Consider the following 1,153,433-nt stretch of genomic DNA (forward strand, 5'->3'; position numbering starts at 1 on the left):
AACAATGAAACAATATCTTTAAATTACTGAAAAGAAGAAAAGAAAACCCTGTCAAATAAAAATAGTACTACCCTACAATCCAGCAATTACACTACTAGGTATTGATCCTTAGGATACAAAAATACTGATTTGAAGTGGCACATGCACCCTAATGTTTATAGCAGCATTATCAACATAACCAAATTATGAAAAGAGCCCAAACGTCCATTGACAGATGAATAGATAAAGAAGAGTTGGTATATATAAACAATGGACTATTACTCAGTTATCAAAAAGAATGAAATATTGCCATTTGCAACAAACATGGATGGAGCTAGAATGTATTATGCTAAGTTAAATAAGGCAGAGAGAGACAAATATTGTATGATTTCACTCATATGTGGAATTTAAGAAACAAAACAGATGAACATAGGGGAAAGGAAAAAACAAACTGTAAACATCTCTTAACTATAGAGAACAAATTGAGGGGTGATGGAGGGAGGTGAGTGGGGAATGGGCTAAATGAGTGATGGGTGTTAGAGAGGGAACTAGTTGTGATCAGCACTGGATGTTATATGTAAGTGACGAATCACTGAATGCTATACCTGAAACCAATTTCACCATATGTGTTAACTAACTAGAATTTAAATAAGAATGTAGAAAAATGAAGCAAACAACAGAGATATTTATTTTTTAAACATTTTAACTAATTTACCTTATAGAACACATATATAGAACACAAAATACAACTTCAAAATTCTTTGTTTTCTCAACAAGATCCTAGCCAACAGGATCCAACAGCACATTAAAAAGATTATCTACCATGATCAGGTGGGATTCATCCCTGGGCTATAAGGATGGTTCTTTGTTTTCAAATATACAATGAACCTTTACCAAAATTGACCATATCTAGGCCAGTAAGACAGGTCTCAATTTTAAAGAATAGAAATCCTATAGAGTACATTCTCTTTGTGCAGTGCAATTAAACTATAAGTTCAATATCAGAAAAAACAGATATATTTAAATCCAGCCATATCAGTAATCACATTAAATGTAAATGATTTAAATATTATAATTAGAAGGCAAGAGGAAAAATAAACAGGACCCAACTATATGCTGACTACAAAAAAGGCCTTTTAAATATGAAGAAAAATTAGATTAAAAGTAAAAAAAAAGAAAAAGACATACCTTATTAACACTAATTAAAAGAAAGCTAGGATAGTTTTATTAATAGATAACAGATTTCAGAACAAAGAATATTTCCAGTGATAAGTCTATTGATAAACTGATAAAGGATTCAATTCATCAATAGGACATAACGATTCTAAATATTTATTCACCTAATAACATAGCTTTGAAATACATGATGCAGGAAGCCAGAGTGGAATTTTGAAATAATTAATCTTGTCCAACTGCTTTCTCTCTCTATAATCCTCCCCTCCCTCCCTTCTTTCCTTCTTCTTTATTTCTCATCTTCCTTCTTCTTCTCCTCCTCCTCCTTATTTCACAAATGAAGAAACCATGTCCAGAGGTAAAGTAATTGCAGAGGTACACATCCAGTGAGAAGCAGAGCTGGGTCTAAGACTCAAATTGTCACACTTCTTATCTAGGACCTTTCCTTCTTCACTGCACTTTACTGAGGTTGAACAAACATTGTTCTTGAAAGAGAAGTATACAGAAGAGTATACAACCCTTAAACTGAAGGTATTAATGGTTCATAAATAATCAGACCACTAGATACAAAACAGAATTGTGACCCAGCCACTGTTCCTCATTTTTTGCTGGTTGACTGGCATCAGCCAGCAGAGAAGCCAAACAAAAGGTTGAAAAGAAAATTGGAGAAACTCCTGTCTTGTGGATTGAGAATTGTTCATTGAATTCCTGCTTTTAGGAGAAGACTGGGAACCCTGGGATAGGAATCCTTTTTAGCAGTCATCATATCTTTCTGGCACTAGGTGGGTAAGACCACTTAAGTACAGGACTTTTTTAACATGAATATGCTAGTGGTTGCCATAGGCTGCCTCCTGCCTGTGCTGTCAACATGTCCAATGGCCCTGTTCTGCCAACAGGCCCAGGAATTCACATGGAAATCAATTACTAGCTGAGCAAGAGCTATGGGAGATGTTGAGTGCTGACCCATGCACTGGGATGAAGGCAATCAAATACAGGGTCATCTGAGGTCAAGCCCATGGCTTTGGATAGCCATTTGTCATGTAGAATTGGGCAGAGAACCATAAACACAAGAGACAGTGAGTGAAGCTAAGTAATTATACACAACTGTGACCATAGCTTGGGTTGCTCAGACAGGGCAAGGCAGAGGCAGTTAGAATGCAAAAGTATATTTGAAAACATAACCTCTCCCAGCCAGAAATGGTGGAGTCAGCACTGTAAAGGCATGAGTAGGAGTTAGAGCAGACGTCTCCAATTTGAAGACCATGGAACATGGGTTTGGAGAGGAGTAGAGGGTAATTTCAAGGTTCCCGGGCAATTAAGCCAATGAGAGCTGCATTATGTCAGCTTAGGGTAACTACCAAGACAGGCAGAATAAAAAACAGAAGCTTCTAAAAATGCTTCTCCACTGAACAGTAACTCTGGGGCACTATAATCCAGAGCTTCATGGAAAAGAGGTTGTCAGCCAGACAGTCCATCAGATTGGCTTATCTACCTCATTTATTATTATAAAGGGGGGATAAAAAGAAAAAAAAAATCTAACAACAGTACGCCAGAAAGAAGGCATATAGACTTTGGAGTTAAACAGATCTGAGTTCAAATCCCTTTTCAACCACCAGAAACTATGTGACTAGATCAAATTAACCAATTTTTCTGAGCCTCAATTTCCTCAACTGTCAGAGGAGGATGATTATATATACCTCATAGGATTGTTGTAAGGCCTAGGAATACTCTGTGCATGTATATAAGGTCCTTCATATGTAGCAGGAGTTGGTAAAATGGTCTTCCCCCTTCTCATTACCACACAGATGATTTGGGCAAGCTGTCTTCTTTTTCCTTTGCCTTTAGTTTAGTTTAGTTTTGTCTCAGAGTGGAAAAACTAGGATCATAATCCTGGTTACTAGACCAGAATCCTCTTTCCGCTATGGAGTATATAATGTTGCCTTTCCCTCCACTGAGATGGTAAAAGTGGCTTCAGTTCTTGCTGTTTATGAGATTAAGTGTGAAGTTGCCAAGGCCAGGTTTCTGCATTATACACATGCCTAGCTAGTTCCTCCCTAAACTATGCACCTATCCTCTGTTTGATTAGAAGAAACTTAAGTGGCCACAACTAAATACATTTAATTTAATATCTATAAAAAGCCATAATAAGTCAATGAGGCAATTGCAACCCAACTGATTGATTTCACAATCAATGCACATACATTATATTTGATTTTGGTAGTCGGTGTAGGAGCAGTTAAAGATGTTTACAAAGGAATTCTGTGGAACCATGGTAATTACCCTGCTTATAATCCCATAGGACCCCATTGAATATTATTTCCCAAACAACAAACATAAAAACAACTCTCAAGGCAAACCCATACTCCAGAGTAAGAGATAAAATCATCCCCTTCTCCACCCTTTACTACCCCTCCATGGCTGAGCCCTGCTGTTCCTATGGTTGAACACCTCTAATCCCTGCCCTATGACTTCCGATATATGTTTGTTTCTGATTTCACCATGTTTACCTCATCCCAATTCCTCTCTGTCACCTACCTTGATGGTTTGCGGTTGGCACTCCTGTCCCCCCGACTGCTCAAGAAGAGCTAAACTTCCGGTACGAGCATGAAGGCAGAAGAAAACCCAAGGTGTCAGCTCAAAGTCTGTCAGGCAAGAGGAATTCCCTCTTATTCAGGAGATGGTCAGTCTTTTTAAAACCTTCAACTGATTAGATGAAACCCAGCCATATTAGCATGTAGCTGCACACCAGCAGACTCTAAGCCAAGGGTGGATAATGGTCCAGCAAGACTAGAGAAAAAAACAGAGATATCAGTCAAGATATAGTTTGATTGGGAGAACTTACAAAAAGGGAATCCAGGAACAGCCAACTGGACAAAGCATCTGCTCCTGGGATCTACATGCAGCAAACTCTTATAGTGTAGCAACTTAGCCTGGCAACTATCTGTAGCACTTCTCTTCCTTACGCAGCCAGCATTTCAAGGAATCAAGGCCTGCCCTTTGGACATTCTTCATTACCAGGGAAACATTCCAAGTTGGCTGCTCCTAGAGTACCCAACCTTGAACACTGAACAACACAGTCTTCTACATATTCTATTTAGTAGGAATTTGGGGGGGGGATGGTGTCTCTACATTCTCAAGATAGCAATTAACAGTACATTCAGGGTGTGCTTGCACAAACTAGCTACCTCGCATGTACCGTACAGTTAGGGAGGGCAGTCTGCTTTTTTCAGATTCTGGATTTAAATGTTAAACTCCTCCAAAAACACCCTCATTGGAGTCTAGTTTAAGATGGCAACACAGGAAGATCCTTTCCCCACACATATGCTGAGTCCATGGTTACCTGTGGAACAATTTTCTCTTTAAAAAAACAAAAAACAAAACCCTAAAGACCGGCTGAGTGACGACTATACATTAGGTGAACAAGAAGAAAACCATACTGAGGTGGGTAGGAAAGGCTGGGACATACTTTCACTGTAAACTCTACACCTGGGGTAGTATCTCATAACTGAGAAGGAATTTGGTCCTATAGCCTCTCTGAGAAGTGAGGGGTTCAGACCCCACATCGAGCATCCCAACTTTTAGAACGTACACTTAGATAAGCTTCTGAAACATCTGGCTTTTAGAAAACCTTTAGGACTCATATCCTGAAGCCCACAGGACTCTAGAAATCCGAGAAGTTGATCTTGAAGGGCTTATGAAATCAGAGTTGCCCACCCCAGACCAAGCTTAGAGGCAGCAATCATGCCCAGACTTAAAGAGAAGGAGACTAACCTTCTTAAAGCATCAGTTTGAGGGATAGGCATTTAACTTAACACATACATCTAGGAATCTGCCTGATCACTCTCCAGGGATAGAGACTTAGGGGTGGGGTTCTATCTTTTCACTTTCTTTGCCATGCTCCAGAGCACTGGTGTTTCTTGGCAGGGAGAGTTTGTATGTATCTGGTGTCGTAATTCTTGTAGCTGCTGGTGAGGAGACACCTCTTGATCATCTGGTCCTAGGGAGCAGAAGAGCTTGTGCTCCTGGTTACATGGGATTGTAATAATCAGTGTTACCCAGGAAGGAGCTTATGGGATTTTTTGCACCCGGTGTCAAGGGACATCACTATATCACCTGGCTCTGTTGGCAAGTGGGGTTTATGCTTGTGGGTCCGAGGATTGTAACGAATGAAGAAAGAGTTCTTTTTTTTTTTTAATAAAAATTTTTAAAAAAATTTAAATTCAATTAATTAACATATAGTGTATTAGTAGTTTCAGAGGTAGTGTTCAGTGATTCATCAGTCTTATATAACATTGTGTTCATTACATCACATGCCCTCCTTAATGCCCATCACCCAGTTACTCCATCCCTCCACCCTCCTCCTCTCCAGAAACCCTAGTTTGTTTCCTATGATTAAGAGTCTCTTATGGTTTGTCTCCCTCTCTGCTTTGGTCTTGTTTTATTTTTCCCTCCTTTCACCTATGATCCTGTTTTGTTTCTTAAATTCCACATATGAGTGAGATCATATGATAATTGTCTTTCTCTGATTGACTTATTTTGCTTAGCCTGATATATTTAAGTTCCATCCACATCATTGCAAATGGCAAGATTTAAAAAAAAAATTATGTATTTTTTTGACACAGAGAGAGAGTGACAGTGAGAGACGGAACATAGCAGGGGAAGTGGGAGAGCAAGAAGCAGGCTTCCTGCTGATCAGGGAGCCTGATGCGGAGTTCGATCCCAGGGCCCTGGGATCATGACCTGAGCTGAAGGCAGACACTTAACGACTGAGCCACCCAGGTGCCCCACAAGATTTTTTCTTGATGGCTGAGTAGTATTCCATTGTATATGCATGCCACATCTTCTTTGTCCATTCATCTGTTGATAGAAAGCTGGTCTCTTTCCATAGATTGGCTATTATGGACATTGCTGCCATAAACATGGGGTGCAGGTGCCCCTTTCGTTCACTACATTTGTATCTTTGGGGTAGATACCTAGTAGTGCAATTACTGGGTTGTAGGGTAGCTCTATTTTCAACTTTTTGAGGAACCTCCATACTGTTTTCCAGAGTGGCTGCACCAGTAGCATTACCACCACCAACAGTATAAGAGGGTTCCCTGGAAGAGTTCTTAAATAGCTATAACACTTAGGGCACAGCAAGAAACAACAGGCTCAGGCACTCAGCCTTTCTATGAAGGGAACTTATTAGGTAATCATTTGCCCAGGGGATGCCCCTGATCACCTGCCTCTAGTGTTCGGGGGGTGGGCTGGAGCGTGCATTTCTGGGCCCTACAGGCCTGTGGCAATCAAAGAGATGGTTCTTGGCAGGTAACTAGCGTCGGGACCCTTTGCAGTCAGTCTTTCTGTGAAGAAGCCCTCTTTGTTTCTTCTGGAGCATCAGCCTGAGGAGCAGGCTTTGGGTTTGGCATACATTTAGTGGCCTGTGAAGCTTCTCTCAAGGAGGCTGTGGATGCCATCTTGGCACACTCCCTCTGTTTTGTTGTAACTTGCTGGTATCATCCAGAAGAGAGCTTATACACTATCTGGAGCCCCAATTTCTGCAGCTGCCACTCAGAAGACATGTCCAGATGGTTAGCTCTGGTAGCCGGTAGGCTTATTCCTACAGTCCTATAGGACTGTATTTATTTGCATACTTTAAAAAGCTGATGCCTGAGGGTCTGGCTTTCAGTCAGTCTGAATCTAAATGCTGAGATCCTCCCTTTTGGGACACTGACAGGTCTTGGCACATCCTCAACCACTGGGAGCCATTTAAAATATAATAGGCTGCTGGATAAGCACAGAGGTTTGAGAGACAGCCAAGAACTGAGGCAGAGTTGAATAAGGGTCATCTCCTACATGAGGCCACACCTTCCACACTGGGAGAATTCATTGTTTCATCTACTGTATAGAAGCCAACACAGAGGCAAGCAAAATGAAGAACAAAGATGTTCCAAATGAAAGAATATGATAAAACCTCAGGAAAAAAAAAAAAAAAACTTGATGAAACAGAGATAGATAATTTACCAGATAAAGAGTTCAAAGTAATTGTTGTAAAGATGCTCACTGATCTCAGAAGAAGAGTGGATGATTATAGAGAGGATTTCAAAAAAGAAATAGAAAATACAAGAAAGTACCAAGTAGAAGTCACAAAGCTGAAGAATACAGTAGTTGAACTAAAAATACACACTACAGAATTTCAGCAGCAGACTAGATGAGCAGAAGAAAGGATCAGTCAACTTGAAGACAAGGCAGTGGAATTCAATCAATTAGATAGGCAAAAAGAAAAAAAAGATGAAGAAAAGTGAAGAGCACTATAGGACAACATGAAATGGACTAACATTTACATCATGGGGCTCCCAAAAGGAGAGGAGAGAGAAAAGAGGAAGAAATCTTACTTGAAGAAGTAATGGCTAAAAACATTCCTTAGCCTAAGGAAGGAAGCAGACATTCAGATCCAGGAATCCCAGAGAGTTCCAAATAAGAGGAATGCAAAGAGACTCACACCAAGACACAGTATAATTAAAACATCAAAAGTTAAAGATAAGGAAAGAATATAAAAATCAGCAAAAACAATTTGCTACATACAAGGGAACTCCCATAAGACTACCAGTGGACTTTTCAGCAGGAACTTTGCAGACCAGAAGAGAGTAGCATGATATCTTCAAAGTGCTGAAAGAAAAAAAAAACCCTTTCAACCAAGAATATTCCACCTGGCAAAGTTACTACTCAGAAGTGAAGACAAGGTAAAAAGTTTTCCAGACAAGTGAAAGCTAAAGGAGTTCATCACCACTAAACCAGCCTTATAATAAATGTGAAAGGGACTTCTTTAAGCTATAAAGAAAAGGTGCTAATTAGTAATAGGAACACATATGAAAGAATAAATCTCATAGAAAAAATAAATAAATGGTAAAGGCAGTGAATTAATCACTTATAAAGCTAGAATGAAGTTTAAAAGATAAAAATAGTAAAAATAATTGATTTGAATAATTAGTTAAGGGATACACAAGATAAAAAAGATATAGAATATAACATCAAAAACATGAAACATGCTGGGGTGCCTGGGTGGCTCAGTCAGTTAAGCGTAGGAATCTTGGTTTCAGCTCAGGTCATGATCTCAGGGTTGTGAGATTGAGCCCCATGTTGGCTCCATGCTCAGTGGGGAGTCTGCTTGACATTCTCTCTCCCTTTCCTTCCCCCTGCTCATGTGAGCCAGCTATCTCTCTCAAATAAATAAATAAAATCTTGAAAGAAAAACGACCTTGACATTTATTTTATTTGTTGTATTTTTTTTAAAGATTTATTTATTTATTTGACAGAGAGATCACAAGTAGGTATCGAGGCAGGCGGGGAGAGAGAGAGAGAAGAGGAAGCAGGCTCCCTGCTGAGCAGAGAGCCCAATGCGGGACTCGATCCCAGGACCCCAGATCATGACCTGAGCCAAAGGCAGAGGCTTAACCCACTGAGCCACCCAGGTGTCCCCTACCTTGACATTAAAAAAAAAAAAAAAAAAACATACAGTGGGAAGATAAGAATAATAATGCTGAGTTATACAATAGGATTAAACTTAAGTTGTTACCAAGTTAAAATAGATTATCACAGATACAAGTTGTTATATTCAAGCCTCATGGTAACTACGAAACAAAAAACTTATAGTAAATACATAAAAGATAAAGAGAAAGGAATCTAAGCAGATCACTAAAGAAAGTCATCAAACCACAAAGGAAGAGAGCCAGAGAAGAAAGGACCAGAGAGGAACTACAAAACTCTCAGAAAACAATTTAAAAAGGGCAATAAGCACATACCTCTCAATAATTATTTACATGTAATTTAAACACATAGAGTGGCTGATTGGATTAAAAACCAACCAAACAAATAAAAACAAAGCCCATCTATTTGCTACCTACAAGAGACTCACTTTGAATGTAAAGACACATTCAGACTTCAGTGAAGGGATGGAGGAAGCTATTTCAAGCAAATGAAAACAACAACAACAACAACAACAAACTGCAATAATTCTGCTTATGCCAGACAAAACAGACTTTAAACAAAGACCATAATAAGAGACAAAGTAGGGTGTTACATAATGATAAAAGGATAATCAAATTATGTAACATTTGTAAATATTTATGCACTCAACATAGGAGTACCTAAATATGTAAAGCAAATATTAACAGATCTAAGGGGAGAAATACAGTAATAAAGGACTTTAGTAGAAGTATATATAGTGTATATATAGAAATATAGTAATAGAAGACCTCACTTACATCCATGGGTAGATTTACAGAAAGTAAATAAGGAAAACATTGGACTTAAATGATATGTTAACACAGATGGACTTAACAGATATTTATAGTCATTTCCTCCAAAAGCAACAGAATACATTTTCTTCTCAAGTGCATATGGAACGTTCTCCAGGACAGATCATATGTTAAACCACAAAACAAGTCTTGATACTTGAAATAATCTCAAGCATCTTTTTGGACCACAGTGGTATGAAACTAGAAATAATTACACAAAGAAAATTGGAAAACTCACAAATATGTGGAGACTAAACAACATGTTACTAAATAACCAAGTGTCTAAAGAAGAGATCAAAAGAGAAATTTAAAAAATACCTTGAGACAAATAAAAATAGAAATGCAACATTCCAACATTTATGGGATGCAACAAAAGCAGTTCTAAGAGGAAAGTTTATAGTGATAAATGCCTATATTAAGAAATAAGAAAAGTCTTAAGCAACCTAACTTTATATCTCAAGGAACTAGAAAAAGAACAAAGTTAGAAAGAAGGAAGGAAATAACAAAGATTAGAATATAAAGTAAAGAAAAAACACACAAAAGAAATAGATACCAAAAGGACAGAAGAATGAAAACAATGAAACTAAGACCTAATTATTTGAAAAGATAAACATAATTGATAAGCTTTTACCAGACTCAGCAAGAAAAAAAGAGAGGACTCAAAATCAGAAATGAAAGAGGAAATGTTACAGCTGATACCACGGAACTACAAAGGATCAAAAGAGACCATTTTAAACAATTATATGCTAAAAACTGAAAAACCTAGAAGAAATGGAATTCCTAGAAACATACAGTCTACCAAGACTGAATTGTGATGCAATAGGAAAACCAAAGACTGATTACTGGTAAGGAGATTGAATCAGTGATCATAAATCTCCTCCAAAATAAGTCTGGGCCTAGACGGCTTCACTGGTGAATTCTACCAAACATTCAAAGAAGAATTAAACCCATCCTTCTTGGGGTCTGGGTGGCTTAACTGGCTTAGTCTGACTCTTGATTTCAGCTCAGATCATGATCTCAGGGTCATGAGACTGAGCTCTGCTCAATATTCTCTCTCTCTCCCCCTCTCCTGTCCCTTCCTCACCTCTTTAAAAATCTTTTGAAAAATTAAAAAAAAAAAAGTCCTTCTCAAACACTTACAAAAAATAGAAGAGGAAGAAACTCTTCCAAACTTGTTTTATGAAGTCAGCATAACTCTGATGACAAAACCAGACAGAGACACCACAAAAAAGAAAATTACTGGCCAATATCCCTGATGAACATAGATGCAAAAATACAAAATATAGCAAATTGAAATCAAAATGCATTGAAAAGATTATAAACCATGACCAAGTGGGATTTATTCCAGGGATGCAAGAATGATTCAACATTCACAAGTCAGTCAATGTGATACTCCACATTTACAAAATGAAAGATAAACATCATATGGTCATTTCAGTAGATGCAGAAAAAGCATCTGACAAAATTCAACATCCGTTTATGATAAAAACTAAAAACATATATAAGGGCACATATCTCAATATAATAAAAGTCATGTATGATAAGCCCACAGCTAGCCTCATACTGAATGGTGAAAAGCTGAAAGCTTTCTCTCTAAGATCAGAAAAAGAGAAAGATGTCCAGTCTCACACTTTTATTCAACGTAATATTGATAGCTACAGCAATTAGGCAAATAACAAAACAAAAAACAAAAACAAAACAAAACCTCCAGACATCCCAATTGGAAAGGAAGAAGTAAAATTGTCACTACTTATAATGACATAATATAAATAGAAAACTATAAAGACTACAAACAAAAACCAAACAAACCCTGTTAGAACTAATAAATGAAATCAGTTAAGTTACAGGATACAAAATCAATACACAAAAGTTTATGCCTTTATACAAATTAATTATCAGAAGGATAAATTAAGAAAATAATTCTATTTACAATTAAATAAAAAAGACTAAACTACCTAAGAATAAATTTAACCAAGGAGGTAAAAAAACCCTGTATATTAAACTCTATAAAACATTAATGAAAGAAATTGAAGAAGACACAAATAAATGCAGAGATATTTCATGCTCATGGATTGGAAGAATATTCTACCCAAAGCAATCTACAGATTCAATGTAATCCCCATCAAAATTTCTATGGCATTTTTCATGGAAATAAAAATAAAACATCCTAAAATTTATACAGAACCATAAAAGACCTTGAATAGTCAAAGAACAAAGCTAGAGACATCATGCACCCTGATTTCAAGCTAGATTATAAAGCTTTAGGGATTTAAACAGTATGGTATTGGCATAAAAACAGATACATAGATCAGTGGAACAGAAAGGAGAACCTAGAAATGAACCCGCATATATAATTAATTTAGGGGAATAGAGCCAGGGGTATACAATGAAGAAAAGATAGTCTCCTCAATAAATGGTGTTGGAAAAATTGGACCGCTACATGCAAAATAATGAAACCGGCTCATTGTCTTACGCCATGCCCCGAGATTAACTCAAAATGCATTAAAGACTTGAACATAAGACCTGAAACCATAAAACTCCTAGAGAAAAACATAGGCTATAAGCTCTTTGACAATGGTCTTGGCATGGCATTTTGAACCTGACTCCAGAGGCAAGGGCAGTGGAAGCAAAAATAAGCGAGTGGGACTACATGAAACTAAAAATCTGCACAGCAAAGGAAATCATCAGCAAAATGAAAAGGCAATCTACTGAATGGAAGAATATAATTGCAAATCATATATCTGATAAAGGAAAAATATCCAAAATATTGAAAGAATTCATACAAATCTATGGCAAACAACAAACAAACAAAAACCAATCGGATTAAAAAATAGGCAGAAGGTCAGAATAGACATTTTTGGAAGAAGATATACAGACGGCTAACTGCAACATGAAAAGATTCTCAATACCATTAACTATCTGAGAGTTCTAATCGAAACTACAATGAAGTATCATTTCATACATGTGAAAATGGCTACTATCAAGAAAAGTAGTAATAATAAGTGTTGGCACAGATGTGGAGAAAAGTGAAGCCTTGCTCATTATTGATGGGAATGTGAATTGGTGAAGCCACCGTGGAAAACAGTATGGAGGTTCTTCAAAATTAAAAATAGAACTACCATATGATCCCGCAGTTCCACTTTTAGCGATTTATCTGAAGAAAATGAAAACGCTTATTTGAAAAGATATGCACACTCTTACTATCATAGCAGCATTATTTACAGAGGCAAGACATGGAAACAACCTAAGTGTCCCTGGGTGAACGAATGGATAAAGAAGATTTGGTATATGTACACGCACACACACGTTCAGTGTAATATTATTCAGCCTTACAAAATCTCAGCCTTGCTATTTGTTGACAACATGGATGGGTCTTGAGGGCATTATGCTAAGTGAAATAAGTCAGAGAAAAACAAATACCATATAATTTCACACACACACAAACTGAGCTCATAGATACAGGGAATAGATGGGTGGTCATTAGAGGGGGGCGGGGGAGGGAAAATGGGTGGATTGTTTTTGTTTAAATAAATTGAATTTAAAAACCAGAAACAACATCAGAAAAAACACCTTCACAGAAACACCCATAACAATGTTTAACCAAATACCTGGGCATCTCATGACCAAGGCGAATTGGGACTTAAAATTAACCGTCACAGATATGTATGGTACTACCTGGTCTGATAATTTTAGTTAATACAAGAAAGTGCCAGGCAAATGGTGAGCAGAAAATACATCCTTTGAAGTCAGTTGGATTTCCAGTCAAATTCAGCTGTGCCTCTCGTTACCCCATCAGTCTTTGATGTCTCACTAATAAAATGCGGATCATATGCGGTTCTAAGTTTAGCTGAGATGATATATGTAAAGCCTCCAGTAAATAAACAGGAAATGCTTAATAAGGGGTGGCTATTATGATTAATAATAATTAATTAATAATAATAAATAATAATAATAATGTGTGATGATAGTAATAACGTCAGATATGTGATCTTTAGCTTATCAGTTGTGCTTTCTCCCTTATGCAGTTTTCTTTGGCTTTCGATCAGCACAATCTCATAGCAAGCCCAACTTTCCATTTCCAAATACACTGCTTAGTTTCTCAAAGTGCAGGAGATTGGATCTCTTTCTAGCTACTGTCCTTGGTTGAAAGACAGGGACATTTAATCCACTACAGGCACAATATGTAGGGCTTATGAGATTTTCAAAGGCCAGTAAAAATTTTGTTTTGAGAATTCCCTTTCCAAAATATAAAAAGAAAGCTACAAAATTTTAATTAAAATGTTTAATTAAGTATCTATTAAAAGTAATTGTGGGGCGCCTGGGTGGTGCAGTCCATTAAGCGTCTGATTTGTGGTTTCAGCTCAGGTCAAGATCTCAAGGTCATGAGATCAAACCCTGACTTGAGCTCCATGCTCAGTGTGGAGTCTGCTTAGGACTTTTTCTCCTTCTCCCTTGGCCCTTCCCTGCTGAACTCATTCACTTGCTCTCTCTCTGTCTCTCTTTAAAATAAACACATAAGTCTTAAAAAAAAAAATAATCGCATGTCAACTTGTCAACAGCAACTCAATCCATCTATTATTATGTGGAAATTCTCTTTGATTGTGGATGTGGAGACAGTTTAGGATGTCGTTTTGTTTATGGGGTGGGACCTTCAAGAGTAAGAATGCTTAGGGTCTGTGAAGGTCTTAAAATAATCCTACAAAAGACTGGGGAATGTGGGTTGGAATGTGAAGGGGAGAGCAAATGGAAGAGGCTTTAGGAGAGGAATATGGGAAGAACTGGACGCTGATCAGGTGTGTGTGGCATAGCCTGTGAAGCTGCGGAGAGCCTGGAAATTGAATGGTCCAATGGACCATTGGATAAAGGGGGAGTCAGGGAGGCCCTCTGGTGGTCCTATCACTGTCAGAGCCCCCGCTTCAGCATTGAAGTTATTGGAGAGAAAGATTCTCTGCCTGAGAAGAATTTAGCAAGTGGGGCAGGGAAAACCATCCGATGGAGAAGCAAAAAGTAACTGCTGGCAGCTCAAACCCCAATGTGTTTAACTAGGAAGGAGCAATTCCATTGGAGCTGAATTGCCATGAGCAATTCTAGTGTTAGTCATCACTTGTCCTCTCAGACCACCACTGATGGTTCCTTTTTGTGTTCCCTTTCTCTAGGCTCTTATGCTACAATCCATCTTATTTGAGCAGTGGGCTCAATGGGTGAGCCTTATCCTCCTCTTTTCAGACAAAATAAATAAGGGTCAATTGATATAACTGACCCCAAACAACCATGACACAAGGGCCCTGTTTGCTGATTTCCTTTGATCCTTTCTTCAGTGTCAAATGGTGTGTGGTGAGCCCATACTTGTTATTGAGAGTTTGGGTTTTTTTTTGGAGGATTTCCTCTCCAGGCTAGACCACCTCAGGCTCCCAGCATTTTCTTAAGGGAAACATTTATGATTTTATTTAATAAACCCTTGTATATAGGGTTATATATAGCTTATATATAAGCTTAAAAGATGCCAAACATGGTTCTAGGTACAAGTATCAAACTATTTTATCCTACTCTGTGAGACAGGCACCTATACTGTTATGGTCTTCATTTTACAGAGAGGTAAAAGCAGGACAGAGAGGTTAGGTAAATTTTCCAAGGTCACCCTGCTTACAAGAGGCAGAGCAAAGCTCTGAGCCCAGCAGTCCCTTAGCCATGTGCTCTCGCTGGCCCATTTCTATCACTGTGGCTTTCCTCAATTCTCCTAACATTGTGGAATTTAAAATTACTCATGACACTCCAACGATGATTTTGCCTATACTAGATTTGGGGGAGAGTCATCACTGACCCCAGTTTGTTCTCATATTCTAGTAGCAGCTTTGATTTAAATCTTGGATTTAACTTAAACTCCTTTCTTTCCCATATTTCCCTGTCCAGAGGCCCCACAGTTTCCTCAGGCTGTGTCAGAAAACCTGGAGGAGCAAAGAGGGTGGGGCGGCATGAGGAGAAGGTTGACACCACCAAGAATAGCAAGATGTGGGAGAAACCCATCCCTGTCTATGAGCCCAGAACTTAGGGAGATGCCTTGGTATTTGCATTTGTTTTTTGTTTATTTATAAGCAGTGAAAATGGACTCTGGTTAAGACAAAAGAAAAAGAAAAAAGGAAAAGAAAAAGGGAAGATATCAGAAGGATTCTAGGTGGTTCAAAGAATCAAGAAAGGTTGACTGATTTGGCGAATTAGGTCTCAGGAAGGACTGGAATGAGGGTAGCTTGGAAGATTTCAGTAGCAGGATTCATGAATTTTTTTTAAAGGTCCTTCTAAGAAATATAGTCTCTTTAGACTTTTCCTATCCATGTGCCACTCCAGTAAAGATTTCATTCCTAGCAAAGAGAAGCTGAATGGAATAGGGCCATTCCCACGGAAGGCTGTTGTTCGGGCTGTGGGTACAGTATACGAGTGAAGGAATGGAGAGCTCCCCAGAGGGCAGTCAGGAAGGAGGAACAAATGCTGGGCAGGCAAAACCAGCAGCAGTCCACTGAGTGCCCCATATCCTCCATGGTTGAGCCCCGCTGTCCCTATGGTTGGACACCTCTAATCCCTATCCTACGATCTCCCACATATGTCTGTTTCTGATTTCACCGTGTTTATCTCATCCCAATTCCTCTCTGTCAACCTACCTTGATGGTTTGTGGTTGGTGCTCCTGTCCCTCCCACTGCTCACTGCGTACCATCACCTCAGCCATAGTGCCATGGTAGGAGGGCTGTGCCCAGATTTCATTTCTCTTCTTGTGTTTGTGCCTAGGGATCATTTCCAATTTTTTCCCCAAAGATTTTATGTATTTATTTGACAGAGAGAGATCACAAGTAGGCAGAGGGGCGGGCAGAGAGAGAGGGGGAAGCAGGCTCCACTCTGAGCAGAGATCCCGATGCGGGGCTCAATCCCAGGACCCTGAGATCATGACCCGAGCTGAAGGCAGAGGCTTAACCCACTGAGCCACCCAGGCGCCCTGATCATTACCATTTTTATTCTATTATCATTAACACTGGTTGACAATTTCACCCATGTTTTCTCATCTCATCTCAAAACCCCAATGAAGTTGGCCCAGTAGATACTATTCTCACCATCTCATAGATGAACAAACTAGGGCCTAGACAGACTGGCTGGCTCTGTCACAAAGCAATTAAGGAGCAGGCTACTCTACTAATATCTAGGATTTCCAATTCTGTGATTCTGAATGGCTTCCCACTTCTTCAACTGTTATGGTTTCCATGTTGCTATTCATCTCCCCAGAAGGGTGTCTGTGATTAATTTAATGAACATCCTCTTATTTTTGAGTAAGGAAAGAGAATGAGCAAGAAAAAGAAATGGCAAAGAGCAGGAGACTGTTTCCCCTGCTGAACATTTCTGCTGATGAAACAAGAATGTTACACATTCACATTTATGTGATCAGGGTAACCAGGTTTTTCTTCCACATGCCACATTCATTTTTTTTTTTTAATCCCTTGAAAAATCAGTCACAATTCCCTCAGAAGGTGAATAAGATCCAGCTCTCATTTTGGCTTTCCCTCAGCTGACATCCCTGGCTACATCGTATTTCCTTCAACCTTGGTAGGAAAGTCCCCTCGCCATTTAGATCCCTGTCAACGCTCATGGAAAACTAACACGCATGACAAATAGGTTGCTACTATCAGTCTTGTCAAACCTCAGTCCCCGTTGAGTAGACTCACATGTGCTGGTTTTCCAAGACTCGCTTAGCAGATGCAGCAGGGTGTCTGGGAGGCTGGTGGTCTGGCTGGAATGGGTGTTCAGCCATCCTTCATGCTACCAGAGATTATCCCAGAGAGTCCTCTGGTGCCGAAGTCCTGGGGGTGGTGACCGCCTCCAGCCTCCCTCTGAATTAAATTACTTTGGGACACATCTGTGAATTCACTTATTCATTCACAAGATACTTATTAAGGGCCAACTGTGTGCCAGGTGCTGTTCTGGGGGACAGAGCGGACAATTCAAATGTCCAGATCTCATTTAATATCAAGTGTCTCCTGATGGATGTGCATGTGTGGGATGTGCGTGCCTGTGCCTAAGGATATACAGAGGGGCTGCTGGGTCTCCAGGTAGAAGTTACAGGCCCACCTGCTTTCATCATCCAGAAGCCAAGATAGATGAGTAATGTCAAGGGTTAGCTATCAGCAGAACAAGATACCTCAAAACTGAGTGGCTTCAAGCAAGTGCTTAATAGTAGAATCTGGGTTGGACTTGGTGGGTCACTTTCTCCTCTGGCCTCACCTGGGCTCATTCATGTGGCTAGCCTCAGTTCCTGGTTCAGCTGGGTTTGCCCAGTCTGGAAGGCCCTCCCTGTCTGGGGAGATTGTGGGTTGCTTCGGTTGTCCTCCTCTGGGCCTTTCCAGTGGCCCTGACTGGTTTGTTCTCAGGACAGCCTTGTGGTTCTCAGGAGCCAGAGACAATAGTCTTCCCTGTGCAAGCACTTTTCAAGCTTCAGCTGGTGTTTCCATTTGCCACTGTCCCATTGACTGAAGTGAGTCACCCATGCAAGACTAGAGTCCTGGGAGTGCAGAAGAAAATGGTGACAGGGCATGGATGCCAAGAGGCACAGATATCCTGGGGCCATTACTGCAGAGACCTACGAGGTATCACAGGGTAGGAAGGGCCTGCTGTGCCTTCACCTAGACACTTGCCTCTCCCACAGGGAGCAACCACTGCCCGCTCCGCTCTCCCGCAGGGAATGTAGGTCTGGGATAGCCAGGTCTCTGGAAATCCATTCTTATTATCTTAGCTTGACTGGGAGATGATTGACAGTGTGTAAGTTTAAGGTGTACAGTGTGATCATTTAATATACATATATATTACAAAATGATTCCCCAAATAAGGTTTGTTAACACATTCATTTCCTCACATACTTATTATTATTATTATTTTTTGTGGTAAGAATATTGAGGATCTTTAAAAAAAAAAAGAATATTGAGGATCTATTCTCCTAGCACTTTTCAAGTACATAATACAATATTGTTAATTATAGTCATTATGCTGAATGTTAGAACCCCAGAATATAACTCATAACTGGGCATTTATATATCCTTTGACAAACATTTTCCCATTTCCCCCTGCCCCCAGCTACCACCATTCTATCTGTTTCTTTGTTTGGCTTTTTGTTGTTGTTGTTAGATTCCACATAAAAGTGAAATCATGCAATATTTGTCCTTCTCCGACTATTTCACTTAGCATCATGTCCTCAAGTGCCATCCATGTTGTCTCAAAGGACAGGATTTCATTTTTAGATCATCTGAACTTTAAGGAGAAGCCAGAAATCCAGAGTTGTATCTACATTCTTCTATTTAAAATATTGTCAGTTAATTTTCAGTTAGAATTTTACCATCCTTTGTGGCCAAACCACAATCCTCTACAATCTTTTACAATCCTCTGTGGGCTGAATTTGACTCATTAAGCCTCCAGTCTCTGACCTCTGTCAGTAAGAATGGGAAACCATGTTGGAAGGTGCATTGGTTCTCAAACATTTGGAGTTTTCAAAGAGTAAAAGGGAAAAAACTACAAAGAGTTCAGAGAAGACAATCAGTTTTTATTTCTGCCAACTAAGGATTTTTTTTTTAAAGCTACTATCATCTGTCATTCTCTAAAAGATTTAAACATCCAGAAGTAGTTAACATGAACTCAGAATAAATGCACAGCTTTTCAGTTATGAAAGGATTCTACACCAACACATTCTCTTTATTTCTTCAATTCTAACCACATCTTTATCATCTATGAACAAACTTGAAATCAAGTTTGCCAGGACTCGCTGACTTTCAGAGTCTTTCTCAAGATCATTTTCCATGGAGTTCTGGTGGTGTTGAGTCTTATTTGCTATTCCTCTTTCAAATATGTCAGGCTAGGCCAGTGCAGTCTGCCTTGTTTTACATGGCTATTAATCATATACAATTGAAATTTTCTTTCTCTAACTTTGAGACAAGGCTTCATGCCCACGGTGATCCAAACTTTGTGTTAAGCATACCTGTCCCCTACTCTGCACTTACTCCTTATTTTGTCGGACCTCTATGGGAGTAAGCAGCATTAGAGTGGCACCAAACCCAGATATAGTCAGAGGCATATTTAAATGTATAGCTCTTGGTGCAGCTAGGAAATAAAAGGGCTACCACTCTTCTTTCTGTTGGTGACCTCCTTATACAGTCTTGCCCTGTTCCAGCAGGTGACTGGATGCTTTCCTTACCTGTGCTCACCTTGAACACTGATGTTCCTGGTCCTCACTTAACAATTGGATTGACTTCCCTTGATTCCTAAACTGTGGCACGAGAACCTTAATCTGATTTGGATCCTTCATGCTCCTGATTTTGCTTCCTCTGTTCCCCATAGAAAGAAGGGAGAAAAGTAGTACAAAGACTTTAGGGTTAGATAAACCTTTTATTTTTATGTTAGGTTAGTCACCATACAGACATCATTAGTTTTTTACACTGTTGGTGGAAATGCAACAAAGTGGCTGTTGGTGCATTAGTTTTTTTTTTTAATTAATTTACTTATTTTCAGCATAACAGTATTCATTATTTTTTCATCACACCCAGTGCTCCATGCAATCTGTGCCCTCTATAATACCCACCACCTGGTACCCAAACCTCCCACCCCCCCCCCCGCCACTTCAAACCCCTCAGATTGTTTTTCAGAGTCCACAGTCTCTCATGATTCACCTCCCCTTCCAGTTTACCCCAACTCCCTTCTCCTCTCTGACTCCCCATGTCTTCCATGCTATTTGTTATGCTCCACAAATAAATGAAACCATATGATAACTGACTCTCTCTGCTTGACTTATTTCACTCAGCATAATCTCTTCCAGTCCCGTCCATGTTGCTACAAGTTGGGTATTCATCCTTTCTGATGGAGGCATAATACTCCATAGTGTACATGGACCACATCTTCCTTATCCATTCATCTGTTGAAGGGCATCTTGGTTCTTTCCATAGTTTGGTGACCATGGCCATTGCTGCTATAAACATTGGGGTACAGATGGCCCTTCTTTTCACGACATCTGTATCTTTGGGGTAAATACCCAGGAGTGCAATGGCAGGGTCATAGGGAAGTTCTATTTTTAATTTCTTGAGGAATCTCCACACTGTTCTCCAAAGAGGCTGCACCAACTTGCATTCCCACCAACAGTGGAAGAGGGTTCCCCTTTCTCCACATCCCCTCCAACACATGTTGTTTCCTGTCTTGCTAATTTTGGCCATTCTAACTGGTGTAAGGTGATATCTCACTGTGGTTTTAATTTGAATCTCCCTGATGGCTAGTGATGATGAACATTTCTTCATGTGTCTGATAGCCATTTGTATGTCTTCATTGGAGAAGTGTCTGTTCATATCTTCCACCCATTTTTTGATATGATTGCCTGTTTTGTGTGTGTTGAGTTTGAGGAGTTCATTATAGATCCTGGATATCAACCTTTTGTCTGTACTGTCATTTGCAAGTATCTTCTCCCATTCTGTGGGTTGCCTCTTTGTTTTGTTGACTGTTTCCTTTGCTGTGCAGAAGCTTTTGATTTTGATGAAGAGGACATCATTAGTTTTTGATGTAGTGTTCCAAGATTTATTGTTTGCATGTAACACCCATTGCTTCATGCAATACATGCCTTCCTTAATACCATCACCAGGCTCATCCATTCCCCCACCCACCTTCCTTCTTAAACCCCATTTGTTTCCTGGAGTCCATAGTCTCTCATAGTTCATCTCCCATTCCTATGTCCCCCCGTTCATTTTTCCCTTCCTTCTCCTAATGTCCTCCATGCTATTTCCTATGTTCCACCAATAAATGAAGCCATATGATAATTAACTTTCTCTGCTTGACTTATTTCACTCAGCATAATCTCCTCCAGTCCCATCCATGTTGATGTAAAAGTTGCATATTCATCCTTTCTGATGGCTACGTAATATTCTATTGTGTATATCTTTTTTTTTTTTTTTAAATAAAAAGCTGTTATATTATAAAAGTGGTATCGAAAGCAGTAAGTAAACATGCTTGGGTAGCTCAGTCAGTAAAGTTTCCAATTCTTTTTTTTTTTAATTTTTAAGTTTTTATAAACATATATTTTTATCCCCAGGGGTACAGGTCTGTGAATCACCAGGTTTACACACTTCACAGCACTCACCAAATCACATACCCTCCCCAATGTCCATAATCCCACCCCCTTCTCCCAAACCCCCTCCCCCCGGCAACCCTCAGTTTGTTTTGTGAGATTAAGAGTCACTTATGGTTTGTCTCCCTCCCAATCCCATCTTGTTTCATTTATTCTTCTTCTACCCACTTAAGCCTCCATGTTGTATCACCACTTCCTCATATCAGGGAGATCATATGATAGTTGTCTTTCTCTGCTTGACTTGTTTCGCTAAGCATGATACGCTCTAGTTCCATCCATGTTGTTGCAAATGGCAAGATTTCATTTCTTTTGATGGCTGCATAGTATTCCATTGTGTATATATACCACATCTTCTTGATCCATTCATCTGTTGATGGACATCTAGGTTCTTTCCATAGTTTGGCTATTGTGGACATTGCTGCTATAAACATTCGGGTGCATGTGTCCCTTTGGATCACTACATTTGTATCTTTAGGGTAAATACCCAATAGTGCAATTGCTGGGTCATAGGGCAGTTCTATTTTCAACATTTTGAGGAACCTCCATGCTGTTTTCCAGAGTGGCTGCACCAGCTTGCATTCCCACCAACAGTGTAGGAGGGTTCCCCTTTCTCCGCATCCTCGCCAGCATCTGTCATTTCCTGACTTGTTGATTTTAGCCATTCTGACTGGTGTGAGGTGATATCTCATTGTGGTTTTGATTTGTATTTCCCTGATGCCAAGTGATATGGAGCACTTTTTCATGTGTCTGTTGGCCATCTGGATGTCTTCTTTGCAGAAATGTCTGTTCATGTCTTCTGCCCATTTCTTGATTGGATTATTTGTTCTTTGGGTGTTGAGTTTGCTAAGTTCTTTATAGATTCTGGACACTAGTCCTTTATCTGATATGTCGTTTGCAAATATCTTCTCCCATTCTGTCAGTTGTCTTTTGATTTTGTTAACTGTTTCCTTTGCTGTGCAAAAGCTTTTGATCTTGATGAAATCCCAGTAGTTCATTTTTTCCCTTGCTTCCCTTGCCTTTTGCGTTGTTCCTAGGAAGATGTTGCTGCGGCAGAGGTCGAAGAGGTTGCTGCCCATGTTCTCCTCAAGGATTTTGATGGATTCCTTTCGTACATTGAGGTCCTTCATCCATTTTGAGTCTATTTTTGTGTGTGGTGTAAGGAAATGGTCCAATTTCATTTTTCTGCATGTGGCTGTCCAATTTTCCCAGCACCATTTATTGAAAAGGCTGTCTTTTTTCCATTGGACATTCTTTCCTGCTTTGTCGAAGATTAGTTGACCATAGATTTGAGGGTCTATTTCTGGGCTCTCTATTCTGTTCCATTGATCTATGTGTCTGTTTTTGTGCCAGTACCATGCTGTCTTGATGATGACAGCTTTGTAATAGAGCTTGAAGTCCGGAATTGTGATGCCACCAACGTTGGCTTTCTTTTTCAATATCCCTTTGGCTATTCGAGGTCTTTTCTGGTTCCATATAAATTTTAGAATTATTTGTTCCATTTCTTTGAAAAAGATGGATGGTACTTTGATAGGAATTGCATTAAATGTGTAGATTGCTTTAGGTAGCATAGACATTTTCACAATATTTATTCTTCCAATCCAGGAGCATGGAACATTTTTCCATTTCTTTGTGTCTTCCTCAATTTCTTTCATGAGTACTTTATAGTTTTCTGAGTATAGATTCTGTGCCTCTTTGGTTAGGTTTATTCCTAGGTATCTTATGGTTTTGGATGCAATTGTAAATGGGATTGACTCCTTAATATCTCTTTCTTCTGTCTTGCTGTTGGTGTAGAGAAATGCAACTGATTTCTGTGCATTGATTTTATATCCTGACACTTTACTGAATTCCTGTATAAGTTCTAGCAGTTTTGGAGTGGAGTCTTTTGGGTTTTCCACATATAGTATCATATCATCTGCGAAGAGTGATAATTTGACTTCTTCTTTGCCGATTTGGATGCCTTTAATTTCCTTCTGTTGTCTGATTGCTGAGGCTAGGACCTCTAGTACGATGTTGAATAGCAGTGGTGATAATGGACATCCCTGCCGTGTTCCTGACCTTAGCGGAAAAGCTTTCAGTTTTTCTCCATTGAGAATGATATTTGCGGTGGGTTTTTCATAGATGGCTTTGATGATATTGAGGTATGTGCCCTCTATCCCTACACTTTGAAGAGTTTTGATCAGGAAGGGATGTTGTACTTTATCAAATGCTTTTTCAGCATCTATTGAGAGTATCATATGGTTCTTGTTCTTTCTTTTATTGATGTGTTGTATCACATTGACTGATTTGCAGATGTTGAACCAACCTTGCAGCCCTGGAATAAATCCCACTTGGTCGTGGTGAATAATCCTTTTAATGTACTGTTGAATCCTATTGGCTAGTATTTTGTTGAGTATTTTCACATCTGTGTTCATCAAGGATATCGGTCTATAGCTCTCTTTTTTGGTGGGATCCTTGTCTGGTTTTGGGATCAAGGTGATGCTGGCCTCATAAAATGAGTTTGGAAGTTTTCCTTCCATTTCTATTTTTTGGAACAGTTTCAGGAGAATAGGAATTAGTTCTTCTTTAAATGTTTGGTAGAATTCCCCCGGGAAGCCGTCTGGCCCTGGGCTTTTGTTTGTTTGGAGATTTTTAATGACTGTTTCAATCTCCTTACTGGTTATGGGTCTGTTCAGGCTTTCTATTTCTTCCTGGTTCAGTTGTGGTAGTTTATATGTTTCTAGGAATGCATCCATTTTTTCCAGATTGTCATATTTGTTGGCGTAGAGTTGCTCATAGTATGTTCTTATAATAGTTTGTATTTCTTTGGTGTTAGTTGTGATCTCTCCTCTTTCATTCATGATTTTATTTATTTGGGTCCTTTCTCTTTTCTTTTTGATAAGTCAGGCCAGGGGTTTATCAATTTTATTAATTCTTTCAAAGAACCAGCTCCTAGTTTCGTTGATTTGTTCTATTGTTTTTTTGGTTTCTATTTCATTGATTTCTGCTCTGATCTTTATGATTTCTCTTCTCCTGCTGGGCTTAGGGTTTCTTTCTTGTTCTTTCTCCAGCTCCTTTAGGTGTAGGGTTAGGTTGTGTACCTGAGACCTTTCTTGTTTCTTGAGAAAGGCTTGTACCGCTATATATTTTCCTCTCAGGACTGCCTTTGTTGTGTCCCACAGATTTTGAACCATTGTATTTTCATTATCATTTGTTTCCATGATTTTTTTCAATTCTTCTTTAATTTCCCGGTTGACCCATTCATTCTTTAGAAGGATACTGTTTAGTCTCCATGTATTTGGGTTCTTTCCAAATTTCCTTTTGTGGTTGAGTTCTAGCTTTAGAGCATTGTGGTCTGAATATATGCAGGGAATGATCCCAATCTTTTGATACCGGTTGAGTCCTGATTTAGGACCGAGGATGTGATCTATTCTGGAGAATGTTCCATGTGCACTAGAGAAGAATGTGTATTCTGTTGCTTTGGGATGAAATATTCTGAATATATCTGTGATGTCCATCTGGTCCAGTGTGTCATTTAAGGCCTTTATTTCCTTGCTGATCTTTTGCTTGGATGACCTGTCCATTTCAGTGAGGGGAGTGTTAAAGTCCCCTACTATTATTGTATTATTGTTGATGTGTTTCTTTGATTTTGTTATTAATTGGTTTATATAGTTGGCTGCTCCCATATTGGGGGCATAGATATTTAAAATTGTTAAATCTTCTTGTTGGACAGACCCTTTGAGTATGATATAGTGTCCTTCCTCATCTCTTATTATAGTCTTTGGCTTAAAATCTAATTGATCTGATATAAGGATTGCCACTCCTGCTTTCTTCTGATGTCCATTAGCATGGTAAATTCTTTTCCACCCCCTCACTTTAAATCTGGAGGTGTCTTCGGGCTTAAAATGTGTTTCTTGGAGGCAACATATAGATGGGTTTTGTTTTTTTATCCATTCTGATACCCTGCGTCTTTTGACAGGGGCATTTAGCCCATTCACATTCAGGGTAACTATTGAGAGATATGAATTTAGTGCCATTGTATTGCCTGTAAGGTGACTGTTACTGTATATGGTCTCTGTTCCTTTCTGATCTACCACTTGTAGGCTCTCTCTTTGCTTAGAGGACCCCTTTCAATATTTCCTGTAGAGCTGGTTTGGTATTTGCAAATTCTTTCAGTTGTTGTTTGTCCTGGAAGCTTTTAATCTCTCCTTCTATTTTCAATGATAGCCTAGCTGGATATAGTATTCTTGGCTGCATGTTTTTCTCGTTTAGTGCTCTGAAAATATCATGCCAGCTCTTTCTGGCCTGCCAGGTCTCTGTGGATAAGTCAGCTGCCAATCTAATATTTTTACCATTGTATGTTACAGACTTCTTTTCCCGGGCTGCTTTCAGGATTTTCTCTTTGTCATTGAGACTTGTAAATTTTACTATTAAGTGGCGGGGTGTGGGCCTATTCTTATTGATTTTGAGGGGCGTTCTCTGAACCTCCTGAATTTTGATGCTCGTTCCCTTTGCCATATTGGGGAAATTCTCCCCAATAATTCTCTCCAGTATACCTTCTGCTCCCCTCTCACTTTCTTCTTCTTCTGGAATCCCAATTATTCTAATGTTGTTTCGTCTTATGGTGTCACTTATCTCTCGAATTCTCCCCTCGTGGTCCAGTAGCTGTTTGTCCCTCTTTTGCTCAGCTTCTTTATTCTCTGTCATTTGGTCTTCTATATCACTAATTCTTTCTTCTGCCTCATTTATCCTAGCAGTTAGAGCCTCCATTTTTGATTGCACCTCATTAATAGCTTTTTTGATTTCACCTTGGTTAGATTTTAGTTCTTTTATTTCTCCAGAAAGGGCTTTTATATCTCTCGAGAGGGTTTCTCTAATATCTTCCACGCCTTTTTCGAGCCCGGCTAGAACCTTGAGAATTGTCATTCTGAACTCTAGATCTGACATATTACCGATGTCTGTATTGATTAGGTCCCTAGCCTTTGGTACTGCCTCTTGTTCTTTTTTTTGTGTTGAATTTTTACGTCTTGTCATTTTGTCCAGATAAGAGTAAATTAAGGGGCAAGTAAAATACTAAAAGGGTGGCAACAACCCCAGGAAAATATGCTTTAACCAAATTAGAAGAGATCCAAAATCGTGAGTGGGGAGAAAGGGGATAAAAAGAGGTTCAAAAAGGAAGAAAGAAAAAAAAAACAAAAAGAAAAGAAAAAGAAAAAAAAAAGAAAAGAAAAGAAAAGAATTTTTTAAAAAAAGAAAACACCTAAGAAAAATGTAAAAAAAAAAAATATATATATATATATATATATATATTAGATAAACTAGTAAAAAATCGTTAAAAAAGAAAAAGGTAACAGTTAAAAAAAAATTTTACCCGAAGGCGAGAAAAAAAAAAATGAAAAAGAAAAAATTAAATTAACTGCAAGACTAAAAAAAATCACAGGAAAAAAGCCATGAGTTCCGTGCTTGGCTTTCTCCTCCTCTGGAATTCTGCTGCTCTCCTTGGTATTGAAACCGCACTCCTTGGTAGGTGAACTTGGTCTCGGCTGGATTTCTTGTTGATCTTCTGGGGGAGGGGCCTGTTGTAGTGATTCTCAAGTGTCTTTGCCCCAGGCGGAATTGCACCGCCCTTACCCGGGGCCGGGGTGAGTAATCCGCTCGGGTTTGCTTTCAGGAGCTTTTGTTCCCTGAGTGCTTTCCGTAGAGTTCCAGAGGATGGGAATACAAATGGCGGCCTCCTGGTCTCCGGCCCGGAGGAGCCAAGAGCCCAGGGCCCCACTCCTCAGTGCGCCCTCAGAGAACAGCGCCCAGTTACTCCCGTCTGCCCGACCTCCGGCCGCGCTCCGAGCTCACCGAGCCTGCGACCGGTTCAAGGTAACACGGAGCTGCGAGCTCACTGTCGGCTCTGTCTCTGTAGCCGGCTTTCCCGTTCCAATACCCGCAAGCTCTGCGACACTCAGACACCCCCGATCCTTCTGTGACACTGCGGGACCTGAGGCCACGCTGACCCCGCGTGGGCTTTGCCCCGGTTTAGCCTCTGGAGCGATGTCCCTCAGCGGAACAGACTTTTAAAAGTCCTGATTTTGTGCGCGGTTGCTCCGCCGCTTGCCGAGAGCCGGCCCCTCCCCCCGGGGTCTATCTTCCCGTCGCTTTGGATTCACTTCTCCGCCGGTCCTACCTTTCAGAAAGTGGTTGTTTTTCTGTTTCCAGAATTGCTGTTCTTCTTCTCTTCGATCTGCCGATGGATTTTCAGGTGTTTGCAATCTTTAGATAAGCTATCTAGCTGATCTCCGGCTAGCTGAAGCAGTCTCAGCTTGCTACTTCTCCGCCATCTTGACTCCTCACCCTCTATTGTGTATATCTTTATCCATTGATCTGTTGAAGGGCATCTTGGTTCCTTCCACTGTTTGACTATTGTGGACATTGCTTCTATGACCACTGGGGTGCATATGGCGCTTCTTTTCACTACATCTGTATCTTTGGGGTCAATACCCAGTAGTGCAATTGCTGGGTCATAGGGTAGCTCTATTTTTGATTTTTTTGAGGAACCTCCATACTCTTTTCCAAAGTGGCTGCACCAACAGCCACTTTGTTGCATTTCCACCAACAGTGTAAGAGGGTTCCCCTTTCTCCACAACTTCTCAAACGTTTGTTGTTTCTTGTCTTGTCCATTTTTGCCATTCTAACTAGTATAAGGTGGTATCTTATTGTGGTTTTGATTTGAATTTCTCTGATGGCTAATGATAATGAACATTTTTTTCAGGTGTCTGCTAGCCATTTGTATGTCTTCTTTGGAGAAGTGTCTGTTCATGTCTTCTGCCCATTTTTTAACTTGATTATTTATTTATTGGGTATTGAGTTTGAGAAGTTCTTTATAGATCGTGGATATCAGCCCTTTGTCTGTAGTGTCATTTGCAAATATCTTTTCCCATTCTGTGGGTTGCCTCTTTGTTTTGTTGATTGTTTCCTTTGCTGTGCAGGAGCTTTTTATCCTGATGAAGTCCCAAAAGCTTGTTTTCACTTTTTGTTTCCCTTGCCTTTGGATATGTGTCTTGAAAGAAATTGCTGTGGCCAATGTTGAACACTCATGAAAGAAATGGAAGACACAAAAAGGTGGAAAGACATTCCAAGTTCATGGATTGGAAGGAAAACATTGTTAAAATGTCTATCCTGCCCAGAGCAATCTATACTTTCAATGCCACCCCGATCAAAATATCGATGGCATTTTTAAAAGTGCTGGAACAAACAATCCAAAAATTTGTATGGAACCAGAAAAGACTCTGAGTCATCAAGGAAATGTTGAAAAAGAAAAACAAAATTGGGGACATCATGATGCCTGATTTCAATCTTTATTACAAAACTGTGATCACCAAGATAGCATGGTACTGGCACAGAAACAGACACATAGATCAATGAAACAGAATGGAGAACCCAGATATGGACCCACAGCTCTATGGTCAAGTAATCTTCAACAAAGCAGGAAAAAATATCGACTGGAAAAAAGAAAGTCTCTTCAATAAATGGTGCTGGGAAAACTGAAGAGCTATATGCTAAGAATAAAAGTTGACAATTCTCTTACACCATACACAAAGAGAAACTCTAAATGGATGAAAGACCTCAATGTGAGACAGGGTTAGATAAACTTGGGCTCAGTTGCTGCTTACTAGCTCTGTGCCATTGACAGAATTGATTAGTTTTTCTGGACTTTGGTTTCCTCATTTGTACAATGGGTGTGACAATGCCTGTCACATAGCATTGTCATGAAGATTAAATGTGATGTCATTTTTTTCCTGTTATAAAGTGATTTTGTTAAATTGATTTACACATACTGTAGGTCAAACAATACTTTCTGAAGATAACATTCATGGATTTTCAAGCTTGACATAAAGTTAATAGCTCTAAAACGTGAACTTTAGTGTGGTAGAATAATTAAAGTATGTAGAAGTATAAAACTCTAGAACTAACTGAATTATGTTATTATGGAAAGAGCCTGGCACAGTGCTTGATTTGGAGTAGGCACTTAATGAGTCCAACAAGTATCTATTCACTATTCAACTTTTGCTACCCTCTAGGTAGCATTCTAGCAATGGGGATGAGGCAGGGAATAAAACACATCTTCCTATTTACATCAAAGTTATTTTCTATAGCAAGTATTTATAACTAAGTGGTGCTCACTGTCTAGACAGCAGGCAGGTAAATGAACAAAAGATGTCAGATTTGAAGTACTCTAAAGCGAATATATCAGGGGAGATGAGAGAAAGAGATTGAGATGATGGGGGGGTGCCCTCCAGGAAGGATACTCAGCAAAGTTCTCACAGAGGAGGAGATCATTGGCCAAGACCTAGTTAACAAGAAGGAGCCAGACATGTGGGGATGTGAAAGAGGAACTTTCTGAGCAGAGGAGTCAGCAAATACAAAGTCCCTATGGACACATGTGAGCCCAGCTGGGTGTGGGTAAGAGGCCAGTGTGACTGCTGTGAGGGGGAGACAAGGGAGATGAGGTAGGGAAGCAGACAGTGTGTTTTGCAGGCCAGAGTAAGGTGTTCAGAATTTATTTGAAGCATGGTATTATTTTTTCTTTCTGCCCTTCCTTCTGAATGCAACATCAGCTGGGGGTGTCAGCCCCAGACAAAATCCTGATTCTAGTTTCCTCTGTCTCAGTGGGAAGGGCCTAAGGATCTTTCCCTGATATAGCCCAGATGCATTTTATTCCTAACTGTTGAGACTCATTTTCTCTGAGAAACCCATCTGCCTCACTTGAACTTGTCCTGATCACTACCTTATTTCCTGTACCTTGTCTTTGGACTTCCAGATTTTCATGTAGGTTTTGCATATTTATGATGTTCTCTGAGCCCTTACATACTGACTTCATCTCTCCAGCTAAATGTAAGGCCTTTCAAACAGAAATATTACTCCTTTTATTTCTTTGATAACCCTCCATTGCCTACTATCATGTTTAGTTGCTGAGCAGATGAAAGCTCTCATCTTTCCACTCAAGCTAAAATAACCACTCCTACCTCAATGTTGATACCACCTTCCTGTTTTATGTTCTTTAGAGCTTTATCACTACCTATATTTGTCTGGTTTATTTATTGACTGTCTGCCCCAACAAGAATATAAGTGTCAAGAGAACAAGGACCTCACCCATCTTTTCACTGAGACTAGAGCAGTTGCCTGCCCAGAGGAACAGCTCAATGAATGAATGAATCTGCACCCAAGACTTGGTCTCCAGTGGATAACATTAGCTAAGTTAGAACCATTGGTCAGGTGAGCCTAACTTCATCATGCAGGGAAGAAACTCTGCTCTGGAAAGTTATTTTATGCTTTTCCCTGGGCTCTAATTCTTGGAACTCAAGACTATGGTGGCAGGGTGGGTGGGGATGTTCTGTCAAAGGCATGTTGCGTTGGGTCAATGGCAAAATCATTAGTGTCCTGTTGTGTCCCTGTAGTCTTTCTCTTGATACTCAATCTAGAGGTGGGAAGTTTTAGAGGAGTAGAAGCAGCTGCCCTATGTTATACATGTTCCCTGAAGCCGTGACTTCGTTTGTTTAATTCATTTCAACCAACTCCCCTTTAATTGACCATTTACAAACTCCTGGGACAATAGCAATGACCTGGGGGTTTAAGAGGAAAATAATGGTGTGTCGATGAGGGAGTCTGTTCCCTGAGCTCTGACACCCCACTCTGCCTCCCCCATTGGCTCAGGGAAGATGTGGTTTATATTAGTGACCTGGAGAAAGTTCATGCCCTCTGGGAAAAGTATGTCCATGAAATGGCAGGGTGATTAATGGTTTATTTACAGCACTGACATCCAGCCTGTCAGGACCCTTCAGTGGTCTTTGATGTAAAACATACCGAGAGGCCTTGGGTCGTCCTTATCTCCTCAGAGGAGAGAAATCAGAAATGAAGAATGGTGGGCCAAGGCTCTGAATGCTGGGCTTCAGGGGTCTGAATGGTGAAAACAGACAGGGGCCAGGAATGGGGGTGGGCAGCACTCAGCAGGATGCTCCGGTGTCTTTCTCCAGGCGCTCATTTTTCCTTTTCTTTCTTGTATCTTCTTCTTCCTTGGGCATCCCCATGTCAACTCAGATCCCTCAAGTCACACAAGATAATGATTTCACAAATTACGCATGAATGTTCCCAGGAGTCATGTCATGGATGTTTGTATTTCTAAGGGTGGGTGGGTGGGCAATGGCTATGCCTCAGTATGAAACCATTAATGATCATTTAAAGCTCTTTGGCCTCTGGTTGAAGAAGCCATGTTTCTTTAAGAGAACAAAAGATCCCAAGATGATTCCCAGTTGCCCAGGGTAGAGGACAGAGTTTGCAAAGCCTACAAGCTGAATCCAGCCCACAGCTGTATTTTGTTTGGCTGCAGAGAGCTGAAAAACTTTTTAAATAGCTGCCAACATTTAACAATATGATTTCAATTTCACATGAAAATTTGGATTTTTGCATTCTCCTGAAAGACTGGAGGTCTGGAAACACTGGGTTTGTATTCCCTCACAGCAAAAGGGGCTAAAGGTGAAGAGAGGTAGCTCCCCTGAATTAAGGCAAGCTCTCCTTTCATTGTCTTCTCAAATGTACTGTGTGTCCATTGTCATTTATCATTATGCTTGAAGTTCTGTTTCATTTATTCCTAGCCCACTTTATGCATGTTTTGAGTGAGTTATTTAGTCCAAATTTTTTTATTTCCATTGTTTTCATCAGTAGGTATAGACACCAGAAATACCCTAATAAGGTATTGCAATATTTACAAGAGAGAGTGCAAATAAAGAGTTTAGCATAGTGTCTGGCATATAAAACATGTTCAGCATTGTTCAGACATAAAAAAAGAATGAGATCTTGTCATTCACGACAACAGGAATGGACCCAGAAGGTATTATGCTAAGTGAAATAAGTCAGACAGAGAAAGAAAAATATTGTATAATTTAATTTATATGTGGACTCTGAACAAACAGAGAGACATAGATTCATAAATGTGGAGAACAAATTGGTAGTTGCTAGAGGGAAGGGAGATGGGGGGATGGGCAAAATAGGTGAAAGAGGTACCGTTTCTAGTTATAAAATAAATAAGTCATGGGGATGAAAAGTACAGTGTAGGGAATACAGTCAATATGTTAAGCTTTATATGATGACAGATAATAACTACATTTACAGTGGTAAGCATTTCACAATGTATATAATTGCCAAATCACTATGTTGTTGACTTAAAACTAGTAGAATATTGTATGTCAACTATACCTCAATTAAAAATAAATAACTGGGGCTGGTAATAAGCCCAGCCATTTATAATTTGAATAAATTTGGCCTCAAATAAAATAAAACAGTTCAGCAAGTGGTGCTGATTATCTTAGTGTAGACATGACTTTAGGTTTTCCACTCAATAAAATCCCTCTGGCGGTCCTTTATTGGTTTTGAAGCTAAATTATTCAAATCAATGCTTTAAAAAATGTTTTGTCTTACTTTATCTATGAAGACCTCTCTGAGGTCAAAAGTATTTTAAAGCAGTCTAGATTTGGAGTTTTAAAGAATTATTTGAGAACACTGCCTGCAAACAATCCACTTTCTGAGGAGAGAATTATCACTTCAAGGTAAACTGGTATTAAGTTAACCAGAAATTCATCTGGCCAGCAATGAAAAGATACAAGAGAAGAAAGAAATATCCCACAAAAAAAGGATATGAGGATATTCTACAGCAGCTCTCTGCCTGCCATTTCTATATTCTCCTGTGGAAAAAGTGAGGCAAAGGAGAGCAGCAGTTGGTCTAGTGAGTCATGTGACACATGAGTCATATGTGTCACCCATAACACGACACATGTGGCTTCAAATACTTGACTTCTAGTGACTTTCTGTTCGCCTTCCTTATTTTGTAATTCTTCCTATGATTCTTCTCAGGCTATTACCTACAGCATGGGAATCTGGAGCAATGGTGCTTGGTTTGATGTACAGTTACAAGTAATCCTGTTTATGGCCATGAAACCATCATACTTAGATGTAGGGGACAGGTTTGTTCATTTGAAATTAGGTACACTAAGGAGATTACCAACTCTTTTTTTTTTTAATTTAAAGAAATTTATTAAAATGTGTACACTTTTATTTGCATATTAATAGCATTTAACTACTCTATGATGGTGCCAAATAATGCTTTTATTTTATTTTAATTTAATTTATTTATTTTCAGCGTAACAGTATTCATTATTTTTTCACCACACCCAGTGCTCCATGCAATCCGTGCCCTCTATAATACCCACCACCTGGTACCTCAACCTCCCACCCCTCCGCCACTTCAAACCCCTCAGATTGTTTTTCAGAGTCCATAGTCTCTCATGATTACCAACTCTTAGTTATTGTTCCTACATTATTTTATGAATAGAAAGATCTATATTTCTGGATAAGTTTGTCCAAGTTGTTTTCCATCATGGCTAATTTGCATGCTTTTGGCTACAAGTAACAGAGAGATGGAGGTATTTTGTTATCTCCCTCATCAATATGTCTGGTATGGGTTTCGTTCTTTCCTATCAACAGGGGCTCAAGTTTTTGCTGATGGTCAAGCTACATTTCCCAGTGGCACTCATAGGAGAAACCTAGAATAAGACTTCAGAAATAGAAAAAGAATACTCTAACACTAAAACTCTATTTTATGTTATAGATAAAGTCCCATGTTGAGAAGTAGCTGGTGTTCTATGGATGAACTCCACTGGGGTCTTATTTAAGTGTTGTTTGTTGGTGATTTTTGTTTGTTTGTTTGTTTTTGTTTTTTCTTGCCACAGGTGGGAGAAGAAAAAACATGTTGAGAATTTATTGATATCCATCAGTCTAAGGAAGGGACTATCCATGAGCTTGCATGTTATGGCGGACATCATCTGAGATTTTTGGCTGCAATGGCAGTGGGATGGCGACTGGATAAGCAAGGAATGCAATAACATGTTTCTGTTGGGTGATTTCAGGCTGTTTTAGCTGGAGCAGTAGCTGGCACATGGTGCCAGACACCTTCCTGGGAAGGGCTTCTGGGGGTGTGTCAGAAGCTCCTTAGCAGCTAGTATAGCACTTGCATTCCGAGCAGCAATTGGAGAAGATACGAAGCAAATTCCCAGATAGAGATGGTACTATGGGGGAATAGTAGGTAAGGATATAGGCCGGAATTTCTCACTCTGTATAGCTGTATCAAGTCCCCTGGGCAAATTTCTGAATGCTGGTCATCAGCCTTACATTTTAAGGTGCATGGTCTGAGAATATGCATTTTAATCAAGATCTTCTAGGGAATTTGAAGGCCTAGAACTGAAAAGGCAATATGAACTGTACAGCTAAGACTCCAGAGGTTGGTAAATTCAGAGAAGTGAACTGATTATTCATTAGATTTAACCCTAGGAGGATGTGGCATGTCTGGGCTCAGGCTGAAGGTGAAGATTTCAGGTTTGTACCTTCAGAGGGCTGCATCCTTTAGAAGAGAACTGAAGGGATGCCTGGGTGGCTCGGTTGGAAAAGCGGCTGCCTTTGGCTCAGGTCATGATCCCAGTGTCTTGGGATTGAGTCTCACATCTGGCTCCATGTTCCGTGGGGAGCCTGCTTCTCCCTCTGCCTCTGTCTGCCACTCTGCCTGCCTGTTCTCTCTCTGTCTTTCTGACAAATAAATAAATAAAATCTTTTTTAAAAATTAAAAAAAAAGATTTAGAAGAGAATTGAAGGCCTCAAGCACATGACCAACTTTTCCCTTGGGACTTTTGTATCATTTGAGGATTGAACTGGAGAGACCATAGATATAGACAGCAAGCCTTTGAAAATCAGAGAATTTGTCTATCATGCAAGGCAAAAGTTAGTGTTGAGGACCTATCAGGGAGAGGGCCTATGTATAATACATCTGGTCTGCAATCTTTAAGATCAGGGGAAAACAAATAGCATATTAAGATCATGAGGGCTGAAACAGAACTGTGCTATAACATCACATCTATTGGCTCAAGTAGATATAGTAGGGAATACCCTCTCTAAATGAAGTCCAGTCATCATCTGGAGCCTCTGCAGTTTTTTATATGCAATGTCCTTCATTAAAAAAAATCACTAGTCATGCTAAAGACAGGATAACAAGAATAAAAACCAAGTGATAAGACAGATCATAGAAATGGGCCAACATTGGAGTTAGCTAACAAGAACTTTAACATAACTATGACTAACATAACATAATAAAAAATGTATTACTTCTAAAAAACTATAACTACTATATTTAAGAAAATAAAGGAAAAGGTAGAGAAACTATATGATGAAAGAAAATTTCACTAACTAATAGGAATTACAGGAAAGAATCAAATCCAAGTCTAGTACCAAATCAGAATACCTGAAATTAAGAGCTCATTAGCTAAATGCAACAGCAGATTAGGTACTGTAGGATATAGGATTAATGAACTAGAAAACATATTGACTGAAATTAACCAAACTGAGGCACAGAGAGGAAAAAAGAACGAGACTGACATAAAGATCATTGAGATATATGGGGCATATTGTGATTGGAGTCCTAGTAGAAGAGGAGAGAGAAATAATAGGACAAAAGAATATTTGAAGAGATAATGGCTTAGAATATTTCCAAAATTGAGAAAAGATACTTACCTACAGATTCAAGAAGTTTTTGCAAACCCTAAGCAAAATTAATACAAAGAAAACCCATCTAGATTGATCATAGTAAGACTGTTGAAAATTAAAAACAAAAAGAAAAATATCAAAAGGAGCTTGGAAAAAACCACATACTATCTGCAAAGGAGCAAATATTAGCCCGATAACTGACTTTAAGTTGATGAAAAAACATCTTTAAAGCGCTGGAAGAAAATACTGTCAACCTGGAATTCTATACTTGGTGAAAATATTCTTCAAAAATCACAGGAAAAAAAGATACTTTAGATTAAAACAGAAAAGAAAGGATTTATTGCCAGAAAACCCTCAGTAAGATTCTGAAAAGAATTTTTGAGACAGTTGGAAAGTGATTGCAGAGGAAAACCCAGAACTGTAAAAATAAAGAACAACCAAAATGTTGCTATACAAATGTGGATAAATATAAATGAATATTGACTGAATATTAATCATGTAATATATGTATAGAATTAAAATGCAGGACAATGTTAATGTAAAATTTGGGAAGGATGTAAATGGAGTTAAAAGTTTTCTAAAGTTTTAGTGATATATGGGAAATGATAAAAACAGTAATTTGTTATAATAAGTTAATAAAGCACTATTTTTAAAAAAAAGATTTTATTTATTTATTTGACAGACAGAGATAACAAGGAGGCAGAGAGGCAGGCAGAGAGAGAGGAGGAAGCAGGCTCCCTGCGGAGCAGAAAGCCCGATGTGGGGCTTGATCCCAGGACCCTGGGATTGTGACCCAAGCCGAAGGCAAAGGCTCTAATCCACTGAGCCACCCAGATGCCCTTTAGGAAGCACTTTTAACCTGTAGGTAAACACTAAATTAGTAGTAAAACATGTGTAAAAGAAAAATGAAATAATAAATAATTGATTAATCAAAAGAAGGCAGAAAAAGAGAGAAAAAGGGACTGTGGGTTGCATATGAACTAAATGGTAAGATGGTAGTAAAACCCTCACTATAGCATTAACTACACTAAATATAAATGGACTCAATTAAATGATAGCATTTTGTTTTATTATTTATTATTATTATTATGTTCAGTTAACCAGCATAGAGCACATCATTAGTTGTTGAGGTAGCTTTCAATGATTCTTCAGTTGTGTTTAACACGCAGTACTCATCACCACAGGTACCCTCCTTAATACCCATCTCTCAGTTACCCCATACCCAAATCCTCCTCCCTTCTGTAACACTCATTTTTTTTTTTTTTTTTGTAACACTCAGTTTTGTTCCCAGAGTCAAGAGTCTCTCATGGTTTGAAATGATATCATTTTAGTAGTCAGATGGCAGACAGTGATATTGCAGGTTGGAAGATAGTGATCCATGTATTGCAGTGGGAAACACATTTGTTACTACTGTGTCTGAGCTCATGCAGCAAGAAGACCAAAAAGCTGTCAGCCCTGTAAATTTAGAAAAAAGTTTGGAAGAGAGAATGTTAATAGTGTGTGTTGGTTTTGACTGGCTGCGTTTATCAAATTACCAGAAGGAAGAGATGAGTTCAGATAAGGATTTCTTGATTTGAAAGCATAAGTAAAAAGTAATCTAAGGAGTCCAGTGTTTGTGTATTGAAAGATTGAAAAAGCCATCTGTTTTTAGATGCCAAACAGTAGGAAGTAAGATGGAGAAAGCCTTTCCAGAAGCAATGGTTCATTAAGATTCAGATTTATAGCAAGGATCAAATTAGGTGTATGGCTTTTCTATACAATCTGGATGGCCCAATGTTGATTGCCATTGAATTAGGAGAAAGTTATGAGGACAAGAGAGCAAAGAAATATATCAGGCTTGAGAATTATATCTAAAAACTCACATGCAACTGACTGGAAGCAGATAGGTGGGAAACATACTATAGTTTAGAGGAAATTTTATTATCAAAGAAATATGGAGAAAAAAATCATGAAACTATCTTGTAAAAGCCTTTTCTTGTTTGAAGCTTGAAACAATATTTATGACTGCCAACTTGAAACTTCAGGAACAAATTTGATAGCTGGGAACCTCCTAGAAGGGCATACTTTCCAATACCTACTTCAGATATAGCCCAGGAGGTCACGATGGACAAGGAAGTATGTCCCAGAAGGTAGATCCATGAGTCATGGAGAATAATAGACCTCTAATGTTCATCTAAAACAGCAAAATCAGAATCTAATCAAGAAAACTTTCCTATTTCTAGACTAGAGATTTTCATAGTACTTGTCCAGCAAAATTCTATCATTGCTAGGTTATAATTATGCTGAGTATCCTCCATGCTTCTTACTTGAGAATGGGAGTTTTTATTGTGGTTTTTCTTTCCTCCTCACTGCATAGGGTGTGTGTGTGTGTGTGTCCAGGTGATTGGATCACAAGAAGTCACATGTGGGTATGACCAATAAGAAAGAATCTGCATCTCTTGGAGGTCCTAGACTCTGAAGTGATTGGATGGGACTCCAGGTTTTCTCCCTTGGGAAGCCAAAATGTGGTTGATGTGGAAAGACAAGAAAAATGGATATTTGGTCACTAAAGTGTTAGACAGTGGCCAAGAATAGTATGTGATCACCAAAACCTGAGCCCACACCCAGACCCTTTGCTCAGTTTCCCTTGCAGTAACTTGAGGTCAAATGTCTGAGTTCTGTGGGTAAAGGGCCTTGTGCCACTTCTAGTCCTGGTCCATGGAAACCTCCTATATGATCTTCCATGTTTTTTCTTCATCCATAGACCAACTGGATGTCAATGTCCAAGGTGACTTTGGAAAACATTGGTTAAAGGTAGGGCCTCCAACAACCAAGGTCTCTGAATGACTTCATGGAGCCCCCTCATAGCCCCATTCTCAGATGATTGGCCTTTATAAACTTCCACTGTATTAAGTCACAAGATTTTCAAGTTTTATCAGTTTCAGTAGCATTATATATACATATATACATATAATCATCTCTAAATCAGTTTTCTCTACAACTCATCTACTGGTTTTTTTTTTTTTTTTTTTTAACATCCTTTAACTTGTAATACACACCAGTGGTACAAAGAACAGAGTGAGTGAGCTTTGACAGGTGGGCAACTGATAGTAGAGAACAAAGTACATTACCTTGCTGGAATTTGACCAACCCAGAGAACTGAAAAGGGTAAAGCATATGGTCATGGATTACTCTAGAGCCATTGGGTGGAGAGTCATTTTATAACCCCCTACTGCCTTAATACACTTTTCATAATCCCAGTTATTGAAGTGGTGGCAAGTGTTGTGGAGAGAATATCCCCTTAATATTCAAAAGCTTTATTCTGCAATGGATATGCTTACAACATGTCCCTCTTAGGGCAGTTTTCTGAAATAGGGTCAACATATTTTTCCAAAAGCACAAATCCTGGAATTGTCTGACTAACTCTAGCATCATGTCTTTAAGGGGGTAAAATAGTTGTACTATCTGGCCCCAGGAATGCGGGCCTTCTAATTTCAAGTAATTTATCTCCTAGGGGTGTTTTTGTGTGTCTTTGTGTTTTTCTTGGTCAACTATACAGTCATCTCATTCTGCAGCCAGAAGCAATTTGTATCTCTGAAACCATCCAGCTTACAAGGTTTGCTTTCCAACCAGGAAGGGCGTTGCGGTGAACGGTCCTGTGTGACACAGACTGATTCATGATTGCATTAGGGAAACAGCTTCTTGTCATCCTAGTAGAATATGAATTTGGCAGCCGGGGAAGACTGCAGTTTACAAAAAGAACACTGGAGAATAAGGATGTTTTTGGGGCTGCGTGTGACCATGTGTGTCTGTCTTTTATTATGCAATGAGACTCAAAAATCTCAGTGAGATTCTCAGAGCCATAGAACATGCATGCTTTGTCATGAAAACAGGAAGCCGGTTTTCTGGCAAGGCTGAGTATAGGCCCAATTAAACTGTGATGAGGAGGAATCATAAGCTAACTAGTTGTCTTTTTCAAACATAGAAGAGCAGGCCACAGGAGGTTGTACTTTACTTTTGTCAATTAGAGGGAACCCCCTACCCCCTGGGGCCCCATGTTTGGGGAAGATAACTTCAAACAACTGTGTAGTTGGATTTGTAGTGTGCCATTCACCCAAATGATCCAGAATCAAGAACTTGAGATTTGGGGATCTAGTGCTAGAATCTTACTGTTCTGTTTTGCAATGAGGCTGAGACTGAGCCACTGGCTGACTAATTCATTCACTCAACATGTACTTATTGAACAGCTGCCATGCTAGAGATTCTGAGCTAGGCCCTGGGAATGAGAACTATAGAGAGTTTCTGTCTCTGTGGAGGTTACTGTCCAGTGGGGGATACAGATCAATAGACAGACTTGGTTATAGTGGAGTATAGGGAATGTTCTGAAGTGGGTAATAGCATGGCTCAGAGAGGCCAGAGCAGGGTCAGCCAACCCAGCTTTGTGAAAGGGTCAGGGAAGTGTTCTTGGAAGAAATGATGTCTAGACTGTGACATGAGCAATGAGAGAGAATCAGCTGGGCGTGGGGCAGTGGTCAGGGTCAGGGAGAATTTGGTGAGGGAAGGGGGAGTCTAGAGAGTTTTAGGCAGAGGGGCTCACAGGAAGTATATAGAGTGGGTAGTGGGAGACAGTGACAAGTGACTGGACTCTAACATGTGAGGAAGGAAAATTAAAATCTGAGTGAAGACGAAAGTCAGGTCTCACTGAGCCTCCTGGAACATTCTAGAAGAGGTTGGACTTTATTTCAAGAGAGAGATGGGAGCTGTTGAACAAGGCTACATTAGTTTGCATTCTTAATTAGTCCTGTTTTTGCTGAGTAAAGAGAAAGAGGGAGGTAAGGATAAACCAGGGAGCCTCACGAAATCCACACAGTAGTGAGATTGGTGGTAGCACTTCCAGTGGAAGAGCCTCTGGGCTTACAGATTCTCAGGACCTGTTTGTTGGCATGGCTTTCTTCTCATCTCTGCCACGTGCCAGTTTTGTCCCACTTCTGACAGTCTCCAGAAATCTCACTTCTCTCAAGGGTCTGCGCTAACAAGGTGGAGATGAGAAGTAGGTACCACAGAGTGATAGACAATCCTAGATCCTTCACTTGGTTTGGGAACGTGAACAGGCACACGCGTGAGTGTGCACACACGCACACTCCTCCACATCGACATGTGCACTTTTTTAAGAACAGCTCTCTGAGCCCAATCGCTATCTGAGGAACTGCACATAGTCCACATAACCATCTGATGAGTTTGGACATATGCATATCCACGTGAAATTGTTACCACAGTCAGGTAATAGACATCTATCACCTCTGCACGTTTTCTTGGTGCTTCTTTGGTTTTGTTTGTTTACCTGCTTTGTTGTGGTGGTAAAACACTTAACACGAGATCTACTCTCTTAACCTATGTTGAGGTGCACAATGCAATATTGGTAAATGCAGGCACAGTGCTGGACAGCACACACCTAGAACGCTATCGCCTCATGTAACGGAAACTTTACATGCTTTGAACAGCAGCCCTTCATCTCCCCTCCTGGGCCCTGGCGACCACCATTCTCCTCTCTGTCTCTGGGAGTCCTATTGTTCTAGATACATAGAAGTGGAATCATGCTGTATCTTTCCTCCTGTGTCTGGCTTAGTTCTATTAGCACATTGGCCTTGAGGTTCATCTGTGTTCTCACAAGAAGACTATTTCCTTATGTTTAAGCCTGCATTTACTTTTCTATTATTGTGTAATCACTCCAAAGCCATCATGGGACAAGGCTTAGGAGTAGGGTTTTCCATGCCAGCACCAGGGAAAGGGAGAGGGGTTGTGACGAAATGGGAAAATGGGTGTTGCCAACTATTTCCTGGCACATTCACTTGGTACCCATGAACTTCGGGAGTCATAGCATTCTTTAATATCAAACGGTGTTTCCCGGACTACCTTACGTGGAACCCTAAGTTCTCAGGCTTTCAGGAGACAATGTCGAAAAAGGGGATCCCATGTTAAGCCATGCTAGGTAGCATAAGGTGAAGTTATTTCTTTTTAATAAATAGTTAAGTCCTTTCTTTACAAAGAAATTTAAGGCACATTGAATACACTAACGTGCATTATGACTCAAAGAAAAGACCACAATTTGCAACATGTTTGAAACTGTTCTCTGGAGGTTCTCCCAGCCTACTTGTCCACCGAAATCTTTTTATTTCTTTGTGGAGTTTCCTGCAGCATGGGGCTAATTGCAAGTGGTTAAGGGAGGGGACTTTGTATCTCCAAGGCCAGAAGTGACTTGGGGACAGGGTGGTCCCAGGGGCCCAGGAGCTTGTGATTTGCCCATGCATCTGTGACAGAAACATAATGTGGCCAACACACTAGCAGCCATTGGTTTCTTCTTTCCAGGAGAGACAGTTTGTCGGTTTGCTGAATTCTCCAGGGGAACATTCACAGAGTGAAGTAACAGGACCCGAGGAACAGCCATTCCTTTGTAAAAACAAACACAGGCGCCCCTGCGTCAGCAAACCCCACGGAGAGCAACTTGCTCAATATTTTAAATAGATTTTAAAGGAGGATTTGGGGTCTTAAACTTGACATTGGGAAGAAAAAAAATAATCTGTGTTAAGAAAGAACATATGTGAGACAAATGTTGAGCAGCTGAAAATCACAGATAATTTTGACACATTTAAATTTTAATTTCAATTGAAAAATGATTTAGAAAACTGTCTTTTCAAAAGCTCCCCTCCCCTGCCACCAAAAAAAAACCAACCAACCAAACAAACAAAAAAACCTGTTGAAAAAGACAAGCAGCTCTCTGTGACATCTGCCTAATGGCGTGAAGTTTTCAAAACAAGAAAAGTGTGAGAGAATTCCTGAGACACATTTGTTGATAGATCCTAAATAGAAATAAACCAGATCTGTAGGATTTTCCTGAACGGTACGTTCGTTCTCAGACTATTCTTGCCCATCCACGTAATTTTCACCAGTTCTTTGTATCATTGGAAAGGTGACTCAGATAGAGTGAACAGGTAAACATGACTTAAGAATCATATTAATAGCAGCAACACCCACCAACAGAAAAGTTTCAACTGTTTACATCCGAAGACCACCCCCAAATCTACTTTGAACCATTGATCCAGCCTTTCAAAAATTGTAAGAGAACAAGTTGAATGCAGGGAGGGTAAAGCAAAAAGATAAAGCCTGGATCTTAACCAGAAGAGGACTTTTATTTTTTCCCCAGTAGGCTATACGCCAAGTGATTTCCACAATAACTTTTATTAATCTCACAACAGCTCTGAAAGGTTTACATTATTGCCAATTCACTAACAACTAAATTGAGTTCAGAGAAGTTAAGAAACTTTCCCAAGTCTTATTATATAGTTACTGTAGTATTGAATTCATATATTTTTAAAAGATTTTATTTATTTATTTGACAGAGACAGAGATCACAAGTAGGCAGAGAAGCAATCAAAGAGAGAGGAGGAAGCAGTTTCTCTGCTCAGCAGGGAGCCCGCTGTGGGGCTCAATCCCAGGACTCTGGGATCATGACCTGAGCCGAAGGCAGAGGCTTTAATCCACTGAGCCACCCAAATGCCCCTTGAATTCATATTTTATCCCCGATACATCAGGCAATGAATGCCTGGCCTTTACCCAGGGTTCCCACTTCCAATGGCAAAGTTATTCCTACCTAAAAAATTTTAATTTGAAAGTTAATGGTCCTGGACAATCAAGGAACGTTTTGCTTTTGTTTTTTTAATTTTAATTTCTTTCATTTTTAAAATATTTAAATTCAATTAACTAACATATAAAGTATTACTGGTTTCAGAGGTAGAGGTCAGTGATTCGTTGGTCTTATATAACAGCCCGTGCTCATTATATCATGTGCGCTCCTTAATGCCCATCTCCCAGTCACCCCAACCCACCAACCCGTTCTGTTATTTTTAAACTATGCTGAATCCCAGGGTGAAAGCAGTGAAACTAGGAATGAAATAATTTCTGTATATCTATTCATTTTATTTGGCACACACTTAACCCAGCTTTTACCTGGCTCGGGTTTAAGCACTTTCCAAATGTGTACCTCCTAATAACCCTACAAAATAGGTACAATCTCCTTTTTACAGAAAAATGAACAAGGTAAGTAACTTGCTCAGGGTTACTGGGTGGACAAATGGCAGTGCAGAGTCCAAATCCAGGCTGTCAGGCTCCAGAGTCCATGTTTTGAATTTCACTGGTAGATTGTTTCTTTGGAGTACTTGAGGTGTAAGGAAATGCCACCTTGGATGCTGGGGCAGATGTGCAGGTTTACAATGCCTTTACTTGCCTACTGTGAGATGCACTTGAGGCCAAAGCAAAATTTCAAAGCTTTCTTGAATACTCCCAGGTCACAGAATATGAGGCCTGGGTGTCTGAATCTTATGTGGATCTCTTGACCCCGCACAACCTGCATGTCCTCTTCTCAGGGGTGGTCTAATTTCACTGGCCATGGTGAATCAAATCTCTCCCACTTCCCATTTTGGTAGACAGTAGATGGAGGGTCTGTGTCGCCTCCAGCATCAGGACCGTCTTATTGGCTGAGTAACAATGACCACACTTTGCGCTACTCCATCATTTATAGTGCTTAGCCATATTATGCACTAAGATGTGCCCCCCAACCCAGATTAAGAGTAAGCCTCATCACTAACACACACACACACACACACACACACACACACACACACACGTGCACATGCACACAGCTAAGTCAGGATCCATATGAATAAACATCCGTGCAGAGGCCCTGATGAGGTGCTGTGCTGGGGATAAGGACTGAGAACCCTCCCAGAAATGGTTTTAGCAGAGTCAAGGCTGCAACTGGCCCTACAAATAATTATGGCCTTGGGAAATAAGGAGGGTGATGGTAGAATACAGCACAGTGCTTTTGACTAGCAGTCTACCGATGGACAAAGTACTTCATGTTAGTGTATTCCCACTGAATTCCTTTTCCTCTGTCTAGGCCAAAGCATAAAGAATTTTTTCCCCTTTACTTTGAAAGATAAGTTATACAAACTATGAAGGAAAAGATAGGGAAAAATATAGATGCAGTTCTCTTTAAATCATGAAGTAGATGCTTCTGTTTTCTTTGGCTGACCATTTTCTTTTATGTAAAAAAACATGATAAAAACTTCCTTTCACTTGCGTCTATTTTCAATTGGTCTACCAACTTTATAAAAATTTCCATTTGTGGGGTGCCTGAGTGGCTCAGTGGGTTAAAGCCTCTGCCTTCAGCTCAGGTCATGATCCCAGGGTCTTGGGATCAAGCCCCGCATCGGGCTCTCTGCTTGGCAGGGGGCCTGCTTCTCTTCCTCTCTCTCTGCCTGCCTCTCTGCCTACTTGTGATCTCTCTGTTGAATAAATAAATAAAATATTAAAAAAAAATTATTCCATTTGTTTCTTTTAATCATTTTCCCCTCAGAAAGGTCTAAGGCACAGGATCTAACTTGCCCAGTTCAATCGGTTCTTAAAAGACACGTGAAGTCTTTGGGGAAAAAATATTTTCAAATGGAATATTTAATCTAGGGAGTATCATTTAAAATATGCCTCCTTATGGTCCAAACCTAACAGGTATTATTAGATCGACATAGGTCCGGATTTTTCCAACCGAAACACTAGAAAGCTTAATCCTGTGGTCTGAGCATTGAAACCCATTCTGTTTTTGGAAAGTCAGTTTCTGGAATGTCCTGGGCATCTGCAAACAAGAGTGCTTGCCTGCGAGGTATGTTGAAGTTTTGCTCAAGAAGAGAATGACCACAATGCTAAGAATCATAACTGACCCTCAGCATTTCCAGATGTGGAACCAAGTGTCAGCATAAATTTCCCCAGATGTGTTTCGAGTCTGGGCTTGGCTAGCTGTGTTGCCCGGAACACACATGGAGAGGGCGCAGAGGTAGTGATTGACCTTTCGTGGGAAAGGGCTTTATCTGAGTGCCACCCAGCATATATCTTCTGTGAAAGCCAGCTCTGAAGAGACAAAACCAACCCATGGTGTTGATTGCTTTGAAAGATCATAACCACTCCCAGTCCCAGAATGAGAAATACCAAGAAACTGAGAAGGGACACCCAAGAGAGAGGGATCCATCCCTCACTCATGAAGCCTAATCTTTGTTTCAAGACACTTTGTTTCTTTGATTTGCTTTCTTCACTAGTGCGTTACTCTACACATTTTTGTGTGTATACGTGGTCATATAATCCTTATAATCACAATTTAAATTGTTGATAATATTCCCTCTCAGAGGTATCTTATTACTTAATTCATCATTCCCCTGCTATTGGAAATAGAGCACCTTCTAATTGTTTAACACAATTAATGACCTGTAATTTGCATTTCCGTGGATATGGTTGACTTCAGGCCATTTTATGGTGTTTTCTTTTTTCCGGAGTGTCTCTTTTACTGGGATCTACATGCATCATTGGTATGCAAACCCTGTAAACTCTTTAGTCACACCATCACTTGGAAATCCATTAACAAGCAAGCCAAAAAAAAAAAAAAAAAAACCCAAAAAACAAAACCCAAAAAACCCAACTAAGAAAATGTCCATTCAATGAAATCTGAATACAAATCTGTAGTGAGATCTATGCAAACCTTTAAAAATCAAAGTAACTTTTTAAAATGCAAAAGTGGAAAAACCATACTAATATAATCATTCCACAGCCACATATACCAGAACAATACTCTTGTGTTATTTTTGCCTAACCCTTCTGCATTTGTAGGGGTAAAACAGCAGAGCAAAACTTAAAAGTGCTTACTTAGTACCAAGTTATTTTAATAAGAGTGACATAATAACTCACTGAACCCTTGAAAGAAAGCTATGAGAAAGCCACTATTATTTTCCTACTTTGCAAGTGAGGGAATTGAGCATCTGAGAGGTTAAATAAGCTTCCCAGGATCACAGCTCCAGGTGATGGTATTGGAATATGAGTCCAGGCCATTGGGCTCTGGAATTTATGCTCTTAACCACTCTGCTTCCTCCTGTTCTAGAAAGCACACACAAGTTGTCTGTATTTGGCTTTTTTCAGTAACATTATATCACATACAAACTTCCCATTTATATGTGGTTATATGTGGTTATAGACTTTATAACAACCATTTGAATTATTGCATAATATTTCCCAATTATTTTCCATAATAATTCAACTAACCATTCCTCCACTCTTAGAAATCAAAATCCTCTAATTGTTTAAAATTATTTATAATCTGTAATAAGTTATTTTATGAACATCACTGTTTTCATAATTTCCTTGGTATAGAGTCCCATAAATGGCATTTCCAAGTCAAAGGGTAAACATTTTTGTGACTCTTTTTAAAAAATTTAAATTCAATTAATTAACATGTAGTGTATTTTAGTTTCAGTGATTTACCAGTTGTATATAAGATCTGGTACTCATGACATCACGTGTCCTCAACACCCCTCACCCAGTTGCCCCCCCGCCCCCCCGAAACCCATTTTTGTGATTCCCGATACATATTTCAAGAATGATTTCCAGGGGCACCTGGCTGGCTCAGTCGGTAGAGCATGTGACTTTTGATCTTGAAGTTATAAATTTGAGCCCTGTGTTGGGTGTAGAAATTACTTAAAAAGAAAATCTTATTTTTGCTTTTGTTTCCTTTGCCTTTGGAGACATATCTTGAAAGAAGTTGCTGTGGCTGATATCGAAGAGTTTACTGCCTATGTTCTCCTCTAGGATTCTGATGGATTCCTGTTGAGGTCTTTTATCCATTTTGAGTTTATCTTTGTGTACGGTGTAAGAGAATGGTCTTTCATTCTTCTACATATAGCTGTCCAGTTTTCCCAGCACCATTCATTGAAGAGACTGTCTTTTTTCCACTGTATATTTTTTCCTGTTTTATCGAAGATTAATTGACCATAGAGTTGAGGGTCCATATTTGGGCTCTCTACTCTGTTCCATTGATCTATGTGTCCATTTTTATGCCAGTACCATGCTGTCTTGGCGATCACAGCTTTGTAATAAAGCTTGAAATCAGGTAACGTGATGCCCCCAGTTTTATTTTTGTTTTTCAACATTTCCTTAGCAATTCGGGGTCTCTTCTGATTCCATACAAATTTTTGGATAATTTGCTCCAGCTCTTTGAAGAATACCGGTGGAATTTTGATCGGAATGGCATTAAAAGTATAGATTGCTCTAGGCAGTATAGACATTTTAACAATGTTTATTCTTCCGATCCAAGAGCATGGAATGGTCTTCCATCTTTTTGTGTCTTCTTCAATTTCTTTCATGAGTGTTCTGTAGTTCCTCAAGTACAGATCCTTTACCTCTTTGGTTAGGTTTATTCCTAGGTATCTTATGGTTCTTGGTGCTATAGTAAATGGAATCGATTCTCTAACTTCCCTTTCTGTATTTTCATTGTTAGTGTATAAGAAAGCCAGTGATTTCTGCACTTTGACTTTGTATCCTGCCACGTTGCTGAATTGCTGTATGAGTTCTAGTAGTTTGGGGGTGGAGTCTTTTGGGTTTTCCATATAAAGAATCATGTAATCTGCGAATAGAGAGAGTTTGACTTCTTCATTGCCAATTTGGATACCTTCTATTTCTCTTTGTTGTCTGATTGCTGTTGCTAGGACTTCTAATACTATGTTGAACAAGAGTGGTGAAAGTGGGCATCCTTGTCTTGTTCCTGATCTCAACGGGAAGGCTGCAAGCTTTTTCCCATTGAGGATGATATTTTCTGTGGGTCTTCCATAGATAGATTTGATGAAGTTCAGGAATGTTCCCTCTGTTCCTAAAGTTTGAAGCGTTTTAATCAGGAATGGATGCTGGATTTTGTCGAATGCTTTTTTCTGCATCAATTGAGAGGACCATGTGGTTCTTCTCTCTTCTCTTATTAATTTGTTGTATCACATTGATTGATTTGTGAATGTTGAACCATCCTTGTAGCCCAGGGATGAATCCCACCTGGTCATGGTGGATAATCTTTTTAATGTGCTGTTGGATCCTGTTTGCAAGATATGTCTCCAAAGGCAAAGGAAACAAAAGCGAAAATAAACTTTTGGGACTTCATCAAAATCAAAAGCTTCTGCACAGCAAAGGAAACAGTCAAAAAAACAAAGAGGCAACCCACAGAATGGGAGAAGATATTTGCAAATGACAGTACAGACAAAAGGTTGATATCCAGCATCTATAATGAACTCCTCAAACTCAACACGCACAAAACAGGCAATCATATAAAAAAAAATGGGCAGAAGATATGAACAGACACTTCTCCAATGAAGACATACAAATGGCTATCAGACACATGAAAAAATGTTCATCATCACTAGCCATCAGGGAGATTCAAATTAAAACCACAGTGAGATATCACCTTACACCAGTTAGAATGGCCAAAATTAGCAAGACAGGAAACAACATGTGTTGGAGGGGATGTGGAGAAAGGGGAACCCTCTTCCACTGTTGGTGGGAATGCAAGTTGGTGCAGCCTCTTTGGAGAACAGTGTGGATATTCCTCAAGAAATTAAAAATAGAACTTCCCTATGACTCTGCCATTGCACTCCTGGGTATTTACCCCAAAGATACAGATGTTGTGAAAAGAAGGGCCATCTGTACCCCAATGTTTATAGCAGCAATGGCCACGGTTGCCAAACTATGGAAAGAACCAAGATGCCCTTCAACGGATGAATGGATAAGGAAAATGTGGTCCATATATACTATGGAGTATTATGCCTCCATCAGAAAGGATGAATACCCAACTTTTGTAGCAACATGGACGGGACTCGAAGAGATTATGCTGAGTGAAATAAGTCAAGCAGAGAGAGTCAATTATCATATGGTTTCACTTATTTATGGAGCATAACAAATAGCATGGAGGACATGGGGAGTTAGAGAGGAGAAGGGAGTTGGGGTAAATTGGAAGGGGAGGTGAATCATGAGAGACTATGGACTCTGAAAAACAATCTGAGGGTTTTGAAGGGGTGGGGGGGTGAGAGGTTGGGGTACCAGGTGGTGGGTATTATAGAGGGCACAGATTGCATGGAGCACTGGGTGTGGTGAAAAAATAATGAATACTGTTATGCTGAAAATAAATAAATTAATTAAAAAAAAGAAAAGAAAAAGAAAATCTTAAAAAAAAATGATTTCCAAAAGAGTCTTTCCAATTTACACCACCAACATGACTATATGAGAATACCAAATTCTTTGAAACTCAGCCAGAATCAGTTATTCAATTGTATTTATAAATTAATTAGGTTAAAAATGATTCCTTTTAATGTTAACTTTCATTTATTTGATTACCAGTAGTATGAAACGTGGTCTATTTGGCTTTTTAAAACCAAGTTTATTGAGGTATAATTTATATACAGTAACATTCATCATTTTTAAGTATATGGTTTTGGCAAATGCTTATGGTCCTGTAACCATCACCTTAGTCAAGATATAAAATATTTGCTTTACCCTACAAAGTTCTCTTTGTAGTCAATCTCCTCCCAATTTCCCCAACCCCTGCATTCTCAAATATGTTTTCTGTTCCTACAGTTTTTCTTTTTCCAGAATGTCATATAAATGGAATCACATAATATGTATGATTCACTTGTGTCTGACTTATATCACTTAGCATCATTATCTTGAGATTTAGCTGTGTTGTTGCTTGTGTCAGTGGTTTGTTCCTTCTTGCAGAGTGCTACTCTATTGTACAAATGTGCTATAATTTGTTTATCCATTTGCCAGTTTGACATTTGAGTTTTGACATTTGATGTTTAATATTTGAGTTGTTTCCTTTTTGGACAATTATGAATAAGGTGGTTATAAATATTTGCAAACAGGTTTTTATGTGAACTCTCACCTTCTTTTCAGCAATTTTGTCCATCTAATTGTCTTTACTGGTATTTTAGGCATTTGGTATCTTTTTTTTTTATCAGCTCCACATTGAAAAAAATGTTTTAACTCTTTCTCAAACATGCTTTCCACACTTGTCTATCCTAGTCTTTAGAATTGTTTTTTTAAACTATAGATGTAAATTCTAAAATGCAAAGAAACCTGTCAACCTCTTCCCTTGTTATTTATTCTATTATCCTTCTATGCTTAGAAAATGACACTTATGTCAGAATTGTGATATTACATTTTCTTCATTGATAGATGGTTTGAGTTTTTAAAAGATTTTATTTATTTATTTGACAGAGATCACAAGTAGGCAGAGAGAGAGAGAGAGAGAGAGAGAGAGAGGAAGAATGTTCCCCACTGAGCAGAGAGCCTGATGCCGGGCTCGATCCCAGGACCCCGAGATCATGACCTGAGCCAAAGGCAGAGGCTTTAACCCACTAAGCCACCCAGGCACCCCTCGATGGTTTGAATTTTTACACTGAATTTCTAAGCCACTTGGAGTTGATTTTGATTCACAAGGTAAAATCTTTCATGTTTAGCTTCTGTGTGATACTATTTGTAAATATGGTCCTTTCACAGAATCCTATAAAGGGCAGTAAGTAAGGTTGGTCTGTGCAGAAGACATTAGTCAACACCCATGTGTTCTTTGAAGCTTTGAGATAGAATTAGGATAGGATGCAGTTTCAGAGGAGTTAAGATGATGTATTAGGGTTCTCCAGAGAAAGAGAACCAATGGGACATATCAATATATACTGGGTATATATGATTTATTATAAAGAATTGGCTCACATGATTATGAAGGCTGGGAAGATCTACCTTCTGCTTTCAGGAAGCTGAAACGCAGGAAAGCTGGTGGTGTAGCTCCAATCTGAGTTTGAAGATCTGAAAACCAGGTGTAGGTCCCAGTCTAGAAGAGTAGGAGACCAGATCCCCAGCTCAAGGAGTCAGGCAGAGAGCATATCCTCCCTCCTCCACTTTTTCCTTCTATTCAGGCCCTCCAAAAATAGATGATGCCCACCCACACTGGGGAGGGCAATCCACTTTACTCAGTCTGCTGATTCAAATATTAGTCTCAAAAGGGAACACCCTCACAGAATCACCCAGAAATGATGTTTAACCAAATCACTGGGCCCCTGTGACCCCAGGGTGGTTAGCACAAAATGAACCATCACAGACAGGTACTTAAGGTAGAAGGATAATTCAGAGTAAGTATTTGTTTATTATCAGTAGTTATAGTTTCTGTGGTCCCAGAATTAATGGCAGCACCAGGAGGGCTGGAATTTTGATTTGGAATTTTAGGACTTATCAAAATCATGTACTAACTGGGCTGATGCCCATCAGCCCATATCAGAAATAACCAGGCCAAATCTGCCATGGATAGCCTTTGCCCAATCTTCTGAACATGATCACAGTCAACCAAAAAGTCAATTTAGAAAAATTCACTGTCTCAGCTTACATCTTCAGCCACTGGCATTCTTTCTGCCCTTTGTCCAGACTCCCAGAGAAAGGAAGTTGAGGAGGCAGAGTAGGCTGTAGCTTGACTTGCCCACTTAGCTGCTTGAGGGGGGAAAGAGCGGGAGCAAGAGAAGGAGTGAAAAATGGTGAACCAGCAGTATCTGCTAGTTAGCATGTCCTATTCAGTGTCTTGGTCTGTCTCCAATCCTGTTAGCAAAAAGCCCTTGTTTGGAGGGAGGATGGGAAAGAAGTGAACAGAGAGATGGGGAGAAGGGAATGAAGATCTCTCCTTTTGCGTGGTTGGCACTTGGGTATTCTCAACATAAGATCCCCGTGGTCTGGTACTCTCTTCTAAGACACTTCTTCGTTAGGGCTCAGGAGTCAGACAGGTTCAATTCCTAGATCTACCACTTATTATTAAGATTGTTAAGTTTGCAAATATATTTCTGTGTATATATATTGTTGACTGATAAAAAGAAACACTATGAATCACTGAAAGGGGGAGAATTGCTGCTCTCCTTAGAATTAATGTGGAAGTGACCTCATCAATAGTGATCAAACCCTGAGGAGAAGAAGATCCCATCCTCATAATGCCAGCTGACATCCAGTGGCTCGCTATTGTATGCTGATACTGCGAGAACGTGTCACGACCTCTTCACTACAGCTCTGTAAGGGACACAATTACTAATTTTACTAATAACTAAGTTGAGGTTCAAGGAACATAGATAATTTCCCTAATAACCCTACATAGGTCTGTAATAAAGGAGTTGGGATTTGAATCTAATCCCTCAGATTCTAGAACATAAATTCTAACCTTGACACTTGCACTTCATAACACTAGTGGGGGCTACTAGGTGATTTTACCTCTCTTTCCTGGTACTTTTGCTTCCAATGCTAACCCTTGGAGGGTCTGTGTTTTGTTTTAGCAGGGTGGTCATTTCCCTAACAGCCCCCAAATCTCCATGAATATGCATGTTCTCTGTACAGGTCCCGAAACACTTATTTCCCTCCCATTTTCTCAATCATGTGATGTATTATTTGCACTTACTCTTTATAAAGGAAACCAGTCCAGGGGCAGAGAGGAAAGGGCTTTTGCAGGACTAACCCTTACATGGTTTTGCAAGGCAGGTCCCAGAGGTGCTTCCAAGGTACCACTATCATAGGTTGGTGTCTCCCCTGTGACCTTGAATCCCACGCTAAGAAACTTTCTTGACCCCATTTAGTGTTTGCACAAAGTGAAGGGCATATTCCTTTCTCTAGGAAATCTAACAACTTTCTCTTGCCCAGGCTGGCTTGACATGGGAGGGGTATTTAAGTGGGATGCTCCAAAAGTAGCCTGGAGTGAAAGAGATGGTATTTGACACCTTTGATCTCTTGTCAGATTAGGGCAGTGGGATGACCACCATCAGAGGGTAGAAACTTAAATGTGGGTGGATGGAGGAGATTAGGGAGTTTGCATGGAGGTTGGTGGGGTTACTTGAGGGGAAGGAGGAGACTGGACCCCTCAGGTGTCATTTGGTAATTTACTGTTGGTTGTGGAATCCACTGGCCATCAATCTTAATGAGCTGCCCTGGTCACAGAGGTCATGTGTAAGCTCCTTGACCAGAGCTCTTCATTTGTTCTCTGTGTGTGAAGGCTGGCAGTCTGTTGGCTTCACTGGTTTTCTCTTATTTCTGCTCTTGCTTGACCAACGACTCCCTTCTACTTGGGGTAGAAAGATTCCAAGGCAGGCAGAGGTCTGGGGCTACTGGTTTATATCAGCATCTGATGTCTGCATTGAGTAATCCATGGTTACCGCCTCTCATGAGAAGTATAATAGATTTAGAAATCCGTGGGACTATGCCTATCTTTCCATCTTTGCTGTGGTTGCCTCCCTTAAAGGTAGAGATAACTTAAGCCAAAAGAAATCTAGACTCAAAGTGTAGAAAGTAGGGGAGTTCACCATGTCAGTGAATCTTCTAGTACTTCTCCAGTTCATCCAGTGGATTTTCTTTTGGTTAGATATATAAATTCTTATATACAAAACTATTATGTAGAGTTATATATCTAAATTCATATGTACACACTTGTGTATGTGTACATCTATATGTGTATATATGAATTTTAAGCCAATGGTCTTATTTAAATTGAAAAACTTGGTCATCTAGGCAGTTTTCTTCTCCCCTGAGTATTCTCTAGTGATGCACAGTTGGACATGAACGTCCCCCAGTGGTAGTAACTCATTTACCACCTTTGGGGTAACTTCCTTGGCCACCTCCTGGGAAAACAAAAAAAGGTACCTCCAAAAACCAGGGTTGAGGTTAGCATCCATTCTTTTTTTTGTTTTGTTTTAAAGATTTTATTTATTTACTTGGCAGATAGAGATCACAAGTAGGCAGAGAGAGAGGAGGAAGCAGGCTCCCTGCTGAGCAAAGAGCCCGACGTGGGGCTCAATCCCAGGACCCTGGGATCATGACCCTAGCCGAAGGCAGAGGCTTTAATGCATGGAGCCACCCAGGCGCCCCAGCATCCATTCTTTATGTATAGCTCCCTTTGGAGCTATTGTCATGACAATCAGCATGGCTTAACATGTGTAGACCATCTAACCCAGTGTGAGAGAGATGTAGACTAGACCCACAGCCTCCATGTTCAGTACTTAGTAAGGATCAGTAACAGGATGAGCCTCCAGAAAACCTGGGCAAGAGAGTGAGGATATTGGAAAGAGAGAACATGGCAGCCTTGGTGTGTTGTCTGCAGTTGTGAGATTTGTGAGCCTGTGTGAAAAACTACTTTGGAGACTCGCACAGTGGGTGGAGAGGATAAGGACTCTTGTTCTGAAAAGAAGCAAATGGGAATTCTTACTTTGGCATTAATATCTGTGTGACCACATGTGAGTTCACAAGTTGCTGAAGCCCCAGATAGTCCAGGCTCTTCTCAATTTCCTCCCAACTAGCAAGCTCCAGGTCTGACCCTGCAGCCAGGGTGTTTTTCGTCCTTATGCTTCATCACTCTACTTGCACCATTTGGCCCATAGTCAGCTTTTTCTCTCAGCAGCTAAGCTCCCTTGAGAAAAATGTTTTCCTCAGCCTGGGCTCCCAGCCAGTACCTGATCAAAACTTGCCCTCCTCACAGCATTTTATTCCAAAATCTAGTCAGTGTCCTCTGATACCTGTTCCTGGAGGCATTTACATTTTAAATGCAGTTTTGAAAATCAAAATTATACTACCCATCTTTTAAAATTGCATGCATCTATAAGGCATTCAGAATATATAGCAGACTCTCCCCACCTGTTTATCCCTCCTCTAAATCTCCCACTTTCAATGCCCTTTGTCTTTCTGATGAACTTTACCTTCGTGTCCTTAACATGGTCCTGCTACTTCTGGAATTTTCAGTGTTAAGCATGATCTATTGACTTTCTTTCTTTCTTTCTTTTTTCTTAAGATTTTATTTATTTATTTGACACACACAGAGAAATCACAAGTATGTAGAGAGGCAGGCAGAGAGAGAGAGCTGAGCAGAGAACCCAATGCGGGACTTGATCCCAGGACCCTGAGATCATGACCTGAGCCGAAGGCAGAGGCTTAACCCACTGAGCCACCCAGGCACCCGATCTATTGACTTTCACTGTGGAAGATGACCAGAGCGCTTCATTTGCTCATTTGCCCCTCTTTCCAATCCCCCTGTACTGTGGCACACATATGCTTTTTTTGTCCCCTGCCTTCCCAGTATATAATTTTGATAAGATTGATTGTAGCACATTTGATGACTGTGTAAATCCTATTTACATGCATGTTGTGAATGGTTATTTTCCTAGCACAAATTTTTGTGGTCCTTAAAGTTAATAATGGTTTTGTGTTTACATTTGCCTGGTTTCCTGTGCCATCATTACCACTATATTCCTCAACTCTCCCCACATTGTGTAACTCAGTATCTTCATACCCCTTAGATAGTCTATCAATTTTGTATGCTGTAAAGGGATTTCTCTTGGAGCCTGACTGGTAGGCCTGCTCACGACTGTCATTTTAGATCTGCCTTCATCATTTCCCTGCATATTCTCTTTACCTCTCCTTTTTTTTGGGCCTCGTATGTCCTGCATTCTATGTCTGCCTCTTCCTTGACTGCCTTCTTTATTTTGGTGAAACATTTCTAAGAAAGATGTGAAGGATATAGCATTTTTAAGACCTTGAATTCTGAAAATGTCTTGGATTTCTTTCCTTCCATTTATCTTGGATACTCAACATCAAGTCCTATGTTGGAAAATATTTTCCTTCAGCATCTTTAAGGAACTGCTCTACTGTCTTCTTGCTTTCAGTGTTGAGAAAACGGATGCCATTCTGGTTCTTGATCCTTTATATGAAGACTGCTTTCTGTCTCTGCTTTTGGGATCCTTTCTTTGTCTCCTATCATTTAAGATTGGGTTTCCTAGAAAGAGAGATTGAGGCAGGGTTTTGAGTACATGTGATTAATTGGGGGATTAATCTCATGAGAAGGTAAATGAGGGAAGGAAATGGGGAAAGAACTAAGGACATAGTCTCTCCTGGAGTCTAGCTTTGGCCTGATACGTGGAGCACAAGTTATACCACAGACTCAGTCTTCCTTTTGAGACAAGGTTATTGACCTTTCAAACCTTCTAGTCAATCACTGGTTGTGAGCTCTCCTATGCAGAAGCTGGAGAGGTTGGTGAAGGTCCCAGGAGATAGAGCTGCCATTTGGCTGAGGGCAGTTCCTCAGAGGAGGAGGCTAGGAGCCCTGAGGGCATATTCAGAACTCCAAATTAACATTTCACTAATTCACATGCTTAATTTAAGTTCCCTCAAGCTACAAACACTTTGTGAGAGATGGTGTTTTGACCATATGCTCCTAAGGTCAGCATCAGAAACAGTCGTGGTGAAATGCAAAGCTACTTCCCCTTCTTCATCTCCTCATTCCCCACTCCTGAAGATCATGAAAAGGCCAGTGCTTATAATTAGGAGAAAGAAACTTCTAAATTTGAGAACCACAGAGAAATAATCTCTTAGCATACACTGTTGGTGCTCTACTCACACTGCCTTGGCACTCACTTCTATTCACCCAAAGATGTTTGCTGTGAACATCTGGAACTCTATTCCTATAGAGTTTTTACCTGATTGTAGGATCAAGCTCAGCTTGTGTACAGGCCAGAAATACCAGAGTTAATACCCTTGAGAATCACCCTTGAATCAGTGGCAGACTGTGGAGAGGCAGATTTCCCAGCTTTCTAGTCCCTCCTAGTTAGTTGGGGTAATGCTGAGGCATATTCTACATTATCTTGCAGAACGCCCCAGCAGGATTCAATTCTAGTTGTCCACCCTGGTAACTGGCTCAGATATGCATCCTTCATTTCTTCCTTCCCTGTCTTGTTCTACTTCTCCACTTCTCTACAAGTGCTTCCTATGGTCACCCCATAAATCAAATATTTGCACTCAAGTTTTTGCCCCTGTTGAAACCCAGACCAGATATTCCCTAAAGAATAATATATCTCAGAGAGAGGTCATACTCTTACTCTGAACTTTATGCAAGCAGAATTAACTCAAGAGATATACAAGGAGAATGTAACCCCAGGCACACAGAACATTAGAATAATTCAAGAGCCAACGGCTTACACAGTTCCATATATCGAAGCTGGAAAGGGTTCATATGGTAATTTAGTTCAACTTCCCACTTATAACTGGAACCTCTCATTCTAAAGGTCTCTGGCCAGTGACTATTCAAATACTGCAAAACACAACAGACCATATAAAGAAACCCAACCCTTCATGTTTAAGTACCTTCCTTGGGTTGACTGTGGTAGACTCTAGAAAAGAAGGAAGGTAACAAGAGATATCCAAAAAGCATGGGTAGTTATTGGGAGAGAGCAATTTAGACTATCATCTACAAGAATACCAGTAAAACCCACCTTGGATCAACATGCTCAAGCCAATAAGCCAAACATTAAACCGCACTGTTTCTTTGGCTCTGAATTTCCAAAGATTTTCTTTTTCAGTGTCTAAGCCGTCCTGCTTTTCCCTAAATAGAAATTTTCCTTCTCTCTCCCTCCCTCCCATTCTCTGTTTGAATGAACATATCTTGACAGCCACACCGTGGACCCTCTTGACACTCAGTAGATGGTAAACAGTTTTCACAGCACATGTCCTCTCCTGGTCACATAAACCTCATTAGAGACTCCTTATCACAGAGTCACACCCCCTGGATCAACAAAGAAAGGCTAAGAAGTAGTGTGGATACACAACTTAGTGCCAAAAACAGGAGCTGCTTATGCCAAGTGCAGCAGCAAACCCCGTCTTCCAGGGAGGATGCTAGAACGCTGGGCCGTTTGCCAGTCTTCTCCTCCTCTCCTCCCCCAACACAGCAACACTTTCAGAACCGAAGGAATACTGACATGCAAGTTACTAGACAGAAAGGAATCAACCAATCTAGGAAGTCCTTGAGGCCAGTGACAAGATTTCAGAAGCTGGGGACACACTGCAGTGGCGGTGTGAGTGTGAATGTCGGTAGCGTGAAGGGAAGAACATGTATTTGGGGATTTGTTAAGATGTAGACTTCAATCCCAAGTTATGTGAGCCTAGGACAATTACCCAATCTCTCTTAACCTTTGTTGCTTCAGTAAAATGGAAATAATACAGACATTTAAAAGATTCTTTTTGAGAGCAAACAAACACTTGAGTATGTTTAGTAAAATGTCAGGTTAGAAGGCAGCGTACCAATGTTAGTTATTATTGCCTCTTCTTGTGGCCAGACTGTATTAAGTAACAACAAAACTGTGCCCTACTGTTATGAGCAACCCAGCCTGAATTGGGTAACCTTAGTCAATACAAAACAGTGATTAGTTGTTGTTGTTGTTGTTTTTTAAAGTAGACTCCATGCTCAGTGGGGAGCCCACTATAGGGCTCAAACTTATGACCCAAGATCAAGACCTGAGCAGAGATCAAGAGACAGATGCTTAGCCAACTTGAACCACCTAGATGCTCCAACAGGGATCAGTTTTAATTAAAAAATATTAATAATTACTACTGTTAAGACCATGACTTATGGAAACTTACTGCATGTCAGGTACTATTGTGTGCTTTTCCTTATCATCTCATTGAATTCTTAAAATAGATGCATCACATGGGATATTATTCCTATTCTACAGGTAAGGAAACTAGGACTCAGAGAACTTAAAATTGCCTGTATGAAGAACACAATGACCATTTGGGGAAGCCAGGACTAACACTCAGTTCTGTCTGATCTAAAACCTGTCTTGGGAACTGTCAATTAATACTTAGTAAACCATAGTGATTGGGGTCAGTGGAGTGGGGGAGCTGGGGCACCCCCAAGGAGGATGAAGTTGAGTGACTGGAGAAAGGCATCAACCAGGGGAAGCCTGGGAGACCAAACTTTGTTCTCTGATGGGGATAAATGAAGAGTTTGGCCTAGGAGTTGGTGGGCGTGTAATGAGTGCTTTCACCAGGGGTGTTCTGTTGAGGGGAAGAACATCATGAGATGTCTAGTGCAATTAACTGAAGATTCAACTCAAAGTAGCCTAGACAGAATGTGCTTTATTGTCTCACTGAATACACAGTCCAGAGAGAAAATGTTTCCGATGTTAATTCAGCCATTTGATGACATCATGCTGCTCTTCCATTGGCAGAACCTCATAGCCCCTCCCCCTCACTCCTGCCAGGTTTTGTGTGCTGGTTGCAAAAGTCCCTGACATGTCTTAGAGAAACTCTGTATCCATCAAAGAAGAGGGGTGTTTCCTTCTATAAGCCTGTCTTTTCTTATTATGAAGAAAAACCTTCCCAGAAGTCATGAGAAGAATGCTTCTCAGATTCCGTTTGTCAGACGGGTTATCTGATCATGTCCAAACCAGCCCTTGGAAAAGGAAAGAAAGAACCATGCTTTGTTTAAATTAACCAATATTCAATACATTGTGGGACCAGAACCAGGATGAGGGTTTTCTTTCCCTGACCACATGGGGGGTGAGGGCACCTACACAAAATCAAGTCTCTACCAGCAAGGAAGAGTACGTGTGTGTGTGTGTGTGTGTGTGTGTGTGTGTGTAGGGGGGGCTGTGCATGTGCACATGCATACACGTGCAAGTGTGAGCTTTTGGAGAGCAAATGACAGGGTCAGCCACAAGCAGGCAGCTTGCAATGTTTCTCTGGAAAGCAATGAGAAGGGAGAGAACTTTTCTGGAATTACACCCATAAAAATTAGTTTGCACCCAAACCTCCAAGCCAGAGATCTCTCTTTTCTCCCTAAGCATTCTTATTTTTTTGTTGATCCCTTTTACCTGGAACACGGCCCGTGACCACCTGGCCTAAATCAGGCTTGGCTCAGTTGACCATCTTCCAGACCACTGAACTGTCTCTCACTACTTCCTATGGTTGATTCTAGAGCTCTTATTCTGAAGCTCTTTATTTTCTGATTTTTTTTTTTTTTTTGATACCAGAACTTTCCACCTACATTTTCAAAACAAGTATCTCCTGACACCATAGAATTCGGTTTAGGAAATGCTAATGTCAGCCCTCCAAAATATAATCTGAAGGAGAAACAAAACAACAAAGACCATCTCGGGGAAAGAGCAGCCCGTCCTAAGTATTTCCACATTTTTCATTCCTACCAGAAAAGCTCCTCTCTATCTCCCCTTAGATACCAGAGAAACAAAACCCTCCTTGCTGCTTCTCCAGGGCACATCCCTGTGACCGTCCCCAGGCGACTTGGCTTCCTCGGTAGGCATGAAACACGACGGAGCCCATCTTCTCTCATCAGAATGGTGGTGAGGGTGGGAGGGTGGGCCTAATATTAAACAGAGCTGCATCTCGTCCTGAAATAAACAGTGGCAAGGAGCCCAGCAGTAAAGACATTAATAAGCTGCAGGTTTTCAGAAACTTGCCAGCGACCCTCAGCAACAGGAAGAGGATACTTAGAGCTGTCCTGCTAATTCTCAACCGTGAGCCTTCTGCTCAGGTCTGAGGCTCAGGTCTGCTGAAACCACCAGCCTTGGAGCTGCCTCCGAGGGCACCGGGCTGAGAAGCTGCCGGAGATACCCAGGCATGCCGATGGGGGAAATCTCAAGATAACCTCTCCACTTGCAGGCACAGAGGGGGGTTATAAATGTCATTCCTTTTCTGGGAGATGTGGTATCTGACACCATTAGACTTCTAGGAGGGCTAAAAACAAACAAACAGAAAATGAAAGGGCTTAGGATAATGGAGCGGGATCAGGGTTGCCACTTTAGCTGGGACCCATGCACCCTGCATTCCCGGCCCCAAGCGTGGCTGGGATTCAGGACTATGCTGCTGCATCGTGGAAGGGGCTGCAATAAGTCTGTGTGGCACAGCTGCGATCAGACCAGGCTTTGGGCTTCTCAAAGCTGAGAGCCTTTAGTTTTATGTGATAAGCTATTAGGAAGAATACAACCAGGAGAGTTAAAACAGATTGCTCACATGAAACCGAATGATAGTCAAGGCCTGGCAGATAGCCTAGTTAGTCCATCAGTATTTGATAACATAACATTCCCATCCAGTGGAAGCCTGAGGATCATGCCTTAGAATTCATGGCAATGAGAATCAGGCCTGGCAGTTAGAACTCTGAACGTTATCATTCAACAAGAATGGTCTGTGCTCAAAGACACAAAAGTTGTGTCTTCTTCAAAACCTACTTTATATTATTTAAAACCTTAACATCACCACAGACATGTATCAAGTCAAATAGTGATTTATTTTTTTAAGGCTTTTATTTATTTATTTGACAGAGAGAGAGAGAGAGAGAGAGAGGGAACACAAGCAGGGGGAGTGGGAGAGGAAGAAGCAAGCTTCACGCAGAGCAGGGAACCTGATGCGGGGGTCAATCCCAGGACCCCGGGATCATGACCTGAGCCGAAGGCAGATGCTTAACAATTGAGCCACCCAGGTGCCGCAAGAGCACATGAGAGGTCACGGGCACTATCTGAGCAGATAGTATGTCTGGGGTATGGCAGCCCACCTGTGGGTGGCAGGGTGGGAAGTAGCCTATGGAGGCTTCACAGAGAAGGAAGGATCTGGCTGGAGGAAGGGGGGAGAGACGGAGGAGCACGGCACAGTCACGTGTGCAAAGTCTGGTTTCACATTGGAGTTATTTACGCCCATACCTATCCACTTGTAATCACCTACCTGCAAATGGTTCTTCCTATGATCTTCTTTGTGTGCCTGCTTTAAAAGTTAATTATTTTTATTTTTAAGACAGCTTTGTTGAGTTACAATCGAAATGCAATAAATTGTACATGTTGAAAGTATATAATTTGATGTTTTGACAGACAAACACAACTCCAGAGTCAGCAGAGTGAGCGTATTCATCACCCCTAAAAAGGAGTAATCTTCTCTTCAAATAGGGAGCCAGAAATGTGGCTTCAAGACCTTCATTATACTTGGATTCTAAAAGCCAATTCTTCTCCTTCTCTGACATGAGGGCCCCTTCCTCTCCACCACAGAACATGGATTCCACATTTTAATAAGAATCAAAAGAGCCACTCTTCATGGAGGACATTTGGTAGCCTGGGGTTGTACTTATTTCTCTATTACCCAAGGACAATCCCAATGAGGTAGGTGTGAACCCTATTCCCATTTCGGAGACTGAGGCAGCAAACCTTAGGATATCAGTCATTTGCCCAGGGCTGACGGGTGGCAGGGCCACTACTGGATCTCAAGGGAGCCTACCTTTCAGGCATATACACGTGTACACATACTCTGTGACATTTGCAAACCATTTCTGGGGGTATAAAGATCCTTCCGTCTTGCACACAGGGAAGTAGGATATTGAGGATTGAGTTTATAATCATTGAATCCCGACCATGGGTAATACAGTGACCTCAGTATGGCTGATTCAGCTTTTGAAAGTTGGACAGTATCAAGTTACAGTCTCTGCACAGGACTTCCTGTGCTCCTCATTGCCACCAATCCTTGTTACCTTTTGTCTTTCTGGTAACAGCCATCCTGGGAGAGGAGAGATGATACCTCATTGTGGCTTTGATTTGCATTTCCCTGATGATGAATCTGCACTCCCATGGTCATTTCAGCATTATTCACAATGGCCAAGATGTTGAAATATGGAAACAACATAAATGTCTTTCAGTGGATGAATAAATAAATTAAAATGTGATAAGTGTATACACACATACACAATGGAATATTTTTCAGCTTTAAAAAAGAAGGAAATCCTTCCATTTGTGACGACATGGATGAACCTGGAGGGCATTATGCTAAGTGACATAAACCAGACTCAGAAAGACAAATACTGTATGATCTCACTTACATGTGGAATCTGAAAGTCAAATTCATAGACGCAGAGAGTACAGCGGTGGTTACTAGGGACTGGGGACTGTCAATTATACCTCCATAAAACTGGGGGAAGAAAGAGCGTAACTCCTTCCCTTCTGCTTCCTAAGAAAGAGCTTTGTGGTTCCGAGGGGCAGCATTGCTGTCCCTGCAATGCTACTATTCTGAAACTCGGGGAGGATCTTTCATAACCAACAGAAGAAGCCAGAAAGAAGAAAAGCTGGGCATCTTCCTTTCCCAGTCTCCCCTCCTGGCCTCCACCACACCCGGGAAGGAGGGCTCTGCTCCAATCGCTGCTGTATAAATGTCCTGTCAAGCTGTTTATACTCACAGTGCATTTTCTTGGCTTCCCCAGCTCTGTTAATTGCCCTCAGTTCAGGAACCTTTGAAGGGATGAAAGCCAGATTGCAGAAACACACCAGTGTTTATCGTGAGGGACTTTCCAGGGGATCCCTATAACAGAAAGGGGCAGGTCCTTTTCTTCAGAAGCCAAAGCTTTACTGCTTAAAGTCCAGGCCTGAGTCTTGCTCCTTCACCAGCTCCCTTTGAACTGGGGGCCTCTGATTTGTAGGAGATGGCTGATTCCTCCTCATAAGTTCTAGCCTCCAAACTTGTATGAAGCTGCAGCTCAAGATGCGAAATGCCTGTGCTGGGTGAATGGTTTTTTGATTGTGTGTTTCTGCATCACAATAACACATCCTCAAGCCCTTCCAGATAATGCTTCATGCATCCTCTGAATACTAATCTCACCCCACTCCTCCTTCCCAGCAAAGCTCACTCCTGTGCACCTCTATTTCTTTGTTAACAAGAAATGCAGAGATCTGCAAATGTAAGTACTCAAAGAGGGTGTTGAAGAGTATGTATTTGCAAGGTACCATGTCAGAAGTACCCTTCTGTCAAGGAACATACCCCATGTGCAAGAATAACTAGAATGTAAGAGAAAACAGGGAGAGTTCTCAAAAGAGACTCAACAAAATATGGGAGCTCAAGGGAGGATGAGAAGGCACCCTGTTATGGAGCAGCGGCGGGGATGTGTGAATTCACCGTGTCTCAGCTGTTTATCCTCAGGTAAGGTAAGGAAATCAGGGCTTGGAGAGAGGGAGTAACTTAATCAGGCTTCCACAGAATGTAAGCATTAGAGTAGGGATTTGGACTCTGGAAGCTTGGCCCTTAACTACAATGTCACACTGTTGAAGTGGTACTGAAGCTGGCCCCCTGGAAGATGAATGGGATCATGACTGGTGGAGCTGGGAACAAGCATCCTAGTTGGGAGAACAGGAGGAAAGCAGTAAAAGAAATGTAGTAAGAAAATCATCAAAAACATCCCTAGGGAAATTCCTTCCTTCTTTTCTTCCTCTCTTCTTCCTTCCTTCCTTCCTTCCACAACTATTTGTTGCACACTGTGTACCAGGCATCGGGCCGCCTCTTAGGATTCATCAGGGTGCAAACAAAGATCCCTACATCCATGGAGCTCCTAGTCTAGCATGGGGAGACAGATAATAAAAGTGTAGTATGTTCTAAGTTACAGCAATAGAGAAACACAGCCTGGTAAGGAAGGCCTGGGAGTGAGGAGTAGGACGGAGATGGGTGGCAGGTAGCATAAGGTGCTGAGGGGTAGGCTCATCACTCACTGCTCCAAGTCTCCCTTCTCCTTTCATCCATTTGTTTATCCATCTCTCACACCAGACTCAGAAACCATGAAATTCTTGAGGTAGTGTCTTAGGACAAATTCTTCCTGCTGCACTGACAATCTCAAGCTGCTGGAAGTATCTTTGAACCAGCCTGGGAAGTGCTGCAGCCTCAGAAGGTTGTGATCTGGGCACAAGGCTGAGCACAGTCGCTGATGTTTCCTGCTCTCCAAGCCAAGCAGGGCTTGCTGTCTTCCTGTTTACCACATCCCACTTTGCTCCCATCCACACAAGAGGGTCAACTACTAGGGCAAGGTTGGGTACAAGCCCTCTACGGGCTGTGCAGCCAATAGCTTTGTTCCAAAATGACCCTCCAGCTCAGAGAAGGCATCAAAGGAATGCAGAGTGTGACTCAGGAAGGGGAGTGTGGAATTCCACTGAAGAACTACAACCCATCCCCAGCACCCTGGCCTGGATTCTGCAGTAAACAACTCAGGCAGAGAGTAGCACATTGAGGGATATGCGGAGACAGACGCCGTCTCAGAGCGGAGACACTGCCTTAGAGCAGAGTGCCATTAGGGAACTGAAAATGAACCAATGCTCTCCCTAACAACTCAGTAACAAGGATGCAGAGGAACTTGTTTCTGGTCTAGTCAAGCAGCATGTGAGTGCCTGGGGGGTAAGGTGAGACAGGAGGACCTCTTTAACCCTTTGTCACTTAGAGAGCATGCCACCACATTGGTGTATCACTCCACACACTAAAATATCTTCTCTTGACCTCCAACTAAGGAATGAATCAAATCACAGATGTATATCAATATGGTGTGGTCCTTGCATGGTTCTCTCTTGGGGAGTCCTGTTGACCCCACCCCAGGGATAGCCAGCAAGCATTCATTATTTTTTCAGGGATTAGGAGAGTACGCAATGATGTCATGAGCTGGTTGAGACCAGGTTAAGGTTAGGTATTGTAAACTCACAAAAAGCTGAGGGCCTTTCCCAGTCAGATATTTAATTTCAAAGACCTGAAGACCATTCCAACTGGTTTCAATGAAGAAATTAATAAGGGTAGAGAGGAAGGTGAGGACTTATTGCTGGAAGGCTACAGAAGCATCGCATACACTCAGGTGTGGGGGAGCCAGTCTTCAGGAGGGCCTGGAACAGGAAGCCACAAGCTGAGCCCATTCTGAAGACCTCTCTTTGCACACATGTGTCTCCCTTCTTTCTCTGCCCACTGGCTTTCTTGCTTCCTGGGTACCTGCGGGCGTACTCCTAATATCACATGGCATCCAGTTCTTGTGAAGCGCTGACCAGAGTCTCTGGATCCCAATTCTAAATGCTTATGGGGCAGGTTTGGCCCACCTTGGGTCAACTGTTTATACTTCCCTTAATTAGACAGATCCAGGGAGGACCAGGATTATTTATTACAAAAATGACACAGAAGTTCTTAGAAAGGAGAGGTGGAAGTAGAAGTAGAAGAAGGACAATTTCCTGAGAAGGGGGTTTAGTTAGGCAGTTATTTCAGAATATGTGTACCGCAGGGTCCTCTCTAATTGGAGAAATGTCTCATAGGATGAAAAAAATTAGATGCTATTGATTAAATTACAAGTGTGGCTACTCTAAGGAGGACCCTACTTTAAAGAAGATGGTGTTTATTCCACTTGCCCATAGTGGTTGTAGCATAAATAGACCGACCATGAGAGGCAACTCCATGGTGTCAGGATCTAGAGAAGGCAGCCTCTCAAATGGTTCCTACTGATCCTTTCCTCCTGGTTGGTATGCCCTTGTGTAATCACATCCCCTTGAGTGTGGGCTGGATCCAGTGACTCCCAGTGCAGTCCAGTGACAAACAATACATGGCAGAAGGAGTGGGCTCTCAGTTTTGAGACTGGGATAAAAAGAACCACTTTCCATTTTGCTGGCTCTCCCTCTTTTGCTGACTCTGGGAGAGGCCAGCTTCCATGTTGTGAGCTGCCCTATGGAGAGGCCCAGACTAAGTGATGCCTTAGATCAATCCAGTTGAGGCCTGATGGCTGCCAATAAGCACATGAATAAACCTGGACGTGGGCTCCTCCACAGTCGAGCTCAGATTCAGCAGCCCTGCCCAATACCTTGACTGCAGCCTTGTGAGAGCCCCTGAGACCAGAGGATGCTGTAAAGCCATGCCCAGATTTCTGACCCAGAGAAACTGGGAGCTCACAAATGTGTGTCATTTAAGTCACTATATTTTGGGATGAATTATTATAGACAAGCAGCTAACAGAGGTTTCTTCCGTCTTGTTTCTCTGTCATTTGGGGGTGTCACCCTCATTCATACAGTCCAAGGTGACTCAACAGCATGCTCATATCTCAGCTGGTAGGAAGGGGAAAGAGAATGGAAGGCATGCTTCTGATTTTTCAGGACCTAATTCAGAAGTGACCCCAATTGCTTGCACTCACATCTCATTGGCCAGAACTTAGCTGCATGGCTTAGCTACCAAGTAGGATGGAAGGGAAAATCAGGGATTCTATTACACTGGAAGAACAGGAGAATGGACTGGGGGATAATTAGCAGTCTACCACAGACACCAATGCCACGAGTCTTTATTGGCTTTGAGTATATGATGGGGTTATAGCTACATCTCTATGGTCCGTAGAGGCTGGGATATATATCATGATGAACCCAAAAAAGGTGAGAGATGGAAGCTAACCCCCATAGACCTGGCACGTTGCCTGCATGGAGGGTGACAGGTGCACGGGAGAGTTTGCTGAAGGGATTTACGAACTAGAAACCTAGGCCTTGTCTGTTATTTCTTCAGGGTCTCACCGCAATTGAGCAGCAGATCCATTATCAACCCAAGGGCTTCTGACTCTCCATTCAGAGCTCCTTCTGCTTCTAAATGGCAACCTTAAAGTACTTATTTTGGGTAGGATTAAATGTGTGGTATAAAAATGAGGAGAGAATGACACACAGCAAAAGGCTCATGATCATCACTTGCAGACCTGGCATTTTTTTACTCCTCTGTCAAACCCAAATAGTTTAATTTCTAGTACCTAGTGAATATGATGCCAGCTCTTTCTATCACCATGATCTCATTGGTACCCTATCATCCATGGATGTGCAAAACATTTTCAGTTAATTGAATCCAGGTGAGAGGAGAAAAGGTTCATCTCTGCTATGATTTCCCACAAAGAAGTGACTATATAAGGGATGGTCTTGTGACTTTAATTTAAAAATGGTAGGATTTTCCTTTTAAAAGTATCATGCTAATGAAACCCTTTTTTCTTGGAAGATTATCTCCACAGTAAAATAGAATATGGCACACAGAAAGCATCCAATAAAGGTTTGTTCCATGAAATCATAGGCTCAATTTCTTTCTAGTAATTACTGATGCATAGAAGACTTCTGTTACCTCCTGCCCCTCCCCGTATTTGTTTCCTCATTTTTCGTTTATAAACAGAACCCCTGGGTCTCACTGGGCACATTGGTGCCCGTCAGCAGACTGTATTATCTAGCATCACTTGTGGCTTGGTGACCACATTTGGGTCAATGACATGGAAGGAAGGGAGGTGCAAGATATCTGAGATGTGCTGACCATGGGGAATGGTGGCAGTGGCCTTTGCAGCAGCATGTTTAGATCTGGAAATGCGAGCCACGTATTGAGAGGGGAAGAGACTCCAAGTGCATGCATGAGCTCATGGACTAGAACCCTCTCCACCCAAGACCACCTGCTTCACTTGGGACATTTATATTAGAGAGAAATAAATTTCCATCTTATTTAAAACTTCTTACTTGGAGTCTCTTAGTTTTTAGCTTAAATAATACATAAGGAAGTGTATCATTATTAAGACTGAGACATTGTTTAACCAATGGCTTTTCCTTTCTTCTAAAACTGCATGTACACTTTAAAAATGTTTAGCCTCAAGTGTATAAAGCATTTTAAGACTTGGTGGTTAAAATCTCTCCAAGGTGGTCCCAAATTAGAGTAAAGGACCACTGACCACTCAGTACAGATCTGCTATTCTGTTTCTCCTTCCATAGATAATGACATTGATTTTCCTCTATTAAGATACATTTCCACTTTGCCACATAGAGACTTTATCAGAAAATTAAGCTTACTTGTGGAGCATAAGGAATAACGTGGAGGACATTAGGAGAAGAAAAGGAAAAGTGAATTGGGGGAAATTGGAGGGGGGTGACGAAGTATGAGAGACTATGGACTCTGAGAAACAAACTGAAGGTTTTGGAGGGGAGGAGTGTAGGGGGATGGGTGAGCCTGGTGGTGGGTATGAAGGAGGGCACACACTGCATGGAGCACTGGGTGTGGTGCATAAACAACAAAAGTGAATCTCAAAACACTGAAAAAAATAAAATTAAGATGTTAAAAAAAATTAGGGTTCTATGACTACTCAATGTGTTCTGTGAAGAGTAGGTCTTTTAAAAAAGAAGGCACGATGATTATATTTTATGGAGTTTAGAGTGTAAGAAATTCCACTGAGGTGATGGAAATACTTATTATTTGAAAAGAACAAAATGTACATCCCTGAGGACATCGTGAACCCCCATGAAATGTCCACTAAAAGTAATGAAATAATGTAAAAATGGACACTTGCCCCAACTGACTATCCTGAGTTTTCAGTCTGGCATCTATTCCCAAATACAATGCTCTCCCCACCATTTTCTGTGTATTTGTCATGTGTTGACTTTTTATTTTATTTTATTTATTTTTATTTTTTTAAATAAAAAATAAAAAATTATGTCATGTGTTGACTTTTTAAAAAGCTTTTTTTTTTTAATATAATTTTTTATTTTTTATAAACATATATTTTTATCCCCAGGGGTACAGGTCTGTGAATCACCAGGTTTACACACTTCACAGCACTCACCAAAACACATACCCTCCCCAATGTCCATAATCCCACCCCCTTCTCCCAAACCCCCTCCCCCCAGCAACCCTCAGTTTGTTTTGTGAGATTAAAAGTCACTTATGGTTTGTCTCCCTCCCAATCCCATCTTCTTTCATTTATTCTTCTCGTACCCACTTAAGCCCCCATGTTGCATCACCACTTCTTTTTTTTTTTTTTTTTAATTTAAGTGTAGTTGAGGCACAATGTTACATTAGTTTCAGGTGTACAACATAGTGATTCCACTTCTCTACATTTTCCTGTGCTCACCACAAGTGCCTGCTACCCTCTGTCAGCATACATTGCTATTACAATATCACTGTGTTGACTTTTAATGACAAATTCTTGACATACAGTCTTGCTTTCTCTCTGAGGATCCAAGAAAGATCCTTGGCATTTGCTTCATCCTTTGCAGACCTGACTGGTGCCTACAACCATTGTAATGCGCCATCTTGGAATGGTGTAGCACCTCTCTGCCTTATGCTTATGAACAATATGCAAACAGAGTTGTGTGTGTGTTGCATAGAAGTATGCATAATTGAATGAACTGAACATCAAAAATTCTAACTATGTCAACCCTTTCTTCCTATTCTCTATCAGATTCTCTGAGGCTTGAATTGTTCTTCCTTTCCCATTGGGTGAAATCTCAGGTGGATCCAGTAGCCATTTTGGTTCATTTCAGATCTTAAAGTCCAGTCCCACCCAGCGTGGAAACTCTGAGGTCGTACCCAATGAGAACTTTTCCCCTCTTCCATCTCCAACCTGCCTTGGGCCAGGGACCTGCAGTGGAAAAGACGTGGTCATTTTTTTCTCCCTTCCTCACTGCACTTCTTCCTCCTTCTCTTCTACGTGTTGCTTTGTGCTAAGATTCAGGACAGATGGGATATGTGTGTTGGGTGAATTATGGGGTGACAGCAAAGTTGTCATTGTGGGTGAGCATTAAAGCCCTCTGTGGGCTGCATGCCCCATAGTCTCATCTTCCTCTGGGTTCCTTGGGGCCCTTGGCAGTGAAGATCTCATATCTGAGGTTCCTTTGGGGCAGTATCTCCTTTGGCTGCAATCGCTCTCTACCCCATTCTCTGGCTTCTGGTTGGTTCTCTGATGGGTTCATCCCATCAGAGAGGGGAGGACTTCTTGTGCAAATCCCTTCAGAGATGACCTATCCCCCAGCTTCTTTCTTAAGGGGGTCCACATTTGCCTTGGAAAACATGTATGCAAAATTGCCCTCCCCAACCCAAACTCAGTGAGCTCTAGCCTTTCTCAGGCAAGGCTCTATTTCATGCTGCACTCACTTGCACACATCTTAGGTGGAACTATCAGCCTCTCCCAATTCCAGGGGACACACGTCATTTTCTCTAGTGGGTTGCTTTAAGTACCCCACAGTGGAGTCCTCATATGCCTTTTCTCTTCATGTTGAACAAGAGAAAGATCTGGCTTAGATCCACTAACCACAAAGTCTGGCTGAGGCTGGTCCCTTGGTTCACTTTTGACCTAGCCCAGACATGTCCATTAGAGTCATTTCCCTAAAGCCCTTCTTTCTGGTGATGGCCTGTCAGACGGGCAGTTGACAGCAGTCTTGTACCTAGCTGCATGGGGCCAGGGGTGGGGGCTGGACTCAGGGCACATTTGTCTCTTTAGCCAAAGTCCAATTTAGGTTGCATTTGAGAGGGGAGAGACTCGTGGTTAAGGGCCCAGTCTCTGGAGCCAGAGTCTGAGTTCTGGCTCCATCAGTCACTCATTGTATAACCTGGAACAAACACGATATGCATTAACCAATACACATTCCCATTGCCTTTCTGCTCAGTTAGGAGAATAATCCACAAAGTGTTCAGAACAAGGCCTGGCACTTGTCCACTGTGCTAATTAAGCAGGGGAGTGTTGAGTATCTCAGTTACGCCATGGTGCTGTGGTCCTGTGTTGGCAAAGATGCCAAGAGCCCAGCACAGCTGTGTGTGTGTTACGTGTTAAGCTGGCTATAGACACTGACTGTGAACATACTACATCCCAATTGTGTCCTACAAAGATCCAGAAGCATTATTTTAGGCATCCTCAGCTGTCTCAGCTCAGGCTGCTACAACAAGGTACCCAAACCTGGGTGGCTTATAAAGGTAATCATGCATGTAAAGGCACTTAGCACAGTACCCACCAAACAGAAACCTGAATTTGTGTTGGATATTAGCACGGTGAAAGTCACTAAGATGCCTACCATTGAAATTAGTGGTATAATGGTTTCAGGTAACGAGTCCATGATTTAGACCAGCAGTGCGTTAGAATCACCTGAAGGGCTGGTTAAGAGTACTGCTTCTTGTCTTGGGAGTTTCTGATTGAGTAGATCTGGTGTGGGGCCCTGAAATTTGCATTGTTAATGGATTGCCAGGTTAAGGGTGCTGCCGGGGACCTCAATTTGAGAACCATTTATTAGATGATATCCACCCTAGCCAGATCAATCTCTTTCTTATTTCTTGCAAGTGAAGTCAGGAGCACACAGAGTGGGCACCATAACCTTGACCTTAGGCATTGCTCTGAGTTTTTCAAAGACAAGGAGTATATCCACCTGTAGACGTCTGCATGAAGAGCAGAAGCTCTAACATTGGAGAAAAAGAAATGCCAACTCCTAAACTTTGGAGGAGAAGAGCAGGGGCCTCCACTCTACCCTTCCTCCCACTGACAGCCATATGTTCCCAAACAGGAAAGCTTGCACAGTTGTGCTGGAACTTCAAAGGAAGTTCTGTTTGCCAAATGTCTGCACGTGCTGAGCAGTCACAGAGCATCAGGGGTCCCTGGAGTTGCTGTGTCCTGGGGACAATTGTCTTACCTTGGCAGTGTGGGGCACTAGTGTTTCTCTGCTCTTCTGAGTCCCCGGCGGGACACTGCACCAAACAGAGCAAGTGCTGTGCTCCTCTTGTGCAACTTTGCAGTACAGCTGCGATGACTCAGGGGCACAGCAAGGCTGAATTGCATTTGAAGCACTTTGGGGGGCTCACAGACATATTTTTGGAATGATTGTGGGGAAAAGCCCAGCTGGAGTGGTGCTGGGATTGCAGAGTAGTTCCTGGTCATTATTGTGCCCACTGTCATTGTTCAGCCCCGGGGGTGGGGGCTGGGCAGGAGGAGGTAGCCGAGTTTTATGTGGGGCTGGCCTTCACTCGATTTAACCACTTTGCCCAATGGGCGGTCCGAAGGTGGTTGGCACCATGAGCGTAGGTGGAATGGAAATCTATGGGGTCCGCTTCTGATTGCATCTGGGACTGAACCCTTTGCTGGTGCTTCCTTTAACACACATGTAGACACTGGCTCTCTGAGCTCCCCTTCAGGGGACAGCAGGACTAGCTTCCTCGCTCACAGGTGTGAGACCTGTGCCGTCACCATGGGCTGCACGCTCAGAAATGTCCGTACCTGATTGTATGTTCTCTGATCACCATCTTGAAATTCTGAGCAATTTTTGAATGGGTCCTCAATTTTCATTTTGCACACAACCCTGCAAATTATGAAGCTGATTTTGGGGAGCCGTCTCAACCAGAAAGCAAGAAAAGAGGCATGGGGGAGGGGGTGGGATGAATTTTGATGACAGCAGCTACATCAAGTGAGCCTTCAGTTTTGTTCTCCTGAAACCCTGGGAACTGCTGGCAGGAAGTACTGCTCAGGTTCACTACTGATAAGTCAATCCACTCAACTCCCGTCTTCCTGGAAACTTCTTTGATGAAGTCTTACTGACTGTAAAGATTAGGATGGTGAATAGAAGAAGGGAAAATTTTTTCTCCTATAGGGAACTCATTTCTCAACCAGCAGGTGATGAAAGAAATCCGGCCACTCATTACATTCAGATGGAATTTCTCATGAGGTATCATCCTGTGGCGAGATCATTGCTTTTCTTTTTTTTTTTTTTTTTATAATTTTTTATTTTTTATAAACATATATTTTTATCCCCAGGGGTACAGGTCTGTGAATCACCAGGTTTACACACTTCACAGCACTCACCAAAGCACATACCCTCCCCAATGTCCATAATCCCACCCCCTTCTCCCAAACCCCCTCCCCCCAGCAACCCTCAGTTTGTTTTGTGAGATTAAGAGTCACTTATGGTTTGTCTCCCTCCCAATCCCATCTTGTTTCATTGATTCTTCTCGTACCCACTTAAGCCCCCATGTTGCATTACCACTTCCTCATATCAGGGAGATCATATGATAGTTGTCTTTCTCTGCTTGACTTATTTTGCTAAGCATGATACGCTCTAGTTCCATCCATGTTGTCGCAAATGGCAAGATTTCATTTCTTTTGATGGCTGCATAGTATTCCATTGTGTATATATACCACATCTTCTTGATCCATTCATCTGTTGATGGACATCTAGGTTCTTTCCATAGTTTGGCTATTGTGGACATTGCTGCTATAAACATTCGGGTGCACGTGCCCCTTTGGATCACTACGTTTGTATCTTTAGGGTAAATACCCAATAGTGCAATTGCTGGGTCATAGGGCAGTTCTATTTTCAACATTTTGAGGAACCTCCATGCTGTTTTCCAGAGTGGGATGCGGAGAAAGGGGAACCCTCCTACACTGTTGGTGGGAGATCATTGCTTTTCTAGAGCACTGGCCCTCCCTCATACCTCATCCCCACCCAGCACTTGGCCTATGGTAGGCGCCCTCATAATTATTATTGATGGCGATAGTACTGATGGTGAATGCAAGTTTCATCTTTGCCTCCTCTGGATTCCCACAAAGCTAGGGCCACCTATCACCTGGAAGGATCCCTCCTAGTGAAACTGCAACTGCTTACTCTCCAAATTGCTTTCTTCAATACAGACAGGAAGTCAACCCTAAGTAAAACAAACCAGTCCCCCAAAGATATCAATAAGGGATCAAATATTTTTACTCATTCAGCAGTCATTCTTTTCTCTTTTGCTACTTCACTCTGATTATTTTGCAGTAAATCACACCTTCCCCTAGTTCATCAATGGAGTTGCATCATAGCTGCCTTTTGGCTACCTCTGGTTCCAAAGGAAGACACATGACGTCATAATGATTCTTGTGAAGAGCCACATATCCCAGTATGTACCAAGTCTCTGTCGGTTGTTTGCTGGGTTGGCAGTAAAAAGTCTGGAGCTGCTGGTTCTTATCTTGTCCGCCACAATGGATAAGCCTGCTAGAGAGTGAAGCCAGTACAAAGGAAAGCAAGCAAAGGATTTTAGGAACAACTCTGAGCACCTGAATCAAACAGGTGCCTGAAGATGTATCTTCTGGACCTTTCCACCGCACAAACCAACACATGGCTGGTGTTGTTTCAACTAGTTTGAGCTTGGTGTCTTTCACTTGCAACTGATAGAGTCCTGAGGGATAGAATACAGTCTTGGAAGTGTGACCCACAGCATCACAAGCAAGTGAGATTGATCAGAGTTGAGCAAAGCTCAGGATTCACCAAGCTAGGCGCGCGTGCGCGCACACACACAGTATTCTAGACCTGGGGACCAGACTTCATTAGTAGTTATTGAGGCACTTCTAAAGCAAAGAAGCTTGACAAATGAATACAGCTATTCAGTATACCTGTGTATGCCAAGAGAGTCCTAATCGCATTATTTAAAATTGCTCGTATCGAGGACTGCCACAATGGTTACGGTTTTCTCTCTCCCTATTCCCACTAGTAACATTTTCAGTAGCTTCTTACCAGGGATTGGGTAGAAGCATCTCCCTGAAGTCATTTCTTTTTGTCCGTTTGGCTGTGATGAGAAGGCAGAAGCCTAACTCTGGACAGCAGGAAATAATGCATCACTTTGAACATGTTGTCTTTTTATTATAAATATGGTGATATGGTTAGGTGGGACAGTTTCAAAGAGACAGGATATTACCTTAAACATTTACAAAGCTGTGGTGAAAAAGGTCTCCTTAAACTACCTTTTCAACCCATGGAGCTTACATAAATATTTGGTTGCTGGTGACAGGCCTAATAAATCTGTTTAGAATGTTGCAGCAATATTTACTTACAAAGTAAAGGCATAAGCCCACATTGGCCAATAATTTTAAGAAGGAGAGATGCTACTTTTGAGCACCTTGCATAAATATTTGCAAGACCTGTAAATCCAAGATAACCCTGCCTCTTCCCTGATGCTATTTACTGCTTCCTACCATGTTCTACCTCAATGCCCCTTTTAAGTGTCTCTCAGTTCCGTTGGAAAGCTTGACGTTTACTGGAGATGTATTGGAAGACATCAGTTATTATAGGCTATCATGGGGGAGTTCTTCAATTTCCCCATGGCCTAACATTCTGCATGATACATTCGGGCTAGGGGAAGAGGAGAATCTTGTACCTCTAAAGTCTGTGAACCAGAACATGAATATTTGGGGGAATAAATCTCATCATGTCTGACCAGGAACTAAAGGAGGCAATCTTTGTCCTTCTATGTTATAGGGATTCTAGAAAGTGCCTGAGACCAAATTATGAAGAATGGTGGCTCAGCAGAGCACCGTCTGCCCTGGAGAAATCAAGATGGTAACCTAAGTTTATTTTTTTTAATTAACATAATGTATTATTTGCTTCAGGTGTACAGATCTGTGAATCATCAGTCTTACACATTTTATAGCACTCACCGTAGCACATACCCTCCCCAATGTCCATCACCCAGCCACCCTATCCTTCCCCCCCAAACCCCCCCAAACCCTCAGTTTGTTCGTGAGATTAAGAGTCTCTTATGGTTTGTCTCCTTCCCTGGTCCCATTGTGTTTCATTTTTCCCCCCTCCTTGCTCCTATGACCCCCGACCCTGACTCTCAAATTCCTCATATCAGAGATTATATGATAATTGTCTTTCTCTGATTGACTTATTTTGCTTAGCATAATACCCTCTAGTTCCATCCATGTCGTTGCAAATGGCAAGATTTCATTTCTTTTGATGGCTGTATAGTATTCCATTGTATATATATACCACCTCTTCTTTATCCACTCATCTGTCAATGGACATCTGGGCTCTTTCCATAATTTGGCTATTGTGGACATTGCTGCTATAAACATTCAGGTGCATGTGCCCCTTTGGATCACCACATCTGTATCTTTGGGGTAAATAGCCAGTAGTACGATTGCTGGGTCATAGGGTAGCTCTATTTTCAACTTTTTTTTTTTTTTTAAAGATTTTATTTATTTATTTGATAGAGATTACAAGTAGGCAGAGAGAGAGAGGAGGAAGCAGGCTCCCTGATGGGCAGAGAGCCCGATGTGGGACTCGATCCCAGGACCCTGAGATCATGACCTGAGCCGAAGGCAGCGGCTTAACCCACTGAGCCACCCAGGCGCCCTATTTTCAACTTTTTGAGGAACCTCCATACTGTTCTCCAGAGTGGCTGCACCAGCTTGCATCCCTACCAAAAGGGCAGGAGGTTTACCCTTTCTCTACATCCTCGCTGACATCTGTTGTTATGTTTTGAGCAAGGCTGTTGTACAAACTGCAGTCTACCATTCAGGAAAGAGAATGAGGGGCCATTTGACTTCTCTCTGGCTCTCTTCAGGAGCTGAGTTTTCCCCTGAATTTCAAGAGATGATTCCCCAAGGGAAAAGACACCAACAGTGGCTGACATCTTCTTATGAAGATCAAACAACACAATAACCTCTTGATTGCCCAATGTATCCCTGTACTGTTTTTTTCATGGTTGAGTTTTTCGGAAACTCTAAGTGGTATTTCCTGTTTACTGAGTGGCAGCGAAACAAGCTGTAGAAAACTCATCCTAAGCACAAACACCAAAGAATCCTTAAGTATTTGATACTTGTATATTGCACTATGTTATCACGTTTAATTTCCGGTGACTGTCAATAAGCACATGGTCACACTTTACAAGAAAAAAGAGGAATTAATTTATAAGAATAACATTTCAAAGTATCATGTGAAATTGGCTTTTTTTTCTAGACTTCTAATGAGTCCTCCTGGTCTGAACATTCTAGAGGAAGGAGAACAAAAGAACTTTGCTTTGGTGTTTTTACATTATCTAGGGCTAGAAGGAAAGACTACAGGACGACTTTGATGTTCTGAGGAGGACGGGAGATTATTTGGTATTTATTCCTTTTTAGTATGTGAATTTATACCAGATGGTCCATTTAAAATAGACCCCATTTTAAACCATTTTGCATGAAGTGAAGTGGGTCCTTCCAGAAAGCCGTCATTTCCTCTCTGGCAGTGGCTAATGTGAGATCAGCCTCCTGGGAGTGACGAGGCTGCTGGTCTTGCTTCTGCTGCCAGCCTGCAGGAACTCATCTACTTCTGCCCTGCCACCAGTTAATGCTAGCCTGCCACAAGGAACTCTAGTAAGAAAAGTGCTGGCCAGTGACTGCCATGCAGGTCACAACATTTTCTCTCATCTTTGGGAATGGTAGATGTTAATTGAACTTTCTTAGTGGGTTTCCTTTATTGCTGGGAGAATTGGAAAAGGCTTCACAGAAGATTCAATGATTATGTTAGTCAGAAGGGCTACGTGCAGTGAGAAGCATCCACTGACAGGGCAGTAGACTCTTGGGGTCACAAAGTGAGCAGATTTATATGTTGGGAATTATTGAGTTTTCCAGTTGGACTCGAGTTGAAATCTGAAAGAACATAGTGCCTTTGAAGCATGCAAGATTTGAGGTGGCTGTGGTATAGGGGGAGTCTGGTCAGAGATGCGGGTTGAGAATGGAAAGTTGACAAGACAGGTGAGCCTAAAAGGAAATTTGAAACCCAGATTGTGAAGTCCTTCTATGTTTTGTCTCTTCCAAGTGGTTTTCAACTCTGGCCTTTATACACTGGATAACTCATGAACATATTTAAGAATCATTATAGTTACATATTAGAAAGGTTTGTCTACAGTGTGGAGTAGAGTTATGAGAGGGAGAAGCTAGAAAAAAGATTTGTTAGGAATTTGTATTTATTTATGTATTTATTTATTTATTTATTTTTCTCTCTCCCTCTCTTTCCCTTTTCTTTCTTTCTCTCTCTCTCATTCATGGAGCCCAACATGGGGCTTGAACTCACGACCCTGAGTTCAAGACCCGAGGTGAGATCAAGAATTGGGCAATTAGCTGGCTAAACCACCCAGTCACCCAAGGACTTTATATTCTTAAATATCATTGGTCTCCTTAATTCATGAAGGCCATTCAGACTTTCTTTTTTATGATCAAACAATCCTAAATGCACACCTAATATCTTTGTGCTCTTAAACATTATGGGGAATGAGTTTAAGGAGTTTTCTTCATGGGAGGACATAGTGCAAGTGACTTCCAGAGCTCACTAAGGTCTTTATCCAAAGGTGAAAGACTAGGTCTTGACAGACTGAATAATTGTATCTTGATGAAACCATGTCATACGTGACCTGTCTGATACATTCCTAAACATAGGGAAGACAGTTAGATGCTGGATGGCCCAAAAGACTCCCTGTGTCCAATACAATTATTATCAATCACCGTGTTATAGTTCTTAAAGTAAAAAGATCTTTCAGAGGATTCGTTTCCTGTGGCTGCTATAACAAATACCTCAAAGTGCATGGCCTAAAATAGCAGAAATGTATTCTCTCTCAATTTTGGAGAGAAACACAGAACCCAAGTCAAGGTGCCCACAGGGCCTCACTCTCTCTGAGACTCTAGGGAGCAGTCTGGTCTTTGCCTCCTCCAGCTTCTGGTGGCTGTGGGCTTACCTTGGCTCATGTCTGCATCGCTGTGTCTCTGCCTTTGTGGTCACATGGCCTCTTCCTCTCTTTGCTGTCTTCTCCTCTGTGTATCTCTTATAGGGACATTTGTCACTGGACTTAAAACCCATCGTTCAAGATGTTCTCCTCTTAAAAGCCTTAATTATATCTTTAAGATCCTTTTCCAAATAGCAATATTCACAGCTTCTAGCAATTAGGATGTACATACATCTTTTGGGGGCCATGATTTAACCCAGTGCAGAAGACATCGGTTCATTCCCTCCTCCACCTGAGTTGGGACAGCAGCCCATTTCCACTCTTTGTTGGTGTTGTTTGGGGACTGACGGTGTGTCCCCACTGGACTGAGAAGGCTGATGCAGAGGGAAAGACACCTTTAGGGGTGGGAGGATGCAAGGACACTGACCTCTCTTAAAGTATAAATCGCAATACTATGGAAACAATTTGGTACCACTTCTTTCTTTCTCTATTAAGGATGTGCTCAGTTACAGCCTGTTAACTCTAACTTGTTCATTTTAGAGTTTCCCTTTTAGCCCATATTACATGCTATCATGTTTCTCAGTGAGTTTGCATGTTGACCTTCACTTCCATATCATGAAATAAGGGCAAAAACAACTTATTCTTTTCTGTCTCCTCCCCTATAGCACCTGGAACAGTCCTGTACATGGTACAGAATTCCTCAAATTGTGGTGAAGCTTTGTTTATGGGTGGGACTCAGAGATGGTATCTGCCAGGTTGTTTCCAACAACTTTGTTTACCCAATTCAGTTGAAAACAAATCCACAAAAACCCTACACACAGATATTTACATCAGTTTTTTTTATAATTGCCAATTCAGGTTTCCCTCACTCTCCGAAGGCAGTGCTCTTATGAAAGCTTTCAGAAGCTCAAATGGCATAAAGTGAAAATCAAGTATCATTAATTTTCATGGAAAATTTTTCATCATTCCCAGACACACAAAAATAACCTCTCTTGGTCTCTTCTGATACCTTAGGGCACATCTTGCTAATGGATGCACAGAATAAATGGAGATAAAGCCCAGGTGCTCACAGACAGAGTTCAAGGCTCTTGCGGCTTGACACTGAGATGCTGAGTATGGTCCCAGTACTAGGATGCAGAGTGTGGTCTTGGGGATCTTGGTGGAACCCCATTCATGGCTCAGGGTGCAGTTATCCCTAGATGGTCTCTCGCTGTAAAACAAATGCTGAACACTACTTTTACTTTTGGTTTTTTTTTTTTTTTTGGTAAAAGTAAAAATTCTCCCCAGATTTCTTTCAGTTAGTGAAAACAGATACTAATGTAGGTCTTTGGGAAAGCAGAGGATACCTGCATTTGGTTATTTGACAGGCAGAGATCACAAGTAGGCAGAGAGGCAGGTAGAGAGAGGAGAGGAAGCAGGCTCCCCGCAGAGCAGAGAGCCCAATGTGGGGCTCGATCCTGGAACACTGAGATCATGACCTGAGCTGAAGGCAGAGGCTTTAACCCACTGAGCCACCCAGGAGCCCAATACCTGCATTTGGAAGGAGTCAAGATGTCTGTCCCTCCTGCAGCAGGTAAATGGATACACAAACAGTCCTACAACCAGATGATGGAATATTATTATCCAATCCTGAAAGAAATGAGCTATCAACCCACAAAAAGACATGGAGGAATCGTAAATGCATATTAGTAGGAAAGAAGCTAGTTTGAAAAGGCTAAATACTGTGTGATTCCAACTATATGACATTCTGGAAAAGATAAAACTATGGAGAGAGCAAAAAGATCAGGGGTTGCCAGATGGTGGGGAGGGAGGGGTGACTAGGTAGATGCATGGAATTTTTAGGGCAGTACAGCTATTATTATAGTGAATATGTCATTATACATGTGTTCAAATCCATGGAACGTTTAACTCCAACAATGAGCTCTAATGTACAATATGGATTTTGGTGACCAACACATATGTCATGTTGGCTCGAGGGATATTGATAATGGGGATGTATGAGGAGTAAATGGGGTAAATGGGAACTTTATACTTCCCCCTCAACTTTGCCATGAGACTTAAACTGCTCCAAAAAATGAAGCTCATACATTTTTTTTAAAATCAGCCATCTTGTTTTTCCATTCTAGAAAGGTTGGTGATTCATAAGTACAAGTCTCATTTTGGAAACTTTCTCTCAAGCAGATTTCTGCTATCTTATCTTTCCCCCCCTTGAGGATAAAACCCAAGTTTGATATTCAGGCCATTAGATAAATAATATTTTTGGATACAAATTTAAGACTAATAAGCCATGGAACCAGCATTTCTTCTGAAATGGTAGTTCTGGACAACTGAGAATGCTGCTCATTTGGGAGTGTTTGTTGGATGGGAGAGGGTAATTTCATGGCCATCTCTCAAGGAGACCCCACAGAGGGAGGGAAATGCTTAGCCACGGGGTTTACAAAGAAGGCCGTGTTCTCCACCAGGGCTTCATTCCCCGGGCTGTAGAGCAAAGTCCTACAGCTTATTCTATGGTGACAAAACTTGAGTGTTTTGTATCCAAAAGTGATGTCATACCCACCTAACGTTCGGTAAATCATGGGTTTGGTTACATTGGTTGAATTTCAAGACTAAGAGGAAAATTAGAGAATAAGTTGGTTCCTTTTGATCACACCCTGGCACACACAGACAGAAATCAAATAGAAAAGCCAGCTGTCATCAAGTAGTGAAAATATTGGGACAAGCAATAGACAGTAAACAGTGAGGCATCACAAGGAAATTCTGCAAGGCTGAGTTAGCTACAGTCAGCCACCAAGTCTGCTGAATGACTACTGAGCACCTCCTTTCTCTGTTCTCTGCTAAGTATTCCAGTCCTCAGTGAGGTAGACTCAGGACTAAAGAGTCTTTGAGAACATCTGGGTGCTTGATGATAGCCTGACCTCTCATAGCCTGAGTGGCCTCAAATGGCCTCTGTGCTGTCAGGGACTGACGTGCCTGCCAATTCAAGGCCGCCCTAACCTAACAATTCTGATGAACACACACACACGCGTGCTTGCGCATACACACACACACGCAAAATAGACTTCCTCATCTTGTTCTTTAATGCTTAAAACTTTTCAGATGTGTTTCAGAGATAGAATCATAGAATCTTCACAATATAGGTAGAGTTAGAAAATGATTTAATAATAAATCACTTAATAGTTTATTCATCGTAAGTAATAAGTGGATAATATTGTTCATTTACTTATAAGCCTTATCAGTACCAGCCACAGTGCTGGGGGCAGGGGCGGCGGGACAAATCCGAGATGATCCTACACCCAGACACTCCCAGGCACCTGATGGGATGAAGTTCTAAGAACAATAACGTGAGGAGGCAGACAGTGTTTAATGCCCGAGAACAGCGCCAATGACAAGCAGCAGGGGCCCAGAGGGAGGAGTGGGGGATTCCTTCCAGCTGAGGCAGTGGAGGAAGTAATATCAGTGCTATAAGCAGTCCATTGGGGGAGGCAAGGTTGGGTATGCAGACAGACAGATGGGAGGGCAGAGCATCCTAGGGGCCACTTGAACACCAGTTATGGTGGAGAAGACATGCCTGCCTTGTGAGTGTGAGGGAAGAGGGCCTGGGGAGGGTCTGAGGGAGAGAAGGCAGTCAGGACCGCCCCAGCCAGGTCAGGCCTAGAGAAGGGGTTGCCGGGAGTGGAGATGCCAACAATTCTTGCTTCCTGGAGACCTGAGGAGCAGAGAAAGGAGAGGAAAGTGGTGAAGAGGCAGACTTGGTGGGAAGGTTTCTTAAAACGATCTGTTTCTTTTCATTTCTGTCAGGAGAGTTTTGGCCCTGTGTGGAGGCCAAGGGAGAGAAGCGAGGGCAGAGGGAGGAGGAAGCCCTGAGTAGAGAACCGGGGGAGGGGGTAGGTGGCAGGAAGAGCCCTGGAAGACACCGCCAGGAGCGTCTAGAGCAGCTTTATTGAGCTGTCCAGCCCCGGGAGTGCTTCCACACACTGTGGCAGATGCGTTCTCACAACCGAATGCTACCCAGCAAGGCAAAAGTGGGAAGCTCGTATTTTAGGAACAGCATGGATGAGTCTCCCAGACACAACGCTGAGGGAAACTGCACCAGGGCAGACCCCAAAGAGCTCCTAGCGTATGACAGCATTTATGGGAAGTTCAGCATTAGGCATCGCTCCTCTGTGGTGAAAGCGGTCGGAAGAGCGGTTACCGGTGAGGAGGGCACCGGCGGGCAAGGACCACAAAGCAGCCCGTTGGGGGGTGGGGGGTGGCTGGAAATGTTCCACATCCTGACTGAGGCGGGGAGTGATAGCGCAGGTGTATGCCTATGTAAAAACTTACTGCACCCTACATGTAAGAGCTGTGCGTTTTATGTAATTTATTCCTTTAGAGAGACAGAGAGAGAGAGAGAGGAGAAGTTGGACGGAGCAAAGAGGTAGATGAGAAGAAGACGGGAGCGGAGCAGGGGGAGGTGTCAGGAGGCGAGGCCTTTACGGTAGAGTGAAGACGAACGTCAGTATTGCTCTGACCCTCCCCCATCCGGTCATGAGCAGAAGAAAGCTTCGCCTGGAACGGTGGGCAAGATGCGGATGGGAAGACAGGGATGGATTCTGCCAAGGAACAATCTACAGGAGCTGGTAACGGAGTGTGGAGCAGAGGGGCCATCCACATGTGAAGGGGTAAGCTAAGACGCTTCTGGGGCCCAGAACCTAGATGCGTGCCCGAGACACCGTTGTGTCCAGGAGACGGTCATTGACTAGCCTACCAGGGGCTCATCCCATTTCCAGAACGTGAGTACACGTCTAATTTGTGGCACTCGGTCTTGTGGCAGTATTTTTTAGCTGCTGGTTCTAGCTGACTTGCCAAGAACATCTGGCATATAAGCAAATAACAGATATCCTGGGGACCATTTCAGTTCCCATCAGCTCTCCATCTTATCCATGGTAAGACTGAATGAAACAAGGTTTGGGGTTTACAGTCTGTTCAATGCAGTCGCTCATGAGGGAGCTAGCGATATTGTGAATTACGGGTGCCAATCCTAGGAGTTCACAAAGTCCACACCACGAAGGCCTGTACCTCCCCGTACTGGTTGCAGCGGCCCAGGGCAGAAAGCAAAGGGAGGGAGATGCAGGAAGCCCATCATGGGCATCAAGCTTCGCCTCTCCCAGGCAGCATCAGAAGAGCTAGGGGAGCACAATGTACATGGCTGTGCTCTCCCACTGGCCTCATGTCCTTCCTGAGGCACTCTGAGCCCCAGTGGGAGTTCTTTTCCTACGTGATAGATAATGAGCTGCGGAAGTCTTGACCATCTAGGCAAGTTCAGGAAACGGGCTCTCAGGAATGCTGGGGGGCTGGAGGCAGAGACATTGCCCAGGGTCCACTGGGCACTGATCCTGTCTTGTCCCTGCAGATGAGGATGTGATCTCACTGCTGCTGAGTACAGGTCAGATCCTGGAGAGCCTGATGCTTGTAAACAGTTCCATAAATGCAAGTACACAGATTGTTAGCGTAAGTTCTTCCTGGGGTGGGATGAGCCTGAGGCTAAAGGGACAGTGCTTGAATGAGGCCTGGGATGCTTTCTCAGCTCTGGCAGAGTCCCCTCTGCAGAGCGCAGCCGGCAGCTGTGCATTGTAATGGAACCCAGGAGCAAAGGAGGAACCCCATCAAGATACATTGCACCTGCTTCTGCTCGGTGTGACCACTTCCCTTCCCTTATGCTCTGTCTCTTGGCTAAATAAACAGGACGGTAGCATGAACATACCCACGCAGCCTGTAGATGAGAGCCCTTCACTGAGACCTAACTCACTGAGCCAGTGCTGTAAGGCACTGGGACTGCATTATGGACTAAGGGGATGGGTGAGGCATGAGGGGATTGGGGTGCCGGGGTGGGGTGTCTCAGGGAACACCGCAAAGATGAGATGCACCACTGGGCTTCAAAATATGTATAGCCTAAAATACAGACAGCTTAAGGTGGGCCCAAAAGACACAAACATGAGATAACTCAAGGCCTAGTGGGTGATACAGAAAAGAGGTACCGAGAACTGAGGGGCAGGGAGAGAAAGGGACAGGAAAAGGGAGGGGAGAGAGTGGCCAGCAGGGGCAGCCTGAGAGGGAAGGCATCATGATGAGAGCTTAATCTGGGTCTTAGGGACACAGCTTAAATTTAGGATCAGCTGAGAGAAGGGAGAACGTTCCAGAAGAAAGAACTGGTGGGCACAAAGGCATGGAGTTGGGGAAGTAGACACAATGTTCAGGCACAGGGAAGGAACAGAGAAGAGCCATTGGGTGGCAACCGTGCCTGAGTGAGTCTACCTGCCACATATATGAAGCTGTAAGCTAAGTAGAAGGTGGGAAGATTAAGAAAATGTTCTGGAAGGAGTAGTAGACTATAACAGATTTGCTAACTTAGTACTGGATGGTTGGTGAACATAGCAGAAAGAAAGACAAGGCAGCCTGCTGCCATGCTCTCGTAGTCACTGTGTGACGCTCCACTTGAGCGTCTTCAACGCCTCCCAGCAGCCTGGCCATGCGAGCTAGCCGTCCTGGAGCCTGGCCTACAGACAGGCACATCTGGTTCAAATCCTGGCTCTGCCACTTTCCAGCCACAGGACGCTTAGCAAATTACTTGACCTCCCTGGGCCTTCGTTTTCTCATCCATAAATAAGAATCCCACAATAGTATGAACCTCAGAAGATTGTTGTAAGGTGTAATGAACCTAGAAAGAACCAAGTTCAGAGTCTGGCACATGGTGGGCACTCAGCAAATGTTAGTTTCTTTTCCTATTACTATAGTTCCTTTTCCTATTAGAGGAGCTGACAAGGTTCTCTGCACTTGCCACACGAGTGCTAAGACTTGCGTGATTCACAAAGACCCCATGGCAGAGAGCTCTGGTTGCCCGCCCAATAGCTCTTCTCTCCCTCCTCCTTACCGACTAACCTTTCATTTTATTCAGTGTAGCAGTGTGCCCAGATTAAACACACACACACCTGCATTTCCTACTTTCCCTTGAAGCTACGAGTTACCAGCTTCCGGCCAATGAGATGTCAGCATCGAGTGTACCTTCTATGAAGCTCTCTACGGGAGCTGACTCAACAAGCTCACACCACTCTGTCCTTCATATTTTTCCTCCTTCCTGCCTGAGATACAGATGTGATGGCCGAAGCTTCAGCAGCCTGGTTGAACCACGTGTCACTCTTAAGTATGGAAACTTTGGACTAAAGCTGGATGGAGAGATAAGGAACAGAAGGATAGGTGGTGCTTGGGGCCCAGAAGATGATGTAACAGCACGATAGTCTTAAACTATCTCTTAGCTTTTCATTACATGATAAACATAAACCCCTACACTGTTTAAGTCACTGTGTCTGTGATACTCACCACTGATTGCAAATTGGAAATGGTGCATTTCCCTTGGACCAAAAAATGTGATTGGGCTAGAGCCAGCTGGGCTGATGCCAGAATTCTTAGGTAGGCAACCGGTTCCTTCCATGCCCTGGCTTCTTCCTTTTTCTCTCTCTCATGCCAGTTCCTGCAATGGGCTGAATAATGTGCTCAAAAAAAAAAAAAAATATGTTCATGCCCTCCTCTCTAGAATCTGAGAAGGTCACCTTAGTGATGTAATTAAGTTAAGGATCTTGAGAGGAGATCATCCTGGATTCTCTGGGTGAGTTCTAAATCTAGTGCCAGGTGTCCCTCTGAGAGACACACAGAGGAGAAGACAGACAAGAGAGGAAGAGGGGATGTGACCACAGAGTCCGAGACACAGCGATGCGGCCATGAGTCAAGCTAAGCCCACAGCCAGCAGAAGCTGGAGGAGCAAAGACCAGTTGTTCCCTAGAGCCTCCAGAGAGAGTGTGGCCCTGCTGCCACCTGGACTTTGGGCTTCAAGGCTGTGAGAGAAGACATGTTTGCGGTTGTGAGCCTCCCAGCTTGTGGTGAATTGTCATAGAAGCCACAGGAAACTCATACAGACCCACCGGCACACGGCATCCCAGGATTGTTTGTGCGGTGTGGGGTGGGGGCCATGAATCCTTTGCAACCCTTCAATTCTCCTTGACCCAAATACTATGCTGTCAACAGACACTCGCAGGCCAGGCTATTCGCCCGTCCTAAGGGAGAAAAAAGCAGGCCTACCCCATTGACATTCCCTGCATATTCCCTTTCACGGACTCTATAAACAGCTGTATTCCAGTGGCAGCAGCAATCCGACCATACACAGAAGACTAAAGCCACTTGGAGCCATCTGGAGGACATAGCCAGACCCTCTTTGCTCTGAAATGTCTCTGAGTTTAGAAATCTAAACACATATTCTAGCTTGTCAAACTTCCTGAAGGACTGGGATGTATTACATGGTTGCAAAACGCAGCTAAATGACTATACTGCCTGTGTCTACTTCCACCTCCACCCCCGGACCCGTGTTAGGAGAGGAAGGAAGCAGGCTGGAGAAGACTGGGCTGGAGGATGGAAAACAGAAGGGCAGAGAAACACGGGGAAGCGCGCCCAAGACTGAAGAACCTTTCAAGGGGCTCTGGAAAGAAAAGCGGTCGCGCTAGCTTTCTCAGAACTGGAAAGCAACGCACGGTGGTGGTTGCATGTTGCGGTCAGTCATGAATCTGAGTCCAGGTTCTTCCCCTAGCCAGCTGTGTATCCTGGACCAGTTCAATCTGTTCAAGATTTGTTTTACTTATCCACAAAAGTGGCAGGTAACTACGCCTACTTCTTTGAGTTTCTAGGGGGATTACGTAGAATAAATGCAAGAAAAATATTTTGGAAGTATCTGGTGCATGGGAAGAGCATGGTGTTCATAGAAACAAGGCTTACTTTTCTACAGAATCCTTGACTATATAAGCACGAGGCCTTTCAGTCTTAGAAACCCATCAGTAGGGACGCCTGAGTGGCTCAGTCAGTTAAGTGTCTACCTTCGGCTCAGGTCATGATCTCAGGGTCGTGGGATCGAGCCCCACATCAGGCTCTCTGCTCAGCGGGGAGCCTGCTTCTACCTTTCCCTCTTCCCTTCTTGGCTGCTCATGCTCTCTCTCTTTCATGAGTAAATAAAAATTCTTAAAAAACAAACAAACCCATCAACAATACATCCGTTTCCTTTGGAAAAGTTGTTCAATCCCAAACTTTCAAGACTTCTGTTTGTATCTTTTTTGTTTGTTTGTTTGCTTTTAGACAGAGCTGGCCCAAGCCTCATACCATAAAATTCCTCCCTTCCCTTCCTCTGGCCTACAGTTCCACTGTAAGAGCTTTACTCCTCCAGAATCCAGAGGGGTCAGAAATCTACCTGGTGAGAACCAGAGAGTAAATATCATAGGTGACACGTGGTCTCTGTCATGTATCCGTCTTTTAAAAATTTTTTAACTTGAGAGGACTCTGGAGGCTGGATTTGGCCCAGGACCAGGGTTTGCCAACTTCTGCCAGATGATGGCATAAAGAAACCTGGAGTTCATCTGGTTAGATTGCCGATCTGCATAAATGGGGCTTTGGGAGGTATCAAACAGGGAAAGGGGCCCATTGCCCTCTCTCTCTCTCTCTCTGTGTCAGGAGAAAAGGAGAGGACAATGGTGGCCACAGAGGGAAGGGACCCATCCCAGAGACTAGCTGGCTGATGGATGTAATGTAGACAGGAGGATGGGGTCACGTCTACACTGCCTGATCCTGCCCAGGGCCAGACTGTTTCTGACTATTCGGCCATCAGTGACGAACAGGTGAGAACCAGACTAACATCTGTGCTTCAATATGGCTTTCATCCCATTCCTCAGAAATGCTGTCATTTTTCAGAAGTCCAACCCAGGAAGACACTCAGAAGTTAAAATGCTTAAAGCCCAATTTCATTAATAATTCACTCCTGTTGATATGTTCTCCTCATCTCGTAAGTTTTCATTCCAGGGCCTATACTTTGGACTCTGACAGCAACAAAGAAACTGTCTGGATGATAAAATGAGCTCATAAACGTGAACCCCAGGGACAGCAGACTTCCATCTGCATTTGGTAGAAAACGGGCTGGTGAAGGTACTGGCTACTGAGACAGGTTTGAACAGATACAGGTTCACAGAAAAGAAAAGAAGAATGCTAGACATTGATGAAATTGAGCCTGGAAGGAGTGTAAGCTATTCTCTGATCAAGAGAAATGGTGCTGGGGCGCCTGGGTGGCTCAGTGGTTAAGCCGCTGCCTTCGGCTCAGGTCATGATCTCAGGGTCCTGGGATCGAGTCCCGCATCGGGCTCACTGCTCAGCGGGGAGCCTGCTTCCTCCTCTCTCTCTCTCTCTGCCTGCCTCTCTGCCTACTTGTGATTTCTCTCTGTCAAATAAATAAATAAAATCTTTAAAAAAAAAAAAAAAGAGAAATGGTGCTAGATCAAATTTTCTTTATCCAAAATTTTGAAAAGAAAAAAAATTATAAACACGGTCCACAGAATTTGGAATGATAGTTTTTAAAAAGATTTTATGTATTTATTTGACAGGCAGAGATCACAAGCAGGCAAAGAGGCAGGCAGAGAGTGTGTGTGTGGGGGGGGGGGGGAAGCAGACTCCTCACTGAGCAGAGAGCCTGACTCGGGGCTCAATCCCAGGACCCTGAGGTCATGATCTGAGCTAAAGGCAGAGGCTTAACCCAATGGGCCACTCAGGCACCCCTGGAATGATAATTCTTAATGGTTCCCACTCAGGTGTATATTTCAAAGGAGTCTTTGTTTCCCAATCAGAATTCCCTCGTTCCCTGGGTTTCTTTATTCCCAATGTATTCCCAATGTATTTGTCACGTTTCTCCAGAGCAAGAGAGCCAAGAGAATATGGGGTGTGTGTGTGTGTGTGTGTGTGTGTGTGTGTGAGAGAGAGAGAGAGAGAGAGAGAGAGAGAGAGAGAAATAGATTTATTTTAAGGAATTGGCACACAGAATTGTAGGGGCTGGCAAATCCAAAATCTGTAAGGTAGCACGCAGGCTAGAAACCCAGGGAAGTGTTCAATTTGTAGTTCAAGTCCACAGACAGTCTGCAGGCAGAATTCCCCCTTCCTTGGGAAACTTCAGTCTTTCTTTTTCTTTTTTTTTTTTAACTAATTTATTTATTTTCAGAAAAACAGTATTCATTATTTTTTCACCACACCCAGTGCTCCATGTTAGCCATCGGGATGAGGCCTACAGGCACGATGGAGGGCGATCTGTTTCCAAATAGAACTAGGATTCTGTTAGCAAGAAAAAAAGGAGAAGACATGACAATCTCCAGTGATTTTTATCTGGATTTGAGAAGTGTTTCTTTAGTTATGCATTTAGTCATTCATTCAATAAACACATCTTCTTTATGGTAGATTTGAGACGCCCTGTTGAATACAACAGTGTACTTGCTTTTAAGAAAAGTCTGTGCCAGTTTCCAGAAATAAACCACTTTTTATGAGAGAGATGTGTGGGAGAGGGATACCTAATTCACTATTCAGGAAGAAGTGGGAGGAAGCATTGGGACAGCTTCAAAGAGAGGGTGATGGTAGGGCAAAGGCTTAAAGGATGATGAAGAGTTGACCTTGGGGACGGGCAGGGAGAGGGACAGCAGAAGCCAAGGCCTCCGGCGGGCGAGCAGGTGCTGTGAATCAGTCTGTGTCTTCCCCAGAAAACAGACACGTCTTTGGGTTTATACGACAGAAGGAATCGAAAGCAGGGGATGGCTCTATGACAGAGAGAGATGCTGAGAGTCGAACATGGGCTGATGAGGCAATGCAGAAAGTGCCGTCAACAGAAAGCCAGTGTCGCCACTGCTAGAGGGATAAAGAAGGGTTGGAGCCCTGAGAGCTAGAACTTCTGCAGAAGACACATGCTTCCTGCTTTAGAAGCCACCAAGGCAGCAAGGAAGGAAACACCCGGCCTTCTCCCCTCTTCCTAGCCTCCATGATTTTACCAGTGCCTCTCAGGGACTCAGCCCAATGAGCGGGGCCTCTGAAACAAAGCCGCAGCCTGCAAGAGTCACTCAGGATGGGTAAAAACAGAGCAGGGAAGGGATGAGGCTGGATTCCGGACCAGTAATGCCTTTTCGGGTAACTGCGAGTATCACTCATGGGCAGTAATGACCGCCAACATTTATAAGCATTTGTGAGATGCTGGACAGTGTGCTGATGTTCTACATGCATTGCCCTGTTGCAGCAGATCAGGGACGGAAAGAGGAATGGCAGGACATGGGGCTGCAAGATGGAATTTCAAGCAAGGCTTACCTCCCAAAGAGTATTTATGCCACTCCCAGAGTTTTCGACTTACTTCTGAAAGCACTGGGGAAACAATGAGAGACTGGAAGCAGAGAAATTATATAACTTGCCTTGTATTTCTCAAAGATCATTCTATGACTCTGTCTGAAGTTCTGAGCATTGCTAATTCACCAACGTAAATAATGGAGATACGACCCAGGCTGCTTGGGAGTGTGACCAGCTTCTTGTCCCGTCTTCTCTGTGCCTCTGCTTGGAGCAGACAGCATCACTTCTGAACACTTGTGTCATCTGTTGACATACTAGGATTTTCGTTTACTTTAGCTCAGCAACACTGGAGCAGTAAAACCTTTTTAAAGCAAAATATTTATTGCTAATCTATACAATAGTTACAATAGTTAATGTATTAACATATTACTCACCTCATTAACACACTTCCAGAGGAATCTAGATCCTAGCAATGGTTTAGAGATAGTCTTGCTCTACTTCCTAGTCCCTTAGGGAATACGTGGTCCTTCTGATTTGGTTTTCAACTTCTAAATAAATCAGTGTCCTCTGTCATTGGGTGTGGAGGTGGCATTTAGAGACAGAAACTCAGAGTAACTTGAAGTGTTGACATAATGTTACCACAGAGCTAAGCCTTACAGCCTCAGAAGATACATTCAGAGCTTCTCTTTTCCAACAACCTCTTTCACAGATGAGAAAAGCGAGCCCACACAAACAAAAGAACTAGCCCAAGGATGTGAAAGTCTTTAGAGGAGGTAGGGCTACAACCCAGACTCCCAGACCAATAATCCTTTCACACTCGACTTCATTGCCACGGGGTGTAGAGCTAATTAAGAAGATGCCGTGGTTTTTGGTTTTTGGTTTTGTTTTGTTTTTGATTATTGAGAAAAAGTGCTCAGGTGACAAAAATATCATTTCACACAGACGTAAGCAGAAAAGGGGGGTTCGTTGGTTCAGGAAACAATTTAGGGGGGATTCCAACTTCAGGCCTTCAGGGTCCGTCTAGGGACTCACTGCAGTAGTTAGGACTCAGTCCCCTTCTGTTTCTTGGGTCTGCTTTCCTCTGAGCAGGCAAGGTTTCATTCAGACAGGCTTCTCCCGTGATAGGACAAGGTGGCGACCAAGGTTCAGGCTCACGTCTGCTCAGCATCACGAGTAGAAAGAACGCAGCTCTTTCTCATTAATATCAAAGCAGTCTAGGCATTGAATTTTACTGGTCAGCTTGAGTCATGTGCCTGTCCTTGAACCAAACATCGCAACCGAAGGAAATGGGACACTCTGATTGGCTAGGTCTGACTCCGATGCCCACATATCATCAGGGAATGGACTCAGCTCTCCCACTGTCCAATTACATATTTGGAGAGTGAAAGCAGTGAGATTCCTCAAAGGAAAAACAAAGTTCCATCAACCGAAAAGGAGAGAACGGGTACGGCTGGGTAGGCACAAAACTGGGCTATACTCTAGACACTGGGACTAGGTCAAACAACAGAGTGGATTTCTAGATAATATGGGTTAGATTTTCCTGCCGGCCTGTTGGATATTACCCCTCACCGTAAAATGAATTTCTCATGTGCAAAAGTACATGTGACCACCATGAAATTCAGAGAAGCCAATTACTTCGCCAGCTTTGAGTCTGTGGTTTTATAAGAGTTTTGAAGAATATTTAAGGTCACTCTGAGTACAGGACCATGCCACCCCATCATGTCCCACCCCGAGGGACTGATAACTTTTCTTTCTGGGCCATTCTCTGGGAAACACTCTCTTAACAAGGAGGATCTCTTCTTGGCTCTGCATAAGAGGCAATTGTTCCAACTAGTTGAGCAAACTGAGTATTTAACAAGTAAGACGCTCAGGGGTGAGGAAGGAGCTTGAGGTAAGGTGAATGTATCTGCTCAGAACTCCCCCCAAAGAAACAGGATTCCAAATGAACCTGAGAACTCAAACAAAGAAGCAGCGTGCCTTTGGGTGTCCTTGTGTATTAAGGGCTTCAATGGACTTTTCATCCTCTATGATAAATGAGCAAAACCAAGCCAATGCCAGTAAACAAAAATATATAAGATTTTATTCCACTAATATATAAATCTTATCAATCTATTCACTGCCTCTGTTCTTTTTCATAAAAAATGCATAAAGCATAGCCTTGGGGTTTGATGAAACTCATCTAAAAGGCACCATCTTTCCTCAGAGAGCAGAGATCAATGGAGAACTTTGTCAGCATGATCCCCAGGCAGAAATCTTTTTTTTTTCTTTTTAAATCTGAACAAAACCTTCTTTGGGTATATGGAAAACACTATTAAAAAGTTAAAGTGCAAATGACAAACTTTGAGGAAATATATAACTTGTATTAAAATGTGATAAAGAATATCTTTTACAGGGGTACCTGGGTGGCTCAGTGGGTTAAAGCCTCTGCCTTCAGCTCAGGTCATGATCCCAGGGTCCTGGAATTGAGCCCTGCATTGGGCTCTCTTCTCAGTGGGGAGTCTGCCTCCTCCTCTCTCTCTGCCTACCTCTCTGCCTACTTGTGATCTCTCTCTGTCAAATAAATAAATAAAATCTTTAAAAAAAGAATATTTTTTACATATAAAAGGTTCTTATGATAACAAGATGAATATCACAATAGAAAAATGGGCTAAGGGGATGAATAGCAAGTTAGTAAAAGAAAAACAAATGGAAAATACCTAAATGAAAAATAATTCATCTTACTATTAATGAAAGAGACGAAACAGCTGGACACAGTTGCCCTGGTCCTAGAGGTTAGTGTCTCTCTGAACCTGAGACCGGCCAAGCCCAGAAGCTCATAGGAGGCAACAGAGGGTAGATGCCTTCAATAAACCATCATTTCAAGTCTACTGAAAACATAAAACAAGAGTACCATCTTTTTTACATTACCAGATTAGCTGAATATTGACACTACCCAGAGGTAGCCACAGGTGTAACAGATGGGCAAGAAGATTGATAAAACGTGGCACAGGGTAGGTGCTGGGAAGGTTGCAATTTGACAACAACCATTCTAAGAAGGCACAGAACAGACACAGCATTGAATTGACATGTCTAGGAATTTATCCTAAGGAAATAAATCAGGAATCTGCACAAAGATTTAGCTTCAGGTCATTTATAATAACAAAATACTGGAAACAACCAAGCTGTGGAATACTGGGGAATTCAGTAAACGTATGAGGACACAATAATTGTAGGTATTGCTAAGTGGGAGGAGTGAGCAAGTTATAAAAAGCGAGGTAGTGTAATCTTTCCCTTGGTTCCATCAAGGTTCTGAAGAATACTTGAGAAAATGTTAACAGCAGTTTTCTTTTTTGCTCATCTGTACTTTAGTCTTAAATGAACACAAATGAAAATTCTAATTTCAAATTATATTACATTTCAAATTATTATTTCTTTCTCTAAACTGCTTGTTTAATAGGGACCATGGGGCGCCTGGGTGGCTCAGTGGGTTAAGCCGCTGCCTTCGGCTCAGGTCATGATCTCAGGGTCCTGGGATCGAGTCCCACATCGGGCTCTGCTCAGCAGGGAGCCTGCTTCCTCCTCTCTCTCTCTGTCCGCCTCTCTGCCTACTTGAGATCTCTGTCTGTCAAATAAATAAATAAAATCTTTAAAAAAAAAAAAAATAGGGACCTTTCCTTAGGCACCCTCCTCGCTGCTGGGAGAGGCACAGAAACTTCTGCTTCCTTCCTGGGGTGGCCCTACAAATCCCTTAGGAAGATAGAAGAAAATGCCTATTTACTCTGCCCAGAGAGGCTTCTGATTTGGGTGTTCATGGTGGAATATTCATGCCTGGGTCCCCCTGGATTTGAGGGAGCCCCTAGATCAGTAATAAACAAGTCTGGCCAACACAGAAGGCTTTTGAACTTTACGCCTAGACAAGCAAGTCCAAGGCTTAGCTAAGACTTGTGCACCATGCCAATGTGAAGGAGAGGGGCCTTTTCACATATACTCGGGTGACTTTTTCTTTTATTTTGGAAATATAATGTCTCTTGAATTCCCCACTGCCTTTGCACACACATATCTATCAGCTTTTCCCAAAGAAGAAAAATGGAAGGAGAGACAAAGGGAATTCAGTTGGTTCAACTTGTCTCCAGATCCTATCTTGTGTATATTTTAAGTCTGCTGCTTCCTATCTCCTTCTGGATTCTAAAACCCCTTGATAAGATTCCCCTTTGGTATCTCTATGCTTTTCAGGGAAAGAGGCTCAGAGCTGGTCAGACCCTTTCATCTCTGGCTGATAAAGCTCTATGTTTATTTAGATCCAGCCATATTGAATCCATTTCAACAATTACATATTACCACCCCCTGACCCTGAACAATGGATGCTCTCTTTCCCCCTCCTCTTAGGCCCACTCCTGGACTTCCAAGGAATGTAAGAGAAGAGAATCAGAGCTCTGGGATGGAATGGTAGGAAAAGAATTTCTAAGGTCCAGGAGTGAAATGAATCGGCGTGCAGTATTTTCAAATGTTGATGCTCTTCCCGGCTCCTCCCCCACGCCATCTCATCTCATTTGATTTCATTTGGTTTTGTTTCATTTTTCAGCGTAGACCCCTCATTGTTCTGATCCCGTCTCATCTGGATGGAATTGCAATGTTCTCCTCTCCCACCTGATGGATAATTTCCTGCGTGCACTTTGCAGGACAATCTGGTGAACACTCCTTCCTCCTGCTGAGCCAAAATGTTTCATAATTCTTCAGTCTTTCCCAAGAGGATCTAGCTCCAAAGCTGCAGTGACTCAGAGAGGATGAATGTTTCCTCTGGTCTTATCTTTTTTTTTTTTTTTTTTTAAGTTTCTTAGTACATGTCTTGAGTTCTACCTGGGACTGTTGGGTCTTGTGGGTTGAGTCCTGCTTCAGAACTCGGGGGACGACATCTTCATGGCCATCCACCTCACTGGTGACTTTTTCAGTGACTCCAAAAAGTCCAGGGGGAGGCAATGTACTTTCTTTCCCATCTGTTTATAATAAGACCTCAGAAAGCCCCATCAGGCTGGATAAGCCTAGTTCATGGAGTGCTTAGAAATCCCCCAAGGATATCCCATTCTCCCCCAAAGTCTTTTCATAGTTAGCAGACCTGTAGCTAGGAAGCAGATACTCCACATAATGGGGTAACCTGTTCCTTTCCTGGCTCTAAAAGTCAGTTTGTAATGGAGTTGTCCCAACTCCAGCTTCTAAGTTCCCACATGCATTAAAATCTTTGCTTCTAATGGTAAGTAAATAATGTTTTTCTTTACCTTGGGAAAAACAGGGACACACTTTAGAAGTAAGGAAGAGACATCCAAACTCCATAGGGAATCTCTGGGGGTGATCTCTGATGGTATTTTTTCTTGATTGTGGTGATGGCTTCCCAAACACATATATATATATATGTATATGTATATGTATATGTATTTATCAAAGCTGACCCTTTTTTAAAAAAATTTTATTTTTAGAGAAAGAGAGAAAGGGTGTGTGCAAGGGGTGGAGGACAGAGGGAGAGAATTTGTTTTTTTTTTTTTTTTTGAGAGAGAGACTCTTAAGCAGGCTCCCTGCTCGGCATGGAGCCTGACGTGGGGCTCGATCTTAAACCCTGAGGTCATGATCTGAACTGAAATCTAGAGTCCGATGCTTCACGAACTGAGTCACCAAGCACCCCATCAAAGTTCACAGTTCAAATGTGTGTAGTTCATCATGTGTCAATTATGCATCCAACATTCCCCATTTCTGGGGCCGAGTCTGCTACATTGCCTTGCACAGTTACTGGTAAAGAGGTGTCTGTTAAGAAAAACTCCACGAGGAAATAAGGTGAGCACAGGCAAAACCCTTTAAAGTGGCCCAGTGCCTCACTTCATCCAACTATCTTGCCTGCTTTCAGAACCTAGGAGAAAAAAAAAAAAAAACCAAAACCAAAACCAAGATCCTATTTCTGGAAAGAGTTTGAAGGGTAAGATGCCATCGGAAGGAAGAAAAAGCGGTGAAGTTCTACCAGAAATTATTTAGGACAAAGCTGAATACAGGAGACAGCTGGGAATCCACTCTTAAACAACCTTTAACATTTCTAGCCGTAGCTAAGGTGATCTTAATTGTTATCGTATGGCTAACTTCTCACCCTTCTCGTCGACTGTGATTTCGGCAGTATTTATTGGTCATTTTTAAGGCTAATGTTTCAAACAAGGCTCTGTGGATCAGAACAGGAAGCATGAGGCAGGAAAAGAAAAGAATCAACTGTCATCTAAATGGTGAGAAATTGCCTTTTCTCTTTCACTGTCGAAAGTACATTGATTTTGCTCATTTACTTGGATCAAATGTTAAAACTGTTCTTCAGCAGAGGAAAAACAAACAAACAAACCTTGTTTGTAGACAGGGAGCAGACCAAGGGGGCACAGACCAGCAAGGCACTCAGAGTGACTTTTCAAGAGTGACACTGGCTAATACTCACTGGGAGGGTGATCAACAGCAGTGCTTCGCTCCACCACCCCGTGATGGTTTTCTCTTTCCATGGTGAGGGTGCACGAGAGGGGTCATGGGTTGTAAAGCAAGTCCATTTTCCATCTGATGATGGCCAGGTTTGTTTGTTTGCAATGGTTTACACATTGCAAACAATGTATTTGTTTGCAATACATTGTTGCAAACAATGTGTCGATTGCAATACATTGCTTTATATGTATATATATAAAGCATGCTTTATATATATACATATATATATATACATATATACGTAAATGAGCAAAAATCAATGCCTTATACATGATATTTTTACCTAAACCTCACACTTTGAAATAGATGTATCGTTTCCACTTGATAGAAGGGTATCCTAAAGCACAGATATGTGAAGCAAGCTGCGTCATGTAATTCTAATAGGAATGTGAATGTTATTACTAAACCCAACAAGTGCCTGTATAGCATTTATTATGAGCCAGAGACGACTGGTTGTTTTACATATATTATCATATTTATCCTCCCAATGACCGTAGGAGCTATTGAATATTGCTATGTCCACTAAAGATAAGGAAACTGAAGTAAGAAGAGCAAGAGAAACGTGTCCAAAGTTACACATTTGATAAGGGGCACTGTGTTTTATTGAATACAACATTGTGCATCTTTCTAGTGTGTTATAGGCACTCAATGAAGTGTGTGTGTGTGTGTGTGTGTGTGTCCGTGAGTTTTTGTAGATGTCATTGGGACAGTAGGTTCTGGCAATATAATAAAGTTATTCTATTTCTAACCTGACTCCCCTTTTTAGCTCAAATGATTAAGGCTGGATTGGTTTTAACTCTGCTCTAGGTTTATGTCCTGCTGGAGACAGAGAATGACACATAGGACACTGTAGCCAGTTTCCACTGATAGTTTCCAACTCCCTTTGGGGAACGTGCCTACTCCCACTCCTGGTGGTTCTAGGAGGGTTGCTAATCACAGCGCTCACGCTTTGACCACAGAAGTGAGCATGTGTTCTATGCCTGGCCAGTCTGAAACCTCTCCAGGGGCTACAGTGACAGTGGGTCCAGCATTAAACATCTCACTGAACAAGAACTACTGAGGGTCCTTCCTGGGGATTGTATGTTTATATGCTTAGAGAACAAATCTCTGCTTTCCTCTGGAAATTTTCATGAGAAGTGGTTATGCTTGAAGCTGTGCAAGGCCATGTTTCTCTTCACACCGTCCCTGCCCAAGGTGGAGGTTCAACCATAACGAGAGGAACTGAGGCCCAAATACAGCAAAAGCAGAGATTGGCCATGGGGACAGAAAAGGACAGAGGAAGAAAGCGGGGGCAAATGACATCATCTGAGTCTTAGGTTTTCAGGCCCTCTTGACTTCTGCCTTTCCTAGTTATGTGAACAAATAAATTTCCTCTATTATGTAGGGTGGTTTTATTCAAGTTTTTTGCATTTGTCAGCTTACAAATACTGACATATACAGGAATCTTCTTCACCTTCTGCCCCTCCCCCCAACTCACGAGCACGGGAGAATGCGGGATCCCTCTTCCACAAAAATAAATACGTAAAATAAAAAAAAAAAATACTGGCACATACATGAAATAGTCCTTTCCCTTTTTCTTAAAATGATAAAATTATATCCACTAAAATTTACTTTTAATAATAGTATGCATCATACTTATGAGTGAAAATAATTGTGATTATATACTCATAGTGAGAATATTATTCTATGTATTTTTTAAAGATTTTATTTATTTATTTATTTGTCAGAGAGACAGAGAGAGATAAAGAGTACAAGCAGAGGGAGTAGTAGGCAGAGGGAGAGGGAGAAGCAGGTTCCCCGCTGAGCAAGTAGCCTGATAGGAGACTCCATCCCAGAACCCTGAGATCATGACCATGAGCTATAGGCAGATGTTTAACTGACCGAGCCACCCAGCTATCTCTGTTCTATGTATTTTTAAATAAGCCGTACTGTGGAATATGGTGTCAGTAGAGAGGAAAGTAGGAATTAAAAAAAATCAGCATTATAGTCCCTATTGTAATCAAAACAGAACCAGAAGAACAGAGAGGTAACTTGCACATGACTAGTGAAATCCACTAGGTCTGAGGATAAAAATACACCCCTTATTAAAGATGGCTCCCTTGGGCAACCCAAAACATTAAGCAGGATTGGTAAAAACGTGGTCAGCATTCTAGAATTTCCCTTTAAATCAGAATGCATTTGAGTGTTTTCTTATAAAGTCTATCCTATCAAATAGATTTTAAAGACTAAGGGCTCTGGGGCAGGGAATTTCCCATAGAGTTCTGTTCACCCCCATATGTTTTCTTTGGCTCCCTAATACCTGACAGTACACCTCTGGAGAGTCAAACTTTTGGATTAAGCATTCTGTCTTTCTCTGGTTTGGCTTCACCATTCAGAAGCTGTGTGCCTTTATCTCTGTTTACTGGACTTCTCTCTTTCTGTACTTCATTACCCCGTGCACCCCATGTAAATGGGGATAATGGTAATACCAACCCGGGAGGTTTGTCGTGGGATTAAAGAAGATAACACTCAGAGGGCTCTTCACATGGTGCCTGGCACATAGGATGTGCGCAGTAAATGTCAGCTGTTATCCCGAGAGGGTGGAATCCTGGTTTTGTGCGAAGAGCACTGAGAAACCAGCCCGGAGTCCTGACACTGAGGCTGCTTCTCCGAACGCCATCTGAGGGGCATTGACTAAGAGTGATTTGATTTCCTCACCTGACAAAGGGCAGCACTCGTGCCCGCCATGCCAAGTTCCCAGTGGTGCCAAGCCCGAGATGAGTGTGGTGAGGATCAGATGAGCTGATAGCGACGAAAAAGAGGCTTGGAACGAGTCCGTGGACTTGACCAATAATCAGCACTAGTATGGGAAGGGAGTTCCTTCATTCAACTGCTTTTTACCAAACATTTACTGCATGCAAGGACCAAACTTCAGTTCTATGTTCAAGGAGGTAGGGAATCCTACTTTGTGAGGGAAGGAATTCAGAAGAGGGCACGGAAGCCAGATAAAATTAGGGGAAAAATTAGAAATGGCAGATGAGGGTAAGACCAACCTCACCTTCCTGGCGTTTTTGCAACAGGCTAATTCCACACATTATTTTCTGGACCTTTTCTCAGGGTGGCCAACCCAGAGTCTGCCAGGAAGCACTCTAGTCTTCAAGGCAGTCCCCACGGAAGGTAAGTTGGGCACGAGTTTCTAAACAGGTGGGGAGAGAGGCCATTCCCACACGTCGTGCCCATGGCTTGGAATTAATGCAAGTCACTCCCCGAGGAGCAGGACGTACATATATTTAATTACGGCAAAATACATGTGACATAAATGTACCATCTTAATCACTTTTAAATGTACAGTTCGGTGGTGTTAAGCACATTCATTACGCTGTACTAGCATCACCACCTTCTAGCTCCAGAACTCTTTCCATCGTGTAGAACTGAGACTCTGTGCCCACCAAAAACACTCACTCCCTGTTCCCCTCTCCCAACCCTGGCCACAGGCATTCTCCTCATGAGCTCTATGATTTTGACTACTCTAAGTTCTTCACACAGAGATAATCACATAGTTGTCTTTTTGTGACTGGCTTATTCCTCACACAGCTTTTTTTTTTTTTTTTTTTTTTTTTAAAGATCTAAAATCATTGTCCCTAGAAATTTGGGATTTGCCCCCCCCCTCCTTTTTAAACATGTCCCATGCCCCTAATTTGTGCCGGGTTCTCTTCTTCTAGATTTTAATGCACCCAGGCCTCAGTAAAATGCCAGAAGGTGCCACTCTGTTTCTTATGGCTTCTAATCAAAGCAGCGGTGTTTGGTTCCTTGAATTTCACCTTTTTGGGGGATGCTCTCCATTTTCCTCTACTCTTCACATAAACAAGGCCTTCAGGGGGGTGGGGGTGGGCGGTGTGTGAGCCGTGTGGCCCCTTGGACACTTGAGTCCAAGGGGTTTAATGGAAGCTTCTGAAGTCTGCAAAGAAGTATGAGAAACAACGGCTGCTCATCCCCTCCGAGCCTCCATTAATAATGAGATGTGCGTTTGTTGTAAAATAAACAAACTCTGAAACGGAAACATTACAAGGAGGGCCCTGAGAGAGGCGTACCGGTGCAGGGAGGTACAGAATCTCGGGGCCAACTGACAGAGGTGTGTTGCCCGTTGCCTTAGGAACAGACCTCCGCTCCCCAAACCTAGGAAGAACATGGGGTCTGTGTGACCTCATCAGCTACATCTGGATTCCCTACTTGTACTCTCAGCTAAGCAAAGCCCACCTCCTTTGTACAGCTGATTTTTTTTTTTTTAAGATTTTATTTATTTATTTGACAGACAGAGATCACAAGTAGGCAAAGAGGAAGGCGGGGTGGGGGGGAAGCGGACTCCCTGTTGAACAGAGAGCTCGATGTGGGGCTCGATCCCAGGACCCTGAGATCATGATCTGAGCTGAAGGCAGAGGCTTTAACCCACTGAGCCACCCAGGCGCCCCCCATACCTTATTTAATTGTCACAATAAACTCATGGTTTGGAGAGTTCATCTCAGTTTTATAGAGCAGGAAACTGAGGTACGCAGATGCAAAGTAATGTGGCCAATATTACAGAGCTGCTGAGGGGAGAGTTGGAGTCCAGCTCCGTGAAGTCTGATTCCAGAAGCGTTGCTCTGAACCATTCACTACTCTGGCTCCCTGATGGACTTGGGTGGCCTAGAAACTGCTGAACTGAGGGGTGCCATAGGGACTTACAGTCTCCGTCTCTTATTTTCTCCTAGGTCCACAAGGCCTGTTGTCTGACCATTACAGTTGTTTCTTAGGCATTTTGTTTTCCCAAAGATTCCTGTTAAAATGCATGTGTGTTGCTATGCAGAACATTCAGTTGTGTTTAATAAGTTAAAAAGACTCAGCAGAGAGAGGGAAGGCAGGACAGCACATTTTGACAAAGCGAGAAGGAGTAAGAGAACCTAATCCTAGAATTCTATGGGATGAGAGTAGTCTGGGGGTCCTATCCAAACTCCCATCCATTTTTCTTTAACATCCATCTTTAACAGATATTTTTTGAAGGACTGTGATAGTCTACACATCACGCCAAAAGCTGGAATACAATGTTGAGCTGGAGCAGAAATAGACCAAGCTGTTCTGAGAGTGGAGTCTAGAAGGGGCAAAGCAAAATTTGAACTGTGATGAGATCTGGGAGAGAAGACAAAATACTATGAGAACAGATAACATAAGGCTGGACTAGAATGATCTGAGGGCACTGTGTGTTTGGAGGGGAGGGGGGAAGAGACGCTAAAAGAGGCAGGGAAGGGGCTCAGCGTGGCAATATTCAGCGTGATCTCCAAGTTAATGCCCCCTTGACATTTGGTGATGGACAAGTACATACGTGTGCAAACAGCTCTAGCTCTGTGAGGAAGTTATTATCGTCATACAGTGTGCTGTCATTCAGAGGAAAAGAAATAATGACCAAGCATGCAATCAGCCTTGACTCTCTTCTAACTTGATTGCTGAGGCACTTTAATAACTTTAACTTTAGTTGCATCATAGAGAAAATGATAAGGCCAAACACTGTCTCTAATCTCTCTGGAGAGTCTGTGTGGCGATGGCAGGAGCCCAGAGGGGTGCCTCCTCTGTCTGTCTTCCACTTTCTTGGAGTCTCTGTGGAACATGAGTGATATGGGAGGCATCTGAGGGGCAACATGGCAGCAAAGGCAGTTAGGCCCCGGGAGTCCACGATGAGGGAAAGGGAGAGCAGAGAGGATTTCCTTCACTCTGTTCTTGGAGGGAGGAGAATCAGACAGAAAAGTCTCAACACTTTGTATACTACAGTCTGAAAGCTGGGCTCATTTCACGGGGATCGAATCAACTCATTTTGGAAACATCCCACTAGACAGGATTTGCTTGGCAAATTCATAAAATAAAGAGTGCCATTCAAGCTATTTCTAAGAGCACATATTTCAAGCAGTCATTTATCTGCTACTACTGTTACTAATAATAACAACAGGTAACATTCATAGAGCATTTACTATGTGCTAATTGCTTCACGTTTATTTTCTCATTTACTTCTCACATTAATTCTGAGAAAGAGATACTGCACTATTATCCCCATTTTACAGATGAGGAAACAGAGGTCTGGAGATGTTATGGGACTTGCTCCAGGTCTCACCACTGTCAGTGGTACAGCCAAGGTTGAAATTGAGGTCTGCTCATCACAAAGCCCATGCTCTTAAACACTTCTCTGTATTCCCTCCTGATATCCAAATATTTACGAACCTCTTACTTCTTCATTAAGAAAGGCAAGTCTCTAAAGACCATAAGCCCAGTGTTGCTAGATTTTACAATTGAATAACATTTTCAAAATATTTGGGCATTTGACAAAGGGATGTCAAATATTTGCTTTGCTAAATAAGTGATTTCTTTTTTTAAAGCCTCTTTCATTGTTTCATTAGAGAAAGAATAATATAAAAATCAAAAAAATTAAGAATTAACTAATCTCAGAATTTAGAGGCTAAGTAAATGTAACCCCACGAACAAATCACTGCATGGTTCTCACTTATTCCATTTTGTTCCAAATCAGTGAGAACAGGGACCCCCACCCAGCTGACTGGCACCAGTGTGAGAACAGATACTGCGAGTAGCTATCTAGATACTAGCACTTTATTAACAACACATTAAATTTGAATCTAGCTTGGATAAAAAATAGGATGGTGTTTCTTACAATCTTTTGGAACTCAGACTTCCCACTAACTTTATCTGGCTTCTATCCTTTTCCACCACACAATTAGTCTGAATATTTGAGGTTTCCTTATTGTCTCCAGTAAGGTTCTTAGAGACAAGGTCAAATTAAGGGTAAGACTCACAGGTCAAAGTATCCTGTTTGGAGCCATATAAATGTGTCTTTAAATAATTCTTTGAAATCACTGTGTTACTGAAGTTACTTGGTTTTCAAACCAAATAGGTGAGTGAGCCATGGGTTCCAACCAAAGACCATTATTTGAAAGATGACGAATGATTTTAAAATGATAATCCATCATTGTACAAATGGACAAAGAATTCACTGCAACTTAAGCAAGGCAAGGCTCTAATCAGTGTTTGGGTGGGTCTGATTTGTTTGGGGCCAGTGACCTTATCCTGCTCTGGCATTTTTTCAGACTTTTTTTTGACCATTCAACAATCACAGTTCTTAGTTTATGAGTCCCAGGTCATCTTGAGGGCAACGTCTCCTTTTCCTGGGGGTCTGTATGAAAATCCAACCATGTAAGCTGAGCGCCATCATCTTTCTATTCCCTTCTTTGACACTTCAGGGACAATCTGTCAAAAGTGTGTGAAACATCTTAACATCTTCTTTTTTAAATAAAGTAAAGCTCACTGTGAGGAAAGACTACTCAGTGAGTTAATTAATGTTAAAAATAAAATACTGTACCCAATACTCATAAGATCAGTGAGAATATCATCAGTCTTAAACCAAGACTCCACACCCTCAAGTCACTCATATAGTTCAAATGGTATAGACAGTTATTCAAATATTTCTGGATTTTGACCTTTCATTTCCCTCTCAGTTTTCACAGTGATTGAGAAGACAAATAAAAAGAAAGATAGGGCTTTGAGATTTTTAGTAAAAAATATTCCATTAGTATAGCCTAGTGGCTATGGACTTCTGGTGATAGACATTCCTGAATCCCCATGTGGGTTCTGCCACACTTGGACAACTTAACCTCTATAAGTCTCAGTTTCCACTTGGATAAAAAAGGAATGCAGCAAAACACTATATGTAGAGCTCCTAGCACTATGGCTCATGCATGATAAAAGTTCAGAAAAATGTGATAGAGACCATCTGAGCTCACCAAATACTCTATCTGCTCCCCTATATCTCCCAACTTTCCTCACTTATTAGTTGGAACAAATGGACCTTGAACATTTGTGTCCTATTGGGTTGAGGTCGTGAAAAGCTGATGTGCATCCTCTCTGTGTTTCCCCCCACCATAGTGATCGTGAACATTCTATGTTGAGATGGTAGTGTCACAGGACAGAGGGATCCTGGATCCTGTGTCTCCTGGAGGAGAACTTCTGCTGAGCCACATCAAATTTTCTTGTAAAGACACATCAAACTTTTTCCTACAAATGCCCTGAGGTTTTAAGGATTGTCTGTGTGGTAGCTTATGTTAATTAGCAGAACACAGCTAGTTACTGAGATACAAATGCACTTTCATTCAAATCATCAAACCTCCTTACTTCTACTGTGAGACCATGTTCATGGAGCTACCTCATTCCTTTTTGTAGGAAATTCAGGGACACCTTTCTAGCTCATGAATAATTTTTCTCCTGACTCCTAGGAGGAGAAGCTCATTTGGAGATATGACTTCCAACCATCCAGTTTCAAGTCACTGGGAGAATCTGCTTACCTGAAGGCTGTGAGTTTGCTCTGTGGCCTGCCGGGATTTCCAACTTCTTTGCTCAGAATATTTCTACTCACTATAAGCATATATAATTTTCCATGGTCACATGTATTATTATTTTTTTTTTTAGCTTAAATAATAAGTTTAAAACCTGAATGAAAACTGGGATATGAGTTTCCTATACCTGTTATAACAAAGTACCACAGACTGGGTGACTTAACAAAAATTTGTTTTCTCACAGTTGTGGAGGCTGGAAGTCCAAGATCAAGGTGTCATAGGGTTGGTTTCTCCTGAGGCCTCTATCCTCAGCTTCAAAAGGAAGGTCTCTAAAGACCATGAGCCCAGTGTTGCTAGATTTTACAGATGAATAACATTTTTAAAATATTTGGGCAATGGCGCAAATTTGGCCACTTTCTCCTTGGGTCTTTACATGGCCGTCCCTCTGTATGTGTCTGTGTCCGAAATTCCTCTTCTTTTAACACTAATCATGTTGGATTAGGGATCATTCTAATGACTTTATTTTAATTAATTACCTCTTTAGAGACCCTCTCTTGAAATACAGTCACATTTTGGGGTACTAGGGGTTAGGACTGCAACATATTAATTCGGGGGAAACATAATTCAGCCCATCACACTGGGCAACCAAGATATCAATAAGAGAAGAAGCCAGTACACTGGAGTCCCTTGACTTCTGGCCTCACTGCATGCCTCTGAGACAAAGGGCTTTGAAGAGCATGTGGTGGGCCACAGTGTGGCAAGATTACTGGGACCAAGCTCAAGGCAGTAGCGGTCAATCTACATGCTTCTTCATGTAGCCACTTTGAATGATCTCAGCATTGATCGTTGATCTATCTAGAGCCAGCTCAAAGAATATATTGGGTAAAATATTACGTAAGATAGAAACATGAGTGTGCCTGGGTGGCTCAGTTGGTTGAGCAACTGTCTTCAGCTTGGGTCATGATCCTGGAGTCGGGGGATTGAGTCCACATCAGGCTCCCTGCTCAGCAGGGGATCTGCTTCTCCCTTTGACCTTCTCCCTCTCATGCTGTCTCTCTCTCTTATTCTCTCTCTCTCAGATAAATAAATATTTATATCTATGCAGATATATATACATAAATATAAATAAATATCTCTCTCAGATAAATAAATAAAATCTTTAAAAAAAAAAGATAGAAACATGAGGGGAGCTTTTCAATGGTTTCTCTTCCCCAAGTTAACCAACAATACTGGAAGATACAAAAGCAAGAGGATATTCAGTTTCCAATTTGTTCTTTAGCTTTTGTGACTTTGTTTAGTTTGTGTTTATCAGTCAGCTGGAACTGGAAAGCTGGATCCGCCGATTTACTGAGTTAGTGTGAGTGGAGAGGCAGGTTAGCATGCCTTACTCTGGGGCCCACGGCCAGTCCTGCAAATAAATAAGGCTTGGGCCATCATCTTTTCTAATTAATTTAATTTTCTAATTAATTTTCCTCTTAAATTGGTTTTGCTGTAATTTTTGAACATGTAAAAGACTGATTTGGGGTTTCATATGTACTTTAGGGTCGTTCCACTGTTTCAAACTCATGCATAAGTGTAAAAACATAAAAGGAAGTTCAATCGAGACTATTTGAGCAGGGAGACGTGATTAATTACTGGCCTTTTTAAGGCAAGCCACTACACCAAGTCGAGGAATAAATTAATAATGCCTCAGATCATGAGTTAATGAAGATGGCTTGCCTAAAAGGCAGATGAGAGTTTGTAAAGTCCTGTGCAGGCAAAATGTTTCAGACAGCCCTTAGGAGATAAAACAATTGCGAATAACATTCACCATGACAGCCCCCGCGTATTACTGTAAGAAATTTAACAAATCAATCTCAGATCCCAGAGCTAATTTCAGTTTGGTTGATAAAGAAGACTATTTCTTTTGACCTGCAGAGACTTTGGGCAGGGATGCCGGGGGTGGAGGGGCTAGTTCGTGGTGATGTTGGGGAGATGGTGGGGAAGAGTTCCAACAAAAACCTTCACGATCTGGCCTAACATACCAAATGTTCACTGATGTCCCAGAAGTCTGCAAATGAGCATCATGGGAAATAAAGCAGGTAGGAGTCTGTCAGGCTAGGAAGTCGGTTATGGCAAAGAGGTCAGTGGCTGTCCTTCCAGTGGGAGAGGGGGGCCATCTCCAGGCTCCATCTCGCTGACTCCTCCCCACCCCCCCATCCCCCCTGCCCCAGAGCATCCATTCTGTGCATCCCGCCCCCCTCCCAGGCGTCCAGCCCTGGTCCAAGAGGCCCCTCTCTGAGACAGGTGGCTGGGTCAGCAAGGCTGCGGAGAGCCTGCGGCCAACCCAGAGGAGACCAGTTTCAATCATTAAATCTGCCCCTTTCCCTGAATGCACCTGCATTTGGCACCAAAGGAAAAAAAATCCTGTTCTGATGGGGGAGGGGGAGCCCAGATGCCATCCCTTTCTTACTGCCGCTCACTGCCTGAGGTTGATTTGTGCTCCTCACAAACTCTTAACCTTTCTGCGCCCTGTCACTCATCTACTTGTTATGAGGTTTAATGAGGTAATATTTATAAAATGCATAGCACATGCCTGGCACATGGTAAGGGCTATAGAGGATTTTCTTAAAGAAGTCAGAGACTGATAAAATCTGCCGGTAGGGCGCCTGGGTGGCTCAGTGGGTTAAGACTCTGCCTTCGGCTCAGGTCATGATCTCAGGGTCCTGGGATCGAGTCCCGCATCGGGCTCTCTGCTCAGCGGGGAGCCTGCTTCCCTCTCTCTGTCTACTTGTGATCTCTCTCTGTCAAATAAATAAATAAAATCTTAAAAAAAAAAATCTACTTCACTTAAAAAAAAAAAAATCTGCCGGTAGTGCTATGGAGTGAGCTCACTCAAGGCCCTCACAAGTCCTGCATGAAGGCCATTCAAGATCTGTTCTTTCTGTTCTGGACAGCATTAGCCCTGGGACACATCTCTCTTGAATCCCCATAGTCAGGCCTTTCTTTGGGGAGGGGCATGCACGGAAGCTTGGGGAGTTGGGGGAGTGGCTGGAACAGAGCTTCTGGGAGGACCCAGACCACACCTGACCTACTTCTTCCAGGCCCATTTGGAGGACCCTGTAAGGAGCGACCACAGGGCCTTTGAAAGCCAGACAGAGGGTGTGGCAGAAATGTCAGGATGGGGACAAATGGGACACACCCATCAGGAGGCTGAGTCAGAGCCTCCCTGCCCCTGTTCTTATCACTCCTCCACTCCCGCCCTCCACCCGCCTCCACCTGCATCTTCATAATGGTATGCAAAGAGCCTTGTAACCTGGTGAATTAGGGAAGGTGAGCCAGGGAGAGGACCAGAAGGAAGGTGGGGACCAGAGATGCTCGGCACCCACTCTTCCTCCGCTGCTCAACAAGACTGAGGTCCTGTGTTCTAACCCCGTTCTCCAGCTGAGGAGATGGAAGCTTTACACTGGTGAAGTGACTTAGTCAATAAGCCCAGCCAGTAAATTGGGGGCGGGGGAGGGGGCTGTGTTAGTACTGGCTAAGCACCTCAGTGCTGAAGTCACTGTCTCAATATCATTGCTCACATCCTGCCCTGGGGGGAGAAAACTGGGCTGTTGGCAAAAAGGGACCAAGTCCTTATTACTGGGAGAAATAGAAAAAAGTCAATCTCTGATCTCAGAGCTGACTCCAGATTAGATTAGAGAGACTGTTCCCTTTGACCCACACGGTGTTTGGGCTGCGGGGACAGTGTCATGCTTCCGACAAAATCCAACAAAATCCGTAGTGGTCAAGGCCAACGTACCAGGCACGCACAGGTGGCCAGAGTCCGTGACGAGCACTGCAGAAAGCAAAGTAGGTTTGGCTGGGGGTAGGTTCAGCAGCAGGGGTCTGCTGCCTGGCTCCCAGAGGGGACCGGGGGCTGGCTGGGGTCTGTCGGTGCTCGGGGACAGCGGCAACCAGCTCATCCAGTCTCAGACTGGTCGCTGAGGAAAACAGGCTCGAAGTGCCTGGCAGGGAGCACTGTGCTCAGGGTCGGGTGTGTGGATTTGAGTTCTGACCGCCTTCCACATATCCTGCGTGTGTGGCAAGTCACGTCACCTACAGGACCTCTGTTTCTTCCCTGGGAGACTGAGAACAGGAGAGGGCTTCCCAGCTGTTTGTAGCTGTCTACCTCTTTGTTCAGCCCCAAGCTTAAGTGGAAGCTCCAGGAGCTGAACCCTCGGGTTGACGTGGCTTTCTCTCCATGGCCTGTCCGACCTGAGGGACCTCTTCAGAGAGCACAGCTTAAATGCCACAGTTTAAAGCAGTGCTTCTTGGGGCACCTGGGTGGCTCAATGGGTTAAGCCTCTTCCTTTTGGCTCAGGTCATGATCTTTGGGTCCTGGGATCGAGCCCCGCATCGGGCTATCTGCTCAGCAGGGAGCCTGCTTCCTCCCCACGCCCGCCTTCTCTCTGCCTACTTGTGATCTTTCTGTCAAATAAATAAATAAAATCTTAAAAAAATAATAATAAGGCAATGCTTCTCACATTTTCATGTGCATTAGCATCACCTGGATCTTGTTAAAATGGATTCTGATTCACAAGTTCCGGAGGGGGGAGGGTGGGGCGTGGAGAGTGTGGAGGGTTGGGTGGGTGGGAGCTGATTATCAGTATTTGGGTCAGTCCCCCAGGGTGAGCTGCTATGTTTGGTCAATGAACCATACTTCGAGAAGTGAGATGCTCTGTTTAGCTCTAAAAGCCGACACACATGCTTTCGACCCCTGACTCGGTGCACATCACTACCTGGGGTCCCCTCCAGTGATGGTTCTCGATGGAGTGGGGGAGATACCAAACACAACTTGCTGTGTCTGTCTGTCTGTCTGTCTGTCTCTATAGAAATTGTATGGGCCCTTTTGGACCTCCCAGTGAGTAAGCACAGAATTGGTAGAAGCTCAGAAAGTGCTAGATGTTCTGGGAAGTATGGGGCTGCCCCACATGGTGATGAATTGGCCAGTATTCTGCATAGCTTTTTCTTATGTAAGCTCTGCAGCTAACAAAACCCTTGTTCCCTCTTCTTGAACTTGTTATTTTGGAAAATATTTGCCCGTACAGAAAAGATGCAAGAATAGTCCAAGGAGCACAGAGTCCCTTTCACCTGTATTCTCCAAGTGGCAATATTTTGGCACATTTGCCATATTATTTTCTCTGTCTTCCATACTTCTGTGTTCTTAGGACATCCTCTTAAGGCCTTTTTTTTTTTTTTTTAATTATTTTTGTTTCTTACTGCATGTAATTATCTGTTTATAATTCTTCTTTTGTGTTAGACTAGGAATTTCTCAGGACAAGATGGTGTTTTATCTCTACTTTAGCAGAACCCAAAGAAAAATTGACACCTATTAGGTATGTAATAAATACCAGATCAGCTGAACTGAAACATTCTAGCAAATGGGTCTCACTGCCTTCCATTGTTCCCAGCCTCCGTATTTCTGAAATAAGAATCATTTTGGGGTTGCTTTTTCCCTCTTGTCTTTAGGAACTAGAAGTTATCCTTGAGGTCCCCCTGCGCCTTTAAAAGGTCATCTTCTGGGTGTGTCTCTGTCGACTGCAAGGCCAGAAGCGAAGAGAGCTTGTCTCCTATTTCTGCCTACTGTGACCCTAGCTCATTGGGGGAACCTGGGAACTGGGAACTGAAAGGACCCTGTATTTTCACTTGCCTTTCCTCTGCCCTTGTCTGAAGTCCACTTGGGATGACTTTTCTATGGATGTCTGGTCCAAGTTTGCCAGAATGTCTAATTTCTCTATTAGATCCCACTGTATGTCCCACTGGGGACTTCCCCACCAGCACCAACTCCAATGACACTGACAGGTGATGTTTTTCTGTTTCTCAGGTCATTACCAGTGAAACAGTTGTAAACACTGGCTAACCACCACCCCCCCACCCCCTCCCCGCCCCGGGGGCTTCTGCTGAACATTTTCCTTCCCTTCCTTGGAGCCTTAGGCTGGAGGCAACACTATTTATCACTTCTTTGGCTGAAAATTGTGCAGGAAGATGGATTTCATTTCCAGAAAATGGAATACAAAGGAAAGGGCATCTTCTCTCTCCCTTTCTCTCCTTCTGTCTCCCTTCTTCTTCCCCCTCCCCCTCCATTTTCCTTTCTCTCTCTCCCTCCCCTTCTCTCAACATTTCTTCTGTGTCTCCCCAGATTAGTGCTTAAGTGCCCGAACTCTGGAGCTAGGTGCCCTGGGTTTGGATCCTTGTTCCTTCACCGAAGGGCTATATGATCTTGGGGGAGAAATGTCACCCTTTTATACTCAATTCCCTCATCTCACGAGTGCTGATAATTATGCTACACCTAACCTGGTGGGATTGTTTGGAGTAGTAAAGGTAGCATGGAAGGGGTTTAAGTATATGCAGTACTTAAACCAGCAAGTACACCAAGGTTTAAGTGCCAGGGGGTTAAGGGTTCTCTTACTGCCATTTCTACTCCCATCACCATGGACACCACCACCACCATGGACACTACCCTGGCTTACCATCATTGAGCATATACCATTTTGTTTTTTTTTAAGATTTAATTTATTCATTTGTCAGAGAGAGAGAGAGAGAGAGAGAGAGAGCACACAAGCAAGGGGGAGCAACAGGCAGACTGAGAAGCAGGCTCCCTGCTGAGCAGGGAGCTGAGTGCGGGGCTCAGTTGTAGGACCCTGGGATCATGATCTGAGATGAAGGCAGACGCTTAACCCACTGAGCCACCCAGGCTCATACTGTTGTTGTTGTTGTTGTTAAAGTACATACTGTTTTTTGTGTGGTTTTTTTTTAAGATTTAATTTATTTATTTTGGAGAGAGCACGAGCAGGATTGGGGGGAGGGGCAGAGAGAGAGGAAGAGAGAGTCGCAAGCACACCCCTCACTGAGAGAGGAGCCAAACATGGGGCTCCATCTCACAACCCTGAGATCATGATCTAAGCAGAAATCAAGAGTCAAGGGCTTCACTGAGTGAACCACCCAGGAGCCCTGAGCATAGACTGTTTATTACTTGCCTGCTGTTTGCTGTACTAAACTCCAAAAACCTTAGTCCTTTTCATCCCCATTACAGCCTTAAGAGATAGTTGAAAAGCTAAGTTTTTAAGCGCTCTGTGTCAGGTTCTTTCACGCATTCTGTATACCTATTTTATTACTTTATTTTCACAACAAGCCTGTATGGTAGCTTCCACCGAAGTCCCACTGACACAGAGTAGAAGACTAAGTGTCTTTCCCAAGTCACCCCAGTTATATGTGGAGGAATTGAGATTGGAATTCAGGTTTGTCTAAACCTGTGATTCTCAAACACTAGTAGGCATCACATCACCTGGGGGGGCTTATTAAAACAGATTCCTGGGCCCCACATGACCTACACCCAGCAAGTCTCTGATTCTGGGTGAGTCTGGGTGGGGTCTGAGAATTAGCATTTCTAGTAAATTTCCAGGTGATGACAACACTGCCAGTCTGCGGTCATATTTTGAAGTCCCCTATTAGTGGTGGCACTGGTTTATCCTTAGAAGGCTTAATTCTTTAGCTGATGTCTTGAATTTTGCCAAAAACTCTTAAGTAAAGTCATATTTTTTAATCAGCAGAATAGAGGGAACATTTTGCATTCATCACTCCACTGATAATGTTCCAGGGGACTTCAGCTCAAAATCTTACTTAAGAGCTAGTGGTTTCAAGCTAGTGCTCAAGGAAACAGACTCTCACCTACATCCCATGCTCTGGGTAGGCTCCTCTCCCTCTTTAGGTGTGTGTTATTTTATTAGTTGCTGTCTTTTCCCACAAAGATCTTTTTTTTTTTTTTTCAGAGATTTCCCTGCAAACAAATCATGAGTCTGAGCACTAGAGATGTTGATGTTGTAGATTTCAAGTGGTGATACGTGGAGAGGCAGAGGAGACAATCAGGCATCAGACTGGTAAAGGGGATGTGACAGGTAATTTTATGAGTTAATTTGATGGGGCCCTGGGACACTCAGATTTAATGTTATTTTTGGGTGTATTTGTGAGTGTTTCTGGATGAGATTAACATTTGAATTGGTGGACTCTTGGCCTCCCCAGTGTGAGTGAGTGTCATCCAATCCATTGAGGACCCAAATAAATAAGAGGTATAGAAAGAAAAAAACCTCACCCCTCTTCTCCTTGCCAAGCTGCTTGAATGGGACATATCTTACCTTCTTTAGCCATTAGACACAGATTTATAGTTTTTGAGTCATACCACCAGCTTTCCAGGATCTCCAGCTTGCAGATAATCATAGGATAGCTCAGCCTCTCTGCTCACACGAGCCAATGCCTCATAGTCACTCTCTTTTTCTACACCCACCCCCCATACATCCACGCACACATGCTTGAGTGCAGTGAGGAGCTCCTTGCCAGTGGGAAAGAGATGTCAATCATGGCATCCAGTGGCTAAGATGACTGGTGAAGAATGATCTGTAGCGAGGCACGTTGGATGGGTCCTCCTAGGAGCAGTAGAGCATTTAGAGAGAGCAAATGACGAGCTAAGGTCTCTCAAGCCATGCTCTGAGAACCAGAAGGTTGCTACGGCAGACCTGAGAAAATGGTTTGTTCATTGTAGTCACAGACTCACCTTGCTGAACATCAAACACAAAACGTGATTGGGAGGGTTGCAAAATTACAAGGTCATTTGAATTCACAGCCTTCCCAAGTTTCTCATGTAAAAGAGAGTTGATTGAGAAGGAAAGAGATGCTGAACCATGAAGGGAGGTGTGACACTCTCAATGTGGCCAAGTCACTCTGGGCCTACCCTGCCACTGGGCATGTGTTCCTCCTGTGTCTAAGCAGACTAGACTTTCTTTGATTGAAAACCCCGTGGTGACTTCACCCAAAACAGAAGCCTTGCAAGGGGCACTCCTTCTCTTCCAGACACACCGCAGCTTCCCTTTTTTGCTACTAGACCAATAACTAAGGTCAAATCTCAACATGCGCCAGGGCCAGAAACACCTGAGGAGGATGTAGCTAATACACTTACATTGTAAGATTTTACTTAGATATAATGGCTGAAACATAAAGAATGTGTGTGGGAGTGGATTTTGTAAAATATAATACTACGTCTTTTCTTTGGAGCATAATCAAGAGTACTTTTTAAAAAAAACAAACATTTTATGAAAGATTTATGGGGAGATTAGCCTCCATAGAAACTGAAAACATGTCATAAAGCCACAGTATTTGAAGCAGAATGATGTTAATACATGAATGAACAGAACAATCAGTTGAATGGAGTCCAGAGAAATACCTACGTATGAATAGTAATTTGATTTATGGAAACAGTGTTATTTCATAGAAATTGTCAAAGAACAAATCAACCAACCAATCAGTCAATTAGTGTTCAGACAAGAGACTAGTGATGGGGGGGTGGGGGGAATGAGAGGAGAAAGGGAGAGAAAGAGGAACTGAGTCCCTACACCATTCCTTGACTAAAGGAAATTCCATTTTGGTCTATTATTTGTAACATATAAGAAAATCCATAAAAATTTTAGAGTAAAGGTAGAATAATATCCCCTTGGAGTAGCGAGGATCCTTTCAAGCATGACATAAGACCCAGGAGGTATAAAGAATAGGTTTATAAATGTGGCCACACACAGATTTTAAACAGCAATACACACAAAGCCAAGAGACAAACAACAAACTGGAAAATATAACAGCTCCCCATTTTGCAGACTGAGATTCACTTGTTGGATTTACAAAGAACTTCTGTAATTCAATAAGAAAAAAAGGTGAAAGCCAAACAGGAAAAGAAAAATGAAAAAAAAATAAAAAACCTGAGCATTTCACACTCAAATAAATACAAAAAACTATCCACAAGGCAAATGGGTGTCTAACTGTACTCAGAATTCAAGAATATAGGTGAACACGATGCAAAAAAACAGCTCAAAGACCGATGAGACCCAGTGTTGATGAAGGTATAGATGAAGGGGAACTCGTCAACGCTCTTGGTGGAAATACAAATTGATTCAGTTTCTGAAAGTGTAACTAGTGAAAGCTATCAAAATTTAATATGTATATGCCCTTTGACCCAACTCTAAAATATTTAGGAGAGAGACACTCACACAGGTGCACAAGATTCTTAACACAGGCTTGTATTAGTGAGGAGAATGCTGGAAACAGTCCAAATGCCCATTAGAGAGCTGGTCAAATAAATCATGATCCATCAAATGATAAAACACTGCAGGGCCATTTAAAACAATGAGGTAGACCTATAAGCATTGACGCAGAAAGACCTGCATAATATATTATTAAGCAAAAAAAAAAAAAAAAAAAAAAAAAAAGCTAATTACCAAACCAGGTGCCAAACCATTGTATAATCTCACTTATTTAAAAAAAAAAAAGTACATATATGCATAGAAAAAATCTGGAAGACACGCTGAAAATTGTGAACAGTTTTGACCTGTGGAGAATGAGACGGGGAGGCTGCGCCTGACAAGGAGCAAGAGATTTTCCCATTTTATTTCATACAGTTGTCATTTTAGTGAACATATACCAATTTTGTATTTGAAAAACACATTCCTTTCTCTTCTCCCTCTCTCCTTTTTTATTTTATTATTCATTTATTAGATCTTATTTATTTGACAGAGAGAGAGAAAGAGAGATCAGAAGTACACAGAGCAGCAGGCAGAGAGAGAGAGGGGAAAGCAGGCTCCCCGCTGAGCAAAGAGCCCAATGCGAGACTCCATCCCAGGACCCTGAGATCATGACCTGAGCCTAAGGCAGAACCTTAACCCACTGAGCTACCCAGGCACCCCTCCCCCTTTTTTAAAAAAGCATCTTCCTCTCCCTTTCTTCCTTGGTGCTCTCCTGCTTCATGGAAGCTTTTTCTCCAACATTTCGGCTGACACCTGGAACAATCACACCCAAGCTCCATGTGGGTAGAAACCTCTGGGAAGGCACCAACTGGGCTGGGCGGTGGGAGACCTGGGTCCTTCTCCTGGGTTCTGCCTGAGCCTGATAGTGTGACCTCAGGTAACTCCTGTAAGCTCTTAGAGCATCTTAGAGTTTCTTTTGGAGATGAGGCTGGAGGGAAGACTTCTTCTAAGGTCTATGTCATATCAAGGGCCTGAGCAATGACCTTCTCCAGCCCGGCAGGTTGCCAACCCCTCCCTTGTCTCTGGCGGACCCCTCTCCTGCCTTATATGGGAAGCTCGCAGCCCTCTGATTCCCCAGCGACCACCTTTCACACGTAGGTGCTGCTGACACTGACGGGCAACAGAGGGCTTTTATTCCTGCTCACATCAGCTCTATTTTGGGGTTGCTATCAGCCATTTCACATCTCAGACTTGCCTTTGTTATCTAAATGGCCTATTTGGGCAGAAGGCGGGTAGGGGGGTAGGGACAGACGCCTGAGCCATCAAGGAGCAACTGTCTTTGTCTGGGTTTGAAGAGAGTTTCTCTGAACAATGCTGCCACTCCAGCACCCGGTTGGCTCCTCCATTGAGCCTGGAGATCCTGGAGGTTGGATCACCCGTATGTGGAAGGACATAACATGCCAAGCCTAACATGCCAGGGACAACTCCGTAAACATGACCTTGGGCTTGTGCGTGCATGACTGTCTCTCATGGGGCACTCCCTCTGTGCCTGTGGGTGCTTTCCATAGGACCTCCCACGGACTCCCAACTGCCCTAGGAGTCCGTGTGGGTAACCCCATTTCACAGATGAGGAAGACTGAGACTCAGAGAGACAAAGTAATTGGTAGACACATTTGTAAGAGACCAGTGTTTTAAGAACTTGAGTCAAAGGATAGACCCCAAAACTGTCTCCATCTAGATCCAGACCATCTTTTGGTTTGCTTTTGGCAAGAACATAGCAGGTTACCCAAAACACTCTCGTGAACAGGGGAGGAAAAGGAAATTCCTTACTGGTCTTTTCTCAATTCTTCCCCCACCCTCGCCGCCCCCAATCACCACCAAAATATGATTATTTCCATTCTCTTTCGTCACCAGATATTTGTTTAAATAAATAAAAACCTTATGGCCAGCAGTATCTGCCAAGTCGTGGTGGCTGGGTGGCAGTGGGGGGAAGCTACACTGAGGAGAAGGGGTGCAGAGCAAATTGTTTCTGTGTCACTTAAAATATAGTCTGTGCCTCTGTCAGCGGCTTGCACAGAGCTCTGAATCAGTGCCTTGACTCGGGCACATTTTGGAGGAGAATCAACGTTTCCTGAAATGTGGGCAAGGAAGCAACTTTATTGGAGTTCGTTTCTTGGTGGCAAATTCCACCTTATCTCAAGTAGCTCCATTCCTAAAACTATAAGCATATGTCCTATGATGATTGAAAATAAATTTGTTGGGATAACACACTGCCATGGTGGGGGACAGCGGGCAAAACAGGAAACCACTGACGTGTTTTCATGCTTCTTCCGGAGACAAATTACTTCGCCATTTTCACTAGCAGCAACCACAGAAGTTAGTGTTTTATTTTCTGGATCTATAAAACCTAATTGGTGCCCATATGTCAGATTAATATTTCTTCCAGCTCTTTTTATACTCTGCTGCAAGTTTAGCATGGGAGGGCGGGAGCAAGAATACTTGCGTTCTCTGGAGAACCAGATGACTTCTCCCCAAGATGCCCAGACTCCACCTATGAACTGTTTGGATATTACCTTTAATTTTCTTGGCTCCTCTCTTAGTCCCTTTCTCACAAGGAAAACCCCACCCAGCTCTTTGCATTTTCCCCATAACGGGAAAGTCCTAAACTGCTTTTTTTTTTCTTTTTCTTTTTTTTTTTTAATGAACCTAGAGATTATTCTAGAGCCCCCGTAGCGAGTTTGGTAATATTCCAGAAGAAGATATGCATAAGCTTTTCAAGGGGACACAAGAACCTGCTTCATCATTATTGAATGTGAAGGACCTTTTGGGAGGACACAGTATTTGTCTGTTTTTCTCACTTCACATCCCCATCGTCTGTGACAAGTCCAGGAACATTCTTAGTGTTTCGATAAACATTTGTGAATCAAGAAATAAATTATAGAGGACATCAGCACTTGTCACCTCTTCGCATTCATTCCTTACGTTCTGCTAAGAGCGCACGGACGCTTCTTGGGAGAGCCTTCTATTTCCCACTGCCCATGCACCTGGCTCAGGTAGAGCTGAACTATCTCCAGCTCCATGGGTGGGTCCAGGTCCCTGGCCTGAACCATAGTTCACAGTGATTGGTTCAGATGGGCACATGATCCAATGAGGGTCCAATGAGAGTCCGTCTGAGGCTTTTATGGGAAGTCTGGGGATAAGGAGTCCCCCCCACCCCCACCCCCAGCTGTAACTGCTATCTCTAAGGATAACGTGAGTCAGGAGCTTTCAGCCTTCATTTCACAGAGAGGTCCTGCCTGAGAGTTAACCCAATAGAGAGAAAAGCAGAGCCAATAGATAGAGAAAGATTAACTTCTATGAACATTGTTTAACCTGGATCTAACTATACCTGGGGCCCAATCTCCTCGAGGTATAAACCACACGACCCAGTAAATTCCCTTAAGTCAACTGAGTTTCTAGAAATCTAATATTAAGATAAAATAAAAGAACTGAATTAAGGAAAAGTCAATGATTTAACCATCCTGGCAACTATGGTTTCTACTAGAATGGGTTTGTACTTGACTAACACCAGTCAAGGATCAGTCTGCTATTTTTAAGAGACCCCCACCCCAAACACAGCGACTTAAACAACATACATTTTTTTTTTCTCCCATGCAGGAGGCTGGAGGGCAGTACAGGGCTGTAACTGTGGCTTAACTAGGGTTCTGTCTTGTTACTTTGTCACCCTCAAACTGTGGCCTCATGCTCTTATGGTCCCAGACAGCCTTTGAGCTCCTGTCATCATGCGTCTTCTTGCAAATAGGTAGAGGAAAGGAGGAAGAGATAAAAATGTATGTCTCTCTAAAGGCATCATCAGCTTGGAGAAAGGCGCAGGTGGGTGGATCAGAAGTAGAGTTGAAAATAATCCCTCTCTCCCTTTCTCTGTTCCTCCCTCCCTCCTTCCTTCTCCCCTCCCTCGTTCTTTCCATCTTTTCTTCTTTCCCTCACTGAGCACTGTGTACCAGTACTGTGTTGAGTGCTGGGGAATACAACGTCGAATGAGACAGACTCAGTTTTCAACTTCCTGGAGCTTGTGCTTCTGAGTCATTTATTAAAAATGATAGAAGTTCAATTTTAGGTGGTGGTAGCTCTCAGAGTGATCTAGGGTTTCATTTTTATAAGGTCAAGAAAGCCCAGTCAGCCCCAACTTCCCAAAACCCCAAGACTTGCAGTCTTATCCCAAGTCCACTAACCCAAGATGAGATCTGCTACCTTTATGTTCATTTTGAGTAAGATCAGTCACATGGGCATATTATTTTTCTCCACCATGTGTGGCATGTATAAACGGTTGATCTTTAATATGCTCTTACAGACTTTGTCTCTTTCAAGGGAATTTCAGGCGATTGCAGAAAGATGAAAAAGATACTTCTTTATCTATAAGATGGAGATGTTAATGTTCCCTGCTTCTTAGATGGATTGCGAAAATTAAATGAGTTAATACATGTAAAGTGCTTAGTAAGTAAAGATGCTATTTCTAAAATCATGTTAATTACATTTTCTGATCAAAGAACTTCTTTCTCTTTCTAATCCTGTTTGGGTCCGCTGGTAGAGAAACTGGACTTTTAAAAAATTTTTATTATTTTTTTTTACAATGAATATATATTGCTTTTATGTTTGACAATTTAATATTCAAGAAGGATGACTTCTTACATTTGCAAAATAAGACATGCTTATTACAAAGTAGTTAATTAGACAGGGGAAAATGTATATTTTTAATACCTCCAAATGATTGTCATTGGGTAAATGATATTTCACAATTTTCTAAATAGATGATTCAGAGATCATTTCTGTAGTTTGTTTCAATGTTTTTGGCTTCAGTTTCAAAATATGTAAAATCCGTTCTTTAACACTCATGGAATGTGCTGATTTCTGTAATTGACATTCATAGAGACAAGGTGGGCTGACCGGGCTTCATTTCTCTGTGATTCTGCCCTCTGTGGGTGGGGGTGTAAGTCTCAGGCTGGCTTTACTGGTGATAAAACCATCTGTCACCGCAGCAGGCTGCGCACCTTACCCCCACCAAGTCCAAAGGGAGAGAGGGAGCCTCCTGTGGTCAGCATTCTCTTCAAGCTAGGAAGCCTCTTTCTGCAGAAATCCCTGGTAAAACTTTCTTCCCTCTAGTGGCAGGAATATCCCAGAGTGTGCTTGTCTTTGCCCCAAGTTACGCGGGATGAGGAGAACTGGGATTATCCCACGACCAATCCACACCCCCCTGCACACGCTCTGGGGCTGGGTACTGAGTTCCTCGGAGCCCACAGCTGGCCTGCCAGAGAGATGGGTTGTCTGAATGAAAATCCAAGTCCTGTGTGGAAGGAAAAAGAGGAGGAAGGGGAACGTAGCCTAAAGACAAACTGAAAGAGAAGCAAACAAAGGCAGATCTATTTTTTACAAAAATATGAGTATATTACACACGCTGTCTTAAAATAAAATAATAGATGTAATATCGCTCGAATTTAGCCTTAGAAAAGTAAAGCTAAAGTGAAACAATGAATTGCTGCCCTTTCGTTAAATGCATCTTTACCGCAAGAGATATTATTTCCTTCTCAGTTCCTCTTGGGGAAAGAAGGTTAAGAAAAGCAATGAAAAATGTTAAGAGGTTGGAGTCATTATTTTTTTAGCCATAGGTTTCCATTTCAGGCAGTATTGAATGACTCACAGATATGAAAGATGAGTAAGTCTTCAGACACGTGCTTCCCCCCCATCCCCCTGCCCCTCACCTCCCAATGTTGGCTCTGTTACCATGTGTACAATATCCCAGTTGGTATTATGCACATTCTGTTGTAGAAATTCCACTGCCACGAGCGCTTAGTATCACTGGTTCTATGTTCAAATGAATTGTATTTTCATGACAAATCCTTTCCACCCCAGCCTGTCCTTCCTCAAACACTTTATTTTGACTCATCTCTAAATTGACGGCTACATCACTAAATAATTTCTTCAAAGAAGACCCATGGGTGCGTATTCTCCGAGTTCCTTCATGTGTCGCGAGGTATATGGTTGTGGACTTCTGCTGGAACTTATCTCAGACGGATGAGATTGTCTTGAGTTACAATTTTCCTTGGAAATTCCAGATGGCACTTCATTATATTCTGGCATTGAAGATAGATTATCAAAGACAGAGGCCAATCTAATTGACTTCCCTTACTTTTTATGTCTGTATGCCAAAAGAATTTTCTTTTTCTTTTTTTTTTAAATAAAGATTTTATTTATTTATTTGACAGAGAGAGATCACAAGTAGGCAGAGAGGCAGGCAGAGAGAGAGAGAGAAGCAGGCTCCCTGCTGAGCAGAGAGGGGCTTGATCCTAAGACCCTGGGATCATGACTTAAGCTGGAAGGCAGTGGCTTAACCCACTAAGCCACCCAGGAGCCCCTGAATTTTCTTTTTCTTAAGTCCTTGAAGTTCATCAAGTTAAGAAAGCTATGTCATATCTATTTTCTTCATTTGTGCTTTCAATTTTTTTTTTCATTCATCAGAGCAATTTTCTCATTTCATCTCTTTGTATATTTAGTCTGTCCTATTTGTGGATTCTCTGCTTGAGGGACAATGAGGCTTGAATGGTTTATGCTTTTATGTGTTCATTATGTTTATCTCAAGTGTTTTTGTCTGAATCTGTAATTTTATTTTGAGCTGTGTCTATTTAGTTTTTTTTTTTGTTGTTATTTTTATTTATTATCAAGTTCCATGGTAATGTTTTTGTTTTTTAATTGTTTAATTGTTTCACTGGAGCTAAAATCTCCTCCCCACCCCCCACCTCGATCATTCTCTTGTTGTATCATTTTCTCTCTGGGCCCCCCTATGTTTAATTTAAAGTCTTATTCACCTGTTCTCTAACTCAGAATACTCAGGGGGAAATGATACACTCTGCTAGTTTGCTTCTTAGATTTGGAGCTTCTGATGAAAATTCTTAAGATTTTTAATAATGCAAGTTTCTAGGGTGAACACAGAGTTAGAAGCTACACTGAAAATCTCCCTTTTCTTTCTTGTCCTTCAGTTTTTGCAGGGCAAGACATTAGGTTGGCCACATGACCTTGTTTTGCGTGCTGCTGATGGTTTTCTTTTTTTTGCTGGTTTTCATTATTTCTGTTCATATTTTAGATGTGGAGGGAGGAGGAGCTCTATTTTGTTTTCATTCTTTTCATCTTCCTTCAAAAGTCTCCATTGTTGATATTTATGCTCACTCTAAAGTCAGAAAAAGTCATTCCCATTTAAAAAAAAATCAATGAGATTGTGAGGTTTGTTAAAAACTTTGAAGTAGTATGCAAATGTTATCTTTAACAGGTGAGATCACAGAATCTTAATGTTGGCATAGACCTAGGGTCTTGTGTTTTAATCCCACACCCCATGCAGATGCCCGCCAGCAGCCTTCCTGGTGATGGCTTCCCTTGCGTTCTGTGAGGGGACTTACTTTTGGCTTTCGCTGAGGATGGGAAGTTCTCAGAATTAGTAATTATCTCCATGTCTTCAAGTGAGGTGTGCTTTCCTGAACTTCAGCCTCTAGCTTCTAGCTCTGTTATATTTAGCAGGGGAGCACCCTGGACGGGATTTGAAGTTGTGACAATGTAGAGATACCGGCATATAGAAAAGAAAAAGTAGCAATGAAAAGATTTATGTGCTTACAGGGGAACAACACGGACAGAAAATGCGTGTGCATTATTTTCTGTTTGTACCCCAAAATACAGCAGAAAAATGCCAGATGAACTTTGTAGCAAATTTTTATCTGGATTTAACTGAAACCTGCAAAATGTTGGGCCAAGTTCATGGAGAGTTGCTCCTACCACCTTAAAAAAAAAGAAAAGAAAGAGAGTTGCTGCTCTCTGGCCTCTCTTGCTTTTCTCTGCCCCTCAGGCTGCTGACTGAGCCCATGCTGAGTGAGAAGCACGTTTCCCAGCGCTCAGTCCGCTTCTCAGGAGGAAACAATGGCGGACCGCTTCCTAATTGACACACTTCTACGTGGCCGTGCCAAACTACCCGTTTGAAAAGTTGTTTGGATGAGTGACTGTTCCTGTAGCCAACTGTTGTAAAAATACCTAAAGAAAAACCTTCCGACGATGCCGATTCTAGTCTAGGGCAGAAATGCATTTCTATTTTACACCCTTGCTTGCATTTTCAACAGCTTCAGTTTCCCTGGAGAAAGCTTAGGAGTTTATGGTGGTCTGTTGTTCTCCTTTTGAGAGTAACTGTTCCTCAGGAATTTGCATGGCACTTCCCTCCTGATGACTTAGGGGTTAGATGAGAAGCAGATGGAGGTGCGGGGCCGGGGCTGGGGGCATGTAGAGACCCAAGTGGCAAAGGTCAGGAGACCTCTGGCTCTCTCCAGCCCCATCCCTGCCTGCATGAAGGCAGACAGGCTTTGCTCTTGCTTCCCACAGCCTCTGTAATGACGGGTGACATCTCTGGGACTGGAGAAGCCCCAGAGACCCTTCTGTGGAGTTTCATTTTTAGATCAGTGTACGCAAACTGGGGAATCCTCATCCAATTTCACATTTTCAAAGAGCATTTCTTTCTTACTTTTTTTTTTTTAAGATTTTATTTATTTATTTGGTAGAGATCCAAGTAGGCAGAGAGGCAGGCAGAGAGAGGGGAGGGGCAGGCTCCCCGCTGAGCAGAGAGTCCGACATGGGGACATGGGGCTCGATCTCAGGACCCTGGGATCATGACCAGAGCTGAAGGCAGAGGCTTTAACCCACTGAGCCACCGAGGTGCCCCTCAAAAAGCATTTCTTACCATCTTCTTTTCTTTTCTTTTTTTTCCCTGAGCACTGGGTCAGATTCTCTTTAGTTACAAAAGTGATGACCTTGGGCTTTTTCCACATCCTTCTTCCCCTCCTTATTTCTGGGAAGGGGCAGGTCTCTCCAATGAGCTCTTGTCCCTCCATCACTGACCTCATGGGTGAGAGCTCAGAGAAGACGGATGTCTCTCCCAGCACAGGAGCTCTCCCTTAACCTAACAGAGGCTCACCTTCCCTTGCTGGAGAGGATGCTATGTGCCAGGCCCTTGGCTCCCAGTAGGTCACTGAATGCTCTTAGCAACCTCTTGAAGAAGGTTCTATCTTATTCCTCCTTCACGTGCTGGGACATGAAGGTGCAGAAAGGTTAAACGACATGCTCAAGGTTACTCATCTTAGAAGGAGAACTCAGATTTAAATCTAGACTGTCTGATTCTAGAGCTCGTCCTCTTCAGCCCAACACAAGGCTTCTGCTCTACTCCTGAGTAGAAGAGGTCTACGCATGAAGCCCGTTGCCAGCGGCTTTGCTCTTCTCTCTGGTAACTCACTCAGGAGATCCCCTCCAGGAAACCTCTGGTGAGCACCCTCCCCAGGTGCTATTCGAGGTGATCAAAGTGGCAGAGGAGGGTATTTGCTGGTGGCCTACGCCGCTGGCATGGTCTCACACAGGCTCACAGGCCTAGTGGGATTTCATTTCCTGCAAGGTGTTGGATTGCGTTACATAAAACCCTCCTGCTATGAAACACCTGGAAATGCAGTATAAAATAGAGCTAGCATCCCTTTAAATGTCCAACTGGGCTCAAAAGAAAGGAAAGGAAATCCCAGGAACCAAAAATGAAATGGAAACTAAAAACCAGAGTAGAGTCTGCATGCTAAACCTGGGGCTGCCTGGGGGGTATTTGATGATCTCAGAAACCAGGGAGCTCAGGATTTAATGGTTACTCCAGGACAGAGGGAAAAATTAATAGCCCACATAAAGCTGCTACCCTTAGTAGAAGGGTAAAGAGAAAAAAGACCCCCAAAAGACCAAAGGAAATGACAGGCATGCTTGCATTTCTTGGAGCGAGTTTTGGCAAGGTGGAGGGAGGTGAGGATTTGAAACCCTGGGCCTGCCCTCACTAGCTTTGGGGCTCAAAGGTGTTCTTGCTGTATGGTGCTGGGGACCTCTGCATGTTAGGTTGCCATAGAAACAGTTCTTAGATGCTCCCAAAGTTCTGGGCAAAAGCCGAGGTGCTCACTGGAGAGACACCCCCAAACCTGGAGCTCCAGGATTCCCGAGGATCAGACATCACTTAAGATGAATTCGCAATCCAAGATTTTAAAAACCTCAAACACATGAACCCAAGCCAGCAGGCATATGAATAGAAGATGTAAATCTTTCCAAAACTCAGATCTCAGATACAGACTATAAAATAAGAAACTCTGAAGTGATTAAAGGTAAGAAGGGAGGAACGAGAGCAAAAAGAAACCATCAAAAAGACCAGCAAGCAGATTGTGTTACATAAAAATTTGAGAAATGGACAGAGTTACAAACTCAAGGGCTCCAGAGAAAAATCAGTGGAGCCCTCCATCCAGCTCTGTCTGACATCGGAGACAGGCATGAGAAAACTGCCCGCAAGGCCGTGCAGGAAAATGAGCTGGTCCCAGCAAGGCTGTCTGGGGTCTTTTACTAGAAGTGATGGACAGAAATGGTTCTTTTTGTAGTGGAGCTGCTATGCTGGCAAATGCTTTCTGTAAAGAGCCAGGTAATAATTATTTTGGTTTTGTCAGCTCTGCCATATGCGTCTGTCATATAGATTTCTTTGCATTTTTTACAGCCCTTTAAGAATGTAAAAGCTTTCCTTAGCTCACAGGCCATACAAAAGCCGGCATCGGGCGGGACTTGGCCGAGGGACTAGAGTCGTGGACCCCCGTCCTCAGCCATAAATCTGGAGCTGCTTGTGGGCATTTTCCATTGCACAGGGAAAGGCTGCCTGAGCGTGAAATTGCTCAGAAGAAGTCCTCGCCAGGAGGAGAGACAGAACCCAGATTCTCGATGACATGTTTTAGTATCTGGACCCACCATGCACAAAGATCCAGCCCAGAAATTTTTAGTTATGTGAACCAATAAACGTTCCTTTTTAAAAAGTCTGTTTGCCTTGGTGTGGGGCCACTTAGAAACAAAAGAACAACATGAAAGGAAAATCACATTTAGCAATGCCCTTGAAGCTCACTTTAAAACCATCCCTAACTCCTTTTGTGTGTGATAATCTCCCTGCCCTCCTATTATCTACATTGCAAGCACTTTTGTTCAGGAATGACTTAAAACCAAATGAGTGCAATAGTGTTTTATAATCAGTTGCTGTGTGGAGGGAGAAGGCAATTAGCGTTTTTTTGTGTGTGTGTTGAGCACTGTACTGAGTATTTTAGGAATTGGTTTGCTGAAGAGACACAACAGCTCATTTTATAAGTGAGAAAACTAGCCTCAGAGGGGAAGTCACTAGCCCAACGCCACACTTCGAAAGCGACAGGCTTATTGCTTGGACCTAAGACTATTCGGCTCCAAAGTCTGTGCTCTGTTACAATCCCACATTGCAAATGTCCTAGATCAGGGGTCAGCAAACTTTTTCTGTAGAGAGCCAGATAGTAAATATTTTCAGCTTTGTGGGCTGTAGTCTGTCAAAACAACATTGAATGCAGAGGGAGAGCAGCTGGAGATGCTACGGAAATGAAGGGGCGTGGCTGTCCCTTAAATATTATTTACAAAAACAGGTGATTGGGCAGGATTTGGCCTTGGGGGCTATAGATTATTGACCCCTGTGTTAAATGAAGCTTTTCTCCCAGCAAATCAGCCTGTCTGCAAGGAGCTCTTCCTCTCCAACACGACCCAGAAGTTCCCCGGGCTTCATGCACTATTGCCTTCAGAAATTTCATTAAAATGTCCACTTGGATGACCTCAGTTATTGCTCTGGAATTTATCATTTACTATCTCTTAAAAATATAAGTGATCTTTTCACGTTTCTGCCCTGAATCCCAGACTTGATTGGGTGCTCTGTGAGAGTGGGGGTGGTTCATTCATTCTCCAGACACAGAGTCAGGGACTATTGTCTCTGAGTCAGATCCTGCCCATTGGCAAACTAGGGCCTGGGGGCCTCTCCTGCCCCCTCCCCAGTTCTTATAAATAAAGTTTTATTGAAACATAGCCCAACTCATTCATTTATGTATCAGCTGCTTTTGTGCCACAGTGGCTGAAGTGAGTAATTATAGCAGAAATCCTATGGCCTAGAAAGCCAAAATTATTTGCCATACAGACCTTTCCAGAAAAGGTTTGCCAGCACTTTCTCTAGACCGAAGTTATTATTTCCTTAACTGTTGTCTGAGGTTTTTCTTAAGAGGGTACTGCCTTTGCTGGGGAAAATACATTGTTAAGACTTTGGGGTTGTAAAATGGCCAATATATAGGTATTTGAAGGAGCCCAAGCAGAAGGAAAAAGAGGTACCATTCTATGTGAGAAAATGAGAGGGTTTTGGGGTTTTGGCTCCTTAAAAAAAAATAAATAAAATTGGAGGGTGAAGCAGAGTGGGTGGCAGGAAAAGACTGGAGAGAGGGGCTGGGAAATGTTTGAGAAGTGGGAATGTACTGGTCCTGGGGTTGGGGTGAGGGTAAACAGCAGGGTCGCTGGAAGATCTAATACATGGTTTTGAGGTTTTTGCCCTGTTGTATGCCACGTCACCCCTCTCTGTGATCATTTGGTCTTCAGTAAGATGCCTTATTTACATGGTTATGGGGTTGCTTTGTGGGTGGGGCGAGGAGAGGAGAGAAGCTGTATGTTGTATGGAGGCTGATGTCAGAGCAGAATTGAAGACATAACTATGAGACATACAGCAGAGTGATTCTGACAAAGTCAGGACATAAAAAGAGAATTAACCATAAGACTGTAAGAATCATCTTCCCAGATGGGGAGAATCCTGAGGAAGTGCTTTAGGTTTCCCTAATCTATAGGATCAGGACTTGAATCAATCTGACCTAGAATTTAGGGACCAGAAGACCCAAGCAGATAGCTTAGTTAGACACTTACTCAACAAGTGTCTTCTTGCTTCCAGGAGCTCACCCTCTGGGAAAAGCCTCAGAAACAAATGTGTAGTAAGTGCTCAGATAGAAAGATGCTGTGAACCTATGAAGGACAAAGTGATTTACATTGCCAGCAGTATCAGGGAGGACTTCCTGTAAGAAGTGACATTCTAGCCAGATCTTGAGGGATGAGAAGGAATTAATCACTCAGACTGGAGAAGGGAGAATCTTCCACCTAAGTAAAGAGGAGATGCACAAATGAGAGTCAGGAAAAAGCATGTCAAGAAATAGGAAATTTGTGGGCACCTGGATGGCTCAGTGGGTTAAGCCTCAGCCTTCGACTCAGGTCACGATCTCGGGGTCCAGGGATCGAGTCCTGCATCAGGCTCTCTGCTCAGCGGGGAGCCTGCTTCCAGCCTCTCTCTCTGCCTGCCTCTCTGCCTACTTGTGATCTCTGTTTGTCAAATAAATAAAATCTTAAAAAAAAAAAAAGAAATAGGAAATTTCCTGTGAGAGAAAGTGAGGAGGGCAGAGGGCATGGGGGGTGGGTCAGAGCCAGCTAATTCCGTCTACTTCTTTTTTTCCCGCATAGTGTCTGTTACACAGGAAAGTGTTCAGGGGGCTCGGCTAGCTCCATGGCAAGAGCATGTGACTCTTGATCTCAGGGTTGTAAATTTCAGCCCTGCATTGGGTGTACAGATTACTTAAAGATAAAATCTTTGAAACAAAAAACAAAATCAAGGAAGGTACTCTATAAAATTTGTTCTCAGATGCATTCACATCTATTACTGAATAAGAATTGGGATTCGATGGGGTGCCCCTTTCCTATCTTGTTGCTCTCCTGAGTGATTAATATTCAGCGGTTTTAGAACTGGGCTGCTTACTGGGAACGTGTGTCTTGGGTGAACATCATGGTTTCCCCTCCCGGATTGCACAGTTTGTTTTCTCTTTGTCAGTGACAGCACCTTCACTTTGGAAACTCCTCCTCCTTACAAACCACACAGAGATGTTCTAGACTATAGAAGAGAGTCTTTTGAACTCTAAATCAGCAGTAGACCTTGGGTTTGATATTAAAATCATTTAAACACACATACAAATGAGGAAACCCGATATAGGATGTATGGCCTCTGTCAAAAAAAAAAAAAAAAAAAAAAAAACCCAATGCACTACCTATCTTTGGGATTCAGGAAAGGGCTGAGGCATTTATCTGTCCATTGTATCTCCTCTTCCTTGCTACCATCTGTGGTTCCATCTTCTGGGGGAGGCAGAGTTGTAAATGAGGTTTTTGGTGAGCACTTAGGCAGGGAGAGACAGAGAGACAAAGAGGGCAAAAACCAGTTTTCATTATGAGGGCTCATCATTTTAATAGTCTCCATTTCCTTCTCTTCCAATCCCTAACCCTGTCTCCCAACCCTAATACTCCCCTACCATGGCTATCTCTCTCTAAGGACACCCATGCTAGCTCCATATTGCTAGATCCATTGGATATTTTAATCCCACATCACATAATCCAGCATTGGCCCAGGGTGCCACAACTCTGCTCACTATCTCTCTTGACTCATCTCCCATCCAATGCTCTTCAGCAGACTTCCTCCCACCAGGTCCTGCAGTCTTCCAAAGGCTCCTTCAGAGGTCACCTGTGACATAAACAGTGCTACATTAATGAGTGTTTTTCGGTTCTCATCTTTCTTCATCTTTCACCAATGTATCACTCCTTCCATTTTGAGACTCTCTTCCTTGGCTTTCCAATGCAATCCCTACCTGATTGGATCCTAGGTCTTTGGACAAGCTCCTCTATCTCTTTGGTAGGCTCAGCTTTTTCGGTCTGAGTATTAAGTGTCAGCTTCCTAAGACTTGGCCATGAGCTCTATACTCTTCTTGTATCCTACCTCCCTCAGCATTTAGCAACCATAACCACATCCAGAGTTTCAACAGCTGATATTTCTGATAATTTTCAAATTTATTTCCTCATCCCAGAGTACTTTTCTGACCTCCGAACCCATATATCTAACCTCTTAGTTGACATCTTAAGTCAAATGTCTCAAATATCTTCAAAATCAACAATGTCAAACTAGACGCCAAGGCCTGGTTCTAAGTATTTTATTTTTCAGGGAATGATAGTACTATTCATTTCTTACGTGAACCAGCAATCAAAAAGTCACATCTGAAACCTTCTCCTTTCTTTGCCTTTACTATCTTTTCATTATACTGTCAAATCCTGACATTCTCATGTGCTGAGAATCTCTCAGATCTATTCAGTTCTTTCTTCATTTCTGCCAATTCCCAAGCCCAAGCTCCCATCATGCCTTGCTTAGACTACTGAAGTAGCCTCCTATCTTTTTTCTCTCTCACTGTTCCAAACCTAGCCACCAGAGACATATAATGTCTCATTTAATCAGATATATAACTTCTCAGTCCTGTTGAGTTCTCTCCAACCTGGTTTCCTTCCAGAGTATGGAAGCTTTGGGCACTTTGGGATATGTCCAGAGCTCCATGATTCCTAAAGCACTAGGACTTTGTAGGCGTTCAGAGAAGTTACTGCCAACAAATGTGTAGGAGTCTTCACAAGGAATGGTGTTTGACTTTGAAAGATGTTTGAGCTCCTTTCATGTGGATATGAGAGAAGGTCATTTGAAGGAGTCAAACCATGACTATAAACAGGGAGGTGACAAAATACAAGTATTGATTCATCGAACAATTAACTATTGAACATTCCTTATGAGCTAGGCACTATAGTGGGTGCTGGGAATCAACTGATGAGCAAAACATGGAGTTTACAGAACAAGGAGCAGACAGAACAAGAAGAGAACAGTTGTAAGAGTGAGTTAGGGCTAGATCATGGAAGGGTCTCGAAGAGAAGACAAGGCATTTCTGTTTTCACTCTTTCAGCCAAGATTCATAAACTCAAATGCTTTCAGGAGATAGTCAGAAAGTGTAAATCGGGGAAGTGGTCTGGGTATGGTCTGGGAAGAAGCAAGAGGAAGAGCCAGGATTGGGGCAAACTGGAAATCTCAAACGCTGTCCAAAGCAAGGAATGATTACTCAACCACAGCTAATCATTGCTATTCAGGGGATGTGGGCCCAGAACCTCTGCTATCAAAGGAAGGAAATGCGGGATTTTAGAAAGAATTTTCGTTTGTTAAACTTTGGTTGTCTGGTGTCCATCTCCCAGCCACCCTCTCCCACCCAACAACCTTCAGTTTGTTTCCTGAGATTAAGAGTCTCTTATGGTTTGTCTCCCCCCCCATCCCATCTTGTTTCCTTTTATCTTTCCCTAACCCCCACGACCCTTCACCCTGACTCTCAAATTCCTCGTATCAGAGAGATCATATGATAATTGTCTTTCTCTGATTGACTTATTTGGCTTGGCATAATACCCTCTAGTTCCATATGTCATTGCAAATGGTAAGATATCGTTTCTTTGATGGCTGCATAGTATTCCATTGTATATATATACTACCTCTTCTTTATCCATTCATCTGTTGATGGACATCTAGATTCTTTCCATAGTTTGGCTATTGTGGACATTGCTGCTATAAACCTTCGGGTGCACACACCCCTTCAGATCACTACATTTGTATCTTTAGCGTAAATACCCAGTAGTCTTATTGCTGGATCATAGGGTAGCTCTATTTTCAGCTTTTTGAGGAACCTCCATACTGCAGGAATAGTTTTTTGTTTTTTTTTTTAGGAGTAGTTTTTTTAAAAGGAGTATGCCTTTTTGTCCTTTCTTCCTTCCACCTTTAAAAAAAAAAAGATTTTTATTTATTTATTTGAGAGAGGAAGAGAGAGCACAGATGGTGGGTGGGTGGGGCAAAGCGAGAGGGGAGTTGCAGACTCCTGCTCAGCACAGGCCTGGATGTGGGGGGTCGGTGCTGAACGTGGGGCTCGATTGAGATCATGACCCAAAAGCCAAAGTCAGATGCTTGGCTGACAGAGTGACCCAGCGCCCCTTCCTTTCACCTTTTATCTTTCTGGCACATGGTCATGATGATGGTTGACACCCCAGCAGCCATCCAAAGCCAGGGTCAAGGATGATGATAGAGAATAAAGATGCAACAACTAGGGCGTCAAATAGCCACAGAGCCACCATCTCAGCCTGGGCTTGTCTACCTCAGGATTTCTGCTTGAAGGAAAAAGAAGTTTCCTGTGACTACTCTGCTTTGTATTGTAGTCATTCCTAATTCCGACTGAGAAAGCAGCTAATTGAACTAGAGAGCAGGAGGGTAGTAGGGGCATGGGTTTGGGTATAAAGTGTCGGAAAGACGGGAGTGGCAGGAAGCTAGCCACACCCTGGAAAGAGCAGGTGTGTAGGTGTGTAGGACCTGTTGGGTGCTCCCGGTGATTTAGAACTGTGAGAAATAAATTTCTGTTGTTTAAAACACTTTAACAAGCCCTCTATAAAGATTCTGTTCTATGACTGTTTTAAAGATGGGAAAACTTCGGCACAGACAGACTGAATCGATTATCAAGGTCTTGCAGCTAGTAAGTGGCAGAACCTTGGGCTGTCCAAACGGCCTGCTCCAGGGCCCATACCAGTCACCATGGTGTGCCACCTCACCCGCAGGGGGTCTGTTCCTGCCTTTGCTGCCCGGGCAGCTCTTCCCACTCTCCCTCTATATGTTGCCTTCTAGCCACACTGCTTCCTCTTGCTCTTAAAAATTCCAAATCCCTTCTTGCCTCAACTCGAGGCTTCTGTCCTAACTAAACTCTGCCTAGAAGATTCTTCCCTCTGACTGTTGTACAACTAGCTTCTTCTCCTAATTCTGCTCTCAGTTCAAATATCATCTCTCCCAAGAGGCCTTTGTGTCAGTCATTGTGTTGCAAAGCATGTTCCCTGTAGGAGATTAGGCCTATGTCTACATTCTCAGACATTTATGGCTGGTTCTTTTTTTTTTTTTTTTTCTTTTTTAAGATTTTATTTATTTATTTGACAGACAGAGATCACAAGTAGGCAGAGAGGCAGGCAGAGAGAGAGGGGGAAGCAGGCTCCCTGCTGAGCAGAGAGCCTGATTCGGGGCTCAAATCCAGGACCCTGGGATCATGACCAGAGCCAAAGGCAGAGGCTTAACCCACTGAGCCACCCAGGCGCCCCTATGGCTGTGTTTCTACATTTAAGCTAAATCAAATGGTCTATTGAAAGAAAAAAAAAATCCAAAAACCTGGAACTTGAGTTTCAGTCACACATGTCCTCAAGGAACTCTCAACTAATGGAGAGACACACAAGAAAATCCATGTATAAAGTCCATTATGCAAATAGTTGAGAGTGAAAATATACAAGTCTTTTTTTTTTTGCTGGACATATGACCACCCAAAACAATGACCCCATTTCCCAATCTCTTTTGCAGCTAATGTGGCCATGTGACAGATTTATGTGAGACCTAACTGGCAGTTCCTAAGTGGAACTTCTTGGAAGGGGCTGTCAAGAGAAGGGCACAACTGTCTTTGGTCCTTCTTCCTTTTCGTGGGCTAAAATGTGGAGCTGAGAGCTGGATTCCAAGCCGCCATCTTGGCCAATGCCATGGAAGCTACATGATCAAGAAAGCAGAATAGTATCGTTGGAAGACCTTGGGTTTGGAATAATTGGAAAAACACACCTGCTTTGGATAGTTTATACCACGGTTATTTTTAGTTTTCTGTCACTCGCAACCAAATATAGTCCTGGTCCAGGGAGTTTTGTATGCTAAACGAGGCTGGAATGATACAGCCAAAACAGTGAAGTCATTATAAGGAATATTAGGAAATTTGAACTTCTTCCTGAAGCAATGGAAATTAAGTGTTTCTAATAGTAGATGGATAAGATTGGATTCATAATTTTTGAAGAATTACTCTTTGGAGTAATCCATCCAAAGGATGTTACTTTGGAGTAACATCCTCGGAAAGCATGGACCAGAGGGGAGAAGACAAGAGTCAGGGATGGCAAGTATAGGAGGCTGTTGTAAGTTTCACAATGAAATGATAAATTTCTGAACCACAGTAACATATATAGCATTAGAGAAGATAGATCGCCAGCAAAAAGAAGGCATAGAACCTTCAGAACTCAATGTATGGATGGGCTGAGGGAGGGGAAGGAAGCACCTTCCTCACTTTCAGGTTTCTGCCTTAGGTAACATCATCACTCAGCAGTGGAAGGCAACAGAAGGAGCTGTTTACAGGGCTGCAAAAGAGAGACCAGCCCCAAAGGAATGGAAAGTAGGCAGTTGCAGATTCTGGAAACGGAGTGTAAACCCAGTTTTAAGATTGCCAGCTCATCTGTCAAGATTTTTGGCAGTCAAAAACCTACACCAAACAGATTTGATTCAAATTTTGAATTTAGACCACACCCATGCTGCTTATCCACAGGCCGTTTATTTAACCTCCGGGACCTCCAGTTCCCTTGTTTATAAAATGGACACGATCACAAAGACCTCACTGGATTTTGTGAAGAACAAGTGAAATCCCCAGTAGAGTCCCCAGTCTATATGTGGTCACTGTTTTTACTTCCTGCCTGTTAAATATTCGGGTCATTCATGTGGGAGCATTTTTCCTTCCCCCATGTTATCATGTTCCTCCCACATTCATGGGTCCATGAGACGGTATTTGGAGGTACAGGTTTTTTGTTTTTTGTTTTTTTTAAAGATTGTATTTATTTGACAGAGAGAGAGAGAGCACAAGTAGGCAGAGCAGCATGCAGAGGGAGAGGGAGAGGCGGGCTCTCCACTGAGCAGGGAGCCCGATGTGGACCTCAATCCTAGGACCCTGGGACCATGACCTGAGGCAAAGGCAGCCGCTTAACAGACTGAGTCACCCTGGCACCCCAGAGGTGGAGTTTTGAAGGTAGTTAGGTTCCGATGGAATTGTGAGGGTCAAGTCTCCACAATGGGATTAATGCCCTTATGAGAAGGGAAGCAGACTTGAGCACAGTGCACGCTCTCTCTCTCTCCACCCCTCTCCATCTTGTGGCAATACAATGAGAACATGGCCATCTGCAAACCAGGAAGAGGGCTCCCACCAGGAACCCAGTTGGCTGGCACCTTGGACTTGGACTTCCCAGTCTCCAGAACTGTGAAAATTTTCTGTTGTTTAAACCACGCTTAAAATGTTATTTAAGTTTATCATGTTTTGTTACAGTAGCCTGAGATGACTACCATACCATATTTAGAGTCTTTTTCTTTTTTAAAGATTTTATTTATTTATTTGACAGATCACAAGTAGGCAGAGAGGCAGGCAGAGAGAGAGAGAGAGGGCGAAGCAGGCTCCCCTCTGAGCAAAGAGCCCAATGTGGGGCTCGATCCCAGGACCCTGGGATCATGACCTGAACTGAAGGCAGAGGCTTAACCCACTGAGCCACCCAGAAGCCCCTGTATTTAGAGTCTTAAAGTTTGTTAGTATATAGCACAGAGTGGGGGACTTTCATTTCAACAAAGTCTCAATACACAGTACAAAGGGAATAAAAGAGCCCACTGTGTCCATGCTAGTCCAAGAAGAACCTATTTAAGTTTATCCTCACTCGATTCTCTTCCTGCCCTGAGATCTCTCTCTGCTTCTCCCACTGGCTGTATAAACTTCCCTCTAGAAGTTTCGGAAAAAGATTTAAAACATTAAATGTCCCTGATAGATTTTGGTAGATTTCTTAATGCCTTACTGTAGTATAAAAAATAATTCCTGGGGCACCTGGGTGGCTCAGTCTTTAAGCATCTGCCTTTGGCTCAGGTCATGATCCCAGGGTCCTAGGATCGAGGCCCACATTGGGCTCTCTGCTCAGCAGGAAGCCTGCTTCTCCATCTCCCTCTCCCCCTGCTTGTGTTCCCTCTCTTGTTATGTCTCTCTCTATCAAATAAATATATAAGTAATCTTTAAAATAAATTTAAAAAAATAAAAAATAATTCCTTTTCCTTTGGAAACTTTTTTTCTTTTTGAAGGAATCTCACTTGACATTAAGGAAACAAAAAATAAAAAAATAAAAAATAAAAAGCAGCAGGACATATATAATATTAACCAGCTATAAATCTGGAAGAAATTCAAAAACTAGACAGAAGTCTTTGATTTTTAAAGCATATTTAATCATCTTTTAAAGCAAAATGAAAGACCACAAATTTATTCAGACATTCCAAACAGTAAAGAAATAATTTTTTATCAAAATCTTGTAACCTTACTTATGCCAAAAGAAAATTGTCCCTAAGCAGCGCTGACAGCCCTGTCTGAGGCATAAATCTGAAAACACTGCGTATTTTTAAAATTATACTTTGGAAGCATTGAATGTACTCAATGAAATTCCAGAATTAATCCACTCCAGTTTTGCAATTGGCACTGACTCATCCAAAACTCCTCCCCTCTTTCCTTTTAGCAAAGTCTGTCCTTCCCCCCACCCATCCAGCACACAACCACACACACACACACACGCACACACACACACATTTACAGTAAGAACCAATGACTATAATACATCAAAATATTTACAGGTAACCCAATAGACTTTCATTTCTGCTTCCTGCCTCTGTTTTTCCATCCCAGATGGATGGAAAAAAAAATCTAATTTATCACCTGGACTATCTCCCAGATGAACTGAGCCGCAGAGATTCTCCCAACCTAAGGTGCTAGGTTGGCTCTTTGTGCCCATAAATCCAGACAGCTCAGCAGTCTCTCATGGAAGGCTAAGACAACGGTGTGTTCCTGATTACCCCAAATGCCCAAATTGCAGTGGGTTGGCATTTATTGTGCAGTCATCAGAGGACAATGATTTTCCTGGAAAGAGACTCGGTCTTCCGGTGAGATGACCTGTTCATTTTACTTCCGGCGCTAAAGAGGTAGGGAGAGTTCCTGAAACAAATCGGCTTCAAAGTCCATGGTTTCAGCCCGTAACAGTTCTTTTTAAAAAGTTTTGCTATTTTTGAGATCCAATTTACATCCTTAAAATTCACCCCTTTAAAGTGTACAGTCCAGTGGACGTTAGTATAGTCACACATTTCCACAACCATCACTACTATTTCCAGAACATTTTGTTACCCCAAAGAGACCCCTTACCCACCAACAGTTAATCCCGATTCCTCCAACCCCTCAGCTTTACTTTCTGTTTCTGTAGATTTACCTGTGCTTGACTTTGCGAGTACACGGCATCGTGCAACATGTGGCCTATTGTGTCTGGTTTCTTTCACTTAATACTCTTTTAAGATTCCGGATGAGAGTTTTTGAGGGTAATTTGAATTTCTCTTCTCATATTTGGTGTGTTTCTGTGTTGAAGTGCTTTACATTCATGATCTCACTTCATCTTTGCAACAGTGGAATGAGGCATGTGCAATTATATCCACTCACAGATGAGGAATGGGGGCTTGTTGAGAAGCCAAGTAACTTGTCCAAGGTCAGACAGCTAATAAGCCATACATCAGGGTTTCAATCCACAGCCATTTGATTCCAAAGCCAGTGATCTTAACCTCCAGGCTCCGCTGCCAGAGTCCTTATGGATGAGTTCTGATATTGCTGCCCCATCCAGTCTCTTAAATAGGAAAAAGTACATCGCGAAGACGTTTTAACAGTAAGATACTTCTCTAAGGGCTGGATTTGGGCGAGATAGGTCCGTGAAATGCAGGATAGTTCATCCGTGAGCTGAGTCGCAGTGAGTGCTGGCTGGACATGTCGGGCTCCAGGAATCCCTGGGTCTTCGAGGAGGGTGACCCCAGAAGTTCCAACATACCAGATGGGCAAATAGGTTGGGGTGTCTGGCTGAAGCTTGGAATGCCACTAACGTCCCTTTTAGGGTCTCTAATTGGTGGGCTAATAAATCAGAATATTCACCAATGGAAACTGGTCTTCTTGCTGAATCTGGGAGAAACATAAAAGAAGAATCATCTTGCCTATCGCTGTGTCTCCCTAGCAAGTTTCAACCCTAAGAATCTAGGGATGAGATTCACTTATTTCTGAAGACTCTCCAAAAAGTGCCAAAACATCCAAACTGCAATCTGTCTAAGGCTATAGATTTCCCCGTTTTCCCCCAGAAGAAATGACATACATTGTGGCTGAAATCCATGGTCCAACCTTCAACTTCATTTCAAATGTTTCACCTCTGAACCCGATATTTCAAGAAGCCAAATGGTCAGGAGTTCGCAGGCTCATTTCCCCTGGTTTCAAGAGACCTCGCTATCCACAGACTGTGATGCAGTTTAGAGGTGGCTGGATGGGCTAGGAAGCCAAAGAGAGGTTCTGAGTAATTCCTCCCTGAAATACCAGAGCCTGGATCCATCCTGGATGCAGGTGCAGAGGAAATGGTCTTTGGATGATGAGGAATGATTAAGCACATGGTTAAAATGAAGCCAGCCAAGCTTAAATGCTCAGATCTTCATCCTGCTTCCATTTCAGGCTTGAGTTGAATTTTTTCAAGGTAAGAAGAGAACATTGTTCTCCCCCTCATTGCAGAAGGGATGGGCTGTCCTTCTGCCTGGCTTCTACTCTGTTTCTGCCATTTCTGTCAGCAGGAGCCTTCACCTCAGACCAAGCCGAGTCCTCTCTGATGTTACACCGGAGAGAGTTTCTGTAGCTCTGCATGCAGACAAAAGCACATCTGAAACCTTGTGCTGCCAATTCCCAGGTGCAAGACAAATGAACCTCCCCCAGCCTTGTTAAATGGGAATATTAATGCCAAGCTCTCAGGGCTGTTAGAAAGATGCAATGAGATAAAATACAGGAAGCACTCAGCAGAGCGTTGGACACCTAGCGAGTCCCAATAAACGCAGGCTATTGTTTTCATAAACGTCTCTGCAATATTTGGATGCACATCCCAGGGAGCTATTACTCGTTTTTTTGTTTTTTTTTTTTTTTTTTTTTTTTTTTTTTTTTTTCAGCCTGCTGAGCCCGTGTGTCGCTGAGAGAGGCTGGAAGGGAATGTGAGCTAGTTCTCCTAGCATTGAGCCCTGTGTCTCAAAGGAAAAGCTTGGAGGCTTAGAAATTGACATGTTTTTGTCTTTGGCTCATTGGGGGATCTCCTCCTCTTGGCGGAGCACTGGATTAGAGATTGGGTCCAAGGCAGAAGTCCAAAGAATGGCCCATAAGCTGGCCAGAGGGGAAGGCCTCATTTTAGAGAGGGGGAGTGGGGTAAGGGTGGATCTAGGCCAGGGAGTAAGATGGGGGTGGGGGACTGCCTTGGCCACAGCTAGCCAAAGGCCTCCTGGGAGTCAGTTAGGAAGAGGGTCCTCTTCTCCCAAACAAGCCAGCCCTCAGCAGGACCCATGGCTTGGTGGAAGTATTGGGGGAAGTGGAGGGGTGCTGGGGGTGGAACCCAAGCTGCATTTCAATCCCCCAACCTCCCCACTCGTGGCCTCTAATGCATGCCCAAGCAGGACTCAGACTTCACGGACCTAAGCACTGGCCCCGGGCTGGGGGTGGGTGCCGGTGTCTGGGTACGGACCAAGCATCTAGAACACGCAAGGGAAGAGCAGGCAGGCGGGTATCTGTGGAGGCGGGGAGAGGAAGAAGGCGGGATCTCAGCAGAGCATTTCTCTCCTTTGCCTTCTTCGGGAAGTGGCACAGCAGGTTGGGGGAGTCCTCAGAAACAAGCGGGATGAAGGCTGGGCTGGGAAGGGGGCAGAAACGGGTTCCCAGGGAGGGAGAGGCCGGGCGCACTGAGAACTTGACAAAGCCTTGGCCGGCGTTGGGGGTGGGGATGGAATTCAGGGTCTGGAGCAGGTGTTGCCCATCAGAGGGTCTTTACGCCCACCAAACCTGGGTGGATGGGGAAAAGGCATGACCTTGTGCGGTGGGCCGCTCCCTCCAGGCGCCGCGGGTCCTGGAGCTGCCCGCTGCAGGCCGTCTGCGGACCACACTCCCCACAGCGGAGGGGCAAGCAGTCCCATCGCAGTAGGACGCCGTCTTACGTGTGTGTCTTTTAAAGACATTTTTCAGAGTAGGTGCTGTCGATTAACTAACGCCGAGCTCGTGGAGCACGGAGCTATCGCGTGCACCTGAAGGAAGCTGACCTAAAGCAGGGCTTTTCCATGTAAGGCCCCGGGGGTCGTCTTCCAGCGCCATGCCCGGGACCGTTTTTAACAGCAAGTAAGCAAACAGCACAAAAATGCCAAAAATGTGGCACTAAGTAGAGCACGGAAAAGACGCTTGTTGTTAAGTTTGGAAGCTGAAGAAAGACGGCGGAGCCGCCACCGTGTTCAACCTCCGACCGGAACGAGTGCTGCCGGGTGACCCCAATTTGTTTTCGCTCCGCACGTCCTCACATGACCCCGACTCACTGTAAAAGCCCTGTGAGTATCGGCTTGGGGGTGGCAGGTGCATTTTAGCAAGGAGGCAAGTTCCCAAATTCAGAACCCGTGAATACTGAGGAAATCATGGTTTCATGGGGCAGGATGTATTTTTTTTCTAGCAGAGGTTAATTTCAATACATGACTGTTAAATTGCGATGGTTGGTCTTTATGGCTCCCCAGATCACCTCAGCACCCCCAGGGGTGCACAGACCTTAGGGGTGGGTGATCATTGGAGGCTGGCTTTTGTGGACGTCAGGGGTGTGCTATGTGGATGGTTGGGCCTAACCAGATCGTAGGAACCCCCCCCCACCACCACCACCGCTCTCCTTGGGTTTCTGCTGGAATCATTCATTTGTTCCAGGATCACTGGGCTCCGAGAGACTTCTCTTCCCTATTCCACTCAGCATAGGCTATGTTTATCCTTCACTTACTAATAAAGAAACAGCTCGTGTTTAATGTGGATTGATCCAAAAAAGAGAATTCAGCAACTTTCCAAATCCGCCAACTTCTTCCTGTGTGGTTAAATGTTCCCATATTGGATGAACATGGAGACAGGAAATGACAAATGATTTGGATATTACCCTGAAAGCGAGTTGTTCGCTTAAAAAAAAAATCTTAATAAAAGTTTTCTCCAATTTATTTTTCATGACTTTGTGGAAAGCAAGAATAATTTCCGTGAAAAAGCTGGTTTTTAGGCAAAAGCACCGTGTAATCTTAAAGCACACTGTAAATCAGTTTTAAGTGCTACCTGACATTTGTATTTTGAGATGTCCAGGGTTGAAAACATGGCAAAGATTTTTTGAGGGAACAATAATCACAAGGATGCAAATTGATTTCCTTCAGTGGAGGGTCCCTGAGAAGCCCATGAGCTTTTAAATTTGCCTCCAACCTCTCTGTTAGGATGTGATCTGACTACATTTTCCAGACATTAGCAGAATTTTTTAATAGATAAAGCTAGATATCTGTTCGTTGAAAGTGGAGATGATTTAAATCAAACCAAAGACCATATGCATAAACTTTATTAACATTTAAATTATGTTCAGTGTTCAGGAATCTGTGTTCTGTTTTCTTCTCCTTTGTTGTGTCCCCTTTATCCCCCACAAACACATTTTTTAAAAAAAAATTCCAGCTTTATTGAGGTATAATTGACAAAATTCTGAGATATTTATTTATTTTTAAAAGATTTTATTTATTTGACATACAGAGATCATGAGCAGGCAGAGAGGCAGGCAGAGAGAGGGGGGGGGGGAAGCAGACTCCCCGGTGAGCAGAGAGCCCGACTCGGGGCTCGATCCCAGGACCCTGAGATCATGACCTGAGCCGAAGGCAGAGGCTTTAACTCACTGAGCCACGCAGGTGCCCTAATTCTGAGATTTTTAAAGCATAATATTTAAAGTGTATTTCAAGGTAATAAAATTATCTAGTCAATCTAGTCAACACATCCATCACCTCACAGATTTATGTTTTGGTGTGTGCGTGAGAACATTTAAATTCTACTCTAATAGCCAGTTTCAATTATACCATACAGTGCTGTCAACTAGAGTCACCGTGTTTTACACCAGATCCTCAAACCTTATTCATTTTAAAGCTGAAAATTTGTACCCTTCTTCCAATCTCTTACTATTTCCCCCACCAGCCCCTGGAAACCTCTTTTTTGTTCTCTTTCTATGAGTTTGACTTTTCTTTCTTTCTTTCTTTTTAAAGATTTCATTTATTTATTTGATACACAGAGAGAGAGAGACAGATAACAAGTAAGCAGAGAGGCAGAGAGAGAGAGAGGAGGAAGCAGGCTCCCCGCTGAGCAGAGAGGCCGATTCGAGGCTTGATTCCAGAACCCCGAGATCATGGCCTAAGCCAAAGGCAGAGGTTTAACCCACTGAGCCACCCAGGCACCCGACTTTTCTTTTTAGATTCCGTATGTACATGATAACATCTAGCAATGCCGTATCTGTCTTTTTCTGTCTGGCTTATTTCACTTAGCATAGTGCTGTCAAAGTCCATCCATATTATTTAAGTAGCAGAATTTTCTCCATTCTCATAGCTGATTATATTCCTGTGTGTGTGTGTGTGTGTGTGTGTGTGTGTAAACCATCTCATCTTTATTCTTTCAGACATTGATGGACACAGTTGTTTCCATATCTTGGCTATTGTGCCTAAGGCTGCAATGAACATGGTGGGGGTAGATAGGTCTTCGATGTCCCGTTTTCACTTCCTTTGGATATATACCCAGAACTAGAATTCCAGGATCATATGATAATCCTATTTTAAAATTTTTGAGGAACCTCTACACTGTTTCCACAGTGGCTGCGCCATTTTATCTTCCCACCAATGATGCATGAACATTGCCTTTTCCCCACATCTTCCCCAACACTTGTTATCTCTTTCTTTTTGATGATGGCCATTCCGGCAGGTGTGAAGTGGCGTCTCATTGTGGATTTGATTTAAATTTCCCTGATGATTCCTAAAGTTGAGCGCTGTTTCATGTGTCTGTTGGCCATCTGTACATCTTCCTTGGAAAAATGTCTGATTGGTTCCTCCTTCAATGTTTTATGGGATTTGTTGTTGTCGCTTTTGAATTGTATGAGTTCTATATATTTGGGGTATTAATCCAGTATCAGATAAATGATGTGCAAATAATTTTTTTTCCTCATTTGACAGGTTGCCTTTTCATTTCACTGTGCAGAAACATTTTAGTTTGATGTGGTCCCACTTGTTTAGTTTTGCTTTTGTTGTCTTTGTTTTGGGTTTTAAATTAAAAAAAAAAAATCATCAGTTAAGACCAACATCAAGGATATTAGCCTCTATGTTTTCTTTTAGGAGTTTCATGGTTTCAGATTTTACACTGAATTCTTTAATCCACTTTGAACTGATTTTTGTGTATGGTGTAAGATAGGGGTCCAGTTGTATACTTCCACATATTGCTCTCAGGTTTTCTAACACCATTAATTGAAGAGACTGTCTTTTCCCCACTGTTTATTACTGGTTTATTGTAAATTAATTGACCCCATATGGCTGGGTTTGTTTCTGAGCTCTCTACCTTGTTCTGTTGTCCTTCGGATGGGGATTAATGTCCATGTTTGGGTTTCATTTGTAATGTTCCCCCACTTAATTACTTTGGGAGAGGGAAAGAGAAGTTGCTATAAATATAACATAATTGATAGTCCAACTCACCGGCTCTCCTCACCAGAAGGGACCCTCCTGCTCTGACTGTGGATTCCAGATGAAGGGACAGTCTCAGGTCCCAGCACTTGATCATCCCCAGAGTCTTCCAGGATAATTCTGCTTCCCCTGGCTTTGACAGAACCTGGCTTCACTCTCTGGTTTTATCTTGTGACGGTGATGGTCATTTCAGGCTTCATAGAATACACATTCTGATGTACATTTCACCTGCTTTGTTCTCTAAACCATGACAACCACCAATGCCCCCGTCCCCCCACCTGGCTATGGAACAGAACACTGCTGTGCTGCAGACAGGTGACCAGTGTGTGACCCTCAGACATCATGATGGTCACGTGGCCTCCTGGAGTGGTTGGAGCCTCCTGAAGGTCTGGCTTGAATAGCCTCACCCATAGTCTAATACAGAGTGTAAGAATCCTCTCTCTGTGCATCATGACGTGAAAACTCTGGGGAGACCTATTCTGGACCAAGGGTCATCATATCCTCGGGGACCTTGAGGGGTCCTTTAGTACTTATATCCTCAGGCACGTTTGCTTGGCTCTCTGGTACCTGGTGACCGGTCCCCAGCACAACTGGCCCATCTCTAGACTTCAGACTTGTTTTTTCCTGAGGCAGTGACTGACTAAGTGCTCACCCAGTTCACTCTCGGGACAGCTTGGATGAAGACCACATTTCTCAGGCCTCTTTCACCTGGGTGGGGTGTAAGACCAGTCCTTGGTGGTGGAATGTCAGTGGAAATGGTGTGTCACTTCTGGGTCAAGTCCACTAAGAGCCATGTGTCTTCTTCCCACTTTGCTCCTGTCTTGTCTCCTGAAGTGTCCTTGGACACTGTATGCACTGGAGACGGCAGCTAGATCCCAAATGACCACATGCTGTCCAGTCATCCCACAGCCTCTGAAATGAACTCTGATATGACTGAGAAATAAAGGTTTTGTGTCAAACCTTCAGACTTCATTCAGATTTATCGATTATAACAATTAGCATTATTTATGGTAATCAGTACAATTTCTTTGTCATAGACGTTCATGATGTTATGAGCTATGTACCCCCCCCCCCACCTCCCAAATTTATGTGTTGAAGTCCCAAACCCCAGTACCTCAGACTATAACCGTGTTTGAAGGTTAAGGTCTTTAAAAAGGTGACTCAGGTTAAAATGGGCCCTAATCTAACAGGACATGTGTTCTTTTACGAGGAGCAATACACGAGGGGTATTGTCCACAAAAGGATGACTGTGTAGAGATGGCCACAGGGTGGTCCTCTGCCAACCAAGGCAAGAGGTCTCTGAGGAGGCCAACCCTGCCAACACCTTGATCTTGGACTTGCAATTTCCAGAATTATGACACAATACATTTTTTAATTGTGTTTTTTATTTTTTTAAAGATTTTATCTATTTGACAGAGAAAGAGAGTGAGCATAAGCAGGAGGAGTGGCAGGCAGAGGGGGAGGGAGAAGCAGGCTCCCCGCTGAGTGGGGAGCCCAATGCGGGGCTCAATCCCAGGACCCTGGTATCATGACCTGAGCCCAAGGCAGACACCTAATGACGGAGCCACCCAGGTGCCCCTATTTTTTAAAAAAATTATTTTTATTTTAAGTAAATTTCTGTTTGTTGTAAACCACCCAGTCTGTAGTATTTTGTTATGACAGCCCTAGCAAACCAACACACATGGTCACATCTTCTCATCTAGAGCCCTCCTGTATTACCCAGCTTCCTTCTTAGTTCCCCAGAGATTTGTTTGTACTTTGACCCTGTGAGCAACCGTGAGTCCTCAAAGATGCCAGGTTCCCCAGCTTTGTCTCTGCCACAAGTGTCCTTCATGACCTGCAGTCAATTTTGGTAATTCTCATGTGAATCCAAATCCACACGTATCCAAATATCACTTTTGCGCGATAATTCCCACACTTCCCAGTCATCTTGGTCGCAGAGGTTTCTCTAAAAGTCTTCACCAAGCACTGCCACGGATTTGAAGGCGCCGAATCCTAGCCACTAGACCACCAGGGAACTGCCACGGATTTGAATTTAGCCTCCTCCCAGGCCCCGCAGGGAGCGAGGTGGGTCGGGTGAACACAAGCTCCAAACATTTTTGCAAGATTCTCCCACTACCACATCGCTCGCTTCTCAGCCTCTGCCCTCAAAGCCTGTCAGTAATAAAACTGCTACATTATAGGTTCTCTGACAAATATGTCTCTGGAGACTGTGGGCATGAGTAGCTCTGCCTGGTGTCTGAGCCCAGGATGAGCAGAACTGTGCCTCTCCCTTACCACGCTGGAACCAGGCCGGGTCTGCCCATGCAATCGACAAGCCTGTCTGATTGTGGCAACTGTCATGTTGAGCCAGAGCCACGTTCTGCTGATGGAAGCAAGATGCTAGCCCCCAGGTAGCCCAGAAAATGCAAGATACCACCTTGCAAAAGTTTTGTTCTGATTCCAAGCTTCCGAATAGGTGACCACTCCACGGATAGATGGAGTTTCCAAAGGATACCGGAGGCCACCTGCTTGGCTAATGGCAAATATTTTACTCTTGAGCTTGGAGAATTTGTTTAACACAGCTCCCTCTACTGGGCTGTTAGCAGCTCTGGAGTTTTCAGTGTCCTAAAACAAGGAGAAAAGAATCCACCCAGCCACCAGCTGAAAAACCGGCTGATAGAATCCAGAAGGAACCCGCACTGTCTGAAGTGAGAATACTGAGGGAGCATCCGTGGGACCCTCTGGGATTCTGCCCGTCCTTTCGCAGTGGTCAGCCACTTGGATCCTTCTCTGCATTTTAGTACCTTGTCATCTGAGAAAGAAGGGGCCGTGATTCTGACTGGCCTTCTAAGGAGCAAGGGATAATATGGTTACAGCATTTTCTTCTAGGGACAAGTAGGATCCCAAGTTCAGTTCCACAGGAAGGAGACAAGCAGGAGGAATGACAGGGCAAAGGTGTTCCAGAAAGGCAGGCCAGAACACATTCACAAAAGCAGCCCTTCCAGAACAAAGACAGACCAAAGGGAAAGCAGGCAGCTAGGCTGCGAGTCTCATCTGGGACCTCAGCAGGAGCTAAGGGCTTGGACAGAAGGCTGTGTATGACCGCTGCAGAACTACCACATACTCGTAACGAAGGACAGTCCGGATTTCATCCTGTGTGCGCTGCTTCTTCGTCTCTGGCTGCAGATATAGCTCGACAGGAAGCTGTAAAGCAGGGGGTGAGGTGGTGAAAATCCCGGAAAAAAGCCTCCCCTTTCTGCAGAGCTCAGGGTCATCCTGGCCCCGGGTTGGCACATGGAGGGACGAGTACCCTCTACTGGGCCACCGTGACGAGCCCACCCGGTCGCACACCTCTTTCTGTCTACATCTGAGTATCAGTTGTCCATTTTAGAGTTTGAGGGAATTTAATAAATAGCCCCTTTCTTTCCTGTCCCAGGAGTCAGGCAGACGGAGGTCAACATGATATTAGTAATAGAAGCTGGGCTGGAGCGTGTGGCTTTACGTATGTAAGCCAAGCAGACTTTCCAATTTCTCCTCCCGTGCCGAACTTACTCACCCGACTACAAACAGCACCTTCCCGGCAAAGGCCTGCTTCTCTAAAGTTTATGGCACGGAGGAGCAGAACGGAAGGGTCCTTACCAGGAAATGACTGAGTCACGCTGTCACTGAACTCAGTGATCTGAACTCAGTGATCAGATAAGTCATCCTGTCTCCCCTGGGGAGACGATTATAGGGCGGCCAGAGCCCAGGGCTGGTATTCCAGTGAGGGTCTCCCCAGGGAGAGAGCCATTGAGAGAAAGAAAGAAGTGTCCCCCACCACTCGGCTCTGGAAGCCTCTATTAATTCTTACCCACCTTCCCTCTGGGCAGGCCCCCCGGCACACTTGGGCACGCTCACGCACACTGCCAGGACCTCCCACAAGGGAGTCAGGAGGTCCTACCCCCCTGGGGGCGTGCCTTTGAAGCTTGTGGTTCCCTCTATGAATTCCCTTATCATGCTGTACCACAATTATTTTTCTTTTCATCTCCTGCTTTCAAGCTTGAACTCCCAAAAGGCCGGACCATGTTGCATTATTTCTCAGTGCATCTCTGTGTCCCTAGTGCTTCGTACATAATAGATACTCAAGAAAATGCTTCTGGGGTGGATGGATGGATTTAAAAAAATGAACAATGAATAAAATTGTGGGAGTGCGGAGATGGAGAGGTTTTTTTTTTCTAGAAATAAATTAAGGCTCTGACTTGGTCCATGCACGAGGCTGCCTTAGGCCTGGGGGTTATCTTAAGCAACCCAGTAACCGACCAGCCTCACAGAGGCCACCGGAGTGAAGGGAATTGGGTCGGAACCAAATTCCGCAGGGTTGCAGGTTCACTCCCACAGGACTTCCACAGCCTGGCTCGGGGCGCCTCAGCCCGAGTGCAGACCTCTCCGGTCCGGTTTCCCTCAACTCTCCATTCGGCCTCCTACCCTAACTTCCCACCCTCACTCCTCTAGACTGTAGGCCTTCTAGATTCTGGCTGGAGACCTGGTTTGGGGATCTCCAACCTGGGAAAGTATAACACTCTCTCGAGACTGCAGACTTAATAAACGAAGAGCTAAATATTCACCTATTACATAGCATACTTTTTGGGGGGTGGGTCAGGTCTAGACTTAAATAGCATCTGGTCTGGAAAATACTGGTTGGAGAAGAATTGATCCATATCTTCTGTTTAATTACATCAATAACAGGCGTAACACCTTAGACTTTGAAGGGAGGAAGACAGTGGAAAAGAGGTTTTATAAGACAGACTTTTTTTCCTGGGATGTGTGATGTAGACGGCAAGATAAGACAGGGGCCAGTGTTCGCCTCTGCCACGTCTTTGACTGGTCCTCTGACTTCTCTAGGCTGTAGTTTACTGTTGTGTAATCTGGAGATATTACTTGTATCCCGCCCATAGGACTGTTCAAGGGGAATTAGATAAAATAGAACATAAAATGCTTAGCATGCTATCAGGCACATAGTAAATTTTTAACATAAATATTTTTCTAAATTGTACATGTTGTTTGTTATTTTTAGGAGTCAAGATTCTGGGGCAGTGCAGGCCGCCGGAGGTGGGGAGGGCATGGGGGTAGATTATAATAGGTTTTTCCGGGGCCTGTGGCTTGGGGGGGGGGGAGGGGACAAACCAGGCAGGGTGGCTCCGTCAGTGTCACAGATCTGTGAACCTCCAGATGTTCGTAAGTGGAATGGATTTCTGCAAAAGGAAGACGAGGTATAAATGGGGGTCAAGGAAACTCACAGGGCCTCACAGAAAGAGCTAGAAGAGGGTTGTTCCATCACCAAATCCAGCTCAAAAAGAAACCCTGACAGAGGAAACTTGTGCTCCCTCCAGGGAAGCTGGCTCTCGGGATCTCACTCAAACTCCATCTTACACAGAGTAAGAGAGAAAGAGACAGCCAGCCGGACCCTCTCATTCCTCCTTCTGGGGTGCCTTGCTGCCCTCAAAACCTGCTTCCTGCCTGGCTGGTGAGAGAAGACGTGTCCTTTGGCCCCTGAGCCATCAAGAGGTCCTAGAGGGAGCCCTTGTGCGTGGCCTGTCAGGGAAAGTGAGGCCTAGGGGGAGAGTCCCGGGGACACAGCCACGTGGGGTTCACAGGTATGGTCAAGAGGGACGCAGCTCCCGACCCCCAGGAGGGTCGGTGGGGTGGCAGAGAATCTGGAGTAGGGGCATGAACGGAGTGGGGGTTGGGGGCGGGGAAAGCCTGTGGGCTAGTTTAGGCCAGGCCCAGAACTGGAGTCAATGGAGGTTTTGTTTATATAACATGTGCACAAGGCCCTTTGGAGAAAATAACCCCGGGTCTGCAGGCCAGGCTGCAGCGAGCAGGGGTGCGGCTGCGAGCTTCCTGTTGTTCTTGGCCAGGCTGTCCAGCTGTTTGCTCGGCTCCTCTCTCCCAGCCCTTGGCTTCCGTGCTGCCTGCGCCTTCCAGTGTCTTGGGCTCCCTCCCTACAGGGCAGCGCAGTGGGATTGCTCTCCAGAGGCCAGAGGCGGTGGTGATGCAGGCTCTGAGCCCAGAGGATCGCCCCCCCCCCCCCGCTCCCCCACCCCTCAGGGCATCCTTCGTGCACACTCCCCTAGCTGAGTGGGTTTGCTTACAGACCTCCAGGTTAGGGAAAGGCACAGGACCTGACGTGCACTGGGCATGGGTCTGAATCCAGGGTGACCATTTGATCGTCGCTTGGCCTAGGGCAACTTGCAAAATTCCTGGAGTTGTTGATGATGTGCAAACACGGATACAAATACACGAGAGATGAAGAATGCGTGTCCATTCCCCTCACACCAGGCTTGCTCCAAGGTGTGAAGACTATATGGTTACCTTTTTGAAACACAGATTCCCTTGATGCTATGGTGTTAATGTTTGTGTCCCTTCAAAATTCCTGTGTTGAAATCCTCCCCCCTAAAGGTGAGGGTACGGGAAGATGGGGCCTTTGGGAGGGGCGTCAGTCAGAGGGAGGGGGCAGCGCTTATGAGTGAAATTAGTGCCTTTGCACAGGAGGCTCCTGGGAGATCCTGGCCTCTTTGCTATGTGAGGACGTGGCTGAAGAGGGCCCTGGCGGGACCAGGTCTTAGGCTTCCAGTCCCCAGAACTGTGAGAATTGCTCTTGTTGTCTCTTCTTATGGGAGCTCTAGTTCTACCAAGTCAGGGCTCCACCCTTATGAACTCATTTAACCTTAATGACTTCAGTAAAGGCTCTATCTCCAAATGTAGCCACATTGGAGGTTAGGGCTTTAAACCTAGGAATTTGGGGGAATGCTGTTCAGTCCATGGCACGACTACCACACCCTGGCTTGTAACTACTATTTCACTTATCATACCTCAAAACCAGAAGCAACCCAAACATCCACTGGCAAAAAAAATGGGTAAGCAATCTTTAGTATGTTACTATAATGGAATACTATACTGCACTGAAAAGATTGGGCTCCTTATACATAAGACCCCTTCCTAGCATTCCTCTGAGCAAGTCATGCATGAAGCAAAACAACAAAGCATCTTGGAACTTGGGGCTCCCGATCTCTGCCTGGTCTTTTCCAAAAAGTTGGTTCATTCAGACCAAGTTTAGTGATCCCCTCATGTTTGAAAGCAAAATTGCAAGTCTTTCAGGACTTTGCTTAAACACAGACAATCCTCCCACTTTGGGGTAGTGATGGAGACCCCAGCTCACAGCCTGAGTGGTTTCCAGCAGAGTCTTATTAATATGAAACATAGTTTTCTTGGGGGAAAAATTGACTTTGAATTTGGATTTTCTGTTGTTTTCGTTGAAGAACACTAAGTTAGCCAGTTGGCTAAGGGAAAAACAGTTGTTTCAAATTAGTTGTAATTTTGCATTAATCCAATGTTGGCTTAACAGGTTTTGCCCAAGATGTTTTTCTATACATAGGATGTCTCCCTAAGTCCTAGAAAGATTGTGGTAGATTTCCACATCCATTATTATTTGGCCTTGTGTTTCATAAAATAGCAGAGTAAGTTTATTTTTAACAGTTGTGCTGCCAGTTTGGGTTAAACTAATAGGTAAAAGGGTTTTTACAAAAATTATCTCTTTTTAGGCAAGGAGTCTTAATTCACTCAAATAATAGATTTTCATTCAGGCAGTTAGGACCTGAGGTCTGAGATAACAAACCACACAGCTCATAATTCTGTAAAAAGCAGGGGCTCCCAGAGGTTTTTTGGTTTTGTTTTGTTTTGCCTTAAAAAAAAAAAAAAGATTTATTTATTTGAGAGAGAGTGAGAGCAAGCAGTGGGGAAGAGCAGAAAGAGAGTGAGAGAGAGTATTTTTTTTTTAAGATTTTATTTATTTATTTGACACACAGAGAGAGAGAGAGATCACAAGTAGGCAGAGAGGCAGGGTGGGGGGGGGAGCAGGCTCCCTGCTGAGCAGAGAGCCCGATGTGAGGCTCTATCCCAGGACCCTGAGATCATGACCTGAGCCAAAGGCAGAGGCTTTAACCTGCTGAGCCACCCAGGCACCCCGAGAGAGAGTCTTTTTAAAAAAAGATTTTATTTATCTATTTGAGAGAGAGAAAAAATAAACAAACAAACAAACCAGCACAAGCAGGAGGAGTAGCAGAGGGTGAGGAGAAGCAGACTGCCTCCCTCCCAGAGCAGGAAGCAGGATGTTGGGCTCGATCCTGGGACTCTGGGATCATGACCCAAGCCAAAGAGGTGCACACTTAACTGACTGAGCCACGCAGTCTCTCCTGAGAGAGAGGGAGGGAGAGAAAGAGAATCTTAAGCAGCCTCCACGCTGAGCACAGAGGCCAACATGGGGCTCAATCCCATGACCCCGAGATCATGAGCTGAGCCAAAACCAAGAGTCAGATGCTCAACCGTCTGTACCACCCAGGTGCCCTGTTCCTGGAGGTTTCATTCTGGTTTCTGTGAATCTAGTTTTTACCCAAAGGTCTTGCTTGCCTGATGTCCCAATTTGCCTCTGCCTTTTTTGTACTAGAAGGACATTAAAATGGACAAAAGCAGAAAGGCCAATGAAGAGAAGAGGAAGAGTCACATGTTAACATCAGAGAGACCCAGATTTGAGTTCCTGTATCCGCCCTGCCAGGCAGCTTACTTAACCTTTCCAAGTCTAAGTTTCATCATTCATAAAGCGGGGATGATAATGCCTTCCTCTGAACACTGATAAGACTTGGGAAATAATATCTATGGGGCGCCTGAAACATCGTAGTTTATTCATTAAAAAAAATTTTTTTTGCATGAACTATTTATTGACCATGGATCAGAAACTTTAACAGTGGGAACAGAACGGTGAACACAATGATCTCTGCCCTCCCAGAGCTCAAAGTCGTTTGGTAAATCACCATTATTCCAACTGGCACATGAAAAGACGCTCAATATCATGAATCGTCAAGGAAATGCACATCAAAGCCATAATGAGATATCAACGCACGCCTGTTGGTAAGAATGTGCAGAAACTGGGACTCCTGTACACCGTTGGTAGGAAGGTAAACTGATGCAGCCACTACAGAAGATAGTGTGGCAGGTGCTCCGAAAATTAACAGTAGAACGACCTCATGAACGAGCAAACTCATTTTTGGGCATTCATTCAGAAGTGTTGGAATCAGGGTCTTGGAGATTTATTTGTACTCCCATATCCACTGCAGCATTAGTGACAATAGCCAAAATGTGGAAAAATCCAAATATTCATTGATGGAGGAGTAGGTAAAGAAAATGTGCTTTATACATGCGATAGAATATTATTGAGGCTTAAAAAAGAAGTTAGTCCTACAGTATGCGACAACGTGGATGAACCTTGAGGACACGACACTAAGTGAAATAAGCCAGCCACAGAAGGACAGATACCATATGATATCGTGAACATGAAGAATCGGAGATCAGAGTAGTCACACTCATAAAGAGAGGAGAATGATTGCCAGGGATTGAGGAGAGGTGGAAACAGGGAGTTGCTATTTAATAAATATAAATTTTCACTTACTCCAAGATAAATAAGTTGTGGAGATTTACTACACAACAAGGTACCCACAGTTAACAATACTGTACGGTACATTTGAAAATTGTTAATGGGGTAAATCTCCTCCTGAGGGTTCCTACCACAATGAAAAAAGAAAAAAAAGAGAGAAATGTGGATTGTAGTAATGTGTGCATAACTCTGTAAATTTAAATCTATTAAAATTCATTGCATTTTATGGTATGGAATGGATAGCTCGATAAAGCTGTTCTCAAGAATACTGCTTGTGGAATATTATTCAGTGTTAAAAAGAAATGGAGCTGTCAAGCCATGCAAACATAGGGAGGAAACGTAAGCGTATGTGGCTAAGTGAAAAAAAGCCAATCTGAAAGGCTACATACACCTATCTGATTTCAATGATACGACATTCTAGAAAAGGCAAAAGATGGTGGTTGCCAGCGGTGTGACAGAGAGTAGGGATAAATAAAGAAGCCTCGGGGATTTCTAGGGCAGTGAAACTACTCTGTATGAGAATGGTGGGCATGTGCCATTCTACATCTGTCAAAACCCCCAGAATTACAACACCGAGAGTGAGCTCTACAGTAAACGATAAACTTTGGGCAATTATGACCTATCCATGTAGGCTCATCCTTGGGACACATGTACCGGTCTGGTGAGTGACGTTGGTAACTGGGGAGTTCTGCCTGTGCGGAGGCAGGACGTACAGGGGAAATCTCTGTACCTTCCTCTCAATTCTAGTCAACCTGGAATTACTATGAAAAATGAGATCTTAAAAAAAACTCAAGGACCTCATCTCTTTCAAGTCTGTTACGTGTCACTGTTCCCCTCGTAAACTTCCTTTGCCTGTTCCCATTTTTCCCCTTATGATCACCTTGTGATACACTATATAATTTACTTTCCATATCTAATCTACATTGTGTGATTTTTTTCCCCACACTTTAACATACAGGAAATCGGGAAGCATTTTGTGATGGATCGCAATTAATAGGATTCTTTCTACCTCTAAGGGTGCGGGGAATCATGTGGCATATTCTCTGGTAGCTATCTTAGGGATGATAAGCTACAGTGTTATGTTATTGTCTCTTGTCTGTTTCCCCCTCTAAACGCCGGCTCCGGGAGGGTAGGAGTCTTTATTTTGTTTGTCGCCATATTTTAAGTGCCTAGAATGGTACCTGGTATGGAGCCGGTCCTCCGTGAACATTTGTTAAATGAGTGAATGAATGTGTTGGGCCTGCTAGTAATAAACTGATAAAACAAAGAAGCTGAAATTAAAAGACAAGATAAGTTATTAGAACAACCTAGTTTCATTATTTCTTCACTGTTCCATCCCCAGACACTGGGAAAAGAGCTTAGTTAAGAAGAATTTTAGCGGGTCACCGGGGCTCATTCTCCAGGGTAATAAGAGAGGCCCACAGAGACTTTTGGGAGGGTTGCTATGATTGGCTCAGTCCCAGAACCTTCTGTGCAAACTGTCTCTTCACCAAAGCACTAATTGATGACATTCTCTGGAGATGTTAAGAGAAGCTCAGACTTACAGAAAAAGTGGGTAGAAGATCCCCTACTTCTCGTCCCTGCTTGGTCCATTAATCCCTTTTCCACACTCCCCAGTGGGCCAGGAATCACCTGTCCCCAAAGCAGGCTGGGTCTTTTTGTTCTGTTTGCCAATCTTTGCATTGGCCCTCATGAGCAGTGACCTAGAGCCCCCTGAATTGGGCCTGGGGGTGGGTGGTTTCCTGACCACTTGGAGAGGCTGCTGGGCATTCATTATTGCTGGCCTGGGGGCATGACTTACACCGGGCCTGGGCATGTGTGCCTGGGAATAGTTAATTTCCTTGTTAGACTGAGCCCGTGCTCTGGTTCACATTAGCTGACGTTTACCGATGCTGTCACAGGCTGCCTCTTTGTTTCCCATCAGTTTCAAGGGACAGATCTTATATTGTCCCTTCTCTTGCCAGCCCTTGGGAAGGGATTGAAGGGTCAGGGAGCTGAGGAAACCCATTTGGGGGACGAGTAAACTTCCCATAGAATGGGAAGCAGCTTTTTCTCTCTGGACAACTCATTCATTAGGCACAGGACCTGGGGCCCATAATCCTTTTCAGGGCCCACAAAATGTTTTCATTATTTTTAAAACCAGAAAGAAGAAAATGGATTAAAAGTGCTTTTATTTTTAATAATAAAAAAATTATGAATGGATATTGAAAAAAAAAAGCGCTTTTATTTTTATCTTACAGCATAAAATAAACCCCCAGGAAATTCTAAGGTCTAGGAATATCAATTGTATTTTGCCTAAACTAACAAATGAAGAAAATGTTATAGTATTTACGGCGATACCAAAAATAGTGTTTAATTGGGTTATTCTACAAGAAAGAGGCCCACAAAAGTCATATTGCCACCCTGCCTATTACCGGACTAGAAAAATAATCTTGTCATTCACGAGCATTCTGGCAGATGAGGAATATTCGAGCTGTGGCACATGAGCCAGGGGAATTTTGAAGGAAACAGGCAGGCTGGGAAAAACATTGCTTGAGTGCCATTCTAGGGTAGGCTTGGCACTGGACGTTTTTGGTACATTTTCTCTCAGAGTGGGAGGCCTTCCCACTCTGGAAAGTCAAATAATCACTCGATTTTGCAGTGAGCTTAAGTCACTACTCACGACTGGCCCCCAATGTCTCACTGTGTCTTTCCCTTTCTTAAAGAAATTAATTCACATATTCATAAATCCTTCTCAATTAGCATGTCTAAATATTGTTCTGGTATCTTTTTTTAAAAGCCTTTTCCCTTTCTGATCTTTTAATTAGAACCGGGAAGAGGGGCTTTGACAGCCAGAGGCGTAACTGAGATTCCGAACAAGCATTGGCTATATTCTGAGATGCAGCTAGGTTCTGGGGGTTCTTGATGACCTGGGGAAGTCTGCCTTGAGACCGTATAGTTTTTATGTATTTTTTTTTTAATGAAACATGTTTAAAATGCCAAAACATAATTTAAAAAACAATTTCACAATCAGATTTCGGTTGTGTTGGCTCCCATGCAAACACCCACGCTGTCTTCAAAATGTGGCTTTTTGGGCATTTCATTAGGAAAAACAGAAAACAAAACTTGCCCACTGGAAACAAAATCCTCCAAATTCTGGCCCTGGAGAACAAACAGTGGTGACTTCAGAAGCTCTCTTTTCTTGATTGGACAACTTGGTTCATTCGTTTATTCCATACCTTTGAGGGCCTGCTGTGTTGTGTGTTGGGCACTGTTCTAGCAGCTGGGGATTAAAGCAAACGTGGGAGCCAGTCCCAGCTCTCAAGTCACTCCCAGTCTAGTGGAGATAACTTTTCTGGGCCAAGATACCACAGCCTCTCTTTCAGACAGTTCCAGAGGCCTCCTAACTGGTCTCCAGGCATCCAGCCTTGTCCTCTGTTCTGCACGTACCAGACAGAGGAATCCCTTCAGACACATGTCAGATGATGCTCTGTGGGGAGCACTCTGTTGCTTCTCTCTGACCTATCTTCTCCTTCTCTTCTCGTTGGGGATAGTGTTGTGAACATACTGGATTTCTTGCTTTTTCTAAAGCAGGTCAAGCTCACTGCCATGTTCATGGCTCTTCACTTGCTATTCTGTGGGCTGGGAATGCTCATCCACCAGAGGTCCACATGGCTCACTCCCCCATCAAGCCTTTATTCAGATGTCATTTCAGTGATGATCCCCCACCCCCAGTTGTCCCATTTGAGATTGCAACCTCCATTCACCTCTTCCCAGAATTATTTTATTCCATTGCACTTCCCATAATCTAACCATACTGTGTGTTTTACTTACTTTGTCTGTCTTCCCTTTGCTCCTTAACAGCAAGTATTTTGTCTGACTTATGCCCAACTACATCCCTAGTCCTTGGAATAATGCCTAGCATGTAGTAGTTGCTCATTAAGAATTAGTTTATTTTTTGACAAAATGAGACATTCATGGAAAGCAAAAAAAAACAAATGCTACATAGGAATGTTGTTTTGAAAGCACTAAGGAAAATCCTATCTGTATATAGAAATCAGAAGACTCATTCAAAGAGTAAGCTTCATCTCAAAGGATAACTAGCACGTCCCCAGGTGAAGAAAAGGGGATGGTACTCAAGCAGATGGGATAATGTAACAAAAAGAATGTGCCTATTTGGCAACTGCAAGTAGATTTGATACAACGGGAGCCTAAGATGCATAAGGTAAGGGTGCTGGCATGAAATAAAGTTGAGAATATGAACCAACTCCAGCTCATGTCCAGCTAAGGACTGTTGACTTCCCTGTTAGGATGATGGGAGCTATTGAAGGCTATTAAACAGAAGAGAGATAGGATTAGATTTATTTATGTATTTATGTATTTATTTATATTTGAGAGAAAACACAAGTTGGGGGGGATGGGCAGAGGGATAAACAACCTCCCTGTTCCGCAGAGAGCCCAGACATGGAGATCGACCCCAGGACCCTGGGATCATGAACTGAGCCAAAGGCAGCTGCTTAACCGACTGAGCCACCTGGGATTTATATTTTCAAAAGACGTCTCAGGGAGTCCTATGGGGAAAGAACTGGGGGAAAGCTGGGAAAAGGGGCTTCAGAGGTTGCTTCAGCATAACTGCTGAAGATGTCTGGGCCGTGCGCAGTGACTGGGTGCGGCAAAAAGAGGGATTTAAGAGATATATCAAGTAGATATTTACAAATATCTTCTCCCATTCTGTCGGTTGCCTTTTAGTTTTGTCTGTTGTTTCCTTTGCTGTGCAGAAGCTTTTTCTCTTGATGAAGTCCCCAGTAGCTCATTTTTGTTTTTGTTTCCATTCCTCTGGAGACGTGTCTAGCGAGAAGTTGCTGCAGCCTAGGTCAAAGAGGTTGCTGCCTGTGTTCTCCTCTACGATTTTGATGGATTCCTGTCTCACTTTTATGTCTTTCTTCTGTTTTGAGTTTATTTTTGTGTATGGTATAAAAAAGTGGTCCAGTTTCATTCTTCTGCATGTGGCTGTCCAATTTTTCCAACACCTTTTGTTAAAGAAATTTTTTTCCACTGGACATTCTTTTTTTTTTTTTTTTAAAGATTTTATTTATTTATTTGACAGAGAGACAGAGATCATAAGTGGTCAGAGAGGCAGGCAGAGAGAGAGGGGGAAGCAGACTCCCCGCTGAGCAGAGAGCCTGATGTGGGGCTCGATCCCAGGACCCTGAGATCACGACCTGAACCGAAGGCAGAGGCTTAACCCACTGAGCTGCCCAGGTGCCCTCAATTGGTCATTCTTTCCTGCTTTGTGGAATCAGTTGACCATAGAGTTGAGGGTTCATTTTGGGGTTCTCTATTCTGTTCCATTGATCTGTGTGTCTGTTTTTATGCCAGTACCATAGTGTCTTGATGACGACAGCTTTGTAATGGAGCTTGAAGTCTGGAATTGTGATCCCTCTAGTTTTTTTCTTTTTCAACATTCCTTTGGCTATTCAAGGTCTTTTCTGGTTCCATACAAATTTTAGGATTTTTTTATTCCAGCTCTGAAAAATGCTGTTGGTATTTTGATAGGAACTGCATTGAATGTGTAGTTTGCTTTGAGTAGCATAGACAGTTTAACAATATTTGATCTTTCCATCCATGAGCATGGAATGTTTTTCCATTTCTTTGTGTCATCTTTAATTTCTTTTTCTAAGTGTTCTATAGTTTTCAGAGTACAGATCCTTTAGCTTTTTGGTTAGGTTTATTCCTAGGGATCTTATGGGTTTTGGTGCAATTGTAAATGGGATCAATTCCTTGATTTCACTTTCTTCTGCTTCATTGTTGGTATGTAGAAATGCAACTGACTTCTGTGTATTGATTTTATATCTTGTGACTTTGCTGAATTTCTATTTTAGTTCTAGCAATTTTAAGGGCTAGTATCCAAAATTTATAAAAAATTTATCAAACTCAATACCCAAAAAACCAAATAACTCAGTCAAGAAGTAGGCAGAAGACACGAACGGACATTTCCCCAAAGAAGACATATAAATGGCCAACAGACATATGAGAAAATGCTCAGTGTTATTCAGCATCAGGAAAATACAAATCAAAACCACAATGAGATACCACCTCACACTGGTCAGAATGGCTAAAATTAAGCAACTCAGGAAACAAAAGATATTGACTAGGATGCAGAAAAAGGAGAGCCCTCTTATACTGTTGGTGGGAATGCAAACTGGTGCAGTTGCTCTAGAAAACTGTATAGAGCTTCCTTAAAAAAGTTAGAACTATCCTATAACCCAGAAATTGTACTGCTATTTATTCAAAGGTTATAAACATAGTGATTCAAAGGGATACATGCACCCCAGTGTTTATAGCAGCAATGTCCACAATAGCCAAAATACGGGAAGAGCACAGATGTCCACTGACAGATGAATGGATAATGAAGATGTCACACACACACACACACACACACACACACACACACACACACGTATTTGTGTGTGTGTGTGTGTGTGAATAATGGAATATTGCTCAGCCATCAAAAAGAATGAAGTCTTGCCATTTGCAACAATATGGATGGAACTAGAGGGTATTATGCTAAACAAATTAAGTCAATCAGGAAAAGACAAATACCATATGATCTCACTTATATGTGGAATTTAAGAAACAAAACAGATGAACACATGGGAAGGGAGAAAAAATAAAATAAGATAAAACCAGAGAGGGAGGCAAACCATAAGAGATGCTGAACTCTAGGAGTCTGAAAGTTGCTGGAGGGGAAGTGGGGGGGCAATTCAGAAAATTGGGTGATGGGCATTAAGGGGAGCACTTGATGTAATGAGCACTGAGTGTTATATGAACTGATGAATCACTAAATTCTACCCCTGAAACTAATACTGCAGTATATGTTAACTACATTGAATTAAATAAAGAATTAAAAGAAGAGAGATAACAAGTAGCAGATTCTAGAGGACTTAGCAACCTGCAGTCAAGAATGAGAGGGGGCCTGGCTTGAGCAGAGAGGGACTAGAATGACTCCCCCAAGTGCCTTTTGGGCAACTGAGGTAAATACGTAAGTTCATTCAACAAATATTTATTAAGAACCTGGTATGGGGCATGAATCTAGGCACTGGGAACAGGGCTTTGAGCAAAACAGAGAAAGTCCAAGTGGAAGAGACTGCAAGTAAACAAAGAGTATAATTTCAGATTGTAATAAGCCTTATGACAAAACATAAAGCGTGGTGAAAAGGTGGGGCACGATGTTAATTTTATGCAGGAGTGAGTCAGGGGACAACTCCCTGAACAGGTGATGTTAGAACCCAGCAAAGCTATGTAAAGACTCAGAGGGAAAGATACCCTCTGGCAGAGGGAATAATGAGCATAAAGAAGCTGTGACTGAAACAAGGGATGCTTGTTTGGCAAACAAGGAGAAGGTCACTGTGGCTGAAGGTCAGTAAGTTAATTAATGGAACAAGGGGAAGGGGAGGCAGGGACTAGATTCTTATAGCTTCTCCCATGATGGTGAGTGTGGATTTCATCCAAAGTGTGGTAGAAAGCCATGGGATGGCTTTGAGCAATGGGGGAGACAGTTTGGCCATTGCTGATGTTGTCATTGAAATCATTGTGGTTGCAGAGTACAGAATGAATTTCAGAGATGCAAGAATGAGAGCAGTAGTTTGAGCAACAAACAAAAACAAACAATGGTGGGAAGCCGGGTTGCGGCAGTGAAAGTGTTGAGAAGTAGAAGTAGATAGCCTCTTGTTCTGTTTGAGGGTAGAAAAAAATCGGGATTTCCTGATGGAAATCAAGAATCACTCCTAGGTTGTTGTTGTTGTTGTTGTTGTTGTTGTTGTTGTTGTTCTTCTTCTTCTTCTTCTTCTTCTTTTAAGATTTTATCAATTTATTTGACAGGCAGAGATCACAAGTAGGCAGAGAGGCAGGCAGAGAGAGAGAGGAGGGGAAGCAGGCTCCCTGCTGAGCAGAGAGCCTGATGTGGGGCTCGATCCCAGGACCCTGAGATCATGACCTGAGCTGAAGGCAGAGGCTTTGACCTACTAAGCCACCCAGGCGTCCCACTTCCAGGTTCTTAACCTGAGGAAATATGTGAATGTAGCGCCTTTACTGAGGTTGAGAAACGTCGGGCAGGATTAGGTTTTAAGGCAATTGAGGAGGGAATCAAAGGTTTTGTTTCAGGCATATTTCACTTAGAAAGCCTATTCAATATCTAAGAGGACATATGGGAAGACAGCTAGATATACAGGTCTAGAGCTCATAGGGAAGTTTTGGATTGAGATAAATGGATAAAAATTTCAAGGTGTTTGATGTCATGACTTTGAATGAGATCAGCACCCCAGGGAGCTGAATGTCGCTAAGAAAGAGAAGGTGGTCCGGGGTTGATCCTTGTTCACTCAAGATAATAGTGGCTGAGTGGAGGAGGAGGAGTAGCCAATGAAAGAGAAAGAAATATTGGTGAGATCTATTTGAGAGGATGGCATTCCAAATGCCAACTGAAGAAATTGTTTTAAGAAGGAGTGATCTGTCCAGTGCTGCTGAGAATTCTCCTAAGTTGAGACCTGAGAACTGACTGTATTGGACACAGCAAGATGGAGATCATTGGCAACCTTGACAAGGGTTGTTTTGGCAAAAGTCACACAAGGAGACTGGGAAGTGAGAAGGGGCGCATAAGGACTATAGATGACTCTTACAAGAATCTTTGCTTTACAAGGATATGGAGAGATGAAATAAGAGCTGGACAGGAGACCAAGGGGATTTATTTTGTTTTGTTTCTGTGGCATATTTATGTACAGATGAAAATTATTCAACAGAGAAAGGAAAGCTAACAATATAGGAGAGAGAGAGAGAGAGAGGTGAATTGTAGGAGTGGAGCCCTTGTCTAGGCAGGAGGGATGAAATACAGTGTGCAAGTGGAGGGGGTGGTCTTACAAACAGGTTCATCCCACCTGCTAGAAGAGGAGGAATGGAAGAACATAAGGGCACAGGGGTTTGGTCTTCCCAGGAGTCCTCTCTAGCCATTTTTATGTTCTCAGGAAAATACTCATCTGAGAGTGAGGAAATGGGAGGAATGTTGGAATTTTGAGAAGCCACAAGGTTAGGAGAGTAAGTTGGATGGCAGATGTAATAGAACTGCCAGACCATGTTGAGTGCTCACCTAAGATATTTTTATCTTTTTCTTTAAATTTTATCCACCTTTATTGAGTTATAACTGGCCTTTAATATTGTAAACGTTCAAGGTGTACAATGGGTTGATTTGATATACTCATCTACTGTGAAGTGATTATCCAGTAGTGTTAGTTAACACCACCATCATATCATATAATTACCATTTCTTTATTGTGTTGAGAGCATCTATGAGCTACTCTCTTAGCAACTTGCAAGTATATGACAGAATTGTTAACTATAGTTACCAAGCTATGCAATGGATTGCCAGAACTTACTCATCTTGTGGATGGAAGTTTGTACTCTTTGATGGACATTTCCCTATGTCCCCCACCCCCAGCACTGGCAACCACCATCCTACTCTCTGTTTCTTTTCTTTCCTTTTTTTAAGGAAACATTTTATGATGTGACTTGTAAACTCATGGTTCCAAATTACCTCCAAAACCTTTATTGTCAACATCAACAATAAATTAAGTGGATGATGTAACAAGACAACTATGGGGAAGGGCGACTTAAACTAGATACATTTCAGTTTCCTTAAAAAAAAAAAAAGATTGTTATTCCATACTCACATGGCCCTATATACCTTCCTACTCTTTTTCCATTTCAGACCATCTTCGACAAATTGCAAAGTATGCAAAATTAAGAGCCAAAAGATACTGACAAGTGTTTTTTAAAAATTTTTTAATTTAAATTCAATTAGCCAACATATAGTACATAATTCATTTCAGATGTAGAGTTCAGTAATTCATCAGTTGCATCTAACACCCAATGCTCATCATACTCTCACCGCCAAGAGCTCTCCAGAGGTTTGCACTCTTTTTATGAGTTTAGCTCTTTTCGGTAAGTGAGACCATCCAACATTTGTCTTTCTCTGACTTATCTCACTTAGCACAGTGCCCTCGAGATCCATCCATGTTGTTGCAAATGGCGGCATTTCCTTCTTTCTCATGGCTGAATAGCATGGTGCTTAATTTATAAGTGTGATCAGACAGCCTGGTTTTGTGTTTAACTTCAGCCAGTTTAGCCACAGGAGGGCAAGTGTGAAGTAGGCAAAGATGAGCAAATGGAGTTGCTTTGGGAGGCGGGGAAACGTGTTGCAGGGTAGGAAAACAGAGAGCTCAGCTTGGCATGTGCTCAGTTTCAAATATCTAAGGAGAGACAGGTAGAGAGTAGATGGAGATGAGGAGTCATGCTGTAAATAAAGGTTTGGGAATCACTCACTGATATTTGCACATAGTGTGTCCTGTGCGACAGACAAACTTACGGTGTGTAGCTCAGAGTTTTCCTCAGAGGGGGATACACAGCTCAGGGATGTGCAAGATGATCCTTGGGTATGTGGGCAAGAAATACTTCAACTGCCACTTACATCTTTCTTATGCTCTTTAATATCCGTCTTATTACAGGTGTCTTATTAATTTTATAATATGTTAATATAGTAGCACATATATTATTACATACCAAGTGTGTATATGTTTATTATTTATTTACTGATGGAGATGCTTGATGGAAAACATTTGGAAACGACTAGCCCCGTGTGAGATAGCAGAGAAAGAGAGATGGTATTTAAGAACCCATAATGCTGACTCTGTTGAGGATGTGTATTAGGAGTTAGGAGAGTTTTCTGAAGGGCACAGCCCCTGAGTTATCCCATCCTGTGTTGGGAGTGAAAATTCCTACATGATGAGCCTTCTATAAATGGGACAGGATGAGAACGTCAAGTAGAGCTTTCTCATGATTGTGCTGTTGAGAAACAGAACAAGCTTCCATTTGGCAGAGGCAAGGCTAGGCTGCTAGGCAGGCTGTGGACAAGCGTGGTCCTTGTAGGACCCCTCTGATTTGACAGAGAAGCTCGAACCGCACAACCCTCAAGTGAGTTGGAACTGCCAGCATTAATGGGTGTACAAAGAATGAGCTGTGAAGCTGGAATTATAATAATCTCTTTATGCAAGGAGCTGGAGAGAGGAAGGGTGAATCATAGCCTTGCAGCTACAAAGAGAGGGGTGACGGTCTGCCCGGATTGTAACACAGGGAGAGCTGGAGAATGTGTCAGCATTTCCAGCTCACATCGTGGGAGAGAGTGCCTGAGGAGCAGATGTGAGCATTTTGGTTTCTGTGGTTGGTATTTTCCTATAGTGGAGACGAGTGACTCACAGGGTCCCCACAGGCTGATGAAAATCATGCTAGAGAGGCAGCTCAGGGTAGTGGAAAGCTACTCCCTGTATCATTAGCACCAGTGTTTTCAGGTGAGGACTCCAAAGCTCAGAGAGGCTAAGTCAGTAGCTCAGAGTCACCCAGCTGATAAGTGGAGGAGCTGTGATTCAAAGACAGCTTGATCTCACTGAAAATCCCATGTTTTCTATATGATTTCACTCATGTGGAATTTAAGAAAGAAAACAAATGAGCAAAGGGAACAAAAAGAGAGAGAGAAAAAAGCCAAGAGACAGACCCTTAACTCTAGAGAACAAACTGTTGGTTACCAGAGGGCAGGTGGGTGGGGGATGGGTGAAATAGGCAAAGCGGATTAAGGTGTGCGCTTGTCGTGACGAGCACTGGGTGATGTATGGAAGTGTTGAATCATTGTGTTGTACACCTGCAACTACTATAACACTGTATTTAACTAATTGGCATTAAAATGGAAACTTAATTTTAAAATCCAATATTTAGTCCTTTATGTAGTAAATTGAAGAAATGATTTAGGGAAAATGCAAAGGGCCACAGGTGGTCAAAGAACAAGAATGCATTTCCGAGGATACAGGTAGGCTGCCGTAACAAAGAGAACCAAGAATTACCAAAACCAATCATTGGTTTAAACGAGGTGGACATATTTCTGTCTCTCACATAGTGCGTAGGCCATGGATGTGACAGCTCCATTCTGTTGGGGACCAGAATCCTTCCAGCTCTTGGCTCTGCCGTCACTGATAATGTTGCCTTTATCGCCACCATTGGAGATGGCATCACTTCTCACACCTCCCCTGGGTCTGTGTTTCCTGCAGTAGGAAGCGGGGGAGGGAGAAGGGAGCCCCCAGACCCTCTAGGTGTGACCCATCATTGCACTCTGTTCACAGACCCTTACCCGGCACGAATCACATGGCCACACTGAGTCATGAGGGGAGCTGGGGAATGTCTTCCTTCCAGGGAGCCATGTGGCTAGCTAAAACTCAGAGATTTTATTTCTAAAAGAAGAAAAGTGGGAATGGATATTGAGAGGCAACCCACAGCCTCTGGCATTGAAAATTACAACCATTAGAACAAGAAAAAAATGCACAGAGAGGCAAGATTTAGGCTGTACTAAAGCAAAGTTGGGGAGGGCAGTCAAGGCACAGAAAACAGTCTGGGCAAGGGCAGAACAGACGGGCCTCTTCTAGAGAAGAGCTTGGAGCCATTCGGCTGAAGTGTCTAGGAATGCACACGAAGGAAGTCTAAAAGACAAGATCAAAAATTTTTGTAGTGTGAATAGAGTAAGACAAGGTAGAAAGTGGGCTGGGGCAGTGGAAAACTACTGGATTGGGTTCAGGGGGCCCAGCCACAAGCCCCAGTTCTGCCATTAAGCAGAAACTGCGTAGTGGTTAAGAGTTTGGCTCTGGAGTCATGGTCCCTGCTTTCCTGTCTCAGCTCCAAAACTTCCTAGCCATGCAGGAAAGCCAGATAATATTCCCTGGGCATGTGCCTGGCACGTGGTGAGTATTAACTTCGCCAGTCCCTCAAGGAAACCTTCTCTTAGCTAAATGTAAAGCTTCCGTAGTTAAATGGGTTGGTTTCCAAAGATGTGTTTAGCCTTAAAATTCTCTGACTCTCTGAGTATGATACAAATGTTTCAAGCTGGCTGAAGAAATCTGAAAGTATTTTAGAACGGCTTTCTTTCCATTAGCTAACGTATTGCTCTATGATTTTGTTAAATTCACCTCTATTCCCCCAGACCAAATTATAATGATTTGTCTATTAAAGAAAAAGGGAAGGGTGCCTGGGTGGTTCAGCCGGTTAAGCATCCAACACTTGATTTTGGTTCAGGTCACGGTCTCCTGGTTGTAAGATAGATCCCCATGTGGGGCTCTGCACTGGGCCATGGAGCCAGCTTAAGATTCGCTCGCTCTCTCTCTCACTCTGTCTCTACCCCCTCCCTCTCTCTCTAAAACAAAAAAAAAAAAAGAAGAAGAAGGAAAGAAAAGGAGAATTATATTCAAACTCTATGTTACTTAGTGCAAAAAAAAAAAAAAAAGATGCTGGCTTAGGGCACTGAGGTAATACAGCTACATGCTTCTGTCTTCTTAGAAAAGGGGTGGAGACTCTATGCAACCCATGTGCTTTCTGGGTCAAATGGGGAAGCAGGTTCTTTCTCATGTCTTTTTTTTTTTTTTTTTTTTTAAGATTTTTATTTATTTGTCAGAGAGAGAGAGAGGGAGCCAGCCCAAGCAGGAGGAGTGGCAAGCATAGGGAGAAGCAGGCTCCCTGCTGAGCAAGGAGCCCCCTGCAGGACCCAGTGCCAGGCCCCAGGGATCATGACCTGGGCCGAAGGTAGACACCTAACCAACTGAGCCACCCTGGCATTTCATTTCTCATATTCTTTTAAGGAGGCTACTACAGAGAGCTCTAGGTCCAAATGCAGCTCCTAGACAGATTTTCTGCTTCCTGAAACATTACTGGGGATGCTTGGATCCCAGGTTTGAGAGAACAGGGCTCCGGTAGCTACAGGGATGGATACAAGGGGCCTGAGCCACAGATCTGAGAGGGTTCAGTCCATGCAATGGGTTAAATTTTGTCTCCGATCCCAAATCCATGTCTTTAAGTACCTCAGAATGTGACTTTGGTTGGAGATAGGGTCTTTACAGAGGTGATCAAGTTAAAATGCAGCCATCAACACAGGCTTTCATCCAATTCACCTAGTGTCCTTCTAGAAAGGGGAAATTTGGAGGCAGACACACATGCAGGGAGGGGCCAGGGTAATAAACCAGAAGATCTCCAGAAACAGCTGGAGAAACTGAGAGATGCATGGAACACAGCCGGCAGGACCCAGACCTGCCAGTGCCTGGATCTCAGCCTTCCAGCATCCCAGTTCTGGACGCTGGGAGGCAACTCATCTCGGTGACTGAGGCCGCCCAGTCGCTGGTATATTTGTTACTTCCGCCCCAGCAGACTGATGTCCTCCGCATCACACAGATGAAATGACCAGCGCTTAGAAACAATGAACGTTTGCTGGATGAGAACATCCATGCACGGAGATGCCATTTTGAATGAATGAACGACCTATCGCCTGCTCTTTCCAGGAATTCTCCCTCCGTCATCAGCTGCACAGGTCACACCCTACTGGAGAACAAAAGAGGGGAGAGAGGGGCCCAAGAGCAGGAGGAGGAATCCACCAGCAACAACCTGCAGTTCCAGAAATTCTCCCCAGGCTGCGGTGTCCAGGTCTTGGCCAGACCTGCTACGTTGGGGGCACTTTACCTGGGAAGGGTGAAACATGACCATTTATTGTTATTATTTGTTATTAGAGTTAAGAACTTACTCATGTCTAGAGATTGACTTGGTTTTTAAAAATCAGCAAAATCGTTTAGAAGGTTCGAGAACCTGGGGTAACCTCTGGTGTGTATTTTCTGAGCAGTTTTCCACTTCATTGTGGAAGACATCCGAGTTTCTGGGGAAATAGAATCCATATGTCTCTGGTCCATTTATCCTGAAAACTCCAGGAAAACTTGCTTTGTAAGCAGCACGTGAGGGAGAAGAAATGCTGGAGAGCTGTCAACCCATGCTCCTCCAACCAGTTGATTTCCTTTCGCCAGCTTCACTCGCGATGTCCTTGGAGTCTGTCCTAACCTGTTTCTCAGCCGACCAGAGCAGTTCACCAGTGACTTTTCTGGTGGTTTCTGTTTCAGAGCACAGACATCTGCCAGTCCCCAGACACTCCTGGAATGAGGCTTCCATGGGTTGCACAGCCCCAGACACTGGCCATGCTGCCATTGCCTTACTCCCCCTCACCCCCTCTCTGGACTCATCTCTTCATGGAAGAGGGTAGGTTGTTTCTTTTAGAGTTTGGGGTATATAAAAAAAAATCATGTAAAACCTGTGCTTACACCTGAGAGCTAAACAAGGTAAGAACTTGCTCAGTTTTATTAGGAACAAAATGTTGGTCTCACGCAGGTCAGAATAGGAGAGTTTCATAATAAATGTGTATGTGTCTCTGGTTCAGAGAAGCGCGATGCTTCTCTGTTCTAGAAAACTTCCAGAATGTATGAGCCATATGGGACTGAGCCCCTTCTGTTCGATGCTGCTTACAACTGGCCTCTTTAAGATTTGTTTAAGTCCATTGTTTATTGCTGTACGTAGATAGGTAACTTCATAAACTCAAACAATACATTATTATTAAGCAGCAAGAAAAAAAATAAAGGAGAACTTGTCCTCGAAAACATTCTGGTAGAAGATATAAAAGGGAGAGAACAGTTAATGCTAGGGACAGGCAATCTATCAGTTTTGGGAAAAGAAGTTGAAGACATAAATTATGGAGCTGGCTGACAGCTACATCTCTGGGCTGTCAGTCACAGACGAGTGACCTCACACCACTTAAAGAGGCACTGATCACTGCAGTCTTAGATCTCAGTCTTTTTTTATTTTTATTTTTTTAAAAGATTTTATTTATTTATTTGACAGAGAGAAATCACAAGTAGATGGAGAGGCAGGCAGAGAGAGAGAGAGAGGGAAGCAGGCTCTCCGCTGAGCAGAGAGCCCGATGCGGGACTCGATCCCAGGACTCTGAGATCATGACCTGAGCTGAAGGCAGCGGCTTAACCCACTGAGCCACCCAGGCGCCCTCAGTCTTTTTTTAAAAAAAAATTAACGTATAATGTATTATTTGCCCCAGGGGTACAGATCTGTGAATCATCAGGCTTACACATTTCACAGTACTCACCATAGCACATACTCTCCCCAGTGTTCGTAACTCAGCCACCTATCCCTCTCCTCCCCACCCCACAACAACCCTCAGTTTGTTTCATGAGATTAAGAGTTTCTTATGGTTTGTCTTCCTCTGGATCCTATCTTGTTTCATCCCCTGCCCAATGCCCAACCCCCCCCCCGCCGTGCCTCTCAAATTCCTCATATCAGAGAGATCTTATGAGAATTGTCTTTCTCTGATTGACTTATTTTGCTCAGCATAATACCCTCTAGTTCCATCCATGTTGTTGCCAATGGCAAGATTTTGTTTCTTTTGATGGCTGCATAATATTCCACTATATATATATATATATATACCACATCTTCTTTATCCATTCATCTGTTGATGGGCTTCTAGGTTCTTTCCATTGTTTGCCTATTGCGGACACTGTGGCTATAAACATTCCAGCACATATGCCCCTTTGGATCATTACATTTGTAATTAGATCTTCTCAGTCTTAACTCCTCCATCATTTACTCACCTGAACCACAGGTTCCCCAACCGAGAAGTGAAATCACAGTAAATAAGCACTCTCTGTTCTGATTCATGGAGGGGAAGAACAGTTTCAGTTAGTAGAAGTGGTAAAGTCCACGTTTTTTCATTTTTTTTTCATTGTGTTAAATGCCCTCCTTAATCCCCATCATCTGTTTCCCCCATCCTCTCACACACCTCCTTTCTGGCAACCATTAGTGTATTCTCTATAGTTAAAAGTCTGTTTCTTGATTTCTCTCTCTCTCTCTCTCTCTCTCTTTTTTCCTTTGTTATTTGTTTTGATTCTTAGATGCCATATATGAGTTAAAGCCTATAGCATTTGTCTTTATCTGACGGATTTATTTCACTTAGCATTATACCCTGTAGATCCATCCATATTGTTGTAAATGGCAAGATTTTCTTCTTTTTTTTTTAATGGCTGAATTACATTCTATTGTGTATATATACACCACATCTTCTTTATCCATTCATCTGTCGATGGGCATTTAGATGCCTTCCATAGTTTGGCTATTATAAATAATGCTACAATAAATATATGGGGGCATATATCTATTTGAATTCGTGTTTTTGCATTTTTTGGTTAAATACCCAGTAGTGCAACTACTGGATTGTAGGATAATTACATTTTCAACTTTTTGAGGAATCTCTATATTGTTTTCCACAGTGGCTGCACCAGTTTGCATTCCCACTAATAATGCAAGAGGGTTCCTTTTTCTCTAGACTCCTGCCAATACCTGTTGTTTCTTGTGTTTTTCATTTAACCATTCTGACAGGTGTGAGGTGGTACTTCATTGTGGTTTTGAATTGCATTTCCCTGACGATGAGTGATGATGAGCATCTTTTCATCTATCTGTTGGTCATCTGTACATCGTCTTCAGTGAAATGTCTGTTCAGATTCCCTGCCCATTTTTAAATTGTATTATTTGTTTTTTGGATATTAAGTTGTATCAGTTCTTTATATATTTTGGATACTAACCCTTTATCATATATGTCAGTTGCAAATATCTTCTCCTGTTCTGTAGGTTGTCTTTTAGTTTTGTTGATTGTTTCCTTTGCTGTACAGAAGCTTTTTATGTTGATGTAGTCCCAACAGTTTATTTTTGCTTTTGTTTCCCTTGCTTCAGGAGACATAACTAAAAAACTGTTGCTATAGCCAGAGTCAGAGAGATTACTCCCTGCGCTCTCTTCTAGGAGTTTTACGGTTTCAGGACTCACATTTAAGTCTTTAATCCATTTTGAGTTTACTTTTGTGTATGGAAAAAGAAAGTGGTCCATTTTCTTTTGCATGTGGCTGTCCCGTTTTCCCAATACCATTTGTTGAAGACACTGTCCTTTTCCCATTGTATATTCATTCCTCCTTTGTTAAAGATTAATTGACCATTAAATTGTGGATTTATTTCTGGGTTTTCTATTCTATTCCATTGATATGTCTATTTTTAACTGGACACCATACTGTTTTAATTACTACCACTTTGTAATATAACTTGAAATCTGGAATTGTGATGCTTTCAGATTTGTTTTTCTTTTTCAAGGTTGCTTTGGCTATTCAAGGTCTTTTGTGGTTCCATGCAAGTTGTAAGATTTTTTGTTCTAGTTCTGTGAAAAATATTGTTGGTATTTTGATAGAGATTGCATTAAATGTGTAGATTGCTTTGGGTAGTATAGACATTTAATAGTATTTGTTCTTCCAATCCAGGAACATAGAATGTCTTTCTATTTCTTTGCATCATCTTGAATTTCTCTAATCAGTATTTCATAGTTCACAGCATAGGTCTTTTACCTCTTGGGTTAAGTTTATGCCTAGATATTTTATTGTTTTGGTGCAATTGTAAATGGGATTTTTTTCTTTTCTTTTCTTTTTTTTTTTTTTTACAATTTGATTTTAACTTTTATTAATGGCAATTATAGTATTGGAAATCCATGCTTGACTGTAATTGCAGATTTTTCAATGGGGCCAAACATCACAAGTATCCTGAACCTTTTTTTACTTTTTATTTTTTATTTTATCTTTAAAATTTTTTATTTAAATTCAAATGTAGTTAACATATTGTGTATTATTAATTTCAGAGCTAGACTTTAGTGATTCATCAGTTGCATATCACACCCAGTGTTCATTACATCAAGTGCCCTCCTTAATGCCCATCCCCCAGTTACCCCATCCCCCACCCACCTCCCCTCCAGCAACCCTCAGTTTGTTTCCTAGAGTTAAGAGTCCCTTTTGGATTGCCTCCCTCTCTGTTTTTATCTAATTTATTTCATAAGTGTTCTATAGTTTTACAGATATATAATTGTATATAGTTTGTAATTATTATCAATTAATTCGTTCATGTCAGTTATTAACTATTTTATGTATTTGGGTACTCCATGTTAGGCACATAAATGTTTACAGTCAATAAACCCTCTCCGTTCTGATTCATGCAAGGGAAGACCAATTTGAGTTAGTAAAAGTACTGAAATGCATTTTTTAACCTCACGTACTAGTGTTGAATTAATTCACATTGCTCATTGCACAATGCGTTTTTATAATTGGTCCTTGGGAGATTCTTTCAATTCTTTTCTTTCCATTTTTCCTTCTTTCTTCTTATCTCCCTTCAACACCAGCATCCATTCTAGTATGTTTAATATGTATTTTGTGTGTATGAGTGCTTACAAATGAGTCATGTGGTCTTAGGAAACTACACTCTACTTTTTGCGTACTGTGCTGTGTTCTAGACCTTACGATTCATAACCGCAGCATGGAGTCATCAACTGTGGCAGTGGTGGATGTGCAGAGCTCCCTCAACATTCCTATCCATAATATGCTGCTGCCATGAATTCACTTATTCAGCAAATATTTATATAAGCAACTACTACCTTCTAGGTATGGCCTTGGGTACCTAGAATGTGTCAGAAGGCAAAAAGGTAAAAATTCTGCCTACTTTGGTGTTAGTAATCTGGCAGAGAAAGACAGAAAATAAACAATAAGATAATAAATAAGTAAGTTACGTAGCATATTAGAAGATGAGATATGGAGTAAGAAGGAAGCCAGGGTTAGCAAGATTAGCCTTGTGGGGAGAGGAGCAGAGGCAATTTACATAGGTTGTTGAGGTAGTGATTTGAGCAAAGACTTGAAGGAGTCAAGGGGATGATCATGCAGATAACTTGGGTTGGGGGAGAGATTCAAGGAGAGGGAACTGCCACTGCAAAGACTTAAGGCTAATACATGCCTGGCATGTTCAAAGCACAGCAAGCAGTCCAAAGTGACTGGAGCAGAAGGGAGAAGGCAGTAGGAAATGAAGACATATCATGCAAGGCCTTGGAGGGCATTTTAAGGACTTTGATTTTTATTTTAGGTATAGAGCCTTTGGAGACATTTGGGAAAACAAGTGCCATGATCTGATTTAAGGCTTCAAAAGATCACCTTGGATGGCACATTGAGAAAAGACTGTATGCCAAGCAAGAGCAAAAGCAGGGATTCTGGTTAGCTTTTGTAGTAATATGAGTGAGAACTTATGATAGACAAAACCAAAGTGGAAACAGTAAAGATGGTGAGAGGTGGTCAGATTTGGGACAAATTTTAAACCTAAAACTGATGCAGTTCCTCAAAATTCTGCTTTTACTTAGAATGTAGAAAACCACAAGAGTACATCGTTCCCATGCTAACAATGAGAAAAATCTGGATAATCTATAAGGTTATAAGTTTTCATAAGTTCATCAGAGAGCTGAGGTCTCAAGGCAACCAAAGAAATGGAACTCAAAAAAAGCGACAAGATTCTCCCAGGAGAAAGGAGATACACAGGTTGTTTTGCTTTTGGCAAGGCCCAGAGAGAAGAGGTTGATGACAAAGAAGTAAGAAGAAGCAAGCTAAAATTTTAGCAAATTTGTAAAGACCTAGTATGTGCTGATGGAGCAGTATAGTTTGACAGCAAGCTACAGACACAAGGGGAGTACTTACTCTCAATCTCTTCTCCTTGGGCCTCTCACAGGTCTTCACAAAGATTAGGGGCAGAGTGAAAGACCAGAAAGAGCACCCCTCAGTGGCTCAGATTTGTAAGAGATATTAAGACGTTATTGTAGAACAGGCAAAAATCACTGCCAACCTTTCTGTTATACGATGCAAAGTCTTAAACTGCTGGGGAAATGCAGTACAAATATCTTACCCCCTGAGCTCCTGGGAGAGAGATAAAAAGAAAACCCCTGTGACTTTGGATGGGTTTATAAGCCTTCTGCTTGCCTGCCCTGCAGTCCCACGTTAAAGGAACCAGGCCAAAATCCATTTCTTCTGGAGGAAGGATAGAGGCAAAAGCCACCTCTCCTGGAGGAGGAGCAAGAAAACGTTTAGGGTGCCCAGTTCTTGTACCAGGATAGAGCAGAGGTCTGCTCCTGCTGCAGCAGGGACAGAAACATATCTCTTGCTGGACCAGTCACACCATTTGTAGCCGTGAGAGGTGGGAGGAGGTGGAAAAGCAAGAATCTGAAAGGCCCAACTCTTAAGGTTAAGTGCATCATCCCTGCCTAAAACTGAAGCTGGGCCAGGAGAACTGAAAAGCCCCTTCTGCTCCCCAATCAGGACCAAGCAACAAGCACCAATAATCTACTATAGGAGGAGGAACAGGGACAGGGAAGGAGAGCCCTTGGTGGTGTCAGCATGCAGGGACAGCTGAAATCAGAAGGTGGAGCAGAAACACAGACACAATTATTCTAGAATTCGAGGCCCTCCACTAAGCAAAATGTAGACAGCGTTCTGTCAGAGGAGTTTAAAGTCTGCAGTGCACTGAAGGTAATGAAAGTGATAATGGAACTCAACCTAGCTTGGCTACCAGGTAGATTGACTTAGTTCCCCCACACTACTGGCTGGACAGAGGAAGAGCCATGCCCATTTCTGGGAGAGAATATCACTTACCTCAGTTACTACTGTTCTTCAAGCACAATGCCCGGCAACCCCTGAAAAATAACAAGACACGAAAAAGGAAGGGGGAAAAAAAGACCCACGGTTTTTTAAAATTTTGCTTTCCCCAGTTTTATTGGGATATAATTGACATATAACCTTGTATAAAGTACACAACATAATGATTTAAAAATGTATAGATTATGAAATAACTACATAGCTCTTAACATCTGTCTTGTCACAGATTTTTTTTCTTATGAGAACTTTTAAGATTTACTCTCTTAGCAACTTTCAAATATAAAAGACAGTATTGTTAACTATAATCAGCCTTCTGTACATCACATACTCAGTCCTAATTAATCTTATAACTGGAAGTTTGTACCTTTTAGCCACCTTCATCTACTTCTCCCATCCCTTCATCCTCTGCCTCTGGCAACTAATCGGTTCTCTAGTTCTATGAGACCCATTGTTGAAAGATAAAGGAATCCACAGAAGCAGCTCAGAGATGCTGAAATACCACAAAGTTAAAGACACTAGTGGAAAACTTGGACCATGCATGAACAGATGGGAATTGACCATTCACAGGCAAGGGGGAATGGAATTAGGATGACTCTTTGAACAGTTTCAGGTCGTGAGGAGGGTTTCTATATTCTGTAAGTGTGAATAGCCCTTCCTGTAAACTGAAAATATCAAGGTTATGCTATCAAGGAAGAATGAGGAAATGATCAGGATGTAGGCAATCAGCAGCAACAATGCAAAGGCACTTACAGGGCAAAGAAATCACTACTTTTTACAGGACACCTAAGACCTAAGGCAAACTATATGCTTTCACAGCCTTCAAGGAGTCTGTGTGTTTGCATGTGTGTGTTTGTGTATGTGTTTGTGTGCATGGTAGGTTAGGGTTTTGTAAGTAGGGATGGTCGCAGTGATACCAAAGCCAAGAATTACTTTTTTTCCTGGACTGAATCACACTTCATTATATAGCAGATATCTCTTCCCACTCCAGGAAGAAATAGCAGTGGAAGAAAAAAACGAAAGGGGAATAAAGTCAAGCAGAAATGCTGGATGGGGAAAGGATCAGGATAAATAGCTAGAAGAAAAACACATGGACTGAAAATACAGTAAAAATGAAGAAAAGGGAAAAAGACAACAGAATTGAAAACAACTTCAGTATCATCATAAGCTGTGTCAGTTAAGATTACATTACTGCAAACAACTGAAGAATTGAGTGTAGTGGCTTAGACAAGGAATTGTTTGTTTTTTTCTCATGTAATATGAAATCTGAAAGTCAACAGTTGCTAACATAGGTTCAGCAGCTCAGTAATGTTAGGTCCGACATCTTTACCACTGCAAGATAGTTGCCAAAGCTCCAGCCATCACATCTGAGTTTCAGGCAGAAAGAAGATGGAAGATGGTGGGGTAATGCCAGCTGTCTCTGTACTGCAGTTCTAGAACCATCTCTCCTCCTCAGCCTACTTGCGTCATTGGCCAGCTAGTCACATGGTCACCACTAGTGGCCGGGGAATGTGGGAAAGCAAGTTTTGTCTTGGTCCATTTCCTCTGCAAACAAAATCCGGGTTCTGTTAGCAAGGAAGAAAAGAATATGCGATATTATACAGACGATACCAACAGTCTCTCTATGAGTATTCATTGTGACCGTGTATGCAGAAGAAGCTAATATGACATCTGGCACATACTACATGCTCAATAATTGTATGGTAGGTTTTTTTTTTTTTTTTAAGCTGGAGAAAGGGAACTTTTTTGAGATGGAAGGATGGAAGCTGGCCTGTATTTCAGAGGTCAGGTTCCCACACTACAAGACGGACAAATTGAAAGTTTATACTTGATTTCATGAATCCTTAATATACTGAGCAAAGACACTGCCCTCCATTTTAAGAGTAGTATTAACATTTTAAGAGTACTGTATCAACAGTGAGAGGGGGAGGCTGTCCTTCTAGCCTTAGCGGGTGGGATGGTTATTGTAAACTGAGAAGAAAGAAATCGGGCCAGATACAGAGAAATAGCAAATGTAGCAGGAAATAAGCCATCGCAGAGGTAGCCACAATTCTGAAGAGGACTTTTGAGAGGTAGAAGACAAAGAGCATACGGAGTCTGTAAGTGTGTTGTATATACAGACATGTGCACTGTGTAAATAGCTCACAGGCTGTCAGCCAGTCTTCAGAATCATGATATAGGAGAAGTTTCCATACGCCAAAACAAATGATCTCAACATATCCCTTCTATCTGCTTTGCAAAGTTATTTCAAGAACATTAACTTTGCTGCTTTTAAGAAATTCTAGGGATAAGTTTTAAGGACTGTGAATGCACAGTCTAACCAAAGAGAGGAACTGATTTAAGCTCTGAGCTCTTTAAAATAATAACCCACCAGTGTACCAAATTTATGTTCCCCATAAAACCATTTTTATAATAATAAATTCTTGTTCTGACATTTCTGATGGCAACTGTTGCAGAATATCATTTTCATCTCTCTGCCTTCATCTCTCTGTACCTTCTTTGAGGGTGCCGGAGACAATCAGTCAGAAGTCTCACAGGTACAATGAGTACCTGTCCTCTTTTGCTGAATCCCCACTGCCACCTCCTTTTGTATCTAATGGAAAGTGGCAGAGCAGGGCAGCTACTAAGAAGTACCAGAGTATCCCAGTAGGAATAGCAGTTTGCAGAACAACCATTTAGTGGAGATCGTCTTGGTTCAAATAATTGTCTTCAATCAATATTCAGTTAAGGGGCCCCCGGGAGGTTCAGTTGGTTAAGCGTCCAACTCTTGAATTCCAGTCATGATCTCAGGGTCATGAGATCAAGTCCTGCGTCAGGCTCCAAGCTCACAGGGGGAGTCTGCTTGAGAGTCTCCCCCGTCCCTCTGCCCCTGCCCATTCTCCTTCTTAAAAAAATAAATAAATAACTAAATAAATACATACCTTTAGGGATTATAATCAGGTTGTGAGACAAAAGAATACATTTTTTTCACCATGAATGACTTTTTTTTTAAAGATTTTATTTATTTATTTATTTATTTGACAAACAGAGATCACAAGTAGGCAGAGAGGCAAGCAGAGAGAGAGAGGAAGCAGGCTCCGCGCCAAGGAGAGAGCCCAATGCAGGACTCGATCCCAGGACTCTGAGATCATGACCTGAGCCGAACATAGAGGCTTAACCCACTGAGCCACCCAGGTGCCCTATGAATGACTTTTCAACTGACACAACCATACAGCTATGTTAAACATTATAACTAATTACAATCATGCAATATAGGAATGTTTCTCTTGGACTATCAATCCCTCTTTATTTTCTCACAGTTTTGGAAGCTGGAAGTCCAAGATTAAGGTGCCAGGATGTTGATTTCTCTTGAGGACTTTCCTCCTGAGTTGCAGATAACTGCCTTCTCACTGTGACCTCACATAAACGTAGTTCTGTGTATACCTGTCCTCTTCTTTTAAGGACACCAGTCCTCTTGGATTAAGGCCCCATCCTATGACCTCACTTTACCTTAATTACCTCCTTGAAGGCCTTATCTTCAAATATGGGCACACTGGGACTTAAGGCTTCAACATATGAACTTGAGGAGGACAGAATTCAGGCTGCAACATGGCCCAAGATAGCTGCTCTAGCTCCCACCTTAATACCCATATTCCAGCCAAAGGGTGGAGGGAAATAAAAGGGAGGACACAATTCGTCCCTTGAAGACATGGCGAGAAAGCTATCCACATCACTTCCACTCAGACTCCACCAGCCAGATCCTAGTCACATGGCCACACCCAACTGCGAAGCAGGCTGGAAAATCGATTCTTTAATGGAACTCCCATGTGCCTGGTTTTAATTTCTATTCTGAAGGGGGAGAAGAGAGGTTAGGAGACAACGAGCAGTGTCAGCCCTTTTTAGAAATGTCTTGTTGCCTCGTATAATCATATAAGTTTCTCCATTTTTTGGTGCCCTCTCTCTCTGAACACTTCTCTTTTGTATCTCAGTTTCCCCTCAGGACTGTTGATGCCCCCCAGTGAAACCTGAGAGGAGCACAGTGCACCCTTAGAGCAGAAGGCTTCTTTACGGCATCCATTGGAAACTTGGATGCATTGTTATATCAAAGGATTCCTTTTCCCTCAGGGATAAGGAGATAAAAATGGGAGTGGGAAGAGGGGAGGCAACTAGTCATGTGAGGGCAGTTAAGGGAAAATGAAGGGTCAAGGGAGAGAACTGAAGTGGGAACATTAGAACACTTTGTCTGCTTGTGGGAGTGATAATGCTTTAACTTATTTTTAAATATCTCTAATAAGAGCAGACCTTTTGTGGGGGAGAGGACCTTAAGAGCCATTTGACTTCCCACATTATTTTGCTCTGACCAACAAATGGATCTTGCCTCCTGCTTCATGTCTTTTGAAAGTGGAATGCCTCCTTCCGTTAGCATTTTTAATCTGGTTCCTCCAAAATTGTGCAATTTCCTGCAATTTCTCCTAGGGTAATCCAGCCAAGTTATGTTTGGGGGACTCTCCCCTGTTGCTTGAAGGTTTCCCAAAAACCTTCCATTAGTCTCCTACTCTTCCACACCCTTGCGGGAACACTTTGTTCTGGCACTCACGGGAGAACAGCTTTTAAAAAGTGCATCTTGTTACCTTGGCCCCATTTCAATCAGAAAGTATTTACTGAGTGCCGTCTTTGCTCCAGTGCCATTCTAGATCCTATAGAATATAGACAGAACTGACTCTGATGTCTGGAAAGTTCGTCATAGATAACCGCTCATTTTCCACATGAGGACACAGAGGGCCAGATAATGAACAACTTTCCCCCAGGGTCATGAGGCTGTTTGGAAAAATAACCTACCAAATCTTGCCATTTCCTGTTCTCATTAGAATTTACACTTTGATTGGGAAGATGAAGGGAAAACATATGGACTAATACGGCGCCTCCTCTGACCCTCGCATCATGTGTTCAGAATGTTATGCAAATTGTATTATACCTCAGAGGACTTAATAAGATTACTCTGTGAGAATTCCACCAAAAATATTTTAGACATATGAATTAAATTATGCAGAACAGCTCCTCCCCTCCTGGTCCCTATATGGGTGAGCTAATCATCCAAATTCTAGAACTATAAAGCGAAGGGCCAGATCCTGGAACATGAGGGCACTGCTACTTTGCAGGGACTCTTGGAGAACCATCCACCAGATATCTAGGGCTCTCTCTTCCTGTTGGCCTTATTTAAACTTCTCCGTGTAGCTCATTTTATCTTCATAAGAATCCCGTGAGGTACATATCACTGTCGGCACTGGACGGTTGAAAGCATCCAAGCTTCAAGAGGACAACCCAGGGCAGGAATCTGGCCTGATTGCAGAAAGACCATGATGGAATTATGATGGAATTATGTTTTATTGGTCCTTCTTCCTATCCTCAGAGTACTAGACTACATCACGCTCCCTTCTTTGTAGAGCTTCCCAAAGCAGAATGGTACAAGTGTAGGAGGCAGGGGCATTTAGGTGGACAAGATGAACTTGGTAGAGAGTGTTGGCCCTCACAGCTGATGGCTCTGTGCAGCTTGGAGGCCTGTGCTCCTTCCTATACAAGAAGAAATGCTCTTTAGGGATGAGCAGGACAGAATGGAGCTGGGTCCTCTGGGAGGAAGCAGGGGCTAGGAGAGACTGTGGGGATTATATGGGGATGGAGAGAAGGGAGAGGCAGATTAGAGAAAGTGCTCAGAACAGGTGCCCACCTCGTTCGCTGTTCGGCCTGAAATGGGATTTCAGGGGAAACACAACATTTTGTTCCCTTGTCTAATTGCTTTCTTGATGGAAATGGGTTTTGCCATCACAGCCTCCCTGATGCTGCTAGCCTTAGAATGGAGTAATATATTTGTGTATACTTGCAGGAAAAAAATGTCTGAAATAATACTCACCAAAAAAGTTACCAGTTGTGATCTTTGGGTGGAAGGGTTAGGTGATTTTTATTTCTCCTTTCTCCTTTCTGTCTTCTAAAAAATAACTAAAATTAGTTTTTAATCAGAAAAAAATGAGATTTCCCCCTGCCCCACATTTCACTGTCATTTGGGAAACAAAGAAACTAGCACATGTAGCCACTAACTCCAAATATGAATGCAGCCTCAAGCATGCTTGGAAATTTCAAAGGGACCCTATTTGCAAAATAATATCCTCTGGCTACACAAACAAGTTGAGAAGACATAGAATAAAATAAGATTCATACCCAGTTTTGAATTGGAGAGTGCATCTGTGTTATACCAGTCACAGATCATACCCTTCCTGGTTCCAAGAACAGGCTGTGTGATATCACATGTTTCCATGAAGTAGCACCTTCAAACTTCACAGCTATTTGCTCACTGCCCTTAAGGCAAAGGTTGCTGTTTACAACTTATTACGATTACCCAGGATCTAGTAGGAGAAGCTTACAAAACAAATGGGGAAACTGAGTGAGGTTTTTCTACATTGGAATCTAAGAAGAAAGATGATGTCCCCTCCACAGTGTCTATGAGGAAGCAGACAAGAATCAAAGTAGACAAGAATCAAAACACCCTCCCTGAGTATTCTAGAGTGAGGCCAACTAAATGTTGGCCTGGGGTACTGATGCAGGCTGGGGATTTCCTTCTTTGGAGGCTTCTTAGCAATTAATATATGAACATCTAACAAGATTTGTGTACATGATCATCCTCATAAAGGCACAGAAATTGACTCCATGGATCCTAACCTATGATTATGAAGAGTTCATATTTTCCTTTGTTCCAAAAGGCAAACAACTGGTGAACAAACCAATTCTTCCTCTCCATTCTCACTTCCAGTGAGTATGGCAGTTCCAAAATTTATCACCTGTATCTAAAGGTTCTAGTTTTCAGGGCCCGAGTTATAAATGGGTCAGGGTTGGATCACTGAAAAGGAGCCCAGGAAGAGGGAGCAGGGGGACATGGGTCAGATACCTTCCATTTGGGGGAATTGGATCTTCTTTCAGGAAGGCTTACTTTCTGTAGACCTGCGCTGTCTGATATGGTAGCCACCAACCATGTGTGGCTGTGTAAATCTCAGTAAGTTAAATTAGGTATGGAAGTCTCCGGAGAATTCATGGACACAAACGGAGTCCTGAGTCCAGGACCATCTGCTACCTTTCATTTTTTTGAGATGTTCGAGAATGGGAACAGACGTATTAGTCACCTCAAGAACATGTGGCAGTGGATTTCCTTTTAAAATAGTTTATTTTCTGTTCATGTGCATGGAAAAAAGCTCAGAAGAATACATAGCAAATGACTAACAGTGAGCCTAAGTCAGCGGGAGGGAGAACTCTCCCTCTACAACCGAGACAGAAGGGCCACAGGCAGAAGGGGCAGGCGGGGGGGGGGGGGGAAGGAAAGGCCAAGAGGTTTTCAATTGTTCCTTTATCCACTTCTGGGTTGTTGAGATTTTTTTTCTTTGCTGAGGATGCTTTCATTTTTAATGTGAGGAAAGTTAATAAAGAGACTTAAAAATCAATAAGCAAGCAAAAAAACACATGGATCCAAAATTGTAGCCAATCTCATTTTTCTTCTCTAAGAACAAAGATTGTAAAGAATAACAAACAAATGTTTGGGAGGAAATGTTATCCGCTTCCACCTGCCATATGTTTGGCCTGGTCCAGAGTGGCTGGCGTGGCACTTGTTTACCCATAATGTTTGCGTGACTTTGGTTGGCTTTTGTCCTGAGCTCTATGATTCTAAAATTAGCACAGGGCTAGCTGGGAACTTTCCCTTTCCTCATCCTCAAATGCTGGAGGACAGAGATTTGAGTTCTTTGCTTTGTCTGGTGACCTCCCCTGCATTCAAAGACTAATGCTTAGTTTTATTTAGAAGTCAAAATCACTGAGATGATGATTTTTTTTAAATCACTAAGGTCAATAGACATTGCAATGGTCTACCCTGTGAGTTTTTGCTTGTACATTTTGCTGCATAGAAGTACTTAACACTACCTTCTAGCAATATGACAAAAGGTTTTATCATTCTTTTGGTCAGCTGGTCTATTTTCTTTTTTCTTTTTCTTTTTTTTTTTTATTTAAAGGAAATCCATGGTGTCTTTAAGCTCAGAAAGATGTTTTGAAATGTTTTCTCAACTAGGTGTCAACTCCCATTTGCATTTAGCTTTGGATGAATTATAATGTTCCATACACATTAGCTGGGAAATTTAGATTTATTTATTAGTAAAAAGACTTTGATGGTGAAGGATGGATAAATAGATAGAGAGAGTATGCCTATATTATATGTATAAAACATGTCATATGCATCAAAAGGGAAGAAAGGGAGAGGTTATGGGGGAAGGTGGAAAGAGCCTCAGATATCAGGATTATAGTGGAAAACCTGTGAAGGGAATGCTGCAGGGAAGGAACATTGGGTAGGAAGAGCTTTATCCTATGGTGCAGCTTTGAGAACATCTCTGCCATGTCAATGGGGAGTCTTTGAGCAAAGACAACCCCTCAGGAAGTCCCAGCTCTAGTACTCTGCCCCCCCTCCCCCTCACTCAGTCATCAGAAGGGAGCAGCCCAGTGGAGCATGGCCCAGATGTGAATGTCTCATCAGTCATTGATGCTCCCCAGGGCAGATTTTCTTTTTCTTCTTTTTAATTTTTTAAAAGATTTTATTTATTTATTTGACAGAGATCACAAGTAGGCAGAGAGGCAGGCAGAGAGAGAGGAGGAAGCAGGCTCCCTACTGAGCAGAGAGCCCGATGCAGGGCTCGATCCCAGGACCCTGGGATCATGACCTGAATTGAAGGCAAAGGCTTTAACCCACTGAGCCACCCAGGTACCCCCAGGGAAGATTTTCTTGAGGGAGATCTGAGTGGTGCGAGGTATTAGTCTGCTAGGGCCATTGTAACAAATACTACAATCTGGTTGGCTTGCACAACAGAAATTTATTTCCTACTGGTTCTGGAGGCTGGAAGTTCAAGATCAAGGTGTCAGCAGGATTGGTTTCCTCTGAGAGTTATGAGGGAAGGATCCATTGCTGGCCTTTTCCCTTGGCTTATAATGGCATTCTTTTCCAATTTCTCACATCATCTTCCTTCTGTATGTGTCTGTGTCCATGCTTCCTTTTTTAATAAGGACACTAGCTTTATTGGATTAGAGCCCATATTGGATAGTGACATCATTTTAACTTGGTGGCCTCTGTAAAGATCCCATTTCCAAATACACAGGCACTGAAGGTCAGCATGTGAATTTGGGGGAGGAAGCAATGCAGTCTGTAACAGGCACCCGTATGGCCTCCCCAGTCCATCCCTCACCCACGGAGGTCGACTTTTCCGACTGGTTCAGGCAGCATTTCCTCCACAGTTCTCATTGGCCTCTCTTCATGAGGAGAAACTTAGAAGAGGGAAAGAGGGAATTTAGCAGGACTAAATAAAGCTCATTGGTCTGCAGTGAGTTTCAGGGCTGCCAGAGATACACTGCCTCTCCCTCCATCACCTTCCTTTCCAAACTTCCCCTCTCCCACTGCCAACAACAATCCCCTCAGCACGTCTTGGTGGCTTACCTGGAAGGGTGAAATTGGACAGTTCAGTATAACCTGAAGTATAATCTGAAGCAAAAACTTTTTTTGTTCTCCACCAAAACTGCTTTCAAGATTTCATTTCCTTGAATTACATCCTTTTGTGCAACATCAAGAACAAGGATCTGGTTTTCCACTGAGGACACACAGAAATTGGAGCCTTTTGAATTTTGCAACTTTCAAACTATAGCTAGGTGACCATTTCTTTCTTTCTTTCTTTCTTTCTTTCTTTCTTTCTTTCTTTCTTTCTTTCTTTTTTTCTTTTTTTTTTTTTTAGCATAACAGTATTCCTTGTTTTTGCACCACACCCAGTGCTCCATGCAATCCGTGCCCTCTATAATACCCACCACCTGGTTCCCCTAACCTCCAACCCCTCGCCCCTTCAAAACCCTCAGATTGTTTTTCAGAGTCCATAGTCTCTCATGGTTCACCTCCCCTTCCAATTTCCCCCAACTCCCTTCTCCTCTCCAACTCCCCTTGTCCTCCATACTATTTGTTATGCTCCACAAATAAGTGAAACCATGTGATAATTGACTCTCTCTGCTTGACTTATTTCACTCAGCATAATCTCTTCGAGTCCCGTCCATGTTGCTACAAAAGTTGGGTATTCATCTTTTCCGATGGAGGTATAATACTCCATAGTATATATGGACCATATCTTCCTTATCCATTCATCTGTTGAAGGGCATCTTGGTTCTTTCCACACTTTGGTGACCGTGGCCATTGTTGCTATAAACATTGGGGTACAGATAGTCCTTCTTTTCACTCCATCTGTATCTTTGGGGTAAATACCCAGTAGTGCAATTGCAGGGTCATAGGGAAGTTCTATTTTTAATTTCTTGAGGAATCTCCACACTGTTCTCCAAAGTAGTTGCACCAACTTGCATTCCCACCAACAGTGTAAGAGGGTTCCCCTTTCTCCACATCCCCTCCAACACATGTTGTTTCCTGTCTTGCTAATTTTGGCCATTCTAACTGGTGTAAGGTGATAGATATATCAATGTAGTTTTACTTGATGGCTAGTGATGATGAACATTTCTTCATGTGTCTGATAGCCATTTGTATGTCTTCATTAGAAAAGTATCTGTTCATATCTTCTGCCCATTTTTTGATATGATTATCTGTTTTGTATGTGTTGAGTTTGAGGAGTTCTTTATAGATCCTGGATATCAACCTTTTGTCTGTACTGTCATTTGCAAATATCTTCTCCCATTCCGTGGGTTGCCTCTTTGTTTTCTTGACTGTTTCCTTTGCTGTACAGAAGCTTTTGATTTTGATGAAGTCCCAAAAATTTATTTTCGCTTTTGTTTCCTTTGCCTTTGGAGACATATCTTGAAAGAAGTTTCTGTGGCTGATATCGAAGAGATTACTGCCTATGTTCTCCTCTGGGATTCTGATGGATTCCTGTCTCACGTTGAGGTTTTTATTCCATTTTGAGTTTATCTTTGTGTCCGGTGTAAGAGAATGGTTGAGTTTCATTCTTCTACATATAGCTGTCCAGTTTTCCCAGGACCATTTATTAAATAAACTGTCTTTTTTCCCATTTCTTGGTGAATGATGATATACATTTTGAAAACTAGTCATGGCAAAAGGTCAGGGTAGACTATAAGTTTTCTAATCCACAGGGGCATCCAAGTGGGAGCCCTTCCAGTTCATATTTCTAATTCCCCCTTATTTCAACAATTAGTACTAGGGCCTTTGCACACAACCAGTGAAGTTGGAGAGCACTTTTTAAAACCAGGGTCCCCATTACTTAAAAAGATAAATTAGCTTTTGTGTTTTTCTTTTAATATGAGTCATTTAAAAAGGATGAAACGTGTTATTAATATTGAATGTTATTAAAAACCATGTTTGCTGTAAGAGTAGAATCAAGCAGGAGTTTGATTATTATATATGGAACTGGTGCTCTGGATTCTTCTTTTAGGATTTCTCAGTCCTGTTTAAAATACAATTCCAACGTACTCAGGTTACAAATAATTAAATTCTCTGAGAGGGGTTGTAGCACAGTAATGTTTTAGTTGCATTGCTTTCAGCTACAAGTAACAGAATACCTCCATTAAAAGTGGTTTGAAGCAGAAAAGAATTTAGTAATCTCACAAAATGAGAATTTGAGAGGTAAGCGGACAAGGCCAGGGTTGGATCAGCCAACCAACAGCATCATCAAGGGTATAGGTTCTCTCTACTTTTCAACTCTCTACTTCACCATGTTCAGTGTTGGCTGCATCAGTACAAAAAGGCAGCTCATTTATCCCCTACATTTAGGCAACACATTTATAGGAAACACATTTACACCCCAAAATATCTAGGACAGAGGCAGGGGGAGAGAGTTTACTTTCCACAATCTTCTTTTAACAGCAGGAAAAGCCTTCCCCAAAGGTCTCCCAGTTGACTTTTTCTAAGGTCCCATCGGCCCACAATGGGTAATGTGTTCTACCTGCAAGGGAAGCTGGGAAGGGAATATGTCTCCAGCATCTTCCAGGAAGGATAAATGAGGCAGAAGAAGGAATTAGCGATGTAGAAGACCAAATGACAGAGAATAAAGAAGCTGAGCAAAAGAGGGACAAACAGCTACTGGACCACGAGGGGAGAATTCAAGAGATAAGTGACACCATAAGACGAAACAACATTAGAATAATTGGGATTCCAGAAGATGAAGAAAGAGAGAAGGGCCTAGAAGGTATATTTGAGAGAATTATGGGAGAGAATTTCCCTAATGTGGCAAAGGGAACAAGCATCAAAATCCAGGAGGCGCAGAGAACCCCCCTCAAAATCAACAAGAATAGGTCCACAACTCATCGCCTAATAGTAAAATTTACAAGCCTTAGTGACAAAGAGAAAATCCTGAAAGCAGCCTGGGAAAAGAAGTCTGTAACATACAATGGTAAAAATATTAGATTGGCAGCTGACTTATCCACAGAGACCTGGCAGGCCAGAAAGAGCTGGCATGATATTTTCAGAGCACTAAATGAGAAAAACATGCAGCCAAGAATACTATATCCAGGTAGGCTATCATTGAAAATAAAAGGAGAGATAAAAACCTTCCAGGACAAACAAAAACTGAAATAATTTGCAAACACCAAACCAGCTCTACAGGAAATATTGAAAGGGGTCCTCTAAGCAAAGAGAGAGCCTAAAAGTAGTAAATCAGAAAGGAACAGAGACAATATACAGTAGCAGCCACCTTACAAGCAATACAATGGCACTAAATTCATATCTCTCAATACTTACCCTGAATGTTAATGGGCTGAATGCCCCAATAAAAAGACACAGGGTATCAGAATGGATAAAAAAACAAAACCCATCTATATGTTGCCTACAAGAAACTCATTTCAGACCCGAAGACACCTCCAGATTTAAAGTGAGGGGGTGGAAAACAATTTACTATGCTAATGGACATCAGAAGAAAGCAGAGGTGGCAATCCTTATATCAGATCAATTAGATTTTAAGCCAAAGATTATAATAAGAGATGAGGAAGAACACTATATCATACTCAAAGGATCTGTCCAATAAGAAGATCTAACAATTTTAAATATCTATGCCCCCAACGTGGGAGCAGCCAACTATATAAACCAATTAATAGCAAAATCAAAGAAACACATCAACAATAATACAATCATAGTAGGGGACTTTAACCCTCCCCTCACTGAAATGGACAGATCATCCAAGCAAAAGATCAACAAGGAAATAAAGGCCTTAAATGACACACTGGACCAGATGGACATCACAGATATATTCAGAACATTTCATCCCAAAGCAACAGAATACACATTCTTCTCTGGTGCAAATGGAACATTCTCCAGAATAGATCACATCCTCAGTCCTAAGTCAGGTCTCAACTGGTATCAAAAGATTGGGATCATTCCCTGCATATTTTCAGACCACAATGCTCTGAAGCTAGAACTTAATCACAAGAGGAAATTTGGAAAGAACCCAAATACATGGAGACTAAACAGCATACTACTAAAGAATGAATGGGTCAACCAGGAAATTAAAGAAGAATTGAAAAAAATTCATGGAAACAAACGATAATGAAAACACAACAGTTCAAAATCTGTGGGATACAGCAAAGGCAGTCCTGAGAGGAAAATATATACCGGTACAAGCCTTTCTCAAGAAACAAGAAAGGTCTCAACTACACAACCTAACCCTATACCTAAAGGAGCTGGAGAAAGAACAAGAAATAAACTCTGAACCCAGCAGGAGAAGAGAAATCATAAAAATCAGAGCAGAAATCAATGAAATAGAAACAAACAAACAAAAAACAATAGAACAAATCAATGAAACTAGGAGCTGGTTCTTTGAAAGAATTAATAAGATTGATAAACCCCTGGCCAGACTTATCAAAAAGAAAGGAGAAACGACCCAAATAAATAAAATCATGAATGAAAGAGGAGAGATCACAACTACCACCAAAAAAATACAAAAAATTATAAGAACGTACTATGAGCAACTCTACACAAACAAATTTGACAATCTGGAAGAAATGGATGCATTCCTAGAGACATATAAACTACCATAACTGAACCAGGAAGAAATAGAAAGCCTGAACAGACCCATAACCAGTAAGAAGATTGAAACAGTCATCAAAAATCTCCAAACAAACAAAAGCCAAGGGCCAGATGGCTTCCTGGGGGAATTCTACCAAACGTTTAAAGAAGAACTAATTCCTATTCTCCTGAAACTGTTCCAAAAAATAGAAATGGAAGGAAAACTTCCACACTCATTTTATGAGGCCAGCATCACCTTGATCCCAAAACCAGACAAGGATCCCTTCAAAAAAGAGAACTCCAGACCAATATCTTTGATGAACACAGCTGCGAAAATTCTCACCAAAATACTAGCCAATAGGATTCAACAGTACATTAAAAGGATTATTCACCACGACCAAGAGGGATTTATTCCAGGGCTGCAAGGTTGGTTCAACATCCACAAATCAATCAACGTGATACAACACATTAATAAAAGAAAGAACAATAACCATATGATACTCTCAATAGATGCTGAAAAAGCATTTGACAAAGTGCAGCATCCCTTCCTGATCAAAACTCTTCAAAGTGTAGGGATAGAGGGCACATACCTCAATATTATCAAAGCCATCTGTGAAAAACCCACTGCAAGTATCATTCTCAATGGAGAAAAACTGAAAGCTTTTCTGCTAAGGTCAGGAACACAGCAGGGATGTCCATTATCACCACTGCTATTCAACATAGTACTAGAAGTCCTAGCCTCAGCAATCAGACAACAAAAGGAAATTAAAGGCATCCAAATCGGCAGAGAAGAAGTCAAACTATCACTCTTTGCAGATGATATGATACTATATATGGAAAACCCAAAAGACTCCACTCCAAAACTGCTAGAACTTATACAGGAATTCAGTAAAGTGTCAGGATATAAAACCAATGCACAGAAATCAGTTGCATTTCTCTACACGAACAACAAGGCAGAAGAAAGAGAAATTAAGGAGTCCATTTCATTTACAACTGCACCCAAAACCATAAGATACCTAGGAATAAACTTAACCAAAGAGGCTAAGAATCTATACTCAGAAAACTATAAAGTACTCATGAAAGAATTTGAGGTAGACACAAAGAAATGGAAAAATTTTCCATGCTCCTGGATTGGAAGAACAAATATTGTGAAAATGTCTATGCTACCTAAAGCAATCTACATATTTAATGCAATTCCTATCAAAATACCATCCATTTATTTTCAAAGAAATGGAACAAATAACCCTAATATTTATATGGAACCAGAAAAGACCTCGAATAGCCAAAGGAATATTGAAAAAGAAAGCCAACGTTGGTGGCATCACAATTCCGGACTTCAAGCTCTATTGCAAAGCTGCCATCATCAAGAAAGCATGGTACTGGCACAAAAAAAGACACATGGATCAATGGAACAGAATACAGAGCCCCAAAATAGACCCTCAACTCTATAGTCAACTAATCTTCAACAAAGCAGGAAAGAGTGTCCAGTGGAAAAAAGACAGCCTCTTCAACAAATGGTGTTGGGAAAACTGGACAGCCACATGCATAAAAATGAAATTGGACCATTTCCTTACACCACACACAAAAATAGACTCAAAATGGATGAAGGACCTCAATGTGAGAAAGGAATCCATCAAAATCCTTGAGGAGAACACAGGCAGCAACCTCTTCGACCTCAGCCGCAGCAACATCTTCCTAGGAACATCGCCAAAGGCAAGGGAAGCAAGGGCAAAAATGAACTATTGGGATTTCATCAAGATCAAAAGCTTTTGCACAGCAAAGGAAACAGTTAACTAAACCAAAAGACAACTGACAGAATGAAGAAGATATTTGCAAACGACATATCACATAAAGGGGAGTGTCCAAAATCTATAAAGAACTTAGCAAACTCAACACCCAAAGAACAAATAATCCAATCAAGAAATGGGCAGAAGACATGAACAGACATTTCTGCAAAGAAGACATCCAGATGGCCAACAGACACATGAAAAAGTGCTCCACATCACTCGGCATCAGGGAAATACAAATCAAAATCACAATGAGATATCACCTTATACCAGTCAGAATGGCTAAAATTAACAAGTCAGGAAATGACAGATGCTGGCCAGGATGTGGAGAAAGGGGAACCCTCCTACACTATTTGTGGGAATGCAAGCCGGTGCAACCACTCTGGAAAACAGCTTGGAGGTTCCTCAAAATGTTGAAAATAGAGCTACCCTATGACCCAGCAATTGCACTACTGGATATTTACCCTAAAGATACAAATGTAGTGATCCGAAGGGGCACGTGCACCCGAATGTTTATAGCAGCAATGTCTACAATAGTCAAACTATGGAAAGAACCTAGATGTCCATCAACAGATGAATGGATAAAGAAGATGTGGTATATATACACAATGGAATACGATGCAGCCATCAAAAGAAATGAAATCTTGCCATTTGTGACGACGTGAATGGAACTAGAGCGTATCATGCTTAGCGAAATAAGTCAAGCAGAGAAAGACAGCTATCATATGATCTTCCTGATATGAGGAAGTGGAGATGCAACATGGGGGGTTAAGGGGGTAGGAGAAGAATCAATGAAACAAGATGGGATTTGGAGGGAGACAAACCATAAGTGAATCTTAATCTCATAAAACAAACTGAGGGTTGCTGGGGAGAGGGGGTTTGGGAGAGAGGGGTGGAGTTATGGACATTGGGGAGGGTATGTGCTATGGTGAGTGCTGTGAAGTGTGTAAACCTGGCGATTCACAGACTTGTACCCCTGGGTACAAAAATACATTATATGTTTATAAAAAAAAAAAAAGAAATGTCTGTTCTCAGTACAGCTTGAGAGAAAGTACTAGTTCCACATAGTTCTGTATCTTAGCTCTGTGTCCTAATCCCCTGGCTTTGAATTTAAACAACTTTAGAATAGGGCATGAATTAGCTATTAGGCCTGTCCTTTAAAATTTGTTACACTGTTAGTGGCATGGAAATTGGCACAACCATTCTAAAGTACCGTTTGGCCCATCAAAAATTTAAGCACATAATTTCCTTGACCCAGCCATTCCCCTTCTATGAATGTAAGCAGTAAATAAAGTTCATAAAGTATTGTATGCATTAGCAAAAATGTTTTCAACAACCCAAATGTCCACTAATAGTATGTTAAATCATGATGGCATTTCTATGTTATGAAATTTCCCTATTGGAACAGTTTAAAACAGGAGGCAGTTGGGGCGTCTGGGTGGCTCAGCAGGTTAGAGCCTCTGCCTTCAGCTCAGGTGGTGATCCCAGGGTCCTGGGATCAAGCCCCGAATCAGGCTCTCTGCTCAGCAGGGAGCCTGCCTCCCTTCCTCTCTCTCTGCCTGCCTCTCTGCCTACTTGTGATCTCTGTCTGTCAAATAAATAAAATCTTTTAAAAAATAATAAAATAAAATAAAACAGGAGGCTGGTCTGTGCCTACTTAGATGAACGGATGTCTATAATATATTCTTGAATTCACAAATGAGAAAATATAGACCTGCTTATCATCTTGTATCAGTTTCCTTTTGCTGCATAACAAACCATCCCAAAAGCTTTAGTGCCTTCAAACAGCAACCATTTATTTGTTCATGATTTGGTTTGGCAGTTTGTGCTGGGCTCCATGGGGACAACTCATCTTTGCTGTATGTCAAGTGCTGGCTGGACTCACTTGTACATCTGAAGCAGAAACAAGGGTGCCGGGGCCAGCCAGGTGCTGTCCCCTCACCCTCAAGGAAGTCTAGTGCAGGCTGTTCACACAGCAGTGACATTCCAAGAGGGTGACACCCAAAAAGGCAAATCTTGTGGCTGTGGCTCGGCATCCCGACGAACTCATTTCTCTCACTTTCTATTTGTCAAAACAAATTGTGACGCTAGGTCAGAATCAAGGAGTGCGGGGATCGACTCCTCCTCTTAATGGCATTTCCTGGTTCATAAACATCCTCCAGAATGCCTCAACCATCGTTCTCACTTCCTGGGGTTCATGCCTGTGTGGAGTCCATTTTGAGCCTTGGTTGCTCTCCAGTGTGCGGTGGTGTGTGACTTCTGAGGCCAGATTGTGGGTGTGGCCTCTTCTGCTCTCTCTCAGACCTCTCCCTGTGGGGCAAGTGTGCCATTCTCTGAGGAAACCCAAGCAGCATATGGAGAGTCCACATGAAGAGGAACAGAGGCCTCCTGCCGAAAGCCGGCATCAATATGCTATTTTGGGAGTGAGCAACCTTGAGAGTGGGCCCTCCAGCCCCAGGCAAATCTTCAAATGACTGCAGCCCCAGCAAGTCTCCGGCTGCAACCTCGTGACAGCCCCCAACATCCCCAGAACCACTCAGTCAATCTGGTCCCTCTTTCCTGATGTTTAGAAAGTGAGAACGAAGAAATTATTCATGTTATTTTAAGCCACTAAGTTTTAGTGATTTGTTATGTAACATTAGATAATGAATAAGAGAAGCAAATAACTTACGGCCTGTGTGTACACACATACACAGACAACACCCTCACACACCCATACAGATCTCTCTCGAAGTTTGTGTATATAGATATATTGATTATCCCTTGAGACCGGGAATAAGTGTGTGTGTGTGTGTGTGTGTGTCTGTGTGTGTGTGTGTGTGTGTGTGTGTGTGTGTGTGCTGTTGATGATGAGGGCCAAAGGACAGGCAAACTTAACACTTACTACTCAAGGCCCTTTTCTTTTTGTAGTTGTTTGAGTTTTTTTCACACAGAATGTTGGCTTCAGTAATTTTTTCTTTAATTTCAAAGCATTTTTATGCACACATGTGTATGAGCAACTAGGGTGAAGAAGGAGGGCACTGATCCGTTTGAGAGCATTCAGAGGCCATCTGGCATGACTGCTCTCTCTGGATGTTTAAGGTCTGGTAGCTGCACAACATGACCCCAGACACGAGTTCAGACCTGGGGTACCGAGACGAATGCACTCCAACAAAGTGGAGCATAGAGACTCCAGTAATAAAGAGACTACAGGGGCACCTGGGTGGCTCAGTGGGTTAAGCCTCCACCTTTGGCTCAGGTCATGATCTCAGGGTCCTGGGATCGAGCCCCGCATCGGCTCTCTGCTCAGCAAGTAGCCTGCTTCTCATTCTCTCTCTGCCTGCTTCTCTGTCTACTTGTGATCTCTCTCTCTGTGTCAAATAAATAAGTAAAATCTTAAAAAAAAAAAAAAAAACTACATTGAGATTTAAGCATCCGTGTTCCTTCTAAATGAGATTTTCCCAAAAAGACAACATCCAACCTAGTCAGTGGAATGCAATTAGTATGTACAGATGGATCTAGTTTAGAACACAGAGAATCTGTTTGAAAAAACAAACATGAAATAAAGTCCAGCTGTCTGGACCAGTTTAGAGAAATCCGCATTTCAAAACAAATGCTCCTATATGTTTTCCGATCGCTTTTTCATTTGCAGTGTGGTTTGAAAAATCAAACACCCCAATCAGTTAGTGCACCTAACCAGCCCTTTTCAAAGTCAGGAATCTAAAGGCTTTTGTCCCCTGAAAATAGACGTTAAATGTTATAGAATCTTGGGATTTTCCCCAATGTCGAAGATAGGTCCTTAAATTTCCTCCTGGATTGTAAGAAATCGAGCACACCTCACATTGTTATTTCCACTCCTAATATTTATTATTGCTATTTTCATTTATTTATTAAGTGTTGACAATATCCGCAGGGCTGGGAACAAAATCCTTGAGGAGACTGGAGTCCTTGCCTAATCAAGACAATTTGGTTTTCTTCTTCCGGACAGTTCTAGAATGTACAATATTTAGTCTTGTGGCATTTCAGAGTCCTTGAAAGAGATAGTTTCACCTCAAAGGGAAATATCCCTGATTTCAAAAACACCATCAAATAAAGAAATAGATATAAGATGATATCTTCCTAATCCCTGGGAATCATAAACAGATTGCTCAGAATTTCTAATATGTGTGATTTAGTGGAAGAGTCAGAAGTTACGTGTTTTCCCAACTCTGATTGAAAACTCACAGACACTGCAAATGGAATTTTATTTTTCTTGATGTAACAACTCTTTTTGTTTATCCTGACAGCTTCTAGTCCAACCTCTGTCCCCAAGTCCCCCTCAAGACAGTAATCTGGGGCACCTCATGTGTATAAATGTGAAAAGACAGCATTTCCCAGAGATTGCAAACTAATTTTTCGTAGGAAGCAGTTAAGAAGGACCACAGCCTCTACCAAGTAATTTGGAATTTATAGTGCGCAGGTTTGGGAGCTGGACATCTGATCTGTCTGCCCAGCTCCAAGACTCACTCTGCGTCCTTCCATGAGGCCTATCCCCTTCCATGATGTGATGGCTATTGTTGAGCAAAGCCTTGCAAAACTATTTATGAATGGCATAAGTGTAGAAGAGAGATCCTAGATAGGGAGATAGGGAGGTGTGGTTGTGTATTCGATTGGGTTGACTCAAGGGCAAAGCCACTTAATGTAAAATTCCTAAGGGAGTTGGCCTAGGTTTTGCTGAAAACTCTAGGATGTAGAAAGACTGGTTTTGTAGACAAAGGAGAATGCTTGACTTACACACTTTCCCATTCCAGTGCAAGTTTTGTTTCCACATGCATTTTATGCCCAGGTCTAGAAAAGTTGTTTATAAAAGGAGCAGACTTAAGTAAGGCACAAATTGCTGATGCTGGGAGGGAAATGGCTGTCCCCTTCTCCTTGAGGACAGAAATAAAGAGCCAAAAGGAGATCTTATTATCCTATCTACCTTCCGAGAAGCTAGACCGAGAAGAGGGCAGAACTTCATGCTGCCTCCCCTGAACGGTGAGGGCCGAGACAGTCCCACTCCTCCAACCCCAGCCAGGGAGAGGGAAGAAAGTGAGGCAGGAAAGCAGAGACCTGAGTCAGCTGGCCCTGCACACCCATATGGCCTGCCTAAAGCAGGGTGACTAGATGCTACATGGGCAGCCCCTCCATTTATCCAGATCTCACCAAACAAAACCCAAGAGGCAAAGGGAAAGAGGCCCTTGTTTTCAAAGCAACAGCTGGACCCCTTGAATAAGGAGGCCCTGGGAAAGACATATTCTCCTGTCTCACCGATCAGATTGGTCATTGCTCCTCCCTCTGGGGAGGGGGAAGACAGGAGCTGGGGAGCCACCTGGAGGCGCCATATTGCTCCTTTCTGGGAATGAATGGGAAATTCCTTCCAAAATATGGACAGGAGCATAAATGTTTCCTGGCTCTGCCTCAACACAAATAAATATAACCCCTGGCTGAATAAATTCTCTCATAGGCATTCCCACTGTTGTCCAACGGATGCTCACCAGGACCTAAGAGGAGAAGTCAGGGAAGCTGTGGCTGGTGATGAGTCACCATACATTTGAATTCATATAAAACACAAAACGGGCAACTCTCACTTAGAAAGTTTTTGTTCCGAGAAAGATTTTCTGTTGTTTCCTTTGTTTGGTATGTTGGTTGTTAGAATTCAGAGCACGTTTCCCCCCATAAACTGATGTTCTAAATCTTTTTTTTTTTTTTTTAAGATTTTATTTCTTTATTAGGGAGAAAGAGGGAGAGAGAACAGAGGCAGAGGGAGAGGGAGAAGCAGACTCCCCGCTGAGCAGGGAGCCAGATGCCGGGCTCCATCCCAGGCCTCTGGGATCACGACCTGAGTCGAAGGCTGACGCTTAACTGATTGAGCCATCCAGGTGTCCCAAAATATGAGCATTTTTAAAGGTATCTCTACAGTACCGCTTCATCGAAAACAAAAGAAAATTTGTGGCCAATTTCAGAAGTTATTTCCATCCAGGAGCTCCCTGATGTTCTAAATCTGAACAGCATTTGGTTTCCCAAAGCTGGCCCCCAAACGTTTTTGTAACAGAACAGTTTCCACTCTGTCCTCTGTTTCCATGGGGAAATGAATTACAAAATCTAACACAGGAAGCGAGATACACATTAGTCCTGGGTCCACCACCATCTGCCACCCCACGTCCCCTGCCCGCTTCCCAGGGCTGTGGACCCACTGTCCCAGAAGCACTAGGAAGGGCGTCCATGAAAGGGAGGATCCTGTTAGAGGCTCTAGAACCACAGTTATTTGCTCGTTATCTGTACACAGGAAAGCTGTATCTGCTTCTGAAAAGAACAAGCAAGGGTTGCTCAGTAGCTATTTAAGAAACTCTTCCTTAGGTGATCTGAATTGAGAAAAAAACCTTTTTTTGAGAAAAAAAAATTTTTAATGTATTTTGCATTAGGTTTTTATCTTAATTCCAGTATAGCTAACATACAGTGTTCTATTCCTTTCAGGTGCACAATCTAGTGACATTTCTAGACATTAGTCAGTGCCCGCCGTAAGTGTCCTCGTAATCCCCAGCCCCCTATTTCACCCTTCCCCTCCCACCCCCTCTGGTGACTGTCTGTCTGTTCTCTAGAATTAAGGGAGAAAATATTTTCTTAGTCAATCACTCGTTGCTTCATTCAGCTGGATGTGTAGCTGCAAACAACACAGACACAGTTGCTGCTTTCATGGAAGGAAACGGAGTTGTAGGTGAATGGGTGGGTATAAGAAGGTAAGTAATACACCGCCAAGAAAATGGTGTGTGTACATGTGTGTGCACACGCGCGTGCATGTATTGGAGGTTTCACTTAAGAACGGACACTTGAGGGGCGCCTGGGTGGCTCAGTGGGTTAAAGCCTCTGCCTTCAACTCAGGTCGTGATCCCAGGGTCCTGGCCTGGTCCTTGGGCTCTCTGCCCGGCAGGGAGCCTGCTTCCTCCTCTCTCTCTCTCTCTGCTGCCTCTCTGCCTACTTGTGATCTCTGTCTGTCAAATTGATAAATAAAATCTTTAAAGAGGGGCGCCTGGGTGGCTCAGTGGGCTAAAGCCTCTGCCTTTGGCTCAGGTCATGATCTCAGGGTCCTGGGATCGAGCCCCACATCAGGCTCTTTGCTCAGCAGGGAGCCTGTTTCTCCCTCTCTCTCTGCTGCCTCTCTGCCTACTTATGATCTCTGTCTGTAATAAAAAAAAAAAAAAAAATCAGGTACTCCACGGACAGGCAGCCTGCGAATGAACGATGGGTGACCAGGCATGCGCATGTGTGTGCAGACCCCTCTTCCTATAACATGTGCTGTGATATATGTCCTTTCCTCTAAAAAAAAAAAAAAAAATCTTTAAAGAAAAAAAAAAAAAAAAAACAGACCCTTGAGCTGAGCTATGAAGGATTGAGAAAGAGGCTGGAAGAGAGAGGGAGTTGGCATGGATATTATTTTGGAGGGAAGGGGTGGCAGGGGAAGTCTGTAGGTCAGTCTGAGCCAGTCCAGAAACAACATAGCTGTGAGGTGGAGAAAATCTTGGAATGTTCAAGAAACTGACAGCATGCTAGTGTGACTGGAGTGTGCCAAAGAAGGGGTATCTTGGGGTCACACTAGAGAGGTGAACAGAGACGAGATGTGCCAAATCCAGCTGGCCAGGGCAAAGATTCTGTATTTCCCCCCTCAGTACACGGAAAAGCCTTGAGGCCTTTAGGTAGGCTAATGGCATAATCTGAATTAGATTTTTCAAAGTCACTGCCAGTTGTTTGCTGAGAGGAGGGAAAGGAAAATGGCCAATTCCCTAATTGTTCAGAGAAGCCATTTTCTCCCTCCAGTTAACGATAACTCCACATTCAGCCTGACCATCTTGTAAAAGCGAAATAGGCCTGAGGGAAAGGTAGCTCGCATTCTGACTTCTTTGCCACAGGATACTGAAAAAGTTCCTCTCCAATTTACATTTCTCAGATGTTCTATCTCTCCCTCCAAACGCACTAAAAAGGAAGACATTTTGTCTGTGAATAACTGGATGGGTCACTTCTTGGGGACACTCTAAAAATGGGCCATTTTCCTCACGTGGTGCAGTTATGTTTGCCTTCTGATGACGATCAGGATTCTAACCGCATCTGGACATTTCTGCTGAGTTGGATCCTGTCACTCCGCTGGAATGTCCCACACCAAGTGGAAAGGCCACTAAAGCCATGGGGTTTGAGCAGACCCAGGGCTCCGTACTGTGAGCTGCCAGAGAGTGAGTCATTCTGGCTTTGGAAAGGGCACATTTGTAAAGCTAAGTTAATATGTCCTGTTTTTCATCCGTGACTTCTCTCCATCTCCAGTTTGAAACAGTGAGCTCTCTTGGTTACATGACCATGCCAAAAAAAAAAAAAAAAATGGTTTGGCGTAATGTGTGTTTATTGTTAATCCCAAAACAGACTTAACTATTGGAAGTCATTCAGTCAGCGCTGACCCAGATGCTCACAGGAGAGGAAGGTGAAATAAAAATCTGTCCACTTCACCTCTCAGAATGGAAAGCCCCAAAGCTTCTCATAGTCCCCAAATCGCTTGTCTTTATTCCCTGGTGGGAAAAAGCTGGCAAGCAGATGGGGAACATGAAAACCTCTCTTACATCAGCTCCTTTCCAACATTCTGATTTGTTTGTTTGTTTGTTTGTTTGTTTCATATGATAAGGTTAAAAAGGCCCATTGGACTGGTATAAATTGCCTTTCCTCATCAAAGAACTCCAAGATCAGAGTTTATAAACATATCTGGCACATGTTTAGTTGTAAACCACTGGGAAAGATGCAGGAAACAGTATCTAAAATCAAGGCCCAGTCCCTTTCCAGTTTTCTTTATTACCATAACTCTAATAAATAAATCTTTCGTCTTTGCTGAGAACGAAAAGCTGACCAACCTCGAGTGCCAAGGCCTACGTGGCCCCAGGGCAAAACAGCCCAAAGCTCCACCCAACCAAATCCAAGGGTAAAAAGGTTGAACAATGGCCCTGATGTCGCAACTCCTATATTTACAAGAACGGACAACTTGGACCCCGCTGGGAGGCATCTCCTTGTCTCCTAATTAACGGTTTTAATTTCCTCTGACCTGTGGCCAGCTGCCCCGGTTAACTGCCATGGCACAGGACAGCTAAATGCTAACAACTGGAAGTAAAGAGGAGGCCAAGAAAACCAAACCATGTTGTGGTGTGACCTGAGGACCGGGAACAGGTGTGCTGGTTTTTTTCTCACCAAGCAGAAGGTTCCAGGCTGTGAACTTTTTGTCATTCATCCCTTGGAGTATGGATTAAAAGAAGTTCGTAACTGTTAGGCCCCTCAAATCAAAAGGACAAGCTCACAGTCAGACCATGATCAAAGCATGCAGAGGGACCAAGAGATTTGTAGGACACTTCCTTGTTGGTGAATCGGAATCCCAGTGAAGAGCCAAGGCTATATCAGCCGGCAGACTGTGGATGAGAGAAGAGAGGGTGCCCAGCCCATGTGTGTTCTACATACGGATTATATAAAGATGGCACCAAACTCTCAGCCCCGGGGAGAGACCACTTATCTAACCAATGCTATGCTCCATGTTTCTGTTTAGAATTCCATCCCCAGGGCTAAGGGTTTAATCAAACAAGCTCATCACCAGAGATGTCAGTCCACAGAAGGGCTCAAGTGGATGGGTAGGAAAAATGAGACCCAGAAAAACATGCTTCTGGAAAGGCAATTTTTATATTTATAACTATTTGGAGCACTTTGCTCTCTAATCCTCAGTTTCTTCATCTCTAAAATGGGAATGATAACTGTAGGATTATGTTGATAATTAAATAGTGCAGGTCAGCTCATTAGCACAGGACCCAGCTCACGGTAAGGCCTCTATAGATGTTAACAAAGATGCTGCGGCCATCACCGTTGACCATGATGTTCAAGAATAAGTAGAGGAAATCTTTATTTAAACAATTTTCCTGAACCTTTAGAGTTAGAGATTTGAACTGGTATCAGCCATAAACTTGCTCATTTTTTTTCTTCTTTGTCTACAAACATTAGTCAGTGTTCAGTTATAAGAGACACTGCCTATAGAAATCTTTGAATGTTTTGGCAAGGCACTGAAACAGGTCAGGAGTTCTTGATTTGTCTGATAGCAATTTCAGCACCTGATTCTCTGCATAAGTAAAAATAAAAAGATGCCCAGGGTTCTGCAGCCTGTCTGGGCAGTAGCCCCTGCCTATTTAGGAACTGGTCCCAGCATGATGATGTCCCAGGCCTAGTGATGACCCAAAGGCGCCGTGACCCCGTGTTTACTTCCTTGTTGATTTCCCTTCTCTGGCTCCGAGCTCATTTTCCCATTGCCTGCAGGAAAACAACATCCAGGGGTGCGGAAGGACTGACTTGGCAGGCTTAAAGGTGAACAAAAGGATCCTGGCTTTAGTGAGAGCAGAAGGAAGTTCAAGGGGGCCTGGGTCGCATCCAGACCAGAACAGATTTGTCACTGATGCTAATGAGTGCCGCTCCGTGGGGCGCTGCTCTCCTTGGAAGTTCCTCAGAGGCTGATCTCAGGTTTATGGATCAGCATGATGCAAAACCTTGAAAAGGGGGCAGGAGGTGAGCTGATCAACTCCAAGGCTGAATGGTTTGCATGCATGTCTAGAAGAGGAGACACAGGAAAGAGTGAGAGAATTTCCCTGGGCTACTACTGAGTCAGAAAAGCTCAGCTCCCAAAGGGACTGTTTCCTGAGGCCTCACACTACTGGGAACGGATTCACAATGCAGCAAAGGTAAGAGGCCTGGTTCTTCGGACCAGGTAGCATCTTGTGCAATTTGAGAAACCTTGCTTCTGACTATCCCAGCCCAGTCTCACACCCCTAGCCCTACCCCACCCATCCACCCACCTACACACACAAGCACATACACACACACACACCAAATTGTTGAAGAGAAGCTAGAAGACAGAAATGCCTAGTTTTGTCTTTTTCAAGACACTCCAGAAGACCCTCAGGATGCTTACACTTTTAATGTCTGATCTCTTTTTCTTTTTCTTTTCTTTCTTCTTCTTCTTCTTCTTCTTCTTCTTCTTCTTCTTCTTCTTCTTCTTTTTTTTTTTTCTGTACTAGTCCTCATGAGAAACTTCTTCCTTCACTTGCAGAAATAATACTGCTTTTTTATTTTATTTTTTTCCTGGCCAAACAGGACAGTAAAAACATAAACAACCCCACTACTGGTGACTGGATATATATAACATTATTCTTCATCAGTATTCAGAATGCATTCACATATTTTGTTTCATTTCTACAGTAGAAATAGGCATTGCCATTGCAATTGGACTCATGAAGAGACTTAGGTCCAGAGAAATTTGATTTGCCTGATAGCATGTGGGTAGGTAAGTAATAGAGAGAACATCTTATCTCTATTCCTGCCTCTTTACAGTAGAATGGTGACTCTACCTTTAAAAAAAATTGATTGACTGATTGATCGACTGATTTAGAGAGCATGAGCAGGGGGCAGAGGGAGAAGGAGAGAATCCTCCCTGCTGAGTGCAGAGCCAGACTCGGGGTTCAATCTCAGGAGTCCGAGATCACAACCCGAGCTGGAATCAAGAGTTGGACGCCCAACTGACTGAGCCACCCAGGTGCCCTGGTGAGTCTACTTTTTAAACCAAATACCAGACTGTATTCTCTGCCACATATTCTGGCAAATGATCTGATGAAACGATAGGATTTTAAAAATTGGAGCTCTCTGAGAAAATCCAGGGATAGATAGCATACCCAGTATCATATACCGCCTTGTTATTTATCACTTTTTACATCCATTCCTGGGCAGTAAATCCAGTTCAGCAAATGTTGGTAAACTACATCCTTGCTGCCAGCTCAAGGTCACAGGGAAGGGCATGGTGCAAACTACGTGCCCAAGGAATACAGTGTGGGGGCCAAGGGTGGAGTTTGTATGTGAGAAGACTCCACAGGACATGAGTTTCACACTTGGACTTGGCATAAAGGTGGGGGCTTTGACTGAGGGAGAGCCTTTCAGATTGGTATAATCCCTCACAGTAGGGATTTGCTCAGGGAACATTTACAGCAAGATGGCACCAACAGAGCAGGAGGTGAAGGGCACATTCTGGGAATTAGACTTGAATCCTTGTTTTGCTATCTACTCACTCTGTGCCATGGGATAATTCAGTTAACCCATGTGACCTCAGTTTTGTGATAGGTGAAATGGGAATAATGGTAATACCTAGTTCATGGAGTTGTCTTAAGGTTTAAATGAGATAATACATATAAAGCCTTTGCTGGCACATAGTAAGGGCTCAATAAATAATATTGTAATTATCCTATGCCTGATTCCATGGGAGATGCCAGGAATGTGGATAAGAGGAGCTCTACTCTCAATTTGATCAAACATTGTGAGTTAGTTGTGTGCAACCAACTATCTTCAGGGCAGTAAGTGTTCTGGGACCGTGGATGGAAGGATCTATGAGGTTTTGGGGTGGTGTTCTGGGAAGCTTGTTGGGGGAGGCAGGAAGAGGTTTCATAGTAGAGGCCCTGTGCATACAGAGGTAGCCAAAGATAGTGAAAAGAGCTGCATGGATGTGATTTTGAATCCCAGCTTCGTCTTTCAACTACATACAGAGCATTGTCTTCATGTGCTAGGGATGCTGTAACAAAACACCATAGCCTAGGTCACTCACACACAGCAAATTTATTTCCTCACAGTTCAGGAGGCTGGGGGTCTGAGATCAAGGTGTTGGTAGGCGTGGTTCCTTTTAGACCACTCCCCTTGGCTTGCAGATGGCCATCTTCTTGCTGGGTCTTCATGTGGTCACCCTTCTGGTCTCTCCCTGTGTGTGTGCAAATTTCCTCTGCCTGTAAGGACACCTGTCAGACTGGATTAGGCCCCACCCTAACAGCCTTATTTTAGCTTAAAAACTTCTAAAGGCTCTATCGGCAAATGCAGTCAGGATCTGAGATGCTGGGGATTAGGATTTCAACATGTGAATTTTGGAGGACACAATTCAACCCATAGCAATGATCAAGTTACTAAACCTCTCTGATTCTGTCTTACCTCATCTATCAAATAGGGACAGTACTTATCAAGGACAACCATTGTGAAGGTTATAAACAGGACACATAAAAGGATACATATCCTAGTCTCAGGCCCACAGGAAGTGCCCGACAGGCTATGGTTGTCATTATTAGCACTTTGTGCCAAACCTCAAATGACTGTGGAGTCCCGTGCACAATCCAAGTTCCAGATAAACACTGAAGAACTGATCGTTAGTTATCCCATGGACATTTTAAGAGGACAAAGGAGCCCTCAGTGTTTCTACTTCTTGATTTTGGCAGATGAGCCTACCATAAAATAGGTCAAATGCTGGTGTGACCAACTCTACAGATGTCTCTGTTTATTCAGGAATCTCTCTGTTCTTCACTAAGTAAGCAGAATGAGAACACTTCTTTCTGCACCTCGCCAGAGAACCAACATGTCAGACAGACCCCGATCCTGCTTCTGGAGCAGCTACTCTAATCTCTATCCACCCAAAGCAGCCTCTGGGTGCCCATGCTCTGGAAAGTTTGGAAAGCACTGTAATTCCAATCTAACACGTTCATTACAGTAGGTATGGATACAGATACAGATGTTGAATAGATGTATGTATGTATCTAGGAAAACCTCAGACTTCTAGAAAAGTCTCAGATACAGTACAGTATGAAGAATTTTGCCCTGTATTTTTTCTAAATCCTTTGAGAGTAAGCTGTAAAAACAATGTCTTTTCTTCCCCCATGTACTTTAGTGTGTGCTTTCTCCTTTTTTTTTTTTTTAATATTTATTTATTTGACAGAGATCACAAGTAGGCAGAGAGGCAGGCAGAGAGATACGGGGAAGCAGGCTCCCCGCTGAGCAGAAAGCCCAATGTGGGGCTCCATCCCAGGACCCTGAGACATGACCTGAGCCAAAGGCAGAGGCTTAACCCACTGAGCCACCCAGGCACCCCAGTGTGTGCTTTCTATACACAAGGACCTTCTCCCACATAACCACAAAGTTAGGAAATCAATGTTGAGACATTCCTATCATTTAATCCTCAGACCCCAGTAAGTTTTCATCAGTTGTCATTTTCCTTAATAATTTTTTGAAAAGATTATTTATTTGGGAGAGAGAGAGCATGCACACCAGCATGAGCAGGGGAAGGGGCAGAGGGAGAGGAAGAGAATCTCGAGAAGACTCCATGTGGAGCATAGAGCCCAGTGTAGGGCTTCATCCCATGACCCATGAGATCAAAACCTGAGCTGAAACCAAGAGCTGGACGCCCAACCGACTGAGCCACCCGGGTGCTCCCATCAGTTGCCACTTAATCCTCAGACCAACTGTTTTCAGAATCAAGCATTGTATTTAGCTATCACCATCTTCTTTGTTCTAAGAGCAAGCCTTCTTCAAGATTTCCTTCACTTTCATGACCTTGGCACTTTATAAAAATGCAGGCCAGTTATTCTGCAGAATGTTCCTCAATCTGGGTTTGTCAGAGTCTCCTTATGCTTTGATACATTTTACAATCTTGGCAAACAACATCACAGAAATGATGCTATGTTCCTCTCGTCGCATCCTATCAGGAGGCAGGTGATTTTAAACTTCACTGAGATTACTTTATGAGAGTCAGGTCTGTTGGGGCTCTCCACCGTAAAGTTACTCTTCTTCCCTTTTTAATTCTTATGTGTTCTGCAGAGTACTTGAAGTTACATAAGTGTCTCGTTCTTTTTTTTTTTTTTTTTTAAGATTTTATTTATTTATTTATTTATTTATTTGACAGACAGAGATCACAGGTAGGCAGAGAAGCAGGCAGAGAGAGAGGAGGAAGTAGTCTCCCCATGGAGTAGAGAGCCCAATGTGGGGCTCGATCCCAGGACTCTGGGATTGTGACCTGAGCCGAAGGCAGAGGCCTCAACCCACTGAGCCACCCAGGCACCCCACGTGTCCCGTTCTTAATCCAACGTTCCCTGTGCCCTTCTGACATGTTCCCATCATTCTCCCTGGTACAATGAGATGTTCCAGCCTTAAAATCAGCAATTGCTCCAAGGAGCTCTAGTTCCTTTTAGAAGAGATTTAGAATCCGAAGTTCGACTGCTAGATGTGTTTGTTGTGATTAGAATATTGCTGTTCTCAGACTCTCTCAGTGGACAGAGCTAGGACCCATGTGTGTGTTTCTGTATTGGTCTATATATACTGAAATTTGTAAATTCACGTGGCTGCTTCCAATTCTAATCCAGCACCACTGGATTTATGCTGGTTTTCTCCCTTTCACGATGTGTAAGTCTCTTCTATAAAACTGGCCTGAGCTGGCTCCCATCACCCTTATACATTGATTGATCAGTCCGCTTGCTATCAGTCCAACTGCTATCTTGACCTCTGCCCCTCCCGCTCCCCCTTCCCCATGTAGCTGCCCTCTTGCTTGGATTCTGATGTTCTGTGCTAGGCTGGCCTCCGCAAGGATACTTCCTCTTCTCACCCAGACTCTGGCACCTGTACTAGGCAGCCCTTCTAGGTGCTACACCTCACCCTGTTTAGGCTCTGACACCCTGTCCGAGCTGCCATATCTCCTCCACCCCCTGCATGAGTGACTACCTTACTTGGCCCCATAGCATAGTTTGAAAGACTAAATTATTTAGGAGCACAAAGGAAGGGAAAGAAGACATTTATTCACTTAGACATTTTTGAGAAACTCAGAAGTCACTCTGTGACCTGTGACACACATTAGCGCACATATATTTGTTTTTCCTCTTTGACTTGTGGGGAGCAGAGCAGCCTCCATTATGCAGATTGGGCCCATGTCTCCATTATCAGGCCCAAGAGACTAAGGTTCACACCACTCATTCTATTCCATTTCTGTTTGGGCAATCACGGCTCCTTTTCCTAGTGTGTATTGTAGTATTGTACTACTTAGTACTACTTACTACTCTAAGCCCAGTCTAGACTCTTCCTCATTTATTTCCTCAAAACCAAATATTTAAACACTTTCTAGGTACCAGGGGCTTGGCTATGGAGCTTTGAACCCTGTGTCCACCTTCAAGAAACACTCAGTCCACTGTGGAAGAAGACAAGAGTCAGACAGTTACATTCCCATGTGACTAAGTGCAGTGTTAGCTGTCTCAACAGCCTGCCGGGGGAGGGCAACCAATAGGGCAGCAGAGAGCAGATCCCAAGGGGAATCCTGATGGGCAGAGTCAGCAAGGTGAGGAGGGCTAGTGGGAGGCACAGGGAGTCCTGCATAAAGGGCCAGAGGCAAGGGCAGGACTGGAAACGCAGGTGCAGGCCGGTGGAGGGAGCTCCCTCAGCATGACCTGTATAGCTGGATTTTAGACTAGAGGACAGGAGGCTCTGGAGCCAGGTTTTCTGGGTTCACACTCTGGCTCTGCCACTTACTAGCTGTGTGATCTTAGGCAAGTTACTGCTTTAGTTGTCTTGACTGTAAAACTGGAGATTATAGTAGTACTTACCTCATGAAGCTGGGGTAATTGTTGAATTAGTTCTTTTATATAGTACATAGGAAAATGCATAGTGTATATGAAGCATCTAACAGATATTAGATATTATTTTTATTTCTCGATGGGTAGGTCAAAAGGAGGTTAAGGCACTGGCAAAGCAGAGGTGCTAAAAAACATTGTTAATTGAAACAGATAAATTTAAAAGAATGGGTTTGAGCATTTCAACAGGAACTCTGAAGTCCAGATAAAAACCCAAATTTTGGTGCACTTCTATAAGCTTATTTTATGGCTTACTGTTGTTTTCTTTTGACATATTTTGGGGGATGGTAGTCCACTGGAATCTTTTCATTGTTTTGGTCTCTGAAGTTCCTAGAGTGACAAAAGAGACACTCTGTGGAGACCTCTGTTCTATCTCTTTCCCAGTCACAGAGATCCATGAGGAATGGCCATTATACATACTCGTTGAGTCCTGGGACAATAGGATTGGTTATGATTGTTCTGACACAGATCATCTTAAAATTCAATTATTGCCAAAGCACTTCTCTACCCTGATTGCTCACAGTCTGAGAGTGGGGGCATTCTTGAAAACCATCCTACAGTCTTTTTGAAATAGGACTTGGCAGTCTTTCAGCAGTGGCCTTCTAGCCCCTTGCCATTGGAGCTGTGGGGCAGTCCTCCTTTCCCACAGCCACATCCCCCGGAAGGCAGGGGAACCAGAAACTGAAGCTCAAATGTGCACATGGTGCATCAAAATTTAAAACTTTGATGCATTAGACATAATCTAGTTGCAACCATATATCTGATAAGAGACTTATATCTAAAATATATAAAGAACTCCTACAACTCAACAGTCAAAGACAAACAACCCAATTTTAAAATGAGCAAAATAGACATTTCTCCAAGGAAGATACACAAATGGCAAGTAAGCATGTGAAATAAGCTCAGTGTCACTAATCATTAGGGAAATGCAGATCAAAACCACAATGAAATACTACCTCATACCCATTAGGGTGGCTGCTATCAAAATATATTAAAAAAGCCAAACCCACAAAATAACTTATCTTTTTTTTTCTTTTATTTATTTTTAGCATAACAGTATTCATTATTCTTGTACCACACCCAGTGCTCCATGCAATCCATGCCCTCTCTAATACCCACCACCTGGTTCCCCCAATCTCCCACCCCCCGCTGCTTCAAACCCCTCAGATTGTTTTTCGGAGTCCATAGTCTCTCATGGTTCACCTCCCCTTCCAATTTCCCCCAGCTCTCTTCTCTCTAACTCCCCTTGTCCTCCATGCTACTTGTTATGCTCCGCAAATAAGTGAAACCATATGATAATTGACTCTCTCTGCTTGGCTTATTTCACTCAGCATAATCTCTTCCAGTCCCGTCCATGTTGCTACAAAAGTTGGGTATTCATCCTTTCTGATGGAGGCATAACACTCCATAGTGTATATGGACCACATCTTCCTTATCCATTCGTCCGTTGAAAGGCAGCTTGATTCTTTCCACAGTTTGGTGACCATGGCCATTGCTGCTATAAACATTGGGGTACAGATGGCCCTTCTTTTCACAACATCTGTATCTTTGGGGTAAATACCCAGGAGTGCAATGACAGGATCATAGGGAAGCTCTAGTTTTAATTTCTTGAGGAATCTCCACACTGTTCTCCAAAGTGGCTGCACCAACTTGCATTCCCACCAACAGTGTAAGAGGGTTCCCCTTTCTCCACATGCCCTCCAACACATGCTGTTTCCTGTCTTGCTAATTTTGGCCATTCTAACTGGTGTAAGGTGGTATCTCAATGTGGTTTTACTTTGAATCTCCCTGATGGCTAGTGATGATGAACATTTTTTTCATGTGTCTGATAGCATATTCTCACATCACAATGCTTTGAAACTGGAGCTCAATCACAAGGAAAAGTTCAGAAGGAACTCAAACACCTGGAAGCTAAAAACCACCTTGCTTAAGAATGCTTCGATCAACCAGGAGATCAAAGAAGAACTGAAACAATTCATGGAAACCAATGAGAATGAAGACACTTGGGTCCAAAACCTATGGGATACAGCAAAGGCGGTCCTAAGGGGGAAATACATAGCCATCTAAGCCTCCCTCAAAAAAACTGAAAAATACAGAACACACCAGTTGTCTCTACACCTTAAAGAACTGGAGAATCAACAACAAATCAAACCAACTCCACACATAAGAAGGGAAATCATCAAGATTAGAACTGAGATCAATGAGGTAGAAACCAGAGATACAGTAGAACGTATCAATGAAACTAGAAGCTGGTTTTTTGAAAGAATCAATAAGATTGATAAACCATTGGCCACACTAATCCAAATGAAAAGAGAGAAAGCCCAAATTAATAAAATTATGAATGAAAAGGGAGAGATCACAACTAACACCAAGGAAGTAGAAACAATCATCCAAAGTTATTATCAACAGTTATATGCCAATAAGCTAAGCAACCTAGATGAAATGGATGCATTCCTGGAAAACTATAAACTCCCAAAATTGAACCAGGAAGAAATTGACAACCTGAATAGACCGATATCTAGTAATGAGATGGAAGTAGTGATCCAAAACCTCTCAAAAAACAAGAGTCCAGGACCTGATGGATTCCCTGGGGAATTCTACCATACTTTCAAAGAAGAAATAATACCTATTCTCCTGAAGCTCTTTCAAAAATTGAAGCAGAAGGAAAACTTCCAGACTCTTTCTATGAAGCCAGCATTACCCTGATCCCCAAACCAGGCAAAGACCCTACCAAAAAGGAGAATTTCAGAACAATATATCACTGATGAATATGGATGCTAAGATTCTCAACAAGATCCTAGCAAACAGGATCCAACAGCACATTAACAAGATTATCCACCATGACCAGGTGGGATTCATCCCTGGGCTACAAGGATGGTTCAACATTCGCAAATCAATCAATGTGATAGAACAAATTAATATGAGAAGAGAGAAGAACCACATGGTCCTCTCAATTGATGCAGAAAAATCATTTGACAAAATCCAGCATCCATTCAAAGTATAGGGATAGAGGGAACATTCCTGAACTTCATCAAATCTATCTAGATTTGACCCACAGCAAATACCGTCCTCAATGGGAAAAAGCTTTCAGCCTTCCCGTTGAGATCAGGAACACGACAAGGATGCCCACTCTCACCACTCTTGTTCAACATAGTATTAGAAGTCCTAGCAACAGCAATCAGACAACAAAAAGAAATAAAAGGTGTCCAAATTGGCTATGAAGAAGTCAAACTCTCTCTCTTCGCAGATGACATGATTCTTTATATGGAAAACCCAAAAGACTCCACCCCCAAACTACTAGAACTCATATAGCAATTCAGCAACGTGGCAGGATACAAAGTCAATGTGCAGAAATCAGTGGCTTTCTTATACACTAACAATGAAAATACAGAAAGGGAAACTAGAGAATCGATTCCATTTACTATAGCACCAAGAACCATAAGATACCTGGGAATAAACCTAACCAAAGAGGTAAAGGATCTGTACTCAAGGAACTACAGAACACTCATGAAAGAAATTGAAGAAGACACAAAAAGATGGAAGACCATTCCATGCTCTTGGATTGGAAGAATAAACATTGTTAAGATGTCTATACTGCCCAGAGCAATCTATACTTTTAATGCCATTCCGATCAAAATTCCACCAGTATTCTTCAAAATAACTTATCTTGCTAAGAACCCCTATGCACCATTGGCAGACACGCAGAATGGTGCAGCTGCTAGGGAAAACAATATGGAAGTTCCTCAAAAAATTAAAAATAGAACTACCCTATGATCCAGCAATTCCACTTCTGGGCGCTTACCCCAAAGAATTAAAAGTGGGGATTCAAATAGATATATATAGACCCACAGTCATAGCAGCTTTATTCACAACAGCAACAGGATGGAAGAAACTCAAAAGTGCATGGACAGATAAACATAGGGGAAGGGAAGGAAAAAGAAAATAAGATAAAAACAGAGAGGGAGACAAACCAAAAGAGACTCTTAACTCTAGGAAACAAGGTAGGTGGGGAGAATCAGGTAACTGGGTAACAGGCATTAAGGAGGACATGTGATGAAATGAGCACTGGGTGTTATATGTGACTGGTGAATCACTGAACTCTATTCTCAAAACTAACAATACACTAAAATAGTAAATTGTGGTTGTGGGTACTGACCACAGTTAGAAATAATAATAATAACTAAGAAATGCCAACCAAACTGGGCTTTATTGCTTTAGCAAGGCGATTCTAGAAAAAAAAATGGTTAGGAGAACCATAGAAAGAAAATAATTCTATAATTTATAAAGAAATTTTCCACCTCTTAGGGTTCCCTAAGAAATGTCAGAGACCTAAACTTCAATACTCAAATTTTATTTTAAAGAACTTCTCTGGGAAAAGAGGTAAGAAAATAAATCTTAGTCAGAACTTGGTTAAATTCAAAGACCTGCTGAGATAGTCTCTGCATTATCACAACCTACTGGTCTTCCTGTGACATAAAGTGATCACCTCCTAAAACAAATAAGAACAGCATCATTTTGAAGATACAGATGTGAAATAGGCACTATTCAATATGTTTACTGTTCAATCATGTGTGCACGGCTTAAACATTTAAAGCTGTAGTTCTCGGGCTGGGGGCAGGTGAGCCACAGGTGCTACTTGAGAGAGTTTTGAAAGACGTCCATCCTGATGTGTCTTGTGCTGGTTCCTACTGTACCGAAAGGTACAGAAACAGACCCAGCGTGAGGCTGAATCTGAATTTGAGGTCATAGCTTGTGTCGCGTGAAACATCTGCCTAACCTCTGGGTCTGGGTCACCAAGAAGAGAGGAAGTAGAGCAAACAGGGCATTTCCTCCCTCTTTCCTGAATACCTGACCAGGAGTCCAGCTCTGCCTCCCTGGGTCCTGTCTTTTATTGCTTCCTCCACTTCTAATCTTACAGGCTCACTTCCCCTCTGTGGGGACTTAATTTCCTCACACGTAAAATTGGAACAATAATGAGATACTGACAGGCAACAGGGCTTTGTAAGCCATAAAAAGGATGTGTGTTTTGTTTATTTGTATACTACTTCATCCTATAAAGAAACTATGGGGCTGATAAGCAGATAATCAGAAGTAGAACAGTATCCCATGCTAGCTGTTTCTGGCCAGCATGGTGTTTTTAGTTTTTCACATTAGCCACCAGAATCAAAAAATCAGATGATTTCATAGAAAAATCTAAATTTCAAATTCCGTTAAAATACAGGAGCATCTGGCCACATGGGTCCCATGTTTATCTACTAATTCACTCACTTAGCCAATGCGGGCAGACTGGGTGAGAATTCTGTGTCAGGCAATCTTCTGGGTGCTGGGACATAGAGGTGAGGCAGGCTATAATTAAGTAAACAGATAAATAATTACAGAAAGTGATAAATGCTACCAATAAAGGCCAGAGGATAGAGATTGAGAGCAGGCTAAAGGAACAGTGCTATTTTAGTAGAGTGGCCAGAGAACTTTTCCAGTTTGCCGCAGTCCACACCATGTCCTATAGCCCTACTCACTTCAGTCATTTACTGCTGCCTGCTTGACAACTGGAGGCATCAGAGGTTGTAAGCTCTGCAGTAAAATGATGGAAAATATAATCAAGAATTCAAATTAGGAACAGGGAAAATATAAATAAAACAAGAATGACAAGAGCAGAAGAAATAGGAACCAAGTATGGATGTCACGAGAGCTTACATGAGTGGTAGAGTAGAGCATTTAACTCCAGGCTTCCTGGGACTCAGAGCCAAGGCAGATATGTCCAATGGCAGCATTCTCAGTTTTTGGAAAGACAGAAATAAAGCCTTTCGTTTATGAGTACAGACCTTTCATCACCTGAACTTGGAGTAGAAATTGATCACATTTGGCTTTCTAAAGGGAACTCGTGGTGATAAAGTAATCAATGGTCTCACCAACACAGGCACAGATGCATTTTCCACTATGTCAGTCTTTCATTCAAAAGACCATGACGAGACACCAACATAAGTACTAGAGATGAAAAAGTCCTGCTGTTTTCTTTTCTTTTCCCCTAGTGTCCATAGATTATGGATGAGGACATAGCTCATCTAAACTAAACTCAGTGAAGGTCAAGATAATGCCACGCAGACCCCTTGTTCCTGCTAATCTCAACGTAGAGTAGTCAACAGAATAGACAGAAGGCCTATCACTCAAACTATCTTCCTTCCATAAATCTGTCTTCTCTCAGCTGGTTATTAAAACAGAGTAGAATTAACTGCTGTTTGTGACATTGCCCAGTGACAGCCATCCTTATTGCTAAAAGGCAATTTCTGTGGCCTTTGGATCTTTTGATGTAACTGGGTAAATGTCCTTCCCTTTTCTGCAATAGTCCAGTGCAGGAAATGTGGATGGTTATACACACTGACTCCTTAATGAGGAGAACAGCCCACCTGAGGGAAGGAAATTCCTACATCCTTCATCCTTGGCACAAGAAGATTCTGCCACATTCCTGGGCTAGCGGGAGATCGGGCCTGTCTTCTAGAATTTTCCTAGGGAGGTTTTTCTTGGCTTTAGTGTCCAGAGTGTTGTAGAGTTCCCTTGCCCAAGAAGCCCAAAGGCTTCTTAATTTGGGTTAGCTCCACTGTGAATTCCCAAACACAGAGCGTATCTATACTTCTAAATGTGCCTCTGGCCCCAAGAGGAAGCACACTGGCAAAAATGCAGCCAAGCCAAATTTTCTGTCCTTATATTTTGGCCCATATGCTGCCCAGCTGAGTCCTTATCACCTGAATTCTCTCTTGGCTGACTGGTGATTTTGTGGGCCCACTCTCCTGTACTTGGCAAGAATCGAGGCATTGTCTGAGGGCCAGAACCAAAACATTGCTTCTCTCTCACTCTTTTTGAAAACCGAGAAGAGCATTTTGACTGCCGGTTGTAATCCTTACCCAGACTTCCTCCCCTCCGTTACCACACCTCTCTGTAACTCGGACTAAATATCCCCTTTCAGCCAACCTTACAGAACTGGTTCTCTGGGTTTGCAACAATGACCTTCCAGAAACACCCTGAGTCCAGTCTGGCACCAGCCTCATAGTCTCTGCTTGGCCATCTGGCAATGACGCCCTTCTGGTGCTAAAGTAACCAACTCTATCTGAGATGTTATCCAAGTCACTTGAGGTGGAGTCCTGCTCCGTCTTGGAATGGGACAGCCCTCGAGTTCCCCAGGACTTGCCATGAGAGTCCCAACTAGTGCTGTGTTTTCTGACAAAGCACATAATGTATGTTTCTTTCCATGGGCTGTAAACAAATACGTAGGTATATATCGACACACATTCACCAATACCTTCATATATAACACACTGTTTTAACGTAAATCCCTTTTTATTCATTTCTTTCATCACTAAACCAAAATAAAAAACACGGTGAGTTCAACATATCCATCCAGCTTTGTTTCTGAGGGGCAAGGACTGTTGTTAAGGCTTTTCAAGTAAAGGTCTTTCCATAGACTAACAAAACGTGGTCACCAACTGGCACTGAGTGGCTAGGAAACACACCAGGCAAGGTGCTTTGTGTTCAGCAGGGGCTCCGTTCATGAAATAATAATCACAGCCACTCACTGGGGTCTTCTCCTGTGCCAAACCCTATGTGGCTTGGCTTATCTTGTTTCATAATTCTAAAAAGTACTCTATGGTGACTAACATAACATAATAAATAATAATAATAATTTAGACAAAAAAAAAACAAACAAAAATACTAAGGTTATTTGGTTTTTTAGAGGCTTAGAGAGATTAAGTAACTTGCCCAGCGTCACCGAGCAGCAGGACTGGGTTGGAAAGCATGTCTGCGATCCTCCAGAGCTCTGAGAGGGAGAAGGGATGAGGAGGAAGACTGGGGGGGCAGGAGGGCCTTGGGCAGCCAGCTCTTCACATCCCCTCAAGCTTCTGGACTCCTTTACATCATTACTGCAGTGCTCATCTGCTTAATGAACAAAGAACCTCTCTTTCAAAGCCTGTGACAATCCTATCCCCTGTTTCTTCTGGTCAACACCTGGTTAAATCATCAAGACCAGGGGTTCTCAGCCTCACCAACACTGGCATTTGGGGCTGGATATTTCTTGGCTGTGGGGAGCCATCTTGTGTCTTGTCTTGTGAAGCATCCCTGCCTTTAACCCACCAGATGCCAGTTTTCATACTCAAAGTATCAAAGTTTTGAGTATCAAAACTCAAAGTTTTGATACTCAAAGATGTCTCTAGATGATGTAGGGCGTCCACCAGAGGGCAAAATGGCCCCATATGGAGAGCCACTGCACTGGATATGACCAGAGGTGAAAGGAGACTGAAGTCACACAGAAGTGATGGTGAACAAGCCCAGGGAGGCGAGAGCTTCTGTGTGCATGTCTGGAGGACTCTGGGATCCTTCGAGTGAAGCTAACCCTTTTCATAGTTACAGCACCAATAGGACTCGAACAAAGTGGAAAAGGCCAAGGCTCCACCCACCCCAAAGGAAGCCTCAGGCCCCACAGGCTCTCAGGTGGGTGGAGCAAGGGGTCCTTCCAAAGGGCCCTAAAGGACCATAATCAACCTTCCCCATGCCACCACTGTGGCAAAAAAATTTGTGTATATCTGGGAAATGGTCCTTTTTTATACAGTCATCTCTATAGCACACATTTGACCCCAAGCATAAATAGTTAGAGGAACCAGGCTACGTGTGACTTCAAGGGTATACGGAATATGTCAGAAACGTCCCAAGCTGGTGCGGGTCTCTCGTGGTCTATCACAAGATGGCCAATGGCCAGGAAAGCCCTTTGTCTCGGGCCCCATATTGGGCCTTAAATTAAAAATCTTGACATCATTTCCAATGTTATATACATGTTGAATTTTTTGCATTTGGTTAAAAGCACCAATGTGTTCAACATATACATTTAAAATATATCATGCTTTTCATATGTCTCTTTTGAAATTTCTTTCATGTTTAACATCCCAAGAGCCTCCAGAAGTGGATGTGGTCTCAGCCTGTCTGGACTTCTGGCAAGGCCTGCTTTCATCATTATAATGGCACATATGGAGTGTTATCTCCAGGGGCTAGGAGGCCCTGGGTGCCCAAATCATTCCCCACATGCTCTGATTAGTGCTGAAAATCTCATTGAACTTTTTTTTTTTTTTTCAGTGTCTTACATTCCAGGATAATTCTTGAAATAAAAAATATCCCTGGGAGAAATAGTTCACTGATTTCCCCCAAACTCAATCATGAGAAAATAGACGAGCCAATTTATGAAAGGCTCAAAAGATATGAACAGTCACTTCGCCAAAAGAAGACACACAGATAACAAGTAAACACATGGAAATGATGCTCAACCTCATTAGTCATTAGGAAAAAGCAAATTGAAACCAGAATGAGATATCATCACATATCCATCAGAATGGCTAAACTGAGAAAGACTGACCGTACCAAATGTGAGTAAGGATATGGAGGAATTGGAACTGCTGGTGGGAAGGCAAAATGGTAAAACCAGTTTGGAGAACACTTTGGCAGCTTCATAAAAAATGTGCACCTACTATATGATCCAGCATTGTACCCTTAAACATTTACCCAAGAGACAAGAAAGACTATATCCATACAAAGACTTGCACACAGATATTCCTAGTTTTATTTGTAATCATCTAGAACTAGAAACAACCCAATGCCCTCAACAGGTGAATGAAAGTAGGACATTCATTCAGTGGAACACTATTGAGCAGTAACAAGAAATGAACTGTTGATACATGTTGAATATTCACTCAACACAAATGAATCTCAAAATTCTTTATGCTGAGTGGACAAAGCCGAACAAAACAGAATACATCCTATCTGATTCCACTTACACAGAATTCTAGAAAATGCAAATAACCGATGGTTACAGAAAGCAGATCAAGGTTTGCCTGGGGGTGGTAGTGGAGGGGAAAGGGGAAGGAGAGATGACTGATGTGCATTAGGAACCCGCTGGGCGTGACAGACATGTTCATTATCTCCCTGGTGGTGGTGATTGCATGGCCTCATCCAGATGCCAAAGTCGATCAGATTGTCCACATGGAACATGTGGCATAGGAAGGAACTCTGGAGCTAGGATGCCATGAAGAGGAGAGAGGCAGGGTCCTTCAGGAGACCCACTGGGGTGACTTCCCCATTGTCCTCTCACCAGACTGAGCACAGAGGTTGTAGACATTGCCTGGGTCGTGTTACTGGAGTCAAGTGTGAGAAACTCATAAAAAAATGCAGCAACTCACGGGTGGGGGAGAGCCCTGCCTCGGCACCCCTCAAACAACCTGAAGGCCCCCTTCATCTGGATGAGGCCTCTTAGGGCCAGAAAAGATTAGGTCAAAGCACACTGGACAGATTTTCATGGCAAAATCCCTTCTTAGAGAGGAGAGAAAAGAGAACGCCTCCCCACCCAGAGCAGAGAAAGTGACTGAGCGGCTTGGATCCCCTCCAGCATATTCAGGCCAAAAAACTGAGCAGTATCCCAGCGTTCACTGAGGAAATCAAATGCGCGCGCACACACACACACACACACACACACAGCACTAGAGCGAGCTGCTCCGAGGCTGGGGTCCGCAGGTGCAGGCTCCAGTGAGAGCAGCCGGCTTTCCAATACCTTTTCATCCCAAACAACGGCTGGCCCTCAGCCCCCGCTAGGGACCGAGGAAGGCCCCCGGAAGGACGGCCGCCCAGAACCGGGAAAACAAAGACTGTCCGAATAAAGGCAGCTCATGGGAGTCGAACCTGAAACCCCAGCTTCAATTTTAAAACCTCCTGTGAGAACTAGCCACTGCACAATTTTGTGGAAAATTGGCCGCTGGCCACAAGGCAACAAATTGCCTTCCAAGACTCTCCACTCGATTTCCTGCTTAAGTGAGCTCAAGGAGTTCTCCCTTGGTGACCAGGGAAGCTCAGTATTTCCATAATGGCACAGTCTTGTTGGCTGTTTGCGCTGTTGACAGCAGTTCCCCCTACGCGGATACGTTTTTCAAGATTACAGATGTAGGGTGGTCCTTCCATAACGGGTGACTCTTTATCATTTATAGCCCATCAAGGCATTCAGCAATAGACTTGGGCCCTCATTTTTAGCAAAGAGGTGTGTGTCTGATGTGCTTGTCAGTGCTCTGTCCTCCGCAGAAAAACGCTAAGATCACAGCCTCATTTTCTCCAACCCCCACCATCCTCCTCCTCCTCTTCCTCGCCCTCCTCATGGTTTTTTACTGAATTATTTTTAAAGAGAAATCTAGAAAGTTCAGGAAGCCTATACAGAGTTCTGTGCTTCCTCTATAATCAAGCCTTCTTATTCCACAGCCAAGGAAGCACTCCAAAGAAGGAAGTCTCGGCAGGCATCGCCTCCCTGTGCTGCCTTCTGGGCTGCTACGACCACCAGGCTCTTTTTGGGGCTGCTTCTTCCCCTTCCTGAGAGTCTGTATTGTTTTTAATACAAATCTCCAAAGAAGATTTGTCAACCATTAGAAAAGAAGTGTCAACCATTAGAAAAGTTAACAAAAGAATGTTTAAAAACCTATAATCCTACCATGTCACACTACCATTCTGGGTTTCCCTCCAGATCTTGCCATTGGGCATACTTTTTTGTTTACTTCCTGTGTGTGTGTGTATTTATATATATGTGTGTATTGTGTGTGTGTATTTATACAGTCTATATACGAGTAGATGTATTTGCAAATTCAAGAATCCAAGAATAGTGAGAGTGACTGTACCGCCACTATATGAATGCCAGATACTGTGAAGACAGAAGGTGGTTGGTCACTCATCGTTCCCTTGGGAAAATAATTGTCACTCCTTGTTAAAAATGCTACCACAATGGCCGCCAGCTAGTGTGACAGATCCTTTCCTTCTAAAGTGGCACGTTCAGGAGTACCCCGTAGGAACCTTCCATCTTGCTTCCAAGATCATCTTTGGAACCATAGGTGGAGCCCATTCAGGCTGAAGTCAGGAGGTCTGAGTTTGAGTGGGGCTTCAGGCTTCGAGGTCAGCAGCCTGACCTCAAGCAAGGCATGCGTTCCCTCATCTATGCAAGGGAAAGTCCATAGTTCATCAGGTCCAAGACACTCATTCTTCCGCGTCTTAACATATCTCAGATGGTCTCTTTGTTTTATCAGTGATGACGTGTTATGGTTTAATTGGCAGCTTTCTGTTTTCTTTCTGGGTGGTACATCAAAGAAAGGTGCACATGCCACCCTTTGGTTGCCGTCTGAGAAATGATGAAATACAGCAATAACAGTATTTTCTTCCTGGTTTTATGGGGATTGAGCAATGCTTAGTCAAGTTGAGCATTGACTGAGCTCAATCAATGCTCGAGTGTGGCAGGCTTGTTGTGAAAAAGCGTGTGTGACAGGACATGCATGGGGCCATCAATTCCAAATTCAGGAATGATTATCACGCCTTGCTCCTGGAATCGATTAGTCTTCTTACTTCTACAGTTCCTCAGGAAATTTCATAAAAGTTGTACCATGACTCCTACAACTCAGATTATATTTTTCATGCACTGATGGTACAGACATCTTGGTTTAGGGAGTCATTAATTTTTTTTTTTTTTTGCTGTTGGAAAGAGCTTCCAAAAAGAGTTTGAGAATTACTGCTTTGAGGACAGCAAAACCCAAGTTTCATGGGGGCTAGAGCAGTCCTTGTTCTATATTTACAAGGTTGCAGCTGTGAGGGTTCAGAGATCCAATTATTGGGATTCTCTTATTTGCAGCATGAGGTTCCTTGACAATACGAGTGGGGCTTCCTCTCACTTAACTGCTTTTGCATATGTTGTGTCCTCGCAGTAGTGAAAGTGAAAACATCGAGGCAATCATTCAGTCCTAAATTATTAATATAACCCAAGCTTCTTCTGTCTGAGTCATCCACATTATCATTCCAATTGCTCTTTTTTGGTGGTGGGGGGGGGAAGGTTATGAAAGATTTTATGTACAAGAGAAAACTTAGGGATGCCTACGTGGCTCAGTTGGTTAAGCAGCTGCCTTCGGCTCAGGTCATGATCCCAGCATCCTGGGATCGAGTCCCACATCAGGCTCCTTGCTTGGCGGGGAGCCTGCTTCTCCCTCTGCCTCTGCCTGCCATTCTGTCTGCCTGTGCTCGCTCTCTCCCCCCTCTCTCTCTGATAAATGAATAAAATCTTTAAAAAAAGAGAGAGAGAGAAAACTTATAATACCTTCACTTCAAACAGAGGCTTTAAATACTGATTTTGACCACGTTTCTTCGTATATATTTGTTTGTTCCTTAATGTAAAGGGCCAATATTAAATCCAAGAAATAGCTCTGGAGTCTGAATAAGGACATGAGATGGGAATAGCTAGCTAATCAGCCATATAAGGCCACCTATATGCCCACCTTGCTGAGAGCAAAATATGGAGGTTGCTTTACCTGCTGTCTTGCTGTCAAATTAGTAGCAGAGTAAGTGAATAAATGGGAGAGGGGAGAAAACTGGGATTCATTAGGCTGCTTCTAGGTGCCATTTTGGTAGGTGCTTGTGTCTAAGTGTTTCAACACACCTACATATAGGCATTATCCTTTCTGTTTTCCTGTTATCCAGCACGAGGTGAAATAATTCATTTAAGGGCCCAAGAGTAAGGAACAGAATCACCTTCACACCCAAGTCCTACCTTCAAGCCCTGCTCATTATAAATCTCAGAGGCAAGGGGGAACCAGTCAGTGTCTCCGAGATGCTGTTACAATCGCTCTGCCATCCGCTTTTCCTGTGATCTTTGAGAGGAATTTCAAACTGGTCTGCTTTATTCACACACCCTTCCTTGTCTTCTTACCATGGTGACAGGTATTAAACAGGTGCTTGCTAATATTTTTTTTTTTTTTGGACAATAAAGTTTTGATTTCTCCCAAACCAGGCAAGGATACCTCCCTTCTGCTCCAACATGCCTCCTCCCTTACAGAAATAAAAAGAGAGAAAAGAGAAGAGGTCATAGATGTGTAGTCTCAATGAGATTAGTCTTTGATTTCCATTCTGAATAGCAGGTATTGTCCTCAGTAATTATTGCTTTTGGGGTGCTGGCCAATAACGATTAACATCTCCTTTTCTTAAATGTCACACTGGAACACAGAGATTTTAATGGACCTGCCCAAACTCATCCAGAAATTAGCACTGGAGCCAGAAGTGGGGCCGAATACTCAAGTTCCAATGCTGGCCCACACTGCTGTCTTATGCACACTTAGTAAATATTGACAGCGTTTAAATGTCTTCCCAGTCACAGTTAGGACAAGAAGTACATACATATGCATGTAAAACAGAAGTGAGGAAATGTGAACTTGAATGAAATGGACACAACTCCCCTGAGAGTTAAAGTGCTAGACTAAAACTGGGAGACCCAAGACTTAAGACTTGTACTTTGTTTTTTCAGTCTCTTGGTTGTTCTCTAATGTTCCGCGTAGAGAGTATAACCCAGACTAAAGGACCTACAGTCTGTGGCCACTTAGAAATGCACTGGTGAGAGAGTACGGGGACGACACTCACCGTGATGATTTTCCCAAGGTTGTGATGCTCTGAAACACTGTGTAGGAAAAGCCTGTTACAAGAAGGCTTGTTTTTAATGCATTGAACAGAATACTGGTCAAATCATGCCCTTACTTCCCAATAGATATGTTTTATATTAAATCATCTATAACATCTGTTGAGATATTGTTTCTTTTTCTCTTTATGATAATATTGTAATAATTACAATATATGTACACTGAATGGACTCAATCTATTCTAATCACACATATTCTTTACTATAAGATATTGAGGAAGGAAAGCACTTGCACTTATTTAAGTGAAAATTTGTATTTCTTAATCAAGTAAATTCTCTTAAACGCGGTAGTGAGTTCCGTAAAATAACCCCAACTCAAACTTACTAGAGAAAAAGAGGGATCTCGTTGACTCACAAAAAGGAGACATCCAGAGTGGGCATACAGCTCAAACAATGTCAGCACCCTGTTGCTCTCCCCACAGCTGCCTCTGCACTCCCCGTCTACATAGCGTAGTGCCAGCATTCTCTCCTCCCCAACCCCAAGTGACAAGAAGAGATGGATGGCAGGTCTCGAACTAAATACTTGTTTTCAGAACAGGGGAGGGGGCTACCTTTCTGCCCCAACTCCAATCCCAAAATTGCTGGAGAAAGAGTCTGATTGACCTGATGAATCAGCCACCCTCTTGGACCAATCCCTGTGACCAAAGAAGAGTGGACTACAGCCAATGAGGCTGGGTCCTGTGTCCACCCTTCCTGAAGTGTGTAATAGTGAATCGATTAGGCAATGAAAGGCTAGGAATAGGAGTGAAGAAGGAGCCCCCCAGAGGGAAGGACATACCAATGCCAGAAGAAGGATGGAAAAATGAACTGGGCAGACAAAAAAGTATTAATTAGTTCAGCCTGTTCCATGAGGCTTATGGTAATAATTATTTTTATAAAAATCCAGTTGACCAGCTAATAGTGGGTGCACAAGACTAATAAATGACTTTCAGATTTCCCACCATCTTCAGTGTAGACTGTTATCGTGACACACATGATTTACAATATACTCCATGCCTTACTGAGTTGATTTGCAATTGTATCAGTGTTATTAGCAAGAATATTAACAACAAAATACATTGTTCTCAATCAGTTTCTGCATAGGGTTCTAGTGTTTCCCAAATAATATATTATGAATTGTAGGAGGTCCCGTGTGAAGGAGCTGACACATATTTTGCTGTATAACCTTTCTGGTGATGGAGAAACTGGGCCCTAAGGAGGTTATGCAATCTCCCCAAAGTCCCACCACCAGTTTGTGGCTGAGCCAGCAAACTCTCGTCTTATGTCCCAACTGCAAGGATCAGCTCCCTTCTGGTCCACCATTTGGCCCAGAGGAGGAAGATTGATGGTGATGAGGGCTCTTATGTCAAGCACTAGTGTGATTGGTTTTTAATGGTCTTTATTTTCATCTTAGAAGGAAAAGAACATATCCTTCTCTGGTTAAATACTATTTCAGGAAAAACCACAAAGCAGCCCCCTGGGTCCTGTTTACAAAACTAAGCCCAGCCTAACTCTGCTGAGCTGGCAAAAACTGATAAACTCACTTCAGCTTCCCTGGCTATGGTCCATAGAACAAGGATCCATATTTCTCGATATTGCCATGTATCTTTCTTCATTTGTCGTGGCTGGGGAAAGAGAAAAGTGCTGCAAAAAATAAGAGGTGCAGACCCTGGGAAAAGGAGATTGTAAAAGAAAGATATAAAAAGGGAGAAAGAGAAAAAGGAAAGACTAAGAAAACCATATTCATGGGTGACCAAAGAGGATAGTACAGAACCAAGTTTGGAGGAAGGTGGTGCCAAAGTTCCAGGAGGGAAGGGAAGCTGACATTACCAAATCCCTACTATGTGCCAGGGACATTCACATCCACTCTCCTGTACTTAATGCTGTAATTGTAACCTCCTTGCAAGCAACGTATGGCCATCCTGTGGTCTATAGAGAAGGAAACAGGATCATAGTGTCTAGGTAACTTGTTGGATTCATGCAACTAAGAAGTGATGAAGTTGGGGCTGAAACCAGACATATCTGACCCCCAAGGTGAGATTCTTTCCACCCTTTTCTCCCCATCATCCATATACTATCTAATCACTAATAGGACAGGTTAATTAATTAATTTATTTATTTTAATTAATTTTCTTAGGACAGGTTAATCTGGATGCAGAGCCTGAGATAAGGATTCTTGTATAGAGAGTTTCCTGAGGAAGTGTTCTCAGGAGGAGAGGAGTGAGGGAAGTGGGAAAGGACAGGGAAAAACTCTAAGTAAAGATATAATTCAATTAGTCTAGCTTTAGCTGATCCACCAGGGAACATAAATTGCCTTTCAGAATTCATCCTACCCTGAGACAAAGGAGTCAGACTTTCGCACCTGTGCCAATTAGTCATTATCTGTGGCCATCCCTCTTGGTCAGGGGGGATGTGAGAGAGGTAACATCTCAGGGAAATGACTGTTTACAAGAAGATGGGTCTCTGGAGAAGGAGGTGGCTATATCTTAGCAGCTTTGTGTGTAGCAGTTGGAGGATGGGTAGATGAGCACAGGGAAGGTGATCTGCACTAGGTAAGAGCATCTTTTCTGCATTCTAGCAGTCTCTTGACTGTGCAAGGGAAGGGAGAAGGGGAGTCCAGAAAAGAAGTAGCCACTGCCCCCTTGGTCACTGAAGAGCCCATTCTGAGTGCCATGTCAGCTCTGAAGGCCTGGCCACTGTGGTAGCTGATCTCTCAGCCAATCTGCAGGCAGCAGACCTCACCCTAGGGTAGTTTCTGTGATATGTGGCCCCATCTGCCCCTAAACCATACTGCTCCTTTCGATGGGTCCCTTACTCCCTTCTAAACCAAAATTCAATGGTTTCAAAGAATGGTTTCAATGAGGTCTTTGACTTGCCCTTACCACATTCATATATTTATCATTAATTCTCTCTCCACTCTCCTGTTCGCTCTTCTTTCTCAAGCAGATTTTATTTTAAAATTTCTAACATGTAACTGCAGAATCTCACTAAGCCAAGGATTCCCAAGGACTTTTAAAATTACATATACCAATGCCTAGTCTCCCTCTGCCTCCACAGAGACTCTAAATCTATTAACCTGGGATTTCTTTTAAGTCCCTGAGTGATTCTAATTGCAGGATTGAGAATCACTATAGCAGTCATTTGTCAGTCACTTTGGGCCTATATATTAGAATCACCTAGAACATTAAAAAAAAAAATACCCATGCTCAAATCCTATCCCCCAGAAATTCTGATTTGATGGGTCATAAGTGGGGGTCTGATATTGGGGCTTTTTACTCCCCAGATGTTTTCATGTGCAGCCAAGGAGGCTTGGGGATTTTTAAAAATTGATCCCTGGAGACACGTCAGAATAGGGAAATTTGGAACTGTGTTAGGATCAGAGTAGTAACAAGAGGACAAGGAGCTTCCATGGACAAGTAGCAGCAGAGGTGGAAAAAGAGATTCTCTCTATTACTTTGACATGGAAGAGCCAGGGTGATCATATTTCTCATTAAATATAAATGGATCAAGATTTTTCAGGAATGTTTTTGTTTCTTCAGGTGTTCCTCAGCAGCTCTCTGTTGGAGATTTACTAAGAGGCTCCTCCCAAAACTGGAGGGTGGAAAGAAGATAACTGTACCAGGGATTAAACCCAGAATTAATTTTCTCAGTTAAGACAGCTCAGGCATCATCCCACTACACTCCTGATCCTTCCCTTCACCATGTACATAGGTCCCACGAGTACCAGTGAATGAGTATCACTGAAATTAATTACATGAGTACATGAGTACCACTGAAATTAATTATTTCCCCATAGTTGCACTCCTTGCATTCTTGGCCTGCTGCCTTTCTCCCCTCACATCTCTCTCTCACATACATACACACATACATGCGTGTGCACACACAAACACAATTCCCTACCCCTGTGGTTGGGAACCCCAACCCTTTGGGCTGCACCTCTAGCCCAATATTAAGTAATAAATGTAATAAGTGAACCTTATTACAAAGTTCTCATATTTCCCCTTGATGGCTCACCTGGACTGGTTTGCCCAAAGTCTGTGGCTAGAAGGGCCCTGACCCATCCTAGTGGTTGGTTCCCATACCTTGTCCTGATGCCCCCTTCTAAAATCTAAAAGCTGATCCAGTTGATTCTTGGTATTACTGGCAATTATGTCCTATAAAGTCACTGCAACACTAAATTAGCAAACACTGAACCACTGCTCCTCTGGAAAATATAGGGTTAGTTTCCTGTTAGCTTCTGGTCACATTTTCAGCCAACAATCAATAAAAAGCCTTGTTTCATGTTTCAGACATGTTATTTAATATATATTATTGATTAATTAACATTGGGGTCACAGCAAATGCACTATACTCATGCCAGAACAAAGCTTATCTGAGAAACCTATGTTCTTTATAAGACACACAACAGCTTCCTGTACTAAGGGACACTAGACAGCACTTCACAATGCTTAGGGACCTGTTTAGACAGCAGAATTACCAACAGAAAGCACAAAAACTATGGCACTTAAATAGACCATGAAAAGTCTGCTTGTCGAGCTGAAACAGGAAGGAAGACATAGCTGAGCATGTGCATGAAAGAGTATGCAGGTACCACAAATATGGAGTTTGGGTCACAAGTAAATACTAGCGGGTAGGGAAATTCACAATGGTGAAATCCACAAATAACGAGGATTGATCGTATAAGCATCCAGTTCTGAGTGACAAGATGTTTTGATGTCTTGCTATTAATTCAAAAGCCTCTATTTTAAGCTGGTGCTCCCAAAATACTATATTGTTGAAATACAGTGTTGTTAGCTCCTCTTTTTTAAACCAAGTAACTATTTTCATAGGAAAATATTCATGTTTCCAAAGATATTTGAAGATTTTTTGGTTTGTTTTATTTCCTGGACCAGTGGAACCTAACAGACAACATGAGACAAGGTGCACTGTGTAGATTCTGGCTTTTCAGTTGAACAGTATTTTGGAAGAACAAGAAAAACAGATGTATTTGTGGTCTTAGTGTGGGATATATAAAGAGGATTTTTGTCCTTTTTTTTCAAAAATGGCATCATGCATTTAAAAAATTAAGGTGTGCCCATAATGTAAAACTAAACAAAAAGCTCTATCCAAGCCAGGAGTGTAGCCTCAGGGTTGTCTAGCTGAGATCGTTGGGAAGAGGCAAAGACTAAGTACTACCACTCAGATCACCCCACGGATTGAGCAAACATGGAGAATGGGGGTCTTTTTTCCCAGCTCCCAGGTCTGATCCTGTCTTTTACCTACTGTCTAGCTTTATTGTGACATCCCTAAGGCAAATCACTTTGTCGCTGGTTCCGAGTAGCTGTGGGTAGGGCTACAGCCCATGTGCTTACAAACCATTGGGAAGGCAGACTTTATCTTTGACAGCACACTTTCTTTCCAGGTCTTGGAGGGAGCCCATGCTTTGGCACTTCCTGAGACATTTTTGAAAGGATGGGCCAAAGCAAGGGCAGAAGGAGCCAGAGTGAGCTCTCAGCACCGAAACTGCTAGAGTTAGCATGAATTTCATCTTTTTCTTGGTGGGGAAAACCTTGTAGTCATTATTCTGGCTTCTGCTAGGGATAGTTTCTTGTCCTATTTCTGTTTGTGGATGTACCGAGAGAAGGTTAGAGGCAAGAAGAATGGACCTTGGCCCAGTCTCCCATTTCAGGTAGTCCCCATAGTCAGCCCAAACAAATGTACTCTACCTGAGTGCTTGCCATATGGACACAACTTCCAGAAAAGTCTTCTTATTGCCCCATTCTTCCTGTTATGTGGCTGCCTTCAAGATTTGCCTAACAAGAAGTCCTGGAGATGATCCTATTTCCAGTGAGTTTAATTTTTCCTTCCACTTGGAAACTTGAAGAGGTGATGAAGAACACCTTCAAGTTGGAGAGCTGTCAACTAATTGCTGCGATCTGTCTTCACTGCTTCCTAAATGCAGTTTTCCTCAGAGACTTGTAGAGTCAGGATCATGTAAACCACAGAGCCATTGACCAGAGCTTAGCAGTCCCACTGAACACCCATCCTGGCATCATCAAACGGAAAGTGGAGGAAGGGGACTGGCTCATGAAGAGGGTACAGGACTTCTCAACGAAGCACCTTCAGATCATTGAGAGAAGCAGCTGTGGCAACAGAGCCGTAACAGGTTCTGGTTCATTTCAGAGCATTAAATTTGAACAGATTGTGGCAGCCATCTTCAGAGATGCGTGAACTCAAGACTGACCTCACCATAAGCACATATAAAGAAGAGAAAAAAAATTACTTCACTTCCATGAATTCCTTCAACAATTATTTGACTTTTTTAACTTGAATTTTATTTTCTTCAGCATGGGGGGGATTTAGTTTGGAATTATTTCATTCATTAGAGTCAAGGGGCATCAATTCAAAGCAGAAAATCTTGTTTTATGTGATTGTTACTTTCAACAGAAGTGTTCACTATTTGAAGGAATTCCCATGGAAAGGCTAATGTGAGAGTCAACCCAAGTTATCTAGGAGGGAATTAAACTTTCTTTTTTTCTGGTAACATCAAGGACTACAGTAAGAGAATCAAGAAGATGGGAAACTCCTAGGTAATCAAAAACTCCAATCTGTCTTCACAGCATTCAGGGTATCCTTATTACCCTAGCAAAGTTTTCCTCCTCCCTGAAGACATCCCTGGCCTCTGATACTAAGGCCGGGTGCAAAGCTTAAACTGTCCAAGGCCAAAGTCCTCTTAAAACCCAGTGTGTGCCTGTGGGGCAAATGTAGCTGATTTGAAGGGCTCCTGTTGGAGTTTGTGGTGCTCCTACCCACCACTCCTGTCCAACCAAACTGGCCTCGTATCCTTGGCTGATCTTTTTATAGTGTTTCTTTGTCAAAGACGTCTGAAGAATGAAGATTCAGTCTGCCAGACTACTTGCTGCACTTCTAGCTTCACTTTCCATTTCAGACTCTTGGCAAAGAAGAGCATATGATATGTTTTTCATTAGATTTCAAAAGTAGAATTAATACTCAAGTCTTTGGCTTTTATGATTGTAAAGCTCTTTTCTGAAGCCCTTAAGAAACCTCAGAGCTTTCTTTGGATCACAAATGAGCTGAAGAAGAGCTTGTCTCCATTCTTTGGTTTGCCTATTTTTGGGGAGAAGAATGTAAAGAAAAGACTTAACTGAGAAGAGATATAGTTCTCTCTATTGGCTAGCTCCCAGTTTTGTTCACATGGCTTCTGGTGCCTTTCCGATCTGGTTTCTACAGCAAAGTTGGGGGATCTTTTCAAAATGTTGCTGTGCCCAGCACCTAATACTGTCCCTAGCTTGAAGCATGTTCCACAAAGGGTGAATAAATGAATGAGGAAGTGAATACGAGCTTTCAGGTAGCTAATTTCTACTTATTTTTTATACGCTTTATTGAGAGCGCCTGGGTGGCTCAGTTGGTTAAGGACTGCCTTCAGCTCAGGTCATGATCCTGGAGTCTGGGAATAGAGTCCCATATCAGGCTCCCTGCTTGGCAGGGAGTCTGCTTCTCCCTTTGACCCTCCCCCTTCTCATGCTCTCTCTTTCACACTCTCTCTCAAATAAATAAATAAAATGTTTTTTTTTAAAAAAGCTTTATTGAGTTATAATTCACATGCCATAACACTCACCTTCTAAAATGTGTAATTCAATGGGTTTTAACATATTTACAAGGTTGTGCAACCATCACCACCACCAAATTGCAGAACATCTTCACCACCCCAATGAGCCAGTTGAAGTCCCTCTCTACTGCCTTCTCTGCTCAGCCCCTGAAAACTACTAAACTGTTCTTCTATCTCTAAGGATGTGCCTATTCTGGACATATCTTTTAAATGGATCATACGATATGTGGCCTTTTGTGTCACACATCTTTCACTTAGCATTGTGTTTTCAAGGTTCATCCATTTTGTAGCATGGATCAGTACTTCATCCTTTTTTATTGGCAAATAATATTCCATTTTGTGGATATACACTGCACTGTTTATCCATTCATCAATTCATGAAAATTTGAGCTATTTCCATTTTTTGGCTATTAATTAGAATGCTGCTATGAACATCTGTGCAAAGTTTTATGTAGACATATATTTTCAGTTCTCTTGGGGATACATATACCCAGGAGCAGAATTGCTAAGTCATATGGTAACTCTATTTCACATTTTGAGGAACTGCCAAACTAAAAAATGGCTGCACTATTTTATAAACTCGGTAATCTATAAGGGTTCCAATTTCTCTATATCCTCACCAACATTTTGCTTGTTAGTTTGCTTGATTGTTTTTTGTATTTATTTGTTTGTCTATTTTTAAGATCTTTATTTATTTGAGAGAGAGAGAGTGTGTGTGAGTATGCACATGCACATGCATGAATTGGGGGAGGGACAGAGAGAGAAGCAGACTCCCCACTGAGCAGGGAGCCTGATGCAGGGCTCCATCCAAAGACCCTAAGCCGAAGGCAGATGCCTAACTGACTGAGCCACCCAAGCACCCCTATTTATTTTTTCTTACCATATATAAGTGTACAGTTCAGTGGCATTAAGTACATCAACTAGCCATGCAACCAAGACATCAACTAGTTGCGCAACCATCACCACTATCCCTGTCTGGAATATTTTCATCTCCCCAAACAGAAATTCTTTACTCATTAAATGATACTTCCCATTCCTCCCTCCCTCAGCCCCTGGAAACCACTATTCTACATTCTACCTCTATGATTTTGACTCCTCTAGAGACCTCACAGTCTCATAAGTAGAACCACACAGGATTTGTTTTTTTGTGACTGGCTTATTTCACTTATGTTTTCATGGTTTATCCATGTTATAGTATGTGTCAGCCTGTCCTTCCTTTTCAGGGGTGAGTAATATTCCATTACACAGCTATACAACATTTTGTTTATCCATTCATCCACTGATGGACACTTGGGTTGTTCCTACCTTTTCGTGATTGTGAATAATTCTGCTATGAACATGGGTGTACAAATAACTGTTTGAGTCCCTGATTTCAATTCTTTTAAAAATACACCCAGAAGTGGATTTCCTGGATTCTATGGTAATTTGATGTTTAATCTTTTGGAGACACTGCTGTGTTCCATCAGCTGCTGTGCCCATCAGCAATGCACAAAGGTTCTTGCCACATCTTAGGCAGTACTAGTTACTTTCTGGTTTTATTTTTTTTAAATAATAACCATCTTAATTGATGTGAAGTGATATCTCATTATGGACCAACATTTGTATTGTATTTTTTATTTTAGCTACCCTAGTGGGTGTGAAGTGGTTTATCATAGTTTTGATTTGAATTTCTCTAACAATAATGTTGAACCTCTTTTCATGTGCTGGTGACCATTTATATATTTTCTTTAAAGAAATTTCTATTCAAATAATTTGCCCAGTTTTTAGTTGGTTTGCTAGTCTTTTTGTTGTCAAGTTATAAGAATTCCTTATATATTCTGAATACAAGTCCCCCATCTAATATGTGATTTACCAACATTTGTCTCACATGGGTGTCTTTTCATTTTCCTGATGGTGTCCTGCAAAGCACAAAAGTTTTTTTTTTTTTAAAGATTTTATTTATTTTATTTGACAGACAGAGATCACAAGTAGGCAGAGAGGCAGGCAGAAAGAGAGGAGGAAGCAGGCTCCCTGCTGAGCAGAGACCCTCCCCGCCCCGATTCGGGGTTCGATTACAGGAGCCTGGGATCACGACCTGAGCCGAAGGCAGAGGCTTCAACCCACTGAGCCACCCAGGCGCCCCAAGCACAAAAGTTTTTAATTTTGATTAAGACCAATTAATTTTTTTCTTTTGTTGCTTTTACTTTTGATGTCATTTCTAAGGAACTATTGCTCGATTCAAGGTCTTGAGAATTGACTGTTACATTTTCTTTAAGAGTTTTTATAGTTTCTTTTTCTTGCATTTAGGCCAATGATCCTTTTTAATTGAATTATAATTAATATACAACAGTACTTTAATTTTAGGTATGTAACATATGATTTGATATGTGTATATATTGCATAATGATTACCAGAATAAGTTTCATTAACATTTATCACCACTCATAGTTACAACTTTTTTTCTTGTGATGAGTGCTTTTAAGACCTACTCTTAGCAACCTCCAAGTATACAATAAAGTATTATTAACTATAGTCATACCAATGATCCATTTTGAGTTTTTATATATGCTATGCCTATAATTTTTTAAAAATTAGCCTAAAAATACATTGCTCTTTCTAAAAACAATTGAATATATTCATTATTCTGCAAAAGAAGGCTGTTGCTGCCGTGTTGGGCAGTTTCCTTAACTAAAGTTATTTTCTTATGATTTCTTTAAAAATATACAAGAATATTATATGTAAAAAATGTTCTGGTCTTTAGCCATATATACATTGCATTTAGTATTTAACCAACCATTGAATAAATTGTGTCTAATGTGCACATGCATCTCTCAAAGAAGTGGATGGTCTGCAGGGTCAAATGCTGCAGAAATGTCAAGGTGAAGGACAACTAAGAAAACCCTTTGGGCTTGGTGGTTAGCAATTTTAAGCACCCAGAGCAGACTTGGAGGGTGGCAGGAGGAGTGTAGTCACAGCTCAGAGGCTATTTGTTATGGAAAAAAGAGAAATAGGTTAATCATTAAAAGGTACAAAAGAGGAACAAATTACCCAATATAAGGGAAGCTGAGCATGTGTGCATTGAGAAGAGAGAACATAGGGAGAGCCTGGAGGAGCCAAGAAAAGGAGAAACTGAACCAGTTCTCCAAGGTGAGCAGAAAGGATGACGTTAAAAGCCCAGGTTACACAAGGAACTTGGAAATCAGAAAAACCCATATTCCTTTGAGGAATAATTACCTATATAGAGATCTTTCAATGCAAGATTGTAGTTGAAACTAAAAGAAGTTCAAAACCTAGAACTTGAGCCCCAGGTGCAGGTAGACTGGGATTTAAATCCCCGCCTTGCTTCTCGAGAGCTGTGCAACCTTCGGCAAGCTATTTGACTCATCTGTCCTTCACCATCCTCTTCTATAAAGTGGCAACAGTAACAGACCCGCCTCATCAGTTGTCTGAGTGAGGATTATATGAGAACTACCTATAAATGTCTTGGTAGTTATAAATTCTCAGTAGCTCTAACAAAAATAAAACACATCCAGAGTCCTACAACCGAGAACTCAGTTAAAACTACATTGTGTTCCACCATAACCCTTTTCGTACCACTTTTCCACAATGCTCTTGACAAATACCTGAGAAACAAGATACGGTTTGTGTAAGAATGGTTTGGGACTCCTCTTCTTCATGTTACGTGGGGTTAAATCTCTTTCCCCTCCCATCCTCTGGTGTAACTGAGATGAAGTTACCATGGATTTTGGTCCAGTCACTCACACTGGTTGACTTGGACGTACATATGAGGTACACAGTCCTATGTCCTCTATCTAGGATAACAGATCCCTGAGGATGACATCAGCACACTATTTTGAAATCTCCAGCTCTGAGCTAGGATAAGTGATTAAAGCTCCTGATGACTGAATATCTCCATAAAATATTGTCCTAATCTGCAGGTCATAAAAAGGCAAGCTCTTACGCAACAGATATTAGGCAAAACTCATTAACACTCCCCTCCCAAAGAATAACATTTTACATCGAAGAGGGACAAAATTGTGAAAGAACATGCTACTGACTTCGGTTTCAAGCTCTGTGACACAGACAACGATGAGCCATCTTCCTGGCGACAGATGTGTCAGCCTCACTGCCTTACTCTAGTCTCCCCAGCAATGCTGGATTTTCCCCAGTAAATACAAGAAACTACGACTATGGTATCTCGTTTTCCTCAGAATATTTTTTCATTTACACTTAAACCTTTTCCCTCTCATGAGCTTCCTTTTTTGTTTTCTTTACTGTATCCTGTTGTAATAAGAGGATTTTGTTTTTACATCGATTTGGAAAACTTCCTTCCTGGCATTCAGATTCTCGCCTCAGATGTCAGACAGAGAGATAATGGTCCGTTGCTGGCCCTGGGGAAGGGGATGACGGAGAAACAAGGAGAGCTGTAGTCTCCACAGGCTGGTCAGGTTGACATACTTCATGCATGAGAGGGGCCCAGTGTGCACCAACAGTGCTTTACTGTTCACTCTCACGACACCGGGGCATTAACATGCAAGGCTAGTGTTTTGAAAATTGTCAGTATTTTCTAATCGATGCACTCTTTGAAATGTCAATGGGTTTTCTAAGGAACTTAACCACTCAGAACAAGGTTAGATTTATTACAGATGCCAATTTTTGTGATCAAAATCCACTCTTCCTGGGTTACGACATACCTACCTCTTTCTGAAGCAGATTACATTCAGTAGCTGCCTTCTCGTGGAAAACTAAATAGGCCATAAACAACATTTTAAAAAATATCTAGGGAAAGAGGAGAAACATGTAACTGAGTGGAACTTGCCTGTAAAAGAGATTTTGAAAACATTATTACCCTCTAGAGCCCTGTTTGACTGAAATCCCAATTTATAAAACTTGCCTACATACCCACAAATAGTAGAATTCTAGTGCTTAAAAAGATCTATGGCAGGGTTGGGGGGAGACCTATGGGATGGCTTTGTCCAACTCCCTCATTTATTAATGAGGAGGCAGAGCCCAGGGAGGTGAAACATGAGATCCAAAGCAAGGTAGCAAGAAATGGATTCAGCACCCAGCTCCTAACCCAGTGCCCATCATTTCAGTTCATGTCCCTGCCTCAGTCTTCTGAGGTGGGATCTGGGAAAGAAAAAGATAATGAGAAATCACAATGGAAACCTTTTAAATGTAGAAACTAGGTTTCCTTTTTAAGCACTGGCCACTTCCCCACCTCCTCTTCCCTAGCTTTGTCTGATTCTCTCCAACCCCAGCGAGCCTCCCAACTGACGAGAATTGTGTGATGTGGTATCTACCCTGAGTAATTGGCCCGTCTCCTTCTTCCGCGTGATGTTGTCTCAGATGAACATCGACTGAACATCCGTGATATGCAAGGCAGCAAGTAGGTCCTGAATCCCTGAAAATTATATAGAAAAATAAAACAGTCTCGCTGTCCTTGAGACGTTAACAAAGTAGTCCTTAAAACCAATAGGGCACTAAACAACCCATAGCCAGCGTGCTGGCTTGAAAGGGTCCCAACTTCTATAGGGGCCAGTGAAGGCAAGGAGGGAAGGGCATTCTGGGCAGAGAGAATACAATTTGACAGTCTGGGAGAACTGCTAGGTCCTTCACAGTAGCTGAAGCTCATGGTTCTGAAATTTTAATATGCATACAAGCCACTAGAGCTCCTGTTAAGATACAAATTCTGATTCTGCAGGTCAGGAGTGAGCTCTGAAATTCTGCATTGCTAGGGAGCTCCCCAGTGATGTCCATGTATTCGGTGGCCCCCCGTTGAGTAGCAAGGAGCTAGAGAGAAGAGGAAGGTAAGGTCAAAAGCAGGAGCTGGTTAATAAAATGTTTTGAAGGTCATGCTATCAAATTTGGATTCTTTCCAAAAAATAACAGGAGTAACAAATATACTTGGATAACTTGAAGAGGATGTTGGCTTTCTAAGTCTGCTGGAAGCTTGGAAGTCATTTCCACCAGACAGCTTTCTCCCCATCTCTGGGTGGAGCATCACATGCATGTCTTAACTGAGAGCCTTGTCGCACTGTAAGGTAATGCTGATTCCCCCAAATGTCAAATTCACTTGAAGCACTGGAAGGACAGTTACTTTTTACGTCTTTGTCAGCATTGAATCCACAAACTGCATGCACCCAACACCTACCCTGTATCTGACCTATGGCAGTTTTTCCATGAATTTCGGTCCCATGATGTGTTTGCTCTAGATTAGTGATTTTCAAATAAAGGCATGTGTCAGAATTGCCTGGACAGATTTTGAGGCAGATTTCTGGATCCCACTCCCAGAGTTTGTGATTCACTAAGTCTGGGATGGAGATGGAGAGAGTTGATAATTCTAATGTGCTCACAGGTGACACAGATGCTGCCAACCTGGGGACCACACCTTGAGAACCACTGGTTTAGGGTAGATCATTGACTACTTCCTACCAGATGGTGTTAACAAATAAGATAAAGTAAGGTAATGACTAAAAATCTGCCACCAAAGTTGTAGAATCATGGGCAAATGAGTTAACTTCTCCAGGCCTCAGAGTGCACATTTGTGATGGAGGTGATGATGGTGCCTGCCTACTAGGGCCAACGTGAGGGTTCACACTGAGCAAATATGTAGAAAACACTCAGTGGATGTAATGAGCACTGGGTGTTACATACAATGGATGAATCACTGAAACTAATAATACACTATGTTATATTAATTAATTGAATTTAAATAAAATGTAAAAAAAGAAAGAAAACACTCAGGAATTGCAAATATGTATTAAATGTTCCTGCTAAAGGAACTCCTCTCACTTGCTGATGCCACAGAGAGAAGAAAACAGCTTCTTAACCAAGCCACAATGTGTTAATCTTTACAGGGAAACATGGCAAATGTAAACTTAATCCCTAATCTTTTAAGTCTGTAGGAACATTCCAGCCCCTGTTGCATTTTTGTTACCACAGTTTTTATATTTTCTTTATTGGTAAAAACATTAGCTGACTCCTGGGTTTGTTAAAAAGTTTTGCACTGCACACCCCTTGGGAAGGCTATAACAAAAAAGACAACGATAGCAAATGCTGGAGAGATTGGAAACTTCGTGTATTGCTGGTGGGAATGTAAAATGCTGCAGCCACTTGAGAAAGCAGTTGGGCAGTTCCTTAAAAAAGGTTAAACATGGAGTTACCAGCTGACCTGGCGATCCCACTTCCAGGTGGGATCCCCAAAAGAATCAAAAACGTGTGTTCTTACAAAAACTTTTGCATGAATGTTCATAGCAGCCCTGCTCATAGTAGCCAAAATGTGGAAAGAACCCAAAGCCACATCGGTTGGTGAATAGCTAAACCAACTTGGTATCTATCCGCACAATGGAATAACACACATGCTATGACATGGCTGAAACTTGAAAACATTTTGCTGAGTGGAAGTTGTCTGATACAAAGGCCACATATTATATGATTCCATTTATATGAAATGTCCAAAATAGGCAAATCCATAGGGACAGTGCTTAAAAAGATCTGTGGTGGGGTTTGGGCAGGTTAGATGTTGCCAGGGCTGGGGAAAGGAGATACTAGAGAGTGACTGATGGAGATACAGGATTTCTTTTGGGGATGATGACATGGTCCAGAATTAGATAGTAGTGACAATTATATAGTCTTGTGAATACACTAAACATTACTGAACTGTATGTACACTTTAAAAGTTTCATACTATGAATTTCATAGTATGTAAATGATCTCAATGTTAAACAAAATTTAAGGGCACTTGGGTGGCTGAGTGGGTTGAGCCTCTGCCTTCGGCTCAGGTCATGGTTTCAGGGTCCTGGGATCGAGGCCTGTATCAGACTCAGCAGGGAGCCTGCTTCCCCATCTCTCTCTGCCTGCCTCTCTGTTTACTTGTGATCTCTCTGCATCAAATAAATAAATCTTTAAAAAAAAATTTAAGACACTAGAATCCTACTTGGTTAGAATATCATTTTCATTTTAGAGTTGCACAATGTAATGGCAGCCAATAGGCACATGTGGCTCTTGAGCTCTTGAAATGCGGTTAGTCCAAAGTGAGCTATGCTGTAAGTAAAAATACAGACTAGAATTTGAAGACTTAGTTAAAAAAAAAAAAGAAGAATATATATTACCTAGATACATTCTTGATATTGAGGTGATACTATTTGGGAAATATATATAGTTAAATAAAATATAATGTTAAAATGAACTTACCTATTTATCATTACTTTTTAAAATGTGGCCACTAGAAAACTGTAAATTCTGCTGAGGCTCATGTTGTCTATCTAACAGTCAGCTCTGCCTTCGAGGTCACCCACAGCAGGTTGGTGTCTTTGCAGAGGCCCATATAAGTGTTTGCATCTGGAAGTTAGTGAATCTGAGGCTGGTCCTTTCCTTCGTGAACATAAAGGGCTTTGTACCCAGGGCTTGATTAGCTCTGTTTCATTAGAATGACTCAACACATGTAAACAGGGCAATTCAATGGGTGCTTCCAGTTTTTGTTCTTTGAGTAGAAGGCCACCTGCAAAAACAGAGCCTTGTTATCTCAAATAGCAAGGTTCTGGGTCATTATTATTTTAGAAAGTACTTTTTGTGTCTCTTGCTAATGAACTACACAGCAAGTCATCTGAAAAAGGAATTTTTAAGATATTTCTTTCCTGCTCAGGGTGACTTTTTTCCAAGACTCAAGTTCTGTCTCAAAATATTCTTAGCCTTGACATGCATTTCTGGATTTAACTGAAAATGGGTCATAGGAATTCTCCTGGAAGGGAAATTGTTTCTAAATGCACTGAATGCAAGGGTTTATTTTGTAGATGCAATAGTTAAGGGCAAATTATGTAAATAGGGTAGGAATGTCCACCAGTGAGGAAGTTAACTAGGTTGATTGCTTTTTTAAAAAAAATCATAATATCTTTTTATTATGAAAACAATGTATGTTATTTTGAAAAATCTCAGAAATACCAAAAAAACAGAAATAAATAACCACACTCTTAATCTCACAGCTGGAGATAATCATTGTTAATATACAAAATCTATCCTTCCATTGGAAGAAAGGTCTTGATAAGTCAAAATCATTCTACATAGAGAAGACTAGAGCAAATACTGTTGTTGACTGTTGGATGACAAAGAGTAGGACACTTATTTTTCAACCAATTAAAAATAATTCCATTGGCACTCTAAATTTTCAGAAGAAAAATCCAGTCTGCATAGGTTTAGTATACAATATCCCTGTATTATTATTTAGTGGCTGGGCTGGATATAATCCTTCAGCCCTTACTTCCATAAAACAAGAAAGATATTTACATTACACACATAGAAGATGTGGGTGGGCATATCTCTATACATTTTTTTTTTCTATTCGCCAGCAAGGTTGTATAAAAATATTTACTGCTTTCCTATAGGTTCACTTGCGTGCTGTAGTATCCACATCATGAGGCAGAAGGATGGATTATTCACTGGAGTTTTTATGGACCCACATTCAAGTGTTTCCCCAGCTGTGTTTACAGCTTTGGGTTTCTAAGCCTCTTGAGAAGTAATCAGTTTTGATTATCTTAAATCCCAAAGTAAATTTTCTTTTTTGGAGATTATTCTAGTTGTTAACACAGGTTAGTCTGGCCCTATTCAACCATCTTTTAGTGCTATGACATCCAAAAAGAAAGCTGTGGTTTTGCTTCGAGGAGAGAGGACGATTTGAAATATGAATCAGATCCTTCCTGGTAAGAGGCAAAGTCTCAGAACTCCTTTGCGCTCTCTTTCTCTTTCTTTCTCTTTTTTTAAATCTTGTCCTACTCTTTGGTCATTTCATTGAATAAGTCTGGTCTCTTTAGCACAAGTCCCTTTAGAGCCAAGATTCTTATATGATGTTTTTTATTAGTTCATAGTTTTATAACTTTCCATGTACAAACACAGACATATATTACGCTCTCAGTAATATTTGTTTCTTGACTAATGAGAAGAACATGAGATATTTAAAAGCTTGGGAGATTATAACTTATAGGTGATTTCTTGTTAGGTAACTTTTATAAGTGACTGTGTTTAATACTCCTTCATTTAAACCTTAAGTATTCCTTAGCTGTAACTATACATTTAGCCACATTTAGAGCCAGAGTGTTTGTTAAGAGTGAAAGCTCTGCGTTTTAGCTGTTAGCTTGGGCAGATCAATGAACACATTTGTGCCTCAGTTTCCTTATGGAGAAGATAACTAACCAATTGACTAAATTAGTTAATTCATGGAAAGTGAATGGCATAATGACTGGCGTATTGATAAGGTCAGTAGATGTTAGCTGCTGCTCCAGCCCACCCCCCACTTCCTGTGATTAATATATCTACAACCACTACCTTCTTGACCAATTTACCCAGTCTTCCACCCACTGGTCAGATACTCTCTACTTTCATGCTGGGATCTTTGAGAACTATTATTTGGAAAAGTAAGGCAACAGAGGGACATCTGCAGAGCTGGCCAGGTAAGACAAACCAACCAGCCATTTGTTTTGTGACAAATGAAATGAAAGCAGCAACAGGTGTCCCATGAGACCCTTAATTTGGTCAGCATATGCTGACCTCCCACTGGCCATACCATGCTGTCCTGACTGCAGGGTCCTGAAGAGGAGACGTAAGATCCAGTGCCTGTCTTTTCCGTCTTGTCTCTTGAGAAGTTTCTTGAGTGTGTAGTACTTAGGAATTACTTGTGTCCATATAGGGAATGTGTTTTCCTAGATTTCTAGGAGGGAAGAAAAAAAAAGAAAAGAAAAGAAAAGGGCCCTCACTATACATCGAATGCTAGAAAAGAGAAAGGATAGATACTGAATTAAAGTGCCCAAGCTTCTATATTCATCAACTATTGCTAGATGATGAACCACTTCAAAACCCAGTGACTGAAACAACCACCATTTATTACTTCTCATATTCCTGGGGGTTGACTGATCCATTCCTCTGCAGGCTTTGTCTGGGATCACTAATGAGACTGTCCTTAGCTGGAAGGGCCAAGATAGCCTCACTCACGTGTGTGGGAGTTGGTGCTGGATATTGGCAAGAGCCTCTTTTCTTCCCCAAAACTCTCCTTCTCCAGTAGGCTGGCCTGAGCTCCTTTGCAGCATGGCCATCTCAATGTTCCAAGAGAGCAAGAGGGAAAGCTGCAAAGCCTCTCAATGCCTAGGCTCTGGGACTCCCACAGAGTCTGGGGCCAGCACAGGCAAGTTCACAGGGGGTGGAGAAATGGCCCCAACTTCAAGCTGGGAGAAGTATATCACATTGCACAGCATCAGTTAACTACTGCTGAATTTTAAAGAAGAATAATAATAATATAGATTATAACAATGATTTTTAAATTTCTCCATAATTCATCGGAGGCCATCATCATAGTAATCTTACCACAACCCATTTACCACTCTTTAAATTGTGGCCATTTCTGTGTAGTTGCATGTTGACCTCCTGTTTCTCCCTGCAGTTAATCAGTTTGAAGTATCATGACAAAATTGGTCAGTGATTTGAGGAAACAGGAGAACTTCATTTCTGTCTCACTCTCAGAGTCCAAAACAGATGAATGAATTTAGGAATGGCTCCCAAAGTCAACTTGGGATAAGATGAAGAGAGTACATGTTTTAGTAGAGAAAAGGAGCCAGATTCTGAGGCGGGGACACACCCCTAGAGTCCTCCCTGCACCTGGGGCATCCTTTGAAGTGAAGGAAATTGCTCTACCACAAGGAGGCTCAAAGAGGCAGACAGATGTGAGGGTGGAATGTAAAACTAGTAAACATTTTATAAACACAAGGAGACAAGGGACTCATGAACAGTAAACAGCATGGGCTGACTGAAGCTATCTCAAGTTAGTTGTTGGCTTCTTGTGTGTGTCTTACTTCATATTGGATCCTGAGGAAGTTCACAATTTAGACAAGTCTATAATTCTAAGATGTATGACCTGAAGGATTGGCCATTTTCCCAGGTACCCGTGGTGGAACCCTTCGCCTTCTGCCCAGAATTGTGTGATCCCCTTTACCTAGAAAGGTTAACCCAGCAGTCAAGAGAGGAAATATGGACAAGAAAGAATAGAGGTAGAAACTCCAAAGGATATCCATTTCTAGAAGATTGTTGGAGACTTTCTGAGTGCTACTTCTGAGACAAAATAGTACATGATAGTAGGGGAAGTCTTAGAATTAAATATGGAAATCCCAGAATCAGAAACTCTTGCCTGGAGAATGTGTTGGTGCAGGAATATTAGTGGAATCGCAGATTTTCCTGGACAGGAAGAAGTTATCTGCGAGGCAGAGTCCCTCAAATGGGCCAGGTGAATTCTTCGTATCTGCACAGCATACATGTAACATTTTCACAAATACACGTGTGTGATTCAGTTCACGCATTGGTACAGGTGTGTGGTCATGTGTGGGTGGTCTTTTAGTTTTCTGCTTATTGGCTTGACACCTCCTTTTCTATTCCACACATACCAATTCCCAACCCACCCGCCTACCCAGATAACCCATAGTAATAGTCTAATATGTATCTTTCCTATTTTTACCAATGGCTATATAATAATATACCCATGGACACACACACATACAAGTGCTATCTGATCATTGTTTATTTTACAAATCTAGAGCCACAGTACACATAGTACACATTTTTCCCCTGCATTGTGCTTTACTCAGTCAACAACACCTTCTAAAGTTCTTCCTGTCAACAGCTCTGAATTATTCTGCTTAATGTCTGCATGGTTCCATCATATGGCTACTCCACAGTTAGTTTTATCATTCCCCTATTCCTAGAAACACATTGTAGCTTTTACAAATAATTTGAAGAAAGAAAAAAAAAACCCTCACCCTCCAAAAGATACCTTTATATGAACCTTTCTGGCCCAGTGACTTCATTTCTCCTTGAGAGGTTCTTAGGAAAAGGACGGCTGGCCTGAAGAGTATATGTATTGTAAATTTTAATACAGATCACCATACTGCTTCCCCAAGAGGTTATATCATCTCTTTAATTAATTTTTTTAAAGGGAGTAGGCAGAGGGGCAGAGGGAGAGGGAGAGAGAGAATCTCAAGCAGGCTCCATGACCAACACAGAGCCCAATGCAGGCCTTGATCCCACAACCCCAAGATCACAACCTAAGCTGAAATCAGGAGTAGGGCGCTGAACTGACTGAGCCAACCAGGTGCCCTGGCTATATGATTTCTCACTCTATTCACACTGAATGAAAGACTCCCTTTCCTATACCCCTGCCAGTAATAAGTGTTACAGATCTTTTAAATTTTAGGCAATCTGACTTCTCATTTTAGTTTACTTTGCAGTCCCTTCCCTTGTGATGAATTAGAGGCTATTTGCATGTTTCTTGGCATTTGGATTTGCTTTTCTGAGTATTACTCATTCATATGCTTTACCTGTTTTCCTATTGGTTTGTTCTTGTTTCACTTGTCAAATTCTAATCTTTGTGTATTATAAAAATTAAATATATTATCTGCATTATATATATATTTCTTCAAAACTGTTACAGTCAATGGATATTTTATACTTTTGCCTTAATAATTATAATTATTATAATTAAATACATCTGTCTTTTCTCTTATAGCTTTTGACTTCTCAGTTTTCATCAGAAAATTTTTCCTGCTCAATATAGTATGCATAATCTACTAGATTTTCTTGCAAGAGTTTTAATTTATCTTTATATTTTTCATTTGTATTTTTGTACCATATTGTTGGATGTGCCATAAAATTAGGACCCAATAAATTTCTGGTTTGAGCATACTGGCTTCATAGAGGGTTTAATTAACTGAAGTCCCCTTTCCCATCTCTATTTTTCCAAAATTACTTGTTTTGTCTTTGGTATTTATTTTTCTCTAGAAACTTTATAATCACTTTACCCAATTACCAAAAACAAACACAAAAAATATCCCATTGTTGAAATCTGGGGGAATTTTTATGGCATTGAGTCTTCTCATCCAAGAATTTGGTACATCTTTCCATTTCTTCATTTCTCCTCTTACATATTTTAGTATGATTTTGTTGTTTATTTCTCTTTTTTTTGGGTATATCTATTACTAAATATTTCACAAGGGTTTCTTTTTCTTTTGTTTTAAATGGATTTCTTTCATTCCTATTCTTATTGCCAGAATAAAGAAAAGCTACTGATGTTTTGTTTCGTTTGTAGTTTTGGTCCCATCTACTTTACCAAATTCTCTTCTTAATTCTGGGAGATTTTTTACTAGATTCCTTTGGGTTTTCTAGGTTTACAGTCATGTCATCTGTAAAAAAAATAGATACTTTTTCCTTTTCTTTTCCAATGTTTATTCCAATTTTAAAATTTGCTGCCATAAAATTTCATATTATATGCTCTTTTAATACTTGTAATAATTTTAATCTGTTCTTTCTATTTCCCAAACTTTTATAATTTTGCTTTTTAAAAAACCAAGCTTATTTAGTAAATGTATACATTTTTAATATAACAAGATTTTGAATTTATTTACATATTTACTTTTTTCTTTCTACTTCATTAATTTAAGATTTTAACTTTATTAATCACTTGGTTTTTGTTATAATTTCTTAGAATGTGGCTTTACTTTCTTTATCTCTTATCTTCATTCTTTCACAGGGACAACATTTTGACTAAAAAATTTTTATACAATCTTCTAGAGCTGTAGAGTGTACAATAAAGTTCCCTTTTTGTGGCTTTCAAGATTGTCAATGATTTCTCTTTGATTTCTTTAAGCCAATTGTCATATAAGTGTTTCTTAATTTCTGTTGTCGAGTTTTCGGTCATTTTTAAATATTTCTTTTCTTAGTAAATTAGGATCAGACCACACAACCTATAACATTTTTACTCTGAATTTGCTGAAGTTTTCTTTGTAGCCAGGTTTAAGTGTTTATAAATGTTTCACAGACATACAAAAGTTTTCTGTTTCAGGAATGTAGGGTTTTGCCCTAAGATAGTGTTGGGAGGCAGCATGGCATAGAGTTTAGAGAAAGCAAAGACTTTAGAGAATATTTGTCTACTTTCTAATCTTCACTTTACCATATGACTATGAGCATATCTGTAAGATATGAATGATAATGGTGTCTACTTCATAGAGTTCTTTTGAGGATTACATTATTTAATATTTGTAAAGTATTTAGAATAGAAATTAGCACATAGGAAATGCTATGTTACTTGTTATAGAAATAAAAATAATCAATTCATCTATGTCCTTACTGCTTTCTTTCTGCAGAATTGTCCAATACAGTCCAAAGAGATATCAAGTTAATATAAACTTTTTGGTGCTTTTGAAGATGGCTTGTGAGTTAAAACAGTATTCTGGTGCTATTTTCTTTTTAATTAAATTTTAAATTATTAAAGTGATAAGTTTTGCACCACACCCAGTGCTCCATGCAATACATGCTGTATATATTCTCTAAAAAAAATTTTTGTAACTTTTAAAGATTTTATTTATTTATTTATTTATTTGAGAGAGAGCAAGAGAGCTGGGGGTAGTGTGTTGGCAGAGGGAGAGAGAATCTGAAGTAGACTCAGCACTGAGCCTAGAGCCCAAGCAGGGCTTGATCCCAGGACCTTATGATCATGACGTGAGCCAAAACCAAAGTATGAACATTTAACCAACTGTGCCACCCAGGTGCCCCTAACTATGTACTTTCAAATTGCATCTTTTTGGATTTTTCTTATCCTCACTGATTTTTTGTTTTACACTTGAACACACTTAAATAAAAAATTTTGCCCTTTTATAAACTTGGACCCAATCTCATTCTTCCTTAACTAAGTTTCCTTTTCTCCCACATAGCACATAAATAACCATTCTGATTAAACTTTAGAATGCTAAATTTTCTTCAGGGTAATTTGGGCAAGGAAAAATAGCCTGTGAAATCAGATTGGATTTGACATGTGTACTCCCAAAATTGTGTTAAATTTGTTCTTCCACAGTCCATTTATTTTTACCATTTCCAGTGCCTTTTTAAAACAAACAAACAAACAAAAAGTGTAAATCCAAGTTTCTGTCTCATATTCCTTCTCCCTAAAGAAATTCCTTTAAGAGTTCTTGTGGTTCCTGTCTATTGGTAATGAATTATTTCAATCATTGATTATCTGAAAAAGTCTAATTTCCCTTCATTTGAAAGGATTTTCATTGAGTATAGAAATTTGGTTTTACAGAATTTCCTTTTCAGTATTTGAAAGGTGTTCCTCCATACCCTTTGGCTTTCATGGTTTCTGTTGAGAAGTCTGCTGACTTTCTCATCCTCCCTCCACAGATCTGAACCATTAGGAAGGCTTTCTCTCATCTTCCACCCTGCCCCAATCTTTCTCATGAGTGCCTGCTGTGATTCTGTGATTGAATGTGAATTCTCCTTTTATCTGCTACTCCCAGGATTTCTATGCTTTCATGATAGTCCAAGCTTGACTTTAGAAATTCTTTACAAATTTTAGCAGGAGGTTTCTTACCTGATTTTATGGAAAAATCTGCCTTACTTTCATACTCTGCTTCATATTAACTAGTACTCATATTTCTCCTTGGAGGTGTCTATTTTTTCTTGGATTTCAGGCTAGTTGGTTGCCCTACAACCTCAGCCCTTTAATGGACCCCAGAAAAGTTGTAACTGTGAGATTATTCTGCTTTTGCTTTTTCTTAGGTTGTGAGTGATGCTCTTCCCAGATTTTAACATTTTAAGAGAAACCCATTTACTGAAATTTTAAGATTAATTGACAAATATTACTTAATGCATAAATCTAGTAAAAATACAGTTCCTTCTTATGGCACTTTTATAACTTAATTTATTAAATTTCCTTAAAACCTGCACCATAAGTTATGTGCTATAAAGGTAATATATTAAATATATCGTATATATTGGGGCACCTGGGTGGCTCAATGGGTTAAGCCTTTGCCTTTGGTTCAGGTCATGATCCAGGGTCCTGGGATCAAATCTCACATCTGGGCTCTCTGTGGAACAGATATCATAAGAGAGGGAAGCTGGGGGTGTGGGGAATCAGGCTCCCTGCTGAGCAGAGAGCCTGACATGCAGCTCGATTCCAAGACCCCGGGATCATGACCTGAGCTGAAGGCAGATGCTTCCCTTTCTTATGATCTCTGTCAAATAAATAAATAAAATATTATAAATAAATAAATAAATAAATCACGTATATTATATGTAGTATAAAGGTGATATATTAAAATTTCTTCTTAGTTATGCAAAATATCTGTTGAAGATAGCTACCATACCACAATTCCCATCCCATATGATTTCAGTGTAAGCTCACTACTTTCCATCAAGAGTTAGAAACTATTTTTCCATCCCTTTAAATTTGGGTGGGCCTTGTGACTCCTTCTAGCACTAGAATATTTAATATATATATATTTAATATGTAATTGTGTTATATTTGTTGACTTCCACAGTCCATTTATTTTTGCCATTTCCAGTGCCTTTTTTTTCAAACATGTAAATCCAAGTTTCTGTCTCATATTCCTTCTCCCTAAAGAAATTCCTTTAAGAGTTCTTGTGGTTCCTGTCTATTGGTAATGAATGCTTTCAATCATTGATTATCTGAATATGAGAGGAGTTATGCTAATCAATTTTTGGGCATAGCCCTTAACTCTTTTCAGTTTCCACTTCACTAGGTTAATGGAACTCCCAAGTCTTGCAGTGCTTTTACAGTCCAGGTTTCCTGGATTCTCCCTTAACACTCTGATGAGTCATGCAAACCATCCAAGGGTTGAGAGGAGGGAGAAGTTGTTTTAACACTTGTTTAAAGTCAACTCATCTTTTTTGTTATTTGGTTCTATTCTCAATTATTTTAATATTCTGTCAACAAATCTTACTAGATCATTAAATTACCTCTCATTAATTTTGCATATCCTTTTTGGTCTGATTTTGTGGCCACAATTCCAAAGTCATTCTGGGGATGACATCCCGAAGATACCCACCAGAATTATATATTTTTCAAAATCAAGTTGTTGTTCTATTTCTAACAGTGTTTGTTTTATATAGTTAGATGTCTGATATTTGATGCATACTTTGGTATTTAGTGCAAACTAGCTTAGGACTGTGATATCCTCCTTATAAAATCTTTTTTTTTTTTGCCTTGCTTAATGATTTTAGATTTCAATACCATTTTTGCTGATGTTAATATACTATTTCCGACCTTTTCATCTCTGCAGTTGCCTCTTTTCCTGCCCTTATTTCATCACATTGATAGAATTTAGTTGAATTTTGTGTTTGAAAGCCTTTGCTATTTACTTATTCAGCAAATATTTACTGAGCACCTTACTATGGCCTAGACTCTTTTAGACATTGGTGTATAAAACAAAGATCCCTGCCCTCAAGGAAGTCTATGGGAGTAGAAAGACAATAAACCATATGCACAATAAATAAGCAATTTACAAAGCACTTTGGAAGTCCTAAATGCCATGGAATAAAATAAAAGTGCACAGTATAAAGGATTGGGAATGCAGCAGAGAGGTTTGTAACTATAAATAGAGTCATCCTTCTAGGTCTTGTTGAGAAGGAGATATTTGAGTAAAAATTAAAGGAGGGAAGGGTCTGGCCATGTGGACATCTGGAGGAAGAGTATTCTAGGCAGAAAGAATAGCCAATACCAAGTTGTAAGATAGAGGTATGCTTGGTCTGTACAAGGGAAAGCAAGGAAGCCAGTGTGGCTGGAGTAGGGTAAAAGGGGAAAGTAGTAGATTAGGACTGAGAATCATCATGGATCAGACAATAGGGACATCATTGGTAACTTGGCTGAGTCTGCACAGCTCTGAAAAAATGGGAAGTAAATGCCATGTTCTTCATTCAGAATGTTGGTGGACATACTTCATCCTATTTTTTCTCTCCAATTTGCTTATTATGGATTTGATTTTTTTTTTTTTTACTTTTCCTTTTTCCTGATTTTCAAAAGTTTGAACATTCTTAAAGGCAGGATATCTCCAGTCTGAATTTCTTGTGTTTTCTGGTCTCTAGCCTAACCTCATTTCTGTCTTTGCCTGCCACAAGAAGAGGGAGGGAATTCTAGCCTTTCTTTCCTGCAGGCCCTGGGTACAGAAGAAGGAAGAGGGCTGTGTGTAACTTTGGATCGCTGTGACAGTCTGGGAAGGAAACAGATCTCATGGTTGTATCAGGTCATCAAAAACAGCTTCCTAGGGTGCCTGGGTGGCTCAGTGGGTTAAGCCTCTGCCTTCTGCTCAGGTCATGATCTCAGGGTCCTGGTATCAAGCCCTGCATCGGGCTCTCTGCTCAGCAGGGAGCCTGCTTCTCCCCAACCCCGCCACTGCCTGCCTCTCTGCCTGCTTGTGATCTCTGTCTCTCAAATAAATAAATAAAAATCTTTAAAAAATTAAAAAAAAAAAAAACCGCTTCCTAAAGGAGCCATTCCAAAGGTGACACAGAGATAGTGCTTCCAGTGCTAGTAAGAGTATGTGTTTTAGTGGGAGGATGGTGTCATTACCACAAAGGAGAATAGAAGCAATGACTAGAACACTGAGAAAGAGTTTGTACCCTCTGTTGGAAAACTAGTCACTTTATTAATCTAGAAGGGGAGTTAATTTTTATTTTTACTTTAAAGATTTATTTATTTATTTCTTAGAGAGAGAGAGAGAGACAGAGAGACAGAGAGACAGAGAAAGACCAAGGGGAAGGGCAAACGGAGATAGAGAGAAAATCTCAAGCAGAGACCGTGCTGACCATAGAGCCCCCTCCCTACCCAAGAAGTTCAACCCCACCCAAGACACGAACACATATCCTTAGTCTAGGGGAATTTACTTTCTATTTCATTATATGAAAAACAAGTCACTCTGTCTCAGTCTTTGGACTGATAGTCATAATTCACTTTTGGTTACAAAAAAAAACAAACATATCTAGCTAGTCTAAGTGTATTCCAGATATCAGATGTTTTTCGGAGATCTAGTTAAACTTGGCCTGAACCCCAATACCACTGCCTGTGAGAATTCAGTCCTCACCAATCTCTGTGAACTCTTGGGTCACTTTCTCTTGCTTCTTCCTGCCTCCACACTCCCATATTGGCATGGGCTCTGCTAGTTCTGCCTCTTGTCTACTAGGCTTGTAAGTCTAGAAATTTCACCAGTATTCCCTCATTAGTTCAGCATTTTGTGAGTGTAAAAACTTAAATGACCAGTCACTTTTCATGGCCTCAGTTCATTTTTTTGTCAAATATTTTCCTATTTAAGGAAGGGATACTGTGCTTATGATAAAAGAATAAATAAAGAGTGCACCAGCTGTAGTTGCTAGTAGATTTTTAGTGAGCCAATAGAAAAGAGTAATATACATTCCTTCCCAGGAAGAACAGAATAAAAACTAGCAGCCCATGGACAACTCTGAATGGACATACCATAAATCTGATAAACCACTCTCCAACAAATTCAGAGAACAACAAATGAGTTTTCGCAGTTCCCTTTGTTTCTCAACCACCACCATCTATATGAATTGTTAATATGTATGACAGCCCTATGTTGCAGTGAAAAGGCCATCAGAAAACAATTTTCCATTTGTGAAACCATTGCCAAATATTCCAGGCAGTATGATAGCCCATGTAACTAGAGTTCATTTTCAAAATATTAAAAATCAGTACACCACAGGCATCAACCAATAATAGACCAGACCAGTCAGACAAGGTGTCAGGAGTAAATACCTGGTACAGCCACATGATGGACACCAGCTGAGTATCTCCCTTACCTATAACCTAATAGCAACTTTGGAAATTCACATCATTTTGTGACCAAATGTTTCTTTTCTCTTTCCCTTTCCGAACTGAACCTTGTTTATCATGCATTCATTCAACAAAGACATCATTATACTTCTTCATGTGCTCTCCCAACCTTTCTCCAGCTCCCATTTCATTATCACCCACATAGGTATTATACCTAATAAAGTCTTGCATGTTTCATCATATCTTGGCATCTGTTTCTCTCAGTGTCCAGACAAACTCCCTCATGGCTGTATCAGAATCACAGACAGCAGAACTCACTTGTTACATTTGGATTTACCCCTGGATCACTTCCGAAGTTAATTTCATTTCCATAACTTTTGGCATGTGCTTTGGCAGAACCTGATTTTTATTTCTCATTCTGTCCCTCTTTCCATCGACTACTAGAATCTTAAGACTTCCTGATGAGGATCCACTTTTGCTTTTCTATGAAATCTCATGTGATCATTTCCAGGGGAGGAAGATGGTACTAACAGAAGCTAGCCATTTAAGCAAGGATAAAGAGGGTAGATGGTGTACAGATTCTATAGAATGGGGAGATTTGTGGGAGAGGAGATAGGGTACGGGGAGAAAGAATGGCAATCTGTTTAAAGAGTTTGGCTTTGAGATGACTGACTTTTGGGTCTGACTCGTCAGTGACTCCTGGTGTGTGGTTCATGGCTCCTTTATCCTGGAGAAGATACCTTGCTACATTGAAATGAGTTAAGGTAGACCAGAAACATCACAGAGCTTCTTTCAACTTCAAGTTCAAATCAGTTGGTGCATGCAGCAGGCCCTAGGGGCAGGGATGAGGAAGGTACACCCTAGCACCACAGCTATCCCTCTGCCAAAATTTCGCAGCTACATGACATTGAAGAATGAGCCTCTCACGGTACACCTGGCTTGCTGCCACACTCACACTGTAGTCAGAGCTGCAAGTTCAATGGGCAGATGGAACATGAACAGTGTTGATCCAGGTGCAGCCAAGTCACCTAGAAGGACTGGCCACCCTGGAGAGATACCTTAGTGAGAGTCATCTAACCTGGGGGTGTGAGTATGCCTGTGACAGGACATGTCAAAGCTGCACTTCTAGTCCACCTCCTGGGGCAACTCAGAGAAAGTGGGATTTGGCAGGAAGGGTGGCCTCTCTTCTTGCCAAACGGACCGCACCACTTCAGGGGGACAACCTGAACCAGAAGAACCAGCCTGGCCACCCTGAGGTGATGGCCAGCACTGATACTGACAAAGCCTCAAATTAAGACAGTACAAACAAGGAACTTGGACATCTAGGGCCTCTATTAACCCAGATTTGTTAATAACACAGCTCCTGGCTCTTAACTCTCCATAAATTCTCAGTGAACTGGGCTGAATGGATTTGAATGTGAAATGCAGACCTCTTCTCAGACATTCTCACATCCAAGGGGGAATGATTTCCTGCTCTCTACCTATACTCTGGCCCCTCGGCTGCAGCTGAAGTCAACAGTTCCAACTCAGGATTAGTTGAGCTACTCAGTAATGGGGGACTCCACAAAAGGTCCATGACCATAACAACCCCACGTTCCCATAATTGTCAAAGGACAGTAGGTTAAAGTATTCATTACTCTGTGATTATCTGAACTTCAGACTGGAAGTGCAGCTTTCAAGCTGACTTTGGGAGGAGATGGCAGCTCCCGCTGCAGAGTTCCCAGAACTGGACATGGGGAAGACTTCCCTCCTCATCAACCAAGCCCAGGTCCACTGCTCCACCTCATTATGGCTTCATGACCACCAAGAAGTCTACCCTTTTTTACTGCAGGCACCTTGTCATGGGGGTGTGACAGGGAGCCATGGAAATCAGCTCTAAGGCAGGCCTGAAAAGGCACCCAGCCAGGTTCATCATCCAAGTTGAAAAGGAGCATCTTCAGCTGCTCATGATTCGAGAAAAGTCAAATGAACTTTCCTTTGCTGAGACTCTGTTAGTCAGAATCTGACCAAGAGGCCATCTCCTCATGAATGGTGAGTGGTGTTCATGATAGTCTCTTTCTTATATTCTTTGACTTAAGAGAACTAAAGGACAGGCTTCTTGGCAATGATCTCCATTTTTGAGGACCTGCTCTTTCTTGGACAGAAGTGGAAGTTCATTAGGAAGGAAAATATTTCCCCACCCCAAAAGTTGGTTTCCTCTGTGTTTATCACACCTGACAAGGCCAGCAAGACGACTCCCCTCTTGATTTCGCTTTTCCACTCCATCTCACTGGGGCATTTTTTTTGTGTGTGTATATGTAAGTCTTTATGTTACTAGTTATTATGAATTTTTAACTCCCTCAGGAAAAAGTTTGAAGAGGTCAGTCTCTTGGGCCTGGACTCTATAAGACAGCAGAAAAGACAGCAAATATATTGGAGGGTTGTGGTGAGGAGATGGTAATTTTTTCTCCACTTAGGACTGATGGCACAAAAAACAAAATAAGATTACACCAGAGGCTTAAAAACTTTATGAAGTTTGAGGTGGGGATCTTTAAGAATGGCTTACAGAAGTAGACTGACTCCACCTTAAAGGAATTTCAATCCTACAGATACAAATATCTACAGATATTTCTGTCACCTGCAGAGAATAGGTCTTTTTCAGATTCTTCCCAAGGTGCCAGCAGTTCTGACTGTGGTCATGAAACTCTGAGACCATATATGAGAAGTAATTAGTCTTTCTACCTTCTCAGAGAACCCACCCCTACCATATGAAGACTGTAAAGCTGTAAAAGGCCAGATTCTCTGGGGTGACACATTTAGATTCTAGAAGCAGGTTAAGATCCTGTTCTTGGGGGCCCTCTACATAGCTAAGGGCCCAGATAAGGCTGTGTGGGCACCTGGGAAGATGATGAGCCCTAAAATCAAGAAGAACTACACTCCAATATTGGCTCTGCCATTTACTAGCTGGGCAAAGTCGGGCAAGTGCTTTTTAACAACTTGGAGCCTTCAAACAAGAAGAAACAAGCCCATTCCCTCCTTCATGCAATTGCACCTGTGGCCACTCCTCTATTATGACAATTTCCACCTTTGATTGTTTAATCATTGGTCTTAAACTCCACTTGTCCTTTGACTATGAGTTCCTGAAAATAGTTTCTTCTTATCCTTGTCATCGACTCGTATGTTAGTGGTATTTAATAAATTTGTTGAATAAGCAAGTGAAAGAATGAATGAGTGAATAATGAATCTAGACTGTGGTAGGACTACTATAACACTTCAGTGGGTTAAAATCTGTTCCCTTCCCGAAGTCAACAGGCCTAGACTGCTGCGAGAAGGAAGGGCATCCTCAAGATTTAACTTGATGTGAGTTTCTTCATCTACCCCCCAACCCACTCCACCGCCTCCCTTTGTTTTATATTCATCTTTAGTTCTTTTAACTAATCTTTTTCACAGGGATTGGGCTAAGTTCCCTCCCAGCCCTGGCTGAGTCCTGAGGGTCTATGAAAAGCCGTGTTCCTTACCTGGCTGTCTAGAGAGGAGACGATCTTTTAAAAGTGGCAATCCGTGAAACACTTGCTGAAGTAGTGTGGCCAGCATGGGACAGGCACAGACCTTGGGGAGGTCACAGAAGGTTCTGTAAAGAAGATGGCATTTGAGCTGAGCCCTGTGGGTGGAGAAGGAGTTTCCCAGACTGAGGGAGGAGTTTACCTGAGTCTCAGGTCTGGCTGTAATCAGCTGGGCATGTCAGACAAGTTACATCACCTCTCAGAGACAGTTTCTTCATCTGTTAAGTAGAGTTAGTTCCTAGGATTTCTGCCAGGATCTGGTAAGAGAACACAGATAAAGTGCATATCGTCAATCCAGGCAATGGTAAATGCACAATAAATATTGGGGTATCACCTGGGTAAAAGCCTGGAAGTGAGAGATGCAGATAACTAGGGGAACCACAAACAGGATTTGGGATAGCTAAGGAGAACCGTGGTAAACAGTGCCTCTTCCCCATCTGGGTTTGGGATAATTTGAGAAAATTCAAAAGAGTAATTATGGAGGCAAGAATACCACCTTCTAGAGGTGCCTGGCTCAGTGGGTTAAAGCCTTTGCCTTCGGCTCAGGTCATGATCCCAGGGTCCTGAGATTGAGCCCCGCATCGGACTCTCTGCTCAACAGGGAGCCTGCTTCCTCCTCTCTCTCTCTCTGTCTCTCTGCCTACTTGTGATCTCTGTCAAATAAATAAATAAATAAAATATTTAGAAAAAAAACCCACCTTTTAAATGGTGATTCTAACCTGGAGACCAGCACCTGGAACAAGGGAAAACAGAACTTGAAGATCCCAGGACAGAGCAGACCTGGCAGTGGCAGTTTCTCAAAAGGAAGCATGCCCAGAGAGGACTCAGAGCATGGCATGGCACAGGGAAAGTCCGGCTCACTCCCAAGACAGGAAAGGGAGGAGCAAAAGTGAGCTTACCTGGCTTTTCTTTCCCATTTCCCCAGTCAGGGACTCCCAGAGTTGGAGTGTGGAGCTGGCCGGGGTTTGCTTTGGAAACCACTTTCCTGTGGAAATGGGGGTGGGAGGCATTACTCCTCTCTGACACAGGGTGACTTGGGCAAGGTGGAAGGTGGATGGTGTTCTGTGGATGAGAAAGATAAGATGTTGATGAGTTTTGATGGGCAAGCAGAGACCAGATCCTGAAACGCCTGGGGCGTCAGTCAAGGAGAATGAACTGAAGGCGGGGGTGACCACCGAGAGGGAAGGAAGAGACCCTAACCAGGAGTACCAAGGAGAGCGAAGAGTACAGCAGGCACCGTAGGACATCCCTAAATAGTGGTGCCAGGCTTCAGGCTTATGGGAAGAAAGAAGGCTAGCCCCATGGTCCCACCAGGTCAGTAGGAAATTGAAGATGCTGGCACAGAAATGGAATCTGGGCTAGATAAGCTGGAAGTGAAAAACGGTACAGAGCAGATATCCGTGGGCCCTCTCCAGGCACCAGGGACCACCATCAGTGCAGAGAAGAAGGCAAAGATTGAGGAAGGGAGTGAAAACCTGAATGATTGAGAATACAGCAGAGAACAACATTCTCAGATTTTCTGAAATGGAAAATTTGGAGGTAATAAGAAGATCCAAGGGGTGGCCCTAAGAACCGGCAGCGTACGAGCACCTGGGTGATTCAAATGGTTAAGCTTCTGCCTTCAGCTCAGGTCATGATCTCCAGGTCCTGGGATCAAGCCCCAGATCTGGCTCCCTGCTCAGGGAGCAGTCTGCTTCTCCCTCTCTCTCTCCTCCCCCCTGCTTGTACTCGCTCTCTCAAATGAATCAATAAAATCTTTAAAAAGAAGAAGAAGAAGAAGAAGAACTGGCAGCTTAAGAGGAGCAAATGTAAATGTCCTCATAGTTGAGGAGGTCAAGGATGCTTGAGGGGTCATCTACAAGGACATGGAAGCCCTTAGAACGAGGCCAAAGTTAACAAGGAGAAGAGATATTTTATATCTTTGATATATGGCATTGGGTCAATCAATATAACTGTAAAAGAAGGAACCAATAAAGAAACAAAGACATGACAACCATCACCAAAACATAGTGACAACCATCACCAAAACATAGACTAACCCATTTGGTTTACACAGGAATGGAGTCATAGAAACATAAAGATACTTACAGGTATGGAATATAGGCCTTGTGATAATTACAGAGACCGCAACAACGAAGTCCTTCTGTGTATGTGTGCTAGAGCAGAGAGGGTACTGGCCACAAATGTAGGCCAAGTTCACAAACTAGGTGCCAAGTCCAATAGCTGAGGTACTCTCTCCTCCCCAAAAAGCACACAAAGTAGAAACTGTCTGCTCCTAAACTGTAGATCCATAAAATGTTCTAGAAGCTCATCTGCACAGCAGGCAATACCCAGGCCATGAGTTTCTTGAGAGAACCACATTCTCCTCCACATACACAGAACCAGACAACATCTATCACAGCTGCTGATTGCTGTGATTATTACTATTATTTTCTATAATTGCCTTTGTAGGATCTGCTTATTTGCTTCATGCTAAGCACTTGTAATTAGCCAATGAAAGATTTGGGGTTAAGCTAGTTAAAAAAAACAAAAACAAAAACAAAAAAAACCTGAGGCCAAGATGATGGAATGTATACAGCCAATTCCATCTCATAACACCAGGTACTTGCAGCCAAAGTGGCTTTTTCTTGAGATGTGTATATTAAAATCACATGGACTGTGTTTTGTTGTGGCATTTAGTCATCTGAGACAACTCTACAAATATGCCATAAAAAAAAAAAAAAGAAGCAAACAGGGGCAAAGTAATTCTGAGGAATCACGAGGCATGCTCTTAGCAATAGGTTCATTGCCAGGAGGAATCCTTGAGAATGCCAACCTTCATTGTGTTGATCGAGAAGGAAAGAGCTTTGAAACCAGACCTTCTTTCCCCACTTAGATTTCCCTGTCAGGATACATAAAAGAATTCAAGCTAACCAAAAAGCCCAAGTGAGCTGGCTGGTTAACTAGGACAGGCCCAACCTTGAGTTCAGAGAGATTTCTAATGCATTCCACCTGTCCCTCCAGACGACCGTATTTATAGTATATAAGGACTGCAGAGGAGGCGTGTCTCTGAAGATCATAAGGTAGCCAAAATGGCATCTCCTAGAGATTTACCTCCGCACTGAAGACATGGTCATTCTTTATTTTTCCTGGAGAAGTGTACTCTTGATCCCCTTTTTCGGTTTCACACCCATCCCCCTCCCACACCTCTCCTCTGGCAACCACCTGTTTGTTTCCTGTACTTAAGGGTGGATTTTTCAGTTGGTTTCTTAAAACGTTGTCACTCTTAATAAATTACTCCATGCTCAAGATGTTGAATTTCTTTCTTCCTTTTTTCCTCCAATTAAAAAAGCTGCTTATTCATCTTGAGAGTAGTAGCCAGTAACACAGTAAAGACCCGAAGCAGTCAGTCCTTGAGGGTCTTCAGAATTTGGTCCCACCTTACCTGTCCAAACTGAGCATGCCATGGATCTTCTTCCCTGGCCTCCCTCTGCTCGCCCACCACCGCTTCCTCCTCAACACACACAGGCTGCGATAATCCCTGCCCCCATCTACACTGCCACCACGTCTGGAACTGTGTGCCCTTCCCACCATCTTGCCAATCCATCAGACTTCTCCATGAAGTCTTCCCCGATGGCACCAGCCAACACCACTCTGTTCCTTTCCCGATTATCCCTCCACCTTCTGTGAAACAAGACCTAGAAGTTACACCGTCTTTGGACTTTCATCTTGACGATTCTGAGGTTACCTCTCAGCTAAAGGGTGCCATGGTGGTTCAGCAAGGACTAGTGGGTCCCCTGTCTGGTGTGTAGGGGGAAGAATGGAACATTGTGCATGTAGGTATTTGCCAAGCCAGGCTCAACCACCCATCGTGGCTGTGGTTCGTACTGGAACTTAACTTTACATGGTCTCATATTATCCAGTTGTAGGTAGTTCTGTGTTCTTAAGGCTGTCCTGATGAGATGTTCCGATTTTAAAGGTATAGACTGTTGGATTTTTACAGAGAAATCACCCTAGAAGATACTATTGAGATTTACAATTGATCATTCTGATGAGGCCCCTCAAGTTGATCTTCCATTCCTGGGGTGGGTTTGACAGGTTTCCAAACAGTGATGTCAAGTAATGCATTCAGAGTGTGTTTCCTCATTACTATATGCATAAATACGTGCATCTGTTATATATGCCTATATTTGCATATGTATATATGTTCTGTACACATATAGTCTACGTAGAAACCAGATTAATAACTCATTTGCAGCTGAAGACACTTCTTCCCAGAAACTTACACACACCCCCAGGGCTACTTCCACAAGATAACTTCCTTCTGAATAGAGGAGGGGTTAGAAATTTAGTTAGTGTCCAAGAGGTTGCCTGGTGAGCATGAAATCAGAAACTCTCCTCCCTTTCTTTCCACTGGCTAAAACTGCTCTGGGCCAGCTACTTGCTGGCTGGGCTGCCCGTAAGTTCTCAGCCTTCCTATGCCTTGGATTTCCCAGCTTTAAATGCAAATAGTACCTAACATCTAGGACTGTTGTAAAATGTGCTTAGAACTGTAAGTAGCCCCCAGTAAGCACTTATTCGATGTCAGCTTTTTATGCTTATTATTTAAATCTCTTCACCAATCGTTTAGAAATATCATTTCCTTCATAATGTCACAGCCCTAATGGAATAAGGAAGCCCATATTGATTTTTTTTTCACCTTTAGAGATTGTTCTAAATCTTGGTATAGCAAGATGCACCTCACTGAGGATGGCTGATTGTGTAAAATGTATCTACTTTTTTCTCTTTCTCTTCATTTAATACAACCACACCAGGGAGCAAATTCCCCTCCTGCCTCAACTCTTGTTCTTAATTTTTATTCATCAGGCCATCCTTACAGAAGGCCAAGTGTTTGTGAATCCAGCAAGTAAAGCCCATAGCCAGGAGGCCTTTGGATAAAGCATCATGCACTGTCACTTCCTACAAGCTCTCCCCTGGCCCCCCAAAACACATAGCTCCCCCATCAAAAAAACAAAAACAAAATCAAAAACACACAGAAAAAATCTGTCTGTGATTCCATTCTCTCTGGGGACAGACTTGGAGGCCCTAGAAAAACGTAAGGCATGATTGACACACAGGGAAGGCAGGTAGACCCAAGAGTGTCAGAGGTTGAGCCTTCTAGATGATTCATCATGTTGGTGGCTCGCCCTGCCCTTCTCAGGGCGCAGGGGACACCCTATCCAAGTGAAGAAGAAGCCTGTGTTTTGCTTTTGTTTCTCAGTTGAGAATAAGCTGAGGGACTGGTACTTTTCCTGAATGACCCGCATGGAAAAGGGTTTGCCTCTTCTTGTTAACACTGAAGGAGAGGCCACACCAACCTTAGTTTCTGTTGGAGAAAAATATGCATGGGAGTTTTTTGTTTTGTTTTGTTTTGTTTTGTTTTAAAGATTTTCATTCTCTTCACAGTGCACCCGGGTCCCAGGTGGGGAAGGTGGTGTGCCGTCTGGGATGGCTGGGGGAGAGGAGCCCGCTCTCCTCCTGGTGAAGTATGCAGAGTCCGCCCTGCAGCCGGTGCCCTTGACCAGTTTTGCTCCTTCTTCCCTCCCTGGTGGTTTCACAAGGTCTTGGATGATTGGCTGAGCCCAAAGTTGAGGCCAAGAGAACAGAATCAAGACTTCCTTCCTTTCCTCTTCTGCCCCTCCCCCTCTCACTGATTCCTCTTCCTCCACCCCTCCCCCAGCCAAGCCACTAACCTACTCACCCAACGACCAACCATAACCCACCGAAGCAGTACAATGTTCGAACCCATGGAACCAAAGGGTTTCTGGTATCAGGAGAAGAGGGACACAGAATAAGGCAGTGGGGAATAGGAATTTCTACTTTTTTTTTTTCCTTCAAGGGGAATAAAAAGTCTCTCTGGACCAGCAGACCATCTCCTGGGAGGGAGAAGCCACAATTTCCCCAGGTAGCACATTCCAGAGAATGAATGAATGGTCGGGAGATGCTGGTGGGGGGGGGGGTAGAGGTGGGGGCAGAAATACAATTTCATTTAATACAATGCAGGCAGTTGTTTACAATAGTCTGAAAGATGCCAAAGGGCTTAACAGTCAGTCATTATAGCTCCCAGCTGGTGCAGTGCGCGGGCAGAGCCGAGCTTGGCGTTCCTGTCAGCCTGCTGGCAGAGCTGAAGCAACACCATGACTTGCCCAGGGTCACACAGCACGCTTGGGACAGAAATAATTCTGACTCCTTCTTCCTGGCTGTAATTCAGCAGACAAAGCCACCTTATTACTGTACCATCATTCAAATCTGAATCATTTAAATGGCTGCTAATTGCAGGCTTAGAGGGAACTGTCAGCTCCATGTGACTAACAGCCCGGGAAGCCGCCGTAGGAAAGACCCAAGTTTTACAAACTCCTGAATATGGAATTAAAACGCTGTCCTCGTGCCGGTGTGGGAGGAGGAGAAAAAGCATTTGAAAACCCCCGACCTTGAAACTGCCAACCAGTAGCCTGTTTAGATTTTTTTTTTTTTAATGAATTTGAAGTGTCACCTCCAATTTTTAATATCGGAACAGAGAAGCACTGGATTCAGAGGGATGCTATTCAGAACAGCTTTTGAGGGCAATTCTCAAATGTTTTCCAAGCGGTCGAGGGATCTTCACACTCTTCTTTCTTACGCCCATCAACACACTGTCTCTGTGTTTAAATTTCCTTTTGAACTCTTTTTTATAGGTAGCTATTTGGGAAGGGGGAGAGAGGAAGGGGCCGCGGAAGCCACCATGCTTGTAAATTCAGATCTGTCCACGGGGTTGGGCACGTGCTGTGCTCAGGAAAGAAAGTAAATTCCAGTGGGCCGATTGCTCTAACTGATTCATCTGTCTGCACAGAGACGCCACCTACCTGCTCCCAGGTATTCAGGTAAATGACAGGTGGGCGGGACCTATACTGACTGTTTCAATAGCTAAAGGCCCAGCAATGTTTTATCTGTGAGGCTCCCGTGATGTCACACGTTTCCTGCTCTCGACCAACCAATGCCCTCCTCCTTCCTTAGGCACCTGTGCACCAAGGTTGAGCCTGGTCACTGCTCCGGGAGCCCCAGGAACTGCCAGATTCACCCACAAGGCATGGGAACTTCGGGGCTGCGGCTGCCTTGAGTGCCCGGGACACGCACTGGAAAAGGTGAGTTGAAACCCTTCATTTTTCTCTTTTGGCATTTAGACCCCTGGCCCCTGAGGGATCTCTCTGAATGAGGAAATTGAACGAAAAAATAAAAGCTGAATGACTTAGCCCGGGTGTTTGTCCCACAGGGAGAAGCTCTTTTGAGAGGGAAGAGCAGAGAGATGCCTTTGACATTTGGGTTGTACAGGAAAATTCTCCCAGGCCAGATATTTAATCCTTTTTGTTTCTCTTAATCATTAAGCCAGGCTCTGCTTGTCTGGAAGTTGATCTGATTTTTTTTTTTTTTTTTTTTTTTTAACCCTGGAGTGGAGTGCAGTGGAGACTTTTTTGAAACTGAACTCAAAGACTCAGACCTGTTCAGCCCGTTTTAAGGGAGGGTTGGGAGGCCAGGGCCGAATGAATTCAGAGTTGCCTTATTTTTGCCTCATTTGCCTTATTTGGCCTTACTTCTCTGCGTTTGTCGCACCAGAGGCAATTTCCATCTGAACCTGTGAGATGACCTTACATTTGGCCACCCCCCCCCGCCCCCGCCACCCCTGCCAGAAGTCCGGTGCTCAGACGACTACCTTCTGCTGCCCTTCTCAGAGGCCAATACTCATTTTCCTCCCTCTTTCTTCTCTAAAAAAGTCTACTGGGTTTTATTTTTTCTTTGTTGACGTTCTTAAAAAACCACTTTGCAGTCCGGATTAGAGCTGTTTACATCCAGACCTGGACTGGCTGCCTGCTGACCTTTGGTTAAAGTAAAGATTATTTCCTCCATGCTTAACAAGAATGAATGTAACTTCAGGTCGGATTTTTAACTTTTTTTTTTTTTTTCAATTCTTCCACCTTTCTTTTTCTCTTTTAATAGCAAATCTACCGAAAAGATTGTTCTGCCAGGACTTTTTTTTTTTTTTTTTTTTTTTTTAGTAATTTTACCTCTAGGATCCATTTTTGTTTTCTTAATCCTGATCTGCCAGCCTGTCTTACTTCTGTTCTTGACAGCCCAAGAGCCACACTCTGCAGCCAGCACTGTCCTTAGAGAAAGGAAAATAAACCCAGTCCCCTGCCGGGATGAGCTGGAAACTGTAGAGGGAGAAATGAACCAGCCAGGGAACATTTCATTCTGGATTCATCAGTGACTTTTCTGAGATCTGTTTGCAAAGATCTTTGCAAAGGAATAAGCTGTTGGGAGTTACACTCATTTTCATTCCCCTGGAAATTCAAGGCGCTTGTCAACTCTCCAGAAGGAAAAATGGAAATAAGCTGAGCAAAGTTTGGTCTCAGACCCTTGCTTCTCACCACTGAGAATCTGCCTGGGGCCTTGTTGCCAATTTCTCTCTCCCTCCTTGGAAGCTCATAATGTTCTCGCACTGACTTTTGTCTGTTCTACTCCCCCCACTCCTCCACCCCAGTGGTGTATTTGGATGGTGGCTGCAAGGTTGTCGCTTAGCAGTATTCTCACTTGATTCAGAGCTTTGTCAGCAGAAGAAAAGAAAGGATCTCCTCGATCCTGACTGTTTCTGGAGAGGACCGTGTCTTTAAAGTCACAGACCTCTCCACGAGATGCATTCCTCTGGATTACCATGGACTGTTAGCTCTTTGCACAGCAGTGATGTTACGATTAAATACATCCTTTCATCACTGTATGTCAAGGTCCTTCCCCACTAAAGGAACACAGCTCAGGATGCTATGCCTCCAGATAGAAGAAAGGAAAGAAAATATGGAGGCTGGAATCCAGAGTCAGGTTATCTAGAAGGCACTTGGTCTCTTGGATAATTTACACACAAGTATTGTCCAAAGGGGTGAAGGACCCACAGCGGCTCCCTGCCTGTAGTAATCCCATCTCTTGGTTCAAGTGGCGATAGGTCTGACTGGAAAACACACAGTGTCTTCCATGCATACTCATGAGCAGGTTACTGGACTTCTCAGAACGTCCGTTTCTTCGTCAGTAAAACAGGAGACGAGCCTTATGATTGAAGTGCTCATGAGAAGCACATGGGGTAACACGCGGAGGGCGTCGAGTGACCAGTGACTGGCGCTACACGGGGACCAAATAGAGGTGCGGGCCATTCTTGAAGGAATTTTCCTGGGTGCTCGACAGAGGTAGTCTGACCTTACCAAGATAAAAGATCTGCGGTTGCCATCATTAGGAACCCTGATAGCTCTTGTTATGGTATTAATTGTACATAATTAACTCCGATGTTAACAGTTCAGAGAAAGAAAATAGGCAGGAGGCAGGAGAACGCTTAAACTACGTCACACGAGCCAGGCCAATCGGTCTCTGCCAGCTCCCAAACATGCTTAGGAGCTGCTGTCCTCCTGCCTTTCCCACCGCAAAGCTCTCACACCCCAACAGACACACCGAATGTGGTCCTCCGCAGGCCTGCAGGGAAAATGTTCCTGTTGTCATTGGCTGTAATCTGACTTGGCAGGCGACCTTTTCTGCTTTCAACTATGCTCTCTCTCCTGGGCAGGGTGGGTGCTGGGTTTCCTCCAATCTTGCAGGTAAACACCCTTAGCCACAACCTGGTGATCTGCCATGCCAAGTCACCAGGACGAGGGGGAGGTGGCTAGTTGGGAGCCTGCCCTGCACTGGGGAAGGGGGCTTGTAGCTCCCTTGGAGATGATCACCTCAGTTCTGGAATATCCCATGCCATTGAAGGACCTTGAGGCATGGCAGGAGAGCAGAGATGTTCCCAGGCTCCTCTAAGTCTCACCCTATCCTGAAAAGCTAAGGCAAGTTTTCATCATTCACCAGCTGATTGAGGACAAGGGTTCATAACCTCAACCCTACTCCTGGTATGCTTAGAGGGTCCTGGAGAGGAACCTCAGCCTCCCTGCCCAGCAGTGTCCATGTTTATTTACCTTCTGTTAGCATCAGATTGCCGGGGTTCCAAAGCCAGCGCTCTCTTATGTTAACAGTGTGACCTGTGATGGTGATTGGACCCCCTTACCCCAGCTATAAAACAGGCTCGTTATGAGGAAGAAATGAGCACGGTGTCCAAAGTGCTTAGACTACTACCTGACACAATGTGAGCTCTTGCTACTATTATTTTTCTAAAGGAAGTTGGAATGTGACAGATCTGGGTTCGAGACCCGATTCCACAACATAATGGACATAAGCCGCTTCGTGACTCTCGGTTGCACATAGCCTCATCTGGAAAATGGAATACTTTCCAAAGCCAGTGCTGTGGTAAGGATCAAACAGGAGATGGTTTCGTGCAAAGTGCCTGGTCCATGATAGAGTAGGGGCTCAATCAGTTAACCCTCGTTGGATTAGTACAGGCATAGCTTTTGGTACACGCAGTACATACGTGACTGGATTGCAGTTTGCAAATACTGCATTTTTTTTTTTTTTTTACAAGTGGAAGAGTTGTGGCAAGCCTCCCTCTAGCACGTCCATCAGTGCCATTTTCCCAACAGCATTTGTTCCTTTGTGTCGCCGTGTCACATTTTGGTAATTCTCACCGTATTTCAAACTTTTCATTACCATTACACGTGTTATGGTGACGTGTGCCCAGTGATTGCGACTCACTAGAAGCTCAGATGATGGTTAACATTTTTTAGCAAGAAAGGATTTTTAAATTAAAGTCCACACATCGCTTTTTTAGATGTAATGCGATGCCAAGTGTAATAGACTATGATAGAGTTTAAACTTATATACGCACTGGGAAACCAAAACATTCCCTTGACTGGCTTTATTATGCTGTCTGCTTTGTTGTGAACTCGCCTTATTGTGGTGGCCTGGAACTGAACCCCATCTGTCTCTGAGGTGAGCCTGTAGAGGAAACAATGATTATTTCGGTTAAAGTCCGCCTTCTCAGGTCATGCTACAGTTTGGACATAGCAATGTTGGAAAGAGTAGTCAGCAGAGGGCCAAAGACTCTTTGAGAATAACAGATTTCCCGAAAGGCCCCCAAAGGTTTAGACAGAAAGCCCGTTAACATGGATGATCTTGTTTATCTTGGAGCTCCAGGGTAGGGTAGCTGCCCATCGAAAGGCCTGGTCTTCTGCAGACCTGTGGTGGGAGGATTCCATGAGGTCCATAAACAGTGGGTTCTCCCAGAGCAGCGATTCCCAGCTCCCTGGCTTCCAGTGTCTCCCTTTTGGATGTGAATTCCACAGTTGAGTGGTGAAAAGAGGTTCTGCTGCTGGGATTCTGACCACTTGAAAGGCCATTCTTATAAGACGCTGCCAAGAGAGGACTCACGAGGGTGGCTCTGATATGTGTCCTCCTCATCACTTCAGCATTCATGGACCTCCTGCAGGTGACACATAACTATTCCTGATATTTATGGGTTGGCACCACGCAGACTCGCTTTTATGTGGGTGGCATATTTCTGGTCCTCTGACAATGCCTCCAAGCTATCAAGGGCTTTTCAAAACTATTTTCAAGGAAGACTACATCTCTCTTTTTGGGTTCATGGGATTTGGCCATCTGTGATCCCCAAAGAATAAGGGTTAACATGAAAACCAGACATGTTGTTAAGTACAGAAACTGCTCTTAACTGAAATGAGAAACCAAGAATGTCAATTGCCTCCTGTAAACCCCTTACCCTCACCATGTCCTCTTACCTCCTTTTGTTCTAAGTGAACAAAGACACCACAGTGACCTATTGCTTAGTTACATGGAGACGCCTCTCAGATCAATATAAGAAAGAACTTTCTAAGAATGAGAGCGGTCCAAAAATCCAGTAGGTTGCCTTTTTTGGGGTACTGACTCCCCTGACACTGAAGGTTATTTTTTCTTGGTATGTTTGGAATATTTGTTTATTTGCTGTGTTTACATGTGCCTAGTATGTATTGAAAAATGAATGAGTGAATGCCAGAGAGAATTTGTGTTTCCTTAATGACACATGTATTCATCTATAAAATGGGGGTTATATTGATCTCATAGCAATAGTCTCGAGATTAAACGAGAAAATACACGTAGAGTACCCAGCACTGTGTCTTGCTTACTTAAATAGTAATTATTATTATGTTTTATTTTCTACCATATTCTAAAAAGGAGAAGGAAAGGGGCACCTGGGTGACTCAGTGGGTTAAAGCTTCTGTCTTCCGCTCAGGTCATGGTCCCAGGGACCTGGGATTAAGCCCCACATTAGGCTCTCTACTCGTTAGGGAGCCTGCTTCCCCCTCTCTCTCTGCCTGCCTCTCTGCCTGCTTGTGATCTCTGTCAAATAAAATAAAATCTTAAAAAAAAAAAAAAAAGGAGGAAGAAGAGATTCCTGCCTCAGGTAGGGAGTAGACAAAATGACTTCTGAATTTGAGATTTACAGTTTTTACGAGAATCTCTTCATTTCTATTCTTTTCATCCCTGCCCTTCTTCCTCTGCCTTTCTGAAGGAACCTCTTCCCCTTGCTGTTGGGAACCATGCTCTTTGACGGGGTAAATTGACTCTACCCTAGTATAACCCTTGCAGTAGGTTCTGGCCCAATTCACAGGGCACGTTGTTGTTATTGGTGGTGGTGTTTTTTACATCACTCGTTTGTGCCTTGGAATGTGTGGATTTAAATTCCACCATTATTTTCCAGTGACTCTTATTTGCTTCTTGTGTTTGATGCATTTGTCACAGGCACACAAAAGGCTTCACCAACAGCAGAGTGGAAAACTCTCCAAGAATTTTCTTTAATAGCCTCTTGGCACAGAGCATGGCAACAGCACATGTATGATGGTGAGGTGTAAATATGTCATTGCCATCTGGGAGATGATTTGCATAACTTGCCTATGACTGCTTTTGGCAGTCACGTGGCCGTCTTTGAATAGAACGCTGCGCGGTTAGGTTCCTACGTACTCACATTAATACATGAGTCACCTAGTGTTTTCAAACTTCTCGTTCAGTATCCTTGTTAGATGTGCCTTGTGCTCTACAATACACACACACACACTCAGCTGGTGTCTCTGTAGTCTTTTTCCCCTGGGGGCGCTAGCAAACTTGGCTTACCAGTCATCGTGGAAACATCTGCGTTCTAACTTTGTAATGGATTAAAAAAAAATTATTACATTTTTTTTTACAAGGGGAGCACTGCCTCCATAAGAATGGAGCAGTCTAAGTGGCTGTCATTCCCAACCTACTTACCATATCCCTAAACCATGGAGGGAAGTGTTGGTGTGGATTCCTGGGGATGTTTTCCCCCATTCTAGGGGGGGAACACCCCAGGAAATACAGAGCTTTCTCTGTTAGTTTCCTCAGGCCGCCATAACAGATCACCATAAGCCTGGTGGCTTAAACCAACAAAAGTTATTCTCTCACACTTCTGAGGCCAGAAGTTTGAAATCAAGGTGTTAGCATGACCTCGCTTTCTCAAAAGGCTCCAGGAGAATCCTTCCTTGCCTCTTCCCACTTCTGATGCCTCCTGGAATTTGTTACCTTGTGGGGTTCCTATCACCTTCTCCTACGTGGGTGTGTTCTCTTCTTTTGTGTCTAATGAAGACACTTGTCATAGTATTTGAGGTAAATTAGATAATCCAAGATGATCTCAAGATCCATAACTCAATTCATCTTCAAGGGCCTTTTTTTTTTTTTTTTTTTTTTTTTTTCTGATAAGGTTCTGGGGATTAGGACAGGGCAAGATGTTTTAGGAAGCCAACATTCCACCTGCTACACACCCACACACCCCACCTGACATTCATAGACATAGGCTCTCCCACTACTTATATCGAATGATTCTTTGTCCTTGCAGAGGCTGAAATATTGGTCAAAAAATAGGTAAAGAGAGTTTATAATAGGTAGGCTTCACCTCTACCATGTATTTCTTTTTTTTTTTCCATCATGTATTTCTGTGTTCAAGGCAAAATAGTGTTTTATGATCAAAAGATCTGCTGAGTTTTTTCAGTCAATAGTGTAATGTATCTGCGAAATCAAATCAGTAAAGGCCATCTTATGTTGCTTTAAATACAAGTAGTACCTTGGTTAAGGAAGCAACCCCTCCATTGAACCATCTGACCACAACTAGGTAGATGTCCACTTCTGGGTGCCATGTTTTCAAAGGGACCTCATCAAACTAGAGAACATCCTGGGTGGACCCTTTACTACCACCTCAACTATCAAGGAAGACAACTGGAAGAACCAGAGACAAAAAGAAAGACAAGAGAGAAACCACCAATTCCCTCATTAATGGGGGGTGGGGCTTGCCATGTTTTGAGGGAGTGAATGTGATCTATGTCACATTGAAACGTCCAAGTAACAAAAAGAAAGCATTTAGCTGTAGGAAAACAGCTCCCCGTCATTGTAGGTGTTCCAAGCAGAGGCTGGTAGACCATCCTATAGGGCTTTTTTAAGGAGGATTCTTGTTCTTGGGGAGAATCTAAGATTCTTACCCAACTCAAAGTCCTATGATTTCTTAAATAATTTTAAAATCCTCATGTACAGGTCATCAAACACCAATATGTCTATTTCTCTTCCTTGACTAGGGGATTTGCTCAGGCTCTTCCCCTACCTTAATTTCTTCCCACTTGTCCAAACACCCTTAATCTTTGATGATCTGCCCTGAAACCCTACTATTCCACGAGCTGTCCTAACCATTCTGGGTCACATTATACTGTTTTCTTACCTCTTTTCCTCCACAACTTGTCTCTGTCTCCTGTGGGGGGGCAGGGGGTGGTACACAGATCATACTCCTTGCCATACTCATTGTGTATTTTTTTTTTTTTTGCAGTGCTTTAACATTTTTTTCTGTAAGTAAGCTCCTTTTTCTAATTATACTTAAACTTACTGAAGATAAAATTGAATTTCTTATGGGAGGTCCCACAGAATTCAAGACCAAGGCCAGGCATGGCATAGGTGATCAATGAATATATATAGAATTAAAATATAGCAGAAACAATATTGAGAATTCAAATATCTTCCTTCACCTTGTCTTTCCCTCTATAAAATTTGGTTATCTGTTTAAAAAAAAAAAAGCATTTCGTGAATATGTTTTTCAGCCTTGGGTAGAAGAACGTCAGCCTGCTTTTCCATGCCTCTCCTCTGACTTTAGCTCTTCCCAAGATCCTAGGCCAAGTATTTGCATGAACAGAGTCCTTGGTCAAGCCAAAATAGTCTGTCTTCATTCTTGTTGTTGGCAGGGGGTCAGCTCCATTCCATCATGTTGGTGGACCAGGAGATGGAAAGACTTTTTTTTTCTGGGACAGAGTTCTTACAAACAAACCCAGGTAGGAAAAGGGGCTCCATGATACCGAGGCGAGAGGCAGTAAATCTTCAGTCAAGAGAGGCAAAGCTCCTCTCCAAGCAGCTTGTAAAAGATCTTCCCGGGGCTACTAAAGCTTGTATCTGATCCACTTGCCCCCTGGGACTCTTTACACATGAACACTTCTCTTGGGGTTCTGGACCCCAGACATTGTCTCCTCTCAGTTTGAGTCTCCTTTAATTTCTTGAAGATATTTTGACGTCTTTAAAGACCATTTAGATTTATTTTTTCTGTCCCTTCTAATGTAGACAACACTATGCAGGCTGGTGTCACTCGAAGATGCAAGGAGTGAATTGCTTGCTCTCTCTTGGAGATCATGGATTTTGATAAGAAGTAGGATCAGACCTAACCCTGACCTTTGCAACAGTCCACCTGCCTTCTTTGTGTTCTCGCTCCTTTTTCTGGAAATGTATATGGTGCCCCTGCTCCCTCAGCCCCCACTTCAACCCCTCTTGGTTCAAAGACAGTTTTTAGCCCAGGTGTGACCATTTCTATTCAGGTCCCTAAAGCATTTAATTCCTCCCTATTACTGATGTGTCTAGAAGCTAAGGAAGAGCCCCCAGAGCATTTGTTCACCCTCTTATGTCCCTTAGTTCACAGTTGGTATTTCTTAAAAATTGATGGTACCTTATTGATACCTCCAAGTTTCACACAGTCTTTCTATAATTTAAAATGTAATTATAAATCTACTTTGTTTGCTAGACAGAGATAGAGCTTGCGCTAACTTTGGCAATCACTCCCCCTCACCCCCACCAATAATCTAATTTAGGAGTTCCAGGCAGGGTCATGGCAGGCCGTGGTTCGACAAACATGCCAGCTGATAATTATTTTGGAAAGAGAAATGAGGCCACCGATGTGATGAATTTCCCAGCACTCTTCCATTCGATTCCTGCATGAGCGTATTTCTGGTCTTCACGGTCCGGGATGGTGTTCCGGACTGACTAGGATCTCTGCACTAAGGTGTGGCCTCCATGACCAGTTTGAACCCTGTCCTGCAATCCTTCTGCCCTGCATAGCTTCATCCAAAGTTCAAAGCATCCCCAATGATTAAAAACAAAGCAAAACAAAACAAAAAAAACAAAAAACAAAAACAAAAAACCCTCCAGCTCTGTTCTTGAAGCTGAAAGTTTCCTCGGAAATCCTCTAGCATAGGGGTTCTTAGTCATTATGGGTTTGTGTAAAACACTGGGGTTGGTGGAAGGGATTAGGAGATTTTGAACAACATTAAACACATCAGCAGAACCCAGGAAGCAGCCCCATCACAGGAGGGCAGAACCTCACACTGTTTACAGGGTCACAGAGTCCCTGCTGGAGAGGATGCTTGTCACTTAACGACACACTCTCAAAACAAGGCTCTTTTGGGATTCAATCATCTGGTGATCATTTCGGGGCCTGGCTTAGATGTCACTTCTTCCCTCTCATGGGAAGCAAATTCTTCCTCCAACTACAAGCCCTTTGGTGAAAGGCTCACCTGGGGGGGGGGGGCAGGTGTCTAGGACACCTCCTTAGACACTTTTTTCCCAGTCCTTGTGCAGCTTTTTTCTTGGTCTTTTTCCTTTCCTTTTCCTTTCCCTGTCTTTTCTCTTCTTTCCTTTCCTTTTCTCTTCTTTTCTTTTCTTTTTCTTTTTCTCTTTTTTTTTGAGGCATGTCCAGAGCTGTGGGACTTCCAGTTCCTGTCACTGGCCTTCCATCCACTGCCCATGGCCTCACTTCTTTAACTTTTTCATTTTCATTTATTGGGGGTGTCAGTGAGTGTTCATGGAGGTTTGCCCTCTGGATGAAACCGTGATCTCTGACTTGCCATGCTTTTAAATGGTTTGCATTTCTCTTAGCTCCTGTTCAGGTTGTCAGTACATTTGAGAACAAGATGTATCAAAATATAAGCACGCTCGCAGACAAATGGGAAAGTCCAGAGCCCCAAATACCACTCATTCTTGGGATCGGGATATGCTGCGGATTCCGATACTCAAGTGTTTAGCCAGTGAGGAATTTCTGTTTAAATAAATCCACCTAATTCCGCTAAGTATCTTTGCATTTTCTAAACTGTGTTCCCAGCCGCTGCTTTTCCACTTTATTGCCCTGGATTTTGTTTTCCCCTCCGGGCTCAGGAATTGCTGATAGCTTTCTCCAGGCCTCAGGGCAGTGTCTGGCTCAGAGCAGGCCAGGACTACAGTGACCGCAGTGGCCCGAGAAAGCAGACGCCGTCCTAGGCTCTGTGCACAGTTAGTCTGTTTCATGCTGTCCTGGAGTTTTGGGGTTCATTTTACCCGTACACTGTAGGAGGGACCCTGAACCATGAGGGAGTTTCTGGAAGAGAGTGGTCAGCCTCACAGAGTCTAGGGAAACTAGAAGGAATGCCAGAAAGGCTAAGGCTGCTGGACCTGGAGGGGTGGGTGTGGGAAATGGGGTGTCGTCCAGTAATTAAGGGACTTCAGAAATTTGACATATTCTTTTGTTTTGTTGTGTGTTGAGTGTTACATGTTCTAAACAGCTCCTAGGAGAAATACTGGCACCCATGGAGGAAATAGATGAGTTCTAGAGAAGCAAATTTTTGTTTCATCTGCAGACTGTTCCTCCTAGAAGTTCGAGCTCTCCAATGCAGGACGATCTATTTTAGAAGGTAGGAAAGGGCTGTTTCATGTAGGAACCTTCTCTCAAGGTCCCTTTCAACACAAAGAGCCTATGACTATCAATGTTTCATCTTTGTCAAGGTCAAAGTCCAATACAGTACACTGCCTTTGACTGAGAGGATGAATTCTTTTTAATAATATGACATCCCATCACTGTTGTTGTAAAGCTGTGACTCATACAGCCATTCAGGAGGAGCCGTGGAGTCAAGTCTTGTCCTTTCAGGACGAGGAAAATGTGAAATTGTCAGTGCAGCCTGCCACATGACGTATTTCTCCATTGTCTCTCCAGCACAGTGTATTATTTTCTCTCGGGTTACCATTTTCTGCAAAGCCAGGGTGCATTTAAAGGAGAATTAGCAGGACGCCATCACACCAGGGACCCCATTGTTCTGGTAGGTTCTGTCATGCAGACATTTTCCCCTCTCCCAAACAGTTTATATCCCCAAAGCTGTTCTTAAGACTATTTTTTTTAACATGCGGGTGACAAGATACAAATGACCTCTCATGAGCTCACAGACAGTGCTGGCTCACGTTGGCTCTGGAATGTGGCTTTGTTGTCTGCCAGAGATGTTCAGAATTTGTAAGTTAGGTGGAAGAAGCTTCTGTACAAATTCTAGGTGTGACCATACCCCGGTGAGAAAAGAAGCAGGGATGGGGAGTTTTACTTTTCCGGGCACTTCTCACCACTATGCTGGTGGACTCCACGTACCTCTCAAAGTCTCCCTGGGCTTCTGCTGCACCTCTAATCACTGGAGAGATGGAAAAGATCATTCCTAAACCACATGAGGGTTCTACGAAGGAAGGGCACGATTTTCACCCCCCTGCCCCATACACACACCCAAGGAGAGGGTTGACTTCCTTTCTCTTTCTCCAAACTGCGGGAAAGCCAGATTGCAGCTCTGTCCCCTCACCTCAGCCAGGGCCAGAAGTGCTGAGGACCTGTGCACTCAGGGACGTGAATGACTCCAAGGTGACAGGCCATCTCACTTACTTTTAGAAGAAAAAATAGCTTACCTTTAAGCCATAATGATTTTAGATAATTTCTTATCAGTTCAGCAAGGCACATACATGTCTTAAAAACATGATACGTCATATGTGTTTAGGAGATGTAAACTGGAAAGAAGACACCTCAAATTATATTAATCATATATATTTTTAAAAGATTTTATTTATTTAATTGACAGAGAGATAGAGAGCACAAGTAAGCAGAGTGGCAGGCAGAGGGAGAGAGAGGAGCAGGCTCTCTGCAGCAGGGAGCCTGATGTGGGGCTCGATCCCAGGACCCTGGGATCATGACCTAAGCCGAAGGCAGAGGCTTTAACCCACTGTGCCACCCAGGCGCCCCTATTAATCATATTTTTTAAAGTCTACCTACTTCTTTCTTTAGAGCTCATGTGGCATTTTTTTTTTCCCAATTCTCTCATAATTTGTGTCTATTCATTTAGGCTTTATTTAGTCTAAAACAATGTTGGAAAATATATACAGGAGTATTTACGTTAATATTATGTCAGGAATCTGATTCAGAATCACATGCACAAGCACCGGGGAAGTCCAATTTCCCTTCACAAAACAAAAAAGGAAAGAAAAAAGAATTGGGATTGGAGCTAGAACCCACTGTCTTTGCTTGTCCATCCCATCCATTTGGTCTCGGGCATTCCAGAGGTCAGTAAAGGCGAAGGATACTTTTAATCAGAGCCTTGGAAAAAAATCTGTTAGCAGTGGGCCTGCAAAGATTTTATTTTTTTTTAAAGATTTTATTTATTTATTTGACAGAGAGAGATCACAAGTAGGCAGAGAGGCAGGCAGAGAGAGAGAGGGAAGCAGGCTCCCTGCTGAGCAGAGAGCCCGACACCGGGCTCGATCCCAGGACCCTGAGATCATGACCCGAGCCGAAGGCAGCGGCCTAACCCACTGAGCCACCCAGGCGCCCCCCTGCAAAGATTTTAAACCTCATTTCCTGGGGCTCTTATAGTCGACCAGTTACATTCCGACCAGTCGTGATGCAGAAAGGTGCTGGGACACAGCACAGCGAAACGGTTAGGAACAGAAGCTGAAGTCATCATCACTTCTTGGTTTGTTTCTTTTCTGGTGAAACTGGCAAGTTAATTCCAAGTCACACTTCAACTTCTTCATCAGTTAAATGAAAACAAACAAAACCCAGCAACCCCCCGGGGGATCTGCATGGATTAAAGAACAGGGTCTAGACAAGGCCCCCAGGACAGCGCCAGGCACATGGTAAATGCTCAGAAACTGTTAGAAAGCAACGAAAAAAAGATTTTCCCAAAAGCTGACCACCCAGAACAAAGGAAAACCCTCTGCATAATTAGCATAGAATCCTAGAACTCTGTTGCTGAAAGGGACTTTATGGAATCGGCCTGGTGGCTTGCCTTTTTTTCTTTTTTTAAACTAGAGTTCTTCCAACAGGAAAGTATAAGGAAACTGATGTGTCAGAGACATAAAAATGGAGTTGCAACTGGGTGGGGTGGGCACAGCTCTGCCCAAAATGCCTTCCCATCTTCCTTCCCCTGGAAGATCCTGAGGCATCTGGCATGTTCCAGAACACCATCCGCAAAACCAAAAATCTGGTCCAGCTCCATCATTTCACCCATAAGACCCAGAAATGTGAAGTTGACTTTTTGGGGGCACAACCAGAGTTGCAACTGCGTTCCTGTCGCTTCCCAGTACAGCACAACGAGAAAGAATGGACAGGACCCAGACACGTGGGAGCGTTGGACCGAACTCTTGTCAGAGTTCCAAATGTGTGCACTTTTTTCCCCTGTAGTGGACGATCATCTTTTGGGTGGCCCATTTCCGTTTTCTTGTTGACTTTTGGACTGTTTTTCATGCCACTTAAAGCATTTCCTTTGTGGTTCCAGGACCTTCTATCAGCCTTGAGGACACATAGCAGCTGTGTATGTTTCCATGAAATTTGACTAGAGAACAACTTCACCCCGTTCTGCACTCTCTACCTTAGCCTTCTGTGGTCTCTTTCGATGCCAAATAAAATGCTGTGATTTCTGAATGTTTTCGCATTCGGGACATTTTTCTTCAACCCCTTGACCAGAGTGTTCTTTCAGGCGTACTTTAAGTCCAGAAGCGTAAACACGAAGTTGACCCAGCGAGAGCCTGAAATCAATGTCTTTTCTTTTTAAGATAAGGCTGCACTCCTACAAACAACCTTGGACTTCATCTGATAGAGAAAAAAGATGGAATTTGGTTTAGGGATGCCCTGGCATCTCCAAATGCAGCGGGTTTCCTGTTAGGTTCTTCATGTGTCTTTATGTTCTGGAGGAATGTCTAATGTCTTTTTGTTTACTTTCCAAAATGAAGAAAGCCAAGGGGGCAGTGGATGAGAGAGGGTGCAGGATTTTTAATCCTCATGACAGTCCACCTAGAGTCACATAGTGCACGCTTCTGTCCGCACTGGTCACGCGGGCTGCCAGGTACCTGTGCTCATGCCTGCCTCCCCTGCACTGGGGACTCCATGAGAGCAAGGGCATGTTCTTGAAAGCTTCCCTGAAGGTCTCCTCCACACCCAGTTTACTGCCTAGCTCAGAGCTGGTGCTCAAAACATATTTATTGAATGATTCCAAGATGCTTCTAGTTATTAATCAGGAATGTTAAAATCTCTGTTATTTGGACTCCTATCCCAAAGGAAAATGCATAGTGTGATAGTATTACACTAGTTTTAAATATGTGTGTGTGTGTGTGTGTGTGTGCGCGCGCGCACGTATTATTAAAAGAAAGCAAAAAAGGCCAGTTATAGAAACTATAGCTTTCAGTTTCTAGCTCAATGGAGCTAGATGGGAGAACAGATAAATTCAGTAACAAATGCATGTAAAAATGGTAGCTGATAACTGCCTGAGCACTTACTGTACTCCAGAAACGACTGTAAGAGCTCTATGTCTCATATCTCATTTCATCCTCACAGCAACCCTAGGAGGTAGGCTGTTACCATGTTTCTCCCACAGATATGGATTAAATCACTGGCCCACAGCAGTGGTGGGATTTGAACCTGGGCAGTGAGGGCCCAGAGCCCACGTAACCACTAAGTGACTGACTGAGTGGATGAAGTGCATACGGAAGCGATCATTCCCTCAGCACATCGAAAATACAACGGACCCGGCAGCTCTCATTTCTTCTCAGATGATTTGGTTGAAGGCTCTTATGTCCTACATTTTCTGAGTTTTAGAGAAAGTTGGGAAGAAAGATAAGAAAAAGTTACTAGCTTATTAACTGTTTTTCTTCTTGTCCCAATCTGACAGAGCATTTTATTTTTTTAAAAGATTTTATTTATTTGACAAAATGAGAGAGAGAGAGAGAGAGAGAGAGAGCACGTGCAGGGGGAGTGGTAGACAGTGGGAGAGGGAGAAGCAGGCTTCCCAGTGAGCAGGGAGCCTGATGCAGGTCTCGATCCCAGGACCCTGGGATCATGACCTGAGCTGAGGGCAGTGGCTTAACCAACTGAGCCACCCAGGTGTCCCCTGACAGAGCATTTTCTGAATCACTGGTCTAACTGAATTTTATTAACCATTTATATTTCTTAGGGCACACTTCTTTTGAGTTTCTCTGAGCATTTCCCACATAGTACCCAATGGGTTTTCCCACCCTAAAGTGAGGGTGGTAAAGGTAAACATTATCACCACTAGGATGGATAGTAAACTGAGGCATAAGGAGGCAAGGTCCCTTGCCCAAGGTCATGTCAGTCACCAGGGTGGGCAGTGAGCCCTGGCCTTCTGAATCACAGCTTGGTTCCCTGCCCGCTGGTGGCAGAATTTCACGTCCATCGCAAGGCAAGTCTTCAGGTGGCCATGAAAACGAAGATGAGCTGTCTTGTTCTCTTTCAGGTCTGTGGATGGCTCCTGGAAGATCTTGACTTTCTCCTGAGGACACCCTGTTTTCCTGGGTCAGTTCCCTGTCGGAGCATCTCCCCAGCAGACCATGAGCCAGCCAGACCCCTCCTGTCACCCAGATCCCAGCCCTGTACCCCTGTGTGCGGTCTGTGGCCAAGCCCACTCCCCTGAGGAAAACCACTTCTACACCTACACCGAAGATGTGGACGATGACCTCATATGCCACATCTGCCTGCAAGCTTTGCTGGACCCTCTGGACACACCCTGTGGTCACACGTATTGCACCGCGTGCCTCACCAACTTCCTGGTGGAGAAGGACTTCTGCCCCGTGGACCGCAAGCCGCTGGTGCTGCAGCATTGCAAGCGCTCCAGCATCCTTGTCAACAAGCTCCTCAATAAGCTACTGGTGACCTGCCCATTCTCAGACCACTGCACCGAGGTCCTGCAGCGCTGCGACCTGGAGCAGCACTTTCAGACAAGGTAGGGTCTCCTCGTGGGCCTGCCCCGCACAGCTCCATCCTCTCTGGGTGGGACAGCTGGGCTCGTCTGCCCCCTGGAGCAGTGCTATCCTTGGGGATGAGGGCTCTGCGACATGCCTTCTTCTCTGCAGCTGGTAAACGCAAAGGGAACTTTCTAGGTGTGGATTCCTAGGGTTCAGTGTGAGAACACAGCATGAGATAGAGCTGTGGTGTGTGTAGGGATGAGGCGGAGTGGGTTATTTTATGGCGGTAACATACACATAACATAAAATTTGCCACTCGAACCATTTTAAGAGTACAGTTGAGCCCCCTTAAGTCCATTCCCATTGTCATGCAGCCGTTACCACCATCCTTTCTCCAGAACTTTCTTCACCTTCTGGAATTGAAACCATACCTATCAAGCCAAAACTCGTCATTCCCTCCTGTCTGGCCCCTGGTAACCACCATGCTACTTTCTGCTTCTATGAACTTGACTGCTCTAGGAACCTAACAGAAGAGGAATCGTACCATATCTGTCCTTGTATGACTGGCTTATTTCATATGTGTGCATTCTGAAATGTCAGCAATCCTGGAAAGATCTGATGAGGGTCTTTCCCTGGGGCTCATGGTCCCCAGAAGATTTCCTGTCAGGCATTGCTTATCTTTTCTTCAGAAAAAAGAAGTCTCCCGATTTGATTCATGATTATTAAAATGTCCTCTGTATGGGAATTGACAAAGCCCAACTCTTCTTTGAGGAGATGCGAGGTATTGTCAACCAAGTTTTCAATGGAGAAATGTAGACAAGTGTTGTCTTCCAGGGACTTTTCTGCTAGGTTTTTGGGCAAGGTACACAGAGGGGGCAGAGGGATGGTGTGACCACCCCTGCTGGTGGCCAGCACCATGCCCTGCACCTGTCTGCCCCTTATGTTGTCCACTTACATCGTCATGCTCCTGGGCATCCTCAGTGGATGATCTCTGGACAGCCCTGATCTCATTGCCCATGAGACATTCTCTTAGAACATTCAAGGTGCGTAAGAGAGGGTGAACAGTAATACCATAATTATTCATAAGAGGAAATGTGGAAACTAGTGTTTACCTTGGTTCCTGTCATGACAAGGGCAAGAGGTAGGTGCAGGTATTTTTTTCTAAAGGTCACATACCTTACGTTGTGAATCTGAGTCTTTGTTTGTTAGGACAGGCAGATTCTCTGACATGGGAGTTTGCATCCAGGCCAGTGGCCAGCTGTAAGGCGTAGCACTTATTATCCATGCTAATTATGTCCGTGAACTTACTTTTCGCCCCCAGGATATTGAATGAAAGGCATCTAACTCAAGTTTGTGGGTTGCCTCTGACTCTCTGTTGTTGGCATCTAAACTAGGGTACCTCTCTTCTCATTGCCCAGAAGGAGGTCTGGCCAGAGGATAAGGGGGTGAGGGAGTCCCTTTGTGACCTTTGCTGGAAGTTTGGCCCAGCATGGGGAGGCACTCTCTACAGGAAAGTAGGTCTGGGGCAGGTCAAAGGACTAAGGCAGGGGCCTCACTGGCTAGGGAGGTGAGGAGCGGTGGAGAACAAAGGCCCTGGTAGAGCTCCCTGTACCCAACACAGTCCCTGCTCCCAACATTTGAATCCTCTACCTTTGTTATGGGAGCTGTATGAGTTTCCCATTGTTGCTGTAGCAAATGATCACAACTCAGGGATTGCAAATCACATACATGGGTTATTTTATAGTTGAGAGGGTTAGAAGTCCCATCAAGGCTTTGGGAGGGCTGATTCCCTCTGGCTCTAGGATAGAATTCCCTTCTTTTCCTTACTGCGCTCCTGGAGGCTGCCTGCCTTCCCTGGCTTGTGGCCTCATTCCCCATCTTCAAAGCCAGCAGCATACAATCTTCCAGTCTCTGCCTGTCTGTCTGTCTGTCTCTGTCTCTAGGTCTCTCTCTTTCTGTTTGTCAATCTCTTTGCTTCTCTCTATCTCTTGCTCTCTCTCTCTCTCTCTCTTTTTTTTTAAAGATTTTATTTATTTATTTGACAGAGAGAGATCACAAGTAGGCAGAGAGGCAGGCAGAGAGAGGAAGGGAAGCAGGCCCCCTGCTGAACAGAGAGCCCGATGTGGGACTTGATCCCAGGACCCTGAGATCATGACCTGAGCCGAAGGCAGCGGCTTAACCCACTGAGCCAACCAGGCACCCCTCTTTTTTTTTTTTTTGGAAAAGATTTTATTTATTATTTGAGAGAGAGAGCACGAGTTGGGTAAGAGGGAGATGCAGACTCCATACCTAGCAGGGAGCCCAACATGGGGCTGGATCCCGAGACTCTGGGATCATGACCTGAGCTGAAGGAAGATGCCCAACCAACTTTTTGTTTGTCTCTGTCTCTCTCTCATTCTCTCATCTCTGTTTCCATCATCATATCTCTCTCTGTGATTCTGGCCTTCCTGCCGCACACTTGGTAATTACATTGGACCCAGATGGATAATCTATATCATTTCCTCATCTGAAGATCCTTGATTTAGTCATATCTGCAAAGTCCCTTTTGCCCAGTAAGGTGACATGTCCACAGGCTCTTGGGATTAGGAGGTGGCCATCTGTTGGGGCAGGCATTGTTCTGCCTGCTACAGGAGCTCCACAGGGGAGGGATGAGAGAAGGGAGAGCAAAGGAAAGAAATGGGAGTGGTCTCTGGAGACAATGTGAACACAGCGGCTCCTCCTCATCTCCTCATCAAGAACTGATTGAAGCCCAGATTACCAAAAACTAGGGATAAGATGGCATATGGATCGGAGGGCAAGTTCGCAACAGAAGTGGTGCAGAAAAAGGGCCAGGAAGAAGCAGTTGGGGTCCTCGGGGGTCTCCAAGAGAGAGAGGACACTGGCTCCCTCAGCTGCCCAGAGTGGGAAGGTCATTCACCCACCCACACAGGCGCTATGGCCCACACACCTCAAGGAAGCCCAGGGAAAAGTCTGGATGAATCCTCAGCTGATAATGATATGCACAATTGAAAAACAGCAGTGAGGAAAGAACCCAAAACTAATTGAAATCACCTCTTCACACCGAGGCCTCAGAGTTTTTCACAGGCACCCAGCAGCAGCTCCCTGTGGAGGGGAAAACTCCCACGTAAGGGAGCTGTGGGCCTCAACACCCGCTCTTGGTCTGCCCCACACATCAGCTTCCTAAGTAGGTTGAAACCAACATTTCCAAAAATATGTTGTATATATTAGTCATCAAATGCTTAATATACCCTCTCCTCCCTTCTGCCCTGTGGGCATTTGATTGGCAACAATTCGAAACTTGGAGCTCATCCAGGACCTGACTCTGGAGCCCTGTTAGGTGTTTGGGCCAACAACTGGGCCAGTGGACCATCTCTTTCCCTATCCCTCAGAACGGGTATGAATATTAAATTCTTGGGACTCTGGAGTCCCTTTAACTGGGAACCACCAAGAGGTAAGCAGGAAGCAAGTATTTTCCTTACGTTTCTATAAGAGACCTTCAGGTTGGTAGCCACAAGTACCAGAGCATGGTCATGCATTTGTACTAGAAGATAGCTTTCTCTGTAAATTTTGCATCTCAGTTTCAGAATTTAAAATGGAATGGATTTTTAAAAATATTATTGGCTTGTGGCATTGGAATGAATAGAAACTGGGCAGGCTCAGGGTTGATCTAGCAAAGAGACTTAAATACCATTCCGGTTGAAGATGACCGTGTGACCTATGTGCATCCACACGCTCTTCCAGTGGGTCCCAGCACCCGAACAGTCCTAGACTTCCTGGGGAACTGCAGATATAGCTTTCTCCACCTGTAGAATGGGAACTTATTTCAGTTGAGTTCTTTGAATACAAAGCTCTTCAGAAGTGAATCACATTCAGAATGTTGTCATTGTCCCTCTAGGTAAGATGTGGTAGAGAACCAACTTTCGCCTCGGCTGAGTTCTCTGTTTATGACTCGTCCATAGGTCCATGCTCAGCCTAACCTTTCACTTGACCCCAAGAGGCAGGCAGCATCACATCTTTAAACAAATGGTGCCTGTTTTCTCCAGAATTCATGTCGTTTGTAAACATTGTTGTAAACATTGTTATCTGGCCACTTGAGACCCTGAGTTGAATGTAAATCCTTAGGACAACTATTCCTGACTTCAGATGAGAGGGTTCTTCCAGGAGAGTAAGCCTGAGCACATGAGCTAATGTTTAGAATCTTCTGGCTACTTCCATTGATCTCTGTCCTCTTAGATGCCTGTGGACTCCCATCGCATGGGTCTCCTGCAAAGAACTCCCATGCGGGTGATAGGCTTGTTGAGTCCAGAGACAGACAGCCTTCTTATCCAAAGGTCATTGCCAGGAGACATGGCAGAGCTTCTCTAGGGGCCAGTCCCATGCATCTCTCTTGGCCCAGAGCAGGGAGAGGATGTGTGGGAGGAAAGCCTTCACTTCCTTGCTCCTCAGTGGGAGCTGCCTGAAGCTCAAGGCTACATGAGTCTTGTGTAATAGCATCATGACATATGTAATATTTAATAAGGATCTACAATAGGCCCGGCCCAGAACGAAAGAAGCATCTATACATGCCATGATTTCTACCCCTGAGGAAATGACATTTGAAGTGGAGAAGTTGACATCTTACGCACATTGAATTGTTTCATAAGATAAGTCCCTTTGCCCTTCAGTTTCTATTTTATGGAAGATAATAACTAGGGGAGATAATAAAGCTGACACTTAAGCTACACTTGAGCAGGAATAAAGAGTTCATGGTTTGGTGTTCTGAAAACAGCCCTGAATGAAAATGTGTATAATTGGCCCAAGATACACCTGACTGAAGGCTCCTTGGGTTTGGTTTGGTTTGGTTTGGTTTGGTTTCATTTAATTAACTTCACTCCCCAAGTCCTGGGAGTTTCTTCTCCAAAAACCTGCCCCAGACCTTTCTTGACCTGAACTCCCAGGAGGTTGCCCCTTTCGTTAGTGTGTTCTGTACAACACAGACTCAGTAACCACCTGTAGTGTAGGGAGAATTCTGCTGCCAGAGGAAAGGTCTAGGGGAGCATTGCCCTCTAGAAAGAAGGGGAGGTTACAAGTCTTGTTGGTCACATTAGCCAGGCTCCACATTTCCCCATAACTGTGTTTTGACATACATTCTTCAAGTGACATTCCAATCCTGAACCCAACTCTTTCCTGGTTCCTAGCTGGCTGAGAGCTGCTCTTGGCACTCTCCTGGGCACAGAAGAAATGAGGCAGTTGTCCTGCCTTGCCTTCTCGGAGAACCTTTGAATTTCTATCATGCTCCAAGGAATTTGTTAAAGAAACAACATTCTTTGGGGCACTCATGCCCTGAAATCTTCCATACCCTTTTCCTTTCTTCATGGACATTTGTTATCCATCTGTATGAATGCTTGACCCCTGCCCTGGCTCTTGGCCCATTTGAAGTCCTGAAGTCCTTTTGTTTTGTTTTGTTTTGTTTTGCTAATTTGCTTCTGATCAAGAAAGATTTGTCCAAAGTTGACTCGTGAACCAAGTTGAATTCTAGTTCCTTCAACAAATACTTATTGAGCGTCTACTGTGTTCTAGGCACTGTGGGGAGGATACAGTGCAGAACAAGATCAGTAGAACTCCTGCCTTCAAGGAGTTCCCTGTTTAGTGAAAAGAGACAAGAAAACAGGAGGTTATGGATGATATCTGAGATGACATTTAAGGTTAGATAGAAGTTAGGCAAAGTGTACAAGGTTTAGGGTTAGGGCAATTTACTGGCAATGTTGCAACAGAATACTGCCATTTGAAGGTGGGATTCTATCCCCAGGGAATTGTATTAGGATTACTTCTAATGGAAGATATTAGAAAATTCAAATTATATTGGTTTAATTTTGCGAAAGTTTCGTTTTTCTTATATAACAGAATGTATAGGGGTAGGAAGTCCATGACTAGTATGATGTTATCATGATGCCATCAGGAGGAACCCAGGCTCTTTCTGCTTTGCAGATTAGCTTTCATCCTCAATTTTGTCACCTATTGGTCCCAAAATGGCTGGTCAAACTCCAGCATCATATCTAAGTTCCAGGCAGAAATAAGTTCCGGGTAGGAAGAACTGGCAGGAAGAGCAAATCAACACTGTGCAAATTGAGACTTTTGCTTTAAAAACTTTCTGGGAGGCCTTACCCACTAATTCCTGCTTCTACCTCATTGTTCAGTATTGTGTTATATGACCTCCCATCTGTGAGAGAGGCTAAGGCGCATTACCACCGTGAACTAAACCTAGTTTCTGTTCAAAAGAAGAAGAGAAGATCAGATCTTGGGTGGGTAACCCACAGTTTTTGCAGGAGTGACATAAGCAGCAACAACAAAACAATTCCTTCATTTTCATGTTGCACTCATATCCCTTAACGAATTTAATGCAAGGAGGTAAAAGGACAAGCATCCTTCTTTTGTCATCGAGACATGGAGAGGCACTCTGACATACCCAACATTATCAGAAATACAATCTAGCACACTGTGAAACTCACAGCCTTTTTTTAGACACCATGCTCTTCCTGAGCCATGATCTATCCAGCAGATCCTGGACTCTGGAGAAGAGCATGTCCCAGGACTCCATGAAACTCCATACTCAGGAAAAGGCTGTAACATTTCACGTCCCGAACGGCACAGGAGGAAAGAAGAGAAAAACAAAGCCTCCTGGAGATTGGCGCTGAGCTCCCGGCTGGGCTCATTCACTGTTGCGAGTGGTTATTATTCATTATTATCATTAATAATAACAATTTTTATAACTAGAGCTGACACTCATTGAGCCTTATGCTTTTAATAGGCATCATCTCTTTCCACCTTCCTAACAATGCTGTAAGCGCTATTAGTATATTCTTTTTCTCACAGAGGAAGAGACAGCGGTTCAGAGAGGTTAAACAACATGCCCAGCATCACACAGCTAGTACGCGGGAGACCTAGGCTAGGGGTCAAAGTCATCTGACTCCAGCAGCTAAATACCCAACCTCACTTCCTTCGTACTGTTCCTTCGCTGTACTTCCTGTTCACCCGCCCTGACTCACTCTTACATACCAGGCTTACAGGGAATGGAATTTAAATGAGAGCCTCAACGAGACTGTAAATGAATACATGTCATGCTTTATCAGGATGGCTTATCTCTGACCAAAATCGAGGCAGTTAAACCCGGACGTTCTGAGGTTCTACTGTGCTTACGCTCTTTCAGCCCTGCTTCAGGTAAACGCACGGCTCTGAGGCCAAATTCCTGTCTGCTGCTGCTCACCACAGCGGGTCTCACCTCACTGACTTCTCCCTGGTCTTCGACCCGGCCAGTCGAGTTTGCTGGAATTGCTTGGGTGTGTTAGCCGAACTATCCCTTTAAGCCATTTCTGTTAAGATTGAGGCCTTGAGCCACAAAGACCCAAATGGATCCTAGCCCTCTTTTTGTTTAAAAAAAAAAAAAAAGATGTTACTTATTTGTCTGTCAGATGGAGAGAGAGTGCACAAGCAGGGGGAGCAGGGCACAGAAGGAGAAGCAGGCTCCCCGCTGAGTAAGGAGCCAATGTGGGACCCAATCCCAGGACCCTGGGATCATGACCTGAGCCAGAGGCAGATGCTTAACTGACTGAGCCACCCAGGTGTCCCAGATTCTAGTGCTCTTGAAGATGGGGGAGAAGGCGGGGAGTCCCGGGAGCTTCTGGGGTATCACAGAGCTTAGGCATGCAAAGAAATCCTAATGGGACAAAGACTGAGTGTCTCCATAAAGGGAGTTGTCTTTTCTCAATTAGAAATGCATAACAGAGGCTGCAGATCTGTGTCTAACGGGTCAGGCATGAAGGGAGCTCCACTTCAGAGAGGAGGCACCTACCTTCGGGGGATTACATGGACTACCCAGCCTCCTACAGCTGGTACCAGAGCTTAGTTCAGCCTCTCAGGGGAGGAAGAGGAACAGAGAGACTTCTCTTCATGTAGAACCGGAACCGGAACCTGAACCTGGTTCCGGCAGAAGTCCAGGTGTGTCTATCACGGCTCTCCGCTATTCTCAAAGAGAGCGACTCAGCCATAACCTTGTAAAGGGCCAGTTGTCCAAGTGAAAAGAGAAGCTGTCACTTCTCTTAAGGGCTGCCAGTGTCGTCAGGACAGGGACAGGTAAAACATCCTAAAGGCATGTTCTAAATATACACTCGGGGACAGAGTCGGTTCGCGTTTAACCCTCCTCTGTCTCAAAATCTGGAGACTCACTTCAAGCTCTGATCTCCAGGCTGTGTGCCAGGATGCTAATTTCTTACAGTGTCTTCCTCTAGCAAAGCAGGGGACAGCTTTTGATGCTTTGCCTAGCCACACTGTGGGGTGTGAACGTGTCATGCCCGTGCCCTCTCCCCACGCAGCTCAGCTTCCAGTCCATCTGCTCCCGGCCGGTGATGTCAATGTACCAGCTGCTTCCCAAGAACCAGTCGGCATCCTGCAGGAGGGGCAGGTCCCTTTCCCGGGCATCAGCCTGCTTGCTCTCAGCCGAGCCCTCTTGCCAACCATGGTGGGTCCCTCGGGGCTCCTGTCTCCCCATCTGAGAAGCAGAGGGCACAACCCTCTTCCAGGCCTGTGATTTTTCAGCGTGGCTCCATCCCAGGGTTCCACATACCATGCCTACTCTCTGCTGACTGTGGGGAGATGGCCAGGCTTGTATCAGGGAACTGAGCTGGGCTGGGCCCCTACAGCTGACAGAGTGAAGGTGGCCGGGAAGAAAGCAGTCTCCTGGTCGGAAAAATGAAGGCGCTTCTGCTGCTGGTCCTGCCCTGGCTCAGCCCTGCCAACTACATTGACAATGTGGGCAACCTGCATTTCCTGTGCTCAGAACTGTGAGTCCCGCGATCACGCTGCCTGCCTGTGTGTGTGTGTCGGGTGTGTTGGGGGTAGAACTGGACTCCGTTCCCTGGCTGGTATGTCTGTTTATAGGAATCAGTCCCACATGAGCTAGATGCACTTAACAAAGCACCCAGCCAGCCAGCAGTCTCAAGCGGCATGCTTAGGTCTGTAACTTACCAAAGGAAAAAAAAACAAAAAAAAACAAAAAAAAACAAACCACCATCTTATGGATGCCTTGCTTTCCCAGCGAGGCATTTTCTTCCTGCTTCTGTGCCAATGCTGCATTTTGTTTGGTTTGTTGTTTTTTTTGTTTTGTTTTTTGGTACCCGACTTTTTCTCAATAAATGTGTCTTCTCTCCCTTCCATAAATAGAACCAAAGAGCAATTAAGAACCAGGCTTGCAGACACAGATCTGCAGCCTCTGTCGTGCATTTCTAGTTGAGAGAAGACAACTCCCTTTATGGAGACATTCAGTCTTCGTACCTGAAAACACGGACAGCATCAGCACAGCAGAGCGATCGCCCTGTGTGTAAAAAATAAATAAATAAGTAATAGACGTCCGCTGGAGTTTGGGGTTTGACCATTTGCAAACGTATGGGCGAGCCGAAAAAACTGCACAGCGAGCCCCCACATCCTATCACGTCGGTCGCGCGATGACTGCTTTGCCACGTTTGCTTCGGAGAGTCTTTTATTCAGGTGGTTTGGAGTAAATGGCAGTCACAACCTTTTGCCCCCAAATACTTCACTGTGCCTCTTGAAGAAATACAGACATTTTCCTACATGACCGATGTCCATTTTATAAGAGGAAATTACTCACACACCCAAACTCGACCGTGATGTTTTTCTGACTCCTTTTGTTAGTGAGCCTGACAAGAGGATTGCCGGTGAATGTGAACCATTTCTGGCCAAGGGCTGAGATGTGAAACCATTTCTGACCAAGGGCTGAGATTTCCTAGGGGCTGCTGTAGTGGTGACTGCATGTTTGGTAGGTTAAAGCAGAGATGTGAAAAGCTCAGGATGAGGTTGACCTGCTCAGATAGAGGTAACCCACCCCCGCCCCCGCCCCTGAGTGTGTGGTGATAACCAGGACCTCTTTTGTAATTAGCCAGACTAGCCAATGTGTATAGCATAGTAGATGCTCAATAAATTCTTGATAAACAGAGGAGAGAATAAAGGAGTTAGGTCCTTGGAGACACACGATTCCTTCTGAAGACCCTGCACTTCAGGATTAGCTGGTTCCATCTTTTTGGACTGTAACCCCAGTCCTCAGATAAGAAGGCTCAAAGGCGAAGTATGTAGGTTGAGCCCGAACAGTGAACATCTTTGGGGTAATAATGGCATATGGAAGCTTTTCTAGAGAAATATACAAGGGCAAGCTCCTTGGGATTGTGGCAAGTCTCCTTCTTCTCCTTTGATGGTGTCTCTGAAGTCAGGTGCCACAGCGCCCCTCCTCAGTACCCTCGTCCCCACCTGTTGTCCTTCTTGGCCACTGCATTCCTTTCCTATGGACTGCTGTAGTGGTGACTGCATGTTTGGTAGGTTAAAGCAGCAGAAATCTCTTCTCTCTCAGTTCTGGAAGCCAGGGCCTTGAAATCAAGATGCGGGCAGGGCCCCACTCCCCAAGAAATCTGTCAGGGAGAATCTTCCCATTTCTGGTGGCTGCAGGCACATCTTGGCTCCTGGCCGCATTGTTCTAATCTCTGCTTTCGTCACCATATGACCTCCCACTTATGTCCTTTCCAATTCTGTCTTTTCCTCTGCTTATAAGGACACTTGGCATTGGATTTAGGGTCTACCTGCATCATCCAGGATGATTTCCTCTTAAGATGTTTAACTGAATTACATCTTTTTCTAAGTAAGGTCATGTTTACAAGCTCCAGGTGGACATCTTTTGGGGACCCACCACTCAACTCACTGTAGGCGCTCCTGAGCCTCTCCATTAAGTTACTTACAGTTTTACAGCCTCATTAAAGGAAGGCTCTTCACACTGGCCTATCAGGTTTCTTTGCTACAAGTACGTGAATGGAGGCAACTTTTATGTTGAGTGACTGGACCCAAGCAGGCCATTCTTTCCAAGATGTGATGCAATCCAAGAAGCCTAATGCCAGGAAATTGCCAGAATGGTGTTCCCAGACTAATTTGCCAGAACTTTCTGGAAGCTTCCAGTCACTGGGCATGACTGATGAAAGAATTCTGTGTAACTATTACCTGAAGCTACTAGTGTGATAATGAACTACTCGGTAAATTAATGACACGTTTCAGGTACTATGGTGGTGTTTGAGAAATGCAGATGGTAAAAAAATTGGTATGGTACCAATCCTCAAGAAGCTGACAATCCAACTGAGAAGATGAAATTTATATAGTTCAGAAATATTAGCAGTGAGCCAAGGCATAAGGGGAAATAATACATTATATGTTAATTAAAAGTAATTTAAAAAGAAAAGTAGGGTAGGCAAGAGGTTGAGAGGAAGTGGAGTTTGCCCATTTCCATGAAATTGGTCAGGGAAAGCTTCTAGGGAAGTTGGAAGTTTGAGCTGGATTTTGAAGTCATTAGGGAAAAAGTAGGCAGAATCACAGATGGGAAGAGAAAGCACTTCAGGCAGGGTAAAGGCCACTCACAGAGGTTGCCAAGTGGCTGTGGTTGTCACCAAAGCTTTGAGAAATGACTGCTGGATCCCTTCACTGTTCTTGGAAGCTAGGGCCATGGGATGATGGCTGCATGTTCCTGAGTTGAAGAGATACTTCTCTCACTACCCTAGACCACTGGGATCTTGAAAGCATGCAGAGCTGTGTCACTGGAAAGGGCTAGGAAGCCACACTTCCTCCTGCCCACCCTCCCTTCGTCTGAGCTTTGGCACCTTGGCCTTGGGTGAGGTTGTCCTGTGTCCGCCATGCTCCCAGCTACAGAGACCTTCCTGGATTTTCCTTCCTCTTTAAGGCAAAGGTTCTCTCAGTCTGGGTCCTGTTCCTCAGAGCCCAGCTGGAAAATTGGAACTAACCCCATAAAAAGTGTCAGTTATATGGGTTAGCCTGGGGCCACAAACCCAAATGCATATAGGAACCAGGAAGGAGTTCTTTAAGTATGTGAATCATTCAGGTGTAAGACAAAAGGAACTGGTGAGGCCTCTGAACAACAGCAGTGTGTGTGTGCGTGTGTGTAATTCAAATGTTTTTAGATATTACATATAGTTGAATATATATTATTATATATGTATATGATCTGCATGATACATATTATAGAAGATATGTATAGTGTCTAAAAGCATTCAAATTCAATTTAAAACAGCTGCAACACTCCAGCAGATCACTTCTGTCTGCCCAGCTGGGCCTCAGAGTCAACCGTTTATGACCATGGGCATCTCGAACTTTAAACACATCCATGACCACCTGGTGCCTTGACACAGATAGTGAATTCCACAGAAGCTGAAAACCAGAGCATTTGATGTGGAATCCCAGCCCCTAGGTTAGAGGCAGGGCATCTAGGATTGCTCTCAGGCCCACAGAACCCCATGACCATGAAGTGCCATGCTCTCTTCCCCCATGTACCCTCACCCCCTCCCTTCTACAAACTCTCTGAATTTCCTAGACCCCAAAGTGAATGTAGAAAATGGACCCTAGTCTCATAAGCATGAGCATGGGTAGGGCCTTTTCATCCTGGGCTGCGCTACACCTGGGGAGACTTACAGGTGAAGTCTTGAGAGCAGTGTGGGTTCTGAGGACTCCTCAGGTGAGAACTGAGGGCTGGGTTTGTTTTTCTCAATGCAGATATTTGGGCTCTAAAAGCTGCTAAATCAAAAGCATTTGGCAGGGGGCATCTGTTTCCCTTCTGAAGCTCCCAGATGATCCTTATGGGCCCACCATCTTCATGCTCACCAAGCTCCCCAGGTGATTCTTTTGGGCCCTGCCACAAGAGAACTCCTAGCTCTAGCTTACATATTCGCTCGCCCTGACTTCCCCCACAGAGAACAAGCCCTCCACTCTCAGGTCTGCTCTGTCTCCTCAGTGGTCCCTGTCCTCTACCTGGTGAGTCCTGAGGGAGAGCCTGGGGGATGTTCCCTTCTGCACACCCAACTTCTACACCCTTTGTGCTTCCATGAAACTGGGAGACAGGAATTTGGCTCCTGGCTATTTGCTACATATACTGCAAGGTCTTCTGAAGAAGACCCTGGTTTGGTTTCTGTGGAAGGGAGCTTGTTGATCCTGCTCATAAGGATTCGAGCCAGCCTGGTCTCTGGCATTGCAGAAAGCAATGGCTTTGATCTCCTGTGTCTTGGGTAATGTCTCTCTGTGTACTTTGTTGAGTAAAAACCTGGGGAAAACCTGGTCTGGTCGCTAGTGAGATGCGTTCTATGGTACACACCCAACTCTCAAGAGCCATTTACAGAAAACTGAAAAGTTTTGTCCTCTCTCCCCGCCCCCATTACCATTTTTAGCTCCTGTCATGCTCCCAGCACTTCTCACTTCCACTTCCTGTGTGGCTGGGTGCTGCGTTCACGCCCGTGGTGGAAGTCTGAATGCGTCCTGGGTCCCGCTTTGCAAAGCACAAAACTGCCCTTTGCTTTAGAGCTACAGGTGGCCAGAAGACAGGGACGCACAGTCACTGCAGGATGGCCAGTCTGCGAAGCCAATGCCACTGCCATTGTGACTCCTCGGGAAGTCAGCAAATGGATGTCATTATAGTCTGTAGCCAAATATTTTCGGTTTGTAAGTGGCCTATCTGTGAACAGTGTTCGTGGCAGTATCTGGAGGGAGAAACTCCACTCTGACCCCTGTAGAGACAGCAGTTCCAAGCAGGGAAGGTTTATTCCCCCTGGAATTCTGTGTGCGGGGAAATTAAGATGAGTGACTCCAATTTCATAATTGGAACCATTGAGGGCTACGGACAGATGAGGTCTCCTGGAGGAGCTGCCAAGAGCAGCAGGAGCTCTGTGACAGCCTTGTGTGTGTCCTCCCTGGGAGGTGGGGTAGGGCCCAGGCTTCAGAGATGCAGAACACCCACTGAGTGTCTTAGGTCCAAGGACTCCCAACCACCCACCGTCTCCATAGTGGAACTTTCTCCAACCAACCTGCAAAAAAACACTTTCTGACAAACTGTACCACCTTCCTGCAGCAAAAACCTTCACTTTGGGGCTTGCAGGCCAAAGAGCATCTTAAATCACTCCTAGCTCGACATTCCAGGCACTCCAGTGAGGATCACTGGCCTTTGTGTTGCGTGGCACTCATTTGGCCCTAGTCCAGCTTCTCGGGTTCCCATTCTCTAGGTCAAGGCTCTGCAGCAGCATAGGCCCTAGTAACTTCTCTACTCCCTGCTGACTTCAGCTAGCCGTGGGCTGGGTATTGGGTCCTGAGCCACATAGCCTGGGAGAACACCATCTTCAAAAGCTTTGTACCACGTGGATCTCTACATGAGGTTGGTCCAGATGGTTGCATTTGGGCTCTGTCTGGCATGACAGAGGAGGGGAGGGAGCATAGTGGTATTACCTCAGCCCCCATTTCCTCTGCCCTTCACTGTGTTAACTACTCCCAACACTTCCCAAGTGTAAACCAACAGGTTGAGCTTTATGGATTTGCCAGTAAACACTTTCCAATTTGGGTCTCCAAGAATTTGCTTCTTTCTCATCAAAACAGAGGAGGAAAAAAAAAGTTGCTGATCTCTGGATTTTTCTTGTCCTATGTTTTGAGAATCTGAAGTCAAGTTTGGATTAGACCTGGAAGGAAGGAGGTAGAGTTTACAGAGGAAATGAGGTGAGGTGGAGAAATCCTTCTCCAAAGGAGAGGAACACGCTCCAATTTGGGGGACCAGAGCCAGGGCCCATTTGGGTTCAGTGACTCTCTTAATGTCTTTCGAGCATTGCAGTTTAGCACATGTTTCATAGAGCATTTGTCCTTAAATCTACAAACGTGTATATTTGGAAGGAAATTGAAGCCGCATGTTCCCGGTTCATCTGTACTTAACTCATCAAAATGTTGCTTCACAATCATTCTTTGATGTCCAAATTTCACAGGGATCTAACTTAATGGTTTTATTTATTTATTTATCTATTTATCTATTTATTCATTCCATTAGGAATCAGCAAGTTCTCCTTTGCAATCAGAAAAGCAACTCCAGTGCCAAATCATTCCCTTTCTGGTCTAAAATGCAAACTCTGGGAGTTTCAAGATCCCACCCAAATGCTTAACCAATCACATTTGCCTTTCTTTGGGTCACATGACTCAGGTGCATGACTGACACAGTGAAGGTTTCTTTCACGGCAGGACTCCCTCACTGATTGCTTCATGTTTGGTTGATTTTATTTTCTTTTTAACTTCTTAAAATGAAAATCTCAATGCACACGTAGAAAAGTATAATAAATCCCCATGTACCCTGTCTCCCATCTTAAATAACAATTCATGGATGTCTTGTTTCATCTAGATCCTTGAGTTGTTTTCAAGGAAATCTCAAACCTCGTATTTGATTGGTAGACCTTTCAGTTTTTATCTCTAAAGGGTAAAGATTCTTAACCATACCACTACTATCACACCATAAACAATTAATTATAATTCCTTAATATCAAATATCCAGTCAGTTCAAATGTTCCCCATTTGTCTATCTTTTCTTCTTACAGATTGTTTGATTCATGAGCTAAATAAGGTCTACACTTTGCAGTTGGTTGCCATATTTCTTAATTATACCTTCTCTCTACCCCCGCCCCCCGCCACCATCAATGCAAAATAAAAAGGAATTCTTGAGGTAAATTTTGAGGAATATAGCTTTGGCAAACTCCAACTACTAGGCTAGTAGCTGGAAAAAGAGAAAAAATAATTATATTAATTTACTACCAAGTTGAGGGAAATGTAAAGGCAAGATCCAAAACAATCTTATGAATATACCCAGAATGACTGGGGTTTGTTTGATCTTGTCATCCAAAGCTTTGACGGGAACTTAAAGAGAATGGGGTGATAGTCTTCTCCTGAAGGTGATAGTCTCCCAACAGACCCATATCAATAAGGAAATTGGTCCATATGCCTATCCAATGTATAACTATCTGCTTACACCTGTATTACTATATTCTACCCATTAGAAAACCTAGCACAAATACCGGAAAAGGACAAAGTCTACATTAAGAGTTCTGTTGCCTCCTCCCCATATTCCTCACGGGTGCCTGCACTTTGGAGACTACCACAGAGTTAACGGACTCTCAGGACTCCTCTTGCACTGGAACACTGCCCCTTCAAAGTAAACAGTAGATTTCCCACTGCCTGTCTGTGGGATTGGCCTTGGAAGGCATAGGGCAGGAAATGGCCCATTTTTGTGGGCCAAAGAACCAGACATCTTTCCTTAGTCATTCGCCCCCACCTTCTTTGGACCATCACTTCTTCATGTGGCCCAAGTGGACCCTACTCTCCCAGTTTCCTCTACTCAACCGTTCCTATTTTCATAAACCTCCCTCACTGGAAGGAACCCAGGTTGTGAAACCTGAAGGATTTAGAGTTTGAGGAGTCCTCTTTTTAAGACACAAACATGAATTCATACTTGCCAGGTCCCCAGGCAAATCCTTGGAAGGCTCCTGCATGCCTCGAGGCATAATCATCAGTCTTACAGTAACCCCCTCTGTGTGAGCAATGACCTACAGTCTGTGTGTCCCCCACCTTCCCCTCACTACCTCTCTATTTCTGTGTAGAGACAGCCCTGGGAATCCTGCTGCCTACTTCTTTTGTGTTTTAACTCTTGCATATCCAAAGCTAAGAAGAGTTTTCCAATTCCCCATGGGCACCTGTGGTGCCTTCTCCATCCTCTTCATTAGCATTCCTACCTAGAGTAAGAGAAGGGAAAGCCAGGGCCCCAAGACAATGACTAAGTCCCTTTGTCATCCCAAGGACCATAATGGCCCACCACTGTGAAAGCTGGTGATGAAAGAAGTTGATGGCTAAAGCACATGCTCTAGAGTCAGACTGACTCAGGTTCCTATTTGGTCTCCACCAGCTGGGCAACCTTGGGCAAATTACTTAGCCTCTCTGAGCTTTTCTCCTCTATAAATGGGGATAACAACACCTACCTCACAGGTTGTGGCAAGTGCTGAATGAGATTATGTAAAGCACATAATACAGTTCCTGGTACACGGCAAACCCTTTAAGTATAGGTTTTAATAATAGCAATAAATACAAGAATATATTTCATCAATTCTAAAATGTTAATATCTCTGAAAGTCAGTTGTGTCTTATCAGTGACACTATACAACGATAAGGGGCAGTATTTTTCTTTCTTGATAATCTGTAAAATAATGGCACATCCTACAATAGTTGGGAGTCTTTGCTGTCATGAAATTTGACCATAAAGCTCCATCCACAATGAGCACAGGTGGGCTGAAATCAAGAAAAAGGAATTGCTGAAACCATACAGTCCCTTTTTTCTTCCCTCCCTCACTGAAGAGGCAGGTAAGTGGCTGAGATGAGAGAGTGTGCCCAGTATCTCAGAGTGAAGCCCAGAGAGGACAGAGCCATTTGTCAGTGGGCAAGGACCACTCCTCCCATGTGGCTCCACTCCCATGGGTGACTCCTTTCCCACACCCCCTTCTCTCCCCAGAGTCTCCCTCAGCCACTTAGCTCTCTTCCTTGTTACCATCACACTGAAACTCCTACTTCCTTGCTCTTTCCTATCCATCTTTCCCCTTCCCCAATTTGTAGAGGAAGTCCTGATCCAGCATGTTACTTGGCTGGTGGAATCTGTAGCCCATAACCATCCTTTTTTAGAGCCAAAGGAGGCCATGGAGTTGATCTGGTCCAATCTTCCCATTTATATAGAAGAAATTGAGGCACCATAATTTACCCAAAAGATTCAGCCCTGTCAGCACCAAACTATGTGACCTCAAACACATCATGACACTTTTGGGGGGAAAACGCATTCATTATTTTAATGTAGCCTCAGGAAACCATAAAGCTGGAGCTGGTTATTAAAATTTTTAACAGCTTCGGGCAAAGCAAGGACATAGATGTGCAACTGACCCATCTCCTGTTAGGAACTGAGTGTCCTCTGAGGGGATCTGAGCAGATGTGCATGCTCAGAATGTTCTCTCAGGAATTCCTTAACCCATTTGCAAAAACTGGGGCCCTTTGACAGCAATAAGGCTTCCCATTTGATCATGACATTCCAAGGGTTTCATGTACAACGGATAGCAGCAGAGCAGCAGGGCTGAACCCAATCATGAGACACTTATAAGCTTCAGCTTCTAGTAATTAAAAATATAGCCTCTGAAGCCACTCAGATCTGAGTCCAAATGCTGGTGCATCACTCACCAGCTATATAACCCTGGAGGGATTAATTCACCCCAGTGGGGCCAGAAGTTCCCCATCCTTCAGTCAGAGCTCTTAATGGTAGCACCTACTTCATGGGGTAAGAATGAGATACATGCATGAGACACTTAGTGGACACCTGGAATACCGTAAGTGTGCTGCAAACGTCAGCTGTGGTAATGGTATATAAATGACCTTCCTTGAACCTTACAGCAAACGCAGTGAATCCCCATCTTCCTGATGAGAGAGCTAAGAGTCCTAGAGGTTGGGAAAGCTCCCCTAGATGAGCCAGGCAGCCTGGAATACAGGCATCCTGATTCTAGGATGTGGACTTCCCCGCACTCTCCCCCGCCCCGCCCCGCCCACCACATCTCCCTTTGTTGCTGTGAAGATGGCATTACTGGGTTGGGTGTCAAGTTGCTGTAGGTCTTTATAATTGACTAGGGCCAGGTTGGGGGACCGCAATGGATTCTGAACTAGAAAAGCAAATTCCTTTATAGATGAAATTTTTCTAGGCAAAATATTTCTGTAGGTTCTCTGGCCAGTTAAAATTGTGCTGAAGATGGATTCTTCCAGCAGGTATCCTTGTTTTTTTTTTTTTCCACTGAAATAAACATAAGAGGGCTCAGCCAAAATAACCCTCTTTGGTCTCATGAGCTTCTTGATGAATGAGGAGACTATCAGAGGGATTCTGTTGTGAATGCATCTGCAATAGCCCTTTTCTCCAAAATGCTGCAGTTTTTGTAGAAAAACATCTGGGGGACCATCAGAAGCCCAAGCCCCTTCCCCCATGACACAAGTCCTGTGAGGATCTGAGGGGTCATCAGGCGGGTGCAGGTCATGTAGCTTGGCGATCGTGAGTGTGGACTCCAGAGCCATCTAGTAAGCTCTGTACTTACTAGATGCAGGCCTTCGGGCAGCCGCCTTAACATCTCCAAGCTCAGCCTTGTGCTGTTTGTAAGGGCTACATGAGCTCCGGCATATACAGCCTACATACCACGCCTGCGCATGAGTATTAGAGACCTATGGTAGCTACTTTTGCTTCCCCCTTTGCTGCTCTACAAGCCAACTCCTTTTCTCTGTTCCCCTCATACTTTTTCTCTGTATAAAAGAGACCAGTGTGGTATCAGGCAGTGGTGGTAGTGGTGTCTGATTACTCACTGGAGGCTCTTTCCAGAGGTTATCCTCCCTTTTGGCCGCCTCTGGTTCTACTCGGGACAGCAGCCCAGCCTCATCAGAGAATTCTAGTTCCTTTAACATCACAAAAGAATGATTAAACACCTGAGAGATGCTGACTTTTCATAAAAAGCCCCCAAACACTTCTGACCTGCTTCAGAGAATTTAAAACTCTAAATGGCAGCTAGACAAGAATGGTGTGTCTAGCGCTCAAAAGTAGAACAGAGGAGGGTCAATGGGAAAAAGAAAAGAGTGTTTGAACTTCAGCTTTGTTTCTCCAATGACAAAATAACCAGACTACTTAGGTTATTCTGTGAGCAATGTGGTCAATTTGGTTTTTCTTTTCAATTCCTCATCAGTTCCTTAGTATCGTTAAGAAAGCAGCAGGGTGACAAGTAACTTTTCAGTTGGTTTCTTTGTATGGATATCCATACCCTATTACTTTCTTGGTGTGGTGGATGGGGTTGGATTGAGACACAAAGGAGTCCAGTGGCTTGGTTCTCCTTCAGATTCCTTGTCTACTATTTAACAAAGACAGGGCATTTCTATTCATAAATCAGTACCTTACAGAAGCATATTGACCGCTTTGTTCAGTAGAGGTAAATCAATGTTCTGAAAAAAATCTAGATCGAGCAAGATCTCTCACACTTCTTAAAATTCTTCTCCTCTAAGTGCTTTGTTTTTCCAAACTAGGCAACCTGCCGGTAGATGAATTAGTAAAAACAAAGCACTCATTCCTGGGAGGTAATAATTTAATATCATGTATTTATCAAGCACCTGTAAAACCTCAGACATGTTCTAGGGCTCTGAAAACCCTGCACTAAACATATGTTCCAACGAGAGGGCAGTAAACAAACATCTGTCACATCAGATGGAAATAAGAGGTATGAAGTTGGACAGTGTCTCCCGACCCTGGCTTAATTATATAAGAAGGCCTCTGAGAAAGTGAGGTCTGCCCAGAAACCTGAAGGGAGGGAAGGCTGTGAGTGCATCTGGTATGGAAGTCTGACGTTGGAGTTGGGCTGACCTGTTTGCACACCCTAGGTCTGACACTGTCTTGGTCCACGTCTTCTGATGTGGCCTCTCTCCTCCATTGTCTCATCTGTAGAGTGTGAATGAGGATTCCTACACCCCAGGATTCCCATGGGAAAGGAGCCAGTTTCTGGGCAGGCTTGGTGAAGGGAAGCTCCTGCTACTTGGCTGGATTATTATTGAAAGAGGTTGGGTAGAACTTTCACCTGGTTAAACATCCCTCTGGGTCACATGCTCCCAATGTAGTTCTAAATGAGTCTCTGGCCAATGGCCTCCCTCTCCACACAATGCCTCCTGCCCTTGTTCTACTGTGAGTTCATGTTTACTTTCCTCATCTCTAATTTGTGTCTCCTTCTGGGTTTCTCCAGCCTGTTCATACCTGGTTTTGGTGGATTCTGTTTGTAGGTGTACCTGTCTGACCTGCTTTTCTCCTTTCCTCCCATCTCCAGTCTTCCGTGGTACTCCCCCACCTGCATGTCCTCTATAAGTTTCATGGCACCCTGTCCTGGGTCTTCCATCAGGTCAGTGAGTCAGGGTATAACATGTAGGCAGAGTAAGAGCCCCTTCTGAAACACCTTTCCATGACTGGGCTTAATACCTCATTTACTTGGGATTTCCATCCATTTTCAAGCCTCCATTTTGAATCTTTGGACCAGTAGAAACTCTTTCCTAAGACTCAGCACACATTTGGCTCAACGCTCTCCTCCCCATTCCTTTACATTCTTAACTACCACAAGAGCAGACTTAAAGTCTTCAAGATATCCATGAACTTGCCCATGGTACTTTAAATGCAGATTGTTCTTGGTATTCTGACCCTTTTACATTTCGCTCCCCTAATATTTATTCCACAACTAACATCTGCATGTGTCCTATGCTAATTTCTCACTACCCTTTGTTTTCCTTCTATATCACTATCACATGCTGTTGGTCTTTTTCCAATCTTCTGACATCTCCCTGTGTGCAAGGTAATTTTTCAGAAATAATTATTCATCTTTACTGCACCATTGTTCAGTAAGCACGTTAGTCAAATTCCCTTATCCCCCGAGGATGCGTGTCCTCTGGAGCAGCTGATTTATGTACATGTGTGCTTGCCAAATAGTCCTGTTTCTAGTTTTTTTTGTCCGAACTGATCCATGTGAGTTTATAACTCTCAATTTCACTTATTTATGCTTACATTTTTAAAGGAGTTTAGCATTTCATGCCTTAACATTTTTATTTCGCTGTTGGCCTCTTTTAAAAACCTAGCAGATCTGTGTTCTTTTAAGCTTCTTGGCCTGATCTTTAGGACTCAGGGTGAGCTTACAGATTCTAAAGCTATTGCTAAGTGCTAAGTTCTTCTCTTTCAACTTGTATATTTTTTTCTCTGAGCTGAATTGATGCAGTCTATTGTCTGGGCATCTTACTCTTAAGTATTCAGGACGGTTTGGTGCCCTTAAGTCTCGGACATGACTAAATAGGTGTTCACTTTTTCCATTTGATCTAGAGACTGGAATTAAAGAATTATGAACTATAAATTTCAGGGGAAAAAGAACAATGGAATATGCTGATCTGTTTTTTAGAAACCACCCAAGTCGCTCAACCTCCCAAAGTGTAGAACTTTCCATTCTGTGAATAGCTTGGCACTAATTATTCACGTTTTTCCCCCAGGAAATAATTTTATTCAACCCAACCTATCTTTGTAAGATAACCTTGCCAAATCAACATGATTTTAGAGAGCATTTTTCTGAATTCATTCTGTTGTTATCTGTATCCTGACTTGGGTTGATCCCTCCACCCACCCGCTAGAGAATCCTGAAGTCCCAGCACACATTCCTGCCATTTATTTTTAGAATAAAACCCAACGCCCTTACTTCACTAAAGACAAATGTTTGACCCCAAAAAGCAAGGACACGTAAATCTGCAACCACTCTCTGCCCATGACTTCTCCAACAGAAATCTCTGTTTATAATGCAATAACCCTTACTCTTAACAAGCTTTACAAGCAATAACCCTCATTCTTAACAAACTTTACAAGCTGGTGTGCCCCTTGGCTTTGAAGTTGGTATCAAAATACATTCGCGTGAAGCCCCATTGTCATTTAGAGCTCTTAACAAGAACCATGTAGTTGCGGTGCCAATTTTATTTTAGTCAAATGACATTAGACTTGTATTGGTTAGTGACCTGAGCAAAAATAGCGGGGGCATCTTAAAACTAAATTTCCAGTCTTAACCACGTGGCCAGGTGAACCTTTGTCATGGATGCCCCACGCAAGAATGGCAGAAGTTAAATACTATTGGCACTCATTACAAAGAGGGAGCAGCTTGCAGTGTGGCCTACCCCCACAGCTTACAAGACTCTGTTGTTGCTGTTTTCTGAAAGCCTACTTTTAATCTTAAAACCTGTCGTGAGCAGTGTTTTTGATAGCATCATTTTAAGTAACAGGAGACCGGGTATTTGGTGACTTATGTTTACTCTGAAGAGCTCAGAGCAGAAGTTAAACCAGCTGGAAAGGAATCACTTTCTACAAGTGAAAGAATGTTTGTGTGACTCCTGTACAACAAGAAGAGAAATTCTAAAGTTCTCAAATCTTAGGACCCATTGGAAGAGGAGGGACTAGGAAACATTGGAGTATTTTGTCAGCCCAGATTACTCAGTAGGTAAATACCCATATACTCTACCCCTATCTCCAGAGGAGAAAACGACTTCCCTACTTGTTGAGATTCTGCAGGATTAGAGGACCAGAAGGGTGGAAATATGGCTGGGGACTTTCTGGGAAGGGAACAATGGACATGTCTCTAGTCTAGACCTGGCCTCAGGCATCTGGCAGCTCCCCTTGGTGGAGGGCTCTTGCGGTCCTGTTGGTGCCAGAGGGAGCCCTTGGTTTTTGTAAAGCACCAAGAGCTCCTTTGATTGAGTAGGATGGTGATAGGGCTGGTCAGATACTAGTTAGGAAATCTACCTTATTTAAAGTGTGGTATAAAAAAAGAACCTTCAAGGCCGATTCAGTCCTTGGCCTGACCCCACTTTCCGTGGGACCGAGTTGATTTAGTCCCCTTTCTGGAACTCCCTCAACCACTTGGCTGTCCTGGACTTGGCTAGGTAGAACTGTCTGTGCACAATTGTTAATGGGCTGTTTGGATTTGCTCTCCCTGATTACTTCCAGAAGTTGCAGAACATCTTGTCCCTGTTGAGGGTCTTCAGTTACCTTTCTTCCCCCTCCTTCCCACTCTACCCCAAAAGGGCCCCTGTGTCCGTGCATTCATGTTCCGCCTCTCCTGGCTATGAAAGTAACGAGACTGGACACTAATGGCTGCTGCATTTTAAATTTGTGTGTAGCGTCCCCAGTGAGCTGCACACCTGCGAGTTTGAAGGCTCTTTCAATCACAGCCTTTGAATCCCAGATGCACCACGTAAGACACGGGTGATGTGGGGGAGAGCTTTTAACCAAACACATGCCGGGATACTAGGCTTAAGCCATCTGGCATAGCAAGCAGATTGATGGACTTTTCTAAAATGGAAGACTTACTCAGATGGATTGGACCTGAGCTGCAATTTAGTGGTATTCCCGAGATGAATCCTAATTGGTTCAGAAAAGAAGCGTAGGGGGTTCTGATCTCTTACTCCCAGCTCCAGGTATATGTGTGCTTCCTCGTTGCATTCCCCTGGAGTTGGTAGGAGCCCCCCCCCCCCCCCAAACAGCAGAACTATAAGGAAAAGCCGTTGTAGGTAACAAGAGACAGGGCTAGCAGAAGTGTTTTCCTGTCGGTGCTGATCTTGGTCCTTAGGCTTAAAGACAAGGTCGCACTCATCCCAGTGGTTTTGTGGGCAGTCTAGTAGAAAGGGATACAGATACAACACAGGCACAGTGGTGTCCCACCCACGGGCGATCCAGACACTCACCCTTCAGGCTTGTGTGTTAAGTACGGCCTCTTACTATGTGTTCTTTGTGCCAGGTTTGGAAATGTGTTCTTGATGGGATTTTTGCGGTAGTGGGGAGGGGGGTTGGTGTTTTGGGAGATATTTATATTTAGCCAATGGCTGATTGAAACCAATTGCTATGCAAATTTCTTTACGTACTTCACATTCCAAGTGAGAGTCACGGAGAGAAGCAGTTCCTAACAGCAGCCAAGACCCACCCAGCCTTAGGAGACTCCATCTCAGCAGGTCATGGACTTCCCCACACCATCATCCAGAAAGAAGGAACTGGATGGACCAGATTGTACCTTTAAAGAGGAAGAAAGAGTGCTGCTCATAGGAAGCTTTCTCCCCACCAGCACTACCAAAAGACCTCTTCCTTGGTCCTGTGAGAGAGTGGGGTTCTAGCCCCTGTTGGATGGGGGAGTAACCCAGGGTTGTCCACCGGTAGGGGCTCAGGCAGTACTGAGAGGCTCCTGAGTCTGACGGCAGAGCCAGTGTTTGGCACAACGTGTGAGGTTAGAGTAAATAGAGGGAGAGGTTGGGAGAACCTTAAAGGAACCTAAAAAGGGGCCACATCCCCATGCTTTGTAACTGTTCACCGTGTGCATGTCTTTGCACATGCGTATGTGCAGCTACTGCTACCTGTTGAGGGAGACCCTGCAGCCTGCCTCCCTTCTCCACCCAGGAAAAAGGCTGGACAGAAGGAGGACTAGAACTCCACCCTCGGACGAAAGATTCAGTGCATTAAGAAAGGGTGGACCTCAGGCTATTGTACACATAGGACTTCAAGAGTGGTGGTTACCATTTTAAAGCCTTTACAAGCATATTCCCAATTCCTGCATGGTTTGCACAGTGTTGAGCTCCAATCCAAAGCACTGGGGTATTCATGCAAGTTGGCTGCCTTTAAGAAAATCATACACCTTTTTTCACCTGTTTGTGTTTTTTTAAAGATTTTATTTATTTATTTGACAGGCAGAGATCACAAGTAGGTGGAGAGGCAGGCAGAGAGAGAGGAGGAAGCAGGCTCCCTGCTGAGTAGAGAGCCCGATGCGGGGCTCAATCCCAGGACCCTGGGATCATGACCTGAGCTGAAGGCAGAGGCTTTAACCCACTGAGCCACCCAGGCGTCCCCTTTTTTCACCTGTTTTAAGGCCAGTCTCCTTTGACAGGAAAGTCTCTATACTTTCCCCATCACCGTCTTAAAATGCAAAGAAAATAAGCCTGGAGGTGAGTTTCTTCATCTAATGGCTTGCCAGGATAATGACTGGCTTGGCTATGAATAAAGCAGTAAAAAGAAAGGCGGAGTTTCCTAGGAAATGGTCACCACTAAAACCACGTCCGAGATAGTGTATTTGGCTACCATCAGTGAAAGGAACCATGCTGGCATGGGAGCCATCATTGTGTCAATGCTATTCATATCCTAGTGTAATAAATGCAATTTACCACACTGTTGGTGATGGTGGTTTTTAACCAAGTCAAAATAACGTCCGGCGTAGAAGCAAGAAGGGGAAGAGAACCAGCTACTTTATATATGAACAAAGGAGTGATTTCTCATGAGCACCTTGTGCTCCATATAATCAAAGGCTCTTGAGGGTCATTTCAAGCATTCATTCAAGGAATCTGTCCCATCAGTGTCTGCAGAACTCTTCGTAAATAATGTGGTGAGACTGGGAATGGAGTGGCTGAGAGTAACCCAGAGTTGGTAGATCAGTACTGCTGAACAAGTTTTTATAAGGCACGTTTGTAGGATATGCCGTACCACCAAAGGCATAGGAGAACAGGGAAACCTGAGGTCAGGAGTTGCTTGTGGTCAGGGCACCATGCCACTCAGTAGCATTTCTAGACACTTTACTATGACCGTTTTTGGGCTTGTCTTCCACAGAAGGAGTTCCTCAGGGGACACATTTTGTGGCTGTGTCCTTTGTGTTGGGACCATCCTCCAAAGGAAGCAAGCTGACCCTCTCCTCCCCCAGGTGATGCATAGCTTCAATTACTCGAGGAAATCCTGTTAGGCCATTTCCCCTGAGATTCCCATGAGCATTTGTCTTGAACCTGAACATAGGAGATGCATTCACAGATGAAGGGCATTGCATTTATGTAGTTATCCATACCCATTTCTTCATGGTTAAATAAGGAAAAGCACGCAAACTTGTTATGTAGAATACCAAAGAAAACAATGATAAGATGGTTCACGGTGTTGTAAAATGTTTGTTTATGAATCGGTGGGAAGACTTCAGGTCAGGGTCAAGTGATTAACCCATAAGGCTTCCATTGGTGCAGTCCCTGAAAACCTCTCAGAAGTAGTGACCTTGAGGAAGTCCAGTTCTTTGGCACTGGAGCTCCAATGCTTCCCCATTGGTAAAATGAGGGTGATGTTGCCTTTGTCAACAGTTATTAGATGCTATACGAAATGTAGGAGGTAGGATAGTCCCAGCCCCATGTGCTCATGAACTTAGCCAATAGATGAAGAGGAAATAATGGAGAAAATGAAAGAGAGAGATTGCATAAAGAGGGAACATGGACTGGGGAGTCCTGGCATCCTTACAGCACAGGGTATGAGGAGCCGATTCAGGATCTTGGACTGATTATTGAGTCTGCTCCTACCTTGTCCTCCTACTCCAATCTCTATCAGGAGTGTTTGGTGGGTTTTGTTTGTTATAACTGATAACATTTACCGCTGAGATCATTAAAATGCTGTTTTAAGCTATTTGTGAATAGAATAGCAACACTAATCAAGAAAATGACTGTTCAGTTTTATTTACAATGCAGTGGGCCAGTTTGTTTCATTGGCTGGATTGCTCATCCAGTGCTGCAGGTGATCAGAATTAAAGTTTGCTGTTCTGGATGGGGGGGTGGGGTGGGAAATATTTCACTTGTGGCTACATCAAGTTGCAGAGTTTTTGTCATGGGAATAGTATTTCAGGAGAAAGACAATGATTACAGTAGAATTTGCAAAAAAAAAAAAAAAGACAAAAAGAATCCTGCCTTAACCAAACAACAAAGCTTGGTCTCTTGTTTATGGAGTCTAAATAACCTAATGAAACAAGATTAGTTTGTAATGGAAACTGCAACATTGATGGGGCTCCTTGAAATCTATCCTTTGTGTTCCTTAGAGCCTAAACCTTTAAATTACGCAGAAAAAATTCTTTCTCTTCTGATTCAGCCATGAGGATTCATAATTATTCCAAGATTGCCAAACACCTTTTCCAACCATTCCATGACCTAACAGAAAAACACTGTCACTTAACAACAGCTCAACACTACTGGTTTCTTACCTTCCACACTCAAGCACGGTCATTTTTTTCTACAGTAACTTTTTAAACGGCCATGGCTTAGCCATTCCCTTAGCAGTCCCTACAGCTCTGCAGCCATCGTCCTGGGCAAGGACACCAAGGCCCCACAGATTGACAGCCTGGCCAGAAGGCGGTAGCAGCTGAGTAGAGAGACAAAAGAGCACAAATCATTTGACTCTTGATATATTACTCTCTTGAGCTCTAGAAGACCGTCGTGCTGTTTCTCCTGAACTTCTTACCATCTTTCCCTAAAGACAGGTTCCCTTAGCCTTCTGTTGTATACCCTGTGACCAAAATCCAAGACCTGTTCTCCCCTTTTACCAACTTCTGACACTTAAGGTTGAAGATAGGATCTTACCCAGAAGCTCAGGACACTCAGGAAAGGACTGGCAAATGCTCTCAGAGAATCAGCAAAGGCATGAAGAAAACCATGAGGAAATTGGCAGTGAGGCTGATAATTTCAGAGACACAACTTCTCCTCATACCCTTGCCTTCCTGCTTGGGGTTGCTGGACTTACTCTTAGAGACCACAGTCCCATTACAAGTCTTCCATGGAACTATCTTACAAAGAATTCATAGAGTAAGCTATGGTTGTCTTAAGTGCTACTGATAAGGTCATATTCCGTGGAGTCCCATATCTATCTCCCACCACCCTCACTGCTCTGGCAACCTGAGGTCACTGGCTGCTTCCAAGGTGTGGACAGGGTCTTAAACTTCAGCTTGCATTGGAATCACCTGGTGAGCTTGTTTAAATCCGTAGGTGCTTGGCACCCTCTAACCAGTACAGTAAGGGGCAGTCTCTGCACTATTGATATTTTGAATGAGATCATTCTTTGTCACGGTGAGCGGTCCTATGAATTATAGAATGTTCAGTAGCATTGGTGGCTTCTTCCCACCAGATGTCAGAAGCAACCTTCCCAGGTGTGCCAATCAAAAATGCCTTTAGATATTGCCAAATGTCTCTTGGGGCATAAAGTGGCCCTGGCTGAGAATTACTCTTAGGGACTCGAGTTCCTAAGGAGAGAGTGAGGTCCAGGTTCTTTCTTAATAAGCTCCTTGGGCAGATCTATTTTCTCTGTGTGGTCTCTGGGGCCCTCTCTTCCCCTTCAAGACCCCATGCCCTTCAGCCCCTGACTTCCATGGCCACTGAGAGGAGGAAAAGGTAAAGTTCGGGTCTTCCTTTGCCAGGCCGACTGTGCTACCCAGAAGGCCATGCGCTAAATAAACAAAATCCTGCTCTCTCCTCTTGACTGGCCCTCTTCATATCTAGGGAGCATATGTGCTTAATAACAGAGTCTTTGGGCGAGAATGTCCCTGCTGTTCTTCTGTCACCCCAGAAGGCAATCCTTGAGCTCCCCTGATGGGATCTTCCAACCTAAAAAGAAGAGAACATCCGTGTAGCAGGTTCCCAGAGGGGGAAAGCTTTGGAGCAGAGGATGCCTGGCAGCAACTTCCAGGGCAGCCTGGAGCCTTCCCTGAGGGGAGGCTAGACCGGCACCCCCAAGGTTGACTCCAGTGCCTTTGCATGAACGATATGAGTGCTTTCAAGAATTCTGTTTATTCTGTCTCCTGTGGTTGGAACTTCCTCCCTAAATGGTCTTATTGGGGATGTTAGTCCCCCAACTGGCATGAAGAGAATTTTCTATGGGGACCATCAGAGAGCTGTGCTCTGGAAAGAGCAGGCCCTTCTGCAGAGATCTTTATGGAAAGCAAAGGTTTTGTTTAAAAAGAAGGCTGGTGGCCATCTGGCTGTTCCAAGGGCCTCTCGTCTGTGAGTTTCCTGGGACTTTCAGAGATTGGAGCTGATGGCCTGGTGTCAGCAGATGCTTTCTTGAAGGGGACAGTGATAGTGTTCAAGGGATTCCTATTCTTTATCCCTTTCATAAGCCATTTGTTGCACAGTTACTTCTAGCAATAACCTTGCCTTTGTTTCGCTCCGGAAGCCCTTTCTCGCAGGTGGGGGCGTCCGCTCCTGCCTTGTCTCTGTCCTCCGAGAGCAGCAGCGCTCTTTATCTCCTGTTTAGCAAAAAAGAACAACTGAGACAGAGAGTGGTATCCAGTCTCCCCCAGCGAAGGCTGCACTGGGTCCCCCTAAACATTCCTGGAGAGAGAGAGACAGAGAGAGATCCAGCACCAGGATGTTGCTAGGACAGGACAAAGAGCAGGAACACCCGGAGGCTGGGACAACTGACCTTAAGATCTCTCTTAAAACTCCAGGCCTTCATTCTGGTCCAACCCCAAGAAAAATGAAGTGCAGAAATGCTGGCTTGCCCGCGGTTTGGTTCAAACGTATGACAAATGTGGGGCATTTCAGCCTCACGTTTAACCCTTGCTCTCAGTTTACATGACAATTAGGAGTTCATTCACCTCGCTTTACACTCTCGCCCGGCTTATATGTTTACGGGGGCGGCGAAACATCAGAGCAGCCGAAACTAAACAACGAGCTTCGAGCTAAAATAATTTATACTAAAAAAAAAAAAAATTTGAAAACTAAATATTATCCCAACCCCTGTCTGTTTCTGTGTGCGTTATCCAGAGAGTTGCGGGTGTAGAATGTGGGATGGAGCCCGTGTCTGAGCTCAAGCTCGAGTCACAGAATTTTAAGACGATTAGGGGCCTTCAAGATGGGCCCGTTGAAACCTCTGGCTGTGTAGAGGAGAAGTCCCCCTGCAGAATTAAGAGGTTTATGTCGGAGAACTCAGTGAGCTGGGACAGGAAAAGGACAGGTGGCATATTTTAATTTCTGACCCAGTTTTCTGCAAATGACAGAATGCTGTTGCCCATAAAGCATTCCCTACCTCGTGCCCACAGCACTTCCTTGCTTGGACAGAGTAGAGAAATTCTTGACTAGTGCCTGTGGAGTTTAACTTACTGGAAGAATGTGGGAGAAGGCTGAAAGCTCTGTGAGCTTGGGGCATGGGCAGTGAGTTGGCGGTAACCTAGTACCACAGACTAAGGGGAGTAAATAACAGAAATGTATTTCCTCACAGTTGGGGGCTAGAAGTCCATGATCAAGGTGTAGGCAAGCTTGGTTTCTGCTCAGGGTTAGGAGGGAAGGATTTATTCCAGGTTTCTCTTCTTGGCTTTCAGATGGCCGTCTCCTTTCTGGAGCTTCACCCAGTCTTCTCTTTGTCCCCTCCTGTGTCCTAAGTTTCCCTTCTTATGAAGACACCAGTCAAATTGGATTAGAGACACCTGACTGACCTCCTTTAACTTGCTCTCTTTAAAGGCCCTATCTCCACAGAGTCATACTCTGAGGTGCTGAGGGTTAGGAGTTTTATATGAATTTGGGGGCTGGGGGGGACACAATTTAGCCCCCCCATAAGGTATGTGTGCTTGCACATTTTTGTGCAAAATAGAAAATGAGAGCAACAGATGGGGAGACAGAGAACATGAACGCTGACAAGAGTCCCTCAGAGGCGAGCTGAGGAGGCTCTAATCCTTTCATGCCAAGATGTTGGCAGGAGGTTGGAGAAAGAAGAAGAAATGAGAATGGAGAAGAAGCTGCAGCTTCCCGCTGGCCAGGCCACTGGACCCTCAGAACTTCCTGTCATCGTCTAACAGGGCCTGCTGTTTTGAGCTCGGTGCTGTCTGTCTTCCAAGAGAGCAGGCTTTGTGTGAGCCAGTGTGTTTGGTCTGAAACTAGACTGCCCAGGAGTCCACTCCAGAAGCAGAGGGGTCTCAAAGGGCTAACTGCGCCGTCTGTCCGTCATGGTAGCCACTAGCCTCATGAGGCTGCTAAGCCCTTGAGACATGCCACTTCTAGATCACCATGTGCCACACACAAGAGACGCACAGTAGATTTCAAGGACAGGATTAAAAAAAAAGAACGTAAACCATCTCAACTTTTGCTTAGGGATGGAATTGGTAATATTTTTATCTACTGGGTTAAATAAAGCATATTAAAATATACTTGCTTTTAAAATTTTGCCTTATATAGTATGCTTGGTTAGTAGAAAGCTGTACTTAGGTGGCTTTCCAGTTCCGATGGGGCAGCTGTATGCTCAAAACCATGCATGGAAAAACTGGGGTGGAATTAGGATTGCACTAGTTTGAAAGGTTAGAGGGGCACTTGGATGGCTCAATCATTAAGCATCTGCCTTTGGCTCAGGTCCTGGGATGGAGCCCCACATCAGGCTCGCTGATCAGCGGGAGGCCGTCTTCTCCCTCTCTCACTCCTCCACTTGTGTTCCCTCCTCACTGTCTCTCTATCAAATAAATAATGTCTTAAAAAAAAGAAAGAAAGAAACTATACGAATATGTGTATATATAGGTGTATACATGGTTTTCTATCTTGCATTTATATAATATTCATAATCCTGTTTCTCTTTTATTCTTCTTTACAAATATGATCTTCGACATATAGGGTAGCATTTTTTAACGTACACAGAGAGAATAGTAGAATAACCCTCCTGGATGCATCTCCCAATTTTAACAATTACATTTTATAGTTTTACTCCCATCTCCAACCTCTCCTCCCCCTCCCTTTTTTTGCTGGAATATTTTAAAATAAATTATAGACATTATGTAATTTTACCCCAGTACCTCCACAGTATCACGTAATACTGTGTATAGTATCACATAATACAGTATCACATAATACTGTGCAGCTCATGAAAAATATTTTGTGGAGCTATTGGAGTACCTCTGTATTTCTGGCCTATCGTAATTGATGAAAATATTCTCTAAACATAGGGACATTTTTCTTCAATGTAAATTTTCAAATTTTCTCTATCCTAGGTAATCTGTAATGAATATTTTTTAACATAAATCTTTTTGAGGCGGAATTTTTAGATTTGGAATTTCTTATTCAAAGTAGATTCTTTAAAAATATTGGACACAAAAGCCAAATTGCTTTCTAAAACATGCACACCCTTGTCTTTTATCTCCATGTTTCACTGTAAACACATCTACCAGCACTGGGTGCAATCTCTTATTTGCCAACATCAAATACTATCTCATGTTCTTTTTTTTTTCTTCAAAGATTTTACTCATTTACTTGACAGAGAGAGAGGTAGAGAGCAAGAGCACAAGCAGGGGGAGTGGCAGGCAGGGGAAGAAGCAGGTTTCCTGCTGAGCAGAGAGCCCAATATAGGGCTCGATCCAAGGACCCCAGAATCTTGACCGAGCCAAAGGCAGGTGCTTAACAAACTGAGATACCCAGGCATCCCTCAATGTGGTTTCTTTTCTTTTCTTTTAAGATTTTATTTATTTCTTTGACAGACAGAGATCACAAGCAGGCAGAGAGGCAGGCAGAAAGGGGGAGAGAGGGAAGCAGGCTAACTGCCGAGCAGAGAGCCTGATGTGGGACTCGATCCCAGGACCCTGGAATCATGACCTGAGCCGAAGGCAGAGGCTTTAACCCACTGAGCCACGCAGGTGCCCCTCGATGTTGTTTCTTTAATTGTAATGTTTTTCTTCTTTTACTACAGCAGAGGCTTAACAAATTTTTCTTATGTTTCATTTGCCATGTACATTTCAATATTTCTTAGCCCTTTTTGGTGGAATTTTTGGTGATTTTACTATACTCTCTCTATATTAAAGATATCCTTTGATTATATATGTTGCAATTATTCTATTAGTTTTTGTATTTATCCTTTGAGTCATGTTTACAAATACAAAGAAAGACAATAGTAAAAAAACAGATGGAAAATAGAACACAAATATTTATAGCTTGTTCTAACACAACCATTGTTAATTGTTTTGCATGAGAAAACAGGCGTTTTGGCGTGATTCTAATAAGCTTCAAATATTTGTTGACAGAGTGTTTAATTTTTACTTGTTTAAACACATCTGCCTTTACCTTTCCCATTTCTTTGTGGTGGAGAAAGTTCTTCGTATCGAGATCTGAGAAGCATTTGCATCGTCTTCTGGGCTTTGTGGTGTTTCTCACAGCCCTGTGTTAACATCTTTCCCTCTACCCGGCCTTGAATGAGGGTCTGAATGGCATCTGTCCATTACTCTTGGCTCTGGTGGCCGTCCACTTGGCAGCAAGGCGGAGGTTCCCTGAGAGGCACTGATCCCGAGGCAGTTCCACCGAGGGCCATCCCGCCAGATAGTAAGGTATGTCTGCAAGGATGCTCAGTTTGTGCTCTGGTGGGAACCTGTGCAACGGCCACCCCAGACCTCTAGCACCCTGGCAGCCCACCACGTACTCAGGCCTGTCAAATACCAGCTTGCTCTGTCCCCCAGCTCGCCCTGCAACCATCTCTGCCTGGAGCTTCGTGCTCTACTGAATGGACAGTCCCTCCCAGGATGCAAAGTGCCATTGTCCCTTCTCCCTTGACATTTGTTCTCTTGTGTCCTGGAAATCACAATCTCCATGCAGATGTAGAAATACATGAATATGATAACAGCAGCTCGTTTGCCTGAAAATTTAGCAGCCGCGGTACTCTACCCTCTGCGTGGGATAATCTCTCTAGGCGTCTGTAGCAGAGTGGCTGGCCCTTCCCTCCTCCAAGCAGGAGGTTATGCGGGTAACCATAAGCAGGCGGTCCAGTTAGCCTGGGTTTAGTTTATGTTGGCCAGTTACCTCTTCTCACTGGTTGCTGTGGAAGCTGTACTTGCTTTCTCAATATTCTGGATCTCCTCCCTGGGTGAGTTCAGGTCACTGATCGATGGGCCCTGCCATTGTCAAAGGGAAAATGTGCTGAACAGACACTACCAGTTAGGCAACAACATTTGCATTCTAAGGAATTTTAGGAGTCAGAATGGAAAGACAGTTGAACATGGTACCAAGTTTTGATAAACTTAGAAAATGTAAGACTTTATTCCCAGGACCTGGTGCATCGTGGGCTCAAAATGAGTATTTCCTGGGGAAATAAGTGAATGAAAGGAAAAGTCAACTATATTCGAGCATAAGCCTCAGTTTACTGCTGGTGGAATCTTGCGGGCTGGCTCGCGTAATGGGATTAGAATCCCTCTGCTTCCTCTCTTTGTCATTGGGGAAGATACTAACGCCATCAGTAAGGCGGGAGCTTTTGCAAGGATTCTGTTTTCAGAGTCTGGTAGCTGACAGCGCTGGGGCGCCCCCTTCCCCTGCTGGGGCTCCCTGTAGCACCATATATGGTCCATGTACCCTGGGGCTGTACCCACTGATCCAGTGAGGAACCAGAACTTGTGCTTCCTGAGAGAAGGGAACGATGCTGGTGGACACAAAAACACAGGATATGTACAGAAGAGTCCAAGCACTTCCTATGTATAATGAAGTGGTGAAAAGGGAGTGTGCTTACAAGACGGAGCCAAGAAATGCTCTGCAGCTAAGAAACTTTCTAACAATCGAGCCAACACCAAACTTGTGGAAATGGATTCCGGGCATGGGGAATTCACGCAGAACCATCAAAAAGATGGTGAAGCCATCAGACAGTGAGTCCCACAGCAAAGTAGGAAAACACATTTAAGTAGAAAATTATTCCCAGGAATTATTATTCTCCTGAAAGAGAAGACAATGACAGGATAAGTAAATAAGCCATTTTTCTAAGTCCGATTATTTGTACCACGAACCTGGGAATTAGCTAGTGTGTTGAACATACAGAACTAAAACTATATCCATGCACCAAAATTCGAGCTCAGTTTATAAAGATGGGATCAAGTTGACCTTGGTGCTGAGAATATAGAACTGGATTTTTTTAAATTCCCAGTGATATATTTCAGTTAAAGCTAATGTCTAAAAACACAACCTTGGATTTTTGTGGGGGGAGGGGCAGGAAGGGGCAGGAAGGGGCGTCAGGTTAGGGAAAGAAGAGTCTGAAACCTCATTTGACCTAGCATGTATTTGGCTCTAATTCTTGCATTCCCTACCCCTATTTAGATTTTTTTTCTTTTCTTTTCTTTCTTTTTTTTTTTTAGTTGACCTACAATATTAGTTTCAGGTGTACTACATAGTTTCAACATACATATACATTATGAATTGATTACCATGATAAATTTAGCTTACACTTGACAGCATACAGAGTAGTTACAATATTACTTCTCTATGTTGCACATTATATCTGCATGAATTATTTACTTCATAATTGGAATTATATACCTTTTAATCCCCTTCCCCTAGTATGCCCATCCCCCCACTCTCCTCCCCACTATCAACCACCACATTGTTCTCTGGATCTATAAATCTATTTTTGGTTTTGTTCATTTTTTTTAGATTTCATGTATAAATAAAATCGTAGGTTATTTGTCTTCTTTTCGCTTCACTTAACATAGTATTCTCTAGGTCCGTTCATGTTGATGAAATGGCAGGGTTTCCCCCATTTTTATGGCTGAGTAATATTCCCTTGTATACATACATAGATATACCACATCTTCTTTATCCATTCACGGACTCTTAGAGTGCTTTTGTATCTTGACTGTTGTAAATAACGTTGCATGAACATAGGGTGCATACAAATTTTTTGAACTAGTCTTTTTGTTTTGTTCAGATAAATACCTAGAAATGGAATTGCTGGATCACATGGTAGTTCTAGTTTTAATTTTTGGAAGAAGGTCCATGTTTTTCATTGCGACTGCACCATTTTGCATTCCTACCAACAGTACATGTGGGTTCCCTTTTCTCTGTATCCTCAGTAACACTTGTTTCTTCTGTTTTTTATAATAGCCATTCTGACAGGTATGAGGTGATATTTTGTCGTGGTTTTGACTTGTGTTTTCCTGATGATGAGTGAATTGACCATCTTCTCATGTGTCAGTTGGCCATCTGTATGTCTTCTTCGGAGAAATGTGCATTCGGGTCCTCTGCCCCCTCGTTGTTTTATTAAAGACTGCTTTTATTCATTGGAGGGGAAGAGACGCATGAGAGCACATGGCGGGGAGTGGGGAGAGAATATTCCAATCCAGAATTCTTCTAATCCATGAGCACAGATGATCTTTATATTTATTTGTGTCTTCTTCTATTTCTTTCATCAATGTCTTAGAGTTTTCACAGTACAGTTCTCTTACCTCTTTGGTTAAATTTATTCCCAGGTATTTTATTCTTTTTAATGCAATTATAAATGGTATTGTTTTCTTAATTTATCTGATAGTTCATTATCAGTGTATAAAAATGCAATGGAATTATGTATATTAATTTTGATTCCTGGAACTTTACTGAATTCTTTGATTAGTTCTAATAGTTTCTGGGTGGAATCTTTAGAGTTTTTTATATATAGTATCATATCATCTACACATAGTGACAGCTTCCCTTCTGCCCAATTCAGATGCCTTTGTTTGTTGTCTGATTGCTTTGCCTAGGATTTTCAATACTATTTTGAATAAAAGTGGTGAGAGGAGGTATACTTTTCTTATTCCTGATCTTTGAGGAAAAATATTCAGCTTTTCACCATTGAGTATGATGTTGACTATGGGCTGGTCCTATATGACCTTTGTTATATTGAGGTATCTTACTTCTATATCCACTTTGTTGAGAGTTGTTTTCATAAATGGATTTTGAACTTTATCAGATGCTTTTTCTATATCTAATGAGATTATGTAATTGTCATCCTTTTTTCTTATTTTTAATGTGTATCATATTGATTTTTTTGTGGATATTGAACTATCCTTACATCCCTGGAATAATCACTCTTGATCATAATGTATGATCCTTCTAATATATTCTTGAATTTGGTTTGCTTATGTTTTATAAAAGATTTTTGCATCTCTATTCATCAGGGATACTGACTTTTAATTTTCTGGGTTTTTTTCATGTCTTTGTCTGGTTTTGGTATCAAGGTAATGCTGGCTTTGTAGAGTAAGTTTGGAAGCATCCCTTCCTCTTTGATTTTTGGAATAGTTTGAGAAGAATTGGGTATTAACTCTTTTTTAAATATTTGGTAAATTTCACCTACGAAGCTCTATGATCCTGGACTTTTGTTTGGGAGTTTGATTACTGATGTAATTTCATTAATTGTAATCTGTCCAGATTTTCTATTTCTTCCTGATTTATTCTGGGAAAACTGTTATTTCTTACAATCCTTTGCATGTCTGTGGTATCAATTCTAATTTCTTCCCTCTTATATTTAATTTTACTTATTTAAGCCTTTTTTTTTTTTCCTTCCATGAGTCTGCCTAAAGGTTTATCAAAATTATCTTTTCAAAGAAGCAGCTCTTAGGCTCATTGATCTTTTCTGTTTTCCTTTGAATCTCTATTTTTTTTTAAAGATTTTATTTATTTATTTGACAGAAAAAGATCACAAGTAGGCAGAGGCAGGCAGAGAGAGAGAGAGAGAGAAGGGAGCAGGCTCCCTGTTGAGCAGGGAGCCCGATGTGAGGCTCAATCCCATGATGCTGGGATCATGACCCAAGCCGAAGGCAGATGCCTTAACCCACTGAGCCACCCAGGCACCTCTGAATCTCTATTTCTGCTCTGATCTTTATCCTCTTCTAACTTTTGTCTTTGCTCCTTTTCTAGCTCCTCTAGGTGTAAGATTAGACTGTTTGAGGTCTTTCTAGTTTCCTTTAGCAGGAGTATCACTATAAACTTCTCTCTTAGACTATTTTTGCTGTGTCCCATAGATTTTGGAACACTTTCATCTATCTCCATTTTTTTTTTAATTTCTTCTTTGATTTCTTCATTTACCCAATGGTTGTTTAGTAGCATGTTTAGCCTCCATGTGTTGGGGGATTTTTTTCCAGTTTTATATGCATAAGCGATTTCTAGTTTTATACTGTTGAGTTGGGCAAAGATGTTTGATATAATTTCAGTCTTCTTAAATTTATTGAGACTTGTTTTGTGGCCGAACATGTGATCTATCCTAGAGGATGTTCTAATGTGCACCTGAGAAGAATGTGTATTCTGCTGTTTTTAGATAGAATGCTCCGTGTAACTATTAAGTCCATCTGGTCTAATGTGTTAAAGGCCAGTGTTTCCTTATTTATTTGCTATCTAGGTGATCCCTCCATTGATATAGGGGAGTGTTATTTTTAGTATTATTATTAATTATTAAACTATTATATTACTCTCAATTCTCCTTTTATATCTGTTAATATTTGCTTTATGTATTTAGGTGCCCCTATGCTGGGTATTACAATTATAAAGTCCTTTGGTTGGATTGATCCCTTTATCGTCATGCAATGCCTTTGTCTCTTATTGCAGTCTTTGTTTTAAAGTCTATTTCTTCTGGGGGGCACCTGACTATCTCAGTAGGCAGAACATGTAATCCTTGGTCCAAAGGTTATGAGTTCAAGCCCCATGTTTGGTAAAGAGCCTACTAAAATAAATAAATAGTCTATTTTGTCTGATACAAGTGTTGCTAACCTCATTCTTTGGAGTTTTGGTTTTGGGGTTTTTTGTCTTTTTTTTTTTCTTTTTTTTTTTTTTTTTTTTTTTTTTTTTTGCTTTGCTTCCATTCGCATGGAATATCTTTCTCCATCCCTTTACTTTCAGTCTGTATGTGAATCTCTTGTAAGAAGCATATAGGTGGATCTTAGTTTTTTATCCATTCAGTTACCCTATGTCTGTGGATTGGAACATTTAGTCCATTTATATTTAAAGTGATTATTGCTAGGTAAGTATTTATTGCCATTTTGTTTACTGCTTTCTGGTGTGTTTGTAGTTCTTTGCTGTTCCTTTTTTCTTCTCTTTTTCTCTTCCCTTGTGACTTAGTGACTTTCCTCAGTGTTATGTTTGTATTCTTTTCTCTTTATTTTTCTCTGTATCTGTTCTAAGTATTTGTTTTGGTTACCATAAAATTCGTATATAATGTCCCTTGTATTTAACTGTTTATTTTAAGTTGATGGGTGTTTAAGTTCAAATGCATTCTAAAAGCATTATATTTTTACTACACCCCCCACGAACTGTTTCTGATGCCATATTTTACATCTTATTTTGTGTATACCTTGACTAATTATTGTAGGCCTAGACGATTTACCACTTTTGTCTCTAAACTTCATACTAGTTATGTAAATGATTGATCTACTACCTTTACCATATGTTTACTTTTGCCAGTAAATTTTTTTCATAATTTTCTTATTTCTACTTGTGTCCTGTTCTTTTCCACTTATAAAAGTCCCATTAGCATTTCTTATAGGCCAATATAGTGATGAACTCCTTTGTCTTTTACCTGTCTGGGTAACTTGCTGTGTCCTTCAGTTTTGAGTAATAAACTTGCTGGATAGAATATTCATCATTGTAAGTTTTTTTTCCTTTTCGCACTTTAAATACATTGTACCACTCTCTTCTGGTCTGTAAAGTTTCTGCTAAAAGTCAGCCAAGTCTTTTGGGGGTTCCCTTGTATATAACTGGTTTTTCTGTTGCTTCAAGATTCTCTGTAACTGGTAACACTTGGATTATAGTGTATTTGGTGTGAGTCTTTTGGGGTTTCTCTTATTTGGTAGACTCTGTGCTCCCAGATGTAGATGTCTGTTTCCTTCACCAGGTTAGGGAAGTTTTCAATCATTTCTTCAAATGGGTTTTCTGTTCCTTTCCTTCCCTCTCTCTCTCTTCTCTTTCTGAGACCTAATGTCTCAGAAATATTAGTATGCTTGATGTTGTCCCAGTGGTCCTTTAGACTATTTTTAAATTTTTTTTCTTTTTTGGTTTTGACTATATGAATTATATTCATTACTACTGTCTTCCAGACCACCAATCCATTCTTCGTCATCTAATCTGTTGTTGATTTCCTCTAGCATATTTTTTATTTCAGTGATTGCATTCTTCAGCTCTGATTTTATTTTATTTTATTTTATTTTTTTTTTACATTTTCTATCTTCCTGTTGAAGTTCTGGCTATATTTATCTATTACAGTCCTGAGTTCAGAGAACATTTTATATGACCATTACTTTGAACTCTTTATCTAGTAGATTGCTTATCTCTGTTGTTTTGTTCTGTTAGGAGGTGTTATCTTGTTCTTTTATTTGGAACATATGCTTCTGTCTCCTCATTTTACTGAACTCTGTTTCCAGTATTAGCTAGATCAGTTACATCTCCCAGTCTTGAAGAGGTGGCTTTCTGTAGGAAGTGTCCTGTGGGGCCCAGTAGTGCAAACCCTCCTAGCCATCCAAGCCAGGTGTTCCCAGGGTATCCCCTGCGCCTGCTGTGTGCACTCTTCTGCTGTGCTCTGGCCACAACTGTTACATGTGCACTAGTGAGCTGGGCTGGCCCCCAGCCCATCTGGCTGAGAGTCCCAGCTGTGATTGCTGCAGGCATGCTGGTAGGCAGGGCAACAGCTGGCTCTGAGTCTGGCTGTGACCATTGTAGGTGCTCAAGTGATGGGGAGCTGTCCCCCATCCTCTCTACCCCTGGAAAGGGCTACTTGGAGGGGGCTCCAGTGACGGCTGAGGCTGCATGCAGTTAGGGTGGGGTGAGGATCACTCAGGAGGGGCTCTGGCTGGGGCAGGTGGGTTGGGCAGGATGGGTTCTCAGAGAGACACTAGGGTAGGGCAGGTGGTGCTACCACAGTAGACAAAGGGCATCAGAAATGGCCCTGCCAGTGCCAGGCCAGCTAGGTAGAAGGGAAGTAAATTAAAAAAAAAAAAAAAAAGTGATGTCCACCAGCCCTTCACTCCCCAGAGAATGTTCCAATATTCCCTAATATTGGTCAGTGAATTTCCATCACAGGAACTTTTCAAACTACTGCCTCTGTGCTGGGACTGGAGCCAGTGAGATTGTACATGTGCCCTTCAAAATCAGAGTCTCTGTTTCCTACTGACTACTGGCTCTTTCAGACTGAAGCACCACCAGTTTCTGAAGCCAAACATTATGGGGTCTCATCTTCTCAGGGTGGGGATTCCAGCATGGGGCCCAGACTCTTCACTCCTCAGGGAAAGCCTGTATGGTTTGGCATTACCACCCCCCATCTCTGCTATGTGGGTCACTGGGTTGGGGCATGGTCCTCACTAGACTGTCTCTCTCCGCCTACAAGTCTCAGGGTGGTGTTTTCTTTATATCCTTAGTTGTGTACGATCTTTTCTGTTAGTCCTTGGGCCATTCTCAAAGAGAGTTGCTCCCAATGTTGTTATAGTTGTGGTTTGTCAGAGGAGGTGAGCCCACCATCTTTCTTCTCTCCCAGCTGGATCCCGCCTGTGGCTAGGTTTCATTTTCTATTACTTTAGAGTGGTGAGTGTCTAGCTTATGAAAAGGAATTTACTCTGGATTTTAATTCATTCTACAAATATTGTGAGCTTTCTATGGGGCCAGCTGCCGGGGAGGTAAAGATTTTAATCCACACACTCTACCATTAAGATGCTCATAACTTAACTGGGGCAACTGAGGAATTTCCAGCTGGAAAGTGCCAGAGGTTACAAAGGCTTATAAGAAAAGAATAATTTTATCCTGGGGTTTAAGAAAGCCTTTTAAGAAATGACCCTTAAGCCAGGTCTTAAACTCAGAGTAGGGTTTTGTTGGGCAGAGAAAGAGGGGAAAAGAGAATTTCAAGCAGACACTAGAGCAGACAGAAAGGCAGTGGGTTGGTTGCAACTCCCGTCCAGAGCAGACAGTGTTTGTCAAAGTCTGGGGGTCAGTTTATATTGTATCTTTACCTGCTGCTTTACTTTTAGGATTTAAAAGTAGTCATTGTAGTATGAAGTTGCAACTTTTGGTTTCCCCACTTAGTGCCAGGAATTGGTGGGTTGATTGGTTGGTAATTCCGACACAAGAATTCAGGCAAATGGAAGTCATTCACAAGTAGCCATTGTGTGTTGTTTACATAGTAACCAGTACTCCTCATTTTACATCAACATTTATAAATTCCCCAAACTGCATTTCTGATGTAAACATGAGGATGAACACTTAAGAATGTGTCCAGTAATTAGGTTTTTTGTTTGTTCATATTACCATTGATTAGAAGAGGTTTCTTGTCCAACAGGACTTAAATTATACAGGAATCTTTTAAATTTTTTGCTTCCTAAAAAGTCCCCAAACATACTATAATGCTTTTCCTTGAGGCAACTTCCAAACAAATGATCTGTATTTTTTTAAATCAAATGTCAATAGCCAAGCAATTATTTTGATTAAACAATAATTAGATGCTGGCAGTTTACAACGTCCAATTTGCAAATTACCCCTTTACCCATTTTCTTAAATGACAGGGTACACGCTAACTCTGATCAGGTGGTATTTCCTAAAAATGTGACTGAGCTAACAAAGAACTTCATTATTTTAACCATCAGCTCAAATTACCATTGTCTTCCCCAGACACACCCCTTACAGGGCATGCTGAGTACTTTCCCTGAGAGGGAGGAGCTCTCAGCCACAGGATGATAGCATTGCCTACCACGTTTCTATTTATTTATTTATTTATTTATTTATTTATTTATTTATTTATTTTCAGCATAACAGAATTCACTGTTTATGCACCACACCCAGTGCTCCATGCAATGCGTGCCCTCCCCAATACCCACCACCTGGTTCCCCCAACCTCCCACCCCCGCCCCTTCAAAACCCTCAGGTTGTTTTTCAGCATCCACAGTCTCTCATGGTTCATCTACCCCTTCCAATTTCCCTCAATTCCCCTCTCCTTTCCATCTCCCCATTCCTCCATGTTATTTGTTATGCTCCACAAATAAGTGAAATTATATGATAATTGACTCTCTTTGCTTGACTTATTTCACTCAGCATAATCTCTTCCAGTCCCACCCATATTGATACAAAAGTTGGGTATTCATCCTTTCTGATGGAGGCATAATACTCCATAGTGTATATGGACCACATCTTCCTTATCCATTCGTCCGTTGAAGGGCATCTTGGTTCTTTCCACAGTTTGGCGACCATGGCCATTGCTGCTATGAACATTGGGGTACAGATGGCCTTTCTTTTCACTCCATCTGTATCTTTGGGGTAAATACCCAGTAGTGCAATTGCAGGGTCATAGGGAAGCTCTATTTTTAATTTCTTGAGGAATCTCCACACTGTTCTCCAAAGAGGCTGCACCAACTTGCATTCCCACCAACAGTATAAGAGGGTTCCCCTTTCTCCACATCCTCTTCAACACACATTGTTTCCTGTCTTGCTAATTTTGGCCATTCTAACTGGTGTAAGGTGATATCTCAATGTGGTTTTACTTTGAATCTCCCTGATGGCTAGTGATGATGAACATTTTTTCATATGTCTGATAGCCATTTGTATGTCTTCATTGGGCCTACCTTGTTTGTGATTCAGGAACCTTCCTCATTCTGTCTACCATTAAGAAGTTTCAAATGCTTAAGCTGTCTCTATTTGCTAGCCTAACTGGATCTTTCCCTCCCCATAGTGGTGATGGCTAGTGAACTTTGACTGAGGATCAGAAATAATTCTGTGATATTTCTGAGGTCAGATTAGAGCTGAAGTTGCAAGAAACCAGCATCTTTTTGGCGGGCTGCATAAGCTAGTTTAGGCTGAACGCATGGAACTGCAAAAACAAGAGATTCAAAAGTTCAGTTTGAATCTTCTTGGTTTACCAGCTGTATGGTTTTGGGCAAGAGACAGAGCCTTTTATTTGTTTTCTTAAATGTGTGACAAAGGGACTGTAGCCCGCACTGAGTGGTTTTGGGAGTTCTAAACGAGAGTTAAAAAAGAGTGAGGGCATGTGAAGGCCTTGTGACGGCAGACAGCTATAAAATGTAGATTACTATTTGTGCAACACATGCATGCTTTCTGGAAGCTCCCAAATCCAGCACAAATTCCCACCTGTACACTCTGAGTTCCTCCACATGAGACCTTCAGATCATGTGTAAATTAGAAGAAAGCACCCCCTTGACAAGTGGACAGGTTTCTTTTTCTTTTTTTCTTTCCTTTCTCCTTCCTTCCTTCCTTTCTCTCTCTCTCTCTCTCTTCCTCCCTCTGTCCCCCTCCCTCCCTTTCTTCCCCAAAGAAAGGTCTCCTTCCTATTGGCAGATGCATCCTCTCTTAGCATTTGGCTGGAAAAGCAGAGCACTAGCTGAATGTCAGCCCCCTGAAACCATCAGTTGGCCCCCTTTGTGCAGGAGCTAAACTGTCGGACTATGTTTATTTCCCCCTAAACCTTATAATCTCAGACATGCAATTAGCTTTATGGGAATTGGATGGGTTCTAGAAGTAAGATTTCCTACTAGAAAGACATGGGCTTAAAGTCAGACACGTTTTAAGTCATCTGCCATCTAACACTAATTGTGTTAGAATGAAGGACTTCAAGGAAAAGCATCTTGGTGGTCTTGTTATGTGAGTGACTTAGCATCTCTAGATCTGTTTATGTATCTGTACAATGAAGAGCAGCAACACTATCATCCCAAGTTGGTGGTATTTAATTGTGGGATACCACATCTGAAAGGGTAGTACAGAACTCAGTAAGTTCATTTCCTCGAGTGCCACTTCTGCCACCTCCAAACCTGGCTCTTTGGTTTTCCCTGGTACAGGAAACCTCACTCTTCATAACTAGTTCTTCAAATTACAATTTCAACAAGATAATGACTTTAGCACTAACAAGGTCCAAGGAAAGCCTTGTTGACTATAACTTCAAAATGGGGGGGGGGGGCAGGAAACAGTTTAAAAAACCATAAGACTTTCCTATCAAACCATGTCATCTAAAAACAAATCAACACTACTAACATTAAGAGAGTAGACATCAGCTAAATCTTCTGGTTTTTGGTGGAAAAAAGGCCCTTATCCAAAAACATCAGTTTTATATAATCCAACTGATGGTCAATTTAAGAATAGGCTGGCCAGCCGGATTATAATTAAGTTAATAGATAAAGTTGTCCTCTGAAAATCAGTTCTCAGTATCCTACTTTTCAAAACCCTCTATAATAATTAACCAAATCCTCTATCATTGACAGGCAGATAGGAGAATGGGGGAAACTGTGAACGGAGCCGTCATAGGGTATTTCGGGACAGTTGGCAGAATAAAGAGAGCTACTGATTGTTTTAAGGGTCTGAGGATATACCTGAATCCATAGTGATTTTTATAATGTATTTGGGTCTATCTTTACTCGAAGAGGCCAAAAATAAACTTCCAATTTCACTTATAAAACGGAAAATTGATGGTCTCCTTCTAGTAATCCACTGACTGATTTTATGAGACGTATAATTTATATTTGAAAACTCACTATACACAGCTTGAGATAATTTTCAACGTTCAAAACATAATGGTCTTTTTTCAATTTAATTTATTTTATTTTTTAATTAAAAAAAATGTTTTATTGTGTTGTTAGTTGCCATACAATACATCATTAATTTTTGATTCATTGTTTCTGCACCACACCCAGTGCTCCAAGCAATACGTGCTCTCCTTAATACCCACCACCAGGCTCACCCAACTCCCCATCTCCCTCCCCTCCAAAACCCTCAGCTTGTATCTCAGAGTCCATAGTCTCTCATAGTCGTCTTTCTCTGTAACAATACTGAAACATAAACCAATGCTCAGCTAGGTATTTCCTTGGAAGTTTTCTAGAGGATCCTGTTGTTCAATCCAGATGGAGGCTTACTTGATTATTTATCTGTATTTATATTATGATAAACAATTCACAAATGAAATACTTAGCATCTTAATACAAATGTAATATTTTAGAACCACGTAGATCTAAAGGATGTTAGCCCCAGAGTCCATCATATGTGATAATGCTCTGGAGCTTTACTTCCCAGTCTCTTGTTTCTATTTTTGGCAGGATAAGAGCTTGATTTGAACAACCTGAAGTCTACATTGCTCTAATAATTGTAGGGACTATGTTCATTCCCTTGGGAATAATTGGACAGATTAAAATGTTTGACCCCAGTGATTTCAGTGTGGTTCTCTGGTGATAGATTTTAGTCATGAATAGTTTGAGTGATAAATTGGATGGTTGGCAAGTGGCCAAAGTTTAAGTTTCACTTTTTTTTTTTTCCTATTCCCTTTCTTGGTTTTCTCTTCCCTAGGGACTGTTGAATTTCTAGAGAAGTAAAATGAATAAGAATCAAATGAAATGAAACCTAAAAGGCAACCTTAGAGCCTGCAAGTGATAGAGAGTAGGAGCCAGAGCCAGGCTCCGGATTCAGCCAGGGTAATAGGAGTCAAAACTAAACAGTGAAGTTTGGAAGGGTCAATAGTAAAGACAGAGCCTTTAACATTCAGTCAAACCCTAAACTGAGTTGAAAATCATTAAGAGCACATGGTGGGCAAGTAGTAATTTAAGACATTGACCCACATCAAGGATCTTGGGGGGGCTGAGGGAGAAGCAGGTGTGGAAATGGATGTTAATTTTAATAACGCCCCTTTACTTTATTCCAATTTTTTGTATAAGCCAAAATTTATTCATCTAGCTTTATTGAAGATACTTTTCATAAACATTCCTGGTATTTCAGGCAAGATATAATCAGAGAATCATGAACAGTATACAGATTTCAAACCTCCTTCTTCAATGAACCAACAAAATCAGAAAGAGTATAAAACCCAGGGAATAGGGTGTTTTTTTTTTTCTACAGGTAATTGGAATCAAGAATTTAATTATTGAGGGGCTCCTGGGTGGCTCAGTTGTTAAGTGTCTGCCTTCATCTCAGGTCATGATCTTAGGGTCCTGGGATAGAGCTCCCCCTTCAGGCTTCCTGCTCTGTGGGAAGCCTGCTTCTCCCTCTCCCACATCCCTGCTTGTGTTCTCTCTCACTCACTCTCTTGCTCTGTCAAATAAATGGATAGAATCGTTTTCAAAAGAAGAATTTAATCATTGAAATATTCCTGCAGCATCATTGACATGTTCATTAAGAGCCTCCTATATACCAAACGCTCAGCGTGCGCCCAGTAGGAATTTATCATTTTAAGCACAAACTTAGAGCTAAAAGAGAATCCAGTAGGTTCTATTTAAAGATTTTAACCAGTTAAGGTAATAGGGAAAAAAAAAAAAAAAAACCTTTAATATGGCTTATTATTGGCCATAGGAAACCATCACTGTGTTTACTGAGGCAGTATTTCGATTTACCCCTTGACCTATATATGAGTTTTGGGACTATTTTGTGATCATGTTGGCTGCCCTTTGATGGGTTGTTTGCCTGGTTATATCTTCATTATAGCATGCCGGTAAACAAATCTAAGAATTCAGTTGCTAACATTTTAGATGAAATGGATTCATGCAGCACATTAAAGCCTCCCACACGCATGCTGTGGAAGATCTGGATAAGTGGATACTGTCTAGTGGAAGAAATGACAATGAGTCTTAATTTCTCCCCTTATGCAAGTCCAAATGATTTCCACAGAGAAAGAAACCTTATTCCACCTCTTTCCCTTGGGGATTGGGATAACCAGGTTCTACTACCCCAGACTTTATTCCAGACCGTTCTCTGCGCAGCATTTAAGGAAGGATGGGGAAGATGACTAGCTACCCTGAAAGCAAAGACACCTGGCCACCCAGACATCAACAATGAAATGATTTCAAGAACTTACAAGGCAATGATTGGTCTGTGGGCAGATTGTGCAAAGCAGATTGTGTAATTTGTCCAATTAAAATTTGTGAGATGGAAAGGATTAGGATAGTTCTCATCCATGACCTCAATTTGGGATTGCCTTGGGGAGCTTTATGAAAACTCCAGTGTTTAATAGACTGACCCCAGAGATTCTGATTTAATTGGTCTGGAGTACCTACTAGGCTGGATCTTAAAAACCTTCCCAGGGACGCCTGGGTGGCTCAGTTGGTTAAGCGGCTGCCTTCGGCTCAGGTCATGATCCCAGTGTCCTGGAATCGAGTCCCACATCGGGCTCCTTGCTTGGCAGGGAGCCTGCTTCTCCCTCTGCCTCTGCCTGCCACTCTGTCTGCCTGTGCTTGCTCTCGCTTCTCTCTCTATGACAAATAAATAAAAAATCTTTAAAAAAAAAAAAAAAAACCTTCCCAGGTCATTCTATTTTTCAACAAGACAAGTGAGAACCACTGGATAGTGTAACAAGCATGTTGATACACTGATAGCAGTGTTATTTAACAATATATCTCAAAAAACTTAAAAATATATATTTACTTGGTCTAATTATAGAAAAACAACACAAAACTGAAATATATGTGTCTACATGCCTCTGCATTGAAAAGAAGTTGGAAGGGTAAATAGATTTGTATGGCTTTTCTTTGGGGATAGAGGTTTTATAGGTTATTTTCATTTTTCTCTATTTTCAAAAATTTCTTTCCTGAACCTATTGTTTTTCAAATTTAAGAAGATCATTTATACTGGACTCTAATAAAACACAGAAACATTTCCCTGAATACATCACGTCCTCACCCCTATATGCAAGACATGGTCTTGGGGAGTTTTGATCTAGTCCAAAACACACGCCAATGCCCATCAGCACTCCAGGTCCGTATGTGGCAAACACCAAGCTCTTAGGGTAAATAAGTGCAGCTCATACTGTCCTTGTTTGTCTGTCAATCTTTCTTCTGTGCTAGATGCTAAGAGGGAAGAGTCTTGGGGCACCTAGCCTTGTGCCTTACATTTGGTGGACTGAAGCCATCACTCAAATATTTGTGGAATGAATGAGAGAAGAAAGATTCTTCTGACACTTCCAGGGAGAAAATGGGGTTGGGGCAGGACGTGAGTGAATGAGCTGAATTTGTCTGGATGGCGACCACTCCACGTGAGGAGCCAACTTGGACAAAAACCTAGGGTGGAGGCGGGCATGGCGTGAACAGGGACAGTTGGTAGACCTGCTCAACAGCAGAGAGCCCTGTCTGAAGCAGCAGCTGTGCCAAACCACAGGACTGAGGCAGAGGGACAGGCAGAAGGTGGCCTAGTGAGAGAGACGGAGAAAGAAGAGGCTTCCAGGGATCCAAGAAATGAATAACAGGGTCCCTCACTTTTCCTGTGCATAGAAGCATCCGCTCCATTTGCATAACACGATTTGGGGGAAAGGAAATACGATTCACAGAAGAGGAAAGTGGTTTCCTTTTAATATAGGGAAAGGGAAGAGGAGGCTCCTTTAGCAAATAGAAATGGGCTGGCGAAATAGGATTTTTGTTTGTTTCGCAGAAAGATTTGACATAGGAGAGTCCAATATCTTTGCATGATACGCGCTCGCACAGAGTGAGGAAGGGCGCGCGTTCTCACCATCTGGCAAGTATTTTGTCCAGGAGGGCTACTGACACCCAGCTCAGAAAGGGCCTGGAGAAAGTCCAGCTTTTCATAGTTATCCTAAGAGCTGGAATGGAATGCACTTTGAGGAATGAAGGAAATGCTTTAAAATGTTTTCGGGGAATGATTTCTACTTAAATGCCGCACCGCTGTCCTCCACGCCCACCTCCATGCCAAGGTGTCCCCTCTGGACGTGCCCTGGGGCTGTGTAGACATTCGAGAAAAGACTCCTCCTGAGTGGATGGAGAGCTTGGCTGCTTTCAAAGCCAGCAGCCAACCTCCCTGGGCAGCCCTCGGAGATTTAAAAACCCTCACCACCACGAAATCCGCCCTTTCCCAGTTCCCCTAAAAACATTTCCTAGTCATTCCTGAAATAGAAAATACAGTTGATCCATAGCCTGGTTTCCCGAAAATGAGAAGCTAAACGTGGGTTATTTCCCAGTGTTTTAAAGGTAAAGATGACCATTCTGAATGGAACCAAGAATTGCAGAGACCAAATGCTCACCAGAAAGACCACCTCTCCCTCTCCCACCCCCACCGCCGCCACCACCACCCCACACACACACCCTAAATCCATGGACAGTGGACGGAAAACTCAAGTCATCTGTGGCATGAGAATTGTCTGCACTCCCTCCCCCGGAGTGTCCGGGCAAAACACTCCGTGACCCCGAAGATGCTGGAGCCTCAGGGAATGGATAAACTATTTTGACGTCTCTGTGAAGAATGGACCTGGCATCTAGACCGTGCCCGAGCCCTCAGCCATCCCTCATGAACCACTGTCAACTCCACATCTGGTTGCGGCTTTAGTCTCCTCAGCTGTCACCCCAGGGAGCAGCACTGGTATTTATCAGGCCCTCCTGGCTATCAGCTAGGCTCTTCCTAACTAAACAGTGGAGTCGATTCCTCTAGTCACTGGAAGCTTTGGAATTCCAAGCGGTTTGAACCTGCAAGACGCAGTGCCAAGTTTGAGGGCAGCCCCTCTGGACACCCTCCTGGGAGCGTGTGGTTTGAGCACATGCTCGGAGGCACCTGAAACCACCGCAGCCCCACCCAGCTTGTTTCTGTCATTGTTCCACTGTGGCAGAAGTCTATGAAAGGGACAAAGCCTGAGTAGGAGGAGTACCGTGGTGAAGGGCAACTTATTTGGAGTCAGAACTGTGTTCTGACTTTCTACATTTTACAGTCTATCTTTGCTGCTTCCATGGCAGCCAGCACATTCTGGTCTACCTGCAAACTGACCTGGAAATCCCTTTGGTCACCTGGGTGGCTCAGTTGGTTAAGCGTCTGACTCCTGATTTCAGCTCAGGTCATGATCTCAGGGTCGTGGGACCGAGCCCTGCAGTGGGCTCTGTATTCAGCAAGGAGTCTGCTTGTGCCTCTGCCTCAGCAACTCCCCTTGCTCTCCTGATCCTCATTCTCTCACTCTCAGATAAATCTTTAAAAAAAAAACCTGGAAATCCTTCCTTCCAGGACCCCAGTCAGTCCTAGGCAAACTGGGATGTTTGGTTACCTTGGATGTCAACTGTGTAACCCTGGGCGTATGACCTTTTGTATTAAGTTTCCCCATCTGCACAACAGCGATAATATTATCTACCTCATTATGTTGGTGGGAGGATTCAATGAAAGAGGGTAAAGTGCTTAGACATGCCTGACCCATGTTAAGGACCATGTGTGTGTGTATTATAAGATAACTTGCCAGTGATGTGGTTTTAATTGACAATGACATCCCAGATTGAGGAAGTATGTTTGACTCTCAGCTCCTTTGCTTACGGCTCTGTCATCTTAGATACATTACTTAACTTCTCTCAACCTCGTGTGTCCCCATTTGTAAAGTGGGAATACTGGAATGTGCTGGGGCAATATTTGGTCCGACACACTGTAACACCATGGCTGGTGACAAAGGCCGAGCACAGAACAAAGGACAGCTCAGGTGGTTACTGTTATGACTTGCTGTCAACAGGACAGACCATGTATCCCCAGCCAGTGTGGGACCGTTGGGTCTGAGTCTTTTCTCACCCTGATCGAATAGAATCCCCTTATCCATCCCAAGGATCCATCCCAAGACCTGGAGGAGATGCCTGAAACTTCAGATAGTACCAAACCCTCTATTATTGGTACATACATACCCATGATACAGTTTAATTTATAAATTAGGCACAATAAGATATTAACAACTAATAATACGCTAGAATAATTATGATGATATATGGCAGTTTGCGTGAATGATCTCTCTCAAAATGTTATTATATGGTACTCAGCCTTGTTCCTCTTGTGACCAGGACGACAGAATGCCATGTGACAAGTGGGGTGAAGGACACAGCATGATGTAGCATGAGGCTACTACTGGCCTTCTAACTGTACATCAGAAGGAGAATCATCTGCATCCCAGTGGTTGTTGAGCAACTAACAAACCGAGACAGTAGTTAAGAGGAGGAAACTGAAAATCCCGTTTTCCACCCAAATGCTATATATTTATACTATATATTTGAATATGAATGCCCCGACTAAGGGGCCCCCTCTAGAAGATGATGCCCATACACCCTGAAAGGATCATTTTAAGCCTCTGCCTCTTAGGATGCTTGGGGGCACACCTATTCTTGGAGGTAACTAGGGTATGGCAGAAAGGAAGAACGGCAGGGAGACAGTAAGTTTAAAGGCATTTGGGGTACATTGTATCTGCCTCTCCCCACCACCGACCCAACAACATGCTCTACAGACACGGCCCTAATGATGTGGCAAAAGTGAAGGTATGGACAACAGAAAGATCACTGCTCATGTCTGTCAGCTGCAAGCCTAACTATGCCAACGGCCCCACTAGGCAGATCCTGCTATTGGCATTCCTCAGTGCTACTGGCACTGCTCAGTAGCGGATAGTGGACCATACTGTAGAAAAGCATATGAGGCTTTATGGGTTTCCTGGGTGGCTCAGTTGGTTAAGCATCCAGCTCTTGATTTTAGCTCAGGTCATGAGCTCAGGGTCATAGGATCGAGTCCTGCATCAGGCTCCACGGTCAGCGGAGAGTCCGCTTGAGATTCTCTGTCTCCCTCTGCCTCTGTCTTCTCCCCAATGCCCACACTCTCTCCTCTCTCTAAAATAAACAAATCTTAAAAATATATAAGGTTATAAATAACCTGCTTCTAAGGTTCTTTGCTTCCCCCTCCCCTGCCTCCTACATTGCAATCAGCTCCAAATCCTCAGTGACCAGGGTGTATGGTATCTTATGGTGCAAAGGTGCATCCCTCCGTTAAAAGTCATGAGTTCAAATCTCCATGCCTCTACTTATCAGCTGTGTGACTTTTGGAAAGTTAACCTCTCTGTGCCTTAATTTCTCACTAACCAGTCCTCACTGAATGGCCATGAGGACTGAATGGGTTAAGCTGTGTAAAGCATGCAGAATAGCACCTGGTGTGTAGTTAAGTATACTATCCGTGTTGGTTGTAATTATGTTATTAACTCACAAGTTGAGGTTTGAACGATAAAAAGATGTAGCCACAGATTATTTTAAGACCTAACTCTGTACACAAATAGGAAAACATAGAAAAGGACAGCCATTCACATGAGGTTAAAGAATATCTACTTCTACCTTGCCTCCCACAAAATAGTGACGTCCCGCAGAGTCTGGCCAAGTCTTTCTGTTTGTGTGCACAGCAGTGGGTGATCTGTCCCATAGATCACCATAGGAAGAGATCAGCATCTTGAGTAAACCGAGTCAAGTGTGCTTGCTTAGGTTGTCCATCAGACCCATCTTTTTCCTGAGCCGATTCTACCTTAAGATCACCCTGCATGTCTCCCCACTTCACCGTGCCTGAGTCAAGAGGCTGGCGTTCCAGCTGCCCAAAGCTTGGCCTGCGGTTCCCCTGTTGCTTTCCAGTGTGTTTTTAATTTGACCTTTCTGGTACTCATTAACAAGTGAGGCAGGGGTGGTTGGAATTGCTGGGGACATTTTCCCTGGTGGTTTGGAGGCAGAAGAAAGGGACTAATGAGAGGAAGGAGTATGTGGTCGGTGGTGATGTAAGAAGTCCATCGGCTCCCCAGGGGGAGAGCCTTTCAGGCTCAAGTACATAGTCCAGGTCTAAACGAATTCCCAGAGGGTGGGCTTGACCAACTGACGACCTCTCTTACTTATTAACTGATGTTTACTTCACTTGTGACTACACAAAAGTGCTAATGACTGTTTTCACGTATGGTTTCGAGTAGCTTCGTGAGCGACCATGTAATTCGATCCCAGGGAACAGGGGTTTTAACTTAGAGGAGGAGAAAAAGCAATCCAGACAAGGAGGAATGACTTTACCTAACATTCTTCCACCGGAGAGATTACTGGAGAAAAGGCAGGTATAGTGAGTGAATTCTAGAAACTACCCGATCTGAACTCAGGAAGTTCCCTAAGGAGATCCTGTGCTGCGACCAGGCTGCCTGAGAGCCAGACGAATGAATCCTCTTAATAGGAGTGGTGTTGCTGTCACTTGAGTCTTATCCAAGTAACATGATCAGGATTAATTTGCAAGGGTGGGTCCTGCTCGAGGGTGGGCTCAGGGAGCTCAAATGGGACTGTTTGGGGAAGATGATGATTGATGCATTTATTTTTATCTTAACCACAAGAATTTCTAGTGCTGTGCATTAAAAGGATCATGAAATACTAGTCATCATGTATTTAAAATATATAGCCTGCCTTCTTCGAAAAAAAGAATCCAGGCAGCCTGCAACAAATAAAACACATCTGGGCCAGCACAATTAAAAGTATAAACATAAAGCATCTAATAAAAGGAGCAAGGAAAAACACAGCACAGGGCATTATGCTAAGTGAAGTCAGTTAAAGACAAATACCATATGATCTCATTTAAATGTGGAGTATTTAAAAAAAAGGAAAAAAAGAGTTCCTTAGGGCGCTTGGGTGGCTCCGTGGGTTAAAGCCTCTGCCTTCAGCTCAGGTCATGATCCCAGGGTCCTGGGATGGAGCCCCACATCAGGATCTCTGCTCAGCAGAAAGCCTGCTTTCTCTTCTCTCTCTGCCTGCCTCTCTGCCTATTTGTGATCTCTGTCTGTCAAATAAATAAATAAATCTTAAAAAAAAGAGAGAGAGAGAGTTCTTAGATACAGAAAATGGACTGATGGTTGTCAGGAGGGGGATGAGTGTGTGAAATGGGTGAAGGGCATAAAAAGGTACACATGTCCAGTTATATAATAAACCATGGAGATGAACGCACAGCATGGTACTACAGTTAATAACACTGTATGTCATATTTGCAAGTTGCTCAGAGTAACTCTTAAAAGTTCTCATACAAGGAAAACATCACTGTGTGTAGGTGACGGGCGTTAAGTAGACTTACTTTGATCATTTTGTAATATATACAAATATCAGATCACACTGTCTACCTGAAACTAACAATGTCATATATCAATTATACCTCAATAAAATCCATCAGAAGAAGACAGCACGATTAAAAGTATAAACAGAAAGCATTTAGTAAAAGGAATAAGAGAAAGAAGTGTTTCCCAAATCTCTCAGGCTGCCGATGTACTCACGTGCATGAGTGCTGTCAGCACAGCGTTAAGAATGTCACCGTGAGGGCGCCTGGGTGGCTCAGTGGGTTAAGCCGCTGCCTTCGGCTCGGGTCATGATCTCAGGGTCCTGGGATCGAGTCCCGCATCGGGCTCTCTGCTCAGCAGGGAGCCTGCTTCCTCCTCTCTCTCTCTCTGCCTTCCTCTCTGCCTACTTGTGATCTTTCTCTTTCAAATAAATAAAAATAAAAAATCTTAAAAAAAAAAAAGAATGTCACCGTGAGCAAGACAAGCTGGACTTTTAATCACATGGAAGCTATGTTCTTTTTGGGGGGAGACACGTATTTGCAAGGGAAGCAAGTAAACATACAAATTAATTTCCAAAGACGTGAAGGGCCAGGAAGGGAAATCAGGAGCCCGTGAGAGAGGAGGTCCATTTTAGATGGACAATCAGAGTCTCTGAGGGGAACTTGAACCTTCCACTCTCCACTGCATCCCTCCGGCTCCCTCCTGTTCTCTCCAGTGTCAGCATCTGATTTCTCAGTGCCCAATTATCTCCTGCCCCCACGGGCATGGCTCAATCCTGCTGAACCTCAGAAGTGGATTAGCCACTGGTAGTCAGGTGTCTTGGGTTTATCCCAGCATCTGTCCTCTTTGGTCTTACTTCAGGGCTTTTTCTTTTTTTTTTCCCCACCGCATCAATGTCACTTGGGACAAGTCCATCCCAATTCCATTATCAGGACTGAGCCCAATAATGCTGGTACCTGCCATGGACTTGAATCCCTGGGATCATCGAATCTAACATTCATATCTAGACTGCCAGACCAACGTCCTTCATTTTTCTAGACTCAGCTCCAGTGTCCTGTCCTCTGGGAGGCCTCCTCTGGTTACCTCCAAGCAGAGCGAGCAGCCCCTTCCTCTGATCTCTCAACACTTGGCTCGTGTCTCCTCTTTCAGATAATGTGGCCTGGTGGTTCTTGGTTTTCATGTTCATCTCCTTGAGTGCATTCACTGCTTAGGGTGGTTTCTTTCTTTGCCTCCATAGTGTCTAACATCATGCCTGTTATACAACCACTACGCTAATTACTGCTCATCACTCCTATATTCCAGGTGCTGTTAAGCACTTTGCATGAATTTTTAAACCTTTGGGTAAACATTCTTGTGCCCATTTTATATCGGGAAATGAGGCTCATTTCCCGATATAAATTCCGATATAATTCCTCAGGGATTAAGGAATTTGTTCAAAGTCACAGAGCGGGGAAGGTGGCAGACTTAGGATTCCTACCCAGATGTTTTAGACTTGAAAGCCTGTGCTTTTCCCACTTTACTGTGTAAAAGTCTTTCTCAGGAAGCATTCCATAAGTCTGTATTAAATGAAAAACCAAGTATTTTAAGGTTACTTGCCCTGCTCTACCAACATAATCCATCAAAAGAAGATGTATGGTAACTATTACTTAGTTTTACCATGTGTATACTAGTTTTGGAACCCAGATCAAATAAAATCCTGTTGGGTATCAAGGAGGGATTTAAAAAATGAGTTACTAGGGAAGTATGTGCAAAGAGGAGAAGGAATCAAAAAAGGTCTTCCCTCTTCTATCTCATTTTTCTCCTCTAGAGTTGGAGTGAGGGAAATTAGAAGAAACATCATGAGCTTGCTGAGGGTAAGAAAGGAGACTGGCATCCTATCACAATCATAATTACGTTGCCGGAACCATGGGGTTGAATCTGTCCATTCCGTGTTTGGTAATTTCAATAAAGTGAACACCAGAAGGGTGACTGTCTTAGTTCAACTCAACAAATGTTGACTGAATGCCTCCCCTAGCAAAGGTACATGCTGTTCACACCCTCTCAGAGGCACGGGGTAAGTAAGACATTGTCCCTTTATAGACCCTGGAGCAAGACTTGCCCAGAGCTAACGGATTGGCTGGGGCAGAACTAATGTGCCTTGAAGGTAGGCAGGGAATGATATGGGAATCTGCAAGCTGACTTCCCGCAGCACCAATATGAGCCCCAACGAGGAAGTCATCATGCTCCTAGAATGATCACATTTCCCAGTTTGGTCTCTTGGCTAAAGTATGAAACCAGACTCTTCCCAGCCTCCCTTTGGAGCTTGCGTGCTGTAGAGAAAAAATAAGCAGAACAGAGGGAGTGGGGATAAGATATGCCAGGGGGACAAAAAGTTGCTTTGAGTAAGGTGGTCAGGGAAGGTGGATTTTAATCACAGACCTGAAGATGAGGGAGCAGACCCCATGGAAACCCAGAATGAGTGTTCTAGACGGGGCAACAGCAGACTGCAAAGCCCCCCAAAGCAGGGATATGCTGGCCCCTGTAAGAACCAGCAGGAGGTACATGAGTGAGGGGTGGGGATGAAGGCAGAAGTAATGGGACCAAGGACACAGGACCTAGTGAGCCACTGTGAGTACCGTAAGCTCTATGGAGAATGGATGGGGAAGGGAGACAAGTGTAAAAGCAAGGAAGCCTCTTTGGAAGCTATTGTGATAATCCAGGCATTGATGATGGTCGCCCGGACCAGGATGGTGGCCGTGGAAGTGATGAGAAGTAGTTGGAGTCTGGATATATCTTCTTGATTGTATTTGGAGTGGTGAGAGAAAGAAAGGAATTGGGGATGACTCTGAGGTTTCTGGCCTGAACAACAGGAAGGATGTAAGGGGCTGTTCAATAAAGCTGGGAAGATGTGGGAAGAGCTGGTTTGGCAGGGAAGCTTAGGGTGTTTGGATATGTTAAGTTCAAGGTGCCTATGAAATGTGGAAGTGAAGATATGAAGGAAGCAGGTTGATCTATGAGCCTGCAGTGCAGGAAAGTTCCGGGCGGGAGGCCAGGCCATGGGAAGGAAGAAAGCATGGACCCCCACAGTCTGGATTCCAATCCCAGCTCTACTCTGTGAACACAGACAAGGCTTTCTTTCCCCACATCCTCATCCGTGAAGTGAAGGTGACGTTGTGACTATTTCAGGACAATTGGGATGGTTCAAGAAGACCACATATGCAGAGCATAACACAGTACATGGTAGGTCGATAGGTAATAGAGGTGTTCTTTCCAACCCCCTTCTGGGTTGCCAGACCCTGTGTGGAGCCCACGATCCATACAGATAGGGCAAAGTCTGAAATGTCAGTTCGAGGAATTGGGAGTATCTGGTAAACAGATAACTTATATTTCCCAATATTTCTACAGGAAATTTTTAGGTAAATTGTGTTGGGAGGTTAGGATGGATGGGATGGGGACACACACGTCTGAGAACCAGTCTCAGTCTGTGGGGTCACCAGCTCCTTGATAAAGCTCTCTCGGAGCCTGAAGCACTATAGGTTCCTGAGAATCTCAATGGCCTGTCCCCCTGTTGCCTCATCCAAGGACACAAATGAGAGCCTGTTGCTATCTCATGGTGACCTTGTCTCTTGCAGCAGTCCCCTGGCCGGGCCCCAAGGTCCATGAGCGAAGTTTGAGTGATTCTTTCTGTTCAGTGGAGTAGCTGAAGCCTAACAGCCAGCCATTGGCAAAGAAACTCACCCCCTCCAGAACCCCCGATCTTGATTCTCTTTGCCTGAAAGAGCAAATACATCCATTAGGGTTGAATGGCTCCCTTTCTCATTATGTAATAGCTTAGGGCAAGTAATTAGCTCTCTTAGCAGTGAAAGACAAACAGCTGAGAATTCAGGCTCCTGCTCTGACTTCTTTGATCAGAAATAGGGCTGGGTAGAAAATCCCAAATAAAATATTAAAATGCGAGTAGAACTTATGAGTACATTTAACAAGGTTGCAGGACACAAGGTTAACTTAAAAAAAAAAAATCGATTGCATGTCTGACTACTTGCAAAGAACAAATGGAAATTGACATTCAAATAGGTCATAGACAGTCATGTTTTCTGTGAATAGAAAGAGTTAGTTCTCCCTTTCCAGTCATATTCTGTTTACTACTTTTTCTTGCCAAAGTGCCCTGGTAAGAACCTCTAGTGCGGGACGCCTGGGTGGCTCAGTTGGTTAAGTGGCTGCCTTCGGCTCAGGTCATGATCCCAGCGTCCTGGGATCGAGTCCCACATCGGGCTCCTTGCTCGGCAGGGAGCCTGCTTCTCCCTCTGCCTCTAGCCTGCCACTCTGTCTGCCTGTGCTTGCGCTCTGTATCTCTCTCTCTCTCTAACAAATAAATAAAAATCTTAAAAAAAAAAAAAAAAACCCTCTAGTGCAATACTGAAAAGGAACAGTGAGAAAGGATATCTTTGTCTTGTTCCTGACTTCAGTGAAAAAGCATGCACCTTTCAACATTAAAGATGTGGTTAGCTGTGGATGTTTTATAGATATTCTCAAGTTGAAAATTTAGGATTTAGGATTTAGGATTCCTACCCAGATGTTTTAGACTTGAAAGCCTGTCCTTTCCCCACTTTACTGTGTAGTCTTTCTCAGGAAGCATTCCTTAAGTCTGTATTAAATGAAAAACCAAGTATTTTAATGAATATTGAACTTTATTACATTATTTTTGTACTTATAAAAAGACAGGGCTGGGGTAGATCATAAAAGAGAACCCCCTTTTGGAGCCATCTCCCCATGCATGAATGCACACACCCTCACTCAAATGGGGACAGAAGGAGATTGGGGAAAGAGTAAAAGAAGGGTACCATTGCCTCAAAGGGGACTGAGAAGAGAGAAATGGATCAGACCTACTCACATTGGCAGGGTTGGTTGGTTTGTTTCAATTCCCACAGGTAGAAATTGTTATCCCTTGAGATAGATCGGGCTCACAGATGTGTTTTTTTGGCCCATGCCATGGGTTTTAAAATGTTGAATCTGTTGTTAACTTTTAAAAATCAAGAGGCTGCATATTAGAAACTAGATTTCAGCTTATAAAGTTTTCATTCCAGTGACACTAGTGTGTTTTTTTTTTTCTTGAGGTTTATCTGACATATAACTATATCAACGATTAGTTTCAGGTACACAACATAATGATTTGATATTGTAAAATGATCAGCACAGGAAGTCTAGTTAACATCATCGATTGCATAGTTACAAATTTTTATATTGGGGAGAAATTTTAAGGTTTACTTTCCTACCAACTTTTTTTTTCTTTTTTTGAAGTCTTGGGTTTTTCCCCCCTTTATTTTTAAAAAAAATTTTAAAATATATAATGTATTGTTTGCTTCAGGAGTACAGGCCTGTGATTCATCAGTCTTACGCAATTCACAGCACTCACCATAGCACATACCCTCCCCAGTGTCCATCACCCAGCCACCCCATCCCTCCCACGCTCCTCCTCTCCAGCAACCCTCAGTTTGTTTCCTGAAATTAAGAGTCCCTTATGGTTTGTCTTCCTCCCCCATCCTACCAATGTTCAACTATGCAATACAGTATTATTAGCTATAGTCACCATGCTATACATTATTATATCCCTATGACTTTTTAATTTTATAACTGATGTTTGTAACTTTTTGATCTCCTTTACCCATTGTATCTACCCCCATATTCTCTCTGGCAACCCCCAATGTGTTCCTATCAGCCTGGGACTTTTTGTCTTGTTTTTGCTACTAGGATTTTGGATTCCACACATAATGAGATCAGATGGAATTCGTCTTTTTCTGACTTAGCCCAATGCTCTCAAGGTCCACCCACGTTGTCACAAATGGCAAGATTTCCTTCTTTTTTATGGCTCAATAATATTTTATCTTGTAGATAGCACATTTTCTTTATCCATTCCTTTATTGATGGACACTTAAATTGCTTCCATTTCTTGGCTTGTGTAAATAATGGGCCAGTAAACATGGGGAGCAGATGTTTTTTGGAATTGGTGTTTTTGTTTTGTTCAGATAAAGACCTAGACATGAACTGTGGGGTCACATGGTATTTCTGTTTTTAGGTTTTTTTTTGAGGAACCTCCATACTGTTTCCCAGAGTGGCTGCATCAATTTATGTTCCCACGAGCAGCACACAGGGGTTCCGTTTTTCCCATATCTTCACCAATACTGTCTTCAGTAACAGCCATTCTAACTGGTGATATCTCAAGGATATCTCACTGTGGTTTTCATTTGCACTTCCCTGACAGTTAGAGATGTTGAGCATAGTTTCATGGACCTCTTGGTCATCCATATATGCCTATTTTCAATCTGATTGTTTCTGCTATTATATGAATTCTTTGTGTATTTTGGATATGAACCCTTTATCAGATATATGATTTGTAAATATTTTCTTCCGCTTTGTAGTCTGCCTTTTCATTTCAGTGATGGTGCTGGACAGAAGCATGTTAGTTTCATGTGACCCCCACGTGTTGATTTTTGCCTTTCTTGTCTTTGCTTTCAGTGTCAGGTCCAAAAAGTGATCACCAACATTGATGGCAAGGAGCTTACTGCTTGTATTTTCTTCTAGGAGTTGTAGGGTTGCAGGTCTTTAATCCATTTTCAGCTAATTTTTGGATATGGTGGGAAACAGTGCTCGAAGTTCATTCTTTTGCATGTGGATGTCCGGTTTATTGCACCATTTATTGAAGACTGCCCTTGTCCTATTGCATATTCTTGCCACTTTTGTCATAAATTGATTGATCATATATGTATGGGTTTATTTCTGGACTCTATTCTGTTCCATAAACCCATATGCCTGTTTTTATGCCAAGACTATAATGTTTTGATTTCTATGGCTTTGTAAAATAGTTTGAAATGAGACAATGCCTATAGCTTGGTTCTTTCTCAAGATCACTTTGGCTATTGGAAGTCTCTTATGGTTTCATACAAATTTTAGGTTATTCTATTTCTGTGAAAAATAACATTGGAAGTTTGATAGAGATTGCCTTGAATCTGAATTGCTGTAGGCACTATGGACTCTTCAATAATACCAGTTCTTCTAATCCATGAGCACAGGATATCTTTCCGTTTATTTGTACCATCTCTAATTTATTTTGTCAATGTCTTCCAGTTTTCAGTGTACAGATCTTTCACCTCTTTGGTTAAATTTATTCTAAGGTATTTTATTTCTTTTGATGCAATTATAAGTGGAATTGCTTTCTTAATTATCAGAGATTGTTAGTATATAGAAACACAACAGATCTTTGTATATTGATTTTATATCCTGCAACCTTACTGAATTCATTGATTGGTTCTAACAGTCTTTTGGTGGGATCTTTAGGGCTTTCTGTAATATCGTGTCATTTGCAAATAGTGACAAGTGTACTTCTTCCTGTCCAGTCTGGATGCATTTGATTTCTTTTTCTTACCTAATTGCTCTTGGGCTGGTCTTCTGGAGACAAGGACCAGTGAAGGCCTGTAGCAGCTGCTGGGCCTTGAAATGGAGCAGCTCACCTCACCATGGTCCCCACCTGGCCTCCTCATCCTCGCTTCCTCACTTCACTAGCATCTGAGCTTCTAAGACTTGGTTTAAAGTAGGATCAGACGAGGCAAATAATGAACTCAGTATGAAGGACAGACTTGATGTTTACCTAGTTCAGAAGTGAACAAAGAGAGAAAGAATGTGAGGGAAGTTAGATCAAAGGGAGGTTGTGTGGTTAGCCAGACTATTATGATGAGGTATTGAGGCTCTTTCTTACAGACAATGTATACTCTTCTATCCGAAGTGGTTAAGGTCACTGTCAAAAGGGAGCCCTCCACTGCAATACAGCTCATGCTTCCTGGTTGGCTGAATTCAGCCGGACACCTCATCAGAGCCTCTGTGAATTATGTTGGGGTCTATCATGCTTCAGCTCAACTCTGTTAGTAGCAAACTCATCGACTCAGGAATTTTTGCAAGAAAGGGGTTCATTTTCTCTTCTTGCTCCCCATTCCCTTACAAAAAAAAAAAGAGAGGACAAAAATGCCATGGCACATCCGTTGTCCACTTCTATATTAAGACTGATTTGTTTCTGCTAACCTTGATAGAGGAGCTCAGGATCCCAACACTATTATTACAAAAAAAAAATTCATTTTCAGAGTTGCTTTGTTGAACAGATGGTATACCAAAGTGCATAGTTTGGTTGAAAAATGGGTTTTTTATGTTCCTTGTGTTCGTCATTCAAGTTCATGGCCATCACCACCTGAGAGTACTTAGTGCTAGGGATAACTAAAAGGGAGAATAAATCCTGCTTGCTTTGAACACAGCCCAGGGTTCACTGTATGTTCCTGTACTGGCCAATGCTAATCAGCTCTTCCCCACTCCTCCCCTCTTTTGTGCTTATAAATCAAGAGGCCTCAGTATTAGTCACCACAAAAGAGATAATTAGTGAGTACAAGCTGCTACCTTCATAGATCATTCCGTGCCTTGGATTCAAGCTAAGCCAAGAAACTGGAGCAGGCAACATCACACAATTATGAGTTGCTTTAGCAGAACATTGTTTTATATAAGGCGTACGATTCTGAATGTTTAAATCTAGCTTCTGTACCCCCTGGCCGTTGTAAGGATAGGTATGATAAAAGGCCAAAGGGAAGGTTACTTAACCACTTTATAAGGTTTTTCCTTTCCTAGACAAAAACCAAAAAAAAAACACAAAAAACAAACAACAACAAAAAAAGTGACTCTGGAACCCCAAGAACTTGGATCAACAATGGTTTCTTAATGGCATGGTCTTCAGAGTCTGGTATTTTAAATACCTTAATCCTCCACATAGATACGGCAGCAAATAAGATGTCCCTTCGTTCCACCGAGATATGCTATATCCTCCCAGGAAGCTATGGCTTGTGCCCTTACCAGCCATTTGTCCAACTGGAAAATTCATTTCCTGCTCTGGCAGGGCACATGGTCAAGGGCATTGCTTCCCCAAGAAAAGAAAGCCTGTTTCCAGTCCAACTAAATAGTCCAGGAACTTCCTTCCCATGCGTTGCTAACCAAATATTGCTGGCTTGTGTGGAAGTGTTCCACTCATGTATTTATGACTTTGGAGCTGTTCAAACGCATGCTGGCTTTTATTTTTTCCATCACACAGCGGTTCTTCCAATTTTTTAGTTTCCCATATCAACCACTTCGCTATTTTTAAGCAGAACAATTTCAAGCCAAAGTAGCTAATCAGAACAGTAAACCCTTACCAATTCAAGCCAGCAGCTTGAATTCTTTCAGTGAGGGAAAGACTAGCATTAACAACGGGAGGCCAGTTTTCATCTTCTATAAGCTAAGTGTATAGGGTTGTATAATCAAAGTCCTTTTCTACTAATATTAAAACCACATCTCATCAAATCTAAGATGCCATTGATCATACAACACATATTTTATGTGCCAACCATTTTAAATATTGCCACTGGTTACATTATTCCAAAACACCTTTAAAGATTTCCCTGAAGTGTGTGGACTGGTCGCATCAGACTCCTACGGATTTGAAATCCATTCAGACAAATTTGGTGACCTCTCCTGCCCTCTAGTTGTATTGTTTGGCATGAAATAGTCCAGTCCAGTCCAATGATCTCAGTAATGAAATATAACACTGCTTTTTATCTCCTTGGGAGCATCTTCCTTTCTAAGCAAATAAAGCATTTGCTCGTCTCTTTGCAAGAAAATATGGAATTGCTGTCCTCCTCCTAACAATGAATATTCGCTTCATCAACCTCAAACTTACATCCCCCTCCTCTGTTTTTGAGGCTTTTAATATATACAGTAACTTTTCACTCCAGTGCTGAATCATAATGTAAACCTTTTTCTAAGACATTGAACGGCAATGAAATTCCATGGCATAGTATCAAGAATGGACACAACTCAATGGAAGTTACAAGATGGCCCCAGTGACTGTGTTTGTCCTGCCCAGATAATGCCATCTGCATCATGATGGCAGCTTGACAGTAGAAGCTGCCTGACTCCCTCCACCACCCATGCATTCTCATCTCAGAGATGTTAAGAGTGTGAACAAACCAGCATCCCAGAAATAGAAGTATCTACAGTCTCCTGTTGACTTACTGTATCTCTGGCAGGGTACTAAAAATCCTGACTTAATATCCACCTGAACTCACAGCAGGCCCAATTGTATGTGTAGGTTAGAAAGTTTAACCAGGTTAACAAAATTAGTCCCAGACTACACAGGCCAATCAGAGTGAGGAATCTGATCCAGACAATAAACCATCCTGCCCACCAGCTCTGGGTTTCTACAGACCATGTAAATTGGGTGCATATCAACTGTGGATGGCTGTTGGATTCCTTTTACTTTCAAGAATGTGAAGCATCTCTCTAAATAGACGTTCAGAGGGTTATTTAAAATAGCTGAACCACATAAGATTTTCTATAATGAATTGATAAAAATAATTATTATCCATTATAAGCAAATGGCCATTTGTTAAAGGGGCTCACCCCCATGATTTCTGCCTTCACAACAACTGTGGGTGCTGCTGGGGCCATCCGCAGCTGCTTGCTGCAGTACGAGATCATCAACTCTTCACCACCTTCTGACCAAAACCCTACCTAAGAGCTGAAATGACTCTCTCAGTGACACATAGACAGTCACAGCAAAATATGGACCTAGATCAGCTTATACCTTGGCCTCTTGGCCCTTGGATCTGCTCCTGAACATGGAGAGTGAATGGTTATTTAAAAATTATGGTTTTCTTTTTATAGACCATGAATGTAGTTTTACTTTCCCAATGTTAGAAGACATGACAATGAATGGGACTTCAGTGCACAGGAGTCCCGGGCCCCTGGTTCCAGCCGGCAGCCCAGAGGTGAAGCATGGAAGCCAGCAAGCTTGCCTCTAGAGAATGCCGACACTAGGTAGCCCGTGTGCCTTTGTGGTCATGGCGGTTCTGTCTCCACAGACAGTTAAATATGGAATCTGGGAGGAGCTTTGTATCTATATTCAGTGCTTTGGGAACCAAACCCAAAAGAAAGGACTGAGTGTTACTAAGGGCTCTTGTGGTCAAAATAAACACCAACAAGAGGGAGTTACCAAGTCCAAACAGTTGAGAACTGCCTGTCTCAAGCTCTAATCTTATAGACACCACGAGGACTGTATAAATTTGCATGCCAGAGGCCAGTGGAGAGAGCGCTTTAAGAGAATGCAGAAAGCATTGTTTTTTAATTGTTTCCCCGAATCACTAAATCATTTAGTTAGTGAGTGTATGTTGAGCACCTACATGGAATAGGGGGAGGGCGGGACTTGGAGCAAACAATCCCGTTCCCAGTGCAGCAAGCATGAGTACTTGAAGAAGCTGGGCTGAACAATGAGCAAAGCCAAAGCCTTTTCTGACCTCCCACTGTTGTTTTTTGTTTGTTTGTTTGTTTGTTTGTTTGTTTTAACAGCTGTAAAGGTGCTTCCCACTATGGCCTGACCAAAGATAAGAAGAGGCGCTCTCAAGATGGCTGCCCAGACGGCTGTGTGAGCCTCACATCAACAGCGCTCTCCCCAGAAGTCTCTGAAGCTGCCACCGTCTCCTTGGTGACCAATGAGCCTGGCTTAGACAACCCTGCCTATGTGTCCACAACGGAGGATGGTCAGCCAGCAGACATCCCACTGGACTCTGGCCGGAGCAACCGAATGAGGGGTGAGTCAAGTAGGTGGTTGTCTGGGAATGGGCTTCTTGCCTTGAGATTGCCCTCTGTGGAATATTTACTGTAGAAAGTTCTAGAAAATTTTTTTTTAAAGGGGAAATCATTCTGGTAGTTTCGGCAGCCATCCAATATCCAATTGTACAAAGTGAAATGAAACCACAAGTACCTCAGATCATTAAAAATGTGTAATCGAACTTGGTGGATGGGGCCAAGTTGGGTCTGATGATTCACCACCCCATAGTGTCAGCACCTTCCCATCCATGCTGCTCAAGAAAAGTGCTGCTACCTTCAGTCCAGCCCAGCAAGAAAGAAAAGCAAGTTTTTAAACCATATATATTTCATTGTAGAAAATGGAGACAGAACAGAGAAGCAAATCTCATCATCCTATCTCCAAGAAGTAATCACTACTCCTGTGTTATTGTATTTATCTGACCAGACATGCACATACAGAGGATTTCTGTGAATGTGCATCTACTATTTCTTCCTTCTCTCTTGTCCTCAGCACGGCCCTTTGAGCGATCAACTATCAGAAGCAGGTCTTTTAAAAAAATAAACCGAGCCTTGAGTGTTCTTCGAAGGACTAAGAGTGGGAGTGCTGTTGCCAACCAAGCTGACCAGGGCAGAGAAGATTCTGAAGACACCACTGCCCCTGAAGGTAGGCGACCTCCCCATGAGTATGGACATGAGCTGGGCTTCCAGGATGACCTCAGGAGCGATGACAACCAGACCACCATCCACTTTCTGAGACACCTCTCTTCACAAGGGCATAAAATATTTTTTACCTTGATCAGCCTACTCGTTACACAAGTAACTAAAGGCAGAAATTATTGTTCTCTTTCCACAGAGGTTGAGCAAATAGGTTTTGGAGCCCTTACTTTCAGGTGTTAGCTTAACACAGTAAGAGATAATAATAATTAAGTGAAAAGTGTTTAGAACATGGCTGGCATGCAGTAAATGCTATGTAAGTATTTCTTTCTTCGTACGACTATGCATAATGTATGGTTCTGAGTGTGCTTCTCATGCATTAACTTATTTAATGCTCACAATGAACGTATGGCTACTATTATTACCCCTCTTTTACAGACAAGAACATCGAGGCCCAGGGAGATTACTTAGCTTTGCCCCAAATTACCTTGCCTGACTTTGAATTCCAGTAATGTGGCTCTAAAACCTGGGCTCTGTTGGATCTTAGATCTTATGTGTTTATAAATGCAGCTGGGAAATACCGTTTTTAAAAATTCTGTTATGTTAGTCACCATACAGTACATTGCTAGTTTTTCATGTAGTGTTCCATGATTCATTGTTTATGTATAACATCAGTGCTCCATGCAATCCATGCCCTCCTTAATACCCACCACCAGGATCATCCATCCCCCCATGCCCCTCCCCTCCAAAACCCTCAGAGTCCACAGACTCTCATGCTTCATCTCTTGCTCCAGTCCCCCCCCACTTCCACTTTCCTTCTCCTAATGTCCTCCATGTTGTTCCTTATGCTCCACAAGTAAGTGAAACCATATGATAATTGACTCTCTCTGCTTGACTTATTTCACTCAGCATAATCTCTTCCAGTCCCATCCATGTTGATGCAAAAGTTGGATATTCATCCTTTCTGATGGCTGTGTAATATTCCATTGTGTATATATTCCATTCATCTGTTGAAGGGCATCTCAGCTCTTTCCACAATTGGCAACTGTGGACATTGCCGCTATGAACATTGGGGTACACAGACCCCTTCTTTTCACTACATCTGCATCTTCTTATCTTATGTTAGAACTTCAGAGCAGTAACAATAGCTTTAAAAAAAATGGAGCTTTCTTGTGTTCCAGGTAGTTTTTGTCCTAAGCCATTTAGATGTCACAATGCTAAGGGATAGGGATGACGATGATTCTCATTTTATAGCTGAAGAAAGGGGACTCAGAGAGTAACTTGGCCAAAGTCATCTAGCTAGAAAATGACAGACCTAGGACTTTAGCTCAGGTTTTCCAGCTCCAGAGCCCACTCTGGTAACCACTGGGTTAAGCGCCCTCCCCCCCTAGGGGTTTGAGAGGTAGATCCCAAACCACTGTCTTTATCATGCCTTCAGAGACTCCATGAGCAGTCCTTGAAAATCCCCCTTGCTTACTTGTCACTGCTCTTCCCTGCTCATGCATACACACACTACATGCCCTCACCACTCTGAGCTCATTACAGTCCTGTGAATACTGTCTCTCTGTCTCTCTCCCTTCCAGGCTGTTGTTCAGCTTTCACTCCCACACCCCTTCAGCCACCATTCTCATTCCTCCTTCCAGGAGCCACATAGGTTTGGCCTCCTCCTAGAAGCCCTCCCTGACTCCCTCAGTCCTCTTACCTTTGTGCTCTCGAAGCCCCTGCATCTTTAGTATAGCAGGTGTCACTTTTCACTGTCACTGCCTCTGTAAGAGCAGAGGTTCTTTTGTGAGTCTGTATCCTCAAGGTGGAGCATCATATCTGGTAGATACAGTTGTTCCCTAAATGTGCCGTGAACATGGGATTACAACTTCCTTTCTGCCAGTCCTTCCTCTCATGAAAGGGTCCTGAATTCTCCATGTAAAGCTTGCTTTTGCCCGCATAAGATTTATTTGCCTGTTTCTTCCAGAAACCTTTTTAGTAAGAGATGACTGTGTGGAAATTACTGGCCTAGGCTTTATAATTTTATATAAAGATGATCAAATCCAGTTCCTGGCTTCAAGAGGCTCATTCATGACTAAAGGAAAATAAAATACCATGAAGACTGAGCTATAAATAAATGGCAGTGGCAGCCCCAGGGAAAGGAGCATCACTTCCCAGCAGGAAGTGTAACCCGTGTCTGTGGGGCGGCTTAGGACCTGGGGGGGCACTGGGATCTTGACTCTGTTAGAAAGTAATGGGAGATGAGGCTAAAGCTAGATTAGAAGGGTCCTGGACGGCATCTGGGAGTCTTCACTCAGGGTTTTGCAGAGTGTTACTGCAGGATCCATGCTATGTTCCAGAAAGATGGCCGCTGTGTTAGGTGTGCAGGTGGCTTAGAGTGGGAGGGAATGGATTTCTCCAGATGCTCCAGGAAGCTGTGACTCCAGAATGGGATGAGGTGTTAAGACCTGGCAAGGCTGGTCATGATGGTCTTTTCAGGATTTGTGAGGCAACGAAGCTTTCAAAAATGGCCAAGTCTCATTACTTCAGCGGCCTCTGGTTGGTCCCATGAACTCCCATGGCATAGTTTATCCATCCTTTTTACAAGGATGGATATCCTCTTTACAAGGATAAAGAGGCTCCACTGTTGATTGGCTGTGTGACCCTGGCCAGGTTACTTAACTTCTCTGAGCTCCAACATTCTGTCCTCTAAGAAGCAGGGATAATAAGAATCTACTTCATAGGGTTGTTTTAAGAACTAAACCCCAAAAATACACATGCAAGTGGCTAGCTCAATGCCTGGCACATAACAAACACTCAGTAAATAAGATCTTATCCTTAGTCCTTCGGTGAGGACACAATATTGAACAACTCTGTTTTATTCCAGACCAGTGCAAGTTTGGCAGCTGAAAAAAAAAGTTTTTTAGATTTATTTATTTATCTGAGAGAGAGAGAGATTGTGTGTGTGTGTGTGTGTGTGTGTGTGTGTGTGTGTGTGTGTTGCACTGGAGGAAGAGGGAGAGGAGGAAAGAGAATCCCAAGGAGACTCCCTGAGCACAGAGCCTGCCTCAGGGCTCCATCCCACAACCGCGAGATCACAACTACAACCCAAACCAAAAGTGGGCTGCCCAACTGACAGAGCCCCCAAAGCACCCCCAAAATTTAACTCTTCAAGGTCACTACGGTCTCTTTGGTGTGGTTCTAGTTAACATTGCATACCAGTGCAACTGGGTGTGGCCTTTCAGACTGTCAAATCAAATGCCCTGAGTAGCTTTGGTTTGGGAGGATGGTTATTGTCAATCTGTTGGTGGGGGAGGGGGTAGACAGGCAGAGGGAGGGGAGCAAGAACCAGCAGCTTTGATTATATCTAAATCTTTCTTTGTTCAAAGTGATTTTTTTTTTAAAGTCACCATTCCCAGTCATGGGACCTGTTCCAACAAATGCTTATGGTAAGGCCTACTTAATGCAATCAAAGTAGTTTAAACATTAATTGAACTCAGTCACCCAACTGCTGTTCGCACCAGGAACTGACAGATTAAGGCAGCTGCCCACAGCCTCACAGCAAAGCCAATCGCTTACGTTAAATTACATCCCAGTGGAGGTTAAGGACCCACATTTGCAAGGGCTCGGGCTTCCTCTGGCTGCTAAATTGCTTTGTTTATCATGTTCTGCAATACTTTGAAGTAATTTTAATTCTTTCTGTATTGTTCCTGGAGAGTTGAGCCGTTCTTAATGAACTCATAGTTCATTAGGGAAAATGGACTAAGGTCATGGGTTTTGAAAACAGAGCGCGTTAGGCAGAGCCAGACCTGCAGTTTTCCTCTTCCCAGATGACTTAATGAAGAGAGAATCTTAGGGCAAAGGCAGCTGTCAGCAGCTACAGGAGACGAAAGCATCTCCGCCCTCCACATCCACACTCAAGCAAGCGAGAGGGCGGGAGCTGCTGTTCCCACCCAACTAGGTGTAGCTTGCCTGGCCTGTCCTGGCGTCCCTTCTGCACACTTCTACTCAGACGGAGGCAGAGGATGGCTCCAGCCGGCATTGCTGGCTTATAGGTGACTAGGGCAAGTCCCCTGTGGGACTTTTGTGAATCCCTGGTTTCAGAGAAACCCAGCGAAGGTGACAGGATGGCAGGTCACCTGGAGTCCCAGGCTGTGAGTGGCCCTGAGAGCAGTCTTACTTTGCAACCCAGCCAATCCTGTCCCTTCCCCACTCTAAGCTCAAAGCACCTCGCATGTAACAGAAAGCCACTCAACAGTCCCTGTCGCTATCAAACTGCACAACTGAGAAAGCTCTTCTGCATGTGGGCACAGGGGTAGGGTGGGGGCTGGTGGGGAAGGGACCCGTGAAAGAGTTCATGTGCAAAGAAGAGTCTCCAGTTAAAAGGTAAAGTCTGAGACACCCACCTAGACCCCCGGATCTCCTGTGAGCTCTGAAGTTAGCAATGCGGCCAGATCCGGGAGAAGCTTCTGGAAGCTACCACCTCTCCTTGGTCACCAAGCAGGCTGTGTGACTTCCCTTTATTGACAACAGTGTCTGGGAGAGAGGCCTGGGAATTCCCTAAGCCTGAAAAAGCAGGGACTTCCAGGGAGAAATCTTCAAAATGGCCTGAGAAGGTAGAAGGGCAGGTTTGTTCGGTTTTGTTCTCGATAAGTAGGTGCTGAAACTGTAGTCTCTTCCATAACGACCCTTCGTTCTCCTTCACTGCTCTACCCTCAGGAGGCTTGGGCTGACCTGACACTTGTGGTCTGTGCACACAGCCACAGGACAGTCAGAAATGATGTCTTCAAAGATCTCAGAGTCCAGAAGTGAACGTGGATGATAACAGAAGGCTCAGTGCTGGGAGCAATGGAAGCTTTGGCAGTGGGCGGGGTGGGGGTGGGGATTGAGATGTTTAGACAGAGCAGGGAGAGAGAGGAATCAGGGTAGAGTTTAATTGAAAGGGATCATTTCATGCAAGTCTTGAAGGAAAAATTGGGTCTAGGCCTAGAATGAAAAACATTCCAGGCAGAGAAACTGATGCTGGCACAGAGGCAGGAAAATGGAAAACATGTACGCGGAACGATGAATAGTTTAGTTTGGCTGAAGTCAAAGCTTGGCAAGGAGAAGAATGGCTGGAAATGTCCATTGGGCGGGTGTCTTAAATAAACACTGTCTTTGTCCATTTTAGTCTTTCCAAGGTTGTATCACCTGATTCCAGATGGTGAAATTACTAGCGTCAAGATCAATCGAGTGGATCCTAACGAAAGCCTCTCCATTAGACTTGTGGGAGGCAGCGAAACCCCGCTGGTCCACATCATTATCCAGCACATTTACCGTGACGGAGTGATTGCCAGGGATGGACGGCTACTGCCAGGGGACATCATCCTGAAGGTAGACGCCGTCGCTGTGGGGTCACGAAAACGGGCTTAATAAAAACCTCTTCAGAGCCAGTCAGTGGATGGATGGAGGAAATGCTAAATAAATGTGAAGCGGTTCCTTTCCATAGTTACTACGGCGGGAGGACTCTTCGTCAGAGACTTGTGATTTAATTGAGATAGGTCTTTGCCCCCTTTCTGTCTGTCTTGGTCTTCCGGTCTCTCCCTCTTTGTGTAGAAGAGTATCTCTGTCTTGGTATCATTTTCTCTGCCCTCCCGTCCAGCTCCCGCCTGCCCTCCTCTCTCCTCCTCCTGCTTCTCTCTCTCTCTCCTTCTTTCTACCCCCTCCTCCTACTTTAAGTAACAATAACGTAAAATAATAGAAAACCAGAGCATAGATCTTCTTATGCTGTTTTTAGAACAGATTAATGGAACATTCTGTATTTTACCTAGTCAGCCCAATTCATACACCCCTCCAGAGTAAACGTCCAGTGGCTTAAGGGCCCTCCGTGAGAGAAACCAAAAAGTCATCCCAAGTTCTTCCCACCAAGCCACGGACGTAACGGGGCAGGCGGGTTGGTGGAACAGCACGCCTTGGGCATTTCTGTCCTCTGAGGCTTGGGTGCCAAGAAGGACATTGGGGCAGAATTTTGAGGAGCAGAGAAAAGAAGAATGGAGAATTGTTGATCAGACAGAAGTCAGACATGTGACGAGTGTGGCAAGAAATCCCTCCCTGGCCCTACGTTCTCTGTCTAATGCCCAGAGGAGAGCTTCATCCCGTTCCTTCTGAGTGGTTGAGGGGCCGGCTCCTGACGCATCATGTGCTCTTTCTCTGACAAAGAAATTCTTCTTCTTCTTTTTTTTTTTTTGGAATAAGAGGAGAAAGAATTTAAAGCAGTTGTCCTAACCATCCTGAAACTCCCACTGGCCTCCGAGGTGGAGTATAAGGCAGGGCCTGTTGAGCTCCAGAGAGCATCCACGGCGGCCTCAGTGACACTCTGCGTGGCTTCCCCTCCAGAGGGAAGGAGCTGTCCTGCTCGGGAGGGTTGCATAATAAGCCATTTTGATTGTTTGGGCCTTCAAGTGGCCCTTGCAGACAAAGGGCTACTAGGACAGTCTAGCAAACACCCCTGGCCTTCTCCAGGCCTGGGTGCAATGGGAGAAACCAGACACAAGGATCAGTGACAGAGCAGAACGGGGCTGTGAGCTCCCCTGGGTGTGGACAAGGGCGGTCAGCTGCTCTGTGCACGAGAGCCTCCATCCTTCCTTGGCAGGTGGCAGAAGCCCAGGATGGTGGGCTGCAGGAAGACCTCTTTAAATTTCACCCTGAGCCGCATTTAGCAATTGGCTGCAAGTACAGGTACAAGAAATCCTACCCAACCATAGAAATCCAAGCAGATTGTCTCTCCTCTATGGAGCCCCTGTCCTTCGACCCTGCGCAGAGTATGGTGTTGCTGTGAAATCGCTTTCTTGCAAAGCAGTGACTGTCACTAGGGTCTGTAAGCCTCCCGGCTGGGTAATGAAAACCAGAAAGCCCCCTGCGGCATCAGCTCCGCCGATAATTAATGAGGCACAAATGAGCGGGCTGAGCTTGAGGACCTTTAAGTAGGCTAAAGGGATCCAGCCTTGCAGTCAGAGAGCCTAGAAACTCATTCACACCAGTTTGTTTGAAAATATGCAAAAAAATTTTTTTCCCTTTGTTGAGACCATGGGCAAAAGACGTCAGAGGCAGCAATTGCCTTGAAAAAACCACATACGTGCACGCGTGCGCACATGCACGTGTGCGCACGCTGTACTGGGCCCTGGAAATTGCGGGATGGATGACCCGGGGAGTAAAACTCATCTGGGGACTATTGGAAGGATGCTGTCAGCTCATCTTAATCTCAACAGCTGTTTAATGCAATCATGTGAACTTAAATGGGACATTTTCTTCTTTTGCCTTTTCCTACCTTTTCTTCCTTTTTTCTACTCCCCGCCCACCCCCACCCCCACCCCCCTTCTGCTGAACACTGATTTTGGCAAGCACCAGGAGTGGGGGCTAGGACTGTGGAAATAAATCTGGGAGCCTATGCAGGGACAGGTTGAAGAGAGACGCCATCTGCGGGGAGAACTGCGCGGGCAGTGCGGGTAACCAAAGGAAAGCGGGGCTAGAAGGCCTGTCGGGAGGTGGGGTTACCTGGAGATGGGGACAGAGGAGGTGACAGACCAGAGCAGTGTTTAAGGAAGAGTGCTGCTGATGCTGTGGGCTTGAACCTTCTGGGAAGGGTTGTGGCGGGCGGAGCTGGCTGATTGGCTCTAGCTTCCGGCGCCCCCCACCCCCCGCCCCACCCAGGTCAACGGGATGGACATCAGCAACGTACCTCACAACTACGCGCTGCGCCTCCTGCGGCAGCCGTGCCAGGTGCTGCGCCTCACTGTGCTGCGGGAGCAGAAGTTCCAGAGCAGGAGCGGCGGACAGGCGCTGGACGCCTACAGGCCCCGCAATGACAGTTTCCAGGTGATTCTCAACAAAAGCAGCCCCGAGGAGCAGCTTGGAATAAAACTGGTGCGCAGGGTGGATGAGCCTGGGGTGTTCATCTTCAACGTGTTGAACGGTGGTGTGGCAGACCGACACGGTCAGCTGGAGGAGAACGATCGCGTGTTAGCCATCAACGGACACGACCTTCGGTACGGCAGCCCAGAAAGCGCAGCTCAGCTGATCCAGGTGAGTTCCGGGTCATTGCCAAGATGTTGGCTAGAAACTGCGGGCGTGAGTGGGATGCTCGTTACCCTGACCTACCGGCCCTGTTACTACCATGTATGACATGCGGTGGCTTCCCTTCCGGGAGCCAAAATTGAAGGAGCAGGTAAGAGCATTACTCCAGCAAATGATGTGTCTCAAGGTCGTGGACATTCCCTAAATGTTGCCATGCAATCTGACGGCCTCTAGACCCTCAGGGTTATATGATGCAACCTGACCACGTTAAGATCACTTAAGATCTGCAGGGCTGTGTCATGCCTATACCCAGTTGTTATTTGCAGACCCAGGGGTCATTCAGATGCATTCTGGACATATCCTAGACATCCAGATGTACTAACTCCCATAAGAAGCTGTGCCCTCTACCTTCCAGGAATCCTGGGGACAGAGACCACTATGGGATTGGCTAAGGCTAAGCGGCATCTCCATGGCTGAGTTCAGCCTCCTCAGAAAGCCCATGGGAACTCAAATATGAATCTAGGATAAGGCCCCTAAAAAGAGAGGGATACAAATTATGTTCCCAATAGCCTGACATTGGTTCATATTAATTCACATTCCTGACTGGCATAGAATCATCAAGCCTTAGCATGTATCTTGTTGCCTTTGGCTGGATCACCATGTTTTTCTGGGGCTCAGTGAGCTGCCATCTTTATTCTTACAAGGACAGTCTTTGTTATTCACTTCATTTAGCCAAGATGTATTAAGTTTCTGCTGCTCACCTCACCATGTGTCGGGTATAGAGAACACAGAGATGATGGCCTCTCAGCTCTTCTCTCAAAGGAGCCCACAATCTAGTACAGGGGATGTACTTTCTGTAAGTAATTGCCATATGGTGTGTTAGCATTCTAATGGAGAAATTAAGTACAGTGTTGTTTCAAATGAAGGAGACATTTTTGCTTGCATGGGCTTAGGAAGTCTTTACAGAGAAGATCTTGACTGGGACTTTGAGGAATCAGTAGAAGTTCCCTAGGTAGACAAGGCTGGGAGGGCCATTTTAAGGGGACACACCACAAAAGAACATTTCCCTGAAAGCTGGTTAGGGAAAGCATTAACACCTGGAGCCTGGTGTATATTAAGAAAAAGCAGCCATAGACAAAGCCAGATTGGGAGGGACCAGATCCTATGGAGTTTTATGAGCCATGCTAAGTTCAGACTTTATCCTCAAGGCCGTGCGGTGTCCTCAAGACCAAGGGAGTCACATATTTCTAGATCTCTCTCAAAGTGGCAGAGAGCTGATAGGAGAGGGGTCAGATTTGAGGCCTAATCTCACAAAGCATTTGAGAATTACCTGGCAAGTTGCATCAGCTTGCTCTCAGTGACTCAAGTGTTCATGCTTCAAGAGGAGACAGCAAGTCAGCGGTGGTTGACTGAAATTGTACCAAGTTCCACAGAGGACGATAATCAGAACACAGAGCCTGCTTTCTAGAACCTGATCACCTAAGCGCAGGCAAGTCTCCCTGCCCTGGGTTCCAGCCATGGGGTTCTTCCAGGTGTGGGCAACTCTTCACTGTCACGTGTGCGGTATCTTCTCCCTCTTCTTCAGGGAGAACCTAGTAGTGTGTGATCCTGTCCTTTTACAGGTGGACAGCCTGACGTAAAGAGTACAAGGGGACTTACCCTACTTCCTCTGTCTCCCAGGATAGGAAGCACATGTGGTATCTTGCCCCTGAGCTGTGGCCGTTGGTGGTGTCCTGCTTTCAAGGGGTTCTGAATGTGGTGGATGTTTAACTGAGTAACGGGCCCTGAGGCCATAGTCTGTAGAGCAGGTGGAAAAAAGGGTCAGAGTTACAGTAGGCACTTCCCCTCCGGAGTTCGTGCAGTTTATTTCCAAGTCCTTATGCCCAGCTTCAACTTCTTCTCTGAGCTACACACCGACATGACCAACTGCTGACTTGGTATCTCCACGTGGATATTTAAAAGGCATCTCAGGGCGCCTGGGTGGCTCAGTGGGTTACGGCTCAGGTCATGATCTCAGGGTCCTGGGATCGAGCCCCACATCGGGCTCTCTGCTCAGCCGGGAGCCTGCTTCCTCCTCTCTCTCTGCCTGCCTCTTGGCCTACTTGTGATCTCTGTCTGTCAAATAAATAAATAATCTTTAAAAGGCATCTCAAATTTAATGTCTAAAACCAAATCCTTGACTTCTGCTTCCTCCTTGTCAAACCTGTTCTTTCCTCAGCCTTTTCCAGTCTCTTGAAATGGCACCATTTGCCCAGTGATTTGGGCCAAATTTCTTACTCTCTTCAATATACTCTCATTGTAATCCATTTCTCACTACCTCCACGGCCTCCCTCAGCCATGCTACCGACGGCCCTGGGGCTCTGTGGGCGACCTCCCAGCTGGCCTCCTGGCCTCTACCCTGATTCTCTACCTCTGCGCTCTGCAGGGCAGTTAGACAGCCATTTGCCAAGTCAGTCCCATTGTGTTGCTCTTCTGTTCAGCTCCCTGATGCTTCCTAAGACACTCAGAGTAAAATTTCCAAATCTTAATAGTAGCCTTCAGAGCCATATGTAATTTGGACTTTAGTTACCTTTCAAGCTTGATTTCTTTTTTGTTTGTTTGTTTGTTTGTTTGTTTTTTAAATTTTTAAAATTTATTTTCAGCGTAACCGAATTCATTGTTTTTGCACCACACCCAGTGCTCCATGCAATCCGTGTCTAGCTTGATTTCTTAAGCAAAGTAGAGGATTTCTAGTATTCCTACCCTTGCCTTCCCATGCTCAGTCACGTCGCCTTCTTGCTACTGCTTCTCAAGAATTACAAGACCTTTTTCACCTCAAGGCTGATGTTCTCACATCCTTCTGACTGGAAGAGTGTTCCAAATGTCTTTCTCACTGCCATGCTTCCTTCCGGTCTCCTCAGTTCTCACCTCAGAGAGGCTTTCACTGACAATGCCACTTAAAATAGCTTCTCTCACCACCCCCAGCTCTCTATCTTTTATTTAATCTGCTTTATTTTTTCCTCCCAACTAATTACTTTATTTCCAGTTGGCCTAGTATGGAATAATACAGTAGAGTATTGTGTCTCAAGCACTTAGAGAAATGCCTGGCAAGAATGGACACTCGATAAATATTTGCTGAACGAATACATTGAGTCAAGTTATAAAAATGTCAATATATAGGGACGCCTGGGTGGCTCGGTGGGTTAAGCCGCTGCCTTCGGCTCAGGTCTGATCTCAGGGTCCTGGGATCGAGCCCCGCATCGGGCTCTCTGCTCAGCAGGGAGCCTGCTTCCCTCTCTCTCTCTCTCTGCCTGCCTCTCCATCTACTTGTGATTTCTCTCTGTTAAATAAATAAATAAAAATCTTTAAAAAAAAAAAAAATGTCAATATATAAAAGATAGCATTTATACATGAATTCCATCTCTTAGGGATTTTTCATCACACCATTTACCAAAGAACAAACACCAGTTCTACTTTCACACGCCATTTGTCCCCAAGATGGAATTTCTACATCTTTTCCTCTCAAATTTGTTCAGTTCTTACTGGTTGAGCACCTTTTAGGTGCCGACAGGCGTGCAGTACACAGGTAAACGAGACTGACACGGTTCTTAGCCTTGTGGAGCTTAGAATATATTCCTGTCCCTGATCTCAGATGCCGTGAAGTTGGCATTTAGCAGATGATTTTAGCCTGTGTGTGTCAACGGTGAGAAAAGAAAATAGACAACGTTTATGGAAACATGAAGCCGCGGAACAAAATCCTTTTTCTCATCATGAGCAAACTTAACTGTAAGCATGATTGTCCCCCCTACCCCCTACACCCCCACTTTGGAACTAGACTTTTAGGCCATCATCAGTTTTCTTTCTCATGTTGTGTTTGTCAACTCCCTCTGTAGGTCAGTCTGAGCAGCTCACGTTCTAGAGCTTATCTGCCAACTACTTCACAATAAGCACAAGAAAAACTCCCTTACTCATGCCATTTGGAAAAATTTTGACTACATGTGGCATTCTTCTTTTGTAGATTAATAACAGAAGAGGGAAAATTTCGTCCCTGAGAAAGTAAATTTATGAAGTAAAATCTTGCCTAACAGCAAGACTTCCTAAGAGTCTTCTGCTTATTAAACAAAGCCAACGTGCTTTAGAAGCAGGGGAAAAGGGAAAAAAAATTCTTTTAAAGGCTTGGGCAAAGCTTGTTGGAAAAGGAGTGGAAAAAGTAGAGTTCTGGGAAAATCCAGTTAAGCAATCTCAAGAGCGGATTTTATTTATGTGATACTTGAAACATACACCAGGCTGGGGGAATTAAACTTAATACCCTTCAAACGTGGAGACTCAAGTTACCAACCAATCCTTGGCTGCCTGGCCTTCATGTATCTCCTCCATGAATCATACTTGCCTTAGAAAGAAATTCCCAGACAACATGTCCTTCTGGGCATGTTTTCTCCCACAGTACCACACTTTTGCCTTTTTCTCCATTATTTCAGGGAAAAGTTATTACAGAGAAGCCACAACTGTTTTAAATTTGACCAATTTACATATGTAGAGTCTTAACCCCCACTTACTCAGCAGTCCCGGGTGTCATAGCCCAGGAGTGAGTCGGACTCCTCTAGGAGGAGAAGCCCAAGGAGACAGAAGCTTCAAATATAGAGTAACTGACTCCAATAAACTTGGCACAACTTTATTTTTCTCCATTGTCAATTTCTTAATTTTTTAAAAAAGATTTTATTTATTTATTTGACAGAGAGAGATCACAAGTAGGCAGAAAGGCAGGCGGGGGAGGGGGGCAGGATGCAGGCTCCCTGCTGAGCAGAGAGCCTGACTCGGGACTCCATCCCAGGACGCTGGGATCATGACCTGAGCTGGAGGCACAGGCTCAACCCACTGAGCCACCCAGGCTCAGCCCCTAATTTCTTAATTTTTTGACCACCATGTCTAGAATCCTTGTCGGAGGGACACCTGGATGGCTCAGGGGTTAATCATATGCCTTTGGCTCAGGTCATGATCTCAGGGTCCTAGGATAAGTCCTGTGTTGGGCTCCTTGCTCACTGGGAAGCCTGCTTCTCCCTCTGCCTGCCTCTCTCTCTCTCTCTCACACACAATTAAAAAAAGAAAAAGATTGCATCTCTGCCCACTTACCAGTGTGGGAATGATTTATGCTGACATAACTATGCCTATTCTGAGATGCTCTCCTCTGTCTGCAATTCTGGGGCAGTGAGTTCAAATGTATTTGGGAGTTCAAATACAGACAATTAAGAAATGAAGAAAGTAATTTTGGATTTCAAATTTGAGTCTCCTTCCTGTGGGTTTTTTTTTTTTTCTAGGCAACTCCCAGACTTGAGGCAGAAGCTTAAAAAAAAAAAAAAATTCAAAGTCGTTTGTAGAGGGAATGATAACTTGTAGGTTTTCATTAATACTTACATAGGTGTGAATTTTTGTTTCCTTTGCATAAATTAATATTTAAGTGAGAAGTTATTTTATCAAAGAACAACCGACAACCAGGCTCCTCAAACTTTTCAAAAGGACATGAGCAGCCTCTAGACAGAGCCAGAAAGTAAATAATGAAGGACTTGTATTACCTACATGTGTTCTGAGTACGTGATTCTAGCTTTCAAGTTCTGCACAACTGAAAAAAAGACAGAACTTTTTTTTTTTCTTTTTTTTTTTTTAATTTTTTTTTTTTAATTTTTTATAAACATATATTTTGTCCCTTACAGCCAGTAAGAACGGCCAGCGAAACAAGACCTGATAGATCAATGTGCTTTTTCCATATCAGTGCTGCTAATACAGAGTCAAATTCCCATGTAAACCCATTTTCTTAACATGGCATCGTAATAAATTTAATACAAAGGCTAAAGAATACATGAAAGTAAAAACTGTCTCCTTGAGCTGAATTCTTAAAGTCCAGGTGATTTTTATACAGGGCTCTACATTTCACACACTCATGATAAAGCTGGCTTGGTAAATTGTACAGCTTTTTGGCTTCAAAATTTGTGAGTGAATCCCATGCACAGTTCCACACGGCAAATATTTGGAAATCTACTTTTTTTTTTAATATTAAGGAATCTTGAGGCTTTGCTGCCTTTCCTCCAACTCAAAATATCCCTGCATATGCATTTTTTTTTAACACCACGGACCAGAATCAACCCCAAGAGTCTTCTAGATACCCTAAAAGAAACGATGTTTGAGGCAAAGGACTTGGGTCATTCTGATAACTTGGCAATCAACAGCCAAGAGAATTCCAGAACTAAATTCTTATTTTGACCTTGTCATTGACCTCTGTGTGACCCTGTGTACATCAGACTGTCATCATTAACATCGTAGCCCTTAAAAGATGTGCTTCTGGGGCGCCTGGGTGGCTCAGTGGGTTAAAGCCTCTGCCTTCGGCTCAGGTCATGATCTCAGGGTCCTGGGATCAAGCTCCACATCTGGCTCTCTGCTCAGCGGGGAGCCTGCATCCCTTCCCTCTCTCTGCTTGCCTCTCTGCCTACTTGTGATCTCTCTCTGTCAAATAAATAAATAAAATTAAAAAATAAAAATAAAAGATGTGCTTCTGGGAGCAGAAGGAGGAAGCTACAGGCAAGAGGGAAAGTAACCCAGATTTCTGTCTCTGATCTTTTCCTACCCTGATCAAATCCTAAGGTCCAATTCATCACTTTTCCTCAAAGTTTCCTTTTCCCTTGGCCGGTCTCTGGCTGCTCTTCACTGCCTTTCTGGCAGGCGATTTTCTCGCATTCTTTTAAGAATGCACCAGGTGCTATGCTGGGAACTAATGTTTCAACGGTGACCAGATCAGTGTGCCCCAGGTTTACCTGCTCCAAGCTCATTTTCTAGAAACTCTCTGCTTACAGTGCACTGTTAGCTTGTTCTGGGGTTCTGTTTCCCCCAAGTTTTGGCTCAGTGAGAGGTATTTTTCTCAATTTCTCTTGCTCGCTGGAAGAGAGGGGTAGGGCAAGGACTTTGTCTCTGAACCTCATTGTGTGGTATGTTGCCAGGTCAACAAATGACTGCTGACTTGGGTATTTTTCTAGTCTATCACCCGGGGATGGTTCTGATGCCTCCTGTGGTCCATATGGGCGTGTAGGGTCTATGCGTCATGCATGATCCCAGAGCTAGGCTGTGCTGATGTAAAGGTGTTCCCTAGGTGAGGTCCTGGGAGCCTCCCTGTCATCTTTTAATTAGACATTAATAATGAAGACTGACATCTATGGAGCTCTTGGCTTCACAGAGCTTACCCCTATGAACGTATTACATGGCAAAATGGGAACCCCATCACTGAGGTCTTGGGTACAGCTGGTCCATTAACTCCGTATTGGGTCCAACCCTACACACACATACCCTGCTCAACTTGATTAGAGGGAGTCCAGAGTTTATCAAGCTTTTGAGATGACTTGAAAACATATGAAATATTAAAGAAAGTAGAAATAGTTGACCTGGAAAGAAGAAGAGTTAATGGAGAACAGTGAGTCTTATCTTCAAATAAGATTGTCCCATGGAAATTGATTTGGGGCTTCCCAAGAGGGTATGACTGGAGCCAATGGGCAAGCAAGATAACGGCACATTGAGCTCAGCCCAAGGACAAACTTTCTAATTAGTGCAAAGAATGGCCCACAATGCCTTGGGACACAGTGAGTTCACGGTCATCAGAGGCACAGAAGCATGAGCCGTGTGACAACATGGCAAGGATTTTGCAGGGAAACTGAAGCATGGGTACCAGAGAGAATGTTGGATTAGATGATGTCTGACATCTCTTCCATATATGTGGCTTTTTAATGATGTGGAACCAGTGGTCCCCAATTTCCCAGGGCATTGTGAGCTCAAGATAGATGAACTGACAAAGATACTTAAGTGGTTGATGGAAGAGAAGCTAAGATGGGGCAACCCCGAACAGTATAGGGGAAAAAAAGTCCCTACGACTGTACATTGAAAATCAAAGCTAGACTATCTGACTCTGGGACCCTGGGAAAATAAATGAGTAGGGAATGTAGATGCAGGGTGAATTATTTTTAAAGAAATGCTCACTAAAACCTCTGTTGGCAGAACGCTAAGGAAAGACAAGCTGATGTCACTGTAAATGCAATTGTAGCTCTCCGATGTCTCAGTAATGAGGCCTCCAGTCAAACGTGGGTTGCCTGTGGACCCACACTGGTGTTATAATGGTTGTGTATTTATGGTCTCCCTGCTCTGAGCAATAGTCTGGATGCCTACCAGCTTGGAATTTCCCTGTTTCAGGTTTAGAATGTTAAAAACTGTTTTATTTAAGCACATGCATATGTATGTATTTTTTTGTTTTGGTTTTTTTGGTTTGTTTGTTTGTTTGTTTGTTTTAATTTTTTAAGACTTTTTTAAAAATTTATTTGCTAGTCAGAGATCACAAGTAGGCAGAGAGGCAGGCAGAGAGAGAGAGGAAGAGAAGCAGGCTCCCTGCTGGGCAGAGAGCCCGATGCGGGGCTTGATCCCAGAACACTGGGATCATGACCTGAGCCGAAGGCAGAGGCTTTAGCCCACTGAGCCACCCAGGTGCCCCATATGTATGTTTTTAAAGCAGCAAATGCTATAATGCATGTGGTTTGACTCAGTCCTCCTTCACGGTGGAGAGGTGGAGCCCTGGGCTTGGTGGGAGGGTCACGTCTTCAAGTACAGGCACACTGTCACCTCTTAGTCTTCACCTCTTAGTACAGGCACACTGTTCACCATTGCATGTCCCCACACAGTGCTAGGATAGTAGAAAGAGGCCCTCTGTTCCAGTGTACAACTCTGCAAAATGCCTCTCCTGCCTTATGTGGTGGCATCTTTGTTTTCCATTTCTCTGCTCTGTGAAGTTTCTGATCTGTGTGGTATCCTGACCTGCTATCAGCCACAGTGGCTTTCATAGGGAGAAGAGCCATTCCCAGGCTGAACGTGACCGTGACTGCCCCAGGACACTTGCTTTGCAAGGCGTCAGCATAGCGCTTTCAGACTCCTCCTTCCAGTTAGAGAGGTGGATTTTGTTCTTTGTAAATGGGCTACATCTAGATGAGGCCTCTGCTTATTCCCATCATATAAACATTATTGGCTGTCTTGAGTCACCTCTCAAAAGAACAGAGAAAAATAGTCCCGACATCATCCCCCCAAAAGACAAGCCTTATCATGGTCAATGCTACTCAGTTTTCACCCTTTGGTTTTGTCTGAATAATTATATTTTTTCCTATTTCCGTGGCTGGAAGTACTTGGTTCCACCCTGGAGACCCTTACCATGCATAGCGCATATCTCTTCCACAGCTCCTGACAGTCCCTGAAGTAGGACAAATGGAGGACAGGAGCTGTGTCTGTAGGGCTCCTCGTGAAGTGCCTGGCCCAGAGCAGCCCATGTCAGCTGGGGGTACAGAACCACTCCCAACAATCTAAGGTCCCCAGAGGAGAACACAGAGGCCAGCAGAAGCGCATCCCTTAACCTACAGAAGGGAGAGAAGGAATTTAACACTTGAGCTCTTGGAAGAAGAAGGCAAAGCAGGTGTAGCAGTTGGCCTGTGAATCTGGTAACGACCACGTCCAGAGTTTGCCTCAAAAATTGAGGATGTTTAAGGAAGAGAGAAGAGAGGAAATTTTACCCCAAAAAGATTGTCCTCTAGCCTTTGTCTGCTACTCAAGATAGCCACAGTTGTTTAACACTCCTTTGGCCCAAATCCAGTGTTCCAAGAGATGCAAGGGATAGGCTATCCTACCCCTTGTCTTGTAGCGGGCTCTTCCTCCGAGTGTGGTGTTGAAGCTGATGGCTCCACTGCGCCCATCTTTCTGGCACGTAACGATGGGGCACGCCATAGAAAAGTTTGTCTCCCCCTCACCTCCCTTCTCACGCCAGATTCACAGCCAAGAAAGGACAAGCTTGCTGATGCGAAGGGCTGTTGCCCAACACTGACTCGAGCTGCTCTGGAGGGCTAAAGCCAGTACAAACACATTAGCCTGTTTTCCATCTGACAACTTCAAACACCAGGAAAGAAAGTGAATCCCACAGAGTCTCCCTCGGAGCAGTTCCCTCAGAGTAAGGTGGCTGGTTACAAGCCACAGACCCAGCCTTGAGGAGAACTCATTTCCAAGGAAACTGATCCAGGGTTATTTACTGGAGCATTGATCCTGCCAACAACTTACTACCAAAGTCGGCATCTGAAAATCCGGTGAGAAATTTGTGTTTAAAAATGTGAATTAAACAACTCTCGCAAGCTGCTCTGTGGCATTCTGAATTTTGTCTGGCAAGCCGATTCGATGTATAAGTCTCAGATTTTCCTCAGTTCTTATGAGGGGCCTAGGTCACATGATGGCCCCTGAGCCAAATGAATGGGGTACCTACTCAGGCCAGAGATAAACCCCCCTGCTGAGATCCTTCAAAACATTGGAGTTTCCCTGAAGATAAGGAGCACATTTGGGTTCAGGAGTTGGGAGTTTTGACTGGGGTGTTTGCCACTTATCTCTTAGTCATTTTTTTTTTTTTTCAAGAAAGTTCCTAGCGATAACCTCATTAGGATAAGTAAGGCTTACAGTATAAAGAAAATAACATTATTATGAAATACTGCTCTAAGAATTGAGTTTCGTTGGCTCCTACCATAGTTCTTCATGTCCACTTGCTTCATTATTGTTTCCTGAGCCTGTCATTTTTGTTCTTTGCAAGCTCTGTGGGTGATAAGAGGCACTAAGGAATTCAAGATAGGGGAACAGCCAAGGGAAGGTATGTAAATGACGAATGGGTAGACCAACAAGAGGGCTGACTGGGCTTTACATGAAGGAACATGAGTAAAGGACTAGAACTTGCTTTTTGGGCCCTGTTCAGTAGGAGTTTTGTGAATACGGAGTGACAGAGACGAGTCCACTTGACTAGCCCACTGCCCACCAACAGACACTCTTAATGCTCCTTAGAGGTTGTTTTTAAAATGTCATCTGATTTATGGCTACCCAGTTCATGAACCCTAAGTTTCAAGAAAGCTCTGAAAAGAAATGTTTGCTAATATTAGCATGCAAATTCTTGAAGGTTTGGGCTGGCTATTGTTGGACAGCCGTGGGGATCTGATTTCATTGGTGCGGCTATGATTGCTTAAGACTTTAAAAACAAAATCATCCTTCATGACCTGATTTTTCCGTGGTCTGATAGCCAGACCTGTAAAGGAAGAAAGGCAGGCAGGTCAGTGACCGTCTCTGCTGCTGGGATGAGAGGTCAGGGCGTGGGATGAAGAGAGGAACCCTAGAAACTTACTCCTTTCTTCTCCACCTTGTCCCCAAATCAAGTCTTTCTTGGGGAACTTTCGAATCAACTCTGGGCCATTAGGGAGCTTGGTTGATGTACATTTCACAGGGCTAAGGTCTCCTCTGTCTGCTTCAGTAGTCAGCAGTTCTGGAAAAATGAGAAATGCTCTCGAACAGACATGACATTCGTCTGTGGCGGAAAGCCAATTTGTAAATTTATGGTGTGGAGTGGACCTCCCCAGTAAGCAATATATTTGCTGTTTGGAATGTTCTGTGCAAGCGTCAATGAATATAGCAGAGAAGAAGAGAAGTCAGAATTGGTGATGGTCACAAAAATATAAAGGATCAAGGCAAAGGCCTTGAATCAGGCTGTATTGGAACCTATGACGTCATCCCTGTATCTCTCAAGCGTTCATCCTTCCCCATGCCTCCGTGTCTAGCACTGTAGATGCAGGATTTCTCTTCTGGTGGTGGTAGAGTGGCTGCCACAACTCTGGTCCTTTTTCTATACTATTTGCCTTTGGTCTGGATTTTAGACTTCACACTGTATGCTCTGTACTATCTGAAAAGTCCTTCAGATGTGGCTTGCGCACCATGAACCATGACTTAAAAATAACAACGTTTGATGAGGTCTGTTGCCTAAGTCAAACCTTTCCTAGTTTTTCCCCTTGAAACGGGTTTTACTCCCTGATGTAAAGATACAGGAAATAATTCTCATGTTCTTGCCAAATTACGAAACGGGGACTGCTGTGAGAAATACTAGACACCATTTTTTTCCCATAAAAGTGGACTCCGACTTGCATCTTGGTGAGCCCCTGGTGCCGAACGTGTTGGCTGGAAGCTCTGAGAGTGGCTAATGTCTGTGTCTCCTCTCCCAGGCCAGTGAAAGGCGTGTCCACCTCGTCGTGTCCCGCCAGGTTCGGCTGCAGAGTTCTGACATCATTCAGGATAATGGCTGGAACAGCAACCACAGCCGGTCCCCAGGGCCAGGGGACAAGAGCAGCATTCCCAAGGTGAGCCCCAGCTGGCGTGTGTCTGTTCCTCCTGCAGGAAGCGATTTCTTGGGAAGGCTGAACACTTTACCATTTCTAAGTGTAACCTCTGGACTTCATCACTTGAACACTGTTTGACTTGTCCTGTAAAACAGAAAGCCTAAAGTCCCATCCTCGGGACCTGGTGAGATAACAGGTGTCTCCCCATCCAAGCAAGAGGGAAGAAGGTACAGGAGAGTTTTGAAACCTGATCTTGCAGACTTCACAGGGAGACATAGTTTCAAGTCAAAGCCAAATAGATGTCATGTTTTTCCCACAGTCATTTTACTTAAGGGCCGTTTTCATTCATTTTGAAATGAAACAGGATTTGCTTGGCTTTTGACTTTTGAAGTGCCCAGTCTGCATGAAGATGAAAGTATTTTATTAAAAGTCAAATTATTTACTATAATTACATATTATATTTCATATAAATTGAATTATTTTAATTAAAAATTAAATTAAAATAAATTCTGCTAACTTTAGTATGTTTGTTTTTGCAGAAGAACCCAGGAAGATAATATAAACACTTCAAGTTCATGTAACATTAGGGTGTGGTGGGGAATGGGGCAATCAGAAAACAGATGCCCTATCTTAACAGCACTTAAATTCAGAAATAACATCAAATAATGTGGATTAAGCAGAATGTATCTATAGATTGAATGCATCTTCAGGCTGGCAATTTGTAGCCTCTCTTTCAATGAGGTGACTTAGCCCAGTTTGTACTTCTGTCTTTGTCTTCTATTAGAGGCAATGCCATAATCTCACCATTGGATGGCTATGTAAAGCAACACAGACCTTGCTTAGCCCAAAATCAGAGTCCCAAAGCCTTGGTTGGCATCCTACTGTGATGGCAATGAGTTTCTAGCCAGTTCTCCTAAGATCTGATTCCATTAAATCACTTATAACTAAAAAAAAAAAAAAAAAACAAAAAAAAACCACCAAAACCAAAAACAAAAAACCTATAGGTAGCCCATTCATCTTGCAAGAGGGATTAAGGAATGCCTATCGTAACAATCAGAACACATCAGGCTGAGTTTCAGTTTGGAATAACTCGCAAGTTTGGGTTTTTGAGTAATGGATGCAGAAACAAGACTCAAAATCTTGATTTTGAAACATGCCATTAATGACACAGCCTAGAAGCCCACACCCCCACCCCTTTCCCCGGCCAGCTAGCCAGCCATGTCCCATGAATCCATAAATTTCAGTCTTATTTACAGTAAGCAATCTAGACAGAGCAGGCAACTCCTGCTAAAACATTTTTAGGATAAGGACGCCCAGGTGTCTTTGACTAGTAAATACCATTAGTGTGTTTAAATTAAACTAATGGTATTTATTAATGGAAAACTAGTTTATTAGCTTAATCTAATTAATCTAATTAACTAATTATAGTTGGATTAACTAGACCATACTGTATTCTAGCTCATTAAACCACTAAGCATGAGGCTTCTGTCAGCACTGTGGGTCTACAATCCCTTCCACCCAACCACCAAGAATCATGGAAAACAGCCGGAATGAGCTGTTCAAGTTTTTGCTGCAGGCTCTGTCATGTATTGAATTCCTGGAAAACATACAGAACAAACTGGCCTGGTGGGAAATTGTAACATTTTCTTTTTAACTTATGGTTCTGTCTGCCTTCTGAGATGCCCTCAAACACACACACACACACACACACACACACACACACACACACACAGGGCCTATTTAAAATAAAACGAAGACATGTGGCTCTTTGATGATTTAGATTTTTATGATCCTACTAAGCTTTGTTTTATCTAGGAAACAACATGGCTTTTTGAAAGTAGGACTAGTTTAAATGAGTCAGAGAAATACCAAAGAAGGCAAACCAAGACTTACACAGAAAAGTTTGTAGCCAACTGAAAAGTTAAAAGACAAACAGGCATCAAATGTAGGTATGTGGCTACCTCTGTGGGCAAGGAAAGGGAAAGTGACCAGAGAGAAATCCCAGGAAGACGTCAACTAGAATGGAAACTGTATTTCTGATGCTGGGTTATAAGGTACAAGGGTAGGTCATTATGTTCATCTTTATACTTTTTTAAAAAATGAATCTAAAAGGTTTTATTTTAAAAATCCCAATATTCTATGAAGTATATATTTTTATAGCTAAGTGATAAGAAGACTGGTGTCCATGATGTTTTTGAATCCACTTGAATTAGTTCATACTAAATTGTGTTTTTGAACATTAGGGAACATCCTGAGCTCTCTGAAGGAGGGAAGGGGGCTTGGGAGAAAACCCAGATGGAAAAGAAAATCTCTTTCATATTTAACTCTCTTTCTGACCAGAGTCAGGCCACTCAGCGTGGGGGGAAGGGTTCATGGTGGTACTTGGGCTTTCCATTGCTAACATGGGTCTCTCTGGTGGGGAAGGCAGACAGCTGTCAGAAACACAAGACAATGATGGATATGTTTCCTTTTTGGGGTATGTTTCCAGTCTTTTGTGTGGATCCCTCAGGTGCTTGAAACCTCTCCTTGCTCAGCACAGCAAGGCTGCTGGGTAAAGCCCTGAACAAGTGTGCAAGAAGACTCCACTCTCCAGGAACTCACATCTACAAGCAGAACTATTCAATCTGTGCAGCCAGGAGCATGTAGGTTTCAGCCTCCGAGTCTTATTTGTCATGTATTTTATTTGGCAGAATTGGGTTTGAGTTGAGTTCTGTGGTCAAGGAGATAAACTGTTCCTGGAAAATTGAGGAACCAGTCCTTTCATGTATTTTTCTGACAGTTGTCTGAAAATTGATAGGTTAATTTTTATCACGTGTTTAAACATGACCTCCCAAAGCAGAGTAGTGTGGTGGGAGATCACAGATTTAGTCAGATATCTGGGGTTTCAGTTGCCAATCCCACCTCCTGCCCACTGCCCTCCCCGCCACCCCTCCACTGCTGCCCCGGCCAGCTGGGGTTCACTGATCAGTTTCATTTTAATGTTGAGTCTCAGTTTTTCTGTCTGGGCACATTTAAGTAGATAATGAATATTTCTTTCCCTTTCCTCAAGGAATATGTGGCCAAATTGTGCATTATTCAAGGAATATTTACTCACAACAAAATAATTAGAGACCCACTTATTTTTATTAACTGGTGTAGTGGGTGAGAAGCTATTTCTGGAATATTTCATAAGATATGTGATTTTGCTACTTTCAGATGAATTCACTGACACATTTTTTTAAAACAGATTTTTGGGGGGTTTTTGGTCTTTTTTTTTTTTTTTTTAAGATTTTATTTATTTATTTGACAGAGATCACAAATAGAGAAGCCGGCAGAGAGAGAGGGGAAAACAGGCTCCCTGCTAAGCAGAGAGCCTGATGTGGGGCTCGATCCCAGGACCCTGAGATCATGACCTGAGCCAAAGGCAGAGGCTTAACCCACTGAGCCACCCAGGCGCCCCACTGACACATTTTTTTAACAAAATATTCTCAGATCAAAGGTCTTTCTTTGGTCACAGGAGTGCCCTACGTGGGCATTCTTCCCCAATTTGTAAATGAAGCTGGGGGAGCATTGAGTGATGATGGTATTATACCATCTCCAATGATATTACTGTTAGAGATCTGAATAACAATAACGTGTGTTTAAATAGCCAGTTGAATTATTGGAATCTTCCTCTGGACAAATATTGTAAATATTGATAAAAACCAATATTGGCAGATGTGGGAAATCAGCATGTTCACAATGTATTGGTGAGATTATACGTGATCAAACTATTTCATATGTATCGAAATGTAAAATGCCCAGGCCCTTTGATTTAGCAATTGTACTTTTAGGACATTAGCCCAAAGAAATATTTACACAAGTGCATGAGATATGTGTCTAAGGATGTTCACAGTGACACTGTTTAATTTTGTAGGAGACTTATAAACAACCAAAATGGTCATCAGCGGGGGGATAGGACAGAGCCACGTGAAGAAGTACTAGGCAGCTGCTCAAGAATGCAAAAGACCATGTGTGAATGCGCGCATGCACATGTGTGCGTGCGTGTGTGTGTGTGCATATATATTTTTTTAATGGGAAAAGGTGTCTGTGTTTTCCAGAGGATTCCATACTGTGTTTTAGACATCACCGTGGGAGCTATCCCTCCAATATCCCTGGCTTCCATGTGGAAATAATGGAAGAAAACAAAACCCTTCTTTGTGAGGATCAGGAGTAAATGCTTTATGAACATCCTCAGGAACGAGTCGGAGGAACAGAGCAGCCAGTAGGAGTCCCTAGTTTAGAACTTTGCCCGGCATTGGGGGCATTTCAGACCTGCCTGCATCTTCAAGTAGGGCTCTTCTGAGAGATGTCTGTGATTATAGGTGGAGACCTGCCGGATCTAATTGCTCTGTGGAAGAAAAAAATCACATACTGAGAACAGACCTGGAGAGCACCTCCAGAACGACTCTGGAGTGCTACGACCACTGTGTTCATACTGTTAGTTATTTGTCTTATTTGGAAACTTTGCCCTGAAGAAGATCTCATTTCAGTTTATAATTCACTTCTGATAAAGAGTCTCTTCGAGGTTCTGGGGTTTACAGAGACATACAATGGAGACCTTACAAATACTAATTGTAACATTTGCCTTGGCCATAATAATTTGCAATTCCTGATTCAGTATTCCGTTACTACCAAAAACAATTTGTGGAAACTTGTAATTTAACCATCCATTTATTTGACAAACAGAGTTACCATCCTTAATGTGCTAAATGCTGTGTCTGGTGCTAGGGATATAATAGTAACAGGCTATTACTGGATACAATAAGGCCATTAAAACAGGCATGGGTACTTTGATACCATAGAAAATCACGAGATATAAATGAACAAAAAGCCTAGGCTTATCTTCATAACGAAGTATTAAAAATGGACTCTTGTGCATGCAGACATTAGTTCTCTATGATGTTAACCATCAACTTTACAAAAGTTTAATTATCATGCTTGATCTGTCTGGCCCCCACCTCCATGCCCATAAAGACACTTGCTTGTTTCCAGAGTGTCTTCATGAAAATGCAAATATCAATACAAATTCCCCTCCCCCTTTTAAAACAAAAGGTAGTATACTTACACTTTGTTTTGTACCCTGCTTTTGATTTAATCTTCTTTCTTTCGATACAACTGTAAGCTGTGTTTTGAGCTATGGACTTTTCTGAGGTCTGATCAAGTATTACAAATATTTATTTGCAGTGCATGTTCCCACTTATACCCCGAGGTCACACAATCAGGGAGAATACATTTTTAGAAAATTATATGTTGATCTGTATTCATTGATAAACAGTGCCTTTGACTGTCTTATTGCTTCAAGATAATACTGTGGGTAGCTTTGAATGTTTTTTGTTTAAAGCTGTTGAACCAAAATCAGAGTTCTCTTACTTGCTTTTCAAAAGTTGGTCCTCAGTATATGCTATACAATGTGTATAGTATATTTTTATGTAATAAAATCAAATGGTAGAACTGCATATTACTTAAAAATGCTGAAGTAAGAGGGAAGATGCTAATTGGAGGGAACCCAGTTAGTAGAGTGTTTTTTAGAGTGGAACATCTACAAAATCCATTATTTTTCTTTAGGGAGTTCTATTATAGAACTCCCCACCTAAATTAAACTGAAACTATTTATTTAAAATATGGTTACTTTTTTTTTAACTTAGAAAAAAAAAATCCTGATACTCATGAATGACAAGACTTTTATGATACTACTATCAGGAATAAATGAGTCACCTGAAAAATTTAGGGTGCAGTTCACTTTGCGTGTTTACTGTTTCTCCAGTGATCTCCAACCTGTTCCTTTTCCATTTTTTCCATTCCCGTTTGGAATGTAAACTTTCTCGGAATCAGCCTATAGAATTTGAGATAATGCCACTCTGCTGAGGGTAGGAGGCAAAGCGAGGGTTTTCTCTGCAAGGACTATTGTCATATATTTATCCGACTTGGGTAGTTTTTGTATGTAGGAATCGCAAGCCCTCTTGTGAGCCGACGTGCTATGTTTGTTTTTCTGTCTGTGCCTTTAGCCCCTCCATCCTGTGATCACTTGCCACGAGAAGGTGGTAAGTGTCCGAAAAGACCCCAGCGAATCTCTCGGCATGACCGTGGCAGGCGGGGCGTCACATAGGGAATGGGATTTGCCTATCTACGTCATCAGTGTTGAGCCCGGGGGAGTCATAAGCAGAGATGGAAGAATAAAAACAGGTAAAAGGACACCTCAGGTACTGGGGCAGAGGGGGGTTAAAATGAGTTAGTGGCTTGCTGGGTCAGGTCACTGCTTCCAGAATTAAGGAGAGGATGAGAGGCTGAGCTGCCCAGAACCTCTGTTACCCACTGACCATGACTGGTTTGAGTCTAGCGGCTGGACTGGGTTTTACCCCTTAGTTTGTGTGGGTTGGTGTGGGCCGCTTGGCTTGCTAATAAGGCAAGTACCTGCAAATATGCCAAGTAATGGGGAAACTCTACAGTTCAACTAAATAGCATAATTTGGCTTCCTTCTTTCTAAGTGGTTCTTGGCAGGATTGGTCCTGTGAGGAACCTATTCATGAATTGTTCCAGTGTATGGATTGGATGAGAGAAATGCTTTCATAGAGTTTGAGTCAATGACTGTTCAGTGAAAGTACCCTGCTAGGTCCTTTCCCACTGGTAAGAAGATTCCATTAATCTTATGTGTCCCGGGCTACTCTGAATGAAGGAAGGGGATGTCACATATGTGTCCTTAATGATATTGTCAATTTCCATGAAGGGTTAGTTCAGATGGTTGAGCAGCTTTGGCATGTAAGGGCTCAGATACAAGAGAGGAATGTGACGTTTCTAAAGTACAGTTGCTCAGCATGAAGAGCCATGGGGAGGGGAGGGGTAGCATGGGGAAGGATTTCTTTGGCCAACCTAACAGTGCATCTTCTGGGGTCAGGCAGGACTGCAAGCCTTTCCCGTATGTCTCTTCCTATCTTTTTACTCTTGCTATGGCTATTTTGTGTGAAAAAGAGGATATTCAGTGGAGGCAGAAAATCAGGAGAGAGATAAGAGAATAGAAATTGGAGGTAGGAGAGGTATGTTTGCGACTGTCTTGTTCTTCTTTTTCATCCCAGCACCTGGGTGGGGAAGGATGAGGGTCACCAAGAAGTGACGTGTTTGTGAGAGAATGCAAGCAGAGGATTGGGTAGTAGGGTGTGTGTAGATGGCCTTGCACAAAGTATGTGCTTGCCCAATGGTAGGAGTACCATCTTTGCAGTGAACCACAATGGTAACTCCTTTTTCCTTCTTCAAGGGTGTAGTTCCAGCTCATTTTTCTTAACTGCTACAGACTCCTCTGCCAGCCACTTTCAGGGGTAGTCTCTTATTCGCTCATGCAATCCTTATTTCTTGGTTAACTACCATATGCCAGGATCCATGCAGGCACAGGGAGTTTTTGCCAAATGCCCTCCCTTTGTGCTGAAAACAAGAAACAAGACATGAAGAAAGAGGTTTTCTTTGATTAAATAGTAAACAAGGCTAATTTATCTTTCTTCTTTCCTTTTTTTTTTTTTTTTTAAGGCAAGAGCCAAACACTAATGGGTATGCTTTAGAAACCTCCAAACAAAACTTACCTTGAAACATGCACCTGCTAATCATTTGCTATCCAAGAACTTGGCCTCATGTCAGTGCGGGAGGCTAACGACAAGCCCCCTTGCCCTGCTCACTTTCCCACATCCCACTCCATCTCTGCCCCTTGGCGCTATTATGGAAGTTTCTGTTTGCACTCTCACTAAGGACGGCTTCTGCTTGTTTGGCCGCTAGGTGACATTTTGTTAAATGTGAACGGGATCGAGCTAACAGAAGTCAGCCGGAGCGAGGCGGTTGCGTTACTGAAAAGCACATCCTCCTCGGTGGTTCTTAAAGCTTTGGAAGTCAAAGAACGTGAGCCCCAGGAAGCCTGCAGCAGCCCAGCAGCTCTGGACTCCAACCACAACATGGCGCCCGCCAGAGACTGGTCCCCCTCCTGGGTCATGTGGCTGGAATTACCACGGTGAGTCCCAACGTGACCTGCTTGGAGATGTGTGGGAGGAAACACCCTCTTAGAGCACTCTTTTATTCTCTTGGTCTGATTCCTGGCACTAGCATCTTCGTGAACCCCAGGTTGGATTGTAAGACTATTTGAAATAATTCCGTCTTCTCTTCTGTAACTGAAAATTCATGCAGAAAGCCCAGGGCAGAGTGAAAGCCTAGACATGGAAGCTTTGTGATGCACTCAGGTTGAGGACCTTGGAGCTGGCCTGCATGGTTGTGTCATGCAGTAGAGAGAGCTCAGTGGACAGGGAGAGAAAGCTAGAATCCAGCCTTCTGGAACCTACTGTGCAACCAGGGGAAGGATTACCTTTCCCTAATTCGCTAGTGGCGAGCCTCAGAACTTGCATGGAGGTAACCCTTCATTGGTTGGTAAAACCAACCCTTCATTGGTTTTACCTCTTAAGCATTTGTGGGACCCTGACTGAACAAATTGCAGAAGCACATTTTGCCTATACCTAGATGTTTGAGCATGACTGAGGTATGTCTCAGACTCTCTCTCCCTAGTTCCAACTCTTTTAAAGTTCTTTTTTCTTTTTTTTAAGATTTTTAAAATTTATTTATTTGACAAGTAGGCAGAGAGGCAGGCAGAGAGAGAAGTGGAAGCAAGCTCCCTGCTGAGCAGAGACTGATGCAGGGTCTATCCCAGGACCCTGAGATCATGACCTGAGCTGAAGGCAGAGGCTTAACCCACTGAGCCACCCAGGCACCCCTCTTGTAAAGTTCTTATGTAAAACTTGAGGAAGCAGATGGGTTGTCATTTCAGTGAGATGTTAACTAGAGCTTTATGGTGAAGGCATTAAATTGTGTCAGACATTTCAGGAAAATGTTTAAGAGAAGACTTACTAAATGGCTAAAGACAGAAGTTAAATATTCAGAGGACAGATAAGTCGGGGTTTGCATACCTGCATCAGAGCATAAATTCTTGGCCTTCAAAGGATTGCCTTACAAATTCCAAAAGCATGATTTAAATGTAAGGTATTAGAGTCACTGAAGATGAAGCACCGTAGGATTAAATGAATGAAAGTAGGATGTTTGGTTTTCGTGCATTTTTCCTGAGGGTGGAGATAGGATTATCTCTCTGTGTTCCTTTTTCTTTTTTTTTTAAATTTTAAAGGAGGTTTTAAAAAACATCCCTGTCTCAAATACACTGACCTGACCTAGATTCCTTTTTGAGCCTTTCCTAGTTGATAACTTATTTTTTAAAAAAGTATTTTTTAAATAGTTGAAAATTGAACACTGGGGCTATTTGAAAACCTTCAAGCTTTTGAGAATGGAGTCTGAGAGGAAGAAGAGGCTGTTACTTTAACATTAAAAAAAAAATCTTTCTGAAACCAGCATCTATGAAAGTAGGTCATTTTTTTTGAAAAAATTGTTTGTGCTTGAAAGCTGTTCTTCATGAGTTCAGAGTTCCTCACCGTGCATTCATGTGAGACAGGACAAATACGAGATGCTTTTTACTCCAAGTACAGCCACGTGAATGGCTTCCTCTCCCTCTACTCTTTGTCACTTGGCCTGAGGCAGCAGTTCTCCGCTCTTGCCAGAAGGATAGTCTGGATTGGGTTCCCTTCCTCTGAAAGAAGTAGACAGGAAGTGTGAAATGATGCCAACACAGACAACACTGGCATTCAGTCACCCTGGCGGCCCCTGGTCTGCTCGTGGTGATATCATCACAGTAGAATCTAAAGGCACCAAAGCGGAGATCTACCCTCCCAGACCCACTCAACAGAGGTAATCACGGTTACCAATTCCTTGTGCGTGTTTGCAGGGAAAGCCTATGTCAGGGGTTGGCAGACTTTTTCTGGAAAGGGCCGGAGTTGAGGGTTTGAGGGTCACGCTCTGTGTTGCCAGTACTCAGTTCTGCGTAGCGTGAAAGTAGCCGTCAGTATGCACACGAACGGGCTTGGCTGTTGGGTCCCAAAGACAGGAGGTGGGTTGGGCTATAGTTTGCTGGCTCCTGGTCTAGGTGTCTGTACACAAGCACACACAGCTGTAGTGCACACACTCTGTGTACCATGTTTTTTTTTTTTTTTTTTAAGAAAGATTTTATTACTCATTTGCCAGAGAGAGAAAGCACAAGCAGGGGGAGCGTCAGGCAGCTGGAGAAGCAGGCTCCCAACTGAGCAAGGAGATCCATGTGGGACTTGATCCCAAATGAGCCACCCAAGCGTCCCAGAGATTTTTGTTTTTTTTGTTTCAACTCTTAAGAATATACTCTGGGTATCCTTTCACATGAGTACATATCCATGTTGTTCTCTATATATCTATGTTCTCTTCTGTGGCTGATAGTGTTCTGTTGCACAGCTGTACTGTGATTATTGAACAGGTTCCTTTGGGCAGTGAACATTTCAGTTGTTTTCCATTTCTGCTTTCACAAACAATGCTGCAGTAAGAATTCATCAGGAACATACCAGGTAGCCATTGTGCTAGTGTGGGGTCCACTTGCTATAGAGCTGGTTACAGAAACCACAGGGCATCTGCCTGGCCATGGGACAGGCTGCCTGGGTATAAAAGTATTGGATCACACTCTTGGGTACAGGGTAGGTTTCACATCACTGTGAGCGAGCATTGAGTGGCAGAGTGGACAGATGGGAGACCCATCTCTTCCTCTGTATGCATGGCTTGTCCTTTTCACGTGATTATCAGATGACTGATATTTTGGGTTCTCCTAGGGAGGGTTCTCCTAGGGAGCCTAGATATGTATTTATCTTTTAGGTTTCACGTCTTATGTTTTCTGTTAAGTCCTTTTCAACTGTGTATTTCCTGTGCTTCCTTCGGTTACTGTGGCCTGCCCTGCATATTCCTTACTGTAGCTTATACTTTCTGGTTTCTATGTTCATTTTGGTGGTGCTTTTATTCTTTCCTTCCCTCTCTTTCCTCTGTCAGCTCATTTCCTCTCGTGTCTCACGTCTTCCTGGAAATCTTACATCTCTTCATGGATCTCAGATTTACAGAGGAATTGCTTCAGCAGTATTTTAAATTCACAGTAATGTGGTTGGTTATAAATTTCATTTTCTATGGTAGCGTTTTGTTTCTGTGGCAGCATTTTTCTGGGGAGTGGTTTTTGTGTTACTGCTTTTGCTCTTACTTTTCCTCTTTTCTGTTTTCCTGTGTGTCTGCCTGCTAGTTCTTTTTAAATCACCAACTTAGGTAAGTTTTTCCTGGACGGGCTGTTGGCTGAAGGTTCATAAGGGGAAGGAACCAGGGCCACCTTCCAAGTGGTAGCAGTGTCTCTTTAGGACACGGGGTTGTGCTGCCTCACTGCTCTCAGCCCAAGTTCAGCAGTCCACGTCTCTCCCTTCCACCCGGGCTGCTCCTTGGGCGTACAGGTTATCTGTTTTTCTCGTGGCCTCACACGTGCCCTTCTTCTCTGTCAGAGTGGGCCCAGGGAAGCTCTGCCAATAGCCAGCCTGCGTGTTTCCTGGTGTTTGGCTGTGGAGTGGGTGTTTTGGCCGTCTGAGTGGGCTGCTCCCTGCAGACCCCCAGCGGGGGACAGACTGGCTTCCGCCTTCCCCCTCATCCTCTCCCTTCTGCAGTCAGTTCTCCCTCGTCTGTAGTGACCCAGTTTTGTTTCAGCTGGCGTTTGCATTTCTGTTTCCGTGTCTCCTAGTTGCCGTTAGAGTAATATTTAAAAGCAGAAGAGGAAACATAATTTTCACTCTGACATTTTGAAACCAGAAGTATGTTCACCCTGGCATCTTTCAGACATCCTTCATACTCCATTATACTCCTTTATCAGGCTCTTAGCTAGTTCCAGGATGTGAGCACCTAGTCGTAACACTGCTACAATTTTTATGGATGGGGATATCTACTCACATCTCTAATCTTGACTATAGAGAGCTTCAAAGACCCCAGTTTCTCCCCAGTTGATGCAGTACCATTGGCTTAAATGTCTCAAGTCATTTGGCATGACTGATATCCCAAGAATTTCAGGCCATTTGTCATACCGAGCAAGTTATTTGTCTGAACTGCTATAGACTGAGGCTAAAAATAGACATTTTTTTTAAATTCACAAGGGCATTTCCAAGTTATCTGTTTACTCCAAAACATCTGCCCCTTACAATTTAACAGATTTTGAGGAAACCTATTTGCCATAAAGTATGATTCAGTCTGTTACCCAAGACTGTCTACCAATGAAGGAAAATGGCATGTCAGCAGGTCTAGAAATAGGAAATCCTTTTCTAGGACATTGTAATCATGCCCTCAGGTACAGTCCAACACACAGAATGAAGAATCGTGAAGAAGATAATCATACACTGAACCAGCAGCTGCCTGTTCTGAAACAGTGGGTGTCAGGTAGCAGGAGTAGCAGAGAGAGTAAAAGTGGGCTATACAGGACAGTGCAAATATCCCTCACCCTTCTCAGTGGTGTTTGTGTGCCAGGAGTGACCCCTGGGCAGCAGCTCCAGATGGGGGCTCTAAGCTATCCCAGTGGTCGATGCCATTCAACTGAAGGGAGATGCAGAAATCACTGAAGACCTTCTGCTTATCTTCTATTGGCTTTCAGGCCCAAACTCCACATCTGGAAGTCTTTCAGAACATGCTCTCATCAGATAGAGGAGAAATGAGTTAATATGTATTACTCTTATGCAGGCAGAGGGTGCTCTGGGAACCCAGACAAGACTTTGGAGTGAATTAGTGAAAAGAGTGGCAATTTTTTTTTTTTTTTTTTTTTTTTTTTTTTACAAACCTCTTTAATGTTTGGCTTGAACAAAAGATACCAGGACTCTCACATCTACTTCTACATTCAGTCTGTTGCCAGATCACCTATCATGTGTCCTCTGAGCTGAAATCCTTATAAGAAAATGAGATTTTTTTTAACAAAGGCAAATGTCTCACTATTCTGATAAAAGTATTTTTGACCTCCAGACTCCCTGAAAGGCATGTACATGGGAACCACACTTTGGTGTGGTGTAGGGGCTCAGTGAAATTTTGAGGTCTCTGAGATCAGGGGAATCCTTAAAGGAGACTGAGCAGGAATAGCCAGTGAAACAGAAAAATATACAACTTCTTGAGCAACCCAAGACTTCACCGTAGTCCCGAACGTGGAGTTGATTTTTGAAGTAACCGTAGTTTTCTCATTGGGAGAAATTACTAAACTCCTTGCTATTCTTTAAACTATGCCAACTCTTCTTCAATGAGGCCTAAATTTAGAGAATGAGTTCAGAAAAGGAAAAAAAGCTCACATTGAGAATTTAAAGTCACTTAATATTTCAACAGTAAACCCTGAACATCATTGATCAAAGCCAGGCTCCACATTTCCCAATGGGGAATGAAGTAATTCAACTTGAGAAACAAATGCCAGTACCCATATGTTCCAGCTAACCAAGGTCTGACTGTGAAAAAATTTAACAAACTGAGTTCTTGCTGCTACAGTGAAGTTGAAATACGCCACACAAAGGAAGGAAAGTACTTAATGAAAAAAATACTAGTAATACTGCCAGCCACTTGAATGCACGGTACAGACGGCATGGTTTTTGTCTGCTCTGTTTACTAATCTCCCAGGTGCCTACAGTATGGTACACTCAATAAATGTCTACTGAAAGATGATCCAAGCAGACAGATACTTTCTCTCCAGCATCAAAACAAGAATCTAGGAAAATAGACAATAATTCCTGATTTAATGTTAGGTTGAAAATTTTATACTGGACATAAATTTTAGATGCAGTGGTTTATTTATAGCTTGTCCACATGAAATAAAATAATAAGAATCAATGTAAGGTCTGAAGTGATACTTAATGGAAAAGAAAAAAAACACCCAGTGGTCAAAGGAATAAGAAATACTTGTTTCAAGTATTGTCCTATGTACCCATTTATGTTTTAAGGAATCATGGCTAGGAAGTGTTAAGATAGCGATTTGCTCATGACGTTGGGTAAGAATCACCCAACTCTTCATGTCCTTGCCCTCAAATATTGAGCACAGGACTGAATGTAATGCTCTGTAATTTGGAGAACTGCCAATCACCTGCTTTGTATCTGAGCAGTGGGTGAACCATTACATAAATGTGCTATCTGACATACCACAGCTCCTACAGGAGAAACTTAACTATTGATTGACATCAAGTCTGTGAAATACAGCTGATGAATATTTTACAATCAAAATATAGTTTTTATTTAATGAAAATCATTCTTCAACTATCAGTGAAAGAAATGGATTATTGTAAATTATATGTGACAAGAGATACAAAACAAAATTGAGTTTTACCCCTACATTCTAATTTCAAGTTGAAACCAGCAACACTAGAAAAAGTCACCTTATACGAATCAACAAGTCTGGTTAACAAATGTTAATGACCAACTTCATCACTTAACAAAACCTTTCACAAGAGACGTTTTATTGGTTTTTCAAAAAGCAGTTGGTATTTTAAAGTACAGATTATAAACAGAACAATCATATTTTGATTTTTACCAATACGAAAATGCTAATTTTCTTTCAAACCAGTTATTGTACTGGGAGATTTTAGTCAAATCCAGTTCCCGACAACACTAGCTGTCACAATCCTAACACAGTTTACACTTGGCCTGCACCTATCTTAACTGTTCCAGCTGCCACCGGATATTAACAGTTTCTTCCATCTAGTCTATTTTAGGTGAGGATTCTACTCCAAGAATACCTGTGGCCTCTCCTCCTCCCAGTCTTTCTAGAACTTCCTATTCAGTTTACTATTTTTTTCCTCCATTATGACTTATTCTTACAATCTTTATTCAATTTCCATTCACTTTATGCCTGCATGCTTCTCTATAACCTATAAAACATGTAGGACTACATTTAAAGCATTATTTTTCAAAAGTCAGAACTTTGGCAAATGCATTCATGATTAGGGTTAGGTTTAAGTGTTTTTTCACTGAGATTAATCATTTAGAGGATTTTTGCCTTCATTAAAATTATATTCACAACTAAATAAAAATAGAATACTGCTAAGTATGCTTGAATTTGGTTCATCAGTAAGGACTTAGGCCTATCCAATTTGTTTCATAGAAACAGAACACAATAGTATTTTTTTAAAAGGGCGTATAGCAATGGAAAACAATTCAACTAGAAAAAGGCCGCCAACAGCACACAGGTCACTGGGCTTTGACAATTTTGAGTGAAACCCATCCAGTGCTATTTAGCCTGAAAAAAATGTCAATAAAGAGAATTGGAGATGAATCATAATTATTCCCTAAGAGTTCAACTTAAGTGTGAAGATCTATTGCTTACACATTCTATTTCAGGTACCTGTATAACTGTAAAGATGTTATATTACGAAGAAACACAGCTGGAAGTCTGGGCTTCTGCATTGTAGGAGGTTATGAAGAATATAATGGGAACAAACCGTTTTTTATTAAGTCTATTGTTGAAGGAACACCAGCATACAAAGATGGAAGAATTAGGTAATAATGACTAGTTATTACCAATATTTTGTTTCATATATGCAAAAGGTTGGGCCCTTAGAAATAATGCATGTACTATAAACCTTGTTTTATTGGTTAAAAAGAAAATGTACATAGCATTCAATTTCTAAAAATTCCTTGGTCCCGTACAGCAACTTCCTGTGCTTTTAGCATCCCTTCTAACAGAAGCTGACTGGAGAGTTTGCAAAATTTGAGGGGGTGGGGGGTGGGGAGGAGAAAGCCTTAATTAGATATTCCTAATTAGAATTTTTTGTAATTAAAATTGACAGTTGGAGCAAAAACTAGGACCACCAAATACACTTGCACTGATTTCGGCTATGAATCAAAATGTTAATCATGTGTTGTTTTATGTTTTTTAGATGTGGTGACATTCTTCTGGCTGTCAATGGTAGAAGTACATCAGGAATGATACATGCTTGCTTGGCAAGGATGCTGAAAGAACTTAAGGGAAAGATCACTCTTACTATTGTTTCTTGGCCGGGCACTTTTTTATAGAATCAATGATGGGTCATAGGAAAACAGAAAACTACAGATAAGCTATGTTGAAACAATGTATTTATCTTGTCAATTTTTTTATTTAAAGGATACACTGTAAAAATGTAAACTAATGTCAGGAAAAATATGATCTAATGAAAGCCAATTACACCTCAGAAAATGTAATTCTCAAAACATAATTCTTATCAAGTTTTTATTCAGTGTGGAGGATTTCTCACTACTCCACAACTTTATTTTTCTATTCATTAAAAAGCTCTTAAACAGCTGAGATTATTTGTTATTCCCCCACTGAATTCGAATCCTACAATTAAAAATTTGGTACATGCTGAGGTCTGTAAAGAGTATATTATGGGCATTAAAAAAAAAAATTTACAGCCAGAAGATTTTAAAAGTACACTGCTGAAAAATGTTCATCAAATGAGAAATATTTTTCAAATTATAGCTGTCTTTTAGTATGTGATATTAAATTCATTTTTATTTATCACTATTTAAAGGATCCTAGTAATTCTTTCAAAACCATGTCATTATGATCACCGACAAATACATCCCAAGGCTTATCCCTAAAAATGCTCACAGAATTATGAACTTGTATTCTTAGATCTAATGGGAAATGACTAATCTAAAGCTCATGTCTTTTCATTCACAATTAGCTAGTAACTATATCAAAACTCCACATGCTGCTCAACCAATGAGCTTTGGAAAAAGCATCAAGAAAGGCCAAACCAGCTTGACCCCATCTCACAGACAGCCATGAGGCAATTCAAATCTGTGTCACAGTGACAAGGCTTTGTCTTGTGCCTGCTACAAGAAACTACCCTCAGGGCAAGTTACTTCACAGACACCAGCCAAATGCCTTTATATTTTATTTATTTTTAGAATACAAAAGTTGCCTGTTTAGTTATACCATGAAACCAAATTGAGGACGCTGAAAACCTATCAAAAAGTTGTGATATCAAAACTGTATACGTGTTCTTTAATATGCTAAGTAAGCAAGAATGCCAGAGCAGTACTGGCAAAATACTTCAAATCTCAACTCAGAGGTGCTTTTTGCAGCACAACCTCTTGAGACTGGTATTTGATTAACTCCAGAAAACTATGGCCAAGGTGCAACCTTGACCTTTATCAGCTCCCATGTATGTACATAGCTCTTTAAAATTCCCTGCTGAGTGACTCATTCACATTACTTTCTTGGATATAAAGTCATTGCTGTCTTTTTAATTTTTTTAATTTATTTTTTTAAATATTACAAGACAAAGATTCTTAACTTAACATGAAAAATTCACTCTTTTATTTTGAGAAAAAAGTTAACTTTTCATACTAACAGAACAAGATTAAAGGTAAATTTCTTAAACATTATCCAGAAAAATAACAAGATCTATGGTACATTTCTGGCCCTAATATACACACAAGGCCAGAGCCGTGCCTATTCGGCCGGTGTGGCTTCGGTGCTCTCTTGTTCAGGGGCGGGCTCACTGCCAGCTTCTTTTCCTTCTTTGCTTCTCTTAGATTTTTTGTGCTTGTGTCTCCTGTGACTGTCTCCTTCTTCACTTTCATGGCGACGTCTACTGTTACTGAAGAAAAAAAAAGGTTTGTTCTTACTGTTTAAGTATACACATAGTGACAAAAATCAACCCACTGTGTGGGTATGAAGTAATCCATTCTTTTTCTCAAACACATTTAGAGGAGTAACCAGCTTTTTATGTGACTTTTATATGGAGATGGTATTTACATTACAGGCTCACCTTCACTGATAGTATCCTAGCTTCTCAGAGCCCATAGACTTTATTCTGAAAAACTACTATAAATTAGAAACTGAAGCACTAAATCAGAACAGAAAGTACTTTCTAGGGTTGATTTTAGGCAAACAATAGGCATATAATCTGACTATGAGGTCCTGAATTTTGTTTGATTAAGTATTAGTATTACTGGTTCATATGCTAAATAAAGCCCTCTCCCAGTAAGATAAGCAGTCCGAGTACTAACTGCGGTCTTGTTAGATTTAAAACTCTTTGTTGAGCCTCTAAGGAACCAATTATTTCAACACATTATTCTTAATCTTCCAATTAGGAACACATATGCACTACTAATTATTTGGAAATGTTTTTACTTTCTGAGGTCCAATCAATTTCTCCCAGCTTCAAAGGGATTCACTATAAAAGAGCAAACCTTCGAGAGGACTTGTGTCTGGTTTCCTCTTTCTCTCTGTGTCGTCTTTCTCTGTGTCGTTCTTCTTTCTCTCGACTTGCTCTGTGGCGCTCGTAGCCTCTTTCCGCATATTCTCTGTATCTGTATCGTTCTTCGTCACTGAAATTGGAATAAAACCTCTTTATGACAATCGGACTGTTAATTCTAATTACTTCAAACTACAAGTGATGTAATCTGAGTCCAAACCAGAAGCCTAAGCCTCCGTATTATTATCAGCATCTTATACAGAATAGGCGCAAGTAAGTATTTGTTGAATTGAGAGGAAAACAATGCCATTCCCAAATTAGTACACATCTAATATAACACATAATTACATGTTAAAGGTACAGCTTTGTTTTGTGCTTTCACAGTTACTGAGTAGAAATTTTACATAACAAATTTTTTTTCCCTTCAAGAACTGGGAGCTGTAACAGACTTAAATGTTAGCTTCATTTTCTTTCATTCCTTTTAAAATTAAAAGCATGTTTATATATCTCAGACTTCTAACCAAAATTCTTTTAGAATCTTTGTGTGCCCAAGATTTTATAAATAATAAAAATATCTGGTTCACAACGGCTATGTAGTAGAGAGCAGATGAAGATGCTTAAGTTTTTCAATCACATGAAGAGTATATTGTGCATCCAAGAAGAGGTAGAGACATTAACAGAGGGACAGCAAAGCAACTTCTACAATATCCACACGAAACACAGGCAGAACACTACCCGCGGACTTACTTACAGTCTGACGTCCCAATTACTTATTACTACAGCTATGTGTGTGTGTGTCTGTGATGGGGGGATTCACATGGCTGAGAGCAGCAAATACATACACCCAGGTTGTACCTCCAATTTCCTGATTTTGGGTAGAATGAATTGGTTAAACTGGAACTGATGACTAGAGTTAGAATTTTTTTTTAACCTCCCTAGACTTGTCCTCATTTTGTGTCTCCTCACTTATATTCTGCTCCCCATCTTTCTCTCAATCTTTCAATTTTTTTTGGGGGGGGGTGGTTCAGCACAGAAGTCAACACTTTCTACAACCTATTATCAGTAACTCCCTTAGAATAAAAATATTTTAGAGCACTCTGTACTAAAGAGCTTTGGTTTCTAGAAATGTTTAATATAAATTAAGTCCGTAATCTGCAAGACACATCAAGCTGTTAAGGCATATGAGTAAAAGTACTGGACAAAGAATGCAGTGAAAGTACAAGCCATATAAAAGAAAAAGCTTAATTATGGTCTCCTAGCAAAAGTAATAATTCAGTAGTGCTACACCTAACAACTACTGCTGACCAAGTTCTTGCCTGAAATACATTCTACATTCAACAAATTTTAAAGTATACCCATGTATATATACGTGTGTGTGTGTGTGTGTGTGTATCTGTGTAAATACACGGTTTTCTAACCACAAATGCATACTTTTGCATTTGGACACTGGAAGCATGTCCCCTGAAATGCAGTATGTTAGGACAGGCAGCAGAGTAGACCAGGCATCACATCCTGATTCTGTTAGTGACTACATGTGTGACCTGGGGTAAACTACTTAACCTTTCTGAACCTCAGCTTTCTCATCTGTAAAACTGGCAGCCATCATTTTCAAGGTTGTCGGGGAACTGGCAGTAACATTTCTAAAGTGCTTAGTACCATAGGAGGCCCTCATAAGTGGCAGCTAATACACAGGCTCCCCAGCTTCAGTCAAGTAAATGCTAAACTTTTTTTGGAAGCAGAACCTTTTTGTAAAGGTGACTAACTCTATAATAATGTTTCTGAAGTAGAATTACCATGACAAATGAATATTATCGTGAATAGTATCCTTTTAAAAAAAAGAACATGAGGCCCTCTTTGTAACAGATTTACAAATTGGATTTACCTAAAGATAACTAAGGCTATTTTATTATCTCAACTGGTCATTTGTATCTCTCTTTTCCCTCTCAACTTAACACCAATTCTTCTTAGATGTGAGGCCTTTAAGATTCCGAAGACAGCCCCATGATGACGGCCATGCGTGAAGGGTGATAAAACATTCGGCCTTGTACACAGAACACGAAGGCCCGTCCTTCCACCGCCTTCTGATCGCAGCTGCAGCACAAAGGCTTCTCTGGGCCTGGCAATCATTACAGCTCATTTCAAACACCCTACAGTGACCGCCCTTCTTTCTGGCCCACACTTAACAGCCTAAAAACCAGATGTTGAAACAGGTCTATGATTTTAAAAACAATGACCCTATAATTTGTAACACAACACATATGATATGCCATATTGCAAAATGTCAGTCTTTAGGAAAAATGGCCCTCACTTACAGTTCACTGGGATTTCCCAGAGAACACTATTCCTGGGATAATTCCTAACAACACAAAATTCCTCTACCTTTTGCCTCCTAGGCCTTGAACTTTTAGTCAGACTTACGTAAACACTGATTCTTGATGCCCTACAGCTTAGCAATCTGGAAATCAAATATTTTTAATCATTAACACTTGTAGTTTCCATAAAAATTAAGTAGCACTTGTGTATGTGTGTGTTTGAAGCTGAAGAATCAGAGAACTTAGCTTCAAATATTCCACAAATATTATATTATTTATGAACACTAGCAAAGCATTTCATTTTAGTCTTCTTTCCTATCAAGTTTACATTCAGCACTTTGTGAACATGTATATTCTAGAAATAGCCATGCTATCTCAAGTACTTCATTTGAACTACATTAGAAACGATTCAACTTTCTGAAAGTAATGCTCCTGAACAGAATCATGCACTATGTGGCTAAAGTTACCAGCACACACCCCACCACACAAACATAACACTATATGCATACACACACACTTATGTATATATCCTATCTTTACTTATTTATAATCAATAAAATTTTATCAGGTGCCTTTAATGTATGTCACTATTAGCAGCTATAGGAAGGAAAAACATTAATAAATCCTATTGTTTCTTATGGCACTTTTTTTTTTTTTTAGGTAAAGTTTCAAACTACTAACCAGTCCTAGTCACCTTGATAATAATATATGCTTATATCGGTAATAACAGTGTATGATCATTTCTGTATCCTCAGCACACAGCTCTGCACCTGGTACATAACAAGGATCAGAAAATGTCAGTTACATGAATGAATGAACTGCCTCCCCCAACCCATAAGAAATAAACCACATAGAGAGTAGTAAAGATAATGAAAAGTAACAGAATTTTTAAGCTACCTAATTTCAAGACTGGAAAGAAAATATTTTAAGTAGTATCTCAACCACCTTTTCAGTTGACAGAATGGCTCTCTACCACTGTCTTCATTTCTCTATGTGTCCATTTCCTCATGTGGTAAGTTAAAATTTAGATAATCCCTGCAGACCTTTTTGGATTAAGAAGTCTGTAATTGCATGATCACATCTAACAAAACAAATGCTGCCTGAATCACGTACATGCTCACATCCGGAACTGATATATTATTCATCTCATCTAGCAAAATCAGAACAGTCTAAGTACATTTCTTTATCTCATCCATTAAAAAAGCTGCTATAAAAACGTTCTGATGCATTTCACTGTACACTGTGATGGTACGAAGACTGATATGTTAGCGAGATGCCAAAATTATTGCTTTGATAGTCATACAGGTTGATTTTCAGTGATTTCACAACCTGTCTTTCTAAGCCAAGTTTTAGTCAACAACTTTCAAAACTGTTTCTTCTCTACTATATTCATCTTCCTCCCCTGTGATGTGTTAAGTCATTTTATTCACTGCATGCCATGCGTTAACGTACAAAGTGCTAAGACTACAGAATGGGAGATGGTGGTCAATGCCCTTCACAGGTTTGCTAAAAAACACAGGCTTTAAAGAAGATACATTACTGGGTGCCTGGGTGGCTCAGTGGGTTAAGCCGCTGCCTTCGGCTCAGGTCATGACCTCAGGGTCCTGGGATCAAGTCCCGCATCGGGCTCTCTGCTCAGCAGGGAGACTGCTTCCTCCTCTCTCTGCCTACCTCTCTGCCTACTTGTGATCTCTGTCAAATAAATAAATAAAATCTTAAAAAAAAAAAAAAAAAGATACATTACTTAGGGAGCATGTGAAGGAAATAATTCAACCTTCTTTTGGGTTCAGAAGAGCTCACAGAAGACAGACATGAGCTGGACCCTGAAGAATGACATTTGTGAAGCAGAGAGGAAAGGAACAACATGAACAAGGAAGTATGAAATGACAAGGAATTTTCAAAAGAGCAACCATCTGAGCACAGCTAAAACATGGGGTATACTGGCTTGAGAGAGAACTGGGGTTAACGTGCAGAAAGATGTAGGCTCGGCGGGGAGCCTGCTTGGGATTCTCTCCCTCTGCCCCTCCCACTCTCTCACTTTAAAATAAATAAATAAATGTTTTTTAAAATGTAGGAGGATGTAGTGACCTGAACTTGTGGATCATAAGAAGAATTCTGAATCATTCTCTAGGCCAGCAGTACATGCCAGTACCACAGAAGTATATGAATTCTTTCCAGTAGCACAAGAAATTTTAGGGAATTAACTTCCAGATCCACAACTTCTATATTCTTTCTTAAATCTAAACTGCTTAATGATACACCAGTACCTTCACCAATTTTACTATGATACATTGACTTGGGGTGTGAAAAACATCCTGGCATTAAAAATACCTAATTTAAAATATTAATGTCAGATCTATTTCATTGAAGTAACAATAAAGCTTTATAAGGCTTTAGGTCTTCCTATCTTACATGCTTTTCTGTCAAGGATAAACTACAGAGTAAGAAACGGGAGTATTCGGTATTCTAGGATGTTCTAACTTCAGATATTAAAAGTAGTGTAACAATTCTCCTTGACCTAGTTCAAACAAACAAACAAAAAAAACCTACACAAGTCCCTTTGAAGGAAAGCAAATCGAAGTGGTAAGGGGCAGCACCTCATATTCATATACATGAACAGAAAGACAAAGTCAGACTTCTCTGATAAAAATGGATAGCTGTCAGGCTCAACAAGAGCTGTCTCTTACCAGCTAAGTTATATGGTAGCTATTTTCCATAAATGGAATGGGGAAAAACTGCAATTCATGACAATACTTAATACATAAAAAGATGTTTCATTTTTTAAGGACTTTTTGCAAAGATGTATTAAAATGAACAATCCTTTCTGAGCATATTCAGTTAAATAAAATGCATCTAAAAGAATAGTAACAAGTAAGAAGTCTTTAGACAAGTCTTGGTAAAGCCCTTCTGGTGTTCTTCCATGGAACTGAGAAAACTAGATTTTAAGACCTGAAGGTAGTGGGTTGAACTGTATGCCCCTAAGGAAGATCTGCTCAAGCCCTAACCCCCACATCTGTGAATGTGACTTCGTTGTGGACACAGGGTCTCCGCAGCTATAGCTACAAGGAGGTCAGACTGGATTTGGCTGCACCCTAGTCTAATGACCGGAGTCCCTCTAAACTGAGGGAAATTTGGACACGGACACAGAGGGAGGATGCAGTATGAAGACACACACAGACAGGGGTGATGCATCTATGAATCAAGCAACACCAAGGGTTGCTAACCGCCATGAGAAGCTATGAGAAGGGCATGGAAAAGACTACCTGCCAGAGCCGAGGAGACGGAACCGCGGAGAGGAAATGCCTGCGGCTCCAGGCTGCCGGTGTGTGGTGCTTGCTTATGGCGGCCCTAGGAAGCAGTCACGCCGAGTAATAAATACTTATATAAAGCAGGTTTCCAATTCTCTGCTTTCAAAAAACTTGAGTCATGGCTGACAGGGCTGTTAACTATGTAATTCTGGCATATCCCTGAATCTAAAGGTATTCAAATAATTAAATGACAGAGGCACAACAAAATTCCATCAAACTTCATTGAAGTATTGTATGTGAACAAGGTTTCTCAGTGTTTACATACTATATACTTTTTTAGAAGAAATGTAATTAATGGCAAAGTCTGTTTTTTCCTAACAATAGTAATATTCACTAATGGACACAAAAATTAATTGGGGAAGGTGGAAGGTCCTTCATAACATTAAGGGATATAGTTCCACTAAATCATTTTCAGAAGTTGCATTATCTTCATATGTAAAAATAAGTGATAATTAAAATCAGCGGAAAAAATTTAAAATACTTAATCTTACATTCATAAGTTTTTTTAGACATTTAAACTTACCACAGGTATGCTGCAGGAAAGATGGATAGAATGAGCAACTAAAAAAAAATACTGTTCTTATTTAAGAACAAAAATACTTACAGTAGAAAAAATGTAAGGGAAATGGCTCAGAAATAATTCAAGCACAGAGAAATGTAAAATTTCTGACTGTTAAAAGAGAGCCTATTATATGCATTTTTAAAAGAATGGATGATGATGTTTAGCAAGTCACTATAATGTTCTTGATCTACTGGATATGTTTAAAAGAGTGATGATTTTATTTTAAAACTGTAATGTTTATAATAAATGGGAAATTATATCTCCATTGCCAACTTATTGAACTTAAGATCAAAAATTTCAGATGGAGGGGCGCCTGGGTGGCTCAGTGGGTTAAAACCTCTGCCTTCGGCTCAGGTCATGATCCCAGGGTCCTGGGATCGAGCCCCACATTGGGCTCTCTGCTCAGCAGGGAGCCTGCTTTCCCCTCTCTCTCTCTCTGACTGCCTCTCTTCCTACTTGTGATCTCTGTCTGTCAAATAAATAAATAAAATATTTAAAAAAAAAAAAAAAAAATTTCAGATGGAAAGATAAAAATATTTTCAAATTCTTTTAAGGAAGAAATAAACAAATTGAAGACTGTTGCTTTACATGATGGAAAGCCTCTATCAGTTAAATAAATAAGCCTTGACACTTTTAAAATGGTTATCTCCTGAGATTTTATTCAGGACGGTATTATCTCAGTAAAATTTTTTGAAGAAAAATAAAAAATTAAATGGTTATCTCCTAGGAACTACTCTTAGAGCAATCCTTCCCTACCTGAACTGGATAGTCCAACCTTGCACCAAATATAAACTCTCTGCACATGAAACACAGGTGTACAAATTCCCACACACTCAACAAACCTGTTAAAAACACTTGGTGTAGGACTGTGATCACGCTCCCGCTCTCTCTCTCTGGTGCGTTCTCTTTCTCTGTCTCGATCACGGTCTCGTTCCCGATCTCTGTCTCGGTCTCTATCTCGATCTTTCTCTCTTCTTGAATAATAGTCCCACTGCTTGCTGGTATCCACAAGACTAGGCCATGAAGGAGCAGAACCAGGAAGGTGGGGAAAGGCAACTAAAGAAAACAACAATTAAAAACAAAAGTTATGGCACTTAAAAAAAAAAGACAAAAAAAAAAAAACCCCTACTTTTCAGGACAAAACTCTCATCATAATTGCTTCATTAGATTATAACATAAACCAGTTTTATAAATAGAAAAGATAAGTAACATATGGTGAATACCCACAGTCTGGGGTAATATCCAGAAACAAACCTTAAAGACCTAATATATACTCTTCATTTGTCAAGATGAGCAGGAACCAGAATTAGATACACCACACATTTTCCAACCAAAAACATAAACCAGACATCTTCAAAGTGTTGAGAGTAAGTAGTGGCCAACCTAGAAATGTGTCCTCAACAAAATTAAATCTCAAGAGCAAGAATAAAGAGCATTTTTAATAGACTTGACTGAAAGAACTTCTATGAGATATGCCTAATACATTCCAAGAGTAATCATTAAAATAACAGACACAGAATGTACCATTTCAAAACAATATAAGGAAAAACAGAATTTTAAAAATCACCTTAAAAAACTCAGTTCAAAAAGACTTGGAAAAGGTAAGGGTTAGAGGGGACAAGTTTGATTAGTTCAATAAGCACAGTAATTCAAGAGACTCAATTCACCAGTTAAATAATAGTTTACTGATTCGTACTTTTAAAAAATGTAAACAACAAAATAGCCCTCTAACTATATTCTAAGTATGAGACATATAAACACACAAAATGGCTGAAAGTAAAAGGAAGTTCGGAGGAACAGAAAACACCAATTCCCTCCATCTCCATAGAAGCAGCTTGACTGATGACAAAACAGACCCACACTGAAAGGCTACGTGGGACAGAAGGGCTGAGGACAGGGAATGGAAGATGCAACTCACCAAGCAGATAGAACAAACGAAACTTCCAGGCTTTAATTTTTAGAGAGTAAAAACTAACATGAATACAGAAAAAAACAGAAAAATCTACCATAATCATGGAAGATTAATATACTCTCAATTATTGCCACTTGAAGCAAACAAAAAAAAATTCACTACAGATATAGAAGATTTGAGCAAAACACTTTCAACAGGGTTGATTTAATGGACATAACATAGAATACTGCCCATAACAGTTAAATAATAATCACTCTTCTCAAGCACATATGAAACACAAAAATATATTACATACTTTTATACAATAAGTATAACAGGCACCAAATCTCCATACGTGTCAAATTAAAGACACATTTCTGAAAACCCGGGGGCCAAAAAATAATAAGTTTTAAATCATTTAGGAATAAACATAAAAATATAACATATCAAAAGGGTAGAGATGCAATCTGTTCTGGAGAGAAATTTAATCTTAAAAATACTACATTAGAAAAGATGGAAAATTAATGAGCTAAAGCTTTCAAAACTTAAGAACCTGGGCACAAACAGAATAATCCAACAGAAAGGAGATAATGAAGATAAAAGTAGAAGTAAACAGAAAAGAACCATACAATAAGAAAAAGTTGAAAGGTGGTTTTTAAAGATTAGACAAATAAAGCATAACAATATTCTGACAAGATTAAGAAAAAAAAGAGGCCACATAAACAATCAGAACCAAAAGGAAACCCTAACTACAGATGTTGCGGAGATGAAAGAATACAGATAATATACTTTATACCAATGCTTTTAAAAACTTGGCTGAAACCGACTAATTTCAAATAATCAATCAGTAACTTACCAAGAAGTGATTCAAGAATGAAAAGAAATCTTGACTACTCCCCTATGAAAGACACTCATCAGTAATTTAAAACCTTCCCAAAGACTAGATGCTTTTTACAGGTGAGTTTTGCTAATTTATAAGGTACAGACCATTCTAATATTATATGAACTTCAAAGAATAGAAAAAAAAAATTATTCTCTAACTTATCCCACGTGGCTTATATAACATTAATACCAAAACCAGTAAATGTGCCACATTCACAGATTAGAGAAGAAAAACAGTACGATTATCTCAGAAAGCATTTGATAAAACTCAATATCCATTCACAGTTTAAAAGCTCTTGGAAATTTTCCTTGATCTAGAACTTTCCCTGATCTAGAACTCGACCAATCACCAAACAGTAAAAGCCTAGTAATAAAATGTAAAAGAATTTTCTTTAAAAAGAAAAAAAGAAAAAAGAAAAAAAAGGAGTGTTTTGATTAGCATATATACTCTATGTATAAATAAAACAAAAACTAATCCTAATTCTAAATACAAGTAAATACAAACAGAACAGGAAATTCAAATGAATATATCACCTAACACAGCAACAAAAACATTAGGTATGAATGACTAAATCTAAGCAAAGATATGCAAGAAATGCTTGGAGATAATTACAGTACTTAACTGAAATATATTAAAGAACATTTCCATAACTGAAGAGAGTCCCTGTTCATAGATGGACTCAATGCTCTAAGATATGGTTTCCATATGAACTGATCTAAGCTTCAAAGCCATTCCAATATGATTTAGTTAGAGCAAGGACTCTGGAGCCAGGCTGAATGGTTTCAACCCCTCATTCTGCCACTTAGTGTGTGATATTGGGAAAACTACTGAATTTGGCCATTCTTCAGCTACTCACGGAATAATAACAGTATACCTACTTTATAAGGCTATCAGGACTATATGAGTTAATAGTGTTTTGTCTAAAGTAAGCAAATATAAATGTAAGTTATTAATCAAAATTCCAATACAGTTTTTCATGGAACTTCCAAAGTTGATTTTAGAATGGGTATATAAGAGCAATGGCCCAAGAATACTTCTGAAGCTAAATAGATAGATTTTGCTGAACCAGATAAGATTTATTATAAAATTCATAATTAAAATCGTGTGGCATTATTTCGTACAGTTAAACTTCAACAAATAATAGTAATAGTAATAATAATAATAATAATAGTCTAGGAAACCATGAGTCAGACTCGGGCATACTCAGAACCCTGTTCATGAATGGCTAGGACATTGTAGATCCCTCAGAAAGGACAGACTATTCAACAGATGATACTGCGATGATTATATCTTTACTTCATAACACAGGCAAAGATGAATTCCAGATGGCTTAACACATGAAAAACAATATTTGAAAACACTTTGGGGGGAAAAAACTTGAGATGGATAAAGTCATAGTCAAATACGAACCCAATTAAAATGTAGTATGACTTTACGTGGCTGATGAAGTACAAGAAAAAAAATGGTATTTTAAATTTATTTGTCCTAGGGATCTTCTCCTTTCCAGGGCTCAAGTGTTAGAATTGTCTTTATAGTATACAGTAGTTACATAGTCACAATAACATAAATATGGCTATTGTTTAGCTTTTAGAATAAAAAAGTTATCAGGGCACAGATAGTTTTGGTTACAAGACAGATAAAAACTTTTTTTTCTTTAGAGATTTTATTTATTTATGGGGGGTGAAGGAGGGAGCAAGGGGAGGAGCAGAGTGAGAGGGACAAGCAGACTCGGTGCTAAGAGCAAAGACTGACATGGGGATCGTTCTCAGGGCCCTGAGATCAAGACCTACGTAGAAACCAAGAGTCAGATCTTAACAAACTGAGTCATCCAGGTGTCCCAAATATAAATGTTTCTAAGCAGAAGTATGGCTGACCAAAGCTGGTCAGCTTAGAGGCGAAGGCTTAGAAATCTGCACCATAATAATAATAGATACTGACAGTGAAGGCTTAGAAATTTGCACAGTAATAGATACTGACAGTACATGAAACCAAGGGCATGTATATTAAAAAAAGGGGGGGGGGAGGAAAAAAGGGAGGAACAAAAATAGTGATATAAAATCATTGCTAGGGAAAAGAGAGGGGTAGTGATGGTAAGCATGCCAAATACACATCTATCAGAAGAGGGGGATAAAAGATGGCAGCCATAGTTACATAAATCAAGAAACAGGGTGACAAGCTTATGGAAGAATGCCAATGCAGACCATAAGAAGAACTAAAAGCCATCAAACATGCTTTTCTCTTCAGTTCTTCGATAATTCTACAAAGATTACTTTTTAACTAGGTCTCATTTTATAAGCACCATCTTAATATGCACATCAAGAAAAATCAGTATTTCCATCTACAATTATGTCATAGTGTTTGAGGGTACATTTCAAAATTCTTAAATAAATTAACAAAGATAAAACAGAATTACTAACAAAGAGGAAGCTGTATCTAAAACCTTTTTTTCTTCAAAAAAACTTTTTTTAAAGATTTTATTTATTTATTTGACAGAGAGAGCAAGAGCTCATGCATACATAAGCAGGAGGAATGGCAGAGGGAGAAGCAGATGCTTAACTGACTTAGCTACCCAGGCATCCCCAAAATTTTTAAAAATTGAATTCAATTTTTTTAACTGAAATATATTTGACACATAATATTGTGAAAGTTTAAGGTGTGCAACATGTTTACTTGTTCATTTGTAAACAATTAATAATTATAATTATATTATTATAATACAATTGCCATTGTAATGATAGTTAGCACCTCTATCAAGTCATATAATTATTACTTCTTTTTTGTGGTGGGAATAATTAAGTTCAATTATTCAAGATACTTTAAAAAAATCATATAAGCAGGTGTCATGGTACTTAAATATTCCTTATATATGATAGAAATTGTATTGACCTCATTTTTTTTCAGTGCAGAAGAATTATTTTTATTTAAATTCAATTAATTAACTATAATGCATTATCAGTTTCAGAGGCAGAGGTGATTCCTCAGTCTTCTATAGTAGGCAGTGCTCATTATATCACATGCCCTCCTTAATGTCCATCATTCCACAGTTTTGTTTGATTAGGATGAAGAAAATTCCTAACTTTCTTCTCATTAATTCTTGCAATATGTTTTATAATTGTTATTACTAAAGAATTCCTTCATTTAAAAAAAATGTTTCTCTCTGAGAGAGTTGGGGTTGGTAAAGAGTGAGCAGAAAACTTACTGATCAAAATTTACTTAGAGAAAAGAATGCTTAATTAATATTTAGAAAAAATGAAATCTTCCACAAGGAAGCTGTAGGTAATCTGAAAAACGAAGTCTTATTCTTTCTGATAGGGGATATTTGTTCATGTGTATTCAAACAAATACAGAAGGAATCTCATGACAAAGCAGAAAATAACAAGTGACATAAAAAAGGTAAAAATAAAATTTTAAATAATTTAACAATGCTTACTTACATATTACATTTTACTGTACTGAGCACTTTAGGCTCAAACTTTATTTTACAGAGAGGGAAAATGATTTAGGTTAACTTATCCCAAGTTGCTAGGATAATATAGACCAAGGACACACCCCCAGGTAATGGCAGGGCCTATGCTACACTGCCTCAGAGTGCAGAAAAGAAAGAGAACTTGGGGGCGCCTGGGTGGCTCAGTGGGTTAAAGCCTCTGCCTTCGGCTCAGGTCATGATCCCAGGGTCCTGGGATCGAGCCCCACATCGGGTTCTCTGCTCAGCGGAGAGCCTGCTTCCTCCTCTCTTTCTGCCTATTTGTGATCTCTGTCAAATAAATAAATTTAAAAAAAAAAAAAAAGAAAGAGAACTTGGGAGCTTGTTGGAGATGGGGAGGTATAATCACAAAAATAACAGCTAATATTTGGGTGTTTATTAAATGGCAGGTCTAAGGTGTTTTAATGTAGTCTCACTGAACCTCAACTTTATGAGGAAGAATTATGCTACTAAAGACCTATGAAAGTGACATAAATAATGAGAGGGAAAAGCAAGTTTCTAACCCAAGGAGCCAGACTTTCTGGAAGCCCAGCAATAATGAATAAACAAACAACCAATCAAATAATAAAAGATTGCTATAATCATTGAAATGAGTCAACCGACCACCTTTTGATGTAAATGAATGGCATATATGTAGTTGGAATAAGGCAGGTCTGAGGGACAGTACCACACCCCAAGAGAGAAGCCTCGAAGGAAAATGGAAGGATACAACTGGCACTTGAGCTGCCACCAAGATCTAGAACTCCTGGTGTGTAAATGCCATTGGAGTCATTCAGTGTTCTCCATCCCCAGTGGTACTACCTGAATATAAGACACCATCGTTTCTTCCTCTGGATTATTCCAACAGCTTCTTGCTCTCCAACTAAATCAAGCATTTATGCCAGTCCTATCTTGCTACCCACCCTACAAATCCATAATTTCCTCACAGTAAGCAGCCAGAATGGACTTTTTTCAAGATTCTGAACAAAGACTAAGTTTGTTGACAAATCTTAAATCCTTTTAGGAAAAGGCAAGGTAAAACTATCCTTGCTGTACAATCATTTCTTAATTTTTAGAAGTACAGTTGATAAAAAATAAAAAATTATTCTGTTAAGTAACCTTGAATGTAAGACCTAGTTATTCAATTAGTATTTTTAAATGCTCCGTGAGATAGTATTTTAAAAGATGGAAGTATGTTTTGATTGCTTTTAAAAATACTGAAGTACTGGTTCAAATTGAATCTGGGCAACTAAAAATAATACTTACCATTGCCATATGGAAAAGCACGTGCAGAACGACTATCATAACCAGAGGAATGTCCACTGTTGAAGAAAAATATATTTTTATGTGTTGTGAATAAGTTCTAAATTTTAACAGTTTGGTACAAATGCAAAACATCAAGGCAGAATTATGACTTTTACTTAACCATCATATAATGATAAAACTTAATTGTGTAATTTTATTTTTTAATAAAAAACAGGCTTTTAACCTCAAAACATATTAAACCTAATACCCACTTAAAAGAAAAACATAGCTTGCTAGTACTATTTAATGTGAATAATCCAATCAATTCAGCTTGACTCCCAAGATAACAGAAACTTTGAGGCTAATATAGTACTTGAGATTTCACCAAAAGTTAGTCTTAAAAAATGATTTTAATAATTCAGAAATTCAGCCCCACTGACAGGATAAACAAATAATACTTTTTAACATTCTGATTGAGAAAAAGATATATTTAACAAAGACCTAATAAAATTAAATCCTTATACTTTCACAATTAAAACTGTTGTGAGTTGTATCATTTCCTTTTTGAAAATTCTGCATGGTTTGATCCCATTGATATAATGTTCTCACAACTTTTCTATTAATATAATTTGGATCACTTTCTCAGAAATACATTATTTTCATAAAAGTTCACTTGTTACTTAAAAGGAAACAGTACTGGTCCCATTTTTTTTTTTTAGTGAATTCCATTTGCCAAGAATTGTGCTGATGTGTTATATTCACCAGCTGTTTTAATCTTCACAACTTTATTAATCCCATCTGGTAAAAGGAAACTGAGTCTCAAAGAGTAGTTATGAACCTTCCCTAGCAATACAAAGCTAGGGAATTCTGAAGCCAAAATTCGAGCCAAATCTGAGCCAAAGCTCTATGTTGTTAAACACTATACTGCCATCTGTGAGGTAAATACTCCTTAGTACATACAGCATTACAACTAATATAAACCAAAAATGCGGGGTATAAAAAAGAAGGTTACTGCCATGCAGAATGGATCCAAGCTTCCTTTGTGGAAGTTAAGTTACATAGAGCCGGGCCATAGGAGTAAGGCACCTTTATTATGGTTCCTGATTATAACTGTCCCTCCTTAATCCTAAAACAGACATTATTATTCATGATTACCAGTCATCCTTTTGGGTATCCCTCAAAAATTACTATAGCCAAGTTTTTACCAATCTTTTTTACCAATCTAGAGGCTTCTTTAATCAGGGTGTCAAATCAAAGCAAGATATTTCAAAATACCATCATTTGTTTTCTCTATCCTGTTTTGTTACCGAACTTTTAAGTTCAACATCTTATAGAAAAGTAACTACCATAGATCTAGACTCATGACTGAAAAGACAGGTACTACTTAATGTTTACAAAATTAAATCTTTGAAAATACTACCAAGATATGGATTTGGCTTTTCTGGCAAAAGTCTACCAATGATAAAGTTTTACCCTATTCATACTGATTTACCTTTCTATTGTTGGTATAAGAGATGGAGGTGGAGCGCCTGGTGGAGGAGGAAAACCTGAAACATTCAATCATAAGATAAAAAAAAGTTAACAGAATGTACTTTTAATGTCAAGTGTAAAACAAAGTTGCTGCATATCACTAAATTTCTCTGGGGACATAATGTGCTTCTCTATGTTATAATGGACAGAAAAAAATGGAGCTTAAACTTAATAATAGATTTTCTGAGCAATAAAACTTTAAATAAACAATCTGGTCTAACACACAGAGCACAAACTGGGAGTCAGGACACCCGGTCTTATTTTCAGCACCACACACAGCCCATTTTGTGAGTATGAGAAAGTTAATCTCAATGCCTTACCTTATCCATATACAAAACGGTAGTAGTATTGCCAACAGATATGTTATACTTGAAATACTTTTGAAGAAAAGCAAATAAAATAGCATTTACCTCTTTCAAAAAATATTTTGTGTTTTAGATGTGTAGAAATTTCCTTACGATATATAATTATAAATAAAATCTTACCAGTAAATATATAAATGCTTAAGGCTGAGAATATCCCTCATAAAATATGTTTTAAATAGCACAACCCTAAAGAACTATTTTACAAAGAAGGGCATATAATATAGTTTTTGTTAGTTTGGAGAAAATAATTTGCACCTTTATATCATGAAGTCTGTATTCTCAATAATTCATAATACCTAAATGAAAGAACACAGAATATGGCTAAAAGGGACCTTAACAGTTTATCTACTCTGCACTTTCAAATTCAGAAAGGCAATAAAGCATCCCAACATAAGACTTTAAGATTCAACTTAAAAAACTTAGGATACCAATTCCTTCCCAAGTTTTAACAACCCTCACTATTAGGAAATGAGTTAAATTCTGGAATTTAGATCTCTCACACTACAATTCATAGGCTGTCCTCAATGAGAACCAGAAGCAATCCATTATCATATTCTCTATCGCCCTCTGCATACTTGAAAACACTTCCACTAGCCTCCTCCTTTAGTATTCTATGTAAAAATGAATCCCAGTTCTCTAAACCCTTCTCAAAGTCCATTTAAATCACTTTTTGGAACTGCTACAAGTTGTTTCAAATTCACCATGCTTATCTTCACTATACCCAATTTCAAGATCTGTAACTCCTCTATTAAGCATCTCAGAGCTATGAAGTTAAGCAATGACCACAATCCTGTCTTAAACAGCTTTTCAACCACATTTCCTTTTAAACTAGACACACCAATGGTTCTTTTATGACTTGTCCTGATAAGCCTTTTTCAGCCACATTGATACACAATCAAGCGACTTACTATTCCACAACTAAATACGTGTACTGTCCCATGCTACCTAAACTCCCCTATTTCTCTTTATCAAGGCCATTTTTGAATTCAGACAAACCCTTCCAAGCATGGTCAACTCTCCTTTTCTTTGGCTCTGGATACTGAATTCAATAACAAATACACTTGCTATCATATTTGCATCACACTCTAAAACACTGAAAAAGTGGGGAAAACCACCCTTGGTCCCACATAAACTATTGATCACACCATTACAACAATCAACAATTTCACCACTCTAAGAACCACCATCTGACTGACCAGTTGTCTGTCTATCTAACTGTACAGTTCAGAATATATTTTCTCACAATACTGAGTTTTGCCAGCAGGGTTAAAAAAAAAAAAAATCAGAAACCATGATAAAGTCTCGATAAATGATCTTTCTCTTCTTTTGCAGTTGCTTTATCATATAAAAAAATTCACTGGTCTGAAAAAAAACTTTTTCATAAAAGTCTTATTTTATATTCCATACTGTTTTCTTGAACAAATTGATACGGTGAGAATTTTCTCAGAATCGCTGTTTCTACAGAAATGGGTAAGACAGGTATAAGAAAACTAAGTATCTTAATCAAAACTGGAATGAAGCAAAGGCAGAGCTGAAAATAGGACCTTGAAACCCCAATAGCCTATTCCATAGTCTAACCATATCGACACTGTCCCTCCTGTAACTCTAAGCTTGAAATTTCATGTTTATTAACAATGATGGAGAAAACATGAAAAAAGTTTTACCTGGAGGTGGTACAGTTATTGGAATACCTAAAAAACAAGTGATGAAATTTAATATAGTAATTGGATTTTATAACCTGTTATGTATTTATGCCATCACCAAAAAAAAAAAAAAAAAAAAAAACAAAAAAAAAAAACAAAAAAAAACCAAAAACCTTTAAAACCCCTCGCCTCATTTTCCTGGCTTATTCACTCAAAAGAAGCATTCTGTTTTCTTGCAGAGGACCAACAATTCCAGTATAACATCCGACTTCCTGATGAAAACCCAGTCTAACAACTTGGTAACAAGATTTCCCCTACTAGGTATAATCACAAACAAAGTTAGACATCAGTTGAAAAAGCACACTTGTGCATTTTTAGTGCACAAATATCAAACTCCATGAAATTAACACTAAGTCTGATAATCAACATCTGATCTTATTTAATATTTTAATCGAGAAATTATCAATGGGATCTTTATACTGAAGGTAATACAAGGTAACTCTGAAGATGATGACTTTTCACTTTAGTAACTAAATTTTGTGGGACATTCAAATGCTGATTTGGGTCATTTCACTATTGTTGACAGGACTAGAGGAAAGGCTATTATTTGCTCTAATTTGTGGGAGTGGAAAAGGGGGATAGAGCCTATTCATATATACATACACCCCCAGGGCACATTAAATGTGGACAATTTATCTATAGGAGTCAGTGAAATACTAATTTGAGCGACTCTCGTTCATTTGCACACATTATAAACTTTAAGAAATATACTATGTGTAAATAACATTCTCAATTTACATTGGTCAAATGTGCCCTTAAACCCTAATGTAAAAGTTATGTGACATACAAATTCATTTTGTTTGAAGAAAAATGACATTTCTAAGCCCTTAAATCCTAATGTAAAAGTTATGTGATATACAAATTCTTTTTGTTTGAAGAAAAATGACATTTCTAAGTAGGAAAATAGAAAAAAAAGTTTTTTTCATAAAAAATTTTATACCATAACTTCAACGTAGAATTTTTTTACTGATCCTATCTTAAAAACTGCATCAAAATTAGTCCAAAAGAGGGGAAAAAAAGTCAAATTCATTAATTAAATGCATGGGAAAAAATAAGGAAAACAATTACTTTCAAATGTTTTGTCAATGGAAACATCTGTTAATAATTTGGAATTTTCCTATGCATGTTTTACCAGAATAAGAGGTTTATATAAAAAAAAATCTTAAGGCAGCCAGTGGCTTTAAAATGGAAAATGAAACACCTGATTTAACCACCCACCCATACAATAAAAGGATATGCTAAACTTACAATACCAACAATACTGAAAACGATATGTAAAAGACATGTAAAGCCATTATTTTCCAAAAATCATTAGACCTCCAAATGTCTACTAACTCAATCTATACTTAATGGCAATTATCTTCCATCCTGAAGTTACCTTGCTGTTTCCTAAATTACTGAACTAAAAGAATCCAGCAAACAATACAAGCTACCAAGATCCCAGACACCATACTAAATGGGAAAAGAAAGGCAGAGCATATTGAACTTTCTTAATATCTACTATTAAGTAATTTTCTTTAAAACAGTATAAAGTCTTTTAGAGCACTGTTTAACTTCACTATGTGACCTAGTTTTTAAAATACATTTTTGTTTGTTTTTTATATGTATAGTAGTCCCTTCTTAGTCATGCTTTCCACAGTTTCAGTTATCCGCAGTCAACCACATTCTGGAAGCAGGTGATCCTCCTCCTTATGTACTGCCAGGTCAACAGTAGCCTAATGCTATGTATGTCAGTGCCTATGCCATTCACCTCATTTAATCTCAGGACATAGGCATTTTATAAACTCATGTCATCATAAGAAAGGTGAGCACAGTACAACTGAGATATTTTCAGAGAGAGAAGGAGAGATCACATTCAAAAAACTTTTATTACAGTATATTGTTATAATTGTTCTATTTTATTATTGTTAATCCCTTACTGTGTCGAATTTATAAATTAAGTTTTATCATAGGTTATGTATGAAGAGGAAAAAAACATAGCATATATAAGGTTCAATGCTATCTACCATTTCAGGTACTCACTGGGGTTCCTGGGACATAGACCTTGCAGATAAAGGCGGGGGGGTGGGGTGGGGAACTGTATAAGCTAACTGTATGAAATTCAGCAAACCACTCTATAATCCTAATAAACTACTTAAATGAACACATGAGCAACATATATCACTCTAACTAAAATGCACTACAGCTCACTAAAATGTGAATTCATGCAAAATAACTAAGAAATTACTAGTCAGGCCTCTCAAAATTTAGTCTTCAAAAACCTATAATCTGTCAAATTTTCAGAAAACAAAGATAAAAAGACTTATAACCAAATTATTAAATATGCCCTGAAGGTTGTTAAAATTAGTCTGCTTTTAATTTTAATCACACTACAACAGTATTATAGGACAGGTTTTTAAAAAATCAACTGGAAAGAATTCACAAAAAGAAAATTCATGTTATATGTAAAGATGTCATTCTAGTCACTATCTACTCATCACAAGATTAGCGTGAGAACTAAAAAAGGCCCTTCTTGTGAGGGCTGTATTTCATCTAAGATATTTCAATGCAAATCTTTATTAGTAAATGTTCACTGAACAAGAGCCACGAAGTTGACGAAACACAATACAAATCAATTCTGTAGTATTATCAGATGTACTTTCAAAATGCAATATGGAAGTTTAGCATGTGACAGTGTTGGTTCAATGTAATTCTTATTCAAAACTTACGATTTAGTATTTGACTTTTGTTAGCAAAAGAAAAACAACACAAGGAAAAAGAAAATTGGTCTCAAAAATTCCTGTCCTCACTCTCAACACTCCCACCTTTCTGAGCAACACACGTGCTGCCTAACCAACAGGCTGAAATGACACGAGGGAAGTACTGTGTTTCACTGTTTCCTTTATCTGTAAAAGGAGTAGGACAAAAATGTTGATTTCCCTGGAAAGCTTTGCATAACAGTAATAAGAGTAAGATTTCTAGTACTGTAGGCCAAAGCTTTTGGAAAAGTAAGATTCAAGTTCTAACAGGACTGGATAAATTATTGGTTTTGAAACTTTAGTGACCATCAGAAGCACCTGGAAAATGGAAATGGTTAAAACACAGACTGCTGGGTCTGCTGAATTTCTGATTCAGTAGGTCTGGAATGGGGTCCGAGAATCTGCATTCCTAACAAGGAGATGCAGATGTTGCTGAGCAGCGACCATACTTCGAGAATCAATAAATCAGATCCTAAACCTCTCTACAGATTGCACTGCTTAACAGCTTTTTATTCAATACACATAAATTCCATTTCAAATTTTCATGAAACGAACAAAGCATGTGACACCCTTAAGTAAAATAATTGAGCTATATGATAGCCTATGCTAACTTGAAAGAATCAGATTGACTTTTTCCAGTAATGCACACTCTTCAGGGGAAAGCATGTAGTGCTGGTGGTGGTGGGGGGACCTGAAATTCTATTTGGGAACTAAAGGAACTGAAGCAAAGAAATAGAAAGGCAGCAGCCCTGTGATATCTTTGTTCTTGTTTTTGTTTTAAAGATTTTATTTATTTTACAGACAGAGATTACAAGTAGACAGAGAGGCAGGCAGAGAGAGGAAGGGAAGCAGGCTCCCTGCTGAGCACAGAGCCCCAACACAGGGCTCCATCTCAGGACCCAGAGATCATGACCTGAGCTGAAGGCAGAGACTTTAACCCACTGAGCCACCCAGGCGCCCCATACTTTTTGAAAGGTATTTAACTATATTTTTTAAATTTGCACAAATTAATAGAGGCTCTGCAGTCAACAACAACAACAAATAAAAATTGTGTATAAACTCATTCTCAATGCAGCCCATCATTGTTTTTCTAAGGCAGAAAAGAGTTTATATATGCTAGGGTAGCCTCTGATACGGCCTTTAAGGATCCCTGATAGCAGATATTTAAGCTTTTTTTCCCCAAAGATTTTACTCATTTATTTGACAGGGAGAGACATAGTGAGAGAGGGAACACAAGCAGGGGAAGTGAGAGAGGGGGAAGCAGGCTTCCTGCCAAGCAGGGATCCTGATGAGGGGCTCGATCCCAGGACCCTGGGATCATGACCTGAGCGGAAGGCAGACGCTTAATGACTGAGCCACCCAGGTGCCCCCTATTTATGCCTTTTTATACCTTTGGTATTTATACCCTCCCCCTGAGCACGGGCTGCATATAATGACTTATTTCTAACAAACAAAATCCAGCAAAATGATGGGATGTCACTTCTGTGACTAGACTAAAGACAGTGGCTTCTATTTTGCTGGAATCCTCTACGGTTTTCTTGGCATGCATGCTTTCCTGAAGCAAGCTGCCATGTAGGAGAAGAAGTGAATCCTGACTGTAACAAAGAGGTGGATAATCTTGAAAAAGAGTATTTCCTCAGTGAGGCCTTTGAGATGACCATTCCAAAGTCTGTGGCAGACTGAAGCAGAGGACCCAGCTAAGCCTTCCCCACATTCCTAACTCATGAAAACTGTTCAATAAATATATCTTGTTTTAAGTCACTACATTCTGGAGTGATTTGTTACTCCGCAACAACTAACAAATATGTGTTAATAACTACCTATCATTTCTTTATTAAGTTCAAGTGAAAGAAAACATGGCAGAATTATGCAAATTATGCTTCCAATTTCTCACTAGTAACTTCTAAATTTCATCAGCACATTTATTATGTCACAAATCTAAGCTTGCTCATTTTAATCCTAACTGATTTCTACTTCTAAGTCAAGCCTGTAAGTAAATTCTGCACAAAGAAATTGAGTACATAAAGTCAAGGTTTATAAAAATCTTTAAATATTACCTTCCAGTGCTCGCTTCGGCAGCACAAATACTAAATATTATCTTCCACTACATGCTTTTCTGTGCATCAATCTTACATACACACAGAGAGTCTAACATCTGCCCTTTAAAAATAACAGCCTATTTTGAGTTTACTGAGAATACTGATAGGCTACTGGGTTTTTTTTAATATTAAAAAAAGAGAAAATTTAAAAAAAAAAAAAAAGAGAGAGAGAGAAAAGATAAGTACAGTTCTTAAAAATCTCAAGGAATTCAGGACACCTGAGTGACTCAGTTGGTTAAGCAGCTGCCTTTGGCTCAGGTCACAATCCCGGGGGTCCTGGGACCAAGTCCCACATCAGGCTCCTTGCTCAGCGGGGAGCCTGCTTCTCCCCTTGCTTGTATACACGCTCACTCTCTCTCCCCCCCCCCCCTGCGACAAACAAATAAATAAAACCTTAGAAAAAATTTTTTCAAGGTAATTCTTTTTTAAAGGTACTTCTGGAAAATCTATTTTTGGCAAAAAGCATCAGTTAATAAGCAGATTTGCTGAGTAAGACCAAAAATCTTACAGAACTATAAAAATTAGCTTAATAAATATTATATTCGTAAATTAACTTCTCAAAATTGTACTTTCTCAAGCGTGTGGATAATATTCATCCAGAATAGTCCAAGCTTCTGCCCAAGCAGCAGTTCTTAAAGTGTCACCTGGAGATTCCAGGCAGTCCCTAAGATCCTTTTAAGGAATCTGCAAGGTTAAAACTACTTTCATAAAAATACTAAGATGTTATTTGCTATTTTCATGCTCATTCTCTTACAAGTGTCCAATAAAGTATTCTAGAGGCTACATGACATGTAAAATGACAAAAGATTTAATGCAGAAACAAAACGGGAGAATCCATTTTTTTTTCTATTAAGCCACACAGTTATATATATATAAAAAAAAAAGTTTGTCAAAGTGTAAAACGAGACCACTCTTTACACTACATGTTAATGCTAATATGTAATGGGTTTATTATGAGTATTTTTTACATAACATGTTAACCTCACAGCTTTCTAATACAAAAAATATACGTACTATGCATAAATAAAAGCTCTTTGGGAGACTGTAGTAATTTCTTTTTAGTGTATAAAGTGCTCTCTGACCAAAAAGTTTAAGAGCCACTGTACTGGAACTAGACTGCTAACAGAAAACTAATCTACAATGTAGGCTTTAGAGGAAATGCAAAAAGACTACAGATGTGAGCTGCCTTTCTCCCTAACCCCATGTGTGTCACTGCTACAACCCCAAATCATCAAGATATTTAAGGAATGAACACAATTTTTAAGTGCATATAATTCAAAGTACTACATGACTAGTGAGACACTAATGTACTTGGTAATAGTTTTTAGGAATAAATTTAGGAATTCCTTCTAAAATGCAGAATTGCACCCATTTTAAGCTCTAGATAAACAGCTAAACCCTATATCCACCTTTAAAAGCAGGGATCATTGTGCTCTGTGGTCTGTGCTAATTGGACTATTTAGTATCTCAGTAAGGCAAAGAGCCTTCCTCAACTTAATGGAATCCTGAGCTAGATTTTAACTGTTCTGAAGATTTACAGAACCATAGCCACATGAGCCTTGATTTTTATTAGTATAACAAGAAATGAGCTAAAATAAATTTAGTCTTCTCTCTTTCAATAAACTCTATTATTAAAAATGAAGATAAAATAGGATGATACTAAGAAAATTAATATTTGAAAATCTAAAGTTAAGGTTTATATTTAGTTTGTACATAGTTAAAAAAAAATAGTTTACAAACATTAAATTACTTTAAAAAACAAGATAAGCCAGACACAGGACAAACACTGTAATGATTTCACTTACACGAAGTACCTACAATAGGCAAATTCACAGAGAAAGAAAGAATAGAGGCCATGGGAGCCTCGGGATGGGGTAAAGGCTACTGTTTACTAAGTACAATTTCATTATGCATAATGAAAAAGTTTTAGGTATACAACATAGTGATGGTTATACAACTTTGTCAATGTATTTAATGCCAATGAACTGGAGACTTACTGATAGTTAGAATAATTAAGTATTATGTATATTTTTACCACATAAAAAAGTACCATAAAATCAACTGCACTATAACACGAATCTTTTAATTTTACAATTCTTCTTCCAATAAACAAGTATATCACAACTGGTTTATTCAGTAAACAGACTTAACACAAATCAGGCAAACAGCAAAATCTCAGCTAACTGGATTAAAAAAAAAAAAATCTGGTTCCTGCTCTTTACAGGCTCCATATACTTCTCTACCCAGAAATATAGATGCACGCACTTCAATATGAGGGGAAAAGTTAAAAGGAAAAAACCAAACAAGTTTTAACAGACACGTTTTTGGGGTGAATATACACATGATGCCATGATTCAATTCAAAACAGTTAACAAAACAGGCTTTTGGACAAAACCACCTGCTAGTTCTGCTATTTCCTAGCTACTGCTTAAACTCGTTTGAGTCCTGGTTTCTCTTCTAGAAAATCAGAATAAAATCTATTTCAGTTGTTGTCAAGGAGCATACTGCATTAATACATGAAATGTGCTCAGAACAGTACCTTTAATAATAAATAAGCATTCAATAAATATTAGCTGCTATTAGCTACTACAAGTGACCCTTGAACAACAACAGGCTTTGAACTGCACAGATCCACTTATACATAATTTTTTTTTTTAAGATTTTAAAATTTATTCATGAGAGAGAGAGAGAGAAAGAAAGAGGCAGAGAGAGCACAGCAGGGGGAGAGGCAGAGGGAAAGGGTGAGGCAGACTCCCCGCTGAGCCAGGAGCCTGACATGGGGCTCCAACCCAAGACCTGGAGATCATGACCTGAGCTGACGGCAGACACTTAACCATCTGAGCCACCCAGGCGCCCCATATGTTGATTTTCTTATAGTACAGACCTATAAATGCATTTTTTCTTCTTTATGATATTAACATTTTCTTTACTCTGCCTACCTTTATTATAAGAATACAGGCTTTTATAATAAGGCTATAAAACAGCCTTACTGTAAATACAGAGAAAGTCTTGAATGGTCTGGAGAGGAGACCAAACCAGCCACCATATTCCCTTAAGCCAAAGGCTAATTCAGAGCAAGGCTCTTATAACCCTCCTCAAAAACATAAAAACATAAAAATAATATAACATAAAAAATATGTGTTAACTGACTGTTTGTTATTAGTAAAGCTTCCAGTCAACAATGGGCTATCAGTAATGTAGATTTTTGACCGGGGTTGGTGGCCCAAGGGTCAGTTAAATTTCTACTATTACTCTACTATTACACTGAAAGCATGAAGCCCCAAATAGGGGTGTAGCAGATCATTTCTGTATTTGTCTCATCATATACAGGCCTATAGCCTTGAAAGCATATGCATTTGAAACATATTTTAATGTTTAAATTCTCAAAGGATTTTTTTCTTTTTTGCATTTAGTATTTCTCAAGAAAGCAAAAAGGAAACCCAAGGTTTCTCTAAGAAAAATGGAGTACTTCTTAAGGCAAACTTATAAAAAGACTCCTCAACCACAGCTTTCTTTTATTAGCGGCTTATGATTCTAATGGTGATCTAAATCACAGTGACCTCTATAGAATACATTGTAATCACGTGGTTCTGTGGTAAATGGTCACTGAAAATATGGCTTTAATCTCAAGGCCTATAGTCCATGGGTAAGGATCTATATAGCCATACTGTTATGGAAAAGCTCAGAACCACTCTGATAAGTGTCTGGGTGACTGTACCAACTGTCAACCTAAAAGTCTCTCTGGTGTTATGGATACAGATATATGTCACCTCAATCAGCTATCCAATTTAGGGAACGCCAAGTATACAAAAGATCTTTGTGACTAGCATTGTTGGGAAACATTGACGGAAATGCAAACCACCTTCTCTCCCAACAGCTCACAATCTAGTAAAAGTAAGGAGTAATTCAGATAGTCTCAATCTCCAGATACTTGGGATTTTGTATGAATTGGTGTCTCCCTGCCACCAGCAAATATACCACAGTTAGATACTGCTTTTAAACCAGCATCAAAATTCATTTCAATCAGTATCCTTAAATGTTGACAGAACAGCATGACAGAATAAGCAATCAAAGGAAATGTGGATAGGTATTTAAAATATGGAAAGCATGTAATTGAAAATTAACATTACCGGCATACCTCATTTTATTGTGCCCTCTTTACTGTGTTCCGTAGTTACTGTGTTTTTAACAAACTGAAGGTTTGTGGCAACACTATTTCAGCAAGTCCACTGGAGTCATTTCCCAGAAGGGTTTGTAATATCATGCCTTTGTGTCACATTTAAGGTAATTGTCACAGTATTTCAAACTTTTATACTATTTTATTTGTTATGGTGCTTTCTGATCAGTAATCTTCTGACGGTACTACTGTAACTGTTTTGGGACATCACAAACTCTTATCATATATAAGATGGCAATCAACATTATGTTGTTTGTGTTCTGACTGCTTGACTAATTGGCCATTGTCTTATCTCTTTCCTTCTCCAGAGACACAGTAACAAAATTAGGCCAGTTAATAACCCTACACTGGCCTCTAAGTATTCAAGTGAAAGAAGAATCACACATCTCTCTCTTTAAATCAAAAGCTAGAAATGACTAAGTTTAGGGAGGAAGGTATGTCAAAAGCATACCTAGCTGAAAGCTAGGCCTCTTGTAACATACAGTCAAATTGTAATGCAAAAGAAAAGTTCTTGAAGGAAATTTAAAGTGCTACTCCAATGAACACACAACCGTTAAGAAAGCAAAACAGCCTTACTGTAAATACAGAGAAAGTCTTGAATGGTCTGGAGAGGAGACCAAACCAGCCACCATATTCCCTTAAGCCAAAGGCTAATCCAGAGCAAGGCTCTTATAACCCTCCTCAATTCTATGAAGGCTGACAGAGGTGAGTTGGCTGTAGAAAAATAGTGTGAGGCTGGTGCATGAGGTCTGAGGCAAGAAGCCATTTCCAGAACACAAAGTGCAGGGTGAAGCAGCACGTGCTCATGGACAAAGGGCAGCAAGTTCCCCAGAAGACCCAGCTAAGGGAATTCATAAAGGCGGCCACACTAAACAGCAGATTTTCATGGAGACAAAACAGCCTTCTGTTGGAAGGAGATGCCATTGCGGACTTTCACAGCTGGAAAGAAGTCAAGGCCTGGCTTCAAAGTTTCAAAGGAGAGGCTGACTCTCTGGTGAGGGGCTAATGCAACTGGTAACTTTAAGCTCAAACAAATGCTCACCATTCTGAAAGTCCTAGGGCCCTTAAGAATTAACCTAACTCCACTCTGCCTGTGCTGTAGAAATGGAACAACAAAGCCTGACGACAGCACATCTGTTGACAACATGGTTTACTGAACATTTCAAGCCCACCGATGAATCTACTGCTCAGAAAAAAGATTCCTTTCCAAATATTACTGCCGATCCACAGTGTACCCGGTCACCTAAGAACTCTCTCTCTGTTGAGACATACAGTAATAAGATTAATGTTTTCATGCCTCATAACAAAATATCCATTCTGCAGCCCATGGATCAAGGACTCATTTAGATTTTCAAGTCTTACTACTGAAGAAAAACATTTCATAGGACTACAGCTGCCACAGACAGAGTGATTCCTCTGATGGATCTGGGCAAAGTAAGTTGAAAACCTTCTGGAAAGGATTCATCATCTTCATCATTCGAGATGCCCTTAAGAACATTCATGATTCATGGAGAAAGATCCAAATAGCCACATGAACAGGAGTTTGGAAGAAGTGAATTCCAAACCTCATGGAGGACTTTAGGGGTTCCAGACTTCAGCAGAGGAAGGAAGTGCAGGTGTGGTGGAAATAACAAGAGAACTAGAATGAGAAGTGGAGCCTGAAGACGGGACTGCACTGTTGCAGGCTCATGATAAAACTAGAAGAGATGATGGGTTGCCTCTCCTGGGTGAGCAAAAAAAAAGTGGTTTCTTGATATGGAACCTACTCTTGGTAAAGATGCGGTGAAGACTGTTGAAATGGCCAAAGAAGGATTCAGAATATTACCTAAACTTAGTTGAAAAAACAGGAGCAGAGTTTGGGAGGACTGACTTCAATTCGGAAGGAGTGTCTACTGTGAGTAAAATACTATCAAACCGCATCACTGCTACAGAGAAACCAACTGTTCATTAAAGGAAGAGTCAATGGTTGTGGCAAACTTCACTGTTGTCTTATAAGAAATTGCCACCCCAACCCTCAGCATCCACCACCCTGATCAGTCAGCAGTCACCAACATCAAGGCAAGGCCCTAACATCAGCAAAAAGGTTATGACTCACTTAAAGCTCAGAGGGTGGTTAGCATTTTTCAGCAACAAAGTTCTTTTTAATTAATGTATTGTTTTTTAGACATAATGCTACTGCACCAATCAGCAGACTACAGAAGAGTATGAACATAACTTTTATATGCACCGAGAAACCAAAATTTCATTTTGATTCTTTTTATTGTGGTGGTGTAGGACTGTAAGATCTCCGAAGTAAGCCTGTAAATAAATAACTTAAAAAAAAAATAAGGAGTGTTACTCTACAGTATAATGCCATAGAGAATCTGAACATTATTAAAAGATATTATCTTTATAAACAGAAGTTATATGGCAAAGAAATGGAGTAGTCTTGTCATTTTGGAAGAAAGCGTGTTTCTAAATAATGCCAGCACCTATAAGCAATATCCTACAGAGCGTCTAAATATTCTTATACCAAAAATGTCTTTATTTTTTCACCATTTTCATACCTTCTCTCTCTCACTCATATCACTTACTCTCTCATAACAGCTAGTGCTGACTATATAAACTGTTAGCAATCTGGGGATATACTACACTAGCTAGCAATAAAAAAATTATTTTTAATCACCTTTAATACCTAGTAAAGTTAAAATAAGATTACCAAGCAATCCAGCATAACACTATTATCAAATACATTGATTATCTTTTAGTGTCATTAGATCAAATATGTTCAGAATTAACTATTTCTACATTTTATCATGTTCAGTAGACAAAGGACTCGTTTATGAATCACTAAGTTTTCATTCCATACCCTTTTCCTTTGGTTAGTTATCATCATATGGAAGACCCAAGAGTCATGGGTCCAATTACAACTTCTGAAATGGTTTATGCTCCAGAATAATAAACTCGTTAAATTTTAGAAATAAAGTTGTCTGGAGTAAGCACCTCCAAATTATTCAGTCTTCTCTTTCTTCTGTTTCCGAGACAACGCAGTCTCTAAAACCAGTCGTTTTTCATAATAATTCTTATCCATTTTTAAAGATAAAATTGACAATGAAGAGAATCAAAGGTGCTGTGGCTGTGGGGCCAATGCAACAGTTGACATTTAGAGACCAAGGATGAAGACTAGAAGAAGACTACTCAGACCCCTTGTTTGCCTAGGTACTCTGATCATAACTGGCACCTTAAAACAAGCATGGCTCTCTCAAACTGACTATGTGGACATGGCTCTGCAGTATGAACTGATTTTACTAAAAGAAAGCAAATTTTAGCATTTCTCACATGTGTAGTTATAATTAAAAGCAGGAGATAGTTTTTATCATTTACTATTGGAGGAAAGTAGTTACTATCTCAATCAGCCTTGTTAGTTTCATTAAAAACTGATGAAAGGGAATAAATACTGGAAGCTTACTGGGAATAATGTAACAAAGGCCAATGGATACAAGGTTGAAAAAGTAAAATTTAGGGTTTACTTGTGAATTTTTCGAGTGCCGCCAATAAAATAATAAATAATCAAAAGTGGCTCAAAATACGAAAGAAATTTCTCTGTCTTGTTTAAAAGCAGTTAAGTACCAGGTACCTGGCACCCCGAAGCAATCTCCTAAAAGGAAATCAGTATACAAAGATGAATAGACTGAGATTTTCACTTCACAGGATATATTTTTTTTCACTTCACAGGATATATATTTTTTAAACCTACTCCAATTCTAACTAAAACTTTTTTCAAAACAAGTTAACATGGTTTATAATTCAATATGGATTTATACATAAAATTTGCAACTTTAGTGATCACAATCATACTCTTAGATCACAATTTTAGTATCTATCCTTCTCTATTTTAGTGTATTCTCTTTGCTATGCTGAAATAGCACATATAGATCTGTTTCACTGTGAATCTATTGAAGATTTAACATAGTAAATTTCCTATCAATTTTAATGCAGTATAATCAATAAAGATTTTTCATATATTTTAATTGTCAGAATTAAAAATAAAAGAAACACTCATGATTTTCTTTTTCCCCAAAATCAGATGTCTGATTTACTATTTACCTGGTGGTGGAATCAGAGGTGGAGCAGTGCTGACAGTTGGAGGAGGTGGGAGAAATGGAGGAGGTGGAAGGTGGGTGGGAGGAGCTCCTGGGGGGAAAAATGGAGGTGGTTTGCTAAAATTGTTGTCTACTTCAGTAGCAGATCTTTCAGAAAGGACCTAAAATTAAGCATAGTTAATTTAAAAAGTGAGTGAGTGTTCTAAGATTAAAAACTCAGTAAATTCATTTTATTTAATTTAAGAAATAAAGTAAAAAGCTTTATTCATAGACACATATTTTGGGGAGGCAGAAGTAATTTTTTCCATGTGTGTGCTATGTGTGTGTATATACAGATGTGAGTATACATGCACTCACACTTTTTAAAATGTCCATATACAAAGCCTAGAAAAAAAATGACTGAATCATTACTCAAAAGAAGAACTAAAAACATTCTAAACAAGAGTACTTCTAAATTTAACCACTTTATAAATATAATGAGTATTACCTTTGTTACCCAACCAAGCGACAGTACTCAAATTAAGTCAATGTAATCATTAGTTACAAATACCAGCGTTAGGAAATAAACATGGATGCGGAGATAAATATCCACTGTACTAGGGCTTCTTATCATCAGATTGCACGCATTAACCAGGTGCAAGTAAACAGGCAGCCAGATATGTAAGTAACTTTTTCATGTGAATCTTGTAACTTTAAGAACAAGAGTTTATACTTGAAAAGTAAATGTGTTTACAAAATACTGATCTGTATAAACAGGTAAGGGGCAGGTAGCAAATCTACAGGAGTGATGCACAGAAATCTGGATTTTTAAGGTTCCCTGAGGGATTCTGATGTGCAAACACATTTGGGAAACAGAAGAAATGGGCAACATAATGTTGTGCATTTAATTTCTACTTCTACAATCTTTGTAGGCTAAAGGTTATCATTTAAACATATAATCCCTCTTTTCATTAATTTTTCCTGCATTTAAATACAATAATTTCTGTAATGCTTATGCTGATAAGCTATTTTTCAAAGTAGGGAACAGAATTGTTTTAAGAAATCATGGCATTTTAATGGTGGGGGAAAGAAAAGAGGACTATCTTCCAGTTTAGAAATGTTTACCCTTAAACATGCTAAAAAGAAGATGAATTTACTAAAAGTAATGAGAATCAAAACACTTTGAAATTTTTTTAAGGTACTCAGGAAAAGGTAATAATAAAAAACAGTAATGATCAAACTAACAGCTGAAAGTCTCAGTCACTAAAATTCTAACTTGAATCTAAGTTACTAGTATCGCCTTCATTCTTTCCCTTGAAAACAAAGGAAATCTACTTCCCCCCCAAAATTACAGGTTAAGCTATGGTATATCCACAAAATGAAACTATCATGAAGGAATTTTCAGTATTTTTAAAAATATGGGCAATGCAAATGATAATTTTAAAAAAAGATACACAAAAAGTAATCATAAAGTATATCCTAATCTTGTCTGGTGACAAAGAAGAGATGTACCAGAGTGTTAAAAGTGGTTATCTTTATATGCTAGAATTATTGGCGGTTTTACTGTCTTCTTTACACGCTTCCCATATTTTCCCTTTTTTTGGTCCAATTAACCTACATATTGTGTTTATAGCAAAGGAAAAGAAATCTTACCAAAGATCCAAAGGCAATAAATTTTAATGGGAATAGCTTTTATAATAAAAGGGTAATTAGCTCCATATTTTAAATATCTTGGCAGTACCTAAAATACCGAACATATAGCATAGCACTAGAAATGTATATGGAATAAATTAAATCAGAATATGGATATACTTCTTCAGTTTAAAAATTAGTAATTTTTAAAATACAAAACCTGTATGTTGCTGTTTTCATTTGCCCGTCGCCTTCCTTCAACTCGGCTAATTGTTATAGTTTGACCAATAACATCAATTGCCCCAGGTAATCTCCTGTAACACAGAAATTAAATCAATTTAGTTTCACTTAATTAGATGTTTGAAAAATAACACAAATATTAGGTGAGAAATGAAATTTAAGACCTTTTGCAATGTACTTTAAAATAAAACCAGATCACAAAACACACTTGAAAAATAAAAACTTCACTAAAGTTAGATCTCATTACTTTGTACTGTCATTAAAAACTAAGCTTTATTAATAAGCTGGAACCAATGTATCCAAAGATGATAATGTTAACGTATTTTCATAGGTTTTCTTTTAAATTTACTATTTTTTAATAGTCTCCAACTAAGTTTATCTTTGTGAAATTCTATCAGGTAGCAAATGCAAAGCGAATGGAAATCACATGTTTTGGCTTTATAATTATACAACATATTATAGTTCTAGTACAGAAACTCCCAACTAAAATTCTCCCAAAAGACCTGAAAAGAAATAATGCTCATTTTGATACACACTGTATTTTTCTTAGTGATTTATTCCAACCATTAGAAAGCATAAAAGGGATCCAATATTCCACTTCCGATAACCTGCCTTTAAATAGAAACCTTTAAATATTTAAATGCCTGCCCCACTCCAATTGTATTTATAATCAATTAAAGTTTAAGTATATGAGTAGATGGAAAAATAGTCTATCACAAAATAATGCTGCAAATTGCATTAGGAGAGGCCAGTAAGTTAAATTTTAAAAAATACTGTTAAGTCAGTAGTTAAGGATTTTATTAAAGTATATATGCTTAACAAGATACAGAAGTCACTTGAAGGAAGAAGCATGAAAAATGGATGCAAATTAGATCAATTTGTCTTTATTTCTGTTTTAGTTCTGAACAGTTCTGACTTTAAAAACTTTAAACCAAAGTACCATGGTTCCTTCCATCGTCACCACAGATAGGTTTTTACAACAACTAGTAACAGTGACTATTTGTAGAATGTCTACACATTATACCTAAACCTCACAATAAGCCTTCACTTAACAAACTACTGTATACTTGCTAGAGATGTTAAAGCTAGGGCTCACAGTGATGTCACTGACATCAGTAATAATTAAATGGCAAAACTAACTTTGAAATCTTAATCCTTCTGATTCCAAAGCCTTCCCTTGAGCTATGTATGCTCCCTCCTTGCAAGATAACTGGTTTTTAGACATTTGAGACTTCTGAAAATCAAGAACTGGTGGAAGTCTGCCTCAAGTGAACCTTGAAAAGCCTCATAAATAATTTAATGCTCACAAAAACAAAATGAAGACATCCCTATAAGAGTATATAATAGCATTTGAAATGTCTTCAACTACACAGTTCATTCCTACTTATCACCCTGCTCACTTTCAACTTCTGTTCTATATCATTCTAATAGAATTTTTTTAAAAGTTCACGTTTTTCTGATTTTATGCCCATGTCACGGACTTCCCAGATTTCCTCATGAACTCAGAGAAAAAGTGATTTTTAACTTATACCCTTCGATATAGGTGGAAACTATCCTAACAGTCACACATGAGAAAAATCCAAATACCTCAGACATAAAACAAATATAGCTCCAATTTTTCCCCTAAAACTTAGAAGATTAAAAGCTATGACCACTGTAACTTCATATCAAAAACAATGCCATCAACTCTTGGATGTCCACACACATCTCTGATTCCAACATCCTGACAGATATAGGTGTATATCCTGAGGCCACAATTTCCCTCATCTTTTATGGCTACCTAGACTTCATTATAAAAATCTTTACCTCTACTATTTCCTTTTCCTTTCTCTTCCTGATTGCTGCATTCTCCCCCTCTCCATCTTTTAAAATGTATTCCCCTCAAGAACAAATTCTCACAAATATATCTGGGTTTGCAATTTCTCTAAATTGTTAAAGTAGCAAAACTTAAATCCAGATCTAACAGTCTAACGTCTGTGTCCAAATGAAAAATTTCTGAAGACCTCTGCTTTCAAATATTCTGGGACACATGAGAGTACTCACTCCTTAAAGTTTATTTTAAGGAAGTCTAATTTTTCAGCTTTAAATGAATTAATCACTGAAGATTCAAAGTGGTAAATAGTAAGCTTCTAAAAATATACACATGGAAAATCAGCCTTAAAAAAATGTGCACCAGTAGAAGGAGTCCAGAAAACTGCAATTTCTTACATTTCCACAATAATAACACCTCTTTGTCCAGGGACTTTTACCACACAAACGGATTTACCTTAAATTAATCAGAAATGTGAACTTTGCCATTTTGTTCAGAAATATTTTAGGACAAGATACATATGCATATACCAAAGTAACAAAAAATACATAATATTTAACAGAGATGAGTAACAATCTGTGTTATTCTGATGCCACATAATGAAAAATGATGTTGAGCCATATTATTCTGAAAATTTTTAATGAACCACTTTTTATTTCAATGCATAAAAATATTTAGTGGAGCTTCACTATGAGGATCTACTGCACCTTGAGTTTCCACATAGGACAAGTTTACCTGGACTTGCTTACACATTTTTTCAATAAGGCAGATAGCTAATGTAGTTATCAAGATTCTCTTCTCTATATCGAACAATAACAAGCTGAAGAGAGACAGAAACTAACCACAATGGATATCTGAAGTCTCACTAATCTACAGGCTTAATACAGGCGGTGGATTCCACAAGAGCCTCTACCTTTCATGAATATAAAAATATCTCTGAAATTATAATGGAATTAAATTAAAAGGACATACTTTGGTGATTCTGATGTAAGTTGCTTACAAAGATACAACAAAAACTTTAAAAGTGACAAAATTAGGGCCAAGGGAAGACAAAGAATTAGTTATTAATCTTTTGTCCCAAATTTATCTCTGAGCTTCTCATTTTTTAACAGCCAAACTAAAGGACACTATTAATAACAAGTCTTTTAATGTGTGTGTAAGATAAAAACAAAGCATTAGCTCTAAAGATGGCATTTCCTGGTAATAATAGCTAGTGTTTACTGAGCACCTATTATGTGCTAGGAAAGCACTGTTCCAAGCACTTTATATAAATTCATTCTTCATGACCTTATGAAGTAGCAACTATCATTCCCATTTTACAGATGAAAATAAAGAGAAAAGAATTTCTCCTGAGTCCAGGTTAAGAGAAAATATAAAAGAGTAAAATAGTTTTCAAACACTTCTGATCCCAAAATATAGTAATTAAAGAAACACATTTTGCACAGCAATCCAGTGCCCACATATAAAAAAACTGAGTTTCATGACACAATACTCACTTACACTTATTATAAAGGAAAGAGTAACATTAAAATCAAACATGATTTATTAGTATTAAACATCACACCAAAAAAGCAAAACAATACAAAACCACGAAATATCTGGTGGTTAAGATCATGAAACTAATTTCTTACCCATCACTAATGGACTGCCATCTTACACTATGAAAAACACTGAAATAGGGACAAAGTCTCCAATACTATTACAATGAAAACATAAGTGAATTTCAGAGAGCTGTTTCTCGAAATGCTCAATACTGGGTGAAGCATAACAATGCACAGTTCAATAAAAGCAATTTAATCAGGTGGACCAAAACAATGTTTTCCGAGTACATGCCCTCTTGAATAAGACTTGCTCTAAGGATTTAACTGTACTTTCTTTTCTTTTTTTTTAAGATTTTATTTATTTTTGAGAGAGAGCATGAGTCGGGGAAGAGGTAGAGGGAAAAGCAGACTCCTCAATGAGCAGGGAGCCCCACTCAAGACTCAATCCCAGGACTCTGAGATCATGCCCTGAGCCGAAGGCAGACACTTAACCAACTGAGCCACCCAGACACACAGATTTAACTGTACTTTTGAGCAAGAAACCTTAACTAGCAAGCATGGGATGCTGAGGGATCAGGAAATTCCTCAACTTAAATATATGCATGTGTATAAATGTATTTTTCAGGCAGAAGAGTTTGCAGCAAATTTTCAAAGGGTTACTGCTTCAAAGTTCAGAACCACTATTATAAAAGAATGAATAAATCACATATCCTTGAAAAAATCTATGAATTTTTTTTCCTCATAGCAGAGCTCCTAATAAGAACTATGCACTAACAGCAATAGTTCAAGGATTCATTCTCTAGGAAAAAAACCTAGATGGGACTATTAAATATTCCCAAGTGAAGACAGATCCAGTAGTATCACTGTCTAACTCAGGTCATACAGCTAAATAGATGCTGGTAACAATTCTCCATGGAAACTGGTGCAACATCTTTTAAGCTACCTTAGCAAAGAGGTAGGCCTTGAAAGACATGTAGAATGGATTTAGCCACATAAGATGGGGAGGGAGTACATTTTAAATGGAGGAAAGAAGATGAGCAGAGAAAGTATGTAAGGAAAATAGTATATGTAGGATTTCAATTTCCAGTTTGATAAATATACTATCTACCTACCAGTCTGCAACAGAACAGCACGATACACCTTTGATACTGGCTACCAACCAAAAGCAGCAGAAAATATAAATCAAATGAGACTCACACAAAATGAGACTCTATAAGGTTGTAAAATGCTATGCAAACATCAGTTCCACCCAACTAAATCTTTCATTTTTACCTCACATTCCAACGTGGTCACTAAACCTTTGATTAATAACCAATTAATAATCTTTATGCCAAGCCAGAATCCTATCTCTCAATCAGTGGTTCTCAGTGCTTCCTACACATCAGAATTATCTGAGGGCTTTTTAAAACTCCCAATGTCCCCCAATGTCCAGAGTGCACTATTTCGCAGAGACTATTTAATTCAGTCTCTAGGGCCTAAGCATCCACAATTTTTTAAAGCTCCCAGGTAATTCCAATACATAGCCAAAGTTGAGGACTACGACGAGAGGTATGCCTAAGAAAGACAGTTAATATTGTATTTTCTTCTAAAAACATTTAAAGTAGTTGATAAAAATTAAAACTTAACTCCTTAATTCTCAATAAATATAAAAGTCATACCTACCAAGGCCCGATAATAAAGGTAAGGCTGTCCTTCGTTGCATATATATTATACTGATATTTTGAGTTTTGTGGAGTCACATAGTACTGCCTCTATACTTTTTCTTTTAACTTCAAAAGCACAAGAATAATTTTCCTACAATATATAGTTTATAAAGAAATCTTAATGTATTCTATTTTTAGAAATACTAAATCCTTGAGGATTTATCAAAGGATAAATCCTTCAGGATCTATATCCTTGAGGATTTCTAAATCTGTGAGAATTAATCAAAAATGCTATCTTAAAAAATAATGTATGTACAAAATAAAAATCACAGAATTTAAAACTGCTTTCAGAGTATGTCATGTATTGTCTATCACTACTACTATTAAAGAGACTGTGGTGGGAGCAGAGATCCCAAGGGAACTAACACTTATTAGGTACCCTGCAATAGGTGCTTCTGCAGCCATAGAAGCCATTTAATCCATGAGTACTTGGTTTAAGTCCAATTAGTTTCATTTTCACAGATAACAGAAAAAGGCTCATTTGTGAAGTAAAGTGCCAGTACCAAGATTCAGGCTCAAGTCTAACTCCAAAGTCTACATCTACAAAATGTTTCTGATGCTAACTTCTGAATTTTTAAAATGTTGTTACTTTTATAAAATGTCCTAAAAACAAACACAAAACCCTGAAGGTTTAAAGGTGATCTACGCTAAAATTGGGCTCATTAACATGTTCATTAGAGAAGCCAAATTTACTCACTTTTGTGCAGAGCTTGAAATAAAGGTTTACCTGCCATACTTATGTTTAATTTCATTTTTTATTTTTTATTTTTTTATTTATTTTATTTTATAATTTTTTTTAAAGATTTTATTTATTTATTTGACAGAGAGAAATCACAAGTAGATGGAGAGGCAGGCAGAGAGAGAGAGAGGGAAGCAGGCTCCTTGCTGAGCAGAGAGCCCGATGCGGGACTCGATCCCAGGACCCTGAGATCATGACCTGAGCTGAAGGCAGCGGCTCAACCCACTGAGCCACCCAGGCGCCCTAATTTCATTTTTTAAATTTGGAAAAGATATCACTGTACAGAGAATCTTTTAAAATAAAGGCCTTCAAATGTCCAACCATGTATTCTTACAAGGTACGTCATACCGCATGCTCAGACATAAGTGCTCAAATGACATGAAGGTACATGTACACCTTTTCAGTATATTATTTCATCAAGACATAAGTTGTACTGCAAGAACAAGTGAAGAAGCCAATCTGAGACTGAATGTCCACTTAACATCCAGTTTTACTGTACGTTTTACGTCTGTTATAAAAAATGCAATGGGGCGCCTGGGTGGCTCAGTGGATTAAGCCGCTGCCTTCGGCTCAGGTCATGATCTCAGGGTCCTGGGATTGAGTCCCGCATCGGGCTCTCTGCTCAGCAGGGAGCCTGCTTCCACCCCCCCCCCTCTCTGGCTGCCTCTCTGTCTACTTGTGATTTCTGTCAAATAAATAAATAAATAAATCTTTAAAAAAAATAAAAAATAAAAAATAAAAAAAGAAATGCAAACGCAGGTTTAAATATTTTAGTGATTCTACATTAAGCAATTTTTACTGTTCCTTTCAAGAGTCTCAGTTAAAAAAGCATTAATATTAAAAAACAAGACATTGTTAATAAGACAATTATTAGTAAGACAACCTATAATTTGAAACTACCTGACAAAATCTGATATTATAAAATGGAAACAGAACACACAAATAAACTGCACATTAGGATAAGATTACAGCAGTCATCAATATTGCTAATTACAATTTTCTGTGTTCATTAAAACTGCTTTATTCTTCTTACTAATTGGCTTAATGTCACAAATCTGAATTTATAAAACAAACTCATACCAATAACATGTCCTTGCTATATACATCTAGTTAGCTTGAAGAGTGCTATTAACCAAAGTTGGAAGAACACCATGTTACATAAATTAATAGGAACACACATGAGATAAGAAGTCTGAGTCTCCAAATAAGCTATAGGATCGCAACCACTGTTTAATTGCTCTTTACAAAGAGATATAAGCCATGTTTCAAAAATATCCCTACATTTCTCAGTATGTTGACTATAGGAGCCAGCATCTCAGTTTTTATTAAGGGTGTGTGTCCACATATATACATGCACATACACCACCCAAAAGGAGAATAGCTTTTACTTAAATTTTTCTTCTTTTGAATTTTTCAAAAGCACAAAATACATACTGAAAATAGTGTTCAATTTCTACTATGTACATTCCCTGAGACTAATCACAAAGTCAGAATGGGAGCTTTCTGTATTTCCACAGCACCTTTTTAAGGGGTGGGGAGTGGGGGAGTAATAGTATCAACTTTGACATGTATCATTTTCAGTTATAAGAACTAATACCTTCTCTGTAAACTAATTATCTTACTTCAAGAAATAAACTATTTTATCGAAAGCACAACTATTTTAAGTAAAAAATTCTGTCTAATGATTGATATAAAAAGAAATTTCAGATATTGAAACAGTGGCAAAAGAAAATATACATAAAGTTTTAAATTGTATTAAAAATTAGTGATTTAAGGGGCGCCTGGGTTGCTCAGTGGGTTAAGCCGCTGCCTTCGGCTCAGGTCATGATCCCAGGGTCCTAGGATCGAGTCCCGCATTGGGCTTTCTGTTCAGCAGGGGGCCTGCTTCCCTTCCTCTCTCTCTGCCTGCCTCTCTGCCTACTTGTGATCTCTCTCTGTCAAATAAATAAATAAAATCTTAAAAAAAAAATTAGTGATTTAAGTATTTCTATGCCTTTGCTTATGAAAATCAACCTGCTTTACCTGCAGGTACTAAAAGGCAGAAAGCCAGGAATTCTAGCCCTGACTTTTTGCCTCTATCAGCCATAAATCTGGGCAAATTCTCTACTTTCTCAGATCTCCTCTTCCATGTATAACAGGGAATAGGCAGAAAATAAAGAATTTCATGATTAAAAGGGCCTTCCTGATAACACAGTCCAGCCTATCATGTTAAAAATGTAGAAAAAGAGGCCCAGAGATTTTAGGAAACTATCTTAAATTCACACAGGCACAAAACCAAACTTAATGTTCAAATCCAGGACTTGTGCCATGAAACTGCTGTGAGTTTAAGAAGGTAGTTATTTTTTATCTACAGAATGGCTACTGATTCATCTCCACAATAGAACAAAGAAAATGAAAGCTCTTATCGTCTGGCCCTTTGGGGATCAATAAACAGGCTGTTCAGAACTGCTGGCCTGGTTAAATGTAAATCTGAGTTTCTCTATGCACTTATGTTGTAATAACTAAGTTAAATATTATACAGAAATTATATTATTAGCACTCATGTTAAACTCTGGGGTTTCACAGAAATATTAAATGGGAAATGTGAACTATTAAATGTGGAAAGATTCACATTCACTCTCCACACTTATCAGATCTAACTATTTAAAATAACTCTTGAAATTTCTACTGGTACTTCAAGAATTCTAGTTTTAAAAACGAAGATCAATATCACGTAATACTACGAAAAATATCAATGGGTATACTTTTAAAATGTAAGATATGCAAATTTTCATTCTATACCCTGTTAAAGCACACATGCCATGGAAACTATTCTAGGAATATAATAATATATTTCTCTCTGCACAATTACTATACTTCTAGTTCGGATATTCTTTAGAAAGTCAAGATATTTTTGACTTTGAGATGAATAGCCACTTTTGAGAATGACTAAGCTTATTCTCTCCTAACAAGAGATTCTATCAGAGTCAAGCGGACTAAAAATTCTGACTATTCACGGAGAACATATAATAAAGACCCCAAAGAAAAGGAAATATAAGAAAATAAAATTCTGATAGTGTTTCCTCTCTTTGCTTTTCTTTTAGTTGTTAGGATCAAAGGTATCTGATCATAACATACATACCTATATGGAAAATATTTAAAAGAACATTAATATAGCATAAACCTGCCCAGGAAGAAAGCTTAAAATGCTATAATGAACAGAAACAAAATACCACTTCCATACCATCATTGTTTAAAACTTTAAATGGCAAACTAGGGAGGTGCGTAAGTCTGCATTTCCAAGTCAAGCAAACTGTTAATTGCTCAGACTCATTATTATTATTATTATTATTATTATTATTATTATTTGCAATGTACTATTATATCTAACACATCTGCTTCTCACTACATCCCTTGGGGCAGAAATTATTATTCCCATGTTATAGGCTCAGAGAGTATATAGTTCCCATCCAAGGCTGCATACTTCCTAACTCTAAGATTTAGAACACAAACCAGAATTCTGCAGAGGGGTATCAGGAGTAAAAGCACAGTAACAACAAAGGTGATGGTACCTCCCAAGACAGCTGGCAGACTCAATGAAATGGCTGCTTTACGCACTGTAGTTATTATAAAACATTTGGAAAGATTCAGTGCAGTTCAATTTTACAAGTTCTAAATACCAGTTCAGAAGGCTAAATTTTATTCAGTAAATAATGAGAAACACCCAGGGATTTAATAGGGTGTGATATGAGAAAGAAGAATTAAATCTGCAGTAGTAGGGAGAAAAAAACACTTACTGAGGTCCCATTAGCATGGTTCCATGCAATTTATAATGCAGTATAAAAAGCCAGAGAGATGACAGGCAAGGAATGAGGTGACAGGGCCTGACTCCTGATTTTTTTAAAACCCTCAATTTCTATAACGAAAAAGCATAATTGAGGGGGTAAAAATATGGTACAATCTAATCAAGAATTATTATCTTATTACTAGACAAAACAAAACTGATGATCTAAACATCAGGGCATAGCCAATGTTTAAAAACAGCCTTACCTTAGGTCAGGTGATTCGGCCCTCCCATACCGGTCCTGCCACTTTCCAACGCTGGAATTGGCTTTTCTGGAGGCAGTACTTGTCTGAGACTGAGAAGAGGTGCTGTTTCTGGTGAGATAAATTTTCTATGTTTTTTCTTACATATTGTTGTCTCTGACCCCCCTTGTTCTATCTTTTTTTTCTTTCCTTTGACATGCTTTGTCTAAAGTCCTTTAGCATGTTCCTATTGAAGCACTCTGTCCAAGGCTCTGTGGTACTAAAACTGCTAATAGGTATTTAAATATAAATGTGCTATCAACATTTTATTAACTCTAGAATATTTTTAGAAATATTTTTCAAAATAATATGATGTCAAAATGCAAAATAAGAACCAAGGGCTTGTCAGGTTATAATATATTTATCAAGAAATAACTTTCTGTGCTTTTATGAACAACATTAACTTCTGTGGTTCCACAAAACCTTACTCAAAACTTTGGTTTTTCTTTCCCTATGTTCTTTCAATAACAGGTACACTTAGTGTACCAGATAACAGTAACACTCTGATGTGTTTTATAAAAACCTACAGTTTATATATTTCATAAAAATTCCATTTCAAAATAATTCAAAATAAAAATTGAAAGTTAATTTTACCCATAATGACATATTCCATAAAAAGTTCAGGATTTACACTCTTGCCAGTCCTTTAAAGGACTCGTAAGACACTCTTTCAAGGAAAAATTTTCTATAGGAAAAATATGTATGTTTATGTATCTGCTTATTTACGTAAAAAGAAACACAGGAAGAATAAATCAGAAACTAGATGAAATGAAGTTATTAACAGGAGTGAAAGAAATTGGGGAAAGTGACAAATCTGAGTATGCCTGGAACTCCTTATATATGCAAAAAATAAATCAATAAAATGGAGGAAAAGAAAAGCTGAATACAAACAGAAGCAATGGATCAAATTATACTTTAAGTGATTAATGCAACCACTCTGAAGGAAATTTTAACTATATACCCTCAGCCTGGAAAAAAAAAAAAAAGAAAAAGAAAAAAAGAATTCCAAAGAAATCTTGAAATCTACTTAATAGATTTGGTTTTTATAAAGGCAGGTGAAGTCCTAATCTACCCTGTCTGTATTTTAGGATTAAAGTAAGAACAAACAATGAAGCTGGTGGGAACTAGGTTCTCAATGCAGTAAAACAGTAAAAGCTGCAAGATGGAAAAAACGAAAGGGAAGTAGAAACCTGTGGTGTGAAATGTGAAATAAAAGACACATGATGACTGCATGATTAAAATTATACATTATTTATTCTCCCAGCTGAAAAAGTCTAGAAACCATGACACTCCAGCACCAATGAGCATACCTGGTGCCAACACCTTGGTTTCTAATCATCATTTCCCACTAAAAGGCATTAAGGTGCTTTCAAGAAATGGTTGTTTCCAGGAAGGGGGCAGAGAAAGCACAAGATAAGCCTGGAACATCTGGTAAAGCTAGAAAGTAAAAAAATCCTCAAAAAAAAAAAAAAAAAAAAGAAAAGATGGGTAAAAATCAAAAGGTCACAGGAACCACTCTGAAGAGTCTGCGACAGCAAGTCTGGACTAATTGGAGCTTCAATATGAATTACAGTATATGTAAGCTTACATATACAGCTTACATATACAAATAAATCATACAAACACATTCTCTCACACATAAAATAAAAACTAGTGAGTCTAGTTGATAATAAGTAAGTGGAGGTGGGAAAGCTCATTTTTAAAGGAGAATGTCAACTAATAAATATAAGAAAAATAATATTTAGATAATCACTATTTTACAGCCATTACAGTATAATGGGAGAAAGCAAAAATCATCAATGGATACTAGAATTTGGGGGAAGTTTAAAAAGAAATAGGATAGATACATCTCCTCACAGATTATTACTAAATACAAAGAGCAAAAATAGTAACTTTGCAGTGCAGAATCCCAAAGAACACCATCACAACGAAATGATTAAAGCTCTCATCACTAATAATGGGGCAAAATGACATCATGTACCTCCAGGCTGATGCACTGAGGACATAACATCCCTTATGCGGTTTCCTGCCTAAAAAGCAAAACCTGAATCCAATAAAGAGGAAACATCAGGCAAACTCAGACTCAAGGATGATTTACAAAACAACTGGACTGTACTCATCAAAATCTAATCAACAAATACAAAGAAAGTCTGACAAACTGCCTCAGATTAAAGAATAAAGAGAAAAAAGACTTAATTATAGTGGATGATCCTGGACTGAATCTTAAATCAAGATAAGAACTTCCATGAAAGACATTATTGAAATAATTAGCTAAATTTATGGTTTGCATATTAATATACTGGCTCATTATTAGATTTTCTCACTTTGATAACTATGTCCTAGGATTACATAACAGAGTGTGCTTGTTCTTACATTCTGAAGTATTTAGAGGTTGATGGGGTATGATGTTCAAAATTAGTAAGTGGTTCAAAAAGGAAAATATTTTGGGAAAATTATAAAGCAAGTATGGCCAAATGTTAACAAGTGGAGAACTGGATGAACAATAAGTGAGTGTTCAGCTTGTGAAAATTTATCAAGCTGTACTTCTTGACATACACGAAAACTTTTAAAGATTAAGCAAAACATTCTGATATATTAAATATTAACAATTTACATAAGTATGCCATTTTGCTGGGCAATACAGAATGTTAGAAACCTAGCATTTCTACCTATTAAGTACAAAAAACCAATAAAAACAGTTCTGTGCAAACATACCAAGAGTCACCTACACATTAATAAGGCAATCTAAGATTTTTAACAAAGGTAATACAGTGGTAAGGTCAGTAGTATAGCTCATTACTATTTGTTGTATAGTCTCTATTATGTCTTAAGTGACATTCCTGTTTTCTCCCTAAAGTCAAAAAATTTCACTTTAACGCATGTCTCTCAAATACAAAGACTAAAACAGAAAAAAACACAAATATTTATTTAGGGAAATGCTTCACAATGAACCCAGAAAACGACTTTCCTAATGAGCAATGAGTACTGTTCTGTGTATCAAAAAATGACAATACTGACATGTTAGGTATGTTTCTATATAGGTTGTGGTGGCAATTACCCACTTTTTTGGCACTGGTGATAGAAGTGTTAACGTTTCTATCATTTCTTTACTTCCTTTTTACTGTCTCCTGGCTTCTAATAATCTCCATCTCTCCTTTAATCCACAGTCATCCATCATTTTAATCACTTCCAGGCCCCTCTCACCTTTCTTGCCCCTTTGTCATATTTGCCTGGTATAAATGTAACCTCTGTTAAATCCAGCTCTAGCTTATCTTCATGAACATATGAACACCTGACAAGGGCGAGAGAAACACATCCAAGCAAGCTGACTGGTGTCATTTTAAACCCACAGCCATTAACGTCCAGAAAAGGTGGTAATATACTGTCTCCCTCTCTGTGTCAATTTTTCACTCTACTAATTCATTTCCATCAATATAAAAAAATGCTGTAATATTTCCCATTTGGGGGGGAAAAAAAAGACTTCTCTTGGTGGTACATTTCCCTCCACGTGGTGCCTAGCAATCCTACTCCTTTCCCCTGGTTCACTCACACACCTCTAAATGACTATTTCAGAATTTCTCTTCTCTCAAATATTCAACACCCACTTCCACACGTCCTCATGTTCACCAATAAGTCTGTACCCTTTGTGCTGGGAAAAACTGAGGCCAAGTGAAGAGAGGTTTCAGTTGCTTCCAGCAGTATTCTCCTACCCATCACCCTTCACCATGTCCCGTCTTCTCTCCTGTTACTATGAGTGAACCAGTCATCTCCTTCTTAAAACTAACCCCACAGCCTTGCATATTACATCCTGTCCCTCTGACTTTCTTAAAGACATTGTTCTCACAACTGTTCTTTCTTCCTTCTTGAATTATCAATACACCCTGTAGTAATTCATTCTCCTAAATCTATAAACATACTGTAATTTCTAACATTTTAGAAAAAACATCCCCTGATCCCACATTTCCCTTCAGATACTATTTCTTTGCTTCCTCAAAAGAAAAAAAAAATCCTCAAAAAAGTTGTCCATATGTTCTTATTCTAATTCCTTTCCTTCCATTCTCTCTTGAATTCATTCCAAAAAGTCTTTTTTTCAAACTTCACCTTATCCCACTAAAAATGATCCTGGTCAGGATCACCAGCAACCTTTACATTTTAAAATCCAACTCAGGGCACCTGGATGGTTCAGTCAGCAGAGCATATGACTATTGATCTTAGGGTTATGAGTTCAAGCCCCATGTTGGGTACAGAAATTACTTTTAAAAAAATCTTAAAAATAAATAAATCAATCTAAAAGTCATTCTCAGATCTCTTCTTCTTACCTATCAGTATTATCTGATAGTTAACTGTTCCTCTACTTCGAAATACATCTTTTTAAAGACCTACACTGGGTGTTCTTCCTATGTCAGTAGTCATTCTTTTCTATGGATCTCCTCCTTCTCTTCATCCTTATTTTTCTGACCTTGAAGGAAGCACCCGAAGGCTCTGTCCCTCTTGCCACTTCTCTATCACTACTTATCTCCTTAATAATCGAATTCACTTCTACTACTTCATTTAAATACTACTCAAACACTATCAGTCCCAAATTTCTATCCCCAGCCCATACCTTTCTGCTCAACTCCAGATCCATATATCCCCTTCCTATGCAAATTTTCCACTTACAGGTCTGACAGACATCTCAATTTCACTATGTCCTAAACCGAATTCTTGGTCTTTTCCGCCCTGAAAAGCCCTCCTCCTGCAGTCTCTTCTCTCTCAGATGTAAAAGATCCTCACCATCTGCACCAGAAGCACTTTGGTCCAAGTGATCTCTTGCCTAAGGTAACTGTTACAACCTCCTAACTGGTCTCCCAGTTTCTGCCCCTCACCTCTCTGCAGTCTGATTTTAATAAAGCAATCAAGACTTTAAAAACCTACGGTAGATTATTTCATTCCTCTACATAGACTGACAGTGACACCCCTTTTATTTCACTTACAAGAAAAGCCAAATTCCTTATATGGTACAATGCCCTATATAACCTGGCCTAAGGGTTTTGTTTTGTTTTTTTTTTTTTTGTTTTTTTAAAACAAAAACCAAAAAACAAACAAAAAAGGAGGGGGCAGGCAAAATTAAAGAAAAGCTGCTACTGATTTTTAAATAGTTTAATTAGCAAACATCTATAGAGTATTATCTATGTACGTACTACTGTTATAAAATATTTCACATAAATTAAATCATTTAACATACATAACTACCCTGTGAGGGATGGATGATTATTACTACATTTTACAGATCAGGAAATGAAAGAAGATGATTAGGGGATGTGCTCAAGGACACACAGCTAGTGCGTAACATAGCCAGAACTGCAACCCCAGAAGTCTAGTTCCAGAGTCGAAGCTCTTCACTTCATTCTATACTGCAGAACATGATAAACTGAATGAAAGTAACCTCTTTATACAAAAAAAAAAAAAAGACTACATATTAAAAGGATCAGTATTCCTCCACTATCATATCTTCTTAGCCAAACATTTGATGAGGTTTCATTTAGTTTAAATAATATATGGAGAGGACCATGACTAGTAATTGTTAGGATGGGAAGAGACAGTCAAAAATCCAAGATGACTTTGTGACATTTAATTCTGGCTGAAAGTTTCAAGAATCTTCATCTTAGGGCTAAACCGTATGTTCCTATACTGTCTCTTCCTGCATTTGTATATTATGAAATATTATCTTTTACAGCAATTCAAAATTGCAGAATAAGAAAACCAGAAAACTATAAAATAAACTTAAGCAAATACCACAAAAGGTAAATGATCTGGCTGAGAACTAGTAACAGTTGGGTTACTGACTTGTTTCTGGCCCAGAGGAATAATTGATAAAGTCATCTTTATCTAACTCAAAATTAATCTGCTAATATCCAACTTTCCTACTTTTAGCTTACCCTTTACCATTTTCCTAATAACAGGCTAACCATTTGCCAGCACATCTGCCTCTTAAAATTGGTACCTTGTGGAACTCAAAGTTAGGTATTATCAAAACCAAAGAAAGAAAAGAAAATGGTTTTAATCTGAAAGATTGCCCAGGCTCAAATCTATATAATCTTTTATTAAAGTTAGTAAAATATATTAAATTCAATAGATCTAGACTTAGAAAGTCCAATAATTCTTAATGTAAGAATAATAATAAGCACAGAAAACAGTAAGATTGTTGTCATCACCATCTCTCCTAAATGTAAGATTATCTTTTTGATATACATGTAACTATATACCATGCTTCATTTATTGCTTACCTAGATTTTTTTTAATGGGAAGGCACCCAGAAGAGTTTTTCACAGAGAATTCATTTTGTATTAAAACAACATGGAATGTTCCGTTTTTTTGGCAGAACATTAAGCACTTTTATAGCACTAATACAAGATGAAGGTACCAATGCCTTCAGTAATAGGAGTTATAATTGTCTAACTAACCTGCTTGGTGGGAGTCCAGTCTTGAACAAAGAAGGAGGAGAAGTAAACTCAGCTTTTGTAGATGGAAGTGCTGCTTCCTTCTCTGAATTTCCAGTTCTTCCCTGCTGTACCTTAAAAAAAAGGGTTATTAGCTTATTTAATAGAACACTCAAACATACTATACTAAACATGTTAAAATAAATTTGTAACATCTGATTTGAATTTAAACATGAAGAAAGTTTTGTTGCTGAATATTAAATAAAATTACCCTATTTTAGAACAGCACTAGGCGAAAGGCACCAAAGATGGATTAGGCACCAAACATGGATCAAAATGTTCCCAACTATTAAGAAAGTTCATACTAATAATGTCACTTAAAAGTCCAATAAGCTATAACTCTTTAGTCCTTTCATAAATTCCCTTAAATCATCACAGCTAAGTCCAAGATACTTGGTTATGACTCCATGTTTCGGAGTTCAAGAAAGGCCTTGAAGAATTTTCCCCTTTTATGTTTGCTACTATTCAGAAAAAACTACCAATAGCCATTTTAGCCATTCAGACCATTTTCTACTCAGACTGTGATTTGCTCCAACATGAGTATCAATAATCTATTCCTGTGCTTCCATACATTTCCCCCTCATTATGAACAGTACCACCGTCCTGTCCGTAAGTACATCTAGAAGCTTGAAGGTAGTAATCGGTCTCCTTAATAACCTCTTTCCCCTCTTTATATTCACCTTCAAACAGTTATCTACTTACTCTATATTTTCTCCCAGGTTTAGCCAGCCTTTCTGCTCCTAGCAGAGCTTTTCAGAATGGTCTAGTCCTACTCCTTTACACTGGTGAAATTATTCTTTGTGCCCTTTGCTTTTATACTCACCTTCTGATTTTAAATCATCATTAATTTATTAAATTTAAGCTAAGTTGCCCAGCACTTGAATAATATCACACCATATCACCATATTTTACGTCCTACTTATATTCTACTGTTCAATCTAAATTCAGGAACATTCTCTTTCATCATAAGGCAAAGGCCAAGAAAATCTCAGACACCTTGACTCTGTTACATTCAAATCACTGACTGAATTCCAGAAACCATCTACTTCTCACATAATCACTGTGAGAGAAAAATAATATATTTGAGCCAGTAAAGTCAGATCTCTCATTAGTACTGCTGAACCCAATCCCTAATGGAGTCTTCATATAATTAAGGCTCCAAATTGACATTTTAGAGCACTACTCCTTAAAAAAAATTCACTTAAAAGGCCCAGATCCCAGTGAGGGAAAACAGAGGATTAGCACTAAGAAAATGAGGATAGACGGTAAGAAATAGATCTGATAAACACTTGAAAGGTAAATTGACAGAATGTGATTACAGGGAAAATAAACATGGTTCACTCATCGAACATTAAATATTAATAGAAGCTGAGACTAGAGAGAGAAATACAACAAAACAGACCATGGGACCATGGGACAAGACACACCAACTATCAGAGCAATACAATAAATGCTAGGAAGAAAAGTAACTGTGGGATAAAAGATGCTACGAGAACACAGAAAAAGAAATGCAATATTCTTCCTGCAAATGTCTGGAATATTGAGAGTTGACAGTACGATCTCAACTGTGCTGAGCTTCAGTAGTTTATATCCAATGTCTTACGTACCTAATAAGCAACTCAACCTTACCGTGGCCTAAACAAAGCTACTGATTTTCCACAGATGATCCCTCAAACTGATCCTATCCAAGTCTTCCCCATAAGTAAAGAGCACCATCATCTACTGAACTGCTTAAGGAAAAAAAAAAAAAGAAATCCCAACAATTATCCAACAGATGACTATCCTACATCAACTTTATATCCACACTGAAAACCCAGGTTATATCTACTACCACTTCTAAACTGTTCTGCTAAATTTTTGGCTTTAGTGTTACCTCTGGAAAACCCATCCTCTGTATATAGCCAAGCAATCTTAGTAAAAGTGTAAATCAACTCATGTCTCTCCCCTGCTCAAAATTCCCCAATGGCTTCCTAATGCAAACAGAATAAAACCTTTTTTCTGATAAAAAATTTATCATGGCCTACAAGTATTTACACTGAATTAAGTCTTCATATAATTAAGGCTCAAAATTTTTTTTATTCAAATCTGTATCCCAAGTACCTAAAATCAGTGCCAGGCATGCAATAATTGCTCAATATATATATTTTATTTGATTGAATTTGGGACTCAGCTTAAATGTCACATCAAAGTCTTTCATAGGATTTAAGATGAGAGTTTATAGCTATATAATTTTTTGGCCCAGTTATCTAATTAATGACTACTTTTCCTCTTAGTTCAGGAAAACTCTAAGATTACAAAGTCGAGGGCTATAATGCTCACCTCCTCTCCCTACTTAAGCCTGAGATGCTTCCTGGCATAGTCAACACTCAATTAAAAACTGGGAAGGGGAAAGGGAGAAGAGCTGAGGAAGAGAAGCATAAGGAGGAAAAGAGAGAAGAGAGCACAAATGAAAAGTTATTTTTAATAGGGGGAAAGCAAGAAAATCCATCAGGAAAACACAGCACAATTTTAAACGTATAATTTCTTTTCTCCTTAATTTTTTTGTAAAATCTAATTATGAAAATCTCGCCATTTTAGCAACTCTCCTAATCAACTTGCATCCACTTGTCTTCAGATGTTAACACTCAGAATTACAGACTCAAAACCTGTTTAACCAGAATGAGACTTTTTTTTTTTTAAACATAATCTAGAATTTTGAGAAGTAACTATAAGGTACCACAACCGATTTTTTTTTTTTAAACATTTTATTTATTTGTCAGAGAGAGCACGAGCACAAGCAGGAGGAGCAGCAGGTAGAGGGAGAGGGAGAAGCAGGCTCTCTGATGAACAGTGAGCCCGATGTGTGGCTCAGTCCTAGGACCCCAGCATCATATCCTGAGCCAAAGGCAGACACTTAATCGACTGAGCCACCAAGGTGCCCCACCATGACAGATTTCCTTAGAGCAAAATCATGTCAGGTCTTACATAACCAAACAAAAGCTGAATGAAGTTTGTAACCTTGAGAAACTAAATATTTACCCAACTTATGCTACCAATGGTACCAAAACTTAGTTTGTGAAATTTCCTTTAGCTGCCCTTCATAGCATTATTTATAAAAGGTTAACCTTACAAACAAAATAATGCCTAAAAAGAAATTTAAGTGTGGTACACCCAAATAATACATTAGGCAACTACTTAAAATGTTATTTATCAAAAAACTTTAATAAGCTAGGAAAACATTTGCCACATAATGTTAAGGTAAGAAAAGGAAAAGTAGCAAACCACATAAATTATAATTTTGTTTCAACCCACAAAAACAAAAAGACTGACAAAGCAATAAAATTTGGGACTCTGAAAGCATATTAAAAAACAGTAACTTATTGAGCAAACCAAAGAACCTGAATCGCAAGTCAGCAACAAGAAAACAAAGATACTATTATTTTCATGGCAGGACCCCAAAAGGTTCAGGAATTGACAACTCTAGTTACCAGAACATTTGAATCACCCAAGTATAAACTTTCTAAGCAGGCCACTGGAATCTATTCCCTGAAAAATCAAATCGCCACAAAAAGAAAAAACAAAGTAACCCAATGACACGGACACGTGGAACTGTTAAAAGCTCAGCTCTACAATAAAAACCGTATCAAATTTCATTTATATTCAGAGTTTCCAATCACCTTTTTAGAGGCCCATTCCCCTATGGCCAAGGATCAACAAACATTCAAGGAGAGTCAGTCAAAAGCCAAAACAACAAACATACTATGCAAGAAAATAAAATTGAAATGAAATGAACAATCTATCATTAATAAAAATATCTTCTGAGAGACTGATGAGAAAAAAAAAATACTCCAATACTGCATGCATGAACAATAGGATAATACTGTTAAATACCAAAGAAAAACCTTCTTGGATATTCACAATATAACCACAGAAATGAAAAAATGAATAGAAGAGTTTTAAGGCCGAAGGAATCTCCCAGACAACAGAAGACAAACAGGTAGAAAATATGACAGAAAAGAAAATTGAAGGACTAGCATAAGAGATCCAATATGTGAATTGGAGGTCCAAAAGACATTAAAAAGCAGAGAAAAAGTAAAAACATTACAGAGGAAAATCCCCCAGAAATGGGAGGATATGTGTTCCCAGATTAAGAGAGTATAAATGAATGCTTGGTACAATAGATAATAGACCAAGACACACGGTTGTGAAATTTCAAAACATAGTGACAAAGCTTCTACTCATCCACGGGGGAAAACAAAATCATCTATGCATTTGTGTTCAAATATAGACATAAAAATATTTTCACAGAAGGTTGTGGGTCAATTTTTTCTTACACGTTACCCCTTCCCACTAGTCACTCTTTCCTTGCCCCTCCCTCCAAATTATATAATTACACAATTGTTTTTGCATCCAAATAGGTGATTTTTATTTTTAAACCTATTAAACTGCATCTCCTTTCATTTCACTAAAAACAAAAACAAAAACAAAACAAAACAAAAAACCCCTTATTTCTATTTAAGCATATAGAAAACTATTAGGATCTCAAAATGTAGACAATCATTGAGGCATTATAGTAAACACACAGGGGTTCATTTTTATTATTTTATCTACTAGTTAGTATGTTTGAAAATTTACTTAACAAAAAGTAAAAAAAAAAAAAAAGTTATTTTAGAGAGGCTGGTAGGTGACTTGTCTCTCAGTTGATTAAGGAGTTTAAAAAGTATACTTGGAGCAGACATGACAAGAACTTAAATCACAACTCTTCAATCTGTTCCTTTTTCCATTAAATAGCTTAAGATGGGTTCCTCATTCCTTTCATCCCCACAGTGCTGCAAGAGCTCTTTATCTGGTTTTACTTCCCTTTCTCTTCCTTATATTCTAAAGCCTACCCTTCTAAAGAGCACTTGTCAGTTTTCTAAAAATCAAGTCTGCTCAGGCCTAGCCTTCTACTCAAGAACTTTCAAATGGCTTCCTATGGCGGATACAAATGTCTATAGGCTAGTTTAGGGTTAAGGTCTTTCCCATCATGGCCCCACATCTACCATTTCCAGGCTTCTCTCCTCTAGTATCTCTCATCTGTCCCAACTCTCCTTTCCTGCTATCTGGTTTTGTTCATATTGCTCCCTCTACCTCTTTTCTACTAATGAAAACTCACTGTCTTTCAGTTAGCATGTCTGAATCCTTCTGGACTCTGCACATTAGGATAACCTACTTTATCTTCTGAACTCCCTACTGCACTTTAGTAACAGCACTAACAATTCTCAAAATATAACATGACTAGTTCCTATATATACATCACTCAGATCGTGAGCTCCCTGAATACAGAGATCCTGGTCTTACTACAGAATCTGGTACAGTGCCGTGCACATTAGAGGTGCTCAGACATAACAGGAAAATTGGGGAAGTCCTTTTCCTTCTGTCTATCTCACCAACCCTAGTAATTGTAATTCAAACAATGGATTGGTCAATAAGATCTTAGACGATTTTACACCTTACACCGATGCCAGAATAATATTACTTAAAAGCCACATCCAGAATTATGTTACTTATTCAGTACAAATAGGCAATAACTCCTCCAACTTGTCCTTGTTTCTAAGGCTTTCTAGTACTGAACCCTGCAAAGTCACCTCTCCTCTACTCCTTTCCAAAAGAACTCTTCCGATAAGGGTAATTTCAATTTTTTTAAATTCATGGAGATATTTTATTTTTTTTTAAGATTTTATTTATTTATTTGACAGACAGAGATCACAAGTAGGCAGAGAGGCAGGCAGAGAGAGAGGAAGCAGGCTCCCCGCTGAGCAGAGAGCCAGATGCGGGGCTCGATCCCAGGACCCTGGCATCATGACCTGAGCCAAAGGCAGAGGTTTTAACCCACTGAGCCAACCAGGCGCCCCCATGGAGATATTTTAAAGATTTATTTATTTATCAGACCGAGAGCATGTGTATGCGAGCACAAGCAAAGGGAGCAAGGGGAGCAGCAGGCAGAGGGAGAAACAGGCTCCTCCCTAAGCAGGGAGCCCAATTCGGGGCTTGATTCCAGGACCCTGGGATCACGACCTGAACTGAAGGCAGAAGCTTACCTGACTGAGCCACCCAAGCATCCCGATAAGGCTAATTTCTTAAACACTCTCATCTACTATCTACTCAATTAAGTTGAGTTTCTTTCTTTGCCCAAGCTACTTCCTAATCCAGAATACTTTTTCTTCTGTTCTCCATACTCAAGATTCTGATTAAAATGGCATATGCTTCTCTAGTAACCCATCTTTAGACTCTTATTTATTTTATTTACTTAATGTAACACACAGAGAGAGCAGGGGGAGTGGCAGGCAGGCACAGGGAGGAGAAGCAGGCTCCCTGCTGAGCTGGGAGCCCCACACGGAGCTCGATCCCAGGACCCTGGGATCATGACCTGAGCCAAAGGCAGCAGCTTCAACCAACTGAGCCACCCAGGTGCCCCCAACTTTAGACTTCTAAAAAAATTCAGAAATAGAAAGGAAGCTATATATGACACTCAAAGTTATTTCTAATCCCAGAGTAATTCTTTTTGCCTTTTTTAAATTTTAAAATCAATTAACATGTAATTATTAGTTTCAGAGGTAGAGGTCAGTGATTAATCACTCCTATACAATGCCCAGTGTTCATTACATCACATGACCTCCTTAAAGTCCGTCACCCAGTTACCCCATCCCCCACCCACTCCCCTCCAGCAACCCTGTTTCCTATAATTAAGTCTCTTATGGTTTGCCTCCCTCTGATTTTGCCTTGTTTTATTTTTCTCCCCCTTCCCCTAGGATCCTGTTTTGTTTCTTAAATTCCAAGAATGAAATCGTTAACTGTCTTTCTCTGACATGGTCAGCACAATATCCTCTAATCCCATCCACACTACTGCAGATGGCAAGATTTCATTTCGACGGCTGAGTAATATTCCACTGTATACATATTCACCTTCACCTCTTCTTTATCCAGTCATCTGTCAACAGACATCTGGGCTCTTTCCACAGTTTGGCTATTGTGGGTACTGCTGCATAAACATTGGGGTACAGGTGCCCCTTCAGATCACTACATTCCTATCTTTGGGATAAATAACCAATAGTGCAGTTGCTGGGTCACAGGGTAGCCCTATTTTCAACTTCTTAGGAACCTCCATACTGTTTTCCAGAGTGGCTGCACCAGCTTGCATTCCCGCCAACAGTGAACAAGGGTTCCCGTTTCTCCACATCCCTGTCAACATCTTTCGTTTCCTCACATGTTCATTTTAGCCATTCTGACCAGTGTAAGGTGGTATCTCGTTGTGGGTTTGATTTGTATTTCTCCAAGGGTAATTTCTCATCACTCAATTCTCTAATTTCTGTAGCATTTTGTCTAAAATAAACATCTTGGTACCTAATACTACCTAAGAAATTTACCTCTGCATATTTGGGATACCCATTACATTCTTAAAATATTTTTTGTATCTCCAGAGTTGCAGGATAGATAGTAAGAGACAACTCAGACTTTTTAAAAGAATAATAGCCCTAGAGAAATTTGAACAAGGAAATTTTAAGGTAACAGAAACCTGTCTGAAATTTAATGTCAACGGCAACCTGAAAATGCCAAGCACTCCCATACAACCAGTAGTTGCAGATTTTGAGCAACATCAATAAAATATATCCTACAGATCACAATATACATAAAAAGTCTGAGCCTCACACATTATTAAAATATACACCCTAGGGGCATGTGGGTGGCTCAGTCGGTTAAGCATCCAATTCATGATTTTAGTTCAGCTCATGATCTCATCAGTCAGGAGGTTAAGCGCCCCGACCCAGTCGGACTCCCAGCTCAGCAGGGAATCTGCTTGAGGTTTCCCTCCTTTATTCCCCCCCCCCCCGACTCATATATACTCTCTCAAATAAATATTAAAAAAATACACACCCTCGGGACGCCTGGGTGGCTCAGTTGGTTAAGCGGCTGCCTTCGGCTCGGGTCATGATCCCGGCGTCCTGGGATCGAGTCCCACATCGGGCTCCTTGCTCGGCAGGGAGCCTGCTTCTCCCTCTGCCTCTGCCTGCCTCTCTGTCTGCCTGTGCTTGCTCGCTCTCTCTCCCTCTATCACTGACAAATAAATAAATAAATAATCTAAAAAAAAAAAAAAAATACACACCCTCTTTCCAAATCAATATTTGTAACAGATGAGTAATATTTAATGTGCATTATCAAGGCAAGAAAAAGCATTAGAATATATCCATTAAATTCAAATCCTTATTCATTCCAAACCAAATAAATGAGAATGGAACAATAACCTCCTCTCATATAGCCAAAAGAAACTTCAAAATAATTTTGATACACAGTATGCATATAAAAAATGCGCTCATGGCGACCACTTTCAGTAAGAGACCAGCCCCTGGGAATTTTTTATTCTTTAGTTTCAGAAGTCGACCGCAAAAAATACACAGAACCTGGCAGCTTACAAGGTCATCTTGTTTTCATTTGTTAGAAGAAATAAGATGGGCCACTGCAAATGAACTATTCATTAAGAAGACAACTTTTCTACCTATTTGTTGTAATCCAGTGTAACAATGTATTTACTCCTTAAATAAGGAGACAGCACCAAAAAGCACCTGACGACCATTTAAAATAAAACAGACATCATTAAACACTTTCAAAAGATTGACAGCAGAACAAGAACCAAATACTTACCCAAAGTAGGATGCAAATTAAAATTAAATTCTCTACCCACAACTGTGTCCAGCAGAGCGGCTACATCTGCGGCTATAGCACACGTATTGCATAAGGCAGTATTGCGGTGGACAGGGCTGCAGTCCCAAAAGGGTCACAGGAAAAGTGCCTGCCCGCAGAAGTTCCCTGAGTACATAACCCAATCTAAAAGCCACTCCCAGTCTTCATTCCAGTGTCGTTCAATACAAGAATTAAGAACTAAGAAGTAATAAGGTAAAGGAAAAGAGTACACAATCAGGTTTTGAGAAAAGTTTGCAGGTTGCAGTGTATTGCAGAAGTATGAAAATATGACATTACTCTTTGGATTGGGCCTGTGATCTATGGGATGGAGAAGCCAGAAGTCAGACTTGATTTCCAAGTGAAATTATCAACCTGCAAGCCCCTATAAAGCCTAATTCTTTTAAGCTACGAATTTTAAAAATCAATGGCTTTATCCTCTTCTGTTGAGTCTTTCTTAGAGACTCCTAAAAATGCATAAGCTTTTTGAGACATCTTAAACTCTAAGACACATTGCACCAATGATTTTAGTGTCATACAGATAATAAGCAGTATGCCATCTTCTTTACCACTTTTTTAAAAGAAAATTGAGAAAAATAAATCTCCAGTTCTGGTAGAATGATAGCACAATCTATAATGAGAGCTTAGCCTATTGGTGTGAACATGTCCTACAAACAAACATAGACTATAATTTAAAATAAAATTACAACATATAGCAAGAATAGTTTTACTTGGCATTTGTTAGTATAATAGGCTATAAATTCACATGCTTGCAAAAGTGGAGATAAAACAACAATCAGCAAATTTGTAAGTCACCAGGAAGCTGAAGGTTTGGAAAAAAGGTAGCTATTTCCACTTTAATCTGATCCTTTGAGTAGTGGTACGGGAGCAGACTCAAGAACAAAAAATGAGAGCAACCAAGGATAATTTACTAAAATTCACCTTAAAAAGATTGAATCTGCCATCTTGGATCTCTGCACCTGGTGTAACTTCCATAGTACAGTCTTCGGCCTAAGTTAAATAACATATTCCCCATTAAGATACCACATAATTTTTAATTGATAGGCCATATAAAGAAAAACTAGCTGTGGCTAGTCTGTGACTTGAAACTAAGAACATCAGATAATCATTAATATGAAATTAAAAGGGAAGGAAGGGCAAAAAACAAACATGGTAAACAGAATGAAAATTTTAAACTATCTTAGAGCATTTAACCACCTTAACAGGGAAAAAGTGATTTATCTGGGGAGTAAAATTTGGGACTGTAGAAAAGCCTGGGGTATTCTGGAATATTTACTAATTACCGTAATTTTATTTGTAGTAGAGGTAACTGGTATAACTTCAAGTCCCATTCGTATCCTCTTTTGTTTTTCACAGTAAGCTTTCCAGGTATCTTCATTAAACCCATAATTAAAATAATCAGAAAGATCAGCACCTAAAGATAAAGCACAGTGTTAGTGTACAAATATGTCAATCCTATTTTTATGCAGTATATAAAAGAAACTATAATATAAATTTAGTGTTCTATCAGTTTTATCACCCCTTCTAATTTTTCCCACTTACTGTCATAAAGGAATGGTACTATAAAAATTTTTGATCAAAAGTATTTCCTTCAAGCCAGAGTACTATGCTAAGCAAAGTAAGTCAGAGAAAGACAAACACCATATGACTGCACTCATGTGGAATTTAAGAAACAAAACAAACGAACATAGGGGGTAAAAAAATATTTCCTTTAGAAACGGCATTACAATAAAAACAATATTCAAATCCACTTTAGTATGATACAGTAAGATTTAATTATACAGGCCATTCTTATTCCTCATCTACTTAAAACAAGAAAAATTACATTAAAAATAATATTCTAAATGGGTGCTAAAAAAAAACTTTTCTAATGACTATCTGTACTAAAAATCTTTTCAAACAGATACAATCCACAATAATCTTACCTGGTTTACGCCATGGTTTATCTTCAAAGGAATCCAAATCTACCTCCAAGAGTGGAACTCCATTAATGCTTCCAGGTGCATCAAGGTCCACCCCTTTGACTTTTGTCCCTATTTTATAAAATTACAAAATGGTGAAGGAGCTGTTATTAGCAAAAAGCTGAGAGATATCACAGAAAAGGGAAACCATTAACTCCTTTTTACTACCGATAGCACTAAATACAGCAAAGGTTCCAAACAATGCATTAGAGTTATTTTTAACATAAATAAAAGGTGAGATCAAACTTTATGAAGCAGCTGAAAAATTAACTGGACTGAGAGTTTAGGTGCTAGCTGCTTATAAGGAATTCCTGTACCAACAGGAAGTTGCTAACTTCCATGTTTTAAATCACTTTTTTGTACAGCCTGTGAGCTTAGTCTTTACCTTTTCAAAGGGTTGTAAAACAAACAAGAAAGCCAAGCATGTGATTGGAATCCTGTGACCCACACAGCCTAAAATATTACAGAAAATGTGTCCAGGGGTACCTGGTTGGCTCAGCCAGTTAAGCATCTGCTCTCAGCTCAGGTCATGATCCTAGGGTCGTGAGATCGAGCCTCACAATAAGCCCCCGGCTCAGCAGGGGCTTCTGCTTCTCCCTCTCTCTCTGTGTGCTCATACATGTGCTCTCTATTTCTAGTAAATAAATAACATCTTAAAAAAAAAATTTGCCCGTCTCTGTCATGTATGGTCAAAACCACTTGTTTTCACAGAGCTTTAAGAATTCTACCTATTTATGACCTTCATAATGTGCCTTATTTTCCTATTTATACAGTTACAAATACAAGTTTTACCTGTAGTTCCATAAACTCTTCCCCCTGTTTTGATGTTAAGATTTACAGGTGCTGTACCGTAACTCCTAAAAACAAAATAAAAATTATACTAAGAAACTTAAAACAGCAATATATTCAATGCGTACAAATAAATTATACACCCACATAGTAACTACATGAATTAACAATGACTCACACATTTCGGAAAACGTTCTAAACTAATTAAAAATTATATTTTTTAAAAGTCTACCATTTTTTCCATCTAAAAAACCTACCTGCTATGAAGTCAGTATCTCACCATACCAAACTTCGTTTAAGAAATTTGGCTAAGAGGAAAAAAGTCTATATACCTTGTCTTCATTTTCTCACCTCCTAGTTATTCAATATGCAGCAATCCTGCAATAAAGAAATTTCTCCATCTTGTTTCCAAGTCCAGTGACCTCCCTGTAATCCTCCCTGCACTGGTTACTATTGATAAATCCCTCTTTCTAATACCCATAGGGTATTTTTACCCATAAAAATGAATTCATTTATATTAAATCTAAAAATAAATCTAGGGTGATAAAGTAGAAAAGTGTTTGGAAGTAGTCTGTGGTTAATGACTAAAGAAATAAGAAAGAAATTCCTAGAATGCTAGTAAAGTCCCATATTTTGATCTGGGTGGTTATATGAATGTACACATATGAAAAAATTATTGAGCTATACTTTTTTTTTTTTTAAGATTTTATTTATTTATTTGACAGAGAGAAATCACAAGTAGACTGAGAGGCAGGCAGAGAGAGAGAGAGAGAAGGAAGCAGGCTCCCTGCTGAGCAGAGAGCCCGATGCGGGACTCGATCCCAGGACCCTGAGATCATGACCTGAGCCGAAGGCAGCGGCTTAACCCACTGAGCCACCCAGGAGCCCCTGAGCTATACTTTTTTAATGTAATATAATATACACATGACAAAGGAAAAAAAATAGAAAATCTGAAGTCAGACCCAGGTTCAAATACAAGTTTTGTCAATTACTACTTGTATAACCCTGGCTAAGTCACTTAAGACCTCATGGATTTTGTATAAATTTTCTGTAACATGGGTTTACATACAGTTCTCTACCTCTGCATACAATGCATTCTCGTATATGAAGAGGAAAATCAAATACACTAACCGAAACAGACTAAAACATAATAAGACCTCAATGTTTTCAATGATATATTTCTCACATTATATTCATGTTATTTAATTTACTTCTTTATTCTCACAAATTCAGGTAATTGGACTTGTAAAGATTCACTATTTCTGATCTGCCTAATAATTTCCACTTTTTATCTACAATGTACTAAAATTATGAGACTTAAGTTATTCACTTTCATGAGCACCATCATTTTTCAGTTTTCTGCTTAAAAATGATATATAAAAAGTGAAAAATAAATGTAATAAAATATTCAAATAATTGTAGAAAGCTCCACTGCTATAAATGCAGAAACTATGAAATAACCCAAATTAAACTGTCACTGTCAGGTAGTACTACCATACAATCCTGAGGTGTTTAAATCATTTCAAGGACATTAATTCATCAGTAAATGCTTAAATACAAAGAATGCATCAGGCATAGTTCTAGGCTAAGGAATGAGAATGACGAACTGAGCAAATATAGCTCCTGTCCCACAATGCTTACACTTCAACAATCTAAATCCAGCACAGCAAAAGCACTTTGGGGTTATCTATATCTGAGTTCTAGCTGTTTAAAAGTCAAATGTATAGGGGCGCCTGGGTGGCTCAGTCAAGGTTAAGTGTCTGTCTTCAGCTCAGGTCATGATCTCAGGGTCCTGGGATTGAGCCCTGGGTAGGGCTCCCTGCTCAGAGGAAAGTCTGCTTTCCCCTCTCCCTCTCTCCCTCCCCCTGCTTGCTCTTGCTCTCTCTGAAATAATAAAATTAAAAATTTTTTTTAAAAAGCCAAATGTACAAAAATCAAGTAGTCTCTAAATGGTCCTCTTATAGAATTGCTAAGGATAAAACAAAGTAATTTTCATAAAAGTCTTAATGATAAGTTTAATAAATGAGCCTCTTGATTCCCACCCAGCTATTTTCCCTTCTATGTTTTGCCTTTAAAACCCCACTTTTCAGGGCACCTGCGCGGCTCAGTCAGCTAAGTGTCCGACTCTGTGATTTCAGCTCAGGTCATGAATCTCACATGAGTTCAACCCATGAAGGGCTCCATACTCAGTGCAGCCTCCCCCCTCCCCCTCTGCTGCTCCTCCCCCTGCTCTCTCATTCTCTGTCTCTAATAAATAAATAAAATGTAAAAAAATAACACCATCACTTTTCTTTTTTAAAACAACTAAGGCTGGGACGCCTGGGTGGCTCAGTTGGTTAAGCAGCTGCCTTCGGCTCAGGTCATGATCCCGACGTCATGGGATCGAGTCCCACATCGGGCTCCTTGCTCCGCAGGGAGCTTGCTTCTCCCTCTGACTGCCTGCCTGTGCTCGCTCGCGCTCCCTCGCTCTCTGACAAATAAATAAATAAAATCTTAAAACAAAACAAAACAACTAAGGCTTTGGTATTCATGTGTATAAAGAAGCTTAGCTGTTTGGAAAATTGCACTTAAGCTGATCTGATGCCTTCCATCAGACCCCCATGAGGTCTCAGGATTCTCTAGGTGCCAGACCTTACATATTTGGGTTTTTAAGAAACTTCAAAATAAATGCATCAAAAAAATGTATTTTAACCTACTCCTTCTACATTACCCATACATGCTAATATACTTTTAGGGACTCAATTAACTGCTCTACAAAGCTCTAAGTCATTGAGTCCTTTATTTCACTCTGCATCCACAACCAGTCACCCATGTTACCGCTGTTATGCACTCCAATGTGTCATTTTCCATCCATCCCTATACTGCTGCCACAGGCTTAGTCTGGCTTATCATCTCATGCAGACAATTCAAATGTATTAATTTCTTTCTATTCAGTCCACCTCAACTACTGCTCCAAGTTATCTTTTCAAATAAACTAACCTACTTAAAAACCTTTAAAGGTACTAACTCCCTCAAGTGGTTCCAATCACCTTTTCCCATCTTCCATATTCTCCAGCCCTGTAGTGTCTCTAAGCCAATGCTTCAACTACAGCTCAGGAGTGTCGTCTGCTAAATCATCAGTCCTCTTCCTCCTGACTCAAGAATTATTCAAAGTTCATACACTATCTCTTCTAGGACCTTTTCCTAAACAGGTGTAGGCTTTTAGCAACTCTCCTCTCAAAGTTTTCAATTCACTATTCTATTTCTATTTCAGCACTTAAACCTCACTGGAAGTATTTGCTCACATGTCTATCTTCCTCACTACTTCTAGTAAATAAGGACTTTATTACTTTTCATAGTCTCATCATCAACTAATGTAGTGCCAACAAACATTTTTAAGTGTTTAGCAAAGGAGGAATCCCAAAGGTAAGAAACCACTTTTCTGTGCAAGCTTACAGATAAAATGAACTTTGTAACAAAAGTATGTTGCCTGAAAAAAAAATGCTATTTTGTACTTTCTGACTGCTAAACCCATTTAGTATCGCTCCTGGAATATAATTTGCTCTTTAAATTTGCTTCTGAAAATTCTGTGCAAAAAGTTGAATATTCATCAAATTTTATTTTCTCATAGACTCTTCCAGTTTTCAAGAGATATATCTTGAAATATCAAGGTTAAGTTTTACACCCTTCAGAAAGACCTGTAAGTTACTCTGAAATGCAAAAAGAAAAAAATAAAATAAAAAGTAGATCAACTGAAGGGTAGAAGCATGGACAGAGATACATACATTTACACGTATACACCCAGCAAAATGTGAATTGTGTAATCTAAATGATGGGTAAGGGGCGCCTGGGTGGCTCAGTGGGTTAAGCTGCTGCCTTCGGCTCAGGTCATGATCTCAGCGTCCTGGGATCGAGTCCCGCATCGGGCTCTCTGCTCAGCAGGGAGCCTGCTTCCCTCTCTCTTTCTCTGGCTGCCTCTCTGTCTACTTGTGATTTCTCTCTGTCAAATTAATAAATAAAGTCTTTAAAAAAAAATTATTTAAAAAAAATAAATGATGGGTAAGATGGGTGTTCACACAATTCTTTCAACTTTCTTAGATAATCTGAAATTTTTCATGTTGAAATACTGAGGAAAAGCTGTTTAGTCAACAAACATTTACTGAATATTTACTATATGTAAAGCACTTTGAGGAAAAGGGAAATACATAAACAATGGTTTCTACTCAAGGACTTTGATGTCTAAAGTGATAAACATGAACCAACATAACTACATTTCATGAATCTGGAAATTGCTGTAAGAAATAAAGTTCAGGACTGCGGTGGCTGCAGGGATGACCAGAAACTACTAAACACCTATAGAAGTAAAGTAGAATTTCATAAAAACCTAATGGTGGCTGTGAAGGCCCTGATGCCATGAATGTCAATTGATCTCTTTGGATGGTCAAGAATTTATTGTACAAAGAGAACATACACTAACATCCAGAACAATAAAAGCCATGTTGAGCGGCCCAGGTCCGTTTGCTGAGAACAAACTAATGAAGTCAATTTTAGAGAGATCTCTTCACATGTGCTATCGAAAGTATGCGTGTATTTTACCTACAAGGTTTACTACACTAACCACTCCAGAGATTCCTGAATTCCCAGCTGCACCTAAAATTGCAATGAAACTGCTAATGGCTGCAAACTTCCTAGATTGGTAAATAATAAAATTGTAACAAACTATTAGCTTTTCTCAGTTAAAAAAAAAAAAAAGAAGGAAAAAAAAATTAAGTTCAGAAAACGTACCACGGGAGTCTATGTACATTCAATATTTAAATGTAATTTCTACCAAAAATTTGGTCATATTAATAAAATAAACACTATTTGCTTTAACTGTTAAATAAAATTATTTGTATTTGGGACACCTGGGTGGCTCAGCGGGTTAAGCCTCTGCCTTCGGCTCAGGTGATCTTAGGGTCCTGGGATCGAGTCCTGCATCAGGCTCTCTGCTCAGCAGGGAGCCGGCTTTCCCTTCTCTCTCTGCCTGCCTCTCTGCCTACTTGTGATCTCTCTCTGTCAAATAAATTAAAATAAAATCTTTAAAAAATAAACAAATAAAAATAAAATTTGTATTTGCAACTACAGAAGAGTATTTACTACATACACGTGACTACAGTGTTCCTTTTGCATAATGCAGATGGCAAAGGCCTATTAACATAAAGGTCTACTGTCATTATATGTAAGCCCAACATTAAGTTTTTAAGCGGACATGAGAATACTGAGAGTTATCTACCCCTAACATTACTGTCTCTTCTCAACCCTGATCTCTAGAGTTATAAAATTATAGAGTCCTTACTATAGTGTGAAATGGACCGTGAGAATAACTGAGTTACCTTTAAGCTCCTAAAATAACTTTTGAAAAAAAAATAGCTTTAGTATAGAAATAAAATATTCAAAACTATTTATCTATATATTGCTTGATTCCAGATAAGGCTGTATAATGAATTACAGTGCAACTTATGAAAAGTTTGTGCTCCCAATGCACAAGCACTGTATTATGTATCTAACCTGATAAACCACAAAAAAACACTCTTATTCTGCCACCATAACAAAATCACATTCGGTACTTTAATATATTCCCTTCTAGCCTTTCTCTAAAATTCTTCATGTGCTCAATGATCTAATGACAGTTGATTCACTAGATTCAGTTTTACAGACCATAAAACTTAAGACAACGTATTATCTTAAAATGCCAACAGAATAATTAACTTCAAAAACACACTATGAAGAGCAAAAATAAAAAAACTTTTGATACTGTTTTTATTGGACAAAAAAATTTTAAAAACCTAAACTCAGTTTTGGATAATATAATGGAAGCACAATATAGATGAAATCTGTAATTTAAAGTTTTCTAACTCTAACTAAAGAATTGGACTCCTCAATTTATGAAAACATCTTGATTTCAGAAATCAAAAACAGCTGCTTCCATGGCATTTTATCTAATAAACTATCTTTAAGAAAGAAATATTTTCATGGTGAAATTCCTTTTTGTCATGAGAACTGAAACAACACTACTGATTTCAGGTGTACAACATAATGATCTGATATATGTATGCTCTGAAAAATGATTACAGTTACTTATCACCCATCACCACACTGTTCTGTATTTTTTCTTGTGATGAGAACTTTTAAGATCTACTCTTCCAGAAACTCACAGTGAAATTTTAAGACTTCTTGCACATCATGGTAAGATGGAAATATGTAAAAACAATGGAATCAACCACCACTGGTTTGATATAAGCATGCTACCCTTGATTTAGGCACACAACTGTTAGTTAAAAATAACTTACCACCCTGATGACTCAGTCAGTGGAGTATCCAATTCTTGGTTTCAGCTCAGGTCACGATCTCAGGGTCATAAGGTTGAGCCCCATGTAGGGCTCCACACTCAGCAGGGAGTCTCCTTGAGATTGTCTCCCCCTCTCTCTGCCCCTCCCGCCTATATGCGTGCACATTCTCTCTCTCTCTCTCTCTCAAATAAATAAATCTTAAAACAAAACAAAACAACTTACCCATACTGTGGTGCGCCCGTTTTAATGTCTCCTATAGTGACATGAACATCATCCTCATCATCATCACTGTCACTATCACTATCATCTTCAGTCTCGGTCACTTTCTATACCAACATAAACAATTATAAAATACATTCAATAATTCATCTCAACATCTAATATGAGTAACTGAAAAAGTAACCATTTTGTGTTTTTTGAAGTACAGTTTTAGAGAAAAATTATAATTTCATAGCACTGTTACCTCATGTGTAACTGTTATACATGATAAACAGGGATAAGAATGTAAAGTAAAATCTTTTCTTAGCATCATCTTTTTGTAAATAACACCTCACGTATTTTTTCCTATGATTTACAACTGCTTCTCTGAAAAAAAAATCTAAGGCATTGTACTAAGATATTTAGAACATAAATTATAAAAAGTAAGTATCTGAGGAATTTTTATCAAGAATATGAAGAGGAAAACAATTAACTTTAAGAGTCATGGTTAAAAGACACCAAACAGTTAAGGAGCTGTTCAGTTATTCTTGTCATTCATTTACAGTAAGAAGAGTCCCTGGATGCAAATGATTGAGGAACTACTTTGTTTCTATGAGCATAAAGTGGGACCATTTACAAAGGCTTTGTTTTGGCTCTAAAAGGCAATTTTGTGGTTAGTCGCAGAATAGTAAACAAAAAAGTAGGTCACCTAGGCAAACTATTTTTTTGTATACAAGTTCAAGCCTGCAGAATAATGATTTCCTTCCTTTCATAGGATCAGAATGTTAAAATATTCGTAAAACCAATAATACGTGTTTACCCCCCAAAACAACACTTTTAACAGGCATGACTGAAGTTAGAGAATATCACATATTTATGTAAAAACATATTGTTCCAAAATTATGACAATCAAATTTAGGCTGTGGGACTTTAATGTTTTCCTTGAAAATGAGGTTCATTATGATCTCTTTAGTTGAGCTACAATCACTCAGTTCCTTGATAGCAGTCAGCTTCAAGCCTTCACACATGCTCCACTTAGTTCATGGAAAGTCTCTTTCCACTACTGCCTCTCAGCACTTTGCTTTTGATGGCACCAGATGAGATGAAATATAAGAGCAGTCCAGATCACGCCGGACACTGAAAGTCATGTTCAATTTGTGGCTTTCTTCCTAAGTGAAGGGGAAACTACTATAAAGACTTTAAACAGAGAAGTAACTAAATTTTAAAGCCTTATGTTACCGGTTTCGGCACGCCATTTTCAGCAGTTTCGTCTTCAATTCCAGATGGAGGATTAGCACTACAAACAACAGAAATAAGCGCACAAGTCTGGTATTACTTTCCAGAAGTACAGACAGAGTATACTAGTATTTTTTAAAAGCTCTGATAGTTTACTAAAATTACTGTCTCCACTGGAAAAGAAAAAGGATGGCAAAAACTTTGTGTGCTATTCTGCTATTCCTACTGCTTTGCATAACACCCATATTGAACATTCAAAGTAGAATAGAACTGCCAAATGATGTCAAATTGCAAATCTGACAATGGTCTATAATTCAAGTTTTCTTATTATTTTAAAAATATGCATCACACTTCATTTTATTTAGCCTAACAATTGGATATACGTTATTTCATAAAAGACACATTTTAAGATTTAAAAGAAGTTTATCTTCACATAAGACTGCCTTTCCATTTGATGCCAATTAGTAGCTCCAGGCCTAATTTTGATGCATTAAAAAACAAATTACTTTTTGAAGGTCAATCAATACCTGAATTTGCCATATTAAAGCAAAACTGATATAAAATAATAAACCCCTCTTTTCTCATGAGACTCAAGCATATGGTCATTAATTACCAAATAAAACTTGTAGTACTGTTGTGTAACTGGCTTCTTATATTTTAATAAGTATGATTTCTATAGTGGCAACTAGCCATTAACCTCACTTTCTAGTAAAAAAAACCCAAGGACAAAGCAACTAACTCATATTTAGTAGGTTTTCTACGAAAAACCTCCAGATCTTTATATAGTTCAAACATCTTTTCATTAGATTTCTGCTTATCTCTTCTATACCCTACTTTGTGCCAAGCAGTTTTTATATACATGAATTTAATCCCTACATGGTATTTTACAATACAATCCTCATGTAAAGCAAAAATGAAGGATTAAAAACTGAAAATTTAATTGGGCGCCTGGGTGTTTCAGTTGATGAAGCAACTGCCTTCAGCCCAAGTCATGATCCTGAAATCCTAGGATCAAGTGCCACAATGGCTCCCTGCTCCGCAAGAAGTCTGCTTCTCCTTCTGACCCTCTGCCCATCATGCTCTCTCTCAAATAAAATCTTTAAAAGCAAAAACAAAAAAAACCTTAATATGTACTTATTAAAAAAAAACCTGAAAATTTAAATGCTATTTTACTTGTGATACTTCTTGACCCAAGAAAATAAATATACAACTATAATTCTTTAGTAAACTTAGCCCCTGCTTAATTAAGTTTCTAGGTAGCCAGAAACAAGTTCAGTTTGCCACAAAACAGTATATTTAGCCAAAACTTGGACAAATAAAACATGACAAAATTGGAGACAATGGTTGCAATGGTTAAGATGTTTTAACAATGAACCAGACACCAAAAAGCTGGGGAGAACTCTCATAGCAAGGACTCTTCTCAGTTAGGGCAAGGTGATGATGCACCAAGCTAAATACTAGAACACAGGTTTGGTGAACATGCCTTCCCCAGTACTTTCTAAGTTTTAATTCCCTATCACCATTAAAATGCTAGAAACAAAAAATTATAAGCTTTCCCTAGAAAAATTAAGTTTTATGGGTTGAAATTTTCCATAGGATAAGATAAACTTATAAGCTCTTCAAATAAAATTTTAGTAAAAAATACAAAGACATTTGACAGTAATACTCAGAGAAGATAGAAGACTTCCCTCTAATACATTTAAACAAGCTGAATATAGAAAAATTAAACAATGTGCAATCAGAAAGTAAGCTTTAAGAATTACAACCAAGAACTTATACCAACAAAATGAAGGGAATAGATTAGCTCACAAAAAAACTGCATTTAACATTGATTCTTGAACAATTTAAAAAACAGGGTATGAAAAAATTGTAACGACTTATAACTATAAGCTACACAAATTACAACTTTGTGGGTAAGAATAGGGTTAGGAACTGGGTTGGATACACAGATTTTAATGATAAAATTTCACAAGATAGCAATGAGTGAAAAAAACTTCCAAATTTGGGGATATTTTTAAGTGAAGAAGAATCCCTTTCAGCATCCCTTATGTTAATTCTATTTCCATGTCTCACATCTTCCCTCCATTTACTTTTTTAAAAATGCAGACATACCTCACGTTGCCATGCTTTGCTCTATTATACTTCCCAGCGAAGTTTTTCAAATTGAAGTTTGTGATAACAGCATATCACCTATCAGTGCCATTTTTCCAATAGTGTTTGCTCACTTTGTGTCTCTGTCACATTTTGGTAATTTTTGCAATATTTCAAACTTTTTCAATATTGTATTTGTTACGGCGATCTGCTTGATGTTACTATTGTACTTATTCTGGTAGCTATGAATCGCAACCATTTAAGATGGTGAACTTAATCACTAAATACTGTGTGTGTACTGACTGCTCTACTGACCAACCATCACCTGTCTGTCTCCCTCTTCTCAGGCTCCCTAGTCCCTGAAGCACAATATTGAAATTAGTTCAATTTATAACACTCTAAGGGTCTAAGAGTTCAAGGGTAAGAGTCCACATGCCTCTCACTTTAAGTTTAGGGAGGAAGACATGTCGAAGGCTGGCACCAGTTGGCAAATGTGTAAATGCAGAGAAAAGTTCTTAGAGAAGATTAAAAGTGCTAAACTATAGCAAACACGTCAATGGCAAGAAAGTAAAAACACCTTACTGCTAATACAGAGAAAGTCTGAGTGGTCTGGAGAGAAGAGTGAATCAGCCCCCATATTACATTCCCTTAGGCCAAAGGCTAATCCAGAGCAAGGCCCTTATAATCCTCTTCAATTCTATGAAGGCTGACAGAGGTGAGTTAGCCTTAGAAAAATAGTGTGAAGCCATTAGAGGCTGATGCACGAGGTCTGAGGAAAGAAGCCATGTCCAGAACACAAAGTGCAGGGTGAAGCAGCACGTGCTGATGGAGAAGCTGTAGTAAGTTCCCCAGAAAACCCAGCTAAGGGAATTCATAAAGGTGGCCACACTAAACAGCAGATTTTCATGGAGACAAAACAGCCTTCTGTTGGAAGCAGATGCCATTGCGGACTTTCACAGCTGGAAAGAAGTCAAGGCCTGGCTTCAAAGTTTCAAAGGAGAGGCTGACTCTCTGGTGAGGGGCTAATGCAGCTGGTAACTTTAAGCTCAAGCAAATGCTCACCATTCTGAAAGTCCTAGGGCCCTTAAGAATTAACCTAACTCCACTCTGCCTGTGCTGTAGAAATGGAACAACAAAGCCTGACGACAGCACATCTGTTGACAACATGGTTTACTGAACATTTCAAGCCCACCGATGAGTCTACTGCTCAGAAAAAAGGATTCCTTTCCAAGTATTACTGCCCATCCACAATGCACCCGGTCACCTAAGAGCTCTCTCTCTGTTGAGACATACAGTAATAGATTAATGTTTTCATGCCTCATAACAGAATATCCATTCTGCAACTCATGGATCAAGGACTCATTTAGACTTTCAAGTCTTACTACTGAAGAAAAACATTTCATAGGACTACAGCTGCCACAGACAGAGTGATTCCTCTGATGGATCTGGGCAAAGTAAGTTGAAAACCTTCTGGAAAGGATTCATCATCTTCATCATTCGAGATGCCCTTAAGAACATTCATGATTCATGGAGAAAGATCCAAATAGCCACATGAACAGGAGTTTGGAAGAAGTGGATTCCAAACCTCATGGAGGACTTTAGGGGTTCCAGACTTCAGCAGAGGAAGGAAGTACAGGTGTGGTGGAAATAACAAGAGAACTAGAATGAGAAGTGGAGCCTGAAGACGGGACTGCATTGTTGCAGGCTCATGATAAAACTAGAAGAGATGAGGGGTTGCCTCTCCTGGGTGAGCAAAAAAAAAAAAAGTGGTTTCTTGATATGGAACCTACTCTTGGTAAAGATGCGGTGAAGACTGTTGAAATGGCCAAAAAAGGATTCAGAATATTACCTAAACTTAGTTGAAAAAACAGCAGCAGAGTTTGGGAGGACTAACTTCATTTCGGAAGGAGGGTCTACTGTGAGTAAAATGCTATCAAACAGCATCACTGCTACAGAGAAATCAACTGTTCATAAAAGGAAGAGTCAATGAATGTGGCAAACTTCACTGTTGTCTTATAAGAAATTGCCACCCCAACCTTCAGCAACAACCACCCTGATCATCGGCAGTGTTCAATTTCAAAGCAAGACCCTGTAATAAGCAAAAACAGGACTTGCTGAAAGTCCAGACAATGGTTAGGATTTTTTTTTAGTGTGAAAATACTTTTTAATTAAGGTATATACATTGTTTTGTCAACATAATACTATCACACTTAAGAGATTCCACTATAAAAACCTTGATATGCACCTGGAAACCAACTCATTTGACTCACTTTATTGCTGTGGAACTGATCCCACAGTATCTCTCAGATATACCCCTACCAGCTTTGATGTAGATTTCATATACCACAAAACCCGCCAATTTGAAACATTCAACTGAATGGCTTTTCACATTTATAGAATATACAGAATAGTGCAACCATTACAAGTGCCTAACTTCAGGACATTTTTATCACCTGAATAAGAAACCTTGTATGTATCAGTAATCACTCCCCATTTTCCCGTGACCTCAGTCCTGGCAACCACTCTGTCTCTACAGATTTACCTGTTCTGTATATTTATTGTAATTAAACCATACAATATTCAGTTCTTTGGAACTGGCTTCTTCAGCTTAGCATAATGTTTTCAAGGTTCACACATTGTAACAGATATCAATACTTCATTTCTTTTTTACTGCCACATAGTATTCCATGATATGGATATACCATATTTTATCTATCCATTCAACATTTGATGGACTTTTATTTCCATTTTTTTGGCTATGATAAACCATGCTGCTAGGAATATTCATGTATAAGTTTTTCTGTGAATATGTATCAATTTTCCAAGGCATATCTGTAGAAGTGAAATTCCTGGGTCATATAGTAACTATGTTTAACCTTCTGACTAACTGTTTTCTAAAACAGCTGCACCTTTTCCCAATTCTACCATCAGTGTATGAGAGTTCTAACTTCTGCATATCTTCACCAAACACCTGTTACTTTCTTTTTGATGGTAGTCATCCTATTCTGATGGATGCAGAGTGATACTTCCTCTACTTACTAAACCCAAATATTCTTTTTAAAAGATCTTTTTTTAACCACCCCTTCCCCATTAGGTGACATTAAGTCATTGATAGTAGATTTCATGAGTAATGTCAGCATATCCCTGTACTCGTCTGTGTGAGTTGTTCTGAAATCTAGATGTTTTATGCTGTTTACATGTTCTGTAAATGAAACTCCAATCTTTCTAGCAGTCTAACAAAAGGAATCAATCTTGTAACACATTCATTAATTCCACTTTGAATTTAAATACAAAATGTTGACATTATTACCAAAGTGCACTACCACCTTACTAATAAATTGCAAAAAGTTATTTAAAGGATTCTTTTAACCAAAAAATTTTTTTTGAAATTTTTTTATTAGTCTAATGGTTATGTTGATATTCCACTACTATGCTCACTTAAGAGTACAAAGTTACTTAATAGTGAAGAGTGTTCAAACCCTTACTTCAAAAACTCTGTCCCCTAAGCTACTAGCAAATAAACAGAACTGATTAGGTCCTGAAATAGAAATCAACTCTAAAGGATTCAATGTCTTTGAACCTTCAGTCAATATGCTGTATTCAAGCTAATGATTACAATGAAATAATTCTGACAATTTGTTGAAGAACCACTGTATCATACAATCTGTATAAATATCAACAACAAATTCCACTAACCTGGCATTTTCTTCTTCTGGCCTTTCAACTTCATTTTCATCTACCAAAAAAAATACATAAATAAATAAATAAAATTAACAAACAAACCACTATTAAAGAAACCAGTATTATGAAAATCTGAAGTGATCATCACAAGCACTAACCTAGGTCCTTTGCCAAATCACTGTGCACATGCACGTCCCATGGGCCTATAAGCACATCCAAAGTTAGATCACCTTATAATGACTTAACAAAATATGTCTTTTATGAAAAAAAAAAAATCAGACTTTACTTGTATAAAATTAAGCTTAATTTAAGAGGCATCAACTATTTCTAGATCTTTGTTAAGGAAACCCTACACATTTACATTTCAAAGAACATGACTAATGTTAAATCTTTCCACCAAAAGTAATGAATTTTACAAGTCTGTCAAAATCAAAGTTTGTCAAAGTCACAGCATCAAGGAGCTGCATGATGCCCAAACGTGCACATTTACTACACTAAAGAATATACATTTTAGGCAAGGAACACATGTTAACTTTCAAATCTTCTTATCATTAACAGACAAGAAGAGACTGTGACTTAATGAAAAGTTAAAAACCAGATATCAAGTCCCTTTCAAGAGGGAAGTACAAAGTGCCCTGAACTTATTTTGGGGAAAAAAAGATACATACGAAATAACTGAAAACTCTAAGGCTTAAGGGACATGAAATACTTTTAATGATGTGGGTTAAAGAGCACTCTCTTAAAAATGAAAAACTTCACCTTAATACAGGAGACATTCGGGGTTTTCTTTATGGGCCATAATGTATTCCATCTCTTTCTCTCTCTCTCTCTCTCTCTTAATTATTTATTTTTAAAGCACGACTTTCAGACAAGGAGGTACCCTTGCAGGTGCATTCCATACAAACTGACCATCAAGAAACAAGACGTTAGTTTTACAGCATCAACTTTATTTAGCTATTATTACAGAAAGACTGTTTCTGATAGAAAGGGACCGGGAGGGCATCCTACAGCCAAGGGGCAAGTAGAGACACACCAACCGAGCTCAGAATGGAGGTAAACAGTAGGGGAAAGAGCGCGGAGACCGGGCGGCCGGGAAGCCCTCGCGGGGAGGAGGGCGAGGCGGGGGCCCGGCCCCGCGCCCACCCCGACCGCCCCCGGGTGACTGCGCGGTGGGGGCGCGGGCTGCGCGGAAGGGGAGGCCGAGGGGAGGCCGGGGAACGCGCACGCCTCGCTCGGCCTAAGTCAGGCCGGAGGAGGCTCCGTACGAGAGGCCCCGGCGGCGGCGTGAGGGGCCCGGGACGCCGGCCGTTTGCGGGCCGCGAGGAAAGGCCTGAGAGAACCCGGGAGTGAGAGAAGGGACAGGAAGTTCCGTACCGCCATAGAGCCACTCTTCCTCCTCATCCCCTCCGGTCCCGCCGCTCAGCTCCGACACTAGGCGCTCGACCTCGCCGGCCGACATGGCCGCCCCGAGCACAACTTAAAGGCGGCGATCAACAGCCCCCTCCAACCCCTTCCCAGCCTCGCTGCCCAGGGGCGCGAGAGGGGCGCGAACCCGCCGGCGAGCGAACGAAGAAAGCGCGAGACTCAAATCCCAGGAAGGCGGCCGCGGCGCTGGAGGCTGCAAACAAGACGGCTCCAGCGGCGCTCCGCCTGCGCACGCGCAGGAGCAGCCAAGCGCCGCGGCGTCTTTAGGAGGCTTCGCTTCCGCGGCGCCGTCCACCTGGGCCCGGTTGCGCTTGCGCGCTGTAGTTGGCTCCGCCCCCGTGGAAGCCCGCTTTGCCTTTTTAGCGTCGTTTTCTCCCGTGGCGGCGTCCTGAGTAGGCAAGGGTTCCCCTCCCCCAACCTTTCCTCTAATAATCCTATTGCCTTTGCTGGCCAGTGCACCATTGTTTCCTCATCCCCCTGATGCTTTCTTTCTCTTCTCAACTGTTTTTCTGTTTTTTAATCTTATGAAAGCTCTTGTTTTCGTTCTTCATGGGTTGTGTCTGCCTTAATACAGAATTGTTACCTTATCGCTCCGGTTTCTTATTAGAGAAAGCATAATTCGTGCCTACTTTGTTGAAAATTCAATTGTAAGGGCAAACGAAAGTCAAGCTAATGAAAAGTGCATTCTCTTTGGTAAAATAAAACATTACAGTTAAGGTCGAAGACCCCCTCATCCACTACCCTCCCTTGCAGAAGTATCCCTTGTTGGCTGTTTGGTGTGAATCCTCAGATAATCTATACATTTACTTTATGTGCTTTTGGTGGAAGAACTTGAGATTAAAGAGTCTTAAAGGGTACAATACTGTATATCATTCTGCGGATTGCTTTTTTTTTTTTTTTAACAGTGTTTTGGAGAGCCTTTCCATGTTAATATATTTAAACTATGTTCATTTTTAAATGCTTCTCAATATTCTATAGCATGGCTATCACAAAATGAATATGGTTATTTCCCTAGTGATGTACATTTAGATTGCTTTCAACTTTTCACTTTAACCAAAAAACCAAAACACTACAATGAATAACCTTGTAAATGACTTCTTGCAGGTCTGTACAAGTATTTCTCCAAGACCATAAAGTTTGTGCAGTTTTTATTTTAGTAGATAATGCCACATTTTCAGGCTACTTTTGAACACATTTTTCAGGGAGAAGACGATAGATGGGTCAAAATTGGTGTTCTAGTTCTTAACTGCGACTACCTAGTTGCATGACCTCAGGTAATTAACTTCTCTTTGCTTCACTTTTCTCATCCTTAAAATGGAAAAGCTGAATTTGATGATCTCTAAAGTTTCTTTTGGTCCAAAAGTTTTCAAACAGGACTCTCACTTTTCAACAGAGAGAAATTCATTCTAGTTTACAAATCAATCAATGGGTTTACTTGCTGTCCAGTCACTAAATATTGTTCTTCATATAACAATTATTGAATATCTGCTGTTTAAGAACCCAGAAAGTAAAGATAGGAGTAAAGCATAGTCCTTGCCCCTGAAGAGCTCTCACTTTATTGAGAAAGTCCGAAGGGTCTTAATTCATTCCCCTATAAGAGTAAAAGGTGGATATGCTTTAATAGAAACACAAAGGAAATGTTTACATCCCAAAAATGGCACATCATCTCCCATTATTTAAACAAATCCTGTGGTTTTAATCCCCCACCCACCCACTACCACCTTCCTTTGAAGATTCAATTGCTAGGCCCAGTCTCACTTACCTGATTAGGATAATCCTTTGCATAGTTCGAAACTCTAATAAGGTATGGCCAACATTGTGAAATCTTTCCTGAATTCCATTTTATCTCCTTCCATTTCTTTGTTCTATAAATATTTATGAAGAGTCTACCATGTGCCAGGGGCTCTTCTAAGCTATGTAGATTCAGCAGTGAGTAAATCAAAGTCCTTCCTCTTGTGAAGCTTTCACTCTAATGAGGAAAGGCAGAAAATAAACATATACATGTACAGCATGCCAAGCTGTGATAAGGATTATAAATAAGAGTAGGATGGGGGACCTAGGAAAGAATGATAAATAGGGATTAGGTGCAATTTCATATCAAGAGGTCAGGGGAAAACTATTCTAATAAGGTGATCTAAGGGTAGAGAGCTAAATGGAGAAAAGAAGTAAGCCATTGTAGATTTCTGGGTGAAGCCCAATCAGACAGAAAGAATAGGAAGTGCAGAGGCCCTAAGGCAGAAACATACTTGGTACATTCAAGGAACCCCAAATGAACTGAGGTGGAAGAAGTGAGAAAGAGGATATAAGAGAGGTCAGCGTGATTGGAAGGTGGGTAGGGTAGTATACTCTTTAACACCCTGTTGCTTCTATGGCCTGTGCCCATCACATCCTCTAGTGATTATTTGACTATGTATCTGTTTCCCTAGGACTTTTCACTAGATGAAGTCCTCTTTCAAACAGGGCATCTTCTTATATGTCACTTATTTGTGATATGGTACCTAACACGCAGTAGATCTTGGCATGTACTGACAGTAATGGAATGAAGATTACACATTCTGCTTCACAGTATCATAACGCAAGCTCATAGTCCTGTCTATTTCTTAATGCATGAGTCTATAATGAACTTTGGTGGTTTCGCGGAAGAGACAATTGCCTTCTGCTGAGAATCATCTTGCTCCATTCAGCTGCCCAAAATAAGCTTGTCTTTCAAGGCTCTACTTAAACGGAAGAGTTGATGAATATTTACTGAAGCATCAGAATCACCTTTATGGTGGAGGTAGCATTGCAGCTAAGCTTTGAAAATAAAGATTTTCACAAGCAGAGAAGCCCATAAATCACTAATAACCACTCTGAAAAGGCCTCTTCCTTCCTTGCTTTTAAACTGAGTTCTTTGCCTGGATAAACTTCCTTAGTTAAAAATGTCTTTTTCTCTCTATTCACCAGGGAAGAATTCAAAGATAGATAGTTTGAAGATATTATATAAACTTATGAACTTATCAAACTACAATATTCCATAGATTCTGACTGTATTTATTTGTTTTCCATTTTATCAGTGTGTGTGTGTGTGTGCACGCATGCGCGCGCGGTTTGTTGGTTCTCAGCCAAAAAAAAAAAAAAGGCAGAAGCGCCTGTGTGGCTCAGTTGTTAAGCCTCTGCTTTAGGCTCAGGTCACAATCCCAGGGTCCTGGGATGGAGCCCTGCACTGGGCTCTCTGCTCAGTGGGGTACCTGCTTCTCTCTCCCACTCCCCAGGCTTGTGTTCCCTCTCTTGCTGTGTCTCTCTCTGTCAAATGAGCAAACAAAATCTTAAAAAAAAAAAAAAAAAAAAAGACAAAACCAAAAACAAGGCATCAATGTTAATGTATCTATCTCCGGGAAGTACCGAAAGGGGTTGCTTAATAGGTGATGATTAAAATGATGGCAAGACGTGTATATCAAATAAAAGTGCCTTGCTCAGTGGCTAATAGATAGTGAGTACTCATAAATGTGTTTTGTATGAATGTGGCATTTGGCCCAACTATGTTCTTTCTTGACAACTTTAGTTATGCCACTTAAATCTCAATGTTCTTCAGTTTCTTCATCAGTAAATTGATATGTTAAAATAACATATTACACCTGCTTCCTGGAAGGATAACAAAGCTAAATGAGGTTTCAAATGTCAAAGCATTTAACATATTAGAGGCAAAATGGTGCTATGCTATGGTTTAGGCCTTTCATCCATTGAATGACCTGAATGTAGAGTTTTCCTTCCTTTCTAGATACTTCAACGGGGAATTAAGCCCCAATTATCCATCTTCCTCTACATTCTGATATATTTTAATACAAATTCTTATATTCCTAGTTCATTCTAGAAAATTGTGTCATCTACTTGCATGTATACTATCACATAAACTGCACTTTCTTTAAGGGTGAGAACAAATTTATTCCTGTAGTCACCAGATAAGTGCTCAAGTAAATCCTTAAGCCAAATATTGAATGTGAAGGACTTAGAAATTAGGTGAAGGGAGATGTGCTTGATTTTATGAGGAATAGGAAATAATTGTTATTTATTTTGAGCAAAGAAGTACATATCACATTGGAATAAGGTAAATCTGATTATCTTAAGCAAGCAATTTCAGCAGAAATCCATTTGACCCCACCATAATGTCTGACAGCAAGGAATGGGTTTTTCCTGGATTCTCTTCTCTCTTCTCTCTAACCTGTCTGCCAGAGTCATTTCATCCAGTCCCGTGACTTTTTTTTTTAAAGATTAATTTATTTATTTGGGAGAGAGAGAGAGAGAGAGAGAGAAGGAGCACATGAGCAGAGGGAGGGACCAGCAGAGAAGGAGAGAATCTCAGGCAGACTCCCTACTGTGCATGTATCCTGACACAGTCTCCTCATGGGGCTCCATCTTAAGACCCTGAGATCAGTGGGGTACCTAGGTGGCTCAGTGGGTTAAAGCCTCTGCCTTTGGCTCAGGTCATGATCCCAGGGTCCTGGGATCAAGCCCCACATTGGGCTGTCTGCTCAGCAGGGAACCTGCTTCATCCACCCACCCCCTGCTGTTCTTCCTGCTTGTGATCTCTGTCTGTCAAATAAATAAATACAATCTTTAAAAAAAAAAAAAAAAGATCCTGAGATCACAACCTGAGCTGAAATCAAGAGCTGGGTGCTTAAGAGACTGTACCAGCCAAACACCCCTAATCCCATGACTTTTAATACCACCTATGTGATATGTGTCATTGACAGTCAATGACTCCCAGCTTTCCATCTGCAGTCTCAACTTTTCCTTGCGCTTACTCCAATGCTTCACTGACGCCTCCCTTGGATATTTAATAGGCATGGGAAATTTATCCCCAAACAGAACTTGTGAACTGACCTCTCAAACCTGTCCTTTCCCCCTCCCACATTCCTTCTTAGTATCAATTACCATCATCCAACATTGTTCCAGCCAAAACCCAAAGAGTGACCCTTGATTCCTCTCTTTCCTTTTTGAGTCCTTCTCACACCTAAGAAAGCCTACTAGCCAGGCTCATAGTTCTTCTCCCTATAAAATATATCCCAAATCTGTCTAATTCCTTCCATTTCTACTGCCTCACTGCCTTTCAAGTAACACAAACATTTCAGTGGCTTCCTGTTACACATAAAGTAAAACTCAGACTTCCTACCATGTGATCTATGAGTCCCTTCATGATCTGGTAGCCCTGGGGTTCCATGTGGCCTGGTTTCACTGGTCACGCAATACACAACATTCCAGGGTCTTCCACATCTCCTCATTCTTAGTCACTCTTTGTCAACACTTTTAGTATCATTCCCTCACATTCTCTGTGCTTATTCCCTCCCCGTGTCTTCAGGCCTACATCCCAACTCTACATTTACCTCTTGGTGCCTAATACACGTCTAATATTCTCAATATTTTTAGCAGAAGGATGTCTTTACTCATTTACTGAAGCTGAAATCTAACTTCCTTCCAAGGGCAGCACTTCTCCTACTCTTTCTATACCAGATGCCCACCATTTCCCTTCACCCTATTCTACTGTAGAGCTGGGAGGCAGCATTGTCACATCCCTGGTTCATGTGGGCCACCCCTGAACCATTATGGTTCCACTTTCCAGGCCAGCTTAGTTCATTAGAAAACTGAATCGGAGGGAGAACAGATGTAGACCGGGAAATGACAGGGGATCATTGCTCTTGTCCAGTTGAGTGATGATGGTAGAGTAAGCCATTGACTTGGCAAGGACGGATGGGCCTAAGGGGCTGGAATCTAGGATTTCTGAAATAGATCGAGGTCTGGTGCCAATGAGATGAGGGGAGATGGAGAAAATGAAAACGAGATCAGCCGGTTTTTCATGAGATTTGAGCGCTATAACGCACGAGACAGCCATCTATAAACTACGAAACATTACACATCACTTGGTTGTTTTTATCTTCTCTGGCATTTTTTAGTTTAGATGGGCAAAGCCACTTTTAGAGATCCAAGGAAAATGTCAAATTTCAGATTAGCTTTTATCATTCCCGAGATTTTTCAAGATGCAGGGAAAGATAATCCGAGCACAGGAAGAGGAAAAAAAACCACACACGCGCACACAAACGAACAGCAGTTGAGCTATTCACAGACCTTTCCTCCCAGACCCGAGCCCCGGAGCCCCGCCCACTTCTTCCCAGCCCCACAGTCCTTCCGCGGTTCTCCTCCCTAGCCAATCACGCTCCGTCTACGTCATCAACATGCGCTGCCGACACCGGACAAGTCAGAGGCAGCACCACGTGTACTGTGTTGACTGTCAAAGCGTCAAGGAACCCAATTCCCGGAAGCTGTGAGTTCTAAAAGAAGTTCCTGTACTCGAGTGCTCCCAGTCTGCGAACCCCCCCAATCATGAGCGCCCCGGGAGTGCTCTCCTTTACCCAGCAAGGCTGGGAGCAGGTGCTGGCCAAAATGAAACGGGCTCTGGTCTATCTGGACGCCCCCTGCGCGGAGAGCCTGCACTGGGGCTGCGGCTCCACGCGGCTTCTGGAGGCGGTGGGAGGTCCTGCGTGTCACCTGCGGGAGTTCGAGCCCGCAGCTGTCGGTGGTGGAGCCGAGCAGCCCAAGGCGGTGTTTGTGCTGAGCTGCCTGCTGAAAGGCCGGACGGTGGAGACCCTGCGGGATATCATCTGTCGCAGTCATTTCCAGTATTGTGTGGTGGTCACAGCGGTGAACCACGCCGTCCACCTCACCGCTAATCACGTGCCGGCGGCTGCTGCGGCGGAGCTGGAAGGGCAGCCGGTGTTCGAGCAACTGGAGGAGAAACTGTGCGAGTGGATGGGCAATATGAACTACACCGCCGAGGTGCTGCACGTCCCGTTGTTGCTCGCACCTGTTGCTCCCCACCTTGCCTTGACTCCAGCCTTTGCTTCCCTTTTTCCACTGCTACCCCAGGATGTGCATCTCCTTAACAGTGCCCGACCAGACAAGAGGAGGCTAGGAAGCCTGAGTGAGGTGGATGCCACCGTCCTGCCGCCTGAGCTGCTTCTGCAGATCAGGTGCCTGGTGTCAGGCCTCAGTTCTTTGTGTGAGCATTTAGGGGTGCGGGAGGAGTGTTTTGCTGTAGGTTCCCTCAGTCGTATCATCGCTGCAGATCTGGCTAATTATGGCCCTGCCAAGAACAGGAGGAAGACTGCCGCAGGCAGGGCATCCGTGGTCTTTGTGGACAGAACTCTGGATCTAACGGGTAAGTGAGATTGCTATGTGTCTTCCTAACCACTCTCCAAGGTTCTGGGACTTTCACTGATTCAGCATATATTTTATTGACACTAACTATATGAGGATACTGAGATGAATTAGATGGACACAGTCTCTGATCTCACAGAGTTTGTCATGTAGAGGGGAATACAGACAAGCAAATTTGCAATTAGAGTCAGTTCGTTAAATCCTGTAGTGGGTAAATCCATCTTGAACATGCGCTGTTTTGTTAAACAACTACATCTAGCCAAAGGTATTGGAGAAATTATGCTGACACTGAAGAGAACTGCACACCTGGGAAATTTTTAGAAATGTGCAGATGGCAGTATTCACAGTAATCCTTTAAAATGGGGCTCTAATTTGTTGGAGAGATGTTGACATATGAACCAGTGGAAGGAAAACTGTACAACAATACATGGAATTATCATAGACAGTTCAGTTTTAGGCTTCTTTGAAAGAGGTTAATAAATGGACTTGAAGTATTACCAGAAACTGAGATTAAATACTATTGTAGAAAATATTTTCAAGGGTTCATTGATTTATTCTTAGCTGCCATTCTATTGAAGATTAGGTAGATCATCTCATATTTTAATAATGTATCATTTATATGCATAGAGAACAAACATAACCCTTAAGATAGATGAAGAAAAAACACTTTCTGATAGTGACATATGCGTATTTTCAAAGGTCAATTTTATTATTCTTTAATCAGGTAGATATAATGCTGCTAGGTGTGTAGCCTGGCCACGCCTAACTTCAGGGAGAATGATCAGGAAACTGACATAGGTAATCATTCTCTTTACTAGGTCAGGGAAAAAAATAGAATGAAGTTATAAAACCCACATAGCTGTATTTGAGTTTTTGACCTTATATGATTAATTTTCAGATCATAAAATAGAAAGTAAGCAAAGTGCTAATACCGTGGTGTAAGCTTAATTATGTGACTGGAAAAACAGGTGTCTAGTCTGTCATTGTGATTTAAGTATAAGTAAAAATTGTAACATACCAGAACTCTTGGAGGATTAAAAATCGCTTGAGTAGTTTATGCTTGTTGAATTTTTGAGTGTGTGGTATATACTACTTATACTTCTATTTTTTATATACTTCTACTTTATTTTCCAAATATGATATTGTTTAAAAATTAATCAAGGTCACATAGTGTTGTGCCCTATGACTTCAGTTAGGCAGACATTAAAGTTCAGGTCCTCCAGCATCATGGTAACAGCTCTCTAAAGTCTTAGGCATGACTTCTTTGTATATGACTCTTGAAAGTATAAGTCATCAGAAAAATTTCATATCTTCCCATCACTGAATTACCAGCCTTTGTACATCTGTACCCACACTTTTTCTTTCCTTGCTTTGTTTTAAAAAGGGATATACAGTCCCTGCTATATCTAATGCCAACTTCTTCACCTTTGCAGACTAGGTGTTCCTTGCCCTTTTCACTTCTCTCACAGATTTACCTCTGTCATATACCCTTCTCCCCTGTTCCTAGATCATCATTTGAAAAAAATATTTTTTACTGGATTTTCCTGGTCAGCATACAAACGGAATGTAACATCTCCTTCCTTAACACCTCATGCTCCTCCAGCTTGTTTTATTTTTTGCTCCATTTTATAGCAAACTTGAAAGAGTTGTCCCTATTTGCTGTCTCTGCCATCATCTGCTCCAATTTTCCCCCGCCCCACTTCAGTTAGGATTCCTCCTCTGCAGTACTTCCCAGCAATTTCCTCTGTCAAGATCATGAATGACCATCATATTGCCAAGTCCAGTGTTCAGTTAGCAGGATTCATTTTGCTCAGGCTCAAAGCAGCATCTGACACAGCAGAGTATAGGATGCAAAGAGTTAAAAAAATAATATTAAAAGATGCACAAAAGATATACAGATACACAGTCTCTTGTGTAACCCCATCAGAATGTAAATCTGACATGTTATTTGTTCGCTCACAGCCCTCCCACAGCCTTCCATCACACCTACTATCAAATCCAGATTCCTTACCATTGTTTTCAAGGCCATACGTGACCTGCCTGTATGTAGCATTCCTACCTCGTCTCCCACTCATCTCCCCTCACACATTACTTTCCCACCACACTGTCCACCTGGCCGTCCCTCAACATGCCAATATGTCCCAGCCTCTGAGCCTTTGGAGTTTTTCTGCAGCTCACCTTGGAATGTTCTTCCTTCAGCTTTCTCTATGGCTTTCTCGTTCACTTCCTTTGAATCTCTGCTCAGATTTCTGCTTCTCAGACCAGCCTTCCCTGACCACCTTCTTTAGCTACTCTGTAACCCTGGTTGGGATTAGTTTGTTCCTGTGGTCCTAGTAACATATAAATCAAAGTCTTTTTAATGGATACCTTTTGAATAACCACTCAAACTATCTTCAAGATGAAAAGATTAATAATTCATTTTTGTCAAAGATGTTTCAAAGTGGTATTATCATCCCATGTTGATAATATTCAGGGCTGATGTTCAATTGGTACATAGCTTTATTGTAAAGCCTGTTTTTCAAACATTTAAATTCTTCTGTATTAGTGAGTAAAGAGAACTCCTCTTTCTTGGGACTACAAGTCGCCCAATACTGTTGCCTGGTGGAGAAGAGTGCTAGGGCCCCGGAGAGTACTGGGGTGGACACAGCTGGTCTTCCAGAGCTGTTGAGGGTGCTGAGGCAGCAAGGGTGGGTCGTGATAGTTGTGGAGATGCAGCACTTGCCCTTTGCTCCAATGTGGCCCCAAACTGAGTCAGGTGGTAGGTAGGTGGTTTGGTGGCCTTAATTGTGGCCATGGGTTCTCTCCGTCCTTGGTCCAGATTCTGGTGTCCAGAAACACACATGATCACCATGCTCAATTTTTTTTCTGATCTGTCTTGAATGTAACAAGCCTAAGGAGCTGGCGAGTCATAACAATGAATTTAATGGAGGAACTGTTACAAGAGTTTGGTGTGGATTCTTTTTTTTTTTTTTTTTTAAGATTTTATTTATTTATTTGACAGAGACAGTCCTAGCGAGTGAGAGAGAACAAGCAGGGGGAGTGGGAGAGAGAGAAGCAGGCTTCCTATCGAGCAGGGAGCCTGGTGTGGGGCTCGATCCCTGGGCCCTGGGATAATGACCTCAGCTAAAGGCAGATGCTTAACATCTAAGCCATCCAGGTGCCCCATTGGTGTAGATTCTTACCTCAAACTGTGACTTAGATTAGTGCATTGTTTAGCCGGTAATAACTGCAGCATACAAAAGATTACACCACCAATTTCTAAAAATGAAAAGCTGATTTGGAAATTATTGGAATGATTTGAATGGTCTGAATTTCAACTTGACAGCAGTTTTAATATAGAGATCAAAAAGAAATACATTTTTAGGTTTTGATTTAGGTGTGAATATCAATAAACACATTATTTTATTTAGTTTATTAATGTTAAATATTTTGGATACATCCTTGATAATTTACCATTAGCAGATTTATATGCTGATATATCTTCTTAGATGTAAAATTAGCACTATGAAAAATAACCTCCAACAATTCATAAGTATCCAACATTCTTAACATCCTCCTACAGTACAGATAAACTTCTTTCTCATCTTTTTGTCATCATCTTTGTAGGAAGTAATATTAATTTGTCTAATATTTGGTTTATTTTTTTCAGCAAACATTTATTGGAGGCTTGCTGTATACCAAGTATTGTTTCAGATCTAGGGAAACAAGATAGACAATTTCCTTGCTCTCCTGAAGCAGTTGATAAGCTCTCAGCACTTAAAAACATAGAAAGTTTGTTGTAATTATTTGAGAAGTAAATGGTCGCTGATGTCTGTGGCTTAGTTTTACCATGTGTAGACCACCCAGAAGCTTCTCTCTCTGAAGACAGAGTACGTTAGGCATGTTTGCGTAGGGGATTTAAGTACAACATTCTATGGACTGTTCTGGCTTCTGATTTGTTTCAGAAGAGAATTAAAAGGTAGATGTGATTTATGAATCTCTGAAAGGTTTGAGTCTGGTTTCCTTTCCATTCTCTTTTGGCTCTTAGGATCGACTAGAGTGCTTCAAGTCCAAAATAAAAAGGTAGGAGGCGGCAGTAACTCTGGGAATTAAATTTCTTCTCCTGGTTCAGTTCTTCTGAATTTTAGTTCTGTGTAAACTTTTAAGTTAATTCAATTAAAGTGTGCTGTGAAATGTGTAAGCCGATGATTCACAGACCTGTACCCCAGGACAAATAATACACTATATGTTAATAAGAAAAAAGATTTACTTTCGATACAAAGGGTCACTCCTATTCCTGGGATTATGATACACTGATGCATTTATATTTGCTTTAAGATGTTTATATTATTTGTTAAAGTATTGAAATTTGAGACTATTAATACTAAATGTTTGAGAGAACGTTACTTTTCTCACACTCTACCTATCTAAGCTCTTTTAATTTTCAGTGGTTCTTTGGAGTATTACACATTTTTTTACATTTTACAGATGAGGAAACAGAGAAATTGAGGAGTTAAGTAACTTGCCCAAGATCACACAGCTAGTAAGTGGCAGTTAGGATTTGAAACTTGGCAGAGTACTCCAGAGCTTATGCTCAGAACCCATCTTATATAAATTACTACTGAGAAATGTTTGAGAAGCCTTGTCTTAAATAGCACAGATGCTGCTGGTAGGGTGTCCAGAAGCTAGCAGCTTCACAGACTGAACACAGTAGTTGGGCCCTGGTGCTGCTGTGGTGTTCAGAAAAATGACTTATTCTTCCCCCAATTTGATTTTCCACAAAATACAAAGTAATTAACTAATATCTTCATTTTAGAGTTCAGTGGATACTGTTTAAAGTAAACATTAAGTGTGAGACATGATTTAGAAGCCCTTTAAGACTCTTATTAGATCGCTGGTAGTAGATCCAGGCCAGTATAATAATTTCAAGTCCTGACTTAGTAACTTAGTTGTTGTTCAGTCTTCGTTGAGCCTTTTGAGGGTTTGCTCATTTGTGAGCAAAATAGTGACCTGTTGTAAGGATATGAAATCATTCCTTCATTCCTTCATTCATTCAACATAGAACTAATACAGTGGGTAAGATTAAAAAGTGATAGGGTTTCCATTCTGGATAGCATAGTAGGTGAAGGCCTTTCTGTGGACGTGACATTTGAGCAGAGATGGAAAAAAAAAGAGGAAGCAGGCCGTATAGTTGTCTTGGTGCAGACCATAGAGACCCAGCAGCAGGTGCAAAGGATCTGAGGTGGGAATATGTTTGACATGTTTGAGGAACAATAGGAGGCCAGCATGGGTCCCTTCAGCTTCCCCTGGGAGGAGATGAAGTTAGAGCTATAGGCAGAGGCAGTGCACTGTAGGGCCAAGTAAGAACTTATGTATAAGCCAAAGTACGATAGGCAGCTTGGGGAGTCTGGAGTTGTGATGTGACATGATCAGACTTATGTTATATGGGATCATACATGGACGGAGTGAGGGGATTGAGGTAGATCCTGATAGTAGCTGCTACTACTATCTAGGTTGTGTAATAGGCATGAGTGGTTACTTATGGTAGGCTTAGCTCTGCCCCTTTCTAGTCGTAAGTCCTTGGTCAAGTGCCTGCTTTAAATCAGTTTCCCAATCTGTGAAATCAAGATACCCATTCACAGGGTTGTTGAGGGGGTAACATAAGTTAACACATCTAGCTTCTAAAACAGTGCCTGGTGTGTAACGGGCACTGGGAAATGTTTCTTACTTTTATTAATTAATGACATGCATTTAAAATTAAAATTATCATAGGGTTTCATTTATGTGTGGAACATAAGGAATAGCATAGAGGACATGAGGAGGAGGAAGGGAAAAATGAAGGTGGGGGAATCAGAGCAGGCGATGAACCATGAGAAACTGTGGACTCTGGAAGCCAACTTTCAGAGGGGAGGGAAGTGGGGGATGGCTGAGCCCGGTGGTGGGTATTAAGGAGGGCTCATATTGCAATGAGCACTGGGTATTATTTACAAACAATGAATCATGGAACACTACATCAAAAACTAATGAAGTACTGTGTGGTGACTAACATAACATAATAAAAAAATAAAATTACTTAAGTTTTATTACTTCAAATGCATGTTTTCTCCCTAAGTATAAGACTAAGAGCATAAATATGAGAATGATTTGCCATACATGTAACCCACAAGAATTCTCTTACATGACCTCTTCCTGCCACTAAAGGAAATGAGAGTTGGTTAGAGTGAAACATTTGTCAGGAACTATATTCTGTCATACCTAGAGAAAAAAAAAGCAGAATAAGTGAGATTCCTCCTATGTGATCTTATAAGATCACTACAATTTTGGTTACTTAGGAAAGTGCGAAGAATTGTATGGGTGATACCTATTGATTTTGTAAATGTTTTTGAGCAACTTTGATATGCCCGTTCTGTGATAGGTGATAGTGACATAAAACCTCACTATTCAGTATGTCCTAGGGACTGGAAGTGTTAGCTCAGCTGAAGCTGATTAAAAATACAGAGTCTCAGGACTCACCAGAGACTTATGAATCAGAATCTGTATTTTAACAACATCTTTAGGTGATTTGCGTGTACAATAACATGTGAGAAGTGCTGATGGAAAGAGCAGTCAAGGCTCTTGTCCACGAGGACCTCAGATTCAAATGAAGCAGCACAAAGCGCAGCAAATGATATGTGCCCTCATAGGGTTTAGGTACAAAATTCTCCTTGAAAGGGTGGCCATTTCTACACCAGTGGTTCTCAACCTGGCTTCACATTAGAACATCCCAGAAAGTCTGATTCTTAAAAATGGGTCTGGGCAGATGCTAGAATCAGCATTCTTTTTAAAGCTCCCCACATGTGCAAAGATGTAAGAAAGAGCATACGTTGTTCTGAGAATTCTTTTTAGATCATTTTTTAAAAAGATTTTATTTTATTTATTTGATAGAGAGTGTGTGTGAGAGAGAGAAAGCAAGAGAAGGAGAAGGGTCAGAAGGAGTAGCAGGCTCCTTGCTGAGCAGGGAATCTGATGTGGGACCTGATCCTGGGACTCTAGGATCATGTCCTGAGCCAAAGGCAGTCGCTTACCCAACTGAGCTACCCAGGCACTCCTAGATCATTTTTTAAATTAGGGCTTACCGTGAATGAGGGTTGGGTTGCATGAAGGAGTGGTAAGAGATGAGGAAGCCTGATGGGGATGCTGAGGAAGGAGGTTGGGGCCGTGTTCCAAAAGCCTTGAATTTCATGCTTAGTGAGGAGTCTTAACAAATTTTTAGGCAGGCAAAGTACATGAACACATTTCCTGTTGAATGAGTTCTCTGGTGGACAGTGTGGTGCATAGATGTATTGATTCCAAAGTGGGACCCGAGAAATGAGTCAGTCACTGGTGGGATGGATTTTTGTTGTTATTGTAGTTTTGCTTCCTTTTGTTCCCTCTAGTCCAGTTTATTAAAGCATAATTTACATCCAGTAATATTCATCATTTTTAGTGCATACTTTTGTCAAACAACATACAGCTGTGAAGCAAACACCCACAGTCGAGACTTTGTGAAGATTGATTAGAAGTGAGAGATGTAATATCTAAGTGAGAGATGATAGAGTTTAAATTGAGTCAATAATAGAAAGAATCAAGAAAGGAGTAGTTGAGTACTTATGTAAGAGAATTAACTGATATAATGGTAGAGGGTTAAGAGAAGACATGCCAAGTTTTCTACGTTGGGCAATTTCAGAATCTATCTCCTGTGATGTGGAAGGTAGGAGTAGATTCAAGTTAGGAGCAATATAATGAATGTTATGTGGTTCTCTTATCTAAAATTTCTATGTAGGAAAAGGTGTTTATTGAGCAAACTCATATATTTAGTGTCTTATGATTATTCTACCCCAGCACACCTTCACCCCCTGGTAAATGGCATTCTTTTTTTTTTTTTTTTTTAAAGATTTTATTTATTTATTTGACAGAGAGAGACCACAAGTAGGCAGAGAGGCAGGCAGAGAGAGAGAGGAGGAAGCAGGCTCCCTGCTGAGCAGAGAGCCCGATGCGGGACTCGATCCCAGGACCCTGAGATCATGACCCGAGCCGAAGGCAGTGGCGTAACCCACTGAGCCACCCAGGCGCCCCGGTAAATGGCATTCTTAAGCATGCATTTGTCTAGTATGCAATATCTGATATACACCCTTTGTACTAGATTTAACTGATGTGAGGCAGCCATAGGTGATTTTTAAAATAGTAGTGTTAATAGTACTAGTAAGAGTAGTGTTAGAGATCTAATAACTAACACTCCTTTCCGTATCCAGAGTCTGAATCAATTGAATATGAGATAAAAAATTTTGTCAGGTGGAGGCCAAAATACTTGATATATTATGGATACAGTGAACATTAAGGATTGTGGCTTACTACTATGGACAAGTGAGCTTCTTGATACCGAATCCTGGAGTTGAAAGGTTTACCCACACAGCAGGAAGACTGAACCAGAGCAAGTCTTTTTCCCTCTTCCCAAGGGCAGAATCTATTTTAGGAAAAATAAGTAGAGAAGAAGCTGATAGTCCAGGGAAAAAGTGATTGATTGAAGGAGATAAAGCAATTTCAGGAGTTCTATACTAATTGTTGTCCATCTATGTAGAAGGGAACATTAGGAATAATAAATATCCTGTTCTTACAAGATAGAAATATAATCAAATATTGAAACATCTCAAGCTAGTGAAAGACAGTCACAGATACTTGAGAAGGAATAGTGGGGAATCAGAAAGGAAGTGATGTTTTGAATATACTAATTCTAGGAGTCCAGTAGCTCTATGACAATGCAAAGAGAATATGCACAACCCCAAAATACTGTAGAAACCTAGAAATGTAGACAATGCTATAGTTGCATTTCTGTCTTTTTAGCCATACTACAGTGTGACTAAGCTCTTGTGAGGGCTCCTACATTCTTTTGTCTTTACAAGTCTTTTTAAAAAAAGATTTTATTTTCTTATTTGAGAGAGTGAGAGAGAGAGAGGAAGAGAGTACAGAGGGAGAAGCAGACTCCCCACTGAGTGGAGAACCTGATTGGGGGCTCTATCCCAGGATTCTGGGATCATGACCTGAGTGGAAGGTCGATGCTTAGCTGACTGAGCCACCAGGGCGCCCCTCTTTTCAAGTTTTTATTTAAATTCTAGTGAGTGGCCACATATGGTAAAATTGGCTGCAGGTATAGAATATAGTGATTCGTCACTTATGTATAATTCCCAGTGGTCATTGCAACAAGTGCCCTTAATCCCTATCATCCATTTACCCCATCCTCTTTCTCCCTCCCTCCATCAACCTTCAGTTTATTGCCCATGGTTGAGTCTCTTATGGTTGTCTTCCCTCTTCTCTTTTTCCCTTCATCTAAATTCAACTGTTTGTTTTTTAAATTCTGTGTATGAGTGAAATCTTATAGTATTTGTCTTTCTCTGACTTATTTCACTTAGTGTGATACACTGTAGCTCCATCCACATCATTGCTTGATCCCAGTACCCTAGGATCACAATCCCAGCCGAAGGCAGACATTCAACAGACTGAGCCACCCAGGTGCCCCTTCCCTCTTTGGTTAGGTTTATTCCTGGATATTTTATGGGTTTTGGTGCAATTGTAAATGGGATTGATCCATTGATTTCTCTTTCTGGTGTTTCATTATTTGTGTGTAGAAATACAGCAGGTTTCTATACATTGATTTTGTGATTTCTCTCTGTCAAATAAATAAATAAAATCTTTAAAAAAAAAATCTTCAAAGTAAAATGATTTTGTGTCCTGCAACTTTGCTGAATTCATGTACTAGGTTTTGCATTTTTTTGTAAAGTCTTTTGGGTTTTCTCTGTAGAGTATCATGTCATTTGCAAATAGTCAAGTTTCATTTCTTCCTTGCTGATTTGGATGCTGTTTATTTCTTTTTGTTGTCTGATTGGTGAGGCTAGAACTTCCAGTACTATGTTAAGTAACAGTGGTGAGAATGTGGTGAGAATCGTCATCCCTGTCTTGTTCCTGACTGTAGAGAGAAATCTCTAGTTTTTCCCCATTGAGGAGGATATTGGCTGTGGGTCTTTTATATATGGTCTTTATGATGTTGAGGTAAGTTCCTTCTGTCCCTATTTGTTGAGGGTTCTTATCAAGAATGGATGCTGTATTTTGTTAGATGCTTTTCCTGCATCTATTAAGAGGATCATATGGTTCTTTTCCTTTCTTTTATTAATGTGGTATATCATGTTGATTGATTTGTAGATATTGAACCACCCCTGCAACCCAGGAATAAATCCTACTTGATCATGCTAAATAAATCTTTTAATGTACTGTTGGACTTGATTTGCTACTATGTTGTTGAGAATTCTTATATCCTTGTTCAATAGGGATATTGGCCTGTAACTGTCCTGTTTAGTGGGGCCTTTGTCTGGTTTTGGAATCAAGGTAATGCTGGCCTCACAGTATGTGTTTGGAAGCTTTTCTTCCATTTCTGTTTTTTGGAACAGTTTGAGAAGAATAGGTATTAACTCTTCTTTAAATGTCTGATAGAATTCCCATGGGAAGCCATCTGGCCCTACACTTTTGTTTGTTGGAAGATTTTTGACTGATACAATTCTTTGCTGCCTATGGGTCTGTTCAAATGATCTATTTCTTCCTGTTTCAGTTTTGGCAGTTTGTAGGTTTCTGGGAACTTATCTGTTTCTTTCAGGTTGCTGAGATTATTTGTTGGTAGATAATTATTCATAATATCCTCCTATAATTGTTTGTATTTCTGTGCTGTTGGTTTTGATCTCTCCTCTTTCATTCATGATTTTATTTTTTTGGGTGCTTTCTCTTTTTTCTTTATGGTAATTCTGGCTGGGGGTTTATCAATTTTATTAATTCTTCCAAAGAATCATCTCTTGGTTTCATTGATCTGTTCACTGTTGTTTTTTGTTTGTTTCTATATTGCTTGTTTCTGCTCTACTCTTTATTATTTCTCTTCTGTTGCTGCTTTTAGCCTTTATTTGTTTTTCCTTTCCTAGCTCCTTTAGGTGTAAGGTTAGGTTCTGTCTTTGAGACTTTTCTTCCTTCTTGAGGTAGGCCTGAATTGCTGTATATTTCTCTCGTAGGACTGCCTTTGCTGTATCCTAAGTCTTTTGGGCTGTCATGTTTTCATTTTCATTTGTTTGCATGTATTTTGTTTTTTAAGATTTTATTTATTTATTTGTCAGAGAAAGAGAGAGCAAGCGAGAGCGAGCGAGTGAGCTCAGGCAGACAGATTAGCAGGCAGAGGGAGAAGCAGGCTCCCTGCCGAGCAAAGAGCCCGAAGTGGGACTCGATCTCAGGACGCTGGGATCATGACCCGAGCCGAAGGCAGTGTGGCTTAACTGCTGAGCCACCCAGGCATCCCTGCTTGCATGTATTTTTAAATTTCTTCTTTGATATCCTGGTTAACCCATTCATTCTTTAGTAGGATGTTCTTTAACTCCAGGTACTTGCAGTCTTTCCAAATTTTGTGTGTGTGTGTGTGTGTGTGTGTGTGTGTGTGTGTGTGTTTGACTTCAAATTTCTCAGTGTTGTGGTCTAAAAATATGCATGGTATTATCTCAGTCTTTTTGTACTTTTGAGGCCTGATTTGTGACCCAGTATGTGATCTATTCTGGACCATGTTCCATGTACACTCAAGAAGATTGTGTATTCTGCTGCTTTAGGGTGGAAAGTTCTGTATGTATCTGTTAAGTCCATCTGGTCCAGTGCGTCATTCAGGGCCCTGGACCAGATGTTTCCCTTTTGATCTTCTGCTTAGATGATCTGTTCATTGCTGTAAGTGGAATGTTAAAGTCCCTTACTATTCTTGTATTATTACCACCAAGTTACTTTATGTTTGTTATTTATTGATTTGTATATTTGGGCACTTCCAAATTGGGGGTATAAATATTTACAATTGTTAGATCTTGTTGGATAGACTCTTTAATTATGATACAGTGCCCTCTTTCCTCTCTTGTAACAGTCTTTGTCTCAAAATTTAGTTTGTCTGATATTAGTATGGCTACTCTGGCTTTCTTTTGATGCCCATTAGCATGATAGATGGTTCTCCATCTCCTAACTTACAATCTACAGGTGTCTTTAAGTCTAAAATAAGCCTCTTGTAGGCAGTATATGGATGGGTCTTTTTTTAAAATCCATTCTGATACCCTATGTCTTTTGATTGGAGCAATTAGTCCACTTAAATTCAGAGTGATTATTGGTAATATGTATTTAGTGCCATTGTGTTACCTGTAAAGTTGATGTTTCTGGTGATGTTCTTTTTTCCTTTTTCTAGTCTTTGTTGCTTTTGGTCTTTATTTCCCACTCAAAGACTACCCTTTAATATTTCTTGCAGGATTACAAACTCCTTTAGTTTTTGTTTGTCTGGGAAACTGTCTTTCCTTCTATTCTGAATGACACCCTTGCTGGATAGAGTATTATTGGCTGCACATCTTTTTCCATTCAGTGCATTTGAATATATCATGTCACTGTCTTCTGGCCTGCCAAGTTTCTGTGGAGAGATCTGGTGTGAGTCTGCTTCAGAGTCCCTTGTAGGTTAAGGATATTTTCCCCTTGCTGCTTTCAGGATTCTTCCTTGCCTGTGTATTTTGTAAATTTTAATATGATATGTCTTGGTGTTGGCTGGCTGTTGTTGAATTTTTTGGGAGTTCTCTGTGCCTCTTGGACTTTGGTGTCTGTTTCCTTCTGCAGATTAGGGACATTTTCAGCTATAATTTGCTCAAATTAACCTTCTGCCCCTTTTCCCTCTTTTCTTCTTCTGGGACTCTTATGATGTGAATGTAGTTGCTGAGTTCCCAAAGACTATATTCATAATCCAGTACTTTTTCTTTCCCTTTTCTTGACAGCTTCATTATATTCCATAATGTTATCTTCTATATCACTGATTCATTCCTCTGCTTCATTCATCCTTGTTGTCATTATATCTAGTCGGTTTTGCATCTTAGTTATAGCATTTTTTAATTTCAACCTGACTAGTTTTTATTTCTTTTATTTCTAAGGGATTCTCTAGTGTCTCTTCTATGGTTTTCTCAAGGCCAGTTACCATACTTAAGATTGGTGTTTTAAAATCTGGTTCACGCATATTTTTTACATCTGTTTTAATTAGATCATTCACGTGATTGCACAGGGGTTCAGAATTTATGATAAAGTGCAGCAAAAAGAACTCTTCTTGTTCTTTTTTTAAGGGGTGAATTTCTCCGTCTTATCATTTTTTCTAGGTCACTGTTTTGTGTGTGTTTTAGGAAAGCCTGTTATACCTGCTCCCGAGAGTAATGGCTATATTAAGAGGAGGTCCTATACTGTCCAGGGCCTGGTGCTTTGGGTAGTGTTTTAAATGTGCACTCTGCTGTTGTGTTTGACTGCTCTTTCCCTCAGGTCAGTCCTCTGCAATTTCTCCTTGCTTGCAGTGGGCAGTGTTTGGACCTTGTTCTGTGTGTGGCATTTTAACTAGGTGTGCTTTGGTCTGCTTGTTAAAATAAGCCTGGTCCTACTTCCACTAGAGCTGAATTTTTGTAGCACTCTATGATCAGTGGACTTGGTGTGTGTGAGCAGTTTCTGCTGGCCTTCTGGGGAGGGTGTCCTGTGCTGGTTCTCAGGCTGACTTGCCCCAGTAAAAATGCACCTGCAGAGCCCAGGGGCTGGGGCTTGGTGTGAGTGGCTCCAGCCTCCTCGAAGGGGCACTGTGTTGCTCATGAGGTCTGTAAGTGCTGGTGGGTTGGGGTCGGGGGGGGGGGGAATGGTGATGCACAGCTCTTTCATCCCCAGAGCAGGAAGTTCATGCCTGCCGCTGTTCAGAAAGCCCTCACAGAAGAGCGAACAATCCCCACTCATGTCCTCTTATTCTTTCAGATCCCTGACTTCACCCTGCCTGTGTCTGAGCTGTCTCCCTGCTAGTCAGCGGAGTACTCCTGTGTTTTAGCTCAGTTATGCGGCTGGGTTTCAACACTCCAAATTTTAGAGACCCACTGTGCTATGGACCCATGCTGTTCCTCTGTGGGAGGGTCTTGCTGTGCTGCAGCTGGTGCCAGTTGGTCCAGAAAAAGTATTCACGTGATTGCACAGGGGTTCAGAATTTATGATAAAGTGCAGCAAAAAGTCGGCACCAAGCTTTGCTGTTTTCAGTAGGTGTTTCTGTTCCTATGCTAATGAACCAGGCAGCATGTTGGCACCCGTCATCTCTTTTGTCTCCTGAGAAGCCATGCCACCCCTCCCAGATCCACTCCAAAAAGGGGAACTGTATCTTCCAGTGCGATCCAGGGGATCCTCAGACCACACTCTCTGCTCCTGGGCCTCTGCCCTCCTTCCCCATAGGAGCACTGATGTCCATAAGGGTCTACCTGGCAGTGGCACGGATTTCTAAAACTTCAGACTTTGGGCTCCACTGCTTGTAAAAACTTGCAGTAATCAGCTGCTGTAGTTTTCCCAGTCAGTGGATTTGGGAAGTGTTTCTTTTGGCAATCCCCTGCTCTGTGCTTTCTGTTTCTCCATCTCTCTCTCCCTCTCTGAGATCAAGGCTCCCTCCCTCCACAGCACCCACGATTCTTTTCTCCCCAGAATCACATTTTTGCAGCTCTTACCTTCTATGTTGTGGCTTCTTTTCTCCCTCTAGTCCGCAGTTTGTTCTCTCAGCATTCCAATATATTTTTTGGGTGTTTGGAATATTTTGATATTTATCTAGCTATGTTTGAGGGACAAGGCAATCACAGGGTCCCCTACTGCTCTGCCATCTTAACCCATATTCCTTTTTTCCATATATGTATGTGTGTGTGTGTATATGTATATATATATATAGTTTTATTTTAATATCAGTATAGTTAACATATGATATTAATGAGGGCTTCTAAATTCTTGCTTCTCACTTTATTCTATGTGAGAAGAGGCAAGTGAAGATGTTGCCTGCCTTATGATACTGATACTAGCATATACATTCACATATGATCCACAAAGTAATGCGGAATTGGTACTTTTCTCATGCTGTTAGCTAAACAAGTTTAGCCCTTGAAGCAGTTGCCTTAGGATTTCAAATCTTGAGGTTCAGAGATATTTAGGTGTCATTTGACCAACTCTGAGTTTTTAACTTGGTAAAATGGGACCACATTTATGGAAGTCATCTCAGATTACAGAAGGAACTAGTGGAAGATGGGACCGCTAGGACCCGCATCTCCAATTTCTTTTTCCTACGCTCCCTTGGAAAAGATGGCATTGGAAAATAAACCATTCTCTGACCATACTAAATTACATTGCTGTTGGCTAAAATAACAATTTTGGCTAACTTCTGATCTTAAGCTTTTCAAATAATATTTTAAAATTTCTGTAATAAAGGAAAAATTAAGCTCTCTGAAAATCTAAATGTGATACAAATTTCAGCATTTTATTCATTTCATAAAAGAATCTGAAGCTACTGTTACATTGAGGGGCCTCAAATTCTTAGTCTATGTTTGAGTCATATAAATGGCAGTAATTAAATTTATAAAATAAATATTGAACCCTCAAAATCCAGAGATGGGAGAAACTGTATTTAGAAGAGCAGGACACTTAGTTGAAAGTCCATATCTGCTTTATCTGTCGTTATCAAACCTGTTAGATATACATACCCTTTTGACTAAATCTAAGAAGTTGAATGATTGTATTCATATAAATTTGGCATTTTGTTAATTCTCTCTCTTTCTAATATAATATTAGAAACAGTTCTGATAGAATGTTAATTATTTTTCCAATTAGATAAGTGTCATGTACTCCTTCTAGAAAATATTGAGAAACAATGAAGTTTGTGTAGAGTTTATGTCAACCAAAATATCCTACTATCCAAAGATAAACCTTGTTAAAATGTTGGGATATTTGTGTATGTGTATGTATAACATATTTTTTATTCTTATTACAATAAGAATGTATTTTCATCATAGCATGTTTAGAGACTATAAATAATTAGAAGAAAGTGAAAATCACAATATAAAAACTGCTTCAATAAATAAACCATGATTCGAAAAAATTTTTGCCCTACCTTTGAACTTTTAAGATATTAGTATATAATATTTTAAGGATATGAATGATACTTTGGTTCTGCAGAAATAACTATGAGGTTTAAGCCATAATAAAAAATAAGTATGCTATGTTTTGACTTCTTGGGAGAGTTTCAGGAGGGCTGGATTAGTTAACAGTTCGTAGAGAGTTTAATGAACTCGAGCTTAGAAAGGACCCCTCCCTGACTTTGGCATAGGGGGAGGAGTGAAAAGCAGCAAGACTTTAGGAGTTAAAGAAGTTAGGGAAGAATGGTAGCATTTATAGACCACTTGTATGTACCATGTGTCAAAAAATAGCAGTCGAAAACTAAGAATAACTTGAAGCAGCTATTCTTTGGGCACCAAGTTCAAAGAAACATTATTTTAGTGATGAGTGGATATTTATGAAATTTTTTAGTGAGTCATAAGGGAACTGGTGGAGAGAGAAATTCATGATGCTATGAGGTAATCCCAGTATCTCCATTCCAGGCTGAAGAGTATAATTCACTTAGGGACTTCTGACCCCCATTTGGATCTCAGGACACTTAGAGTCACTAGGCTTTTATTCAGCAAGGATTTAAAGAGCACAACCATAAACCATACATAGCAGAAATAAGATGTGGTTCCTTCCAAGCCTAACAAATGAATGATTGACTAGTGGTACATGAACTCTTTCATGTTCACCATAGGAAGTAATCTTAAAGATTTTATTTATTTATTTGACAGAGAGAAACACAGTGAGAGAGGGAACACAGGGGGAGTGGGAGAGGGAGAAGCACACTTCCCACTGAGCAGGGAGCTCAATGCGGGGTGTGATCCCAGGACTCTGGGATCAGGACCTGAGCTGAAGGTAGACGCTTAATGACTGAGCCACCAGGATGCCCCTAGAAGTCATCTTAGGTGCACTCATGTTGTCTCTGTCTTTTTTTTTGGTAATTAATTTTTAAAGATTTCATTTATTTATTTTTGTGTGAGAGACTGAGCACAAGGAGAGGGATGGGCAATGGGGGAGAGCAGAGCTAGAGAAGAAGACTTGCGACTGAGCAGGGAGCCTGATGTGGACTCGATTTCAGGACCCTGGGATCATGACCTGAACTGAAGGCAGGCACTTAACCAACTGAGCCATCCAGGTGCCCTTGTTGGCTCTGTCTTAAGTCACTTTAATAGGTCTGATTTTTGTTGTTGTTAATAGTGTGGTTTTGGCAGTTTCTGCCTTTTGAGTTTGCATTCTTGCGCTGTAACTTACAAAGTTACCTAATACTGAGCAAGTTACTTAAACTGAATCATCTATTCTATAAATGAGCATAATAATACCCGTCTATTAGAGTTGTTGTAAGAATTAAGTGGATAATAAATATGCAGTATGAAACTTAATACCTGCTTCATCACAGGCTTTCAATGTTAGCTCCGGTGATGAAGATCATGGTGGTGGCGACAATGATTCCTTGGAGTCTGATTTGGTGTTTTGTCCCTAGTTCTGTCCAATTAATATGACATGGCAAAAACAACATAGATAGAGATAGACATCAGGAAACAAAAGGTTGATTGATTTGGAGTGGGTGGGATCAAAACAAGATGTGCCAAGTCCCACCCATTGTTGGAAGGAGGTCTCCTGAGTAATGTTGTTTTTTGGAAAGATAACTTGGTTTCATGGAAAAAATATTACACAATGTCATAAGTCTTGAATTTCAGCTTGAGGTTCTAAGTCATTTGTTATTAGAAGAGTTAATACATGTGAAGTACCTAGAACAGTGCCTGGTACACAGAAAGTACTCTAAATGTTTCTGTCATTCATTCATTTAGTTTACCCATAATCTAAAAAATATTTAGTGAGAGCCTGCTAGCTGCCAAGTTGCCTGCTAGACATGCTGGGTTCAGGGTGAACTAGATAAACAGTTGCCATTTTGAAGATAGGATTCTAGCAGAGGGAAGGTCTGCTATTATTGGTCAAGTCTCTAAGCCCTTCTGGGCCTTAATGTCTTCATCAGTAAAATAAAGTTCGGCTGCCAAATCTTAAAACAATATCTTCCAATGACACTATTTTCCTGGCTGAATATATGCTGATTACTTATTTATTTATTGAATGTTTATTGATACCTACCATATGTAGACCCTGTGCTAGGTGCTAGGAATATAGTAGTAACCAGAGCGCAGAGCAGACACAGCATCTGCCCTCATGGAACATTTAGTCCAACGCACAAGGCACAGGTTGATTGGTTAGTGTTACAGAGGGGAAAACGCTAGGCTTATGTTATTGGTTTATGTGACAGAAACAAAATATATATATTAATCTTGATAGAAGATCCATTATAAAACATTAATCCAGGTTTTTACCCTCCCATTTTGTGAGTTTATATTGTCTTGTCTTCTTAAACAGGAGCCACTGGACATCATGGAGACAACTTGGTAGAAAAGATCATCTCAGTTCTGCCCCAGCTTCCAGGCCACACCAATGATGTGATGGTTAACATGGTGGAGCTTACGGCACTCCAGAATGAGGAGAAAAATCAGAGTATGGTTGCACCAGGCTGTCTTGCACAATCCAAGTAAGATATACAGGTTTTTTTCCTTCTTTCGTCCTTCTCCCTCTTCTCTTTTCTATTTCCCTGAGGCCACCTGTTTCTGTAAGAGGGAAACAATGACGAGTTGGCCTGGTTGAAAAATTCACAGTGGATGACATTTAGAAAAACTCATTTTCCCCCCCAACTTTGAAATAACCCATGCCGATTAAACCACAATAAACCTAAAAGTATGGATTGTCATTTATAGAGATATCATTTAGATGTAATATTAGTTTGTTCTGAGAATCAGTTAGGTGAGTCAGTTTATACATCTCCATTTCTCAGATGGTTTCACATGGAATTGAATCCAGGTTTACTCAGTTTCTTTTTCCCAGTGGGCTTTTTCACACAAAGCTATGAACCATCGCCATCTTTCTACATGTAAAGGATATGCTCTGGGACATCAAGGAGAGGAGTTTTTATTTCTGTGGGTATTTTTCACATGCTTAGAGAAATCAGATAAAGAAGATGGATTACTTCATGTTATGCAGAGTTTCAAAAATAGAAGAACATTTTTCCAGAAACATGGCAATAAAAAGCTTACAATAGTCACCTCCTCTACTCTGTCCTTCATCAATAACTCTTATGAGAAAAAAAAAGTATTAGAAGGTGAAAAAGTATCTGAGATCTGTTTCCCTTATCTCTCTGTTTTTAAACAAAACAGGGTATTTTGCATTATAGTTTCAAATCTTAAAAGTAGCAAATACATTAGGAATTTCCTATCATATCTGGAATTAGTTTTCAGCTCTTAAATTTTTCAGCTTTTTAAAAAATTCATTGATTTATTTATTTTTTAGGCAGTTCATGACATTTATTGGGTGCCTGGGGTGTATGGGCCAGTGTGGGATGAAAATGGAAAGTTCTGCACCCTGTCTTTTTTGTAGACTTCTGTACACAAGAAAAGCACAGGCCATGGGCTCATTTTGGTAGTCCATATACTAAAACATAGGCCTATGGGCTTGAAGCTATACAAACCCGGAAGCAATTGTGATTGGAGATGTTTGTAGCTGTTTAGAGGGCCAGTCAGATGTTACTTATCAAGGACTTAACTGTGAGCTTTCTTTGGACTAAGTAATATGAAGGACATAAAATAATAGAAAGTATCATTTTTGCCTTCAGGCACTACTTTTCTTATTGGGTAGTCCTTTTTACACACCGGTTCAATCAAAACACAATAGAAATTACATATGTAAAGTCAAGACCCAGGTGTCTGTTACAGATTATAAATCCTACAGGATCAGGTCCACTGGGTCTTTGTAGATCAATGTGGGCCTTGTGGAAGTGGTGATGCTTGACTTAATTATATCTTGAAGAATTCAGAGCAAGAGAAGGGCTAATGTGACCATAGGTATGGAAACAGGAATGGTCAGGGCTGGATAGGATGGGGTGTGAGGAAGAAAGACCACTTCACCAAATCCCCAGTGTCATCAGCAGTAATGTTTTTCAGGACTAACTGGGTACTAAGTGCATTTCCAGGCATTTTACATTTGGGGAGTCATTTAAATTTTATGATAACCTAATGAGGTAAGTGTTGTTTTCCCCCCGTTTTACCAGTAAGGAAACTGAGGCAAAGAGACCTTAAGTAATATAGTTAGCAGGAGGTGGGTCTAGAATTTGAGCCCAGAAGGTTTGGCTTCAGAGCTACGCTCTTAAACTTCTATGCTATCTCCTTAGGGCCGAGAGAGGAGCTGGGCTCATGAATAGATTTAAAGAGACAGTGAGAGACAAAAATGAAGTTACTTGATGATTTAATTTTGAGAGTCCTATTCACTCAACATAGCAGTTACACTGGCAATACAGATCAATTTTGGCTAATTTCAGCAAAAATAGGAGTTTATTAAAGAGATTGGATAGCTGACACAATCAAAGGAAGGACTTTTTTTTTCTTTTAAAGGAAGGACTCTTAATCAGATTTTGGAAAGGTCAACGCAGTTCCAGGGTCTAGAATTTAGGAAAAACCTCTTTAAGGCCTTGAGATCAGAGAGACTGAATTTTAATTCTTTTTGGTCATGAGGCATTCTGTTTAAGCTTCAGATTCTAAGGGAAAATGTGAGATTGGCCTCACTTAGGCTTTGTGCCCACACTCTGCCCAGTGGTGACTGGGAGCAGTTCATACTGGTTGAGAATTGTGCCAGGATTGTATGGCCTGGTGAAGGGGTAGCTCTTCAAATGAAAGTGGAAACATTTATCCAAAGAAGGGGAAAGGCTGCTGAGCAGGCGGAAGCAGTAGATGCCCTTTAATAATAATAGTGCACGCTTATATAGGATTTACTGTGTAACAGGCATTGTTCTCATCACTTTATATATTGTGACTGGTTTAATTCCCACAACCTCTCTGTGAGGTGGGTTCTATTACCATCCCCTTTTATAGATGAAGAAGGAGATTGAATGACATGCCTAAGATGGCACATACAGTCAGAAGTGGTGGGACCTGTATTTGAACCCCAGTAGTTTATCTCTAAAGTCAGTGCTTACCATTACTCTATGCTGACTCCTCAGAAGTCTAAGAAAATTACAAAAAAACAAGTGAGCACCCCAGAGAAGTTTTCAAGAAGAGAGAAGATTTGAATCCAGTGTCAATGAGTGGGACCAAGCAAATTCTGACAAGTGTAGTAGGACCAATGTAAAGAATCTCTTAGATCTACGAGTTGATTGTGATTATGGTCAATTTATTTAATCTTGATTCCCCAGCTTTCATTCTACCCCAAGCTTAGTCTAAGGCTTGAGCCAAACCAGCCTTAGAATCCCATTTCCCTTGTCAGTTATGGCTTTAGAAATGGGGAGGTGATAAGAGAAGAAGTCTTCCTAGGGCTTCTTGATCAGGTTTCTTTGCTTCTGAAGAGAGACTCAAGAAAGATATGTGCTCTCCCCTCTTCCTCCCCTAAACCTCCCCCAATTCTCAGGACTCTGACTAAGTCCTGAAAGTGCTGAGGGATTCTGCTTACAACCTGAAGTTGAAGCTGACACATGAAGGTGGCATGGCCACAGGCGTCACAGAGGAGAGCAGTGATGGGATACTGTGCCTGGCCCCCATATTATGTAGGAGAGAATGCTTCCTTATTGTTTAAGCCAAATCGAGTTTCTGTTTTCTATTACTCGCAACCAAAATCTTCCTAACTGATACATTTTCTGTACCTCTTTATTTCATCTATAAAATGAGGGCATTGGCCTCATTTAAAAACCAAGAGCCCTCTAAGGCTCTTGGTTTTTAAAATAAAAAAAAAAACTTCATATATTAATTAACCACCCCCCAGTCTTTATTTCCATTGGGTGCCTTTTCCTCTCATTTGATTCTGAATGGGTATTATCGTAAAATATGAGTTTTGAGAACCATCCAAGTAAAAGGGCATGGTCATAAATGTCAAAGGCAAGGATGAGTTCTAGAAGGATCTGAATAAAGAAAACTTTTCATGAGAGCAGATTTGGTGAAGTAGAAGGACTAGGAGTCAGTCTGCAGAAGGTAGAGAGAGAGGTAGTGAGAAAGTGACAAATAAAGGTTTAAAGCAATAAAGAGAAAAATTAGGTAGTTTCTTGACAATTGCTTGGAATACTGAGATAATTGTACTGATCAATTTCAATTCCAAAAGAGGAATTGAAATGAATTACAGCTTTTGTAGTATAAACTCTAATCCCATCAAGATAATCACAACCATTACTACCTCCTACACCACCCCCCTAAAACTTCTCAGGGAAACGAGCATGAGGATAAAAAAATTAGCGCTAAAATGAAAACAGATGGGTGCTTGGCAATAAACAATCTGCCTGCATGGGATAATCTTTAGAAAGCAGATCTCTAACTATGATATAATCCTTGATAATCAAAATTTACTAATATAATTTTTATAAAAGGCTGTGTATAATCCTAGCGATTAAAGTTACTGCCAATGCAAATGAGAAATTGATAACTTTAGATGAATTATATGATTTGGCTTTCCAGTCCTTGTCCATTGGTCCCTGGATTACATGGAGTCTTTTGTTCAAGAAGGAGGCAGAATCCTTTCTGTTCTTACGTGTTCCTTCTGTTGAAATTAGTTTCTATTCTCTGCCCTAACTCCACTCTGTCTAACCTGTTACTTGTTCAGTTCCTCAAGTAGCGATCAGGTGATTGCCCAGGTGCCTTTGCTACTTCCGGCTTGCTGCCCCTGACTCTAGGCAAACCCATGACCCACGTCGCTGCTCGTTCTGCCTGGTCCATTATCCACTTCTCCCAAAGCTCCCCATATGCCTTCAGGTCTTTCTTCCATCTTAGCACCTCTAGCATTTCACATTTCCCTTCTGTTTTACTGTTTTGCTCCGTAGCACTGTCTAATATACTTATCTATGTTGTATTTTTTAAAAAATATTTTATTTATTTGAGAGAGACAGATACAGTGAAAGGGATCATGAACAGGAAGGAGGGGGAGAAGTGGACTCCGTGCTGAGCAGGGAGCCTGATGTGAGGCTCGATCCCAGGACCCTGAGATCATGACCTGAGCTGAAGGCAGATGCTTACTTAACTTAAGCTGAGCCATCAGGTGCCCCTATGTTGTATTTTTGTGTCTTCCTTTCCTAGAGGGCTATAGAGAAACTCCCTGCTAGGAAGTTCCCTCAGAGGAAGAAGATTTGTCCGTTTTGTTCACTGTAATGTACCCAATGCCTAGAACAATTACCTGGCACTCAAAGGATATTTGTTGAAGTGATAAGGGCAGGATCCCTGTGTCGAATGAAGATGCTGAATTAAGAGAGTATGAAGCCAAATCTGAGCATAGGAGAGATTAGTTTGGAGATGTCTAGATTCTAATTTTTGTATATATTAAATGCTTTCATTGTGTTAGCAAAACATAGAAAAATTGGCCAAGCAATACTTACTTGTGGGATTCTTTCTTGGATGTATTCTGCCACATATAGAATAACCTATTACATTCAGTCATCACTAATTTGTAATTGCAAATCAGTTCTGTAAATTGTGTTATGCATGTGATGGAACTTCAAATATCTATTGAAATAGAAAGAAGAATAAAGAAGTTGTTTGGATACTGATAAGCAGTGAGCTTGACGTATTTCAAATGAAAAAAGTGAGGTATAACATGCCTATTTGTACAAAAGGGTGAAATATACATATTTGCTTCTAAATGCACTGGAAAAAAATATATAAATGGAAAAATATATAAGAAACTGGTGATGTTGGCTTCCTCTGTAGAGGAATGCTGCAGTCTGGGGGCACACTGAGAAGTTAGTGAAATGAGTAAAGACAGAGGGAGGAGCCACATATCCTACTCCATATACCAGTTTCTGTGCTTTGAATTTTCAATCCTGCGAATGTATTTTTTTATTAAAAATAGAAACTAGATTTAAATAAAACCACTATTTTTTTCTTAAGCTAACTTAAGATGGGATTCTATGCTTCAAGGAAGGAAAGTAGCTGTCTTTTATTTTGGAACCTCTGCAACGCTTAACTTCTTAAAATGCCAAAACCTGGGGCGCCTGGGTGGTTCAGTTAACTGCCTTCGGCTCAGGTCGTGATCCCAGGGTACTTAGAGGGAACACTGCCTTCTCTCTCTCCCTCTGCCTGCCGCTCTCCCTGCTAGTGCTAGCTTTCTCTATCAAATAAATAAAATCTTTAAAACAAAAAAGCCAAAATGCAGCACTGTAATTATTTGTTACATGTTCTGTCTTCCCTACTATATTGTAAATTCCTTGAAGGTAGTCACTGTGCCTGGAACTCTTAAGAGGTGTTAATAAATTGAATAAAAAAATGAATAAATGATTGAGTAAGTCTTGATAATAGATTGAGACCATGTTTAAAAATGAGAAGCCTTATCTACTTCACTTGACTTAAGTAGCTTTCTAGCATTGCTACTTGGGATCTATCTAATCTATCTTATTTCTTCCTTTAAGTTTCTTCTTTGTACTTCAAATTTACCTCATTGTCTAGGTGAGTAAGAACAAGGAAGGTAACACTGAGTGCCTGAATTTTGTTAGGCATTATGCTAGGTATTTTAAAGTATGTTATTTCACTTAATTCTTTAACAAAACTTCAACTAAGTGAATTTTAAAGAGCTATTTTCTTTTTTTTTTAATTAATTTTTTTATTTTTTATAAACATATATTTTTATCCCCAGGGGTACAGGTCTGTGAATCACCAGGTTTATACACTTCGCAGCACTCACCAAAGCACATACCCTCCCCAATGTCCATAATCCCACCCCCTTCTCCCAAACCCCCTCCCCACAGCAACCCTCAGTTTGTTTTGTGAGATTAAGAGTCACTTACGGTTTGTCTCCCTCCCAATCCCAACTTGTTTCATTTATTCTTCTCCTACCCACTTAAGCCCCCATGTTGCATCACCACTTCCTCATATCAGGGAGATCATATGATAGTTGTCTTTCTCTGCTTGACTTATTTCGCTAAGCATGATGCGCTCTAGTTCCATCCATGTTGTCACAAATGGCAAGATTTCATTTCTTTTGATGGCTGCATAATATTCCATTGTGTATATATACCACATCTTCTTGATCCATTCATCTGTTGATGGACATCTAGATTCTTTCCATAGTTTGGCTATCAAAGTACCATCCATCTTTTTCAAAGAAATGGAACAAATAATGCTAAAATTTATATGGAACCAGAAAAGACCTCGAATAGCCAAAGGGATATTGAAAAAGAAAGCCAACGTTGGCGGCATCACAATTCCGGACTTCAAGCTCTATTACAAAGCTGTCATCATCAAGACAGCATGGTACTGGCACAAAAACAGACACATAGATCAATGGAACAGAATAGAGAGCCCAGAAATAGACCCTCAATTCTATGGTCAACTAATCTTTGACAAAGCAGGAAAGAATGTCCAATGGAAAAAAGACAGCCTCTTCAATAAATGGTGCTGGGAAAATTGGACAGCCACATGCAGAAAAATGAAATTGGACCATTTCCTTACACCACACACAAAAATAGACTCAAAATGGATGAAGGACCTCAATGTGCGAAAGGAATCCATCAAAATCCTTGAGGAGAACACAGGCAGCAACCTCTTTGACCTCTGCTGCAGCAACATCTTCCTAGGAACAACACAAAAGGCAAGGGAAGCAAGGGAAAAAAATGAACTACTGGGATTTCATCAAGATCAAAAGCTTTTGCACAGCAAAGGAAACAGTTAACAAAATCAAAAGACAACTGACAGAATGGGGGAAGATATTTGCAAACGACATATCAGATAAAGGACTAGTGTCCAGAATCTATAAAGAATTTAGCAAACTCAACACCCAAAGAACAAATAATCCAATCAAGAAATGGGCAGAGGACATGAACAGACATTTCTGTAAAGAGCTATTTTCTAAGAGGGAGAAGGGCAGAGGGAGAGGGTGTGTGAGAAAGAATCTTAAGGTGCTTCCACATCCTGCACAAAACCTGATGCGGGGCTCGATCTTACAGCCCCCATGATCATTAGATTATGACGTGAGCTGAAATCAGGAGCTGGACTCTATTTTTTTTTTTTTAAGATTTTGTTTACTTATTTATTTAACAGACAGAGATCACAAGTAGGCAGAGAGGCAGGCAGAGAGAGAGAGGGGTGAAGCAGGCTCCCTGCTGAGCAGAGAGCCCAATGTGGGGCTCCATCCTGGGAACCTGGGATCATGACCTGAGCTGAAGGCAGAGGCCCAACCCACTGAGCCACCCAGGTGCCTCAGGAGCTGGACTCTTAACCAATTAAGCCCCCTAGGCACCCACTAAAAAACTATTGATTTTATTAATGGATTCATGAATCCGGCGGCATCCTCTCTAGCAAGTGGAGGGGAGCTCCAAAGGGCTATAGAAAAGGAAAGGTTTTAAAAGGTAGAGAGGGAGTGGTAAAAAGGAAATTATTAGCAAAGAATCGATTGTTTTAGGCAAGGTTACTCTCCTAAGGGGAACAGAAGGGGTCTGCCAGTATTTCCTAGTACTCACTAGGAAATTTTCATGTTGACTGATTAAAGGTTACATTTCTGAGGGGCTGGAACTGCAATTAAGTTCCCTATTAAGTCTTGATTTACCGATTTAAGGCCTTAACCTAAGTGATGCCATTTTGGGCCTGTAGTTTTTCTTTTAACAATCCTAAAAGCAGCTCTAAAAGAACAAGGTGGATATTATTCTTTTCTTTATTTCAGTAGAAGTTTTGAGAAGGAGACTTAAGTAATTTGCCCTAAGCCAAACTGTCCCTAAGTGATCGAATTAGGTCATTTAACAAAATTATTTTTTAATTCTAGGGCACATTTCTTTTCCACTGTATCATGACTCTGATAGATGCTTACTTGAGTAAATGTATAAATAAACCAAAAATTCAGAAACATTGGGTATCCTAGTTTATGAAAAGCAATACTTTAAATCCAGTTTTCTTGTTAGTTTTTATTTGGGAGGTGGGGGTGTTTTTTTCCTATACTATTTAGCAATGAAATAAATGGAGTAGATCTTATGGAAAAGAGATAAATGCCACAGTGGTTTCAACCTAAACAATGATGAGCCAGTTTGTTGTTAACTTTCACAAAGTCGGGTAACGTGATAATGGCTTTTATCAAAGTCATTAACTAGACCCTTGAAGTCAAACATTGTTAAATCACCTCTTACTAGACATACATTTTTCTACCCTTTCCTTGGTTTCCAAGTAGCAATTACATATTACAATTAGAGACAACATTTTCAGAGGGAAAAAAGGTAATTTTTCTTAGAGCCAGAGGTACTAGTCTGATTTTAAATTTACCTGCAGATAGAATGACTGAACTTGTATGTGAACATTATGCAAAGTTTATTTAATGTAGAGTTTGAGGTAGAAAGCCAGCACGCAAGAGGGTGTCACATAGCTATGCTATCACATAGCAGTTTGTGAATGACCTTGGCATAGGTACAGACTATGGGCATTTCCTCAGCTTGTACCAAAAAATAAACAATATTAAAAAAAAAAAGCAAACAGAACTATTTGGGATGTCTGGCTGGCTCAGTCCATAGAGAATCTGACTCTAGATGTTAGTGTTGTGAATTCAAGCCCCACATTGGGCATGGAGGCTACTTTAAAAACAAAGAAATAGCCTACCCCCCACCCCCCACAAACAGAAGAAGCTATTCAAGTAAACACTGCAGATTGAGTAGGAGGAAGACCCACCTATTCTTAGCTTACAGTTTGCTATATTTAACTTTTTTGGGGAATTCTAAAGATCATATGGTCTCAGTTACAGATTTAGAAAAAAGAATCAATGAATAATTTGTGGATGATGGGGGTGAAATAAAGCAGGGTTCTTTTCTGAAAATGAGGGGATAAATGTATCTTCTATGAAATAAATAATAAGCCAGAGACAGTTAAGTTCTAGTTCTTGATACAGAACTATGTTTGTTATATTTTTTAGAATTCCTTTTTAATGTGTATTTAAAAAAAGAAGATTTGAAGGTAGAAATTCTTTTTCTATCATTGCTTACATATTGTAACTCTGTCATGGTATTTGTTAGCTAAGGAATGTACAAGCAATCCCCAGAATCTTTTCCATATTGAAAAATTTAAAGTGGCTTGTGGTCTCTGTGTTTTGAGAACACTGAACTCTGGGTCATTGTGGCTTTGGGATCCATAATTTATATGGAAACTATGGCTCCTTTAGAAAAAGCTAAGAATTCTCTGAAGGCAGCTGAAACCGAGAAGGAGGAATAGAAAGACTCATTATATTTGAGTGACAAATTCCTGATTAGGTTGATGTTTACTGCCAAGCAAAAGTCAACAGGTCCAAACATCTAACTCCTCATGAGTTAGCCAACCACAGCCTTTATTAGGGCTTCTAAATCTTAGGTTATGTAGACTAGAGTGTATTCAGTAGCATGGCAGGACTTTCCCACACTTCTGGCTACAGCTTCTCTCCTCTATTGTGGGCTGGTGTTCTTGCACAAGGGCCCCTTTCTTTTCTTTTTCTTTTGCCTTCTGAGAACCAGGTCACACTGGGATTGTGACTGGTGGTAGGGTGGCTGGGATCAATAGGGTAGGGGTAGATGCCCTTCTTCCAGGAAAAAGAAAATAAGAATGGGATGGTTTTAGCAATAAAGAAGGCATTTTGGGGGTCCAAGTTAGGAGAGGTCTGAAATCCAGGAAGCTCATTTGGGTGAAAATTCAGGAAGTTCATCGTGGATGAAAATATGGAAGTGAATCCTCCAAGCATGTTAATGTATGTTGTAATTTACTTATTCATGAATAAGTGAATATTCAATACTCATGAATAAATATGATAAATATTCATGAATATTTATTCATCGCCTACTGTATGACAGGCACTTGATGAAGACAAGATCTCTGCCATCATGGAATTTTTTTCTAATGGGGGAAAGAGAACAAACAGATACATAAGTGGATATAGTGTAGTCAGGGATAACTGCTGTGAAGCAAATAAAGCAATGTAAGAAAATCAAGAGTGACTAAGGATCTGGGGTGGTTCGTAGGTATATGGAGGGGATAGAAAAGGTCTTTTAAACAGAGACTTCAGGGAAGTAAATTATAAGCCTTGTGGATATCTGGGTCTAGAACATTCCATCCTAAGGAAAGGACTACTTGTTCAAAGATAACTTTTGATGTTAATTTGCTTCCCCCAATAGCTAATTTTTTCCTGTACTTATGTTCCATCTGCATATTCTCTCTTTTTTTTGACAAGTAACCAAGTACTCTATTTTCCTCTCTATATTTCTATATAGCCTATCATAGTACATATACTAGTATAATTAATTCAAAGATATACTTCTTTTTTCTTTTCAGGTTTTTACTTAAATTCCAGTTAGTTGGGACACTGGGTGGCTCAGTTAGTTAAGCATCTGCCTTTGGCTCAGGTCATGATCCCGGGGTCTGGGGATCGAGTCCCACATTGGACTCCTTGCTCCATGGGGAGCCTCCTTCTCTCCCTCTGCCTGCTGTTCCCCCTGCTTATGCTTTCTCAGTCTCCCTGCTAGACAATTGAAGAAATAAAGTCTTAAGAAAATAAATTCCAATTTATTAACATACAGCATAATATTAATTTCAGGTGTAGAATTTAGTGATTCATCACTTACATAAACCACCCAGAGCTCATCACAATAACTTCTCTCCTTACAACCCATCACCTATATAACCCATCCCCCAATCTCCCCTCTAGCAACCCTCAGTTTGTTCTCTATAGTTAAAAGTCTGTTTCTTCAGTTGTCTCTCTCTCTCTCTCTCCCCCCCATATTAATTTGTTTTGTTTCTTAAATTCCACATGAATGAAATAATATGGTATCTGTTTTTCTCTGACTAAATTATTTCACTTAGCATAATACTCTCTAGCTCCATCCACATCATTGCAAATGGTGAGATCTTGTTCTTTTTGATGGCTGAGTAATATTCCATTGTGTGTGACTCTGTGTGTGTGTGTGTGTGTGTGTGTGTATCTTCACATCTTCTTTATCCATTTATCGGTTCATCAGTTGATGGACATTTGGGCTCTTATAATAATTGCTATTGTAGATAATGCTGTTAAAGCATCAGGGTACTTGTATCCCTTTGAATTAGTGTTTTTGTATCCTTTGGGTAAATACCTAGTAGTGCAATTGCTGGATCATAGGGTAGCTCTATTTTTAACTTTTTGAGGAACCTCCTTACTATTTTACAGAGTGGCTGCACCAGTTTGCATTCCCACCAGTAGTGCAAGAGGGTTCCCCTTTCTTCACATCCTCACCAGCACTTGCTATTTCTTGTGTTGTTAGTTTTACCCATTCTGACTGGTGTGAGGTGGTATCTCATTGTAGTTTTGATTTGTATTTCTGTGATGATAAGTGATATTGAACAAATTTTCATTGTCTGTTAGCCAACTGTATGTCTTTTTTGGAAAAATATCTGTTCATGTCTTTTGCCCATTTTTAAACTGGATTATTTGGTTTTTGGTTGTTGAATTTGATAAATTCTTTATATATTTAGGATTCTAACCCTTTATCAGATATGTCATTTGCAAATATGTTCTCCCATACTGCAGGTTACCTTTTAGTTTTGTTGATTATTTCTTTTACTATGCAGAAATTTCTATTTTGATGAAGTCCCAGTAGTTCATTTTTGTTTTTGTTTCCCTTGTCTCAGGAGACATACCTAGTAAGAACTTAATATGGCAGATGTCAGAGAGGTTGCTGCTTGTGTTCTTCTCTAGGATCTTAATGGTTTCCTGTCTTACATTTAGGTCTTTAGTCCATTTTGAATTTATTTTTGTATGTGGTATGAGAAAGTGGTTCAGTTTCATTCTTCTGCACGTGGCTGTCCAATTTTCCCAACACCACTTGTTGAAGAGACTATCTTTTTTCCATTGCATATTCTTTCCTGTCTTATTGAAGATTATTTGACCATAGAGTTGTAGGTTTATTTCTGGATTTTCTGTTCTGTTCCATTGATCTGTGTGTCTGTTTTTAAGCCAGTACCATATTGTCTTGATCACTATAGCTTCCTAAAATAGTCCCCAGGTTTGTTCTTTTTAAGATTTCTTTGCCTATTCAGGGTCTTTTCTGGTTCCATGCAAATTTTAGGATTATTTATTCTAACTGAACAATGCTGAAAAATGCTGGTGGTGTTTTGATAGGGATTGCATTAAGTGTGTAGGTTGCGGCAGCTCTTTCTGCCCATTAGTCCTATCCATATGCTTTAATAAAACCACTTCTTGCACCAAAATAAAATAAAGTGAAAGTATAGATTGTTTTGAGTAGTATAGATATTTTATAAACATTTTAATCATATTTCTTCTTCCAATTCATGAGCATGGAATGTTTTTCCATTTCTTTGTGTCATCTTCACTTTCTTTCATTAGTGTTTTAGTTCTCAGAATACAGATCTTTTTTCTCTTTGGTTAGGTTTATTCCTAGGTATCTAATGGTTCTTGGTGCAATTATAAATGGCATTGCTCCCTTGATTTCTCTTTCTGCTTCTTCATTATTGGTGTGTAGAAATGTGACAGATTTTTCTGTTTATTTTGTATCCTATGACTTTTCTCAATTCATGTATCAATTCTAAAATTTTTTGGTGGATCGTTTTGGGTCTTCTATATAAAATATCATCTCATCTGCAAATAGTGGAAGCTTGACTTCTTCTTCGCTGTTTTGGATGCCTTTTATTTTTTTTTTTTGTTGTCTGATTGGTGAGGCTAGGACTTCCAGTACTATGTTAAATAATAGTGGTGAGAGTGGGCATCCCTATCTTGTTCCTGACCATAGAGGAAAAGCTCTCAGATTTTCCCCATTGAGGATGATAGTAGCTGTGTGTTTTTCATATATAGCCTTTATTATGTTGAGGTATGTTCTGTCTATCCCTATTTTGTTGAGGGTTTTTATCAAGAATGGATGTTGTATTTTGTCAGATGCTTTTTCTGCATCTATTGAAAGGATCACGTGGTGCTTATCCTTTGTTTTATTAATGTGATATGTCATGTTGATTGATTAGTGAATATTGAACCACCCTTGTAGCCCAGGAATTAATCTCCCTTGATTGTAGTGAATGATTTTTTAAAAATTATTGTTGGATTCAATTTGTTAGCAGTCTGTTGAATTTCTTTATTCATGTTCATCAAGGATATTGGCCTATAATTCTCTTTTTTAGTGGAGTTTTTGTCTGGTTTTGTAATCAGGGTAATGCTGGCCTCATAGAATGAGTTTGGAAGCTTTCATTTCTATTTTTTGTAACAGTTTGAGAAGAGTAGGTGTTAACTTTTCTTTAAATGTTTCATAGAATTCATCTGTGAAACCACCTGGCCTTGGACATTTGTTTGTTGGGAGATTTTTGATTACTGATTCAATTTCTTTGCTGGTTATTGGTATGTTCAAGTTTTCTATTTCTTCCTGTGTCAGTTTTTCAGTGGCTTATGTTTCTAGGAATTTATTCATTTCTTCCAGGTTGTCCAATTTGTTGGTATATATGCCTTTGCATAATATTTACTTACAAGAGTTTGTATTTTTATGGTGTTGGTTATTATTTCTTCTCTCTCATTTGTGACTTTATTTGTTTGGGTCTTTTCTCTCTTGTTTTTGATAGGGGGAATCATTTATTCATTTTATTATTTTTTTCAAAAGACAAGCCAGTTCCTGGTTTCATGGATCTGTTCTATTGTGTTTTTTTGTTTATTTTTCTTTTGTTTTTTAGTTTCTATATCATTTATTTCTGCTCTAATCTTTATTATTTCCTTTCTTCTGCTGGTTTTAAGCTTTGTTTGCGGTTCTTTTTCTAGCTCTTTTAGTTGTAAGGTTAAGTTGTTTGAGATTTTTCTCATTTCTTGAGGTAGACCTGTATTGTTATGTACTTCCTTATTAGGGCTGCTTTTGCTGCATCCTAAAGGTTTGGTCTGTTGTATTTTCATTTTCATATGTTTTCATGTTTGTGTTTTAATTTCTTCCCTGATTTCCTTGTCAATCCATTCATTCTTTGGTAGCGTGTTGTTTAACCTCCATGAATTTGTGGTCTTTAACAATTTATTTTTTTGGGGGGTTTACTTTGTTTCATAGCATTGTGATCAGAAAGTACACATACAAGTGAATTGTGGGAAACTGGAAGGGGGGATATGAAGCATGAGAGACTGTGGACTCTGAGAAACAAACTGAGGGTTTTGGAGGGGAAGCGATGGGGGGATGGGTGAGCCTGGTGGTCAGTATTAAAGAGAGCACGTATTGCATGGAGCACTAGCTGTGGTGCATAAACAGTGAATCTTGGAACACTGAAAAAACAAAATTAAGATGTTAAAAGAAAATAAAATCCTAATGAGACTGGAAAAAAAAAAAAGGAAGTATGTATGGTATGATGTCAATCTTTTTGTGCAAGTGGAAGCCTAATCTAGTATGTGATCTATTCTGGAGAATGTCCCATGTGTGCCTAAAAAGAATGTGTATTCCGCTGCTTTAGGATGAAATGTTCTGTGTATATTTGTTAATTACACCTGGTCCAGTGTGTCATTCAAAGCCATTGTTTCCTTGTTGATCTTCTGTTTAGATGATCTGCCATTGCTGTAAGTGGATTATTAAAGTCCTCTACTATTATCATGTTGTTATCAATGAATTTCTTTATATTTGTTATTCGTTTTTTTTTAATGTATTTGGGTGTTCCCATGGTGGGAGCGTAAATATTACTATTGTTACATATTCTTGTTGGACAGTACCCTTTATTATGATATAATGTGCATTTTCATCTCTTGTTTACAGTCTTTAGTTTAGTATCTACTTTGTCGAGTTTAAGTATAGCTACTCTGGCTTTTGACATCCATTTGCCTGATAAATGTTCTTCTATCCCCTCTTTTTCACTATGCAGGTGTCTTTAGGTCTAAAATGATCTCTTGTAGGCAGCATAAAGATGGGTCTTATTTTTTGTATCCATTCTGACACCCTTGTCTTTTGATTGGAGTGTTAATTCCATTTACATTCAGAATAATTTATTTTTAAAGATTTTATTTATTTATTTGACAGAGAGAAATCACAAGTAGATGGAGAGGCAGGCAGAGAGAGAGAGAGGGAAGCAGGCTTCCTGCTGAGCAGAGAGCCCGATGCGGGACTCGATCCCAGGACGCTGAGATCATGACCTGAGCTGAAGGCAGCGGCTTAACCCACTGAGCCACATTCAGAATAATTATTGATAGATATGTATTGAGTGCCATTTTATCATATGTATGTCATGGTTTCTGGAGATTTTCTCTGTTTCTTTCTATCTTTGGTTGCTTTTGGTCTTTATTTCCCACTCAAAAAGTAGCCTTTATTATTTCCTGTAGGTCTGGTTTAATGGTCATAAACTCCTTTAGTTTTTGTTTGTCTGGAAAGTTCTTTATCTCTCCTCCTATTTTGAATGATAACCTTGCTGGATAGAGTTTTCTTAGGTACATATTTTTCTGTTCAGCACTGTAAAAATATCATGCCACTCTCTTCTGGCTTGCGAAGTTTCTGTGGAGAGTTTTGCCGCTAGTCTTATGGGTCTTCCCTTGTAAATTAGGGACTTCTTTTGTCTTGCTGTTTTTAGGATTTGTTTTCTTTATCACCATATTTTGCAAATTTCATTACAATATGTCTTGGTGTTTGGCTGCTTTTGTTGATTTTGATGGTTGTTCTCTGTGTCTCCTGGATCTGGATGTTGGTTTCCTTCCCCAAATTAGGGAGGCTTTCAGCTATATATTTCCTCAATTTTCTGCCCCCTTTTCTCTCTCTTCTTCTTTTGGGACTCCTATGATACAAACGTTATTACATTTGATGGAGTCATTGGGTTCCCTAAGTCTATCTGGTGTCCTATAATTCTTTCTCTCTTTTTTTAGCTTCAGTATTTTCCACAATTCTGTCTTCTTTATCATTTATTCATTCCTGTGCTTCTTTCATCCTTGTTGTCATTATATCAGTCTGTTTTGAATCTCAGTTACTGCATTTTTCAATTCTGTTTTTAAACTTTTATCTCTGTAGTAAAGGCCTTCCTGAGCCTTCCATGCTTTTCTCAAGTCCAATGAGTATCCTTATGATTGTTGTTTTAAATTTTCAAGCAGGCATATTCCTTATATCTGTTTCGATTAGATCTCTAGCTGTGACCTGATCTTTTTCTTTCATTTTGGATGAATTCCTCTGCCTTGGTGTTTTGTCTAAGTCTGTCTTCCACTCTGTGTTAGAAAGGTTGTCATGTTTCCTGCTCCTAAGAATAATGGCTTTATTAAAAAGAGATCTTCTTCTTATAAAGATAGTCTGGGGCCTGGCACTTCAGGTAGTGTCTACGGTGTGTGCTGCTTGTTCTCTCCTGTTGTGTTTTGGCTGCTCTCTCCTTCAGGCCAGCTGTCTGCAGAGGCTCTTCTTGCATGCAGTGGGCAGTGTTTGGACCTTGGCCAGAGTGTGGCAAGATTTACCTAGGTGTGCTCTGCTCTGCTTGTTAAATGGGACCTGATTCTGCTTCCACTAGAGTAGAAGCCTTGCAGAACTGGTCAGAAGGTATGGTTTGGACAAGGGTTTCTGCTGGTCCTCTAGGGAATGGGCCTGCTGTGCTGGTTCTTAGGCACACTTGCCCAAGAAAAGCAGTACCAGCAGAGTGTGGGGGTGGGGTGGGGTGGGACTTAGTGTGAACAAGTTAGGCAACTAGTCTTGGCACAGTGCTGTTTACTGAAGTTAGTTTATGCTCCGGAGTGGGGGCAGGAAATTGTGCCAGCAGCTCCTTTTTCCCCAGAAAGGGGTCTCTGTGCTTGCTCCTCTCCGGGAAACACTCCCAAAAGAGCAGATAATCTCTCCCCTATGTGTCCCCCAGGCGTTTTCCACCATTTTTGTCTGTCTATAGGTCGCTTGCCTGCCTTCTCTCTAGGAGCAGCTTAGTGCCTTCTGGACTCTGTCTCAGCCAAACCTGTTGACTTTTAAAACGCTGAACTTTAGGGACCTGGTATAGTAGGGAGCTGTGCTGGACTTCTGATGGAGGGCTTCAGTACACTAGGACTGATACAGATTTGACTGAGAAGGACAGTCATGCCAGAGTGCAGGGGTGTGGAACTTGGAGCAAGCAGGTTAGGGAGCCAGTGTTGGGCCCGAGATGCCCTCAAGCAGGTATCTCTGTGCCTGTGCTGAAGGGCAGGCAAGGGAAATGGTGCCCACCAGCTCTTTTGTCCCTGAAGAGGCATCTCTGTGAAACCCACCTCTCACAGATGCTTTCCAAGAAAAGCAAACAGTCTCTCCCTGTGTGCTTTAGGTAATCCTCAGATGGTACCATCTGTACCCGGGTGGCTTGCATGCCTTCTCTCCAGGAGTAGGGGAGTACACTCAGAGCTCTACTTGTGTTCCACGGAAAAGACTTGCCTACGGCCTACAGTCCTCCTACTGTCCCACCATCTTAGCTTCCCTCCCATCTGCATATCCTCTTAAAGATGATGTATGAAGTTCAGTTTATCAGGATTTCCTCTTATAGATTGTGCTTATGGTGTCAGGTTTAAGAGCTCTATCTAACCTTAGATTCTGAGGATTATCTGATTTTTTTGTAGAAGTTTTATACTTTTATGTTTTACATTTAAGTCTATGATTAACTTTTTGGACATTCTTTACTCAAGTAAAATTAACATACAGTGTTATTTTAGTTTCAGATGTACAATATAATGATTCCAACAATTCTGCACATTACTTGGTACTCATTATGATAAGTATATTCTTAATTCCCTTCACTGACTTCACCCATCCCTCCACGTACTCCCCTTCAGTTACCTCCAGTTTGTTTTCTTATATTTGAGTCTAGTTTTCTCTCTCTCTCTCTTTTTTTTTGTTGATTTTGTTTTTTAAATTCCACATGTGAATGAAATCTTGCAGTATTTGTCTTTCTCTTACTGACTTATTTCACCTAGCATTATAGTTTGTACGTTCATCTATGTTGTTGCAAAGGGGAAGATTTATTCTTTCTTATGGCTGAGTAGTATTTTTTTTTTAAATCCTTAAAAATTTTTATTTTTTTTTCTTTCCAAATTTTTACTTAAATTCCAGTTAGTTAATATACAGTGTATGTATTAGTTTCAGGTGTAGATTTTAGTGATTCAACACTTACATAGAATACCCAGTGCTCATCACAAGTACCCTCCTTAATCTCCATAATCTATTTAATACCCACCTTCCTTCCAGGGACCCTCAGTTTGTTCTCTGTACTTAAGAGTCTGTTTCTTGGCTTGTGTCTCTCTCTCTCTCTTTTTTCTTTTTTTTTTTTTAATCCCTGATGTTCATTTATTTTCTTCAATTCCACACATGAGTGAAATCATACGGTGTTTTGTCTTTCTCTGACAATGCTTGGCATAATGCTCTCTAGCTCCATCCACATCGTTGCAAACAGCAAGATTTCATTCTTTTCGATGGCTGAGTAATATTTCATTATATATATATATACACACCACATCTCCTTTATCTGTCAGTAAACAGGTGTTGGGCTCTTCCATACCCTGGGATATTATTGAAAATGCTGCTATAAACACTGGAGACAGGTTTTAAATAAATAATTTTCCTCTATTAAAGGGTAAAAAACATTTTGCAAAGCTTTCTTTAATTGATGTCAATTGAGTATCCACATGCAGTTATAATATTTATCCAAAAGTGGGGGTAGAGCTCAGGGGTAGAGCATTCGATTGCAGAAGTGAATACAATACATGAGCATAGTTTCTTAGTCATTCCCAAAATTCTGACCACAGTTAGAGGCCAGACTCTATTCTTGGCAAATACCAGGAGAAAAAAGACCCGGCTGAGTAATATTCTGTTGTACATATATACCACATCTTCTTATCCACTTACCTATTGATGGAAACTTCCTTCCGTAACTTGATTACTATAATAATGCAGCAGTAAACATAAGGGCACATGTGTCTTTTTGAATTAATGTTTCTATTTTATTTGGGTGAATACCCAGTATCAGAATTACTGGATCATATGGCAATCCTATTTTTAAATTTTGGAGGAGTGTCCATACTGTTTTCTCTAGTGGCTTCACCACTTGGCATTCCCGCAACAGTGCATGAGGTTTCCTGTTTCTCCACATCTTTGCCAATACTTGTTACTTTTTGTGGCTTTGATTTTAGCCATTCTGACAGGTGTAAGGTGGTATCTCATTGTGATTTTGATTTGGATTTCACTAATGATTAATGATAAAGAGCATCTTCTCATGTGTCTGTTAGCCATCTGTATGTCTTCTTTGGGAAAATGTCTATTCATGTCCTCTGCCCATATTTTAATTGGATTATTTCTATGCTGTTGAGTTGTATAAGTTCTTTATATATTTTGGATATTAATCCCTGACTAGATATGTCATTTGCAAGTATCTTCTCCTATTTAATAGGTTGACTTTTCGTTTTGTTGATGGCTTCCTTCACTACATAAAAGCTTTTTATTTTGTTGTAGTCCCATTAGTTTAATTTTGCTTTTGTTTCCCTTGCCAAAGGAGACATATCTAGAAAAATGTTTCTTTGGCTGATGTCAAAGTGATTACTGCCTGTGGTTTCTTCCAGGAATTTTATTGTTTTAGGTCTCACATTTAGGTCTTTAATTCATTTTGAGTTTATTTTTGTATATGGTATAAGAAAGTGTTCCAATTTTTACTTTTGCATGTAACTGTCCAGTTTTCCCAACACCATTTGTTGAAGAGATTGTCTTTTTCCCATCGTATATACTTGCTTCCTTTGTTGTAGATTAATTGACCACAAGATTGTGGTTTACTTTTGGGTTCTTTATTTTGTTCTATTGATGTCTGTGTCTATTTTTATGCCATTACCATGCTGTTTTGATTATTACAACTTTGTAGTACATCTGGAAATCTGGGATTGTGGTTCTTCTTTGTTCATTTTTTTTCAAGATTGCTTTGGCTATTCAGGATCTTTTGTAATTTCATACACATTTTAGGATTATTTGTTCTAGCTGTGTGAAAAATGCTGTTGTTATTTTGATAGGGATTGCATTATATCTGTAGATTGCTTTGGGTAATGTGGACATTTTAGTAATATTAATTCTCCTAAATCATGAACATAGAGTATCTTTCCATTTGTTTGTGTTTTCAATTTCTTTAATCAGTGTTTTTTTCTATAAACAAATTTATTTAATAGCAATAATATTATTATTTTAAGTAAGTTCTGTGCCCACTGTGGGGCTCGAACTTAAAACCTTGAGATCAAGAGTTGCATCCTCTACTGACTGAGCCAGCCAGGTACCCTTCATCAGTGTTTTATAGTTTTGAGGGTACAGGTTTTTCACCTCCTTGGTTAAGTTTATTCCCAGTTTTTTTTATTTTGTTGCAGTTGGCAATGGGATTGTTTTCTAAGATCTTTCTGTTACTTTATTATTAGTGTACAGAAAGGGAACTGATGTCTATACATTAATTTTGTATCCATACTGAATTCATTCATCAGTTCTAGTAGTTTTTTTGTGGATTCTTTAGGGTTTTCTATGTAGAGTATCATGTCATCTGCAAATAGTGAAAGTTTTGCTTCTTCTTTGCTGATTTTGGATGCCTTCTCTTTTTGTTGTCTGATTGCTGAGGCTAGAACTATCAGTACGATGTTGAATAAATGTGCTAGGAATAGACATCCTTGTCTTGTTCCTGATTTAAGGGGAAAAGCTCCCAGTTTTTCCCATTGGGTATGGTGTTAGCTGTAAGCTTTTCATATGTGGCCTTTCTTATTTTGAGGTATGTTTCCTCTAAACCTACTTTGTTGAAGGTTTTTGTCATAAATGGATGTTGTATTTTATCAGATACTTTTTTGCATATATTGAAATGATCATCTGGTTTTTATCCTTTCTCTTGTTAATGTGATATATCACATTGATTTGTGAATATTGAACCGCCCTTCCATCCCTGGTATCAATCCTACTTGATCATGGTGAAGAATTTTTTTTTAACATATTGTTGAATTCTGTTTGCTAATATTTTGTTGGGCATTTTTGTATCAGTGTTCATCAGAGATATTGGCTTGTAGTTTTCTTGTAGTGTCTTTATCTGGTTTTGGAATCAGGGTATGCTGGCCTTGAAGAATGGCTTTGGAATCTTTCCATACTCTTCTTTTTTGGGGGGAGAATAGTTTGAAAAGAACAGGTATTATTTCTTTAAATGTTTGGACAGATTCAACTGTAGAGCCATCTGGCCTTGGACTTTGTATTTTGAGTTTTTTGATTATTGATTCAATTTCATTGCTAGTAACTGATCTGTTCAAATTTTCTATTTCTTCTTGATTCTGTTTTGGGAGATTATATGTTTCTAGGAATTTATCCATTTTATTTAGTTTGTTCAATTTTTTGGCCCTATAATTTTCCTTTATAGAAGAATTTTAATCTTTTGTATTTATGTGGTGTCAGTTATTTTCCCTCCTTTTTCACTTCTGATATTTTTTTGAATCCTCTGTTTTTTTTTTTTTTTTAATGAATTTGGCTAAAGATTCATGAAACTTGATGATCTTTTTAAAGAACGATCTCCTAGTTTTGATGATCTGTTCTACTGTATTTTTAGTCCCTATTTCATTTATTTCTGCTGTAATCTATTTCTTTCCTTCTATTAGCTTTGGGCTTTGTTTGTTCTTTTTCAAGCTCCTTTAGGTATAGAGTTTGGTTGGTTGAGTTTTTTTCCTGCTTCTGGAGGTAGGCCTGAATTGCTGTAATCTTCCCTAATAGAACAGCTTTTGTTGAATCCCAAAGATTTTGAATCATTATGTTTTATTTTTCTTGTGTCTCCATGTATTTTTTTGATATCTTTCATTTCTGGGTTGACTCACTCAGTGTTTAGTAGCATGTTATTTAACCTTCATGTATTTGTGTTCTTTCAATTTTTTCTTGTGACAGAGTTCTAGTTTTATACTGTTGTGGTCATAAAAGGTGCATGATATAATTTCAGTCTTTTTGGATTTGTTGACACTTGTTTTATGGCATAACATCTGGTCTGTTCTGTCAAATGTTCCATGTGCACTTGGAAAAGAATTTGTAATTCACTGTTTTCTGATGGAATGTTCTGAATATACCTTTTGGATCCATCTGGTTCAATGTGTCATTCAGAGCTACTGTTTTCTTGTAGATTTCTGTCTGGATGATCTATCCATTGATGTAAGTGGGAGTGCTAAAGTTCCCTATTATTATTGTATACTATCAGTTTCTATCTTTATACCTGTTAATAATTACTTTATGTATTTGGGTGCTTCCATGTTGGGTACATATATATTTATAATTGTTATGTTTTCTTGTTGGATTGTACCCTTTATGATTTGTAGTGTGTTTCTTTGCCTCTTGTTACAGTCTTTGTTTTAAAGTCTGTTTTGTCTAAGTATTGCTACCTCAGCTTTTTTTTGCTTCCATTTGCATGATAAATATTTTTGTATTGCTTTACTTTCAATCTCCCTTTGTCTTTAGGGCTGAAAGGAGTTTACTTAGGGCAGCAAATGGATGGGTCTTGCTTTTTAATCCATTCAGATACTGTTATGTCCTGATGATTGGGTGTTTAGGCTGTTTATATTCAAAGTAATTATTGGTATGTATTTACTTATTACCATTTTGTTTTGTTTTGTTTTTAATTTTATGTAGATTCCACACCCAACATGGGGTCTTACACTCATGACCCTCAGTTAGGAGTTGCTTGCTCTATTGACTGAGTCAGCCAGGCACTCCCTTATTGCCATTTTGATACCTGTTATATGGTGATTTTTATAGTTCTTCTCTCTTCCTTTATTCTTTTGCTATCTTCTTTTATGGTTTGATAGCTTTCTTTAGTGATGGGCTTGGATTCTTTTCTCTTTATTTTGTGCTTATCTGTTTCTGGTTTTTGATTTGTGGTTACCATCAGGTTTATACATAACATCTTACACATAGTCTGTATTAGGGTGGTGTTTACTTACATTTGAACCCATTCTATTTTTTTTTTTTTTAAATTTTATTTATTTATTTGACAGACAGAGATCACAAGTAGGCAGAGAGGCAGGCAGAGAGAGAGAGAGAGAGAGAGAGAGGGAAGCAGGCTTCCTGCGGAGCAGGGAGCCCGATGCGGGGCTCGATCCCAGGACCCCGAGATCATGACCCAAGCAGAAGGCAGCAGCCCAAACCACTGAGCCACCCAGGCGCCCCTGAACCCGTTCTAAAAGCACAAAATTTTTATTCCCTCTTCCCCATGTTTTATGAGTAAGATATCATATTTTACATCCTTTTATTTAGTGAATCCCTTGAGTGATTTTTATTGATATAATTGATTTTATTACTTTTATGGTTTAACATCTGTACTGTTTTCATAAGTGATTAATCTACTACTTTCATTATGTTTGTATAGACCTGTGAAATTTTTTTTTCCTTTCTTAATTTTCTTACTCCTGTTTATGGCCTTTCTACTCAAAGAATTCTCTTTAATGTTTTTTGTAAAGGTAGTTTAGTAGTAGTGAATTCCTTTAGCTTTTGTATGTCTGGGAAACTTTATCCTATTCTGAATGATAGCCTTGCTGGATAAAGTATTCTTGGTTGTAAGATTTTTCATTTTGGCACTTTGACTATTTCATGCCACTTTCTTCTGGCCTGCAAAGTTTCTGTTGAAAAATCAGCCTACAGTAGCCTTACAGAGTTTTCCTTGTATGTAACTATTTTCTTTTCTCTTGCTGCTTTGAAAAATTCTCTCTTTAAAAAAAAAATAAGAACAAATAAAATCTTCTCTTTGTCACAACTCTTTCCATTTTAATTATGTGTCTTGGTGAGTTGATTTTATTGGGATCTTTCTATGCCTGCTGGAATTGGATGTCTATGTCTTCTGATTTGAGAATTTTTAAGTTATTATTTCTTAAAGTCAGTGTTCTTCCTTTTCTTTCTCTTCTCTTTCTGTGATCCTTATAATGCAAATGTTACTATGCTTGATAATGTCACTGAGTTCCCTTACCTGTTTTCATTTTGTATTTTTTTCTTTTTGTCCTTCTGCTTGATTACTTTCCACTACTTTGTCTTTTAGTTTGCTGATCCATGCCTCTATCTCCTTTAGTGTACTATTTATTCTCTCTAGTGTATTTTTAATTTTAGTTATTGAGTTCCTCAACTCTCATTGGTTCTTTTTTACATTTTATATTTCTTTGTTGAAGATCTCTCTCTGAATGTCCACTTTTTCTCAAGTCTACTAAGTATCTTTGTGACCATTTCTATGAATTCTCTATCAGGCATCTTACTTACCTTGTTTCATTTAGCTCTTTTCCTGTTTTGTTTTGTTTTTTTCCTGTTCTTTCATTTGGGATGTATTCCTCTATTTCCTAATTTTGTGTAACTCTCTGTGTCTATTCCTATGTGTCAGGAAAGTTAGCAGCATCTCCTGATCTTGAAAGTAGTGCCTAGCGCAATGTCTTCTGTTCACCAGAACATGGTACATCAGAGATCTCGCCTATGTGTTTGTGTGTTGTATGCACCCACTTTTGTGGTTGAGCCATATTTGCTTTCAGTCCAGTTAGCTAGAATGGCCCTCTTTGCCCATTGTGGGCAGGATTTGGTCTCTGTGCTGTCAAGGGGAATGTCTGGGGTTGCTTTAAACTTGCCAGAACTTCAATTACATGAAACTACAGGATTTTCTCCCTGGATTGTCCCTTGGAAGGCTTATATTGGTTGGCAGAGCCAGCAGACATATAAGTGTGCTTCTAGTCTGTTAAGGTTGCAGTGACCCCAAACTGCATGGTATTCTCTTTGTGCTATACCCTGTGAGGTTTCTGTTCATAGGTATGGCCAGCAGTCAGATCAGATGTCTGTCCCCAGTCCATTATTGAGCTGCAGTTGAACTGGTGTATGTGGTTTTCTTCCCCTCTTCCCTGGGGAAGAGTCAAATTGGAGTGGTGCTGGCCATTCTGGGGCTGCTTACAAAATGCAACATTTCAGGTGCTGCTTTGGAGGAACTCCTGGAGAGTGGGTTGAATTGGATGGAGCAGATGCACAGGAGAATTCCAGGGAAAGTGTACAGTGTTAGCAAGAATATTCATGCTGGTTCTTGTAGGTGTCCAGGTATGTAGGCTGCGGGGAGAAATGGCACCTGCCATCTCTTTTATTCTTGAAGAAGTCCCCCAGAAATCCCTACCCCTCCTGCATACATTCTGAGATTAGTAAATAAATCTTCCTAAGTACCCCAGGTACCCCAGGTACAGCAAATGATTTGCTTCTTTTTAATGCTTTTATTCTACATAAATTACTACCATAGGCTAATGTTTAAAAAGCAAATAAATTGGACAGATGCAGGACAAAAATCTGTTCACCCAACTATAAAAGGTGATTTTTTAAAAAATTACAATAAATGCAGAAGTGTTTGATGCATGCAGTAGCCTTAAATGAAAAAGCATTGATTCCCACTGTTAAAAAAAAAAAAGAAAAGAAAAGAAACACAGAGAAACCCACACATCTTACTGCACTCCACCTTAAAATGTATCATATTGGATTTGTTTATAACAGCACAGAATTCCAAGAGTCAAAATGAAATAAAGCGGGTATTTTAAAGATTTTAAGAGCCGTTATCAAAAATAAACTGTTGCTTCTATGCTGTATCTCAGTGGGGTTGTTTGTTATGCTGTCTTTTTAAGGGTTGGGACTCAGTTTCCTGTAGCCATCTGGTTCTCCTAGAGTCAAGTTCACTGATTTTTGAAGTTCCCAGCTCCACTGATTATAAAGACTCATGATATTAACTCTGTCTGATTTTCAAAATGTTATAGAGACTCATTTTCCAAATGCATGACTTGGGGTATGGAGTGATAGGTTTGGTATCTGTTCCTCTTCTTTTTTTGTGCTTGTCTTGTCTCTGCCATCTGTTGTTAATCTTTTTTTTTTTTTTTCCAGTGTTCCAAGATTCATTGTTTATGCACCACACCCAGTGCTCCATGCAATACGTGCCCTCCTTAATACCTTACCACCAGGCTCACCCAACCCCTCAGCCCCTCCAAAATTTTGTTTTTTTCTCGGAGACCACAATCTCTCGTGGTTTGTCTCCCTTTTGATTTCCCCCAACTTACTTCTCTCCATTTCCCAGTGTCCTCCATGTTATTCCTTATGCTCCACAGGTAAATGAAACCATACAATAATTGACTCTCTCTGCTTGACTTATTTCAACTCAGCATAATCTCTTCCAGTCCTGTCCATGTTGATATAAAAGTTGGGTATTCATTATTTCTGATGGAGGCATAGTACTCCATTGTATATATGGACCATAACTTTATCCATTTATAGTGAAAAGAAGGGCCACCTCTACCCCAATGTTCATAGCAGCAATGGCCACAGTTGCCAAACTGTGGAAAAAGCCAAAAAGCCATCTGTGGTTAGTCCACCTGGTTAGTTTCGTTCCTAACTAGGACTCTGCTTTTTTGGTTTTTCTTTTTTAAACCATTTTTTCGATGTGGCCTTCTCCCTGTGTTTGACTGAGGAGAGTCTGTTCTGCCAGTTTTGCTTTGTTTTCTAGTTAGTTACACTGATGTGACTGTTATCCAGGTGTATTGATGGGATGAGTGAGCTTAGGAATCTCCTGGCCATCTTCCTCCTATCAAGTCTGTGATTAGTGTGAGTTAATTTTTTTTTTTTTATAAAGTATGAATGGATTGAGGTTTTTTTCTTTTGTTTCGCCTTTTTGTTTATTTCTTTCTGGCCTATACATGTCCAGTTGTTGTAGTACCATTTATTTTCTCTCCATTGAATCACTTTTAGCACCTTAGACAAAAATCAGTTGAGCACATTTCCTTGGACCTATTTCTGGGTTCTCTATTTTGTTCCATTGATCTGTATATCTATCCCTTTATCAATACCACACAGTCTGATAAATATAGCTATACAATAAGTCTCAAAGTCAGGTACACTGATTCCTCTTATTTTAACTTCTTTTTCAAAATTATTTTTGCTACTTTAGTTCCTTTGCCTTCTGTATAAAATTTAGAATAATCTTATCTATGTTTGTAAAAATACTGGATTTTGATAGAAATTACATTAACTAATAATAATTTGGGGACAATAGACATCTTTGCTACACTGAGTCTTACACCAGTGAACTCAGTGTGTTACTCCTTTTAGATTGTCTTTATTTTTCATCAGTCTTTTATACTTTTCAGCATTAAAGCCTTCTGAGTGTTTTGTTAGATTTATATTAAATATTTCTTTTTTGAGTGATTGTACTGTATGATTATAATTTTATATCTATGTCCACATATTTTTGATATATAGAGAATTCATTGATTTTTGTATGTGCATCTTAAATCCTTAAACTTTGCTAAATTTACTCTTTGGTTCTAGGCATTTTTCTGGTAGAGTCCTTTGAATTTTTTTGTGTAGGTAATCATGACATCTGCAGATAGGGATAGTTTTATTTATTCCTTCATGATGTTTTATTTCCTTTTGAACATTTTTGCTCTGGCTAGTACTTCCAACATTATTTGAAATAAGAATGGTGAAAACAGATATCCTAGCCTTGTTCTCAAACTTAGGGTGAAGATATTCAGTCTTTCACTATTAAGTGTAATGCTCTCTGTATTTTTTTCTTTTTTTCTTTTTGAAGGTGCTCTTTATCCACTAAGGAGGTGTCTCTATCTATTTTCTCTGAAAGTTTTTTTTTTTTTTAAATCATGAATGGGTGTTGAATCTTTTAGAAGGTTTTTCTGCATCAGTTTGATATAATTATGTAATTTTCGCTTTTTAACCTGTCAGTATGCTGGATTACATTGATGGAATATTTTTTTTTTTAGTTTCTTTTTTCTTTAAATTTTTATTTAAATTCCATTAGTTAACATTAGTGTAATATTAGTTTAAAGTATAGAATTTAGTTATTCAGCACTTAGATACAACACCCAGTGCTCATCACAAGTGCACTCTTTAATCTCCATTGCCTATTTATCCCATCCCCTCACCCACTGCTCCTCTGCTAACCATAAGTTTATTCTTTACAGTTAAGAGTCTGTTTCTTAGTTTGCCTCTCTCTCTCTTCTTTTCCCTATGTTTGTTCATTTTGTTTCTTAAATTCCACATACGAGTGAAGTCATATGGTATTTGTTTTTCTCTGACTGAGTTACTTTGCCTAGCATCTTTCTCTCCAGCTCCATCCATTGTCAATGCAAATGGCAAGATCTCATTCTTTTATGGCTTAGTAATATTACATTGTATACATATATCACATCTTCTTTATCCATTCATCAGTAAGTGCACCAATGGCTCTTTCCATAACTTGGCTATTTTTGATAATGTTTCCATAAACATCAGGATACATGTGTTCCTTCAAATTAGTATTTTTGTATTTTTTGGGTAAATACCTAGCAGTGCAATTGCTGGATTATAGGGTGGTTCTATTTTTAACTTTTTGAGGAAACTCCATACTGTTTTTTTATATTGATGGGTTTTCAAATATTAAATCAGCTTCACATTGCTGCAGTAAACTCCACTTGGTCACAGTGTATAAGTCTTTTTACTTATTATTGAATTCCATTTGCTAGTATTTTATGTATAGTGTTCTAATATTGCTCATATTTTGTTAGAGATTTTTGCATCTGTAATTATGAGGGATATTGGTCAAAAGGATTATTTTTTTGCACTTTCTGATTTTTGTATCAGGGTGATACTAGCTTCATAAAATTATTTGAGAAATGTTCCCTCCTCTTTTAGTTTCTGGAGGAAATTTGTGTAGTGATGATATTAATTCTTAAATCTTTGGTAGAATTCTCTAATGGAATAATCTGGGACTAGAGATTTTTATTTTGGTGGTTTTAAATTACAAATTTAACTTATATAGTTATAAGACTATTCACATTATCTATTTCATATTGGGGTGAATGGTGATAATGTTTTTTAAAGGAATTGGTCTATTCATCTAAAGTATAAAATTTATATATATAGAATTTTTCCTAATGTTCCCTTATTGCCCTTTTGATGTATGTAGATTCTGTTCTTACATTTTGTTTCATTCCACACATTAGTAATTTATGTGTTCTTTTTTCTTTATTAATCTTGCTAGAATTTGTCAATTTATTGACATTTTTCAAGGAAATGGTTGTTTCACTGATTTTATATATTGTGTTTCGATTTCAATTTCATTGCTTTATACTCTTTATTATTTCCTTTCTTCTGCTTGTTTTGAATTTATTTTGCCCTTCTTTCACTAGGTTATTGAGGTGGAAGCTTAGATTGTTGGCTTGAGATTTTCATACTAAATATTTCTAAACACTAAAGGTATGCATTTAGTGCTATAAAATTTCCTCTCAGTAGTGCTTTAGTTGTGTTCCACAAATTTTGATATGCCATTTTTTTTGTATTCAGTCTATTTTATGATATATCTTCATAGACTTTTTTTTGACTGATGGATTATTTAGATTATTTTGTATGTTTTTAAAAATTTCCAAAACTTTGGAGATTTTCCCATTATATTTTTATTGTTGATTTTTGAGGATCCCCCCCCCCCCCCATTGTGGGTTTCAACTACTTAATTTGTTGAGGTTTGCTTTCTGGCTTAGGATATGGTCTGTATATAGGCTTCATGGGCACTTGAAAATAAAGTGTATAATGCTATTGTTGGGTGCAGTGTTCTATAAATGTTGATTATATCCTTTTGATGGGTGATGTTGAATTCTTATGTTTTTTTCTGATTTTGTCTAGTTTTTCTATCAATTGTTCAGAGAAGGGTGAAGAAATGTATTGAACAGCTATAATTGTGAATTTGTCTATTTTTCCTTTCAGTTCTATCAGTTTTTATTTCTCAGCTCTTTTGTTTAGTGCATACACTTTAGGACTGCTCTGTCTTTGTGCATTTATCATTTTTTTCATTATAATATATTATATAATGTCCTTCTCTGCCTCAGGTAATTTTCTTTGCTCTGAAGTATACTTTATCTGATATTAATATATCTACTCTTGCTTTCCTTTGATTAATGTTTGGATGATATATCATTATACTTTTTTAAGCTTTCTATAGTTTATGTAATATAAACTTGTAATATAATTTGTAACTTGTAATATAATATACTTGTAATATAATTTGTAATTATATTACAACTTATAATATAATTCTGTTTGAAGTTAATTTGTTATAGAAAGCATATGGCTGATCCATGGTTTTAAATGTACTCTGTGAACTTCTGTCTTTAATTGGTATCTTTTGACCATTTACATTTAATGGAATTATTGATTTGTTAGAGCTTGAATTTACCATTTTCATTTTTTTCTGTTTGTTATCTCTATTTTTCATTTCTTTATTTCTTTTATTCAGTCTTCCTGTCAGTTATTTGAACTTTTTTCCCCCCACAGAATTCCATGTGATTTATCTGCATTCCTTTTTTTTTTTTTTTTTTAAGATTTTATTTATTTATTTGACAGAGAGGTCACGTAGCAGAGAGGCAGGCAGAGAGAGAGAGGAGGAAGCGGGCTCCAGAGCAAGCAGAGAGCCCGATGTGGGGATTGATCCCAGGACCCTGGGACCATGACCTGAGCCCAAGGTGGAGGCTTTAGCCCACTGAGCCACCCAGGCACCCCATCTGCATTACTTTTGATCATACCTTTTTGTATGTTTTTTTCAAGTGGTTGTATTAATTTTTTCATTTTCTGTATACATAGCTTACCAGGGCACTGATGTTGTTATTTTACCTGTTTTAAATGAAGTGTAGAATGCTTGCCTCCCATTACTTCCCTTTACCTTTCCACACTTATGATTCATATTTTTTTTAAAAAAAGTATTTTATTTATTTATTGGATGGACTGAGATCACAAGTAGGCAGAGAGGCAGACAGAGAGGGTGGGTGGGAAGTAGGCTCCCTGCTGAGCAGAGAGCCTGATGCAGGGCTCGATCCCAGGACCCTGAGGTCACAACCTGAGCCGAAGGCAGAGCCTTGACCCACTGAGCCACCCAGGTGCCCCATTATAATAATCTTTTAAAAAAGACTTTATTTACTTATTTGAGAGAGAGAGAGAGAGAGAGAGCAAGCAGGGGCAGTAGCAGAGGGAGAAGGAGAAGCAGGCTCTTTGCTGAGCAGGGAGCCTAATGTGGGCCTCGATCCCAGGACCCTGGGCCTAACGTAGATGCTTCACTGACTGAGCCACCCAGGCATCCCTCCACACTTATAAAATCATCTTAAACATTTCCTTATATACACTTAGAACTACATCAGACAGTGTTAAATTTTTGTTTCTACCATCAAACCTAGCGTGGAAAACTCAAGACAGGAAGGAATGTTTGCTATAGTTATCTCTATTTTTGCTTACTGTGTTCATTCCTCCTTCCTGATGTTTCAAGATTTTTTCCATTTAGAGAATATCCTTTTGCCATTCTTTTAGGATACTAATTTTGCCCAGGATAAAAAACTTTTAGTTTTCACTTGTCTGAGAAGATTTTTATTTCCCCTCACAGTTGAATGATATTTTCATTGGATACAGTATTCTGGGTAGATGGTTCTTTTCTTTCAATACTTGAAAATGATGCTACTTTCTTCTGGCCTCCCTGGTTCCTAATGAGAAATCCATGATCATTTGAATTGTTTTTCCTCTGAAACTAAGGCACCATTTCTCTTGTACAGCTTTCAATGTGTTGCCTTTGTTTTTATTCTTTAAAATTTTAATTACAGTGTGTCCTGGTATGGATTTCCTTGGGATTATCTTGTTTGGGTTCACTCAGCTTATTTATCTGTAGGTTTATGTCTTTTGCTATTTGGGAATTTTTCAGCCATTATTTCTTTTACTACCTTGTTAGCCCCATCCACTTTCTTCTCTTCTGGGATACCAGTGATAGGTGTATGAGTTTTCTATTGCTGCTGTAGCAGATTATCATACATACGCTTAGTGGTTTAAAAACAACATGATTTTATTCTCCAGTGTTCTGGAGGTCAGAAGTCTAGAATCAGCCTTACATGCCTAAAATCAAGGTCTTGGCAGGGCTGGTTCAGGTATTTTCTGTTTCTTGCCACTTGCATCTCCAATGATGTGCCTGTAGCCACATCATTCTAATCTTAACTTCCATTCTCACATTGCCTTTTCTTCTGACACTGACTCCTCTTGTGTCCTCTTAAAATGATGATTGTGACTACATTGGGCCCACCTGAATAGATTTTTGGAGCAAAATTTATGAAATTGTGAAATGCACAAATGGAATCATATAGTATAAACTCCTTCATGTCAGGCTTCATTCATTAAGCATAATGATTTTAAGATTCACCACATTATTTTATCCCTTTCTAATGCTGAGTAGTATTACTCCATTACATTAATATATCACAGTTTGCTTAGCTGTTTTACTGGTGATGGAAACCTTGTCTGTTTTCAGTTTTTTACTATTGTGAATAAAATTACTGTGCACATCATCAAACAAGTGTTTTGGGGAAGATATATTGTCATTCTTTCATTTCAGTAGAATTGCTATGTCTAAAGTTGGTAGCTACTTAGAGTTAGTAGATACTTAGTTTAACAATGAATCTTGGAACACTGAATAAATAAAATAAAGTTTAAATTAAAAAAAAAAAACCCTACTAGATGGTTTTCTAAAGTGGTTGCACTATTTTCCTCTTTCTCCGACAATGTGTATGATTTCTGGTTGACCCACATTCTTGCTAACAGTTGGTATTATCCATTGATATGGACTGAATTGTGTCGACACCCCAAATTCATGTGTTTCTTTTCAAACCCCTAGTACTTCAAAATGTGCCTTTATTTGGAGATAAGGCATTTATGTATGTAATTAAGTTAAAGTGAGTCCCTTAGGGTAGGCCTTAATCCAATAAGAGGATTAATCTTACAAAAGGAAAAGATTAGGACTCTGCCCCCCAAAGATACCGGGAGATAATATATTATTTTGGGGTTTGAAGTGATATCTCATTGTGCTTTGTATTTACATTTCCCTGATGACTAAAAATACCAAGCACTTTTTTGTGTACGTATTATATAGAGAAATTGGAACCCTCATACATTGATGATAGGAATATAAAATCATGTGGCAACTGTGACAAACAGTTTGGGAGTTCCTCAAAAAGTTAAACATAGACTAACATTTGACTTAGCAGTTCCATAACAATTACATGCCTGCATAGCCACTGACCCTTGAACAAGGTGGGAGTTAGGGCCACTGACTTGTGCAGTTGGAAATCTGTGTGTAACTTTTGATTCTCCCAAAACTTAACTACTAATAGCCTACTATTAATCAGAAGCCTAACTGATAACATACACAGTAGATTAACACTATTTTGTATCTGTATTATACACTATATTCTTACAGTAAAGTAAGCTAGAGAAAATCATAAGGAAGTTACTAAGAAAATCATAAGGAAGAGAAAATACATTTATAGTACTATATAAATTTATTGAAAAAAATAAGTCCTTGTATATATGATTGGATTGAGTGTTAAGAGATGCTATATCTGTTTTCTCTTTGCCTCAACAGCTGGCAATGTTAAGCCTGGATCCTAGGGTGGAGATGAGGCAGAGCTTAGTAAACCTGAAACACGAGTGGTAAATACATCTTTGTTGTTGTAAATCACTGAGGTTTTTTGGAGCCATTTATTACTACAAGATAACCTAGCATATCTTGATTAATATATCAGATGATAAAATCCCAGAGTGTAAAATTTCAGGTGACTTTTAATTTCCTTTTATTTTGATGTATTCAAATTTTTTAAAAATATCACATAGACTTTATACATTCCAGAAAAAAACATATTTTCATTGTGAAAAAAATATTTAAAAAATTGAAAAATAGTCAGGGGCAGTATTTATTGTTAGTAATCTTCCATAAATTGTTAATGATATCCTTACGGATAAAAATGAACTTATAGAGAGTAGGAATATTATTTTATGGATTGAATGTATTCCCCTCACCACTTCTAAGTTGTTTTTTTTTTTTTTAAGATTATTTATTTATCAGAGACAGAGAACACAACCAGGAAAAGTGGCAGGCAGAGAAAGATGGAGAAGCAGGCTTCCTGCTGAGCGAGGAGCACAATGTGGGACTGGATCCCAGGACCATGGGATAATGACCTGAGCTGAAGGGAGCCACTTAAGCGACTGAGCCACCCAGACATCCCAACACTTCTAAGTTTTTAATTATGATTATCTCTATTTATAATTCCAAATTGTTTTCTTCATAGTAATATCACCTTAAAATACTTGGAGTTTTTCTTTTAAGTTTATTTGTTTATTTAAGTAATATCTAACACACAACATGGGACTTGAAACTCACAACTCCAATATCAAGAGTAGCAGATTCTTTCAAATGACCCATCCAGGTGCCTCTAGAACATTTAGTTTTCTTAATGACTCAGTTTATCAAGTATTTTCCAATACTTTGATGTAGCTAGGCAAGGTCTTCTCTAACGTTTTGCCCATTTTCATAACTGATTATTAAATTATACTTTTTGTACTCTTGGGCAGAAACATTGACCTCAAAGTTTAGATCTCTCTATATTTTTTCACAACTTAAATATTTTGCTTTCCTACTGTTGAAGAGTAAAGAATACTATAGAAAGGTTAGTGTGAAAAAAAAAAAAGGTTAGTGTGCATTAGGGATTAGCTGCTTTACATGTGCACTTAATATAAATCACTCAAACAATCCTTAAGTTAGTATCATTATTTTTATGTTAGAAAAGAAAAAATTGAGGCTCAAAAAAGTTAGTTACCTTGAAGGTTATAGAACAAGTAAGAGTACTCTGTATTTGAGCCCAGAACTCATCTTTTTAAATTTTACATTAAAAGCTGTCTCTGTATTTTTACTTTACTTACAGAAAGCTGACACATTCTATGTAGAATAATATCACTTTCTTTTTCTGCCAGGATTATACTTTTTTATCCTGCTGGGACCTTTTCATTAAGTAATACTGTATAACTACTTCAATTATAGGTTTTCCAATATTAGAATTAAATTTGGATAATTGCTTTATTAACCATATTAATGGTGGGATGAGAAAAAGGATTTTCTGAAGGCAGCCAAAATCTGTTCACACCCAGCACTAGTCTGTGACTAAATTTCTCCTTTGCTCTGAGGAGCACGATGTCCGTTCTGATGGTTTTTCCAATCCACAGTTTGGCTTTGTTTATAATTTAGGATTTTCTTTGTTTTAAGGATTCCCATGCTTTAAAAAGTGTTAGGTGTGGGGCGCCTGGGTGGCTCAGTGGGTTAAGCCTCTCCCTTCAGCTCAGGTCATGATCTCAGGGTCCTGGAATGGAGCCCTGCATTGGGCTCTCTGCTCAGCAGTGAGCCTGCTTCCTCCTCTCTCTGCCTGCCTCTCTGCCTACTTGTGCTCTATCTCTCCCTCTTTGTCAAATAAGTAAATAAAATCATAAAAAAAAAAATGTTAGGTGTCACATGGAAGAAGCCACAGGTCCTCACAACCTACATTTGATACAAAGATTACTCTTGAGCATTTTGAATTTAAATTGTTTCAGCAGCTCCCAGCATAATTTTTAACTTAGGAAGAGGGTTGTGAGCATTTAGGTACTTGGTATTTTTTTCCTTGCATTTTCTCCTTGCATTTACTTAGAACAGTGTTAATTAACTTTGTTAATTGGAGAGCACCATATTCACATACTGAACTTTTTAAAATGCGCTTGACATCCTTCTTTAAACTGATTGATACCTTCTTACATTTTTTTCAAATAATTTCAAACATCCAAAAAAGTAGCAAGAATAGTAAAAGAAACATTTTTCTTCCTTGAACCAGTTGAGAATAATTTGCCTATGCACATCATTTCCAAATACTTTAGCATTTATATCTTTCAAAGGGTTATTCTCCAATGTATTACAATCATGAAATTAACACTGGTAAGCTACTACTATCTGATACACAAGTTTTCCACTTATCTCCATATCCTATACAAAAACAAAGGGATTTTGGTTAGAATCGCATGTTACAATTATTTGCGATGTCTCTTTTGTCTCTTTTAATCTATGCAGTTCCTCCATCTTTCCTTGACATTTATGACCTTAATACTTTTGAAGAGTACAGGCCAGTTATCTTGTAGAAAGCCCCTCAGTTCAGATCTACCTCTTGTTTCCTCATGATTAGATTCAGATTATACATTTTTGGCAAGAATATCAAACCATGATGGTGTGTTCTCTTCATTGCATCCTATCAGGTGGCACACAATTTAACCTTGTCCATTCATGATGATAGTTTTATCACTTGATTCAAGGAAACATTTTGAGATTATGTAAATATGCTTTTCTTCATCAAACTTTAACCCAATGACTTTAGCATTTATTTGTATTTCTTGGCTGAATTATTTCCATGATGGCTCTTCCTTTTGGGATATGTTCCAGACACCTATGCTTGTAATCCCTTCATTTTGAAGGGAGTCCTAGATTCCTTCCTTCTTTTCTAACAGGGTAATTTTGGCTGCCAAAATCTAGAAGAAAACCTGGAGATTCCTTTTTACTCTGTTCCTTGGGTGTGGAGCTTTGTGAAGCGGTTCCCAGATTTTTGGATTTCATGGAACAAGAAATTAAGCAACCTAGAGCTTCCTACTTTTTATTAGTCAAGTGAGGTCCTCTAGTTTTGCCATACAATAAACATGCACACACATGCACACAGATTATTCATCCTACAATATTGAAAACACTTTAAGTCAAATAATTAAGCTTTATGAGAACCTATTTCATCCTTTTAAGTAAAAATAATGTGCTTGCTGTGCAAATGCAACTTTATTATTTTTTTAAATTTTTATTTTCAGCATAACAGTATTCCTATTTTTTTTTTTAAGATTTTATTTATTTATTTGACAGAGAGAGATCACAGTAGACAGAGAGGCAGACAGAGAGAGAGAGGGAAGCAGGCTCCCTGCTGAGCAGAGAGCACGATGCAGGACTTGATCCCAGGACCCTGAGATCGTGACCTGAGCGGAAGGCAGCGGCTTAATGCACTGAGCCACCCAGGCGCCCGTATTCCTTGTTTTTGCACCACACCCAGTGCTCTATGCAATCTGTGCCCTCTCTAATACCCACCACTCCCCCAACCTCCCACCCCCCGCCTCTTCAAAGCCCTCAGATTGTTTTTCAGAGTCCGTAGTCTCTCATGGTTCACCTCCCCTTCCAATTTCCCCTAACTCCCTTCTCCTCTCTAACTCTCCTTGTCCTCCATGCTATTTGTTATGCTCCACAAGTAAGTGAAACCATATGATAATTGACTCTCTCTGCTTGACTTATTTCACTCAGCATAATCTCTTCCAGTCCCGTCCATGTTGCTACAAAAGTTGGGTATTCATCCTTTCTGATGGAGGCATAATACTCCATAGTGTATATGGACCACATCTTCCTTATCCATTCGTCCACTGAAGGGCATCTTGGTTCTTTCCACAGTTTGGCGACCGTGGCCATTGCTGCTATAAACATTGGGGTACAGATGGCCCTTCTTTTCACGACATCTGTATCTTTGGGGTAAATACCAAGTAGTACAATTGCAGGGTCACAGGGAAGTTCTATTTTTAATTTCTTGAGGAATCTCCACACTGTTCTCCAAAGAAGCTGCACCAAGTTGCATTCCCACCAACAGTGTAAGAGGGTTCCCCTTTTTCTACATCCTCTCCAACACATGTTGTTTCCTGTCTTGCTAATTTTGGCCATTCTAACTGGTGTAAGGTGGTATCTCAATGTGGTTTTAATTTGAATCTCCCTGATGGCTAGTGATGATGAACATTTTTTCATGTGTCTGATAGCCATTTGTATGTCTTCATTGGAGAAGTGTCTGTTCATATCTTCTGCCCATTTTTTTGATATGATTATCTGTTTTGTGTGTGTTGAGTTTGAGGTGTTCTTTATAGATCCCAGATATCAACCTTTTGTCTGTACTGTCATTTGCAAATATCTTCTCCCATTCCTTGAGCTGCCTCTTTGTTTTCTTGACTGTTTCCTTTGCTGTGCAGAAGCTTTTGATTTTGATGAAGTCCCAAAAGTTTATTTTTGCTTTTGCAACTTTAAAATAAGAACTCTTTTCTACTCCTAAACAAATGGCAACCATTAAACCCCTCCTATGAAAAGAACTATTCTATGTACTGTTCTCCTCAGAGTTACATCCCTATTAACACTTCAGCACTGTTCTGTATTTCTAAGGTGTCAAGGGAGATGGGAATTACATGGGAGTTAAGATGGTAAATAGTACAAGCTACATAAATTCCCATTCCTCCAGACCCACAACTCAAAACCAGTGAAGAATAAAATATGATTATAGTAATACTAATGGATCAAGTTTTCCCAATTTATTGTCTTTGAAACTTCATACCTGTGTATGTATAGATAAAATGGTGTTGCTCATGGTGGATAGAGTAATAAATTCTAGAATCACTGTATAATAATAGAATAAAAGGTTATGCAGATTTTGAAATGACCCTTCTTCATGGAGTAGAGTGAGGGAAGGGATAAAGTGACCAGATGAGTTTCCTTCTAAGAGCGTCTATGAAACTGTCACTAACTCTTTATCTTAGAGTTTCTTGCCATATGAACTAATCTTTAGCTTTCCAAGTCTTGAATTCAAGCCAAAACACACAAATGTGGTCTAGCTCAAGGTAGAGTTCCCTAGTTGAGCCAAGTACTGGCCTTGGACTGTCGTGGAAGTAACCCTTCAGGAACTTGAAATATATCCTCAGAGTTAGAAAAATGTGCATAGAGGGGATATGTGTTTGGTTGTTAAATAATCTAATTATGTTAGTAATTTAAAATCCTCATAGTGAGGGGTACCTGGGTGGCTCAGTTGGTTAAGCATCCAACTCTTGATTTAGGCTCAGGTCATGATCTCGGGTGGTGGCATTGAACCCTCTGTGGGGTGCATACAGTGCAGAGTCTTCTTGAGGTTCTCTCTCTCTCCCTTTGCCCCTCTCCCCACTTGCTCTCTCTCTCATGCTCTCTCTCACTTAAATAAATAAATAAGTAAAATCTTTTAGTCTTTTCTGGAAACAACATGGGTTGGAGGGGATGTGGAGAAAGGGGAATTCTCTTCCACTGTTGGTGGGAATGCAACTTGGTGCAGCTTCTTTGGAGAATAGTGTGGAGATTCCTCAAGAAATTAAAAATAGAACTTCCCTATGACCCTGCCATTGCACTACTGGGTATTTACCCCAAAGATACAGATGTCGTGAAAAGAAGGGCCATCTGTACCCCAATGTTTATAGCAGCAATGGCCACGGTCGCCAAACTGTGGAAAGAACCAAGATGCCCTTCAGTGGACGAATGGATAAGGAAGATGTGGTCCATATACACTATGGAGTATTATGCCTCCATCAGAAAGGATGAATACCCAACTTTTGTAGCAACGTGGACGGCACTGAAAGAGATTATGCTGAGTGAAATAAGTCAAGCAGAGAGAGTCAATTATCATATGGTTTCACTTATTTGTGGAGCATAACAAATAGCATGGAGGACAAGGGGAGTTAGAGAGGAGAAGGGAGTTGGGGGAAATTGGAAGGGGAGGTGAACCTTGAGAGTCTATGGACTCTGAAAAACAATCTGAGGGCTTTGAAGAGGCGGGGGGTGGGAGGTCAGAGTACTAGGTGGTGGGTATTAGAGAGGGCACGGATTGCACGGAGCAATGGTTGTGGTGCAAAAACAAGGAATACTGTTATGCTGAAAATAAATTAAAAAAATAAAAGTACTGTACCCTGTCACAAAAAAGAAAAAAAAGTCTTTTCTGTGATTTATTGTTTGGTATAAAGAAATTTTGAGTAAGTTCGTGCTTTATTATTGCTGAACGAAAAATGAAAATCACTTTCCTGTAGTATGAGATACATGATATCTATGAGACTTGAGGGGCAGATACCAGTGACTTGCTCCAAATGTGAGCTCCATCAGGGCTCATGTTCTTTCCATCCTACTCTGCTTTGCCCTGCAAATGTACTGCAAGGTGATACTTGAGTTAAACATTTTTGAAATGATCTTATCTTTTTCAGTAATGTGTTTGGTAATTATGAGAATATTCTTTAACAAAACTAACAGCAGATACAAAGACTCATTAAAGCAATGTCCTCCTTTCAGTTAAACCATGAGAGACTGTTTTCTGTTGATTTGATTTTGTGTGTGTGTGTGTGTGTGTGTGTGTGTGTGTGTGTGTGTGTGTGTGTTCTTCAGCAGACCTTCTGTTCAGTGTTTATTTTCTAGTCACTATTGTGCCCTAGCTGCTTTTCCACCAAGACCTCATGACATTGAACAAGGTACTTAATGTTTCATAGTCTCAGTTTCCTTCTCTATAAAAGTGAAACATACTGGGTAATTTCTAAGAAACATTTGATTCAAATTCCTTTTCCTTTACAATTTCCATGTGCTGTGTTCAGAAAATAAAGTTCAGAGTAAGAATTACATGAGGATAGTGGCTTTATGTCTGTTTTGTTCACTATTGTATCCTGTTACCTAAGAATAGAGCCTGTGCCTAGTAGGAACTCTTAATTGTTAAAAAATGGATGAAACCCAACATAAGAGCCTCTAAGAAGAAGAAATGGATGAATTATCTTTCCATCAAAATTATATTTTATCTTCACACTTTGAAACCATTATAGTTTTAGAGTCCAGTTGGGGATTATTTTTATGACTGGGGATATATATATATTCTTATTCAGTAGTATACATAGTAGTACATCTGATTCTAACCCTCCCCTGGTAAAAATCCTTTAATGGCTCTCCATTGCTCTCTGGGTAAAGACTACAATTTTTAATTTGTTTTAGAAGGCCTTCGTAGATCTTCTCCCTGGTAATTTTTGACTTCATCTTTATCTTTTCCTCTTCCTTCCTTCCCTTCCCTTCCTTCCTATATGCTCGCACTCTTGTCTGCAGCTACTACACTAGACTTCTTTCATGTCATCAAACTAATGCTGTCCCACCTTTTGGTCATTCTACATCTTAGTCTTTCTTTTGCCCCACCCCCATTTTTATCTTTGCATTCAGCGTTAGTACTTTTATTTCCTAAATTAGCTCATAGTGTATTATCTTTAAATTATTAGTTTAATGTCTACTTCTCCAACCAGATTTAGGAAGCTTGTTAAGAGAAGGTCTGTGTTTGACTTGTTCATCCTTGTTCACTGTTGCACCTCTAGTGCCTGGCATGGTCTGTGGCCCATGGGGTGTTGGTGGTCTGAGTTGGTGGTCTGCCATCCATGGGCCATGCTGACATTCTGATAAACCCAGAATGCTTCTGTTCTTAACACCCTTTGACCTCTTCCAAGTCATGAAAACAAATTTTCTTTAATAACACGTAATTCGAGTTGGTGACTAGTGTTATAAATAAATAAGGCAGGTGGGATTTGGAATAAGAAGGGCCATATTAGCAGTGTACCTGGCTGGCTCATTCAGTGGAGCAGGCAACTCTTGATCTCGGAGTTGTGAGTTCGAGCCTCATATTGGATGTGGAGATTACTTAAAGATAAAACCTTAAAAAAACAAAGGACTACATTAGCCAGAGTGGTCAAGGAGTGAACCCTTGAGTGATACCTAGAACAGAACTAGCAATTGATAGGTGTTTAATAAATGTCTTTTGAATGAATGAGACCTTATTAGTAAACATCTGGAAGAAGAAGGTTGTAGGCAAAGGAATAGCAAATACAAAGGCCTGAGTTGAGATTACATTTTGACCCATTCAAAAGGCTGAAATCGGGCCAGTATTACTGAAGCCTAATGGATGAAGCTGAGAAGGTAAGAGATGAAGTTGTACATAAATAATGAATTTGGATTTTAGTGTAATCGTAATGGGAAGCGTGGAAGGGTTTTGAGGGGGAGAAATGATATGATCTGATAGTTTTAGGAAATCTCTCTAGTTCAAGCCATCCTCAGTTCTTGCTTGGACTATGTAGTAGCCTCTCATCCAGAACTGAGATCTGTTCTCTACAGTGAGTGATCTTTTTAATGCAAATGTGATCAGGTCAGTCTGTTGCTGAGGACCCTTCAGTTTCCCCGGAAGAAAGTCAACAGTCCTAATGTGGATTACCAGGCCTTGGGTAGGATTTGCCATAAGCTGAAGACAGTGACATATAAGATCTTTATGCTCCATTCATACGTCTCATTTTCTTGAAAAGGTCTCAAATTCTCTTCCCATTCAGTTTTCCCTTCCTTCCCCTGTGGTCCTCCACACTAGTCCTTATGTTCCACATATGAGTGAAACCATATGATAATTGTCTTTCTCTGCTTGACTAATTTCACTTTGCATAATCCCCTCCAGTTCCATCCATGTCGATGCAAATGGTAGGTATTCATCTTTTCTGATGGCTGAGTAATATTCCATTGTATATATGAACCACATCTTCTTTATCCATTCGTCTGTTGAAGGGCATCTCTTGTTCCAGTCTTTAACTAGCCAACTCCTACTCCTCTTTTGGGGCTTTTTATCACATTCTCAGCTGCCCTCTGCCTACCATCTACACACCCTGACCTGGTTAGGTGCTGTACTCTCATAGAGCTCCCACTCTCTGCTTTGTCTCCTCTGTAGGAGCATGCTCAGTTCCAGATTCCCTGCTAGATTGCTAGCTCCATGAGGGCAGGGCCCTGGAGGCCCACTAGCAGCTGTGGTTGGCCCACAAGAAGGGCTTCTATTCTGAAAGGAAGAATGGGGAAAGGGCTACTTTCCAGTGCCAAGGGTCTATTTCATATATCTTTCTGTGTTTAACTGTTTTCTCTTCTACTGAGATGAAGGTTAATGGACAGTTTTGTTAAATATGAGGTAATTGTTTAGAAAAGTAGTCAAGAGGAAAGATGACTGTTGAAAGCTCTGTGAATAACTTAATGAGCAAAACTACCTTCAGAGCTCATCAAGCTCACCACTGGTGGAAGCTGTTATTTCCTGCTGTGGAGAACTATGACTCAGACTGCTCTTTGTTTAAACTTACTTGATAATGTTTTGTGGTTGTTATAGCTGTTATCATTTACTTTCTGTTGGAATATTGTGACTATCACTGCAAGTCCTGTGACTGAGCATAACTTCCGTGCACTCCATGAAGAAGCCATTTCTCTGCGTTTAGTCACAAGACAATGGTGCGCATTCACGTTTCATCCTCAGTCTCTTAATTGCATGCCTTCCACTTGACTGAGGTAGCACTGTGATTCAACATTCAGCCATCTCTTAAAAATTAATGCTGTCCTCTTAATATTTTATTTGGTGATGAATATTTCCTGTTGGGTTCTAGCAGACTGCATTTGACATTTTATACATGCCAAACCAAGGCAGCTTCTAAGATTTCATTTACAGTTGAGTAATTCTGGTGAATAAAGAGCCAGGAATTAACTGAAAGGAGCATATCTTCATGTACAGAAGTTTCCTGACATTCAGAAAAGCTAATCTAGCAGATTATTATTATGTATATCTTGTTGGCTTACAGTCTTCTGCAAACATGACAAATAGTTTAATTTTTAAGATAATGTAAGATGACAAGATAATCAGTTTATCAAAAAAGAGCATGCATTTTGTAATATTTTATGTAGTTACTGACAATATTGAAACTAATTAAATTTCATAGTAATAAGACAGATCTTTTCATAGGACAAATATCTTGCCTTATATTGTATATTTCAAGGAATCTATTGAAAAAAAAGTGTTTCCAAGTACCTAAAATGAAATAAAATTTTTCTGATTGGAAAACTTAGCTTTAAAAACAGAGAAAAGGTTAGAAACTGTTTAATAAATTCTACAAGCTATTGGGAATATTCTTTTATTAACTATTATTATCACTGGATTTGGGAGAAAGAAAAGGGTTTTAATAAAAGAAATAAGAGGATGGAATATTCACTCATCTTTTACTTGAGTGTCACAGAGTTAATCAAATTGATATTTGTGGGGGAACTTGGGTGGCTTAGTTGGTTAAGCGGCCAACTCTGGATTTTGCCTCAGGTCACGATCTCAGGGTCCTAGGATGGAGCCCCATGTGGGGCTCCACACTTAGTGGGGAGTCCACTTGAGGATTTTTCTCCCTCTCCCTCTGCCCCTTCCCCTCCCCTCTCTTTCTGTCTCTCTTTCTCTTTCTCTCTCTCTCTCTCTCTCTCACACACACACATATACTCTTTCTCAATCTCTCTCAAATAAATAAATCTTTTTTTAAAAAAAAATGATACTTTTAAAAAAAATGAACTTGGAGCACCAGGGCATAATGGAAACCATATAGATAATAACTTGTTAGAAATCTAAGGGATCTCAGAAATTAGCATTCTAGTTCAAGCCTTTTATTTTACAGAATAGTGTACTGACATGGTTAGTAAGTGGATTTTGGAGTTCACAGGGACCGGGGTTCAAATCTGCACTTATTTGTTATGTGATTTGGGCAAGTTATTTCATCTCTTTAAGAATCAGCTTTCTTATGAAATGAGGCAGTGATACTTATTCTGGTGGGTTACTATTCAATGAGATAATATAGTCATATTGCCTATGATATAGTGAGTTCTCAACAAATGAAAATAATAAGAAAGGTTAATTTAATTACACAAGGTCTCAGAAGCAGCCCATAGCCCTTTGAGTGGTGGCCCAAAACTCTAAACCTTGCCTCCTTTCTTATTTACAATGGATGTGTTAGGCAAGTGGCTTCATTTTGTCTTTTTACAGTGGTCAAATAGCTAGAAGCCATTTATCCGAATGTTTTTCCCAAGGATATAATGAACAGAAGATAAGAGCATAGATTACAAGTACTATGTTAAGGAAATTTAGACTTTAGTTTTTTTGCCTTTTCAGTTATATAAATGATATTTATGCTGAAAGATTTAAAACTGAGCAAAGCCATGGTGGGAAACATTTAAAGAAAGCTAAATAAAATTGGAAAATGACTGCAGTTGTGTAGCAAAATGGCTGTCAATGGCTAGGGGTGGCCTACAAGGGGAATATTATAATATATATTTTTTTAATTTAAAATTTTTTAAATATTTCAATTTAATTAATTAAATTATTAGTTTCTGAGGTAGAGTTTATTGATTAATTGGTCTTTTAAAAATTATTTTTATTTTTATTTCAATTCAGTTAACATATAATGTATTATTGATTTTAGTATTAGAGGTCAGTGATTCATCAGTCTTATATAATACCCAGTGCTCATTACATCACGTACCCTCCTTAATGCCCAACACCCAGTTACCACATCTCTCTACCCCTCTTCCCTCCAGCAACCCTCAGCTTGTTTCCTATGCTTAAGAGTCTCTTATGGTTTGTTTCCCTCTCTGATTTGTCTTGCTTTATTTTTTTCTCTCTTCCCCTATGATCTTCTGTTTTGTTTCTTACATTGCCCATATCAGCAAGCTCATGTGATAATTGTCTTTCTCCGATTGACTTATTTTGCTTAGCATAGCACCCTCTAGTTCCAACCACGTCTTTGCAAATGGCAAGATTTCATTTTTTAAAAAAGATTTTATTTATTTATTTAAGACAGAGAAAGAGAGATCATGAGCAGGGGTAGGGACAGAAGCAGGCTCTCTGCTCAGCAGGGAGCTGCACAGGGGGCTTGATTGCAGGACCCTGGGATCATGCCCTGAGCTGAAGGTAGACACTTAACCAACTGAGCCACCCTGGCTCCTCCAAGATTTCATTGATTTTTGATGGCTGAATAGTATTCCCTGGTGTGTGTCTGTGTGTGTATGAACATATCATATACATTCCACATTTTCTTTATCATTCATCTGTTGAAGGACATCTGGGCTCTTCCCATAGTTTGACTATATTGGACATTGCGGCTATGAACCTTGGGATACAGGTTCCCCTTCAAATCGCTACATGAGTATCTTTGGGGTAAATCCCCAGTAGTACAATAGCTGGGCCATAGGGTAGCTCTATTTTCAACCATATGAGGAACCTCCATACTGTTTTCCAGAGTGACTGCATCAGTTTGCATTCCCACCAACCATGTAAGAAGTTTCCCCTTTCTCCACATCCTCAACAACATCTGTTTTTTCCTGAGTGGTTAATTTTAGCCATTCTGACCAATGTGAGGTGGTATCTTATTGTGATTTTGGTTTTTATTTCCCTAATGCCATATGAAGTTGAGCACTTTTTCATGTGTCTGTTGGCCATTTGTATATCTTCTTTGGAGAAATGTCTGTTCATGTCTTCTTCCCATTTTTTGACTGGATTATTTGTTCTTTGGGTGTTGAGTTTGATAAGTTCTTTATAGATTTTGGATACTAGCTCTTTATCTGATATGTCATTTGCAAATATCTTCTCTCATTCTTTTAGTTGTCTTTTGGTTTCGCTCACTGTTTCCTTTGCTGTGCAAAAGCTTTTTATCTTGATGAAGTCCTAATAGTTCATTTTTGCCTTTATTTCCCATGCCTTTGGCAAGAAGTTGCTGTGGCTGATATGGAAGAGGTTGCTGCCTGCCTTCTCCTCTAGGATTTTGAGGGATCACTGTCTCACATTTAGGTCTTTAATCCATTTTGAGTCTGTTTTTGTGTATGGTGTGAGGATATGGCCTAGTTTCATTCTTCTGCATGTTGCTGTCCAATTTTCCAAACACCGTTTGTTGAAGAGACTTTTTTCCATTGGATAGTCATTCCTGCTTTATCAAAGATTAGCTGACTGTAGAGTTGAGGGTCTATTTCTGGGTTTTCTATTTTATTCCATTGATCTATGTGTCTGTTTCTGAGTCAGTACCATATTGTCTTGATGATTAGAGCTTCAAGTCCGGAATTGTGATGCCTCCCACTTTGGTTTTCTTTTTCAACATTCCTTTGGCTATTCAGGGTCTTTGCTGGTTCCATACAAATTTTAGGATTATTTGTTCCAGCTCTCTGAAAAAAGTTGATAGTATTTTGATAGGGATTGCATTGAGTGTATAAATTGCTCTAGGTAGCATAGACATTGTAATAACATTTGTTCTTAAAATGCATGAGCATAGAATATTTTTCCATTTCTTTGTGTCTTTCTCAGTTTCTTTCATGAGTATTCTATAGTTTCCTGAGTATAGTGCCTTTGCCTCTTTGGTTATGTTTATGCCTAGGTATCTTATGTTTTTTGGTGCTATTTTAAATGGGATAGACTCCCCAATTTCTCTTTCTTCTGTCTCATTGTTAGTGCATAGAAATTCAACTGATTTCTGTGCATTGATTTTATATCCTGCCACTTTGCTGAATTCCTGTATGAGATCTAGCAATTTTTTAGTGAAGTCTTTTGGGTTTTCCACATAAAGTATCATATCACCTGCAGAGTGAGAGTTTGACTTCTTCTTTGCCAATTTGGATGCCTTTTATTTCTTTTTGTTGTCTGATTGCTGCGACCAGGGCTTCTAGTACTGTGTTGAACAGCAGTGGTGATAGTGGATATGCCTGCCATGTTTCTGACTTAAGGGGAAAAACTAAAAGTTTTCTGTGGGCTTTTTGTATATGGCTTTTATGATATTGAGTGAGGTCTGTTCCCTCCATCCCTACACTATAAAGAGTTTTAGCGAGAAAGGATGCTACTTTGTCAAAGGCTTTTTCTGCATCTATTGAGAAGATCTTATGGTTCTTGTCCTTTCTTTTAATGATGTGGTTTATCACACTGATTGATTTGTAGATGTTGAACCACTCTTATAGCCCAAGAACAAATCCCATTTGTTTGTGGTGAATCCTTTTAATGTACTTTTGGGTCCTATTGACTAGTATCTTGGTGAGAATTTTTACATACATGTTCTTCAGGGATATTGGTCTGTAATTTTTCTTTTTAATGTGGTCTTTGGTTTTGGGATCAAGGTAATTATGGCCTCAAAGAAAGGTTAGAAGGTTTTCCTTCCATTTCTATTTTTTGAAACAGCTTCAGAGGAATAGGTATCTTTGAATGTTTGGTAGAATTCCCCTGGTAAGCCATCTGCCTTGAACTATCTTTGTTGGGAGATTTTTGATTAGTGTTTTAATTTCCTTGCTGGTTATGGGTCTGTTCAGGTTTTGTTTCTTCCTGTTTTGGTTTTGGTAGCTTTTACATTTCTAGGAATGCATTCATTTCTTACTGACTGCCTAATTTCTTGGCATGTAGTTGCTCATAATAGGTTCTTAAAATTGTTTGTATTTCTTTGGTGTTGGTTGTGATCACTCCTCTTTCATTCATGATTTTATTTCTTTGGGTCCTTTCTCTTTTCTTTTGGTAAATCCGGCCAGGGGTTTGTTGATCTTATTAATTCTTTTTTTTTTAAATAAATTAATTTATTTATTTTCAGAAAAACAGTATTCATTATTTTTTCACCACACCCAGTGCTCCATGCAATCAGTGCCCTCCATAATACCCACCACCCGGTACCCCAACCTCCCAGCCCCCTGCCACTTCAAACCCCTCAGATTGTTTTTTGGAATCCATAGTCTCTCATGGTTCACCTCCCCTTCCAATTTCTCTCAACTCCATTCTCCTCTCTAACACCCCTTGTTCTCCATGCAATTTGTTATGCTCCATAAATAAGTGAAACCATATGATAATTGACTCTCTCTGCTTGACTTATTTCACTCAGCATAATCTCTTCCAGTCCCATCCATGTTGCTACAAAAGTTGGGTATTTGTCCTTTCTGATGGAGGCATAATAATCCATAGTGTATATGGACCATATCTTCCTTATCCATTCGACCTCAACGTGAGACAGGAATCCATCAGAATCCTAGAGGAGAACATAGGCAGTAATCTCTTCGATATCAGCCACAGCAACTTCTTTTAAGATATGTCTCCAAAGGCAAAGGAAACAAAAGCGAAAATAAACTTTTGGGACTTCATCAAAATCAAAAGCTTCTGCACAGCAAAGGAAACAGTCAAAAAAAACAAAGAGGCAACCCACGGAATGGGAGAAGATATTTGCAAATGACAGTACAGACAAAGGCTGATATCCAGGATCTATAATGAACTCCTCAAACTCAACACACACGAAACAGGCAAACATATCAAAAAATGGGAAGAAGATATGAACAGACACTTCTACAATCAAGACATACAAATTGTTATCAGACACATGAAAAAATGTTCATCCTCACTAGCCCTCAGGGAGATTCAAAGTAAAACCACATTGAGATATCACCTTACACCAGTTAGAATGGCCAAAATTAACAAAACAGGGAACAACATGTGTTGGAGGATGTGGAGAAAGGGGAACCCTCTTCCACTGTTGGTGGGAATGCAAGTTGGTGCAGCCTCTTTGGAGAACAGTGTGGAGATTCCTCAAGAAATTAAAAATAGAACTTCCCTATGACCCTGCAATTGCACTCCTGGGTATTTACCCCAAAGATACAGATGTTGTGAAAAGAAGGGCCATCTGTACCCCAATGTTTATAGCAGCAATGACCACGGTCGCCAAACTATGGAAAGAACCAAGATGACCTTCAACAGACGAATGGATAAGGAAGATCTTATTAATTCTTACAAAGAACCAGCTCCTGGTGTCATTGATCTACTGTTCTTTTAGTTTTTATTTCACTGATTTCTGTGCTAATCTTTACTAATTCTCTTCTCTTCTGCATTTAGGCTTCATTTGCTGTTCTTTCTCCAGCTTTTTAACATGTAAGGTTAGGTTGTGTATTTGAAATCTTTCTTATTTCTTGAGAAAGGCTCACATTGCTATATAATTCCCTCTTAGGACTGCCTTTGCTGCCTCCCAAAGGGTTTAAACAGTTGTGTTTTCATTTTAACTTGTTTCCAAGAATTTTTAAAATTCTTCTTTTATTGCCTGGTTGACCTGTTCATTTCTTAGTAGGATGCTTTTTAACCTCTATGTATTTGAGTTCTTTCCAAATTTCCTCATGTAATTGAGTTCAAGTGTCAAAGCATTGTGGTCTGAAAGTATACAGGGAATGATCCTAATCTTTGGTACTGGTTGAGACCTGACCTAGTATGTGATCTGTTCTGAGAATGTTCCATGTGCATTCGAAAAGAATGTGTATTCTATTGCTTTAGGATGGAAGGCTCTGAATATATCTTTGAAGTCCATCTGGCTCATTGTTTCCTTGTTAATCTTCTGCTTATATATCCATTGCTGTAGGTAGAATGTTATAGTCCCCTACTATTATTATGTTATTATTAATGTGTTTCTTTAGTTTTGTTGTTAATTGGTTCATATAATTGACTGCTCCCATGTTACGGGTATAAATACGTACAATTGCTATTGTTAGATCTTTCTGTTGGACAGACCCTTTAAGTATGATATAGTGTCCTTCTTCACCTCTTTTGAAGTCTTTGGTTTAAAATCTAATTTGTCTGATATAAAGATTGCCAACCCCACTTCCTTTTGATGTCCATTAGCATGGTAAATGGTTTTCCACTCCCCCATTTTCAATCTGGAGGTGTCTTTGGGTCTAAAATGACTCTCTTGCAGACAGCATATTGATGAGTCTTGTTTTTTTTTATCCAATCTGATACCCTGTGTCTTGTGATTGGGGCATTTAGCCCATTTATATTCAGAGTAACTGTCAAAAGATATGCTCCTGCTCCAGTTTATCTCCTAATATATGGCCTCAGCTTCACTTCTCTGCACCTCCGTCTTTGCACAAAAGAGTCGATTTTCTATTTGTAGAATTGTAGTGATTCCTTTCGTAGATCTCTGGTTGAGTGCACAGGTGTTCAGAGTGATTTGATAGCTCTCTAGCAGAATTCTAAGGACCAGATGAAACTAGGGTCCCTTGTTCCTCCACCATCTTCCCCTTTCTCTTACAATATTGCTTAAAACAAAAAGTGCCAAATCCTGAGAGCAAGCTTTTCCTGTTTCATGAGGTCATATGGATCTACTTCACTTTTCACTCTATTCCATTCTATCTTATGTGAGGCTTACATATAAACTTACAAGGAGAATTGAGGATATATTAAGGATTATTAAAGAAAACCAATATGAAGACTTTAAAATTACTGACATTCTATGTACTCAATTCTCTTTGACGATTTGCATAACATAGGCATGACAAGGTTTAGTAGAAAGATAACAAGCTCAGAAGCTAGTTGTCTGGGTGGGGGTGAGTCCTGGTTTTGTCACTTACAGGTTAAGTGTATTTACATAAGTCACTTGGATTCTCTGAGGTTCTTTAAATTGGTCAGCGATCATGGCTTAGCTCATGCGAAGGTCAAATGAGACATACATTGTTTTGTAGATTCCTAAGTGCTAATAGAAAGGTAGTGGTGGTATTTAAAAGTATTTTTAAATATTATATTTTATTTACGTTTCAGAAGTCTGTCTTAAGTTAACCATGAAAGAAAGCAACAAACTGTTTTGGGGTGGGTCTGGTGATTAAAAGATGTTGCCCAGCTTTTCCTGAATTTAAGACAGTAGACTAAGCTAGATGAGGTAGGTTAACAGTCAAGCGCAAAGGGTTTAGATTAGGTATGAGTAGGATCTAATAGCAGTTTGATTTGTTTGCAGCTGTAGTGTTTTTCTCAGGCATATTATAAAGTTTTCTTTAGGTGCCTTCAAAAACCAAAACCAGATTTTCATGTTTGTGTTGGGTGAGGTAGTGTCCTGCTGAAGATATAAAGATGATTCATTTACTACCACCTTTAATGTTCACTTCTACCCCAGAAATCATACATGCACTTTGTAAATCAGTCTGGAAATATTTATGGAATCTGAACTCCTCCTATAAGTAGCAATCCTAGTTTTAAAATATCCTGTTGTGTGCAGTCTGCAGAATTTCAATATAATTCATGAGGCAAGAAGCTGGCACAGAAGTCATTGCATAAAACCTTCCTTAATTTAGCCATTCTGACAGGTGTAAGGTGGTATCTTATCATAGTTTTGATTTGTATTTGCCTGATGATGAGTGATGTTAAGCCTCTTTTCATGTGTCTTTTGGCCATCCATATGTCTTCCTTGGAAAAACATCTATTCATGTTTTCTGCCTGTTTTAAAACTAGATTATTTCTTTAAAAAATTTTTGCTTACTATAGCTGTAAGTCTTGAAGTAATCTATAGAAAAGGTTCCTATTTTATTTATGAAAATCAAAATTCTTTATCTCAGGATGTCATATACCCGAGGATTGCTTGAGTTGGAGTTTTTAGTGTGTGTTTCATGAATTGTGTGTTATGTATTGTAACCTTTTCATATTAGAAAATGAAGCTACAGGCGGTGTTTATCCATACATGTATGCAAATAGATGGAAAAGACAATTTTATTTTTAAAAAAGCTTTCTTCTATATCTCATGAGAAAATTCTGACCTTTTTTTTTTTTTTTTTTTGTTTTTTTTGTTTTTTTCTTATCACTTCCACTGCTGCTGCTACTGGTACGTTTATTGAACACTTAATATGTGCCAGGCATTGTTCTAGGTGCTCTGGTTATATTAGTACCTTCTTATAATAATCTGCTGACTGGGTACTATTACCATCCCCAAGTTAACATAGGAGGACACATGTACAGATACATTGAGTAACTCTCCTGGGCTAATGCACAGAACCAGACCCTTTTTTGTTTGGTTCTAGAACGCATGCTTCTACAGAACTGCCTACCACTAGTCTATTACACTGGCTCTGTGGTGATAGTACTCTGTGTATTGTTTATTCATCGTCAGGAAAACAGAATATTTGCACAGTTGGAAAGGATAAAGTATTGCATTAAATGGACTAGTATGATTATCATGTGGGTTTAATTAACTTCTCTTGACTTACAACATTTGACACCAGGAATTGATTTCATGTGAAACTTCAGTGGTATGAAATGCCTATTGGATCAATTTTTATGAGTATATTAGAGAAAGGCAGTGATTAACTCCACACTCAACTCATATGCTGATGTAAGAATTCAGTGTGTATTAGAATGGCCAAAATTAGCAAGACAGGAAACAACCTGTGTTGGAGGGGATGTGGAGAAAGGGGAACCCTCTTACACTGTTGGTGGGAATGCAAGTTGGTGCAGCCACTTTGGAGAACAGTGTGGAGATTCCTCAAGAAATTAAAAATAGAACTTCCCTATGACCCTGCCATTGCACTACTGGGTATTTACCCCAAAGATACAGATGTAGTGAAAAGAAGGGCCATCTGTACCCCAATGTTTATAGCAGCAATGGCCACAGTTGCCAAACTGTGGAAAGAACCAAGATGCCCTTCAACAGATGAATGGATAAGGAAGATGTGGTCCATATACACTATGGAGTATTGTGCCTCCATCAGAAAGGATGAATACCCAACTCTTGTAGCAACATGGATGGGACTGGAAGAGATTATGCTGAGTGAAATAAGTCAAGCAGAGAGAGTCAATTATCATATGGTTTCACTTATTTGTGGAGCATAACAAATAGCATGGAGGACAAGGGGAGATGGAAAGGAGAAGGGAGTTGAGGGAAATTGGAAGGGGAGGTGAACCATGAGAGACTATGGACTTTGAAAAACAATCTGAGGGTTTTGAAGGGGCGGTGGGTTGGAGGTTAGGGGAACCAGGTGGTGGGTATTAGAGAGGGCACTGATTGCATGGAGCACTGGGCGTGGTGCAAAAACAATGAATATTGTTATGCTGAAAATTTAAAAAAAAAAATTCAGTTTGTAAACCATCACACACCAATGAAAGAGTGACTTGGAGCAGAAGTGGATGCAGGACACAGCAGAGCTGCCAGTGAGTACAATTTAATCCTCTTCAGTGCCAGTCACTCAGAGAGCTAGAATTAGTTCCTGCATTTAAACTTGGTAAGCCTAAAATGACCAAGTATGATGTGGGTAACAGTTTGGTGTGGTTAGGAAACTGTTTTATTCAGAAAGAAACATTAGAAACTATCACACTATCTAGATAATCAAATTTGTTTATATCAGCAAAACAGTTTTCAGGGAAGCATGACCTCACTCTGTATCAGTATTAGAGATCATGGGAAACTTATGTATTTCTTGTAAAAATGTTTCAACAGAGAAGAGCCAGAGACTACGAGCCCCACGTGACTTTAATAGGCATGAACAAATTAGGATTGTATGAAAAAAATGCTCAGTGTCATTAAGTGAAGTTCCTGAATATATTACAAACCCTTGAACACATTGAATTTTAAGACAATATCGTAGTGATAGGCCCAACCATCACAATAAACACATCAGCTTACATTTATTATGAATCAGGAGGTGCATTACCAGATTTAACCCTTACATCAGTCATCTGAGGTCGTCCCTGTCGTGCCCTCTGTCTCACAGATGAAAAAATGGAGGAAAACAGAGTTAGTTACATGCACAAGGTAAAACAGAAAGCACGCTTTATTCATTCACTTATTCAGTATTTACTGAGTATACCTACCATGGGGCCTGGCACTGTTCTAGGGAGTGGGGACTTAGCAACAAGTAAAACTAAACCCCTTCGTTCCTTGAAGGACCTTACCTTCTGAGAAGGAGATAGATAACAAACAGATAAACATGGAAAGATATGCTCGGCCAGATGGTAATAAAGATTATGTAGAACAGTGAGCCCCAGGAAGGGGGAGGAGTGCCAGGGTAAGGTGCCAGGTTAGGCTGTCGTCACTTCCTTATACAAGATAGTAAGGGGGACCTCTCTGATGAGGCGACATTTCGCAGACACTTTGTAAAGGAAGAGCATTTGGGGTGTTTGGGGTGCCTGTGGAAGATCAGAGAGGCTGTGTAGATGTTAGGGGTAAAGGGAAGAATGGTCAAAGTTTGAATGCAGATTTTTTTCTCCTCCCAAATCCCACATTTTAACCACTATGCTAATCCCATGGGGCAACCACAGTATTACATAACCCACTGTGATTTTAGAGACACTCTGTATTAGCAAAATGCATACTCTCATAGAAAAGAGGAGGGCCGTGAGGTTCTACTCTAGAAGTTGTGTGTCGAGTTGAAGATACATGAGAAATCTGTGTGATTTGGGGAGAGGTGCTTTGGGAGAACACACACAAGGAACAATTGTGCACTGTAGCTGGGGAACCTGGAAGTATACCTCCCCCATTCAGAATACTTTAGTGTTTCTCTATTGCCTTCAGAGTTTTGGGGACGTTATATAGTCTTCCCAAAGCCCCATAGGATATAGAGCTCATTTTGAATGGTGATAAAGACTGTTTTCATTACTGCTAAGCTGTGCAGCTCTTTTCAGAATGTGAAATCTGTTGCACACTCCTTGGCTTCCTGTCACCTGCGGAATGATAAGCCTTGGCAGGGAATGCAGGACTGCATGTAGAGTAGCTCCTTCCTCCCCCTTTTCCCTGACTTCTCCTGCCCTCTCCCCTGCATCCGGGCATGGAGTAAACAGTACTCTTAAGTGCCATGTATGTGGGACTTTGTATTGCAACAAAATGTCTGAAATGTCCTTCTCCCTCTTGTTTTCTTGTTTTGTGATGAAGCTTTTATATCCTCCTTGAAGACTGGACCATTTTCCTTCCCAGACCGAGTAACAACTTTTTGCCATGGCTGCTTTTCAGAGCTTACATATCTCTGTACTTGCTCATCATTTCCAGTGGAAATCATTCTTTGAGTCCCGGTCTTCTTCGCCAGGATTAGAGCCCTTGCTCTGTGCTACCAGGAAAATCTTTGCAAGCATGGACCTGCTTCTTATCACATTTTGGGGGGGGAGATTAATTTTTCAGCCTCATTTTGAGCTTGTGCCTCATTTTGATCTATGTTGCAACCACTGAGATGAGCACTTGGCTCATAATAGTTTACCGGCTCATTTAAATTAAACTTAGAATATTGGATGCTGAGTTATAATGATGACAGTTTTGATCAGAGCAAAACAAGTAGAGTATATTGAGCAGTGATGATAGTTCAATCAGAAAAAATAAATGGTCATAAAAACAGTACTAATTAATGAAAGATTATTGTGTGCCAGATATTAAACTCAGTGCTGGAACCCATCATTCCATTATTCTAAATGAAATTCACACTTGAAAGCTACACCTCATTAGGTATAAATTTAAAGTTAAATTAATGTCATATTATATATAACTTTTTAAAACTAACCCCTCAAAAATGCATTCATTTTCAAACTATTCCTCACTGGATAGTAGGAGATGTTAGTGGGGCTTTAAGTGGAGGGAAAATGTCCTCAGAAAAGGACAGACGTCATCTTTGTTTTTTTATACTCAGTTTTTAAAGCGTTGCTACAAACGTGTGTACTTGGCTACATGAGAGATCTTCCGGAAAGAACACTGTAGTCTTTTATAATTTGGGCATGGCGTGGTGGGTGAGACAGAGGGCTGTTGGAAAAGTGAGCCCAGATGAGACCGTGCATAATGCATTGCTTCGTGCTGGATCAACGGTTAATTGTAAAGTCTTCCGAAGTGCCAGCCTTATAACCTAAGGCCCAAAGTGGGCTACTTAAGGCCACAGTCACTTAGCCCAATTCCTGACTTTCATTCAGTACAAAACCCATTCATTAGGAAGTCTATTGAGTAGTTTTGGAACAGGAATTCTCATTGCTGATTGCTTTGTGTTTCCCTGATAAGTATGCTATGTCAAACGGATATGCTTACAATCACTGACAAATCATTTTTAGACAGGTTTTTAATTTTGTCTTACAAACCATTTATATGTTCCTCGAGCAATGTTGAATTATACTCTGAAATATTTTTGAATGCAAGTCTCCAAACACTTTATCATACACTTTTCTCACACTTGTCATAGCACAGTGTAGCTTCCCCCCCACACACCCCCAAAAGGGGCGGTTGATTTTATTATCTCCTTAATTTCTTCAATATTTTGTGCTGAGTAAAGTGGATTAGATATTCTTCATTTGATCCAAATCCTATCAGTAGGAAAGGCTATATTAGTGCTCAGAAAGGATATTTAAGAAATTATTTTGCTTTTGACTCTTCTCATCATCCAGTAGACATTTATTCTAAAGCTCTTTTGTGGTTTTATTGCAGTGACACAGCTGCCAGAGCTCTGTGGGAAGCCTTACTGAGCACCAGGCACAAAGAGGCAGTGATGGAAGTCCGGAGACATCTAGTGGAAGCAGCAAGCAGAGAAAACCTGCCAATCAAGATGAGTATGGGTAAGCACATCCACCGCTAGCTAGGACAGACAGTGACCATGGGCTCTGAGGACGTTGATTTGAGCTTCTCTGAACTGTGGGCCAGGCTACGCAGCATGTAACTCAGTGAAAGTATCGAAGCCATTTGTACACTGTTGAAAGAGTGGGCAAGGAGTAGGGACACAGGGGTCGGCTATGACCCCATTTTTTAGACCCAGCTAACTCACTCACTGCCTCTCTCCCTCCCACCCTCTTCCCCTCCCTGCCACCCCCCTCTCCCCTCCCTCCCTTCTTCTCTTCCTTCCTTCCTTCCTTCCTTCCTCTTTCTTTTCACAGGTCTAGATACACATTTATAACAAGTGTGTTTCCTGTATGGAGTTCCTTATCCATGAGCATGGTAAAACAAGAGCAGATTCGTATTGTGAATCAAGAAAAGTAGGACTGCACAAATGTTTTGTGATAAGGTTAATTTATATTGCAGTTCAATGATGCAGCCTAATGATGCTCTCTCATGGAGCATGAATCCATTTTTATTGCTCAGTATAGGACTCTTGAAAGATCAACACACTTTACTTTCTAGAGAATTTTTTAAAAAATACCAAAGCCAGGGGCATCTGGGTGATTCAGTGGGTTAAAGCCTCTGCCTTTGGCTCAGTTCATGATCCCTGGTACTGGATTGAGCCCCACATCGGGCTCTCTGCTCAGCGGGGAGCCTGCTTCCTCCTCTTTCTCTGCCTGCCTCTCTGCCTACTTGTGATCTCTGTCTGTCAAATAAATAAATAAAATAAAAATAAAAGAAAAAATATCAAAGCCAGAAATAAATTGTTCAAAAACAGACAGGTAACCCCATGAATTCAAATTTAAATGTTTGAGTTTTCTATTGACCAAAGGGTGGGAAAAAAACCTCAGATGAAATGATTTGCATTCTCCCCAAACTCCAGACATGGGGAGAGAAAAAAAAAAAAAAAGGGAAAGATACAGACAATTGTTAGCAAACTTTGGTTCCAAGAAGGACTGAAAACATTGGCCCAAATCACACTTTCCCCATGTGCCAACTATAATTTGGTAAAAGCTTAGCAGTGCGGCTCCTTGTTTCTGCTTCATATCACTAGTCAGAATTTCTGGCATGTCTCATTTTTATATACCAACAAATATATCACTGTGAACAGTAAGGAAAAGATCTGGAGCTTAAGCATAATGAAACCTTGGTATTTGAAAATTCCTTATCACATAGTTTATCATAAAAAAATCATGCTCTTGTCTCTTAGATGGCTGGAATGCTTTTTTCTAGCACCATTTAAAACTATGAAATATGCTTTAAACTATGTACTATTCTCCCACCCCCCACTATAAATTCTACTGAGGTATAAATTTTTCTGTGATAGAGGCTTTTTATACTTTTGAGACATTAAATAGAAATTTTAATTCGAGATTGAGGATTCTCTTGTATTTAAATTGATTGAGAGGGACCCCATGATTCCAACCTCAGATTTTAAATATAAAATTTATCAGTACAAGGTAAACTCATGTTAAGACATTATGAACACCAGTAGAAAGACACATCAGTCTGTGAAAGGAGAAAAGTTTAATTGCTAAAACAAAGAAAAAAATTCATTTTATCATTTCACGTATAAACACATGCCATCTTTCCAAGAGCTTGTTATTAAATTGTCAGTTAGCTAAATAAATGTGTTCCAGAAAAGTGATTTTTAAAACCCTGTAAACTGAATTGATTTTTTTCCTACTGGCTTTCAAGATGAAAAATGTATCCCAAAAGTACAAAAGAAATAGACTCTGAGAACCCATTCATTTGGCTCCAAGATGTCCAATTACAGAAGAAATGGGTAGAAGATGCCTGTCTCAGTTTCTGCATTTTACACAGTATCTGTCTCTCTGGAGTCCTTCTGTGGCTGGAGAATCTTTACAGTTTGTCCTCTTGCTGTCTGCAGAATCAACATACTTCCCAGAGTTTAATGGGTGGCAGGAAGATCACATTGGAGCTGAAGGAAAACATACTCTATGACATCATTCTTTCTTTTGCAGCCAGATTTCTTGGCAAAGCGTTCTACGCTTGATTCCTCTGTTTCTTCATTATTTTCTTGCGTATTAGTCTAGTGCAGCCTGACTTCTGACACTTTGTAACAGAAAAGTCTCCGAGATCATTAAATTTAAGTTCGTTTTCCTCCGTCCTCAACCTTCTTGACTTCTTTGCAACATTCACTTCTAGACTCGCCGCGGCCTTGTGCTTGTGCATGTGATGGGTAAAAAGCCAGCTACGTCTGGTTCTGTCACCGAAGAGCCGAACCTCAATTTCCCTGTCCATAAAAGTAGGGCAAATACCTATTTCCTGGAATATTGAAGGAGAAAGAAAGCTTTGAGCAGAGTGAGGGTTCTGACTGAAGCGGACTGGGGTTGGTGTGGGAGTCTGGGAGAGGGAGTCTACATGGGAAACCAGATTAAAAGGAGGTAGTTTGATGAGAGGGGAATCAAAGCAAACAAACTGATTTTGATGATTTTCCCCTGTCCTTCTGGGAAGGGAAATATGCTTACTCACTCTTTCCAATTCACGTGTCCTTTTCTGGTCTTTATGCTGAGTATCTCCTTGTTGATAATACATTCTCTCTTTATGCAAAATTCTACGTAGTTTTCCCATTTTCAGCTTAGTTACCATTGCATTCTGTTACCTTGTTCCTGACTCTGTTCACCCCCGAAATCATCTTGCTCGTATTTGGAATTTACAAGCTTCTGTGGTCACTTTTGGAGAAAAATCTCTTGAGCTAATTTCCAAACAATAATCTGGTCCACTACATTGAGACATTAATTTACTCTCCAACTGCTGGGGGCCATAGTGTCTGCTGCATACACTCACTATTACATGGGATGAGCTCTTTCAACCATTTGTGAAGAGACAAGCCTCTCCCACCTTTACTGTCGCTCTCGCCGGCAAGAACGACCCGGAGACGTGATGGGTGGCAAGCTTCTTTATTTGTTCGTTTTCCTCTCTCGCTTTTCTCTGTCCCACAGGCAATCTCCCCACTATATATATATCCACCACCTCGGCCAATCACCGCTCTAGTTACGCGCCCCTCTCCCTGATCACGCAGTGCGCACGGGCTCACCCATGTCTGCCGTCAGCCAATCAGTCTCGCTTCGTCAAAACCCGGTCACTTCCGCATACGTGACTCCTTGCATCTATTGCATGGCTCTCCACAGCTCCCCCTTTTTATTTATATTTTATGGCAGGGATCGTGCCTGTCTTAGGTTGCCAATCCTCAGCACACATGCTTACCCGTCATCGGGTACTCTCCCTGGTCGAAGAGCCCCTGTCTTAGGTTGCTATGGTGTGGGATCAGTCTTACCCGTCTTTGACTACCGATCCAGCATATTGAGCCATATCTGGGGGGAGGTACCAGCTTCTAGAGCCATCATAGCTTGCACCAAAACTTGTTGTTGCCGTTGCTGCCGTCGCGCAGCTTTACAGATGCACCTCACTAGGAGTACTTGAGCCAGAATCATCAATACCACAAAGGCTCCTACGCCTGCCCAGTTTTTGAGGAACGAGAGTGACTGCTGTAGCATGACAACCCAATCCAAAGCAGTACAGTGGTAAAGCAAAGGCTACCCGATAGATGGAGGGTAATATTAGTAAGGGGTTTCTCCTCAGGAGAGAAGGGGACCCATGGCAGGCCTGTAGATGTGTTAGTGGTGAAAAAAAAGGGGGGTAAAATATCTGACTCATTAGTCAGGGGTAGAGGGGATGGCCAAGCCTTCGCCAGGGCCCACAGCTGAACTGGTTCCGCCTTCGCCGCGGGGTTGAGCTGTAGGACAGTCGTCATCACTATTGTCATTGTCACCAGCATCCTCCGCAGGTTCCGTGGCCACCAGCCTGGTGAGTCGCTCTGGTACCCAGAGTGGGGCGGGCGCATCCTGCGGGAAAACACAAAGGGAACCTCGGTGCCACCTAAGCACCGGGTCAGGCCCTTTCCATAAGCCAGTGAGGACATCTTTCCACTTCACCATTAACTGCTGTGTTTTCTGTTGGCCCCAATGCCGCTCCGCGGCCGAAATGCCATCTCTGTCAACCGTGAGAAAATTTAAAATAAAGGTGACCAAATTGGTGAGGTCATTGGGTGTATGGTAATCATCCCCAACTCCCCCTTTTTGTATTTTTTGCAAGGTAGTTTTAAAGGTTAGATGCGCGCGCTCCACGACGCCCTGGCCTTGAGGATTATATGGTATGCCTGTAGCATGCTGGATATTGTAGCAGGCCAGAAAGTTGCGAAAACCTGCAGAAGTGTAGGCAGGGGCATTGTCTGTTTTTAGGTGCTTTGGCACTCCCCAGCAGGCAAAGCTGCGCAGGCAGTGGGACATCACGTTTTTGACATTTTCTCCTCGCAAGGGGGTCGCACTAACAACCCCCGAGCAGGTGTCCACACTCAAGTGGACATACCTTTGCTGCCCGAAGGAAGGAACGTGTGTTACATCCATTTGCCACAGATGGTTAGGCAGTAGCCCTTTGGGATTTACCCCTAAGGAGGGCATGGGCAAGTGCACCACACAATTGCCACAAGACTTCACGATGTCTCGTGCGTCAGCTCTTGAGATGTGAAAGCGTGCCTTTAATGTTAGGGCATTGACATGCCATCTTTCATGATATCTTTTAGCATCTTCCAGAGCGCTACAAACATAAAAGCGCGCGGCCGCGTCAGCCATTCGGTTTCCCTCAGCCATAGGTCCCGGAAGGTCTGAGTGTGCTCTGAGATGTCCGATATAAAAAGGGGCACCACGAGAGAGTATGAGGTCTTGCAATTCAGTCAGCAGGGAGGAAATTTCTGATTGACTGGCTGAGATAATAGCAGTTTCAATAGATCTGGTAACTACAACTGCATATTTACTGTCTGAAATAATGTTGATAGGCTGATTTTGAAACCTTTGTAGAACACACATAATTACCAACAACTCTGTTCTTTGGGCTGAGGTAGATGGCACAACAACCGGAATTACCTTTCCCTCCACCACGTAGGCGCCAGTTCCAGATTTGCTACCATCTGTAAACAATGTGAGGGCACCGACCAATGGCTCTAATCGGCAGGATTTAGGCCAAATGAGGGGTGTATTTTTGTAGAATTCAATTAGGGGGTGTGAGGGATAATGATTATCAAATGTAACAGGGTAGGCGACCGTCAAAATGGCCCAATCATCATTTTCATGTGTCAGAATGTTCACTTGGGTTTTGTCATAAGGGATTATACATGCATCGAGCAGTCTCCCGAGGACTTGTATGCTAGCTTTGAGTGTTTTGTTTGCCACCATAGCTACAGCTGTAGCATACGGGGTGATGACGCGGCTAAGATTATGGGGTAGGTAGATCCATAGCAGGGGTCCTCCTTGCCATAAGGCTCCTGTGGGTGACCCAGGGGATGGGATGACTATGGCTTTTACAGGTTTTTCCGGATCACACCTATCTGCTGTCGTCAGGGCTAATCTGATTTCGACCAATTGTAATGCTTTGATGGCATCCGAGGTAAGTGCTCTTGGGGAATCCAGCCTAGGATCCCCAGGCAGTATTTCAAATAAGGGTTTCAATTCTGATGCAGTAATTTTTATATATGGTCGAATCCAATTAATGTCCCCCAGAAGTTTCTGAAAGTCATTCAATGTGTGCAGACAATCCCTGCGGATTTGTACCAATTGAGGCCTCACTATCGTGTCAGAGAGTTGCATACCAAGGTATTTCTGTAGGTTCCCTGCTTGAATCTTTTCAGGGGATACAGTTAACCCCCATTCTGCCAATTGCTTCTGTAGGAAAACTAGAGCCGGGGGTAGGGACCCCTCATCTGGCCCGCAGATCAAGATGTCATCCATATAGTGATAACAAACTAGGCTTGGGAATGCTTTCCGAAAGGGTTCCAATGCTCGACTCACATACAACTGACATAAGGTGGGGCTATTAGCCATCCCTTGAGGAAGTACTTTCCATTCATATCTACGGTCTGGTTCAGCATGATTAATTGATGGCAGAGTAAAGGCAAAGCGCTCCGTATCTGCAGGGTGTAATGGAATGGAGAAGAAGCAATCTTTAATGTCAATTATAATAGAGGGCCAATTTTTGGGCAGCGCCGTCACGACTGGAAGCCCTAGCTGAATGGGTCCCATGACTTGCATCTGATCATTTATTTGTCGCAAGTCATGTAACAGCCGCCATTTGCCTGATTTCTTTTTTATTACAAAGATAAGGGTATTCCACGGGGACGTGGATTCCTGAATACGTCCCGCTTTGAGTTGTTCTTGGACTAATTCTTTAGCCGCTTGTAATTTGTTTTTTGGTAGAGGCCACTGAGGCACCCATCGCGGCTCATTCTGCTTCCAAGTTATTCTGATCGCCTCAGTGGCCGCTAGGAAAAACCCTGACCCCCCATAGAAGGTGGATTGGGATTTCCCTGGCCTTTGGCCCCAAGGCCTTGGCCGGGCTTATATCCCATGTTTCTCATCATGGCTTGGGAGGCCTCACTATAAAGTTTTTCAGTAGTAATTTTGACATCCATTTGCTCCAGCACATCACGTCCCCACAATGAAACTGGGGTGGCGCAAACGTATGGTTGGAAAATGCCTTTGTGTCCCTCTTCATCCTCCCAATCTAATGATGCGGCACTAATGTCTGGGCTGGTAGCCACCCCTAACCCACGGAGGGTTTGATTAGCCTTGACTAAGGCCCAGGACTTCGGCCAATCTAGACAATTGACGATACTCTTGTCTGCTCCTGTATCCAGGAGCCCCCAAAACTGTCTCCCTCTGATTTTCAGTTTAATCATGGGCCTCTCTTTCATGTCCATGGTAAGGCATGCGAGGGAAGGTCCCGTGGATCCGAGGCCACCCTTTCTCGTCTGGCCTGTAGATGGATAGTTCTCATAATGGCTAGGTAATATTAGGAGCTGTGCAATCCTATCTCCCGGATTTATAATGTTAATGCCTTTTGGAGATGAGATCAGAACTTTGACCTCCCCTTCAAAATCAGGGTCAATTACTCCCGGGTGGACCTGGAGTCCCCGAATAGTGGAGGAGCTCCTACCAAGGAGGAGCCCCACAGTTCCTTTCGGAGGCCCTCCATGCAGATCAGACGGCACAGCTTGCACCCCCATTTCAGGTGTTAGGACCATTCGGGTGGTGGCACAGACGTCAAGTCCGGCGGCGCCTGTTGTGGCTCTCCTGGGCCCCGTGTGGGTTGGCCCTCCTGATTGGAAGGTGGGAAAACCCATCTCGGTTTGGTGGGTAGGGACATGGCCACCCCATACATTTGGTTCGGGCCCCGGGGGGTGGGGCCCTGCCTCCCGTTTTTTGAATTCTCCCAGTTATTAGGTGGCAATGGGTTCCCTTCAATGTCAGCTACGGATCGACATTCATGTGCCCAATGATTTCCCTTTCTGCATCGCGGGCAAAGTTGAGGCTTGGAGCCCCCTGGCGGCTTGATTGAGGGTGCTTTCCCAGCCTGGGTTCCACGCTGCGGGCAATCCCTCTTTATGTGACCTTCCTGGCCACACTGAAAGCACCCTTTGGGGCGGGCTCCTCCCTGGCCCTGCATAGCTTGTGCGAAAGCTGCCGCCATGACTTGTCCCTGAATTATGGGTCCCGTTATATCCCTGCAAACTTTGATGTAGGCTGATAGGTCCTTTGATCTCCAGGGTCTGATAGCCTCTCTACACCACTTATTGGCATTTTCAAAAGCCAATTGTTTGATTAGCGGCATCGCTGTATCGGCATCCCCAAACATTCTGCCTGCGGTCTGCATTAATCTATCTACAAAATCAGCATAGGGCTCATTGGGCCCCTGCAATATCTTGGATAATTGCCCTTGCAAGTCTCCTGCCCCCCTCAGAGTTTTCCAAGCCCTGGTGGCTGCCGTGGCTATCTGCTGATACACCGCAGGGGGATAGGTACTTTGCACTTGGGCCCCGAGGTATGGCCCCGTGCCCGTTAGCATGTCCAAATTCCATTGCGGGTTGCCTGCGGCTGCATTCCTCCGTGCTGTGTCCTGACAATTGTCCTGATTTTGGATTTTCCATTCCAGATATTGTCCTCCACTTAAGACCGCTCTGGCCAAGTTGGCCCAATCCTCAGGAGTGAGGAAGAGCGCTCCCAGTGACTCCACAAGGGAGACAGTAAAGGCTGCCTGGGGTCCATAGGCGCTGACTGCCTCCTTAAGCTGCTTTACCAACTTGAAATCTAGCGGCTGGTGATACCTCTGCTGGTTCTGATCTTCTAACACTGGAAAAAAGCCTTTTCCTGGGCCAAGAACCTCTCTCCAATTTTGTGCTGTGCAGTCCGAGCAATGGCATGTTCTGGCACAGCTTGGCCTGTATGGCGGGGGCCATTCATAAGGCGGTGCTGTAGGGCTAGAGTGTGGAGGCGGCACCGCTTCCGCTTTTAATTTTGACTGCGCCACAGCCGTAGCTTCCACTTCTGCTCTCAGCTGCGCCATTACTTCTCCTTGCATTCTTAATTCCTCTAATGCCTTCTGTAACTCCATTTCCTTATCCTCAAATTGCTGTCTTACGATTTCCAACTCTTGTAATGCCTGGAGACTGGGAGATTTCTCCTCCTTATCTGCCTCTCTTTCCCCTATGTCCTGCAACTCGCTATCTGAGAGTCCTTCCGAACTTTCACTTTCAGAGTCGGAGTCTCGGGAGGACCCTTTACGAGACTCCTCCTTTACCTGCTCCAGAACCTCCCCTCCCTGGTACACTGCTCGCTTCAAGGGCTCTCGAGGAGACTGTAAACACACTCTCACCAAAGACCACACGGCAAGGGTTCCCGAAGTTACAGATGGGCATCGTTTCAAGTCCTCCCCCAGGTGCTCCCACTGTGGTATATTCAGGAGCCCCTCCTCTATAAACCAGGGGGCAACTTCTCCTACTTCTCTCAAGAAAGCGCGGGCTGTTTTCGTTTTTAAACGGGTACCATTTGCCTTAAGGATATCCTTTAGAGGGCCCTCCATTCTACACCTAGCAATCTCGTTTCCCATCTCGGGAAAACTTTTTCTTATCGTCCCTGAAGAACTTTACAAAACAAGCGTATTTCCAATCGTCTTCAGGGAACCTCCCTGTCTCTAGACAGTTATTGGTGCACTCCTTACCGTATCATTGCTCTACCTCGTCACCTCTCTGCGGCGCGGGCGAATTCCCGGGTTTCGGCACCACTTGTCGCTCTCGCCGGCAAGAACGACCCGGAGACGTGATGGGTGGCAAGCTTCTTTATTTGTTCGTTTTCCTCTCTCGCTTTTCTCTGTCCCACAGGCAATCTCCCCACTATATATATATCCACCGCCTCGGCCAATCACCGCTCTAGTTACGCGCCCCTCTCCCTGATCATGCAGTGCGCACGGGCTCACCCATGTCTGCCGTCAGCCAATCAGTCTCGCTTCGTCAAAACCCGGGCACTTCCGCATACGTGACTCCTTGCATCTATTGCATGGCTCTCCACACTTTACCATCACCACTGCCTCTAGTTTGGAGCCAAAAAGCCCCAGTTTGTTAATGTCTCTCCCGAAATGTGACCTCCAGAGTGGAAGAACGATATCTTGGTCTTCACCTCTTTTTGGATACTATACTTCTAATGAAGCTCCAAATGAGATTAGTAAATGTTGCTTCCCACCAATGCTTCTATCATTTCCTCCTTTACTACTTCATACTATTGGCTTTAAAAAACAGCAATAGGGGTGCTTGGGTGGCTCAGTGGGTTAAAGCCTCTGCCTTTGGCTCAGGTCATGATCCCAGGGTTCTGGGATCTATACCGCGCAGCCAGGGAGGGCTCCCTTCTCAGACATCTGAGAGTCAGCCACACTTTCCTGTGATTCTCAGTTTTAATATCCAACCTCTGCCCTTTGTTTCCTCAGTGCAGTGGTGGTACCTGCTTCTGATGGTTGCCGCAGCCCCCATGCCTTGGAGCTCTCTTTACCCTTTCGGTGATGCAGTTCAGTTTTTCATGCTACATTTTCTCTGTTTGGATAACTGCGGTGTATTCTGCCTGTCTGCACCCAGACTCATACGGTCTTACAGCAAGTAAGCCGGGATACAAACCTGGGTCTGCGGACTTCTATACCAGGCATCTTTCTAGATAGAGGAATCAAACTACTGACACACAGAGATGACTGTGGCATTCTGCACTTAGAGCCCTTGGGTGTGTCCCCACTGCCTCAAGAGAGTGTCCAAACTCCTGGGCATGATGATTTTAAACTTCCTCTGCCCTCTGGCTGGATGTTTCCCTGATCCTTTCCCAATGCCCTCCCTCCCTTCTCCCGAGATCCCAGCAAAAACTCCCACAAAGCCAGATCTTTCTGGTCTTTGCCTGAAATATTCCCATTTGATTGTCTCAGCAGATCCACTGCCCTGTTCTGTACCTGTGCTTCTGGAGACTAACCATTTCGGACTGCCTCAACAGGCTTCCCTGTCCTTGACCTCTCAGGCAGAGTCCGCCAATGGGAGGCAGGGGCAGGGGTTTTAGAGGGTGAAAGGAGAGTGTCCTTAGGGTATCATTTACCTGTCTTCTACCTATTCAGGCTGCAATTGATTGCATCCTTCTACTAGGCCCTTGTTGATTTACTTAGGCTGCTTTCTTGTAAAAAGTCCCATCATTAAGCTTGCCTTCTTTTCCTCCTTTGAATGTGCCATCTCTTTCCTGCCAAGACCTTGACTAATATACCACTCACTTTCAAGTGCACACGCCTTGCGCGCGCGTACACACACACACAATCTTTCTTGTCAAAGCCCATCTTATTTTTCAGGATCTAATGCAAAAGTCACTCTCTCTGGGAAACCATATCTAATCTCCCTCTGCTCTTCTGCCCTTCCTCAGCAGGCTGAATTGATTGCTCTAGCTTCTGAGGACCCACACCTCTTTTTCCTGTAGCATTTACTACAGTGCATTGTAGTTAAATCTGTGCTAATCTGAAATCTTGCTACATAGTGTCCATATCAAATTCTTCCCTGGCTGTTAAATTTGGTGCATAGAGGATGGCTTAGTGCTTCTGAATGGATTGCTTAATGAGTGTGGGTGGGTAATAGAGGGACAATGACTATTTCCACTTTCACTCACATGCATTAATATTTGTATTTACAAAATTCCTGTTTGGAACTGTTCCTCTTGATGTGTGTGTAGCATCCAATCCTGTCTTCTCCCTTGGGTTCTTTTCTTTCTTTCTTTCTTTCTTTTTTTTTTTAAAGATTTTTATTGATTTATTTGTTTGAGAGAGTGAGAGTGCATGTGCATGAGTTGGGGGAGGGACAGAGGAAGAAGGACAAGCAAACTCCCTGCCGAGCAGGGAGCCTTATGCAGGGCTTGATCCCAGGATCCTGAGAACATGAACCCAGCCAAAGTCAGACACTTAACTGACTGAGCCACTCAGCTGCTCGCCTTGGTCCTTTTCCCTTGGTCTTCATGACACTCTGCTCTTCTGATTATCTTCCTCTTTTTTTTTTTTTTAATTAGTTTTAGGGGTAGAGATTAGTGATTCATCCATTGCATATAATACCCAGTGCTCATACATCAAATGCCCTCCTTAATGACCATCAACCAGTTATTGCTTTTCCCTACCCACCTTCCCTCTAGCAATCCTCAGTTTATTTCCTAGAGCTCAGCACCTCTTATGGTTTGCCTCCTTTTTAATTTTTATCTTACTTTATTTTTCCTTCCCTTCCCCTATGTTCATCTGTTCTGTTATTTAAATTCCACATATGAGTGAAATCATATGGTATTTCTTTCAGTATTATACCCTCTGGTTCTATCTGTGTTGTTACAAATAGCACGATTTCAATTTTTGGTGGCTGAGTAATATTCCATTGTGTGTGTGTGCATCACATCTTCTTTATCCATTTCATCCATTCATCTGTCAGTGAACATCTGGACTCTTTCCATGTTTTCGTTACTGTGCCCACTGCTGCTGTAAACATTCGGGTGCACATGCCCCTTCAGATCACTACATTTGTATCTTTATGGTAAATACCCAGTACTGCAATTGCTGGGTCATAGGGTAGCTCTGTTTTTAACCTTTTTTTTTTTTAATATTTTATTCATTTATTTTGACAGACAGAGATCACAAGTAGGCAGAGAGGCAGGCAGAGAGAGAGGAAGGGAAGCAGGCTCCCCACCGAGCAGAGTCCGATGCAGGACTTGATCCCAGGAAGCTGGGATCATGACCTGAGCCGAAAGCAGAGGCTTTAACCCACGGAGCCCCCCAGGCGCCCATCTTTTTAACTTTTTGAGGAACCTCCATGCTGTTTTCCAGAGTGGCTGCACCACCTTGCGTTCCCACCAGCACTGTAAGAGGGTTCCCCTTTCTCTGTATCCCTGCCAATATCTGTTGTTTCCTGACTTATTAATTTTAGCCATTCTGACCGGTATGAGGTGGTATCTCATTGTGTTTTGTTTGTTTATTTGTTTTAGTTTCAGAGGTAGAATTTAGTGATTCATCAGCTGCGTATGACACCCAGTGCTCTTTACATCACGTGCCCTCCTTAATGCCCATCCCCCAGTTAATTCATCCCCCAACCCCCTCCAGCAACCCTCAGTTTGTTTCCTAAAGTTAATCTTATGGTTTGTCTCCCTCTCTGTTTTTATCTTCTTTTATTTTTTGTTTCCTTCTCCTATGTTCATCTGTTTCTTAAATTCCACATATGTGTGAAATCGTATGATAATTTTCTCTGATTGACTTCTTTCACATAGTATAATACCCTCTAGTTCCATCCATGTCATTGTGAATGGTAAGATTTCATTTTTTTAGATGGTTAAGTTGTATATATATACACCACATATCCTTTATCCATTTATCTGGCAATGGGCTGTCTGGGCTCTTTCCATAGTTTGGCTAATGTGGACGTTGCTGCTATAAATATTGGGGTGCAGGTGCCCCTTTGGATCCCAATGTTTGTATCCTTTGGGTAAATACCAGCAATTGCACTGCTAGGTATTTATCATTGTGGTTTTGATTTGCATTTCTCTGATGCTGAGTGATGTGGAGCACTTTTTCATGTGTCTGTTGGCCATTTGGATGTCTTTTGGAGAAATGTCTGTTCGTGTATTCTGCCCATTTCTTGATTGGATGTTGGGTGTTGAGTTTGACAAGTTCTTTAGAGACTGGATACAGCCCTTTATCTGATATGTCTGTCATTTGCAAATATCCTCTTCCATTCCAAAGGTTGCCTTTTGGTTTTGTTGGCTGTTTTCTTTGCTGTGTAAAAGATTTTATCTTGATGAAGTCCCAATAGTTCATTTTTCCTTTTGTTTCTCTTGCCTTTAGAGACATATCTGGTAGCAATTTGCTACAGCTGATGTCAAAGAGGTTGCTGCTTGCCTTCTTCTCTAGGATTTTGAGGGATCACGGTCTTACATTTAGGTCTTTCATCCATTTTGAGTCTGTTTTTGTGTATAGTGTAAGGAAATGGTCCAGTTTCATTTTTCTGCATGTGGCTGTCCAATTTTCCCAACACATTTGTTGAAGAGATTGTCTTTTTTCCATTGGATAGTCATTCCTGCTTTGTCAAAAATTAGTTGACTATAGAGTTGAAGGTCCAATTCTGGATCTCTATTATATTCCATTGATCTATGTGTCTGTTTCTGTGCCAGTACCATACTGTCTTGATGATTACTGCTTTGTAATAGAGCTTGAAGTTCGGAATTGTGATGCCACCAGCTTTTTTTTTTTTCTTTTTCTTTTTCAACATTCCTTTGCCTATTCATGGTCTTTTCTGGTTCTATACAAATTTTAGGATTGTTTATTCCAGGTCTGTGAAATATGTTGATGGTATTTTGATAGGGATTGCATTAAATGTGTATATTGCTTTGGGTAGCATAGACATTTTATCAATATTTGTTCTCCCAATCCATGAGCATAGAACATTTTTCTATTTTTTAATACCTTCCTTAATTTCTTTCATGAGTGATCTGTAGTTTTCAGAGTAGAGATCTTTTACCTTTTTGGTTAGGTTTATTTGTATTTCCTATGGTTTTGGTGCAATCGTAAGTGGGATCGATTTCTTGGTTACTTTTTCTTTTGTCTCATTGTTAGTGTATAGAAGCCCAGCTGACTTTCATTCATTAATTTTATATCCTGCCACTTTGCTGAATTCCTGTATGAGTTCTTTCAGTTTTTGGGTAGAGTCTTTTGGGTTTTCCACATAGAATGTCATGTCCTCTACAAAGAGTGGTGGAAGTTTGACTTTGTCTTTGCTGATGTGGATGCCTTTTTTTTTTTTTACCCCCCTGGCTGATTGATGAGGCTAGGACTTCACTACTATGTTGAACAAGAGTGGTGAGAGTGGACATCTCTGTTGTATTCCTGACCTGAGGGGAAAAGCTCTCAATTTTCCCCCATTGAGAATGGTATTTGCTGTGGGTTTTTCATATATGGCTTTTATGATTTTTATGATATTGAGGTATGTTCCTTCTATTCCTACACTGCAGATAGTTTTTTATCAAGAAAGGATGTTGTATTTTTTTCAGATGCTTTTTCAGCATCTGTTGAGAGGATCATATGGTTCTTGTCCTTTCTTTTAATAATGTGATATATCACATTGACTGATTTGTGAAAATTGAACCACCCACCACCCATGCAGCCCAGGAATAAATCCCACTTGGTTGTGGTGAATAATCCTTTAAGTGTACTCTTGGATCCTATTAGCTAGTATCTTGGTGAGACTTTTTGCATCCGTGTTCATCAGTGATATTTGTGTGTAATTCTCCTTTTAGGTGGGGTCTTTGGTTTTGGGATCAAGATAATGCTAGCCTCATAGAGAATTAGGGAGTTTTCTTTCCATTTCTATTTTTTGAAACAGTTTCAGGGGAATAGGTATTAATTCTTCTTTAATGTTTGGTAGTACTCTACTGGGAGGCTATCCCTGATTATCTTCTTTTTTTCTGATAGTTGTTTTATGCTTTCTGTTCCTTACTTCTACCTTCCAAGATGACTGTAGATATTTTTGTATCCCTTGTTGTACCTTATGCATATGTACTCCGTTAATGATTGCTGCTGATCTTAAAGCCTACTTCTATCCCTCCCTCCCCTGCAAAAAACTGAAATACACAGTCTCCTGGCTTTATCTTACCTAACACTTTCTCCAGCGTATCTCTTATCCCCTCCCATGCTCTCTAATGGACAGCATCTTATGTTCTTGTTGGTACTGTTTTTTGTTCATATTGCTATTGCAGTAGTTACTAGCAGACCCTGAGTAGTTGGGACTGAGAACTCTTGCCTATGCTTCTTGGTATTATCCATATCTAACAGAAGATCTTGAACTTACTCTATATCCAGTAAATGTTTGTGAAGTTAGTAAGTACATTTTGAATTAATACTCTCAGTTGGTATTTGTTATATACTTGTTTAATGGATTGTTTTTTCTATCATTCTCTTGTGGAATCCAAGGGTGACATTGATTATGAACAATGGTTCTCAAACTTTTTGGTCTTAGAACCCCTTTACATTCTTAAAAATTATTGAGGACCCCATAAGCTTTGTTTATATGGATTATATCTATTGATTCATTGGTAGGTAAATAATATTACATTAGAAATTCAAGCAGGAATAATTTTTAAAGATATTTATTTATTAATATAAAAATGTGGTAAACCTATTGCATGTGAACATAAGTAATGTTTTTATGAAAAATAACTCATTCCTAAAACAAAATAATGTAGACTAGCACTGTTTTACATTTTTGTGCACCTCTAATGTCTGGTTTAATAGAAGCCAGCTGTTTTCTTTTATTTGCTTCTTCATAATCTGTTATGGTGTAGTATTTTGGATCAAGTTTATAAATATAAATGGCCTCGGAAAGATATATAGTTGGAAAAGGGAGGACTATTTTAATACCTTTTCAGAAAATTGAAGATATTCTTCTTTGATACTGCACCAGCTTTGCAAGAGGCAATTACTTATATTTAATTACATTGTGGAATATAAAATCATAACATTGGATTTTCCATACCATGTTACATAAAAAGCCATTGGTCTCTTATGTTTTAAATGGGTCTTTTAAAAGATAAACTCTAAATAGATGAAAGACCTAAATGTGAAACAGGAATCTACCAAAATCCTAGAGGAGAACATAGGCAGTAAACTCTTTGACATTGGCCACAGCAACTTCTTTCAAGACACATCTCCAAAGGCAAGGGCAACAAAAGTGAAAATGAACTTTTGGAACTTCATCAAGATAAAAAGCTTCTGCATATAAAGAATAGCATGGAGGACATTAGGGGGAGGCAAAAATGAAGGGGGAATAATTGGAGTGGGAGACAAACCATGAGAGACTATGGACTCTGGGAAACAACTGAGGGTTTTATAAGGGAGAGGGGTGAGGGGATGGGTGAGCCTGGTGATGGGTATTAAGGAGGGTATGGATTGCATGGAGCACTGGGTGTTATATGCAAACAATGAATCATGGAACACTACATCAAAAACTACTGATATACTGTATGGTGATTAACATAACCCAATTAAAAAATGAAAAACAGCTTCTGCTCAGCAAAGGAAACAGTCAACAAAACAAAGAGGCAAACCACGGAATGGGAGAAGATATTTACAAATGACACTACAGACAAAGGGCTGGTATGTAAAATCTATAAAGAACTTCTCAAACTCAATACCCAAAAAACAAATAATCAAGTCAAAAATGGGCAGAAGACATGGACACTTCTCCAAAGAAGACATACAAATGGCTAACAGATGCATGAAAAAATGTTCAACAACATTAGCCATCAAGGAAATTCATATCAAAACCACATTGAGATACAACCTTACACCAGTTAGAGTGGCAAAAACTGACAGGGCAAGAAACAACAAATGTTGGAGAGGATGTGGAGAAAAGGGAACCCTCTTACACTGTTGGTGGGAATGCAAGTTGGTACAGCCACTTTGGAAAATAGTATGGAGGTTCCTCAAAAAGTTAAAAATAGAGCTACCCTATGACCCAGCAATTGCACTACTAGGTATTTACCTGAAAGATATAGATGTAGTGAAAATGAAGGGGCACATGCACCCCAATGTTCAAGGCAGCAATGTCCACAATAGCCAAACTGTGGAAGGAGTCAAGATACCCTTCAAAAGATGAATGGATAAAGAAGATGTGGTCCATATATACAATGGAATATTACTCAGCCATCATGGATACCCATCCTTTGCATCGACATGGATGGAACTGGAGGAGACTATGCTAAATGAAATAAGTCAGGCAGAGAAAGCAGTTATCAGATGGTTTCCCTTATATGTGGAATGTAAGGTATTGCATGGAGGGCATTAGGAGAAGGAAGGAGAAAATGAAGGTGGAGGAAATCAGAGCGGGAGATGAACCATGAGGGACAAGGGGCTCCAGGAAACAAACGGAGGATTTCAGAGGGGAGGGGGGTGGAAGGATGGGTTAGCCCCATGACTGGCATTAAGGAAGGCATGGACTGCATGGAACATTGGGTGTTATATGCAAACAGTGAATCACGGAACACTACATCAAAAACTGGTGATGTACTGTATGTTGACTAACATAACTAACTAAAATAAATAAATGGATCTTTTATACACACATTATTTATACCATATGCATTAGTCACTTGGAAAATATTGGTTCTCTAAATTATGCTGATCTTCTGGATGTTGACACATATTATATTAAAAAACCATATATGTTGCTATCCCAATTAAATAATTAGAAAATATTTAGTTATTTGGAATGTAAGGATATAGGGGCAGATATAAGCTTTCCAAAATTAAAATTTTCACATGAAAACTTACTTCTGTTCTTGACAAATCATTGTCCTTGAAGTAACAAGCCCACTTCATTCTTTTTTCTTTTTTTGGAAAATGTATAAAGAATCAGAGTTTTTCATTTGTCTTTCCCAGTAAAAATTGTGTGCCATGAAAACAGGGGTTAGTTCAGTTCATAGCTCAATAATTGCCTCAGTGCTTTTCCTCAAGCCAATCATTATACTTCAGTTTGTATCAGAAGTGCTTTTTGTATTTTTCCCATTTCTTTACGCAGGATATTGATGTTTTCTTAAGGGTTGAGATTTGATAAAATTAACAACATTTGGGGTGCCTGGGTGGCTCAGTGGATTAAAGCCTCTGCCTTCAGCTCAGATCATGATCCCAGGGTCTTGGGATCGAGCCCCACATCGGGCTCTCTGCTCAGCAGGGAGACTGCTTCCCTCTCTCTCTCTGCTTGCCTCTCTGCCTACGTGTGATCTCTGTCTGTCAAATAAATAAACAAAACCTTAAAAAAAATAATGAACAACATTTATAGTTTCATCAAGATCATTCCGAAGTGAAACTGACTACTTGTATAATTCAGCACCACTGCCTGTATTGGTATGATGGCCCCAACCCCTTTACCCACCAGTGTTTTTGTACCGGGGGTAAACAAGAGTAGCAAGAGTAACTTTTCAGAGTTACTTTGCAGAGTAAGAAAATCCAGTAACATCTTAGTACTATTATGAAAATAACTTTGGCTTTTTTGACCACTTGATAGTGTCTCAGGAGCCCAGAGGCCTGTGGAACATCTTTGAGAACCATCATTTAAAAGAACTCCACATTCCCTGGGGTATAAGATTGACACAATTTCCTAGAGATTGTTGGAATTATAGTTGGGTGTCCAAGTAGAAGGGGAGAAAGCTCACTGGCATTTTTTTTTTCTAGATATTATTCAGATCTACAGCTAATAGTCATTTTTGTTCATTTGAAAGATATTTATTATCTGCATATATTATATATTAAGTCCTTATAGGGAATAAGAAATGTATAAAATATTATTTTGTCTTCAAAGTCATTTAACTTTTCTGAATCTGTTTCTCCATGTGTAAAATGGGGGGGTTAGCAGATTATCTGGTAATCTGATAATTAGATGAGGTGATTTATGTGAAACATAGTGTTTATGAAATACAGGGTGTTCTGTATAAGAAGGGTATAGTATGATGGAATTATTTATCATCTCCTGGGCAGGCAAGACACATTGTAAACATAATGACCAATGGTCTCGCAACTGCATATGAAGACTACTCTACCACATGTTGGGGTAGAATTATTCTGTCTAAAGGATTTGTTCCCTGATCATCTCAGTTGGAAAATGTGTGGCTAGAGTACAGATTTCCAGAAGTGAAAATAGAGATTAGGGATTTAGTTACCTGGTGATTATGTTGAAACCTAAGTAGTGAATTTCTAAAGGAAACATAAGGTCGATCAACTAGAGAGAGAAGGTACAATGGTTGAGAAAAAGGGCTGAGGCCAGAGTCCCAAAGAATATCTCTATTTAGGGATATGAAGATAGGGAATATACAGAAACATAAAGAGTTTCCTTTGAATTAATAATTAATAATGCCTGAATGCTTTAAGGCCACTAAACAAATGCCTTCCCCTTGAACTCTATCACTTAAAACAGACCTCAAATTGTTTCCACTTCTCTGTTTTCCTCATCTGCAAAATGGGAATCTAAGTTTCTAACATCCCTTCTTCAAGGATCTGCTCTCTGGCCCTCTATTTTCAACTTAAATTGGTGCATCTTTTTCTCTTCTTTTTTCCTCATCCATCTCTTCCTTTTCCTCTTCTTCCTTTTTATGTTTTCTCAACATAAAAGGTATTTTCAACATGAGACTATGGGCTAGGAGTTTAAAAACCCAAGAGAATGATATGGTGAGAAGGTCTGTGGCTACAGGGTGGGATTTATTTACCTAGAGGCTCCTCTAAGATCAGAAATTCTTTTCCGGGTCAGAGTGGTCCCACCGAGGAAATGTGCCTTTCCCGGCAGCCTTGGATACTGCCTTCCAGATAACAGAGGTAATCTATCTCTTCCCTTCCCTGCTTTCTCTTGAGTTTATGAATGTTGATTCAGTGTTTAAGTTAGCCTAGGGAAGGCTACATTTCCAAGGAAAACCAAACCATAAATGCTTCTGGTGATTTTATATTTCAGTGTTTTATATAACTTTCAGAGAGAGCGGTTTATTTTCTATTTGTGACCCATGGTCCCTCAGCAGTTATACTTCATTCCAAGCTATTCTGAAAACATATTTTACAATAAACTTCTGAATTTTGGAAACATTTGAATTGATTTGTATAATTAAAATGCTATTTTCACATTAGTTTCTTACTCTTCATAATGCTGTAAAGCTCAAAATTTGTGTAACAAGAAACATACACAATTTAAAGGAAATCCCAGGAAACCTTCATATATATGGTAGTATAAAAATGGACATCAATTCCCAGCTGTACTTTGTCCAGGTTTCACAATACAGATGGCTGTATATCCTGTCCTTCAGTCCCTACGGGAGAAGATTTATAACATTTTCCTTCTTCCTCCTTTAATAACTTGTTTCAGCATCTTTAGTCATTGCCATCATGAAGTTTGTTTCTCATTCTGACTTAAATCTCTCTACCTGCATGTTAACCATATTTCTTTGCCCTTTGACCTCAGTAGAGGTGGGAAGCAAGCAGTTATTATCACTTTTCTATTTCTTTAATCTGTTGAAAGACAATGCTTCATCCATTGTACAAATCTGTTTATTTTACCTGAGATAAACGATTTAATTTCGGAATAAAGAGGTTAAAAAGTAACACTAGTGGGCACCTGGTCCTTAGTGGCTTAAGCCTCTGCCTTCAGCTCAGGTCATGATCCCAGGGTCCTGGGATCGAGGCCTGCATCGGGCTCTCTGCTCAGCGGGGAGCCTGCTTCCCCCTCACTCTCTCTCTGCCTGCCTCTTTGCCTACTTGTGATCTCTCTCTGTGAAATAAATGAATAAAATCTTTAAAAAATATATATTAAAAAATAATACTAGCACATGCTTCTAGAAAATTCAAATCACAATGTACATAAAATAAAATATCTTCCCTCCCCTCCATCTTGCTCTTCAACATAATCTTTGTTCCTAAATTAATACCTTGTTTTCCAGGCCTTTTTCTACGTAACTAGGTAAGAAGTAAGTAAGTAAATACGTAAAAACAGTATGAGAACAATGAAACAAAGATGCATAGTATCATATGGCAATGTATTTTCCACTGTGATTCTTTTCTCTCATTTTTATTAGTGTTTTGGCTACCAAACATAAAATACCAGAAGGAAACTTAGTGATACAGACATTGCTTATATACTTTCAAAATTATATTAAATTGTTAAATTTAATCAAATTTAAAATGTGTGAAAATATTGACACAACCATGGAAAACTGTTTGACATTATCAACTAAAGTGAAGCATATACTCACCCAGCAAACATGTGGGCATATAACCGCTAGAAATGAGTGCTAGTGTTCACCAAAAGGCATGTAATAGAGTGTTCATAGCATCATTATCTATAATGGCCCCAAACTGTAGAATCTAAGTATCCTTTAAGGCAGAATAGATGAAGAAACTTCTATGGTAATACAGAGCAATAAAGCATGGTTAGGAAAAAGAAAAAAAAGATTGAGATTCTGGATAATGTTGAAAAAAAGCTAGACACGAAAGAGTACATATGTATAACTTCACTTATATGAGGCTCAAAACAGAGAAAGAAATGGTCTTTGGTAGTAGAGCTAGAAGTAATGGTCTACCTTTGTGGGATTACTGGCTGGGTAAGTATACGTATACCAAGGAGTCTCCTAGAGTATTGGATATATTCCATATGTTGATCTGGATGGGGGTTACATGGATAGATACATATGTAAAAAGTAGTTGAACTATGCACTTACTATTTGTATACTTTGCTTTGTATTATGCTCCTCACTTTCTACCTCCGTCATACCTGAGGCTCCTGAGTCTGGAGTTGCTGGTTCCTTCTGGGGACATGGCTCCCTCCACCATACTGCCTTTTCATGTATTCTAGACCAAGCCTTTTTGGGTGGCTGGGGATGGGAGGATTATTTTTATTTGTTTTCCTCCATCCTTTAGTACTCTTCTTTTCCTCTTTTATCTTCCAGGCATTTATACTTTAGTTAAAATTTTTTTAATATGATAAAAATGACAGTAGTATTACTCTATTAAAAAAGAGTTCACTTATAATTACTTGAATATTCTCATTTCTGCTTTTCTCAGTTGTAAATAAGTATAACTAAGCACCATTGTGTCTCCCAATGGAAAATTTCATTCAGGTTTTATTCCAACATGTAGATTTATAGCAGTATATCTTTTTCATAACTGAGGAAATTTGGATATGGTCTTTTTCTTGGTGTGATGAAAATGTTCTCAAATTGTATGGTGGTGATAATTATACAACTCTGTAAATAGACTATAAACCACTCAATTACATAATTTAAGGATGAACTTTATGGTATGTACCAAAACAAAATTCACCCAAAGTTTTAACATAAATTGAGAAACTCTCCTATAATGTAGAAGAAAACAGGACATTGAAATATGATAGAAAAGATAAAATATAAAGAGAACCAATCCAGGATATCCAAGAACTATATTAGAAGTTTCAGAAAGAAAGAGAAAGCAGAGAATAAGAAATTAGCAAAGGACGGGGGTGCCTGGGTGGCTCAGAGGGTTGGGCCTCTGCCTTCGGCTCAGGTCATGATCCCAGGGTCCTGGGATTGAGCCCCACGTCAGGCTCTCTGCTCAGAGGGGAGCCTGCTTCCTCCTCTCTCTCTGCCTGCCTCTCTGCCTACTTGTGATCTCTGTCTGTCAAATAAATAAATAAAATCTTAAAAAAAAAAAAAAAGAAATTCGCAAAGAACGAATGTGAGACTTTCCCAGATGTGAAGGACATAGTCAAATTGAATAGGCCTACTGAGATGAAATTGGAAAGAATAAAAAGACCTCTAAATTAGACATGATCACTATGAGTCCTTAGAGTACAAGAGAGTAAGATCCTAAAGGTCCCAAGATGGAAAAAAGAAGCTCACCTACAAAGGAACAGGAATGAGACTAGCACACACTGTTTATCAGCAACCCTGAAAACCAGAGGACAGTGAATAATATATTATCAGCCACCTAGAATTCCAGACTCCAATAAACTCCCATGAAGCTTTGAGGGTAAGAAAATGCCTTTTCAGGGATACAAAAACTGCTTTCTTCACAGTTCCTTTTCTGAGGTTACATAAGAATGTCCAGCAAGAAAAGGCAGTATACCAAGAAAGACAAATCAGGGATTTAATGAAACTGTTCCAACAGAGGAGAGCAATAAAAGGAGTTCCAGGCTGCTGGCTATGCAGAAAGGCCTAGGACAAAATTTGCCCATATTAGAATGGGAGAGTGAAAGGTTTGGCAGTATTCAGAGAGGGGAAAAGCTCCCAGACTCCAAAGACAGGACACTGTATTTGAGGTTAGAATACTCTAACTCCCCATGTCCTCCATGTTAAAGCTTTGGTTAAGGTAGATAATGCAAAGGAAGGGCAGGGGTAGGAAGGAAAGAAGGAAAAGAAAGGAAAGGGAAGGAAAGAAAGAGGGAGGGAGGAAGGAAGGAAATACACCACAGAGCAATCTAGGAGCAAAGTATTATATGCATAAGGAAGTGTAATCATAGCGCATAATTTGCTTCTGTCATTAATAGTTATATAGTTTACAATGATGTAGGCTTTATTGATTGATTTTGAACTTTTTTTTTTTTGATGAAACCATGGAAAAAGCACATAAGACTAAATTATGGTTACAGAACAAAATATAAATGCCAATCATCATGGCAAGGGAAAAATAAAAGTACAAATGATTTGCAAGATGAAAGGGGGAGATAAAAAGTAAGGGGGATGTGTAAGGGGGACTATGATTCTCTTCTTAGAACATGAAAGGCCGTAGGATACCATCTGTATTTGACAGACCAAAAAAGAAAGTTTTAGTATATAATGTAGGTTACAAAGATAACCAACAGATGGGGCAAAATGTTTGAAATCTCTTGTCTGCTTATAGACTATCTCACAATCTCTTTGTTGTGTGTTCCTATCCCTTTTTATTTTTTCTGTCATTCTGATGGAGTAAAGAGTGGATATACACTATGTGCTTGGTCTACTCTCCGAGCCTTTTGTGGTTTTGTTTTGTTTTAAGATTTTATTTATTCATTTATTTATTCAAAGAGGGAGCACAGAGGGAGAGTGAGAGGGAGAAGCAGACTCCCCAGGGAACAGGGAGCCCAGTGTGGCTCAATCCCAGGACCCTGAGATCATGACCTGAGCCGAAGGCAGATGCTTAATCGACTGAACCACCCACCCACCCAAGCACCCCTAAGCCTTTTGTATGCTATTCACAAAACTCCTAAACCCTCTTTCATGCACAAGATTCTGGCTGTCTTATGTCAACTCTTGAATTACACTCGAAATTTTCTCTGGTGACACTGCCAAAGACTCAAAAGCTTAACTTTAGTAAAAGTTGTCACCTTTGATATATATATTGTTGTGCGTATTTTTGCTATAATGTGTATAAATCCCTGGAAAAGTTGTTTTGCAAAATCACATACTAGGACAAAAAAAAAAAAAAAATACCATTAGCAGAGGCCCATTCAAACATCTTTGCAGATCAATAATCAGAGAACTGACAAAACCAGTAAGAATCTTGATAAGATACCAGCACAATTAAAAAGATATGCTAAATTTCTAGAAATAAATGTTACAGCTTATACAGGACGTTATGTGAACAAAAGCATTGAAAGTAGCTCACTGGACGGGGATGTGAAGAGGAGTGGAGGCTTATTAGTTGCACTAAAGATCAGGGAGAATCAAACAGGAAGCACTTCCAAGACAGGCCCCGTGGCCAGGCGGAGCCAAGAGGAAGAGCTAGAGACACATGGGCACTGCCTGTGGTGCTTGGTTCCTCTCGTGGCTTGCGGTGTTCAGCTGTGTTTGTTTACTTTGTGTTCAGCTGCTGTTATTAGGTGGCACAAAATGTTGAAGTAATGAGAAAAAAAGCAACATATGAACAGATGTGACTTTTGTGTAATACTGAAATTATTCTGTTTCCCAATTGTGTATGAACAAATAAACCAGAGTTTCAGCAGGACCTCTTATATTTAAATATTTTAATGTCCTGCATCCTTATTATATTAGAAAAGTGATTGACAAAGAGACAAATGAAATGCTGATTTCTGGGAATGCAAGACTTGAAACACCTAAGTTTGTTTATTCCAATTTCGGTTTTCATGAAAATGATGAATAAAAAACGTGCAATGACAGTTTTTATTATTTCTCATGCCAAGAGGTTTTAAAAAATTTTAGTAGCTAAATACGCTATTTTAGACAAAATTTCTGGTGGTGGTGGTTTTCTACCATTACGACAGTTTTATGATTAAATCAAACCTGACATTGACAGAATATTCTTTATTTTAAGCATATCAACAAAGAATCATGTATGTGTAGATATGTGTAGATATTTTAAATATATTTTAACAAATATATTTAATATTCTATATATTTTAATATATTTTAACAAAACAGGTTGAGAAAATTATAATTTATCAAGTGTATGAGGTTAATGGAAAAAATAGGATCCATGATGCATTTGAATTCAGTTGAATTCTTTATCATAAGGATCACAAATATTAAAATGTTAAATCCTTTTATTTTCCAAATGTATTCACTTTCCCTCAAGAGATAATTATATTTTAATGAGGATTTAAAATATAATAGAGAATTGATGGTTGATAGAGTTTTATGTTTTTTCTCTTAGCTAAATCTAAGTAAGAAGCCTATTTCTCTTTCTTAAAAACTCTCAAAAAATAAAAAAAAGCCCAATAGCTTTTCTTACTTGAAAACGATTTCTCGGATTTTAGATCATCATCTTTCAGGAAGTTGCTATATGTTATGTAGTCTTTTTCTTTTGGAGAATAATTGTTGAAAATATTTTAGAAAATACCTTTAATAGGAAAAGAGCGAAAACAAAAGAAATACCCTTTCATATAAGCAATAGAATGCCATGCTGAGGTTAGTTCCACAATAAAAGCCGCACTCATCTGTATGTGTGGCCAGGGATGGTGATCTGGAGAAAGGAAGCGAGAACTGAGATAGTGGTAGATGACAATTCTTTGCTTACTCCCTACAAATCTTATTTGGAGAGGAATCTGGAAAACCATGAGTTAGGATAGTTTCAGTCTACTAGCGTGCCAGAAGCGGAACCAATACAATCTCCTGAAATAAAGGATTTGTGTCATTTCTCTGGGTAGCTCCCTAAGGAGTTTGGTTCCACCAATGAATAAATTTCCTATTTCTACACTAAACTCATCCTTGGGGATGAGTTTTAATCTCATCTCCTGCAGTCTTGATATCAACTAACTTTTGTTTTTATGGCTTTAAAAATTGTGTTACAAGGCCTTCTGAATGGACATCTTAAAATCACCAGGTAAGTCTGCACGAAACGCTTTTGTGATTGTTTTGTGATGTAAGTATGTCCTCCTATTACTTTTTCAGCACCTGCTTCTGGTTGCTTGCTATTTTAGTCAGCTCTCTCGGGTCATCAGTCTCACTGTAGCATTTTGGTAGTCAGTTAGTTGATTTCCATTTGTTTCATGTAAGGTTGTGACTAAGTTTCCAGTTTTGAAAATTGCACTAGCCTGTATTTTTTTTTTTTTTTTTTTTTTTTTTTTTTTTTTTTTTGAAGGCCAAGCAAAGCTTTATTTCGAGCCAAGCATCGAGAATCAAACTAACTGGCCAGGGCCGTCTCTTGCAAAGAGGTGACCTCTCTCTGCCTTACAGACTAGCTTTTAAGGGCAAAGGCCATGTGGTTGTGCCTGGCCATGCACAGGTGACCAATGAGACTGTAACACATAGAGAAAACTGCACAGTCATGCGACGTCACAAATAAGTGACCAATTGAATTACAATTTACCCTAGTAGATATTTGAACTAGCCTATCACCTTGGTCAGAATTGGTACCCAAAAGGCGCCCAAAGGGTGGGGCTCATTCAATCAGTGGGGGCACATACTGTCTCCTAGCTACCAAGGAATATAGCCTGTATTTTAAAGCACCACATGATGTACTTTTTTACTGAATTCCAAGTAGCATGCTAATGGAGTATCAAGAAATACCTAATGACGTGTTACTAGCATTTGTGTGTAAGAAAAAACTATATAGAGGGGAACAGAATAGGGCAGCAAATGCAAATAGCTACTAAGTTCACAATGTAGTGTGTTGTTGCATTTCCAGTTACCAAGTTCTCTATACTCCTTTGTTCCTTTGGATCACAGGCCTTACCTGGGCAGGCAGCATTACGTAAATACGAGGTCTAGAGGCCGAGCTAGGAAATGCTAACTGGATAAAAAGTTCAACTCTGTTTTTTTTTTTTTTTTTTAAACTTCTTTTCTTATTTTTTATTATCATAATTACATACTGATCATCAATAAGCCCAATTCACAGATCTGAGAACTTTTTATAAATAAGTTGATATACTTGAAATTTCAGTGGGCTTTAATACATACGGTTTTATATCATGTGGGACTTATTATAGATGGTATGAGTATTATTTGGCACAGAAAGTTTAACAATTAAATAAACTTATAGAAGTATAGTTATATTAAATTAGACTTCACAAAATTTTCTGGCCATTAAAAAAAATTCCCTTTTATGTTACCAAATACTGTAACTATAGGTAATTGTTTTCTTTTTTTTTTTTTTTTTTAATTTTTTTATTTTTTATAAACATATATTTTTATCCCCAGGGGTACAGGTCTGTGAATCACCAGGTTTACACACTTCACAGCACTCACCAAATCACATGCCCTCCCCAATGTCCATAATCCCAACCCCTTCTCCCAAAACCCCTCCCCCCGGCAACCCTCAGTTTGTTTTGTGAGATTAAGAGTCACTTATGGTTTGTCTCCCTCCCAATCCCATCTTGTTTCATTTATTCTTCTTCTACCCACTTAAGCCTCCATGTTGCATCACCACTTCCTCATATCAGGGAGATCATATGATAGTTGTCTTTCTCTGCTTGACTTATTTCGCTAAGCATGATACGCTCTAGTTCCATCCATGTTGTTGCAAATGGCAAGATTTCATTTCTTTTGATGGCTGCATAGTATTCCATTGTGTATATATAACACATCTTCTTGATCCATTCATCTGTTGATGGACATCTAGGTTCTTTCCATAGTTTGGCTATTGTGGACATTGCTGCTATAAACATTCGGGTGTATGTGCTCCTTTGGATCACTACATTTGTATCTTTAGGGTAAATACCCAATAGTGCAATTGCTGGGTCATAGGGCAGTTCTATTTTCAACATTTTGAGGAACCTCCATGCTGTTTTCCAGAGTGGCTGCACCAGCTTGCATTCCCACCAACAGTGTAGGAGGGTTCCCCTTTCTCCGCATCCTCGCCAGCATCTGTCATTTCCTGACTTGTTGATTTTAGCCATTCTGACTGGTGTGAGGTGATATCTCATTGTGGTTTTGATTTGTATTTCCCTGATGCCGAGTGATATGGAACACTTTTTCATGTGTCTGTTCGCCATCTGGATGTCTTCTTTCCAGAAATGTCTGTTCATGTCCTCTGCCCATTTCTTGATTGGATTATTTGTTCTTTGGGTGTTGAGTTTGCTAAGTTCTTTATAGATTCTGGACACTAGTCCTTTATCTGATATGTCGTTTGCAAATATCTTCTCCCATTCTGTCAGTTGTCTTTTGATTTTGTTAACTGTTTCCTTTGCTGTGCAAAAGCTTTTGATCTTGATGAAATCCCAGTAGTTCATTTTTTTCCCTTGCTTCCCTTGCCTTTTGCGTTGTTCCTAGGAAGATGTTGCTGCGGCAGAGGTCGAAGAGGTTGCTGCCCGTGTTCTCCTCAAGGATTTTGATGGATTCCTTTCGTACATTGAGGTCCTTCATCCATTTTGAGTCTATTTTTGTGTGTGGTGTAAGGAAATGGTCCAATTTCATTTTTCTGCATGTGGCTGTCCAATTTTCCCAGCACCATTTATTGAAAAGGCTGTCTTATTTCCATTGGACATTCTTTCCTGCTTTGTCGAAGATTAGTTGACCATAGATTTGAGGGTCTATTTCTGGGCTCTCTATTCTGTTCCATTGATCTATGTGTCTGTTTTTGTGCCAGTACCATGCTGTCTTGATGATGACAGCTTTGTAATAGAGCTTGAAGTCCGGAATTGTGATGCCACCAACGTTGGCTTTCTTTTTCAATATCCCTTTGGCTATTCGAGGTCTTTTCTGGTTCCATATAAATTTTAGCATTATTTGTTCCATTTCTTTGAAAAAGATGGATGGTACTTTGATAGGAATTGCATTAAATGTGTAGATTGCTTTAGGTAGCATAGACATTTTCACAATATTTATTCTTCCAATCCAGGAGCATGGAACATTTTTCCATTTCTTTGTGTCTTCCTCAATTTCTTTCATGAGTACTTTATAGTTTTCTGAGTATAGATTCTGTGTCTCTTTGGTTAGGTTTATTCCTAGGTATCTTATGGTTTTGGATGCAATTGTAAATGGGATTGACTCCTTAATATCTCTTTCTTCTGTCTTGCTGTTGGTGTAGAGAAATGCAACTGATTTCTGTGCATTGATTTTATATCCTGACACTTTACTGAATTCCTGTATAAGTTCTAGCAGTTTTGGAGTGGAGTCTTTTGGGTTTTCCACATATAGTATCATATCATCTGCGAAGAGTGATAATTTGACTTCTTCTTTGCCGATTTGGATGCCTTTAATTTCCTTTTGTTGTCTGATTGCTGAGGCTAGGACCTCTAGTACGATGTTGAATAGCAGTGGTGATAATGGACATCCCTGCCGTGTTCCTGACCTTAGCGGAAAAGCTTTCAGTTTTTCTCCATTGAGAATGATATTTGCGGTGGGTTTTTCATAGATGGCTTTGATGATATTGAGGTATGTGCCCTCTATCCCTACACTTTGAAGAGTTTTGATCAGGAAGGGATGTTGTACTTTGTCAAATGCTTTTTCAGCATCTATTGAGAGTATCATATGGTTCTTGTTCTTTCTTTTATTGATGTGTTGTATCACATTGACTGATTTGCAGATGTTGAACCAACCTTGCAGCCCTGGAATAAATCCCACTTGGTCGTGGTGAATAATCTTTTTAATGTACTGTTGAATCCTATTGGCTAGTATTTTGTTGAGTATTTTCGCATCTGTGTTCATCAAGGATATCGGTCTATAGCTCTCTTTTTTGGTGGAATCCTTGTCTGGTTTTGGGATCAAGGTGATGCTGGCTTCATAAAATGAGTTTGGAAGTTTTCCTTCCATTTCTATTTTTTGGAACAGTTTCAGAAGAATAGGAATTAGTTCTTCTTTAAATGTTTGGTAGAATTCCCCCGGGAAGCCGTCTGGCCCTGGGCTTTTGTTTGTTTGGAGATTTTTAATGACTGTTTCAATCTCCTTACTGGTTATGGGTCTGTTCAGGCTTTCTATTTCTTCCTGATTCAGTTGTGGTAGTTTATATGTTTCTAGGAATGCATCCATTTCTTCCAGATTGTCAAATTTATTGCCGTAGAGTTGCTCATAGTATGTTCTTATAATAGTTTGTATTTCTTTGGTGTTAGTTGTGATCTCTCCTCTTTCATTCATGATTTTATTTATTTGGGTCCTTTCTCTTTTCTTTTTGATAAGTCGGGCCAGGGGTTTATCAATTTTATTAATTCTTTCAAAGAACCAGCTCCTAGTTTCGTTGATTTGTTCTATTGTTTTTTTGGTTTCTATTTCATTGATTTCTGCTCTGATCTTTATGATTTCTCTTCTCCTGCTGGGCTTAGGGTTTCTTTCTTGTTCTTTCTCCAGCTCCTTTAGGTGTAGGGTTAGGTTGTGTACCTGAGACCTTTCTTGTTTCTTGAGAAAGGCTTGTACCGCTATATATTTTCCTCTCAGGACTGCCTTTGTTGTGTCCCACAGATTTTGAACCGTTGTATTTTCATTATCATTTGTTTCCATGATTTTTTTCAATTCTTCTTTAATTTCCCGGTTGACCCATTCATTCTTTAGAAGGATACTGTTTAGTCTCCATGTATTTGGGTTCTTTCCAAACTTCCTTTTGTGGTTGAGTTCTAGCTTTAGAGCATTGTGGTCTGAAAATATGCAGGGAATGATCCCAATCTTTTGATACTGGTTGAGTCCTGATTTAGGACCGAGGATGTGATCTATTCTGGAGAATGTTCCATGTGCACTAGAGAAGAATGTGTATTCTGTTGCTTTGGGATGAAATGTTCTGAATATATCTGTGATGTCCATCTGGTCCAGTGTGTCGTTTAAGGCCTTTATTTCCTTGCTGATCTTTTGCTTGGATGACCTGTCCATTTCAGTGAGGGGAGTGTTAAAGTCCCCTGCTATTATTGTATTATTGTTGATGTGTTTCTTTGATTTTGTTATTAATTGGTTTATATAGTTGGCTGCTCCCACGTTGGGGGCATAGATATTTAAAATTGTTAGATCTTCTTGTTGGACAGACCCTTTGAGTATGATATAGTGTCCTTCCTCATCTCTTATTATAGTCTTTGGCTTAAAATCTAATTGATCTGATATAAGGATTGCCACTCCTGCTTTCTTCTGATGTCCATTAGCATGGTAAATTCTTTTCCACCCCCTCACTTTAAATCTGGAGGTGTCTTCGGGCTTAAAATGTGTTTCTTGGAGGCAACATATAGATGGGTTTTGTTTTTTTATCCATTCTGATACCCTGTGTCTTTTGACAGGGGCATTTAGCCCATTCACATTCAGGGTAACTATTGAGAGATATGAATTTAGTGCCATTGTATTGCCTGTAAGGTGACTGTTACTGTATATGGTCTCTGTTCCTTTCTGATCTACCACTTGTAGGCTCTCTCTTTGCTTAGAGGACCCCTTTCAATATTTCCTGTAGAGCTGGTTTGGTATTTGCAAATTCTTTCAGTTGTTGTTTGTCCTGGAAGCTTTTAATCTCTCCTTCTATTTTCAATAATAGCCTAGCTGGATATAGTATTCTTGGCTGCATGTTTTTCTCGTTTAGTGCTCTGAAAATATCATGCCAGCTCTTTCTGGCCTGCCAGGTCTCTGTGGATAAGTCAGCTGCCAATCTAATATTTTTACCATTGTATGTTACAGACTTCTTTTCCCGGGCTGCTTTCAGGATTTTCTCTTTGTCATTGAGACTTGTAAATTTTACTATTAGGTGACGGGGTGTGGGCCTATTCTTATTGATTTTGAGGGGCGTTCTCTGAACCTCCTGAATTTTGATGCTCGTTCCCTTTGCCATATTGGGGAAATTCTCCCCAATAATTCTCTCCAGTATACCTTCTGCTCCCCTCTCATTTTCTTCTTCTTCTGGAATCCCAATTATTCTAATGTTGTTTCGTCTTATGGTGTCACTTATCTCTCGAATTTTCCCCTCGTGGTCCAGTAGCTGTTTGTCCCTCTTTTGCTCAGCTTCTTTATTCTCTGTCATTTGGTCTTCTATATCACTAATTCTTTCTTCTGCCTCATTTATCCTAGCAGTTAGAGCCTCCATTTTTGATTGCACCTCATTAATAGCTTTTTTGATTTCACCTTGGTTAGATTTTAGTTCTTTTATTTCTCCAGAAAGGGCTTTTATATCTCTCGAGAGGGTTTCTCTAATATCTTCCATGCCTTTTTCGAGCCCGGCTAGAACCTTGAGAATTGTCATTCTGAACTCTAGATCTGACATATTACCGATGTCTGTATTGATTAGGTCCCTAGCCTTCGGTACTGCCTCTTGTTCTTTTTTTTGTGTTGAATTTTTATGTCTTGTCATTTTGTCCAGATAAGAGTAAATGAAGGGGCAAGTAAAATACTAAAAGGGTGGCAACAACCCCAGGAAAATATGCTTTAACCAAATTAGAAGAGATCCAAAATCGTGAGTGGGGAGAAAGGGGATAAAAAGAGGTTCAAAAAGGAAGAAAGAAAAAAAAAAAACAAAAAGAAAAGAAAAAAAAAAAAAGAAAAGAAAAGAAAAGAATTTTTAAAAAAAGAAAACACCTTTCAGAAAGTGGTTGTTTTTCTGTTTCCAGAATTGCTGTTCTTCTTCTCTTCGATCTGCCGATGGATTTTCAGGTGTTTGCAATCTTTAGATAAGCTATCTAGCTGATCTCCAGCTAGCTGAAGCAGTCTCAGCTTGCTACTTCTCTGCCATCTTGACTCCTCCCCTCAACTCTGTTTTTGAATCAAAGAAACTCTTATCTTTGAATTGAACATAGAGTTGTTATAATAGAAATCTAAACAGACCTTCTGATGACTTTCTCTGATGATTTTCACTTCTTTTTTTAAAATTTATTTATTTGACAGACAGAGATCACAAGTAGGCAAAGAGGCAGGCAGAGAGAGAGGAGGAAGCAGGCTCCCCGCTGAGCAGAGAGCCCGATGAGGGGCTTGATCCCAGGACCTTGAGATCATGAACCAAGCCAAAGGCAGAGGCTCAACCCACTGAGCCACCCAGGCACCCATGATTTTCATTTCTTGTGGTCTTTCTAAACAACAATTAAATTGCAAATGGGTTGTATGTATTTTGAGCTTAATTCTGCCTCCCTAGTTAAGTAGACAGGGTTGGAGCGTTTGGCAGTTTTTTGTTTTTTTGTTTGTTTGTTTTTTGTTTTTTTTAAGATTTTATTTATTTATTTGTCAGAGAGAGAGCGAGCGAGAGCGAGCACAGGCAGACAGAGTGGAAGGCAGAGTCAGAGGGAGAAGCAGGCTCCCTGCGGAGCAAGGAGCCCGATGTGGGACTCGATCCCAGGATCCTGGGATCATGACCTGAGCCGAAGGCAGCTGCTTAACCAACTGAGCCACCCAGGCGTCCCGAGTTTGACAGTTTTGAATCTTAAAGGGCCTTTCATGCTTCCAAGACATTTTGTGTTTTTCCTTAGCAGTATTACTGCAATCATGATTAAGTAATTTTTTGTATAATTGTTTAATGAATATCTCTCTTTATAGACTAAGCTCTACATGTCCAGGAACGAAATTGCCACCACCAGCAGTACAATGTGTAAACAAGTACATGGAGGTCATGTCAATCGTAAATTGAACCCATTTCATGTGAAAATTTTTTTCACGTATTTAGTGTTAATATTAAATAGGCGTTAGAAGATGTCATTGTGTAAACATGTTATCATCTGCACAAAAGGCCTCCACCCCTAATGAGAATGATATGTAATAGACTGAATTCATTAGAAGGGCATCTAGGAGATATATTTGTCTTCTGTATATGTTCACTGTGAGGACAGAGAGTTTTGTCTGATTTGTTCACGGGTTTATTTCTAACAGCAAGAATAGTGTCTGTCATAAAAATACATGTTGAATCAATGACCTAATAAAAGTAATGGCACAATTTAATAACAAGAAAGTAAACAACTGGGTGCCTGGGTGGCTCAGTGGGTTAAGCCTCTGCCTTCAGCTCAGGTCATGATCTCAGGGTCCTAGGATTGAGTCCCGAATCTGGCTCTTTGCTCAGTGGGGAGCCTGCTTCCCCACTTCTCTCTCTCTGCCTGCCTCTCTGCCTACTTGTGATCTCTCTGTGTAAAATAAATAAATAGAATTTTTTAAAAAAGAAAGTAAACAACCTAATAAAAAATGGGAAAATATTTGAACAGACACCTCACCAAAAAACATATAGCATGGCACATAAGCACATACAAAGATGGCCAGCATTACTCATCATTAGAAAAATACAAATTAAAGCCACAGTGAGATATTTCTACCCATGTCTTAGAATGACTAAAATAAAAATAAGTGGTAGTAGCAAGTGCTGGTGAGAACGTGAAGTACTAGAACTCTCATAGGTTGCTGGCGGGACAGGCTGCTTTGGAAATCAGTTTGTCAGTTTCTTACACAGTTAAACATACATTTAGCATATGACCCAGTAATCCCAGGTCTAGAAATTTACCCAAGAAAAATGAAACCATTTGTTCACACACACATACTCCCATGAAAACCTGAACCTGGATATTTGTGAAGAATTTATTCATAATTTCTAAGAATTGGAAATAGTCCAAATGATCACTAACTGGTGAATGGATAAATGAATGGCTAGGTAAACTATGGCATATTTATACAATGGAGTATGATTCAGCAAGAAAAGGGAGCATACTATTAATACAGGCAACAGCACAGACAAATAGCAAATGCTTTAAGCTAAAGTGAAAGAAGCCAGAGTCAAAAGGCTCCAGACTATGTAATTCAACTTATAGAACATTCTGGAAAAGCTCAACTATGGGACAGAGATCAGATAAACACAGAGAAGTGCTCATCAGGGCTGGGGTGGAGAAGGAGAATTGACTGCAAAGAGGGGAAGCTCTTTGGAATGATGGAAATGTTTGGTCCCTTGACTGTGACGGTGCTTACCCAACTACATGCATTTGTCACAGCCCATGGAGCTATACGCCAAAGAAGGGTGGATTTTCCTGTATGTCAATTACACATTAATAAACCTGACTCAAAACCAGACAAAGAAGAAGGTGATGAGGCTCTTCTCTGTCAGTAGTTAAGCCAGTAGGTCAGTAGCTTGCCGCCTTGAGTTTCAGGAATGAACTCAGACTTTATCACGGAACCAAAGAAATGAGTGAGACTTGCTTCACCACTTATCATCCCACTACTCTTCTTTTTGTTGCAGGCTTATAAGTTTCTTGTGGTGAGGTCTTTAGTTTTTTTTTTGTTTTTTTTTTTTTTAATTTTTTTTTCTAAGATTTTATTTATTTATTTGAGAGAGAGACAGTGAGAGAGAACATGAGCAAGGAGAAGGTCAGAGAGAGAAGCAGACTCCGCATGGAGCTGGGAGCCCGATGCGGGACTCGATCCCGGGACTCCGGGATCATGACCTGAGCCGAAGGCAGTCGTCCAACCAACTGAGCCACCCAGGCGTCCCAGGTCTTTAGTTTTTGTGTATTGTGGTCAAAAACGGTTTATTAAGATACCTGGTATTTAGCGTTATGAAAGACACTGAATTCCCAGTGCCTCAGGGGGCTCTCACAGGTGGAGCCCATGCCTTGCTTGCCACCGCATAGAGTTGCTATGATCATCAGAAGATGGCTTGCTTGCGCCATGTGAACTGTAAGGTGCTCAACAAATATAGGGGATTTCATTGCCAAATATTAAACCTAGATGTAATAAGCAAACTTGGATTTCAGGCATTGGAGAGCAACCCACAAGCATAGTGTGGATAAGCTGTGTAGGAAAGATTTACCTGACTCGCATCTATGTTTGGCCCCGTTGCGGCCTCCCTGTCCGACGGAGAGACTCTGGTGTTCTGGAGTTTTGTCCATAGCAGCCATGAATGGCAGGAATGCAGTTTGACACACTGGACAATGCAAAGTGACTCACTTAAAGGACTGCCATAGGCAGTCCTTGGACTTAAAGGTTCTACAGAGTGAACCTTCAACAGGTGTTTTGCTTTTCTGTACTATGTCTAGTCTTTTATGAGATGGGGCTCTTGTTTTAGTCTAGGTGACCATTGGGGCACGTGTGCTGTATAGCTCATGCCTGCATTTTCTTCTGATGCCTCATCTCCCAGTGTTTTTGCCACCCCAGTTCTCCATAGATTTTTATTTCATACAACAGCCAGCTTTGATCGTCATAAATTTTGTCATGAACCCATTGATCTCAGTGGTGAGGTTTGAGCCACAGTCGTAACAGACTTCTCTTCTTACTTTCTAAACATACACACACCATTAGAAATTTTGCCTTTTTGCTTTTTAAATCAGTATGCACTCTTCTTGGGGAGCCACGCCATGTTGAGCTCACCAGATACTTATAGGATGACTTTGAGAACTTACTTGTGGGCATTGCACAATTATAAAATAAGTTCTTCTAGTAATATGGCCTTGGCCAGATCACTTAATATCTGTTTCTTTCCTTGTGTGTGTGAGTGTGTGTGTGTGTGTGTGTTTAATTTTTTAATTTTTATTTATTTAATTTTAAAGATTTATTCATTTATATTTAGAGTGAAAGAGAGCATGAGTAGGGGGACAAAGGGAGTGAGGGTATCACGTATTCTCCTTGCTGAGCGTGGAGCTTCAGGCGGGATCTTATGACCCTGAGATCATGACCTGAAGTGAAACCAAGAGTCAGACACTTAACCAACTGTGTGCCTCCCAGGTGCCCCAGTTTGTTTGTTTTTTTAAGTGGGCTCCATGAACATACACCCCTGAGATCAAGACGGGAGCTGAGATCAAGAGTCGGATGCTTAACTGACTGAGCCACTCAGGTGCCCCTGTTTCTTTACCTGTGAAAGGCAGGAAATAGCTTCACATTTGCTCCTGTCACCATGTTGTTGTAAGAATCACAATAGCTTAAGAAAGCTTACAGCCAACTCTGAAATTCTGTGCCAATATGAAGCAGTAATGTTATTAATGGCATTCTTGTCATGAGTTTACTACTGATAGATTATTATGTTTCTCCAGGGAGAGTCACTCCAGGACAGCTCATGTCCTATATTCAGCTCTTCAAGAACAACCTCCAAGCTTTAGTGAATCACTGTGGGCTCCTACAGCTTGGACTAGCCACAGTTCAAACTCTGAAACACCCGCAGACTGCTAAGTGGGACAACTTTCTGGCTTTTGAAAGACTCCTCCTCCAGGTATGTTGCTGTGGGAGATTCATGGGATATTAATAATTAAAATGGTCGCTTCCGGTGGGGGGGATCTTTGATATTTGTTGTAGTCTTAGTAGTAAGTCTTATAGTTGACATATACTCTATATCATCTTCTCTAAGAGCCTCCAAATTAAAATTACAGTAGAAAATTTCCATACCTATGTTTTTTTGTTTTTTGTTTTGTTTTGTTTTGTTTTTGGACAGTGACATCTTTGGCATCTCACTCACTATCAAGAATCTTTTTTGAGCATTTGACCAATCTCTTTTCAACTTTATACCATTTGGACCTTTCTTGACCGTCATGGTATCTTTCTTCCATCTTTGCTACTCTCCTTGCTGACTATTACTACTATTTACATTTCTTCTGACACTAGCTAGTCTCTAATCCTCAAACGACATATAGCACGTGGCTTAAAATGATGCTTAATAAAAGATGGAGGAAGACAAATTGCACTTGTGAATGTAGTGAATTTGAAGTGATTTGTATGGGATGAGGACCTTTTCATCCCATACAATGAGGACCTTGATGAAATATTTTCATGGAAAACTTAAAAATCCCTCTCCTTCTGCCCCTCCCTCTACTTGTGCTGTTTCTTTCTCTCTCACATGAAAAAATAAAAGCTTAAAAAAAAAACAAAAATTAAAAAGCATTTCAAACTGAGATAAAATAATATGACATATCTATTTGTACTCTCCACACTGACTCAATATAATTTATCCATTTTTAATATTTATTTTATATCCTTTCTCATTAAAGAAATAAAACTAGAAATAAGGTTGAAACATCTCTGATACTTATACCCTTCCTTGCTCTGGTTCTCCTTTTTCCTTTCCCAGAGGTAATCACAAACATGATTCCTTGCTTCTGTATTTTTATTAAATACTTCCTTATTCATAAATAATATAGACTATTGTGCTCTGGGTTTTACTTTTTATGTAAGTAATATTGTACTATAATCCTAAACAACCTGTGTTTTCCTCTCAACATTCTATTTTATTTTATTTTTTTAAGATTTTATTTATATTATATTATACAGAGAGAGAGATCACAAGTAAGCAGAGAGGCAGGCAGAGAGGGAGGGGGAAGCCGGCTCTCTGCTGAGCAGAGAGCCTGATGCAGGGCTTGATCCCAGGACCCTGAGATCATGACCCGAGCCGAAGGCAGAGGCTTAACCCACTGAGCCACCAAGGCGCACCTCAACATTCTATTTTAAAGATAATTCAAGTTGACATATATAGATCTAGTTCATTTATTTAAACTATGCCATACTATTTGATTGTATGTGTGTGTGTGGAGAGGGAGAGAGAGGAAAAAAAAGAAGAAGAAAAAAGAAGAAAGAATGTGGTGAATATCCTAGACCATGTGTTTTGCTGTACATGTGAAAGAGTTTCTCTAGGACACATATCGTGGAAAGGATGTTAGATTATTGACCATGCATATTGTTGAATTTACTAAATATTAATAAAGTGATCACCAACGAGGTGGACCTAGTCGACCCTTCTGCTAGGCATGGATGACATTTTGTTTCCCCACATAGTGTCAGGACTCAGTCTTATCAAATTAGAACATTTTTTAATAGTGGGTCTGTTAGTAATGGTGGGTCTATTATTAGTCATGGGTCTATTATTAATAGGCTATTTCTTTATATAAGTTTGCAATTCTTTGACTACTGATGAAGTTGAGCATCTTTTATAGTATATATGGACGCCTCAGTTTTCCTCTTCTGTCAATTGCTCATTCTTATACTGTGCCCATTTTTATCTGTTGGGTAACAGAAGCACTGTCTTATGTCATGCAAATACTTCTCTGAGGCTGTGGTGTGTCTTTCAACTTTAATGCCAGTATATTGTACAAAAGTTTAAAAATTTGATGTAGTCTAGCTGATTAATGTTATCATTTATGATTTGTGCTTATTTATATTTTACATTAGAAATCTATTTCTACTCTTAATTTCAAAACATATTGTTGTATATTTTCTGCTAAATATTAACTTTTGACATTTGACATCTTAATCCACATGGAATTTATTTTTGTTTATGGTGTTATTCAGATCTAGCTTTCTTTTCTTCTGTATGGATAGTCTAGTCTCCCCACATTATTTATGGAATACTCCACTGTATCATAAGTTACTTATCTAAGAGTCATTTTCCTCTTTCTCATGTTGGCAGAACACCAGTTTTGTTTCAGTGTCTACTCCTTTCTCAAATGATTCAAGCAAATCCTGATTGCTCTCAGAGTACGCTGGCATTGTCATTTCCCTACCTAATGATTAGTTTAGCAGTTCAAGCCAAACACAGGCAAAGGGTAGTTTGCTAGAAGTATTTCTAGGAAAGATTTTCTTTTGCCTTGACAGAATATACATAATGAAGAAACAATGTCCTTTTTCTGCTTCTTGATGTACATTTACGACATGAGCATTTTGTGATAATGAAGGGAACTCACTGAGATCCTGAGGAAGATAGATGGAACCTGGATCTTTGATGACTTTGAACCCTAGTTCAAATATCTTATTTTGTGACATAATAATTGTTCTTCTCATTGTTTGAGCCACTTAAAAAATGTTGGTTTTCTCGGGGTACTAGGGTGGCTCAGTGGGTTAAGCATCTGCCTTTGGCTCACTTCATGGTCCCAGGGTCCTGGGATCGAGTCCTTCATTGGTCTCCCTGCTCAGCAGGGAGCCTGTTTCTCCCTTACAGTCGTGTTCTCTCTCTCTCTCATTCAAATAAATAAATAAGATCTTTTTAAAAAAAAAATGGTGGTTTTTTTGTTGTTGTTGTTATTTGGAGCCAAAAGATATTCATCTTTTTCCTACTGATATGTAAAATACTAAAATACCACATAACAGTGGGTTTATTTCTCAGTTTCTAGTCAGTGCCAGTGGCCAGTTCATCTACCACAGAATTAATACCACAGTGTTTTAAAGTCAACATGTCCAGTTTTACGCTTTTCTTTATAAGAGGGGATTATTAGATTTATTTGTGAGTAGATTTTAATACCATTGTGAACTGAATTCAGTTTTCTGACTCTCTGTTGCTGGCATTTAGGGATACTCTTCACTTCTGCCTGGTGATCACATGTCCATCAACTTTGCATTGACATTTGTGTTTGTCTCTTCCTTTCTACACTTTCTTGATACCACTTTCATTTTTAGTGCTCTGGCCAGATACTTGGACACTGTTCAAAAGAGGCAGTGAAAAGAGGCTTCTTCATCTTATTCCTGACTTGGAAGAATGTTCTAAAATTTTACCATGAAATAGTATGTGCTATTTTTTTCTAATTGGGCTGAGAAAGTTCCTTCCTAAACCTAGTTTACTGAGTCATTTTGTTTTTGTTGTTTTTTTTTTATCTTGCACGAGTGTGAATTTCATTTCTAAATTCATTATGAATTTTTTTAGATGACTATGTCAGGTTTTTTCTACCTTAATTGTTAGTATGGTGAATTTATAATTTTTTATTTTTTTTCAATGTTCCAAGATTCATTGTTTATGCACCACACCCACTGCTCCATGCAATATGTGCCCTCCCTAATACCCACCACCAGGATCACCTAACCCCCTACCCCCCCTCCCCTCCAAAACCCTCAGTTTGTTTCTCAGAGTCCACAATCTCTCATGCTTCGTCTCCCCCTCCATTTTCCCACAATCCACTTTTCCTTTCTTTCTCTTAATGTCCTCCATGTTATTCCTTATGTTCCACAAATAAATGAAACCGTATGATAATTGACTTTCTCTGCTTGACTTATTTCACTCAGCATAATCTCCTCCAGTCCCATCCATGTTGATTCAAAAGTTGGGTATTCATCCTTTCTGATGGCTGAGTAATATTCCATTGTTTATATGGACCATATCTTCTTTATCCATTTGTCCATTGAAGGGCATCTTGGCTCTTCCCACAGTTTGGTGACTGTCGCCATTGCTGCTATTAACACTGGGGTTCAGATGACCCTTCTTTTCACTACGTCTGTATCTTTGGGGTAAATACTCAGTAGTGCAATTGCAGGGTTATAGGGTAGCTCTATTTTTAATTTCTTAAGGAACCTCCACACTGTTTCCCAAAGTGGCTGCACCAACTTGATTTCCTACCAACAGTGTAAGAGGGTTCCCCTTTATCCACATCCTCTCCAACACTTGTTGTTTACTGTTTACTGTTGTTTATTTTGGCCATTCTAACTGGTATAAGGTGGTATCTCAGTGTGGTTTTGATTTGAATCTCCCTGATGGCTAATGATGAACATTTTTTCACTGTCTGTTAGCCATTCATATGTCTTCTTTGGAGAATTGTCTGTTCATGTCTTCTGCCCATTTTTTGATGTGATTATCTGTTTTTTTTGGGTGTTGAGTTTGAGGAGTTATTTATAATTTTTTTAAAGATTTTTATTTATTCACCTGACAGAGAGATAGAGAGCACAAGTAGGCAGAATGGCAGGCAGAGAGAGAGGAAGAAGCAGGCTCTCTGCTGAACAGGGAGCCCGATGTGGGGCTCGATCCCAGAACCCTGGATCATGACCTGAGCCCAAGGCAGAGGCCCAATCGACTGAGCCACCCAGGTGCCCCTATTTATAATTTTTTAATGTTAAATAATTATTATTGCATTCCTGGATAAGTTCAGCGTGGTCTTACACACCCACAGGCACACACATACACACAGCTGGATTTAGTTTGCTAATACTTTACTTAGCTATTTTCATTTATGCTCATAGGTGAGATTAACATATAATTTTTCTTTATTGTGCTGCTGACAAATGTTATGGTAGTTTTTTAAAATCAGGGTGAGTTTCATTTTTGTATTTTCTGGAGCTGTTTATCTAAGAAAGGAATCACAGTTGCTCAGCAGTGAAATATCTCTAAGGAATCATGTCAACATAGCTTTGTTTTTGTTAGATTTAGATTTTTATTGCCAATTTAATTATTTAAATGTTTCTAGACCTATTTAATTCTTCTGTTTCCTCTTGAGATTATTTTGGTAGTTTATATTAGCTTAAATCAGCTATTCATTTTTATTTTCAAATTTATTGGCATAAATTTATTCATAGAATTTTCATAAGAATTTAAATCTCCTTTGATACATAGTTGTGTCCCATTTTTAAATGCCTAATATTTTTATTGTGCTCACTTTGGTCTTATTTTGGTCAGTATTAGCAGAATTTTATGAATCATTCTAAAGTTGAGCTATCTATCTCTGCATCTGTCGATCTCCTCTGTACCTCTGCCTGTACCTGTTAAAGGCCAGGAATTCATACAAATGCCCCAATTCTAACCGAATACCACAAGGTTACTGTAGTGTTCTCCCTTTCTGTATTTGTAGCTTCCCTGTCTGACAGTGAAGAACCTGTGTCCCATGACCCTCAACATACTTAATGATGTGATAAATTTCCCCACATGTAACCAATCTTCCATTGGCGGTGCCTCCCCTCTCATGCCCTCTGCACCTCACCTGGGCTCTGTCTTCCTGCTGCCGGCCATGGCACCATTTCCTTTCACATGCAGGCAGCCCTCCTGAAACCCTCAGATAGATGCCCTTCTCATGTTACTTGAGCTCTGCCATCGTGCACTGTGCTACCCCTGCCTCGCCCTCATACATGGGTGCTCTTCTCACTCTCTGAGGCTCCATGACCCCCCAGCAGGCCCCACTGCTGCTCCCCTGACACTCATGCCTCCTCGCTCTGCAGGCTCTGGTCCTCCTACAATACTGCCGTGGCGACTCCCCTATTTAGATGCTGTCACCTCCCTGCTCAGGCTGACAGGGTCTTGGGGATATTCTTCTCCTCCAACCTCTGATGAATGCTTCTCTCACCTCCTTTGATTCTGACAACTCATATAGGCCTGCTGCTTCATTTTACCCCACATCCTGTGTCCCCCCCCCCCTTCCCACCATCACCTCCTCATGGCACAGGGGCCTTGATAGACTTTTTGACCATATTCCCCCATTCCCATCCACTTTGCTCAGGTTCTTATACCTTGCACTGGGGCCTCACTGCTTCCAGCTTCCACGTGGATGTCCTCTCTATCCTCTTGAGGTTCCAGCATTGCTGGGCTCTGCCACCCATCATGTAAAGATGCCTTCCTTACCCTCCTTTGGTGGTGACAGCCTGCACTGGGGCTTCCACCCCACCCATGGAAACCCTTTTCATTCCTTTGGGCTCTGATAACCTGCTCTAGGCCTCTTCTCCAACTCCTTTCCTCCTCACTGCCCTACCACACAGACAAAGCCCTCACCCTTTGTTTCCCCCAGCTCCAAAATCTAACAAAAGTGTTTCAAAATAAGGCAGAGCTGCATTCTCTCAGGAATAATAATCTTTCAACTCAATAGAGGTTCCTGAAGAAACTTGACACAGTTTTAATTCTAACCCATCTTATATTTATAATTAATTTTTAGAATCCTGGTCCATATTAGACTGCCTCAGATGTGACCACAAGACTTGGTGTGGTTCTTTCAGCAAATAGAAAGGAATAAAAACACTGGGAAAAAGAAGTAAGCATTTAAAATGCCAAAACCCTACTTTTATCGTAATTGCACATTGCCTAGGCAAGCCATGTGTTCTCGGTCATTTCTGGGTCCTTGCGAGTTAGTGCTTTAGCGTAGGCAAACTTGCCGATGGGCCATCTCCACTGCTCCTCGTTTACAGCCATGCTTACTTTATATAGTTTACGCTTAGCCATTAGTATAACAGGTCCTAATATTCGGTGAGCTGTTCCTTTTATGGACTTCGGTTTGAAAGTAGAACATCTAAGTCTATTTTGAACATGAGGGTGACTCCTAGCTTTTCCCAAAGACCTTGAGAGCCACCTAGATGCAAATCTCAGCCAGCATGGAGAGTTGTTTATTTCTTTGGTGTCTCATTTCCACCACTCTCTACCAGGCCACTGTCACCAGGACCTCAATGTTGACTTTATAACTAACATTATAGACAATCTTGGTTAAGAAAAAGAAATTGGTCCTGGAAATCTATAATCAAACACAGGTCCCGCCTTTCCGCTACACTACCATCTCTCAGTTCGGTGGTTTTGGCAATTTTGTGACAAATCAGCAACAGATCCTAGTACAATTCAAAAGACTTATGTTTGGCTGAGGCTTCCGAAAATGACAGAAAGAGAGTGTTATTTTCTCAAAAGGGAAATTATTTTGAGTGTTGTTGGGACAAATCTAATATTTATCAGCAGTGAATGTGCTTCTCAAAACCAAAGGAGATAAAATATCCTCGCAAATCCTTCTCCTTTCCCTTATCTCCAGGGTCCAAAATCACAGTCTGTGTTTTAGGCGTTTGGTACATGTGTGCTCATTAAGAGAGAATTGTTTCTGTTTCAAGTTTAAAATGTAGAAAAGAGCAAATTTAACCTGAATATGGATACAGTTTTGATGCTATTAATGAATGTATTCACTTATAAGAGTAGCTTTGCTTTTTTTTTTTTTTAAATCCAAGTATGGATTTACTTAATTTGGATGGTAGCCTACAAAGAATTTTCATAGTATAGCAAGAAAGTTTGATTTAGTCACCTCATCTAATTAGGATTAAGTTGCTTACCTCCTGGTGTTTGTTATTGTTAGGACTGAATAAAATTATGTATGTCCATCACTAAGTGGAGTGTTTGGCATGGAGTAAGTGCTCAGTAAATAATAGTTGTTATTTCTTCTTTCAGTTGAACCAGAAATATTACAAATGCCAATTTATTTTATGTGAGCAATGCCTTTAACATACTCTCACCTAGACTTTTTATTTCTAACTTAAAATTTGTTCAGGAAAAATGAGGTTTTTACTTAGAAAAATGTTGCTGACTTTTTGTATTTACTGTTCAATAGCGGTTCACAGCATCTTTCTTTATAAGTCTAGATGTAAGTCCAATAGTTTCTATAATGCATATCTTTATCCTTTTTTATTAAGTTCAATTAGCCAACTCAGAGTACATCATTAGTATCTGATGTAGTCTTCAATAATGCATTAGTTGCATATAACGCCCATGTCTACAATGCAAACCTGATGTTTTCATGGTAACTGTCACAAAGAAAAACTTTATTGACCGTAATTTATCATGGCTATGGAACAGTAGCAAACTCTGTGTAGAAGAGGGAACTGGGTTTATACTACCTAAAAACCGGCCTTTTACATATGTGTTATCTATCTCCAGTTAGTTCTTTAGGCATAATTTTTATTTACAAGTTAAAAAATCCAACTTGGAAAGTGATTTTTAAATACAAATGAGTTGCAAAGCCATTCAAGATAACCCAGGTACATGTTGCTTAGTTTTAAATTCTACCTGCCTTTGCAATGAAAAATAAGCATGCTACTACACTAATTGTCAAAGAAATTTTTAATGGATAGAGTGAGTTCTTTTTATGATGTACTAAATTTCAGAATATCTCTGCTACAACAAATCAGATTTCCCTAAGTAAGTAAGTGTCTGCCTGTGCTGTAACACATTGGGGGTTTACCTTCCCAGTCCTTCAGAGCTTGCATGTTGTCCCCAGCCTTGTGGCCTCATTTCAGTTCCATGCCTGACCTCACCCACACCATGGGAGGTCCTGTTTTGTTACAATTTTTCACTTGCAAAAGTATTGGTGACATCATGTAACTAAAGAGTGAGTAAGAGGCAGAAAAAGATGATCCCCAAAGTCAGACCTGAGTGTCATTTATAGATTATAGATTTTTCATAGGGTTTTTCCTGAGGAGGAAAATTATGGACCATGTTTAAAAGAAAACTTCTTATTTCTTTTAATACTACTCTCAACATTTCTGGCACCAAACGTGTAGAGATTTTCCTACACCAATCAGTTCTCAACTCCAGACTGCAATTAGGTGTCCTACATTTCAGTCATGATACTAACTACATGGGGCCAGGGCAGACCCCCTGGGGTACAGGGTGGGTCCCACTAGACTGCCCCCCCTACTTCAAATACCAATTGCAAGTCTAGACTTCTCATACTTCTGATCAACCAGTTATATATTGGGTCTTCCATGACCCCCTCCTTGGGTTTGATAATTTGCTATAGTGGCTCAGATAACCCAGGGATACATTTATTTAAGTATACCAGTTTATTTTAAAGGATATTACAAAGGATAAAGATGAAATTCAGATTAAGAGGTATCTAGGATGAGGTCTGGAAGGCTTTTTAGTGCATGAGATTCTGTCCCCCTGCGGTTAGGATGTGCCACCCTCCCAGCACATGGGTGTGTTTACCAACCCCAAAGCTGTGTACTTGAGGGATTTTTATGGAGGCTTCATTGCATAGGCATGATTGATTGACTCAGTCTCTAGCCCCTCCCCCTTTCCCTGAAGGATGGGGATGAGGTTGAAAGTTCCAAGCTTCTACTCACGGCTTGGTCTTTCTGGTTACCAGTCCCTGGGAGCTATCTAGGAATCCACCAAGAGTTACCTCATTAAAACAAAAGATGCTCCTATCACCCAGAAAATTCCAATGGATTTAGGAGGTCCATGTACCAGGATCCAGGGTCAAAGGTCAAATATGAGAACAAAGGATGCTCCTAGCATTTCTATTGCTCAGGAAAATACAAGGATTTAGAAGCTTTATGCCAGGAACTGGGGGAAGAGACTAAAAGCATGTTTTGTATGATGTCACAGTGATTTTCACAGTAATTATCATATGGTTTCACAGTATCACATCAAAAATGACAACAGAGGCAAGTATTAGAAAGCATCAAGTTTCCCCCACTCCCAATTTCCATGAGGAAGGGCTTTTCCTAGGCATGCTCTTAGTCTGTTTCTGACCCTTTACAGCCTCTTGGGAAGAGGGGTAGTTTTTCTGGTCGACAAATTTGAGATGATTGAACGGGCTCAACTCTGCCTTTCCTCTTCTCGAGAGGGGCTCTGCCCATGGAGAGCACTGTGGTACTCTGCTCTTTCAGGACCAGAATCTGCCAGTCCTCTTACTCTTTAGAGCCCACTGGCAGGCAAGGAGCAGGTGCTGTACCCTGGGTCTTCATGGGAGGCTCACCTTGTAAGAGCTTGCCTCTGACCTGGAGAAAAAGCCTGCCTGGTTCTGGAGCTCCAAAGGAACGAGGCAACTTGACTAACAGACCTAACGTTTTACCACCCAGACTGGCCTTTATCATTAATAATAGTGATGTTTGGACTTAGTAAATCAGCCTTTACTAAGATCTGCTTTATTTCCCAATTTGTTCAGAAACATGGTTGGGAAGGGGGGTGCTGGGTTTCTTGGTGGCCCCCTTGGAGAGCCCTACTGTAATCAGCAGTTGTTTTGAATGAAATGTCTTCAGTATTTTTGGAGAAGAGTTAGATGGGGATTTATCAGTTACCTCTTTGGACATTTGTATTAAGCAGTTGTTACAAAGAGAGGTAGGAGGGAGATTGTGACATAATACAGAAGACAATTTTCTTTTTTGACAACTAGTTTGAAAATAGCAAAGGTAATTTTCCATCCTGAAAACAAATGGGACAGACTTGGTCAGAAGAATACTACCATTTCTCATGGATTCTAAGATGTCCATTTTTTTCACATTTTAGTATTTCTGAAATTGGAATGCATCCTGAAATTCATGGTATTTCTTAGTTTAGTGGCAGTATTCTGTTTCTTGCTGGAAGCATATAAAATAATGGTGTGTGTTATCATCAGGGGTATCTTTAAGTCAATAAAAGGGGGCTTTGAAGGTAGGAAGTAGATGGAAAATCCCCCAGCCCTTAGGTCTGACTTGGTGTCTTCCTGACTGCCGTATTGCCCGCGATTTAAATAGTGTCATTAGAGAGGTAGTTTGCCTTCGCTGGCTGTGAGTATGACAAAAGGTTGGTTCCTTGGGGTATTCATTTCACTTTAGCACCTTTTGTAAGTTGAGGAGGTAATTTTTTTTCATCAACTCTGTACCTAGTGAACTATGCTGTGAATACATCAGAACTATTTAAGTGACACTGAACTTTTGCCTAGTCTGCTTGAGGATCAGGGGTAGATGCTTTGGGGATGACCTCTAGGGCTGGCACTATGAGGTCTTAGGTTAAGGTTTTTCTCAGTGGATTCTTGATAACTCAACAATGTGTTGACTTAACTTGGGTCTCCATAGTGAAATATAACTTGTATAATATTTTAAATGTAAAAACAGTGCCTTTAAAATCTTAGTTAAAATAAACCCATGATTAGTATCTTCAAGCAATACTAATGTACAAACTTTCATTATTGAATTTACTTATTACCTGTTTTATACGTAACTCATTTTGATTAAAAACACCTGAGACATTTTATTCACAACTGCTGATCATTCATTTCGAACCAAAATTTAGTAAGAACAAGAGACCTGAAATTAGTTAACTTTGTTTAAGAGATATAAACACTAAGAAGCACTATTTAAAACAGGTGAAAAAAATAACTTCCAAATACAAAGGTTGCATGGTCTCTCAACGTTCCTAACCATTGGTTTTGTTTATCCTCCTTTCTTTGTAAATCGCTCCAAGGCCTCTTCTCACGGGGTTGGAGTGCTCCAGCTCTTAGGTATTAACTTCAATATCAAGTCCAACATCTCCTCTTCCCAGGCACACCCGCAGGCACACGCGAACACGTGCACGTGTCCACACACACATTCCTGCTCTTCCATGCATAATAGGCTCAAGTAAAGAAAATCAGAGCTGAAGCAACTTTGATTCTGATAAATGGGGAATCTTGAGGCTTTAAAATATTAAGGTGTTTTTTCCCCCAGCTTTTGTCACGGCTGACCCAGATCAAAACTTAACTGCCATCTCCTCAGGGAAGCCAAGCCTTCCCTAAGTAGCCTCGTGTGTTACTTTGTTTTAATTTTGCTTCTCCTTCCCTGACATTTTTTGTTTACACATTCAGTGTCTCCCTTGCTAGACTGTAAGATAAGTGATCTGATCTTTGTTGACCTTGTTTGCGCGTATGTTCCAGAATGTACACTCCTCGTTTTCATGCTTGCCATAGCAGGCTTAACTGCCTGCCTGTGGAACTTTGAGAAGTTTGTTATAAATATGGAGTTCACTTGCCACAAATCAGCACCTGAATATGCATGAAGACTTAAGAGCTTTACTAAAGTCAAAAATGATGCCTTATATGGACAGACATAAGACAGAGGCTTCTTTATGTTAACACCTGTTCTGACTTCTTACAGAGCACATAGCCCCCAAAATAATAAATATACTTCCCAGTCACCTTTGCAGCTAGGTTCTAGTGAATGAGACACCAGAAGTGATACGGGCCACCTTCAGGCTGTGCACGGAAAGGGGAGGTACACGCCTTTTACCCTTTTCTCCCACGTGCTGAAATCAGCCAGGATGGCCGTCTTGGGTCATGAGAGGAAGCTGTGTGTTGGAGATGTTTGAGTGAATAATGGAAGGACCATGGCTGGTTTGCTGAAGATGCTGTAAAAACCTTACCAGCCCTGGATCACCTACCTGGACTTTATGTAACTGAGAAATACATTCCTATCTTGCCGAAGCCACTATACTTTGGGGTCTTTGTGACCCTCCCTAAACTACATTCTGATTAACATGGACACCTTTCGCTGCCGTTTTCATCACAGCAGTTTGTTTTGTGAGCCTCGTCATTCCGGTCATTTTATGACCTCATGAGAATGTAGTCAAAGTAATGAATTGTCTCGATGCCTGTCCTCTTAAATATCACCAGATTCTGGAGTATTTGGAAGTAGTCTATGAGATTTAGCTCATTTTAATGCTACCACAAATTGTTAGAGTTTTAAAAATACCTGAGCAAGTTTGCTAAAAAAGTCCCAGATGAAAGACACTTGGAATTAGAGAGATCTGAATAGACCAACATGTTGGGGTCCCCCAGGGACTCAGATGATTAGACTCTTTTATTAATTGTCAAGACCTCCCCCTCCTTTTCCCTCACAATTCAGAACACCTGGTGAGACAGCTTACTAGAGTAAGCTTTTCTGGTTCTCAGAAATATAAATCATCTGTTCATCACTTTCTGTCTTTTCCCAGAGAAGCCCCTGCCTTCTAGTTCTCTGCCAAGAGAGGTTTCGCTTCTGAATGGTGGAGAGAAAATCAGCCAAAAAGCCTCTTTCAAAAGAAAATATTCTGTTCATTCCATGTAACACATGCTATCTGAGCACATGCTATCTGCTGGACACAACCGGACCATTTGTGGTTTCTTGGATGCACACACAGTTTATTTTGTGCTGTGGGTTACCTATCACATGTGCATGAGTCCCGTTTGTGCCATTTTCAAGTATCTGGGACCAGATAGGATTTTCTGGGCTGGTCTGAGTCCCTGAGTACTGCACTTACATTGTTGCCTTTATGAAAAAAGTAAGTCCTAGATTCTCATCAACCAATTTATAAATAAACTTTCGGAACTGCTGATTCAGATTTGAGCCCCATATGGCAGAGGTTGGGCAAGTTATGAATTTGACTGTGGTCTTACAGCTCGTGGGTATTGGAGCCAGGGTGAGACCTAGATGTGTCTGATTGAAGCCATGCCCTTCACTACTCTGTAGAGCTGGAATATTTGTCCTGGGGCAAAACGGCAAGATGAATAGCCCCTCTGTCTCACATTCCATTTACTCTTGTTCTCAGGCATTTGGGTAAAATAAAAAAGTTTTCAAAACATAGTAGGGCCTACATAGCCCATTAACTAAATGTTTGGTTTATATGCATTTATTTGATAACTTCATCTGTGAGTACTGAGATCATTAAAATGATCCTTGTCCACTAATTTATTTTTCCTTGATCTGTAAGTTTGGAAACCAGGTTAGATTTTCATCTTGAATTTTACTCCCCAGCAAACCTTTTGTTGAAATGTCAGGAGACTTGTACATTTCTCCTTAAGGATACATTGTCCTTCTTACTGTCACAAAACAAACTGAGGGTGACCGGGGGGAGGGGGGGAGGGACAGGGTGGTGGGGTTATGGACATTGGGGAGGGTATGTGCTATGGTGAGTGCTGTGAAGTGTGTAAACCTGGCGATTCACAGACCTGTACCCCTGGGGCTAATAATACATCATATATATATATATATATATATATATATATAAAGGATACATTGTCTTCATTTCACTTTTCTCTTGCAGGATATTTTATTTTGATGTCATTCTTCTCCTCTATCACCTTAAAGTATTGCATTTTTGAATAATAAAGACAAATGGAAAACAGAAAAAAAGAACCCCACCCATGAATTTCTTGTTTGTCTAGGGACGGCACATCGCCAGGTTTTGGAGTTAAGTGAATTTGTGCCAACCATCTGATTAGAAAGCGAGAGTTGAATATATAGGCTAAGTAAACGATCGCTTTTAAACTGGGCTTGCCTTACAAGTAATGATATCATATGTTATTCCAGCTGGAAGCCAGAGTTAGTAATCAGGCAAAGTAAGCTTAAGGCTAACAATTTTGGTTCTTAGCGTTTTGTGGGTCTACCAAAAATGTTTCAAATATAGATTTATGCCAGTGGCCAAAGGCACATCTGGGTGGGTCTTTGGTAAAAAACAAGAGCTACAACCATTCTGGTTTGCTTGACCAAAAGCGACATAATAATGATCTGTGCTTCCCTATGCCGACAGCCTTCTGTCCGGAGCCACTCCCTCTCTCTGTACTACGCTGTAGTACCCTAGTGGTTGCTGGGAGGTTTTTTTTTTTTTTTCTTTTCTTTTTAAACATCTGGGCTCCTAAGAATGGAAGGAAATAACACTGTTTAATTGATTTTTTTTTTTTTTTTTTGTAATGTTAGTTAGCCTTAGAGAAGCCAAGTCTTGTTTATGTTCACTCACAGGAAATCTTGGGTATAACTTAAAGGCAGGTCTTTCTTTCTTTCTTTTTTTTTTTTTTAAGATTTTATTTATTTGACACAGAGAGAGAAATCACAAGCAGGCAGAGAGGCAGGCAGAGAAAGGAGGAAGAAGGCTCCCCGTGGAGCAGAGAGCCCAACGCGGGGGCTCAATCCCAGGACCCTGGGATCATGCCCCGAGCCGAAGGCAGAGGCCCCAACCCACTGAGCCACCCAGGCGCCCCAAGGGCAGGTCTTTCTGAAGGCTGAGATTGGCTGAGTATTTACATGACCTTACTTACCACTTCACTTCTCTTTTATTTTTTTTTAAGACTTTTTTTTTTTTTTTTAATTTATTTGACAGAGGGAGAGAGACAGTAAGATCAGGAACACAACCAGGGGGTGTGGGATAGGGAAAGCAGGCTTCCCACCAAGCAGGGAGCCCAATGTGGGGCTCGATCCCAGGAGGATCATGGCCTGAGCCAAAGGCAGATGTTAATAACTAAGCCACCGAGGCTCCCCCCACTCTACTTCTGACCTAAGGATTCTGAGAGTGCTAGAGGTTAGCTTGATATTAGTGGGTACCTGATATTAGACAGTATTAGACAGTAGGCTTGGGTCTGGGTATGGATTTCTCTCTTAGCTCTTTCTTTCTTTCTTTCTTTTTTTTTTTTGGCCAGAGGCTGCTAATCCTCAAAAGTAAGAGAAATAGAGGAGGGTATGTGCTATGGTGATTGCTGCGAATTGTGTAAGACTGATGAATCACAGACGTGTACCCCTGAAACAAATAATACATTATATGTTAATAAAAAAAAATCCATACTCCCCAGAGCCATCTATACATCAGTGCCATCCCAATCAAAATTCCAATAGCATTTTCTACAGAAATTAAAAACAAAAACCTAAAGCTCATAGAGATCCACAGAAGGCCCCAAATAGCAAAAGTGAGTCTGAGAAAGAATAAAACTGGAGGCATCACACATCTTGATTTCAAACTAGATGACACAGCTACAGTAATCAAAACGGTATGGTACTGGCATAAAAATAAACACATAAATCAGCAGAACAGAACAGAAATAAACCTCCAAATATAAGGTCAAAAAAAAAAAAAAAAAAGGAAGTAAGAGAAATAATTGTTCAGAATCTGAGGTTTTTTTGAGCGAGAGGCATTGTGAGGATTTGGCCAACCTAAGCACCTTGAATATCAGTGCCCTTGTATCCCCCTCTGTTCCTCCCGTCCCTTACTTCTGAATGAAGGTACTCAAAGCAGGTGTGATGGTGCTGAATGGAAGCTGATTGGTCTGCCTGTCTCATTTTCTCCAGAATGTGTTAGCACTGGAAGTGATGAATGTTGAGTGAGGGATGTCGCATGGTCCAAATATCCTACAGTCACACATTCCTTAGGGGTATATGGGTCTCTTCAGCACACTTTCCTCAGTGTTCTCCAACAGGGACAGTGCTAGCTTCTAATTTGCAGAATAGTGTCACAGTGTTATTTTACAAACAGTATGGAAATATTTCTCCTAGAGTAATTTATGTCATTTTGTGTCTGTGCAGGAAAAAAAATCTGCAGCTAGTCAATTTGACACTGGTCATACCCTATGTTGTTGGTAGGAATATTTTCTGAACACATGCAGACATAGTATTCTTATTTTTTTCAATACCTTGATTTTGAGCTCTTAAAAAAGGAACAAATGAGCAAAACAGAATTGTGAAAAAGTCTATTTCAAGGGAAATATTTGTTAAAAATTGATAAATTACCACCCTCCCACATGGAGCTGTTTCTATTATAATCCACTCATGGGATTTTGTTTTTTAAATCTTTATTGTGGTTTGACAACAGTACAGAAGGTTCCTTTTTTGTACTTAGTCCATGTGAAGTTGGTATAGTTTTTTCTTTTTCTCAGTGATGGTTTTGTTTTGTTTAGTGCTGCTGTTTTATTTGTTTGATATATTACCAGTGTTGGAAGTTTGTTTTTCTTGTTCCATTTTGGATTCATAATTTTTAACTAGAAAAAATGAGATAAAATTGGAAAAATTTGGGTTTGGCATTCCTGGTTATTAACTCTACTGAAAAATATAGAATTTTTGTTCTTCTTTTTTTTTCCCTTAAATTTTATTTATTTCTCTGACAAGAGAGTGAGATCACAAGTAGGCAGATAGGCAGGCAGAGAGAGTGGGGGAAGCAGGCTCCCCACCGAGTGCAGAGCCTGATGCGGGACTCAATCCCAGGAACCTGAGATCATGACCTGAGCTGAAGGCAGAGGCTTAACCCACTGAGCCACCCAGGCACCCCTCTTCTTCTTTTTTTACTTTGTATTCTTTCACTTTAGTTTTGATAGAAAAACAAAATATAAAACATTACAGAAGTTACACATGTAGAGCATATTAAGGTGGTTTGGTAGTAAAGAAAAATATATACCTCTGTTATATATACATATATATAGTATCGTTAGGTTTTTTGGGTTTTTTTGTTTGTTTTGTTTTGTTTTTTAGGTAACTTTTGTTTGATGGATTTGTTTTCTTTTCTCCTATTGAGATTTTTTAAAAGATCATAGTCTAAATGAGAAAGAGGTATATTAACAGTAACCCCATAAATATAACACTGGGTGTGGTACCTAAACAATGAATCTTGGAACACTGGAAAAATAAAATAAGATTTAAAAAAATATAACTCTTTAGAGGAAAGCTTCCCATTTAAATATGATAAATACACTAACCAAGGCACATGTCGTGAGCACACTTTACTGACTAGAATAGTTCCTAGTGGCACTGACCAGATTGAAATTCTTCTTACAAGTAATTAGTATACTGAATAGGAAATAGACTAATTCAGTGTGTTCCTTCTGAGCATGACAAAAGAATAGAGTAAAAAAAAAAAAACAAAAAAGGGAAAATACAGATCAAAGTTTAGAAGCAAATATTTTGTTTTTGTAAGAGTATTAGTGAAAGTCTCTAAATGGGGATTATTTCTTACGCAGTCCCAATGTAAAAAGCCGTCCTTCCAGCCAACAAATATTTATTGAGCATCTACCAGACACCACACACCATTCTTTGGCACTGAGGCTGCATGAGTAAATGAGAAAAGGAAGGTCTCTGCTATTGCGGAGTTGACATTACATAGTGAGTAGAGAAGCTCTAGATAGTTACATGATAAGGACCATAGTCAGCACAAATTTTGAGCAACTGTTGGGTGTGAAACAGCTAATTAATTATTAAAAAGCGCTTTTCAACTGATAGAGGATGTACGTCTTACCATGTGAATGGTTTCTTTTTTAGTGTGCCATAGCCCTGCACCCATGCATCTGTGATAATGTGTCAGTTGTAGCATGGCTTTCCATTCTGTGTGTCTGTCTCCCTGTGCCACAGCCGCTCCCCACACTGACAGAACAGCATCTGATCATTTATTTATCCGTGCTTTCCCTTCACTTGGAATGTTCCTAACATACAGGAAACACACAGTGCACATTAGTTCAGTGAATGTGTAGTATCTTATGGTTAGTGAGGTATTTTCATCTGGTTTATCTCAACTTAATTTCTGCCACACCCAAAAAAGGGAATAATTTCATGGCAAAAGCATAAAAAAAGGAAAAGTTTAAGAGTTTAAATGATTATTTATGGTCAAGAGGAATATATGTGTGTTTTTATGCACCTATGAGACAATCATGGGTCATAGGTAAACCTACTCTAAGAACATGAATTTGACCTCAGACTTCCCTTATTGTGAAAGGTCATAGAAGAGGGTATACCTGATCATGTCTGTAACTTGGTTTTCATCTTGTCAAATCTATGAATGCCACCAAAAACTTTTATCATCTTTCCGTTGCACCCCCAACATTTACTGAGTGATCTTATGGGAACTTATTTACTCATTAAGCCTTAGTTTCCTCATCTGTAAATTAGAGGAGGTAATAATAGCAAGCTTAGTAAGCCTTCAGAATATAAAAACTTATGTAAAAGACCTGCCCTTTGCCAATCACATAGAAAACACAATAGCCATTATTATTACCTTTATAATTTTTATATAGGATATTAATAAATCAAATCCCTATAAAAGGCAAACAAAATAGAATATTGCCATAAAGGCATTGATACACATGGCATGTGAAGAATCCATTCATGTGGATAAGAAAAACATAATTGTCCAACAAAAATGGTGAAAAAAATGTGTCCTGTCATTTTAAAGATGAAGAAATAACAGTGCCTATTAAGATATTAAAAAATGAGTACTTTTCCTAGTAACAAAAAAACGTAAGCTCAAACTACATTGAGAAGCAATTTACCACTTCAAGTTAGCAAGGCTTGACAAATGATAATTTAATGTTGGGCATAGCTTAATGGTGTGGTCATCAAGAAACACTACTTTTGGGAGAATGAATTTTGTCATGGCATTTTGGCAGTATATGACAAGACTCTTGAAAAGGTTTACACTTTTCCTGGTAATGACTATTTTTAATGAGGTCAGGAAATGTCAATCCTGTAATGTTGGTAGAAAAAGTTTATTTATGTGGGTATGAAAAACAAAACTGCATTTATAGTGTGAACGCAGCTCTGTTACATAACAAGAAAAAAAGATTCAGAGTAAAGGGATGTTAGGTACTTAGACAAGATTAGGGGGAAAAAAGTGGGAAAATATATGAAAATGTTTATCTTTGTTTTCTCTGAGTAGTGGGTTTTCCAGTTATCTATTGCTGCACAGAAACTTAACTGAAAACTTAGTGACTAGGTTGTAATTTTGTGTGGCAGGAATTCAAGCAGGGCTCAGCTGAGTGGTTCTTCAGCTCTAGATGGGAGGTGACTTGGTACCATTTGGCTAGAAGAGGGGCTGATCTAAAGGACCCAAGATGGAGCCAGTCACGTGTCTGGGCACTGTAGCATAGAGGGGGGACAATGGGCTCAGTTACAGTGTCTACGCATGGCCTCTCCAGCATGGCAGTCTCAGAGGCAGAGGCTCAGATATCCCAAAGTGTTTCAGAGGAACTGGTGGATGCCGCAAGACTTCTTATTCTTAGAACCTAGCCTCAGAAGTCCTGGAGCATCACTTCTACTGACCAGCTGGGAAACAACAGGGAAGAAATTGGACTCCACTTCTCAAGGGCAGGAGAAACAAATAATCTGTAGCCATCTTTAATCAGCCTCAGTTGAATTGAGTGATTTTTATTTTATATGTTTCTGCAAAGTTTCTAATGCAAATGCATTATTCTTTGTACATTTATAAGAACTCTTTATATATAAACCTTGAATTAGATAGCTTGCATCAAGTACTTAACATGGTGTCTGGCATAAATAGAGCCCTGTATAAATGCCCCCCTGCCATCAGTATTATCTTTATTCATTTCTTATTAAAATAGAAATGTATTGGTGGGTTTATTTGCAGGGGTTTGCTCAAAAAGGCATTAAAGAGGCACAGTTTTGCCTGGATAAGCCAAACAAGGTTTCATAAGCAGTTGATAATTAAACTATGTTTTGGAAGGTGAAATGGAGTTTACCAAGTAGAAAAGGGTAGGAAAGGCGCTGAAAGTAGTGGGAGCTGCCTACTCAAAGACGGGGAGTTCTGATAATGAATGGCAGGGTTCAGATAGGAGATGCACCTTTGTGGGAAATGGGCTGAAGCTTGGGGAGTAAGGATTAAATTCAAGAGTTACTCCAGGGGGCATCTGGGTGGCTCAGTGGGTTAAAGCCTCTGCCTTCGGCTCTGGTCATGTTCCCAGGGTCCTGGGATCGAGCCCCGCATCAGGCTCTCTGCTCAGCAGGGAGCCTGCTTTCCTCTCTCTCTCTCTGCCTGCCTCTCTGCCTACTTGTGATCTTTGTCTATCAAATAGATAAATAAAATCTTAAAAAAAAAAAAAAAAGAGTTACTCCAGGGACACCTGGGTAGCTCAGTTGGTTAAGCCACTGCTTTTGGCTCAGGTCATGATCCCAGGGTCCTGGGATTGAGTCCCACATGGGGCTCCTTGCTTAACAGGGAGCCTGCTTCTCCCTCTACCTGCTCTGCCTGCCACTCCTCCTGCTTGTGCTCTCTCTCTCTCACTCTGACAAATAAATAAATAAATAAATAAAATCTTTTTTTTAAGTTACTCCAGAAACAGTATATACAGGTCTTAGTGACTGATGAGCTGTAACAATTCCTTGAGAGTTCCAGCAAGTAAAATTTATCTGTTCCTGACTCAGTTTCCTTTCTTTTAACTTCAACATGAATTGTATGTGAAAAGGACAAAATTCAGACCAACTGATAACCTACAGATGGATCAATTTCCTTTCAAGCCCCAAAAATAAAGAGTTGGAGAAAATGACCAGCCACGCTCTATCTCTAAGTTTAAAACAAAGTGGTTTATATGGATCCTTGTTCAAAAAGTCAATAGAACCAAACATTTGCCCATGATCTCAGAACGGTTGCTCCTGCCCGTCGAGCCATTAGCTCCATTCTTATTGTCCCAGGGCTGTCACGTTCATGTGCCATATGGCCTCCACATCTGGTGACCAGTCAAGGCTCTTCTGGGGGAAAAATAAATTTCCTTCGAGGTACTTTATAAATACATTTCTGTAGAATCTGCTACTGCCCACATCTGCAAATATCTGGGTCCCAAATCAAATGCATAAAGCTGAAGTTTTATTACTTTTCCAAGATAACAGTAATTAAATAAGACACAATACAAATTAGGGCTTTAAACTGTTTGGCACCAGTTCTTTTCTTCCAGTATATTACTTGTGTTGATATCCCTTTGATGTTTTGACATATCTCTGAAATCACGATTAAATATGGTAACCAGAACTAGTACTGACTTATTGTACTGGGCAAGTCATTCGGAATCAATATTATAGGGGGAAAAATATGCTATTTGGAATAGCTCTTCTACTTTTAATGAATTTAATTTGTGTTGATGTTCAAGTCTTTTTTTCTTCCTCCAGGCCTGTCATTAAAGTACTTATCTCAACAAGTTATAAGCCAAATAAAAACTTTAAATAAAAAAGTAAGTTCAAGCTATTATTAACAAATGTTTATCACTCAATATGTTAAAAATTCATTTTAGACAGATTTCCGCTGTCCCATGGATTAAAAATTGACAATTAAGCTTTTTGGCAACCACTCATTTCTTCACTCAAAGCTTCAAGAAGAATGTTGGAGCACATACATGTGCAGTTCTGTGTTAGTGACACAATCCAGATTCTGTGTTTCAACACAGAGGTTTTTCTTCTCTTCTTAACTCATTGAGTCATTGGTGCTTCTCTCACTGTTTGAGAACATGATTAAAAATTTGTACCATTTTTCCTGTGTTAAAGAAACAAAGCAGGGAAGGATATAATCCACATATGATGGTAGTATAGGAACCGATTTTCAAAGTGTTAACTGATGTTGTGAAAAGCTGTTTTAGTAATAAGCCTAATGGGAAAACAATGTGGTCAGGATACCCGGTGAAACTGAAATTTGACTCTTTCAAAGTAACATCAGGTACCGGGAACAAAGGAACACAATGAGCAGAATCAGTCCCATGTGTTGTTAAACACAGTGTTTTGTTTTGTTCCTTTGCTGCGTCTTCAAGCCTTTCATGGTGTGGCTGGTGTTCAGGGACTGGAAGTGTCGCCAGCTGCGGGAGAGCTGCTGGGTTCTCCCTCTTCCTTAGTCAGCTCCTAACCAACATCTTCCAGCAATAGTAGTCATGTTCTGCCTTCCTCTAATCTGTCTCCTGGCAACGCCATTTTAATCTTAACTTAATTTTTCTTTTCTAGCACAATAGTCTTGATTTGAAGTTCACATGAGTAATGAGAAATAAGAAAAAAGTAAACAACAATCCATGCAATCATATTCTAAAACTTATATTAAAAATTGGGGGCAATGTCCATTAGGTGGAATACATATCGTAAGTCACCATTGGAGATGTAGTCAGAGACAGAGAGGCATAAACATTCCACACTGTGGTGGTATTGTTGAGAACAGATAGCTACTAGGAAGGTCTTTTTAATTTCCTAACACTTGGATTGGGTGGGGCTTTCATTTAATTTTGTAATTTTAATTTTGTAATTTAATTCATTTAATTTTATAATTTTAATTACAAGGCAACGTTTTGAAAAAACCAAGAATGCGTAGGATTAATTTTGTCTCCACCGCCAAAGACCTGAATCAGAAGACCTAATTTTCAGTCTTTAAAATTCTTTGCTTCTCACCTTCTTCATCAGTCAAATGGGAATATTTTCTTCTCTCCCTTTCTTGAGCAGAGTCTGTGACAGTCGGTACTACCTCACTCTCAAGTCTCCAGGGAGAGTTGCTTGATCTTTCTAAGCCCCCCATCCCTTTTTTCCTTTGTGTAACTGGGGTTACTTTGTGGTGGTTCTGGGCATTAGAAATAATGTATACATTGTACTGTGCACAGTGCCTTGCAGCTTATGGATGCTGAAAAGATACATTTGACCATTGTAGTTACTACTATTACTTTTGCTATCCTGCTGCTGTTACTAATACTAGGGTTACCTTCTTCTTTGCCAGTCCTTTATCAATACTGATACTTTCTTATGCTTAAGCTAAGCACCAGTCTATGGCTGAGATTCATTTCTACCACTTCTGGCATTCAAAATTTTGTTTTGCTTATTGAAAGGAAAGCGAAGTTAAGCTTTTTCAAATATCCCTGCATGTAATTTAAATTAGGCTTTCAAAAAATTTTTTATCTCAGTAAAGCGTATTTATTTTCTTAGAGAGATTTGCCCTAGACTCTCAACAGCAGAAACAGTCAGAACTGGTTGGAGTCTTTGGGACTCTTTTTTTATGTGAAGGCCTGAAGCTAACCTTTGAATCATCAAAGATATTAAATTATGGTTAGTTAGATGTTACTACTAACTGCTTGATTGTATCGAATGCTATAAACCTATACATATGTGTACATTTATCCCAATGTCTTGGGATAATTCAGTACCACGTTTAATATAAGAAATTCTTTGCATTTTTGATAAATGATTACAATATATTAACACATGGACACACAGAAAGTACTCAGTTACTTATGTCCACAAATAATTATTGGCAACTGTACTTAATAATACTGTGTTGCATATTTGAAAGTTGCTAAGGGAATAAAGTTTAAGTTTTCATCATAAGAACAAAAACTTTTTAACTATGTATGGTGGCAGATGTTAATTGGACTTATGGTGGTCATCATTTTACAATACATACAAATTTCAAATCAGTATGTCATACACCTGAAACTAATGTATGTTAATTACACTTCAATAAAGAAACCAAATAATTAATACATATCTACTGTATGACTAGTAGTCTTGTTGCGTGTGGTAGGAATAGAAGACTGAATATTGCAAAGTCCCTGCCTTCATAGAATTTACCTTCAAGTGAAGAAGACAGAGTAAACAAATATATGAGGCATGTCTGGGTAGTAGCCTAAATGATAATGAGCTTAGAACTGATCAGCTTGTCTAAAAGCATCTGTTCCGTTGATCAGTGCCTTTGCTGTAGTGGCTCCTAAATAATCTGAGTATCACTGTTGGTGATAAGTGCGATGACAAAAACGAAATCTGGGTCATGGGGATAGTAAATGGCGGGAGGGGTGGGAGAGCTGCCATGTACTGTGTGGTCAAGGTTGGCCGTTTTTGAACGATTTTGTTTATTTATTTGAGAAAGAGAGGAATAGCATGAGTGAACATATGAGGAGGGCAGTGGGGGAGGGAAAGAATCTTCAAGCAGACTCCACCTTGAGTACAGAGCTCGACAGGGGGCTCAATCTCACTACCCTGAGATCGTGACCTGAGCTGAATCCAAGAGTTCAGATTTACCCGACTAAGAGGGTTGGACATTTCTAAAGATGTGACATTTGAATGGAGACTTGAGTGAAGAGAAGGAGTGAATCTTATATCATCTAGGAGTGTTCTAGGCAGAGGCAGAGGAAAGGACCAAAACCCTGAGGTAGGTTGAATGCCACTGCTGGGGTGTGAGGGTCAGGTAGTAGGGGGCAAGAGCTCAGAGAGCTGTGGTGGGGAGTGTGGTGGGCAGAGCTTGAGGCCTTGTAAGCCCTGGCACTGACCATTATTATTATCATTTGGTATTTTGATCTTAGTATGTCTTATAATAATGTTAAGCATTGAAAAAAAACATACAGTACTTTTAGTTGAATGGATGGGAAAATTTTAAGTACGTTTTGAAGCAGAATTCCACTGGTATTCTTATATGCTGCATTATTTGGTCACACCTCTTAATTTTTGAATTTTCTTTTTGCTTGAACGAGCATGCAGTTTTTGTGTATGAGCTCTTCTTAAGAGTTGTGACAAAAGAGATTTTTTTACGGGCATGACTGAAAGTGGGTTGACTCAGGAGGAGACCCTGCTCATTCTGTTTTTCATTTCAGCCTTCTCTTTATATCAAAAGTCATGTGTGGGGGGTGGGAGGTCGGGGGAACCAGGTGGTGGATATTAGAGAGGGCACGGATTGCATGGAGCACTACGTGCAGTGCAAAAATAATGAATACTGTTATGCTGAAAATAAATAAAAGGAAAAAAAAGTCATGTCCCTAAAGAGAAATGAATGAAGTCAGAGACTTTTAACATTTTTTAATTAAAATCCAATGAAGATTTTGGAGTTTTTGTTTTGGCATTCTGCATCTCCAAGAGGAGTTTTCCACCCATACATCTGTATCAATAAAATATAAAAGGATCTTAAGTCCTTTACACATTTATGCTAGAGACTATTATATCTAAAGTCTTGATATGCATTTGGACTGTCTTTATGCATTAAACTTTGTAAAAAAGTAGTGATTTTTACACAAAGACAACTAATTCTTGTGTAATCATCATTACTAGAAAGTATTTATATGTACCATATGTGTTTACACACACTTCATTTATCATTATTATGGAAGTGTTTCAGTATTTTAATAAGTGGAATAGCCATACTGATACATACAAGTTGAATATTTTCTTTGGCCCACTGTCTACCTGCACCCAGTTATGGGTAGAATTTTTTTTTTTTGTATTAACTATATTTGCTAGCAAGATAGAAAAAGTAGAATATGCTGGTTAAGAAAATTAGTGGTGTAGTCATTGCGAATGAGTTAAGGTTCACTTGTGAAGCAGAATTTGAATGGTACAATTGGTTTCCTTTTAAAAACTGGCATCATTTCAAGAGAACAAGTGTTCCCATGTAGCAGTTGTATAAAAATAACTTCTCTAAAACCCCATGTGTTATATGAACCATTCTCTATGTACCTTAATGAATATTAGTCTTTTGTCTATAATTCACCTCCTCTCCCTCACCTCAATACGCTCTGTCCCTCCCTCCTCATCTCCTTAATATTTTATTATGCTCTTCTCTGTTAACGTGCAAATAGCTTTATGATTTCTTTTGATTTGGATACTCTCTTGAGCCTATTGCAGACTGTTCTTTTTGCTTTGCTGGTTTGGGAAGTGAGGTGGGCAAATAAGTTGCTGGCAAGGGAATTTCTTGCATTATGGCTACTTGGGTGCACTGACACACCAACCTAAATATTCTTCCCACATTTTGAATTTTTAAAAAAATTTTTAAAGATTTTATTTATTTATTTGACAGAGAGAGAGATCACAAGTAGGCAGAGAGGCAAGCAGAGAGAGAGGGGGAAGTAGGCAATCCACCAAGCAGAGAGCCTGATGTGGGGCTCGATCCTAGGACCCTGAGATCATCACCTGAGCCGAAGGCAGAGGCTTTAACCCACTGAGCCACCCAGGTACCCTGCTTCCCATGTTTTGTATTGCCTTGTCTCCTTCAAGTCTTAGTCTTTTTTAAGCTATGATATGTGGTTGACTTTACCAACTTTGGGGGAGGAAGGGAGTATTTGGTTTTGTGGGAAGGAGCATGTCTTCCCAACAGTAAATTCTGTTGAGTTCTGGAAACTTCATCCTGGCAGGAGGAATGGAGATGCCATGCCTGATACTTTTAAATTCAGCTGAAGGAAATTCATCTTGGGAGTATAGCACCCATCCAATATTACCATGGAACAGAAGGAGGAAAGGAAAATTGTGGGCAAAGTAACCATAGAAAGTAAAAAATACCCTCATTAAGCCTAAAGTTCAAACCCCTTAGTTGGCAGTTTTGAATTTTTTTTTTTAAGATTTTATTTATTTATTTGACAGACAGAGACCACAAGTAGGCAGAGAGGCAGAGGGAGAGGGGGAAGCAGGCTCCCCGCTGAGCAGAGAGCCTGATGTGGGGCTCAATCCCAGGACCCTGAGATCATGACCTGAGCTGAAGGCAGAGGCTTAACCCACTGAGCCACCCAGGTACCCCAGGCAGTTTTGATTTTTTTAAGCATGTGCTTTAAACCAGTGGATCTCAAACTTTTTGGTCATAGGACACTTTCACATTCTTGAACATATTATGGCCCCACAGAGCTTTTGTTTATATAAGTTATGTCTGTTAATATTAGTCATCTTAGAAATTAAGCCTGCAAAATTATAAAAATACTTAATTTGTTAAAAATAACAAAATAAATTAATTGCATGTTAATATGAATAATACATTTTTTAATGAAAAAAAGTTCAAAACAAACATCTAGTGAGAAGAGTGGCATTGTTTCACATCTCATGAATCTCTTTAAAATGTCTGGCTTACTAGGAGACAGCTGGACTCTCCTATCTGCTTCTGCATTCAATCTGTTGTCATGTCACACATTACATAGCTTCTGGAAAACTTCACTGTATGCTCCTGAGAGAATGTGAGTGAAAAAAGGCAAATGATGTCTCAGTATTATTATGAAAATAATTTTGACCTGTGGATCCCTTGAAAAAGTTCCCTAGGGGTCTCTTGACCACAGTTGGAGAACTGCTGGCCTAAATACATCTTTCCTGTCACACTCTTGTGTCAACCTCCATGTAGCCTTTTAGTATAATACTTCAGCCTGTTCTTCTCTCTACCCCAACCCATTCATTTTCCTGGCTCCCCACAGATTAAAAACAGAACCTAAAGCATTAAGTAAGTCCACCTACTACAGACGAGTATCATAGAAGTGTTCAACTCAAGGTATTAAGAAAATAACAGGAGGGTTAATTGAGAATGAGTGAACCCACTTTCTGAAAATAAAACTGTAGTTGAAGTCTTATCCATGGTACAGACCCTGACGATAATTGAGAAGGTTAATTGAAAAAGTGGTTCAAAATGGAGTCATATACACATATCAACATTTCTTTTCACATATATAATATATCCATTGATCCAATCTTTTGATGTAGTGCCAGGTCTCTTCTTGAGTAAGGATTTGCTGATTGGAGTTCTCTTTTCTTTTCTTTTTTTTCTTTTTTGCATAAATCACATTCAAGATGCATCATCTTCTATTTCCAATTTTGTGTTTTTAAAAAAATGCAGTCAAAACTTAAAGTCAACTTCAAAGGGATCCATCGGCTTTATGAGCACTCGTCTGTCACTTCTCTACAATGTAGTTTCTTAAGTACAGAGACTATTTTCTCATCTTCTTCCTACTCTTAATACAGTGCCTGACAATAGTAGATACTGAATGGGTGTTAGTTGAGAACATAGTGAGGCACGCATCCATGAATGAATGAAGTAGTAGAGAAATGTCTGTTCATGACTTCTGCCCATTTTTTAGTTGGATTATTTGGGTTTGGGGTCTTGAGTTTTGTAAGTTCTTTATATATTTTGGATACTAGCCTTTTTGGAACATCTTCACCTCCTCATCACAACCACTTTCCTCATTTATGTGGATGTAAGTTCACCCTCACTAAGATCCTCTGGCAGTTTAAATGGAATCTCTTGAATGGTGGCATTGTCACATTCTTAAGTTAGATATTTCTTCTGTAATGACGTTTGCACTCTGTTTGAATTTCACCCCTAGTATTACCACTTTTTATTTGCTGTATTTTGGGGGAGCTGGTTTCTGTTTTTCATTTTTGTAAAATGTCCTGTGAGTTAATCACTGGGAGACAAGGAGGCATCATAACTACATACTTTGTTGTCTGTGTGTGAACTGAATGACAGGTATGCAGTGACCAATCACTGACAGACATTGAAAGAAGTGATTTGATTGGTCATTGGTCATGATGCACATCTGTTATTTATGTAGTGATTTCTGGACTGAGGAGCTAACAGTGAAATTTGTACTCTGTACAGTTACAGTTAATATGCCAAGGAAACTGAAATTTTTTTTTTAAGATTTTATTTATTTATTTGACAGAGAGAAATCACAAGTAGGCAGAGAGGCAGGCAGAGAGAGATAGAGAGGAGGAAGCAGGCTCCCTGCTGAGCAGAGAGCCCGATGCGGGACTCGATCCCAGGACCCTGAGATCATGACCTGAGCCGAAGGCAGCGGCTTAACCACTGAACCACCCAGGCGCCCGGAAACTGAAATTTGAGCTGTGTTTTGGGGAACTGCTGTTAATAATTAGTGTTAATGATGCCTAGATAAATATTGTTCACAGGTGAGCCTTATATTATGATTATGTGTACTTTTTGTGTTCTCGAGTTAATAAATAACTATTTTTTTATTAAGTTTTATTTGTACTTATTACTAATTCTTGCACATCTTTCAATACTTTTTTGGGGGGTTCTATAATTTTCCATCAGATTAATCATATCAGAGTGAGGGTTTTAAGCAGTGTTGTTTTTTTTTTTTTTAAACCTTCATTTTCTTTCTTGCTATGCCCAGTTCTCACCCTGGGTATCATCACTCTTTGCTGTCCTCATTTTAATTTTGTTTGTTTTTTTCCTGGAATGTAGTCACTTTTTCTTTGATCTCTTCTCTTTATCTCTCCTGGTTTACTTCCTTCATTTAGTAGAACACATCCTCTAGTATTTTGTCACGTAAAAAAGATGGTTCAGTGGCAATGGCATGTTGATGACAGCCTTCACCATGCTTGTCTCCTGAGTCATACCACTCTAATCTGGGTGGCTTGTCATATATGGCTTAGTGCATGGTTGTGATCTTAAGTTCTTTCAATACCATCAGCAGATTGCCTTTTCTTTTTCTCTCTTTTGAATCTCTTAATATTTTTCTGTATCCCATGCCTTCCTCTCTTCCCTACCCCCACCCTGTTTTGTAGAGTACATAGTCTAGTAACTTTCTGAGAAAGAGGACATGAGGTATATCTCTTCTGACCTTGGATAGCTGAAAATGCCTGTGTGTTACCCTCCTATTATATTGCTAATTTGACTAGATGTAGAATCCCAGCTTAGAAATCATTTTCTTTTGGAATTTTGAAGGTATTGCTCTATTTTCTTGTCGCTGGTATTGCTTTTGAGATATTTGAGACTATTTTGATTCCTAATTTATTGTAACTCTTTTTTTCCTCTATGGAAATGTACACGGTCTTATCTTTATTAGTAGTACTCTGAAATTTCACAGTTGTGTGTTATTTATTTTGCCTAGTACTCTGCTTTGCTATCCTTCAGCTCTGGGTAGTTTTCATGTTTTTGGTTCCTGTTTTTTGTTTGTATATGTTTTGGTGATTCCATTTCTCCATTTTTTCCATGTTTTCTTCCTGGTATTCCTATCATTTGGATGTTGACCCTCCTTAACTAGTCTTCTCATTTTTAAGTATTTTTCCCTTGTTTTCTCTTTCTTGTGTTTGTTTTCTTTTTTGCTTTTCTGGGAGATAGCCTCAACTTTATCTTCCACACTTTTTATTGCATTTTTATACATTTTTGCTATCATATTTTTAATTTCAAAAGTTCTTCATGTGTTTATATGTGTAAATATGTGTATTCTGTATGTTATTATTTTAAAAAATAGCATTTTGTTCTTGCTTTATGGATACAATATATTCTCCCTGCATCGTTTTTTCATGATGCCTTTTTAAAAATGTTTTTGTTTTTATTTTTTTCCTCCATGTTCTATGTTAGAAGCTTTTTTCAGATGTTGGGTAATTCCTAGTTAAAGAACTAAGAGTAGCATAAACAGTGAATCCTGGAACACTGAAAACATAAAATTAAATAAAAAAAGAAAAGTAGATGTCTAAAAGGCTGATTGGATATGCTGAACCTAAGGTGGGTTTGTAGATTTGAGGTTTACTATAGGTAATCAGATGAACTGTTTGCTGGTGAACCATCAGAATCAGTAGTGGGTCTTTTGTCTTGAGCTAGAGGAAGTCCCCCAAAGAGCATCCTTCCAATTTCTTGCATAAAATGGATAAGGTCTGGATGAGAGCCATGTAGGAGAAGGGATGTACCTTAGCCTACTTGGAAGGCTTTAACAAAACGCCACATACTAGGAATCTTAAAAACAATAAAAGTTTGTTTCTCATAATTTTGAAGGCTGGGAAGTCCAAGATCAGAGTGTCAGCATTGTTATATTCTGGTGAAAGTTTTCTTCCTGGTTCATAGACAGCATGTCTTGTCTATGTCTGCACACAGTAGGAAGGGCTAGGGATGTTTCTGGAGCACTAATCCCATATGCCAAGCCTTACCCTCATGACTTAAGCATCTCCTAAGGGTCTTACCTCCTAGTATCATCATCATTGGAGGTTAGAATCTCAATATAAGAGATTTGGAGGTACATAAATATTCAGACCATAGCCAGTGGGTAGTGTCAGCATCCAGCTTTTGGTGTATATTCGCTTAATTCCCAGGTTTTGCCACTCATTCCCCAGACCATGACTCTCTGTTTTGCTCACTCACAGAATAAACTCTCATCTGCAGCCAAGGTAAGGGTGGAGTAGTTGTTAAATGATGTGGAGTGTTGGAGAGGACTTAAGTATCTAACTACTTCTCAAATAATTTCAACCCACTTATTATAAATGTACCCCAGTTTCCTCCCAAGTTCAGAGGAACATTTTGCTGCTATTTCCTGGGTCTTTTGTGGTTTCTGTGGTATAAATAAGGTTGCTTCTCTACTTTTCCTCCAGTTAAGATTGGGCTTTCTTAGTTTCTCCTATGTCCCTTAACACTTAAGCATCGACTTTCAAGCTTCCAAAATTTGTTGCTATTATTTCTTCAGTTTTCTTTGTATTTGTGTGTTTGTTTATTTAAAAAGAAAAAACAAACTTTTTTCCTGTTTTCTTTTTTGGAAAGTTTTAGTAGGGTTTTGGGAAAAGCATATTTACATGTATATGTTTAATCTGCCATCTTAATTCTAAATTCCTAAATCTTCAATTTCTACTCCTCAATCTAAGAAGAGTCAAATACAGACCAAACAACATTTTCTTTTAAAAAAATCCATGTTTCTATTATTTATAAATTATATTATCAACTGTATTTTCTAGCAAATACTCAAACTTTACTAAATTTTTAATTTTTGATTTTGAGAATGGATTTATATGTCTCTGATGAATATCAGGAAAATGTGCACAGAGATGAATGATTGAAGTGAATTCACTGAGTATGTGTTTGTGTGTGTGTGTGATGACATTAAGTTTATTAGAAGCTATAAATGTCATAGTATAGGTTAAATTTTTGCCCTTATGACAAAATATACTTTTATCTTACATTTATCCCTCACTAGTAAACGTATAGTCAGAACTTGATCTGAACACATTTTGCTGAAACCAGAGACTCTATTTTATGGAGGAAAATTTATTTCAGTTGTTAGCAGAGCACTAATTCTATCTTTCCAAGCTATCTTATCCTAACTTTCTGAACAGGAGGACCCCCCCCCCCCAATCTTCTTTCCACATATACCTTGCTAGAGAAAAAGCTTTCACTTTAGAGACAAAACTCTGTAATCAGTCACAGAGAGAGAGAGACAGTGCTTACATTTTCCTTTCAAATATTATTATGGGATTCTGTGGTAATTCTTTTCATTTGTAATCCACTCCAAGAGTTCAAAGTTTTCAAGATTCATGTTTATAACACTTCTTATGTGGGGTGGTTCAAGCTGGTGGTATAGGGAGAGCCTGAACTTGCCTCCTCCCATAGACACACCAAATCTACAGCTTCCTATGGAATAGTTCCCTCTGAAAAAGACCTGAAAACTAGCTGAACATCTGTACCACAACAAAGGATAAAAAGACCACACTGAGATGAGTAACAGAGGCAGAGACATGGTCTTGCCAAAAGCCCCTGGTGTGACAGCCGACAATTAGGAGGAATCTCACAATACAGACCTTCTTCCTGAGAAACAAGGGGTTCATGCCCCACCTCAGTCACCCCAACCCTTCGGACTTGCACTGACTTGTGCTGGAGAGATGAGCCAAAAAGTGTGTCACTTTGAAAACCAAAGGGATTTACAACCAGGAGCCCCAAAGGGCTATAGGGAACATAGAAGTTCTCTTCTTAAAGAACTTAGGCACACACTCACTCGCCCTGGGACCCAATGCAAAAGCAGCAGTTTGGAAAACACTTAGGCTATGAAGATTAATTTGCTGGAAAACCAGGGGCTACTTGGGTCTCTTTCAGGGAACACAGGCACTGGTGGGTGCCAGTTTTGCATAGTACCTTGCTAGCACTGGTAGGTGTGCGCAGTCACAGCACTCTCCAGCTTTCCCACTAAACCTGGGGACATAGCATCTCTATATTGTTGTACTGCCCCCTTGCTGAAAGCATTTGGTGTGCCCCAGCCTTGCATTCTCTTTCTGCCTTGCTAAGTCAGAGGGCACATCCATCCCTGAACTTTCCTGCCACTTTGCCAAAGCTGGCAGGTGTGTGCAGTCCAAACAGAAGATACCCTTTTATCTCCTGGCTCTGATGGCCAGAGGGGCTTGTGTTTCTAGCCCTACAGGCCTGAAACATTTGGAAAAACAGTTCTTGGCAGGTCACTATCCAGATAGCAGACTGAAAAATACCCTTCGGTCTTCCAGTAAAAAAAGCCTATTTACTTGTCATGGTGCTTCAGTCTGAGGGGCATGCTTCAGGTTTACCACACATCTAGAGGCTATGGAAGTACTCTCAGGTAGCATAGACTGGGGATGCCATCTTTGTGCTCTCCCTTGGCCTTGCTGCTGCTCACTGAAACTTCTCCAAAAAGAGCTTATAAACTTGTTTGAAGCCCTCATTTTTGCAACTGTTACTCAGGGGACATCTCCAGATTGCCAGGTCTGGAGGCCCATGGATGTTAGGACTCTAACCTACACATAGTATAAATAGGGTTACTTTTTATAGTCCCAGAGGATTGTGTATATATTTATATTTTAAAGCTTTTGGCTGAAGATTTGACTTCCAATGAGTCTGAAACTAGGTGCTGACTGAGATCCCTTTCTTTGGAACACTGATAGGTCCTGGCACACGCTCTACATTTGGGACCTATCAAGAATGAATCAGGTTATTTGGAGAATTACAAAGTTTAAAAGACAAGTCCAGAGCTAGGACAAGGTTGAATGATAACTTTCCTGTATACAGGTCCTCTCCTACAGGACTGGGAGAGGTAAATATTATGTATAATACACAGAAACAAAGAGTGAGGCAAAATGAGGAAAAAAGAATATATTCCAAATGAAAAAAAAAAAAAAAAAGAACAAGATAAAACCCCAGGGGGAAAAAAACAACTTAATGAAATGGAGATAAGTAATTTACCTGATAAAGAGTGCAAATTAATGGTCAGAAAGATGCTTACCAAACTCAGGGGAGAAATGGATGAACACAGTGAGAACTTCAACTAAGAGAAAGAACATGTTAAAAAGTACCAAACAGAAGTCACAGAGGAGAAGAATAAAATAACTGAAATGAAAAAATGCATTAGAAGGATTCAATAGCAGACTCAGTGAAGGAGAAGAAAAGATCAGTGGTGTGGAAGACATGGCAGTAGAACTCACCAAAACAAATCAACAACAAGAAAAAGAATTTTAAAAAGTGAAGATAGATTAAAGAACCTATGCAACATCAAGCAGAATATCATTTACATTGTAAGGATTACAGAAGGAGAAGAGAGAGAAAGGGGCAGAAAAGTTATTTGAAGAAATAGTGTCTGAAAACTTCCCTAACATGGGGAAGGAAACAGATATCCAATTCCAGGAAACTCAGAGATGTCTAAATAAGATGAATCCAAAGAGACCCATACCAAGACACATTATAATTAAAATGTCAAATGTTAAAGAAAAAGAATTTTTTTTTTTTTTTTTAGAAAGAGAGAGAGAGAGAACAAGCAGGGGGCAGGGCAGAGGGAAAGGGGGAGAGAGAGAATCTTAGGTAGGTTCCACACCCTGCACAGAACCTGACATGGGGCTTTGATTTCATGACCCTGAGATCATGACTTGAGGCAAGAGTTGGACACTTAACTGACTGTGCCACCCAGGCACCCCCAAGAAAAAGAATCTAAAAGCAGCAAGAGAAAAACAACTTGTTACATGTAAGGGAGCCCTCATAAGACTATCAGTTGATTTTCAGCAGAAACCTTATAGGCCATAAGAGAGTGGCATGATATATTCAAAGTGCTAAAAGTAAGAACCTTCCAATCAAGTATACTCTACCAAACAAAATTATCATTCAGAATTAAGGAAGAGAGGAAGAGTTTTCCGGACAAAGGAAAGATAAAGGGGTTGATCACCATTAAACCAGCCTTACAAGAAATGTTAAGGGGCCTCTTCAAGCTTAAAAGAAAAGCACTAACTAGCAATGAGAAAATATATGAAAGTAAAAGTCTCACTAGTAAAGGTAAATATGGAAAAAAGGTAGTGGATTATTTATAAGGCTAGTATAAAAATTAAAAGAGTACAAAAAGAACTATAGCTATGATAATTAGTTAAGGATCACACAAAATATGAAAAATGTGATATCAAAAACATAAAATCTGGGCGGGGGTATGGGAGGGAGAATAAAACTGTAGAGTTTTTGGATGCATACAAGCTTAACTTGATATCAATTATATATATATATATGTGTGTGTGTGTGTGTGTACTGGAAAATAAGTGTTAAGTGTGTGTGTGTGTGTGTGTGTGTATATATATACACACACACTGGAAAAAGATGTTCCATGTAAATGGAAGCTAGAAGAGAGCTGAGATAGCTATACTTATACCAAACAAAATAGACTTTAAAAGGAAAAGGCCATAATAAAGGACATAGATGAACATTACATAATGATCAAAGTCAAGTTCAGGAAGAAAGATGCACGATTTGTAATTGTGCACCCAACGTAGAAGCACCTAAATATGTAAGCAAATATTAAAAAACCTAAAGAGAGCAACTAACAGCAACACAACAATAGTAGAATACTTTAATTACCCATTTACATTAAATAATAGATAAACCCAGACAGAAAATTAATAAAGAAATATCAGCCTTAATAGAAATTTAGGCCAGATGGACTTAATAGATATAGAGAGTATTCCATTCCAAAAGAACAGAATACACATTCTTCTCACGTACACATGAACATTCCTGAGGACAGATCATGTGTTAGGCCATAAAACAAGTCTCAATAAAATTAAGAAGGTTGAACTTATAACAAGGATCCTTACAATCAAAATAGTATGACATCAGAAATCAATTACAAGAAAAGAACTGGATAATCACAAATATGTAAACATTAAATAACATGCTACTAAAAACCAACGAAGGTCAGTGAAGGTTTTTTTAAAAACCTACTAAAAAACCAACGAAGGTCAGCGAAAAATCAAAAAAGAAATTAAAAATACCTTGAGGCAAATGAAAATGGAAATATAGCATACAATGGGAAATGCTAAAAGTCTATGGGATATAGCAAAAGCAGTTCTAAGAAACAAGTGTTTAAGCCTACCTCAACGAACAAGAAAAACCTCAGATAAAGCAATCTAACCTTACAGCTAAAGGAACTAGAAAAAGAACAAACAAAGCCCCAAATTAGTTGAGGGAAGGAAATAATAAAGATCAGTGTGGAAATAGATTAAAGAGAGACCAACAGGACAGGAAAAAAGGTCAATGAAATTAAGAGCTGTTTCTCTGAAAAAATAAACAACTTTTACTAGACTCAATAAGAAAAAAAGAGAGAAGGCTCAGGTAAATAGAATTGGAAATGAAAGTTGGTTACAACTCATACCACAGAAATACAAAGGATCTTAAGAGACCATGATGAACAATCGTACACCAAAAATTAGTCTAGAAGTAATGGATATATTCCTAGAAGCATACAGTCTCTCAAGACTAAATCATAAATAGAAAATCTGAATAGACCGTTTACAAGTAAGGAGATTGAATCACTTATATGTGGAGTCCAAAAAACAAAACAAATGAACAAGCAACAAAAGTCATAGGTAAGAGAGAACAGATTGGTGTTTCAGACAAAAGGGGGCTGGGGAGGAGACTGGCAAAATGGGTGAAGTTAAGTCAAGAGATACAAACTTCCATTTATAAATAAGTCATGGGAATGTAATGTGCACCATGGTGACTGTTGTCAATAATTGCATATTTGAAAGTTGCTAGGAGTAAATCTTAAAAGTTCTTTTTTTTTAAGATTTTTAAAATTTATTTGACAGACGGAGATCGCAAGCAGGCAGAGAGGCAGGCAGAGAGGAGGTAGCAGGCTCCCTGTTGAGCAGAGAGCCTGATGTGGGGCTCCATCCCAGGACCCTGGGATCATGACCTGAGCCAAAGGCAGAAGCCTTAACCCACTGAGCCACCCAGGCACCCCAAATCTTAAGAGTTCTTATAAGAAGAATATTTTATAACATATATGTATGTATATGTATATATATGTATATATGTGTATATATATTTTTGTATGTGTATGTATATATAAATACTTTTTACATCCTACAACAAATATGTTGTTGAGGGTGAGTATGGAGTTGGAGAAGTGGAAAGAGGAACAGGAGAAATTGCTGGTAGGAATTAGATGAACCTTTATTACAATGAATCTAGAGTTGACACAGTTTTTTATATCCTGGTTTAAAGGTTTTACATGCAGAATAGTCACCCACTCATACAAAGAAATATTACACAACTATAAATTGTATTTCTAATTTTGACCAACAATCTCAGTTCTATAGGCTGAATTGTGTCCCCCTAAAATTTATATGTTAGAACCCCCAGTGTGATGGTATTTGGAGAGGGGCATTTGGGAGATAATTCACTTTAGATGAGATCGTGGGGGTGGATCTCAGGATGGGATTAGTGCCCTTATAAGAAGAGAAAACAGAGGGCATGCTTGCTTTCTGTCTGCCATGTGAAGACACAATGAGAGGGCAGCCACATGCAAGCCAGGAACAGAGTCCTCACCAAAACTCAACTATGCTGGCACTCTGATCTTGAATGTCCAACCTTCAGAATTGTGAGAAAATAATTTCTTTTGTTTAAGTGATCTAGTCTATGGTATTTTATTATAGCAGCCCAGGGTGATAATACACCGGAAAATTCTGTAATTAGTTGTATGGGAGATACCTGGCTTCAACTCATTCCTACTCCAGATATATAGCTGGGGATGTTTTCTAACACGAACCAATTCTATATTTTTTTCCTTATTATTTTTTTTTTATGTTCAGTTAGTCAGCATGTTGTACATCATAAGTTTTTGGTGTAGTGTTCAACCATTCATTAGTTGAATGTAACACCCTGTGCTCATCACAACACATGCCCTCCTTAATACCACACACAAATTGGCTGTTCAGTAATTCAGACGAGATCGGGCACGTTCAGGGTGGTATGGCCGGGGACTCAGTAATTCAGTTCATTACTGACACTATCTGGGGTTACCAGCAGATCCCCCAAGTTACAGGGGCTCAGTCCTACAGACCGCCCTCACTTTGGATGCTACTTTCAAGTTTCACGCCAACCGTACTTCTGACCGACTAGATCAGAGTTCCCATGTCCCCCTTTCAGGTTCAGTAATTTGCTAGACTGGCTTACAGAACTTAGTGTCAGTGAGAAAAACATTGTGTCTTGCTTGGCACCAATGCAATAAACAATTAGAGATGGGCTCCCAAAGTGAAAGCAAAAGCTTTATTAAGGACAGTAGACTCTCAAGGTTGGAACCTGGGCAGATCCAGAGGTTGCAACTGCTGGAGGCTACAGGGGTCCTTTCCTTTTATGTGAGCAGGGTCTTGTGTCATGGACAGAGTGGTTATTGAAGGTGGCTACTTCTAATCATTTGGGAGACTGCTCCCACAGCTTGGGAGAGGGAATTTTTGACTGTACAAGGTTGGTACCAGAACCATCATGACAGCCTTCCTCTATTGGTGCAGGTGGGAAGGAACTATAACCACAATGCAAATGCATTATAATGAGTCTAGGGGTATCCGGAGTCAGAGGTAGATGAGGAGAGAACCCATGCCCTGCAGCTATAGCTCTTGGTCTGTTAGCCCTATGGTCTTAGAAGCCACGAAGTCAGGATTTTATGCCCTTAAGCTTCTAATAGTGTAACCTCCTTATCAGAATCCTTGGCTCCAGCTCAGGTCTAGCTAACTGCCTACTCTATCATTCCCTATTCACGGACTTGGGACTCTGTAATCATTTAGGTCAAGGGATGAAGTTCAAGTTCCACAGGGTGTTCCTTCTACTGTCCTAACACTGGGAAAACCCTTTTTTTACTTTTACCAATTTATTATGAAGGATACAACTCAGGAACAGCCAAGTGGAAGAGCTGAGCAGGGAAAGCATGGGGGTTTGGGAGGACACAGAGCTGCTATGTCCTCTCCAGTGCACCAACCTTCCAGCAAGTGTATCTGTTCACCAACCCAGACACCCATCAAATCATCAAACCTTATTGTTGAAGAATTTTTGTAGAACTCATTCTCTGGCCCTCTCCCCTTCCTTTCGGCCTGGAGGTGGGGCAGAAAGTTTCAACCCTCTTATCCCTTGGTCTTTCTGATGACCAGCCCCATTCTGAGACTATCTAAGCGCCCTACCTACGTCACCTCATTAATATAAACTCAGGCATAACCCCTGCAAAGGAGCTTGTTCTGAATAGCAAAAGACATTTTTGTCACTCAGAAAATTCCTAGGGTTGTAGAAGCTTGGTACCAGGAATCTGGGACAGAGACCAAATACAATTCTTTATTGTACTTCACATTTCAAAGGTCATATGTTTGTGGGTCAGCTCCTCAGTCATTCATCAGGTATGCGAAGAAGGAAGGGAGACAAAAAAAAAAAAAAAACTAGTAAGCCACTGTGGTGTGTCAGAGTGCTTTTTGACTATAGGTGACAGAGAAATGGCTTAAATAATAAGGAAAATATGCTAGTAGGGCAAAAATGCAGTGCCCTCCTCTGCCACAATTGCCAGCATTTAGAGGTAAAATAAATGCTCACCTTTGGAGGAACTGAGTGGGTACATCAGCTCTGCTACAGAAGAACTTTGGCCCCTGCATACTGCTTAAAACAAGTTCGGCAGTGATATTTTTTGGCTGGTGAGAAACTAATTAGAAGATGGGACCATTTTACGTGCTCTTGAAATGACCAAGAGTTTCAACAGATGTTTTGGGGAAATGCATACCTGGTGCTCTTCCATTAGCCAATTACTTTGTTGTAACTGTCACAGGATCTTTCGTACAACAATTATGAAGAATTATGTCCCAACTGGCAACTCAAATGTACATTGTTTAGCTCAATTGGAGGGAAATTTGGTGGTAATTATAGGCTCAGTTTTTGTGTTAAGTCTTGAAAGGAAACTATCAGAACAGTTGAGAAGACTTTGATGAAAAGGCAGAGACAGACCACATTCTCCGGGAAGCTTACCTAGTAGTCTTGTAGAATCATACACATACACACACACACACACTCTCTCTCTCTCTCTCTTTCTCTCACTCCCCCACTCCCTCTCACACACACACATTCTCTCTCTCACACTCACAGACAGACACACTTTCTGGCAATATAAAACCAAAAAAACCCCAACTCCAAAACAATTTAAACAGAAATGATAGAGAAAGAGTAAGGAATAAGCTACAATATAACCTGAAGTACCAAAATGTAGAATTTATAGCACTTTTTAAAACATTTATAGCATTTAAACATTGCGTGAGTTCTTGATGTCCTCTTATGATTTCTCAACAGTGTTTTGCTTTTTAGGATCTCTTTTTGTTTACTTAAACATTAGCTTATATTACATAAAGGAATAGTTTTAAAATTGAATTTTTCAGTAGAATTACTAGTTTGGAAAAAAATTCTTATTGGAATCCATAGCACCTCACTCTCTTAAAACAAGCAAACAAACAAACCTGAGTTGCAATTAAAAAACAAAAGTGTAAGCACTTGTTAAAACTGTGTGAGGCTTGATTCTTTTAAAGTCAAATAATTAGTTTTTATTTAGTGATGTTAAGGCTTTCCAGTATTAAAGTTTTTTTTCTAGTATTAAAATTTTAATCTAATTTACAGGATTTAGAGAATGTCATACAGATTATCATTATGCACAGTTAAAAAAAAAATCCCATTATGTATCTATAGGCCTTTTTCTTGGAAGCTGGCGAAGAATTTGCTTTTTCCCTCGCAAACTCCCAAAGCCTTGTAAGTCATTGGAAGCCAAGCATTCAGTACAAACAGTTTCGGTTTCCATATTTCCTATCAGTCCAGCCAACAGCCATCCTAGGCAAATGGAAAGAAAAAGTTTATTTCTGGAAAATGTGAATACATTCTTATACTTGTAAATATTTTCTTATCCCATATTTCTTATATTAACATCAATTAGCATGGGTTACATTGACTTGTGTTTATAAGTCTGTCATTTTAGACCAAGATGAAATATTCATTCATTTTTTTTTTACCGTCTCCCAATGTGATATTATATTTAAAATAAAGAACATCTGGATATTTGCAATTGGAGAAGTCTTCATGCTTTTGAAATATGACATTCAATAAATAGTTCTCCTTTCACTGTTAAGTAGCAATCAGCACGTCTCAGACATTTGGGTAGGTTTTTTATAAAAAGCATTTGCTTTTTGTATCATTTAAAGCATTTTAGTATTATATTTAAAGCATTTTAGTATTATAGTTAGGTGATGCAAAAGCAAGTTGGATTTCAGGGGGGAAAATCTAGAAGTTTGTAATACATTAGGAAATTATGCCAACATGGTTCAACCTTAATGAAGAATAATTGTCTTTTTTCTCTCTCTGGTTAGGCCTCCAGTGGGTCTAGCGTGAGCGTGGTGTGGCAATACTGCCCCCTACTGTAAGATTTTGCCTGGCCCTGCCAAAGGAACATAAAGGGAAAAATAGGAGACTCTTGTTGGAACAAGAGTCTGGGACGAGTATATCTTATTACATTTGGCATTTTAAAGTGTATTCTGATGAATAGTTCAGGCCCTTTAAATGCAGGAATCTAGGGTAATAGTACAATCTATACTTCTGTTTCTCAGTTTGTTTTCTTTTGAATTAATGTCATTGCCACTCTGTTCCTTTGAGTTAAACAGAGGAAACTTCCCTCCCCTGACATACTTTGAGATGATGGATCTTATTCGGGTTTTGTGAGTGTGTTTTTGTTTTAATTAGTGCTGGTTTCAAGGAATTTTGCTTCTTTGAAAAAAGCACACAGTGTATCTTTGAGGCCACATAAAGAATGATGCTTTTGTCCCTCTTCAGTGTAGCTTTGGTATTTTTAATAATAGGAACAAGTCTTGTGGTAAAGTATATCAACTCAACAAATCATATCTTGGAATTCATCCAGTCTTAAATCTAACTGTCTGTAAACAACTTTGTATTCTTTTCTGTTGAGCAAATCTACAAATTCATGTGAACAAGACTTTGGCATAAAGAAGATACAGACTCCCTCTATTTTTTTTTTTTTTTTTTGAGTTGAAATCTTTTTCTCTTTTTTATGGGTATTGCTTAAACAAAATGATTTTGATGACATTTCTTTTGCCCATGCGTATTTTCTGACATTAAAAAACAAATCAAAAACCACTTATCATATGAATCATTGTTAAAGTCAGCAGTAATCCGCTGTGTAAAATCTCCCTATAAAGACGCAGAGGCTGGGGGCTTAAACCTGGAGCACATTAAATTAGTTCCAGTCTCTCGCGAATGGGCTTTGCCTGGCGTGCTTAGGCAGGCAAAACGGAAACAGGCAGTTTATAACAAGAAGTCTGCTTTAAAAACCGTGGGGTTCATTGGAGAAAGATTTATATCCCCCACTTATATAAACATTACAAATGTGGACTGCAAGAGGAGGGAAACCTTTATCGAAATCTCTTGAAGAGCTTTTTCATTGTGAGTAAAATGGACAGCTTGCACTGTTGTTTGAAGATATGCCAGCATTTCGACAATCATCTTTTTCACTGCTTTGCCTGATTAAAATGTAGCATTGTGAAGACTAACCAGACCACCTACTTTTAATTTATTTTCATGACGAGACCATGTTGGCATCAAAAGTAGAGCCAACAAACTCTCTGCCAAGGGAGAAAATTGTCATTTCAGGATTAAAAAAAAAGAAAAAGACAATATAATTATCTAAAGTGCTGGGGTAAGGGGAATCTTAATGTCAGTTTATATCATCTCCTGATTCAAAATGATTTTTATATATAAACTCTATCTTAGATATCATGTTATCTTTAGGATTATAATAGAATACAGATGAGGCTTGAAATATTTGTTCTAATAAAATGAGAATGCCTGCAAGGAAAGATTACCATTTGAGATTAGAGTAGCTATTTATTTGATATTTCACATATGGTGATTTTAGGTCCATGAGCTAAATTTTTGTTTTCCTCTCACTTGTTTTTCAACCTCATTTTTAATATCTTGTAAATTGCCATAGACGTGTACTTTCCTTTGCCCCAAATATGCCAAACACTTACTAAGACTAAATTATCTTTTTTTCTTTAGACTTGTTAGTGATAGCTACTATTTGACTGGTCTTTGTCACAATCCAGGTTGTTCTGAATCTGTTTTTCATAGGATTCTTTAGTCTGACTGAAAGATGGCACTTGCGTTTTTAGCATTCTCAGCTGGTTCCCAGCATGAGGTTATTTCAAGTGCATCTTAAGAATCAGGACTGATTGTAAGAGGTGACATGATGAAAGCAAAGCCAGGACATGCAGGAGAGCAGGGCTTCACATCTAAGGGAGCTCTGACCAGGAAGGCCAGAAGGGGCTCTTTGCCCACCAGGACTATTAGCTGTGACTGCAATCAGAGATAAAGGCAGATTTCTGAAAAGGAAGAACATTTGTTTGACTTCACCAGGTGTGCAGAAATGGGAGATGTGATTAGGTCCAACATGAAATTAGCTCTCTGGCTAACAATGACAATAACAATAATAATAAAAGAATTAAGAATAATGTTAGTGGGTCTGGTTTGTTAAGCTCTTATTAAACGCTATACACCATACTAAATGCTTTATGTGTATCATTATTTTTTATCTTGGCAACCACTTGATTTCCTTTTGGTTCTGTTCGTTTGTTTTTTGCAATAACTTGATTTCTTAAATGAGGAATCCAGGTCACAGAGGCTTGGGGCACATGCTTTGGGCACAAAATTGGTCATTGAAACCAGGCATTCTGACCTAGAGCCATGCTCTTAGTCCTTTACCATGAATTTTTCTTGTTTTTAAGGGTACTTGGGATTTCCATACTTTATCTTTAACTTTTAATCCTTTTAATGCCAAACCTTGTCCAGTTTAGATGCATGGACTTTTTATCAGCAGCTGTATCTGTCCCCAGAGCCGTAGTACTCAGATCAGTGCCCCTGAGCATGACGACAGACTCTTTGGTGTTACGACCTGGGATGGAGGCAAAAGGATCCAGGATAATTTGTGCTCAAGGCTGTCAGATAGTGATGAGAACTCTGGTCAAGGGAGCCTGGTGCTCTGTATGCAGGATTATGATAAAGGATGATTCTTCCTAATCTGTAGCCAGTCCGTGATCTATCCTTCCAACAACGAAGTTATTTTAACTCTGTAATATTTTCTAGTGTAAGTTAGAATTCTACTATGGAAGTCCCTTAATTTCAAGGATAAATTGACCTGAAGTTAAAGGCAATATTCATAATCACTTAAAACTACTACTTCCTTGGTTAAGTAAAATTTTGTTGGCAGTTTTTTTAATTCTTTTTTTAAATTTATTTTTTATTTTCAGCATAACAGTATTCATTATTTTTGCACCACACCCAGTGCTCCATGCAATCCGTGCCCTCTCTAATACCCACCACCGGGTACCCCGACCTCCCACCCCCCGCCCCTTCAAATCCCTCAGATTATTTTTCAGAGTCCATAGTCTCTCATGGTTCACCTCCCCTTCCAATTTCCCCCAACTCCCTTTGTTGGCAGTTTTAACTTAAATACCTCTGTAATATGAAGGACAGAATATATATGTTATTAGAATGGATTTTCATAACGAATAGCAACCAATCCCCAAATGTAAGGCACAAATACATCACATAATAACATGTAATTTTAGGTTCTAAAGAGGTTGTGATAGGTAATAGTGAATTTCTTCTTTATTTTATGTTATTAGAGTAAGGCATTGACCTAGAGAAAGAAAAACCCAAAAGTCATAGCTAACATAATGGTAATAGTAGTGAGATAAAGAAGAGGAAGAAAATCCTACGCTTGCTAGGATGTTTACCTAAGAGGTAAGGATATACAGACTATAACTAATGAAAGGAGATACAGAATTGTAGCTATTACATTTATAGTATTTAAAATGAAGAAGGTGATCAGTGAAAAACCAAAGTTGTAATATAAAGGGATGGTGTCTATATGTGTGGGGCTGTATATGTGGGTGTGGGTAGGGATACCAGTGAGCTAAATTCTAGTCCGTCATAGTAGGAAGCCAATAGATGATGTCAAAAAGCAGATTTATAAAAGAAGTGGTATTCTTATAACTCATTATTAAATTATTTGATAATAATCCCCAGATAAACTGAAGCCAAAAATCAACCCAGTGTGGTTTGCTCTGAGAAGCAGGAGCCAGTTTGGGTTGGGGGTGGATGGGTGGTGTGTGAGGCAGAAGACTGTTGCTTTCTGTTGCAAACCCTTCTGTAGTATTTGAACCATGTTCATGTTTTACTTTAGTAAGAATAAACACGTTTTTAAGACACTAGTGGGAGAAACAAAAGAACACTCAAGGTTCTGCTTTAAAAAGAAAAAGAAGAAGAAAAATCTCTTCACGTACCCCATTGTTCATTCCTTTTCCCCCTTCTAAGCAGGGATCTGAAAAATTCAGTAGAATACAGCACAGGAGTAACTGTTCTTGGTTTTGTTTAGTCTCAAGAGTTCCCTTTGTTGGTAAGGTGAAGGTTTCCAGAGAAGACATTTTTCAAAACTGTTTGGTTAATTAGGCCAGCTTTTTTGATGACTAAATAAACCTGACCAATGACCTGTGGACCATTTGATTAATTTTGGTTCCAAATTACTGAGGTCCATAGATTTAAGTGATGGATGTAGTGCCATGATGCCTCAAGGACTTCCTAGATTATCTTTGCCTTTTCGTTACTGTTACCGGAATGTACTTATATTCTGTAGGTCTGTTTCTTTGTAACAGATAATCACAGTAACCTTGACTGTCTGGAATCTTAAAGCTGGTTAACCACTTATGAAATCCTGCTACGGTCTCTTTGGAGGTGGTTGGTAATCCCAGCTCATTATATACTTTTTCGTATCAGCATTTGTCTTAGTTTCCTTTGCTGACTATTTTTGCTCATTTCTTACCATCATCTTTCCTAGATAGACCTTTTTTTAAATCATATATATTGTTCCTGAAAACCTTATTTGGCTGAACTTGTTTGACCTTAGACTTATCTTTAGTTCTCAGGAAATTTAGTCATTTCCCAGTTTAGCAATCTGACAAGTTAGATGTTATTTATGCTTATAGGCTTTTAAAATAAGGAGATGGTTTTCAGGGTGTATGTGTGTATGTATGTGTGTGTAAACAAACAAATAAATATGTGTGTATGTGTGTGTGTATATATATTTCCTGAGTATGTTGCTTTAGGCTTAATGATTTTTTTTTTTTAACCATTAACCATAAATAGAAAATAAACCTTTCTCAGTGTACCATCCTTAAAGATTCCCATAAGTTACGTTTTTTTTATAATATTTTTAAAATGTACTCTCCTATCCAAAGATTAACATTTACTATATGGTGACACCCTTTTTCTGTAGAGCACTTTTACATCCTTATCCCGTTTATTATCACAGCAACCCTGCGATGTAGGCAGGGGAGGACTCATCATCCCCATCTCATAGGCCAGGAGAGGAGAAGGTGAGTGACTTGCATGCAGTGCCACAGTGTGTGGTAGAACAACAATTCAGCGCTCCGAACTTGACTTATGTTACACTGCGACAGGATTTCAATCTAGTGCAGGAGCCAAGGATTTAATGAAGTAAGCAGCAGAAGGCAGCAATCAGGGCTCATGCTTAAGAGCTATAAGGAGTTGTGTTGGGCTGTGCAGAGCAGGGCTTTCAAGCTCACCAGGAGCCAGGCAGCTCATATAAACAAGGTGTAAGATGATGGGGAGTTTCAGGGACAGTAGTGATGCTGACAGCAGGTGCCCAGAGCGGGCAATGGCTCTTTAGATCTTCCTTTTATTCAGCAGTTTCTCCTCTGTAGGGCTTAAACTTGCAGGTTTTTAAGAGAAGTAAGAAAGTTTGGATTTTTTTATGGGAAATTTCCCAATTTTCAAACACCCTTCTTGCTAAACAAAATATTTGACTCTCAGGCCTACTTTGGACCCCTCACCTAAGTGTTTAGGCACTTCAGGGAGCCAGTGCTGAGGCTCCTTCAGGGGCTGAGCTCACCCTTCCTTGCACCAGAGATCATCTTGCTTGGGGAGGAGACCATGAAAAGGGTGTGCTTGGGACAGAAGAGGTCACAGGTTGTGGACCTGGGACCTTTTTGCCTCCAGAAAAGCCCTTTCTAAGTGGTATTTTCCCAATTTCCCTATGGAAAATCTTTTTGGAGTGACAAAGCGTAAGCCTATTGTTTCCTAGATATTTATTTATTTCTGTTAAAAGGCCACACAACAATGGTCATTTTTTATGTATCTCAGAAAAAATAATTCATGAATATTTGCACACTTTATTTTTCTGCTAGTAAATACTGGTCAACTTTATATTTAATATTGTCCTAAATCCAAAACAAAGTAAATGCAAACCTTATACTTTTTGGTTATCAGCAAGTTTTTCTGTGATAACATAGTTTTGTTCTTAAATAATTTTATGTGTCTATTTTTGCTATGTTGGGGACCTTTTTATAGCAACTCTGGTTTTAAAAATATTTATAGCAACTCTCCGATCTCAACTTCTGGAAGAGTTCACAGGCATAACCTGTTATGGTTTATTGGATTGGAAAATATTCATATTTGATTTAATTTGAATCAGAGAACTTAATAATCCAGTTGTGATTATATTGGTTCATATGTCTTCACTCATTTATTTAGTACAGATTATTTCTCTGGCATTGGGAATTGAACAGAGAACAAAAAACAAAACAAAAAACAAAAAAAAACAGATCTCTGTTCTCCTGGAGTTTATCTTATAGCTTGGAGAGAGAGATGATAAAGAAAATAAAGAAGTTAAACATGTAGTGCATTAAAAGGTCAAATGCTACGTAATAGGAAATATCAGTGGTGGAGAAGTTTATAACTGTAAATAGAATGTTCAAGAAGGCCTCACTGAGAAGGTGACATTCGGGCAAAGAACAAAGAGAATGAAGGGGTAAGCCATGTAGATCATCTGCAGGCAGAGATTACAGCAAAAGCAAAGGTCCTGAGGTGAGAGGTGCAGAGGTGCCAGCTGTTTTCAAAGAAGAACAAGGAGGTCTGTCTGGCTAGAGCAAAGCAGGCACGGGGAGGAGATGAGATCAGACAGGGTCTGTAGGATCTTACAGGCCATGATAAGGGATAAGCACCCGCAAGCACACACAAGGGATAAGCGCCCGTGCCGCGCGTGCACACACACACACACACACACACACACAATCATCTGTCTTCACTAAAATTTCAGAGCTCTTTCCCTTGTTGATTAAATGGAAAAAGCCAGTGATTAGGGGTTATTTTCCATTATTAAGGTATTCTGTGCCTATTGGACATTGAGCTAAAGAGAAGATGAAGAAATTGGTTGGCTATATTAGGAGCAATTCAGATTAATTCAGCATTGGAATATAACTCCAGAATCTCTAGTTTTCCACATAGAATTAGACCCCTTGTGTGTATTTTCATATCATGTTGCTGATACCTTTATTATAGCATTCATTTTATTGGTTATATTAAAAATAAGTCCCTGAAGAATTATTTAATTTGCATAGTCATTTTCCAGCAAATATTTATTGAGTAATATTATGTGCCAGGCACTGGACTAGGCTTTGGGGTAAGAAGTAGTGTGCACTTAAGGATATAGCCTACATTCTAGTGACAGATTCTAGCACAATGAAGTTACACAGATGTGCTTGGAGGTAGCATAGAATAATCTTCTCTGGTCTACTTTTTTGTGATTCCAAAAGGAATTTAGGTAGCATTGTGGACCAAATGTTTATGTCCTCCCTGCCTCCATTCATATGATAAAGACCTAAAATGCTCAAGGTGATAGCACTTAGAGATGGGGCCTCTTGGAGGTGATTAGGCTTGGATGAGATCATGATGGTAATACCTTCCTTATGGGATTAGTGCCCTTACCATAGGAGACCTCCTATGCACCATGTGAGAACACAGCAAGAACACCTCAATGCGCCATGTGAGAACACAGCAAGAAGCCAGAAAAGTTGGCAAGTCAGGAAGAGGACCCTACTGTAACCGGACTGTGTTAGCAACCTGACCTTAGACTTCCAGCCTCTGGAACTGCGAGAAATAAATGTCTGCTGTTGAGACCAGCCAGCCCATGGTATTTTGTTAAAGCAGACCCAGCTAAAATATGTAGATAACCATGCAACCTTTCACCTTATTTATTTATTTATTTATTTATTTATTTTAAAGACTTTATTTATTTGACAGACAGATCACAAGTAGGCAGAGAGGCAGGCAGAGAGAAAGGAGGAAGCAGGCTCCCCGCTGAGCAGAGAGCCCAACTTGGACCCTGAGATCATGACCTAAGCCAAAGGCAGAGGTTTAACCCACTGAGACACCCAGGCGCCCTCACCGTATTTATTGTCTCCTTTTAGTTTCATGTGACGGAAATTTAAATCAAATGGTGATGAATGGTTTCAGTCATGGCTGGCTCTAGCTTTTTAAAAAATAGTTTATCAGGAGACTATTTCTCTTTCTTGGTTCTTCTCCTTTCATTATTAAGGTTTAGGTAGATTCTTCCCAAATGATAGCGAAGATGTTGCCAACAGCAATAGGCTTATAGCCTCTCCATATGGAACTAAAGAAGAAACAATGCACATCCTCTCCAGGAACTTAAAGAAAATTTTCAAGACTGATGATCTTTGCCCCCAAAGAACATGACTTGGGCCAGTGGCTGCTGAGTATTTGTTCTATGTAGGGGGATGAACATATTTCATGACCGTTCATGGGTGACCCTTCAGTTCCTAAAGTTAGCAAATAAGGTCAAGTCCACCCCATGAACCAACATGTGAGCAGTAGCTCCTCAAAGGAAAACTGGATGTTGCTAACCAGACAAGGGGGGTGGATGCTCAGCAAGAAAAAACAAGTGACCGTGTCTGGGGTTAGGCCTTGGATAGCAATTTAAGCAGTTATTCACTTAGCCCTATTTTTTGTTTTTAAATAATTTTGTGTTTAGTATTTACTGGCTGAAGTGAAGAAACTTCAGTTGAATCTATTCTCTCATTGGTTTTAAAGATTCACAAGTCAATAGTCTGCTTTCAACTCTGTAATACTGTGGCTATACTGTTAACTCCTGGGATCTTTGTTCAGTAATAGTTGTGAGAATTAATCAATGTACCATCTAGAAACACAGCGCTGGGCCTGCTCCCTCTTTTCCACGGCAGGCGGAGAAGTGGGGTAGAAATGTTTGTGTTCAGACTGGCTTCATTATGAGGTTGGACCTTTCTTAGATTTATTAGGAAGTTGGAAAGCCATTAAACACACGCACACACACCATTTTTGAAGCATGAGGACTTTCTCTTATTGCCAATTACAAACTGGTTGAACAGATTTTTTTTCCCCTTAACTGTGACCAAGCATTTGAATCATCAGCCAAGAGGTCCCTTTAAATTTGCAGCAAGCAATGAGTTATAGCATAGATAAACACACACTGGAAGTATTTCTAGAATTATAACCATACAGATCACTAAATCTTCCATAATTAATGTTTGTTTTTGTTTTTTCTTTTTGCTGCTGAGTAAGCATGAGATTAAGGTTTTAGCTTTATCCCGTACTGCTTAGTTTTGTTTTGTTTTTGTCCCCCCCAATGCTGTTCAACCATTAAGCATATGATGCTCCTTTGAGTTGCTTTGGTATTTAATTAAACTTCTCCACTGAGCTCCTTGAATCGCCAGCACAGCCATAGAACCCGAGGACTGATGCTCTTTATTGAACGCCTCTTCTGAGAGCACAGTGCAGCTGCCATTGAGGATATGTTCTAGAGTCAGGGTATCCTGAACAACGGGGCAGGACTGCCTCCTTCTGTTTAATTTTTTCTGTTGGGAAAAAACAATTTTTATTATTTTCTTAATTACAAAAATATATTATCATAAAAATCAGAGTATGTTGCAGCTTCCCAAAGTCATGTATAATTTAATTATCTAGAGATAAGCAATGTTAGCATTTTGTACATTTCCTTTCAGATCTTTTTACTCTATTACTGTTGCTTTTTACTGAAAATGGAATTATGTAATCATGTTCTGTCATTTGTATTTTTCATTCATGGCACTAACTATTTTCCATGAGATCACAGTATTCACCATGTTGTAAAGGTTTTGTAATTTACTAATCATTCTTGTTGGTGAATCACTAGGTTATGTCCCGTTTTTCACTCTTATAGGCAAAATTTATGTTAATGTATTTGTGCACAATGACTATTTCCTTGGTATAAATACCTAGATTTTCTAGGTCAAAAGTTTTGTACACTTTATGGCTTTTGTAGCATCTGGACAATACCCTCCAGGATTGTGCTAATTTAAGCTCCCCACAAAGCTCTATAACTTGCCATTGCTCTATACATACATCAGTATTGCTGATTTAGTGTGCAAGATTTTTATTTAATTTTAACAAGCACCTTCTAGCCAATTGAGGCAAAAATTTCTTTATGTTTGCTCATTTCATTGTCTATATTCATATTTTGTGAAATGTTGAATTATACTTTCCAATTTTCTATTGGGTTTTCATCTTCTTGTCAGTTTGTCAGTGTTCTTCATATATTTATGATATCCATCTTTTTTCATCCTATTTGTTATTTGATATTTATTTATTTATTTGTATTTTAAAGAATACAATGACTGTTTTTTATGTAATCAAGTCTATCTTTTCCTCCTTTGTCTTGTTTTTCAACATTTATGGAAGATGCAATATCAGACATTATTGTAAGAACTCTAGTCATTATCTCATTTGATCCAATCCACAAGTTGTATGAGTCGAGTATTATTATTATCACCTCCATTTTACAGTAAAGAAATTGACTCCACAGTGGCAGTTGGGACTGGATCCATGTAATCTGACTCCAAGCTGGCTCTCTTGACCATTGATCTAATTCTTTCTTCCTTGATTTTGGTCTTGGTGTCATGTTTAGAAATGCCTCTACTTCTCAAGATTACATAAACAGTCACCTGTATTTTCTTTCAGTATAATTGTGGTTTATTATTTACCTATTATCTAATTTAAATGCTTTTATCCCTTAATCCCTAGGTCTCTTTTGTTCTCTCATCTGCAGACACAGAGAATGACTGCTTATTGCTTTCTTATTCAGGTTCTCTTTGTTTTTAAAGCTACTGCTAAATTCCTTTCTCCTTCCTTCTCCTCTTAATGCCAGTGTTAATTCAATAAACATTTGCTGGGCATGTATTTTGTTCTAGAATCTCTTAGACAAGATATGGATAAAAAAATCGGTAAGACAGAATCTACCTTTCCAGAGCTTGTGATGTAATGATAAGAAGGAGAAACTTACATAAAGAACTTTAAGGTAACCCAGTGATGGGTATTAAGGAGGCCACATGACACATGCTGAGCTCTGGGTGTTATACGTAACTAATGAATCATTGAACACTACATCAAAAACTAATAATGTCTTATATGTTGGCTAACTGAACATTATAATTAAAAAACTATGATAAGTCTTATAAAAGAGAGACAAAATATTGGGAGGGAGAGAGGTAGAAAATAATTTGAATTGGTGAAGAAAGAAGGAGTAATTAAGGAAGGACTTGTGAGGAAGTGAAATTTAAATCAGACCTTGAAGGATGGGAAAGATTCAGACTATACCATGAGGCTGATCATAGAACCATTTCATAGGGCTGTTGTAAAGATCAAATGGATTAATATATGTAAAGTATGTAGAACAGTGTCTAGCAGGCAATTAGAGCTGAGTCAGTGTTGAGCATATAGTCTTCATGATCACCCCTGGAGCAAAACCTTGGAAAATGCTGATAGTAGAATAAGCCCTATCTTCTGGATGTCTATTTATATATCAGAATATCCCTCTTGATTTTTTTGTGTTAGTAGTTGCTGGTTTGTATGGTTCATGGTTTTCTGCCATGCTTTCTCAAAGCTGTTCATGTTGCATTTGGAGGAGGGCAGGCTGTTTCTAAAGAAAAATGAATTTAATTAACTTGGCGCCAGTATTACTAACTTTTATATATCATGTTTTTGTTACAAATTAACCATAGACTTCTGTTTAATTTAAGAGTCTGATAGTCTCACTTAAAGATGATAATCACAATTTGAGTATCTTCAAACAGTTGTGTGTGTGTGTGTGTGTGTGCGCGCACACACACACGTTATTTATATTACTCTTAGTAGCTAATACAATAGCTTAAAATAATACACTGGAATAATTCAAGTGTAAGTCAGACAGTGAATAGAGCTTTGAAAAACTGAGTTTGATGCCATTGCTTTTGGGTCACTTGGGTACTTGGGGGACTCTCCTGATTGGAGGTCACCCCTTGCCAGGAAGCAAGGAAGCTCCATCAGAGGTTAGGAATCAGGAAGCTCTAAGCTCAGAATGCCATCTTGGGAACAGTACTGTGTAGCAATCTGAACCCTGGGACCAGAACTAGCCCAAAGAGATAATGACTGCTAAGCCCATCTCTATCTCACCTGGAGAACAGAAGTCAGTCCTTATGACTTGAGGACAAGCTGTAGGCAGAAGTTCAATGCAGATGGACCAAGGGCTAGTTGCAGTTCTTAATGATCTTTAATGTTTATGGAGCACTTGAGCGGGACCCAATGAAAACCCCAACCATATCCCTTCTTCTCTTCTTTCTATCCATGCTCTCATCACTCCCTTCCTCACTGGAATTGACATTGTCCAAGATGTGGATTTGGGGAGAAAAACACAGAACTATCACTAGCCCATAATGGTACTTTTATAGGAGTAAGAAAAGTTCTTCCTCAAGACACTCTACTGCTTCTGTTAGAAAATTGTCATAATCAATATACAAATCTATGATGTTTATGATTTGAATTGTGGTGCCTTCGGAGTATAGTGTACGACCATGTGGTACTACTCTTAAAGTAAAGCCTGCATGTTAGGAAAGAAGGGAGGAAAATGATAAAGGCCATTTGAAGATAGTTTCATCCTTGTGGTCTTTTTATCTTACCATATAACCTTACCTCCTCTCTTCTCCAGTAGAAGCAGAGTTGGCATTCTGAACTGCAAAGTTCTTTGTTACACACAGCTGCCTTGGGCACTAAAGGATATTAAGTGCCGCTGGCCCCCTTTTCCGCTTCCTACACTAGATGCCTGCTCTGTTCCCCTGTTACTGTGTCAGCCCAAAACACCCACTTCTGTTTCCAGATGCCCCTAGAGGGACATTCAGGTTGAGAACCTCTACCGTGGCCTCACAGTATTAACCTTCATTCTCCAGGATGCCGTGTATAAAAGCTTACCCTTCTTGTCACCCACTCTGTGAATATTTCCAGTTTTCTGTCTAGAAAGAAGAGATCCTCCACTCTGTGCTCCCATGTAGCACCTTATATTGACATCTTTTAGGGCAAATAGCATACTACATTGGGGTTGGGGTTGGGGTCCTATCTTTGTCCCCCCATTAGACTTTGAACTATATGAGGTTGGGGATAATGTTGTCATTTTGGTATCCATAGAGTCTTAGCACAATCCCTGCATCTTCTTGGGAAGGTTTTCCTCCCCTTTCTCTATCAGGCCAACCAAAATTTTTAAATCTCAAAAACTTATTTTGATTTATGAAAGCATTTTGCTTAATGAAGTACCTCTTGGAATCAACCAAATAAAGGCATAATGTATTATAACTCGAAGTATTTGGGAATTGCTTCTTTAGTATATGTAAATGTTAGTATATGTTAGTTTTCTATTTAGTATATGCTAGTTTCCTATTCAGACCAGGATTTTCAGGTCTGCTGGATTATTGGTGCTAGTATAAAACAACATTATTCTAGGTTAAAGTTGCCATGGCTCTCTGCCACTTCATGGAACAAGATAAGATGTTTTGTGATATGGTTCCTGTATAAGTGACTCGTCTTAAACTTAATTTTGCAAAGGATTCTCATTTCCAGAGAATTTTATCACTATCCATACTTCCCTTTGTGTTGAGAGTTCCACTGAGTCAGCCCCTGGGGCCTGAAGTAAGTGGAGAATATTTTTCTGTCTTCTCACTCTGTGATGTGTGAGACTCAATTAACTATGGGTAATGCTCCCTGGCTTTGGTTTGGGGAGGGCATTTTTATATTTCATTTGATTTGTCTTAAATGCTTTTTTTTTTTTCCTAGCAAGACACAGGTCAAATTCATCACAATAAATCCCTCTGTAAAAAGAATGCTTGCTTATCCAGAAAGTTAATTTCTTTTAGCTGCTATAAAGATTGTTTCATGGATGGCCAGGGTATCTTCAAATAAGAAAAAAGTTCCCAAGCTTCTGCAAGGACCCATGATAACAAACAAAGGCAGTTCTTTCTGCTTAGCACTATTGCCATTTGACAAGAAACAAGTAATAAATATACAAGTAAGGCATTGATGACTTGACTTCTCTGGTGCCCAGGTTTGCTTGGGGGTACTGCACCAGCCATCTGGGAAAGTCTTTAGACACATGGGGCAGACAGTAGTTCAGTTAGTTAAGATACGCCTTGGGTTGCTATAATAAAAGAATTTAAAGTACAGTAGGTAAGATAGAAATTTCATTCATTCTCATGTAAAAATCCCTATCAATGTTCAAGGGCTAGTAAAGCAGCTTCTTGATGTTGGGGGCCCAGACACCCTCAATTTGGTTGTTTTGCTGCACATACTTTCATTTCGCGGTCTCACATAGCTGCTCCAACTCTTGCAAGCGTTTCCTTATTCCCCAGATCAAAAATACGGATAGAGAGAAAGTGATGAGTACAATATGATTCCTTTAAAATTGTGACCCATCTGTCACCACAGCTCAACATCGCACTTGTCAGACCTTAGTTGCTTGGCCATACCTAGTTGCAAGGGAGGCTTGGAAATGTAGTCTTTTTTCTGGGTGGCTCTGTGCCAGGCTAAAGAGGTGGTCATGTAACCAAATGAAGAGGAAATTGAATACTGAGGCACAAAAAACAAGGTCTGCTCAAATGGTTCTTGCTATTAACTATAGTACTGAAAGTCAGTGAAATGAATTACATATTCAATGAAACATTTCTTTGGCGTAGAACTCTTTTTGTAGCTCATTCCATAATATTTTTTTAAAATTTCATAATCTTTGAAAGGTATTTGTTACATCAGGTAATGCTGATGGAATTAGCCACGTCATGATCTTTGCTAGATCAACTGTGCTAGCTCAGATTATCTGCTGTGTGTGTCAGTGTTGTGTGAATGGGAAGCCAGAAGCAGGCAGCCGGCCATACTCTCGGGCCACTTGTGGCTGCAGAAATGGAAGAACTTTGTTCTTATAGGTGCTGTCTTCTCCCTACTCAGTAGTCTTCCTCATCCTAATAACCCAAATGTAAGGGAGATGGAAGACTTCATGAGCCCCAGAGTTTGGGTACATTCTTATTATAATTCTATTAAATGTTGGTTTTCACTTCTTAAGATTTTATTTTGTTTTGTTTTTGCTCAATTTACTCTGACTTCCAAAAAAAGAAATCTTAATTCCCTCTGCCCTCTCTTAGTTCCCTGGGTCTCTCCTACAGATTTTGTGTGTTCTTTACTTTTTCTGAGAAACTTTACTTGATCTCCGGATTCTGGATTGAGTACCCCAAATGTCTTCAACCATAACACCAGGAATGCCATTTACTGTCTTCAGACCAACCCTCTGTATTGTAATTATCTGCTCCTATGTTATTATCCCCTGCTAGACGTTATGCAAGGGACGGAACTTGTTCATTTAGCAGTGTTTCTCCTCTGTCTAGCACACAGTGCCTAGACACATTTGTTTAAAGGTAAGCATGAATGGACAGAGAAAAGGAAGAAGAAGGAGGAAAAGCAAACAAAGAGGGAAGAAGAAATAGAAGAGGAGGAAATACATTTGATTTCATTTATGTTGACACGTTTGACTATAGTTTCTGTCTGATGCAACTGCTGGCAGCCTCCTCACAGAGCAGTCAAACCAGTCATCTGGAAGGCTTTGTCTGTCAGATGCCCACTCTCTTAGCATGATGGTCATTCCTTTTCCCCTATTCAGGCCCCTCCTCTAAGCTTATGGTAGGAAGCAGAGACAATATAGGGTGTGGGGGGAGTGAGAGCATTTCTGTGTGGGCTCACTGGCCTGCTGGCCAAGGTAAGAGTTTCATTTCCTCCCCAAGGCATCTCATCAGTTCATTCCCAGGGAGCTCCAGAAGGCTTAAGGAGTGTTTGAGTAATTCATGCAGTATTTCAATCATGTAGCATATTCTGCCATTTCACAAATATAAATTTCCTTTGGCTGTTACTGTATCTTCAAGCATTCCTAATTTAAAATTCTACCGAGTATTCGCAGACTTAACAAAATATAATCTTTTTAAAATTTATTTTTCATTATGTTCAAGTAGCTAGTGTGTATATATATAATTTATATATTTTTAATATATATATTAAATATTAAATTAAAAATTAAATATAGGTGAACCATGAGAGACTATGGACTCTGAAAAACAATCTGAGGGGTTTTAGGTGGTGGGGGGGTGGAGGTTGGAGGAACCAGGTGGTGGGTATTAGAGAGGGCATGGATTGCATGGAGCACTGGGTGTGATACAAAAACAATGAATATTGTTATGCTGAAAATAAATTAAAAAAATAAAATATATTCTATTTATGCTTTAAGTTGCATACCTTTTTAAAAAAAATACTTTATTTATTTATTTGACAGAGACAGATAGCAACGGAGAGAGTGAGAGAGAGCGAGAGTGGGGAGGAGAAGGAGAAGCAGGCTCCTCACTGAGCAGGTGGCCTGGGATGCAGGGCTCTATCCCAGGACCCTGGGATCATAAACTGAGGCAAAGGCAGATACTTAACCAACTGAGTCACCCAGACACACCGCAGACTTTTGAAAGTTTTTTGTATGTGTGCCTTTATTTCTAAATTGACTGAGTTATTTAATTTAAATCTAGACATTCAATGATACATTTTATTATAGTGCATTCCATTATTATCTACAGGATTGAGGGCTCTTTCTCAGTTTAGAATGCCTGCTCTGTAAAATAAAGTGAAAAGAATATAATTTGAATAGATAAGAATAATTGAAAGTGGGCTATTTTGTGGAGGGTAGAGAGCTATGCAGAACGGGATGTGTGGAAAAACCATTGCTGTGGTTATAAATTCACAGTCTTGGTGATGGATTCTTTTTTTTTTTAATCAACATATAATGTATTATTTGTACAGGGATACAGGTCTGTGATTCATCGGTCTTACACAATTCACAGTGCTCACCATAGCACATGCCCTCCCCAGTGTCCATAATCCCGCACTCCATCCCTCCCACTCGCCTCCCCTCCAGCAACCCTCAGGTCGTTTCCTGAGATTAAGAGTTTCCTTTTTTCTTTTTTTAAGATTTTCTTTATTTATTTGACAGATTTTATTTATTTATTTATTTGACAGAGAGATCACAAGTATGGAGAGAGGCAGGCAGAGAGAGAGAGAGGGAAGCAGTCTCCCTGCCGAGCAGAGATCCCAATGCGGGACTCAATCCCAGGACCCTGAGATCACGACCTGAGCCAAAGGCAGTGGCTTAACCCACTGAGCCACCCAGGCACCCAAGATTAAGAGTTTCTTATGGTTTGGCTCCCTCCCTGGTCATATCTTGTTTGATTTTCTCCTCCATTGCCCCCATGACTCCCTGCCCTGCCTCTTAAATTCCTCATATCAGAGAGATCATATGGTAATTGTCTTTCTCTGGTTGACTTATTTCGCTTAGCACAATACCCTGTAGTTCCATCCATGTCATTGTAAATGGCAAGATATCGGGCATTTTGATGGCTGCATAGTATTCCATTGTATATATACACCACATCTTCTTTATCCATTCATCTGTTGATGGTCATCTAGGATCTTTCCATAGTTTGTCTATTGTGGACATTGCTGCTATAAACTTTTAGGTGCACGTGCCCCTTCGGATCACTACATTTGTATCTTTAGGGTAAATATCCAGTAGTGCAATTGTTGAGTCATAGGGTAGGTCTATTTTCAACTTTTTGTGGAACCTCCATGCTGTTTTCCAGAGTGACTGCATCAGCTTGCATTCCCACCAACAGTGTAGGAGGGTTCCCCTTTCTGAGCTTTAGTGATGGATTCTTAATAAATAATTAAGGAAGCTGGGACTTTGTGTTGTGGGATTATAAATCTGGAACTAAGAACCTTGAAATCCTCTTGTGCAGTGCTCCCATTTTACAGATGAGGGGAGAGCCCAGGTCACACATTTAAAGTCACTAAAAGTGGTTGTCTTTCTTGCTTCTTATTTAAAACACTTATGGCCTGTAATCATGTGGCCTGATGAAATATTCCATGGGGGGCCAACTTAAAGATGCCGAACTCTTCTAAGTCACTGCTCTTTTTTCACTTTTAATCTTTTTCTATGGAATAAAACTCTTTTAAAAAATACACAAACTAATATTAAATATAATTCAGATTCATGGTAGTATTCCAGTCAACTTTGTAGTTAATTTCAATCTACAATGAATGCTAAAGAAAATGGAATGATTTCATAAGAACATAGTTATCATATAACTCACTGAACTACTTGCAGATTAAACCAATTATTTAGTCTCACTTGACATGCAAGTGAAATTTTAAATTTAGTAAGATTTTGGGGGGTTACATTTGAATAATTTGGAAAATATTACAAATTTTTCTCTAGTGGATTTGCACATCTAATTTCTTCGTCCCTAAAAACAGGAAATTCAAAAATGCAAAGCAAGCTAAAATATATCACATTACATGGCCTTAAGAAATAAAATTTATTTCTGTACTAATAATATTTGCTTTTTACTTAAGCAGAAAATAGGTTAACTCTAAAAGTGACTTCAAGTTTTTGCTATGTGTTAGTTACCTTATGAGTTCCTGAATTTCAGTTCAAATTCCTGTGCAATTCTTTGGGGATAGCTAAATATACACAGCCATTGTTGGGGAAGAAAGTTTGCTTTGCAGTCAGCAGAATAGGCATCCCCAAAGGCAGTTGAAATTGGAGTGGAAGAGGAGACTTTTTCTAGTCAGTATGGTACAATGGTTTGTCACAAACATGCAAAAACAGTCCTCTGTGTTGCACAGCTTAGGCAGCAACATTTGCATGGATGATATGATCTTTATTACAAACAAAAACATTCCACGCCAGCTAGATTGAATAAAAGGCATTTCTCTTGACTGAGAACGGGGTGATATGTGGGGGTAGGGACTCACTGTTTCATATTAGCAGATGTTTTTCACTTTGTGGCAAATTTATTGTTGTATTCTCCCACCCCAGAGTTTCAACAAAATGAAGAAATAAGCCAATTTCAGATTTCTTTACCGTGAATCTTGTTTCATTCTTCCTAGTGACTAATCATTTAATTGGAGTAGAGATGGAAAATAGAATTGATTTATTAAACCAGCATTTTCTAAACACTTCAGAATGTGCTTGGCAATGTGATAGGAGCTAAGTACGCAAAGATGACTGGTACTCAGGACTTTGACAATATTTTTATTCTACCATATCCAGCTTCTATTGTTGCCATTGAGACATCTGTAGTCACTGTGATATGGTTCCTTGGAATGTGATTCATTTTTCTTTAGCTGCTTTTCAGATGTATGGATGTGTGCGGGGGGGGGGGGGTGCGGTGTGAGGTGTATTTGTGCCCCTGTGTGTATTTTTTACAGTTTCATTACAATGTTATGGTGTACAATTTTGGATTTTTTTGTTTGCCCTGCTTGGTATAGTCTATGTTTTCTGTGTCTGCGGATTTATGTATTTCTATAGATCTGGATAATTCTCATATATTATCTCTTGTAGTACAGATCTTCCTCAGCTTGGGCTAGAGTTATGCCCCAAGAAACCCATCATAAATTGAAAATATCATAAATCAAAATGTATTTTCATACACCTAACCTACCAAGCATCAGAGCCTACGCTAGTCTATCTATGTGTTGGAATAATTTAATTAGCCTCTAGTTGGGCAAAACCTTCTAACACAAAGCCAATTTTATAATAAAGTATTGACTATGCCACATAATTTATTGACTCTTACTGAAAGTAAAAAACAGAATGGCCGTGTGGGTACAGAGTGGTTGTAAGCGTATTGATTATTTACCCTTGTGATCGTGTGATCGACTGGGAGCTGCAGGGCACTACCCTTGCCCAGGATCACTGGAAAGTATTTTACCTCATGTCACTAGCCCAAGAAAAGATCACAAAGTTTCTCCTGAAGGGGCATGAATTTTACATGTTTGTAAAGTCAAAAAAAGAAAAAATTAGTAAGTTGAGCCATCGTAATCTGGGGACTGTCTGTATTATCTCTTTTCTTTTTTTTTTTTCTTTCATTCTAAGATTCCCCTTAAATATATCTTAGATTTTCTCATTTAATCTTCTTTTCATATTCTTTATCATATTTTTTGATAATATCTTCAGCTCAAACATCTGCTTTCATTATTTTTATCTTTAGTATTGAAGTCAGCATTTGAGTTTTTACTTTCAAATATTATGTTTTTCATATTTAAAAACTCAGTTTTAGTCTTTTTAAATTTTATTTTCATTTTTTTTTAAGAGAGGGAGGGGGTAGAGTAGGACAGAGGAAGAGAGAGAAGACAGAGGAAGAGAGAGAATCCCAAGCATGCTGCATAATGCAGAGGGTATTCTGACAACCCTGCGATCATGACCTGAGCCGAAATCAAGAGTTGGATGCTTAACCAACTGAGCCATCCAGGTGCCCCTTATTCTTTTTTTTTAAATAAAAGACTTAAGGTTATTTTTGATAGTTTATTATTCCCATTTTAATTTTTTCATTTTGAATATTTTATGTATTATCAGTTTATATTCCTTAATTGCTAATTCCACTCTTGAAGTCACTGGGATCTGAGTCTGCTATAATGTATGTCTGCTGATTCATCCATTGTCTGCTTCTTTGTATGTTTTATGGTTTTTGGTTGTGAGCTCATATGTGGCAGGATAATCTTTTGTAACTCTGCAGGTATAAATGAGGGATATGTTCTTTCAGAGATAATATGGCTAGAGTCTTCCCCTAGACCTATGTGTCACTGGGGATGCTACCAATCTATGACTGGTTTAGCTCACTTCAATGTCCTGAATTACTATAGAAGTTGCAGGTTCAACTCTCCCACTTGCAGTGTTCTCAAGGCCAAATATTTAGATTCCTACACAGAAGCCAATACTACCCTCAAGGCAACAGCAGCTTTCTCTTGGCCTGTTATCCAAAGTCTAGGTTCAGCTCACTGCTTGATTTGTGTTCTAGTGTTTTTGTCTGTATAGGTTTTCTTTGCTTTCTTATAAGCCAAGAATGAATTACAAAGAAAGTTTGTTATCATATATATGTGGTTTTATTGCATGTATGTATTATTGTAGCAAGGGGGTTTATCATAGTATTTAGCCTAATGTTACTCCAGGACACCAGAATATACCTCTGATTTTCGCCCACCAATAATCTGTATTGTTAAGAAAATAAAACAAATGACATAATTAATGCTGAGAAATTTGAATATTGTGACACTTTCATGTAAGTTAGAGATTAGCCCCATAGGAAGAAAGCACTCTTCTCTCCTCTTGATTTTGTTGGACAGTATAATCAGTGCAAAATCTTGGTCTTTGGCACTGTGTTTATACTAGGTTAACAGGTATTTTTACATGATTTTTAAGCAAAATAAACACCCAAATCAAGTGTTTTGGTTCACTTATAAGATTGCAGATATAAATTCACTCATGAAGTAACATTTAGAAATGCCTGGGAGCAACTGGCCAGCTGGATATCTTGAGATGAGACTGTTTCAGGGGTGGAATTTTTTCGACCTGTTATTTATACTTTGGTCATGTCAGTGTTCCTGCTGAATATTTGATTGATATTCTTTAATTTAGTTTTGCCTTTCCCATTATTCTTCAAGTTCTGCTGGACCAGTTACCATTAAATGATAACCTACACATAAATGAAACCTGGGTCTTGAACACTGAAGTCAAGTAGGAAAGTTGCGTACACGAATAATTATAGCGCAGTAAGATAAGCTCTGTACTGAAAGAGAATATGAAGTTATTATGAGCATTCGTGGGAGGGAGCATCTATGCCTATGGTGCAGAGGATCTGACCGGCCTGGGAAGACTTCAGAGATGAGGACACATATAAGTTTTGGATGTTAAAGAATAAGTAGGAATTACCAGGTAGAGAAGAAAGGGAGAAGGATGAGTTATTAGAAGTTGTTATTACATAGAGTAGGTTAGAAAGGTTTGTCAGTTGTTATTAGATAGAGTAGGTTAGAAAGGTTTGTCAGATGAAGAGGAAAAGATGCTTAAAGAGATGAATATAAAACATTTGTCTTCTTACAGGGAGTAAAAGCCATTGACTTAGTCTTTTTTTTTTTTTTAAGGTTTTATTTATTTATTTGACAGAGATCACAAGTAGGCAGAGAGGCAGGCAGAGAGAGAGGGGGAAGCAGACTCCCCGCCGAGCAGGGAGCCCAACATGGGACTCCATCCCAGGACCCTGAGATCACGACCCGAGCTGGAGGCAGAGGCCTAACCCACTGAGCCACCCAGGTGCCCCATTGACTTAGTCTTTTACAAAAACATATCTCTTTTATTCCTCATGTTCATGCCCTACCTCCTTATCCTAAATGTCTCTAAATACTTCATCTTCTTATATGGACCTATATTATAAAGTATCCACTATGTAGAGATCCTTTCTTTGTGGGCATCTTTGATCTTACAGCATTTTCTGTTCCTTAGGATAGGATTTCTCATCCTTTCAGCATCTTCAAGCCAGAGCTTCATTTCTGACCGTCTTTGTTGTGAAGGCGCTTCACCTTGTTTCTTGTGTTGATATACCGCTGTTTGCAGCAGGAGTGGGGGAAAGACTTCGCTACACCGCAGGTTGCCATAATCCTTTTTCCCCTCATTTTTAGAAACTTTGCCTTTTTCAAGCTAAAGAATGACTTTATTTTTGTCTCAGATTATTTTCTTATAACTTCAAAAATTTTCTCTTTCCATTATATCCTCTAAACTTTCATACCATTCTGTAGACCTTATCATAGAAGCTTGAAGGGGAAAATATATCAGCCATTACCAGTGCAAAATTAATAGTTTCTCTTCTTCAGGTGGTTTAGCTTGCTTCACAGATTGTTTTCTTTCTGCTAAGGCAAAGAAAGGTATTAGCACATTGGCTTCTAAGGCTTTACCAGTTTTACTTGCTATGAACGGTGCATCTCACACACCAGTGTTCATAGTAGCATCATTCACACTCGCCAAAAGGTGGAAACAACCCAAATGTCTATCAGCAGATGAACAGATTTTTAAATGTGATATATACATGTAATGGAAGATTACCCAGCCCCCAAAAGGAAGGAAATTCTGACATGTGCTACAGCATGGATGAACATGAAAGACTCCATGTTAAGTGAAATAAGCCAGACACAAAAGGACACATATTGTATGGTTTCACCTATGTGAGGTACGTAAAGTGTCAGATTCATAAAGACAAAGTAGAGTTGTGGTTTCCAGGGCTTGGGCCAGGGGAATGGAGAATTACTGTTTAAAGAGTATAGTTTCAGTTGGGGAAGATGGAAAAGTTCTGGAGATGAATAGTCGTGATCGTTGCACAACAGTGTGACTGTACTTAATGTCTTGGAGCTGGACACTTAAAAATGTTAATTTCACGTCATGGATATTTTGTCACAATAAAGAAAAAGTACATCTGAGAAAAGGTGACTTGGAGAAAATCATTTTGTGTCAGGGGTCATAATTTCAGAGACTTCATTGATTCTGTCATTCATCAATTCAACAAATATTGAGTTCCTACTATGTATCACGTATGTTTTAGACACCAGGGACACAGTGAACAAAACAGACAGTAATCCTAGCCTCACTGAGCATTTTAGTGAGGTGAGTCAGACAGTAAACAAAGTAAATCAATATAAGAAAATGTAGTGAACATGTAGTAAAAAGTTCTGTGGAAAAATATAAAACTGAGAAGGATAGGGTGAGTTGTGACTAGGTGAGCACTATAAAAATTTGTCAGGTTCGTTCTCTCTGAGAAGTGGTATTTAAGACCCGAAACCAGAGTGTGGTCAGCCATATGAAGAGAAAAGTGGTCCAGGCAGAAAGAACAATGAGGACAGAGGTCCTGAGATGAACTTAGAGTAATAATAATAGATTTCATTTGCCGGGTACTAGTTTTATATAGTTTACTGTCAAGCTCTACAAGTAGGTCTTATTTTCCAGATGTGGCTATTGAAGTTCATGTAAGCTAACACACTTTGTACAAGTTTACTTAGTCAGCTTTTGGCAAAGTAGGAATTTGCAACTATGTCTGTCTAACTAAATATCTTTGTGTTCCTGCTTTTCCCTATAGCCTTCTATGGCACAAAGGTAACAATATTAATTGGGTGTCCCCAACGAATAAGTTCCTCTGCATATAAAAACATTTCCTTACAATATCATGTGGGCTCTTTTAATAATAGTTTGTGATAAGGATCATAAAAATTAAACAGACTTCTAGTTTCTGTTTTCACAAGTAAGGAACTCAGAAATTGCCACATTGACCTAACAAGTAAGAAGCTGAACAGACTGAAAAATTAACTCTTGGATCTACAAGAGAGGTGAGGACACAGGGCAAACTGTGTCCCTAAGATCAGAGAGACAGCAAGACAAATACAATGAGTCCCAGCTTCTCAGAGCAAAGACTCACAGTGGAAAATGCCACAAGAACCAGTCTAAGTAGGGAAACTTGAACTGTAATTGATGAATTGCTGGAGGCTTGGTGCAAACAACTCTGAGAGTTAAGAACTCCAGGGGGACCCAGTTTGTGGGGGAGGTGCCACAATACTGTGAGATTCACCTCCAGGTGAACTTGAACTTGACTCCATTCACACAGCAAATACAGGAGAAAAATCCCCTCAGGCTTCTGAGAGGGAAAAGGAACTATTTTGAAATATGCCAGAGCACTCTCTTCTTCTCAACAAGGCCTAACCTCAGGGGAAACTAGTTAACCAGAGCCTAACCTGCTGGGGTATCCTCAGAGCCTAACTGGCCTGGGAAAGTGAAAGATACAACTCCAGCCCACTTCAGCCATCCTGTCCCAACTTAGAAGGGAGGAAAAAACCTGAGAAACACTTGTGAAATTTACAGTTCAGAGGCACGGGCTTACTAAAACCCTGAGACCTAATCCTGGGATTATAGAACACTTTTCCAAACCCCACACCTCACTACCACATTACTAAAGGTCAATTTACAGCAGTTCCTTGTACCAAGTACTTCATATTGGCTATCAAAAAATTACAAGGTATGCTAAAACTTAAAAAACACAATTTGAAGAGACAGAGCAAGCATCAGAATCAGACGTGGCAGGGTTGTTGGAATTATCAGATCAGGAATTTAAAACAACAATGATTAATATGCTAAGAGCTCTAATGGATTAAGTAGATAGCATACAAGAACAGATAGTGTAAGCAGAGAGATGGAAATTCTAAAATGCTAGAGATACAAAAATACAGTAATAAAAAGAAAGAATTCCTTTGATGGGCTTCTTAGTAGACTGGATGTGATTGAGGAAAGAATCCCTGAGCTAGAGATATATCAATAAAATCCTTGAAAAATGAAAAATGAAGAGAAAAAAGAATGAAAAAAAAAAAAAAAAACCACCTCACCAAAAAACCAGAAGAGAATATCCAAGGACTGTGGGATAACTACCAAAGGTAAAACATGTGTGCTATTGGAATATCAGTAGGAAATGAAAAAAAGAGAAGATCAAAAGAATATTTGGAACATATTTCCCCCAAATTAATGTCTGACACCAAGCCACAGATCCAGGAAGCTCAGAGATCACCAAGAAGGATAAATGGGGAGGAAAAAAAAAACCTGGGCATATCATTTTCAAATTATAGAAAATTGAAGATAAAGAAAATGAAATCCTGAAAGAAGCCAGAGGAGAAAAAAATACCTTACCTGCAGAGGAATAAAGATAAGAATTATATCCAAGTTTTCCTCAGAACTGACACAAACAAGAAGTGAGTGGAATGAAATATTTAAAGCATTGAGAAAAAGAGCCTATCAACCTAGAATTTGTAACTCTGTGAAATTTTCCTTCAAAAGTGAAGGAGAAATAAAGATTTTTTCAAACAAAAACAGGGAATTTGTTATCTGTAGACTACCTTGCAAGAAATGATAAAAGTTATTTAGCGAGAAGGAAAATAATAAAGGTCAGAAAGTCAGTTCCATAAAGAAAAGAAAAGTTTCAAAGAAGGAATAAGTTGAGGTAAAAGAAGAATTCTTATGTTTTTGTTTTTAATTGATGTAAGAAGCAACAGCTTTTTCAAAATAATAGTAGCAATATATTAAATTATATATGCGTATGTATAATTAAGCTTATGGATGCTTATATATAAATGAGATGGATGATAGCAATGATACAAGTAATGGGAGAGTAAAAAAGAGGAATTTAGATTATTTTATTATTGTAAGGTACTCACACAACCTATGAAATGGTATAGTCCTACTTGAAAGTGGACTTGTATTAGTTGTAAACTTATATTGCAAATTCTAAGGCAACCACTAAGAAAGTTTTTTTTAAAGTTTTTTCTCTGCTAATAACAAAGAAAAATTGAATCATGTGAAATGTTGAATTAAAAGCACAAATGGCAGAAAAAGATTGGAAGACAAAATAGGAAAAAAGCAGAAAGTCATCAAGTAGAAGACAGTAATGAATATGGTAAATATTAGTCCAGATGTATTAGCAATCACTTTGAATGTCAGTGGTCTCAGTGCACCAATGAAGAGAGGTTGTTGGAGTGAATCAAAAAGCATATGACTCTGTATATTGTTTATAAGGAGCCCAGTTTAAATATAAAGACCTATATAGATTAAAATAAGTGGGCAGGAAAAAATAGATCATGCTAACACTAATCAAAAGAAAGTAGCAATAATTATATTAACTTCTGACAAAGCAGAATTCAGAGTAAGGGACCTTATTAAGTATAAAAATAATTATATCATGATAAGGGTGTCAGTTCTCCAAGAAAACATAATAGTTCTTAATGTGTATACACTAACAACAGGTCATTAAGCTACATAAGGCAAAACTGATAGAACTAGAAGGAGAAATATATGAATCTGCTATCATAGTTGGAGACTTCAACACCCTTCTCTCAGAAATGGGCAGATCCAGCTGGCAGAAAGTCAGTATATATGTATATAGTTGAACTCTACAATACCATCAATCAACAGGATGTAATTGTCATCTGTAGACTACTTTATCCAAAAACAGCAAAAAACACATTTTCCCTAGCTTACATGGAAAATTCACACATGTAAGTGTTGACCGCAATCTGGGCCATAAATGTATCTTAATACCTTTAAAAGAATAGAAATCATATAATGTCTACTTTCAAACCACAGTGGAATGGAACTAGAAATCAATAATAGAAAGATAAATGGAAAATCCCCTAATACATGGAGAGGAAAGAACACACTTCTAAACAACACATGGGTTAAAGAAGAAATCTCAAGAGAAATTTAAAAGTAAAGCACAACTTATTAAAATTGGTGAGATGCAGCAAAAGCAGGGCTTAGAAGGAATTGACAGCATTGAAGGCATATACTAGAAAAGAAGAAATATCCAAGATCAGTAATCTAAGTTTCCATTTTAGGAAACTAGAAAAAGGAAAGCAAATTAAACCCAAAGTAAGCAGAAGAAAAGAAATAATAATGAGAACAAAAACCAATGAAATTGGAAATAGAAAAGCGATAGAGAAAAATCGATGAAACAAAAGCTGATTCTTTGAAAAGATCATTAAAAGCAATAAGGCTGGGACGCCTGGGGTGGCTCAGTTGGTTGAACGACTGCCTTCGGCTCAGGTCATGATCCCGGAGTCCTGGGATCAGGTCCCACATCAGGCTCCCAGCTCCATGCGGAGTCTGCTTCTCTCTCTGACCTTCTCCTTGCTCATGCTCTCTCTCACTGTCTCTCTCTCAAATAAATAAATAAAATCTTAAAAAAAAAAAAAGCAATAAGGCTATAGTCGGGCTAAGAAAAAGACATAGTATACAAATTACTAATATCAGAAACGAAAGGGGAGATATCACTGCAGATTCCATGGAAATTGAAAGAATAATAAAGGAATACTATGAAAAACTTTATGCCTATAAATTTGATAATCTAGGTTGAAATAGACCAATTCCTTGAAAGATACAATCTGCCAAAATTCACACAATAAGAAATAGATGATCTGAATAGATCTATAACTGTGAAAGAAATTGAATCAGGGGCGCCTGGGTGGCTCAGTGGGTTAAAGCCTCTGCCTTCAACTCAGATCATGATCCCAGGGTCCTCTGCTCAGGGTTTCTCTGCTCAGCAGGGAGCCTGCTTCCCCCCACACCTTTGCCTGCCTCTCTGCCTACTTGTGATCTCTGTCTGTTAAATAAATAAATAAAATCTTAAAAAAAAAAAAGAAATTGAATCAACAATTAATAACTTTCCAAAATAGGAAGCACCATACCTTGATGGGTTGACTAGTGAATTCTACCAAACCCTTAAGGAAGAAATTATACCAATTCTCTACAAATGCTTTCAGAGAACAGAAACAGAAGGAATATTTTCTAACTCATTCTATAAGGCTAGCAACACCCTAATACCAAAACCAGACAAAGATATTACAAGAAAACTACAGAACCGTATCTCTTGGGAACATAGGTGCAAAATCCTCAACAAAATATTATCAGCAAATCTAATCCAAAAATGTATAGAAAGAGTGACACACCATGACCAAGTAGGATTTGTCCTAGATGTGCAACACTGATTCAACATTTGAAAATCAATTAATGAAATCCATCATATCCACAGATTGAAAAAGCAGAAAAATTATATGACCATATCAATAAATACAGAAAATCATTTGACAAAATCTAATACCTGTTCATGGAAAGAAAGAACGCTCAGTAAACTAGGAAAAGAGGGGAACTTTCTCAACTTGGTAAAGACTATTGACCAAAAATCCTATAAGTAACATCATATTTAATGGTGAGAAACTCAAGGCTTTCCCACAAAGATCAGGTATAAGGCAAAGATGTCCCCCTTACTACTCCTTTTTAACATTGTGCCAAAAGTCTATTTCTTGTAATAAGGCAAGAAAAGAAATCAAAAAGTATGTGGATTGAGAAGGAAGACACAAAACTGTCATTGTTTGCAGATAACATGATTGTCTATGTAGAAAATCAGAAATAATTGACAAAACACTCCTGGAACTAATAAGCAATTATACCAAGGTTGCAAAATGCAAACTGAGTATAGAAAGGTCAATTGATTCATTGTATAGTAAAATTGATCTTGATGAAGTCCCAAAAGTTCATTTTTGCTTTTGTTCCCTTTGCCTTTGGAGACATGTCTTGAAAGAAATTGCTATGTCAGATGTCAAAGAGGTTACTGCCTATGTTCTTCTCTAGGATTTGATAGCTTCCTGCCTCACGTTGAGGTCTTTTATCCATTTCGAGTTTATCTTTGTCTATGGTGTAAGAGATTGGTCAAGTTTCATTCTTCTATACATAGCTGTCCAATTTTCCCATCACCATTTATTGAATAGACTGTCTTTTTTCCCACTGTATATTTTTTCCTGCTTTGTCAAAGATTAGTTGACCATAAAGTTGAGGGTCCATATCTGGGCTCTCTATTCTGTTCCACTGGTCTGTGTGCTTTTGTACCACTAAAATGCTGTCTTGGTGATCACAGCTTCGTAGTAAAGCTTGAAATCAGGCAATGTGGTGACCCCAGTTTTGTTTTTTCTTTTTCAACATTTCCTTAGCAATTTGGGGTCTCTTCTGTTTCCATGCAAATTTTAGGATTGTTTGTTCCAGCACTTTGAAAAATGCTGGTGGAATTTTGATTGGGATGGCATTGAAAATGTAGATTTCTCTAGGCAAAATTGAACAAGTGGAGTTTGAAATTAAAAACACAATACTATTTACATTAGCACCCCCCAAAATGAAATATTTAGGGATAAATCCAATAAAATAGATATAAGATCTATATGAGGAAAACTATAAAACTCTGATGAACTAAATCAAGGAATAAAAACTCAATACTGATAAGATGTCAGCTTTTCCCAAATCAATCCATAGATTCAGGGCAATTCTAATCAAAATCCCAGGTAGTTATTTTATGGATATTAACAAACGATTCTAAAGTGTATGTGGAAAGGCCAAAAACAGAACAGCTAACACAATATTGAAGAACAAAGTCGGAAAACTGATGCTAACTGACTGCAAGTCTTAGTATAAAGCTACAATAATTAAGACGTGTGGTATTAGTGAAAAAATAGACAGATTAATGTAACAGAAGAGAGACCCCAGAAAAAGACCCCTATTAATATGATCTCCTGATCTTTGACAAAGAAACTATGGCAACACAGTAGAGCAAAGATAATTTTTTCAATGAGTGGTGCTGGAACAACTGGACAACCACACACCAAAGAAAGAAATAAATAAAAAGTCTAGATACGGACCTTAACACCTTTCACAAAAATCAGTATGAAATGGATCATAGGGGCACCAGGGTGGCTCAGTGGGTTAAGCCTCTGCCTTCAGCTCAGGTCATGATCCCAGGGTCCTGGGATCGAGCCCCGCATAGGGCTCTTTGCTCAGTGGGGAGTCTGCTTCCCCCATTCTCTCTCTCTGCCTGCCTCTCTGCCTACTTGTGATCTCTGTCTGTCAAATAAATAAATAAAATCTTTAAAAAAATGGATCATAGATGTAAATGTAAACTGCAAATCTATAAAACTCCTAGGTGATGAAATAGGAGAACACCTAGGTGACTTTGGAATGGTGATGACATTTTAGATACAACAGCAAAAACACAATCCATGAAAGAAATAATTGATAAGCTATACTTAATTAAAATTGAGAAATTTTCTGTGAAAGTATCAAAAGAATCAAAAGACAAGCCACAGACTGGGAGAAAATATTTACAAAAGATACACCTGATGAAGGATTATTGTCCAAAACACATAAAGAACTCTTAAAACTCAGCAATATGAAAGTGGGCCAAAGACACTTCTCTAAATGATATACAGATGGCATATAAGCATATGAGAAGATGCTCTACACCAAATGTCATCAGGGAAATGAGAATTAAAATGATATTGAAATAGCATCATCTGTTAGAATGGCCAAAATCTGGAACAATGACAACACCAAATGCTGGTGAGGATGTGGGGCAATAGGTACTCTCTTACATATTGTTGGTGGGAATGGAAAATGGCACAGCCCTTTTTAAAACAGTTTAGCATTTTCCTAGAAAACTATCCCTGTTCTTGCCATGCCATCCAGAAATCATGTAACTTGGTATTTACCCAAAGAAGTTGAAAACTTACGTCCACACAAAAACCTGCACATGGATATTCATAGTAGTTTTATGTTCTTCAGTGGGTGAATGTATAAATAAGCCGTGGTACATCCAGACAATGGAATATTATTCAATGCTAAAAAGAGCCACCAAGCTGTGAAAAGACTTGGAGGAATCTTAAATGCATATTCCTATGTGAAAGAAGCGAGTCTGAAAAGACTGCCTATTATATGATTCCATTTATATGACATTGCAGAAAAGACAAAATTATGGAGACAATAAAAAAAAAATCTTTCGTTGCCAGGGTAGGGAGTTGGGGGAGAGATGACTAGGTGGAGCATGGTGGTTTTTAGGACAGTGAAAAAACTCTGTATATCATACTGATAGATACATCTCATTATAGTTTTGTTCAAACCCATGGAATGTACAACACCAAAAGTGAACCATAAGATAAACTATGGGCTTTGAATGATTATGATGTTCTCACATAGATTCATTCTTGGTAAAAGAAAGTACCACTCTGATAAGTGATGTTGATAATGGAAGAGGCTATTCATGTTTGGGGGCAGGGGATATAGGGGAATTCTCTGTACTTTCTTCTCAATTTTGTTGTAAACCTAAAACTGCTCTTAAAAAATAGTCCTTACACTTACATCTGAGAAATTTTCTGTATGTCATAACACAATTAAAGATCCCCATTTTAAAAAAGTCCTTAAAAATCACATAAACATAAATATATGTTAAACATATTTATATAAACATATATATATAAACATATATATATTTTATATAAAATATATATTTTAGAGAGAGAGGGGGCAGGGGTGGGGAGGAGCAGAGGCAGAGAGTGAATCATAAGTAGGCTCCAGGCTCAGCACGGAGCCCGAGTTGGGGATTGATCTCATAACCCTGAGATTATGACCTGAGCCGAAATCAAGAATTGGCTGATGCTTAACCCAGCGAGTCAGCCAGGTGCTGAGCCATGCTTTATTTTTTATGTTAAAATACATTCATTAGACAAGTCTCATTTGATTTGGGGATAAATTTGTATACTCAAATTATAATTATGATGATTCTTATTATTTTGCCTATTTATCCTGGACCATGGTTGCAATCTCATGCTTACCAGGTTCCAAATCCCTGACTCTACATTAATTATTATATTCTGTGTCAATTTCCAATGGCTGCTATATAACAAAATAGCACAAAATTAGTGGCTTCAAACAACAAAGATTTATTATATTACAGTTTTGGGGGTTGAAAATGGGTCTTGAAGATCCAAAATGAAGGTGTTGGCAGAGCTGTGTTCTTTTTGAAGGTTCCAGGAAAAAAAAAATTCCCTGCCTTTTCCAGCTTTTAGAAGCTGCCTGCATTTCTTGGCTCATGGCCCCTTTCTCCATCTTGAAAGCACATCACTCCTAGTTTTGCTCCTCTTGTCCTATGTTTTCTCTAACTTTGACACTTTGGCTCCCTCTTGTAAGAACCCTTGTGATTACACTGGACGTACATGAATAATCCACAAATCCCCCTGTCTCAAGTTCCTCTTGTCCTGTAAGTTAACATACTCATAAATTCTGGGGACCAGAACCTGAACATCTTTGGGGGTCTATTGTCCTGTGGTCTGGATGCTCTTTCCTATTCTAGGCCATTTGCTCCATCTCTAAACCTTAGTTTCCTTGCCAGTAAAATAAAGATAATAGTATCTCACCATTAGGAATGAAATGAGATGTGAAAATGTATATTATATCTAGTTCAATAAGTGTAGAATCCCTGGTGTTGGTATTGAACTTGGAGACGGGGGAAAGCACTAACACTAGAGCAGCACTATCCAATAAAATGTAGCATGAGCTACAGTGTAAGCCACATGTACTATTTCAAATTTGTCAGTAGCTATGTTGAAAGATAAAAGGAAATGAGTGAAATACTTTGAATAATATATTTTATTTTATCAAATATATCCAAAATATCCAAAATGTAATCATTTCAGTAAGATACAATGCAAATTGTCAATGAGTTATAGATTTTTTTTTTACAATAAGTCTTCAAAATATGGCATACGGCATGGAGAATGCAGCTCAACTTGGAATGGTCACATTTCAAGTATTCACCAGCCATGTGTGGCTAACAGTGCACATCTCATAGAACCATATTGGTCAGTGCACATCTCATAGAACCATTGTCATTTCCTTGGGTAACAAGTACTTCACAGCACTTGTCCAATACTAAGTCTTCCACTCAGAGTGTTCACAGGCAGATCTGACACTTTGAGTCCATGTAAAGGAGTTTATTCATTTACCTAACAAGCTTATTGACCACCTTTGCAGCAAATAATTAAGAAAATCTTAGCTAATGATAAAGGCTATGAATATAAGGTAGTGGCTTAAAGAGTGACTAGGGCTAAAAATGGTTATACTACTCCAGACAGCAAAGAAAGATGCTACTCCAGACAGCAAAGAGAGTTCTGAGAAGTGGACAGCTGAGGTGAAACCTGAATGATGTGACATCAGTTCAATGAATTTCTACCATGAAAAGACCCCAAAAAGAGCATTTGGAGCACAAGGATTAACTCCAAGTGCAAAGGCCTCCTATACAGAATGGCATGGAATAATTGAGATGCTGAATGGTGATCAGTGTGGGCTGACAGAACTGAAGGAAGGGAGGATAGAGTGGGGGTGGGGTAGGAGAGGAAGACTCCTTGATAAAACCAAAGACAGAGGCTGGTGATCACATAGGGCTATGCAGGTCAGTGCAAGGCATGCGGACGTCATTGTGCCCCGCGGATCACTCGGACTAAAACTCCATCAGCTTTTGGATTCTTTTTCTTTTTCTTTTTTTTTTTAATCACTGCTTAGTGTTTGTTTTTCGTGGATTACATAAGCACAGGCAGAGATTTCTCCTTTCTTCAGGACTTTCTATCCCCCATATTTTATAAGTGTATGCTTGTAGTAACAGCACATACACTCTCGGACAGCTGAGTGATACCAAGACCCTTCTCCTTGCCTACCTAGTTCTTTTTTGTGGCCTCTCTAATAACCTTTGCATTGTTTTCCTAGGAAACAGAGTTTACGGCAAAATTGACCTGGTAATTTCTTTAAAGGCGAAGGAGGTGGAATCTGAGAGCAACAAGAGTGAGGGAAAGGGAAAATGGGTCAAGGAAGGAAGTAAAGCAAATCCGAGGGGACCCATCACTGAGCTGGCTGTTGGCTCTTAAGAAACCCAGGTGATTGCTCGGTCATGGGAGATAACTCTGAAAAGACTTTATGTAACACTATTGCAACCTGGAGTTTTTCCTAGGCAAGAAGTAGCTAAGAATTTACCTGTCGTCTTACCAGTCTCCCTGCCTTTCATTGGCCTTAAAGTTTATTATGAGGGGTGACACTACCCTTATTTTCCAGTGGCATTCTCAGGGTCCTCTAGGTGAACATGAGAAAAGCCAGAGCCTCCATGAGTCTAGTTGGTTAGACCTAGGCCTGGGGCTGGTGTGGCTTCCCCTGTAGTGGGTATGACAGAGCCATACCAGTGTTGTCCCCAGGAAAGGCTAGAAGAGTTGGCAGTGTGGGGATGAGCCTGTGCAGCAGTGGCCTAGACCCTCCATTAAGCATGTGGCTGAGTCTCAGTGGGCAGCTGAATCTTTGGAGGTATATAAATATATCTGGTATACCAGGCCTTTTTCCAAAGAGAAGCATAGTTTTGGAGAGGAAGGTAATAGTCATAAATACAGTAGAGCAAATATAGACTACTTTATAGTTTATAAAGTGATCATCTCACTGTATTCCATGAAAGTCTGAAGTATGAGCTGCAAATTGGAGGTGAGGTATGTGGTATTATCCTCCTATCAAGAACTTAAGGCCCAGAAATGTCAAATGCCTCACTACAGTAAGGGGTAAGGTGAGGTTAAAATTACACCCTGTCATCTTGTGCTTTTAAGGAAGTAAGATGTTTACTTTCTGAACTATATTACTGCATTTTCAAAAGAGGAGGAAAAAATAGTATTATCTTTCAGTTAATTTCTGTTAAATGGGATTAGAGGAGCTCCAGAAAGGCTTTCTAGGACAAATTTCTACCTAACTACCACTGAACCCAAAATTTAACCATAGAGTCATCTGACTTCATCTCAGAATCTCTCTTCTTTTTTAAAATGCAGAATTCTCTTGGAAGAGTTTGTCCATTCAGTGATTCATTTCGTAGAGGAGGAGTACGTCATGGACTGGTGCTGGCAGGAGGCCAGTGAGTTCTGAAACTTGGTAGAGGCAAAGGAGTGGCAAAGTCAGAGAAAGGAGAGACTACTAAAGTCAAGTTTGCTGCCTTCATGATCGTGCATTTGGGTCCCCACTCTGGCATTAGGCCTTCTTTGGAGTTTACGCAAACTTACCCTCCAGAGCAGAGAGTGTTCCAGAGCTGTTTCTGAGTAAGATGGTCCAGCCTGCTGAGATTCTGGCTGCGATGGGTCAAGGAGAGGGGGCCCTGGGACCTTGTCCCAGACCTACCAAGCTTGCACATTTCTGCAGGCAGGTCACGGATATCAGCAATGCAGCTTTGTTACTGAAGAGAATTTCCACGTTGCTGGTCACTCTTATAAGGGAGCTTGAAACCTTGGACAGCACAGCACCCTTCTTTTTCTTACTTCCTATCAAGTGATATGAAACATTTTGAAAGAGTACTTAAGATAACTGTTGTGGTTTTTACAGACCGTCTTTAGGCTGACCCTCTTTACTGATGCCTTCACCACCTTTCTCTTCCTCTTCACCATTCGATAGGCTTTGCTTGGCTCTGTGGATCCTAAGAGTCAAATTCTATCCCAGGCTTGGAGGTGTAGTATCACATTCTGCATTAAGAGAGCTAAAATTTATATTTTCATCTTCTCATATATCCCCTAATTTGCCAAAACGTTACTCCTTTGCTGGAGTCAGCAAAATGACATCATTTCAGTTGTCTACTAAGAGTTGCAAAATTGTTGCTTAGCCAAAGTGAAAGGCAAGCAAGGAAGAAAAGGAAAAAAAAAAGATGGGTTTTTAGATGATATATACATTCTATGGAATATTTTGTTATTAGAGGCAGAATTTACTGAGAGCTCAAGCAAAGACTGGACACATTGAGTTGGTGCTGATTGGTGAAGCGTGAATATTTTTATATAAGCTTCAGAAAGCCCAGCGTTGACCTGTTTTTATTTTTATTGGCTCCCTTGATGATAGACAAACTGGCCTAACCTGGGGCCAACAGAGCCAGCAGGAAATTTAGGTCACGGATAGTTGCATTTTAAAAACTCCAGTTTTTAGAGGCTGCTCAATCATTATAATTGATTGATGATAACATGGCAAGGGGAGCTCTTAAATCACTAAAGGTGGCCCGCGAAGGACAAATGGCTGGAGATCCTGTTGGACGCACAGTTCCCAACTCCCGGTGGTGTTCTGCTCTGCTCTCTGAATGAGTAGTTTGTCCCTCGTTTCTTGCAACTTATGGCCCAGCTGGCCTGTTTACAGAAAACAGCCTCTTACGCTTGGCAGTTCTGTTTGAAGCACAGTGTAACATCATTTCCCAGGAGATGGGGGGGAAAACATTACACAAAAAGTTTATATCCCTCCTAAAACACATGTGTGTTTTAAACGGAACAGCCATTGAGAATTGTTCTTTTTGTCTTTCTCTGAAATCAAGGCCTTCGCTTTCCTTCTAGCTGAAGTTAAGTGTAAGTGAATTAGATGCTTTGATAACTCCTCTAAGCTTCTTAAATGATCCTGCTCTTGCTTTGGATAAATGCTAATCTGTAATAAGAACTCTAAGTAGATAGCTCTGTTCTTCCCAGGATACGGGAAATGTGGCCAAGTATAATGGCATTTTAAAAAGATTTTATTGAGGTAAAATATAATATAGAAAAGTACAGCTCAACGAATTTTTACTAACTGAAGACATCTGTGTAATCAGCACCCAGATCAAAAAACAGAGTATTACCAGCAACCGCGGAAGCCCCACTTTTGCTGCCACCCAGTTACTTCCTCCTTCCAATGGATGGGGACCTCTAAAAACATAGACTTGTTTTCCCTGGTTTTTGTATTTTGCATAAACAGGATCATCTGATATGTTCTTTTCCTATGGCCTCTTTCATTCAATACTGTATTTGTGAGATTTAACCATATTATTGTTTTATGGGAGTATGGATCATTCTTTACAGTTGCTATGTAGTATTCCATTGTGTGACGACACCATAATTTTTCTCTAATAGTATTTTTAGTGGGAGAGAATGTTTGTAGAATCTGTTTTCACTGCCACTGAGGACTTCACCATTTTTCAGTGCCAAGGAATCATTTGTCCCATAGACACAGAATGCCAGCTACTTTCAAGTGCCCCTTACAGGGATAAATTTGGGAAAACACATTTATACTTTGAAGTTGGACTTCCTGGGCTACTTTACACTGGGTATTCTTTCTATTAACCCTTGCCCATACATTCTTCTTTCTCGTGTATCACTCATGCCATTATTTTGCTCACTCCAGAATCCTTCCATTCATTCTGGTCCCCGTTTTCACTGTCCCGGGCTTAGACATCCTGCTTTCTGAAATACTTACGTCTGTCCCATTCTCACATTTTCCTCCAAGCCTGTCCTCTCTTGTCATCTCCTTTGAATCACCTCCTTTTACTCTGAACCTCCAAAAACTTCCAAAGACCTCAGAATAATTCTAGATTCGTCTCTTCTCTCACACTCTGTATCCAGTCCATCAGCAAATTGTGCTGAATTTAGCTTCAAAGTATTTCCAAATTCAGCCAATATATACTGCCTGCAATGTGCCTACTGCAGACCAAGCCCCCTAGTTTCACGTGGGTTCCTGATTGCTTCCCAACTATCTCCCTGTATCTACCCTTATCCCTCCATAGTCTGTTCTCTTCACCACACCCTGCGTGATAGCCTTTTACAACATATATCTGACCATACCATTCCTTTGCCCCAAACCCCTTTCATCTGGGAAGGAAAGCACAAGTTCTAACAGTGGGCCATGGGGCCCAGAATCATCTGCATTCTTCTTTGCCTCATCTTAACGCCTTCCTGTTTCTCTCACATGGGGAACTGAGCCTGTCCAGACAACTTCCACATCATCAATCCACCACACTCTGCTGCTTCTCATCTGCAGCCCATGCCATAGCCCCAACCTACTGTCTTTAAATCTGCTGTTCCTGGAAACCATTTCTGCCATCTTTGATGACTTCAGCTTCTGATTCCTTTTTGTGCCTGTCTCTAAAGTGCAGCCTCTTCTTTTCTTCACATAGTTGCAGACACACATAGAAAGCTATGCTGTTTGTACAGGATGTACTGGGTTAACAACTACACAGAACTTGGAGGCCACTTGCCCAGTTCTCTGTCTGCCCTAGGTCCTAGCCAGCTATCACTAGGGCTTGGAGTGGGAGGTAGACATGGCATGGTGACACCCTCATTGGGAAATTCTGCCTTAACATTTGTGGCTGGAATGACATGTCCCTCTACCAGAGGTGTTTAACCTCAAATAAGGTTCTGGAGCCTGTCGTGTACATCTTTGGGGGATTCTAAGGACTTGCAAGTCAGTAGATCACCTGTGACTTATCTCATATACTGGGTTCCCTTGATGATTTGTTCTTAGTCAGAATCCTAGTATCATATTCTGTCTCAAGGGTCTGGATTTTCCTTCCCTGTAAACTCTGGATTCCCTCTGACCAGAAAGCACTGGAGAGGAAATGCGTAATAACCAGATACAGGTTCTGGAGAAAGACAGTCCTGAGTCAGATCCTAGTTCAACAACTCACTAGCTGCTGTCCTTGATAAGTAACCTTTCTCATCTTCAATTTCTGCCTCTGAAATAATAATACCTGTTACAGGGTAATCAGGAAGATTAAATGAGATAATCTATAATTATATCTTTGTAAGTGTTCATTTCTCTTTTTCTGGTGTCAGCAGCTTCATTATAGAGGTAAGTATGTTTTTGATACTATGTTCAAAGGAGTGAATTAGGTACTGGAGATAGCTTTAAGAATAAGACATGGTTCTTGTCACCAGGAATTTTTCAGTCTGAGAAGGGAGCTAGACCTGAGTAATTCAATTCAGAGTGATAAAGCCATGGTGGGGGAAAATAGAGACTTTTCCAAGATCACATTGTGCATCACACAATATGATCACATGGTGCATTTAATGCATCTAGGGAAGCTCTGAGGAGATAACACTGAGGAGATAAAACCAGGTGGAGAATGGGGAAAAGAACATTCTAGGCAGAGGGATAAGCCCAGAGGCAAATGCAAGTAGTTGAGCAAAGCTGAACTATCACCCATAAGGAAATGATTTATGATGGATGAGGCTGAACAGTTATGTGGGCTTTGAAGGTCAAAACGAAACAAAACAAAACTGCACATGTCATCTTAAAGGCTTTATCTTGAAGGCAGTAGACACCGTAAAGTAATTTTAAAGAGGTTAAATCTTTGGTTTAAAATGAGATAAATCATGGTTGGAGATAATGGTAGCTACAACTTAGGGCATCAAGGAAGGAACAGAGAAGAGGAGATGGAGATAGAAAATTATGAGGACTTAGTGCTGATTTGACGTGGCAGGGACAGGAGAGAGCTGCAGTAGAGCCCAGGGTTCCATGTTGGTCAGATGAAAGAAGAATGGTACCACAAAGCAGTGTAGGGTACACAGGATGAAGAGCAGATTTGGCAGTAGAACACTTCATTTCAGTTTTAGGTAAGTTGGATTAATTTTGCAGATGAGGGGCATTTAGGTGGTACAGTCCGTTAACCATCTGACTCTTGGTTTCAGCTCAGGTTGTGATTTCAGGGTCATGAGATGGAGCCCCACGTCAGGCTCCACATTTGACAGGGAGTCTGCTTACGACTCTATCTCCTCTCTCCCTCTGCCCCTCCCACTTGTGCTCTCTCCCTCTCTAAAATAAATAAATCCTGAAAAAATTTTCAGATGTGATATATAAATGGAGAAGTCCAATAGACATTTGACTTTCTGGGTAGGGAGCAAAGGAGAGACATTTGGCTAGAGATAAGGGCTTATGAATTATATTAATTAGTATCCAGATTAGGAATCAACAAACATAGTGATCCAAACAGGACATTTCACTTCCCATACACTCTCTAGCTGCCTGGAAATTGTTGGGTGGTCCTGTCCAGATGCCACTCAAATGTGATCCACTGGCCAGCAACATTGGTATCACCTGAGAACTTGAACAAAATCCAGAATCTTCAGGCTCTATCCCAAACCTAATTAAGCAGTATCTGCATATAACAGGTAATCCACAGGCACAGAACATTTCGAGAAGCTCTGATTTAAACAAGCATGTTGCTCTACTTTCCTCTCAAAGAACGTAGTTGAAGCAAGCTTGTCACTGCTTTACCAGCATTTTAGCCATAGAAGAGGAAAAAAGAGTAGAAAATAATGAGCTTTCTTTTTAGGATCTGTAGATATCCTTAAATCGATAATTATTGATATTTAGTGTATTAGAAATTAAAACAGAAAATTTTAACTTATTTCTAATTTCTTAAAAATAACAAACCTGTTACATGCTAGCATAAATATTTTTATGAAAAATAAGTATACTTCCAAAACAAAAAGGAGTAAGGCAGAATGGCATTGGCTTGTATTTTCACAAATCTCTTTAGTGTCTCACTGAGTAAAAAACAGCTGGATTCTCATGTTTGCCTCCTTGTTCAGTAAGCCGCCATATGTTGTTTGGGTTGAAGTTTATGAAGAAAATCCAGTCTCAGGCGAATACATAGTTGGAGAAGAGAAGAATATTTTGACAGCCTTTTCAGATATTCTTTTTTGATACATACCAAGAATCTACAAGCAGTGATTTCTTAAGGGTGAATTGTAAATTGTGATGTGGCATCTGAAACCATATGAGTGAGCTGTTTATACTCTTTTATATTAAAATCTACTGGTCTACCTTGTATTTTGGATAGATCTTTTGTCTGTCCCTGATTTTCTTACATCATACATTGGTCATTTCCAAATACTGGTGCACTGAGTTATACAGATCTTCCAAATGTTGACATAATTCATTATGCAATTGAAAACAATCCCATTTTTAATGTCACCATTGATCTCATCAGAAAAATGTTTAAGTACAGAGCATCTGCCAGTGGCAGATACAAGTTTTCCAAAATTTGAATTTTTCCTCAAAAGCCAAAATTTTATCATTAGCAATAAATATGTTGGTTGTTTTTCTTGAAGGAACAAGATTACTTTGTTCATTTTTGAGAAAATGTTTGCCAAATACCCGAGTTTTAATAATGACAATTTCTATGTCATTCTTTCAAGTAATGGTGGTTTTACATGACAGAAATAACTAGTACAGTTCATAATCCAAATAACTGCGTAGATGTTTTTCCTTGAGATAACCATTGTGCTTTAGCATACAGGAGAAATGCTTTATGCATAGTTCCTGCTTTGTTACACAAAATGTTAAAGAGACACTTGTTTAAAGGTTGGGGTTTTATGAGATTAATACTTTTTACTGCTTCATCAATGGCATGCTTAAGTGAAACTACTTTTTTAAAAATTCTGCCAATGAATACATAGCATAGTGGTAAAGAGTACAGTGACCGTTAGCATAGTTTGGAACAATTCTCCTTGTTCTGTTAAGATACCAGCAACTTTACCCCCCCCCCCATTATTTTTGCACTATCAGTACAAATGTCAACACAGTGAAAAAGGCGAAGAATGTCCTAGAATCATCATAAAAATAGTTTTGACATCTTGAAAAGCTAACTGGGATCTTGGATCTGTACACCACGTTTTCCAAACCACTGTCTTAAAGGATTATTCTGAGGTGGGTGAATATTAGCTTTTTTAAAAATTAAATTTATTTATTTTCAGCATAACAGTATTTATTATTTTTTTCACCACACCTAGTGCTCCATGCAATCCGTGCCCTCTATAATACCCACCACCTGGTACCCCTACCTCCCACCCTCTCGCCACTTCAAACCCCTCAGATTGTTTTTCAGAGTCCATAGTCTCTCATGATTCATCTCCCCTTCCAATTTACCCCAACCCCCCTCTCCGCTCTAACTCCCCATGTCCTCCATGCTAATTGTTATGCTCCACAAATAAGTGAATATTAGCTTTTATGAGATCACGTGGTTTTAGACTGACTGTTCTAGAAAAATTTAAGTAACAAATTTAGATTCAGTGTGTCTATGTGCTTTCTCTTTTTGTGACACCCCTAAAGGCACTACCTTGTACCCTAGTGGGACAGATGGAGGTGACTACCATCCGAGGCACCTATTCAAGCTTTCTCTTGTTTGTTTGATTAGTCATTGGGCAAGTATTGAGAGAAGCCTACCATATACCAGGTTCTCTGTCTGGGCTTTGGGCTCTGAGGCAGAACTTGTCATGCCCTTCCTCACAAAACCACTTATATTAATTTCCTGTTGCTGTTGTAGCCAATCAAAATAAACCTAGAGGTAAAAACAATATAAGTTTACTCTTACAGCTCTATAGTCAGAATCTAACACCAGTCTCATGAGACAAAAATGGAAGAGGTTGGCAGGGTGCCTAGGTGGCTCAGTCGGTTAAGCATCTGCCTTTGGCTCAGGTCATGATGTCAGGGTCTTCAGATCGAGCTCGCGTTCTTCTGATTCTCCCTTCACCTCCTCCCCTCCCCATAACTCATATGCTGGCTTGCTCTCTTTCTCTCTTTCAAGTAAATAAGATCTTTTTAAAAAATGGAGATGTTGGTAGCACTGCATTTCTTTTTGGAGGCTCAGGGGAGCATCCATCTCCGCATCTTTTCTAGTCCAGAGGCCCCTGCGTTCCTTGGCTTGCAGCCCCTTTCCTTCCCCTTCAAAGCTGGCAGCTTCACATCTCCCTCTGACCACAGCCAGTAAAGGTTCTCTGCTTCAGGGACTCGTGTGAGTAGACTGAATCCGCCCAGATCATGCCGGCTAATCTCCATCGCAAGGTCTATAACCTTAATCACCTTGGCAAAGTCCCTTTTGCCCTATTTGCTTATGACATGCTCTGGGGTTTAGAGTGTGGGCCTTTTGGGGGGGTCATGATTCTACCTACACACTCTCAGGAAGTGGGTGTTAAAATTTGCTGAAGGAATGAAGGAAGGATCTTCGTCCGTTGGCCGTTTCTCGGAGCTGTGCCCCTCCCCGAGATGCTAGTCGATGGCGGAAGGCTCAGTTGAGGGACCTTCCCTTCTGGGACCCAGTGCTCCTCTGCTGTCTCTCCAGAGTGGATGAGAACTTCCACTGAAGCACTTACTCACTGCATCTCCTCTACTGTTCACTCCCGCCCCCACTCACCTGTAAGCTCCTGGATTTGTGTCTTGCCTTGTTCTTGGGATGCCTGGTGTACAGCACAGTGCCCGCACTTGGTATGTACACAGTAAGCATGTGTTGAAGAAGTCATGGGTGCATCAGTGAACGATTCTCACATCCCCCAAGTTCCATTTTTGCATTTTGCTTGTAGACGCCCGTCACCCAAAGAAGCAGAGTGACTTCAATCCGGGGACTCTAAAGCCTGTGACAGGTGTCAGTGCAAGGTGGGGGGGGGGCAGTGATGTTTGGGGGCAGAAGGGCCTTCGGCACCTTGGGGTCCCTCACTGGCAGCATTCATGAGCCTGCAGCCCGTGACCGAGCTGGACTGCGGAAGAGCCCCGGAGACGGCTTCTCCTGCAGCCCAGAAGAGCGGCTTTGGATTTCACGGAGGGACTGCCGGCCGCATCCCAGAGGAGCAGGTGCGGAGCCAGCCCAGCCTGCTCTGCAGCCACGACGAATGTGGCCTGTTGGCTACTCGGGCCCGTGGACATAGCCAGCACAGAGCCTGACTCTGACTTCGCAGAGGTGTTTTAATTCAGCCCCCACAAATGGCTTTTCTAAAGACAACATGCATTTTACAGAGAGCCTTTTGTATGGCCTTACTGGGGACTCATTCAAAAATAACAGGAGCTCCAGACTACAGAATTAAAAAAAAAAAAGTTCTGTCACTCTAGATGCAGTTCTGGTCTTCCACCTCCTACCAGTTGGCGCATTTGTATCAAAATTAATGAGAAACTTAATCCCTGGTACTTTATAAAGAAGCCCCCTTTTTTTTTTTTTTTTTTTGCCTCGGCTGTGGTTTGCTCTGCGTGCGCTTTCTTAATGGCAGTGTTTAATAATGTTTATATTGCCTTTAACCTTTGACTCACTTTGCAGTGAAGTTCCCAGATGTGGTGTCACATCCAGTCCTGGCAGGCTGCCCCTCCCTCCTTTGAGACCATGAACTTCTTATTTCTAGAAGGTTTCTCATTCCCTGCCAGTCATCTTCATCTCCCCTACTGGGCAGGCTGGTGGTCCTTGGGGCTGTAGACCATATCAGTGATAGGCATTTGCATCGATCAGAGGCTATGCACCAGGACCACGCTCTGTGATTTATTTCTGTTATTAGATCCTGAGAACAACATTACAGAGTGAAAACTGTTGCTCTCCGGCCTCAAATGTAAGGTCAAAATCAACCCTCAGAAAAGAGGGTGTCCTTTTATGTTTGGGTCCTTACAAAGACTGCCCCATGGTGGGGATTACTGTATTTTAAACCACAAAGTAGTTTAACTAATCATCCCAGTATGAAAATGGGTGCCTGAGAGGCTGCTTAATATTTAGACATTTGTGGGATTTTGTCCATTTTGCAGGTGAGGAAACTGAGACTCAGAGAAGTTAATTTAAGTTGCCCAAGGTCACACAGCTCCTAAGTGCTACAGCCAGTTCCCAGGCATATAATTTTACTCCAATAACCTCATTATTATTCCTCCTGAGTTCTTTCTTTCAGCTTTAAAAAGGTTTTAATCTAGGGTCTCACCGATCTCTTCCTTCTTCTTCTTTTCTTCTTCTTTTTTTTTTTTTTTCCTCTTCCTTCTTCTTGTTGAGAGTTCGTTCTTAGAGCAGAGAGTATCGGAAATGGATGTACCTCCAAACTGGAGTCATACTTTTACGAATAGTACTAGGAGGATCTAATTGGCCTTCTAAGCCAACGTGTGTAGGATTCCCTCTCGTTCGTCTGTGCCAGACAGTCTCCCTACCTCCCTTTGCCACTGATGGGAGGTTCATTGCTTCCCAAGCCAGTCCCTTACTTTGGTTCCTCTTTTTGAGGAACTCTTATACTCAGCTGAAATTGTCTTTCCTGGAATTTTCAGTCTGACAGAATTTTGAGTCTGGAGATCCAAAAGTACCTGAATTTGTCTCTTATTATCTTCCCTTCCCTCAACTTCCCTTTCTCTCTCTTCCCTGCCGCTCCTCTCCTCTTGCCAAGAAATGTTTCATTTTAGATTATTTTTAGATATGTAGAAAAGTTGTCAAGATAGTACAGAGAGTTCTGTATATCTCTCACCTTATCGTGAAAATCTTACAGTACTGTAGTATATTTGTCAAAGCTAAGAAGCCAATATTGGTACATTTCTATTGACTATAAACTCCGGACTTTATTCTGATTTCACTAGTCTCCCCCTCTCCGCCCCCCCACCCCCTTGTTCTTTCTCTGTTCCAAGATATCATCCAGGATCCTATCATGTTTTGTCATTAGTCTCATCTGGTGTGTGATAGTTTTTCAGTCTTTCCCCATTTTTCATGACTTGACAGTTTTGAGGAGTACTAGTTAGCCGTTTTATAGAATGTTCCTTAATTAGGATTTATCTGTTGTTTGTTTTATTACAAAATTTTATTATTTTGTAATAAATATTACAAAAATTTATTATTAAAACTTTATTACACTCAGTTAGCCACTGCATATAGTACATCGTTAGTTTTTGAGGTAGTGTTCCATGATTCATTAGTCGCGTATAACCCCCAGTGCTCATCACAGCATGTGCCCTTCTTTTGTTGTGTGATTATGGGTTTGGGAGAAAAATACCGCAAACGCAAAGTGCCATTCCCATCACATTATATTAGGGACACATGATATCATCTACCTTATCACTGGTGATGCTAACCTTCATCTTCTAAGGTACAATTCTCCTCCCTCCTCCTTCTAGACACAGTTTTTTAGAAGCAAGTCATTACGTGCAGCCCACACTCAAGAGGTGGGGGGATTACCTCCTGGAGGGGGCGGTAACTACATAAGTTAATTTGGAATTCTGTAAGGAACATGTATCTCTTCTCTTCCATTTATCTATCTATCTATCTATTATTATTTATGCAATCACTTATTTAGATCAGTATGGAACAAAGCATATTTTTTTGTACTCGGGGTTATAATCCATTGCTACTTTATTTTCTTACACAAATTGCTTCAGCTTTGGCCACTGGGAGGCTTTCCAGTTGTCTCCCATGTCCTTTTGACATGCCCCATCCCTTTGTTTTTTAAGGACTTCCTTACTTTCAGGCACAGCAAGATCTTCCAAGTTCTTCTTGTATTTTCACTGTGCATCCCTCGAATCAGCCATTTTTCCAGGGATCCCTGATTCCTGTTATTTGAGAATGACATTAGAAACCACAATCTGACCACTTGGTGTGCTCGCTGATAGCAGGGTGTCATTACTTATTGATTTTCTCGGTGGCAGAACTGGGAAATAGATGTATGTGTATCAGTCTATGTCACACATGTATCTATGATATTTCTGTGTCTACATTTGGTTCTTCAGTAAAGCTTGTCTTTTGAGCATTTATATTTTTCTGTGTAGCCAACAATGAAATGTGATTCACTGCTTGATATCACCAATATAATGTTTAAAAAAAAAAAGGAGAAGAAAGTGAAAACAGATGTTCGCATAAATATGGCTGAAGAACTGAGCCATTTTGTAGTTGGATCATGCCATTTTAGAGATAAAGAGATCCTGAGAATTTATTGATATCCTACAAGGTTAAGGAGCTTCTTACTGATATAGTCAGGTTTGGAATCTGGGTATTTGAAATGGAGTCTTTATTTCCACCATATCTCATGTGTCTTTAAGACTGATCAGTATTCTTTGCTTTGTATTCAGCTCTATAATTAGCTTTTGGGAATATTTTAAGCAGATTAGAAAGTAATTTCATAAATTGATGTGCACAGGCATTACCTAGCTAACAGAAGTCTGCTAGAGTGTTACTGAGGGAGTTTGTTCTCCAGCAATAGATCTTAGATCAACGACTTGAAAATGATGCTCTCATGGCCAGATGTTAGTGGTTGAATCTTTTCAAGTGATTATGATGATTATTCTACCTTGTTTTACTTTGTATAACTACCTTTTAAAAAAAAATCCTTTTGCTCTGGGAACAGAATCCTAAGGCTCTGATAGGATAGATACTTGAAGCATATACCTGCTTTTCAGAAATGGGATATAATGAAGCAATGAAGGAGTCTGCTTAATGTTATCCAAAATGTTGGTGATAGGGTAAAAAGGAAAAATGAAAGCTGTGGCGCCCACAGTGTCACTTCTAACGGGCTGGCCACACAGCTCCTTTATTTTAAATTGCTCTTGGCAGCTTGTAAAGCAGAAATTATGTGAATGTTTGTCTCCAGAAGCTCCTGAGGCTGTAGGAAAGATCTAGGATGCCTTCAAAGGTTTCAACCATTTCCTTTGAGAAGTGGGTGTGTTTACACTGGGTTAATTGTGTCTTGTCACCATGGAACAGTAACATCTTCCTGTTCTTTTCCATCTGTATCTATTCATTCCAGAGACTTACCATTTTGTTTTTGTTTGGTGCATTGTGAACATCCAAGATTTTTAGTGGAAATAAATGGTAACAGCTGTTTTTCGTGTACCAAATAAAATAATAATGAACCTTAACCTTGAGATGGTATGTCCAAATTTTTCCAGGTGTGGAACTGACTTGACTAGAAAAGTTCGTTTTGGGGTGGTCATCTCAATACAGAATCACATCCAGCTGCTTGCCATCAACTTCATTCAAAGAGAGCATTTCTATAGGCCATTTTTAAAATTCCAGTGCTCCCTTCTTAACCTGGCCTTTCCTCTTTAAAATAGTGTATTTTCATATACATAAGCATACACATACACTAAAATCCCATCTTCCTTCTTTCTTGCGTTATTCTTCTCCATCACCCATACCACCATCTGGTATTCTGTATATTTTACTTATTTAGCTTTTTAATTGTCTGTTTTGCCCAAGAGGAATGTAAACTCTATGACAGCAAGGGATGTGTTTTGTTCACTGCTGTATACCTCAACCCAGAATAATACCTGGAACATAGTAGATACTCAACAAACCCTTCTGAATGAATGACATGGACATTGCAAGTTGTGATCATTTGGCCACTGATTTTAATATAAATACAAATGGTTGAGTTTTATTTTGTAAGATTATTTTATAAGTGAAATAAAGCACATTATTTAAAATAGGGATTTATCTATTCACAAAAAATCTCAGAATTTTTACGAGATATAGTATAGTTACTTAGAAGCTATATGGTTACTCCAGAAATGCAATGCTGTTATTACGTGCAAGGAATTTTGAAATTCTCTGCTAAATATCACTGATGAAATTAGCGGAAGAGCTAAAAGGAAAAAAAAATGTTTTGTTTTAAAGTGAATTACCTTCAGACTCACCCAAAGATATCTTGAACCCTAAGTGACATTGCCCAGTTTGATCCCTTATTCTACTCACCAGGTTTAGCAGGAAATGACTGTTGATTGTTATAAAAAAAAAATCCTATGATTCTTGGGGTGCCTGGGTGCCTCATCAGTTAAGCAACTGCCTTCAGTTCAGGTCACAATCTCAGGGTCCTGGGATTGAGTCCCACATTGGTCTCCCTGCTCAGTGGAGACACTGTTTTTCCCTCTCTCTCTGATGCTCCTCCTGCTTGTGCTCTGTGTGTGTGTGTGTGTGTCAAATAAATAAATAAAATTGTTAAAAATAAAATAAAATTAAAAATCCTATGATTCGGTAATTGCACCCCTGGATATTTACCCAAAGAATGCAGAAACACTAATTGAAAGGATATATGCATGCTTATGTTTATTGCAGCATTATTTACAATAGTTAAATTATGGAAACAGCCCAAGTGTCCATTAATAAATAATGAGTAAAGAAGTAGTATGTATATACAAGGGAGTATTACTCAGCCATAAAAAAGAATCAAATCTTGCCATTTGAAACAACATGGTTGGACCTAGAGAGTATAATCCTAAGTGAAATAATTCAGTCAGAGAAAGACAAAATGCCACATGATTTTACTCATATGTGGAATTTAAGAAACAAAACAAATGAACAAAGAAAGAAAAGAGACAAAACAAAAAACAGACACTTTACTATAGAGAACAGATGGTTACCAGAAGGGAGATGTGTCGGGTGATGGGTGAAATAGGTGAAGAGAATTAAGAGTACATTTCCCACGAGGGAAGAGTACCTTTCCCAGGAGCACCGAGTAATGTATAGAATTGTTGAATCACTATATTGTACTCCTGAAACTAATATAACCCTGTGTGCTAACTTTATTGGAATTAAAATAAGAAAAAAATGAAAACAAAAATAAACTTTGATTTTGGAATAAAAACAACTAATATTTGCCAATATAGAGAATATTTTAAAAAATACTGTAAAATTCAAGGTTAATTCCTCTGAAAGAATGTCAGCATTTGTTTGGATATATTTTTATTTTTAATCATATTTGCTTTAAAAATACATTTTTTATTTTGAATTGTAAAATTTTTGGTACCTAAAGTACTTAACACTTTTAAAACTGGTGGATTCTTCCTTGTATAACCAGTATGTTAAGATAACATAAAAGGGCCTGTAACTTCCCTAGCTGTGTTAAGCTACATCATACTAATCAATCTGATGCCAAATTTCTTGGAGCATCCTCTACAGGACAAGAAACAGACAAATAAAAAGCAAATAAGCAGACAAATAAAAAGCAAATAAGTAGACAAATAAAAAGCAATCTAGTCAGTGAACATCACAAAGCTGTTTGCAAGCCATCTTTGGACTGATACTGGGTACTAATTACATCTTTGTATAAGAATGACGTATTTTCATCTTCCCACCTTTTATTCCAGAGCATCGGGGAGTCAACAATGTCTGTTGTGTTAAATCAGCTGCTGCCCATGATTAAACCTTTGGACCAGAGGACCAATGACGACTACAGCCCAGAAGAGCTGTTGGTGCTCCTGATATATATTTATTCCGTCAGTGGAGAGTTCACAGTGGACAAAGACCTGGGGGAAGCTGAGGAAAATGTGAAGAAAGCACTGGCTCAGGTCTTCTGTGAGGAGTCTGAATTGTCACCTCTGCTACAAAAAATCACAGGTGAGTGTTTAATAAAAAATACAGGACATAAACATCACTGATACAGAAAAGCATTTAAAAATAAAGGCATTTTAGGAAGAGGATGAACCCATCCTCATTGGAGTTGTTTGGAATTTTATGAGGCCTGGTGAATGCTAGCCAGTCCTTAAGATTAGAGGTTTTCACTGCAGTATTTTTTTTTCCAGTTGTGGTGAAATTGTCTTTCTAATTGCCTGTCACAGCTCCTATTTTTAGAGCCTAGTTAAAATAGCAAGATTTTTCACAGGGTGCAGTATCTTTAAGAAAAAAATAAAACGTGCAACCTATTCAAAGGGTTTCTGTTGACATATTTTCTTGGAGATTGTCATTTCAAACTTAACACACACACACACACACACACACACACACCTGTTTCCCTAAGATGTTGTGCAATGTCATACAATCGAAAATTGCAATTTTCAGAAGTACTTTCATACTTTTTACTTCTCATATTTCATTTTGAATCTGCATTAATTGGTAGTATCCCAGATAATATCCAGATATCCCAGTAAAGGAGGCTGTGCTGAATCGGGAAAAATATATAGTTAAATATCATACACTGTAGCCATTTTTACTTTTTTTTCTAGTTCGATGTATTATCTCTTTTTTTTAATTTATTTTTTATTTATTTTCAGCATAACAGTATTCATTATTTTTGCACCACACCCAGTGCTCCATGAAATCTGTGCCCTCTCTAATACCCACCACCTGGTACCCCGATCTCCCACCCCCCGCCCCTTCAAACCCCTCAGATTGTTTTTCAGAGTCCATAGTCTCTCATGGTTCACCTCCCCTTCCAATTTCCGCCAACTCCCTTCTCCTCTCCATCTCCCCTTGTCCTCCATGTTATTTGTTATGTTCCACAAATAAGTGAAACCATATGATAATTGACTCTCTCTGCTTGACTTAATATTGCCATTTTTACTTTTAGTAATAACTGTTATATAACTCATAGAGACACTCATTTGTGGGGTTATTTTTTTTAATCAAACTCAGTATGATTTCTGTATTGTATGAAGTCTGTTTCCATTAGGATGGATGGAGCCTGCGTCGGTTTAAGAGTGGAAATTGTTAAAGCTTACACACAAAACTGAAATAGTCTAAAAACATACCTATTTCCATTCATTCATGAACGTGTGTGTGGGAGTATATGCAGACCTCTCCAGTCAGGAAGACCCCACTGAGGCACATTATGTACTTCCCAACTCCTCCTCCTGTCACCTGTCGCGCCTCACTGAGGGGACCATTCTGAAAGAGGCTGTGTCCTGTCCTCTGCAGTGGCCCATGCATGGTGCTGGCCTTCATGCCCACGGCTGACCTTTCCTATGTTTGATTATGGAAAATGAAACCCTGACAAGGTGGAAACCGAAGGAAGTTTCCACAAAAAAGAAATATTTCCTTGCTGAGCATTGACCCTCTTTGCCAACTTAAAATCTACTTAAGGAAAACTTGTGGAATTTGCTCGCATTTCATGAAGTTACAGCTCTGTGTGTGACTACGTGTGTTTGTTTCACTATAAATGAATATTGACTTAGAAAGGTTTAATACAGTTTATGCAGCACTCCAAACAGTAATTTGTTTCAAAGTCAATTTGAATGCCAGGAGAATTTAATTGGAAGTTATTCTTAAAATGCATAATTTCAGAAACAGACAACAAAGATGGTTTGTTTTAGCTCAGGTTCTTTGGATGGCTTTTCTGTAACGTTAGTGTGTTACTGTATTATTTTGGGAATTGAAGTCATGCTGAGAGAGTATTCATTTAATACTCGCTCAAGGTGTTTATTGACCAGGCATTTCACTCTTTATTACTTTCTCTATTTATGATTGCTTAGGATATTGCATTCTCTTCCTTTTAAATGTGATTTCATATTTAAAAACACTTCTGTACATTCATGTTGATGTAAGGAAATTAGTAAGTTTAGCAAATGAAGCATAAAAATAAGGATTTGTAGAAATGTTAGTATATTTAAAATTTTTAGAGACATCTTATTTTGTAATATGAAGTATACATTCCTACCTACATTAACTTTGGATGCACAGTTTAAATAGGGTGGGTAAGAGGCGCTACTTAAATGTGGTGTAAGAGTGGAATACCTATGTGTTGCTCCCCTTCTATGGACATTGAAAGGACTTTATTTCCAAAGATAGGCTTTTACTTGGCCACAGACATACCCCTACTAAGTACATTGGAAAGTCAAATGTTCTGAGAAGTACGGTTTGTGTTTACGATTAGCTGCAGAGATAACTGTTTATATCTCAGGACAAAAAGCACTAGGATGGTTTTGGGGTGGCAGTGACTCAATCTTGTAGAACAAGGTGGGCTATTCCATTATATACTGAAAGAATTGAATCGCCTTCCAAATTGCCTTCCAAATGCTTGGCCAATCGTGAACTAAATTAACCTGGCTTTACCGCAAACTTGGGCACAGTGTTGGGTTTACGTTATTCCAGTTTCTAGTCTTGGCTGACTTGTTACTGGGTGGCAGAATTTCTTTTATGGCGTGCGCACAATTTGGGGCTGATGAAATTTGGTTTCAAACTATTATTGAAAGCAAGCAATTAATCAGTAAACCTCCACTTTTTCTATTACGATTTTATTAATCTTAATAGAATCAAAAAACAATACTTTTTTTCCTACTGAAAACTCAAGCATGTGATCATCACCCAAAAGTGAAAGGATCAGAATTTAGACCCAGGTGTTCTGGGTCTGGAGCCCAGGTCTTTAAACAAGAGATTCTAAACCTGCTACCAACTCATTTTCATCACCATTGCATTTATTATATTTTGTAACCAACGCTTGCTATGCTTACTGTTTTATGATATGCTTGCTCAGCCGTTCAATCATGTTCTTATGGGACACCTGGGTGGCTCAGTTGGTTAAGCAGCTGCCTTCGGCTCAGGTCATGATCCCAGCATCCTGGGATCGAGTCCCACATCGGGCTCCTTGCTCTGCGGGGAGCCTGCTTCTCCCTCTGACTCTGCCTTCCACTCTGTCTGCCTGTGCTTGCTCTCGCTCGCTCTCTCTCTGACCAAAAAAAAAAAAAAAATCAGTTCCAATCATGTTCTTATTTCACAGACAGTGAATTAACATTTGGTTAATACTGTTGGTACCACCTGTTCTTTTTACTCTGTCTGTAAATAGCTACTTATAGGTGTTTCCCCATGCCTTCCTATTTTCGTGCATGTATTCTGTTTCTGCATTGCTATTAAGAAATTAAAATAATATTTCTAATCATTGAAATCTGTTGGTTATCTAGCTTTTTAAAACAGGAATGGCAAACTAAAATTCTTCTTATTTCAATAATATCTCTTGACAATAATTGCCCTGTGTTTAAATTCATATTTTCTTTTTATATGTTAAATATGTAGTTTACTTTTGTCCATTTCTTTCATTTCTCCCTGTTCTTCTTCACTTTTATGGAAAGCACAATGAGAAATTGTAATGGGCAAAACATACCAAAACTTAAGCATGGTCAGTGGCAGCATACTTTTTCCCTTTTGATGGCTACTTTTAGGGAGAACGGTGGGCAATAACTCCCTTTTCTATTCACACAAAATAACAAGGGCTGGCTCCCTGGGTGTCAGGGATGGGAGTTGTAAAAAGAAAATTGGTACAGCTTAAAAATGTCATTTACTGTGCTTTCTCAATCTTGTTAGTTCAAAGAGATGATCGGTTTCTGTATATGTTAGTGTTTGCCTAGCTTTCACACGAGCAAACAAAGGAAAACCGTTTGAACTTTCTTCAGAGAATGAAGTCAAAATTCTAACTTTAAAGATCTGTGTAAACTTGGAACATCATCACACAGGGAGGTGTATCAGATAAAGGATAGAGCTTAGATGTAAAAATCCTTAATTCAAAAGTCCTGGCTCTGTCATTTCCGAGCAGTGTGTGTTAGCCTATCATCCATCTTCGAACCTTGATAGCAGACGTAAGTGCCATATTGACTGCTCAATGATTTTACTAAAAATAAAATGATGTAATATGTGCGCACTCATTTCCAATCCATATACAATGTAAATAAGTAATCTTCTGGGGCGCCTGGGTGGTTCAGTGGTTTAAGCCTCTGCTTTCAGCTCAGGTCGTGATCTCAGGGTCCTGGGATTGAGCCCTATATCAGGCTCTCTGCTCAGCGGGGAGCCTGCTTCCCCTTTCTCCTTCTGCCTGCCTCTCTTTGCCTATTTGTGATCTCTCTGTGTCAAATAAATAAACCAAAAAAATCTAAAAAAAAAACAACCAAAACAAGTAATCTTCTCCCATGAGTGTTGTTATTTTGAAAGCTAGCAGTTATGTAGGGCAGTACTTCCCAACCTTAATCACATTGTGACATGCACAATGTGTATGTCACATTGTGTATGTCACATACAAAGAGTATGCTTGCATAGTATACTCAGGTAAATGGACAGAAGTTTTTGGTCAGAAGCAACCAGCCCTGGGGCTTTGACCACTCCAAGCCCTACCTACCTAACCTGTGAGCTGAAGAGAAACAGCTGGGCACACATTTAACCTATTAGGACCAAATCAGTACGTGAAGGATATGTTGGTCAGAAGGTTCTGGAACCAGAGAAAAAGGGGGAAAAAAAACCTTGCATATTGTTTTTGATACCCAAAACTATTTTGGTACAATTTCCTTTTGGTAAGCAATTTTTGTGTTGCTTATTGATTTATGTCCTTGGATTTTTATAGTATCTTTAAAGGAAAGATCAATGGGGGCTAGATCTACTGAGTTTAGTGGAAAGCGAGGGAATGAGTGATTCAAACCAGCTAGGAAAAAAAAATCGATGGCTTAAGATAGAGGCATAATAATACCATGGAAACTGTACTTCTATTTATTACACTGTTATTCTTCTTCCTGTTGAATACTTGGGATTATCACTTATTGTACAATTGTGTAAGGATTACACCTAAATATATGTAGTGGGAAATTTACCAGATTAGCTTAGCAAATAGGGATTTATTTTTTTCTCAGCAGGAAGTTCAGGGACAGGCAGCAGAACTCATGTTCTTCCTGACTCCTTCCTTCCTTCCTTCGCTTTCTTTCTGGGTCTGTCATCATGGTCATGAGATGGTCACCCCTCCTTGATTTATTTTGTCCTTGCATCAACAATAAAAGAAAATGGTTGAAGGTAAGAGGCATGTATTAACAGAGGCTGTCCTTTTTCATATTAAGGAATACAATAACATTTCTCCTGTCCTTCTTGTATCATTGGCTAGAACTGGGTTTCATGAACATCTCTGGCTCCTAGAGTATTTTTAACTGGGCATCTGTTTGTCATGACCAAAGTCAGTTCTGTTAGAAGAAAGAAGGTGAAATGGACAGTGAGTAAAAAAACAAAAAACAAAAAACAAAAAAACTTGTACTTGCTGCAGTTATCATTTTAGGTTTCCCTGGTAGGGAATGTTGTAAGGGAAGATAATATACTATGAGGTGGAGCAATGCCCAAGGTACTTTAATCCACAGTTATAATACTGAAGTTTCTTTTACAGTATATACTGAAGTAATGTGCTATTGTGTGCTAGTATCACTGGACTTATATCACAAATATTCTCAACCTATCAATATCTGTTGAATATGTCTACATACCTGGCATTATGCCAAGCTCTTGAAGCACAAAACCCCTAGGGGCAGTGGTCGTGGAATATAAAGCTTCTCAGCACAGGATTAAGAGTTGTGTGATTGGGTTTAAGTTCTGACTCTAGATCTTAGTAGATACACCATCTTGAGTAAGTCATTTAAGTTTACTCTCTTGTGAAGATAGTATTTTTCTCTCTAGATATATAGCTGTGCCTCCTTTGCCATGTAAAATCTAGTACTTTTGTATAAAATAATGGCAGGATCCCTGTTCCTCTAACTGGAATGATCAGAACTTCACATTGATTTGGGTAAAATGCATACCTTGTCTTCATGATGGACCATGATTTTTTAAATCATCTTCAACTTTGTTCAAGTTTCATTTTAAGGGATCTTGTTTCCTAAGCTTTTTTTTTTTCCCCCTCTATCCTTTCTCACTTGTCTAATACCCTTTTTAAGATCAATCACGTATAACAAATGAGCAAGGCAGGTCCACTGGGAAAGCACTGTCCTTAAGGACACTGGGAAGATAAACAGTCTGGTGAGCTTTCAGCTAGTTCCCTTGCATCCCCTAGAGGAAACCTAGTAGAGGAGGGTCTCTTCATCAACCCTGAATGAAGGAGCAGTTGAGAATTTGTCTTTCATTGGGCTGTGGAAGGGACATCATGGTACTTTCAGGTCCACTTCCCAAATGGAAAGCACTTTTGTGCCCTTATCCATAGTGAAACAAAGCCACATTCTACAGACAATAATAAAAATCTTGTTGCAATGATTTATGCAAGATTTCCTCTTTTGAAAAGCTCAGGTAAACATAGACCATATAAAATTATTATTGCTATTCACATCTGCCACTTTATTATAAACACTTTCATCTGTGTTACCACAAGGCATAGATATTTTATTATGTTAGTAGAGATATGTCTTTCAAACAAAGCATTTTTTATAGTTGGCCAAATACTTTTCCCAACCTTATAGAAAGTCAGTCTTCTTAGTAAAATATGAAGTACTTCCAAACAGAAAATTGTGAAAGATGAGGAGCCAATAAGAAGTTCTCCCCTTATGCTTTCTTTACTGTATCACCTCTGCATTCTTTCCTCATCTCACAGGTTTGCCTTAGTAATTAATCAGATTTCAGACTGCATTTCTGTAGATTATTACTCCTGAGGGCACTATTCCAATTGAAAAACAGTTTTCAAAATTTCAAAACTCTTTCCCTTGAGAAGTTGTTCCTTAGACCTTAAGTATCCCTCCTGGCTTGGCAATGAGTAGGCTGTTGCTGTGGTAACTGAAAGACTGCTCCTAAAAACTCATTACCAACCTTCATGTTACCCACACTTGAATGCGAACTCTAGCTCATTACAGTAGGTGACAGTGTACCAAACCGTGATTATGGAATCCACCAACTCAGCTGGAGGAGTCCAGGAAGTAGGGTAAAATTTATTTTAGAAAGGATTCTACCTTATTTCTTGCTTCTGATTTATGGATTTTCGGTTCTTGTGGCATTCCAATATTGGACTTTTCATTAAGGAATATACCTCCATTTCTAATGTTTCAGATTTTTTTGTTTCAGGACGGCCAGAACAAAACAAAACAAAACCAACTTGAAGACTGTTGTTTTCCATTATGGTTTGCAATAGAGTTTCGTATAATAAGGTCTTTTTTTCCCCTTGATTTCTAAGATTTCTGCTGGAAACTCTGATGAAGAACATATGTCTGCCCTAAATCTCTCCCATGAGAAATGTTGGAACTGTTACATTTAGTTTTACTGTCCAACATATTAAAATAGTTAACCACAGCACATATTACAAAACAGCTATATCAAGTGAAGTTTAAAATGTTTATTTCATATTTAAAATATATCACAAGCTATGTAGAAAGATACTTAGACCTGCCTATTAAGGTAGCTAACTAGGTAAGCAATTTTGTTAACATATTAAGAGATCACTGCAAATAACTTTCTCAAGTACTTAATTTTTCCGTGTCACATCATAAAACAATCATTCTTAACTAAGACACTGGAACAGATATTCTTGCATTGGTATTTATGTGTGCACAAATGTGTAAGACATAATGTTCATATCACTGATTTTTGTGTCTGCACATGATATCAATAGTAACAATTGTTAATGTTACAGGTGGGGATTAATTGTTGCTGATTCTTAATAATTGCACAGTACATGAGGTGTAAATTTCTCAATCATGAAAAGAAGAAATGGAGTACATAGAATACAGGAATAGTTTTCTTGAACATGTAGCTATGGATGAAATAGGAGAGAAAGAGTGACATGGCTGAAAAAGGTGCATCTGGGGGGGGGTGCTAATTTTTACTCCTAAATATGCTCACACCAAAAAGCTAGTATGAAGATTGAAAGACAAAAACAGTAAATATAAATGATAGTAAAAATAATGATCATAATGATTAGTTAAGAGATACTCAAGATAAAATAAGTTAAGGGATATTCAAGATGAAAAGATGTTAGATGTGATATTAAAAACATAAAATGGAAAAGGGAAGAGTAAAAATGTTTAAATAGGATTGAACTTAAGTTGTTATCAACTTAAAATAGACTGCTAAAGATATGAGTTGTTATATGCAAGCCTCTTGGTAACTGCAAAGTAAAATCTATAATAAATACATTAAAGATGATGAGAAAGGAATATAAACATACCTCTAACGGAGGAGAGTATGCTGAGTGAAATAAGTCAAGCAGAGAGAGTCAATTATCATATGGCTTCACTAACTTGGGGAGCATAAGGAATAACATGGAGGACATTAGAAGAAGGAAAGGAAAAGTGAATTGGGACAAATTGGAGGGGGAGGTGAAAGATGAGAGACTGTGGATTCTGAGAAACAAACCGAGGGTTATAGAGGTGAGAGAGGTGGGGGAATGGGTAAGCCTGGTATTGGGTATTAAGGAAGGCACATATTGCATGGAGCACTGGGTGTGGTGCATAAACAATGAATCTTGGAACATGAAAAAAAATAAAATAAGTTAAGATGTAAAAATAAAGAAAAGAAAGTCACCAAACAACAAAGGAAGACACTAACAGAAGATGAAAGGAACACAGAAGAGCTACAAAAATAGCCAACAAACATTAAACAAAATGGCAATAAGTAACACCTATCAATAAGTACTTTAGATGTAAATGGACTAAATTCTCCAATTAAAAGACATAGAGTGGCTGAATGAATTTAAAAAAAATAGCCCATCTATATTCTGCCTGCAAGAGACTCACTTTATTTTTTTTAATTATTTATTTATTTATTTGACAGAGAGAGAGAGAGATCACAAGTAGGCAGAGAGGCAGGCAGAGAGAGAGAGGAGGAAGCAGGCTCCCCACTGAGCAGAGAGCCCAATGAGGGACTCGATCCCAGTACCCTGGAATCATGATCTGAGCCGAAGGCAGTGGCTTAACCCACTGAGCCACCCAGGCGCCCAAGAGACTCACTTTATTTATTTTTTTTTAAGATTTTATTTATTTATTTGACAGGCAGAGATCACAAGTAAGCAGAGAAGCAGGCAGAGAGAGAGAGAGGAGGAAGCAGGCTCCCTGCAGAGCACAGAGCCCAATGTGGGGCTCTATCCCAGGACCCCGGGATCATGACCTGAACCAAAGGCAGAGGCTTTAACCCACTGAGCCACCAAGGTGCCCCGAGACTCACTTTATATATATATATATATATATATATATATTTTTTTTTTTTTTAAGATTTTATTTATTTATTTGACAGACAGATCACAAGTAGGCAGAGAGGCAGGCAGAGAGAGAGGAGGAAGCAGGCTCCCCGTGGAGCAGAGAGCCCGATGTGGGGCTCGATCCCAGGACCCTGGGATCATGACCTGAGCCGAAGGCAGAGGCTTTAACCCATTGAGCCACCCAGGCGCCCCCCGAGATTCACTTTAGATGTAAGGACACACACAGACTGGACATGAAGAGATGGAAAAAGATATTCTATGCAAATGGGAACTGAAAGAAAGTTGGAATTACTCTATTTACACCAAACAACATAGACTTAGAACAAACTTTAAAGACATGAAGATGGACTTACCTAATGATAAATAGATCAATCCAACAAGGGGATATAACATTTGTAAATATTTATGCACCTGACATAGATGCACCTAAATATTTAAAGCAAATATTGACAGACCTAAATAGGGAGAAGTAGACAGCAAGACACTAGTAGAGAATTTTAATACTCTACTTACATCAACAGATTATCTAGACAGAAAATCAGTAATATCAGGGGCACTTGGGTTGCTCAGCCACTTAAGCATCTGCCTTCAGCTCAGGTCATGATCGAAGATCCTGAGATTGAGCCCTTGGTCAGGCTGCCTGCTCCATGGGGAACCCGCTTCTCCCTTTCCCTCTGCCTGCTGCTCCCCCTTCTTGATCTCTCTCTCTGTCAAGTAAATAAATAAAATATTTTTTAAAAAAGAAAATAATATCAGTATTAAGTGAAACTTTAGAACAGATGGACTTAACAGATATATACAGAACATTCCATCCAAAAGCAACAGAATACACATTCTTCTCAAGTGCATATGAAACACTTTTCAGTTAAGCCACAAAATAAGTCTTAATAAATTTAAGAGGACCAAATCATACCAAACATCTTTTCTAATCACAATGGTATGAAACAATGTATGACATCAATTACAAGAAGAAAACTAAAAAAACAAAAACAAAAACAAAACACAAATGAATAGAGATTAAACAACCTGCTACCAAACAACCAGTGAGTCAATGAAGAAATCAAGGGAGAAATTAAAAAAAAAAAAAACAGAGTAGAAATAAAAAAGAGAGACAAATAAAAATAATATAACATGTCAAAATTTATGGTATACAGCAAAAAGAGTTCTACAGGGGATGTTAATTATGATATATGCTTCAAGAAGTAAGAAACATCTCAAACAACCTAATTTCACATCTCAACTGGAAAAAGAAGAACAAATGAAATCCAAAGTTAGTAGAAGAAGGGAAATTACAAAGATTAAAGATAGAGATTAAAAAGACATTAGAGAGGAACTTGTTCTTTGAAAAGATAAGCATTTGACAAGACTTTACCTAGACTCAAGAAAAAAAAAAAGAGGACTCAAATAAAATCAGAAATGATAGAGATGTTACAACTGATACTGTAGAAATACAAAGGATTATAAAACACTACTATGATACTACAGCCAAAAAATTGCTGAACCTAGAAGAAATGGATAAATTCCTAGAAACATACAATTTATCAAGACTGAATCATGATGAAATAGAAAATTCCTAGACCAATTACTAGTAAGGAGATTGACTCGGTAGTCAAAAACCTCTCCCCTAACAGAAGTCTAGGACCAACTTCACTGTTGAATTCTACCAAACATTTAGAATTAATACCAATCCTTCTGAAACTCTTCCAAAAAAATAGAAGTGGAAGGAACTCTTCAAAACCAATTTTTCAAGTATTACCCTGATACCAAAAGCAGACAAGGACAACACAAGAAAAGAAAATTAAAGGCCAATATCCCCAGTAAGCTTAGATGTAAAAATTCTCAACAAAAGGTTAGCAAACTGAATTCACAATACATTAAAAGGATCACATCATTTTCAGGTGAATTTATTCCAGGAATGCAAGGATGGTTCAACATCCACAAAGAGTCAAAGTGATATACTACATTAACAAAATGAAGGATAAAAATTGTTACCATCATCTCAATAGATGGAGAAAAAGTATTTGACAAAATTCAACTACCGTTTATGATAAAAATTCTCATAAAATGGGTGGAGAGGGAATGTAACTCAACATAATAAAGGCCATATATGACAAGTCTACAGCTAACATTATACTTAATAGTGAAAAGCTGAAAGCTTTCTTCTAAGATCAAGGATAAGACAAGGATGCCCACTTCACCACTTTCATTAAACATAATATTAGAAGTCTTAGCCAGAACAATTAGGTGAAAGAAAAGAAGGAAGGAAGGTAGGAACGAAGGGACTCTACCTCTGAAACTAATGATACACTATATGTTAATTAAATGAATGTAAATAAAATGAAATATTTTTCAATGGGACAAAAAAGAGCAGAAGATCTGAATAGATGTTTTTCCAAAGAAAACACGCAGATGGCCAATAGGTTCATGAAATAATGTTCAGCATCATTTATCATGTGGGAAATGCAAATCAAAACCATAATGAGATACCATCTCACACCTGTTGGGATTGGCTATCATAAAAAAGACAAGAAATAAAAATAGAGGGAATAAGAGAATTTTTATGCATTGTTGGTGGGTATGTAATGGGGCAGCCACTATGGAAAACAGTATGGAGTTTCCTCAAAAAATTGAAAATAGAACTATACTATGAACCAACAATTCCACTTCTGGGAATTTACCCAAAGAAAATGAAAACACTGACTTGAAAAGGCATATGTATTATAAAGGCATATGTTCATTATAGCGTTATTCAGAAATGTGAGGCTATAGAAGCAACTTAAGTGTTCATTGGCAGATGAAAGGATAAAGACATTTGTGTGTATGTGCGCACACACACACACAAATGTCTTTATCCATACACACACACACACAAAGGAATATTATTCAGCTATAAAGGAATGAAATCTTGTCATTTGTGACAATGTGGATGGACATTATGCTAAGTGCAATAAGTAAGACAGAGAAAGACATACCATATGATCTCTCTTATATATGGAGCCTGAATAAACAAACACACATGCATAGAAAGCTTATAGATCTAGAGATTGATGTTTGCCAGAGGTGGGGTTAGGAGGTAGGAGGAATGGGTGAAGGGGTTAATAAATCACTTATGTTGCTTTGGACTCAGGATCCTCATCATACAATGAGAGCCTTATTAGATGAATCTAAGTTCTCTTTTTCTCTACTATTCTATGGTTCTAGCTTTATATGCTTTTTATTTTTATCTGAATCCGTATACTCCCTTCCCTTCTCCTCAATACCATTATGTCTTTTTCAGGATACCACTATCATCTCAGGGGGGCAGCAGTGGAGTCACTGACTCAACTTCACCCTTTATAGGAATTGGCTACTCCCTGCAGCCCATCTCTGTTGTCTGAGATGCTGTTTACATCTCTCCAAAGATGCTCCCTTATCCCAGGCAAAAGTTCTCTCTGTGTCTACCCACTCATTCATGACAACAGATGCCAAGCTAACATTCTTAAACTTAATTTTATGTTTTAATATCTTTATAGTTTTTCTTCCACAATTCCAGTCAGACTTTCTCATTGTAGGAAAAGTGCAAATGGGAAGAACAGTGTAGAGCCACATATAAATTTCCCTTTATTGAGTACTGATGGAAAACATATTTTGCCATTTGTATTTACTCTTTTGTGAATTGCCTGTTCATAGTCTTTTCCTTTTTTCTACTGTTATTCATTTTATTCTTAATGATTTAAAAATTAGAGCATTTGGATTATTAAGGTTATTAACACTTAGTCATATGTTTTGCTAATATCTTTTCATAGTCAGTATTTGCCTTTCATATTTCCCAGATGAAGCCCAGAGATAGACCTATATTTAGCAGAGTTGCGATCAGGACTCTGCATCTTCTAAGCTTCTCTGCCTTCAAAGTATTGGCCCCATTTTTTCAAATTACAATGGCCTCTGTGGACTTCTCATCCCTCCCAGCCATTCCTGGCTGATGTCATTCTAGAATAACAACCCAGGGGAAAAAAAGAGAGAGGGGGAGAGAGACAGGGACAGAGATTTTCTGATCAGTCTGGGAAACAAAGCTGACATTCAGCCAATGTTGCCAGGGGAATGGAGATTCCTCTGGCCATACTGAGTCATGTGGCCATTACTGTGTTGAGAAGCAGGAGGGAGGGAGGCAGGGGCAGGGATGTCGAGAAATGGATGGTGCACTGTGACTGACAATCCATCACTGCCTCTTAGAATGGGGTGGGGGGTGTTGGAGTGATTCTACAAAGGAAGAGATACTGATATCCATTCCTGACATACTAGTGTATGCATCTTGAGAAATTCACTAATAATCCAGTTTTGCATCTTTATAATTAGACAAATACAACTGTCTTGTCTTCCATCTCTTGAGTTTGATATTTTACCTGTAGTTGGGTCAATATGTCGTTGACAACTAAATAATGGCTTTGAAAGTAAGAATTGGTATACCTAAAAATAATTGTCCAAAATTTTCACTAGTGTCTTAGTATCAGAGCAACTGTCAACTAAAGTCATTCTTAGGACTAAAGCTGCTTTTACCATATGATTGCCCCTCAAAACTCAAGTACCAATAATTATGCCTATCATGCATCACTGTGTAATTACTTGTGATTCTTAGAATATAAGCTTTAGAAGGGCAGGAATTGCCATCTGGATGAATCAGAAAACCCCATTCATGTGAAATGTTCTTAAAATATCTATAAAAATATCTATAATTGAATTTTTTTTCTGATTACAGGAATCATTTGTTCATAGAATACTTCAAAGAGCTTTTGTACCTTAACACAGAATAAAAAATTTTAAGCATCACCCATAAACCCACCACCCAGAGAAAACTACTGTTAGTATTTTTATGTATGTTTGGTGATCTATGGCTAAGTAGAAATTTAGATTCCAAATATGCTTCACAAGTAAAGGTATCAGGTCGGATTTTGTTTTAAATCTTTTGACACTTTCTCTATTAAGGTCACAGTGCCTAGAATAAGGAAGGTGCAGGTATATTGTCAACATAAGGTTTTTTAAAACTAACATTAGAAAGGAAGTTATTGAGAATATGATGCTGAATCCCTGCGCCAAGTCTTAGGAAACAGTGTCCCTCAAAAGTAAAATTACCTTTAATCACAATATAAAAGAAGACCCTGTAAGCCCAAAAGGAGGTTCTTAAGGACCTTGGGTAAAAAAACAAAACAAAACAAAACAAAAAAACCATAAAAATTTAGGTACAAGCAGTTCAGCCTAACGTTGCAGCAGAAGAAAATTAAAAAGAGACACAACCGGCTGCAGGCTTTGACTTATACTGGCTTATTATGTGGGAATAAAAGATTAATATTTTAAAAACCAGAGGGAGAACATATGTGTACAACCATGGTGATAGTGATTTGTATTTTGAAATTTAGTTTTAAATGTAACCAGGAATGTAATTCCCATAGAAGCCTGACTTCTTCTGCCTTCATGTGTTGCCTGTTTATTCTGTCTTTAGCACCTGGACTGAATTGGTCCCAAAAGGAATGGTAATTTTCACTGAAGTGTTTATACAATGAAACCCCCTTCTCCTTTTTTCCCTTTCATTTTAAACACGAGACATATGCCTGCACCTCTTCGTCAGGCTCTTGACTTGGTGCCAGCCCGACAGAGAGCCATCTGGAACAGGAAACTGATACGACACAGTGTTCATTTACAATTTACATTTTCTAACATGCAAATGGTTTGGGGTTTTAATTTTAGAAGCTGTGGTTTGGTCCAAATGATACTCTTAATATAATTGGGCTCTTTATTTCCTCATTTTTATTGTGGTAGTGAAGAAAAACAGTTAAATCTGGTTTGCTCTTTTCATACAGTACTGTAGCACTTGGGATTTCTTCCCTATACAGATCAACTTGCAAAGAGTTCAATCCTTGGCCAAGAAAAGTTCCTTCAGAGTTAAGATATGGTTGGAGACTTCCTAACTGGGAATGCAGACCTTTTCTGTCAAAGTATAGAGACAATGCATGAAGTAAACAATAATACTTTAGTTATAGTTCACAGTAGTTTTGATGTTTCTTTGATGTATAAGTAGTGAAGCATATGTTTTCGTCCATTTAAAAAGCTTCGAATGCTTTCTTAGAATGCTTGGGCTTTTGTTCCCAGAAACAGATTTCAAGGCACAAATTGATTCTATAATTGTATCTTTATTATTAAACTTTAATCTTTTACTCACCATCCACCTGCTTCCTTCCTCCCTCCTAATCTTGTACTTGTAGGAGAGAAATCAGAAAACTGGTCACCTTGGGAGTCTGTACACTATATTCCTGATTATTTCATATTGTTCTCCTTGAGAATGCAGAAGCCCACACAAAATGACATCATCTGAGATGAAGATAGCCTTTTATTTTTTAAAAGGAAATTTAATGGCTTTTGACACTCGAGAGGTGCTAGTATTTCAGAGCAACAGCCCTTCCAGATATTAGAATGCAAGTGTTGAAGCCATTATGTATCAGCACAGCCATCTACAGAGTTTAGAATAGAACAAAAGCCACCAGGATATATTTGTTGGAACTTTTTGGTAGGGTATGTGCAAATTAACATCAAAATATCAAATCCCTATTATTGCCTTATTGATAAAACCTTTTCAGATCTTTCTTTAACCAATCTATCCTTACATTTATTTTAAATTCAGATTCAACATGAAAAATCCGTGATAAAAATCTGAGACTATCTGTGTGTGTGTGTGTGTATGTGTGTGTGTGTTTTGATTGGCTTTCTTTTAAGGACATGGCTCTTGTTTTGTGATTTGGCAGTGAAAAAAGTCAGTATTTTGCTTTAAATACTAGAATAACGAAAAATGGACATGATCAGGCTGAAAAATATCTGGGTCATTACTCTCCAGGGTAGGGAGGAGCCAGAAATGATCACCAAATAGTGGCTACACCCACGATGTTTTCTGTGTCTGGACCAAAGAGATACGCCCTCTGTGCTGGATTTTCCAGAGGAGTAGAATTGTTATTTTTCTGTGATCACCTTCTCACTCTAGAGGCTGTTTTATTCTTTCATCCCCTTTGTTCCAGCCACAGGCTTTTCAGTTCCTTAAATGCATTACAATCCCTCTAGATTTGAGATCCTTGCAAGAGCAGTTCTCTCCAACTAACTCACCACCCCAAGGCCACATGTAACGCCTTTGGAGCTTGGTTCAGACTGTAGAGTCTGGGGTCAGCCTTCTCTGACTCTCCATACTAGCCAAGCGCTCCTCTCCTCTCCTCCATCATGTGTCTAAAGTGGAGAGTTTGTTATGTATTTGTGTGATAATTTAATGAGTGTCCGCCTTCCCTCCCAGACAATAATCCGCATCGGTTTTGCTCACCATTGTATCTCGAGCACTGGGCATGCATGGGCGCACGTAAGGCTCTTGAGTATTTACTGAATGAATCAGGGAATAAGAAAGATGCTCTGACTCACTTGCAGTATTTTATCTGACCCTTTGCAACATGGCAAATGTGTTGCAGCTTTACCGGAAGAACTCCCCTTTGGAGAGTAGAAAAGTTGGGCTGAAGAAGAGAATGGAACATCCAAAGAAGCCCAGGACACGGAATTGAGAGTTCTGACATCCCATTGTTTGAAATATAGCGAAGGAAATATTTCACACTGTGAAAATGGATGCTCTCAGCCATTAATAAGGAACTGTTTTGTGTTTCAATATCTTCACGCTACCAGATTTTAAAACATGGAGGGTTTTGGTTAAATTGTGGCTTTCCTCCATTTCTCTCTCTCTCTCTTTTTTTTTTTTTTTTCATCTTTATCACTTGGCTCTTCTTCTTTTTCATTCCCTCATCTTGTTTTCCGGTCCAGCTCCTGATCACACCATTCAGGCACACCTGGGTTGCAAAATATTTTTAACCTTAACTTTAAACCTCTGGGTCTCTGACAGTTCTTCTCCAACCTGAACATAAATGTCTGTGGCAGTTCTTGACCTGTGGAAGGAACCATGGGGAGCAGGAGAGCTTCCTCTCAACATGATGTTTCTTGGGAACTCCACTTTTTCTTCCACGAGCTTATGCTCTGTAGTCATGTGGGCAAATTATTTGTCCTACAACGTAAGGCAGCTTCAAAGGACCCATCAACAAAGGAAAGTATATTCCATATGCGCCATCACTTGAGAACCAGTAGGATGTAATCTAACATGGTCTGGCTCTTTAAATGGACAGTTCTTCCCATTTTACTCCCTTCTGTCTTCTTTCCTTTCTTCTTTTACCCAGCTATGAGAAGGAATGACTGTGCTTCTGAGGGGTGCTAAGTATAAGAAGGGGACAGGGTAGGCAAGGTGTGTGCTGTACTGGGGTTTATTTTACACAGGGAGTATCTCTCTTCCATGCCACAGACACCCCTTAGTTTTGGCTTAACTCCAGTTTTCCTTCAGACCCCCCTCAACATGCTTCCCTTCCCTTTACCCTCAACAGTAGGAATATCTGTGGAGGGCTCCCAGTTGTAGTCTCTCTTAGCTAACATTTCTCAGCACCTGTCTGCCAAACCCTCCCAAGGGGGGTGGAATGGTTTTTCCAGAAATGTTTTCTAAAACAACTTGTTTTTCCTACAACCTCTGCACCCCCAGCCCCACCAGTAATCAGGACCTACACCGTGGGAGTCCATCATAAAATCATCATTCCTAAATCACAGCATTATATTAGGTATTCATTGATAAGGAAAAGACTTAAGAGTATATGATGGTTAATATAAAATGGAGGAGGGAATTTGCCCGCAGCCCCATGTATCTGTTTGTCTCTTTATGTTTAATAACCTGAGGCCTCACCATCAGGCATGTATACCCATTGATTGAACCTTGAACTTGCATCCTGGCTTCTGAGTTCAGCTTCTAAGTCTGAGTACCACCATTGGCTTTTTTTGTACTTACAGGGCAATGTGTGATAACTTTCTATTGCCTACAATGAATTGGAAAATTACAAAATGCTAATGAGGGAGAAGGAGAAAGGTTTTAGATGCAAGTAAACAATATGTTTAAGAACCCTTCCTTTTCTCTCTTCAGGGTTTAAGTAATTTTTTTTCCATCTCACAATAAAGTATTTTCCAACTGTGCTATATTTTAGTACCATTTCCTATATATACAATACATCCCTGCCCCCGTTCTTACCAGTAAATCTCCCACCTATTCTTTCATTTTTAATATTTTATTTATTTGAGACAGAGAGAGTGAGTGAGAGAGGATGGGGGGCAGGGACAGAGGGAGAGGAAGAAGCAGCTTCCCTGTTGAGCAGGGAGCCCAGGGGGCTCAGTCCCACCACCCTGAGATCAGAAGCTGAGCCAAAGGCAGACACCTAATGGGCTGAGCCACCCATGTGTCCCTCCCATCTCTTCTTTAAGGTGCAACACATGATTGCCTTTCTTATTCCCCCTCTAATCATCCAAACAGCCATGACCCTTGCCCCTCACTGCTGGTTAGTAACACTCCGAGGACACTTTGATTTGTATTGCCTCATAGGGTTCATATTTGTACATGTGTGTTCCTCCTACCTGGTGATTTTGAATGAGTTACTGATTCTCTCTTTACCTCCCCTCCACTGCTCCATCTTTAAAATGGTGATATAAGAATGCCATCTCATGAGATTGCTTTTTATAGCTCTTAGCCGTACATAGATACTGTTGCTTGTTATCTCAGTTGCATTAAGCTCCTTTAGGGCAGCAACCACGTATTATTCACCCTTGCATTCTAGCTCCCATTTAAAATGGTGGTGCTGAGTGAAGAAAGGAATAAATACTGGGTTTTGACATTTCCACGCTGTCCACTTTCCTCTATTCCTACACTTGGTTCAGACTGAATGGAGACTACACTGACAGCTCACCCATTGAGGTCTCGAACTGGTTCTGAGATGTATAGGTAGTGATAGAAGTATTTCATAAGGGTTCCTATTTTTGTAAAAATCTTACTTAAAAAATTCTATTTGCTGTATTGCAGAAAAATTTCTTTTCTATCGCTGATAAGCCAAAACTATAAACCATATATCGTCTTCTTGGCAGTAAATCTAGATATTCTTTCCCAAAGCCACTTTGTCTAGAAATTGACTCTTGTTTTTCTTTCACACATACATATTTGGAACTGAAATATCTTTTTTAACTTCATAAGAAAAAAAAATTAACCAATGCCTAGTTACAATGAACTTCCTTTCTTACACTTCTTTTCTCTGAAGAAAACCTTATGGTTGGGTTATAATCACCTGATCCTCAGCTTTCCTTGGCCCAGGCGGGTGTACTTGGATTATCAGACACCAGTGCATTTGCCTACATGAGAAAAAGAGGGCTGATAGAGTTGGTGTCTCTTTCTCAAATACTTGGTCCCATGTTCCAAGCACTCCAACCAGCACTAATAGGAATTAATGTTTGCTTTACACCAAAAATGTCTAGACACAGCACCAAAGCTATCTTGTGGGATGATCTAGCTAACTGGACTCACAGTCTACATAATACAGTAAGATGTTGGGCCCTCTAATAAGACAGAGCCCTACTCCAGCAATATTCCATTCCAATAGGTTTATCATTGAGACACACAGGCCTTTGGTCACCTCCTCACTGGGATAGGAATTCTTAGATTGTTGTTATCACAGATAGGCCTGTGAAGATCTATTTGAATTCTTCTCCAGAGTGGTTTCCAAGTACTCTTTGCAAACGAGCTGTGCTAGAATCACGTGAGTTGTTCAACATATGGTTTTTTAGGTCCTATGCCAGACCTACTGAATCAGAAAGTTAAGGGATCTGCTCTGAGGATCTGGATGGAACTGGAGCAGTGTGCTCTATCTGGAGCCTCTCCATCAGAGATGAGGAGGGGTTTTCCCTTGAGATATCATCCAGCTTAAGATGTCTAGGACCTCACCCTCTTCTCTGGAACACTTAACATGGTTTGGGGTCACCAAATTGGGTGGGAGTTGGCTACTTGGAGTGGGTCGGTTGCCATAGTCTTGGATATAAGCAAGCATCACTTCCTCAAGCCCTCAACTGGTGGGGTCTATCAGTGTGCATCACACAGTTATTGAGTAAAAGAGCTAGAATTCAGACCTATGCCCCTCTGGGGTGGGAGCAGACGTCTTTACGTCTGCCCCATGTTGCCTACTAGTTCCAGACTAGGCTGCTCCAGTCACTCCTCCCCACCTGTTTATTCTGTTTCTTTCTCATTGTTTACTGTGACATAGCTGTTCCATTTTATGGCTGAAGTTCTTGCCAGGATAGAGTTTGCACTGGGACTCTTTCTTTCTGTTTATGATGAGTGAGCTGGAGCTTGTCAGCATGTCAGGGTTCCGAAATCACAGTCCAGGATTCTTTTTCCTGCACATTTTCTTATTGGCACCAAAGTAAGCACGTCTTGGGAACTTATTCCTTGGGTGATCCCATTAGGTCAGAACCTGGTTTAAATGGATAATATAATGTGATGATGGCAGCTGAAATATTTAAAACAGCAACACATTTTGGAAAAGAAGATAAGAAAAATGAGACCGACTTGGTAGCTACTTATATTAGTGTTCTTGATTAATGTCTGCTTTTAAAAGAATTTAAGTTGCTAATGCATCTCTAATCACAGTCCCAGTCATAGCCAGTTAGTTGTGTTTATGTAATATTACACAGTACACAGGCACGCCTGGCTGGAATGTCACTTTCTTTCATGAAGAGAGTCAAGATTACATTGCTCCTTCTCTCCATATCTTGTCTTTGCAGCCCACCATCCTGGTTGTGACCAGGTCACTGCACAGCACTCGCTCAGCTCTGCCAGTAAGTCACAGTGGGCTCTTTTTGTGGACTTGGAAGGGACCCCCAAGGAACTACCCATGACAGCATTCTTCCCAGTCAGGCTGCTTCTTTCCTGCTACACCTCAGAAGCAAACTGGATGGCAGATTCATAACCAGCAAGCTGTTCTGTGGCACTGCTTTGTTTGGCCCGCTCAGTGTTTGTGAAATCTTTCAAATGAAGGCCAGATTAGAGCCCTAAAGAGACTTCACATTGCTGGAGATAAATACATATGTATATATTTATTTTTTAGTTTCTCTTTGAAATTATATTTTAGTTTCTCTTTGAAAAATGTAAAGAGTGACAGGACTTAGTTGGAACTGAGTCATGGCTGCCCCTTAGAAGGAGCCAGTGTTCTCCAGCTGCCCCTAGCATCTATCCCTCCCTTCGTTCTCTGGTATTACCTGCAGGCCCCCAGATGCAGGTCAGTTTGTGGCTTCCGCCTTACCATCACTGTCTTGTCCTTTCTCCACCTCCCTGTTAGCAGAACGGAAGAACAGCAGTTCTGATCCATTTGTGGATGGTTTGCTTATCATTGTGTCACTTTTTTTATGAACAGAAATCCAAGAAGCTCATATTTATGAGTGTCCTTAGAGGCCTAGAGACATATCAGGCACAAACTATGGCACATAGTAGCCCCTTAGTAAACATCTGTTGAATTATTGAATACGTAACTACAAGCCACAGGTGCTTGGGGACTCGGGGTCATTTGTTTGGCTGGAAGAAGAGACATCATGGGGCAGCTTGGGGATATTAATGGCACTCCTTAAATACAAGCAAAGCTTGGATGACAGCTAGCAATTTTTCAGTTTCCATGAAATACAGGACTTTATTTTTATTTTGTGATGGAATACCTTGGCCACTTTATACTTAAGCCCTTTAGGGGACATTAAACTTTAGTGACCTTATAAAGTTTCAGTAAATTTTCTTTCTTCTCATCCAAGCAAAAAAGTCCTCTTGGGTTCAGTTGGGTCTGACAGTCTCCCTGACCTGATACTGCCTCTCTCCCAGTGCAGGCTATGAAGCAGGGACTGCATTCCACATCTCTCTTGTCTCTGTGCTCTAGTGACATTGGGAATTAACCGTGAATTCTTGTTTTGTTACTAACACACAGGCTCTGCCCTACCAGGCCAAATACACGTTTTTAATGCCACTGTCACAGTATTTTAGGACTAGGATTCCCAAAGATTGCCTGGGTTGGGAATCCTCATTATACTATTTTATTCATTGTGTGGCCCTACAAGGTATGTCATTTCTGTGTCTTAATTTTCTCATCTGCAAAATGGGTATCCTGGTAACACCTACATCATAGTATTATTAGAACAGTGTCTGGCCGATTATGGATGCTCAATAAAACGAGTTGCTGTTTTGGTGGTGGTAGGGAAAGTGGCAGTAATATCTGTCTTAAATTATAAAAATGTAGCCACTAAGAACTTTTGTATGATTTAGGTTTTTTTTTTTCTTTTATTTATTTATTTATTTATTTATTTATTTTCTTTTATTTTTCTTTTATTTATTTTCAGCATAACAGTATTCATTATTTTTGCACCATACCCAGTGCTCCGTGCAATCCGTGCCCTCTATAATACCCACCACCTGACTCCCCCAACCTCCCACACCCCACCCCTTCAAAACTCTCAGAGTTTTTCAGAGTCCTTAGTCTCTCGTGGTTCACCTCCCCTTCTTAAATGCATTTAGTACTTCCAGAATTACAAAGTTATTTTGTTGCCATACTATAGAAGTATCAGATACCCCTCCCCTTAATGTACGATCAAGTTTGATTTGATAGAACAAGAACATTCCATCTACACACAGCTTTCCTGGTTATGCAAGACAGATGAGGCCTGTGTGAGGGAAGGTGATTATCTTCCCGTAGTCATCACTATTCTGTAAAACCCACCACTCTTTCAGCCCTCATTACTGGAGGAAAACAAGACTCTGTTTTCCCTCAGGAGCCCCTGTGGTAAAGGCCGTCTTTGGAATGTGCCGTGATGTCACTGCTGATTTGCCACAGGGATGTGGGTTTCATCTATGTTGTTGGAATACCTCCCTTTATCTACAGGGGATTACAGCACTCCTCAGGAGTTTGGAAAGTTCTGGAATGAAAGCATCTTTCAGGGGTAAGACATGCCTATCGCAAAACTGGCAATCCTCTGAAGGTTAACAGTGTGTGTTAACCTTAAGGAACTAACTTTTTCTTAAGCCATCAAACCACAGGACTTTTAAACTGGCTTTATTCATTTCTCTCTCCCTCTTGTCTGCCCTCTTCCTTACTTTGGACAGAAAGTTGATTTCAGGAGGCAGTACAGTAAAGTAAATGTTCATGTTGGGCTTTTTTTTTTTTTTTTTTCCCCTACTTACTTAAAGATTCCTTTCAGGTCTACACCAAGAGGAAGTGAAATCTATCGGTTATATTTGGTTCCCAAAGTGGCGTTTGAAACCCAGGTGCTATGGATGCCACTTAAAAAAAAAAAAAAAAGCCTTCCATTAGAAAAAAAAAAAAAAGCAGATGCCTTGCAGATTATGAAAGGAAATAAATATGGTATGGTGATTCCAAGAGAGAGAAGGGAGGTGTGGAAGGAAGTTTTTGAGAGTCAGAACTGAGTGTTTCTGCCAATTAGGCCGGTGACCATCTGTAGTTCTTATCTGTCAGTTTCTTCCTCTGTGAAGCTGGGACTCACAGATTCCACCTTCACACAGTGTGGGGGGCACTCTGTAAGTAGTATGTGACCATCTGTCTTGCATGACCAGGAAAGCTGTGTGTAGATGAAATGTTCTTGTTCTATCAAATCAAACTTGATTGTACATTAAGGGGAGGGGTGTCTGATACTTCTATAGTATGGCAACAAAATAACTTTGTAATTCAGAAATACTTGACTTAGCTCTCCCTTTGTGATCATATCTCATTTCGAATTTTAGGAATCACTCAGCCTCTTGATTTAATCAGTAACTACTCACAGATGGAGAAATGCAGTCATCTATATGACTAATGTTATTTACTTCTAATTCCTGGTAGATGTGAAGCTGCTTAGGCCAATCATTTCTTAAGTCATCACTTGTTTCCTAACTGCCTACGATGTACCAGGTGGGAGTGGGTCCTGGGGACATAGTGGTGAACAAGAGAAAGCCCATGCCCTCAAAGAGCTTGTGTGTTAGCAACAACGTTGTTTTTTTCTCATACTTATGTCCTACTTATACAACATGGCACCTGGCATACAGCAAGTACTCAGTAAATGTGGGGTTTTTGGTGAATTGAGTGTGACTTACTGAAATGGAAGTCCAATGTACTCTTTCTGGAAATGTGTTTTTAAGAAAAAAAAAAATCCAAGATTTTTTCCATGACAGGGTTACCTTGTCTATATGTTATTGTTATTTATTAAAAATCTCCATCAGTCTGGTTAGGTGGCAAAAATTGATCTAGCTGATTATTGTCTTCTTGCTATTTGAAGAAGCTCTTCACTGTGATCCTCTTTCTGTAAAATTACCTGTGGTGTTTGTGGATGTAAGGAAATGCATAGAGGAGGTCTAACAGAAATACAGACCAAGGAGGCACATTAGCTCTTGAATGATACCAGACTTTGCAGAGCTTGACCAGAGCACTTTCTCTAATCTACACGAAACTCCTACTCTGCCTGCATACCAGCAGCACCCCCTTCTGCATTTACAAATATAGAACAAAGACAGTAGGCAGTGGGGTGGGAAGAAGGTAGCAGGGGAAGGAAGGCCTCTGTGGTGCTTGGCCTTGTATGCTTTCTGTTTGCTTAAAATCACCTTTCATCCCTGAGGTAATCACTCTCCTCACTCTGCCTGATACAGATGAGGAGGCTCAGAGGCTAAAAACTTTCAAGGACACCCTGTGAGAGGTGGCAGAGGAAGGATTTGAGCCCAGGCTTGCCTACCTTGTCTGTGACAAGGCCACACGCCTTCTCTAGCTGATTGATATTCTTGCCTAAGTCTTCCTGAAGTCAAGACTCTTCCTCAAAGCTGCTCTGGGGTGGGTGAGATAGGTCACAGAATGTGGTAAGTTGGAGTGTGTTTTTGTATTCTCCTTTCCTTAGGCTGGGATGTGTAGACTCAAGTGCGGCCATCATGGCTTGGCTTGGAATTCCATGTTTTTGGTGCCAGGGTAGGTTTAGTGCCACTCCCTGTAGAAAATAAAAACTTCCCTCTCCTTGGTTGATATTTCAGGGTCTGTCAAGATAAGATGCAGAAATTTTATCTAGGTGCGACAAGAATTAATGCACCTTTGGTTTTCTTTCTCTAATAGAGTTTTCAACTTTTATTTCACACAGAATCTGAGCTATCTCTGAAAGGGTGGTGGCACTTAGGGGCTCTGGCATTGCTTAAAAACCTGTTGGTATTTCTAACATCCACCTTCTACCATATCCATCAAAACCTAAAATTACTATCTGACTCTGTTGTTTGTTGAGAAGCATATGGCTCGGGATGCTTCCATTTGTCAGTTATAGAAGAAAATCCAACTGAACTAAGCAAAAGAGGAGGTTTTTTATTTCACACAAACTAACAGTCCAAGGCCATCCTCCTTCAGGTACAGCTAGATCCAGAAACTTAAACTGTATCATTAGCACCCTGTCATTCCCTTCCTCTGCCAGTGTTCTTCACAAGCTTGGCAACTCCAGGCTTATATCCTCTATAATTGTTAGCTGTTCACCAAATATTTCCAGCTTTCCTTCATCTGGGTACATAGTAAGATTATGCTGTTCTGTCCCCTGAAGTTAGATGTGCAATGTGATTTGCTTTGACCAGTAAAAAGTGAACATAAGAGGCATGTATAACTTCTGGACAGAAGCTTTTAAGAACCGTTGCATTATTCACTATGTCCCTTTCTCCCTACCATGGTGATTACTGAAGCATGTGTCGAGATGGGGCCTCCATCAGCTTAGGTCCCTAAGTGACTTCAGTGAGCAGGGCTCCTCTGTTAATCCATGATAGATGTGTGGGTGAGGGAGAAATTTAAAGTCACTGAGGTTTTCACATTTTACTGACATAATCTAGCCTATCCTAACTAATATACATCCCCCATATATATATATATTCATATATAAGGAAAAGCAGAAGGTATTTCTATTCTGGTTTCTCAAATAAGAGTCTTAGATACTTACTCTGAATAACTGTAATTAGGTGATGTATATCTCTGAATCAATCCTGTGGCCTAGAAATGCAGTGCTCTGAGAGGCCAGGCCAAGGCCTTATCTTTGCTCTTGAGTCAGAGAGACAGCCCACGCAGTGCTCATAAACAGAGTAAAAGATGAAGAGATATCATAAAATGGAAGATGATGATCTTGGGGTCCTGGGATTGAGCCCAGCCTAGGGCTCCATGCTCAGTGGAGAGTCTGCTTCTTCCTTCACACCCCCCTGCCCCACTTGTGCTCTCTCTTTCTCTCTCTCTCAAATAAATAAATAGAATCTTCAAAAAAAAAAAAAAAAAAAAAGGAAGATGAATGCTAGGTAGATCAAAAATAAGTATGTCCTCAATGAGAAGTAATAAAAAAATTTCTCCAGCAAAATTTTCTTTTTATTCTAGAGCAGGCATCCCAATATCTGACCTTTAGAAGGCCAGTATCTCACAAGCCTGATGAAGAAGCTTTTGCAGTCTTCTTTATTTCCATACTATAAATAGATATATTAGGGAAAAAATGTAAATTAGCCAGCCTAAAGTAGAAGAACCTGTCAGACTCATATTCAGGTGCCAAAATAAAATAAAAGATTTAAATATTAATGCAATTGCCATTCCTTTCCATAAGTTGCTCCCATAGTATCCCACAATTTCAGGATTTTTCCAGGTCTAGTGCAAACACCACCAATGAGAGCATAGGTCTTGGGCTCTCTCTTGGTCTTTCTTTGGTTTCTTACAATGACTAATGATCTCTCTACCTCAACTGACACTCATTCATTCTGGACTCTGGAAGTCAAGTTGAAAGCAAATCTATACCACTTCCATGTATGTGGAAACTCCTAGCATGGACCTTGTGTAGAATAAAAAACAGATTCTTACTGTAGATTTCTTAAAATTTTAAGGATACCCTGTCCCAATCTTTACTTTTTTAAAAATTATGTGATGTTAGTCACCATGCAGTATTTCATTAGTTTTTGATGTAGTGTTCCATGATTCATTGTTTGTATCTAACACCTAGTGTTTATTGCAATACATGCCTTCTTTAATACCCATCACCAGGCTCACCCATCCGCCCTTCTCCCTCCCTTCTGAGAACTTCAGTTTGTTTCCTGGAGTCCATAGTCTCTCATGGTCCATCTTTCCCTTGATCCACCCCCCCCCTTCATTTTCCCTTTCCTTCTCCTAATGTCCTTGATGCTATTCCTTATGTTCCCAATATAAGTGAAACCATATGATAATTGTCTTTCTCTGCTTGACTTATTTCACTTAGCATAATCCCCTCCAGTTCTATTTATGTCAAGGCAAAAGATGGTTATTCATCCTTTCTGATGGCTGAGTAATATTCCTTTGTATATATGGACCACATATTCCTCATTTGTTTGTTGAAGGGCATCTTGGTTCCTTCCATCATTTGGTTATTGTAGACATTGCTGCTGTGAACATTGGGGGTACATTTACCCCTTCTTTTCACTAGATCTGTATCTTTGGGGTAAATGCCCAGTAGTGCAGTTGCACAGTGCAGTGGCTGGGTTATAGGGTAGCTCTATTTTTTTAAAGATTTTATTTATTTATTTGACAGACAGAGATCACAAGTAGGCAGAGAGAAAGAGAGAGAGGAGGACGCAGGCTCCCTGCTGAGCAGAGAGCCTGATGCGGGGCTCGATCCCAGGACCCTGAGATCATGACCCGAGCCAAAGGCAAAGGCTTTAACCCACTGAGCCACCCAGGTGCCCCATAGGGTAGCTCTGTTTTTAACTTTTTGAGTTTTAACTGTTTTCTAAAACGGCTCTACCAACTTGCATTCCCACCTACAGGGTAAGAGGGTTCCCCTTTCTCCACATCCTTTCCAACATTTGTTGTTTCCTGCTTTGTTAATTTTCACCATTCTATCTGGTGTAATGTAGTATCTTAATGTGGTTTTAATTTGCATTTTCCTGATAGCTAACGATGTTGAACATTTTTTCATGTGTCTGTTAGTCATTCATATGTTTTCTTTGGAGAAGTATTTGTTCATGTCTTCTGCCCATTTTTTTGACTTGATTATTTGTTTTTTGGTTGTTGAGTTTGAGTTCTTTATAGATCTTGGATACCAGCCCTTTATCTGTAGAGCTATTTGCAAATATCTTCTCCCCTTCCATGGGCTGCCTCTTTGTTTTACTGACTGTTTCTTCTGCTGTGCAAAAGCTTTTTAATTTCATGAAGTCCCAAAATTTTGTTTTGACTTTTGTTCCCATTGTCTTTGGAGACGTGCCTTGAAAGAAGTTGCTGTGGCTGATGTCGAAGAGGTTACTGTCTATGTTCTCTTCCAGGATCCAATCTTTACTTTTTTGAGTTACTCTTACGTGTTTTCAGTTTTTCTTTTTCTTTATTTAAAAAAAAAAAAGTTTATTTATTTATTTGACAGAGAGAGAAGCAGCAAGAGAGTCAACACAAGCAGGGGGAGTGGGTGAGGGAGAAGCAGGCTTCCTATGTGTCAGGGAGCCTAATACAGGGCTTGATCCCAGAATCCTGGGATCATGACTTTAGCCAAAAGCAGACATTTAATGACTGAGCCACCCAGGTGCTCCCAGTTTTTCTTTGAATGACATGCTTCTAAGTCTCCTCACTATACTGAATGTTTTCTTCTTCTTGTGTTATAATTTGTCTATGTACCTGTTTTCCTTTTATTTTTTAATCTATTCTATAATCTCTTCTAATTTAGTATGTTTAGCCCATTTCAATTTATTATAATTCTTGGAATGTTTACATATAGTCTACCCCTTTATTATTTGTTTTCTGTTTCTTCCTTGTATTTTTCATTTTACTGTTTTGCCTTCCCTTCCTTTTGGGTTTGAATATTTTAAAATTTTTTTATTTTTTAATTTCTTTCAGTGTTCCAGAATTCATCATTTATGTACCACACCCAGTGCTCCACACAATATGTGCCCTCCATAATACCCACCACCAGGCTTACCCAACCCCTCACCCCCCTCCCTTCCCAAACCCTCAGTTTGTTTCTCAGAGTCCACAGTGTCTCATGCCTCATCTCCCCTTCCAATTTCCCCCAACTCCCTTCTCCTCTCCATCTCCCCATGTCCTCCGTGTTATTCCCTATGCTCCACAAATAAGCAAAAGCATATGATAATTGACTTTCTCTGCTTGACTGATTTCACTCAGCATAATCTCTTCCAGTCCCGTCCATGTTGATACAAAAGTTGGGTATTCATCCTTTCTGATGGAGGCGTAATACTCCATAGTGTATATGGACCATATCTTCTTTATCCATTCATCCGTTGAAGGGCATCTTGGTTCTTTCCACAGTTTGGTGACTGTAGTCATTGCTGCTATGAGCATTGGGGTACAGATGGCCCTTCTTTTCACTACATCTGTATTTTGGGGGTAAATACCCAGCAGTGCAATTGCAGGATCGTAGGGAAGCTCTATTTTTAATTTCTTAAGGAATCTGCACACTGTTTTCCAAAGTGGCTGCACCAACTTGCATTCCCACCAAGAGTGTAAGAGGATTCCCCTTTCTCCACATCCTCTCCAACACATGTTGTTTCCTGTCTTGCTGATTTTGGCCATTCTAATTGGTGTAAGGTGGTGTCTCAATGTGGTTTTGATTTGAATCTCCCTGATGGCTAGTGATGATGAACATTTTTTTATGTGTCTGTTAGCCATTTGTATGTCTTCATTGGAGAAGTGTCTGTTCATGTCTTCTGCCCATTTTTTGACATGATTATCTGTTTTGTGTGTGTTGAGTTTGAGGCGTTCTTTATAGATCTTGGATATCAGCCCTTTGTTTGTAGTGTCATTTGCAAATATCTTCTCCCACTCCATGTTTTGTCTCTTTGTTTTGTTGACTGTTTCCTTTGCTGTGCAGAAGCTTTTGATCTTGATGAAGTCCCAAAAGTTCATTTTCACTTTTGTTTCCTTTGCCTTTGGAGACATATCTTGAAAGAGGTTGCTGTGGCTGATGTCGAAGAGGTTACTGCCTATGTTCTTCTCTAGGATTCTGATGGATTCCTGGCTCACGTTGAGGTCTTTCATACATTTCAAGTTTATCTTTGTGTATGGTGTAAGGACCGTAAGACTCCGCCCATAAACTACTAGAGCTCATACAGCAATCCAGTAATGTGGCAGGATACAAAATCAATGTACAGAAATCAGTTGCTTGCTTATACGCTAACAATGAAAATACTAAAAAGGAAATTAGAGAATTGATTCCATTTACTATAGCACCGAGAACCATAAGATACCTGGGAATAAACCTAACCAAAGACATAAAGGATATGTACTCATGAAACTACAGAACACTCATGAAAGAAATTGAAGAAGACACAAGAAGATGGAAGACCATTCCATACTCATGGATTGGAAGAATAAACATTGTTAAAATGTCTATACTGCCTAGAGCAATCTATACTTTCAATGCCATTCCGATCAAAATTCTACCAGCATTTCTCAAAGAGCTGGAGCAAACAATCCTAAAATTTGTATGGAATCAGAAGAGACCTTGAATTGCTAAGGAAATGTTTTAAGTTCATTGTCCAAGGTCACACAGAGAGTAATTGAGGGAGCCAGGATTCAGATCCCCAGGGAATTTTGGAGTTCAAATCTTAATTATTACACTAAGTTGTCTCTTACTAAATTGTTATAATTATGTAATAAAATAATGAAAACAAGAGGAAAAGAAGAAATAATAGATCATCATTATTCAGCATTTTGTCTTTTTTTCTATTCTAATAATTGTATACACATTGTCTCTTAAATTAATTTGTTCATCATTTTATTAAGAATTATGTTAGATACTATGCTAGGTGCTTGGGCCCCAAAAGTAGACAAGAAAACAGTTTCCTGCCCTAGTAGAGGTTATAGACTAGCAGGAAGAGGGTCATTAAACAAATGAATCCTGTATAATTATGTAATTGCAGTTGTGAAAAGTGTCACAGAGGAGATTGTTAGTGGGGAAAGCATTCTAGTGGAATTTCTTTTTTTTTTTTTAAGATTTTATTTATTTTACAGACAGAGATCACAAGTAGGCAGAGAGGCAGGCAGAGAGAGGAGAAGGGAAGCAGGCTCCCTGCTGAGCAGAGAGCCCGACCCTGGGATCATGACCTGAGCCAAAGGCAGAGGCTTTAACCCACTGAGCCACCCAGCTGCCCCTCGAGTGGGATTTCTAACAAATCTACCAATAAGGATAAGATAGATTATTTTGAAATAACAGACAGCCTCAAGATTTTAGTGGCAGAAAGCAATGAAGATTTATTTCTTGCTTATACTATATATTCATCAGAGGTGGGCTGAAGGCTCTGTTCTTTGTCATTATTTTTGTCTGCCTCAATGCAAGACTAATAGGACATCCACCAACAATCACAAGGCCATTCTTAGAAGAAGAGGAAAATAGCATTGTGAACAGGGCTGGCTATTGTACCTTTAACCAAGAAATAACACAGCAGTTTCGGCTCATATTTCACTAGTCAGACTTGGTCACTGGTATGGGTGACTTCTAACTTATAGGAGCTAGGAGAAGCACAGTCCTACCATGGATCTAGACGAAAGAAACTCCCAAATATTTGGGGAGCAGCACTAAGACCTACCAATCTGGTCTTGAGGTCGGGGAAATTTCCTTAGGCGATGATGTTTGGGTTGAATTCTGACGCAAAAGACAATGGGATTGGGGTTGGGAAGTCAATGGAAAGGCAAATGTGGCCAAAGTGATGAAAGTAAATGGGATTACACAAGGTCTTGGAAGCTAGTTTAAGACCTTGGGGTTTTATATGACCCTAAGAGCTATGGGAAGCCAGCATTTTGGGTGCAGATAATAATCATATTTGTATTTTAGATGGGATCCCATGACTGGTGTGGAGAATGGATAGAATGAGAGGAGGTGAAAGATGAATAAGGATAAACCAGTGGAGAAGCTACTGTCCTATGGGCTAGAGAAGATGGTAACTTGCTTTAGACAGTAGCAATTGACAGAAGTGTGTGGATTGGAGAAATAAGACTTCTAGATTAATGGGATAATCCTCCAAGATCCCCCAAGGAATCTACTATTATCTCTTTTTTCTTTCTGAGGAAACTAAATCTTGGAGAAATAACAAAACTTTGCCAGTGAGTGGCAAATCAATCAAATCCCTCCTGATTCTAAAACGTGTACTCTTAACCACAAGGTCATACTACTTCAGGGAAATATATTGACAACATTTTATGTCTTCAGAAAGAATGGGGGAGCCTGCAGTGCAAATTTTCAGGTTTCCCACTTGGCCCAGTGGAACTTGCAGACCCTTTAAGGGCAGATGCCAGGACTCTTAATGTTCTCTACTCACCTTATAGACTTGGGGTCCTGAGTCCTACTTGCTATGCAGTAAATCCCAGCTAGGTTTATTAAAGTGAAAATTTAGAATCTTATGTAAATGATTTCCTTTAAATTAAGGTACAGATTAAAGCTAAAAGTGTGATGTTTTGGAGTTGGTTAAGGTACCTTAGAGTTTTTAATACCTTTCTCTACCCATCCCTTCTTCCATTCTGTTTTCCCTTTTTCTTTCTTTCATCATTAATGTGGTCCTCAGTCATTTTTTGAGTGACATTTATTGCAGGTCATACAGCAAAGTGATTCATAATGTGGACCCTAAGGTCCTTCTATAAAAACCCTTTCCCTGCCTTCCATTGACATCAGAATTCTAGACCTAGCTCAGTATCCACCAGTCCATGAAGCCTTTCAGCCTCTGTCAACCAGTTTTGAAAGACTTTCACTTGTAGTTATTTTAAGTACAATTATCTTAGGCTAACTCTCTACTGCTCTCTGTAGTCCATTCCCCTTGAGACTGAGGAGTTCATTCTTTATACTTCTTTCACTTTTCCAAATGTACTCATCACAGTGCTAAGTACACAGTTACTTCCTAATGCCCTTGAGAATAGAAGAATGAATCATGTTTCATCTGAATCTTTATATGGGCTTGACTTTTGAATATAAGCTATGAAACACAAGTGGTCTTAAAATGAAAGTAGTAATAGAATTTCATATAACACAAATCAGAAACCAAATGAATATATTTATATAATTTTTTATTTTTTTATTAACATATAATGTATTATTAACCCCAAGGGTACAGGTCTGTGAATCTCCAGGTTTACACACTTCACAGCACTCACCATAGCACATACCTTCCCCCATGTCCATAACCCAACCACCCTCTCCCCACCCCCTTCCCCTCAGCAACCCTCAGTTTATTTTATAAGATGAGGAGTCTCTTATGGTTTGTCTCCCTCCCGATCCCATCTTGTTCCAAAAGATTATATATATATATATTTTTTAAATTTTTTATTTTTTATAAACATATATTTTTATCCCCAGGGGTACAGGTCTGTGAATCACCAGGTTTACACACTTCACAGCACTCACCTATCATATGATCTCCCTGATATGAGGAAGTGGTGATGCAAAAGATTATATTTAAATGTGAAAAACTTTAAGTGGTAAAATTATCAACATTGCCTAGTATCCTTTTGCTGTTCTGAGACTCCATCCAGGATACCATATTACATTTAATCATCATATCTCCTTAGGTTTCTCTTGGCTAGGACAATTTTTCAGACTCTCAATATTTTTGATGACCTTGACAGTCTTAAGTACTGCTGAGATATGTTGTAGTATGTACCTCAACTGGAATTTTTCTGACATTTTGCTGATGATTACACTGGCATTATGTGTTTTGAGGATAAAGACCACAAAGATTAAGTGCCATTTTCATCACATGGTTTCAAGGGTGCATACTATGAACATGATGTTGACCAGGTGGCTGAGAAAGTATTTGTCAGGATTCTCAACAGTAGTTACTCTTTTTCAACCCTTCACATACTGACATCTTTGAAAAGAAGTCCTATATGCAGGAATGAGGAGTTAATACTCCACCTCCTTGAGAGCAAAGTATCTACAGAAATTACTTTAAATTCTTCTATACAAGAGATTTTTGTTTCTTCTCCATTTGTTAATTAATTTATTTATTTATATTGATATGTACTAATGAAATATTTTGTATTTGGGCCTATAATACAATTCTACTTCATTCTTTTGTTGCTCTGATTGTTCTAGTTTGGTCTTTGGAAGCTCTTACAGTCGGTTCCTTGATATACCCTTATGAGATTTGTTTCATTTTTTTGAGTTCTTCCTTACTTTCTGAAATCACAGGATTATCCAGACTCATCCTTATATTTTATGCCTTAGTCCCAGATTCAGCTATTTCTTCAAAGGCCCTAGTTCTTCTTACTAGAATAATATTAGAAATCAAGAGCCCTGGTTCTTTTCACTGGAATAATGTTGGATAAGCTCATTGCTACTGGGATGCCACTGGTCTTCTCAATTGACAGAGTAAGGAAATGTGTGAATGTGTACAAATCCATGTAAATATATATATTTATAAATATTTCTATTATGAGACCATCGGTGTTCAGATTAAAGTAAACATTAGTTTACATGGATGTCTCCAGCTCTAATCCATTACCACATGGATCATTCTAGCTCCATTCCCTTGTTTATCTGTACACTTCCACAGCAACAGTTAGAAACCTAGCTCCTAAGCATCCATTTATTTGTTTAGGTTCAGTTTATACACCTCTCCCTCCAACCAGAATGCTGCGTAAGTGAAGTTGTAACATTCTGAGGGTAGCATATCCAGAACCATCCTTCTTCTTTTGTGATGTTACCTTTGATCACCATGTCAAAGTATTGTCTGGCTTCTTCCTATAATATAATTACTATTTTTTCCTTTGCAGCTAATAAGCAGTATATGATTATTTACTTTGAGACCATGCAAATATTCTAGTCCACATAAGCTTTCACCTGTTGATTCTTGCCCAAACCAATCTTACAATGGTGGTTGTTAAAAGGATGATTTTCAAGACTACTGCTCATCCATTGACATCCATTAGGGAAAGAAACTCTCTTCTCCCATAGCTGTCTATGTATATATTTATTATCAGTGTGGATTTATGGATTCCTATTTAATTAAATATGTTGTAATTCACTGATTTTGGTGCTCAGTTGACTCAAATCTAGCAAATGTTAGCCTCTTCAAGCTGGCTCCCATATGAATTTGACATACCCCATTATTTGTGGTCAACTTTCTTACTTTCTGACACAACAGATGTTCTAGGCTTATCTTACACCTTTCTTACTTCATCCCTGGAATCAGCCATTTTTCAAAATTCCCTGGTTCCTTTCAGTGGGGAGTGGTATAGAGAAGCCAGTCACTAAGTATACTCATGGTTACTGGGTGTCATTGCATACACACACACACACAATATATATATATATAAAAATTTATATATTTAAGTATATATAAATTTATATAAATAAAACAAATCACATAAGGGTATATCAAGGAATCGACTGTGTGTGTGTGTGTGTGTGTGTGTGTGTGTGTGTGTATCTATATATCTAAATATACATATATATATGATATTTTATTTCACTTTTTCATAGTCAGAGCCTTGGCTCTCAGCAATGTCTCCATATGTATTCTATTTGCTTAATCCTACAGTACACAAAGTAGTTTGACAATTGCTATAGTCATACCACTATGAAAAAGACATCTACTAAAAATAGTTCAGGATTTACTTACAGTTCTTTTTTCCTAAACCAAGGGTATTTATCAAAGCTTGGTGTTCTAAAGTTACTTGGATCAGTTTTTCCCTAGCTTCTCCTCACCCGCATGTAGTTCTGTTATTCAGTTGGGATCATTTGTTTATTTCCTGTTTGTATTCTTTAATATAAATTCTTTAATAACTTTATGGTTATTTCCTATGCTTATTAATTTAATTGTGTTTTGAATATATGCAACATTAACATTCTTCCACATTTAAAATTATACAAAACCTTGTATTCAGAAATGTTACTCCTCCATCCCTTCCTCCCCTTTTTCCTCATGCCTCATTTATCCCTTTGTAGGCAAACAATTACATTGATTTCTGATTTATTTTTCCTATGTTTCCTCTTGCAAAAATATATGGTTCCTTATTTCTCCCTTTTTCTTATTCAAAGGCAGCATCCTGTATGTACTCTTTTGTACAGTGCTTTATTTACTTAATAGTATAGCCTTGAAATTATTTACTTAATAATATAGCCTTCAAGTTCATAGAGAACTTTCTTGCTCTTTATTACATTTGCCTAGTATTTCTTTGTGTGAATGCACCATACTCTATCCAACCATATCCTGATTTTGGAAATTTAGGTAGTTTCCAATATTTCAGGGTCATATAGAGTGATGCAATGGAGAACCCTGTGTATGTGTTAGAGATACATTATGAGGGTAAATTCCGAATTGTGTCACTGTAGTCATGGTATCGCTGGCATGGAGACAGATGCATCTAGCTCTTTTAGGTACTACCAAACTCCCCTCCATAGGGGTAGTACCCTATGTCTTCCTGCCAGCCATGTTAGAGAGGGCCTGTTTGCCTTCATCCTCACAATAGGCAGTATTGTCAAGCTTTTGATTTTTGCTAATCTGATGAGTGAGAAATTGTATTTTAATATTATTTTAATATGCATTTCTCTTTTAAGTGAAGTTGAACATCTTATTCTATTTTAATGTCATTTATGTCTTATATGGGAATTTCTAACCCTTGTCTTTTACACATCCTTCTATAGTATTTTTGGATTCCTTTTTGACAATTTTTTCAAATTTCCTTATAAATTAGGGATGTTAATTCTTTATCTAAGAGATATTTGCACATATTTTCTAATTTTTTCTCATTTGACTTTTGCTTACAGTGTTTTTGCCATGCATTTAAAAAAAATTTTTTTGAAGATTTTTTAAACTCATTTGAGACAGAGAGAGAGAAAGCATAAGCATGGGGAGAAGCAGAGGGAGAGGGAGAAGCAGACTCCCCATTGAGCTGGGAGCCTGATGTGGGACTCAGTCCCAGGACCTAGAGATCATGACCTGAGCCGAAGACAGAGGCTTAACCATTTGAGCCACCCAGGTGCCCTGCCATCATTTTTTAAAGATGATCAAATATATCCTTTTTTTTTTGAGCATTTGGATTTTTGAGTCATAGATACAAACCCTTTTTTTTTTTAATTTTTTTTATTTTTTATAAACATATATTTTTATCCCCAGGGGTACAGGTCTGTGAATCACCAGGTTTACACACTTCACAGCACTCACCAAAGCACATACCCTCCCCAATGTCCATAATCCCACCCCCTTCTCCCAAACCCCCTCCCCCCAGCAACCCTCAGTTTGTTTTGTGAGATTAAGAGTCACTTATGGTTTGTCTCCCTCCCAATCCTTTTTTAACCTTCAGTGGAATTACAGAGGAATTTACCCATTTAAAAATTGTGTAATTTTATTTTTTAAATATCTGGTCAGTTTGGAGTCTGTGCTTATGAATAGCATGAAGAATGGATCAAAATTTATCATTTCTCAAATGACTATGCAGTCGTCCTACAGCATATATAAAATTAAGGTGGGCTTATGATGTGATAAGCACTAGATGTTATATGCAACTAATAAATCATTGAACACTACATCAAAAACCAATGATGTGGGGCGCCTGGGTAGCTCAGTGGTTAAATCCTCTGCCTTCGGCTCAGGTCATGATCTCAGGGTCCTGGGATCGAGCCCCACATCGGGCTCTCTGCTCAGCGGGGAACCTGCTTCCTCCTCTCTCTCTGCCTGCCTCTCTGCCTACCTGTGATCTCTGCCTGTCAAATAAATAAATAAAATATTAAAAAAAAAACAATGATGTACTGTATGTTCACTATTGAATTTAAATAAAAATGAAAATGAAATAAAATAAATTTTATTAATAATCTTTTTAAAATTCCACCTTTGTCCCCATTTATTGAGAAGCACCATATTATATACAAATTTCTATCTGTGGTCAGGTCTCTTTCTGGACTTGTTATTCTGTTTCATTGGTCTATCTGTTCATCTTCCACCATCACTGTTTTAGTTATAAAGACTTTGTAGTAGGTTTTAATATTTTGTTCGGCTGTTCCTCTCCCACAGCTCTTCCTTTACATTGTTTTCCTTAGATAATTTTGTTATTTTTTTGTATGAACTTTAGTATTTAGTAAGCTCAATTTATTTATTTCCAGGAAAATAAAAAGTTTTTTTTTTTTGTATTTTTATTGGGATTTCACAAAATTTAGAAATTGACTTAGAGAGCACAGGCATCTTTGATGGTACTGAGCTATCCTAACCAAGAACTGGCATATTTTCCCACTTATTTAAGTCTACAGTTGTGTTTTACAGCCGTGTTTGAGAACTTCATATAAGTTTTAAACTTTTAAAATTTTTTTCTAAGCTTTGTATCTTTTTCATTGTTATTATAAATGGATTTTCTCTACCATTATACCTTTTAACTTCAACCAATGTGTTTTAAAAGTCTGTTTAAAAGCACTGCTTAACACTTTTTTTTTTCATTTTAAACAACTATCTCAGTACAGCCAGACTGTGTGCTAAAGAGCAAAGATAATTATTGCATGAGTAATTTCCTCTGTGTCAGCAAAAAAACTTACAACTTTACACATGAGATGTGGACTAAACCCCCTGAAACCATCACCATCCAGAATTTAGAAGATCAGTTGTTATCAAAGAGAGAATATCATTCTGGGAGCTCTGTGAGTTGCGCTTTGGATTAGTACAACAGGAATGTTGTAACCATGATCCCCGCCTCCTCCCCAAAAAAGGAACTGGACCAGAGATCAGCACCAAGTCTTATTTAAACACCAGCATATGGATGTGCAGCTCTTGCACTGGGTTTTTGTACAGCAAACATAGGAGTGCTAGCATAGCCCCATGAAGCCATTCTGAGTTTCTGCAAGCTAGTCCTTTTTACAATGCACGACGGGTGGGTTGTGGGAAGTATTTTACCATGTAGAACACACTGGCAATCTCTTGCTTGTCCTGGGAGCTGCAGGGCTTCAGTGGGATCTTTGCTCCTGACATTTTTCTGTCTCCACTGAGGCATTTGAAGTCATGCCAGAAGTGGAACTCTGTCTTTCCAACACTTCATCTCACAGCTGTGGGTTTTCATGATTCATTCCACGACAGTGTTTGGAGGGGGGAGGGCAGTTGGAGATTATTTATGCTGGAGTTCTGAATGTTTGCATCGTCATGAGATTTTAATGGAAACTTACAAACCATTTTTAAAAAATTTTTTACCAATTACTTCCAACGTTGATATACTTTACACTCACTGGAAAACACAGATACTAGAAAATACTTAAAGGGAAAAAAAGGCACATTTTCAGGACCCAGAATAATGGTGAAATGAAAGCAGAAGTTCAATTTCTATAATCTCTTAGTGTTTGTGGAGTTTGGGCTGAGGCCATGTGTGATTCCATCGGAAACCTTGTGCGTCTGTCCACCTACACTGTTCGTCTCTCATCCAAATCTGATTCTCACAGAATACCTTGTCAGAATGCCTATTGAAGCATCTTTTCAATGATAGCAATTTGTAATGTAGTCCTAATGACCTTTCAACACCTAATTTAATGAAGCCAATTAAATTTTGCTATCTAGCAGGGATAAACAGTGGCTCTTATGACCAGTGAAATAATCAGATTAAGAAACCATTTCTCAGGACACCTGGGTGGCTTAGTCAGTTAAGCGTTTGCCTTGGGCTCGGGTGGAGTCCCCGTGGTCGGGCTCCTTGCTCAGTGGGGAGCCTGCTTCTCCTTCTGCCTGCCATTCTGCCTACTTGTGCACTCTATCTCTGACAAATACCTAAATAAAATCTTTAAAAAAAAGAAAGAAATCATTTATCTCTTTTCACATATACACACATACATGGGCATATGTTCATTTTTATGTATAATTTATTTAGTCTTTCACAAGTATGATGGAATTTCTGATCCTTAATAACCTTAGGGCCATCACCAGAAATGCTCGTCTTTTCAAAACATAATAAATAATAGTAATGGGTAATATTTGTTGTATACGTCTGTGCCAGGCACTATTCTAAACAATGTATTTATTCCTCAGAGGAGCCCTGTTAAGTTGTTGCTATTATCCTGCACTGAACAAATGAGGAAACCGAGGCCAACTCACCCCGGTAGTAAGTGTTGGTAATTTACCTCTGGGGCTTTTAACTATCTCAGAAATAACCACTTAGCAGAAGTGAAGGTTAAGAGTTCTGGGTGTCAATCAGCAAAAAAAAAAAAAAAAAAAAGACCAAAGCCATGCAGCTCCCTACAAGGGTCTTTCATGGTCTGTCCTCCTTGTCTTCTCAACCTATCAGCAGTATCTCTTGCCCCTTTACCCCTCCCTTATTCCGCCGCACTAAATCAAGTACCCTGAGCCTGCTCCTGCCCAGGGCCTGCTATTCCCTCCTCTTGTCCTCACATACCCACTCGGCTTGCTCTGATTTCCTCCAGGAAGGCTTTCTGGCCATACTATAAAAAATAGCAATAACCGGGGCGCCTGGTTGGCTCAGTGGGTTAAACCGCTGCCTTCGGCTCAGCTCATGATCTCAGGGTCCTGGGATCGAGTCTTGCATCGGGCTCTCTACTGGGCGGGGAGCCTGCTTCCCTCTCTCTCTGTCAAATAAATAAATCTATAAAAAAAATAGCAATAACCCTCTCCCCCATGGGCCCTCTGCCTTTTTCTTTCCCTTGCACTCATCTGACAGGGTAGAGTTTTACTTTTACCATCCCTACCTTTTGTCAACCATTCACCTGTTCTCCATTTCTACAATTTTATCATTTTGAGAATGTTCTATAAATGGAATATAAATGGAATCATACAACCTTTTGAGATTGGCTTTGGCTTTTTTTTTTTTTTTTTTTTTGCTTAAATGGCCTTGAGATCTAAGTTGTGGCATGTATCAATAGTTCATTCCATGTTGTTGCTGAGTAGTATTCTCTGGCATATATGTCTCACTGATGGATGGACAGATGGGTGGTTTCCATGTTAGAGCTATTATAAGTAAAGCTGTTATGAATATGCATGTACAGGTTTTCCTGTGGGTGTCGATTTTCATTTCTCTAGGATCCATCCCTCCAAGTATCATTGTTGGGTTATATGGTTTACATGTAGATGGAGTTTTATTTTGTTTATTTATTTGCATGTGTGTGTATTTAGTTTTAAAATAAATTGTTGAACTGTTTCCCAGAGTGGCTGTGTACCATTTTACATTTCCACTAACAATGCAGGGTCATTTCCTTTTTAAGATGTAGAAAATACATGGAAACTTTTTATTAAGTATTGTATTATCATGTGTTTTATCAGACAAGTTGTAGTGTAAGTCCATCAAAGGCTGGGACTGTGGCATTCTGTGTACAGGCTTGTCGCCCAAAGCCTGGCATATTGCACACTGCAAATATTTGTTGAATGAAATGAAGCACAAATATGGGCTGCAATTTACACAGTACATCACGTGGCAATTTCTAATTGAGCTTTTGATTCCCTAGGATTATTGTGCATTATAACATTCTGTCGTGCTTTTGAGGTCTCCTTTTCTGCCACACATACTAAGAACGTGGAGTCGTGTTGACTTTGATTTGAGGATTTATATTTCTTCAAATATTAAATCATCAAGTTTTTTGATACTTGATATCCCTGTTTTATATAATGTAAATTTAAAAGTGCTTTTAAGAGAAAGCTATACATATTAGAATTGGGGAGAAGAAAGCATGACCTACTGTGTTTTAATAGTGAAGGTGCAACATTGCTACAATGGGTTACAAAGTCACAGACCCCACAGCCGGAACCTGCACTACATTTTTCCTCCCAGGAGTCCCCAGTCTGCTGTGCTCTATTGCAGGTTACCTAAGCAGTGTTTATGAAAGTTGTGGCCACCAGCTTCCAGAGGGACTTTCGGTGTTCTAGATTTGAACCGTTGAAGGTTGAACTAAACTGACATTAGACAGGACAATGAGTCAGAATTAGCTTTTATTTTTTTTTTTTTTTAAGATTTTATTTATTTATTTATTTGTGAGAGAGTGCGCCTTAGAGGGGAGAAGGTCAGAGGGAGAAGCAGACTCCCCATGGAGCTGGGAGCCTGATGTGGGACTCGATCCCGGGACTGAAGGATCATGACCTGAGCCGAAGGCAGACGTTCAACCAACTGAGCCACCCAAGTGCCCCAGAATTAACTTTTATTTAGCAGTCAGAGTTCTGTAGATCATCCTGGAGGACTGTGTTAATACAAGGTATTTTCCAGAGTCTGAATTACTGAAAGACCATCATAAATAACATATAGTTGAATAGTTTTTCAGGTTTTTTTTATAACCTCAACCTCTTGTTAATAATCACTTTGTAACTTACACATCTCCCCAGCATGGATTTACCAGATTTCTTCTTTCACCTCTTTTCCTCTTTTCCTAGGGCGCTAAGGGTGAATTCTTTATCCCTAATGAGAGATAGCACTTTTCCATCTTAGAAAAACTCAGCTTTACTCCCTCTCACAGGAGCGTCTCTTTATATCTCCTAACTCCCTCCTCTCTCCTTTCAACAACCATCAGAGACACAAAGGTCCCTTTTTGGAGTCTGTGGATTGCAACTCTACAAATCTTTTTTCTTTTCTTTCTTTTTTTTTTTTTTTATTAAAGTTTTTTTATTTAATTGACAGAGAACACAAGGAGGCAGAGAGGCAGGCAGGGGTGGGGGGTAGGGGAGAAGCAGGCTCCCTGCTGAACAGAGAGCCCAATGCGGGGCTCGATCCAGGACCCTGGGATCATGACTTGAGCCAAAGGTAGAGGCTTTAACCCACTGAGCCACCCAGGTGCCCCGAAACTCTACAGATCTTGAGACTTTCTTTCTCATCTGTAAATGACTGTAATGCTCTCACATAGGGCATGATGGTATAATGATCGTATTGTATGATTGTATGATTGCCTTCCCAAATTAAGTGAACATAGCAAACTCTAAGACTGTGGTCTGAGAGTCACATGGGGAACCTGTGATGGAGGGAAGATTCAGAGGTTCAGTGGTGAGGCAGAATTGCTTCTGAGCCCCCGGTTCCTGGTTCTCAGCAAGTCTCTTAACCTAAACCTCTATTGTCTCATCTGTAAATGAGATAATGGGATTGCTGCGAAGATCCAAGGAGATAATACATATGAGCTCTGAATACAATGCTTGGCACAGTTTCCTGCCTCATAAGTACTAACTTTGAGGTGTAAAGTCCATTAGGGTAGGGATCTATTCTGTTTTGTCTAGCTTTATCCCCAGCACCTCAGACAGTCCCCATAGTTAAGTTCTCCAGAAGTAAGTGCTGAATGAGTGAAGGAATGGTCATTAAAGACATTCTAGAATACCACTTCCGCTGTCAGTATTCTTCACTGCTCTAAGTGCAGACTGTGGTGTTCCCATGTAAGCTCATTTCTCTCTCTATCTGGACCAGACCATCCTTCCCTCTACCTTCTGTTAGCATACTTCACCAGCCCTGGCATTCTAAGACTACAGAGTGAATAAAACTGTGTCTGCCCTTAGGGAAATTCTGCCCTTATGAGGAAGCACAACTAAACAAACAAGCTGCTTTCTGAAAAGGTGTCCCCTCCTGGTTTCCTTCCATTCTTCGTCCTCTCTCTTTTGGCACTTTTAGCGAGGTGAGCATGTGCATTTTCTAAACATTGTTGTCATGTATGATTTGAGTCCAACAGAAAATCTAGCTGTTTATGGGGAGATGTTTGTTTTGGGTTTCTTATTTTTTGTTTTGTTGCCAAAATAGTTTTCACTTGTTATCCTCTTTTGACTAGCTTCCAGTAGAATTTCAGATACAAAGCAACAGATGGCTGGAAAGAGGGTTTCACAATGTCCCCTGGGCCTAGTGAAATCCCACTTGCCACCCAGGCACTGCAGTTTCTGACAAACCTTCAAAGCCTCTCCAACTTGTTTTCCATTGCAAAACTATCCAGTGCTTGGAAGTCGCCATAGTATATTTTGTTACTACCCTAGTGAAGTTTTGGCTATTGCTGCTCTCTGTAGAAGGAGCGAATATATCATACATATTGGCCCAGATGTCCTTAAAATTAGTTTTTGTTTACTGATTGAGAATGTTTTGAAATGTCACAGGGGAAATATGCTTGTATAACTCCACATCTTCAGAAATGATGCCAAGCAAAGATGTTGTGTGAATTAATAAAATTAGCATGTAGTCTAGATATAGACCCCAAAACATTTTAAAAATACAGAAATTCTACAAACAGGCCGTATAGAGATGGTCCTAACCTATCCACGGTCAAAGAGGTTGCTCAGATTCATTTTAATGTCTTGTCAAGCAATTTTGCCCTAACTTATATAGAATAACCTTTTTTTTTTTAAATTTCCATGTTTCATGACAAAATGCATTTGGTGTCTTCTGACTATGCAGTCTTTAACTTGTCTACTTCACAGATACTGTTGTGTTTGTAACTACAGGATTAAACAGAAAAATAAATTAAACTAGAAACCTGATCACTGACAGATCTCTTAATTGAATAAATCAGCACAACTGGACCTAGTCCAAATTAAAAACTCATTTGCCTCAAATCAGGAAAGTGAAAAGACAGTCCACAGAATTGGAGAAAATGCTTGCAAATCATACATTTGATAATGGTAGAGAATTCTGAATATATAAAGAACTCTTACAATTCAATAATAAAAAAGAAAACCTATTCAAAATATGGGCAACGATTTTTAATAGACATTTCTGCGAAGAAGATGACCAGTAAGCATATAAAAAATGCTCAACTTCATTAGCTTTTAGGGAAGTGCAAATCAAACCATACTGAGACCCCAGTGCTCTTGTACTGAAAAAGCTACAATAGCAAATGCTGAGGATGTGGAGAAATTGAAATCTTTTATACCTTGCTGGTGGGAATGTAAAATGGTGCAGTCTCTTTGGAAAAGTTAAACATAAAGTTATCATTTGACCCAGAAATTCCACACTTATACCCAAAAGAATTGAGGGCATATGTTCACACCAACATTTGCATGTACCTTTTGTTAGTAATAACACTCATAATTGCCCCAAAGTAGAGCAACCCAAATGTTCATCAACTGATGATTGGTTTGACAAAATGTAAGGCATCCATGCAATGAAATAGAATTCAGTCCTGTAAATAGCTGAAGTACTTACATACACCATAACCTGGATAAATCCTGGAAACGCTGTGCTAAAAGAAAGAAGGCAAGCAGGAAGGGCCATATACTGTATGATTCTGTTTATAGGGAATATTTGGAATAGGCAAATCTTCAGAGATAGAAAATAGATTAGTGGTTGCCAGGGACTGGTGGAGTGGGGAAAAGGGAGGAGGGAAGGGGGGAGGGAGTGACTGCTAAGGAGTCTGGATTTCTTTATGGAGTGATGAAAATGGTCTGGAATATAGCGGAGACAATTGCATAAGCCTGTGAATATGCGAAACTCCAGTGGATTGCATGCTTCAAAATGGTGCATTTTATGACCTGTGATCTAGGTCCCAACTTTTAAAAATTAGCTCGGAAAACCTGTTAAAAATCACTTACTGAATTAAAAATCATCTTGATGTGAAAATACAGTCATCCAAGGTTCGATTTTCTCTTTGAAGTCTCATTAAAAAATTGTTTATGAAAACAAAGATCGCCCCCAGGATATAAAGGGTAGATTTTACAGAAATCATCTGAACTTTGTTAATCCCACACTAGGATAATTGCCTGAAATTCTGCCTTCAGTGTGGTCAAGGGTAGGCTTCAGCGTGTTTCACATTTACAGGGCACTAGGAGGTAGACTGAAGTTTGCAATACTAATTGAAAAAAGATAGTGAGTAGCCCCTGAAGCAGAAGCCCTCACGTACTTATTGTATGTCCTCTGTTCTAAAATGTCCATGTTTTTTTCAAGTGTTAACATCTTCGGGATGTATCTTCCAGTTAATGGTGTCTTGGATTTGATGAAAGATGACAGTTTTGGATTGTCTGTGTTTGCTTTTAATACCTCTTTAGAGTGGTTAGCCATACAAGATTAACTTTGCTCTTCCCTAAAGGCCCATTTATATTAAAATGTCATTGCCAGAGCACCCCCAGTGGTATGTTTATTTTGAGGTTTTGAAACAAGGTTGTTGACATATCTCTTAATTACACAAAAGATAGTTCTCAGAGGTTAAATGAAAGCTTCCCACACCACCCTCGCTATCTTTTTGTATTACAAGTTCTAAGAATGATTCCCTCCTTTGTTTCTTCATGAACTTGAGAGGAGAAAGGCCTCTCAAGTTGCCCTGCCTTCTTATTCCCTTCTGTCACATTGGCCATATGAAGCAACTAAAAACTCGAATTAATAAGACATTTAAAAAATCCTATTTCTACATCTGATATTTGGATTTGAAACTTTGACAGTAAGGTCTTTGAAGTTTCTATGGTTGACCATAACAATCATTTATTAAAAATTGCTGTGACATATCCTAGTCAGATCATAATGTCCTACAATTGAAGATAGTTCAGCTTTTGCCCAGGTTATCTTCTCTAAGGCTTTTGGATCCAGTGGGTTTTGAAGTCCTGAGTGGAGACGGGGAGGATATTGTTAATCCACAGGTTATGAAATGTTTATTTTACCCCTAAACACAAAAAGAACATGGTAATTACAAATGGCAATACTTCTTAAAAATATGAACATGAGATGAAGACTCAGAGCATACTTAGCCTCAGAAGCAGTTGTCAAAGGGAGTAGAGGGGGAGGAGATATTTTCATTATTAGAACACTTGGTTCTGTGTGATAGGATCCTTTTACAAAGGCAAAGCTTTGCTGGCATTGCCTTTAAACAAATATATTAATCCTAACCATCTGTTTATATGTGTTATACAACAGGAATACCTAACTATTCCCATAGTGAAGAAAGGAATTTCTTCATGTATATATAAAAATGTATATTTATGCATATATATCTTCATGTGTGCTTTCTATATAGCATAGATATGTATCTATGTATGCCATGTAGCCATCAAATATCCTCTGGGGTCTTAGCTCAATGGTGATTTGTAATACAGAGAGTGACTTTCTCATGCTCTTGGTTGAGTATTTGAAATTGGATAGTAAGTCCAAGTTATAAAGCTCAATGTTGGGGGAGGAGAAACATTTATAAGAGCCTAATAATAGCTTTGCCAGGAACCATATAATAGTTATTACTGGGTGCTTTGGAATATTCTTTTCAGTGTGGATTCTTGTTAAAGAATCTTGGATGCAGGGCACCTGGGTGGCTCGGAGGGTTAAAGCCTCTGCCTTCGGCTCAGGTCATGATCCCAGAGTCCTGGGATCAAGTCCCACATCGGGCTTTCTGCTCCGCGGGGAACCTGCTTTCTTCTCTCTCTCTGCCTGCCTCTCTGCCTACTTGTGATCTCTGTGTGTCAAATGAATAAATAAAATCTTAAAAAAAAAAATCTTGGGTGCTTGGGTGAGCAAGGTACTGGACAATCTCTCCTCTCTCATTTTCTTTCCAGCACTGTTCAAACCCCTCTTGGTGAAAGGGAAGTAGCTTTTAGAGCGAAAGGACAACCACAAGAAGTCAATAAACTCTCAGTTCTCTGTCTACCTAGCTACCTGCCTAGGCATTAGAGCCAGTGATGGCACACGTGGCAGGATATCTTATGAAACACTCATTTCCGACCTAAAATAAGGCAGTGTTCTTGCCTGATTTATACCTCATTCTTTGTTCCATATTTACTCAGTGAGTAAAATAAACCAACAGATTATAGCCACTTGAGAGACTGATTGATTTATTACATTGGGCAATATAACATTGTGGATAAGACCATGGACCGTAGAATCAGATCATATGCGTTCATATGGATTCTCCTGTTTCCTAGATATGTGACTTTGGGCAAGTTATTTAACCTCTTGGTACCTTGGGATTCTTATCAGTAAAGTATGTCTAGCAACAGCATATGCCATATAGCAGTGTCATATTATGAAGTTTCATTATATATGAAACCACTTAGAACATTACTAGCACACAGAGTAAATTGCTTCTTGATTTGCTATAGAAAATAGGACTTCTAATTTAGGCCTTATTGTTTAGAGAAGTACACAATATGGAGAATAAAAATAGAAACCTTACATTCCCACCAACAGTGGACACTCTCCAATACTTGTCTCCTGTCCTGTTAATTTTGGCCATTCTAACTCATGTAAGGTGGTATCTCAGTGTGGTTTTGATTTGAATTTCCCTGATGGCTAATGATGATGAACATTTTTTCATATGTCTGTTAGCCATTTGTATGTCTTCTTTGGAAAAGTGTCTGTTCATGTATATTCTACCCATTTTTTGACATGATTATCTGTTTTTTGGGTGTCGAGTTTGAGGAATTCTTTAGAGATCTTGGGTATTAGCCCTTTGTCTGTAGTGTTATTTGCAAATATCTTCTTCTATTCCATGATTTGCCTCTTAGTTTTGTTGACTGTTCCTTTGCTGTGCAGAAGCTTTGGATCTTGATGAAGTCCCAAAAGTTCATTTTTGCTTTTGTTTTCTTTGCCTTTGGAAATGTGTCTTGAAAGAAGTTGCTGTGGTCGATGTCAAAGAGATTAGTGCCTATGTTCTCCTCCAGGATTTTGATAGATTCCTGGCTCACATTGAGAGGTCTTTCATCCATTTCAAGTTTATCTTTGTGTATGGTGTGAGAGAATGGTTGAATTTCATTCAGCCACTTTGGAATACAGTGTGTGGATTCCTTAAGAAATTAAAAATAGAGCCACCCTATGACCCTGCAATTGTAATACTGGGTATTTACCCCAAAGATACAGATGTAGTGAAAAGAAGGGCCATCTCTACCCCAATGTTTATAGCATCAATGGCCACAGTTGCCAAACTGTAAAGAGAGCCAAGATGCCCTTCAACAGACAAATGGATAAAGAAAATATGGTCCATATGTATAGTGGAATATTACGCAGCCATCAGAAAAGATGAATACCCAACTTTTGTATCAACATGGACAGGACTGGAGGATGTTATGCTGAGTGAAATAAGTCAAGCAGAGAGAGTCAATTATCATATGGTTTCGCTTATTGGTGGAGTATAAGGAATACATGGAGGACATGGGGAGATGGAGAGGAGAAGGGAGTTGGGGGAAATTGGATGAGGATATAAAGCATGAGATATTGTGGACTCTGAGAAACAAACTGAGGGATTTAGAGGGTAAAGGACACTGGGTGAACCTGGTAGTGGGTATTATGAAGGGCATGTATTACATAGAGCACTGGGTGTGGTGCATAAACAATGAATTCTGGAACTCTGAAAAGAAAAAAATAAATAAAAATTTATAAAAAGGAGAGTTGACATACAATATTATATTAGCTTCGGGTGTACAGTATAGTCATTTGACAATTTATATGCATTATGAAATGCTTACCATGATAAGTGTAATTACTTATATTATACAAAGTTAATACATTATTATTGACTATATTCACTAAGCTGTACTTATTCTTAGGCTTATTTATTTTATAATTGGAAATTTGTACTTCTTAATTCCCTTCACCTATTTCACCCACATCCCCACTCCTTCCCTTCAGACAACCACCAGTTTGTTCTCTGTATTTATGACTCTATTCCTGTTTATGTTTGTTTGGTTTTTTAGATTCCACATTTAAGTAAAAACATATGGTATTTGGCTTTTTTTGCCTGGCATATTTCACTTAGCATAATACCTCCTAGGTTCATTCATGGTGTCACAAACGGCAAGATTTCTTTCTTTTTCATGGCTGAGTAATAGTCTGTGGGTGTGTGTGTGTGTACACACTACATCTTCTTTATCCATTCATTTATTGATGGACACTTAAGTTGCTTCCATATCTTGGCTATTGTAACTAATACTGAAATAAGCAAAGACTGAATGTATTTTTTTTTCAGATTTTTTGTTTTATTTTCTTCCAGTAAATACCCCTCAGTGGATATTTAGCTGATAATTCCAGTGGTAATGATAGTGATTTTACAATGTTCTTAAACATGCTGGTGCTTAACAGTGATCATGGTACATCTTTCATATACAATATTGGCCTGAAAAGAGAGACAAAGTATCACAAAGAAAATTGGTATATATTTTAGATGTAAACTAATAATGGCTGCCAATTATATAAACTTGTGTGAGTTATTTAATCATTCTATACCTCATTGTTGATGTAAGGTGATTGGCCTAGATGACTTTTGAGAAATAAATGTCACAAGTTCAGGAAAGATAAAATAAGCTTTAATAACATAGAGGTGATTGAGCATTTATCACAACATTAAATTTATCATTTAACAAGGATGTAAATATTACTGGAGTTTGCTATGATGCTTTTTCAGAAAATTTGTGGGTATGAGGAAGGGAGGAGTGAAAATTAGATCTTAAAATTGCATCTAAACTGTGAAACAAACACTTAAAGGAATCATATGAATAAGGTTTTAAAACCACTGATCTAACAGTGAAATAACTACATGTGGAAAAACTTATATTTTTATGTTATTTTTACCGTCATCTTATGATATCTTAAAATTAAATGTGATCATACTCAGGGTCATTACCTGCATACATACCCAGATTTCCTCAGAAGAACAAAGGAAGGTTCTTTCTTACAGGAAGAAAATTGGGCTTAAGTTCCATGATGATTCCATTGGATGCTAGAGCAATATACCTCTTATGGCTGAATTGTATTCTTAGACCTTTTCTTGGCAAAGTTTGAGCAATATAGGAGATGCCTTCTGGTGCATTTAAATTAGGGCATTTACCAAGCCTATGTCTCCAGGTTCTACTCTGCTGCTGAAGGAAGAAATAATTTGTTCTTTAAAAAAAAAAAAAAAAGCAAATATGGAAAATAAACCCAATTGAATAACCCCAAATGTTCCAGCAGCCTGCTCTGGGCCAGCATAGAGAAGCATTGCTGAAGAGCCCTGTCTGTCAGCATTAAAAAGTTCATCAAATTTGATGAAGAATTATATTTAAATGCTTGGAGTTGGTAGGTCCTTTTTCCTCACAGCTTTTAAAATTACTTCTTTTGCCACTGATTGGTCCATCTACCTCATTTTCCTCCTACTATTTCACTAGCACCTCTGTCCCTGACAGTTATGAGGACCCACAGCCAGCCAGATATCAGCAGGCTCTCCTAGCCTGACAGCGGCTCTGGAAGGAGTCTGACCAGAGCAGGGTGCAGAGGCTTTGCATGAGTAATACTGTATGCTCGTCAGTGGTTTGGGCCCTGGGAGGATGCTAACATGTTTCCATAGCAGATGGGTCAGCTCTTGCCTGCCATTCTGTCTTTTGAACTTCCTGTTCAAGGGTATGGTTTTCATCAACCCTGATGCTATAGAAAACACCTTCTTTATAGAACTGGATTTTTATTTATTTATTTATTTTAGCTAAAAGAAAATAACTGGATGTTTTTGGATATAAAAGTTTCTTTAGAAAAGATTAAAAGGGGGTGGAGTACTAAATGAAACATTGTAACTGTGATGGAAGGTTTTTTGTTGTTGTTGTTGTTGTTTTGTTTTGCTTTGTTTTTTTGTTTTTGTAATGCTGAAAATTAAGACTGAGAACAACCTTTTCCAGGCTCAGCTTTCATTAAATGCCATTAAGAAATTAAACTTTTTGCTACAAAACTGCTTTGCCTTACTTTTTTTTGTAAATAATCCCTGCACGTATATGTCATTTTGCCCTGCTCATGTCTACAAATCTTTTGGCAGGAAAAATAATGTCTTCACCTTTTCTTTTCAGCATCTTGATCTCATTTTCAGAGGGACAATCCAAGTGTGGTGTTCATAGGGTGAGCAGAATTTGGAATGCTTGGTATGCTAGCCTCATTCCAATGGTATTTACTGCTAGGGGCGAAACATGGCTCAGGTAAATTATAGGGACCAGCCTTATTAGACCCATAAAGTACGCTTTATCCAAGAAGTGGAAAGTGAAGAAATTTCAAAACTTTGTACATCTCCAGAGGGGAAAAATAAGAGATCTCTGGGATATCCATGTAGTAGAAACATAAGTGTGTCCTACTTTAAGGAACTCTAATCTGTAAACATGGACACAGTAAAAGCATACAGAGTAGGTGGTGATTGTATACTCTCCTACATTTACACTCAGACTATTATTACTTGACAATGGGAACACATGGCAAACTGTTAAAGAGTCCCTAGAGACAGTTCCATGTGTAAATGTTTAAGGAATGGCCGTATGATACAGTAAGAATGTGTAACACAATCAGAAAGAAATGTCTGATGTTGTTGTGGTTTTTGACAGAAGTCCCTCTAAAATTTTAAGTCCAAGTAAATCTGAAGGGAAAATATAACCCCATTAATTAAAATATGATTCACATGTAATTTTTGAAGCAAAGACAGATATCTGTCTATAGTAGTGCTCTGATGATCACCAGAAAATTCATCCTGATTTGCTGTGCCTGACCAACTGGCTTGAAAGGGACCCCATGGTACAGATCTGACATGAAACCATTAAGGAAGGCAATGGTATTGCCCTCAGGGGTGGATTTCTGTTGCTCTTGTGTTTGAATATTTAGTAGAAGGGATGAAAAGCCTAAGTTAAGTCCTGGGTAGGCATGCATCAAACCTGTCCTGTGCCATAGATACATACTAGATGTTCTTGGATGCAAAACAGTGATGGAGAGTAGTTGTAGTAGGATTACTGCCAGTAAGAGAAGAAGCAAGAGTTGGTAGCAAGAAGCAAAAGCCCATCCAAACCAGATCACATGAAAAAGGGATTAATTATAAGGAAAGATGGGAAAGATGGGTTCCAACTTCAGGAAGTATAGCCAACCCTAAGATGAGCTAAAGCACCTTTGAGTGTTCAAGCTTATCCAGACATATAATTTGTCTTTGAGTTTTATACAACTGATTTTTTAAATTATACATGTAATATAAGATAATTGGAAATAATATTGACCTCTGCCATCCCCTTCCCCAAATTCTCACTGTTCCTGCAGTTATCAGTTTATCTTCCCATACCTTTATTACCGTGGTCTATGAATATTTATGTACAACATAGGCTTTGATGTGTTTTTATTTGTTTGTTGTGTTTTGTTTTACAAAATTTGGACTATGTATTTATTACTTTATTACCTAACATATCAAGGACATCTCCCAATAAATAGGATGGATCTAACTTATTCTTAAAAATAGCTGCAAAATATTCCATTGTCTATGTGTGAATGGGGATGTAAGTTTGATTTCCCTAATAGTGGCTTAAACTATCATAGAAACTTTTCTTCCAAATAACAGTTCAGAAGAGTAGTCAGAGTGGACAGCAGTTCTAGCATGTTACGGAGCCAGGCTTCTTCTGATTCATTGCTCTGCCATTTCTGGATGTTCTCTTCATCCTCCTGCTTCTGGAAGGCTCACCAGCACATCACATTCTAAGCAGTTAGAAGGGGGACTGGGGCAGAAATGACAACCATTACCTTTATTTTCCTATGTCACAGCATTTAGTCACATGGCCTCAGCCTTCTCTTATTGACAGATACTCGTTATTTTTATCTGTTTTCTTGCCATCACAGACAATGCTATATTAACATGCTTGTACATAAATGCTATTTACTTGCATTGTTATTTCCATAGGATAGGTCCTCCAAAGTAGAATTGCTATAATATGCCTTTTTATATATTATGAAATAAAACCCTTGAAGTAAATTTATAGTTGGATTCATATTTTAGTTGATAAAGATCTCTAACTCTTGATGACATTGTCTCATACTGAGCGATCCTATTTTGACAACGTCACCAGATTTGTTCAGCCATGTTTTGACAATTATTTGAATATTTTATTCTGTTTCATTATTTATAAATATTAATGAGCAATGAAAAAATGAAAGTTTTGTTGATAATGAGATTGCTGCTAGAATTTCATAGAATATGAAATTCTTGAGAATTGAGAAGTCTTTTTTTTCTGCTTTATTCCTGACACCTTAAAGAGTATGTGACATATAATAGGCTCTCAGTACATATTTGTTGAATGAATGAAAGCAATCAGTGAATAAACTGTCATTGAGGCAAATTGGAAATGATTAGGAGCACTAAAAATGGTAAATTTTAGGTTCAATTAGATACTATCCTTAATTGATTACCTGAGTGTTCATTTGTTAAAGAAAAAAAGAAAAGGAAAGGAAAGTAGAGAAAAGAAAAAAAAAATACACAAAATGCCAGAAGGATGCGATTGAAGAAATGGTGGTTGAGAAGGCTCTGAATTATGGATTCACAGGTCACTTCAGTGTTTCAGTGCTGAAAGAAATTCACAGAATCGTGATATGTTGATAGGGATGTGGTCCACTAAAGAATCTTCTGAAAAGAAAGGAATGTTGTTTAACTCTTTCATGACAAAATTTTAGAAAAGCTTAAGATTATGAAGTCTAGCATCACAAAATTCCCATCAACAAGTTCCAGGTCTCAATATTTAAAAAAAACCTTTTTCCTTAGTTTGTGACTGTTTTGCCCTTGAAATTATTTATTTTCAGAGGGTCAAGCACTATGTCTGTTTGGCTTACTGTGGTATCTTCGGCTTCTAGCCCAGTGCCTGGCATATAGTTGGTGCCTAATAAATGTCGAATGAATGCAAGAAAAAACACTTGGGAATTTAACTTACAATATTATGTTTAATGTTTTTATTGGTATTCTTCTGGTGGCAAGTGACAGAAACCCAACTCAGACCAACTACATGAAGAAGACGGTCTTGTTAGGAGACTCAGTCCAGTCAAAAACTACAGAAGACAGGGCAGCCTGGACATCTCAGAGACTAAAACTGGGGTTTGGATTACTGTCAGGACTCTCTTTCTCTCTCCCTCTCCATCTCTCTCTCATTCTTTGGTCTTGGTCTGTTACATGAGGTTTTCTTTAAATATCTGAGTCCGTGGACTTCTATTCTAGCAACTCCCCCCGCCAGAGAAGATATTTTGTCTCAGCAGCTCCACTTTTAAAGTTGTTATGGGAGGGGCACCTGGATGGCTCAGCTAGTGAAGTATCTGACTTTTAATTTTAGCTCAGGTCATGATCACAGGGTGGTGAGATCAAGGCTCTATCGGGCTCTGAACTCAGCGTGGAGTCTGCTGGAGATTCTCTCTCTATTCCTCTCCCTCTATCCTTCCTATCTTTTCTCCTGCCCCCCCCGCCCCACCCCTGCTTGCATACACATGGTCTCTCTCTCTCTCTTTTTCTCACTAAAATAAATAAATAAATCTTTAAAAAAACAAACAAACAGTAAAGTTGTTATGAGAGCCCTTGGATTGGTCTGCCTTAGGTTTTATACCATTGAGGAAGACACCTATTACCAGAAGAAAGAAGGGCAGTGGTATTAGGGAAGCATTGCATATTAAAGACTTTTTTTTTAAAAAAAAAAAAAAAAAGACTTTTTTTTTCTACTTTTTGTATTTTAAATAATCATATGCAAATTATATTACTATCTGGTACTAAAAATGTAGAAGCAATTTTAACAGAATTAATAGCTCTATGATGTCTAAAACTTTGTTTAGTTATATGAAAAGAATCAGCCTTTTAGAATATAACTCTTATGTTTAACTTCTATATTAAATAGAAGGATATCAAAAAAATCAAATATCAAATAGATACCAAAATAGAAGGATATCAAAAATCATAAGAGTGATTTTTTTGCAAGAGTAGGTGAGGCCTGTATATGTAATCTAGTCACTGAAACAGTGATAAGGATGTGGGGTTTGGAAATATTCTCCTTGGTTATAGTGTGTACTCTATTCTTAACTTTGAGCAGGAAACATACCCTGAGCCTTAGTTTTGTATTTATTCTTGCTTATAAATCAGTTTTGTAGGGTTTTGTTGTTTGTTTTTAAATCTATACACCATTGGAACTAAAAACAGTATTTACTTCAGAGTATGATTGTGAACATCAAGAATGATAATGGATGTGGAAAAAAATTGTTAATTGCAGGATACAAACATAAAGTGATTACCCTTGTATCAAATATGTTTTTTACTACTTATTGGCTAAAATCTTTTATATGAGTGTTTTATTAGGATTCTTATAATAAATTTAATCTTCACCAGTCAAAGAGACATGCATATACAAAGAATTACCAATACTTGAAACCACTTTTTAGGGTAATCTGAATTGTAGTCACTAATATTTTCTTCATTTATTTAGATGAGCATTGAATAATATATAGAATTGCTAAATATCAATATGTTGTATCCCTGAAACTATAACATTATATGTCAATTACACTTTAATAAAAAAAAAATTAAGCCTAAGTTTCCTATATCACTCTAAATAAATGGAGCAAATAGTAGTGGAGATTTATATATACATTCTTAATTTGGGATCCATGGAACTCTCAGATCCCCAAAATTACATGCAAAGTTGCATGTGTTTACACCTATATCAGTAACAGAACACCATGTAAGCTTACTTCCTTCTCAAACATGCAAAAACTCCAGAGATAAGCCATGCTGGATAAGTGTAGCAGTTCCAAATCATTAGTGGCACAGGCTACTTTCCTCTTAACTCTTTTGCTTGACTAAGCCACTCCTCATAGTCCAATGTGACAGTTAAGCATTCAAGCCATCAGTAAAGAAACGGGGGAAGGAGTGGAGGAAGGTCACAGTCCCTACATTTAGGAATAGTTCCTTGAAGTTGAGCATGACACACTTGTATCTCATTGACCAGAACTTGGTCACATGACCACATCTCACTAAAAGAGCAACCAAGATATATCATCTTTATTCTGAGGGTTCCATTAATAAGCAACAAAGGAGACTGATGAGAGACTCATGTGTATCTGCGATAGTATGGATATATACTTTATACTGGAAGAGAATCTCCAGCTTTCATCAGTATCAAAGAGATCTATTATAACGTACAAATACTAAAAAAGAGACAAAACACTGTTCCAGAGTAGAATCAGCCACTTCCGGGTAAGGGTAAACTTCTAGATAAGGGGATCGTCTAGATCATCTTCTCTGTGTTGTGAGCAGGGAAGTATGAAATAGTCAATCAATAAGCATAGATTTGGTGCTGTTGCCTACGCATCACAGATAGCATTTCATAATGATGATTTTTTATTTTAATTTGCCCTCTTAAGTCAATCACTTTATATATCATAAGCCAGTCACTTCTTTTTCATAAATTCTGCTTATATTACTTAAAAGATTTTTAAACAATTTAAAATTTTATCTCTACTCTTCTTCTTTCATCATTTTGAATACTAATCAAGATTCTTTTTGAGAATTAATTGACTTGTTTTTCATAATTAATTTAATCTCAAATTAGTAAAGTCTTTCTTAGCTTAATTGAATTTTTGCTTTTAATGCCTTTGCTTTGTACAAATCATTTAATCTTTTTATTTTTACCTCATTTTAAGTAGCACATGTTGAGCAACACATAAAATCTCAAAAATTCTGATTTAATTCATTTCAAAAGTAAACAACTGATAAAACCGACTCTAAGAAAATAAACAGTTTTTAGACATTTTAATAGTTTTATTTTTGTTTTTACTGTGCGTAGTCTTTGCTTATGCAGTCATTTATAGCTATAAATGGCTGGGTTATTTATTTTAATTAATGTCTACTAAGAAGTTTCTCTCTTTAGAAACAAGTCAGATGTCAACATTAAGCACATGACCAGAAAAAGTCTTATGAGCTTAATCGTCAAAGTAAAAATATGTCAGGATTTTTAAAGGATTAAAAATAGTTAATTATACAGCTATAAAAACATCAGTCTTGACTGACACAGAAAGATGTACATTTATATTGCTAAAGTGGAATGGAAGCTTACAGAGCGAGTATGTCTAATATATTTTTTTTAAATATTTAAGCATCAGGGAGAAAACTGCTTCTAACAGTATATCCCAGCTATCTGACCATCTCATGACATCTGTCTTTGGATGATGGAATTAAAGGTGATTTTTAGCTTCTAGAGTATTCCTTTCCATATTGTATGGACTTTTATAATATCATTTTGCAATATTTTTATTTCGGGGGGGCAGGAACTAACTTAGCAAAATTTTCCAATTTTGGTGAAAAGTTAGTTATAATAAAATGAATAAACTAGTTATAATTTTTTTTTATACCACAGAGCTCTCTCTTCAAAAAGTAAAATAGTCTCTTAGAAGGTAAAATTATATACCCATGACTTACTACTGCAATTTCGAAACATAGCATTTGGGAAATTTCCCAGGACATTTTATACATTGCTACTTCTATTGAAGAAGCTTCTTTGCATTGCCTGTGGTGGGCCGATAAGCTGCCCTGAATTGCAATGAGATATGAAAATATAGTCACTCCGTGTGAATTAGAAACTCAGTCTCCTCAATATCCTTCCCTTCAGAGTCGCTGCCTCAATGTTAATGAGAATTCGTGTGTATTACTTATCTCAAGGTGTGAGATTAGCAGATGACTGCTGGGCAAATGAGTAAAGCTTTTGTGCACTGTGAAAGCAAGAATAAGCCAGCTATTTTAGCCTAAGCCCAGGCATTCCCTTCTCTGGATTCCCTAGCGGATCCTTCAGCTGAATCTGAGCCTTAAAAATAAAGCCACTTTCTATGCTTCTCTGTGCGGACTGAGAATCTTGCCAAAGCCTTCTATGAGGTATCTGTGAATTTACCCTGGGAGAACACCACACAGTGTCCTTGGCTTCCTGTCCTAAATGATCCACTCCAATGACACACTGTAATACTACTCAAGGTAGGGAGAATGAGCTGCCAAAACCTATTTATCACTTTGCTGGCCTTGAACCGTGCACATCCGTCCAAAGTTAAACAAGGGTTATAGGAAGAGCGTTTCTTCTCTCCTGCCTTGCCAACACTAGTATCTTGTATAAAGATTAAAATAAATTGTCTAGTGTTTCACTGCATTGGTTTTCCCACCCTACAAAGTGCCATTCTTTAAAGATGTATAAGAGAGTGAATTTGGGGAAATAGATGCTGGCCATTTCACAAATAAATACTGAATGTCCAAAACTAGGAGGCACTGGTAAAATAGATGATGGTTATTCATAAAATGGAATATTATGCTACCACTAAGAATAATGTTGAAGAATTTTTTTAAATTTTTAAAAATATTTTATTTATTTATTAGCACACGCAAGAGAGAGAACGTGAGCAGGAGGAGGGGCAGAGAGAGGCTCATGAGGCTTGATCCCAGGACCCTGAGAACATGACCTGAGCCAAAGGCAGACACTTAACTGACTGAGCCACCCAGGTGCCCCAGTGTTGAAGAACATTTAATAAAAGTGCCAGTGTGGCCAGGATATTCCATTGTATGGATGTGTTTAACTTATCATATGTTTAACTAAAATACATAGAATATTATTCCAGTTTTTTAAATTAAAAATATGTACACAGGAAAATGTATAGAAAGATATACACCAATACACTTTTTGTAATTACTATTGAGTGAAAGGATTATGTTTGAATTTTTCATTTCTTCTTCTTTTCTCCTTTCCTTCCTTCCTTCCTTCCTTCCTTCCTTCCTTCTGTCTTTCATCATTATTCAAATTATCAACTGTTGAAAGAAACTAAATAGCTGTTTAAAGTAAGTTAATTAGTGTTGATCCTTATCTAAAATAGAAACTTTGTCACTTAGCATGAAACAATGGGGACAGATTTTAGAGCATTTTATTTCTGGCATTTAACTTTATAATTAAAAAAAGACACTCTAGAAACTGTAGGGGGGACAGGGGTGATACAGGAACTCTATACTTAGTCCTTGATTTTCCTCTAAAGCTTTCCTCTAAAACTTCTCTGAAAATAAAATGTATTCATTAAAATCCAAAAAATCCCCTTTATACTTGCACTACGTGGCCATCTTTTATTTTCTCACCTTCACAGGTTATGTCAATTAACACACGTCATGTTATTACTTGAGTTTTCACAAGCCATGGCCAGGTTCATGAGCAAGATGGTCCTAGCTGGAGTCTGGAAAGCAGTGAGGGCTTACTGAGCCCTTCAAAGACTGGTAGGCCCTGATACTGTGGCTTTCTCCTTCTAACTGACTCTTCCTGGCCTGTTAAACCTCAAACTCTCTAAGCCTCCTCCCCATTCTCATCAAAGATCAAAGCAGACTCTTTCTTCCCTGGATCAGTGTATGAGGTAGTGATGACTCCTATCCTTGGCCCCATCACTGTTGGCTTTACTGAGAAATCAGTTCAGTGCACACAGGGGTTCCAAAAGGTTGCCACAGTGCCATTACAGCTCCTTTTTTGGTTATGACCCAGCCTCCGGAAAACCTCTACTGAAATGAAAGTATGAATACTGACTGTATTTGACCAAAAGCAAGGCGTGAGGTCCAGGATGAGTAGAGCATGTTTGAGATGAGTATTGGAGCAAGCAAGCCAAGATACATAGGACTGAGGATCTCCATGCTAGTCCTGTATATCTTGCTCCATGTTCCCTGTATCCTCATGCTATGGAGAGAAGCAAGAAGGAAAATGAATAACACTGATGTGGGGGGGATACTATTATCCTGCGCTTGGCTTGGAGTGGAACACTGGTCATGATTTTTACCTAAGTAGCCTGTAGTAATGACCTTACCAACTAATGGTAATTACTTCATCCCTTTTGCTTTCATCATTTCATAAGTACAACTTAGACATCTACTTTGCACCCAGCTCTGCGCTAGGTTCTGGGGCTAACATGGTGAGAACAAACATTTATGACCCCTTTCCCTTAATAGGCTTATAGTCTAAAGGAGGAGAACTGGTCAAATAACCACACATAAAAATGCGAAGCAGCAACTGTGACAAGCGATATGGAAGAGCGGTGCGTTTATTGGGGGAGGGGGCGGAGGGGGTGTATCTAGGAAGTCAGGCAAGACAGCCACAAGGAAGGAACACTTCAGCTGAGATCTGAAGGACGAGTTGAGTGAGCGCGAGGCAAGGAGAGTGGAAGGGTTTTCTAGAACGAACAGTATGTGCTAAAGCTCTACCTAACATTGTCCTGTAGTAGGGGACTACTAGAGTCCTGAGAAAAGCCTTCGATTTTTAATGTTCTGACTCCTGAACACCCCCAAGGGACTCATTCAGGTGCAAGTGAATGTTCTCCTAAACCTATGATAGTCATCTTTGGCGTTATGCTTCAGCTATAAAATTTGTTTTTACAGCTGCACTTTCTGGTACAGAATTTGAACACATATCATCAAACGGTCACAAGGAAAGCGCACACGTACTGATTGTTCAGAGTCTGATTGCTAAATGGCCGCTGTCACCCACCAGTTATTTCATCACCTTGATAACCATAAAATAAGCAAAAAAAGGTCAGGCTCTCCAATTTAGGCTGTCTTAATAACATGAGTCTCATACACTTTTTAATTTTGCTGAACGCCGCAGCTTTAATTTTAAGTTCAAGTGAAGTTAGATTGAGCTTTGCCTGCAAGTTGTTTTCTTTGTAATTTTTTGATAAGGTAAAGAGTTTTGTCAAGCACTGTTTTCAATGCTCAAGTTTAGAGAACTTCAAAGACAATTAGTCCTGGTCAGAACATTCATCTGTGATTACTTTCATGGTGAAATGGTGGTATTAAATCTCCTGATGTTAAAGGAATGATTTTACTTCAAAGCACAGTTCCAGAATATTCTGTCTGGTCTTGCCACAAGTTCATGTTCCTTAAGGTTTTATTCTTCTAAGAGCTGTTCAATGAATACAGTAGCAAGAAAATGGATGGAAAACATATGGTGTTCTTGCTCAAGGGCTTGGTTGGTCATTTTCTTCCTTTAAACCTTCAGTCAGTAACCTTACTCATTTCCCCAGTGCATAGGATGGTACTGTGCCTATGTTAAAACTTTTGAAAAATGATAAAACATACAGTATGGTAGTTGGAATGGCAACAAGAAGCATTATGTATATTTAATTTTTGAGTCAGAAAGACACCCAACTCTGTCTTGATAAGATATGGTAATGGAAACCAAATGGAGAGAGAGAAAATTATTATAAAATATTTTAAGAGAAAATTTGGAACAGAATGGTAACAGTTTTGAATAATGTTGGCCTAAAAGATAGTATGACATAATTTGAAGTATGATGTTATTAATATAAATGCAGAATAACAGTTAATATCTTTAAATATGACTAAGTATAGCTGAAGAAAGATAATGAACTCTCTTAGATGACCCAGAATATTACTGATGGCTTGCTAGGACAGTTTCTCAGCAGGATTGCAAAGATTTTCCATTCTTTCTCCACTTATGACATCTGACTTATTATTTGTACTGTAAGTGTTCTTACAGTAGGAGTATTCATCTTCTTTCCAGACTTCCCTTTTTTATTTAGACCCAACTTTGTCTCTGTTATCCTTTTCCCCAGGTTACTCCCCTGATCTGTATCCTTGAATTAATTTATATATGGTATAAATATTCCCAGATCACTGGAGCCATATTGAATTTATCGTGCTAACTGGTGTAAGCAACCTATGACCACCACCAGTTACATGGCTGTCATTTGTTTTTGTTTGTTTTAAGGATTTTATTTATTTGAGAGAGACACAGAGAGAGAAAGTGTGCACGAGTGCAGGGCAGAGGGAAAGGGGAAGCAGGCTCCCTGGGGAGCCTGATGTTGGGACTGGATCCCAAGACCCTGGAATCATGACCTGAGCCAAAGGCAGACACTTAACTGACTGAGTCACCAAGGTGGCCCTGTCTTTGTTGTAATAATTATTTTACTGAGATGAGCTGCTGCTGGAAGTTTCTTGCCACTGCCATGACTAGAGTTCTTTTCTTTCCCTTTCTCTATACTTTTCCTTTTGCTCTTCCCCCCTGCCTTTTTTTGCCTTCCATAACTATTGGGAAAACTAATTGGCTATTTTCTAAAAGAGAAACATGCTTACATAAGTAAGTTTCTAGAGACACTCATCCTAATGGAAAATTATAGATGACGCCCATGAATACATTAATAATATTCTAAATTATAAATCATAATTGAATGAGCACTTTCTATGTGCCAGGCACTAAGCTAACCACTTTACATGATTATCTAGTTGAACCTATGAAATCAGTTCCTTTTTTATGCCTACTTTTCAGATGAGGAAATTGAAGCTCAAGTAACAAGAAACTTGCCCAAGGTCTTATAAACAGTAAACAGTAGAGCTAGAATTCAAAACTCATAGGGGCATATTTTAATGCTGTGGTCGTTTCTTTTTCCACATAAATAATGTCACACTTCATTGCATTAATGTATCTTCTGAAAGTGACCTTATTCAATAACAGAGTCACCACCAACAATTACATTTCCACTGTGTCATGTCTGCTTTCAAAGATTTCAATGATCCAGGACTTTCTCCTGAATTGTCCTCAGAGTTTCCCGAGATTGGTATAGGAAGTAAATAATGTTGCTTGTAGTTTTGAAGAGGAGGCATAAATGGACTCTATGATGTTTTTAAGACCTCTGCCCAAGTAATAAATCCCTCCCTCCATTTATTTTTTTTAACTTAGCAATAGTATTATTATTATTATTTCAGTGTTCCAAGATTCATTGTTTATGCACTACACCCAGTGCGCCCTCCTTGATACCCACCACCCGGCTCCCCCAACCTCCCACCCCCCGCCCCCTTCAAAACCCTCAGGTTGTTTTTCAGAGTCCAGAGTCTCTCATGCTTCTCCTCCCCTTCCAATTTCCCTCAACTCCCTTCTCCTCTCCTTCTCCCAATGTCCTTCGTGTTATTCCATTTATAATTTCTGAAAGTTCATTGTTATTACCAGGATATTGTTAGAAGTTTCTTTAATAACAGCTTTCCCATTGCATTCAGGTGTCTGATCAAAAAAGGATGTGGGAGGTATTGCCAAAAGGAGGTAAACTAGAGATAACACTGATACTTTATATAAAAGAACAAACTTCTTTAGGAAGGAGGGAAGAGGGAGTATGTGATTGCAATTTGCCTCAACATTAGCCACAAATGGTAGAAGATTCAAGATAGACTGCTGATGCCTTGAGCTTAGCTAGAATAAAATTTTGATAAGCAGAGAATTTGCCACAGGCACCCTTGTCCAGGAACGAATTCTATTCATCTGGGGGTGGTCACAGAGGTTAATTTAATCAAGTAAATCTAATTTTAGTGATTTAGGAAGTCAGTTGGGAAGAAAAGACCTTGAATAAATTCTGAGCACCTTCATCAATTAACAGTGAATCTTATTTAAGTTATGTAGTGGTCTTTCCCTTGAGAGATAAGCAGTAAGGTCCTAGATTCAGACAGATTTGGATTTGAATCTTAACTTCCCTGTTTATTAGGCCTGAGATTTCAGGCAAATAATTTCACCTCTCAGAATTTTACGTTTTTTTTTAATGTTTGAGGATAAGGATCATTAAATGGATTTATGAACATGAGATCAGATCCCTCTCCTTTGTTTTCTTTTTATCTCTTCATAAAATGGGAATTATTTTAAATGTATAATTTTTAATACATTTTTAATACATTAATTAAAATATATCCTTTTCTCTAAGGAACCGTGCCTCTCTTACTAGATCTGAAGAATTGTTACACTGGGGGATAAGTTGCATACAGATTAATTGCTCTGGGGCATCTGGGCAGCTCAGTCATTAAGTGTCTGCCTTTGACTCAGGTCATGATTCCAGGGTCCTGGGATCCAGTCCTGCATCAGGCTCACTGCTCAGTGGGAAGCCTGCTTCTCCCTCTCCCACTCCCCCTGCTTGAGTTCCCTATTTCACTGTCTCTCTGTCAAGTAAATAAATAAAATCTTTTTTTTTTAATTTTTTATTTTTTATAAACATGTATTTTTATCCCCAGGGGTACAGGTCTGTGAATCAGCACTCACGAAAGCACATACCCTCCCAATGTCCATAACCCCACACCCCCCTTCTCCCACCCCCCCTCCCCCCAGCAACCCTCAGTTTGTTTTGTAAGATTAAGAGTCTCTTATGGTTTGTCTCCCTCCCAATCCCATCTTGTTTCATTGATTCTTCTCCTACCCACTTAAGCCCCCATGTTGCATCACCACTTCCTCATATCAGGGAGATCATATGATAGTTGTCTTTCTCTGCTTGACTTATTTCACTAAGCATGAATCTTTGAGGAGAACACAGGCAGCAACCTCTTTGACCTCAGCCGCAGCAACATCTTCCTAGGAACATTGCCAAAGGCAAGGGAAGCAAGGGCAAAAATGAACTATTGGGATTTCATCAAGATCAAAAGCTTTTGCACAGCAAAGGAAACAGTTAACAAAATCAAAAGACAACTGACAGAATGGGAGAAGATATTTGCAAACGACATATCAGATAAAGGACTAGTGTCCAAAATCTATAAAGAACTTAGCAAACTCAACACCCAAAAAACAAATAATCCAATCAAGAAATGGGCAGAGGACATGAACAGACATTTCTGCAAAGAAGACATCCAGATGGCGAACAGACACATGAAAAAGTGTTCCATATCACTCGGCATCAGGGAAATACAAATCAAAACCACAATGCGATATCACCTCACACCAGTCAGAATGGCTAAAATCAACAAGTCAAGAAATGACAGATGCTGGCGAGGATGAGGAGAAAGGGGAACCCTCCTACACTGTTGGTGGGAATGCAAGCTGGTGCAGCCACTCTGGAAAACAGCATGGAGGTTCCTCAAAATGTTGAAAATAGAACTGCCCTATGACCCAGCAATTGCACTACTGGGTATTTACCTTAAAGATACAAACGTAGTGATCCAAAGGGGCACGTGCACCTGAATGTTTATAGCAGCAATGTCCACAATAGCCAAACTATGGAAAGAACCTAGATGTCCATCAACAGATGAATGGATCAAGAAGATGTGGTATATATACACAATGGAATACTATGCAGCCATCAAAAGAAATGAAATCTTGCCATTTGTGACAACATGGATGGAACTAGAGAATAAAATCTTTTAAAAAAAAAAGAATAATAACTCTGGGTTTTTATTAAATTAGGGCTTCTAATATAAAGATAGTGCAGTCTTATACTTTGAAAGTCATAAAATCAGTATTTATAAATAAATAAATAAAGTCTAACAAAAACATTCCAAATACTATTTCCAGTTGTCTAGAAGGTGAAATTTCTAATTCTCATTTTCTTATTATGAAGCATGTGTTAAGTGCCTAATAGTATATACAGGACTTTGTCTCCGTCTTTTAAGTATGAACATATATTTTCATAAGCAAAGCTTCCATTTTATCATCTTAATGTGAAAAGAACTAAGAATATTACCAGATGAATAGTTCTTTTTGGTAGGCCAAGCTCATTTCACATTTGTAATCGTGTTTTCATATCACCACACATCTGTTATACCATGTGTGTTCCGTGTGATGATGAGCAGTCTTGTTACTCCAGAGGTTAAGTTCCTGGAGTGAACTCAGAACCCAGGTTCCCTTGTGTCAAATCATGCATGTGATATTACATCGCCTCTCACTTGAAGCAAAAACTTTCTTTCACTGTGTGTCACAGTTGAACCATAATTTTATCCTGCTATTACATTTATATCATGGCAGGAGAAAAGCTGAAAAATTTGAACTTTTTAAAACATAGGTAAGGGCACACCAGAGTGGCTCTGTAGGTCAAGCATCTGCTTTTGGCTCAGGTCATGATCTCAGGTGCTGGGATGGAGCCCCATATAGGACTTCTGCTCAGCGGGGAATGTGCTTCTCCCTCTCTGTCTCCCCTTTGCCCCTGCTCATGCTGTCTCTCAAATAAATAAATAAAATCTTAAAAAAAACAAATAGGAAGAGCTCTTGACTTTGGGTATAAATCAGAATACCATTCTTCTTTCTCCTCAGTTCCCCAATTGACTAGAAATAATATTTTTGCTACCAGATATGCATGTTATAATATGCAAAAAGTACCTACCATTCTTTGTTTGGTTCTCTCTGATAACTAGGATTTGAGTTTGAGCAGAAATGCAGAGGAAAATTTCCAAATCAGCTACAGTGTACAATAGAACTAAGTGGGCTGATGGACACCAAGATATCTTCCATGAGAGAAAAATTACTACTACTACTGCTACTACTACTACTACTGTCATTATTATGTCGTATGTCATATCTTATCATTACAATAATAATACTTATGTTTAAGTCGCCTAAATAGCATACCTCCCTGGACTAAAGGCTTATACCACATCTGGATATAATAACATCAGGCAGCTGGCTCTGTCACCCGTCTGTCCCCCTGTGGGTTTGGCAAAAGTGACTGATCGTTTCTCTCATATCCTTGTCTACTCTTATCACATTTCCTTTCCGAGTGCTGAGGAAGGGCTGAGTAAAACAATCAGATTTGCATAATGGAAATAGGGGGCCATATTGTCTTTATGAGAATGTTGTGTGACACACCTCCCCAGGGAAGAAGTCCTTAAAAACTGCCATCTGATCTCCCAGCCCTGAAGCACTTCACACATAGGGGTTATTTTCCAAATGAATAAATAACACAACCGCACTGAGCAGAAGTCTGCCCTAAAGGAGCCCACAACGTGAAGGCAACAGAAGGCAGAACCACAACCTCTCATCCACATCCCATCACCCTCTTAAAAGCCTCGCTGGTGTGTATTTCCCACTACCTCATTTGTGCTTAAAATGCTTTCTAGTCTGCGAAGTGGAGGATTCCTCAGACAGGAGCGGACTGGTATGTCCTAGTGGTTTAGAGCAGGGGTTCTGCAAACAGACCACCCAGATCCGAATCCCAGCTCTCCCACGTACTGAAGCCCGACCTTGGACGAGTCATTCCGCATATCGTCTTGAGGACTTGCTCAGAGAACAAGCAGAAAACACTTAGAAATGGGTCTGACAGAGAGAGCTCAAAAAATATTAGCCATGAGTATAGGCATAGCCATGAGTATTGGCAGTACCAAAGTGTAGGAGCTCACCTTTGTGTTTTCCTCACTGGTGGCGATGTTCAGAAGTCAAGAAAAGGCCAAACATTTTATAAGGCTTTAGCACATTTAAAATAGAGGAGTGTCAGAAAAGGCCTATTAAAACTATGGCATGTTTTAAATATTGATATTTCTATTAAAATCTATGAAGAAGCATTTGGTTAATGCTTTTAACCAAAAATATAAAGCAGTGTATTTTTGGTACCCACAAAGTAATTACGGGATAGGTTCTGAATTCATGGTTCAGGGTAGGTGTTATGACCTAATAAGACAGCGATTCTTGCACTTTATGGTCTTTTGGGACCTCTTTACTTTCTTAAAAATAATTCAGAAACCCTGAAGAGCTTCATTTCTGTAAGTTTTATCTATTAAAATTAAACTGGACAATAATAAACTCATTACCTGTTAGCACATATCTTTACAAAAACTAACTGTATTTTCAATAACAAATAGTTAAAATATATATGTGTGTATATATTCATATAAAATAAGTGGCATTATTTTAAATTTTTTTTTTTTAATTTTTTATTTTTTATAAACATATATTTTTTATATACATATATTTTTATCCCCAGGTCTGTGAATCACCGGGTTTACACACTTCACAGCACTCACCAAATCACATACCCTCCCCAATGTCCATAATCCCACCCCCTTCTCCCCAACCCCTTCCCCCCGGCAACCCTCAGTTTGTTTTGTGAGATTAAGAGTCACTTATGGTTTGTCTCCCTCCCAATCCCATCTTGTTTCATTTATTCTTCTACCCACTTAAGCCTCCATGTTGCAAATTTCTTTTGATGTCTTGCTCCATAAAGGGCAAGTGGATTCTCCTATCTCCTTTTGTGTTCAGTCTGTTGCGTTATCATGTCAGGTAACCAGTGTATACTCATTAAGACAATGAAAATGGAAAAGACAAATAATGTATCATGCCACATATCCACATTCTGAAGCCCTTCATAGGTCAGAGGCTGTACCAAATGGCCATCTGAGTAGCCCTGTGACAGCTTTGGATGATACAGTGCACAGTCATTTTTTCGCAGAGGAAGTGAAATTATCTGGTCTTCTATTTCCTTATACTCTACCCTAACTGTACATTTTTTTAACTTAAAAAATTAAATTAATTAAAAAAATTTGGTCTTCATTAATTCACTAAGCAGGGCATATTGTCTTGGTCTAAGTATTATGAGAAAATATTGGGGGCTCATTTTTTAAAAAGATCTTATTTATTTGAGAGTGAGAGAAATAGAGAGAGTAGGAGGGGCAGTCAGAGACGGAGAAGCAGACTCTCCACTGAGCAGGGAGCCCAATGGGGCTTGATCCCAAGACCCTGAGTTCATGACCTGAGCTGAAGGCAGACGCTTAACTGACTGAGTCACCCAGGCGCCCTGGGAACTTATTTGAAATAATTATTTTTCTGCACCTCAGTGTCCCCATTTGTAAACAAATGAGAAAGTTGGACTAAATGAACCCAAGAATCCCTTTGGAGTGATATTCTGTTTTTCTCACTTCAAGTGAAAGATTACCATTAAAATGGAGGAAAGAGCTTGCTTTATGTGTCTTGTTACTATAGACGCAGGGATATCTTACTGCATACAACTTCAGCTTGTGAAATTGCGAGTGACCTTGCAAATTCTGAAGTGATCACACTTGGCCTTCTGCCATGTCAAGGAGTCTTGAATTAAGTTATATTGCACTGAATTAGCTTTTGAAACTCAGCTATATGAAAAAAGGGGCTTGCGGATTACCCCTTCCCAGCCCATCAGGAGAAAGAAAAGAAGATTTTGCCAAAAGCCATTTGCAAACTGGAGGTGACTCAGTGGGGCTCTGCCTGGTTTATAAGTTAGTGTGTAAGTGATCAGGCAGGCCCTGAAGTCAGACACAAGCAGGACCCATGTAGACTCCCTCTCTGCCACTCAGTACTCACAGGGCCTCTGAGAGTTCCCATCTCTGACACTCCGTTTCCTCATCCCTAAAATGCCTACTTCAGGTGCTTGCCAATAAGATTGGGCAAGACAAGATACTGTGGTGCTAGGCCCATGGTCGTTCCAGATGGTGGCTCTGTTCTTTACTGGATTTCTTCATCTGTACAGTGGAGCTAATGACATCTCCTTTTCACAGCTGCGGGAGGATTTGTTTGTTTGTTTTTTAATTTTACTTGTTTATTTGACAGAGAAATCACAAGTAGGCAGAGAAAGAGGGGGAAGCAGGCTCCCTGCTGAGCAGAAAGCCCCAAGCAGGGCTCAATCCCAGGACCCTGAGATCATGACCTGAGCCGGAGGCAGAGGCTTAATGCACTGAGCCACCCAGGCACCCCATGTGGGAGGATTTAACCAGCACAAGGCCTAGCATATAGTAAGAATTCAATCGATAATAATAATATATAATTTATTATCATATAGTATAAATTATGTAATGGATTTTCTATTTTATTTTTATATATATTTATTTCTATATAAAATATATATATTTGTTTATAATATATCTATTATATATAATTAAAATTATATAAATTATATAAAAATTTCTGACTTATACAATATATAATAATTATATATTATTATTACTCTTATTTATGCAAGTAAATAAGAAACATCCGTTATACTATTGTGTACCATACAAAAGACATCTTACTCACCAGTTTGTGCGTGTGTTTGGGCAGACAAATCCCAGACTGGGGGTAGATGAGATCCCAGACGTGGACGAAGAGAAGGTGAAGCTGTAATATTAGCTGCGGGGTGGGCTAGTGGGAGTTGAGGGAGTTGAGGCCGGTTGTGGATTGAGTTTGGCTTCCTTGAGTGAAAGGAACATTTGAATTTCCTGTGTGTGCCCTGCCCCAAGCGCCTGCCTTCCCGTGTGCTGCTCTCTACCAGACACTACTCCCCCGCCACGTCCCCCCACGGACCTCCCCCCCACCTCCAAGGTACCTCACATCTCCGCTTTGCTCCATCTGCCTCCAAGTGAACGCTCAAGAAGATAACCTAGAAATTCGTTATAATGGCAAATAGTTTGCAGTTGTTACCATGTGAATGATTTATTCAATGGTAGGCGAATGACATCTAGAGACATTGGGACTCTAGACGTTTTGCCAAAGTGCTACATCCTTTCACTCTATTCTGGAAATGTTAAAATGAGCGAACAAAAAAAGACCCACCAATTCAACGGATTGAACAAAGTCTTTCTCAGGTTTGCTTAGGGAATTCTGTTTTCATCCAATAAACTGTGTGTTTCTGTGGTAGCAATCTGGAAACTGGTGTCCTTTGTTCTAGGAAACCTTCTTATATTATTTCTTTGATACTTTTTTTTTTTTTTTTGGACCTCTTATTCACATATTGAACCCAGAATGAGTCTCGAAGGATGTTTTCCTCTGCTCTTTTCACTTCATTTCCCTTTCCCTTTTTTTCTAGGTGTAAGATGACTTCTGCTTTATCTTTCAACCCTCCTTTTGGTTTTTCAAATTCTTTCTGTTATCATTTTGATCTCATGAGAGCTCTTTCTCACTCTCTGAATGTTTTAAGGCATCCTGTTCTTAAGTTGATTCAGTTCTCTTCTCTCTAAAGATATTCCTTGTCATTTTGGTCATCCCCTGCATCATTTGTATATCCTCTGCATTTCTGGATTCTGTGTTTTTGATCTCTGTCTTTATGTCGGAAGCTTGTCTTAGGGGTCTGGTGACCTTAGTCAGCTTTAAGAGTGAGGCACTGGAGGGGGTTTGGGAGAAGGGGGTGGTATTATGGACATTGGGGAGGGTATGTGCTTTGGTGAGTGCTGTGAAGTGTGTAAACCTGGTGATTCACAGACCTGTACCCCTGGGGATAAAAATATATGTTTATAAAAAATAAAAAATTATGTAAAAAAAAAAAGAAGAAGTGAGGTATTTCTTAAGAATTATCTACATAAAATAATTGTGGATTAAAAAAAAAAAAAAAAAAAGAGTGAGGCACTGAATGGATCCGTGCGTGGATGGGGCCCCCGTAGCTAAGTAGCAGTATCTGGGGGCCTTTTCTCTCGGGTTGGTCCATTTCTCCAGAGAGGACTCTGCCAGCCCAAGGCCTCTTACGTCTGTAGTCTCAGGTTTACCTTTTTATATTTATATATATATATTTTTTCCCATAGCAATTAAGGTATCTTTAATCATGTTATTGCTGTTGCAGGTGTCTTGAGGGATTATTTATACTCACTACTTACTTGAAATACAGCAGTTTGGGACCTAACACTAGATCTTACTATTTCATATGGTAAAAATTGGGGAATTGTATTTCAGTGTAATTAGTTTTCTTAGCAATCTTATATATTTTAGTTTATGCATTCAAAAACGTCAGTCTGCACATGATTCCATAGGCTTCCCCAGGCTGCTGGAGGTGTCCTTGACACACAGACCCAAGCAAATGGTCAAGAATGCCCTTTCAGTCACCTCGCTGAAGGTTTCGGCCTTAGCACCAGCATTCCTGGAGCAGCTCACAGAAAGTGGGGTGAGCTGAGCATCACCCTCCGGTGAGAGCATCACCCTTGGCTATGTTTGGTGCCCTGGGTTTGGGGGGCTCTCTGTTTCATTTCATCCAAGATTAACCGCCTTCTCCTTGGAGGCAAGGGATAGATCTGTCACCTAGCTGGGGTGGATCTGTGGAAGAAAGCTGATAGTCTAACCTTCCAACCCTCACCTGCACTACCACGTACCTCCACTCTGCACCTGCAGTGGCTCCTGGTACCCCAGCTGCAGAGGGGTCCTGAGGTGTTGTGGCCGAATGGCATGTCACTCAAAGGCTTTCTCGTCGTGTGCTTTTTGAACTTGCCTCCGGTTCAACCCCCGTCCTACTGGCTTGTCCTGATGGGTTCGTACCTTCTTTACTGCTTTCCTGTCAGTTTTGGAAGCTTGTAGCCGAGCCGTATAAACTTGTATATTCGATGTTCCACATTTAACTGAAAGTTCTCAACAGCTGTTTCTTAATCAACTGATAGAGCGCAAGCTCAGAGATCCAAGCCGAAAGATTCCTGAAGGGCAGCACATGAGAGGCAATCTTGCGTTCCTTTCTGACGATAGTTTTGAACTTGGACTGCAAATCAGAATCACCTGAGGAATTTTAAAACTATTGGTGCCTGATCCCGCCTTGAGAGATTCTGATGTTGGACTAAGGTGTGGCCTGGGAATAAACATTTTTTAAAACTCTCCAGGTGACTATCATGTGCAGCGAGTCCACTGTTAGTTAATACAGGCTTTGGCCCTGAAATCCTGCAGATCTTTACAAAAGCCATTTTCCCTGGAACATTATGTGTATTTGAACTGAAGATACAGCTGTCTATGTGATTATCTGACTGACTTGAATATTAAAAGCATACATTGTTTTTGTTTTACTAAATATAGGGGCAATTCATATATTTTCTTAAAATAAATGAATTTCCTCTATCCTCCAAAATTATGTGATGACATACTAAGATTACTTATAAAGAAAATAGGTCTCTATTATTTAAAATCTAATCTATTTAATAGCATGGAATACTAAAACTACCATCTCTGTCTTAGCATTGCTATTTAAAGTAGACTTAAGATCAATCGTACTTGTAACTAGATTTGTATTTAACTAAGCTAGTAATGAAGTCACCTGCCCATTGAATGGTCAGATTTCGTGTGATTGAATTAGTGGCCCTGGGCAGTTAGGTGCTGAAGGTAGGGAAGAAACGCCCTTTGCTTGAATTCCAGAGATGGTTGGCAGGGAATTCTGAGTGGCATCTCTATCCGCTAAGCTACCTCCACTCTGCACACTGGGGTCAAGTTTCTGCTAGTCTCTGCACTGCCCCTCAGCTGCTCTTTATTACTGTTAATGACTTTCTGGCTGTACACACAGTGCTAGGTATATATGACATCATTTTTATGCTCTATTGGGAAACTAACAAGAGGCCCCTAGTACTGTCCCTCTCTGCCTTGAATGCCACATGCCTCGTCCCTGCTTGAACGAGCTTTCATTCTACTTTCATTTCTTCTACCCCTTCCTCACTGTGGTCCAATATAGGCGAGGATCTAGAGCTAAAAGAGACAGAGGGATGTATCGAAACATACATTATTAGTGGCTAATAAGAGTTCTTCACTAGAGCAGCTGAATAATTAGAAACACACTGTATATTGTGGGAGATCCTCTATCTAGAAGGGAGTTGTGCGAGTCCACACTACTTGTTAGTGTTCAAACTGCATTTCATGTGGGATTGTGCAATTTAACTGAACAAGATTCAGAAAAAAATATTAAATATCAGCTCTGTTGCCGTGGATAGAACAGAATCAGCACTTTTCTGTAAAATCTGCCCTTTTCCCTTTACTCAATCCAAAGCTGTCATTTCTCTGAGGGCCAAAAATACATTTCATGTTAACATTTCAAGAGACGTCCGTGGGGTCCAGTCTAAACCATGGCTGAGTCTGAATGCTCGGGATTTGCCCTAAGAATGGACATCCCCTGGGCCCTCACCTGAGGTCATGAAATTGATTTAGTCTAGGCCCACTGGTTGTATTTTAATGTAGCTTAGCTATAAAAATACAAGGGCCCTTTGTGTAATACAGGCGGCGCATTGTTATTTTTCTAGGCCTGTCAATGTAAAAAATGTGTCTGTTTGCCTTCCCTTATGACCTGAAAAAAAAATTTTTTTTTAGCTATATTACAGAGTAGCAGGACACCCTGGAAATGTTGGTTTTGGAAGGTGCCTTGAAGAATAACACAAAAAATCTGGCAACATAATTCGATAAAGGTGCCAGGGACACACATGTTCATTTGGGGGTACTTTATATTACCCTTTCTTTTTAGTTAAGTACCAGGACTCGGATTGAACCACATTAAGAGTCTCTAAGAGGCTGGTGGTTCTCCTGATGGTGATCTGGTCTGGCTGGAGAAGTCATTTTCACCGTAGCCAGCCAAACAAAGGGGCACATGCTCCAATCCCCAGAACCCCAGGAAGCCACACTAAATATACTGTACCCACCATTTCCCTGAAATAAAGCAGCTGGCATTCGATTTGCTGGGGCATTTGGCTTTTTGTGACTTGTTGCAGGACCCATGTGTCTGACAGAAGATTCTGTTGAGTCCTGGTATTTTCTTTTCCCGTCTCTCTTTTTCTCTCTCACTTTTTTCTTTTTGGCATGGAGACATTGGTAGCCATTTCTGCAGATATGTCTTCTTGTGGGTTCTTCTAGGGTGGTTCTGTTTTATCCTAGTAGGTATTGAGATGAATACCTTATAGGAAATTGCCACCCAACTTCATATATGGTTTTGTAAGGGGCCTATTTTTAGGCTATTTTCCAGACCTCTGGGACTCCCAGGCATTCTTTCCCAACGGTTGGTCTCCAGCTGTGGACACCAGTATCTTGGACCATCAGCTTCCTGATGTGTAAAAAGGAGATGAGGAACAGACCTTCAAAGTGTTGCTTCAAAGATTAAATAAGATAATGAATGCAAAGAGTCTAGTATATAGTAAGTGTTCAATAAATGTGGCATATGGTCATTAGGGATTATTGCTGCTATGACTCAATATCCTGACCTTAACCCATGCCCTACACCCACAAACACAAACCCCTTCATTGCCACTTCTCTCCCCTTAATCTGTTAAGTTCACTTTTTAATGTTGATTTGAACTAAAGGCCTCATTTTTGATGACCAGGCTATTCATTGTGATTTATGTCTCCACTCATCTGTGGCTTCTTCTACTCTGAAAGGCTTGTCCTTGTGTTTTTTGCTACCCATTAGATGGATGGCCATCTATTTTTCAATTCAAGTTCAACAGATACTTACCAGGGATCTTCTGTGTGACAGGCGCCATGCCAGGAGGTAGGAACACAGAACTGATGAACACAGGATTCTTGCCTTCAAGGAGCCTTCAATTTTAGTGGGTCAGTAGGCACGTAAAAAGTCAACTAAAAACAAAATGATAATTTGTCAGAAATTATAGGAGATCTGAAAAATATTCAGGGGGCCAAGGAGCAGATGCTCCCTACTTAGCCCCAGGAAAGCCAGAGAGAAGGGGGCAGCTATTTTCCGAGGACTAGTAGGGTACCAGGTAGACAGCCAGCTGACTCCTCTCTCAGCAAGGTAATAGCAAGGCAGAAGCCTGGCAGTGAGCAGCTGTGTTCCATTTAGGGAGTTTCAGGAGAACCATATAGAGCCCTGGGACTGAGACAAGAGCGTCTGGAGATGGCGGAGGGTGAGACAAGAAAGATATTTGTGTATCTACCCGATGAATGTAGACCTGGTCCTAGACAGGGTGGTAGAGCCCGGGTGGAGTTTTCAGCAGTCAGCTGCCTATCTTCTTCTTCATTCAGTCACCACTTACATACACGAGTATGCACGAGCTGGAAGTCTGTGGCCTAGTGAATTTTGCATGTGTGTACACTTGCGGGTACATACAGCATATCCTATAGCAGCCTTGTAGGTCTTTCCCTTGGTCCCCTGAGAGGTAACCACCATTCTGGCCTCCACCACCATTCGTTGGTTTGGCTGCCGCAGAGCTTTGTGTAACTGATTCACACAGTGTGTGCTCTTTTGTGTCTGGCTTCTCTTATTCAGCACTGTGTCCTTGAGAGCCATCCAGGCTGTTGCCCATAGTAGCTGCCTGTTCCTTTTTGAATGCTGTCTAGTGTTGCACTGTATGGAAATACCTCCGCAGTCACTAGTGACTAGTGATTTTTTTCTGCAGCTGTCCGAAAATTACCTGAAAGGGACCAACAATGAACTCCTTCCCCGCTTCCATTTTTGCCCTTTTTACAAAATGGTCATTTACAAAAGTCTTGATTACCCATTGGCCTTTAAACTGGGGCTGTCCCACTATGCCATCCGAAGGACCAAGGATCTGTTAGTAGCTTGAACACGAAGACCTTGAACATATCAAATAACCATTGGCTCAAAGGTGGTCTAGTTCAAAAGGTAAGGTTCTTATTTTCTTTTTACTCTTTATTGCCTCCTATGACCTTCCACCTGTCCATTAACAACTGATTATTGAGAACTTACTATGTGCCAGACACTAGGACATGTGACAAGAAGTTTCTAATGAGCAAGCAGTTAAGATTCTGCCCTAATCTGGAGGTTTGGGAAGCCCTTTCTTAAAGAAGTGACAGTTTATCTGAGAACTGCAGGATAAGCAGGCATTAGCTAGGAGAAAGCAGGGGAACAGCATATGCAAAGGCCCAAGGTGGGAAGAAACCCTCAGAGTCCCAGAATCTAAGAGAAAGCTGGTATACTTGATGTGAAGAGAGAAGGGGGAAAGGGTGACAAACTTGGAATGGGAGATATAGACAGTGACCCAATCATGTGACAGCTTATGGTCCCTTAAGGGTCTTGGATTTTATTATAAAGGCAATGTAAAACTTTTGAAAGGATTTAAGAAGGTGAGTGATGTGAGCTCTGTTTTTGCATTTTTTAAATAATTAGATTCCCTGGGGCACTTTCATAGAAGAAAGGGGCCTACTGCCAAATATCTACCTGACCTGTATCTACCTGACCCATAGGTCCAGGCCCAATAGGAAAGTTAACTGTAACGGAAGGACCAGTCACTGTTCTTTGATGGCCTCATCTCATTTCCAACATGTTTAGAATGCTCTTCTGTATGTTTTTTCCTTCCTTGAATCCTACACTTCCCAGACTGCCTTCCTTTGACTTGGACATGAGGGGAAGTACTCAGAAGCACTAATTTTAAAGTCCTTGCTCTCCTCTTTAATTGAAATCGTCGTTCCAAGGTGGAAAGATCAGGATCCTAACTTTAGAGGGGAGAACACTCTGATACAACACTAGACCACTGCAGTGTCGTTCGCTCTCCTCTGTATCTAGACTGAGAAACAATTTAATGACACAAGCAATTGTATTCATCAGCATAATTAACCTTTGCCACTATAATTTAAAAACAAACAAATAAGCCCAAAACCCATTCCCATGACTTATTCATTAGAGGACATTATCAGTGGTATTATAATAGCATTGTCTGACGACAAGTGGTAGCTATGCCTCCGGTGAGCAAACATAACATAGAAAGAAGCTAAACCACTGTGTTGCACACCTGAAGCTAATAAAACACTGTGTGTCAGTTGTATGCAAGTGAAACCAATTGTTAAAAAAATAAAAAAATAAAAAAAAGTAAAAACCCACGTCAAAGTGACATAAGCTTAGGACTCATTTTCTCACTCAGGCCTGGCCCAGTATAGTGGTGATAACCCTCATCCAAGTAGTAACTCAGAGACCTGGCCTCCTTCCCTAGATGCTTCCTCAGAGTCTCAGAGTCTTTAGCTTCCAGACACACTGCTGGGGAAAAGAATGTTCCAGAAGATGGCATGGGATGTGATGTTGCTAGTCCTGAAAGGGGCAACCCATCCTGTGTGCACACGTCCAACAGCCGGAGCATAGTCACAGGCCCCCAGAACCCGGCTAGCAGAAAGGGAGGCTGAGAAATGTCCCTGAGTGCCAGGAATACAAGATATAAGAAGTCAGCATCTAGCCATTCTGCTTCAGGGATATAAAATATGTTAAAATTTTGTTGCTTTTTGTAAATTCCATTTCTTTATCCTTTCAGTCACTAAGTCCCATGAGCACCGCCCTGTGCCAGGCTCTAGGAGTGCACTGGAGAGCAGGATGGCCAGTGGTTTCTGCTCCATGGGGCTAGCGGTTTAAACTAGAGACAGACAGAAATAAAACAATCACACGAATGGGTATTTAATTATAACACTGCAATGAGTGCTGTGATGGAAAATAGCCTGATGTCATGAGAGAGCACATACTGGAAGAGACGTGCCCTAGTCGATTAGAGTTTGGAGAGGGCCCCTTCATGGAGGAAGCAGGTAAGGGCCCACCTGGTGGATGACAGGAAGTGGAGAGAGAAAAGAATGGGCAGGTTTCGGAGGCAACAAGAAGGGGCGCTGGCAGTTCCAGGAACTGAAGGAGGCACGGCTGAACCCCAAAGAGAATGGGGAGATACGGACCAGATGATTTAGGGCCTTGTGGGCCATGAAAAGAAAACAGTTGGGGAAATAAAGCAGTAGGAAGCCACTGAAGGATTTTCAGCCTCAGAATAACATGATCGTATCTGCATTTTATAAAACACCGGCCTCAGTGTGGAGAATGGACTGGAGTGAGGCCAGAGATGGTGTTGGCCATCAGGAGCATTATCTGTGTGGCTTTTTCCTGGTTTCTGTTCTTCCTTCAAGCCTCCCACCACTGCATGTAAAACTATCAGGCTCCAATGGGAAGGCTGTAATTTTCAGTTCCAGACATGGAGATGTTATCTGTATTATTGAAGTAGAATAATCTAATCCAATTCTGAGCTCTGTGTCATCTTGAAATATCCCTCATGGCCTCCAGCGTCTGGTTGATTCAGTTAATCGTGTCAGCTATTTAGCCAGACTGTTGCTGACGAGGTTTGCCGCCACTTAATCTGAGCCTGGTAGAAAGCCGGGCTGGGGACTTCTCTGTCGGCCATTTTGAAAATGTCTGAGCAACACATCATTTCTCCAGTGTTACTGGGGCAAAGCTATCCCCCGTAAGATCTTGTTTCTCTTACCTACTCAGAGTTATTTTTAAGAATGAGATTCTTTCTGATTTCAAAGGTGAACATAGAAACATTATTAAAGACTGAGCTTTAAAGGAAAAAATTCCCTTGACCCCATCATATGACATTTTTACTTTCACGTATCACATGAGAATATTTGTGGGCTTGTGTGCACATATCAAAATATCTTCTGTTGTTTTTTTTTATTCTTTTTTTCTTTTTTAACCTCAGAACAGTGTCTTCTGGTCAATAGCAGAAGTAAATAAATACTTGTTGGCTGAATCAAAGGACATATGAATGAATAAGTAATTGAAGAAATTTTTTAAATGCTGAAAAGCTACGAGAAAAAAGTTAGAATGACCTAAAATAAACTCAACAACAACAACAAAAGAACCCATAATCCCTCCCCTGAAAAATAGATTTTGCTTGTGCATTTTTATGCAGTTTCATGGACCATTTCATATCCCGCTTTTCTAAAACATTTTAATGGCCTTTCTCCTAAACTCTTATATAATTTTCTGACATGAGGTAGAGCAGATACCATTATCAGAAATTTGACAAAGATAAACTCAGACCCAGATTAGATGGCGGGGTGCAAGGATACAGCCAGGCAAGGCCCCCTGATTCCAAATGACACATTCCTTCCACTTGCCATGCCCTGTGCCTCTCTGTTTACTCTTGTATGTCATCCTGTCATTTGGGAACAAAAGAGGGGGTGGCTAATGGCAGTGACACGTAGTGGTTTAGAGTAGCAGGAAGCCACACTGCCTGGATTTCAACCACAGTTCTTCTGCGTGAACTTGCACAAGGTACTTCACCTCTGGACACCTACCCCTTCAGGCTGTCCTAAGGATTAAAAAAGTGAACACAGGGTATAAAGAGTGCATGGCACATGGTGTATACACTATGTGAGTGTTTGTTATTATTACAACCAGTAATCTACGTCCAGGTCACTGTCCATTCCTCATCATCATCTACCTACATGGTGATAATGGGGTCAGCGCCTGGGTGGCTCAGTCTGTTAAGCATCTGCCTTTGGCCAAAGTCATGATCCTGGATTTCTGGGATTGAGCCCTGCTTCAGGGATTGAGCTCAGCACTCAGCAGGAAGTCTGCTTCTCCCTCTTCCTATGCCCCATCCTGTCCCCACCTCCCTCTGCCCTGGGGTCTCATGGGAGCTTCATGCGTGCGCATGCTCTCTCTCTCATATAAATAAAATCTTAAAAATACATATATACGTGTACCAGACAGAGTTCTATGGCATAAGATTTCTAATGGCAATGCTGGATAGACGTTCTTGAAAGCATGGATGTGTTTTTTGTCCTCACTGGTAAATTCCAGATTCACAAAGATTGAAATTTATCCCTTTCCACATGGAAATAAACCTGTGAAGTCTTTTGGGCTAAATAAGCTGAACTGGGATAAAAGCAGGTACTCTACTCCTTTGGGCTTATTCTCTGGGACATGTATTCTATTTTTTTTTTTTTTTTTGTAAGTATGCTCTTTGCCCAATGTAGGACTTGAACTCACAGCCTCAAGATGAGGAGTTGCATGCTTTACTGTCTGAGCCAGCCAGGTGCCCCTGGGACATGTACTCTAATTTTCATTCACCTGTTCATCTGGTTCACTCTGCATGTTAAAGGTGGTCCCCAAGATTGTTATGATTGTTTATTTATTTATTTATTTATTTTAGATCAAGACAACACCACAAAAGTTAAAGTAAGCCACTGAGTTTTAATTAGACTGTTTAATTAGAATAATATCAAGCCACCTTGTCCCCAAAGCCCTGGGTCTTGTGCACTGGCTGCATGCCTGGCCCTCATTGAGTAATCAACAGCTAGTGTGTACACTTCCTTGAATGGGCCATTCAGAGCAGGAGGCCCATCAGGGCTGGACAAGCGAGCTGTCACATTTTCAGGATCAGATACCTGTAAAATATTATTGATTTAAATCCAGGAGATTACCCATCTTGCCCATTTGAGAGAAAATTTTAACCTCATTTATCTATGGAAACAAAATAGCAAAACATTCCACAAAGTCCTTGGGAAGAAATAAATGTCTCTCATGGCTTTTTTTTGGATATCAACAACCTAAGTAGAGCCCCAAAGTCTAAGGGTAGGGGAAGGTTTTAGTCATTCTGAATTTCAAAACTGTGAGAAGGTAGAAATGTCAATCCCCCCACCCCGGTGCGAGTATGTATACAAGTATAATGCGTGTGTGCATAGGGGATGTGCGTATGAATGTGAACAAATGAGGGGATAGGGTGAAGAGCAGATAGTTAGGGGGTTGGGAGGAAACATAACCTTTAAAGAAAATGCTTGGAAGAGAGCATTGTGTTTTTACTCTTCTGAGAATAACAGGGAAGAGGTGTAATGATACATTCATATTAGGTGGGTCTTACTTTGTAAAAAGCATGGGAAAATAAGCTCCACAGGAAACAGGAAATTTGGCTTTTTAAAAAATTCACTATCTTCAAGTCCTAGAGCAATTCTTTAAGTACAGTGGGCATTCAACAAATATTTGCTGAATATGCAATATGGCAAGAAATAAAAACTTGGGGAATAATTGCCATACATGTAATTACAGGCACACATTATATTGCTGAAGCAGGAGTGTCAAGTACCACTAAAACCAGAACTTTCTAATTCCTTTTAAAATATTATTTTGCAGGGGCACAGTCGGTTAAACATCTGACTCTTAGTTTGGAATCAGATTATGATCTCAGGGTCATGAGGTGGAGCCCTGCATCAAGCCCCACACTCAGCGGGGAGTCTGCCTGACATTCTCTCCCTCACCCACTCCCCCTCCTCACACTCATGCTCTCTCCCCTTCTCTCTCTCAAACAAGTAGATTTTTTTTTTAATTTTTTTATTTTTTTTTAATTTTTTATAAACATATATTTTTATCCCCAGGGGTACAGGTCTGTGAATCACCAGGTTTACACATGGAGGCTTAAGTGGGTAGAAGAAGAATAAATGAAACAAGATGGGATTGGGAGGGAGACAAACCATAAGTGACTCTTAATCAAACAAGTAGATCTTTAAGACTAAAATGAAATACTATTTTCTCATTTATAAATTTTCTTATTTTCTTATTTAGAAATTTCCTAGATATTACAAGAAAATTGTATGCTCTTTAAAAAATGGTACATAATTTAGTATTATCTTTGCCACTGCTGAGTCTATTATTTATAAGGAATAAAAATTTATTCTGAGAAGATTTTTCAGTATGTATTTTTCAACCATAGAAGAGAAGTAAAAACTGAGTGGAAAATCTGGAGAGCTGGATTCTGGTCCTTGGATAGTTAAGTGACATCTCTGATCTTAAGTTTTCTCATCTTTATTGTTTTTATTTAATTAATTTATTTATGTAGGTGCAAAAAAGGTGATTTTATTAAAGCACAAAAAGAGCTGCTGTTTAGTTTTCTCATCTTTAAAACAGAGTGGTTAGCTAAATGATCTCTAGGAGACTTGCCAGCTCTACAAAGCTATAATTTTTTTTAATCCATGGGTAGTCAGTAAATGTTTATATTTTAAGAAGTTAAAACAATGAGAAAATTAGTCTCAGAGGAGCATTTCAAGGCGTATTAGTTTTTCTTAGTTAATAGAAACTTAAGTTGAAATAACCATAGACTATTTTTTATTTTGAAAACTACCTAAATAATTAGTAGATAGATTAATTTGTTTACTCATTCAATAAGCATCTTTGACTACCTGTCCTGTGTATGCCAAGTATTACGTGCAGGTGCACAAAGAAAAAAATAACTTATTTGGCAGAATATGAGATATGTCCATGTATATGATGCAATCTAATTTTACAAGGAAATTTGGGGGAAAATAAAATTTTATGTATGTTTTATTATTCAGAGAGTGAACAAAGATATTATTTTATTCATACATGTTTATTTGCATAATATATTAAATTATAAGTTCTGGCCGTAGGGTAATACCTTACCATCCCTCGAAATTGTACTTCTAAAGCTCCATTATGTATCTAATAAATGTATCGGCCATGGAATGCTAGTACATAACAGACAAGGAAAACACAAATTGCACTGAGAAATGGAGTGCCCATATACTAATGGGGCTAGGAAAGCAGATACCAATACCGCACCACAGTGAATACTAGGAACTAAAAAGCCACACTGTGAAACAAATACGAATGAATTCCAGGAAGGTGCATGCCGTCAAAGCAACAATATTAGTAAAATGTAATGCAAAGGAAAGAGTATCCTGCTGTAAACGTGGCGAAATGCCTCTCCAGGGAACCTGTTTGTGACACTCACCGCTCTACTCTGATGTACAGGGCACACCTTTGCCACCTCCTGCTACTGTCCACTAGCTTCAGATGGCAGACTTGCTAGTGAATTTTCTACTGCAGCAAATTTGGTTAGTTTTAGGAGCATAAGTTCATACTAGGTGGGCTCTAAGTTAATAGAGCTGATTCCAGACCCAAGGCAGGTTCTCCTCTGGGGGGAGTGGAGGTAGAAGTGGGTGTGGGGAAGCAGGTCGATGCAACTGATGTGGTGGCAAAAATGAAACCAAAACCTGGCCATAAGAAATATTCTGGCCTCCTAAAGGACTCCCCATCGAGGATGGGGTCAGAATTGCGCACATATAACGTGAAATATTGCTCACTCTAACCCTGGCTACACCAAGTCTGGGAGGGAACTTTGTAATGTTCAAAAGGAGGAGAAAGGAAGGGGAGAAGGGGGAAGGCAACTGAAGACCTACAAAATCGCAGCTTCGGCAGAGAGGGTATTTTGAACAATTCTTTTACTGAGGCTGACGATGGGACACATGAGCGCCATGGTGAGGGATAAACTCAAATGGCCGGGCAGAAGTACTGGAAGAAGCTACTTGTGTGCCCTGCCAAGCAGAAGAGAAGCTGATGATGAACGTGATCACATTTGTGTCTGGGAAAAATTACTGTTGGGAAGGGCAAGCCTGGAAACAAAGCCCCTGTCAGGAGGATATTGGCCTAGTGATAAACAAGCCGTTGCTGTGAGACGGAGAAAAGATGACAGCTTCCAGAGGTACTGAAGGGGAAGGTCAACAGACTCTGCCATGAGTAGTTTAAAAAAAAAAAAAAAAAGTCTGCATTAGACACCTAGGTGGCCAGATGCCCAACTAGGTGTTAAGAAGAAAAGAAAAGAGAAAGTAACCCAGTGTAGGAAGCACATAGTGGCTAAAATGGCTTTGGAATGACCGTAGAACATTTGTTTAACAGGGGTAATGGTATTGTCTCCAAACTGAGGTCTCCTTGCTCCTGCCTTTGCTCCTGTGTCATCTTTCCTTAGCACAGGAGCCAAAATTGTCTTTTAAAAACATAATTCAGACCATGTCATTCCTCTACAGAAAAGATCCTATACCTCACTAAGTAAAAGCCAGTCTCCACATAGCCTACAGGTCCCTGCTATGTTCCGCATGACCTCGCCTTCTAGTCTTATCTTGCTCACTTCTTTTTAGCTACATAGACCCCCATATTGTCCCTCAAAAGGACCAGGACTGCTTCTGCCTCAGGGTCTTTGCACTTGATGTTGTTCAGGACCATGTTGAAGCCAAAAATAGGAACTAGGGACTTTAGTAAGTCAAAGAGTGGCTCTTTGCCTTCCTTGTTTCAGGTCTTTGCTGGAATGGTCCTGCCCTATTTAAAATTATAAATGCCCCTCTCCTGGTTCTCACTATACCAAAAATTTTCATATTTAAATCTCCACTGTAAATAGCTTCCTGAAAGACAAAGCCATATGTAGAATTACTATTCATTCATTCATTCAACAAATACTAAGGATCTACCAAGTGCAGAGCACTGTTATAAGCACTGGAGATGCCACAGTGAGCAAAATCAATATCCATGCCCTGGTAAAGATACATTCTAACTGGGAGAGACAGACAATGAACAAGTTAGTATAATATATATTATCGTAGCATGGTACTTGCTATGTCACTTGCTCTACAAACCTGGTCTAGGACCAGGACGATAGGAAAAGGGACTTAAGTTCATATTTAGCAGGAGAAGGTGGTGACAGGAATGAGGGTGCTTGCAATTAGAGCTAAAATACTGAATGGTGAGGCTTGGGCTGGAGAAAAAAGTAAGCAAAGTCCTAGAAACCATGACCAAGTTTAAAAAAGAAAGAAAAATATATCATATTCCTTTTACCCACATGATTAAATATTTTCATTACTTGCTTCTAAAGGCTCAAAAATACCTGTACAGTTCTTACTTATTAACTTATTCAATTCAGAAAATACTTGTTGGGCACATACCACATGCTGGACACTGTCATAGTCTTCAGAGAAACCATGCTAGGCACATGATGGAATTACGGAGTTGGAAAAAGGACCTCAGTAATAAGTTAGCCTAAAATCACTCTATTTTTTTTAAGATTTTATTTATTTATTGGACAGATCACAAGTAGGCAGAGAGGCAGGCAGAGAGAGAGAGGAGGAAGTAGGCTCCCCACTGAGCAGAGAGCCCGATGCTTGGCTCGATCCCAGGACCCTGGGATCATGACCTTAGCCGAAGGCAGAGGCTTTAACCCACTGGGTCACCCACATGCCCCCAAATCACCCTATTTTTTAAATCACACAACCAAGCTCCAGAAATGTAAAGTGGCTTGACAAGTATTACCAAACCAGTCATGGCAAAGCCGGGATTCAAAACTGGGTCTTCAGACTCAAAATTCAGTGCTCATTCTCCAACATCATACTGTTCTCATTTCTTGAGATCAAAGCTCTTAAAGACATAAACTTGTCATTTTATGATGAAAATGATAGGGGAAATGATATTTTTTATATATACTTTTCAGCCTGCTTTTCAGGAACCTCCATAAAAAATAGTGCACAAGTACTCTAGAAATGAAAGATCTAATTGTTGAATATATTAGTTAAGAATTACGGTTATAAAAAAAAAAAAAAAAGAATTACGGTTATAAGTAATAGAAATCTACTTGAGCTAGCATACACAACATAAAGGAGAAGTCAGGAAGAATTTGTTATGGGTTGCTATAGTGACTGTTGTGATTTGGATTGTGTGTCTGCTCCTAACACTGACAATAAGGTCAAGACAAAGCTATATGGTAAAAAGAAAGCTTAGAAGGGGTTATGGGGTAGGAGTGGAGAGAGGAGTTCTCAGAAAACAGAAGAGTCCTTGTAAAGTGTGTAGAACCCCCAAAGATGTCTCTGTTGAATGGATCCTCCAGGAAATAGGTGCTGAGATAGAGTTAGAAGTGCAAGAGCCTTATGGGTAGGGGGTAATCACTTTAAAAGATAAAGAGAGGAGGGATGAAATAAATAATACATTATATGTTAATTTAAAAAAAGAATTCCCCAGGTTAAATGAAAAAAGAAATGAGCAAAGGGGGTTAAATGAGAGAAGCAAACCAAGAAATAGACTCTTAGGTGGTGGGTCAGGAGATGGATTAAAGAGTTGATAGGGACTAAGGAAGTCACTTACTGTGATGAGTGACTTGTGTTGGATGGAATGTTGAATCACTAAATTGTACACCTGAACTAATATTACACTACATATGAACTAACAAGAATTTAAATAAAAACTTAAAAAAAAAAAGGAAAAAAAGTCTAAAAAAAAAGGAAAGAGAGAGAGAAGACTCTAGCAGGTTAGAATTCCACCAATGGAATATCTGTTTCCCTTGGTTATTAGCAAGTTTTTGTGAATCAGAATAGTTAAATGTGTGGCTGTTGAATTCCTAGTATATGGATGCAAATCCAAGCTTTTGACATAAGGCAAGTTATCTAACTCTTCTGTGACTCTTTTTTTCTCATTTATAAACTAGGGAGAATAATATTACCTACTTCGGACACTGATTCCCAAGATGCAGTGAATTAAAATCTATAACATCTAGAACAATACCTAGGACCCAAGTAGTCAATAAGTGCTCATCACTACTACTGTCTTTATTACATTCCCACATTACTACTGAAGTAAAACATCTTTTCCAGAAGCTTATTTCCATTTTTATTTCCTCCTCTATTAAATGTCATTTGTTCTGTGGGATTATTTGTATTATTGAGTGTTAAAGGCTTTTTATATATTATAGATATTCGTAATTGAGTGTTAGAATGGTACATATGGCTTTGCTTATGGTGTCTTCTTATACATAAGTTTGTATTATTTACCATTGTCAAGTTCATCATTCTTTTTTATGGATTTGATTTTTGTAGTCCTGCTCAGAAAACTGTTTTCTACTTCAGATTATAAAAATTTTTTCCCTTGGTTTTCTAAAAAAAAAAAGGAGGGAGCAGAAAGGAGCAGGGAAAGGAGCAGGGAAAAACTTTGCCTAGTGTGTAGATCTGAAAACTGAAAGGAAAGAGAGGGAAGCAAGTCTAAGGAGGGAGAGCCTCAAACCATGATGCAGGTCTATCAAAGGTGAGACCAACCCACGGTAGTGTTTCAGAGCAAAGTTGCCTGTCAGAGGAGATTTCTAGAAGGAAATGGCCAGGCCCTAGATGATCATGCCTGCACCATTCTCAGTCATTGGCTGGTACTGCCCAAGAGGAATGTGCTTGGCCTTGGCTCAGACCAAGGAGGTTGTCAATGAGATAACAGAAGAGGGCTGCCCATTAATTGTACTGCTTGTAGCTCAAAGGGCAGTTCTTTCTTTAAGGGAGATCACAGTGGACCCCAGGGTAGTCACAGTGTCTGACATTAACTGTGATATGTTTTACTTACAAAATGCAGGAAGCATATAATCAGCATATCGATGTCAAAAAATAAGAGATTCCATACTTTAAAAATATATTTGGGGAAATTTGCATTTTTTAATTTAATTTTGGGGGGGTGCCAAAAGCTGTTTTTATTAAAGCATAGGGACAGGACCCATGGGCAGAAATACCATTCTTTAAAGGTTTTATTTACAAAGGGTATGTTTTATTTTCTTTTAATTTAATTAATATGAAAGTGCACAAATATTCTCTCAGTTACCACTTCAAAAATCTGGCCTGTGTCCTAACAAAGTTGTTTTTCTCTGCTGTGTATATTTATATATTCTGTATATATAAAAAGGGAACAGTATTAAAAGTGATATTGTTTTACCGATTGCTTTCTTTTATTCAACAAGATAATATCTCTAGTATACTTTCACATCTTTCCTCTGCCCTAACCCCTGTGTTGTTATAGTTATCTAGGAATTTTCTTCCAGATAATTATCATTTTTTTCCACTTTATGTTTTCTTCAGTGTAATTAATTTTTATTTACGAATGCATGAAATTTCACACAATATGGTCAACAATTATTTAGAGTTTAAGCACGACTGGTTTCTTTTCTCAACACTATTTCTGATATGCCAAGTCACTCTAATTCATTTATATTTGTTAGTTGACAACCACCTAAGATCTCCAGCCTAATCAGATGCTTTAATTTTCTGCCATCTGTTTTCAGCCTCTTTTTGGCTTGAAGCCATCACTTTTCCTTCCCTCCTCACTGGTGTGGGCTTCATCTGATTTCCCCACAGGACCTTTCCTGGTTCCATCTGATCTGCTCTTGGCCTCAGAACCTTGAAGCAGAACTTTACAGAGATGTCTTCCTAGTGCCTTTCCCTCTCAGCCCTGTTTCTTTAATAGGAAGTCAGCTGATTAGTTTATAATAAAATTGGGTTTCTGTGGATAACTAAGCCCACTGCCATGGTCAAAAATGGTGAGGAGGTGTTTATTTTCAGAAGTAATGCCTGTGGCCCTGCAGTGAGGTCTAGGTGCTCTTTGGTTTCTCTGTCCCAAAGGACCGGATAAGTCCCAATACTTCCCAATACCACCCCAACCTTGCTCTAAGACAAACCAGAAATAGCATTTGGATAGCAATCATGTAGTCCTAAGAAGAGGCTGTAGGAAAATGCTCTAAGAAAAATGGTCAGCTCAGTTTGATTCTGGAGTTCCATTAGATTCCTGTGTTTGGAAATCTACTATCTGCATAAATGGGTGAAATTAGATAAAATGGTAATATTCAGCTGAAAAAAAAATTGGTCAGGAAGAAAATAAAGAGGTAACTACTTTGAATATGTTTTGCCCCCCTAAGAATGTTTTGTCTTAGACTAGAACTTTTCCATATATACTTTCCTGGACACATTGTTTTATTTATTTATTGTGATATTTAGCTCATGCCTTAAAAGTTCCAATCTCTAGGAAATTCAGTACATACTGCCGTTTTTTCTGTTGGAATGAGAACAACAAAGTACATAATGTGTTTAGCCAAGCTGAAAAGTTTCTTTGTTTTAATTGGATATCAGTATATAAGAAGATTAATAACAGACTTACTATGTCAACAAGATATTTCTGGTTCCTTTTAACTATATATGTTCCAGTAGAAAATTTATTGTTTGGAGGCCAACAGAATACTCCTAAAAATTCTCCAGTGTTTTCCTTAAAGTGTGACATTTCTGGAAAAGCATGATTAAGGTGAACGTATTTGGAGACTTTTCACTTCTTACTGATAAATACAACTTGAAGAGTGTCCATTCTGCATGTTTAGTTATGGATAAGGCTTTCCTCTTTAATGAGAACCATGTGGTAGCCAGCCTTCAAGATGGTGCCCAGTGATTCCCACTTCCCGGTATCCTTGTGTAGTCTTCTCCACATTGAGAAGGACAGACCTACGTAGCTAACAGGATGCTGTAGAAATGATAGAGTGTGATTTCCGAGGCTAGGCCATAAAAAAATATGATGACACCCACCTTGCTTTCCACTGGGGGAGAGGAAGGCAGCCATCACCTCATGAGGATAGTCAGTCATGAGGGAGGTCCTCAGCACCAATTTGCCAGCGATGTGAATATGCTGTCTTGGAAGCAGGATCTCTAGAACCAGAACTCCCCAGCTAAGCCACTCCTGAATCCTTGACCCCCAAAACTGTGCGATAAAAGATTTGTTATTATTTAAGTCTCTGAATGTTGAGGTAGTATATTAGAAATAGATGGCTAATATAGACAATATCAAAATCCTGACATGTGGAATTGAGCCATGGAAGTGTTGCCGCATGTTCTAAATCCATGTTTCAGCCTCACACATTATTGTGAGTCCCATTATTCCTAGCCTTTTGTTCCTTTTCTAACAACTGAATGAGGTTACTGCTATGTTCTCCTCTAGGATTCTGATGGATTCCTGTCTCACGTTGAAGTCTTTTATCCGTTTTGAGTTTATCTTTGTGTATGGTGTAAGAGAATGATCGAGTTTCATTCTTCTACATATAGCTTTCCAGTTTTCCCAGCACCATTTATCGAAGAGACTGTCTTTTTTCCACTGTATATTTTTTCCTATCTTGTCAAAGATTATTTGACCATAGAGTTGAGGGTCCATATCTGGGCTCTCTACTCTGTTCCACTGGTCTATGTGTCTGTTTTTATGCCAGTACCATGCTGTCTTGGTGATCACAGCTTTGTAGTAGAGCTTGAAATCAGGTAACGTGATGCCCCCAGTTTTATTTTTGTTTTTCAACATTTCCTTAGCGATTCGGGGTCTTTTCTGGTTCCATACAAATTTCTGGAATATTAGCTCTAGCTCTTTGAAGAATACCAGTGGAATTTTTAATGGAATGACATTAAAAGTATAGATTTCTCTAGGCAGTATAGACAATTTAACAATGTTTATTCTTCCAATCCAAGAGCATGGGATGGTCTTCCATCTTTTTGTGTCTTCTTCAATTCTTTCATGAGTGTTCTGTAGTTCCTCGAGTACAGTTCCTTTACCTCTTTGGTTAGGTTTATTCCCAGGTATCTTATGGTTCTTGGTGCTATGTAAATGGAATCGATTCTCTAATTTCCCTTTCTGTATTTTCATTGTTAGTGTATAAGAAAGCCACTGATTTCTGCACATTGACTTTGTATCCTGTCACGTTGCTGAATCACTGTATGAGTTCTAGTAGTTTGGGGGTGGAGTCTTTTGGGTTTTCCATATAAAGAATCATGTCATCTGCAAAGAGAGAGAGTTTGACTTCTTCATTGCCAATTTGGATACCTTTTATTTCTCAATTGATGCAGAAAAAGCATTTGACAAAATCCAGCATCCGTTCCTGATTAAAACGCTTCAAAGTGTAGGGATAGAGGGAACATTCCTGAACTTCATAAAATCTATCTATGAAAGACCCACAGCAAATATCATCCTCAATGGTAGAAAGCTTGCAGCCTTTCCGTTGAGATCAGAGACACGACAAGGATGCCCACTCTCACCACACTTGTTCAACATAGTATTAGAAGTCCTAACAACTGAATGAAAAAATAAGAGCATTCGTCGATTCTTTTAGGATTTCCTGCAGGTCCTGGGAATTCTTATCTATTATACCTGTGGGATGGGAAATCAATGAAACTGCATGAACTTCGCAGAAATGGTTTCTACTTCTTTGCAGCTTCAAGGCAGTGGTTTTCCTTTTGTTGGGTCGAGAGTAATACAGAACTTGTTACTGAGTTTTATTATTTTATAGAACCTTTCATATCATATAGTCTAGTGATTTCCCAATAGTTCTAGAAATGGAATTCTTTGCATTCCACATGAATTTTGCATGGAATCCTAAAATCTGAAACAGAATTGATTAGTGTCTTAATAGTACATTTTTATAATTTGAAACATAAATATACCACAAAAACTATCAGTAAGAGCAATGAGGACTTTAAGAATTTATAAGTTTAATATAAACTTAATATGATGCCTGTAATGAATTAAGGCATTTTGATAACTACAAAAAATTGAAATTGTGGATTATAGATGACAGTTGCAGTCTTCTGTCAGCTTTGGCAAACAGTTTGTTTATCTATCTTGTGTTAGTTATTATATTTAAAGCTAAATTATACTATGCTAATCAATGAATCCTGAAATTGCTGTGGCTTTTGGTAACAGAAGCTTATCTCACCCACCCACGTCAAAGTCTGACATGGTCATGCACCTTCCTTCTAATTAATGACTTAGGAACCCAAATACTGCCTTCTTGAGGCTCTGCCAACTTATACTTGATGCAGGCAAATGATGTAGAAGGAGTGGGAAACAAGGGAGACAGAAAGTGAAGAAGGAACGCATATCCTTAACCATATTAGCTAAGAAATTACACAATAACCTTGACTAATTTGGGTCAGAATTAGTAATGTAGCCAACCTAACTCAAGGAAGGCTAGGAAATGTAGAAGAGCATATTCATACTGTTGAAAAGCAACAATTTCTGCTAAAATTGCAAAAATATTGCCAAAACATTGATACAAACAGGCAAGCAAATGATATATATAATATATACACACATACGTACTCTTCAACTAAACATTAGGACTAACTGTTATCTATGTGGTGCATACTGGTGCTTTGGTAGAATTCCAGTTAACATGTGGTACATGTAAGTATGCATCTTGGTTTTTCTGGACTTATTATATTTTAATGACATAAATCAGATACTTATGGACTCCTTGAAAACTGAAGCCTAGAAATGAGACTAACAGAACCAAGACAAGAAGTTGGTTTCTCAGTCTACCTTGTGCTTTTCCTCTGCTCTATCCCCATCAGCTCTCAAACACATTTATGCATTCAATGGCATCCTAAAATTAGTCATATATCTTAGCAAAAGCCAAGTTTGGTTTGATTGATGCAAATATGGAAGTCATAGAGTATAAGGCCTTGTGCAATGTATCTTACCCAAAATTCTACAGAGATTACAAAGTCAAATGTTTGCTGGGACCAGACACGTAATGAAATGTGATCAGGAGCCCTGAGTCATGCCATGGGGACTGGGAGCTCTTGCTCAGCAATAGCTGATTGTGGCCATATGGGAATCAGAGTCTGGTGTTCTCAGATCTTGGCTGCAGTGGGAGAGGTGGGCATCTTTGTTGTTGTTATTTTGTTGTTGTTGTTGTTGTTGTGTTTTGGAGAAGCCTTATACTATCTACATAGAAATAAATGTCTCTAATATCTGGTTGAGACCAGAACAGTGATTTTTTGTACTTCCAGATTTGAGTTGGAGAACTGATGGCCATTCTACTTCCATGGCATCTTAAAGAACTAGAGAAAATCCTCTAACAGTCCAACCAAGACCAATTAGGAAACCATGTCAAGGGTATCAATTTCCAAAGGGCCCAGAAGCCATCAGAAGCACTACACAGCTCTGCTGAGGAAAGTCTTTTTTTTTTTTTTTTTTTAAAGATTTTATTTATTTATTTAACAGACAGAGATCACAAGTAGGCTGAGAGGCAGGCAGAGAGAGAGGAGGAAGCAGGCTCCCTGCCGAGCAGAGAGCCCGATGCGGGACTCGATCCCAGGTCCCTGGGATCATGACCTGAGCTGAAGGCAGCGGCTTAACCCACTGAGCCACCCAGGCGCCCCATGAGGAAAGTCTTAATTAGACCTATGAGACAGGGATTGACTCTATGTATACTTGAGACACATTTTTATCTTTCTGACATAGTCTGTTTGTCACTTAGCGTACCTTAGCAAAGTGAAGTGTTCTGTGCTCCATGCTGTTAAGTTGAAAGAAGACAAATACAGAAAGAAGGAAACTCTTGAGGGCGGTGGATGACAGAAATGAAGAGCTGGTAAGGCTAGCGAAATAGAGCAACACTATGGAATACTTGACAAGAATAAAATTTAAACATTCTGGCACCACCACGTCCAAATAATTTTATTTCCATGGAAATAGTGAAGCATGGTTTTTGAAGCAACTATTTGTGCATTTCTTCAGAGCTGTATAAAATCAACCCATGTATAAAGTGGCCTCTTCCATTTTCAAAGTCAGAGACAACATGTCTCATTCTCTTTGTTCCTCTCATCTTCACCCAATACTTACTACTGCAAAATGAAATTCTTATACTTCCCAAAGTGCTGGCACAGGGTGCACAAGTTACTCACTTAGTTACTTACACCGACGTCTCATCTCCTGACCTAAATGCTGTTTTACTGTGCACAAGTGTTATAAATGGTAATGATTTAGGTGATGGTAATATATTCTGCATCGAATTAGCGTTAAAGTAACTTGATTCCATAGAAACTCTTGAAGTTTACCAAGTTGGGTGCAATGACTGTAAATACCTATTATGTATAAAAACATAGCTTAAGATCTACTAGGCTCAACAACACTTTTGTTCCCATTGTCATCAGTGAGAATGTCAGGCATTAGCAAAACTATTAGAGACAGCATAAGAGGCAGCGATGCTGAGGGTTCTAGAGACAAGCCTCTACTATTGGGGATCCCACAGATGGTTGCACAAGCCCTTGTAATTAGCATATTATTGACCCAATAATAGCTTCTTCTGAGAGACATGCTTTATATTCCAGCCCACCAGCTGGCATGGATATGCTGCTTAAGGATCACATAATAAAAATCTTTATGAAAATGCACACAGCATATGTCTAGTAGCAGATTTATAGATGAAATAGCCCCCTGTGGTTCTCTCTCTCTCTTTTCACCAAATAAGGGAGATGAATAAATATTCCAAACCTGAGCAAATATTTAGGTGCAGCAAGGGTTTTATCTCATTCGGTCATTCTCATATCAACAAGTTTAAAATCTTAACCTCTGTTTTCAAAATCAGCTCTCTTCATTCTTGGTAAAGATCCTTTACAAAGTTCATCAGCAAGATATGAGCCATTTAAAAAGCACGGTGTTTGTTGGCAATGCTAGAATGTGCAAGAAGTGTACATTGGAAGGACTTAATGTAGCTGTGGTTTTCAGAAAAGGCAGGAAACTTAAAGAACAGAGATATTTACCTTTGCACAATTTACAGCCTTTTACACTTGATCTTGGCCAAAAGGCCAAGAAGCAATACAATTTAGAGCATTTTTTTTTTAAATTTCAGCCAAAGTAGTCAGAGCAAAGTATCTATACTAAACTATGTGCTTTCTGTTTTTCACACTAGCAAGCTTCCATAACTAAATGTTTTAAATCTCAAATTACTTTCTTTTTATTACATCACAGAAAATTAAATTTTGGTTTCACATTCTGAAATTGAGGTATGATTATAGAAAAAGATATCAAATTCCAGTGTGGATTGTTTATAAAGGAAAATCCTAAAGATGATTTATCTAACTCTATACATTCATTCGATACTTTATTGATTCTAGAAAATTGATATTAGAGTAAAGCTTACTTCTCTCATAATACCCTTTGTGAGTCACACTGTCTGGTAGGTACATGTGCTTAGGACTGAAAGGTATATTAATTTATTTGATAACAGTAACTCAGCAAAAGAGTGCTCTTTTTTAAAAGATTTATTTATTTATTTTAGAACGCACATGCACGTGAGCAGGAAGAGGGGCAGAGGGAGATGGAGAAAGAGAATCTCAAGCAGACTCCCTCCCAAGTGTTGAGCCTGATGTGGGGCTCAATCCCATTAACTCATAAGACCACGACCCCAGCCAAAATCACAAGTCAGACATTCAACCGACTGAGCCAGGCAGGTCCCCCAGCAAAGAGTGCTATTAACAGAAATAGGAAACCAAGGAAGAATCTAGTTCAAAAAGGAGTATATGTAGGATTTCAGGCCATGCTTACCCACTGTATCCTTGTTCTGTGTTCATGGCACTGTGCTATATGCTGGTGGAGGTGGTTTGTTAGTAAGGTGAGGTCACTGTCCTCTAACAGCCACATCAGGAAGATAAGCACAAGTGAACATATAATTGACAACTCAAGACAGAACGAGATTAAGCATCAAATAAGTGATGCCAAGATAAATCTGGACAAGGTTCTGAGCAGAAAAGATAAGTGAAGGCCACATAGAGACAAGGGAAAGAGAAGTGGCTCTAGGATCAGATAGTCTTAAGAGAGAATCTTGTTTTCACCATTCTGTAACAACAACATGATTTTAAGCCATTATCACAGAGTTCTGATTTCCTTGTCTATCAAATAGAGATCAGAATGCCTTCTTTCCAAGTTGTTATGATGACGAAATAGGTTAATGTATGGGAAGTGCATGATTGGTGCAGGAGGCACCCACTACATGGCAGCTGTTCTATGGTTATTGTGACCATAGAGGCAAGAGTAGGATAGTCAGTCCTCAGGCAAAAGATACGCTTTAACTCAAGGACAGTGAAGGATTTGCTTAGGACCTGCCATTTAAAGGCAGGAATTTAAAAAAAAAAAAAAAAAAAGGACAGGCATCAGTGAGAAGGCTTGTCTACTAGAAATGTGTCTTAAAAATGGGCTAAAGTCAGCTTGGAGTCAGATTACAGAGGGCCTTGAATGCCAGGAAAAGTAGTTCAGACTACATTTTATGGGCAGTTGGGAGCCACTGGAAAATATTGACCTAGGTAGTTGCTGGATGAAATTGATGTTTTAAGGCTCTTATTTTGATAGATCTAGTAATTAGATATGCAATCTGGGTGGGAACTGGGAGTCAAGAGCTAAGGGTGAGACAGAGGGAAAATGAATGTTTATTGAACATCTATGGTATACTATGGTATATGCTTTAGACCATTGCCTATAAACAAATATCTGATCCCAAATGGATTCTTCTCTAAGGAAGAATCAATCAATTTCTCTTCCTCTTTAATGAAATGGAAGGTGAAAGCATAGATGAGCTTTTCAGAATTCTGAGGGGAATAGACAAGAGCAACCAAACTACCCTCTATATGGAATGAGAGAGAACAACGGTGCTTGTAGAAGGAAATTGTAGAATGCAAATTGTTTGAAGGAATATTTTTGTCAGTATTAAAATAGTATATATTTTTTTCTAATAACAACTGGTGTTTTCTATGCTCTGTTCCCCTATCCTTTTGTACTTTGAGTAAAAATCACAATAGAGAATTTTCAGAGGCTTCAGACAGAAGGCATGATTTCTCCATTCAAATTCATATTCATTAAAACCACACTGTATTAAAATGGGAGCTATTTAAAACAAGCTCTTCTGTGAACATTTGAACATCTGTAAGGAAATATATAGGAGCCCAGTTATCAATCTGAAAAGTTGTATCCAAAAAAATCCAGTTGCCTTTATAGTTGAGGGTGATCCAAGGAAGGGTGACTCCATTTTGGCAGACTCCCTCATCAATGGAATTCTCTTCAGACTCACAAAAAGATTTGCCAGCCCTGGGTGGGCCAGGGGAAGCAAAGTTGGGAGTTGTGGGGAGCAACCACAACTGTACCTATACAGTCCTTTTACTGGAATCCAGTGAATTTATTGGGATAAATAGCTCGGTAAATCAGAAAGCAGGAATTTTTCTAGACTTGTATTCATTTTTCTTTTCAGAAGTATCTCTTCAACATGCTGTTTTTATTAAGGAAAATTCTGGGAACTGTGTGACTCTTAAAGAGTCAATTTGTGCTTCCAATTAACATTTTCAAAAAATATTGCACTGAAAGCTCAACAGCGGCCAACACTCTTAAAAATTTTTGCAGTACCGCCATTTTATTCTCGCTGAATGCAATCATAATAAAAACTTCCATATTCTGGCTTACATGGAAGTGGTATGTTCCAAGAAAATATCCAAGATCCCAGGGTTTGGTTGAACTGTGACACTGTGTTCATTGTCAGATTGTTCTCATGTTTATCATAGATTTTCTTGTCTTGCTTGGCCAGGGTGAGTTCTCTGGCCTGTAACAGATAGATGTGGTTTTAAAGCCATTAGACATTTTTCTGTGAAAAGACAACTTTATATCTGAGAGAACATTAAATGTTTAGAAGTCCTAAGGTTTGGAGACTGTGAAAACCTTTGATTTTCCATGCACCAGTGCTCATAGGCTATGTCTCATATTGGTTTGCCTTTTTCATTTGGTTATATAAAAATGTTCTTTGAAACCTGGCAAACAGTTGCTGATTGACAACACAAATGCTAGCTCAAAGGGAACTTCCCACTCTAACCTTCAAATCTGACTCAAAATTCAGAGTAGAGCTTCCATTTCAAATACTGCTAAAACCTATTTTTAAGTGCCTGGCAGAAAACTCACTTAAATTCTGTGCTTTTATGGGAAAAAACATGCGTATCTTCAGCTCAAAACAACAGATTTTATGTCTTTATAATTTTGCATTATGAAAAAGATCTATTCGTTTAAAAACTCCATACATTACTATAATAAATGGAAATCAGAAAATGAAAGTCTTTTATCATCCAACTTTTCAAAATATCTTCCTCTTACTTTTTTGGAGACTATTTCTCGTATTTTCTTTTCTATTGAGTTACTAACATACACATGCATATATTCATTAAAATGGATTGAATTCACTATATGCCTATGCTTCTACAACTTACTTTTCTCTCTTACACATGTTTTCTTGCTATTATGTACAAAGCTATCTTATTTTTTAACAGAAATATTTTATTCCTTTGGGAAGTGGCTCATAATTTATTTGAACAATTCTCTGTTGATGGACATTTACATGAGATATTGCTAATTTACTTTCTAATTTACATACAGGACAATTCACTGTATGTGAAGGTGTATAAAGTTCTCCGAACTTTGACAAATGAATGCAGTCATGTAACTACCACAACAATGGAAATGCAGAGTTCATCACTTATACTTTCACTACACTGTTCCTTTGTGGTCAACCCCTTCCCCCACCACCAGCCCTCGGCAATCACGGAGCTATTTTCTGTTCCTATAAACTTAGTATTTCTAGAATAGCATAAAAATGGAATCATGCAGCATGTAGCCCTTTGAATATGGCTTCTTGCACTTAGCATAATGTGTCTGTATCTGTCAATGTACCTATAGTTCATTTATTTTTATTGTTGAATAGTCTTCCGTCATGTGGAGGTGCCAGTTCCTTTATCCCTTCAGCAGCTGAGGGACATTTGGGTTGTTTCCAGTTTTTGAAATTATGAAAAAAGCTACTATAAATATTCATGTATAGGTTTTTGTGTTGATGTAAGCTTTAATTTCATTTGGGTTAATGTCCAAGAGTGAGATTACTGGGTCACATGATAAGTGTATGTTTCACATTATAAGAAACTGCCAGATTGTTTCCAAAGTACCCATACCATTTTGCATTCCCACCAGCTATGTGTGAACCTTCTAGTTTTGCATACTCTCACCAGTATGTGGTATTGTCAGCTCTTTTGTTTTTTGAACCATTCCTATAGGTGTGTGGTGGTATCTCATTGTGGTCTGAATTTGCATTTCCCTAGTGATACTGGGTATCTTTTCATATACTAATTTGCCATTCATGTATCTTCTTAGATAAAGTGTCTGTTCAAATCTTTTCCCTTTTTCTCATTGGATTATTTTCTTATTGACTTGTAAGCATCCTTTGTATTTTCTGGATACAAGTTCTTTATCAGATGTGTTTTGCAAATATTTCCCCCAGATAATATTTGTCTTTGCAAGCTGTGTCTTTTTGCAGATCATAAACTTTACATTTTGATGATGTCCAATTTATCTTTTTTTAAAATGGATTTTGACTTTGTTGTCATATCTAAATCTTGGCCTAACCTAAGACCTCAATGCTTTTCTCCTTTGTTTTCTTCCAAAAGTTTTATAGCTTTATCTCTTAAATTCAGATCTTTGATCCATGAAGAGTTGGTTTTCATATAAGAGGAAAGATTTGAGGTTCATCTTTTTACTTAAGAATGTCCAATAGTTTCAGCACCATTCATTGAAAAGATTAACCTTTGTCCATTGAACTGTCTTGCACATTTACCAAAATCAAGTGATCATATGTATGTGGTTATATCTTTATTCTATTCCAAAGTTATGCATCTTAAAGGTCTGCCATATTGCTACTAAATCCATTCCGAGAAATGAAGCTACCAAATCCCATTTAGACTATGCATTTGTTTCTAGCTTAATGAAGTCAAAGTGAACACATCTTATAGTTAAACTCAGGTCATTAAATACTTGCATTGTTTAAGGCAGAGTTGGGCATGGGGGAGAATGAAGTTAAGGAGAAATAATGTGTGCATCCTTCGGTTTAAATATTTTTAGTAGGATTTTTCCAAAGATAAAGATTGGCGCTAAAATTTCCAGATTCTTCCTAATGGGAAAGGTGTGAAATTCCAAAGTGATTCCCCTTTATACTCAAACATACAAATGCACACACACATACACACCACACATCAGAAGAAAAATTTTATAGCTCAAAAACATTTGATATTTGTGTAAACTCAAAATAATAGAATCTTTTTATTACTAAAATTTGACTTTCTTGTATTGGCACAGAATAGTAGGAACAGACTTTTTTGTTTGTTTGTTTCAACCAACAGGATCCTAAAGCAAGGTATAAAATATCCATAACGTGCCTTTATCAATGAAATGGTTCAGAAAACACCCTCCTCCCGTTATCTCTCCGCTTTGTATTAATAGCTTACTATATTCTGGCCTCCTTGACCCTCAAATGCCCAGAGGACTTTTCATCAAGCAAGTGAACCAACACTGTGGTAGAGAAACTTAAAAAAAAAAAAATTCTTTAGCAAATTTAAAAAGATCAAGCAGGCATTCCCTCTATATGCTTAACCCGTTAAATGCTTGACCAGGGAAAACTCAGAACCCTAAGGAAGATCTTTCTTCTTCTTTTTCCCTTCCATCCATATCAAATAGGTGGCACTGAGCCATGTCAGGAAGGAATATGATAGTTTCTTCCTGATCATTTAGTTGGACAGGGAATACATATCTTCAGAACATATAAGCAATATAGTACAATTCACAAAGGGTTCTACAAAACTTAGTTTTACCATGGTACACTGATATTTTCTTTTTTACGAATAAAATAAAATAGTGACCATCTTTGTCTAATTAACCCCCTCGAAACAAAGTCTATCTTAGAAATAATAATGGAATCTGAATTAGCACAAAAATTTACTTATTTTTCATTGAGGATACATATATTAATTACTCATACTCTTCTACAAATCCACAGATTTCCAGGTAAGGAATTTTAGAACTACCAAAGTGATGAATGCAAAAAGTACTTGGGATTATAGACATGGGTTGAGAGGTATCTCTCTAATCTCCTTATCCAAGCCTGTCAGGAAACCCATGCTGGCCAACCTCGCCCTTTTTTACCAAGGTCACTGCCAGGACTACAGACCTGGACCAGTTCTTCCCTGTGAGTAACTGCACAAACAGTACCACAGACAGTCTTGAAGGAGAGTGTGGGCATGAATGATAGTGGAGCTGCCCCAAGGAGCCGACAAAGGCAGCCAGGAAGGTGGGAGAGGAACTGGATAGGCTGGTGATGTGTTTGCAGAGCTTTCAAGTTCGGAACTCTCCAGGCAAGCACGTCCATGGTTCTGTATGAGGCTGGCTCCCTTAGAGACAGGCCCACTCACGGCAGCTCTGGTCAATGGGAGCCCAAGAGCATCTATTATGTGGTTGTATACTGATTCTGTCGGTCCTTAGAGTGACAGTTAATAATGCTGCTGTTTCAAAAGAGTAAAGCGTGCACATCTCGTTTGGTTAGAGTAGTTATAACTTCACACTTTTACTAGTAGGGAAAATCTGGAAGAGTTTAGTAACCATTTTCAACTTTGGAATTTGTCATTCTCCAGTCCCTGCTTCTTCCTTTTTTTTTTCTTTCTTCTTCTTCTTTTTTTTTAATGGTTTAAGTCAGAAAGCTTGCATCTCATTAAGCTTCTTCTATTGCCACAGACCATACCCTATCTCAGTGACCTTGAAGAAGCAATTGTCACTGCTCTGGTTGTCTGGAAGTTATGGAGTGGTTCAGACAACCGGAAGGATCTGGCTCCTAGAACGACTGCCTAAAAATTAGAGGTTAGGAAATAGCAATACGATGGCAAGCCAGTATGGATTTGTAGGATTCTCAATATAATTGCAACCTGGTATCCACCACCCACAGGAGAGCAGATGATTAATTCAGCCCTGCAGATGCCCATCTCCATGCATGGGCCCCAATACCCCTATTTCCCACTTAATGTATTACCACAAAACTGGGCTTGTGGCTTGGCCACAGTGCTGTCGAAGGACTGGTCAGGGAACTTAGAGACGGCATCTTTAGCTCCTGTTAAGGCATCTGTTTATCTAACAAGTATCTATTGAATGTCTACTATGTGCCAGGCATTGTGTGAGACATTGGAAACACAGTGTTAGCTCCCGCCCTAATGGAACTTCAGTTATACCTTGAATTGGGAGAATTAGGCAAATTTTCCTCTTCTGTAAATGAAGGACCTGGACTTCATGTTCTCGGAAGGTCCTTTACAACGAGAATATTCTATTCCTGAAAGCAGAGCATCCATAGTATGTCTTAGGGGAACTGAAATACAACTTAAGCAGTAGGGGAAAAACTCCTAGTCTAACAATTTTACACAAAGAATGGGGGGGAGGTGTTGTTTTAGTGGTGATAGCTTTGGGGGAAAATTTTATGGAGCTTTTCCTGAGAAGAAGAAAGAAGAAAATGAAAAACTTTAAAAGTTTATACCCTCCTTGTTAATTCAAGTAGGTGTTGAGAACATAATTCAATCTAAGTAAAAAAATTTCTTGAAACTTTTAATATATAGAATTGTCCTTATGTAAATCAAATTCATTTTGCACTTATAGTTAACCGAGATGAGGTTTTGACAAACTGTTATTTAAAAATTAGTCCATGAACTCAATAATCATAGTCCATTGAGCAAATTCTGAGTCTCCTGGGAGAGGAGGCAGCACCACAAGCCACACTGGCCATCAGAGGGAAGTGAGAAGAAACAGTTCAAAGAGCTCACAGTGTCTAGTTTCTCCTGCAGGGACTGAGTAGCTTTTTAAAATTCTTTTTTTTTTTTTTTAATAGTTAAGTCTTTAGCATTTATAATGGAAATATGATGACCTTGACTATATCATGAGGGGGATGAGAGGCACAATAGCCCCATACAACATGCTGTGAAGGCTTTGGAAGTGCAAACTTGTGCTTTGTCTAAAACACTGAAGTTGGAAGGAGCTGTCTTCCTCCCAGAAGAGTGATCTCTACATTGTACTTCCTAGGCATTTGCTATCAGCAGCCAGAGAATATTCTGTTTTCTTTGATGTATTTCTGGGTTTGGAAGTATCAATGTCATTTGGCATCAATTAAACTAAAAAATGTTTGCTCGTGGATTAACAAAAATATTTGCTCTAGTGTTGATTTTCTAATTTTGTTTTAAAATAGATAGCCCCATCTGTATCTCATCCAGGACAGCTTGGAAATAAAGATATTTTTAAGAGTATAAATGTGATTTGAGAATTTGAAAAACTTAGCGTGGTGTTTATATGAGCTAGTATAGATTCCTGTTTCAGAGGTGGCCACCCAGAAGGGCTAAGCCACCTTCCCCGCTATTCTACCCCCTTTCCCCTTTTCATTCCATTCCTCTGATTCCTAGCTATCATAATAGAAGCTTTCAGCAGAGCAAACACAGCAGGGCAGTGGAGATGCTCACAGGATAGCTCGATCACACATGCCCTTTTGGGCAACGAGCAGATGAGCTACAGTATAACCAGTGGACCCAATGTAGCAGATCCAGAGTCTAAGTGGATATTCTGAGAGGAGAAAAAACCCCACAATTGTGGAAGCTGTATTCATGCCTCTGGGTCACAAGGACTGCCTTCTTCAAACTTCTTGGGTTTGGGATAATCTGGGTCACTGTGTAACTATTAAAGTGGGGACAGAACAGAGACAGAGGGATACTGGAACCCTTCTGTGGTAACATAATTCCCCAGGTCAGCTAAGAGCCTTGCTTGGAGTCACCACAGGAAAGGGAGATGGCTGTAGGCATGAAAAATCACCTTGTGATGAAAATACTATCAGTGATTAGTGGGGAAAAATGGAATATTTTATTTTTATAACAAAATTTATAAAATTTTGACAGAAAGTAATTGTCCCAAATTGGTAGGAGATGGCCAGTCTTCAAAAGATGCAAACAAAGAGTTTATGAAGAACTGATGGTGTCCTAGCCCTACCATTTATTCATTTAAACTCTTAGACATCAAGTATCTATTAATTGGCTACTTTATGTCACTTTTCCTCAAACTTCCTCCCCTCCTCTGTCTTTTTCTGAGCTATAGTCTTCCAAGTCAGTCATGCTGGTTTTTTCAACAGGGCTTTAAATCTATTACCTGGAATATGCTGGGCAAAAACTTTTTGCTTTTTGGTTTTCATTGTGTGTTAGCCAGCTTGAGCTGAATAAGAAAAGAACTGAGCCAGCCATCACCACTCTAGAGAACTCTTCTGGTGCCAAAATTTAGCCCAGAGTCCTACATACTGGGGAGATTAACGAATCTTCAAATCTTCAGGTTTCCTTGTGAAGGTTAAGACTGGCCATTGTGGTCTTAGAAACACTGCCACAAGTATTTAAAGAAAGCAGACATCATGAAAACAGGAGGTTTCCGTTGGTAGGTTGTTCCCACATGCCCAAGAGCAGGGTGACTGCTGACTGTGGAGTTTATGTTCCAAGTCAGCCTCAGATTCATGGGGGGAACTGCATCTCTAGAGCTCTGACTTGTCGGCAGGGCTTCGCCCCATCACCTGCCGCCTCGCACCCAAACAGAGATGTTCTCCATGTTGGGGATGTGGTTTGCCCATGAGTGACTCACTTCACTTGACGAGACTGTGCCACAGCCAGGGGTGACAAAGCACACGCACTTTGAGTTCACACCCCTCGGTGTCGCTCTGGATCAGCACCTGGAGCTACATTTATTAACAGCATGCCAGAAGAGATCCAGAGTAGTTTCCAGAGAGACAGGCTATAAAAACAGTGATGAGGCCAGGGAAAAAGAGAAAGTAAGAGTCGAAAACAAAATGAAACAGAAGGTAAGATAAAGGAAATCATTGATATAATTATAAAACATCAGAGAAAAACCACAGGGCCCTGTATCATTGACCTTGGTCTAGATTTGGCTCAGGGTTCCTAGCAGCCAAAGAAAAGAGAGAACTCAGGTCAGTTAGAATTCGGACTGAGGGGACTGAGGGGACTGAGGTCGCAGCACTCCGCCCGCCCAGACTCCACTTTCTCAGCGAGGGCTGCGTCTTACGGATTCCCGCAACGGTCTGCGGCCACACCATCATTTTCAGGGCCAGGTTCACAGGGGTCTATGATTCCTTCTCCGGAGTGTGTTCTGGGAAGCTGGTGCCCTGACGTTCCCAAGGTACCATTGGAGTCAGGGAGTTCAGTGAGCTGGAGACACGCTTCAGGTTTCAATTTCTCATCTCAGCAATACTCATCTTTGGGGGAGAGAGTTCAAATCCGAAAGAAGGACTGGGGGACCCCTGGGTGGCTTAGTCCGTGAAGCGTCTGCCTTTAGCTCAGTTTGAGTTCCCAGAGTCCTGGGTTCAAGCCCTGTGTAGGGCTCCTAGCTCAGCAGGGAGCCTGCTTCTCCCTCCCTACCCCCCCCCCCAATTTGTGTACTTGTCCTCTATCTCTCTCTTCTGTCTCTCAAATAAATAAATGGAAGGAAAGAAAATAGGGAAGTAAACTAGCTGTTTAAAATTAGATGGAGTATCACAGGAAAGGATTTTTCCTCCCTGGCATCTAATTCTACATTTAGGCCCATGTACCCATGAGTCTAAGTATTTACTGGGCTCTCTATGCACAGGGATCCCAAGAAGACACAACTACGTCACATGTACCATAATTAAATCAGTAGCCTACAATGTACTAAAGAAGTTGAATGTGTCTTTCTTTACCCTTTTGGGTATTACTAAGCTCTGCTTCATCTATAGATTTACCTGGCCCTGTTTTTCACTTATACAATCAATCACTCTTGCTCTGCAACTTCGTGCCAGGCAATGTGCCAGGATAAAGCAGAGTAAAAATATCAAAATCTCCACACACAGACTTTATAATTATTATTTTGCTGTTGTTACTTAATGTTAAGAAGAACTTGACTCTTGCATTTTTTTCTAGCTGACCAATCGGTCTCTTAAGTATTATCTCATTTCTATTTTGATCTCTAAATTACCCTGTGAGGTAGTTTGGCAGGAATGAATCCCCCCTTTAGAGATCAGGAAAAAGTTGAAACTTGCCTAAGTCACACAGAACTGGGATTCCTAATCAGTTCTCTCTGCTCCAACACCCAGCCTTTCTCAAATCTACCATTCTCCCATTTAGGCATTTTCCCTTTGCTTTCTAACCTCCACTTTGCTGGATGGAAAAAAGATAAGCAGTTCTTTGTAACACTGGAGATGCAGACATGCCCATTTCTCAGAAAACCAAGCAGATTGGGAGAAATAATCAGAACACGGGGCTTCTTAGATTTGCTGGCTGATTTAATGTCCACCTCTAAGAACCTCAGAGGCCCTAGTCGGGTCAGCTCATGCATATTTTCAGGGCTGCCTATAGGTAAAGAAGACAGAAAGATCCTGGGTTCCTATTCCTTGTCACTATCAATTTCCAAAATTCAGGCCCCAGGAAGAGAAAATAGCATTTTTCAATGCTTGTTCCTTTTATATGCAACTCTGAATATTTAACTTGCATTTGACATCATTTTGCTTCCAACCTCCTTTCCCAACCTTCCAGAGAGAGTCTGTTTCCTACCCCCCAAACTTAAAGAACAAGGAATGACAGGAGAAGGGCTTCTGAGAGCACCACAAATCCCTTGACGACATCCCCAGTGGCGTTAACCATCATGCTCCGTGCTCCGTGGACCTGTGGCCCCACCTCATTTTTTTCGTTGGGATGCTGGCCCCCAGTCACGGGATTAGCACTGGCCCAGTAATGTTCTCCATCTGCCGGCTTGGCACCAGTCATCCCAAAATGTCACCTGGGTTCTGTCTTACAGTCTCTAGGGCCCAGGCTGGAGGCACTACAGAATGATAACTGCCTTCTTCATCTGTCAGCGCTGTTTGCTCTTCGAGAACAAAACAAGATTTTGCTGAGGTATCTAAGAGAAATTTACTGGAAAGGAAAAGTCTAGTCAAAAAGACCTGAAACACGTTTCCCCACCATCTCTCTTCTTTTCCTCTCCCCCATATCTTCGAACTCTGACGGATCTCCAGTGTCACCTTCTCTGAGAAGCTGTTCCTAACACCCCCACCCCCACCCCCAAGTGGAGGACTTATTTCATCCTGCGTTGTGTCACCATTATTCATTTCTGTTTCTCTCTCTCCCACTGGACTGCGATCTCTTCAAAGGAGAACAGGCCCTGTATCCTTTAAAGCTCATACTATACAGTGTGTTTCCATTCAGGGAGTGATTTGGAAGTTTAGAAAAAAAAAATGAGTAATTTCTTTTAGTTTTCAACAAATCTGTAGGAATAAAATATGGTCAAAGTTGCCATTATAAAAAATGAATTAGTTAAAACCTTTTTCCCTTTTATTAAAAGTTAGGAATAGAAGTTCAGTGTTGTGGTTTAAATTTTTTTAAAAAACTTTATTTACTTATGAGAGAGTGTGAGAGAGCATGAGTGGGGGGGACATGGCAGGGGGCAGGGAGGGACAGAGGGAGAGGGAGAAGCAGACTCCCCATCAAGCAGGGAGTCAGACACAGAACTTGAACCCAGGACCCCAGGATCATGACATGAGCCTAAGGCAAATGTTTAACTGACTGAGCTACCTGGACAGCCCAGATATCCTTTTAAAGACAAATTTTAAGAACAACTGAAAGTTTTTATTGTCGAAAACCAACAGGATATTTGAAAGTGTTCGATAGAGTTTAAAAAATTGATCTAACATGCTTGATAGGTCCATCAATTAAATGGCCCAATAAGTTCATGCTTGTGGCTCTAAAATGGGTTTCTCCTTTAACTGGAAGTTTCACATTGCTAGTATTCCATCATCTAAGTGATACAGATGTTAGCTGTGGTAGAAATTGTTCCTAAAACAATAGAAGGCGGGTTTTTTTTTTTTTTAAAGATTTTATTTATTTGTCAGAGAGAGAGAGAGCACACACACACAAGCAGGGGGAGGGGCAGGCAGAGGCAAAGGGAGAAGCAGGTTCCCCGCTGAACAGGGAGCCTGATTTGGGACTGGATCCCAGGACCCTGAGATCATGACCCTAGCCAAAGGCAGATGCTTAAGCACCTGAACCCCCCAGGTGCCCCTAGAAAGCTTTTTCAATGTATCATGTTAATGGTGACTTCAAGTTTAGGGAAAGAAGATGGACACTGCAATTCTGGAAGGAGGAATGTCTGGGGCAACATTTAACCTCAAACATCAGCCAAACCTTCCATCCTAGCCAAAGACCCTCCACACCAACTTTTCATTGTTGAAAGCCGGAGACAAGTATTCAAGACCGGCCCTCACCTGAATACCTAGACGCCCAGGCTCTGTCGTCTTCAACACCTGCTGACGCTGGCCACGTCCAGGAGCTCTTCACGGCCCGAGCGTGGCAGCGGCCCTCACCTCTTGTGTCCGGGATGACGGGGAACAGCTCTCCCCCTCAGATCTGAATTCCTCTCTTTAGAAACCTAGACCCTGGCATAGCGTAGTGAGGGAGGCAGGGAGATCCGAACACTAGAGCACTCTGGCCAGGAGTCACTAGGAGTTGGTAACCGACTGGGTGGGTAGTGACAGTTTCCTGACTTCCCCCTGTGTCTGTCCTGTGTGTCTTCAGGCTCTCTGAAAATTATTTCTAAAAAGTGACTGGACAGGGCTCTGGATAGCTCGTCTATTACTTAGTTCTGCATCAGTGACCCACTAACTCTAGAGAAGTGTAGTATAAGCTGGCTTTTCCCATCCCCTCTAGAGCATGCGCATGCTTAGTGGGACCATATCCTGATTTGAAAGGGAATATCACTTAATTAATGTGAATTAATGTTAGCAAGTACAGTACTGTCACAAACACATTCAAGGCCTTTACAAGGAAGAAGAGTCATGAAATGACAGCCTAATTTAGTGTGTGGGCACCGGAAAAATGATCAGCTATTCAAAAATAGTTGTAAAAGAAAAGAAACGACCAGGACAAGCTGGTTGCTAATGGTTCTGGCGTGGGAGGAAAAACTGCCTTGCAGTTCTTGGCTCTGAGGTGGGGTCAGGCAGGTCAGTAGCCCAGCATTGACCTTTGTGTTTGGAATTTCTCATATTGACTCACCAGACTCTTGTAATTTGGTCAGCCAAATGGCAGAAATGTAGACAGCAGCCTCTGTGCCTGAACTTTAAACCTCCCGAGTTGCTAGTCCTTTATGATAATCATTAGCATTGCTTGGGATCCAAAGCAGGGTACCCACCAAAGACCTACATGTTAATTTAATTAAATTAGTGAGTGACCACCAGAGAACCCACTAGGAAGAAGGGGGACAGGCGGCTGATGGTGGAGCTCCCTACCTTTATATTTTATTCATTTGGGAGCCTTTTGGAGGTGATTTGCTACAAGAGTGATGTATCTGAAAGATCAGCAGCACGGACATGATCACAAGCTTTCTTGAGAGCCAGGGTTCTCCTGTCTCTTTAAATCCAAGTGGGATTTTTTACTCCTTATTTCTTCTCCTGGTGATGTCACTCGATTGTCAGTCCAATGGTATTTTTCACAAAATTAGGAAATATCTGTTTAGTAGAAAACTATGAAGCCAAACATTTTAAATCAACTTTAATCCCATCACCAGAGATAATCACTGTAAATATTTTGGTAAGTTCCTTTCAATTCACAGGCATGTGTGTATATATAAATATGCATACATATACCTAAATAAAGCTTAAATACAAATTAACCTTAATATCAGGAGTACTTGCCAAGCTCTTTTCAAAAATTCCTCTTTAATAGTTGCATTATATTTTAAGAGCTACTATTATTTATTAAAGCATTTCCTATTTTTGGACACTTCAGTTGTTTCCAGATTTTGAACATCCTTGTGCATAAATCTTTGTCCCTTATCTTTGATTACTTCCTTAGGCTAAAGTCACAGAAATGGAATTACTAGGTCAAAGGGCACAATTCTTTTTAAGACTCCTGTGAACATGAGTCACACTGCACCCCAGGAAATTTGCCGCAGTTTATTTGTATCATCTGGGTATGAGAGAGTCTGTCTGACCAAAATCATTTCTGCATTGAGTAGCAGTCTTTACTCATCAAGTGAGAGCTGGAACATTCCACGGGACTGTCATATCTGTAGCTTTATAAGCGGCTCTGCTTACTAACTGGCCATCTTGCGTACATACCGTGAGAGGCTTTGCAAGCCTCAATATGGCTGCCACTAGGCTAAGCCTCTAAGAACAGACAGAGACAGTCTGAGCCACATCCAGCACAAGCACAAGCACTGCACAGTTCTTTTTTTTTTTTTTTAAGATTTTTTATTTATTAATATGACAGAGAGAGATCATAAGCAGACAGAGAGGCGGGCAGAGAGAGAGGAAAGGAAGCAGGCTCTCCACTGAGCAGAGAGCCCGATGTGGGGCTCGATCCCAGGACCCTGAGATCATGACCTGAGCCAAAGGCAGAGGCTTTAACCCATTGAGCCACCCAGGCACCCCAAATTGCACAGTTCTTAAAGAGCGAACTCAGGCTGGTAGGAGTTTTGTTATATCTCCTAAGCATCCTCTGGGAGGGTTGTGTCTGGCCTGCAGAGTCAATATGCTGGGACTCTTCCCCCAGAAATGTCTGTCTAGCAAAAAAGGAGACTAGAAGCATGAAAACTGCGCTCCATGGGCCCAGTGGAGTTTTCCTGCTCACAAAGAATTGATTGACTGAATAGAAATCACTCTGACTTGAGTGATTCTGCCCACTCAGGATGAATTGGGGAGAAATCACCAGAAGGAAATTGGCCTCTGAAGTGTGAGAACATTGGATTACTGCCGTCAGGAACAATGCTTGTCAGGAGCATTGCATTTTCGCCTGATTTTGCCTCTTATATTATTCGGAGCCCTGTCGGAGTGGAGTAAGATTTAGACCTACCTTTCTGTAGGTGCGCATGTCCTACTTACTTCCTTTTCCATTTTAGCCATCTATGAACAACAGAGCTATAATTGTTCATTTTCGTTTTTAAGGCTTGGTTCATTCTGTAACAATATCAGAATTTCACCAGTTTTTCCTTACATGCTTAACAGTGTCCTATAAGTCAATGAAACCATTCAGTGAATGTGAGGGCCTGAATGAACCTCTTAGACTCCCTGGGATTAGAGCAGTGAATAAACCCAACCAGTCTCTGCCCGCATAGAGCTTGCATTCTGGTGTGGGAAGACGATAAGCAGATACAGAGCATGTCACATGCTGATTACAGCTTTGGAGAAAAAGAGAGCGGGGAAGGGGAGCAGGGAGGGCACCAACTAGGATCGGGGTATGCCACTGTACAGGGGATGGTCAGGAGAGGCCTCTGTGGCCAGGAGACATTTGAGCAGACCTAAAGCAAACCGCCTTTTTGATACTGGAGGGGAGTGCCGTACCAGGTAGGGGAACTTGCAGGTGCAAAGGCCCTGAAGCAGCAGCTTGCTTGGTCCATTCCAGGCCCAAGAGCCAGAAGGCTGGAATGAGCGAGTGGGGGCGGGAGGAGAGAAGGCGGAGTGCAGAGCAAGGAGGACCTACTCAGCCTTCCTAGAGACTTTGGCTTTGGCTCTGCATGAGCCAGAGGGTTTCAAGTGAAGTCACACGATTCGACTTCAGTTTTTGTTGGCAGCTGAGGTGGTTTATTCGCTGAAGCAGGAGGAAAGCCAGTGTTCTGTGGGCACAGGTGCGAGCTTGCAAGGTGGGAGGCGGGCACCCGCAGAAGGCCCCGCTGATGGCTTGGGCTTCTCGGTCAAGTAGGAAGTCAGGCCGCCAGCCAGCGGCAGGGCTGAGGGAGGAAGCCCTGGTGGTTTGAGGAAAGGAGAGGGTTTGAAGTTACAGTTGGGGAGGGCGGAAGACTAAATGGAAAAATGGAGGAGGAATGAGAATTGATATGGCCGTGAGCACTATGATTATTAATAACTTGAGTAAAGGACCAGTTGTATAAATTTTTTTTTTCGAAATTGTTTTCAAATTTTCCTTCAGCCAGCTGCCTCTCCAGCCTTCACCCTGTGGCCTTGGCCAATTGTCTTTGCTAATGAGGATGTGTTATAATGCTGAGAGTTTGGTAAGAAGAACTAACACTCTGGACTGATAGAGCTAGAAAGGCCCTCAGAAGTCACGAAGTCCAAGCCCTTCATTTTGCCGAGAAAACCCACCAGCAAGATAAAGCGACCTGCTCAGGGCACAGAACTGACGTGCTTTGGAGCTGACCTCAAAACCTGTCTCCTGATTCCCAACACGGGACTCTTTATACTACAACACAATGCCCTGTGTTTTCCCCCAAAAATCAATTTTAAAAGAACTAAATCGTACCAATGTCAGGCACTTCCAACTCCTGATTGTGATGGACCCTAACTGGTTTACACAACATATCCTTATCGAACTAGTTTTTATCCATCCGCTCTCTCCTTGTTTCTGTTTGTTTGTTTGTTTTGTTTTGTTTTTAATGTGTGATTGAAATGTTTTCCACATTTATTTCCAGTGGGTGAAGTGTGGTCCATGTGGTCCCATTGCATAACCACCCGTACCCCTGGATAATCGCCTTCTTATTTTTAGAAAGCAGAAAATAGTCTATTGTGTTATAATTAGCCAATGGTGCCCACCCAAACATGGATATTATGCAAGAACCTTTGCTTCTTTTCTCTTTTAGGGAATGGGGATGGAAGCAGGAGGGTGGATAAGATTTTGATCATTTTTTAATGTCCTGAAATACCATCTTGGGAAAAGCTTGTGGTTTTTCAGGTTCCCTAAGACACTTCAAAAAAAAAAAAAAAAAATCCACACAAACCCAATTTAAAACTAAATGTTTCAAAAAGTAACAAGTATATGTTTTCATTCAACAATCTTCTAATTAGAACCTCTTACTCATTTCTAACACAATTCATTTATTTTGTCTGGTTCAAAGAAAATTTAGAATACTCACTCATGGTTAAAGACCTCAGGAGTCTTTGCTAGACAAAAATTCTGTACAGTGAAGCACTAGAGTTTTGAAAATCCACATAAAGAGTTGAATACTTTTTAAAGACTCATGTTATCACAGTAGTATACAGTTTGTCCAATATTTCTGAAACTGTTTGACCCCCAAGAAATGAGAATGTTAGCTCATGGGATGGGATTTTCTTGTTCTCTGCTCCTGTATGATCCAGGATGGTAACCAAAGAACTAAAATTTCAGCATTAATTTCCATGACAACTGACTGTAGTTATCACAAATACTGGATTATCGACTGGTTCAGGATGAAGGTTAATAAGGAAGAGTCCTGTTTGCACAGGATCATCCAAAAGCAGCACCAAAGAGACTATTATCAGAGCTGCTTCCAGCCATTCGTCCTTCTCAAAAATGTTCTCCTTATCCCGAGAGCTTGGTTTTATTTCATAAGGGGTTTTGCTGTTGTTATTGTTTAATGTTTTCATTTTGTTTGTTATGTATTTAGTCCCCTCCTCCCCCAGGGATGACTGGGTGGGAAATGGTTATTTCTAGTAATAGAAGCCCCCTCTCCTAAGAAGCAGGGTCCGCCTTCATTTCATTCTTCCTGCACAAATAAGATTTATTTTGGCCGTGCAGTCGAAAGCATCTGTACTTGGTGCTAGGCGAGCGGGTGCCCTCCTAGCAGAGCTGCTGATGCTCCTTGATGCTCCCTGAGCCCACGTTGCGCTCTGAAAGCCCCTCCTAGAGAAGGGAAAGACTGTGCAGTGGGATTGAAGAGCCCCCTCATTCTTTAGCCCAGAGTGCCTCCGTGTGGCCTCAACGCATTACTACAGGAGGAAGATGAAAGACTCCAAACTGTTTACCGCTCGCTCTTCATTTCCCCACCTCCCCCAAACTTAATGCATTTTTAAAGGCAAATTGTATTTTAATGAGTGTATTACTTGATGAAGTAGACGGCAAAGCTTCTGAGAACACGCGGAGCCGCATTACCATCTTGGGAGATAAGGCAGTGTTAGTGAACACTCTGACTTGAGTTATTTTTCTAGTAGTGATGGAAAACACGTGCTGATCTGTTTTCAAAGTCTTATCTGAACTGCCGGATGATTGACAACACGCGTTTGAGAGATTTAGCTTCTCCTGGGAAGCCTGCTCTGACTCTCCTGCTGGTTCCTTCAAAGGTTGGGTTAGTTGTAATTTTTTAAACTTACTTTTCGGCATCCCTTACTAGGTTCTGAATTCCCTCAAGGCGGAGCTGTTCTGTTCCCCACCTCTGTATTCCCAGGGCTCAGTACAGTGCCTGGCACATAGTAAACACCGAATGAATGATGGGTGTTTAAGGACCAACCATAGTGGATCAGAGCCATCAAATCCATAATCCTGGTCTGTGTCCTGACCATCCGAGTATATGGTTAGTCTTTATTACTGTGTTCTTCTGTACTTACTCTTTGAAAATTGCCTTAAATATAGTGAGTTTTGCTTAATGAAAAACCGAGGTAGCAAACAGTAGACCCTGTAATAATGCTGGACATTTTGACATAGTTCCTGTTCTCCCTCCCGAATTGCTGGCTTTGGGTTTGTTTTGCTAAATCATTAGCTTGTAATGTCTACTTTTTATTCAAAACATCTGCTACCCGGTATGGTACTAAACCAGTAAAATTTTCTAGCGGCTGCTATAGGCTCAAAGCAAAAAACCATGTCATGTACCCTAATGGCAGGGAGTGCTGAGTTATGCTAGTTTGCAGAGAACAGGTACCCCTAACCATTCTTTGATTGTCCACTTGCCATTTGCATTGAAACATGCTATGCAAGAAACAATTTTTTTCTTTTTTCTTTTTTTGGCACACTTCACTGTATTTTGAGAATTGAACTAGGTTCCACCAAACACAGGCATCATTCACAAACATTTGTTGATTTCCTACCCTGTGTTTGGCATTGCGCTAGGATTTCAGAGCCTGGGCTCCCTAGATCTCAAGGGAAGCCCTATTGCAGGGCGAGCCATGCTCTGATCGAACAATGTACACACAGAGAGCAGACTAGCACCGTGGGGAAAGTATTGTGTAGGAGGTGCTTGGTAAACGCTTGGATGGATTGAATTCAGGGCCTTTTAAAAGATAACTGGAAACACCGCTGTGTATTGTGATCTGAACAGAGAACAGAGTCTGGAATTACAGCGAAATAGGCAAATAAGGTTACATGCCACACTTGAAAACACACAACTTGGGTGAGGCAGTAAGGAACGCTTGGATTTGGGGTGTGGCTCTAACGTCTCTTTTTTGCCTCCCCACAAGTGTGGACCACTAGCATCGACTCTCCAAAAACTCTTGAGCCTTTCTTTTCTTTTTAAAGACTTTATTTATTTATTTGAGTGAGAGAGAGAGAGAGAGTGAGAGAGAGTATGAGAGGGGAGAAGGTCAGAGGGAGAAGCAGACTCCCCATGGAGCTGGGAGCCGGACACAGGACTCGATCCTGGGATTCCAGGATCATGACCTGAGCCGAAGGCAGTTGCTTAACCAACTGAGCCACCCAGGCAACCCTTTTCCAGGCTTTTTAAAATGTTGTTGTTTCTGCCCAGAAGAGTCGCTGCTACTGTTTTCAGAGCGACTCTCCCCTTCATCCTGGAGGATCCTCCCTTCTCTCACCGCACTCTGTACTCCGGCCCCAGAGAGCCTACCCCACCATAACATAAACACATTCACCTGTTTACCTACCTGCCTCCTCGCGTGACCAGAGCCAAGTGTGAAAGAGAGTGTGCCTTGCTTTTCTCCTACCACTTGTTAGGCACAAGGCTTGATAAAGACATACCGATCCAAACAGTTGATTGGTGAATTCCCAATGGCTCTCCAGTGTTGGACCTCTGCATGTGACTTCAGAAGACCAAATGTTTTTTAGCTGACCCTTTTCATTTTATGCTGGAAAAAGAGATAAGCCCTTCTCGTATAGATGAGGGAAATATAAAATCCCTCCTGCATAGAATCCACGCAGTAATATCCTTTTCCTTCAGTGGTAAACAGGGGAAGTTGCTTAAAGGATTGGAAATTATGTGTTTGTTTTTTTTTTTTTTAAATAAAAAGGATTTACCCTTGAGCCTCTTTCCTCATCCATAAACAAGGGGTTGGGCCTGATGATCTCAGAGGACCTTCCAGCAAAAGTTGTTCTAGGAAGCCACACCATAAATACTAGAAAAACCATCTTCTTCCTGCCAAATATCCACATAATGTTTATTAAGATTTTGTAGAGTACTCATGAGTAGTTTAGAAGAGACTTGCCCTCCAGTGGCTCCTATCTAGTACACAAGACCTAAGTGATTTTTGTTGACTAAATGAATGAGGAAAAAAAGACATATGGGACCAAAAAAAAAAAAAAAAAAGTAATAATTGTATGAGAAGTATACTTACTGTTGGTGGAGTTTTCAAGAAGGAAAGGGGGAATTGTATGCCAGGGCACAAGTGGACATTTATTGTGAAAACATGTCATTTAAACAGTTCCATTATTTATTTACATGGGAAATGGCCCATGAACCTACAGTGGAAAACCCTTATAATAAGGGAATTAGGCCATGAAACTAGCCTAGCTGTATTTATACACCAGTACTTGATAAATGTCGTGGACTAATGACTTGGTGAAGTGTCTTCTGAAATTTAGTTATATGGAGTCCCAGGAAGGTACCAGAAGGTGTGAAGGAAGAACAGTCTATTCTAAACACGTTTCTTTTCTAGTCTCTCTTGGATGGCTGTGTTTCTGGGGCTTCTAAGAGTCTCCAAGCACAGAGCCGCCAGCGTGTTTGTTGTCAGCGAAGCCGCCTTTTGGAACTGGTGCGGGAGCTCTGCAGAGTCTTTTCTACAGAACAGTCTGAGTGCGGTGCAGTTCAGTCTAGCTTGGGCCCCTTCCTGTCATAAATAAGATTACTTTCATTTCACTTGTGGAGTGTGCTAGTCCTCAGAGTAATGAATTTCCTCTGTGCCTTTGAGCACATAAACATGGTTTTCATTAGCTTTCTCTCTTTAAAACAGAAAAAAAAAAAAAAAGTAAGGGATAAGGAGGTAGAAGGAGGAGAGAGAATCTGAGCAAAATTAATAGATGTCAATTAACTCCATAAATGCAGATGAGTATTGTGCTGACTGGCTGGAAACGTGCTCACGAGTAGACCAGAAAGGCACTAGTTCGTCCCTTCTGGAAAGCTACAAAAACAAAGTTGGTACAAATTTTGTCCTACACGAAGAAAGACACAAAGAGAGACAAAGAATATTCCTTTTTGACTCTTGTTTTAAGAATTGCCTCAAAAAGTCTATCAGAGTGGCCCCTGAGCCAGACAAATAGCCCTGGGTTGCTCTGGAATTATGGACCATGTCACGGAGGACGGCACACGTGGCCAGGCTTGTAGAGAAGTCTCTGCTTCTACCCACCCACCCCCAACTTTTGCTGTGTGTAGGTGTACACGCGTGTGTGTGCATGCATGTGCATGTATTTTAGACTAATAACTTATCCCGGTCTTTCCCAATTTCAGATTTGCCCCCTCGAGATTTATAAGTGATGCCATTCATAGCACTAAAAACCCAGGCGTTCATTTTTATGATCTGGAACCTCTTGTCAAGCGGTGACTCATAACACAGCTCCGCATTTCTCATGGTTGAAGGTGCATACTTGAGCCTGAAAGCTATTTAGGCTCCGTCGACCCTTTGACTTCCGCCAGGATCTTTTTTACTGTTGTTTTTGGAAATTCGGGGACAGAGAGTTGGGGCATATGGGAGTGTTCTCAAATCATCCAGGAGGAGTTAAATCATGAAGGGGGTTAAAAAAAAGTCTACAACTTGGGTGCCTGGGTGGCTCAGTGGGTTAAAGCCTCTGCCTTCAGCTCAGATCATGATCTCAGGGTCCTGGGATTGAGTCCTGTATCAGGCTCTCTGCTCAGCAGGGAGCCTGCTTCCCTCTCTCTCTCTGCCTACCACTCTAATTGTGATCTCTCTCTGTAAAATAAATAAATAAAATCTTTATTTAAAAAAAAAGTCTACAATTGGGTTTTCAAAGTTACTTATTCTGAATGGGAAATCCATAGATTTATTTTTTCAGAACCTCTTCTGTCTCTCCAAGTCAATGTCTATTTCAGCCCCCAACTCGTAGTCCATCATGTGCTTATTTATATCTCCAGAGAGGGAGAGAGGATAATGCCCGGAAAGCACCAAGGAGATTTAGGGTGCCTTTGACAATTCACGGCAGGCAAATTCAACTGAGATAAAGAAGCTTGATGCTTTTCATGGTGAGGGGTCTTCCAGCCCAGCATTGACCTCCTGCATAGGTGTTTTCAGAACTGTTGAGAGCTACAGCTGGTTTCCATTCGAAATGGAAAGGGTGGAGTCCTGGAAGGAGCCAGTGCCTCTCCTAGGTGAAGGCTGCTTCCCTGAACGTGTACAACACACGACAAGGAACAAGTTAAAAACAAGTTTCCATTTCACCAAACTGTAGCACAGGAAATTGTTTCTGGTTTGTTTTTGTTATGAACAGAGAGAGCATTGCACATTAAAATTCCCCATCGCTGTTTAATATTTGCTCGGTAGTGTGCTAGTCCCTGATCGGTCCTTTTCCCCCCTACATCATGTCAGCTCTGTCACTGTTTTCATTGGAAGTGTGAATTGAAACGTGGAAGATCTCTCAGGACAGTGAACCTCTGCAGCTGTGGAAGGCTGGGGCTAGTTACTGGTATTATTAAAGGAAGCTCAGTGACTTCTTTGGGGAAAAAGAGTTAAGACAGGGTGAAATTCATAAGGTACACAAAGATTTAGAACAAAGGTTCTATTATGAAAACAGCTCCGTAACAATGTCCTCATAGAAGTACGTACAGAATAGTAACGACTGCTCCATGAATTGGCAAACGTAATATTTTGCTATCTTTGTGCCTTTTTTAGAGGGAAAAACAGAATCCAAATGTACAGTATAAAATTAGACATTTGTGCTGCTTTAGAACAGTTTGAATCGAATGCTTTTCTATTCTATTCTTGAGATACAAATGTCACCTTTAGTTTCTAAAGGGATTCTGAAGGGTTTGCCGCTAATGGCTTTATAGCCTTAATTCTCCTGGAAATTTTAAATTTTCATTATCTAAAGATGTGACTGGCAAGATCACCTCCTGCTGTGTGAGGATCTGAGGAATGTCTCAGAGTACAAAGGATGTGTTGGAGGGGCTGGATTTCAAGGAAGGAGAAAAAGAACAAAGGACACTGAGAACTTATGCTTGGCTACTGAGACCAATACCGTGCCTAAGATATTTCTTTTCCAGAGGGTTTCTTTGTTCATTTATTCCTTCCTTTATTGAATCATTTGTTCCTTTAAAATATGTTTATTGAGCATCTGCTCTGAGCCCAGAACCATGCTGGGTACTGGGAAGTCTAATTCAAAGGCAACTTGCCCACGACGACAGGGCTTTCGGCCAAGAATATTCTGTTCTCATCGCTCTACTGTAAGAAGTAGCTGCACTCCCCAGTTCAGCCCTGACATTCAGCAGAACTCAGTGTGTCTGCGTCTAAAAGCACAAACCTGTGTGTTTTTTTTTAATTCAAGTGTAATTAACATACAGTGTCATAGTAGTTTCAAGTGTAAAATATAATGATCAACAATTCTATACCTTACTCAGTTAAAAGCATAAACCTGTTTGCTTGGCCGTTCTTTTCATTGCCAACATCTTTGCTATTTTGTAAAAGCCATTTGTTTTACAGCCTATCTTCCAGCTGGACATAAACCTTTGTCATATCTAGAAGAAGTAGTACAAGGCCGTAAAAAACAGCTTATAGAAAATATTTTTCATAGAAAATATTTTTAAGTCATTTAAAGAAAGTAATTGTAGACTCGGCATAATTCCGAAGTTAGCTGTCAGGGATAAACATCAAGAAGATCCTGCAAAGCTGCAGACATGCAGTAAATGTGTTTCCTTTGGGGCCAGAGCAGAATAATAATTAGGGAAGAAACTTCTAAAATATCAACTCAGCAAAGTAAATGCAAGACTTTGGGGGAGCCAGCGATCATGTGGGAGCCTGGACACTGTGGGAGATCTGAGATAGGATGGATGATCTCTGGCCTAATCTAGGGCAGGAAATGAAACATAAGCCCTTGACTTAGAAGATGGTATGCTTCGAGCTATTAGTGCAGCTCCAGAACAAAGGGCTCCTGTAGGCCAGAGGGCCAAGGACATGTTGGGTCCTTGACAAAGTTACAGGAAACCATGCTGAACACATGGACAGAACCATCATGTGCTACTACCTGGAATGTGTACGATGTTTCTGACCTTGTTCCTCAAGAAAGATAGCTTAGGATGGGGCAGAGTTCCGAGAAATGCAATTAACATTAATAATTGCATAAAGGGGAGCAAGAGGTGATGGCAGAAGAGGATACGTGCCTTATTAGGAAAAGACAAAACGGAGGAGCAGACTTTTTCCATCTAAGTGGAGGTGAGGTGAGTTATGGCTATAACAGAAGGCTACGTGCTAAGTCAACACTGCCTCTTAGTATTGCTACAACCAGAGAGCCAGTTAGTGGGGAAGCCTTGATCATGACAATTCCCTTCGCCAGTTTCTTCTTTTGTGATCCACACTCCCAGGTGTGTTCAGCAGCACACCTGTCCCGCAAGCTGCCTGCTGGAGGAAAGGTGTCCTTGCATCAGGTAAGCTTGCAAATCTCTGCATACCGTTTCTTCCTCCAGATTTGTCATTTGCATTTGCTATTAAAAGCTCTCAGAGGGTTGTCCTTAAGGAAGGAAAACCTATTTTTCATTTAGTGCCTACAGGGGCTTTTGAAAATGTGTTGGGAAGACTGGATTCCAAGATTTTGGAGGTCCCCAGAAGGCCTTTAGTCCCAACCAGAGGACGTACTGCCTGGAAGTGTGGAACTTGTTACTTCCTGAGTCCTTATAGAAAGAAGGTCATTTGTGAGGAGTAGGAGTTTATGGCCATTTATGGTCAATGACGGGTTTATCAAAGGTAATGGGGAGGCAAGGCTCACAAAGGAAAGGCACTATAGTCCACACCATGCTTTTCTGGAGCTGCTCCTGAGACTCAGGTCTCCACGTCAGGGCTTGGATTGTTCTAGCAGGACATAACACGCACCATTCTGTGAACAAGTACATAGAGCAGCTCATTGAGGTTTTGGCTGAATCGAGCAGGTAGTTCTGCGTGATTTTTTCTTTTTTTTTTTTTTTTAATTATAGACAATTGGGAAACACTACTCTGGGGCTTTTTGGCCAGTCAGTTTCCATTCTTTAAATATCGAGGTCATGTCCATGAAGACAGTATCATCTGCTTTCTATAACTTGTCCCCAAAAATCTGGCTAAGCATTCAAGTTCAACAGTTTTGTAGACATGTGTGTGTGTTTTCTCTTTCTCTAGAAACTTTTCACTATTTTGAAAAGTGATTTATACATGCTGCTTCCCATCTCCTGAACCGCTGGCCGACTTCTACTCCTCTCTCTCACTTCTCCACCTCCCCAAGCACATGTGTATACCTACAATGTCCTTCCAACACTGTAAAATGTTTTCCTGTTGTTTATTGGACTTTAGGGACAGCAAAAGAATATGACAGAAAAAGTATAAGGCTTGGATAGCTTTCTTGTTCTCTAACACGTTTCAGCCTCTGTTCCTTTTGCTTCAGTTTCCCATTATACTTACTGTTCTCACTCTTCAGTCTGCTTTGTGTGGGGGTGGGGAAGGAGTTGGGGGAAGGTCAGCCCCTATGGCTTCTATGTGTGGGCTCCAGAGCCACTGGCTTCTGGTCAGCATCGGGTACTGAAGAAGCATCAGCTGGAGATTTTAGGAGGAGACGAGGTTTGGGTATCTTTCACCTCACCTCTAGCCAGGCCAGCTTACCATAGCACACCTTTCTCGTGTTCTGGACCTGCTTCCTTCCCTTGCCTCTTCAAGCCTGGGCCTGCCCCGTGCCCCCCACCCTTGTTGTGACTAGCCCTCAAGGCCACTCTACCTCCACGGGTTCATTTGCTCAAGCACCACCCACATCTCTGTAACGCAACCCTTTATTAAACTCTCTTCACATTGCCCAGTGTGAGTGTTTCCTGCAGAGACCCTGCCTGAAACACCCACCTGCCTGTAACCTCCTCTGTCTTGTTGCTGGCCAGACAGGAGCACTGTCCAGTGGAGCCCAACTTAGGTTCACCTTCAGGAAGCCTCCCCATCCCACATGAATCTCCTCTTGCGATGTCCCAGTTCTTACACTCTGCCCTACTTATAAGCACCTAAAAATGCTCTCTTGTATATTGACTTAAATGTACTAAGACTGATGCTCGTCTTGCTCAGAGGTGATCCTTCATGAGTGTGCAAGAAGGCCAGTTATGCTTAGGCAGTAACTTCCAGACACTGACAGGCAGGTTGTAGAGTTAGGAGGTGGGTGCTGTTATTATGTCCATTTTATAAATACAGATGCTGACACAGAGGAGTTTGCCAGCAGGCCCAGGACACACCCATAGTGAATTCTGAAGCTAAGATTTGAACCTCGATGGTCTAGCTCCAGAATCCGTGCTCTTAACATACCACTAGGCTACGTTTGGCAGTGTTTAAAATTTTTTTTTGAATTTTCAGTTATCTAAAATTCAGATTTCCAGGCACCTGGCTCCCTCAGTGGGTAGGGTGTGTGATCTTTAATCTGAGGGTCATGAGTTTGAGCCCCCTATTGGGCATTGAGCCAACCTAAAATAAAAAAATAATAATAATAACAACAAATAAAATAAAATTCAGATTTCACTTTAACATCTGCATTTCTAGTGTCTCTTAAAAAAAAAAAAATGGACTGTCTTGCCCTTAGGACCGATCTGCCATTGCAAGAGTGGGCAAGGGATAAGTGGGAAGGACCCTGTTTGGGTAGGGCTCTCCACCCAGCCTGGTCCTGCATTTATATTCCTTCTCAATGACTGCATGAGAGCAATTTTTGTATGTGGGCTTTTGGAAACCACTTACATGCCCTTAGTCATTATCCCACACCAACTCCTGTTTCCCCAGGTAGAAAAGTTGGAGGAGGGTAGCATCTATATTTCAAGCTTCTCATATCACCTAGCACCTAGGTTGTACTTGATAAAAACCTGTGAATTTGGAGAAAACAACTTGCTCAAGTTCACTAAGTTAGGTAAACAAGGTAATTCGGCAAGGACATGGCAGACATACTTGCATATGGATTGGGTCCAGTCCCTTAAGGCCAAACAAGTGAAGTCAGTCCCATTCCTCCAGCAGAGCTGCTGGTAGCAGGGTGGCTAGCACTGCTGACTAAAGACTGTGGAACTCACCTCTAGGCCAACGGGGTGAAGCTCGTGGGACAGAAAGCAGCCCCTCCTTGAGAGAGCTCTCGGGGAGGGAAGAGCAAGAAGGTAACAGGAGGTTTCAAAGAAGTTGAGAATATAGAGGATCTATTAGCACTAATGCTAATGGACATGGGTTCCGGGAGGCACAGGGATTTGGAAGTTGCTCAGGGGGGAAACGGAGGCCAAGGAGAGATCTGCAGAGCTCCCGAGAGCAAGAGTGATGGGGAGTGCCTGGGAGCCTCAGGTGACAGATGTCACAAGGACTACAGGACATGCTGGGCTTAATCCTGATCTCCAAAGCAGATTGTTGTGGTGAGACTGTGCATGTCGAAGGTGAGGCAGGTGCGGGGGAAGGGAAAGGTTTTGTCAGAAGCACACAGAGCTCTGGGCCCCTTTTTATTCCTCTTTCCTCCTGGAGTGGATAGTGGAGTACATGACACACAGAAGTGCTTATTCAGAGGCAGGAGTCACTATGGGGTAAGGCCTTGTGCAGGATGAGGCCTTCTACATTTGTGAATGCACACAAAATCTGGACGGTTTCAGTAGAATTTGGTTGTTAGTATAAAACACAGCTAAAAAGCTGGCTTCGGTCATGTGAAGAGTAGGGAAGTCTTATTTTTTTCAATGTGAAACTCTTCAGGTCTCTTCGATTGCAAGTTTTATTTATTACTTCTTATTAGAGTTTGACCTGTCCTTGTGGACCAAAGGACTTCAAGAAATAGATGCCAACTTTAAGACAATGAATCCTCTTTCCGAAGACAGGGGGCTGGTGTACTTAAAATGGTGTAACAGACATACCGGCCAATAAGGAAACCAAAGAGCCTAACGTGCTTGCAGCTGTCTCTTCATTTTGATGTACAAGGAGATGGGGGTGGGGGGGCTCATGAACTCTTCCTCATGAGTAGGAAAAGCTGTAGGTGGTTGGGGATGCAGAGTTGGCTAAGACTGGGGTTCTTAGTCCTCACTGAGAGGGGTCAGATGCCTGATTTGAGCAGGCAAGCCAGGGACTTTCCCATCAGCAGAGGCAAACTGTGGGGGGTCACGCTTGTTCCCTCCCCTTGGGGCTTCATGGAAAAGTACAGAATTTGAAGATCTCTTCAACTTCTCTTGCTTTGGCCTCTATGGATTTGGGGAGTAGCATCATAATGAAAGTTAAGAGTAGAAATCCCCATCTCCCAAGAGCAGGGAGCTTTGGTGTAGGGGGGAGATACTTAAACCCTGAAAATACCCCCAACAGTGAGCAGTGTCCCAGATGTCGGGAAGAGGAGTCACCCTGAAAAGTTTCCAGGATGCCCCCAAAAGTTTAAGCAAGTGTGGAACCTTCTCATCACCATGCCTGCACTTTGGCCTTCCTGTCCCCAACCACACTTAGCATATGCCCAATGCCCTCAAATGCCAGCTCTACCCCTTACTAGTTAATTGTGTGACCTTGCACAAGTTACATGCCCTCTCTGTGCCTTAATCCCTCCATCTGTCAAAAGGAAACCTAAGAGTACCCATTTTGTAGAGCTGTTGTAGGGATTAAATGAATTAACACCTGGCATTTAATAAGAGCTATGATAAGTGTTAGTAATGGGACTTATTTGGATGACAAGGACAGTGGGGGTCTGGCTAGCCGCCAGGTCACCTGTAGGTAAGACATAACAAGGTTTAGCCTCATGCTTCTCTGTGAGCAGACCTTGGTAATTGAAGTCAGCTGACCTGGCCTCTGCACACGGCTTGTTTACCTCTCTTTCTGCACTCTCCAATCTTCTGGTTCTTGGGGAGCTGGGATACCCACTGGCTCGGACAGCTCTAGACCCGAGTGAGTCTGAATCAGACCCGAGAGGTCTCCATCACTGACCACGTATCGTGTGTATGTTGTTATTCCGTTTCCTTTTGTGGCTAAGGAATGGACACCTAAGTACTGCTTCTTTTTATAGAAGGCTCTGACTAGCATATTTGCTGATTAGAAGGGAGGCCTCACAGAACATTCATTTGGAAGAGCATAGTAATACTTAAGAACCAGGACTATTTCAGGCATTTACTGAAAACTGTATTTCCTAAAATAAGGAGGCCACGCTTCTGTTTACTTCCTCCTAATGAGAATTCCTCCCGAGTTTGAAAGCTGTTATTGTGCTCCCTCTCTCTCTCTGCCTGCATTTCAGCCCTCCCTGTCCGAAAGGCAGTTAACTAGTGCTGTCATTAAAGTAAGCGTTTAGCTTGGAAAAGAATTCTTTTCCACTCTCCCGTTAGAATTGTGGCAAGCCACCTTCGTTGACCAAATGTATGTCAAAACCTTTAATGTATTTCAAATCCCATTGCGGATGCCTCTGTCTTCTGGGAGGTATTTATTGTCCCCATCCTACTCTGTTAAGTCTTTCATCCTCTACACTGTTCCTATACTGGCTCATACCTTGATTGAGTGCTTACTGCCTTAACATGTAATGCCTATTAGATAGCACTGATTATATGCCAAGGCACAGTGCTAGATTCTAAAGATCTAGCCAAGATGGGATTCTAGAACGGTGCTATCTAATAGATCTCTTGGTGGTGATGGGAATGTTCTATGTCTGCACTCTCCGCTAAGGTAGCCACTTGACCCACGTGGCTATTGTGCCTTGATGTGTGACTAGTGCAACTGAGGAACTAAATGCATAAATAGTTACGTGTGACCAGTAACTACTCTGTTGGAGGCATGGCTCTAGATCATGAGCCTCATAAGAACAGAGATCTCTCTCTTCTGCTTGTCACTGTGCTCCCAGCACCAAGAACAATGCCTGGCATATGGTATGAAGGAAGGAGAGATGCGAGGGAGAGAGACAAGGTCTCTGACCTTGTAGAGCTCAAGGTACAGTAGGGACCTATTTGTTTAGAGATCTTGAAGTCCAGAAGGCAGGAATTATCTTATCTTTGCCTTCACTCTTAGACCCATTGTCTAGAACCATATGAAGGGCCATAGGAAGTGCTCAAGAAATGTAGGGTCAATTGAATCAGATGCTGAAAAATTGCACACCTGGCAATGGTGGTACTACCAATCATTGGAGTGAGTATTGCTAGTGAAAGGAGGAAAAGTTACATTGTCTGTCTAATAGGCAGTGTTGGTGCTGTCTGGTTTTTTATCCCCTCCAGACCTTCTTAGCCAGCAGGCAATCTGACTTTTCTGACAAGTCCTCCCCTTTGGTTCCCTGCTTGACTTGGCCATCCAGCTACATACCAATTAGACCATTACTGAGAGAAAGGGGGAGTCACTACTCGTTTTACTGCCCTCGAGCTTCGCTATCTTCCCCTTAACCATGGGTTTCTCACTAATGGCCCTCTTTGGTGCCTGGCCCTGCTCTGATGTGCTTCCTTTGCCTTACCATACCATGCTGGCCTTCCTCTGCCTCTCCTTCCTTCCCTTCTTGGTAGCCAGACTGGCTGGCAGGTTAGACAGTAGTCTCATGAGCTGCAACACCACTTAATAGCAGGTAGCAGAAAGAACGCTAACTTCAGAGTTAGACCCCCTAGATTTAAGTATTAGCTTTACAGCCTACTACTTACATGAACTTGGGCCAGTTACAAAACTCTTAGACCGTCAGTTTCCTCATCTATAAAATGGCTTAATAATGCATTTCTCATAAATTGTCAAGTATCCAGCACACTGCTTGGTGCTCAGCAACTGTTAGCTCTCTTCCCTCCGAGAATAGACCTACATACAGCTGTTCCTCAACATAAAAATACATGGGAATTTAAAGCCAGTGGGGATGTTCACATTTTAATTACATTTCGCCCTTTTATTTTATCCTATATACCTTTTCCACTATTAAAAAAAGATTAAATTACCAAAAGAACAATCTAACTAGTTTACCCTTCATCTGGAAAACTGGTTTAGTTATTATAAGAAAGGTAAACCTGATCTAAGTGCAGGATGGTAGAAACTCCATTTACAAGTAAATAAGAGTCAAATTTTCATTGTCTTTCTCCATTGCAAATCAAGCAAACCATGTAATTAAGCCAAATAAACAGAGAAAGAGGATAAAACAATGGAAAAGCACTCAGTAAAAGGCAGGAAAGTAAGTAATTAGGGTTAATTTCCATTCTGCTGTGTACTGTCTTGATTGTCTTGGTAGAAGGGTCAACAATTTACATAAATGATCGCTGTGGAGCTGCCCTTCGAGAGAGATACCTATGGTTCTCCACAGCTACCATGTGCTCCCTTCCCCCAAAAAGAGCAGGAACACCAAACAGCCCTTCAGCAAGCTCAGTCCTGAAGGAGGAAACCACACCATACCACACCATTGCAGTTAGCTCTGATTACTGTATTCCAAGATTATACTGGAGGAGTATCAAAAAATGCTAGTTGGTGGTGGTGGTGTTGGGTTTTGTTTTTGTTTTTTGTTTTTTCTTTTTTACAGTGAAGGCAGCCAATGTCATAACATTTAGTGCAACACCTGAGAATTAATGACTGCTGTGCTGGAAGAACTCTAGAGCCTTCCAGATCAATGCTGGATAGGCTCAATTCAAGTCTCAGTACTGCCATCAGTTAGCTGTGTGACCTAGAATAGGTTCTTGAAGCTTCGGTTTCTTTATCTGTCAACCGAGGAGGCAGGGAGTGTAGCTGTTCTACTATATAATGTCTCATGGGACACATATTTGTGATATTATACCATAGCTATGCAGTAGGTACAAATATGGTATAGATCACCTGAGGAAGCTTTTTTAAAAATATGTATAACTGACACAGGGTAGGTTATTAGACCACTTCAGCTTTTGGAATGAAATGCAGTTTAGGGGTTCCAGCCCACTTACAGACATAGGAAATAAGGAGATGAAGAATCTTCATCTTGGGATGGAGGATTCTTTTCATTTTTCCTTTTTTCCTTTTAGAATTTTAATGACATTACAAAGTTTATTTATATAATAAATATGTATGAAACTCCCTCTGTGGTCTAAGTAAGATGCTGAGCAGTGTAGAATTTAAGAAGATAAGACCATAGCCCTGTCCACCAGGGCACCAAGGCCAGAACAAGAGATGGACAAAGTGCCCTGGTACCCAGGACCACCTACCTCTTTCCTTGAAGTCAGCAATGGGTCTCCTCCTTGGAGGAGGTCCTTGATGATTGAGTGCAGTTGTCCAGGTGCACAGGGCATAAGGTTGTTGGAGGACAAGGCACGTTTGAGGCACTACATGTTGCTAAGCAGCATCATGGTCCGCACGCATGTGCACATGTATGTGTTCATGCACACATGTGCATGCATGTGTGCAAGAGAGAGAGAAAGGGATGGGAGGTGTGCCTGTCACAAAAGGCCTTATACATCAAAGCAAGGGCCTTATTCTGGAAGAGTTATAGAGCTGCTGAATGCTTACATAAGAGGACCAGCCTGATTGGATTCTTGGAGCCTCATTAAAAGTAGATCTTTTCTTTTTAAAATTTATGCACTTTGGCTTTTTGTGCCCACAGCCATACAACTTAAAGAGAAGTACTGCTTCTTTGGAGATAGGGCCTTGAATTCTTCTCTGTCACCCTGTGTGTGATTTTAGTAAATCTTAGAGATAATTGCCCCAATGCAGAAGCATCTCTCTTATATAAGACAATGAATGAAACTAAGATTCAATGTGCATATTTGATCTATTTTAACACATGAGCAGGGATATATCATTCAAGAAAGCAATGTTGAGTAGTTACTATGTGCATATACTGTGTTAGTAAAATAGCCCTACAATAACTAGGTGCCCTTCCCTAAGGGGACCATTCCTTCCCTCTGCTGGCATGAATCCACCAATGCAACTCCAAGGATGCAAATGGCCAGGACCAGGTTGACCTGGAAGACAGGGCAGAATTCTGGGTATCATAATGCTTGGTACTGGTACCATACCCTGGGATCTCCAGGACTCAGACTTTGATTTCCAGTACCCCCTGCCTGCTGTGCACAATCTAACCTGGCCTCTAAGCTGGCCCACAGTAGAACAGAGCTCACTCAGATGCCTCAGGGGCCACACAGGTAGTGTGGGGAGTCAGGAACAGTGTCCCATTTGGAGGGGTTGCCACTGCTCGGCTGTAGCCGATGGCCGCCAAGCCACAATTGGGCCCTATGTTGCAAGATCTAATTTCTCAAAAGAAGCTGGAAATCCCTATTTGTATATGAAATCTTTTGATTTTTTTTAAATATTGGAGGCAAAATCTATCTGTGACCCCTGATAGAACTCAAGTATTTATCACCTGACTGCCTAATAGGCTGTCCAGGTACAGACCTCTTCTGGCCTTTCCCGTCCTGCGCTCTCCTCATGCTGGAATTACAGGGGGCACCCTGTGAAAGCAGGTGCATTCAGAGGTCCCACCCCCTGAACACCCAGCATTCCTAGGATTCCCAGAGGCTCTGCTGGATCCAAGCATTGTGCTGGAGGCTTGCTGTGGAGCAAAAGAGCAAAGATGTGAAAAGCACAGTCCCTAAGGAACTCCTGCTTATGGAGGACACGCAGAGAAACAGACTGTGACATGCTGATCAAAGTCAGGTGTGTGGTGTCCTGGCAGTTCAGAGGCTGCTGTGTCCTCACCACCTGGAACAGCCCAGCAGAGACCAGAGAGGACAGTGAGGAGTTCATCTCTGATACCTTTTCAGACTGCCCACAGTGACCTAACTGAGTCACACTGACCCATCAGCAGCAGATGGCCCTCAGATTATTTCAGAAAGGCACCGTTAACTCAGGAGTTCTAGAAGGAGACAGGAAGTATAAAGCTGAAGGTCAAAAGGATGAGAATATGTCATGGAGACTCTTCCCATTTTAGATGGCAGTAAAATAAATCAAGAGGCCTCACTTGTATTTCTGAAGACTTCTGTAAAATCAAGTTTTCTTTTGCTGTATGTGCAAGAGGCTTGGAGACAAAAGCTACCGGAATGTTACTTTGAGGCTCCCCTTTATCCCCCAAATGCCAAGTTCATCCTCACATGTCTACTGGAGGTTTTTGCTTAGGCTTCATGCAGTGAAAACCAGATGGGATGGACAAGGGGAATCCAGCCTAACACCTGGGGTGAGGGGGACAAATGAAAACATAGAAGCCAGCTGTCCTCAGCCAGATCAGTGCACAAAGTGAGACGTACTTTGCAGAGAGAAAAGGAGGCTTTTTCATTTTCCTGGCATCTGAGGAAGCCAGACTTTAAAAAATAGAATCCCTTTCGACGCTCTGTTGGTTTGCCTGCACTGCGAAATGTCAGTTCTCTTCTCAAGAGAAAGAATGGTACACCGTTTCCCACATAGCCCTCCCTGGCACTTGGGGCTTCCCCACAGGGAGTCAAAATCAGTGACTGGTGGTCTAGGTGGCACACCATGAATTAACAGTTGTATTTGCTTAGCCCAGTATCTATGGGAACAGTTGGTACAAACTCTGGTTAGGATCTTTCCAGTGGGTTCAGCTGTATTCAAAGTTTAATAAGACCTAGGGTCCGTGGAAGGCTTCCTGGAAGAAACAACATCAAAACTGAACTCAATGGGTATGTAGAAGTTAGCCAGATATAGAGGAGAAAAAAAGAATGTTCTGGGTAGTAGAAATAGCATAACAAAGTCCCTTTGAGGGGCAAAGCTCAATGCTGGCCATGGCTTGAATGCAGGTCAGAGAGTAGTGGGAGGTACTGAGTGGGTAAGCAAGGGGCAGACCGTGAAGAGTTCACCCTGACGCCTCCCACCTCCCTTTGAATAGGAACAGAGCACAAGTGCTAGTGCATGGTGAGGAGGTAGTAGGGGAAATGACCTCTTCCACATTAAAGCATCATGTCCCCCTGTTTTCAGGATCCAGGACCCAGAAGAATGTTCTGGGACTATCAGACACATAGCTATATATGAAGTCAGCTGTGTTGAATATAGAATGTAAGTCTTAGTTCTGTTTGTTTTTAGAAATACTTCATCAAGGTAGAAACCAAAGTGAAGAAAAATAATGGCCCTATCTCATGAAGAAACCTCCCACAATTCCTTCAGATGGGTGTCACCTCCCCCTAGCCGCCATTTTCTTAATGCTCTGCCTCTGGGCAGGAGGAACAGAATTATCCTGCAACTGGATGAGAATTGTTAAATAGAAAACAAACTAGTGAATTCATAATCTATTAATTTTGAGACTCTGGTAATTCTTCCTAATCATGGACTGGATTTTCCTTTGTTCTTTGAAATAAGGGATTCAAAACAAACAGTATCAACAAAGGTTGAGGGAAGGGGAAATTGAGATGCTTATTACATGTAGTCCTTGTCAACTCAGCTGGTCCCCAGGGATTTTACTTGCCCATGTTCTTGTCAACTTAGAAAGGTCTTCTGATGTTCTTGAAAGTAATAATCATTCAATTCTTTAAAATCAATCTGCTGATTATTATCCCTTTATTGTTAAATCAAGTTTCCATCCAAATTAAATTTCAGAGGAAAATTGTAGGAAGCATATGCATGATATGATTTACAGAAGAGGATAAAGTACTTTTTGCCCTAGATGAGGATCTGTCCTCCAGACACCTTTTGTTCCAGCTCTATGACTCAGGGACAGTTAGGATGGGTTACAATGCCCAGAATGTGTTTTGGCTAAACAGTATTATTAACTTTCCATCACTATCATCATGATCATGATTAAGTTAGTATTCAAGGACATTTCAAATAGTATTTTAAAACAGATTAAATAGTGAATAATCAATTATATACTCAAGTAGTATTTTTTTTTTTTTGAGATTTTATTCATTTGAGAGAGAGAGACATTGAGAGAGAGCATGAATCAGGGAGAAAGGCAGAGGAAGAGGGAGAAGCAGACACCCTGCTGAGCAGGGAGCCCAATGTGGGGCTGGATCCCAGGACTTGGGGATCATGACCTGAGTCGAAGACAGACACTCAACAGACTGAGCCACCAAGGTGCCCCTCAAGTAATACTTTTAAAACATCCAGATTTTCAATTATTGTGGAATCAAAGATAAATGCACAGCACATTTGTGACTTCCTCACTCATGTCAATGATCTATGACATGATCATTGGTCATTTTGTGGGATCCATGGTCATTTTGTGGGATCCAGCCAGAAAGAGATTCCTGACTATGGAGAAAGGTGGTTCCCATCACATCAACCATTATTTCCTTGACTGAGGATGGAGTGGTAGGGCCCAGGAAAGTTGAGCTAGCTCTTTAAAAATGGCTGTTCCCTTTGATGTTCATGAATATGGGAATATGCATTTGAGAATGAAGGAGAGAGATTTAATCTATGATCGTGGAGAGCCTCCAGCAGCTGAGTGTGACTTCAGCCTAGAACTACAACTTTCTCATGATATAAAGTGCTCAGAGGGACACCCTGCTGATAAATTGATTCTTTCTTGAACTACAACTGGCCTTGCTGCCATTTTCCCATTGTTCGGTTAACATTTTGTAATGTTCTATCTTGGAAGTAGTAATCCTTTCTCTCTCCTGCAAGGGCAGAGGCCATGCCTGGCTGATTCCTCACGGCAGCCCCACAATGCCTGGCACCACAGGAGGCCCTGACTCGGTATCTGATGAATGATTGCTAAGACTTTACCTCTTCGGTGTTCAGTGCTTTCGGACGATGCCAGCCTTTGCTCATAACCATAGCTTTCTTTGTGCACGAGTCCCAGTTTCACTCCTGACTTAACAATGTGACCTGCTAGATAATCTCTCTGGATCCTAAACTGATTTATCCCTAAAATAAAGAAATTGGATTTCATCAACTCAGAAGTCCCTTGGGTTTATACCAATATTTTAGTGAGAGTTTAAAAGAGTTTACCAAGAGTTAAAAAGACCTAGAGTCTAATAAGGAAGAATTTATTTCTGATGATGTAATGTAAACATGTATTTATTGCTACTCTTTTTTAAGATTTTATTTATTTTAGAGAGAGAGAGTTTGAGTTGGGGGAGTAAGAGAGAGAGAGAGAGAGAGAGAATCTCATGCAGACTCCCCGCTGAGTGCGGAGCCCAACATGAGGCTCGATCCCACAACCCTGAGCTTATGACTTGAGCTGAAATCAAGAGTCAAACACTCAACTGACTGAGCTACCTGGGTGCCCCATTTATTGCTACTCTTGATTAATAGTCAAGCCAAGATAATTGCCTTGACTTTTAGGTACGTCTCACTTAAAAAGAGAATTTACTAGCATCCCAGATCTCAGAATCTGAGAGCTGCCAGGAATCCAGGCATAGAATATCCTCTAGGCAAAGGCATTCTTCTGAAAGAGTTGGACTTTGGCTGCAGTTTCTTATCTGACTATCTACAGTGGTGACCCTGTTATACTATATAGGAATCTCTGAGTCTCTTTCTGCTTAAGGCCAATTTCCTAGGAAAGAGAAGGGGTATCTTTTCCCCAGGCCAAAACCCTGGGCTTAGCCTTTTCTGCACTTCTCCATTCCCAAGGCCAGGAGGAAAACGAGAAAGTGACGTCAAAGAGTGTTTCTCTGAAAGCTATGGGGCTCTTGCCTGCGTGGTCCACTCCAGACCTCCTCCTGGTTCTGCTCCAGCGTGGGTCCCACAGAAGCAGGAGGCTTGTCTCCACACCTGCTCCTGGGAAAGACCAGAGAACCCACCACGAAAGGCTTTTTGTCTTTTTATTTTTTACCATGGAAAGTTCCAATTGCCCTTACCACCAGGGCCCACCTGTGTTTTCCCAAAGGTCTTTTATTCCTTGATCCCACTCCAGGGGGCCCCTGTCTTGAGGGTTGGGTGGGAGGCGGGGAACCCGGAGCTCTCTTCAAAAGCTCATCTGGAGCCAACAATAACAACCTGCTCTACACAAGCAAGAGCACAAGGGAAAAGTTCAGGAGTGTGCTCAGGGGAATCCGTCCTGAATGTCTCTGATGCTACAGCACAGAGAGGTCCTTGGTTTGGGGGAAGAAGGTCACAGTCCCCTGAGCCAAACCTAGCCAGTCCTTGGCCTGAAGTTACGCATGACCCCAAAGCAAGATAAAGTCAAACATTTGCAATGTCCCCAGTGGCACTGCTATTCTGATGTTTTAGACACACAAATGCAACCCTGTGCTGGTGCGGGGTTTTGAAAAGAGATCTGACTGTGCTTCCAAAAAGTAGCTTTTCTAGTAGAAGCTCTGGAATGCAGCCTTATCTTCCCCTTCTCTTGGGCCGATCCTTTGTCCTGGCCGCTGACCTTTCTCCTTCCTCACAAGAGGCAGTTGCTTGATTGGGAAGAGTAACAGATGCAGACAGGCCTAATTTGTTCTTGGCAAGAACCATGATCTGCATTTCTGTGGGGTCAGGAGAATCATAAATAATTCATAGGGTTCTGGTTTTCTGAGCAGAGATGGGTCAAATTAGCCAGAATTTCATTTTGTTCTCCCCAAACCCCATCCACTCCTGCAGCCGTGGATCCCCTAAACCAGCATCTCCCCTTTTGTTCCTTGGAAGGGGAAGAGGGGAGAGCTCTCTCCAGACGAACATAAAACACATTGAGCTGGTATGTGAAGATGCTGTGATGCAGAAACTGGGACGTCTTGAAAGCCCAAACATAAAACAGCGTTTTTAAAAAGAGAAAATCGCTCCAATGTGTTTCCAGCATGGGCCGCACAGGAAATGGGAAGCAGGCCCCGGTACCCCTCAGGAGAGTCTTCTCTCATCGCTCTGTTGTCGTCCACGCATCAGGGCCCCAAGACCTTTTTACTCCACCTCCAGGAGACAGTGGGTCCTAAGGAATGTCTGCGTGACCCTAGGGGCCCGGCGTTACCCTAGGAGCCTGGTGTCTCGTTTGCACCTCTGGCGGTGTGTCAGGGGGAGCCCGGCAGCAGTGGGAATCCTACTTTGGTCTACCCTTTCCACCTCGGGCTTCCGGTTGGTCCCTCTCCCCTCCGGCTCGCTCTTTCTGCCCGTTCCCTTGGAGATGGAGTCGAGAGAGAGATGTGCGTCCCTCAGAGAAGGCAGTACAGGGCAGCTTTCAACAAACGTTTCTTGGGAAAGACTGAAGGAGATGAAAGGTTTGGGAATTATCCATGACCTTTATTTCTCTTCCATTTTACTGAGACCAGGCATGAAGCTCATTACACAAGTGCTTCTCGAACAGCAGTGACTCCATCCTGCTTCTTGCTTTTAAGAAGCACCTAGAAGGGAGACACAGGAAACACAGTAGTCACTCTATGTGGCATCCCTTTGCTTCCTGTCTTACAATAGGGATTATTTAGGGCTAAGTTAACTCCTTCTCCAGCAACAGATGTTGGTAGGATCATTAAGGCGGTAGATATCTGTAAAGGTTTTTTAAATGTTGCTGACAGGATAAATATGTTTTCTGATAATATGCAGATCCTCCCATTCTTTACTAGTGTTAATGAGGTGAGTTCCTTTGCGTTGTCAACAGCGAGGGCAGAAAGGATGTCAATGTACGTGGCTCTGTAGAGTCTCACAAGCAGACAGGACTGGGGGGAGGGGCATGTGTGTGGGAAAGTGGGGTGGGGGAAGGGGGAGAGCTGTGGAGACAGAGCGCAGGCCTGGCCACCCAAGGCTCTGGGGGAGTGCGTGGCTGAGCTGTGTTTACTAGGTTCTCCAGCTGGGTTCCTGGGTCTCAGGGGCCACATCACCTCTAAGTTCCTCAATGAACACTGGGCCCTGCAGCCCATCCCCCACCTCTGCCAGGTAGGGACTCGGTTGCCAGAGAGTTTCATCACCTCATCCAAGGCAGGGTCAGAAGTAGAACCCAGTTCTCGGGCTCTGAGTCCCCTGTTCTTGCCACCCCCCACCATCATTGCAGGGTGGCCAGGGACAGTGTTAGATGGTGGTGAAATGCTAGGGCTTTGCCAAAAAGTGAAGTGGTAAGGCAATGTGAAGAGAAAGTAGGGATCCTCAGACTCTGATCACAGCCCATCCAAAATGTGTCCAGAATACCGGGCTTTCTGGTATATCCTGTGGTAATCCGCTGCCCCCTGGGTCCATTCAGGGGAGTCACTGCCTGAGGGGGCTCCCCCTGCCCGCTCCCCCAGGGTCCCAGGAGTGGCCTCTGAGACCGCCCACTCCAAACCCAGTTGTCTCGAGTTGGGCCAGTGTCAGGATAGGGAGACAGATTGGGGGATGGCGTGCAAGGCACATCGGTGCCCCCAGCTTCCCTCACCATGGCATGGCCAACCGACCCACAGTTTGGGCCACTTGTCATCTTTTTGACACCCCCACTTCTCTCCCAGACTTCCTTCTGTCCTCAGCTCTGTTTCTGACGGCATAGCTCTTTCTCAGTCAAGTACAAATCAGTCTAGGAATAATTTTAGTGTCAAGAAAAAAAAAAAAGTACTGTCTTCGTTTAAAAGAGCGTAGATTGTGTTTTCACCAAACAGCCCCCTGGGTCCCAGCCCTTTGCCGCTGTCCTTGTTCCTCTGGTATTCTGGAAGCAGTCATTTTGAGGAGAGAAACGGCATATGTGAAAAATTACATGGAGCCTGTAAACACACTTAAGGCCAAAACATAGAGCTGCTTTTAGACATTCATCCTACTGAGCCACTGAAAGTATTTGGATGATTTAGTCACAGCACGTAAATAAAAGATCTGATTAAGGGGAAAAAAATACGTAAGAAAAACACACACATACTTTTTAAGGCTGCTTGGGGACAGACATGTACATTTTTTAAGTTTGTACCCTACCTCATTCCAAAAGGATTTAAGATAGCTTCGGGTCACGTGTTGGCAGGTAGAATGATCTGAACTCAATGTTTTAGTGCCAGCCTGATTTCCTGCCTGCACAAGGCTCCCATTTCCACAGCTATAACACCACCCCGGGTCCCAGAACCAAAGAGAATTACAGGTGCCTCCCTCACAGGGCAGCTGGGGGAGGGAGTGATGCCAAGTCACCTTGAGGCTGGTTCTGTTCAGATGTGGTGTGGTGATAAGGAGGTTCTTAGTCTGTCTCCAGAGCTCCGTTCCTTTTGCCCAACCTGATCCCAAGTCCTATCTCCAGGACAGTGTTGTTCACCAAAGCTGAGTCCTTCCTCAAAAACCTGTGTGATTTTCCTCATTCTCCAGGCTCCGGAATCTTTCATCCTCTCCCTAGTTGTCTTGGTGGTAGGGGTTCGATCTTGAGCCCTGATCCCCGAGGGTCTCCATTGAGTCCTAGTCTCTCTTCCTAAGGCAGCAGGGCAAGACTGTGGATTTGGAAATCAACAGATCTGGGGATAAATCTAGAGTCTACCTTTTGCTATCCTTACAACCTTGACAGCTTACCTAGCCTCAATTTCCGTACTTCAAAACAGGAGGGATCATGATAGCCACCGTGGAGGTTTTTGTGGGGGTGAAATGAGAGAACACCTACAACACCTACAACAGAGCCTGACACATAAGAATTAGTGCGCGGCTGCCATTGCTATTAAGTCGGGTCTCCCCATGCATGGTGGACATCAGCCGCCAACCTCCTGAGCCCCCAGTATTGTCGGTAAACAAGCTTCCTGCAGATCTGCTCAGTCTGCCTAGATGCCCTCCCAGACCCCCTACTGAACCTTCCTCCTTCCTGCAGCCCACTCTCTGGCCCTCATCAGTATGATGTCCTGATTCTGCACACCAGGGGCCTGCCTTGCTTGGCTTACCTGCAGGCACCTCTGCCTCATGGTCATGTGGGTGTGTCCTGCACCCCCACCCCCACCTCAGCCCTATTCTGATGGAAGGGGAGGACGACGTAATGCTTAAGAGTTAAAACAGTGGGCTTTTCCCTCAAGATCACTGTACGTCTCCCTTGTTGGAAAAATTCACGACTTATACCCTTGATTTTTTTCATTCATTTTGAAACCACCAGCCACAAGGGTGAGCAAGGTAGACACGGTGCCTGCCCTCAGTGTATTTACACTTTAGGAAGGGAATTGTCTCCAGGGCACAGAGTCTACATTTGTCAAAATGACAGGGTTCCTCCCCTTGCTCAAGGTGCTTCAGTCCTCTGAGCCTCATTTTTCTTCGTCTGAAAAATGGCATCATGAGAGTCTCTCCCTGTGGTTCGACAAGCAACCTCAGCTCACCCCTCTGCGGGACCCCATAAGATAGTACACAAACTGCACAACCTGTTTGCAGAGCCCTGAGTTAGACAATTCAGCTGAAGTAGTTAAAACGAGGCCAGGCCGGCACCTTGTAGGTGCACAAGAGCAAGTTCATTGTCATGGTAAAACAAGGCTGACAGAACACGTGGGGCCTGCGGCATGCGGGGATCCCTCCATCTGTTGGCAGCAGCTTTGTCTGCTTAGAAACATGTTTGTGGTCATCATGAAGACCGCTTTCTTATGAACTGTTGCCAGTTCCTTCTTCAAGAGCTGCTGAGAGGTAGGATGTTTCTCTTCCAAGGGGATAATAAATGAGCGTGGTCAATTTTCCTGCTGCGGGGAACGACTGTCTGTGAGCCGTGTCAAGAGATTATCCGAGAGCACTGGGATGGATGATAGATTACTGGGAGGCTATTTATAAACGAAGCAATAATGGGGAGACGTTGAAGGAGGTATGAAGGATGCGGGGGAGGGACGGACGGGAGGCGACGCCGGAACGTTAACAGCGAGGGCAGCGGAGGAGTCAGAGAAGGAGAACAGGACGGGAGGTGAACAGCTGGACCGGAAACACGCAAGCAGAGAGGGCAGGGCCGGGGCTCTGGGGGGTGGGGGGAAAGGAGCACACAGGGAAGGAGAGGTCATGGTCAACACCCAGAAAAGGCTGAAGTTCGAAAAAACAAAATGCATCAGGCAGGTTGGGAAGAAGGTGGAATGACAGAAATGGAAATTCAGGGTGAAGATGATTCAGTGCGGAAACGGAAAACGCACATTAGATTATGTCTATGTTATATAAGCAAAGGAGCAAAAGTTTTGCCTGACAGAAATTGCTGAGCTCCTCTGAAGTCACTACTATAAACATTCCATGGTGGTTTGATCCACTCCCACACCATCTTTTTTTTTTTTTTTTTTGCATTATATTTGGAATGGACACACTAGGGAAACTTCTAGAGTGTCTTTATTATAAGTCAAACTTCTAAGTTATAGCATTTCAAATACAGAAGTAATAATACGATATGATGATTAATACCGTAAAGGAAGTTATAGTATGGATGAAAACAAAGCAAAAGTCATAGTGTTACTAAGACTATTTACATGACCAATCCTTCGTAGAATTGGTGGATAATGGCGTATCTGTCTCACATCATAATCCTTTCACTAAATGGATGGATGTAGTGTGGTTTTTATTTCAGCGAAAAAGATTAAAGGACTAACCAAATAATCCACAAGTCATTTGCAGAACTAGTTCCCTGGTCCATTCTTACAAGTCCTGCCAGCTCTGTTCATCCTTCAGAAGCAAAAGGTCAAGGGATTAGACACTCTCCGGTGAGAGTCCAGGCTCCCTGAAGTGTGAGCTTTATAAACTGGTCTCTTTGAGGTTTCATTTCCTCCTTCTGCAAAATGGAGCTACTATTACTTTTTCACCAGGATTATTGTAACAGCTAGAGATAAAATATATAAAGCATTTGGAGCAAGTAGATGGTCAACAAATTTTAGCTATTATTTTCATGCAACAGAAGATAGCAATATATATATCTTTAGAGTCAAGAAAAGGCATCATTGCATTAGCAAAAAGGGAGGGGGAATAGGGTAGCAAAATTAAATCAAGGAAGAGAAAAAATAATCACAAGAAAAAAGCATGCTGGTGTCAGTTTGTTAATGGCGAAGAGAAATAGATTCCTTTCTTGTCTCTGGGTCAGTGTGCCTAAATGGAAATCAGTACAGAAATGGAGTAAATTCAGCCACAGACTCCCTGAACTGATATTAAAATGGAGGCTTGGCATCTCTCATAACATATTTTAATATGCACCTTAAGGTAATGAGATAAGTGGAAAGCAAACTATAAGTGTGACACAGATAGAAGACTGGTTGTTTGGTGTTGGAAAACCTGGGAATCAGCAGCAGCCATACCCTCCTGGACGTGATGGTCTGAACTTGAATCCCTTCCAGAGCCCCAGGACACACAGGCCTCCTAGGTATGTTTGGAACTAGTACGCTGGATAGATGGGGCTCATCAGGTCCAATCATAAAGCAACCCATTCTGTTTCCCAGTGTTCCTTTATTCAGTAGGGGTCTAGTTATTCCCCTAGCCCTGCATGAACATTTGAGCAAGTTCATACCTTTTCTGGTCACCCTTAGGAAATGCAGTCTTAATGTAGTCACTGGTATGTCCAACCCCATGTAATAGTCACAGCTTCGTGCCTGAGGTCACCTTAAGGCTTTTTCTCTCTCCCAGCTTCAAGGCTGGGTGACTCCCTGCCTCTCTTCCCTCCTGCCAGGCTCCTCCTCCTCCCGCTTCTCCTTCTCCGCTCTCCCCGCCCCCCCCCCAGGCCCCCCATCTTCTTACTCTCCTCCTCCTCCTCCTTTTCCTCCTTCTCCTTCCCCTGCACCCTGTCCCCCTCCTCCCTTTCTCCTTCCTCTGCCCTTCCCAGAGCTGATAAACCAGCAGTTTCCACCCGCGGCAAGGTTAGAGTTCAGAGCCATAGGAGAGGAGTGAGGGTGAGAAAGTCCTCACCGTCCTGACCCTGTAGAAAGCCAGCATGACGCTGTCTGGTCACGGTCCATGTCTCAACCTGCTTGTTCTCTCACATACACTTTGGTGGGGTCTTTGGAGACACCCACGTTGCTGGTGACTCCATCTCTTCTTTCCTCTGTGTGTGGAAATGCCATTCTCGCTATTCCCATTGGCCAGTTTGATGAGAGGCAGTTAACTGTGTTGTGGCACTTATTTTTTGATTTTGATAAAAATAGGTAGCCATGAGCCCTCACTTCCTCAGTTCACAATATAGAAACCATGAAGGGTAATTCAGGTAAATGAAAAGAGAGAGGTAAGGAAATCTGAGCAGAAATACTACTGGTTGGAATTAGTTTGATGACGAACTTATCATTTATTCCAATTTATAGGAGGCTCTGATGATATTGGAAGATTGTCAGTTCCCAGTGGAATAAGTCCTCCCTTCTCAGATGGGATGCCCCACTGCCCCATGAGTTCTCTTTAAAGAGAAGTCCTGTAGAACAGCATGGGGAATATAGTCCTTGGTATCGTAATAGCGTTGCGTGGTGACAGATGGCGGCATGCCTGCGGTGAGCATGGCCTTGAGGTGAATCACTATCACACCTGAAACCAATGTCAAGTTGTGTATCAACTTTACTTAAAACAACAACAACAAAAAAAAACAAAAATAAACAAACAACAACAACAACAACAAAAACCATGGGGAAATGCTATAGAAACTTGTGCTCTGGGGATCTCAAGAAAAAGGAGAGCAAGATCTTGAAAAGGGTTGTCTTGAAGAGAACATTTGTGAAGAAAGGGATGGCCATTGGAAATGAGTTAGCTTATCTGTATTTTAGGAAAACACATTCTAATATAATGAAGAGAGAAAGGGAGTGATGCACTCATTCGTTTTAAAATCACTTCAAACTATTAGGAATTTGCATCTAAGTTATAAAGTATTATGTATCAAGCTCTAAATTCTCACCAAGTACTAGGTTGAGCCACAGGAAATTGTGATTTTATAATTTTTTTGGATGCTCAAATGTTGACAATTTCATCTGGTTCAGACTTTTTTTTTTTTTTTTTTTTTAAGATTTTACTTATTTATTTGACAGAGAGAGAGCACAAGCAGGGAGAGTGGGAGAGGAAGAAAGAGGCTCTCTGTCAAGCAGGGAGCCCAATGCAGGACTTGATCCCAGGACCCGGTGATCATGACCAGAGCTGAAGGCAGTCCTTTAAGCAACTGCCCTGGTTCAGACTTTTCTTAACCTCTCATCATTAATACTGAATTCTAACTTGTAGTTCAGAAATTGTAAAACTTAGATTAGGTACATCTCTAATCCCACAACCAGACGCTAAGCTTCTTGCAATGAGGAAGGGACACTTCCTTTTTTTGCATTCCCTGCCGTACCCAGCACGCAACACTTGCTGAGAGAATACCCCTTAAATCATATCACACACTCAGAGTCCTGCTTGGACTTGAGCCATCAAATTATCAGCCACCAAATGGCAAAATTAGTTCCAATCATTCCCTTGATGCACAAAGTGGAAGTTTCAAAAGTTCAAAAAACCTTACATGGGATGGATCAGCAACTTCAAGAGAACCTAATCATTTTTCCCCTCTCAGCTGCCCAGGGAAGGGAGAAGGACGGGAAGAGGCAGTATGTCCTCCAGGATGCAAAGAGGGTCACCTCTGGAGGGAAGAGATTGGGGGCAGCCTCTGGCCTCAGAAACCTGACCAATCGGGGGCGGGGGGCAGCCAGAGCAAGCCAGCCTCCCTGTGCTCCTCTCCTGATGTCAGGCAGGGACAAGAACACAAGCAGAATGTCGGGAGGAGTCGTACGCCACTTCTGCCCACTCGGTGTCTAAGGAGATATTATTTCTTGGCGGTTGCTTCGGCATTTTTTAAAAAATCCCAGCCCCAGCAGGCTCTCTCTGGTGTCTTTCTGATCTGACTGGAAATTCCCAAGTGTGTTTATGGCTTTGTTCTAGAATGGGAGAACATAGTTGGAATTGCGCACTGTCATCTGTTGCATATTTGGTGAAAGTGCTTTTTTTTTTTTTAAGATTTTATTCTTTTTTCTTTTTTCTTTTTTTTTTTTTTTTTTTGACAGAGATCACAAGTAGGCAGAGAAGTAGGCAGAGAGAGAGGAAGGGAAGCAGGCTCCCCACTGAGCAGAGAGCCTGATTCGGTGCTCCATCCCAGGACCCTGGGATCATGACCTAAGCCGAAGGCAGAGGCTTTAACCCACTAAGCCACCCAGGCACCCTGGCGAAAGTTTTTTAAAACCTAACTCGACACTAACCTGCTAACTAACTCTGACCTAGAATTTCAATCAGATATTTGGGTCTTCTAAAATCATAAAGTCTTCAAAAAAAAAAAAAGTCAAAACTCACTTGATGTTTGTGTTTTTACTGTTCTAGTGCAAAGCTATTTGCATCTGGCATTTTGAAATCTTCTAAAGGAAGTTTTTCAGACACTTCGGGGGTGTGATTTCTTAACAGACTGAAACTACCACGGTTTAAAAGGCATTCGATGCCACTCCAGAACACCCTCAAATTTATCAATACCAAAATCCCCAAAGTCACAAAGCCCATATTAGCATTTCATTATAAATGCCTTTGGGATCCCCTGTAACTTGAAAGTTTCTATTTTCGTATTTCAGATGAAGCGTAAGGTTTAATTAATAAAATATGGGGCTAAGTATCATGCCAAATGAAATAAATATTTATTGGAAATAACTAAAACAACTTTGCTAGAGTAGAAAGTCCCAAAACCATACTCAGAGGAATGCTGAATACATTCCTATGTCTTCACAAACACATGCTGAATATTACGTCCTGCTCTCCAGAGCTGGGTAGGAGCAGGGCAAGGATTACCCTAATGCGAGGAGGCAGTCACACAGTCGAACAATATTAAATAAGCATGTTATGATCAATACCCTTAAAACCCCAAGAGAAATTTTAAAACTCAAATTGTCTGAGGCTTAGCTGTACGGTTCCCAATTAACTGAGCAAGTTGTGTTTTTAAATACCCATGTCCTGCTGAAAATTCCCCATAGCTTTTTTTAAGAAGCTATAAAAAGTGTTTCTGGTGACAGAATTCACCTTAATAAGTTTCAGAAGGTTTTGATAGCTCTTTCACACTTTGGCTTATAAATGAGGTAGGCAAGAAAGCAGAATCATTTTTCCCAACTTCTGCAGGGTTGGGAAGAGTACAAAATCCAGCTGCCTTTCATTAAAGCAATTTTGGTAAGTCCAAGACAATGCATGAAGAAAAGAGGACTCCAAAGTCAGTCCTTGGAACCCAGGGTGACCCATGGTACACGGTTCTCTGTGCCTCTCTCCCCCTATAGCAGAGGCTAGACCATGTAAAGCATCTGCTGACCTAAGGGTTTATCACCGATGATTCCACAGCAAGGACTACTTAGACCTGTTCAGTCATTATAAGCAATTTCCCATTCATCTGTCCCATGATGGTCACTTTTAGTTCATATGGACCCTGACTTCAGAGCATCTTAAACCTTTGCAAGCTCTTTTATGAGGCTAGTCCCATTAGAAAGCATTTGATTCCAGTAACAATCACCTTGGGGCTCTTTTGTTTCCCTGATAAAGAATGAAAAGCAGTTGGGATTCTCCTACCAGTGTTTACAGGGTGCCCTTGACAACAGTGGCTTTGTGGCACAGTGCTGAGGTCATCATTTTATAAAGCAGACCCAAAAGGTGCTCTTAGAGACAAGACAATAGTCAAATTCTTCAACTGGCCATGTCCCTGACTTTAATTTTGTACACGTTTCTTCCTTTTATTTCAATATTAATATTAATATTTATCCTACACGGCTTCTGCCTCTCCCAAACTAAGAGTTTTACAAAATAGCTTTGAAGTAACTTACCAACTGGGGTCAAGGTTACAATGTATTTCACTGGCTTCCTGTTTGGGGCCGGGTGAGGCAACAATGAGTAGGCCTAAGACCTGCTTTCCAAAGGCCCCTGATTTCCCTCGGTCATGCACCACAAGGCCCTCTAGCCGCTTTGCAAAGCAGTGGTAAACTAATCACCTGTTTGCGCAGTCTGTGAACTAGGTGGCATCCCTACCAGGGGAGAGAGATTCTCTTAGGAATGCAGATGATGTTCAACAAAGGAGCCTAAATTCTCCAGGAGAGATGAGATCAGATGTACCATCAGTCTTAACAAGGGCCGATTAGCAGGCTAGTGTGCTAGGTGCATTTCTGAAGCAAATAGGATTGTTGTTTTTTTCCATGTTCCAAACACCAGAACCAAACCAGAGAAAAGGAGAGGATTTGGGACTCCATTTCCTCTTAATTTTCCCAGCAGAGGTCACCACTTCCACGATGTAGATGGGTTCCCAGGTGTTAGGCAGGTTAGTTCTATAAATTACACTGGACAAATTATTGAAAGGAGCCCTAGGTTTCAGGAACTGAGAACAGACCCTCTAGAAGCCACTTTGTCCCGTAGAGGAAAGAAAAATAGCAATTATTCAGAAAATGTAGGTCATCCAAGCAGTTTAATATAGATGTTGGTGTTTGAGATAAGTCTCTAGTAAACGAACATACTTTTTTGGAGCATTTGTGTGTGCACACTTACAACCATGATTTTAAAATTATTTTTGCTACTTTAAAATATGGCTTTTCTTCCATTTAGGGTATGTAACCCAAAAGAAGCGTCATAAATGTGATTTATTGCAAAATTCTGTTCTACTGTGATTTTAGTTGTATCGACCTTTGAAACTAATTCTGTAGGCATTGAAAATGACAAATGTACATATTGAACATTGGAATTTAGTTTTATAGGATGTGATGCTCTTGATTTGATTTTATAGGCTGTGAAGCCCTTAAGTGGCTGGCCAGAGTTATCATGCCCTTTGGTTTCTTGTGAACTTCTTTTTTTTTTTTAATAAGGATTTTATTTGTTTATTTGATACAGAGAGAGATCACAAGTAGACAGAGAGGCAGGCAGAGAGAGGGGGGAAGCAGGCTCCCTCCTGAGCAGAGCCCAATTCGGGGCTTGATGCCAGGACCCTGAAATCATGACCTGAGCTGAAGGCAGAGGCTTAACCCACTGAGCCACCCAGGCGCCCCTCTTGTGAACTTCTGAGGACTCTCGTCTGGCAAGCATCCAGGATTTATGTGAAAGGCATTGAAAGAATACCTTGTATAGGTTGAACCATAACATTCTCAAAAGCCTTTACAGTAAAGCAAGGGATCAAGGGGTTCACACTGGAACTCAATAAAAATACCTGCTTTAAGAGAGAACAGGGAATCATGATCCTAAATAGTGCCCAGTGGAAATCCTTGAAAATGGATTGTCTAAAAAACATTTGTTGCCCCACATGGATCATTATTTTGACTATTTCTGGCATGTAAGTCTCCCTAAAATAAGCCGGGATGAAGTATAGGTAGAGAATAAAGGTTGCTGCTTCTGCCCCAGTGGACGTCTGTGCGCACAGTTAGCTGGTTGCTGAATCATTTTGAACAGTAGAGAGCAGTAGAGGAGTGTCGGAATGCATAGTTGGCCAAAAATCAAGATGCTGGAAAACAAACTAAAGGCCTGTTCTCTTAAAATGATGTGCAGTTTCTACTGACTGGGGAAGACATTTTTGAACTATGCTGTAAATGTGTCCATTTTCACAGAATGGGTAACGAACATCCAGATGGGAAGCTATCAAACAGGAATGCCAGTATCTATACTGAGAAGCTGCTGTTACAAGTTAAAGCTCTTGACTTTGGAAGAGTGGGAGAATTCGTAACACGTTCTGTACAAGCTGCAGGTCATCCATCATTAACAACTCTAACCTAGAGCCAGTCTCAGACTAGTCATCTAGGAGAATCACCAAAGTCAATGTCGTTCCTGTGAATGCCAGTTTATACTAACCATTCACGACACTTGCATCAGTTCACCAATAAATGGGTCTGTCATTCACTACATGGTCAACAAGCCCATATACATTTACAATACAAATCTCTTTTCTCATTGGCCTTAGTAACCCCACTGGTGTGGTAGTCAAAATGCCTGTGATCAATATCACTGTGGCCAGGCTTCCTCTGTGCCAGGCACCATGCAATTCACCTCTGTTACCCTGTTTCCATTTCAAACCTGACTTTACTACTGATCCCAAACTGAATTCCTGGTGCTCGTCTCCGAAATAGAACCCCATCCACCCAAGCCAAGAACATAATGGTCACCCGGGCTCCTTCCTTCTTCCTTATCTCCCACAACAAGTCCTCTTGATTCCGATCCTAAAACATACTTCGCCCCCATTTCCGTCTTTCCAGCCCCACTGACACACCTTCACCTAGATCCCATCATCTCACACCTGCACCACAGCGAAAGCCTCCAGCTTCTCTTGATCCTTCAGGCAGAAGTCTGGTCTTTATATTAGAAAACACGGATCAGGTCCGAGTTATTTCCCTGTGCGAAAACCCCTACAACTGCTGCCCGTTGAACTTGGACTGCGATCCAAACCCCTTCTGATGGCCCACCATGTCGTGACCATTCCCGCCCCCACTCCCGCCTCACGCCACACCCACTCCAAGATCTCTGACTCAGGCCCTTCCCACAGGCAGTTGCTTCGGCCTGAAGGCTCTGTGATTTGGGGAAGTCATCTAACTAGCCGGGCCTTGGTTTTTCTCTTCTGTAAGAGAAAGGGACCTCCCTGCTTCCTTTGAAAAGACTAAAGTTCTCCTGAGTTTATCTTTTAAGAAATTCTACCAAGCACCGATTCTGAAATGATACGAGAAGTTAGCCACATGCCCATTGGCAAATATTTTCCATGTACAATACAGAATATAAACGCTTTGAAATTGAGATGTATATGTTAACCAGCAACGTTTTCAATTAATAGAGGGATGTATATACCATGTAGAAACCTTAAAGCTTAAATTACAGTGGGATAGGAGACTTAATCCTTAGAAAGTAAATTCACTGCTCTCTTACTAGGTTAGGTTCTGTCTGAACACACCAGTCACATGTGGGGATGTATCTAACTGGCATTCCAACCATCCTTTATTGAGAATACATTTTCAAGGTTTTCAAGGTTTATGTTATTCTCATCAGTAGGGCAGTATTGTCAGGTTTCCAGTTTCCTATTGTCGGGCACTGAAACCAGAATTTGGGGCCATATTTCCTACCAACCGAGCCCACCCCACCCCAGGTCAATCCAGTTCTGTAAGCTTCGTTGAGCTCCCGTAAGATACCAGCCACCTGCTAAGATCCAGGCTGCAACAAGGAAATCTAGGGCTGAGCCTTCGGGAGGCCTCCCGGTGCAGCACGCAGCCCCAGATGCAAACAGGTCAGATTGGAGGGCTGTAGTCTTTGGGGCAATGAAGTGCTCTTCTCAGTGTGGAGGGAACAGTGGGAGGGACCAGTTATATTTGCTTGTCAAAGAAGAAAACAGCGTTCCAGGAAAGGGAGGTGGGGAGGCAGCAAACAGGACTGCAGCAGCAATGTCCTTTCGGGGGAACAGGCAGGGCTCAAGAGGGTCTCTGGCCAGAGATGCAGCTGGAGAGAGAGGCAGGCAGTATGTTGTAAAGAAGCTGGTACGACCCATATGCTCTTGGTAAGGTTTGAACCGCATCCTGACGTGCTACTAATAATAACAATATTAGGTAACCTATGGAGAGCTCACAAAGTGCCACTTTATCTGAAACAACTCACCTAATAGTTTGTAGCTGTGATGGGGGCCATCTCTGCAGCCCTGCTGGGTACCACTGTCAAGCAAAGGAGACTTAACATTGCGTGACCCTGTATAAACCCCTCAATCCATCGAACTACGCTTTGTCATCTGTAAAATGGGGATAACCGGTTTGTTTCGAGAGCTAACCAAGTGAAGAAATGTGAAAGGTTTAGTGAGCCGGGGGGGGGGGGGGGGGCACCTGCTATCATGACTGTCTTCGGGGGCAGGGGGGCAGAGAGTCCTAATCCATTTTTAAGATCAGATTAAGAAATGGAACAACTTAACCATATTTGCATGTGCAGGATGTCCAACCAGGCAGGCGGGTCGGGGGTGGGAGTGGAGAGGCCATATCACCAGCTCCAGGGGACTCCCGCCTTTCCCTTTGCAGTCAGAATGTGCCCCTCGGGGGCCAGCCAAGGGCTCTGAGAAGAACAAGACAGGAAGTAATCCAGAGACAAAGAAAGCTGCAGTCGGGGGGAGGGGAGGGGTATCAGGGTGGTGGATGGAGTAGGTGGGGACAGTCAGGAAGTACGGGTGGTCTTGATCAAGGCCAAGGGAAGACACAGCCTGCAGGGATCAACTCACATCAGTGCCTCTTTCTGAATCTTTGTCTCCAACTTTCCAAAAGGCAAAATAAACCTGATTTTGGACTAGCCACATTTTCCCTATTAAGTGTGGCTCTCCCGCTCAGGAGTATAAAGGACTGGGATTGACTGTGGGCTCAGTATCACCTCCCAGGGAGGCGCCATGCCCAGACACATGGCGGGATCTGTGATTTGCTGTTGTAGCAATCTTCTGTCTAGCAAGACTCACCGTGCTCTTTCTGAATTAATGATTTCGATCACTGAACGTACCTGATTTTCAGTAAAGCGAGGTACATAGAGCAGAGAAGCCTCTCAGCAGTTGTGGGAAAGTTCTTCATTTTGCTAATGTGTGTTTAAACGTACCTCATCACAGGGTGGGGGAGAGTGGAGTTTTAGGGACAAAGAAGAAGAAAAATCTGCCTGTGTATCCTTTTGTAAAGACCACCTCAGAACATCCTGAAAATGTTCTATCATCCTCCACCCCCTACTTCACCCCCAGCCCCTGCCTCTGGCAACCCTGCTCTGGGTCTAATATTCACATGTGCAGGCTGGGGGATGGGGGGGTTGCCAGCTCCCAGAGCAGACAGGTGGAGGGTGCAGGGGGCTTTCCTGTGCCCCCTGTTGGGTCCCAAAATAACTTTCCTACTTTACCTGACTGTTAACTATTTCCAAAGAAAAACAGAGAGAGCTTAATAGCTTACGTCTAGCTTAAATGCATTTTTTGATGGATTTTATTTTTACCCCTGCTTGACCCAAGTGTGATACCTCTCAGATATGCCCCATTTTATGGGTAAGCTTCTTCACTCCTGGGGGGCCAGAACCAGAGTGCTATCACCACCTTGATACTCTTCTGGGGTCCCCTCTCTAAAGCACACATTCGAGCTGAGACCGATGTCATCCTGCTTACCCTTTATCCTCTGCTCCTTCCTTTTGTTTGTTCATTTTAAAGCAAAATATTCCCTTGTATTTTTAAAAAGTTACTCATAATAAACATCCAATAATTAGGACAAAAAATCTAAAAGCAAACTTGAGAAAAACAAACCATCTATACAATTTGATACTTCTACAATTACAATAATAATAATAATAATAGCTACCATTTACTGAGTCCTAGTCCTATCTAAATGCCATGCTACGTACATTATACGCATTGCTGTGTTTAATCCTCACGACTACCACGGAAGACATGTTACTTCTGGAGTACACTGGAGGAGCCTGGGCTATTTCAAATAACCTGACTCCCAGACGCTGAATGGAGTGTTTGTTGGCAATGCCCAGAGGCCTGAGAGTCAGGGAAACGCCAGGGAGCACAGCGGCCGGCCGGGGGGCCCACGAGTACACTCCCTGGTTCCATGTTGCCTTGGCCTGAATCTTGGTGGTTTCTGGAGCCGACCGCGGTGAGTGCCCTCTTGGCCTTGAGGCTCGCGGTTCCATTTCCTCCTCAGGACGGAGAACTGTGTGCTTGACCCTGCCGCCCTCTCCACAGTGCTCCTTTCACGCCTTCAGGTCGTCTCTACGGGTCCCCACTGGCACTTTCTATGGCTTGGATGGACTGCAGTGAGCAGAACCGGTTTCATGTGGGCTCTGTTCTGTGCGTCTTAACTCTATCAGGCACAGACAGAAAATAAACAAGTGAAGACGAAAGAAATCCCCTGCATCTGACTTTGAAATCAAACCCCGTTCCATCTCCTACATGACTGCAGGCTTCTGATCAACCACACTCCAAAAACCCTTCAGGGGCTTCTCCTCATCTGTAATAGGCAATCTGTTTCTCCTTCGTAGGCTGTCAGAATTCGCCGGGATAACCATGGCCTCAGTGTACCTTACTCGCAAGCCCGAATCGTGAGGAAGGCTGTGTCAGTCTAATTCTCCCCATCAAATTCCTCTCCATTGTATGTTCAGCCTCCCAGTAGCTAGTAGAGAAACTCGCCAGTCATACTGTCTTTATTCCCGATTTAAAGATCTGCTTCAGATCTTCATCTTTAACTGAGTGGACTAATCTAGAAGGAAACCTGATGCCCTCTTTTTAAATCTTTTCCTGCCAGATGCCTGAATCTTTCTTCTGGCCTGGGGTCTGACCCCTTGAGCTCAGTAGGGGCACCGCCGCTACTATTATCCCCTGATGATACTGGATTGGCACTCTTCCCACAAGTTCTCACCTCCTCTCAGCCTTTGGAGGGGAAAGGGGTTTGAATGCCTCTCTACCTTTGGGTGGAATACGGTAGACTCTTAATATTCTTAGGAACTAATCCAAAGCCCTTAGCCAGTGTTCAGGTTCACAAACGATGCTATAATAGCACATAATTTCTCCCATCGAGTGCAGTTAAGTGGAAAGGGCCTCTTCAAAACCTTAATGATGCTCTAAATATTGTACCAAAATATTTGAATTTCTTCTAAGAATTGTCGGATGCATACAACTCACGCCTCTCCCCACCTCCAGCAGCAGTACCAGGAGTTAATTCCCATGCGGCAGTTGCCCCAAGTAAGATTTGCCTCCCCAAGGGACTTTCCGCTACTGCAGGCAGAGTAAAAACAGCCGGAGGATACTAGGTACGGACTCAGCGCTCACTGTGTGCGCGGCTCCGTGCTCTGAGCCTTACAGATGTAGCTCTTAATTTCCCGACAACTTGCAAGTTGCATGTGATTATTTTCCCCATTTCTCAGATGAGAAAACTAAAGCACAGAGGGGTTGAGTAACTCCCCCAAGGTTCCCCAGCTCGTAAGTAGTGAAACAAGGACACCGACCTCGGCTGCCTGTCCCCAGAGTTAACGCCCAAATCTCCAGGCTGTCATCTTTCCCAGCATGAACAAGGAATAAAGCTGGGATGAGCTGTAGGTCTGAGTACTTGGCTGGGCCCCCTTACTGTGAGTGGAGCCCCCGTACCTGCCACTGGTACATGGCATTCGAATCCCTGACTCCGCCAAGTGGTACATTGTCGCACGTCTTAGGCATTTGTGTCCCTAGGAAGGTGAGCTTCTTCAGGGTCAAGGGCGCACTTCCTCTCTGGCTCATCAAGTTTTGTGTTTCTAGTGTGTGGCAGCCCCCTCCCCTTCCCCCAGACTTTTCCAGCTTTCAGGAGGAGGTTAAGCTGTGGGAGGGAGATCTGGGTTCGGAGTCAATATTTCTGATTCCAGAGAAGGCTGGAGGGAAAGAAGCAACAATTTCCTATGACTTAAAAGGAGGAAATAATTTCTTACCTGTCTCTGGAAGACAAGGGAACTGCCTCCCTGTAACAAATTCCCTTTATTGAAGCTGCTGGATCAGTGTTACTTAATTTAATAACAATAACCCCCCTCAGCAGAAGAGCTGAAATTTATTCCCAGGGCTTTCTTTCACAAAGTCTTTTGCTCTAAATTCAAATGTGTATGAGAATAGAATCTTAAGAAAGCAGCGATTGTTTCTTTCATAATTCTTGAGCTTTCTATCCTTTTTACAAGTGAAAGGAAAAAGAAACTGTATTAAAGAAGATGGTCCCTTTTAGAAATACGAACAAAGATTTTCATTTTTGCGTGTCGTCTTCCGTCAGGCTCAGAGTATTTATGTGTTTCCATGATGTCCCTGCAGCTCACAGTAGTAGAATAACTCCAGTAACACACCTCTGGAAACTCAGAGGCTTAACAGGACTCAGAGTCCCATCTCACTCCCTCTGCATCTCTAACTCAGGTCAGCAGAGGGCTCTGCTCGTCACAGTCACTCTGGCGCCCACGGGCAGGAGGAAGACACACACTTCCACCATCGCTGAGACAGGGGAAGGAGAAGCAGCAGATTACAGACAGGCCCTTCACACTCTGTAAGGAAGCACCCCCCGTTGCCTCAGCTCCTTCCCACCAGCCAAAGAAGTCCCATAGCCAGCACAACTTCCGGGAGGATGGGCTTATACATAGGCTGTGTGCCTGGAAGGACGGGAAATGAAATGTTCGAGAACAGCCCTCATGAACTCTGTAACTGTGTTATATTCTACCATGAGCTATCATTTACCAAGCCACTTTTCTGCCATTAAATAGTGAGGCCAGAAGCAATGAATTTGTATGATTTTGGAATATGTATTTGAATATGTTCTATGGTACCACCCCTGAGTGAGATCCCTTGTACGTGTGCACACTCATACCCCCCGCAACACACACACAGGCACCCAGACACACACGTGGCAGGCTACCGACCCCCACACCAGCAACATCCTCCCCACCACTTTCCCGTCATGTTTGCAGCAAGAGAAATATAAATCAGAGGTCCTGTCATACCCACTCTCCTGCTGCTGGGTTCTTGACCACCTCTGTGCAGACTTCCTCCTTGATGGTAAAGAATTTATAACAGTATCAATCTTCCATGCCAGCCAGCTGCACAAATACTGAGCACACACACGTGCATACACTCACATATGCACACATCTGATCACCTGTTTGCCCTGAGGCCACAAATTGGAAGATGAGACACTCAACGCTTAGCTCAGCCATACACCCAAACGTGCCTGCATGTTCTGATTTGTTCCCACTGACACACAGGTCATTGTCATAAGTACCTTGTCTCCTCCCTGCCGCAGCCTTGGACTCTGTGCCTTTTCCCAAGAATGTCTCTTGGACCTAGCATTTAAAATGTCCTTTGCAGCTGAATGACAGCAGGCTGTACCTTCAGCCTCAGCATAGTGCTGGGGAATACAGTAGTCACGTCCAAAGGAGAACAGAGATGACTTGAGATGTGAAACAGGGGCCCAGGGAAGCTTGTGCGGCCCCTCGCAGGTTGTGCCATTCCCCAGTGATAAAGTGTGGTCCATGAATCCGGGTCACGGGACCACTGTGGCTTTGGAATCGAATTACTGTGTATTCTGATCTTTTAGATGATAAAGTAAATGTCGGTTGGACACTAGAGCTACCTGCCCTGTAGCTGAATACTTATGTTTAATGAAAAAATTAGTTACTGCGAGAAACTGGCTAAGGTTCCTTCGGGATTGGAAGCAACTCAGCACCGGTGAGAGTCAGATAGGGAAGGGGAGGGGACAGAGCAGCGCAGAGCATGAGGGGACAGGGGGCCTCAGCAGCTCAGACCAAGCTCAGGAAACGGTGGTCAGGCTGGCCAACAGGGCAACAGAGAGTCCAAGAAAAGCCAGCAAGTGCTGTAGTGTGATGAGGACATGAGTCCCTCTGGGGGCGGAGCAGGGGTACAGAGAACCAAATCACTTCCCCAAGGAAGGAAAGCTGGGATTGGCAGCAAGTAAACGACAGTAGTGGATGTTTGGGGCTGCCTAGCTTCTAATTCTGGGGCTGTCATTTGTTACCTGTATCTCTTTGGCAAGTTACTTAATCTCCCTATGCTTATTTCCTAATCTGTAGAATGGGACTAATAATAATACCTACCTCAGGGGGGATATTGTGAAGATTCGACAAAAGAATATGTGTATCTTATTATTATACATATCGTATACATATGTTATATGTATGTAATCTTATACATATTATATGGTATATATTGTGTATATTGCTTAGAATAAGAGCTGAAGCATAATAAGTACTTTAAAAATGTTAGTTTTCAGGGCACCTGGGTGGCTCAGTCTGTTAAGCATCTGCCTTTGGCTCAGGTTGTGATCTCAGGATCCTGGGATCGAGCCCCACTTCAGGCTCCCAGCTCGGCAGGGAGTCTGCTTCTCCTTCCCTCCTCTCCCTCTGTGATCTTTCTCACTCTCTCTCTCTCTCTCTCAAAGAAATAAATAAAATCTTTGAAAGATAGAAAGAAAAAAGGGAAGAGAGAAATTCATTTTCACAGGGGTTCTTAGAATAAGAGCCGAAGCATAGTAAATGCTTTAAAATGTTCGTTCTCACAGGGGTTCTTGGGCCCCAAATGCTAAATAGATTTTAGGACAAAGTCCCAGAAATAGAGGCAAGCTGGGGTTCCTTGTAGAAGAAGGCCAAGTCCACACACGAGAATCAGGAGGTAGATAAGCCAAGGTAGAAAGAGGTAGAATGTGCAGGAACATCCTTTTGAAGATGGTTGACAATGGAGATGATGGGCAACATAGACTAGTCTTGAAGGCATTATGCTGAGTGAAATGAACCAGTCACAAAAGTACAAATACAGGATGATCGCACTTATATGACGAATCTAGCACAGTCAGATTCATAGAGATGGAAAGTAGAAGGGTAATTGTCAAGGCGGAGGGGAGAATGGAGAGCTATTGTTTAATGGGCACAGAGTTTCAGTTTCTCAAGATGGTAAGAGTTCTGGAGATGGATAGAGGTGAGAGTTGCACAACAATGGGAATGGGATATACTTAATGCCACTCAACTGTTTACTTTAAAAATGGCTAAGATGGTAAATTATACATTACGCGTATTTTATCACATTTTTTGAAAACTAAGAAAGTTTGCATAAAATACGGACTTTAGTAATGATAATGTATCAATTTCGGCTCGTGAATAGCAACAACTCTGTCCTACTAAAAGTAAGATGTCAGTACGAGGGGAAACTGGGTTTGAGGGGTATATGACAATTCTCTGTACTATCTTCATAATTTTTTGGCAACTCTAAAACCGTTCTATAAAATTAAGTTTGTTTTCAACAAATAGCTATAAAAGACAGGAAGAACCAGATAAAGAGCTGCTTTGGCTAGAGTAAGAGATAACTGAGATTACTGGAATGATCATTATGAGTCTAAAAACAGATTGTAAGTGTGGTTTTGAAGGTACTGTGGTGAGAAGGAAAAGTACCTAATATGGGAAGATCACTCACAGCGTCCGCTGGACAGATGACCATGACAATGACCAGGAAGGGATTCAGGTCATCGAATGGACTTGTGCTCACACCAAGCCCCCTTTGCACATATGTAGAGAAAAGCTATATGAAGACATATCTAATCAGTTGAGCAGGTTTCAAATTCCAAAAAAGGAAGGCCACTAAACCCGTGTTCTTGGACATTTCTGTAAAGCAAAACAACAAGCGGACAATTAGGAACGCACAGAATGGTGGGAAGCAGAGCATGAGGCATTGGTCCCAGGGTTCAGAGGGTCAGATGGGTTTAAATAAGGTAAAGTATGTAAGCATGGCGTGACTGAACTGTCAAGTGTTGGTAGTGGGAATTAGATGTCATTTAAAAAATAAGATTTACTGTCTTAAATTCTTGTCTCTAGAAGTTCCTAAAAAGTCTTTATGAATCAGATCCAAATTCACCACATTTTTAGCACGCATGCGGCTCTGTACTTGGCATGTTTACCCGTGTTGTTTTAATGCTCTTAACTAGTAGCGTTATTACTGTAGAGTGTTATATGAACAAAACTAGAATCAAATCATTCCAATAATAAGTGACGAAAGAAGGAATCAAACCAGGATCTGCCCACCAAAACTATGAACGAATGAATTGTGAGTTTCCAAGCTCCTTCTGTAACATGGTCAAACCAAATGAAATCAAACCATGTATGGTGGTGAGGGGCTTGCCTAGAGGCCCGATGCAGCCCAACATTCTGGCGACAGGAGGAGGGGCAGGAGGCAGCACCAAAGAGCAGAAGGGGGCCTAGAAGAGCCCTTTTTACAGATCACGTGCCTGCTCCACCCCTACTGGTGCCGGGGGCCGGAATGTCAGCAACATTGGCATCATCTTGAACCACTGGACATGTACTGATTCTGACCCGTCGACGTGGGAAGAGAGTGAGGAAGCTGTATAGGGTACCAAGATGCGTGTCATGGTGCAGGCAGAAGGATGGGGAAATGACGGGGGCCTCGTGTGATGGGGACAGAATGAAGGGAACGTACACGCAGCAGGAGGAAAAGGAGCCTTGGGGCAGGGGTACCAGAAGGACCCAAGAGCCCGGGATTGAGCCATCAGGAAATAATGTCTTTGCTATAAATGCGGATCAGTAATATGCTGTGAAAATGTCAACATTAGACCCCTCATATTTTTTTCCTTCTATAGTCCATGTCATTGATTGGGATACTTTTAATGTGGCCCCCAGAAAAGGGAAGATATGCAGCAGGAGACAAGAATAGTGCAGAAAGGTGAGCATGAAACCTAGTCTTCTCCAGCTTGGCCTCTGCCACTCATGATGGTGATGGCACATAGGAGGTTGCAAGGATGTTGGTTGCAACATAGTATAAATGGCATTAATACTGGGGTGTGTGTGTGTGTATGTGTGTGTGTGTGTGTGTGTGTGTGTGTGTATCTTCATGCAACCTCAGTTACTATGTGCGATTTTTTTTAAATGCATCTATTTACTACCATATATTTTGCCTTTGAGGTCAAGAATCATGTCGTTAATGTCATCTTTGTAAGTACTAGCACTTCTCTGAGGCTTTTTCCATTATAGGACAGAATCTGAATTGATACAGTGCTCTAAATTAGAGATTGAGTTCACCTGGTGTTATTCTAGTGTGCTCAAGCACTCATCCTAGACCATCCTGTTTCATGCTGGCCCATCATTAGAAGCCAGTGAAGGCTGGCCACCAACTACAGGAGTCCCCTCTTCCCTGAAGTTTTGCCTCCATAGTTCCAGTTACCCACAGGGAACTGCGGTGCAGAAGCAGATGACCCATCGTCCGAAGGTCAATAATAGCCTGACACTGTGTCACAGCGCCTACATTATTCACCTCGCTTCATCTCATCCCATAGACACGTTATCACCTCCCATCATCCCAAGAGGAGGAAGGGTGAGTACAATAAGATATTTTGAGAGAGAGAGAGACAACATTCACACAGCTTTTTTACAGTATGTTGTTATAATTGTTCTATTATTAGTTTTTGTTGTAATTTCTTACTATGCCTAATTTATAAATTAAACTTTATCATAGGGGTGTGTGTGTGTGTGTGTGTGTGTGTGTGTGTGTGTGTGTGTGAAAACATAGTACCTGTAGGGTTTGACACTATTCATGGTTTTAGGCATCCACTGGGGATCTTGGAACAGATTCCCTGTGGATAAAGGGGATGACTATACATCAGATAGGAGTTGGGAGTGAAAGATTCAAGGACCCCTCCTGACTCTGAGCCCATTTTTCTGTGACCCCTAAGTCTTCCAAGGTCAACATTCTCTTTGCAATATGTAGTACTTGAGTACTTCATCTTCACATTGCAAACCAGTATTGTTTAGCATGAACCATTCAATTGATGACATGAAAACTCAAGCAACTCAGTTGAAACTCTTCTAGAATGTGCCTGGGAACACAGACGGAGATAAGCAGGGTGCTTTAGGGACCACTGGAAAAGCCTTTGTTTTAGGAAAGTGTAAGGTTCCTCTTAGTATAGCAAAATGTCTTTCTTTAATATTTTGGAAATGTTAGTCACTTCTAATGACTTAGCTCGATCAAATCCAACCTGATGATACATACATCCCCATCCTTCTACTAACTTCCTGTGCCTTCAACCAGTCCTGAACTTAAATTTAAAAAGGGAAAGAAAAAATCCTGACCTAGTTTTTGAATCTTTACATGATGCATAGATAAAAATAATTTCTCTGCACTAATTAACTGAAAAGGCTTGGAACCCAACAGTTTGGAAGCTTTCCATTTCTAAATTTGGTACCCAGAACATTGCTAAGTGGTTTGCTTTAGGGAAAGATGTGTTAGTTTTAAATAACCTGTCGTTGAGCTTTTTAATGGAAATAATTCAATAAAATCTTTGTATTATTCTTTCTCCCAATTAATCACAAGAGAATAATGTAATTTGGGAAAAACAAATGTATGACTAATCCTTCACTCCAACGTCTAATTTTTCTTAAGCTGCTTTTGATTTCCATGTATTAAATTAACTAATCAGATAACTACACAACATGGGACTTTAAAGTTCTGCAGTTATTGATTCTTCTCTTGTCCAACTTATAAAATCAGAAAGCAACATCTTCTCCTGACCACCACCTCTGCTCTTATCAAAAGCCTATCTGGTGAAGGGTGGAGCTAAGTCTGAGAGAGAAACAGACAGCTGCTCATTGGGTTTACAGAAAAGACACCTGTCTCCAAGAAGACCCTTTTCCCCTTTCCCTAAGAAAACCAAATACACCGTCATGGCCAGAATTTGAGTTCATCTGATGGACAGACTTTTGAACATAGTGGAGTTTGTAACTATACCTTAGATGCTTTTTATCTGAAGGAACAGATAAGGATAAGGAACAAATGGGGAGTGGGGAGCGGATCGAATCACAAAAATGAAATGTCAAGTCAAGATCATGGGTACTCTCAGAAAGACAGAGTGCCTTTTGGAGCCTGGCTCTAAGAAACGAGGAAGAGAAGGCAGTTCAAGGACCTTCTAGCAAATTCTCAATGCAAAAGAATTAAGTGGATATAAACATTTTTAAAGCAATGGGATGAGTGACCCCAAATATTCCTGCTGCTCCTCTGACCTTATGTTGCATCAGAAGAGAACAACAATAGCAGGCATAATGCTGACGGAGAGAAATGGTTTCTTTTTTCAATCCAGAAAGCAGATGAACTCATATGATCTCAGTAGTAACTTCTCTTGTAATTTTTCTTCTTGATCTGTGACCAGGGCATTTCTGATAATAAGTTGCAAACTGAGGAAGATACATTTGTTTTTTTTAAGGGAGGGTAACTAAAATGCTTCAGCAGCCAATGGCATGCTTTTGGAGTTTTAAACTTGGCCAAACCCATGTTTGTTTGTAACTTCTTGATTTAAACAAAGGCAAAGTGTGTGTGTGTGTGTGTGTGTGTGTGTGTGTGTGTGTGTGTCTGTGTGTCTGTGTGTGTGCATGCACATGCACACACAGGGTTCTGGAAGAGGAGGAAGGAAATCAATGAGCTTGTATATAAACAAGTCCCTTTTATGTAATTTTGAGGCCTGGGCCCTGCTTTTTCTTCTGTCTCCTTTTGGGATCTCATCTAAGCTTGGGACTTCCTTGCTATGTCCTCCATGGAGATAATGAATTTGGAAACGGAATGTTCACAATGACCATGATAGTAAAATATTGGATAGTCTGTCCTGGGTAAAAGGGATTAGGCTTCATTTCTGGGGTGGCCCAATTCCAGCATCCGGGAAGCCAGCCTGGGGAAAGAGCAAGTCTCCCACCACTGATTATAGGAGAGAGAAGAGGAGGCAAGAATATACAACTTTTGCCTCCTTTCTGACTCTGTCTCATGGTCATGCCGGGTCCCCTCACCTGTCTTCATCAGTCCCAACACAGCCGTCATTTTAACATGTTACTTAAAAAAGAAGCAATAGGCAGGATGAAGGCCACTGTTTGAGAGGATGGCCCAGGAACGTGATCTCTGCCATGTGACTCACCAGCCCAGTGTGTTCTGAGCTGCGTCACCTTCAGGCGGAAATACTCCAGTTTGTGGATTGAATCTATGAGGAAGTTCTTTTCAGCTCACTAAAAGGAATTGTTTAATGTTAAAGCCACTTGGCAACAAAGCTGATGGCCTTTTATGATGGCCTTTGATGCCAGGCATAAAAAGTGTTTAAGGGAAATGAACAGCTGTCAAAATTTCCTGCTTTGGGTCAGAGCATATGCTAGGGACCCTCTGAGATCATTAAGAACTGTGAGTTTCCCTCACTGCTGCATCGGCCCTTGCAGCCCTGACCTCGCTCCTGGAATCAGGGACCTGTAGAATTGTCCGTGACTTCGCAGCCTACCTTATCCAACCCCATACAGAGAGGTTAAGGGAGTACCATGTCCCCCCTTGAGCTCTTGTCCCACCCCTTTGAATGCTGCCCCCTTAAGTCTCAGGGGGAGAATTCATCCCCCCCTTTCAAACCAGCTCCACCCCTGCTTTCCATCCATGGAACCTCATCCACCCAGCTCAGAGGTACAGACGCACAATCTGCCTTCTTCTTCCTTTACCACCCACCACCCGCGAGTCACCAAAGCGACTGTCTTTTTATGGTGTCATTCCAGGCCTCCTTCCCTCATCCCACCAGCACCTGCGGTATCTCCCCCAGCCTGGCAATCATGGCATTGGCGACATCCCTGATTCCAGTCGTACCCGCTCTGAGCCATGCCACAGACTATGCCCAGCTACTACCATCTACACACAAGCTCAAGGTTGGAAGAAGCCAGAGGATCCATCTTGTTCTGCTGCCTCTCTCTTGCATGATCTGTCGCTGAGACATTCCCTCTTTCTCAGCCTTCCCTTTCTTAGAGGTCCCCAGTGTCTTATCTTGCCTGTAGGCCATGAAGTTCTCATGCCTTAGCTTTCTGTTCATGCCTCCCTTCCCATCTCCAGACAAGTCTGCCTGTAATTCGGCCTTCCAGCTGGTGTTTCACCAACACCAGCCGGTGAAGCTGGTCTCCCCAGTCTTCCAAGAACCTCCTTACACACTTCTGCCTCCGAGTGACTAATGACAGGTAATCAACCATAGCTGCTTTAAAAAACAAAAACAGTATCAGCTTACCTTATGTAAATGGTCCAGAGATAGAGCTGGTTTCCTCAATCTTTGTCCTCAAGAGTCTGGCTCTATCTTTGTTCGGCTTTCCTCCTGGTTGATTTCACTCCCAGGTCACCCCCTCCAGCTAGTAGTAAAATGACCACCAGCAGCTCCAGGATTATGTCCCCTGAGCAAACAATCATGGGGAAAGGAGAGCTTCTCTTCACCCATGATTCCTTTACCCGTGGTTCCTTAGATCCAGTCCAGTCTCTCTGGACTGACCTGGATCATGTACCCATTCTGAAGCCTCAGAGGGGCCAGGTGCCTAGGGTTCTTTGATTAGCAAGTTCAAATTCAGTCCCACCTGACTCGTAAGAGCTAAGGGTAAATTTGAAGAAAATCAGGGTGCTAAAAAAAAAAAAGAAAGAAAGAAAGAAAAAAGAAAATCAGGGTGCTATTATCCAAAAAAGTAGGAATAGAGACTGTAGTCCTTCCTACTCCGCAAAACACCCTTGCACACTCTCAGCTTCTCCTCCCCGACCCAGCCCAGGTACTACTTCTACCACTTTGTAACCAGCCTCTGTGCTATGACTCCTGAACTCCTACCATACTTGCTTTCTGGAGCATTCTAAGTCTCTATAAGGTGCTAAGGTCCTGGAAGGCTAAGACCCCATCTTATGCATCTTTACACCATAGTTTTCTTCATTGCACTTAGGACCTTGCTTTGTACAATTGATGCGTAAAAGATTTTTGTTGTGCTGGAGACTTGGGCTAATATTATTGGGCGTGTGTGCATATGCATGTGTGTGTCAGAAAGTGGGCCGAGGTGCATGGGAAAAGCCGATGTGCATCTCCATGGAAACGTCTCGGCAGGCAGCCCCCAGGCCTGGTGGCCACATGGTTTTGTGGGTGTTTGGCGATCTTGGAAGCCAGAGTGGAGACCTCCGCTGAGGGGATTTGCTGCGTCTCCACAGTAAGATGGTGACGTGACAAGGTGAGGTGAATGCAGGCCGGGTTGTCACTCTGACCTCCGTTCCAGCAGCGAAGGACAAAAATAAATAGACCGAAAGGCCAATCGGGGGAAAGAATGAGGACAAAGGGGCAAGAGAGGCATTTTTAAGGGAAACAAGGATATAAATCAGGAGGAAAAGTCAAGACCATGGTCAAAGGTGACAAGACCTCCTTGTTCTCAGTGAAAATAAGGCCTATTTGTTCTTACACTCTTTGCTTACAGCCCAGTTTTACCTGTTTTCTTCTGTGTGCATGATCTGAGTGTGTCTGTGTTTCGATTTAGCCATGTCGGTCTCTGTCTCCGTCTCTCTTCCTCCCCTCTCATTTACTGTCAGTGTTCTCTGCTCCAGTGACCCTGTCCTCAGTAACTAGCTCCATATGTTTAATGACTTCTATTTGTAAGATAACTTAATTAACTAAGGTCATGTCATCTTGTTCTTGCATTCCTTCTAAATGGGAGGAATTTGTTTGGTATGGTTTAAGCATTTCAGAGAACGGAAAATTTGTCCGTGTCATATATGAAACAAGATCTTGTGTTGGGTAAAGCTGATCTAAAGAAGATGTTCAGGATATTTGGGGGTTAGCTTTGGGTCTTGAAGAGTCTCTAACAAAGGGAAAGGATGGGCCATTGTAATAGAGCTGGTGGGGACTTTGGAATCCTATACCCGGGGTTCTCGGGCTTTCGCGTGCTTCAGAATCATCTGGGGTTCTTGTTCAACAGATAGATGCCAGGGCCTTACCCCCAGGAATTCTGATTTTGTAGATCTGGGGTGGAACCAGGGGTCTGCATTTGAGCAGGTCTGCCAGGTGATCGCCCAGAATGGACCATACACCACACTTTGGGAAATACTGAGCCAGGCTGAACTCCTGCTTTTAGGCATGAATAGACTTCAGCCAGTAGTTGTGAAGTGACCTGCTGGCTGTCACACACCATTACAGCCTTGTCCCCTGTCCCTCTCAGTTCCTTACTCAGGAAAGCAGGAGGAGGGGGAGTGTCTATTTCCAAGGGTTACTGGGAGGATTACATATGCTAATACAGGTAAGGCACTTGGTGCAACACCTAATCAGTCATAAGTTCAGGTTAATGCTTAAGTATGACGATCAGCTTGTTATTATTTATGGTACATGATTTCCCTGCTTCAACTGCATTTAGCAGTCAAGCTTGCCAAAAGCCACAAGGGCCCTTCAGGATGGACTGCCAAGGAGTCCCTGGGGAACAGGAAAGGATCTCCAGAGCTGCACAGAGTCACTTTAGCTCTGGCCCGGGTCGTCCCGCAGTTCTGACCCTGGGTGACTGACAGAGGACTCAACTGTCTCCAAGTTAAGGCCGCCTGCCTGCGAGCTTTTCCTCTGTCCTGGGGCAGCTGTTGAGGAAGGGGGTCCATCTTAGATACAGAGGTTTTGGATCATGTGGGGAGCGGACGGAAGTCAGTTGCTGAGGTGAGGGTGAAACACCAGTGAAAGAAAGGTCAGTAAAGAGAACTTCTGAGGCACATAAAAAAAAGCCACTGCGTTATAGAATGTTAGTCCTGAGAGGGACCTCTGCAAGCATCTCGCCCAGCCCCCTTCCCGCCTCAATTAGTAAGTGGGAAAAGGACCTGGTTCAAGACACAGCTGGGATAAGAACCCAGTTAATTCCCTTCCTGCCCAGAAAGAAACAAACATGTCATACCTGCCTTATAATCCTAACAAAAGGGCCTCACAGCCCCGCCACGGTTTAATATGTAAGCCCAAGTTCATGACCTTGTAATAAAGACCAGGGTGAGGTGTCCGCACATGGGTGTATTTTCTAATTGCTCTCAGGGTGTCATTGCTTTGCTTCCCCACCTTGGGGAGCAAAAATAGCCCTTTTTAGTCTAAAGGGTCAATTTGGATGCACTAGGAGAAAATGGGCCTTTTTTCCCCCTTTGTGTCTGACTTTATTTCACATGTACAAAGAACCTGTGTTTCGGGGAGTGCCTGGAGATGGCGACTGGAATCCTAACAATGACGTTTACTGTTCGGCCTCACAAGGAGGCCATCTGTCAGGTTTCACGGGGCTCTCTTAAAACCAGCAACGACCAGTCCGTTCATAAAAAGCGGCCCACGCTGAGTCCCCCTTGGGCTGGCTACCTTCAACCGATATTCACAAGTGAGCACGACAGTCTAAGCCTGATCTGATGCAAGCCTGTACCTCTTACAGCCTGGGTGTCCATCTCCTCCTGGGACTGCGCCTGGAAGTCTCCTCTCTGGGGACACAATCAGACGAGGACTGGGTCAAGGATGTCCTCTCGAGGAGGATGCCTTGGCTGCTCTCTTCACCCGTGGCCTTCTCTCTTTTGCTCCGCCTGCATTGTGAGGCTGCGGGAGGGATGCGGCAAAGCCTTGCCAGCGCGCTCGGGCAGCAGGGGCCGTTGGAGCCACTCGGCACGGGGCCCCCTGGCCTTTGCAATGGGCCAGCAGGGATTTGTGAAAACCTATAAACTGCCCGGTCAGGAAGACCCGCTGCTGTGCTCAGCAGCCAAGAGCCGGCAGCCCACGCTGGGTTTTTTTAAACCCAGGCCCCAGACTGCAGCTCTCCTGCTGATCCTTTCCGTGTTAGTCTCAGAGTGGCAGATGGTGACAGTTCTCCAGATGTTGCAGCGTTCATGTTCATCTGATGTTTGTACGGCGCGCCCACGTTATTTCTGTCGCTGGAATCGTGTAGCCTGAGTGCGTGGACCCAGGTGGCCCGCTTTCCCGGGCTGGAGATCGTTGTTGGGGTGGGCTCTGCACTGGGCAGGGTTTGGGGGGGGTGCTGAGCCTGGACGGGGCCCCTCACGTTTTCCCACCCTCCTGCCTATGATGCTGCATCCCGCTCCTTGCGAAGGGTGACATTTGCCCTTGAGTCCCCGAATAGTTTCTGAAATTGGGGGGTATTTCTGGCCCTCACGCCCTTCTCCCCCCGCGTATCTGACTTTAGTCTCCCAGACCGTGTGAGTTCCCCAGAACAGGGAAGGTCTGAATTATGAAGAAGTGTTTCATTCTGACCTCCTAGCCAATTTGTTTACTTTCATTTATTTTTTAAATATTTATTTATATGTCAAAGAGAGAAAGAGTGAGCACAAGCAGACGGGGGACGGGGGTAGGAGGCAGAAGGAGACACAGGCTCTCTGCTGAGCAAGAGGCCTGATTCAGGATTCGATCCCAGGATCCTAGGCTCATGACCTGAGCTGCAGGCAGCTGCTTAACCCACTGAGCCACCCAGGCATCCCCTCGCCCCTTTTTTGCTTTTAAGTAAATAAATACCCACCATGCAGAGCTCAAACTCATGACCCTGAGACCAAGAACTGTATGCTCTACTGACTCAGCCAGCCAGGTGCCCCTTCTCCAAGCCAGTTTTGCTAGGATTTCTGCAACTGCCTCCCCTCTGCAGCCTCCCCCTTGGCCACTGCTCTAGCTGCGCACCCCAGAGCGGCTCCCCACAGGACTGCAGAGACCTGAGGGCCCAGGGCTGCCAGATCCCTGGGTGGACATGGGTGACTGCTCCCCCCCCAGTGCTCCTGGGAACCCTGCCTGAAGAACTTCTCTTCCTCTCCCGCTGTTGCTTGGGGGGGTGGGGGGCAGTCTATCACACCACTTCACTCCGCTGGCCAAGCCCGCTGGATAGCTTGTCTAGGAGTTCAGTCACTGAAATGAGAGGATGAGCTCACCTTCTTAGTCGTGAAGCTGGGAGGATGTGCTTGTGACAGCTTCTGGCAGCCACGTTGTCGTGTTTCATAGAGGATGCCGGTGTGCAGGGGGACGCAGCTGACCATCAGAGAGAAGAGACGGGGGCAGAAAGGGCACAGGGGCTCCAGGACCTGGTTTCGCTGTCCCAGGACCCAGCTGGCCACCTTCCTTCCTTTGGCTTGGTTCCCTGAGTCAATACATTCCCCTCTTGGCCATGATAGAGCTATGTTGGATTTCTGTCACTTGCGACCAAGAGTTCTAATTACTCTTGGCCCCTTGGTCTCTGTTAAAACATCACTCCAACCTCCTCTGGCTCCTCAGCAGCATTGCCCCTTCTTAATCTCCAAGGGAAGGAGCTTTTCCTTCTAGACACGGCAGATGATTCTGACCTGCTCTTGGGGAGACAGCCACTGTTTCCAGAGATGATAGTTCTTTGAGCTTCTAAAGGTAATCCTGGGCTTTAGACTTAGAGCTCTGGCTATGGAGAAGTGTATTTCAAGACCCCTCACATGATGTCTTAGAGACCCCGAGGCCAGGAAGGAGATCGGGACCCCCTACAACCTTCACCTTACCAACAAATCTACAGTCCCCAGAGCATGGCTGACCATAGCAGCAAGTGCCAAGCTATTGTGGGACACCAGGCTGATCTACTCATTTATCTTCCATCCTTGGAAAGTGTTCCCATGGCCACATAGCTGCCTTTCCTTGAATACAGCATCCTGTTTCAGGCAATATAAAGAATATTTTTCTCAGCCCCAAATCCTTATAGTGGACCACTGCCTTTGTCCCAAAGTACTGTCATGGAAAAAGCATATGGTTTTCTACTTCTGTGTATGTAAGTGTATTATGTTTCCTGTTCCAAAGCTTGAGGTAGATGCTGTTGCCAGTCTTTTCGGAAGTACCCTACAAGGTTATGGCAAGCCAAGACTGATTCTCAAATGGCATTTAGAGGAAGACTAAGAGCAGGGGCTCTGGAGTCCAACTGCCTTGGTGGGCCCCCAGCTCTGTCACCTACCAGTGGCCCCTTCAGCAAATCACTTCACCCTTCTGTGGCTCAGTTCCCACATATAAAAAATGGGGATAATAATAGCATCTGTTTTATGGGACCGTGGTGAAGAGCAAATGTTCTAATGTCAAAGGGCTTAGCATAAGTTATACCCCACAGTAATCACCCCAAAATAGTAGCAGTAATAGTAATACTTTCACATGGAGCCCGTGGGACTGCTTTCTTATATGATGACCCTATATTCTGTTTCTGGGAATGGACTTGGCAAAACTGGCAGAAAGCAGACCAGTGGGATGTAGGAAGAGAAAGATGCTGTCATGATCTCTTGCTTGTGTTGAAACCCACCCCCCTAAGCCCTCCTGTCCAGTTCAAGTGCAAGGGGGAAAATCCCGGAATGCCAGCTGCCAACTGTGGAAAGCCTGGCCGGCTATCTGCTCCCTGCTTCCTCCTCAACAGGGCTGCCTCTGTGGGAGAGAGGATGGAAGGTGAACCTCGAGGGTGGGAGGAAAGTAGCCGGCAGCTGGAGGAGGAAGGCTCCAGAAGAGGCTATAGCGTGGGAGAGGGCGTGACGTCAGGAGCAGGAGGGGTGGGCGAAGAGGGTGGGCTGAGATTCTCTTTTGTGGATCAAAAGGAGCTGGGGAGAAAAGCAGCAGATGAGAAAGGAGTGTGTGACCCAGCAGAGAGGAGCTGGCCCCTCAGGGGAGGAGAGAGTCCCTCCATGTCTCTTTTATGGCCCTAAAAAAAAAAAAAAAAAAAATCCCTCCTCTTCTCACTTCTTAGTCAGATACGTGCATCTGCAAAGCCACCCGCCTCTTGAGTTAATGTTTGTGCTTAAAGGACATGATTAGGTCCTGGACTTAATTTATGCGTTTCTTTGATGCAGCTGTGTAAGCCGCGGTTATTTTATTTACATTTCTTCAGACTCTTCTTTTATGATTTTTGCTGGACTGCTTGTTCCTTTCTTCTTTTTTCTCTTTCTTCTTTCTTTTTTGCTGCTTTTCTGAGCTTTGGATTTGTTTGCCCATATGTATCAGGTTGAAATGGATGAGACTGCTGATTTCCCTCCCATATTTGGCCTACAGAACAGCAGTTTCATATGGTTCAACTGAATTCTTTGAAGTTTAGGTTCTAAGTAAGTTTCCGGAGGAGCAGGACCAGAGTCCCCAGCACTGGGTACCCTCATTGAAGTATATAGCCTGATGTGACAGAAAGCTGGTTAGATGTCAAAGATTGGACATGAGACTAGCTCCCAGTGGACAGTGACATTTGTGTGTTCGTGCTCAAAATCCTCCCATCAACCCCAAGGCATGGGTACCTGAAACATCCCCCTCTACATCTGGGAAGCAGAGGCAAAGAGAAGTAAGGGGACTTGCCCACAGTGACACAGACAGTAGGCGGCAGAATGGGGATTCGAACCTAGACTTCCTGGCTGGGAGTCACTGATCTTAACCACCACACTAAGGAACTTTTGACCAGTCAGTAGGCAGCCATGCTTGTCTGGCCGTTGCTGAAAAATGCTATTTTTATGATGCATCAAATTTTCCTGCCCAGCCTTTTCAGTTTGCAGAATTTCCTGGTAATGCTGATGGCTTAAAGTCCTTTTTCTGCATTAACACTAATATAAATCCATTAGTAATCCATTAGATGCAGATTTTGTTTTTTTCTGGTATTTTACCACCACCTCCCACATCCTATTTCGTATCTTCACCTACACAGCCCCTGAGACTTCAGAGAGCCTTTCCGTATTTGGTCTCTCATTCACCCCCTCATGTCCCATGCCCCCGTCTCCCAGAGGAGGAAACTGATGCCCTGACGGTGGAGAGGACCTCCCCGGGGTCACACACGTGACTCACCTCTGCAGACGGGCATTGGCCGTGATTCCTGCTGAGGCTGTCCCCAGAACTCACTTGGTATTGTTGAGGACATGTGAGAAACGCACCCCCTGCCCCATTCACTGCTTAGGACTGCGTGGGTTTGATGATACAATCAGCCCTCCCTGAGCTACTATTTGTTTATTTTTAGAAAGATCAGAGGTATTTATACCTGGCAGGATTGGCAGCCAACACTGTCAGGAACTTCTCTATGTAGTAGACATTCTAGAATGTTCCCTTCTTCCTTTGTGCTCTAGTCTGGCCGCCCTGATACTGAAGACACAGTCTGTAAACCGACACCAGATCTATAGGGTATAAAACAAACCAACTTAGATACACACTGTCTCCTACTCTGGTGTTGTAAACTATTATTATGAAATGACTGTTCTTAGAGCTTTTCATTTGCCAGAGGGGAAAAGTGTAATAATAACTCCTTCGGGGATGCTTGTAAGGGTTGAAGGAGAGGGTGGGTGGAGCTCAGGGTCTGGCACTTTCGGAGCACTCAGCTGACGTAGCTGTTGTCATTGTCGGTGTGATTTGTCATGGTGCTCTTTTTCCAACAGGCCTGTAGAGTCAGCCTAATCAGCGGGGTACGATGCCAGTGCTGGGGGACCCTATAAAGTTGTCGACACTCTTCTGCTATTCTGTGGCTCCCACACCAGAGACTTCTACTAGACGTCAGTATTCCAGTTGTCATTGTCTCATGGGTTCCCTGCCATCCGATGACTTTCCCAGGGAATAGTTAGGTCCCATGAAGATTTCTGTTCTCATCTGGGAAAAAGTAGGGGAGAACGTAAGTAGCATTCTAGGGAATGAAAGGATTATCATTTTCTTGAATGGACCTGTTTCCAACATGCGTCCCCTTGTCACTGACAGATTGTAGAGCCACACCCCTTCTGCGCCGCACTGCATCATGGGTTACACAGCAGGAAAAGAAGCTTCTGTGAGCCGTCTGCTGGCAGCTCCCTCATGCTCAGTCACTTAGATGGTGCCCAGATGTGCCGACGACTCACTTCAAACACTGGTTTCAGATGAACGGGTGCAGTAAGGATGGAAATATTTTCAAGTCTACGAGGCTTTTCGGGGAGGGGAAGGAGAAGATAAACTTCATTCCAGAGTAAAATTAAAGTGGCCTTTTTTTGATGATTTTCTCTGTGTCTCTCCGTGGGTTGTTCCCCTTCAAAGGCACCAGTCCTGAAGCTAGTGGCCTCCAGGGGGCTGCAGCAGGAGAGCAGCTACCTTTAGTTTGCCGCCGCCCCCCTCCCCAGAGACCCCTGACTGTGCTGTGTTACCCAATGGGCCCCACAAGGGACTGCCTAGGATTAGGGGGTGGGAGGGGGGAGGGGAAGGAGCAGCTCCTGGCCTTTGCCCTGACAGGGAGACGAAGAAGGTGGAGATGTGGCTTCCCTACCTTCCCCGGTTTTCTGCCCCCGGCTCAGGCTTTTTTCTACCAACATGGCCCCTGAAGCCGGGTCCACGTCCTCTCCCTATGTACAAATGTCACACGGCTGCCTGTCACTCCACCATCTCTTTCAGGATGTTGTTCTTAAAATCCCAGTCCCCCTGAGAGCAGAGCACCTTGTTTTCCGAACAGCCGCAGAATGTTTTCATAACCCAGCTCCCCCTTCTCATCATCATCCTGAGCACCAAGTCAGGACAGTTTGCTTTGCTGTAGGAACAAAATAGCCCCAAAGTTCAGAGAGTGAGTTCAGTTGGGAACCTCTTGCTCATGTCGCAAGCTCACCATGGCTTGGTGGGGTCGCTGTCCCGCGCATCTTCTCAAAGACTTGGACTGACGAAGGCTCAGAGATCTTGAAGCTTCTCCACCAGGAGGAAGAGGCCTGGTGGACATGATGGCGAGGAGAGAGAACGTCTGAGCTACAGAGGCACGTAAGCTCTTGGAGTGTCCCTTGGTAGGGTTATTGTCAAAACCCAGCCATGTGGCCCCTCCTAGTGGCAAAGGGGCTGGAAAGTGAGGAGGATATCCGTATGCAGACAATGGCTCTGCCACAGTCCATCCCCCCAATTTTCCAGACTACTGAATCGATTAGAGCTTTCTGATCACAGTTTAGTTTTCCTACCGGTACTGGTTGGAGAGAGAGGCGCTGTCAGGTTGCAAAGATGTCCCCGTCTCAGATTAGCAAGCTCTCCTCAGTGCTCCTAAACCACTTAGTATGTGGTTCCATTGCAGCCCTCGGCACATGCCTGTGTCTCCATCTCTGCCCCTCCCCTCCCCACCCACTCCTAGCTAAACTGCCAAATCTTGACAGCAGAAAACAGGTGTTTGGGGTTTAAAGGAAGAAAGAAAAAGCATTGCTGGTATTCAGCCCAGTACCTGGTTGTATGGTGGGTCAGGGAGAGAAGGAGGAAGGGAAGGAAGGAAGTCGAGTCACCTCCTAGAATGGGTTAGTCATAAACTAGACTCCTCTCTTCTGGGCTGATTTTTACCAAGGTAGTGGGCACCAATCTTGGGATAAATGTTTAGTTATATAATACATGCAACTTCAAAATTTTTTCTCCAACTTTTAATTTGTACACTGTGCTCCCATGCCCCTCGTGGTGGAAACTTACTGTCTGGCAATTCCAGCCAGTCTTCCCCATGGCCATGTCTAAGTCCTGGGGACCTAGGCGATGAGGAGCTGGTGCCTGTTGGACAGGTACCATCTGTCCCTGAAGGCTTCCCGGCAACATCCTTCACCCCAAGTGCATCTCCACGGTCAGTCCACAAGACCGTGGCAGGTGCTGTTCAGGAGCTTTCTGCTGTCCTTGAGCGAGGGCCCGAGGAACTCTGAGAGTCTCTTGGTGGCTTCTTCTATAGCTCTGCACCTCTGGGCCACATATAGGCTGGGCCACAGAGCACTCTGTGACCTCATCTGACACATGACACAGCCATCTTTGTTCTGGATCTTCTGCTTTCTTGGGCTGCATTCAAGGGATGAAACACACATGCCCTTTGTTCTCTAAACCTACAAATGCATCCAAGGGTTCTCTCGCTCTTTCCCAGGATATCCCTGACCTAGGGACCTCTCTCTGGTCTTGGGAGCTAGAAGCCTACTTCTGCCTCTTTCAGTTCCTGAGTATCCTCTGGCCTTTGAAAACTGAACACCTAGCTGATTGACAGGAGGTGGGTTGTAGGGTCAAAAGAACTGTGATTTCATGCAAGGATATGAAATCCATTAATATTTTAAAATATTACCTTGCCACACTAATGTCACTCTTGGGGAATGCACTTCTTATATCCCCATATGTAATCTAGGGGTGTCTTCAATCTTGTCCCCATACCCTGTCCACTGCTAGCCTCTGGGTATACACATGTGTCTGTTGAGGCCCTCAGTCCACACCCGTGGCAGAGAAGACTCATGGTCAACTTCACATAGCGCGTTTGAGATTCACCCTGCAATGCTAGGCTTCACCTGCCCAGCGGGAGACTCCCCTGCCACACAAGCTAGACTTCCCTCTGCTCTCCCAGACTCAGCACCATGGTTTGAAGACATCTCTGCCCATTCTTATATTTTGGCACAGATCTGGCATATTGAGGCCCTAAATCAAAGGACAAAAGATTTGTACTTGCAATGTTTCCATGGGATACGGAGGTCTGGTCCTTATGGTTTGCCCATGTATCCCTGAATCTTCTAAGAAGTGGGAAATGCGAAGATGTCCGAGAGGATCCCAACAGTCTGCCCTTCCAACGGCGGATCAGGGGAGAAATATTTCTCTGTGCTTCTCAGCCATCTTTTAGGAGAAACTCCATCTGCCTGGAACCCCGAGGGAAGGCAGCCCATCATGAAAAGAGTCTGAGAACACCTGTTGGTTAAGTCAAAGAGAGAAGTCATAGGTCTCAGACATCAAAAGGGAAAGTGGCTGATTTGGGAAGCAGCTGACAATGCAGGTGGTGGTTAGAGACGGAGACAGTGTTCCGTAAGGAGCAGCCGTGTGCACTTCCAGTTTCCCGGGCTCTTGAGCCCAGAGTTTCATAATGCACATATTGGAAAAGATCCCGCTGTGAAAATACCAACATATAACTGCAAGTGTTAAATATAAACATGTGTGTGTGTATAGTGAACTAGTGTTCTGAGGGTATTTCAGTGGCCTGTAAGAGCTCTTCATGAGAATGTGGAGCCCCAAGGTCATGTGCCTTTGCCTCAGGTCCCATGGGGAGTTGTTGGCTCAGCAACATTGAGCAAAGTCCAGTCTTTTTTGGCTGCTTGTCCTGAATTTCTCCTCCAGAAACCTTTATGCTCAGAATTTTAACTAAGCCTGATGATGCAAGAGAATCTTTTTAAGCCGAATCTTAAAATACCTGTTTTTAATAAATTGGTATTAAAAATGCCTTGTAGCAAGAAGAAAATAGAAGACAGGAAGTGGGAGAAAAAGAATATACATTACAACTCTGGAAATAGGCACGCAGAAGGAATCAACCCGCCCATTGTTTGAATCCAGCCTGTCCACCCCCAGGAAGCTTAAACACACTGGCAGGATAAAGAATGGAGCTTCCATTGTCTCTTATTGGGTGCTTGGGCTGGTGGGGTCCTGACTTCCCTCTGGGGTCCTAACTTCCTCCATGTAAGCAGGAGTTGGAAAGGCTGATGCTATTTCTGTGCGGGAGCTGTTGGTTACAATGAGGAGACCTGGCACGTGTGGGGCACTCATGCTGACTCACCTGTGTGTGCATCGGTCTAGGGTAAGCTGGAAGCTAGTGGAAGGCACTAGCTCATTGTCATCGTCAAGGTCACATCAAGGTCACTCTACTTAAAGCTCTCTGCCAGAGAGGAAACAGATGGAGAGTTAAAGAAGCTGTGCAAAGTTCCACAGTGAGGCCAGGTCCTCTGACTCCAAAAGGCCCCCGTTTCCTCGGTGGCACTGCAGCTGTCTCTGTCATAGCTTCGGTCTTTTAGGGATGATCATGCCACATGAGGGTGCCAGGGAGGCTGGAGCCGAGAGCGGGGAGAGAGCACCTGCTGCATTCAGGTTGATACCCTCTGATCTCTCCGGCGTGCATACAGCACCGCACAGTGGCTTCCCGGATGGACTGGCCCGCACCAGGCTTCTCAGTCTCTCGGTCTCCGTGCACTGATTCTGCGGAAAATTGCATATGCGGGCATGTTGTTCACGGTTCACACGCGTTCCTTCCATGATGTGCCTGTCTGGATTCTTTGCCTATGTTCCTACGTGGTTGTTTGCCTTTTCCCTGTTGATTTTCTTATTGATTTCTTCATTTGTCTCTGCAATCCTTTGTTGGTTTTCTATGTTACAAATATCATTGACTAGCTTTAGGCTTGTCTTTTCACCTTGTTTTTATAGTATCTTTCAATTTTTCTAAAAATTTAAAAATTTGGTTTTTTCACATTTAGGTCTTTAATGCCTTGGGATTTTTTCCCCCATACAATTAACACTAAGGATCAAATTTTATATTGATTACATCCAAACACCACTTTGAATAGTTCATTCATTCCCCACTAGATTTCAGCATCACGTGTGCCAGGTATCAAGCATCTGTACCTATGTGGGATTATTAATGGCTCTCTTTTCTGTTTCATTTCTCTTTCTCTCCCTATGTGGGGGTCATACTGTCTAAATCACTATTTGTGCATAATGAGCCTTGTTAGTCTTCAAATTTGTCTTGGTTCTCTCAACACTTTGCTCTCCCATAGTAGTTTTAGAAACAAATTATTAAATTTCTCTCTCTCTCTCTCTCTCACACACACACACACACGATTTTCATTGGAAGTATACTGAATTCCTAGATTAATTTGGAGAGAAGTGATCTTTTTACAGTCCTAATCCTTCCTGAAACTTGAATTTGACCTGCCGCAAGTCCACGAAGGCCAGAGCTCTTTCTGAATAATGAAACGATGCCTGGTTTCTGTCTGGCAGTTGCCTTATAAATGGAGAGTCCCTGCCAAATGGCCATCCTTGCCTAAACTTTTGGTGCATTACAACAGATATTTTTCTCCATGGTGAGCAAAAGTAGGAAATGCTTAACCTAGTGCAATTTGCCAATATTTTTTTTTTAAATATTTTATTTATTTATTTGACAGAAAGAGAGATCACAAATAGGCAGAGAGGCAGGCAGAGAGAGAGAGGGGGAAGCAGGCTCCCCGCCGAGCAGAGAGCCTGATGTGGGGCTCGATTTCAGGACCCTGAGATCATGACTTGAGCCAAAGGCAGAGGTTAACCCACTGAGCCACCCAGGAGCCCCTGCCAAGACTTTTTTCTAGCCAAGTGATCAAGTTTATGTAATTAGGGGAAGAGAGCACAGAGGAGCAGTGCAGGGGGCTATGTGATCGCTGGATCCCCATGGTGGTTCGCAGGAAAGCTCTCACATACACCAGAGCACAGTGAACAGGCCTCACAGGCTGCAAACTCTGCCCAGGAGACAGAGATTCAGAACAGAACGCTGGGAAACAAGAAGAGCGTCTTCAAGCCTGCTGAGTTTCACATGTCCCAGCCAATTTCTTTCCAAAGATTATTACCCTTTTTCCTCTGATGAGTACTGTCCTGTTCCTCCCAGCCTTCCTGCCATAAATACCTAAGACACAAAGAAAAACAGTCTGAATTCTGGAAAGGAGAAATGCCAAGCCTCTATTCTGGAAAGCTCTCATACTGTTGCATGGAGATTTTTTAAAGGATGAGAGCCCATTTCTTTTTATCTTAAGATGTTCACAAAAATCAAATAAGTAGCTGTATTATGTGAAACTACGGAAATGCATGTACTATTTCTAACGGGGGGATAAAACCTGATAGCTCGTGATTTTCATCCTAGTCCCCTGTCGCAGTAAATCATTTGTCGTTCCAAATACCATGAGAATTGTAATACTGCCTTCTCTTTGTTCAAGAAGGAATAACAAATTTGAGGATTGGACATCAAACGTTTTTTAGGAGAAGCAAGGGGGAGGCAGATATTCCCAACCATTTTTGAGTTGGGATACTGCAGTCTTTGCTAATTTGAAACCTGGCATTCCCTATCCTTCTGAAAGTACTCAATAGAATATATTTATTTTTCAAAGATTTTATTTATTTATTTTAAAGAGAGAGAGAAGGAATCTCAGACAGACTCCCCACTGAGCACAGAGCCCAAAGCGGGGCTCGATCCCAGGACCCTGAGATCATGACCTGAGCCGAAATCAAGAGTTGGCTGCCAAACCGACTGAGCCACCCAGGCACCCCGGAATGTATTTATTTTTAAAATGGAAAATTTTTAAATAATTTGCTATGAGATTGTGAGGGTGTTTTTTGGAATCCTTCTGAGATAACGTGTGGTATCCACGGGTGATCATAACTGCTTTGGAAATTGTGTTTTATACCAAGAAGGAAAATATACCCAGCTGACCCTCAGAACCCACTGCGACTCTTAAAGTGAAGCTCCTGAGGCCCCCTCCAGGACATTCTGCAGTGCAGGCATTGGTGACAATTTTCTGTGCCTTTGAAGCAAGCCTCTTAGTCTCCCAACTCCTTACAAGTAACATATTCCATTTTTCCACTATAATTAATCATTACAAATCACAGGCTTTTATTTGCTTTTAAAATCCAGTTAATTCAACCGTACAAGAAGAATAAGACAAAATATGTTTGATGCATAAATCCCAAAGTCATTCTTCTTTCTTGAGAAGAGAGAAAAGAATATTACAATTCTCACGAGTCTTTCTATAAGTGGAAGTTTGGAGAAAAAAAAAGAGAGAGAGAGAGAGAAAGAGAGTTAAATTTAAAGTCAGTAAAGAAATCACTCCATTTGAAACCCATACAGTCATAGGTTTCTTGGAAAGTCTACCTAGGAATATGTGATTACCGAAGCCTGGAAGGCTGTGTTCTGGTGGGAGCTGTGGTTTTCTGTTGATAAAGAATTCTGTCCACTTGGTTTTGTTTATTGGTGATGGTGTATTTGGATTTGAGATTTTTGCCCTTGACTTTAGCAGAAACACAGCTCATTTTCTCACGGATTAACACTAAGAACTGAGGGAAAAAGAAACATTTGTGAAAAGCTCAGCGTTACATCCTGTATTTATCTCCATGACAAGGATCCAAGATGATTTTGCTAAGTTTCAAATATATGTGTTGCAGAGGGTGGAGTGGGAAGAGGGCTTAAGTAAGAAAATCTCAAGTGGGGTCTCAGGCTATAGAAATAAGGAGGCAACCAGATTTTTCTGGGCTAAGCCTTTAGTTCCCTAAGGAAAAATAAGCTAAATGTAACCAAATAACATCCATAACACGTAGTATGATCTATGAATCAGTCTCACTGAACAATAGAGATTAAAGTACAAGTTCTTGATGACCCTTTTTCCTAATTCCACTCATCTTTCCACCAGTAGCCCTTGACATCAGCTTGGATACAATCTTCTACACCCTTTTTTCTAAGTATTCACATACAAGTATATGCACAGTGTATAGGCCGTTAGAGTACATGCACTAGTATAGCGTACATACTGTTCTACGACTTTCTCTTTCCACCTAATCTGTCTTAGAGTTCTTTCTGGGTCACCACATCTACATCTTCCTCATTCGCTTTTTAATGGCTGTACAATATTCTATGTTATTAATTTACTCACAATCCACAGGTGTGTGTATTCAATAATTGTCTCTAATTATTGTCAGTTATAGTCTCAAGCATAATGACCACGCTTCTCCCTGCTCCTTTGTACCCAAATAAGATTATCTCTAGAGTAGCTTCCTAAAAGTAGTCAGTGGGCCAAAAGGCCTGCATATTTGTAATTTTTGTAGGTGTCCCTATATTGTCCTCCAAAATGACTTTACTAATCTTCACTTCCACAAACCCTGCCCGTTACCATCAATGCCTGATTTTATCAAGCTTTAAAATGTTTGGGATTCATGGTGAAGGAAAAAAAATTATATTGTATTTTGACTTAATGAGATTTAGTATTTAATGCTTTGTAAGTATTGTCACATTAATAAATTTACATACACACCCAGAGGAATTCTTTGCCTATATGCTCGCGTTTAGCTTCACTGTGAATATGTCTTGGTAGAGTCTGAGGTCAGTACTTACTCCAGAGCCCACTTTGAAGACAGAAAGTACCTGCTATGGAAACCAGCTTCATGTTAGATGCTTGGAATAAGGGGTGACCATTCCATGATGAGAGGGGAGAAAACAGTGGCCTCCAGGAAAAAAATCCTCCTGCTGATGTAAACTGATGCCTGGAAATTTCTTTAGGAAAATAGGTTCCTTTAGCACTGACCCTTTGGAGAACAGAAAGGAGTTGGTTTGTAATATGAGAGCACTGGGTGGTGGCCATGGTCCCTTTCAGCTCTGAAGCTCTGTGACTCTTCTCTGAGACTGGCCAGCTGCTGGGGATAAGCAGAGCCTTGAGGGATTGGGATTCAAGAGGGAGGAGGCTGTCGACAATGTCTACAGCTCGGGCAGATGCAAAGTTTGATGACCTTTGGGTCACTCGAAGACACAGACTAACTGCAGGGAGGGACATCAGCAGGAGAACATCTTTCCCTGCCCACTCTTGGACCAGGAGGTTCCCTCCCTTCCTATAGCTCTGCTCAGAGGGATGTACGTGACCCAGAACTAGATGACAACACGCAGTGCATCAACAAGACTGTATCTTGAGGGAGCCAAAATCGCTCTTCCTGATGTCAGTTACAACGCGTGAGAAGTGAGGCCAGAAAATTATGTCACGGAGAGCAAAATTTAGTTGAGAAATGTGTCATTAGAACAACAGATCTAGGGAATTGGACTTTCTTTTACCAAAGAGTCATAGCATCTGTTTCTTTCCAGGGCAGCAGGGTTCTCTGGTGCGACTCTGGAAGCCAGGAAGAATGCAGGTTTTTGTTATTCATTTTGTTTTATGGTCTCTTCCTTCAGAGTTGAACCCGATTGGTCAAGGTTCTCCTCTTAAATTCCAGATCTTTGTGGCATGAGAGGGTGCTTAGCATTTTGAAGACATGGTTTTTATAAAGCAGGATTGTCTTCAATGCCGCCCCCCACTGGCCTTCTGGGTGTTGTGTTCTGTAATACCGTTGCTACATAGAAATCTTTTTAAAACAAGATAAATAGTAATATATCATTTGTATGACTAAAGAAAGAAAAGAATTCTCAGTCTGGGTCTCCGTTGACATAAAATAAGTATTGAGTGGTCTTATGCTGAATTATATTAATCCAGATGCAACTGAAAGAGACAGGGCATGTTTAAAATGGCAAATGTTATCTGTCCCTCAATAATGTCCTCTCGGAATATTTTTAGTGCGCAGTATCTTTGTCAGTTTCTAGGGTTTATCTGCTGAAAAACTCTCTGCATCATGACCTCTTAACATCCTGGAGCTTTTATGTTTAAGCTCTCATTTCATCATATTGTTTAGTAAATAAAATGTCCTCGGTTGGCTAAAAATAAAGGTGTACCATGTGTCTGAAGTCACCCCTCCCTTGTGGTTCTATTTTAGGCACAAGAAAGGGTTGGCAAGATCGAGGAAGCTGAGGTGGGTCAGACAGAGCCATTGTGTTGTGAGCCCAGGTCCCTCTTCACCCCAGCCCTATTACCCTAGCTTTGGGCCAGTGGATAAAAACAAAGCCTATCTTCCAAGGGGATTTTTTAAAAAAAGAAAACCGTGAGTGACTAGCCTGGTTTCTTTGGTGTCAGATATTTAGAATTCAGCACATTCCATCTGGCACGTGCGAGGTCAGTGCCAGAAAAGCTGGGGTGGCCCCTTGCCTTCTCATGTCAGGCACCGCCATCTTAAATCATGGATCTACTTCCACCCCTTTGTTTTGTTTTAATTATTTTTTACCCTTTTTGAAGATTTTCTTTAGTAGCAGCAGGCTACTTTCAAATCCGAATAATGCCAAATTCCCCTCTGTTTCATGCTTTTCTTTTTTGGCTTCCCCCTTGCCCCATGGTAGATTTAGATAGGCGGTATCTTCAGCTACCCATAAGCTACCTTACATGGGCGCATCTCCTTCCCATGAGTAGTAGTCTCCTATCAAAATGCTGAGGAGAGCTACAATATTTCCAAGGCCAAACCACTGGCCGACCTGTTCGAAGCACGAGTGAACAGAGTGAAATGCTCTCCCTCTGTCCCCTAACCCTCCCTTCCCTACCACTCACCCTGAGGCATCGCTCACTGAGGACCCCCTGAAGACATTACCAATAGCCAGCTGCCTTTCGGCTTCGGGCTCTGTTTCAATATATTCCCTTCAGTCTATTCCCTCATTCACTCCTCTCCACAACCCTCTGCAGGAGGCGCTATGATTGCCCATGTTTGATTGATGAAGCCCAGAGAAGTTAGGTCACCTGTCCAGGCCCACGCTGCTAGTGCCGAGCAGAACCAGGAATCACACCAGGCTTCCTGGCTCTGGAGGGCATGCACCCACCGGCCACACGCTCCCACTTCTCCTAATTCAGCGAATCTAGCCAAAAGGACCCTCTCTCTCCACATCAGCTCCCAGTACCTCTCAGACAGGGTCAGCAATGGGATCCGAACTCCTGCCTTCTTCCAACTAGCACACACTTGCCAGCCTCTCCATCAGGCTCCGTGGGCCCGCCTCCCCGCCCTGCCCCAGAGGGAGATAGCTCAGAAGCCAGCCTTCTTGCAAATCTTCTGCAACATCTTCTCTTCGATTTCATTTTTCTTTGGCTGCCAACCTTCTACCATCTAGAATCAATACTTTAACCCTTCACCTCCACTTCCTGTGTGGTCTAGTCCTTCCACACAGACACACTAAAAAATACTTGCTGTCATATATGATTTTCATCAAACTCTGCCCCGCCCCCAGAGAACCCACTGTAGCTTCTCTTAGTCTGTAGTGTTAACATGGCCTCCTAGCCTTCACCATCCAGTGGGTGACTTGTTCTCGTGATGTGACTTTCTGAATCTCCCTCATCGCTGCTAGGGCAGTTCATCAGGTTAAGCCAGGCAGGCTGTCTCGGATAGAGCCATTTACTCAACAAGCATTTGGTGTGCGCCTTCTCTGTGCCAGATAAATAGACCAGTGTGAGTGCCTGACTTCCAGAAGCTCCACGTCCAATGATGGAAGCAGTTGGGTTCAGCACAATGGGATAACATTCTGATAGAGCAGTTCTGGGAGCTTGGAGCTATAAGGTGGGTTGTTTTTTGGACCCCTCTTCCAGCTTCCTTTGCTGGATTTTTCTGTCTAGTAGAGGCTGGAAAACTAGTAGTTTAGCTCCCAGTAGCTTAGATGCTCTCCCACAGAGGCTCTGCCATGTGCTTCTTTGTTGCATTCATGGCACGTATTCTATTCTAACATTTGTTATGGGTCTGTTTGTTTATTGTCTGTCTCCTTAACCAGAATGAAAGAACCCTCCACAAAGCAGGAGTGCGTGCTTATAGATGTATCTCCTAGAAACTATACCAGTACATAATAAGCACTTGATAAATACATATTTAATTTTGGTCAGCAGCAAGTGGCTCTCTGGATTTGTGCCAAGAAGGGGTGCGAGGCTACCTCCCTCTTCTGCAGGGGAAAAAAAGCCAGGAGGTGGAAATGTCCTTTCTGGGCTTGGAGAGAGGTTCTCAGCACCCAGGCTGTAAATAGATTCCCCAGCAGTCCAGAGCCTGGCAGGAATCAAGGGAGATTGCATGGGCAAGGTGACATCCGAGCCAGGACATCAAAGAAAAGATGAGTTAACCAGGAGAAGGATCCAGAAGGACATTTCTAACAGAGTTAGTGGATGCCTGAAGTTCCACGAGAATGTGCCTATCCTTACCCATGTACTCTTTCTACCATGTAAAATGCCCTTTCCTTCCGAATTTTCTAGAAGTTTGTTTTCTTCTCCTTCGTCTTCTGTTCTACAACAAGAAGCCTCTTGCCCATTGCCTCAGGACAGGCTGCCCCCCCACCCCGTCTGAGCCCTCAGAGATCATGAGTCTTGGGGACACTAAGGCGCCCTTCTGAAATGTAAACTCCCACGAGCAGAGCACCGTGTTTCCTCTTCTTTCAGCTCCATGCCTCCTGGCAATGGCAGCCCATCTCCACATTGTAAGAGCCCCCAGGTTCTCTTTGCTCTCCTAATCGGTGCATGAACCCTTCTAGAGCTGGATTTCTAAGTTGCCCAAAGACAGGGACCATTCCGGTAACTTCCACAGGAGGGTTCACTTCGCTCCCTAGGTCCCATGGGCATGGACTGTGGCCTCGCTGTCTCTACCTTGACACACATCCACCCAGGAGAGCCCGTGAGGTCTTCATTTCCAAAAGGGAGAGAACACCTTCCAAAGCTCCAAATTCAGACCTGCGTTGCTGGGGTGGTCAGGAGGAGCCTGAGACGTGCCGAGGTCTGTTCCTGATTGTCAGGTGCCTCTGACTTGTTGGAGCTCAGTGGCCTTTCAGTTTCCTTAAAGGCCTTTTCACCTCTAGGGCTTCTGTTCATTCTGTCAGGTGCCCGATCAACAGGGGCAGGGAGACCGTTGCCTGCCAGGCACGGTCCCAGGTCTGATAACTATGACCGCATGTTGTAGGGGAGCCAACTGCGCTCAGTCCGCCTGAGCCGGGCTGCCAGCCGCCCCCGGGAATGTGTGTTGCCTGTTCAGGTTTGAATTCCTGAGCCAGCTGGTGGGGGCTGTGGCTACCAGCAAGGCAGAGCGGGATGCTTTGATGTCGTCAACTGGTGACAGTGCCAGCCATAGTTGTGTGTGCCAGTGCAAGGGATATGGCATGTTCTTACCAAGTGTGTGCCAATGCAGGCAGGACTAGAATTACGTGAATGACGCGTCTCTATTTGGCCGTTATTCCTCATTTGCTTTCCCTTCTCTACGGTTTCCCTCCCCCAATTAATTCTTCCTTCCATGACTTCAAGTGTCCCCCCCACAGACCCCACCCATCTTCACCCTAGCCAAATGGCTCTTGTTACTCACACTGAAACTGCCCCTCAACCCATCTGTAGCCCACACTACACTGTGAGCACCCCGGGGGCAGAGACCAGAGCGATCTTACTCATTCCGAGGCTCCTGCTCCAATGCCTGGCACATAGTAGGTACACATGCTATGTGCGTTTGGTGAATGATTGAATGCCTTGCCCACCTAGTGTTCCAATGCATGGCTTTTTTTTTTTTTTAATTGAAGTGTAATTAACATACAGTGTTCTGTTAGTTTCATGTGTGCGATGTAATGATTCAGCAACTCTGTACATTATTCAGTGCTCATCAAGATGAACTCTTGGGGTGCCTGGGTGGCTCAGTCAGCTGAGTGTCCAACTCTTGATTTCAGCTCAGGTCAGGATCTCTGGGTGGTGAGATCAAGCCCCACGCATGTTAGACTCCACACTGGGCATGGAGCCTACTTCACATGCTCTCTCTCCCTCTGCCCCTCCCCACCTCTCTAAAAAGAAGAGAAAAGAGAAATATACTCTTAATCCCTCTTACCTATTTTACCCATCCCCCAACCCATCTCCACTCTGGCAACCACCGGTTTGTTTTCTATATTTAAAGAGTCTGGGATTTTTGTTTGTCTCTTTTTTCTTTGTTCATTTATTTTGTTACTTAAATTCCACATATGAGTGAAATCATGGGGTATTTATCTTTCTCTGACTGATTTAATTCACTTGTCATTATTCTCTCTAGGTCCATCCATGTTGCAAATAGCAAGATTTCATTCTTTTTTTATGGCTAATAATATTCCAGGGTGTGTGTGTGTGTGTTGTATGTGTATATTGTGTGTATGTGTTGAGTGTGTGGTGTGTGTGTGATGTGTGTGTGTTGTGTATATCACCTCTTCTTTATACACTCATCATGGATGGACACTTGGGCTGCCTCCAAATCTTGGCTATTCTTAAGTAGTACGACAATAAAGATAGGGGCATATATATCTTTTTAAATTAGCATTTTGCCTTTTTGGGTAAATACTAAGTAGTGAAAATACTGTATCATATGGTAATTCTATTTTTAATTATTTGAGGAACCTCCATACTGTTTTCCACAGTGGCTCTACCAGCTTGCATTCCCACCAATAGTGCACGAGGGTTCCTGTTTCTCCACATCCTCACCAACACTTGTTATTTCTTGTGCTTTTTTATTTTAGACATTCTTAGGGTGATATAGTTGTATATGCTTTTTATAGACAGTGTAACATAATCACACCATTCAAACAGACTTGAATTTGAAAACTCACCTCTGTCACTTTCTAGCCATATAACCTTGGCTAAGTCCCTTCTCTCTCTGACCCTCAATCTCCACGCCTGCAAAATGAAGGCAATGCCTATTCTCAGTGTGGCCAAGAGAATTGTCATGGTAACATGGAAATATCTGAACTATAATAATGGTCAGTGTTTGATTTCATTTCCCTTCTAATTGGCTATATAAATTCTTTATGCATTTTCTTCTTTTTCACCCCAAATTTGGAGGGCTGGTATTTGAACCAGGTTGAGCTAGTTCAAGCAACAATGGTTAGATTCTTCTCTGGGCTTTGTGTCCACTGCAGGTGTGTGGGGGCTCTGCCCAACCGCCAAAGACCTCCTCCTGATACAGCCCTCCTGGATCACTGAGGAAGGGGAAGTAGTAAATCACATAGTGACTTCTGAAGGCTTCTGTGTGGAAATGGCAGATGTTACTGCCACTCATATTCTCCTGCCCAAAGTGAAACCCATGCTCCCGTCTCACTGAGGAAAGCACGTAATCCCACCACGTGCCAGGCAGAGGAGAACTCGCATGTCATTGAACACCCATGACGACCCCCTAAATATCTAAGATGAGTTGACTTCAAAGGACAATGAAATCTGAAGTTACTTTGACCTAGGTTGAGAGTAAGAACTTTTGAGCAAATGAGTAAAATCAGTACGATTGTCATGGCGACGGTAAGGCCTTCTTGAGAGAACACACTAGTCTCAGGATATCACGTGTTCAGTACGAGGAGGGGCAGTGAGTTGCAATCAGTCTTAAATACTCATCGGGACCGAGAGGACGCTCTCTGCTTGTTGTAGATGACCAGTCGGCCCTAGCGTCACTATGCACTTGTACGTAATAAAAGTACATTTCTTTCCAAATAACTTGGAATGTAAACTTGTCGTAATTCAAACTGAGTTTTTTCCTACTTATTTACTTAACTTTGGGCTATTTTACCATGTTTATACCATACTTTTTATCATAATTGCTCAGTTGTTTATTGATTGCTTGCTATGGTAAAAATGCCATATTGAAGAGTCTGTGCTCTGGGTCCGAACCGTGAGGGGCCAAGTTAGGGTTCCGCCATTGGCTTGTGGCGTTGGGCAAGTGACTCAACTCTCTGTGCCTTATTTTTCTCATCTGTGAACTGGGGAAGATGATAGCACATACCTCATAGAATAATTCTGAGGATTAAATCAATTAAGACATAGAATACTCAGACTAGCATTTGATATACATAGTAAGTACTTGATAAATGTTAACTGTCATCCTCATTTTTAGGCACAGTAAAATGCAAAGGAAGTTCAGTGAAGCCAGAACTTTCTATGCTTTGTTTGCTGCTGTATTAGCCCATGCTTAGAACAGTCACATATCAGACGCCCAGGAAATCTTCACTGACTGAATCAATGAACTGACTCTACTCTCATGACATGGAAAAGCCAGCCTAACCCTTGATTCCTTTCTTGGATAATAAGAGAACTCCCTTTTCTATTCTTTTTTTAAAGATTTTATTTATTTATTTGACAGAGATCACAAGTGGGCAGAGAGGCAGGTAGACAGAGAGAGAGGAAGCAGGCTCCCCGCTGAGCAGAGAGGCCGGTGTGGGACTCGATCCCAGGACCCTGAGATCATAACCCAAGCCAAAGGCAGAGGCTTTAATCCACTGAGCCACCCAGGCTTCCTGAGAACTCCCTTCTCTTAAGACTCTCTTGACCACACCAGGCCCTGACCTCACTGAGGGTTTGACCTGCCCCTTCACTTGCCAGCGCACTCAAACGCATGTGGCAGAAGCGAACCTTGAGTCAATAGCTCTTACCTCTATTTTCTTTCTGAGCGCTTACCTCTAAAGACATGTTATGATCTGTTGACTTGTGTGTTTACTTAAATATCATCTGTTTCCCCCATTGAAATGTAGGCTCTGTGAGAACAGACACGGAGTCTGAAGTACCTAGCAAGTAGTTAGCACCCAGTATCTATTGACAGGAAGGGAGGAAAGGGAAGGGAACAGAAGGGAAGAAGTAGGGAGGGAAAGAGGGAGAAGAAAACAAACCAAAGGGGAATACACTTATATGTATTTATAAATGTTGATAAAGTGCTTTAAGAAACACCAAAAGTACACCTAGTACAGGCGGGGAGATCAGAAAAGCCTTCTTTGAGGAGATACTGTTTGAAGCTGAGACCTAAATAGGGTAAAGACCAGAGCAGGGGTAAGTAGGAGAATGTGCGGAGACCCTGAGCTTGAGGTCTGCTGGGGCACGAGAAGGCCAGAGGAGCTGGGACCCCACGGACAAGGGGGCTGGGGAGGCACAGGCCCAATCATAGTTACATAACAGGTGACGGCTCTCCTGAGGCTAGTTTGGAGCAAAGCAGGTTTGAAGAAGGGGGCCGGGTGGCCATGAAGAAGATTCAGGAAAGCAGAACCAGTCTGCCAGGAAGGCACCTGCCTCGTGTACTTCTGAGACCACGAGGTTCTTTCCCATTGCCTCTCTGTTGGCTACTCACCAAACAAGCCTTCCTCAAGCCATCACAGCTTCCATTCCATCATCTGAACAATGAACACGACAACACCTACTCTGCTTGTCGTCAGCACAGTCCCCAGCACCCGAGAACCACCTCATTGCCACGGGGATCCCTAAATGTCCTGTATGCAGTGCTCAGTACAGGTGCTGTGGTGGGGAGTAGAAGGAAGAGAGGACCACATCTCTGAGTCACACAGGAGCATCTTAGGGAAGGACATGTGCTCCCAAGCCCCATGAGAAGAGTGTCCACAGTGTACCCGCGAGTGCCACCAGTCCAGGGCACTGTGTCCAAAGGGCGCACGTGCCCCACAGGTGGTCTGCAAAAGGAATTCAGAGCGATGTGGATGAACAATTTTTTTCATGGTTATGTATTTTCTGATGCATGTTAAAATAAGTAAATATTCATACATCAGATCAGATCAGCTTACTTTGTCATTTAATAAATAAATAAGTTGATATAAAGTTAACTCACAAGTAGGGTGCCTAGGTGGTTCAGTAAGTTAAGCACCTGACTCTTGATTTCAGCTGAGGTCATGATCTCGGGGTCAGATGGAGCCCACTGGGGCTCTGGACTCAGCAGGGAGTCTGCTTAAGGATTCTCTCTCTCTCTCTGCCTCTGCCCCATGTTTCTTGAGCATTCTGCCTTCCGCAAAGCCTGGCACAGTCACACAGTCTTCTCTGCTGCTCCTTCCAGGCTCTCTCAAACATCAGTGTGACCTGAACCCTCCGTTTCAGGAGGCAGGGCTCTGCCTGTCAGCTTGCCTGAGTTCTCTGTCTGTGTTTCTGGGGTCCACCCAAATACGGTGCTCATCCTCCTTCTCCCACATGCCACGGCCCTACTGGCAGCCCTGTCTGGACTTTGTCCCATCGCTGAATCAGGCATAGCTAACCCACACTCTAATCCATGCCACCTCTGAAAGAAAGTACAGAGAAGTGATAGATCAGGGGCCTCATTTAGAGGGAGCTTAAATTTCAGGCGTGGGGATGCTGGCTCGGTTCAATGGAGATTTACAGCGGCAGGTGCAGGGGAAGCTGAGACTGAGGCCGAGAGGGATTTTGTGTGTTGCGGGAGGGGAGAGATGGGGGCCCATCTGATCTGTCTGCTACTGGAAGAAAAACAAACTCCATTTGCTCTGCTAGTCTCTGAAGAAACAAAAGGGATGAAAGAAACTTTAGGCCAATAAGCTTCCCTTTTATTCTTCCTTTTTTCTCAAATAGATCAGAAAATGATCCCGTATTATTAACCACCTAGCCTTCCCTTAAAATATAAATTAAAAGAACACTGCTGTTTCTCCATACTAAGAAATCTCATGATAACAAGCTCGGTGAGGCTGGAGCTCAAGAAACATAACAGAAAAGACAAGACTGAGGCTTTCTTAAAAACCCCTCTGAATGACGATGAGAACAAGAGGCAAGATAGTCATTTGAAAAGCTTTTAAATGTGCCATGATTTTGACTTTCCATTTCATCCTCTCCTACAAACGGACAATTAGCCGGAGCACAGGTTTGTATAATGGGCAAGCAAGCCAAACCCTGAGTGATTTATTCCTCGGGACGTGGAGAAGGAGCATTTCCCAGTGACATGCTACAGCCAGAAATGACGCCACATTATTCCCACACTGTCAGTTTTATTAGCATTCCTAAAACAAAGTACAGCCTTCTCTCTTAAAAATGCTTCATGGGCAATGGACCTCTGATACTGTTTTAAAACCAGCAACTAGAGGCGCCTGGGTGGCTCAGTGAATTAAGCCGCTGCCTTCGGCTCGGGTCATGATCTCAGGGTCCTGGGATCGAGCCCCGCATCGGGCTCTCTGCTCAACGGGGAGCCTGCTTCCTCCTCTCTCTCTGCCTGCCTCTCTGCCTGCTTGTGATCTCTCTCTGTCAAATAAATAAATAAAATCTAAAAAAAATAAAATAAAATAAAAATAAAACCAGCAACTAGACTGGACCTGGGCTAAGATTCAGAAAGAGGCAGAAATAGTGCAGGGCACCGTTGTCTGCCAGCACTTCCTTCTTGGCCTGCACCTCCAGGAAGCCTTCCAGGTCATCAGCTGCCTCTGCATGAGGTAGAACAGAGCAGCCCCTCCCACCAACACATACACATCTCTGCACCAAAGCATAGGGAGGGACAGACTGTGGAGGGTAACAAGGGACAGGGCTGGCTGCAAGTGGCGGCCCATCCAGAATGCTTCGTGTTCAGCCTGGAGTGGGGCTTGGAGTGACCATCCACGGAAGGAGCCTCTGGGCCTCTCTTCTCCTTTCTTTCGGAAATGTCAGATTGGCCCCTTCGTTCGAAACTAGGCACTTCCCTGCAAAATTAAAATCATGGCAGTCTTTTCCCAATGCAAAGAAAAATAAACAAAGCAGATCAAATTTTCCCCACCATAAGTTGATATTCCTGTGCTTTCTTACCGTTGTTGCTGCTTCAGCGTCATAGCTCTCAAAGAGAACAAACAAGAGGCAAGCAAATATTTAGCCCAAAGATGCAGGTGTAGTGAAAAGAAGGGCCATATGCACGTTCCTAGCAGCAAGGGCCATAATCGCCAAACTGTGGAAAGAGCCGAGATGCCCTTCAGCAGATGAATGGTTGAGAAGATGTGGTCCATATACACTATGGAGTATTACGCCTCCATCAGAAAGGATGAATACCCAGCTTTTGCATCAACATGAACGGGACTGGAAGAGATTATGCTGAGTGAAATAAGTCAAGCAGAAAAAGTCAATTATCACATGGTTTCACTTACTTGTGGAGCATAAGGAATAACATGGAGGACATTAGAAGGGGGGAATCAGTGGGGGAGATGAACCATGAAGGACTGTGGACTCTGAGAAACCAACTGAGGGTTTCAGAGGGGAGGTGTTGGGGAGATGGGTTGGCCTGGTCGTGGGTATTAAGGAGGGCACATACCACATGGAGCGCTGCGTGTTATACGTAAACAATGAATCTTGGAACACTACATCAAAAAAAAAAAAAAAGAGGCAAGCAGATATTAACGTAAAAACTGCCAACTGTGCTTAACTCGTGAGTATGCTTTGATGACACCTTTGCATACAAATACTGTAGCCGCATTTTCTTCCTGGTTCAAAAAATGAAGTCAACTGTAGTCCTTTGTCACAGTGTCCTATAAAGTACACCATGGCTCCCAGGTGCTCTGTGCTACCTGACTACTTCTGGAAACTACCACATGCAAATTGTAATCTCTCGTCCCCTCTGGGGGTCCAGCAAGCCATTTTGAGTCATTCCAAACCACCATCAATGTCAACACATTGAAAGGGGACTTGAAGTTGATATGGCAAGTTTACCATTCAGTAGAACAGATTCAGGAGAATAAAACCAATGCGCCTGTTGGGAGACACTTGCCGTGAGATATGGTGTTTGAGAACTTGCCTGTGATCACAGTCAGGAGCCTGTGTGCTACCCTCCTTAGGAACGGGAAGGTTTGTGTACCCGAGCTCTGGTGTAAGTGACTGTGTGGGCATCCAGTTCTCGCAACAGGTTTCACTCCCAGGAAAGGAGCCCAAAGACAAAATGCTATGAGAGAGATCTGATTTTCCAGCGCTGATAAGCCAGATCATAGGAGATTATATAACTGATCAGAAAATTGATGCCTGCCTTTTAGAGGAATAGCCCTCACGCATTAGGTATTTCCGTTACTCTGAACGCTTAATTTCAGGCCCGTTGTCCAAGGTGACCAGGCTCCATTTAGTAGGATCCCATATTCCCAGCACATGAAACTGTGTCATTTAATATGACGAAGCACCACCACCGTTTTTGCAAAGTCCTTCGCGCCTCCCTTACGGAACCACACCATCTTAAGATGGAGAAACTGAGTAGAGCTTGGGCAGTCAGGAAAGCTGCCTCGGAGAGAATTTTTTTTTTTCAGAGTCATCTTAGAAGGAATGTTTCAAAATAGCAGGGGCTGTGTCTTCATTTCAGCCAGGACCAGGCATTGTCTGTCTGCTGCCTCCTTGGTCCTTCCTGCAGCGGCAAGGGCTCCTTGTCCCATGGCCTGCATCCTGCTCTCTGGGCCTCACTGCCAACTTGACCTTGCACGCTGCCATTAAAAATGCAAGTTCCAAAGCGTCTTCCGGACAGTTCTTCTTCCGGCAGGCCTCCCCACTGCGTGCTTTCTCAGGAGACAGCCTCCGCGCTCAGACTAGAATCCTGGCCAGTCACATCCTCTCCTGACTGTACAAGTCCTTCCCGGTCCGCGACACAGCCCAGACCTGCCTGAGGATCAAAGATCGCAGCTGTCACTTCTTCCTCCTGTCAACGGTTTTAGAAAACCCAATTTGCTGGAGGCTGGAAAAGTCGTACAACTGGTTTTTGTTTTGTTAGAGTTTTTTAAATGATGGTGGATCCATTTAAGAGATTGTCTGATAGATGGTATAAAGTATAATTATATAATAACCCCATGGACCCACCCCCTGCTTACTCACCTACCCCCCGGCCCCCCGCCACCCCCCTTGGAAGTCACCCCTTCTCCAAAGTTTGTATTTATCATTCTTGGCCTTTTTTTAAAAAACAGTTTTGTCTCCTCTGGGTATAGCTCTAAACCATGTGGAGCAAGCCTTGCTTGTTCAATTCAAGAATTTATGGAGCCCTTTGAGGCGGCTCTTCTCAAGTAGCCTTTTTGGGACTTAAGCCACTTACACGTGCAGCCTGCAATTCCTCAAGACCGTCAGGGAGCTCTTTGTTTGAAATTTCTCCCACAGCTCGTTTTGCAGCTCCTCAGGAATCAGTGCTGCCTGTCCCTTTATGGCCCGTTTGGCCTGATTTGGCGCCCTTTCTTCCTGTCACCTCAACATTGCCCCTGCCCCTTTAGGAACTATGTGGTGGGGCCTGCTGTGGGCCAGGCACTGTGCTAGACCTCAGCGGTAGACCAGGAAGAGCCCGTGCCCCCAGCCTCTTCTCCTTTCCTCCTGTGCCATGTGAGTGGTCACGGGCTAGAAGATTCCAGGCCCTCGAGCAGGATTTAATGGACAGAGACACCATGGAGCAGCATGGGGCTGGGAGCTCAAGCAGAGGCTTCTAGAAAGACTTCCAGAAAGTGGGCAGCCTCCATGGGCACTGTCCTGGGCCCTCTGTGGCCTCACGTGGATATTTCTGACTCCAGATTTCTTTGGGAAGCCAGACTGCCCAAACTCTCTTCCAAGCATCGTTGTACCGTTAGCTCCACCCTAGCTAAGGAGGCCCTACCTTGTGGTGTGGATCCAGGACTCTGCCATGAAAGAGGAAATCAGCCCTGTAGGTGTTGGGATCTGACAACCCAGCTCGTGATTTTTTTTATAGTAGAAGAACCTGAAAGTCCCACCAGGTCATCAAGCATGAGATTGTTGACGTAGACACGTGCCTGTATATAAACATGGAACCTCAGAAATATGTTTATACATGTCCTTTTTTGATTCATAGTTGATGTAAATACAATGAATACAAATAATGAATGTATAATTCATGTATTCACGACCAGCTTCCATTCACCAGAATGACTGACGTTCTCTACTCCCTCTATAAAATACGAGGCCTAATGCCAACGCCCTGACCCCTCGTGGCTCTAGGGCGATCTCCACGTGCTGGTCACATCCCCTCCTCCTGGCCACCTATGTGATTCCCAAGAGTCATCAGCCCGCTAATGCCAGGTGTGCTTGTTACTAAGTTTCGTGCTTTAATTAAATGTTCCTACATTCTGATGAAATATGAATTCAAAAAGAAAATAATTTCGGTAAAAGCCAAGTGGAATGCTTTTGAAAGACTCCGTCAAGATGGGTCACTTTAAAAACCCTATGGATTAGGTGTGAACAGGACGACTGTAGAAGACTGTAGAAGATTGAAGGGGAAAAGTTAAAATCTAGAAGAATTCTGTGCTCAGATTGTGTGACAGATGTCTTTAACTTCTCGTTCTACTGAAATGGACTCAAGTTGGAAATTGTACGTGGTATGTCATGGGTTTTTCTTTTTTTTTTTTTAATTTTATTTATTTATTTGACAGACAGAGATCACAAGTAGGCATAGAGGCAGGCAGAGAGAGAGGAGGAAGCAGGCTCCCTGCTGAGCAGAGAGCCCGATGCGGGGCTCGATCCCAGGACCCTGAGATCATGACCTGAGCTGAAGGCAGGGGCTTCAACCCACTGAGCCACCCAGGTGCCCCTGTCATGAGTTTTTCTGAAGACAGAACTCTATTCAGAATAGCAGATAATACAGAGAAGACTTTGACCTTTCCTTGAAGATTAATGAATACAGAGATATTTATGATTTCATTTTAAACAAAATTATATATGCATATATATGACTATATAACAGATAATGTAAATTATGTGTGTGAGAGAGATTGATTTTTCGTGATCCCTCTCTTTGAAGGACTCACAGTCCTATGGGTCACCTATGGGTCCCTAGCACGTTTGAAAAAGAGACTTCTAGTTGCTCTTACACACTTACTAGAATGCCCCACTCCAGGGTAGTTTATATACAGTAAACCAACCTCCCTGAAAGATTTCAGATGTGACGGTATTCGCTAAGGCTTATTTGTTTTTTTATTTTGTTTGGTTTTGTTTTCATTTGCCAAACGTATTGAGAGCCATGAGAAAAGAGCCCGGTTTAAAAACAATGGTTTGGAGAGAGAGGCAAGGGCAGTGTCAGACCGCTGGATGGATGAGGGAGGTCATGACCTCCCAGAGCCCCATCCTTTCTGGCCAGTCACACTCCCAGCTGACCTTTTCTCTCACTGCCCCGGGAGCCCACAGAGCGGGGACCCCTGCTCCGAGGCTCTGCTGAGCGGTGGGGGGCCAGGGATGCAAGCTGGGCAGCGGCCTGATGTTCCCAAACTCTCAGGGCCCGCAGAGGGATGCGGAGACTAGCCTTGGATAACGTGGGTCCAGATGAGAAAAGGGCCTCTTGACGAGGCTCAAATCTTTTTGACTCTGGCTCTTCCCAGTCAGATGCGAGGGGCCTAGCTAGCGGGATAATAGAGCTGAATGGGGAAACATTTCAAATCCTATTCTAGCCACACACACACACACACACACACGCCATACATCCAGCCACACAATTGATGGGCTTCTGTTTAAATGTGTGTGTGTGTGCACAGACATGTGCACGTGCATGTGCGTGTGCATGCGCGTGTGTGTGCTCACATGTGTGTTTCGGAAGGCCTGAGGCCTCCAGTGAGGGCTGCTTCAGCTCCAGTCCAGACAAAGCCCTTGAACACAGCAGCCTCCTTAGAGGAGACGCTTTCTTTTCCTTAGTCCCCAAGGAATAAAACCAAACTAATGGAAAAACGGATTCTTTTGAAAAGGTTCCTGGAGCACAGGATTCCAGCCTGCTCCCCGAGAAAGCAAATCGCAGCAGAGAGCTAGGCAGAGGGGAGTAGGGAGGGCAGCAGCGTCCCAGCCATCCCGGGAGGAGGGTTAGCTGGTCAGCCTTGCTCCGTTTTCTCTCCGTCGTGGCTGGAGATGTGGGTCCCTGCCGTGTACAGAGCCACAGAAACCACTGTTCTCTCTCTCCCTGCTGAAGTTAAGGGACTTCAGTAAGTGGAGACGGGAGAAGGGAACAGAGGAGGGGGGAGGCACGGACACAAGAGCCCTATTTTGTTGCTCTGAGAAGTAACTGGACCCCTGCCCGAGAGCTCCCCAAGCCCTCCAGAGAAAGAACTGGCAGGGGTATGAGTCATTCCCCATTTCAGAAGAACACAGGGGGGCCCTGGGGGACCAGGGGCCTCCCTTATCAAGACGTAGCAACTGAAGTTCACAGATCATGCTTGGCGAAGGGCTAGGATCGGCTTCTGCTTCATTATCTATTTAACTAAGTGGATTAAATGAGAATTGACTGGAATTGTACACTTTGAGTCCCCTTACAAAACACTGTTATCTCATAAGCTGGCTTAATGGAACAGGCTGTCAGGGGCTTATTAGAGGTAACTGAATACAGCGCCTTACAGAGCAAAGATCCGAAGGAGGGTAAACAGCCGGACTGGGAGACCTCACACCTTCTGTGGCTACAAAAGACAAGCCTGGGGCATGACTGCAAACTGCAATGTTAACATCCACCTGGAGGGCCAGGCCGAGAAGAAAGGCCTTTGCTACCCACTCTGGTTTAAAAGCATTTCTTCGATGTTAAGGCTGAATTAAGAATTTCATTGATCTTTGATATATGTGGCCTCAGCACATGTGAAAGGCAATGGACTAGAGAGGCTAACAGGACCGTCTTTGGAGTTAGACTGCAAGGCTTTGACCTTCAGCGTTGCTACTTATTAGCTGAGTGGCCCCTGTGTTGCTAACCTTCGCGAGGGCTCAGTTTCCCCGTCTGTAAAGTGGGAATGCTGTCAGTAGCTACCTCATTGTGTTTCTGTGGAGATTCAATAAGCGAAGATGTACAAACTGCTAGCATAGCACCGGGCACGCAGATGGCATAGGGAGCGCTCCGTGATTCTGGAGACTTCTCTTGTCCCAGAAAAAATCATCTCATTTCAGAGCTTTGGTGCTCATATCATCTTTAGGTATTGATTCTAGCACAAATCCAGAGTGGGCTGCATGCCCAGAGGAGACTTGGGATGGCAGGTGGCAGTGGACATGGAGGAGCTCAGGTCTGTGATCAGCGGGACATTTGGAACCCTGACGTGGCCTGCAATGGTGATGTGATCTTGCACAAGTCATTTATCTTCTCTGATTCACATTTCTAAAGAGTGTGTGTGTGTGTGTGTGTGTGTGTGTGTGTGAGAAACTTTCATTATAGGTTTTGGGTAAGTGAGTATAAATTCTGCTTGGTGAGGACTGATAGAAATATGAAGGAGGCTCAGAGACCAGCCTGGTGTCGCAGAAACATGGACATTGTGGAACACTTGGCTTGAGGACACCAGACACGTTGGGAAGAGTTGATGCTTTGGAAGCAGCTCGTGTGCACTTTATTTGGACAACGAGGAGAATTGACTATTTTTCAGGGAAGCTTTACTTTATTTGTACATTGAGGACTTTTTATTTTCCTTCCAACAATGTGATAGCCTTATTTTTCTGTTGGGCTCCTTGGAGTTTAATTTACCAGTAATCTGTAAATGTTCCTATCATACAATCTGTTCCACAGTGGACCTAACTCTCTGCAATTACACATTAATTTCAATGTACAGTCCCCAACTTCCACGAATTATCTATAAATTTCAGTAATCTATAATCCAGTAGACAATTCTATTCCACTCAGCCTATTAGATGAACATTATGTTACTCTCCAAAAAATTGAAATAGACCATATGAAAGATTGGATGAATCTTTCCATTAGCTAGAAAATGAATTACTTTGGGGCACCTGGGTGGCTCAGTGCGTTAAGCCTCTGCCTTCGGCTTGGGTCATGATCTCAGGGTCCTGGGATGGAGTCCTGCATGGGGCTCTCTGCTTGGCAGGGAGCCTGCTTCCTCCTCTCTCTCTGCCTGCCTCTCTGCCTACTTGTGATCTCTCTCTGTCAAATAAATAAATAAAATATTTTTTAAAAAAAAAGAAAAAAAGAAAGAAAGAAAGAAAGAAAGAAAATGAATTACTTTAAATAAAAAATTTAGCCGAGGGGCACCTGGGTGGCTGCGAAGGTTAGGCAGCTGACTCTGGATTTCTGGGCAGGGTCCTGAGATCGAGCCCCACCTCCCGTCCATGCTCAGCAGGGAGTCTGCCTGAGAGTCTCTCTCTTCCTCTCCCTTTGTCCCTCCTCCTGCTCAAGCTATCTCTCTCTCTCTCAAATAAGTCTTTAAGGGAAAAAAAGATTTCCTCTCTCCCTCTGCTCCAACTCCCCCACACTGCTTATGTGCTCTCTCTCTCTCAGAAAAAAAAAAAAAAATTAGCCTTCTAGCTGAATTGTGTTTTAGAGAAATTGAAACATTTGTGTGGTATTAGAACAAGTGACCATCTTCATTTTTCCTGCCTTTTTTTTTTTTACTTGAAAATCTGGTACAGAATGTCCAACACAACACTTAGATACAATTGATATGATTTCCAATATTTTAAATGGCTCAGGCTGAGAGTTTAGGGGAAGAAGCTACATGAATGAGTGAGAATCCAGAACCTTCCAGGGTTTCTCCTGGTTGCTTATTGACTAAAGCACTAGTTGGTCTGTCTCCGCTAGGGCTGTGATGCTAAGGGTAAGCAGGGTGTGGCATCAGCACATACCCTGTACCTTTGGATCTTAACGCTTTTTGGTTATGAGCCTCTGTAAGAATCAGGAGGTGGTTATGGACATGTTTCTCAGAAACTGACACTTTCTCCTTTCCACAAAGCTTGACATAGAGTTCTCAGGAGATCACATGAGCTCCTGACGTCCCTCCACGCCTCCCCTCCCCCTCTCCACAGTTCACTGAACATGGAGGCTTCGTCTCACTGTGCTTGACCACACTGATGTTTTTTTTTTTTTTTTTTCTTAATGTCACAAGTTGGACCTTTCTGGAAACCAGGAGTTAAAGACCAATCAGAGAATTTTTAGGATACAAAAATAAATATATATACTGGTCTTCGTCCCCAGTTCCTGGCATACAACTATTAGAGGATCTCCAGGGTGATAAGAATGTCTTCTATGCTAGTGGGATGACTAAGGGCTTGGGGCTCCTAACAGCTTCAGGGTGGGGGGCTTTTTTGCCAGAAAAACAAGAGCATGTGTGTAGAGAATTGGGAGTTTTCATCCCCATCCCCCCAACCTCCAGAAAAGAGAGAGGGGCTAGAAATTGGATCAATCACCAGCGGCCAGTAATTTAATCAATCATGCCTATGGAATGAAACTGCCATAAAAACTCTTAAACAGTAGGATCGGAAGAGCTTCTGGGTTAGTGAACACATCAAGGTGCTGGAAAGGTAGAGTGCCTGAAGGGGGCTCCTTCCCCCTGATATTGCACTGTGCATCTGTTCCATTTGGCTTTTCCTGAGTTGTATCCCTTGCAATGAACTGGCAACAGTAGGTAAAGTTTTCTGGTAGAGTAGGTGGTTTCCTGAGTTCTGTGAGCTGTTCTAGCAAAGTATTAAACCTGAGGAAGGGGTCATGGGAACCCTCAGAGGGTAGGTGATCTGTCGGGAGTGCAGGTGGCCATCTGGGACCTGCAACTGACATCTGAAATGGACCTGAACCTTTAAACTGTGGGGTCTACACTAATGCTGTGTAGTTAGTGTCCCAAGTGAACTGAATTGTTGGACGTCCAGGAGGTGCCTGGAGAATTAGGCAATCGACTGACTGGTGTAGGGACATTCACACATTCATGTCAGATGTATTGGAGGTAAAGACAGCTCAGCATTTTGCCCTCCCTTAAAGAGTAATTACAGATGATGATCCACAGTCATTAAGAGTACAAGTTCAAGTACTCACATGCCACCTGGCTGTGAGTCAGGCGCCTTTGAATGTTCCTATATACGTTAGATACGCTCCATTTTAGTTTTACCTTGTTTGGATCTACCTCTGCTTCCTAAAAGCCATTTCTCCCTGTCAAAATCAACAAACATCTCCTCACTTCGCATCCACTAGGATCAATCAAGAAGGGTAACAATGAGCGTTGTTGAGGATGTGGAAAAATCACAACCGTCTTACACTGCTGGTAGAGGGCCAAATGGTGGGGTCATGTTGGAAAACAGCCAGGCAGTTCCTCAGAAGGCTAAACACAGAGTTGCCAACTCTATGGCAACAATCCTACTCCCAGATATTATCCGAGGGAAATGAATACGTATGTGTAGACAAAAATGTATAAAACTTAGCAGCCTTAGTCGGAATAGCCAAAATGTGAAAATGCATTCAACTGAGGAACACGTCTATAAAATGTGGTATATCCATACAGTGAATATTAGCGATAAAAAGAAACGAAGCAGTGATGTATACTACAACTTGGATGAGACTTGAAAACATTATGTTAAATTAAAGAAGTCAGTCCCAAAAGATCGTAGGTCTTATAGGACATTTATATGAAATGTCCAGAAATGGGAGATCCGTAGAGACAGAAAGCAGATTAGTAGTGCCAGGGACCAGGAGGAGAGTGGAAAAGGGGAGTGACAGTTCACAAGTATGGAGGTTCTTATTGAGGTGATTAAAAAATATTTTGAAATGAAATTGTGGTCATGATGGTCATACAACTATGTGAATAGACTAACAGCTATTGGGTTGTATACTTTAATTTTATGGCATTTAATTTGTATGGTATATGAATTATAGCTCAACAAAGCTGTTCCCCCCAATAATTATAGACTCCCAAAGAAGGATCCAGGTCATGTGTGTTTGAACGCCTTGGAAGTCCTGGTGTCCAGTGAGAGGGATTTGGGTGCAAGTACTGTATTTGGAAATATATTTCAGGAAGTGTAGTCAGGAAGTAGGGAAGTGAGACAGGGAAGGAAAGCCAATAGAGGGTCATTAATGAGTGAGTTATCATTGTGGGGCTCCATCCTTCTGGGACTGAGCAAAGGCCCTGAAGACCACAATTCAGAATTGTCTCACCAGGGAATGAGAAAGCTGGGTTGTTCCAATGAATGCCGACTTCCTAGGACTTCCAGTCTGCCCCACACAAAGGCCAAGCATGCTTCTACAACCAGAAGAAGCCCACAGACAAGAAAAGAGACAGAGACAGGAACACAGAGGCAAATAGATAGTCAGGCAGCTACTTGAGGTCAGAAGCAGAGTACACAAGAACTGTTCCCCAAACCTACGGTGATGTCCAGGGTGAATGAGCACATCTGGGCAGAGCATTGCCAGCCTCTGCTCACGGGGGTGTCTCCTAACCACTCTGTACCTTGCTTCCTGCATCCCCAAAATGGGGGAAATGATAGCTCCTATCTCATAAGGGTGCTATGCAGATGAATGTGTTAACGTATCTGAGTATTTGAGACCACCCAAAACCTCATCTTGAATCTGTTTTTTTTTTGAAACTTCTGACTTATCCATAATCATTTCTCTTCTGAATGGGCTTCTAACAAGATAGAGAATAAATCCAGCTATTATAAGTGTCAAAGAAAAATAGAATCATTGCTGAGAACAGTCTTCATATTAGGCCCTCTTTGTGTGTTCCCAACTTTGAATGGCTGCATTTTGAAAGGCTCGCAAATGCTTTGTGAGCGCATTAGGCAGACACCCGTCCCAGCAAGATCTGTCCCCAGCACAGCTCTAGCATCTCTCAGTCTTGCTCTTGTATTTTCTGGGAACTGTTGGTGGGATTCAAGTAAGAGGGGTTCATCACAGCACTGTCTGGTACTTTTCTTGGTGTCTCTTCCTATTTTCCCAAAGCTAAGTTCTGAGGATACTAGACCTGGGGAGCTTTCGTTCTGTGAAGCTTCTATAGTGTGGGCATTGAAGCCAGTGGCCACCATCCCAGAAAATTCTGAGTTCTCCTTCTGTCAAAAGCATTTACACTTGGTATGTTCCATCGCTCGTGGAGGATTAAAACCACCCAGTTGGGGAACAGCCAGGGGTAAAATAGGGTGAAAAAGAAAATCCAACTGTGTTACCTCAAGCTCAAGCCTCCATGATTAAAACTTAATTTAAAGATGTGTTCACCCAAGAAAATCTCTCTGGATTGTTTCAGGCTGTGACTCTTCAATGACGCTGACATTTCAGAAATCCAAAATTGCTGCAGATAAGCTCTTCGCCTCACTTCAGGATATCGCCGGAGCTCGGAATCTCATGAAACAGTTTAAGTCTGTATATGCTCCTGGAAATCATACCCACCAGGCAAGTACATACGCCTGAAAGTAACCATCGAATCTGTGTTGTATTTTTAGGATTCAGGGACTGCCAAATGAAATTTCCATCTTAGCCTCTCTAAAACGAGGGATTTGTTCTAGGTGAACACCAAGTCCCCTGCCAGTTCAGAGTTCTGGGTTCCTCTGGATGTGAAAGCCTCTTGGTTCGTGTGCACTTACAGGCTTGATGCACTGGAATGGGGGCCAGCCATTTCTCTGTAGCTGTCTCATACGCAAGTCCATTTACTTCGTTGGGCCCTAGTTGCTATGGGTGCAGGCCAGGGGCTGGCCTTCTGTGATTCCCAAGTTTCTAGATCTTAGCGCTCCCTAAACATTCTGAAAAATTAGAACAAGATGACCTCATCATGCTATGGCAAGGAAAAAAGAAGTTCGTGACAGCAAAACCTTTGTTGTTTAAAATTTCCCCACCACTTCCTAAGGGCAGTGGGGGAACTTTTAGAAAGGTATTTTGAACAGTGAGTATGACAATAGTATGGGAATCCAAGATTATAAGCTCGGTGAGGGAGGGACCCCAGAGGGACCCAAAAGGAAGCTTAAGGAGTGAAGAAAGGCTGGAATCATGGAGGCTGGGCAGTCTCTGTTGGACAAGGATGGAGACACAGCTAAGGTTCCTGGTGGCCGAAGATAGCTATGAAGGAAGAACAGATGTTTCTGGTGGGAAAGATCATTAGGGGAGTGTGCCAGTGTCTTCTCCTTCATGTCCCCCATGAGATCTCAACAAAATCCACTCTGTTTGCTACAGCTGCTTGAGGTGCTGAATGTGCTGTTGGTGGAGACTCCGCTATAGCAAGGGGTTCAGCTTTAGGATGCTGACCTTTTAAGGTGGGCATATAGACAAGAGCTAAGGTTATCTGCGAGAGTAGCCTAGCCAAATCCAGACTCTTCCTCCCATATATTCCTATAGTAGCCGATACCTTGAAGGGTGCCCCCCGATTGGGCTTGTCCTTTGATCCTCACAAGAAGTAAGCCAGGGAAGCATTATTACCCCGAGATCCAGGAAGGCCACGTGACTTGCCACAGACGCACGGGTGGCCAGGACCAGATGCCAGGTTTTGGCTGCCATTACGAAACCACCTCCCCACTACACCATGGAGCTCATGGAGGCTCTAGAAGTACTGATTGATGGTGCTGATGGGCATCGGAAATCACCCACCAACATATGAAAGACCTTGGAAACTGGCTCTCAACTTAGTAATGTCAATTCCCATCCTTTGTTCAATGACCTGAGAAACTACCACCACAAAATACAGATAAAGTCACTCAGATCATTCATTGTATGTAGTCTACTTGTTAAAAAAAAAAATCACCAGTCTTAAATACAGGAGTAGGGACTAGTTCTAGAAGACAGAGAACTGGTGATTTATGATGATATTTAGACCAAAGAATGTCAAGAAGCAAGCGGCTGCTATAGTTGGCAAAGTGCAAACAAACCACCAATTAATAAGGTCTTTTCAGTTTTACAATCATCATTGTGACTAATTTAGCCAAATTTGCACAAACATGCGTTAGCCATAAATCTTGGGCATGATAAGGACAGTGATAAATTTTCTAGACTTCATCTCTGTGCTGCCAACACTGCCATTTCTCCAGACTGAGAACCCTGTCCTGCAGCCGTTGCCTTTGGAAAATGAACTTTCCTTTGTCACATATACTCTCCTACAGTGAGTCAATGACATCGACCCTTTCACTGAAAATCCTAAATGTCAATGAGTGGGAAGTAGGGGCAAGGTAGGGAGTTATGTGTGTATCTTAAAGTGATTTAGTAAATAATGATCTAGACACATGCTCTGAAATGTACGACCATTAAAATGAATGAGGCAAATCCAAGTGCACTTAGCAGAACTGTATGTGAATCCTTGGCTCAGGCTCTGCTTCTTGGAGAGCTCAGACTAAAACAGAGGTTTATGATCCATTAGGTGGGGGGATAAAACATTCTGTCAAGCATGTGACATGCAATACATGTGTTTTTATCATATTTCAGAGGATTTGGGGGCATGCAAAGTATGTACAATGAGAAAAAGGCAAATGTCGAGACTAGATTCAGAGTCCAGCTGTGTCTAGTTTTGAAGGTGGGCCTTGACTGGGCAGCCCTCCTCCCAACGTGGTTCTCATCCCCGAGGCTCCCGTAGGGGCGGGCAGGGAAAGGAGGGGAGTGTGTTTTCTATGTCGCTCCATGCAGTTTCTACACAGCATCTAGTTGAGATGTTCTGGGCTCACTGGGATACCCAGGAAGGCACTAGACCTGGCCCAGCCCCAGATTCCTATTCCAGCTCTGACCAGTGCTACGAATTTAGGCTCTCTCCCCTGGATCCCGGGGCCCCTACCTGCCCCGTGCTCCCTCCTAGCTCCCCTCTCTCCTACTCCGGAGCTCAAGCTGCCTCCCAGAACCACTCCTGTTGCACCTGCTCGCATCTGAGGCATCTCTTCTTTGACCTCTGTCCTTTAGCCCTTTGGGAAAGTGTATCAGCCACAGCCCAGAAAGCAGACATCACTTTCTTCATTTCAAGGAGAACATGATTTCATACAAGAAGTCATGTTCGTATAAAGTCTGTGGGAGAGCTGGAAGAGGGGGGTCCAGACTGCATCTCCAGAAATGATCCCAGAAGATCACTGCACACCTGGCTCTCCAAGGAAACCAGCCCTGCTGCAGCCAGGAGAGTGGGCATGGTGGGGATCGTGAGCTCTTGATGCAAGCTCTTGACTTGCAGAGAAGACTACCAAAGCTGGGCATGGCATCCATGTTTGTTCACCGTGGGGTTTCTGCAGAGCCTTGCTCAGTGCGTGCTTCCTAGGGGGTGGCTGGATAGGTGAATGGATGGATGGATGGACAGATGGACTGTGATTCTTACCCACTATGGCATTTCTAATGCTCTTAATTCTTAGTGAGATGGAATTTAACAACAACATGGGTTCACAGCTGAGCACAGAAGCACTGAGTTCAAAGGTCCAGAGCCCTATCTACTGTGTGACCTTAAGCAGGTGACTTCACATCTCTGTGCCTAGTTCCTCCACTGCACAAAGGAGTGAATAATAACCATACCTCTCAGAAAGGTGCTCAGATGATTAGGTGAGTTCATACATGCAAAGCTCTTAGGATAGGAGCCGACAAAGACCACACTATGTAAGCTTTTGCTGCAACAGTTGCAGTCAAGGACAAAATGGGCCTCTTTTTTGTGCTCTTTTGTAGCATTTCACCTTTTCCTTGACTAGGGGATGGGCCCCATCGAAGGGGAGTCATTTTCAAGCCACTGCACTGTTAGCTGCTCTGGATAGTAAGGGCTTACTGCTGACGCCCGTTGGTCTGGAAAGTTTGTATTTGTTCCTGGACTGTGTTGAGTGGAAAGCTAAGCCCCCAGTTTTGCCTGTGCAGCAAGTCTTATGCTTTTGTTTCTTACTGCGAATGTTCTAGTTTAACGGGAGGCTTAACCTCCTCCCTAAACGTTTGATGTGCCGCTCATCCTCAGCTGGGGCATCAGGAGGCCATTAGGCCCATGTCTCAGGGCGAAGAACTTCTGGGCCCTTTCAGACAAAATACTGTCTGACTTCTCGCATGACTTGCTTTGGCAGAAGCCTCCAAGTGCTGTGCTGGGCTTGCTGGGGGAAGTTTTCCACGGATGCCTACTGTCTTCTGGGCCTCTGGCTGGCAGAACAAGAGTATTTAGAGCCAGGGGTGCCCGAGGAGGCCTCATTCATCTGGTGCCTGGTGAATTATGGCTCTCGAACAGTCTGCAGGCGCAGTCTCTTTGTCAGTGATCCTCGCTGTTCTTTTCCAAGTGCTAAGCTCGCTTCTTCCTCTTCCTCCTGATTCTGTCTTCCTCACTCCAGACCTGCTAGTACCCCTTTGGAAAGAAGCAACACAAAATGGGACAAAACTGGGGGTCAGGAGACTTGGCTCTGTCCTGTACCCCACTTCTAACTGCCTATGTGAACTCAAGCAAATTAGTAAATAGCTTTGGGCTTAGTTTTTTGCCCTTTTTTTTTTTTTTTCATTGAAGTTGAAGAGACTACACTCAAAATTTTACAAAGTAATCTGCTTCTGGTTTGAAGGAAGGATGGATGGGTGGATAGATGGATGAACAGATAGGCAAATGAACCACTTTTTAATCTGCAGAGCAGGGCGCCTGGGTGGCTCAGTGGGTTAGGCCGCTGCCTTCGGCTCAGGTCATGATCTCAGGGTCCTGGGATCGAGGCCCGCGTCGGGCTCTCTGCTCAGCAGGGAGCCTGCTTCCCTCTCTCTCTCTGCCTGCCTCTCCATCTACTTGTGATTTCTCTCTGTCAAATAAATAAATAAAATCTTTAAAAAAAAAAAATAATCTGCAGAGCAAACTATTTCCTTTAAGAAGATGAAAGGGGGGGAAAAATCAGTGATAGTAAAGCCAAAAATAAAAATAAATGAGCCATGGAACAACCAAAGCTCTCAGCAGTTTTGAACAGATGTTTTTCTATACCGTCATAGACTGAGACAAAATGAACCCTCTCTCTACAAGAGTATTCGAACCAATTTTGTGGGAAAGGGAGAAGCACCTAGGATGGAGAGGGCCCATGGCCACACCAACACCAGTCAGCAAAGCCAAGGGCAGCAGGGGATATAGCTGTGGCAACAACTCAGGTTTTCTTGCAAACTGATTATCTTGGGCTATATTACAGATGCACCAAATTCAGGAAGATGTTGGAGTCTAGACTCGTTTCTAGAAATTTTCTCTTGACTTATGTATAATATCAGAAACTATTATCCTCAGTACCTGTGTTCAAAACCTAGAATCAGGTCAATAAAAGAATCTTCTAGACCTAATCACATATCTACCACAAGAGTAACCAGAGACATAAACACAAATATTTTAATCTTCATATTTTGATTTACTGTAGTATTTTTAAAAGTCCAGTTTGTTCTGGAAGAGATACTGGCCATTTAAAGGAAAAGGAGAAAGCTTTGGTATAAGATCAGGTTTTTTGAAACTTCAATTTTTTCACATTTAATGCCAATCTAGGGATCTCATTAGGCTCTACCAAACTTTCTGGCTATCCTCATAAGGCTGTCATAAAGGGCCACATTATGATTTTCATAATCCTACTCACTTTTGCCTTTATGGACCTCTTCCTCTATTAAAAAAAATATTAAAAATTATATGGTACAATTACATTGGTACAGAGACAATATTCTATATCAGAACATTATCTTTGCTCTAAAAGTTCGTTTGTTTCCTTCTGATTTTAAACTAGTACATTTCCACGGACCCCTAAAAGTCTTGTGGGCTCTAGGCACTGTGCCTTCTGTGCCTAATGGGTTAGTCAGCTATGGGGTCAAAGCCCCACTTGGCACCAGTCTTCCCAGGACAGGAGCATAGCTAGCCATGAGGGGGTCGCATGCGTGTTTCTTCCCTGGAGTGGTCCTTGTCACCCAGGAGCTACCCAGTTTGGTCCCAAGATAACAGCTCCGAAGTGAAGGAACTAGACTCACATCTAGAGAGGTTTGGGGGCAGGAGTCTCCTGGCTTAAAAACTTCATATCCTCTAGGAGCCAGTTTCTCTGCAACAAGTCTGTGGACATAGCTCCCAGTGTTCCTCCAAGGGACATGCCCAGTTATACAAGAGTCATCGAGCCCAGAGAAGCCCAGAGCTCTGGCTTTCTGGCCAATATTTCAAGCTCTCTCCAATCTAATGCAATTTACTAAGCAGGGGTCAATTTTATCATAAGCCATCTTGCCTGGCTACAGTTTGACATTCTTCTCTTATCAGGTTACCATGGAAACCGAGCTAGAAAGTTAACCAAAGGTCAAATTCTTATGCAGAAGAGGGGGGAAAGGGCTTAATAATCCTTTGCCTATAACAGGCAACTTGCCAGTTAAAGAAATAATCATATTAATGTTACAGTACAGACTTTACTGTGTGTCTGTGTCAGAGACAATGTTCCCTGAAGTCCATTTCCCTTTCCTCCTGGGCACAGTTTGACCACAATTTCCAGATTCCCTTGTGAGTAAATGTAGGTTTGTGACTAATTCCGGCCAATGAACAATGGGTAGAAGTGATACAGATCGTTTTCAGGCTGAGCGCATAAAATCTGTCTGGAAATCCTCCATGCTTGCTCTCGTGCACCTGCTGATGAGACACAGAGCTCCCATGTGGGATTCCGGTGCCCTAGGGAATGAGGCACCAATGGACAGGAGGAACCTGGGTACCTGTACAGTTGTGTAGGGCAGAGACCCCCTAGTGTCAGCATACCCCGAATGTGATATAAGCGAGAAATAAATGACCAGCAAGAACAGGAAAGAATGAATTTGTTGGTGTTTTTCATTCCTCTCCAACCCACCCCCAAAGGTGTACTGACAGAGAATGTTAGATTAGGAAAATTAAATGACTCTGCCTAACTCTCTTAATGTCGGAGGAAAGCATACAACTGATCCCCCCTCTCCCCCCCCAGCTGTCCCTAACATGGGGGAGAACTTTGAGTAGAGCACCAGGGGAAGACATCTCTCCCCTATCACCACCTTCTATGTGGTCCTTTGCCAAGAGGTGAGTGGCTTCTGGTTAAATAGAAAATTCCATGACAGTCAGAGGTTTCTCATCTAAGAAGCCATTGCTAAAGCCCGGCATTCCAATCAGATTTCAGTCACATGATTTGGGACCAACCTCCGTGGCTGAGAGGAAGGAGCCAAAGGTTCTCGTCATGAAAATCCTCATTGGAAAAACTAAGAAATGTGTTTGGGAAGAGGTCATGAGGCCAGTACTGCTTTTATGCCTGAGAAAGTCTTTCTCAAGTTGTGCTCTTTAAATGGACAATGTTAGTCCGTTGTTCTGTGCTTAGCTGTTTTAGTAAAGGATTAGAGGTTTTCTATATATGTAAGTGGGAAAACCTATCAATGTCCCTTTGGTAAAGTATGTGGTTTAGTGTGCTTTTGGTTACAAGTGAAAACAAAAAAGGCAAGAAAAAAAGCTCAAACTGGCTTAAACCAGGAAGGTAATTCATTGGATTCTGTGACTTCTAAGTCGAGAGAAGGGGGGGTGTCCAGTGGTGAGGAGCCCTTGCTGGGGTGATGCTGGTGGGAACAGCAAATTGAATGGGGAAGAGCATGATCTCTCACTTCCTGCCGCCACTCTCCCTCTAGTGCCCCCTGGTGGCAGGCTACCCGGTCTAGCGTCTCGGAGCTAAGTACAGAAGACAGCGCGTGGAGTTGAGAGACAACAGCTTAATCACATCTCTGGAGCAGATGATTTTTCCACATTGCTGTCAAATGAAAAGATAATCCGAGAGAATGCAGCCAAAAAATCTAAGAAATGAGTATCACGGAGCTAGGTCAGGCAGTTAATGAATGAGAGCAATTATGTTATTGTTCTGGATTATGTGATGGGTTTGTTATCTGTTACTTTCTGTAGGGAAGTTGTGATTTCTTTCCTCATTCTCAGTAAATGTAACCTCCATACTTGAGAAAAATAAAAATAAAAAGGATTTACAACCTTCCCCAGTGGCATACAAGGATCGCAAAATCCCAAGAATGAAGGTAGTAAGGGACTAGGCCTTGCAAATCTCTGCTCACCCCCACGGGGGACCCCAGCTCAGTGGGTATTTTGAACTGGGTGCTTCGTTGTCCAGAGCTTCGCAAAAAGTGGAGCAAGGGAGAGGACAGGATCCCCAGCCCCCCTGCACTTCCTTCTTTCCCTTGACCCACTCCCCAGAGGCTGCGCTGGAGAGAAGCATCACCCCCAGCCCACTGCCCCCTGCACGGAGGAGTTACTGAGTCTAGCATTTTAGCTGGATGATAGACTTTTCCTGTGGCTGAGCTCCTTCTCCCATCACAACTCTTCCTCTTGGCAGGAAGCACATCCTTTGGAGAGCAACAACCTGGTTGTGTTTGTTGTAGGTTAGGGAACATACTCTCCCCTCTCTTAATCATGACAGCCTACATGTATTTCTCTGGGGTTCCACTTCAAGTTATTCTAGATATCTGCATACAGGCTAATACATTAAATAAATGTAAGCTCCTGGAAGGAAGACACGGCCCTTTACTTACTTACTTACTTACTCACTTATTTAACATAACTCCTTGGCCAGGAGAGAGCCCAGCGTGGGGTGTGAACTCACGACCCTTGAGATCAAGACCTGAGCTGAGCTAGAGAATTGGAGAACTGCCTGAGCCACCCAGCACCCCAGTTTCTTTATCTTCCCTTTGCACTTTGTATCAGAATTTCGTTCAGTTGCAAGTCACAAAGATCTGAGAGCTAACGGCTTAAACAGGAGGGTTAGAAAGGGAAAGAGCAGCCTTTTCTCTTTTGAAAAAGGAGCATTCGAGTCCCACTACCCTCCTGCTTACATCCCATTGTCCAGAACTTTGTTACTTTGTTACCGGGCTGTACCAGGCTGCAAGGACCAAGGAAAAAGTCAATGAGTGTCGAGGAAATGCTGATAAGGGAGCAGAATTTTGGTCAAAGGACTTCTCTTTGGAGAACAGTTTAAAGTTTACATTGAGAGTCAATGTCCAGAAAGGCTGAGATGACAGAAGGGCTCTCGAGACAGTTTACTTAGAGACGATGATGTGCAAAATTCAGAGGCCGTTCCATGACCCCATTTTTCTTTAACATGGAAAATATTTATTGGATCCTATTAAGATTCCAGAAGTATACCTGTGAACTTTAGAACATTTGGCCAAAGAAAAAATAATGTCCCCTACTCCCAGAACCTATCTAGACATAGCCCTAATTAACATTCTGGAGGGCTTTACTTCAGTCTCTTCCGTGCATAAATAATTTGTTAATTTTTAACAAGTAAAAAAAAAAAATGAAATAAACAAACAAACAAAAAACACCATTCTTGCTGTTTGCCGTGGTGTTTTAACTGTTTTTGGAAAAGCGATATATTAAAATGCACCCCCCCCAACGGCCCCACCCCCCCCCCCTTTTCCCTCGCCCTGCTCTCCACTCCGGGATCACTGCTCCTGGCAGTCTCTGTAAATCCCATCACAATTAATCTTCTGTACATTTCAGCAGATACAAGCTTCCAAATCCCCTGGAACACATTTTACATAAATGCCAGCCCAACACACGCTCTGTTCTCACCTTGCCGTTTCCACCCACACTTTATTCTGCTTTTTGCCAGATCAACCCCAGAGCTTCTCCCTTAGCTTCCGTGCCATTTCTTCCTGTGGCCGTGACCCATTTATTCCCCAGCTGCTTCTGATGGGCACTTGTTGCTTCCAGTCTCCTGCTATTACAAACAATGGCAGTGGCCTTTTATAGGTTTCATTTGCATATGTTAACATATTGATAGGATAAATTCCTAGAGGCGGGAACTGCCACATCAAATGCACTTGTAATAGTGATAGGAGCTGCCCAGTTGCTCTCCACGCAGATTGTAACAATTTGCACGCCCACCAGCAAATCTATGAGGGTCTTAAAATTCCTTAAAATCCCTTAATACAGCTTTAGAATGGGGAAGGTTGAATCATAGAGTTTGCTTTTTTTTTCTTCTGTCTTAATGGTATTCCTGCTCAGTGCTCTACCTTTCATGAGTATTTACCTGTGAGATCCCTGGGTGTACAGGGGTCTGGAGTCGGTTGGACTAATGAACATGAAGGCTGTACCTGTCGGCTGAACAGTTCCTACTTCTCCCTGCATTTTATCCCTGATAGAGGCACTGACATTCTAGCTGAATGATAGTGTTTTCCTAAGATTTTATTTTTAAGCGATCTTTACACACAACTTGGGGCTCTAACCTACAACCCAAGATCAAGAGCCATGCGCTCTACTGACTGAGATAGCCATGTGCCCCTAAATAATTGCTTCTTATTTTGATGGTTTGACCCTGCTTTTTCCTAAAATATTTTAAGGAAGAAAGTTGGAATAAAGGGAAAATAATAGTAAAAAAAAATGACTATAAGGAAAGCAAGGTGAAGCCAGAGATGAAGTCAGTTCATCCAACGGCCTCAGCATTTTCACTTAATCCGTGTACCAGTCATAGGTCTGGATGATGGTCTCTTGCTCTTAATTCTAGAGCTTGCTAGGGTCAGGTCACAGATTTGGCCAAGGCCAAGAGCCAAAGAGTTCAAAACATCTGGCTCCATGGGAATCTGGCTCTTCCAAGGCAGTAATAATCACCCGAGTGCGTGGAGAGGATACAGTGTTTCTTCTCTCAGCATTCGTGCTCCAAACTCACATGCCCTGCGGGACTGGAGAGCGGAGACAGAGCAGGTCTGGGAGGAGGGCGGTCAGCTGGTGCGAAGGGAAAAACCGAGGATGAGGAAGAGCTTGGTAGGAAGAAGAACAAGGCACGAGGAGTGGAGGACATGCCCAGAAAGTGCCCTAGTCCAAAACAGAAATATCGTGAGGACAGGTAGAGATGCACCACTGATCAGACTGTAGGCGCCGTAGCAAATCAACATCAACTTCACTCTGCTGGAATTCTTTCGTACCACATGGCCTGCTTTTTCTAAGCCCTGACCTTGGCCACATTCCTGTTTGGCATCATGGCTTTGTTTTCTGGCCAAGTCCTACTTGGAGTTGAGCTCTATAGAGGAAGAAGGGATTGCATTAGGCTTGGATCGTGGCAATACATCATATGAAAACACGCCAGTTCCTAGCAGAGGGGAGCATAACCCTAAGAATGTTCAGGAAAATTGGAGACCATCTTCATGTCTGTGTCAAATGACAATACTTTGCTTTCCTGTATTTTTCATATATAAAATTGTCACTTTCTTTTCTTTTTTTTAAGATTATTTATTTATTTATTTACTTGACAGAGAGAGAGCAAGAGATCACAAGTAGGCAGAGAGGCAGGCAGAGAGAGGGGGGAAGCAGGCTCCCTGCAGAACAGAGAACCCCAGGTGAGGCTCCATCTCAGGACCCTGAGATCATGGCCTGAGCCAAAGGCAGAGGGTTAACCCACTGAGCCACCCAGGTGCCCCAAAATTGTCACTTTAAACCCAGATTTTTAAAAAGTAGTCCTACTAGGATTACAGCTCTGACAAGAGATACTTGCTAGTAGAAGGGGAGAAGAATAAAAAATGGCATTAGGGTATTAGGTTGAAATTTACCCAAAAAAAACCCCAATGTTGTTATAGTTGCCTTTTCATACACACAAAGTCATAGCCATTGCTCAGTTTCCAAAATAAACGTGTTTTGCTTCATTTGGTGCAGATAAAGCTATCATCTCTCCAGACAAACCAAACAAACCCTTTAATTTATAACACAGTATTTTGTCTTTCCAGGCATCCTACAAGCCATTGTTGAAGCAGGTTGTGGAAGAAATATTTAATCCTGAGAGGCCAGACCCAGTGGATATTGAACACATGTCTTCAGGCCTCACTGACCTCCTTAAAACTGGATTCAGCATGTTTATGAAGGTAAAGTAATCCTGATTGTCTGGCTTGCTGTCTTTGCTGGGCATGAAAATGCTGCCACCAGTTCACCCTGAGGAAGACCATATAGGACAACCTCTGGTGTTTGGGCTCTTCTGAAATCAAGTGCCATCTTTATTTAACTTGGGTCATAAGCAACCTGACCTTCCAGCCTTAGCCAGCTTCTTTTGACCTAAGCGCTATGGTGTTTTTTCAGTGGATACATGAGGATACGAGCCCCCTAGGATAACACGAATGAGAACGTTTCTCCTCCTTGGCTCACATTTCACCTAATCCGTCTGCTAGTCACAGGTCTTGATGATGGTCTTTTGCTCTTAATTCTAGAACTTCTGTAGAGTAGTGAATGACTCAGTCCCATGACTCGCATCACCCCCAAATCCATTCAAAACACTTTCGTTTTCGCCTCGTGGACTCCCAGTTGCCAATGGCTAGACTTTCTCTGGCTAATATCAAGGAGAGGTCAAAATGACTGAACAGCCTTTGCCATGGGGATGAAAAAGGAGGAAAAGTACACAAATGAGATCTATTTTTAACTCACTATAAAGTTTCTAAATTTAAAAGGATCTAAACAAGATTACAGGCTGGCCTCCTAGTCTATGCCAGGATTTCAGTCGTAATAACTCTTGGAAATAACAGAATGTTTTGCCTACTTCAAAGCGTCTTTGAAATCATGGATTAATCTACAGAGAAGATCTGGCCTTTCAGAGTTCAATAAATGCATATGCCAGGAAAACTGGTCCACTCGAACAGCCAGAGGACAGAAACCAGACAATGAGACTCTAGACAAAGCAGTTAAGTGGGCTGGAGGGGCTGCCCGGGTCTCCTTCCTGCTGCCTCCGATTAGCACTGCCTATTACTCCGTGTGCCAGATGGATTTTCCCCGTATTTATTTACTTATTTATTTACTTATTTTTAAAGATTTTATTTATTTATTTGACACAGAGAGAGAGATCACAAGTAGGCAGAGAAGCAGGCAGAGAGAGAGTGGGGGGAAGCAGGCTCCCTGCTGAGCAGAGAGCCCGATGTGGGGCTCCATCCCAGGACCCTGGGATCATGACCTGAGCCGAAGGCAGAGGCTTTAACCTACTGAGCCACCCAGGTGCCCTACATATTTATTTTTAGTATATAATGTATTACAGATCAGCTTCTTAAAAGTGTGTGGGGACTCCTCTGTAGAATGTAAGCCTAAGGTTGTCCAGTAGCCCTTCACGATGGCTAGTTTGTATAGAAACTTCCAGACTAGACATGGTTTCCAAACCCTTCTCCACTTGAGTACCCTCTTCCTTCCCTCATGAGCTTGGACTTCGCCCTGACAAGAGGCTAAAATGACAAGTGTGGGCTTCCAGGACCCAAGCAGGGAGATCTGAGGCCGGCTCCACAGGCCCCATGTGCTTCCCCAGTCAGGCCACTGCCTCTGTGGTTGGCTGGGGGCACAGTGAAGGTTCCAGCCTGTCTGCTCTCTGCTCACCAGACGCATTTGCAGTCAGCGAAGACACACAGTGCAGGCAAGACCCTCTGTCTCGCTCTTGGCCAGCGGTGTCCTGCAGAGACAACTGTTTCTTCTTAGCAAATGGGTCCTGTGACCAAATTGGCTGAAACAAAAAATTATATTGCTTCTGAGGGCACAGTGCCTTTCCTATGCTCCTGGACTTTGCAAGTATCAGGTCAATATGGAGCCTCCCTTGTGGGAGACGATCGGCTTGCGTTTTCCATTACTGTTTCATGAACTGTGACACATCACATTTTTAAATTCCCCTTTTACGCTCTGCAGAGTGTTTTCTGCAGCTCTGTCTCTGACAAGAAGCTTTACTGTCCTAAGGAGGATTTTTGCCTAGGAAGATGCTTGGGGCCATCCTGGGCTGCTGTGTCTCTCTGACTTCCTATCCCTGGGGTTGGGACTCATGAAGAAATGCTCTGGCCCCTTGAGACTGATCTCAAAGGGAAGTTCCCAAGTAATGCATTTCAGAAAAAGGAAGAATTTGTATTTTCCCAGCAGCTGTCGGAATCCGCTCCTCAGCCCCCAGCTGCCAGGCTCTGCTCTCAGTTGCCAGGGGATGTCATCAGTCTGCAGGGGCTGGGAAGAATCTTGGCGGGCTGGGCACAAAACCCTCCCCACCCCGCCACCCCAAAGGAGAGGAGTTTTGTTCTGTTGCTACATGGGCTTCCATGGCTGACTCTTCCCACGACACCGTGGAACTTGAAAAGAAACATTACCTCTGGCTCGTGCATTCAGGGCTTGAACAAAACAAATGGGATAAAATGTAAAGAAGAACGGTCAGTAGGGCCTTGAGGACTAACTGCGATTTCCCAAGGAGCTCTGTCTTTGAGATGGAGGGAAGCCATCAGGAAAGAGTGTGTTGTACTCTGCTCTAAGACCCGTGGAGAGAAGAGCTTGCAAGATGTGTGTTTAAACAAGAGTCTCTGCCTCAAACCAAAACTCTGTGCGAGAGAAGTCAAGGCCACTGCAGTTTGCCCTGACTGAAGTCCGAACCTCCTCTGCGTCCTACCGCAACTTGTTACCATCTCCTTCCTGCATTGCTTTCATGTGCTTTCCTCCATAAAGGCTGTCCAGAGAACTCCCCTGTTCTGTTCTGGTTATCTCTTGCTGCGTAAGAAGCCATCCCAAAACACTGACTTAACGTACTATTAGTCACTGATTTCATTCATGAATCTGGACTCCGGGCAGAGCTCAACAGAGCACGATTCACCTTCAAGATGGCACCGATGCGTACCAGCAGGTTGATGCTGCCCATCAGCTGGTAGCCCAGCCTGGCCCGTGAGCGAAGGGGACGAGGTTCCTTTTTGTCACCCTGCGCTTCCTTCACAACATGACGGCTGTGGTCAAGGGCAAGCGTCCTCACAGAGAGCCAGATAGAAACCTCAGAAGTCATGTGGCGTCCCATCCACAGTGCTCTGTTGGTCGAGGCAGTTACACGTACGCAGCTGGGTTCAAGGAGAGGGGACACACTCTTCTCCTCTTGGAAAGGGAGCAGGAACATGAGGAGCAGAAATTATTGTCATGGCCACTTTTGGAAAACACAGTCTGCACTGGGACCGAATATGCCCTTGACTGTCCAGCCTGACAGGACAGCATGTGGCAGATTCTGAGAGTTTTCCCTCCATGCTAGAAGATAGAAAATTCTCTGGTGCTCTTGACATTGGTTTCAAAATAAGTGCTCCCAGAAAAGCTCTGATAACGAGACACCTGCCTGTTCGCCATAATTTTTTTTTTAGTAGTATAATCTCAAAACCAATCAACAACCTACCAACCAAACAAAACCTTCCTGCGTGATAAGACACGACAGGACTTTCCTCTGCTGGGTTCACTATGTCAGGCCCTAGAAGGTAAAGCAGACAAGCTGGGGAGAAGAGCGAGTGTGCCCACAAGACCATTCTTCGGATGGTTCTGAGACAGTGTTCCGCGTCAGCTACGTACACTCGTCAAACAGAGGATAGACTTGTGGTTACCCACATTAAGCTGTGGGCTTCAAAGGGCAATGCCCTGGAGGAAGGCAGGGGGACTATCAAACTGGGGAGAGACAGCTTTGGCAGAGCCTGACATTCTTCAAACAACCAAGCATTTCTCCAAGATGCTTGTGCACAGAGCACCTTGATCTCCTTACGGGAAAGCTTGATAGTGATCTAATAAATAAATCGAAACATACCTTACCCCTCGTGCTTCAACGTTAATTTAATTTAAAACTAGCATGTCTAATAGGCAGCACTTTTAAAAATGCATTTCTGGAATTTGTGGTTTGGATTTCAGTCTCCTGAAAATAATAGACTTTATATCTACTCCATGTGTTTGGCCCCCAACTTGTTTTGACTAAAGGACATGATTTGCCAAGATGTTTTCTCTGCTGGAATTGGCATGAGGAGGGTAGGTTTTATCTAATGAAATTGCGTGAGGCCCTTTTACCTCCTTTTATCTATGTTTTTTAAGAAGGTTTTTGTTGTTGTTGTTCCATTTCCTATGTGGCCATGCTTAATTGGAAAATATTAAAAGATTTAGGAAAAAGACTCAAAGAAGACCCGGTGCTCACCTCTGGGCCCTTTTCTGAATTGAGATGAGAGCTCCGTCACCTTGGGCCCGCAAGGGCAGATGGAAAAGCTGCTCGGCAGGCCCTGAGAAGCTGGTAGTGAAAAGAGATCATAATTGAAACTCTTTCAGCTGCAATGAAGATACCAACAAAATGCACGACTTCATCATTTCTTGTGAATCCATTTGTGGTGAAGACCGAAGAGGGTCTTGGGAAGCTTGGGGCAGCCGTGTGGTGGGCCTCAGGGAGGATGGGGACTGAGACCTGGAAAAGCTATCAGGAACCCAGACAGTTCTCTGGGACTCGCTCTGGCCTGCAGAAGATGGAAAGCACCAGGGCCGACATAGCACGGGTGCTCGCTAAGTATTCGTTGAGTGAATGGCTGGGTCATGATGCCATGGCCCTTGGCTTTTCTTAAGAGCTCAGCTTTGGGGCACCTGGGGGGCTCAGTTGGTTAAGCGTCTGCCTTCAGCTCAAGACATGGTCTCAGGGTCTGGGGATCGGGCCTCATGTCGGCCTCCCTGCTCTGTGGAGAGTCTGCTTCTCCCTCCTGCTGCTCATGTATGCAGTCTTTCTCTGTCTCTCTCTCTCTCTCTCTTTCTCTCTCAAATGAATAAATAAAATCTTGAAAAAAAGAAAAATAAGAGCTCAGCTTTGACTGAGCCTCAGCTGTCTTAGGTCAAATGTGTTGATTCCCCGGGAAGGATCTGGAATTGGCCCAACTGAAGTCTGCCGCCCTCTCCCAAAGCAGTCAGCTATGGCTGACGGGCAACCATATAGCTGCTGGGTGTACACTCCACAACCATGGGGGTAAAGGAGACTGTTCATGTGTGGGACGGAAGTGCCTGCAGGAGGGGGTGAAGGCTACCAGGGAGATGAAGAGCAAAAATAATGAGCCTCAGGTGACATTGGTCGCCAGGTCCTTGGACTGTAAGAGCTGGATGTGCCTGTGGGTCATCTCGTCCAGCTCATCCTTGTTTACATAAGCAAATAAGACAGAGAGATGGACTGTTGGTGTAGCTGTTACACTTAGTGGCATTTCTGACGAGAAGTGAACAGTTCGGCATTTGGTGTCTCCTGATTAACTCACCGCACGTCCTGGAATTCCTGTTCACGACACTATTTATCCTCATGGTTTCCATCTCCTTCTTCTTAACTGTGCTTCCTCCTATGAAGTGAGGTTACTTTGTGTCTACCACCAGCTAAATATGACCCGTCAGTTCTAGTGAGATGGGGTCTCATAATTGGAATCATTAAACCGAAGCAAAAACTTGGTTTGGGCAGTCAACGAACTTCGTCTGCCTGTGAGCAATTATCCAGAGCCTCTTCTGTGTGCTCGCACCTGTTGTGGGCAGGGAAGACATGGGGACAAACCAGATAGCCCACCTGCCCTGGCCCAGCTCACCTTGTGTGGCCTGCGGGTGATGGACAGGAAAATGGAGGACCGCAGGGAGGAGAGAGAAGTGGTGTGCCAGACGGAACGCGAGGGCACAAGGGAGGGGGAGTCAGACCGGGAGTCAAAGAGAACCTCCCAGAAGAGTGGAGTGCCATCAGTGCCGTGGGAGTTAGAAACAAAGCGACCCATGCTGCGGTTCCCGGTGGCCAGAGCTGAGGGTGGATACGGGGAATGGAAAAATGTGAAGACAAAGAGGGAGGCAAAAGCCAGATCAGGACGGCTAGAGGTGTGAATTTTGCCAGAACACTGAGGTGCCATTGAATGGTTGTTAGGAATCTATAATAAGTTTATAGGTTACAAAGGTGACTCCAGCAGCGAGTGTAGGGGGGACGTGTGGCCAGACCCGCATCGGGCTGCAGAGGGATGGCGGGCAGATGAGGATTTCCAGAGCTCAAGCAGGATAGGGGGTGTGAGGGCAGGGGTGCCATGCTGGCAGGTTCCCCAGGACAGGGTGTTGCTAAGATGAGAAGACACCACTGGGGTCGTTGGCCTGGTGTGGGGTGACTGCAGGGACGATGTTAACATTCTCTCTGACGGAGAAGCGGAATGGAGAGCAAGAGGACTCGCATTTGAGAGTTTCGCTTTGCAGCCCCACAGGGCCTGGGCTGATGGGAGCAATCTGGGGCCATGGGGGCAGGTGAGCCATGGTCCGTGGGCAGGGCCTAGGTCACCAGGAAGGGCGTCTGGAAGAAGAGCAGGGGCAGAGGCCTGAGCAGTCAGGGACACAGCCTGTCACGGAGCAGGTCAAGCAAGCCGAGCCCTCTAAGGGAGACTCCAGGGGCGCAGGAGAGAAACTGAGGGAGTGGGGGAAGTTTCCAGAAAGAGGAAGGCACCCACTGCAGCAGCTGTGGCAGGGAGGTCAAGCTGAACAACGGAGTGTTGCTGCCCGTGTGGAGACCGTCTGCGACGTGATTCGGTGAGGTAGGTTCCAGCAGGAACCTGCTAAATGGTCAAGGCTGCTAAGGAATGAGAAGCTCGGCCTTGAGAGAGGAAAGCTAGCAAGAACGCTTTAGGTTTGGAGATCTGATTATAAATGGGGAGCTGTGGAAGGCGCTTCGTTCTGCAGTGAGAGAAACTTGGATTTTAGTCTTCACCGTCCAGCTCACTGAGACTGGGAACGACTTACTCAGCCCTTCAAGCCTCCCTGTGTCGAGCTGTAAAACAGAGCTTCTACCCACTTCGCAGATTCTCCGTGTCACATCGTGTCCCGCTCGCCCCATGCCCTGCTTTCTTTTCCTGCAGAGCCCTTCCCAGCTTCCTTCCTCACCGGAGTGCTGGGTACTTCCTCATCCTCTATTTGCCTAGAAATAGAAATTCTGCACCAGCCGCTGGTCTGGTCCGCTCATGGCCACATCCTGACATCCCTGAGGCCTGGAGCCTCGTGGGGCCCTGTAGTTGTTGCTCACTAAGTGTTTGTTGAGTGGACGGATAACTGAGTTTGCAGCACAGTGTTGGGCAGCGGTGGTGGCCGCGCTCGGGAGAAAAGCCATTGCCAAACCCATCTTCAGAGTTGGCACCCCTCTCCTCAGGGCCGAGTGCCCTTTAAGGCCAAAGTTCCTGTCGCACTCGCCCCCTTCTCGAAGGCTCCGCCATTGTTGGAGCATGGGGGCCTAACCCTTGCTGGGGCTGGGGGCCAAGGAGTCACACGTGCAGAGAAGCCGAGTGGAGGAGAATCAGCAGCAGGATTCCCAGGACTCCTGGAGGGAAGCGGAGGAAACCCCCGCTCACCGAAACCAATTGGGACTGCAAGAGCTCTCAGAGCCCACAGCTGCAGAGAAAGTGCCCGAAGCCTGGACCTGCATAGGCTCGGGTGTATGGATGGTGGAGGGAAACTGTTTTCTCTGACCAGAACCCACGTCCGAAATCTCAGCCAGCAAAGGCTCAGAAAATGAAAGAACAGGGAGTCTCGCCCGCTTTATTAATCTGCGCATTGGCGACAGCTCACATCTGCCCTCTTCCTTGTCCCTTACACCGGGAACACGCTGCGGTGTGGGCCTGACTATAAGGAATGTGTTATGCTGATGGAAAAGACTTCCAAAGACTCCGCCTCCCAATAGCCTGCCCACGGGGCTTGTTCTACAAGGAAAGTCTGGTATCGAAAAGTAAATCTAAACAGAAACCAAAACATTAATGGGACCTTTTTATGTGTCCCAAACCCAGTGTTCGCTCAACTCGTTGGCCCCGGGGCATTGTCCTTTGTTGTTACAGTTCTTTGTCTCCCTTTCATCTTTCCATCCATCCTTCCAAGGTTCTGGCAGCGGACTCCGGAGCCCAGACTGTCTTATGGAAAGCATATGTCTTCGGAACATACTGTCCCACTTGACATTCTGGAGCCAGTTGTGTTTCTTTCCAGGATCAAGTGAGAATCAGTTATTTGCGGGGCTGGAAGGAACCTCAGGTTAGCTTCCCAGCCAGGAAACATCACACTTGAAGCGAAGAAAGCGTTTCTTAAAGATCTCTAAGAGAAGAAGGATACCTCCAGTGAGCCGGCTGGTCTTCCTCATTCGTCCATGCGTTTATTTTATTCATGCGACCTTTGTGGGAAGTTTACCATGAGCATGGTCTGTGCTCCAAGCCCGAAATCCCCAAATCCCAAGAGAAATATAATCCATCCTTCCCCTCCAGGAGCTTGCAGTCCAACTTGACAAGGCCAGGAGGGGTGCGGTCGGATTCAGGTCATGGGGCAGGAGTCGAGAGACAGGGAGAGGATGGTTTTCAAAGAGGAGATGGTTTTCTCAGAGGAGAGGATGCTTTTCAAAGAGTAAAAGAGAAGGAGGTACAGAAGAGAAGGGGGGATCTTTAAATACCGAATAACGTAGGGGCTCGGACAGAGACCAAAGCATACCGGTATGGTCCCAGTCAATGCCTGGGGGCCCCAGATCTTCCCTGCTGCCATGGAGAGTTTCCAGGGCTTAGAGACAAGTGGAGAAAGCAAAGTACAATGTCGACTTTCAGAAGTCAAGGCGGTAGTTAGCCTTGGTGAGGTTGTGACAGGAGAGTGAGGCACAAGAGGGACTGTAGGGAACCGGCTTTCCGTGTCTGGATGGCTTTGTTTATTTTGTGGAAGCAAATCAAACCGGACACTGTGATAAATGCAATTTTCAGTGCAAATGTTCAATTAGGCATCTTGTGTTTACCAAAATATCCAAAAAACCCCACACACCGTGCAGTCGGGTGTGGCTCAAATTCTCGTGACGGGTTCCAGCAAACTGCATGCGTGGAAGATGGAAATAAAGACACAAAGGAAAGCGACACTGAAAGGACCCTACGTGCTGAATGAGGGAGCTCGAACTTCAGCCTCAAGACTCGTGCAGAGAGCAAGCACGCGATGGAGCCGAGGGGCGTTTCAGAGCGTGGCCTCTGAAGTGCGGCCCCTCGAAGTGCAATTGAGTTACTTGGTGTAAACTTAAAACCCCCACCTGAGAAATGCAGCCATGATTGTATCTGCCCCCAAAAGCTATTTTGAGGATTGACTAAGATAATGCAAATGTTTAGTAGACTGCTCCCTAGGGTCAGCCATAAATGTTTGCATTTTAGAAAACTTCCTCGGGCAGGAAGGAGAACGGATGGGGGAACGGCCAGAACGGCACGAGGAGATGATCCAGAAGGCTGTGGCAGTAATCCAGGGAAGAGAGGATGAGAGCCTGACTGGAATAGGGACAATGGAAATCCAGGAGAGATCCACAGATTTGAGGGGATACAATGAAGAGGCTTGATCTGGGAAATGAAAGAGTCAAGTCCCTGGTGATTGTCAGGTGTCTGGCTCAGGGGCATGTGCTGACGGTGATGCTGTTAGGAAGTCAACATGAGGGGCACCTGGGTGGCTCCGTGGGTTAAGCCTCTGCCTTCGGCTCAGGTCATGATCTCAGGATCCTGGGATCGAGTCCCACATCGGGCTCTCTGCTCAGCAGGAGCCTGCTTCCCCCTCTCTCTCTGCCTGCCTCTCTGCCTACTTGTGATCTCTGTTTGTCAAATAAATAAATAAAATCTTAAAAAAAGAAAAAGAAAGAAAGAAAGCCAACATGAGGAAGAGACTTGGCAAGGTCGGACATCAGGTGTGGAGCCTGTTGAGTTTGGGGGTCCTGGGAGACATCCAGGTGGGCATGTCCACAGGAACTCAGTGGCGGCGTTCAAGCAGAGGACATAGATTTGGGAAGGATGTAAAAGCCTGTTGAAGGCGAATGAGTAGGTGAGCTCCTTCAGGGATGATGTATTGAGTGAGGAGAGTCACGGGCCAAAGACGGAGCCCAAAGTACCATGGACATTTAAAGGGGCAGACCAAGGAAAGGAACCTGTGGAGAAATTTGAGAAGAAAGGATCAGAAAAGGTAGAAGGAACCACCAACAGGGAATCTGTTAGAGTAGCCAAGCAGGGCGTCATCAACTGTGACAGTTGTCACAGAAATGACCCATTCGGTGAAGACAAAGTAGTGTCCCTTGACTCCTACACATGGGGGCCACTGGGACTTCAGGGGAGTAATGGGACACAAGCAGGCTGGTCCTCGGGATGTATTACATGACTTGGAAGAAAGCAGCCAACAAATGCAATCCGGGGAAAGAAGAGCTACAGGGCAAGAAGCCGGGGGCAGGGGAGAGGAGTCAGTCTTTCCTGCAGATCAGAGTCTCCAGTGTTCACCACCACCTGCTTTGGAAGAGGTTAGATCTCTCTCTCTCCCTCTCTCTTTCTCTCTCTTTCCTGTCTCCCTCCCTCTCCCTCCCTCCTGTCTCTTTCCTTCTCTCCCTTCCTTTTTTCCATTTTGAGTTTCTTCTCCAGAAGCCAAAGAGTGACTTATGTAATGGAAACACTGAATGTATTCCCTTTTTAAGCATTTTTTAAAAAGATGTTGAGAAGTGGGTATATTCAGGCAAGGAAGCCGGAAGAACCCAGTTGGGAAAGGAGTTGGAGCAGGGGCAGGGGCAGGAGCAAGGGCCTCCTGTGGGTCTGCTGCCCAGCCTGCTCCTGCTCGGGGACTACCTGATGGGAAGGCCGTTTGGAAGTTAGCGTGAATGAGGGAGTACTGTCAATTTTCGGTGCAAATGTGGACCATTCCCCGCCTTTGTGGACCCTTCCTTTGCAGAGTCAAAGACTGGCCTGAGGGACGCCTGGGTGGCTCAGAGGGTTAAAGCCTCTGCCTTCGGCTCAGGTCATGATATCAGGGTCCTGGGATTGAGCCCCACATTGGGCTCTCTGCTCAGCTGAGAGCCTGCTTCCTCCTCTCTCTGTCTCTACCTGCCTCTCTGCCTACTTGTGATCTCTGTCAAATAAATAAATAAAATAATAAGGGAAAAAAAAAAAAAAAAAAAAGCCTGGGCTGAGGCAGCCATGAGGGGAACTGGCATCATGCTTCCTGCCGTGACAAGCCATGGGCTCTGTCCTGGCCCTGCCCCCCACTCCCCCACTATGTGTGGGTCATTTTGCATTTCCTGAGGGGTTCTGTGGGTCATTTTCCTTCTGGTGTGTAAGACTTTGCCTTATTGGGGAAATCATGAGGCATCAGATGATTCTGCATGACATCCAGTGGGCCATCCTCAAAGGGTAGGCGCTCAGCTAAGGTTGTCTTGCAGAAGGTAAGAGCGTGAGGTTTGCGCTAGACAAGAAGCTCCCGGGGCGGGTGGTTGGCTCATGCGTCTCTTTACCTCTCCAGTGCCAGCTCCCCAGGGCTCTGACCATCCGTCCATTCCACAGATGTTTACTGAGCACCTGCTAGCTGCCAGAGATGGCACTAAATAAGCTGAGAGAGAATTCAGCAGTGAGCCAGATCCCCAGTTCTAGAAGAGGAGACGGCCGATAAGGAAAGAAACCAAAGGAACAAATCTGATAACCACAGGCTGTGGCAAGCTTTGACGGAAATCAGCAGAGCTCTGTAATGAGTAAGGGGCATGTTTGTGCTCAGACCTGAAGGCTACAAAGGAGGGAGTTAATAAGTTGCCCTCAGTTTTCTCTTCCTATTTAATAACTGCAATACCTTAACTTTTCCTTCAATAAAATATTCAAAAGGGTACAATAAGGTGATGTGGTATGGGTTTTCCTGGTCAGTGGGTTTAAAACCCACTAACACATCCTATCCTTAATGAATCACCATCTTTCTAAGGGTCGTGTATATCACCTGCACTGGGGGCGACAGCCCTGGGGTCCCCATGGAGGGACAAGGGAGAAGGTGCCCCGCTGTGCGGCACTCTGCCCCAACACCAGCCACTGGAGCCCATGGGGGTCTGTTTTGCAGGTGAGCCGGCCTCATCCCAGCGACCACCCTCTCCTGATCCTCTTCGTCGTGGGCGGGGTCACAGTCTCAGAAGCCAAGATGATCAAAGACCTCGTGCCGTCCCTGAAGCCAGGAACCCAGGTACGGAGGCCTCTGCGAACGGTGAAGGAGCGTCCTGAGGCACAAGCGGGGGGGTGGGGGGGGTGGGGGGGGGTGGCCAAGGGCCCTTCGTTCGGCTTCCCAGCGCCTCTCCCCAGGCTCCATCCCGCCTTCCCCCACCCACTCCTGCCCTGTCACATTCCCCCTCCAGCTGCCCCCGGGCCAGCTGTCCTCCTGCTGGGGACACAGGGAGGAGCTGTCCCTTACAGTCCACGCCTGCCTCTGGGCTTCAGGGGCGAAGCTGCTCTTGTCCCCAGTCCCGATTCCTGAAGGGCATTTCTTCTCTTGCTTTTAGTTACTCAAGAGTTGTTACTCAAGGCGCGCCGTCAGTGCAGTGACAGATGTAGTCTCTCTCCTCTCTCGCCTCCTGGCTGTGCCCGCTCATTCTCCCTGGAAGTGGCCTACCTCTTGGTGATGGAGGTCTGTCTTTGAATCCTGCCTCTGTCACTCACTGGCCCGCTGATCTGGGAGAGCAAAGCCTTCCATGTTCTCATGGAGGGAACAGGGCTAGGGTAGCTGTGAGTCTTAGATCAGATAAGGGGAGGGAAGGTACTTAATACCGCGCCTGTCCCATAGCTCTCCATAAATGGTGGCTGCCCTTCGCATCAGCCATTTCTGGGCGGTCAGCTCCCTGCTCTGCCGGAGGGTTTTAGCTACTGGCCCGGGGCAGCAGGAACCCAAGGGGAGGGACTCTGAGAGAAGGAGAGCCCCTGCCTCTAGAAGTTCTAATCTGGCTGGGGGCACAGAGCCTGTAACTCAGTAAGACTTGAAGTCCTTACCTGCCTGGGCTCCCCACCAAACAGGCCATGTGACAAGCACATGAGAGCAGGTGGTTTAAAGTGGGAGATGATCCCAAGAAGCAGAAGTGAGGGAATCCGAGAAGACAGACCATAGAGAGAGAAAAGCCAGAACAGAGTGCCTTATTGTAGGCAGCCAAGGCTCTGTCCTCTGGGGGCCCGAGGAGTCTGGAAGACATGCCTCCGAATTGTCCCGCTGTGAGACAGGGAGTCCAACTCTTGCCTCCCACCCCCATTTGAGACTTGCCGCTGGGAGCTTATCATCAGCTTTTGCAGGCAGCCGGGAGGCTTTCTGTAGCATGAAGAAAGCAAAAGGATGCAGGGGCTGTGTGTTGGGAGGAAACGCGGGCTCACGCAGGGGACTGTCCCCCAGAGCTGCATGGCCAGCAGAGGGGAGTCCGGCCCAGACATGGCACTGGGGGCACTGGTGCTCTGGCTCTCACCTGTACCCATGACTTTGCACGTCTGATTGGCCACCCCAGCGGGCCTCTGTCTCCATTTCGGCCACATCACTGCCGGAATCCAGACTCCGCCCTTGGCCGTGCCACCCTGGACTGTGTGCCCACCTGCTTCCTGTTCGCTGCCCGGTCTCCTCGAGCAGACGGAGATTCCGTAAGGGCAAAGGCTGGGGCTCCCCAAGCCTGAGCACATGGCAGAAGCTCCGGAAGCCTTGTCTGTGGGCCTGATTGGCTACAGAGCCGGCCAGACCGCGCATGAGGCAGAGAAGGCCCGGGTCCTGTGGTCTCCAGACACCTAGCCGAGGAATGGACCTGAGCGTCTCGGCAGCTGCAGCAAGTCCTTGAACGAGGGAATGACCAGTCATCGGCTGTGACCGTTTCTGCTCTTACTTCCACCTGCCTTGACCACAGCTGGTGAAATTTCTGACCAAGCGGTCAGTTCTGCCTCATCTAACACCCTTTCAGCCATGTCAAGGATCTGTTTAGCAAGCAGTTGCCTTTTTGAGCAAGACATTTTTTTTTTTTTTTCAATCAGAAAGCACATTTCTTCCAACCCCTAACGAGGGGAACCAAATTCTCAGCGCTCCAAGAACAGTGCTGCGTTGTGCCACCCCAACAGACACGCTATCCCCGCTCTAGAAGGATAAAAGGAAGCCGTTTTCAAAACCGAGTTGGACAATCCAGACCCAGAGTCTGCAGAGGCTTTGCTACGAGCCGGCCCTGGGCTCGGTCATCCGCAGAGGCAGCTGCTCAGAGAATTCAGGGCTGAAGGAGCCGCTGTGATTGCCGTGTGTCCGTGGTGCAAGAAGTTCCCCCGAGGAGCTAATGGCCCCAGCAGGACCCAGAGGCAGCAGGGAAGAACCTGGGAGGCGTTTCCGACCATAGCGCCCTTCATCTTCAAGGTCCTAAAAGGAGGGGATGACCCGGATGTTCGCTGGAGTGATGCTTGCGGAGGTGGGCTCCCTTCCTCAGACCTTAGCCCGCTCACACTGCCCTTGGTCCGCAGCTCCCTGGGCCCAAACCTGGGATGGAGCACCTGCCTGCCTTTAAACGTGCAGTGGAAGGGACGCCTGGGTGGCTCAGTTGGTTAAGCAGCTGCCTTCGGCTCAGGTCATGATCCCAGCGTCCTGGGATCGAGTCCCACATCGGGCTCCTTGCTCCGCAGGGAGCCTGCTTCTCCCTCTGACTCTGCCTGCCTCTCTGCCTGTGCTCGCTCTTGCTCTCTCTCTCTCTCTGACAAATAAATAAAATCTTTAAAAAAAAAAAAAAAAAAAAAAAAAAAAAAAAAAAAAAAAAAAAAATAAACGTGCAGTGGAAATGGCGGCCTTGCTTCTCTAGCTGTCCGCAAAATGGCGGGCTTCCTGGTGCCATTGTCGGTTCAGACTTCGACGTCTCTGGAGAACACAGGGGACCTGACCGAAAGGCAGAGGTTCTACTGAGTCTGTGTACCCAGCAACCCCTCAACCAAGAAGCTGACTAGGATGTGACCGTCGATATGAACAGCGGGCGTGTGTGTGCAAACACTCGTATTCTGTCTTGACTAGCCTGTCTATATGGGAACACCCCCAGTGATGGGGGCTTGACCCCTCCCCCTGCAGCCTACCTGGGTCTTAGAGGGCCTTACTGTTAGGACTCTGTCCCCTAGATAAGTCCAAATCTGCCTCCTTAGAGCCTTGCCCATTAGCGCTGGTTCCAGCTCCCGGGCCCCAAGGAATTTACAGGCAAATCAGGCCTGTCCCTCAGCCGCATGTTCTTCCCTGGGTCTGCTCCTCTCCAAACCCAGGCTTTTAAGTCCCATGACGTATATATCTGAGAGTGACGGGGGTGGTGGCTGTCCTCAGCCCTGCTCTGTCTGTCCCTCTCATGCTCAGCTGGAACAGAGAGCCACGGTTCAGTGTGGACTGGTCAGCGCAGAGGCGGTTGGAGCCCGCTCCTCCCCATCTCCCCCACAGCCAACAAGGCCCAGGACACCATCTGAGGGATTCTTCTGGCTCATTTTTCACAGCTCTAGGAGTGTTGACATCAATGGAGTCTATAGCCTTTTGTCTCTAAGTTCCTCAGTCCTGCCAACAAGCCTTATACATCCTGAGGGGCTCCCGCTTGCCCTTATGCTTGCCCTCACCTCGACCAAGGAGGAATCTGCCATTTTGACTCAGGAAGGAGCACAGGGGCCAGCGGTGGTGGCGGGGGCCAGCAGGTCACAAGGACAGGAGAGGAGCCTCTACTGCCTCCCAAGAGTCAAATGCCTGCTTTGGGATCTTTTCTGCTTGCTCCTCTCCAAGCTCAGGACTTCAGGCTTTTTTATTATTTTATTCCCAGCAGTTCTGGAGGCCTGGGTGGTGCGGTTGGTTAAGCGGTTGATTCTTGCTTTCTGCTCAGGTCCTGATCTCAGGGTTGTGAGATCAAGCCCTGCGTCAGACTCTGTAAAGAGCTCGGAGTCTGCTTCAGACTCTCCCTCTCCCTCTGCCCCTCCCTTACCTCTCTAAAAATAAATTAAAAAAGAAAAAAAAAGACCCACCCAGCCCTTCAAATAGAGTCAGGATTGCTGGGTGTCATGGTTGTTCATTAAATGCTGAATACTGAACATCAGAAACTTTGCTTATTTATTATAGCATAAGATAAAAGTAGCTCTTCTGGAGAATTCACCAACCTATTGATTCATTCTTGACATTATGGGCAACTAAAACGAGCCTGACTTCTGTATCAATTCCTGTGAATCCACACCTTCTCTATATCTACATGAGTGCTTTGGGGACCCAAGTGCAGGAGCTACCATCACATCTACTACATGGGATTTGCTGATTATTCAGTGAATATTCGTTGAATATCTACTCTGTGCCAAGCGCCGTTCTTATGCTAAGGATAGGGTAGTGAGCGAGCCAGACTCGTGCCTGCTTTCGTGGAACTTACATTCTAATAGTGAATGACTGCTGTTAAGCACAAGAACTCCAGCCAGAGGAAAGGGTGCCAGGAACACTGACGAGGCCGTGGTGGGAATAAGTGGAGGGAGGCGTTCCCTCAGATGGCACAGGCCCCTCATGGAGAAGAATTTGAAAAGCATTCAGGGACCTGCTCTTCAAAGGAAACTCATAGAACCCACTTAAGGCCCATCCAGAAATGAATTCTCTTCCACAGAAGGTGATAAGGCTGGCATGAAACATGGACTCCAGAAACCACATCCACACCTGCTAGTGTCGTAGGACTGCTGTCGCACTCTAAAAGGGTGTGTTTCCTCCACATTCTGCCCCCGGTTGTGGTCAAGGTGCCCATGAGAAAAAGGGGGCAGCTGGAGATGGGCCTCTGTCCCAAGTACAAAAAAAGGGATCGAAGAGACGGCTCCCCCCACTGTACCCAAGCAGCCCCAACCGTGAGGCAGGAAGCTTCTGGAGTGCATGTGCCTGGCACCCGCCCCCATCTCCCTTGCTGCCTGTTGTGGGGCCCCATGCCCAGAAGGCACTGCAGGCTGAACTCTGTGGCTGGATGGGGGCCAAGAGGCCCGCAGAAGCCCGAGATTGTGGGAGGAGAGCAGCAGGGAGGGACGCTCCCAGAGGACACAGGGACAGGCTAGCTCAGGAAACAGAGGAAAGCACCGTGGACAAGTTGGCCTGCCGTCCACTGCTCTTCATGGCAGGCACATGTTCCCACCCACAGTTTCTAGCAGCTCTACGTTTCTGGAGCTGTATATGTAGTGAGAATGTAATAGAGAAAACAAAGTAGGGGCGCTTGGGTGGCTCAGTGGGTTAAAGCCTCTGCCTTCCGCTCAGGGCATGATCTCAGGGTCCTGGGATCGAGCCCCGCATCGGGCTCTCTACTCAAGAGGGAGCCTGCTTCCCCCTCTCTCTCTCTGCCTGCCTCTCTGCCTACTTGTGATCTCTGTCTGTAAATAAATAAATAAAATCTTAAAACAAACAAACAAACAAAAAACAAAGTAGACCAAGAATATGCTCATACACACGGTTTTGCTTGGGGCTCGGGATATTTAAATCCTGGCTCTAAAACCTGGCTCCAGGGACGCCTGGGTGGCTCAGTTGGTTAAGCAGCTGCCTTCGGCTCAGGTCATGATCCCGGAGTCCTGGGATCGAGTCCCACATCGGGCTCCTTGCTCTGCAGGGAGCCTGCTTCTCCCTCTGACTCTGCCTTCCACTCTGTCTGCCTGTGCTCGCTCTCACTCTCTCTCTCTTACAAATAAATAAATAAAATCTTTAAAAAAAAAAAAAAAAAAAAAAAAAAAATAAAACCTGGCTCCAGGTTATTCTAAAATTGATTGAAAGGCCCAGGGAGAGGAGGCCAGTGATTTCCTTATTTTCTGTTTTCAGTCTGGATTTATTTTACTCTTTTTTCTTTTTACATGTATTTATTTACTTGAGAGAGAAAGAGTGAGCTGGGGAGGGGCAGAGGGAGAGGTAGACGAAGAGAATCTCAAGCAGATTCCACAGTGAGTGCAGAGCCCAACGTAGGGCTCAGTCTCACAACCCTGAGATCACGGCCTGAGCAGAAATTGAGAGTCGGACACTTAGCCCACGAAGCCACACAGGCCACCCCTCGATTTATTTTATTTGGAAGTTTCTTACTCTGAGGAAAACATCAAGGGGGTTTTAAACTTATCTTTGTTGCCTGAATTAGCTTAGAACCTTATCATCAGAACCCGAAACACCAGAGAAAACGCAGATCCAGGTACTGGACGGCGGTACACACGTTCCTAGAATCTCATCTCGTGCTGTCCTGCTCTCCTACGTGAGGACAGTGTGAGGTTTGCTTCTTCTTGCACCTCGAGTGACTTCTTACTACACAACCCCCCAAAGGGACAAAGGTGAGGCAATGATCCCAAATGTCCCACTGACGGTTCTTCAGGAACCCCGGCAGCATAGTCCCCTGACCGCGGCGGCAGTGTGAAAGAAAGCAAGTCAGACAGTTCGCGATGAGTTTTCCAGAAAACTTGGTCACGTCCCTGTAATGAATTAATCCACTATCCCACGGCCTAATGACCCAAACCTTCTACATTTAACACACGTGTGAAAGCAGGGGTAGGCAGTGCCTTGAACACGCTCCGTGCTCCCAAAGCAGGTCACCAAGGGGAGGAGTGTGCCTCTCGGTGCCGGAAAATAGCTACTTTTACTGGGAAGAATCTCGCAAGTTTACAAGAAAAAAGGAGAAAACCCATTTTTATCCCCTGCTGCTTTCAGTTCACAATGTTAGAAATCAGATGGATCCGGAATCGAGATCCTGGACTGCCCTGCTTCCTCCAAGTTCGGCAGAAATAGAACAGCAAGATGCTGGCACCTGCAGATTACAGGGACGGCCCGCGGCGACCGGGCGTGGGGAGAACGCGAGGGGCTGGCCGCTGTCAGAGCCTGTCCCGGGCCAAGCCTGCACGAGCCTGCACGAGCCCCCGGGCCTGCTGACACGAGAGGCTCTGGGGAGCCCTGGGGAGCCATGGGGAGCCCTGGGGAGCTGTGCCTCACCGACGGAAGTCTTCATCAGTGCCCTCGGCTGCCTGGACAAGAGCCAGTTTTCTACAAGGAATTCGCTCATGCTAAATGTGCCTGCCACTGCACATTTGATGACTGTAAAATCATCTTAAATCTAACAGGCCAATCTCAGACTCTTTTAAACATTTCCTTTCTCATTTTTGACCACGTTTTTGTCCCCCATTTGGCTAGTTTTTTAGAGTATTTAGAACAATATTTATCAAACAATGAAGAAAGGCCTTGGTTGGGTGGGCTGAAAACCTCTGCAAATGCTCAGCTGAGTCTGAAGACGAAAAGATGCGTAAGATGGGGAAATTCTCAAGGACCCTCATCTCTAACAGCGTAAATGAAGCCTTAGCCCTCCCTGTGCTTCCCAGGAGGAAATTTAGACAAATCGTTGAACTGATTTGAAATAGTTTTCCCAGACCTATTTGAGCTATCTTTCATTAGAGCCTCCCGGTGTGAGAAACTCCCTGCTGACCATTGCTAAACTCACTGCCTCCTTCCTTGTTCTGTGTTCACTCATTTCATCTTTGTTCACTCATTTCATCATTCGCGGACTCACGATACCAAGGACCCTCTGTATTTCAGGCACTGGGCTCTAAGAAACAGTGGAAAGACTCAGGGAAGGCAGCAAGGAGTAGAGTGTGATACCGACAGCCATGGGAACACACTCCATCTTTGGGAAGGGTGGTCTTGGAAGGCTTCCTGGAGGTGGTGATACCTGAGCAGATTGTTGAAGGACCAGGAGGTCTTCAGGCAAAGAGTAGGGGGACTCATGTTCTGGGTAAAGAAGCATCCACACAAAGTTCCACCCGTGAAACTGCAGATAGTTGAGGGAGACCAGAGGGTGCCAACTGCTGGTGAAGGGGGTACGGTGGTGAGGGGGTGGGGTATGGAGTGCCGAACAGCCATCAGATTCTGAAGCTCTAGAATGTTCTCTCTGGAGGGTTGGGTTTACCAAAGGGGGGTGAGGAGGCAGTCAGGATTTTAAGCTGATAAGTAATATAGTCTAATACAGTTAGATTTATACTTGGGGAAGATGCTCAGGCCATTCTACCTTCCCTGCACTGGCCCTAGGGCCTGCGGTGAGCCAGACAGAGGGAGCGCAAGAGGGGCCGGAAAGAGTCAAGGTGGGGACAATAATGAAGACCATCATATAGGTACACCTTTCTGCCCCTCGAGAGCCTGTCAGCTGCGCTAAATATTTTATATACATGTTCACGTGCAACCTTCGTATAAATCACGGCAGGTGGAGAGCATTATTCCCACTTTACAGATGAGGACAGTGAGGCCCAGCTAGGGTCTGACTTCTAAGTCTGTGCTCTTACCGGCCGCACCAATGGGCAACAGTCCTTGGTCTCAGCTTTCTGGCCTCCTCAGAGCCCCTAGCTCCCTCCACACACTCCCCTGGTTTCCCATCGGTTTCTTTTCAGCCCTCCCCACGCATGTCCTGGTCACCCCCTGGTTCAGCCCTCATACTTGATACCTGCCTGTTCATATCTGAGGGGCCCAGTCTTTGGATCGAGCTCAGGGGAGCTCATGGAAGCCACTGTGTCCTTCAGCCATGGCTGGCAGCCGAGCACACCGTCTGAGGGACGGATTCTTTCTCCTGGGTTTTCGCTGCTCTAGAAGTGTCGTCATCAGCTGAGTGGACAGTATTTTCTCTCCAAGTTCCTCAGTCCTTCCAACAAGACTTACACATCCTGGGAGGCTCCTGCCCACCCTTATGCTTGCCCTTGCCTCAGCCAGAGGGGAATCTGCCATTTTGACTCAGGAAGGAGCACAAGGGCCAGCAGTGGTGGTGGGGGCCGGCAAGTCACATGAGGGCCGAGAGGGGCCTCTCCTGCCTCCCAAGAGTCAACTTCTGGAGAGTGTGCGATGGACTTCTGTTTCTCTGCACACATTTTTAAAAAACATCTGAATGAGGGTTTCTTACCTGGTGGCCTATGATTCCTAGTTGAACACAAACCTCATCTACAACTATCTTCAGAATCTCGTGTGTGTGAGCAGACATGTATTTTTCTAGAAAGTTCTTAGCTTTTATCCCATTCAAAAGGAGACCTGTGATCCGATCACAAAACCACGATAAAATAGCAGCTCACAACGGCTGAGTGCCTCCTATGCTGGACACACTCAACTTTATGTACTCCTCGCCACAAGGCTACCAGCTCAGGCTATTGTTCTTCTTCTAGGACACGCAGACAATGGCTCCAAGGCATGTGGCTTTCCCGGGGGCACGCAGCCAGTCTGCAGTGGAGCTGGGCTCTGCAGGGCTCCGACGAGAGTGCTGGCCTGGGCGCCCCCATTCTTAGCCAACCGTTAGGCTTGGCAAGGGAGACCCTCTGCGGAGCCACGTGTTCAAATGGTCTCTATGCCTCTAGCATTAGGGGATGCTAGCATTGACTTGATGCCCTCCAGCTCTCATCCCCTGGCGTCCAAGGACAACTGCAAGCGCAGATTGCAGTGTTTCTTTTCCTGCCAAAAATACAACTTGGCTGACATTAGGCATATATTGTTTTAGATCGTTCTCTTTCAAGAAACCATAAAATAGCTGCTTGCAAGGGCTGATTTTTGTTTGAAACAGGAAACTTTTTAATAGCCCTCACTTCTTTAACAAGAAGAAGAAAATTCTAAAATGCTTTCTTCTCTCTTTCCCCCCTCATCTCCGGCCCCATCTGTCTGTCCTCCGCAGTGGAGTGTGGACTCTTGTTTCTGACCCGTGAGCTGGGAGCTGGTTACATCATTGGCTTGGGTGCACCTGGAACAATGTCGCGGTGGGGGTGGGGGGGGGGGACAGAAGGAGGAGACGGGGAAGTGTGCAGTGTCAGCAAGCAAGTCCCGGGCAGTGCAGCTAGGTGAAGCTATCACCCTCTGCTTGGGTGCTGGGCTGTGGAGTTCCGGCTCTAGGACCTCCTTCTCCATTCCCAGAGTCCGCTCCTCACCCGGCCGCCTGTGCAAAACCTCACCAGCCCCCAGCCCTTACCCAGCACATCACAGATCTGAGGAGGGAGTTGTTCCACTGCTACAAAGAGAAATCTACCCCAGAGGAAGGGTCCAGATCAAAGGAAGCAGGAAGGGTCACCACAGTGACAGGCCAGAGAGGCCCAAAGGTCTCTGTGGACTAGAAGAGTAAAACAGCCTTGCCCAGACCCCTTGACATGACCAAAGTGACGGGATAGGCACTTGGATGCTAGAGTCTCCTGCGTGTCCCTGGACACATTATTTAATCTTTCTGTACTTGATTTTCCTTGTCTGCAAAACAGAGATAATAAATGTGCCCATTTCATACGGTTGTAATGACGATTACATGGAATTTAAGTGAGATCATCTTCAGTGCGTGGCACATCACAGGAACCGATAAACGTTAGCCTATACCATCCTGATCCCATCATTGTTAGAGGTTGACTTGTGCCCCCCCTCCCAAAAAATGCTCAAGTCTGAATTCCTAGTGCCTGTGAATCTGACCTTATTGGAAATAGGGCTTTCTAGACAATCGAACTCAGATGAGGTCGTTAGGGTGACCTCTAATCTGATATGACTGTGTCCTTATAAAAAGTGGACATTTGGACAGAGAGACAGTCATGCAGAGACACAAGGAAACGGAAAGCATGAAACTGATTTTCCCTCACAACCAGGCCAACACCTTGATCTTGGGCTGGTGGCATTCAGAACTCTAAGATAATAAATTTCTCTTATTTAAGCCGCCTAGCTCTGGGTCCTAGGAAACTGGCATAGTCATCACCACCGTCACCCACAATGCCATGCACCCCTTTGGTGTGCCTTCTCTTGGCTCCCCGAAGGAGCAAAGGCTCCCTGGAGAAGAGAGAAACCTTCTCTCTAGCGAGGTCGAATGACTGGATCAAGGCTTCGGTATGATTGGATTCAGCTCTGCACCCATGTGGCGGCTGGCGCAGCCATTCCCAGTGCCAGCTGGCTGACGGTTCGGGAAGCAGAGCCCCGCTGTCCCACAGACCAGCCTTCCCCGCCTGTGTACCCTCCCTTCTACCCAGGACCCAGGGACCCAGCGGCATCCAAGCTGCCACCCTCTGCCTTTTCTCCCCAGTGCCCCCCTCCATGCCCTTCCCCCCGGAGAAACACATTGTGTTTTATTTCTCGTCCTCCCATAACCTGGGACCGGCTTCCCTAATTGTCTGTGGTGTGCTTGTCCCCTCCTGCTGGTAGGTCATCGTGCTGTCCACGCGACTCCTGAAGCCACTCAACATTCCTGAGCTGTTGTTTGCCACCGACCGGCTGCATCCAGACCTTGGCTTCTGAGCGGCTGCTAAGAGGACACCTGCCCGAGGTGGAAACACCTGTCCTGCTGCCCGCCGCCGTTCAAGACACACCTCCAGACCCCACGTCCTCTTGCTAATTGTGGTGAGGATGGAATTCTGGCCCAGAAGTCTTGAGAACCGTGTAGCAAAGTGCTTGACTTGGACTGCAAATGGGTCTTTAAAAAAAAATTGTATTTTTATTCATTTTTCTGAAGGTATCTCACTGTCTCTCAGTTGGCTTCATTCGACATAATTCCCATTTCTGCTTAACCCTCTGTTTGTGATCTTCCCGATTCACGCTACAAACTCCTGAATTCTACGTAAACGCCTGTTGGCAAGTGTTGGTAGCTTATAAGCTATTTGATCTGCAGTGGCTCAAGAAATTAGACGTGCTTTAGAATTATGAGTGTGAAGAAAGTTTGGTTTCCCTTAAGATTATGTAACTGGGGAGGGAACGTTTCAAATCGGACCTGAGAGCTTGCTGAAAAGGCAAGGAAGGGAGGGGTTAGCAGCTAGGGCCCTGCTGGGAGCCTGCCTGCCTTCTAACTGGGCCTGTCATTACAAAGGGCGGCATTGTCCCCTCGAGCTCACGCGGCAGGGTCCCCAGTCTACGTGCAACAGTAGTGAGAGAGGTTGACTGGAGGGCTGCTTCTGCCCATAAAAGCTTTCCTCCCCTCCCAAAGGAAGGCCCCCCTTAAGGCATCTGGTCCAGGGAGTCTAGATGAGAACCTCAACCCCTGGGACTTTTATGAGTTACTGTTTCTATTGAAATAGAGAGCTCTCTTTTCGGTTTGTCTCACTTTTCCTTCTGGTCCTAGCAGAAAAACCTAGACCCAACTAGTGAAATTATTTAAGAACTCTGGCAAAAATGAACTGCTTGGTACCCATTTGTAGGTGTACGGTTCATGGAAATTACTAGCCTCTCTAAAAGATGTGTGTAATGACAAGAGAAACCTGAAAAACCGTTCTAGAGTGGATTAAACAGGTGGGGGAAGTAGAATGTAAATTAAAACTCTCATGTGTCTCGGATTTTAGTAAAATGTAAATTAGAACTCTCATGTGTCTCGGATTTTAGTTCTTGGATAAAATAATGTTATTTTAATGAAAAAACTGTGAAGTTCAAAATCATTCTGAGATGCAATCAAAGTAGGTTTTATAGACACCAAAGTCTTTCTTCTTCTTCTCTTCCCCCTCCTCCTCCTCCTTCCGTTCTTCTTCTTTTGTCCAGGTATGTTCCCACCAGTGGCACTGCTAATAGAAACCCCATGTTTCTTTCATTCCCCTGATCTAGAAGTTCGAATCTGAGTCAGGGAGAAAATGGCGATAGCCTGAAAGAAATGCTAATTAAAGCAGAGATTTAATTATATTTTCTAAAAATAAAAAAAGAAGAAGAAGAATATGCTGTTACTGTGTCACTGTGTGCATTCTTTCATTTCCACGTATTGAGGGACACGTTCCGGGCACTCTGCTGGGTTCTGGCCAGGCCGGTGAGGGTGAGGGAACCAGACATATCCCTGACTCTGGGGCTCTCGCAGACAGAGCAGCTCGGACTTCTGCAGGTCCTCTGGGCTGTGTGAGTATCTAGTGAAGGTGAAGTCTTTTTTTTTTTTTTTTTTTAAAGATTTTTATTTATTTATTCGAGAGAGAGACAGCGAGAGAGAGCATGAGAGGCGAGAAGCAGACTCCCCAGAGCTAGGGGCCTGATGCGGGACTTGATCCTGAGACTTCAGGATCATGACCTGAGCTGAAGGCAGTTTCTTTTTTTTTTTTTTTTTTAAAGATTTTATTTATTTATTTGACAGAGAGAAATCACAAGTAGATAGAGAGGCAGGCAGAGAGAGAGAGAGAAGCAGGCTCCTCGCTGAGCAGAGAGCCCGATGCGGGACTCGATCCCAGGACCCTGAGATCATGACCTGAGCCGAAGGCAGCAGCTTAACCCACTGAGCCACCCAGGCGCCCTCTGAAGGCAGTTTCTTAACCAACTGAGCCACCCAGGCATCCCTCGAGGGAAAGTCTTATGCCACACGTCTGTATGCAAAGGCACCTAAAAACCAAGCTGTTACCAAGTAGTGACAAGGACACTTGTGACAACGAGTACAAGCGGGAAGGCTCAGAAGAGGAGAGTCCCGCTCTCAATCGAGCATCGTCAGAATGTTCTCCGCAGCAAACCTGTACATGGGTCACACTTTTGCAACTTTCATGTATTTTTTTTACAAGTTAATTTTGTCTTTTAGAAAAGAACACCACAAAGCTTCTAATCCGGAATTACCCAGGAAGGAGGTCCCTGACTGTAAATGTTGTCATCTAGCCGTGGCTGGGCCCCCGAAGGCAGTCTCTGTGTGCTGGGGGGAAAGGCCACGAGTCGGGCTTACAACCGCCTTCTTCCATCTCTGCTGCTGGGAGGAACTGAGCTGGGCGGGCAACCAAAGGGCAGAAGGCGCCGGACACAAGCGAAGGTTCATGGTGACTCAACTTCGTTTTGAGTAAGAAGGTAGGAGACGCGGGACAGAGCCCTGCTCTTGAATTAAAAGCAGGAGCATGGGGCGCCTGGGTGGCTCAGAGGGTTAAGCCGCTGCCTTCGGCTCAGGTCATGATCTCAGGGTCCTGGGATCGAGTCCCGCATCGGGCTCTCTGCTCAGCAGGGAGCCTGCTTCCTCCTCTCTCTCTCTGCCTGCCTCTCTGCCTACTTGTGCTCTCTCTCTGTCAAATAAATAAATTAAAAAAAAAAAAAAAAAAAGCAGGAGCATAATGGAAACGTGGTATAAATCCTACAAAGGGCCTTCAACAGATGGGGAAAAAGAAGGGACTCGGGAGGTGGCATGTTGGCCCCTTGACGGGGCCTCTGAAACCCTGTCTGGGGTTGCCTCCTTCTTGGGCTCAGGGCCCAGGAACAGGAGGGGCTGAGGATCGGATCACGCTCCTGAGCTCCTTCGAAGGTGTGAACGCGCTCAAACTCAGCGTGGGGCTCCTCGAGCCTCAGTGGCTCCATCTGGAAAGCACGACTCGCTCCCACAAGGCACTTACGTCACGAGACATAGATGGCCACCGTCCCTGACACAGCAGCTGGCGCGTGATGCCAAGGGCTGTGGGGTCTGACCAGGATGCCAAGCAAGTCACCTCACAAAATGGTCAAGGCTCCACAGGAGAATAATGTCAAATGAAGAGAAAATCTAGAGGCATTTCCAGGGACCACAAGGAGAGGAGAAGATAGAGAAGGGGTAACTCCTCGGTCCCCCAGACTTCCAAGACAGTAGAGCCCGGAGGCCGAGCCAGCGGCCCTGCGTTCGCAGCCCGGGCTCTTCGACCCCACAGCGCGCTTCCCTGGTCTCAGGGGACCGTGAAATGGGACAGTCACAGGGCCTGCCTCACCGGGCTGCTGTGAGGACGCGTAAGGGCAAGAACATGGCACGTAAGGGCAAGCGGGCCAAGGGCACGTGAGAATCACCATGCTCGGTAGTAACCGTCTGATGACTGCTCCCGCAGGGCCTCATGTCCCTGCGAGAAATTCCTCCACCAGAAACGCTGACTGCCGAGTGAAAAGTCCCCCACTAATGGGTCCGTGATTAAAGGAGCGAGACTGATACAAAGCGAAGGTCAAGCAAAGCTTTATTTTGCACCAAACATCAAGAATCAAACTGACCGCCGGAGCCATCTCTTGCAAAGAGGCGACGACCCTCTGCCTTACAGACTAGCTTTTAAGGGCAAAGGCCATGTGGTTGGGCCTGGCCACGCACAGGTGGCCAATGAGATTGTAACACAGAGAAAGCTGCACAGTCATGCTAGGTCATGCATAAGTGACCAATTGAATTACAATTTACCCTATAGTAGATATTTGAACCAGCCTATCACCTTGGTCAGAATTGGCACCCGAAAGGCACCCACACTCCTTGGTAGCTAGGAAGACAGTACGTGTCCCCACTGATCGGATGTCTCCACCTAGTCTAACCCACCCTTGTATTTGGGCTCTGTTACCTGGGACTGGTTTCCCGGGCTTGCTTTTAAGTAAGTCCCCCCGGGGCAGGGAGGGTGGGGGCAGGGTCAGTTTAAGTTTTACTGCATAAACAACAAAATGACTGTTTAATCCAAGATGGAATCGCTCTGGCTAAATAGGCCCTTCCATGGAGCAGCACGCGTGGCTTCTGAGACGGGCCTCCAGAGACGGACACCCACAGCCACCACATGCAAGTGGGCTGAAGGCATTCGGGCTGCCTGGAGGTGGTGTGACAGGCGGAGCCGAGGAGCAGCACTGGTTTCCTCTCTGGGGCCTGGCTCGGAGAGTTTTCCCCCTGAACGCTGGCTGGCCAGAGTCAAAACAAGCCCGCGGAAATGCACACCCTCCGCCAAGGACCTCACGGCCACTCGGTATAAACTCCGCGGACGGAGCTGTAGAGATGGTGCAGCGACCGACTCCTGCCTTTGCAAACTCTCCTCCTCAGGCCTGCTTCCCGCAAGCGCCGGGCCCAGCGGCCTGGAGGTGCTCGGGACGGGCCGATGGGAATGGCTCTGCTTACATCAGGCCCCGACCTTCGCAGTTTTTCCCAACAACAAAGAATCCCGTCAAGCTCCCCTCCAGACCACTATTATTTATTTTACCCCGGTTACCAGAAACAGAATCTCACCAACAGATAACCTGGTGTTACCAGCGCTGTCCACCGTTCCTGCTTGAGAAACATGAAGAGACTCCGTCTCTCTTTTGAGGGGATCTTTAAACACAAAAGCAGATGATGGAGAGTTTGGAGAAGGGAGGTGAGGTGGCTGGGATCTTGCCACAACCAGTAATAACCCTAGTCCTGTTCTCTTCCCCCCCAGAGCTAATGAGGATACTGAGAACTTTTTTTTTTTTAAGATTTTATTTATTTATTTGACAGAGAGACATCACAAGTAGGCAGAGAGAGAGGAGGAAGCAGGCCCCCTGCTGAGCAGAGAGCCCGATGCGGGACTCGATCCCAGGACCCTGAGACCATGACCTAAGCCGAAGGCAACGGCTTAACCCACTGAGCCACCCGGGCGCCCGATAGTGAGAACTTTTCAGAAAACTTCTCACCTTAGATTTTAAGGGAGTGCAGAAAACGGGAGTTTTCCTGGTGTGTTTATTGTGATAAATAAAGCCATCTAACGCCTTGGGGGGCCATCCCGACCCCCGAGGGTCCAGTGCTGACTTACAGAGGGAGACTCTGCAGGGCCGTCCCCATCCCCCCTCACCCCTGCAGAAGCAGGACCCGGGGTTACTCGGTTGTTCATCTGTAAGGGCTTCGCCCACAAGCTTGTTCACCAAACATATTTGTTTTCTCCTTCTTGGGGTGTAAAGCGAATGTCGAAATCTCCTGTGTCTCCAGAACAAGGGGCACACTGTGCACACGCCCAGCTTCCAAGCAGGCTGGAGCGGGCGGGAGCCTGGCGGGAAGGTGCCCCCACCCCTGCACACAGCGCAGCCCGGCAGGCTGCAGAGCACTCCGAATGGTTTTGATTTGCGGCGGGGAGGAAACTCGAAAGCCAGACACCAAGACAGACACGGATCCGGTTGTGGGGCTGACGGGCTGCGGGCTCAGCTGCCCCAACCCCCCCCCCCCAACCCCCGTCCCCGCCTGCGTCTTTTATTACCGACCTGGGACTGGAGGCCCTTGAGCGAGGCTGATGGCAACAGCAGATGCTGCTGGCCCCGGGGCCTGGGGCCGGGGAGGAGCCACAAACCCAGGGCTGCCACCAAGGAGGAGGGAGGGAAGGGGTTGGGGGGGAAGGGCAGGCCCTGGAAGAGGACCCAGGGCCACTTGTTTGGAGGAGGGGAGCTGGGAAGCTGGGGCTGGATGCCCGGGAACTAGGCTGTGGCTTCGGACACTCCTGGGTGTGTGCTGGGGGCGGTGGTTTCTGAATCTGCCTCTTAAGAGGTGGGTCAGCTCCCTAATTCATTGCAGCCTCCCTTCTCCCTGTCTGCAGGAAGAACTAAAAATGGACTGTGGGTTGGTGTGGAAAACATAATTATTTCAGATACCCCATAGAGCCAGACACAGGTTTCAATACACAGAATCAGTCCCTGTTTCTCCCTGCGTGGCCCTAAGCACAGGATGTGATCTGAGCCTCAGTGTTCTTGTCTTTAAAATGGGAGTGGTAGTATTCTCTTCCTTATAGGATTCTTCAAAAGATGAAAGGAGATCCTTCATCATCTGGCACATCATAAATGCTCAGTGAATTCGAATTCCTTTCCTTCCTCACCACACTCCCGGGCCTCCCATTCCTTTCACGGGTGGCAAAGGAGGCATTCCCCGACCGAGGCCAGAGAGGGCTGTTTCTCTGTACCATATGGTTGCAGTTCAGAAATTTTAAAATAAACACACAGGGATTAAGAAATACTAATAATGAAAAAGATGAGCAAAGGTAATGAAACACGAAGCTAAATTCGTGAGAAGAAAATATGGTAGATTCCAGAACTATAAATATTTAAGTTAGCCTGAAACACTGGACAGAACTGGGACCTGGGGCTTTCCAGCAAGGTCTCTCTCTCTCTCTCTCTCTCTGGCAGGCACACACACACACACACACACGCACACGCACACACACACACACACACACGCACACTCTCAGGTAACACTTTATACCTCTGGATGGACGAGAACTCTGAGACCCCCTACCCACCCAAACTTCTGAAGTGAAGTATGAGAGAGCGAGTGCCGCAGAGTGGAAAAGTGGGGCGCAGCCATGACGTTCTAGGAAGTGAGGAAGTGAAGCTCACATGGCAGGAGGGGAGGCCTGCCCAGAGGTCCGCAGGCTTGGAGAACAGATAGACTGGTGTGTGGCAGTCACTAATGGAGGTACAGCCCTGCTCAGCACCTTTCTGAGCTGAAGCCCCCAGGAAAACTCTGCATCTTCTTTAATTCCAGAATATGAGGAGAAGACCATTGTGGAGTACATAAAATTTAACCTCTTATTCACTGGACATCATTTATATAACCACACAGAAAAATAAAACTAAAACAGGGGCGCCCGGGTGGCTCAGTCAGTTAAGCCTCTCTGCCTTTGGCTCTGGTCATGATCTTAGAGTCCGGGGATTGAGTCCTACATTGGGCTCTCTGCTAGGCTGGGAGCCTGCTTCTCCCTCTGCCTCCTGCTCCTCCCCCTGCTTGTGCTCTCTCTCTCTCTCTTTCTAACAAATAAATAAAGAAAAACTGGGGCACCTGGGTGGCTCAGTGGGTTAAAGCCTCTGCCTTGGCTCAGGTCATGATCTCAGGGTCCTGGGATCGAGCCCCGCATCAGGCTTTCTACTCAGCAGGGAGCCTGCTTCCCTGCGCTCTCTCTCTCTCTGCCTGCCTCTCTGCTTACTTGTAATCTCTGTCTGTCAAATAAATAAATAAAATCTTTAAAAAAAAAAAAAAACTAAAAACAAGCAAGAAGTAGTTGGAGAAACTTGTTAGTGCCTTTGAACTGAGACTTTTTTGAATTTCATGTGGATACCATTTCGCTCCCTGCCCCCCCCCACACACACACACACTCACACACAGACACACACACCCTTCTCAGAGATTAGCTTAGGCATAAGCATAGAAAACTACCCTCCTTGTAAGGAAGGTTTGGGACATCACCAGAAGCCCTGTCAAGAACAGGCAGCCTATGTCCCCTGTGGTCAAAGAGTTGGAAGTCCGGCACCGGCCCACAGCGGCCCTCAACTAGCCGGACATTCGGACTGCTGCCCTTGGTCCCGTGCCCCTGCGTATGCGGCAAGTGGTACCCTGTGTACGAAACATCAAGAAATAACACTGCAGTCAGAAGACCTTGATTCCTGTCCTTAGTGTGAACTTGAAAACCTCACTCTGAACACAGAGCCTGTTTTCCTCCCCTGTAAGTGACAGGATTTCCTCCCTCCTCTCCTTCCAGGGTTATCCCGAGGCCTAAAGGAGATCCAAGTGCACAAAAGCCCTCCTCTAAGGTGTCATTCTTGGCTCGTGATGATGGGTCTCATGTGGTCCGCGTGGAAGGATGCGGGAGGCCCGGCTGCTTTGAACACACCGTGCTACACGGGAGCGGCTCCTGAACGGCCCCCCATCAACAGCTCCCAGTGAGAATAGAGTCCACCTTTGGAAGGCCGCCTACCCCAAGAGGTGAGCCAATAAACCACATGGATGGAGAGAAGCAGCCATCTTGGACAGAAGCATTATCTTCAAGGCTCAGCTGAGAGAGGTCTTCACAGCAGAAGACGGAGAGCCAGACATCTGTCTTGGCTTTACCTGGAGGATCCTGAAGGGAATGGAGAGGAGAGGCACTACTCTTGAATATAAAGCAGCAAAGTAGGATTCACAGCGCTCACAGGCAGGAGCCCGAGGGGGGGGCTTTGACAAGTGAGTTAGCTCATTGGTAAGCCTGTCTCCTCACCTGTGAAAGGCGGACGAGAGAACACACCTCTTTGGTCTGCCCTGGGACTTACGAGGGAGCCTGAGGAAGGCATGGCGCCTGAAGCCGAGTGACCAAGAAGTACTGGACGCCGAGCAACACTTCGTGTGAGGGACAGAATGCGAACACTTCAATGAAGACCAAGTCAGGCCTCTGCTCTTTTAAAATGAGGTTTATTGTACATAAAATAAATTAATTACAGTTTAAGCCAAATCACGAGTGGCTTTTTAAAGTGCATTGTCGGGGATTTGGTGGTGGCCCCTCTATCTGTTCGCTTGCGGTAGGACCGTGTTTTCATATTTAAGCCACGACTCGGCCAGGCCTAGGAAATGACCCAACGTCATCGCTGTGAGCCTTTTACACAAATCACACCAAAGTCAATGAACACGGCTTTTTCTTTTTTTCTTGTACCTGATGCAAGAGTTTAAAAAAAAAAAAAACAAAAACGATACCGTCTCACAATTACCCAAAGGCTGGGGCTCAAGGGTTTGAGAGGTCAACCGTTTAACACGTGCTGGACTAGACATAACCATCCGGGTCAGGAAGGGCGTTGCGCCTTCCTGTGGGCCCTACACGCTTACAGATGTCTGTCTGTCTACATCACATCTGGCCCATAAACCCCGCCCTTTTGGGGGGCAAGGGGGCAAGAAATTTCCTCCTTGTTCCTTAAAGAAAGCTGGGTATCCTTCAGGTTAGAAAGGCATTCTGTCACGACCAGTGTTCCGGAGATGCAAATCGGATGAGTAAGAGAAAAAGCAGTTCTTCTTCTGGGGGTGTGGGGGAGGGGGGGGAGAAAAGGGAAAAGAAAGAAAGAGAAGAAACGGGACAGCCTTCGAGTGCTGACTCTGTGCTCTCGTGCCCGTCGGCCGCACACCCAGTCCGCCGCTGAAACGACCACTGACTGTCATTGACAAGGTCAGGAACAAACTCCAAAGTGATTCTGCCGCCCTCCCCATCTCGGAAGGAAAAGACACCCAGTCCAGGTCATGGTCTAAAGCGGCTCAGCAGGCTCGCTCTCAAGCCTCCGCGGTTCCGTCCCCTGCTCAGAACGCGGCTTTTCTGCAGCAGTTCCACGGGCCCTCCTGGCCCCTCGGCTCCGGCCCTTTCTGGAACCACGAACTCCTGCCAGCATTCAACGTTCCTGCCCCGGAAGGACCTCGGGCCCCCTTCCCGGGAAGACCAAACCCCCGCGGACAGCCCCGCTTCAGACGGAGGTGACTGTCCTCACTTTGGCCGAGAGGGCTTGCTTGAACCTCCTCTTCAGGTCCTGCATGTTGGGGGACTTGGGCCGGGGGATGAGGGAGGTGCGCCGCTTCTCCGGGGTGCTGTTGGGCTGCTGTTTGTGACTCACTTCCTTGCACAGCACGTGGAAGGCGTTGTAGACGTCGTTGTAGTTCTCGCTGACGGACACCTCGTAGAAGGAGCAGCCCAGCACGCCTGCCAGCTGCAGTCCCAGCTGGGGGTCCACCTGCTTGACGTGCAGCAGGTCCGCTTTGTTGGCCACGACCACCACCGGCAGCCGGCTGCCCAGGTGCAGCTGCTGGACGTGCTGGTGGAGCTGGCCGATGAGTTCGTAGCTCTTGTAGTCGGTGACCGAGAACACGATCACCACAGCATCGGCCCAGCGAATGCATCTGTTCAGCTGTTCGCCGCAGCTCAGGCCGTTCTCGTGGACCTGCAAGAGGTTGGGGGCGGGGGGTGAGGTGCACGCCGGGGTGGGGGCACGTGGAGAGCCCCTGGCTCTGCCACACCGCCAGGTCTAAGGGGCCCGCGGCAGTAATGCGGGGTCTCAGGCCATAAACCAGCTAGCTCCCCACATGCTTCGGCTTTCTGGACAGCATGTTGATCCAGCTGCATGGAGTTGGAATAAATAATAGTGCAGCTCCCCACATGCCACTGGAAAATTGACCTGCAGAGAACTCCACGCGGAGAGACTTTGTAGTTGCACAAAATGGGAAATTAACTGGCTAGACAGTACGTCTGAGGCAGGGAAGATAGGAGCTGGAAGCATTTAAACCTGGATAACCGCCCAGTTCAAGAGGGAAAAAAAACACACACAGACACCAGCAGGGCTCTTTTGTCTACAGAGGAACTTTCCACAATATTAAAGTGATCCCACGGACTTCAAGACTGTACCTAAATGGCTGGTTTTTCAGGGCCAAATACACGAAGGTAAAAACTGATCGTTTTAACTAAGGCAAGGCAACCGTGCCAATTCCGTGTGGGTTTGGTTTGGTCTCTCCTGCCGGGTAGAACCCTCCTACGATTTCTGTCCTCAGCCACATCCCCCAAATGAAGCCCGGCAAAGACTGATCAATAGCCAAAGACAACCCAAGTGACAAGCAACGTGTACAAGCCTAGTCTTACCTCCCTCAAATTTCCCTCCTCTTCAGCAAAACGCGTTATTCTGAGAACAACTGAACAATTCCATAGCCGAGGAGGACTATAGTCACGAATCTCAGAGCTTCTTACCTGAACACCTGGAGTGTCTTGAACTTGAATAGCCAAGGTTTCACCTTCTATTTGCACTTGTCTGGTGTAGAGATTACCTATAAAGAGCGGGGGGGGCGGAATATATATATATATATATATATATATACACATATACACATACATACACACTCACATACAGTTTTTCCTCCTTGTACAACTTTGAAAACATAGTGGGATTTTTTTTAAGTAGGAAAAAATATGCAACCTGAACCAATGCACACAAATAAGCTATAGTTTATTCTACTTAATGAGCATATTTCAGCTGCTTTTTTTTTTTTTTTAAACAACTGCAATTCGAACCCCAGATTAGGGCATTTATTAAAACCAAGGCACGGTTTGCAAGTTTGTGGAGACTGACTTAGCTCATTTTAAATGGATCTCCCATATTTAGAGTATTTCCTTGAAGTAAATTTTCTTGTTCAGCATGCATGGCCGTTTGTTTTAATTTAGTACTTCATTACTCTCTGACATCCACTTAGTCATTAGGTATTAACAACTTGGTAGGCAAATATTGCTAGTAAATACACAGCCAATGTCATCAGTTGGAATAAAAATGTGATACCATGTTAGCCAGATCTACATCAAAGCAAAAGACTGTCATGCCTTATCTCGGGATGGTTTATAGAGCACATTTCAAATAATCCCCTTAGGTACTAAATATGGCCTAAGGATTTAAGCAATTTGCTAACAGAGCATAGGTAGAAAGCCCTTAAGCCTCCCCGGTGGCCATCTTTAATCACAGAGATTGAAATAGTGTCTTCTCGTTTATTTGGGAGCTCCCCTCCTCAAATTCTACCATCTAGTTATTTTTGTCTTTGTTAAGAAAAGAGAACTTTAGGTTTACAACAGCTCTCCTTTGGCCTCTGCTTTAAAAGGTCACCTCTGAAAGGCGGCCAACAGAGAGGGAGAGGGGTGGGGGGAGGAGCTGACCATCTTTTTTTTTTTTTTTTTTTATGACTTTTGCAGGAGTGTTTTGAAGGGAGAGGCTCTTGAGTACAAAGGGTGCTTCCAACTGGGGTCCCTATAGTTAAAACATACCAAGGAGAATACTTTCAGGCACTTGATAAAATGATGAATGGGCTAGGAATGGAATGAGGCCAGATGGCAGTTATGGGAACGGGGGAGCAGGGGAGGGGCAGGCAAAGTTGGAAGTGGCAGGATCCTGATGCTCAGACTGTCCTGTGAGGGAGGCTCCCTGGGAGAGCCTGGAAAATGGTTAAGGGCAGTACTGTGCTAGCTGAGCACACTCGTCCCAAACGCGCCCCCTCACCTGCATTTCTTTCATAGTCACCAATGAACCGCTTGGTGAGGAACCGGACCACCAGAGCTGTAGGGCAGAAAAGAGAAAGGAGAGAGAGTTAACTCTGGCATAAGAAGTGAAATCGGTGTCCACCCCACCCCCAGCCTGGGAAACCACTCCGGCAGAGAAAGCAAGCCGGGCAGCCACCAAGTCAAATTCCTACCCTGCAGCTCCTTGACCCTTCTTCCAGACACAACGGAGAGAGGGGTAGAAGGCGTCCAAGGCCTCGTGAATTATGGCTCTGTCCAGCTGGAAGGGTCATTTGGCTCACCCCCCTCCTCTGAGCCCGGCTGAGCCACACCTAAGGCTTCCAGGAGACAAAGGTCTTTCTGAACCTTAAAGACCTCCAGGAGGGGTTCCGTTCCCTAAGTGCCCCTTCTGTTCCAGGCACCGCCAGACAGACTCAAGAACCCCAAAGTTCTAATCCCAGTTACTCCGGCGGTGCCCCGGAGGAGGCTTGGTCCTCCTGGGGTCCCCGTTTTCCTCATCTGTTGAAGAAGGGGCTTGGAGGCGATGCTGGCTCAGGCCCTCGCCGAGGGGCAGCGGATCAGTAGGAGGGCACGGGAGGCCAGCTGCCCTCCCGCCTCTCCCCCACGCCTCGCTCACACGCAGCCCCCAGCGAGGCCGTCCACGCCCAGCCCCAGGGACGGAGGCGTTCTGGCCCGAGGGCTAGGACTCACCGGTCTTGCCCACGCCGCTGGCCCCCACCACGGCGATCTTGACCAGGCGGCGGCCGGCCGCCCCCAGGCAGCAGTCGGCGGCGGCGGCGGCGCTGCCCGGCGCGGGGTACTCGGCGATGGTGCACATGTTCTGAATGAGGCGCATCGCCGCTCGGGCCGGGGCTGCACCACGCGGGACGCTACCTGCGGGGCGGGACCACTGCTGGGCTGCGCGGGAGCGGGCGGGAGAACCCGGCCAGAGGGGTCCCCGGTAAAAAAAAAAAAAAAAAAAAGGCTCGGGAGCGCTGCTGCGTGGCAACCCGGACTAACAGGGGCTCGGGCTCGGACTCTAGCTCGGGACTGGGACTGCAGTCGGGCTGCGCGCGCGCTGTTTTCTCCGGGGCTGGCCCCGCCCCCTGCCCCCCGCGGCCAATCCCGAGGCGCCCCGCGAAAGGCTCCGCCCCCGGCGCCGCTCGGCGCGCGCCGCGCCCCTGGGGGCACCCGGAGGCCGTGCGGGGCCCCGTGAGGCGCGGGGAAAGTGGGGCTGCCCGCAGGAGAGGGGCAGCGTGTGGGCGCGAGCCGAAAGCGCAGCCAGCGGCGGGCGCGGGTGCCGCCCGCTGAGCGGGCACGCGGCCGAGGCTGTGGCCGTGGGGTTGGGGGCGCCTCGGGTTCCCGGAAGCGGGGCTTCGGCCTTAAGGCGGGCGTGGGACCGGCGGCGGCGGCCGGGGCCTGGAGGGTGGGTGCCCTCGGGGTCGGGAGCGCGCGACCTGCTGCCCGGCTTACGCCCATCTCCTTCGTTGGGACTTGACTGCCGTGGCCTGAGTGCCCCCGATCGTAGATCTGGCTACGAAGGCCATCAGTGCCACAGACCCCATATCCACTGAGCTGTGACAACTCACTTTGGGGCAAAGTAGTGTCCCCCGTGTTCTAGACGCACGTCCTCGGCCTCCGGCGCGCGGGGCCGCAGACCGGTCAGCCTCCGACCAGCTCGCAGGGACGCGCAGGCCGGGTGGGTGTACTGCGCACTCCGGCGAATCACTAGTAATTATAGAACAAGCTTTCTCGCGCCTCACACACAGTCACACCTCCTCTGTGAGCTGTGAAAGGGCAAGAAAACAGTTACCCCGGCTGTCTCTGGGTGCTGACCGGCCTGGGAGTCAGGAACCGGGAAGGGTCCGCAGCACTCCGCTTCTGGTTCCAAGAAATGGCAAGACTCAGTGAAGTGACTTGATGCTGTGGGCTCGCACTCACAAAATCCCCAAATCCTGCCCCTTGGGGTCTCCTTAGGGAAAGGCTTCTGCGGCAGACCCCATCCAAGCAACGTTCTGTAGCTGGAACTGACTGCAGCGTGCGTCAGGGGACGCGGGCTAACCACTCCCCACGCCCCCATCCCAACCCCCCACACCCCCATCCCAACCCCACCCTTCTAACTTGGGGCCCCCACGTGTTCCGGAGGCTTTTATCCTGGGGTGGGGGGGAGGGGAATGGCAATCAATACTGTAAAGGCTGAAATATAAAAAGGTGAAATAAACCGATTCCCTTATCCATGCCTGTCAGGCATCTAGTTTGTCTCCCCCTGAGGCTGTGAACTTAACTGACCAAGTAATTGACAGAATTTATGAGGCTGACCCAGTTGCTACCCTGTTGCCTATCAATTTAGGTGTCTGTAGAAACTCAAGGGGGAGATAGTAGGGTTATCTCAAACTTTGTTTGAGACTTGGTAGCTAGCAACATAATTAGCAAGGCGCACAAACAACCTTGGCAATAAACATAAAAGGTTGACTTCTAGGAAGATCGCAAACATGAAATAAACTTAGCCACTTGAGTCAGAAGGAAAAAAAGAGCATTTCCAATAGGCACCATGTCTTTCTATGTGGGAACAATCAAACTAGAATTTTGTTCTTCCATAAAATCAAACTTAGCAAGACTGTAATTACAGGTAATCATGTTCTTTTAACCCCCCCCCCCAAAAGCCTGTAATTCCATGATGCTTACATAGTAAAATAATTTTGTAGTCGAAAGTTTTTAACTGCTTTGTACATACATACACACACACACACACACACACACACTCATACACAGACATGACAACAGTTGTCAGGGCAATTTTGCTTGGAATCATTTTTGCTTCTGGAGCTTGATTTTCATGACCATGAGCCCGTACTAAGCCTATGATTTTTCTGTCTGAAAAATCACACACCCAGGCTGAATTTGGCATTCCTATTTTAGGTCTAAATTATCTGGCTGTGCTTTTAAAAAAAAAAAAAAAAAAAAAAAAACACACACAGAAAAGAAAGACACAAGAAAAAGTTGGATAAAGTAAAGGGAGCTCTTCAAATTCAAAATACCTAGCAAATGGTCCACCTCCACCCACCTGCTTCCAGCGATCACACTGAGAGTTACCCCTTCTTGGAAATGCATAGAATTAAAAAGAAGAAGGAGGAGGAGGGGGCAGGGAGGGGAGGGGGAGAGGAGGAGGAGAGGGAGGAAGAAGGGGAGGAGCAGGAGTTAGGGGAGGAGGAGGAGGAGGGGGAGGAGGAGGTTGTTCTTAGTGAACCACCACAGACCTTGGAGGCTCACAGTTCTGTGGGATGACTGTGCTCTGCTGTGAGGTTCTCGCCTGGGGCTTCTTATGTTGGCTGGTGGCTTTGGAGGGAGTCGTCTGAAGGCTCAGATATCAACTGAGCCTTGATGGGCTGGACATCCAAGATGGCTTCTTCTTCGTCCACATGTCTGCCTTTCAGCTGGAATGGCTGGGACAGCTGCCACTAGCCAGAGTCTCTCTCAGTATCTGACTCCTCTCTGTGGTTAGGTCAGGCTCCCCCACAGCATGGCGGGCAGTTCCCCCTAGAGAGGATATTCTAGGACAGGAAGCAGCACCTCTGCTAACCTCTTAAGGCATGTGTATGGAAATGCGTGCAGCATCCCTTCTGCTATATTCCGTTGGTCAAGCAATCACAGACCCACCGAGATTAACAGTCAAGGCTCAGGGCCACAGATCCCACCCTGTGATGGCAATAGCGTGAAAGGATCTGTGGTCATCTCTAAGGCCCCACACTTTCATCTTGTAAATGAGAAAACATTTAGCTTAGCTTAAAAATTCCTCCTAGGTCACAGATGCTATAAGGGATGGGGCCCAAGTCTGAGAAGGATGAAGAACATAGAAAACAGCCAGGAGGTTCACAATGAGATGGTTTACCTGTGAACCGCTCTCTCTCCCTCTTTTGTTTTGTTGGTGGTGGTGGTGGTGGTGGTGGGGGTGTTTTTTTTTTGTTTGGGGGTTTTGTTTGTTTGTTTTTGTGGGTTTTTGTTGTTGTTGTTGTTGAGCTAAAAGAGATGAGGAATGGGGATAGGGAACATGAGAAACTAGGAGAGGCAAAAAAAAGTATTTTGCCAAGTCCCGATTTTGTCTCAGCCCCTGGCGTTTCTGTCACTTCCTTTGATCTTTAGAGCTCATCTTTGATCTGCGAACTTCCGGAGACAATTCAGTTTCTGGAAGCCCTTAGGGTAACAGAAGAGAAGTTCAATGTTGAATGTCTGGGCCCGGGATATCACAGGCACTCTGCTAGGTCCTGGGTCTACACTGGCAAACAGGACAGACACAGTCTTCACCATTACATGTAGCATGGGAGACAGAAATGAATGAGCAATGTCAATACAGTGTGAGAAAACACTCTGATGGGGAAGCTCCAGGAGCCAGAGGATTACATGATAGATGGAAAAACCTGGATTGTAGGAGTCAAGGAAGACTGTGAAAACATTCAAGTGATTGAAAAGGTTGTGTATTGCTTACAGGCCTGCATGTTTGTAGAAAGGCAGAAATGACTCCCAGAGCTATAGAACTGGCCCACCCAGGGAGCTGTTCCCTCTTCCACTCTACCATCCCTCAAAACCCACAAAGTTAGAGACAGACCTGGCAGAAAAGTCCAGTATCTCCACAGTGGGCCCTACAGCAAAAAGCAACCAAGCCACAAAAAGATAGAGTTATCCCTGCTTCTGCTTTGCAAATCTGAGTGCATCTAGTTAATGCGATTATGTATCCGTTACCCTAGCTGCAAGGGAGTCTGGGAAATGTTTTTCGCTTTCTAGTCTCCACAGAAAGGCTAGAAAGGAAGCTGTGAGCCCAACAGTTCCTCTCTACTTGTCCAGTACCTGAAGAACGTGTAAGCCCAGGAAAGGAGAGATCAGACTCCACCAGACATTTAATTTTCAACTATAAAAGAATATAATGAAGTTTTCAGTTGACTGCTTTAAGACCACTATTTAAGAGCACTATTTTCCTGGCTTCTGTGGAATGTGTTGACACCCAGCTCTGCTTTTTAGAACTGTTTGCCTCTCGTCTGGTACAGGAATTGTCTATTAATTTCACTTACATAGATCCGTTTCCACTCTTTAATAAGAACCCCAACAGTCCCTTCGATACATCCCCTCCCCCGCTCTCATGTGGCTCAGGTAATGTTAATGGGGGGATACCGGTCCCTAACTGCAGGAGTGGATACCAGTAAGCCCCTGGGATTCACTCAGGGCTGGCCCAGGGAAATTCTTCCTTGAGAGTTTTGTTGGCAAAAAGGATGCCTCATTTGCTCTATCGTTAATAGAGTAAGCGTGGAGCTCAGGGAGCCATGGTGTGGCAGCCCCGTGGGGGTGTCTGCTTCAGAATGACGCCAACCCAGAAGAAAGCCGAGGTGCGAGGCAGAGAGGCCCAGGCCCCCGATGGCATCTCTTCCAGCCCTGCGTGAAGCCGCGCCTGAAAATCCAAACTTACCCCTTGAAATTCCCAGTCACAAGAGTCAACACGGTCATTTTTGCGATTGAGCTGGTTTGAGTGGGATCTCTGTCACTTGCACTGAACAAACCCGCACACATCCTGTTTGTGTGGAGTCCTGGGCTCTGCCCCGGCCGCAATGAAAGTGACCCGCTAGCGTCAGCATCAACGCTCATTCTGAACTCCGAGGCTCAGCCATTCCTCCTGCACCGAAGGCCGTGGCTGTCCAGCTGCTCCTTCCTTTTCATTCCACCTGTGCGGCTGCCCGGTCAGCGCCATCCTGCAGTCAACGGAAACACACACACGACTGAAAAGGACGGGAGTCCATCCAGGCAGTGGAACAGGCAGCGCTAGAAAGAAAGGAGCTATCGTGACATGAAAAGACATGGAAGACCTTACATGCATATTAGTAAGTGGAACAGGCCCATCTGAAAAGGCTGCATTCTGTATCTTCTGACCATATGGCATTGTGGAAAAGGCAAAACCAAGGAGACACGAAGAAGATCAGTGGTCCTCCGGGGGCGGGGTGGGGGGAGATGCAATGGCGGGATGATCAGGCGGGGCACTGAAGGTTTCTAAGGCACGTGACTACTCTGTGGGTTACTGCGACAGCGGGTGCAGGGCACTGTGCGTCTGTCCAAACTCACAGAACGAGCACCACAAGTGAACCATATTATAAACTTTGGGTGCTAGTCATGTGTCAATACAGGTCAAAATAAACAAATATAACACTCTGGGGGCTGTGTGGGGGTTGGATACTGATGGTGGGAAAGCCACACCCCTGTGAGGGCAGGAGCTCTATTTGGGAAACCTGCGCCTTCTGCTCAGTTTTGCTGGGAATCTAAAACTGTACATATATAGGGGCACCTGGGTGGCTCAGTGGGTTAAGCCGCTGCCTTCGGCTCAGGTCATGATCTCGGAGTCCTGGGATCGAGTCCCGCATCGGGCTCTCCGCTGAGCGGAGAGCCTGCTTCCCTCTCTCTCTCTGCCTGCCTCTCCATCTACTTGTGATTTCTCTCTGTCAAATAAATAAATAAAATCTTTTAAAAAATAAATAAATAAATAAATAAAACTGTACATATATAAAATAGAGCATCTAGTCCAACTCCCTCTTACAATATTCCTGCGAAGAGCCTGCCCAACAGAGCCTGCCCAACCCGCTCAGGAATGCTCACAGTGTCGGAGACTCCCGCCATTCACAGGGACACATTTACGTTGATTTGGTATCTTTTCTCCTATCACTTCCTAGCAGGAAGACAGATGTTGACTCCCTCAGGATCCCTCCCCACATCTGGCCCACTGCTCCTTTGCCCCTTGTGATGGTTTGGGAAGGACTAAAAGACCGGTAAGGGAAAAGGAAAGGTGACTGCCCGCAGCACGGACTTGTAAAGGAACAGCACACGGAGGACACGTGTCCTGCCCACTGTGCTGAGGATGACTAGTGCTTTCAGCATTCACTTTTAAACATTAAAAAGAACTGGATTCAAGGGGGGGGGGATTCATTTTACTTATTTTTTAAAGGTTTTGTTTCTATTTATTTGTTGGAAAGAGAGAGAGAGCACAAGTAGAGGGAGAGGCAGGAAGAGGGAGAAGCAGGTTCCTCGCGGAACAGGGAGCACGATGCGGGACTCCATCCCAGAATCCTGGGATCACGACCTGAGCTGAAAGCAGAGGCTTAACTGACTGAACAAACACCCAAGCATTTCTGGAGAAAATTAATTTTAAACTGCTCGTTTCCTGAGAAATCTCAAGAGTACGAAAAAAGGAATAATAGAACTATCTGTGTAACGTGAGGTTTTCATCCAGTGGCTCTCTGCAGTGTATGTTAGATGTCTGAGACATAGAGCTACATGGTGGGGGTTTGATGGCTTTTTTTTTTTTTTTAATTGTTAACTTTTGTTTTAGTAGAAGCTGTAACTGAAAGACACTGAAAGAATCACTAGCTTCCAAAGACAAAGTTGGAGGGGAGGCCAGTTGGAACTCAATTAAATCAAAAGGATACGCACATACACACACACACCTCTTGCCGTTACAAAGATCACCTATTGACTAGAACACTTTAACTTTGACAAAAGTCGGATCTGTAAGTTCCCGGAATGGGCCTTGCCTCCCCCTCCCACATACTTGGTTGGTTTCTATGGTAGCAAACGGCCGCATTTCCCCTTTCCACACTCAGGAAAAAAGAGGCACCAGCCTTCTCCAGTTCTGTCCCCACACTTCTCTATCAGATTTTCTCTCTCTTGCTCTGGAAGGTTTCTTCCACCTTCTGTCTTGTTTTCAATGCACTATATAAACCGAAGGTAAAAGAAAAGGTGAAAATAATTCTTTTCCATTCAGGGCAAAACCTGATTTTTTTCTTTTCCTCTCAGTGACTCAAGCCCTCACAACCCAAGTCATTTTTCTGGGAATAGAGATGATGAATTTGATAAACAATTTGATGAGCAGAACTCAGGATAAATTCAAGTTTTAAACAATACTTGGAACGACAAATGAATTTCCACTGTATTTTCACTGAGAGGAGGAAAGCTCACGGTGCTCGTTGTCCCCAAGAACAGGGAACAACATTAGGAACTGACATTACTGTCTTATTAATAAAGCCATTGTCAGGGGCTCCCTCGGTTAAATGGAAAGTCTAAAAAACATTGCAACCTGATAGTGGTAATGTTCTTGTAGGTAATTCCTTCTTCTTCTCGCCAGTGGGAAGACTCCTTCAAGCATGGCCATCCGCCCTTGCCCTTCCTCACTCATTGTGCAGAGCACAAAGGAACATAACAGAGAAATAAATATCAGGCTTGGTTCCCCAGGAATGAGTGCTCTTGGGACACACGACCAGGTACTGTGATCAGGAAATATGCCCAAGCAAAAAGGTTCAGAAAGAATCAGACAATTGAGCCAATTGTTTGACAGAAGCTTGGGTTTCAAATTCCTAAGTAGATTGGACACACCTAATATTTGCCCTCTAACTTCCCGTAGGGGGTGCCTTAAAGGTCACCAAAGACACTCTAGGCATCCTTATTTGTCTATGCACAGAGGGCAAAGCATCTCCCCGCAGCCTTGATTCCTTAGCGTAATATACAAAACTAAAAGGAGATCAAAATTCTTCATATCCACCTGTGTTATGGGGAAAGTACAAGTTTCACTTCCCTCCATTCCTCAAACCCCCTGGACAGTGGAGCTAAGAGTGATTAAGGCAAAGTCGCTGATTCTCATTGCTTTATTTAGCTTTCAAAAACTGCTGTCACCATCAAATTCTTCCTAAGCTCTAATTAGCACCACTGTATCAGGCCGGTCAGTATCACAGACCACCATGTGAATTACAGAAGTGAAGCCCTAGTGAGCAGAAAAGTATGTAAGTTACTCTATTCGTGAAAATACAAATGGTGATGTGCGCATTTCTTAAAGGAAGATGAAATTCAGCCGCCCCCAAAACACTTTACCATTCTAATTGCAGTCCAGGAAAGTTTAGGATTTTCAACACAATATCTACATTGCTAATGCAGTTGCCTTTCGATTAAAAAAGAAAATGAAGAGCAGATGAGAAAAATTTGATGGGACGGCTTTTAGGAAATGACTCATGGACTTGCTTGATGTAACAAGGTTTCTATATAAAGAAACAACTTCACCCCAGAATAGAAGCTACACACAGCAGAATGTAGCCGGTGGAAGAAATGTACATGCCAGGCACGAGGAACGTGCAGATCGGTATGCAGGGGCATCTCTGCTGGGGACGTCACGCGGGGCTCATTAATGATTCATTTGGAATGTAAAGCTGTCCCGTCCAGGACCTTAAGTTTTTCAAGATAGGAACACCCCCCCCCCCCCCCCCCCGTGCAGTTTGAGATATTTTGTAACTGGCTTGAAAAGCAAATAACAACAAAAATGTATCATTTTTTTTTTCTTTTGCACAGACTATATACCCCCATGCTAGCTGGTAAATATATTTAGCTCAAGGGTAAATGAATTCTAACAGATGTTGTGACATACGATATGTTAATATCCAACGAGATCAGACATATGAAAATGCCCTGTAAATTACACAGCTTGGATATCTTCGGTATGAGAATGAAGGGATCTATTCCTCCAGCTTGCATTGTCCCTTAATCAGTTAGGGGCAGTCACGTATTTTTAACTCAGTCCAGTCCTTTCCCAAATTCTTCCTTCTCTGGGCCTAGATGAGGAGATTGGCTGGAAAGACCGAGCTGGAGCCTTCCTGGTGTTCATTTGCCAAAACACACGGAGAGCCAAGAGCCGGGGGGCGGGGCCCTGCTTCTGGCAGTCCGCAGGCAAGAGATGGAATGATCTCTTTCAGACGGGCTCTGGCACAGGGGTATCAAGCCGCTCGCTGCCAGGCCCAGCGACCCGTGGATGAATCTTCAAGCCCATTGTGTTCTTCACCATCGGACACGTTGCATGATTTGTTGCTTTACTCTCCATCTCTCCGCACTAGAGTGTAAGCTCCGTGAGAGGAGAGATTTTGTTTTCTTCTCTGCTCTGGCTCCAGAACCTAGAGAAATCCTCAGCACAGAGTGCATAATAGCATCTTCCAGATGTTTGTGAAATGAATGAATGAATGAATGTGTGCGTTTCCTGTGCTTTGAGAACGGGGCAGCGGCAAGAGCCTGAGGAAGCTGGAAGTGTGGAAGGGAAGGACCTGGGGACCTGAAGGCTGGGGTGGAGAACACAGAAGTGGGGCGGGATCTTTGGCTGTTCGGGGCACCAGCTCGCTGTTGCCTCACCCCTTCCACGGATGCTGGGAGACCGACCAAGAGGCTGGGTTTGCAGTCCTACATGATTTTGAGCTGCAGGTGGAAGGAGTGCTGCTGACGGCCGGCTCTGGTATCAGGGGAGTAGAATTAGGCCAACGGCCCAGGATGGGGATAGGACTAGGAAGCCGCAGAGCGGGAGTGGGGAAGGCTTGGAGAGAACGAAACAGGTGGGTTACATGCACTAAAGATGCTTTGGAGAAGCAAAGCTCTAGCTGAAATGATGGGGCAGGAATATGGAGCATGCTTGAGGTACCTGCACTCTCTCTAGGGACAGAGAAGAGAAAGGGGGCGGTGTCTCGGAGAGCCGAGGGGGTGACTTCATCCAGGATTTGGGGGAATGGCTGATCCTGGAATCTAAGTGGGAAGGGGATCAAGGATGTCCGTGGAGAGTCCGCCTGGTTGGAGAGCTCTGGGAAACCTTCCTGAAGCTTCCTGTGGCCAGCACCACGTTCATAACAAGCAACCTGGGGCTGCACCCCGCACTCGAAGACCGGCTGTGAGTGGACAAACAGGCTGTACTGGAAGCTCACAGGGCTGATGCTATGATTTTTTTCCAGCCCTGTATTCTCTGCATCTAACAAGTACCTGGCAGATCCCAGCTGTCGATAAGTAGATGGTGAATAAAATAAATGAACAGAGCAGATTCCATGTGTGAACCGGCAGATGTGGTTTTCTATGGTTCACTGTCTCATGTGGGTCCTCTCCTGGCCCTTAGCGGACTTGCATCCCCCCCCCCCCCACAATGATAATCAATATTGATTAAGCACAGAGCGTGTCCCAGGCACTGGTCCTCGTGCTCCATACGTACTGACTCATTTCATCAACAGTGCCATCCCCACTCACAGAGGTGGAGCCAGACCCAGGAAAGGAGGCGGTTTGCTCGAGATGACACAGGTGGGAAGAGGGAAAGGGAGCATTTGAACCCAGACAGTCTGGCTCCAGAGCCCCGCAGCTCCCAACCCGCTGCCCACTTCTCAGTCGGCTCTACTGTCCAGCTACTGGGGGCAAAGCCTCCGCTGTCCTCAGCCTTCAGTGCACCTTTTCGTCTTATAGGCGGAGGAGGTTTGTCCTTGGAATGGAATGTGTGAAATGCAAGAATGAAGAGGGCCGCAGGTTGCTGTGGGTGGGGAGGCTGTGGTCCCCAGCTGTGCGTGGAGGGGGTGGGCAGGGGGGTTTTGGGCAGGGTGGGGGACAGGTAGGGCTCTAGTGGCTAAAAGAGGCTCTGTAAACCACCTGTGAGGGTAAGAGCCTTTCCCCCCAGGGCCATGCGGATCACAGCTACAGGACCGTGATCTGACCAGGATGTCACCTACATGGATTTGGGGTCAGAGTACGGGAAGTTCAGGACCAGTCACCCGGGAAAGCAATGGCAAAACCAAGCCAGTCCGCTTATTCCCAGTGGGGGAGGAGGAACGAGTGTCCCTTCTTGCACTTCACGTAAGCATCCCATCCAGCCGCCTCTTCGTGTTGTCCAGAAGTCTCAAGGCCTGAAAAAGAAATCACTCAGGATTGAATCTGTGGGGTTAGGGTTTAATTGAATTCCACCCATAAACAAACTACTCTGCAAAGTGCTTTGGAAAGAAAAAAAAGGAACGTGGCATTGGTCTATGGCTCGGTGTTTTGCTTTTCTACCCTCTATTACATAACACCAGCTCCATTGAGAGCCGGGATAATGCTTCACAATAGGCCTGACGGGGTGACCAGCAGCACATTTGCTGAACACTGGAGGCTGGTGACAGACGCCGCAGCCCCACTTGCGCACGTAATCATCCACAAAGCCTTCGGCTGCTTCCTCTGCTCGGCCCATGTGACCGTTATGTATGGGGACCGGTTCCAGCAGGGGTTTGGAGGAGAAGATTCTATTTCCGTCGTGGACAGAAAGTTCATCCTACTCCCCTGGCAAACGTAGGTACCTTCAGTTGTCCTCATCCATGTGATGCCGAAAACGTTGAAAAAGTTGCTGCTTTTGCAAATACTACTACTACTAATAATAATAATAATAAGAGGGGCGCCTGGGTGGCTCAGTGGGTTAAGCCACTGCCTTCGGCTCAGGTCATGATCTCAGGGTCCTGGGATCGAGTCCCGCATCAGGCTCTCTGCTCGGCAGGGAGCCTGCTTCCCTCTCTCTCTCTCTGCCTGCCTCTCCGACTACTTGTGATTTCTCTCTGTCAAATAAATAAATAAAATCTTTAAAAAAAATAATAAGATAGTATTTCACTTTGAAGTAGGGTTAGTCGAGTTGATTTGTTTAATCGCCACGTGTGGGGGAGGCCACGGGAAGGTCGCTGGAATAATTTGACGGGATCCCTGCCTCCTCCAAGGAATGTCTAGTCTAGTTAGGAAGGCGAGATCTGCAGAAGGAGGAACAGATGGTAAATTGTGATGCGTTAGAATCGTGCCAAATTGTACTCCAGGAGAGAGAGGGACATCCACGGGGCTGGAGTGGCCTTGGGGGCTCCTGGGAGAAGCTGGGAGTCAAAGTGGACCTTGAAGGAGAAGTAGTGGTGGACGAGAGAGAGCATTTGGTGGAGGAATTAACGTGGTGTTGGGTGAGGGCAGAAGAGGCCGCGCTGACGGATGAACTGGGTGAGGTTGGGCTGAGAGCTCAGACAGGGGAGGGGGATCTCACAGGTTATGGAAGGTTATGGATTAGGAAGCTGGAAAGCAGAGCATTGACACTCGAGTCTTTGTACTTGGCACTTGGCACTTGGTACTCGGTAGGACCCAAACTCAATGGGAAACCCCAAGTTTCCTCAGGGGCCAGCTCCCCTCTCTGGAGCCCACGGGCAAGACTGGTACACTCCAGGAGCCTGCTCAAGCCAAAAGTTTTGAGGGACCAAAGGAATTAAGAAAAGAAACATTAAAAAAAGAAAGAAAAGAAACATTATGACCAGGATAATGTCAGAAATGGGAAAAATACAGTGATCGACTTGAATCCTAGTCCATTTCTGACACGTGTCTTCGCCCGAGAAACAAAGAAGTTAACACGACTGAGCCTGGTTGCCTTGATGTTCCAGGGGCAGGCGTCCTGGCAGGATCAAGCAGGAGTAAAAGGTGGGAGAGAGGAGGAGGCCAGGGGCCACAAATCTGGGGAAGGACCACGGTGAGGGCCAGGAACCTGAAAAATGAGCTGCTGAAACAGAACTTGTCCAGAAGCTGGAATAAGCCGTGAAATTGCTTACACAGTAAGCAGTCAGATACGGGAACAGAATGATTCCAGATGCTGATACCATGTCGCCACTCTTTACAAACAGAACGTGAAGGCAGGCTGGTGAGAAGGAAAGTCCTGGGTATCCACATAGGGAGGCCAAAGCTTCGCCAGCCAGGGTTTCTTTCCTTGGTTCAGTCATTCATCCTTCTAGCCGTTAACACAATAGATTAAGAGCTGTTGCTCCGTTGCCCAATCCTAGGGGGTCCCGTTCACATTGTTTCCTATAGAAATGGCACCCCGTGGGCCACCCTGAAGAGGAGCCTGGAATGGTGGTGACTCAGGCGCTATGCTCCGGGATGGCGGGATTGCACGCCTACTGTGTGCCTGGCCAAGCCAACCCACCGAGGTCGGAGGTCGGGAGGGTGCGGAAGGACAGACGAGCGTGACACGGATGCCCGAGGCCCCCTGTCCAATCCTGCCAGGCCTCAGGACTGGGCTGACTCTCACTGTCTTTCCCCTGAGAAGAGATGCTAAGAAAGCCGAAGGCAGAGATGTGCCCGAGCAAGAGGTGAAAATTGAAGAGTATTTATAGACAGATGCCAAATGTATAAACTCTCCTCGGCAGAGCCTCCAACCGGGCAGCTTCCTTCCCCGACATCAGCATGTGTACGAACAGGATGGCCCCCCCAGCCCCCGGAGACAGGCCAGATGCCCATAGATGGCTCGACTCTCCAGCCTGTGCCGTGGAACAGATCAGTTTCCTGACGGCCTCTGGAAGGCTGCGGGTGGAGAATCCTTTCCAACCCGTGAAGACACCATCTCTCTGCCTCATTCAACACTTAGTTGACGGAGAAAGGTGAAGTCGGTAAAAAGTAGGGACCACCTTGTCCTAGTTTCTGCACAGCTTCAACTTTGCCTTCCCGTTGGCTGCCTGATTGACGGAGCACGAGCTAACGGTCACGAGCCGGGCACCCAGGGGGCACAGGGATGCTTTCAGGAAGGCGATATGAATGTCACGTGGACGGCTAATCCAGTAGTAAACGGGCCTCAGTGTCACGGCAGATGTCTAATTGCTTGAAACCATGAAAAGAGATTTCTACAGAAAGCCTGAGTCAGCAAAGCAACAGAGAGCCTGAGTGGTTTCCACAGCGAGCCTCTGCTCACAGCTGTCTCTTACTCAAACCGAAATCCCTTGGGTCACTGTTGGAGACCAGGTTGGTCACAGTGTCAGCCTTTGGTGCTGAGGAATAAGCCTGCTGTTAGCTAAGCGAGCAGGACTGGTCTCAGCCAGGAGCAGGAGTGGCAAAGCGGCTGGAGTGGTTTTCATTTTATCTAGGGAGGCTAGGAAAAGAATCTATCTTTGCAAATTAGTCAGGATACTTCCCGCAGAAAAAAAAATGACAGAAACTTAAATCCAACCCGTTAAGGGATCTAAATGGAATTTCTGGGCTTGTGTAATTGAAAAATCCAAAGGTAGATGGGGTGGTTTCAAACATGGCTGGATTTATAGGCTGCGACAGCATCCGTGGGCCCCAGGTCTCTGGTCCGCATCTCTCTTGCCTGTCTGCCTCCCTGGGCAGGCTCTGGCCAAGGGTTTGTCCCTGGCAGCTCCAGGCTTCTGTCCGCCATCCAGCTAGTAACTCTCAGCCAAGCAAGAAGACCTCTTTCCCAGGAACCGCAGCAAAACTTCCAGAATGGAGTCTATTTGGCCTGCCTCGGGTTACGTGCCCAAAGTCGATCATCTTGGCCAAAAGGATAGAAAATGCTGTTTGACCAGGTCTAGATCACCTGCCAGCCCTGGAACATTGTGGGGAGGGTCAGCCCCACCAAACCGCTCGCACCAGCAGGAGCGAGAACACTCCTGGTCATACGGGGTGAGGCGGCCGTCCAGGCAGGTCAAAGAGCAGATCGCCAATGTATCTTCTCCGTGTATAAATGAGTAATCTCTTCTGGGGTCTTGACTCATAGGGGGGCCCAGTTCACGAGGCTGAAATAGAACGGGGCCTGCCCAGGCCAGAATATGCTGCCCTCCATCCCCACCGCCACCGGAGTCATCAGGGAGCTTTCTGCGTCTCCTTGCTTGCATTCAGCTCTGTCTCTCTGAAAGACAGAAAGATGGAATTAGTTGGCATTTCTCATGGCTGGTCCACGTGCCCTGGGCAATCAAAACCACACCGGGCAGGGAGAGAGTAGAGAGGTTTACACTTCCAGATCTAAGCTCCCCCTTTACCCCCGGAGGCCCCAGGCCATCTCTGCTTAGTCTAAGAAATTACTGTAGACACTTTACCCCAAAGAGCGGTGAGAATGTGAACACTGGAAATTATGAGAAAGTACTTGATGGTTTATTAGTAAGAACAACAATAGCTACCATTGGCTGAGCCCCTACTCTGTGTCAGACAGTACGTACAGGAATTATAATCTTGCCATTTGCAGGTAGAAAACTGAGCAGCCACAGGCAGCCTGTGGAAACCAGGAGAGCTAGGATTTGAACCCAGGTCTTTTTATCCCAAAGCCTGTATTCCCTCCACCATGTTCAATGATGTCTATAGAAGATGCTGTAAAGTTGCCCTTAGACACCGTCTTCTTTCCCGGCTGTCCTTTCTTCCTGACCAACAAGATCCTATTTTGTTCTGAATAGAAATGTGCCCAGCCTGAAAGAGTGCATCATGATTCATCCACACCAACCAAAGCTATCCCATTCCCTCCATCAGATACTTCCTTTCCCAGGCTCCCTTGCCACAAAGAATGGCCAATGAGAGACAACAGGAAGTCTTCTAAGAGCACTTTTGGGAAACTCCTTCCAGCTAGGTAAAAGAAATACAGGTTTGCTTCCTGCCCCCTCCCACTCCATTATTTTCTGCTTGAGACATTGATGTGATGACAAAATGCTTGGAGCTGTGGCAACCATCTTGTGACCAGAAGGCAGCAAGCACAGGATAAAAAGTTAACTCAGTGGCAATGAGTTAACCAGGAGTGATATTGAAAATATCTGTGGACCTTATAGCGCCACACTGATGGCTGTCAGCCCTGACTCAAGGGCAGTCTCCCTGTCACTTCTCCTGCCCTCTGCTCTTGCCAGGACTTGTTTCACGGTATGAATTAAAATCTCTTGCCCCCACTCTAGCTACCTCTACTGCCTGGAGCCTCCAGAGCCAATCTGGTCATGTGGTGTACCAGAAGAAAGCTTACCACAACCATAAGAGCCAGGGTTCTGTCTCTAATATCCCAGGCCTTTCCTGGGGGCGGGGGGTGGGACAAAAACATGTGGAAGATTAATTGTAACTGCCAGAGACATGGTAGCCTCTACCGTCTCCATCATTTCCACATCCACTCACCTCCTCTATCTGGTCTCCTCCACAGCTGTCATACAAACCACCATCGCTACTGAAACAAGCACAGGGCGATGTGTGGAAGTGTTGAATCCCTGTATCGTACACCCAAACCAAATAGTACCCTGTATGTTAACTGTACTGGAATTTAAATAAAAACTTAAAAATATAAAATTAAGCAGATAATAAAAACAAAATCAAAACCATAACTACTGAAGCTTTTGCCTATCCGTAAAGCAGGTTCCATCAAAACTAGATCTCAAACACCACTGAAGAGTCCCCCCCGCCGCCTTGGGCTTGTTGGAGCATTGGCCATCCCTCAGACGGGGCCCCCATCACCTCACAGCTGGGGGACTTCCGTGGCCATTCGCAGCGTGGTCCTTGTGAATAATCCTTGGATTGGCAGAACTGTGATCACTGAAGGTTACCAGACCTGTGCGTCTCTCTCATGACTTTAATTACTTTGATCGTTTCTCACTGCTCAAAATAAACTCAAGAGAGGGGTTCTTCAGTGTCTTCCTTGACCTTTGGGGCAGGTCAATGGGCCTTTGAGAGTCTTCTCCTGAGACAGGCCTCTTTGGCCCACCCAGTTCTGTCCATCCACCTCTGTGCACGCGTGCCTGCTTTTACTTCTTCCACACTGGTGCTGCGGCAAATGCAATGTCCCTGGGGTGCTTGGTGTTTGCTTATTCTGAAACCTCACAGCTGATGACTGTTCCCTACTGCTCGTGATGGCTCCTCCAGATCCCATTCATCAGCACCTACTTCAGGTCTCCAGTAAGGAGCCTCTGTACCCCCGTGACTTTATCACGACCACAGATAGAGTAGACCTCACCATGACCCTTCTTTTGGGGGTTTCCATGACAGAAAGGATCTCAAAACCCCGATTTCAAAACTCGCTTATTTTATGAACCATGTCAATGGACTGGTGAGAGACATCTTTCATTCTTTACCGACAACCACACACTATTCCATTTCTTAGGAAGCTCAGATCTGAGATTCGGGGTTCACCGAAGGCGTGAACTTGTCCTGAATATTCTGGTGTAACTATCTCACATCGTCTTTGCTAAGCCTTTGTTCTCTAATCCTTGCTTTAATCAGTTCACTGTTTCAATGCATCTTGTTCTTTTTTTATTTTCTATACATCAATCTAAATTCCCAACATAAATGAGGGACTGAAGGAATAGGAGGAAATATCTACAAATCTTGAAGAAAGAAACATACACAAAACTCCACCCACACACTCATGTTTAGGCTGTGGGAACTGAGCGATCGCTCATGTCCGTAGTTAAGAGTGTCGATAAGGTTGAGGTGAGGTTGGTAAGTCAAAGGGCCTGGAAGAGCTCCATGCCTGCCCTTCTCCTGGAGACGTTCTCTTCTGATTGCTCATTCTTGCAGTGAGGCGGGGGGCGAGGCCATCGCCTGAGAGTGAGAACAGGGAAGGAGGCATGGGGAAACGGAGGAGAAGGTGTGAGTCATGGGGCAGCTGCGGGAGGTCCTAGCAACACCTCCTGGCATGACTCAGGGCTGACTTGAGGTTGGCGGTCAAGAACATACAGTGAAAGTAACTCGCGTGCCTGAGGGGTTTTCTCCAGCCTTGTGCATCGGCCTGTGCACAGAGAATAGGATTTCAGTAGGGTTCCTGTTTTGTTTAGTTTTGTTTTTAAAGATTTTATTTATTTATTTCACAGACAGAGATCACAAGTAGGCAGAGAGGCAGGCAGAGAGAGAGGAAGGGAAGCAGGCTCCCCGCCAAGCATAGAGCCCGACGAGGGGCTTGATCCCAGGACCCCGGGACCACGACCCGAACTGAAGGCAGAGGCCCTAACCCACTGAGCCACCCAGGCACCCCTAGGGTTCCTGTTTTGACGGGAAAGGACAGTGAAAAGAGAGATGGAAAGGGGCTGAGCAGTTTTACAAGAAGTCCCTGAAAACGTGGACTGTGGATGCTCAGCTAGAGATGAAGGGAATGAGAGAAGGAGTACGTGGGGGCAGTAAACTGGATCCAGACTCTACGGAGTCTTCTACCCCCACAGGCTGAAGAACAGTTCGAGTTGAGCTGTTTGAGGAAGGGAGCAGAAAAAGTAGGAGGTGGCCAGGCGGGGGAGAAGGGGCCTTGAAATGAGGATGAAGGAGGAGGTGCCATTGTTGATCACGACCAGATTACCATAAAATGCAGTGTCCGGGGTCAAAAAATGCAGGCAAAAGACACAACACTCTCCTCTTTCCTTCAATCACCTTAACCCGACCCAAGGCCTGAAGCCCCAAAGGCACTGTCCTTCCATTTCCCAGTAAAGGGATCCAGTTCAGCCATGAACTGGAATCTTTTCTCCCTGTAGCTGATCTTCCACACCTCTCTTCTCTCCTCCCCATCCCTGCTAGGGACCTCGCAGCTGCAGCCGGACTCCAGGGGAACCCCATCTCCATTAAGGCCACAGGATGGGGCTCAGGGTGAGGAGGAGCTCCGGGGGGGCCAGCTGGTCCCTGCGGAAACGGAAGATCAGTGTCAGAACACGGGGAGGGGTCAGGAGCCAGAAGGAGGTACAAGACGAAGGGGGCGCCGGGTCTGCTCGGCTTGAGGGGGGTTCTTCGGGCCGTGACTCCCTCCTGTCCCTTAGGCTGCGGTGCGCCTGAGTCTGAGCGGTGGTGAAAGCTGGTTGGGGTCGAGCCGTGCTGGCTGTAAAGGTTGGGGCAGGTGAGGCACTGGGTTCATAAGCAAGACTCCAGAGCCGGAAAGAAACTTCACGGAGCAGCCATTACGGTTAGACGTGGCTACACTGAATTCTTGAGGTGAACATCTCAGGGGGTCTCAGCCGGACGGTCACGGTCACGCCACACTGGCCAGGGTCCTGGGGTCATCTGCCGCCCACCACCTTACCTGCAGCTTCTGTCCTACTGATGTGGCTGATTCCTGAGGCTCGGTTTCTCCCTCTAAAGATAGGACTCGTAGCAATCTCCGCTCCACGAGGCTCATGAGTGGGCAGACAAGACACGGTAAAACGTGCGCCGCGCCAGGGCCGGTGCCATAAATCTTAGCTGTGCTTCTTCCCTTCGGTTACTTACACTAGCGCCGCGCCGTGTATGTAGTTGGAGCTCGGTAACTATAAAACTCAATATGGTTTTGTGAGACTGATCGTTAATTGCGGTCACGGGCATCGTGGACTTCACGCAGGACTCATGAGCTGTGTCCCGAGCCTCTCCGTGGACGCAGCATCCGGGAGGAGCCTGCTTTGCCCGACCGTCCCGATTTGTGGGTGACCCGATTTCTGGGTGACCGTTGTCTGAACGGAACCGGCCTCGGGGAGCAATTGTCAAGGGGCGGCTGAGGGCGGGAGCGGCCCGCATCTGCCCTGCAGAGCCCAAGGCCAGCCGCTCCAGCCAGACCAGACGCTGCTAATGGCTTTTGTTGGTCTGCCAAGTTCCCCCGACAGGCCTCCTCTGGGAAAGGAGCAGACAGGAGGCCGGACTGAGTCCTGGGGAAGACGAGGCATGCCGGGGGGGGGGGGGGGTCTGGGGGCTGGGGAAGGAGTGCAAGGAGATGGTCCCTGGAGGTACCTGCTCTCAGAGGCTCTGCATCGGCCCCCTGCTCTGCATCGTACCCTTGGCTCCTCCAGGCGTGTGCAAGCCTCTCTATAGACGGCCTGCCCTCCCCTTCCCCCTGAATCACAGAAGGACTGTGGTGAGGAAGCTCGCAGAAGTCAGCACCAGCCCAGTAATATGAAAACCATATGAAACCGTGGCGGGGGCCCCCTCCAGCCTAATGGGCTTTTCCAGACGGCCAGAGCCCACAGACATTGGCCCTTTGTGAGGCCGGGGGCCCTGGCTCCCTCGATCTCGCTCTGCAAAGACATAATTTAAAAAGGAAAGAGAAACCAGAGAGGCTGCCAGACTCCTTTCCCTCATCTCTGTGCCTTCCAAGGGCTTCGCCGCAGAGTGACGTCAGGGGCTTTAAAGGAGCGCCGTGTATGGGCCCTGAGCTGCCGGCCAGGCTCAGCCCAGGTGGTTCTCGCCCCCTACCAGGTCCTTGTGCTACCCCTTCCAACTGAGGACTGTGAGAGACAGTCAACCGGAGGGACACAGTCGAGACAGGCGGGGTGGCCAACCGGGGCTCAGAAATCGAGCTTCCATTGTTCAGAGCCTCAGAGTCCCAGACGACCTCTCAGTGACTCAGACACATTTACCACCATTCACAATGTTGCCTCCAGGCTTCGCTTTTAGAAAAAGATGTTTCCCATTCCAGAGAGAAATTGAGACATAATTTTGTCTTTCGATCTTATTAATCCTTGGGCAATACTCTAACATGCCAATTGTTATTTATACCTGAAGTTCCTGCGTCGCAAAGCCCGTTGGGATGGAAGAGAGACTGTCTCTTAGAACCATCATTATGCGGTGCTAAAATTAAATGTTCTTTCAGAGCAACGGGGAGAAAAAAACACAATTAAATCAGAAAGTGAGATAAACGGCTGTGTAAGTTGAATGGCTTGTGCTTCGGATTCTGAAAGACCAGACACACAGGCTTGATGGGCAAATACATAGGCAGACTGTAATCTGTCTGTAATCTGCAGCTATTTCTACATCCAAATATATCTTCTTGGGATGGTGTCTTGAAAATAGCTTAAAATTATTTTAAAGCTTGACGAACTTGCAGAAGACTGACAAGCCCCAGGTGTCCTGAATTTCTTTCTTATGGATTCCCGGGGGCCGCCACCTGGGAAGGAGCCTGCTGCCCGGACCATTTGGAGGCACACAAGGATCTGCTTCCATTTCTTCATGCAAAGATTCATGGGGGCCCCTGGGTGGTTCTGTCGGGCTAAGCATCTGACTCTTGATTTTGGCCTGGGTCATGGTCTTGGGGCTGTGGGACTGGACTCTCCACTGGGCTCTAAGTTCAGCGGAGAGTCTGCTTGAGAATTCTCTCCCTCTGCCCCTCCCCCTTCTCACACTCTCTCTAAAATAAATAGATAAATCTTAAAAAAAAAAAAAAAGATTCATGAAGGAGTCTCATGCTTAACTGGGAAGAGGGAAGGAAAGGAGCAGCCAGGAGCCAACACAGTCAAAATACAGGAGGTAGAACAACCCAGATGTCCCCCAGCAGGAGCTCCATTAAAGGAAGCCCTGCATAGCGGCATAGGGGCACTATTCCGCAGTTAAGAAGGAGCTAGATCTGCAAGGATTAACAAAGAACCATCTTTAGATTGTTTTTCCATTTATATTACATCTTTCCCGTATGTGTGTGTGTGTTTTTTTGTTTTATTTTTTTGAGCGAGAAAGAGAGTATATGCAAGCAAGCAGGGATAGGGGCAGAGGGAGAGAGAGAAAAAAACTCTCCAACAGTCTCTGCACTGAGCACAGAGCCTAGCTGGGTAGTTCAGTCTCACAACCCTGAGACCAAGACCTGAGCAAAACTGAGACTCGGATGCTTAACTGACTGAGCCACCCAGGTGCCCCCTTTTGTACGTTTTTCTTAAAGTACACACCAATATATAAGATCTATTTTTTTTAATTGGAAGATGTCCATATCTATAGCTTTCTCTTTCTCCATTTGTGCATTTCTAGATTAATATCTATACACCTACACGAGCTTTGACTATTTCTGGATTGATCGCTAATGAGCTGGTAACGATGGTTGTTTCTAGAGAGAGAAACTAGAAGCCTGCAGATAAGAGGTCAAAAAAATTTGCTTTCGCTATATACCCACTTATAATATTTGAACTGTAAAGCTTTTCAAAAATATTTTTTCCATCTCTCACATGGATTTGGCACGTATTATGTACAAGGTACTATTCTAAGCACTTCACATGTATAAACTCATTTGATCATCACTCTACCCTAAGAGATAGGAACCATTATTATGACCATTTTACAGATGAGGAGACATGTACAGCAAGGTTCTACCTCTAGTATGTGGTAGAGCTATCATCTGACCCCAAATAGAGGCTCCAAATGTCATAGGTACCATAATTACCAAAGTACCGCTTTCTTTTTTCTTTTAAAGATTTTATTTATTGGGGGCCCTGGGTGGCTCAGTGGGTTAAAGCCTCTGCCTTCAGCTCAGGTCATGATCCCAGGGTCCTGGGATCGAGCTTCACATCGGGCTCTCTGCTCAGCAGGGAGCCTGCTTCCCTTTCTCTGCCTGCCTCTCCGCCTACTTGTGATCTCTGTCTGTCAAATAAATTAAATCTTTTAAATAAATAAATAAAGATTTTATTTATTAACTTCTTTGTCAGAGACAGAGACAGAGGGAGAGAGCCCAAGCAGGGGGAGTGGCAGGCAGAGGGAGAAGCAGGCTCCCTGCTGAGCAAGGAGCCCAATGCGGAACTTGATCCCAAAGGCAGACTCTTAACTGACTGAGCCAACGTACTGCTTTTAAAACCTAGTCAAGACACTCCCTCTGTAAGTGTCAGCCGGACTTGTTGCAGCCATGTCTGACCTTGAGGGTGAGGTCAGCCCTGGTCATGACCACCAGGTCCAGTTCCCACCAGGGAAGGGCTGGGTAGGTCTAGGAAGGAGGTGTGGGTGAAAAGGACTGTGAACCCAGTGCCCAGGTTCCCCCGCCCCTCTGGGAAGCAGCCGGGGATTCATTCTCTGGACAGCCCTTGATCCCCATTATCCTTTCTCTAATTTAAAAATAAATAAATGAGGTTTTGCGTTAAGCCTCCATGGTGTTAGGATACGAAGAGAAAGAAGTGAGAGGAGAGCCCCTCGGGGTCTCCCGTGGTTGGATGGGAGCTGAAACCCACCACGGGCGTCGGTTCCCCACTGCGTTTCAGAAGCACATCGTGTCCTCTAACGGGGTCCGGGTCCGGGCCCCTGGGGGAACGGCACTTTCCCCCAAGTCACCGCAGCGCTGAACGGAGCTGGGCCGGCGGGCTCTCCGGCCGCAAACCCCACAGAACTCTACTTACACTCAAAGCAATACTAATTGCCTTGTTAACAGAGCTCCTCTCGAGGGAATGCCGTGTAAGCCGAGGAGTATCAGAGCGTGATTTCAGCAGAACTGAGCTGATCCAAAGACTGATAGCATTTCCAGCAACCGCGTCTCAGAAGGCCCAGAGAGCAAATAAAGAACATTTTCATGGGACTGTCAGGAGGATATGACTTGTCAAGGCAGATTTGCAAACAGGAAAGGGGGCAGGGACCGTTCGTGTCTAGACATCTGATTAGGGGGAAATTGTAGGATTATGAGGAGTGTGGAGTTTTCTGGCTGCTCTTCCTGAGAAGGTCAGGCTTTCTGTGCAAAGGGCTGGATGAGAGAAACATTTGTCTGTGGGAGAAAATGCTGACTGGTCCTCACCCTCCCTTGGGCTCCAGCAGCCGATTCGATACAAAGAGAATGCATGAGTAGATTTAAATCTATGGCTTGGGGTGGGTCAGCTTGGGGAGGGGGGCGGTCTGGGGCTCCGAGATGAAGACAGTCGGCACCGGAATTTCACCCTGCAGTAACAGGCCGCCTTACGGCCCCCCACCAGCCCAGGATACCACAGGCACCACAGCCAGGCAGGCTGACGGCCATGGATCATGGGTGGGCAATAATTCTTGCTGGCGTAGTGATGAAGCCAGGTGACATTGGGGTGTGTGTGGAATGATCACATGAGCCTGGGTAATGGGGACAACTCTGGAGGTGATGGGTGGGTTCTAAAAAGAACGGACCCAGAAGTGCCTGGGTGGCTCAGTCGGTTGAACATCTGACTCTTGGTTTCAGCTCAGGTCATGATCTCAGGGTTGTGAGCTCAAGCCCCAGGTCAGGCATGGGGAGTCTGCTGAAAATTCAATCTCCCTCTACCCCTCCCGCTCTGGAGCACTCTCTTTCTCTAAAGTAAATAGTCTGTCCTATCTGGAATTTTACCTTTCCCCACACTTCATCTCCCCAGTGACTAAAAGGCACAAAATGATGTCTCCCTTGCCTCAAGATGAGGACAATTCTGCAGTGTTGTATGGGTATTTCTGAGTCTCTTATGGATCAGACCTAAGACCACATTCTTACTTGACTTTTTCCCATTCACTACCTATTTCTTTCATTCCATTTCATTTGAGAGAGATCTCCCTCCAAAGAAAAAAAAGGCACCCTGTCTGCACCAAATCCCTCTCTCAGGCTCTGCTCTGGAGAGATAACATCAAAGTTTTTTTGTTTTTCTTTCTTCTTAGTGCTCACCTCACATTCTATCCATGTAACTTCAGTGTCTGTCTCACTAACTGTCAGGCCAGGAGAGCAGTCACTGTGTCTGCTTTGTTCACTGTGACGTCCTCAGGAGCCAAAGCAGCACTTGGTGTATAGTTGTAGCTGGTGCTCAGTAAATAAGAGCTGAAAGAATGAGTGAGTCCTCATTCCTCCGCGTGTCTGAGACTTGCACAAATCCTGAGCTTGTTGATCACACTGGGGTCCTGGACTCCTAACTGTTGCCCATAAACTTGGCCCAGTTTCTCAACTGTTTTCTCTAGCCTCGTAAAGATGGCTTCTGATCCCAGCGGTCTAGTCTTCCCCATCTGGGTGATTTCCCAGGATCCCAGATCCTTGCTTGTTTGTCCAAAGCCATCGACAGTTCGTCTTGCGACTGATGACCTCCCTCTCACAGTCTACCTGCTCCTGTCTCGGTCAAATGATAAGCAAGAGAATTCTATCCATCTACATCCAGGTGTGATTTGAAAACTAAATGGATGAGGAAAGTAAGAGATGGAAGGCATGCAAGCAGGGTTGTTCTTCTTCGTTGGGGTGAGCGATCAGAATGTGTGATAGAGATGGAAATGACCAAGGGCAAGGGGGAAAGCTCCCTTTTTTGGGGGGCTGTCACCGTGCCAAACCAAGCTGAGAGCCATTGCCTAGCTCATTCTACAGGTTCATTTGGGCACAACTTCACAGAGGGAGCTGGGGGTGCGTTCCAGCAAGTTGGCTCTGCCATCAGCCCAGAGGGATGGCAAGGCTGACGCTGTGGAATCAGGCATCCAGGTGGGGCTCAGATCAGGAAGGTTCTGCACTGTTGACCAGTCAATGACCTAGTTACCGCGCTGGGCTTGGTTTCTGGTCAGTGTATGTTCTTTGGTTTCAATAACAGCAAATGCTCAATACTGCTGCTCATGAGGACATTCCTGGCTCTCCATTGCCCGGGGGCAAGTGAGGAAGGGGCTACAACTTCCCACCCAGGGCCGCACCTGTGCATGAGGGCAACTCTCCAGAGAAACAGGACACCTGGGAGCCATTGGCAGCTGATGTTTGCAGTGGCGTGGGGTGGGTGATGGGCTAGGAGAAGAATCTGGGTGAGGTAACAGTGGCATCTACCTCGGGGGGGGGGCAGACAAAGTATGGGGGAAGATAAAATTCCAGATAGGACAGACAGGGAGAGCTCACTGAGAAAGGACCCAAAGGAAATGAGGGAGCTGGTTGTGTGGCCAAGGCAGGGAGGGGAGAGATTCAGGCAGAGGAGAGAGTTTCAGTCAGTGCAAGGGCTCTGGGGTGCTGGTGGCCCCAAGGTGCTGAAGGAGAAGCCAGGAGGTTGGAGCAGAGCAGCGTTGGGGGATGGGAGCGAAGATGAGGTCTGCCATGTCATGGGGAAGAGGCGGCAAACGGAAGGGGTACTTGTGGGTCCTGGAAAGGGCTATGGCTCCCTTCTGAAGGTGAAGTAGCCACTAGAAATTTCTGAGCAGAGGATTGCCATAAACCCACTTGCATTTTAACCAGCTCATTCTGACTAACATGTTGAGAGTAGACAGAAGAGGCCAAGATGGAAGCTCGAAGGCCAATCAGGAGGTCACGCAATAATCCAAGTGAGAGACGAGAGGGACGTGGGCAAAGGCAGTGGCAGTGAGGGTGGTGAGAGCAGTCAGACTCTGGAGACAGTTGAACCAATAGGGTTTTCTGAGAGTCTGATGGTCAGTCATGAGGAGCGAGGAGGCAAGGGAGGCTCCAAGGTCTTCAGCCTGAAATATTGAGAGATGGTTTCCAAGGACTGCGATGGGGAAGCTGTGGGTGAAGGATTTGCAGGGGGATGGTTGGAAGTTCTGTTTGGGCCTGTTGAGTTCCTGGTGTCCACTGCACACCCAAGTCCAGATGCGAGTGAATGACGGTTGGGCATCAATGTGGGAGTCAGAAGCAAAAAGATGGTGCTGAAGCAAGAGCAGCAGAGCTCCAGACACAGGAGCGTATCCCTCTTGGCCCAGGCCACGTCTCCTTCCGGGTCCCCGGAGTGCCTACCTGTGGTGATGTCACAAGGTGTGTCACTGACCCTCAGAAGCCCCCCCCCCCCATCCTTGGAGCATCAGAAAGTGTTTCCGAATCACACATACGGAGATGTTCAGAGATGAATGACACTTCTACACAATTCTTACATTTTCAAGACAGAGAAAGGAGAAGGTTGACGGTGGAGACCAGGTTTTGTAAATGAGTCCCCAAGGACCTGCTCTCAGTCAAGCTGCACACACAGCCCTCTAGAGCCTTTCCAACAGAATCCTGTCTGTAAAAATACCGCGCCAGCCTTGAATCAGTGCACCTGTCGCTGGAAGTGTCACCTGTTCCCAGGTGCAGATACTCAAAGGTCATCCACTCATACCACCCTTGGGAAATGTTACTTGCCCAGCCGCCCGTCAAAGCCCCCTTTTCCTGGAAGGAAGATGAGGACAGAGCAGGGACAGAGAACGCAGAGGATTCCTTGTGGCCATCACCCTGGCTGTCCCCTGGCACCATGCGGACTGCAGCCTGGAACCTCTCCCTTCTGGCCACACGCAGATGGAAACATGCCGCTGCCAGAAGACACTAAAGGAAAGAAGTTCCTTTTCCAAACTTACTCTAATTTGGAAACCACAGCACCTGTGCTGCGGTGGAGAGAACACTGGCCCGAACGGCCTCCCGCTGGGGGGGGGGGGCTGCCATGACCCAGCCAGAGGGCTCTGGGAGCGGGCTCAACTTGTATCCTGGCCCCCTCACCCATGACACGGGAATCTGAATGTTCTGTGCCATTGCTCTGAGGATTAAAGGAACAAGAAGAACATCACAAAAGGAGGTGTTGTTTTATTGTGTCATGTTAACAACCTAGCCCTTAGTTATTATTACTGCTGCCCACTTCATCTCGAACTGACTTTGTGCCAAACTGCTCTGTGATTCTTTTCTCCAAGCCCTGGGCTCCTACCCTCCGGGATGCTCCAGGGTCCCACAGCACCCCCCTTCCAGGGTCTGAGACGGCGCAAGCCTGCAGTGACCCATTCGGGTGGGCCAGCGGCTGACCTGCTGCACATGGGGGATGGGAAGGCACTCTCACAAGGCCAGGGACTTGGGAACTGGCACATCTCCCACCTCTTGTTCTCTCTCCCTTTCTCGCTGGAAGAAGGGTATCTTCTGCATTTCCCCCACGTCCCCCTTGCAGCCCGGATCCCTGGAAGAGCTGTACAAAGTGCTCTGAACATCCTATCCTGTGTTGGTTTCTGTCTATAATTTCAAGAAAGCAATCACATCTTACAGTTTCTTCAAGGAAACAGGCTCCGCAGTCAACGAAAAGGCTCAGGCTTCTGAGAGTTTCTGTGTACAACATTTTAGGGTCTTGTTCACGGTTTAATTTCCCGGCCCCGCAACTTGGCTCCCCAGTCTCCTATTGCAAGCAGACACATTACCTGAGATTGGGCGTAGCTTGCCAGGTTAGGAGGGACTCGCTCATGGACAGCCACAGAACTACTGGGTGCCTAGGGCTGTGCCAACATGGGAAGAAGGAGGAGGAGGAAGAAGAGCTCTGGGCTAAGGGCCAGGAGCAGACCCAACTGAGGCAGACAGCAATCTAGGCAAGGTAACCATCTGGCCCCTGACTAAGTTAGAAATAGTATTTGTCTTCCAGTATCAGAGACCTGACCGGAACACCTTCAGCAAGAGGTTTATTCCACTCTCACTTGACAGACTCAACAGCTTGTATAGTGGATCCAAAACGCATTAGAACCCAAGCTCCTTGTAGCTTTCTGCTTCACTGTCCTAGTACATAGCTTTTATCCTTCAAGGTTGCCTCATGATCCAACAAGGCTGCAGGGAGCTCCAGCCATTACATTCGCATTCCAGGCAGCAGGAAGGAGGAACCAAGGAACGGCAAGAAGAGAATGCACACTCTCTACTTTTTAACAGAGCCTTCCCAAAAGTCCCATACAGCCACTCTGCTCAATGGTCGGCTCAGCGGCCAGCCACATGGCCGCTCCTGACTGCAGAGGAGACCATGCTACACATGAAGACACTGAGGGAAGGACAAGGACTGTTAGTAGCAGCTCAGCCTCCAGTTTCCTGTTCTGAGCAATTCTTCTCTGGCCCCAAACTTGCACACCCACCTAGGAAAAAAAAAAAAACACATCGTGACGCATCCGTTACTTGTAACTCAAATATCCCCTAGAGAATGTCAAAAGATTGTTTCCAACCCTGGTAGACTATACTCTCCTCCAGAGGAATCTAGTAAATTGAGTTTGATCCACGTTGTTACATTTCCAAGAATAGTTTAGCTTAACAGCAATGTTGCAACTCTCTTCGAAAACCAGTGACCTAAGTGACTTGCCAGATGCACTCAGAAGTCAGATGTAGGTGTTAGTCTTAGCAATGGCACTGTCTGTCCAGACCCTTTGTTCATTCGCCGAATATGTGTTGAACATCAAACCTTCCCGAGACTTTTTGCTAAGTCTTGTGGACCCAAGAATCAACACATGCGATACCACTTCCCTCACAGTGCTCACAGTCTAGTGGGGCTTCTAGAAAATTCACGGACACCTATGATGTATGGTGGGGATGTGCTGAGGCTCCAAGTGTGAGGCTTCCAGTGGGTTCAGCGTCCTTGACCCAACCTGGGAGTGTCCCAGAAGCTTCCACAGAAGTGACCTCCCAGTCGAGAGCCAGAGGTCAGAGTTTTTTCCAAGTGTGAATAATAAGGAAGTCACAAGATCAGAGGATAGAAGAGCCTTCTAACTAGAATCCAGAGAATGAATTGGAAAGGGGCCAGTGTAGAGGCAGGGAGAGCTGTGACGAGTCTCTAGTTTCATCCAGGAGAGCAGAAGAGAAGCAGGGACAGCTTCATGGAGAGCAGGGGAGACCCACTCTGGACGTAGCATCAAGAGAACTTGGGGACTGGCTGAGGAGAGGACCAGCTGGAGATAGGAGGAGGGATTCAAACACAGTGGTGGGTTTCTGGCGTCAGAAACTCCAGACGGTAAGGGGTCTTGGAGCTGCAGATCACAGGGGCCAGGCCAGGACCTGTGGCCAAACCCGCACTATGGAGGGCCAGCTGCAGTGCCAGGAGCCCAGTCTGCAGAGCCCGCCTTCCCCCATGCCCTTCCGTGGGAACAGCTGCCCCTGCCCCAGCAGCGGAGTGTGCCTTCCACAGGACTGACCAGAACCAGACGCCTGCATGACCCTGAGAGAAGCCCAGAGCTGTCTGGGCAGGGAAATCTGGGGTGCTGGAAAGTAAGCATGGTTCAGGGGTTAGCATGGGCTTTGGGTGTGTTCTTGTGGGAAAGGGCCCAGCCAGAAGACAGTGGGAGGGAAGGGCTCCAGGCGTCCCTAGGATGGGAGCCCAGGACAGTCCTAGGGCAGCACTGCAGGGAATGAGTTGAGTGCGGGGAGATCCTGGGCTGAGCTCTGGACAGGCTGCGCTTGAAGAACCCGTGGAAATGACCAGAGGCCGTCCGAGAGGTAGCTGTCATTCTGGGTCACAGAAAAGACTGAGATTCACAAGAAAGTCTTGTCCCTTGGCCCTAGGTGTCATGTGTATAAAACAGGACAGAGCTAGGCTGTGATGGGTCCCTGAGCCACCTCTCTGTCCCCACATTCTCTGTGCCTAACTTCCCAGACCTCACCGCCTCACCCCAGGGCCAGCGCCCCATGTGCGGGCAAAGCATGAGGAAGTCTGTCCCGGGGCCCGGCCCTAGCCCGATTCACCAAATTCTCGTAATCAGTTTAGTTACAGGACAAAATTCAGATCAGAGTGAGGATTAGCTGAGGAAGTTTGCGAGGCTGCTTTGAACTTCACAGATGAAAGCCCCCCACCCCATTCACACAAAGCAATCCCGAGGCCTTAACCATGACGTAGACATATTGCTACCTCCCGGCCCCACTGCAGGGGCCCCCCAGCTGGGGGATGGGTTGGCATCTCCGACCGCCTTCCCCCCATGGCATTCCACCCGGAGCTCCCGGAGGGCGGGAAATGGATTCTGTCCTCAGCCTGCTGCTCCTGGAATTGCAAGCATTCGATGAGCCGACCCCCCCAGGTCTGCCTTCTCTGAGATTCCAGAGCGTGGCCCAGACTTGGGGGGGTGGGTTGCGGGGGGGCAGCCACTTCCCCACCACCACCTCCCCAGCTCCCTGGGAGCTCAGAGCAGAGGGAGAGAAGACGGGGCAGAGGCGGGAGGGCGAGCAGCCCTCCTCCTCCTCGGCTCCGCTGCTCACAGGTTATTGTTCCCAGACGGAGACTGTCAAACCCTGTCAGGCTCAGATACACTCTGAGAGCCCCACATCCGCATTCCTGGAATGTGTAACCGCCGGCTGCACCTCCAGCGGCCCCCAATTCAATAACCTGCCAAGTTCCTTCAGTCTCACCAGCGCTAAAACGCTCTCACCTCCTCCCAAGCTTTGCATTCGGGGCACGCGGGCCCTGTGGCTGTCTAAATATTTAAGCGGGGCTAAGGGGCGCCCTATTTCCTCGGAATAAATTCTACTGGGTCGTCTCAGCCCCGGGGGGCTTCCCCTGTTAGTGCCCGCTTCTTGGCGAGCTGGGAAAGCCAAGGGCCACCTGCTGGGCTTGTTGGGCTTTCGGAAGAATGATCACCAATGCTGTCCCCAGAGGTGGGGGGGGGCGCATGTTGTCAGGCTGTGGTGCTTGGGGGAAGGAGCGGGGCCATTTGGCTCGTTAGTTGGGGGTCTGGCTGCTGCAGTGACAAAGGCTCTGACAAGGTCTGCTACGCCCTTCACTCCCCATTCAACACACCCCATCTGTCATGATAGGAAGCCCGTGACCCACTACCCTGGGCCTGGCATTGCCTCGGAGCTGTGATGCTCCTTCTACACCGGCAGACCCTGTCCTCCGTGAGAATATTCTCTGACTCATCTGGTTCAAACTACATCGAATCTGCAGGCCCCAAGGTTCCTGGGGGACAGATGAGGGCACCCGGGGCCCAGGGATGCCACGTAACCTGTTCAGGATCACACAGCAATTGGTGATAAAACTGGGTCTATGATCCCAGACCTTTGACTCTCTATCCATTATGGGTTGAATCGTGTCCCCCAGAAGGTGTGCTGATGTCCTAAGCCCTGGCACCTATGAATATGACCTTATTTGGAAATAGAATCTTTGCCGATGCAATCAAGTTGAGATGAGGTCTTTAGGGTGGGCCCTAATTCCGCCTGACTGGTTCCCTATAAGAGGAGGGAAATGCAGACCCAGCCACACACAGAGGGAAGATGGCCCTGTGAAGAGGAGACAGAGATCAGAGGTGAGCAGTCACAGGCCAAGGGACACCAGCTTGAAGTTACCCCAAGCCGGAAGGGGCAGGGAAGGGTCCGCCTGGGAGGCCTGGAGACAGGAGAGCCCCACCAGCACCTCGATTTCACACTTCCAAACTCCAGGACTCTGACAGGATACATTCCTGTTGCCTTAAGTCACCCAGTTTATGGCACACTGTCCTAGCAGTCGCAGGAGAGAAACACACCATCCAGTCACATTTCTGATACAAGAACGGGGTGACATTCTGCGTGAAAATGTCCTTCCCTGGAAGCTAGTGAGAGAAGGCTCAATGATGGGCTTGGGACTTCAGAATGCCTGGCAGGTCACCTGTCACATGTAAGGCCTCTTTGGGGAGGACCCCAGACTCTGCCTTCTCTTATCCCGAGGCATGCCCTCCATCAAGGCCCAATGATATGGGCTCCTTATCTATGTTTACACTTTATGAGCTGATGTAAAATCAGAGGGACTTTCCTTCTAAAGCCTGCTCTAGGCTGCCCAACATATAACATGGATCATTTGCATTTAAGTGGCTTACCCATCTGAGGAATTTCAAGGCACTTACCAAACTCTGTGACCCACAGGGAGTGGGTCTCTGGGGTTAGAGATTTCTGGTTTACATCTGCCCTCTGACCTCACCCTGCCCCAGTGACTCCATTAAACTGAGTCATTTAGTTCAGTGGATTCAGTGAAGATAAGGGCCAGTGTAGAAAATACTGTGGTTCAGGCTTAGGACTGACTGTGGCTTGTGGGTTTGGGCAAATGGATGCTTTGCAATTAACCTGAATGTTTATCCTAGTTCTCAAGAGATGGAGATTATGAGCTGACAATTTCCTGAGAATCCACAGGCCAGCTCCTTGAGTCTCTGATGATAACTGCTCACAAGGCATCAGCTGGAGGTTTGCATCCAAGGATGGCTGTCTTCATGCCCTAAAACCCAACAAAACTGATTCAAGAGAACCCTTCAGCCTGCTGCCTTCCACTAACCTCAGATATTGGCTGAGGTTGGTTACTCAAACCCCAGTCTCCTGGTTGCATAACTTTGGGAGTGACTGTCCCAATAAACATGTCCCATTGAATTGCCTCGCTGCTCTCCACTGAAGCTTCTTGTTTACTATGGAATTCCTAGGAATCTAAACATGTCAAGGGACCGTTCTCCCTGCCCCTCAAGGCACGCGTTGAACTAAGTGGAACCATACCTTTGCTTTCGTCCCAAACCAACAGGTGGAACCAATTTAAAACCACACGATCATGCAATGCGTGATCCCCCTGTGTGTTTCAGTGTTTCTCCCAAGAAGGACATAATGTTCTTGCCTGAGTTTTTTTTTATCTACGAAAGACAAGCACCACACTCTAAGGGCAATTGGCCTAAACAATTGGCCACTGCTTAAATCAATTATGGTACCCCTGGGCAACCACGGAAAGTCATGGTTTGGAAGAAAATTTAATGACATGGGAAAATGTTTATGGTCTTCTATTAAAGTGAAAAAAGCTGCATACAGAACAGAATGCACGGTATGAAAACAATTATGTAAAAATTACGTATATATTCATAGAAAATCTGAAAGGCTGTGCTCCAAAATGTAGACGTTGATGATCTACTCAGGGCTGTGAAAGGGAAATGGCCTGGTTCTGCCAGGCACAAGTGCAGCCTCTGGAGAGAACACGCCATGGCTGACATCTTGGCACAGCGCTGTGCCTCCTGGGAAGGTCCATCTTTTTCTAATCCTGCATGGCACCAAACTTACTGGCATGAGCTCCAGGGATTATAGGTGAGCCTGAATTTCCTTCTCTGTGCTTTTTCATGTTTTGCAAAAGCTCTTCCATGAGGATGTGCTGCTTTTGTGCCAAGTTAAAAAAAAAAAAGATATAGAATACAACCTATTTTTAAAAGGTAATTGGTGGAAATATGAACACAGACTGCATATTTGATGATATTAAGGAATTATATTTACATAAGCTAGTAATATTGTTGTTACACTTTTGGAAGACTCATTAGCTTTCAGAGATGCAAATTGAAATGTATGTAGATGAAATGATATGATGTCTGGATTTACTTCAACATAATATGAGAAGGAGTTAAGTGGGTAGGAGCAGAGCATTAAAAAAGGTCATGAATTATTCATTGTTAAAGCTGAGTGATAGGTACATGGGGGATTGTAATACTATTCCTTTTTGGCATAAGTTTTAAATTACCATAATACAAAGTTAAAATAAAAACAGAAACTGGTTTAGGTCATGTGGCTGAAACTGACCTGAATTTTTCCTTATCTTTGTTTGATAGAATTGTGCAGACCTGCAGACTTCCAGCGTGTGTCTTCCCACATGGGGGCGGGGGTATGGTGGCTTGTGAGGGTATGATGCCATGAGACCAAGAAGGAAAGCAACAGGATGCCTGCCACCCACCCACTTCTGCCAAAACCGCCAGGATTTGGCAGAGTGGTGACATTTTCACCATCACAGCTGAAGATAAGCAAGTAGATTCCATTAACTGGATTGTGAGCGACTTCACAATAGCCATCCCATGTCTAACAGGCTTAATTACACAAAGATGGGTAACCAACAAGACTTCGTCTCCACTGAGATAAAATAAAAAGGGAAAGGATTCATTTACAGCGGAAGAAACTGGACTTAGCTGCATGGAAAAACCAAGTACAAGTAAGAAAATGTTAAATATCCATGGGTTATGTGTGATCTAAGAATTCTTTCAGCTGTCATAAATACATTTGTCATTAGTTACCAAGTAGTCAGCAGTTGGTCTTGGGGTTGGTTCTACAGCCAATGATGATATCAAGAAACCAGGTGCCTTATTCCTCCTGGTTTGTGTCTTTGTTTTGTCTTTTTTAAGAGACTTTTATTTTTTTTTTTTTTAACTGTGAACATGTTGTCTCATGGTTACAAGATGGCTGCAGGACCTCCAGATCATCACAGTGTCATGGGACCATGTCCAACAGCAAGGAGCTGGCAAGGGGGGTTGGGGGCGGCATAAGTCTTCTGTCCAGCTCTTTCTCCCTTCCCTTCTTTCCTTCCTTCCTTCCCTCCTTCCTTTTTTTTTTTCTTTCACTCTCTCCTTCCTCCCTCCCTCTCTCCCTCTCTTTCTCTCCTTTCTTTCTTTCCTTCCTTCCTTCCCAGAAAGGAAAACTCTTGCCCAAAAACCCTTCAGCACACTTGCCTATGTATCTTACTAGATGGTATTTTGTTGCCTGGTCCTTCCAGTGGCAAGGGGATGAGGAGAATGAGTTACTGGCTCTTTAAGACACAAGAAAGTTGAAAAGAATTAGAGCGGCTTCTGTGCAACCCACCAACTGCCTACTTGCACTTGGAGAAAGCAGCCACCATGTGGAGAACTCAAGATCGTTCTGTTGGAGGGAGAGGACACCCCAGGAGAAATGGTAGCTTCTATGGGTACAGAAGAGAGCTGTACACCGTATCTTTCCTCATTACTGAAGAGGGTTTTTGTTTTTTTTTATTTGACAGATCAGAAGTAGGCAGAGAGGCAAGGCAGAGAGAGAGAGAGGAGGAAGCAGGCTCCCTGCTAAGCAGAGAGCCTGATGTGGGACTCGATCCCAGGACCCTGAGATCATGACCTGAGCTAAAGACAGAGGCTTAACCCACTGAGCCACCCAGGTGCCCAATGAAGAGGTTTTTACTCATTCTAGGAAAACTGAACCATGGCAGAAAATTACCTATATGACATTATCTGAAGAAATGCACTGATAACATTTTAGTGTCAGGAGTAGCTTTTACTGGAGGTAGATCTCCTTTATTGGGTACCTGAGGCCAAGCAGAGGCAGAGAAGATCCTCAACCAAGGCCTTCCAGGTCTGTCATAGATTTGGGAGTCAAAGTACAAGGCTCTGTCTTGATCTCTTACATTCTCAGGAACAAAGAGAAGACCTCAAAGAGTTTATTAGTTATGTATTGCTGCACAATGACCCAGAACTTAGTTACCTACGACAAGTCCTCATTATTGCTGGTGATGCTGTAGGTCAGGAGTCTGGGCAGAGCTCACCAACTAGACTCTTTTTCCTGTGGTGGTAGCTAGTTCATTCCTGCAGCTGCATTCAGCGGACGGTGCATCTGCCCTGGAAGGTCCAAAATGGCGCCACCCAGCTGTTTGGGACCTCAGTGCTGCCTATCAGCTGGGATGCCTTGGCTGGTCCTCCAGGGCCAATTTCTCCAGGAAACCTCTCCCTCCAGCAGAATAGCCTCGAGTTCCCTGCATGATGGTTGCTTTCCCCAAGTGAAAGCCGAAGCTAAAAGCATCTTAAGGCTTGGCCTTGGAAGTTCTAGATATTGTTTTCACTGTGTTCTAATTGGCTGGAGCATGTTACCAAGTGCAGTCCAGATTCCAAAGGAGGGAAAGAGCAGGCTAGATGGGAGATATTATTGTAGTGGTCTTGGAAACAAGTTGCCACATATGGCAGAAGATTTGCTCAAGATTGAAGAAATTTAAACACACACAAACACAAGCAAACCCACAAATACACTAATTCACAGCTGAAAACCGTTTCACCTTTGGCAGCTGTTTGCATCAACTGTGATACTCTATAATCCTTTTCAAATAAGAGCTTTGGGGTTTGTTGAGGAATCTCTGTCCTTCTGTCATCATCAACCATTGACGAGAGTATAGTGCTTAATAACACCAAACTTGGAGCCAGATTCCCAGATTCACCCAGCTCCCCCACATTTAGTCCTGCGGTTTGGGGTAAGTTTATCTTTGCCCTGTGTGTAAATTGGGGTTAATGCTGCTTCACCTCCACAGTGGTCGTGAGGACTACATGAGTGAACATGTAGATACTTAGACCAGTGCCTGCACAAAGTGAAGACATTATATGCGTTCCTATTATTATATCCATTTACATCAATTGCAGAGCTCCCTCTTCGTGGTGGCAATGAACCTGGTTTTATATGTGCAGTGAAATCTGTTTTTGAAGAAGTAGCTGACACATTTTCTCAACCTGGATTTTCAATTACGAATGATCAGTATCTCCTCTTTGCTACACACTGCACCCTCCCCAACCGCATTCAGCACAACCGATCACTCTCTTTTTTTTATTTACCTGCTCCTCTCTTGGCAGCCATGAACTCACCTGGTTTTCCTGCTGTGCCTCTGATCTCTTTTACATTCTTATTGCTCCTTCTCCTTTCCCTTGCCTCTAAATACTGGCGCTCCTGGGCTCTTCTCTTCTCACTCTGAACTTTCTCCCAGAGCATATCCACTTCCGTGTCTTTAGGTATCATCATCTAATATACTGGATTCTACTGATGTATCTCAGCCAAAACTCTCCTGAGCACTCAAATGTAATGCCACAGGAGCATCTCTCTTTTGAGATCACAGAGATATCTCCAACCCCACATCTGTAAAGTGAGCCTCTACCCAAGTCGGTAACCCCGATCCCTGTTGTTTTTCCAGTCTTCCCCATCTTGGTAAGGGACACTTACATATACTCTGTTGTTAAAACCAGAAACATGGCGGCCACTCTTGACATCTCCCTCTTCCTCCCCTTCCAAATCTAATCCATTACCAAGTTCTGTCAAGTTTTTTAGACTAACCCATATAAAATTGCCAAGTTTATAAGTAAAAAACAACCAAATATTGAAATTTTCATTGAGTTCACACTCATACTTCCAAAATCTCTCTCAAACGTGTTCACTTTTTCCCTCTCCACTGACATCCCACCCACTAGGCTACCATGGACCACTGCAAACACGCTCCAGCTATTTAACTTTTTTTCCTCCCTACCCAGACCAGACCACTTTTCATGCATGACCAATATCATCTTTTGAATGTGCCCTGAATCATGGCACTCCCTTGCATAAAAACTCTTCAATGTCCTCTCCAGAACCATTGCATATGACGCCCTCCCTTACCCTCCACCGCCCACCCAGCCTTCCTTCTGTTCCTCATGTTCACCTAGCACATTCTTCCTGAGGCCTGGCATGGAGCCTCCCCTTGCCTGAAGTCCTCTCCCCATCACTCCTGTCCTGGAGTTTTCCTAGTCATCCTTCTCTGACTCTTCCTTGGGAAAGACCTGCCTTGACCCCCACTCTTCCGAAAGTAGGTCTCCCTTCTTCTCTTTTGCAGCAAGATGCCTGTTGTTTTCTTCCATGCCATTTATCGCAAATTATCATTATACACTTATTAGTGTGTTTATTGGTTTCAAGTCTATATTTCCCACTTCAGTTAATCTTCATGACCTACAGAACATGCGTCTATTTTCTTGACCATTACATATGTACCATCTCAGATACAGGAGGGCTCGATAAATAGTTGTTGAACAAATGAATGAATGAGCCTGGGTTCAAAGCCTGAGTGTCAAGACACTGCTCTTCTGGAGAATCATGTTCCCTAGTAGATCCTTCAGACCACATTTCCTCATGTGAGTCACTAATATCTTTCCTATAATCTTTTTTTTTTTCTTCCACTCCCTTTTGTTCCTCCAAATTAAAGGAGACACTGCCTTTGTTAAATTTCCATCTTTTTTTTTTTAATATAGTGGTAAGAATGGACATAATTTCCAGTTCATTCTGTGACTTCATTCCACTGGAGTCTAACTTTATAGTGTTACATTTTACATTTACATTTATGACCATTTGGGGTTTATTCTCGTATAAGCCATGAGGGTTAGATTGATTTTCACTTTATTTTTATTTTTGAGTGACATATAGATGTCCAATTGTCCAAACCACATTTGCCGAAAGACTATCGTTTCTCTACTAAATTAGTTTTGCAAAAAACCAATTGACCATATTGGTGCAGGTCTAGTTCTAGACTTTCTATTCTACTCTAATGATCTATGTGTCCATCACTTTAGAAAGAGACACATTGCTAATTGCGTCACTGCTTTGATGATTATAGACTTTAGAATAAGTGTTAAAGTTATGTTGTATGATTCCTCCAAATTTATTCTTTTTTTCCAAAATTGTTTTATTTTATTCCTTCACTTTTCCACATAATGTCTAAAATCAGCATATGTATATATGTGTGTGTGTGTGTGTGTGTGTGTGTACTTAAATTCAATTAGGGTTTTGATTGGAATGGCATTAAATCAATCTGGGGAAAATTGACATCTTTCCAGTTGGAAAGCCTTCCAACCCATGAACATGTTGGAAGGCTTTCCAATTGTTAGGTCCTCTTTGATTTCTTTTTCAACCATTAGTGTTCATCATACAAATCCTATATATGTCTTGTTAGATTTTTAACTAAGTATTTAATTTGGGAGGTAATTATGACAAGTGTTATATGTTTTAAATTTTGGTTTTCAGTTGTTTATTGTTAGTGTATAGAAATACAATTGAAGTTTGGTGTATTCCTCAATCTTACCAAACTCACTTCTGAGTTTTTGAATTTAAAAAAAAAAAAAAATCAAATTCTTTGGATTTTCATGTAATCTGCAAACAGGGATTGTTTTCTTTCTTCCTTTCGAATCTCAATTTCTTCATTTCTTTTTTTTGCCTTAGTGCACTGGATAGGACTTCCAGTGTGCTGCTGAACAAGAATATAGAGGTTAGGGGTGGGGAGGAGAGAACATAGAGGTTGAAAAACTTTGCCTTTTTCTCAGTCCTGAGAGGAAAGTATTCAGCCTTTCAGCATGAACTATGGTGCTAGCTGTAGTTTCTTTGTAGATGTCCTTTAATAGACTGAAGAATTTTCTTTCTATTCCTTTATTGTGCTTGTAAGGCTGTGTGAAGGGACAGAAAGACTATGGGCTTCGAGGCAGAGAAGACTGGCTCTGGGGTTCGGATTGACCACTCTCTCGTTATGCAATGGTATGTGGGGAGTGCAGAGTTTTCCATCCATGGAGCTAAGGGAGTGAAACCTTCCTCATGAGGGCCTCGTGAAGAGCAGCTGAGATTGCATACCTGAAGATCCTGCCGCATATTAGTCATGTAAAAGATGCTCAATAGTTGTGTTTTTATGGTTAATTCCACATGCACCATTATTCCAAAGGTTTGTTTTCCAACACCCTAAGGGGCCCTGCATCCTCTGTCAGCCTCCTCTGGTTTCTCTGTTACTTCTTTATCCTTGTCTCTCCTACTCCTTTCCCCTTCACCCTTCCTGCTTCAGCCACACTGGCCTCCATGTCACTCCCCACACCAGGCACCCTCCCCTGATAATGGGCCATTCCCTGTGTCCAAACAGTTTTCCCCGTCAGTATTCACACAGCTGATTTCCTATCTCCTTTAAGACTTCCTCAAATGCCACTTCTCCATGAAAACCACTCTGACCATCTATGTCCATTTCCTAGGACTACACATTACCATGATCTGGGTGGTTTAAAAACAACAGACATCTATTTTCTAATAGTGTTGGGGGCCAGAAGTCCAAAGTCAAGGTGTTGACAGGTCCACACTTCCACCACAGGCTGTAGGGAAGAATCCTTCCTTGTGCCTTCCAGCTTGGAGTGGCTGTAAGCGTTCCTTGGCTTAGGGCTGTCAACTTCTGCTTGCGAACTTTTTATCCATTTGTGTGTCTCATACCTTCCTCTGCATTTTCTCTTCTAAGCACATCTGTCATTGGATTTATGGTCCACCTGAATAATTCAGGATGATCTTATCTCAGGACCTGTGATAGTTAATTTTTTGCATCAACTTGATTAGGGATGCTAATCAAGTTGATTAGGGATGCTCAGGGATGATCAGAGAGCTGGTAAAACATAATTTCTGGGCATGTCGATGAAGATGTTTCTGGAAGAGAGTAGCATTTGTATTGATAGACTGAATAAAACAAAGGGCCCTCCCCAACACCGGTGGGCATCATCCAATCCACTGAAAGCCCAAATAGAACAAAAATGCAGAGAAAGGGCAGATTTGCTTTTTCTCTGCTTGAGCTGAGACATCTGTCTTCTGCCCTTGAACTTTGGTGCTTCTGGAGCTTGGGTTTCTAGATTCACATCAGGATTTACACCATTAGCCCCTTGACTCTCAGGCCTTTGGACTTAGACTGAATTATACCACCATCTTTCCTAGTTCTCCAGCTTTCGGATAGAGATCATGGAATTTCTTGGTCAATTCCTACAATAAATCTCTTATCTATCTATCTACCTATCTATGCATCCGTCCATCCATCCATCCATCCTACTGACTCCGTTTCTCTGGAGAATCCTAATACAAGATCCTTAACTGAATTATATCTGCAAAGACCCCTTTACCAAATATAGTCACTTTCACAAATTCCAGAGGTTGGAATTCAGACATACCTCTTGGGGGACCATTATTCAACCCACTATCCCACTCTACTTAATAACTGCAAAATTATATGTGTGGACACACGTGGTCCTTCTGATGCCCCTTACTGTTCTAATTTTGAAACCTAATGTACTATATCATTTGCTTATGAATAAGTTTATTGTTATTTTCCTCTCCCATTAGAATGTAATCTCCCACTAGAATATAAATTTTGTTCATTGATAAAACACTGATCATTATATTAATAGTTCATTGATGTAACATCACTAGAGGTAATATTCTAGAGCGATCACTAGATCACTCTGGTGATGCTTGGCATATAGATGCTCACTAAACTCTTACCGAATGAATGAATGAATGAATGCCACATGTTATGGGAAACGAGTGGCCCAACTAGCTACTGGCATACAAGCAGAAGTCAAACACCTGCTGAATGAATGTCCCTAGGAGGACCCTGGGAGATCCTAACTGAAGAAACAGAGTTATTCTCTTCCAAGGTTTACTTATCTAGTTTTTAATTCTTTTTTTTTTCCATCATCAGATTTCCAAATCCTGAGCTGCCCCATTTAGGAGCAGTGATTCTCCACGGGTGACTCAGTGTTACATAGTTCCTGAGCTGGCTGAGCTGAAAATTACACCCCCCAAATCAGAAAAGGTTATCCTTCCAGAGAATAAATTCTGGTCTCTTAATAAGATGTAATTAATCACACCGATGAGCATATTGACCAAAAATAGTTTCCAAAGAACAACTTAATGCTGGATAATTATAAATCAGAGGGTTTGATGACTCCAAGATGCTGCTAGTGGAGGCATTGATGACCCAAGTGGAGCAAATCACATATTCCAGGGGAAGCTAGAGATGGGAGTGTGGTCTGTGCCTGGTTTCTAGATTGCTGCTACCCCCTTGGCAGCCCACTCATGCTCACCCTCATTGACCTCTATGAGCTGCTCCAGGATATACTCATTTCTTTATTTCATGAAATAATGACCCTTAAGATGAAAATTAATTAATTAATTAAATGACTGGCTGCCAAGAATACAGTTTGGGAGCAGGGGTGTTTGGTTGCATTATCTTATTTTAATTTGCTTTGGTTGTTTTCACCTTCTATAAATTTCACTGCACAACAGGAGACTTTATTTTTTTTAAAGATTTTATTTATTTACTAGAGAGAAAGAGTGAGAAAGCACAAGGTGCGGGGAGCAGAGGCAGAGGGAGAAACAGACTCTCCACTGGGCAGGGAGCCTGACGTGGGGCTCAATCCCAGGACCCTGAGATCATGATCTGAGCTGAAGGCAGCTACTTAACTGATTGAGCCACCCAGGCAACAAATGAAGACTGTAAATAAAAGTTTCTTTCCCTCTTCCACTGTTGGTGGGAATGCAAGTTGGTGCAGCCTCTTTGGAGAACAGTGCGGAAATTCAAGAAATTAAAAATAGAACTTCCCTATGACCCTGCCATTGCACTACTGGGTATTTACCCCAAAGATACAGATGTCGTGAAAAGAAGGGCCATATGTACCCCAATGTTTATAGCAGCAATGGCCACGGTCGCCAAACTGTGGAAAGAACCAAGATGCCCTTCAACGGACGAATGGATAAGGAAGATGTGGTCCATATACACTATGGAGTATTATGCCTCTATCAGAAAGGATGAATACCCAACTTTTGTAGCCACATGGATGGGACTTGAAGAGATTATGCTGAGTGAAATAAGTCAAGCAGAGATTGTCAATTATCATATGGTTTCACTTATTTGTAGAGCATAACAAACAGTATGGAGGATATGGGGAGATAGAGAGGAGAAGAGAGTTTGGGGAAATTGGAAGGGGAGGTGAACCATGAGCGACTATGGACTCTGAAGAACAATCTGAGGGTTTTCTGATGGAGGCATAACACTCCATAGTGTATATGGACCACATCTTCCTTATCCATTCGTCCGTTGAAGGGCATCTTGGTTCTTTCCACAGTTTGGAGACCGTGGCCTGCCACAAGTGAGCGCTGTGTACAGCCAGGGGACAGTGTTGTGGGCTCCTCAGTCCTTAGAGCTAGGTGAGGAAGCAGTAAACAAATAACCATGCAATAAAATCTATATTTCCGCAGTGAAAAGCTGTCAGGGAAAAGAACAAGGGAAAAGGAAAAGAATAAAAGGAGTTTGATCAAGGAATGTTTCTTTAAAATTGGAGCACATAGACTGAGACCCCAGGGGTGAGTAGGAGTTATCCAGGTGAGTAACATTCCAAGCAGAAAGAGCTACATGGGAGAAATAAGAGTGGGGTTAAAGTGTAGGGATACCTCCTTACACCAGTTAGAATGGCAGAGATGAACAAGGCAGGAAACAACATGCATTGGAGAGGATGTGGAGAGAGGGGGAAACCTCTTACACTGTTGGTGGGAATGTAAGTTGGTGCAGCCACTTTGGAAAACAGTGTGGAGATTCCTCAAGAAATTTAAAATAGAGCTTCCCTATGACCCTGCAATTGCACTACTGGGTATTTACCCCAAAGTTACAGATGTAGTGAAAAGAAGGGCCATCTGTACCCCAATGTTCATAGCAGCAATGGCCACAGTTGCCAAACTGTGGAAAGAGCCGAGATGCCCTTCAACGGACGAATGGATAAGGAAGATGTGGTCCATATACACTATGGAGAATCATGCCTCCATCCAAAAGGATGAATACCCAACTTTTGTAGCAACATGGACGGGACTGGAGGAGATTATGCTGCAGAGAGAGTCAAGTATCGTATGGTTTCACTTACTTGTGGAGCATAACAAATAACATGGAGGACATGAGGAGATGGAGAGGAGAAGGTAGTCCAAGGAAATCGGAGGGGGAGACAAACCATGAGAGACCGTGGACTCTAAGAAACAAACTGAGGGTTTTGGAGGGGAAGGGAGTACGGGCTGGGTGAGCCTGGTGGTGGGTATTAAGGAGGGCACGGATTACATGGAGCACTGGGTGTGGCGCATAAACATGAATCTTGGAACACTGCATCAGAAGCTAATGATGTATTTTATGGTGACTAACGTAACACAATTTTAAAAATTAAAAAAAAAAAGTGTAGGGAGGAAGAGGAAGATGCGTGCAAAATGAGGTCAAAGAGGTTAACCAGGAATGGGTCATGTAGGGCCTGGCAGCCCTCACTGAGTAATCTGGGATTTTGTTTCTTGGTACAAAAGGAAGAGACTTGTTTTGTTTATGTTAGGTTCAGCTACAGTGATGGAAATCCAAAATAACACTCTATTAAATGAGGCAAAAATGTATCTTTCTCTCACACGTACCAAGATTTATATAATCTGCCAGAGGCGAGGGTGCCTATCCACAGTTTCAGGGACTAGCACCTTCTATCTTCCATCTGCCAACCTCAGAACACAGTTTATCCTTAAACCTCAGGGTTCAAGATGGCTGCTTGAACTCCAGCCATCACATCCACATGGCAGTGTGGAAAGGAGGAAGGAAGAGATGTTTTCCCCCTTTTCAGGATATGCATCATTTCCACCAACACTCCCTGGCCAGAAATGAACCACTTAATCATGTAACCAGACTTGTCTGCTAGGGAGACTAGTGCACAGAATGTGTCTATGTGCATAGTTAAAAACTGGATACTTTATTGTAAAGGCAGACAGGGAGAATGGATGAACCCCAGTCTCTGCTATGCCAAGACCTCTTATAAAATAGGACACTGGTTTTATTGTCAGGGGTCCCAGGTTCTACAGGGCTCCTCCAACACACACAACTGTTCTCTGGTGACCTTGAGAATTCCTTTAACTTCTCTGGGCCTTTGATTCTTCATCTGCAAAGGGAGGTTATCCTGCCTGTCCCATAAAAGTGTTATGTTAACTAGCAAGGCTGTAATAATAAAAGGGCTTAGCAGGGATAGAAGTAAGCAGTTTTAGGGAGGATGTTCATTTTATCTAATCTGTAAACTATTTAAAGATTGGGAAATAAACAAACCTCTCTCTTTCCTATGTTCATCCTGTAACCTGGCAACCAGCAAGAAGTCCTTAAGTGCACAGAACTAGGCTGATGTCATCAGCTTCCTCAGAAATGCCAAAGTTAACCTGACTGGCTGGCTCCCTGAGCAGATGGCAGCCACAAAGCCCTTGGTCACAGAGCTCAGGTTCCTGAAACAAATGACCAGAATATGGTTTCCAGTAAAGCTGGATGTGTTCATTCAAAAAAAAAAAAAAAAAAAAAAAACAGGCTGGATGTGTTTACATGTCACAAAGAAGCAGGATTTTGAATGAATTGGTCTCTCAAATCTGGATTAGAAGCAAAGTGGAGACAGACCTAGAGTCCATTTGTCCTTGTGCTGAAAAGCTCCCTCCACCAAATAATATAATCAGATTAGCTATTGTTTGTGAACTGCCTGTAAGCTAAGCAGCAGACTCTGGGCTAAGCTCTTTAAATAATTATCTCATTCAACACTCAACAGTCCAAAGAGGCGGGTGCCAGTCACCCTTCTGTTTTCCAGATGAGGAACTTGGGGTCTCAGAGGCCACAGTTATGTCAAGCTAACCACGCGATCTGTCCCAAGACATCTGGTTCTGTAACCCTTGAATGTAAACCATTGACGACCCTGTCTCCAACTGCCTGAAGTCTCAAGACGCCTCACGTCCAACTTGGCACACGGGCCTTACAGGCCCGCTATGTGCCAGGCTCTGCACTGGGTCCTGCTGTTGCAGAGACGAAAATGATATGGTCCTAGTTCACAAGGAGTTTGCAAGCTGGTGAAGAGGTACAGTGTTGCTGGGTCCGCTGAGTGGTTGCCTCATGCATGGGAGGAGAGCCTAACCCACCCTGGAGGCCATGCCAGAAGCAGTCAGGGAAGGCTTCCTGGAGGAGGCAACATCTGAACTCTGTGTGAAATACCCTTGAACGTGTCTGAGGTAGTATATATCACACACACGCACGCATGCGCGTGCACACACACACAAACACACACACACACACATTACTGCTTTAGAATTACTCCCTTTTATCCATCAGTTTGATCCTCCTAATGTGTTCACAAACAGAGCTGCCGTCACCATTAGTAAGGATGGCTGGGTGGGCTTTCCTGAACTTCAGCCCACCTATTTTATGGCTCAGGGATTTCATTTTAGGTTCCAGCAGATTTTAGAGCAAAAGGCAGCCTCACATAAGAATTCAGAGGCTGACAGAGGCCTGGCCCACACCTGCCCCTGCCGCCCCCCTGTCTGGAGAGCTGGGCCCCTGGCGTGATCCAGGTCAACCTTTCTTCTCCCCACACTTCCTTACCACGGGCCAGTTCTGACCTTCTTTCTCATCTTTTATCCCCACGATCATTGTTTCCATGGAGAACATTTCATTCTGTTGAAAAACACAAGCCTTGAGTCAGAAAATAATAATAATAATAAAGCATGTGTTCAATGAAAATATGCTTTTCTGAGGGTCCTCATGTGGAAGGGTCCAGGTCCTGCAACCGCCCATCTGAATAGTCTTTCTCTCTCAATCTCTCTCTCTTTTTTTTCTCACAGGGTAAGAAAAGTGAAAAGCCCGGGATTCCAGCCCATTACAAGAGAGTGAGATCCAGAAAGGGTGACGCAGGAACAGTGGAGACAGCCTGGGTTCCTGGCCTTGCCCCCTGAGAGGTGTGCTCTTCTGGATAATCAGTCAGTACTTACTAGAACTGGGGCCTGGCACAGAACTTGCCAGTGGGTGGCAGGGGTCCATGGCCGCAAAGAAGGAGTGTGGCAAGGGGACTTGCTGGGAAGCTGCACTTCACATTCAGGCGAACCATCTCTGGTCACTGTCCAAGATGGCAGCCGGGCCGTGATGAGGAAGGAGCTAAAGGTTAAAGCTAAAGGAAGCTAAAGGCTTCCTTCCAGGTTAGAAAAAAGACAAGATCCAGGGAGAGAGGGAGGAAAAGAATGAATGGACAAAAGGGAGAGAAAGAGAAAGAAAAGTTAAGAACTAGGGTTTCTTTCTTTCTTTTCTTTTCTTGAAGAGCTTATTTATTTATTTGACAGACAGAGATCACAAGTAGGCAGAGAGGCAGGCAGAGAGAGATGGGGAAGCAGGCTCCCTGCTGAGCAGAGAGCCCAATGCGGGGCTCGATCCCAGGACCCTGGGACCATGACCTGAGCTGAAGGCAGAGGCTTAACCCACTGAGCCACCCAGGTGCCCCAGCATCAAGGTTTCTAAAACCAGCTTCTGTCAGAAATTCTTGTCACCATTTGTTAAAGGTCTAAAAGCCCCATTTCATGAAAAATTGTCAACATTTACCATTAAGACTAGAACTCCTCTGTGCCACGATGGAGTGAATTGAAGCATTTCAGTCTTGGAGAAAAGCAAAATTGATTTTAAATCCTCATGCTACTGCTTCTTTGCCAAGTGACCTAGCATAAGCCTATTTCCTCGAGAGTGAAATGGGTATGAAAATCCCTCGTGGAGGTGACAATGCCTGGGCAGGCCGGGACCCTGGTGGGCCTTTCCTTCTCTTGCAGGATTAGAAAACCTGATGGCCTGGCCAGACTGCTCCCTACAAGACAGGTCTCCGAGGAAGGCAGCTCTAGCTGCTAAAGGCAGGTGGGGCGGGGGGAGGGGGGGTGGCTGTTGGGAGGGCATAGTGAGGGTGTTAGACCACCATCAGGCTTCCAGCTGGCCGGCTCTGGCCGGGCATTTCATTGATGATCCCTGGTGCACTGGGTTCTCACATATTAATTACTTTTCTTATCCCTGTGCACAGCCTTGTGATACTCTGGAAAACAATGTACTTCTCCGCACATTTATATCCGGAGCTCTACAGCTACTGTCCCGTTTTGGCTTTTTGTATGTTTGTTTTTTGTTTTGTTGTTGTTGTTGTTGTTGTTGTTTAAGTAATCTCTATGCCCAACATGGTGCTCAAACTCATGACCTCAAAATCAAGAGTCACATGCTCTACTGAACGAGCCAGCCAGACATTTCTGTCCCCAGTTTTTAAGTTGATGGCACTTACGTTCCTTCTTCAGTAGCTGTCCCCTTCTCATGGGTTATGTCGACCTGGGCTGAGCTCACTCTCTTGAGTAGGGATTTGGCTCATGTTCAAGTTCTCAGAACCGAGCCCAGTTTGCTGTAGGGGCTGTGTGACTACGTGTGTGTGCGCACGCGCACATGTGTGTGTGTGTGTGTGTACATGTGTGCAGGAATGGATATGTGTGTGTGTGTGTGTGTGTGTGTGTGTGTGTTCCCACCCAGTATGGCACCTTCTGTCAGCTCTGCCTTTCTAATCCCAGCCTCTCTTTTAATAAGTTCATCCCCAATCCTTTGAAACATTTCATCTTGAAACCCACAAGAATGTTAAGATTCTAGCTGGGCTTCAGGAATTATATATTTGAAAAGTCACTTCAAATTGCATAAGCATTAATCTGGGAACATTATCCTTTTTGAATCTTTCAAGTTGTTTCACAAGCAAATCTAAAAGTGTCCTTCTGTCTCTCTGTTTAGCAAGTTAATTAACCATTCTAGCATTGTCCTTATTTTTGATGCTAAGACACCCCCACAGTACTTCCTTGCATGATGATTTCTGACAGCTCCTGATATAGTTTGCAACTAGAAAAAAAAAATGATATTCTCCAAGATAGACTTCAAAGAATACGATTCTCCAGGAATGGAGTTAAAAGAGAAACTTACCTACGTAGCAATTGCTTTGGAATGCACTTTAGTACAGTAATTTCTTAATGTGATGACACAGTCTGAATATGTTTTCTTTGCAGGGTTCTTGAAACAACTTAGCAAGGTACTTTGTGCTGTGGAATGAGATACTTCTCACCAAGTCAAGAGATCCAAGCCCTCCAAAGAGAAATAGAACATAAAGCCTATTTGGGGGGATAGCTCCAAATGAGAAGAAAAGCTAACCCTTACTAAAACCAGGAAAATCCAGTGTCCTTAAATGAAGTGGTACACCTCTTACACTGTTGGTGGGAATGCAAGTTGGTGCAGCCACTTTGGAAAGCAGTGTGGAGATTCCTCAAGAAATTAAAAATAGAACTTCCCTATGACCCTGCAATTGCACTACTGGGTATTTGCCCCAAAGATACAGATGTAGTGAAAAGAAGGGCCATCTGTATCCCAATGTTCGTAGCAGCAATGGCTACAGTCACCAAACTGTGGAAAGAATCAAGATGCCCTTCAATGGACTAATGGATAAGGAAGATGTGGTCCGTATATACTATGGAGTATTATGCCTCCATCAGAAAGGATGAATACCTCACTTTTGTATCAACATGGATGGGACTGGAAGAGATTATGTTGAGTGAAATAAGTCAAGCAGAGAGAGTCAATTATCATGTGGTTTCACTTACTTGTGGAGCATAAGGAATAACACAGAGGACATGGGGAGATGGAGAGAAGTGAGTCGGGGGAAACTGGGGGGGAGACAAACCATGAGAGACTATGGACTCTAAGAAACAAACTGAGGGTTTTGGAGGGGAGAGGAGTGTGGGATGGGTGAGCCTGTTGGTGGGTATTGTGGGGGGCACATATTGCATAGAGCACTGGGTATGGTGCATAAACAATGAATGTTGGAACACTGGAAAAGTTAAATTTAAAAAAATAAATGAAGCGGTTCCATACAGTCTAGATGAAGATATTAAAATGCAGTGAAAACACTTTACTCTTGGATATATGAAATACAATTGTTGACTTAGAACCCACTCAGTGTTTCACGGAGACCTCATCTGCATTTCAGCTATTCAGGTATGTTTCATTTTGTCATAAAATTTACTAATGTATCATAAAAATTGAAAGGCACATTTTAATATTGAGGGAGAGTTTCCTTTTATATAAAAAATAACTGTTTTCCTATTTTAAAAAGTTACACACACAGACATACAAAGTTACACAGAGGGGTGCCTCGGTGGCTCAGTGGGTTAAGCCTCTACCTTTGGTTCAGACCCTGATCTCAGGGTCCTGGGATTGAGCCCCACATGGGGCTCTTTGCTCAGCAGAAAGCCTGCTGCCCCTTCTCTCTCTGCCTCTCTCCCTACTTGTGATTTCTGTCTGTGAAATAAATAAATAAATAATCGTTAAAAATTAAAAGAAAAGAAAAGAAAAAGAAGTTACACAGAAAAGCCCAGAGAAGATAAAAATCACCATAGTCACACCTTTAGGGAGAATCACTATTAACTTTCTGGTCAATCCTTCCAGCCAATTTCTCTGCATAAATAAAGTAGTTTTTAAAAATTGAGCCATCATCGTGTGTCTACAATTGTGGGTCCTGGCATGTTGTCCTTGTGGCTCCTTCTGAATGTATGCTGGGGAGGTTTCTCCATGTCCTCATATGCTCTTCCATCAGCACTGGCTACACAGTCTTCCACTGAATGAACATACCCCGGTTTTTTAACCATCAGCTCCCTGCAATACGTCCCCTGGACCAACAATGGCATAGAAAGGTCTTTGGACGTATCTGGGATCTGTTCTCTGGAAAACGAGGTATGAATATTTGGAACACTCTTCCTATATAAGGCTGAGTTACCCTGCAGGAAAGCTGCACGAGTTCATACGCACCCCGGGAATGTACGAGAACAGTGGGGAAGTTGGACGTGCGGACTCTGGGTTCACAGTGTGCCTGGGCCGCCCTCCAGTCATGGGATACTCCTCAGACTTACGAAAACGGAGGAGATAAATGTAAGTCATGTGGCCATTTTGAGGATTAAACGAGATAAAGAGCTCAGACCCGCAAACAGCAGTTCATGACCATTAGCCAGATTCTTGCACGTGTGATTCCGGTCTCTCAGCAAACACTTCCGAGTGTCCTCTGGCTGCGGGGCTCCGTTCCCGGCCCTGGGGATGCGCAAACAGATGAAGATCGCGGTCCTCTCTGAGTTCCCGGTCTGGTCCGGGGAGGGAGGAGAGAGAGAATGAACAGCATAAAAACGAGCAGATGTACTAGAAAAGTCATTGTACGGTGTATTGGAAGGCAGTGAGCATGGTATGGGGGGGACAAAGCAGAGCCCAGTAAGGATTTCCAGGAATTCAGAGGGCTCAGGCTGGAATTTTAAAGAAGCGTTATCAGAACAGACGCCGGTGAGAAGGTGACAGTTGAGCAAAGACTTGAAGGGGCCCTCGGGTTAGCCCAGCCCATAACGGGAGAGCGGTTCGAAGCCGGAGCACGCCTGGAGGCTCCGATCCAAGCAAGGGGCAGCGTGGGTGGCACCAAGTGCTTCAAGGGGAGGACAGGAGACGGTGACATGAGCGAGGTGGGGGTCGGGAAACAGAGCCGGGGGGGGGGGGGACTTTTTCTCTGTGTGGAGCGAGGAGCCATCGCAGAGTTCTGAGCAGGGGAGTGACATGATGTCTCACATTTGGTAGAAATCACTCTGGCTGCCATGTGACTGGTCATAGTGACTCTGACCAGGGTAGGAGGAGCAAAGGTGACTAAAGTGGTCTGATTCTAGACATGTTGGGGAAGTCACACCAGTAGGATTTCCCGTGGGATGTGACTTGAGTGTGGGGTAGGAGAGAACAGGAGTCAAGGATTCAGTCCATGGCTTTGACCCGAGCTCTTGGAGGTTGGAGTTAACTTTGATTGAGAGGAGGGAAGATCAGGAGTTGAGTTTGACAGGTGCTAAGTTTGAGGAGTGTCCCAGACACCCACGTGGAAATACTGAGGGGGCAGCTGGCTGGATGGCCATCTGGGCTTCGGGCAGGAGCGCTACCAGGAAGATGTCCATTCGGGAGTCATCCACATATGCATGGGGATTTTAAAACCACAAGATTAAATAAAGTCTCCAAGGGTATCTATTTAGATAGAAAAGAGAAAAGGGTCAAGGACTGACCCCTGGGGGGGGGGGGTCCAATTTTAAAAGATGAGAAAAAGAGAGAAAACCAGCAAAGGGGACAGAGAAGAGGCAAGCAGCAAGGTAGGCAGAAAACTGGGTCAGTCCGACACCTTGGAAGCCCCGTGCAAGAAAGAGGAGCAAGAAAGAAGGAGAGATCCTGCGTGTCAACAGCCACGGAGGGATCACGTTAGCACAAGGACTGAGGGCCACCCTGGGTGACTCAAGTGGGTTAAGCATCGGCTTTCAGCCCAGATCGTGATCCCAGAGTCCTGGGATCGAGTCCCGCATCAGAGGGGAGGCTGCCTCTCCCTCCCTCTCTGCCTGCTGTTTCCCCTGCTTGTGCGCACCCACTCTCTCTGTGTGTCATATACATAAATAAAACTTTAACGCAAGGACTGAGAACCTGTGGGTTCGCATGCAGTCAGCAGCTTGGCCCGCGGAGAGCTGACTTGATGCAGTGGGTAGAACAAAAAGCTTGATGAGAGGAGGTTTAAGAAAAACGGGGAGACGACTTGGAGACAGTGACTACAGACAAATCTTGGAGGAGTTCGGCTCTAAAATAAACGTGACGGCAGCTGATTGAGGAAATAGAAGGAAAAGAAGGTGTGTGTGTGTGAGTGTGTGTGTGTGAGTGTGTGTGTGTATGTGAGTGTGTGTGTATGTGTGTTTCAGAATGGGAAAGATAATGTGTGCAAGTTAACGGAAAGGGTCCTGAAAAGGGAGAGGAAAACTTTCTGATGTAGGAGAGAGAACTGCTGGCCAACATTTCGAGTAGGCAAGAGGGAATGGAACTCAGATTGGCGCATAGGAAATTTACCTGCACTAAGACAGGGCTTTGGGCTCTGGTGAGTGGTAAAGGGCATCTGTGAATATTTTCTCCCTGTTGCCACACTTTCTCATGTACCTATTGAGCATCTATGAGACGTCTGACACTAGGCTGTTCATTAGGTCATTGTAGGTTCTGATAATAATTGACACGCCTTCCCCTCTCCAGAGCGCTCAGGAATGCTTAGAGGACGTACAGGGTTTCAGATGACAAGGGTAATGATGCCCATAGAAGCCTGAAGGATAAGCATCTCCCACAGCCCTCCCCGACTACAGGGGCCCTTCCTGGGGTCAAGAATTTGAAGCAGTTACCCTATTATCCATTACCGATAAAACCTCCTGCTAAAAATAGTCGTGCTAAAAATAAAAAGTCCCAGCCCTTATCTGAAGTTTGTCAGCTTAGCAGCCAACATCGACATCGACATATTTGGACACATCTGGACAGATACTTAGGTATTGGGAAACCTCGGAAACCCTGGCATCATTTGGCATTTGCGAAGGTTTTACTCCCTATCTAGGTATTTTGGTTTGGGGTAGACACAGCCAGGCAGTGTGAATCATCCACCTGAAATCAAGCCTCTGTCCACAAAGGGCTGATTCCATCCTCGTGGAAGCCCTTACTAGGGGAAGAACACAGCAATCGTGGAACGACGGGAAACAAGATGTCATCGTCATTTGACCTCGACATTACCTCTAAATAAACACTCCCTTCTGTTTAGGGTCAACTCTTTCACCAAATCTTCATTTTGGTTTCAATTCTCATTCTAGGCAACTCAACTATTTGGATTACTCCTGTTAACTCAAGAAGTTACATCTTCCCCTCATCTTCTTTCGAATGTTTGATAAACTCTTTTTTTTTTTTAAGATTTTATTTATTTACCTGACAGATAGACACCTCAAGTAGATAGAAAGGCAGTTGGAGAGAGAGAGAGAGAGAGAGAGAGGAGGAAGCAGGCACCCTGCCGAGAAGAGAGCCCGATGCGGGGCTCGATCCCAGGACTCTGGGACCATGACCCGAGCCTAAGGCAGAGGCTTTAACCCACTGAGCCACCCAGGCACCCCAAACGTTTGATGAATTCTTAAACGCATTAAAACCCTTCCACACTGCGGCCGATGGACACTATTCAGGGTCTTATCAGGCCTCATGGTTAAGTCAGCTTTGCCTTTATTGTCTTTGGATTATGTTACTGCAATTCATTTTGGGCTGTTGGATAAGATGCTGCAGCGTAACTGACTGGAAATGAAATCCAACGTACTGTTCAGCTTTCCAAAAAAACCCCATGATTCTCTGTAGTCAATTAGGTACTAAATTCAGCTTCCTGTATTTATTCAAGGTGTCATGATAAAAGATAGGCACATCTTTGATCTGTTTTTCTTTATGCCTTTAATAACACTTTGCGATCTGTTGTCCGTGTTTATACTTACTTATTATGTATGAAATGCCCTTCGAATCAAGGTAAAGTGAAATTCTCAGTAGCTGGTTTCAGATTCTTTGATACCTCTTCAACCCGCTGGTATATTAATAACTCAAGGATGTTTCAATGACTTTCTATACACGGTCTAACGTTCAGAGGCAGCTAGTCAATCCGCTGCCTTCTTACTCCTTCCTCTATGGTTCCTACAGTATCCTTTATATGATGTGAGTTTTGAGAGTTAAAAATTGGTGAGGACAGCAGCGCCTGGGTGGCTCAGTCAGTTAAGTGGCTAGTTCTTGGTTCTGGCTCAGATCAGGATCTCGGGGTTTGGGGATCAAGCTGTGCTGGGAGTGGAGCCTGTTCAGGATTCTTTCACTCCTTCTCTCTCTGACGCTCCCCATTCATGCTCCCTCTCTCTTTAAAAAAAAAAAAAAAAAAAAAAAAAACCCTAAATTTTAAAAAATCTGTGAGGCAGCTCAATGCCATAAGTATATCTTTGAATCCCAGAAATGTTTTATTTTTCATCATGCATGTGTAAAAGGAAGAGAGTAAAATTATAATCATTGGTGAGTATGTATAACTCATCTTAGATAGGGTAACTCTATTACTTGAATTAGGTAGGATGTTGCAACAAATAAACCCCAAATTCCTGTGACATAGCAAAACAGAACTTTATTTCTTGCTCGTGTAGCAGTTCAGTATAGCTGTCGGGTTCAACCAGTAGCTGTTCGTCCCTATGGTCATTCAAGGACCTGGACTCCCTCCAACTTGGGGGTTCAATAGCCCCTGTTAATTTGGAGTCCTCTGACCCTAGTACCAGATGGTGGAGGGGAGCATGAAAAATCCCCTTTCTTTCTTTCTTTCTTTTTTTTTTTTTAAGATTTCATTTATTTATTTGACAGACAGAGATCACATGTAGGCAGAGAGGCAGACAGAGAGAGAGAGGAGGAAGCAGGCTTCCTGACAAGCAGAAAGCCCGATGCAGGGCTCGATCCCAGGACCCTGGGATCATGATGTGAGCCAAAGGCAGAGGCTTTGGCTGAGCCACCCCCTTTCTTAAAAGTCCCAATTTAGAAGTGACATGCCACTCTGTTCACACCCCATTGGTGAGAATTAGCCATAGGTCCTGATCTGGATGCAAAGGAGGCTGGGAAATGTAGTTCCCTGTGGGGAGCTGTGTCCAGTTCCTAAGCTAAGGAAATGGGTAACAGGAGTGTTAGCCAGCCATCTGCCATGCTCGTGTAATGTAATTACATTAAAAAGTATATTCTGTAAAGACTCCTACTATTAACATTTGGAATGCAGTTAACAAATCCTATACATACTGTTCTATTAACCAGATTTTTTTCATTAACAATATATTGAATCATACATCAGTCATCATACATACGTCATACATCACGTATTTTAGATGTACTTCATTTGTGGGAACAGAACATGGTTACAGGAGCAGCCAAAGCATTTTCTGGTGTGTCTGTTTGGTAGCTAATATCACAAAGACAGAGACCAGCATGACCCTGTATAATGGGGGGGGGTGCGCTCAGGCTTTTGGGGTCAAGTGCTTATATTTGCTAGCTTGTAATGATGAGGAAGCGCTTTCCTTAATATGTAAAATGGGGCTAGGCACTTTGGTTTTTCTATCTGTCAAATGAGAACACTAACCTTTTTTGTTAGGTTTCTGTAAGGGTTAGCAAAATAATTTACATAAGGCACTCAAATACCAAAATGGATGATGACTACGTTTTTTAACTATGATAAATGACTTTGTAAGATGTGTAAGATTTTCACTGAGATACAGTTGACATAACAGTATATTACTTCTATTAGTTTCAGATGCCCAATGTGATGACTTGATATTTATATAAACTGTGAAATGATTACCCCAGTAATTCCACACCACACATAGTTACAATTCTTTTCCTTGCAATAAGAACTTCAATCATCTACTTTCATAGTGACTTCCAAATATAACACAGTATTATTCATTAGAGTCACCATGCTTATGTTACAGCCTGGGGACTTACAACCGGAAGTTTGTAGCTTTTTACCCCTTGACCTATTATACCCACCTTCCTGCCCCCCAACACCACCTCTGCCAACCACCGATCTGTTCGCTGTTTCTGTGATTTGTAGGTTTTATAAGAAAACTTTTATATTGTCAGCAATGTATGGCCTTGCGAGATGAGCCAGCAAGTAAAGCAAATTAGAGACGGTATATGCCTCGCCTGGGGACCCTGATGCTGATTCAGCAGTTTTCAAGAGAGACCATGAATCTGAATTTTTAGCAATTCCCCTAGGGTACTTCATACTGCCCTTGGGACCAAAATTGAGAAACGCTGATATACTGGCTCTGTCTAGACAGCCAAAAGGAGGCCAGCAAATTTCTAAGAGTAAAAAAGCAGAAAATAAGATAAATAAATGAATGATGGCAGAGTCATAAGAGAAGCAGGAGGTAAGAGGAACATTTAGAGCAGTAACGCAAGAGGCAATCTGAGTGAGACAAATTCTCGTCGTACGGGATCCTCCCAAGCATCGTAGACATTTTGCATTCCCATTCCCCACCTGCCAAATATCAATAGTATCTCCACAATTAATGTGATCCTGATAAACGCTCCACACTTTCCCAAATATCTATTATGGGAGCACACCCACCCGCGGCTGAGGACCACTGATCTAGTTCAAAAGTGTCCCCTTTTCAGATGAGGATGGTGAAGTGACTTGCTTATGGTCACACAGCCAATGGGAGGCGTGCTGGGAGTAAACTAAGTATTCTCCAGGTTGAGGGTTTCTTTCCACCCTGTGGCCATCTCAGTTTAAAATGCTTTTAGGGGTGCCTGGGTGGCTCAGTGGGTTAAAGCCTCTGCCTTCGGCTTGGGTGATGATCTCATGATCGCATCGGGCTCTCTGCTCAGCGGGGACCCTGCTCCCCCCCCCTGCCCCCTGCTTGTCTCTATGCCTACTTGTGATCTCTGTCAAACAAATAAATAAAATCTTTTTAAAAAATGCTTTTAACTACAAGTCAGAAAGTCCTATCTCATCTTGCTAAATTCACAGGGAAATAGATTAGCACACTTCCTGGAAAGTCTAGTGGTAAAACCCATTCAGGATTATCTGACTTCAATGGCTGTGATGCCATCTGCTTGTGGCTTAACCGCCTTTGCCTACCTCTGTGTCAGCTTCATCCTCAGCCTGTGACAAGAGCTGGCCAGTTCCCCTGGGCAAGAAGAAATAGACTCAATAGTCACAGAGGAGAGTCAATGACCCAAGCCCAAAGAGGGGGTCGATCAAGTGTAGCCTATCTGCTGGGTTTCATCCTGCCAAACAGAATATTGAACACACTCAAAGAGCAATGTCTAGAAACCAGAAAGTAATTAAAAATAACTGTATAAATAACTAACGAATAACTGTAATAATAACTAATGAATCCTTGAACAGCACATCAAAAACTAATGATGTACTATATGTTGGCTAATTGAACATAATAATAATGATACTAATACTAATACTAATAATAGTAATTGTAGTCACTAGTTGTATGATCAAAGGCCAGTACAGGAATCTGAGTCAGATACCAGAGCAACACTTCCTTATCGTCTCAGGGCTCCTCCTCGTATATATTTTTACACTGCTTCAGAATCTTGATGTTTCTCCCTTTCCTGGAAGCTTTATTCTCTTTTCTCTTGCCTCCCCTGTCTCCTGCTCTGTCACTCATACACAGTCTCTCGATGTCAAATGCCAAAGACCCAGAAATCAGCAAACCAAGACAGGATTCACCTCCAAGGTGGGGGTGGAGGAGAAGTTGAGCGGACAAAGACAAAATCATGCCATAACAGAAGACACCCTACCAACAGACACTGCTATCTGTAGATATTTGATGCTATTTCTCATACCATTCTCTCTCTCTCTCTTTCGAGTCCTTGACTCTTTGCTGATTTGCTCCAGGCTTAAAATCCTAGGCAGAAGAACCCCATTGGCTAAGCCTATTGCATATTCCCGTGTCCTAGGTGCTAAAGGGGAGAGGAAAGGGTATGTTTGAGCATGTGAACTATTATAATGGAAGACAGGTCCTACCTTGGCCAAGATTCATACAATAGGGAATTCCCCAAACAGGAAGGTAGTTCCGATGCTGGGCAGGCATCTGAACGTGGCAGTGGATGCATAGATGGATGGATGCATGGGTAGATGCGTGGATGGCTGCAAAGATGAATTTGGTGGTTCTGATGGGCCACGTACAGTTCCTCCCCTTTTCAATCCCCTGTTCTGTTCTCCTGAGGCTTCAAGGCACATTGGGACCTCCCCAGAGATTGGAGGAACATACTTTCACCTCCTTTTATGTATAAGTCAAAGAGAGAAGTTAAATTCGGGAAAGGATACTATTTATAACAGAGAGCCAGAAGTTGTCTATGCCTTTGTTAATCTAACATGTAGAATCATAGTAGTTATGTGTGTGAATAAATAGGCCCTCAGCTTCTCTACCAGGTCTCGTCTGTATCCTTTGATGAGTCGTGTCTGGCATCTTCAACCTTCTATGGCCTAAGGAAAGACATAAGCCAATATCACACCAAAAAAGCCTGAGCAAGTAGGGCATTTAGTACATTTAGGATAAGGCATATCCTTTAAGAAATGACAATTTTGCTCAAGATCCATATATCTGCAGTTTTGAGCCTATACTGAAATATTAGCCACCTTCGCTATGTAATTGCACTTAATCCTGACAACAGGTTAATATTCCCCTTCTGTTTAGGAGGAAGCTGGAGGGTATAGTTAGTTCTCTAGAGGGCACACAGCTAGTAAATAATAGAGCCAGGATTCCAAGCTGAGCCCATCCAGCTCCCTAACCTCCGCCTTGTCCAGTATAGCCAGCCGTCGGACTCACAGCCTAATTCCGTCCCACGCCAGCTGTACTAAAGCAAGTCCTTTCTTTGCCACTTTGATATACTCATCAGTAGTCAGTTAAACCGGTTTTTATGCAGACTTTCTTAATGGATATTAATGCTTCTGTTCTAGAACTAGCTTTCCCTCCAGAATCCCCAGGAACATTTCAAAGTCATGTTGAGCAATAACCAATTACATTTCCCTCAACAAATTTCTCACCTGGTCATAAAATTATGGATTAGGGTTGTTGCCTGCGTATGTTGGTGTTTCTGTGAGCCGTAGTGCAGGAAAACATCAAAGTTTTGTGGGTGACAAAGAATCACTTCTGATCTTCACTTCAAAGACAACCAAACAAAAAAAAAGTCTTCCCAGCAACAACTTTGAGGTTAACGTCAATCGGGTTTTTCTGCAACTTGTTGATACAAGTATGTGCATTATAATGAAGGAAGCGTGTTAGGAAACTATAAACCTCCTGTAAAATAGCCGTAAAAATACCTACAGGACACACACAATTTTTCCCTGATGTATTATAAGAGAATTTAGCAAATGGACACCTTTTGCCCCTTAGCCCTGATTCTCCCAAAACCAATATTAAATGGGTGTCAACAATGTTCCATCACAAAGGGACAGGGTGCTCTCTCTAACCCAGGAATCTAGGCACTTGACATCTTCTGTACTGTGGACAGTGTTCCTTCCCATCCTGCTCTTCTGAGTACGCATGCTGAGTTTCTCAAAGCCTTTGATCGGGGTCTGGGGCTTATTTGACATTCTCGATGCTACCTACACCTCTTCTGGAATAAGGCAACCTGAGGAAGGAAGCCTTGCTCCTGGCCCACTTCCCAGGCTGGTTGGATCCCTCCTGTTGGTGTCCCGCAGCGCCCAGGGCAACCCCGACCCCATGACTCCACGGCCTCATCTATGAGCTCTTAGGGAGCCAGGGCCCTGTTTGGATCATCTTTGTATCCCACACACATAGTCTGGCGCCCAAAACACAGTAAGTGGGTGTCCGGTGTTGTCCAATTAAGTACGGAGCACCCTTCACATGCACAGTTGAAAATGAGTGTCCTCAGGAGTCTAGGAAAGGTGAGAAAGAACAGTGGGGACCGGTCAGCCGGAACAAGGATGCGCAGCGGGACTATGTGATATGGAAAAGTCCAGGGAGGGGCGCCTGGGTGGCTCAGTGGGTTAAAGCTTCTGCCTTCGGCTCAGGTCATGGTCTCAGGGTCCTGGGATTGAGCCCCACGTCGGGCTCTCTGCTCAGTGGGGAGCCTGCTTCCTCCTCCTCTCTCTCTCTCTGCCTGCCTCTCTGCCTACTTGTGATCTCTGTCAAATAAATAAATAAAATCTTAAAAAAAAAGAAAAAGAAAAAGAAAAAGAAAAGTCCAGGGAGACAAAGGAAGTACACTTAACTAGAAAAGAGTGCATTAGACACAGCTAAAGGTGACAGATGATAATACATTATGGGGGCTGGGCTAGAGCTTCAGGCCCGGAGGGCTGACATTATTTTCCATGTAATCAGTGTCCAGATGGACTCTATTCTCTCTAACTCTTCCCACGCAGAAGGGTTTGCCTGGGATTTTATATCTACTGATGATGTGTTTATGTGAGGTCCAGGCTAATGTGACAGCCCCCTCATTTGTGGGGCAAATGCCGAACAGCTTCCTCAGCTCTGCACATCTACAGCCTCCATGATGTGTCAGCCCTAACAGGAGCTTGATAACACCCCCAGCCTAGAAAGATCATCGGCGAGCAATCTCCGATGCTATTGGAATTGGACTGAGTGCATTATGAGACACCTTAGAATGGTTTTTAAACATTTCCAATCAAAATACCCTGAATTTAATAACTCATTAGTCAAAAAACATGTGTAGAGTTTCACCGACATGGTAGCTATTATGCTAAGTCGAAGGATAATAATCACAGTCGTAATTAAAATAAGAGCAACCATGGTCAAATGTAAAAACCTTTCCCTTCCCATCCCTGGGCTTTCACAGCCACAGAAGAATGTGAGCAAGAGAAAAAGACAGGAAATGTTTCATTTCCAGTTTCATCTCAAATCCAGCGCAGATTAAAAGGGCACATTCTCCTCTGAGTTACTGAAATGAGGTGAGAGTTGATTGGGCAGAATTTTTACGACTAGAGCTTGTTTTCATTTCTTCTTTAAAATTCATGCCGGAGCCCAGATAAAAAACACCAGTATCCACACAGCCAAAAGCACAAAGCAAATAGACGGTTTCAGTTGCAGAAAACAGAATTCACACTAGCTCTCTGAAAGTCAGGCTCAGAGGCGTGGCGGTAGAGAGAGGCTGCCTCTCCCTGGCTCAGGTCCTTCTTCATCAATGAGAGTTGCAGCTCCTTTGTTCCTGGGGAATTGTGAGGAAGGGAGCAGAGACAGCCAGGCACGTTCTCCACCCTGAAATACCTCAACCTGGGATCTATAGGAGTGGGGCTCGAACTCTTCCCACAATCCAGCTCGGTATTTTGAAGTAATTGATTTCATTCCTTGTCACTCTGACCTACATTTTTCCTTCCTTTCTTTTTTCTCTCTTTCTTTCTTTCTTCCTTTTTTCTTTCTTTCTTTCTTTCTTTCGATTTTATTTATAGGCAGAGAGAGATTTTATTTGTAGGCAGAGAGGCAGGCAGAGAGGCGGGGGAAGCAGGCTCCCTGCTGAGCAGAGAGTCCGATGTGGGGCTCAATCCCAGGACCCCAAGATCATGGCCTGAGCCGAAGGCAGAGGCTTTAACCCACTGAGCCACCCAGGGGCCCCTACATTTTGTCTTTTAAAAGCAAGTAAATCACATGTGTGTCTGACCTCATGGCTGCAGTGTGAACTGACCCCTCCCACAGCGTGTAGACCAGTAATGGTCACTGAGGATGGATACAGGAATCTTCTGACCAGGTGGAGCTCTGCAAAATCCCCAAGGGTAGGAGTGTTTTCTTACTTGTACCATCAACCCCAGGCCCACCGTGTCAGTACTGACATGGACGGAAAAATCTCAGAGTGGTCAGCAATCACTCTCAAGTATATTATCACAAACGTCTCCACCGGTAAACTCATGTGGATAGCACATCCTGACATGCCAACTTACTTTTTAAAAAAAGTTTTAAATTTAAATTCAATTAATTAACATACAATGTATTGTTTGCCTCGGGAATACACATCTGTGATTCATCAGTCTTATATAAATCCCAGTGCTGATTACAACACATACCCTCCCCAATGTCCATCACTCAGTCACCCCATCCCTCCCTCCTTCTCCCCTCCAGCAGCCCTCAGTTTGTTTCCTATGACTAAGAGTCTCTTATGGTTTGTCTCCCTCTCTGGTTTTGTCTTGTTTCATTTTTTCCCTGATGCTGAGTGACATTGAGCATTTTTTCATTTCTTTGGCCATTTGGAGGTCTTCTTTGGAGGAATGTCTGTTATGTCTTCTGTCCATTTCTTGATTGGATTATTTGTTCCTTGGGTGTTACATTTGATAAGTTCTTTATAGATTTTGGAGACTAACTTTTATCTGGTAAGACATTTACAAATACCTCCCTCCATTCTGTCGGTTATCTTTTGGTTTTGTTGACTGTTTCCTTCACTGTGCAAAAGCTTTCTATCTTGATGAACTCCCAATAGTTTGTTTTTGCCTTTGTTTCCCTTGCCTTTGGAGACATATGTAGCAAAAATTTGCTATGGCTGAGGTCACAGAGGTTTCTGCCTGTGTTCTCCTCAAGGATTTTGATGGATTCCTGTTTTACATTTAGGTCTCTCATCCATTTTGAGTATATTTTGGGGGGATATAAGGAAATGGTACAGTTTCATTCTTCTGCATGTGGCTGTCCAATTTTCCCAACACCATTTGTTGAAGTGACTGTCTTCTTTCCATTGGGTATTCTTTGTCAAAAATTAGTTGACCATAGAGTTGAGGGTCCATTTCTGGCTCTCTTTTCTGTTCCATTGATTTATGTATCTTTTTTTGCTACCATATTGTCTTTTTTTTTTCTAATTTAATTTTATTTTTTCAGTGTTCCAAGATTCATTGTTTATGCACCACATCCTGTGCTCCATGCAATACATGTCCTTCTTAATACCCACCAGGCTCACCCAACCCCCCACCCTTCTCCCCTTTAAAACCCTCAGTTTGTTTCTCAGACTCCACAGTCTCTCATAGTTCGGCTCCTTCTCTGATTTCCCCCAATTTGCTTTTTCTTTCCTTCTCCCAATGTCCTCCATGTTATTCCTTATGCTCCACAAGTAAGTGAAACCATATGATAATTGGCTCTCTCTGTTTGACTTATTTCACTCAGCATAATCTTCTCCAGTCCTGTCCATGTTGATGCAAAAGTTGGGTATTCATCCTTTCTGATGGCTGAGTAATATTCCATTGTATATAAGGACCATATCTTCCTTACCCATTCATCTGTTTGAGGTCACCTTGGCTCTCTCTGCAGTTTGGTGATTGTGGACATTGTTGCTATGCACATTGAGGTACATATGATCCTTCTTTTCACTACATCGTATCTTTGGGTAAATACCCAGTAGTACAATTGCAGGGTCGTAGGGTAAATCTATTTTTAATTTTTTGAGGAATCTCCACACTGTTTTCCAAAGTGGCTGCACCAACTTGCATTCCCACCAACAGTGTGAGAGGGTTCCCCTTTCTCCACATCCTCTCCAACACTTCTTGTTTCCTGTCCTGTTAATTTTGGTTGTTATAACTGGTGAAAGGTGGTATCTCATTATGGTTTTGATTTGAATTTCCTTGATGGCTAATGATGATGAACATTTTTTCATGTCTGTTAGCCATTTGTTTGTCTTCTTCGGAGAAGTGTCTCTTCATGTCTTCTGCCCATTTTTTGACATAATTGTCTGTTTCTTGGATGTTGAGATTAAGGAGTTATTTATAGATCCTGGATATCAGCCCTTCCTCTACAGTATTATTTGCGAATATCTTCTCCCATTCCGTGGGTAGCCTCTTTGTTTTGATGATTTCCTTTGCTGTACAGAAGCTTTTGATCTTGATGAAGTCCCAAAAGTTCATTTTTGCTTTTGTTTCCTTTGCCTTTGGAGACGTGTCTTGAAAGAATTTGTTGTGCCCGAGTACCAGCTTTGTAACAGAGTTTGAAGTCTGGAATTGTGATGCCACCATCTTTGGTTTTCTTTTTCAATATTCCTTTGGTTATTTGGGGTCTTTTCTGATTCTTTTCCTTTTTTATTTTTAAAGACCTTATTTATTTATTTGTTAGAGAGAGAGAGAGAGAAGGAAGGTGTGTGCATGCAAGTGGGTACAAGCAGGGGAAGCAGCAGGCAGAGAAGCAGGCTCCCTGCCGAGCAAGGAACCCAATGTGAGACTTGATCCCAGGACCCTGGGATCATGACCTGAGTTGAAGGCAGACACTCAACTGACTAAGCCACCCAGACATCCCTCTTTTCTGGTTCCATACAAATTTTAAGACTGTTTGTTCCAGCTCTGTGAAAAAAGTTGCTGTTGTTTTGATAGGGATTGCATTGAATATATAGATTGCTTTAGGTAGCATAGATATTTTACCAGTATTTGTCCTTCCAATCCATGAGCATTGAACGTTTTTCCATTTCTTTGTGTCTTCCTCAAATTCTTTCATGAGTGTTCTATAGTTTTCTGACTACAAATCTTTAGCCTCTTTGCTTAGGTTTATCCTAGGGATCTTGTTTTTTTTTTTTTTTTTTTTTTTGAGTGCAATTGTAAATGGAATCGATGCCTTAATCTTTTCTTTTTTCTGTCTCATTGTTAGTGTATAGAAATGCAACTGATTTCTGTGCATTGATTTTATACCCTGCCACATTGCTGAATTCCTGTATGAGTTCTAGAAAATGTGGCATGGGGTCTTTTGGGTGTTCCCCATAGAGTATCATGCCATCTGCAAAGAGTGAGAGTTTGACTTCTTTGTTGATTTACATATCTTTTATTTCTTTTTGTTGTCTGATTGCTGAGGCTAGGACTTCTAGTACTATGTTTAACAACAGTGGTGATAGTGAACATCCCTGCTTTGTTCCTGATCTTATGGGGAAAGTACTTAGCTTTTCCCCAAAGAGAATGATTTTCACTGTGAGCTTTTTGAATATGGCTTTTATGATATTAAGGTATGTTATATCTATCCCTACACTGCGAAGAGTTTAATCAAGAAAGGATGCTGTACTTGTCAAGTGCTTTTTATGCATCTATTAAGAGAATTGTATGTTTCTTGTCCTTTCTTTTATTAATGTAATGTGTCACATTTACTGATTTGTGGATGTTGAACCATGCTTATAGCCCAGGAATAAATCCCACTTGGTTGTGGTGAAGAATCTTTTTAATGTACTGTTAGATCCTATTATCTAGTATCTTGGTGAGAATTTTGGCATCCGTGTTGATCAGGGATATTGGTCTGTAATTCTTTCTGGTGGGGTGTTTGTCTGGTTTGGGATCAAGGTAATACCAGCTTCATAGAATGAGTTTGGAAGTTTCCCTTCCACTTCTATTTTTTTAAACAACTTCAGAAGAATAGGTAATATTTCTTCTTTAATTGTTTGGTCAAATTCCCCTGGAAGCCTTCTAGCCCTGGACTCTTGTTTGTTGGGAGACTTCTGAGTACTGCTTCAATTTCTTTGCTGGTTATGGATCTCTTCAGGTTTTCTACTTCTTCCTGTTTGTTTTAGTAATTTTTTAAAAAAGATTTTATTTATATAATTGACATAGAGAGAAAACACAATTAAGGAGAATGGCAGAGGGAGAGGGAGAAGCAGGCCCCCCACCGAGCAATGAGTCTAATGTGGGGCTTAATCCCAGTACCCTGGGATCATGATCTGAGTTGAAGACAGATGCTTAACTAATTGAACCATCCAGGACCCCGGTTTTGGTAGTTTATACATCTCTAGGAATGCATCCATCTCTTCCAGATTGCCTAATTTGTTGGCATGTAGTTGCTCGTAAAATGCTCTTATAATTGTATTTCTACAATGTTGGTTGTGATATCTTCTCTTGAACTTATGATTTTCTTTATTTGGATCCTTTCTCTTTTCTTTCTGATAAATTTGACCAGGGGTTTATCAGTCTTATTAATTCTCTCAAAGAACCAGTTCCTAGTTTCATTGATCTGTTCTACTGTTCTTTTGGTTTCTTTCTCATTGAATTATGCTCTGTTCATTATTATTTCTCTTCTCCTGCTGGGTTTAGGCTCTATTTGCTATTCATTCTCCAGCTTCTTTAGGTATAAAGTTAGGTTGTGTATTTAAGACCTTCCTTGTTTCTTAAGAAAGGTTTGTATTGCTATATACTTCCCTCTTAGGACCACCTTTGCTGCATCCCAGAGGTTTTGAATAGTTGTGTTTTTGTTTTCTTCTGTTTCTGTGAACTTTTTAAATTTTTCTCTAATATCCTGGTTGACCATTCATTCTTTAGTAGGCTGCTTTTTAGCTTCCATGTATCTGAATTCTTTCCAAATTTACTCTTATGATTTAGTTCAACTTTCAAAGCACTCTGGTCTGAAAATATGCAAGGAATGATCCCAATCTTTTGGTACTGGTTGAGACCTTGTTTATGACCCAGAATGTGAGTCTATTCTGGAGAATGTTCCATGTGCACTATAGAAGAATGTGTATTCTATTGCTTTAGGATGGAATGTTCTTTTTTTTTTTTTTTTAAGATTTTATTATTTATTTATTTATTTATTTTGGAGATAAAGAGAGTGCAAGCTGGGGGTTGGGAGGCAGAGGGAGAAGCAAACATCCTGCTGAGCAGGGAGCCCAATGAGGGACTTGATCCCAGTACTCTGGGATCATGACTGGAGCTGAAGGCAGACACTTAACCAACTGAGTGACCAAAGTGCCCCTAGGATGAAATGTTTTTGATTATATCTGTGAAGTCCATCTGGTCCAACATGTCATTCAAAGCCCTTGTTTCCTTTGTTGATCTGCTGCTTAGGTCGTCTATCCACTGCAATGAGTGGGGTGTTAAAGTCTCCTACTATTATTGTATATTATCTTGTGTTTCTTTAATTTTGCTATGAATTAGTTTATATAAATGGCTGTCCTCATGCTAGGGGCATTAATATTTATAATTGTTAGATCTCCTTGTTGAATAGACCCTTATTTATGATATAGTGTCTTTTCTCATCTCTAGTTAGAGTCTTTGATTAAAAATCTAATTTGTCTCATATAAAGATTGCCACCCTAGTTTTTTGTTTTGTTTTGTTTTTGATGTCCATTGGCATGGTAAATGGTTTCCCACCCCCTCACTTTCAGTCTGGAGGTGTCCTTGGTTCTAAAATCATTCTCTTATAGACAGCATATCAATGGGTCTTGCTTTTTTATCCAATCTGATACCCTGCATCTTTTTTATTGGGGCATTTAGCCCATTTACATTCAGAGTAACTATTGAAAGATATGAAGTTAGTGTCATTGTATTACCTATAAAGTCACTGTTTCTGTATATTGTCTCTGTTCCTATTTGGTCTGTTACTTTTGAACTCTCTCTTTGCTTAGAGGATCCCCTTTAATATATTTTCCAGAGCTGGTTTAGTGATCACAAATTCTTTTGATTTCTGTTTGTCCTGGAAGGTTTTTATCTCTCCTATTTTGAATTACATCCTTTCAGGATAAAGTATTGTTGGCTACGTATTTTTCTCATTTAGCACCCTGAATACATCATGCCAGCCCTTTTTGGCTGGCCAGGTCTCTGTGCACAAGTCTTCTGCCAATCTAGTGTTTCTATCCTTGTAGGTTACAGACCTCTTGTTCTGAGCTGTTTTCAGGATTTTCTCTTTGTCTCTAAGGTCACTATTCTATGTCAGTGTGTTAACCTATTTTTATTTATTTTGAGGGGGGTTCTCTATGCCTCCTGGACTTGAATGCCTTTTTTCCTTTCCCAGATTAGAGAAGTTCCCAGCTAGAATTTGCTCCAATATACCTTCTGCCTCTCTCTCTCTCCTCTTATTCTGTGATCCCAATTAGTCTAATATTACTTTGCTTTATAGAATCACTTATCTCTTGAATTGTCCCCTTGTGATCCAATAATTCTTTATCTCTCTTTTTCTCAGCTTCTTTATTCTCCATCACTCGGTCTTCTATATCATTAATTCTCTCTCTGCATCATGTATCCCAGCAGTTATAACCTCCATTTTTTTTAATTGCATCTCACTAATAGCCTCTTTTATTTTGCCTTGATTTGATTTTAGTTTTTTTATTTCTCCAGAAAGGAATTCTCTAGTGTCTTCTATTTTTTTTCAAGCCCAGCTGATATCTTTATAATCATTATTCTGAACTCTAGTTCTGACATCTTACTTATATCCATACTGGTTATGTCCCTGGCAGTTAATAATCCTTTTTGTTCTCTTTTTTGAGGTGATTTTTTCCATCTTGTCATTGTATTCAGAGAAGGAAAGATGAACAAGAGAAAGAAATACTAAAATGGCAACAATGACCCCAGAACAATATACACAAAACAAATCAGAAGAGGTCCAAAACTGAAAAAAAGAAAAAAAAAAAGCTGAAGAAAAAGAGAGAGAATATAATCAGACAGGTGAGCAGAACAGATCAATACACTATATCCTGGGTATATTTTGGTCTGCTTGTTAGAAGAAACTACACCCAAAAATTGTAAAGAAAGAAAAGCTTTATACACACACGCGCGCGCGCGTGCGCACACACACATATATATTTATGTATTTACATGGAAAGGATAGAATGTAACTGTGAAGATGAAAATTTAAAAAGACTTTAATAATGAAAGAAAAAAGAATAATAAGAAAAAGAGAGACAAAGAGAGAATGTAATGAGACAGGTGAAGAGAACAGAGCAATGCACTAGATTCTGTGTGTATTTTGGTCTGTTTGTTAGAGGAAACTGCATCCCAAAATTGTAAAGAAAGGAAAACTTACATATATTCAAAAAATAAATTAAATACAATGAAAGGTACAATGTAAGTGTAAAAATGAAAATTAAAAAAATATATTTTTAAAAAAGAGTTGATAAAGTAAGAAACTGGTTAAAAAGGAAAGAGAAAAAAATTAAAATTGAAAAACTAAAGAACCATGAGGGGGAAAAACCCATGAATTCTATGTACTATCTTCCCCTAGCACTGAAGTTGTTCAGTTCTATGTGACCTGGTGAATTTGGTTGGATATTCTTGCTGATCTTCTGGGGGAGGAGACGGTTGCTCTGATTCTCATGTGTCTTTGCCCCAGGCAGAACTACAATGCCCTTGCCAGAGGCCAGGTTAATTAATCTGCTCTTGGGATTGTTCTCTATAGGTTTTGTTCCCTGAAGACTTTCCTCACAGCTTTAGAGGATGAGAAGGAAAAACGGAGGCCTCCCAATCTCTGGCCCCAGAGCTGAGTGCTCAGGGCCCCACTCCTCAGGGCCCCCTCAGGGAAAAGTGTCCATCACACCTGTCTCCCTGGTCTCCATCTGCACTCCGTGCCCACCCAGCCTGTGACCAAGCATTTGTATATCAGGCAAGCGACCCCATTTAGAGTCCCCAAAGCCACTCCTCAAGGGGAGGAAGGGGGGTTTCCCCAGTTCTTCTGCTTGCTGGGGCCCTGCTCAGAGAGTGGTCGTATATGGCAACCCTGAGCTGGGAGCCCACTCCCGAGCTCACTGATTTTAGTTGGCTTCCCAGCTCTGACGCCTGGGAGCTCTGCCACACTCAGGTACCCTGGAGGATCCTGAGACCACCCTGTCCCACCTAGGATTCTGCCCTACTTCACTACCAGAGCATCTTTCAGACATGTACATCCTCACCAGATCAGACTTCTACAAGGTCGGATTTTGCACTCCACTGCTATATCACTTTCTGGCTCTCTTGCAGAGCCTCCCTCCCCCCGCCCTTTATCTTCCCATATATCACCTGGGATTCATTTCTCTGCACCTCCTACCTTGCAGAAAGAGGTCACTTTTCTATTTGTAGAAGTGCAGCTATCCTTTTCTTAGGTCTGCAGTTGAGTCTGCAGGTGTTTAGAATGATTTAATAGCTGTCTAGCTGAATTCCTGGGACCAGAAAAACTAGGGTCCCCTACTCCTCCAACATCTTGAACCGACCCCTATCTTAATGAAAATAAAGAGTGTAACTTTGAAAAAACAAATAGACCTCCATTTACAAGATAACTCTTTTACTTCCTTTCTACTGTTTTGATTATCACTTGCAAGATTTATGTTATTCTCGTTTTGTTTAAATTTGGAAACTGGAATGTTGAGGAGCAGCTGATAAAGCACATATTCCAGATTTTAAAGTTTTAGCTTAGTATCAACTCTTCAGGACAAGAAAGAGCTAGCAGATTTTCATTTTTTGTGAAAATATGGCAATAAAAATGCATTTGTTACAAAACAGGTCAGGGTCATTTGCGGTGCTCATTAGTTCTGCCACTCCCGTGAAAAAGGCTAAAAGCACTGTCTACATTTTGCAAATGAAAAAAAAAGTTAACAGGTTTCATCTTGCCCTGGGTATAATAGCAAAGCCTGTGGTAGAGCCAGAAATAGAACCTGAACGCATTCATGTTCCTTTTTTGATATAGAACAGGACTCAGCTCAAGCAGCCTCATTAAAATTGTGCTGCAGAAGAAGCGGGTCTACCTCTTCACTCAATTTTCCTTAATAGAATTAAATGGCTCATTTAGGCTGTGCTTTCAACTGAATACCTTATGTTTATTCATTTAACTGACCCACCAAATATCATTCATACAGTAATTTCATAGACTACATTGGATGCTAAGCATAATAGGAGGCATGTAATCATTTTAAAGAATTCTTTTAAGAAAAAACAATATTTAAAATCTAATATAATCAACCAGTAAAAGACAGCAAGCACTGTTGCTTAGGGTCAGCTGGTCAACATGGGCCTTCGAATATGGCTGCCTTAATAGGATTCTGGATTTCAAAGGGTTCTAAATTAAATATTGTAATCACTGTGAAGGAAAAGCACCCTCAAAGTTGCAGAAATTGAGAATTCCGTGCTGCCATCCTGTGTCCACCATCTGGCCACTGCAGCTATGACTTCAGTTTCCTTCCCTAAGTTTGTACAAGTGCTGGGATGGAACTTGAGTCAGTGCTGCTACAGTGTTGCAATGTGCTTAGAAACCCTAATATGTCCACCAGCCAGCCATATGCCTGGACTGGGAGTAGAATAGTTCTCACAAAACTTTAGCAATACGTGGATCTTCAGGGGCAAAATGAGGAATTTCATCATGCCTACTGGACCCAGTGGGTAGCTGAAAAAATTAAATGAGATCATCTCCATAGAGCAATGTAAGCACAGAACAGGTAGTAACTGCTCAATAAAGGCGAACACTTTGTATCTTTAACACACTGGGCTGATACATGCCAGCCTTGCAAACAGCAACATTTTATTGGCATGCATTTATATACCATGTCATCAATAAGCATCACTTATGGGCATGTTTAACATGGTCTTCAAGGCCTGGCAAGGTCTGTCAATGACCAGCATCTCCAGCCACAACTCCCCCCCCCCACACACACACTGTAGTCTACTATATATCATGCCTTATCCTGTGTCTCTCTCCATGCCCTACCCATTGGTTTTTGTGCAAAAATCACAGCAACCTTCCTGCATTTCCATGAAAGCACGGAGCTCCTTCCTATAATACCCGCTCTGTACATGCATTCCCCTCTTCATGGAAATATACCCCAGGGTTTTCTCCTTCTCCCCATAAACTCGTGTTCAGTTTTCTGCTTCAACAGAAAGCTGAGTCTTTGATCTCCATTGTAACTCTTCTTAAGCATTAATTTTGCATTTTTGATGTGATTCTTGTATTCATGTCTGTTTTACCCACTAGACTGAAGTTTCCACCAGGGCAAGGTCCATGTTTGGGGCTTTTCCCCCCCTCACTATCTATATCCCTCCAGGTCTATCACAGTGTTTGGCATATGTTACTTTCTCAATACGTACAGGTTCTATAAACATATAAGGCTATGACTCCCAATGATTGAGCATTTCTCTTTCCACTTTATTTCATAATCCCTGTTCTTCTCACCTCTGACCTTAACTATAATATGAAGATACACATATTTTATTAGGTTTAAATAGCTTGGGAAAAATAAAATGTAAATTTCAGCTTAAAAAAGAGAATAAAAGAGATTTCAATGAAATAAACATAACGAGAAATGGGGCGGTGAGCCAACCCACGGAGCAGTATGACTAGTGGTTAAGCCATTACTACAGGCCCATTCCGGGGCTGGGAAGCTGAAGGGTTTGAAGACCCCCTTCCCATTGCCACCACAGTTAATCTTCTCCATAAGTTTCCTCTCACTAGTGACTTCTACTAGAATTGTGTGCTCCAGGGCAATGGGCCTTGTCCATCTTGGTTTCCTCTGCGTTATCAAATATGGACCAAAATAGGACCCTACCTGTGTGCAGGATGCCAACCAAGCATCACTCCTTAAAAAGCCTTTTATCCTATTTAGTCACTTCCACAGTGAAATATATTTCCAAAAGAGCCCACTGCCACCAGTTATGATTTCTGTTTGTTTCTTAGAGGCAGAGGATGACTATTCACAGGAATGACTTTTTGCGATCTTCAGTTTTTCAAGTTATAATAAATACTGACATTTTTCTCCTTAGCATGAGACATACTGGTTTACTTACGTCTTGATTTTTCTCCTCCACTAGACTGTCAGACTAAGGCCTCGGTTTCATCCACCCGAGGATTAGAAAGTCGCATGGCACATAGTAGGTACTCAAATGCGAACAGACCTGTGGCACGGGAAAGAACAGCTCGGGATTTTAGGAGGTGGAAGACCCAGAGCGGTGCCCCAGGTGCTGAGCGGGGGAGGTAACCGTGAAAGGCTCGCCAGTAGAGTCCCCGAGGACGGGACGTTGGCCTGAAAGAACCAGATCCAAGAGAGTCCTGAGGGACGCCATTATCCCGCTGGGCCCCTCAGGCTCCGAAAATGATGGCCTGCTCCACTGGACTCGTCTTCCCGCCAAAGCAGGAGCCAAAGGTCCCTGGCGCTGAGACCTTCGGGGCCAATGGCCGGTCCCGCCCCCTCCCACCCCTTCCCAAGGATTGGTTGCTCTCCCAGCCGCCCCGCCCCCTGCCTTCCCAACGATTGGCTGCTCTCCTCGACGCCCCGCCCCTGCCTTCCCAAGGACGGCTGCTCGCCCCGCCCCCTGACCCCGCCCCGCCCCCTTCCCGGGGATGGGCCACCCTCCCAAACCGCTTTGCAGCCCCGCGCAGCTGGCAGGGTCTTGGCGGGGTCGGTTGTCGCTAACCTTTTCGTCTCGCCTACTGGGGCGGTGAGTGTGGCTCAGCTCTCAGGTCCCCTGTGGCGGGGAGGTCGCCCGGCTGGGGCTGCGCTCGCCCCGCGTCCCCTCGAGCTTTGCCCGCCCCGAGCTCCGCTGCTCCCGGCGGCCAGAACGGAGGGGTAGAGCAGTCTCCTCCGAGGCCCGAGGGACGGGCGGCGCAGTCATTCCCGGGGCCACGCGAGGCACAGGCGAGCGCGGAGCCTCCCGCAGGCTTCCCCGCGCCCGAGGCCGCCGCCCTAACAACCTCGCGCTTTGCTCCCCCAGGGCGCCGCCGAGGCCACCTCGAAGCGGGTTCGGGGCCGGCCCGCCTGCGCCTGCGGGAGCCCGGCCCGACTCGGGGACCGGGACCGGAGAGTTCGTCGCCGACGTGTGCCGGGCTGCGTGGGCTGGGCTCTACGCGCAGGTAGGTCCGCGTCCTGGAGAGAAATGCCAGGACCCAGGCCCGGAGCACGTGGCCGGTGGCGACCGGGGTACCCACGTGTTCGGTTCAGTGGACCCCAGATTGGCCCTTCGGATTGGGGGAATGCGCGTTCCCGGGCTCCCCCAGCACAGCAGCTGCTTCCGGTGGGTTTTCGGACTCTTCAAGAAAGCGCTGAGATCCAGGGGATAGAGGAGAGGAGTGCAGGGATCCTAGAGAACCCTGTAGAAAACCCACCGGCCCTTCCCTGTGCCCTTTTAAGGCTGACGTAGTGCCTTAAGAGGCTAACACAGAAGGGTAAAGTAAGTCTCCATAAAACCCAGGGAAGAGATCGTAGACCTCCTCTTTGGATCCTGTCTGGAGTCACGGCTGAACCAGAGGGAAAATTTTCTTTCGGTTCAAGCACCCAGGTGATATTTTAACAGGGCTCGGAGCACAAGTGATGAAATCAAACTTAACCTTAGCATTGATGGTACATTCAGTGGAAGTGTTGGCATTTATCACGAAGGCAGGAACAACCTACTAGAATGACATAAAAACTATAGATTGAGAACGTCGGAAAGCCCTGGGTGACAAAGGTCATAAAGCCTCTGGAGACAGACTTCACCTGGTAGAAACACCAGATCCAGAATACTGAAAACTGACCCATTTTGAAATGCTTTTTTGGTCACCCCATGCCTGCTGACATGTATAAACTTTCCATTCCTGGACTGGGTGAGCATATGGGGCCTTGAGTGAACAATTGAGTAAGTAGACTAGTTACATACTGTTGGAGCATATCATCAACAGGTGAAAAAAAACATGGTCTTCACTTACTAACAAGCCTCGCCATACCTTTCTACCAGGAGATGGAGTATACACCAAAGTTTTTAGAAGAAAACTTGTATTATCAGCTCACTGGGACAGACTTTAGGAAATGCTGTTAACCATCTACGCTGTCATCAAAATTAAAATCTTCCAGGATTCCCATGAGACACACCCAAGCTAGCTCCAGATCATCATGCTGGTAACATTTAGAAGGCTATCCCTCTGAATGACCTCAAATTGAGGACTTCCAGAGCCTACTCAGACTCCAGAAGCAGATGACACTATGAAATAAGCAGCTTTGTCCAAGATCTTGAATCAAGAATGTTCTCTTCATTTATCTTCCCTTGAAGCCTTTCTCCCTGACCTGGAAAGTTCTCTGACCTAGAGATCTTTAGAAAACAAAAAACAAAAAACCCTTCCTCTTTTTTTATAGAAAGATTGGCTGGAGGTTGCTTGTCTTAAACTATTCTCCCTCTGTCCCTCCACTATGGGCTTCCTTTCAAACAGAGTCTTGCTTCAGCTAACCCTTGGTGCTTTTTCAATAATTCTAGCACAGCCCCATCACCCACTCCCACCACTCTTCCAAACCCCTTCACCTTAGCTAATTTATCTGATCGCTGGTTTTATCAACATCTGTATAATGCACAAGAACTGAACTAGTTTTTGTTCCTGCCCACGCAAGTACCTGGTGGAACCATTCTTTATAGTGGATGTATAAAAGGGAACCGTATCCATAAACAAGAGGATAAAATGACTCTACTTGGCATTAGGAAACTTAGAGGCTCAAGGCCTATCATATACTCAGATGAAGCTTTTGGAGGGAAATTTTCCTCTTTGTATTGAAAATAAAAATCACACTGGACCCTTCCTAGGTAACATACCAAAACAGTACTGTAATTAGACACGCTGGTTTGATTCCACAGATGGCACCTTCAGACCTACAGATGTTGTAAATGAGCCCAGGACTGATTATTATGATGCAAATGTTTGCCTGGCCACTGGACAATATTCCTAGTTTGCAGGCCACACATGTGAGACATGGAATAGCTTGGCTTTTCCCTTGGTTGCTCTGCCCAATACCCAAGACTATATATGGGTGGCCCCAAATTCTGGAATGACCTGTTAGGTAAAGACATCCATCTCTACGGCTGCTAAAACCAAACCTAAGATCTTTTATACCAGATATTTGCAATCTCTTTTGCTCCTACAGGCTGAGAGAGGAACATGTAAGTGGACATGTGCATATGCCTACATAAGTAATGACGAAGGCCATGCTGGGCACCACATGCCAGCCCGGTGGGTCACATGTTCACTCTGACCTTGTCCATGGACAACAACCCTGGTGTTGTTATCTTAGGTGGTAATGAGGTATATAAGGAATTCCCACCTAAATGGTCAGGCCATGTGGACTTGGCCATCTGGCGCCTTCCGTCACCTGGTACCCTATTGTAAGTCCTAGCCAAATCACACACGCAGTCACCTTAATAAAGTAGCACCACGTAGATCACCCAACCAGACCTCATAGACAGTCCACCCATTTTTCACAACACCAATTCAATAAGGACCCTTTCTCCAAGTTTGGGAACTTCCTGTCTAGAAGAAACAATCCTAAACATTTCCAAAGTCACACAACAAGAACTCACTGCCACAGTGTAGCCCTTGGAAGCGCACCCACCAGGAGCTAGCAGTTTGCTCTCTGCACTCCAGAATCACCATCTGGATCTACCAGCTGCTCAACAAGAAGCACGTACGATCACTGGCAAACGATGCTGCCCCTCGTGAGCATAACTCAGAAGAAGTCCCGTTTCATCTGAAGCACGTGAAGGAACATGTCAACAGTCTACATCCAACAAGCAAATTATGATTTAATTGGACTGATATTTTCTCAGGCGTGAGAAACGGTTCAGTGGCCCTTGGAGCCATGTGTTTGGATTTGTGCTTTGCTTTTTTATTCTTGCCCTGATCTGTGTTTTTGCTCATGGATCTCTTACTTTCCAAGTTCCAGCCTAAGCCTCCTCTTCACGGCAGTCCACTGGGCTGCTTGCTCATGTCAGGTTTCAAACAAGGAACTGGGGGGGGGGGGGCGCTTGGTGGCGTTAGTCCCACCAGGAGGGCATAAAGACCACTTTAAACCGAGAACATCTGAATAAACAGCAGCTGTGGAAAGAGGCCTACTTTAAACTTCTCTTTGATGAGTAAAGCAGGCCTTCCTGAGAATTCAGCTGTCTTAAGCCCCTCTCTGGGGGGGGCTTTTGTAAAGGAGGAGCCTGACTTGGTATCAGGACACCTGAAGAACTGTGTAAATAAGTCCTATGTGCTCCTTCCCTACTTTGCAACTGATACCCTGTCCACTATCCCATTAAGCTGGTAGATAAAAGCTTATGCCTGACTGTTCCGACAGCTGCCCTGGATGGCCTACTCCCACATACCCATATAATAAACTTGCCTCCTATTATTCTGTACACTCACAGGTCTCTAGCCACTTGGATCTAAAATCTGGTATGTTTAAGAACTGAAGGCTCTCTTTACTTCCCTGCAGGAGAAAGCTATAAACTGTTGACGCTGGAAGGGTTTGGTGTGCTCTCCTGATCTGTGTACATTTAACCTCCAGTCTCACAGGGAAGTGTATCTGGTGTGAGGGGTAGCCTTCTGGTCTCCCGTGGGCAGCCCCAGGGAGGAGGATTTTAGGGACAAGGCAGCATTTCATTGTATTGAACACATCATCTACCCCAGCCCATGGTGAAGTCCTTCCATTTTTCTGTTGAATCCTCCCCCACTTGGCAGGTGAATAAACTCAAAGGGTATCATTACCAAAAATAAGAGCAAGATGCAGAACAGGGTGTCTGGTGTGCTGCCTTTCATAAAGCAGCAGAAATAACATGTATATGTCTCCATATGTGTAGTTTCTCAGTTTTGCAAGTAGACCGCTCAGGAAGGATAGATGAGCCAGAAGCTAATGGAAGGGATTATATTAAGGGGCACAGGCAGTGAGAGTCCCACCTCTTTTTTAAAAGTTGAATATAAACAGCCTGATGAACATTTTCACAAACTGACAACCTAGAGAAAATTGTTCTCTGAAGTCATGCAAAAATAATGCAAAAATAATCCAGTAATTTGGGGTACATCCTTAGAGGTAGGATTATTGCTCATAGTAATGTCAAAAGATTGAAGGAACAGACTAGTCCAGTGGTACAGAGCATAATAAAACCTGGGTGGTTTTATTATGCACAGAATATAACCCATATTATGGGCAGAAGTCCTAACCACTTGCTTTTCTGTGTATGTTTAAAAAAAATGCAGCTGAACTCTTGGCATTGAAACCGGAGACACCGTTAAAGTAAGCACATAGCTTTCGGTGTCAAGCATAGTATGTGGATAGTATGGTAGATGATGCATGTAGGATGCTATATTAGAGGGGCAGAAGTGCAAAACCATTGAGGGAAAGTGTTAGGAAATGAAATCTAGATTCATAATCACGTCCATTTTCTTCCATAAAATGGATATAAACAGGAAAGGGTGGGTCGAGCCAATACTGCTTACCCCTCTTTTTTGGCTGTAAAAATGAGTTTTGTTTATTTCATTTTAGGAGAAGGCTGATGGCCACAGACCCTTGGATTCAGTGCTCCTGGTCACTGCTAAGGAGGTTTAAGACAAAACTAGATTATCTGTTGTGTGCTTGTTGTCTGTTCCCTGCTAGACTTTAAGCTCCACAAAGACAGGTGTGTTTGTTGAATCACAGTGAAGAGGGTTGCGGTAAAGATGAACGAATGCAGGTCAAGCCCTCACAGTTGACCATGGGCATTTCTTAGCTCCATGTAAGTGGGGGTGCACATATAGCTAATGTGAACCTCTGGCAGATTTGAACTTTTGCATTAACTCTTGTCAGATTTAAATTTGAAAACTTTTGAATAAAGATGATTACTAGACTTGGGAGTTCTTGTCCTGGCTTGCTTTGTTTCCTTTCAAGTATTCAGGTATATCAGAAACCTCACAAATACTACACACTTGTATTTATTGAGCCCATTAATTCCACAGTGTTGAGTAGGAATAAAGTTATGAGGAAAACTGAAATAAAAGTGCAGTTGTTGGAGTGTTAGGAGATGTCATTGGGCAGATGAAATCTTATCAAACAGCAGGAGTGGTTTTGAAATATGTTAAACCCTACAATATTGGGTTAAAGGATAAGAAGGTTTTCTGCCTCCATATGTAAAGTTTGTAGGGGATGGAAAGTCCTGGAAAAATAGTTTCAAGCTACTAATGATAGACACAAAGACATTTTTTATATTTGAAACTTATCAGAAAAATATCTGTCATTATTCAATAGAACACAATACCTTGGTTGGGAAAGAAGTTTATTATTTATTAGCTAGCTTAAGATTTAGCAATTTGCTGGATTATTTATCAACATTTGCTGAGACTCAATGAAAGATACTACAAATCAAGGGCCATTGTAATCAAGTCTTTTAGGATTAAGTGTAATCCTTTGAATGATTGTTAACAACAGTGAGTGATTTGAACATCTTAACCTACAAATAGGATTAGGATGGCTCTCCAAAAAACATTGTTTTTAAATGCTTTGTTTGCAAATTGTACCATTTTAGAAGTTTTGTTATAATGAATGGAAAACATCCAAGTTGAAGTATTATGCAAATGTCCTGTTTCTCCTTAAAGTTTATCTCACAAAATTGTAGCGTTCAATAGTAGATCTTTCCTCTGTTGCAATTATTACCATGGTCTTTCAATGGTGATTTTCTATTTCTACATTTATTACTTTAAATTCTACTGTATGGCAGAGTTATTTCAGTCATTTTTATCAGTATGGACTCATAGATATCCACATTATTCTTTAGCTGTAATGCAATACCAATCATTTCTCCTAGTGCTCAAATTGTCCCAACTTTGGCCCCTGAGTGCTCTTCAAAGTAGGTTCCTACATCCTTTTGACATAAGCCCATCCTGTGTTTTGAGATAAACACTTCTGTTCTGGAACATCACGATGCTCTAGCTTCATCTTATATGTTTCCTGCACAGCCTTAGAACCAGTCATTTTCTAAGAAACCATGGTTCCTTTTGCTGATAATGTTATTTAGAGACCAAAATCAGGGCACAAAATGTGCTCATTGCCACGGCTACTAGGATCTGTGTACATGAACCCATGTATATACCAGTATCTATATTTCTGTGTCTAGACATGGTAAAATAAATTAGTTCAAATTGATTTCCCCAACACATTTATGATGTGGAGAACAAAGGCAAAAGAAATATAGAAAAAAATTAAAAAGCCTTAAAATTTACAACCCATTGATCAGCAATTGAGACAGGCAGAGTGACCTTCTCCAAGGAGCTTAGCTGTTCAATATTAATACTTTGCTTGAAGTAAAAGGTAAACTTAGTTTGACATTAACCTGACCTCCAAGATCCTGTAAAAAAATCCCTTTAGAAACTTCTTTATGTCTACCCTCCAAACATTCTCCAAGCATATGGCCCACTGATATACATCTGAAGAGTCTCATGACTAAGGTTTTACTGGATAGTAATAAACGATCTTTTTCTAACAACAGCTAGTCTGTCAAGGTCCTAGAAACCTTGCTTCCAAATTCTAGAGACCTACACCATCCCCAGCCCCCCTCCATCTTGAAAGTATATAATCAGCCACTCCTCACAACCCCGTGCAGCACTTTCTGTCCAGAGATCCTGTCCCTGTGCTATAATAAAACCACCTTTTTGTGCCAAAGATGCCTCAAGAATCTTTCCTGACCATTTGTTCCTAAATCTCAGCTTTTCATATCAACCTATATATTTTTTCCTGAAACAATAAACTATTTTATCATATACATATAGGTATATATAAACCATAAATGTATAGGTATATCAATACCTCTTTAAAAGTTGATGCATCACTGGATCTAGATAATCTAAGTACAAAATGGAAGTGATCAAGAAAACCACTTACATTACTTAAAGGAAAGAAAGTCAGTTCCTTACTCAATTCTAATGTTATGTAGATGGACTATGGGGGAACAAATACTTTCTATTCTGATCATTACATTGCGACTTTATAGAAGATAGAGTATTTACATGTAGCCATCAAAACAGAAGTCAGTACTCCTGCAAAGAAATACTTCAGGGGGAACAGTTGCATTATTACTTTGCAACAATTTTGTAGACTGTGATTTTCAAACCTAGAGATCTGCAAAAATCAAAGATTAAGAGAATGCCCACTCAATATTAAAAAAAATACATACTATATAGTAATAACAACTGTAGGTAAACGTGTAATAAAAGTAATTGTTAAGGAAAGTATGGATGATTTTCTCAGTCAACAAATCTTAGCTTATGATAAAATTCAATATTACTCACATTCTTTTCTCTTACCTTCTTTCCCTCCATTACACTCATCTGGTCAAGTGCCAGCTCTGCTGACCCTCACCCCTTACTTTACCACTCCCCCTCCCCGACTTCCCTACCCCACTCCACCCCGTGCTGCCCCAAACCATCCACCTACTCCTGGCTCACACCTGCACCAGAGCATTGCTAGAATCTAATGCCTAAATGAGTTGCCAGGTCTCACTAAGTTCACATTCACAAATCCAAAATTAACACTGCCTAGCAATTCTATAGTTTCTACTTTCCTGAACACCTATATCTTACTTTCTCTTCTTCTCTTTCCTCAGAATAATCTTATACTCTCTTCTCAAACAAATACACATTCCCATTTGATGACTTTGCCTCATCCTTCATGGAGAAGTGGAAGAAATTAGACCAATGGGCTATCATCTCACCAACCTACCCCTACGGTTGCCGACACTTTGCCTTCCCTCTCTTCTGATGAAGCACCCTTGAACCTGTCACTGTCTGAGCTTCACTTTCTTCTCTCAACCCTCTCCGTTGACACTTCTGTCCACCAATGAGATTAGTCACATCAAGGTCACTGATGTCCTCCATCTTGCCAAGTCAGTGGTCCTATAAGTTCTTAACAGATCTCCCAGTGCCATTCTTAACAGTTGGCCTCTTTTTCTTTTCAAATACTCCCCGAGTCACCCTATGATGGTTAATTTTTGTGTCAATTTGACTGGGCCATGGGGTCACCAGATATTTGGTCAAACATTATTCTGGATGTTTCTGTGAGGATGTTTTGGAGAAGATTAACATTTAAACCAGTGGATTGTGTAAAGTAAATTTTTCTCCCTGATGTCAGTAGGCCTGAATAGAACAAAAGGCCTGCCTCTTCCATGAGCAAGAATTTCTCCTACTTGACTGCCCTCAAGTTGGGACATCAACTTTTTTCTTGCCTTCAGACTTGAACTAAAATACCAGATTTTCCTGGACCTTAAGCCTGTTGGCCTTCAGATGGGAACTCCACGATTAGCTCACCTGGTTCTTCTCAAGCCTTTCGACTTGGACTGGAGCTAAACCATCAGCTGTCTTTGATCTCCAATTTTTCAACTCATTCTGCAGATACTGGGGCTTGCTGGGCTCCAATAATGTGAGCCAATTCCTGTAATAAATGTGTGCGCGCGCGCGTGTGCGTGCACGCGCGCTGCCTTGTGTGTGTCCTATTGGTTCATTTCTCCGTAGAACCCTAATCAAAACATATATTCTCCTGGTTTTCTCCTCCAATTAGGTACCCCTTGGCCAATCCTGCTGTGCTCCTTCTCTAAGTATTAGCGTGTCCTGAGTGTGGTTCTAGGCCCTCTGACCCTCTCTCTATCTACATAATAACCTAGACCAGTGTCCTCTGCCTGACACTGTGGCTTTAAATAGTGTCTGCGTGCCAGTGATTCCCACATCTGTATTTCATACCCTGATTTCTCCACTCAACTCTAAACTCATGTATCCATACTTATTGTCATCTCTTGCTGGATTCTTCATAGGCATCTCTATATGGCCAAACTTAACCCCCAATTCCTTCCCCAAACATTGTTTCTTCTCCAGTTTTCTTTCTCTCCATGCACAATGACACTGTCCACCCCGCTGCTCAAGCCAGAAGTCAGAGGGTCTTCAGCCACAAGCACACTGGGGAGATATTGTGAGTTTGGTTCCAGACCACTGCAATGAAGTGAATATTGCCGTAAAACAAATCAAATGAATCGTTTGGTTTCCCAGTGCATACACTCTGCTGTGGTCTATTAATCAATTGTGTGATAAGCACTATGTCTAAAAAAGTGTACATGCCTTCATTTAAAAATACCTGTTTGCCAAAATATGCTAACCGTCATCTGAGCCCTCTTCAGTGAGTCATTGCTTCTTGGCCTTTTGGCCAAGATCAAGTGAGCTTTCAGTGAGTCATTATCACTGATCACAGATCACTGTAACAAATATAATAATGATGAAAATGTTGAAATATTGAGAGAATTGTCAAAATGTGACACAAAGACATGAGGTGAGCAAAGGCTGTTGGAAAGATGATGCTGACAGACGTGTTCCACACAGGACTGCCACCTTCCCTTGATAAAAGCCACAGTAAACCATACGACACAATACAAGGAGGTATGCCTGGGTTCCTCCCTCCTCCTTCCCCTTGCCATTCCCCTTGAATGATGCCATTCATCAGCCCATCGGCAAATTCTTTCAACTCTGTTGCCCCCATACAATCCCAATACCAGCCAGCATCACTCCAGTTCCAGCCATGGAGTCCTCTACCCTGGATGGCTGCAACCTTTCCCACCCTCGGGGTCTAATCTTGACCCCCCCATCCCAAAATTCATTCTTTGTGCTTTAGGCAAAGGAGACTCAAGAAATAAACTCTATCACATCATTCCCCTACTGCAAGTCTCCAAGCGCTTTGCCTCATAATTAGAATAAAATCCAAACTCCGCAAGTGGCCTGTAACCCCCAGTATGATCTGCTGCATTAATCCTCCAAGTTTGTTCTTGCCTTGGGATCTTTGCTCTAGAAGGCGGCAGAGGGCTGCCCATGCTGCCCACCCATCCTCATGTTCACGTAGCTTGAGTTCTAGTCACTGAGGTCTCAGTTTACATAGTACCTCTGAGAGGCTTCCTTTATCTGAGCTCCCAGTCTGAAGAAGCCTGAGTGTCTCTCACTCCCAGGCTTTGTGCTACCTAGCCCTTCCCTTTCCCTCCAGGATGAATGGAGGAGAACACATGCTATAGCCATTGAAGAGCACAGCATTACAGAAAGAGTAGGAAATTTCAGGGTGTCTGATTGGCTCTGTGGGTTGGGCCTCTGCCTTCAGCTCGGGTCATGGTCTTGGGGTGCTGGGATCGAGCCCTGCATCAGGCTCTCTGCTCAGTGGAAAGCCTGCTTCTTGCCCCCCCCCCCACTTCTGCCTGCCTCTGTGCCTGCTTGTGATCTCCATTTCTGTCAAATAAATAAATAAAATCTAAAAAGGAAGAAAGAAGGAAATTTTGAATGAGAATTTTAAAATGATCCTTTTGGGGCACCTGGGTGCCTCCGTCGATTAAGCATCTGACACTTGATTTTGGCTCAGGCTGTGAGATCAAGTCCCCAGTCGAGCTGTGTCAGGCTCCATACTCAGTGGGGAGTCTGCTTGAGATTCTCCCCCTCCCTCTCTCTCTCCCTCTGCCCCTCACCCCCTGCTTATGGGCACAGGCACTCTGTCTCAAAAAAAAAAAAAATCCTCTTGTCCTTTTGTAATCCTGTTTGTTTTCTTCATCTAGTTAAATAGTTTCTTGTTGTTTGCCTACTCACTCATCTATTCATTCAACAAACGTTTGTTGAGTACGAACTTTGGTTGAGTACTTACTACCCGCTAGCCATTGTTCTTGGTCCTGGACACGTGACAGTGAATAAGACAGACATAAGGCTTCCATTCCATCAAGAGAAGAAAAACAAACAAACAAAAAATCACACTTCGGAAAGGTAAAACTAAGAACAGAGTGATGTGATCGTGAGCAGCTGGCAGACTACCTTATAAGCCATAGGGTAACTAAGTGAACTCTCTGACAGAGACTTCACTTCCTATGTAGAGGGAGCTACTGTCTTGTAGTTTCATCAGCATCTTTCCAGACGTTTGCTGGGATTCAGTTTCATTACTGTAAGATGGGAATAATAATAATATAATTTATCTCATTGGGTCTTTGTGAGATAGTATGGGTTTTACACATCAAGTGTCAGAAACTTGCCTGACATATTTTAGAAAAAAATCTATGAATGTTGGTTTTTATTACTTTAAACTGGGGTCCCAGATAAGATTTCTTGGAAGAAGAAACATTTAAACTGAGGCCTAACGGACAAGAAGGACCCAGCCTTGTAGAGATGGGGGCCAGGAAGCAACCAGTACAAAGGTTCGGGTGGGGCGGGTCAGGCACTGACGCTGCGTGGGAGTGATCCTGCGTCCCCGGAAGCCGGATGAGGGAATGTGAATTTCATTTCAACGCTTTGAAAAAGCAATGATCATTTAAAACAGAATTCCTTGGCCTGTTTTGCAGAAAATGGAGTTTAGGGAAGGAAAGAGCGGAAGCAGAGAGACCAGCTGGAGGAGGGGCTACGTCAGAGGTCAAGGTAAGAGATTCTGCCCTCAGGGCAGTAGAAGTGAGGGTCAAGAGAAGTGATGGGTTACTTTGTGTCCTACTTAATTTTTAAACCTCCTGTTCGGCTATGGTGCTTTCATTTTCCATTTTATAGATTTTTTTTTTCTTGTTGTTTTTTTGTTTTGTTTTGTTTTAGAGAGAGAGAAAGAGTGTGTGGATAGAGAAGGGTCCGGGGAAGGGACAAAGGGGGAGGGAGAGAGAGAGAATCCCAAGAAGGCTCCACACCCAGCATGGAGCCTGATGTGGGGCTCGATCTCAGGACCCTGAAGTCATAACCTGAGCCAAAAATCAAGAGTAAGATCCTTCACTGACTGAACCACCCAGGGGTCCCCATCTTGCAGATCTTTAAATCTGTAATATATATTAAGATATTCTAGACCTTTTCTATTGAGTTCTTCAAAGCACAGAGAAATTGACTTTTCTTCCACAGAAAAATTGTTTCAAAAAATGTTCACTAGTTAATAATTCTCCATGAATTAAAGCTTTAAAAAATTTATCTATGGACTACTCATTTTTCATATTTCTAATAGATTATTAAAATATATTCATTTTCTTTATCTTTTTGACTTTGAAAAATCTTTAAATCTTTTTGTTTAAAGATTTTATTTATTTATTTGACAGAGATCACAAGTAGGCAGAGAGGCAGCAGAGAGAGAGGAAGGGAAGTAGGCTCCCTGCGGAGCAAAGGGTCTGATGTGGGGCTCGATCCCAGGACCCTGGGATCACGACCTGAGCTGAAAGCAGAGGCTCAACCCTCTGAACCACCCAGGTGCCCCTTGACTTTGAAAAATCTTATACAGCCAAGTTTTCTGTTTCTTTTTTAAGTTGGTACTGTGTCTCTTCCTGGATTCTTATTCATTAAGTAGAGTCCTATTATCCTACAACTATTCTGAAATTGCTCCATAATAATTGTAAAATCTGACAACAGCCCTCATCTCCTCTTTTGGGTATTTTTTTTTATCTTCTAATCTATTTATTTTTCCATACAAATTTTAAAAAATACTTTATCATTCTCTATATATTTAATTGGAATTGCAGGGAGAACAAAATGCATACCTTAAACACAGGTATGCAATTACAAATTGCAGAGAAAAAAGATATAAAAATACTTAGCATCAAGTTTTAGAACTTACTTCTTACATACCAATGTTTATTTATTTTCTGTCTCCGCCCATCCTTTCTGCCTGTAAACACACTCTATTTAAGAATATGCTATAGCTCTCCATCTATGTGATTCCTTTTTCAGAAGACTGCCAGTAATAAAGTTAAAAGCGAGCACTGAAATGATACTTCCTATGTAGAGGGACTGTTTGAAGCACTTTACATTTTCTACTCATGTAATAAGATAAACATTATTATGATCCCGTGTTATAGTCGGAAGAACTAAAGCAGAGAGTTAAATAACTTCCTCGTTCCTATTAAGAGTGGAAGCCAGGATTAGCACCCGGCAGCCTTCTCTCTAGGCCAATCTCTGAAGCACCACCCAATATGGTTTATTACTGTAGAGTTAAATATATACTACATCTTTTTTTTTTTTTTTAAAGATTTTATTTATTTGACAGAGAGAGACATAGCTAGAGAAGGAATACAAGCAAGGGGAGTGGGAGAGGGAGAAGCAGGCTTCCCGCTGAGCAGGGAGCCCGATATGGGGTTCAATCCCAGGACCTGGGATCATGACCTGAGCCGAAGGCAGAGGCTTAACCCACTGAGCCACCCAGGCACCCCCATCTTTTGTTGTTTTAAGTATGTTATATCTTTGTCACTTTTTTAAAAATTAGATATCTTATTTTTCAGCTGGCTATGACTGCTTATATAAGGATCTTATTGGCTTTTTCTGTATTTATTGCCATTAGCCTATTTTTATATATCCAGGATATTTTTAAGGTAATTCCTGGATTTTCTAGGAATATCGCTTGCAACATCTGCAAATAATGGTGCTTTTCTCTTTTCATGTTTAATTACATTAACATGGAATTTCCAAAGCAATAGCAAATCATTACGTCAGTGGGAATAAGTCTTCAGGCCTGAAGTTAAAGAGAATGTGTTTCATTATTGGATCAAATTGCTTAAAAGTGTTTTTTTTTTTTTTAACATATTTGAATATATTCATCTTGTTTCTGATAGGAGCAAACATTCCCCTAATAATAATAAGTAGAGCTGAGATTTCCCTCCCACTCAAACTTAAATTATAAAGTTCAATGCTTTGGCTTAGCACATCTTGAAAATATAAAACTGACTTTAATTCAGCTAAGTTGGATTTGAATGTAGAGGAAAACCGAAGTGTGATTTAGAGATTGTAGGGAAAGGAAATGAGCTTTCGATCAAAACACGTTTACTAGTGAACTGTTTATGGCACTAATTCTCAAGCTTGGCTGCCCATTGGAATTGACTGGTGAGATTTACAAATTTACTGTTTCCTGGGTCCCATTCCCAGGTAATCTGATACAGTTAGTCTGAGGTACAGTATGGGCCTTGGGCATTTATTAAAGAACCCCAGGTGACTCAAATGTACGACCAAGTTTTATAACCACTAATTTGGGGGAGATTTTAAACCTATCTCTCCCACTGTACAAATTCTGGTTACTAGGTTTGTGTAGGCTATTATTAAAATATACCAGTGTGGGGATGCCCGGATGGTTCAGTCAGTTAAACATCTGCCTTCTGCTCGGGTCATAATCCCAGGGTCCTGGAATCGAGTCCTGCATCAGGCTCCCTGCTCAGTGGGAGCTTCTCCCACTACCCCTGCCTGCTGCTCGCCCTGCTTGTGCTCTCTCTCTCTGACAAATACATAAAATCTTTTAAAAAGATTAAAAATAAATAAATAAATAAAGACAAGCTTCACTGACTCTTTGAAAAAATATGTAAATATATATATAAATAAATACATATACAAATATATATTTAAGATACACACACACACACAGCAGTGTGCACACCAACTTTCATAGCAGTATTATTCATAGTAGTGAAAAGATAGAAACAACCCAGTGCCCATTGATGCATGTGAATGGATGAAGAAAATGTGCTGTGTACACACAATGGACTATTATTCAGCCTGAAAAAGGAATGAAAGTCTGATAGATACCATAGCGTGCGTGCCCCGGGAAGACATCCCGCTGAGTGAAATAAGTCAGACACAAAAGGACAAGCACGGCATGATTCCACTTTCATGAAGTCCCTAGAATAGTCTAATTCATAGAGACAGAAAGTAGAGCAGAGGTTACCAGGGGCTGGGAGGAAGGCGGTGGGGAGTTATTATTTCACGGGTACAGAGTTTCAGTTTGGGAAGATGTAAGATTTCTGGAAACGGATGGCGGTGACGGTTGTACAGCATTGTGAATGGTCCTGATGCTGAAAAACAGTTAAAATGGCCAAATGTTTTGTTTACAACAATAATATAATTCAAACAAAAACAGTTGCCAGGAGCAGGCTGTGAACCGCCTTCTCCAACTAGATTTAGAGTGTTCTTGTGAAGGACTGTAGCTCAAGGTGGTTTCAAAATTGCCATAATAGACTTCGTCTGGTAGTGGTTTTTCTCTCCCATGCCATTTTCAAAGAAGGTTGCTCTGTTCCTTTCCTCATAGAACCTTCCCACCTGCGCAGCCAGGTAGAGGCACGAAGCCACCATTGGGGGCAGCGCAGTGCTGGGAAGCCTATCTTGGGGGCCCTTTGTCAGCAAGGACCAGAGAGGTGTGCCGCCTTCTCCTTCACACCTTTGAGCGGCTCCTGCCTGGACCGCTCATGGACACAGCAGGCAAAACTGAGATGCCAAAACCACCATTGTCGTGACTTTTCCCACTTGTCAAGAGAGGTCTCATTTTTTTTCTGACTTGCTAATGCTCTGGGGGTTTTGAAGAGGAAGACAAATTGAATGGAATCATGTCTTTTTGGTATCAATTTTCATGAGGTAAATGAGGACTTTTAAAATCTGTCTCCACTGCAAGCGATGGACCACAGTATCAGAGAAAGGCTTTGAGTTACAGTCCTGATCATGTGCTTGAGCCGAAGACAAGGAAGCTTTCTTGGCTTGGTTTGCCTATGCAAAAGAGCTGTATCATATATTCATATTGGAATCAAATAGCAAGTTGCTCATATTTAGAATTTTTCTCAATTTTGAAAGATGTAGAGGCTAGGAGATCTGTCACATGTACTTTCTCCCCAAGAGAAAGATTCTAGAACTGCACTGTCTAGAGCGTGCTCCTGAAATGTGACCAGCACTACTGTGGGTATGAAGTTCCTGGGACCGCTGTCACAAATGACCACATACTTGGTGGCTTAAAACAACACATGTTTATTGTCTTACAGTTTGAAATCAGTTTCACTGGGATGACATTAAGGTGTCTGCAGGCCCACACTTCTTTTGTAGGCTCTAGAGAACAACCTCCCCCCCCTTTTTTTAAGATTTTACTTATTTACTTGACAGAGAGGAGAGAGAGCAAGAGAGAGAACAAGCACACAAGCCTGGAGAGCAAGAGAAAGACTCCCCACCAAGCAGGGAGCCCAACCTGGGGCTCGAGCCCAGGACCCTGCGATCACAACCTGAGCTGAAGGCAGACGCTTAACTGACTGAGCCACCCAGATGCTCCAGGGTAACCCATTTCTTTGCCTTTTCCCAATTCCTGAGCTTCATTCCAGGCCTTCCTCCTCTGTCTTCGAAGCCAGCAGCATAACATTAGCTGTAGCCTTGCTTTCTATGTTCTGCCATCCAGTCGCTCTCGGTTTCTTTTCTTTTCTTTCTCTCTCTTTTTTTTTTAAGATTTTTATTTATTTATTTGACATACAGAGATCACAAGCAGGTAGAGAGGCAGGCAGGTTGAGAGCGGGGAGCAGGCTCCCTGCTGAGCAGAGAGCCTGACTCAGGACTCAATCCCAGGACCCTGGGGATCATGACCTGAGCTGAAGGCAGAGGCTTAACCCACTGAGCCACCCAGGTGCCCCTTGGTTTCTTTCTTATAAGGACACCTGTAATTACATTTACAGACTACTCAGATAGTCCAGGATAATTTCTCCAGTTCGAGTCTTTAGTTCAAGCACGTCTGCAATATACGTTGAAATTCACAGGGTCTGGAGATTAGGATGTGGATGTATTTGGAGGTCTGTTGTTCAAGCTACCATACTGAGGAACTGCATTTTGAATTGAATGAAATTTGAATTTAAATAACCATCTGGCTAGTGGCTACCATTTTGAATGGCAGAGACATGGAAGATTTTCAGATTCACAGGGGGTTCTAAAGACCCCACTGCTTTCATGTTGTCTAAAAGCCAATATCAGTTATAAAATAAACAAGTCAAGGAGATGGAACATACAGCATAGGGAATATAGTCACTCATATTGTAATAACATTAATAACATTGTGTGGTGACAGATAGTAAATACACGTATCACGGTGAGCACTGTGTAATCAATAGAATTGTTAGATCCCTGTATCGTGTACCTGAAACTAATATAACATTGTATGTCAATTATTCTTAAATAATAAAAAAGATTTTTAAAGCTACACATGCCCTAAAGGGAAAAGAAAAGGCCAAAAGCAGGTACTTCATTTCATAGTCATCTTGTTTATTGTTGGTCTAGTCTTAAAAAAAAAAAACAAAACAAAAAAACCTAAATAAATTTGTTATTTAGAGAATTGAAACACATCATCCCATAGATAGGATAAGGAAAACTCCTAGGGATTCTTCATCATTGAACGAAGATTTAATGCGCATTTTTGAAAGCCCAGGCACTGAACTCCGAAAGTAGTTCACGATCTACAACATACCGGATACACATCGTGATAGCGGGAAGCAGGGGAGCATGAGATCAGAAATTGACCCTAGTGAGGTCCAGGAAGGAATTCTGGAGGATGTAAAACCCAAGGTAAGAGATGGCCAAGTCAAGAAGGATAAGAAAGAACATGGACAGAGAGAAAGGGGTAAGAAAGGTATTATCAGGAGAGGGAGAAGCATGCGCCGAGGAAAGAGGTGAAGAGAGGGGTCTGGGAGTAGTGCTATATGACTGAATTATGTGGGGTCAGGAGGGGCAAGGCAGAAAGAAAAGGCAGGGGCTGAATCTTGATGGGCAGAATACGTCATGATAAGGAGTTTGGACTTTTCCCAAGTGTCCATCAGGGTTAGATTGGATGCAGTTGAGAGAGGGCGAGTGTGAGTGTCTCAAACCAGGCCGACGTTTGTATCTGCACCAAGGCTGATGGGGAAGCTGTGCTCCGTAAGGCCCTCGGGGTGCAGATTCCTGCTACCTTATTCCTTTGCCTTCTCTACCTAGTGTATTTGCTAAGGCCGCCATAACAAAGTACCGCAAACTGAGAGGCTTAAAGAACAGAAATTTAGTGTCTCACGGTTCTGGTGCCTGGACCCCCAAGATGAAGGAATTGACAGAATTGGCTTCTTCTGAGGACTGTAAGGATATACTAGAGAGTATGATGCCTCCATCATAAAGGACGAATACCCAACTTCTGTAGCAACATGGACGGGACTGGAAGAGATTATGCTGAGTGAAATAAGTCAAGCAGAGAGAGTCAATTATCATATGGTTTCGCTTATTTGTGGAGCATAAGGCATAACACGGAGGACATGGGGAGATGGAGAGGAGAAGGGAGCTGGGGGAAATCGGAGGGGGAGACAAACCATGAGAGACTGTGGACTCTGAGAAACAAACTGAGGGTTTTGAAGGGGCGGGGTGGGGGGTTGGGTGAGCCTGGTGGTGGGTATTAAGGAGGGCATGGATTACGTGGAGCTGTGGGTATGGTGCATAAACAATGAATCTTGGAACACTGAAAAGAAATTTAAAAATAAATAAATAAAATTTTAAAAAAGGATAAATCTGTGCCAAGCCTCTCCCACAGCTTCCAGTAGGTTTCTAGACATCTTTGGTATTTCTTGATTAGTAGAAACATCTCTGATTTCACCTTCATGTTCATATAGTGTTTTCCCTGTGTGTGCATGTATGTGTCTCTGGTTCCAAACTTCCCCTTTTAATACGGACATCAGTCATATTAGATGAGGGCCTTCCTCTACGTCAGTATGATCTCATCTTAACCAATTTACTTCTGCAATGACCCTATATACGATCACATTCCAAATAAGGTCTCATTCTACGATACTAGAGGTTAGGACTTGAAATTATACATTTTGGGGGCCAAGGGGGGACAGAATTAAACCTGTAACACCTAGGATGTGGTCCTCATCCTGAGGGCCCAAGGCAGCACTAGGGACCCAGCCGTCATATTCACATTTAGGGTTTCCTTAAAGGGCCCAACCTTGCAGGTCCTTCTTCCACATGGACTCCGATGTTTGCTCTGGAGGTGCTAGGAGATTCTGGTTCGGAGGTGATCACTGGAGCGTTGTTCTCCTAAAGAGGCCAGCAATGCCTCTTTCTTAGACATAGGGTCAGAGAAAAACCTGGCTGAAGAATGAGGACAGCAAGAGGACAGGTGGTTGCTTTCTCTGATCATTCTAGAAGGACTTCGGGAAGAATAAGGGATTTCAAGGCACGTTCACAAGACCAAGCTGCTGGGCAATGTGGCTCATTTCCCACAGGTTGGCTTCATGTACCTCCCTTTCCCTTTTGTAGTGTCTGTTCTCCTGTGGGTTGTGGTCACTCTGTGTTTCTCTCCTTTACTAGACAAGGTGCGCCTTGAGAGGAAACAGACCCTCTGAGGTCTGATGTGTCTCACGGAAGTGGGAGGGAGGTTGGGGATTCAAAGCTTAAAACTCAGTTCTAGCACTTACTAGCTGCAGAAATTTGACCCCGCCCCCCAAAATTTAGCTTTGTCACTTGTAAAATAAGTTAACAATATTTACCTTGTAGTGTCATTATGGTCATTAAAAATAATAAGTGCAGGGCACCTGGGTGGCTCAGTAGGTTAAAGCTTCCCAGGTCCTGGGATCGAGTTCCGAGTCAGGCTCTCTGTTCAGCAGGGAGCCTGCTTCCTCCTCCCTCTCTCTCTGCCTGCCTCTCCACCTGCTTGTGATCTCTGTCTGTCAAATAAATAAATAAAATCTTAAAAAAAATAAAAATAACAAGTAAAAGTGTGTGGGCTACAGGAGATGCTCAATGGTAAGTATTATCTATCATCTGCCCTAGGATCTCTCCAGGGCCCAGCTCAGGGCACCTTGCAGAGTAGGTGCTCAATAATATGTACCATTATTCTATGTATCTTTTTATGGCACAAGACTTCAGTGTCTGGTGGAATAAACATGATAAAATGGTTTGAAAAATTCCTCACATACAGGAGACACATCCGACCTGCGGTCAGGGGGCAAGCTCTCTCCAACACAGCTAGAGATAGCCCGGAAAAGGCCTCCCAGAGAGAATTCAGGGTGAACTTGGACCAGAATGGATAATTAACTCCATGTAATGGTCCTACAGCAGGAATCTTTTCCTATGATTTGGGGCTACATATTTTATGGTGTCTGATCATAGTAAATATCTCTCAAAGCAGTAAGCTCTCCCACACCTGCAATAATATTTTCATGGCTCACCCTGCAAGGTCAAAAGAACTGGGGGTCTTACCTACATGTAGGAAGGTGTGTTCTGAATTTCTAAAATGAGATGTTTACCCAGATATTTTTGAAGAACAGCCCAGCAATCAAGAGAAGCTGGCCCGTGGCTATGATTTGAAGTACCTGGTATAGGGCTCTAGATGCCTTCTCCGGCAGAGCTGTCAGCAGAACTTCCTGTGAGCATGGAAATGTTCTGTGTCTGTGCTAATTTGGTGAGCCCTAGCTACCTGGCTATTTTGATTCAAAGTGAACAAAATTAAATATTCAGTTCAGGGATGCACTCTCAAGCGTTACTATAAAACAAATAGTAATGGAGACTGATTGATGCAAAGATAGACAAAACCAATCTATCAAACAAAACAGAGGGGGGAACTAGTCTACACATATATGGCCACTTGATTTATGACAACTGCAAATGGGGGAATGAGCTTTTAAATGAACACGTTGGATTCATTGGATATCCACCTGGGAAAAAAGGCATCTGGGCACTTCTATACCTCACCATCTACAACAATTGATTCCAATTGGATTACTGTTCTAAATGTAGCAAATTACAATAGTCATATTTTTAGAGGAATACAGAAGAGAAATCTTAATAACCTGGAATAAACACAGACTTTTTATTTTTATATATTTTTTAAATTTCTTTTCAGTGTAACAGAATTCATTGTTTTTGCACCACACCCAGTGCTCCATGCAATCAGTGCCCTCTCTAATACCCACCACCTGGCTCACCAACCCCGCACCCCCCGCCCCTTCAAAACCCTCAGATTGTTTTCAGAGTCCACAGTCTCTCATAGTTCACCTCCCCTTCCAATTTCCCTCAACTCCCTTCTCCTCTCCATCTCCCCTTGTCCTCCATGTTATTTGTTATGCTCCACAAATAAGTGAAACCATATGATAATTGACTCTCTCTGCTTGACTTATTTCACTCAGCATAATCTCTTCCAGTCCCATCCATGTTGATACAAAAGTTGGTTATTCATCCTTTCTGATGGAGGCATAATACTCTATAGTGTATATGGACCACATCTTCCTTATCCATTCGTCCGTTGAAGGGCATCTTGGTTCTTTCCACAGTTTGGTGACCATGGCCATTGCTGCTATAAACATTGGGGTACAGATGGCCCTTCTTTTCACTACATCTGTATCTTTGGGGTAAATACCCAGTAGTGCAATTGAAGGGTCATAGGGAAGCTCTATTTTTAATTTCTTTTTTTTTTTAAGATTTTATTTATTTATTTAACAGAGACAGAGATCACAATTAGGCGGAGAGGCAGGCACACAGAGAGAGAGGGAGAAGTAGGTTCCCTGCTGAGCAGATAGCCTGACGTGGGGCTCGATCCCAGGACCCTGAGATCATGACTTGAGGCGAAGGCAGAGGCTTAACCCACTGAGCCACCCAGGCGCCCCTCTATTTTTAATTTCTTAAGGAATCTCCACACTGTTCTCCAAAGTGGCTGCACCAACTTGCATTCCTACCAACAGTAAACACAGACTTCTTAAATCAGAAACACTCACCATAAAAATTGACACATTGGGATATTAAAAATTAAGATTTTTTTTTCCCTCAGAAGACTTCATTCATTAAAAGAATGAAAAGAAACCCAGAATGGGAGAAGATATTTGCCACATATAGACCTGACATAGGATGCATATTGAAAAAATCCTCTTATAATGCATAAACAGACGGAGCATATCTGTCCAGGGGAATATAACTCATCAATTAAAAGAAGTGGATTGCTGACACATGCAAAAGGATGGAATCAGAAATATAGTATACACTGTATAATTCCAGGAATACAAAATTTTGAAACACATAAAGCTGGACAGTGGAGAACAAATTAGAATAGGGGAAGCCCCCAGAAAAGTAGAGATGAAGATTGACTGGGAGAAGGCATGGAACTCAAGACTCATGGGCTCAAAACTCAGCAGATGTACAATGAAGATTTGTGGATTTAATTTTGTTGAATTTGTACATCAAAAGAAACCTTAGACATTGAATTTCAGTTAGTGATATGCAGACTAAATTACTTACAGGACACGTGTTGCTATCTGTAATGTGAAATGCAACAATATTAAGGTGGATAAAAGGATAGAAATGTAACAAAGCAAGTTTTATAAAATGTTATTCATTGAATCTATATGGTAAGTTTATGTGTGTTTACTATAAAATTCTTTAAATTTTGCTAAGTATTTGGGGAACCTGGGTGGCTCAGTCATTTAAGCATCCAACTAACTCTTGACTTCAGCTTCACTCGTGATCTCACAGTTTGGGGGCTCGGTTGTAGGATTGAGCCCTGGATGGAGCCCAGATTGAGCCCCAAATGGAGCCCCAGGTCCAGCCCCATGTCAGGCTCCGCACTCAGTGTGGAGTCTGCTTCAGATTCTTTCCCCCCCCCCTCTCCCCTTCTCCCCTCCCTATGCTCACACACACACTTTCTCTCTGAAATAAATAAGTAAAGTGTAAAAAAAAAAAAAAAAAAAGAAACTGCTAAATATTTGAAAATTATTATAATCAAATGTTAGGAAAAATATAGATGAAGAGAACAGCTCACAAACAGCAAAATTTCAACAGACACTAAATAAAGTTATTCCTAAACAACTAATAAACGTGAAAAAGTGCTCAACTTCATTAACTATCAAGGGAGAGGCAAGTTAAAATCACACAAGACACAATCATCTCCTACCAAAATAGCCAAATGAAAACAGATGGAAAATCCCAAGTATTGATAAGAATATGGAACAACCAGAACTATCTTACTTTGCTGATAGGAGTCTAACTGGCACACTTTGGAAAACTGTATTAAAATATCCAAATTTGAACTTGGCATAACCTACGACCCAACAATTCCATTTCTAGGTAAATATCCAAGAGAAATACATTCATGATTCATCATGTTCATTGAAAGATCTCTATTACAGTGTTCATCACAATATTTTTAGTAGGTCCAAGATATACACCTATTTCAGTGTTATCAACAATTGACCTGACAAATAAAATGTGGTATATTCACATGGTGGAATGCAATACAGCAATACAGCAATCCTCATGAACGGGCTGTAAGTGGAGTCGACATATGGATGAACCTAATAAACGTAACAGTGAGTTAAAGAAACTAGACATAAGAGTGTGTGCTGTAATGGTCCTGTTCATCATGTACAACAAACACAAGGCTGCTAGTCTACTCACGACTAGGATCTAAGGATCGTGGGTCACCCTGGGGTGGGAGGGAAGTGGTTAGTGACTGGAAGGAAGCACTTTTGGGATGCTGGTTAACCATGTTCTGTTTCTTGAGCTGGTTGCTGGTGTGATTCATTTGTGAAAATTTCATTTATAATTTGTGTACCTATCTGTAAGTATGTAATATTTCAATAAAAAGCAGCTTCTGCCAGAAGCTGTGAGCAATATGGGGCCACAGAGGATTTGCCATTTGAGAGACTTGAGAATGATTTGAGAGACGGGATTAGATGTGCATTAGAAAGATTAATCCCTGGCTTTGTGGAGGATAGCAAGGAGAGGAGCTAAGGAAGTGTTTGTAGAAGTAATCCAGGCAAGCGATTATGAGCGCCTGAATTAAAGTAGGGCAATAGGGCTGACAGGGACAGAGGATAGCTGATATTTAGAGAAGAAACAGAACTTCAAGTCACTAAATCCCCCTGCACCGCCCTACCTCACTTGAAAAATGGAAGTTAACAGTAGCTACTTCACTGAGGCTATTTTGATGACTTAATGATCTGTTCCAAATCAAACGGACAACAAAGTCACTGCTCCTTGCATACTATGCAGAGCCAGATACATTCCTAATCTTCCAAAGATTAGGAAGCTTTAAGGGAAACATCTTAATTTGGCAAGGTCTAAGCAACCCTGCCTTCTTTCAAGCACACGTAAAGCCACCTCCCAGCCTAAGGCTGGGTCCCGTGGAACACAGTAAATGGCTGCGATTAGGAATAGGACAGTACATGTCAGAACCTGAGAGCGATCTGTTCCTACGGGGCCACAGGTAAGAAACAGGTGAGGGCTCTTCGGGGGCGGGAGTTCCAGCAACCGGAACCCAGCCCCTCCTCCCTACCGGCTCGGCTCAGAGGCGTGGCCACTGAAGGGGGCGGGCATCTAGGCCAAGGGGGTGGAGTTGGGGCCAGAAAAGATGCCAATGCGACGCGAGCTTTCCCGCGTTTAACCAATTGAATGCGCTCAGGGCCGCCCCCATTCTCTGATTGGCACAACGCGTCTGCCTGTGTTCTCGCGGTTTGTGGGAGCCTCTCCGCGGTCTCGCGAGGATGCGGGTCTTCGCCGGTGCTTGGTGAGGCGGGCGGGTTCCTCCGACGGCTGGTGGCGCCCGACGGGTGCGGTCCGCCTTGGAGCCGCTGTGCCGGAGGCGAAGGTGAGGTGCGACCCGGGCTTTGGGTTCTCGTGCTAGACCTCGCCTTCACCCGCCTTCTCTCTGCCAGCCGGCCGAGCGGCTCTGCAGTCACTTGGCAGAAGGACCCCGGGGTAGGGGACCGCGACCCGATGAGGCCCCGCTGGGTACTGACGCTCACCCTACCTGTGTTGTATGCAACCTTGAAGGGGACATTTGGGTTAAAAATAGTGAACTTGTGGTTCTATTGCAAACACGCTTTTTAGTGCATGCAGTACGTCCAGTATACCGTGCTTGTAGGGATTAACCGCCCTACTTAGTGCCAGCCTCCACCTTTTTTTTTTTTTTTTTTTTTTTAAGCACGGGCTAATTTACGGAGAGTTCGAGTGGAGCCACACTTAGATTTTGAACTTCGTTTTCAATGCAGACCCTTAAAAGCAGCCCTGCTCACCTCCTAAAAAGGTAATGCAGATTTCTGCAGTAAGGGAGCATGGCAGTATGTACTGAATTCTTGCACTTGTCAAAAACCACAAAATTACTTCAAGTACTTTATACTTAATAGTAAACGTCTTGAGCCTGACTCTGTGTTTCAGTGAAGGAAAAGCCAGAGAAGTAGGGGGCGGGGGAGGCAAAGGAGGATCCCAAAGCATGAAGACAACCTGTGGACTCCTGAATTTTCACGTAGAAAATGACAAGTGTTGGCGAGGAAATGGATGGTGAGCTTGGAACCCTTGTGCACGGCTGGTGGGCACATAAAACGGTTTGGCTGCTGTGGGAAAGTGTGATGGGTTCTCAAAAAGTTATACACAGAGTTAGCATCTGATCCAGTAGTTCCGTTTTCAGCATAAACCCCAGAACACTGAAAGCAGGGATGCAAAGTTACTTGTACACCCATGTTCATAGTCCCATTATTCCCAATAGCCAAATGGTGGAAACAGCCCAAATACATGTAGAGATGAGGGATAACAAAATGTGGTATATACATGCAATGGAGTACTCGTCGCCCTTAGAAAAGGGGTCAGTAATACCTGGTGCAACATAGGAGAACCTTGAAAACATGGTAAGTGAAATAAGCCAGAATCAAAGAGAGATAATGTATGATTCCACTTCTATGAGGTACTTAGTGTAGTCAAATTGATAGAGACAAAAAGTAATAGGGGTTACCAGGATCTAGGGAGAGGAGAGCATGTGAGGAATGATGGAAAAGTTCTGGAAAAGTGATGGTTGCATAACATTGTGAATGTAAGTAATGCCTCTGAATTACACACTTAAAAATTGTTTATGGGAGCACCTGTGTGGCTCAGTCAGTTAAGCGACCTTTGGCGCAGGTCATGTTCCCATGGTCTTGGGATCTAATCCCGTATCGGGCTCCCTGCTCAGCAAGAAGCCTGCTTCTTCTCCCTCAGCCTGCTGCTCCCCCTGCTTATGCGCTCTCTCTTACTCTCAAAATAATAAATAAAATCTTTGCATGGAGGACAAGGGGAGTTAGAGAGGAGAAGGGAGTTGGGGGAAATTGGAAGGGGAGGTGAACCATGGGAGACTATGGACTCTGAAAAACAATCTGAGGGGTTTGAAGTGGCGGGGGGTGGGAGGTTGGGGGAACCAGGTGGTGGGTATTAGGGCACGGATTGCATGGAGCACTGGGTGTGGTGCAAAAACAATGAATACTGTTATGCTGAAAATAAATAAATTTTTAAAAAATCTTTTACAGAAATCATTTATGGTATGTATATATATACATATATATGTGTGTATATATATATATATATATATATATATATATATATATATATAATATTCACCACACACACAAGAAGCAAAACTAATTGATAAATACACTCTAAAGTTGCAACTAGTCATTGGAAAACCTTGTCTTAATTTTAATTCCAGAATCTGGGTTTACAAACATAATTTGTGAAACCCTTTTCAAATTTTGCTTTGAAAACTAAATGAAAAGAATTCATGTTCAGTGCTTACTAGATGTTATTTTTCAATGTATGTGTGTTTGTTTTAAACTCTGAATACACTAGGTAGTATGTGTCCAGAACTCCTAGACACCCAACTGCATACATTGTGTTATATAGGCTGGAGACAACAGCATCCATCCTCTTGTTATGTATTTGGAAAGAAACTATCTTGATATCTTGCATTTGGCCTCCCTATCAATCAATATCATTAGGAAAAATATAATTTCAAACTAGCTCTTTCTAAACATACAGCCAAGATGGATGGCAGTTTCCATACTGTTATTAGGATAGATTTTATCTTAGGGTTTTTTTTGGGGGGGTGGGTGGGGAGGCTAAATGCTCCTTGCATATAGTTCATGTATTTCAAATATCATTTTCTTAGCCATTTGACAAGTATGAAAATGCCAATTTATTTTCTCCCCTTTTGTAGATGGGAAATAGAAGGCATTGAAGCAGAGATGGTGTGATGCTGAAATCTTCAGCAACTCCTCCAAAGATCATTTGCACACTTGTGTTTTAATTTGGACTAATTTTTCATTGTGAAGTGAAATTCATTTCTTGTGAAATCAGAGGAGTGATTGTTGCCCGGATAGAACATGTTTAGCTGCCCACAACCATGCTTTCAAGGTTGCCAGCTAACTTGGAGTAGATGTGAGTAGAATTATTCTTTTTTTCCACCATAAAAATGAGTGACCATTATTTAAAACAATGAGTTCCTCTTAAGCTTTGTGTAAAGTTAAATAAGTCTGCAAGTGAGACATTTGAGATGTTAACAGTAGTTTATGGTGAAGAAGTAATGTCAAGAGCGGGAGTTTTTGACTGGCATGAAAAGTTTAGAGAAGGCAGAGATGCTATCCATGATGGTGTGGAAAGGGCTGTGCCATTGCCCACAGAACACATGAAAACAATGAGAGGGTCAGAAATTTGGTTTATTCACATAGTCAATTAACTGTAAGAAAAATGGCCGAAACGTAAAATTTAGACAAAGAAACAGACTCATGCTGAAAGAAAACTTGCACGCGAGGAAAGTTGCTAGGAGGATTGTATCTCATTCCATTGTGGTTGATGATCCTGCAGAGGCCAAACAAAACCAGAGCTGCACGTGAACCTGCCACTTGGGCGTATATTCAGGGCACAATCCTACAGTTTAGTTTCACTGGTCTTGGCGAAACTTCTGTCTGAATCTAAAATGAGCTGAACTTCTTCAAACATGTTCCCTTGGCTTCGACAGTATATAGAGTTGAGTGTGACAAAGCAGAGAGCGTGGGGCTCAACGTTTATTAGGAACCTAGCAAACTCACCACAGGACTTAAAATTTCTACCTTGTTTCTTCAGGGTGAGCTCATTTGAATAATCAGTATGTTACCTACACGCTGAGCAGTTAAACTTTCAACAGGACGCTAGAGATCATTGTTGCTCTGTATGGAGATATTTCAAGAAAGATACGAATGGACATCTTTAGGCAGAGATATTCAGACTTGTAATAATGAGACTTTTTGTAGTGGGAAATTGAGCTCAGACGTGGAAATAGGTATTCAAATCTGTCATCAAGAAAGAAAACAGAATTATGTGAGAGAGAAAGCACATAAGTAAGGGAGAGAAGGAGGAAGGAGGAGTAGCCCACCCTCCCCACCCCCTCACGGAGCAGGGAGCCAGCTGTCCCACTCCATCCCAAGATCATGCCCTGAGCAGAAGGAGCCCTTAGCTGATGATCCAGCCAGCTGCCTCCTAAATCTCAATTTTAAGTAGGTTTTTATATATAAATTCTTTGGGCCTGGAATTTGGTACCAAAAGTAGACAAATAGAGCTCCATTTTGTTGCTAACTTCCTTCACCAGGAGAATGAGATGCGATGCTTTGAGAGAGTTTTGGAAAGCATCACTGCCATTAGCAACACGTTAACAACAGACACAGTCATTTCATCAGTAACAAGGAGCTGAGGTTTTGTTTTGTTTTTTTTTTTTTAATTAAAGATTTTATTTGTTTATTTGACAGAGATCACAAGCAGGCAGAGAGAGAGAGAGAGAGAGAGAGAGACAGAGGAGGAAGCAGGCTCCCTGCTGAGCAGAGAGCCTGATGTAGGGCTCGATCCCAGGACCCTGGGATCATGACCTGAGCCGAAGGCAGAGAGGCTTTAACCCACTGAGCCACCCAGGTGCCCCCACAAGGAGCGGAGTTTGGACCTTCACATTTTCCATGTGTACTACTTATTGAATGTGGTGGTCTTATCCTAAGCATGAGCTCTAATAAGCATTCATCGAAGGGGCACTACCTTGGCCACCAATAGTTTTAAGTACATTATGGTCAAGTCAATTGGTAGCTTTGCTGAAACCCTAACAAAAAAAGCATTGCTCATACTTGAGGTAGATACAGAAGTAATAGGTGAAACATGATGTCATATACATTTTGGTAAACCTAGAAAACAATTTCAGATATTGTTGTCCATGATCATTGGCATTTTAAGGAGCTAGTTGATCATGTGCTGTTCCTTCCCATAAGAAGAGATTTTGAGTTCAGTGAGGATGAACTTCTCATTCAGAAACCTGTGTTTGTGCTTGTTTCCTTCCCAGTCCGCGGTAGGATACTGTCATCAGTATTGGTATGTTTCAACTTAGACACACCGGAAATTACTGTGTAGGACTGAAGTCAGAGCCCTGTGCTGGTGCCTCTGAAAAGACTAGTTTTATTAGTTATACTATTCAGGTTTCTTGTTGTTTTAAAAAGACCCCCAAAAATCCAAGTCTGCATTTGGTGGAACATAAGCCAAAACTAATTGAGGTTGTTATGGAAAAAATGTCTCATTTTTAATGGTCTGTATTACCTCTGGGATCCTGCTGGCCAAAGCTGTATGGCCCATAAGGCAAAAGTTACAATTAGAATAATGGTTTTCATATTGTATTAATTTGCTTTCATAACTAAATTTTTACAACTTGATCTTTGGAGGTGTTTTGTACTGTGTAAATGAAATTTACTGCAAGTATACATAAGTAAACCATAAATTGACATCCTAATAAACCCTAAATGATTTTTTTTATATTAGTTTTGACCATCTGTGTTGTTTTACAGGGTATTTGCTAATCCTTGGTATTTTAGCCACATGCTCGTGTCTCGTGATTTAAATCTAAATGAAGTTTAACTTCATTGCCACACCTCTGAAATTTTTTTTAAAAACTGACTAATGAATAGATAAGATCTATCCCCGCTCAAACACCCATAAGGCACTAATAAAAATCCTGTAGGAGGCAGCATGGTGGGGTTCCAGCTCCGGCAGTATTTGTGATCTTAAGCTTTCCATCTGTATTAGTTACCAGAGGCTGCTGGGCTCTGTAACAAATTAGTACAAATGTGGTGGCTTAAAACAACAGAAATTTGTTCTCTCACAATTTTGGAGGCCAGAAATCAGATTCCCTGGGTCAAATTAAATGCACACTCTCAAGGTAGGGCTGGGGGGTAGGGGAGAGTATATTTCTGGAGTGTTCCAGAACTTCTGGTGGCTGCCACCTACCCCTAGCCTGAAGCTGTATCATTCCATAATCTTCAAGGCCAAAATCAGATCTTTCTGCATGTCTTCTCATGGCCTCCTCCCTTGAGCACAGACTCTCCTTTTGCCTCCTTCTCATAAAGGCACTTGTGAGGCGCCCGGGTGACTCAGTCAGTTAAGCACCTGACTCTCAATCTCAGTTCAGGTCTCACTCTCAGTTTTGAGTTCGAGCTCCGCAGTTGGGCTTCACGCTGGGTCTGCTGAATAGATTAATTAAATAAAGGCACTGTGATTAGATTTCCGGCTCAGAGATTATCCAGGATGATCTTCCCATCTCAGGAACCTTGAACTAATCACACCTGGGAAGACCCTTTTCTAAATAAGCTAACACAGGTTTGAAATTAGGACCCAATTATATTTGGAAGTCATTATTTGGGTCTACTATGCCATAGGTTTTTCTCTTCTGCAAAACGTCGGCACCAGGGGCACCTGGGTGGCTCAGTGGATTGAGCCTCTGCCTTCGGCTCGGGTTGTGGTCTCAGGGTCCTGGGATCGAGCCCCGCATCGGGTTCTCTGCTCGGTGAGGAGCCTGCTTCTCTCTCTCTCTGCCTGCCTCTCTGCTTACTTGTGATCTCTGTCAAATGAATAAATGAATAAAATCTTTAAAAAAAAAAAAAAAAAAAAAAAAAACCTCTGCAACAGTATAGTAATGGAGATGTCCTGTATCTGTTGTCTGGTACAGTAGCTTCTAGCCACAGGAGACCACTGAGCATTTGAAGCATGGCCGATGCAACCAAGGAGCTGAATTTTTTCATTTTACTGTTTTAAAATAGTTTATTTATTTGACACAGAGAAATCACAGGTAGGCAGAGAGACAAGCAGAGAGGAGGAAGCAGGCTCCCTGCTGAGCAGAGAGCCCCATGTGGGGGCTCCATCCCAGGACCCTGAGATCATGACCTGAGCGGAAGGCAGAGGCTTTACCCACTGAGCCACCCAGGCGCCCCTATTCAGTTTTGATTTAAACTTAAATAGCCCCATGTGACGTGTGACTTGGGCATATTGGGCAGCACAGTTCTAATATCTATAGTTCTAAATTCTTAACTCTGAGGCCCATTAGGAAAAAAAAGCAGTGTCCTTTTTTTTTCCCCTGTATCTGGCTTAAGACTGCTTCCATCTTCCAGCTGCTATTGTTTAGTCTAATGGACTTAAAACTTTTTAGCACCCAAACTTTTTCTACTGGGGGGCACCTGGGTGGCTCAGTTGCCTTCCGCTTAGGTCATGATCCCAGCATCCTGGGATCCAGTCCCACATCGGGCTCCTTTCTCAGTGGGGGAGTCTGCTTCTCCCCTCTGCCTGCCACTCCCCCTGCTTGTGCTAGCTCTCTGACAAATACAGAAGATCTTTAAAAAAAAAAAAAAAAGGCAACAAAAAACTGGAAAACCAAAGTGTAAACTGAGGTTTGGTAGTGGGAGAGGAAGGGGGTGGGTTGGGGGAGGACCAGTGGCCAACCCAGGGTCTCCACCTGTTCACCCAGCCCGGGGTGACTCTTCTAGGGGCAGTGGCAGCGGTTGGTGACACCAGTGGTCATTCTGGGCAAGCGTGTTTGCTATTCACACCATGCGACAGTGGCTGGAAAACAGTGTTCCCTTGGCCCCTTATCCCTGAACCACTGTTGATGTCATGTTTTACCAGAACTTGGGGCTGCTTTAGGACTCAACATTCTTCTTTCCCTTTTCCCACTTAGCACTTGAAGTCACCTCATGCAGGCCTTTTGTTCTCCCAACCACCGGGCACCCCCGCACCGCCATCCTCCACCTTGCTGACTAGTTCCTACACTGAGCAAGGAAGCCTCACGGGTCTTTACAAGGGAGGACTCCCATCAGCGGATCAGTTCCACCAGTAGTTATGGACTTTTGTCTGCTTTATTCACTGATGTGGTCACAAAACCTACAGCCAGTACTTGGCCCATGATACATGCTCTAGTATAGAAATCAAAGCCAGCATTTTGGTATAGAAATACTAAACACCAGCACTGTCATTTTATTACAAGGACCATAGAATATTATAGAAATGATCCTATAGTTCTACCAATTAATGACATTTACTGAGCACTTACTACTCACCAGGTAGTTACTATGTATAGACTCAATTACTGTGTAGGACTGAAGTCAGAGCCCTGTGCTGGTGCCTCTGAAAAGACTAGTTTTATTAGTTATACTATTCAGGTTTCTTGTGGTTTTAAAAAGACCTCCAAAAATCCAAGTCTGCATTTGGTGGAACATAAGCCAAAACTAATTGAGTTTAAACTATGAGGATTAGCAAGAGACTGAACCTATGTTTAGTGTTGTGCCCCTTCTAGTGTTCTTACTGGCTCTAAGCCACTCACTTGAGTGCTGTATATAATTCAACCATTATTGATATTAGGCTTAATTATGATACTGCTCCTTGTAGCATACTCGTGATGGGTTTAGGGTTCAAATATACCAGAATCATAATGGCAGGAGCTTGATTAGCCCCTGAGAACATGATAGAAATCTAGATTGGGGGGCACCCGGGTGGCTCTGTGGGTTAAGCCTCTTCCGTCTGCTCAGGTCATCTTAGGGTCCTGGGATCCCCCACAATGGGCTCTCTGCTCAGTGGGGAGCCTGCTTCCCCCACTCTCTCTGTTAAGTAAATAAAATCTTGAAAAAAAAATAAAAAGAAACCAAGATGGACTTCAGTAAAGTAGGGGCAGGGCAGTCAGGTAACCATCGACTAGATTTTTAAGTATGACAAGGCTGTTATAGGATGCTAGAGATTTCTAGAACAAGAGCACTAATGGGGGGGTGGTGAGGGGAGAGATGATAGTGACCACAGAGAAGTTGGTTAAGAACAGGAAAGAGTATGGGTGGTGCTAGGGAACATTTCTGGGTAAACATTACAGCATTCAGAGACCCAGGAGGCCAGAAGGTTATGAAATACCATCTTAGCCTGCATACAAGCGGTCATTTCTCTGCAATTTCACTTTGCTTCCCCCCAAAACCTTTACACACTTCTCTCTTGGGGCCTTTTTGTTTTCACTCTGCCCAAAACATTCTTCACCCAAATACATACAGAACCACAGCATCTCCAGATCCCAGTCCCCGTCCTCCTTGGCCAGGCCTGAGCTCATGTCCTTTACTTAGAGCGCACATACATGCAGTTCCTCTCTCCCTTTCCTACTTTCCTCCCCTCTAGCAATTACGGCCTTCTCACGTAGTTGTTCAATGGATGACCTGAAAAATAACCCCGAGGCTGGATTTCAGTGTCATATGCAAGTGTAAATGAAGTTTAGAAGGAAAGGCTGGCACAGTGTTATGAAATAAGCATTGAGAGGGACTCCAAGGTGAATATTCAATATCTTTATTGAAAACTTCTGGAAAATGAGGTATTTGCAGACATTCAGGGCTGGTCATGGCAAACAACACATACTAGGCTCTGTTCATCTTGCTACACTATCTCATTTCTTCCCACAGGAAAACTTCCCCATCACCTTCAAGATTTCCAGATTCTAACCATCTAGCACCACTTTATCCTTTAAATCCCCTCACAGCTCCTTATGCTCATTCACCAAAAACCCCGAACATGCAGACAGATGCCCCCTTTCTGCCAAATTCTGGGTAACTCCCATAGGTTTGATGTAATTAAATACTAAGAAGACCTTATATTCTTAACAGCTCTAACTGTGGTCTCCCCTGACCAAACCGGCCTCAGCTATTTCAGTATTACTATGGTACCACTAGAACGTTAAATGCCGAGAGAGAAGTGACTTTCCAGGAGGTCACATGGCGAGAAAGTTATATTAGGACCCTTGTTCAGGGTTACACATGTGGTGGGATCTTGAGTCAGTACCTAACCTGTCTGTTGCTTCATCTGTAAAATGAGAACAGTTCTGACCTCACACAGTTGTCAGAACTAAAGGACAAGATGGAAATAAAAAAACACCTGCTATGCTGCCCGATCACTACCAGCACTGTCCTGTTGCTAACAGCTGCGAAGGCCATGCTGGACGCATGGCTGATCCAAGTGAGGAGCAATATTTGACCTCATTAGAGGCGTGTGTGTACCATAAACTGCAGAATTGGTATAAGTCAGTAAATATACCAGCATTGGAATATCCCAGCTTCCACCGCTTGTGCCTGTGGTTTTCAACCTATAAAGAAGAAAAAATTCCAAATGACCTTTCAAACAGAAAACACCTTGTGTAGACTTTTTTCCCCACCTTCAAAGATAAGCATCTCTGGAAGTATCCTCAAACTACGGTTGGGTTTAAATTCATCACTGTGCTAGGAACTGAATAAAAATATCATGAAGGAGCTCTTGGGTAGCTCGGTAGATTAAGCATCTGGCTTGGGCTCAGGTCATGATCCCCCCGGGCCTGGGATGGAGCCCTGAGTTGGGCTCCCTGCTCAGCAAGGCGTCGTCTGCCAAGCCCCCACCATGCTGCTGACCTGTGCTCTCCACCGCGTGCACGTGCCCGAAGATTAATAAAATCTTAAAATCACCAAGGTGCTTGAACCAAAAGAAAATGCCCCTCTGGTTCAGCTGTGACTCCAGACAGGATCCAAAGAGGAGGTCTATGATCTCTTCCCTGGGTTTTATGGAGACTTACTTTACCCTTCTGTGTTAGCCTCTTAAGGCACTGCGTCAGCCTTAAAAGGGCACAGGAAAGGGCCGGTGGGTTTTCTACAGGGTTCTCTAGGATCCCTGCACTCCTCTCCTCTATCCCCTGGATCTCAGCGCTTGATTTTTTAAAAAGATTTTATTTATTTATTTGACAGAGAGACATCACAAGTAGGCAGAGAGGCAGGCAGAGAGAAGGGGTGAAGCAGGCTCTCTGCTGAGCGGAGAACCCGACGTGGGACTCGATCCCAGGACCCTGAGATCATGACCCGGGCTGAAGGCAGAGGCTTAACCCACTGAGCCACCCAGACCCTCAGAGCTTTCTTGAAGAGTCCGAAAACCCACCGGAAGCAGCTGCTGTGCTGGGGGAGCCCGGGAACGCGCATTCCCCAATCCGAAGGGCCAGACAATCTGGGGTCCACTGAACCCAACACGTGGGTGCCCCGTCGCCACCGGCCACGTGCTCCGGGCCGGGGTCCTGGCATTTCTCTCCAGGACGCGGACCTACCTGCGCGTAGAGCTCAGCCCACTCAGCCCTGCACACGTCGGTGACAAACTCTCCGGTCCCCGGGTCGGGTCGGGCCGGGCTCCCGCAGGCGCAGGCGGGCCGGCCCCGAACCCGCTACGAGGTGGCCGCGGCGGCGCCCTGGGGGAGCAAAGCGCGAGGTTGTTAGGGCGGCGGCTTCGGGCGCGGGGAAGCCTGAGGGCGGCTCCGCGCGGCGCCTGTGCCTCGCGCGGCCCCGGGACGGACTGGGCCGCCCGTCCCCCGGGCCTCGGAGGAGACTGCTCTACCCCTCCGTTCTGGCCGCCGGGAGCAGCGGAGCTCGGGGCGGGCAAAGCTCGAGGGGACGCGGGGCGAGCGTAGCCCCAGCCGGGCCCGCAGGCCGGGCGCCCTCGCCGCCGCACCCGCGCGCACTCACGACTCACCTTCGCGGGACGCGGGCGGCGCAAAGACCCGCACGGTCTCGCGGGCTGCAGGACTACCGCGCGGCGAGCAGGAGGCGGAGCGGCGGGCAGCCTATCCCGGGAAGCCGGCCGGGGGCGGGGCGGGGCGGGGCGGGCCCGGCTATTGGCGCTCGCGGTCCTCGGCCCGCCCAGGTCCTTCGGGCTCTTCCGCGGCTGGAGGACGAGCTAGGCCCGCGCGCGGAGCATCCTTCTTGGAATCCGGAGTCCTGGCGCCTCCCCTTGGCCCTCGTGGTTCTGGTTCTCGCGGGCGGGGTGCCTTCCTCGGGGTCCCTCCTGGGGGAGGGAGCGGGTTCACGGTCATTGTAGGGCTGGGCCAGGACCCAGAGAGTCCCTTTCCCGCGACTAGACCTGCCCGGCGTGTGTTCTGAGTCCGTCCTGATGAACCGTAAGCTCCAAGAGAAGCCGGACCGAGTCTCTATGACCACGTTCACCCAGGGCCCCTCCTAAATCCGAGAGGACCATTATGCATTCATCAGCCAAGCTCAGTATGTCCACCATTAAGGGCAGGGGTTTGGGGAGCACCATAAACCCTCCCTAGGTGACAATCTCAAACTTGACAAACAAGGGGAATAAAATCGGAGTATATGCGAAAATAAGAGAACTCCGATTACAGTCCTAAGAATTTGCCATCTGTTAACAGATTTAGCCTTAAAAGTATCTTTTCTCAGGCCCACGTTTTAAATGGGGAAACACACGCAGAGTAGCTTTCCGAGGTGACAGAGTAGCTAGCAAGTGGTGGATCTGGGATTTCAACCCCAAAAGTCTTATTAAAAAGTAAAGCTCCTCAAAACACTACCACACTGCCTCTCCCCAGGTGTGTGGAGCCCGATGGGAAACCAACAGCATTTCCATTTGACTCTCTGATCAGGAAAGGCCTTCTCTGTGTGGCTGGGGGTCAGGAGGCCCAAAGAGCAGGAAAGCACTTGACCTTTTCAGGACCCAAAGGTATAAATGGAATTTAAGGATGTGGGAGCAAAGTGGCCTGAGATGAGGGTGCACGGGGGCCAGACAATGCTGGAGGCCCTGGTAGAGTGTGTCTTTTATGCAAAGAACAATGAAAATCTATTCAGGCAGTTTTTAGGAGGGAAAATGATAGGATCCGAGGTAGGGTGTGGTTTGGGAGTCATTAAGATGCCTTTGCTGAGGAGAAGAAATGGAATAAATTCTTTTTTTTTTTTTAAGATTTTATTTATTGGGCGCCTGGGTGGCTCAGTTGGTCGGACAACTGCTTTCGGCTCAGATCATGATCCCGGACTTCCAGGATCGAGTCCCCAGTCGGGCTCCCAGCTCCTTGGGGAGTCTGCTTCTCCCTCTGACCTTCTCCTCTCTCATGCTCTCTCTCACTCATTCTCTCTCAAATAAATAAATAAAATCTTAAAAAAAAAATTAAAGATTTTATTATTTATTTGACACACAGATCGACAGCAAGAGGGAACACAAGCAGGGAGAGTTGGAGAGGGAGAAGCAGGCTTCCCACTGAGCAGGGAGTCCGATGCAGGGCTTGATCCCAGGACCCTAGGATAAATTTTATTAATAAGTCCCGGCAGCCAGCCACCCCCTACTTTGTGGATATTCGTAAGATGAATGTAAAATGAGTTAGTGGCAGAGGGCATATCACGTTGCTGTCCCTTTAACTTACCTCAGAGTCTTCTAATCATGTCTCTAGTTTTGCATCTGTTCTAGTTACAGTCCCTCTGGGTAGCAGAAAGGTATTTTTTTTTTTTTAAAGATTTTATTTATTTATCAGAGAGAGAGGGGGGGAGAGAGCAAGCACAGGCAGACAGAATGGCAGGCAGAGGCAGAGGGAAAAGCAGGCTCCCTGCTGAGCAAGGAGCCCGATGTGGGACTCGATCCCAGGACGATGGGATCATGACCTGAGCCGAAGGCAGCTGCTTAACCAACTGAGCCACCCAGGCGTCCCAGAAAGGTATTACCTTTCCTTCAGTTATGGCAATGAATGTGGACAAGTTAACTGCCTGGGAAGACTTGTCTGCAAAGAGATGAACGTAGGAATTCAGCAGTGACCCCGCGGGCGTGGGAGTGGTTGTGCAGAATGTCTTCCTCCTGAGCCAGGTGATAAACACTGGATGAGGCCATGGAAGAATGACAGTTAAGGCTTCACTTGAACTTGGGAGAAATCCGCCTCTGTCTGAGCAAACAACTGTAGTTCATTTGAAATGGTAAAAACCATTTGTTTGGGGTAGAGGAAAAATGTCTTCTCAACTATTAAAAAAAACCAATTCAAATTAATACAGACATGAAATTAACTCATTGTATAACTGGTTTTGGAGTTAAATTCAGGGTCCTCTATGTTTGTTGTGAAAAATGCTTCTAATTCAGGTTAAAGAAAATAGAATCATTTCTTTATGATTATTTGACCTGATTATTTGAGAGAAATCTCTCCAGCCTGAGAGAATTTAGCTCGACTTAGAGGACCAGGGAGCCAGGTAGAAAAGCACAGGAAACCTGATGGGTGGGTACTGCCTTCATGCTTCCCAGAACTCCCACCTCTGTAAACCGGTACCTCTACCTTCCACACCATTAAATAAATCCCAGCCTCTGGGCTCCAGCCTCCATTCCTTCCAGCTTCCCTCCACCTCACAAGCTACCTGTTATTTGGGGGTATTTTTCCCTCCCTGTCTTGTTTCTCACTTCTCTCTGGCTCTTAGTTTCTCCATATATACACACTCTGTCACTTTCAACCTGAATAAACGTTCCCTCCATCAAATATGCCCCAGTCCCCAGATGTCACACTCTCCTCCCCTTCCTAACAGACCTTCAGAAAGACCACGCTGACGTAGGCCTCCATTGCCTCAACCTTATTCAGCCCCTAGGTCAGGTCAGGATAGTCTGACTGTCTTCTTCCCCAAACCCCTGAAACTGCTCTCCAAGGCCACCAGCGACCTGGCAGTGAGACCTCCTAGCCTCTCCCTGGCATCGGACATAACTGACCGCTCCCTCCTTGATTCCTCCTTCCCTCTGGTTTCTGAGTCTCCACTCATCCCTGCTTTTCCTCCTACACCGGTGGCTCCTCCTTTTTCCTCTTTTGTCCTCCCTTTTCAGGTGTGGGTTCGGGGTACGTTCTTTCTCGGCTCTCTTCTCTTTTTACTCTGTTCACTCTTGCTGACCAACTTCCCAGGAATGACAATAATAGAAGCCATTTCCGGAATATCAGTCACTTAACACATGCCGGCTCTAATTCATAAGACAATCCCTAATTCATTGGAAATCCCTAAATGGCTCCTCACTGCCACCAGGACCAAGACCAATTCCCTGTCTGTCTTTCTGCCTCCCCCGACCACACACACGTGTTATGATTCCAGCCATGCGGAACTATTTGGAACTCCCCGGATGCTCTGGCCAGCACTGTTCCATACAACTCTCTGTGATAATGGAAATGTTCTATAATGGCCCTGACCAATATGGCGGCCACAGGTAGCTAGCTAGTCAGTATGTGACATGAGGAACTGATTTTTAGTTTTTATTTACCTTTAATTTAAATTTAAATAGTAACAAGTGACTGGTAGATACCCTATTGCATTAGCACAGCAATTTAGATCAAAGTGTGAGCCAACAGCATAGACCTCACTGAAAGCTTGTTAGAAATAATGAATCTTGGGTCCCACCTCTGATCTGCTGATTCATAACCTGCTTTTCAACCAACGTCACTTGTATGAACACTGAAGTTTCAAGAAGCACTGCACTAAGAGCATTTTTTTTTTAAAACAAAAAAATAACTTTCCTTATAATTGAGTATTTCATCCTGAAAGGGGCTTCTCCCTTTCCTCATTGACTGTCTTTCCCCTTTTCTTTTCTTTATTTTCTTTCTTTGTTTCTTTTAAGATTTTATTTATTTATTTATTTGTCAGAGAGAGAGGGAGAAAGGGAGAACACAAGCAGGCAGAGGCAGAGAGAGAAGCTTTTTGCTGAGCAGAGAGCCCGATGCAGGATTTGATCCCAGGACTCTGGGATCATGACCTGAGCCGAAGGCAGCAACTTAACCAACTGAGCCATCCAGGCGCCCCCAATTTTTTTATTTCTTTTCAGCATAACAGTATTCATTGTTTTTGCACCACACCCAGTGCTCCATGCAATCCGTGCCCTCTCTAATACCCACCACCTGGTTCCCCCAACCTCCCACCCCCGCCCCTTCAAAACCCTCAGGTTGTTTTTCAGAGTCCATAGTCTCTCATGGTTCACCTCCCCTTCCAATTTCCCTCAACTCCCTTCTCCTCTCCATCTCCATATGTCCTCCATGCTATTTGTTATGCTCCACAAATAAGTGAAACCATATGATAATTGACTCTCTCTGCTTGACTTATTTCACTCAGCATAATTCCCTCCAGTCCCGTCCAGGCTGCTACAAAAGTTGGGTATTCATACTTTCTGATGGAGGCATAATACTCCATAGTGTATATGGACCACATCTTCCTTATCCATTCGTCCGTTGAAGGGCATCTTGGTTCTTTCCACAGTTTGGCGACCGTGGCCATTGCTGCTATCAACATTGGGGTACAGATGGCCCTTCTTTTCACTACATCTATATCTTTGGGGTAAATGCCAGTATGCACTAAGAGTTCTTGCTTCCTTGTCTTTGCATGTGCTGATTTCTTTGTCTGGACTGCCTATCACCTCTCCTTTGTTCCTTAACTCCTATCTATTCCTCAAGACTTAGCATCTACAAGCACAACATATCCTTAGTATGATTATCTGGAGCACAGAGGGTGGTGGGGAGGGGTGAGGAGGAGAGAGAAAATGTCTATGATAAAGCCACACGTATCTTGTAATCCCAAGTATCTAATATCTATATACTGTATCTATATCCATATGCACACATATTATAGTCTGTATGTCCTCATGCAAAGAACGTTACTGTTAATGGTGGTTCTCTCAAGGTGGTGGGACTTCGTGTATTAATTTCCTTCAAATATTTCAGAATTATTCAAATTCTTTACAATGAGCCTGTACCATTTATAAACAGAAAATAAAATAATCATCACTTTCATTACAAAAAATAAAAGCAGCTTAGTTTAGCCTTCTGTAAACACTTGTATGAACATGATATCAGAACAAAGTAGAGTTGACCTTTGAACAACGTGGGGGTTGGAGGCACTGAACCCAGAATAGTCAAAAATCCACAGATAACTTTCGACTACCCCAAAACATAACTACTAATAGCCTCTTATTGACTGGAAACCTTACCCATAACCTTAACAGTCCATTAACACACATTTTATATGTTATGTGTTTAATATACTGTATTCTTTAAATTAAGCTGGAGAAAAAAATGCTATTAAGAAAATTGTAAGGAAGAGGGGCACCTGGGTGGCTCAGTGGGTTCAAGCCTCTGCCTTTGGCTCAGATCATACCAGGGTCCTGGGATCGAGCCCTGCATTGGGCTCTCTGCTCAGCAGGGAGCCTGCTTCCTGCTTCCTCCTCTCTCTCTCTCTGCCTACTTGTGATCTCTGCCTGTCAAATAAATAAATAAAATCTTAAAAAAAAAAAAAAGAAATTGTAAGGGGGAGAAAATAGATTCACAGTACTGTACTATATTTATAAAAAAAAAAAAATCCACATATAAGCAGACCGGGTGGTTCAAACCCGTGTTGGTCAAGGGACAACTGGATAGCAGTTGTCCCTTGCTCATACCTCCCACAGTTAGGGATTGCTCTAACCTTCCACAGTTAGGGACACTCACTGACTTAAGGGCCAGGAACAGCCTGGGCACCAGCCACCCCTCACTGAAATCAAACGAAGAAAACATCAGGATCTCCCTTGTGATGCCTTTGGTGCTCTCATGTCTACCCTGTGTCTCAACAGACATAATCCTGCAACAGTGATGACAGTCTGCCCTCCATCCCCTGTCTGGGTACAGGGGCTGCAGACTGAAAGGGGGGTTAGGTGTACTAAGAGGGTCACCTGGACTCATCAGAGGGAACTGCAGAGACATTCGGACGCCTTGGATGGCATCTTAGTTGGCCCTAAGCATCAGGGATTTGCTCTATTAAGAACTGATGATTTTGTATATTGGCTGTTGGATTCCATTCTTTTCTAAGTTGTGGCGATTTTTTTCCTTCACCGAAGCAAGCGTGACAGTTACCTATAGAGAGGCTTTTTTAAATTCGTGGCAAAATGTGTTCTGCTGAACTGGGAAATGCAATTTCTGCAAAGACTTAATGGGCTCAGCTCTGGAAACCCATGGGCTCCTTATAGAGTAGGGCCACAAAGAGCCACCTGCGCAAACAGAGGGGGCAGCATAGCCTGGGGCCAAAACATTCCGTGCAACAATTCATCTGCAAAAGCAGGGAGTGGTATGAAATTTGATTAAACAGCAAGGTGAAGAAGGCGGTTTTTGGAGAGAGAGCTACCTCTTCAGGGTAGGATGTAATGTGTTCTTTTTTTTTTTTTTTAATATTTTATTTATTTATTTGACACAGAGAGAGAGAGAGATCATAAGTAGGCAGAGCAGCAGGCAGAGAGGAGGGGGGGGAAAGCAGGCTCCCTGCAGAGCAGAGAGCCCGATGTGGGGCTCGATCCCAGGACCCCGAGACCATGACCTGAGCCAAAGGCAGTGGCTTAACCCACTGAGCCATCCAGGCACCCCAGGATGTAATGTGTTCTGAAGACAGATCAGAACATTTATACTCTTTCTTTTAGAGCAAAGGTGGCTCATCTCAGCAAATGAAGGTGTTTTAGTTATTTTTAAATTTTTTAATAAGTAATAAATAAATAAATAAATAAATATTTACTTATTTATTTGAGAGAGAGAGAGAACAAGCAGGGGGAGGGGCAGAAGAAGAGGGAGAAGCAGACTCCCTGCTGAGCAGGGAGCCGGACATGGAGTTTGATCCCAGGATCCCGAGATCAGGACCTGAACTGAAGGCAGAGGCTTAACCCACTGAACCACCCAGGTGCCCCAGCAAATGACAGAGTTTTAAATCAATCTTTTTAACATGTACAGTCCTATCTATAAGTCTATACCCACCTGTCAATCTCCCTGCTGTCAGCACTGGTGTGGCCATGTAGTGGGGGCGCCAGAGACATAATAGGACTTGATAGCAGGTGCAGCCAAACTTTGGGAGGCCTGAACTCAGATGATTTAAATGATCATCATCTTTGTCATCGTCGTCTTCTTCCTCTTTTCCTTTTTTTTTGAAATTCTCAAATCGATTTTTTTTAAAGATTTATTTATCCGTTTTAGGAGGGGGAGGGGCAGAGGGAGAGGGAAAAAGAGAACCTCAAGCAGAGTCCACCCCCAGCGCAGAACCCAACGTGGGGCTCGATCTCATGGCCCTGAGATCAGGACCTGAACCGAAACCAAGAGTTGGATGCTTAACCAACTGAGCCACCCAGGTGCCCCTGAAACTCAAATTCTTAAACAATCTCTTGTGTATTTCCTTTGGTTTCCTCATTCATCTTTAGAGGGAAATAGTGTAGACCAAGAGTAGAGAATCTACCCTCTGAAGTCAGACCACGTGGGTTCAGACCTTGCTCTGCCACTTACTAGGTCCATATACGTGGGCGATCTCCTCAACCTCTCCGAGCTTTGGTTCCCTCAGGTACAAAATGCCATCATAGTAATGCCTATGTTAAGAGTCCTCACCTGCATGAGGGTGATCTGTGTCTGGTGCAGAGTTTTCTTCTTAAGAAAAAGAATGCAAGAACATCTTACTTTTATGCATCGGACAAAAATACGCAACCATGCGAACATACCGTAGAACCCCTACTGGGCCTGGAACCTAAACTGGGCTCCAGTAAATGCGTTATAAATCCTCCGTGAGGCTGGGATGCTTGGGGGAAAGGTACGCCCTGTTCTCCTTCAGTAACATCCCCAGCACAGCATAGCTAAGGAGAAAATCCCGTGTTTGTACCACTGAGCCTTCTTGCTGACTCATCAGAATAATGGCCAGCTTGCACTGCATGCCTATGATTGTGGGCCAGGTGCTGTTCTACGTTTCTGACACATATTGCCTCCTTGAAGCCTCATATGAAAGCTGAGAAATATGTGATGTTATGATCCCTTTTTATACATGTAGAAACTGAGACCCGGGACAGGTGATAACTTGCCCCAGAAGATGCACCAGCTGTGTACTGAAGCCCAGGAAGAGGCAGAAGCTGGTTTCCAGTGTTTGAGTTCCTGCCACGGTGCCCTTTCTGTCCAACTCTAGGACTAGAGGAAGGCGGGGAGGGGTCCTGAGTCACCATGCTGAGACCCAACACATGACTAGGAAGAGCTTGGTAAGAGTGGGCGGTACTGTAAGTGACTGGTTGGTCACTAGAAGATGGACCCATTTACCAGAACTGGGCAGAGGGTCCCAGCCAAGTTTGGAGGGCAGGTGTGGAGAAGCTTGGTTTTGAGCCCCAGGAATCTCCCCTATGTAAAAGGAGATTGGGTTTAGAGATGCAGAAATGATAGGTCAACCTACAGAAAGCTTCCCTGAGAGCCAAAACCTCAAACATAAAAACGGTCGATTGCCAGGGGCAGCTGGGAGGCTCAGTCGGTTAGGCATCTGACTCTTGATTTTGGCTCAGATCATGATCTCAGGGTCATAAGATCAAGCCCTGCTTTGGACTTCGTGTTCAGTGGGGAGTCCGCTTGTAATTCTCTTCCTCTCCTTCTGCTCCTCCCCCTGCTCATGCTCTCTCTCTAAATTAAATAAATAAAATCTTAAAAAAAAAAAAAAAGATCCATTGCCTGCCCTCTCCCAACAGCCACCAAGCCCTCTGGATAAAAAGGGTGAACAGGCAACAATCTGACACTGCTTTTCTCCACCCTGTTTGGGATGGGACACATTTCACATGGGCTTGTTTTTTCCCACTTGCACACAAACACATTAATCTCAGACCATCTCGGAGGCCTCGTGTTGCTTCCCCCCCCCAACGTACTGGAAAACAATGATCCCTCAATGATGCACCGAAGCTCTCCGAGTCTTGCCCTCTTTCCTCTCCTCACGTTTTGCAGCAAACCCAGCTCGCTGACAGGTGATAAATGTCCAGAACGGAGCCAGACACCCACGCGCAGAAGAAGGAAGCAGTACCTGTGAAAAGGGAAACTCTTAACCAAGTACTTAAAAGCAACCCGTAATGTATCTGTAATACTTTTTATATTTGTTTTTGTATTTGCTTATTTATGATTTGTTTATTTATTGTTTATGCCCCCATTTTAGTCCAAAGAGGAATTAACTGTCATCTATAAGAATGCATTGCAATGAGTTTTAAGAAAACAGTGAGGAAATTGAAACATGGGGGCTAGTACACAAAATATTGTCCAGGAGGCTCTATACACTTGCTGGATGAAGGCCAAAAGTCCTCCCCTGAGCTGCCTGGCAGTTGATGCAAAAATCAGAAAATAGAAGCCAACCAGATGCTCAAGAGAAGCACACATATTCCTGAAAGAAATTCCTCCATGGATCTTCATAGAGAGGGCACTGCAACCAACCTCCTGGAAAGAATCAGTATCAATATCCTGAAAAGAATCCCTCAAACGTTTACGTGGCCAAGATTTTTGATGTCCAGGTAGAATGTTTCCCACTTAACGTTTTTGTCAAGTCCTAATTATCCTGTGGCAAGAGGGTTCTCGGTCAGGCGAGGTGACACTGGAGAAGAATGTGGGGTTCTGACTTTGAAGCAGATAGGTCACCCTTCCAGGTCATACCGAAATCAGTGTCTGAAGACAGATGGCAGGATCCCGTAAGAGAGATGGGATAATTTGGATGAATTCCCTGGTCAAAGATTCAGCATGAAGTTATATGTATATAAAGTATTATATGACATATATATAACATTAAGTTATATATGTGTGTGTGTGTATATATAGTCACAGATCTTTAAGGCAAGTAAATATCTCTAGTAAGATTATAAAAGTAAAATTCAGTTCTGAAACAATAGATTCCCATAGGAAGTGCTACACAATAAAATGCGGAGCCCAGGATATTAGACACAAATATATTTTGATGTGAAATTAATTTCTTGCTTGATGTATCAGCTATATATTTAGTTAACGATAATTTCATCCTCTTAGAACTTCAAAAGGCTTTTGAGGACAGACTTTCAATAGGGTTTTTCTTTTATAAAATGACCAAAGAACTTTGAGTCCAGGGCCTTTCTGTTTTGTCCATTTCATTTCTCTGAATTCAAGGAAGTATTCAAAATTCTCCCTCTGGCCTTTTCCTGCTGAAAAGCTCAAAACTAAAGACCTACCTCTAATATTTGCCCTTCAATTTCATCCTAACCCTTGGAGTATTTAAGCATACAAACTGAACTGAAATTTTTGAAATCAAAACAAATGAAGATAATTTGGAGTTCCTTTATTCTAAACTTTTATCATGAAAATATCCAACTATGCACAAAGATAAAATTCAACATATCCCTGTGTATTTATTTTTCAGCCCCCAACTATCAACTAAAACCACCCATTTTGCAGAATATTTTGTCAAATCATTTTAAAGAAAACCCAAGATATCATGTTATTTCACCCCTAAGTATCTCAGTATTCATCTCTAAAGAAACAGTATAATCATACCTAATAGGTTTCAGTATGATTGCTAAGAAAAGGAACAATATTTCCAATCCATATTCAAATTATCTCATCTAAAATTTTCTGTTGGATCAAGATCCAAACAAGGTCTACTCACTGTATTTGGTTATATTTCCCATTTCTTTTAAGCCTCTTTTAGTCAAGAAAAAAAATGTCTTCCCCCCCAACACCTTTGTCAAATGACTAAACACAAACAATTGAGTAACAAGATTGATGTCCCCCATTCAAGGGAAAAATGCCTAGGGACTGGAGGAGTACAATGCCTGTCAAACAGTGGGTGTTTGTTGGGTGTATGTTGGGGTAAGGCTTCTTTGAGAGGTGCTTCCTACATGTACAGGTTGACCCAGGTTTTGATTCATGATGAGGGCTTAGGCCACTGGGGAGGCCTCCATTCTGTTGAGTCCTGATATGGGAATTAACTTTATCAACTTCAACTTTTCTGTTAATAGTGTTGGACATACAATTCAGAGGCCATAAAATTCACCCTTTTAAGGTATATAGTTCAGTGGGTTTTAGTATAATCATAGACTTGGGCAGTCATCCCCTGTTACCTAATTCCAGAACATTTTCATCATTCCAAAATGAAATTGATCTGCTAGCAGTCACTCCCCCACCCTCCCTCCCCACGTCTTCTGGCAACCTCTAATCTACTTCCTGTCTCTGTGGATTTGCCTATTTAGGGCATTTCACGTAAATGGAATCACACAACATGTGGTCTTTGGCGTCTGGCTTTTTTTTTTTACTTACCATAATGTTTCCAAGGCCCAACAGACAAGAGCAGTGCTATGCAGTGCTGGACTCCGTCTTCATTCCTTCTGATGTCTGAATAATATGGCCTTGAAGGGATAAAGCAGATTTTGTGATTTATCAGTTGATGGGTATGATGTTGACTCTTTGAAGAAACCAGGCCCAGCTGTCTTGCAGTGTTCCACGTGCTGGCCGACTGCTTCCTCCTGCTGCTGGTTCAATTGTTGCCCTCTCCTGTTTTTCTCAGAGACTTGAGAGAAACCCCCATGCTTGATAACTTGGCCATCAAATGCTGTGGAAGAACCACTCTGGCCCTCTTCCTTAAGGTATAGAAATCTAGGCCCTATCAGCAGAGAGACTAGACTTAGCAGGCTTGAGAGGGGACCCAGGAATCTGTATTTTTTTTTTTTTTTTTTTTTTTTTAACACACTAGGTGATTCTGCTGAGGGTATTACCAGAACCCATTCTGAGAAACTCTGCTGGGTGTCCTTCAAACTTGACTTCAGTGGCACTTGACATTTACAGGAAAGCCATAAAAACAATGATCGGCCATTGGCTAAGATGTTTTAAAAAATAAAGTTGGAAATATCCCAGAATTACTCAAAACAGCCTAGGTTAATATCCTAACTGATGTCTGGTGGGTTGGAGATAGGCATTTGAAGGAATCCTGGCCAAGAGAGTTGTGTTGTGGGTGTTAATTAGCTACCTCGAGTGAGGGAAGCTGCCAAATTTAGCTTTAAAGGCAGCGAGAGCCGAATTAAAGGACTGCACAGATCTTTCCAGTATTGAGCTCAGAATTTACAAGGGTGCCCAAATCATTAATTAGAGCACTTTTTGATTCAGGAAATTTTAATTCCTAATATGAAGCCATTTTTTTTCGGTGATGAAGAGGAGGGTACATTGTAGATCTCTAAGAGAGCGCTCCCTGTGCTTTAGAAATATGCTACAACAAAGTACAACCATTTTTGCTACAATACTTTTCATTATTTCGTGTATTTTGCACTACCAAAAACTCCTGAGTGGGAAGAGTTGTTTTCCCTTAATTTAATGATGAGTTTTCTTTCACTTAATACATGAGTGATGCTTTTAAGGGTCTTTTAATGGTTCTCAAGCAGCTAAAGCAGCAAATGGAGTTCCATTTACACTGTGCGTCTCATTAAGCTATTATAGCAGGGAGTAATGTGGGTGAGGAAAATGCACCACTGCTTTCTTTTGGGCCATGAGTGGTAAAAAATGGATTTCTGGAGATGAAAACTAAGTTTTGATTTTCAAATGCCCTTCTCGGCGTGTTTATAGGGGAGTTATCACTCTAAAGGAATATTAATTCCCAAGTAATAATAACCTCAGCTTCTTGACTTCTTAGCCTAAAGAGTGGGTGCCTATAGTAAAAGGTATTTTTAAATTATTTAATTATTTATTTATAAGATTTTATTTATTTATCTGAGAGAGAGAGAGAGAGCAGGAGAAGGGGAAGGGTCAGAGGGAGAAGCAGACTCCCTGCTGAGCAGGGATCCTGATGCGGGACTGGATCCTGGAACTCCAGAATCATGAAGGATGTCGCCTAACCAACCGAACCACCCAGTTGCCCCAAAAGGTATTTTTTTAAAAAAGCTTTTTATTGTGGAAAATTTCAAGCTACCTTTGACTTAAGCCAAAATCAAGAGTCGGTCGCTTAACCAACTGATCCACCCAGGAGCCCTACGGTTAGCTTTTTCCATTTGGAACCCAAACAGGATCTATTTGGTTATGTCCTTAAATCTCTTCTATTCTAGAACAATCCTCTTCCTCACCTGACCACTGCTTTGTTCTAGAAACTGGGTCATTTGTCCTGGAAAATGACCTACGTTCTGGATTTGCCTTCTTGCTTCCCTTTGGTGTCATTTAACTTGGTTCTTTATTTTCTGTAAAAGGGCTTGATGAGATCTGAGTTGAATGTTAGGGGCAAGAAAACTTCCTTCTTCCTAGTGTATCACATTATGAGGCACCTAGTGGCACAGTTGTGCCGTTCTTCTAGGCTTCCTTGGTGGGTCTGGGTGGTGTCCCTGGGATTCTTCTTACACAGTTGGCCATCATCCTTTACTGAATGTCTTCAGCTTTCACTTCTGTCATTCCTTATATTCTTTATCCCATTAGTAGCTATAAAATAGTAATTAGAAGTTCTTCAGAAATAATTTCTTCTATGTTTATTAGCTAGACTTCTGTAAACAACAACTTTCCCTTGGGGTGCCTGGGTGGCTCAGTCAGTTAAGCATCTGCCTTCAGCTCAGGTCATGATCTCAGGGTCCTGGGATCGAGCCCCACGTGGGGCTCCCTGCTCAGTGGGGTGTCTTCTTCTGTCCTTCCTTCTTCTTCTGCGGGCTGCGCTCCCTGCTCTCTCTGTCAAATAAATAAATAAAATCTTTAAAAACAAAAAAACACACACCTAGTTCCTTCAAGAAGGACCCAGCTGATAAGAATAATGTTATACACTGTCGGCCTCCCTGCTGTGCTAGTCCATGGTTGCGACAATCTAGGTTCTTTTTGTTTTTGTTTTTTTAAAAGATTTTATTTATTTATTTGACAGAGATCACAAGTAGGCAGAGGCAGGCAGAGAGAGAGGGGGAAGCAGGCTCCCTGCTGAGCAGAGAGCCCGATGTGGGGCTCTATCCCAGGACCCTGAGATCATGACCTGAGCTGAAGGCAGAGGCTTAACTCACTGAGCCACCCAGGTGCCCCCACAATCTAGGTTTTGATGACTCCTTGTTATTAGAATTCTGGGAAACTTTTATGGCCCTAAATCCCATCTGGTGTGGTTCAACATGGCACTGAACTAATTTCTCCTGTGGATTCCCATGGCCAGTGCTGCTCATATCCACAGCTTCAGATCCCACACAGCTGCTGTGCCTGGGCCCCAGAGACTCCTACCTTGGGATCTCTGTCATCTACTCAGGTAACATGGTTCCTTCCTCCATCAGGACATGGCGCACCATTCGTATTTTAAGTCTCAGTCAGCACTGTTCTCCTATGTTCTATTTTTGAATCGCTCATCTCCTCTAGGGAACTCATTCTCAGTATCTTATTAAAGTCCCCTAATGCCTGACATTTTAAGCCAAACATTTGTTTAGTTGGTTTTCCATAAAAATGATGATCCATTTTTATAATTTCATTGCCCTTTATTTATGGAGTTTTAAATAGCACTGTCGAATGCAGGGACACACAGGAGGAAGAAATACAGATGTTTGAAAGGAGACACAAAGTTGCCTATTTGTTGAATCTTTTTTGCACATTAGAGAATGTCAAAGCCCCTCACTCTGCAATTTTCTGCCCACATACTTTGGAAGAAAGAATGGGGATCAGGGTCCTAGGGCATAACACAAATCCTGGATCTCTCTGGATGAAGGAAGTTCCCAGTGTGTACCGTGAAGTTCTGTGTCCTACCAGTATACTGCCAACGAAGGGCGTGGCAGGGGCCATGATTGCACAATCCTGCAGGGAACCAGATTCTTCTAACTGTTGCCCATGTCTGGAATTGTTGCTTCCAGGCAGAAACCTGGACTTGAGGCCATTTGATTACCGCAGCAGTCATAAACTCCAGTGAGGTTGGGGGTGGGGGGCAGGGTGGCAGGAAAGTAGCATAAAGGAGTGACGAGGCCGGGATAGGAGACTGGTGAGTAAGGGACACAGGGCTCTACCGAAGCCGGTTACTCCATTCAGTCTCGTCTGGCTGAGGCCAGGAATGTGGACCCTGAACAGCAAGAGCTTTTGGCATTTCAAAGAGAAGCCAACAAACTGAATGCACACGTGAACTCTCTAGATTTCAAATGTTGGCATTAGTTCGAATGCATGTGAAACTAAAAATGTCTGTGGGCCACCATTTTGGGGCTTTTGATTTAGGGGATACTGTACTGTAAATTAATACCACAATGAAATAGACGAGAACTGGTATTTCCCACATCATCATCACATCAAGATGAGTACAAGTTAGAGCCTAAAGCCAGTTTGCTGATGCCATTAGCAGAGACTCAAATCATAAACCTTACAGGGATAGGTTAGCTCTATTCTGGTCACTGGCCAGAGGCTAGAAGTTTGCAGCTGTGTGCTATTTGTCATCTAGAAGCTCTGGATGGATGCATTCAGATCAGTGCAGAGCCATAACTCAAAAGTTCACGCTCTATTGATTATGGGTCAGTGGTGACATCTTCCTACAAGGAAGCGATTCCGTTACGGAGCTAGCCCCCCTTCTCGAATCCTCATAGGAAAACAGAGCTGAGTGTTGATGTGGATTGCTTCATGAAAACTCTAAGGCTTGATGTGCAGGACGAGAAGGTCGTGGGAATTTAGACAGACTGCTTTTGCCTTTCTCAAGAGTGATAGCCAATAACATATTCTGCTGGGATTAGATTTCAGTGTCAAGTTGTCTTCTAATTAGTCGGAGGGAGAAAGCATGGTGATATAATTACAGCCTTTGGACTGTTCAAAAGAAACAATGGGTCCAAAATGGAGTCCCTTATGTTAAGCCCCACAAAGACTTAATACCTTAATACCTACTGTAGTTTTGACCTCTCCTATGAGTGGAATTTTAAACTCGGTCTGGAATTTCCTGATCAGCACTAGTAAGGTAATCTGCTTAAGACTCCCCTGTTCTTCCCTCTAAGGGAAGGTCACCTTCCCTGAAACCCCTGAAATTGTCCTTTTTTTTTTTTTTTTTTTTTTTTTTTGGTAAATAACTCTCTTGTCCTGCCCCAGTTGTGCATAATACCTAAGCACTCCATTTTCCACAGTCACTTGGAACATTCTGTGGGATGTTGCCCCGTTTGTGAAACATTGAATAAATCCAATTGGATGTTTTAATTTACTCCATTGAATTTTGATCTCTCTCTCTCTCTTTTTTTTAAAGATTTTTATTTATTTATTTGACAAAGAGAGATCACAAGTAGGCAGAGAGGTAGGCAGAGAGAGAGAGGGAAAGCAGGCTCCCCACTGAGCAGAGAGCCTGATGTGGGGCTCGATCCCAGGACCCTGTGATAATGACCTGAGCCAAAGGCAGAGGCTTAACCCACTGAGCCACCAAGGAGCCCCTGAATTTTGTTAACAGATTTGGTGGCAGTGGTGAATTGAAGAGAACTTCTGGTGTGGTGCCCACGAACCCTTCGTGTTCTCATCCTATTCCCAAGGGCTGTTGGTAACTTCTCAGCTCTGAGTGCCTTTCTCTTTGCTTTGAGCTCCTGGTCTGACATTCCACAGTTCCCTGTTTTATCCAAAACCCCAGCCCTTGGTTCCACCCCCAGATCCCACACGGAGACCTGCTGGTAGCAGCTGTCTGGAAACAGTCTGCACTTCTTTAAGGTCTGCTGGTTCCCATCTTTCTCCAGTTCCCAGATTCCACACAGTGCTGGTGGTTATTACTGACCAGAGTTGTACTGGGTCCAGGGCCACACTGGATCCAATTTGGGCGAGATGGGGTCCAGTGGAAAGCCTCAGGGGAATATTAAATGAGGGCTAGCTGCTAATAGGAATCTCAGAAGTCAACAAAGCTAGTGAGCACAGATAGCATTTAAAGGAGGTAAGAGCATGCGCCAGCCCAAGAAGATTCCCATGATAGGCCCCCTTTGGTATTAGCTGGGCTCCAGGAAATCCAAAGGCCTAGCTAAATTAAGAAATGGAATCCTTTATATCCGAAGCATTGAGTGCACCGCCTTCCAGCACACCTGCTAATTTTATGTTTAAGAAGTATAGTCTGGGGGCACCTGGGTGGCTCAGTCGGTTAAGCATCTGCCTTCCACTGGGGTCATGATCCCAGAGTCCTGGGACTGAGTCACTCATCGGGCTCCATGCTCAGCGGGGAGTCTGCTTCTCCCTCTCTCTGCCTGCTACTCCCCCTGCTTTGTTCTTTCTCTCTGTCAAATAAATAAATAAAATCTTTTTGTAAAAAACCTTAAAGTAACAAGAAGTACCTTAAACAAAAAAATAATGAGACTGATGTGACCTCTACCGCTCCCTCGCCATTCCGTCCTTTTTTAGAGTACTCACATTTTTACTAATGGTCCGTCTGAACTGCCCTTCCATTCTGAAGAAACCATGAGACAGATTCCTTTTAAAAGAAAACTTTGAGGCCACAGGTGAACCTCCTCAGGTACCCTGCACACCTTGGCCAAAGATGGAACTAAGGGCCATAGTTAAAGAATGCCGTACGCCTAGGGAGGAACCCTAAATTGTTAGACGAATTTAGAGTCATCATCAGGGGCTGTGACCCTGGGCTACCCGTTCTCTATCAGCTTGCACAGATGTTGGTGTGATCTGAGGGAGCAAGACGGCAAAACCCTAGGATGATGTTCAAACCCTTGGCCTTCAGCAGCTCAGGGACCAGCAAAAGCTCACAAAATGGCCGCCACACTTTTATAAGCCGCCGGTAGGCTCGCCCCTGCCCATCCTGTTTGATCTGTTATGTAAACTTGCAAACAACAACAACAACAAAAATAACTCTCTGGCAGACTTTAAAGCTTGCGTGTAGACCATTTTCTATGGCATTTGGGGTTCCAAGCAATAAATAAGGCCACCCAGCCTGCTCTGGCTGCCCTCTTGGTACATGGCTTATCTCCCGAGATTAGTGGTTCAATAAAAAGGCAGAAAACAGGATAAGAGGCCTCTAGTCTGACTGAACTCGTGACCATAGCAGAGCATTTTGAGAGGACCCTGGAGCAAGATTGCAAACAAAAATCTGCCAAGCTATTAGCTTTACAGCTCCAAGGGCAGACACCCAAAGCAACAGCTGGGCCTCCAACCCTGCACCTTCCTAGGGGTCGTTATCAAAACACTGGTCCAAAGATCAAGGTCACAGCTGTCATCGATTGGGGCATTGGAAAAGAGATTGTCCTCAAAGGTCCTAGGCAAATTCTTTTCTTTTCTTTTTTTAATTTTTTAAAAAAGATTTTGTTCATTTATTTGAGAGAAAGGAGAACAGAGAGAGAGAAGCGACTCCGCATTGAGCAGAGAGCCTGACTCAGGACTCGATCCCAGGACCCCAAGATCATGACCTGAGCTGAAGGCAGACACTCGACCGACTGAGTCACCCAGGGACCCAGGCAAATTCTTCTTAAATGCCCTCATATTTCCCTGCAAAGGAGAGCCCCTCACACAGTTCAAGGGACTCTGAAGGCTTCTCTGCTAAACCATTACCAGAAACTCTCTTAAATAGCCAAGCAGAAAACTGAAGTCAAAATTAATAGGAAACCTTGGCAAATTTTAAGAGATATCGGAGTTACACTTTCTACCCTGAACTCCACGCTCAAGCTGACAAATCGCTCAAGGTAAAAAGGAGGTTTCCATCGTTGGGGAGTAAGGGGCGTCCGATGAAGTTCAGACAGAATTTTTATCTGTGGCACATGTGGACGAAGTCCATTCGACTTCTGCAAAAAATGGCTCTTCGTTGCCAGATGTTTGCTATCCTGCTGTCCTGGTAACATGGCAACACTCTGCGCCGGAATCAGAGAAATAAAGATGGGTGAACAATGGCTATAAATGAAACAAACAGCTGGGCCTAAACCTAAGTCCATTTTTCAGCTTCTGTATTCCCTCCCCCACCTTCAGACATTTATGATGACCCAAATTATAAATATATATTAGTAGGGACACTTCTGTAAAATTGCAAAAACAGTCTACCAGCCATGTCTGACCTGCCACGGCCACAATCCTGGCAAACCCTTTTTGTCCCGGGAAGCCTCAGATCTCCTCCCTCTGGACCCTCAGAATGCCCGCACCTGGACTTCATTCAACTGCCACTTGGTATGGGTGATCAATGTGTCCTTGTGACCATATGTGTGTTTTCCAGGTGTGCTGACGCCCTCCCCTGCCACAAGGCTGATATCCTCATAGTGGCCAAGAAACTGTTGGAAAGTATGTTTCCCACTTGGGGCTTACCTTCTATAATCTCTGGGGATCAAGGCGCCCACGTCACTGGAGCCTTAACCAACACCTTGCAAACCTCTTGGGATTACCACTGTCCTATCACCCTTCAATATCACGCAAAGTTGAGAGAACTAAGGAGAGCCTTAAATTTAGAATGTCAACACTTGCAGAACCCACTGTATTTCCATGGTCACAGTTTTGTCTTTGGTCTTGCTGACTAGTCACAGCACTCCCTTTGGGAAAGCTCCTCTACACACGATAGTCACTGGCAGATCGATGTCTATTGGTATATAACCTTCTGCGGAAGATATACAACTTTCATGCGCGAATGCCCACCTACAATAAGGCTTATGCTGATGTCTCCTGCTTACGCATGTCATCAACAGATTAAAGCAGATTTTCTGGATCCCATTTCAAGGGATCCTGTTGGTCACAGTTTAGAGCGATCAGAGGATAGCCTTGTTGTGCCTCATTGGAAGGGATCGTCCCAAGTGCTCCTGACCACACTCAACTGCAAAACTAGAACACCTGGAGCCTTGGGGACATGTCTGACTGATAAAGAACACTCTGCCTGACATCTGGCCCCGGGCAGATGATGCAGACCTACAAACTGAATTGATAAGGAAGAGAAGTGGCCGATTGAACTAGACTGCCTTCACCAAGATACCGGATCAAGAACTCATACTTGAACTAAACATGAAAACCCTTTCTCCTTTCTTTACTCTGGCATTGGCCTGGAAAGATAATACTTCTCATTGTATCCCTCAGGCCATTGCTAAGGGGCAGAGGTTGGGGGTGGGGTAACTCTCAGATCTCTAGATTTGTCACAATGCAAGAGGTCCTCCCTGGGACCAATTTCTCGTGGAATCTCAATGTCAATCCCCAATCCCCCCTCCCCCGTGCCCCACTTAGAAGTATCCATCCAGTTAGACACATTTCCCCTTGTGATTCTTAGCACATTCTGACTCTTCTGTTCCCATGATTATCTAGACCAGGTCCTCCCCCACTCCCTGAGACGGCTCACTAGCAGCACCCATCTTTGTAAGGCACTCAAGATGACTTTTTATTTCAGGTTTATTTCTTTATAAATAAATATATATAATACACATTATATTATATATAATCAATATAAATATTTATAAATAATCTTTATTTCTTCCTATATTTGCTAAAACACTGACCCCGGGTTTAGGAGTAAATAGAAATGAGCATATGACTAAAAACCTCTCTTTCACTCTTGGAGACCCTGCAGATTCTGCTGCTAAGATACCAGCTGCCCAGCAAAGATCCTTGGCTGAAGCTGTTGGGAATAGGGAGGTATCTGAGCTGTGGCGCCCAGAACCTGTTGTACCTGGATTAGCACTTCTGGGGAAGCTGCAACTCAATTAATTTGAGATTTCTGAGCAAGCCCCTTGGCTTAATAGCGTGATTTCTTCAATGGGGTCATTCATTGATGGGTTCGGTCTTGGGGACCGTGGCCCCAAAGTGCACTCTGAGTGTTGGGAATTATCCTGCTTATAGGTACAGCGATCTCCCTAGTGTGCTGTATTCTCCTGAGAGCTTTAAATGCATGTCTGCAGCCACCAAACAAACAATCTCCCTAAGGTTGGAATGACAACAAAGGAACAAAGAGAATGACCAACTACAAAATTGTGAGCCTGAAGTCATGACCCGAGAATGCCACAGAGAGTCAGAAAAACTCAAGACGAATGAAAGCTTCGAGAACTAGAGCAGTAGCTGAGAGTGGTGTCAATTCCTTGAGTTTTGATCACATCTCTCAGCCTGAGAGTTGGAGCAAGAGAGGGGAACCGTTAAAAAGAAACACCAGGCCCCTAAAGGAGTCGCCAAGACTTCGTGTCTAACCTAACTGCAGTTTAGGCTTCTCTGGATTTTAAACTCATTGGTTGGAATTTCCAGATCAGCCCTACTGATCTGCCTGTCTCCCTACCATTTGTTTCCTGCCCACTCCCACCAAGGGAAGGTGCTCTTGCCTAAAACCATCCTTTCTTTTCTTCTGCTAGTTAACTTCTCCGTCCCACACCCGTCTGCCTATCTAAGGCTCTCTGCCTGCCTCTCTGCCTACTTGTGATCTCTCTTTCTCCCTGTCAAATAAATAAATAAAAATCTTAAAAAAAAAAATAAGGCTTCCATTGTATACAACTCCTTGGAACAGCCTCCTGTTTGTTAGATGGGATGCTGCTGACTCCTCATTCTGAAATAAAGCCAATTAGATCTTTCAGTTTGCTACGCTGAACTTTCTTCTTTAGCAAGACATAGTGGGCAGCGCCCGGGTGGCCCAATCAGTCAGGTGTCTGCCTTGGGCTCAGGTCATGATCTCAGAGTCCTGGGATTGGGGAGTTGGCTTCTCCCTCCTGTCCCTCCCCCTTGACACCACATACTCTCTGTCTCTCAAATAAATAAACATCCTAAAAAAAAAAAAAAAAACACAAACAAAACAAAACCCAACAAGACAGAGTGGTCTTTTTCATGGTTAACTTAGTGCACTTACAAAATTAATCTGAACTTTGGGAAATTAAATTTAAAGAATTTCAGATTTCAGAAAGTCAGTCCGTGGACTAAAATTCCGGGTATCCTGTGAAAGGCTAAGGGTGTATGGACCTGAATTCTACTTCTGGCTCCGTTGCCCTGGATCTGGGTTCTCATGTAACCTCTCTTGGCTTTAACTTGGTTGAATGAGATGAATCTAATTGTAATGGTCAGTTCTTCTACCGCTTATACTTGGCTTTTAAAAATTTCGTGGTTTTTCTGTTATTGCTTATAGTTATTGACTCTTTCTCTACCTTGTTTTGTTTCAAGAAGCTATCAGGTGAATCCTTTTGTTGGCTAGATAGGTCAGATGGATGGGTCACACCTCAATATCATTGTTTTTGTATTAGCTAGGTCATGGACTGATCATTGAGATGGACCGAAGAGGAAACAGGCTGATGTGCACTCATTACCGAAAACATTGTAATGATTTTTATGAAATTGTACGTGGCTCTCCCTGTTCTGCTATAAAAGGAAACACAATTAGTTGTTCATTAAAATACAGTACTCTAATAACCACCATGAAATATAGCTATATACACACACAACCGTATATACACAACTATATCAATATATATACACAGGGGTGCCTGGGTGGCTCAGTGGGTTAAAGCCTCTGCCTTTGGCTCAGGTCATGATCCCAGGGTCCTGGGATCCAGCCCTGCATGGGGCTCTCTGCTCTGCGGGGAGCCTGCTTCCTCCTCTCTCTCTCTGCCTATTTGTGATCTCTGTGAATGAATACATAAAAAACTTCAAAAATATATATATACACTCACAATTACATGAATATATATACACAATATATAATATATATTTATATACATATATATTTATATTTATAACTTATATATAATTTTTATATATTTATAAGTATAAATATATATATATTTATATACACACTCGCCAAAATGGCTAAAATTAAAAATGGCTAAAGTTAAAAAGCTAGTACTAGGTATGGGGAGGATGTGGAGTTTGGGACCTGATACTCGGGTAGTGGGAGCACCAACTGGACCATTTTAGAAAACGTGTTTGGCATTATCTGCCCAGGTTGAACACACACATGCTCGATGACAGCATCTCATGCCTTGTATGCGCCCAGCGGAGATGTGTGCATGTGTATGCCAGAGGACACAGAAAGAATGCTCATAGGAGCATTTCTGGTCATAGCTTCCAGGGAGAAAAAACCAAATACCTAGCAGTGTTGAATTTGTAAACAGACTATTGGCTCTTCAGACGACGGAATGCTACACAGCAATATGAACTAAGGAACCACAGCTTCTCTGAGCAACGTGGCTGAATTGCCTAAACATGATATTGAGCAGAAGAAACCAGGCAAAAAGGCTACATCTCACATGCGTGTGCACCCCCCGCCCCCCCCCCCCCCCAGGACCCAGGCAAAACTAAGTGCAGGTGTTAGAAGTCATGACAGGGCTTACGCCTGGCAAAGAGGGCTCAGGGATCTGGAGGAGCGTCGGGAAGAGCTTCAGGGATGCTGTCATGTTCTCTTCCTTCCCCTGCGTGGCATCTGCCTGTGTGTGTCTGCTTTGTGACGATTCCCTTAAGACTTAAGCCCCTTTCTGGATGCATGTTTTAGTGAAAAATATTAAAAACAGAAAAATGTGATGGTTTCTGCTTAGTCAAAATAATAATAGCTCTTTTAAAAGTTATAATAACCTGTAGGACTCTGTAACAGCTGCTGCTGAAGCTCATTATTTTAGAACACTGACTTTGACCAAATGGCTCATAATTAACCCCTCTCCCTGGGGGGGGGGGGGTGGGGAGTAAAAAGTAAGCTATCTTGAATTGTCCTTATTTATTTTTTTTAAAGTCCACACAGCAATGAGTGTAGCATGCCTAAAATTAAAACATCTACAGTATCATCATTACAAAGGTTCCAAGTGAACCAGAATACCAATGAAACAGCAAAAACCATTTGTAATTATTTGAGTTAAATAGTATTCTTGAAACTTTTGAATCCATTTGCCTAGCTCGTGTAGATCTTGAAGGGCTTACTCAATGCCTACAGCCTTCTAAGCCAGTCAGTCGCTTACAGTCTACATCTTTGGGGTCATCCTGATGGTGAGTGATGGATAGGGTGTGTATAGAGATTTACAAGGCACAGAGTGGCACGGTCTCCACCAGGAGCATGCCGCTCACTGGCCTTGTCAATGGCATCCTTAATCTGGCCTCTGTTTTCTAAGAAGAAATGCAAGAGTTGAGCCTTAAACTGCCTCCCCCCCAACGCTGGGCACAAAGCTGAACAGACAGTTCAGGACAGTCATATCTTGTTTCCAGTGGTTGCCAACTTTCTAGAAGGGCAGGGTGGAAGAGGAGAATTACAGGCACTGCCCCCTGAAGGGAAAACTCCTTCCAGGGGCCACATGTGAATCCCTGCCCTCCCACCAGGTGGCAATGGGGTTTATTAAAAAGATGGAGATGATCACATGTGGGCCGCTAAGGGCATGAGGGTATAATTTGGCAAAAAGACCTACATTCCCTTTATTGAAAATAGTGTTTGTGGATATGGAAGGACTGTACATGCCCCCAAGGAGAGCCCGTTCTATTGCTGATCCGGCTATAAAAGAACTATTCACCTTACCTGGAGAGTCTCTACTTGGAGGTCTTCCAATCTTCTTTCAAACACTTGAAATAATATCCCCATTCAACAAATATTTACTGAGCACCTACTATGTGTCCCCCATTCAACAGGTATTTACTGAGCACCTACTATGGGTCTTACTATTCTAGGGATATAGCAGTGGACAAAGCAGTCAAAACCTCTTCGAGTGACCATGGAGTTTGTATTCCTTCCTGCCTACTTTACAGAGAAGAAGGAGGCTATTTCCTGTTAATTTCCTCAACGTAATGGATGGACTTGTTCCTTTCCAAAGCTCTAGGGCTCCTGATCTGTCCCTCTACCCTACTAATAACTACCTTCATCCAGTCTCACTGCTAGGTTCACTAGCCCCCCCATTCTTTGATGACAAACACTCAGGGTTCTCCCCACACTAATAATCATGATAAAAGGGACAGATAATATGGTCAAACCTTCAACTGATTACCTTGCCTCCCTTAGAGCATCGGAGACCTCTCTTTATCACCAAATCTCTCTAGAAAATCACATTTATTTCCTTCCTTCCTTCCTTTTCTTTCTTTCTTCTTCTTCTTTTTTTTTTTTTTTTTTTAAGATTCTATTTGTTTGAGAGAGAGAACAAGCGGAGGGGAGAGGGAGAAGCAGGCTCCCTGTTGAGCAGGTCCCAGGACCCTGAGATCATGACCCAAGTTGAAGACAGACACTTAACTGATTGAGCTACCCAGGGGACCCTCTCTAGAAAATCTTTTCTAAGGGAGGCTCATTTGCTTCAACTTCCTTACAGCGCACTTCCCTTCCAAGCCCCGCCCTCCCCTCCCCGTGAAGGCTGTCAGTTCTATAGAATTCGGATCAGAACGTGGAGAAAAGAGAAAACCACCGGGAGAGCAGGACAGTGAGTAAAATGCTTCTGAGCAAGTGAGCCAAGCGTTTCACTTAAAATAATTACCTGCGAAGCGAGAGCCTCTTGTTGGGTGCTTGGCATTGTGCCAGGAATTTGAGGCTTGCAGAGAAATACAAAAAGTGACCTTTGATAAAAACTTAGCAAGGGAAGATGAGGCTGAGAAGGCTTCCTCGGGAAGTAAGGTTTGAGCTGAGTTTTGAGGAATGAGTGAACTTGCACTAGGAAGAAGAACTGGCTGAGGGTGGGCTGAGGGGCGTCACGAGCCTGAGGACATGGAAGCAGGACACAAGGATGATGTTTGGCTTAAAACTTGGAAGAAGTGGGGCAGAGCCAGGGTAGCCATGACCTTGTAGACCAGGCAGAGCCACCCATTCAAAGTACTTTTGAGCATGTCAAGCCTCTACCACCCCTTCTCTTTCCCTTCAAAGTCAAACATCTTTACTGTCTTCTCCCTCCCTTCCCTTTCGCTTACCAGCCCATTCCAATAGTTGCTCTATCCTAGCTGCCCCCTGCAAACTGCCCTGGAGAGAATTCGAAGGACTCCTGAGTAATAGGCTTTGCTGAGAGGATATTCTCAGGGATGGGGCAGATTACGTAACACTCTGAGCCTCAGTTTCCTCTGAAATGGGGATGACAATATTGCCTTCCGCAAAGGGTTGTCGGAAGGATTAAATGCATCTTAAAGCCTTGCTCAAGAACTGAACATTGTTACTGTTATTGTTTCTCTTCCTTGAGCTCTTAGCTGCATCTGACTGCGCTCTCCATCTTGGAATCCTCTTCGGCTTTTCCTTTTCCTGGCTTTCCACTAGTTTTCTTTAGATCTTCCTCCTCCACCTGATCCTCGCATGGTGGAGCCCCTCGTGACCTTCCCCTTGTCTTTTCCCACTCTACACACGCTCCCTAGGCAATTTCATCCATAACTGCATGTCCTGTGCTGGCTTCGATATATTAATTAATATTACATGCATCTCCAATCCGGACATCTCTTCTGAGCCCCAGACTTGATAGAATTCAGGTTTATCATGGTTATCTGAAACTCAATACCTATGAAATAATCTCACTTCTTTCCAACCATCAACACCTGAACCTTCTCCTTCAGCATTCCCTATGGTAAAAAATAACATTCTTGGGGAGCTTGGGGAGCTCAGTGTTAAGCGTCGGAGTATTGATTTTGGCTCAGGGCTGTGAGATCGAGCCCTACCTGGGGCTCTGCGCTGCGTATGGAGCCTGCTTAAGATTCTCTTCCTCTTTCTCTGCCCCTCGCTCCCCCACCCCCCCAATATATTCTTTTTCATTCCAGTTGGAAACCTGGGACTCATCTTTGTCTCATCCTTGTCTACCACTTTAGCCCACTGTCTCCAAAAGGAGTCTTCAGTTAGCCCACTTCTGTTTCTCCACTGCTGCTCCTAAAGTAAACCCAGGCTACTGATAGCTCTGGGACTCTCCTGCCCCAGATTTCTAACTGGCCTCACAAAGAGTGCTTTTGCTCCTTCAACCTTTTTTTCCCTGGCTGGTAGCCAGCTTTTCTTCAGTTAATCAAAATGTCTAAGCAAATAAGAATCTAATCAAGTTCCAACCTAGCTTCAAAATCTCTCCATGGCATTTCAGTTGCCACTTCAAAATAAGCCAGTTGTTCCAAAGGCTTAGAGACTCTTAACCACCCATGAATACACTCATGATTTTCGAGGTAGTGTCCCTCTAACTGGAACTCTAATTTGATGTTCACTCCCAAAGTTAGCTTAGCCGTATGTTATCCTTATTGCATGTGAAATGTAGCAAAGATAGTCATGAACAATGTTAATATAATACTGCAGTAGAAATCAACCAGTATAAAACTGGGGCTGCCTTCTTTTATCCTAGGATCACCAGTGGCTCACACAGCTTTAGGCACAGGTATGTGTTTCGTAAGCAGGTGTCTGATGCATGATGAAAAGGAAAACGGCTGCCAGAAAGTTCCTTACGGAATTGAAGTATCATCCACAGAAACGGCTTTGGTTGCAAACTCGACAGCCCGCAAAATATTTTCCCCAGGGAGGGCCAAATGTTTACTAGCATTTGCATATCAAATGAGCTGCGATAACCTATTTGGCGATGAGGGGAAAAAGAAAGGAAAGAATGTGCCAAGCACAGTGCCTGAGACCTGGTGAGATTTTTCACAAATGCCCGAGACAAGCTTCTTTCTCTCCAGGAGCTTCCAGGCCACTTGGAGAGAGGCCAAATTGTCCAAAAATTTAACGTTCAGTCTCTTGCCGCCTCCTCCTATGGAAAAGGCAGTGGTCTTCCTTTAAATGTAAAATGGCGAGTGAAAACAGGGCTGGCTCTCAGTCTCATTATGTCTCATAAGGGCTGAGAATCAGACATTAATCAAATAATCACGGGCATAATAATAGCTGCTATTCTATCTAGTGACTAGTATGTGCCAGGCATATTTTTAGTCCTTAAATAAATTAATGCAGTCACATTCTATTGAACTCTTACTATCATCAGTTCATAGAGACAGAAACTGCAGCACAGAGAGGTTAAGAAACTTGCCCAAGGTCATACAGCTAGCTGGTCCAGGCAGTCTGGATCCAGCCTCCGTACTGTACAAGATACGGCATAGACATATTTACAAGGTCCACGAAGGGAGGGTGGGTGATGCTGTAAGAACATCTAACAAGGGCATCTCAGTTTGTCTGAAGGCTGAGTAGTGTCAACAACCAAGCAAAGAGGAGTAGTGGGAGAGGGAAAGACACGAAACTGGTAGGAACAGGAGGGGAGAGTGTGGAACCACCTGGATATAGTGGTTGATTGGTAGTGGTGATGAGTGGAGGGAAGGAATCTGGAAGACTTCATGGAGGAGGCAGATCTGAAGGAAGACCGTGAAATAATTGGTTTAGTTTGTAGAGAGGATAGGAAAGGGGAACATGATCTCAGACTGAACCTAATTAATTTGGGGGAGAGGAAGACACTGGTTATGAGGATTCTTCCAATCGCCAGCAGACACTCAGATGGAACTGGCCAAAGAAAAAAGGACTTCACTGGCTTGAGCTGCGGAAGAGTCTGGAATATAGACTTGGCAGCGGGGGAGATGAATGATGTTAGGGTCGCTCTTCCATTCCTCAGTTCCATTTTTCTATGTTGGTTTGGATCGCAGGCAGTGGGAATATGGAAGCTCTGGATTTTATCCTACCACTTCGGCAAACTCAGGAAGTGGGGTGCTTGTTTCTCTAAAGACCCCGTGTGCACCCCCACTAGCTCAGCTTATACTACGTTCTCCTGGTTGAGTCAATCACTGTGGCTGGACCATGAGAGGTCCTCCCATTGGCCAGGCCTGGATTACATGCCTTCCCCAGGAAGCAGAGGGCAGGGTCGGCCATACCTGAACCATAGGTTTTGAAAAAGGGACAGCTGCCCAAAGTAGAATCTGGGAACCAGGCAAGCAAAAACTGAGAATGCCATCACGAGTGATTGGCTGGACGGGTGTTCCTCACACGTCATACACAGAATCTCATCTAATAGGTTTGGGCTGGGACCTTAGAGGCCACACTTCTAACAGCCTCCCGGGTGAGGTCAATGCTGCAGGTTCTCCAACCGCGCTTCATGCGGCAAGGGGCATACCACCTGTGACTGTCTCCCTCAAATTTCTTTAGGCTGTTCAGTATCCCAACCTTCCATTTGCCCGCTTTTCTCAGTTTTGACTCTATACCTTTCTACTCGCTGGCCCATACGTGTGAAATACGTTTCTTCCCTGTTCTCTCATTAACGTGTCAACATTTTTATGACTTTGCCTCTTATTTCCTCCAAACGTTTACTCGCTGAGTGAAGCTGGGGTTAGGCTTCTTCCTCTTCAGCTGATGCTATTTCCAATTTGGACCTGTGAATACTAACCCTGTAGTAGTGTAAAAATGTATTTAATTATTCACAAGCCTGACAAGACCTGCTGTGTTCATTGATTTGTTGTGTGTGTAAGTCACTGCCTGAGTTTCAATCTGGGTGTTAGTCTATATTGAACACTTCGGTTTTAGGCTATAGGCTGTTAGAAGGTATGCAAAATACCCTTTGAACGTGCTGATGTAGCACTCGGTAATCAGGTGATGTCCAATTTTCATTGTGTCAGCAGTGTTTTCAATCTTCTGGACTTTGCAAGCCACTGTGCCGACACTGGCAGAAATACGGAACTCAATTATGGTACACAATTTCTGTAGCATTGAAGGCTTTGGATTAATGCCTTTAGAAAGGAATGTCTGTGAAACTGAGGCCCAGAGCCTGAGTTTTAGACTCAGGTTTGCTCCTGAACTTGTTTTGTGACTTTGTTCAAGTCTGAAAACCTCTCTAGGCCTCTTATTGGACTAGACGCTATATTGGGTGTCTTGCTGCCCTCCACTCTCCCATGGTGCTCGGCCAACTTAGCAGACTCACTTCATTTGTAACATGGGGGTGACCCCATGGAGGTAAGACACCTGACTCTGGAAGCCTTCTTTTATCCATCTGCCAAAGACAATATTAATCATTGACGTGATCATGGCAATGGGAGGTCACGAATGTATAGAACATCAAGACGGACAGTGGTAAGAAAATCATAGTTAACTATGATCCATCGCTAAGTTTTTGGAATGAAGGTGTTGGCTGAATGACTTGACATAAGCAGGAGTATTATTCCTTAAATCCATTGAAATATACAGAGCCACCATGACCCCAGGGACTGTCACTCAGCAGTTGTCTTTTCTTTACACCCATGTTCTGGAGATATCAACAATCAATGGCTCACACACCTGACACAAATCAACATAAATCGTACATCAGGGAGGATAGGAGCATGATGTTTTCGCAGTATGTTAGCCTTGGTTAGGAAAAAAACTACCTTCAATTAGTTTCTATCCTCATTCAATTTGTCATTAAATATATCTATCGGTTTACGAATTATCACGGGTTCCACTTGTACAACCTCCGTTGAAAGCATTGAACTGCAACTTTGTAGAATTGTTTCACGTTCGGGAATGGAATCCCCCCACTTCACCTGAACAAATCGGCTGAACGGTGTAGATTGGCGCTTTGAGCCAGAAGCCACGACCTTTCATGCGGGAAACGCGTCTACACCGATGCAGCAAAACCTTCTCAGAACCTAAAGACGCTGGGTCCCGGAGAGGTCTGCTTTTCTTGATGCGGAAAAGTTTGGTTCTCGGTGTATCCGGATTCCAGTCGCTGCTTGGACGGTCTCTAATCCTCCTCCAGGATTCAGACTTCTGTTTTGTACCTGCTACTGCCACAAACTGCCCGAGCGCGCCGCGGCTGGCCTCCGCCCAGACCCAGATTCCTCTCTCCTCCCGGCGCCCTCGACCAGGCAGGCGTCCCGCTGCTGGCCAGGGCTCTCCCACAACCCCGCGTCCTGACCCCATTTACTCCTTGGGTCCCCGCGGGTGCCATCTGGCTGGAACCGCGGGGGAGAAACTAAAGGTTGGACGTAGTCATCCCTGCTCTCTGCCGTCTTCACTCGCCCCAAATGAAAAACCGGGGCTGCCGGCGGACGAGAGGCAGGAAGGAAAAAGCTTAGACGGGAAACGGCCTCGGGGCCCCGCCGGCCCTCTCCGCGGCGCCCGCCTTCCCCGGCTCGCGGGCCGCGGCGCCCCCCGGAGTCGCCCCGCGCCCGAGGCCGTCCCCGGGTCCCCGCCGGCTGCTGGCGGCGTGCGCCCCCTCGTCGGGGACGGTCCGGGGGACGCGCGAGGCGCGGCTGCTGCAGCCACGCGAGCGAGGGCCTGGCCCCGCGCTCCGGCCCTAAGAGGGTGAAGCAGGAAATAGGCGACGAGCGAGGCCGGGGCGGGGGAAGGGGGACCCGGGGTGCGGGCGGAGGGCGGCGGGGGCGGGGCGGGGGCCGGGCGCGCGGCGGGCGCACTCGGAGCGGGGGCTGCACGCGGCGCGCTCGGGCCGCCCCTCCTCCCCGCGCCGCCGGCCGCGGCCCAGGCTCCCTCGCTCCGCCACTCCCCGCCCCTCCGCTCTCCCTCCCGCCTCCCCGCCTTCCCCGCCCTCCCCGCCTCCTCCACCTCCTCCTCCTCCTCCACCTCCTCCACCTCCTCCTCCTCCTTCTCCCTCCCGGCCTCCCTCTCCCAGCCAAACTGCCCGCCGGACCCCAGGCCGCCTCCCCGCCGCCGCCGCCCCGCCGCCGCCCGGCCTCCCCGCGAGCGCTCCACCATGGACAGTCCTGTTTTCACCTTATAAAGATGGCGGTGCGGGATCGCTGCAACCTTTAGACTAATGACTGTCCGAAACATCGCCTCCATCTGTAATATGGTGAGTGGCGGCCGCCGCCGCCTCGGGGGTCGCGCCGGAGGCACGGCGAGGCGAAGAAAGGGAAGCCCGGGCCGCCCACCCGCCGGGCGCCGGGGTGGGGGCGGGGAGCGCCGGGGTCCGCGCGGCGCGGCCAGAAGTTCCCGGCCCCCGCGCCCGGCGGGCGGGCCGCAGCCCCCCGGGGCGGCCGGGGGAGGGGCCCGATTCCCCCGCCCCCCTCCCAGCCCCGGGACCCGGGAGCCCGCCCGCCGGTGCCCGGGCGCGCCGCCTTGCCTCCGCCCTCGGGCTGCGGTGGAAGCGTCCTCGGGGGGGGGGGGGATAAGCTGAGGATGGGGGGGAACCCATCCCGCCTTTGCGGTAGATAAAGCCCTACGGGTCTCCCTGTCCGCCCTCGTCTCATTTTGACTTCGCTCCTTAAACTATATTTAAAATTCACTTTTGCAAAGGCAGTCGGTGTATCTGGAGAAATTTGAAATGTAATAAAGCTGAAAGTGCAGAATTGTGGTTGGAGAAGTGAACTTCTACCTGGTTTGGAAAGCACGGTCCTGTGCTTTGGATGCCTCAATTTCTCCACCTGTGAAAGAGGGACAAGGTTATTTGGCGGTAACATTTGGAGGCCCTGAGGGCGGGGCCGTCTTTGGGCGTGGAGGAGGTCTCCAGGGTTATCTGGCCTGATCTGCTGCAGACCCCTCCGAGGCTGGTGAGCGTGGTCTGGTGAGCGTGGCCACAGCAAGCGGATGTCTTCGGGCTCTGGCGGGGCTGGGTCCATGATGCGGTGCTCACTTTAACTTGGTTTTCTCCCATTGCTACTCTCCCTTCTTTTTCAGTGTTTGCAGGAACAGCTTCCAGCCCTTGGGTTCCCAGGGTGTACCTTGCTGGCACCCCCACTTGTCAGAGCTTTGGGAAGCTCAGCTTGCCCCCCTGGAATAAGGCAGTGGCCCTCCTGGGCAGGGTGAGAGTGTGTGTGTTTTGCCTTCACTCTCGGGTGGTGGGGGCATTCCCCTCCATCAAAGGGCCCCTCCCTTGGCTGGAACACGTGTTCATTTAATGCCAGTTTGGGGGAAACCTCCCTTGAAGCTCTCATACAGGCCCCAGAAGGGAATCTGAGAAGGCAAGATTGAGAAGCCCTGGGGTAAAGTGATCTGGCTACCCTTCCCCCATCGCACAGCTTTTTAAATCTTCTGTCCCACATTCTCCTGCAAGATTAGCACAGAGGGCAAAGGAGCATTCAGGAGCCATGTGTTCGCTCAGGGGTGCAGTCAGGACCCACTGGCGCTGGCTTCAGTTCTCAGCACCGCCAGCAGAGCAAATGCTGGGGCTTCCCGGAGTGAGAGCTGCAAAGGTACTGGCGCAGGACCAGTTAGATGTGGTGGGTGGCTCCTGCAGGAGTTCCGTTTTCTCTCCTTTCCTTCCTTCTCCGCACAGAGACAGGTCTCCTGCTCCTTCCTGTCGAGTGGTGTTAACGTTGGTTTGGTGCAACGAAAGGGTGATGCCTTGCTTCCTGGTTTTCCTAAGACCAGTTTGTGAGGGCCACCGGGAAACCGGAGCATCTCTGATCCTCCCTCCTGCCTGCTGTGTGGCCTCAGGCTGCTGGGCCAGTGAGGCATAGTCCTAGCTCTTGGTGGTGTTCCTTTCCTGCCTGGGTGCGGTGACACCCCTCTGTAGTGAAATAGCCTGGGAACTTGAGAGCTCACAGGTCCCAAAAGGAAGCCAGCATCTAGACCGCCCCCCCTCCCCCATGCAGCTGGGGCTTCTTGGCACACCTGGGCAGAATGGCACAACCAGGTTCCAGCAAAACTCAGGCTGCAGGGAAGACATCAGTACTGTGTCTGCAGAGTTGACACCTCGTGTGGAGTCCCTGAAGCGGCACCAAAGTTAGGGTGGTCACCCGGGTGAAGTGAGGAGCCAGTAATTCCTAAGTAGGGAGTTTTCTGTTCCTAGTTGGACACTGTGTCTGGAGCAAGTGCAGGTTCTGGTTCGAACATGTACCAGCTTTTTGTCCTTGAACAAGTTGCTGTCTTACTTTCCTCACCTAGAAAAGGGATGACCGTGGTTTCCTCCCTCATTAGGCTGTTGTATTAAATGAGCTCCTGTACTACAGGGCCTAGTACATCGCAAGCATTCAGTGAGGGCTTGCTGTTATTATTAACATCTTTCTCATTATTATGCCACCTTCCAGTGTGGCTTAAAGAATAATGAAGATGATAGGCTCTTGGAAGCAGCCACTAATATAAACAAGCCCACGTTCATTTGTGCAAGTTCATTTATGCAAACCAAGCCAAAGGGCAGGATGGAAAGGCTGGGATGAGAATCCTTAACCCCACCCCTTATAAAAGCCTGCTCAGGTCAGCCCTGCCCCTCCCAGTCTCCCTTCCCACGGGAGGGAGGGAGGGAGAAGGCTTGGGGATGAGGAGACTGTCTTCACCTGATCAGATGTACTTTTGCACCAGACCCCTCCTTAGGTTCTTCCTGGATGATGAATTGTTTCCAGGTAGGTCTTCTCTGAATCTCTGTTGACTGGTTATAGTTTCTCTCTGGGGCTCTCCTTGGTCTTTTCTGCTCCTAACATGATTAGGTCCTGGCTGGTTTGCGTAGTTGTAGAAGGAGCAAGTGGCAATTGCCTTTTCTTCTATGCAGAAGAAAGTTTGGCGTGTTTTAACCAGGCGGATATGTCCAGAAAGGGTGTTAAGAGGTACCATTCTCCTAGGTGAGACTTGAACAAGCCAAAACCTAGCTTGGAGCAGCGGACTTGTTTCCTCTGTCAGACAAGAAAGGACCCAGCCGAGCAGAAACAAAACTTGTAGCAAATCCTTTATGTGATTGAGGAATGAACCCCTTCTCTTTCCCTCATACTTCTCCCTGGTTTAGATACGGAAAAGATCCACATTCCTCGGCTTGTCTCCTTATACACTGAGGTTTTATTGTCCCTTGGGAGGGTAATGCTGGTTCCTACCGATTTGTTTGAGTTTTACATTCGTGTGAAATCCTGCCGCCATGGTTCTTAATCAACTTGCTTGTGTCAGCTTTAGCCACCCGGTGTGTCTGCTTCTGAGATAGTAAGTAAGCTTGTTTGGCTAGTGTGTTGTAATTTTTAAAATGTACTAGCTGCTACCAAGCATGAGGAAATGTCCCTTGTTGGTAATCCTCTGATTTTTGTCCAGATAAATGGATTTAACTTCCTATTAATCACCTTGCAAATGGAAAGTTTTTTGGTTTCACCCCCCTGCCCCCCCCACCCCCCATAAGATTTCGGTTTGAAGAGCTTGAGAAATTTTCTCTAGAGGAAGCCTTTGCTGGGAGAAACCAAATGTGTCCTCTAGACTTGTACCAATGCAAATTGGTCTGAATCATCGAATCTTCATTTCATTTGTTAATAGTGCTGTAAGATGTACCATAGAGAAAATGCTGGGTGTCAGATTGACTACGTTTCTGTTCCCGTAAGCAACCATTTGTTGAGGACGTGCTGTGTTAGCGTTGGCATGTACTATGGGCAGGTGCTCCATAAATGAACGAGATGAGGCCCAGCAGTTTCTTATTTTGTGGGTGTGACACTGGTAAAGACTGAACAGTTTCAGTAAGGTGCATTTACCTGCACAGCTGAAGGTGCTGCAGAGTCTCAGAAGCAGTACAGTGAAAAGGCTGATACCACAGCAGGTGTTTCTTTAGTATAGTTTGCATTTGGTCCGAGTTTGGTTTGTTTTTTTTTTTGTTTTATATGAGGACATGAATCTAGTTAGTGTACCTTCGAATGGGCATCTGTCGCAGTGCCTGTCTCTTCAGTTGAGCATGAGCGTAATGGTAACGTTGGACAAATTGTTGTCTTTCTTGGGACCCAAGTCTTTCTCACCTTGTAAAACTGATGTGTTTTGGGGGGGCTGTCCAGAGCTTCTTAGTGAACAGTATTTCTTCGAGTCTTTATAAAAAAAAGTTCCTTCCCAACATGGGGCAAGCATCTGAAAGATAATTCAAGGCACTTTGTGAAAAATCTGATGATGTGGGAGGGGCCAGGTGTTCTAGAGGCCCATGAGTTGATCCGCGGTCCATCCCTGACGATGCGGCTGTCAGAAGCTCATGGAAGGATACAGGCTTTGGGATTTCTCAAAAGAGGGTGCGCCCAGGGTGGGGGCGGAAGGGGTCTCTCTGGCCTGGGGGTTCACTTTCTCTCTCAGTCGTCTTTGGGCCAGTGGCACCTACTTACCATCGACTGATGAAAAGTTCAGCACACAGATGGGAAGTCTTGTGGAAGGCGGAATGTCCTGTGAGGATGGAATGTCCTGTGAGGACGGAATGTCCTGTGAGGACGGAATGGTGGGCCTTGGCCTCACCAGCATCGCAAACCAAGGGAGAAGTTCCCGTCCCTAGATGGGCACTGACCTGTCCTTTCTTCACTTTGAAACTCCTCAACACACTATGTCATGAACCAAGCACTATAATTTCTTTTTTAACTGCTTTATTGACATATACATTTGGCATATATTTAAAGTGTTAAAAAAAAAAATCCTTAATTGTCTCTCAACCATTGAAGGACCTAACCACCTTATTTAAAACTGTCGAATATACCAGATATTAGCAACTTAGTATTCCTTGAACAGTCCCAGGATATTATTGGATACCACAGTGAGTGCCGTATTTGAATTGTTTTAAATAAATGAAGTTTTTCTGATATGAAGGGTAAGTAGAACTAGTAAAAATTTGAAACAAAGCTAGAGGATTTTATAGAGATTGTTTTATCTTGTTAAGTCAAACAGCTGAGGCAGTATTTTGAGACTAGTTGGGAAAAAATTTTAAAACTATTAAAAAAGTATGTACATCTTGTAACTTGGGAGGAGACATAATTTATCTCTTCTTCTAGTACTGTCACTGTTGCTTCCCGTTCTCGAAGATAATTGGAGACTGTAAGCTTTGTTTAACGTATCATCTGGGAGTGGTTAAAGTCACATGTGAGGGTCTACTGTGATAGTCATCAGATTTTAAAAATTGTAGCCTGGGGTGGGGTGGGCTGATGTTTAAAGAAAAATTCTCTTCTTCTGGTCTCTTGGTGTAACATGTAGATGTTTGTGTTGGGTCAGGACCTGACAATTAGGCCTATAGCTTTTTCTCTGTTTTTTCTTGGAATCCTAGAGGAAAACAAAGTTGAATGCCAGTATTTAGTTAGCATGAAAGATTGTAATATTCTAAATATCCACTTTTTATCTAGTTCACTGATACAATAAAACCTACTTATTTTTTTGACTAATGTGGAATTTTGGTATTTTGGCTTGTAATAGAAAGTAATTTTCAGTTTGGGTCCTCTTAGCATTTAAGAGAAATTTCTGTAGTTTTCATGTCCCCTTTTCCCCAGCCTGCTGTGTCTAGTTCATTCAGATGACTTGAGGCTTTATGATAGTGTGTAATTCTGTGGTATCATCAGAAAGGTCTTTCCTGGTGGCTTTATCTCCAACCTATTCATGGAACCAGCCCAAAACAAAGGGACTGGAAGAGTTCGGTGTCTTTTAGGAGATGTAATACTTCTGGCCTATTTTAATGCACATTCTTGTTAAGTCTTTGATTGTGATGAAACCAAAAGCTAATCTAAGGGTTTGAAAGGCCTGATGATCCTTTAAGAGAAAAAGCCACCCCCAAATGAAAGAGCAAATACTTTTTTGAGAGAAATAAATTCTGTATCAACAATCAACCCTGTCATTAAAGGCTTCTTGGAATGTTTCTGTACTGAGCTTGTTGCCAAGAATTTTGGGTATGTCGTAAGTCCTTGACATGCAGTTTTACTACAGTTTTAAGAACGGTTGTTTGTGCTGGATGTTGTTAAGTGTGGAAGAAATCCTGTTGGTTCTCAAAGCTTCGCTTTCCACCTCTTGATCCAGTCTTCTGCACTTCCAGTTCTGATGCCACTTTCAGAGCCTAATCGTGCTTAAAAGTAGTTTGGACTTCTGACTCTTTTTCTGGGTGATGATAGATTTCAGGCGCACAGAAGAATACGGAGAATAAGAGAGGGAACCACCCGTGTGTTTCCATCTACCACCCAGTGAAGAAAGAAAACACTACAAGCACAAGCGAACACTTCATCATCTCACTCCCCCTTCTTCTGGACAGTGACTGCTGCTCCAAACTTGACGTTTATAGACTTCAACTAGATGTGTCCGTCAGCCGGATACATTGTCATTTTCTCCTGTTCGAAACGCGCTCTCTGATACTGAACAGCTCCTTCTCAGTTTGCTTTTCCATCATTATGGCTTTGAGATTTACCCATTGGAATGTGTGTAATTCTGGGTTATTCGCTGCTATCTGAGCTTCCATCACGAATCTGCTCCCAAGTATTCATTTTATTTTATTTTTTATATCAATTCAGTTAGCCAACATATAACGCATTGTTAATTTTTTTGGTATTGATTTTATTGTTGAGTAGCACTTGGGTTTATCATGTGTTGTGTTTGTCATGACAGCTTTGAACTTGTCGCCCTATGCCTCTGTTTAAGGTTTCTCTGTGGGACCTGCCTCCAGGAGAAATTGCTGGATCCAAGGAAAGGGGCATCTTCAGCTCTTAGTACATTGCCAGGTCGCTCTCTGGAGCAGGTGTGCCCGTGTGCGTCCCACCGGCGGCGCTGCGGAGCGCCAGCTGCTCCGCGGGCTTGCAGACGCCCGGTATCCGGAGTCTGACATTTTGCCAGGCTGATGGGTGGGAAGGGGTATCCTGGTGATTTAAAATGTTTGCTTCCCCGTTTACTAACAAGGCCAGACATCTTTTCCTGTGTTTATGGGGCTGGGTGGTTTTTAATCCAGGGACTCAGGGGACAGTTTTCCCAGGCTTGAGAGTCAGGATGGCAGTGTGCCTTCTGTCTGCAAACGGGGAAAGGGAGGACGCAGGGGAAGACTGGGAGGACCGAAGGGCAGGTCCAGAGCGGGAGGACGGGAATGGAAGCTGGAGGCTGAGGGAACGGTAGCAAGGAGGTGAAAGTGTACAGTGAGAAGATTACAGACCAGAAGTGAGATGGTGTATTCACGGAGCGCCGGAGCGCTGAGAGTGCGTCTGGGCTGCCTTACTGCGCTGTCCTGGCCTCTCTGTTCAGGGTACGTCGTGCACGCTTTGACCGAAGTCGGCTTTGGTGAACATGTGTCTGTTTCCGGGGCCTCTTCCATGGAGAGCGGCAGCAAGGCTGGACGCAGGGAGTTTTCCTGTTCACCCAGTTGCTTTTTGACGTTCTTTCAGAAAGGCGGTGTGTTTCTCTGGAAACGGCGCTGCAGTGAACTGCACACGTGCCTTCATTTCTCCAGGACGGAGGCCCTGAAATGGAAGAGCTGTTCCGACGATGCGCCTGGCTGCGGCTTTCCTGGGTGTTGCCAAATGGGCCCCGACACGGTTGCATGATGTGGAGCTTTTCTGGTGTGTGGCTTCTGTGGCCCTAGTCCCAGAGCCTCCGCCTGGGCAGGGTGTAGGTAGCTCTGGGGTGGGTTTTAGGCACCTGGGATTTTTATTTTTTGTAAGTGCCACAGCTGATTTTGATAAGCCTCTGAAGCTGAGAATCCACCGTGTTAGACGGGCAGCTCGGCAAGGACAGGGCGTTCGGCACAGGCACATCTGTGCCAGCTGCTCAACCAAGGATTACAGGAGAAGGGAGTGGGGGGCTGTATGTAGCGAGCTAGAATGGAAGAGTTGCTGTGCCCGGAGGCAGTGCTCATCACATATCACTGTCCACAGGAATTACCTGGGGATCTTGTTAAAATGCAGAGTCAAATTCAGTGGGTCTGGAGTGGGGGATGAGATTCTGCGTCTCTAGCATGGCCAGGTTCTCCCAGCTTGGGGAGCACACTTAGAACAGCAAGTCCCAAGGGGGAAAAAAGAGACCGACTTCTTTCTTCCCTACAGCTTTCAAGTGCACAGAGTTTGGGATTTGGAATCCTGCTAGGTAGATCTCGAAGCCCGTTTCTTCCTCTCTTTATAACACAAAGAGGAAGGTGATAAAATACCTTTTGCACAGCATTTTTGGGGAGACTCAAAGGAGATCATACTGCCTGTGAAAGCATTTTGTGAACTGCGATGCTCTCACACACATTACGTTCTGTAGTCCTCTTTCTTGTAGGGAATTAATGGTTTCCTTCAGTTTGCTCAAAGCACAAAGCTATTGTTAAAAGAAATTGAACAGATTTAGGGAAAGCTACCAATAAGTTGAGGTAGTTTACGGATACACCGAACATGGGGAAGGACAACACACCGACCTCTGAGACTCCCTGGTTTATTGGAATTCTGCTTTCATTTTGACCGGCTGTCTGCAGTTAGTGGGCATTTTGGGAGGAGTGGGGTGGGGGTGGGGGTTGGGCACAAGCAGAGGCAAAATTCACCTCGTGTGGTTCTGAGTGCAGGTGCTAGGAAGCGGGGGGTTCCCTTCTCACTGGTTTGTGGTGGGAGAGGAATGGGCTAGGGAGAGCCCCACAGCTCTCTCCCACTCAGCTCTGCAGATGATAGGACAGTAGGGAGGCCCTTGGATTTATTCCCCAAGTCAGACACTTCTCTCACAGTGTGGAGGGATGTACTCCAAGTGGTTACTGGGTATTACTGATCTACTGTAGGTACAGGTAGAGTTACTCAGCACAGACCAGGCTTGGGGTCAGCCCCAGGTTAAGCCACCAAAGGGCACGGCCATTTAAGTGCAGCATTTCAGGGTGCTTTATTTATTGGGGATACTGCCTTATCCACCTGAGAGAGGCAGTGTGGTCTACAGGGGGAGGGCGAATAAAAATAAAAAAGTGACCTTCAGAGCTGGTGTGTATTGAATGCTGCAGTTTCTTCCCATTCCCAGCCTCCACTCTTTTTATTCGCACTTTTTCCCTATGTCTTTGAATCACTTGAATGTCATAGTAGTTTTCCTTAAATCTGTGCAACTTCGTTTAATCTGGCCTCGTTTTGTGCTAAGACATCTGTGAGGTAATGGGTTTGATGAGCTAGTTATATGCTTTTCTAATGCATATCAAAAACATAATTGCTAGAGATGCAAATATCAGAATCATTCTGCTGTACACCTGAAACTAATATAGTGCTGTATATCGATAAGTCAATAAAAAGACGCAGAATTGCTAGAGTTGGAAGTGTTCATACTGGAGCTACCTAAGATGATCTCACCTCCCTCTGGGATTCATGGGTTTAGTTTGGGGAGGCATTGGCTCAGATAAGAGTTTCTTCATGGCAGGTTCAATTAACTGGCTATTTGAGGAGCCCCCCTCCCCCTTTTGTAAGTAATCTCTTTGTCCACCTTGGGTCTCGAACTCATGACCTCAAGATCAAGAGTCTTCTGCTCTACCGACTGAGCCTGCCAGGCACCCCTGGAGGAACACTGTTACACCAGTTAGTAGATGACAGGTTAGTCAGCTTCCTTGGGAGACCGGTTAGCCTGTGGAGGAGATCTGGTTGGATGCCCCCCGCTGCTGTGGGTTGGGTGTGAGAGTTGCTGTTGTTCTCACTCCCAGAGATGCTTCTTGTCACCCGTAACATGGGGGTGACAAGAGAACTTCCCTCCCTGGGGCATTGTGGGGCTGCAATGGAATCATTAACGTTTGGTGCTTACCCAGGACCTGACCTTTCTACTAGTGTTTTCTTCCAGTGCCCCTGGCTTTTGCACTAGCCCTGGAGTCCAAACGATGTAGCAGAAAGTGCCCTGGTGTCCAAGGTCTCAGGTTCCAGTGTTGACGCTGCCACTCTGTAGCTTTCCAGACACGGGCCTGGTGACTCAGCCTCTCAGAGTCTGAGACGTGAGGAGCCCCTCCTGCTGGGAGCAGTGTGAGAAGAGGAGCCCCGCGGGGCAGGGTAGCCTGGCTTCCAGTTAGAGACCAGATGGGGGCCGGGCGAGCACAGAGGGGACAGAAGGAGGAAGAAGCTGTGATTTCCTACTGAAATGTCGATGGTAGACAAGGTGCTGATGGCGTATGGCGAAACTTTTGTAATCATCAGTAAGATACTGTGTTTTTCCCTTTCCTGATGATGAGGGCACATCATGTAGGTGGAGACTTTTGGCCATCTCATAGGCATCTTACAGACTCTTGTATTACCTGGCGCACACAGTTCAGTGTTCCTAGCTGAGAGACACATGAAGTAGCTGAGTGCAGTTTCTTTTTCTTTTTTAAGATTTTATTTACTTATTTATTTGAGAGAGAGAGAGCATGAGCTTGCGTGCACCTGCGCAAGCCGAGGAGGGGCCCAGGGAGAAGCAGACTGCCCGCGCCCCAGGTGGCAAGCAGGGAGCCCTCCGCAGGGCTCTGTCCCGGGACCCTGGGATCATGACCTGAGAGCCAAAGGCAGGTGCTTCACCGACTGAGCCACGCAGGTGCCCCTAAGCTCCGTTTCTTCTAAAAAAAAAAAAAAAAAAAAATCGCCTGGGTGGCTCAGTGGGTTAAGGCCTCTGCCTTCGGCTCGGGTCATGATCCCAGGGTCCTGGGATTGAGCCCTGCGTTGGGCTCTCTGCTCCGTGGAGAGCCCGTTTCCTCCTCTCTCTCTCTGCCTGCCTCTCCGCCTACTTGTGTTCTCTTTCTGTTAAGTAGATAAATAAAATCTTTAAAAAAAAATCAAAAACAAAAACAAAACTTAAACTTTTTTAAAAAAGATGAGTTTCCACCGTAGGAGTTTCCAACTGTGCAGAAGCTATAATGTTGACGACACACGCACCATCCGGTCCTGGCCTCCGCGCAGTTTCTCCTCGCAGTTCCCTCTGCTTCCGTTCATTGGTATCTTATGCACGTAGAAGCAGATATGTTTATTTCTCTCGTCGTTTTTTAAAAACACAAGCAGTGCTTTTAGCCTGTGCTGGTCTATCCTGATCTGCCCCTGCTTTCTGTGCCTTGGAGGTGGGTAGCGCTAGTCTGGGAAGAGCGTCCCCATTCTTTTTTAATGGCTTGCAGAGTATTCAGTTCCTTGAATGTACTGCCCTGGCTTACCTAGCCCCCCACAATGGGCAGAAAGGTAGTTTTCCAGTCTCTGGCTTTTACAAACAAGGCTATAGGGAACATCTATCCATCCATATGTCCACATACCATTTTCACGTGTGGGGATAGAGCTGTCACCTCATTTCTTAGAAATGGATTTGCATTTGTAACTTGGATGGATTTCGCCAAGTTGCCCTCCACCAGCAGCAATATGTGTGACTCGTTACCCACAGCCTTGCCAAAGCCGTGTGCTCTCCAGAACCCTTGTGGTCTCTGCCAGTCAGGGGGAGAATGGTGTCCTCGTGCACTTGTAGTTTGCGCGCCTCTCCTTAGGGGAGCTTGAGCAGCAATTCACACGTTCAGGAAAACAAGCTCCATTTCATTTAACTGTTTTGTTGTTGGCAATTATTTTCCGAGTCTGTAGGGAAGGACCAGTTTTACTTTGCCTTTCAATCTGTCACAGACTGGTATTTTTGTAAAATACAATGAAAAAGAATTATTAGCAAAATGGAGTTAAAAACTCCCAAGATACATAAGCACACAAACCCCTCTTTTATGATTAAACTTGACAGATACAAAATTACTCTATCCATTCGTCTTACCTGTTCTTAATTTCTGAACTTAGCTCATGGCAGTAATAATACCTTGAGTGATATTGCTGTAAAGAATTCCTGACTCGTCTCTTTTCTCCCATGGCCACCCTGTTTGGGGATGAGAGAAGAGAGAGCAGAATTTTCTATTTTCTTTCTTTCTTTCTTTCTTTTTTTTATTTTTGAAGACTTTATTTATTTGTCAGAGAGCGAGCAAGCACAAGCAGAGGGAGAAGCAGGCTCCCTGCCGAGCAAGGACCCTGATGGGGGCTTGATCCTAGGACCCTGAGATCTTGACCTGATCCAAAGGCAGACGCTTAACGGGCAGAGCCACCCAGGTGCCCCGACTTTTATGTTTTCTATTTCAGAGTCAGTACTAGATGCTTTCATTCCATTAGAGTAAAATATGTGTGATGGTGCAGGACTGATTCAGAGGGCAGGGGTGCCGCGCAGACCCATCCGGCTACACCAGCACCTTGCGTTCTCCCATGCTGGGATGGGGCGCTGGTGTCCTGGTGTTTCATTGATGAAGACCTCGAGCTTGAATTACTAGAGGGCGTTGGGTGGGTGGAGAACACTCAAAATCCCCATATAAGTCAAATTTGCAGAGCTGTCCTCTTTGACCTGGGGCTTTGCTGGGAGCCCGGGCCTTCCCGTGCTGCTTTTCTGGGGAGTGACGTGACGGCAGGGGCTCCGGGGTGAAGTAGGAGCTGCGGAGACCTCATGAGCAGGGTGGCATTCTTGGGGGCTTGGTTGTAGAACGTTGGGTTGGGAAGGAGTTTTGCTTGTAGCACACGGAGTTCAGTGACTGTGGGTGAAAGTTCCTTTTTCTCCCCCTCAGCCAGAAGATAGACACTGACCAGGATCTTTTGTTCTGCTTTTGAGTTGAAATTTTCTCTTTGCATGAGGACTTTTTTACACTGTCGCTAGGCATGTGGAGAGCTGTTTTACAAACCGGAGTCTCTGGCTGCTCTTTAATGTCCCTTCCCGTGATGACTGGGGATCATTATGTATCCCAGGGTCATCTTTCTTCAGCAGCCAGACGTCTTTGTTTCTGTGTTATGATCATTAAATGAAGTCATGTTGAGGTTTTTTTTTCACGTCTTTCCCTACCCAGTATCCTGTAAGGCGTGGAAATGGCCCGCTACTGTGGCGCAGGATAGAAATGTACTTTAACTGCCTTCTTGTGGATGATGGCCCCCGGGGAAAGCCTGGAGAGACCCGGGAGGGGGCTGAGCGCGCTCGCACCGGGAGCTGGGGTTGCAGTGTGACGGTGTTCAGATCCCGGGTTCACAGCAGACCTCTGCTTCATACGACCACCTGACCTTGGCCAGGTCCTTCCCTTAGCTATGAAATGGGGCTGGGAAGTCCCCGGGAATGATTTTTCTGAATGGAGAGTTTTGTTCAGTGTTGCTCCCTGGGACTGGGTGACCGGTCTGCTGTCTGAGCAGGACGGACATCCATAGCCACCTTGGGCTGCCGCGCCCCCGGGGGTTAGGTGTCGAGGGCATGAGTGCCCGAGAGCCAGGGACCACGCGGTCAGAGGCAGCTCTGGCTCTCTGCCTAGTCCCTGGATCTGCAGTTCGGGAATTACTAAAAATATGAATGAGAAGATCCTCTCCCCTGACTGGCGGTCAGGGGCCTGGGCTCGGAATCCGAATGGCCTACATTAGAGTCGTGTCTCTGCCTTTACAGACGGAGTGAAGGTGAGCAGGTTCTCTCCCTTTCTTCAGGAGTAGAAGAAGGATAATAAGTGTAATCTGGCTTGGGCTGGACGAGAGCAGACGAGAGGGATGGAATGTATGGACGTGCAGTCTCTGAATGCGTGGCCCGTGCTACTTACCCCCTTACCCCGTTTGCACATTACTCAGTCGGCAGATTGATGTCGGCGCCTTATTACACGCCCGAGGCTCTGTTAGGTCCTGGCAAACCAACCAGACCTGATAGAGCCTGGCTTCATGGAGGTTATGGTCTCGTGTAGAGATCACCAGGCTTTTCGGTCAAGGGCTAGATGGTAAAGATATTGGGCTTTGTGGGCCACAGTGTCTCAGTCACAACTACTCCACTATTGTGAAAGTAGCTGCAGTAAGTCAGTGGACACTTGTGACCGTATGCCCGTACAACTTTATTTACAAAAGTAGCTGTGCCGGATTTGGTCCGTGGACCATCACTTCCCAACCTGTGGTTCAGTGGGAAAACATGTTAAATAATCACCAGGATATTATCACAAATCATGGTAAGCTTTATGACGTTCCATACAGGATTCTGCGAGAGAGAGGTAAAGGAAGCTAGCTTTGAAGAAGTGGCATCGAAGCAAACTGGCGAGGGGAGGGGAAAGTGGGGGCCGTAGCTCAAGGGCCAGGGAAGTGGCCACACCAGTTCTGAGCCTGCATTTCTGCCTTTTAGAGCTACAGTGGATATTTTGTTCAGAATTACAGCCTGCATTTCTATTTTTTAGAGGTATGACAGCTCGCAGCTTCCTTTGGATTTAAAAAAAAAGGAAACTTTCCTGATATATAATTCATTCCAGTTCTCTCCCCCTTCCCCACCCCCTCACCCCGTTATAATCTTAACACTGAGAATTGAGCAAGCTGTATTAATAACACATTTTGGGGTGCCTGGCTGGCTCAGCTGGAGCGTGTGACTTTTTTTTTTTGGAACAAGAGAGACAGAGAGAGAGAGTGAGCGCATGAGTGGGGGAAGGGACAAAGGGAGAGGGAGAATCCCAAACGATTCTGCACTGAGCTCGGAGCCCGTTGGGGCGCTCGATCTCACAACCCTGAGATCATGACCTGAGCCAAAATCAGGAGTTGGATGCTTCACTGACTCAGCCACCCAGACGCTCCTGGAGCGTGTGACTCTTGATCTCAGGGGTTGTGGGTTTGAGATCCATGTTGGGTGTAAGAGGTTACTTTAAAATTTAAAAAAAAAAAGAAAGTCTAAAAAAATATATTTTGTTATGCGTTCTTGTGGTAGGTTCTTTTTCTATGACATTGTTTTCCTTATATAACCGTCAGTAACTAAAAATTTACAAGTTAGAGCAGTAAGATTGCACATTATTTCATTATTAGGTATAAAGTGTTTTACCCCTTAGAACTCATTTCTATTTTGTTTTAAAGATTTTATTTATTTTTGAGAGAGCGAGAGAGCACAGTTGGGGAGAGGGATAGAGGGGGAAGTGGGCTCTCTCTGGTGAGCAGGGAGCCTGATGCAGGGCTGGGATCATGACCTGAGCCGACGGTAGACACTTAACGGATTGAGCCATCCAGGTGCCCTCATTTCTACTTTTTGATGCTGTTTTCTCTTTTTGCCTTGTTAAACTTAATATTATTTACTTTTCCTGCTTGGCTAAAGGTTCACAGCACTTAAAACCATTTGGGCCAAAAAAAAAAGTCCGTTTTCCTATTGACTACATCCCGAGTTTTTCCTGACTTCCAGCCTCCGTTGTATATTTGCTTTAAACAGGTTGCAGTGTCCTGTAGAGATTTTACAGAAAAGGACAGGTGTGCTGCTCACTGTGGCTATTTCATGGGGTGCCTTGGAGTTAGGGGTTTGCCTGTACAGCTTTGTGCCCTTTTCAGGTTTTCCTTCTGCCATTCTGGGATTCTCTTGACGCTCCTTGAGAGTCAGAACAGTTTCGTGGTCAGGAGCCTCCTGGGGTGAGTTCAAATCCAGTTCGCCGCACTTGGCTGTGCGAACTTGGATAAAGTTCACTACCGTCTCTAGGTCCCAGTCCTCTTATCTTTAAAATGGGGACAATAATGGCATTCACCTCCAGAGTTAAATGGTGAGGTGATGGTGACAGGAGTAAAATACACATCCTGTCCTGACGGCAGTGACTGGGCGTAGTAAGGCTGATGTGTGTTATCTTTTGTTGTTATGATGACTAATTATGCAACTCCTCCGTAACCATGCCTAAATTGTGGCAGGTGGCTCCTGACTCATCCTGAGCTCTTGGGCTGTGTCACCTCATTTTCATTTCACTCTCTCTGGGAGGCTGTAAGAATGACCTTCAGTCGTCAGAAGTCAGGGACTGCTAGTCCTTGTGAAAGCTCGTTCTTGGTGTATGTTTGTACTTTGAAAACTTAACTTGATAAGTAGAATGGCCTTTTGAGCATAGACCTAAAAATGTGTTTTCAGCCAACAACATTCACTTTGTCATATATTTTAGCCCTTGGCTTATTATTAGGGACTTGTTCTCTGAGTACTCAGGAAATCCTTACATGTTGTTTTTGGCCTTTTGTGTGTCTGTCCCTTCTTTGTGCAGCCTTGAGCGAGGCTGCCTATCCTAGGATTCACAGAAGTGGGCTGTCCTGAGGTGATCTTGGGCAAGGAGGCTTACTTCTCTGGGTCTGTGAAATGGGTCTAGCTGATCTCCAGGGATGCTTCCTGGTCTCTGCGGTTTTCTGCTCAGGCACTGCCATATGATGGCGATCGTCTCATCGGCTTTTATAGACCTCGTAGTGTCGTTCTGATTGTATCATTCTCTGGGGTGAGATTCTGTGTCTTTTTTATTCCCCCGTGGAAGACATTCTGATATGCTTTCCTTATGAACTGCTTTTAAAATCGCTTTGAAAAGAAACGCCTTTTCTCTGTGCATCTGAGGCATCTAGGCTTCACCCTTCCCGGTTGTTCTTGTTGTTTATTTGCTGATTTTGCAGCCCCCCCTCGGCAGTCACAGAATTGCTCTCAGAAGGGCTCTGAAGAGCTAACATTACAGTCTTCTTGTTGGAACTTGTCCCAGCCCAGATTCTATTTTTAATAAAGTGTGGCACATTGTTTTTCAAAGGCCACCAAATTTTTTACTGATGGAAATAAGATCTTTGTGCTTCTATACCTCCAGACCCTGTGATTTACCACCACAGATTGGGTTTTTTGTTCAGCATCTGGCCTCGGAGCGATTACCCTCCGTGCCACCCACTCTGTCTTTTGTGCTTCTGCGCGGGGCGCGAGCAGGAACGCAGGCTCCTGGCTTTGTAGGCTGCCCTGCCGTTGACATCGTGTTGGTGACAGCCCGGGTTCTGCTTGACTCTCCCTGCCTGCCGAGCGGTCAGATGGGCTGGACACCAGCCTCTCTCCCCTCTCAGCCAGGAAACCGAGGCCAAGAGAGCGGAGTGACCAACACCAAGGGCACATTCCTACTGGGAGGAAGAAAATGGCCAAATGTAGTCTGAATTATGTGCTGTGGGCTTTAGATAGCTGGTCTGCTGGCTATTAGTTTGCTAATTTTTATTAAACCTTTTGTATGACAAAAATAATACATGCTCAGAGTAAAACATGTAAATGGTTGAGAAGAGAACCTGAAAAGCCCCTTGGTGATCTCCCAGCCCCGCCCTTAGGCCCTAGGGATGACATGAATGATTTCTGCGGTATTCTGGAAGGGGCTTCCTTTAGTGCAGGGGCGGTGAGTGCGGGCAGGCCTGGTCGGCTGTGTTCACGTGTGGGCCTCAGGTCGAGTGCTGGGCAAAAAGCAAGGCTCTGCGTCTGTTGATGAAATGAGCGACATTTCCAGTATTGGCCTATGCGTCGTCACTCTCTAACATGCTTTAACTTACTACTGTATCTTGGACAGATTTTATAGCAGTACCTGTGTGGCAACTTCACTGGTTGCACATGCAAGGGAGTGAGAGAGAGAGAGAGAAAATCTGAAGCAGATTATGAGCTCAGGGCAGAGCCCGACATGGGGCTTGATCCCACAACCTGGAGATCATGACTTGAGCTGAAACTAAGTGTTAGATGCTTAAGCGACTGAGCCACCCAGGTGCCCATTAACTTTACTTTTTAAACAGCTGCATGGGACTCCGTCATATGGTTCACTGTAACTTTTTAACCAGTTCAGATTGTTTCCACCTTGTTTTCTGTTACAAACCTTGCCACAAGGACCCTCTGAGACATTGCCTGCTAGTTGTTCCCTCATTTTCCATCTTCCTTTTCTATTTTTCTTTAAGATTTTATTTATTTATTTGACAGAGAGATCACAAGTAGGCAGAGAGGCAGAGCGGGGGGCGGGGAGCAGGCTCCCCACTGTGCAGAGAGCCCAATGTGGGGCTCGATCCCAGGACCCTCAGATCATGACCCGCGCCGAACGCAGACGCTTAACTGACTGAGCCCCCCAGGCGCCCCTCCATTTTCCATTTCTAATGTTCGCTAGTCATGGCTGCTCAGGTGAAGACCACTCTTGCCAGCCTCCCTCGCAGCTAGGTAGGGATGCCATGCGGGTGCCCCGGGTGGGAAGCAGGGCTTATGTGGTGGAAGTTTCCTATTGGTGCTGTAAAAAAAACACCACATACTTAGTAGTTTCAAATGACACATTTATTCTCTTAGAGCTCCAGAGGTCAGATGTCCTAAAATCAAGGTGTCACCAGGCTGCACACCTTCCAGAGGCTCTGAGGGAGGATGTGTTCCCTTGCCTTTTCCCAGTGTCTGCGGCTGCCTACATTTCACAGCTCACAGCCCTTCCTCCGTCTTCACATCCCCCCCTTGGAACTCTGCTCCTGTTGGTGCGTCTCCGCACTGACTCTTGCCTCTTGTCTCCTTCCTCTGTGGACCTTGTGGTTACCCCGGGCTCACCCACATAATCCGGGTCATCTCCCCATCTCAAGATCCTTAAATTAATCACACCTGCACAATCCTGTTTGCCATGTGGGGTCACAGATTCACAGCTCCAGGGACGAGGGCGCAGACGTCTTGCAGGGGCCACTCTACTTTCTGTGACAGGCACTCCCGGAGCCTGGGGGTGGTCAGCGAGGAATTCCCTGAGAGCGTGATGGGGCGCAGCCTGGTGAAGAAGCTGGGGAAGGGCCTTCAGATGGGGCGGGGGGGGGGGCGGAATGTGAGGTGTGTGAGGTGTGTGAGGAGTGGAATGAAGTCGGTCCTGACAGGCAAGGCGTGGGTGGCCAGAGCTGACCCCAGAGACAGCAGCGGGGACTTGGTGGTTTTAGAGTAGATTTGTATTTACGGAGAATACTCGTGCTGCCATGTTGATGTGGGGTTAGAGGTGGGGACATGGGTGTTAGGACGCTGTCATAGCTCCAGCGAGAGTGGCCTGGCCTTGCTGGCGATGACAGGAGATTAAAGAGGAGCAAATGGCCTGAAAGGTGGAAGGAGCGAGAACCCAAAGACAGGGTGGGTGGGTCAGGGAAGGCCCCCGGGCTAGATCTCCTCACGGCCAGAAAGCAGGCAGCATTGTCATTTACTCTGTGAGGAAAGACCAGGAAAGAGTTGGATTTGGGGGAAGGAGAAGGGGAGGCTCTAGTTTGGAATAGACTGATTGGGAGCGCCTCAAGCCATTGGAAATGCCCGTTTACATCCAGTCTGAAAGAGCTCAGAAGTAAGTTTTCTGGGATGAAGATGAAGTTGGAAATGGTAGCTGCTGCTTGAGGCCCCATGAGTGGTTATTGCCCAGACCCTAGAGAGGGGCATGGAGAAGAGGCCTCAGTGCCTGGAGAAGGCCAGCCGCTCAAAGTGCGCCCTGGAGTTGGCCGTGTTTGGAGCACGTCAGGGATGAAGTGGGGGTAGAATCCAGACAAGAGATGTGGAGGTGAGGAAAGAGAGACAAGCCTTCAAGAGTATTACGGACAATCTCTAACAAATTGTATTAGTGTCCTGTTGCTGCTGTCACAAAGTACCATAACTTAGTGCCTTAAACAATCCGGATTTATCATTTTGCGGTTCTGGAGGTCAGAGCTCTGAAGTGGGCCTCCCTGAGCGAACATGAAGGTCGTACCGGGTGAATCCTGCCTGGAGGCTCTAGCAGAGACTGTGTCTTCCCTTATCCAGTTTCTAGAGGTTGCCTGGGTTCCTTGGCTCCTGGCCCCCTTCCTTCATCTTTGAGATTGGCAAAGGCCGATGGAGTCCTTCACACATGGCATCACTCTCATCTACCATTCTGCTTCCGTCTCCCACCTTTAAGGCTCTTTGTGATCACCTTGGACCCACCAAGAGAATCCGGGACAGTCCGCTATTTTAAGGTCAGCCGACTGGCAAATTAATCCCATCTACAGCCTGAATTTCCCTTTGCCATTAAGGAAATATAATCACAAGTCCTGGAAATTAGGACATGGGCTCTTCAAAGGACCATTACCCTGCCTGTATAGGTACTTTTTTTTTTTTTAAAGAAAGATTTTATTTATTTACTTGACAGATATCACAAGTAGGGAGAGAGGCAGGCAGAAAAGAGTGGGGGGGAAGTAGGCTCCCCGCTGAGCAGAGAGCCTGATGTGGGGCTCCATCCCAGGACCCTGAGATCATGATCTGAGCCGAAGGCAGAGGCTTAACCCACGGAGCCACCCAGGCACCCCCTGTACACGTACATGTTGTGGTGTAGATGGAATGGTGTAAGAAGCCCCACTACCCAGCACTCAGCTTCAACAACGAAATTGTATCCCCATGTCTCTGCACCTCAGCACTGGATTTTTTTTTGTTGTTGTTTTTAAAGTTTTTATTTATTTATTTATTTATTTGAGAGCGAGTGCAGGCATAAGAGCTCTGCAAAGCTGGGTGGAGAGGCAGAGGGAGTGGAAGAAGAAGGCTTCCCGCTGAGCAGGGCTTCATCCCAGGACCCTGGGATCATGGCCTGAGCCAAAGGCAGACGCTTAACCGGCTGAGCTCTTCAGGGGCCCCTCACCACTGGATTATTTAAAACAAATCTTAGACGTTCTATCTGACTCGTCTGTAGTTGTTTTGGAATAGAGAGTTCTTTAAAGAAGTTGAGCCGTGATGCGACAGTGACACTGGTGGAGGTCACTGGGGGAGAGGTGTGGGAGAGTGTGCACGCATGTATTTTTAGTGGGAGAGGCACTGAGGCATGCTAAATTCTTCACGTTGACCTTCAGAGCCCGGGGCAGAAATGACATGGTGTAAACATCTGCCATGAGCCTTTACAACAGGTATGTTCAATTCTGATGGGAAGGATCTAACTGTAGAGGAGACATCGGATTGGACAAGAGAGAGGGCTCCTTCATTAACCGAGGGACATAGGTTGGAAGGTTTGGGAGTGAAATTAAGGGAGTTCCTCCCTGCTGGTTTAGTTTAATTCAGTTAATTTTTTCCCCCCCTGTATTGAGTTGGAGGCCAGGGAGAGGCACAGAGGAGATCTAGGGGATGTGGAGGTTTTGATGAGCTCCGGGAAGGTTGGAAATTGTCGTCGTGGCGTAGAGAATGAGTGCCCTGAAGAGACATTGTTTGAAGTAGGACCTTTTCGGGGCCACTTGAGTGAATTCGGGTGAATCCAGCCAGCGTGGCTGTGTGACTCCCACTAGCATTGCACATCTGTGTGGGGGTATGTGTTCAGAGAAGGTGGACAGTTCGGTTCTTGCTGGGTTGGTTTTCGTTAGGTGGTGTGCCCAAAGGACAAGGTGTAGGTTGTTTGTAAGAGCCGTGGAAGTCAAGATCCCTGGGCTCTAAGCTGAATAAGAAAGAAGGGGAGCGAGAGGTTCTGGGCAGCACATGGAGTGTGGATGCCTCAGGAAGCCGGCAGCCAGAGCTGAGCCTGGGTCGACGTCAGGGCAGCGAGCAGATCCGGAGGACGTCTCTGGGAGCGAGGTGCTCGAGTGGAGTGGAAGAGGAGGCAGCTGGAAAACAGGACCTCCAGGGACGGAGAGAGCGGACTGTGGGACTGCTCCCCCACATGGGGATGGGGACCACCCTGATGACGGCAGCAGACGGAGGGTAAAGGTGGGTCAGCCAGGGGAGGACACAGGAGGGCCTTGCCAGCACTGGGAGGCGTGGGCATCAGAAGGACAGGTGTTTTGAATAGGTTTTTTCTCTTAAACTTTGCCCTCCGTATGAATGATCACCTCCCCAGCACCCCCTCCAATGGGAAAGTATTAAGATAGGTTGAAAGAAGCAGACTCGATCCAAGAATTCCTGAATAGCAAAAAGCACGGATCAGCTTGAATATATGGCTGCCTCGTAAAGGGAGATTTAATGAGCTCTGTCTCCGTGTGCTGTACTTTTATATCTGACATTCCTCCTGGGCTCTAAGCCATATATTCTAATGCTGCTTCCGATATGGCTGTGGGGGTATTTAATATGCATTATTTGTATTGATTTATGATTGAGATAGAGCTTTTTTGAAAGTTTTTAGTGATTTTGTCTATGCCATAAAAATCCTGCTATAATATGCTAAACATTATTTAAAAGATCCGGCATTGGGGCGCCTGGGTGGCTCAGTGGGTTAAGCCTCTGCCTTCGGCTCAGGTCATGATCTCAGGGTCCTGGGATCAAGCCCCACATCGGGCTCTCAGCTCAGCAGGGAGCCTGCTCCCCCCTCTTTCTCTGCCTGCCTCTCAGCCTGCTTGTGATCTCTGTCTGTCAAATAAATAAAATCTTTAAAAAAAAATGAAAGATTCGGCATTATATATGGGGTTGCATTATTATGAAAGGTGGTGAAAACTACACACATACACACACACACAGTGAAACTGTTGAACACACAGATGACCACCGAACTCAAAGTCTCAGAAGACAGGAAAAGGAATTCAGAATGTGGGCCGTGTAATGGACCTAGAGGACATGGGAAAACACTTGGCCCTTAGCAGTTTGTTCCATGTGGTTGCTCTCCTAGCATTTGTTAAGATCGTGGGCTCCCAACTGTGACTCCTGGGTTCAGGTCCCAGCTCTGCCACTTATAGACTGTGATCCTTGGGCGGATTTTTAACTTGTAAACCTTATGTTCCTATTAAATGGGGGTTATGATAGTACTTACCTGTTGGATCGTTTCGAGAGTCAATAGCACAGTCCCTGGCACATAGTGGGACTACCCAGTAACTTCCCACCATCTTGTTGGAGCGTTAAACTTGACTTACTAATTTGATGCATTTGGGAAGTGTTGGGTTTTAAAGGGCATTGCTCCCTTATTCACGATATTCCTTGGACATTTCACTTTCCCAGGCAAGACCCTCCCCCACCCATTGAAAGCGCCGACTGTCCACACTCCACCCTCCTCCACCCCTCCTCCCTGCGGTCCACACCCTCAGTTCCGACTTTACTTTTCGTCTCGGCGACTTTCCAGTATATTGTCTAGTGTATTTGCTTTTTCTTTCTGGCTATCTTCATCCGCTAAAATGTGAGCTCCGTGAAAGTGGGCTTCCTTATCTGTTTCTTTCACTGTTGGAGTGCCACTGCCTAGAACAGTGCCTGGCACATAGTAGGTGCACAGTAAGTCTTCATCAGAAAGGAGAAATGTGCTTGGAGAGTGGTGATATGAATCTTTAGACCACTAAGTATTATAAAAGCTGTCGAGCTTAAACATGGTTTATTCACAAGTTCTTAATGATAGTTTGCTTCTTTGCCTATCAGACCAACTTTCCTGTTAGAAGATCATCGAAGCCACCAAGTAGAGCAGGTTTGAAGGGATGATTAGGTTGGATGAGGGGAAGAATAAGGCTGACATTATTAATTCATTTGCTGATTTACTTCTGACACGTTTTTTCCTAGTGTGAACATCACCACCCACTATGAGGACCCGGGGATCAACAGAGGACTCTGCTAAGGGTCTGTTGTCCATTTTACCTACAACAGAACTTTTCTTTTCTCTTTCAGGGCACCAATGCCTCTGCTCTGGAAAAAGACATTGGTCCAGAGCAGTTTCCAATCAATGAACACTACTTTGGATTGGTCAATGTAAGTATTCAAAAATTACTATTTTTATCAAATGTTTGAGAGCATTAGAAGCAACTTAATGGTAGTTTTCCTTACTACCAATTTTTAAATAATTTTTCATGTGTCTTAGTTCCTAGGAATGGCACATGTTGGGAAGGGAGAAGTTTAGTCCAGTTTTTAGAAGTGTAGGTTGTCCCAGTAAAAGGGTTTAATTATTGCCTTGTTGGGTTGGATTCTCACCACCCCCCCCCCCCACCCAACTTACGCGATTTCCTTTGTACACATAACTTTCGGAGCAGTTTTGTTAGACTTTATGTCCAGATCAGCTTATATCATCTGGACGAGCTCCTTGGGCAGTCTCTGTTTCAGTACGCGTCAGTACAGCCAGAGCGTTAAGGGTGTTACCAGCTCATCCCCAATAACCGTTTAACCATATAAGCTGATGGTGGTACTTAAAACAGAGGTGGGTCGTGGGGGAGAACCGGGACCCGTGGATTGCAGAATTCCTTGGCCCCATTTTGTCTGTGCTCGGCAGTGGCTCCCTTGTGTGTGGCCACGGTTGGCAGGCTCTGCTTCCTTGGTAAGTTGATCCTACGTACTAAGGCCATATTACCCGCCACCCTTGTGAGCTTTCTTCCTCACCCGATCCTTCCCCCTCTGGCACGGAGGTTTTCCACACACCAGGTGTTAATTCCTAAGAATCCGGTTTTCGGGAACAATGGCTCTCAGCAGAATCTGCCCATACCCATGTGTTGTAAGTGGTAGTTTCACTGGGGAAGCTAGAAGTGTTCTCAGTGAGTGAATGCCATGTGTGGCTTATGGAAAGAACGTTGGCTTCGAAGTAATATGGACCGAGTCTAAATTGTGCCCGTGCTGTTTACTAGCTGTGTAGTCTTGAGCAAGTCAGTTGGCCTCTCTGAGCCTCCATTTCCCCAGCTGTAAAGTGGAGACCATGCGACCTCTATTTCGTGAGTTAGAGTGAAGGATCGGTGAGAGCTCCTAGTGAAGATCCTGACGGGAGTCTGAGACACACAGTGGACACTCCGTGAATGTTAGTTCCTTTTCTTTCCCGGGAGTCATCCCCTGGCTCGGCTCCAAGCGTTACTGAAGTGTGTCTAGGTCAGGGCAGGGCAATGAGTCGAAGGGCAGAGGATACACGGGAATATAGGGCGTTGTGTGGGTGAAACACTGACTCCTCTAATTTTATTAGCTTTTTCTAGTCATTATGCACAGGCCTCTGCTTAGCTCTGTGAAGGTAGTTACTCAAGTTGTAAGAAATTCTGCCTTTGCTAGGGAATATACGAATGGGGAGAAGAGAATGAAGGCCATTTCCTAGTTTGTGGAAGCGTTGTGAGATTAAATGTATTAATAGCTTCATTTATGTTCACTTCGAATGGTAATTCATGAAAGTTCCAGCTTCTCTTTAAAAAGAGGTTTGTCTCCTGTTACATAATTGTGTCAAAGTAGATTAAAGTATGTAAAAATAGGAAGTGTTCTATCTTAGCACACGTAGAAATGTCACATTAAGTATGGCGGAGCATCTGTTTCACTCTTGGGAAAATGGCACACCAGCCAACAACCAGTCTTGAGAAGATGTTCATGTTCTATTTTAGTCTTACACAGCGTCTTGAAATCTATGTTATTAATCTTGTGATTCCTTTAAATTTTTCCCTTTTCGTTTTCCTGTGTGTGGAAAACTCTAAAGGGATAGTGATAGTCCTGGCTGTGTTCTGCCACGGAGTCGCAGTCTGTGGAAAACCAGTGAGATGATGGCCTTTTCCCTCTTTGATCATAATCTGAGTGTCCATGGTTCTTGAGAGGAACAAAATATTACGGCGTGGGTCCTCCTGTGAGTACGTAGGCGAGCAGGAACCGAGTGCTGTTGGGTTGGGACACTCGCCATCTTGGCAGAAACCAGATGGAGGGTGACTTAGGAGCTGGAGGGGAAGAGGCTGGTGGGATGACCTAGGGGGGACCCCTCTTTGCCTCCGTTGCTCTGGAGTAAAGGAGGGCTTGCATTCTGAAGCGATGAGCAGGGGCACTAGAATCTTGACGGAGAAAAACTAAAGCAAGTTCCCGTGGAGTTGAGGGTATTTCACCCGAGCAAATGGTTCCTAGTTCCTGGGTTTCTTTCTGATGGATTTTTATTTTCTGTCCTAGTGGTTTCCATGTGTTTCAATGGGACCTCTCGTAGCTACTTGCCTGGGTCGCCATATTATGTCCCATTTTTCTTCCCCCCCCCCCCTTTTAAGCACCACGTGGTCTCCTTAGATTTTTTTTGTTTTTTTTTTTTAAACCAAAGCTCATATCATTTTAGGGACTTTCATGGGCCAGAGAGGCCCCAGGTGGATGTAAATTTCATTCCTTTCCCTGGTGCTCAGATAGTCCCCGGTGTGGCGAGTGGTTTGCTCATCTCTCACGTGGCGAGCAGGATGCTGCCCCTGGGGGGTCTGGGCTGGTTCCCGGAGGGTGGGCTTCCTCGGACCGTGAGCTGAAGTGCCCCTGTTGTCCCTCGCAGTTCGGAAACACGTGCTACTGTAACTCCGTGCTGCAGGCCTTGTACTTCTGCCGGCCGTTCCGGGAGAATGTGCTGGCATACAAGGCCCAGCAAAAAAAGAAGGAAAATTTACTGACGTGCCTGGCAGACCTCTTCCACAGCATCGCCACGCAGAAGAAGAAGGTTGGCGTGATCCCACCAAAGAAGTTCATCTCGCGGCTGAGAAAAGAGAACGGTGAGTCCTGGGTTTAAGGGTCCGAAATACGAATTCATTGTTCTGTGCCTCCCCCAAAGGACTTTCCCCTCTGCCTTTTTTTTTTTTTAATTTGGAAGGGAAAAAGAGTCTGGCCAACTCAAAAATCACTTTTTTTTTTTTTAAAAGAAGATATAATTCTCCATTTCTACCCCGCTAACATAAAATAAATCTGCATTAAAAAACATGTGTATAAATTCAGATTTATCATTCCATTTTGGAACGGTTTTTTATTTGTTCCACTTTGGGAGTTGTTTTTCTGGGTAGGACCTTTGTGAGAGAGAAATTGCCCAAGGCAGCCTTGTGAGCAGAACACAGGTAGGAATACATAGGTTGGTACAATAATCAAATAAAAGAGTACTCATATAAACTTGTCATAAGTGATTAAAGTAAATGTATATTTTCTAATCAGAGCCTTGCTGTTTTAAAAAGAATACCTCTGACTTTTGCCTAAGACAATTGAAGGATATTAAATTGGAATCTTTATATTATTAAAATGTCCTGCTGTCACCTGATTTTTTTTTTTTTACCCCTGGTTTTTCTATCTTCTTTTTCGGGAAAAGTGGTAGTAGAGATGAGCTTGTTCCGGAAGCTTCGCATTGGTAATTTCTACGACTAGAAATAGTTGATACAGCAACTTGTGTTTATCCTAGATTCCAGCCTTACTGCAGCAGACTTGCACAGTGAATCAGATGTTTGTTTTATAAAGTCTCATTTAATTTGATTGCTGTCTTTTAAAGTTGTTGTAGTTTATATGTACCAGAATAAAAATAATCTGAGCAGGAAGCAGAGCACTCCCGAGTCTCATCACGAACATGATTAATAATGAAGTTTTCCAGCTGCGTTCGCCTCCTGATTGTTTGGCCTTATGGCAGGGAGCAGCAGGAGGCTTCTGGAATCCTTTGTATTTGGTTTCAGAACTCCGTCAGATACAGGGGTCCCCCATCTCCCATATGTGTTTCCTTTAAGCTGCTTCCAGTCTGGGCCAGGGCTTAAGATGATCTTTGGGAAGAGACCCCAGTTGCTCTAGATAAAATTGCAGAAAGAATAATGGATTGTTGGAGGTCACATCATATTAAGTATTGATATTTTATCAGGGAGCATATGATGTAATTTCTGGGGTTTTCTGTAGGATAAAAATTCTGGTTGGTGTTTTATATATGGGATGACTTTAGGGAGCCTAGGGGAAGTGTAGTTCTTGGTGGGTGGTAGAAAAAAGGATAAAAAACCAAAAATTCTTCCGAAGTTTACCCATTAAAGTTGCAGAATAGAGATGGATAGATGTGGTACCTGTCCAGTTGACATTTCGATATGAAACTTGAAGTGCACGCTTAAAATGAAGCGTTTTGTTTTTGCCTTTCAAGAACCGCAGCTCGCACTCATGACCTGCTCTGTTCCAGATCTCTTCGATAACTACATGCAGCAGGACGCTCATGAGTTTTTAAATTATTTGCTAAACACCATTGCGGACATCCTGCAGGAGGAGAAGAAGCAGGAGAAACAGAACGGGAAGTTAAAAAACGGCAACATGAATGAGCCTGCAGAGAGTAATAAACCGGAACTCACCTGGGTCCATGAGATTTTTCAGGGAACGCTGACCAATGAAACGCGATGCTTGAACTGTGAAACTGTAAGCACTGGGAGGGCGTGCGCGGAGCTGGCCTGGGTCTGTCCGTCCGGGCGCCGTTGGGCACGAGTGTGCTGTGGGCTGTAGCACCTGGCAGATGTCTGCAGCAGATGCGAACGATTCTGCTGATGTCTGTGAGCCCCGAGGACAGGCTTTGGGAAGCGTGTTCCCATCCAGGGTGTCTCCGCTGGCTCAAGCAGACGGATGAGGGGAAAATCTCAAAAACTGGGAGGGTCCGTGAATTGACCTTCAACAGTTACCTTGAAAAGGGTTTGGTCACTCAGAGGTCATGTGAGACGTAGACTAAAACATCCCCCCAACTTAAAGGAATCAGCCGTGGGTTGGTGAACTTGAAGTTGGAAGTCGGGCTTGGCTTTTGATTCCGCCCCAGTTCACTGGGCGTGCGGGCGAGTCCCTCCCAGTGCTGTTGCCAGGGCCGGGGAGGGGTGTGGGGGGGCTCGTGTGTTTGGATGAGTCTGGCACACAGTAGGCTCTTCCTGTCATTGAATTCAAAGACACGGTCTCCAGCGCATGAATGACTCAAAATGTCACGTTTGCTTGGTGTCTTTGATTTAACCCTGTGAGTGGCCTCATCATTCGGTGGTTAAAAGCCCACTTTAGATCCAGGCTGCTGAGTTCGTATGCCGGTTGTGCCAAGCCTTAGTTACGGGACCCTGGGCGTATTTATTATTCAGCCTCTCTGTCTGCACTCTCCTCATCTGTAGATTGGGTACGATAAGAGCACCTATGTCATCGAGTCGTTTGAGAGGATGAAATGAGTTAATAGTTGGAAAGCAAACGGAGCCTGGGTGCCCGTGCTTGGCCCCTAGCAAATAAGCAATGAATTGTCAGCTCTTATTATGTTCTGTAACTACTCACAACATAGCAAGTCTCTGAGTTCATAAGCAATCTCTCCGTTTCTTCACATCGCTCAGAAAAATTCTGTAGGATTGTGCATCTTTCTGGAGGAGGGAGAGAGTACCTCTCATTAGTTTCTGCAAAGAAACTAGGACCCAGAAATGATTAAGAAATGTGGATTTGAGTGGGAGGCTCTTTGTGTTTTTTTTTTTGGCAGTCTTTCTCCTGTCCTTTTAAACAGTTTTTGAATCAACGTTCTGATTTGTTCATTGTAGAAACAGCTAGAAAACATAGCTAAGCAAAAAGAGAAAGAAGAGAGTAAAAGTTACCAGTGATCTCCCCACCCTGAGATGATGAATTTGTAACATTTTCTAAAAATTGAGATCACATTTGCCCAGAGAGAACCGCTTGAACATTTTGAGATACATCCTGCCAAAACATTTTCTACACATACTTTTCTATCTAGAGATCTTTCCTCCCTCCCTTTTCCTTCTGTCCCTTTATATTTTATATTCCAGTAAAATCCAAATGAGTACAGAAGTAGAAGAGTAGAGTAAATCCCATATGGGCATTACTACGACTGTTAACACGCCGGCCCATCTCGATCATTTCTTGTTTTATGCCTCCTCCCCCACCCTTGCCAACCTGGTCATTTTTAAGCAAATCTCAGAAAACTCATCATTTCCTTTATAGTTTCTAAACCACTTTGTTAGCGATCTCTAAAAGGTAAGACATCTTTTTTTTTTTTTTTTAAACAAAAGTACTTTGCCATTATCACCCCTAAAAATAATTCCTTTACATCGTTATTCCCTTACTGTTCAGGTTTTTCTGATTATGCTATTTTTTTTTTTTAAGCAGTTGGTTCATTCACATAAGGATCTAAACATCATTCACACACTGCCTCCCGCCAGTTCTGTCTCGTCTAGAAGGTACCGCCCACTGCTCCCCCTCCCTTCCTTTTTTCCTTGCATTTTAGTTACTGAAGAAATCATGTTGTCCTGTAGAATTTCCCACATTCTGGAAGCATCCTGTGGTATTCACAGGTACAGTGAAATGGCAGTATGTTCCTGCCGTCCTACTCTGTCTGTAGCCAACCCTCTTGTTTTATATTCCTTTGCCTTTCTTGCCGCCTTTTGTATCCATGATACTATTTATTTATTTATTTATCTGTGCATCGGCGGTACTGCTAGTTCCAGATTCTCTTAGCGTTTACTCTAGAGACTGCCACATACATCTTTGCCTCAGTTAATTTTTTTTTTTTTTTTACCACTTCCGCAGCATTGCGAGACCTCGTGGACTACTTCACCTCCGTTTCCTTCTTTTGTTTTATTGTTTTGTGATGGCTCGTGACTTTTAGCATTTAATGTGTTTTAAATCCATTGCCGTCTTTTATTCTTCTTGATACCGAATGTATTTTTAGCCCAACTTGACTCCCTTTTAAACATCAAAATCCGGTCTATATTGTAAATATTATAATTTGCAGATTTATAGTCTTTTTTTTTTCTTTCTTCCCTCTTTTTGATAAGGGAGGATTCGTTCCTTGGTACCGTCTTCACCTCAGCTCTTGAAGCTGCTCCTTCGTCAGGTTCTGCGTGTTGTGTCTCTTCTCCACCCTCCACTTCTCTCAGTCCCCATGGCTCATGCCCCGGCTCAGCAGCGCCCCCTCCACCCCCCTACCCCCCCGTCCCCCCCACCCTCCACCAGCTCTTCACTGCCAGTCTCAGCTGAATTGCAGTAACTTCTTGCTGGATTTTCTGCCCTTTCTCTTGCCTCCTCCGTGTTACTGTCCTGTCCAACTAATAACAGTCTGTTCTTTGAATATTTGGTGAACTTGTGACTTACTGTTTTGAGTATTTAGTGAACTTGTAACTCAGATGCATCATTCAGTTTGTCTTGTTTTTTGTCTTCGTGTGAATGAAATAATACAGTATGTATTCTTCCATGTACTGTGTTTTGGTTTTGCTTTCCTGTCGAGTGTCCCTTTGAGATTCAGCTGTGCTGTTGCGGGATGCGGTCATTCGTTTTCATTGCTGTATAGTACTCCATGCGTGAATAGGGGCCAGTCCACTAGTTCATCTCACTGTTGGCAGATATTTGATTGTTTCCAGGTTGGGGCAGCCATGAGCAATGCTGCTATGAACATTCCAGTTCATATAATCCAGTGTACATAAATCTCTCTATATATTTTTTTCCCTCTCTATCTATATTTTTTAGGTCCTGTGGTATGCTTATCAGAAAACTTCTTGTCCCATTTTACATGTGGAGCAAATGATCATTATTTCTCCACATTGTTGTCTATACCTACTATTCTTAGATGGCTTCACTTTGGGTAATATGGTGGCTGTGGAGCTGAGTCTTAATTTCGTTCTGTAAGTACCCCACCCCCACCCCGCCTCAACCTGCTGCGTAAAAGCACAGATACCGAGGATACAGCGAGAGCCTTGCCTTTCTGGAACTTGGATGTGGAAGGCAGACCTTAACAACAAAAGGAATAGTGAGTTTTGTCACGACGATTGTAAAATGGTGTGAAGGAGCGGTACAGAGTCCCCTGTGAGGTTATGCCACAGGAACCAGAACACTGGGGCGGCGCGTTTCTGTGGTTGCCCAGGAAGCCCGCAACAGACAGTGTAGCTGGGCCGTCCTTTTCGGCTGTCACGGAAATTGGTATGGTTACTAAAGCCCTTCTGTGGAAAACTTGGTAGGAGTTTTCAGGAAGGCTCAAACGAGAGGCTTAGTGACGTCTGTAGTTTCTTTTTTTAATCTGTGAACAGGTTATTTGATCCCAACAAATGCTGTGGCAGAAACTGTGTGGCAGAAACTCTCACCAGCCTGTTACTTTCCTGGGGGCCCAGAGATTCCCTTCAAAACTTCGGGGTGATGGCGGGGCACCTGGGTGGCTCAGCCAGTTAAGTGTCTGCCTTCAGCTTGGGTCATGATCTCAGGGCTTCTCCCTCTCCCTCTGCTGCTTGTTATAATGGGATTCCAGCCATTAAAAATACTTGCTTTGTGGAAGTAAGAGCAAATGTATGAGTCTGTCTTTATGGAGGATGGCACACTCTGAAAAACCTGTAGTTTTTAATTTTTTTTTTAAGATTTTATTTATTTGGAAGAAAGAGAGCATGAGCGAGGGAAAGGCAGAGGGAGAAGCAGACTCCCCACTGAGCAGGGAGTCCACCGTGGGGCTCGATCCCAGGACCCTGGGATCATGACCAGAGCTGAAGACAGATGCTTAACCAACTGAGCCACCCGGGTGCTCCTGTTTTTTTTTTTTTTTTTTTTTTTTTTTTTTTTTTTTGTCTCTTCAAGGGATTAGAGGCAGGAGTTTTCTCCGGAGCTACTTAGGTCATCACCTCCATTTCTTAGATCCTTTAACTGGATGGGTTCCTAGGAGTCATCCAATCCTTCCCTGCCAGTGCTTGCGTCCCTTCTGTGACATCCTAGCCAGTTGGTCACCAGCATCTCCTGTCCTCTGGCCAGAGATGGGGAACTCAATCTCCTGGCGAAGCGTTCCATTTTTAGAAAGCTCTAATTGTTAGGCAGGCCCGCTACTTTCGAAGAAAATACATAGCCTGCAGGCTGTTTTTGAGGACTTAGTGTAAAAGAAGACCTAACATTTAAGTTTTCCTTCACGGGGTGAGAAATATGGGTCCCCCCTTGAGTAATGTCTGGCCCAAGGCAAACAGCCTTTAGATGGTTCTGCTGTGGCAGTGTGCGATCTCACAGTGGGATTCCGCTGCGTGAGGTCCTGAGCCGCTCGTTAGCCCCTGGGGGAGCAGGGGGCCTTGCCACCGTAGCCAGCTCACCCGCCGGTTCCTGCAGTTGAGCAGAGCTCTTTGTGCCAGTCTTCATGCTCTCCGGAAACAGGAATTTTTTTCTTCTTGGTCTCACCCTTTGTAAATGTTGCTGGTGATTGCAGTGCAAATGTCAACCGAACGATTTATGGAGACGAACAGTTTCACTCTGCAATACACTTGCAGAGACTGTTTTAAGGGGGTGATTCAGTACACACTCGCCCATGTAACCTTGATCAGGGCGCCTCAGGGCTGCAGCATGGGGACTTCCCAGCCTAGCCTCGGTGCTTCTTCGGCTGTTCCTCGCATGGTTCCTAAGATTTGAGGGGCCACTTGGAGCTTAATTTTGTTGTGGTGCTTGTTGTTCATTTCCCCCCGTTCCATGTAAGCTGAGTTTCTGCTTTGCAAACCTGTGGCTTTTAGTGCTTCCTGGAGGCTTTAAGGCACATTTAAATCTGTCACTGGAGCCAAAGTCGGTCTAAGGAGCTGCTTTATTAAGTGCCAATTGTACGGCTCCTCCTTGCTGCATTTGCAGAGGTTAAAATGGATTTAGTAGAGCTTCTGAGCCCTTTAGACATGAGGAGTGGGGACGGGCGAAGTGGCCGGGTGAGTTTACTGAAACATGACTCTGCGTCCCTCAGGTGGGCTGTCGTTCCCGCCTTCCCTAAGCCCACTGCTCTGTCACACTGCTCTGAAACAGCATATTTTCAGTTCCTGGCTGATCATCGTGCAACAGCCGCTTGGCCACCTTTTCTGCTGCGCCAAGGAAAGGAGTCTGGGGATTCGAAGCACATTTGAATATGATGTTAATTACTCAGGACCTTTGGAAAGCTCGTGATTTGTAGGTAGGTATGTCCCACATACTAATTTGCTCTATTAGTTGATTTGTAATTAATTAAATAAAAGGAAGAACAGGTAAGGTCACTTAATTTTCCTAGATACCTTTTAAGCTAGTTTTGGGGGAACTCCATGCCCAGAACTAGGGAGAAGAAAGAATAAGACGTAGCCCTTGCTTGCTGAGAGTATTGGAGTCTTAGTGACATATATGTTTCCTTGGAGACAAGCTGTATTTTCACTTAGACCAGAATGAGATCCTTGTGTGTGGGAAGAAAATGGTTTCATTATCTGGCAGCTTTCTGGGGAGAGAGAAAGGCAAAAAAGAAATAGAAAAAAAATTGCGCGATCACCCATTGTTTTTGACTGTATCAGTCTGAGTCAGAGGGAGAGAAAAATCCTAATGGAAGGGTTTAGAGCCCCATGTTCAAATCTGCCAAGGGAGTGATCTCCCTGAGCGGTGTTTGCTCACACTCTAAATTCTGGAAGCAGTTTACATTGGGCACTAGGGGAAGGTACAGTAACTTTTTTCATTCAGTTAATTAGGTTTGTACCTTTTTCCTTTTCCTAGAATAATTAAGAAGAGAAAAGATTTGTGTCCAGCAGGAGACAATGTTTCTTTGTCTGTGCACCCTTCCGGTAAAAGCTTTCCTGGAACCTGATCTTCGCTCTCTAAGTTACATATGACTTCAGTTGGCTCTGATTCTTTTATTTTCTCCTAGAGAAGGACCATTTAGGTTTAAAAAGTTTTACTCATTAAAAAATAAAATACCTATGGATTATCTTTTACAAATCGGACACAGGAATGTATAAAAAGAAAATCATTTATAATTCTGCTATCAGATGCCACCATTGGATATTACAAATCTTTCCATTTGTTCAGTTACACGGTCATGCATTTAGTAAATATTTATTGGGTCCCCACTAAATGCTGGAAATTATTTTATGCACAAGGGATGTAGCATTTAAAACAAAAACAGAAGGGGCGCCTGGGTGGCTTAGTCGATTTAGTGACGGCCTTCGGCTCTGGTCATGATCACAGGGTCCTGGGATTGAGCCCCACATCGGGCTCCCTGCTCAGCAGAGAGCCTGCTTCTCCCTCTCACTCTGCCTGCTGCTCTGCCTACTTGTGCTCTCTTGCTCTCTGTTAAGTAAATAAATAAATAAAATCTTAAAAAAAAAAAAAAAAAACAGAAAAGGTAGTCCCTGCTCTTCTGTTTACCAAATATGCACATTTAAAGCTACATGTATTCCTTTAAGCACTGCTTTAGCTGCATCCCACAAATTCTGATTTTTTTTTCGTTGTTAGTTCAAAATGTTTTCTAATTTTTCTTGTGCTTTTTTCCCATGATCCATGTATTACTTAGAAGTATGTTCTTTAAGTTGCAATTATTTAGGGTTTTCCTAGATAGCTTAATTTGATTGACTTCAGATTTAATTCCGCGTGGCTCGGGAATGTATTCTGTATTGTTTCAGTCTTTTAAAATTTACAGTGACATGTTTTATATCCCAGCACATGGATGATCCCAGTAAGTGTACTTTAAAACAAGGTCTCTCAGCCTTGGAACTCTTACTCTTTAAAGTCGGATCATTCTTCGTTGTGTGTTCCTGCCCTGCCCATCATAGGATGCTTAGCAACATCTAGCACACCTACTAGACACCAGTAGCAGCCCCCAGGAGGTGACAGCGGAAATGTGTCCAGACATTACCACATGTCCCTCGGAAGGAAACGTTTCCCTTGTTGAGAACCCCGGGGTCGAACAGAATATATACTTTGTAGCTACAGAGTTCTTCAGATTTCCCATGTTTTCCTTGATTTCCCCCTAGCCTTTCTGTTAGTTGCTGAGAAAGAGGGATTAAAATGACCTAACTGTGATTGTGGGGGGCGCCTGGGGGGTACAGGTGATTATGCATCCGGACTCTTGGTTTCAGCTCAGGTCGTGAGACTGAGCCCGTTGTTGGGGTCCACACTCAGCGAGGAGTCTGCTTGAGAGTCTTTGTCTCTCTGCCCCTCCCACTCATGCCGTGTCTCTCTCTCAATTAAATAAACCTTAAAAAAAACTTAACTACAATGGTGGGATAATTTTATTTCTTTCTGTCAGGTTTTGCTTCATGAACGTTTTACCTTTTTATTTTTTAAAGATTGTTTAAGATTAGAGAGGGGCGCCTGTGGCTCAGTGGGTTAAATAAAGCCTCTGCCTTCGGCTCAGGTCATGATCCCAGGGTCCTGGGATCGAGTCCCACATCAGGCTCTCTGCTCAGTGGGGAGCCTGCTTCCTCCTCTCTCTCTCTCTCTGCCTGCCTCTCTGCCTACTTATGATCTCTCAATGTCCAATAAATAAATAAAATCTTAAAAAAAAAAAAAGATTATTTAAGAGAGAGAGAGAGCAGGGGGAGGGGCAGAGAAAGGGAGAGAGACTCCTGAGTCAGACTCTTCACAGAGCACGGAGCCCAATGCAGGGCTTGATCCCAGGATCCCGAGACCATGACCTGGGCCAAAATCAGGAGTTGGCCACCCAGCTGACTGAGCCATCCACCCAGGCACCCCGCCTTTTTTTTTTTTTTTTTTTTTTAAGATTTATCTATCTTAGAGCATGAGTTGGGGGTTGGGGAGGAGAATGAATCACAGATTTCCCCACTGAGTGTGGAGCCTGACAAGACAACACCGGGCTCAGTCTCACAACCCATGAGATCCCAACCTGAGCCAAAATCCTGAGACGGTCACTCAACTGACTGAGCTACCCCAGCGCCCCCTCTTACTTTTTAAAAAAGCAGCTTTATTGATGTATAGCTTATATGCCATAAATTTCATCCTCTCCGTAATTTTTAAAGTAATGTGGTGAGTTGTGCAGTTATCATTATCATCCAGTTTTTTCTAATTTTTATTGGAATCCATATTCCAGTTTTAAAACATTTAAAACATTTCTGTTACCCCAGTACGATCCCTTACACCTAGCCAGTAATCTCTGTGGCAAGCCTCAGGCCACCACTCATGTTTATTCCATTAATGTTTAATGTGGTTACTGGTATGGGTGGGTTTGGGGCTCCCACTTTATTATTTGTTTTCTATTGATTTCCCCTCTTTTTTTTTTTTTGTTTTTATATTCCTCCTCCTTTGCTTTTTTTGAAAAAATATTAACATATATACATATATATTTGTATAAACAATTCCATTTTAGTCTTCCTCTTAATATGTGTTTGTGTGTGTATTGTTTGGGTGTTTCTCTAGAGATCATAATATACATTCCTTACTCCTCACGGTCCACATATAGCTAATAATGTTACTATTTCCTATAAAACAGCTTGTAACCATACAGGTGTATATTCCTTCTGCCTGTCCCTGCCTTACTGTGTCCTTATGCTGTAGCTGTTGTATGTATTACATTTATGTATATTACAAACCCCACAGGGCAGTGTCAAAATTACTGTTGTTTCTTCTTTCCTGAAGATCTGGATTTCCATCTGGTATCATTTCCCTTTGGCTTGAAGAACTTCCTTTAACGTTTTATTTGCAGTGCAGGTCTTTTAATAATGAATTCTCCTTAATTTGTCTCCATTCTTGAAGGATCAATTTATGGCCAATTGACAGTTTTTTCTTTTGACACATTAAAGATGTTGTCCTTCTGTCTCTGTCCCCCATGATTTCTGATGCAACATCAGCTCCCACTTGAACCATTCTTTTGTAATACGTCATTCTTCTCTCAATGTTTTTAAGATTTGCTTTTTACTCTTGACTTGTTACAGTTTGATTATGATGTGCCTTGGCTAACCTTCTTTGTATTTATCCTACCTGGTGTTTGTTGAGGATCTTGAACCTACAAATGTATGTCTTTCAGCAAATGAGGAAATATTTTGCCATTATTTTCCAAATAGCTTTTCTGCTCTATTCTCTTTCCTCTTCTGAGACTCCAGTTATAAATGTGGTATTTTCTAATAGTTTTCTGAGTATCTGTTAATTTTTATTTCTTTTTTCCTTTATTCTCCTTGGATAATTTTCTGTTGATTTGTCTTTAAGTGCACTTTTTCTTTCCTTTGTCATTTTCCAGTTCATTGTCAAGTCCATCTGGTATATTAATTTTTCACTTCTGGAATTTCCATTTCTTTCTTTCTTTCTTTCTTTCTTTCTTTCTTTCTTTCTACTTCTCTGCTGAGATTTCTTATCTGCTAAAAAAATAATTGTGTCTGCTAATTTCAACAACTGCATCCTCTGAGGACTGGTTTCAGTTTTCTTAAGAATATCTCCCATTAACTAGGTGATGGACACTGGGGAGGGTATGTGATATAATGAGCACTGGGTATATATAAGACTGATGAATCACAGCCCTGTACCCCAAAACAAATAATGCATTCTGTGTTAATTAAAAAAGTAAAAGACTGTCTCCCATTTTCCTAGTTCTTCACACGTTTTATAAGTTTGAATGTTATCTAGGACACTGAGGATGTAAAACTTGAGACAACTCTGGGTTCTGTTATTTTTCTTCAGTGAGTGTTTTGTTTTCTTGAGTCCTGACAGGCGGTTCATCTTGGCTGCACTCAAACTACAAATCCGTTTCTTAGGCAGCAGACCCTTGGTCAGCCCTTTCGTCTCTGGCTGAGTTGCTGAGTCTACTCTGTGCATAGGTGGTTGAGTGGGCAATCAGAAGTGTTGGGAGTCGCCCAGAGTTGGGAATACCCGCTGAGATTCCAACCTCTGTGGCCCATACACATGGTTTCCCAGACTTAGTTTTCTGGTTCCAAGACCAGACAGACTGCATTTGTTCCCCTCCAGATGCCCAGGTAAAGGCTATGAAACCATGAGCTTAATCTGTGCAACTCTTCTCCCCGTCTGTGTTTGTTCTCCAGGACCTTCAGGTAGCTACTTGTATTTACAGGTAGCTGAGTTTCATAGCTTTCTGGAGGAGTGTAGGAATGGCCAGATCTTAGTCATTACCAGAGCCAGTCTTTCATTTTAGTGAGGGAGAGTCAGACAGTAAAATAATACAAATGAGATATTTATAATATGAAGTCATTGTATGGTTATCTGTTGCTTTGTTACAATCCACCCCAAAACTCTGAGACTTAAATCAATGTCATTTATTACAATTTCTTCAACTCTGGGGTAGCCGAAGGCCCCCTGGTCTAGGCTGGACCTGCGCTGAACTTGTGTGTTAGTATTTCAGCAGGCTCACTCCTGTATCTACAGGCTGCCTAGGCATTTTGCTCTAGACCGGGCTTGGCTGGGGCACCCTGGTGAGAACAGCTCTCTTTCATGGGCCTCTCATCTTCTTCCTGGGCATAGCGGACCAGCCTGGGGGCCCTTGGGAGGCTCAGTCGGTTGAGCGGCTGCCTTTGGCTCTGGTCATCATCTTGGAGATCCTGAGATCAAGCCCCATGTCAGGCTTCCTGCTCAGTGGGGAGTCTGCTTCTCCCTCTCCCTCTGCCTCTCCCACCTCCCCACCTCTTAGGCACACACTTTCTCAAATAAATAAAATCTTAAACACACACACCCACACACACCCACACACACATTGGGCTAACTTGGGCTTGTCTTTCTTATGGTGACAACAGAAATGCAAGAGAGCAATTTCATAAATGCCTGTTCAAGCTTCTGCTTATGACGTGTCCTCTAATATCCCACTGGCCAAAGCAGGTCATATGGCTGAACTCAGAATCAGGATGAGAAACACATCTCTTGATGAGAGGATCTGTAAAGTCCTCCAGCAAAGAAGCCAGTGTAGGCAGTGGCAAATATTTGGGCCTTTCATGCATTCTGCAATAGCAGTAACAAGTGCCATTTACCAAAAAAAGGCAGAATGACGAAGTGTGTGTATGTGTGTAAGGGCATGTGTGTGTATGTGTAAATGTATACATGCCTTTTTTATACAAAACTGGAGGTCAATTCTATAAGGATGTATAGCCTGTGTATTAATTTAATATGATGCAATACCACCAGGTAGTAAACCGTTCCCAGCTCTTGGCTCATTTGAGGCCATTTGCAATGTTTGTACCCCTCCCCGACTTACTGAGTGTTTACCTTTGAAAGCACCTTACATGTATTATTTTATCTTTACAACAACCTGATGAATATCTACTCTTACAGTCCCCACTTTATAGATGAGGAGACTGAGGCACTGCAAGGCTGAGTAAGTGGCCTGCGGTCATTCAGTGCGTAAGTGGCAGAGACCGGAGATGAAACTGGGAAGTGTGTCTCCGCACCCTTTGTTGTGTGCAGTAATGAAAGTATAAGAGATTGTGTCTGTGTTCAGAGTATTTCTTTAGAAAGTGGCCTAACAGTGGAGTATCGGGTCATAGAGTGGTTGTCCCACTTAAAGAAGTGTTTTCTCACTTTCCTGCTGATTGATTGAGCACTTCAAGGTCATTGCTGAGCTAGTCTGCCCCTCCCACAGCAAGGAAGTCAAATGCCAGGCTTGCCAGTGAACTGCTGGAATGCTGGCCGTTTGTAACTCCATGAACTTCAGCGAGTTGGAATGCCAGGCTTGGTGTGGTCTAAACAGTGGGCGCCGAGGCACAACTGGGCTGGGGAGCCACTCCCGAAGGGTGGCCCTCATGAGCCGGTGCTCCGGGCCGGCTCCAGGTCCCACTGATCACAGACAGCTCAGGGCTCTGCCGTGAAGGCCAGATGAAGGCCATTCCCCAGCTCGGGGAGGGGACAGGTGCACCTGCGGCCAGTGTCACCTCCAGCCCGGCCCCCGTTATCTCCCTGGCCCCATACATACTCCTGCAGGAGTGATTTCAGGGGACTGGCTGAAGGCACCGCCCACAGCCTCACAGAGGTTGGCCCTCAGAGTAGGGAGTTTTAGAAGTCTCTTGTCTTTTTTCCATTTTTTCTCCTTCTGCCAGTTTGGGGTCTATGGGTGTTTTGTCTGATTCTTCCTACTTTGAAACGATGGGAAAAATGAACGGAGAGGAAGCGAAATCTGGTTGAGTGTGAATTATTGAAAGTTCTGAAAGAAAGCTGGAACAGGAATACAGGTACATTGAGAATTTGGGGCTTTCTCTAGATGGGGTTATTTTCAGTATAAGTTGTTGCCAGTGAGCATACAAAACCACGCATGACTACGCCTGTGGTTTTGGGTTTTAGTTGCCTATAAGTGTTGAGAATTTTATCTACTGTATCTATTATATATTTTGTACCTAATCTTTTTTTTTTTTTTCTTCTTTGCTTCAGGTTAGTAGCAAAGATGAAGATTTTCTTGACCTTTCTGTCGATGTGGAGCAGAATACATCTATTACCCACTGTCTGAGGTAACCTCCTGAATTCTGACCATGATCTGAGCTTTTGATCAGGCCAGTAAATATGTGGGGGGAAAATACTATATTTCCTTGGGAGGTAATCTTCCTTTCAGTTAAACCCATATAATCCTATTATTTTCTATTTCTTCTTTCCCAAGAGAGATTAAAAATAAGTATATGTGGTGTAGAGAAGAAGGATCATGCTGAGAAGAAAGAGGATCAAGTCATTAGTCCTTAAGTTTAAAAATAAGTTTTAATCTTTAATACAGATGTGGGCTTTGGCTTTCATCGGTGTCTCTCCCTCTCCTGTTTGTCTCTGACACACATGGTTAACACACGCTACCCATGCCTACCATTACTCTTTCTAAGCCAATTTAAAAGATTACGTACTTTTGAGTTGAGAACCAGTGGGGGAACCGTCTGTTCCTCCGCCTTTCAGTGTTCTGTGGAGATGAGTGATGAAAGATATGCCTCCTTGTCAAGACCGAGAGAAGGTACGGAACCCGGAGGGCAGAACGCCACCTGCCCAGGATTTCCAGGAGTATTGTGTGTTGACTTGAACATTGGAAATGTGCCCAGAGGCGATGCAGAGACGTGATTCTGTTTCCCTTCTTCCATCCCTTCCCCTTCCACACCCCCAACCCCCTACCCCCGCCCTGCTTTTGTGAGGGCTTAGAAGCAGCCCAGCCCTGCTCTAGACACTGGGCACGGAGGAGCAAGCCTCAGACACATTGAGGCTCTCACAGCCCTTACATTCTAGGAGGACTCCACAGGCGATGATTGGTGCCCTGAAGCTTTAAATAGGTCTCCAGAGTGCTTGGTTGTGCGGATGCCAGGCGGGACCTCATGGTCAGGGCCGGCCTCCTGTTGCTTAAGGTACCATAGCTTGGACATTGTCTAGTGTCTGACGAGGCACAGTGGATCTTTATCGATGGTGATTGAGTGACAGAAGTGTCATTTCAGGAGTTCAGGTAACTTGGAACCTTTCAGAAGGAGAGCTTAAGGGGACTGGCGGTGGTGGTTGGCTGTTAGAACGTCGTCTTGCGGGGCGATGGCACCAATGGCAACACGGAAGAGCTTCTTGGCTCCTGCGCCTGGTGTTGTGTCATGTGAGTGGGTGTTGGGGGCGCTGATTGCTCTCTGGTTTCCCAGGGCCCCCTCGGCTCCCTGCACTGATGAGCTAGTTACATGGCGTTTCCTGCAGGTGTGGCGCACCAGCCCATGTGTCCAAGTGCCTCAGGTCCAGGTGTCTAGGACGAGTGTGTTAACTCTTTGTTGGCAAAGTGTTTTGTAGGCCAGGGTGGCCTTTGTTGTGGAAGATTCTGTGTAAGCATGGGTCCCTGATAGTCCTGTGACAGGAAGCCATCTCTGATTTCCCCAAAGTGTAATGATCACAGGCAATGGAAAAAGCCATGGTTTTGCCAACTTCAGCTGCATGTGAAAGAATGGGAGGAAAGATACTACTTGCCTATTCCCTCACCGTTTGTTTGGGTTTTTTTTTTTTTCCCAAACACGTTGATGTTAGGGAGAATTTGGTTAGGTTGACTATTTCTCCTCCCTTCTAAGAAATTCCTGGGCTGCTCAGAAGGACAGATGGCTGGCAGTGGCTGTAGCTTTGAGATCTGTCAGCCAGGTAAAGGGCTGACTGGTGAATTATGATTTTAATCTTCGGGGAAACTTGTTATGAAGAAATGTAACTCAGATTTATGTTACCTTGATTGATTGATTGATTGATGAGTGGATTTGAGAAATGTGTGTATTGGTCATGCCTGCATGAGGAAGGCAGGCTGGGGACATTTGAAGATGTTGAAGCTGGGGTAGGAGAGTATGAAAGAGCTTTGGAATGCCTTTTTCTTTTTTTAAATTTTTTAATATTTTTCAAGATTGTTTTATTCCAGAGAGAGCAAGTGAGCAGGAGAAGGGACAGAGGGCGGCAGGGAGAGAGAGAATCTCGTAGACTCCCCTAAGCACGGACAAGAGACTCGATCTCACGACCCTGAGTTCTTGACCTGAGCCAAACCAAGAGTTGGACACTCAATGGACTGAGCTATCCAGGCGCCCCTGGATGCTTTTTAAACTACATTAGATTTGACTGACTTACCCACACCTGCCTTCACAGGTGCCTGACATCTCACCTCTCCAACAGGAAGACTGGGCTGGGCTGGGTGTTGCCCCTCACCCTCACACTCCCAGGGTTTGGGGCTGGGAGTGGCCGCTTTCTAACCTATCCCCGGAGAACAAAGTGCTGAGAAAGGCCCGGGAATCAGTGATGCCCGGCTGACCCATTAGCGTTTTCCATCTGAGGAAAAAGAGAAGGGATGAGTACAGTCATTTTGGGGAGGGGGTTCCCCTTTCATGGTTCAATTTGGTTTGCATTCTTAAGGGTTTGTTTTTAAAATTAGAACTGTGAATTTCCTTCTTACCATGTCTGCATTTGTCTTCTGATGTGATATGTTACCTTTCTTTCATTTTGATGGCGAAAAAGAAGTTAAAAATCGAGCTGAAATTGTAGGATTTGAATGTAAGGTCTCTGCCACCTCCTTCCAGATGATTAATTCCATTATAGTTTCCTGGCTTTTGTCCCAGAGGAATGATGAAGTAAGCAGTGGTTACAGTCAGGGAACAGGGCTCCGAAGCTGAACTAGAATCCTCACATTTCAAATTTCAGGACTGTCTAGGCAGGGTGAGCCATCTGTATCGCAAGTGAATATACCCAGGATGTTTTTTCTTTTCTTCTTTTTGAAAAGCTCAAGGATGGCCTCAGGCAGAAACTTCAGATACGTGAAGTTTATCTTAATTATCCTTCCATGGCCTTCTGGGTATTTTTTGCAGTTCGCTCCAGTGCCCGAGTTCCCTCCCCGCGGCTCCTTCACAGAAACCTCCTCTTCAAGGGTTGTTCGGAAGCCACTCTCCCGTGCCTTGTCCTCCTCGTATTTAAAGTGCCGGCTCTCCGGGTGCTGGGGAGGTCCGCTGGGAGGGAAGAAGCTCTTCATTCTCCCATAGCTCTGTTTTAAAAATGGATCTTCTCTAAAACGAGTTCCTTTTCTACTTACTTTGAGAAGCCTCTTTTAAGTCCCCTCTGCCTGACTTATTTCACTTAGCACTGTACTCTCCAGCTCCGTCCATGTTGATGGAAATGGCAAGATTTCATTCTTTCTTATGGCTGAGTAATACACACATAGCGCCCCTCCCCCCAGGTCTTCTTTACCCATTCATCGACCCGTGGACACTTGGGCTGCTTCCACAATTTGGCCCTGGCCGTATTCAACTTCAATGAGCCTAGGCCTCTATTTTTTTAAAGATTTAATTTATTTATTTGACAGAGAGATCACAAGTAGGCAGAGAGGCAGGCAGAGAGAGAGGAAGGGAAGCAGGCTCCCTGCTGAGCAGAGAGCCCAATGCGGCCCCGATCCCAGGACCCTGGGACCATGACCTGAGCCGAAGGCAGAGGCTTTAACCCACTGAGCCACCCAGGCGACCTAGGCCTCTATTTTTAATTAATTTTCTACGTGATTCTAATACCACCGAAGTTTGAGATCTGCTGCTCAGATAGTGGTCCATGGGCTAGCATCACTGACGCCCCCGGGAGCTCATTAGAACAGCATCTTAGTCTTCCCCAAGAACGAATGAGCGAACCAGGATCTGCATGTTGACGAGATCTCTGGGTGGCACAGGTGCATGTCGAGGCGGACAAAGAAACTGGGAACAGTGGCTGCTCACACTTCCAGGCGTATTGGAACCACCCGCTCCAGCCAGAGAGCTTCTGTGTGATTGAGTGGGGGCCAGGGGAGGGACTAGGCACTGAGATTGCTTTGAAAGCTCCCCAGGTCATTCTCAGGGACAGCCAGGAGAACTGCTGGTGTTGCCGATGTCAGCCTTAGAACAAAGCTTCCCACCTGGTGCACCCCAGGAAGGAGGTTACCGATGTCTCTGGATTCCCCTCGGCTTCTGGGAGGGAGGGCAGAGCAGCTGCACTCAGTGACCTGCTGGGGTCAGCCCCTTCTCCTGACCTAGCCTCATTGTCCCATTCTCCCCCCGCAGATGCCCTGGGAGCGTTACCGTGTCCCTCTAAGGAGTGGGTTGGGGGGGTCGGTGAGCCTCCAGCAGCTGGGGTGGGGCAGGATGGTGGTTATTTGTAAATTGGGCCTTTCAAGCAAATACTAACTTTGGTATATTTCCATCTATTTGGGTCTGCAAATACTTCAGGGAACTTGCTTTGAAGAGCAAGAGTAGAAAGTATGTAATTCCTTATTTGCTGTGGGGCTTGCCTTAATGATTCTGGTTCTTCAGCTGGGTGCAGAGGTGCGTCTGTGGTGGACATCCCAACGATGTGCAGCTCTACCGTCACGCAGACTCTCCTCTCCCCCTCCTGCCCCCCACCCACCAGCTCCACCCCAATCCTGTGTAGGCCAAGAACAGCATTCGCATTTGTTACCTCGCTGAAGAGTTAGCCTGTGTTCATTCAGCTAAGTCTGAGTCTCCATTAGGCCCCAAGCACCTGAGATCTGCGAGTTGAGTTTAATTGCCTCCTAAATTGTTTTCTGGCCTCTTAGCCCCTCTGGTCCTTCCTCCATAGTGCTACCAGAAATGGTATTTCTCAAGAAGCACTGATTATGTCTTTTCCTTGCTGAGACCTGTTAGTGGAATTCTAGAGCCACGGGGTCCGCACTAGCTTCTGGGACACAATCCCCACCTCGCCTCCATGTCCCTGTGGGGCAGCAGTCCTTCTGTCTGGAATCCTGGACTGTTACCCACCCGGCACACTTTCCCTGAGAACCTGACTTCGGCATCACCCCTTGGGAATGGCGTGCATCACCCCAGTTCAGGTTCATTTCTCCTTCCTCGGTGCTTTCCCCTGGACTTGATACACTTGCTTCTGTCTTCACTCAGCCCACAGATGGAGTGCCTTGGTGCTTTGGGCCTGTCCTCAGGGCTTGGGGACATGGCAGTGAGTGAGACAGATGGAAGGAACCACTGCCCACAGAGAGAGGAGGCAAGCGATCAAGTAAATAGGAGGAGAGTTTCGGACGGTGCTGAGTGCTCAGAAGAGAGCGAGACAGCCAACTGGGTAAAGGCTGGTGAATTTGCAGAAAGTAGACAGAGAAGTCTTTTCCCAGGAGGTGATATTTTTGCTGAGCTCTGAGCAGTGAGTGGAGCCAGCCATGAAAGCATCTGGAAAGGAGCTGTTTGGTGCAGCGGCACGTGCAGAAGCCCTGAGGCAGAAAGGCTGGGTGGCACTCCAAGGGAGGCTCGGAGGGAGGTCAGAAGAACAGTCAGGGGTCCGGCCCGGGCAGGGTATCTGGTTTCATCCCTAAGCGAATTGGGCACCGGCTCGAGGGCTTTAGGTGCGAGAAGTGTATGCGGTGGTTTTGTTTTTTTAACCTGTCGGGAGCACTGCCTGTTGTGACCGGCTCACTTGCATGTGTCTGTCAGAGTGAGGGCAGCGTGAAGCGCAGGCGCTTCTGCGAGCCCCTGCACCAAGCCCAGGGGACCGTTGCTTAACGTCTGAGTAGTGAACGCATGAGCCGTCTACGGTTTCTTTGATAAGCTCTGTGTAAGTGTGTGAGTCAATAACACCATGTAAATAACATTTTCTCTTTAATAAAATCTGATCATTCTGCTGCTAGGACGCTCCCTGTGCATAAAGAAGTACCACAGGCTCTCTCTGGACTCCAGGGTATTACATTCTGGATGTGCTCCTCAGCCTTTGAAGCCTTACCACAGGAATGTTAAGTAGAATCTCAATGACCAGGAAAGAATGAAAAGCCGTGACATTTAAAAAATGAAAACCATAAGTAGTGCAGTAAAACCTCATGATGGGGGTGAATACAGATCTAACGTCGCAGCGGCATTTGTCCTCAAAGGGATCCAAGGTGCGGGGTGGGGAGCAGGGGATTGGAGGAAGCCGGCATCGCCTGGTAATTAGGGGTTTTCTTAGTTCAGTCTAAGGGCAGTTGTATGTGGTTTAAATACCATTATCTTTACCTTTGTGCCCTTTGAAAATATAGATCACCCGAGATACACTGTTTTTCACTACCTGATAATGTCATCTTCTGTTTTATGTGATTGACTTTTTTGGACATGACTACAATGTAACAATGGGTTTTTATGGTAGTGAGTACTTTTCTGTTCTAATTTTTAATCGCCGGGGTACAGGTAGTCTTGTTAAACCTTGAGATTTGTTTTTTGAATCCATTAGAAACCCTCATTTATATCCACCCATGTACCATGAAATAAAGATGCCTTTGAACATCTCCGGTGGTGAAATCATAACCCAGTCCAGCAGACATGGTCTAATGGTAATCATAGCACTGACTCAACAGAAAGATCTGTTCTCATTACTTCTTCCCCACATGCACTTAAAAATTACCTATAGGTCGCCTGGGTGTCTCGGTCGGTTTGAGTATCTGCCTTCAGCTCAGGTCATGATCTCAGAGTCCTGGGATCGAGCCCCAGGTTGGGCTGACTCAGGTTCTCAGGGAAAGTGTGCCGGGTGGGTAACAGTTCGACTCTTTCTCTCAGAAATAAAGAAAATATTTTTTTAAAAATTACCCTATGGGTAATAAAGAGTTTAAAACATGGTGTATAGCAAGTACGTTTTGGATTGTGTTTTGAGATGGAAAATATTTTTCTCCGCAGAGACTTCAGCAACACAGAAACACTGTGTAGTGAACAGAAATATTATTGTGAAACGTGCTGCAGCAAACAGGAGGCCCAGAAAAGGTGCGTAAAGGATTTAGCCCAGAGGGTGGCTTTGTGTTGAGGGAAGGAACCATGTCTGATTTTGAATCCCAGTTCATGGGCTCATGGCCAAGTCGCTTTGGAGAAGTTAGTTGCCTTCCTCCTTGCAGAAACAAGGGTAAGAATGCCACCTTGGGGACTTGTCCATTTGTCTGATTGTGGGGTCCTTTGTTCATTCATTCATTCTACTAATATTTATTGCATGCCGTATGCCAGATACTGTGCTGGGTAAATGAGTGAGATCAGGTATAATTACTATCCGCTTGGGATGAAAGTCAGATTATAAAAAGGACAGGGCGTACAACACCTAGTAGATCTCTAGTAATATTGTTGGGATTGCCTGAGTGTTGGAACTTCTCTGCGTGCACAGAGACGCAGAAGGTGAAAAAAGTTAATCACTGAATGTGGAAACATGAGGAACTGCTAGCACATCAGTTAAATGGATGGGCAATAAGAGGTCATCACTTTCTGAACTGATATTGGATCCAAACTCGCCTATCTTTACCAGCACCAGCCGGTTACAGCCCCTGGACAGTCTGCAGTAGTCGGGGCTTCTCTGTGGTCTGCCCCAGATATCAGGAAACTTGACATTTTAATTAGCCCGTGAGGCTTTCCCGTGAGTTAAACTTACCCTGCTTGTGGTTGTGGAATATTCAGAATAACTCACAGGAGCTCGTTACTGCTGTCTGAAGCCTTCCGGGGTCTAGAGCCCAGGTGGAAGTAGTTCCTGTGCCAGCCTCCCTGGCTCTGCCCGCCCCCCAGACATGCACGTCTATCCTCATTGCATCAAAACTCACGAAAGGTCAGTCATTCTGGCAGATGGGAATGGAGGGCAGAGGTGGTGAACTCTTGGGAGTGATCAGCGAGCTCATTTCTGCTCCCTGTCCTTAGAATCTGTCTGCCCACGGCCAGCCCAGACCTCCCCATGTGGCACCAGTATGTGTCCTGCTCAACCTTGGAGGTTTTATTGGTTAAAATAGCGTGTGTTCCTATAAAATATGGCGTTCCCCATGATTCTTGAAAAATAGTAAAATATGGGGTTCCCCACGATTCTTACATTTCTGCTGGCCTTACTATTTTCTTATCTTTATGAACAGGGTTTTACTTCAGTAGAATCCTGAACAGTAGTCTCTTAAAATTTATAGTCTCTTTAAAATTATTTTTCAAATAAATATGCTTTGACAGCGTATACAAGCTGAACGACATTGATGCGGACCCAGGATGGGGGTCCTGGAAGGTGACCGAAGGGCCTCTCTTCTAGCAGAGTTACCTACATAAACTGTTGTTTGTGTGAGTTTTTTGCTGAGGAATATTCATGGTCACCTAGGGAAAAAAGCGTTCTGTGTTCATAAAAGTTTGGGGAAGGCCGCATCCAACATAGGAGAACACTTCCTTCACTGTAGGATTTCTCCAGCCCTTCATCATGCCGTGCACAGCAGAACTTCAAAATAGAAAGTAACCCTGTGCACAGCAGCACCCTCAAAACCCCGGCTCGGTGAACACCTCCGGTGCTCCACGAAGCCCATTTTGGGGAGAGTAGCCCGAAGCCAACCCCTGCATTTTCGGAGGGGCGGCACCGAGGGCCGCACTGGGGCTCGTGCTCCCAGCTCCCCGGCGGCTGCGGAGTAGTCGGGAAGCGCCCCCGCCGGTCCTCAGAACCCGCAAGTCCAAACCTCAGCCGTCCCCCCGCTTCTCTCAAGAGCTGTCCCCCCTTCTCTCCACTGTTTCCAGATGGGGTGGAGGGGGCTGTGGTTGCCCAAAGACTGTTCCTTTCTGGAAGGCAGCAAAAAGCAAGCAGTCATGGAGAGCAGTCGCACGTCCTGGGTTTTACTGGTACAAACTCAGGACGGGCTCCTTTGCCCAAACTGAAGCAGAGACCCGCCGTGGCCCCTCGCCCTGGCCGGCTGTGCCCCGGTTCGCCGAGAGTCGGGGGAGCCGGCTCAGCGCACGCACGGTCCTCTCGTTCTTGCGAGCGGTCCGCGTGTTTGCGGGACTGACGCCCGTGAGCCCCCCCCTGCTGTCCGCTGGGGTGATGGCAGCGGGTTCGTGTCCCCCTGACGGCCGTGGGGGACAGCTGACGGTCTGTTTCGTGGTCCCCTAGGATGAGAGTGAAGAAGCTGCCCATGATTTTGGCCCTGCACCTGAAGCGATTCAAGTACATGGAGCAGCTGCACAGGTACACCAAGCTGTCCTACCGGGTGGTCTTCCCGCTGGAGCTCCGGCTCTTCAACACGTCCAGCGACGCCGTGAACCTGGACCGCATGTACGACCTGGTGGCCGTGGTGGTTCACTGTGGCAGGTGAGGGCAGGCGGGGAAGCGGGCGCTGCGGGACAGCGGGAGGCTCTGCTGGTCCCCGGGTAGCCCCAGCTGTGCCTTCCCGGGCCATAAGATCCGTGGTGATGGTACTTTCGAGAATGTCTTCCGAGCTCCTCCTTACTGCAAAATAAATCTAAAACATACTCTTTAAACTTAATTTTTTTAAGATTTTATTTATTTATTTATTTATTTGACACACAGAGATCACAGTTTGGGGGCGGTGGGAAGCAGGCTTCCTGCTGAGCAGAGAGCCCAATGCGGGACTACATCCCAGGACCCTGAGATCATGACCCGAGCTGAAGGCAGAGGCTTAACCCACTGAGCCACCCAGGCGCCCCTAAAATGTACTCTTTAAAAAAAAAAAATTTTTTTTGTTTACATGTACTCTTAAAAATATTCTTTACGCTGTTTGTAGTCTTTACCCAATCAGAAACAGAGTAAGAGAGAAGGCCCCTAGATAATGCAGATGCAGAGTTTTTGCTGGAAGTCCTTTTGTCCTTTGGAGCAAATATTTTTTTATTCCTTAGCTATAGATAGAAGCATGGAAAAACGTCCATTGAAAATTCATCCATTTATGATTCTATCCTCAGCTGGGACAGGATTGTGTGTGTTCTCTTTCCACGCTGTTACTCTGGCTTTTTTTTTTTTTTTTTAAGATTCTATTTTTATTTAAAAGAGAGAGTGAATGAGAGAGAGAGCTTGAGAGGGGAAAGGTCAGAGGGAGAAGCAGGGTGCCAGCAGAGCAGGGAGCCCAATGCAGGACTCGATGCTGTCACTCCAGGATCATGACCTGGAGTCAGTGGTTTAGCCAACTGAGCCACCCCGGCGCCCCACTCTGGCTTTATTCTTCATGGCTCTCATTACTCCTTGAAATATTGTATTTTAGTTCTGCCTTGAGAAGGTGGGAACTTTATTTTCGTTGCTGCTCTTTTGTCTGAGAGTCAGGAGACAGTCTGGCACACAGTGGGTGTCCAGTCACTGTCGAGTTTCAATACCTGCTTTTCCCCATGGGACTGTGGGTCTTCGGAAGACCCATGTCTTTGCATTTTTGCAGAAGACTCCCTCACGTGCCCCACAGCACGCCCTGCGGCTCTCCCTCCCTGCATTTCCACCAAACCACCGTGGGCACAGACTCGAGAGAGTTTGTTCTCGTAAATCACTGCTTACATGGAGTGACATAGTCTTTTTTTAAAGAAGTAAATGGTAACCTGACAACTTTTGTCCTTTTCCAGCGGTCCCAACCGTGGGCATTATATTACTATCGTCAAGAGTCATGGCTTCTGGCTGTTGTTTGATGATGACATTGTAGAGGTTGGTATGCCAGTTACCCTCAGTGGGGCTGGGGCACAGACTGTGTTTGGGGGAGTTTGTGGGGGCGGGAGGGGGCACTTCCTACAACAGGCCTGTTTTCCCCTCAAATGGTTTACGTATCTCTTGAAACTAAACTCTGCCGCTCTTCATTCTCTGTGGAAAGAGACAAGGGGCTGTGATGGGGGCTCACTGATACTGATACTGTGTTCCTGTTGACTGGTCCACCATGGATGTGAGTTCTCTGTGTCCCCCGAAATCATATTTATGTCTAAGCCCTGTTTTCCACCGCGACTGAAGCCCTGTCTGGTACAGACCAAATAATAAACCTTAAAAAAAAAAAGGTTCTATTAGAATTCTTTCATTATACCAGATTTTCCTTGTATCGGTTGTTAAAAATACCTTTTCAGTTTGTTGGACCTAAAAATCGTTCCATCACATTCAAGTTGTTCCGTGTATTGATTTTGTTGTAAAGGAGTCCTAGCTGAAGAGATGCCACTGTCGGACAAGGCCCATTTTAGCTCACAGGGTGACACTAAAGGGAATGAACTCTGATGATCTGAAGAAATTAAGGTTTTCCTCAAGACCCCCCTGGTCTATCCTTTGAAAGGCAGAAGCCCCGCCTTCTTCAGAGAGTGCCCACATATGGTGGCCTCATAAATTAAAGGGTGGCTTTCCTCCTCAACAATTTGCAGTTTATGTAACCGTGGCCCGTTGTCAAGTCTGGGGCACTGCCAGGTGGCTGCTGAGAGTTCCCAGTTGTGCTTTTATTTATTTTTTTTATTTTTTTATTTTTTTTTTTAATTTTATTTATTTGACAGACAGAGATCACAAATAGGCAGAGAGGCAGGCAGAGAGAGAGAGAGGAGGAAGCAGGCTCCCTGCTGAGCAGAGAGCCCGATGTGGGACTCGATCCCAGAACCCTGAGATCATGACCTGAGCCGAAGGCAGAGGCTTAACCCACTGAGCCACCCAGGCGCCCCCAGTTGTGCTTTTAGGACTGTGTTCCTTACATTCTCTTGTCCATCCTGTTCACTTTTCTCTCCTTCTCTCCATCCACATGTTAAACAATGGTATTGTTTTGTGTCTCTTCTGTTGCAGAAAATAGATGCCCAAGCTATTGAAGAATTCTATGGCCTGACATCAGATATATCAAAAAATTCAGAATCTGGATATATTTTATTCTATCAATCAAGAGAATAACTTAAAGAACTGCGGGACTCACTCCAGTGGGGGGAAATGTTCCAAGCACTCCTATGTGGTTTCCCTGCACCCTCTCCTCCCCAGCTGCCCACCAGGGGTAGGACGCCACGTCTGATGGTCTGGCTGTGTTAGACTTTCTCTCCCTTTGGTTTATTATTTTTTTATTTTATTTTATTTTATTTTTTACATGCAGCACTACTCGTGGTTTTATTTTAGTCTGAGGTAGAGTTAACTGCAATCAGATTGTAGTAAGATTTCTATGAGTAACAGTTGCTAATTTTAGGATCGGGTAAACGCCCCACCACTGGCCGTGTCTGGCTGAATCCGAGTGACATTTCCAGCGAATGTCTGCAGTCTGTTTGGGTCTCTGCTGCACGGCCTAAATGCCTCCCGGGATCGTGTCTCAGTGCATTCCTTTGCCTTGTCCCCAGACGCACTGCTACCCAGTGTTTGCTGCTCTGCCCCGTTCCCGCCAGAAGGACAGAAGAATTGGGTAGATGTTCACCTTTTAGGGGGCTGCAATCATAGCTTTAAGTTTGTGCAAACGAAAACGTTTCAAAGTGAGTAACCTCAGTACGCAAAGCTTCCTCCAGGCCGAACAGGGTGACGAGAAGCTGTTCCTGGTGGCTGGTGGCTAGCGCCAGCCAAGGGCTGTGAGCCCCCGAGGCTAAGAAGGGAGGGAGCTCAGGGCAGGCGAAGCCCAGAGGAGGAAGCATCCGTGGACAGGGAGAAGCTACTTTTCTTCTCTTTCTACCAAAACCATGTGGCAGGAAAAGAACCCTGCGCTGTTTGTCTTTAGGGACCCTCTACTTCCGTGAGGTCCCGTGAGTTGTCTGTCCTCTCTCTGGCACTGCTGAGCATTGTCACGGGTGTCTCTCCAGGCCTGCCGGTGTTGTGCGGTCTGTGGTCGCAGGGCTGGGACACCGCGGCCACTGCTTCCGGCCCAGCCCTCTGTGGCCAGGCAGCGCCCACATCCTTCTCGCTCAGTGAGGACGGCGGCGCTGCCCCCTCGCCGCCATCGGCCTCGTTGCCCAGCCGTTGGCTTTGTCACGTTTCCGGCCGTTTGTGCAGGCACCGATGAGCCCCGGGACTGCCATGGAACCTTCCCAAGAGGGGTTACTGGAGTTAGCTGGGTGTGGAGGTGGGTCCGAGGAAGTGCGAGTGGGTGGGCGGAGGAATGAACAAAATGTTGGCATCTCTTTGGCTCAGACTCCTTGAATGCTTGACAGGACCGCTTTCTGGAAGAACCTCATCTCACTACAGTTACTTTTACCTTTTTCACTTTTGTTATGTATGTATTTATTAGATCATGCGCGTGTTGGTACCTTTTATTGAAAGGGTCAGTTTGGTGTTTTGCTGTCGAGCTGGTTTTTGGATTCTTTCAAGTAACTATGGGTCCTAGATCTTGGCGTCCTTTGGGAAGCCAGTGACTTCCATACACTCTAACATACTGTGAACGTATTATTTTGTTACCTAATAAATCGGCGAGTGAACACGCAGATGTTTGGCATAATGTGAATTAAAACTGAAATCGAACATGTTAGCGGCCATCTTGTAACAATGAAGAGCATAGCACTTTATCTAGGTGAAAACTGGATTTCTTGTCTTTAAGATACCTTGAACTGTTTATTGCTCAGAACCTAACTAAGCATGCCAACACTTCATTTGTTCATGCTTGTAGTGAAACGTTTTGCTTTTTACTGGAAAAGACAAAAACAGGGTGATCTTCACGTTATTGTTTTATACAAGTGACGAAAATATACCTTGCCTTGTTTAGAGGCAAATTCATATTTATAAATATTTTGTCTTTTTTTTTCCTCCATGAAACATATGCAGTAATCACTTACCTGGAAGGTGAGTATTTATTCTGTTTTTAAGGAGAGACACTTCGCAATTGAAGGTGACTGATACAAGGAATTGTTTGTACTATATATAACCCATATATTTGACTGCAGGTTGCAAAGTTTTAAGAAAAAAATAATGATGGATCATATCTAATATATTTGGAACTGATTCATAAGAAAAACTATTAAAATTATCTTTGAAATGACTCTTGAAGCTAATTTATTAGAAAAAAAATTTTCAATTGGAAGCCTACAGTAGTAATATCTAAATGCCAAGTCCTAGATTCAGAGCATATTCTTTATTACTAATATTATTTCTTTTGTATGTGTAAAGAGTTTTTCCCAGTGACTTAACAGAAGAAACTGAAAGGATCAGTTAAAATTCAGTATTCCTGGATAGAGGTTAGGAATAGAGAACAAGTATGGAAGGTAATGGAAAAGCATTAACATGGTGAGGCAAGAAAAGAAGATTGGAGAAAGACCAAATCACACTTATCTGCAGTCACTCCATCAGATTTTTAAACTTCAGAGCTATCTGATCATTTCTTTCCTCTTCAATAAATGAGACAAACACAAGGCAGCTACATTTCCCCTGTATCATTTCACTTCATGTAAAGACAGTAGCATGCAAACACTTCCATTTTTCATCCCTCATTCATCGTGGAAAGCAGAGAATGGTGTGAGATGTGTGCGACCATTCTGAGGTCAACGATAGCACAAAGGCTCAGCAGTATTCCCTCAAATCGCAGGGGTTTTGTGTGTCATTTTCTAGCAGAGAGTGAGTGGGCCTGCTGTATTTCTTTTAACTGCTGCGGTTTCAGAATAAGTTACAGTGTTTCCCACTTGAACGAGAGAAGACATGTTTGCTTTATTGGTTACTTACTAGCTGAGCACCTAGGTTACGGTACAGTTTGCTAAAAAGGCATTTGTGTGAGAACCAATTTTGACGAAATGCTGACCCCCAGTCCTGTTACACGGGTGCATTTTCCATTCCAAGGCAGCAGTGGGCTGCTGTGCAGAGAGTCAAGGAACACTACAAAAAGGTGTTGGCTTGAATCGGAAGCCAGTCGTATGTGGCATTACGGCCTGGCATATTTTGGATTTCAGATGAAATAGGGAAAAAAATGATAGGAATGGTCCCTATACATTTATTTTCATGAATGTGCTTAATTTCACAGGCATGCCTAACCACGAACTATGTTCTAACTGGGGCTTAGGACTTATTTTAGCTATTGGAGTGTAGCTTTATTACAGATGGGTTTTATCTTTAAACTGCATTTTGATCAACTTTGTATATTCACATGTATTAAACTACCGTGCACTAAATGTTTTGCCCTCATTTGCTCTTAGATGGTCAAGGCATTTATGCACACTGTTGTGAATAACTCATGTAAATGGCATGGGTCAGAGAAAATTATTTCCCACTTTTCTGCCTAATTAAATTTCTGTTTTCCAGTATTACATTAATTTATTTTTGGCTTTCATTTTTTTTTTTTTTGTAACCAAAGTAGTTACTGTATTTGTGTGGCCTTTGTTTGATTTTGTTGCTAAAGAAAAGAAAGTTTAGTTTTTATTTAAAATAATCTGTACCTTAATTTTCTTTTTAATGTAACCAATTCAAGCACTTTAAGCAATAACGTCAATCTTGTGAAAGTTCAATCAGTTTAACACCCTGCGTCTAAAATTGTTTGCAAAAAAATAAATAAATGTAATAGGAATTTTCTTCCTAGAGAATTATATCTTGGTAATGTTATACACATGGGTTATAAAACCCCTTTTATAAAATGGGAGTTATTGGCAAGTCTCCGGCCCCGGTGATCATTCCCAACTTAATTTCGAAGCAGTGGAAGTGTAAATAACCTTCTGATTGCTGGTGATAAATAATTGCAGGGCTACTGTCCAGGTTGATAAAGTCAGTGTTCTGAAGGTAACTTGGTCCTGTTTCTGAGTTAAAAAGAAAAGAAAAGAAAAAGATCAACAGAAGTAATCCAGAAACCTGTATTTGGGAAATAGCAAATTGAGGCTCTCAGTTAGGGGAGAAAAAAGGGGAGGGGGGTCAGGTTTATTAGACATCACAGTGAATTCCTTAGCTCGGGCTCTGCATATAAAAATCTTTTACCAGTTATGAAATAGAAAGATCCATTCCCCATATAAGAAAGTGGCTTCCAGCCTCTGACTTCTAGGCCCGAGTTGGGGTATGATCCTGGCCCTCTTGTAATGATAGCCGGCCTGGGGTTTCTGGAGGTTTCTGAGCTGTGGGGCCCCCAGCGGGGTGCACCCCACTCCCTATAGGGACCTGCCCTGTGGGGGCAGCATGTTGTCTCCTTCCTGAGACTCAGGCTTGCTGTTAAGATGCTCTAGGCTTGCCCCCATCTCTCCCCGCCCCAGGCCAGTCCCTTCAGGGGGTCCGCGTGTGGGCAGGAGTCGTCATCTGAATGCATCTTGCATGCATCTGCCTGGGCCCAGTGATGGGAACTAAAGACCCACAGAACAGTTTCCATCCATCTTCTCTCGGGGCAAGTCAGCTGAACCCGACTGAACTGGAAGGTCGCCAGGGGCTGCCAGGAGGGTCGTAGGAAGGGAGGACCTTAGGAAAGCCTCGCTCTTTTCTAGGCCTGGTTCTGTCCATCGGTTAAATGGAGTGCGCAGGATAGGTATGTCCCCACCAGCAGAACCCATTTCTGGGGAATGAGATGTGTTCTCCATTTATCCTCCGTTTCTGTACATCGACACCTAAATACCTTTAACCGTATGAAGCCTGCCTTTACCTTCTGTTTCCATGAACATAAAAATCCTCGTGAAGTCGTTTTCCCCGAGGGAAGATTTTGACCTGGGGAATGGTACTAAAGACAAACCACTTAGACTTGTCCTAGAGATGCTCCAAGTGGAGAGATTTCTAATGAAGTGACCATTCAGCACCTATTACGTGCCAGATTTGTTGGGAGTCAGGGGACAACAAAGGGGAGCAGACAGGACCCCCTTTCTCATTGTTTACCTCAGGAAAAAAAGAAAAGTGTCTCTGGAAAAGAAATTTAAATGGAAATACTGTGTCTGAGGGGAATTCACAGCTGAGCACAGTTTGGCCGGGGTCTCACGGAACAGGTGGGCAGTTAGATAAAGCAGACCCGTCCCTTTCTCCCTTGGGACCCCCTCTTGGAATCCCACTTGCGACCCTGCCTCCTCCTGCAAGGGGCAGCCCATTTTTAAAAACCAGTGTAAATCTGTTACATTGTAGCAATGGCCTTGAGCATTTTGCCTCTTCATTTCATGTCAGGAGAGCCAGAATATTGAAAGTCTTAACAGAGGGTTTTATGAATAAAATAAACAATCCTTTTACGTTGTTACCAAATAATTAACAGCCTGTCCAAACGTTAGCCAAACCAGTCTGGGCATGAGCGTTTCTAAGCTATGTGACTAAATGACTTTATGGACTTAACCAACCTGTGTTCCCCTTTTTGAGTTCCCCTACGTTTTAAAAGCGCTTTGAACAAAGCACGTGAGGAGCTTACAAATGAGAAGCTTCATTTCGGTTGTGAGACACCAGAGTCAGAAGCGACATTAAATGTTGTAAAAAGAATTCCTAATTTTGTGCTCATTTCCCACACGGTGGTTCATAATAAAGTATTTAACGACCCGGGGGTATCCTGTCTGTGTTGTGAGTTACGTGGATGCATCTTCGTTTTATCCCTTCCCTCGACTGAGCACACAGCTTCCATGGGGGGTTCCACCAAGGCTCTCCCGAGAGAGGGTTGGGCACTTGTGCTGTGGGTTGAAGCCCTGTTTTGTTCTTACCTCCTCCTCGTCGTACAGAGCTTGGAGAAGAAAACAGAGCTGTAGATCTCACTTGGCAGGAGGCAAAACAATTTAATAGTTGAAGCCACCATTTCTATGTCTTTAAGCGAGTTCTCCTGTGATCCAACTCAACTGTGTTTGTATTAAAGAGTGTCTTAGTAGACCTTGCCTGGGAGAACATTCTGTGCTAAGGTAACTGAAAATAAACATGGGAACAATTTAAGAGTGAGCCTTCATCCCTCAATCTCTTTCCCGGAGAGCTCATCTCCAGGTTGAGAATTGCCTCTATCCCACACTGAGGGGTAGAAAAATATTTTCTAATGGGTTACGAAATCTGCGTGAAGACTCCTTCTCTCCCCCGCCCCGGATTTGAAAAACTGAAAAGTTGCTTCTACATATTTTTCCATCTCTTCAACCCCCCACCCCCAGCCCCTTCCCGCAAAGGCCAGGGAACAAAAATAAGGATGACTTGCTAGCGGATGTAGGTCATCTGTGCTGGTCTGAGGAGTCAGCAGCAGGAGGGGGAAAGGCTGTGGGCTGGAGAGGATCCCTCTTCCCGGATGATCACTGATGGCCCTGCTCTAAGTTACGTCCTTGGAGAAGCCAAAGGTTATGAGGAGCAAACTCACCTCAGAATCTGCCCTCAAGAGGGAATTCGTGCAAAGCATGGGGCTCTCGGAGGCCTCAGCGGAGGGGACTCAGGTTCGAGCTTCTAGCCTGCGTCTCACTGCTGCTCCTGGCCCAACCTACATCTGCCCTGCAGGGTTAGCTGAATCCCAGTGAATCCCACAAGCACTAGAGGTGCTAATGCATGGTATTTGGCAAAGGGGCCTTTCTGCAAGGTCCTCGAGGGGCTTAAAAACACAATGTCCAGAAACAGTGGAAAGCCTAGAGGAGCTCGTGTCTGCGATGAGGACCTGGGGCAGTATGCTCTCCTGCTTCCTCTGACCTGATCCTCCCCACATCCCCCAGGCCTGAAAGACAAGACCAAACAGAGCGGAGAACAAGAAAAACAGCCCTGGCAGGTGGGAACTAGCTGACCCGGTGCTCCGGCTGGACGTAAGCAATGTCACGGAACACCAACCTCGGTCAAGGTCATGCTGTGACCACGATGCTGTGGCACAAAACAAGACCCCTTCGGAGTTTTATCTAAGCACAGGTGGAAACAAGGTCCCTGCAGACCACAGACTGCCCAACATTCCTCCCGCCCACCAACCCTAGTCACTGCCCCCGCTCTACCAGTGACGGCCTTAGCTGTGCTCTCCTTGGTCCCAGCTGAGATACAGTGTCAGCGACGATCGGAGAGTTATCCCCACTTCCGAACAGCACCCAATCTGGAGCTAACCCCTCTTCCTTGGACCTTCCCCCAAATGTCCAAACCAAAGCCCCAATCCGTAGGTTCTCTCTGCACACTCTTACTGGGATGCCCCATGCTTCCCCACCACGTGTGGTCTCACGGCTACGAACATCAAACACAGTTCACTCGACCACCGCTGTGTTCCTGTTTGGTCCAGCTGGAGACCAGCCACAGAGGCATACTAGACTGAGAGATAAGCCACTTCCTAGGGTCAGCCTGGGGATCTGCCATGCTCGTGGCTGGAAGAAAAACGAGCCACACACGTTCAAGGTCGTCACTGGTGTCCCGGTACCTAGTTGATCTATGGAAACTTCTGGCCAGAGGGGTGATGGTGGTGTTGGTCTGGATGCCAAGGGAGGCTTCTTAGAAGGGACTTGGGATAAACCTGGACTCGGGCTTTCCTTACCTGTAAAATGAAGTTAGAACAGGATCGTGAAGTGCAGAAACTGCTGGAACGTATGGTACGTCTGTGACATTCACAAAGACCTCTGACAGGCATGAGGCTTCAGATGTGCAAGGGACACTCTCTGTCTTCAAAGAGATCATTTCTTTTCTCCGTTGTCCCTTTCCCTTCTGAAACTTCACATCCAGAAGAGGTCTTGGAGCAAAAAAGAAGTGCTTGATACCACGCCGGGGCTTGAGGGGTAGAACCTAAGAAGAGTGGATGACAGTTGCTTATGGGTGCCTCTTAGCTCTTTCACGCTACAGGCAGGCAGAAGAAGAATGGAAGAAAGGGGTAGAAAATGGCATCATCGAGGAGCTGCTACAAAGTGAAGTTAAGTGAAACGTCCGACAGCTTTGGTATTCTGGAAGGTGATAGGGAGAGGGCCCCACAGCAAGCCAGCTAAGATGACAAGGCATAACTTTAATCTTCACAGTTTTGCTTAAGGACAAACATACTGTTTTCCTCCCGTTCCTCTGCTATTCACAATTTGGTTAAAATTCTGAAAGATTTTATTATGTATTTGAGAGAGAATGAGAGAGCGCATGCACACAGGAGAGGGAGTGGCAGAGGGAAAGGGAGAAGCAGGGAGCCCAACTAGGGCTTGATCCCGGGACCCCAGGACCATGACCCGAGCTGAAGGCAGATGCCTAGCCAACTGAGCCCCCCAGGGGCCCCCACAATTTGGTTAAAATTCTACGCAAGCTCTTGATTTTTGTGCACATAGGCTGGAAGACCTCTGCAAGAATGATATGGGGGTAGGGATTCATTTGTTGTTTTTGAATTTCTGGGAAATCATTCCACATCTTTGGAGCAGACTTCCATTATTCTTGCTAGAGGCGTTTATTTGTAATTATGTCCACTGACTCCAAACTATAGGATAGATCATAGAATTTTAATTACGTTAGGCTCAGGATTATTCTCTTCTCCATTTACATATGCGAGGGAGTGATGGACGGACAGGTCTATAGTGACATTCGAGAACAGGGACTGGGAATGATGGAACGAGGTACATGTGAGAAACACAGCCAAGAAGAAAAGTTGCAAAACAGAGCCGAAGGGATCAGGGAGAGATGGTGGTTAGTTTCCTTAGGGATGGCTGGTTAGTGCGTGACTTCTGTCACACTAAGATTTAGTGGAAGGTGAAAGACAGGATCTATTCTAAACTCAATTTCAGGGAGAGCAGATTACACACACACACACACACACACACACACACACACACACACTTAAACTGTATGATAAGAAAGTCGAGAGAACAGAGTACTGGACCTGCATGAACCCGTGACTCGTCTTCAACAGGTAATTACAGCCGATCTTGGTCTAGACGGATAGAATCTTCAGTTTGTGCTCCAAAGTGACCAAAACTCAGAAGCTTCCAACTCCTCTGGATATCTAAATGACAAAAGGGCACTTCAAAGCCCTCTAGCTTGAAATGATGTGTCATTCCTTGAGCCGGGAACGTTTCTGCATAAAGAGGAAACATTTTTGCACTACAGAGATTTTATGGTGGAAGTAGACTTACTTGCATAGTGGCTAAATCACATGAAATATAATGAAAATGAAGCTGAGGTGTTTGAGGATGACCACATTTATTTGGAAAATTATAATGAAATCACTAATGGCTCTTCTATCAGTTGTAAACTAATCGGGGTTATAGAACATAGTCTTACAAATGTTTAAGCAAAAGTGCGAAGTTTTGGGGCACATAGGTGGCCCAGTCAGTTAAGCATCTGACTCTTGATCTCAGGTCAAGTCTTGATCTCAGGGTCGTCAGTTCAACCCCGCATTGAGCTCCATGCTGGGTGTAGAGCCTACTTAAAAAAATAATAATAATAATAATTGGGGTGCCTGGGTGGCTCAGTGGGTTAAAAAAAAAAAAATTAAGAAGTGCAGTTTTACAGCTCACATCTGTCCCATATGCCTTCTCTTCTAGGTTGTCTACCTTTCCATCTACCCCTTATCTTTCTGGAATTTTCCCAGAGGGATGGGGCCAGGCTCAGTATTTGTATTTGTCTCCGCCCTTTCTTGTTGGTATTTTCCCTCCTGCCACGTCATGAACAGATTTCACTGGTTAATAGATTAAATCAAGGAATGCCAAAGCAGAAAGGAAGTTCCCAGTTAATAGTGCAAATTTTCCAAAGCTGAGACAAGGAAGCCCTGAGATCTTAACAAGACTTGCTTGCTTTGCTTTCCACGCTGGTATGACCTAGAGAAAGGAAGGAGGGGCTGGCGGAGGTTCCCTTGGCATTGAAGAAGGGGCACCATTGTGTGTGGTGGACCCTTGGAGCAGGAAAGGGCCACAAGCTCCATGTTAGTGTTCCAAATCTCATTTCCACCTCTGCCCGCTGACAGGGCCTCAGAGCTGCAGGGATCTGGGAAGGGAAAGAGAAACAGGTGGTCTTAGCAATCAGGGCTAGAGCAAAACCCCGAGGGTCTTAGGAATGGAACTTCACCCTCCCCACCCCATTGTCCAAATGAGCTAAGGCTGAGGTTTTCGAACCTTTCGTCTAGGGGACGCCTAGGTGGCTCAGTCAGCTGAGCAGCTGCCTTCGGCTCAGGTTGTCATCCTGGGGTCCTGGGATCAAGTCCTGCATCAGGCTCCTTGCTCAGCAGGGAGCTTGCTTCTCTCTTTCCCTTTGCCTGCTTGTGCTCTCTCTCTAAAAACACTTTTCATTTAGTAGCACAATCTTCTTTGATAAATAAAATCTTATGTAGAACCTTACTAAGGGTGTACATAGTATTTTCTGTCTCATTTTATTAATGTACATTTTATAAGCTAACTTTATAAGATCAGGGAGAACAATGAGGAGGCTATTGATGACCATGATGTTTTGAAAGTGGCAGTGTTTTATAAGTCTCAGCTCCCAGCTATGAATCTATGAATTGGTTTTGCTCACACAGAATTAAGAAAATCCAAGTTCACACAGACATATATATATATAGATATATCTATATCTATATATTTACAAATAATATTTTGTTTTATTGTTTTTCTGTTGTTTTTTAAAAAGCTGTCTTGCAAATTCCAGGATTCTTTTCAATAGAGAGAGAGAGTGGAGAACTTTTATTTTTGAAATCTTCATAAAAACAAGCTAACCTGCCAAGTCAACTCAGTTGGTAGTCTCCAATGAATTAAAAAAAATTTTTTTTTAATTTTATTTATTTATTTGACAGACAGAGATCACAAGTAGGCAGAGAGGCAGGCAGAGAGAGAGGAAGGGAAGCAGTCTTCCTCCTAAGCAGAGAGTCCAATGCAGGGCTCTATTCCAGGACCCTGGGATCATGACCTGAGCCTAAGGCAGAGGCTTTAATCCACTGAGCCACCCAGGCGCCCCTGAATTTAAATTTGATTTAAAACACACTGGAGTATGTCTGTTGATTATTAAACCAAGACCTATTTTTAAAAAGCGAAATCCTAATGAAAACGTTTCTGGAACCCCTAAAAGAGGGTTTCATGGATTTCAGTTTGAAAACTACTAATCTGGTATTCAAAAGGTAAGGCTTCAATGGAGCGCCTGGGTGTCTCAGTTGGGTAAGCATCAGACTCTTGACTTTGGCTCAGGTCATGATCTCAGGGTCCTGGAATCGAGTCCCATGTCCGGGCTCCAAGCTCAACGGGGTGGGGGGGTCTGGTTGAGATGCTCTCTCTCGCTCTCTCTGCCCCTCCCCTTCATGCATGACCTCTCTCTCTCTCTCACTCTCTCTCTCTCTCTCTTTTTAAATAAATAAGTCTCAAAAGGTAAGACTTCCTTTATTTCCTTACCCAAACATCTTTCAGCCTTTAACGCTGCCCTTTCATGGTTTTCTCCCCCTTTAAAAAGCACATTGAGGTGATTTTTTTTTTCATCTTTATGGAGATGTAATTGACATATAACGTTGTATCCATTTAAAGCGTACAAGGTAATGATATGAGGTCCATATATGTGGCAAAATAATTTCCTCAATTACCTTAGTTAACAGCCATCACCTCAAAGAGTTACAGTGTTTTGCTCTCGTTTTTTTGTTGTGAGAACTTTTAAGATCTACTTTCCTAGCAACTTTCAAATAGGGTTGAGCTCATTTTAACTCTGTTTCACTAAAATAGTACTTTTGGCCAGAGGATAGAAAGGAGGCCAAAGTAGCCATGGCTAGCAGAATGGCCAAGGAGGCCATTCTGCCCCCCCCCCCCCGCCCCGCCTCGGGGTGGGGAGGAGTTCCAGTGCCAAGTAAAGTGATCAAATAGGTGGGCTTAATTCTCATGGCTTCTTCAGTCCTCCCATCAGACCTTCTCCCTCCCTGTTCGGTATCCCATGACTCAGACCCTATTTCTGCAAGGTGTTTGCAGGCTATACTGGTAAACCAGTTCAGCTGCTATGTCTACTGGTAGTCTTTAGCAAGTACTAATTATTTGTATTACATATTTATTGAGCAATTTCTATGTGTGAGATAGTATGCTAAACACATTACATGGGTTACCTCCTTGGATTCCCATAACAACCCCGTGAGATGGGGGTCTAGTAGTATCATTCTCACCTAGGGATGGGGAAACTGAAGCTGACACTTATGAACATTTGTTCTGATACCACCAAAGCCACCTGGTTTGAATTCCAGGTGCAAATGGTGAGGTAGTTCAGAACCCAGCTTTGTGCATTGGAAGAATAGATTTTCCATAAGTAACACAGCAGTGAAGAACACTAATTTTGAAATCAAATTAACGTGAATTAGAATATAGGCTCTGCCACTTACCACTGGTGTGTTCTTGGTCAGTCTCAGTTTCCTTATCTGTAAAATGAGGATGATGATGATAGTAGTACTTATTTATAAGAGTCATGAGGATTAAATGAGATGAAATATATCAGACACATAACACAACCTTGCCTCTGTGTTCAGTGCATTCAATACACTCGATGTTGTAAGTGTTCAGAAATTATAAGTTGATATTTTGTCATTATTAATTCATGAGTAGGTCTGGGCTAGCTGAACACAATGGTACCAGTCAAATCTTCAATCTATTTAAAATGGAAACTAATGAAGTTGCCTGGATTAATTTAAGATAAGAAGAAAGACTATGCTAACTCCATTTAGATTTCCTTTTTGAGATTTTATTTATTTATTTGAGATAGAGCACATGCAAGAGAGCATGAGTGCAGGGGTGGGCGGGGTGACAGTGCAGGGGCAGAGGGAGAGGGAGAAGCAGATTCCCCGCTGAGCAGGGAGCCCGATGTGGGACTCGATCCCAGGACCCTGAGATCATGACCTGAGCCAAAGGCAGATGCTTAACTAGCTGAGCCACCCAGGCTTCCCAACACCATTTAGATTACTTCTTTTACTCTTTGGAGGTCTGATCACTTCTCCGAGAGACACTAGCTCATGTTTTGTGTCCGCTGTGGCCTGGTTCTAAGGTTGGTGTATGTGTGGGTTTTTTTTTTTTTTTCATGTAAACCTTTTGTTTTAATAAATAAAACATTCATACCTTAGATTTTAAATTGCGTTTATAGATGAGGAACACATCTAGGCCTAAACAGGTTAACAACGAAGCTACTCCTGCTACCAGGAATGCGTGCTCCCCACTACCCCCCACCCCCGCCCCATGTATTTTAAGCCTAAAGAGCAGAGACTTGATGTCAGAGAACATAAGATTAGTGTTTCCTATCTTCTTCTCCTTTAGGGCAACAAAGTCAGCAGATCTGGGTCTGGGCGTAGATGCGCGCTGTTCTGGCCAGCCAATGAGAGAGCAGGAGGAGCGGAGACCAGCGAGTCATCGTTCCTGCACTTTGAGTGAACTTCGTCTGCAAGCAGCTTTAGGACACATTTTTGCCCCCTGGGAGCTGTTCGGGCTGGTGAGGTCTACATCAGTCAGCGTTTTCTCCAAAAGGACGAAAGGACAAAAGGACAAAGGACAAAGCGCTTGCCAGCTGCGCGTGGGGCTCAGCAGCCTTGCGGTGGCCCGACTCTCAGACGCTGCAATCTCTCCTGGGCCCAAAGGGACAGTCACGCAGGCTGCCTGGCCACTGAAGACTGGCCCAGCCAATCAGCTGCTCCAGGAATTTCTTTTTTTTGTTTTTATTTTTTTTTAAATTTTTTTCCTGTTTTTTTAAAATTAATTTATTTATTTTCAGAAAAACAGTATTCATTATTTTTTCACCACACCTAGTGCTCCATGCAATCCGTGCCCTCTATAATACCCACTACCTGGTACCCCAACACACCCCCCCACCCCCCCCCACCCCCACCCCCGACTTCAAACCCCTCAGATTGTTTTTTCAGAGTCCATAGTCTCTCATGGTTCACCTCCCCTTCCAATTTACCCCAACTCCCTTCTCCTCTCTAACACCCCTTGTCTGTAGGAATTTCGCAGCCCCTTTTCAGAGCCCTGTAGGGATGGCCCCTGGCTTTTTCTCCCCCCCATTCTGAAACACCATGTTTTCCCCTAGCTCCACTCCTGCAACGTGTTTACCTTTTCTTTGGAAAAAAACCAAACCAAAACAAAACAAAACTGAGTTATTTTTAAAATAAAGAGCATATGACATTTATTTTTTTTACATTCAACTTACATAAGTGACACGCAAATCACGATTACAGTTCAAAATTCAAAACTACCTAATAAAATAGGGTAAAAACTGAGAGTCCCCTTTTCCAACTGCATTTCCTTCCCCAAAGGTAACTAGTAATGAGAGGTATTAGAAGGCCCTTCCAGACCTTCTCTTGCATGAACTCACATATATATGTACATGGATGTATAAATATGCAGGTGTGTTTGTTTTTGACTTTTAAAACTTAAAATGTTATTAAACATTATTCTGCAGCTTGTTTCTACCCAACTCAATTGTCTTGAAGAACTTTCTATATGAGAACTACTTCATTAAAAAAAAAATTGCAGGGGCGCCTGGGTGGCTCAGTGGATTAGGCCACTGCCTTCGGCTCAGGTCATGAACTCAGGGTCCTGAGATCGAGTCCCACATCGGACTCTCTGCTCGGCGGGGAGCCTGCTTCCCTCTCTCTCTCTCTCTGCCTGCCTCTCTGCCTACTTGTGATCTCTCTCTGTCAAATACAGAAATAAAATCTTAAAAAAAAAATTGCATATAATTCTATAACATAATGTATCATAACTTATTTAAAGAGCATTTAGGTTTTTTACTTGCTATTATAAGCAAACTTGTAGTAAGTGTCTTTGCAAGGGACTCATGAAACTTTTTTTTTTTTTAAAGATACCTCTATGCCCCACATGGGGCTCGAACTCAAGACCCTTGAGATCAAGCGTCACGTGCTGTACCGACAGAGCCAGCCAGGCACCCTTTACTAAACCTCTTGGACAAGAGCTAACACTGAACTTCAGAACTCCTTGGGCTTATGAATGCCCAAAGAGATTTTTTATAGTTTCATGTGTGTTTAACACTCACAGACCCGGGAGCCATCATCTAAGGGGAGTAATTGGAGACATAATTTTAAATTTTCTGGAAGACAGTGTAAAATGCACTTGACGTCTATCCTCGTCTGGTGTTTGGGATTCTTTCAAGTATCCTACAGCCAAGAGAGGCTTGAAAGTTGATAATGTGTGTTTTTCCATTGTTCCCCTTTCACCAGGGTCTAGAATTTCCAACTGGTTCACTTGTGAAACTTGTCTTTTTGCTGAAGTGCTTTTCCCTTGATTTGGGATTGTTTTTTAACCGTTGCCAAAGTCACATGATTTAAATTGCAAATGCCACAAAATGTATTCTCCTGCTGTTATTCCCGAGATAAAATGTACAGATCTGAAATTTGAAGGGTAGGACTTGGAAAAGAGCAGGTGGGACTTCAGAAGTGACTGTTTTAAAATCTTCATGAAAGCGATGACTTCAGTCCTTACTTTGACTTTAAAGCCTCTTAAATAATCTTGTTTGTCTGTCAGACAGTCGCTGGGATGGTGAGTAATAAACCTCCTCTAGCCTGCGTGGACGGTTGCTCTAAAATTCTGAGAGAGGCAAATGCGCCAGGAGTCAGAGACAGGAATCCAGACCCCGACGACACCTGGAGGGGTGGCTGTCCCCCTGAGTGTGCCCCAGGCCCAGCCGGCAACTCTCCGTAGCATCGTTTCTGGGTCTCACTTAGCCCAGATTTAACTCATCACCCCTTCTGCAGGGCTTATAGTTTATCCTCGAGCATTTGTCACATCAGTGGAAACCAGTTATTAGTATGTAGTCTGTAATAATTACGTTAATGATAACGCTTATTATATTTATGCTTGTGGTGACTTGAATGGTTATTGTAATATATTGAGAGATAATATTATGCTAATAGATCAACCTGAAAGAAACTGACCTATAGACTTGGGACAATGACAAATGTCCATCGGATTCCTCTGTCTCTTCACTCCCCAGGCCCGTTACTTTACCTCGAAGACATACATTAACTGCACAGGTATCTCTTCATGTCTATGGTCAAATGCCTAGTCCAAGCCTCTTTTCTGTCTTGCAGGGACCAACCTTCTTCTTCTTCTTCTTCTTTTTTTTTAAATTTATTTATTTGACAGAGAGAGATCACAAGCAGGCAGAGGTGGGGGGGGGGACAGGCTCCCTGCCGAGCAGAGAACCCCAAGTGGGGCTCGATCCCCGGACCCTGAGACAATGACCTGAGCCAGAGGCAGAGGCTTAACCCACTGAGCCACCCAGGTGCCCAGGGACCAATCTTGTTGACCACTTTCTCCAACCTATTCATGACACTGCGGCCTGAGGGATTTCTTTTACCTTTTTATTCTGAAAAAGTTGCAAACCTCCAGAAAAGCTGCAAGAGTAGAATAATAAACATCCATATACCTTTACCGAGATTTACTGATTGCAATTTTTTCGCCTTATTTTAAATTAAATTTAAGTGTCCATGCTAGGTTTGCAATTTAGAATTTAAATTGTTTTTTTTTCCCCCCCTTTCAACTCCTCCTGGGGGCAGAGGGAATATCTTCTTTTGAAGTGTTGTAATCAGACTCTGCTTCAATACCTCCCTAATGCTAATTGCAAATGCCTTCATATGATGTGGCATTTCCTAGCTGGTTCATAACCAGAACTGGCAAGGTCTTGCCAGGAAGTTTGTATTGAAATATTTTAAAACTTTATAAAGAAACTTGCATACTCATTTAATAAGTAGATATTTATTGAGTGCATACTACGTGGCAGGCAGGGCTGGGCAATCATGGCCACATTTCTGCAGCCTGCTGTTTGGCGTGGGAAAATAAATTTTATCACGACCACCTACTGAAGTGAGGATTTTTACAACCTAGACACTGGGTTCTGGGCTCTCTATATTCATAATTAAATCTATTGACAGTCCAGTGAGTAAGGTTTTACTACCCCTGGTTTACTTTCTTTTAAAAATTAATTTATCGGGGCACCTGGGTGGCTCAGTGGGTTAAAGCCTCTGCCTTCAGCTCAGGTCATGATCCCAGGGTCCTGGGATCAAGCCCCACATCGGACTCTCTCCTCGGCGGGGAGCCTGCTTCTTCCTCTCTCTCTGCTGAACTCTCTGCCTGCTTGTGATATCTCTCTGTCAAATAAATAAATAAAATCTTAAAAAAGATAAAAATTAATTTATTGAGGTGCCTGGGTAGCTCAGATGATTAAGCTTGTCTGCTTTGGCTCAGATCAGGATCCAGACCAGGTCCTGGGACAGAGCCCTGTGTCGGTCTCTGTGCTCAGTGGGGAGTCTGCTTCTTCCTCTCTCTGTGCCTAAATCCCCCTGCTTTTGCTCTGTCTCTCTCTCTCTCAAATGAATAAATAAAATCTTTAAAAATATTAATTTATTGTTTTAGGTAGAAATCAGCATCAAAAGATTTGTGATGAGATATAGGCGTTCATCACCCAAAGATCATGCAGCCCGCCAGAAGTAATCTACGCTCACAGGTTTTAACCATTTCTCCCGGTGTTGGCCTCTGTATTTGTAAATAATATGCTTAGATGATTACTAAAATTTTAAAACTGTGCTTGAGGTTAAATAAAATACCAATACAAAGTCAATGAACAGTGTTATGGGATACAGCGAGTCCAACGCTTTGTAATTATACCCAAAGCAAGAAAGAGAACTTTGTGAGCCAAGTGCCCGATCCTTATCACTGTCCCTCCTTTCCCTGAGGGACCCTCTCTGCTGGCTTTCCCTGCTATCACTTTCTTGTATTTTCACAATTGGTCGATTACCCAATGTCCATCCTTGGCCACTATAGTTTGTTTTGTGCTCATCATTTAAAAAACGGTTGTGTCTTTTTAGGCTCTTTTTCATCCAAAGTTTCATCTTATCCTTCCCCCACCCCAACAAAATGCACAATCTGGATTTTCTTGGTTTTGATCTTGGATGGTGTCCTTCATGTGACCTTGCCCTAGTGCCTCGAGCCTCGGATACCCCTGCTAGCTGTGCAAATAGAGATAACCTGCCATAGGAGACATTTTTACATCTATCATTTTTTGGTGAAAGACGTTAAATACACTCCCGTCATCATTTTGTAAAGCAGGAAGATGAGGAGGGAATAGAAGTGTGGGTGCTTGGTACAGACTGGCAGGGTATTACCCAACATGTTTGCCTTTAGCAGAAAAATAACCACTCCGATATGTATAGTTTTGAAATATAAAAGACTTTAAGAATTGCATCTTGATTAAAAGCAGGTGCTCTGATGTGTGCCTGGGTTCAAATCCTGGCCTCCCTACTGCTGAGTGACTGTGACCTTGAGCAAGTTACTGATTTTCCTGCTGCCTCAATATTCTCTTCCGCACTATGGGGGTGAGGACTGTGGTGGGGAGCCCATGAGTTCACACATGCAGAGTGCTTTGAACAGTGGCTGGCAAGCACAAAGTCAATGTTCCGTGTTTTGAGCTGCTTTGCAGTGGGAAACAGATTGAAAACGATCTGCTTAAATCTGATGTACATGGCGAGGATTTTCAACTCATTTATTTGCTTTTCCTCCTGGTACATTTCCAGATCTCATTCATGTGATTGGGGATAAAATTAATTCATCCACAGCTGTTCTTTAATCTCTGGTTATTTTCTGACTCCTTGGCAAATAAATTATCAACCTTTAAACTAAACAATTACTCCTAGCTTGAAAGAATTTGTATATATCTCCAAGGCCAGGCACAAAGAAACAAATCCTTTGTTTCCTCTGTTTATACATAAACTGTGGGTTGGAACTACTGAAAATCTCTCCTCTTCTCTGTGGCATTTCAGGAAGGGAAAAAAAGTATAGTAATTAATTCTTAGCTGCAAAGAGAAAGCTGGTGTATGTCTATGTACATCCTTAAAACTCAGAAAACTCTCTAAATCAGTTTCCTGCAATTGTATTTTCTAATATAAATGGTTATTCCTCTGCGTAGAGTTGAATGTATCTCGCAAAAGAAGTATCCGAGTCCTAAGCCTCTGGCATCTGTGAATGTGAACTTCTTTGGCAATAGGGTCTTAGCAGATATAATTAAGCGAAGGAGCTAGAGATGAGATCATCCAGGATGTGGGATAAGCCTTGTATCCAAGGACTGGTCCTTGTGAGAGACAGAAAAGGAGACCCAGACTCGGAGGGAAAGCCAGTGAGGACTGAGGTAGAGCTTGGAGGGATGTGTCAGCAAGTTAGAGAACACAGGGGCATTTCCAGAATGTAGTAGAGGCGCAGGGGGGATGCATTCTCTCAGAACTTCCAGAAAGAACCAACCCTGCCAACACTTTGATTTCAGACTTCTGGCTTCTGTAGCTGTGAGAGAATAAATTTCTCTTGTTTAAGCTGCCACACTTGTGATCATTGGTTGTGGCAGTATTAGGAAACGACACTAACACTCATGATAATAAAAAAACATTCTGTAAAATTTTAAATCAGAAACTGAAAAAAAAAATCGCAGCATAGACCCAGATCTTCTTCTTCTGTCAGTATAAATAACACCCCTTCCTCACACACTCGCCTTTTATTTCTCCTAAGTCATGCATAGTTAGGAAAAGGGCAGGTTCTGGTTAACAATAGTGTCCCACAGCAATACCCATGTTTTTCAGGAATCCAAATATTTAAACTACGTTGCACAGAAACTACTCATTCTTAGATGACTCAGAAGGCCCGGCATACTTGCAGAGGCTTGGAAGTCACCTGTGACCTCCCCATCACGCTCACCCCGGCATCTGGTTCACCTCAAGTGTCACGGACATTACCTTCAAAATACCTCTCAGAGGTATCTACTTCTTTCCCTTCCTCTGCACGCTCTGGTCCCAGCCACCACTTGCTCCCCCCTGACTCCTGCAGCCGCCTCCAAAGGCCCCCTGCCCATCCGCTCACTGCATCGCACGCAACCCATTGTCCTTACTACGCAAGTCTCATTATGTCGTCTCCTGCCGAAAATTCTTCCGCAGGCCTGCAGGGCTCCACCATCACGAAGACCAAACTCCTGGAGAGAAGAGACTTTGTTTTCTTCTCTTCTCTACTTAGATGCCTAAAGCAGTACAGGGCCACAGTAGGTGCTCAGTAAATGCCCCTGGAATGAATGACCTAAACAGTGCTCTGTCTCCTCTACTCCAGTCCCCACAGGTGCTGGCCGTGTGGCTTTGGGGACAATCCCGGAAGTCCTCAGGCTTCATCGGGGGTCCCGCTCTCCCTTGCTCACCCTGCCCCAGCCATCCTGGACCACTTGGCTCTTTACGTCTATGGTGGGTTCCTTCCTTCCAGAAGGGCTTTTACCAGGCAGTCCCCACCTCTTTCTTAGGCCTCATACTCAGCACCTACACGCCGAATGCCACTTCCTCGGTGACACTTCCTAGGTGAGGTGACATCTCATTATAGAACCTCATAGGACTTTACACATTTCCATCACCTCACATATGACTGTAATTCCAGCTGATGCTTGAACAGCTCGGGTTTGAACCTCGTGGGTCCACTCAGATGCAGATTCTTTCCCATGAAGACGGTACAAGACTATAAATGTATTTTCTCTGCCTTGTGATTTTCTCAATAACGTTTTCTTTTCTCTAGCCTACTTTATGGTGAGAATAGAATTTATAATATATATAACGTATAAATGCGTGTTAACCATGGTTTATGTTGTTGGCAAGTCTTCCCGTCAACAGTATACTCTTAGTAGTTAAATTTCGGGGAAGTCCAGAGTCACTTGTGGGTTTTTGACGACACAGCGGGTCGGTGTCCCTAACCCCTGCATTATTCAGAGGTCGGCGGTATCTACTTATTTGGTGATCACTTGTTTGCCATCTGCCTACCCACGATGCTCCAAGTTCTATAAGAGGAGAGGGCCGTTCTGCCATGTTCCCCACTGTATCCTCAGAGCCGGGCACAGTGCCTGGCACATAGCAATTACTCTGTAAAGGTTTGTGGAATGAAGGGTTTGCCTCGTGGCGTCTCAACATTGTCATTATGTGTGACTATCAAAGTGCACAGCATGTTCTGGTTTGGGGGTTCGTTGAATACGGGCATTCACGGCAACATTCCCCAACATGGCTGGAAGATTCTGTCTGATACAAGATTGCCCTCGGGCTCACTGCTGGTGTGTGATGAGCCGTAGTGGTGCTGGGGGGAGGCAGAGGTGGGATGTGGCAGGCAGAGTATAAGAGGAAAGGTACAAGAAGCAGCGAGAACAGTAGGGCTTTGGTCCTGCCCCTGCCTTGTGCACCTGGCAGTCCCAGCCTGATGAACTTGCGGTCCCAGGTGGAGAGGGAACCACAGGATGGAGTCAGAGGGAGGAGAGAGGGCAAGTCCACACAATGCTGTATAGATGGCGAACTAGAGAGATGTTGAGCCTTGTTTTGGGAAGTAGTTTTCCAATTCTACACTTGGCGGTTCCCACGAGAAATGAAACAATATTTAGCAGCGCTTCAAAGTCTCATTTTCTCCCTGATTTGGCTATTATGATGTTACAGTGTATTTCCAGGCCAGGAAACTGCAAGGCAGGTTGGGAACTGATACTTTCTGAGAGCGTTCGGTGGACCAGGTTCTGTGCTGCTGAGAATTCTCGGTTAGTTCCTTCCTTCCTTCCTTCCTCCCTCTTTCTCTCTTTCTTTCCTCACTCCCTCTCTTCCTCCCGTCCATTCACTACCCAGCCCTGTGTCAAGCCCTGGGAACATATTGATGATTAAGACACGCATGGTTCCTGCTGTCATTGGGCTCACCCTTTAGAGTTTACATGTTTAATCCTCCCAACAATCCACTGTAATATGTATTGTTTTTCTGATGGATAAATACAGCCTAATAGGTTAGGGCAATTTCCCTCAGGAAATGGCGGAGCTGGATTCCATCTTTAACCTACATCCCTATCATAAGCTGTGTCCGAGTCCCTCCCTCTCCGGCTACAGGTGCTGCCCTTGGGAATGTCACAGTACCCCCACCCCCAGGGTGGCGCTGGGAGGACTCAGTGGCGATGGGCTGGGTGAGGGAGGGGCACGCACGGGCAGGAGGAGCCTCTGCTTGCACACGGGAACCTGGCAGGTGCTGTTGCCCCACCCCCAATCCCCTCCGCCTTCAGCATCCTAACACATGGAGGAGGTGCCAACCCCTGGGCTTCTCCACACAAAGGTTTGCTCTCCGTCTGGGCTGGTGCTAGGCTGAACAGGCCAGGGAGTTAATGCTCTTGGAAGTCCCTCAGCCAATGACAGCAAGAGGTTGGAGGATAAACACCCCTGGGTGGCAGGTGTTACTTGATCTCCCAGAGCCTCCCAGCAGGATACGCATCTGGTACCCACAGGGGACACATTACCAGCTTCCTTCCCTTTGTCTCTCATTTCTCCCTTTCCTGGGATGCCTCTAAAATTAACTATTTGCCTTTAAACCCTTGTTTCAAGAGTCTGCTTCCAAGGATTCCATGCTGAGAAAGGCAGTAACGTTTCACATTCTAGCATATTCCAGGACCGACCTCGCTCTTTGATAGCCACATCACCTTGGAAAGAGCCATTTAAGTGAAGTTCGGTTTCCTTGGTCTTAGAAACGGGGAGTGGTAACATCTGGCATGCCTCCCTCTCAGCCCTCTGGGGAAGCCGTGAGAAATGCCTGGTAAATGAGAGAGGAGTCCGCAGACACTGGGTGGAGGAGACTTGGTCGAATCAGAAAGGACCTGCGGTGCTGACACAGTTGATGTGTTTGCATGTCTCAAGTTCAAAGGCCCCCTGGGGACCCCTGAAAGGGTTCCTTGTCCTTGGACCTTCAGAAGCATGGTGCAGTTTTGCAGTCTCTCTCTCCCTCTCTTTCTCTCTCTCTCTTTCCCTCTTTCTCCCCCCCCCCCCCCCAAACGCATCCTGGCCCTCGAGGAGGGGTGGCTATGGCCCTGATGGAGGCTCTGGAGAGCAGATCCCAGCCCCACAGGTCCCTCACTGACAGACTGCACCCTTTGTGGTGGTGAAAAAAGAAAATGCAGCCAGAGTTTTTTTTTTTTTTTTTAAGATTTTATTTGAGAGAGCACGAGCATGAGCAGAGCATGAGCCTGGGGTGGGCAGAGAGGGAGGGAGCGGGAGAAGCAGGCGCTCTGCTGAGCAGGGAGCCCTGCTGGAGTCGGGATCCTTTCCATCTTCTTCCCACGCCTGCCATTAGCAGATCACTGTGGATGTTTCTTAGAACCCAGGTGCTCTGCTGGCCTCGTGGACATCACCAGCAGTAACCCCCATCACAGCCCTGTGAGGGAGGCCCCCGTCCGTTGTCCCATGTGTCCCGTGGGGCAGACTGGCACCGGAGAGGTCCACACCACACGCCCTGGATCACGCAGGCAGCTAGGCACAGAGCGCAGATTGCAGCGGGGCAGCCTGGCCCCGAAGCTCGAACCCTCAGCCTCATGGCTATGCTGCCTCCCTGAGGGACTAGAGCAATTAGACCCCCAAGACCTGGGTCCAAAACCCAGTGGCGATTAATGATTGCTCCTCCTAGAGTGGTTGGGAGTATTAGCTGAAAAAACACACACGTGGGGCTTTACACAGTGTGGAGTATTATGCAAATACCTGGATTTTGACAAGGATTCCTGCAAGACAGAGGAAGGGAGGGAGAAGGCGAGCCATGATACTGACCTGGAGGGACAGGCAGGACAGGAGTGGGGAAACCAGCTAGAGCTCATCACACCCATGCCTCCTCTTCCTGGGGACGGAGCGAGACTGCATTTCTAGGTCTCTTTTGCCGTTAGAGAGCCTTCTGCCCCTAAATCCTCAAGCACGCTCCTCCTTGCTCTCCTTCCTTCCTTGTCTGCTGGCCAGCAGCAGGGGGGGTCTAGGGACAACCCTAAGCCTCAGCTGGAAGACAGTGGCCCCCAGCAGACTGCCTGCCCAACAGCCGCTTGAGCTGTGCGTGCGTAAGAAAGAAAATTATCTCGTGTGATGGTCACTGAGATTGGGATTCTTTGTTGCCATCGTGAGTGTACCCTTATCTCATAGAGATGACGAGAATGTTTGCCTAGTGTCCTCCTTATTTATTTATTTATTACCTTTTTGTTCAGACCCGATAGAAATCACACTTTGGAATTCGAGGGGTATATCAGCTGGGTACAGACTGCTTTGTTCAAGCTGAGCAAAGATGGAATTCTTTCTTTCTTTATTTTTTTAAAGATTTTATTTACTTATTTGACAGACAGAGATCACAAGTAGGCCCAGAGGCGGGTAGAGAGAGAGGGGGAAGCAGGCTCCCCGCTGAGCAGAGAGCCCCAGGCGGGGCTCGATCCCAAGACCCTGAGATCATGACCCGAGCTGAAGGCAGAGGCTTTGACCCACTGAGCCACCCAGGCGCCCCACAAAGATGGAATGCTTACTCCATATTGTTTTAATTAACACACCAACCAACAAATAAATTGCCGTCCCTTTAATGTCATTTTCTAGCAAAATGAAAAGCAGGCTTTGAATAATAGTAATTCTGAGAAACTTCGGGGATACACCCTCTGGGATTAATCCTATTCCCAAAGCTCGTTATCCATGGAGAATCCCTGACAAAATGAACCAGGAGCTTGAGCTCTCTCCTTAGATCGGAGGCTTCTCCTGGGGGTCTGCGATCTGTGGAATGTGGTTCGAGTTAAGCTTTCCCAGCAGGGGGCTTACTCATGAGCAAGGATTACCTTGTTGGCTAAGCCCCTTTAGAAGGTCACCATAATTAGCAACTGAGCACAGCAACCCCATTTCAGAAACCAGGCCCAATCTTGGAATTGTAGGAGAACATAAGAGGAGGCCTGCCCTCAAGAGAACCAGGGCACGTTGGTTTTGGATGCTAGACCAGGAATCTCAGCAATTCAAATCACCATAGCAGCTCCTGCAAAACCAGGAGGGGTCTGTCCTAGCGTGAAATGTACATAACCGCAGCCTGTCGCAAGCCTTCTGGACCTCGGCAGCACGGTGGGGCCCCTTATGGCCTGAATGCTTGTCCCCGTCCACCCTCTGTGGAAGCCTGAAGCCCCAAAAGGATGATAGCAAGAGCTGGGGCCCGTGGGAGGTAGTGAGGTTTGGAAGAGGTCATGGGGGTGATGCCCCCATGATGGGAGTAGTGTCCTTATAAGGAGAGGAAGAGACACCTGAGCTGCTACCTTCTCCCTCAAGGGAGGACCCATTGAGAAGGCGGCTAGCTATCTGCAAACCCAGAAGAGGGCTCTCCCCAGACCCCAAGCATGCTGGTCCCCTAATCTGGACCTCTAAGCTTCCAGAACCCTGAGAAATATATGTCTGCTGAAGTCGCCCCATCTGGGCTGTTTTGATATAAGAGCCAGCGCTAAGACGATGGTTTATTTGGCACTTCGGTTTAAAAAGAGGTGTTTGGGGTTTAGAATGCAGGAACTGGATTCCTTCCCTTGACTCCATGATCTCCTAGAGCCCTAGGAGAGTCATTTCCTTCCTGGACTCTGAGAGACCCAGGAAGTCTACCCCATGAGGCAGTTTCTTCTTCCAAGTGAGATCTCTCCAATCACACGTCCTCCCCATACTTACAGACGTGTAGGTGCCGTAGTGCTTGACGCAGACAGTGGTATCCTCTCTCCCTCCTCTCAGTGCTCCCAGCTCCCGGAGCACGACCTGGAGGGTCTGCGCTCTGCACGTCTCTCCCATCAGATCTGCTGGCCAGAGCCCGTTTTCCTTCAAGTCACAGAAGCAAGGCATCCATTCCCCCTACTCGGCATCAACTCCCAGTTCATCAACTAGGCTTCTTTCTTTGTGAGTGACAATAAATACAATGCAAACTGTTAGGTAGAAACAGGAGATGATTCACGTAGTTGTAACGTCAGAGCTCTACCTTCAGCTTCTAGTACAGTTTGATCTCGGGTTCAAATAGGATCACCAAGATCCCTTTTCTTTTCCATCTTACCTTTCATACCTTGGTCTCTCTTTCAGCTTCATTCCCCTCGGTTTTAGTTGTTATCTCTCATCTGGTTCAAAGATGGCTGTGGCCCTAGATCTTCCGATGTGTAAGGTTCAAGTTCATCAGGAAAGAGCACTTGTTTCTTTTTAGCATTTCTGCAGAAGGTCTCATTGGGGTTCCCTGGTTCTGATTAGAACATGTGTTGATACCTCAGACCCATCCCTGTGGGTCTGAGGATTGGAATGAGCTGGTTGGCTGAGGTCATACACTTCCTCCTTGGTGCTTGGGGGTTGGGGGGGGGATGATGGGGTTGGGGGAAAAGAGGGCCACTGTGCATCGGAGCCCCAAGGCATAAGAACGAGGGAGAATGGATTCCTAAAGACAAGGAGAACAGAACCTATTCATGAAAACAGCTTTCAATGGATAATGGATGACACCGAGTCAACACGGGTCCATTACCGGTCCTGTCCAAACCTGTCCTTCCCATTAAGATAACAAAAGAAGTCTCTAACGCCCTAAATAGTTCAAGGAAGCATCAAGTTTCCCAGTGTTGTTGCTCAGGGTTGTAGGAGAGATTTTAGCTAGAGAGTAAATCCAAATGCTTTGGGAGAATCAAGTTTCAGGCAAGAACGGATGTTTTGGGGAACGCATACGCATGCTGTCAACCTTGAACAACCAAAGGTAAAGGGGGCCGTTAATGACAGCAGCCGCAATGTCAGCCACAATGTAAGCATTGTGCTCAGCACTTCACGTGTGTTTCTGTGTCTCATAGAGAAAATGCAGACATTAAAAATTAGGATGTTAGATCATCAGCTCTGCAATGGATGGGGAGGGACATCTAGTCCAAACCTCATTTGGGGCTCAGGAAACTGCCTAATCCTGCTCGGCCACCACCATACCATTTTGTTCCCATGGCACCATGGTCTGTGCTCTTTTTGAGTTTCTGTTTTCTTTTAAGAAATCTTTTATTTAAATTCAACTTAATTGAAATATACTGTATTATTAGTTTTCGGAGGTAGAGTCTAGGGATTCATCAGTTGCACGAAACACCCTGTGCTCTTTACATCACGTGCCCTCCTTAATGTCCATCACTCAGTTACCCCATCCCCCACCCACCTCCCCTCCAGCAACCCTCAGCTGTTTCCTAGAGTTAAGAGTCTCTTATGGTTTGTCTCCCTTTCTGTTTCTTTTTGAGTTTCTTAAAGATTGAAGAACCTAAATGAATCACTTCTTATGAAATTAGGATGAGCGGGTATATTTTTCTTAAAATTGGTCTTGCTGCCTTTAAATTTAAGCTCTACATCATTCCCCCTAGGACGTAGGATCCATAAGGGTCCTTCCCTGTGGTTTTCCTGGTCCATAGAACAGTGCCTAGCACAGAATGCTTCCCAGACTGTTAGGGGAACTCACTTAGGCTCTAACAGGATGCCTGGAGGCCAGCAGAGAGGAACTCACCGCTGGCTATGGTGGGGGAGTGGAGGAAGTCTAAGGCCTGCCCTGGCAGCACTTTAAAATAGAGCCGCAAGAAGCCAGATAAAACCAGATAGGCCCCAAATGGCTGACAAAGTAGGCTGGAAAACCCTGACCCAATAAGGAAGAAAAAGCTGGAGGCCCTGCTCCCCAAACTTTTCTACTTTAAGTAATGAATATTCCTCCCCATGTTAACAACTGTCAATAAAAGAAACCCAAACCCCAGGCACAGCTCTCTCTCAATCTTTCTCTCTCTCTCGCCCACTTGGTAAAACCAAGCAGCTCAAGACAAAAGAATTAATGATCTCCAGGCCGATCTACCAGAGAAACCCACTGGTCAACCAACTTGGTGTATACAGAGTTTCGGTTCTTTGTCACTTCATTTTCAAATGAATTTTTGAGGACTTAAAAAGAATAAGGTAGAGGTGTAAAGTGGGGTCGGCAAGAAGGCTGTGCACAAAATGGAAATGCATGGTTGCTATGCGGGTGCCACAGATGGGGCTCACTTAACTGCCTAAAGGGAGGACAGTCACGTGCTTTGCAATAACCACAAGTTAAAATGAATCAGTGGCTCCTCGCTCCGTTGTCTCTCACTATAGACTTATCTCCTAGCAATGGTTGCCATGGACTCTTTGTCTGGACTCTGTTTTTGTAGACTGAGTGTCTGTCCTTGGGGGCATCTTCACAAAATTCCAGTAGCTCTGGTTCTGTTTGAACTAAAGGCACCCTGACCGTGTCTATCACTCCCACAGCCAGCACACGCACTTCCGACTTCATAACAACTGATGAAGACACCTCCTGGGAAAAGTCTGTCATGCCTATTGACTTCTAACCCACCAATCCATTAGGTCTCCAAAGAGGATTAAAGGGATGGTGGAGATTAATTTTTTAAAAAGAAAGAAAAAATTTCATTGTAAGGGTTGACTTCTAAAGCTCTCACACCCCAGGGGCAGGGTAGGGAGCCTATTGGCTCAGATGCCTGTTTCTCCATGGAAATTTTTCTGAAGGGGCATGAGTTATTTTCATACTCTAGGTCTGGGACTTGGAACCTCAGAGTGCCCTCAAGAAAGCACGCATGCAATTAACCTCAACGCAGGATATGCCCCGTGCTCTGCAAATTTGCTACATAAACGTATAAAACATACATCTTTTTTCCTAAAAGCCTGCGTTCACTCCCTTCTGACATTCCTGTAATATCTGAACAGTATAATATGGACAAAGTCATCCTTTCTTGATGCAAAATGATCCAGGAAAGTAGAACTTTGTCCCTTTATTAAAAATGGATAGGACAAGGAATCCTGTGTGCAAATAAGGCAATTTATTTTAGATGTTTTATTGTACTTACTCACAATGCAGGTTGACTCTCTATTATGTGCCAGGCGCTGTGTTAGATGTTGTGATACAATATTAACAAATGAGACTCTACCTTCTAAAGGGGTTCATGGTCTAGTGGGGAAATTGACGCAGAAACTTCACTGTAATACACATCTCGATCAGTACTTTTAGATAGGTTTGCAGGAAGTGCTGCAGAATTACAGGGAGGGTCAGTGAATTCTTTCCCACTGGGCTGGGGGTGGGGGTGAGGAAGGGTGATGTTAGGGAAGACGTTGTGAAGCCATGCTTGTCTTTTCACTTTTGTACAGTAAAAGGACAAGAAAGTCCAAAATCGTTCAACTGGAGCATCTACGGAGTGAGCGCTGTCAGTGGATATAAAGATATAAAGTGCTTGGCCTTGAGAAGTGTCTTGCTTCTTTTGAGTCTGAAATCTATTTGGTTTCCTATAAGCAGCAATCATTAGGAAAATACGTATTTCATATGTGTTGATAGGTATCCAGATGTTTGATCTAAAGACTAAAGAAGAGATGATTTGCCTAGTCCGGAAAGGCAGAGCATGACTCCTGACATTCATGGAGGTGTTGATGGAACAGGCATCGGGCTTCTCCTGTGCAGCCCTGCAAGGCAGAAGTAGGGCCAATGTGTGGAAATTACATGAAGGTAGTTGCAAGTCCATTGTAAGGCACTTATTTCTCTGATATTTAGAATTCTCTAAATCTGGAATAAGATGTCCTGTGGAGTGGTGCGTGCCCTGTAAAGCCAAATGTAAAATAATACTCAGGCATTATAAAAGATGGAGGCAGATTCATTCTTTAACAATTACATCTACCATACGCTCAGCATTCTGCCAGGATCTAGGCATTTAATAATGAGTAAGTAATAAATCTTGCCCTCAAAGAAACAGAGAGGTATACAGGTAAGTACATGTAGAATGAGGCATGACAGTAAATTTAAACGTACTGGAGGGAATTATGGAAGGCTTCATAGAGAAGGTTCTTTTTACTTTTTTTAAAGATTTATTTATTTATTAGAGAGAGACCATGAGTGAGGGAGAGGATGAAAGAGAGACTTTCAAGCAGACTCCCCACTGAGTGTGGAGCCAGAGGTGGGGCTCTATCCTGTGACCCTGGAAACATGACCTGAGCTAAGATCATGACCTGAGCTGAAATTAACAGTCGGACACTTCACCGACTGAGCCACCCAGGTGCCCCCAAGGAGGTTATTTCTAAGCTGAGATCCAAAGGACAAGGTTATAGCCAGGTCAAGATAGTTGAAGAACAAAGGTGGAGGCGTCACACTTCTGATTTCAAAACAGTATAGTACTAGAGTAAAAATAGATGGGTAGACCAATGGAACAGAATCAAGCCTCTAGAAATAAACACAAGCATATATATGAGTTAATATTTGACAGGAGAGCCAAGAATACTTAATGGGGAAAGTATAGTTTTTCAATAAATGGTGTTGGGAAAATGGATATTCACTTGCAGAAGAATTAAATTGGACCCTTATTTTACACGCCTCATAAAAATGAACTCATCATCGATTACAGACTTAAACACAAGATCTGAAATGGTTAAACTCCTGGATGAGAACATAGAGGAACAGGTCCCTGACATTGGTCTTGCCGATCATTTTTTGCACATATCACCAAAAGCAATAGCAACAAAAGCATAAGTAAATTAATGCGACCATATTAAACTAAAAAGTTTCTGCACTGCGAAAGAAATCAACAAAATGAAAAGGCAACCTCTAAATGGGACAAAATAATTGCAAACCATACACCTGATAAGGGGTTAATATGCAAAACATATAAAGAATGTACACACCTCAATTGCAGGAAAAGCAATCTAATTTTAAAAATCTAATTTAAAAACAGGCAGAGGTCTTGAATCGATATTTTTCTAGAGAAAACCTACGAATAGCCACCAGGTGTATGAAAAGCTGCTCAATATCACTCATCATCAGGGAAATGCAATTGCAAGCTACAAGGAGATACCATCTCATACCTGTTACAGTGGTTCCAGTTTTTAAAAAGGCAAAGAAAAGAACAAGGGTTGGTGAGGGGGTGGAGAAAAGGGAAGTCTCATGTACTGTTGGGAATGCAAACTGGGACTGCCACTATAGAAAACAATATGGAGGCTCCCAAACCTGTCAGTCCCACTTCTGTACTCCTCCTGTGTTCACTGCAGCCTTATTCCCAATAACCAAGATAGGGAAACAACCTAAGTGTCTGTCTGTGGATGAATGGATAAAGATGTGAGATACGTATATATATCTGTGTATCTGTAATATATATTACATATGTAATATATTATATACCATACATATGTACTATATATTATCTATCACATATGTATAATGTGATTTATCATACATGATTCATAATACATGCAATACATGTAGAGTGTATATTATATATAATACATGTAATAGTTACATGTAATATTATATATCAAATGTGAAATACGTAATATGTATCATATATGTGTTATATATATCCTATATAATACATATGACTATTATTCAGTCATTTGCAATAGTATGGATGGATCTTGAGGGCACTGTGGTATGTGAAATAAGTTTGACAGAAGATAAATACTGTATGATATCCCTTGTATGTGAATTCTAAAAAAATCACAGAAATCTAAAAATCATAGAAACAGGATTAGTTTCTGGGATGAAGAGGAAGAGAGTGGATGGATATATGCTATCAAAGGGTAAAAGCTTCCAGTTGTAAGATGAGTAAGCTCTAGGGGTCTCACGTACAGCTTGAGGACTATGCCTGATGACACGGTAGAGTAGAAAATAGCGAAGAGGGTATAACTTCAATGTTTTCACCAGGAAAATGGTAATTATGTGAGGTGACAGAGATGTTAACCGAGCCTACTGTGATCATCATTGGGCGACATATGTGTATTATGATCTCAGGGTTGTGGGTTCAAGCCCCACCTTGGGTGTAGAGATTACTTGACAAAAAAATCTTTAAAAGTAAATAAATAATGCAATATACGTGTGTCAAATCATTATGTTGTAAATTTAACTTACCCAGTGTTATCTCAACTATATATCTATAAAGTTGGGAAAAAAAGAAAAAAAGCACCACAGAGAAGCACACCTCCAAGGTGTTTGGGTTTGGTTCTAGACCACAGCAATAAGGAAAATAAGCTAGTCAAATGAACATTTTGGTTTCCCAGTGCATATAAAATTCATGTTTACACTGGGCCGCAGTCTAGTACATGTGCAATAACATTATGCCTAAAGAAACAAAGTTCTTATCTTAATTTTAAAAAATGCTTTACTTTGGGGGTGCCTGGGTGGCTTAGTTAGTTAAGTGCTTTCTGCTCAGGTCATGATCCCAGCCAGGGTCCTGGGATCGAGCCCTGCATTGGGCTCCCTACTCAGCAGGGAGTCTACTTCTCCTTCTCGCTCTGCCATTTTCCCTGCTTGTGCTCTCTCTCTCTCTTTTTCTCTCTGTCAAATAAATAAATAAAGTGTTTTAAAAAATGCTTTATTTTTATACTTAAAATGCTAACCATCATCTGAGCTTTCAGTGAGTCATAATCACTCATCACAGATCACCATATGATAATAATGAAAAGGTTTGAATATTGCAAGAATTGCCAAAATGTGACAGAAAATGTGACAGAGACACTAAGTGAACAAATTCTCCTAGGAAAATGGCGCCCATAGACTTGCTCCACACAAGACTGCCAAAGACCTTCAATTTATTAAAAACAAAATAAAACAAAACAAAAAACACAGTATCTGCAAAGCCCAATAAAGAGAAGCCCGATAAAATAAGGTTTGTCTATAAAACAGATTGAGGTTCCCCTGAAAAGCTTTCCTAATCCTATTTCCTCTCTTCCCTCCCTAGAGGTAGCCCTTTGCCTGGACCTGGTATTTATTTTCAGTGTATATATGTTAAGACTATTGTTCCCATGTCTGTATCCATAAACAAAAACAGTCTTGCATTGCATGTTTGAAACTTTTTAAAAATGGTACAAGAACACTTACTATTTTTTTAATTCACCATTCTATTTGCAGACTTCTCTATGTTGATACATTTTTATTATACTCCTTCTAACCTATGTATAGAATTTCATTGTGTAACTACAACACAGTTGATTTTTCCATTCTCTGCTTGCAGTGAACATTTTAGTATATGCCTTACTGTTGACAGAAATACAAAACTTTCCTTAGCATTATGAACTGAATGTTTGTGTCCCCCCAAGAATTCATATGCTGAAGTCCTAGTCCCCAGGGTGATGCTATTTGGAGGTGGGGCCTCAGGCGGTGATTAGGTTGAGATGAGATGGTGAGGGCAGAGCCCCCGTGATAGGATTAGTGGCCTTCTAAGAAATAGAAGAGACCATCTGTCTGTCTCACTCTCTGCCATATGAGAATATAACCAAAGGGTGGTCTTCTGGAGAAGGAAGAGGGCTTACAGCTGGCATCAAGTCTGTTGGCTCCTTGGTCTTGAACTTCCCGACCTTCTGAATTGTAAGAAATAAATGTTGGTTGTTTAGCCTCCAGTCTATGATATTTTGTGACAGTGACCCAAATGGACCAAGACACTCAGCGAAGCCTCTGGTCATCAAAGAGTAAAGTCCTGAACCCAACACTTTCTTGAACTTTCTTAGTGTTCTTAACTGTCAAAGTACGGACTCTGTCCTAGCTGGTTTAGATACACGTAACAGTGATCTATTGGAGGATTCTGAATGGAACAGAATCTCGAGACCGGGCAGAGAAGCAAACTTGGAAGCCCATAGTAAGGAAACCGGTCCACCGACAAGTCAGATTGTCCCTGTGGATACCTGCTGTGGCTACCTTTAACAGGGGTGCTGCTGTTCTCTATGGGATGCCAGATGGGGAGGTCATCATGAGGAATTCTGTGTCTACTGCCTCCAAAAGGCCAATGTCACATATCCTCCATGCCAGAATCTGTTCCACCCCACTGTAAATCACAGGTTCATTAGGGTACATCTGAATCGCAAAGCCTGGGTCATATCCCTTGGCTTTAGCAGCAAGGGAAGCTGGGAAACAGGAGGCTGGCCTTTGCCCAAGGGAAGTGGAGCTAAGGGTAAGAAATTTCTCCAATGGAGGACAGTTTCCAGAGGGTATTTGGTGGCTAAAAGATAAAGTAACTGACCACTGTAGTACCCCAGATTAGAATTTCAGGTTTGAAAGCAGGGATCTCTTCAACCTACTAGATTTGCTGAATTGTTTTCCGAATGATTGGGCTTTCACTAGAAATGCCTTAGTCATCGATTGCTGTGTAACAAATTTCTCCCAAATTTAGCAGCTTAGAACAACAAATATCCATTATTTCACAGTGCACACAGGTCAGGAATCTGGGTATTCCTCAGCTGAGGGCCTCTTGCTCAGGATTTCTCAGGAGATTGCAGTGGGTCTGCCGAAACACTGACTGGCAGAGGGTCTGCTAGGCTCACTGGGGTCGTTGTTGGCAGATCACAGAATACTCGTTTCTAAGCCAGCTCACATGACTGCTGTGGGGTCCCAGAACTTCTCTGGAGGCTGGCTGGAGATACCAGTTTCTTGCTCCGAGGGGCTTCTGCACAGGGCTGTTCCCAACATGGCGGCTTCTTCCTCCCTTGCTGCCGGCATGACAGACGGGAGCAACAGAGACAGAGTAATGGATTTTAAGCAATTGGTTCACACAACAGTGAAGGCTGCCTAGGAAAGGATTGCAGCTTGAGTCCAAAGGCAGACTGCAGGCAGAATTCCCTCTTCTTCAGGGGAAGTCTGTCTTTGTTTTATTAAGGTCTTCCACTGATGGGAATGTGGCCCAGCTGCTTCATGGAACATCATCTACTTTACTCAAAGTCTACCGATTTAAATGTTAATCTCTTCTAAAAAAAAATGCCTTCACAGAAATATCTGGAACAACGTTCAACCAATTATCTGGATAGCCTAGCTAAGTTGGTACATAAAATTAGTCATCACATCACATGTGTATGTGTATGGGGGGGTGGGGCGGGGCAGACTGTCACTCTCTCACCTCTACCGCACTCCTGCTGGGACTGCACAACCACGTAGAGGACTGACCTGATTTCAAGGAAATGCTGGGGAGTAAGCAGCGGGCGGGGGGGGGGGGCACACTGTGGCTCCATCAAGCCTCTGAGGGGCACGGAGGAACTTGGGCAACTGAAGAAATGCTTATTTGCCGGACCTCCTCACCACTCCCCCACTCCCACACCTGGGGGCTTTCTCACGTCATCCAGGGTCACACCTGGCTGGGGCAACTCAGGGATGGGAGAATGAATTCCAAAGGAGGGTTCAGGTTTCTTGGATGGACTCCTCCCCTCCCCTTTCCACCCTCAACAGATAAGCTAGATATCTAACCCCCTTCCAAAATCCGTACAATAGCATTTACATGTTTTCTTTTCTTGTCCCTACAGATTCTTCAAATCTCCTGGTTGAACACTCTTTGGGGAGTAAAGCAAGACCTAATAGTTGGATTAATTTTTTTTTTTTATTGTCAAAAAGGTTAACTTTTCCTAGTAGAATGATAGAATAATCCTGTCTATTTTATGTTCAGTTTATCCCTCCTGTTCAATCTTGTTCTCAATATGCCTTTTGAATATTAACACACAGAGCCTTCGGGTAATCATGTATATTTCTTATCCATTGAAAAATGCTTAGACACCCTTTCAGCTAGAACAACTGTGTTTGCGGCTTTATTATTTTAGGATATCTTAAAGCCATTTCTTGTTTGAACACTTTCTACCTATCAAGCACAGGACTGAACTGGAGAAGAAAAAATTAGGTTTGACAGTTCAGTGAAAAATTGGTTGCGTTTTCCCCTCCCGCACTGCGGAGAGGTGTGCTGTTTTCGGGAGGGGCTGGGCTTTTTCTCTGGTGAGCATTCTTCTTTGTATTGTAAAGTTGCTTTGTTCCTTTTTAATGCACTGGAAAGTCCTTTGAATCTAAAGAAATCTGTTTCTGCCCCTCTCCCGTTAGCCTATTTCTCTGGTTATTTAAAACACTTAAAGGAATTCTGGAGAAGGTAATTTCTGCAGATCATTCAATAGTGAAGTAGGCTCTCCAACCTCGCTTCCAATTTCTGTTTTTGAAACTAAGATAGATTTTTGGGAAAGTCTAGTCTTTCTGCTTCTGACTGAGTCTCACCCAATCCATTTCCCACAAGCACTGGAGTTTTCTAATAGGTTCCAGTATTTTTTACTGATTTATTAGTAATTAAGCGACGGTGTATGTGTGTGTGTGGTCACAGTTGTGAAGATGCAGTATAGGAATTACTGTGCCCTCATTCCCCTTTTTTCTCTGTCCTCTGTTTCCCACTGTGTTAGTGACTAAATTGGTGTGTTGGCTGCAACGTTTCCATGCCTTTCCTTGGCTCTGCATCGCATAACCTGGCACTGCCTGCGTTGGCAGCCTCATCTGGCATCCTGAAGGGGGATAATGCCTAAACTGCTTTGCTGCACCTCACTGTGGTAGGCACTGCTGGTTGTCTTCTCCCAACTTTTTCCAATCCCCCTTTCCCTTGCCTGTGTCTCAGATACTGACTTTCCCAGAACCCTCTCCTCCTTCCCCTTTGCATCTGGGTGGCCACATGACTCAATTTCGGTATCTTTCTGCCTTTGGGTGTGGTATGAGAGAATGTGGTGGTTGTGGTGGTTGGAGTCCGTGCAGCCATTTTGTAACCATGAGGCATCGGGATGAAAAAAACCACCATTTGGGGTCAGTATAGTAGAAGGATGGCAAGAGACTGGCTGGAGACAGCAAAGTATTTCTGAGACTGCCCACCTGTGATGTTCTTATTAAAGAAGCAAAAATCCTTATTGTTTAAGCCATATTTCTTGGAGGTAGGATTTGCTGCCAAAAGTTATTCTAACCAATACATGAGCCAGGTACAATAGGGCTCAATATATACTTATTGGATGAACATACAAGAACAAATGAATGAAACTTCCACCTCTGCCACACCCACCGGCTCTCCAGTTGTACCTGACTGCTAACAGTTCCCAGATTAAGCTTTGCTCTCTGGCTTCCACATTTTGCACACCCTGTTCTGTTTCTGGAAGACTATTACCCTCATTGTTCCTAAGTATCATCCTTCAGGACTGAGCTCAAATATGAGTAGCTCTTGACAATCTTAGATGGCTTCCTTAAGTAGACTGAAAGCTTCTCTCTATGATCCTAGAGTGGCTATTCCAGTTGTAACAGTCTCCCTAAAACCTAGTGGAGCAAATAGCCATTTATTATGCTCCTGGATTCTATGGGTCTGGAATTTGAACACGGCATGGCAGGGATAGCTCATTTCTCCACAGCTGGGCCCTTGAAGGCCGGGCTCGGCTTGTCTGGTGACTCACTCTTTCACTTAGCTGGTAGTTATTGCTGGGGAGGGACGGACATCAGGGAGTTAGAACAGCAGGGACACCTTGAGCGTTTCTCTCTATACCTCTGTTGCTTTCCTACATGTTCTACTCAGCACTGCAACTTCAAGGTAGCTGGACTTTTTATAAGGTGGCTCAGGATTCCAAAGTTGCACGCTGAGAGAGAGAGATAGAGAGACAGAGAGAGAGATAGACAGAGAGAGGAATTAAGGAAGCTTGAATCCTTTATATGATCTGGTGTCAGGAGTGACTTAGCATCACTTGTGTCATATTATACTGGTCAGAGCAGTCGTGAGCCCACCTAGGTTAGAGAGGAGGGAAATAAATTTCATCTCTTGATGGGAAGTGGAAAGTTCTGGAAGATTCTGGAAAAGCACGTGGCACTGAAAATATTGCTAGGCCATTTTTGGAAAATCCAATCTGTGTCTTATACACAGATTAAGACACAGTCATGGGTCTTATACACATCTCTATTGTGATGTTTACCATCTTAATATAATTAGTTTCTTGCATGCTCTCCAAAATGTGAACACCTTGAAGTTTTGATGGTGTTTTATTCACTTTAGTGTCCCTGGAACTCATAAATATATGTTCAATAAATGGCTTAAACTAACCTCTCTGGGAATCACTTGATTAAAAAAAGCATCAGGAAGAGTGAGACTTTAGACGTGGGTTGCCAAGGTCTTTGCCGACTATGACATCCTGAGTCTGTCTCTCTTTAGGGGGATAAGAGGATGAGGGGTATAGCTGGTGTGGATAGAGGGGGTTATCTGCTCTTCCACCTGCCAAGCTCTACAGCTGTGCTGCTCTACAGAACTTTCTGGGGTGGCGGAACCCTGAGCTCTCTGCACTGAGCTCCAGGTTACATGTGGCTTCGAGCCCTTGAAATGTGGCTTGTGTGACTGAGGGACTGAGTTTTAAAATCTGTTTAATTTCAATTCATTTTAGTTAGTTCTAGCCACATGTGGCTAGTGGCTGCCTTATCGGACAGCTTAGGTGTAGAGCATAAACTTGGCCATTCGGTCTTGACCCCAGGACCAAAAAAGAAACAAAAGTCATAGAGTTTCTTTCCGTGTGCAATCTCCTTTTCTTTCCCACCAAATCACCCCCCAAAGCTCCCAAGATAGCTTTCAGTTGCCAGTGTCAACAACTTTCCCCTACTCACATTCTTTGGATCTCCTATTGTTTAACGAGTTGACCATGACCTATAATGTCTTTTGTTCCCACTGTCTTTCCTCTACCTGGAAAAATACGTGCTCGTGTCTCATCTGTATCTGTATCGCACACACTAACGTAATGATCTGTGAAGAAGGGTTGTTGATACTACATGAACCAGGTACCACTTCCCTGCACTTGAATGCAAGCCGCCTTTGTACATGTGTGATTGGTGGTTGTTGGTAGTGCTCAGGGAATCTGGCCTCTCCAGCAGCCTTGTTTGATGCCCGTGGTCATTCTCTGCATGCTTCCTTTTGGCATGTCCCCTGTTTTGATTAACCTTGAGTCACTGGAATGTTCTGACTTGGAATGTGGCTTTTGGGGGGGTAAGGAGAGTTATCTCTTTCAGAGCAAAGAAAGGGGTGGGTGTTAATTTTCACTGACAAAAGTGTGCAGCTTTGTGACCCATTTTTGAACATTTTGAGAGGAAAAACAAATAGGTTTCCTGCCCTAAGCCCAGAGGTACGGCCACACAGAGAGCTCAGGAAGCATGACTAGGGCTCTGGAATGTTTATATTTGAAAAACAAACTTTATTTCCCCAAGAACAAGCATGAAATTGGAATCTGGAGTGACCTGGGGATTTAGGTTTTGCAGCAAATGCTCTGGAATGGAGAAGCCACGGACTGCCTGGGGGCATGTGCTGGAAACAACAGGAAGGTGAGAACAGTGGACCAACCACATATTTTGGACTTAACCCAGTGAATGGCAACTGTATGCATGGATTGAGAGAGAGGGAAGAGAGAACGAGAGAGAAAGGTAAGTGTGCAGAAGACAGAATTTTGTCTGTTTTCTTCACTCTTGCAACCAGCACTCATTCACTCAATAAATAGTAGGTACCATGGGCCAGGAGCCATGTCAGGGAGCAAAACAGGTGAAGGTTCCCACTCTTGGGGAGCTGAAATTCTGGCATGGAGTGTGTATAAGGGAGACAGACACTAATAAAAAACAATAAAATGAGTTTTAGTAGACGTGTGAGTATCCTTGCGAGTGCTATGAAACACAAGAGCATTGAGCAGAGTAAGGGCTAGGGGAAGGCTGCGATTTAAATTGGCATTTTAAAGAAAATGGTCAGGAGAGGCTTCATTGACACGATGATTGAGCGATTGAGAGATTGGTCCCTAAAAGGATGCCTGGCTTGGACCATACCTGTTCGAGGAACTCACAAGCTTCCATGCGCCTGGTGTGTTCTTCGGGTGAGCGGGATGGGGAAATCTGCTGTCCCTTGGGGAGATGTGGATCCTTGATCATCTCTCTGCGGGGAACATTCCATTTTCACCGCTAAGGATCTTCACGCATCTCAACTCCTGGTTGTCAGCTGACAGTTTCGTCTGATGTTCGCCTGATACTGGGTGATGTGTTTCAAAGCCAGAGGCAGAGCTGGTCTTGTCTGATGTTCTCACATGTGCATTTACTCAGCATTAACCTCTCCGGCTGGTACTCTCTCCAGCTGTGTGAAGGCCCGTTGTGCGAAACTCACACCTGTCCACCGAACATGACATTGCAGAGGGGGAGGGGATGGTTGGTGGGGGGCGGTGGGGAGGGCCGAGGAGATTTGCAGAATTGGGTTAGAAAAGCCAAGCTTCCCTGACTTTACAATTTTGCCCAGGGCCGGGCCTGTGGGAGAGTTTTAATAATGAACATTCTTCATGCTTCTGAAGTTATTTAATTTCATGGTGATTTTACAACTCCCATTTTTAGACTTGAGTCACAGTGAAAGGAAATCATTTATTTGTCTGAGGTTCTCCAGAGGGAAAACACTAAGGCCCATAAAACGTTTTGTGTTGCCGGAAGCCCGAGTTCTTGTGCTAAATACTAGATCCAAACAGATGGAGTTTAGAGGACTTGACATTGATCAAATAATTCATTCATTTATTTGAAAAGTATATTTGAGAGGCACCTGGGTGGCTCAGTTGGTTAAGCAACTGCCTTCGGCTCAGGTCATGATCCTGGAGTCCCGGGGTCGAGTCCCACATAGGGCTCCCCACTCAGCAGGGAGTCTGCTTCTCCCTCTGACCTCTCCCCACTCACGCTCTCTCTCTCATTCTCTCTCTCTCTCAAATAAATAAATAAAATCTTAAAAAAAAAAAATAGAAAAGTATATTTGAGCTGTGTGTTGAGCCTCCAAAATGGCTGCCAATGATCCCTGCCTCTTGCTTTTCATGTTCTGTGTGGTTCCTGCTCCAAACACTGGCGCTGACCTGGGAAACCACAGGACATTGCAGAAATGACGCGGTGTGACTCAGGAGACCAGGACACAAAACACATGCTAGCTTTCATCTCGCTTTCTCAGGGCACTAGCTGTGAGGAGAGCCATCATGTCTGAGTGGCCCCCTGGAGAGGTTCAAACAGCAAGGAGCTAAGGCCTCTTGTCAACAACCAGCACCAACTTGGTCACGGTGAGTGTGAGCCATTTTGGAAGTGGCCCAGTCACGCCTTCAGAGGGCCACAGTCTGGGCTGACGCCTTCGCTGCAACCACCCAGAAGGACTCTCCCATCCAGAACCACTCAGGTAAGCTGTTCCCAAAGTCTTTCCTCACAGAAACGGTGAGGTAATAAATGTTACCCGTTGACCTGTTTTTATTCACAAGGCTTCTGGAGTCAAATGTGTGTTGGCTGTCCAGCCTAACACCAATTCTCACGTTCTCTGCACTCCAAGTGGGGGTGACAATTGGCTTCAGTTCTGACCCTGACTCCCACAAGACTCTCCCCACTTCAGATGGCAGCCACAGGTCCGGAACTCGCTTACTTCTGACCAATCAGCTTCTAAATCAGGGTTCCCACCTCCTCCTCATCAGATTTAATAATATGCTAGAATTGCTCACAAAACTCAGGAACACATTCTACTTACTACTACCAGTTTACTATAAAGATACAACTTAGGAACAGCCAAATGGTGGAGAGGTGTAGACCGAGGTGCTGGGTGGTGCTTGTTATGTGGCACTTCCCTCTCCTCTCTAGGGACATTACCTCAATATGCATAACCACCCAGAAGCCCTGGACCCCACTGTTTAGGGGGTTTTATAGGAGGTTTCATTATATAGGCATGATTGATTAGATCATAGGCTATTGGTGACTGAACTCAACCTCCAGCCACTGGCCCCAGGTTGGGGATGGGCCAACCTGCTAGTTATGCCTTTTTTTTTTTTTTTTTGACCAACCACCATCCTGAAGCTACCTAGGGGTCCCCAGCCACGACTCGTCTTCTTAGCATGTAAAAGACACTTACCACTTAGTAGATTCTAAGGGTTTTAAGGGCGATGTGTCAGGAACTGGAGAAAAGAACAAATACATATTCCCCATTATACCGCAATTATTTTTTGTTTATTTGCTTTTTTTTTTTTAAAGATTTGTAAATTTATTTGATAGATAGAGATCATAAGCAGGCAGAGAGACAGGCAGAGAGAGGGGAAGAAGCAGGCCCCCCTGCTGAGCAGAGAGCCCGATGTGGGGCTTGATCCTAGGACTCTGGGATCATGACCCGAGCTGAAGGCAGAGGTTTTAATCCACTGAGCCACCCAGAAGCCCCTATTTGCTTGTTTTTGAGAGAGAGAATGCATGTGTGTGTAAGTATGTGGGGAGGGGAAGAGGGAGAGGGAGACAGAGAATCTCAAGCAGGCTCTGCACCCAGCACAGAGCCCGAGGTGGGGTTCGATCCCATGATCCTGACGTCATGACCTGAGCTGAAATCAAGAGTTGGATGCTTAACTGACTGAACTGCCCAGGTGCCCCACACCACAATTGTTTTTAAGCTGCAACTCTAAGGTAACGTTTTTACTCAGTCATTGATAATTAGTCTAGATGTTGGTTCTTAGAAGAGTGATGCCATCGTAACAAAATCTTGAGAATAGGAGTGCGATTTCTGAATGCGATGGAAGGACTTTGAGAAGAGTGCTAGTGAAAGCCCGAAGAATAACTAGGACCCCTGAAGTCACGCTCCATTGACATGAGGTTGGAATTTTACATTTTAAGAGAATTTTTTCCACTCAACCCCAGATGGCTGCTCCCTTCTCAATGACCTCCTTGTTTGTATGGGAAAAGATTTCTTAGGTAATTTCCAGAAGGGTTTCCAAAAGGAAGGACTCCTAAGCACCAGGACTGGTACAAATACAAAAGTCACCTTCATCCTGCTCTATAGTTTATTCATGAACTCCACAAACACTGAGCATCCATCACATTCCAGGAGTGATTTCAGGCACTGGAGATATAATTCTGAACACGACACACAGAGGCTCTGCTCTCATACAGCCTACATCCCATGGGGAGGAGATGGAGAATAAATAAGCTATTGGTCATAATGATTTAAGGGGGTGATGTAAATGGTCTGAAGAAACACAGTCTATGACAAGAGTAACTCTGATAAATGGTCCCCTTCAATCTCTGATGACCTGTGTATCTCCCAGTTACAACTTCCAGATTCTAAGACTTCTGTGCATATCCCACTTTTTATCCCACAATGCACTAATTGCCCCAATCTGGAAGCAACCAAGATGTCCTTGACCATAAATGATAATTTTGATACTGCTATCTCAGAATGGAACTCTCGAAGTAGCTGCCTCTCATAGAAGATGCAACACACCCAAATGCAGATGGAAAAATTTGGCTCTAGGTCATGACGAGGGTGGGTGGATGAGCAGGCACCGGGGACAAGCTACCTAAATTTTACAAGAAACCTATTGTGTTAAACCCAAGGTTATACCAAGGGCTACCTTATTTAAAAACATGAAGATGTATTGATTTTTTTAAATAAAATTTTATTTTAGAGCTGCTTTAGATTCAGAGTATACAGAGATTTCCCATCTACTCCCTGCCCCCCACACATGCACAGCCTCTCCCCTTACCAGCATCCCCCACCAAAGTGGGACATTTGTTACAATTGATCATAATCAACAAAAGCCCATAGTTGTGCATTCTCTGAGTTTGGACAAATTGACCATAACACGTGTCTACTGTTACAGTCATACAGAGGATTACTGCCCTAAAAATCCTCTCTGTTCTGCCTATTCAACCTCCCACCCACCTCACCCCCACAGCCCCTGGCAACCACTGATCTTTTTACTGTCTCGGTAGTTTTGCCTTTTGTAGAATGTCATACAGCTGTAATCACACAGTAGTATGTATCCTTTTCAGACTGGCTTCTTTCACTTTGTAATATTGTTTCCTCCCTGCCTTTTCATGGCTTTACAGCTTTCTTCTTTTTAGCAATGGACAAAATTTATTGTCTAAATATACCACAGCTTATTTATTTATTATCTACTGAAGGACATCTTGGTTGCTTTCAAGTTTTAGCAATGATCAACATCTGTGTGCAGGTTTTTGCATGGATACAAAATTCCAATTCTTTTTAGTAAATACCAAGGAGCACAACTGCTGGATTATATGATAAGAGCATGTTTAGCTTTGTAAGAAACTGACAAACTGGTTTCCAAAGTGGTTGTACCATTTGGCATTCCCACAAACAATGAATGAGAGTTCCTGTTCCTCCACATCCTCTCTAACATCTGGTGTTGTCACTGTCCTGAATTTTGGCCAGAAGCTGTAGTTGTATCTCATTATTATTTTAATTACCTGAAGTTTAAAAAGTTCATATAATTTACTTTTTAGTACACTTTAATTTTTAATCCACCCCCTACAGTTTTGAGTAGCTATAATGGGGAAGCATATACATACACAGTTTGATAGGAAGATAAAAGTAATCCTCAGGGCAAAATAGACATTTAAAAAATTTAGCTGGATTCTGAATACTGTGCATTAAGAAATAGTGGCTATTGTGTGGGTCATAAACAGCAAAGAGAAGACTGTCACATACCGGGCACGACCTACACAGTGGGTTCAATTCAGGCTGAGTGATGGCTGTGTCCAGGGATTAGTGCATGAAGAAGTAGGCATGGAGAATTGGTTTTTTTGCTTGGAACTCTTCACATAAATAAGAGTCATGCTTCCCACCTCCTGTTCCTCTAACTGTTGACAATGAATATTTGATATTGAATGGCATATAAATAAGTTTTTAAAAAAAAGAAACATGAAGAATAGTATGTATGGCGAGTTATCACCTGTGTGAAATGGGAGAAACTTTATGCATAGATATTTGTTCATAACGAATATTACTGAATCTTACTATGCAATAGGCATTTTGCTAGGTGTTCAGGATACAGAAGTAAACAAAGCAGATGAAATTGCTACCCTCAGGGAGCTTTTACACCAGGGGCGTAAATAAGAGTGGTTTATTTTAGACACAGCTATTTGAAGTATGGTGCCTCGTTGCTATGAATCCAGTGAAAGAAACTTCTTTAAATTGGGCACGCTGGGTGAAGATTTTTTAGAATAAGCTAGTGATACTACTTTTTTGAATATACAAGACTCAAGCTAAATGTATTAAGAAAACAATTCAAGCTCGCTCTTTCTCTCTCTCTCTTTCTCTCTGGAACCCAAAACAGGGCTTGATCTCAAGACTCCAAGATCAAGAGCTGCGCTGAGATGGACAGCTGGACACTTGACTGACCAAGCCACCCAGGCACCCCCACAACTCGAGCTCTTTTAATCAAAAGCAAGTGGCAGGGTTGGGAGAAGGGAATTCCATGGATTTCTCACAGACTTCAAGAATTTGAAGAGCTAATCCCAGGGACTGTGTGGTGCCCAGCTGCCACATTAATGAAACTTAGCTCTCGACGCCCAGTCTCTGTGCCCCTTCATTTAAATCTTTGACAGAGAAATACCATTATTTGATTTGGCTTAGGAGCCAGGCTCTCCCATTCCTCATGAGACAGTGGGAGGAA

At 42.2% G+C, this 1,153,433-nt stretch overlaps 5 protein-coding genes, 1 long non-coding RNA gene, 2 other non-coding genes and 1 pseudogene across 37 annotated transcripts; 6 read left to right on the forward strand and 3 right to left on the reverse strand.

Annotated features, from left to right (window-relative positions):
• Nucleotides 1–202,089: 202,089 nt before the first annotated feature.
• Nucleotides 202,090–381,224, forward strand: LNX1 (ligand of numb-protein X 1). 4 transcript variants are annotated; one of them, XM_059161205.1, is made up of 14 exons: nt 202,090–202,376; nt 260,196–260,261; nt 261,031–261,216; nt 261,350–261,477; nt 277,126–277,611; nt 343,698–343,939; nt 344,449–344,601; nt 349,744–349,946; nt 352,263–352,634; nt 364,688–364,822; nt 370,828–371,005; nt 372,581–372,809; nt 380,063–380,221; nt 380,602–381,224. In XM_059161205.1, exons 5-14 carry the CDS (start codon nt 277,220–277,222, stop codon nt 380,735–380,737), a joined length of 2,199 nt encoding a protein of 732 aa, XP_059017188.1. In that variant the 5' UTR covers nt 202,090–202,376; nt 260,196–260,261; nt 261,031–261,216; nt 261,350–261,477; nt 277,126–277,219; the 3' UTR covers nt 380,738–381,224. The 4 variants fall into 4 exon arrangements, with proteins under 4 accessions (XP_059017188.1, XP_059017195.1, XP_059017205.1 ...); XM_059161212.1 differs by lacking the exon at nt 260,196–260,261; XM_059161222.1 differs by lacking the exons at nt 260,196–260,261; nt 261,031–261,216.
• A 778-nt stretch (nt 381,225–382,002) lies between these two features.
• On the reverse strand, nt 382,003–458,114 carry FIP1L1 (factor interacting with PAPOLA and CPSF1). Of its 26 annotated transcripts, none has more exons than XM_059161255.1 (19): nt 457,808–458,114; nt 456,592–456,636; nt 456,449–456,488; nt 450,665–450,722; nt 449,450–449,553; nt 442,923–442,987; nt 442,095–442,202; nt 441,453–441,583; nt 441,091–441,159; nt 431,419–431,522; nt 424,940–425,047; nt 415,098–415,191; nt 413,271–413,427; nt 400,132–400,158; nt 398,065–398,119; nt 396,594–396,649; nt 389,933–390,146; nt 382,904–383,041; nt 382,003–382,308 (listed from the first exon to the last, which is right to left on the reverse strand). In XM_059161255.1, the coding sequence occupies exons 1-19, from the start codon at nt 457,890–457,892 to the stop codon at nt 382,161–382,163; spliced, it is 1,806 nt and encodes a 601-aa protein (XP_059017238.1). In that variant the 5' UTR covers nt 457,893–458,114; the 3' UTR covers nt 382,003–382,160. The 26 variants fall into 26 exon arrangements, with proteins under 26 accessions (XP_059017238.1, XP_059017229.1, XP_059017327.1 ...); XM_059161246.1 differs by having other exon boundaries at nt 431,419–431,528; nt 457,808–458,113; XM_059161344.1 differs by lacking the exon at nt 424,940–425,047.
• LOC131818602 (elongin-C-like) lies at nt 447,311–447,598 on the forward strand (annotated as a pseudogene).
• Nucleotides 458,115–464,075: 5,961 nt separating the features above from the next.
• On the forward strand, nt 464,076–905,478 carry SCFD2 (sec1 family domain containing 2). Its single transcript, XM_059161521.1, has 9 exons — nt 464,076–465,047; nt 483,383–483,551; nt 540,594–540,721; nt 577,957–578,132; nt 669,490–669,739; nt 869,712–869,857; nt 881,084–881,218; nt 892,953–893,072; nt 903,999–905,478. The coding sequence occupies exons 1-9, from the start codon at nt 464,213–464,215 to the stop codon at nt 904,089–904,091; spliced, it is 2,052 nt and encodes a 683-aa protein (XP_059017504.1). The 5' UTR covers nt 464,076–464,212; the 3' UTR covers nt 904,092–905,478.
• Nucleotides 905,479–912,625: 7,147 nt separating this feature from the next.
• Nucleotides 912,626–917,258, reverse strand: RASL11B (RAS like family 11 member B). Its single transcript, XM_059161536.1, has 4 exons — nt 916,943–917,258; nt 916,233–916,289; nt 914,942–915,018; nt 912,626–914,144 (listed from the first exon to the last, which is right to left on the reverse strand). The coding sequence occupies exons 1-4, from the start codon at nt 917,085–917,087 to the stop codon at nt 913,674–913,676; spliced, it is 750 nt and encodes a 249-aa protein (XP_059017519.1). The 5' UTR covers nt 917,088–917,258; the 3' UTR covers nt 912,626–913,673.
• Nucleotides 917,259–948,273: 31,015 nt separating this feature from the next.
• LOC131819217 (uncharacterized) lies at nt 948,274–966,699 on the forward strand. Its single transcript, XR_009349096.1, has 5 exons — nt 948,274–948,364; nt 949,172–950,144; nt 950,657–951,030; nt 963,060–963,173; nt 965,277–966,699. It is a non-coding gene; the product is annotated as an uncharacterized LOC131819217 (long non-coding RNA).
• A 23,684-nt stretch (nt 966,700–990,383) lies between these two features.
• Nucleotides 990,384–990,505, forward strand: LOC131823043 (small nucleolar RNA SNORA26). Its single transcript, XR_009350490.1, has one exon. It is a non-coding gene; the product is annotated as a small nucleolar RNA SNORA26 (small nucleolar RNA).
• Nucleotides 990,506–1,024,329: 33,824 nt separating this feature from the next.
• On the reverse strand, nt 1,024,330–1,024,451 carry LOC131823042 (small nucleolar RNA SNORA26). The gene has a single exon (XR_009350489.1). It is a non-coding gene; the product is annotated as a small nucleolar RNA SNORA26 (small nucleolar RNA).
• Nucleotides 1,024,452–1,056,607: 32,156 nt separating this feature from the next.
• On the forward strand, nt 1,056,608–1,112,176 carry USP46 (ubiquitin specific peptidase 46). Of its 2 annotated transcripts, none has more exons than XM_059161546.1 (9): nt 1,056,608–1,056,851; nt 1,079,888–1,079,968; nt 1,082,466–1,082,679; nt 1,084,098–1,084,327; nt 1,096,976–1,097,052; nt 1,103,680–1,103,763; nt 1,105,883–1,106,080; nt 1,107,331–1,107,409; nt 1,108,508–1,112,176. In XM_059161546.1, the coding sequence occupies exons 1-9, from the start codon at nt 1,056,816–1,056,818 to the stop codon at nt 1,108,607–1,108,609; spliced, it is 1,101 nt and encodes a 366-aa protein (XP_059017529.1). In that variant the 5' UTR covers nt 1,056,608–1,056,815; the 3' UTR covers nt 1,108,610–1,112,176. The 2 variants fall into 2 exon arrangements, with proteins under 2 accessions (XP_059017529.1, XP_059017536.1); XM_059161553.1 differs by lacking the exon at nt 1,056,608–1,056,851 and adding an exon at nt 1,059,230–1,059,339.
• Nucleotides 1,112,177–1,153,433: the final 41,257 nt, after the last annotated feature.

This window comes from Mustela lutreola, chromosome 1 (assembly GCF_030435805.1).
Source record: "Mustela lutreola isolate mMusLut2 chromosome 1, mMusLut2.pri, whole genome shotgun sequence".
Lineage (NCBI taxonomy): Eukaryota > Metazoa > Chordata > Mammalia > Carnivora > Mustelidae > Mustela > Mustela lutreola.

Bases quoted from the DNA above. Each gene is read 5' to 3' on its own strand.
- SCFD2 (XM_059161521.1), top strand. From the start codon at position 464,213: ATGAGCGCCCCGGGAGTGCTCTCCTTTACCCAGCAAGGCTGGGAGCAG. The intron at 465,048-483,382 runs GTAAGTGAGATT...CTTCTTAAACAG, and splicing joins CAGAACTCTGGATCTAACGG to GAGCCACTGGACATCATGGA. The intron at 669,740-869,711 runs GTGAGTGTTTAA...GGATTGTTTCAG, and splicing joins TCTGCTACAAAAAATCACAG to GCTGTGACTCTTCAATGACG.
- RASL11B (XM_059161536.1), bottom strand. From the start codon at position 917,087: ATGCGCCTCATTCAGAACATGTGCACCATCGCCGAGTACCCCGCGCCG. The intron at 916,290-916,942 runs GTGAGTCCTAGC...TCTGCCCTACAG, and splicing joins CAGCGGCGTGGGCAAGACCG to CTCTGGTGGTCCGGTTCCTC. The intron at 915,019-916,232 runs GTGAGGGGGCGC...CGCTCTTTATAG, and splicing joins TGACTATGAAAGAAATGCAG to GTAATCTCTACACCAGACAA.
- FIP1L1 (XM_059161246.1), bottom strand. From the start codon at position 457,892: ATGTCGGCCGGCGAGGTCGAGCGCCTAGTGTCGGAGCTGAGCGGCGGG. The intron at 442,988-449,449 runs GTAAGTTGTTTT...TTTTGTTTTTAG, and splicing joins ACGGGCGCACCACAGTATGG to GAGTTACGGTACAGCACCTG. The intron at 383,042-389,932 runs GTTTGTTGAGTG...TTCCAATTTCAG, and splicing joins ACACCAAGTGTTTTTAACAG to TGACGAAGAACGATACAGAT.
- USP46 (XM_059161546.1), top strand. From the start codon at position 1,056,816: ATGACTGTCCGAAACATCGCCTCCATCTGTAATATG. The intron at 1,079,969-1,082,465 runs GTAAGTATTCAA...TGTCCCTCGCAG, and splicing joins ACTACTTTGGATTGGTCAAT to TTCGGAAACACGTGCTACTG. The intron at 1,084,328-1,096,975 runs GTAAGCACTGGG...TCTTTGCTTCAG, and splicing joins GATGCTTGAACTGTGAAACT to GTTAGTAGCAAAGATGAAGA.
- LNX1 (XM_059161205.1), top strand. From the start codon at position 277,220: ATGAGCCAGCCAGACCCCTCCTGTCACCCAGATCCCAGCCCTGTACCC. The intron at 344,602-349,743 runs GTAGGCGACCTC...TGTCCATTTTAG, and splicing joins AGACACCACTGCCCCTGAAG to TCTTTCCAAGGTTGTATCAC. The intron at 371,006-372,580 runs GTAAAAGGACAC...TTTGGCCGCTAG, and splicing joins AGATGGAAGAATAAAAACAG to GTGACATTTTGTTAAATGTG.